Genomic DNA, 1,153,433 nt, shown 5'->3' on the forward strand with positions numbered 1-1,153,433 from the left:
ATCTTTTTCAAAGTAGCATTCCACATATCACAAATTTATTTACACCCCACTTTCCTGAGTAAATCTGTTGCTTTGATTGAATCACATCTCTACTAATATTTAAAATATTTTAATAACACAAAAAAATGGTGAATGAATGTTTACTACTTCACTGGGGAAAATGAAAAGAAATTAGCTTAATTACCATAGGAAGGGCTTAGTGTAGGCAGGAGGAAAAGCACATTGATATTAAGGGCAGCCATGAACACAAAGAAATCCCCAAGTAACTTCGGGATGTGAATACTTTCACATAAATCATTCAAGACACCAAGTAGCCCTCTGACGTCCGTGGAATATTTTGGAATCAAAAGAGTCAATTAGAGCAGATCCCTTGCTATTTACCATTTCTATATTTTACAACTGAACTTCCAATCTGGTTATAGCAAATTTTTAGATCTGAAAGGAATCTGAATGATCATTTAATTGAATCCTAACATTTTCACAAGTGGAATCTGACCCCAGGAGGCTGAGCTGATTTGCCAAAGGTTGCCCAGCCAGTCAACCGTGTGTTCAGGACTGGAACCTAATTCTCTCAAATACCATTTCAATGCTCTTTCTACCACATTCTATTATTACCACCTTTTTATTCTCTTTCATTGCTGTGCTCTTAAGTCTTAATTCATTCCACTACATCCTCTATATTAAATCCAAATTGAAGCCCAAATACCTTTCCTTTTCAAGTTTTCTTGCTCAGTGTCAATGGTCCACCACTGCTCATTGCCTTTTTCATTTTACTTTGTTGAGACCATAATAGTACTGGGAAAGTGTTGTATCTCTTCCAATATTACACTTGACAGAAAATATATTCTACATGTTTAATAACAATATTCATGATATTTCATTATAGTAATGAGGTGTTGTAGGTGTAAATTATGACTTTTACCATTGAAACCATAATTTTTAGAAATGGGATAAGTAGTGTGGGAAAATATTCTCACCACTGGTGAAAAATCACGTTTTCACAGGGTTTGCAAACAGGGAAATATTTGTGGTTTTGTCTCATATGTTTTGCTTTTTTTGGCAAAAGCAAAAGGCAGTTTTCTTTGCAATAAAAACGGCCTTTCGTTTTCGCCAATGCTTCACATCCATTTTTGCCAAGCAAAAAGCTGTTTTCCCAGGAGAAAACAGCTCAAGCTGAAATAAAAGTGAAGCACAATTTGTAAAATTTCCCTCTTTGAAAACAAAAATCACACCACTCAATGCAAATACCACCTAAGTGGCCTTGCATGGAGAAAGATAATAGGAGAGCCATGGTTAAAACATACATATAAACAAGCTTTCTAGTAGATACAAAAATAAGTCCAAAGTCAGATGGGTGGAATTTTTTAAATCAGGCCCATAATTAACACTAGGAGTCCAGTCTTCACCTCTGTGAAGTCTTCACCAAATGTGCCTCAAGAATAACTCTTCAAACACTGCTCGTTGAATCCATCTGTGCCATTTACTCTGGACAGCTTCTGTACTTACAACAACATCTTACATCTAATTATTATACCATGATGCATTTTGATACTTAAAATTGTGCCAATTAGGAAGAACAGGTATTATCTCTATTTTATTTTAATTCACCAGACATTTAATGGAGAGGAAGGTGCGTTGCTCTAATGGCTGGCTCAGATAAGGACACTGAGGCTCACGAGTATTTCTTTGCCAGGGCAATTAAGTGCCAGGCCATGGACTAGAACCCAGGTGTTTTGACTCCTTCTCTGTGCCTTACCCTGGCATTCCTCATAACAAACTCTGATCAGAAGTTCCCAACGTGGTCATGGAATTTGTTTTCACTTCTGTTCTATTTTGTTTTGCTTTGCATTTTCCTAAGTATGATTATATCTGTGTGTCCTTTGAAGTGTCATGGCATATTCTTCAGCAGGTCATCTCTGCTGTTACAAAGACAACCCCTATAGAAAATTCTAGTTTTGAAAAAATCAGAAGTTTCCAATAGCCATGCCTGTTGCAAACAGATGAAGAGCAATTGTCACCTTTATAGAAGTGGGCCATTTATTACATAGAAAAATAGAGAGATTGAAACCTTTTTTGATTAATAGCAATATCTAATGAGTTATTCTTTGAGACTTAGCCTCTGGGGAAATTTTTTTTTTTTTTTTTTCTTTTTGTGAGGAGATCAGCCCTGAGCTAACATCCGCCAATCCTCCTCTTTTTTTTTTTTGCTGAGGAAGACGGCCCTGGGCTAACATCGGTGCCTATCTTCCTCCACTTTATATGGGACGCCGCCACAGCATGGCTTACCAAGCAGTGCGTCGGTGCGCGCCCGGGATCCGAACCAGCGAACCCCGGGCCGCCGCAGCGGAGCGCGCGCACTTAACCGCTTGCGCCACCGGGCCGGCCCCTGGGGAAATTTTTTTATTGACCATATTCAAACAAAAGCTGTAACCAGGTTGCAAAATGACCTTCAATTTCTCAATTTGTTTAAAATAGGATTTTTTATTCTAAAATTCCACATTTATCAGAATTATCATTTTATAATTCATTATTTCACAGTCAAGCAGGCACAAAAAGTACGAGTAAATATTTTGCATAAATGCCAACCTAGATGTGGACATTCAGGTAAATCTTGTTGGTGTGCCACAGACACATCTTCACTTTCTCCTCTTTCTATCCCTGTCCTGGGCATCTTCTCTGAACAAGATCTCAAGTCATACCTCCGTTGAGAGCGTCAGACTCCTCTGATCTTCCCTCTTTCTCACTTTCTCCATCCATTCTAGTCCACGCTACAAAATTTATCACTATGTTACAGAACTGTACCTTTAAAAATGGTAAATTTTTATGGTAAGTTTTATATGTATATTCACCACAACAAAAAATTAGGGAAAAAATATTGAGTTTATTTTAACCAAGGTCTTGTTTAAGCCTAAAGATCTTAAAAATAAAGCTTTTATGTAATTGTTCCCTTAAAAAATACCGTTTAATTGTCTATTTCTTGGGTTGTTTCACATGTGTACATTACTGATTACATCTTCCTAACTAGATTGACTGTAAGCTTCCTGAAAGCTTGAACCATGTATAAACCTTTCTAAGTCTCTCTCAAGACTTATAGCAGTGCTGTGACACAACAGATAATGAATCAATAATTATTGATTGATTAAGAATAATTTATTTGGATACCCCTCGTTTTGATGCTTCTCTTAAAGTTTTAAATAATTATTGGAAAGACAGCCACACAGAAAGTCACAACATCTCATCTTATCGCATTTTATCTCAAAACTCTCAATTAATATTATTTAATAGCCTTATTCCTTATCCATAATTACCCTTCCTATTTGTCAGGAGGAGATGTCACAGAAGCAGAAATGGAACACACCGTCTGGTAGTAAACAGCAATTTGCAGTAACTAACTGTAGGGTGTGGTACCTTGGACAGCGCCTCGGCGAGTTGTGAGATTCAACACTCATTTGATGGACAGAGTGGTATATTTGATTAAGTGAGTCTTCAGAAAGCAAACAACTAAGAAAAGAGGAATGGGCAGGGATGGAAGCAGCATGACAGACAACAGAACAGCGATACTCAATTAGTGCATTAGTGCACTTCAGAAACCCCTAGGGCACCACTTGGAAGCCTTGGGCTTCCTGTCTTCTTGTATATCATGGGAGGCTGGGGGCTCCCCAGAGTCTACAACAGTCAGATGATGGCAGGACATCTGGAGCATGTCTGCCGACACTGAGTCGCCCTCCACCGACAAGGGGAGAGGAGGCTGGGCCAGCTCCAGCCCTGTGGCTCTGACGTGTGTACATGGCTTGCCCTCCAGCATGCACAGTGGAAGGACCGTCAGTCCAGCAAAGGCAGGATGGTGTCTGTCACCCTTCCCTCTCCAAAGTGAATGTTAAGAAGCTGACATTTATCAAAATGAGCAATCACCTGCTGCTAGTGAAGTGTGCCCCGCATAAGGGCACATAGAAGAGCATCTAGAGAGTTTGTGACTAGAACCAGAGGATCTTGGGACAGAGTGCCTCCAAACTCAAGCGTTCCCTCACACTGTGCATGACATTTGATTACAACCAGCTGTACCCCCGCAGGAAGGAAATCCTATGTCCGTGATCTTACTTTGGGCAGGCAGAGGGAAGAGTATGCAGGTTCCTCCTTGAGATCTATCCCTGAGTCTCAGCCTTTCATTTCTTACTTCTCTTATACAGTAGTTCATTTATATTCCACTGGGCTTCTGCACATAAAATTCATCTCTGTGTGGGTGGAAGTAGCCCCAACTTACTTCCGTGCTGTTCACAGAGTTATTTTCATTATTGGTACATGATGTGCTATCTCTGTAACTCACTGTACTTGGAGAAACAAGTGTTGGACTCTGGAGGGGTAGAATCCAGTTTAATTGCCTTAACTCTCTGGTTGCCATCAGGGTAAACATTGATCTCCAGCATCCCTCATCAAACACCTATATCACCAAACCTTTCATAATAAAACTGGTGTGGATTTCAGTGATGTAGAATTTGAATTGTGCTCAATGCCCTCCATTTCTTCACACAAACGCAAATTGGTAAACTCATTTGGTGTGTTCCATATTCCCTGCTGAGAAACTACTCTGACACCATGCAAGACCTTAAACATAATTTCAACTGTCTACAGGTATGGATTTGGCCTGGTTTCAGGTGGCAGAGGTAACATTTATTGAGTGCCTTTCATGTGCTAGACATTTTCCTAAGTCTTGTTTCATTAATTCTGCTCACAATAGCTCTGGAAAGTGAGTATTACTAACCTCATCTTGTGGATGAGAAAACAGAGGCATAAAGAGGTCAAATAACTTCCAACGGCCATGCAGCTAGTAAGTGATGGAGCCAGGATTTAAATCGAGGACTGCCTCTTTCCAGGGTCCACGTCCTTTCCGCTCTGCTGTGCTGCATTTCCTGGTGAGTGCAGGACCTGTGGGGCAAGTGCTGCCATCAGCATCATTTGGAGTGCAGCAAAGAGAAAGCCAAGTGGACCCTGTTCAGAAGTCACAAACGCTCTCTATTCTGCCCTTTGCACACTGTGGTGGTGCTCACACAAAGGAGCAGGCTCCTCTCCATCGAGCCCCTTCGGCAGGCAGCTGAGTACAGCTGGATCTCTACACATTCCTTCTATCACGTTTCTCAGGCATCGTAAGGCACTGTTAGCCTTAAATTACTCCCTAATGTCTGGTTCCAGTTTTTCTGCTTCCAGAGATAAGAGGATGCACTTCAGAGGGCTGCAAAATCATCACTCCTCAAAACCAAGATCTCCAAGTAAAGAGCATGAGAGTTCTCAGTGTCCACAAGCTCCGGAGTCAACCTGTCCACAAGTAAACGTGGCTCTGCCACCTACTAGCTGATCCATCTTGGGCAAATTGCTTCCCTCTTCTGTGTCTTGGTCTCCCCATCTGTAAAAATGGAAAGAGTAACAGTACGTATCTCACAGGATTGTCATGGGAATTTAATGGGTTGCTGTACGCACAGCACTTACGTGATACCTGACCCTCAGAAAGCCATGTAGGTGTAGGCAGATTTTCACTGTGCACTTGTGGCAATGACCCTGGGAGAGACGCCCTCACTTCCCGTAAAATATGGCGTGGCTGATCACGTGTCCCTACGAGCACTTAGACCCACAAGGGCTTGGGGAATGCAGTCTGTGTTTTCCGTCTGATATACCCTTGAAGCAGGCCTGGGTCTTCCCTTTGTATCCATGGATTTAGTCCCCATTTCAAACTGCTGTTGCTTGGGAATGGCAAGGGGACAATGCTAGGTGCCTGGTGCTGGTAACGCTTTCTGATTGAGAATGGAACCTACTTCATATCCTTCCCACTGGCCTTTCTCTGGCATCTATCAGGACAATATTCCATTTTTTTCAGGCCATTTCATAGGCTGTGGATGTGCCGTGTCCTACAACTGTTTTAGAAGATCCAAAAGAATTATTGAAATGAACCCTCTTGACCTCAAGGACCTTCCTGCCTGAATCCTTTTGTTAGTCCTCCAATTTCCTTTGCGTCTACAAGAATCCAGCCTATTGATTCGCTGCCTTTCTGCTGGTGGTACCCTGGCATCCGTGTATATATTCAGATGAGTTTGCTGAAGTTGGCAGCATTTATTGTATCCCGATAGCTTGATGTAGCTGTCGTTGAGTGTATTCTAAGACAATTCTTTTTAATGTCTCTTTCCTCCTCCATTTCTACAAGTAGGAATATTTGGAAAATGTGTAATGAAATGTTTGCATAAACTTGTCCAACATTTAAGAAATATTGGCTTTATGGGCCAAGTATTGTTCTAAGCAATGCAGAAAATGCAAAGAACAAAGCAGGAAAGTCCTTTGCTCTAGTGGAATATGCATTTTAGGGGAGGAACTAGCCAATAAACAGGCCACCAAACAAGCAGGGTAATTTGTGCTAAGTACATTGGACAAAGAGGAGGAAGAGTCAGAGGAGGAGGAAGAGGGTGTGGGGCAGGGAGCACAGGGTGATGGGATAGAGTAAGTCATAGAAAAGGTGGCAGCACTGGGGCTATTTGAGATCCAGTACGTGGGAAAGTCCCTTCTGAAGCAGTGACATTTAAATTGAGACCTAAAGGAGGAGACAGCAAGCCACTTTAAGAGTTAGGGGAAAAGCATTTCGGGTAGAAGGAACAGCAAGTACACAGTCCCAGAGGCCGGAAAGAGCATTATAATCAAGCCAGAGAAAGCATGCCAGTGTGGCTGAAGCTAGGAGGAGAGTGTACAGAGCAAGATTGGAGATGCAGAGGGCAACCAGGTCAGGCAGGACTTGCATTTGCTGATGACAACATGTCCAGCACGTTAGCGACTTGTACTGGGAGCTGGGCTCCACACAGAGATCTCTCCTTGATCCGCCATACCGTTCCTCCAACTTGAACAACCACTTGCTACACCAAATTTTTCAACAGTGCTAGAGTAAAGAAGAAAAACGCAGAGGGAGGAAGCAAGTTTTAGAGAAACTTTGCCAAATCTGGGTGGAAAGGGAAAAAAATAAATCTTTAGTTCGAGTGCTTATATTTTTAAAGCTGAGGTGGCTCTCATTTGGTCTGTTACGAAGACAAAGATGGGTCAGTGAGCAGCAATGTAAGTTCCTTTGAGTAGCAGTTTTAATTGCTTTAAAGTGAATTATTGCTATCAGAAAGGGCAAAGTTTATCTCTTACAGATGCATTCAAAATCCCAGACATGATTCATCAATTGATATGTATAAATAACATAAATTTTTCCTGGTTCCTGGATCTGAACTTAAAATGAGATAAGGCTGGGGCAGCTAATTTTTCTATTATGTGCCAAAAATCAGAATCCGGTGTTCAGAAGCAAACCAGAGAGTACACGGGGAGCATGAACCCCTCAGATAAACTAGGTATTAAATGACGCTTCAGCTACTAACTGCTCTGTGTAATTTGTTAGTTTACACATTAAATGTTATTGCCCCATTAAGAGAGTATCTATTTCTTCCAGAATGTGGTTCAAACTGTTATTTTAAATAGCTAATCAAACAGTATTTAGAAAATTAATGCCATTTATTTTTAGGGTCTTTCATTTTACTGTTTGCTTTAATCTGCTCTGCTCTTTGTGACATTAAAAATGAAAAGAATAAGAAAACCTTCGATAGCAGGACCACGTGAGAATGATCACTTCCCCCACCACAGTGAACAGAAGAAGAAGAGAAATCCCTTAATTTAGGAATAAGAACTTTCTCTCCAGCAGATTTAACTAAATATCTAAATGCTAATAAAGCATTTGTCAGTGGACTATTTAATTGCTTTGAAAGCAATATACTCCCCCATGTTCATTTTCCAGATGAGAAAGTTGAGAATCACAATGATTTAGGAAATAATCTCCAGGACAATGCACTTTACAATCTCCAGCCAAGAAGAAATCACCTCACCTTCTTCTCTTTCTTGTAAAACTAATGCTATTCATTGTCCTTCCACGTATTCGAAGCCAGGAAATAAAGAGCTCCCCGAATTTGGAGAATAAAATCACTGTTTTAACACTTCCTTTTAGATTGGGCTCCAAATTGCAAAATAAAGAATACAGCATACGTCTCTTCTCTGTATTTATATCTTCTGTATTTACATCAGAAGCGAATTTTAATTTAGGAAGCACAGCAATTTGTATTTTAAGAACAAATTAGCCTCATTAGCTAGAACAAGGTACTGCTCCTCCAGCCATCACTTGGAGATTTTTTTAAATTAGATTCATCTTTCCTTTGCCATCAGAAGCCAACCCTCAGATTAAACGGCAGCCTCCAGCACACGTAGAGATAACGCGGCAGATCAGTTGTTGTCTTTGGTCACTGCATTTGCAGATATCTTTAGTAATTGTCTCAGAAAGATGGAAAAGGTAAGCCATCTGCTACAAGCACTTACATGGGGAATATACCAAAACCAAATTTAAAAATGGCCACCTCCGGGTGGAACTCTGCACGGGAACAAGCATCCGGGGAGATGTCTGGAGTTCTGACAGATGAGTAGTTCCACTTAATTCTTCAGCGTTGAAGGGTCACGGCCAGGGTAAATCTAATGGCTTTGGAATGAAGAATATGATAACAATGTAGACTTTATTTTTCCAGCCTCATTCTCCTTTTACTCCCCTAAAAATATACTTTAATAATCTCATAGCTTTTATTCACAAGAAGTTTTCCTTCTTGTAAACTTCAGTCCTCTAAACTACAGTGTAAACGTTTATGCTAATTACACTTGAATAACTCTTGACTCGTAGGTAAAAGATCAAGACACTACCCTGAATTTAAATGTTCCATTCTCATCTCTTAAGTCAAACCACACAGTCCGTTTTTCTCATAAATCAGCCCATCACTTGTTAATCACTTTTGTTGCTTTATGCTGATTTCCCTTTAGTTCCTCTATATCTGCCTGCTCCCAAGATACACAGACCTGAACACAATATTCCAGGTGTGTTTCTGCCGAATGCACTAAATTACTCCACCTCTCCCTCGTGATGTGATGTCTCTACGCGGACAGCCCCAAATCACATTAGCTTCCACGGCATATTGCAAACTCGTCTAATTTGTTGTCCGCTCTTCCCTGGTCTCTCTGGCATTCCTGCTTTCTGGATTTTTCCCTCTTGCTGCTTACTTTCATAGCTTGTTTTTTCCCTCCAAAGCATTGGGGTTACACCAGTCTGCCTTAATTCTCATTTTGTTTGATCCTTTCCATATTTTTAACCTCATAAACCCTGGGTAGCATTTTTCTTTATTCACTGGTGTGTTTCCAATGCTTCTTGATTTAATTTCATCTGTAAATCTAATTAACATGCTGTTTACTACATTTTTTCCAGGTTACAAATGGACATGCTCAGAAAAAATAGGACTAAGAGTGATTCCCCGGGCCCTTCTCAGCCCTTCTCCAACTGGGACAGCCTCAGAAAGTGCAATTAACTTTCTCTGGCCCCAGGGATGGCGGCTTCAGCCACTTTACGCCATTTTGATGGACAGCTGGGTCTCTCGCCTAATCAGCCAATTTGGAGATACAACAGTTACAAAAGGCAGCAATTACTGAATACAGTCTGTCATTGGGAACATGGAGGTGGAGAGGAGGAAGAGGAAGGAAGAAACAGCCCAAGTTTAGAGTCAGATGATAAAAGAGATCTCAGTCTTCTCGAGGGAGGGGCGTAAACAGGGGGACTTTCAAAAGCAAAGAGACTCCCAGGTTTAAGGAGGCAAAAATGCAGACCTGGTTTTGCAGCAAGCTTCAGTCCATCTCCAGCCTTTTAGTAACCAAAGACTAATGATTGCTTGTTGTTGTTGTTGTTCTTAAAGATTCCAAGAGTTTCTTAAAACCGTGCTCTGATACTTCAACAATTACGCTTAAGGCATTTCCTTATGTCTTTCTGATTATTTTTTTGTTATAGTTTAAATATATTTCACTTTGTGTTTTAAAGTGAATAAAATGACTGGCAAGATCTTTTTCATAGTGAATGGTTTCAAACCGTAGAGATTTGAAGAGATGTTCTGTTCTGTTTCTTCTTTGGGCTAAGCAATTCCAAGTTTTTGATCTTTCCCTCCATTCACTTTAGTAATTGTCTTAATAGCACCATATACTTTCTCTATATCCAGTGAAAAGATGAAAAAATGGGATCCTAATCAATGAGAAAATGTTGTTCCTCAATTTTAATGGTCATAGTCTTATCATAAGATTAGAAAATCATAAGAAAAACAATATGTACCTCTATTTAAATATGTATTTAATTAGGATGTTTCTAATTAAACACATTGTTTAATATGGGAGCAGGAGAACAAGCAAGGTAAGTTTTTTAAAAAATTGGGGCAACACAAGTCATGTTGAAAACTAAGGGAGCTTAATAAAGAAAGTCTTCCCAACACAGACTGGACATTTCTCAGGAAGGAGAGGAACACACACTAACAGGATGGTTGCCAGGGAAAACTTTTTCATATTTGAAGGGGGGGAAAATCTCATTAGAGGATCTTATGAATAGTTTACGAAAGTCTTGTATCTTATTTCTCTCCAACTTTTTTCTGTTCTCATAAAAGAAAGAAAAGGAAGAGAAGCCACATAAAAATCTAGCTTTCCTGTGAGCATTAGGAGGAGGAAAATGTTTTTTTTTTGGGGGGGGGGAGCCGGGAGAGATGAGAATATGAAGGCAATCAAATGTCCTCTGTCAGGTAAGTAGAAAAGAGATTGTGGAAAGCTTTGGACACAAAGCTTACTGGAACCTGAAGCAGGTGGAGTGTGCTCAAACTAGAAGCTTCCGCAACACTTTGGACAGGCCTAGAATAACTGAGCTCACGGTGAAAGTAAGTTACATGTTTTTTCTCTGGAACAGAACGTGTAAGTCCAAACTGGATTCAGCAGTGATCCCAATTACTGCTTTGTCTTCAATGGCTGTGTGGCCTGACTTGAGACACTCAGTCTCTCCCAATCCCAGCTGTCTCATCTGTTCAAATGTCATCTCCCACAGGGCTGTAGTAATGATCAAAGGAAATAACGAAAGTGAAACCTCAAACTTCGTACAGAAATAAGACATTTTTCATAATTAAGGTTTCACAAAAACTTAAAATGTTTTATTGTTACTGAGAGTGTTTATAGTTACTATTAATCACCACTGGAAAAACATTCAATTTTGTATTCATTAATCCTAGACCAGTGAGAGTAACACTTTCATTTTCAAGCAGACCAGGAAACAGATAAGAATTAAAAATATTAAAACATTTGAAACGTCTATTAAATATGTAATTGCATAGACTTCTAACTGTATTTATTCTATAACCATCTATTTAAAACAATCAAATTTAGTATGCAGTTTTTCATAGGCTTTCAATCTGAATGTTTATATTTCAGAATTATTCTATCATTTCAGTACTTCCGTATTTCTATTTATTCTATTTCTTTATCAATGATTTGAAGTAAAAAGCAAGTCATGTAATATCTACTGCGTTGACATTATCAAATATTTGACAATCACAATGGTGAATTTCCAAGCAATGAATAACACAGTAGGGTAGTTAAATTTATTTAGCCATTAGTGTTCCTGAAACAACTGGACCTATCACTTGTAGACTGGTTAGATATCAATGAACAGTTGACTCAATTGCAAATATGACTGAAATTAACAAGACTACAAATATTTACACTGATTACTGCAATTGCTAACTGATCAATAACCTAATCTAGTATTCATTGGTCAACTTGCAAATGGCCTGTGTTTTTGGACACACAGAGCGTGTTATAATTTATATTTAGCCTCCAGTAATGTATAAGCAGGAAAAACACATGTAAAGTATGCTCTGGAAAAATTCCATATGTACGTGTGTGTGTGTGTGTGCACACGCGCACACGTGTGGAGACTTGATATCACCCATTGGCAGTTCTCCAATAAAATGAATATCAAAGAATTTTTGTTAACAATTGAAGGACTCCCTGGTGATTATACAAAGATATTGAGATAACCTATGTGAAAAGAAGCTTGAGAGTAGATGAATATAGTCTTATGGATCACGAGCATATATCCTAGAACTCACCAATCAGTCTTAGCATCCCTAAAAGTGGGACAACCAGATGTCGCATGCCCCATAGGGTGATGCAGTAGGAAGTAACGACACAGCGCCAACCACAAAATGCTCCTGCCTAAAACTTGAACCTGAATCTAATCAAGCCTGGAGCTCTAAATACCAGTCTACAGGAAATACAGGGATGGGGGCCAGGTCCAACGTCTCTACAAGGAAGCAATTGGTCAAACCCAGAATGTGGGACATTCTAAGGACAAATGACCTGGCTTAACCAACCAATCAACAAAATGAAAAAAGAAAGAATAAAATAAACTTAAGAGACATAATCAGGACGTGTTTGGGGACCCGATTCAAACTAACTGTATGAACACACCTCTGAGCTAAGTAGGGGACTCTGAAGATGGACTAGGAATTAGACGATTTTGAAGAAGTATTGCTATTTTTGGTCATTGTGATTTTAAAACTTGCCCTTGTCTGTTAGGGATGAATATTGAAGTATTTTAGGGTAAAACGACATTTTGAATTTGATTTAAAATACTCCAGGAAAGGGAGGGGGAAAATGTGTGAGTGGATGGCAGGGAGAAAGAAGAAACAAAATTGACAAAATGTTAATAATTTTGTTAAATCTAGGTGATGGTTACTGGAGAGTTCATTATTCTAGTCTTTCTACTGATTTTGTAAGTTTTAAATGTTTTCATACTAAAACATGTTTAAAAGAATAAACGTATCTGCACTTCAATTAATTGTTTATTCACGTAGCACAATGATGGATACCAGCATAATAGTTTTGCGGAATCGATTGTAGCTTACATATTGACTTGCTTGCAAGTTCTAACCCACAAGTCACCAATGATAAGATCAGTTCTAAGCTGCAATGAAACAATAGCTCAACAATCTCCGTACAGGCCTACTCTGGTTCCCCACCTAATCCTTACCGGGCCCTCCTTCCCTCTTTTCCTACTTCCAATAGACGAACAAGAGTGAGTCGTGTTATGGTTGTGTCCTTGTGTCTTGATAATCCTCGCACAACCTACGGAGTGGGGCCAGAGAGGGAAGACACTGCCTTCACACAAACAAGCTTGGTGCTGTACCCAGTGTGTGAGCTGATGCTCATGACCCCAAAGAGAAGCTGGGACTGGGGGCTGGTCAGGGTCCTGTAGCTGAGGCACTTGGAGAAGGCAGGGAAGGTGGAAGGAGATGGCTGAATACAAAATTTCCTCAATTCTTGAAATTCATATATAAATTTCCCTTGGATTTTGTTTCACATTTGTAAACGGTTTTATTTTAAATGGATATGCTTTAGTTTTGTTCACCACCTCTCCAACAAAACAGACATTTTTTTTAAGCCTAGGAAAAAAATGTATCCCGGGTTGCCATGTGCAGAGAAGATATGGCACCCAAGGGACAGCAGAGAGGCCTAAAGTGAGCGACTGTTGGAAGGGTAGATCGAAAGCACATCCTGATGTCTCAGAGCTAAGGGGGGGAAAAGGATATTTACGTAAGATGAGACGCCCATAAATTGGAAAGTTCAACGTGCTTAGAAGTAGAAGTGGCTGGGACAATGAGAGAGGCATCACTTTGCTGCAGCAGTTTGCATCTTTCATGTTTAATTTCCATTTAATTTCTGAGCAAGCAGAGGCTCACAGGAACGACTCACCCTCATCCTCATCCTTCAGAGAAACTTTTGCCAACCTCTCAAATGCCAAACCTCCCTATCTGTTACTCCCCTGATCTGATCGGTTTTCATACGGCGTTTATTGATTAGAAGGGATGTTTATCTGTTTCAGCCATGGGGCAGGGTCTCAGACCAGGTGAGGGGGCACAGGTGGACATTTCCAGCCTGGTCATCCACACTCAGCCATCTGACATCACCTTTGTGCCCGGAGAAAACAGCAAGCTCTCTTACCTCCTCCTCCAGGTCTTAGTTTCTCTATGTCACAAAAGTACAGTTAACAAAGTATTTTATCTGTTTTAAGCAGAAAGACTTTTGTCATCTCAGTCAGGAAATGAACTAAAGTTAAGTGATAGAATAATAAAAATAGTTTAGTTGGGTTCAACATGAGGTTATAACAAAGTAGAAGGAATGGAGAAACTGAAATCAAATATGTTTAAATGACTTTAAACAGTTGTCTTTTTATTAAATATAGGTAACAATATGCAGAGCCATCTGGAAACAAAGACAGCATGTTCTTAATGGTCAAGAAATTGACATCCAATGAGAAATGATTAACCCTTATTGTAGTTGTTTCCCAAAAGTCTCAAAACACATATAAAACATTCACTGTGTTGCATCGATTATCAATGAAAGCTGATTTATTATGTTGATTTTAGTTCAAGATAAACTGGAAAACCTAAAGAATTTTGGATTTACTTGGGGACATAGAGTAGACAACACCTAATTCATCTTGCTCACCTCTGACTTCCCTCGAGGGAAGGAAGTTGGATAAAATATGTGTGTCAAGATTGAGGCTCTAAGGAGGACTGAGACCTGATTCACTTTGTTTATTCCTAATAGAAGATTTGTCATTAACACGAAGGGTGATTATTGATTTTTTTAAATTCTGAATATTGATATTTCTTAGACCATAGGTTCATTTATTCAACAAGAATTTATGGAGCACCTACTATATTCAAGAGAATGTCCATATAGATTTAAGAACCCATTATTTAATCCTTTGTTATGTTTTCATTATGTTATAACTAGGTAATAGTTTTCGACTTTCCCATAATATGAACAGACTTTTGTTAGAATAAAAATATTAGAAGAAAACTGATTTCTTGCCACTAAACAAACAAGTTGTTTTGTTCTCTCAACTTTTCATCTGGTATTAAATGTCGTTGCCCAAAAGATTATACTATATTGTATTTTTAATTCAAGCCCAAATTATAGCATTTCAGATGAAATTAGAGCCAAGTCCCACTGGTATTTGAAAGTGGCAATATCATGATTTCTCCATATTACGTATTCCAGCATTTTTTTCTCTTTTCCCAACCTGTTCTGTAGACAGGTTTCCAATTCTGTACCATGTCTTCAAGTGTGATTCTACAGGAAACTTCATTTAATTGGGAAATATTCACTATATTTCAGAAACAAATAGCCCTCTAATTTGATAACAAATTTTGGTTTAAATGCAAAGTGTACTTCTATTTCCAAAAATCTGACCTTTATTTCCCACAAAACTCCTACGAAGAAATTCCCTTCATGGATTTCATCTATATCAGAACAAAAATATCTAATTGCCTCTTCTATGAAATCTGTATTTATCAATTATGGCTTTCTCAGGGAAACTCTAATTTGCAAAAATGCTCTATATTCCAAGCTTTAACAGTTGGAGGTAGATGTCCTTAAGGATGGAGGGGGAAAAAGTTCTTTTTTAAATGGCACATTTACTAATTATAAAATGCTCTTATCTCTCTGCAGCCAAAGCCAAAATGAACATGTGCCTTGTACTAAGAAATCCCAGGATTGTCACAACTTGTGCCAGCTGTTGAGGTTATGACACCTGTGCCAGCATCGCCAGCTCTGCCCACTGTCATCTGTTCCAACTGTTCCATCTGCACTGTTTGTACCAATTCTCCCATTTCTGCATCTGCACCTTCTGCAGAAACATTTCCAACAATGCCAGCTGTGTCATTGGTGCCAAATATGCCAGATGTTCTATTTGTCCACCCTGGGCCAAATCAATGCAGTTTTGTGCTCATTAGTTTTAGCTGGTAGATTCTATTTTACAATTTTTTGAGATGTATTTAGATTGAATCCAGGCAGAAATCCCCCTCACAACGATTTTACATCTATCTGTCCATCTTTTTGCCACCACAACTTTATCTAACAACCTAAGTCAGTCTATGTCGTCTTGATGACATTAAACCAGTGCTCAATAGCCAGTTCAATGTTAACTGTGGTAGGGAATTTCCTACAATGTGAAACTCTATAGAAGCAAATGCTGCAAAAGCCGTGGAACACAACAATAAATTGGCAAAATAATTAAAAAAAAGAATAAACTTTCTTCTGATAAACAAATTGAGAATGCTCAAAAATCAGTATGTTGAGCCAGAGTAATCTATGGCATAATGTTCTATTAAGATGCCTGTTTATTGGTCTTTTAATTGACAGAGTCACACATGCAGATTAGTGTGTATGTCATACACTTCCATTGCCTGGGTTCTGCTCTAGAGAGTATTAACCAAGGGTGCACACGGGTGGTAGGGCCAGACCCACTGCACTTGCTGCTTCCTGGTACCACTAAGCAAGCTCATGAGCTGGTCCTCCGGCCGGGAGCTAGCTTCTCTCTGCTCTCTCAAATGTCAGTTCTACCAGTGCCAACACAAACCTATGAATGCGAATGTTCTTTCAGCTTTAAAGTTAAAAATAAAAGTATTTTCCTACTCACAACCCCGATACTCTGCATCACCGCAAACCAAAAGGTAGGGTTGTTCTCTTTTCTTTTCTCATTCAGGAGAGCCTTTTATAAGGAGCACTAGCACCTAATCTCTGAATTTTAGCCCAAATTCTTTCCTCTCAAATCATTTTCCAATGTAGAGGATGAGCCCAGAGTTTGTCATCTGAAAGCTGATGCTTTACCAGGAACGTGAGGTCCAGGGGACACGATGCTACCTCCTGTGTATTCAGCCTCCTGGGTTATTTAACTGGTCCTTTCCAAGGAAGAAGGTTGCATCTATTCACTAACGCTTGAAAGTGTTAATGACGAAGATCCTGACAATGGATAAAATGTCTGCTCTTGATTATATCCAAAATTTGTACTCGGTCTATACATGCGACCAGGTTCAGTGAGGAAATGTTTCAACAGCTTTATTAGGTTTTCAAAAGCCGAGCAGAAAACACTAAACTTCCGCAGCCAATAACCATATTACCCTAAAATGAATGGATTTATCTAAGTCTTAGGCTAAAAGTCCTGGTGACATCATTTCTTCCCAGACAACAGCCTGTATGCTGAGGCTCCAGACCCACATGGGCGATGGTCTCAGTACATGCCAATATTCCTGAATGGGCAGAACACCCTCCATTTGATCATACTTTTCCCTTACAGGATCAGTGATCATTTCTCAATATCCCAAGTCCTTCACTCTCCTACCCAAATTTTATCTGTTGCTGCTGTTTTCACTCTATACTTTTTCCTAATCTTCTCTGAACATGGAGAAGAGATTGAATAAACACCAATTAATTAAAATGGTGGCTTTCTATCAAAATATGTCCAGTTCCTAGCTTGAGTGATCTAGTCTGAAGCTGTTGACCCTACTTCTAGAAATGCCACAGACTTTTTAATTTTAATTCCCTATGTTACTAGATGCCAGGAGGGAACATCCTTAATTAGGATTAAAATAGTTTTATGATTCCTTGGGAGTGTACCCTGTACCTTGTCAGAACATTTTAATTAATATAACTTCTGCTTCCTGCTGACAAAGACTTTTCCGATGGTATTTTGGCCCAACATATTTACCACCTTCATTGATGTGAGTCATTTGAATACTTGGAGGAATCCATAAACTTCATGGTTTCATGTAAAAAAGAGAATTGAGTGTTAGAAGTGCCAGGTAGACATGCACAGCTGAGAATATTTTTCATCATCTATCTGGCCTCTTTTACGTAAGTTCTTATACGGCGACCATGAGAACACTCAACTTTGCAGAGAAAGAATAGAAAACCACAAAGCAGAGAAAAAGACCCAAATGATTTTGAAATTCGCTATCATTACATTTAGCTTCCTTTTAGGCGGTTGTTTCTCTGGAATGAGTAAGTCCCTATGGAGAAGAATAGCATCCATTGACACTCTGGCCATTTGGAGTAAATAGAGTACCTCGGTTTTCTTAAGTTTCTTCATTATTTTTCTACCTAGTTCCCCAATCTCACCATCTGCACTTTCAAATCTGGAAGGAAAATGGAGAATCTTAACTTTGCAGTTGCACCACCATTAGATGCATTAGGATACTGAGTATCATCCTTTAAATCACAAGTAGACTGGCAGCTGTGTGATCACTGTTTATGACAATATTACAAAAGATAGCAATAACTTACACTGAGCTGCCACGCTTCGACTGGTACTACTGCTGTTATTTTCATCATTGTCTCATTCATTTCTACACTATGTAATTTTTAGGCAAATGACATTGCCTGACTCACTAATGTTCCTAGATGTTGTATTAAGCTCCTAACTGGTGGTCCCCAAACTTCAGCGTTGACATACGTAGATAAGCCATCTACATCTAGAAAGGAAGGAAGTCTGTCAAAATGTAGAAGAGTTTGAGAGGGCAGGAAAAGCGGTTAATAGAAAACTAAGTTGGGCAAGAATAGAAAAGGAGAAATCGCCGCACCAAGTCAGTAAGACAAACGGGCGGAAGTGGGTTGTCTTGGTTAAATGAAACAAGGAGAATTAGTAACTCACAAAGTTACTGAACTGTCAAGTGGCAAGGAGCCTTAGAGACTCACTAATCCAGTCGCAAAACTGAAGCCTCAGAGGTTAAGTGACATATCCAAGCTCACACAGCTAATTAATGGCAAAATCCAGTCTAGAGCCGGCCTATCCTCAGCTTCCTCATCTGTAAAATGGGGATGATAATAATAGTACCTCACCCTTAGAATGGTTGTGAAGATTAAATGAGTCCACGAGTATAAAGAATTTAGAATAGAGTTTGACAGATAGGAAACACTGTGTGTTACCCACCATCATCCTCTTCATCATCATCATCATCATCCTCCTCCTCTTCATCATCATCATCATCATCATCATCCTCTTCATCATCATCATCATCGTCATCCTCATCAGGATACCTGAACCTGGGTGAATTTTACTCCTCTAGGATCAGACTAGCTGAATCTTGCAAATCTCAGCATCAGTTTAAAGTCACACTTTTATCCTCTGCTATACATTGTCTTATTTCCATGTTTGTATTTTGACCATCAAATTTGTCTTATGAAACAAGATGTTGGAATACGAGTCTGGAATTAGGCAATGGCCTGACTGCTCGATTTTCTGTATCCTACCTGGTACACAATGCAGACATTCAGCCAATGCAGGGAAATTTGAGGTGCCCATGTGAATGGAAGGAGACAAAGGCTTGATTAACCTAAACCAATAAATGACACGGAAACAGTAGTATTTGGGTTTAGAAAGAAAGCACATTCTAATCTGTAGCACGCTCACACGTACTCAGGCAGATACTTTCCAGTCACCTCTTTTGTGTCCACCACAGGTATGGGGGGCCTTGCTGAGCAATAGAAAGAATAAGGCCACAGGGATCCCAGACGAAAAACTCTACTCCAAGAGGGATGAGTTACCCACGTTAGGAAACTAGGAGCAGGAGACAGAAATTATAGTAGTTACATAATAAAACTAATGTCTCATGTTTGTAAAGTACTTTACATTCTCGGTTTTTCACTATCATCTTCTGATTCTAGGCTTCAGCATTTAGCGGCATATTAGAATCACCTGGAGGGGGGTGAAAACTAGGATGCCACACCAATTGAATCAGAACCTCTCGGGGATGAAGACCAGGCGTCTGTGTTTTTAAGAGGCTCACCTGCTCTTCAGATGCACTAGGAGGGTTAAGAAATCACTTTTAAGCCCAGTCAGTACTTCCTCTTCATTAAAGCAGCCTTCTAATACAAAAATTAAAATAAATTTAAATTAATTATTTAGAACTTCAGAATTTTGAGCTTTATATTGTTACTTCATTAAAAAGGATTGGATTAAACTGGTTAACTTTTCCTTTCTAGGCTTCTGTTTTCGGATTCATTTCTTGCCTCACCTCAATACATTCAAGTTGGACTGCATCGCAAAAGCCAGAGATAGAACGTGAGCTCCTGACTTTGCTCCCTACACTCCTGTAGGAGTTTGGTTCGTCGTTAAGCTTGTTACAACTCGAGATCCATCATCACAAGTGTTGTGGTGAGTGATGATACAGACAGAAACACGTTAGAGAGAGAGGTCGCTGAGCTGGTATTTAGTGCCATCGTAAATACACAGCGATACCTAAACCTCATTCATTGTATCATACGTATGAATCCACAGTGTGTTGGACATATACTAGATAGCTTCTCTCAAGCAAATGTTTAAAATCATGTTTAAAACAGTTCATAGCACTTTTATGCATGGAAGCAGTGTTTCCTGACCTGTGGACAATGGCACACTTGTGTGGCCCAGATGGCCCATGGGGGTGCCAAGATAGTGACTTCTTCATCCTGGGGACAGCCAGAGCTTCTGGGCTAGTTGCCTTCAGATATGAGCAGCCTCATTCCATTGGCCATACGAATATTACTATCTTCTGTATGTGCCGTGACATGAAGAATGTTGGAGGGCCCTGAATAGCACAAGCCAAGGCACTGGGGCAGCACTTTCTAGACAAGTTTTTATTTTGGATATTAATCAAAAGCAAATTTCACCTGTGACTATCATTTCATAAAAGAAAGGGGATTGTTGAGCTTTTTGTTTCTAAAATGCTTTCATTTTAAAGTAGTAGTTTACATCACGCAAGAGAGTACAGTCCAGATGTATAGTACCAATAAAATATTTTATCAAGAGGAAATGACTATTTTTCTTCCCGATTTTTATTTTGAAACTTTTAGTCCTACTGAAAAGCTGAAGTAACATCAAAATGAATATCCCTGTCTGCTTTATCTATATTCACATATTGATTACATTGGGCCGCATTTGCTTTATCTCTGTCCAACTTTTCTTTCTGTGGAACCATTTGAAAGTTACAGATGCCATGCCACTTCACCCCTAAATACTTTGTCATGTATCCTGAAGCAGAAAAAACTTTCTCCAAAACAACCAGAGTACTGTTGTCTCACCTAAGAAAACTAGCATGAATTCAACATCATCTAATAAACAGCTCATATTCAAATTCCCCTAGTTGTTTCAAAAATCTCCTTTATAGATATTTTTTCCCATCTGAGATTCAATCCAGTTCCATACATTGTATTTGGTTGTTACATCTCTTCAGTATCTTTTAATCTAAAATAGTTCCCCCACGTGTTTTTAAAAGATTCTGTTTTTCTTGCTGTTGTTTCTTTTGAAGTACCCAGGCAAGCGGTCTTGCTTGTTCCACATTCTGGATTCGTGTGTTTACTCATGCTCAGATTCAGGTAGAAAGGGCACTTTCAAACTCCTGAATATATAGGAAAAATATAATCTAGACTAAGTGAAAACGTTGAATTTAATGGAGAAACCCTCTCCATGGTCTCTTTTACTCAATAACTTGGTCACATATTGGCACTTTCTACAGGCCGTCATTAGGTAACCACCATACTACGGAATAAAAATGATTCCACCAAAGACCATCTACCAAAAAGTGGTACCACTAGAAAACGATGCCAGGTCTTCAGAAGACTGGCTGTAGGTTCTGCCGGGTTCTTTTACAGGCGCTAGGGCAGTTGCTAATTCCAATAAATGTGTTAGGCTGAAACGGCCTTATCTTACCCTGGATCTCGTCTGTGATCAAAGTAAGATGTGCCAGCACTCAAGGTCTACTCAACAGTTAACAAAAAGAGCCCAGAATTCGGCCCCGCTGACTTGCTGAGGAGCCCCACGCTATCCCGACGTTCCAGCACCCGAGGTCCTCTGGAGGATGGAGCAGGGCTCACAGATGAAGAGCGTGGGGGGCTCAGGATGCCCCATGGCCCACCTGCCTGCTTCATGACATGCTCGGAGCCAGGAATGCACCAATTATCACGTACCGCATTTGGTGCAGAGCCTTTCAGTCCCGGGCAGTAAAATAGAAACGCATTCAAGCTTGAGCAAAGAGCTCTGTCGTCGTACCCTGACTTTCATCAAGGGACTTCATTAGTCATGCTAATTAGGATTATACTGCGTGACCCCAGAGTCCAGGCGGGGACAGACTCCAGGCAGGGCTGCTGTTTCCTCCCTGGGGCAGAGGACCCCCAGATCCACCTACCAGTCTTTGTGGGGTGCCCATTGTTCTACTTGCAGGGGGAGAACTGGGGCCCTCAGGGTGCTGCCCCCCACTCCATCAGGGGCATTTCCGCCACCCCAGAAGGCGCATTTAGCGGCAAGGGAAGAAGGAAGAGTTGCAGCTGCCTCTCTCTCAATGGCAGGCTGGTCCAGTCCACTCCTGAGTCTGCCCCTCCACCCTGGTGATGGGCGTGCGGCGCAGTGCACAGGACCAGGACAGGGCACACCCAAGGGTCACAATGCGGGTGGCAATTTATTTTAAATGGACGCTCATCTGCTTCCAAAAAGCAGACTTAGGATAACAGACACTTCTCACCTGGGTTACTCCGGCTGGAAGTAATGTTACCCTTGTAATGGAAATCCCCAACTCATGAAAACCCAGCAGCACAGCTTTGTGAGACTGCGTTCCCAACCTTTGGTAACAATGTTACAGTCCTCTCGGGCCCATCCCTCAGGCTGTTCCACCACAGCCCAGCACACTGAGACTTTGGCTTTTGGCTGCTGACGTGTCTCTGGAATTCCGTGAATCCCATAAGTCATCTATATGATCCAACTTGCCTATCTCAGAAATAAGCATAGGTGTTCATAAACCCTTCAAAAGGCAAACCCTGTATCAGAGACCCAACATCTAAGATACAAGTTCAAGAGAAGGAAGTGTGGTAGTTTCTTAGGGCTGCCACAATATAGCACAAACCGGGTTGCTTAAAACAACAGAAATTCATTCTCTCACAGTGCTGGAGGCTTGAAGTCCCAATTCAAACTGCCTACAGGGCCCTGCTCCCTCAGTGGCCTCTTGGGGAGGGTCTTTCCTTGCCTTTCTAGCTTCTCGTGGCTGCCAGCAATCCTTGGCATCCCTTGGCTTATGGTGGCATATCACCAATCTCTGTGTCTGTTGTCACATGACCTTCTCCTTGTGCGTCTGTATCTATGTCCAAATTTCCCTCTTCTTATGACACCAGCTACTGGATGAGGAGCTACCCTAATCCAGTATGACCTCATCTTAACTTGATTACATTTGCAAAGACCCAATTTCTAAATAAGGTCAAATTCGCAGGTAGCATGGGGGTTAGGACTTGTACACATCTTTTTGGAGGACACAACTCAACTCACAACAGAAGAAAATGGGAGCTTTTGGCCTTTGATCTTTGTAATAAGAGGAGACACAGAAATGGGTGTTTTTTTGGTGAGGAAGATTAGCCCTGAGCTGACATCTGTTGCCAATCCTCCTCTTTTTGCTGAGGAAGACCGGCCCTGGGCTAACATCCGTGCCCATCTTCCTCTACTTTATACGGGACACTGCCACAGCATGACTTGATGAGCGGTGCATAGGTCCATGCCCGGAATCCGAATGCACCAACCCCGGCCCACTGAAGCAGCGTGTGAACTTAACCACTACGCCACCAGGCTGGCCCCAGAAATGTTTTTTAATAAGCCATTTGCTATAAATTTTCTTGAGAAAAAAATGTTTTAAAGTTATATGAAATACAGATTTTTATTATCACTTTAATATATACCCTAAAAAATTAAAAGATATAAAAATCTGAAAATGTTATTAGCATCATTTGATTTTATTTTGAACTTTTAACATGTGAGTCAAACATGCTAATAGGATTGAGAAAGACTTACAGAGATAGAAGCACCATACAATGGCGGGTAAATAACTGTGCAGACATGAAAGTGGAAAAGAAGACAATTCTTTGGGCCCCAAGGATTAGATATTGACAGTGATGCTTGTAGCACCTCCAGAGACTATCAGTCATTGCAAACATTTCAGACTCCCACTGCAGACACATGGCATATAGAGTCAGAAAATGGAGGTTATATAGATATTTGCAATCTAGTAAACTATTCTTGTGTCAGTAAGTAGGTGCCTCACATAACCAAACACTGGGCATGGGTGCCCCGACCAGATTTGTGATCTAAATTAGCAAAGACAGCGCTCCATGTTGCTCTGACAAGAATTACAGTAAGTAATTTTATACAATCAGCTCTTTCAGCAAGGCCAAATTGCTCTATCACCCTTCAATTCAGATTATCACAGAAAAATGTTTCAAAGCAATTTACAGCGTTTTGCTTCCCGAGACCACGCCCTGCCTGGACAGTCACTTTTACGATCATCATTTTCTCATAGAGCTAAAAGGGTGAGGATTAGCCCCAGGACACTGGAATCTTGAACAAATGGATTTATAGCCACTCTAAAATTGCAGGGATATGCCAGCACTCCAGCTAATACCCACAAATCACCGCAAATATAAAGGGCAACAGGATTGTCAGAAAGTGAAACTTTGACAATATTAAGTCACTCTCTCCTTGGCTTTCTCAAAGTCAGCCTCACTGTGCACTGTTCTTCAGCAAGGTAGGACTCAAGAATAAATCAGCAGTCGCTTCTTCTGCCATGCTTCTGGGCCCCTGTGAAAGAGTTCCAACCTAGCTTCTACCCAGTTGAGAGCAGGAAAAGACCTCAGAGACCTCAGACCTGTCCAGGGCAGGAAATACTCAAGACTCGTGAACCACACCTCCCCCGTCATTGGTCATCACCTTGATTGGTCAAGGTGCACAGGAGACTTTTCGCAGGCTGTCATCTGAAGGACACGCTGAGAGCCCTCTGTCCCATAGCATTTCCTTTGCCAGCTGCAGCCGGCATTTGAGATTCTCAGCTTTTAACTATCACCCCTTGCTTTCTGCTGGATTCTCTTTCCAAATGCCCTAGTCGTGCACTGCACAACGTTAACCACACTGTGTGGGTCACCGGGTCTGCTTTTCCCACTGGCTGGCGGACTTCTCCAGGCAGGGACCTTCTCTTAGTCAGCCCTGTACCCTCAGGGCCTAACTCAGTGTCCGACACATGTAAACGCTCAGCAAGTCTGTGCTCAAGGGAAAAATATTTCTAGAAAGAATAGTACACAAGGCCTGCCTTTACAATCTGAGTATAAATTCATTGTATTGAAGTTTATCAAAGTAGTTTTTTTTACAAGTCACTAAGGGAGTGAGATGTGACTTGTGTGCATATGCTTTCCTGGGGACAGCAGAAAGAATGGAGTCAGAGTTTAGGGATCTATTGAGGAAAATTGTAGGTTTAATGGCAAATTCCAATCGTCAACAGGGTAGGATGAAGGGTTGGATGGAGGGCTGACTGCTAGCCGGCTGAGGGCACTGGAGGCCTGGAAAGGTGGGCAGAGACTTCAAGATGGAGACATCAAAACAAACATTTCTCCGCTTTCCAAAGTGACTTCAAGCTGTTTCTGCTATAGCTCTTAGCAGGTCAGGCTAGTTCAAGGGCAAAGGGCTTTAACGCACATTGTACTGTGTAGCCTAAGGTGTACCTTCACAGGACAACTACCAACAGTGAGGACAACCCTTTTACAGATGAAGTTAGGCAAAGACTCTGAGTCAGGAAAGCATCCTTGCTGCCTTTCTGCAGAAGAGACAGAAGACCCATCACTGTCTGGCTTTGTTCTCTCCTTCATCCTTCCCGGCAGCAGCGTATCCCAGTTTTGCCCTGGCGAACTCCCTGGCAATGAACTCCGACCTGTCAGGATCTTTCTCCTCACTCCCCCTCTGCCACAGCAAGGACTCAGCATAGGATCTCAGTTTGGTGCCTTTTTCCTACACTGAGTAAAGTTAAGTATGAGGGGCCTTGCACCCAGGCAGAGGTACCGTGAAGTGAATGAAGTTTAAGATTAAGGGGCCTGAGGCTCTGGGAGGGTCCTTAGCAATTTTGCTTTTGTCCTTGTGACATGTTCTTCACATATGTGCATACATCACACACATACATAGACTTATATTCTATAAACTTTGGCCCCCACACCAGTATCCATCCCTGGTCTTGCATAAAAGCCCTGCACAGTCACAGCCCTTCTCAAACCAACTACGCTGTCACGCAGCCTGACCTGGCCTAGAAAATTCCATTCCCCAAATCCAATCCCGTAGGCTCTTCCCCGGCCCTTCCACCAACAACAGCCCTCTGTGTCTCCCCATCTGTTTACACAGATTACGACTTGTCTGATCTCTCTGAGCTTTTCTTGACCAGAATCTGGGGTTGTGCAGATAAGAGCTATGTGTCTGCCTTGGCTTGCTTCTTTGTATTTTCTAAGACTTCCTCTTCCTAGCCATTTTTCCCCCACTGAGAATACAGTTCTCTCCCGCTTTTAAAAGCACATGTCATGGTATGAAATAGAATCCTATTTGGTAGTAAAAATCACAGCTCTAATGAAAGTTTTAATGTAAAACTAGGCAGCAGAATTCAAGGTCAATTTGATAAGACAGATTCCTGAGCATTTTTACCTCCCTTTAACATGGTGACTTGAATTGAATTCCAGATTACTGGCTAACTTCAGTTACTCAGTTAATCCATCTTCACTTGGGCATTTTTCCCTGCCCTCGGGTGATGTTAGGGAAGCAGCTCTTATGACCTCATCTCATAGAAGCCTTCTTTAAATGCGTCAAATGAGCAAGCTCTTTCCTGCCCCAGGGCCTTTGAACCTACTTTTCCCTCAGCCCAAAGCACTCTTACCCACACTCATGAGTAGGCTGATTCCTTCTTATCCTTCATAACTCTGTAATAAATATCACCTCTTAAAAGAGATCTTCCTTGACTATTAAAGTAAGTCCACTGTCTTCTCTCTTTGCACATTTTGTTACCTTATCAGAATATGTAATTATGTCTTGTTTGTTTACTTCTTTGATTTTTTTTCTGTATCTTCCTTCAAACCACAAGCTCCATGAAGGTAAGGACCATGCCCATCTTTTTCTCCATTGTATTCACAGCACAGAGCACGGTCTGAGGAAAGATTGTCATTGCCATGACAACAGGCCAGCTCACCTTACTTGTCCTAGTTTTTCTCACAATCCAGACAAGAGACGCGAAGAACGCTTGTCCCAGGCTCCTGGGAGAGCTCTTCCTAACGGGCAGGGATGAGGGATGTTATCATCATCTCCCTCAGAGGTCAGGAGTTTCCCTTGAGGTGTTCCTGGTAATGGGGTGGCATCTCCAGGGCCTCCTTTTTCTCTCCTACCCAGGACTTCCCCATCAGGCTAGCTCTCCTGTGCTTGCTGACTGCCTCAGAAAGGGCAGGCCAAGGGCAACGGACACCATGGTCTTACCAAGTTCCAGGTAGAGCTTCCCTCCACCTGGGACAATGGAGTTCCACGAGACGCCGGCATTATTTACATGACTCTGCCCCACAGCAGAGACAAGGCAACGGTCCACTTCAACACCAGGGACAGCTCCCCTGGCCTGAGGGAGACAGGGGGCTTCTTGACCTCTGGTGACCAAGGTTTCTGGGCTTCAGCCCCCTGCCCCATCCCCAGCTTTGTTAGAGCTTTGAGCCGCTCTTCCTCAGTAATGCTTCCTCTGAACGTCAGAGGTTCAGCAAGCCCTTAGAAGCATATAGTGGGTTCAAGGCCAGGCTTCACTCAGCGCCGGAGCTCAGGGACTTTCCCTCGGAATCCCGTATCTCAGACTTCTACCTGGGTACATTGGGAATGTAGTGTGGCCGGAGCTGTGGGGCAGGTTCAGAATCCAAGCTTCTTCCATCAGGAATTTACAGTCTGGTTAAGTCTGGGTAAGTCTTGGCAAAATACCAACTTGGAAGTTATTTGTTCTGGCTTCCTTTTCTTTCTGTTCCTTCCTAGAGAATGGGATATGTATATGGATGCTGGCTCAGAATATCTTGGAAGCTAGAGCTTACCTCTAAGATTAATGGAAACAAAATAGGGTCCTCAAATGTCTCTGAAATATCTAGGACCCAAGTCCTCCATTCACCTTAAGGATATGGACATCTTTAGAGACTTGGAGTCAAAATAAGGCTCAAAGACAGGGACTGTTCCCTCTGAAATATTCACCCCAAGGCAGTTGTGACATATTTAGTGGTTCTGAGGCCAGTACAACTCTGTAGTGAATGTGCCTTGAGATAACCATGGAGATAGCTCAGAAGGAGTCAACCCTCATGCCCCCACCTATAGTGGCTGGCAGGAAAGACTGCCAGCAAAGGTTTACATTTGATGTAGAATGAATAGTCTCTTGGGAGTTTTGCACTGCAGTCAGAATATCGCAACCCAAGGGAATTCGCAGATCAGTGAGAGCAGCTTAGTGCAGAAAGGACTACAAAAGAGGCCTTTCTTGGACTTCAACATTGTATTGTGTTGAACCTGTATTTTTGGTATCCATTGATTGACAAGATACATAATGCCAGAAAGATGCTTTGAATTCAGTAATGCCTTTAAATGGATTTTTATCTAATCAAATTAGACACAGAAGCATCTACATACATTTTCAAAACATAATGTGTGTATTTACATAAGACATTCCACATTCAGTCTACATTCAGTCTCTCATGGACAGATGGATACCTGGACCCCCTGCAACACCACAGCACTGTCCATTGCTGCCCTTATATTCTCACCTTCAGTCTAAGACACAATGTCAAAGGGCCTAGCCCTTCCAGCATGACACAGACAGGCATCAAGAGGATTTGTTCAATGGGGTGACAATCCCAGGCAGTAGTCATGCCCTCAGGAATCAGAAACCGGTGGACGCTGAGACTGCTGACCAAGTTAGGGGAGGCACAGGGCGTGGGTCAGCTCCAGGGAGGAGGGCTAGCAAGAACCATCTATGGGATGGAGAAATCGACCAGCAGGCTATGGCTCAGGGCATGACTCTGCTTAGCAGAGGCTATTAGAGGTAGGAGAGCTGGACCAAGGCAGGCAGCGGATGGATGGAGCATCACAGGGCGTGGTGGCATGCAACAACTCTAGGGGCATACAAGAGATCTGGGCTCACCCTGGGGGCTGGCTGGCAGCAAAGGACGTTGATGGGCTCGGAAAGTTAGCAGACATGACACAGCCATGGCGTCTTGAATCGGCAGGATGTTAGATTTAATTCTCAGAGCCACCGGATGGTGGATAGGGCTGAGATTGCAGACATCTTTCTTTCATCAGGATTGATTCAGGACCTGGAGCCACACTGAGCCAGCCAGTGGGGGTGTCAGAACATTCAGCTGGAGGAAGCAAAGTTGCCTTCAGAGGCAACAAGGCGTTGCTGACAAGCTTGAGAGAATGACATGACACCCCAGCCTTGCAAAACAGCATCACCCAGACTCAGAACACATCAGCACACACTCCCCAGGCTGCTAAGAACTCAAGTAAGTTATTTAGGAAAAAAAAAAAAAGGAGAGAAAGAAAGACATGGAATGATTTTTGAGTCCCCCACTTTTTGCACTTTACGTGCATAATGGCATTCAGTGGGGGAAAACACTAATACTTGGGGCCTCACTTCCAAAAAAAGAAAACGAGAGTGAAACAGCTTTATGGGCAGAATCTTTGTGGGCTCTCTTGATTCAAATCCTTATTGTAATTCAGGAGCCAAAAGCTCTTCCACACCGCCCCCACAACTCAGATTGAAGCTGCCTCTCCAGACTGGAAGAAACAGCTCCTAGAAACAGCCCCCTCCCCAAGCCCTTCAGAAACAGCTCCACATCCTTTGTCTATGCATCGAAAACAGGATGATTAATGTAGATGGTGGTGATGCTTAAAAAAGGCTCCCTGAGACCCAGGGATGTTATCTAACTGCAAGTGTCTCAAAAACGCTTTTCATAAACCTCAAAGCACTCTCTGTCAAACACATCACTGGAGCAGCCACAGAAGGCCAGGACAGTAAATTGAAATGAGCAGTGTTCAGAATGGTAAAAAGTACTAGGAATGGCCTAAAGTCAAAACCATGCATCGTGGTGGGGAGACAATTCTGCCCTGAGACCAGCATTCATGGATGGTAATAAATAAAAACTTCAAAGAGAAGGAAATAGCCCAAGCCAGGAATAGGGCAAGCACGTGGCTGCTCGGGAGCCTCAGCACGACTCTCATAGGTGACATACACTGCCAGCCCCACCTGAAAAGGATTGCTTTTTGGCAAGAGAGGATTACAGTTAATTCAAGAGGAAATTTTCAGGGCCAGCTCCTAATTTTCTTTCTGGTCTGTGCTAGCTCCAATTCTTTTGAGGCACTGAAAATCCCTACTCAGACTGAAGTTTCCACGTGGCCCATACACTAAGGTAGGTACTTAGGGTAGACCCTGACCCAGGCCCCCTTCTATAAATTGGATGGGGTAGCCTCCTCAGAGCATGAAGGGAAGCCTGTTTTCTTTGCCTCTGGCCACTCGCATCATAGGACAGTTTCCACAGGCAGGAGGAGGCAGGCTGGTCCTCCTCTCACTTCCTCCCCGCCTCCCCCGCTTAGTAAAGTTCAAAATGCACAGTTCAGCCCCCAAGTCACCAGGCTTTAATAAACAGTAATAAGAACAGCACCAACAGCTGGTCATTTACTGTCCACCAAAGGGGGGCTCTCTGCCACCCGTTCTCCATAGGAACATGGCTGCCTAATGGTCTCTGGTGTGGGAGATACATCTGGTTGCCTACCCAACCCCTCCACTCCCCCTTCTCTCTTTCTGAGGGAGCCCTGGTCAACCTCTCCCCCATGAAGCTCAAGCGACACATGAGAAACTGACCCCATCCCCATCTCCAGAGGTAGGTGCTGATGGGTCTAAATGAATCAGAGTGAGCCCATTCTCCTTGCCAGAGATTTGCTCAGGAACGCAGGCACAAGCTCATGGCCACCCTCCAGCAACTGTTACTAGTCTAGGGGTGGGCATGCAACCTGAGATGGCCCAATGAGCCTGAAGGGCAGGACTTCCAATCCATGCTTTCTCTCTCTCCATCTCTCCTCATCCAGGTGTGAACAGGGAAACATACTGCCCTTGTCCCTGCTTCTGGTAGCCATCCTAGCACCATGAGGGAAGCCATTCTGAGGACAAAGCCGACATGTGGAGACTGGCTAGGTAAGGAATCACCAAGAAGTGGAGCCAGAGCCCTCATCACGCTACACCTGGAGCCTGCCCTACCTCAGGGCTTCTCAACGGATGAGACGATAAATGCCTTTATTATTTAAGCCAGTTTGAGTGAAATGTTCTGTTACTTGTAGCCAAAAGCATCCTAACTGATATATCTGGAGTAAAATTCTTTCTTTATTTCCCTTTCTCTCTCTCTCTCTCTCCCCAGTCCTTCTTTCCTTCCTTCCATTCCAAGGAGGCCATTTAGCTCTGCTGCTTTTCTAGCTGTGTGACCTTAGGCAAACCCTTCAACCTCCCTAGTCCCCAGTGTCCTCACATTTAATGAAGGAGCTAAACTAGAATGATCTGTAAGATCCCTTCAAACTCGAATATTTACGGTACAAGATTAAACAGTATAATACTTCTACTAAAAAGACAAGTGTCATAGTAAGTAGGTGAACCACTGAGATTAGTTCAAACTAGTTCAAGCTTAAGGCAGAGAGTTGCCAAGGCAATAAAAAAGATGGCTTGAGAAGACACGAAGCAACCTCCCATACGCAGCAGGCTTCAAGTCAATGAACACAGAAAACTCAGTGAGGCGAAAACCATGGACCCCTGAGGATGAATGAGGTGAAAATAAATTGACCACAAAATCGTATGTTCCCTTTTATACTCAGCCAAATAGACACTATATTCCCTGTCACTCTGTTGTGCCTCCTGGCTCTGACTACCAAAAGAAGATAAGGAGAAAGGGACCCAATGCCTTATTCATGAGAAAAGGACAGCAGAAAGCACTGGAATGGTTGGAGAAAGAAAGAATGTTATATGGGCCAAGAGGCTGTGAGAGTCAATCTTAGCAGCATTTTTTCTTCCTTCTACACTCCTGTGGACGTTTTGTTCATTATGCATCTCCAGTTATTGTGCACTGCAATGACCAAGGACTGTCTCAGCTCATAGCAGTTTTGCCCCCAAAAAGGACTGTTTGGGGAGGCTTGCTGCCCCTACCTGCCTACTGCCTCCAATGAGACAGCGATGCAGAGAAGGAATCACAAGCACAAGTGATTGGGTGGCAGACAATTTAGGGGTGAGAGCAGGACAATACTATACTTAAGGACCTGAGGATAGCAAGGCATTCTAGGTCCCAGGTCCCACGGTGGGGAGAGCTCGGGAGCAGTGCCTTTGTGACCCAAGTCAAGAAGGGAAGAGGATGCTTAGTTACAGCGTCTGGGATCCACTGCAGCAGAGACACTCCATCATTTAGCATGGTCCTGACATAAAAAGAAGTGCTACAAATAGTTGTTGCATTGATGACTAAAGTGGGTAACAATGTATCAGTGAAGTCAATGAAGATACATTAGGGCAACAAAGGATGGGGGAAATTGAACAAAGATATGAGTAGTTGGAGATTGTGCCTGGAAAGACTAATGGATAGAGGTTCAGTGTATTAGAAAAATATTTATACCACTGGTTCTCAATTGCACTTAGAATCACCTGAGGAGATCAAAAAATAATAGTCGTGATGCTTGAATCCCATTCCAAGGGGTTTTGAGTCGGCTGGTCTGGAGCAGGGTTCAAGTATGGAACCACTGGGGGAGGTGAAAGCATGGTTCGAACCAGCTCTTCCTCCCGGCTCTTCAAGTCCACAGGGTTTGACAAGCTGCTGTTGGGATGCTTTTTACAGTATGAGCACGTCTGTGCTTTCATCTCTGCACACCACCACCAGAACTGTCTTCCCAAAGCCCTCTCCTCTATAACCTTCATGGCTCCCCATTACCTGCAGGTTAAATATCCTAGAACAAATTAGTGGATTTCTTACGCCTTCATGTTTTGTGATTCATCAACAGCAATGTCATCCTTTACACTTAGGCATGTCCCAGGAAGCTTTCTGAACTCCAAAGATAAAGATTAAGAAGAAAAAAATTTTTAGAAAATTGAGTTATGAGCACTTGCTCTAAAGGAAGAGTCCAGAAAGAAAGCAACATAAAGATTTCTCTATGGGTGGACACATTTGTAGGACAAAAGGAGGGGTGGAAACCAAGCTCTGGTTAAAGATTGTTAGATGCTTGACTGACTGTCTGCCGAGTGGTTGGGAAGCTAATCTCCTAGAGGTGGGCTCTCTTTAAGCTCATTAAAGTTTATTTAATAATCTCCTAGAGGTGGGCTCTCTTTAAGCTCATTAAAGTTTATTTAAAATTACTTAAGCATTTTATCAGGAATATTAATTTCTTCCCAGAAGGAAGTGGAGAAATACATCATGCAAAAAGTTCTATCCAGACCAGATTTGGGACAAGTTTTCCTTTCCAGTGAAAATCTTACAACTCTCAGAGAGTACTCCTCTGCTAAAGCAAAGAAAATCATTCTGGCACCATCACATAACCCTAAAACCAGAAGACAACGAACAATGTTTTCAGACTTTCTAGAAAAAAGTTTTCCGATCCAAGATTTCTATACCTGACAAATTATTCATATGTAAAGGCAAACTAAATATATTTTTGTTATGCAAGGATTCTAAATGTATCCCATCTTATTCTCTTTCTGAAAAAGTCACTCAAGGAAGTACTCTAGCAAAACAAAAATTAAATTGCAAGAAAAATTTCTAGAAAGAGGGAAGCAAACTGTATAATAATTATGATAATTGATTAAGTAAAATTTAGAGTTAAATAGGTGATGATAATGTTCTTGTAAAATGTAAAATAAGTGCTAAGGAAGACTTCTTTAAAAACAGCAGAATCATGTAAGAAGAGGCAGCACTAGTCTCTCCATCCTCTTCTGTGAACCTGTCCCCTCTCGGTTGTTTTGCTGTGTGGCACCAAGGAGTGTATAGGTAGGTGGCCCAACAGTCTTCTGCCTGGTGGACTGAATTTTTTTTTACATACTGATCTTGGCTTACAGCAAAGCCAAGATTTGTTGCCTTGCCTCTTTCCTCCAGCAGCATCAAAGATTCAGATGCTCTATATCCATTCCTAAACATGGCACTCCTTAGGAATAACTGTAAAAAGACATTCAATAAATGAAGCAAGAGATCAGAGTAAGGATGTAAATAGGAAAATGACCGGGGGCTGGCCCGGTGGTGTAGTGGTTAAGTTCACACACTCCACTTCGGTGGCCCAGGGTTCACCGGTTCAGATCCCAGGCACGGACATACTCACTGCTCATCACGCCATGCTGAGGCAGTGTCCCACATAGAAGAACCAGAAGGACCTACAACTAGGATACAAAACTGTGTACTGGGGCTTTGGGGAAAAAAAAGAAAAAGAGGAAGATTGGCAACAGATGTTAGTGCAGGGCCAATCTTCCTCAAAAAAATAAGAGAAAGAAAATGACCAGCATCTTGGAGTTTTGCCCTCCTAATCTCAAAGCACAGAGCAAAGTTCAATTCCTCCAAAATGCCTTCCAAAAAGAGGCTAAAGACACACAGTAGGCAATCCATACACGTCTTTTTGAAGGGAATTAAATAGAAACAACCATCTTAGCTGATTTACCTTTCCACTGCAGTAACTTGTAAGAATACGTTTGGTAAGTAATGTGCAACCGCAATAAGCAATCGCAGAGATTCTTATTCACCTGATTTACCAGAAGTCAAATCACAGTTAGAATCCGGACTTTAATAGGCACGCTCTACTCCTGATCTGTAAGCTTGGGACACAGGTGTTCCTGTGAGGGGGGCCAGGTGGGTGGGGGATGTGAACATCCCACAGCATCTGGAGGTCACATGCCCAGCCATAGACAGTTCAGTGTCAGCCTCTCTCGGCCACACCCTTGGAGCCACTCCCTGCTGCCCACAGCGACAGTCTCCTGCCCCACCCTCTCTCTCTAGCTAAAGGGAATGTGAAATTCAGGGCACCCACTGGAATGCAGCAATGATTCGAAGTTACCAACTTATCTTTCTTCATACCGCTCACAGACAGTGAAAATGTTAAGCTAAGAATGTCATTCCTTACACACGCACACCCTCTCTCTCTCCTACCCACTCCCACCCAGGTGCACTCGCCCATTCCAAAATTCTGAGCAACCGAGGCTACACTTAGCGAGGCAAAAAGTGAGCTGAGCTCATGGGCTCCCGGCCACCAGCGTTCAAACTCTGTATGCCCGCAGCTATGACGGCAAGGGAGAGACCCCGTTCTGATCCCAGTTCTGCTTATGACTCTCTTCTCACCCTAGTCCTCTTATCTGCACAATGACAGACGAGGTCCATACTGCGCCTGCACCAGATGTTGCTTTCCTGCTAAACTGAGTCATCAGGTCTGCAGGAGAGTGAAGCCACTGTCCCATCAGATCTGCACGTGCATTTCCGAAAATGCACACACGTGCTTGGCGTTTTCTCTGCTGCCCGTCTTCATCTACCTTCCTCAGACACAGACTCTCGAGGTTAGCCCGGATGCCGTGTAGCTGGCGGCGCAGCAAGAATTGCAAAAGAAACACGAACTGAGCACAGTGCTCCCCTCCACGGGGAGGGCCTGGCGGTGACTCGGCGGGAGGCCGGGGTGGCCGGGGCGCTGGGCCGCCGCTTGGTGCCGGTCCCCGGACAGGACCTGTCTCCTGCAGCGCGCGCACCGCGGAAATCCGCGCTGGAATGAGAGGAATGAGCCGGGTCACAGCGGCGCACCTCAGCCGCCTCGCCCCCTTTCACCAGCAGAGCCGTAATCCCCCCTTTGTGCTGCCGCAGGCAGCGAGTCGTTTGCCATTCCCCTCCTTCTCCGTCCCGAGGCGCTCGGAGCCCCCTCGCCGCGCACCGGCAGCTCTGCGCGGGGGCGCGTCCCCCAGCGCCCGGCCCTGCGGCCCGGCCGCGCTTCCCACACTCCGGGCTGCGGGGGGCCGTGCACTCCAACGAGAGCGGAGCGAGAGGCCGGCGCGGCCCGGGCCGAGACGGGCCTGACGCCCCCTCCGAACCCTTAAACGAAAACACTTTCGGGCCCCTTGAAAGTGAAAGTAGGTCTGCTGAAAAAACAAAACAAAGCTGAGTCCACGCTAACAGGTCCCGGAGGGAAGGACTGGAAGGAGCCCTCTCTTTCAGATTTACTCATTGCTCAGGATGCCAAGAATTGGTCTAAAATTCCAGGGATAGCAGCGGACTAGGGGAGCCGGGATTGAACTTTCTACCCTGAGATGACTGCTGGTCTGGAATGTTCTCTAGGATGCTGGAGGGTAAATAAGAATACGAAAGGCCTGGAAGAGAGAAGGGAAAAAGAGATTCAGAGGAGGTGGAGAAAAACGACCAGTTAGCAAAAAATGACAACAAACCACCACTGAACACTATGTATATGCCAGGCGCTGTTCTAGACTGCTCAGACACACTGTATCAGTTTGCACTGTTCTAGACTGCTCAGACACAATGTATCATTTAACCTCACTGCAATCCTGTGAGTCTGAGGTAGAGAGTTATTATTCCCATTTTGCAGATGAGGACACCCAAGCACAGAGGTATGAAACAGACTCGCAATTGAATGGAGGTTCGAGCCAGAAGTCCAGCTCCTGAGCCATCAGGAACTCCCTTAGTACTGCTACTCCCTATTTTGCAAAACTAGGCTAGTTGGCAGGCCCTTGGGAATTTACCTGGTTTTAGGTAACTTCTAGCTCCTCCGCTTAGACAAGCCACTTCATCTCTGAGTCCCAGTTTCTTTCTCGGAAATGAGGGCGATAATTGTCGACTTTTCAGGAATGTTGTGAAAATCAAATGAGACAATGTGTTTGCATGTAGTTTGCAAAGTAGAAGACACTTACCAAATATAAAATAATTTCATATTGTTCTGCTCCATCCCTGGAGTGGAGGCCTTAGTAATATCTCCTGAGAAGTGCACCCATGTACTGTCATGAGCCCTCAGAGAAACTTCTGCCTCCACCATTGGTCACGCAGACATTGAAAAAGCCCCTATTCCAAGCAGGCCTCCTTCCCCTTTAACAGAATTCTTCATTCTGTATGTTGAATATACTACTGAATTTAGGTTGCTTCCCACAGGTATTTCCTTGTAACTTAGAAACAAATTACAAGACATCAAGTCGGTTCTATGGTTAATATCCTGGGGTGGGGTGGGAGGAGTCCAGTTTCTTTTTTGAGCCTGAGAGCCACCAGCTGCCTCTCTATTTGCTGCCTGGGTCACGCACCCACAGCTATTGTGGGGGATTTTCTCAGGCCCACCTCTGCTTTTCTTTCTTTCTTTTTTTTTTTTTTTTTTTTGGTGAGGAAGATTAGCCCTGAGCTAACATCTGTTGCCAATCCTCCTCTTTTTGATGAGGAAGATTGGCCCTGGGCTAACATCTGTGCCCATCTTTCTCTACCTTACACGTGGGCTGCCTGCCACAGCATGGCTTGATGAGCAGTGTGTAAGTCTGTGCCCGGGATCTGAACCTTCAAACCCCATGCTCACAAATTTAACCACTAGGCCACCGGGCCAGCCCCCTACCTCTGCGTTTTAAATGCTGTATGAGGGAGTATCTGAGAAAATTAGTCCGGAAAGCCCAGTGGAGATCCTTCAGGAAAGGAAAAAGACACATGCAGGATTCTGCACGTAGCCGGGGTATTTGTTTGCTAGGGCTGCCGTGACAACGTGCTGCAGACTAAGTGGCATAAACAACAGAACTTTATTTTCTCACAGTTCTGGAGACCAGAAGTCCAGGATCAAGGTGTCAGTAGGATCGGTTCCCTCTGTGGGCTGTGAGGAAGGATCTGTCCCAGGCCTCTCTCCTTGGGTTGTAGATGGCCGTCTTCTCCCTGTGTCTTCACTTGAGCATCCCTCTGTGTCTGTGTCCTAATCTCCTCTTCCTATAAGGACACCAGTCACATTGGATTAGAGCCCACCCTAATGACTTCGTTTTAACTTAATTCCCTCTTTAAAGACCCTATCTCCAAATACAGTCACATTCTGAGGTCCTGGGTTAGGACTTCAACACATGAATTTTGCGGGGACACATTTCAGCCCATAACAGCTGGCCTGGGAATGGGGGATGTCCTCTGCAACACAGCTGAAAGCAAATACTTCCATAGAACCGGCATATAAAGATCGAACCCTACACAGTGGAGTGTTTCTGGAAGAAACGCCTCTGCAAGGTGTGGTACCAGCACCGGGCTCTATTTGAGTTACACGGGGACATTGCTCTGCACTTGGTGGGCACCTGCTGTGGTGCTCATTATTAGTTAGGGGCCTTGCCTGTCGCCTATTACGTAAGTGTCTGTGGCCATAACGATGCATGCCAGCACGTTTAGTAAGGCCTGAGAGTCAGGAAAAATTCGCATCTTTAATAAAAGTGGCATGCTTTTTTCCATGAAAATGTGAATTCTGAAATTGAGAATATTTTACAAGTGATCGTATTTTCTTTTTCACTCTGGTAACCAGAAAACTTAGACACAAATTTGTCAGTCAGTCTTGGTAGCGGTGTAACATTTTATGACCTGTATATCTCCTTACTCTCCTGGATTATGGTCTTCCAATCCTATCCATACTTTCTCTAGTCTGATTCCATATTTATACTTTCTCTATTATCATACAATATATATTCTAGATACTACATCCAGCCCATTGTGGAACGTGGTAAGGAATATAAATGAATAAAATAAATAAATTTTTCTACAACCCTCTAACTGGGACCATTAATAAACATCACCATTTACCTGTGAAGACACTGACTTATAGGAATTCAATGAGAATTAATGATATAGCTGTTCCACAGAACTTTAAGCTACTTCAGAAGCAGAGAATTTATCAATAAAGCCACAACAACCAAGGAAGTTAATACTCTTCTGGAACCAAGTAACGGTCCAGCTCTTGATGTCTTCCCCTAACCCCTGCCCTGCTCTGCTCCTGCCCCCACCAGAGCCCCAGCTCTCCTGTTGCTTTATTTTCACAAGGTTTTTTTGTTTGGGTTTTTTTTTTTTCCCCGACAATAACTTACAAAATTGCCCCTTGGGATCCTAAATTCAGAATACCAAGGTGGCAAAGCAAAATCCAAATGACAGAGGCAATATTGTTTATTATTATCATTATTAGATGCATTAAAGAGTCTGCTTTTGTCTCGTAATGGAGCACAGGAAAGTAAGGTTTTGCTGTCCAAATATTTTCCATTAAGGTGGCAGGAGATCAGAGAGCACGAGGGCTGGTGCCACCTGAAGCTAAATTATCACTTAATATACATAGCGAGCAGCTGATGTCCAGAAGTCAGCATCAAGCTTCTTGCTAACATGATGAGCAATGGCCATCTGTCCCCACAAAGCCAGGCAGCGTGACCTTCAGTCCCAGGCGTTGCCAGCATCACTCTTCCCCATGATGAAGGATGAGAGAAAGAGCTGCTCTAATAATTTTCTGTTATTAGCAACAATACAAACCAAAGTGCTCGTCCCTATTTTTATGACCTATTTTCTCTTTAAAACAAATAGAAGAAGAATCAACAGGAACCTGGACAGCAAGTTAAAGCTTAGAGATGTGATTCTATTTTCTTAGGAGGAAGATGTATGCATCTAATTAATATGCACTCAAAGAGCAAAGCAGAGCACATGCATTATACCAGAAATTCCTTCATGTTTTATTAATCTAAACTACATGAAAATATCTAGTTGGAACAAAAGCCACAGCTCAAAACCTCAGGCCACTCAATCTCTATTGACAAACAGCAAGTCACCGGAAACTCTGTGACTACTGTCGCATGGGGAATGTAAACGATGATAGAGGTAGGTGAGAACAAATCTCCACAAAGATATAACCCTGCCAGCGAGGGGTTTGTAATCTAGATTGACTCATTAAATCCTATGTGAATTGAATGCCATCCCCATTTGTCTCCTGCATTCTTTTCTGTGTCTGTCATACAAGGGATCTTAGCATCGTCAGAACAAAAAAAAGGGAAAAAAAAGTGAGCGGCTGCTTCTCAGTGGGAATCCATCATTTGACAGAGAGTAAGATAACCATGTCCAAGAGCAACAAAACCAGACATTAGAAAATGTTTCTTTAAGCCTGAGTGGTTCTCACAATATCAAGCAAATATGTATGCAGTGTGTTATTTTTGCAAAGAATTCCATTTTTCCATAACCTTTTACTTAGCTCTCAGGAGTGAAAAAAAAAAGTTTTTTTTTAAAAAAAAAATGTAAGTCATTTCCTAAGAACTTGGTTTACTAGATCCTTGAAAGAAACAGAAAACACATAATATAAGCGTTAGTGGGTGTATCCCGTAGTGGGAGTTGGATCATGAGGAAGAAACAATTTGCCATGGCTTCAGCCATAAGGACTGCTTATTGTCACTGTCATGAGGGTCTGGGGGGGTAGGTGGCTTCGAGGCAGTTCAGCAGCTCAAAGGTACCCCCAAGGGCCCAAACTCTTTCCATTCTTCTGTTTCACCACTCTCTGTGGATTGGTTTTTCATTCTAATATTTGCCAGCTCGGAATCCAAAGTTGGCCAACAAAGCGTTGGGTACCATATTCTCTCACTGGCATCCAGCGAGGAAGAAAGGGCACAGGCACAAGCCCTGTCCTTGCGAGGCTCCCTCTTCATTCAGGAAGGGAAGCACTCTGTAGATTTCCCCTTGGATCCTGCTGGCAGAACTAGGTCCTTGTCCATTCATAGACTGATCATTAGTGAAAATGAACTTTAGGTTTAGGCCAGTCATGATTCGCTGCCAGAATGAAATCTCTGCCCAATACCTGCCTGGGGGGAAATATGGGCAAATGACTATTGGGAAGGCAAGGGACACCGTCTATCCCAATGGGCCAGACCCCAGCCTCCTCCTCATTCTCCAGAAACTCTACCATCACATGGAACTTCCTTGGACCTCATGGAGAATGGCCCATGTAAAATAGCCACACACAAGATAGGATATGATATTCAAAATCTGTGTCCTTTCTGTCTTTCCAGGTATTTTTCTACTATTTCTCATTCTTCCATGGGTCTGGCTGTGTATTTTCCTTCTGCCTGCTACTCCGCTACAGCATTTGCCTGTTACTCTTATGTTTGTCTCTGAGCCTTCCCTCCTATCGCCTCCCATGTTTGAATAACCTTGCCCTTGTACATCTACTGATCCACTTCTATTTCAGTAAAATAAAAACTCAGGTGAGTCAGCTTGAAGTTCCTAGATTCAGGTTTATGTTGTTGAAGGTGTGACTTCAGTCTCTGGGATCAGAGCTGACAACAGCAAGGCCAGTTCCCTCGATGGCCACAGAGACGAAGGCAGAGGGCAGAGATGGGGACTCACTGAAGGTGCTTGTCATTGGGCTGTACAGTCTGTAACCCACTTGGCCACAAGTGTCCTCTGCTCATTTATCTTCCATGAGCCTCTATTAGATGCATTTAGTTGGAAAAAGCCAATCTTCTTTCAAAGAAGGGTTCTTGTCAGACTATCCAGTCACTGACAGCTGCTTCTGCCCCTCCCCTCACAGCAGGGCCCAGCTCCACACCAGGTCTCCCGACCTAAGGCAGGGCACACTCTGTCAGCTCCACTCCCACCCCCTCTGGCTCTTATTGCTTGTCCAATCCTAATAGAACACTATCAGAAAACTGTTAGTTTCCTTAAAAAAAAAAGGAAAGAAATCCAGATCTGCGTGGGTGGGTTGACAGCAAAGGGAGAGTCCCCCTGTAGGAAGAGCAGAGTGGTGGGCTCTGTGATTGCTTTCCGGTCATCAACCTCACCACAAGCCAAGCTGGCCTTGCTGGGGCCAGTCAGGGGAGGGGACTACACTCCCTCCCCCAAAGCCCCGGGTTGACAACTCCAAATTCATCCTGACGTCCTGTGCTACATACAGCTGAGGCTTGCAACACAGAAACAAGGCTTCCCTAAAGAGGCAAGAAAAGGGAAATAAACAGAAATGATTACAACAGGATGGTTTGGCTCACTACAAATGTGGTTTATTTATTGTTTTCTTGGGGTCCACGTCCAGCCTGACTCTAAGGTCACCTTCTTGTATCAGAAGCCATCTGCAACAGATGCTAAAATGGGGGCTTCTTGGACGGCCAAAGGCTGACAGCAACACAACACTCTAAAGTCATGCTTCTCAACAGAGGGTGAATTTGCCCCCCAGGGGACAGTTGGCCATGTCTGGAGACATTTTTGGTTGTTACAACTGGAGTGATGGTACTGACACCTAATAAGCAGAGGCCAGGGGCACTGCTAAACATCCTACAAGGCACAGCATAGGCCTCACAGGAAAGAATCATCAGTGGCGCTGTGACTGAGAAAACCTACCCTAGAGACACTGGCCCACCCTTGTGGGAAAAACGGGGAGGCTGTGGCCCTGGTTCTGCCATTAGTCCATCATCTGCTGGAGGCTTGTAAGGGAGGTGAAGAGGGGTGCCAAGTGTCATGTATTAGAAAGTCCTTGCTGATCTCGGTGGTTCATGGGAGGTGGAGGAAGTGCTTCCTCCTCACTTTTAGCTTGAGTAAGAGGAGACTTCAAGAAACCCACCTGGGGCTGGCCCCGTGGTGTAGTGGTTAAGTGCGGACACTCCACTTCTGGCGGCCCAGGTTCAGATCCCGGGCACGCACCGAGGCACCACTTGTCAAGCCATGCTGTGGTGGCATCCCATATAAAGTAGAGGAAGATGGGCACGGATGTTAGCCCAGGGCCAGTCTTCCTCAGCAAAAAACAGGAGGATTGGCATGGATGTTAGCTCAGGGCTGATCTTCCTCACAAAAAAAAAAAAGAAAAAAGAAACTCACCCCCCACCGGCTTGATATGGGTCCTCCAGAAATTAGGGGAGACAGGACCCGGTGTCTGGCTTTTCTGGAGTAATATTTTAAAGATAAGAGGCTAACTAGAGCTGAATTGGGAACAAGATACACTTCTACCAACAGCAAAAAAGGGCTGGTCTGAGGTTGTCTTAAAAAAAAAAAAAGCGTCCACCTACAAGGACCCTTTGGAGGAACAGACCTACCCCAGCACAGAGACAGACCACTACAATCCAGGGGATGTGGCACAGATAAGGTAGGCCGTAGGATAGGCACAACTCCCAGGGGGGCTGATGAGAACTCCACCGTCTTCTGTCCCACATCAGAAAGTGAACCCACGAGGATGCAGGCCCATAAGAGTGCTTTCTGTAGGGATGGCCTTGAATCTGCCCTCGTGCATTTCTTTTTTATTTTGGTGCTTGGTTATTAGTAATAAATTACTTGTGAATCCACCTCACAACAGATATTAACAATCTGACAATTGAGAACCAAGCCCAGCTATTAAAAAAGAGCTTTGACTTGGATTCATATCCTGGCTCTGCCACTTGAAATCTTTGTATTTCAGATTCTTTATCTGTAAGGTAGGTCTACAGTTGGTATGTGGATTAATAAGTTAAAACAATAAGCAGAGAACAAGTGCTCAATAAATGGCAGCCTCCCTGCATGCAGACGTGGCCTAAAATGGAATCCACAGAATTGCCACACATAGAACTTTTCTCTAATCCTACTTGGGCTCTTACTGTAGGAAACAATTATGAGACTCTTTCTGTTCCTATTGCCAGACTAATGTACGTGTCACAGTGCTTCCCAGGGCTGTATGTATCTTCCAGTCACAAGACAGAAAAACAAACCAAATGTACCTTAATCCATAGAGCATTTATTACTTCTGGGATTAATAGGCAGCCAGATCTACATAATCAGGACTCTTTCTGCCCACTCTCCCATTCCATGTTGTGGCTTTTGTCCTCAGGCTTATTGCCTCAGGATCTCAAGATGGCTGCAGTAGCTCCAAGCATTCTATCCTTAAACAATACCATAAAGAGGTAGGAAAATGAGGACTTTCTCTAATGTTTTCTTTTAAAAACCAAAAATCCCTTTCACAGATGATCGCTACTCAGCAATCTGTCCTTTCACATCTAATTGGCATTGTATCATGTGTTCATGCTTAACTGATCACTGACAATGGGAAATGAGACCACTAGGAGTGGCTTGGACCAATCAAGATTCACCCCAGGAGTGAGGTGGGCCCTCTTTCCTGAGTACAAGGACAATGAAGGCTAGGTAGACAAATGATTATTGTTACACCACTCAAAATATCTCCAGGCTAAGGCATTATGAAAGCCCTATCAATTTTATCCCTGAGGCTAGGTAAATAAAACATCAAGCATAATGGCTGTATATAGCAATGGGTGGGAAGACGTGAGCTTGGAATTTTTACCAGCAAACTGACCATTAGAAAAGTTAGTTTCCTTTGTCTCTTTTTGGGTAGTTCTTCTCCCCAAGTTTCCGTCTCATTTGGCCAGATATGCATTTTTTGGGTGGCGAGGGGTGAGGAAGACTGGCCCTGAGCTAACATCTGTGCCAATCTTCCTCTATTTTGTATGTGGGTCGCTGCCATAGGACAGCCACTGACGAGTGATGCATGTCTGCAACCCGGAATTGAACCCGTAAACCCTGGGCCACCGAAGAAGAACTCACAAACCTAACCACTATACCACCAGGCTGGCCCCCAGATATGTATTTTTTTAAAGTAATGACTGATTGATTTTTATCAACATTATATATACTCATTATTTTTTTTAAATGAGCAATACAAAAAAGTACAAAAACAAAGCAACAAATCCCACTGCCCAGAACTAACCAATGTTAGCATTTGATGAGCATAATTGAAGACATCGCTATGCGTGTGGGATGGATACAGAAATGGAGAGCTAGATAGAAGAAATAATTTAATAAGGATGATATGCTATTTATTCTCTTAATAATTACAAGTATTAAATTTAATTTTACTTGATTTTAATCAGCAGGGAAAATAACTTGAAGTAAAACTGAAAGTATCGTGGAATTTTAGACCATGTTTCTTGACCATAAGATATATTGTTTCCTAAAATAACTAAGATTTTTAAAAAGAGAATAAAATGTTTATGAAGTTGGAGTATTTTTATTTTTCAAACACAGGTTTAATTTTAGACAGTAACGATCAATAGACGAGGTAATTAGCTTCCTCCCATCCCTACCCTCAAATTTCTATTGGTGATATTGTTTTTATTTTGTCAAGTTTTGTGATATTTGCCTCTGCTCAGTAACCATAACTCTGGGGCCAGGTGTTTTGAACAAATCTCTCTTGCCTTCTTCCTTCGGGCCTTTTAGAAGCAAAGTCTCCTGAAGGCAATGCCTCCCACCCAGACTTCGCTAGCCTCTTCCTGGAATCTCCAATCGGGCAAATGGCGACCTTGCCAATGTCCAGCCACACACGGTCATTCCTCATTCTGAGCTTCTCTATACTGTTCCTTCCTCTCAGACTAACCAGATTCTATCTATTTTCAAAGCCTATTTCAAGTCCCACATCCCTAAGATGTCTTTTCTGTCTGCTCCATTTCACATCTTAATTTTTACCTTTTCTCTGAAGTCCTCCTAAATTTATTGTCAGTGCCATTCATTTTTTTATTCAATCCTCTACTATCTGTTTCGTATATCTATGTGTAATTTCCTCCGGTAAAGCACAAGTTTCTCGAGGGCAGGGACCAACCCTAATGCTGCATTTTTTCCCTAGCAGAGACTGACCACTTAACATACACTTGATTGACAATTGCTCAGTTGAAATAGCCATCACAGAATAAAACAAAAGCTACAGACTGTGGTATAAAAGATTCCTCAAAAAATTAAGGATAGAACTACCACATGATCCAGCTATTCCACTGCTGGGTATTTATCCAAAGAACTTGAAAACACCAATGCGTAAAGATACATGCACCCCTGTGTTCATTGCAGCGTTATTCACAATAGCCAAGACTTGGAAGCAACCTAAGTGCCATCAAGAGATGACTGGCTAAAGAAGATGTGGTATATATACACAACGGAATACTACCCAGCCATAAGAAACTATGAAACCCAGCCACTTGTGACAACATGGATGGACATTGAGGGTATAATGCAAAGTGAAATAAGTCAGAGGGAGAAGGTCAAATACCATAGGATCTCACTCATTAAGTAGTAGATAATAACAACAACAAACAAACACATAGAGACAGAGATTAGATTGGTGGTTATCAGAGGGGAAGGGTGAGGGAGGAGGGCGAAAGGAATAATTCGGCACATGTGTGTGGTGATGGGTTGTAATTAGTATTTGGGTGGTGAACATGATGTAATCTATGCAGAAATAGAAGTATAATGATGTACACCTGAAATTTATACAATGTTATAAACCAATGTTACTGCAATAAACAAAAAATTTTAAAAAATAATAAAAAGACTTCAAGGGCCTGGCCCAGTGGCCTGGTCGTTGAGTTCACGCGCGCCGCTTCAGCAGCCTGTGATTCGCAGGTTCGGATCCAGGGCCCAGACATACGCACTACACATCAAGCCATGCTATGGCAGCATCCTACATACAAAACAGAGGCAGAGTGGCACAGATGTGAGCTCAGTGACAATCTTTCTCACCAGAAAAAAATAAAAGACTTCAAAAGCACAGGTATATCCCTGCTTGCTCATCACAGAGAGCAAACTGTTGCTGAGCTCCCCACACCCTTTTGTGGAACACACAAAAGCATGTCTCCTGGCCTCTTGAAAGGAGATGACCTATTGCAGGAAATAATAGATGATTGGATTATTTTCTGTGGCACCTACAGGAAGAAATTTAGAAATTTTCACGCCGAAAGTTACTGGTCAACAAAAGGATGGTATTTTCAATTTCTGAAAATCCATCTTTATTCACTAATTTGACAAATATTATTGAACAATGACTACGTGTTAGCTTCTGGCATTGTTGAACTTGATATATGTGGTCTCTGTCCTCAAGGAGAATCAGAGAGTGAAAAAGACAGACATTAAACCAATAAAACTATTTTGATGGCCAATTCAAGAGAAGAATTTCAAATGCTAATGAGGGCCAGGACCTGAGGGAACCCACCTGGTCCAGGGATCCAAAGAGGCTTCCCTGAGGAAAGGCCACCTAACCATTCCCGTCAGGAAAGAGCTGAAGAGGAAGTACAAGTTGCCTTAATTGAATTAGAAGACATTCCACCGGAAAGTTAGAGTTAAGGAAATCTTTGCATGCAGGTGTGGAGTTAAATGTGCACGCAGACAGAAGGAATGACTTCTTTAAAATGTTCAGCAATGAATTAAGGATGAGGAAGAGAAAATAACCAGAGGGGACATGTGTTGTGGTAGTTATTTGTCAGAAGTCTTGAAGCTTTCATTATGAAACAAAAAATCAAGCTTGAATATCTCCTTAGTCGAGAAAACTAATAAATCTCTCCACTTTTATATTTCAACACTCGATATCATTGGCTAGTGACAAGGGTTAAAATAGAAAGGGTCAGTTGCTCACGATTCAGTTCTGAGCAATAACTTTTCCCCACGAACATCTCAAAGGCTTTTTCTGTCACTGCTGATTATAGGAAAAGCCTTTACGGCTACGTATTTTGATAGCATATTTACAAAATAAATATATTTACTTATAAAATAAATATTCATATATTAATCTAGTTTTTTTAAAATAAGAATTAACCTTTTACCTAAGACTTTGCATGGGATATTTTACAATCCCCAGAAAAACAGGTCTCTCTCATTATATTAGCTAGATACATTCCAGCAGAGAGAGAGGGTGTGTGTGTGTGTGTGTGTGTGTGTGTATTGTTGGAGAGGGGCCCTAAATCAAGTACTATAGTATGTGTTTTTCCCCCATTGATTTCTACTAAGATAATAAAAATGTCGACTCAAAGGAACAAACAAATTCTAGAAGTAAAGGCTCTCTACTTGGTTGTTGCAGAAATACCAACTCTAAGCTTTTGGAACAAATGGTGTAGCCACTCACCATTGACCAAATAAGGTCCTTCTCCCCTCTGCTCTATCTGCACATGCTGTTCCACTATCCCCAAACCATCTCCCTCGCACCCCCACTGTGGCTCTGCTTTAAACGAGACCAAAGGCTCAGCTGAGTGCCACAGAATCAGCTCATCAGCTTGCTGGCTGCCTCTGAAATTCTCAGTAGGTGAGGGATGAAGCAATAAGCACGTTGGTCACCTCCCTAAATCATTCCACAGCCGCAAATTGGGGAACCACTGCCCAACCCCTCCTCCAAAGCACTCTCTTGGAAGCTCTGCCTAATCCTCTCAGCTCACCCCTCTCTTCTCCCAAGCAACACCTAAATAATGATACGTATAGTATATATAAAGCAGGATCTCCATTATATTACCCTTCCCAGTCCTCAGAATAGTGTAACCCCTTGCACATGTTTGTGGAATGAATGAATAAATGGACGAATCAGGAAGAACAGTTCACTATTTTTGAAGATGAAAAGGTTAAGATGGGGCTGGTCCTTGGGCCCTTGGGTGTGTCTGTTAAGAGCCTCTGGTTCCTGCGATCAGGGGGCTCTCATCTGTGGGGGCAGGTCCCGGTCCCACAGCCCCACCAGGATGGCCCTTTCTTCAGGAGCCCAGACTTCAGGCTCAACTCCCAGCCGGTTTTCTTTCCTTTTCATCAGGAGTGGGGTTGCAATATTCAGCCTCACCAGCGAACATGTGATTGTGCAAAATTGCAGACTTGAGATTCCAGGTACCGAAATATATCAAATTTGAGCGCAAGAGAAACACGTGTAACTTGGAGAAGAATTCTGAGCAAATTGTGATAGAGTTCTACCATAACTGTATCTCCTGGCTTCCACAGATAGCATCATACAGTTGTCATTTTCTCAGAATTAACTGTTAAATGAGCTGTGTATGGACAATTATGTATTAACGATCTTCTAAAATCCTCACAATAACGGGGAGTCAGAGTAGTTGCATAACGAAAGAAGAAATAAACCAGAGAGATAAATGTGTAAACAAGAGCGTTACACTCTGCAAGAGCTAGCTCGAGCTTCGGTGCACAGAAAGGCCGCGTTTGCTGCGCGCCTGGGACAGCCCTTGAGCCACGCCGCCGTCCGTGAGAGCTCTGAGGAATGGGAGGGAGCGGTGCCCCTTCCAAAAAGAAATTGAAAAGGCAGCCGGAGGACGTAGCTGTTTAGGAATGCCCGCATCGCGATTCCTATTTGCTACAGCGGAGCTTAAGCCTCGCCGCATACCGTTCCCAGTACAAACAGGAAGGATTAGGGTGACCCCACGTCCCGAAAGACCGCAGCCGTCCGGGAAAAGCTCTGGTTACCTTGCATCCTGAGCAGCCTGCCCCCTGATGACAAATGTCCCAGATTCGGGCGTTCTTTTGTAGTTCATGGGAAAGCACGACTAATCCGTGCAGCCCCGCGCGCACACACACCAGCTCCATTCAGCTCGCGCGCACAAAGCGCCGCCGAGCTCCGGGGGCGCGGGGGCCCGGGCGCAGCTCCGCGGCCCGGCCCGGCCCGCCCGGCGTTGCCTCCACGCGCGCGCCGCCTGCACCGCCTCCGTCCGGAAGGGGCGCGGGCGGGAAAGGCCGGGAAGAAAAGGGCTAGCTGCGTCTCCACGTCCTCAGTGGCGAGGCTTTGCAGAAAAGAGAAAAAGACGGATCAGGTTGGCCTTTTCCTCAAACCTCTTGTTCTACCTGGGATTCACCCCACTTTTTAAACCCTCCACCCAACCCTCCCCTCTGCTTTTTGGTTCTCTTGGTTCATTTAGCACTTTCAGCGTAAGGCTCTGTTCTAATCGCCATAACAACCCTGTGAGGCGGGCACATTTTGCAGATGAGGAACCTGAGGCACAAACTAGCCCTGGAGGGCACTGGACGTGAAGAGGCACGTTCTTCATCACTAAGCTATACGTCGCTGCGGCTGTCACTAGGTCAGAATTTGGCTGTGACCTGCCCTGGGAGTCGTGACAAACACATCCATGTTTCCACCTCAACTGTGTCATTTGGAGAGAGCGCCGAGTTCACCTGTCAGTCAAATGGAGAAGACAGAGTGGAAGAGGCGGAGAGACAGACGGTTCAGTTTATCCCCAGCCAGGGCTGGCGGGGCTGGAAGCTCCCTTGCTCTAGTAAGGGCCGTCAGTGAGGCCCTCACCTCCACCACCTCCAGCTGCCCCATTGAAGGGGTTGAAGAAAAGTCCCCATCTCTGAGAAGGGGGTTTAAAAACCAACCTGCCAAAACATGAGCCGTCTGTCCCAACCATTTTCAGTTGAATGAATGAAAGGGTGGTCTACATGGGGTTTCTTAACTGGGGAAAAGTGATCTCCTTGCAATCCTGGAAAATTCCCAAAATAGTATGCTATTACCTCGTAATCATTTGATAATTCAGAAAACAGCAAGGCTGTGAACAAAATCCAGAAATTCCAGGCAGATTTGTTAAGGTTTGGGGGCATACTAATCCGAAAACAGTGCTGAATGTGTGTGTGTGTAGTGGGGGTTCACTTTTATGAGTAATTAAAGAAATGAAATTAAACAGCAAAGAGATACCGAATTTTAACCTGGCCCCCCAAAAATAATAATAATACCTAATGAGGTAGATAGAGTGTATCCTCTCATATACTGCTGGTAGGAATGCAAATTGGAGCAAATTTATGAGATAACTTGGAAATACTTATGGAAAGCCTTAAAATGTGTATATTTTTGACCCAGCAGTTCTACTTATGGCGTTTTATCCTAACGTAATAGTTAAAAATATGCTGAATAATTTGGATGGAAGAAGAGTCAATACAACGCCGTTCATAATACCAAAAGAATGGAAACAGATCTAGATGTCCATGAATAGAGGACTGCTTAAATAAGGTGTGGTAATCTATGCAAAGGAAAACTGCTTACAATACATCGATAACAGAAAAATGGCAGATTTTAAAAGAGTGTGCATATCACAGTGTCTTTTTCTGAAAAAAAAAGTCTATAGAAATATGTCTGGAAGGGCATAGAAAATATTAATTCCCAATGATTATGAGTTTTATTTTCTCCTTTCTGTTTTTCTGTATTTCTAACTTATCTTCAATTAATAAGTATTATATGAATAATAAAGAAGAATAAAACATTTATTTTTAAGGAAAAAACAGATTTCTCGGTGTCCCCCATAATAGTAAAAAGAGAGCAGTCAAAGGAGGGACAGCCCTCCAGTTGGATGAGAACGCTCTTCAGGCTTTACGACTTCCATAATGGAGTGTGAATCTTGCCACACGGTGTCTGGTACCCAAGCATGAGAACGTACTTCAATCAACAGCATAAGCACATCCCTGGGTCTTGGGCTCTCACCAGGAAGTCTGACTGGGAAGTGCTGTTATCCAAAGCTTGGCAAATGCCCATCCGACAGAAGTGAGATTCAAAGAAGACAGTCGAAGGGGCGAACTGTCTACCGCTCCCGTCGAGGTGCTTAGCACGGTACTCCTCCACACCAGTCAGACCAGGAGCCCTGCACATGGACCTCGTTAAATTAGCATGCCTCAGAAACACCTTTGCTGAGTTACGGTTTCACGCTATACCCTTGGCTTCTATCTGGGTTTAAAATGAAATCATCATTTCGGGAATCCCTTTTCTATAAATCCTTTACAGCAGATGTTTTTGATGTCATGTAATAGCTCTGTGTATGGACTCTCCTGATAAAATCCCTCCCTAGAGGTGGTGTTTAAACTGGGCTCCCGGGAGCTGCTGAGGGGGCTGAGGGACCAAACCCCTCTACCACTAGAGGACTCTGCTTTTACTCGTTCTGCCGCAGATGCCAAATATATGGCAGGTTCACCCCACTCCAACGCTAACCCTCGGAAAAGAGTAATTCCTCTTATATTTGAACCCTTACAATTTATCATATTACAAGGTACTGAACCAATCATTTTTAACCACAAAGTATTATTTAGGAAGGACATAACCTGATACCATCTCAGTCAAAGCTAGTCTTGAATGCTTTAAAAGAAGGGAGAGTAATTAACATAGATTTAAGTAGCTATTTCTGGAGGTACGACCTCACAATTGGAAGTTTCTGGATGCCACTGAAACAAGCCTTTTAAAGATCATTTTTTAAAAAGCAATAAAATAAGTGATTATGTTGTAAAGATCATAAACATACACTGTATTTCTTTCCTAGGACTGTTGTAACAAAGTATCACAAATTGGGTGACTTAAAACAACAGACATTTATTGTCTCATGATTCTGGAGGCTAGAAATCTGAAATTAAGGTGTTGGTGGGATATTGTTCCCCCAGAAACCTGTAGGGGAGAATCCTCCCTTGCCTATTCTAGCTTCTAGTGTTTGTTGGCAATCCTTGGCATTCCTTGGCTTGTCGTGCATCATTCTGCTCTCCACCTCCATTGTCACATGGCCATCTTCTCCCCGTGCTCTTCTTGTTAGATATCGGATTAAGGGCCCCTCCTATTCCAGTACGACCTCATCTTAGCTAATTACATTTACAAGAATCCTAGTTCCAAATACGGTCACGTTCTGAGGCACTAGGACTTAGGACTTTAACATATCGTTTTGGAAGACACAATTCAACCCATAACATCTATCTACAGAACAAAACTTTTAAAACCAAGTGTCTGGTCTTGTGCAAATGATATTTGTATCTTGAGATAAAATTCCAATGACTGCATCATACAAAGATTCAAAAACTTCTATAACCCAAATAAATTTGATGAAAAGAGAATATTTTCTTTAAAAATGTTGTAGATGACTCAAAAAGCAGCTCCATTGAACGATGACACTGTGTGATGGTGAATTTTATGTGTTAACTTGACTGGCTACGGGGTGCCCAGATTAAATGTCATTTCAGAGTGTGTCTTTGAGGGTGTTTTTGGGTGAGATTAGCGTTTGAATTGGTGGGCCCAGTGAAGTAGATTGCCTTTCCCAGTGTGAGTGGGCATCATGCGATCCCCTGAGGGCGAAAATAGAACAAACAACAGAGGAAGGAGGAACTCACCCCATTTTTCTGCCTCGCTGCCTGAGCTGGAACATCATCTTCTTCTGCCCTCAGACGAATTGACACCGTTGGTTCTCCTGGTTCTCAGGCCTTTGGACTTGGAGTGAATTACACCACCAGCGTTCCTGAGTCCCCAGCTTGCCGACAGCAGACTGGGACTTCTCAGCCTCCATAATCATAAGCCAATTCTTCATAATAAATCTTCTTTTATATATATAAACATATATGTAATATGAACATATAAAATATAAATGTATGAATATTTATAACTATCCTGTTGATTCCATTTTCTGGAGAATCCTGACTGATGTTAAAAATTCATTTAAAGAGTTTGAATAAAATTATTTCTTAGTATTTGAGAGCTGAAAAACCACATGTTCTAAATTAATATTCTATTTTATATACTCAGGATCCTTTAATATATAATATACATTGAATTTCTAGGTATCTCACTTGAAAAAGGATTCCAATTTTTTTTAAGTATGAGAATAATCCTGGACTCTTGACTTAGTATCTTAGTATATAGTTTCTTCTCATTCTATCTGATTTTTGCTTTTTAATCTTTTTTTTGGAAACCCTATTTATGGGTTCCTACTATACATACAAAAATGCTAGACACAGGGGAAATCATAGTGAATAAAACAGACATGCTCCTTGCTCCTGTAGAGTCTCCATTATTTATATTGAAAAATGCCTTTAATTCTGTTTAGAAATAGATAAATTAACAGAAGGGGCAATAATAGAGAAACAAAAAGGTAATGAGAAGAAGGGACAATTCAATGAGGGGTATTGGTGAACAATACTTGGCATCCTAAAACTGTTAATCTTTAGGAATCAATGGTCAATTTCCTCATATCTAATCTGAGCAAAGATAGACTAGAATAGAAAAGAAGAGTGTGCTTCCAACCAATCCATCAAAACAAATCCCAAGCCGTGACTGAACACAGAGTGGAGCAATCCCCAGGATTGTCAGCCTCATTGCTTCGGAATCCAGAGTCCATGGTCTGTCTATATGACGGCTCAGTGGGCAAACGGACAATTTCCTCTCATCTTCTTCCCAACCCACAACCACAAACCTGCTCCTCCACTGTTCTCCTTGACAGAAAATGGCACCACCATCTACTAGGTTACTCAACCATATAAATCAACCTTGACTCTTCCCTCTCCATCACTCCTATCAAATTAATCTCCAAGACTTGGCAATTCTACCTCATAAGTATCTTTCAAATCCATGCAGCTATTTCCATAACCACTGCTACAACCCTTGTATTAAAAATAAAGATTAGCATTTATTGAGCACTTAATTTACCTCAGGTGTAATTTAAACTCTTTATTTGTGTTAACTATTTTAATTCTGACTTTAGCTCTATGTGGTAGGTAAATTATTATCCTGACTTTGGAGATGAGCAAATGAAGCACATAGACATTAAGTAACATTCTCAAAGTCACACAATAAAAAGGTGACAGAGCTTGGATTCAAACCACTGAAGACTGCCATCTGAGCCCACATACTTGATGACAGTCCTATACGGCCCAGCAAGCCTGCTGCTCTTTCCTGAAAGTTTGCTTCCTCTATCAGAGCTGAGTATTTTATTCCTCATGCCTCCTTACCCCTTTCCTCCCTCCCTACTCTCAGCTGATGACCTTGCCTTCCTTGAGAAAATAGAAGCCACCAAATCCACAAACCAGCATTCATCAGTACCCGTCTTTGCTATCTCCCTGGTCACGATGGAAGAAGTGTCCATAGACCCACAGGGAGTCCATGGAGAAAATTCAGGAGTTTTGTGAACTTAGATGGGAAAAATATTACATCTCTATTCTCATTAATTGAACAGGCCACAGTGGTATCAGCAAGACTTTTCTCTTTATCAGTAGCAGAAATCAGATGTTTTAATGTTACACTACAGTTTTGCAAGTTCTCCAAATAGCATTTATGCTTCATCACAACCTCAAAATTACAGTAGTTATTAGACTCACTGACAGATCTTGTAACGTAATACATTAATAAACACATATATTACTATATAATAAACCTGTTTTTTTAACTATATTTACTGTCAAACCCCTCCCCCAAGCTCCAGACTCATAGAGCCAACTGCCTCCTGTCATCTCTAGTTGAGTGTCTAGTAAATATCTCAAAGTTAATAGATCCAGAACAGAGCTCTTGATTTTCCTCCCCAAATCTGTTGCTCCCTTTGTCACCCACATGTCAGTAGACAGCCCTACCATCCACTTAGTTACTTACACCAAAACCTAGGAGTCCTTCTTCATTCCTCCCTTTCTGTCAATCCCCACCACCCAGTTCTGTAAGTGAGACCTGCCAAACCTCTCAGCTCACCCCCTGGCATCCCGCTCTCCCCATCACTACACTCAGCCTCACAGAACTTGCTTCTGTCCCCGGACACTCCAGACCTGCTCTCCTCTCCGAGTCTTTGCACTCACAGTCGCCTCTGTTTTCACCTCCAGATTCTCACCCAGCTTTTACTTCCTCATCCTCAGGCCTCAGCTCAAATGTCATCAACAGCATCTTTTACAACCTGTAACTCGTTCTCCATGCATCCTGCTTGTTTCTTGTCTGCCTCCTCTCTGGAACATGAGGTCAGTGAGGGCAAGGATCTTGTCTGTCCTGTTCACTGCTGCATCGCCAGAGCCTGGATATGGACCACATAATCGATCAATAAAAAAGTACTGAGTGAATAAATATTTAACCAACTAATTTATATGTGCTATTTTGAAGATTAATTAAAATCGCGCGAGTTCCTTCCTCAGCATGATCCCATAGCATGGGAGCGCTCAGTCACTCTTCCCCACTGCGTCTGCCCCTTGTCACAGCAACACCACTGTGCGCATGGTCTCAGGTGGTCTGACAAATGTGTTCTCCTGATGACACAAACATACAGCTGGAAGTCAGTTTAAATCACAGAAGAGGACACTGCATGCACAGAGAGAAATGGTCTTGGGCAAAATTAAAATAAATGCAGGGTCCATTTATTAAAATAAATGCTGGCCAGAAAGAGTATGGATTATGGAGGGAGGTGGCCCTGCGTTCAAGTACCTGTTCCTCCCCAGATTTGCACATTGGCAATTTCTTCAAGGTCTCTGAGCCTCAGCATCCTTGCTGTGCACAAGGATAACAATATCTATGTTATTGTCTAATATCTAGGTTGAGAAGAGCCGAGTGACATAACAGACTAAGAGTACTCAACACATAGCAGACCCTCTCCATCTTATCATTTTCATTTGCTGCTATAACAAGACCCCTTAAAAAGCAAGAACTTAGATGGCAAGGAAACTGACAGAGCTCCTGTGTTGTCTCATTTTTTATATTTACTGTCACACATAACAAAGTTTTGTTTTTTTTAATCCACACACTTCATAAAATAAGCTATTGCAAACAAGGAGAATTTACCAAGTATTTCTTTATGTCGTAAAAATTTTTTTCTTTCTTGCCAGCATTGCATTTGAATGAATCCTTTCCACAGTAATCATGCTGACAAGGATTTGTATCTGTATTCAGCTGAGTCTCCCACTGTTCTTTAGGGGTAATTTTCAAATCTTTCTACACAAGTTGACACACAGTTCCCATTGATAAATAACAGCCTGGATGCTTTTGCCCCCTGCATAGTATTTTGACAGATCACCACCCTGAAGAAGATTTTTGTGTCTAAGAAAGTAATTTGTCTAAAGGAAGAGGGTATAGTCAAACCACACTTCTAAAAAAATGTCAAATAACAGGAATAAAGGAAAAAATGAGCTTTAGAGTAGAAGAGATAGCACCTGAATAAAAGAACTCAAACTAAAAAGAATAGAAAAGATCAAGAGATAATGGGAAAAAAAGGAAAATAGGAATCTAAACATTTATTAGAAGTAGAGAATGGAAGTGTAGCTGAATTCTTATCCAGGCGCGAGAGTTCCAAGCGACATGGCAATATTAACGAGAGAGGAAAAGCCATATTTCAAACCAGCAGCTTCACCCTTTGAAAAATTGTCTCTTTTTTCAGAATTTCAGGATAATGACAACCAATGGCTGGAGTTAATACACAGACACAGTCCTTCATTGTAGGTGATTTTCCGTTGGTAATTTTAAATAAATAGAGATAAGAAATTAAGTTATAGTCTAACCCCTAACTATGCCAAAATGTGCGTCACCAATACATTCTGTTCAGTGAAGCACCGAGTGGTGTGTTGGTGCTCCAAGGCAGACTCTGTAAGCCCCACCACGGTTATCCCTACACAGTGTTGACCTGCAGCCTTTGTTTTGTCTGTGTGTTTTCAGGATAATAGAATTTTTTTTAAAGAATTCAAAACAGATGTTGACTTGAGAAGGGAGTTTCTTGTTGACCAAATCCCTCAAAACTGGTTTCTTAATTAAATGGAAACCTTTTTCCCCAAGAATTTATTTCTGAGCAACACTTCATGGTCTACATAAATTTATCCTTGACTTTCTTCTTCTTTTTTTAATCACTTGCCATTCCACCGCTTAATGTTGGTTTGTTAACACTGCTCCCCATTCCATCTCCCTGTCCTAAAAAAATAAATTATCTTTTCTATTAGAAACAGCTTTGCATAGGCAATAAGCTAGGACTTGCATTCCCAGCAACTCCTTCCCGCAGCTGTTTAAATCTTCATGCTCTGAGTTTTGTTTATGTGTATTAGGGCTTTTATTAATCAAGATCTTTTGGTTTGGTGGCTAGTTATGGAAAGGAAGTTAATTTGAGTGAAGACTAGTGGGTACCCACCAAGAATGCTATTCCTCTGGATGCTTCCAGAGTAATTAACACTCCAGTTGTTTTTCCTAAAGTCAAGGCATTTGTAGAACTTCCAAAATGTTTTAGCAGAACTACTTAGATACTTAATAATTGTGCACAATTTATGACTGCTACACACGTTATAGCATTAAATCTTACAGAAAAAACAACAGCCATGTCAAACTGTAGAGCAATAATTCGCACTGAAATTTGGAATTTTTAAAAAAGAGTATTGAAGGATGCTGGTTTCGAGTGAAAGATTATCATATTAATTCTATCTCTATGTCTGTTATGGTTCTCATGAAGAAATATTCCAAAAGACTAACATTTGTTGGTCGAAGCTGATTTTCACTATGAATAGGACAAAGCACATGGGTTCCATTCACCATTGGACAGAAGACACAAGTTCTTGATAATAAAGGCACAAGTGTAATGAAAGAGACTACCACAGCAGCAGCTGGAATGGTAAAGATCCCAAGTTGGGGGCTCAACTCTTCGGGGGAAAGGCTGTGAGAAACATAAATGGAGGTATTTATAAACAGGAGAAGAGGGGCCGGCCCAGTAGCATAGTGGTTAAGTTCATGCATTCTGCTTCGGGGGCCCAGGGTTGGCAGGTTCGGATCCCGGTTGTCGACCATAGCTACTCATCGAGCTATGCTGTGGTGGTGTCCCATATACAAAATAGAGGAAGATTAGCACAAATGTTATCTCAGTGACAGTCTTCCCCAAGCAAAACAAGGAAGATTGGCAACAGATGTTAGCTCAGGGCCAGTCTTCCTCAACAACAACAAAAAATAAAATAAAATAAATAAAAACAGGAGAGGTAAACATGAATGTTGAATGTTTAGGACCATACTAGCAAGTCACAAGAGCTTGTAATAACCTCTCACAACCTGTAATGATTTTTTTGAGGGCCCTTATACCTAAGGATTCTGTATATATGTGTAGCTTAATATCAAGTTGAAATTTAAAAATTCAATCAGTCATTCTGATGCATTCCCTATTTGAGATTTTTTAAAAGTCATTTTATGCTCTGAACACAAAAAGAAATTATATACAGGCCTAAAGCTTGTCTGCCTCCTTATAGCTCAATTATAGTCTCAATCACTGAAATAACAAAATAAATTTGGTCAATTTTTTTCATGTTTGAGTAGCACATGTTACAGTCAAGAACTTCCCTCACGAGTTTTGCCACCTTTCTCGTGTATTCATTTATTATTTTTAAATATGTTAACAGGAGGTAACATATATTGTGCATCTACTATGTTCTACATATGGTATGATAAGCACTGTATGTATATTCTTTCACCTGCTGTAGTTTCCATTTTATAGATAAGAAGCTTGAGGCTTATAGAGAACTTGCCCAAGATCACCCAACTTTCAAGTCTGGATCTGGGATTTGAGACTCTGGTGAGGCAGTCAAGATTTTAGCTGCAAAAATGGAAACTGACTAGCTGCTTTTAGCAAAAAGAAAAAAAATTATTCAAAGGATAATATACTGCTTATAGAATTTCCAGGAGAGCTATAGAAACAGCCACAGAAAAGTAGCCAGGAACAAAAGAAGGCTATGCAGGCAGAACCACAGCCTAAATCATGCCACCAAACTAGTCTGGCTGATTCTGCTGTGCAGTCATGTTAGACATGAGTTACGGCAACTTGCAGTCCCAACAGTGCCAGCACTGGGCACCAGACAGTGATGCCAGCACCGCCATTCTTGAAGCCCTGGGAATTGGGTATTGCAGCTGCTACCAGAAAGAGTCTTTCACTCAACCTGTGTTTTCGGATCACTAGATCCTAATCAGAAGTCTGGGGCAGGTGAATCTAATCAAATGAGTCTAGGTCACGTGCCTGGGCTCCAACTGCAAGGAAGACTGAAAAATGAGTAGTCTGACCCTTTAAGCTTCAATAGTGGGAGGTGGGCGCTGACTGTACCAAGATCCCTATGGTGAGAAATTTCCCCCAAAGAAGAAAAGGATCATTTCCCTTCATTCATCACCATATCTCAAGCATTTAGCATAACACTGACACTAAGTAGATGTTCAATAAATAGACATATGAAATGAACAAATGAATGTATGACCCAGTTGTCCCTGGGAGGGGCACAAGGAAAAGCAAGAAAACACTATCAATAGCTGATAACGCTTTTGAATTGGGCAAAGAGGTAAACCACACTCAATTGAAAGTTCCAGGGAGTGGATGTGTTGAACTGGAGCCCCTACCCAGAACATGAAGCTGAAACTGACAAGGCTGGGACTGGGCTGCTTCTTTATTTCCTGGCTATGTCATTCTCTTGGAAGAGAATGCCCCTGGAGAGCTCCAAATCCTCAGTACTGGTCACCAGAGCTATTGTCAAGTAGGTCAGAAAGAATTCATTCGAAAGTATGAGAAAGCACTGAGTGCCTGCTATGTGCTAAAGGTTTTATGTGCATTATCTGGTAATCATCAGAACAACTCCATGAAGTAGCTACTATTTGTAGCTCCACTTTACAGAAGAGAAGAGCTAAGGCTTAGGGAGATTGCCCAAGTCTACCTCACTAGGAATTGGCAGAACCCAGCTTTGAACCCAAGTCTTGTTGACCCTAAATCCACCCTCTTAAGGACTATGCAAAATTGTACAACAGAAACGTAAACAATAAAAATAGGTTATTGTGGAAGGCACTTCTGTTACAAAATTTACTAGTTTCACTGTCAACTTATCCCATTATTTCTTGTTTCACATTTTGGCGGAAGGAATCAGCCTACACGTGAGGTGGCTCCAGGGAGGAAAATGGAAGGCTCGGCTTGACGCTCTCCAAGGTTCTGAAAACCAATGTTTGAAATGTAAAATTGAACCGCCGGAGTAAAGGTAGCATCATTTTATATTGGCTCTTCAATTTTTACACCCAGGGAAAGGCCATCTGTGAGCGGATGAAAATGAATAATTATGAAATTTAGGCAGTTCTTAAGAAACTAAGTTTTCAACACACCCACATCCATTCACTAAAATTAAGGGATATGAACTCTGAAAACAGACTTCCTTTATGCATTTTTGGCTTTCCTCCACAGTTATGAAAGTCAATCCATGCCAGTAACGTCTGAAATCACGATGGGAATTTTCTGAGTGCTGCAGTAAATAGATCCTCCCGGTTATGCATCATCAGCCCTGGAACGTGGCTGAGGCCAGGGTAAGCATCTGGAATCAGAGTAGCTCGTGGCATACACAAGAAACAGCCAGTAGGGTGAGGATCAGAGTTAGAATTGGCAGCAAGAGAGCCTGGAAGAAGAAAGGAAATCAAAAGAAAAGAAGGGGAGTAAAGATCTGAAATAAAGAGAAAAAAAATCTAAAAGCTTGAATGGGGCCAGTCAGAGAGGAGATGAGGCTGTGGCCAGTGGCAAGACATGGTTTTCGATTCATGGGGAGAAAGGTGTCATCTGCTCTCTCTTTTCTCCTCATACCAACTGCAGTGATGCTGTTTCTTTCCAAGTCTTTCTACATAGCTCCACGGGGGTTGACACTGGGCTGGACTGACATCTGCTGCCACTTCTTGCTGCATTCTGTGCTATTTGGAGATATTCTATTGATATCATCCTTCTTTGACCTTGCTTTCCTCTTCCCCCTCCCAACTCTCCTTCCGCTGTCCTATTTGTAGCCACCGCTTCAGTCCACTCACAAGGGCTCTTTTATCTATTGGTCTTGCTCCTCCTTTTGTTTCTCTTGTCTATTTGGAGTTAGCTTCTTGATATACAGCCAGCACGCATTCTCTCTCGTCCTTGAGAAACTGTTGAACGTAGCTGACTTGCTAAAACCAGCAGGTAAAAGTGTAAGCTAATCCTTTATTTCACAGTCATCTGTTTAGCAGCCTTAAACTTTAGCTAAGCAACGAACCATTTTCCTTTGACGAAATTGTCATCCTGCCCTTATAATCACAATCTCAAGCCGTGAGTTACAGAGACCACATGTGTTTAGAATAAATAAATAAAAAGAACTGAGCTCCTGTCATATGGATTCTGGCTTAGGCTGTTTGGACCCTGCCATTGCAGCTGAAGATGGCTTGCTGCTTACAGAATACTAATTGCTATCACTAGTCTGAACTGATCTCTCTTGTGAAAGAAAAAATATGAGAGAAAAGCTTATTTTGGGTTGGTCACTCAAAATCATATGCTGAGTTGGGAGAAATTCTATGTACCAAATATATATATGTCCAGAATTTTTACTGAAATGTCTTTGGGTTTGTACCAAGTTGGAAGTATCATGACTTTTTAGCTACCATTTAAGTTTTGTGTGCTAACTTTGTCACAGCAGTCTGTCAACCATATTTACTGAGGGCTCGTGTGTACACAGAACTCTAGAAGGCTGATCTTCTTGTTTGTTTGACTCTATTTAAATAGAACAAATTAATCTAAAAATCTGTTTACCAGAGATTCGCCATTGATCATGTACACTTTGATGTACATTATCTTTAGTGGATTTAACATCAGATGTTAGCAAACTTGCAGATAAGAGGAGAAGTATTAATCCTTGTACCTAGATGGAAGTTTTCCTGGTTTGGTGGGAAAGCTATGGATTTGGAGTCAGGAGATCTAGGATTAAACCCTGGTCTTGTTACTTACAAATTGCTTGAGCTTAAGCAAGTAACTTACTACTTTTGAGCTGTAGTTGAGCATTTCTAAAATAAAGGTAAAAACTCTGCCCTGACTGTATCACACGATTTTCATAAGGATTAAGTGAGACCCTGATGTGAACCAGCTTTGTAAACTGTAAAATACCCTACAACGTAAGGGATTAGAAACTATGATAATAATTTAACACAGTGACTATGAAATGCACAAGCTGTCAGGATTAAGGATCACAGTTCAGAGGATGGCCACTTGAAATTGTCAACCTATTTTCCCCAAGCACAAGTTAATTCTATTATAATAAATTCAAAATACACTTCAATTTTCTCCTTCTGGGATTTCATTCCATTGGACAAATTAAAACGGAAAAATCATTAGTAGGCGCTGGAAGTAATTTGGTTCAACAAAGCTCTTTTCATTTTAACCATATTCCTTATAATGCATATACTGTAAAGAAGGATTGTTAAAATAATCTAGAATATATGTGAAAGTGTCTCACCAAAAAAATGAAGCAATCCTACACATTTTCTGATTAGTTACCTCCTCTCAGGCACCAAATGTAGAACAAGACCATCAGGAGGACTTCCAGAGAGTTATATTCTCAGCGAAGAGAGTCCTAAGAGGCATTAGAGAGCATTCTCTTCAGATGCATGTTCTCTGGGAGATGGTTCATTCCCTGTTTCTGTCAGTGATCTGGCAAAGGCTGAGTGAAATTACCATGGAAGAATTGAGGAGGGCGTTCACATGCAAGATAGAGGTTTGGACTAGATCAGTAGTTCCCAGCTTTGGGTCACCAACATTTTCTCCCAAGTTAAAAAAAAATCAACTATCACCATAATTTCATTTTTTTTAAAAAAAGGGTTATCTTAGCACGAAAAAAAGAGGGATAGCTATAAAATCACACAATAAAGAACAGTCCTGAAAATACAATCATTTGGCTTTTTGAAGAACATCACTACATTGTCCTAGATTTTCCTTTTATCGCAAACCAGAAGAACCTCCTCTGAAGCTGCCACCAGTTGTTAGGCCAATATTGGGTAGTAATCTAGGAGTCCTTTCAACCTTGAGAAACTATGACCACACAAACATATTAAACCAAAATTATTTATTATTCTTTGAGCACAAAATAATACTTTTTGGTTAGAGTGTGTGACCAGCTCTTTGTGAGGCTATGGATAATTTAAAATTTTGAGAGCCTCTGCCATCATTTAGAGTGTTGATGAAAAATAGATACTTTCATCACTGAATTCTGGTCAATCACCATCATACAATGAATTCACTTCAATAGCTAACAGAAAAATAGGAAGAGAAAGATACACTAGAAAAAAATCTATTGCAGATTTTCTCTATTGATAAAATTGCACAAGCTATTCGGATCTGGTAAAAGAGGACGTTTGACATTTTCCTCCAGGTGGAAGGTTCCATTTCTCAGGATGTTGCACCAGTGATTTTGTTGGCTCTTTGCCAGGAGTGTGGGATTCATCTGCTGTTTTCTATTTCTATTATCTGTGAGTTTTTCTGCATTCAAGTCCCATCTGAGAATCTGACTAAAGTTAGCTCCTTTCAGACAAAACAGCTTCCACTGGGAAGGCGTCACTGGATCAAGTCTCATGACCTGGGTACCCGAGAAATAGAAAGCCTTGCAATTTTGTTCATCATGAAAGAGAAAAAACATAGTAAAATATCTGTCCTTGTTTTTCCTAGCCATAATCAGATATTCACTAGGCTGGACCATTTTATATGGAAGCTCACAAATCAGGAGAAATCGTTTCTTAACAGAGCAAAGAATTTTTTAAAACAAGTGATGTATTTCCTATAAATGGAATGAACAAGATTGTGGCTGTGCGATAATATTTCAAAACTTTATAAATGTGCTATACATAGCACTTCCATTTAGTGTTCCAAGCATTCTCTGCACAGCGAAGTGGCTGCAATGAATAATAATTATTTCTGTCAAAATCAGGTTTCTTTTTTTAAAGCTCCTGAAGGGACCAGGTTGATTTCTTGTCCTTAATTTCTCCCTGTGTCTCAGCCTATCCTGAACACCAGCAGATACAGGATAATGAGCTCAGGGAAAATTAACCCATACTACACTAATGCTCATGCATTCATTCCCTCACTCATCTGTTCCTCGTGTATTTGTTTAATGTCTACTCCATGCAAAGCACGTGTGCTATATTCTGGGATTATCAAGATGAAAAAAAGAGTTCACGGTGTGATGGGATCTGAGTTAGCTTGTGTCATCCCCAAAGTGGTCAGGACAGTGTTTCTCAAAATCAAAACTTTTTTTTTTTACTACAATCCACAGTAAGAAATAAACTTTATATCCCTACTTGGTACTCATATACACACATATACACACCTTCATGCACACACACGCAAACATTTATGCAGCCAACACTCAATTGAAACAAAACTTTTACAAATCCAACTTATCCTTTCTACCTGTGATCCACTGTAACATTTTCTCTTCTATTTCACTGAATTTTTTTAGAGACTGACGTGACCTACTAAATTGATTTCAGAGCCTGCTGTCACAACATGTGATTTGAAAACCAGTGGTCTGGGATAGGTCAGTATGCAGCCAAAATACCAAGAAAATTGCCAAGAAGTATATTTCAAGTGAAAACAAAAGACATTACTAAAATAAAATTAGAGTATTTAAGCTGATGTACCTTAAGAAAGATATGAACCAAACAAAGAATCCTAAAATTTGTATGGAACAACAAAAGACCCCGAATAGCTAAAGGAATCCTGAGAAAAAAGAACAAAGCTGGAGGTATCACACTCCCTCATTTCAAAATATACTACAAAGCTATAGTAACCAAAACAGCATGGTACTGGCACAAAAACAGACACACAGATCAATGGAATAGAATCGAAAGCCCAGAAATAAACCCACACATCTATGGACAGCTAATCTTTGACAAAGGAGCCAAGAACATACAATGGGGAAAAGAAAGTCTCTTCAACAAATGGTGTTGGGAAAACTGGATAGCCATATGCAAAAGAATGAAAGTAGACCCTTACCTTACATCATACACAAAAATTAACTCCAAATGGATTAAAGACTTGAATGTAAGACCTGAAACTGTGAAACTTCTAGAAGAAAACATAGGCAGTATGCTCTTCAACATCGGTCTTAGCAACATCTTTTCAAACACCACGTCTGACCGGGCAAGAGAAACAATAGAAAAAATAAACAAATGGGACTACATCAAACTAAAAATCTTCTGCACAGCAAAGGAAACCATCAACAAAACGAAAAGACAACCTAACAATTGGGAGAAGATATTTGCAAACCATACTTCTGATAAGGGCTTAATCTCCAAAATATATAAAGAACTCATACATCTCAACAACAAAAAAAACTACCAACCCAATTAAAAAATGGGCAAAAGACCTGAACAGACATTTCTCCAAAGAAGATATACAGATGGCCAACAGACACATGAAAAGATGTTCAAAATCACTAACTATCAGGGAAATGCAAATCAAAACTACAATGAGATATCACCTCACGCCCGTCAGAATGGCTATAATTAACAAGACAGGAAGCAACAGGTGTTGGAGAGGATGTGGAGAGAAGGGAACTCTCATACACTGCTGGTGGGAGTGCAAACTGGTGCAGCCACTATGGAAAACAGTATGGAGATTCCTCAAAAAATCAAGGTTAGAACTACCATATGATCCAGCTATTCCACTGTTGGGTATTTATCCAAAGAACTTGAAAACACCAATTTGTAAAGGTACATGCACCCTTGTGTTCATTGCAGGGTTATTCACAATAGCCAAGACTTGGAAGCAACCTAAGTGCCCATCAAGGGACGAATGGATAAAGAAGCTGTGGTATATATACACAATGGAATACTATTCAGCCGTAAGAAACGATGAAATCCAGCCATTTGTGACAACATGGATGGACATTGAGGGTATAATGCAAAGTGAAATAAGTCAGAGGGAGAAGGTCAAATACCGTATGATTTCCTTCATTAAGTGGTAGATAATAACAACAATAAACAAACACATAGGGACAGAGATTGGATCGGTGGTTACCAGAGGGGAAGGGGGGAGGGAGGAGGGTGAAAGGGATAATTCGGTACATGTGTGTGGTGATGGGTTGTAATTAGTATTTTGGTGGTGAACATGATGTAATCTATGCAGAAATAGAAGTACAATGATATACACCTGAAATTTTTACAATGTCATAAACCAATGTTACTGCAATAAACAAAAAATTAAAAAAAAAAAAGAAAGAAAGAAAGCTATGAACCAGAGGAAACTATGGGACACTCTTTGATGTGGAAGTGATAAGCTTAGATCTAAAAAAGTACGGCTTCACAAAGGTACTAACTAAAGAGGGGAGACTTTTAGGCCTTGATTATACTGCAAGTGGTGGTAAATATGGAAAAAAATGAATAGCTAAAAATTACCTGAATTTGATCTCCTGTTCTACACTCATTCAACACACTTGCATCTTTTTTGTGTGTGTGTGTGAGGAAGATCAGCCCTGAGCTAACATTCATTTCCAATCCTCCTCTTTTTGCTGAGGAAGACTGGCCCAGGGCTAACATCCATGCCCATCCTCCTCTACCTTATATGTGGGACACCGCCACAGCATGGCTTGATACTCGGTGCCTATGTCCGTGCCCGGGATCCGAACCTGCGAACCCCGGGCTGCTGAAGCAGAGCGCTCGAACTCAATCACTACACCACTGGGCCAGCCCCCACACTGCATCTTTTACAGTCTAAAAAGAAGATGAAGGTGATGCGGATATCTGGTAGAATTAGTTTTCAGACATACATCCAAATCCTGCAAGAAGCAGCAGAGAGAAATCTGAGATATAAATATCATTATTATTAAGCACTTTCAGAGATGAATTGATAAATTACCTCACAAATGTCTAAAATATTAGTGCTTTGATTGTGCCACATTCTTCTCAGGGCTGCAGCTGCCTGGTTACTTCGTCTCGGGCTCCACTGCACTGTCTACCTCGGCTGCTCCCTCGGCTGTTCTTGTTTCATCCTGCATGTTCTCCTTAGGGGATCCGTCCATTCTCTGGTTTTGAACTCTCTCCTGAACGCGCTGACTACATAACCAACCGAGATCTCCTACAGATACATTAATCAGCAGCCTATTGGGCCAATCAATCTGGGGGTCCTAGAGATGCCTAAGAAGCAAACATATCCTAAGCCAAACTCCTCCCTCCCCCATGGTGAATCAGCTTCTTCTCTCCCTATGCTTCCTGACCCGCTAAATATCCCTAGATAGAACCAGCCCATTTCTACCTAGGAGTCATGCATTCTCATGTCCCAAACTCAATCAATCAAGGCACCAAGTTCTGCCAATGTTACCTCCTCAGTGTACGTTTTATTCGGCCCTTCTTCATGCACATTGTCTCTGTCCTAGTCCCTGCCCCCACCACCTGTCATGGCTGCAAGGGCCTTTCAGCTGACCTCCTCCCTCTGGCCTAGCCCCTGGGGTACACAGGTCCTGGGGAGGGGCCTTTCAGCTCCACTTTCTTCTCTGAGAAGCCTTGGAGTGCCTGCCACACCTACAGTCCCCTTCCTAGGGGGTTCCTAAGGCAAACTGTATGTTATACATCAAGCCCCACAATGCCACAGTTGATGAAAGGATCTGACCCAGAGGCAGCCAATCCCAGGCCTGGGAGGAGGCTGAGCATCAGAGACCTGCCCCAACTGGGGTGGGGAGGAGGTGCTCCTCACTGTGTTAATACTGGCTGCGGATCAAATCCTCCCTCCTGGGGAGCTGAGACACACAGAGAGGCTGCAGACAGCAGCTGCGTCTCTGTCCAGGGAGGCACAGGGAGTGCCTAACGCCAAACGGGCAACAGGAGAGCACGGGGACCCGAGCTGCATAGAAGCAGGAACAACACTGTTCTGGTTGTCATGAGCTCAGGCTGGGCAGTGGCTGACCAAGTGACATGTCTTCCCTACTTTTCCCAAATCTTGAGTTCTGAGCATGTCATGACCTCCAGTCCTGCCTGTACTCCCCAGGCCTCAGCACCCGCCTACCAGCCCAGGTGAGCCCTATCATCTGCTGTGATCTCTCACACACGTGACTCCATAGATCCTCCTCCCTCTGCCTCAATCCACCCACTTGTCCCCTGATAGACTTGGTCATTTGTCAAGTCTCAGCTTCCATACTGTCCCCTAGTAACTCCTTTCCTGTATCCCAGACAGCGCCTTCTATCAAATCCCATGAAAGCGATCACATGAGTTGTAAATGGTCACAAAACTGGGTCTAGTCTGTCTTCACTTAGGAAGGGAAGGCAGGGCTTTGCTTAGTAATTCCTAGCAGCCTTTAATTCTTTCCCTTATTAAGCAATGATTTATTGAACATCTACTATCCCCCAGACTCTGAAAATACAACAGTAAATCAGGCAGGCACAGTCTTTGCCCTCCCAGAGGCTGGCAGGGGAGATCAGCATTAAGTAATACAACGTGATGGGAGTTATGTCAGGGTAGGACGGGGCGCCATGGAAGGCAACAGCACCGTCATGGAAGGCCTTCGTGGCTAGTGATACACACATGAGACCTAAGCAAGGAGTAGAGCTCAGCAGGAAAGTGTTTTGAGGCAAGAGAAAAGAGAAAATGTAAAACCATTAAGGTGAGAGAAAGCTTGGTGAGTTCACAGAAAAAGTAAGTTCCTTGGAGCTTAGAGTGCCCAAAGTGAGTGGCAGGTGATGAGGTGGGAGAGGCAGGCAGTAGTCAATGTGGGCTGTATCTATCACGCTACTGACGTGGCATTTTCTTCTATGGGCAGTGATGGCCTTTAAGCAGATTTTATTTATAACGATCAACTAGCTTGAGTGCCAATTTGAGGGGAGAGGCAGGAGGTGAGTTACAGGGCCATTAGAAGAGCTTCGGTAAGCTGTGGTGGCAGTGGAGATGAGAGAAGTGAATACCGTTGGGAGATTAAGAGGTCGATGACCAGGACGACTTGCTGACAGATTCCATGTAGGTGTGGTGGCTTTGGGATGTGCGAACTTGGCTGGGTTGAAGTACCTTCCCCAGAATTCCCTTTCCTGTGTGTTTCCCATTAAAGTGAGGCACAAGAGAGATTCTTGTGAGAGATCTGGAGGATGGACGCTGTTAAATTAACTGAACAAGGAGGCCTTTAGACTGAGGTGGCTCTAATGCCCTGGCGACATAAGCACACCGAAATCTAAGCCTGTAAATGCCTCAAGGTTACAAAATCAAACCACTAAGGACAGCCAATCACAAACAGCCAACTGGGCTTTAAGCTTTAGCCAATCAAATAACCTCCTGTCTTTGCTTCCGGCACTTTGTCTGCACTAATGTCTTTCCCCTGGCTCTTGTGGGTGGCATGCTCGTAACAACTTCCGGTTTCACACTACCTAATTGGAATTCATAAATGCTCAGATAAACTCATAACATTTTTAATATGCTTCACTTCACCTTTTAGCAGAGTGAAGCAACAACCATCTTGTAGCTCACACACATTGTCGCTCGTCTGCAGGCTCATACACCATGTCGTGTGAGGCAGAGGCCAGGCCAGCACCTCTTCCACCTTGCCCTAGACCCTCCTTCAGCTTCCCCCACTCCTGATCCAGCCGTGGGCGGAGAGCCCGGCTTGGGCAGGATACACACACCGTCCAGGGCAGAGGCAACACGACCTGACATGGGTTTCAGTCTGTCCTAAGGTTCTCCAGCTCGTGCTTATGAGTTCCAGATTGTACTTATCTCCCTCTCTTTATGTTCATTTTTCCTTCCTGACCATCCCTCCTGTGGACTTGAAGCTCCAACATCAGATGCAAAGAGAATAGCCATTCAGAGACTCATAACCAGTGCCCACATTGTGTGAGATCGAATCCTGTAACATATGTGTGTGTGTGTATATGTAAATGTCTATCTACTTATATCTATCTATAGATAAATACATGTGTAATGTACAAATAGCTTCTGGTGGTTCTTTTCTCCGATTGAACTCTGATTGATACAGTGGGGGCTGAGGGAGAGATGGGAATCAAGAATAACTTCTAGGTTTCAGACTTGGGCAACTGGATGGATGGTGATGATGTTTATAAAAATAGGACCCTTGGGCGAAGAACAGGTTTGAGAGGAAGATGAAGAATTCCGTTTTGGACATACTGAGTTTGCAGAACATGCAAGACATTCAGTTCCACAGGTAATCAAACAGGGCAGGTCCGAGCTTGAGACTCAGGCAAACAGCAGCACACAAACCTAGTTGCGATAACAGAATTTCAAAGTGAAAAGAAATCAACCAAGACCTCTTTAATACATATTAAGAATTCTAGGGGGCCAGCCTGGTGGCACAGCAGTTAAGTGCACGAACTCTGCTGTGGCAGCCCAGGGTTCGAGGTTCGGATCCTGGGCACGTACCACCGCACCGCTTATCAAGCCATGCTGTGGCAGGCGTCCCGTATCAAGTAGAGGAAGATGGGCACGGATGTTAGCCCAAGGCCAATCTTTCTCAGCAAAAAGAGGAGGACTGGCATCGGATGTTAGCTCAGGGCTGATCTTCCTCACAAAAAAAAAAAGAATTCTATACAATAAAAACCTTAAGTATTAATTTTTCTTCTCATTTAGTAGATAGTCATCTTCTTAAAATGTTGAATAGTTGAGAAGCTAATTTAGTGTTTTAGATCATGATAATAGCACTTAGTTTGCTAGTTGCTTATTGATAACCCAACTTTCTAATAATTTTCATAATTTACTAGAACATACAAGTTTATGAGTCTATGAAAATTATCCCAACTTCTGTATTTAATAAAGATAATATCCTCCTCTCTAGTCCCAATTAGACCTTTGATATTCTCATCACACACACACCCCCCACTTCAAAGATTAAGAGAACACAAGAATCTGCTTTAAGTGTCATCTAAAGTTCTCTCCCAAAGAGAGATGCTCATGTTAATGAACAAACAGAGGGAGAAGAGGGGAGTGCATCTCTTGACTTCATTTACACCCACTAACCTATTTTTACCATGTGTGTCTGATGCCATATTTAAAAAAAGTGATTGTGCCCTGAATTATTTTAGATCTCAGGTCTTTAGATTATAGTGGTCCCTTTTCAAATGACAGCAATAGCCTAGCAACCTGTCCAAATTATTACATCTTTTAAAATGTGCTTGTTATTCTGAGGGAATAATATATACTTGGAGAGCCTGTCTTATTACAAAAATGCTCTTGAGATTTCCTTTACTGCTCTAAATAAATAGCTGTATGGTTCACATTTGCACATACTCACTTTCAATATCAGAATTCCAATATAAAAAGAACCCGTCCAAAAAGTCCTTTAATAAATTTGAGGAACTCTATACAATAAAAATCTTAAGCCTTGGATGTGCAACTACGACATACAACTATCTACTGGGGCTTTGGGGAAAATAAAGGAGGAGGATTGGCAATAGATGTTAGCTCAGAGCCGGTCTTCCTCAGCAAAAAAAGAGGAGGATTAGCACGGATGTTAGCTCAGGGCTGATCTTCCTCAAAAAAAAAAAAAATCTTAAGCCTTAAATTTTTTCCATAATCTTTTGTAGAGTGAAAATACTACATGATCTCAACATCCTCCATAATAGATGCTTAGTGCATCTTCCCTTCTCTACGTGAGGAAGGTCAGTGTTCAGTTCGCATATTTTCCAGGAAGGAAGCCCCGGAAGTTTGGTGACACGTGGTAACGTATAAGCAGCTGTGTCAAAACTAGAATTTACAACTTTTAATTCTCATCACCCAGGGTATTCAAGCCACAGTCCTGCAAATTCTCCTTTCCCAGAAATGAGAGTCAACCATATTATACATCTGAATTGTAAAATGAAATCTGCTATAGAATTCCATTTACCATTTTAACTAGAAAATTAGAAAACACAATCCAGGAGAACACAAATATTTAAACTGTAGATAATATTTTTCCAAATTAAAAACAGTTTAATTAAACCAACAGGGCAGGTAAGGCAATTCTGTTATTTAATGACAACCCTCAGCTGTTTGAAATAAGCGTCTTAATAATCAATACCGTGTTGAGACTTTCACCTAGCATTTATTTTAAGGGATGTCTTGTTTTGAACAATCATTTTAAATCCTAGTAAACTGAAGAATTAATTAACAAGCACGGAGGCTCAGCAAACTAATGCTTTAGTCTGTCCAACCATCTGCTCAGGAGCACCCTTCTCAAATCTTGGCATTATTGAGGATGGGGGGGCAGAGTACTTTCGATGCTTATGCTGGGAGACAAGTTGCTTCTTAGCATTTAACCATTCCATCTTTCAAATACTTATGAAGAAACTCAATTTCAGGAATCAGCTCATAAAAGTTCTGCCTCCTGGGGCCGGCCTCATGGCATAGCAGTTAAGCGTGTGTGCTCTGCTGCTGGCGGCCCAGGTTCAGATCCCAGGAGCGCACCGATGCACCACTTGTCAGGCCATGCTGTGGCGGCGTCCCATATAAAGTGGAGAAAGATAAGCACAGATGTTAGCCCAGGGCCAGTCTTCCTCAGCAAAAAGAGGATGATTGGCATGGATGTTAGCTCAGGGCTGATCTTCCTCATACACACACACACGAAAAAAAGTTCTGCCTCCTTTTGCATTTACAGTCAGAACCACAGTGGAACCAAGTTTTCTTTAAGGGCAAGGATCTGGATAAAAATTACTTATCTACCCACATGAGTAATGTCCCTTTCAACATAGGTACCTTGGGTGGTTCTAGTCTGAATCCAATAATTCTTTGACTCAGATCATTTTTCAAATTCCATTTTTGGAATTTTGTTTTGCATTGTTTTATGTATTCATTCTTAAACAGTGTGAAAGAATCCTAATCTATTTAATATGGTTAGATATTTCATGTAAAAATGTTATGTAACTACAAACTAATGAGATAAATTTTGTTTTATAGTTTGTAAACTGACTCAGAAGGTAATTCGAAAACGCAGTTCAAAAAAAAACTTGTTGAGGGGCCGGCCTGGTGGGGTAGTTGTTAAGTTCTTGCACTCTGCTGTGGCGGCCTGGGGTTCTCAGGTTTGGATCCCAGGCATTGGACCTACACACTGCTCAGCAAGCCATTCTGTGGCGATGTCGCACATACAAAATAGAGGAAGACTGGCACAGATGTTAGCTCAGGGCCAATCTTCCTCATCCAAAAAAAAAAAAAAATCACGTTGAGTAAAAGACAACACGATTTGAATAAGCATAAAGCTTCCTAAGGAGGCTGCCTGTGTTTGAGTGTAAAGGATCAATAGACTTGTTTTTTCCCTTTCCTCTTCTGATGACAGTACACTGATTTCCTCTGGGAATGAGCCCCTCACCCACTTTCAGTCCATCTAGCTCCTGGGGAGGGTGGACCACTCAGACCACACCAATCAGGTGCATTCCATCACTATGGCTGCAGTAATAGGTTCAGAGATGGGCCCCAGACTCAAGCCTGTGATTCAATTCCAGGACTTTGGCTCAAGTATTAACAGAGAGAGAAACCTGCTTTCTTTTGGGCTTATCAAGTTAAAAACATAAATCTGTAACTGCTAGGAATCATCATATGGGAGACCTTCCTGAGGATGAAGTCAATGCAGAGTAACACAAAGCTGACAGATGGAGAAAGAGAATCCTGATGACATCATTTGAGCAGCTAGATCCAGCTCTGCCTGAAGCCAGCTCCCTGAACTTTTCATTTATATGAGTCAATAAATTCATTTTTTTGATTTACACCCACTTACGTGTGTTTCCTTATGTGATGGGCTCAGCCAAGGAAAAAACCCAGGAAATGTTACAGCTTCTACATACACAAATATAATGTGGCTTATGTTGTTCCCATTTATTTTGTCATTAAGTTTTAGTTTGACATCTTGAATCACGTATATTTCATTTTTCAATTTCACAGCTACACAAAATGTTTTTAATTTCTGGTCTATTTTCCAGCACTGGAGCTTTATTGGTAGGGGTGGGGAGGAAAAGGTGGTTAATCTTTAAGACTATTTTCATGGGTGACTTCTTAAGTTTGGAATACTATGATTTTGAATAAGGTATATTCAAAGTCAGCAATGTTACTTTAAGAGGCTAAGAGAATTTAAACCAGAAATCAACCCTGACATCTTTTATCTTCCCTCTGCCACTCAGGTTAGCAGCCCTTTGAGTCTTTCTGGCAGGGTATTTCCCCGGCTATCATTAAAAAAACATTCTTGGTCTACCATGTCTTAGCACAGTAACCCCATTGCAGGCTGCTTTTCTCTAAAAATCTGATCTATACATCTGTTTCCCCAGGGGTAGAGAAAGAACAAACAGTAAGTCCTGATAACCCTTCTCTGGCACTACTCATTTCCTCAAACGCTATAGATGGCACCCATTACTTTAGCCCTCTGCTATTAATAAGCCTTCTTGAGGAAACACTAAAAGCTCTAATTCCATCCAGATGCAAGCAGTCTGAACACCAAGCACCTCATCCCTGTTGCTCCAGGGAAACCACTACGAGCACAGCATGACTCACACATTCTCAAGTATTCCTCTCTGTCCCCAAATCCGAAGCCAGGGAATGTGGGGCAGGCTGCCTTTTGGCAATTGACTTTTCGGCTGCTGTAATTCATACCACAGCTCTGCAATATATTTTCTCTCCTCGCAGAGGAAGGCAGTTCGCATTAAAGAACTAGTTCAGGAGCTCAGTTCCACATCCTTAAAGTCCCGCAGAGGAAAATTACGGTGCAGCTCACCGCAGACCCAGAGTGTCATCAGAAGAAGATTTGCAAACAAGTCTTTTGCTGCCGATTCCAGAATACTACCACTCCACATGCAAAGAATCAAAAAAGCATTATTCTGTCATGCCCATGAGAGAGAAATGAGTCTGTGTCAGGCAGTCTCTTATATGTTAAATCAAACCCTCTGACACAATGCAGTGATGAGCCTGTGATTTCCATCTGTTCCTTTTTCTGCAGGAAACCAAATCTCCTGATCCCCAGTTGCTCAGTGAGACTTGCCCCTCTGTCATTTCTCTCACTGTTCCCTTCCATAATGATATTCTGGATAGTACGAGCTTATGAGAGGCAATAGCATTGAATACTTTTAGTAAATTTTTCAAGGAGAGTACTCTGGAAGCTTTGTGATAGAAAGTTTAGGAAAAACTGTTTCAACCATTAAAACATCTTAAGCGAAGAGCTTAATGAGACCCCACCCCACCCGCTCCAAGTAAGCCTGCATTGAGGAGGAATACCCGCTCAGAAGAGAAATAAGCACGTGCAAAGCTACTGCTTCTGTTCTGGAATAATCACTGGCTGTTGGAGCAAGAGCATAGCCGATAGAGGAAGATAGCAACCCCTGGGAAGTTTGAAAGGGCAGGGATTTTCTAGAACACCTTTTTCCCTACTAAGTCTATATGGGGAGGGCAAGTAAGAGATGGGGAAAGGTAAACTTTTTACTAAAAGAGTAGATCTTGACACAAAACGTCATTAAGGAAAGCATTGCTTAGTCAAAAAGTTGCTGCTGCTTCTTGAATTCATTTCAGATACAGCTCTCTGTTTAAGATCTTTACAAGCAAATTTATACATATCACACTAATAGTTGGTTTGAGTTTTCTTTTGTCATTATATAATTTCCAACATCGAGGAAAATACTAGTATTTATAGATAGTATTCACAATTATGCAAATCGAAAATATAATAGACCTTTAGTTGCAATGTTCTCATCACATAGAGTGACTAATTTTTCAAATTGGTAAAGGAAGTTAGAACTATGAGTCAGAGAGTGGATCACCCTAATGAATGAAAATAAAATTTATGCTTCTCCCAGATGGACTGCATTTTATTTTTAAAATATTTATTAAGGCTTATTAGTTGCGTGACTAAATTTTGTTAATAGTTTTTCCCCATATGCGTTTCAACACTTCAGTACATTATAGTGTTTATACATGCACAATCTAATATTGAGTCAGACATGGAATGGACCTTGACAGATAACATAGATATACAAATGGAACAGTATATTCTAACTCACTCAGAAGTACAAGCAGGCCACCACATTCTGTGGCCACACTTGAGACCCATTTCAATATTTGACACAACCTTTAAGGCAGGAAAATAGTTCTAATAGTTGCTAATCAAAATACCACCTACTAAACTATAAAAAGAGTGATGAAACCATTTATATGTCTATCTTATTTAGACCTTGTCAAGTTTTATGTGCAATTACATTTGTGTAGCATGTCTTGCTCTATGTAAAAGAAATAATCATATTATAGACTGCAGCAAGTGTATGAATATACTTAAGCATTGTTTATTTATTAAGCAAGCGTTCTTGAGTACCTGCTATGTGTTGGCACTATTCTAGATGCTTGGTGACCAAAGAAAAAGACAGTCTCTGCGTTCAAGGAGGTGCATCCAGTATAGAGGTGGCCATATAAACAGAAGTGACACGGGAGCATCATAGTAGATGCTTTCCAAAAGTCTGAGGAAACAGCTACTGAGTGAATTGTGCACAAATTAGAAATTATAAGGTTCTAGTTTCAAAGGGCAAAGAGTTAAGATGAAGAGAGGGAGTTGGACTGATGATGAATGTCCTTTAAAACAAACACAACAACAAAAAAATAGAATGTCAGTGTCATGGCAGAGTGAGCTTTCCCATAAACTCTTCCCCCGATGCGATACAACAAAAGGAACAGTCACAGACCAACAACGGACTCCTAGACAGTGAAAAAGATCGGAAAGATCCACACTGCCACACATCTGAGAGTGGAACATGCTGGGGTCCCCGGAGGAAGTGCAGAGAGGTAAGGAGAACTCCTCTCCCTCCCCATCAGGTCAGCGATCCCGTCTGCGTGGCTCCCAGAGAAGGGGGAGGGGCGGCCCTCTGCGGGGAAACCGTAGCTCTGTGGGCTCTTTCAGCCAGTGGGAAACTCCCACACAGAGGACTCAGAACTCCTACAGGGGTACCATCAACATCTGAGCACCCCAGCAGAGCAGATAATGAGGGGCGAGTGAGAAGCCCCCCACACCAGGGATGCCGGCAAAAGAGAGAGCCCCCCCCACACCCTTCCCATATGCTGGACATTGCAGCTAAGATGACCAGACCAGAGAGGCCAGCCAATCGCAGTGAGCAGCCAGGGCAGAGCGCAGGGGGCTCAGATTACACAGCCCTTAACCCCCACATGGTGGCGGCGGCTGGAAATTGCAACCAGATATTTCCAGGATGAGGAAAAACAAAGCGAATACAGGAACCACAATGCAAAAGTACATGAAATCACCAGACCAGAAGGAAAATGACAAGCACCCAGAAACCAACTCTGAAGACACAGAAATCCACAACCCAAACAACAGAGATTTCAAAATAGCTATCATAAAAACACTCAATGAAATACGAGACAACACAGACAAACAATTCAATGAGATTAGGAGTTTCTTCACAAAAGAGATTGAAATCATAAAGAAACACCAGTCAGTACTGATGGAGATGAAGAACACAATGGAGGAGATAAAGGAGAATCTGGAATCTTTAAAGAACAGAGCTGACAATATGGAGGAAAGAATAAGCATTATAGAGGATAGGAATACAGATATGCTCCAGATGGAAGAGGAGAGAGAACTAAGACTAAAAAGAAATGAAGAAAGTCTCCAAGAAATATCTGACTCTATTAGGAAATGTAACATAAGAATTATAGGTATTCCTGAGGGAGAAGAGAGGAAAAGAGGAACAGAGAGCCTATTCAAGGAAATAATAGCTGAGAACTTCCCAAATCTGGGGAAGGAGCAGGAAATACCAGTAAGTGAAGCCAAGAGGTCGCCTAAATATGTCAATAGGCAAAGGCCCACTCCATGGCATATAGTGGTAAGGCTGGCTAAAGTCAATGACAAAGAAACAATATTAAGAGCAGCTAGACAAAAACAAAAAAATAACGTACAAAGGAACTCCCTTCAGGCTCTCAGCGGATTTCTCAACAGAAACTTTACAGGCTAGGAGAGACAAGAATGATATATTCAAAATACTGAAAGACAAAAACTTTCAGCCAAGAATACTCTATCCAGCAAAAATATCCTTCAAATATGATGGAGGAATAGTAACTTTCCCAGGTAAACAAATGCTAAGGGAGTTCATGGCCACGAGACCCCCACTACAAGAAATACTCAAGAAGGCCCTCAGGCCTGAACAAAAGAAGAGAAAGGAATACAAAGCTTGGAGCAAGGAGAAAAATAGGTAGACAAAATCAGAAAAATAGTAGATCTTTACCAGAATAGGTTAGTAACCACTTAAATACCAAAGTCAAAGATCAAAGGAAGGAATTCACCAAAAATAAATATAACCTCATCACTGTAAACACACACACACAACACAAGATAGAATAAGGTATAACAAGAACAACTTAGAAGGGGAAGAGGAAAGTGATTGAGTTGACTTAGTATAAGGAAATAAGAGGCCATCAGATAATGGACTATCTCATACACAAGATTTTTTATACAAACCTCAAGGTAACCACTAAACAAATAATCAAAACAAAATCACATGTGATAAACAAAGAGAAAACTAGAAGAGTCATAAGACAGAACAACCAAACTGAATTGGCAGTCCAAAACACATGGGACAAGAAACAAAGGAAGTGCAAAAGAACTAGAAAATAGGTAACAAAACAGCAGCATTAAGCCCTCATATATCAATAACTACCCTAAATGTAAATGGATTGAAATCTCCAATCAAAAGATACAGAATGGCAGGATGGATTAAAAAGCAAGACCCAACAATATGCTGTCTCCAGGAAACAGATCTCAGCTCTAAAGACAAGCATAGGTTCAGAGTGAAAGGATGGAAGACAATACTCCAAGCTAATGGCAAACAAAAGAAAGCAGGTGTTGCCATACTCATATCAGACAAAGTAGACTTCAAGATAAAACAGTTTAAGACAGACAAAGAAGGGAAATATATAATGATAAAAGGGACACTTCACCAAGAAGACGTATCAATTATAAATATATATGCACCCAACATAGGAGCACCAAAGTACATAAAGCAACTATTAACAAACCTAGAAGGAGACATTAACAACAACACAATAATAGGAGGGGATCTTAATACCCCACTTATGTCAATGGATAGATCATCCAGACAAAAAGTCAATAAAGAAACAATGGACTTAAATGAAAAACTGGACGAGATGGACCTAGTAAACATACACAGAGCACTCCATCCAAAAACAGCTGACTACACATTCTTCTCAAGTGTGCATGGAACATTCTCAAAGATAGACCATATGTTGGGAAAGACAGCAAGCCTCAATAAATTTAAGAAGATTGAAATCATAACAAGCATCTTTTCAGACCATAATGCTATGAAACTGGAAATGAACCATGAAAAAAAAACCGGGAATGTGACAAAAATGTGGAGATTAAACGACATGCTACTGAACAACCAATGGATTATTGATGAAATTAAAGGAGAAATCAAAAAATATCTGGAAACAAACAAAAATGAAAATATGCCATACCAAATCATATGGGATGCAGCAAAAGCAGTCCTGAGAGGGAAACTCATAGCGATACAAGCCCACCTTAAACAAGAAAAAGCCCAAATAAGAAACTTTAAATTACACCTAACAGAACTAGAAAAAGAAGACCAAACAAAGCCCAAAGTCAGCATAAGGAGAGAAATAATAAAAGTCAGAGCAGAAATAAATGAAATTGAGACCAAAAAAACAGTAGAAAGGACTAATGAAACAAAGAGTTGGTTCTTTGAGAATATAAACAAAATTGACAAACTCTTAGCCAGGCTTACTAAGAAAAAAAGAGAAAAGGCTCAAGTAAATAAAATTAGAAATGAAAGAGGAGAAATTACAATGGATACCACAGAAATACAAAGGATTATAAGAGAATACTATGAGAAATTATATGCCAACAAATTGGACAATCTAGAAGAAATGGATAAATTCTTAGACTAATACAACCTCCCAAAACTGAACCAAGAAGAAATGGAGAATCTGAATAGACCAATCACAAGTAAAGAGATTGAAATAGTAATCAAAAACCTCCCAAAAAATAAAAGTCCAGGACCAAATGGCTTCTCTGGTGAATTTTACCAAACATTCAAAGAAGATTTAATACCCATCCTTCTCAAACTATTCCAAAAAATAGAGGAAGATGGAACACTTCCTAACTCATTCTACAAGGCCAACAGCACCCTGACACCAAAGCCAGACAAAGACAATACAAAGAAGGAAAATTACAGGCCAATATCTTTGATGAACATAGATGCAAAAATCCTCATCAAAATATTGGCAAACTGAATACAACAATACATTAAAAAGACCATACACCATGATCAAGTGGGATTTATACTAGGGACGCAGGGATGGTTCAACATCTGCAAATCAATCAACGTGATACACCACATCAACAAAATAAAAACCACATGGTCATCTCAGTAGACGCAGAGAAGGCATTTGACAAGATACAACATCCATTTATGATAAAACTCTCAACAAAATGGGTATAGAAGGAAAGTACCTCAGCATAATAAAGGCTATTTATGACAAATCCACAGCCAACATCATACTCAACAGGGAAAGACTGAAAGCCATTCCTCTGAGAACAGGAACGAGGCAGGGCTGCCCACTCTCACCACTCTAATTCAACATAGTACTGGAGGTTTTGGCCAGAGCCATTAGGCAAGAAAAAGGAATAAAAGGAATCCAAATAGGCAACGAAGAAGTGAAACTCTCACTATTTGCAGATGACATGATTTTTTTTTTTTTTTTTTTTTTTTTTTTGTGAGGAGATCAGCCCTGAGCTAACATCCGCCAATCCTCCTCTTTTTTTTTTTTGCTGAGGAAGACGGCCCTGGGCTAACATCGGTGCCTATCTTCCTCCACTTTATATGGGACGCCGCCACAGCATGGTTTACCAAGCAGTACTTCGGTGCGCGCCCGGGATCCGAACCAGCGAACCCCGGGCCGCCGCAGTGGAGCGCGCGCACTTAACCGCTTGCGCCACCGGGCCGGCCCCCAGATGACATGATTTTATATATAGAAAACCCTAAAGAATCCATTGGAAAACTATTAGAAATAATCAACAACTACATCAAAGTCGCAGGGTACAAAATCAATCTACAAAAATCAGTTGCATATCTGTATGCTAATAACGAACTAACAGAAAGAGAGCTCAAAAAGATAATATCATTTACAATTGCATCAAAAAGAATAAAATATCTAGGAATAAATATTACCAAGGAGGTGAAAGACTTATACAATGAGAACTACAAGACATTATTGAAAGAAATCGATGATGACACAAAGAAATGGAAAGACATCCCTTGCACATGGATTGGAAGAATAAACATAGTTAAAATGTCTATATTACCTAAAGCAATCTACAGATTCAATGCAATCCCAATCAGAATCCCAATGACATTCTTCACGGAAATAGAAGAAAGAATACTAAAATTCATACGGGGCAACAAAAGACCCTGAATAGCTAAAGCAATCCTAAGAAAAAAGAACAAAGCTGGAGGCATCACAATCCCTGACTTCAAAACACACTACAAAGCAATAGTAATCAAAACAGCATGGTACTGGTACAAAAACAGACACACAGATCAATCGAACAGAATTGAAAGCCCAGAAATAAAACCACACATATATGGACAGCTAATTTTTGACAAAGGAGCTAAGAACATACAATGGAGAAAGGAAAGTCTCTTCAATAAATGGTGTTGGGAAAACTGGACAGCCACATGCAAAAGAATGAAAGTGGACCATCTGCTATCGCCATTCACAAAAATTAACTCAAAATGGATCAAAGACCTGAAGGTGAGACCTGAAACTGTAAAACTCATCGAAGAAAATATAGGCAACACACTATTTGACATTGGTCATAAAGGAATCTTTTCGATGACATGCCTACCCAGACTAGGGAAACTAAAGAAAAAATAAGCAAGTAAGACTTTATCAGATTAAAGAGCTTCTACAAGACAAATGAAACCAGAATCAAGATGAACAGATAACCCACCAGCTGGGAGAAAATATTTGCAAAACATATATCTGACAAGGGGTTAATCTCCATAACATATAAAGAACTCACACAACTGAACAACAAAAAAACAAACAACCCGATCAAAAAATGGGCAGAGGAAATGAACAGACACTTCTCCAAAGAAGATATACAGATGGCCAATAGGCACGTGAAAAGATGCTCAACATCACTAATCATCAAGGAAATGCAAATCAAAACAACACTAAGATATCACCTCACACCCGTTAGAATGGCTATAATCACCAAGACAAAAAACAACAAATGTTGGAGAAGATGTGGAGAAATGGGAACCCTAATTCACTGCTGATGGGAATGCAAACTGATGCAGCCTTTACGAAAAACAGTATGGAGATTCCTCAAAACACTAAAAATAGAAATACCCTATGATCCAGCCATCCCACTACTGGGAATCTATCCAACAAACCTGAAATCAACAATCCAAAGAGGCTTATGCACCCCCATGTTCATTGCAGCATTATTCACTATAGCCAAGAAGTGGAAGCAACCCAAGCGTCCCTCGAATGATGATTGGATCAAGAAGATGAGGTATATATATATACACAAAGGAATACTACTCAGCCATAAAAAAAAACAAAATCATCCCATTTTTAACAACATGGGTGGGCCTGGAGGGTATTATAAGTGAAATAAGCCAGAAAGAGAAAGACAAACACTGTATGATCTCACTCATATGTGGAATATAAACCAACACATGGACAGAGAAAACTGTATTGTGGTTACCAGGGGCAGTGGGGGTGGGGGATGGGCACAAGGGGTGAAGGGAGACATATACATGGTGATGGACAAAAAAAATGTACAGCCTAAAATTTCACAATGTAAAAAACTATTAAAACATCAAAAAAGAAAAAAAAACAAAAAAAATAGCACCAAGATTCTTGTGACCTACATATGGAGATTAACAGTGTGGCCACAATCTTTTCCTGAAGAGCAAAGTCGGGGTCCATAGGGAAAGATGCTACAAATCCTCAGGGACTCACTTTGGTAGCAAAGCAAAGTAGAGGCAGAGAGCGTATAACAAGCGCTATGAAGGAGTCTGCAGGGACTTACCGCCCAAGTGCAGGAGCTGTGCAGGAGCCCAAGTATATTTAACGCGAACCTAAGTAGATGAGCTCAGTGGAATCAGAGAATAAGGTCACCTCCTAATTAGAGCAGCTGAGCATTGTAGCCCAGAAACCTTTTAATGCCAGCCTGGCTTAAAGTCTCAGAACCTCGCAGAAGAGGTCTCACTCCAAAAGAGCTTCGAGATGAGTTTGATTTCCTTCCTCCTATCGGTTATTGTTGAATTTTAAAGGAACATTGGGGCTGGGATAAATAGTGCTTACAAATAGATTGGTTATAAAGGTGCTACAGTTGCCTAGGTATTTACATTTCTTTAAATTTTACTCCAGTATAGTCCAGCTGACTGTTCTGTGCCTTAACATGTGTGCAAAGCCATTGCAATAAAGAAGTATATTTGTATAAAAATATATGTGATTGAAACTGTCTTTTTTTTTTTTTGGTAAGGAAGATTGTCCCTGAGCTAACATCTGTGCCAATCTTCCTCTATTTTGTCTATGGGATGTCACCACAGCACAGCTTGACAAGCGGTGTGTAGGTCCACACCTGGGATCCAAATCCACAAACCCTGGGCCACTGAAGTGGAGTGTACGAAGTTAACCACTATGCCACAGGGCGAGCCCCCTAAAACTAACAGTCTTTTCAACTCCACTAATTATGCTTCTGGGATGCTTGGATCTTTGGGGGCCATAGTACCATAAATCAGCACCCCCTCCACACACGCATACCTATAAAGGCAGCTTATCTTAAATGCAGGCAAGATGAAATAACAGCAACAGCTCACATCTGCTGATATTTGGTATACGCAAGGCACTGTATTAATTATTTTGCACGTTGTATTTCAATTAATTCTCTGAACTACCTTAGAATCTAGGAACCATAATTATCACCATCTTGTATATGAGAAAACTGAGAAGAAATTTGCACAAGTTTGCACAGTTGGCAAGTGGAGAAGCCAGAATTCCAGGCCAGAGGAGATCTGACTCCAGGACCCACACGGCGCAAACTCGTCTCTTTTTTTGAGGTTTAAGCAGCGGGTGGGTACTGGCTTCTGAGTGAAAAAAGAGAAAGCTGATACATTGGAGCATCCAAGTGGAATAGGAATGAAGAGCAGAGAGACGAAGAGCAGAGACCAAGAGAAGGAACACAGCAAAACGTTGTCACTGAAAGTAATTTCACTGAAAACTTCCCGACGGCCTCACTCCCTTCTATCTTATTCCCCATCATCAAACTCTCTTCATTTCCTTCAAAACACTTATAATTTGAATTTTCCTTTTATTTTTAGTCTTGGTTACCTCCTACACTCGCAAGTCTGCTTTTCCCCCAATGTACGTATAGCACAGAGCACTGCCTAGCACTTAATCAGCAAGCAAGAGGCATTTATTGAATGAATAATTAAATCAATCAATTAAATAATAGAATTTTCAGAACTGGAGGCTAAGCTCCCCAAAACAAGTTTTACCAGTCAGTTAAGAATTATGTCTGCTATTCTCCAACAACAGGACAGACACTGCCTAGAACATATTCTCATGGGCTTAGTCTCTGCCTCTTGGGCTGGTAATTCATATTTGCTTCGCAGTCAAGACCCGAGAACATATGGAAAGGAGGAGATTGTGTTTGGGGGGGAAGTACGGACCTCCTTGAAATCAAAGACAGATTATTTTGATTAGTAGATTCTGTGCCACTCAAATTTGCTATTAAAATAGTTGCAGAATCACCCTCCCGGAAGAGGTGAGCTTTGCTGGAGGAGTATGTAGGAGAAAGGTGGTGTCAGATGGGTAGGAGAACTTGGTTTCCACCACACAGGGCCATGTGGAAGGCCATGAGGAGCTGGAAGTGTAAGGGGAAAGTGGGAGCGGTGAGCAGTTGTGTTTTGAGGGCGTGAAGGTAGCATTTGTGGGAAGAGCAGGAAATGGCAGCCCTCAGTGGAGCAGTGGGCTTCACAATCTGGCGATAAACCAGGAGCTAACAGGGCCCACCTGGAGCGGTTAGCGACAAAAGAAACATTTGTAGCTCACCGAGAAGATTTAATTGAGGAGAAAATAATACGATGTTTGGCTAGCATGAGACTCATGCTGTATCTTGGACCCAACTCCTTTTGGAATTTTGAAATGGGCAAGAAATGACTGACATGCTTGTGCTTCTGCACTGAGAACTCGTTTCTTTGGTGGCATTTTCGCACCCATGCCAGCAGCAGCATTATTTGCTCCACAGTGATTTTGTCTTGACTTTCCTATTTCTTAACATGAGACATTTTATTATTACTATCTTCCTTATTAAAATTGTTTTGTTTTATTCTTTGATTAACTTCTTGGCACAGATGTACTTTTTGATGCTAATCATAGATTGGTTCCTTTTAACTTTTTATTTTCAATCTTTTTCATGATAGTTCAACTTTGCTTGGTTATTCTTTTTGCTGTGTACTCATAAAACCTGTCTTCCATTTTTAGTCATAAAGGATTCATTCACCTTAGAGACTCCAACATTCATTTTTTTAAAGCCTACAGTCCATCTGTTACCATCTCCTCTGATATTAAATTTTATTACCCTTCGTTGTTTCCTCCAACTTTTGGCAGAAGAGACGATTCTCCAATAAGCCCACTTACTTCTTCAGATGACAAGAAATGTATCAAGCTATCAGCTTTCACTGCAGACAAATCATTAAGCATGCCCCCAATGTTTACACTTACTGCTTGTTTATGTCATTGATGCAGTGTGTAGGGTGAGGAGAAGAGATCACAAATGTAAAGGAAAGACTTGAGAATTGGAGGCTGCATTAGTTCTCTGTTGCACTGTTACAAATTCCCACAAACTTAGCAGCTTCAAACAACATACGTTCATTATCTCACAGTTTCTGTGGGTCAGGGGTCTGGGCACAGCTTAGCCGGGCCTTCTCCTCAAGGCTGCAATCAAGGTGTCAGCAGGCTGCTTCCTTTCTGGAGCTCAGGGTTCTCCTCCAAGCTCGTGGTTGTCGGCAGAATTCCATTCCTTGCAGCTATAGGACTGAGGTCCCCCTTCTCTTGCTGGCTGTCAGCAGGGCCACTCTTGGTTCCTAGAGGCCACATATAGTTCCTTGCCTTGTGTCCCCTCATAGGCCCTCTCACATGACTACTTGCCTCTTCCAGGGCAGCAGGAGAATCTCACTCCATTCTGATGGGCAGAGTCTTACATAACCTAAGGTCATCACAAGAGTAACTGTCTCCATCACATCTGTGACACTGCTGTGTCAATGGAGACCACCCCCCCAATAGTAATGAGCTGCTCCTCCGTCTCCCCTTTCGGGTTGTGTCAGAGGAGGCCTACGAGAGATACAGGACTTCCATGGCCATCTATCAAACTATGGACTGAATTGTGTCCCCCCAAAATTCTTACATTGAAGCCATACCCCAAGTGTGACTGTATTTGGAGACAAGACCTACAAGGGGGTAATTAAGGTTAAATGAGGTCATAAGGGCAGGGCTCTGATATGATATAATTAGTGTCTTTATAAGAAGGGACCCAAAGAGCTCTCTCTCTCTCTCTCCCCGGTTCTCTCTCCTCTCTTCTCTCTCCCAAGTGAGGACACAGCAAGGAGGTGGCATCTGCCAGGAAGAGAGTTCTCACCAGGAACCAAACCCTGATGGAACCTTGAACTTGGCTTCTAGGCTCCAGAACTGTGAGAAAATAAATTTCGGTTGTTTAAGCCACCAGTCTATGGTATTTTATCGTGGCGGCATGAGCAGACTAACACCCATTGGTAACAAAGCCAACCTCCCCCACCTCAGTGTCAGTGGAGGCCATGTGGGGAGCAATAATGAGACACCTCTGCCCCACCCAGCCCTGGTGTGTCAGGAGGCCTGGAGGGGAGCCAGAACTCCCACCCCACTCAGCAGTGAAGAGAAACTCCTCCCCCATACACGAAAAAATGGTCAAAGTCTCAGCAAAGAGACTGAAAATATAAAGAAGAAACAAATGGAGATTTTCCAACTAAAAAATACAATAACTGAAATAAAAGACTGAATTGACGGGCTCAACAACAAAATATCGAGGGCAAAACTATTAAAACATCAATAAAAAATAAAAATTAAAAAAAATAAAAAATATATAGAGGGCAGAGGAAAGAGTTAGTGAATTTGAATGTAGAACAATATAAATAACCAATCTAACAACGAAGAGAAAATATACCAAAAAATTTAAAAATGAACAGAGCCTCAGAGATCTGTGGGACTATAACAAAAGATAATATTCACATTGCTGGAGTTCTGAAGGAGAGAAAGGAAATGAGGCTGAAAGTATTCAAAGCAGTAATGCCCGAAAATTTCCAAAATTTGGCAAAAGACATAAACCTATAGACTCAAGAAGCTGAGCGAGCCCCGAACAAAATAGACCCAAAGAAATCACTGTCAAGACACATCATAGTCAAGCTTCTGAAAACTAAAAGAAAGAAAAACTCTTGAAGCAGCAAGAGAGAAACAGCACCTTGTATGAGAGGAGAAAAACAATTCAAAGGACAGAGATTTCGCATCAGAAAGCAGGGAGGCCGTGAGGAAGTGGCACAACATTGTCAAGCACTAAAAGAAAAGACCTGTCAACCCCAAATCCTGTACTCAGCAAAAATATCCTTCAGGAATGAAGGAAATATCAAGACATTTTCAGAATAAGGAAAATAAAGGGATTTGTCACCAGAAGACCTGCCCCAAAAGAATGGCTGAAGGAAGCTCTTTAAACAGAAAAGAAATGATAAAAGAAAGGATTTTGGAACATCAGAGAGGAAGAACAATGGAAAGAGTAAAAAATAAGGTAAATATAATAGATTTTACTTCTCTTTTTGAGTTTTCTAAATTGTGGCTGATGGTTGAAGCAAAAATTCTAAGACTGTCTGATTTGGGTCTCAGTGTATGTAGAGCAAATATTTAAGACAGTTATTGCATAATGGATGCAAAGGGAGGTAAGATTTCTGCACTTCACTCCATCTAGTAAAATGTCAAGACCAGTAGACTGTGATAAATTATGTGTATATAACATAATACATAGAGCAACCACTAAAAAGCTATACAAAGAGATACACTAAAATACTGTAGATAAATCAAAATGGAATTCTAAAAATGTTCAAGTAACCCACATGAAGACAGAAAAAAGAAAACAGAAAAACAAAAGATGGAGAGAACAAACATATAACAAATAATTAAACTGTAGACATAAGCCCTAAAATATCAATAATTACCTTAAAGGTAAATTGTCTAAATATACCAAGTAAAGACAGAGATTGGCCAAGTGCATGAAAAAGTGTAATAAACTATATGCTGTCTACAAGAAGCTTACCTCAAATATAATAATGTAGGTAGATAGAAAGTAAAATGATGGGAAAAGATATACCATGCAAACATTAATCAAAAGAAGACAGGAATGGCTATATCAATATCAGATGAAGTAGACCTCAGAGCAAGTTACCTATTAAGGTGTATTAAAGAAGACTTCAGAGCACAGAAAACTACCAGTAACAGAGAGGGACATTACATAATGATAAAAGGATCAGTCCACCAAGAAGACATAACAACCCTAAATGTCTATGCACCAAACAACAGAACTGCAAAATATGTGAAGCAAAAACTAATAAAACTTAAACAAGATACAGACAAATCCACAACTGTAGTTGGAGACATTAACACACTTCTCTTAAAAACTGATAGAACAACTAAACATAAATCAGCAAGGATGTAAAAGAATTCAACAACCCCATTAACCAACAGGATCTAGTGGACATTTATAGAAAATTCCACTCAACAACAGTAAAATACACATTCTTTTCAGGTACCCACAAAACAAATACCAAAACAGACCCTATCCTGGGCTATAAAACAAGCCTCAAAAATTTAAAAAGGGCTGGTCCATTGGCATAGCGGTTAAGTTTGCCCACTCCACTTCGGTGGCCTGGGGTTCACTGGTTGGATCCTGGGCACATACCTACTCACCGCTCATCAAGCCACATTGAGGCAGCATCCCACATAGAAGAACTAGAAGGACCTACAACTAGGATATACAACTATTTACTGGGGCTTTGGGGAGAAAAAAGAAAAAGAGGAAGATTGGTAACAGATGTTAGCTCAGAGCTAATCTTCCTCAAAAAAAATTTTTTTTAAAGAAGTGAAATCATACACAGTATGTTCTCTGACTACAATGGAATCAAAGTAGAAATCACTGTCAGAAAGATAACAGGAAAATTGCCAAACATTTGGAAACTAAACAACACACATATGAATAATTCGTGGGCCAAAGAGGAAGTCTCAAGGGAAACTTAAAAATACACATAACTGAATGAAAATAAAAATACAGCATATCAAAACTTGTGGAACGCAGCTAGAGCAGTGCTGAGAGGGAAATTTATAGCACAAAATGCTTACCTTTGCCGGTGGGCGTCTCAAATCAATAATCTAAGTTCCCATCTTAAGAAACTATAAAAATAAGAGCAAATCAAGCAGAAGGAAGGAAATTTTAAATATAGTCGCAGAAATCAATGATAGCCAAAGCCATAAAACAACAGAGAAAACCAAAAAAAACAAAAAGCTGGTTCTTTAAAAAGATCAGTAAAGTCAACAAACCTCTAGCATGACTGACAAAGAAAAAAACAGAAGATACAACTTACCAATACCAGGAATGAAACATGGAATATAACTACAGACCCTGTAGACATCAAAAGGACAAAAAGTCTATGCACATAACTTCGACAACTTAAGATGAAATGGATCAATTCCTTGAAAAGCACATACTGTCATAACTCACTCAACATGAGACAGAGACTTTGAATAGCCCTATAACTATTAAGGAAATTGAATTTGTAATTTTAAAACTCTGATAAAAGAAATTTCTGTGTCCAAATTGCTTCACTGGTGAATTCTACCAAATGTTTAATGCCTATTTTCACAATCTGTTCCAGAAAATTGAAAAGGAGTGAACGCAGCTCAAATCATTTTATGAAGTCAGTATAACACTGATACCAAACCAGACAAGGGTAATATAAAAAAAGAGAACTATGGACCAACATCTCTCATGAATATAGACGCAAAAAGTCTTAACAAAAATATTATCAAATAGAATTCATCTATATATGAAAGGAATTCTACACCATGACCAACAAAGCTTTACTTCAGAGATGCAAAGCTGGTTCAATATTTGAAATCAATAAATGTAATCCATGTTAATAGGTTAAAGAAGAAAAAACCTGACATTATATAAACTGATGCAGAAAAAACATTTGACAAAATTCAATAACCATTCACAATAAAAACTGTCAGGAAATTAGGAATAGAGGGAAACTTCTCAACTTGGTAAAGAATATCTACAAGAAACTCACAGCTAACATCATACTTAATGGTGAAAGACAGAATGCTTTCTCCGAAGATCAGGAATAAAGATGTCCACTTTCACTATGGCTACTTGACATAATACTTGGAAGTTCTAGTCATGCTGAATTGAACTGAATAAAGAAAGGAAGGAAATAAAACAGATACAGAAGGGACAGAAAGAAAAATGGTCTCTATTTGCCGATGCAATAATAGTCTGCATAGAAATTCCCAAGATATCAAAAAAATTAAACATAAAAATTTGGCTATTATCAAAAAGACAAGAAATAACAAGTGTTATTCAAAAATTTTAAAATGGAACTACCATATGATTCAGGAATCCCACTTCTGGGTTCCTTTAACTAAAGGAAATGAAAACACTAACTTGAAAAGATACCTGCACGCCCATGTTCACTGCAGCATTATTTACAATAGCCAAGATATGGAAACAACCTAAGTGTCCATCAATGGATGAATGGATACAGAAAATGTGGTGTATATATGTACATATATATAAGATTATAGTTGAATCTCATATAAAGTTACTATAACAAAAAAATAGAATGAGTAGAATGACATCCCTGTAGACAATAAAATCATGCCATAAAAATAAGCCTATAAAAAAGGAAAACTATAATTTAATATTTTTTAAAAAATTAAAACATGATAGAAATTATGAGAAAACAACATAAATCAGAATTAGAAAAATTCAGAAATCAGGTGATTGTTGAAAACAAATATTTAAAAAGGCAGATGACAACTCAAGAAAGCATTAGAAAGAGGAAAAATATTTTTCAAAATAAAAACAAAACCAGAAGGAACACAAAATGGATGACAATTTAAGAGAAATAGAAGATGGAAAATAGAAAGTTTAAAAAATAAATTAAGAAAGGGATAAGAAGGATTTGAAAGAAAGAAGTAAAGAAGACAGACCAAAAAAGTCAACATACATATAACAGGAACCCAAAGGAGAAAACCAAAGCAATGGAACAGAACAAATATTAAAAGTTATAACATTATAGGGGCTGGCCTAGTGGTGCAAGCGGCAGGCACGCACCGACGCACCACTTCTTAGGCCATGCTGTGGCGGCATCCCATATAAAGTAGAGGAAGATGGGCACAGATGTTAGCCCAGGGCCAGTCTTCCTCAGCAAAAAGAGGAGGATTGGCATGGATGTTAGCTCAGGGCTGATCTTCCTCACAAAAACAAACAAACAAACAAACAAAAAAACCAAACAATAACAACAAAAAAAGTTATAACATAATATTATAACATTATAAATTATAACATAATATTATAACATTATAAATTATAACATAATATTATAACATTATAAATTATAACATCTTATAATGAAGTTTAAAAAGTCAGATTGTCATCTGACTTTTCTACAGCAAAGCTTAATTCCAGAAGACAGTGGAGTTACATATTTAAGACACTTGGAAGAAAATGGAAATCATGGATTTTATCTCCAGGCAAAATTAATTTCAAGAATGAAGTCACAGATAAACTGTTATAAACATGCAAGAACTCACATAATACTGTTGCCATAAGACTTCCAGAAAAATCTACTAGAACTTCAAAGAATCAAAAAGACCAGAAAGACATCAAAACAAGAACTAGTGTTGAGCATTTTATAAATATTCACAGGTAGAACTAAGATTAAATGATAGGATCCACAATCATGATATCTGACAAGGCTGAATTCAAAACAAAAAGCATAAAAAGATATAGACAAATATCTTATAATGCTGAAGTTATAGTCACAATGAAGATATAACAGTTATTAATATTTATGTATCCAATATAACAGCAACAATTTTCATAGAGCATAAACTATAGATGATAAAAGGAGAATTAAGACAGAAATATACCAATAATAGAAGAATTTAACATACTTCTCAAACCAAGACAGATCAAGTGGATAAAAAATTTAGTAAGGACACAGAAAACCTAAATAACAAAATCAGTGAGGTAGATAAAGACGTACAAATAATGAGCTCTAAAACCCAATACTAAAGAATACACATACTTCTCAAGAGCAAATCAATACTCGTGAAAATCGATCATATCTTAGGCCATAAAGAAAACATCAATAAATTCCAAAAGATTATCTGACAATAATGAAATCCAACTAAAAAGTAATGAGATAAAAAACAAACAGAAAGTCCTTTCCTCTTGAAAAATTTACAACATGCCAGTAAATACCACTTGGGTCAAAAGGGAATTACAGAGAGAAGTTGTAGAATTTATTTTAAATAATGATGACGACATAAAGATGTATCAAAATCCGGGATACAACTAACATACTCATCAGTGGAATTCTTATAGCATTGAATACCTATATCAAGAAAAGTTTTTAAAAAGTAAATAAAAATTCAACTCAAAAAACTTATCAAAAGATCAAAAAAATAAACCAAAAAAAGCAGAAAGAATTAATAAAAATAAAAGCAGAAATTCATATCAGAAAACAAAAATCAGCAGAACTAATAAATAAATCCAAAAGCTGGTTTTGTAATCAAATTAAAAAAAAATAGACAAACTACTATGTATTAGTTATCAATGGCTGTGTAACAAATTATCTCCAAATTTAGCATCTTAAGGCAATCGATATTTATTATCAAACAGATTCTACGGATCAGGAATGCAGGCATGGCTTAGCTGGGTGCCTTTAGATCAGAGACTCTCACAAGGCTACAATAAAGGTGTCAGCCTGAGCTGTCCTCAACTTAAGATTCGACTGAGGGAGGATCTGTTCCAAAGCTCCTTGCTTCTCCTTGGTATCTCCTTTCAACTCTTGCATTTTAGCTGACTGCTTCACTAACTCAGATATCTACTCTTTCATGAGTTCCTTAAAGGAATGAATTCTCTCTCATCCACGATTTCCTCTCTTCATTGCCCTTGTTGAGTTAAATCTCTTTTATTTATTTGCTGTCATTTTAGTGGTGTTTTGAGAGTTTTAGTATAGGTAGAAAGTTTTATTAACAACTTTTTCATGGAATTGTAGATATTCATCTTGGATACTACACCAAAACTTGACAAGTGGTAGTTGCTTAAAGATTACTTGCAATATGGAAAATGAAATCATATCAATGAACTTTTCATTGTCAAGTACATTAAAATCCATTTGTCTATCTAGCACCTTGAATTTTACCCACATAACATCATGCATTAATCATTTGGAAAATGTTGGTTCACTGAGTTTTGCAGGTCTTCCAAATGTTGGCACATTTCAATATACACCATTGAAAAAATTACAATTGTTCATATCACTACTAATCTCATCTATTGGTAAGCTGTCAAGTTCATAGTGACAAGTATAAGTTTTTCAAAATTCTAATTTTTTACTTGGAAGTGCAAATGTTATCATTGGCAAAAAATACATCAGTGGTTTTCCTTGAGGTGACAGGATCACTACATTTACTTTTTAAATAATTGCTGCCAATTATTCAAGTTTGAATTACGATATTTTGTTAGTTGTTCTTTCAAGTAAAAACAGTACTCCATTAAAAAAGTGGCTAGTTCAGCTTGCAACTCAAATAATTCCACAAGTGCTTTTACTCGGGGCATCATACTTCAATATGTAGCAGATGTGCTGTATGTGTACTTCCAACTCAATAAACAGAATATTTAAATGATATATTTTAATAAAATTGATACTTTTTGCTTCTGATCACGGAGGTTCTTTAGTGAAACTCATTTTCTTTTTTTTTTGCAAGTACATGTTGAATACCAATGACTATAGTACAGTTTGCCACCACTGCCTTGATTCATGCTAAGACAATTATATCCACTGCGGCTTTTGCATCATCTATGCAAATGTCCCCACAGACAAAAAGGAAAACAGCATCCTAGTGTTATTACGAAAATCATTTGATCTCACAAACACCCCTGAAAGGGCCTTGGAGCACTTCCAGGGGTCCGAGGACTACACATTAATGACCTCTGGTCTAATAGCAAGACCAACCTATACACTGCCTACAAGAAACACACTTTAAATATAAAAACACAAACTCGTTAAGTAGAAAAATAATAAAAATATACCGCTCAAATGTTGATCCTAAGGCAGCTGGAGTGGCTATATTAATATCAGACAAAATAGACATCGTGAAAAAGCATATTACCATGGATAAAAAGGGACATTTCATAATGATAAAGGATCAATTTGTTAAGAAGACATTACAATCCTGAATGCATGCACCCAATAACAAAGATGCTAAAAACATGCAGGAAAAAAATGGCAGAACTAAAAGGAGAAATGGAGAAATCCACAATTATATTTGGAAATTTCAACAGTCCTCTCACCAATTGATAAAACAAGTAGAGACTTCTAGTTTCCGGTTCTGCATGTAAGGATCTTGGTAGTTACCACTCCATCCTAACAAGTAAAAAGCTGAACAGACTGAAAAATCAATAATTCTTCTTGGATCTGTAAGAGAGGTGAGGACACAGGGCAACCCACGGTCCCCAAGACTGGAGAGACAGACAGGTGAACAGAGTCACAGCTTACTCGAGCAGAGATTCATGAGCAGAAACTGCCTTGAGTACCAGTGCCTAGTAGGGAAATCTAAGCTGTAATTGACAAGTTGCCGGAGGCTGAGTGTGGACAAGCCTGAGAGTTAAAAACTCTAGGAGGACCCAGTCATGGGGGGCCTCTGGAGGAAATTTCAAGGAAATTTACCTCCAGGAGCTTGACCAGGTTCTCACAGTAAATATAGGAGAAAAAAATCCCCTCATGCTTCCAGCAGGGAGTGGAGAAAAGGAACCATCTTAAAATATGCCAGAGCATTCTATTCTTAACAAGGCCTGCCCTCAGGAGAAACTAGTTAACCAGAGCCTAACCTGCTGGGGCATTATCAGAACCTAACTGACCTGGGGAACGGAAATACCAACTCTAGCCCACTCTAGCCATCCTGTCCCACCCAAGGCGGGTAGAAAAACTGAGAAACATGTGTGAAGCTCACAGTCCAAAGGCATAGGCCCCTTAAAAGCATGAGACCTAATTACAGGACTATAGGACACTTCAGTCTCCTCGTATCTCACCACCACATTACATAGTACATCATGTCGGGCTATCAAGAAAAAATTATAGGGCATACTAAAAGGCAAAAAACACAATCTGAAGAGAAAAAAGCAAGCATCTAAACCAGGCATGGCAGAGATATTGAAATTATCAAACCAGGAATTGAAAACAACTGTGATTAATATTTTAAGGGCTCTAGTGTATAAAGTAGACAGCATGCAAGAACAGGTAGGTAATGTTAGCAGAGAGATGGAAATCCTAAGAAAGAACCAAAAAGAAATGCTGAAGATAAAAAGCACTGTAATAGAAATAAATGCTTTTGATGGGCTTGTTGGTAGACTAGACATGACTGAGGAAAGAATCTCTGAGCTTGAGAATATATCAATAAAACAAGTAGACAGAAAATCTGTAAGGATGTAGAAGACTCAAACATTAGCCACAAACCTGACCTAGTTGACATTTATAAAACACTATATCCAACAACAGCAAAATATACATTCTTTTCAAGTGAATGGAACATTCAACAAGATAGATCATATACTGAATCATAAAACAATTATCAATACATTTAAAAGGACTGAAATCATACAGAGTATGATCTCTACTCACAATGGATTTAAATTATAAATTAATAACAAGATATCTGGAAAATCCCAAAATATGTGGAAATTAAACAACATACATCTAAATAAACCAACCTAAATAAACCACAATCAAAAAAGAAAACATAATAGAAATTATAAAATATTTTGATTGACTAATAATGAAAACATAACATACCAAAATATGTGTGATGCCACTAAAGCAGTGCTTCCAAGGAAATTTAAATTTTTTTCTTAGAAAAAAAAATAGTCTAAGTCAATGACTTAAGCTTCCACCTTAGGAAACTAAAATAAATTAAACCCAACACAATTAGAAGGAAGAAAATCATAAAGATAAGATCAGAAATCAATAAAATAGGAAACATATAAGCAATAGAGGAAAATTAATGAAATCAAAAGCTAGTTTTATGAAAATTAAAGCCAATAAAGTTAATAAACCTATTAATTATTATTAATAATTAATTAATAATCAATACTATTATTAATAAACCTAAACCTATAAGACTCAAATTGCCAATATTGGGAATGAAAGAAAGGCTATCACTATAAACCCACAGACATTAAGAGGAGAGTAAAAGAATGTTATGATTAAATTTATGCCAATTAATCCAACAATTTACATGAAACAGAAAAATTCATTTGAGGATATGAAATGTCAAAACCGACACAAGATGAAATGTAAAATCTGAATATTCCTATATCCATTAAAGAAATTGAATTTTTAAAAAACTGTTTTACAGAGAAAACTCCAGGCCTGAATAGCTTCACTGTTGAATTCTACCAAACATTTAAGGTAGAATAATACCAATTCTACAGAAGCTCTGTCAGGAAATAGAGGTAAAGAAAATACTTCCTAATTCATTTTATGAAGACAACATAACCCTGACACCAAAACAAAACAAGACATTACAAGAATACTACAGGCCAATATGCTTTATGAATAGAGATACAAAACATTTTTAAAAAGTCAGCAAATCAAATTCAGCAATATATAAAAAGGATAAATCATACAACCAAGTGGGATTTATCCAGGGAATGCAAGGTTGGTTTAACATTCAAAAATCAACCATACATGGGCCGGCCCCGTGGCTTAGCGGTTAAGTGCGCGGGCTCCGCTGCTGGTGGCCCGGGTTCAGATCCCAGGCGCACACCGATGCACTGCTTCTCCGGCCATGCTGAGGCCATATCCCACATATGGCAACTAGAAGGATGTGCAGCTATGACATACAGCTATCTGCTGGGGCTTTGGGGGAAAAAAAAAAATAAATAAATAAATAAATAATTGAAAGAAGAGAATTGAGGAGATTATGGTTTAAAAAAAAAAATCAACCAATGTAATTCATCATATTAACAGAACAAAGGAGAAAAATCAAATAAGTATCCCAACAGATGCAGAAAAAGCTTTTAAGAAACTTAACATAAATTTGTAATAAAAATTCTTAGCAAACTAAGAACAGAAGGGAATTTTATCAATCTTATAAAAGGCAGCAATTAAAAGCCTATACTTATGTTAGCTCAGAGCCGGTCTTCCTCAGCAAAAAGAGGAGGATTAGCATGGATGTTAGCTCAGGGCTGATCTTCCTCACAAAAAAAAAGAAAAAAAATAAAAACCCTATACCTAACGTTTTACTTAATGGTGAAATACTGAATGCTTCCCCTCCACCTCACCTCCCTTCACCACTGCTATTCAGTGTTATAATGAAAGTCCTAACCAGTGTAATAAAGCAAAGAAATTAAAAGTATATAGATTTGAAAGAAAAAATAAATCTCTTTATTTGCAGATAACATGATCATATACATATGAAGTTTACACAAAATTTATTAGAAATTAATAAGCTAGTTTAGCAAAGAGCTATGATACAGGGTCAATATACAAACATCAGTTGTATTTCTATATGCTAACAACAAATGATTAGAAAATCAAATTTATAGGGGCTGCCCCATGGTGCAGCCGTTAAGTGTGCCTGCTCCCCTTCGGTGGCCCGGGGTTCACAGGTTCAAATCCTAGGCGCACACCAACGCACTGCTTGTCAAGCCATGCTGGCATCTCATATAAATTAGAAGAAGATGGGCACGGATGTTAGCCCAGGGCCAATCTTCCTCAGCAAAAAGAGGAGGATTGGCATCGGATGTCAGCTCAGGGCTGATCTTCCTCACAAAAAAAAAAAAAAAAAACAAAGAAAATCAAATTTATAAAAAAAATACCATTTACAATAGCTTCAAAGACAATAAAACACTTAAGGATAAAATTAACAAATATATGTAAGATCCTACATTGAAACTAAAAACTATTGTTGAGAAAAAATTTTAAATACCTAAATCAGAGATGAAGTATGCCATGTTCATGAATTGGAAAATTCAATATTTTTAAGATATTAATTCACCACAAATTGATCTAAAGATTCAATACAGTTCCAATCAAGACACCAAAAGGATTTTTTTTTTGCAGGAATTGACAAGCTGACTCTAAAATTTTTATAGAAATTGAAATAGCCTAAAATAGACAAGAAAATTTTTTAAAAAAGAAACAATGTTAGAAGACTTTACCTAATTTTGAAATTTACTACATACTAAACTACTATAATCATCAGAGTATGGTATTGGCATGAGTAAGAACATACAAATCAATGGAATAGAATAGGGAATCTAGAAATAGACCCACACATACATGGACACTTGATTTTGACAAAGCTGTGGGATAATAGTCTTTTCAACAAAAGATACTGGAGTAACTAGATATCCATATGGGGAAAAAAAATGAACCTCAATCCTTACCTCACCCTAAACACAAAAATTAAGGCCAAAATGGCTCACAGACCTAAGTGCAGTAGGTAAAATTATAAAATGTTTAGAAGAACACATAGGAGAAAATCTTCATGCAAAGATTTCTTAGAAATGGCACAAAAAGCATAAAGAAAATATTGACAAATTGGATTTCATTAAAATTAATGGGTTTTGCTCTTCAAAAGACACCATTAAGAATATAAAAGGCAGGCTACCAACTGGGAGACAACATTAGCAATTCACATATCTAACAAAGGATTTGTATCCAAAATATGTAATGAGCCTTACAACTTAATAACAAGAAGACAAAAATTCTAACAAAAAATGGGCAAATGATTTAATAAGACATTTCACAAGAAGATAAAAGCATAGCCAACAAATAGATGGAAAGATGCTCAACATCATTAAAATTAAATTAAAATCTCAATGAGATAACACAACACACCCATTAGAACGGTGAAAATTAATGATTGACAATAGTAAGCGTTGGTGAGCATGTGGAGCAACTGGAACTCTCATCCGTTGCTGGTGGAAATGCAAAATGGTACAGCCACTTTGGAAAAAAGTTCAGAGTTTCTTATAAAGTTAAGCATATGATGCATAATGACCTAGCTATTACACTCCTAGGTATTTACCAGAGAGAAATGAAAACGTATGTCTACCCAAGACTTACACAGGAATGTACATAGCAGTTTTATTCATAACACCCAAAAGCTGGAAACAACTATAACGTCCATCAACAGATGAATAAACAAATCATGTTATGTCCACACAATGGGTAATTACCCAGCAGTATTATAGAATGAACAACTGATACACACAACATAGGTGACTCAAAAAACAGTATGGTGAGCAAAAGAAGCCAGATATAAAAGAGTGCATATTGTATGATTCCATTTATATGAAATTCAAAAAATGGCAAAACAAAGCAGCAGTTACTGGAAGCAGATAGTTACCTGGGATTGCGGAAGTGGGGTAAGGAGATTGACTGCCAACACGTGCGAGGGAAATTTGTGCAGTGATAGAAATGTTATTTATTTTGACTATGGTCGTGGTTACAGAGGTCTAGACATTTGTATAAATCTCTTGGAATTAAAATAGACGCTTGTATTTCATGTAAATAATGCCTGAATAAAGTTAATTAAAAAAAAAAAAAAGAAACTGGACACCCGAATTTTAAAAATGTGACAGCTAATTAAAACTTTTAGAAAAATATCCACATGAGACTAAGGTAATACATTTGTGAGACAGAATTCTGGCTCTATCGTTTACCAAGTTCTGACAAGTCTCTTAAATGTTAACTTTACAACAACCATTGATCCAAGTAGTATTATTATCTCCATTTTACAGATGACAAAACTAAAGTCTTATTATATATTTTGTCCAATTTCACATAGCTGGTACATAGCAAAGCTTGGACTCAAACCAAAGTCTTGAGTCTTCAATCCTTTATCTATTCGACTCAATTATGTATTTATTTGCAGGTTTTTCTAGAAAACATATTAATAATCCTAAGCCTCTTCCTCTTTAATTCTCCAAAGAAATTAATGAGCAAGTGACTTCAAGCTACATTTATGTCCTTTTTTTCTTTTGTTCAACAAGAATAGTCTTAAAATTTTACTTGGTATCAGCATACTTCCCTTGAGTTCTTTATATTTACTGAATTTGTAACGGTTCCTTGCATTAAGTCTCTCCCCAATCCAAGTTTCGGTCCTTAAAAATTTCTTAGTGATTTCTTTCATTTTGTACTCACAGGATTAGTCTTTTACCCTTTGATATTGCATCCTGTTAACAAGTGTAACACGGCAGCCAAGGTTCTAACCTCCACCATCTAATGAAAGAATAAAGAAGCATAAAATGTTATACAATTAATTAATATTTTATCCTCAGAAAAAAACACACCTTCTCCATACTATCCCAACAAAGGTGGGTCACTGGAAAAGAAGTTTCTTATCAAATGGCAAAATAGTGTTCATTAATAAGGCAAATATAACAATTTATCTGTAAATTGTTATGCTCATAAGTATGCATACACATATGTGCTGCAGTGTTACGGTACTGAAAGCAACTTTGGAACTTAATAAAATTTATATTGAAGTTTTGGATATATTTCTAAGTAAGAATTATTAATCAATCTAGAAAAAGGGAAAGATTCTCTTGCTACAAAATATAAATGCAATGACAGAAATTCCAGTGTCCAGTAAAGGTGGGTTTCCACGTGTGGAACCTCCTTGGCAGCAAAACCTAGCACACATATATCTTATGATGCAGCATTTCCATTCCTGGGTATCTACCCAAATGAAATGCATACATATGTGTACCAAACGATGTACCAATCTTCATAGAAGCAATATTGATCACAGCCCCAAATTAAAAACAATCTAAATGTCCATCAACAATGGAATGGGCTTTATTTTTCAGTGTGACATATTCATACAATGGAATACTATACAACAACGACAATGTACACAATATTGTCACAGACTACAACACATGAATCTCATGAATATAGTATTGAGAGAAATAAGCTAGATTTTTAAAAATACATACAGTATGATTCCACTTACATAAAGTTCAAAACCAGGCAAACTAATTTATGATATTAGTAGTTGGGACAGTGGTTACCTTTGAGGAGAGAGGTAGAGAGATGACCTGGAGGGGTAGGAGGGGGCTCCAGGAGTGCTGTTAAGGTTTTACGTCTTGACCTAGCTGGGGATTACATGGGTGGATCAGCTTTGTCATAATTTATGGAGCAGTACTCTCACATTTGCAGTTTTCTGTATGTTATTGTACTACACAAAAAAAGCTCGTTTTTGTTTTTTATTTATTTATCTATTTATTTGTGAGGAAGATCAGCCCTGAGCTAACATTCATGCCAATCCTCCTCTTTTTGCTGAGGAAGACCGGCCCTGAGCTAACATCTACTGCCAATCCTCCTCCTTTTTCTCCCCAGAGCCCCAGTAGACAGTTGTATGTCATAGTTGCACATCCTCCTAGTTGCTGTATGTGGGACACGGCCTCAACATGGCCAGACAAGCGGTGCGTCTGTATGCGCCAGGGATCTGAACCCGGGCCCCCAGTAGCAGAGCTTGCACACTTAACCGCTAAGCCACGGGGATGGCCCCATAAAAAAGCTTGTTTTGAAAAATGAGGTTTTGAAAAGACATTTTCAGACATAAAAATTGAAAGGACATTATTAGCAGGTGGGTCCTCATGAAGGAAAATGTTAAAGCAGTACTTTATGTTAAAGTACTGCTCAAAGTGAGGTCTATGACTCGTGCCAGAATGCAAGCATTTGCTACCAGTCCAGATGAGAGCAGTCCAGGAACTAGGAGGAAGCGTTCAGAAAACTTATACCAGTTTGACAGGGTACTTTTATGTCTATCGAATCTAATAGTAAAAATGTGGGTCTTGTATTTTGTATGTCTTTGTTTTTTTCATTTAATTTTTCCAGTAATTCATGTTATTGTACTTTAAAAAAATTAGTCTGTGATGATTAAAAGAAGAAAGAAACAAGTCCTTCACCACAGATACTTTAAGAAGCACTATGCTAAAGATGTGCTTCTGGAGGAAGGACGTCTCAAGAAGGGCAAAGGAATGGAGAGAAAAGAAAACGGTAAATATTTGCATAAATAAAACAATCGCTGAATGAATAAACATTAATAATAATGTAGGAATTTTTTTAAAGATATTTAATTAAGATTCACAACTGCAAGAATATATTAATTTGGTAGGGGTGAAGGGAATTGGGTTCAAGCATTGTTTTTTTGTGTGTTTTGTTTTTGTCCCCCCATCACTTCAGAAGGGAGATAAAGCTGTTGATTAGCTCTAGATATTGATATGTTAATTTTGCATATTGTAATTTCTAAAGAAATTAAATAATTGCCAAATCAACAGAGAACCAAAAAAAAAAAAGATACAAAGTAAACAGTCAAAAAGAAAGTAAGAAAGGTGTTGGGCCAGGGGGCATGCACACCGGCCACTGGCCTGACAGGATGTAAATGTAAGGTCAGGCTTTATTGAGGGAACTTGAGGGCACAGAGCAGCTGCAAATACCACCCAGGCCCCCGTTGCTCATTATCCCACAGAGAGGCAAGCTGGAACAGCAGGGCTCCATAGAAGGCCCTGTCCTATGCGATTCTAGGTGTTTATGAGGGATCTGGAAGGAAGCGGAGGACACCAAGTCGGCTCTGTGACAGTGGGCAGTTCCTGGTCAACAAAAGGCCTCTGACCCCGGCTGCAGTGTGTCCTTCCGTGGAACTAGGGTCCGACGAGTGGCTTCTTGTCCAGCTACAGGAAGCCAGGTGGGACCAACAGAAACCATCAAAGAGGATGGCAGATTTTTCTAAAACCCAATTTTCTCGATTGTTATAAGAACTGTAAACGAACTAAATGCTCTAGTTAAAAGACAAAATTGTCAGATTCCATCTTAAAAAATCCATGTAAAGCATAAGTATTCAGAAAGGTTTGAAGAAAGATTTAAAGTGAAAGGATGAAAAAAATCATGTAAATACTAACCAAAAGAAAGCTAGTATAGCTTTATACACACACACATGAAAGTACACACATATGTGCATATGTGTATATATGTGTATATACACACGGTATATGTATATACACATATGTATATGTGTGTGCATAACTCTACAGCCCTCTCTCTCTCTTATGTATATAGCTTTAATATGACACAAAATAGACATTATGGTCAAAAGCATTATTAGAGATAAAGAGGGTGTCTTCATAATGATAAAAGGTTCAATTCATCAGGAAGCTATAAGAATTCTAAATTTGTATGTTTCCAATATCATGGTATTAAAATATATAAATCAAAAATTGACAAAACTTCAAGAAAAATAGATGAATCTACATCATAATGTGAGATTTTAATAGACCTGTCTCAGTAATTGATAGACTATGCAGACCAAAAAAAATCAGTAAAGATATAAAAGATTTTTTTTTTTTTTGCCAAGGAAGATTCACCCTGAGCTAACATCTGTTGCCAATCTTCCTCTTTTTTTGCTTGAGCAAGATTGGCCTTGAGTAACATCTGTCCTGAGCTAACATCTGTGCCAATCTTCCTCTATTTTGTATGTGGGTCGCTCCCACAGCATGGCCTATGAGTGGTGTAGGTCCGCATCCAGGAACTAAACCCGCGAACATGAGCCGCCAAAGTGGAGCACGCCAAACTCAACCACTACGCCACAAGGCCATGCCCAAAAGATTTTAACAATATGATTTTTAAAGATTTATATATAGGACATATATAGATACATATAGGACACAACACCCAACAACTGCAGAATACATTTCTTTTTCAAGCGTAAATGTGGAAGATGTACAAAAATTGAACAAAAGCTGAGACACAAAAGAAGTCTTAATAAATTTTAAAGGGTTGAAGTCATATAAAGCATGTTCCTAAATTTTGGGGAATTAAGAAATGCAATTCTAAGAAAAATTCTGAACACAAATAAAAATTATTTTGAACTAAAAGATAATGAAAATATGACATCTCAAACATATACCTAACCACTATGACACCAGGCCAGCTCCAAGAGATATTATTTTAAAAACAACTTTGTGTCACTAAATTCAAGAGTACAGATGAAATAGAAAAATCATTTAGGGCTGGCCTGGTGGCGTTTTGTGGTAAAGTTCGCAAGCTCCACTTTGGCGGCCCAGGGTTCACAGGTTCAAATCCTGGGTGCGGACTGACACACCACTTATCAAGCCATGCCATGGCGGTGTCCCACATACAAAATAAAGGAAGATTGGCACAGATGTTAGCTCAGGGACAACCTTCCTCACCAAAAAAAAAAAAAAAAAGTCAAAATAAATAAATAAATAAATGGCTTAAAACAAAAAGAAAACATTTAAAAAAAGAAAACTCATTTAAGAAAAATCATGATATATTCATACAATGGAATATTATATGGCAGTAAAAATGAAAAACTAAAGCTACTCACAACAACATGGATGAACCTTAAACACATAATATTGAGAACAAGGAGAAAGTCAAACAAAAACAAATGTATTATTTATGGGCTGACAAATTGTAGCAAACACTATAATGAAAGCCAAGGAAATTATTATTCCAAAAGCCAAGGCAGTGGTTACCCTTGAGGGAAAAGGGACTATGGTTGGGGATGAGCACACTGGATTCAAGGTTGCTGCTTATGTTCTGTTTTTCGGATCTTGATGGTAGTTACAGAGGTGCTTGCTTTAAAATGATTGGTCAATCTACATATATGTTTTATGTACTTTCTGCATAAATATTATATTTCACAATTTAAAAAGTGAAGACAAAAAATCAATACAGGGCTAAAAAGAAAGTCTTATGTGCATTCTTCATTTCACACTTCTTAGTTCAATCTCTCTCTCTCCTATGAAAATAAAACGTGTCGCACATTCTAACTAAATAAAGCATTCTTTTCTAAGGAAACCAGTTGAGCTGATTTTGTCTCCTCTTGGAATTAGGACTTTGATTACTATAATAAGGTAGCATATATCCTATGCATATATTTATCTAAAGAAGTCCATTTAATTAAGAATTTAGGAAGACAACAGGAGAATCAAATGTTAATTTAAGCAGATGTAAATCTTCCTATACGTTACAAACAGAGTTTGGGTGGTAAATTCCATCTCACTTCACTAAGGAGCTGGTGAAAACTCTTAGCCAGTGGGGCTAAAATAAGATCCTTTTTTAGAGTCCAGTTGGCATAGCTCTGCTCTCTTGTCACGGGTTCTGCTGATGCCCCTCCATGTCCCACACTCTTACTGATCTACACCGCTGTCACTTTCTTTTGTTTGGGTCTTTATTACCATTTGTGGGAAATGCTCACTATTTCTGTAACTGCTCGAAGTTCACTTTTTTTGAAGATCTTTCTGGTGGGAAAAAAATAACTCCTGAGGGTTTAAGTTAAAAAAAATTGCTTTTTTATTGCGTATAAGTGTAGTCACCTTGACACCGTGGTGCATCATTACCCACCCGTTCTGGGCTTCCTATTCAATGCCCCCCACCCCGTTTTTTTTTTCAATTTCTTGATTTCTCTCTTTTTTTTTTAAGTAAATGATTTGACATATGTGTAAATTTAAGGCGCACAATGTGTTACCTCAATACATTTATATGCTGTAATATGATTGCTGTTGTAGAGATATTTATTACATTACATCATCATAGTACAATATTATCTATATTCATTATACTGTACATAAGATCTTTATGGCTTATTTAGTAGTCATTGCAAGTTTGTACCCTTAAAAAACATCAGTCTTATCCCTCTAACCCCCATCCACTGGTAACTACCATTTTACTCTCTGTTTTTTACAGGTTTGACTTTTTCATTTCCACTATGCAATACGCTCTACCGTAGCACACTTAATTGACAACTTGGGGCTTGTTTTTATATGTATTAGTCAGATATTAAGCATTCAGTTGAATTGGAGAGGGCATCAGGCTAATCAAGAAGAAAATTGAGAGAGAAAAATCTAAGTTGATCCTAAAAGAAGTTTTGAATTTAAACGTGCTGTATTGTTGAGACAGGTCCTCAATTGAATTGACGTCTATATTGAAGGGTGGGCCTCTATTTTGTGGCAAAGAGTGTTTCTTCCCCCCAAAGTCAGGACATTAATCACATAATTGGTAAAAGGATTTAAAAAATACTCTGGGGTTAGGATTAAAGAAAACCTTCTGATGAAAATAGAAACAAAGAAAAATAAAATGAGGAAAGAAGGTCAGGTCTCAGTTGGAAACCTGGCATTTTGGGAAAGAGCTGAGGTTGTTGGGGTGGTAACCCTCTCAGCAATCACCGGGGAGTCAGGAGGGGGCTCTGAAGGCATGTCTTGACAATTTTGAAAGCAATTATGGAATTTGCAATGGAATAAGGTACTGAACAGGAAAGCAGACTTGCCTCCTGTTCTGTTTCCCACTGCTCGGGGATATTCACTTAAGAATAACTGGCAATAGGATAATTATTTAATTTTTAATGATTTTCTTACAGTGATTTGGGTTCATAAATAGCTTGTATATTTAAAAAATTACCTCTTTTACTTTCTGAAGTTATGATATTATGATTTGAAAATACATTGGTTGAATTTGGGGCACTACTCAAACGCAACCAGATTCAAATGCTGAATAGATGGCTTGACAAATGAGGACACTGTTACCAGTTTAATCCCCATATGGGCCAATTAGTTTCACATAGAGAAGAACTCTGTTCCAAAGCCACAGATTGCACCATTAACCCCAGTCAGCCGTCTCCAAATTGTGTGTCATTGATCACAAGAGGCCCAGGTATGAGTGTCAATAGCTCAAAGCAAACCCATCATCACCTCTGAGAGCAGAGCCATTCTGTCATTCTCATACATTCTTCATCTCATAGATGGCAAGGGGTATTACAGTAAGACGGAGAAGTTGAAGGCTTCTCTGTTCCCCCATTTCCTGCACCTCGTAATCTTATTATAAGAGGTAAAAAATTACAATTGCATTGCTTCCATTTTGGTAGGAAATCTGGATGCTTTAGACAAAACTGGTAATAGCATTATTGATAAGCAATACAACTGGCAAGCAACCAATGGCTTGACTTCATCAATACTTAACAATACCTTAGAAATCCTAACATTGACCCAAACTGATGGGAAAAGCCAAATACTTACTTTCTAGTTCCTAAAACCTTATTACTTCTGGTTAGTTTGTGAAGTAACAAAAATGAATATCAGTAGAATTATATTAAATGTGGAATCTGCAATATATGACACCTGAGACACTCAACTGGTCTAAAATGTAAATATTTCTTAATCTTGCTTATTCTCAGAACAAACAAAATCTTACTGAATTTTTTGCTATGGAAAAAGTCTCTGAGCCATCCTTAACTTGGGACTAAGCCTGAAAAATTATCTAAAAGGGTAATTTGGGGTAAAATGAGGTCAAATTAAAGTAATTTAAAAATAGGCATTAATAAAAATAGTATCATCCTTACCATCACTTCTGCAAATCTATAATAGATGTTTTGATATGTGGATCCATTTAGCATACTTATCTTTTGGTAATAAAATGTAATTAAGTTAATGGTAAAACTGATTTTAGCAAAAAGCTGATGTAGTTCTTCTTTGTAACAGAGCCAACACCCTTGGTTCTTTATGAATCTTTTGAATCAAGCCAAAAATTTGGAGATTAAAGAACAATGATTTAATTCTAGTGACTGGGAGGGGCCGGCCTGGTGGCATAGTGGTTAAATTCACGCTCTCCACTTCAGCTGCCCGGGGTTCTCAGGTTGGGATCCCATGTGTGGACCTATGCACCACATATGAAGCCATGCTGTGGCAGGCGTCCCACACATAAAGTAGAGGAAGATGGGCATGGATGTTAGGCCAGGGCCAATCTTCCTCAGCAAAAAGAGGAGGATTGGCTACAGCTGTTAGCTCAAGGCTAATCTTCCCCACCAAAAAAAAAAAAAATTAAATCTAATTACTGGGAGTCTGAGTAGATTCCGTTAGTGATTCACTCCTCTCAGGCAGGAACTGCTTTGCATTTAGGATTAGAGTTCATGGATATTTTCTAAGTGTGGGAGCCATTACATTTTTCTTTATCTTATGTTCCAAATCATGTTTATTTTTCACCTTTCTTGTCACTCTTGCCATTTCTCATCCCCAAAAGCCAGACACTAAATAGTGTTTCTTTTCCTTCCCAAAGTGCTGTAGGGGTAAAGATTTCAGAGAGTAAAATAACTCTTCTCTTTCTCTGCAAAATGGATCCCGGTTGAGAAATACAACACAAAAGATTGGCATTGGAAAAGAAAGTAACAGCTTGATGTTAGTAAAAGTTGAGTTGGAGAATGCGCATTTAGGCTCCAAACATATAAGCATGCTGATCAATACTTCACTCTCAAGCCAGAGAACAGCAGGCCATGCCACGGGGCAGGCAGGCCTCTCTTGGCATGGGGAGGAGCAGTCTTGTCCCCCAGAGGGACCCCGTAATGGGCTAAGTGCCCAGTTGCTTCCCCATGAACTCTCCAATCAGATCAACCCTGGGGAGGAGGGAGTAAGGGACAGGAGAGATCAGGAGTGTAACTTTAACCGACATGGAAATAAGAGGGCAGGAAAAGAGGAGGCTGCTGCCCACCACAGAGCTGTTCCTTCAGGAAACCTCAATTTTCCTGGAGCATGCTGGCGTTCCTTTCTCAGGTTGGATTCCCAGAGAGACAAACTCTGAGATGGAGATGGGCCTGCAGGGAGTTCTGAGGGATTGCTCTCAGGATAAATGCCTGTGGGGGAGTGAAGGAAGCAGGGTTGGGTGGGCAGAGGGGGAAGTGCAGTGCAATCACAAGACAGATCTCTGCTGATCCGGAGTGTGTGTGGGGGTGAGGGTCGGGGGGCGCTGAGGATGATCCTGTAGGCTTGTCCAGAACTGAGGCAAGAGGCTGGACCTTACATCCACAGACTGAACGCTCACTGGGGAGGGGGTGTCATTTGGGGTAAAGCTGCTGTCTCCGTAGAGGGCAATTCCTGGAAAGGGGACTTAAGTGTCAATGACCAACATTCCCAGCAGCTGGAGAAATGTCTGTTTCAGTCCTGAAAGGAGGGCTTGCAGATCTGGGCATAAGGCCACTACACTGTTGAAGGAACTCAATCAAATGCTTGACATACACCACCTTATGTTCAAGGCACTAAAACGCAAGGCATTGTGATTCAGTCTTCATCCTACACGCATCCTACAAGCATTGCCGCTTGGCCTTTCCTCCTTCAAGCCATGAAGCACCAACACTGTCAAATTTCTCCCGGCTGTCTACAAAACTCTTTGTATCTGTGCAAATCCTTTCCATGTTCACTCTTATCTTGGAGAAGTACCCACCCTCCATTCAAGGTTTATCCCTTCATCTTTATTCTCCTCCCACATCCTTTTGAATTATTCTTGCATAAATAATCTCCTTTTGCTCTCTTCCCCTCAACTGGCTCCTTTCCCTTTCTCCACGTATATTGTATAATTTCTCTCATTCTTAAAAAAAAAAAGTCTCATCACCCTGGATTCCCTTCTGGCTACCGCTCCTCTTCTCTGCCAAACTTTTTGAAAGAGCAAAGTGGTCTGGTGGAAAGAACACTGGCTGCAGTGACAGACCATAGTGTGAGTCCTGGCTTTGTCCCTTGCTAGCCTGGGGAAGTTCCTTAGTCTCTGAGCCTATTTCATCGTCTGTAATGTGGGAATGGCAATTCCTATTTAATGAAGTTGTAATGAGGATTGAGTGTCATAGAACAGATATGGTGGGCAACAATTTAATTTCCCAAATTCAAGTCTTTAGGAAATGGAACTTTATTTCTAGAACTCAACTTTATTTCCATTTTGAATCTCCATTTTGCTGGGTGGTTAGAAACTTCTCTTCTGCCTGGGGTTGTGATGAAGTGTTGGAGGCAAGGCAGTGGGGAGAATGACTTACATGGTATCAATTCAAGGGGAAAGAAAGGGCTATTGGTCTTGGTCGTCTGTGCGCACTAGCATCCTCTGAGATGTCAGTCATCGCAATTGCCCCTGGGTTGTTAGTCCTTCAAAGTTACTGCTGAGCTGTCCCTTCACCCCTTTGGGTCATTTGCTGATGTGCTGGAACTGCAGTGCTGACTGTGCATCATGGTCGTGCACGGGGCTCTCAGATGTCTGCCTGAAGCCCTGTGCAACCTCAGAAATCCCGGTCACACAGGAATCATCTTGTTGCCTAAGTCACGCTGGGCCCCAGGAAGCTCTGTGGGGCCTGAATGCCTACATTAACCATACAGACAAGGCAACCCCTGCTCCCTTCCCTCCATCCAGGCTCTCGCAGGGAAAGAAACACCATTTCCCTCTTTTTTTGAATCCAGAAGGCTGTCAGGTTATTTACTCGTTTTCCTACTTTGGCTGGACCCATGGGGCAGGGTATAGGGCCAGCCCTTCCCCAGAAACCCACTCATGTACTCCTGTACGCTCTTCCTCCTCCTGAGGTTTCCAGTGGTGGTGGTGGTGGCGTACACGTGTGTGTGCAGCCTTGTTCCAGGCATCACATATTCCCCCAAGTCAGCTGTTTGAAGCCCTAGGGTCATTTCCATTTCCCCCTGAGGGCTAGGCTTTTGAAACTAAAAAGTCAGGAGTGGACTCCTTTCCTCATCCATCTGCCCTGCCACCTCTTTCCTGAGGCGATGATCTTCTAGCTCTCTAAACGGAGGGGAAGAGCTGGGCGAATCAGAAACCAGAAAACAATGGTTAATATTTCAAAACAGAGTCCTGCCACCCTTAACCAAAGTGTCAGCACAGCACCTAGCTCATAGCAGGTTTCAGTAAATATTAGTTCCCACTCCCATCCCTCCACTCTCCCCTCTCCCTCATCTGGCCATTTCCTCTTTAACTCTGTTCTGTGAGGCTTTCAGACTCATTACACCATGAAATTACTCCTACAGAGGTAGCCAATGACTCCCCAATGGTAAGATTCAGGAAGGACTTACCAGATTTTCTCTTTTATTTGACCTCCTCTGCAGCATTTCCACTGGCAAATACATCCCCCCGTTTTGAAACTCTCTCCTACTTTGGCTTTCATAACTTCTGTTTCTTTCTTCTTACTCATTTTGCTATTTTTCCTCCATCTCCTTCTGCCCTCAAGAATTAGTGTTTCCCACGGTTCAGTTCTTATATCACATCGCTGCCTGGTGACACCTACTCCGTGCTCCAATGCAGACCTATGTCTTCAAACCAAGTCTTTTCATCAGACCTCCATATTTTCATATCCCCAAATGCCTCTGATATGAAATCAGTTCAGTCCTGTAGAGTGCTTAGCACAGCGCTTGGCACAGAGAAAGCCTTCAATCACGATAGCTACTGTGTTTACTACTGTATCTACCTGCAAGTCTTCCAGTGTACGTCAATTTTAACATGCCCAAAATGGATGATTTTCTCTTTTCTCTCTTATAACCCTGCCTCTTGACAACTTTCCCCCCACAACATAAGCAATAACAACCGTAGTGTGTGCATGCTCTTAAGCGCGTGCGCGCGCACACACACACACAATCCTCTTCCCAGTGCCAGGAGGGCAGAATTCTGGGCCTAATCCTTCACTCCTCTCCTTTGCCCCCCCCCCTCTGCCCACCATCTGATCACTCAGTCCTGATGACTCGATGTCATAAGTTACTCTGGAGAGTCTTCCTTCTTCTTCCTCTCCACTACTCTTGCACAAATGTAGACTCTTATTTCCTCTCCTGATTATCTTTCAAGCCCAGCTTGAATGTCCTCATGTCAGTGAAACCTTCCCTGCACCTATTCCTTTTCCTGGAGTTCCTGATGTTACTCTTTCTTTTCTTTGGGTTCCTTTTGTTACCAAACCAAGTGGCTTCAACTCCTGGTGAGTTAAATAAGACTCCACACCAGTGGAAGTTGTCTCACAAAGTAAAGTGTATTTGCAGCAAATAGGAGGCCATGAGGAATCATTTCCAAAGTCATTGTGTCCCCGAACAAAGGGAAGCAGGGACCTTTTATTTCAGATGGGGAATGAATATTCAAAAGGGAGAGATAGGTATTTGCTTGTGCAGGCTCAGTTGGAAAACATGCTTCCATATACACTGCAGGTTGCAGTAATGAGGCCTAAGCTCCTCCTGGAGAGATCTTAGCATTAAAAATAAGTCAAAGGTCATGGGCATAGCTCTTGTGGTGAGGGTTGCTCCGGTTCAGGGTGGTTGCTGGTTGCATCTCCTTAACATAACAAAAGGGGAAAAAACAACTTGGAAAAACAGTTAAATTCTTCCAAACCAACCCTTGAGTTCCTCGGGACACCAAGTCGGTGACACTTTCACTGCCTGGAATGCCTCCTCCTGCCTGATCAACTTTGACCTCATTTTAAAGCTCAGCCAAAATATTAACTTCTCTTTAGGTTGAGCTGACTTACTCCCTCTCACCCCACTGTCAACTGTTCTCGTGGTGTGTTCTCTTATTCCTTTAGACAGATTCCTATTGTCACACTTACTTGTACTATAGTTATTTATGTTGGTCTCCCAACAGATGGAACATCTCTAAAGTAAGCACTGGGTTGTGCTCATATCTATCTCTAGACCTTTGTCTGGACAGAGTCAACAAGTGTTTATGGGATTAAGTGAATTAAGTTAAATTGTGAACTGTATGATCTGAGGTGTAAACATTCTATCAGGGAAGACAGTAGAACCAGGCAAATATGCAAATAAGTTTTATGAAATCCTGACTGGAGATTTGAGAAAAAGAGGTTATCATAACCCATCGTGAAGGAGAAAGCGTGTGAAGAGTAACAAAAGTTGGGGAATTTGCTATTTTCCTCACTCTTTATAAGTTTTCCCTTGTGAATCATCTAAAGAAGCTTTTGATCATAAATAAGATTTCTAGATGTCATGTAACTCGAGGACTTTCTCAGATATTTGGAAGAAGACATCTATAAGAAAGTAACTTTTCAGAAGATGAGAGGAGGAAGGAGACCTACTGTGGGCAAGCATGACATTTGTTCAGTACATTGCTATTTCCTTTGCCTCACAATAGCACTTGGAATAGAGCAAGACAAAGTTAAGAAGTTTAAACTAGATTCCAAAGTCCAATCATTTTCTGAACTTTTGATATTTTGACATGGAACAAAGGAAGGCAACTCCTCTTTGGTAACCACAGACATTAAAGGAAAATCAAGGCAGTCTTACATTGTTAAAAAAAAATCCACCCGATTAGAGATTCATATCTGTATTCAGGGGTTTTCATTGGTCAATGTAACCTTTGTCCAAGTGAACAACACTACAAATTGTACAAAATTTCCATATATTTTTTTTTGATTTTGTGACATATTTGTATATTGTAGGCTCTTTAGAAATAAAATTTCATAGTGTAACTTTAAATTTTTAGCAAAAAATTTGAGAAATTAACCAAGGGCAAGAGTCTAAATATTTAATATCATTAATGTAGGTAACAATGTGTGAAAAACGCAATTGGTGTCACGTTTGTCAAAGAGAAACAAAAACAAATGTAGAAAAGATACTATTTTAATTAATTTTGTGCCTTTTGAACACCTGTTAACCTTAATATATTTTTTTGGTAATAGCTGACCATTTTTTTAATCTAGAGCACATTTTTTTATCTAGAGCACATCTAAATAAGAAACAGAAAATTCTTATACCCCAGAGAAAATACACTTCTTTTTTTTTTTTTGCTGTGGAACATTAGTCCTGAGCTAGCATCTGTTGCCAATCTTCCTCTATTTTGTATGTTGGTTGTTGCCACAGTATGGCCACCGATGAGTGGTGTAGGTCTGAGGTTCAGGAACCAAACCTGGGCCACTAAAGGAGAGCGCACAAAACTTAACCATTAGGCCACGGGGCCGGCCCCTAGAACACACTTTTTAATAGGAATTTAAAACTGAAGTTTCAGCTGAGATCCCAAGACACAAAAAGTATGAAATTTCAAGCTAGGTAACTACTATGAAGGAAATAGTTCACTGGTGGAGATGCTTGGAGATACAGGGATTTGTGAAGGGATTATACTGGGGAAAGTTGAATTCGCCATCTCCGTGGAGAGTGGTTGGAGGATGCTTCTTCAGCTCATGCCAGGGGGCGTCCACGGGCTTCCATGGGATCCTGTGGAGAGCGTGAGATGCGTTCCCCGCAATGAGGGGATTCTGCGGAAACTGCGAAACAGGCTGTCCAAGGGCTTGTGTGGCAGAACCAAGAGGGAGAGAATGGCCCGCAGGGTAGAGGATGTGTGAGCGCTTCCCATGGCCCAGATAAAATCCCAGGGGACAGAGAGAGCTGGCCTGGAGCCATCCTGAGTCCCGCCTAGAAGACCTTCTGCCAGAGAGTGAGAGGACTCCAATAGGGAGACCTCAAGAGGGCTGAGGAACAGAAGCTGAGGGGTGACCAGGAGTAGACAGCTGAAGGAAAAGGTGAATCACCCTTGTCATAGGGGTTGCAGTTAGAGGAACCCAGAAGCGACTCTCCACAGAGCCCCTAGAGAGCCAGCCTTACACACATGTCAGCAGCTCATGGGGGTGTGACCTGTGCATGTCTGTGCACAGGGACTTGCTCTTGGTTTAATGCTCTGCTGTTGCCATCTTGAAATTCTTAATTCTTTTTCAACAGGGGCCTGGCATTTTCATTTTGCACTGGGCCCTGCAACCCTGTAGCTGATTCCACGTGTCAGGTGGAGAGCGCGCAAAACTGGCTTACAACGGTACCAGCTGGATAACAACTATTTTGTCTTTCATCCAGACTGACTTGTGCCGTGAAAGAGGAAAACAAGATGGAGAAATAGAGAGAAGCTGAGCTAGCTTGCTTTCCCCACTATAGTCTTTCAGCCTCAAGAAGGCTTGAATTCTAAATCAAATTCAGTGTTCAGATTAAAATCTAATTTCTGAATTGAGATAGTGTTTGCAACTTAAAGAGGTCATAGTTCTGTCCAGTAACCAAAGGTCAATAGAAAAATTCTGAGACTGAATTTCCTCCTACTATAAAAAAGCAAATCAGCATTACTTAATGAAATATTACAAATTCAATAATTGAAGGACTTCGTAGTGGGTCAAAAAAAAAAAAAAGTCAGATGTAGATTTGAAACTTTCCAGTTGATTCTGAAAGTATTTTCATTAGCAGAAGAAACTGTGTTTTAAAATGGATGGGGGGACTTTCTGAAACAGAACTGTATTTACATGAGATAACTGAGGAAGAAGTTGAAGTAATTACTTAGGTGAGGGGTGGAAATTTACCGTCATTATTTCACTACTACCTGTTGTGTTGAAAAGTCCAGTCCCCACGGAGCAGATTCTGAAACAGCTAGAAATGCACACCACCTCCGGAAATTAAAATTGTATCCTAAAATGAGGCTCTGGGATTACAATATGTATGTATTAGTTTTATTGCATACCTGATTCTCCCGCACAGCCGGGAATAATAATTATGTATGCTTGTTGCTTTGGAATTAGAACATGAATTCTAGCTGGATGCCCCACAGCTATTTAACCGTGGTCAGTAACTTTCTGTGACCCAAGCGTCCTGAAATGAGATTGCTTAAGTTGCTAACAGGCTCAGCTGTCTAACAGAGAATGTGACAATATGAATGAAAAAGTTTTCATTCATACTCTAGCAACGTAGCAGGAAAAAAATCTGACAATGAAATAAGAGGGAGGTTTCCAGAGGGCTTTAAGTATCCCAGTTTCACATGGCATCAGGTTATTGACATACCTGTTCCTCAGGTATTCACATGTGTCACTAATACAGACATTTGACCTACACCTTAAGAAAGATCTGTGAAAAAGAGAAAAAGACAATTAGTACTGATAACTCTTGCAAGTGACTCTTCTTATACCTGGATTTAAACTATGCTCTTTTGGAAATTGCTCTATTAATCATCTGTAGACTGTAATCAGCTGTAGACTTAACATAGTTATTTCAGAAACCAACTATGGCAGAGACTGGCTGGTTGTCCATCAAACCTATTTCTTTTCTTCCTGGGCTAGACTCCATTTCATGGCCTGCCTTGTAGTCAGGTGGCTTGGGAGCGTTCTGGCCAGTGGAACGTGAATGTGCGTAAAAGCTTCCTTGAGTGATCCGCCATGCTTTTCCCTCTTCTGCCAGCTCGATGCTGTGATTATGTGTTGAACGTGTCAGAGTTCTTCACGGAAGAAACTTGGGCCCTAAGCATATATAAGAATAAAATGCCTGCCATTCAGAACTTTACACGGATGAGAAATACACTTCTTTTGTTGTGTGCCAGGATAGATTTTTGTATTTACTTGTAGCAGCTCGAGTTATCTTAACGAATATATTCACATTTATGGTAAAGGAATTTTAGCTTGCTGACCACTCACTATGTTTTAGATACTATCTAATATTTCATCACATTTAATTCTAGTAATAAGCTGATGAAGTGGTTGTAACTGTCATTTCACAAATGAGGAAATTAAGGCTTAGAAAAGTTAAGCAACTTGCCTGAGACATAAATTCTGCTGAGAGAGGATTTGAACTCAGGTCTGCAAGTCTCCAAGTGTGTTCATGATCTTTCCAATAAGCCACCCCAAGAGGACAGTACTGTATAAACTGCACATAGGGCACAGATGTATTTGTTCATTCATTCAGTCAGTCAACAAACACTTATTCGGTTCATACTTTGTGCCATGTCCTATCCTAGACACTGGAGACAAGATACTCTTTTTACTAAGGAAGAGAAGCATAACTTAATTTTTGTTACCTGATGTCTTAAAATTCTAAATATACCTTCTAGTTTAAGGTACTCCCAAGAAATGATGGAAGTACTAAGAAATAGCTCTCAGTATCTAATTTACTCATTGGCAGTCAGGAAGAGTGAATACTCTCCTTCAGAATCATAAATTACTACGACTGAGAGATGTTAGCCTGAAGAATATCCAGCTTAATAAAGAATGAGGGCTTTCTCTCTGAAATCTGGGAGGGACTTTCCCATGGATGAACACGCTGCCACTCCCCATATTTTTGGGATGTGATGACAAGGAAGAGGAGGAGAAATCAAGCTTACATTCTGTATGGAGTACCGTCATGCCACAACTGGCAGATTCTGCCAAATTCATGATGGCACAGTCTAAAAGGAAAAATAATGTTTTCAAAACAAATAATAGTTCTATAATAAATAATAATTCTACAATAAAAACCGACATGGTTTTATTATAGAAATTTATGAAACTACTATAGTAGAAAAGCAAAGTAGAGCAAAAATAAAAGTTTACAATTTTCAAATACATGAAGCCCAGAGTCTATAATCCATTGTAGTCTATACAATACTTAATTTTAGGGTTTAATCCAGCTAAGATTCAATACAATCTGATGAGACTAGGAGAAATATTTTTAGGCAGTATGGCTCATAAGACAATTTGGTTCTCACAAATATGTTGATGTTGAGATTGAAAACAAATGAAAATTGCAATTGATAAGAGATATCTAGTAATTCAGAATACTATAACTCTCAGAGTTAAATATTTAACAGAGATTTCTAGACAATCTTTTTAGTGCTGGTGTCATAAGGGACTATTTTCTTAAAAAGTGGGTTGCGTTACGATAGAATAAAAATCTGACCCATTTTTGTGTTTTACAGCAAGAAATCTGTAACTGAATCATTTTGCCAATAGAGACTGTTAGAGGGCTGATAATTATGGGAATAAATTATGTACTGTATACACAGAAAAACTGAATAGAATTAGGATACAGTCTTTTTATTAATTAATTCCTGATGTGCTGGGAAATACGGGAAAAGGAGAAAGGCAGCAATTGAGGACTTGTCTCTTGGGTGGACTGTGTATCTTAAAACGGCAAATTTTGTTCTAGAATGGTCAGGGAAACGTTTCCCTTACAAATGGAGAAAACTGACTTAAAAACAACCCCTTTTCTTTCCTATTAGGTTACATACTTCTGTCTACAATCTGAATAGATTTGCATTTCACAACAGAAAAGATGTGGACACAGATGTATAAATACAACTCACTATATAAGTACCAGGGATATAGTATAAAAGAATGACTACCATCACAACGTTGTCAGAACATGGAAAAGCAGAGAAGGAAGTGCGTGTCGGGAGGAGGAACTCTTCTAACAGAAAGAAGCCAAAAGCCTTAACAAGAATCTTGCACTGGGGAAAATAACAGGTACATCAAGGCTAGAGCCACGTGGCGAAATAATACGGCATTTTCAAAGCGTTCCAGAAGCGACAAACATGGTGCCAGAAAAAATACAAACTTTTCTAACTTCATGGAGTGTGGTGTATGGTAAAATATGGCCATTTTGCAAAAATAGTGTCTCCATGGCAAATATTCTCAGGAGCCATGAACTTCAAAAGAAAGAAATGGTTATCTTCTTTGTGGTGAAAGCAATCCAGGCAGGCTTCCCCCAAGTCAACGAAAACTAATGTCCCTAAAACGCGTGTAATTTTAAGAGTGAATCGCGGTCCCACTGCAACCTGTGTACTGTGTGTGGCTATGCCTGCTTCCAGGAGCACTGTGGATGGCTCTTCGGAGGGGTCTGGACTGGACAGTGCGGTCTCCTGGGAGAGTCGGGAGTGGTCTTTCGTTTTGGACTGACCCCTGGGGTGCGGGGACCCCCCCCCCCCCCAGCTCTCGAGGTCACCTCCCCAGGGCACCGCCGCCTCGGGGGCTTCCAGGTGCGGGTCCCACCCCCCGGGAGCCCGTGTGGCGGGAGGCGTCAGCCCGGGGCCCGGCCGCGGCGAGGGCGCGTGGGGGCGGCGGGCTCCTCCCGGGGCAGCGAGCCTCCCTCCCGGGCCTCGGGCGCCGGCCGCGGGCCACGCGGGCGCGGGGAAACCCGGCACTTCCCGCCCGGGAACGACTCCCCCGCTCCCGGCGCTGGCTGGCTGGCCGGGGGGATGTTCTCGCGAGAGGAGAGGGGCGCGGGCGCCGCGGCTCCGGGGGGCGCGGGGCAGCCCGAGGACGAGGCCCGGCGGGAGGGAGCCGGGGCGGCGGGCCGGGCCGGGGCGCGGGGACGCCGCTCCCGCCAGTCGCCGCGAGCCAGCCTTGACGTCAGGAGTTTTCCTCAAAGTCAACAACAAGCCCCGCAGCGGCGGCCCCCTGAGGGAAGGAGGGAGGGAGGGGCGGCGGCGGGGTCCCCGTGAGGCGAGGCGCGGCCGGCTGAGGAGGCCGCGGCCCCCGACCCGCCCCGGCCCGAGCCCCCGCGCCGCTCGCCGGCGTGCCCGGCCCCCGCCCGGCGGCGTTCCGTGGTGATGAATCGAATTTGTAGCCGATATCCGATTCCCATGTAGTCTCCGCCTCCTCCCGCCGCCGCCCGCCTCCCGCCGCCGCCACCGCCGCCGCCTCCCGCTCCAGCTCCGCGGCCCGGCCCGGCCGGCTCCCTCCCTCCTCCCTGCAGCCTTCCGCCTGCCCGCCGCGGCCGCCGGCTCCAGGGGCCCGAGGCTCTGCGGGGTGGGGGGAGGACAGGAGGGGAGGAGGAGGGAGGGGGACCCCCGAGTCGCCCCCTCTCCTCCCCCCGCCCCCCGGCTCCATCCTCCGCCGCCGCCCAGCAGCTGCGGGCCGCCGCCGCCTCTGCAGGTAACAGCCGCCGCCCCCACCCGCGCCCCCTCCCCGGCGCGCCGCGCTCCCTGCGGCCCGGCCGGCCGGCCTCCTCTCGGCTCCCCTCGGGCGGGGGGCGGCGGCGGGGGCGTCGGGGTTGTCACCGCGCCGGGGGCGTGGGCGGGGGCTGGGCGGCGGGCGGGAGGCCGGGGACGCGGCGCGGGGGACCGCGGCGCCCCGCGCTCTCGGGGGACGCGGGGGCTCCCGGCCTAGCGGCGCGGTGCGCGCCTGGGCGCCCGCCCGGCGCCCCCGGTCTGCGCGCGGCTCCGCCGGCCGCGGGGCGTGGGGAGGGTCCGCGGCCGGGGCGCGAGGTTATGTAACGCGGGGGCGCCGGGCCGGGGTTCGGGCGGGTGAGGCCGTCCGCGCGCGGGGGGGTGGGTGGGGTGGGCGAGGATGCGCCGGCGCCCGGGGGGCCCCTCCCCCGCCGACCCCGGCCCGCGCCCGGGGGAGCCGGCCGGCGGGGCGGGGGCGTGGGCGGGGGCCCGGGGCCGGTCTGCGTCCCTAATGGTGCTGGGGTTCTAATCCGCTCGGGAGTTGTGCGCTAAGAATAGAAACGTGCGGAAGATGCTGGTTTGGCGGCTCCAGTGATGCTGTCGCTGCTGGCGGCGGCGGCGCGGCTGCAAGTAAACAAACCAGCCTCTTCCTCGGCCGCCGCCGCCTCCTGCGCGTCGGGCCGCATCAGCCATGATGCTGGCGGGCCCTTCAGGGCCCCGAGTGGAAGCCCGCGGGCTGCCGCGTTCGCCCGGGCTCCTAGGCGCGGTCCCTCCGGGTCTGGGATTTCCCGGGAACCGACAGCGGGGCGGGGGTGCGTCTCTCTGGGGCCGGGTGTTCCGTACCGATGTTGAGTGTGGGTCTTCAGAAAGCGGAGGAAGTGTTTACCCGTGAGTCAAGGCTTAGGATGCCCTGATTTCTCCCATCAGCATAGTGTTGTGAAAATAAAACCAGCCCGTTTCACCAGCGTGGTAATGGGTTGGAAGCCCAGTAGTTTGGACTGGATAACATTTCCAAGTAGAAATTCGACAGTGAAACCTATGTGTCTGTATTGATTAATTACTAGTATTAATAAACTGTTCACACTGTTTAGCTCATCTTGTAGCTAAAAGGTATGAAATAATGACTTTTTGCAGTTAATACGTTGCCAGCTGCCTCATATCATGAGTTTAGATATGTCTTCCATATTTGGTAAAGCATGGTCATATTATATCTCTTAGTAGAGTATACCGTAAATCACTAGGCGACCCGTGGTTTTGTTTTTGGTGGAAACTCGTTAAATTAGGTTTACATTGTTAGGAAATAGTTGAAAAAGCCGAAGGTGGAAGAGTCCAATAAAGATGGTTTGGGCAAGTTTGTCTTCAGAACTTGAGTATCATTGCAAAATATGTATAAATGAAGATGAATATTCCAGGAGGTGGTTGTCTGAAACACACGCACATATTCAGGAGGTAGTTGTCTCAAACATGAAAATATCTTTTTTTTAGAGTATCTACCTATGAGTAAATTACTTGTTTCCCAAGGTATATGACTGAATGCACAGTTATTTGCAAGATATTTATCAAGACTGTACTTTTTTTTTTTTCTTTTGCCAATACATAAACTTGCCTTTGAAAGTTTACCGAGGAGACTGTATCTGAAGGTCTACTTTTTGTCTTTCTCACTAGGGTTAACCCCAGTATCTTTGATTGGTTGAGCTTCTCATTTTAAAGTGAGGGAGTGCACATAATATATGAATGGGACAACATTGGAATTCAGATGACTGTAGAGTTTTCGTTTTCAGTTGTATATTTGTGCTGTGTATTTGACGTAGTATGTTTTCTTGTAGTATTTAAAAAGTAAGATCTAGTCTCAAGTAATTCTATCAAAAAATTTCTGAAACTGTTATTTGTATTCATGTTGTCCCCTACACTTAGCCTTTCCATAATGATTACTTTAGTGAATTGTTTTCCGACTTAAAGTATTTAGTTTGACATTGACTCTTGGTTTAAGTTGCATGTTCAGAGTACTTAAGAGTTCTGCTTTGGACTTTTTTTGTTAATGTAATTTTATAGCTGTAAAATATTTTAAATAAGATTTCATTCATTCATTCAACGAATACCAGAGTGTGAACTGTGTGTGAGGGGCTGGTTTGATTAAAAACTGTCTTATTTACATTTCGTCCAGAAGATCAAAGAACGAGAATTTGTTTTCAGAATCACTGGAAATCTAAACATGTTTTTGTTAAACATGTCACAGGACAAATGTACTCAGCAGAGTCCTGTGCAAAGTAGAGATTTAAGATTTTTTAGACTCTAGATTTTGATTTAAACATATGAGATATTTTCTTTCTTAAAAAAGTTGAATGGAAATTTCCAACTATTTGGGTTTCTTTAAAAAGAGGAACCTGTTTTACAAATTGTTTTTCTGGAAGTTTAGAATTTACTTAAACTTTGCATATTTTTGTGAGAAGATAGCTATACTTCTTTTGTTGTTATACCTTTTAGTTCAAGAATTCACTCTTGGGAAGATAAGACGATTATTGTTAACAACATGTTAATTGAATTTTTAGCATTATTTGATAGGATCTTATAGTGTGATTAAGTTTCAAGCATTAAAAAATATTTAATTTAAAACCACTTAGATTTGAATAACATAAGATGCAAGGCAGAAAACTAAACTGTTTCATTTTGTTTTGACCAAATTAGTCTTGTAATTTGACTTGCATTTTTATTTTCCTCAAGTTAATATAAATTAATGCACATAATTAATTTTTGTAGACTTGTGTTAGAATATTTAAATCGTTTAAAATTGCTTTGTTTTTAACTCCAGGTTTCCGTGTGCATCATTGTTCTAAATCCTGATTTCATACAGCATGCACTTTTCTGTAGTCGCCTGATGTTAACTTAAATATTTTGTCCTGGTCTTTTACGTGTGTTAGAGCTAGATTCAGTGTAGAGGTGGTGCTGGCCAGTGCCTGCGGAGCACTTGAGTGTGCGAGGCACTTGTTGTATGTGCTTCATATGTATAAATGCATTGAATTCTCACAACAGCCCCTGCAAAACTTTTGAAAGTTATTTTCACATGAGAAAACACTTATTCTGGCATATAGAAATCCGTTTCATTTTAACTTTCCTAATTCTGAAACACTTTTTCTCTTAATGTTTTTCTTAACTTGTTTGTGCCTATTATTAGAGTTCACAGTGACAATGCTAAATTTTGATAATGGAGTACAATAATTTCAAAGAAATCAAGTTAATATAGTAAAAAAATATATATATTGACTGATCCATAACAATTCTTTTTCATTTCAGTTGTTTCAAATGCTGAATTAAATGCCTCAAATGTTTACATATTTTATTGTAGCACTGTAGTCCTTCAACATATTAGTTGTAAACACATTTCCTTTGTCAGGTAATCTTCAAATAGTAGTCAACAGATAAATTAATATATGCTTCTTGACCTGTAGATTTGCTTTTTAGTTCTTTTTCTTTTCCGTACTCTGTTTATATTTATCTATCGCCAACTGCAGATATTTCACATCTGTAAATGGGTATGTTTTGCTAATATTCAGAGGGAAAAGTAAAAAGATTTATTAGAAGAAATCACTGGAAGACTTTCAAATGAGAGTTTTTCTCCCCTCTATTAATTAAGTAAGCCTCTGACTGTATTTGGGAGTCTGGGGGTAGAAGGGGAAGAAAGATGATATTTTGCCCATATTGGAGTTTAGTCCAAGTTTTGTCTGAGTGGAATTGTTGTTTGAATGTTTTATCTTCCCAACTGTATATTAAACTTGAGGGCTGGAACTGTGTATAATCGTGACACTGTCACCTAAGATGCCATCTGTAAGTGAAGTAGATACTTAGCAGATTTGAACTTGAAGAGTCATGAATATTAGCTCTGGAAGAGCTGTAGAGCTGTTTAGAGTTCATCTAATACTACGCTTTGATTCTTAGGGCTGAGGAAACTGAGGCACAGAGAATTAAAGGACCTTATAGAGCATCACGCTGGGTGGGGCGGAGTTGAGAACAGGGACCCAAGTTTCTTGGCCTGTCCAGTGCTCTTTCTTTTTTTTTGTTTTTTTTGAAGACTCGCTCTGAGCTGACATCTATTGCCAATCCTCCTCCTTGTTTTTTTTTTTTCCCCCAAAGCCCCAGTAGATAGTTGCATGTCAGAGTTGCACATCCTTCTAGTTGCTGTATGTGGGACTCGGCCTGAGCATGGCCGGAGAAGCGGTGCGTCAGTGCACGCCCGGGATCCGAACCCAGGCCTCCGCACTTCACTGCTAAGCCACGGGGCCGGCCCACGTCCAGTGCTCTTTCTAACGCACCCTGGTAAGGAACTTAGTTATGGGATTCCATACCTGCTCGTTAACTCTCAGTTTAATGGTGGGTAAACTCTGTCTAGCTGATTCTTGGCATTTAATAATGGACCATATACCAATTGTATCTTGTGTGTGTGTGTGGATTTTTTTTCATTTTATAGTCAGGGAGGTCCGCGAGGCACAGTTTAGAAAGATTTTACGTGTGTATTGGAAAAATATGACCAACTGTGGAACTGAAATTCTTTTAGTAGCAGCCCTCCACCTGTCCATGTTATTATAGGTGCCTTCACACAGAAACAAGCCACAGGTCACACGAGGGACGTAGGGGATAATTGGTCAGTACCTTGTTCAGTGGTTTAGGTGAGCCAGAGGAATCCAATAAGCATTTTCTGAGTTGTTAATATATTATAACATTAATATACTAATAACTTTAATAATAAATAATATATAAATTATAATATATATTTATATGAAGTATATCACCCAGCACAAATTGCTTTTTTATTTGATTAATAATGGATGTGTTGGTTGAAATGGGTAGGGAAGAAGGGGAGAATGCTTTATGTTTTTGTATATGTATATTTCAAAGTTTATAAAGTTGATTTCTAAGAATTGGCATTTTGGAAGAACTGATATTTTGTGTGAAAGTTAGAAGTCTTGCCTATGCTTATTCAGGTATTTTCCCATAGTGTGAAACAGTGAAGATACCCACAGAAAGAATTTTAAGAAAATCCACAAAGTGTATTATTATACTCTGAAGAGAGGAAAGGCATCCGAAATACATAGTTTGTGTGGCTCGCTTCCCTCTATGATGTTTTGGACAGGATAACAACTCTTAAAAGGGACAGACTGGCTTAGAGTTCTGTGAAGTGCAGAGCGAATTGCCTTGAATTTCCCTTTCACTTCAGTATTTTTCCTTTCCCTCAAATCCTTTTAGAAGTTTTGTATAGCCTTATGTGTTTATTATGGCATACATTAGTTTCCTATATTTATTTCTTGAAATCAGTAAATACCATGGGATTCTATTATCGTTACCCTTGACCATCATTTGTATTTCAAACTAGCAATGTTCTGCTATATTTGATCATTCCTTGTCCTTCATTAATTCAGTTTGGCCAGCATATCTAAAGTATATAAAAAATTGTGATGCAGAGCAAGTCTATTCTACATAGTATTAATTACAGCCAAGTTTATAGTTTAGAGAAAGTTGTATTATGGAATTGTGTTGTGGCTTTTAACTCAGACATTAACATATAGGAAATTATTCACCTATGAATTTTATTCTTATTTGTAAAAAAGAATTGTTGAGGTTGCTTTTTAACCTTATGTCAACCTACTTTTAGTCTTCTGTTGTTATAATTTCGTTTGTGAGGCCGCAGTTATATTTAATTTTTTTGCGTGTGTGTGAGGAGGACGAGCCCTGAGCTAACATCTGATGCCAGTTGTCCTCCCCTTGCTGAGGAAGACTGGCCCTGGGCTAACATGCGTGCCCATCTTCCTCTACTGTATATGGGACACCGCCACAGCATGGCTTGACAAGCAGTGCGTCCGTGTGTACCTGGGATCCGACCCTGTGAACCCTGGGCTGCTGAAGTGGAGCACGCATACAAGCTTAACTGCTGTGCTGCTGGGCTGGCCCCCATTTAATTTTTAATTTGTGCAGAAACATTGTATTTAACTGGACTTCTGAAAAATAATTTGATACAGAAAAACATGTTCAGAACTATTTGTAAACTTTATCCATGTTTTTGAGAGTTTGTATTGTCATTTGGTAGAAAGCATACTTGAACGGCAGGTCGTCCTCTTGTTACTTGTCACTAACTTGTGGTAACTGTGGGGAAATAATGTCATTATTGTTGATTGGTCACAGTTTTCCTAGGTTGAAAATTGTAGATACAATAGCTACTGCACAGATTTGTTTTTAGAGTCAAGTGAGGTAATATATGTGAAAGCACTTTGATAAATTATGATAGGTTTGGAAAAGATTTTTAAATACTTTGTTTTGCTTACCTCCCTGTATAGTCAATATTGTTCTTGTCTCAGAGTAGACAATCAATACATATTAATTGACTGAATAAATATATGTATATTATATGTTTTCTTGAGTGAATGATATTTTTAAAAGATGTTTGAAGTTTATTATTGCTTAAAATTGAATGATTAGTTGCCGTAAGTAAACAAATATCTTTAAAAAGAATTTTTAAGTATCATTAAGAAAATATGCCATTCTTTCTCTTTTTTCCTCTCATAATGGATAGTTTTGGGCAGTGTTGATGCTTGATTTGTTTGGGAATTGAAACGACCATCTAAACAAAAAGTGTCAAAAAATGTCAAGAAAAAGTAAATTTAATGTGTTCTAGTCCTTACAGTTAATGGTGGTCCATAGGAAACATACTTTAATGAATAGGGAAGAATATGTAGTATAATTTTAATTATTTATGTGTAGTTGCTTCCATAATCTTTTAAGTTCAGGTTTGTTTTTAAGATGGCTTGATAACATTCTCTCTGTTGACTTACAGTGTTAGTTTGCTTAGTCTACTGTTTATTAGTTATCTCAAGCTTCATCTTTGTTCTTTCATTCATCCACTCGTTTATTCTGTATTTGTTGGGTATCTCTTATGTGCCAGGCACTATCAAATTGCTTTACTAAATAATTATGCTATCGAATGAGGCGAAAGATGTGAAAATGTTTTGTGAATTGTAACATGACATTCAAATGCAGTTATCATCAAATTCTCAAATAGTTCTGAATGAAAGTACCTTTAGTGTACCTGTTTCATGTAAATTCTAAATTGAATCTGCCAAGAATTTTGTGTGAAACTTTTTATAAGAATGGGAAAAATTAGATTATCCAGCAATGAAATGTTTAATGCAATAGGCTCAAAAGAAAAATAAACCAAATTTTGTCTATTATAGCTCATTGAATAGAACACATTTCTGGGGAAGTTAGGACTGTAGCGGGGGTTAAGTTCATTCTACCTTAGGAAACAGATTACAGGGCTGAAGTCCTCTGCTAATTTTGCAGGTTAGTGTTTTTAGTAACATGGAAGACTGAAGGGGAGAGTGTAGATGACTTGGTGCAAGAGCGTTGTCACTGTAGGAAAATTGAAGAATGTGGTTTACCGCTTAAGAATCAATAGCGTTGTTTTTATACACAAAAGACAGCATTTATTTCTAGCCTATTGATCATAATTCTAGTATGCCTTTGAATATCTTTTAAGTTATCTTCAAAGAATGTATCATTTTAGCCAGTAGAGAGACCCAGGAGTAATTTTAAAGCTGAAAATTATGATTATGGGTAGGATTTGGTAACATTTTAAGACACAAATGGATAAAGCCATCTCTATAATGTGTGGGTTCACTGGCCCTGAAGAAGATGATAAATTTTGTCCTATTGATTTAACATACATTTTAACAGTTTAATCTAAATATATAAGCACTGATAAACATTTTTGTCTAAAAAACTAGTTTTTTGAAACAGTTTCATTATAAAACAAGATTCATTGATTTTGGGTTGATCTGGCTATTTCAGTATATCGTCTTGTGCTGAAGAGGCAGTGCTAGTGGAAAGAGCATGTGCCTGGTTCTCTGGTCTTGGCTCTCTTATCAGGTAGCTTTGTCCCCTTGGGCAAGTCACTTCATCTGTCTTGACCTGTTTCCTCAACTGTGAAGTGAAGCTCCCTTCCAGCTTTAGGATTCTAACAGTGAAATGTCCACTTAAAAAAACAGAATTAATTTTGAAAATATTTTGGTTTTTCTAGTGTTCTTTATAAGGGTATTATAATAATGCAGATTATTTTAATAGGAAAGTATGTATTTTATATATGTTTACTGCATATATATTCTTTTTTGGTTATTACTAAATACTGATCCCTGATCTCTTCCATTTCCAAGAACATCATGATATTAATTTTCTTTTACCTAGATTATGTAATTTCATAGTCAGAAGCCAAAGAATGGCTTTAATAGATGTGAGGCCCCTTGCTACAAGTATGACCAAAGAGAAGATCTACAGCGCAGCTCTTCTAAAGACATCATTTTGTACTAGTGTTCCCAATATTTAACTTCCTTATAATTATTTATATGATGTAAAGAGTTAACCCTTTCGATTATCTAGCTCTGTATTGTGTAGCTAGTTGACCATGTTGAGTTCTTCAGGAAGTTACATAAATTAAAGTGATGTTTGGGTTCTTTTTTTTTTTTTAGTGAGGATGATTGGCCCTGAGCTAACACCTGTTGCCAGTCTTCCTCTTCTTTTTTGCTTGAGGAAGAATGGCCCTGAGCTAACATCTGTGTCCATCTTCCTCTATTTTGTATACGGGTGGCCACCACAGCATGGCTTGATGGGTGGTGTAGGTCTGCACCTGGGATCCAAACCCAGGAAGCCCGGGCCGCTGAAGCAGAACGTGCTGAACTTTACCGCTGTGCCACTGGGCCAGCTCCTAAAGTGATGTTTGGATTCTTTACTGAAGTTTTTCTTTGCCGCCCCCCCCCCTTTTTTTTTTCTGAGGAAGATCGGCTCTGAGCTAACGTCCAATGCCGATCCTTCTGTTTTTGCCGAGGAAGATTGGCCCTGGGCTAACATCTGTGCCTATCTTCCTCTACTTTATATGGGATGTCGCCATAGCATGGCCTGACAAGCAGTGCATCGGTGCGCACCCGGGATCTGAACACGGGCCGCCAGCAGTGGAGCGCTCGTACTTAACCACTACGCCCCGGGGCCGGCCCCTCCCCGCTATTTTTAACGGTGAAATGGGTCTTGTCTTGGGTTATGTGGCCATTTCCTATGGCCGTTTCTCAAAGTGTGTTCCTCTGGATGTCAATACATGTCACTGAAGGGAAAAAAAAGAGCCCTGTGTGTTCAAGTAAGTTTAGGATTTGCTGAGATAAATAAGGTTATACATATTTTGCACCTTTAATATGTTAATAGTGATGTTTCAAGAGAAAGATGTGGTTTGTACAATTTCCCAAACTCATTTGACCAGAGAATTTTTTTTTCTTTTTTCATCTTCAGTTTTTCTGGAATTTCTCGTAGTATTTTCTTAAATATATTTTCTCAAACCCAGATTCTGTTACCCCTTTGACTCTCTACAGTAGCAGATTCTGATGATTTTGAGGACAGCCTTGGTTTTGCCCTCAGCCCCGTGGCACACGAGGGGGTGATCTTCTCTTCAGCCACACAGACTTTGTCACCCTTTCCTGAGAGAATGTTTGTCTTAATTCCTGACTGCCAAATGATTAGGCTCTGCACCTTATTTGCATTGGAAAATGAGCAGTAATTCAGTTCAGTACTAGCTAGGGAGTCTGACCTTGGATTTACTGCTGTGTGCCATTTACCAAAATGCAATTTGAGAAAATAGTATAGTTATATAGTCCATCCATCTGTTTTTCTGGTTATCTGAAATTTATACCTGTGTTTCTGGACCTCATAATGCTGGTGTACCTGGACCACGTTTTTTGGATCCTTTCTGTGGAAATGCTTTAACTCAATTTTATCTTGGCATTTTCGTTTTTAGGTTGAGGGGACAATAAGAAATAGCCCTGGCAAACTCATTGCTGTGTATATGTGAGGATATTTTTGAGGACTTTGTTTATTGCACTACAAGGGATCTTATAAAGACCCATGGGATAAATTTAGATTTTTGTCCCAGGAAGAATTGTATTCTTTTGAGCAACTTCTTTTTTTTTCTTTTTAAAAATATTTATGGATACTGTAAATATTGAAACTGATTGTGTTTCCTTATTTGCATTGCTTCCTGAAAGCTTCGTGCTAAATTTGTGGCCTTTCACAAATACGTAGACTTTTACTCTGGCTTCTTTTTATCTTTAAGGCAGTATAGTTTTGAAGTTAAGAATGCAGGCTTTGCAGACAGCCTGGGTTCAGATCTTGGCTCCATCATTCATTTAGCTGTGTTGAAGTCGGGCAGAATCTACTTACTCTCTGTGAGCCTCAGTTTCCCCATCTGTGAAATGGAGTTAATAGTACGTACCCTGGTAGGGTTATTGTGAAGATTACCTGAGAATAATAGATGTAAGCACCTGTGATAGTTCTTGACACATCTTGAACTCTCCATACTTTTTTCAACTTTCATATTTCCTTTGTTTCATTTCGTCTACTTTAAAAGACAATTGATTTTATATTTATAATATTTTATTTATTGTAATCTACCTAAAATATTTCTTGGGACAAGGCAGAGTAAGCATACATAAATGTTGATTTCTTAATACATTGTATTTTACATGAAATACAGCAATTAAAAACATTCACAATTGCTTTGCCATAACTATTTCTGAATTTACAGGGATTTTGAAACTAGACATGCATGAAGATTTACTTTTAGTTCACTTAATTTTCATTCTCTTCTCTTTTCACTTCAAACAGAGCACCAAACAAATTTTCTGTATTATTTGTGTAGGTGTGACAGTGGTTTTCTTAAGACATTTTTTGTTGCAACCTCTTAGGTTAGAAGTTTCACTATCATTTGAAATCCGTCACAAGACCAGGGAAGTGCATTCATTATAGAAGTATTTAATAAATAAGTTCCCCAGTTTGAAGAGCAAGACTTTTATGTGAGGTCAGGCCAGTTGAAGACATTTACAAAGAATTAGTTGTTTGTTATTGCTATGTGAGTTGCAAGAATGGAAAAAAAAAGAAATTCTTTCTTCAATACTTCCTTCCAGGCTGAGTCATCACTAGAGAGTGGGAAGGGCAGCGGCAGCAGAGGATCCAAACCCCAAAGCTGATACCACAAAGTACTGTTTCTCCAAGTCGGGGGCTCAGAGGGGAGCCATCATGAGCGATGTTACCATTGTGAAAGAAGGCTGGGTTCAGAAGAGGGGTAAGTGTTCAACACAACTGAAAATGATATGATTGGTAAGTGTGCTCACAGCTAGTGGTGTCCTGGAAGTTGATATTTTTTCTAATGCTGTTAGCAAAGTAAACTGTGATATGCTATATCCAGTAAGAGAAATGATATTTAACATGTGTGTTAGAAATTTGCTTGTTATTTAGTGATGCTTTATAATTCTCGAATTTGATCATTTATAATCAAAGTTATGAAGGTTTGGCTTTCTGGTATGTTGTGTGCATGCATGTTACAGAAAGTCTGTGTTGTATTTTTTTGTGTTTTCCACAGATTCTACAATCCAGAAAGTTGTCTGTAGAATGATTTAATATCTAGAAAAGTGTCTAACTTGTATGCATTTAAAGACATATAGATATATAAATAAAAGTATTCACTTATATGAAGCCAATTTGGTTGGTGGCAGGGGAGGGCCTTAAAGTAGTAAAGGGGGAAGGGTTCACCAACAAACTCCTGGATTCTACAATCCCATAAGTTAGGGAAGTGAGCTCCTCAAGTAAAAGACCAAATGAGGAATGGGTTTTTTGTGTGTGAGTGTTTATGTTTAATTTCATATTTTTATTTTTCATGATCTACTTTTAGTATTTCTTGTTCACTCCTACTTTATCTAAATAAATATTATTTATTATTGCTATTTAATATTAAAGGAAGAACTCGTGAATGGAAAGCTTAGTTTATCCTCTATGAGATCACCTGCTTGTGGTCAGTGTGTTTACTAGAAATCTGAGTTTAGACTAGTTGCCAGGCAACTCCTGTTTATCCACGTGGCCAAGTGGAGTGGGATGAGGACTGTTCATTCTCGGGACTTTCAAGTTCCTGTATATCTATTTTCTGGTTAAAAGTTACCTCTTAAATGGTGATTTTAATATTCTTTGAAGGTCTATGGTTAATACCTGTGCTGAAAAACTGTTGTCAATAGTTGAATGTGATTGTGTATTATTGAGTTTTTAAAAATCAGCCTTTTTGAGCTGTAATTTACATATAATAAAATTCACCAATTTTAAGTGTGCACTGATGAATCTTGCTAAATTTATACAGTAGTGTAACATACACTACAGTCATGATATAGGACATGTGTATCACCCCAAAAAGCTCCCTCATTCCCTTACATAGTCAGTCCTCTTCCCTCAACCCTGGCAACCACTCATCTGCCATTGCTATAATCTTGCTTTTCTAGAATTTCATATAGGTAGAATCATACAATACATAATCCTTTGTGCCTCCTTACTTTCACATAGCATAGTACTTTAAAGATTCCTCTGTGTTGTTGTGGATATCATTAGTTGGTTCTTTTTTGTTGTTGAGTAGTATTCCGCTGTCTGGACATTACCACAATTTATCTGTTTGCCAGGTGATAGACATTTGGTTTGTTTCTAGTGTTTGGTATTATGAATAAAACTGCTATGAACATTTGAGTGTGTCTTTGTGTGACGTGTTTTCATTTTTCTTGGGCAATAACCTAGGAATGAGATTGCTGGGTCATATGGTAAGTGTATGTTCAACTTTATAAAAACTGCCAAACTCTATTCCAAAGTAGCCGACTATTTGTATTGTTAAGTTAAATTTCTGTCATTACTTATTATAAATATTATGTCATTATATATTATAAATTTGGAAAGCATTTTCAGATTTCAGTGCTATATGAAGGTTTTTTTTGTTTATTTTTAATTTGTCTATTATATTTATATTATTTTTCCTACTTGGTTTTTTTGGGGTGGCAAATCACTTAAACCTTTTCGAGTTTTGCTTAAATCTGCTCTCACAAGATTATTGGGAGAATTAAATGAGATTATGCATGTGGATGTGTTTTGATGATTCTAACACGAATGTAAGCTATTCCTATCACCACATTTTATCAAGGATGTAGGGTGGTTCTTGAGTCTGTTTAATCGTGTCTCGTCTGAAATACCATAACAGAAGGTTGGTACATAGTGCATGAGATTTAGAAAGAAGAAAAAATGAAGAAGAATTTCTCAGTGTTTTTCCTACCTTGGTTAGGAAGGGGGGTTTCTGATGAAATGTGTGTGTGTCTCTGTGTATTTATTTCGGGAAGTAGTAGCCATATAAACATAAGAATTTGAATAGTACACAAAAGTATAGAATGAAAAGTAAAAATCTTTCTTTCCCCCTACCTCTTCCAACTAGTTTCTCTCCTGAGAGGTAACCATTTTAGAGCTTTTCTATTTTTAACTCTTCTGCTGATTATTATCCCAATTTTATATATAGTATGCTAAACTTTAGTTTTGACTAATCTTAAGTAATCTAGTATATCCCCATAGTTAAAAATGAGGATTTTGACTTTTAATACCTATTCTCTCCCCCCTCCCCTTTTTTTTGGTCTTTATGGTTAAGCTTCTAACTCTTGCACCATTAACTCTAGAAAGTATTTAAACATCTTCTCTAAACTTGCCACTTTATAAGTTGAGAAAAATTAGTACCCCTCACAGTCTTTCCCTTGAATTTCTCACATTCCCTTCCCAGTTATGTCCACTTTATATTGTCAGGGTTTGTAGTAGTTACACTTGTTGATGCTGAGAAGCAGTAATCAGTATGATGATTATGTGAATAATACTCAGGACTGCTAAACAAAGTCGTATGATGGGATCCATAGAGAACAAATGGATTTTTATACTCTGTTGGTACTCAGGATCATGCCTTCCTTTAGTTTGGCTTCTAGTTTCGGCTATAACTGTTTTTCCTGGATTTTCTAATTGTCATGTTTTCCCCTCACTTGATAGAAAAGTGTATGCCTTTTTTATCATATCACTTCGTTATCCAGCTTTCTAATCATACTATTTGTTGAAATTCTAATGTGAACTGACTTTTTTCTGGGTGTGATGCTCAGCTAATATCATGTTATTTAATTGCATTCTTGGACAAGTTCTGTGCTTTCTTAGATTTCATGTCTTTTCTGGTTTTGGATTTATTTTACACTTTTCTAGAGCACTTCCTGAAGTAATTTTCTCAGAAAGAACGTGTATGGGTGCTTGTCGTGTTTGAAAATGCCCTTTTAACTTTCACACCTGGTATACACCTTGGCTGGGTATAGAATTCAGGTTTAAAATCATTTTCCTTCAGAATTTTGAAGGTTGCATTCCATTTCCTTTTAGTAACCAATTTTACTGATAAGAGGTTTGATGCTAATATGAATAATTTGTTTGTAGGTAACCTGTTTTTGTTCTCTGGAAGCTTTTTGTGTTGATGCCTCTTTATTTGGGCATTACGAAATTTAAGGAGGATGAGTGATAGTCCTTTTTGGTTCATCCTGCAAAGCATGTGGTGGACCCTTTGAATCTGCAGGCTGTTGTCTCTCTCCAGTCCTGGGAAATCTTCTGTATTTCTTTCATTATTTCTTCCCTTTTATGTTCTCTGTATTCTTTTTTTTTTTTTCTTACAGCTTCTGTATCAATGCTCTATTTTGAAGTTTTTCTTTCATTTTCCATGTCTTTGTTTTTTCTCTTTGTTCCTTGACTTTTTCTTCCAGCCCTTTATTGGGTTATTTATTTCAGCTATTACTTTATATTTCTGGGAATTTTTCTAGTCCATAGCCATCTGTTCTTATTTTATAGGTATAATACAGTCTTTAATCTAGGGCACTAAATTTTATTTTTAAGCTTTTTCTCCTCTTTGAATAACTGTTTCAGTTTGTTTATTTTGGTTCTATTTTGATGGTGTTAGTTTTCTTCAGGTGTCTGGTGATCCCTCTTTGTCTGTGTATATTTGTGCATGAAAGACTGGGGTTACTGATAGTGTCCTCTGTCTATTTTTACAATTTATGTCTTTTTCCTATCCTTTTGACATCCTTTTGACAAGTTAGATTCACTGAAGGAGGATTTGTGATGGTAGTGTTTAACTGTCCTGTTGGAAGCATTAGCTGAAATATTAGGGGAAACCAAATTGGGCATTTTTTCCTCCGTTATTCTTAATTTATTTATTTAGAGATTTTCAGTATTATTTTAATAATAATTTTGTGTTTTAGTTGAGTAGATTTCATTAGATAGTCTGTTGTTGTTTGGCTATATTTTGGTTCAAAGAATTTCTTCTAAAAGAGCATTGTTATTTGCTGCCTGTTTACCCTGGGCAGATTATTATCACCTGAACGTTGGTGTACTCGTTTGAAAATAAATATGATAATATCTGCCTTCTTTACCTCACAGTTTCTTTGTAATCGTTACAAGATAATTTGTATAGAGGAGTGTTTTTAAACTAGTAAACTATTAATAAAAGGTATTCATGTAAAAAAGTTACAATAAAGCCCTTACTTTGAGTATCAGTCCTTTTTCTCAAACCTGTATTTATGAATCAGTTCTTATTAGCTCCTATCAAGATACAATCTCATTTTATTTGTACTTTTAATGTAAGTTGCTCTTAAGTAAATATCTTCCTGGAAAAGGAAAAAATAGACTTAAAGATAATCAATGATTGTGTAAGATAAATGCTTTCTTAACTTTGCTTATTAATGATATATCAGTAGTGAAACCTTTTCTGTACTTTTCTGGAGCAATTGCAAAATGGTGAGTATTAATTGAGATAACACATTAACATGGTATTGTTGGTGTTAGAAATGACAATAAGAAATGACAGTAAAACTTGGAGTCAAGTTTTGTCTGCACTTTCCTCCTTGATGGTCTCAGGAGAGCACCTCACAGTTGGCTGCAGGTCAGCAAGGAGGCATCTGCATATTAATTGAACAGTTGTTAAATTACCTCCTTCAAAGACCAGCCTGTAGGCATGCTTTAGGTGACTCATAGTCTCTACACTAGGTGTCACAAGTTTTGCTTTCTTAGTTTGTTGTGTTACAGCTAGTGGTATTATTTGCTCTGAAGAAACTTACTTCATTAATAATAAGTGTGAAATTTAACCACCTTAAAAGGTCTAAATTATAGAATTAAGTAGATTGCAATAATATTAATCAAGGGCTTATTGTAATTTATAAAATCCCGTTTACTTAATAGTACTGTTTCTTAAGTACTATTAGTACTTAAGTTTCTAAGTAGTCTCTTAGAAATGTGGAGAGCCAATTCCTTGATAACAAGTAAGAGTCTGTAATGTATTTCTAGTCAACTCATAGTCTTACTGTTTTGAAATTGGTACAAATCTAAGAGGTGGTTATATCGTTAAAAACATTTTGAGTGATGAAAATGCTGCATGCATGTGTTAATTCCTTAGACTTTTTGTTGTATTAATATCTAAGAAATTGAACTTTCATGTTGTGTTCTGTGTGTGTAACCAGTTTGTGCTTTCAAAGAACTGTTTCCCTTAGTTTGCCTTGTACTTATAGTTTTCAATTCAGGGATATCCGTAAACTGTGTCCTTTGATATTTGTTTTATATTCTATGAAATGATTTGTTTAGGTAAACTAAAATGTTAGCATTTGGCGATTCGAAGCTGACACTTTTTTTTGTGTGTGAGGAAGATCGGCCCTGAGTTGACATCTGCCAATCCTCCTCTTTTTATTTTTGCTGAGGAAGACTGGCCCTGGGTTAACATCCATGCCCATCTTCTTCCACCTTACATGGGACGCCGCCACAGCGTGGCTTGACACGCGGTGCGTCGTCGGTGTGCGCCGGGGATCTGAACCGGCCAACTCCAGGCCGCCGCAGCAGAGCTCGAGCACTTAACAGGTTGTGGCACCGGGCTGGCCCCATGACACTTTGTAAATCTATGAGTTTTCTTGCAAAATAGCTTCATCCTACCATGCAAAATATACTTTGGTATCATAAAGATTGTAAGCTGGGTTATGTTTTAAGGTGCGATTGTTGTGATCTAGTCAATTGTAAGTTGTTATAGAAAACAAAATGTGCAGTTTTTTGGGTGCTCATCTGAGTCCATGAAACTTTCCTTTTTTTTTACTCTGTACATACTTGTACACCTTTTGTTCATGTTTTATTCACGAAGTGACTTTTTAAATAAATTATAAAGTGATTAAGGGAAAAGAAAAGGACGGTGTGATTTCCTGTTTACTGCTCAGCAGCAAGCATTTTCCAGAGAGTGGAGAGCTGTGGTTGTGACTGCAAACCACAGGATAGATGAGAGGAGCGCACTCTGACTGTCGCCGTTGCAGATGGAGGATAAACATGGAAAAATTACACTTATTTTCTAATGGCGTTGAGACTCTGAGATTTAGTGTACTTACAACTGTGTGAAATTTGTTTTCCTTATAGTTTCAATATATTTGTTTTGAAAACTCTAACCAAGTAAACTAAATGGAGAGAACCGTCAAGTGATAAGCTTTCATATGCATTCTAGAATTGTAAAATCGCTGTTACACACACATGCACCCCCCCTTCCCAGTCAACAGTTGAGTGTTTTGTATTGACTTGATATCCTGCAGCCTTGTTAAATTCTCCTATTAATGTTAGTTGCTTTGAAGATTTTCTATGTTGGTGGTCAAGTCATCTGCAAAGAGCCACAGTTCTGCTGCTTCTTTCCAGTCTTTGTGTCTTTACTTTTTCTGGTCTCATTTTACTGATTAGGACTTCCAGTACAATGTTGAGTAAAAGTGGTAAGTGTGGACATTTTGGCCTTATTTCTTATTGGGAAAGTATTTATTTTTACCACTATGTATCGTATTAGCTGTAGGTATTCCATTGCTGCCCCATATCAGGTGGAGAAAGTTCCCTTCAGTTCCTTGTCTGCTGAGAATTTTTATCTTGAGTGGGTGTTCCGTATTTTCAAAAGATTTTCCTGCATCTCTTGAAATGACTGTTTGATTTTTCCCTTATTCTGTTAATATGTTAATATGGTGTAGTACTTTCATTGCTGGAATAAATCCCATTTGGTCATGATGTATTATCTTTAATTGCCCAGTTTTGATTTACTAATATTTTGTTAAGGATTCTTTTTTGCACTTACCAGAATATTGACCTGTAATTTTCATTTCAGATTTTCATATAATGGTTATGCTGGACTCATAAAATAGGTTGGAAAGTATTCTCTTCCCCTTCATTTTTGAAGGTATTTTCATAAGATGGATTTTATTTCTAGCTTATATGTTTGATAAAATGCATCAGTGAAGCCATTTGGGTTGGAGCTTTTGCTGTGAGATTTTTTATGGTAAATTCAGTTTCTTTAATAGATATAGGGCTATTCAGATTTTCTGTTTCATCTTGTGTCAGTTTGGGTAATTGTGTTTTTTAAGGAATTTGTTCATTTCATCTAGGTTGTTGATTTATTTGGCATAGAGTTGTTCTTAATATTCCCTTATCCTTACATGTCTGCAGGATTTGTATTGATAATCCCTTTATTAAATTCTGATGTTGGTAAATTGTGTTCTCTCTCTTTTCTTTGATCAGTCTTGCTAGGAGTTTATACATTTTATTAATCTTTTCAAAGAACCGACTTTTTGCTTTAATATTCCTCATCCTTTGTTTTTTACTTTATTGCTTTTGCTCTTTATTGTTTTAATTTGCTTGTCTTTTTCTGACTTCTTATGGTAAAATATTACATCATTGACTTTAAACTTTTCTTTTTTAAAAAAAATATAAGCATTTAAAGGATTTATCTTACTTCACTGCTTAACTGTACCCTACAAGTTTTGATATATTGTTTATTTTCATTTAGTGTAAAATGTTTTCTAACTTCCCTTGTGTTCTCTTCTTTGAACCATGGGTTATGTAGAAGACTGTTGTTTAATTTCAAAATATATAGGGGTTTTAAGATATCTTAGTGTTATTGATTTCTATTTTATATTTGATTGTAATTACAGAAGAAACTGTAAAATTTCATTCATGTGAAACGTTTTGTGATTTTTTTTTTTTTTTTTATGGTCCACTGTATGGTCTATCTTGATTTTCTGCCATTGTGGGTGTAGTGTTTTATATAATTTTTTTTAGAATTTTATTTATTTATTTTTCCCCCAAAGCCCCAGTAGATGGTTGTATGTCATAGTTGCACACCCTTCTAGTTGCTGTATGCGGGACACGGCCTCAGCATGGCCAGAGAAGCAGTGTGTCGGTGCGTGCCCAGGATCCGAACCCGGGCCGCCAGCAGGGGAGCGCGCACGCTTAACCGCTAAGCCATGGGGCCGGCCCTGTAGTGTTTTATAAATGTCTGGTCAAGATGTTTGATAGTGAGTCATATCTTCTATATCTTTACTGACTTTTTCTTTACTTCTGTCAGTTACTGAGGGGGTAAAATCTCCAACTATGATTGTGAATGTGTCTGTTTCTTTATTCTGCCTGTTTTGCTTTATATATTTTGAAGCTCTGTTATTAGATGTGTCCCCATTTATGATTATTATATCTTTTTGATGTCTTACATCTTTTATCCTTATGAAACGTCCATCATTATCTTTGGTAATATTCCTTGACTTGAAATTCAGTGTGTCTGATATTAATATAACCACTCCAGATTTTTTATGGTTAATGTTTGCTGCATCTTATATCTTTTTCAAATGTCCTTTTACATTTAGCCTACCAGTGTTTTGTATTTAAACTGCATTTCTTGTAGATAGCATGTGTTTGGGTCTGAGTTTTTTTTTTTTTTAATCTCATTTGACAGTCTCTAGCTTTTAATTGGGGATGTTGAGACCATTCATATTTATTAATGTAATTATTGATATGGTTGGGTTTCTTATTTGTCCCATATGTTCTGTATTCCTTCTTCCTATATTATTGCATTTTTTTAGATTTAGTATTTTTTTTATCTCTATTGGCTTGTTAGTTACACCTCTTATTTAAACATTAAAAGAAAAATTTGTAGTTAATGTTATTGTTGGTATGCTTGAATTTAGATGTACTGTTTTATTTATTTTTTATTTGTCTCATTTAAAAAAAATTCCTCAGTTCCTATTTTTTTGCCTTCTATTGGGTTAATTGAATTTTTTTTAACATTTCATTTAAATTCCTCCATCAGTATGCATTCTCAGTGGCAGATATCTCCTTGAGGGGCAGTAATTGGTTCTTGGAGGAGGATGTGAAAAAACTTAGACATTAGAATTGTTTGTGCCTCTCCAATGGGGCACATTATATAAACAGATATACAGTATATCTTTGTTATTAAAACTTCATGTGGGAGGCTAGAGTGATTAGGGAAAAAAAGTCTAAAAAGGCTCGTTAGGTGGGCCTTAGTGGAAAAAACTTTGAGAAACGCTGCTCTGTCATCATTTTAGCTTTCATTAATTATTTAGTGATTGTTTTAGGGCAGTGGTTTTCAGCCAGGGTTATTTTACTCTCCAGGGGACATTTAGCAGTGTCTGGAGACATTTTTGATTGTCATAGCTTGGGGTGGTTGTGCTGCTGGCATCTAGTGGGTAGAGGCCAGGGAGGCTGCCAAATATTCTGCCATGTACAGGACAGTCCCCTCAGAACAGAAAATTTTCCACTCCAGCAGGTCACTAGTGCTGAGGTTGAGAAACTCTACTCTTGGGATTGCAATATGTATGTTTAATTTATCACCTTCTATATTGGGTTAATATTTTACTACTTCATGTAAAATAAAAGACCCTCGTAATACTATAGTTATATTTACCCCTCCCTGAGTGCCTTTGTTTCTGTTCTCATATATATTAGATATAAAAATGTTGTAAACCCCATGACACAGTGTTTTAATTTCTGTTTTATGTCTTTCTATATGTCTTTTAAAGAAGAGCTGGAAAAATGTAGTCTTTATACTTATTTTCAGTTTATGATTTCTTCATTTCATCCTATAGATTTGAGTTTCTGTCTGATATTATTTTCCTCCAGCCGGAAGAGCTTTCTTTAGCATGTCTTTTAGAGGAGGTCTGTTGGCGACCAGTATACTCATTTTTTGTTTATCTTAAAATGTTTTCATTTCATCTTCATTTTTGAAGAGTTTTTCATTGTATACAGAATTCTGATTTGACAGTTTTGTTTCTTTCATCACTTTACAGATGTCATTTCATTTTCTTCTGGTGTCCATCGTTTCTGATGAGAAGTCCGCTGTTATTTTGTGTTGTTCCTGTACATATAACATGTCATTTTTCCCTGGCTGCTTTCAAGATTTTTCTGTCTTTGATTTTCAGCAGTTTGAATATGATGTGCCTTGGTGTTTTCTTTCTATTTATCTTGTTTTGTATTAACTGAACTTTTTTTGATCTACAAGTTTATGTTTTTCACCAAACTTGGGAAGTTGTTGGCCATTAATTCTAAAAAACATATTTTACTGTGTTCTCTCCTCTGCTTCTGGGACTCTGGTTACACCTATGAAGACCACTTGATAATGTCTTACAGGTTAATTAGGCTCTGTTAATTATTTTCAATCTTTTTTCTTTTGGTTCTTCAGACTAGATAATTTCTATTAAGCTATTAAGTTCACTGACTCTTCTGCCATCTCTGGACTTTTATGTTAACTCATACAGTGAATTTTCCATTTGGTTCTTCTTTAAAGGTTCTGTTTCTCTGTTGAGCTTCTTCATCTCATTTATTATGACCATATTTTTTAAGTCTTTGAATATTTTTATAATAGCTGCTTTAAAGTCCTTGTCTGCTAATTCCAACATTAGGGATTTTCTTGGAGTTGCTTTCTGTTGACTGCTTTTCTTCGTTGCCTATTTTCTTGTTTCTTGATATGTCTGGTAATTTTCAGCTGTATACAGTTCATTGTGGTGATAGAGCGTACAGACTCCTGATCTGTTATTTTCTCTGAAGAATGTTGGTTTTCCAGCTGGTACTCAACTTGATTCTATTCAAACTCCACACTTTATTTTCCCTGTTGTGAAGAGCAGCTGAAATCTCTGCTTTTTTCTCCACTTTTTCCTTTCTGCTTTCAGGCTCATTGGAGTCTTCCCTATGCATGTCCAGTTCAGGGGTTAGCCAGAATTTGGACAGGAGTTTACAGGTAGGTTTTGGGGCTCCCCCTCTGAGTCTCCCTCTTTTGTGGGATATCCCTCTCACTTTCCAGCCATTTGGGCTGCTCTGAGCTCCATCATCTGACTCCTCAAGACAGCAACACTGTGATTTTCTGTCTGAGTTGTGTACACCCTAATCTTAAGGAATAGGGGAGCCCCTCAAGGAAAAAAGCATGTAAATGCAAATCTTACCCAGTGTAGTTCCGTTCTTTCAGGTGCCAACTTCCCTCCAGTTTCTGCTTGCTTTTAGTGCTTTCTATGGCCTTCAAATAGTTGTTTTTTATATTTTGTACAGAGTTTATAATTTTATGTATTGGAAGGTTAAGCTAATACAGGTCATCCTACAACAGCTGGAAGTGGAACTCTGCTAGATATATGTTTTAATGTATAGATATAAAAATTAGTTTAAGCTGTATAATTCACTTAGTTTTGTTATTTATCTAATTTAATTGCTCACAACACGTTATGAGAAGTAGAAATTTCATGTATATTTATTGTTGAGGAAATTAATGGTTTAAAGCAGCTGAGTTCCAATCACCTGGAAATGTAGCTGAACCTTTTTTCCAAGTGAATTTATAGAATTTTAAGCTAGAGGAGACTTGGAAAGTTGTCTAGTCTTATACCCATTTATCTGACAGATTAGAAAACAGGTCATCTTTTGAGGTAGGGGCAGATCCAGGACCAGTAGCTGGGCTTTCTTTATTGCCAATTTTATGATACTTCGTATTTTTTTTTCTTTCTTGACACTCAGGAACATATCAGAGTTCTTTTTAAAAATCTTTTATTACTATCTGGTGAGGGAGGGGCTCGGAACTGTTGGACAGGAGGGTTTGATCCCTGTGAGAATGGCAAGGGCGAGTCTCTTCCATGGAGGGAATCGTCACGCTGTTTGAGCAGTGCCCTCCATTGCTCCGTGTCCCCGGGGGAGGGCAGGGGAGTGGTACCTCCTGAACTCGTGCTGTTATCTCCCCTGGGGAACTGTTTCCATAGTTTCTATATCCTTCAACATGGAGAAACTTAATAATTATCTGTTGGCATTGTGTAATCAGTCACACTATCTTACTGATGTGATAACCATGCACCTGCCACTGTATTTTCATCTATGGATGTTTTTCTTGTGCCAGTTTGTCTACTTGGCATATTTTTTCCCCCTTTTGTCTTTGCCAGTGAAATTCTTCTATGTCCTTTAAGATCAAATTCTATTATCACCTCCTCAATATTTTCCCAGATCACAGTCTTACAGAGTTAGATGATTTCTCTTGTCTAATGTTACATCACTCACGCCTTGCTTCCTTGTGGCTGTATATTGACTAGACCCGTTACTTCTCCTTCTCTGTTGTAAACTCCCTGAGGGCAGGCACTGTGTCTGATACAGCTGTATTTCTGATCCTAACGCTGCAGATGTGGTCAGTGTGGGGAACAGCACAGCAGGACGGTCAGCTCCTGCAGTCTGTCCCAGTCGGGCTGTCACTGCCGTCTAAGGCTGCAGACGTTTTTTTTCAGTTTTACCTTTTAAAGGAACTTTTATTATCTTTTGTTTATACTAATCATTTATGAATGCCAACTGATTGTTTAGATGTTACCAGTTTACATTCTTATCACTAGTATATATAAGTTTCTGCTTTCTTGTAACGTAGCCATTACTGGGTGTTATTCTTTTAGTTTTTGCTGTTTATATTTCTTGGTTACTGAAGTTTAATTTTTTTTTTTTTTGTGAGGAAGATCAGCCCTGAGCTAACATTCATGCCAGTCCTCCTCTTTTTGCTGAGGAAGACCGGCCCTGAGCTAACATCTATCGCCAATCCTCCTCCTCCTTTTTTTCCCTTTTTCTCCCCAAAGCCCCAGCAGATAGTTGTATGTCGTAGTTGCACATCCTTCTAGTTGCTGTATGTGGGATGCCGCCTCAGCATGGCTGGACAAGCGGTGCGTCGGTGCGCGCCTGAGATCCAAACCCGGGCCGCCAGTAGCGGAGCACACGCACTTAACTGCTAAGTCACGGGGCAGGCCCTTGAGGTTTAATTTTGTTGTTAATACTTTTAACCATTTTTTTCATCAAATGAATTGCTTGTTCTTGTCCTTAGTCAATTTTTATATCTAAGGCCTATGTCTTTAGTCCAGTTTATCAATTTTGTACGTTCTTATTTATTTGTGAGAGCTTTTATATATTCAGAGTACCATTATTTTACAAATCTTTTTGTTGTTGAAAATATTTTTCTGGTTTGAATATACCTTTTCACTTTATGGTAGATTTTTGCCATGTAAAAGTTTTTAATTGTTATGTAGTCTAATATCAAACTTTTGCCTTCCAAGGAGACCATTTGGTCATACTTAGAAACACTTGCCCTGTTTTCTTTGAGCATCATTATGATTAAAAAAATTTGTATTATCTAAGTAATATATGAATTCCTCTTGTAAAAGATTCAAGTAAATAAATAGAGTACAGTATGATTCCTCCACTCTCATTTTCCTTCTCATATATAACCACTGTCAAGTGTGATGTGCCAGTATAAAGCCAAAATTTTCCTTAAATATTTAAGAAGCGGAAAGATACATGCCAACCTATCAGTAGTATTTGCCTTTCATCAAGAGATTGGGTTGCAAGATATTAGGCAGGGGACAGGAAGAGGGATGATTAAGAAATGAGACTTCTACACTTTAGTCTATGTAAACATTTAGATCTTTTTGTTTTGTCTCACTTTACATAAATGGCATCATAATCATTTAACAATATGTCTTCAGAGTTTTGTCTGTGTCATTGCAACATGGTAATCAGAAAAGAAGAGTGACCAGTTTGACATAACTTGCTTTAGTGAATCTCTTCTTACTTCTCATCCGTCTGTTTTTCTCATTTTTAAGTACTCATGTACTGTCAGTTTAGTCCAGTGGTTAAGAGGATGGAATTTAACTTCAATTTGGCTTTTTTTTTTTTTTTTTTTTTTTTGTGAGCAAGATTAGCCCTGAGCTAACATCTGCCAATCCTCCTCTTTTTGCTGAGGGAGATTGGTCCTGGGCTAATACCTGTGCCCATCTTCCTCCATTTTATATGGGACGCCGTCACAGCATGGCTTGATAAAGCGGTATGTTGGTCCATACCCGGGATCCGAACCTGTGAACCCTTGGCCGCTGAAGCAGAGTGTGTGAACCCAACTGCTATGCCACTGGGCCGGGCCCTGGCTTTGTCATTTTTTAGTGACTATGGGCAGAATACTTAATACACCTTAAATTTCTCATCTGTAAAGTGGAGATGATAGTAGTTGTAAGACTCGAAGACCTTAATGTTTGATTAGCTCTTACCCTGTGCATGGGACATACTAAATTAATAAACAATAGCTGCTGTTATTATTTAATAATCTGTTACAAGATATTGCTAACTTTGATGTCGTGTACTAATATTTAATATTTAGGCTCCCCGATTCTTTTCTTCTATAAAAACAATAAGGATACTTGCCTTTTTCAGATTTTTTTTTTTTTTCAAGTACCCTTCTGATGCCCTGCCTTTCTCAAAGATTATTGATGCTGACTGGAACTCAGAGTGAGAAGTTACTATCTTCCCAGCTCTTTTGGGCATCAGCATGCTGGTTCTCTTTTGAGAAGTCAGTGTAAAAGAGGAGTTAATCAGTATTCTTTCCTGTTGTGTGGCCTCAAAGTTGTGCTTTCTCAGGCTTCATCTTTTATAATTTTAAAATTCATGTTTGTCTGTAACACCTTTTTTCTATTTGTTATAGAATTTACAAGTTCTCTCAGTTGTTTTCTCTATTTGTTCTTCGTTGTGATGCTTCTCCTGTCTTTCCTAACACTTTTTAAATTAAATGAATTAGTGCTTAAGCAACAAGTACATACATTGTTTTCTTCCTCACTCAGGATTGGAGAAGGCCAAATGACATTCACATTTTAATTCTGCGGTTGAACTTTATGACTAAAAGTGTTTGCCATATAGGGACACTAATTTCCTTATCTTAAACAGTTGCATACTAAGACGTTCTATCTAAAATTCATGGGTCAGGAAATAGAGGCTTAAGTGTATTTTTTTTAACATTATAATGTCAACCAATAGAAAAACTAAAAATGAAAATAAAAGTAATAAAAGTTGGGAAGAAGAGTGAAGGGGAACTCAATTTCTCACCTTCATAGTGGGAAGTCAGTTGATGTGGTTACAGGTGATAGATCAAGAAACAGAGGCATAAGCCCAAAAGCGTGAGAAGTGGGATGGTGAGTGAGGGTGTGTGTGTGTGTGTGTGTGTGTGTGTGTGTGTGTGTGTGTGTGTGTGTCTGTATGCGTGTGTGAATGGTGGAAGAGATACTTTTATTTTTAAGTCTTATAATCTTTCTTATGCTACTGAATTATTATTACTTTGTGCATGTATTAATAATAATAATAAGCTATATCCTGCATGATCCCAATTTATGAAAGTAAGAAAGCATAGTTTTGTATATTGGTATATGTATAAAAATTAATTAGAAGGAAATATACCAAAATTTTAAAAGTGGTTATCTCTGGGTAGTGAGTTTTTTTAAATTATATTTTTCTGTATTTTGTAAAATTTCTAAAGTGAATATATAACTTTTATAGTCAGAAAAAAATAAGGGAAAATATCTAGGACTTCCTGGATTTAATTTGTTAGACTTATTTGGCATCAGTGTGATTGTTTTTTATTTATACAAGTACTGTAACATTTTTTAAATTAAAGGAATTGTACACCATATCCTCTAAATGTTTGTAAATGTATTAGTAAGGCAGCCATTCTGCTAAAAATAACAGAAAACCTAGCCAACAGTAACAAAACAAAGACGGGTTTATTTTTTTCACTTAAGAAGGGTAAAGGTGGGCAGTTGCTGGTGGTTTGGCAGATAAGAATAAAATCGTCAAAGATGTGCGCTCTCTCTGCTCCTTTGCCTTGAGCTTGTTGGCTTTTCAGTCTTCCACTTGCTCTTTCAGGGTTTCAAGACGGCTGTACTAACAAGCACTGCACTCCTGTTCCAGGCGAACAGACGGGAGATGGCTGGTGTCAGCCACACTGTCCCTTCTGTTAGGAAAGCAGTGGCCTTCTCAGAGGCTCACTTTCAGACTTCCTTTTGTGTCCTGTTGTCCAGAACTGGGTTATGTGTCCTCTGCACTGTGAGAGAGCGAGTATCTTGCTTTCAGTCTCTGTAGTGGGGGTGGCAAGGGTAAAGGATTGGGAATTGATGCTGTGTTAGCCAGCTAGCAATGTCTGCTACAAAACGTTTTGATATATATGTTATAATGTTTGTACTTCAGTTGCCAATCACGTTTCCAGAAGAGACAACAGCCTTTCTAGAGGTCAGATTGAAAATTTGGCACACAAGCATTCTCTAAAATTTACCTCTGGGGAGATTATTACCTCTGTTTTGTCTGGTGATAGGATTATTAGATTTGTCCTCCCTTCTTAAGAAAAGATAGTTTGGTATTCTGAAGTGATAGTGAATTAGGGGCTGTGTTTGTAAGATGATCCCCAATTTGACTGTATTCTCCTTACAGAATCCAAATTTCAGTTTCTAGCCAGTAATCTGAGGATTGTGAATTTTTAGTGTATCAAGTGAAGTATGTAAAGGTTTTCATTTTTGTTCCTATTTTGAAGTCAGAGTATGCAATGAAACTAGTAGTCATAGGTTTTATAGCTGATGATTCTGACTCTACCAACCCAAATAATACTGGGTCAGCCGAAAATACCAAAATTACATCATTCAAAGTAGTAGGTCTTATGTTTACTTGGATTTTTTTCATCCACTTTTTTTTTTTATCGAGTATCACTCCTTATTTTCTTATTCCTGTCACTGACTTAATTTTAAAAAACTTTTTAAAATGCAAGTTTGTATAGTTGTCATTGTGATACTCATGGGTTTCAGCATTAAAATGGTGCTGAATAAACTATATTACTATCAAATTATACTTGTTTATAAAAGTTTAGGACTTAATAGTTGTGTTTATCAATGAATTGATAAACTTTTATGTTCATTTTTCTTACCAGTTAACAAGAGATATTTATTTAACCCCAAGCCATTTTTTCTTAGTCCAAAAAGTTATCACCTTATACTTTTGAGGAGTGTAAAATTGTCCTTGTAAAGTAAATGAGCATATTCATTTCTAATACTTGCATAAACTAATTTCTTTATTTAGTTATAGAGAAATATGTCTTGGAGACTGGGGAGGATATGATGGTGAAGAAACATGTCACCTGCCCTCCTGGAGTCAGGAGTCTAGTGGGGAAAAAAAGACTCTTTAAGATGAGTCAATTTCCTCATCTGTAAAATGGGGATAATTGTAGTTCTTACCTACCTCATGAGGATTGTTGTGAGTATTGAGTTAAATCATGCAAAAGGCTTAGAATTAAGGGCTGGCCTGGTGGCGCAGCGGTTAAGTGCACGCTCTCTGCTTCAGTGGCCTGGGGTTGGAAGGTTCGGATCCCGGGCGTGCACTGACGCACTGCTTGTCAAGCCATGCTGTGGCGGTGTCCCATATAAAGTAGAGGAAGATGGGCACAGATGTTAGCCCAGGGCCAATCTTCCTCAGCAAAAAGCATTGGATGTTAGCTCAGAACTGATCTTCCTCGCAAAATAAAAGGCTTAGAATTATGTCAGGCACATAGTAAGTGCTTCATAAATGTTAGCTGCTATTACTATTATTACAAAATAGAGATTTGTGCAAAGTGCTTTGGGAGCACAGACTAGGCCGGGATTGACTTTCTGGAAACGTTAGGGGAGCGATAAAATTTTTACCTGCCTTCAATTCTGCATCATAGTTTCCATATTCTTCTTTGCCACTCTAATGCCTGTTGCATAGTAAGTCCTCAAAAACTGTTGATGAATGAATGAATGAGAGAAGGAGAATACACTTACACAAGTGGGATTTTCTTAAAACATCTTAAAGTAGATGTTAGTAAAATTTGAAGATGTAATATTAAGAGTTATTGTTCAATCTTACATGCTTGACTTAATCCTAGGATAAAATTTAGAATATTTTTTCAAGTAAATAAATAAAAATAAGATAATTTAAGAAATAGAGCATCTGTTACTTTCAACCAGGCTTTTGAAACAAGCTGGGTTTTCAAATAGTTTAAGATAGTATTTCCAGCAAGGACTTAGGACACAAGTATCTTATGCTGCACACGACAGGTACAGCCACATATTTTGGCAGTGTTGTGTTGTTTTAGATCAGTATGGCTACATCAGTTATCTGCTGCTGCATAACAGACCCCCCAACACTTGCTGGCTTAAAACAGCAATGATTTATTATTTTTCATGATTCTGTGGTTTGACTCGATGGTTCTGGTGATCTCACTTGGGGTCACTTATGTGGCTGCATTCAGAAGGTCACTGGGCTGAAGTGGGAGGTCCAAGAAGGCCTTGCTCCCAGATTTGGGTCCCCAGTGCTGAGTGGTGCTGGGCGTGCCTCAGTTCTCTGTGTTGCTGTTCTCCAGCAGGACAGCCTGGACTACTTCAGAGGGTGTGACTGGCTTCTGGGAATGGAAGCTGTCAGCATTCCTAAAGGCTAGTTCCAGAGCTGGCACAAGCATTTGTTCTAATACATTTTATTGGTCAAGGAAGTCACAAGGCCAGCCTAGATTCAAGGGGAGGAGAAATAGTCTATCTCTTGATGGAAAGAATGGGGAAAAATTTGTGGCTCTCTTTAATCCACAGTAGTAGCATAGTGCCTTATTATTTTTGATTGGATATTTGCATCCTACCCTCCATATTTATCCTTTCTTCCCTTATGTTTTATCTGTTTTCCTTTTTTCTTTCATTCTCAGTGAATTTTTGTAGTTTGTCCTCTGTTTCACTGATTCAAGTTTCTGTTCTTTTGATACAAACTTATTTTCTACAGTCTGGATTTTATAAAGTTCTGCCCTTGTATTTTTACTTTGCCCTGCATGTTTTTCTTTTGTTTTCCAGTTTTCTTCTAATGTATCCTGTATTTTAGCCATCTCCCTTTTCTTTGTATCTTTTATATTTAATTTTATGGAATCAATTACAGTTTTTCTTTCACAACATAAATCAGAGGTATGGTAGTAGGACTAGAGGTAGCATCAGAAACAGTGAGGTGGTGTCTGCTATGTTGTTATTGATATTAGGACCCTGAATCTTTGGTTTAGGGATCTAGTGGAAGATGACTAGATAGCCCCTTTTGACTGAGCCAATCCTCAACTTTGATAATCACTACTGAGTTTTTTTTACATGTTATAAAAATGGTTTCAGCAGGTTACCCATAAAATTTGCAGTGAACTTATGAAGTACTCAAATTTTGTGATTTAAAACATGTAAGAAGCTACTGATATGCTAGTTTAGAAAGCAGTTCCACCTGATGCATTGGAAAAGCATCCAGAGCCATGTAAACATGGAATGGCCATTAAGCTCCTTTCCCACAAAGAATATGGAATGGTAAGCCAAAAGCTATCATGAACTTGTCAACCGTGTGAATCTTGGAAGTAAACCTAACTCAAGTAAAGCCTTCTGATGACTACAGCCATGTCAACATATTGTCTGCAATCTCATGAGAGATCCTGGTCCAGAAGTGCCTGGCTGAGCCCCTTCTGCCCCATTGAAACCGTACAGTAAAAGTTCATTGTATATAAGTGCTGACTTTTGGGGTAATTTGTTATATAGCAATCGATAATACAGATTTTGGTATCAGAGTGGTTTTGTTTTGCTGTAACAAAAACCTGAAATGGAGAACTGTCTTGGAACTCAGCGATGGATACAAGCTGGAAAGATTTTGCAGCATTAGTGAAAGCCTGAAGGGCCTTGAATAGACTGTTAGTAGAAGTTTGTTGGCCTTTAAGAAGGCTGTGGATGAGAGCTTAAAGGAAAGTGAGAAACAAGTTATTGGAAATTTGAGAAAGGAGATCCTTGTTCTTTAGTGGCAGAAAGTTTAGCAACTCTGTCACCTGCGATAACATGGCAAATAGAAAAAGTACACCTTGAACTAGGTGATTTAGCCAAGGAGATTTCTAAGAATGTTGAAGATACTCCTCGTTTCTTCTTGTTACTTATGTGTAAAATATGAAAGGAGAGAAATAAATGAAAGGAAGTACTGTTAACAAAAAGGAACCAAGGGACTGTTCAGTTTGAAAATTCCTAGCCTCTTCATAATGACCAATGTGCCTAAAATTAAGAAATAGATTCTGGGAAAGATCAAATCCAGGATGCTTGCAGAAAAAAACATGGTCTACAAATGAGGCTGAAGATGTGACTTAAATTCTTAAAGACCTCAGAAAGATCCAAGGTGTTGCCTCAAAGAACTCTAGTCAAACAGCAGGGGTTCTGAGGACGGTTAGAGTTGTCCCTCAGCTCTCTCTGAGAGGACTCAGATAGGGAGGGGCTTATCTTGAAGAAATTTATGAGTGTGGCCTTTGTCTCACAATGGAGTAAACCATAATAAGATTCACAGGAGACCCACAAAGCTTTTTCTTTTCTTCTCTCTCTCTCTCTTTTAAAGAGAATTGAATTGGCAGAAACTCTGTCAGCTTGGACAGAAAGGTTTAGAGACAGTACAAATGAAAAGCGATGTTTGGATCCCTGAACCTCTACAGGCAGGCAGTGTGTGGAGAAAACAACACAGCTTCACACATGGGCTACCCTTTATGGAGAAGAAAGGATGACTCAGAGAGCAGAACCAGGAGCCTAGAGGGCAGAAGCATGCCTTGAATTCTAATCAGGAACTGTTTGGATCCCACTGGATTTCAGAATTGCTCTGAATTGCTTCCATCACTTCTGCTCTACCCCTCCCTCCCTTTTTTTTTTTGGTGAGGAAGATTAGTCCTGAGCTAACATCTGTGCCAGTCTTCCTCTATTTTATATGGGGGTTGCTGGCACAGCATGGCTGACAAGTGGTGTAGGTCCGAACCTGGGTCTAAACCCACAAACCCGGGCCACTGAATCAGAGTACACCAAACTTTAACCACTACGCCGCGGTGCTGACCCCTGCTCTACCCTTTTTGAGCAGCAGCACTACAGTAGTTTTCTTATGCCTTTTACACCATTGGTCCTGAGTTCTGTTCTTTTTTTTCCTTCCTGAGGAAGATTCACCCTGAGCTAACATCTGTGCCCATCGTCCTCTATTTTATATGTAGGTCGCCACCACAGCATGGCTGCCAACGAGTGGTGTAGCTCCACTCCCGGGAACTAAACCCGGGCCACCAAATCGGAGCCTGCCGACCTTAACCACTATGTCACGGGGCCGGCCTCAGTCCTGAGTTCTTGACCCACAGAAACTGAGATAGTAAAAGTGTTGTTATTTTAAAGCACTAAGTTTTGTGGTCATCTGTTATGCAGTGATAGATAACTAATGCAGTGACACTTAAGTTGAAATTGGAAGGCTGAGAAGTTAACCCTGCAAAGATGGCAGGCAGTGGGTGTGGGGAGAACATTAGTGCAGAGGAAAGATAAGAACTGATTTCAGAAGTCATGAACTGTTAGAATCATGAGATGGCTGTATGTCATTGACAAAAGATGTAAACTCAAGGATATTCATAAATATGTGTTCTGTTAAACATTGGAGAAAGGAGTTATCTGACCAATGATTATTGCTAAGAACTACTCAGTTTTAGCTGATACTAAGTATTGTTTGTTACTACTAAGAACTGTAAAATGGGGAAGAACTTCTTCTACTTATTTTACCTTTAGTTTCATCATTTAGCCTTGTTTGTTGAGTAAGTGAAGTTGTGCTTACATAGTGTATATTCTCAGAGGTTAACGTATTATTTATTTTGTAAAAGTATTTAAAATAAATGTTAGATGCGAGGGCTGTATACTCAGCTCATATCAATTTACTTATCTTTAAAGTGAATGGAAAGAAAAGGATTACTTTTTTTTAAATTTTGAAACATAAATATACAGAAAAGCTAAAAGTATGTAGTGTTAATGAGCACATAAACATCCTTAATGTTTTGCCACATTTGCTTTATGTATACTTTTTTCCCCAGCTTTATTGAGGTACACTTGACAAAAATTGTATAGATTTAAGGTGTACAGTGTGATGTTTTGATATACGTATCCACTGTGAAATGATTACCGCAGTCAAGCTAGTTAACATATACAGCACCTGACATAGTTACAGTTTTATTTATTTATTTTTGGTTGAACCATTTGAAAGGAAGTTGCAGATATTGCTCCATCCCTAAGTTCTTTTAGCCTGAATCTCCAAGAATAAGGTATTTGTAACTACAATACCATTAACACAACTAAGAAAATTAGTACATTCAATAATCACTTCCAGTAGGGTAGTCCAAAAAAACTTTTAAAGTTTTTAAAAATCCAGGATCCATACAGTATATTTGATTATGTCTCTAGCCCATTTTATTCTGGAGTAATACCAAATATAACATTATATTGCTTTCTGTGACATTGATCCTAATTTGTTTGAGGATTTTATGCCTCAGGTTGCCTTGTAGAATATTCCACATTCTGGATTTGTTAATTTTTCCTTATTATTAGATTCAAGTTGAACCTTTTTTGGTGAAAGTACTGCATAGATGATGTATACTTGATTGAGAAGGTGACTTCTGGATCTCTTCTCTATAAATACATACTTGTTATTTATGAGTATGTGGGGTTGTAGTTCCCAACAGCCTTTCACTTTGGTTTTACACTGCCATTAATGATGCTTGCTTGAATCAGTTTTTACGTTGTGAATTGCAGGGAATTTGCTTTTTAAATGGCTGTATGTAATAGATCTGTATTTGCAAGGAAAGACATGTTACCACCACTGTTGCTTTTTCTTTTTAAAAATAAATATATTATTTGGACTGCAGATTTGAAGATATTTATTGTCTGAGTTCCACGTATATTTATTTTCCTTAATGAGTAATTTTGAAAAACTTTGATTTAATTTAAAACAATGAGTTAAAAGAAACCCCAATAAGTTAGTAACAGATCTATCAAATAGTTTTAGAATTCCTAATAGTGAGGCTTATTGAGCAGTTGTGTGATACTTACTGAATGCCTACTCAAGTGCAGGGAATCACATCAGTAGTATAATGTACTTATTAAAAATTGTACCCTCAAGTACTTATCCAGTTGAGAGGATAAGACACATATGCAAAATAGAAGAATATTTACAGCAGGAAACTGTAAATACCAAATGGCTAGTGTAGTCAATAAATGTTGAGTGTTCAGAAAGCTATTGTTTTGAACTTTGACATGTGCAAAGCACTGTAGATATGTGAAGTATCTTAAGATGTCACTGACGTTGTGAACCTGGGCCTTTCAAGCATACTTTCCAATAAATATCAAATGCCTGCCATGTTATAGCAACCGAAGAAATAAAAAGAATAAAACATATCCTTTGCCCCTGAAACATAATGATTGAGTGAGATGAAAAACACAGGAATGTATACGACATAAAATCATAAAAATGCTGTAATAAAGTTACCTACTTAGTGCCATAGCTGTATAGAAGAGAGAACTAAGAATTCATGTTGCTTGGGAGATGGGTGTGTGATAAGAAAGGCTTCACAGAAGTGGCATTTGAGTCTGAGAGGATGTTTTTAGATTGGGAATGGAAGAGTATTCTAGGCAGTAGAAGCTGGGCCCAAATGCCCACACGTGTGATCGTGCCTGCCATGGTTCTAGAGACTTGTGATGACATTTTCAGGAAATTCAGGAGTGGTCCTGATTTGGGAGAGGATGATAGAAATGGTTATTCAGCCGTGTGTGTGTGTGTGTGTGTGTGTTGTGTGTGTGTATAATATTTTCTCTCACAGGAGAACAACACAGTTGAAATTTTAATGATAGGCACAGTTTTTCGGAAAAAGTACATGGAAAGATGAGCAGTGAACTGAAGAATGAACCTGAGAAACGCTCGTTCTGCTAACAATGGGGGAATGGGAGGAAAAGGAGACCTGTTTACCGTAAACAGTAAGTACAAAAGGAGTTGTTAGGTAGGAAGAGAGCTAAAACAGTAATGTCATTAGAACCAATGGACAAGAGGTTTTAGAAGAGGATAGTTAATGTCACATAGAACAGAGAGTACAAAGGAAATGAAAACTAAAAAAAGGCCATTAGATTTGACAATAAAAGAATGTTGTGAATTCAGTTTCAGTGATTTTTTGACAGGGTGGTGGTCGTGGTGGAAGCCAAATTTCTGGGGAATAGGAAAGAATGCTTAAATATCGAAACCATTTGTTTGAAAAATTTGGCATTGAAAAGTAAAGTAGAAATGGAATGAGGAGAGCTTGGTCAAATGAAATTTTTTTTAAAAGTTAGAGAAAACCTTGTATTATATGATGGCAGAGGGGAACATGCCAGTGGGACAAGAGATACTGCAGTTGGCAGAGAGAAGAAGAATTGATGGAGCAAAGGGCTGGGAGGAGATGAGAACACAGGAAAAAGGATTAGTCTTGGAAGAGAAGAGAGGCTAACTTCCAGTTAGTCCAGAGGGAGAGAAGTGATCATGAAAGAAGAGCAGAGAGAAGGGAGGATTATTAAGAGAAGAGGAAAGAAGGAACTTAGATGTGACGGCTATTTTGTTCTCCGTGAATTTGGAGAGAGCCAAGTCATCTTGGTTTTTAGAACTTCCTCTTCTATTTATGTATCCCAGGAGCATGAGTGGAGGAAGTCCCCACCCACCCAGCATAATCTGTAGTTGGAGAGTGGCATGGCAGAAGGCTAAAGAGCAAGGGAGTTGGACACATGGTATTTTCTACCATTGGAAGAATTTTAATACAAAGAAAATATCGAACACCAAAATACTCTAATATTATTTTAAAATGCAGTTGTTAATACGTAAAGATTTAAAATCACCTTCTTTAGGAACACTGAATGTATTACTGGGTTTAATTTTCAAAGTTTTGTTAGTATAATTTAAAATATAGTTTATATAGATAAAATTAATTGATCTAATTTTAAATGTTTAAAATTTTGCAGTGTCGTATTTTTTTTAACTGATGACTTCTCTGTGAGCATAATTAGGACTCTTAAAATTTTAAGCAACAAGAACCCAACACAAGCTTAAGCAAGGAAGGAAAAATTAAAAGAGAGGATGGATTTATTGGATTACGTAAGTGGGGAATCTAAGATGGACTGATTTCAGGTGTACCTGAATCCAGGAACCGTGGTCATGATGTCAGGCATTCTCTCTTCTGCTCCATTCTGCTCTGTTTCCATCTGTGACAGTCTCATTTTCAAGCAGGCTTCTGCTCTGTAATAGGCATGTGGTTACTGTCAGCTCTGTGGTCACACCATCATGGCTCACTGTGCAAAAGAAAAAGAGACTCTCCCACCAGCCATATAGTAAATACAAGAGTCAATTCTGTGTGTTGTTTTTCCATCCCTAATTATCACTGTAGCCAGGGGTATAGCATACTCTGATAGTTGAGAGCTTGGGTTATGTGATCATTTCTGGAAGGAGGTGACCCTGGTTGTGAGCTGGAGGAGTGGAGTATTGGCTCTAAAATTTTGGCGCATTTCCTTCCAGTCTTATGTATGTGTGTATGTGTGTGCCTATATTTGTTCTATAACAAACCAAGTAGTCTAATGAAAGCCTTGTGTTGAAATCAAATTCCTTAGGAAAGAATCAGCCTTTGATTGCTTGTATAAATGAGTCTTAACAGCTTTTTTAGTTTATGATTTCATAAAGATATTGTAGAAGCCTTTTCTTTTTTATAAGTAAAAATGTTTTCCATGCTACACATCACAGTATTTTTAGGCCTTCACAAAAATGGAGCAGCTGTACATGGATCGATTTTAGTAGTAGCAAGAATAAACAAAAAGAAACAAAACAACCATCACAACACACACACACACACACACACACTCCCAACCTGGGTTTCTGGTTGGGATTTTGAAAGCAGTGTGATGGAATAGAAAGTGTAGGTGTCATTGGAGTCAAACAGATCTGGCTTTTGGCCTTTTAAGATTGTTGGGAGGACTCAAGATAATTGTATAGAGTACTTACTTAATATAGTGCTAGGCTTGTAGTAGGTGCTTGATAAGTGATAGCTATTGTCATAATTTTTGTTGATAACCACTGATCTTTTGTGATGCTGAAAAGAACTGGATGTGAGTCTAGCAGAAGTGCTGGGTTTTAGGGCCGGCCTGCTGGCATAGCGGTTAAGTTTGTGCATTCTGCTTTGGTGGCCTGGGGTTCGCCAGTTCGGATCCTGGACATGGAGCTACTCAGCGCTCATCAAGCCATGCTGAGGTGGCATCCCATATAGAACTAGAAGGACCTACAACTAGAATATACAACTTTGTACTGGGGCTTTGGGGAGAAAAAAGAAAAAAGGAAGATTGGCAACAGATGTAGCACAGGGCCAATCTTCCTCAAAAAAAAAAAAAAAGAAGTGCTGGGTTTTAATCTTAACTCTTTCGGGAACCAACTGTGTGTAACCAACATGTTTTATAAAACTGCTTAACATCGCTGGGCCTGTAAAATAGGTAGATTAGAAGTCTTGTCTAGCTCTAAATTTCTTCTATTTTTAATAGAGTAATTTGGGTTACTGAAAAATGTAAAATAGGAGGAATCCAAGTATACTGTAAAGGAAATTAATGGTCTTAATTTTGCTGTTAGACAGATTTGGGTTTGAGTTCCAACTCCTCTACTCACCAAGTGTGTGAACTTGGACAAATTGCTAAACCTTCTCTCTTCATGAAAAGAATGGCAATAGTAATAATAAAACCTGCTATGAAGTTTAAGGGTAGAAATTTATTGATTTATGCTCAATAAAATTTCACTTTATTATCCATTAAGTCCTTTTGAGCTCCAAAATTTGATATTTGGAATTATTTTTGCTACATGAATATTTATTTCTCCCACCATTTCTTTTCTGATAAATTCTAACTAGGAAGATTACTATAAGCTACAAATGTATAGTTATAAATGTGACTTTTGTCACAGCTGCCTTATGCCTGTGGCGTACTTCCCTTTGAGGCCATGTAGTGTGGAGAGTTTATATGGATCTTCTCATAAAAGGATTTAAGCACTTAATGGTTAGCCACCTTACCAATAGCTAGGCTTAGTAGTGGATTGTGTTGGAACATACCTGACAAAAGGTAAATTATGTGAGCAAAAAAGAGGTGTATAAACTTACAAAAAAGAAAATCCTGGGGCCAGCCTGGTGGCACAAGCGGTTAAGTGCGTGCGCTCTGCTGTGGCGGCCCGCGGTTCGCCGGTTCGGATCCTGGGCATGCACCGAGGCACTGCTTGGCAAGCAGTGCTGTGGCAGCATCCCATATAAAGTGGAGGAAGATGGGCATGGATGTTATCCCAGGGCCAGTCTTCCTCAGCAAAAAAAGAGGAGGATTGGCAGATGTTAGCACCGGGCTGATCTTCCTCACAAAAAAAAAAAAAAGAAAATCCCTACCAGGCATTTGGAAACAAGCTATGGACTTGGGATCTACTAAGATTCCCACAATCAGTGTCACTTAAGATTATTGTAAAGGTCAAGGAAATGTTTGTAAGCCTTTGAGCATAGTTTTCCCATATACATTAGCTACTACTATGATTATTTTTATCTTTTAGGAGTTTTTCCCCATGATCACCAAGCCACATTTAGTCAAGAGCAAATCCAATGGAAAATCCATTGCAAATTTTATCCAAGGATTCTACTGGAACCTTATATCAAAAAAAACTGAAGAAGCTCAACCAAAACCCCAAACTAGAATTTTCTTTCTGATCTTGCTTTAGTTCCTGAAATCATTTTTCATGAGAAATTTTGTTAGTATTCATTTATTCAACAAATACTTATTTAGTACTCATTATGGACTAGATACTGAGGAAAAGAGGAGTGAACATAGGTAATATACTTTGTATTTTTTAAAAAGCCGGTGGCTCATTTTAATTTCATTTCATAATAACTTTGTCATTGCAAAATAAAATTAATTGAAGCTATAAAGTCAATTAAGGCACATTAGTATGCCAATAAGTTTTGGGTAGGCTATATGGTAAAGAAATTTGTTAAACTTTGTTTAATTTGGTGTTTCTGAAACTTTTTTTGACCTATTCAACCCTTTTTTCCCCCCTGCTGAACCCACTTGCAGAAAAAATATATGTAAGTAGGTTTCTTTAACTCGAAGTGAACAATATTAAGTTAACTATATGATATTTTTAGGGCAGAAACAGTTGCATGTTAACAGTATTTTATGGTTCATCCTATACTAATTGGATGACTCTGTCCTGGTTTGCTGAGGACAGTTCTAGTTTATGCCTGTTGCTCCAGTGTGATCAGTGTGATTATTAATAGTCTCTTCTTTAAATCTCAGAAGTGCCCTGGTTTGGATGATAAATTATATGGTCCTCCTATAGTTAATACTTTTGGATCACTTATTATGCCCCAGGCAGCATTTGATATATATTAACTCAGTTCTTACAACAGCCCTGTTAGGTTGGTAGTTTTATTCTTTTTTTTTTCGCAGATGAATAAACTGAGGCCCAGAGAGGTTAGGTCTTAAGACTACACACCTAGTAAGTAGTGGGGCCATATGTGCTAAAATCATTTGAAAAGAATTACATTAAATTAAAGGAACTATATTGCCATGTTATCAGGTATTCCTATATGAGAATAATTAGAAACTCCTCTCTTATCCACATCTTCCCCATTGTTCATTCCTTCGATCAAAAGGAAATGGGGCTCCACTGGTAAGAAGAGAGAATATCTGTTTTAAGGGTCAGATGTGTCAAATTGTTCTGATTAGCTGGAGGCAGGTGTGCTATTTGGGTCATAAATAGCTAGTTTTCAGTTTTTATAAATCAATGTCTTAGAATCCCAGAATTCTCATTCAGTAGGTCTGGGTTGGGACCCAGAAACCAATTAATTCATTTATCCACCAAATGTTTATTGAGTGTTTTCCTACCATATTCTTATTACCATAATGTGTAGGTGATAAAAGGTGGCCCAGGTGCCTGCTCTCTAATTGGAGGACAGGCTAATAAATAATTGAATAAACAGGATAATTTCATGCAGTGATAAGTGCTGCAAAGAAAGTAAACCCTGGTACATGCTAGAGAGTTACCCTGGCCGAGGAGAGAGAGAACTTTGCATACGGTGATCTTGGAAGGAGTCTTTGAAGGAGTACTTTTTTTTTAAACCTTGCTTTTTTTAAATTTTTAAAAATTGTTGTAGAATATACGTAACACAAAATTTACTACTTTAACCATTTTTAAGTGTACAGTTCAGTGACATTAAGTACATTTACATTGCTGTGCAATTATCACCACCATACATCTCCAGAATTTTTTTCATCTTGCAAAACTGAAACTGTACCCTTTAAACAATAACTCTCTATTCCTCTCTGAATGAGATTACAACAGGAGACAGAAATTGCTATACATTTTGAAATAAGAAAGCAGGTGGACAGGCGGTAGCTGATTTAGCAGAGAGGAGGGGTCACAATACCTGTAAGAAGTATAATACTGTGTCCTTCTGAAGCTCCCAAGAGGCTTAGCTTTGGGAGACACCAGGCAATAAGGAAAGAAGGGGTTGGTGGAGCTGAAAACGCGAAGATTGGTTGGGAAATCTGTACACACAGGTGGCATCCTTAGGTTCTCTCCCTGTGTACTCCCTTTGTAGGTAGTTGACTCCCTCCATCACCAGCCCCTGCCCTCAGAAGATCCAAGTTTATTCTTTATAAAATGAAGGAAGGGCCTGCATTCTGAAACCAGAGGCAGTGGTGGCTGATTAAATTAAGACAGGGAGATTAAGGGAAATCTACATCTGGACGAGGGAACTCTTCGTTTGCTTCATCCCTCCCTCTTTTCTCCTTCCCAGAACTCCACAGTCAAGTCTGCCCTGCTTGTCTCCTGCAGAAAGTCCAAGTCTCTTCAGATACTCATAGGCTCGCCACCAGAGCACCCTAAGTGAATTCTTCCAGTTGACAAGCCCTGTTCCCCAACACAGATCTTCCAGTCAGTTCTTTTCAGAACCTCATTGTTAAATATGAACTAACAATCCAAGACCACTGGACATTTGGGGAAAGCCTCCATAAAAAAGAGAGGTCAGAATAAGCAAACAGAAATAGAGGTGGAGGAGGGAATGGTACTTGGAGTATTGGGAGAAAACAGATACCATGGGGATCAAAAGAAAACCTAAAAAAAAAACCAACGCTCTGACAGTACCGTGAGAGAAGACATGTATTTCTCTCCCCACTAGAATGGTAGAGAAAACAAAAGCATAAATCCATGAGAGTAGAGAGAACTGGGTGAGAGATGACAGCAGACAGAAGATATCGACTAGATATTGGAAGCTGAGAACTTGATGCATGAGAGGGAACTGATGTAGCAGAGCTGAGAAAGCAGAAACTTAGTCTTGTGGTATAGGTAGTTGTTCGGCAATCAAAAATTGTCTTCCTTTAATTAAGCTGTGCTTTGCTCTATTTGGACTACTATTTCTTATTTTTTGAGTAGTATACTCTCTCCCAGTTGAAGCTGTTAATGCTATCCACCAATGGAGAAATCAAAATTATTGAAATGTAGTTCTTCTTTTCTTATGGTCCTCTTAAGTGGTCATGCCTTACATCCCTCTCCTTATTGTTGGTGAGCCAGCATTTTGATATTTGGAATGGAGAGCTGATGCTTGTCTGGGAGGCAGTGACAGTGGGGTTGAAAAGGAGCTGAAAAGAAAATACTATAAACAATATTCAACCTAAGAGTGTGTTCTAAGTTTTGTTTGTAAAGTAGTTGTTTAAAACTTGTTACTTCTTCTGAAATAATGTAATAAATGGTTATTAGATTCCCAGACCAAACTTTAAAAGACTTTTTCATCAGTAAGTAAGTGGGCATTGGTGAATTTTCTGGGAGACCTAACTGCTTTGTGTAATATTTTCCTATGAAAACATACTTTTTTTTTGGTAAAGTGGCTTACATGGATTTACTCAGACAGACTTGATTCAAATCCTGCCTTTGCCATTTTTCTGCTGTGTAACCGTGGGTAAGTTATTTAACGTTTCTGAGTCTCAGTAAAATGAGGTAATAATATCTAACTCAGAGGGCAGTTGTGATGATTAAGTGAAATTAAAATAGATAAAGCACTCAACCTAGCTCCTGGACCCTATAGGGTCAATAAATGTTACTTTCCTTCACTTCTACCCTTCTGTGGTATGTGGTAAGAGGGAATATTATTTTTCTAGGACTTAAGGGAAGTACAGGTCAATTGAAGGTATATAACTTTTTTGAAATGGAATTCCTGTGTTTTTAAGTTTTGCCTTATTTCTTTGTAACACGTGTGTTCCTTGTCATTTGATATATTTGCTATTGTACTGCTGTGGAAAGAGCATTGGAACTGGATCCAGGAGATGCGGGGTCTAGTTAGCCCCGTTTTCTACTACTAACTAGATGAATGGTGTTGTATACGTTGCTTCCCCACTCTGGGTCTCATTCCTGATTTGCAGAATGAAAGTGTTTTATTACAAGATGATTTCTAAAAGTTTGTTTCTGCTCTAACATTATATGATCCTGTGATCTGTGAAGCTGAAGACATCTTTTTGCAACCTAGGTTTTATGGAGTGTTGAGGCTTGGGATACATTTGTTGTTATAAACTCAGTTTACTGTGTTTGGAGGACTTGAGGTGATAGCTGATGTTTGGCTTTTTCATTGGAAAATAGTTCTAGCTATGAAACTTATTTCTGAGTGGAAATATACCAGGAGTGGCCATTGCTTTTCTTCCTACAGAGATAAGTGATCTCTTGGTGCTATTCACATGAAGCTGTCACTATTATTTTCAAAGTCATATGGATTTTGCCATTGCTCTTATAAACGATTTTCCTCCCAACAGCTGTGGACATTCTTATTCTGAGGATGATTTGATTTGGGGTGTGTTTAAATCATGTTTTGTGTTTGTTATGCTCATCTCAGCTCAGTTGTCACCACCAGAGGAACCCTTCTCTGACCCCCCGGACGGCTAGCTCATGTTACTTGTTTACACGTATTTTTCCCTTTTCTTATCCTGGGTTATATGTATGTCTCATTTCATAATATCTTCCCAGCTAGACTGAAAGCTCTTGGAGGGCAGTGACCACATCCCTTTTGCTGACTTGCACCTATAATGTCTGGCACATAATTGACACTCAGGACATATTTTTTGTATATCTGAATAAATTAAAATTGTTTCCCAACAGATTTTAAATAAGTAGAAATATAATGGTAAATATAAGCTCAAAATGCTTTTTAGAATTAATGCCTGTAGCCTTTGCTATTACCAAACAGTGAATTTAAAAGGAAAGGAAAGGAAAGAATAATCAAGGTGGTTGTATAAATGACTTTTATTATTGTTTGTGCAAGAACAGTGAACATTCCCTAGTACAGGAAGCAACTTTTAAAAACTGCTGCCAGAACTAAGAAGTCAGACGTCCTTGACCCTTCGATCAAATGTTTTAGAGCCCAAGTTTCCTTAAATCTTCAGTTTGGCATAAACATTTTGACACAATGAAAGATTTATTCTGTAATTTTTGTCTTCATAAACAAAGAGCTTAACTAAATTTACTAAAACAAAAAGGAAAACTTTCTAGTTTTTACTAGTTCCATTTAAAAAAGTTCGTTTCCTTTCAAGTGCATAACACTGTAAATGAGCTCAGCTGTATTAGCAGATAAACATGTTGATTCATTTGGCCCAAAGCTACTGAATGAAGCCTGAAGGGGCACAGTTTGTTCTTTCCCCCACCCAGTGGCAGAATGTTTTTCTTCCTCTCCTCTCTATTGAGGGAGGGGACTGGAATAAGTGACTCCCCTTGTTTAGGTTCACCTGCATTGTTTAGGAGGGAAGGAAAAAAGATTTCGTCACCATTACTTTTCCTTTCTCTTGTTTTAATTCTTATCATTAACATAAAGCATATGCTCCTCATCCAGTGCTCATACTGTGCTGGGTATGTTGCATAGTAACTTACTGTCATATATTACTTCACAGTTTTTACAAAGCCAATTTACTTAATTCTCTGTTTTGAGTAATCTATTGTTATGAGTCAGAGGAGTCTTCAGGTTGTTTCGTTTTGAGGATGGACTTAATTTTGAAAGCAAGGAGAAGTCTGTCCAGTGGTGTTGGGATAATAGATATATTCACGTGTAATGAATTTATGGTAGAGATTTTATGAAGTATATCAAGAACTTTTATAAGAAACCTAGGATGAGTCTTGGTATTTTGGAATAGTTTTTAGAAAATGACCAAGATATGTGGCTTTTACTGTTACATAAACTCTGTAAGTAATTGTTTGTTTCAGCTACATTGTTTACTATGTGTTTCATACCATGTCAGGTGCTGTGAATATGCAAGCATTAATAAGAAACTCTCTGCCATCAGTAGCTTACCATCTGTGTACAATTTCCCAAAGTACATCATTGATAGGTAGGTGTTCCTCAAAAATAGATTTCTGTCTTTGAATAAGTTTTGGAAATACCCCGACTAAAAAAAATAGAAGGTGTTTTTAGTATAGGGTTCTCAAAAGTGTACATTGTAGAATTTCAAAAAATAATTATACTTTCTAAGATTTTTCAAAATTCCTTGACAGTTTTTTTCTCATGAAACTTCTGTCGTGGGGTGTGAGGGGACGACGGGAGAGTGGGAGAGAGAGTGGGCAGTAGCATGTGCAGTAAGAGGATGATTTCTGTGTTATAGAACACTCTCTGGGAAACACTGGACTGATGTAATATTCTTATCTTTTGAATTATTTAATTCTTTTTTGTATTATTATACAATTTTGTATTATTGTGTTCTTTTAAATTCTCACCAGTCTAGCATTTGCTGCAGAATCTCTATTTATGCTTCTTAATCCTTTATAGGTTGGATAAAAGGCTTGGATCTTTTGATCGAATTAGTAAATTGGAAATGGAGATTAGTAATTAATATGAAAAAAGTTACCTGTTATCTCAAAATCAGCCTGTCTCAAAGCAGACTAACCATTTCTTCCAAAGCGGTTATACCTCCCAGCCTTTCTGTTTGATTATACTGTCCTACTCCAGGTACTTAGGCATAAGACCTCAGTCCTTACTGACCTTTTCCTTTGTCTTACCCAGCCACAGCCCCGATGCTGATAACCAAATATTGCCTAACTTTTCCTCAACAATCATCAGTTTTTTCCCCATTCCCAGATGACTGCTGTCATCTAGCTTAGATTCACATGAAGTAAGTGGTCAGTCAGTGTTTGTCAGATGATGGGATCTGGACTACTATAGTCTCCTCCCATGATAGGTGTGCCTCCAGGTGCTCCCTACTTTTTCCAGTCCTGTACCACTGTTTATGTTGCACTGTGTGGTTTATGTTGAGTTTCTGCTCTGAGCCCTCAGAAGCTCACTGTTGCCTGGGAAAATGGTCCTATGTCATAACCTGGTGCTGTCGTCCAGCATCAGTCTCCATTCCAGCCTAGACCTCACTACTTTTTGATTTATACCATGTGCTGTTTCCACTGATACTACTGCTCACCATTTCCCATGAAGGTCTTACTTTTACAGCTTCTGTCTGGTAGCATAAGTCATCCCTTCTATGCAGAATGCCTTTTTTGGGCCACATATTGAATTACCTAAACCTTGCCCATCAACAAAACTGACATTAAATGCTGATACCTCCATGATCTCTCCAGCTGACAGTGCTATTGTTTTTCTCTGAATATATAACTTTTCTCTGTGAATATAACTTTGTGCTACTCTTTTGGTGCTGTTCATATATATTATAATAGATACTAATATACCTAGCTTGTTTCCTCTAAACTTCTAAGTTACTTGAGGCAATATGGTATAGAATTTGACTGCTGTAATAGATAAACCTACAAGTGTTGGTGGATTAATATAATTTGAATTTTGTTTCTTGCTCAGTAAAGTCCAGAAGAAGAAGTACAGTGTTCCTGATTGGTAGGCTCCTTCCTCTTGTGGCTCCACCATCTTCCAGAAATGGCTCCTGTCACACATGCTCATCTGCATCAAGCCGGCAAGGGAAAGAACACGGAAAGATCACCCAGAGGACATGTTTAGCAGGCCACGCCTGAAAGTGGCACTCCTCTTTCTCATGTTTTGTGAGCTAGAACTCAGTCAAATGGCCATATTTGACTGCAAGGGAGACTGGGAAACAGGTGCCTAGGGAGAAGAGGTTTTTCTGAACACATGGCAGTTTGTCAAAGTGCTTAAAAGCTTGGGCTCTGACGTCAGACAAACCTGAATTTTAATTCTGGCTGTACCACTTATGTGATCTTGCACAAGTTACTTACCTTTTTATCTGTGAGATTTAACTAATAGTGCAGGTAAAATACTTGGCATATAGTAATTCCTCAATAAATTTTAGCTGTCATTGTCATCCTTAGTGACATATCTTATACCTTTGTTGCCTAGGTGCTTATTAAATAAATATTAAATGGACTTAAACATGGCTAATTTAATGAGTTTCTTGTGTCGTTAACTCCTTTTCTTTAGTTAATATTATTATGGTGAGAACTATCAAGAGATCTATCTATAACAGAATTTATAAATTATACCATACTAAATTATATTCTTGCCAAGTTGAGTGTTTCATAAACATACTTTGAAAAGAAGAATGAACAGTACTTTCGGAGAGGTTAGAAGATAAAGTAGAAAAATCTCCCAGGAGGTACAGCAAAAGAAAGAGATAGAAAATAGGAGTGAAAAAGCTAGGAAAATTAGAAGACTGGTCCAGAAGTTTCCAACATCAGAATTATAGACTTTCAGAAAGAAATCTGAAGAGAAGGGAGGGGTGGGGAGGGGAAAGTCTTAATGAAATAAATCAAGAAAATATTCTAAAACCGAAGGACTTGATTTTTTCAGACTGAAAGGGCCTGTTGAATACCCCATACGGTGTTGATGGTAGACCCACAATAAGGAGCATCATTGTGAGATTTAAGAACTAGATCCTCGTATAAAGGATCAGGAATCAATGCCTTTAGACTTCTCAACAGCAGTGGAAGCAGGAGGGCAGTAGAGCAGCAGTGCCTTTAAAATTCTGAAGGAAAATGATAATACAAACTAATCTAAACTAGTAATTAAGTTGAAGAGTAAAATAATATTTTCAGAGAGACAAGTTCTCAAAAAATTGATCTCCCACAGCCCTTAGGAGGCTGAGGAATGCACTCCATCAAAGCAAGGGCGTGTATCAAGAAAGGGAAGGGGCTAGATAAGAGGAAGAGGAGCTCAGACCTGGGAGATGGTGAAAGGAGCCCTGAGGATGGTAGCTGGGCAGCTGGTCCAGGGTTACCAGTCCAGACAGGAGCAAGTCAGAAGACAGGGAGAGACTTCTTCAAGAAGAGGAATTGATAGAAACCTGACGTGAATGAATATATTCAAAGGAGATTTGTCAGAGGGAGTCTGGGGTTAATTAGTGGTAAATATATAGTAGATAAATATATAGGGATAAGTATATAGAGAACTAAGTAAATGAGAAACCAGGCAATTATTAATTCCAAGAAAGACAAAACGTTATGCAGGAGAAGAAAGGTAATTATTGTTTACTCATTGGCTCAGCTCTGAATACGCTATGTAGTCATAATGATGTAAGCCTTAAATATTGATCTAACCAAAGTATTGAGACAGTGAGGATGGGAAGTGTGAGGGTGGCTGGACTGGGAAGTAGAGCTAAATCTTAAACTTCCTCAGCAGGCACTCGCTGAATAATACCCCCAACTGACCATTTAAGAAGCAATAATACAAGCATGTTGCATTACTTAGAGATACGGAGGTGAATTCCAAAACAACTAATTAAAGGAAGTTTTTGGGGGAAAGGAAATGTTGGAGAGAGGGGCTGGAGACTAGTTTTTCTTAACAAACCTTGTAGATCGAGTTGATTTTCAAAAACTCTATGGGTGTGCAACATTTATTTCTGAAACTAGATTTTGGAGAGTTCATTAACTTAAGCAGATTTTTTCTATGTCAGAAAAGTTTTCAGTTGTTTCAGCTTCTCACTTAAATGTTATCTTAGTTAGGTTAAAGCTTCTGTGGTGTATAATTGAATTGAAATGTGTAAATCCGTCTTGTTATTGTCTTCATTATTTAGCTCCTAAGACCTTACTAATGGGTGAGGTGATGCTGGTTGTTCTTCCACATCATTGAGTCTCGGACCACTGTTTCTCAGATTATCCTACAGTGCTCATATTGTGTGTCTCCCACTCCTACATTGTGTGTCTCCCACTCCTACATTTATACATTCTTCCTCTACTCTGCTCTTTGTGCGTGTTATGTTACGTTGTATTCTCACGTCAGTTCTTATACAGGGCCCCCCCCCCCCTTTTTTTTGCGTTCCTTAGTTTCTGTTTCTCTGCAGCTTCTCTTTCGTTAGCGCTTCTATAGTGGGGGATACCTTGTGTGGTGAGAAGCTGCCTGCTGCTCTCATGACACCCTTCCCAAAGCCTGGGTAGAAGGGCACCGCAGGAGACCTTGGGTGAGCTGCAGGGGCTGAGGAACGCAGTCAGCCTCCAGCGTTTCTGATTCAACAGCTTCTAATCATTTATGCTGTCTCCACCCCCAATGCTTTTAATAACTTCAGGGTCCATGATTGACTGGTTTACTATTGTTTGCTTATTGCATACTTATCTGTTAGAGTCAGAGTTCTTAATTGTTTGTAAAGACTAAGTTACTAGTTAAATTTTGCTAATGTAAGCAGACAGGGAATTTATTAAGGATATTGGAGGTCTCCCTGAACCGATGGAAAGGCCAGGCTGTCAGGATTGGGGCTACACAGCTGGGAACAGTTCCTCCATCCCTCAAATACTGTCGAAGACACTCTGTCACTGGGTCTCCTGCTCTTGAAGATGACCCTTCTTTGCTACATTAATATAGCTATTATACTTTTTTATGATAAACCTGTAAGTTGAGAAATTATTACTTGTCTTTTCAAGTAGAAGTCATTGTGGGGAAAATGATGGGACAACTGGATTTGTATTTCCTGGGATTTTAAATCCAGAGGTGGGGAGAAAGAGGAGATAAATTTCCAGGAGGTGAAATCATAATTTTGGTCTACTCTATGCTTGAATACCCCCTTTGGATCAGGGTTAGAGGACAGCCGTAGGTCATTCATTGCATTTCTTAGTGTGTTCTTGTTAAAACATAATTCAGATCCCTTGATTAAAAGCCTCCACTGGTTTCTTGTCTGATGTAGAAGAAAAAATCCAAGCTGCTGTTGATCATCTTTGAGGCTCACGATGATCTGGACAGAGGTGGATTAACCATGAAGCTGATTAAAGATGAAGGCCTCTTGCCTTGTGCAGGCTGTTTCCTAGGCTGGACCTAAATGGGTTAAGGCCGCTGTAGTTTTCCACTTTGACTTCCTCTTTGTCACACTTCCCCATTGTTGGAGAGGAAAAATTTTTCCTCTACCCTTCTGGGTTCTTTGGCTGGTCTAATAATCAAATTGACCTAAAACAGATTAACAAGAGAAAAACAAATTTACGTACTTACGGGCCCCATAAGAATATGAGACCCCAGGACAAGTGGAGCAATTGAGGCTTGTATGCAATCCTGAGCTAAGAAATGGGAAAGAGGCCTGGGGCTTCAAAGGGGAGGAGGATAATTCACAGGGCAATACGAGGTGTTTGGTAATTAGGTGTTTGCCCTGCCATACAGATAGGTCATTCAGATAAAATTAACTCTGGTAATAGCTCTCTCTGTGAGCAAGGCGCCCCCTGAATTCTTTTAGGTTAAGGGAGAGGTAAAAGTGTTTCTTGAATCTGCTAGGTCTTGATTGCCTTCAGCTCAAAATAATCCACATGCCTAAGTAGCACATTTTGGGGAGGCTCGTTCTGAACCCTTCCACCATCCTTTCAGGTTATGTGGGAGTGGACACAGGCAATTTTGGAATCCCTAGGAGGGATGCGTGGGATACGTTTGTGTGACTTGCAGTCACTTCACGTATAGTTTAATTACTGCCAGCTGACTCGGTGTAAGCATGCCTCAGCTGCACTTTCACGTCAGGGTGCAGGCCGGGGGCTGAATGGTGATGTGAACTTGTCCTAGGGCACCCAGCCACCAGAACGCTGTGGGTCTTGGAGGAGAGACCACGATTGACCATTTGCAAGTCTGTTGAGCATTCTTCTAATCTTACAGTTCTTACGGGAAAGAAATGTAAAAGTGGTTTTCAAAAATTTGATAATCTGAAATATTTACATGGCATCACTAATAGTTGTGAAACTGAAGGAAACTTCTAAACTATCAGTAATAAAAAACAAATTTTCACTCTCTATTCTACATGAAAGAGTGAACTATTCTCTCTGGTCTCCTGTAGAAAATATTACAAAATCATTGTCATATGAAGAGGCAATCAAGTACTACATAGCCAAGATATGTAGGAAAATTATTATAAAAGTGTGCTAGGGAATTATTAAAAATATGTTATTATTAAGGACTTTTTGATGTGGTTGACCACTTCAAAAAATTTATAATTTGATATAGTTTTGTATCTCATTCTAAATAAATTTCAATTTAGGACCTAATTTTGTTTTCATAGTTTTATATTCCTTTTCTTAAAGAGCCCTTTCCACAACTGCATAAGCTTCAAGCTCTGTTAAAACCTGGATTTGCCCCTGGATTTCCTCTTGTCTGCGTCTTCAGCCTTACCTCACATCCTCACCCCTCACTCTCTGCAGCCCACACATAAGCATCTTTTTTTTTTTTTTTTAATAATTTTATTTATTTATTTTCCCCCCAAAGCCCCAGTAGATAGTTGTATGTCACAGCTGCACATCCTTCTAGTTGCTGTATGTGGGACGCGGCCTCAGCATGGCCGGACAAGCGGTGCGTCGGTGCGCGCCCGGGATCCGAACCCAGGCCGCCGATAGTGGAGCGCGCACTTAACCGCTAAGCCACGGGGCCGGCCCCATAAGCATCTTTTCCTCCCTCAGATGCGTCGTGTTCTTGCTCATGTCAGGCCTGTGCACTTGCCTGTTGCAGTCTTTCCTGAGCTTTTTGAAGGACTTGTCGTTATTTACTTTTCAGGACAGGTGTCTTCTCAAGGTCTTTGACCACCCAAAGTACCCTTTTCTTCCTCCTTCATCTCTGCCATATCACTTGTCTTATTTTCATAGCATTTACCAACATCTGACTTTTTGTGTGTTCGTATTTTGCTTGACTGCCTCTACCTTTTAGAATATAAGCTCTATGTGTGAGAGCTGTATTGTTCACTGCTGTACCCCGGATCCCAGGACAGTGCCTGGGCCTTGTCAGGCAGTCAGTGGATATTTGTTGGAGGGAAAGCTCCTAGTGAGCTTGAGCTGAGACATTTTGCCACGTATGTATGTGTTAGTTCCGTTTCTTATTTTGTTAATTTTTTTTGCATGTCTTGTGTATTCGCAGAGTGAGGTGCTGGGTTTTCTCACCAATTTGCATAAACTCTCTTTTGATCTTTTCTGTAGGAAATATTGCTTATAATTGTATTTTGGTTAAAATGTTTTAAGATACTCAAGCAAACAGACAAGTGTAAAGAATAATAAAACGAGCGCTCCAGTACCCATCTCCTAGCTTTGTCGTGTTTTAGTATCAGATCCTTCTTTTATTAATTAAACTTCACAGATGTATCCCTCCTTAATATTACTTCCTCCTCTCCTTTTACCCTGCTTGTCCCGAGGTGCACCTAGTTCAGAGGTTAACATTCTCATGTGTTTATATTGAAAATTTTTTCTTATCTATAAATGCATATGTTAACAATAGAACTAGTATGTTTTTGAACTTAATATAACTGGTACCATACTGCACATATCTCCTGCAACTGTTTTTTAACACTATATTTTTAAGATGTATTTATATTAATATGTGGAGTGCCGGTTTCTTCGTTTTCACTGCTGTGTGGTTTTGCATGGATAAACTCCACTTCATTTAACTATTTTTCTGTTGAGGGGCTTTAAGTGGTTGCCAGTTTTTTACCTTTTACAAACAATAGTGCAAAGAATGTTTTTGTACATGCCGCATGTGTACATGTGAAATTTTTTTCTAGGACATATAATATTGCAGGTGAAAAATTGCCAAGTCATAGGGGATGCTAAGCCTTCACCTTTGCAGATTTTGTCCATTGTTTTTTTTGTTTTTGTGAGAAAGACCAGCCCTGAGCTAACATCTATTGCCAATCCTCCTCCTTGTTCTCTCCAAAGCCCCAGTAGATAGTTGTATGTCATAGTTCCACATCCTTCTACTTGCTGTATGTGGGACGCCGCCTCAACATGGCCGGACAAGCGGTGTGTCGGTGCGCGCCCGGGTCCGAACCCCGGGCCGCCAGTAGCGGAGCACTCGCACTTAACCGCTAAGCCACGGGGCCGACCCTGTCCATTGTTTTTAAAGTGGTTGTTGCCAGTTTACTTCCACCAGCAGTTACGAGCCAGCGTCTCATTTTGCCAGGCCCGTGCCATTACTTCGTCGTATCAGACATAATTTTTGTCCTTCTAATGTGTGAGAAACGGTCTTGAGTGTTTGAAGTTTGCATTTCTCTGGTTACTGGTGGGGTTTTGAGTTCTTTTTATATGTTTATTGCTAATTAATTTCTTTTGAAAATTGTTTTTTTCTATCCTTTGTCCTCACTCCCTTTTTTGTATTGGATGATTTGTCCTTTTCTTATTGATTTGTAGGTATCCTTCAGGTATTGATATTAATCATTGGTTATTTGAATTGCAAATATCTTTCAGTTTGTAGCTTGTCCTTTTCGTTGTATTTGTGCTACCTTTCCTTGTACGAAAATTTTTCATTTTAATATAGATACATGTATCAATCTTTTTCTGTATAGTTTTGTTTCTGGATTCATATTTAAGAAACCTCCTTCCCTATATTGAGGTTATAATGATAATCTTTTTATTAATTATCTATTGCTGCATAACAAATCACCACCAAAACCTGTTTGCTTAAAACAAACCACAAGCATTTCTTATTTCTCTCCGTTTCTGGGAGCAGTGTGGCCGGGTGGTTCTGGCCTCGTCTCTGATGAGACTGCAGTCAACATGCCAGTCAGGGTTGCGGTCAGCGGAAGGTTTAACGAGGGCTGGAGGACTTGCTTTGAAAGATAGCCCACTCCATGGCTGGTGAGTGGTGTGGGCTGTTGGCAGGAGGCCTCAGTTCCTCTTCATGTGGTCCTTCACTGAGGCCATTCGAGTGTCCTCATAATTTGGAGGCTGGCTTCTCTGGAGTGAGTGAGCCAAGAGAATGAAGTGGAAACTAATATCTTTTGTGATCTAGCCTTTCAAGTCACAGGCTGGCTCTCAACTCTCCTCATTGTGGGAGAAGAAAACACTGGGGCTCAAATACAGTATGTGAGGATCACTGGAGGCTGTCTTGGAGGCTACCAGAATGTCTTCGATTTTGTTATAAAATACCTAAAAGTGTTACCAAACCAAGTTCATTTTTGCCCATCTCCCAGAAAACCAAACACTGAGTTGACAAGATTGCAGAGAGAGAGGGTTTAGTCACAAGGCAGCCAAGTGAGGAAACTGGAGACCAAGTCTCAAATCCGCCCCACCCCAATAATGGGGACTCAGGGATATTCATGGGATAGGGGGCAAGGTGGTCTGAAATGTGGAGATAGATGATTGGAGGTGAGGAGAGGTGAGGTAATTGATGACCTGCACAAGCATAGTCAGACTTCATGCCTCTTCATAGGACTCATGTTCACAAAATGGTGGCATCAGCATGAACTGAGGATAGTTTTTAGCCTCTTGACATCAGAAGGTCGCTTATCGGAAATTTGCATGAGCCCAGTTGATGGGTTGGTGGTCTCAACCGCCCTGAAGTGGACAAGGGGTTCTAATTCCTGAAAAATGGCTCAAACACCCATTACCATGGTGACCCAGGCTCCAGAGAGATGTTATCTATAGGAACCTAGTAGGAATCAGAGGGCATATTGCCTAAACAGCATGGTTAACAATGGGTGGGTAAACAGCTAAAAGCTATAACCAGTAATTGCAAAAAGAAAAAAAAAACTTTAGTTCCTAGCTACTTAATCATCAATGGCTGTTTGCCGGTTTCAAAAGTGCTTTCACATTTAGATCTTTAATCCACCTTGAGGATGTTATGTTTGTGTGTGTGTGTGTGCATGGTGTTAGGAAGGGAATCTAATCTTATTATTCTTCCAAAGGTGTATATAATTGTCTCCGTCCCATTTACTGAATAATCTATCACTGTTCTCTTTATCTGTGGGTTTGTTTCTGAGATCTCTGTTCTCCTCCTTGAGCCTATTTTTCTAGTCCTATGCTGGTACCACTTTACAACAAGTATTGATTTCTCTAAGGCAAGTCTCAAACTCTTTCTGTTCTTCCTCATGATTTGCTTGGCTCTTCTTGTCTCCACAAGTCCATTAAGAGAGAAATTGTTAAATAAATCCGTTTGATTTTTAGAATCGGTTTTCCAGGTTCCATGAAATGTCCTATTGGGATTTTGCTCATTTTAAGGAATATAAGAATATGATTTTTTTAATAATTAGAAGAGTAATAGGTGCTTAGTAAAGATTTGTGAAATACAGATAAGTAGAAAAACCTTAAAAAAAAAAAAAAGCATCCATAATCCCATCACTCAGACATCACCATTACTGTAGCACACGGAATCCTTAAAGATCTGATTTTGTAAAAATTAAATCCTCTCTATAACAAAAGGCATCATATATTGGGAAAAAATAAGGATTGACGTTCTTATTATACAGTGTGTTTCCACACATCATTAAGAAAAAGGTAAATGACCCAATAACAAAATGGACAAAGAATGTGAACAGGAATTTGACAGAGGAGGATGTACAGATAGCTAAGAACAAATGACAAGATTAGCAAAATGTGAAATAAAACAAAAATGAACCAGCATTTGCCTACTCATGTAACATTGAGTATGGAAAGAAAAAAGTTAGAGACAGTCTTAAGTACCCACCAAAAGAGGAGTGGTTAAATAAGTACAGCCATACTGTGGAATTTTAAGCAACCATTGAAAAAAAAGATTACTCTGTTAGGTGCTAACATGAAAGAATGTCTAAGGTGTAATGTTGAATAAAAAATATAAAGTGAAAGAATGAGTTAGATAATACGGTATTATGTTTATAAAGAAAATTGTATATATATATATATATTTATTTATTTTTCCATATAAAACATTTACAAGGCTATCTAGGTTTGTTAGGAGTAGTTACCCAAGAGTGTGAAGTTGTGTAAGAGAGAAAACTTTAACTGTATTATTTGGATTTTTTCAAAATCATGCCCTATTTTGCAATTAAAAAAAAAAACGTTTTGCTATAGTTGCCCATAGTGTTTGTTTTTTCCTAGGTATAAGTTTATTTTTATTTTTTAAAACAGTAGTAATCTATAGATAGATGCAATTTTGCACCTTAAATTTTTCACTCAATGGAAGGATTCATTCAGTGGAATGTTTAAGAGTGCAAACTGGAGTCAGCATCAATCTGGTTTCTAATTCCAGATCTACTGCAAGTTTTTATCTTGGCATAACTTCAGACCTACAGAAAAGTTACAAGAATTACAAAGAAGTCCATCTGCCCATTCATCAGATGTGAACATTTTTCCACGTTTGTGTGATCTTTCTTTTTTCTCTCTCCCTTCCCCTCCTTTCCTTTCTGCCCACTTGCTTTGTCCCTCTCCCCCTCTCTCTATATGTGATATTTTAAATATATTTATATAGAGACATTTTTAATATATTTAAAGATATTTAATGTATTTATGTTCAAATATGTAGATTTTTTCTGAACCATTTGAGAGTAAACGTGAGATGTGATGCCCCTTTCACCCCTAGGTACTTAAGTGTATGTTTCCTAAGCAAGGACATTATCTTACATAATTAAAGTATAGTTATCAAAATCAAGAAATTAATATTGATACGATTATCTAGATATTGCCAATAGTAACCTTTATAACCCTTCCCCTCCCCAGAAATCTTGGGTCATCGTGTGAGTCGCATTATGTGACATCATGATGTCTCATCAGGCAACTGAGACATCAGTTGTCATGTCTCTTTCGTCTCCTTTAATCAGGAGGCACAAAATGTTGATTTGTCCCCATCCTGGTGATGTTAACTTCAATCACTGGTTACAGTGGTGGCTACCAAATTTCTTCTCCATTGTAAAGTTATTTTTCCCTTTGTAATTAATAAGAATCTTGTGGTGTGATACTCTGTGACTATGTAAATATCTGGTTCCTCCTCAGACTTTGGCCCACCAATTTCAGCATTCATCTGTGGTTCTTGTTTGAATCAGTTATTAATGATTTATGGTGATTTTCTAATTCTGTTGTTCCTTTTTCATTTTAATTGACTTTTTACTATAAAGAAGAAATTTCTTTTTCTCCCTTATGAATTCTATTTTATTCAATGGATTATAATCTTTTACTATCATCATTAATTTTGAAATGTTCAAATTGTCCTAGATTTGGCCCATGAAAGCCCCTTCAAACTAGCTCCTATATTCTTTTGACATGTTCCCATCAATTTGTGAAGACTTTCTGACATTTTGACTCAATAAGACATTCCAGGCTCATCATACACTTTCCCTTTCCTAGCTCTAGCATCAGCCACTTCTCCAGGGAGCTCTGGTTCCCTTTAGTGGAGAGTAGTGTTATCTTTCTTTTATTCTTAATTATCTTTATTCCTCATTTACTGTGTGTTTTTTTAATGCTATCCTGATCCATTCTATTTTTGCGTAAGTACCATACTGCTGTAATTATTTAAGTTTTATATTTTGGTTAATTATTTAATTATCTTATTAAATCTCTCTGCTATATATTTGACACTGGTGTGCAATCATCTTTTCCTGCTTGTCCTCTAGAACCCCATAATTCCTGTTTTTTCTTGACCTCTTGGACTATTTATCTCATTCTTCTGGATTCTTTTTCCTTGATTAGATTTTAAAGGGTAGAGTTTCCTAGGATTCTGCCCTTGCTCTCAGGAACCAGGCGCTGTCACTGCTCAGAGATTGCTGGTGGGGAGGTCTACACTGGTTCTGTTACTGCACAAAGATGGGGTTCTCTGCCCGATGCACATAAAAATCCATTTCTTACGGCATCAGCTTTTGAGAAAAGAAAAAAGCTTTATTGCGCGGTTGACCAACAAGGAGACAGGGCAGAAGCTCTCAGATCTGTCTCCCCGATCCAGGGCTTGGGGCACAATTTATGGGATGAAGGGCAGGGCAGTCTGAAGTGTGGAGATAGATGATTGGAGGTAAGGAGAAGTGAGGTAACTGATGATCTTCACAAGTGTAGTCAAGCTTCATGGCTCTTCATAGGACACATGTCCACAAAATGGTGGTGTTAGTGTGATCTGAGGGTGGAGTTTCTGGCCCCCTGACGTCAAAAGGGTGACTTATTGGGTATTTGCACAGGCCCAGTTGCTGGGTTGGTGGTCTCAACTGGCCTTAATTGGACAAAGGGTTGACTCTCAGTTCCTGAAAAACAACTCTCAGTTACTCCATTGATAAGGTAGGGTCACTTTGGACTGGTCCTAGAGGGCCTGTGGTTACAGTTCCATCCCTCTGGGGACAATTTGATAATATATATAAAAATTACAAATGTATATTCTCACTTCTAGAAGTGTATCCTTCAGGTATATATGCATTTTGTAATGATGTATGTACAGGGTTAGTCATACAAATATTGTAGTAATAGCAAAAGATTTGGAGATTTCCATAATAATCTGAAAAGTTTGTTAACGTTTTTCTCCCTTTTTCTACTCATATCTACATGAGGCTGAATTATCTTCATATACGTCAACCAAAACAACATATTGTCACAGAGTTGGAAGAAGCCCAAATGTCCATTAATAATGGATTGGTTAAGTAAATTATGATACAGCAATACAATGGAATATTATGCAGTTGAAAAAGAATAAGAAGAATTGTATCTATGTGGAAAATCATGGAAAAATCACTGCAATTAAAAAGGAAAAGAGCAAGATGCAGAACATATTATAGGTTACTTATTGTTTAAAGGAGAGGAAATAAGACTACGTAGTCATACTTGCTTATATTGACATAAAGGAACTCTGGAAGGAAAAAGAAGAAACTGATTGATGTTTGACATATGACCTGTTTAACTGAATTTTTGAAGTGTCTTCCAGTATAACTTAAACCTAGTTTTGACACAGCACAGATTTATACCTTTAGTTCTAAACCACTGGCCTACAGCATAATTTTCCTTCACACACTCGATAAAGCCTTTTGTCTATTTAGATTTGTGCTCGCCACTTCTGACTCCGTACTTTACATTCTAGCAACATGGAATTTCTTGTAGTTCTTCTCACATATGGCACTGTTTCATATTTGTGTCTGCTTTACCTGTGTCTTCTTTATATTCATCTTTTAAGAATCAGTTTGTCATCTTCTCTGGGAAGCTGTCCCGCACCTCTGCAGGCTGAGTTATGTGATTCTCTCATAATGTTCTGTGTATTTGTCTATTATTGCTCTTATCATATTGCATTGTAATGATCAGCTCTTTTATAGTACTTAGACATCAACTTAGACATAGTACTTGGACAATAGACAGCTCCTTTATAGTACTTGGACATACATATAGTAAGTACTTAGACATAGACATACTCAAAGATTTTGCTTTAACTTTTTTTTTTAACATCTTTGCTGGTAGGGTAGGGGCCATCCCTCACATAGCTTCTAGTCTTTAATGGAGACAGACATGCAGGAATATAACTAACAAGACAGTGCAGTAAGTGAGATAATAGGCAAGGCTATACTTCCAAAGGGAGTCCTTACGTGGGTCTTGAAGATGGGCTAGAGTCCAGATGGAGACATTTTAACAGGGCCTGTTAGGAGCACAGATAATCTGGTGTAGCTTCAGCACAGAGGAATCATGACTCAAGGTAAATGGGGAAGAAAACGAAAAACAGGGACAGATTGTGAGAGGCCTAACATTCTAGTCTAAAGAATTTAAATAGTATCTTGTAGGCAGAGTAGGACTATTGAGTGGTTTTGAACAAAGAATCAATCCAATCTGTGTGTTAGGATGATTACTTCTATGCTTTGTATAGGGTGGTTCGAAAAAGGAAGAGATGAAAGACAGGAACACCTGTTAAAACGTTTTATACTGTAAACTACAGCGTTGAAGATAGGAACAAAAAAGGAACAGCCAGCCACATTTGCACACTCCATGTATTGGTTAAAAGCCGGGTTTAAATCCTGGCTCTGCCACTATAGTCTGGGTCCACTGTAGAGAAGTTATTTAGCCTCTTTAAGCCATAATTTTCTCATCTGTAAAATGGAGAATTAGTCAGCCTGGGCTGCCATAACAAAATACCGTAGACTGGGCAGCTTAAACAACAGAAAGTTATTTCTCACCGTTTTGGAGGCTGGGAAATCTGAGATCATGGAGCCAGTGTGATTGAGTTCTGGTGAGGACTTTCTTTCTGGCTTTCAGATAGCACCTTCTGGTTGTGTCCTCACATGGTGGAGAGAGACAGAACAAGTTTTCTGGTGTCTCTTCTTATAAGGGCGCTAATCCCATCATGAGGGCATCACCCTGTGACTCATCTAAACATAATTACCTTCCAAAGTCCCCATCTTCAAATACCATCACATTAGGGAATTGGGCTTCAACACAGGAATTTGGGGGGGACACAAACATTCAGTCCATAACACTATCTTATACAGTGGTTATGAGAATGAAGTAATTTATGGAAAACATTTAACACTATGCCTCTAACATAAAAAGTGCTGTGTTTAACCTGTTATCATCATTGTTTGGACTTGGCATAAATTTTGCATATGGAGTAATGGAGGAAAATTAGAAATGATTCGGTGATTTTGCTCTTCATTGATGGAGAATATGTGATGACATTAATTAAGAAGGAGAATGTAGGAGGAAGAACAAGATTGCAGGCATGCTGATGAGAAATGCTTTCTTCACTCTGTCAAGAGAGGAGGAGAGGACAGATGCAAATGTCAGGGTTATAGATCTATCATACGTATGCTAAGAGTAGAAGAAAAGGGAACCTTTACATTCTTTATATGTATATGACCTTTAAAATGCAGTTCTCAATTTGTTTTTATTCAAATCTTTATTTTCTTTTCTCTGATTTCATTGATCAGACTGAGTTTTTCTGTGAGCTGGGGAGAGCGGAATTACCATTTACATCTTTATCCACAAATAATACTAAATTTGTTTTGCTGGATTTTGAAAAGTTCTTTTTCGGACATTTTAGGCATATTTTGATATTTTTAAATTGGAGTATAATCTGTTCCTACCCTCTAGTTTTTGCATTGAGACTTTCTCCCTCTAAATTAATGAATCAAGGATTTATTATATTAGGCTTTCTAGAACTATTAAGAATCTCTAATCCTTTCACTTTTGGCAATAATTGTCTCCACATTTACTTTATAGAGTCCTCTTTGGTGGAGCCCACAGGCGGAGAGGAAGCACAGGATTCATAGGATGGCGGGCGGGTGAGTCACTGAGAATCTGGGCTGGAACCTGGGGACAAAGGTGGTAGTGGTTGCTCCTTAATAATAGGACTAAAATTGCAAATATAAATTTGGACATTACATTGTGTTGATGAAGTCTATAAAGACAATGTAATGGTTTGAGTTTTTCTTGGTGTAAATTTTATTGATAATTTATATGGTGTAGCCATCATGCCGCCTGTGCTATGATTTTATCAGAGTTCACACAGTGACTCGGCACACAGTTAACAGTTTGGGGAAACATAGAACAAATAGTTTGTCCCCAGAGTACATCTTTTCTTTGGTTATAGTGGTCATAGATACAACCTTAAGTTGTGGTTTGGGGCTTTTCTTTTTTGTTTTATAATAAAAATTTCAACGTTTAATAATAGATACTATTTTAATTGTGATAAGCAGACAAATAAGCTTCTGGAACCACTGAAATCAAACTTAAGAGAAAGAAAATAAGAAAACTTACGGGGAAATGGTCTCTAATTAATATTAATGTAAAATAATCATCAAGTGGCAAACTTTCATTCAGAAGAAAAATGATCTGTGCCCAACATCAACTTTATTATGGTATATATTATACAAATTCAAAGCTGAGATTTTATACAGCAAAGTGAGTATTGCAGCAATGATATAAACAAAGAAAAAAAGCAGTAGAATGAAGTCATGAAAGGAAGGGAGCCTATAAAAGTGGAACCATATAAAGAGCAGTCTGTGGGTCTATATCTGTGGCAAATGTTTATATTTCTCAATATAAAGGTAACCATAAATTGGTGTACTGTTTTTTATGAACTTTCTATGAATGTACATAGTAGTATGTATTTAGATGAGACTGATTGTAAGTAATATTATAAGGTAGAAAAAGTGTGTCTCTAGCACCCTTCTACTGCTTTTTCTCCTGTTCTTTCAACCTTTTCTGTTAGTTTCACCCTCCATGGGCCTTTCCCTGTTTGATCTCTGTCAAAAGAGATCCCAGTACTTTTGGGCCTTGGCAGGTTATTTTTGAAAGATGAGTGGACGTATTAAATGGCAGGTTATTTTACATTTTATTGGGGCTTTTGAAAATTCAAACAGAATTTCCTTATGGTAAAACTTCAAACGTTTTTAGAGAAGAGAGTTTTTTGACTCTGCCCCTTAAGTCATAGCCTGTTGCCAGGTCGTGAGGGAATTAACACGTTCTAGGCCTGTCACAGCCTGGTGGCTGGGTATGTGTACTAGGCCCTTGTTCCACACAGTCTCTTTGATCTTCACAGTAAGCTTGTGCCGTTGGCATTCTTATTCACATTTTACAAAAGAGGAACTGAAAGAAGCGTAGAGAGATGAAGTGACCTTCCTAAAGAGGTCACAGTGGAGGCACATCTTATAGTCAGGACTTGCAGACTCCAAAGCTTTTGCCTTTACCACTAGACCAGTATGGCACAGTCATTTGATTCTTTGGCTTTACTCCTGCTTCTTCTTGGTGAGCAAACAGTGTCTTGCCCTCAGAATTCCTTTATGTGCTTCTATGGAGATGAGTCCCCCGCTCCTGTGAGTCTCCACACTCGCTCTTGCTGCTTGTGGGTGATGAGCCTTACTCGAACCTTGGTTGTGTTTTTGGCTTGGAGTATAGAAGCGCCTTATGAGCAGGGATGGCCGACAGCTGCAACATTCGGTTCCAAACATACTGAGTTAGGTTTGTTTGTTGTTTAGCAGATTGGCCAACTCTGAAGTTTATACTTAGAGTAAGAAATTATTGATGAATTATGTGTGAATTCTAACGTTTGGGAATTATCATAGCAAGAACTAATAAATTTCTTGGTATTGACACTTTTGAGCAGATGTATTCAGTGTTACAGTTTGAAAATGTTCACTCTGCAAAGAGTTGTCAAGTACTTAACTCTCTGCAGGGCTATGCTAGGTTTTACGCTGAGCACAACACAGAAAACACATGGTTTCTGCCCTCAGAGAGATGACAGTTTAGAAGGAAGACACATGTGAGATAACTATTAGAATACATGATGATAATTACAGGCATGGAGTGTGTAGAAGGAAGAACGGGACACTGTGAAAAGAATAGCTGACTGTGCCTGGAGGACTCAGGGAAAGATTCAGAGAAGAGTTTGTTGTTTAAACTGAAGCTTGAATGTATTCCTGACTACAAGAAAATTCATGGGCTGTTTATACATACTGCACAGACAGCATTTCCCTCACATGCACACATAAATGCAGTGTTAAGCTTGAACACTTAGCCTCTTCTCTTTTCCTTTAAATCATACATAATCATGTATATTCTTTTTCCCCCATGTATCTTTTACAAGGCTTCTCTTGTAGCCGCCCATTTGTTTCCCTTTATTTTTCTGCTTTCTACCTCTTAAATTTCTCTGGTTTTTGGAAGCAGGCAGACTAATTTCTTGGTGTTAAAGGAAAGTCAAATTAACGTTGATTGCTCTGTTTCTGCGTTCTTTACAACACGTAGTAGTGCGTGAAGGATCACGATGGTGGGAAATGGTGAAGAGAGGAGGGTAATGGAACTTGGCACCTGATTGCTTTATCATCTTTACTATCTCACAAATGGTTTTCTTCTGTTTAGAATAATCTGAGGAGTGAAAGTGTGACCAGCTCTGTTCTTGAGCTGAAAATGAAGTCAGAGGAGAGTTGTCTGGAGGGAAACACTGTATTTGGTGGTATATTATTTTCTGGCCCATTTGGTTGTAAGGCTTTTTAAGGCTTTTTACTAATGAGGGGTTCCCCTATGATCAAGTATTCATGTACATGCTTATCTCTGTCTCTCATATACATGCTGGTTCTCACAGGTACATTGGCTGATGTTAAAGTGATTGGGTTTACCTGAGAAGCCACATGACAATAGGGAAAGAGCCCTGCATCAGAAGTTAGGAGAGCTGGACTCTGGTCCTACCACTGCCTCTAATATGTTTTCTGCATTTGAGCTAGTCAATTAACCTTTCTTAGGCCTCAGTTTCTTTTTTTATTTTCATTTTTATTTTTTTATCAAAATATAATTGACATACAATATTCTGTTAGTTTCAGGTGTACATCATAGTGACTTGAGATTTATATGCATTATGAAATGATCACCACAATAAGTCTAATTACCATCTGTCACTTTACAAAGTTATTACAATATTATTGACTGTATTCCCTATGTTGTACATTGCATTTCCATGACTTATCTTATAAACTTACTTTTTAAATAATGGGATAGGATAATGCTCTATAAGGTATTGCTCGGCTCAAAACTTTTATCGTTTTATTATTGACAGGGGTATTTATTCAACTACCAAGTCTGTATTGAGTGCTTCCCACATTTCAGGCCCTGTGCTGAGTGCAGTCAAAAAGAGACATGGAGGATGGACATATAGATCAATGGAAGAGAATTGAGAGTCCACAAATAAACCCATACATCTCTGGTCAATTGATTTTTGACAAGGTTGACAAGACCATTCAATGTGGAAGAATAGTCTTCAACAAATAATGCTGGGACAGTTGAATTTCTATATGCAAAAGAATGAGTTTGGACCTCTCTCTCACATTATATACAAAAACTAACTCAAAATGGATCAAAGATCTAAAAACATAAGAGCTAAAACTATAAAACTCTTAGGAGAAAATGGGTAAATCTTTGTGACCTTGGATTGGGCAATGGTTTTTTAGATTTGACATCTACAGCACAAGCAACCAATGAAAAATTGATAAATTGGACTTCATCAAAGTTAAACACTTTTATGTGTCAAAGGACACTGTTAAGAAAGTGAAAAGATGGCCCACAGAATGGGAAAAAATATTTGCAAATCATATATCTGATAAAGGTCTAGTACCCAGAATGTATCGAGAATTTTTATCACTGAACCATAAAAAAAAACAACCAAAATAAAAATGGACAAAGGATCTGAATTGACATTTCTCCAAAGAAGATACACATATAGCCAACAATACATGAAAGGATGCTCAACATCATTAGCCATCAGAGAAATGCAAATCAAAATCACATGAGATATCACTTCACACCCATTAGGATGGCTATAATCAAAAAGACAGATAATAAACAGAAGTGTTGGTGAGGATACAAGGACCCTGGAACCCTCCTACACTGCTGGTGGGATTGTAGAATGGAGCAGCTGCTTTGGAAAACAATTGGGCAGTTCCTCAAATACTTAAATATAGAATTAGCATATGACCCAGCAGTTCCCTTCCTAGGTATACACCCAAGTGAACTGAAATCATGTTTATACAAAACTTGTATATGAGTGTTCATAGTAACATACTCATAATAGCCCTGAAGTGAAAATAACCTCGATGTCCAATAACTGTTGTGTGGATAAACAAAATATGATATTATCCATAAAATGGAGTTTTATTCAGCCAGAAAAGGAATGAAGAAGTACAGATACATGCCGCAACATGGACGTACCTTGAAACCTTATGCTAAGTGAAAAAGTCAGACACAAAAGGCCAGATATGTATGATTCCATTTATATGAAGTGTCCAGAATAGGCAAATGCATAGAAGTAAAAAACAGTTTAGTGGTTGCCAGGGGCTGGGAGGAGGAGGGAATGGAGAGTGACCACTGATGCGTTCAGGGTTTCTTTTTGTGGTGATGAAAAGTTCTGGAATTAGATAGTGGTGATGGTTGCACAACCTTGTGAATATACTAAAATCCACAAATTGTATACTTTAAAACAGTGATTTTTATGATATGTGAATTATATCTCAATAAAAATTTTTTTGAAACACATGGCCTTTTCCTTCATGGTGCTAAAATCAACTGTTTATATGGTAGAGATAGAAGAGAGTTCAGTGGAAGGGTTCATCCTGTCCTACTCTGTGGAGTTGGCGTCAGACTCCTGGAATAGGTAATTTTTAAGTATTTAAACAGAGACCTGAAGAGTGAATTGAAGTCACTCAGGTGAAGAGACTGATAGTGATGGAAATGAGGAAACAGGGAAGCATATATCAGATAGAGCTAACAGTTGAAAGCCAATGCCAGCTGTCACAGGTGTAAGCTCCTACCTCTGTCACCATGGAAGATGATCCAAGACCTTTTGCCTTAAGTAATGTAATTATCCTATAATGTTTATTATGAAAAATACATATGTATCTCAGCTGCTTCTGGGGAAAACAAAGCAGTTTTCATGATTTGTTTCTAAATATTTTAAAATTTTAGTCTATGGCATTTTATAATTTTAAATTTTCACAAAACCAGAGCTATATCCTGGAATTTATTTATGCTAGGGTTTTTTTCTCCCGTCTATTTTATTTTATAAGCCACGTTTCCAACCTTTCTTCCTATACAAATTCTATTTTCATTCCTTTTGACAGTTTGAGGTTAATTTTAGATCCTTGTAAGCATTATTTACTGTAGAGTTAGGATAAATACAAATGTTTATTTCTCTTTGCTCTTAGGTAATAAAATATTTTATTAAGAAGAAATTTCAAAGATGTACAAAAATAGTATAATCAACACTCATGTAATTAACACTAGCTTCAAAAATTTTCAACTCGTGGCCAGTCTTACTTTATTATATATCTATCTATTCCTTTACCTCCTGGGTTGTTCAGAAGCAAATCTCAGATGTCGCATCATTTCATATATAGGTTTCATTTATCTCTAAATGACAAGAATTCTTCTTTTTTAAACATACGTTATTGAGTATTTTTTGACTTGGAAGTGTTTTTCCTTCTGAAAACAAATTATTTAAAAAGGTACAAAGAAAATTACAGGCCAATATCACTGATGAACATCGATGCAAAAATCCTCAACAAAATACTAGCAAATCGCATACAACAATACGTTAAAAAGATTATACACCATGATCAAGTGGGATTTATTCCAGGTATGCAGGGATGGTTTAACATTCGCCAATCAATCAATGTAATACACCACATTAATAAAATGAAGAATAAAAATCACATGATCATCTCAATAGATGCAGAGAAAGCATTTGACAAGATACGGCATCCATTTATGATAAAAACTCTGAATAAAATGGGTATAGAAGGAAAGTACCTCAACATAATAAAGGCCATATATGAGAAATCCATAGCTAATATCATCCTCAGTGGTGAAAAACTGAAAGCTATCCCTCTAAGAACGGGAACCAGACAAGGATGCCCACTGTCACCACTCCTATTTAACATAGTACTGGAGGTCCTAGCCAGAGCAATCAGGCAAGAGAAAGAAAGAAAACGGATCCAAATTGGAAAGGAAGAAGTGAAACTGTCACTATTTGTAGATGACATGATTTTATACATAGAAAACCCTAAAGAATCCACCAGAAAACTTTTAGAAGTAATAAATGAATATGGTGAAGTTGCAGGATACAAAATCAACATACAAAAATCAGTTGCATTTCTATACACTAACAACGAAGTAGCAGAAAGAGAAATTAAGAATACCATCCCATTTACAATTGCAACAAAAAGAATAAAATACCTAGGAATAAACTTAACCAAAGAGGTGAAAGAGCTGTACACCAAAAACTATAAAACATTGCTGAAAGAAATTGAAGAAGACACAAAGAAATGGAAAGATATTCCGTGCTCTTGGATTGGAAGAATTAACATAGTTAAGATGTCCATACTTCCTAAAGCAATCTATAGATTCAATGCAATCCCTATCAAAGTTCCAACAACGTTTTTCACAGAAATAGAACAAAGAATCCTAAAATTTATATGGAACAACAAAAGACTCCGAATAAGTAAAGGAATCCTGAGAAAAAAGAACAAAGCTGGAGGTATCACACTCCCTGATTTCAAAATATACTACAAAGCTATAGTAACCAAAACAGCATGGTACTGGCACAAAAACAGACACACAGATCAATGGAATAGAATCGAAAGCCCAGAAATAAACCCACACATCTATGGACAGCTAATCTTTGACAAAGGAGCCAAGAACATACAATGGAGAAAAGAAAGTCTCTTCAACAAATGGTGTTGGGAAAACTGGATAGCCACATGCAAAAAAATGAAAGTAGACCCTTACCTTACAACATACACAAAAACGGGCAAGAGAAACAATAGAAAAAATAAACAAATGGGATTACATCAAACTAAAAAGCTTCGGCACAGCCAAGGAAACCATCAACAGAACGAAAAGACAACCTAACAATTGGGAGAAGATATTTGAAAACCATACATCTGATAAGGGCTTAATCTCCAAAATATATAAAGAACTCATGCATCTCAACAACAAAAAAACTAACAACCCAATTAAAAAATAGCTAAAAGACCTGAACAGACATTTCTCCAAAGAAGATATACAAATGGCCAACAGACACTTGAAAAGATGTTCAAAATCATTAATTATCAGGGAAATGCAAATCAAAACTACAATGAGATATCACCTCATGCCCGTCAGAATGGCTATAATTAACAAGACAGGAAACAACAGGTGTTGGAGAGGATGTGGAGAGGAGGGAACTCTCATACACTGCTGGTGGGAGTGCAAACTGGTGCAGCCACTATGGAAAACAGTATGGAGATTCCTCAAAAAATCAAGGATAGAACTACCATATGATCCAGCTATTCCACTGCTGGGTATTTATCCAAAGAACTTGAAAACACCAATGCATAAAGATACATGCACCCCTGTGTTCATTGCAGTGTTATTCACAATAGCCAAGACTTGGAAGCAACCTAAGTGCCCATCAAGGGACGAATGGATAAAGAAGATGGGGTATATATACACAATGGAATACTACTCAGCCATAAGAAAAGATGAAATCCAGCCATTTGTGACAACATGGATGGACATTGAGGGTATTATGCAAAGTGAAATAAGTCAGAGGGAGAAGGTCAGATGCCATATGATCTCCCTCATTAAGTAGTAGATAATAACAACAATAAACAAACACATGGAGACAGAGATTGGATTGGTGGTTACCAGAGGTTAAGAGGGGAGGGAGGAGGGAGAAAGGGATAATTCGGCACATGTGTGTGGTGATGGGTTGTAATCAGTATTTGGGTGGTGAACATGATGTAATCTACGCAGAAATAGAAGTACAATGATGTACACCTGAAATTTATACAATGCTATAAACCAATGTTACTGCAATAAACAAAAAATGTAAAAATAAAATAAAATAAAAAGGTACAATTACTGGAAATGAATAGTCTTTTATACAGCTTTTTATTTGCTTACATATTTATTCTAATAAACAATTAGATATGCTTATAAAATAATAAAATTGGTGTTATGAAAATGTGGTTCGTGTATGTCGTCTTTATGCTCCTCGTTGTGATTAATTGTGATTAACTAGGACTTAGGCATGTCAGAACTCTTCTCTACAGCTAGTGATTACTTCCTTTCACAATGTTCAGTGGCCTTCACCGTTTGAACTTCTGTATCTGTCTGTATCATTTAATATTATTGACTATCCACTCCTTATTGAATACACATCTCTTGGCTTCCCTGACATTTGACTTTCTTGGTTCATTCCTGTAATGGTACATTCTTTTTTCTTTTGATACCCACAAAATGTGACTATATCCCATCCTAACTCTGTTCTTGAGCCTCTTCTGCTGTCTCTGCAAACTCTTAGTTCTGCTGTTATGGCTTCATGATACATTATCTGTGTATTAGTGAATCTCAGATATTTGTTACTAGTGAATGAAAGAACCGCTCTTTAGTGTTCTACTTGAATATTTAAGATATTCCCATGGATGTCCCATTGTCATCATAGATTCAGATCTTTAAAACTAAGTCCATCTTCTTTTTTATTAATACTCAGTCCCCTTAAGCTTTCCTCTACTGACAGATCGCTAGATTTCTTCTTCAAATCACTAGGCTAGAAATATTCATAGCTTCCTCTTCCTTCAGTCTCCTATGCACATGTTATTACCTTGTCCTGTTAATTCTTCCTTCAAACTATGTAAGTTATTTGCATTTTCATTATTATTGCCTATTATAGGCATTTTCTTCCTTTAGGAAACTTCCTACTTTTAGGTCAGCTAAGTGCTTTTCTCTGTGATTCCATAAACCCTATATGCTCTCCACAGTCAAGATGATCTATTTAACATGTCGCTCCCTCATTAAAATTCAAGCTCTTCACTGGTCTGGCCCATGGCTTAGCCGTTAAGTGCGCGCGCTCCGCTACTGGCGGCCCAGGTTCGGATCCTGGGCACGCACTGACGCACCGCTTCTCTGTCCATGCTGAGGCCGCGTCCCACATACAGCGACTAGAAGGATGTGCAACTATGACATACAACTGTCTACTGGGGCTTTGGGGAGAAAAAAAAAGGAGGAGGATTAGGCAATAGATGTTGGCTCAGAGTCGGTCTTCCTCAGCAAAAAGAGGAGGATTAGCATGGATGTTAGCTCAGGGCTGATCTTCCTCACAAAATAAATAAATAAATAAAAATAAAAATGCACCTCCCCTTCCTTGCCTTAACCGCCTTCGCTTCCCATCTCCTTTCCAGAACTGCTAAAAAAAATAAATAAAATAAAATTCAAGCTCTTCAGGAGCTGAGATTGGTTTTGTTCATGCTTGTACCATGGTACATGAGACATTGTAATATTTGTTAAATGTTAATTGAATTGAATCGAACTTCTAATCTCTTTACCTATATTCCTGCAATATCTACCTCAGGTTTTGTCTTTCCCTTGCAGAACATCCTATATAAAGTAATCTTAATCCTTTGAGAATCTAATGAAAGCAATAGAGTCTTTAGCAACGTACCTTGTTTTTTTGTTTTTTATAATTTTTATTTATTTATTTTTTTCTCCCAAAGCGCCAGTAGATAGTTGTATTTCATAGTTGCACAGCCTTCTAGTTGCTGTATGTGGGACACGGCCTCAGCATGGCCGGAGAAGCGGTGCGTCAGTACGCGCCCGGGATCTGGGCCCAGGCCGCCAGCAGCGGAGCACGCATACTTCACCGCTGAGCCACGCAGCCGGCCCAGCAACGTACCTTGTTAATTTCCATCGTAGACCTTATTGCAATCTAAAATTATTTATTTACTTTTTTATTATGGTTTTTTCCCCCTGGAATGTACCCTCTATGATGGTAGGGACCATGTCAGTCTTATACATTTTTGTGTCCTTTAATATAACCTTACACATGGTAGGGCCTTAATATTTATTGAATATGAATGGGTACCCTCCCTCCTCCCCAGTTGAGAGCAGGGTACTTATACATAATACTGATAATTTCACAACAGTCACAAGCCTTTGAATCTTCGCTTTATTGTTATCAGAATAATCTTTCTAAAACAATACTTTTATTAATGAAAAGTCCAGTCAAACTACTGTGCCAGATCTCAGATAGGTTCTGGAAACAAAGATAAGAACATCATTCCTGTTTTTTATGGAATTTAGAAATAGAAGAAATGCTTATGTCCTTGAGGAGGTCAAGGAAAGCTTCCTAGAGGACATAATCTCTAAGGTTTTTTTCAACTTGAAAATTGTATAATTCACAGGTGCCCTTTTCCTTAGCAGTAGGCAGAACCCTGGGCAGCTGCGAAGAGAAGACTGATGGCTCCAGCAGGATGTTCCTGGCTGTTCCCAGGGCTGCCCTCATTCTGATTAATGTGAACATTTACTTCAACCTAGTGACTTTGGAATTTAAATCTAATTCCTTACTAGATGAGATTATTTTTAGATTATCCGTTATTTTGTTAGCTAAGATAACTGAAAGGAAAACTCAGTAGTGTTCTACATGGCTTTACTGAAGCCAGCGCAAGCTTTGGTTGGTTGAGTTTTGTTTGATTAACTATGGAATCAGGAGGCATTAGCACTTAGCACTACTAAAATATAGTAGTCCCCCCTTATCTGCCATTTTGCTTTCCACAGTTTGTTACCTGCAGTTTGAAAATATTAAATGGAAAACTCCAGAAATAAACAATGCATAGGTTTTAAATTGCTGGCTGTTCTGAGTAGTGTGATGGAATCTCGCACTGTCCCACTCTCTCCCACCCGAATCATCCCTTTGTCCAGTGGATCCACGCTGTATATGCTACCTGCCCATTAGTCACTTAGTAGCCATCTCGGTTATCAGATCGACTGTCACAGTATCGCAGGGCTTGTGTTCAAGTCACCCTTATTTTACTTAATAATGGCCCCAAAGCACTAGAGTAGTGATGCTGGCAATTCGGATATGCTAAAGAGAAGCCCTAAAGTGCTTCCTTTAAGTGAAAAGGCGAAAGTTCTCAACTTAATAAAGAAAGAAAAAAATTGTCTGCTGAGGTTGCTAAGACCTACGGTAACTTTTATTGTAGTATATTGTTGTAATTGTTCTATTTTATTATTAGTTATTGTTGTTAATCTCATACTGTGCCTAACTTGTAAATTAAACATCATAGGTATGTGTATACAGGAAAAAACACAGTCTGTATAAGGTTTGGTGCTATCCGCAGTTTCAGGCACCCACTGGAGGTCTTGGAAGTGTGCCTGTGGATGAGGGGGCTACTGTACTGTATAATTTACTTATATTATGTTTATTTTCTCTTTTATTCTCCTTAGAATGTAGGCTCTATGGGAGCAGACTTCTTGTCTGTTTTCTTCACTGCTCAATAAATATTTGTTGAATGAATACTGAGGATGTCATTGATAGCCTTAACACAGTAGTTTAAATAAAACAGTGGGGTTCGAAGTTGGTTTATGTGATTGAGGATAGCCTGGGCAGGTGATTTAATATCAAATAGCAATAGTTTTTGGGTTTTTTTTCCTTCTTAAAACTTTGGTAAAGAAAATATTTATGAAAATTCTCTTCTTAGTCAACTTTTGTTTCTTTTTACTGCTGGTAGCTTGTAAAATCTTCTTTAAATTAACATGTCCTTTTAGGTTTCTTTTTTGTAAGTTATATAAGTTTTAAAATCATTAAATTTATTTATTACTGTAAGTCATGATCTCAACTTCTTATAACTTTTTAGATTTTTAGAGGAAGTGAAAATTTTAGGTATTTTCTTCTTTAACATGAATGCGGCTGTGAAATGATGTATCAATAAATGGTTTTAGACCTTAGTTTAATTTTATTTTTTAAAATTACTAAGCAAATATGCACCAAAAGTAAATATATGTTAAATGACTTTACATTATTCAAAATTCTAGAATTAGACGTCTGTCTAATGAAATCTGTTCTAAATGTTGCTAAATGACTAATAATAATTAAAAGGTTAAATATAAGCTGAAGAAAGCTTTGAATTTTGAAATGTTTGCAACAGCTAGTAATCTGATTGACGCAGACGTTTTTGTCAAAGTTGAAAAAGTTAGAGCTAATTAATTTCTTGGGAGACATATGATGAAATTGTAGGTGTGACAACATATTTGAGTAACATATGGTAGTTATGGGGCACCTTTCTAATGACTGAACAGCTAGTTAAATATAGACTTTTTTTGGTGTTTCTCTTTCACTACCATTCTTTGTTACTGTGTATTTTTAAACTAATTTTGTTTGCTAGAGGTCAGTACTCAGGATTTAATGATTTATATTTAAAACATTAACATGAACATGTAATTCTATTCTAAATTGGCATAAACTTTTGAAAAAAGTTTTCTTAAAAATACAGCCAGTTTTTTTTCCTCAGCATGCTCCTGTGTTATACTTATGTGATTAAATAAATCCAATGTGTAGGGAATTATATTCTTGGTACACGTTGTTTAACTCAGATTACCCTTGAATGAGGACCAAAGAAAACTGGTAGCTGTTTGTCTTTGATATCCAGCACGCAGAGCTACGTGCTTTAAATGTAGCTGTATTTTCCTCTCGTAAGGACTAACCATTTGCATTTTGATCAGTTTCTTTCCTTTCAGTCTCACTTTATGAATATTGCTTGATTATGACGACAGATTAAAAAAGGAATTAACCACTCTGTTATTAAAATAGTATCTTAACACCTTGGTAGAGGAAATTTTGACGTAAGAATTTTGCAAATAGAGGCAATTTAAGTAGTGACTTATAGTTTGTTTTCATTTTTTAAAAGTTGGATTTTTACCAAAATTTATATGATTATAATCTGGTGTATAAGTCTAAAATTTTTCAACTGTCATTCAGAAATATCCACAGTGAAATAAGAGTTCAGGATGAAACATGCTTCTGTTGTGCTGCAGAGCCAGCCACTGGAGGGTGTCCAAGTCAGCCTCTCTTAAGTCTCAGTACTCTGCTGATTAGATGGATGAAATGGAAAAGTGAGGGCTGTGCGTCCCGCGTCCTCTGCTATTGAAGCAGAAGTAGCGTTTGTGTCTAAAATGCAATAAACTGAAAGGGAATGTAATTTCAAACCTTAAAGGAAAGATGATGTGTAAATTCTAGAATTATCAAGGAGATAACTGTAACATTCCTTTGGTTTCCTCTCTAGACACTATTCAGAATATGACTGCATTTTTTTAGTGTATTTACTTTAAAAATTTGCATACAGTTAGAGGATCTAACATGTCTAGAAACCTCTCAAATTGATTTGCTAAACATTTTTGATATTACCATAATTGTTTTCATTTAAATTTGAGTATCCTACGAAGAATTTTATGCACACCTGTTCTATGAATTCTTCCTTGTTCTAAATCTCTTGCAAAATTTTCCTTGTCAGTTGACACGCTTTTAGCCAATGGTGATAGAGACAGATATCTGTCAGGAGACTGCTGGAGTGTGTTGTCCCACGTGGGCTCTGAACTCAAGCCTGAAATTACACGGTGAAGGTGAGCTTGCAGGTGGTTCACAGTAAAGCACCAGCTTCTCAGTCATCTAATACCATTTGCAAAATCTGGATTATTACCTAATTATCTGTGAAAATGTAGTTTTAAAGAGAGCAGGATTCCCTGAAATACAGCTTACCAGTTTGAAAATGACTTTAGCGATTTATTCTGCAGCTATAAACTTTAAATAATTTAATTGGTAAGATTGGTACAGTGATTAGATCTCCAGAAACAAAATCCTAGTGGATAGGCTATTTATTCACTTTTTAAAACTTAATGGGAGTTTCAGTAGAGTAAAATGATGATTTAGAAATTAACTGATTAGTTTTATTAATTATCAACAAAAACTTTAAATTGGGTCATTTTTCTTTATTAAAGTAATAATTGGTACAGTTCTGTGTAGCTGGTAGGCAGTATTTAATGAAGAGTGGAAAGATGATAATTTTTCATTTGGTAGGAAAATTTGATGTTTGATTTCATAGTTGAGTAATTACACTTAGAGATAGCATTTTTTTGCTTTCATAAGTTGTTAAAATATTTTCTATTCAGATAAGTCTGTCTTTATGTCATAAAGTAAGTAAATGACAGCTATCAGATCTATAAGCCAACATTAAAATTCAACATAAAATACTTGGCCCCAATCCTGAAAGCTATGGTTCATTCTAGAAATGTTTCTGGAACAGTGAGTGAATGACTGGAAGATTAGAAGATTTGCATTTTAAATATAGTGTCAACAATCTTTACCTTGCCATGCATAATTTACATAATTCCCAGATGTGCTGAGGTCAATGTTTTAACCATTCACATATCTTGTTTATTTTCTGAAACTACTTTGTAAGTCTTGAAGGGACTTATGATTGAAAAAGAGAGTTTGAAAGGAAGTATGTTAATAGTGTTATTAATAGTATGGAAAACAGTCCATTTTGTGGAGCATGATGCACTCTGTCACATAGAAACACTTTTTTGGATGCTTTCATAGCCATCTGTAGAGGGTGGATCATTGATTGTACATAAGTCAGATAAAAAAGATAATTTTGACATTATCTTTCCTTCCCTAAATACCTTGCTTCTATAAAATGTTGTGTTGGCTTGATCAGCTCATTACAAAGGAGTTTCAAGGTGGGCGATTAAAAATATATATAGTAAATTCATTGTTTATTTTAGTATTTTCTGCTGACATGAAAAATTTTAAGAACAGATGATCAGCAATCTAGCCTGAGAATAAATGATTTTTTTTTGCCTCTAGGAATGAAAGATTAATTTTAATAAACATATTTTAAATCTATCTATTTCATATAATTTAGTCACTAAATACATGCCAGGACTTTTCAGAAACTCAGAATTACTATGAAGATATTAAACTTATTCTTCAGAAATTTAGAGGGAACTGTAGATTTTTCATTCATTTAGTTACTGGGTATACTGACAAAAATCTGTTATTTGGACTTGTAGAAATTGTCCTAGCATTATAATGTCTTAGGAGATATTGGATTTGGATTAGTATCAGTAGTTGAGCCAACAAGAAAGATTCCAGGATAAAGGAACCAAAAGTCTGTGCATTTGGATTTAACAATAGAATACTTAGTATATTTCTTAAAATGCATATATATTATATTTCTTGAAAAACACGCACATTATTTTCCTTGGAAAAAATATCTTTAACTGGTATCTCTTCCTAGCTAACATTAAATCTTTACTCTATATCAGGCATAGTGCTATGTGCTTTGCATATAGTATGTCATTTAATGTGTTTAAATGAGTGAGGATAGAGCAGAGAAAGATGGTTAGATCTCTGATTATAGTCATGGGAGTGGTCTGTCTTATTTGGGCCCAGATATCTAGGTAACTGACACAGGCCCTTCATTGGTGCATATCGATGCTGTAGCTGAGTGCCAGGTGATCCTAGGGATTTGGGAAATCTTTCTAAACTATTGTTTCTTACATACCTGAGTTTTTGGGAGCTAGAGAAGATGTTCTATCAACTCCTAAGCTTTAAACTTAATATTTGGGATTCATTAAGTATTTGGAGCAGAGTGAAGGGAAAGCGCTGCCGGAATGGGAGCTGAGTGTGCCCTCAGCCAGCTGTACCCATCCATTTGTTTATCCATTCAGTCAAGAAATAGTTACTGAGCACCTACTATGTTCATGGAGCTTAAATACAGTTGAGGGAGAGAACAAAGGAAGAAGATAAATACATAAAGCATATGGTATGTTGGACAATGGAGAAGAATTAAGGCTAGGAAAGAGGACATGAAATAGCAAGGTTGGCAGGGTTGGGGTAGGGGTCATCTAGTTTGAAATTTTAGATAGGATGGCCTGAAGGATGTGAGTTTATACTAGCCATGTGTGGGGGACAACCGTTCCAGAAAGAGAGGCTAGCTAATGTAGAGACCCTGAGATGGGAACCTGCCCCACGTATGACCCCTGCAAGACTTCCATAAGTAACTTCCTGAGTGCGTTTCAGAGCCTGTTGCACCTCAGTGGAGAGGTTCCATTTGATGAGGTGCACATACTATGATGGTGGCCTTATCAATGAGCAAAGTCTTGCCCTCCAGTCCCCGATTGCTGGGCTGCTTTGGTTTGTGCAGGTGGTTAGGCAAGGAGTGTAGCAAACCCTGGCCTCTTCATATCTGAGGATGCATATTCCTAGCCAGAAGCCATTACCTCCATTAGCCAGGTGTTTTCTCAACTGACAGGATGGACACCCAAGGTGTAAAACTACCTCATGTGCCTGCAGCGCAGTTGGGGACTATTGGGGTAAAATGTATAGAGTACTGTAGTATAAAAATTAGGTCCCTTCATTCAGGTAGAGGATGTATTCTGGCCATAATGTATATTGTCAGAAGAAATCATATTTAATCCATAGAAGTATATTCCTTAATATCCCAGAAATGTGGCTACCTTGCTGGTGGGGTGTTTGTAATATAGAGACTGATTTTCTTAAGTTACACATAAAATCAGCATCTTTATGACTCTTGGTCTAGCTTTACTTTTTTTTCTCCCTGTCTCCTAATATTCTCTTTCTCCTTTAAAAAAATTGTTGTGTTCAAAAATGTAATACATTCAGGCCAGAAGAATGCATCAAACAGATTTACAGTAGGATGAAAGATTATAAAGTGAACTTCCATCTGGGCACCATGCAAGTGAAGAAATAGAACATGACCGGTACCCCAGCAGCCATCCACATGTCCCTTCCTGCTCACGTCTGCTTTTCCTTCCCCTAGAAGTAAATGTTCTCTTGACTTTTATGGTGTTAACTTACCTAGTTATTATTATAGTTTTAGTACATATATGTCTCCCTAAAGAATACAGAACGTTCCCTGTGTTTGAAGTTTATATAAATTGGAATAGTATTTTATGCATTCTTTTGTATTTTACTTCTTTCACTGAATATTAGGTTTGTAAGATTCATCCTTGTTTAGTATAGTTTTAGTCCATTAATTTTCTTTGCTGTATAGTATTCCATTGTGTGACTATACCACAACTTATTTATCCATTCTACTGTAGATGGGCATTTGGGTTGTTTCCAGTTTCTTGTTATTACAAACAATGTTAGTCTGAACATTCTTATACATGTCTCCTGGTGAATATATGCACACATTTCTCTAAGGGTTCATATCCAGGAGTGGAATTACTAAGTCATAGGGTGTGCATATCCTCAACTTTATTAGATCGTGACAAACTGTTCTCCAAATTGGGTGTACCAATGTCCATTTTTGCCAACAGTGTTGCTCTATATCCTCTCCAACTTTTGGTATTATCAGACTTTGCCAATATGGTATGTGTGTGTGGGAGTGTCTTTTGGTGATTTTTATTTGTAATTCCCTAATTGCTAATGAGGTTGAACATTTTTTTCACATTTGTCATTCTTTCATCTCTTCTTATATCTAAGATCTTTTTTTCTGGGATTGTGTTATTTTTCTCTCTGAAGTATACCCTTTAGAACTTCCTTTAGTGCAGTTGGCTGGTGGCAAACTTTTAGTTTTTTTTTTAATGATAAAATATACATAACATAAACGTTATCATTTTAGCCATTTTTAAGTGTACAGTTCAATGGCATTAAGTACATTCATATTGTTGTGCAACCATCATCACCATCCATCTCTGGAACCCCTTTCGTCTTGCAAAACTGAAACTCTATACCCATTAAATGATAACTCCCTGTTTCCCTTTCCCCCAGCCCCTGCCAGCCACCATTCTACTTCTTATCTCTGAATTTGACTACTCTAGGTACTTCATGTAAGTGGAACCATACAGTATTCGTCCTTTTGTTATTTCCCTCAGCATAATGCCTTCAAGGCTCATACATACTGTAGCATGTGTCAGATTTTCCCTTTTAAGGCTGAATAATATGCTGTTGTATGTGTATACCACATTTTGTTTATCCATTCCTCTGCCGATGTCTTTTAATTTTTATTTGTGTGAAAAGGTATTTATTTTGCCTACATTCTTGAGGGATATTTTTACTGAGTATAGAGTTCTAGGTTGGGATTTATTTTCTTTTATTCTCTGAAGATATCGTTCCTCTGTTTTTGAGCTTCCACTATTACTATTGAAATGTTAGCTGTTAGTGTAACTGTTGGGCCTTGGAAAGTGATCTCTTTTTCCTCTGGGTAGTATTAAGATCTTTCTTTTTGTTTTATGCCTAGATGTGGATTTCTTGTTATTTACCCTGGTTCAGTATTTATTAGCTGTCCTGAATATTTGCACATTTTTCAGGAAGATTTTAGCCACTCACTCTTCAGATACCTCCTGCAAGCTGTTCTCTCTGAGCTTCTGGGACACCAATTAAAGATGTGTCAAGTCTTCCCCATGCGTACTCTGTGTACCTTATCCCCTTTCTGTGTTGGCCATCTTTTTGTGCTTCATTCTAGCTAGTGTCTTCTGACAGTCTCTTAGTTCACTATTTCTCTCTTTAGTGGCTTCTAATATGATATTAAACTTGCCAATTGAGTTATTATTTTTGTTCATTGTATTTTTTAATTCTAGAATTTATATTTGTGTCTTTCAAATTAGCTATGTCACTTGTATAGTTTTATATTTCACTGCTGAAGATTTCAAGTTTGAACATATTAAGCTCAGTTGTTTTATCTACACTCTGATACTTTCAGTATCTGAAATCCCTCTAGGTCTATTTTTGTAATTTGTTGTTTCTGTTGGTTTTTGCTTCTAGTGTCTTGGCTCATCATGTGCTCATTATAAATAAGGTTGATTTTCAATATTCATGCTAGCTATGTTATATAAAGTGGTTGCAAATACTGAATCATTGCTTCTAGGGGAAATATAGGGTTAGGTTCCTGCAAGCTTCTGGTCACAACATTTTCATCAACTGATAAATACCTAACCTTGTTTTATGTGAGTTTATGTTTAAAGACACCAGTTTAACATATATTATTGATTTATTAACATTGAACTCACAGCCAACAGCACTGTAACTCATGCCTGAGTGAAGCTTATTTAACACACATCTTTTTCTCTGTAAAGCATGTCATAGCTTTGCTGAGCTTAAGAACACTAGACAGCATTTCAGCACTGCTCTTGGGGGCCATCTTAAACAGTGAAATCACTAACAAAACACAAAATGTGAAAAATCGGGCACTAAATATGCAGTGAACAGGACACTTGTTCACAGTAGGAGAGCTGAAGCAAGAAGGCAGAGCCTCGCTCAGCTTCAGCTGGGAGTGTGGGTGTTGTGCAGCTCCACGCGCGTCTGCAGATGACTGCAGGAGCACCCTGTGTATTGATGCTTGGATTATAAATAAATTTTAGTGAGCAGGCAGATTTGTGAATCAGAATCCAGGAATAATGAGAATTGAGTTTGTATGCTAGATGTTGTATTTGAAAATTATTTGTAGAAATATGAAGCCTTGCAAAAGGATTTTCTCTTATATCTGCCAGATGCCTTGGAGGCATTAACAGTCCAGCAGCTCCTTAATCCAAGTTCACGTCCTGAGGTTTGCTGGTCCACTCAGATATCATGACACTAGGCTGCAGATCTGTGCAAGACCTAGTTTACTTTTTGGTTCTCCTTTACCGTTAGAGAATAATCTTTTGTGATTCCAGCTTAATGTGGGAGTTAGTTTATCAGAGTCCTCATTTTGTCTGACATTTTAAATTATTCTCATTGGAGGATCCATCCAAATTGCCTAATATGACATTTACAGAAATAGAACCTCTCTTCCTTTTTCCTTTCTTCTTAATTTTAATGTGTCCTGCCTTTTTCTCATGATTTTCATATTACGGTCTCCTCTCTTCCCTTTTTTGAGTTTTCTTTGGTATTTGAAGCATTTACTATAATTGTTATAAGATTGCATAACTGTTCTAATTTAAGTACATTTCTTAGATTTACACTAAGATGTGGCCTTCAGTTTACTTTAGTAATATCAGAAATAAATTCACTGATTTTAAAAAAAATGAAACCTGGGAGTTGGAACAAGACCTTGAATTTTTTGTTTTTTTTCCTTTTTTTTTTTCAATTTAAAAAATTAATCCTTAGCTTTCATATTATTTTGGAAATGTATAATAGAAAACATGGCTTCTTAATTTAGCTTTCATGTAGGTTTTTATCATATTTTATAATATGGCGCTGACTATTGTGGAGAAGTTAAATTTGATTAATGTTATCCTCTTATCAAAACTGCCCTTGTCCCTTCTATTCTGTTTTCCAGCAGCAGCCCCAGTGATCCTGTTAAAACTGAAGTCAGATAATGTGGCTTCTCATCTCACTCAGAGTAAAAACCAGAGTCTTTTCTGGGATCTACAAGGTTCTAGATGACCTGGGGCTCCTCCCTACCTCTTTGGCCCTATGTCCTACTAGTTCCTCCCTTGCTCTTCATGCTCTAAGCTTTTTTGCTTTCCTGGAACATGTCAGACATGTATGTTCTCACCTCAAAGCCTTGCTGTGGTCTGTGTCAAGAAAGCTCTTCCCCCCCAGATATGTGCATCTAGCTTCCTTACATCTTTTCAATTTTCCTTAAAAATCACCTTCTCACTGACACCATTGTTGGGTTACCTTATCTAAAACTTCAGTCCTTCCCTACAACACTTCATGTTCCCTTCTTCCCTGTTTTGTGTTTTTCTCCTTAGCACTTATCAGTATCTAACATACTATATACTCTGTTTATTTCTCCCCCATCACAATATAAACCCCATGAAAGTGATTTTTGTCGCCTATTTTTAACTATATTCCCAGTGCCTGTCATAGACTAGGGCACTCAATATTTGTTGAATGAATAACAAATGAAAGAATGAAATTTATTACTAGAACCTATTTAGTTAAGAGCGTTAATTGTTAGATAAATCTATATATGAAAATGCAAGTAGGGAATGTGCAAGTGTAAAAACCTTCACATTTTATTTACTTTTTATTTATATTTTGAAATAATTTCAAACTTACAGAGAAGTTGTAAGAATAACTCAAAGGCTTTTTTTCCTGATCATTTGAGTGTAAGATGCTCCATTACCCCTGAATATTTTGGAGGATTTTTCTTACAAACAAGGTCATTCTTCTATATGAGAAGAGTATAACTATTAAGTCAAGAAATTAATATTGATCCGTCAATCACTACCATCTAACCATCAGACCCCATTCACATTTTGCCAATTCTTCCAGTAATGTCTTTTTTTTTTTTTTTTTGGTGAGGAAGATTAGTCCTGAGCTAACATCTGTTGCCAGTCTTCCTCTTTTTGCTGAGGAAAATTGGCCATGAGCTAACATCTGTGCCCATCTTCTTCTTTTTTTTTTGTATGTTGGATGCTGCCATAGCATAGCTTGATGAGCAGTGTGTAGGTGCATGCCTGGGATGCAAACCTGCGAATCCACAAACCCTGGGCCTCTGAAGCGGAGCACGCAAACTTAACCACTGTGCCACCGGGCCAGCCCCCTAATAATGTCTTTTATTGAAAAATTCGAATCCAGAATCTTGAAGTGGATTTGGTTGTCAGGTCTCTTAGTCTCCTTTAATCTGGAATGATTCCACAGTCTTTACTTTTATGACCTTGATGCTTTTAAAGATTACATGCCAGTTATTTTGTAGAATGTCCCTCAATTTGGAGTTGTCTGATGTTTCTTCACGGTTAGATTCAGGTTGTACATTTTTGGCAGCAATGGCACAGAAGTGATGCTGTGTTCTTGTATCCTCTAATTTATCCCATTACTAGCGATGTTAACTTTGATCACTTCATTCAAGTATTGACTGCTAGTGTTCTACACTGTGAAGGCACTCGTTCTCCTTTTGTTGTTGTTATCTTGTAGAGAGATCATTTGGGGTTATGTAAATATCACCTTCCCATCAATGATTCACCACGTAGTCTTAGTGTTTATTGATATTTCTTGCCTGATTTAATTGTGACTAAGATGGATATCAAATGATGATTTTCTAATTCAGTTATTTTTTCTACATTCATTCATTGTGATTCTGCTATAAGGAGTTTATTTATTTATTTATTTATATCAGTAAGGGCTCACGAATTCTTGTTTTATTCAATGAGTTGTAATTCTTTATTGTTTTTATGTATTTTGATACTCAGACTGTTTGAGCTTTGGCCTGTGGGAGCCCCTTCAAACTTCTGTGTGGTTTAACATGTATTCATCATTCTTTGAACACCTGCTTACTGTCTGCACAGCAGGATGCTTCAGGCTCATCTTGCAGTGTCCCTGCCCCAGCTCTGGAATCATCTGTGCTCCAAGGAGTCCTGGTTCCTTTTTCTGTAAAGAATGATATTTAGAACCCCAAATCCAGGTGCTAGTTCTGTTCATCATATTGGATGTCTCTATTCTCAGGCCCTTTTGGTAAATAGTGAGGAAATATATGTATATGTATGTGTGTTTTTGTGTATTTATGTGTATATTCATTTCTGCATCTATATATTGATTCTAGCTTTGCCCTTTATATATGTATAATTTCCAATGAGAAGTTTGGGTCCAAGTATCTTCAGTATATTACTTATTTGATCAGTCTCCAGTATGTAACCACTCTCTTAATCATGCTGGCCACCACTCCTTGTGGCCACTTATTTGACTGGGCTCAGTTCCCTATTTTAGCTTCCCCCGCTGCGGGACCTGCAGATTCCTGAGTTCCTTGGCCATGCCTAATGACTGAAGGAAGAAGAAAAGCACCTTCACATTTTACTGCATACTTTAGAATTCTGTAGCCTCATGCTATGAGCCTTTAGGTGAAGTTGCCTTATAAGAAGGGATTCTTCTAGTGTTTTAGTAATGATTCATCTTTGATGAGATGCAGGATGTGGATAAGTGTTAGATTTTCATTCTGGTACTCTGTGAACATTGTTTGCTGTGTTCTGAACCTATCTAATGGCTAACTTAAAGCAAAGCTTGTTATAGTAAAATTATACTGTATAAGAAAATGGTTTGGAGAATCCTGAGAGTTTTCTTTATAATTTAATTTGTAATTCTGATGACATGAAGAACATGATTAACATTTAGCTAATAGTTCTGCTCTTTTACCAGCTAATCTATCAATATATTAGTAATAGGAGCTTTTCAAAGATTTACTTACACTTTAACCCTTAATTTCTAGTCATTCATGTGGGTTTGCAAATGTGACAAAAGGCAGGTAAAGAGTAAGAAGGAGCCAGTATGAGAAGAATTAGTCAAGGATCTTGAGTGATGCATTTGTTCGTTAAATGGCAGAAATTTATTGACTATCTCATACATATCAAGGATTTTTCTGCTGGGAAGATTGAGTCAAAATAGGGTTCTTGCCCTCATAGAATAGGGTTTCTCCTAGCAATTTTGGACCAGATAATTCTTCTTTGTTATAGGAGGCTGTCCTGTGCATTGTAAGATGTTTAGCAGCATCCCTGGCTTCTGTACCCACGAGGTACCAGCAGCCACCCACCACCCACCCATTGTGATAACCAAGAATGTCTCCAGATACTGCCAAATGTCCACTGGGGGCGGGGAGCAAAATCACCACTCCTGGTTGGGTGCCACTGCTCACAGAACTTAAAATCAAGTGCAGGTACCGATACTACACAGCTAGTCATTCAAATGTATGTATTTAACTATAAATATAAATATATGTTCCATTATATATACAGTTATCAACTGTGGTAAATGCTAATTAAGAAAAGTATGAGAGCGCTGAGACTAATCAAGAAAATAACTCCATACTGAATTTGGAGTTTGGTCAACAGAAAAATTTTTATTGAGTATATATGAGGTACTTGATGTGAGAAAAAAGAAATTTAAGACATGGCCTTTTACTTTAAGGATAGGCTGACTATATAATGTATTATCCAAACTAGGACCCTTTTAAGAGTGTAAGAGTACACATTTATTAATAATGAAGCTGGGACAGTAGGTAGAAATGAGGCAAATCCTACATAAAGACGTCCATAATCTACTTCCAAGCTTTCATAATCCACTTAGGGAAAAAGACCAGTATATGAAACACATACAAAATAATTCAAGGCAGTATATCAATTAAATGCTAGACTGTGTCACGTTAGTAGTACAGGAGGAAGTTCACTGCTATTCCTCCGTTTTGACTGTATAGAAGGCTTCATGGAGAAAGATGGGATTCTACCTCTTCAGCTTAATTCTTGAGGTTTTCTCTAACGTGATTCACCTGTTCCTATTCAGTTCTTACACTCTGCTAGTTAACCTCCTAACTTGCTGAAGAGTCTGAACTTGATGTAGCAAACAATAGAGAACCACTGGAGAGTGTTGATGAGGAATGTAACATGAGGAAATGGTTATATCTCCTGGAAGAAACCATTCCTTTCTATACCAACCTCGATAGTCTCTACGTGGGGTTACAAAAGAACATCAAGTATATATACTGGAAGAAAAGTTCTTTCTTAAACCAAACATTGATAAGTCTTATAAAAAACTGATTTCCTGGGATCATTCTCATACTAACGTAACTTCATGTTTTCTTTTAAGTTTAGGCATGTCTTTGCGCTTACTCCTGTGAATCATTTTGCATTCTTCTTGTTGCCTGCTGAGGTCAGATATTGGTGGAGGGAAGATCGTAAATTTTGAAATATGGGACATTTGGGGAAGTTAAGGCAGGTCAAGATGGTATGACATGATGGAAGAGGCGTGAAGACCTTGAAACTGGTAGAAATAACAGCAGGATGTGGGAGAAAAGTATGTATTGGGAAAGGACGTAGGAATTATGCCAAGGGTACACTTACCCATTGTAGATATTTGCTTATGGCCAATTCTGTCCCTGGGAAGAGGGATAAAAACGTTAACTTCCTTTTCCCCACCCTTCCATTCCAAGGACCTAGATTTAAGGCTGTTTTAGCTGTACCAATTAGTACTTTTTAACTGAGTTAAATAGACCTTTGTGATGACATCCACAAATTTAATGACTATGGATAGCTTTAGTCTCTGGAACAAAGCATCAGATTTTCCAGAAACTACCAGTGAACTTAAGGAGTACAGACCACTTATAAACCAAGGAACTACCTGCAAAGTGTTTCTGTTATTTAAAAATTTAAAGTCTATTGTGTTTGAAAAAATAAAATAAAAAGTTGAAGGCGCCAAATCTAAGACTTGTGTGTAATTGAAATGAGGTTGTTTTAGAAAATTAAATTTGGCAAGTGATTAATCCTTAATAAGGAATAATCATTTTATCTATTTTAGGAAAAAATTAATTTAACAAACCTATTATTATGTGAAATTTAGGTAATGAACATGGGCAGTACATAATTTCCGTAACATTTATAGCATCCACCACAAAAAAGGCTGAATTAGTATCATCAAATACAAAGAATGTTCATTTCAGAATCAAAGCTGTTCGGAAAGCACTGCTCATGGTCGCTATAATTAATTCAACATTTCAGGACTATTGAAATGCTATGCCATATCACTTTACTAGATATACCTCTCAGGTACTTATGTGATTGATTTTGGATGAGTGTTACATTTTTTGTACTTTCCAGTATTGAGTAGATTTTTTTTTAGTTGAAAATGTTCTCTCATCTAATGTTTTTTGGTTTTGTACCAAATATAAAGAAACTTCCAGTTAATGTTAAATAATAAAACAGAGGCCTCCCAGTGAGCACTGTCTCAGACCCTGTACATAGCATTAGCCCTGGCTGAGTGGCGGGCTGTGGTTAACTAGCCAGACTTCTGTAGGTAGTTTCTCCCACCTGTCCCTGGAGCCAGTGGAGTTTTGTTTGGGTGGGATATCAATGTGAATAGCAGATTGACTCATCAGAGTAGTCTTAGGCAGTTGTAGGCCCCAGAGCTGAAGTTCCTGGAAGCCAGCCATCCTCCTGAAATCCCCTTGATACCTAGGAACTTAGCCCTGAATACTTCTCCAGGTCTTGCTTTTCTGTGTCCCCCCCGAATCCTGTTTCCCTGTTGCCTGGGTCCTGTTTCAGTTCTTCATGCATATCTCGGGTCTATTCCTGTAGACAAATGTTCATTCAACCATAAATGTTCCTGCCTTCTCCATTTTGCATTTCTGAATTGGCGTCTCCGTGTATCTCCCAGATCAAAGTACCCCCCTCCCAGATCAAAGTACCCCCCTCCCTTCAACAGTGGACTGGATTTGCCAAGGCCTTTTAGAACAGGGCCACATAGCAGAATATCCTTATTCTCTCTTCACTCGACTAAGGAGAAAAAGAAAACAACAAAACGAAAACAAAGAATTTATCATTTTAAAAGATGAATATAACACTCCCCCTCTAAAAAAAGGGAGAGAATATTATATACATAAAATTTAGGTATAATTCTTGGAGTATTACTCCTTTAAGCTTTCTTGATACTGAAATCCAAATCCAAGCATTTGGCAGGAATGTCCACTTCATTTATCATTGCCTGGGATACTTTCAGCAGTCTGTCACAGCTGGTCTACGAAGGGTCTTTGTACACACTGAAATTTGCCTTGTGGCAAATGTCTTCATATTATAGAAGTTGTATAGATGCTTAAAATGTGTTGCTGTTCTTCATGATTCTGTACTGTTAATTTCCTAGAAGTTTGTTCTTTCCTTTAGTAGACTTTTTTGAGAAACATTTAAAATATGTGTATCTGGTTTGATGTAAGTTAGAGTTGTGACATATTATAGAGCAATTTTTACTAGTAAAATTGGGTCAGGTAGCTCAGAATTAATAATGTTTGTTTCCAAAGCATTATCTCACTTCCCAAATGTGTTTAAAACCTAATAGCGTTAGTACCAGTAACTAAAACAAACAGAAGGCAGTTTTCTTTCTTTTTTTAAATATGATTTTTTATTTGAATTGACTAGTTATCAAATATTAGCTTTAATCAACAAATGCATACTAAGAACCTTGTATGTAAAGAAGAGTATGTTTAGATTCAAAGATTGAGATTTGAGGAAATACTTACAATTGGAGAACAAGGACATTGAGCTCACTACCTTTGTAAAATACAGTGTGTGTGGAGGGGGAGAGAGAGAGACAGCGAGAGCTAGAGGGAGGGAGAGGGATGGAGTGGGGCTGTGTATAGTAGTTGCAAGTAAACATGATGTGAAATTAAAAAGACCTTAGGACACATCTAAAGATGACATAAAATGTATGTTAATACAGTATGAAATTTGGTTCATTAGAGTTAATGAATTATGATTGGAAATAATCAAGGGAAGTTTAAATGAAATAGTGTTAAAGCAGTATTCTGAAGGAAGGGAGGGCAAATTAGAAGAATGTAAGTAGGCAAATTAATTTCCATTTACTAACTAAACCCCTTTCTTGATAGAAACAATACTTTTGCCTCTTTATTTTGAAGTATATATGAGGCCGTATTGCATTTAGGCAGTATGACAAGGAGAAGGTGGCAGGGAACGAGTTATGAAGGAGATAGGAAAAGAAGAAAGAGATTGCTGTGCCATAGAAGCCAAGTGAGAGCAGTGATCACAACATCTTGTAAGGGTTTAAGGAGAATGAGGCCTGAAAAGAGGCCACTGATGGCCTCATTAGTGACCTTACGGAGGTCAATTTCAATAGAGTAGTGATGATAAAAAGCAAATTGCAAGGAGCTGAAGAGTGAATGGATATTGAGGAAATGGAGAAGTCATTATAGATTATTCTTTTGAGTTATTTTTTTAATAAAAGGAAAGAAAATAGATTGCAGCAGGTGAGAGAAAGATGGTGTTTGGGTGGGGTGAGCATCTTCACAGATTGTAGGACAGGAATCAGAACGCAGAGGGAAGTTCTGAAGATTCAAGACAGGTATAATCATTGACATAACCAAATCTTAGAGAGAGATAACAATAAGAATTGGACACAAGAATAGGGATTAGCCCTTGAAAAGGAGGGTGTATATGTCCTCCTCCAAAGTAGGGAAAGAGGGTTTTCTAAATAAAGAGACTGTTTCAAATGGAGAGTTGAGAAGTTGAGGTTATTTACATTTAGTAGTTTCCATATTTTCTAGGAGGTAAAGTTATTATAGAATGAGAGATGGGGTTTGGGAGAGAGGGGTTTGAAAAGGGTAAAGAAGATGTGGCATGATTGCTTTTGTGTAAATAATCATCTGTTAATTTAACTTGGTAGATGATCAAGTCAACTAGAGATGAATTAAATAATTTCCCAGGGTTGCATGAATTATAGTGGATTCATTTGGCGTAGTTTCATGATTTAATATAGCAATACTCAGAACAATCACACAGAAAATAGATCATATAATATACAGAGGGTGGAGACTGATAAAATGTGTACAATGAAAGAAAAAGTAGGTAGAAAAATATAGACTGAGGAAGGTTTCCAGAGAGAATGAGACAAATGAGTGAGAGTAGAAGGGAACTTATAGACTGGGAAAATAGGAAGAGAATAGAGGACTAGAAATGGTATGGAAAAGGAAGGAGGAAGTTTGAGGAAATTGGAATATTAGTTTAAAATACTAAAGGTAGGGTAGTTTATTCAGGCAATAGTATTTGAGCGTCTGCCATTTGCTAGGTACTGTTCATTTGTAGTTTTGAGATGTAGTACCGAATACATCCTGTTCAACGGAGTTGCCACTAGATGTCAGTCTGACTCATATGGCAAGGCTGGCCTTGACACACACTCTTCAAGATACGGGGCTTTGAAAGACAGACATGTATAAACAGGCAGTCTTTAGGAGTTTATGCAGATTGATTCTTTATTATCCAGGTATCCTATTTGTACAACTACCATGACATCATGAGAGAACACCTCCTTACAACAAAAGCAAACGCTGAAGAGTTCATGTGATTGACACTGCGTTGTTGATTTATTTTTACTCGGTTAATCACACTAAATAATAGTATTCCTCCAGTGAACTTTACAGTTTTCTGAAATTCTACATCAAAGTTTGCGAAGTTATTTTCTTTCCTTAATACTGTTTTAGTTATTTGTCTGCTAGATTGGTTCTGGTTTTTAGGGACTAATGAATTTTTATAAGCACTAATGAAGCTGCTTATTTCTAAGTAGTCAGGATTGTGCGTGTCTACACCATAGCTGTGAGTGTAGTTTTGCTTTATGTGACCTTTCTGTCCTCAGCTGTAAGAAAGAACACAGTATCCAGCTCTCCTCTATCCTGTTCTTGTTTTCTGTCTTAACCAGATAGGATCACTAAGTAAAGTTTTGCTTCTTTGTCTTCATGTTCAAATAGAAATCTTGTCCTACTTGGCTGCCTACCCAGGAGGTTTTCCAGCTTGGTTCTTTCAAAACCTCTGATCAATTTTAGATAGCTATGCAATATAATTATTAAACATGCAAAAAACAGACAAGCTGACAAACAAATCATGTTTTCCTCAGAAACACATATGTAAACAATACCCAGGCACACTATGTATTTTATAGGATCTGTTTATGTTCTTATGTTTTCATTTTTGTTGTTTTTCTTCATTTGACTGAGGAGAGATTGCTAGAACTGTTGGGTCACAATATAAAACAATTTGAAGATCCTTCTAGTAGAGGAAGCAGAGTGGCGCTTTTTTGCCTGTGCTGTGCCTAACAATATATCCCAGTGCTTTTTAGCTCATTTCATTAGCTTGTGATCCACTATGATCTTAATCATTTATAGGTTTGCAAAAAACCTATACTGTGTCTTAAATAAACTGTCTTAAATTTATCCCCTTTGAATTGCATTGTGTTTATAGACAAAATCAGCTTATATTTTAAGGTGGTTTTCTGTGGTACTTCCCAAGGTGATATTAACACTTTCATTTGGAAAGGTCCCTGTTTGCTAACATCATTATAATGTATATAAAAACACATGTTAATCAGGAAAGCTCTTTGCATCAAGTGGCCAGGAACAGAACCTGTGGCACAAACCAGGTAAGCTACAAAGAAGAAAACAAATACATTATTTGGAACAACTGGAAATAGGCAAAAGATGTCACTGCAGCTTGCTTTGAGAATTGTACCTAAGACTTTCCCTTGACTGGGAAGAAACGGAATTCATTGGTTTTTAAGACTAGATGTTGTTAGGTGATATTTTGGTCTACTTATTGAAGATATCTTCCTTCAATCTCTTCATGTCTCTTGGGAAAGAACTATTTTTCTTTTTGGACAAGTGAATATGAACGTGTTGCACTTACTGAGGTGTGCTGGATAGAATGCTAAGAGAGGAGGTCAGTAAACACGTCCCAGCAGTGGATCATAATTCTGCTTGCTCAAAACTATGTTGGACCAATCATTATGAATTACAGCCTCTATGATTAAAAAAAAATCATTAAAATATGTTGCAAAAATGCTCCATTAATGAAATTCCTCTGGAAATTATTCTGTAATTCCTTTTTATTCTTAAATTCACTTGGCCATATGGTTTTTAAAATGAAACTTCTTTGTGACATTTTGTTGGTACATAGGAATAGTGTTCATTTCGCTTCTTTGTTTGGAGCTTTACAGTGAAAATATTATGTATTCCTTTTTAGGAATGTATTCCTTTGTTGTGCTAGGAACAATAAGTTTATTTAGATAATGATCATCTACACTCTCCATCTCTAATCCCCGAAGGCCTTAACCTCTATTAGGAACAAATGTAGATTTTTGTTTGCTTCAAATAGCTTCCTGGGCATGTAAAAACTCTTTTGACATCATTATTTAGGGGCTCCCATCCTCCCAGTGGAATCACAGCCTCATACAAACACTTTGCAGCTGGTGCGCTCCCAGAGCTCCTTTTGATGATTGATTGTAAGCTCAGCATGGCACTTTGCAGTGGGTCCTTTCCTGTACTGGTACCCCCACCCCACCCCCGTGTCCATGTTCTTCAAGACAGTGAGAATTCTCCAGAGGTGAAGTACAGGCTGAAAATTTCTGATGCCTTTTCATCCTCTTTTCCTCTTAATTCTTTTCCATTCTGAGCATATTCCTAAAGTTTACTGGAGATTTTTGAGGGAAACATCTCGCTGCCTCTCTTTCTTTTCTCTCTGTGTCTTCTCTGATGCCTCACTGTCTTTAATAAACTCATTTCTTAAAAAAAATTTTAAAAATAGCAGCAGCAGTAAGTATCCAGAGGTTATGGGACTCCTCTTCTCTGTAGAGTGTTAGTTTTAGACAGACCAGGAATTAGAGGTTCAGTCTGCAGTTCTGACTGTGGCCTAGTTATCAAACTTCGAGGTTTCATCCTCTCTTACTGTGTTCTCTATTGAAAAAAAGGGGTACAGATAACCCAAGCAAGTAGCAATTAATCACTTATTAACTCAGTGACACACTTGTTGAAATTGTCTCTAAAGTTTGTTTTAACTTTAACTAGCTTTATCAAACATAGGCTTGTATTGATATTATTTAGAGAAAGAAAACATTACTCAAGATAGCATGTTTAGCTCATTGAAATATAAGGATAGAATACATTTTAATTGAATAATTAAATAGGATATGATTTAGATATTATAAAAAAATGTAACACAGCCATAGTTGAGGAGATCTAAAAAGAGATGGGATTAATAGGCCAAGTTAGAGATGTATGTTAAACTACTGAAAAAAAATATACAGAGAGAAATATGTTTGAATATAAAGTACTACCTATATTTATTTGAATTTATTAAAATAAGTACTGAACTAAGGCTAACTGGAAATAGAAACAAAGCACAGTGAAAAATTGTCCAATGAACCTGAAAGGTCTTTTCCTTTTGGTTTCACATTGGGAATTTGTGTTTTTGCAGTTAGTTGACACCTGTATAAAGTTATGTTCTAGAGTCAATACAAATTTTGCTAAATTAATTTTTTTGAAGCTTTACCTAATGCATTTTTAATTGACATATAATATTATATTAGTTTCAGGTGTCAGGAGAATGATTTGATATTTCTATGTATTGTGGAATGATCACCACAATAAGTCTAATGCATTTTTTAATGAATAAGGACTAATAAATATAGGTATCACACATGAGATTCCCACATGGTGACAAGAATAACCATTTCAAAAATTATCGTTGAACATAGTAAGGAATATTGGAGCTAATGGATGATGGTGCAAAATATAATAAATCAAGAGATTCTATTTCTGTTACCAGTAATAATTTTTTAAGATAAACTTTTTCTTTAAGTATGAGATACATATAGAAAAGTAAAAGAATCATAGTAATACCCCTCTATGAATTTTCACCAAGTGAGCACACCATGTAACTTACACCTGTATAAATAACCAGAACATTACCACCACCTTCTAAGCCTTCACCTCCTTCCACTCCAGTTGCTATCCTCCACCAAGCTAACAGTGTGACGTCTATACCATATGTTAGTTTTGCCTGCTTTTGAATATGGAATCCTATGGCTGCTGCTTTTCAACATTATATTTGTGAGATTCATCTGTGTTGCTGTGTTTAACAATAGTTCATGCATGCTCGTTGTTATATAATGTTTCCATTGTATGACTATGCCATAATTTATTTATCTCTTCTACTGCTGGATATTTGGATTGTTTTTACTTTTTGGCTATATGTTTTTGGTTTGCTACGTACAGATTTCTCTTGGGTGTATACCTACAGGTGGGACTGCTGGATCGTAGGATGCGCATGTGTTCGTCTTTTGTAGATACTGCTAGATACCTTCTTGAAGTGTTGGATCTTTACACAGTTCCCATCAGCAATTTGTGAGAGTTCCGTTTGTTCTATATCTTTACCATCACTTGAAATTGTCTTTTTCATTTTAGTCTCTCTGGTGGGTGTGTTGCGATATGGTATTGTGGTTTTACTTTGCGTTTCCCTGATGACTACGGAAGTTGAGCACATTTTTTATATGTTTGCTATTATTTGGGGTACTTAAGTAATTTTATGACACTGCATTTAAAAGAAATTAAACCTATTTGTGTTAAGAAGGGACAGTGTAAATTAGATATTATCTAAAACATTTGGCGTAATCACTTGCTCTATTTCTATATTTGATAAATTCTGAAATTCTTTGAAAATCTTTTCTAACTTAATAAAACTACTCTGTATTTCAAGCCATAAAATTAATTTCAAATTCTTATGTTTTAAGTGTTAAGACTAGTTATTGATATTATTTTTGAAAGAAAAAACTATCAAAGTGAAGTAGTTTAAACAAATAGTATAAATTTTTTTCCCATCAGGAAAAAAATACTAGATGTTGTAGAAAATGTAATTTAAAGTTGCTCTATCTAACTAATCTTAGTTTTAGTGGTCAATTACAACCTTGTCTTTAACACAGAGTTTGGAATTTCCTTGAGCATTATTTTAGAGGTATGTTTCTGAGGTAGAGACCAACTTTTCCGTGTGCTCCTACATTTTCTAGCTTTCCCTGCAGTTATGTGTTGGATTCCTGTGACTAGTTCCTGGCCAGTGGACTACGAGTGAAAATATTACATGTCACTTCTGGGCTGAGGCAGTGTGCTGCCTCACTTGATCTGTCCTCTTGCCATGGTGGCCTTGGAAGCCATGGACTCCAAAGTTGATGCATTAAGCCAGCCAGTGCTTGTTTGTGGTAGCATTCGGTGTTAAGTAACCTAATACAGTTTCATTTCAGTAAATGGTCTACACTTTTTTTTAAAAAAGATACCCTGAAACCCCTGGAATATTTTTATGTCCATGACTTTTGTGAGCAGAGTGCTATCTTAAATACTAGAGTTCAGAGAATATGTTTATGAGGAGAAACAGCTTTCTGATAGGAATATAAAAGACCAAAAAGTTTCTTTTACTATACTACCAAATAAGAAGAGAACATAGAAACAAATGTTTAAGGTTTCTGATTACCAGAGTCATATTTATCATTTACACAGATTTTGTATGATTTTTGTATGATCATTTTCATATGATTTTAACTGGTTTGCTTTTTTTAAAAATTTTCATCTTAGGGAGGTGACAACTCTCATAGGAGGCATATGTCACAGACTATATTGAAGGATTGTTAAAACGGTATTGTAGTCTACAAGTATTTGCTGAGTATTGTGAATGCGAAGAACTCATGGCCTAATTGAGATGAAGAATACTTTATTTAGAAAACTAAGGTCTTTTTCATCTTCATTTGTCATTTAAAATTTTTTGCACAAAAGTGATTTCTTTGAAAAGCTCTAATTTACTACTTATTCTTGATTTTGTTCTAGAAAGAATTCCCAGCAACCAAAAATAAACCTGAATTAGTACTGAGGTATGAAGTATTTTGTATACCATTGTGTGTTTGCTAATCTTCTTGTATTAAATTACTTAAGCAACTTTAGTAGAAAACTTTGGAATGTGAGATGTGTGGCATCAGGGAAATATCTTCAATAGGACAAAATTGTTAAGAAATTGAAATGAATAAAAAGCATGTGATAGAAATATGCAATGCTCTCCTTGACCTATTTAAATATCTTATGTAAGCTTATTGTTAGACTGTGTTCTGTAAACTTATAAAAAGAAAACCTTAATTCCCTCTGTTTAACCTCTCTGTAGTTATTGTCCAGATTAATATTCTTGCATGTAAATTTTCACAAGTATGTGTGATAGAATTGTCACTGGCTAAAAGATTTTAGTTTAAACAACATCAGTAGGAGGAAAAAAGATAAATGCTCCTTAATAAATTATTGGAATAGTTTTTTACTACTGTTACTAGAAATAGAACGTCTAGTGTCACTTTTTGTGTAATATTGATTTGTTTAGAGAGAAAGACACAGAAAGAAACATTCAAGGAAACAAAAATCAATAATGTCCAAAGACTAACATACTTTTTTACAGAAAATACAGATGTATGTTTTCCTAAAACAAAGGGCCTAACGTGAAAACTTAACACTATAAGTCTTTAAAGACTAGGCTCGAGTTTAGACTTCTCTTATTATTTATTGACAATATAAGGAATATATAATTATGTGTGTGATGAAGTTAATATTAATGATATAAGTTTCTCACATGTGGGGCCAACATTTCCTTCAAAAAACAGATTTCCAGGTACTTCATAGGTAGAACATGTATTTGACTAAGACCCGTCTCCTCAAATTTCATACCATAGAACTTAATAAATATGCCTAGAAAATTTACATAGATGGGTGTTGGGGTTTCTAGAGGGCACAGTATAAATCATTACTCCTTCCTATCTGGCCTTCTAAACGATATTAGATATAAAATGAAGAGTATAGATGGCGGCCAAAATATACTACTGATAAAGATGAAATTGGAGGTCTTAGAGTGAGAGCCCAGTGACTTACTGATAGAATTGGAGAATTAGGCAGATTTTCCCAAGCTCATTTCAGGCAGCACAAGTAAGACAGTGCCGTAGAGCCTGGGTCGTCTTCTGTAAAGGACCAGATAGTCAGTATCTCTGTAGGCCATGTGGTTTCTCTCACAACTGTAGCTGCTCAACTCTGTGATTGTAGTGCAGGAGAGCAGCCACAGACAATACAAAACCAGTAGGCATGGCTGTGTTCCAATAAAACTTTATTTAGAGAAACCGGCTGCAGCCTTGTGTGGTTGGTTTGCTGATCTCTTGCACTTAGGAACAAAGGCAGATCTGCATTTTCCGCAGGGACTAGCTTCACAAGGAAGAAAAAGAGCTGAGCTTGATTCTGCATGCCAAGGTTTTTCCCCTAAATTTATTCACCAGATAAATGACTCTGTCTCAACAGAATTAGAGTGAGTAAAGGGAGAGAAAGAAGCCTGGAATTATACTAATGAGCTCCCCTTATAAGAGGTGGGGGAAGAAGTTTTCTTCTCATCTTTAGGTGTACTTCCTCTCAGTGGACACACAGAATATGGTAGGCACAAAGTGTTACTTCGTACCGAATATCCCACCTTTGAGAGTCTTGGTGTTTCACTGTTCATCTTGGCCTAGTTTCTCATGGTCAGTCTATTTTTGACTGGTGATAGTAAAACCACGTAATGAGCTCGTGGGAGGACTTGTGTCTTCCTGCCCATGTGTTGACATGAGGGCATGCCTTCAGCTCACTTAAGATAGCTCAGATTACTCTGTCGATTGATTCATGTTTACTGAGTGCCTACAAAGCGCCATGCATTCTTGATAAATGCTGGGGATACAGCAGTGAACAAGAAGGAACGAGCTCATGCTGTGTAACGGGAAGGGATCTGAGAAGAGAAAGTGACCGCTAAATTGAAAGCTGAAGGAGGAGCTGGCGGTGGCCAGTTGACAGGAATGGGGAAGAAGAAGAGTGTTCAGTGGAGCCAGCAGCACAGGCCGGCAGGGACAGAGCTCCGTGTGTTCCCTGGAAGAAGCGTGGTTTGACTGGAACTGAGCGTGAAGGGGGCCACGGAGATAGATGAGGCTGGAAAGGGAGGAGGAAGTCCGTGTTGCAGGACCTCTGTGCAGTTGGGTTTGGTTAGCAGGTCACTGAGAAGCAGTCAGAGAGCTTTAAGCCATAGGGTGACGTGAACAGCTTGCATTTTTGAGTATATCGAGCTGGGATTAGAAGAGGCAAAGACTGAAGCCCCACCACTGCGCTGCCCAGCACAGTCGCCATGAGCCACATGTGGCTGTTGAGCACTTGAAATGCGGCCAGTGTGGCTGAGGAACTGGAGTTTAAATTTTATTTCACTTTAATTTAAAAACAAGCAATATGAAATATTTTTCCTTTAACTTAATTTTTTTGGTAGGACTACATTAACTCTTAAGCTGTTGAAAATGTAATGTCTAGACTGAGATGTGCTGTAGGTGTAAAATACACACTGGATTTTGAATTCAAACTTTGGGGGGAAAAAAGAATGTAAAATATCTCCTTTTTTTTGGTTGATTACTTGTTGAAATGATAATATCTTGGATATATTTGGTTTAGTAAAATATATTGTTCAAAATAATGTTACCTGTTTAAATGTGGTTTTTAGAAAATTTAAAATTACGTATGTGGCTTGGGTTATGTTATCTGTTGGCGTGCTCCAGCCAGAGATGAGTCAGAAGACTCCAGGTGAGCGAGCATGATGGACTGAGTCAGGGCTGTGGCAGCAGGTGAGATGGAGACATTTGAGAGCTCTCCAGGAGGTGAAACAGAGAGGATTTGGCATTTGATTAAATAAGAGAGGGGCAAATTAGTTATAAGGAAGAAAAAGGGAGCCTCTAAGCCCTAAAAGAGAAGGAAATGTATAGGTGTAGGTGAACAGCAAATTAAGCAAGCAAACAGAAAACATGCATGTTATTTTTCATTGAAAACTGAACTAAAACTGTGTAGTTAACACAGTATTTTTCTGCTTCTACTCTTGGATATTTAGCATTTTAAATGTTTGCTGTTTAGTAGGTACTACCTAGGAATTGGTTCTTTAGAGTTATGTAATTTTGCATTTCTTAGGTTGTAGCCAAGCACTAAATTTTACAATGTAATGGTTAACCATCTTTATATCCTAGTCATTTATCTCCTTCAGTCAATTACCAAGTGGTAAGTGGGATACAAGGTTTATATATAATTTTGAGTATATAAATTCTCTAAACATCCTCAAATTTGATATAATTGAAATGTATTTACACTTTTTAAGATTAAGCTTATTTCTGTTTAAAGGAATAATCACTTTATTTACATGTGAAGGTTTACTAGACCCCTCTCATTTAAAGTTGAAGCCCTAAAATATCTGAAGAATGTTAAATATTTAATACTTTTTCCTATTGTTCTCCTAAGAAATAGGATGCATTTCTAGCTTCATTTTCCAGTCTCTTAAGCTTGTGAAAGTAGTCGAGACAGTTTGTTGACCCCAAAGAGACCTTTTAGTCTCTGGCTTGTTAGACAACAGGGTCTGTACTCTTCATTGGCATTCAGATCACAGACAGCCACTGGGCTCAGTGCAAAGCCAGGCACAGCTTTAGGATTTAGACAAAGCCACTCTGGCAAAGGAACCCAGTTGTCAGGGTAGCTGGCTCTATTGTAAAGAACTGTTGCATAATGGGGAGACCAAGTAGAACTATTAGGATGCAAGTGTGAAAAAAATGGTGGAGCTAACCTGCAAAAACAAACATTTCTTTTTTGGTGAAGAGTCTATTCATTGTTGCTTTCTTCTGTTTAACTTCTCTGGACTATAGATGTAGTTAGTGCAATTTGAGTATATTAGTTTATCTTAGTCTCTGGTCATAATGCTACTCTGTATTATTATAAAACGAACAGCTAATTTGTATGAAGAGACCAAAGTACCTCAGTGCTTTGGAATCTTTTCACAATTTACAAGTGTGTTCCAGTTGAGTCTAGATCAGTTTTTATGTGTGGTTTTTATTCCCAAATTAGGATGAGGAATCCTTTTGGCCCTTGATTTCATTTCATCTGATTTACAACAAAATATTGTTCTCATTATTGACACCTGAGAACTTCCCCAGTGGACTCTAATTGTTGTCTTATTTAGTGTAGAATCTTTGTAGGCTCAAGAGGAAAGGACTGAAATCCTTAAAACAGGAGTTCAGTTTTATTTTACTGACGTCTTATTGAGGAAATCTACCCCTTTTCTTGTCTCTCTCACTCTCTTCATCCCGGTCTTGAGTGCCCATTTTTCCTTTTGCCTCCTACTTCTTTCTTTTTCTGTTTTTACTTTCCATCTTCCTTAGCAAAATATAGTGGAGTCCACATGTTGGTAACTGCTGTGGTAGGGAAAGAGATATAATAATAATAATATTAAAAGGGAATCTTAACCTAGACTGAGGGGTCAAGGAATAACAAAGATAGCCACGCTTTATTAAGCAGTTACTACTTGCCAAGCACTATTTTAGGTGCTTCGCATGAATGATCTCATTTAATTCTCACAGCAGTCTTATGAGGTAAGCACTGTTATTATCCCCATTTTGCAGATGAGTATACTGAGGCACGGATAAATAGAGTGACTTGTCCAAGCTCATACATCTTGTACACAGAGAGTCCAGAAAGGCTTTCTAGAGGTTGTGAAAGTAAAGCTGAGCCATAGAGGAGGAGTAAGAGTTACCCGTTACAGTGTGAAGGGAAGCAGGTTCCTGGAAGAAACCAAAGTGGGACAGAATGGAATCTGGCACCTTCCTGGCGGGGAAAGTAGATAGGTGGGTCTGGAGGTAGTCTGTGAGGAAGGGACTGGTGAGAAACGAGCTGGAGAGAGACCTGCTCTGTATTCAGATAATATTTTATGTATGCTATTTAAGTGTGCCGTAGTTCATTTATTCAGCAAATATTTGTAAGTGTCCACCAAGTGCCAGTTATGTGGGCAGTATCCAATGGGAAGGGGAAAGAAAATAGCAAAATGTAGGTAGCATCCGGGTGAGTAGAATCAGATGGACTTTGAGGTTTTTTAAAGTAGTCGAGTCTTGAGCAGAATCCGTGTGCCTCTCTCTGTTCTGTTCTGACTGGTGTATGCCTTGACTTTCTCATTTGGAGTTAGGCTTCCATTTCTTTATTAAGCACTTCACATTTTCCAAGATTCCCAATTTATTGAAGATTGTCCTATTACTGTATTCTCCATTCCTGTTTTGTTTTGCCTTTGAAATATCTTTAAGAACAAAATTGCTCTACTGCTTGTGTTTTCCTGACTTGTAAACCTTTATCTACAGAGCCATTTTCTTCCTAATTTTTGCTTTCCTTTTCTTCCAGGACTATGCTTCCTTCAGCCTCCTTTATTTTCTAGTCAATTTCATTAACATTGGGCATTGAGTGAGACCTTTTGTTTTTTCCTTGACCTCTGTTTTTTGGAATTTGAACATTGATTGTTATACCTGATAATGATTAGCGATTGTAATTTCTAACATGTAGTGATCACGCACTACAGTATGTGGCAGGCACTATGCTGATTGCTCTCTCTATATATATTATATAATTTAAGCCTAATAACAACTTTTTGTGGTGGGCATTGTTATTGTCTAATTTTATAGTGAAAGAAACAGAGCTTCAGATGGATTAACTTTACATAGGTTACACTGGTAATAAGTGCAGAGTTGGGATTTGAACCTAGCTGTCTGACTACAGAGCACACAATTTTACCCTCATCTCAGGCCCTCTGTCTGGTACTTGCATTTTCTTATGTTTACAGATTTGTATTTTTTAAAATAAATATGTGGCAGGTAGTTTAGACTAAATATAACCAAAGCTAAAGGTATCCCCCTAAATTACCACTATAATTAATATTTACTTAGGACATATTTTGCATTTAGCCCTAGCAAAAGGAAGTTATTTATTTATTCATTTATTCATTCATTTATTTATTTTTTTGAGGAAGATTAGCCCTGAGCTAACATCTGTTGCCAATTCTCCTTTTTTTTTGCTGAGGAAGATTGGCCCTGGGCTAACATCCGTGCCCATCTTCCTCTACTTTATGTGTGGGACGCCTGCCACAGCATGGCTTGACAAGCAGTGTGTAGGTCCGCGCCCGAGATCTGAACCTGAGAACCCCAGGCTCCCAAAGCGGAGTGCGTGAACCCAACCACTATGCCACTGGGCCGGCCCCTCATTTTTTAATGATATTTGAATTATTAATTTTCAACCTCAAATTCATTTTGCCGTTCTACTTATTTTCCCATGGTACCATCTCAGATACCCGTCATTTTCTTCCTTTCCTTCCCTGTACTTCTAAAGTGTGACTCTTTCACTGGAGTTAGATTCTGTTTTCCACATGTGATTGTGTCAAACACACATTTACTTCTGCAGCTCAGTCTAATTAAAAAGAATGGAAGTAGCTGGAAAAACTAGCAATAGTGACTGTGATGACCATGACAATGATGACAATGCTGACAATGGTGATGATGCAGAGAAGACTTAGCCACTCAGATGCTGAGGTTTGTTTCTGGAAATACTACAGTACTCTCAATAATGAGGAAAAATGGTGAAAAATGTTATGAGGGGAAATAGAACAAAATATTTTTCTGGCTGTAAAATAATATTACTCATTATTTTCAGTATGAGTAGCCTGTTAAAGTTTCAAATATCTTACTAGAATGGTGTTTTAACAGATATTTTAAAATAATGTAATAATATGGTCTACTTTTCTTTTTTATAGCTCATTTTTTTAAACAATCAATATTCTTGCATTTCAGTTTATTTGTGAATTTTATTTATGCACTCATTCACTCACTCGCACATTCATTCATTTATTAATTCTTTGTTGGTCAAATATTTACTGCTTACTGGAGGTGCTAGCTAGGTATAGGAGATACACTGATGCATGGGGCTAACACAGTCTCTGCCCTCATGGACTTCTCAGTGTATCTGTCACTGGATTGGATTTTTAGGAGGATCAGCCCAGCCAAAGTTTTCCTGTTGAGAGGTCCTGCCATATTTGACTTTTGTGGGTTTTGGGCTTTGTTAATATATTTGAAAATCCTGACTTTTGAATTATGTTTACTTTTATGTAGATATTGATTTGGTTACTATATATTTTTTATGATGGTTAGCCTTTACTTCTTAGCATTCTGAAATTTCCTTTTTTTTTGCTCAGCATTTTGTTTTTTGTGCTCAATCCATGCTGTGTAGTTATAGCTATAGCAGTAGCTATTGGTAGGTCATGCCTTTTAGCTGCTGTATAATATTCCATTTCAGTAACTAGCACTATATTTTACTTGTTAATTGATGAACTTTTAGAATATTTCCTCTTTTCCCTTCTATTTAATCAATACTACGATAATTTGGATCTCTTCTGAATCAAACTTTAAACAGCTATTGTAAAAGAACTATCTTTTGTGTCATTAATGTAAGTTTTAAAACAAAAGTTTTGAGTTTTGCCTTTAGTATTTTTGGTTGGGTTCTTTTGCAGAAGGTTCTGGTTAAATTAGTTTAAACTGACTCTAGTGTGTCCTCTTCCTGTACTTTAAGAGTGACAGCCCTGCAATGGTCATTTTCCTTGGAGTGTGTGAGTTGGCATAGCACAGTACTGAACAGGTAAGAGGAAACTGTAGGGATGCAGCTAATTATAGTAATTGCAGCTGGTTTCAAAGTACTTCTGACAGTTTGTGCATGGTGCTCACTTGAAAGCATCAGATGGGTGCTAGTTGTGAAACAGAACACCTGTTTGTTGTTGAGCATGTGTTTATGCAGATGATTGTTGTTGTCAAGCACCTTGATGTAGAGTAGTCCTGTTTACATTTACATTCTCCCCAAAGGATTAACAGTGTGCTCTCAATAAATTTGCAGTCTATTCTCCTCTCAAAGGCTGCTGTTTGGAGGTTGGTGTGAAAGAGGCAACAAGTGCTTGCTAATCACTTGAATATCCATAATTAGCTACAGTCTGGTGCACTGGGTCCTTTGTAGAGCCATAACAATACTGATTGGCAAAAGCAGGTAACAATAGATGTGTTACCATATAGTTGTTGAGGGTACTTGTTGTTTGTTCATTGGTATTTATTTTTTATTTTTGTGAACTTGAGTTTTGATATAACGGTACACACACTCTTCTTGTTCTTTGTAATGAATCAGTGTCAGTTATACAACAGCTCTTTACAACAGCTCTTTAATCACCACTGAGTAGTAGTGTAGCAAATTTCTAGACCAACTAGAGTCTGAGGTTATTATTTAAAAATGTATTTGACATATTTAATAATTCCAGAGATTGAGAAACATTTAAGTTTATTGGATAGCTAAACTCAAACCACATTGGAAGATTTTTAGACCAATTAAAAAAAAAACTTAACTTGAAGACAAATAGATCTATCCTATAAGCAAAGAAACAAAAGACGTTCTCTTATTTCCTAACGTTCTAGCTTTGCATCACATTGTTGAATAGCTCTGTTGTAGGAAAATTTAGATCTCAAACTTGGCATCTTAAAATATGGGTGCAAATGAGGTCAGAGGCATTTCAAATAGCCTTGCATAAAAGCTATTAGGCTGCCCTCCTCATTCACATCCACTCAGGCTTCCATGCCTGGTCCCAAAAAGTTGTGGACAGGTGGTCACTCACTAACTTTGCATTCTAGAGGTCTGAGTATTTTTTTCCTCCTTCCATGAAACGTCCGGATAGTACCATCAGGCCTCAGAAATTCTTAGAAGTGTTAATAAAGAAGACACTTTTTGTGTAGATTATCTCCCTAGGAAGTCATAGTGTTGGCTTATTTGACTGAGGGTCTTACACATGGCCAGCAGTCCTAGCTATAACCCAGGTGCAATGCAGCATTTCCCAAAGTGTGACATCCGAGATTATTTTACATGGAACATGGGGGAACATTTTACATGGAACATGGGGGAACATTTCAAGTTTTATTAGTTAACTATTTATTTTTATGTAGTAGAAGAATATGACTAGCCTATCAGACCTGTCCTTTCGTGGTGTGGAAATTAACACAGACGACCCCCAAATGAGAACAGAGACAACTTACTCAAAGCTTGCGTAGCGAGGCAGAAGTCAGCCACCTTAATTTACACGTGGCAGGCAGAGGAGTGGGAAGGCTTTATAGTAAAAACGGAAGCTTCAGGTGTGCCCTGATTGGAGGCTGTTGGCCTGGGGAAGCTGAAGGCAGGCATCTTAACGTGACTGGTGTCGGAGCATATTTGACTCCCTCTGGTTGTCCGAGTTGGAAGCAGGGGCACACATTAGGGAAGTGGTGGTCACTGCCCAGGTCCTGACTGTTCTGGGCTCCTGGCCACAGAGCTTGTGATTTGACTTCCTGGGCTGGTGGCAGAGGCTGTGGGTCAGAGGTCTGTTGTCAGGTGTGGCCTGGCCATTGTCTGTTTTCCTATTCAGTCTTTAGGTAGTACTGTTACCTACTAAATCTATTTAGGAAAAATATGTGTAAACATATATAGAGAAGAATATTAAATAGGTAATACAGATGGCATATGGAGATGACAAAAATTGTGAAGATGGCAAATGAATGAAATTAGGGAAGGAAACTAAAAATTATTGAATTATATTTATGTATCAGGCTTTTCTCTGTGTTTTCCATCTTTGATTTCATTTCATCCTCTTAATAGCTCTACACGTAGACTATTACAATCCTGAAATAACACGTGAGGATCCTGAGGGTTGGTGAAGTGTGGAGGTTGCACAGCTGGTAAACAGAGGGGCTGGGATTCCAACCCCGAGCTTTCTGACTTGAGAGACATTACTCTAGAAGAGGCGTGAACTCTTAGTTTACGAATGTGATCATTCCCGGAGCTGAGATGCTTGGCTATATAAAAATTATCTTTCAATGTTTCACTTCTAGTGCTTTCTTTTTTCTCTTTTTCCTCACAGAACACTCTTTTTGGATAAAGGGGGCCTAAAAAATAATTTCTCTGCTGACTTAAAGGTCTGTGGCTGCTGGTTTCCAGGTCTGTGGCTGTGTACTTCCCTGTTGGAAGCTGGCCTTCCTCTGCATAGAGGGAATTTGGGCTCACCATGGCTACTGTTGCTCTCCTGAGAACACCCAGTAAGAGTAACGTGGGTCCTGCCTGTCGCCTCTTCTTGTTCCCTCTGTGCTTGTTGCGATGTCAAAGCAACTGTTCTCTCGTTCTTGTGGACGGTTCTCTGCTACCTTATCACTGGAGATCTTGTCACGCCGTGTAACGTGAAAGCATGCGTGGTGGGACACGTGAGTGAACTGCTACAGCACATAATACAGAGCTACAGCAAAACTGTCATTACATTCTTTTGCTTTCATTTTGGCTTGTGATGGATTGCTTTTAATGTCTCAGATATTTACATATAAATTTTTATGTTATAAAAATAATCCAAAGATTTTTGAAACATATAAATGTTTAATGTTCTTAGGAAGGAGTAAGTAGGGAGGGAGACATTGAAAATATAGGCAAGTTGAAAACAAATTATTTTATTCTGGTATTTAAAATGACTCATTCTCAGTGGGGGAAATGAAGAACATACATAAAGATGAAAATTATAATATTTTATAATTTACTAGCTAGAGATAAATTATTGGTATTTTGTATTTCCTTCATCTTTTGTCTATGTACGTATTTGTATGTATTTCAAATCCATCGTTTGGAATTTTGTGTCCTACTTTTTTCTTTTAATACTGTAAATATTTTCCCATGTAAGGACTTTTCATAAGCATTTTATACTATAATTTACTTAACTTTTTTTAAATCATTAGATAGTTAAGATAGATTTTGGATTTATTTTTTTTATAATTTTATTTATTTATTTTTTCCCCCAAAGCCCCAGTAGATAGTTGTATGTCATAGCTGCACATCCTTCTAGTTGCTGTATATGGGACGCGGCCTCAGCATGGCTGGAGAAGTGGTGTGTCGGTGCACACCCGGGATCCGAACCCGGGCCACCAGTAGCGGAGCTCGCACACTTAACCGCTAAGCCACGGGGCCGGCCCTGGATTTTTTTAAAACTAGAATTTTACAAGTGAGATCACTGGCTCAAGGATATAGTTATTTTCATGGCTCTTTATTATCTGTAAAGCACTTGAGGTTTGTCTGGAAAGGTTGTAGCAGTTTATGTTCCCACCATATTCCGATGTTTAAACTCAGTGAGTGTGCTCTTCCTTTCACTTGGATTTTGTGAAAATTTACTTTCCATCTTCTCAAAGATATCTCAATTTTAGTTATCCCCTCCCTTGTGTCACTAGACTCTCCCTGACTACGTTTTTATCATTTACATCAGCATATAAACATGCACTAGTATTTTCTGACTTAAAAAGAAAAGCCCTCTCTTGACACTTTGCTTCCCGTTCCAGTTACTGCTTCTGTTGCTGCTTCCCCTTTTAATAAAATGTCTTGAATGATTTGTCCACACTGTCAGCTTACACTTTCTCACCCTATAGTTACTTTTCTACTTCCTAAACTCTTCTAGTCTAATTGTGTTTCTGCCACTCCACTGAAAAGACTCTTCTCAAAATCACTGACATCCATGTTTCCCAGTTCATTGACCATTTTTTCTGCTTACATGTTTCTTCCATTTCTTAATATCATTCAGCATGATTAACAACCAGTCCTTCTTGAAACATTTGCTTATCTTGGCTTCTTCTAACTCGCTGGCCGTTCCTTTTTGATCTTTCGTTGGCTGTTGAAACTCTACCTGATGCCTAAATATTGGAGGGCCTTGTGACTCAGTCTAGGGCTCTTTTCCCTAAGGAAAAACTCCCCTTAGATGCTTTTTTTCCCTAATAACTCCCTTCCTTTCCTGGAAAGTCGGGCATTTGACTCCTGCCTTAAAGTCTATAGACTGTAAATGGGTTTGTAATTTTAAGAATATGTCCTTTAAACTCATTAATCTTAGAAAGCTTTAAGATTTTAGTTTTTTGAAGTTTTCCTTCAATGGGTTATTGGTTGAAACTTTGAAAAACTGACAATATGTGACCAGAACAGTTTTTCTAAAAGAGCGTTGTGATTGCCTGTCTAACCCTAACTGTTCTCATAAAGTTTTAGGTAAAATAAGTTTTATAATCTAAATTCATAATTGCTAGTATAATGCATTAGCAAGCTGAAAGTTCCCAAGAGCTCCGAATATTTTTCTGAAATAATTAAAATTTATAATTGGCATAGTGTCAAATACCAGCTTTCCAAATGTTTCCCTCACAGTGTGCTGGTAAGATAAAGCTGCGTTTATTGCTTACTGCACTAAGGGAGAACACCACCTGGACGGGGCTTGGGGCAGTGTCTTGGAGGGAAGAAGGCAAGGCAGGTATATATTGAGGACCAAAGTTTGGTTTAAGGTGGGTCAATACAGGGTGTGTGCGTGTGTGTGAGTGTATGTGTTTGATTAAGATTGTTTAAGGATCATAATACAACAGTAAGGGATTCAAAGAATCTTAGAGAGCAAACTCTGTTGATCTTTCCATTGAATAGTGTTGGGTGTTTCAGGAAGTGGCTGTAATGAACAATGAGACCGTTTGCCTGGGCCAAGGTCTTCAGGAATGGTCAAGTCCTGTTAATGTAGACAGTAAGTTGTTTAGGGAGTTGCTAGTTTCAGTCTTCAGTATCCAAGTGGTATCCAGTTTCCTTTAAGCAATTAATGGCATAGGATTACAACATTTTACTTTAGCTGTTGGAATGGTGGTTTTTCACTTATTTTAGAGACATGTAGCTGAGAGCCGTACAGTTTGGTCAATTCTTATAAAATGTCAACATTCCCCTCTGGGTAACTATCAAATCAGGATTATAATTCTCTCTCTCTCTTTTTTAACTCGGGTTGGTGTCAGATCTATTAAATTTTTGAGTTGATGTTTATAAAATATTTGTGATGCTTCATTTTCTTGGTTCTACTTTTCTTTTCTTTACTAGAAATAGTTGGAAATATGAGGGTGGAGGTTCCTTTTCTGTAGACTAAGAGGATGTGAAACTTGGTTTCATGAGTTCTAAATACGCCTAAGGTATTGTTTCAAGAAGAATAGGGTTTTCAACTTTGTATGTTTCAACCTATAAATTACAATTAAGGGCAAGAATCCTTATAATAATAAATAAACCTTTGGTATTGTAGGCTGATTTATGAAGACTGACCCTAGGATTAAATGTTGGCTGTTGTCTGTTCTTTATTTTTCTTCCCTTAACAGATGTCAGGTTGAGCTGCCTGGTCCTGATTTTGACCAGGAGTATGTTTTTAGCCTCAGTATGTATTGTGTAAGTTGGGCTCTTTTTAAATGTTAATGTGTTCACATTAACGGAAAACATTTATATTTGTGTGAATTGCTCATTTTCTCTCATAACCTGTGGGTGTGGAAGGAATCTTTTGAAGCTTGACTGGGTTTTACCACAGTGCTGGTGTCTCTCTCCTCAGCCCAGGCAGGGAGCCTTGGCTGGGCCACTTACGCAACTGCCTACACGGGTGGGACTGGCAGAATCTTACCTGCCTGCTTGATTTTATGTGGATGGGTTTGTTGAAGGGTGCCAGGTGTTTGGGTAAAACAGGTTCCCTTTTGCTCTCTATCCCTATCCCTACCGATATTCCGGCTTGTTCATGAGGATGCTTTGGCTTTTAAGGGCTATGAGAACCATAAAAGAAGACAGATTTGACTCTTAATTTGAGTGTTCTGAGCCATTTTGAACCATATATCTTATACCCTTGGTCCACTTTTTTTCTTATGTTATTTTCACAACTCTTTTATGACTGTGGGACTGAGCACTTTTCCATAAAGAACTTTCTTTTGGGTTGAGAAAGAGAATATTGGTTGATAAGTTCAGCAACTACAAAGTTTTTCATGAAAATTTTTGTTATTTTGAGAAATTACTGTTGTAACATCATAGAAACTGAACTTAGATATTACTAAAAAACCATATTAAATATTTGCTATATTTTTAGGTTGCTATCTGCATTAGTTGAATTCACTTTATATGTGTAAGATATTTTTACATCTGTTAGGTCAAATGATATTAACCCCACTTTTTTTGGTAGATTAAAAAAACTGAGTCTTCATCCAGGGAATTTTTCCAGATGTTACCACTGAAATATACTTAAGCATCCTCTAACACATATATAATCAATCTTGTTCTTTTATTATCTACCTTTCATAATTGAAGTGGATTTGGCCTGCATATTGGGGAGTAGGTCATCTCCTATTCAGAATTCCAAATTCATCAAACTTAAGATCTGTAATAATGCCCAGCAACAGAGTAATCAAAACAAACTTGAAAAGACCATTAGCATAATAGACACACTGGTGTTGGAGGTGTTGGACTTCAAATCTGCCTTGTGGTAGGGCTTTACAAATACTAACCCTTTAAGAAGGGCAGTAGCCTTCCTGTTCTTCTCCTCAGCACTTGATAAATGAGTGAATGCACGTAACCATGTTTCTGTGTCTTTTAGCTGCTATTTATAGTGTGTTGCTTATTCATTTTGAATCAGTTCTGACATCTTTTAGCCACATGTATGTGGCATATATATCCTTTTCATTAATATACTGAAATCATCTTATAAACCAATTACCACTTGCACTTTTTCTTGGCAATGATGTTTTAGAAGACTTACATGTATTTGAACTGTGTATTGAAAAAGCCAAAGTGGCCTTTAAAAGGAATGTAAAGATACATGATCTCTTACATATATTATTTTATTTCATTGCCATTGAGGACCTAATTTCGGTGGTTCATGTCCCTGCTCCCAGCCGTTGCAAATCCTTGTGTGCAATGAGCGGAGTTACTGCTGGAGTGTATGATTCTTGTCTTTGAAGTAGAGAGAGAAAACAGGCTGAGATCAGTGCTCTGGTATCCAGCCAGCTTGGTCACCTTTTCCCAGAGAGTGGCCTGTAATTTCTTTTCCCTGCACCTTTGCAGAGAGCACTTTTCACTCCTGGGTACTCCTCTTCCCTCCTGGGTCTTCACTCTGGTCAGATGGTGAAATCCTACCCGTCAGTCCTTCAAGCTTTGGCTCAAGTTGCATCTCTTTTATCCAGTTTTCCCTTTTCCCAGATGAAAATGAGTTCTCCCTCCTGGAACTCTGCCGGCACTTTGTCAGAACTTTTCTTATGTGCTTACCATAGCTTGGTTACTTGGGTACCTGATTTCCCCTTCCATATTGTAAGATATTTTAGAATACTAGTTGCCTTTTATTCATCTTTTTTCCCCCAACCCCTTGTAAGTTTTTGTTGACTGGTGATTTGATGAATGAAATATGGATTTTAATTTAAAATTCAAATATCTTCTCCCAGCAGAAATTTAGCAACTGTATTTCTTAAAGTGTGGGCTATAGTCCACCTGTATTAGAATCCCTTAAGATGCTTATTAAAAATGCAATTTTTTGGAAACTGGATGAGAATTTCTAGGTTTGGGATCCTGCAAGATGGGTACATTTGGATTAAGTATCCCTGGTAATTCATATTTACACTAAAATTTAGGACTCATTCTCTTAAATTATGATGGAAATCAATAAAAAAAGTATTTCAGCTTACAAATGTTTAATACAAAATTTTGTCAAAAATATGACTAAGGTAACAGTACGTTTTATAATGTAGAAAAATTTTCCTCATTTTCGTTTTGGAAAAAATTATGTGTTTAGAAACTTCTTTATTGATTCTCAGTTTTTGATCTTGACTACTGATTTATTCACATACTAGTTCTCAAATACATGTAGGTTTATGTAGCTGAAAATAGAGATATAACCAACTGATTTTGTTACTATGTAAAGTAGAAAACAGGACAGCTGCACACCCAGTAAGGAGTAGTCTTACCTTTCTCAGAATTCTTCATGCTTTTCCCCTCAGGTTTCTTGATTTCATCCTGCCTCATCTGTCTCAGTTCTTTCCTGGGTGCAGGCTTTGTCCTCCAAGGACCTCGAGCACAGGGGCCCTGTCTTCCCCCCCAACTCACACGGAATTAGCACAATGGCTCAGAAAAACATTACTGAATAATTTGAGGATTATTTATGTGCTTGTTATAAAATGGAATTTGTTGTCTCTGACTTGGAAAAAAGGATGTACATTTCGTAGGAATCAATTTTGTTTTATTTATTTATTTTATTTTATTTTTTTGTGAGGCAGACTAGCCCTGAGCTAACATCTGATGCCAATCCTCCTCTTTTTGCTGAGGAAGATTGGCCCTGGGCTAACACCTGTGCCCATCTTCCTGTACTTTATATGGGACGTGCCACAGCATGGCCTGACAGGCGTTGCATAGGTGTGTGCCGGGTATCCGAACCTGCGAACCCTGGGCCGCTGAAGCGGAGCACGCGCACTTAACTGCTTGTGCCACCAGGCCGGCCCCCCTAGGAATCAATTTTAAATGAAGTTTCTTGAGGGAGACAACTTTATTTAACTTGAATTTTGTAGCGTCTTCTAAAAAGAAGCCAGTGAAAGCACTCTGTCCTTTGTTGTGCCATTTTCCTTCGAGGTTGATGGCTGGATTGTGCTTTTATCTTATATCTGGTTCTGAAAGTAATGGTGCCGTGTAGAGGCTTTGAGGATAGGGGTCAGATCCTTGACTCAGTAACAGTCTAAAAGGAGAAGTATTAATGTGGCCTAGTGAATTATCTAGAACTCTAGAGAAAATTTCACTTGCATTCTCAGATCTGGAGATGGAGGGGCAGTTGGGTTCAAAAGTGATAAATTCTGTATTTACCTCTGTGATGACATATAGAAAAAGAAAATAGCTTTGAAAGTATGGTGCTTTTTTTCCCCTTTTTTCTTCTTCTCGTGTTTTTTTTTTTTTTTTGAATAGTGACAGGCATCTATGAATAGTGATGAATTGAGGAAAACTCCTAGGCTAGACATTATCTTGACAGTTGGTGGACAGATGCTCCTGATTTGAGTGTGAGACTGAGGTATTCAGAAGGCACTTCAAAACACTCTCCTATATAGGCCAGCCAACTTTATTTTCATTATATTGGGGTTGAATTTTTAGCTGCTTTGTAATACTGCTTCTTGATAAGGGACCTGGTAAGAGCTGGGTCAAATATTTATGGTATGTTTATTTTGAGTATAGCAACATCTAGTCATTTCCATAAATTGTCTATCAGATCTTATTATTTTATTTATTTACTTTTTAAAAATCTACTGCAATCACAATAGATTTTCATATAACAGTCTCAGAAATTGTGAGCCCAAGCCTTCAGAAAATCAGTAAAAGACATAGAAGATTTAAAAATAAAACAATTAAAAAGTTTGACTTAATGGGCAGATAGAATATTGCACCCAATAGCTCTCAGAGTATTTATAAAAACTGACCCTATACTGTGCCATAAAGCAAGTTTCAATACATTTGAAAGAACTGATATCATACAGAACACATTTTATAACAATAACGTCAATAAAAACGAGATCTAAATCTTAGGCCAGACCTTATTATTACTTGTAAACTGATGTGTAAGAAAAAAAGACAGCATATACATACCAACAATTTCACTTTGAATATTTTAAATGAGAATGATAAATGTTGAATGAAAAGTGGCTTTGATAATTTTGAAAAGAGTGACCAGATTTATTTCATCCATTTCTTGAGAAAGATTAATTACTTCCTAGACGAGGTACCAATGGTGATATTTGTTTTTATGTTGCTCATGTCTAATAGAATATTTGAGGTTGGATTTATCATGATACTTCTTTTTCTGAATTTGTTGATGTTTTATTGAAGATGTGACTCTTTACTTCATTTTTCTGCATTTAGGAAGAAATTTTCCTTTTCCAGTGGGGATTGGGCGGGGCATTCTCATGCAGGGCTCCCCAGTTTAGATTTGTTCTTCCTGCTTGTTTGAAAGAATTTGTTGACTCTTGTGTAATGTAAGGGCCTCTGACTTTATTTAAAGGCTTTGGCTTGGGGTGTGATGGTGACTGGAAAAGATGAAGTTTTGTGATTCAAGAATCTCTTTTGTAAAGTAAATTTTGGTGATTATATTGTTTTCTCCTTAGCATTTTATTCATATGCATGAACTCAAAAACATGCATAGAATATGTTTTAGAAATGTAAAAAATTGGGTGGAACTGCTTTGATGGAATTATGACTTTATATTATAAAGTAAATTTAGGTTGTTTGTATTTCAATTTATACATCTTTTTCTCTAAAGTTTTGTATTATGGTAACAAGTTCAAATGTAAGCATGATATAATAAGAAAAACTTAAGCCAGCAGTCTAGTACTTGCGACATGAATTTAGCAGATGTGTCAAAATGTATGAATTGTTCTTAAGGTTAAACATTTTGTTCATGAGAGTAACATAACACCTGCCTTGACCTTTTAAGCTATGTAAATTTTAGTGACTGTAAAATTAAAATGTATTCATTTCCGAAATGTGTTTGAAAATTATTTGGAGTGTTTTATGCTTCGCTCTTTTAGAGATTTTAGCATGTAATATGAAGAGATTCCAATCTGGTATACAAACTGAAGCGTATCATAATGCCTAGGTGTCTCTTATCATTTTAAAAAAGCTCTCAGTAGGGTAATCTCACCTCTGATGTACCTTGTCAGGGAGCAACAGAGAGTGTTATCTAATACTACGGTAATATCTGTTTCCTTTTAGCACTGACATTTTTTGATTCTATGAATGTACTGATACCTTGTTAAAGAAGGTGTCAGATAGGATTACGTTGGAATAATAAATTTTCCAGGGATATTAATTCCATTTCCTCTCCATGATATAGAAAATAGTCAGAAAATGTAAGAATTGTTATTTATTTTTGGTAGCCCTGTTTGCAATGGACTGTGGTGCAGTACATACTTTAAAAGAATGGTTTACAGGCTTATTTTTTCTGAGCGATAAACTGTGAGCTGGGAAGATGTTAAAAAAAAAAAGGACAATTGGTGATTGCATTTTGATTTGCCTCAAATTGCGTTAACCTTAATTTTTTTATTACTTTATAATTTTAAAAGATATTCATTTTTGAGAAGAATACCTTTTTCACTGGTTAAACTGTTGAATTAAGGCAATCTTGTGATATTACCAAGTCTGTTTTTTTCCCTCACATCTTTTAGACCAGAGCAACCAGGCCAAGTCAGGTTGAGACCCTATTTAGGACAAAAGTCATAGAACTCTATGTGATATGGTAAAGCACATGAAGGTTTTACTTACTGTCTTTTACTTATTTGACACTTGCTCATATTTGATTTAGTACTTTTTTGTGTTGAAATATGTTTTTTGACTAATTCATATGTGTGCGTGTCTTACCAAAAAGATTTTAAGCTCCTTAGTGGCAGAGACTGCTTTTATTTGTCTTCCTTCCTTCCTTCCTTTTTCATTGTGGTAAAATATATATAAAATTTACCACTTTAAGCATTTTTAGTTATACGGTTGCTTTCATTTCTTGTGTGTCCTTTGTAATACAGAGTAATTAAGTAAGAATTTATTTAGAATATACGTTAGATGTTCAATATAGCAGAGATTGGCTACTTGTTTCACTAAATCCATTTGCACACCCCTCACCCGCACCCCAGCACACAGCTAGACTTTATTTCTCAGCTGTCTTGATGTTTGATGTGGCCATGAGACTAAGTTCTGCCCTAAGTTCTGCTGAAATATGAGCAGCATTAAGGTTTGCCATTTCCAGGCATGGCTCATAGACATCTCCTGTGTTTAGTCCTCTTTGTCCTGTCCCTTCTACTGGCAATCACGAAGCCAAGGAGGTGGTCCGGCTTCTAGGAGGAAGGAGTCTGGGTCCTTGAGAGGGGTTCCTGGAGGAGAGCCACCCACTGATAAGGAACATTTGTTTGACTTTACATGAGCCCAAAATAAAATTTCGGTTGTGTTAAGCCACTAAGATCTCATGGTTTATCTCTTTCAGCAGCTCACTAGTACGCTCAACACTTGTTAAAGTGAATAATTTAGTTTACTCAAAATTTAATTCTCATTTGTTAGGAATTGGAAGTGCGAGTCAAGAACACAAAGTGGAGCTGGGGAGTGAGAAGTTGAGTATGACTCCAGCTGGAGGAGGAGTCAGTGTGGAACTCAGTGACGGGAGATGAATGAAGGGTAGTGAGAAAAATTTGGAATGTTGTGTTAGGGAATTGATACGGAAAATTTAGAGCAGGAGTCATAGTATAAAATTAGGAGAGCAGTCCTCGGGAGTTGGAGGAGTAGGGGACATTGTGAGGTCAGGTCTCTGAGAGCTGGATAGGATTTTAAACACTATTGGTTTAAAAAAACGAATTTTTGGGGCCGGCCCCGTGGCGTAGCGGTTAAGTGTGCGTGCTCTGCTGCTGGCAGCCTGGGTTTGGATCCTGGGCGTGCACCGATGCACTGCTTGTCAGGCCATGCTGTGGCGGCGTCTCATATAAAGTGGAGGAAGATGGGCACGGATGTTAGCCCAGGGCCAGTCTCCCTCAGCAAAAAGAGGGGGATTGGCATGGATGTTAGCTCAGGGTTGATCTTCCTCACTCACACACACACACACACACACACACACACACACGAATTTTGCCTCATTCCATATCCAGTTTACAAATGTGTTTTTTGCTTAGTGCAGGTTTAGTTAATGAATATCTTGACAAAACATGATATTCAGAAAAAGGCATCATGTTTAAATGAACAGAGTTGCAAACCTACATGTCTTTGTGCTGCAATTTAGATTCATTACTTGAATTATTTCCAGAATGAGTCATTCTCTTCGGTACATGAAAAGGATTGACTTATGGCTATGTTTTATGCATATATAAAATATAATGTATAATATTTTTACAATACATAAAGGTAGGTGAAGAAATTTACCTTGTGTTTTAGACATGTGAAATACTGGATAGAATATTTAAAAAAGAAAACATTCACCAACCTATTTTACTAACATTTATTCTTCAGATTTTAAGTTAATACCATTTAACCATTTGTACCTCAGAACTGGATTTTTTCAGCCAATTAAAAAAAGCAGATTAGTAAAATGTAGCTTTTTAAAAAAGCTTTAAAAATGAAGAGTTAATACTATATATAAGTTAAAAATATACTACGTGGCTGACCTGATGTTTCCAGTCTTCATCTCCTATGTAGCTGATAACAAAGATAATATGTGCGGTCACTGACTTAGGAATACCTATGTCTCAGGTCTTGCATATGGTGGCAGTGGCTGTAAGATGTAGGGATTTGCTTACCCACTGTTCCTAGCTGCTTTAGCTGTAGATGAAATTACCTTCTAACCAAGTGGTAAGAGAGTATCTGACCTGTGCTTTGGGCGTTGTGGAAGCAATGGCTACCTCTAATGAAAGGAAAGGTCTTCTTTCTTCCTTTGCGTAGCGTCCAGCATAAAAAGAATATAGCTCTCTTCTTTTACCCTATACTTGCTCCCATGCATGTGTAAGATCATAGATATGTTGTATATTCAGTGTCCTGGATTCATTATAATGCATTTTAAAAATAAAAATGCTATTAAAGGTGATTTGATTTTCCTGGATTTCTTACAAATGTGATGTAGAACGTATGCTCTGTGATCTATAGGTTAGCTGGAACTGCAGTGAACTTGAAGTCAAAAGAACTGATCCGTGGGTATGTCTTTTTAACAGCTCTAGTCTTGGTTTCCTAATCTGTAAAATCATAATATCCTAGAATCTTAGTGTTAAAAGTGACCTAAGGATCAATTTGTTACAACATTTCACTCAAAATTTTTTAATAATATTTTTGATATATGGCCATCCAGTGAAAGGAAGCTCATTATCTTATTCTCCTCTCTCGAGTACCTAAAACTTTGAAACTCTTGAGCAAAACATTTCCCTGTTCTTTGTGTGCCATCTGCGGGAGCAGAGAATACTGATGGGAATGTGGATACCTGACCTGTCTATCTCACAAGTTGAGGGGAGGATCACATGAAAGAGTGGGAGTGGAAACCAAGGGCAGTATTGTAAAAATATCAAGTCTTATGATTACTACTGGGTAGTGGTTTTTCACCTAATGACTTATGTAGGAATTAAGTACCATTTATATTAGTAAAAACTTTTCTACGATAAAGTTTTAAATCTCTGACAAATTAAATAACCTTTGGAACCCTTTTGTCAGATGGAGTCTGGCAGTATTTTTGATACTACTTAGTCTTTGAAAATTAAAAATCTTGACCCACAATTTGAAAACTACTGGTCAAGACACTTCTTGAGAAGACATTTAGATTCCTAGTGTACAACAGTAGTAACTAAAAGACTATAATACAAATGGAACTTGTATTACAGTTACATGGAAGTCACTCACATAGTTCTGCACAAGATGAGTGTTATTCTCGAATACATTATGTAAAGGCTATTTGCTAGTACAAAAACATGACTATTTTATGTACTAACAGCGAATGACAGACTCAGGTGAGTTCTGCCTGGATGCCTTTGTCTAGAAGTCATACAAAACATCAAGCAGTTTTGGGGTAATTTTTTGTTTTTTAACATATTCAGTGACTTATTCTACAAAGCCTTTAATTAGTAGTAATTTTTCTGGTTGCTAAAACTAATCCAGTGAACTAGAAATCTTTCTTGAAATGCACACACACACACAACTAGCACGGCTAAGTGTACTAGAGATGCTGGTGATTTGTTGCTCTATCCATAGCCCTTTCTAAGGGAAGCTACTCTACCCTCACCTCCTATTGTTTGAGTACACACTGCTGCCCCAGTCAAGCTGATCAGTGGACTTCTGACCCAAGAGCGCCTTCCTGGAATTGGAGAGGTGAATGACTGAAGCAGCTAAGAGATGGGGAGGTGAAGCCATAACATTGTATAAGGGTTAGAATTGCCCTTAAGGGCTGACTGCAAGCTGAACTTATGAGAGAACAAAACCTAGGACAAGCTGAGGAGCTGGTAGAGAGAGGGTAGAGAGAATGTGGAAAGTGCAGCAGACATAGAGGGAATAGCGGAGAGAGAGAGAGAGAGGAGACACCAGAGACAGAGCCCAGACCATGCACGATCCCTGAACAGGAGAAAGGGAAGTGATGTTTGTCATTTTCCAGATCTCATTAGCTTAAGTTCTACCCATGCAGCTAATGGGTGAGGTGTTTGTCTTCTTATAATAAATAACCCTTTGCTTGTATTAGCTCCAGTGGGTTTTGTCCTTGCAACTGAAAGAGCCCTTAAAACAGTAAGGGTCACAACGAACCATCAAGGGCACTTCTTTGGCTGAGGCCTGCTCTGAATACTAGTCTAGAAAAAGCCTCATTTCTTCCCATTCTTTTCTACATCATCATCATAAAATATTAAGGAATCATTCTTTTTTAACTTCTAAGCCCTTTTAATTTGAAATTCTATGATAGGAATTCTTATTGCTTGTTTGCTTTTATTATAGAAATGAGAAGTTTGTTGTAAACTGATGCATTGCTTTTATTTCTGCTGAGGAGGTCCACATGAGTATGTTAGTCTTCCTGAATCTTGGTCTTGGATCAAGTTCGCCATCGTTGCTAGGGCATTAGTAGACCACTGCATTGTTTTCTTAGTGGTGTGTCACAGACTTGGACCAAATATTTGCAAATATTTAAGAGTACCCCATACATTATAAATTGTATTTGGTACCTGTTACACTTGTTATGAGGACTTTGGTTATTCACATTGAACAAGAAAGCATCAATTTTTTACTTCTGTGGCATATATGAGCTCTTAAAAAGATATAGGTAAATCAAAATGAGAATGCTTACTGGACATACTAGTATCATCTGGTTTTGTAATTCTAATTTATGAACATTTTCTTAACAGCTTAGTTCTGTCTGAATTCAGTTCTCCCCATCCCTCCTTAGGTAAAGGATAGTTTTCAGAATTGTCTTCAGAAGAATACACAAAACATTCTTCTTAAAGTACTATTTGTACTCTTGACAAATGCTTCTTATTAGAAGAGGCTTTTTAAATAGTGTTAATTTATCCCTATGGACAGTTAGATTTTTTGCATTGTTATCATTGACATAATGCAAAATTGTTTCAGATAGTTTAGGAATTGCTGATAGATTTAGCTAAGAAAAACAGATGATTAAATGCTGTAACAACAACTCTTTTTCCCAAGTCAAGCCCATCATTATTCCATTAAGTTTTCAGATCTTCACATCCAGCATCCTCAGTATTATAACTAAATGGAGCTCTCAGCTTACAAACATTCCCTCAACTTGATTTTCCTAAATAGAATCAAGTTCTTGTTTCTCGCCAAAGAATGGCTTTTTATTGTTACATGATGAAGAGATCAGTCATTTGATGGTCATATCTTTGAACGTATTTTCCAAATAATATTATTCTCTTATTTCTTTTGCTCATTTAATTAACCAGCATATTTACTGTGTAATTCTGCACAGTTTTAGAAAAAGATTGATTTTTCCCCTTCTGTAGATTGAGCCCTTTTTTGTTTAACACCAGATAGTGTCATGACCTTGTTAAATATAGTGGGATTCACCAGGTTTGAAATTATACAGACTCAGACATATATTGCTGGTCAAATAGTTCCCAAACCAAACATCAGTGAATGTATATCAGACCAAATTCTGATCTAGCATAATGAGCTTTTAAGACCCACTTTAATATTTGAAAATGTTTAGTAAACTGTAAAGCAGAATACAAAAATGAAATATTTTTATCTTAAGGTAAATTGGTCCTGTGGCCCAATACTAGTAGTGTAAAGGGCAGCCACTATACTAGTAGTGGGTGATAAAATTTCTATCTTCTAAGTTTATATCTCCTAAGGTAGAGATTTGTCATAGAAAATTATTGGTGGAACTTGTTGGATGGGCTGTTCCTTCTGAGTGTAATTATGCCTGCCTTCCTCAGTGGAATCACAATCTTCTGTATAGTACTGGGGTATTATTACCATTGATGCATGTATTTTTAAAGACACAGCTTACTTCAAGCTTAAGAAGATACTCTTGAGTTCTATGTTGAGCTAATAATTCCTTAAAATATTTACTCTTTCATGTCCCACAAATATTGATCAGAACAGTACTTGTGGATACATGTAAATTGTAGAAATTCAGATCTATAATTTCACTCCACTTGAAATTTCAAAGATTCATATGAGTTCTAGTCAAGTATTTCAAAGTATTTTAGAACGTAGTTCACTGAAGGTAAACACTTTACATTTTTATCTAAAGAAGTACCCAGCTGGCGTCAAAATGAATTTACTTCTAATTAGAGAAAAACTAGTCTTACAGTTCTTTTCTATACTATTTTTTGTCAGAAAAATGTCACTTGGATATATATTGGACCTTGATAAGCAATGCCCTAATGTTTTTCAAATAGTAGACAGATTTTCATTGAATTTTGAAGTAGACAAACAGAAATATTAAGTCTAGTTTATGTTTAGGTTTTAGTTTAGAAATGTGAAAACTTTTCGACATTATATCCTCCTCCCTGTGCCTAGTGTGGTGCTTGGCACATAGTACTTAATAACTGACAGATTTTCTTGAAAAAATTTTTAGGACCCATACAAGGAAATTCTGTTAAGTGTAGGTTTACTGATATGTATGGAGAATACATATTGCTTCATCTGCTTCAGTGAAATATAGAATTGAACCAGATGGTCTTAATGAATGGTCATTCTCTTGGTGATTTGATATCTTTGAAATGGGTCAGTAGAAATCTTTCCAACAGCCACAGTTTATTCTTTTGGAATTTTCAAAATATATACTGTACCTTAATTTAGCAACACTCCAATGAACCTGTATTCATTCTTTTTTATTGAGTTAAAGAAAAAACATTTTACAAAGTGGACACATTGTTTAATTTTGTTTTGCATTTACTAGATTGCAGTGCAAGGCCAATAAATTAAACCCAGGCAGTTCTGTTGCTAATTACACACAACTTCTCTTGAGTATCAGATATTCAAATCCATTTTATGAATATGGTAGAGAGGATAACAACTGTAAAACAAAGCAGTGTGCATGTAAGTGACTGTTAGCGTGCATTTCAGAAAGGATAAATGCTCACCATATGGTACAATTACTGTGTCCAAGTTTTCAAATTAGCTTCTCTCATCCTCCTTATTACTGTCTTTAAAAAGAGAGGAAAAAACCCAACATGATTTATCTACTCTGCAGCAGAACTCTTGACGCAAAACAGCAGCCCAGTTCTGTCCAGTTTTTTTTCCCTTAGCATAATAGAGGCTGTCGGACTTTTCTATACTAATTACTGTGTGAGCCTCAGATGAACCCCTTCAATTCACAGGGCTTTGTTAAGGGAGGAGCTGTCAGTGTGTCTGCCCGTCTGCAGCTGTGCTGTGGCTTTCGCTTGCTTAACATTATGCTGCTTTTTAGAGTTGACAGAAGGGATTTTTTTTTTTTTTTTTTATTAAGGCAAAGCAGCCTTGTAGCGAAATGGTTTAAGCAGCTGCATTGTAGAGGAGCACAAAGAAGTTATTATTGTGTCTGTTTAGGGGGGTAGGGTGGAGGGGGAGATATTGGGCTGCTGTTGATGCCGATTGTTGACTTGCCATCTGCCAGATAGGGAGAAGAAAAAAATGACAGCTCCAGCAGGGTGTTCAAGAGGTTGTTTGGAGAGACGCATAAACATGTGCAGATGTCGAACTGAATAATGGCTAGAACTTGAGACGGTTATGATGCTGCTGATGTTTGTGCGTATACAGAATGAATGTATGTGTGGATTTGGTTAACCAAGGGTACAGACTAATTATCGTTGTTTTCCTGCATGCCCCTCCCCTTATTTCGTTAATTAGTTTAGGGGCTTAATACTTCCTCTTCCTTCTCTTACGCACATCTAGTTTTAGAAAGCAACTTCTTTAAGTGGCAGTACAGACTTTCTTATTTCTCTGTGTAGACAATAGCTAATCTATTTGTTTAATTCCGGTGTGAACTGCTAAGTGATAACAAGAGATTTTGATTAGGAAATCAGTCAGGTGAATTGCCATGCTCTTAATGCATACCTTAACAGTTTAACACTAGTCAGTACGTAAACTACTTGAAACTGAATCGATTTGTTTTATAGCCTACCACTAGGGGTGAGATAGTAACAAATTTATTTTACTAAGTAATTCCATCATACTTTGAACATAGATGTTACTAGTTGTGAAACAAAAGTTATATGGGAACCCAGCCTTCTTGGTTAATACTCTTTTTCTCTTGGTTATTGATTCTATAAATGACAGGCATGCATTTTCATCACAGAATAATGAATTGGTTGTATACTTCCTTCTGATACATTCTTGTCATTAGGTATTAGAGATTTGATATATCTGTGATGTTTTTAAATGCTCTGATAACACTTAGATTTAGAGTGAAGTGAATATGTTTATTTAAATATTTGTCTTATTACTTTGACCTTTGAGAAGAAACAGTGACGTTAGTTAAAATTTCTCAAAGCCGCTTATATTCTAGAACGCCTCAAATTTTTGTAAAATATCAAAACCGATGACAATATGAGTGAAATTACTAGGAAATGAAATAAGAAGCCCTGAATTTTCTTTTTCTTTTTCTTTTTTTTCTTCTATTTGGATTTATATTACAAAAAAATAGGGATGGGGAATTAAAGAGTTTTTATTTTGACTTTTGGTAAACTCGTGCTTTCCTAAAACGTTTAGGGTTTTGTTGCATAATTATTAGGCAGAAATGCCTAAAGTGTGGTTGAAACGAAACCTACCCACAGAGCTTCGTGTCCAGAGAAGCATCTTTCTGGAAGGACTAAAGGAAGGTCATCTGCTGTTTTCTACTCTTCATCAAGAAGTGGAGGTCAGGTCTAGTTAGGAAAACTTTCTGTCTCACTGTCAGTTTTTCCTCACGTGACTCTAATCCGTATTTGCTGAAAAGGCGTAAAGAATCATCAGCTACACTAGACCTTTCCTTTGTCTCGTATAGCTTTTTCTTTTATTCGAAAGTCCACAAATTTATCCATATTTTTGTATGTGGAATTATGCACTTGTATTTATACTTTCATGGTCAGTCCTGATACCCCTGCTAAGTTTGGGGAGAAGCAACGTGCCGTTTTCCAGGTAGAGGGACGATTAAACTGAGAGAGCGCAGTGTGACCGTGTTCGGGATGTTCGTGAGGGGCTGAACAAAAGCGAGCTGTGTGAAAGCAGACTTGCAGTTCTGTGCTTTATTCATCATATCACGTTACTTCTCATTTCTTCAGAGCCATTGGCAAAATCTTAGTAGTACAGGCAAGTGTGCACACTAAGGTGATTGAAATATTAAAGGCAGAGTGTCTTTGAAGTTCCATAGAGCAGGCTTAACTTAGATGAGTGACTTTATAAAAGTCCCTTAACCTCTTTAAGCATCAGTTTCTTCATCTGTTAAAGGAAGGAAACAATACTGGTGAGGACTAAATGAGATAACATGTTTAGAATATCTGGGAAGTATGCAATAGTAGCTGTTAGTAACATCTTATTTTTGTTAGGTGTGATGGTAAGTCTAAAGGTGTGTAACTATTGTAATTGGATTGCTTATATAATGCTTGACTGTAGCAAAGTGAGCATATAAAGTTCTAGAGGCCACTTAAAAGATATAAGGTTGGTTTTGTAGAACCGTATGTTTATTTAATGATTTATGATTATTTCATAAATCTGAAGGGAAATTGATTCTGTAAAGAGAATATAAAGAAAACTGTTGACTGTAACTAATTTTGGGGTATGAGTGGTTATTCAGTAATGATTCAGTGATGATTTTATATTGTATCCTATAAAATCATTTTTGTACTTAAAAAATTCAGCATGAGAGTGCTGAAAATTGTATCCGTTTCTTTAATTCCATATTAATCTTATATTTGGAGCTACATTTTCTCTTCTATGGCCAACACTTAAGCTGTGTTTGAGTTATAATTATCTTTAAAATAAGATTTTGGAGCACATTACAGTTAATAAATATAATGATTGTAGCACACAACACTCAACAATAGTGTTTTATCTCCTTGTGAAGTTGTAAGGCATTATTTGATTGTTACAGCTCTTTATTTTTAGCAGACGAAGAAACTGATCAAGCTCATAGAGTGAGGAAGGTGCTGGCATGAGCAGAAGTGTGTTCATAGAGGAGTGAAGAGGAAATGGCTTGGATTGACCTGAGAGAATCAGTAAATTCAGTGTAGGATGGTTAATTCCCACACGGATGTAGGTGGTTCTGAGGTTTTTCTTTTAAAGTTGTTGTTCTCTCAGGCGTTCTGTCTTTACCAAATGTTACTCAGTAATTTTGGATGAAAAGTCGAGGGATGCTGCACCTGGGAGGGCTGCAGGTCCAGTTTCTAAGAATGGTTAATAAGACTGGGGATAGTGACTAAGGACTCCTGCTTCGCTTTTGAAGAAAAAATTGGTTATTCTAGAAAAGTAAGCCTCAATTTGAATGCTACAAAATGCAATGCCTGCTTCATATAAGGATTTTTAATGTTTAATAGCTCATGGTGATGGATGTCAATATTCATATACAGATAGTTGTCTAATTTTTTTTTTTTTTTTTTTTTTTTTGGTGAGGAACAATAGCCCTGAGCTAACATCTGGGCCAATCTTCCTCTTCTTGCTTGAGGAAGATTGTCCCTGAGCTAACACCGGGCAAATCCTCCTCTATTTTGTACGTGTGATGCTGCCACAGCATGGCTGTCAAGTGGTGTAGGTCTGTGCCTGGGATCCAAACCTTGAACCCGGGCCTCTAAAGTGGAGTGTGCCGAACTTAACTACTATACCATGGGGCCAGCCCCAAGTCTAATTTTTTTTAATATTGGTATGTTTACCAAAAATTATAGTACCAAAGAAATGGAAATATCTCATAGTCTATGAAATGTAGCACAGATTAGGATGAAACTATTGAACAATGAGGACATTTTCACATGTGAATGAAATGTGCTTGCTGTACTTTCAGGATAATTCAAAAAAAACTTTAGAAACTTCTAGCTTTAATGGTGTATAGATGTATTTGAATTATGCCTCAGAAAAATCCTGCATGAATAGTAATTTTTAAAAATATTGGCCAGTATGTTGAAAACAGAAGAGTATTTCACTGTCTGACATATTCTTTAAGGCATCTTGCTAAATGTTTTGGCTTAAAATTTTTAACGTGTTTTAGTTTCAAGAAAATCTGATTAAAGATGTTGGTAAACTTGGTAACACTTTTTAGAACAGAAGATTAAGATACAAAGGCAGAAAGGCATAAACCGTGAAGTTCATGTATTTTTTTGGCTAGGCAAGTCACTTATTTGCTTGAGACTGGAACATAGCATCAAAGTTCATAATTTTATACTTTTAAGTGAAAACACATAGAACAGCAGCTGTTGTTTCCTGGCATCTTTCTAAAGAGATATTTAAACTTAAGGATATATATTTATTATAGAAAAGGATTTTATGGAATGACCTTCTTTCCCTTCTCTGTATTTGCATTATATTCTACTGACTCTGTTAAGATAGTTCTTTGTACTTTTTGTTTTACTAAAATAGGATTTGAAATTTAATTTAAAACATTTTTTCTTTGACCTTAAAAATCTCCGTGGTATAGTATAATTTAAAAAGAACAAAACTATTTAATTCCAGTAGTAGATATTTTAAAACCCTAGTTTACCTAAAGTTATGCCAGGTAATAACATAGTTCCTGAGTGGAGAGTCGTACCGTAAGTTATAGAAGCAAGGAATTTTCTTAAAAGTAAATATAAATTCTAAATAAAAGCATAGTTCTGCAGAGTGGAAACCATGTGTCATGAGATCTTGCTGTGTAAAAGTAAATTTTGTTATTTATCTGCTTGTGGTAATTTTTGTCTCCCTTTAGTAGGTCACTCACAGTAAGATGGGTCTTCGTTTTCAGGCTGGGTTTATTTTGAGGGGCAGCTGGTGTGCAGGTCAGGCTTGGACGGTCCCTGATTAACTTGTGCATGAGACTCTGACATGAAGACGAGCACATTTATATTCTCCAGTTAAAAGTCGGTCCTGCCACTGGAGTATGGAGGGTTAGTTGTTCAGTGTTCTGTGCATCCTAAAAAATCTTTGGAGTGAAACTTTTTTCCTACTTTGTATGAAATAGGTACTTTCTGAGGAAAAGGAATGAAACACCCAGTGCACATTGCATTAGATTCTAGAAAGTAGAGATTCATAATCCTTATGCTGTGTAAAGATTTTCACAGTTTTAGAATCAGTGTGAAAATTAAGTAGGTCCTTTGACCCTACACTGCCGATTTGTCATTTTTATTATATTTTATTAATAGAATGATTTGTAACAAGTGAGCCTGTTGGCTGTTGGCTGCTTGTAAGAAGAAACCCCATCACGTATAGTTTGGGGCTGAATGTTAATCTCTTTGAGTTACTTTATCTTTACTGAAAGATTTGTATATTCTAATGTCCTGCAATTTTTAAAAAACAAATTATTCGACAAAGACCATTATAATAGGAACTTAATAGAGGATTCACACAATGCAGAATCATTTATATAATCTTTTCATTTTGTTATATTTTGAATAACTTTCGTGGCATTGAGGCTTCAAGTTATTTTCCTTCATGATGCTTTGGCTTTAAGAAAATCTTTCCTTTCAAACTTACTGGAAACATTTGAAAACAAGCATTATTATGCTTGTAGAGATACAGATAATGACGAGGAAAGAAATACTTATGTATAATGAGCAAATATACCCATTTCAGGTTTTTTTAAAAAATTATTTTTATTAGAATGGTAGGTAGATTGTTTTCTGAAATTTCTGGCTGTGCATTAGGTAATACTGCCCTCAGAGGGCCAAGGTAAGTAAATTCATTTTTACCATTGAGAAGCAGCTTTTCTATTTATCTGATCTATAAGCTTGCTTTCAGGAGGAGAAGTGGACCTCTTTGAATAAATGAGTAGTGTTTGATTTGTGGTTGGGTTTCTTTGATTTGTTCTGTTCTTCTAAAAATGTTAGATATATCTGTGTACTTCAATTTGATGACAGCATTTAAGCACATTCAGTTCTTTTCTAAGAAAATGATAACAGATGACTGGCCACAAATTGCCAAATTAGATCAGTTTACAAAGAGGATAAGAAAATTACCTAGGAAAGTTAAGATGATTTTACTTGGGGGTGTTTTACTTTTTGTTTCTTTGATAACAGATATTCTGATATTCAGAATTATTTGAACCACACTTTTGAATATATGACAGCATTCATTGAAATGAAAGCATTATTTCCTCTTCAGTTTTATAAACTTAAGCATAATCACATCTTTAAAATACAATATAAATCAAGAATAATTTAATTCACTGGATATGTAATTGTTATATGTAAATATAAATATACCAGAAGTTAAAATGAACTGTTACTTCTAAGCGTTCATAAAAGCCTAACATTAATGTGTGGTTTAACATGTCTCTGAATTCACAGTATTTGAGACGAATGATAATTAACTTGTGTCATAAAAAAGGAAGAGTGGGGAAGGCCTGATGTCAAAATAATGAGTTGTCTACTTTTGCTTTTGCTTTTTGTATGTAGTAACTTTCTTATGAGATAGTTTGAAGGAAACATTGAGATGTTTCGTAGTAAATCCAGTGGAGTGCATGATTTTTTCCCCCCTAGGGTTACTTAATATTAAATTATGAAAGACTATTTCTGTGACAGCGTTATCAGTTTTTAACAGAAGATTTCAGTTGGTCGAGCATAAATGATGTGTAGCTCATTATTATCAGTAGTAATGGGGGATGAAACTAGGATATAAGCAAGGTGAATAACAGAAATTGAAATGTTATCCACAAACAACCGGCACATACTTTGCTTAACTAATGTGGAACAGTGATGGTCTGGACAAATGAAATTAACAAATTACATTATATTTTAAATACTTGATTTACTTTTGTGTCGTTTACTGTGTTATATGTATTAGGCACTCACTAAACCTTTTTTGATTAGCCGTACTTTCAGATGTTTTATTCATTTAACAAATTCTTGTATAATGCTTACTATCAGGCAGATGTCGTTCTGTGCTGTGGAAATATTAATTTATTTCTTCTTCACTCTTATTGTCCCCATTTTCCAGAAGAGGAAGCTGAGGCACAGAGAGATTAAGTGGCCTGCCCAAAGGCGCACAGCTAGTGAGTGGCAGAGGCGGCATTTGAACTGGGGCCTTCAGAGTGCACGCTCCCCACCACTTGTAATACAATGCCTCGTTCTGGAAGCGCGTGAGTGCGCAGAGTAGGATTTGGTTGATTTCAAATTTCTCTTCAGATCTCCACTTTGTCCTTGACTCGTGACCAGTGTCTCAGAGCCTCAGTGTGGCCGTCGGTGCAGAGTGAGGATGCCCTAGCCCTGGTCTCTCTGACTTGCTGTGAAGAGGTCTCCTGTGGCAGAGCCTGGGCAGTGCTCGGCTCAGTGCATTCAAGGGTCCTTTTCCTCCTTGCTGGTTTCACCACTTCCTTCCCTCACTTACACACTCTGATACAAGTCTCAGTGAGTATATTGCCTAGGAAAACAGAGAGAGAGAGGAGTTAGGAAGGCCGTGGGTTCACCCTCAGAATAATGGAGTTTGTCGTTTGATGCAGTGTCATTTTTGGGTCCCCTGCTACTGGAAGTTTATGATAGGAGACACTCCTTTGGTGAGGGTCTCACATAAAAGCCTATTCTATTTTGTTGAGATGTATCCTGTAAGGCAGTGATTTTAACACAGTGGTGGGAGGGTTGAATCACCTGAGGGTTTTTCCAATGGCACAGGCCTCGTCCTGATGAGCAAGCGCTGCCTTCTCTGCCAGCTCCCAGTCCCTGCCATGGCGAGACACGTTACTGCTGTGTGTCCTATCCTCAGCTGCGTTGTAACAGGAAAATGGGTTGGGCTCTATGGGTTGCCTTATAGTGGGATTTCTGTTTGAGAGAGCTTTTCTGACATGAGCGTGGTCCTTATTTTGCATAGTGATGGGTTTATGTATCCATTTGGTTAATGGACAGATGCCAGCCTGCTCTGTGGTTGGTGCTAGAGATACATGGTGAGTGGTTTGTGTTGTGGACTCACCACTTCCATCCTTGATATTCATTCATGCTGTTTCCTGCAGTGTGCGTACATAAGGTAGGATAGTACGTTGATTTAAGTGTTGAGACAATGGGGTGTGGTGAAATGGAAAATATTTACAGTAAGGCAGTTGTAAAATTTCTAATGAAATTATCTTTTTAAATTGGTCCATTTCTTTGAAATTGTTTAAAATTCTGTGGCCCTAGATACTTTGTTAACATAGTGCAGAAATGACTGTGTCTTGAACACATTGTGTGGAGCTGGGGACTTTTCGATATAATGCAGAAAACAGATTAAAAAGAAAGCTCTGCTTTCACAATCTACAAGGGCGTAAATGTAAGCAAAATAATAATTTAGCTCACATTTAACCCAGCAGGCAGCTGAGTACAGATTGAGTAATTCTCCACAACACAGCTACGGCTATGTAAACTAATCTCACGGTTTATTCTTCATTAAATTGCCAAGATGCTATTTTTCTGTTGCCTAGTTTGTATGGATGCTTTGTTCTCTCTTTCTTTCTCTCTCTCTCCATTCACCTTGCTTTTCTCTCAAAGTAAAACTTAATACTATATCTCTATTAAGATGTTCTTATGTTTAAAATAAGTATCACATTTTTGCTTCAAAATGTAATGTTTCCTAAAAACAAAGGGAACTGGGATTTGATTAACTAATTTACATAATATCATGAAACAAATACCAGAATGCTTAAAGATAGATGGTAATTGTGCAGTTTTCCACATAACAAAAGAAAATTATAAAGTAGATAGAGTCCCGACAGACCAGCCGTTCTGAGCTCTTAGAGAAGCTGGCATTCTGACATCCTGTGGCACTCGCTGCACAGGTGCTTTTCTCATCACTGCTTCAGCTTCAAAGCAAAACATGGCCCCCAGCCTTCTCTAGGAAGTAGACTTGAAAACTATACTTAATATAAAAATGACAAGTTCATGCATTATGCAGTGGAAGCAAAATTTCTTAACTGTAATATACTTTGCAGAATAATCATGAAGGAGCATATGTGGTAAAGCAGAAGAATGTGGTTACATCTGGAAAGCTTTTAAGGCATCTTGGAAGCACAACGCGGAATCACCAAAAGTGTAAACACTTTCCGTCTGGCCAATTGCAGTGGTAACGTTGACCAGTACAAGAGCAGACAAATCTCTCAATGACCTTATGTGATAGCCAGACAGCCTGGGTGAAATCATTGTCAAGATTTGAGGGGTTTTGCGGTATGACCTCATTGATCAGTACTGTGCAGAAAACGATGAGAGAACAAGACAAGCATGGGCAGTATCTTGAAACTTGAAAGGCTAAGGTATGTTGTATGTTATGCTAGACGAAAGTAGCATCGTACACTATATTACCGTGCTTCTGCTTGTGTTGTCATGAGGCTTCGAAGAGGAATGGGTGCAGTGCCTCATCTTGGAATCAACACAGCAGCAAACCAGTTCTTTCTTGAAATTTCGAAGGATCGTATGCTGATACTCCTCCCAGCCCCTTCCCCCGCGGTAATGCATCAAACAACAAATGTTATTGAGCAGCTTTTTCACAAGGCACATAGGATGCTATTTGGAAATGCCAAGGCACAGGAGATGTAGCCATCCCTCAGTATCACTTCCTGGGTCACTAAGAATGGTAAAGGAAGTGGGAGAAATTTTCATTTTGAATTTTAATTGCTGGAGTCATCCACTTTTGTGCAGTTCTCTATTCTCACAACTGCCAACTATGCTCCAAGTTCCATGAGGGCGGGTACCCTGCCTGTGGCCTTCATGGCTGCCATCTCAGTGCTTTTCGTATTTTGCCGCTTTTGAATGAATGCATCTATTAGAAGCCCATTTTCCCCAATATTAAATAAAAATCTTTAAAGAACCCTCTTTGTTGATCTGTGACGCTCAATTAGCAGCGCCTTAAAGTGAGTAAGCTGGGCAGGAGTCTGTAATGCTTGGCATGTTTTGTGGACGTCGCCCAATTTTATCAACACACATCCAAAGCTGGTTGGTGACATTTGGTCAAAGAGACACTATAGAAGTTAACACTTTTAATTTGCCCAAGGGCAAATTAACCTACTTGAAAGGACTTCATGAAAGGGGAATGGTAACCTAAAAATTTAGGTTTACAGGAGCTGGAAAACCTAATCAACATATATTTAGTAAGCACCTGCAATATGAAAAGCACTTTCATATTTTTAAAAGTTAAAATCAAACTGTTTCAAAAAGTTAAAAGGACAATTTCACATTGTCCCTGTGCAGTTGAAAAATTGTTATTATGCTAGCTCATTGTAACATAGGTAATATAAAAAAAGTCTTTAGGATTAAAAGAGGAGGATGATAATTTCAGTGAGAAACACATCTCTTCTGCTCCCTGAGGGACATTAATAGAGCTTTTCCTTAGAACTAATTGGAATGATACTTACAACCTGCTATATAAAAATGTAACAGGCAATTTCAGAGATTGCAAATGTTTTATTATGTTTATCATCATGCATTTCTTCAGTCACTATATTTGGTTTTAAGATATTTAAGACGTAGCACACTATTATGAATTATGTATTCAGTATTTATTTGTTTATGGTGATAATATTTATGAAGATCCACTAGTGGAAAAGATTCTGCTTGTGTTTTTAGGTAGTTCCTATATATAGATTTGGTTGTCATCTGTCAACAAGCAACTAAATATTGACTATATTGTGAACCATGAAATTAAGTAGATTTTATACTGAAATTATAAAAATTATATTAAACCTCTTTTTCTCTTAGGTAAAAGTTGACCCATGAAGGCTTTTATTTAAGACTAATGGTTTCTTAAAGTCATATAAATTTATTTTTATTGAAAGCTACCGTTATTTAGTTTAAAGCTCCTCTTTGGAAATTCTTAAAATATTAGTATTTTCATGGTACTGTACCCTGTGTATGTCATTTAATAAAAATAATTCGAAGAGATCGTAGCCTTTTGCTCTTTTCTTTGGAAGACTAGTTAACCTCTGATATCCTACCCCTATCCTAAAAAAGAAGTGAAAGTGTTAAATCAATGCTGTATTTTGATATTGGATAGCCTTTTCATTTCTTTAGAGAAGATTCAGATTTTATATACCTGACACTAGCTGATGGCGTGAATTTATTACTGATTGTCGCCTGCTGCCTCATTTATGTAAATACTCCTCAATAAATGCAACATTGATTAGTAGACTGTTTAATGTGAGGTTGGAGATGGATTGTAAATGATATTACCATATATGATAATGGTTCCATTTAATAATAACAAAATCCAACACTTGCTGTATGCCAGGCAACGTTCTAAGTACTTTTACATTATGTCCTTACAAAAACCCTTCAGGTAGGTATTATTATGATTCTCATTTTTCAGGTGAGGAAACTGAAGCATAGAGAGGTTAAGCAGCTAATAAATGGAAGAGTCAGGATTCACACCTAGGTTGTGTTGCTCTTGAGCAGTGCGTTGTCTTACCTAGGGGATTCTTATGAGGAGACGGGGTAGCAAAGGAACTGAGGTCTAATTTGAGTTTATTGACCCTATATTGACTGCAACAATTGTTGTAACATTTATTGCACAACATAGCATTTGTTTTAAGTGAAGTTTCTTTTGTTCTGAGAATGTGGCCACATGCCTTATCACAGTGACAATATGGCCAGCTTCTTTTTTTGCATAAATACTAATGGCTCTCTCCCTCTGTAAATAATGAAGGTTGCAGAGACATTAGTTTTTATTAATACATGCATTAAGTATGGATATCATCTATTCATTTTTTCCCTCAAGAGTGACAAAGATAAAAACTAATATATCTTAAAAACTTAGATTGTGATTAAACATGGAAATAAAGTTAAAAAAAACCAATATTCTCAGGAAAGCTAAGTTTATAATTGTTTCAGCTTTATGATAAATCAAAACAATAATGCCTCTTTCTGGACATACGTGTGAAAATACCTTCACCCTTTTCCTTAGGAAGCGATTAGCTTTTGAAGCCAATGTTATAGCAAGTAGGAATGGCCACTGGTAATTTAAAAAGCTATGTCACCTGTGTCTGTTACAGATATCAGAATTTGTTTGTTTCCTGTTGGTAACCAGCGTCTTTTATTTTCTTCGTATTTTATGCTAGGAAAGTAGCATATTTTAAAAATGATGCTTAAGTGTTTTGCCTAAATGAATTCTAAATGATCATGGTTTTTTTGGGATTTGTGAAAAACAGTGCTACAGTTGGATGGATTTCTTTTCAATTGGATTGTCTTTATCTATTTTAATGACATCTCAGTTTACCTTTCTACCTGTGTTTCTAGCGTAGCCGTGACGGTTGAGGCTAGGTCTCCAGTGGATGAAGGAGTGTCTCTGCACCATTCTCAGCCAGCACGTGGCTCACCTCGCATCTGACTTCTTCCTCGTGAAGGTAGAGTTAGGCCCAGATTCTGGAAGACAACTTAGCCTTAAAGTGGAATCAGATATTCATTAACATAATTCATTTGTGAGGATACAAGCTGAAGTATTTCTAAGGATCTTTTTCCATTTGTGTGTCTGAACAAATCTAGACATTCTCTGGTTATTCTACACGTAAGGCCACTTGAACAGTTTAGTACATTTTTAATCCTTAGACATACGTTTCTAGCTCCTGCTTTGGTACTTTCTTATGACTTCAGCTTTTAACAAGTCCAAATTGATTCTCCGTAAAGTGTGAATGAAATAAGATCTGTACTTTGTGAGGATTAATTTAGGTTGAAGATTATTAAATAAAAATGTAATTTGAAATTAGGTGAACAGTAGGTTCTGTAGGTTCACCTAATTCAATGAAATTAGGTGTCAGCTTTGTTGGGTAACCCTGAGTTGAATGCATATCATCCCTAATAAGGATGATCCATCTGAGTATTCTATCAGAATATTTTAGGTGGAAAGTGAGTATGAATTTAAACTCATACCACTTCGCATCTGAACTTGTTATTAAGGATTAAACCTGAGAGCCCAAAATATTTGTACTCAGCTGGGGAAATCAAGAATGTCTTCTATGGCCAACATTCACTCAAAAACATCGAGATTTTTAGTTTGTTTGTTTTTAAGAGATTACAGGAAATAAATTATTAAGTAAGGTAAGAAAGTTGGTGAAAGTCCAGAGTCTGAAGTCATTATAACTAAGTAAAACTGTGAACTCTAGTGAACATCCTCTTCCAACCCCAGAGTTCACAAATAGGATTCTCTGCTATTTATAGGAGTGATGTGGATTTTTCCCTTTGCATTCATAAGGTGTTAACTATGAGTCTCTATGCCATTCATGCCAAGAACTTAATTAATCAGTAGAGTTTTTTTTTGGTTCTATAAGCCTTTGGTTATTGTGCTGAGAAGCTGCATTAGTTTTCTAGGGCTGCTGTAGCATATTGCAACAAATTAGGTACCTTAAAACAACGTTTATTCTCTCACAGTCCTGGAGGCCAGAAGTTAGGAATCAAAGTGTCAGCAGGGTCCCACTCCCTCTGGAGGCTTTAAAGGAGGATCCACTCCTTGCCTCTTGCAGCTTCTGTGTCACCAGGTGTTCCTTGGCTTGTGCATCACTCCGTGGCCACATGGCCTCTTCCTCGTCTCTGTGTGTCAGATCCCCCTCTGCCTCACTCTTACGAGGATATTTGTAATGGGATTTAGGGCTCACCCAGATAATCCAGGATAAGCTCTTCTTCTCAAAATCTTTAATTTAATCACATCTTTTGCCATATAAGGTGATATTCCCAAGTTCCAGGGGTTAGGGCGTATACATGTCTTTTGCGGTTCACCATTCAGCCCACTACAGAAGCCAAAATATCAGAATTCTTGTTGGGAAATATATGTATTTTGATATTGGTAACAGCATATTTCAAAACACATAAAGCCTCCAGCCAAGGGTTATGAGAAAGAATTGGAAGCCCCCCTTAAGGTAGACAGAAAGTCGGGAAGAGGTTATGTTGGAAATCTTGTCCAGATGTGACTGTGGTGCTTGCTGAAGGTTTATCATGATAGTGCATACAAATTTTGAAGGTGTGTTGGTCGGTATCCACAGAACAGTTTTTTCAGAGGACATGGTACCCTATAAATACTACTTCTTTATTTAACAGACTTTCTTCCCATTATAAGCAGGTTCTCTCTTAAATTAGTTGAAACCTATGGACTATAAATATAAAAGTATGATGCAACTTGGCTTATAATGCAGCAGGTATAAACTTAGATGTAAATGCTATGTTTAAAATATATGATGTGGTTGACTTCAGCAGTGTGTCTTAAAGGGCTTGGTGGCAGAGAGGGTACGTTTGCTCTGGGCACATGGCTCCATAAAAGCCAGGACTTTTTGGCCATATTTTTAGAACAGCCTAAGAACATGTGCCATATCTGAACTCTCACTGCCTCCACTTCTGAGTCAGCGAGCAAAGTGTTCCGTTTCTCTTCCATGACCAGCTGGACAAGGTCCAGTTTTCTTGGGAACTCTAAGGCCGCGGGAACAATTCTACTTTGCCACCAATGTGCACAGGGTCCTGCCAAGGTGTCATGAACAGCTGTAACTTTTTTTTTTTCTTTAATTTTTTTTTTAATTTTTTTGTTTATTGCAGTAACATTGGTTTATAACATTGTAAAAATTTCAGGTGTACATCATTGTACTTCTATTTCTGCATAGATTACATCATGTTCACCACCAAAATACTAATTACAACCCATCACCACACACATGTACCGAATTATCCCTTTCACCCTCCTCCCTCCCCCCTTCCCCTCTGGTAACCACCAATCCAATCTCTGTCCCTATGTGTTTGTTTATTGTTGTTATTATCTACTACTTAATGAAGGAAATCATACGGTATTTGACCTTCTCCCTCTGACTTATTTCACTTTGCATTATACAGCTGTAACTTTTTAGCTAGGAATCTTCTTCTGTACTGGGTCTAGTAGGAGGCAATAAAGCTTGCTTTTCTAATTCTTACCTTGTGAGTTTGTGTCCTTTGTAAGACCCATTCCTTTGGAGGAAAAAGAACCTCTTCTCAGTTCTACTTTTGGAACTAGAAAATGAATATTTAATTAGGCCAACACGTCATGCTATTATATGAACTTTAGTTGATAGTGTTAAAGGGAACCTATAAAAAAGAATCTGCTTTCAGGAAATATTCAGAACCCTTCTCCAAATTTTAGGGGCCACGTGAAATCTGGTGTCTTACTGGAATATGAGCTCTATGGGGTAGAGACCTTTTTTTTTCTTGCTAGTGTGTTCCCAGCACCTAGAATAAATTAATAAATAAATGAACACACTCTTAAGTATCTTGTCAGAAAGACCATTCATATTATAGATGAAAAATGACAAGAAAACAAAAATTGGATTCAGGAGTCTTCATTGAAAGTTTGAGATCCACTGTTAGCTTAGTATGATAGTACAATTGTTGATTAACTGAATCAATTCAAAATTATTAATAAAATTGTGTGAGAAATAATACTTATTTTTCTCTTATCAAGAAGGGAAATTTTGACTTTTCAGTTTTTCTCCTGTGTGAATAGTCAACCATCTATCTCACTGTTTTGGTATACTATATTATGTTCCAGGGATGCTTTATAGATTTATTTTTAAAGAACTTTTTGGCAACCAGAAGTCCTGCTATAGACCACATAAAATATTTTAAATTTCCTAAGGTTTTTTTAATAAAAAATATATAAGATTTATGTGATGAAATTTGTGTCTTTCATCTGAGCATGTAAATGCTTAGTGACTGACAGGAAATTATTCTTAGAAATGAACACTTGATTTTTATTTCACATTTTTTGAGTAAGTGTATTTAGTACTTTTAAAAAATAAGAAGAAATGGTGTTATCCCATTTTGTCTTCTTTTAAATTTTTAAAATGAATTTGTTTCATTTATCTTTAGTATAATTATTAAACTATTTATTATTTAGCTTGACAGAGTTACAGCATCTTGTACCAATATAAATCTGTTATTTTATAATAGTATTTGAAATCTAAATATTATATCACTAGAGAATTAATATCTAATAATTTTAAATTTTATGTAGGAGTACTTAAATACAAGTGGAAAAATAATAAGTACAATCAAGAAAGGATTAATTTGTTTAATTTTTTTTTGTTTTTTAAATTATTTATTTATTTATTGAGGTAACATTGGTTTATAACATTATATAGATTGCAGTGTACACCATGAGAATTCGACTTCTGCATACACTACCTCACGTTCACCACCAAAAGTCTAGTTTCCATCTGTCACCAAACAGATGTCCCCCTTTACCCCGTTTGCCCCTCCCCGCAATCTGGTAACCACCAATCTGTTCTCTGCATCTATGTGTGTGGTGGTGGTGGTGGTTTTTATCTCCCACTGTTTCATTTTTTTAATGGGAACTGTGAGTTTAACATTCTGGTTTTATAAATTTGGCATGTATTTGTTAACATTAGGGCCATACTTTTTCAGTAAAACAAAGTGAGGAGAGGCAGCAAGTTTTCTTTTCCTTCCCTTGAAGTTCCTCTTGTGTGCTTGTACACTTGTGGGGAAGATGTTGATATGCATGTCCTCCGTTCATTCATTCATTTAGTAAATTCTTGTTGACCATTGATCAAGTGGTAGGCACTAGGTTGGGCACTTCGAGCACATCACTTTAAAGAAGAAGAGCTGATAATATTTCCTGCCAATGGTGAAAATCAAATTTTCAAGCAAAAATTAGAATTTTGGAGAACATATCTGCCATTGTGAGCTTGACAGCTTCCCAGTTCTTACTTTTCTGATGTGATTTGTAGTGATAACAAATGTGATTGTGTAACGAAATGTTCAATATTTGGAAGATCATTATTACTCGGTGGACCAGTATTTTCTAAATGACCAATGGGTACTGTTACAAAATCATGCATAGAGTAAAAGATTCATTCAATGTGCAGTATAGACCAACGGATTTTCACATGATAGAGTACGGAAAGTTCATTGATATGGTTTAAACTCCACATTGTGATTAACCTTTTAGAAAACTACCACTTGTCAAATGCTGTTGTAGTATCAGAGAAAGATATCCATAACTATTTGAATAGTCTTCCCTTTTCCAGCTACATATCTGTTTGAGCCAGATTTTTTTCCTATATTTCAACCAAAACAACATACTGCAGCAGATTGAATGCAGAAGTAGATATGAGAATCTGGCTATCTTCTATTAAACCAAACATTAAAAAGATCTGCAAAAATGTAAAGACGTTCTGCTCTTCTCTCTAATTTTTTTTTAGAAAACAATTATTTTTCATAAGAATATTTGTTACACATAATGGGTTTATTGTTATTTTTAAAGGAAGTAATAAAATAATTTAGATTTTCTTCTTTTCAATTTCTAATACAGTAAACATTATGGATGCAATCTACATAAAAAATTTTTGGGGTTCTCAGTAATATTTAAGGGTGTAAAGAAGTCTGAGATAAGATGTTTGAGAATTGCTGACTCAGAGGAAGGACTCCATTTCTGAAATATATTTTGGGGTGAGATTATGGAGGAGCTTACATTTTATGCTAAGAGATTTGTACTTTATAGTAAATGATAGTAGGAGTCAGAATATTTTTGAGCAGAAAAGTCATACAATCAAAGTGGTACACACAGACGTTAAAATTCATCTGGCGGTGATAGATGCATTAGGATGGAAGGGGATGTGTAGAATGGGAGAGCAGTCACAGCGCCTTAGCAGAAGGGCAGATGAAAGGTGTTGGGGCCCGGTTTGGGTTGGGCTAAGTGAGAGAGACTTGGGCAGGCAGTATTGACCCAGCTGCTGATAGGATGAGGGGAGGGAGTGGTCAGGTGTTAGATTTGAGCTTAGGTAAGGGGAGTCAGGAAAAGGGGATTTGCAGGGAAAGTTGAACTGCTTTCAAATTCCTGTAGTACTATGATTAAGCATTTGAGATTGAAATACCAGGTAGAAATATCCAGTAGAGGACTGAAAGTTGAGACCAGATAGCCTTCCAGCTCTTGTGGTGTGAAGGAGCACTTCTGTTGCTGAAATTAAAATTGAGGAGTCCTTTATGGGGTAAGCAAATGATGATCTGGTTGCTAAAAATTTATATTTTGGTAGCTAAGTGATAGCTTATGTCAAAATCTGATAAGATATACATTTCTTGACTCTTATGCGCTTGGCAATGTACCACGTGTTCTTACAGTTATGTTTGTGTGTGTGAGCACGTGTATGGTTTTTATGCTCTATTAACCTATGTTCTTTGATTTCCTTGACTTATTTACAGCATTGTACAGAAGGTTATTTTCCTCTGCAGAACAATAAAATGTTTAAGCAAGTTATGATTAAGATTTAACAATGAAAATAGACATTTTTCCCTTTCTTCTAAAAAAATGACACAATTAGTCAGTGGTACATAAAAGAGAAACATCTATGTCATATCCCTCTTATGATAAGTGTTTTTCATCACAATTCCTTGCTACTGTGTAGATGATTTACTAAGGCTTTTTAAAACGGCTGAAAATATGCTCTAACAACCATCTGATAAAATGAAAAACTGAACAAAATGTGTACTCAGATGAATGATTCTCTGAAGAAATAATGGTGCAAATGAATTATCAAAGTGTGAGATCATTAAAAACAAAACATGTTTGGGTTTTTATTGAATCTTAATTGCAGGCTTATGTATTTTCTTTTGTAAGCTAAGTTAAAAGAAAATTGCCTAACTAAATTTTTGGAGGCCAGTGTTGTAGGACATATATTGTACCATAATTTATTTTTCACATAAAAGCTGCTGTTCATTTTTTTTTCCAGTGTTAACATGCATGCTTTCCTCATGTAGGAGAATATATAAAAAACTGGAGGCCAAGATATTTCCTTTTGAAGACAGATGGCTCGTTCATAGGATATAAAGAGAAACCCCAAGATGTGGATTTACCTTATCCGCTCAACAACTTCTCAGTGGCAAGTAAGTTAATTACGGTTGTCGACTCACCTCGTGTTTGTTTATTTGTGTGACCTTATGTGTCAGATGTCTTAGGATGTATGAGAATCCTATGAAAAAGTCTAGGTTTGTGTTTAGTAGCAGAGAAATTTTCAGCTTTGATAGAATTTCAGTTTCTTAGCCTAGGGACTATCGATAATATGTGGTCTTATGTAATATAGTTTAATATCTTTTATAGTTAGAACTTGAATGTGATACACACAATTCCCCAAATGTGTACCTCAAGTTTTTCTTGATAAAATGTAAACAAAGACCTTTGACCTCGGTTGCTGGAGTGAGCTTGGTTGTAAGGTGTTGCAGTACTTAGTGCATTTCTAATCCGAGTTTCCTGTCACGGTCTTGGCTCTTTTGATTGACTGTATGATGAGAAGCAAGTGATTTACATTAGGAATTATTTTTCAGGGAGATGTTCTTTGTAGTTAAGTTTTTCTTCCTTACAAATATCTAACAAAAATGTTTGTAATTTAAATTTATTTAGAAATTATATATTTGCTTGAATATAGCACAAAATAAACTGAAAAATAGTGATGATGATAATGATGATTGTTATTGTTATGTTATGTCCAGGCTCTTCAGAATGTTCAGATTACTGATTAACCGATGAAAGGGTTTTTCTGTGTTAATTCAAAAATAAGACATTTTAAAAGTTAAGTTGAAATAAACTTGTATAAGAGCTAAAGTCTGTACCATTGAGATAAAATTTTTAACTAGACACCATTCTTAATTTTGATTTTGGTTGTATGTTGTTATCTACTAGCCATATTTGGAAAAGAGATGAGGGAAAATTGAAGCAAAAAAATAAAAATAAAAAATACGATAAAATAGCAACATCAAAAAATCCAAGATAACAAAAGTCCTTGAAAGTTATAAAAGTCATTTTACCATTATGCAGAGCCCCAGCCTTTTTTATGGATACTATCTTTTAATTTTTTTTGAAGAATAACATAAAACAATAAACCAAAGCGTTTATGAAATCATTTGAATGATAAGGTTACTAGCTTTAAAAAAACACAGAACCCTCTATTTATATAAGTGGATTCTTATATAGGGATTTATTTTTTAAAAAATGAGAAAACTGTTATATGTATGTATTAGTTAAGGGAATCGTTTTTTCCCCCACCAAAATGCTCATTAGTTATTTATGGCTTTCTTTCAGTAGAAAATTATTTTAAAAGTTCTATTGTCAATTGAAATAATATCTTGTATTTCGTATTGACTTAAAGAACACATTTTCCTTCTAAAGATCTTTCAGGTGAACATTTGCTTTAAAGTAATAGAAATTGGCTTTTAAAACATTAACAGCGTACATTGTCATATCCTACCTAAAGCCAGTATGGTTTCTTGGTTTCTTTATTTTACTAGCAGATGCTATTGGTTTGTCTGAAATAATTTATAAAAGTACAGAACTCCTGTATCTGCTGATCAACATGCAGCATTTTTTGACCTTATGAAATTTCACACCCCAACAAATTTTAAAGACATACTGTATGTCACAGTCTGCCAACATCTGCTGCAATACTTCCACTGGCAGAGGCTGAAATAAATGCTGTACTCTTGGGGAGAGATCCTGTTTAGTGACTGACAGTCAGCTTATCCACGAAATAAATATTAGTTGACATCTATAATCTTTACTCGTACAATCAAGTAGTTGTAGGTAGTTGACTCAAACTAACAAGTAAAGTTATAGACCAGCTCCTTAGTTTTCAGAAGTGTATTAATATGGATCTTATACTAAATAAACTGTTTTAAATTGATTATTCTTAAAGCTTGACTTATTGAAATCTTAAATTTTATAAAGAACAGTTACCTGAGGAAATAATGAGTAGTGACATGGGCACTGGTGGCAGAAACAGTGCGCGTTTCGGCTTTGCTGTAAGCCACGAGTATGACCTTGGGCAGGTTGTTGTCTGAAGCTCTGGTCTTCAGTTCCTTTATCAGCGTAGTGAAAACACGTGGATTCAATGAATTTGTAAGGCCCTTTTTGTCTTTAACATTCTGTGAGGGGGAGTTTGAGCAGGCCCTTGAAGAGGGAGTAAGAGTTAAGCAAATTAAAATAGAGGAGAAGGACATTCCAGGCAGAGGGTGACAAAGAATGTGTTTATAGACATTAAGAGAAGGAAGAGTTGGAGCAAAAGAGGGCTACTTCACCTATAGTTTCCCTTTTGCCCTAGCCCCCTTTAGAATATGCAACAAGAGACTATTTTACAGGGTATTTCTGAGGTGTGTTGGGAAGTGTTATATCTACATATATTCCATTGATAGCTACAGTACGAGTCCCCTGTTTTCCCGTTACTTAAAAACAGTACTTCAAATTTATGTGGGTTTTAATGGAATTTTGCCAAACTAAGCTTTTTATCTATATGAAAAATTAAAGTATGAGAACTAGAAGGGACTTGGAATTGGTCTTTCCAGTCTTTGTTAAATTTCAAATCCCCTCTCTTCTGATTTAAAATTTCCAAAAAGATTCTCTGTACTCATTGTTTCTACTTCTCAGTCCACTGCAGTCCAGCTTTCTCTCTTATTCACTTGATTGAGACCACTTGTAGTAAGTTCTCCCGTGACCACTAAGTTACTAAGACTAGTAGACATTTTTCAGTTCTTTTCCTGATTTACATCTGTGCTACATTTTATTCTGTTGATCACCACTTCCTTCTGGGGATAATCTCGCCTGTTGTGTTCTGGGATGCCTCTCTCTGGGTTTCTTTCTTTGCCTCTTGCATGCGTTTTGGTGTTTCACTGGGTTCTGGCCTCTGGCCAAGGACTCTTCTCACTTTGAACCCTCTCCCTGGGGTCACATTCACTTGAAGGTTTCAGTTGCCACCTGTATGCAGCTTCCTCCCATACTTACATATCTTCAGGGCAGGCCTCTCCTCTGAGTGTTAGGTTACTATATCCAGTTGACTGCTGGACATCTCTGCCTGGATGGTTTTTGGACTCAAGATGTCCTAAGCTGAACTCAAGGTAATTTTGTCAACTTTTCCCCCTATATTCAGTATCTCAGTTCTGTCTTGAACAGAAACCTGGATCCATTCTGTGCCTTTTTTGCTTCTTCACATCTTCACCTCACTCCCAATTCTTTTCTAATCCTGCTGATTTTGCTTCTTATCTCTTGAACTTATGTCCTTTCCTGTAATCACCCTAGAACTCTCATCATCTCTGCTATAGATACTTAACTGGAGTCCCCGCCTCTAGTTTCTGCCCCTCATATTCTTCCTTCACATAACTGTCAAAGTGATCTTTCTAAAATTAATCCTGACTATGTCATTCCCCTGTGAAGATTCTGCCCTGGATCTTCATCGCCTACTGGATGAAGTCCAGCTTCCTTAGTGTGTCATACAAGGCTCTCCTCAGTCTGGCCTCTGCATTCAACTCTTGCTTCATTGCACTTTGCTGTGCGATTATACTTTGGCAGTACGGAACTGTTTATAGCTCCCTATACAAGCTGTGCTGCTTGTCTACCCTGAGCCTTTGTTTATGCTGTTCCCTCTAACTGGAATGTCCTTCTGTCCTCTATTTGCCTGGGTACTTTTTTTGTCCTTTAAGACAATTCAGATTTAAATTTCCAGCCTCATTCCTTGCTAAGTTACTCCTCTCTGCCCATCACAAAACTGTTACCTTTTGTTATCACATTGTTTCTTGGTTATTTTGTTCATGTGTGTGTCTCATCCACTAATCTGTGAGTTATTTTAGTTATTTATTTAGAGAGCCTAGTCTTATTTATCTTATATTTCCTAGTGCCTACATATTAGGCTTAATAACTATTTTTGAATGAACGTCTGAAAACATCTAGTCCAGATTTCTCCTTTTTCACATGAGGCCTTTGGAAATTCAGTGATGTGTTTAAGGTTGCTTTACTAGGTAGTGGTAGTGAAGTATCAGGATTAAAACTCAGATTTCTCTGCTGCCATTTAAATGTTATTTCTCTCCACCCCCAGTCTGTGACATTTTCCCTATATTAAGAGCCTTGAGATCTGATTTTTGGGTCGGAGTTCCAGCACTTAAATTGCTAGATATCCTTTAGCATGCAGAAACTTGGAGTAAACTCTCCAAGCCCCATAAAATGTGGCTGATAGTATTTGACCTTCATCCTTCTTTGGGTGGATCAAATATGAACTATATGTGAAGGTGCCTTCTAAATATAGTACTGTAGAAATGTAAATAAAAATATTTTTTTTCAAGCAGAGTTCATCTCTAATCAGAATTATGGTTTGGTAAATTACTAATTATAGATTGAGATTATCTTTGCACAGGAAACATTACATTTTGACTGAAAAATAATATAGGATACACTCAAGCATTGTTGTACAGCTGTCTTCAAAGGTACTCTGAGCACAATAGCTTGTCTGCCTAGTAGTCATGGTCTTTGACATCTTGACAGTCATCAGCCCAACTCAAAAGTGGAACTCTCCTCAGTGGAGAACTTGAACATTTGCCCACGTGTCTTGGGGCTCATCCTACTTTTGATCTCTCCCTTCTTACTCTCGGTGGGAAGGGAGAAGTGCCAGCCTTGCCCGCAGAAGCACCTCCTAGAATTATACCTTATTCTGTGTTGCAGATATTGGCCCACTCTGACAGTATCCCTTTCCTTTCTGAAACCTTTCTTTAATCCCTTTTTAAAAAAATAGGCTGGTCTGCATTTCTTAGGCCAATTTTAAAAGTGAAATGAAATGTTTACTCACTAACCTATTTTTCTTCTCTTTAAAAGACAGTAAGGAAATGATGGCCTTAAGCATACCAAAAAAACCTTTTACTTCTGAAAAAAATATTAGAAATTTAGGGGCCGGCCCGGTGGCGCAAGCAGTTAAGTGCGCGCGCTCCGCTGCAGCGGCCCGGGGTTCGCTGGTTCGGATCCCGGGCGCGCACCGACGCACTGCTTGGTAAGCCATGCTGTGGCGGCGTCCCATATAAAGTGGAGGAAGATAGGCACAGATGTTAGCCCAGGGCCATCTTCCTCAGCAAAAAAAGAGGAGGATTGGCGGATGTTAGCTCAGGGCTGATCTCCTCACAAAAAAAAAAAAAAAAAAAAAAAAATATTAGAGATTTAAAAAAAGGTAGGAAAAAAATATAGTAATGCTTCCATTGTGGCTGTTCAGGGGGATAGAGAAATAGCTTATGATTTGATTCTGGGTCTTACATAACACATAATACAACCAAGAATAATAACCTTACACTATATAAATATACAAGGATTACAAGAGATCAGAATAGCTCACTTTTAAGGGGTTTATTATCATTAGAACCATACTAGATACTGAAAGGAGTATAAAATACAATTTTTATGTGTAGAAATTTGTCTGACTTTGGAAGACATTCATGTAGAACACATAGCAATGGGGGGAAAGTGAGATTAATTGCCAAAATGAATTTTATAGAAAATAAGTGCTATAAAAGTTGAGAGAATAGGTAAAGGTAAGCTAGGGTGCCTAAATAAGAATATTCATGAGATGAGGTTAACATGAGCCCTGAGGGATAGCTGATACTCAGGTTTTTGGAAGAAGGAGGACATTTTCAGTGAGGTTAACAACATAAGCAAACGTATGAAGTCTGGAATTAAGGAGTAGCTTGTTTTGTGAATAGTATAGGCAATATCCTAGATGGACAGAGAATTTATATTGGAGAAAAAAGAAAGTTAAGATTAGATAGGTTGTAATCAGATTGTGAAATGCCTTGGATACCAGTTTGATGTTTTGAATGGAAACCAGTTGGAAACAGTGGAGGCTTTTGAGCATTAGGTGTCCAAATCAGTATTTGATAAAGAAAGGAACCTGTCTGGTGATAGTGTGCATTAGAAGGGGTATATCCAGGACAAACAGTTCTCTTTCTCTTCCCTGCTGAGTCAGTCAGCAGAGTATTGTCTCGTTTTCCTTACTTTCTAGTCTCACTGCTGCCATCCTAGTTCGGTTCTTCATAAGTTCCCTGCAGGATTATTTGGATAGTCTCCTAACTGACCTCTTGCCTTCTAATAGTCTCTTCTCTGGAGTATTTGGAAGGGTAGTAATTGCATAGGATAGATTCATCTTCCAGAAAAAGTTCCTTTGCAAATACCATCTTCTTTCTCAGAAAAATCTCAAATTTTCTCCATTTTTTACAAGAGGAAGATGAGTTACTATTTTTTTGATATTTATGTTCAGACTCTATATATTTTCAGTATTCCTTTTTTCTTCTACTCCTTAATGTTCCACACATTTTCTTTTTGACATAAATTGCTACATTCTGTTAGGTTCAATTGCATACAGAATTCCTAACCCTGTTCCTGTTTTGAGTGATTTTTGTTTTATTTTTTTTGTTGGTGAGGACGAATTGCCCTGAGCTAACATCTGTTGCCAATCTTTCTCTTCTTGCTTGAGGAAGATTCTCCCTGAGCTAACATCTTTGACAGTCTTACTCTATTTTGTATGTTGGTCACCGCCACAGCATGGCTGCTGACGACTGGTATAGGTCTGTGCCCGGGAACCGAACCTGGGCCACTGAAGCGGAGCATGCTGAACTTAACCACTAGGCCACAGGGCTGGCCCCCTTGAGTGATTTTTAGACCATTTTGTGTACTTGGTCATTTGAAGGGTTGGTGCTTTTTTCCCCCCTAATTGTGATCAGAGTTTTAAGCAAAAAGAAAGTTATGTCTAGTTATAGGTGCATCTCACTGTAAGGAATAGATGCTTTACTTAAAAATTTAGTGTAAAGTGAATTACTATAAATTTAATCAAATTTTCCTCCTTCATTTTTAAAGGTGGTACTATATTCATATATTTGCAAAATTTAACCCATAAACCAAGTTTAGAGTTGGGAATGGAACTCAGTTGAGAAAAGCTTTTAAAAAATCACTTTAAAAGGAGCTAGTTTTTAGAAAATTATAGAGTAATAATGCCATGTTTAGTTATGTATTTCCTTCCTCTCATTCAAATCACACTCCAATTTGACAAGAAAAAAATTTCCACAGAATTTCTACTCTTCCCTCCTTTTTTCTCCATTACACAACAAATGTACAAAAGAGAAAGGAAAAATGTAATCCCATTTTAATGGATATGACTGTGGCAGTCTAGAGTTTCAAATCCAGCTCCGAGGTGTGAGAGCAACCCTCTGTACCTCTGAAAGATTTCATCAGTTATATGTCCTTTGTAAACATAAATTTACATGTGTATGTACTAGATAATCTCACCGTTGTAATACTTCCTTCACTGGAACGCTCTAGGTGACCTGCTCTGATTTCTGTTAGAGCCTGTACTTTCCCTAGGAGCTTTCGTGCTATCTCACCCGTCTTTCCTGATTGACTTGGAAGTTAATCTGTTGAGTTGCAGTCTTTACCTTCTCAGCCCCATTCATCAGAATATACGTTAGTATGGGGACTTATGTAGAATCAAGGAGAGTGATAAACTTCTAGAGCACAATGACTGGGTATACACAGTTTTGAAATTGCCTTTAATGTTTATTACAAGATCTAGTGTACTGGAAGATCTCTGGACTTGGAGTCAGAAGACCTGAGTTTGAGTCTTGGTTCTGCTACTTTACTAGCTGTGTGACCTTGTGCAAATCACATAACTTCTCTGATCTTTGTTTTTGTCATCTTTAAACATGAGGTTAATAATATCTACTTCTCAGGATTATTGTTATTGTTGTTAGTGTGGTTGAGTGGATTCCGACTCCTAGCGCCCCCGTGTACAGCAGAGCAGAACCCTGCCCTGTCTTTTTGCGCTATCTTCTCACCTTCTGGCGCTATATCAGACAATGCTCTGCTGCTATTTACAGGGTTTTCGTAGCCAATTTTTTTCAAAGTGGGTGACCAGGTCCTCCTTCCTAGTCTTTCTTTAGTCTGGAAGCTCCGCTGAAACCTGTTCACCATAGGTGACCCTGCTGGTATTTGAAATACTGGTGGCACAGCTTTCAGCATCACAGCAACACGCAGCCGCCACAGGATGACAACCAGTAGACAGTGGTGTGGTTCCCTGACGGGGAAACAAACCCAGGCCGTGGCGGTGAGAACACCAAATCTTAACCACTAGACCACCAGGGCTGACTCAGGATTATGGTGAGGATTAAATGAGATGATATATATGAAAACACTTTGTAAATTATAAAATGCTATGGAAATAAAAGTATTAATGTCATATAGAGAGTGCTCGGTGATGTTTGCTCAGTTGAGTTAAATGGCAGCCATTCTTCCCTCTCTAGCTAAATCACATTTGAGTGGAGAGAAAACTACTGGGTTACAAGTGTTAAGTAGAACCTATTTGCAACAGTCTCTTGCAGTTGAACCAGCTGCTATTGCTTGGTTGGGGGAAGAAATCTCAGTTTCATTTAATGCCAGGGACTAGATCTGTAGGGGCTAGTCCTCCCTATAACCAAACAACTGAGCTAGACCCCTGACCCGTGCCCATGGCCTCCTTCTGGCCAACGGCGAGGACGTCACTGCAGCTGAGAGGGCAGCAGCACTGGACTGGCCTCGGAGGAACTGGCTGCAGACCTCATTGTTCACACCCTGGCCTTTGGAAGACAAGGCTTCTGCGGGTGGATGACAGTCCACGTCACTATTAGTACCCCCTTTTTAGTCAGAAGTGGTTTTTGTTTTTTAATAAAAGTAATAAAACTCGCAAATATTTTTCTGACTGTTCTAAGAAGATCCTTTGGTTACCATCCATTGGGAGGAAAATTGAGATTAATTTGGTTCTTCCATTAGACAGTTACTTTTTTTGTAAGATGGAGGGTGCAATGGGCTTGTTCTTGGGGGAAGGCAGGCAAGGCGTGATCAGCTTCAGTAGCTTATGTCAAATGACGTGAGGACATGAAGGAAATCCCAGCAGAACCACCCTGCCTTCCTCCCTCCCTCCCTCCCTCCCTTTCTTTTTCCTTCCTCCCTTCTCCTCTTCCTCCTTCTCCCCCTGCCTCCCTCCCTCCCTGTCTCCCTCTCTCTCACTCAGCTTCTCCTAAGATCAGCAATCAACTGTCTCTTGTTATCCAAAACGCTTAAGTAAAGAACACCCTACATGTAATTATTTTCACTGAATTTTTCTTAAACACTTTTACCTCTGACTCCTTCCTTGACTTCCTTTTCTAGTCATTCCAAATAAAAACCTCACACACTTATTCTCTTTTGAAATTTCCTACGTTGTGTGCTTATGATTAAAGTAACACAATTTGGAAACATAGGCGTTATCACAATTCGTATTTAAACATATTGTTAGAAACCTAAGTTCTAACGAATATTTAGAAAGTTTTTATTGAGGGTTTGTTGTGTTCTCAACATTGTACCAGGTACTGAGGGAAAAAAGAAGGAAATAAGGAAGGAAACCAGGCTTTCTTTGAGCATTACTATGTGCCAGGCCCTTTACATATCTTATCTCATTCCATCTTCAGGGCAACACTCTGAGGTAAGCATTACACCCTCCATTTAAAAGAGACTGAGAGGGGTGATGGGACTTGCTTTAGGCCACTTACCTGGCAAACGGCAGAGCTGGAGTTTCAGCCCTTGTCTAACAAAATGCTAATGTTGAAGCCTGTGTTCATTGCATTAACCCACAGATATTTGATATAGTCCTTGGCTTTGAAGAATTTACAATCTAGTTGCAAAAATCTGCTACCAACCCTTGGAATTGGTATTTTGAGATGTTTTATGGCTCGGTTCTGAAGTAAGTTTTGTGATTAATCTATTCAGTAAGAGTTTAGGAGAGGAAGCTATCATTAAGGACTGGATCATCAAGAAAAGCTTCATTGGAAATTGAGATTGTTTAGAGAAATAGTAAGATTTCAAAAGATGGAATTCCAGGTAACAGGAATAGCATTAATTTGAAAAATTATTTCTGAGAAACTTCAGCTGAATCTCTTATTGTTGATTTAACTGGGTCTGAAATCCTCAGATATGAATGCAAGCTCCATATGGTATGTTATTTCCTTATCCATGTATACAGTGGAAAATATCAATAGAGGAGAGAGGATACATGATGGGAATGAGTGTGGCACTTGAAGTATTAGCAGGACCTGCTGTGATCACCCTGCCCGCTGTGATCGGGGGCAGGGTTAGGCACTAGGTCCCTGTTAGCTTACCTGGCATTTATGTGCAGTTTCTGTGGCAACATTGCCGCTCATCTTCTCTCCTAGTAGAATATAAAACAATTTTACTGATGCAAACAAATATTCCATTGTAAAATCCCATCTTAAAGGCAATATTTTTTCTTTAGCTAAAAAGGTTTTAAACTTAACTTTTGGCTTGAAAAGGGGCATATTATCTCTTTATCTGTTTACTTTTAAAAAACTCGACTTGTTTATGTAGGGGAGGTAAGGTGGTGTGGATGGGGAGTGGACAGTGGACTTGGGGTGGGGGGATTGCCATCCACAGCCACGTTTGATGAGCAGCCGTGTGGATTATCATATTGTTTTTTACATTAAGTTGATTATTTATAAGTCAGTATATCTCAGTTTTTCAGGTAAGCGTTTGTTGAGTGTATAACAGCACCCAACCCCAGCCAGCCTTTGATGCTCAGGATCCCTGTGCTGCTGTTTTATCTTTTACCAATCCCAGCACTTCCCTCCATGACACCTCTCCATATCTGAAGGGTAAACGTAGTTCTTTTGCGTACCTTTCTGACCCTCCTCGTTTACGACCTGATTAAATTGATGGATCATTTTGGTTAAGTTAAATATAGATACTTACCTGATTTATTTGCTTAATATTTATTTTTTAACTTAATTGTTTATTTTTTAGAAAGTAGAGGTTCGTGTGTAGTTTTTAAAATTGTAAATTAAAAAGTGATTATGTACCATCATATTTGATGCTTTAATCCCATCTTACTCATAATTAATACATGGGAAATTAAGAGGGACTTAAGGAAGGGAAGAGAATTGGCATTTTTTAAGAGCCTACTATGTACGAGGTGCTTTGTTTATATGATCACATTTTATCATGACAAGAGCAATATGAAATAAATAGTACCTCAAAAAAAACAGACTAGATAATGAAACTAGGGAAATTAAGAAGCTTCCCCAGAGTTTCAAAGCAAGTACATGGCAGGGCTGTGATGTGGACTCTGGTCTAACACCTGGCTGGAATGCATTTAATCCTATATGGGGTTCAGAAACGACAACCTGTTCAAGTAAGGTTTAGTCAACACCCACAAAAACTTGGTGGTATGTCAAGCATTCTACACAGTGGGTTAACAGCAGACTGTCATGGTTCTTGAGAGTATATGTCATGTAACGGTGACACTTATTTATGCTGTAGCAGAGGGACAAGCGTGGAGGTGGTAGCCAGGTGGCTGTTATTTGAGAGAAATTTATTACGTAATATCAGGCTGATCACTTAACCACCCTGGGACTCAGGGTTTTGTCATCTGTGGTGTGAGGGAGTTAGAATGAAGGATCTCTTAAGTCCTTGCTTCTAAAACTCAATCATTTTGCCTATTAGCAGCAGATGATTTTTTGAAACATTGTCTATTGAGAAGTAATAATAATAATAATTACCCCTTGTTGAGCACCTGTGTGCTCTGCACTTTACATATATATTGTTAATCCTGCTAACATTTTTGCAGGCTACATAATATTTCTATTTTATAGCTGAGGAAACTAGGCTCCTGGAATTTGCCAGTGGTCATGCATCTAGTAAGCGATGGAGATGGAAGCTAAACTCACAGGTTTCAGATTTCAAGGCCACTGCTTTTTCCACACCTCTGCTTAACTGAAGCATCTCTGGCTGCCTTAGGGTCTTTTCTAGCCCGGGCAGGTCAGAAGGTCTGGGCTTCCCAGGCCCCTAGGCTGGTTTGTACATCAGTGTCACGGATCAGATCTTGTCATTCTCAACTATCACATGAAGACAGGTTTCAGAGCTTCAGATGCTTCCGCTTAAGGAAAGTGAAGCTTACTGCAGGGGATTCACTGGTCGGTGAAGATGTCCCCCTTGCTCCTCTGATTATATCAAAGAAGTCACGGGAGAATTTTTAGAGGCATTGTCATCATTGGGTGTGAATTACATGATCATTGTATTCTTAACAAATTGGAGTTGAGGGACACGTATTTTGTTGATCTCTCTGCAGTTATATACTAAATCTCTGCGTTTCTGATTTTCCCCCTATATCTCTATGTTATTTTAAAAGTATTTATTATATTTTGAGTAAGTTAAATGAGGCCCAAGGCCACAGTGCGGGGAAGGACCTTTGAGCCTTGGAATTGAGGAAAGATAGAGAGGCATTCTTTTGGGTTGGAAATAATACATAATCAAGCAGATGCTAATGAAAAAATGAAATGCAGAGAAAGAGAAAAGAGACTAGGGTGCCTGTTTGAACGTTTTATAGAGGAGAGTACATTGCTCCTTTATTACAATAATGTTTCTGCGCTATAATAAGGTCTTTCATTGCACGTTCAGCTGTTTTCATTCACTTGTTTTGTGCTCTGCTTCCTGTCACTCGTTGTCAGCACAATAGTCTTCCAGCTATGTAGTCTCAGTGTCCTTTTGGACCAATTTGTCATTGTCTTTCTCCCTCAACCCCAACCCCTGCACTCAGAATCTAGTACTGTGGTTGCATTTTTAGACATTTTTTATGTTTTAAAATGGCAGTGCTTTTGAAGCAGGCCAGAATAGTTCATGGTAATTGAATCATCCAACCAGCAACAGTTACTGCTTCCAGAAGCACGCTGATGAAGTTTCTATCTCTATAGGATATTCTTATAAAATAAAAATAAACACATAATACCCTCGTGGTAGCTTTATTTCATATGCATTGTTTCCTTTGAGCTTCACAATCTTCCTGTGGAAGTAGGACATTTTGTTAAAATATTTTTCTTAAACTATATTATTTACAGATTTACTGTTTACCTCATAAATTCTTTGGAATTTCTGTGCCTTTAGGGAGTTACATTTGTATTGTTTTCCTACTAATGGCTCTTTATTCTCATAGATAATTTTATTATGACTAAGGAATCAACAAGGTTGGCTGAGACTGACAAACCTGAACAAGTTCCAATATCAGATTCCAGGCAACTCTAGTTAGCTGTCAATTCATGTTAGATCTTGAACATTTTGGGCAATAGATGTTTCAAATATCCTCACAACCTTGGACCAATTATCTAATATTTAGACTGAAAGACATTTTTCAAATGTAAATTTTATAAAGAAATCCTGAAACAGTGTTATTCTGTGACAGCTTACCTATCACCTAGAACTTCCCCTTACCTTGTAATCATATGATCAAAGTTCATTGGTGCTTTTAAATGTAATATTCCCACAATAGATGGCAATTATTTTTAGTGTGTGAATACTAAACAGCCAGTTTGGTCAATTTTTTTGAGGGGGAAACTATTTCACTACTCGACGTATCGCCTGTTTCTGCCAGTTTAATTGCAGAAAACTAGAAAGTCAAGTATATAAAGCTTATTATAAAGAAATAGAACTTTACTTCCTCTCTTGTAAGCAGCTGACATTCCTAAAACACTGTGTGACATACTAAGAAGAGCCGAGAATCTAGAGCTAGAAAACCTGCATTAGAGACTCAGTTGTACAACTTTAATGACTTGATGATTTTGAACAAGTGACTTAGAAATCAGACAGCTTCCATTTTCTTATTCATGAAATGGAAATGATGAAAATGCTTTAGAACTCTATTGGGAGGATTAAGTAAGAAATAATGCATATAAAATCTTTATCTTGTGGTGAAACAACTGATAATATGCTAAAATAAAGACTTAGTAGTTAATTATTTTAAAAGAATAAATTTTGGAGACAGATATGATGGAAAGCTAAGTTTCCCTACTGACCTAAATTGGCAAAAGATTTAAGCTGAGATTTTGTTTCTAGTCTGCTAGAGATGAATGAGCTGATTATTCCAAAGTATGCTCTTCATTTAGTTTGCAGTGCATCCATTGAACCAGATTTTAAAAATGAAGTGTTTTGTGCTATAGTAAAGACCCAGAGACCTCTTTATGGCTGTGGTTGAAACTTTTAAAGTCAGGATAGCTTATTTGGAGTCAGAATTCCTGAATGGAAAGAAAGACGTCTGTATCTTCTCCTTAAAGTTTCAGGAAGTTAGAGACTGTTAGGTCAGATGCTAATAATGACTCTTCGGTTATCCTTACATGTTTTTAATGAAATTATTAGGAATGTTTGTTTACAGTCCTCCAAAATTCATTGTTTTCTTGGACAATTCTGTGCTTTACTTGAATGAATAGGCCTACCTTTTAATCTTTCTCCAAGAAATAAAATCCTTTAACCATTCTATAAATCTAATCATTTCTACCAATTTTCCTAAGGAAAGAAAGAAAGAGATATCTCTTAAGTGTTAGAGCTGTAGTTGTGCAATTAAGAATTTGATTAGGCTTTAAATATTTTTTCTAACTGATGTTATTAGGATTTATTTATACATAAATATGTATATGTGTATGCTTAAAGCATGTATTTCTCTCCCAGAATATTTATTACCAATGCTCTCAGAGGCGGTCTAAACTGGACAATGTAGATTTTTGAAGAAATAGGCGTGTCACATTTTGGGAGGAGAGAGATCATAAAGTAAATTTTGTTTCTAAGGGAGTGTGAACTTTAAAATATTGAAATGTTCTTACAAGAAAAAGAGAATTAGTTGTGACAAACACTATTGCATCAGACATGTTTCCGGAAGCTTTTTTTTGTTTGAATTCTGTCTGTATGTACTTAGACTGTGATGACTAAGAAAGAACTACGAGAAGTTTTCCAGATTCCCTGAAGGTTATAGTACGGCTCAGGAGATGCACGCAAGATGGATAATAGTATGTGATCAGGTCCCGGCGTGTGGGATGTAAGTATTATAATGTGCAGTAGATCCTCAGGAGTCGAGAGCGAGGACTGGAACCCTTAAAGAAGGTTTTGAATGACTATTAGGTAGAAGGGAGGAGGAGAGTATTTCAGGTGAGGAAAAAGTGTGAGTTAAATCCTGAAGTTAAGAATCCTCAGGGAATGTTTGGGGAACAGTAAAGAGAAACATATATCAGCAGAAGGTAGTCATTGTTTTTATGGTAAGGAATAAAGTTTGAAAAAGATTCGGGCTTGCTTCTTAGTGGCTTTGAAAGTAAGAGGAGGAATTTGAACTCTGTCCTGCAGAGAGTAGTGCATTTTTGAGAAGGAGAATGACCTGTGGAGTAAGAGTTTGAAAGACTACTGGGGCTAGTAGTGTGGAGGACAACTTGGACAGGGAGAAGGCTGGAGAAAGGGAGACCACCTGGGAGGCCATTTCAGGGATCCATATTTTGTTAGTAAGGCCTCTGGTCTGGAGTCAGCAGTGAAAAGAAGGGATGGTTCAAGAGACGTTACGAGAGGAGTGTTATGATGAACGTTGCAGGCTTAGCCTTGGGTTGAAAGGGAGTCAGAGATGACTGAGGATGTGTTTCTTGGGTGATTAGGAAAATGATACAGAAATCAAATGAATAGAAACACTGTGTTGATGTGGTAATTTTCAGCTTAGAAGATAAAAAAACAAAAAACTAAACCATTTCAGATATGTTGAGAAGGAGGTAATGATAGGGCCTCAAAAGAGAGATGCCGGTTTTGCCAGATGGATATGGTGCTTGCTGGTAGGGCTGGCACTGGCGGTGCAGGTGTGAGAGTCATCGAACGTCAGGTGATAATTGAGGCAAAGCCATGAGAGAGCCTCCCCAGAATTACATCCAACATCCTTACCGGGTCACTGAAGATGTTTCTGACCTCATCTCCTACACTTCCACCCACATCACTCTCCCACAGATATCTACACTGGTCTCTCCTTTCATTGAGAGACACCCTGTCTAACTATTCTTGCTAAAACAGTACTACCTCCTTGTCATTGTAACTTGTTGCCCTGCCTAATTTTCCTTCATGATACTTACAGGCACCTATTATAAGTTAATTGTTTTACTTGTTTATGGCTTGACCACTTATCCTCTCAGTAAAAATATAAGCTTTATGGGGGCCAGCCCGATGGCACGGCGGTTAAGTGCGCGTACTTTGCTTTGGCGGCCCGTGTTCACATGTTCGGATCCCGGGTGCGCACCAATGCACCGCTTGTCAAGCCATGCTGTGGTGGTGTCCCATATTATAAAGTAGAGGAAGATGGGCATGGATGTTAGCCCAGGGCCAATCTTCCTTGGCAAAAAGAGGAGGATTGGCATCGGATGTTAGCTCACGGCTAGTCTTCCTCACACACACAAAAAATATATATATGAGCTTTATGAAAAATAGGGACTTTGTTTTGTTCACTGCTGTATTCCCAGTGTATGGTTGTTGCCTGGCATACTGTGGACACACAATAAATATTTGTTTAATGAATGTCTAAGTTTACTAAGGGCAAAATTGTCATAAAAGAAAAGCATACTACAAAGGTCAGAGCCTAAGGGAGCAGCTCAGTTCGGATGAAGAGGCCCTAAGAAAGAAGCCTGATGAAGGTCAGAGGCAAGTCAGTGTCCTGGGGGCCCAGGGGGAGACACTCAGCGGTGGGGAGCCCAGGACATCGGGTGCAGCAAAGAGATGGAAATGAGAACAAAGAAAGGATAACTGATGAGAAGGAGATTTCAGGAGAGTGGTGGAAACCACAGCTTCGCTAACTGGTTAAGGACAGGTAACAACCACAAAGGCCCCTCTTGGAGGTGATGGTTTTGAGTAACAGGAGCAGTGAGGGAGGGAAAGCAGTGTCCAGTGCGCGTGCATCTTTGTCCATGTGTATGTTGTTTAGTTGCCCCGGAGAGCGCTGATGAGCGGCTGTGAAGATCTGTGAGTGGAAACTGTCCCATTGATGCACATGGAAGCCTGAGGGATTCAAGTTGTAAATCACAATTGATACGAAATAATTGATTATTCCAGCAGTGATACCTTTAAACTTCAATTTCCAGTGAAATACTCTGATGTTTAGCTTGTCTTAAATGAGTTTCATTAACTAGAAGTGTCTTTATTTTAGGTATTCGTCTATATATTTTATTTTGTAAAAATAATTTTCTTTTCCACACTCAACTGTTTAAGCCTTCTCTAGTTTATTTTGGTATATACTTTGAGGAAAAAATCTAATATTATTTTGGAAGGAGTTTCTATTTTTTACTTTTTATTGTGAAAATTTTCAGACATATAGATAGAGAAAACAGCTTATTGAATTCTCATATATTCATTACCTAGACTTAACATTTTACCACATTTGCATCATCATTTTGTTAAAATATTTGAAGTAAATTGTGATATCACGACGTTTTATCCCTGAATTCTTGTGAATCTCTAAGCAATAAGGAAAGTTTCCTACATAATTCCTATACTGTTATCATACCCAATAAAATTTAGAAATCTTTCATATTATCTAATACAAATTCATATTCAGATTTCTCCAGTTGTCACCTAAAATGTCTTTTACAAATTACAGCTGGCTTGTTGAAAACAGAATACGTTAAGAACCACATATTGCATCTGATCAATATGTCTCTTAAGCCTCTTCTAGTCTAGAAGAGTTCTGTGTCCTATATCACCACCCCCACTTTGGTTACATGCCAGGATCAGGATCCCACTAGAGGGTAATCCTCATCTTTAACCATCCCTGTGCTGTGTTCAGAGCCAGGGGCAAACGTTGGTATCAGGTGAAAATTGTCCTGAATTTCTTTGTAGGAGAAAAGGTGTCCTAGAAGGCAGAAGGGCCAACCACTGGGAAGGTATGCGGAAGGTGTGGGAGAGGGAGTGGACAGTCTCATCATCTTGACAGATGATTACTGGTCTTTTAAGGCAGTTTTTCTAGCAGTATATTCTCTCCAGAAGAGCATGGAGTTTGGAGTCAGAGAGACCCGGGGGTAAATCTTTGTATAGTTAGTTACAAGCTGTGTGTTTTGGGGCAGGTTATTTAGCTCGTCTCATCTCAATTCCTTCCTTTATAAAATGAAGGATAGTAATATAACACCTTGTAGGTTTGTCCTTTGGATGAAATGGGTGGCGTTAGGGACCACCAGTGAGTGCAGTGCCTGGCGCTCAGTGATCACTGAGCAGATAGCCCTGTGGACTTGCTCTCGCCAGGGCACTTGCCACACCAGGACGCCTCCTTCTCGGTGGATTGAGTGAGTCTCTTTAAGGTGGTTTGTTGAGTCTTAATTGGGCACTATGGTTTTTTGCCCATGGATAGGAAAAACTTTAAACAAAAGAAAGAAATGCTTTTTGCCCCTTTTAAAGAATATCCACAATAGTGTTATACTCGGGGCTTAAAAATAAACTGTCTTTATGGTCGTTATAACTCACAGTTAGCATTATTTCGTTATGTGATTTAATTATAAATAAAATCTATTACTATGCCTTTGTTTTTCACATTGAATGTTAGTAGAATTTATTTTTAAAGAATAAAATTAATATTTAAAGGGTTAAAGAGGTTGAAATAAAATCTAATCTTTTTAATAAAATCTGAACAGATGATATCAAAAAAAATTTTAGTATATATTTTTTTGATCTGGTATCTTGCAGGCCCTTTAATTGGCTTTCAGGTTTAGAGAGTAATTACAGCTTTGAATGAACTTGGTCGGCTGTGGTTCAGAATGGTGTAAAGTAAGCGGAACATTTGAAATTAAGTGTGTGGTTTAACTTGCTCAGGTGAGTTTAACTAGTATAACTATCTCATTTAAGTACCAGTGTAACCAAGACTTTACTGAAAAGTATACTTTACTGAAAAGTTAGCTACCTGACATTTTATATAAGAACACTTGCTTTATTCATATGTATTAAATGGTTCCAGAAATCGTAGATAGTCATTCAGTTAATAGCTCTTTAGAATCTCTATATGAAATTTCCACTTTTGTTTTTAAAATTTAAATTGGCCTAGCTTGAATTGGGAATCTTTACACAACTAAAAGGAAAATATTCTTCTAAAGAACTGTTGTCTGATCTATTTATTAACCACCGTCTCCTTTAAGAATTCCCTTTGAGCATGAGAGTCCTTTTTAAGAATAAGAGTTTTCAGACATGAACCATGTTCTGCTCACTTTCATATATATTTCTTCATTTTACAGAGAACTGTAGGATGTGTTCATGATTCCATATTATGGCTAACATAAAAGAACCCAAAGTTCTTCTATTTACTGGCTCACTTGTTTTAACGTGGTAATTTAAATTTCAGCTGTTTTTAATTTGGATTCAGCTCTTTAATTACATTTGTTTAGGTACAGCAGTAAAACCTGCAGCGTTGTGGTAGAGTGTTCTCTTGGTATTGACACAACTACCCCTTGAATACCTTGAACTAGCTTTTGATAGCCAGTTCTCTCTTCTATGGTCTCAATCTAATGGGTATTATTTAGAAATTGGATTCATTTATAGAGTATTTCATATTGAAACCTATAAAATATAGGTTTGTTTGCATTATACTACTTGTTCATAATTACATGTAACATTTTTGTTGCACTAGAGGCTTTAGAAGGACCTGATTAAAACTTTTATACCAGTAGTGAATTATTACTTTATAATTACACGTGTAGAATGATTAATAATAAAGTTTGGTATGTGCTGTAAGCTCGTAGAGTTTCTTAATTCATTTTTCTTACTATGTCCAGAATCTTGCATAGTGCTTGTCCTGTAATTTGTTTCATATATGTTGTTGAGTCCATGAATACTTAGCATATTTAGTCAAAACGGCCAAGTTCTGCATAACTACTTAGATCACTATATTATTATTTTAATATTTTTCCCAAACCATCCTGTATGTAAATACAAATATTTGATTCTTTTCTAAACAATTCATTTTTAGGGGTCTGCTTGGGAATGGTAATTAAAGTAATCACTTTTATTATAATTTTTGTAAGCTATGGTAATTGATAATCACTTAGAATCTCATATGTAGTATTTTTAGTAGCTTTTAAAATTATAGTATTGAGAAGTTCTTTAATTTTAGCATTTAAACTTCAATTAGATGTAGTGTTGAAAATATGCTCTCTTTGAAGTTTTACTTTAATTCCTGATAGTGCTTTTAAAGATGAGAAACCTCGGGGCTTAGAGACGTAAAGTACTTTGTCTAGGATCACACAGCAGATAGTGTGATAGAGGTGGGATCTGAATCTGGTGTTCTGATTTTAAAGTCTGTTATGTTAGTTACCTTGACATCACTATCATGGGAACCTTAAGTGAAACTGAAATAGGTGAACCTAGGATTGGGCGTTCTTTCTTTCCTTTTCTGTTCTTCCTATTTCTCTCTACTGCATAGTTCATTCTTGAGTATTTCTGTCAGACCTGCCCTCTTTTAAGTGTCTGTCCTCCATTGATAACATTAAAAGCCAGTTAGTCAATTACTCAGTCATCAAGTATTTACTATGTACGCCTATGTGGTGTCACTATCGTAGGTGCTGTGAGGAAGAGTTGTGCACATAATTCCTAACTTTTAAGTAATTTATCTAGCTAGGACACCAAAGTCACGTGTATTAAACACCTGTATGACAGTATAGTGAACCACCGGCTGGAAACTTAGTGGGAGTTTTGTAAAGAAGGAAATGAGACGGGACAATGGGCTTCAAAGAGAATCAGGTTGGGTCTGTACTTTATAGGTGGAGTAAGTCAGAGGAGTTATGTGGTTCTTTATTGCTATAAATTGGTATAATATCTTTGATATTTTAAAACTTCCATATTTCAAACAAAAAATAAAAATTGGCATACTATATTTGGTATTTTTTTAACATTCGTATTTCAAAAAATATATAGCTGTACAAGATTTAACTATGAAACAGTAGATTTTATGACCTGCTGATTCTACCACCTTTTCATTATTTTACACACCACCAGGTTCCACTTCCCTCCTTACCCATTTTAAATTCCTTGGTTGATTCTCTAAACCACTCCTTGTCTTACATCCTCTATGCTGTTCCACTTTCTTGCTTTGTCAGACTGGCTTACATGATCCCTGATACTAGTTTGCATTCTTGGTAATTAAATTCCAGAGGGCCCCGAGTGCTGCTCAGCAGTCATGGTACCTTTCCCCAGTCTGTTTGCTCCTCTGCTCTCCTAGAGGGCTATTGCATGCCTTCTCTGTGCTCAAAGCCCTAGAGCATCCTCTTCAGATCATGTTCTTAAGGATGGCTTTACATCCTAATTCATTGAAAAAATAGAAGCAACGAGAAAATAATTTCTGCCAGCTCCTACTTGCATCTGTACCCCTCACTGCATTTGGGCCTTTTTATCTTGTCTTCTCTTCTGTTCACCACTAAACTGCCTGAACCCCTGACTAGAGCCAGCCCTCTACTTGTCCAGTTAATCCCACCCTTTCCTGGCTGTATAAAGAAGTTGCTCCAGAAATTTTCTCCTCTTCCCTGTGTCGTCAAAATTACCTTCTTGTTGGATTATTACTATCAGAATTCATTCATTCAGACATTATTGAGTGTCTGCTGTGTGTCAGGCTCAGTTCTAGGTGCTAAGAATATATCAGTGGAGCTTACATTCTGGTTGAGGAGACAAACAATAAACAAGAAAGATGTTGAGTTAGTCATCTCATAGGTTTGAAGATGATAACATGCTATGGGAAATAACAAGTAAAGCAGGTAAGAGGGGTGGGAGAGTCCTGGGTAAGGGATGTGGATTATAGTATGAAGTAGCATGGTCGAGGTGGGCTTTACGTGAGGGTTAGGTTTGATCTAAGACTTGAAGGAGATGAGGGAGTAACTGTGGGGATGTGTGAGGGGAAAGGATGCCAGGCAGAGGGCACAGCTAGACAAAAAGCTCTAAGGAGAGAGTGTGCAGTGCACTGTTGAGGACATGCAAGGAAGCGGGGTGGCTGGCAGAGTGGCCTGAAAGAGATTCCTGGGGGAGGAGGTCAGAAAGGGGTGGATGGGAGGCCCAGACCATGTAGGGCTCCTGTCGATCCCTGAAGGCCTTTGTCTTCTATTCTTAGTGAATTGAAAATGTTGCAAGATTTTTTTCTTGCAGTCGTTCATTTTAAGATTTCTCGCTGCCTGTGTCGAGAGCAGACTGAAGTGAGGGGCAGGTGGAAGATGTTCTCAGGTTGTTAAAGTATTTATGTGAGAGAGAATGGGGGCTTGTTCCCAGGTAGTGGAAGAGGTGACAAGTGATCCTGGATAAATTTTGAAAGCAGAGCCAACAGCCTTTCCAGAATGAGAAGTGAGAGAAGAGGGATTTAAGGATGATTCCAAGGCTTTTGACTTGAGCAATTGAAAGGATGGAGGTGCCGTCATCTGAGATGGAGAAAGCTATCTTAGAGGTTGGCAGGAGAAGCAAGGGGAGGAGAGATCAGGAGTTCACCTGTGCACGAGTTCAGATGTCTCTTAGAATATGGTTTCTATCTGTAGGTAACTTAGCTAGCCTTTCCAGGTCTCTGAGTAGGAAGATCTGGTTTTATAGCACCTGGAGAGGTTTCAGCATTAGGTGGTGAGAGTCTGAAGTGAAATTGCATCAGTGGAAAAGCCAGGTAGTGATGGCAAATACTACCAATATCAAAAAGAAGATCACCCCATGTTTTCAGTCTAGGTGTTGGAAAAATTAGGAACCCAGGAGGAGGAACAGATTTAGAGGAAAGGTAGTGGATTTGGTTTTAAGTGTGGTACCAGTAATTCAACCAGGTAGAAATATCTACAGTATAGTTGGACATGTGTATCATAAAATAGAGATCCAAGATAGAAAGAAGTTTGGATTTTGATGTTGGTAAGCTGAGAGATGATGGCTGAAACCATGAAAGCTTGTTAGAAAAGAGAAGAAAACTAAGCAGAGACCCTTGGGTGAATGATCTTTTTTAGCGTACAGTCAATAAAGAATTAGTCCAATGTGATCAATGACCTACTTAGTCATATAAAGACATAGAAATGGTGGTTGATAGCTGCTAATGATGGAGATAGGACAAAAGAGATAAGAAAGTACTGTTGAATTTGTCAGCTAGGGGTAAATTAGTTTCTTTCAAAAGAACAGTGTCTGGAGACAAGCTACCCTACTTTCTCTTGTCCAATACCACGTATCCTTTAAAGTCTAGCTCAGGTGTACACCTAATAATAACAGCTAACATTTATTGAAAACTCATTATGTGTCACACACTATGCTAAGTATTACATTGATTTATTATTAATCCCCACACCAATTTTATGATGTAGGTACTCTTATTTTTAGTACTTGAAGACCACAGAGATTAATTCAGTTGTCCAGAGTTGCATAGTTCATGGTAGGAAAAAAAAATCGAATCCAAGCACACTGGTGTTAGAATCCATACTTTTAGCCACTCCACTATGCTCCTTTTTTTTGAAGTCTTCCCAGTTATTCCCTGACAGGTTTTATCACTTTTTGACTGACTGGCTCTAAGGGCTGTAATTACTAAGAGTTTTATGGCATGTATACTGTCAAAAGGCTTATAGTCTGGGTAGGGATAAGGATACCTTTTAAAAATGATAAATAATAACATATGGTAGTCTATGCTATGTGAAAAATGAGGGATACAATAATAAGTAATGAGCATATGAGGGGGGCAGGGAATGGTCAGTCTAGGACCAGGTGTTATAAAAGGTTTTGTGGAAGGAGTAGGATTTGATCTGGACCTTAAAGGATAGGCTTTCTTTTGACTGATGGTGATTGCGTATGGGTAGGGGTGAAATAAATGGAAAGCGCTCCAGATGGTAAGAACAGCTGGAGCAAAGGTATAGATATAGGAAAGAGCAAGATGTATGTGGGGAAAGTTCACTATCTACTTTGGCTGGTTGATAGAACATGTGGCCAGAATGGGCCATGGATTGGAAAGGAGTACTGAGGTCAGTCTGTGAACAGCCTTGAGTGGAGATCCAGAGAAAGCTGTGAGGTTGCAGTGGTTTTGTTTAGAATGGAACTCTATACTTCTCAACTATTTACTTCTTGATTTAAATATAAATATATTCAAAGAGACATTTTATTTTATTTCTAGAATGCCAGTTAATGAAAACAGAACGACCAAAGCCAAACACGTTTATCATCAGATGTCTCCAGTGGACCACTGTTATAGAGAGAACATTTCATGTAGATACTCCAGAGGAAAGGTAAGAAACTCATTTTTTCCATCTTGTGAAAAAACAACAATCTAAAGTCCTATGTATATCTGACTTCACCATTTGTAAATATATGTAAATATATTTGTAAAATGCTGAAGTCCCTTAATTACAGTCGTGTGTTGCTTAACGACGGGGATATGTTCTGAGAAATGTATTATGTGATTTTTGTCATTGTGTGAACATCAAGAGTGTATTTATGCAAGCCTAGATGGTTTGGCCTAGTACACACCTAGGCTGTATGGTACTAATTTATGGGACCACCAGTCCGTTGTTAACCTAAACATCATTATGTGGCATATGACTGTATTCTGTTTCAGGTATAATAGACGAATAACAGAGCCTGCAAGTACTAAATCAAAACCTCTAGAAGTGCTATAAGATCATAACTTTTTAACAGAAAACAGAACATTTAAGAGTTAAAATGTAAATGAAAGAGGACATTTTTATAACCAAACTGCCTTTAAAAAAACTGTAGAATTGGTTGTGTTCATGTTTGGAATTCTGAGGCTAGTGATGGCAGAAGGTCTCAAGTAACACGCCATTATGCAGGTGGCTGCCTGGAGTCTTATGTTGAGAAGGATTCTGAGATTGAGTCTAAGCTCAGTGAGAAGAGAACACATCAGGGTTGATTGGCATTGGCTGTCATCGCTGCTAGAGGGGAGTGGCAACACATTAGTAACTCACTCACCAGCTTCCTCAGGGCCACGTTTTCACCCTCCTGATCTACTATCAGTTCCTGCCACCACCTCCCTACCCCTCAATTCTGTCTCAGTACCCTTTTATCTGGTGGCTCGGGTACTGAGTTAGGTCCAACAGCCACAATTACAGAATCATTTTCCTGCACATATGTTATCATATTTGATCCAAGTCAGCAACGTTGTGAAGTTAAATGTTATTAGCCTTATTTGCCAAATGAATAAGTTGGGTCTTAAGAGACTTATCTAAGATTAAAAATAAAACCAAAAACAACCTGCCCCCAAAGGCCGGTAAATAGTATAGTATTATTTTAATAATGCTTTTTTTGGTCAATAAACAGTAAATGGTAATGTGTGATTACTTTAGGAAATATAGAAAAGAAAGAAAAATGGAAAAGAAGTAGAAATTACTCGTAGTTCTAATTCTATACCCAGGGCTAAGGACTGATAATTTGTACACTTTCAGTCTAAATCTGTGCAGATGTATTTGGCCCTTTAGTATACATACAATTTGGTATGTCCTCCCTCCCCACCCACCCCTGTCTTCTCTGGGCATTTCTATATGCTGAGTGTTTAGTTTGCATATACCTCAGCCCATATCCACGATTAGGCTGATTCCTATGTATCTTTCCGATCTGAGCTTAAAATGTCACATTTCCCACAAAACCTTCCCTGACACTTGTAAATGGGTCCCCTGCTCTATACTTACATATCTCCTTGTACCTTTTATATCAAATATATCACCGCTGTAATCTTTGTTTGCCTTTCTCACTAGACTACAAGATTCTTAACTGGCAAGGATCATATCTTCCTTGCTCATTATTTTATCTTTAGCACATAGTCAGGGTTCAACATAGTATTTGTTGACTAGCTGAATGAGTAGAACTTTTCCCATGTCAATATATATTCTTTGAAAATATTATTCTTTGTGGATTTATAACATCCTATTGAAGCATGATTCATTTTGCCATTTATGTTTGCAAAGCTGGACTTAAGCCATATCTTAAAACTTTAAAATAGTTTGCTGTTCCTGCAATAATGTCACACTACTTTTTTGAACAATCAGTTTCATTTGTGTTTGTGACTAGAAGAAAGCAGTTTTAGTAAAAATGAGAAACAGCATACTTATATTTGCTATTGCAGTGTGTTTTTCTATATTCATCTAGAATCTGGTGTTTGGAAGTTTTATATGACTTTAACGTTAATGAAGACTTAGAAAGACGTAGTGAGAGCTAGAAAAACTCTGTTTTCCATATTCTGTCTGCCAGTCTAAAATCCTTACCTGTTGTAAACTAAATGAATATCTCTAATCATCTTAAAAAATCATATTTATTTCATTGCATGATATAAATTTGGAATCTAACAGTTTTTTTCCAAAAGATGAGACCGTTGTCTTAGCTCTATTTATTGAATAATCCATTCTTTGCTCACTGATTATGGATGGCACATATACATAAATATTTGTATTTTTAGGTGTTTTCTTTTTTTCGGTTTGATTTTTCTGTAATTATAACATCAGGACCACAGGGTTTTAATTAGAGAAGCCTTATAAAACCTTTAACTTCTAATAAAACAAGACTTCAATTATTACTATTTTTTCCAAAATGTTCTTAGCTTTTCTAAGTGCATTCTTTTTTTAAAATTGTGATAAAAAGCATATAACATGAATTCTTCCCTCGTAACAAATTTTTAAGTGTGTAATACGGTATTGTAAACTGTATGCATATTACTGTATAGCAGATCTCTAGACCTTTTTCATCTTGCGTGACTGAAACTCTATACCTATTGAATAGCAACTTCCCGTTTCCCTCTCTCTCAGCCCATCAACCACCATTCTACTTTCTGCTTCTATGAGTTTGACTACTTTAGATACCTCGTGTAAGTGGAAGCATGCAATATTTGTCCCTCTGCGACTGGCTTATTTCACTTAGCATAATGTCCTCAAGTTTCTTCCATGTTGTAGCATAAGACAAGATTTCCTTCTTTAAGGCTGGATAATATTCCATTTGTTTATATGTTTATACCATATTTTCTTTATCCATTCATCCATCGGTGGACATTTAGGTTGTTTCAACATCTTGGCTGTTTTGAATAATGCTGCAGTTAATATGGGAGTGCAGATATCTCTTCAAGATCTTGATTTCAATTCTTTTGGATAAACACCCAAAAGTGAGATTGCTGGATCATATGGTAGTTGTATTTTTAATTTTTTGAGGAACCTCCATACTGTTTTCCATAGCTACTGCACCATTTTGCATTCCCACCAGCAATGCACAAGAGTTCTAGTTTCTCCATATTGTCGCCAACACTTGGCGTTTTCTTTTTTTTTTTTTTTTTTTTTTTAATAATGGCCATCCTAACAGATGTGAGGTGATGAATCATGTGGTTTTGATTTGCATTCCCCTGATGATTAATGATGCTGAGCATCTTTTCATATACCTGTTGATCATTTGTATATCTTCTTTGGAGAAATGACTATTCAAGTCTTTTGGCCATTTTTTTTTTTTTTTTTTTTTTTTTTTTTTTTGTGAGGAGATCAGCCCTGAGCTAACATCCGCCAATCCTCCTCTTTTTTTTTTTTTTGCTGAGGAAGACGGCCCTGGGCTAACATCGGTGCCCATCTTCCTCCACTTTATATGGGACGCCGCCACAGCATGGCTTACCAAGCAGTGCGTCGGTGCGCGCCCGGGATCCGAACCAGCGAACCCTGGGCCGCCGCAGCGGAGCACGCGCACTTAACCGCTTGCGCCACCGGGCCGGTTTTGGCCATTTTTTGATGGGGTTATTTGGGTTTTTTGCTATTGAGTTGTAGGATATTGCTTAGATATTTTGGATGTTAACCCCTCATCAGATATATGGTTTCTTACATTCCATAGGTTGCCTTTTCACTCGGTTTATTATTTCCTTTGCTGTGCAGAAGCTTTTTAGTTTGATGCAGTCCCGCTTCTCTGTTTTTACTTTTGTTGCCAAGAAACCATTGCCAAAATCAGTGTTAAGAAGCTTTATCCCTATGTTTTATTTTAGGAGTTTTATAGTTTCAGGTCTTATGTTTAAGTCTTTGTGTATGGTGTAAGATAAGGGTCCAGTTTCTTTCTTTTGCATGTGGATATCCAGTTTTCTCATACCACTTGTTGAAGAAACAATCCTTTCTCCGTTGTGTAGTCTTAGCACCCTTGTTGAAGATCATTTGACCGTACGTGCGTGAGTTCATTTCTGGGCTCTCTATTTTCCACTGGTCTTTCTGTCTGTCTTTATGCCAACACCATACTATTTTCATTATTGTAGCTTTGTAATACGTTTTGAAGTCAGGAAATGTGATGCTTCCAGCTTTGTTCTTCTTTCTCAAGATTGTTTTGGCTATCTGGGATCTTTTATGGCTCCATATAAATTTTAGGATTGTTTTTCTATTTCTGCCAAAAATGCCATTTGAATTTTGATAGAGATTGCATTGAATCTGTAGATCACTTTGGGTCATACAGACATTTTAACCATGTATTATGTCTTCTAATCTATGAACACAGGATGTCTTTCCATTTATATATTTCTTTAATTTTTTTCATCAGTGTGTTGTGGTTTTCAGAGTACAAGTCTTGCCTCAACTTGTCCCTTGGTTAAGTTTATTCCTAAATATTTCATTCTTTTTGATGCTATTGTAAATGGGATTGTTTTCTTAGTTTCCTTTTCAGATGTTTGTTGTTTGTGTATAGAAATAAACCTGATTTGTATGTCAATTTTGTATTCTGCAACTTTGCTGAATTCATTTATTAGTTCTAACAGTTTTTTTTTTTGGAATCTTTGGAGTTGTCTACCCATAAGATCATATCATCTGCAACCAAAGATAATTTTACTTCTTCCTTTCTGACTTGGATGCCATTTCTTTCTTTTTCTTGCCTAATTCCTCTGGCTTGGACTTTCAGTACTATGTTGAATAGAAGTGGTGAGAGTGGTCATCTTTGCCTTGTTCTGATTTAGAGGAAAAGCTTTCAGTTTTCCACCACTGCGTATGATGTCAGCTGTGGGCTTTTTGTGTATGGCCTTTATTAGGTTGAGGTAATTTCCCTCTCTTCCTAGTTTGTTGAGTGTTGTATCATGAAAGAGTGTTAAATGCTTTTTCTGCATCTATTGAGATGATCGTGTAATTTTTATCCTTCATTCTGTTAATGTGGTTATCACATTGATTGATTTACATATGTCAAACCATCCTTGAATCTCAGGGATAAATACCACTTGATCTTGGTGTATGATCCTTTTAATGTACTCTTGAATGCAGTTTGCTAGCATTTGTTGAGAATTTTTACATCTAAGTTTATTAGGGATGTTGACCTGTAGTTTTCTTTTCTTGTGGTGTCTTTTTCTATCTTTGATAACAGGGTGATGCTGGCCTTATAAAATGAATTCAGAAGTTTTCTTTCTTTGATTTTTGGAAGAATTTAAGAAGGATTGGTATTAATTCTTCTTTAAATATTTGATAGAATTTGCCAGTGAAGCCATCTGGTACTGGGGTGTTCTTTGTTGGGAAGTTGTTGATTACTGATTGAATCTCCTTATTTATTATTAGTTTGTTCAAGCTTACTATTTTTTTCTTGAATCAGTCTTGGTAGGTTGTGTGTTTCTAGGAATTTATCCATTTCTTTCAGATTATTCAATTTGTTGCTGTATAGTTGTTCATAGTAGTCTCTTATAATCCTTTTTGTTTCTGTGATGTCAGTTGTAATGTCTCCTCTTTCACTTCCGATTTTGAGCCTTCTCTCTTTTTTGCTTAATTAGTTTAGCTAAAGGTTTGTCAATTGTTTGATCCTTTGAAAAAACCAACTGTTAGTTTCATTGATTTCTTTTCTATTCTCTATTTTATGTGTTTCTGCTCTAATCTTGATTGTTTCCTTCCTTGTGCTAACTATTGCCTTAGTTATTCTTTTTCTAGTTTCTTTTGGTATAAAATTAGGTTATTTATTTGAGATCTTTCTTCTTTTTTAATGTAGGCATTTACCTACATTTTACCATAATAAACTCCCCTCTTAGTACTGCTTTTGCTGAATCCCGTAAGTTTTGGTATGTTGTATTTTTGTTTTCATTTGTCTCAAGATATTTTTTTATTTCTTCTTTGATTTCTTCTTGGACTCACTGGTTGTTCAGGAGTGCATTGTTTAATATCCACATATTTACAGATTTTTCAGTTTCCCTTCTGCTATTGATTTCTAGTTTCATTGTGGTTCGAAAAGATACTTCTTATGATTTCAATCTTCTTAAATTTGTTAGGACTTGTTTTATGACCAAACATCTGATCTGTTTTGGAGAATGTTCTTTGTGCACTTGAGAAGAATGTCCATACTGCTGCTGTTGGGTGGGATGTTCTGTATGTCTCTTAGGTCCATTTGATCTAAATAGCATTGTTCAAGTCCTCTGTTTCCTTATTGATCTTATGTCCTGATGTTCTATCCATTATTAAAAGTGGGATTTTGAAATCTCCTATTATTGTGTTACTGTCATTTCTGTCTTCAGTTCTGTCAATGTTTGTTTCATATATTTGAGTGCTCTCATGTTGGGGGCATATATATTTATAATTGTTGTATGTTCCTGGTGAATTGACCCTTTTATCATTATATAGTGTCCTTCTTTGTGTTTTGTTACAGTTTGTGACTAAAGTCTATTTGTCTCATGTAAGTATGGCCACCCTTGCTCTATTTTGTCTACCATTTGCATGGAATATCTTTTTCCTTCCTTGCACATTAACCTGTGTGTGTCCTTAAATCTGAAGTTTGACTCTCTAGACAGCATATCATTGGCTCTTGTTTTTTTTTAATTTATTCAGCCACTCTATGTCTTTTTATTGAGTTTAATCCATTTACATTTAAGGTAATTGTTGATCGGGAAGGACTTACTATTGCCGTTTTTTGTTCATTGTTTTCTGTCTGTCTTGTTGCTTTTTTGTGCTTCTTTTGCTCTCTTGCTGTCTCCCTTTGTGTTTCATTGAATTTTTGCTGGTAACGTGCTTTGATTCCTTTCTCATTTTCTTTTGTGTATCTTTTATATGTATTTTCTTTAAAGTTACCTTGGGGCTTAATTCTTAAAGTTATAACAGTCTATTTTAAGCTGATAACAACTTAACTTCAAATTGCATACAAAACTCTTTTCTTTTACTTCAGCTCCCATACTTTATGTTCTTGGTGTCACAAATTACATCTTTTTATATTGTGTATCTGTTAACATATTTTTATATTTATAGTGCTTGTATGTTTTTGTTTTTTTGGGTTTTTTTTTTTTTTTTTTGGTGAGGAAGATCAGCCCTGAGCTAACATCTGGTGCCAGTCTTCCTCATTTCGCTGAGGAAGATTAGCCCTAAGCTAACATTTTTGCCCATCTTTCTCCATTTTGCGTATGGAATGCTGCCACAGCATGACCTGATGAGTGGTGTGTAGGTCCGTGCCCGGGATCTGATCCTGTGAACCCTGGGCCACTGAAGCAGAGTGTGCAAACTTAACCACTATGCCACTGAGCTGGCCCCTTATGCTTTTTTTTTTTTTTTTAACCTCTATACCAGAATTAAAAGTGATTTACATAGCACTGTTACAGTATTACAGTATTCTATATTTGTCTATAAATTTACCTTTGCCAGGAAGCTTTATACAGTAGTATCCTTTTGTGTTTCTGTCTAGCATCTTTTTGTTTCAACTTGAAAGACTCCTTTCAGCAATTCTTGTAAGGGAGGTGATGTACTCTTTCAGCTTTTGTTTACCTGGGAAAGTATTTCTTTTTGAAGGATAGTTTTGCCAGATATCGTATTCTTGGTTGGCAGTTTTTGTCTTTCAGCACTTTGAATATATCCTCCCATGGCCTTTTGGCCTGCAAGGTTTTTGCTGAGAAATGCACTTATAGTCTTATGGGGGCTCCCTTGTAGGTGATGAGTTGCTTTTCTCTTGCTGCTTTCAACATTCTCTGTTTGTGTTTGACTTTTGACAGTTTGATTATAATGTGTCTCAGTGTAGATTTCTTTTGGTTCATCCTAGTTGAATCTGGATGTCCATTTCCTTTTCCAGATTTGGGAAGTTTTTAGCCGCTGGTTTTTCAGATAAGCTTTCTGTCCATTTCTCCCTCTTTTCTCCTTCTGGGACTCCCATAATGTGTTTAATGAGCCATTTGATGATATCCCATATGTCCCTTAGGCTTTCTTCACTCTTTTTCGTTCTTTTTTCTTTTTGCTCCTTTACCTGGATAATTTCAAATGACATGTTTTTGAGTTTGCTGATTCTTTCTTCTGCTTCATCAAGACTGCTGTTGAATCCATCTAGTTAATTTTTATATTCAATTATTGTATTGTTAAGCTACAATTTTTAAAAATATATTCTCTTTGTTAATATTCTTATTTTGTTCATGTATTGTACTGAGGTTGTTGAGCATCTCTTTGATGGTAATTTTGAATTCTTTGTCAGATAATTATATACCTCTCTTCCTTTAAGGCCAGTTTCTGGAGATTTATTTTATTCTTTTGATTGGGCCATATTTTCCTGTTTCTTTGTTTGCCTTGTAAGTTTGTTGGGATTTGCACATTTGAAAAAACAGCCACCTCTCCTGTCTTTACAGACTGGCTTCGTATAGGGGATGACCTTCACCAGTCAGCCCAGCTAGAGATTCTGGGGGCCTTTCAAACCTTTTCTGTGGATGTGACTTCTGGATTTGTGTGTGTAAATCTCCAATTAGGGAGACCTTCAAGTTTCTTTTCACAGGACTTTATAAGCTCTTGCTCCCTCTAGTGCCTGTCTCCAATACTGCAGGTTTCCTGGAGCCACCACAAGCCTCCTAAGTCTCTTCTGTTGTCAGCACCACCTAGGCTTCTAGATTATGTCAGGTCCCATCAAGGTTCTGAGTTAGGCGAGACAGAAACCAGTCCCATGGCCATTCCCTGAAAAGCCAGAATATTGGATGCACACGCCACTCTTCTCTTCCCCCCAAGGGAGAGGCTGTGGAAGCTTTATCACCTTCTGTCTGCTGTATGTATGTCCTCTGGAGCAGCAGCACGCTGCCCAACTCTTTTTTGTTCTCAGTAGCCCTCAGACATTTAGAGTCTTCGAGATGGGCAAGGAAGAAACAAGTTCCTTGGGCAGCCCCTTAAAATGCTGGAACATTGGGCACATGCTCCAACTCTTTCCCTCCAAGAGAGAAGCCAATAGTTAGAGGTTTTCTCCCACTCTTTCTGTGCTGAGCCAGGAAGGAGGACTGTGGTGAGTGTGTGCGCGCCAGTCCAAACCATCACCTTTGTTCTCTGACCTGGTGCCCTTTACTGTCCATGTTTGATTCAGGCAAGACAGAAGCCAATCTCTTGGGCAGCCTCCTCGAAAAGTCTAAACACTGGACGTACGGTCCAGTCCTCTCTTTGCCTCCCTTGGGAGAAGCTGAGCGTTTCCTTCTGTCTCTGCTGTGTGGAGCTAGGCAAGGGAATATGGTGATTGGGGGCCACAAATTTTTCTGCCGATTTCAGTGCAGCTGGTTTCATGCTCACCTGGGATACAGGAGCATCTTAATTGGTTTTTGGATTTCTCACGAAGGGAATTAATCCATGTATTATTGTTGAGCCGGTGTCTTCATTTGGGGGAGGAGGATCTAGAGCTGCCTATTCTGCCATCTTGGTGACGTCTCTAGTTCATTCTTTTAGGTGAACTTTAGGTTATTTTTTTAACATCTAAAAAAAATTCCTATTAGTATTTTGAATGAACTGTCTTAAACTTATAAATTAATTTGGAAAACACTGAAACATTTGTAATACTTAGCATTCCACCATAGTACACGCTGTTTATATTTACTTAATTCTTTTGGTAATGTTTTTTCCCTCTTTATTTGAAATAGTTGATAGTAAGCTTATTTGTAGCTATTTTATATTTTTATTGCTGTTGTGATCAGGATTTTTAAAAATATTTTTTCTTATATTTCTTGTGTTTAGAAGGAGAGCTACTGGTTTCTGTTCATTGTGTAATTCAAAGCATTTATTCTTTTACAGGCATAGCACCTGCAGATAATAACACTTTTGTCTGTTTCTGATAGTTTTATCTATTATTTCTCTGTGTTTTTAAGCACTATTTAGTAATTTTCATGATAGCAGATATATAAGTATTTTCTCTGATTTTAATGTGTGCACTTCAAATTATTCACTATTAAATATGATTTTCTGTATGTACTTTATTATGTCATACAGGAACATCTACTTTACAAACCCAGGTTATTTTCCTTTCTTACAGAGAATCACTTTCACTGTCACCACAGTCGCCCCACTACACTCACAACCACGTGTGTGTGCACACATACACTCTTCTTATGTCACAACTGTGTCGAGCTATTTGTGGTTTCCCAAGTATTAGTTGTATAGTACAGTGGGATCTTCTATCACCTGTGGCTCTTTCTCGTCTCTTTTGCCCCTGTGCCAGTAATAGCCTCCCTTCCTTGTCTCTTCCTCATACTTTCTTCCTGTACCAACTCATCTCGTACATCTCCATTCACAAAGCACCTCTCTCCTTTGGTCCCCATCCCAAACTTAACATTGTTTTTCTTAGAACACCACTGTACTCAGTGCTTACTTGTTATCATTTTACCTATAACACTTTGTTGTACTTATTCACAATACCAAGGTTTCCCCATCACTGTAAGTTCTTACTGAGCCATGGCTTATTTGAACTTTAGTAGCACACGTATATTAGATATTTTAATTAAATATTTATTTTTAAATAAATGATCAGCTTGTGGAAATTGTTTAGTTTTGTATAAGTGGTATATATACTTTAAAAAGATGAATTTGCTTCCTTCATAGGGGTCTCCATTCTGTTTTCCAAATTGACTACATTTTCTAACATTACTTAGGAATTAGACGATTGGATGCCCTCTTTCGATTAGTAAGATGCTTTGGCCCAATACTCTTTCGCAGAGAGAGAGATACTCTGCGAAAGAGTATTTTTATATATGTTGTAGTATTATATTATTATATTTTATTATATAGTAATATTAATCATATAATAAATAGTACGATTTATTATATTATATATATAATATATGCCTATGTTGTTCAGTTATGGTGACTTAGGTAATTTAGGTCAGTAGTCCACCTAAGCACTACTAGAAAAGCTGGAAAAAATATTTAAAAAAAAAAGGCATCCAAGAGCCTTTAAAGCTGTGAAGAATTAAGGGGCCAAAACTTTAAGGAAGAAACCCAGAGAAATGAACCCACTCTTTCCCTGGGGGTGCCTGCTAATTCTGGAAGACGTGTCTGAGATGTGGAGATTGGGAGTAGCTGTCAGATCTGATAGTCCTATTGTGGAATCCAGGGCCTAGCAAAGAGGAGGCATGGTAAATCACTGCATTTCAGGTTGGTACTCTGAAGGATTATACTCTAGAAGAAAGGGTAGACTGTAGATAGAGTTACCTTTTAAGGATTGGAGTCTAGATTTAAATTATTTCAGGCCTTAAATTTGGTTAATATGATCCATTTTTGCTAGTCTCCTAGGAGCCTATTAAAAGCAAATATAAATAATTTCTAAAAGAAGATTATATCTTCCTAGACCTCAAACTGTCTCTTTATTTTTCATGTACATTTTTCAGTACTCATTAAAAATAAACAAGTATACAAAGATTCAATACAGTGTGGCCAAAACCGCAGAGACAGAACAGGTAACAGAATAAGATTCATAGAGGCTCTAGATAATGGAGTTATCAGACAGAGATTAAAAGAACTATGTATTAGTATGTTCAAGGAAATAAAAGTTAAGGCTGGGAAGTTTACCAGAGAGCTAGAAATTATAAAAAAGAATAAATTGGAATTCTAAAATTGAAAAATAAGAGGCCAGCCCGGTGGCGCAAGCGGTTAAGTGCGTGTGCTCCACTGCGGTGGCCCGGGGTTCGCCAGTTCAAATCCCAGGCGCGCACCAACGCACTGCTTGGCAAGCCATGCCGTGGCAGTGTCCCATATAAAGTGGAGGAAGGTGGGCACGGATATTAGCCCAGGGCCAGTCTTCCTCAGCAAAAAAAAGAGGAGGATTGACAGATGTTAGCACAGGGCTGACCTGATCTCCTCACAAAAATAAAATTAAAAAATAAAAATAAAAAATAAATAAAATATAATTGAAAAGTAAAATATTTAAAATTTTAGTGCTAGTGGATGGTTTTAACAGTAAATTAGACCTAGCATTAGAGAAAATTAGTGAACTCAAAGATAGGTTATAACACAATATCCAGAATGAAACGTGAAGAGATAAAAGGGTAGAAAATAAAAATAAATAAGAACAGAATGTAAGACATAAGGAATGCAGTGAGAATGTCTATGTACGCATAATTAGAGTTTCAAAAAAGAAGAGTGAAACAATGGGGCAGAAAGTATTTGAAGAGATAATGGCTGAAAACTTTCCAAAGTAGCTAAAGATATCAAACTGCATATTCAAGAAGTCCTATAAATCTCATGCAGGAAAAATACAAAGAAAACCCACCTAGTCCCATTAGACTTTTGAAAACAAAAGACAGTGGAAAAATCCTTAAAGCAGTTAAAGAAAGAAGATACTTTGCCTTCAAAGGAGCAACAATTAGGCCAAAAGGTGATATGTCAACGGAAATAATTGACCTGGAATATATGGAATGGAATGATAATTGGAGAAATGGAATGATATTCCCAAAGTGCTGAAAGAAAATAAGTGCTCATTAGCAAAAATGTTTTCCAAGAATAAAAGTAAAATAAAAATATTTTTATTTAGTCATATAGGTATTATATGTTTACATATATTTTATATGTAGAATATATATTTATATTATAAATATTTATGTAGTGAAATATTTCAGTAATTTCAGTCAAAAATTGAGATAATTTGTCACCAGCAGACCTGCAGTAAAGGAAATACTAAGAGTATATTCTTCATATGGAAGAAAAATAATCCCAGATAGGAGGAGAGATGCAGGAAGAATTTAAATGGTAAATCATTCTATAAAGCCAAATGAATACTGATGTTATGAATAATAATAATATATTTTGTGCTTTAATTATATAAAGAATGAAAAAACCTGAAGTAATAACATAAAAATGGAGGTTGAGGGAAAAATGGAGTTAATGTCTTGTGATGTCACTGCATTTTCTGGGAAGAGCTAAAAGTATGGACATATTAGACTTTGCTAAGTTGAGGATGAATGTTACAATTTCAAGGATAACTCCTAAAAGGAAAGCAAGAGTATGATGAGCACCAAGCTAATGTGAGGAGAAATAGAACCATAAAAAATTAATTAATCCAGGGTACGTTATGTAAGTGGACTATGTAAAGTGAAGCATGTATATAAAAATAATGCAACAAAAGATGGCTGAAAAGCCAATAGGAAAATTAAAATCGAATTCTGAAAAAATTAAATAAAACAGTAAAAAAAAAAACAGGCAAGAAAAGAGGAAACAAAGAAGAAGAGACAAATAGAAAAAAGTAAAATGGTAGACTCACATGGAGTCATATAAATAATCGCATTAAATGTTAGTGGATTAAACACTGCAATGAAAAGGCAGAGAGTTTCAGAATTGATGAAAACACAAGGCTCACTTACATGCTGTCTATAAGAGATGCACTTCAAATATAAACACAGCGGGATTGAAAATAAGTGGATTGAAAAAGACATATCATGCAAACAATAAGCATGAGAAGGAGATTTGCTACATTATGTCAGATTTCAAAATAAAATATATTCCTAGAAAGTACTGGGCCACTTTATAATGATAAAAGAGTCAATTGAACTGGATGTTATAACCATCATGAATATGTATGCATGCAATAACAGAATTAGAAAGAGAAAAATAGACAATCCCTCAACTGTATTTGGAGATTTTAAAATTCTTTTGGGCAGTCGATACAGCAGCTAGACAAAAAAATCAGCAAAGACATAGAATATACTATTAACCGTCTCAATATAATTGATGTTTACAGAAGACTGCACCCAAAAGTAGCAGAATACACCTTGTTTTCAATGCACATGGTACATTTGCTGGGATAGATCATATTCTGGATCATAAAACAATTCTTAATATATTTAGATAGATTGACATTATACAGAATATGGTCTCTGGCCTCTGTAGGATTGATTAGAAATCAATAACAATAAGAGAGCTAGAAAAACTCCGAGTATTTGGAAATAAAACAACATACCTCTTGATAATCATTTGGTCAAAAACAAAATTCACAAGGGTCATAAAAATGTTTTTAAATGAATAATAATGAAAATAAAGCATATTAAAATTTGTAGGATATACCTAAATGAGTGCTTAGATGGAAATTTATTACCTTAAATGCCTATATCTTAAAAGAAGAAAGTTCTCAACTCAGTAACATAAGCTTCCATCTTAAGAAACTAGAAAAGTAGAATTAAACTCAAAGTAAACAGAAAGAAGGATGCAATAGAGACTATAAATCAGTGAAATAGAAAACAGAAAAATAATAGAGAATAATCAATAAACCAAAGCTAGTTCTTTGATTAAAAAAAAAAAGTTAACAGAATTAGAAAACGTCTTGGAAGGTTGTTAAAGAAAAAATGAAGAGGAAAGACACATTACCAGTACTGACCCTAGAAAACTTGAACAGCCCAATATCAGTGAATAGAATTGAGTTAGTCATTTAAAAACCTTTCTTCAAAGAAAACTCCAAGTCCAGATGGCTTCACTGGTGGATTCTGTCAAACATTTAAAGAAGAAATATTTGCAATCCTACACGATTTATTTCAGAAAATAATGAAGGAGAGAACACTTCCCAACTCATTTTATAAGGCCACTGTCACCCTTATCCGAAAAACCAGGCAAAACTATCATAAAATGAGAGAACTGTAGCCCAATATACTTGTAAATATAGATGCAAAATTCGTTAACAAAATTTTGACAAATCAAATTCAAAAAATATGTAAAAAGGATAATACATCATGACCAAATGGAGTTTATCCCAAGAATTCAGTTGCATTAACATCTGAAGATCATTCAACTAAATTCACTCTATTAATAGGATAAAGGAGAAAAACTACATGGTCATTTCAACAGATGCAGAAAAAGCATTTAACAAATTCAACATCCTTTCATAACAAAAACACTCAACTGACTAGGAATAGAAGGGAACTTACTCAACTTGATTAAGGGTATCTACAAAAAAACTACAGCTTACGTACACTCAAAGGTAAAAGGCTCAGTACTTTCTAAGATCTGGAACAAAGGAAGAATGTCTGCTCTCACCACTTGTGTTTAAGATTGTACTGATGGCCTGATCTAGGGCATTATAAGGTAAGAAAAAGAAGTAAAAGGAAAACAGATTGGAAAGGAAGTAAAACTGCTCTTAATTTTAGACAACATGATTGCATCTGTAGAAAATCCAGAAAAATAAAAGCTACTAGAACTAATAAATGAATTTAGTAAGGTGGCAGGGTACAAGGTCAACATACAAAAATCAACTGTATTTCTAAATAGTAGCATGAAAAATTAGAAATTTAAAATTTAAAACCTCCACAATAGCATAAAATAATACTTAAGAATATATCCAGTTAAATATGCCCAAGACCTTTCCACATAAAATTACAAAAAATTGCATTGGGAAATTAAAGACCTAAATAATTGGAGAGCTCTACCATGTTCATGGATTGGAAGACTTAATGTATTAAGATGGCAGTTTCCCCAAATTGATCTATAGATTTAATGTAATTTCACTCAAAATTCAAATAGACTTTGTCTTAAGAAATCGACAAGCCAATTTTAAAGTTTATATGGAAATAAATGATCCTTGATCTGATAGCGCGACTGTCAAAAAGTAAAAGCTTGATACTGCTTTTCCTGAGACTTGTTATTTAAGCTACAAACTTTATGCCTATCATTTTTTTTTAAAAAGAAACTTATCTATGATCTGGAAACAGTGAAGGTTTTGGCTTTGGAAACCTTTTTTAGAACTTCTCTTGGACCATAGTAAAGTTCTTGAGTAGGTCAATGATGGACTTACAGTGGCTAAACAAAACATTAAAAGAAGTGCAGCAAACTTATGGGGATCAATTTACTTTATAGGTAAGATGTATACAGACAGTTAAAATTTAACTGTACTTTTAAAGGATTTTAACTGAATTTTCTTATAATTCTTTTCTTCTTTGTTTTCTTTAGCATACCTCCAAATAAATGCTACTACAAACTTCAGGCCTGTAATGTAAAATGATTTTAGGATTAATTTCCTCTTGGAGTAGAGTGGGAGATAGTTTATGTGTATGTGTGTGTATTATCCTGCAATAGACTTTATTTGTGTTGATTTCATAGTTTATCAAAGGGAAATATTTGAATTGTTTGCCATCCTCTATTAATGGGAAATTTTACTTGTTATAGGGAAGAATGGACAGAAGCTATCCAGGCCGTAGCAGACAGACTTCAGAGGCAAGAAGAGGAGAGAATGAATTGTAGTCCAACTTCACAAATTGACAATATAGGGGAGGAAGAGATGGATGCTTCTACAACCCATCATAAAAGAAAGGTAGAAAATAATAACTTATTTCCCTACTCAGCACAACATTTGTGTGTGTGGAAGAAATATGCTAAAAACTGCCATTGGCACAAATTGTCAGCTGATTATCTTATGATATGCAAAATATGGGTGTGGGTGGTTTTTATTCAGGTGAAGCTGAAATACCTGTTGTTGTTTAAAACCAAATAATTGTAGCATCATCTCAGTGGTTCAGCACCTAGCACTGAGTGCTGGTAGGGCTGGTTAGGGAGTTATGGCTGATGTGCCATCCAGCTACTCTATAATTTGCATTTTTACGTATTCTTTTTAATACCATTTTAGAAACTTGGAAATGAAATGTTTTCCCTAATGATTTGGTCCTTTTCCATTTGGCATTCTGTGTGCTCCTGAAAACAGAGGCACAAGTGCTCTGGTGTACTTCCCGCTAGATTCCCCCACCTCACTGATGTCCGCAGGAAAGTGAACAGTCTTGGAAATTACAGCTTTTTATTTTAATGGCTGCTCCTGAGCCAATGAGGGAAACAGATTTTTCCTTCTCTCAGTGCTCCAGAATAAGAAGTGCCAATTTGCATATTTATGGGAATTGTAAATTATGTTTTTCATTGCTATAGAAAATTGAAAAGCAACTTCCTTCTGTAAAAAATGGTATTAAAAGATTAATCTAAAGGATATAGGTGTTCAAAATAGATGAACATGCCATTTTTCATGTTAGAATGTATTTGTTAGAATAGATTGTAAATTAATCTTCAGGTAGGGAAACACTAATTGTTAAGGTGATTATCTTATCCATGTAATTTGGTATTAGCACAGGGATTAAGAACTCTTTGGAGTTAGACTGCCTGAGTTCAAATCCTCCTTCTTCCATGAGCTAACTGTGTAAACTTGGTGAAGTTACACAGTCACAACCTGGCATTAGTTAATTATCCTTTCCTTATCTGAAGTTTCTATCTGAATTAGAATAATATTCTATGCTTGATCTTGGCCAAATGTCTGAGAACCCTTTGTGTCTTCCTTGAAGACGTAAGCTCTATTTGTTAGTTGAACTGAATCCCCCTTCTTCTGAGTCACCTTAATGCTCCCCCTTGTTCCTCAGTCACTGCAAAGAGAAAAAAACAGTCTAGCTTTACCCAGCTACTCAGAGATAAGAAAACTTTTGCACGTGTATGTGCATATGTACACAATTAACTTGATTTGACTATGCTCATAAATTTAAAATCAGATCCCAGTTAATCTCATCCTTTAAGTTATAAACTACACCATTCAGTAACAAGCATACCAACTATCCCCTGTTTAATTCTGTGGAATTCCTAAAATTCTGCTTGATAACAAAAATTAATAATAAGATGCTGTAGAGGCAGTTAGAGGGTAAAAGTGGGGTCCTAATTAGAAATACTGTTACGGATGGATGAAAAATTTTGGAAATGAATGTGGAAATTTACCAGAAGAGCTTTCAATGAAAACAGACAAACATTTTGAAAGATGTAAAAATGGAAAAGTATGGAGGATTTTACTTTTTCTGTTAAGGCTAGTTATAAATGATTGTAAAAACAATACGTTTTCCTCTTTTCACAATTACTGGTGTGGATTGTCTTAGAATTCATCACCTTCACTAATTATCACTTGTAAGCATTTATTATGTGCTGATTTTGTGCTAGGCTCTGAGCAGTACTTTTATATGTGCTATCTCACTTAATCCTCACAAGAATCATCCGAGGTAGGTACTATTATTATCCCATTTTACAGTCGAGTCCATCTGACATTCAGGAAGTTAAATTTCTTGTTCAAGCATGTAAGGACTTTTAATTATGCACTGTACAACTTCAGTGTGCAACTTATTTCTTTTTATTGATTCATATATCTTGAGCCTCTGTAATCTCTATAGTTATAATATAACCAAGTTACATTAGAAACAAAATTATGATTGTACTCTGTTTCTCAAAATATTATGTCAAACTGTTGCACTTACATGGTGTTTGGATATTAGTTAATCTCATTTAATATTAGAACACTCTTGGAGAAATTTTATTATTGCAGCATAGTGATAAAAAGTGAGGTTTTTGGAGTCTGCTGCCTGGGTTCAAGTCCTGGTTCTGCCGTGTGTGTAATTGTGGGGAAAGTTTCTTAATCTCTCTGTCCTTTAGTCCCTTCATCTATAACGGGAGATGGCAGGTACTTAACTCAGTCATGAGGGTTAAAATGAGGGAATGTGTGTAAAGTGCTTATATGTGAAGTGCTCAGTGCATAGGAGCTATTATTGTTAGCTACTATTCTACTTCATCCACAGAAAGAAAATTAAATGAACACATATTTTTAAAGCAGATTCTCGTAGAATTCTCTCACTGAAATTGAGTCTCCAAAATGAGAAATTGATAGAGTCAGAAGTATTTTAAATTTTGAGGGATTCATTGTCTTATTTGGCCTATATCTGACTTTCATTGTTCTTTTTTATTTTATTTCATTTTAAATGAAATAGTATAAAATAGTTTTAGATAACAAAGAGTGCAGAAAAAGGTGGAACATTTGTACGACTAACTCTTCTGGAATGATCCTAATAACATGGTTAAAAGGGTGAAATATTACTCTCACTTTCCTAAGATAAAGGGCCCTAGAACTGCATCCTTTATGTGTATCAGTTGTAAAAAGAATTGCAGAACTTCAGGTTATTTTTAATTTCAGACTGTAAACACAGATACTCTGAAAGAATATCCTTCTCATAATTTACAGAATACATTTTCTTCCTTGTTCACTTTTTGAAAAATGGGCAATAGGATGAAGAGAATAGCTCTTGATGATGGTCGCTGTGCTGAGCTGTCCTAACCACGCTCTCTTGCCTGCAGCAGACAGATGGTTCCTTCCGTCGGTGGGCGAGTGCTGCCCCAGTGTCTGCTCTGCAGGTTAAAAACTCTGTTGAAGAGGGAAAGATGTGCGTGATGGAGAAAAGAGGCAAAAGCCTTGCAGCCAGATTTAAGTGCTGTTCTGTGTTTGCATTAAAAGGTGATGTGTCAAAGGAATCTGATTAGAGGACTCAGAAGTGCCTGTCTTGGTCTGCCAAGCTGCCGTTCTCTGTCCCCTGTCAGGTGTGTGAAGGGCACAGCACAAAGCAGCAACAGGCAAACAAGAGTCAAAGTTCTGCTTCATTTGTAGGTGACCAGTGTAGGTCTCTCTGGGACAGCTGGTTATCATCTCATGATTTAGGTGTGAAGTATAAGCAGTACCTCTTCTCCTCCCAGTAAATCTGACTCCAATTCTTGGATTTTTTGTTACCTAATGCCTGGCTGCAGTAATTCAAAGCAAATGCCTGGCTGCAGTAATTCAAAGTAAAGGTTGGCATGTGGAGAAAGAGAGGAGGAGGGAAGAAATGGTGGGAAATCATGGGACCTGCTGAAATCATGTGATCTCTCACAGCCTACTCAAAGTGGGAGACTGGTGTGGTCAGTGTGGTAGAAGCTGACTGTCAGATTAGGGCTCCCCTTACCTTGAGAAGGAGCACCAGAGGAGGTGGGCAGAGAGGTGAACTTCTTGGGAGCCCCCCTTTTTACTTAGTGCCCCGCGGGGCTTTATTTGGTTTAGCTATTATTGTAAATGTTTGTGGAATTTATCTTTTTTGATCAAATATGCTAAATCCTCTGTGTTCTTTTCTGAGAGGTTCCTTGTATTTGTCTTCAATTATATATTCATATTCTTTCACCTAATTTTTGGGCTAGACGATTGGTCTTTTTCTTATATTCTCATGCATGTGATTTGGATACATTCATTAAGCACTTGTTATGTATGCACATGTGTCTCTTAACGTAAAACAGCCACATTGACATGTTAGAGACTATGTAAAGGTATAACTAGTAATTATATTATGTAAAGGTATGACATAGTATAACTATGGAAAATATTTCCCTAATAAATTCTTAGGATTGGGTTTTGGAGGATTAATTTTTCTGGAGAGTATCCATGCTCTTATTTTTAGTAAAAATCTTATTGTATCTTTTCCCTTTACACCATCCAAAAGAGGAAAATATTTTGTGATAGGTTACATTTCACTTGTAAAGACTAGATAATTACTGTGTATATGATGTTGAAGATGAGTATTTGGTATCAAAGTTACTTTTTAAATTTTCTGAAGTTTTGTCAAAATAGATATGAAATCTGTTTCTGATTTTATCACACAGAATGCTTTTTTACTAATATTAATTTTCGTGCAAATTCCTTTTTCTTTTAAGGTTGACAGTCAAACTGACAGAAGCTGTGCAATTTAGAGTTAAGGCTACGTGTGTGTGTGTGTGTGTGTGTGTGTGTGTGTGAGGAAGATTAGCCCTTAGCTAATATCTGTTGCCAATCCTCCTCTTTTTTGCTGAGGAAGATTGGCCCTGGGCTAACATCCATGCCCATCTTCCTCCACTTTATATGAGACACTGCCTCAGCTTGGCTTGATGAGCAGTAGATAGGTCCCTGCCCGTGATCCGGACCTGTGAACCCCGGGCTGCCAAAGTGGAGCACGTGAACTTAACCGCTAAGCCATTGGGCCGGCCCCAAGGCTACATACTTTTTTAAACCTCCTTGTCCCTAAGTATTACAATCCTTAAGGATATAGTAATATTTTATAGTTATATATTGCTTCTAATTTTTATCCCCAAGAATTCAGTTTCAGTTTATATGATATTTACTATTAGGACACAGCAAGTGCCATTTTCCAGTGCTTTTAGATATAAAATGAGAAAAGTACTGCTCAAATGAAGCTTTGAGCAATAAGATGACACTATGGCCTAGTTGTAAGAATGATGTCTCTCAGTTCTTTGTTACCATGGAATAAACTACCCAAATTTAATGTCTTAAAACAATAACGGTATACTATTTCTCATGATTTTGGGTTTGCCTGGGCAGTTCTGCTCATCTCACCTGGATCTCTCAAGCAACTGCATCTCACCTGTCTGGACTCTTGGGGATCTCTCTCTGCATGCGGTGTCCCATCTTCCAGGGCCTCTCTACATGGCCCCTCTCTCTAGCAGACAGCCTGGACTTCCTTACAGCATGAAGGCTGTCTTTCAAGAAGGACTTTCCAAGAGGGAGAAGGCATCAGCTGACATGCTTAAAGGGCAGGTCTGGGACTGGCACAGTGTCGCTTTGATCATAGTCTGCGTTCAAAGCAGGGCACAAGGCCAGCCCAAGGAGAGGGAGAGGTGACGCCACCGCTTCATGGGAAGAATGGCAGTGCAGACAGGGAGCGGGGCTTAGTGGCAGCCGTCTTTGGAGACTACCCAGCACAGATAGCTTGGTAGTTATATAGTATTCTTTGATTTTTAAAAATCTATTAATGAGAATGAAATTACTTAATATTACCTATTATTTGTTCAAATGACACTCACTTTGTTAACTATATTCTGTATATTTAGTGCCATTTGTTTGATTTTTAGTTGAATTAATAAATGTGCTTTCTTATTTCCCCTGATATCTTTTGCTGCTTTTCATTTGAACTAGAGAGATTATTGAATGGTTAAGACATTATAACTTGACATTTGGAAAAATTATCAAAATCACAGGTAGCAAATAATGTTGAAAACAAATGTAGACATTCATTTCTAAAATTTTTAGAATTTTTACATATATCTATATGAGGGATATTGGTCTGTAGTTTTCTTGTAATGTTTTTGTCTGGTTTTGGTATCGGAAGTGATGGCCTCATGGAATGAATTGGGAAGTATTCTCTCCTTTTCAGTTTTCTGTAGGAGTTTATGTAGAATTGGTATTTCTTCCTTAAATGTTTATAGAATTCACCAGTGGAAACCATCTGGTCCTGGAGTTTTCTTTGTTGAAAGGTTTTTGACCACAAAGTCAGTTTCCTCAACAGATATAGGACTATGCAGACTGTATGTTTCTTCCTGAATGACCTTTGATAGTTTGAGACCTGCAGAGGATTTGTTCCTTCCATGTAAGTTGTCGATTAGGGGAACAAAGCTGTTCATAGCATCCCCGTGGTCTGTTGAGTATCTGTAGAATCTGTAGTGATGTCAGCTCGCTCGTTCCTGACACGGGCGATATGCGCCTTCTATTTTCCTAAGCAGTCTGGCTAGAGGTTTATCAATTTTATTGATCTTGTCAAAGAACCAGCTTTTGATTTCACTGATTGTTCTCTACTGTTTTTTTGTCTTTTTAAAATTTAATTGCTTTCTATTCTGATCTTTATTATTTTCTTTCTCCTAATCCCTTGGATTTAATTTGTTCTTTTTCTAGATTCTTAAGGTGGAAGCTGAGGTCATTCATTTGAGATTTACTTCAGATGAGTGATAAACAGGGGAAAAAAAGGCACAGAAATCTTCAATAACTTCCGATTGTCTATAGGATAAAACCCAGATGCTTAACTTACTATTCATGAACCCTTTTAAACTGAATTAAAATTTAAGATGGTTAAGTGAGCATTCCCAGTTACCTCCCCTTCCATTTAAAGCCCATTAAAATGATAGTAAAGGAATTTTTATTTTTTTTTATTATTATTTTTTTTTGTGAGGAGATCAGCCCTGAGCTAACATCTGCCAATCCTCCTCTTTTTTGCTGAGGAAGACTGGCCCTGGGCTAACATCCGTGCCCATCTTCCTCCACTTTATATGGGACACTGCCACAGCATGGCCTGACAAGTGGTGCATCAGCGCGTGCCAGGGATCCAAACCAGCGAACCCTGGGCCGCTGCAGCAGAGCGCGAGCACTTAACCGCTTGTGCCACCGGGGCGGCCCCGTAAAGGAATTTTTAAAAGGGACGAGTTGACAAAAATGAAAAGCTGGGTAGGGGAAGAGTGTTCGTGGATGAGCAATATCAGAATTTTGGAAGTTTGTGGAAGAATGTTCATAAATAAAGCAGAGCAGGAAAAGCATACATAGACAGGGCTATGGAGAACAAGTAGCAGGTCTGCTTGGCAAAATCCTGGGAATCACCTGACTTAGGAATGGGAATGAGAAATGAAACTGGAAACAGACACACTGATTAAAGACATTCTTAGAGCCCCCTGCCTTCCTGTTTTGAGTCGCACTGACTGCTCTCCCAGCAGCTGCACTGCTGTCTGTCTTAGATCTCTTTTCATTGGCCTCCAGGATTGTTTCATCGTTTCTTACGTACAGATCTTTTACTTTCTCGGATTCTAGTCTTATTCTGCTGGAGTATGTTCTCAAATAGTTTCTTCAAAAGTGCCGCTCCCTTTGGCGTATTTGGAAATGTTTGTGGAGGACCTTTTTGATAGTCACATTGTCTGAGTATCGTGGTACCACTAAATCCTTAACAACGTGGGTCCTCGAAAGTGAGTGAGAATGGTTTTATTTTCCCTTTGCCCTTATGCTTGACTGACAGTTTGACTAGTTGAGAAATTCTAGGTCAAAATTATTATCTTCAGTATCTGAGGACTGCTCAAATTATTTCCAGCGTCCATGATTGCTGATGAGACAGCCAATGCCAGTCTGATTTTTATTCACTTAAGGGTACTTAGAAATCGGTAAAATTTGCTTTTGAGTGCATTTTGCAAATATATACATATATGTTTACAAATAAATTGCATCAGATATTTCATATTGTATTTTTTAATTTGTATTTTTCAGACAATGAATGATTTTGACTATTTGAAACTACTAGGTAAAGGAACTTTTGGGAAAGTTATTTTGGTTCGAGAGAAGGCAAGTGGGAAATATTATGCTATGAAGATTCTGAAGAAAGAAGTTATTATTGCAAAGGTAATTATTAGAGTTGATTACTACATTTTTGTTTACGGTGTGTACACGTGTGTGCTCATGCATGCACATGACTAAAGTGTAGAAATTCCATTAAATAACCAAAATGTTGATTGTGGGCTACTGCTGCAGTAGTATCCGTATATTAATATTTATTTATAATGTTAAATCTGTCAAAAGCTTATGATACCTGAATATTATATACTGAAGCTATTTTGAGGAGATAGAAGTATTTATTCTATGTGTGTTTGGGAGAATGTTTTCACTATATACTTGTGACCTATATCACTAATTACATTGGTGTTGCTTTTTAATATTTTCCCCCAACATTCTGAATTTCTTATTATTAAATAAGAGAGTGATTCAAATAGTGTAGATGATTTGTACCCATAAGTTATACAGCTTATATAACGTTGAATGGAAAAGCATCCTTAATAGATTTGAAAATACTAGAATAATGAAACTAAAAGAAATGGTACTTTGAAATTCTTTCAGGAGGCATTGACCCCCAACCCCGATAACTTTATTTAGCTTAGACCTACACAAATAATTAACTTGTTAATGATGCCAGTTCTCACTCAGTGCTCTGAGTTGAATCCTGATTCCCTCACTAGACAAATTTGATAAACTTTACAAATTGGTCCATACTTTCTGTCTAGCTGAATTCAACAAGTGACATATAATATTACTGTTATACTTTATAGACTACGTTGACTTTCAGTTATTTGCAAGTACAGCTTCCTCACGTGGAGTGTGTTGCTCCACACACCTGGTGAAGCTGTGCTCGCCCCGTCTTTGGCATTTGCTTCAGTCTCAGCTCCTTCACAAGTCACTGTCTGGTATTGGAAATAACATTGACCTTGGAGTCTTATTAGGCCTGGGTTCGTATCCCAGCTTTGCACCTTACCGCCTAAGGACCTTTAACAGCCAGTCTTCTGGGGAGTACTCCTCCCTTAGGGACATTTGAAAATGTTTGTGAGGGGCATATTTGCTTATTCCAGTGACTCGGGAAGGGAAACTGCTGACAGGTACCAGCTAGAGCCCGAGCATGCCAAATGTCCTGCTCCTGTTGAACAGCCCAGCAGAGCCTTAATTTTTTCCTATGTAAAATTTCATTTGTAAGAAGAAAAAAGTTCCTGCACAGGAGTATTATGAGGATTAGGATGTGTAAAGTATTTAGCACAGTACTTGCCACTTATTATGAATTAAACTGATATTTTCTGGGAGGTAGTATAGTGTAGTAGACTCTGCCACTTACTAAAAGATCCCTAACTCATTACTCAGCTTTTTATGCCTTTGTTTCCTCATCTGCAAAATGGGGATAATAATAGTGCCCATCTCATTCAGTGTTGTCAGGGTTAAATGAATGAATAAATAAAAGTAATAGCATTTGCCGTCATTATCGAATAAATTTAATTACTTATATTATTAAATAAAGTTGAATTAGAATAGTATTAAATGAAAATAAATGTTATTGTTATAAATATTTGCTACTGTTATTATTACTGTTATCACCTACTGTGTGTCAAGCATCAATAAATACCATTTTCATTCTGTTTTTCCTTTTATACGTTAGCCTCACTTGGGTCCTGTCGTATCTCATTAATTAACTATACTTTTCTGAATAACTGTACAGAACTGAGTCTATTTTACAATTGATAAAATATCCTGATTGTTGTAATTCCTTGCTGCTTTCCCCAACAAATCCATTTATCAGTTTCTTGAAAGAAAAAATCCTCATTCACAGCACAATGATTAGCAGTCTGACATTTTAGGGTCTGACCGTGCCTGGGGTTTGGATCCTGATGTGCCCTCCTCAGAGCATCGTATCAAAGAGTAAATGATGTCGATATGCTTTATTACTGTCAACATTAATCTTGATCACTTGATTAAAGTGTTGTCTCCCTGGTTTCTCCACTGTAAAGTTACTATTTTTCCCTTTATATTTAATAAATATCTTAGAGGAAATACTCTGAGACTATGCAAATGTCCTTTTTCTTCTTAAAATTTTGCCCACTAATTTTGACATCCATCAGTGGATCTTGTCTACGACAGTTATTACTGTGGTGTGCTAATGGAGATTTTCTATTTCCCTGATTCTTTATAGATTTATTCTAAGTCAATCTAACTAAACGTTTGTCAATTTTGTTAATATTTTCAAAGAACCAAGTTCATTGATTTCTATCTAGTTTTCTATTCTCTATTTTATTTGTCTCTGCTCTAATCTTTTATTTCCTTCCTTCTGCTAGGTTTAGATTTAGTTTGTTCTTTTTCTAGTTCCATAAGTTATAAAGTTAGGCTATGGATTTGAGATCTTTCTTCCTTTTTAGTGTAAGTGTTAAAGGCTATAATTTCCCCCTTAGTGCTGCTTTCATTGCATCCCATAAATTTTGGTATGTTGTGTGTTTTTTTTCCCTTTATCTCTCAGTAATTTCTAATTTAATTTCCCTTGTGATTTCTTCTTTGACCCATTGGTTGTTTAAGAGTGTGTTGTTTAATTTCCACAAATTTGTGAATTTTCCAGTTTTCCTTCTGTTTTTGATTTCTAACTTCATCCCATTGTGGTTGGAGAAGATACTTGATATGATGTCCATCTTTTTAAATCGCTTGTGACTTAATTTGTGGCCTCATACTTGGTGCATCCTAGAGAATGTTCCATGTGCACTTGGGAAGAATGTAATCTGTTTTGTTGGGTAGAGTGTACTGTGTGTGTCTGTTAGCTCTAGTTGGTTTATTGTATTGTCCTCCTCTTTTTCCTTATCTTCTGTCTGGTTGTTCTCTGCCATTATTGAGAGTAGGATATTGAAGTCTCCAACTATTATTGTAGAACTATCTATTTCTCCCTTCAATTCTGTCTAATTTTGCTTCATATATTTTGATGATCATATATTTAGATTTATTATGTACATAAATGTGTTTGTAATTGTTATTTCTTCTTGCTATGTTTAACCTTTTATTGATATATAATGTCCTTTTTCCCCTCTGGTAACCTTTTTAAAAAAATTTTTGTCTGATAATGGTATAGTCACCCCCACTGTCTCTTGGTTATTATTTGCAAGGAACATATTTTTCCATCCTTTCACTTTCAACATATTTATGTCTTTGGATCTAAAGTAAGTTTCTTACAGACAGCATATAGTTGGATGATATTTTTCTTTTTGGTAATCCATTCTGCCAATCTCTATCTTTTGATTGGAGAGTTTAATCCATGTAGATTTAAAGTAAATACTAACAAGGAGGGACTTCTGTCACTTTGCTGTTTATTTTCTGTCTACTTTATAGTTTTTATGTCCCTCATTGTCTGCATTACTGTCTTCTTTTGTGTTTAGTTGGTTTTTTTGTAGTGAAACATTTTAATTTCCTTATATATATTGTATAGCTGTTTTCTTTGTGGCTACCATGGAGATTATAACACTCTGATTTGAATATATACCACCTTAACTTCAGTAACAGAGAAAAACTGCTTCTCTGCTGCTCTTTTCCCACCCCTTTTAAGTTATTCATGCCATAAAATTACATGTTTATGCATTATGTGTCCAAAAACATAGACTAATAAATTTTTGTGTTAGCCTCTTAAGTCATGTAGAAAACAAAAAGTGCATTTACAAACCAAAGGTACATTAATACTAGCTTTTAATATTGCCCATGTGTTTGCCTTTACTGGAGATCTTTATTTCTTCACACAGTTTAATTGTCTGGTGTCCTTTCCTTTCAACCTGAAGCATTTCAACTCTTTAGCATGTCTTATAGGGCATCAGTAGTGGCAGTGAACTCCCTCAGCTTTTATCTGGGAATGGCTTAATTTCTCCCTCACTTTTGAAGGACAGTTTTGCCAAATATAGGATTCTTGGTTTACCACTTTTTTCCTTCATCACTTTGAATATGTCAGCTCCCTGCCTTCTGGCATCCAAAGTTGCTGATGAGAAAGCTGCTGATAATCTTAGTGGAGATCCCTTTTTTGTGATAGATTGCTTTTCTCTTGCTACTTTCAAGATTTTTTCTTTCTTTTTAGCTTTTTTATTTGGTGAGGAAGTCTGAGCTAACATCTGTGCCAGTCTTCCTCTATTTTGTGTGTGGGCTGCCACCACAGCATGGCTTGATGAGCGGTGCATGAGTCCATGCCTGGGATTCAGACCCACGCACACTGGGCCAAAAGTGGAGCACACGAACTTAACCGCTATGCCAATGGGCTGGCCCCTGTCTTTAGCTTTTGACAATTTGATTATAACGTGCTTTGGTGTGGGTCTCTGAGTTTATCCTTCTTAGAGTGCTCAGAGCTTCTTGGATGTTTATTTTTATGTCTTTTATCAAATTTGGTGAATTTTCAGCCATTATTTCTTCAAATGATCTCTCTGCTTCTTTCTGTCCCTCTTCTCCTTCTGGAACTCCCACGATGCACATGTTGGTCCACTTGATGGTGCCCCACAGACCTTTTAGGCTCTGTTCACTTTTCTTCAACTGTTTTTTTCTTAGTCACTCAGACTCTGTAATTTCTATTGATCTGTCTTCAAGCTTGCTTATTGTTTCTTCTGCCTGCTCAAATTTGCCTTTGAATTCCTCTAGTGAATTTTTCATTTCAGTGATTGTACTTTTCAGGTCCAGTATTTCTCTGTGGTTCCTTTTTATGTTTTCTAGCTCTCTCTTTTTTTAATGCACATGTTTTGTCGTTAGATTAACCTTTGCTTCTGTCAGTCCTAATCATCCAATGGGTTACAGATGCTCTCTGATTCACTCACTCACTCACTCTCTAACTCATTCAGCAAACATCAATGGAATACCTGCTATATGCCAGGCACTGTGATTACCAGTGAGACTCCATGTTTGACCTAAAAGAAAGCTCACAGTCTGATGGGGATGACCAGTCCATAAACAGATCATTGTGATGCAGTGATAGGGCTACGCAAAAGTATGATGGGAACACGAAGGAGGGCCAGCAAAGGTAGCTGATAGTGGATCAGGGAAGACTTCCTGGAAGAGGTGGTTTGACCTTAGTCTCTTTTTTTTCCAATATAATTGACATGTTGTATTAGTTTCAGATGTACAATATAATGATTCAATATATGTATATATTGCGATATGGTCATTACAGTAAGTCTAGTTAAAGTCCATCATCACACATAGTTACAACTTTTTTTCTTGTGATGAGAACTTATTAAGATTTACTCTCAAATTACACTACAGCATTATTAGCAGCTTTCACATTACACTACACTATTATTAACTATATTCACCATGCTGTACGTTACGTCCCAAGGACTTATTTATTTTATAATTGGAGTTTGTACCTATTGATTACCATCACTCATTTTGCCCCCTCCCTGCCTCTGGCAACCACCAGTCTCTTCTCTATATCTATGAGTTTGGGTTTTTTCTTTTTCTTTTTTTTTTTTTTAAATGCCACATATTAGTGAGATCTAGTGGTATTTGTCTTTCTCTGTCTGACTGTTTCACTTAGCATAATGCCCTCAAGATCCATCCATGTTGTCTCAAATGGCAGGATTTCCTTCTTTTATATGGCTGAATAATAATGCATTGTATGTATGTAGGTACGTGTGTGTGTGTGTGTGTGTGTATATCACATATCACATTTTTTTAATCCATTGATGGACACTTAGGTTGTTTCCATGTTGTAAATAATGCTGCAGTGAACATGGGGGTGCAGATATCTCTGAGATAGTGATTTTGTTTCCTTCAGATAAATACCCAGAAGTGAAATTGCTGGATAATATGGTATTTCTATTTTTAATTTTTTGAGGAACCTCCATACTGTTTTCCATAGTGGCTGCCTCAATTTACATTTCCACCAACAGTGCAAAAGTGTTCCCTTTTCTCAACATTCTCACCAACACTTATTTCTTGTCTTTTTGAAAATAGCCATTCTAACAGGTGTGAGGTGATATCTCATTGTGGTTTTTCTTTGCATTTCCCTCATGATTAGTGATGTTGAGCATCTTTTCATGTTCCTGTTGGCTATCTGCATGTCTTCTTTGGGAAAATGTCTATTCAGATCCTCTGCCCATTTTTCAATTTGATTGTTTGTCTTTTTGCTATTGAGTTTGCTAGTGAGTTCTTTATATACTTTGGATATGAACCCCTTATCATAAAAATGATTTGCAAATATTTTCTCCCATTCTATACATTGTCTTTTCATTTTGTTGATGATTTCCTTTGCTGTGAAGTAAATTTTAGTTTGATGTAGCCCTGCTTGTTGACTTTGCTTTTGTTGCCTTTGCTTTTGGTGTCCAATCAAACAGTTGTCAGCAAGACTCCAGTCAAGGGGCTTACCTCCTATGTTTTCTTCCAGGAATTTCATGGTTTTGGTTCTTACATTCAAATCTTGAATCCATTTTGAGATTATTTTTGTGTATGGCGTAAGATAGCAGTCCAGTTTCATTCTTTTGCATCTGGCTGTCCAGTTTTCCCAGCACCATTTATTGAAGAGAGTGTGCTTTCCGCATTGTATGTTCTTGGCTCCTTAGTCATAAGTTAATTGACCATATATATGTGGGTTTGTTTCTGGGCTCTCTATTCTGTTCCATTGATCCTATGTGTCAGTTTTTATGCCAGTACCATGCTGTTTTGATTACTACAGCTTTGTAACATTATTTGAAATCAAGGAGCATGATGCCTCCAGCCTTGTTCTTCTTTCTCAAGATTGCTTTGGCTATTTGGGGTCTTTTGTGGTTCCATACAATTTTAGGCTTGTTTGTTCTATTTCTGTGAAAAATGCCATTGGAATTTTGATAGGGATTGCATTGAATTTGTAGATTGCTTTGGGTAGTATGGACATTTTAACAATATTAATTCTTCCAATCCATGAGCATGGAATATCTTTCTATTTATTTGTGTCTTCTCTAATTTCTTTCATGGATATTCTATAGTTTTCAGTGTATAGGTCTTTTATCTCCTTGGTTAAATTTATTCCTAGGTATTTTATTGTTTCTGATGCAGTACTAAATGAGATTTTTTTTTTTAATTTCTCTGATAGTTTGTTATTAGGGTATAGAAATGCAACTGATTTTTGTATATCAATTTTGTATCCTGCAACTTTACTGAATTCATTTATTCTAACAGGTTTTTAGTGGAGACTTTAGGGTTTTCTCTATATAAGATCATGTCATTTGCAAATAGAAACAGTTTTACTTCTTCCTTTCCGATTCATATGCCTTTTATTTCTTTTTCTTGCATAATTGCTCTGGCTAGGACTTCCAGTACTATTTTGAATAGAAATGGCAAGAGTGGGCATTATTGTTTTGTTCCTGATCTTAGAGAAAAAGCTTTCAGCTTTTCATCGTTGAGTGTGATGTTTGCTGTGGGCTTGTCATGAATGGCTTTATTATGTTGAGTTTTGTTCCCTCTGTACCTACTTTGTGGAAAGTGTTTATCATAAATGGATGTTGAGTTTTGTCAAATGCTTTTTCTGCATCTGTTGAAATGATATGAATTTTATCCATTTTATTAATATGGTGTAGCACCTTGATTGATTTGCAGATGTTGAACCATCCTTACGTCCCTGGAGGAAATCTCACTTGATCATGGTGTATGTTCCTTTTAATGTATTCTTTAGTTTGGTTTGCTAATAGCTTGTTGAGGATTTTTGCATCCACGTTCATCAGGGGTATTGTCCTGTAATTTTCTTTTCTTGTAGTGTTATTGTCTTGTTTTGGTATCAGGGTAATGCTGACCTCATAAAATGAATTTGGAAGTATTACCTCCTCTTCCTTTTTTGGGAAGAGTTTGGGAAGGATTGATATTAATTCTTCTTTAAATGTTTGGTAAAATTCATCAGTGAAGTCGTCTGGTCCTGGACTTTTGTTTTTTGGGAGGTTTTTGATTACTAGGAGGTTTTCTTCATTGTCTCTTCATTGATATTTCTGTTTGTACATCCATCATTTTTTTTATCTTTACACATCTTCTTATAGTTCCTGAGCATCTTTAAGACAGTTGTTTTAATGTCTTTGTCTAGTAAGTCATCCAGGTCTTTCTCAGCAACAGTTTCTGTTGCTTTTTTCCTTTTTAGTGGGCAAAGCTTTCCTGTTTCTTGGTATACCTCATGGGTTTTTTTGTTGAAAACTGGACATTTGAATCTTGTAATGTGGTAGCTCTGGAGATCAGATTCTCCTTCCTTCCCCCAGGGTTTTCTAGGATCAGCCTCAGATGTAAACTAGAGGTCTTCTTATGTCTTTCTGAGCCTGTGTCTTCCCTGGACATGCACAATGACTTTCTAAATTTCCTTGTATATGTGGTTGCTTTTGAATGTCCTTGTTCTTAAATATCTGGTTCCAAAAAGGGGAAAAAGAAAGGGAGGAGGAAAGGGTGTTGGAAGTTGCTTCAGCTAGAGGGAGACACCACTGCCTACCTATATGTCTGCCCCTCTGTGATCAAAAGCAGCAATCAGTGATTAGAACACAGATTCCCAAGATTTGGAGGACAAGGGTGTTATTGTCCACTCTGGCTCCTGTAAGCCATGTTCAGACTGTTCCAGGAATGCATACACAGCTGCCTATTATAGGGTTGGATATGGAGGTGGATAGCCACAACCCTGCTAAGAGCTGAAATTAACCACAGTTTACTGTCCAAGCCTCACCCTAGAAGTTGAAAAACTTCAGTGCACTTCAGAGTTCCAAAATACGTACATCTGTTGGATTCTACCAGTTGTTGTCCAGGTGGGGAGATGGATTCCTGCTCCTACAAAGAGTGTTCTTTCTCCTCCATTTATTTATTTATTCAGTAATTTATATTAGTACAGAGTCATAGATATTCATGGATACTTATTTTATTCTATAGATTATAATCCTATACTATCATTTAATTTATCATTAAAATGATCTTAGTTTTAGCTATTTGGAGCTCATCAGGTTGTTTCTGTGCCATTTTGACAAACCTTCATCCTTATTTTACCATCTCCTTACTTTTTGGCATCACAAGATTTTCTGTGCTCCTATTATATTTCCCCTACTCCAGCCTTGGACTTACTATTTTTCCAGGGATCCCTGCTTTGAATCCCTTATTTTTTACAGTTATAGAAAATTTCATGGACTTTGAAAGCACTTAGTATAGTAGTAACATAAATAGAGCAGAGCATATCGCAGTCCAGCACTGGCAAAAGAAAGGAATTTAGCTGAGGTAACAATCTTTCTACCTGGTAGACCCCATAGAAATGCGCATGCTCCCTTTTTTTTAGCAACTCTTGAAAGTAGGAGTGGATAATGAAGTAGTGCATATGGTTTTAACTTACTTTGATTGGAACTGTGGGGTTAGTGAATCCCCCTCATAATCCCCAGCCATACAGAGTGATTGGGTGTAGTGTTTGGGCCATCGGGATAAAAATAGAACTGCCCTTGTTACTATTGCTCTTGAGCAGTCTGTCTGAGGTCGGCTAAGTCCCCAGGTGTGGCAGTTGGCACCCTCTTTTGTTGGACATTTCTGGGAGTCATAGTGGAGCAGTTAAATTGCTTTTCAGTTCCCTACCTCATACTCTTTTTTTTTTCCAGGCCTGAGGGCCTTCTTGACTATTTCTTGTAGTGGGAGTCTCGTGGCCATGAACTCCCTTAGCTTTTGTTTATCTGGGAGAGTTACTATTTCTCCATCATATTTGAAGGATATTTTTGCTGGATAGAGTATTCTTGGGTGAAAGTTTTTGTCTTTCAGTATTTTGAATGTATCATTCTTGTCTCTCCTAGCCTGTAAAGTTTCTGTTGAGAAATCCGCTGAGAGCCTGATGGGAGTTCCTTTGTACGTTATTTTTTGTTTTTGTCTAGCTGCACTTAATATTGTTTCTTTGTCATTGACTTTGGCCAGCCTTACCACTACATGTTGTGGAGTGGGCCTTTCCCTGTTGACGTATTTAGGTGACCTATTGGCTTCACTTACTGGTATTTCCTGCTCCTTCCCCAGATTTGGGAAGTTCTCAGCTATTATTTCCTTGAATAGGCTCTCTGTTCCTCTTTCCCTCTCTTCTCCCTCAGGAATACCTATAATTCTTATGTTACATTTCCTAATAGAGTCAGATATTTCTCAGAGACTTTGTTCATTTCTTTTTAATCTTAGTTCTCTCTCCTCTTCCACCTGGAGCATATCTGTGTTCCTATCCTCTATAATGCTAATTCTTTCTCCATATTGTCAGCTCTGTTCTTTAAAGATTCCAGATTCTCCTTTGTCTCCTCCATTGTGTTCTTCATCTCCATCAGTACTGATTGGTTTTTCTTTATGATTTCAATCTCTTTTGTGAAGAAACTCCTAATCTCATTGAATTGTTTGTCTGTGTTATCTTGTATTTCATTGAGTTTTTTTATGATAGCTATTTTGAAATCTCTCTCGTTTAGGTTATGGATTTCTGTGTCTTCAGGGTTGGTTTCTGGGTGTTTGTCATTTTCCTTCTGGTCTGGTGATTTCATGTACCTTTGCATTGTGGTTCCTGTATTCGCTTTATTTTTCCTCATCCTGGAAATATCTGGTTGTAATTTCCACCCACCACCACCGTGTGGTGGTTAAGGGTTGTGTAATCTTAGCCCCCTGCGCTCTGCCGTGGCTGTTCACTGCAATTGACTGGCCGCTTGGTCTGGTCTGGTCGTCTTAGCTGCAGTGTCCGGCTTGCGGGCAGGGGGAGTGGCCCTCTCTTTTGCCCGCTGGGTCCCTGGCGTGGGGGCTTCTCCCTCGCCCCTTGTTACCCACTCTCCTGGGGTGCTCAGATGTTAGTGGTAGCCCTGTAGTTGTTCTGAGTCCTCTGTGGGAGTTTCCCACTGGTGAAGACAGCCAGAAGAGCTTCGGTTTCCCTGCAGAGGGCCACCCCTCCCCCACCCCAGGAGCCACGTGGACCGGGATCGCTGATCTGATGGGGAGGGAGAGGAGTTCTCCTTACCTCTCCCCACTTCCTCCAGGGGCCCAGCACGTTCCACTCTCAGATGTGTGGCAGTGTGGATCTTTCCGATCTTGCTTTTCACTGTCTAGGATTCTGTTGTTGGTCTGTGACTGTTCCTTTTGTTGTATCTTATCAGAGGAAGAGTTTACGAGAAAGCTCACTCCGCCAGTGACACTGACGTCACTCCCCTACCTCATACTCTTAAAGTAAAATATGCAAGCATATGTTTACTAATCCATGTAGGAAAATTTATTTTCAAGTTTCCCATTCGGCAAGGGAACATGCTTTATCAGTCTACCTCGTAAGTCATTCAAGAATATGAACAGACTACTGAGGATCACCAAGCAGATGAGAAAAATCTGAAGAGAGAATGAAAGAGAAGAAACAAGAGGACCAAAAGAATAGTTGATCCTAGTGAGAACAGAGACAAAACAGAGAACGGGTGGTAAATTAACTATCTCTAATTAGTATTTGTAGAGAAATAGGAAAAGATATTGCATTTATGAAACAAAAATAAGCTGAAAAAGAAGTAGAGCACAAGAAAGAATAATTGTACGTTTAATGTATGATTGCTAAAATAAAAAATTTAGTTAGAAGGATTGGAAACAAATTTGGGAGAATATCTCAGAATGAAAAGCCAAGAATACAGAAATGGAAAAGATTGAGAGAATAGTTAGGACATGAAAGCTTAATCAAGGAAACTCAGCATTTATAAGAATTTAAGGGAAAAAAGAGATTAGAAGAAGTAATCAAAGAAAATAAATTTTATCAGAGCTGAAGCAGTCTTCAGATTGAAAGGGTCTACTCTTGGATAGGTGAGCTTATGTAAGTGATGCCTTAGGACACCAGCAGTGTGCTTCCCTCAGTTCTCAATGTTCCGGGACTGACCCCTGTGTGGGCTACGTGTGTCCTTCTGTTGTGCCGTGTTTGCTCTCCCTGTAGGTGCCCAGGGAGGCTGAGTTATGCTCCTGGCCAGCTGTTGTAATGCTCAGCTGCTTGTAGTTGTTGTGGGGCCCTTCAGTCTCTTTATTGGGTGTGGGGAGCCCCAGCACAGTTGGCTGCAAGTTGGATGGACATTGACGGTATTATGCAAAGTGAAATAAGTCAGAGGGAGAAGGTCAAATACCGTATGATTTCCTTCATTAAGTAGTAGATAATAAGAACAACGAACAAACACATAGAGACAGAGATTGGATTGGTGGTTACCAGAGGGGAAAGGGGGAGGGAGGAAGGTGAAAGGGATAATTAGGCACATGCATGTGGTGATGGGTTGTAATTAGTATTTGGGTGGTGAACATGATGTAATCTATGCAGAAATAGAAGTATAATGATGTACACTTGAACTTTATACAATGTTATAAACCAATGTTACTGCAATAAACAAAAAAATTTTAAAAATAAATAAAAGGCAAAGAAGAAAACAAGAAAGGGTCTGCTAAGCGCTGAGCAAAATAAAAGAACAGCAGACCCCTGCACACTCTCTTACATCTTCAGGAAATTTTTGAACCTTAAGGCTAAAAAGATAATCTTAAAAGCTTTCAGAAAGCAAGAAACAGATTACCTCCCAACAAAGGAATGACAACAAAATTGCGTCACACTTCTTTTAGCAAAACTTAGAAGGAACTTCAAGAGAGAGTCAGAGATGGAATCCATGAAACAATAGAACTAAAACTTGGTGCAATGATAAGAAATCTCAAAGATGACTTTTGTATAAATAACCAGTCAGTGTGTATTAGGTTATTTGACTTAAGGTTAATTCTAACGGTACAATTAAGAAGGAGGAAGAAAAGGGATTTAGGAACTTCAAGAAAACAAATATTTCTTCAAGAAAGACATAGTCCAGATGTGAAGGAAAATGAAGTATGGCATGATTATGAGCAATGGATGGAGTGTAACGAAGAGACAGTTTGGCCCAGACACGTGAAGCACTGTCCTTTGAGGAGCCCAGGATTATTGATGTAGAGTAGTCTTTCCTTCATTACCAGGCTTACCATACTGTTGGTTCTGTAAATGATACTTACTTACCTACAATACTGCAAACACTAAATTGGTGTTCAGTTTTCGGGATCAATCAATAGACAAAGCACACAAGACTTAATTATAGTTACAGAACGGACTGAAAACATGATAAACCTTGTCAGTGTAAAAGAAATGGTGTAATTGATGGGCATCAGTTGAAAACATATGCTACTCTTAAAGAGAAAGGAAGGAGGACTCTGAGTCCAGAGGCACAGGCACAGAGGCAGAGGCCACCGGGGCCACCACAGACCCAGAGGCTGTGGAGCCCCACAGGCCTTGAGGGTAGAAACACAGGTACAGAGGATTTCTCAAGCCTTGCTTGCTTGAGATTGGTGACCCCTTTGGTCCTTCCAGTTTCTCCCTTTCAGAATGGGAATGTCTGTTCTGTGCCTGTCACACCATTGTGTTTTAGAAGCAGGTAACTTGTTTTCTGGTTGAAGAGGTCCACAAATATAGAGGAATTTTGCTCCAGGATGGATCATACCCACCATCTCTCCAGTACCTGATTTAGATGATGAGATTTGGGACTTTTGAGCTGATGATATTTAAATGAGATTTTAGACTTAAAGTTGATAGTATAATGAGTCAAGACATTTGGGGATGTTGGGATGAGGTGAGTGTATTTTGCATGTGAGACTAAAGTGAATTTTGGGGGCCTAGGGGTTGAACTGTAGTGGGTTGAATGGTGACCTCCAAAACAAGATATCCACATCCTAATTCCTGGAACCTGTTAATGTAACTTGATTTGGAAAAAGGGTGTTTGCGGATATAATTAAGAATCTTGAAATAAGGAGATCATCCTCAATTTTCCAGGTGGGCCTTAAATCCAGTGATGTGTCATTAGAGTAAGGCAGAGGGAGGTTTAATCCACACAGAGGAGAAGAGAAGACAATGTAAAAACTGAGTCCGAGATTGGAGTGATGTGGCTCCAAGGCAAGGAGCTGCTGGCAGCTACCAGAAGCTAGGAGAGAGGCATGGAGTGGATTCTTCCTCCAGAGCTTCTGAAGGGAGCACAGCTCTGCCGACCTTTATTTTGGAATGCTGGTCTCCAGAACCATGAAAGAATAAATTTTTGTTGTTTTAAGCCTAAATTTGTGGGAATTTGTTGCAGCAGTCACAGGAAACTAATGCAGTCAAATATGTAGAAATAAGAACTTTTCTACCTTTGGAAAGGATGTGCTGAACCAGATTGCCTGTATCAACAGTAGTTTACCTGATACCGTATCTCCCTCAGTCCATTCCCATTCATATAGGATTGAGTTACATAGTTACGGAACTAGTGAACTATCTTGACCGCTAGGCAGTACAGCTGCATTCACTGTCAACCCCGATTTTCTTTGATGGGGTGAAGACACAGTCCATCCCATCAGGCCATTAGGAATTCTGGCATAACGGTTTAAAGGTGTAGTTACAGTTTCTTGCTAAGGTACGAGTCCTGCTTCCAGCACCCATAGGAGTAGCCCTGGTCCCAGAGATACAGTGATCTGGTAGGAAAAAAATAAGTGGTGGCAATGTGGGGAAGAACTGTATAGTCATAACAACATCCTCTCCCACCCCTTCTTCCCCATGTCTTCCAGAAAAGTGGAGGAATCTATTGAGCAAGGACCCTCCCTCAGTCCTCCTTATGCTCAGTGTGAGCACACATTTGTGAAGGCAGGTATACCAGCCCTTCCTGTCTTTATCTCCTCCCATTTTAGATAGCAGATGTTTCAGTTTCACATTCCAATTCTTTATCAGATTATTACTCTGAGGATGATATGTAATATGAATGTCTACTTGATGCAGTACCTCTTTGCCCATTGTTGGATACTATGGTCTATAAAGTATGTTGCTTGGTCTAATGACATGCAACTTGGTTGTCCAAATTGGTATAGTATCTTCCATTCCGGGCTTTTTATAGTGTTCTGAGCTTTTATCTACCACAAAGTGTACAAAGCCCCGTCCAGAGGAAGTGTCTGTTCCTATAAGGGCCCATTTATAGCCTCCAGGGAATACTGGTAGTGGTCCACTGTAGTGTACTTGCCAACTATGTGCAGTGGGGAGGGGCTTCCTCCCAGGCCATCTGCCCCATAGTCTTCTGCACCTCTTTCTCTCTTTCTGGCAGACTGGATGGTTCTTATTGGCATTTTGTGCTTCAGAGGGTATAAGAGGAATATGTTGATGGTCACCCCTCTCTGTACTACTGCGACTCCCCCATAGTAAACTTATTTTATGAACTCAGGGGGCCTCCTCAAATAAGCATACTAGGATGTTCACTTGCTGGGTTCAATCACCTTCTCATCCTGGGAGAAGGTTCTTCTGATGGGTATCAAAATGTCCTACTTTAATGGACCTGTTCCCATGATGAATTCCCATGATGATTTCCACAGGACTGTGTCCATTAATAGTCCATCCCTTTAATAGTCTAGTTTTCCATTGCCCATCAGCCTCACCATGTGACTAGGCAAATGGCCACTGCCTATTCATCAGTATACACCAAAACATCAGAGGGCTCTTGTTCAGTTCTTCCATCACTGCAAGGAAAACAGCATGCTGTTGAGACCCCTGGGCTGATTTGTTGTTACTTTCTTCAGTTGGAGTTTTACATCAGTCAGTCATGGTGTGGCAGCCTTCCAAACAGGATGCTGTCTGTCCACCTTGGAATTGCTCTCAGTAAACCAAACTACATTTTGTTGGTCATTTGAGAGCTGTTCATAGAGCACTGCCCTGTGAACAATAGGATGTAGCAATAGGATCTGTCAGCATCTCCAGTGGTTCCAAAGTTGGTCTAGAGGAAAAGAGGTTACCTGCTTCTGAATATGCTGAGTACCTCCTTGCATTCCTCCAATACCATGTTCCTGTTAAACCATTTCCATTTTATTATAGAGCTTTTCTGGGAACTGCCTTCCTTCTTGGAGTATTTCTCTGGCATTACCCAAGACTTCTGGATATTTCAGGTTTCAAAATTGTATTATGACCTTTACTCATAGAGGCAGACTGATGATTTGAAGTCAGGTTCCTCATTGTCATCTTTGCCTCCCAGCTTTTTCATTCCTTCAAATTAGGGTAAATCGAGTATATTTGTTTACGGTCCTTCAGTGTTGGGAGACCAGCAAGAGTTCCTGTCAGTTTACTCAGCCTCTAATACTGCTGCATTAAGACCTTTGTGTCAACCCATCAATGTCCACTTTATTCATCCCATTCCTTAGTAACCATTTATAACCTAACTGGAATGACTCCCTTCAACATCTCTTTGTCTTTCCCCATTCTCTTATGAATCCCTCTAATTTTCTTAGCATCTTTAAGACCCAAAGGAGGAAGCTGAGACAAATCTGATATGGCTTCTTGGACCATTGCTTGATTTTGAGCAGTTAGGTTGCATGGAATGCCTGTTAAAAGGTCCCCCTTAGATACAGTGTTTACCACGACCTGGGTACAGGGCATATTAAGTCAGTGAATATCCTGATCATCATAAAGCCAGTTCAGCATGGCTTGCATATGTAGCTTATCACCCACTTCATGTGGGAAGTGCCACTTGGCATTTAAAGGAAGGGAAGGGTGACAAACTTCTTAGAGTAAACAAACTTGACAGCAGCTTCTGTCCAGTCCACCAGGCCAGCTCTCCCATTGGGAACAACTAGCTGTGTGTTTAGATCATATACAGCCATCTGTGATTGTTCGGTAGTAGACTGTGGGTCCTGCATTGGGCCTTGCATCAACCCAGACAGGCTTCTCCATTCTGCAGCATTCTGGGATATTACCCATAGGTTAGTAGCTCTCACAATCCATTTCAGTGAAGTTTTTTAGGAACCTGATGATACCAGTTCATAAATTGAGATAACTCCTTTACACTATATCTCTGGTTTCAGTAGTTTCTTGGTTTTGCCAGTCTGCCACGTGGACTACCTTCGTGGTGACCAGAGGCCATGGAAGTGCTGTCTGTTGTTTCAGCATAACTTTCCCCTTTGGTCATAGCCTGAGTCTAGCCGCCAGAGCTCAGACTGGCCGAAATCTGAGCTTTGTGAGTGCCAGAATTCATCCCAACACTCTCCCTTATTTTCATTTTAGCTATTACAGATACAAAAATTACCAATGGACTGTATAGTTAGCTTATCTCTCATTATTTTACATTTCTTTATGTATCCAATAAGTAACTTAGCACGGCACAGCTGCTGTCTCGTACCATGGGTGACTCAGTACCCATTTGGGTAGGCATCAAAGTTTTGTCATCACCTGCCTTGTCATCCTTCCTTTTCCCAAAGTTTTTGCCATGTTTTAGTGAGTCACAGTTACTTTAACCAATCCTTTGTCTTATCCAAGAAGTCATTGCCAAGACCAATGTCAAGGAGAATTTTCCCTATATTTTCTTCTAGGAGTTCTACAGTTACAGGTCTTACATTTAAGTCTTTAATCCATTTTGAGTTCATTTTTGTAAGTAGTGTAAGATAGGGGTTCAGTTTCATTCTTTCGTACCTTATTGTTTTGCTTACTCTACTGTTTGGATTACTATAGCTTTGTAGTATGGTTTGATGCCTCCAGCTTTGCTTTTCTTTTTCAAGATTGCTTTGACCTTTGGGGTCTTTTTTGATTACATACAAATTTTAGGATAGTTTTTCTATTTCTATGAGAAAAGCCATTGGAATTTTGGTAGGGATTGCATTGAATTTGAAGATCTCTTTGGGTGGTATGGACATTTTCACAATATTAATGCTTCCAATCCAACAACATGGGTTCTCTTTCTATTTGTGTCTTCTTCAATTTCTTTCATCCATGTCTTATAGTTTTCAATGTACAAGTCTTTCATCTCCTTGGTTAAATTTATCCCTAAGTATTTTATTCTTTTTGTTGCTGTTGTAAATGGGATTGCTTCCTTAATTTTTCTTTCACATATTTTGTTGTTAGTATATAGAAACACAACTGATTGTTGTAGGTTGATTTTGTATCCTGTAACTTTTCTAAATTTATTTATTAGTTCTAACAGTTTTTAGGTGAAGTCTTTAGGGTTTTCTATCTATAAGATCATGTCATCTGCAAACAGATAATTTTACTTCTTTTCTAATTTGGGTGTCTTTTATTTCTTTTTTCTGCCTAATTGCTGCTGCTAGGAATTCCAGTAGTATGTTGAATAGAAGTGCTGAGAGTGGGCATCCTTGTCTTGCTCCTGATCTTGGAGGAAAGGCTTTTAACTTGTCACCATTAGTAGAACATTAGCCGGGGGCTTGTCATATATGGCCTTTATTATGTTGAGGTACATTCCTTCTATACCTAGTTGGTTGAGAGTTTTTATCATGAAAGGATGTTTAATTATGTCAAATGCTTTTTCTGCATCTATTGAAACGATCATAAGATTTTTATCCTTTATTCTATTAATGTAGTATATCACAATGATTTGCATATGTTGCACTGTCTTTGCATCCCAGGATAAATCCCCTTGATCATGGAGTATGATCCTTTTAAAATGCTGTTGAATTCAGTTTGCTAGTATTTCGTTGAGGATTTTTGCACCTATGTTCATCAGAGATATTGGTCTGTAATTTTGTTTTCTTGTAGTATGCTTGTCTGGCTTCAATATGGGAAATGCTGGCCTCATAAAATGAGTTTGAAAGTGTTCCTTCCTCTTCAATTTTTTGGAAGAGTTTGAGGAGGATTGGTATTAATTTTTATTTAAATGTTTGATAGAATTCACCAGTGAAGCCTTCTGCTCCTGGGATTTTATTTGTTGGGAGATTTGTGATTAGTGATTCAAACTCCTTTCTCATTATTGATCTGTTCAGATTTTCTGTTACTTTGTCATTCAGTCTTGGTTAAGTCGTATGTTTCTAGGAATTTATTTCCTCTGAATTATCTAATTTGTTGGTGTATAATTGTTTATAATAGTCTCTTATGATCCTTTGTATTTCTGTGGTATTAGTTATAATGTCTCCTCTTTCGTTTATAATTTTATTAATTTGAGTCATCTCTCTTTTTTCCTTAGTTTTGCTAACGGTTAGTCAATTATGTTTATCTTTTCAAAAAACCAACCCGTAGTTTTGTTGATTTTTTTTCTATTGTCTTTCTAGCCTCTATTTCATTTATTTCTGCTCTAATCTTTATTATTTCCTTCCTTCTGCTACCTTTGGGCTTAGTGTATTCTTTTTCTAGTTCCTCAAGGTGTAAGACTGGTTGTTTATTTGAGATCTTTCTTTTTTCTTAATGTAGACATTTATCCCTACAAACTTCCTTTTTAGAACTGCTTTTCATGTATTCCATAAATTTGGTATGTTGTGTTTCCATTTCCTTTGTCTCAAGATATTTTTTGATTTCCCTTTTGATCTCTTCTTTGACCCATTGGTTGTTTAAAAGTGTTTTGTTTAATTTCCATATATTTGTGAACTTTCTAGCTTTCCTCCTGTTACTGATTTTTAGTTTCATACCATACTGTTTGGAAAAGATACTTGGTATGATTTCAGTCTTTTTAAATTTATTAAGACTTGTTTTGTGACCTAACATATAATCTATCTTGGAGAATGTTCCATGTGTGCTTGAGAAGAATGTGTATTCTGATGCTGTTGGATGGAATGTTTTGTATATGTCTTTTAGGTCCATTTGGTCTAAAATGTAATTCAGATCCATTATTTTCTTATTAATTTTCTATCTGGATAATCTCCATTGTTGAAAGTGGGATATTGGAATCTCCTACTATATTGCATTGCTGCCTATTTCAGCCTTCATATTTGTTAATGATTGCTTAATACATTTTGGTGCTCTGATATTGAGTGTGTATATATTTACAATTGTTTTATTCTCTTGGTGAACTGATCCCTTTATCATTATATTATGACCTTCTTTGTCTCTTGTTACAGCTTTTGACTTAGTCTATTTGTCTGGTGTAAGTATAGCTACCCCTTCTCTTTTTGAGTTTCCATTTGCTTGGAATATCTTTTTCCATTCTTTCACTTTCATCATATGAGTGTCCTTAAAGCTTAAGTGAGTCTCTCTTAGGCAGCATATAGTTGGGTCCTGTTTTTTATCCATTCACTCACTCTGTACATTTTGACTGGAGCATTGAAACCCTTTACATTTAGAGTAATTATTGATAATTAAAGACCTATTATCACTGTTTTGTTAATTGCTTTCTAGTTGTTTTGTAGTTCTTTGTTCCTTTCTTCCTCTTTCTTTGTGAATTGATTTTTTTAGTGGTATACTTCCATTTTTTTTCTCTTTATCATTTGTGTATCAGAGTTTTTTGCTTTGTGATAACCATGATGTTCATAATACATCTTACGTTATAACAATCTATTTTAAGTTGATAACAACTTCAATTGCATAAAGTAGTCTTACACATTTACTTGCCCCCCGAACATTTTATGTTATTGATATGCCAATTTACATCTCTTTATATTTTATATCCATTAACAAAATATTGTAGCTATAGTTATTTTTAACACTTTTGCCTTTTAACCTATATGCTAGAGGTCAAAATGATTTACACACTACCACCGCCGTTTTAGAGTGTTTTGGATTTGATGATATACTTGCCTTTACTAGTGAATTTTATACTTTCATATATTTTCATGTTACTGATTAGCATCTTTTCGTTTTAGCTTGAAGATGTCCCTTTAACATTTCATGTAAGGCAGGTCTAGTTGTGATCAATTCCCTCAGCTTTTGTTTTTCTGGGAAAGTCTGTATCACTCCTTCATTTTTGAAGGACAGCTCTGTTGGGTAACGTATTCTAAGTTGACAGTTTTTCCTTTGAGCACCTTGAATATATCATCCCACTCTCTCCTGGCCCCTAAGATTTCTGCTGAGATATCTGCTAATGGTCTTGTTGGGGTTCCCTTGTATGTGATGAATATATTTTCCCTTGCTGCTTTCAAAATTCTCCCTTTGCCTTAGATTTTTGAGAGCTTGATTATAATGTGTCTCGGTAAAAATCTCTTTTGGTTGAATCTGCTTGGGATTCTTTGAGATTCGCATACCGGGATGTCCATATCTCTCTCCAGATTTGGGAAGTTTTCAGCCATTATTTCTTTTAATACATTTTTTGTCCCTTCCTCTCTTTCTTCTCCTTCTGGAACTCCCATAATATGAATATTGTTTCACTTGGTGGTATCCTGTAATTCACATAGGCTTTCTTCACTCTTTTTCATTCTTACATCTTTTTTCTCCTCTGGATAATGTTAAGCAATCTGTCTTTAAGTGTGTACATTCTTTCTTCTGCTTGATTGAGCCTGCTGTTGAAGCTCTCTATTGCATTTTTCATTGCATTCTTTGTATTCTTTAGCTTCATAACTTCTATTTGGTTCTTTTTTATGATTTCTATCTCTTTGTTGAACTTTTGTTCATGTATTGTTTTTCTGAGTTCATTTAGTTGTCTCTCTGTGTTCTCTTGAATCTTGCTGAGCTTCCTTAGTTACTTTGAATTCTTTTTTAGTTAGCTCTCAAATCCATTTCTTTGGTGTCAGTTACTGGAAAATTATTGTGTACCTTTGGTGGTGTCATGTTTCCTTTTTTTCGTGTTTCTAATGTTTTTTTGTTGATATCTGTGCATTTGAGGGAGCAGTCACCTTTTTTAGCCTTTTCAGACAGCTTTGTTGGAGAAAGACTTTACCTAAAGGTGACTGTGAGTGTGCTAGCTGGGTGGGTGCAGTGTCTGTAGTTCCTGGGAGAGTACAGCACAGTCATCTCCATGCAGCTCTGTCAGGTGAGGTCTACATGAGGTCTACATCAGTGAAGACTGGGGGGGTCTTCTGTGGCCAAGCCTGTAGAGGTCTTGTGGGTGCCTGTAGAGGTCTTGTGCGTGGCAGTAGTGGCTAGGGACTATTGGAGTCCTCGGAGGTGAAGGCTGCTGGGGTCTTCCTGTTATTTTTTGCCTTGGGAGGAATATCTAGCCAAGGGAATCCTCTTGGTGCCAGATCTGGTGTGCTGGCACTAGAGTGTCAGTGGAGCAGGTGCCCTGAGATCTGGTGCATACAGAGCTACCACAGCATCTGGATCCTTGGCACAGGTGCACTTGCTGGTGGTGGTGGCGCTGGTCTCTGAGGTTCAGGTGTGTGCAGATGTCTCGAGGACCTGGGGTCTGGATCTTCGGGGATTGCCCCAGTGACACGGGCCTTGGGGTAGAGGGGGATGCAGCACTGGCAGGATCCCTGGGATGTCAGGGTTCCGTGGCGGCTTGGGACCCAGGGACAGGGTGCAATAGAGCACACCTTGTAGGTGATCGATCAAATAACACAACTCTGGCCCCAGGGTTCAGTTGCATAACAGTAGCATCTTGGCCTTGGTGATGGCAGGACAACGCCATAACTTAGGACCCAAGGGGCAGTCACAGAACAGTAGTAGATTGGCCCCAGTGATGGCAGGTCAAAGCCACAACTTAGAACTCTGGAGGCACGTCACAGAGCTGCAGCAGCGCAATCTGGTGATGGCAGATCAAAGCCCCGACTTAGGACCTGGGGGCAAGACACAGCAGCAGTGGCGTGGTCCATGTGATGATGGGTCAAAGCCATGACTTAGGACCCTGTGACAGGGTGCAGAGCAGCTGCAGTGCCACCCCAGTTATGCCGGGTCAAAGCCCTGACTTGGGATCCTGAGAGCAGGATGCCCAACAGCAGCAGTGTGGCCTCAGTAATGGCGAATCAAAGCCATGACATAGAACCCCAGGGGCAGGGCACAGAGCTGCAGCAGTGCAGCCTGGTGATGGCAGGTCAGGGCCACGCTGTAGGACCCAGGGTAGTTGCAGAACAGCGGCAGCACTGCCCTTGATGGCCCGTTAAAGCTGTGTGTCGGGACCCCAGGGGCAGGGTGCAGAGCAGCGGCGGCGTGGCTCTGGTTATGGCAGGTCAGAGCCCCAGTTTAGGACCCAGGGGCAGGGTGCAGAGCAGTGGGAACTACAACTTGGGACCTGGCAGCGGTGTACAGAGCAGCACAGTGCAGCCCTGTTTATGGCAGGTCAAAACTGCACCCAGGTCCTGGGGGTGGGGCACAGAGCAGCAGCAGCACAGCCCTGGTTGTGACAGGTTAGAGCCCAGCGTTGGACATAGAGGGCAGGGTGCAGAGCAGCACTGCAATCCCTGTATGGCTGGTCAAAGGCTGACTTAGGACCCAGTGGCAGGACCCAGAGCAGTGGCAGCTCGGCCCTGTGGGTGGCAAGGCTTTGTGACATCCACATCCAGAAAGTGGGACACAGCAGCGACTAGGGTCCCTGGGGGCAGGTCTCACCACAGTGACAGCTCCAGCCCTGGAGAGGAGATGCCGTGGCGGGGACTTTGGGCAGCTCTGTCTGCTGAGTCCAGCATTATTGAAGCCTCTGGGGGTCCTTGGTAGGAAAGGCTGCAGACATGGTGGTGATGGCGCTTGCTGGGTTTTCCTGCTCTTGTTTTCCCTGTGGGCTGAAATCCCTCTGAGGGAATCCCTCTTAGTGCCCAGCTGCTCTGGACTGGGAGATGGGGTGTCACAGGTAAAATGCTTCCTACACTTTCCTAGGCAGCCACCTTCAGTTTTTTGACTCCGCAGGGTGTCTGCTGCTTCATTGCTTCCTGCTGATTTTGTTGTATTCCAGAGCTTTCTGAAAACGATTTTTGTCAGTTTGTAGTTGTTTATTGTTCTGGGGGCAATCTAGCTGTCCATCTTGCTGACGTCACCCTAACAAATCCTACTTCTGAGGTTAACTGTGTCACTGGTCCCTAAGACCGCTCTCAGGCTCAATATTTCTTAGTTAGGACTCACAAGATTCAGAAAAGCTGAAGTACTCATGGTTATGGTTTATTATAGCAAAAAGATACAGATTGAAATCAGCAAAAGGAAAGGCATATGGGGCAAAGTCCAGGAGAAACCTTCCTGGTGTCCTCTCCCAGTGGAGTTGCATGATGCACTTAATTCTCCCAGCAACAGTGTGTGACAGCATGTGCAAAGTGTTGTCAACCCAGGAAGCTCACCTCAGCCTTGGTGTCCAGGATTTGCATTATAGGTCAGTCATGCAGGCGAGCAGCATGCTCGCTGTGTGGCTTCCATTAGCTGCTCAGATTCTAGACAGCCTGAGCAAAACCAGGCACAGCGTTCATCATTCTTCCTGTTGTTTGCATGAACTGTCTAGTCAAACCTGTATCATGTGGCCCAGGATCTGTGGCATACAAAACACTCTTCCAAGCGATCAGAGCTTATTTCTCAAGAGCTGGCCAAGGGCCAGTCCTGAAGACGGGCTTTTCTAGTGAATGTGCAGGGTTTGAGCAACCCAGGCCTGCTGAGTTAATCCTCTCCTGCACAGGTGCCATTAAAGTATCAACCCAGTGCTTTGACTTGACCACTGACATCTCTGTCTCCTTGGACTCCGAAGTTATTACTGGTGCACCCTCACCAGAAGCTCTTAACATCATCTGCCAGCTTCTTTGGTCCATTCTTCAGATTCTCCTGAATCTCCGTATTAAACATTGTGCAGATGATTGTGGTTTACTGTAGGAAGCAGATTATGAATGTAGTTGCTTTGATCTGCTGTACGTTCGTCAGCTGTTGTTTCATTGTGCTATTGGAGGTATGATTTCGTTGATTTGTGTTCTGGAGTTGCTTCTTACAGTTCATGAAGTTTCTGTCATTCTTCAGCAACATATGCCAAGGTTATCATTCACTCTTTATTTACTGATTCATTCACTCATTCTTTCAATAAGTAAATACTGAACACCTAATTATTTGCTAGGCACTACTCTAGGCACTAGGACTATTGTTAATGAATAAAACTGACCAAAATTCCTCCCCTATAGGACATTACATTCTAGTCAAGAGACAGACAACAAAGAATACACATAATAAATGAGTAAATCATACAGTATGTGAGAAACTGTTACATACTATGGAGAAAAATGAAGTCGGGTAGGCCAATGAGCAATAGTGGTGGTAGCGGTTTTTGTGATTTTTGCAGTTTTAAATAGAATAATCATGGAAGGCCTCACTGAGAAGGTGAAATTTCAGTGAACATTCGAAGGAGGTGAGAGAAGCAAGCCATTCAGGTATTTGAGAGAAAGAATATTCCAGATAGAGGGAATCCCAGTTGAAAATGCACTGAGGAAGCAGCATCCTTGGCGTGTTCTTAGAATAGCTAGGAGTCTAGCATGGCTTGTGTAGAGTAAGAATAGTGTAGGATTGCTTAGGTACTTGTAGATGTTGTAACAATACTGGTTTTTACTGTAAATGAAGTGGAAGCCAGCTAGTAACGTGGTCTGGTGTTCATCTTAATGGCATCACTTTGGCAGCAGTGTTGAGAATAGACTGTGGGTTGGAAGCAGGGAGCTTGTTAGGAGTTAATTGCAATAATCCAGATAATTGATGATAGTGGCTTGCACCAGGGTAGTAGCAGTGGAGGTGGTAAGATATAATCAGATCCTGGGTGTATTTTGGTGAAGAGCCAAGAGGATTGCCTGACAGACTGAATTTAGGGTATGAGAGAAAGGAAGGAGTTGAGGGTCATTGCCAGGTTTTTGGCCTGAGCAACTGGAAGGATGGTGTTGTCATTCACTGCAATGGGGATTTTTTTTTTTTGTGGGGGAGAAACAAGCTTTTTGATGGCAGATTAGAAATTAGGCTTTGGACATGTCGAATTTGATATTTCTGTTAGACATCCAAGTTAAAGTCATCTATTAAACATCCATGTCAAATAAGCATTTCTGGAGTTTAGAGAAGAAGTCAGGATTTGAGGTGCAAATTTGGAAGTCCATCACCACGTAGACTGTGTTTAGAGTCATAGTCTGAATGAAGTCATCAAGGGCATGGGTGTACCTAGTGAAGAGAAGAAGTCTGAAGACTGAGCCCGGGGGGCACGCCTGGAATAAGAGTTCAGAGATAAGGAACCAGCAAAAAGACTGTGAAAAGGTCACCACTAAAAAGGAGGGAAATTAAGAGATTGTGATGTCCTGGAAATCAAGAACATGTTTTCAGGGGGAGAGAGTGATGAAATGTGTGAGATAATGTTAATGACTTCTATTCTGAGTAGGAAGTAAGATCACATTTTGAAAGTGTGAGGGAGTGAGGTTGAGATAAAAAGAGACAACTTAATGAAAAGCTCCTGGACTTGAAAGTCAGATGGACCTGGGCTCCAATCCCAGCTCAGTAGCTTAACTAGGTAGGAGAACCTTGCAGGGTTGTATGTACATTTCAGCATGCATGCCAGGCATGGCAGGAGGCCTGGGAAAGTTTTGGAACAACTAGACTGAGGAATGGAAGAGTGACCTCAGTAGGGATGGGTGAAAGAATCCTTGGAAGATTCGGCTGACATTGGAGAGGGAATTTTAATGGTGCTAGTTTATGTGATTTTTTTTCTTTTAGATGTGGAATATAGAGATGAGAAAGTAGAGATTGACTTATTCCAATATGGGGAATTGGAAGGGGCAGAAGGAAGGAAGGGAGTGTAGTGAAGGGCAGTATAGAAGCAACGTACTCTACAATTTGGGAAAGATTAGGTTCCAAAGTGATTATATCATGATTGAAGTCAAAGGAGTTCATGTAGCCCTCCACCCAAGTAATATTTGGAACAGGAGCCTCAAGAACCAGGTATCAAATAACAACACTCGAGAAAGATGATGTAGTGTCCATAGGCAACAGAGAACAATTGCGCTTTCATTTTCTCCATTAAGGTGAAAAAAGTCTTCAAAAAAGAGACTAGAAATAGAAATCAAGGAACAGTGAGGAGACAGTGTGACAGCTGGCGAGTGGGAGGAGTATTAGGAGTCTGCATCTGGGCCAGTGCTCAAGTTTCCAAAAGAAGGGGAAGTTAGAACCCAAATTGAGAGCTTGATAAGTATGACATCTTTCCTATGGGGAAAAAAGTATAGGTTGCTAACATGGCTTGTCAGGACAGAGAACAAGTAAATAATGATTACTGGTGGTCATGGGGTTGAATTAACAATGTGTGCCAAGGTGGAAACTTGTCCTCTCTCCTCTCCGTTTCCCCACCCGCTCCATCTCCTCCTCTGGGTCTCATTTACTGCTCTGGATGGATAGAAGAAATGCTTTGGACGTGATGTATCTTGATTTCAACTAGCTTCTGATAGAGTCAGTCATTATAGTCTTGCATTCAAGATGGGGAGAATAATGTGAGCAGAGTTAAAGTACGTAGTTAAGTAGAAACTAAGCTGTTGAAAGAGGGGAGGCAGTGTTGTGAAGTGGAAACAATTGTTAACGTTGGACTTAGACATGGGATCAATATTGATTTTTTCACCTGCAGCTTGAGCAATTTAACTTCTATGAACCTCAGTTTCCTCATATAAAATGGAAATAATAAAACCTACCTGCTGAGTTGCTACAGGGATTAAAGGAGATGACACCCTTCGTGTCCCTGATAATGGAATAGACATGTTCTCTTCCTCCGCTTCCTTTGCCATTTCCTACTCCTTATCCCCCAGACGAACACCTATCTACCACAAAATGGTAATTGGGAAAAAAGAAAGGGAGAATTTTAGACCATGTGTGGTAGATGAGGAGTGATAAATTGGAGAGGATTGGGAAAATAAATATGAGGAGGACTCTTCTTCTGCCCCATTGTCCTCAGGAAATAAAATTCCATTCCCTCTAAAACTTCTTTTGTGAAAGACATTAGATTTAAAAATTATTTAGTGTTTACCATGGATGAATATATAAGAAACTATATTTCAAAAGCTTTTTCATGAAAACATTATTATACTTTTATTGTATACCCAAACATTTTTAGCACTCTCCATTTATAATCATGATCAACGAATGGATTTTTACAAAAGCATCACATTGTTTTAGCCACGTTGTTGAAGCCACAAGTTTTATCACTGTTATTTTTAACTTTTTGTTTTGACACGTTGCTTTTAACTTTAATTAAAAATTATTGGCATCTGTGTTTACTTTTTAGCCTGTGCATACCTTATCTTCATAGCAGAAACTAATTAGTATGTGAAATACAGTACCATTAAATTTGCATTAAGGCAGAAAAATTCTAATCTGATCATATGTAAAATATGGTAGAAAATACATTTTAATATATGAAAGATGTATACATGGTACTAATTCTGGTTCCATTCTTATAACAAATGTTTTAGCATTTGTCTCCATACACCTTTACTTGGCTACTTCAACGTGGTTAGGCAGATTACAGAATTTCGAAGAAAACTAATCTTCTTTCATGAAACTTGCAAAGTGATTTAGAAAAATCACTGTTATATGTGATGGGCTTGTTTTAACAAAGTGGAATGCAATACCCCACAGAAATATTTTCTGGAGCACTAGAATATCTTTTCTGGTTCCAGATGGGTTTCATACTTGCCCTTCTTTAGTCTTTTCCTAGTTACTGCCTCAAATCACTTATCCTAAAGCATTACAGGTAAATATTATCTCTTCTGTGAATCTCTTTCTGATGCTTATAAAGAAATGTTTCCTTTAATTCACCCTCATGTTGGAGGCATGTAACTTGTAGATTATTATTGTTAATTTTATATCTCAAAAATATTTCAAAACTCTCCCCTTTTTTCTTGTTCCTGCTGCTGCCCTAGTAGTCCAAGCCATCTTCATTTCTCTCCTGGAGTACTGTTATTGTCTCCTAGTTGATCCCTCCTGTTTTTACTGTCCTTATTCTCAGAGGAGCCTGAGTAAACTTGTAAAAACAGAAGTCAAATTGTGCCCCCCCTTTTCCATCTCCCATACCATCACATTACCCACTTATGCTCTTCTACTAGCATTGGTTTGCCTTCATTACCCCATTTTCAATAGTAGACACCCCCATTTTTTTCTTAATATCACTTATCAGAATTAGTAATTATTTATTAAACTGGATATTTACCTGTTTGATATGTCTTCTCTATTAGCCTGTGACTCCATGAGCAAAGAGATCATGTCTTTTTTTAAACCACTTTATACCTGCACTGTCCTTAGCATTTAGTAAGTGCATATCAAGGATTTTGGGGTTTTTATGTGTGTGAGAGGAAGATTAGCCCTGAGCTAACATCCATTGCCAATCCTCCTCTTTTTTTGCTGAGGAACATTGGCCCTGGGCTAACAACCATGCCTATCTTCCTCTACTTTATATGAGACGATGCCACAGCATGCCCGGGATCCAAACCTGTGAACCCCGGGCTGCTGAAGCAGAGCACACAAACTTAACTCCTGTGCCACCAGGCCAGCCCCAGGGATTTTGTTTTTTAATGAATGAATTTGGTGCTATATATCACAAAATATCCATTTGCATAATGCTTAATTATGTATTTCACATTCATTAAGTGATGCTCATAAACTGCAGTATCCTCTTCTCTGCTTCCTTTTTTTCTGTTAACACTGATCACCATCTGGCTAGCTAGAATGGGAGTTCCATGAGGGCAGGGACTCTTGTCTGTGGTGTTCAATGCCCTCTCTTCAGTGTGTAGAACAAGGCCCAGAATATATTTATTTGTTGCGTATTTGCTGAAGGGACGACTGATTGAATAAATAAAGTCGCACACACTTGACATCTTGGAATTCATTCCTCTGATAAACGCTTCAGTTCAACAAACACTGATTAAGTATCTACTGTGTGCTAATCGCTATGCTAGGCCCTGTGGGTATAGAAATCAGTAAGTTATGGTGTCATTTCTGCTTCTGGTTTTATTTTGTATTAAGATGTTTGCTATTATTCCAATTAACTTAGAAGTTATAGTGTGATATGACAGGGGCTTTCAGATTGTTTGAGCACTTAAGCCTGGCTCTTGTTGAATAAGACTGGAGTGGTTTCATACTCTGGCTTTGTTTCTCCAGGTTAAATATGTGTGGTTCATTACACTTTACTTCTGTTCAGACATAATTGGTCAAACCCTCTTGGAATGGCTTTTAGATCTTAACTTCTTTGATCAATCTGTTTGTTGTTTGTCTTCTAGGTCTAACTAAGGTCAGATGCTTTTGTAAGATCATAAATATAACACAGTGTCCTAATGTTTGCCCTCCACTCTTACTGATAGTCTAATTGTGATGTGCTGATGTGTTAAGAAATTGGTCCAGCAAGGGCTTTGTTTAGGATCTTGCCCAAAGCAGAGATGAGATGCTGTGTTAGTTTCAGCAGTTATCTTCCTTTCCTTTCTTCAAGTTGGTGTTATTTTTGAAATATGAAACATTTTTCCAGTTTTCCATATGTTGAAGAAAATCTCTTCTAGTTCACCTTTGATGTCAAGATGAGATTTATATACAAAATTGGAGAATTATACTCTTTATTTTTTGGTTTGAAATACACCTAGATTTTAAAATTGTCATCTACAATAGATGTGACCTTTTTTTTAAGAAGCACGTTAAAAAGCCACAAGCAAAAAGATACGATCTTTATACTTTTTCTATTTTAAAATGTGTAATTTAGAATTAAATCTTATATGTGTATTCTGTGTTCCCCTTTTCAATAACTGATTTTTCTTTTAAGTAGAAGACTTAGAAATTCTATGATCCTTACTGAAATATATTCTTTATATCCGCCAGAATAAAATGTATTATGACATGGAAATATTAACTACTCCATGCCTAAATATTAGCTGATAAGGCATTCCCTTCAAGGGGAAAGCCTTACTATTTTTTTCTGTCATGTCTCTGATAATTTTTGGTGATTTTTGTATCATTATTGATATACTTTTAAGTATGACTGAGTTTGTGATTTATATACAGCCATTTGATTTAAACTATTAATTTGATCTTTTTTATTTTTATTTTTTGTGGAGGAAAAGCTTAACAATAAAGGGAGCACGTCACTGTGTTTTAAAAAATCTTTTTCTGTCTCTGGATTTAACCTCTTCTGGTCTTAGAGAAATAGTGAAAATTTTCTGTTATTAGTGCTTAGTACGCATGTTAAAGGTTTGCCTTTTTCTCTTGTAGGATGAAGTGGCACACACTCTAACTGAAAGCAGAGTGTTAAAGAACACTAGACATCCCTTTCTAACAGTAAGTGACCAGGGGACAGATGTTATAATCATGAATTTTAAATTTAAGGGAGTTTTATTACAGAAACTAAGCCATGAAAAATACCATTTTAAATAACATTCATTTAGGTATGCCATTTTCTTTGTGGAAAGACAAGTCACATTTCTTTGAAATTATTGGAATGTGTGGATTAAGTTTACAATATGTGTGCATTTATAATCCGTCCCATTATACATCCATTACTTTTTGAGACTTCTGTTTTCTCCCACGAATTCACTGCCTTTATTAAGAAAAAAAAACAACCCTAGAGCAAATAAGTCACCTCTGTCATTTTAAGTAGACCACTGAGAAAAGGATAGACTTAAAAAAGATTCATAGTATTAAATGCAAGGATTTTATGTTTCTTTTGTTTATTGACATCTGATGAATATTTAAATGATCAGGCAGCATTGTCTTCAAATATGAAAGGCCGAAATCTTTGCTGAATATTTTTTATAGAAATTGAGGCTTCCTTTAGGTATCTAGTACCTTAAGAAATACTGGAATACTGAATACATTAAATTGAAGATAGGATAAGTCACAATATGTTTTCTTTACTGGAAAACGTATAAACTGTGACTTAACATGCATATTACTTAGTTGTTTTGAAAGAATGATTTTTTTAGACCTGTTCTTAGGTTCCTTGTAATAGAGGCATAATTTGCCAAGTTTCTGTTTGTTCCTGGTTCCAATGAAGTGTATTAGAATGAAAAATAACAGCTAGACTTTTAAAAAGCAGGCACCTTTTAAAGATTTAGGATTCTCTGAAGTAGAAATTTTCAGAGGTATCACCAGATACCTAGACTTAACTTTGTTACATTGTTGTGTGTTTATTGACCAGTGTATAAGGTAGCTCTAGAGTTTTGATATCTTAATAAAATTACATGAAAGAACTCTGTTGGATTGGGTCATGTTATGCACCCAGTATGCAAAAAGTGATGTTGAAACTATATTGTAACTGTATTCCTAAGACTTCACTAGAGTAATTTGAAGCCCTCACTTTAAGGTTGCATGGATAAGATCTTTGGGGACCAATACAGTTTCAAATAGATTACACAGCATATTGGGGCATGCTCGTCACAATTACTACATTTATTTTTACTTAAAATTTTAATTTTGATTTTTCCCCTAACAATACTCAAAACTGATGTAAAAAGAATTTGTTTCATGTTTCTCATGAACTCTTAAGCACTCTTAAGGAGGGAATAGACTCTTGAGGAACAATAACAATTCATCAATCATACTTACTGTATCTAAGTGTTCTGTTTTTGGTAGCATTATAAGAATGTAGGATTTTAATATAACATTTTTTCTTTTTCATTTCAAGTCCTTGAAATATTCCTTCCAGACAAAAGACCGTTTGTGTTTTGTGATGGAATATGTTAATGGGGGAGAGGTGAGTCATGAAGTAAACCCAACACTTGCATTTGCATGGTAGTATTGTCATTATTTTAAAAGAATTATTTAAAATATAAGTTATAACATAACAGGTCTCTACTTCTTGATAGGCATTTGTATAGCTCTTTCTACTATTGAGTAGATGGGGGCTGAATAATTTCTAATGAAATGTAATGATTGTTAATTTTTTTATAACTACGTTTATATATTGGAAAGTATAATTGTATTCTCCTTTTTCCTATCTTTTTTTAAATGTAAAAAATTTTACAAGTATAATTTTTGAAATCATATTTAATTTTGAAAACCAGAAATATAGGATTTATGATGCCTTACAAAGTTCTTCCTCAAGTTTTTGTGGAACTTGTAAAAAATCATTTTATTCATTTTAAATGCAGTTGAACAATAGTCCATAGGCACATTGTGGCTGAGTTTCTCTTCTTCTACGTAGTTGTTAGAGTAACCTTGACTATAGTTGAGAGATTTTAAGGGATCTTCTGGTTTTGAAGAGAAATTTAATCAGTGTAATAGTACATTTCACCTATTCTTTTGTTCCTTGTCCTTTCTCCTCCCTATTTTTGGTCAAAATCAATGTGAGGGAAAAATGTAATTTGCTGGAATAGTTACTTGGAAATGTTTTACATTGTGGGCTTTCTGAAATAAATTTAATTATTAAACAGGGGCTTGTATTTCACAGCCCTTAAAATAGTTTTATTTTCCAAAATAAATAAATAAATTAAATAATCTCTATAGAATATTTTCTCCTATAGAATTATCTGACTAGTAGGAATTAGTTCATTGCAAAAATTCACTCATTTGTAATTTGGCACATTTTGAGTGCCTAGGCAGTGTAGGTTTATCAAAATGTGTTAAGACATTGTCCTTTCTATGGAAGGAGTTTATAATTTATCTTACAAATGTATTATAAATTAGAATGTATAGTGAAAGACATAACTGCTAATAGATTCATAAAAGAAAATGCTTTATGAATGATCTCACATTTAAGGTAGGACTTAAATGTTTAATGAGATTTCAGCAGGAGAACTGATTTGAGAAGATATTTCAGGCGGAGAGGATGAGGTGAGCGGACTCCCAGGGGTGGTGGGTGAGCACAGGCAAGAAGGACTTGAGTAGTGAGATAGCAATAGCCCGGCATTGAGAACTAGGCCCTTGCAGTCAGATATTGTCTGAGAAGATACAAAGAAGATGGACGCCATGGAATTGTGTAGGATTGGTACGTCTTAATGACCAATTAATTGGATGTGGGTAGAAAGAGAGAAGTATCAAAGTGGGTTTTGGTTGGAATTAGGGAGAATTAATAGATATAGTGAACTTAGGAAGAATGTGTTGAGCGTAAGATTATAAATTTGGTTTTGAAAGGTTTTCCTAGGTTTCCAAGGAAATACTTATGTGGAAACATCACAGAGAATGAATAAGGGGTCAGAACTGTAGATACAGATTTGGGAGCCATTCTCATAAAGGTTACAATTTAAGTTACAGAGGTGGATATTTCCCATTTTATGGGAAATTAAATTGATGAAACCTCTATGTTAGTATCTATCAAAATTAAAAATGCACATATTTTTGGGCCGAGCAATTTCACTTACAGAAATTTATACTACAGACATATTCGCAAATATACTACAGAATGATTTATGGATAAATATGTTCATCGTAGCATTGTAATACCTTAAATGAGCATTCGGTAAGGAGATTGCTTAAATAAATTGTGTTATATTCATGCAGTGAATACTTTATATCCATTAAAAAGAATGAGACAGCCCAGTATGGGCCGATACAGAACAACTTCTAAGATATGTTATGAAGTGAAAAATCAAGGTGCAGAGTATAAAGCATGCTACCATTGTGATAAAAGAAAGTGGGACCATATGTATGTGATACATGTTTGTGTATGCATTGACTGTCTCTGGAATTGCATGCTGGTCGCTAGTGCTTTCCTTTGGGAAGATGAGCTGAGTGGCTGGGGACAAATGGGAGGAAGACTTATTTTTCACTTATATACTCTTGAGCAGCTTTTGTATTTTTTTACCACAAATATATTTTATCTATTTAAAAAATTGAGGGAAGGGAGATAGCCAGGTAGACAGACGGACGGATGGATGGATGACCCGGGGAGAGAATAATATAGGGAAAATGATAAACTGCACACAAAAACTTGGAGAAACACTCTTAAACTGGGGCACTCTTAATTTGGAGAAATAGTCCTACACAGCATCATGCGTGTACATCCATTATAACAGTTATCACATTGTTTTATAATTACCTGTTTACTTGTCTGTCTTTCCACTAGACTCTGAGCTTCCTAAGGGGCTTGTTTGCTGGTGCAACCCCAGCACCTTACACACTACCTGACACAAGGAGGAGCTTGACAAAGATTTATTGGATGATTTGAACGAATAAATAAGTGAATGGATAAACAAATTTCCTCAGGGAACAGAGAGAAAAGAAGTTAGCAAAAGTGATTAACTAGGAACTGCTGAGAAGTAGGAAGAAAAACAGAAAGTAGTGTACTAACTACATAGTTTATTTTGGAGAAAAGTCAAAAAGATTTTGTCAGGAGGGAATATCTTTGAGTGTATTTATAAAATACATATTTATTGAGTCTGTGCACAGCACTCTAGTAGATATTGTGGGACATACAAGTCTGAATTAAACATAGATGTTACCTTCAAAGAGTTTATGGTCTAGTGGGGAAGATAAGTACAAAATTGACACTAAGTGTAAAGTGATCGTTATCTTGTGTATCAGAAGTACAGGTTAGGGGCCAGGGGACTCCCCAGGAGGGAAGGAAGAATTTTGTGTGGTGGGATGAAGGGAAGCTTCCTAGAGGAGCTAGCCACCACTTGCACTGTTATTCTAAACCTAGAGTACCTCTCAAATTCATGAATTGATGATTATTGAAAAGATTTTACACACAAAAGCAGATTTTCAGACTAGCCAGATGGTTTTCTTTAGCATTGAAACTCCTACATTATTTCTCGTTTGGCATTTCTTCTCTTTTTTCAGAATTTCTGTTTTGGGAATGTTATAGATAAAGACTAAATTATTTAATGTATTGAAGCAGGTGAACTGATTATGTGATATATAATTTTAAAGTGTGTGAATAGTAATTATAGCATTGCAATACGTACGTAGAAAAACAAAAATTCACTTATATTTACACAGTTTTAGTGAAAATGGAAGTTTTATATATGTAACTCTTCCAATTTTTTATTCTTTTATGTTATCAAATGTACTTTATAAATACAAATAGTTATTTAGTTCTTGGAACTTAATGGGATTATTTCAGTTCTTAAATTCATCCCTTCTGTGAAGGAGACTTATGTTCAGTATATCCTCATGGCACCTTATTTAATTTTGGTTTTGCTGTACGTTCACCATGCCGTTTATTCTGTCCAGGGGTGCTTCCTAGAAATGCTGAAAACTCAGTTGCTGTAGAAAAAATACTAAACAGAGTAGTTATGTTTTTGAAATAAGATTGAAATAGAGAGAAGTAAAGTAAGGGAAGCTGTGAACTCACCCAGACAGTCCACACCAGCACTTACAGATACACCATGAGTTACCCAGTGGGGAGTATCTGTGTGGGCTGGGAGACCTGAGCAGCAGAATACTGGCCGGTCGAAAAGGAAGCTGTGATAAATTGACGCCGCTCACCCAAATGGCAGCAGCCTCAAGTCTCTGTGTAAACAGTTTTTGCTTCTTTAGTGGGCCTCTTGAAGGTAATTATAATCACCCCAATTTTTACTCAATTCCTACTTATTGTCTGTTGATTTTTAATTAGCAATGGTATCCTTTTAGCCTATGTTCTGGAATGTTTTTCTTGAAATATAATAGTTGAGACTTTCCTTTTCTTATACTTTCTTCACATTTTTGTGACTATCTGGACTTCTTTCAGCCTAATAGACTGCACAGGAGTTTCTCATGCTCACGGCCATACTTGTTATTATCCCTGTGTTTGCCAGTATTGTTTAAAGCACTAAATAGTTTGATGGAAGTGGATTGTGCAAGAAGTACTGGTTGTGAAAAATCAACAGTGGCTGCTTATAGGCACATCAGTACAATGGAGTCACATCGTAATTGCATTCAACTTAACATGAGTTCAGAGACATTGGCTCAGCAAGAGATAGCATGCGTAGACAGATACAGAGAGAGAGAGAATGAAAGAATATGCTGATTCTGCCTTTCTTCTTGATGAGTATATTCACAGAGTGACCTCAAGATGAGAGAGAGAAATTTGCTGTTCTTTTACGCCATGTCAGTTCCTACTTGCCATCCTTAGAGTTTCATGAGATATAAATTCTGGCACTTAAAAATACAGTTTGCATAAAACAATGTCATTAAGTGCATTATAACTGCAGATGTTCATATAAAGAAACTAGATTATTTCAGTGCTGGAAGAAAAACTCTGCTGGGCTAACCTATATTGAGACAGTATGTTGGGTCTCCAGTGTAGTACCTTTCTAAGGAGTTTTCAAGAATTATTTTGATTATACTTGATTATTTATGTGTTAACTTTAGAACCCACTCCATTGTAGTCCGTTTGACTATTAAATATTGCATGAGCGACTACTATGGGTTGGACCTCAAAGGATGCAGAAATAATAAAAACATGGTACTTTCCTTTAGAAAATGAGTGTCTAATTGGGGAGATAGACAACAGAATATGCATATACTTTATAGTGGCATTATTGCTATGATAACACTGGTTGCTATGGGATACAGAGAGTGCATACTTGAATCAATCCAGAAGGAAGAGAGAGGAGGAAAGGAGAAAATGCCAGGGTAGGAAACACCTTCTTAAAGTGGTTGCTAAGCTAAGACTTGAGTATAACTTAAGTTAGATCAGTAAGCATGAGAAGGAGGGCATTTCTGCACAGAGGAAATAGAATGTGCAGGAGCATGCAAATTCTTCCCCACCTCCCAGTATGGATGAGGCGTCAGGTCCTGTGGAGGAAAGCCAGAAGAGTCTGAACAGGTAGTTAGGGTCATATTAGGACAGTTCTTCTCTCCCAAGTAGTTTAGATTTTATCCTGAAGGCATTGGAGCATCATGGAAGGATTTCTGTAAGGAAATGTTTAGAAAGAATACTTTGTAAAGTATGAAGCTTGAATTGGAGAAGACAAGATTGGAAGCAGGGAAACTACTTGAGAGGCCACTGCAGTTAGAAGGTTTTACTAATCCCTTTATAAAGATGATGAGGTCATTAACTGAGGCAATATTAGTGAGAAGGAATCAAATTCTAATGATGTTTAGGTACTAAAATTTCCAGGATTTAATGACTACATGGAAAGAGAGAAACATCACACAGTGTCCTATTTGCTGCTTGCGGAATTGTTTAGATACTAAATGATTTAAGACAGGAAACACAGGAAGAGGAATGAGTTCTCAGGTGATCATCCTGTGTTTGAGGCAGCTAGTGGAGATATCAAAGAGGTGGGAGAGGTAGGTCAGAGATACAAATAGGCTTCATCAGCAGTGGTAAAACCAAGGTAGTGAAGAACTGTCCAGTGTGAGAAAAGTATGTAGAGTTAGAACGTTAGTGGCCCAGAACGGTGCCTGGAGGTACCAACATCAGACGTGTTGGTGATGAGAGAAGCCTTAGGACCATCCTGGGCAGAAGGAACCACACAAGAGAAGCCTTAGAAGTCAAGTAGAGTATATTAAGTGTAACACAGTATAGGAAATCCTGCAACATAACAATTGAAAAATATCCATTGGTTTTGACATCCACTAGTTCCTAAGCAGAGTACCATGGTTTCTTCCTTTTTTCTGGGTTGATGCAAGGAATGCCCCTTGGCTGTAGCGCAGAATGTACAGGATTGGTTTGGAGCTCAGTAGAACAAGGTTATGAAAATGAGTTCAGTGCAGCCTTTGGTGGACAGTAAATCAGCGTCTGGAGAACTAGTTATGAAAGCACTCCAGTCATGGGACCAATCACACTGCTGCTGACAGACCCAACCACTCTCTTCTCATAGCTTAGGTACTGCCAAATTTACATGAGAAGCAGAAAAATGTTCTGGGGGAAAAAGTAGTAAACTGAAAACTGAGTAAGGTGGTGGTGTTATTTAGTTTGGTTTAGAATGTCTCTACTTTGGAATCTTCCACCAGAATTTTACTCATAGTAGTATTTCTTTCAGGCCTGTAAATTGGACCTCTGTAAATCTCTCTCCAGGCTGAAATCTCCTGGAAGTTAAGAGATTCATCAGGGGATAAAGGAAAATCATTATGTAGAAATGTTATGCATCTGATAAATTCTTCATATTACTCTATATTCTTTTTGTGAGTACAAATGAACCCAACACTCCCAGTTATTTACTATTCTTGCCCATATTTTGTTCCTTGTACACTGTATATTAATTTCTTTGATAAAATTCATTTTCTTTTTTGCATATGACTTTCAGTTTAATGCCAATCTTGAGATCCTCTCGGTTATTTCAGATTCTCATTATTTGGCTGGCATTTTGTCTTCAGTGAACCAAAATCATCTCATTTTAAATTCACGTAAGACAGAAGTGCCGGCAGTCAGCATTCTAGTTCTACTGACTAATTTATGGAGGTGTGATTTGGGTGATTTTTAAAGTAAAAGTATCTTTTCATATTCATAGTGATGATTTTAAAAATTTTGCTAAATTTATGTGTATATAAATACCTTTTCATCAGGAGTGGGACTAGCTAATTTCTTTGCTGACTATTTTAGTTATTAATACTTAGGTTATATCAGAATTCTGTTGCTTTTATCCAAAACTTTTTCAAACATTCCCAAGCTAAGAAAGATACATTATAATATTCACATTAGCATATAAAGTTCAAGGCAACATAAATTTGGGAATGTCTTTAGTATGTATTTTTGTAATATTTCAAGGCCAATTTCCTAAAATGCTTTATTAAACCAGTATATCACTGCATCTACAGTAATAATCCAAAGACTTAGCTGGCCTCAACATCTAAGATGCTTACTTTCATGTCTATAGTCTCAGATGAGGTGAGGGGAACTGCAGGAGCTGACTAGGCATCTGTTTCCACAGTTCCTCTCCGTGTGGGTAGGGCACAGCATGGCAATTCCAGGGTAGTCCAACTTCTTAACACAAAGGCTGAATTACCCCAGACTGAGCATTTCAAGAGTGAAGACAGAAGACACAATATATGTATAATTGGGGACCCTGAAGAAAAAAACCAGGACATTGGAAGAAAATAATATTTAAATATTAAAAACCATAATCCCCAAACACAATATATAGTCATTTGTGTTCTGCTTCGTTCACTTAGCAACATACTTTTAAAATTCATCAATATTGTTGCATATATATCAGTAGTTTGTTTCTTTTTATGGCTTACTGCATTATATGGATATATCATAATGTGCTTATACAATCACTAGTAGATAAACGTTTGGGTTCTTTGCAGTTTGGTACTGTTATGAAAAAGCTCTTGTGAATCTCAGTACAAATCTTTGTGTGAACATATATTTTCACTTATCTTGGGTAGATACCTAGGAATGCAATTTCTGTGTCATTTTGTATGTTCAACTTCATAAGAAACTGTCAAATTGTCAGTATCAATTTGCATTTCTGGGATGTTACTTAACGTCACCACACTTGGCATGGTTAGTCTTTTTAATTTTACCCATTCTAGTGGGTGTGTAGTGGTATCATGTAGTTTTAATTTGAATTTCCTGAACGAATAATGATATTGAACATCTTTTCCTGTGCTGATTTGCCATTTGTATATCTTTATTGAAATATCTGTTAAAATCTTTTGTCCATTTTTTAATTGGGTTGTTTGTCTTCTTAATATTGAATAGACTTTTTTATATATTCTAGATACAAACACTTTATCATATATATGTTTTACAAATATTTTCTCCCAGTCTGTTTTCTGTGTTTTCATTTTTTAGTGGAGAGTCTTTTTCTTATATATATTTTTTTGTTTAAATCTTTAAAATCATCTTCTTCATGTATAATTTACATTTCAGTAAAATTCATCACTTTGAAGTGTATAACTCGGTGAGTTTGACAAATGTGTAAAGTAGTTTACCATCCCCACAATTATGGTATAGAACGTTTGTGTCACCCTAACAAGTCTCATGCCCCTTTACAGTCAGTCTCTCCCATCACCCTCTCCCCTCGTAACCACTGATAGGCTTTCTTACAAGTGTCTTTTGAAGCACAAAACTTTTAAATTAGATGAAATACAACTTATCAATTTTTTTTCTTTTGTGGTTTATGCATTTTGTGTTTTATTTAAATCATCTTTTCCTAACCCAAGTTTAAGATTTTCTCTTGTGTTTTCTTCCAGAAGTTTTAATAGTTTTAGCGCTTACATTTAGGTCTATAATCCATTTCAAGTTAATTTTTGTGTATGATGCTATATAAGGGTCAAAGTCTCTTTTTTGTGCAGTTGGATATCCAATTGTTCCAGCATATTTGTTGAAAAGACTACTTTCTCCCATTGCATTACCTTGGACCTTTGTGAAAAATCAGTTGACTATATATATGTGGGTTTTTTTCTGGACTCTTGTTACATTGATCTATATCTATCCATCCTTATGCCTACATCACAGTCTTTAGTACTTTTGCTTTAGTACTTTTAGTAAGTGTTAAAATTAGGCAGTTTGAGTCTTCCAGTTTTACTCTTCTTTTTAAAAATTGTTTTGGCAACCGTGTCTCCTTAAAATTTCCATATAAATTATAGAATAAGTTTATTGATTTCTACGTAAAGGCCTACTGGATTTTGATTGGCATTGTGTTAAATCTGTGGATCAATTTGGAGAGAATTGACATGTTAACAATATTGTTGTCTGATCCATGAACATGGTGTATCCTTCTCATTTAGATCTTCTTAATTTTTGAACAATATTATGTAGTTTTTAGCATACAGGTCTTGAACATTTTTCGTTAAATTTATCCTTATTTATTTTATGTTTTTTATATTATTATAAATGATTTGTTTAAAATTTCAAATTTGTATTATTTGTTGCTAGTATATAGAAATGCATGTTTACTTATTAGCCTTGAATTTTGCATTTTTGCTAAGTTTTTTTGTGAATATTTTGATATTCTCTGTGTAGATGATCACATCACGCAAGAACAAAGACAGTTTTACTTCCTCTTTTCCAATCTCCTGCATTTTCTTTCTGTTTCTGCCTTATCAACCTGTCTAGGGGCTCAGAACAGTGTTACTCAGCATGGTGAGAGCAGACATCCGTGCCTTATACTTGATCTTGGGCGAAAGCTTTCATATTTTCACCATGAAGTATGCTGTTGTAGGTTTTTCGTAGACGCCCTTTACCAGATTGAAGAAGTTCCTTTCTATTACTAGTTTGCTGAGCTTTCTTTTGAGACATGATAGGGTGTTATGTTTTGTCAAATGATTTTTCTGTATCTATTGTGAAGGACATATGGTTTTTCTTCTTTATTCTGCTAATATCTTGAATTCCATTGTTTGGTTTTTTAATGTTAAACCAACATTGCATTTCTTAGATAAACCCAACTTTGTTATGTATTATCCTTTTGATACATTGTTGGATCCAGTTTGCTAAAACTTTATGAACAATTTTAAATCTTTGTTTATTAGGAATATCATTCTGTAGGTCCCTTGTTTTCCCTACTCTGAGTAATGTCTCTGGATTTGGGTTCAGGATAATGCTGACCTCTTAAAATGAGTTGGGAATCATTGCTTCCTCTTCTATTTTCTGGTAGATTTCAACTGTGAAATTTTGGGACCAAGAGTTTTCTTTGTAGGAAGGTTTTTAACAATGAATTGAAATTAAATATATAGATATAGATATATTATCTGTCTATCTATCTATCTGTCTTTCTATCTATATATCCATGCATTTAATCTGTTTCTTCTTGAGTGAATTTTTGTAGTTTGTTTCCAGGAATTTGTCTATTTCATCTAAACTTTTAAATATATTTACTTAATATTATTAATAATGTTCGCTTATTATTACATTAGTATCTATAGGATCAATAGTTAACTTCTCTTTTTTATTCCTGATATTGAAATTTGTATAATCTTTCTTTTTATTTTTGGTCAGTCTTCCTAAAGGTTAATATATATATATATTTTTTCTTTGGTGAGGAAGATTGGCCCTGAGCTAACATCTGTTGCCTACCATCCTCTTTTTGCTGAGGAAGATTAGCTCTCAGGCAACATCTGTGCCCATCTTCCTCCGGTTTTTGTATGTGGGACACCACCACAGCATGGCTTGATGAGCAGTGTGTAGGTCTGTGCCCGGGATTCGAATCTGCGAACCCCAGGCTGCTGAAACAGAGCACACTAACTTAACCGCTGTGCCACCGGGCTGGCCCCAAGGTTAATAATTTTTATTATTATTTTCAGCATTAAGTTTCATTGATTTTTCTAATATCAATTTTGGGTTGTCCATTTAAGTGATTTTTGCTCTTTATTATTTCCTTTCTTCTGGTTACTTTGGGTTTAATTTGCATCTCTTTTCCTTGTTTCTTAATGTGGAAACTTAAAGCCATTATTTAAACCTTTTTTCTAAGTATTTAATGTTATAAACTTCTCTGCAGGCACCAATTTTTATGTTATATTTATATATGTAAATATTTGTAGCAAATTTTTAATGTTGTATATATTTTTACATGTTCTTTCATGTCTGTTATATCTGTTGTTTTTTCTCAAATTTACTAATTTCTCTTGTCATGTTTTCTTTGAACAGTGGACTGTTTAAAAGTGTGTTTTTTAATTTCCAAATACTTGGGGATTTCCATATATGTTCCTTTATTTTTTTTTTGGATTTATTTACCTGTGGTCAGAGAATGTACTGTTTAGTTTACGTCCTTTTAAATTTTTTGAGACTTGTTTTTAGGCCCAGAATATGTTTTATCTGGTGCATGTACTATATGTTCTCAGAAAGAATGTGTCTTCTAGTGTTGGGTGCAGTGCTCTATAAATATCAAGTAGGTCAAGTTGTTTGATAATGTCATGTTCCAGTGTTCTATACCCTTACTAATTTTATATCTACTTTTTTTTATATCAAATATTGAGAGAGTAGGGTTGACATCTCAGCCACAATTATGGATTTATCTATTTTTCCTTTGATTTTTTTTTTAGTAGGCAGCCTAGAGTTAGGTCATATTTCTTTTTAAATCCAATCTAATTTCTGCCTTTTTAATTTAGAGTGTTCAGAGCATTAACATTTAATGTGATCATACATATGATTTGGGATAAATACTATTTCTTTTGTTTACCGCATCTGTTCTTGTTCCTTTTAAAAAAAATCTCTTCCCTGCCTTCTTTTGTATTCACTATTTTTGCAGTTTTCCATTTTATATTCACTCTTGGATTAGCTCTGCTGCTTTTTTTGTTTTTATAGTGGTAGCTTCAGGATGAGAATATATGTCTTTTCTCATCAGTCTACTTTCAAAAAATGTGTCTCTTTACTTACTGTAAGAACCTTACAGGAGCATGCATTCATTTCCCTACCTTCCGTCTTCAGTGCCATTGTTGTCCTTCATTTTTCTTCTACTTATGTTGTAACCTCCACAATAGACTATTATTATTTCTGCTTTAAGCAGTCAATTATCTGTAAAAGAAACTTTTTAAATAAAAAATGTTTCATATTTATCGCATAGTCAGTATTTCTAGTGCTTTTCATTCCTTTGTGTAGATGTATGTTTCCATCTGTTACATTTTCCTTTTGCCTGAAGAACTTCCTTCCACGTTTTTTGTAGTGTAGGTCTGCTAGTCATAACTTTGGTCAGCTTTTGTTTGTTTGAGAAAAATCTTCATATTGTCTTAAGATTTCTTCTTTTCTTTAAAACAGCTTTATTGAAGTATAATGATATATAATGAATTGCACATATTTAAAGTATACAACTTAATAGCTTTTAACCAATGAAATCATCACCATAATAAAGATAAAGAACATATTTGTCATCTCCACAAGTTTTCTCCTGCCGTGAAGATTTTAGTTGGAGAGCTACATTTGAACTAAAAAGTTAAGGATAGGTATGTTCTCCAAATAAGTTTTGTTTATTCATTGGAAAATGTTTATTGAATGCTTATTGTGTCCTGGTCATGAGGTGTACTAGGGTGAATAAAATAGTCATATTATAAAATACACCCAATAAATGTATTCTTATAATAGCAATGAACAGAGTGCTATGGTATGAGAGAGAATAATGGAGAACCTACTATAAATTGAGTTATCTCTTTGAGGAAGTACATTTAGATTGAGATTGATAGCAATAAGTGTGGGGAAGAGGGTCCTGGGGAACGACTGCGTGTACAGAGGCTCTGATGAGAGAAACTTTTTGAGAATGAGACTGTAGCACATGTAGCACATGTAGCTGTGGGTACACTGATCTTTTAGCAAAGATTCCTATCTAGTTTTAGACCTTGAGAAGCCAGCTGTACTCTATAAAAAGGTTGTTTCTCTTATGCAGCGTATATTGTGCAATTATAAAGAAGACTTATGAATGAAATTTCTTCTTAGTGGAGTAATTTATACATTTATTGTCTCAAATTAATAGAAGCTGCACTCAGTATAATAAATAAATGATATGCTTTAGAGAATGATGACTTGGGTTTGAATCTCAGCTCTACCACTTAATAGCCATGTGATGCTAGGCAAGTTTCGTAACATCTCTAAGCCTTAGTTTTCTATGTGATGGAGATAAAAATTGTTAATAATAATAATTGCTTATTTTATAAGTTTGTTTTGAGGATTAAATGATGTAATGCATGTAAGTTACTTAGCACAGTGCCAAACAAGTGGCAGTACTCAAAAATACTGCCTATTGTAATAGTAATAATAACTTATATTTATTATATTTAACTATCTGTAATATGGAGATAGTATTATATAGCTTTTATGATTGTTGTTAAAATGTAATGACCTTAATGCTCAAAAATGTTTGTATTTATTACTTTTATTGTATTGGTAGTGGATACATTTCATAAGTAGCCCAGATATTTCACGTATATCCCAATAGATTTAAATATTTTTAAATATTGAGAATTTTTACCCTTTTAAAAGTATATCTTACTCTCTAAATGAAGAATCTGTTAATATTTAATGTGGTAGAACTGAGCAATCTCTTCTTTAATCTTAATGATATAGTTTTAATAAAATATTTTAATATAAATTATTTTAACTATAGAAATAGATTAGGAATTTACAATTATTTTTTTAAAGGCATTATTTTTTATGCTCATCACATTATTAAGTATTTTCATTAGGTGAATTTAATCCCAGAAAATTTCCTTAAATTTTTCTTGTATTGCATTACTTCTTTAAAAATTGTCAGTTTATGGGCTACTTTTTCAGGTATCGGGCATGCAGTTGGTGATCTAGAATTCTTTTTATATTTTCAGACTTGTAAGAAGAAGCCAAGAAGTAGAGGAATAGGGCTTGAGGTATTTAGCTGATAATTTATAACTGACACAGTTACCAGTAAACAACTGTTTCAGAGTCCAACGACTCTGACCTTAGATCCTTTCAATTCTCGTGTAGCATCCTAAGGGTTTAGTTTGTATTTTAAGAAATTTTATATTGCACTATGTTATTAAAATGTGGCTTTTTTTTTTTATCACTTTCTATATCCCTATCCTTTCTGAAAGAACCTTACTTCAAAAACTAAATGTAAATTTACATTACTTGGCATTAATTTTTCTGTGTGAAATGCATGTAAACCATGAGCTTAGCGTGTGAAAAGGATAGACATTATCTGGAAGACAATTAATATGGATTACCTGTTAAACATAAGAATACTTTTATTTGATCCAATAAAAGTAAGTATTTAAATTAAGCATTAAGTAATTATTTAAAGTAAGCATTTTATAGTGTAACTAACACTATATATTCCAACTGTGTAATATAGTATTTGCTATAGACTGAATATTTGTGTCCCCCCAAAACTCATATGTTGAAAGCTAATTCCCAATGTGTTGGTATTTGGAGGTGGGGTTTGGGGAGGTGACTAGGTCATGAGGGTGGAACCCTCATGAATGGGATTAGTGTCATTATAAAAGAAGCTCATTATAAAAGAGCTCTCTCCCCCTTCTGCCACGGGAGTGTACAGCAGAAAGACAGCCATCTGTGAACCAGGAAGCAGGTTCTCATCAGACACCCAATCTGCCAGCACTTTGATCTTGGACTTCCCAGCCTCCAGAACTGTGAGAAATAAATTTCTGTTGTTTATAAGCCACCCAGGCTATGGTGTTCTGTTATAGCAGCCCAAAAGGACAGTATTGTTGACTAGTTTCCTGTAGGTGAGCTAGAGCCGTTCTTTTCATCTTGGGTCTTTGTGTAAACCCAAGGATGTGTTAATCAGCATTACTGCACAGACTGCCGTGTCTTATTGCTTAATTAATTAGTTGTCTTTAGGACACTCAGGTTCCAAGCTCATCAATATTGTGATAATGAGTGTAATCATTGAAATGAGTGAGACCTCTATTGAGCATATTTTTTATTCTCTAGTTAACCAATTTTTTGCTGTTACAAAGGAATGACTAAAAATTGTATAGGCAGTATTTTCAAGAAAAAAAAGATAATTGTGTTTAACATCTTAGATTGCAGTGATAATTCTCATGACCTTTTTTAAGTCCAGGTCTTTAGTTTTTGGAAAGTTTGTTGAATTAAGAATATAACTATTTTTCAAAATATAGCAATCTATTTTCAAAATAAGCATTATGGGTTTGTCATGAAATGTATATTGTATATTTTTATATACAATTGTATGTTTAGTAGGTTAAGATAAGCTATATGTTTAGTAGGTTAAGTTATTACTTTATTCCTACAGCATGACTAAGCACAAGACACATGAAGAAACGTAGTCTTGGCCTAAAGGAACTGAAATTTCTAAAGATATGCTTCTTGCTTGAGCAGCAGATAACTCATTATTCTTTTTGGAATAAAACAAGGTTATTCCATTATTGTATATGATTTTTTATGCTTCTAATAAAAATACTTTACCTTCAAAACTTCATCTTTATTTTCCTTATAAATAATTTTTTGGAAAGTCATTTTTGAATTTAACTTTATTCTTTGCAATACATATTTATTAAGCACATAATATATGCTACATGCTAGGATTGGTGCTGAGGATGCAAAGCTATAGAGTATTTGCGTAGTCTTTCTCTTATCCCTGGGCTTCTGCCAAGAAAAAGAACTTAATAGAGCATTAAATTTGTCATAAGCCTAAATCAGTATAAGGATTAACAGTACATTGATTTGAAGCCTTTATATAATGTTTTTCCAATTATAAAAGTAACAACAGTGCATGTTCATTGTAGAACATCAGAAAGCCTAAAAGTTATTTCAATTCAATTGAAAAAAATATTTATTGACTGCTTGCTACAAGCTAGTCGCTATGCTATGTAATTAGTATACGACACAAACAAGACAGATGGTCTCTGCATTTAAGGAAAGCATAGTGTTCTGGGGAGCAGATATTAAATAAATAATTACAAGTAGTTTTCGAGGTATGAAACAGAAGATAAAAACCACTCTTAAAAAATCCTGAGCCAGCCCTGATGGCTTAGTGGTTAAAGTTTGGCACTCTCTGCTTCTGCGGCCTAGGTTCAGTTCCCAGGCACGGAACTACACCACTCATCTGTCAGTAGCCATGCTGTGGCAGCAGCTCACATAGAAAAATTAGAAGGACCTACAACTAGAAACATACAGCTGTGTACTGGGGCTTTGAGGAGGGAAAAAAAAAGAGAGGAAGATTGGCAACAGATCTTAGCTCAGGGCGACTCTTTCCCAGCCAAAAAAAAAAAAAAAACACTCTAAATCTTACCATCTAGCAATAATTACTATTACCATGTTAATATATTTACTTGTTTTTATACTGTACACATATTTTTCATTTTAATATTGTAAAATATATCCTAATTGCCTATAATTAATTATGTAGATGTACTATAATTTATTAAATCCTTACCAAATTTTTGAACATTTAGATTGTTTCTATTGCTTAATCAACTTTGCTTGGGTATAATCTACATACAATAAAACGTACTCACCGTAAGTATGCAGTTACGTGACTTTTGACAAACATATATGTGCATGTGGTCCCCATAACAATAAAGACATAGAACATTTCCATTGCCTCGAAAAGCTCTGCCATGCTTCTTTGCAGTCATTCTTCCCTTTCCCCTACCGGCACCCTGTCCCATGTCCACACGTGGCCCTAGGCAACAGTTGATCTCTTTTCTGACACTAATGATTTGTTTACCTTTTCTAAAATTTCATAGAAATGGAATCTTACAGCATGCACTCTTTTGTGTCTGTTTCTTTTTCTCAGCCTAATATTTTTGAGATTATCCATTTCGTTGCAGTTCTTGGTAGTTTGTTCCTTTTATTGCTAAGTCGTGATCCATTGCATGGGTATTCCAGGGTTTGCTAATCTTCCCTGCTCTTGGTGTACATTTGGATTGTTACCAGTTACTGTCTAATATGAATAAAGTTGACATGCACATTCGTGTACAAGTTTTCCTTTCTGTTGGATAAGTACTGAGGAGTATCATTGTTGGCTTATGGTGAGCATGTGTTTACATTTTAAGAATTCCAAAACTTTTCCAAAGTAGTCGTGTCATTTTACATTCCTAGTGTCTCTGTTATGAGAATTCCAGTTGTTCCACATCCTCACCAAAACATGGTGTGGTCAGTCTTTTTACTTTTTTTTTTTTTTTAATTTTTTGTTTAATGCAGTAACATTGGTTTATAACATTGTAAAACTTTCAGGTGTACATCATTATACTTCTATTTCTGCATAGATTACATCATGTTCACCACCAAAATGCTAATTACAACCCATCACCCCACACATGTACCGAATTATCCCTTTCACCCTCCTCCCTCCCCCCTTCCCCTCTGCTAACCACCAATCCAATCTCTGTCCCTATGTGTTTGTTTATTGTTGTTATTATCTACTACTTGAGGAAGGAAATCATATGGTATTTGACCTTCTCCCTCTGACTAATTTTACTTTGCATTATACCCTCAATGTCCATCCATATTGTCACAAATGGCTGCATTTCATCGTTTCTTATGGCTGAGTAGTATTCCATTGTGTATATGTACCACATCTTCTTTATCCATTCGTCCGTTGATGGGCACTTAGGTTGCTTCCAAGTCTTGGCTATTGTGAATAACGCTGCAATGAACACAGGGGTGCATGTACCTTTACAAATTGGTGTTTTCAAGAAATAGAACAAAGAATCCTAAAATTTATATGGAACAACAAAAGACCCCGAATAGCTAAAGGAATCCTGAGAAAAAAGAACAAAGCTGGAGGTAACACACTCCCTCATTTCAAAATATACTACAAAGCTATAGTAACCAAAACAGCATGGTACTGGCACAAAAACAGACACACAGATCAATGGAATAGAATCAAAAGCCCAGAAATAAACCCACACATCTATGGACAGCTAATCTTTGACAAAGGAGCCAAGAACATACAATGGGGAAAAGAAAGTCTCTTCAACAAATGGTGTTGGGAAAACTGGATAGCTACATGCAAAAAAATGAAAGTAGACCCTTACCTTACACCATACACAAAAATTAACTCCAAATGGATTAAAGACTTGAATGTAAGACTTGAAACTGTGAAACTTCTAGAAGAAAACATAGGCAGTACGCTCTTTGACATCGGTCTTAGCAACATCTTTTCAAACACCATGTCTGACCGGGCAAGAGAAACAATAGAAAAAATAAACAAAGGGGACTACATCAAGCTAAAAAGCTTCTGCACAGCAAAGGAAACCATCAGTCTTTTTAATTTTAGTCATTCTAGTGAATATGTGGAAGAATATTATTAATATGGTTTTAAGTTGCATTTCTCTGATGATTAATGATATTAAATATCTTTTCATATACTTATTGGCCATTTGCATACATTTTTTTGTGACCTGTCCAAATATTTTGCCTACTTTTTAATTGGGTTGTTTTCTTATTACTGAATTATGAAAGTTCTTTATACATTCTGGTTACAAATAGTTTACCAAATATATGTGTTAACAAATAGTTTCTCCCAGACTGAACCTTGCCTTTTCATTATCTTAGTGATATTTTTATTTTTTTTATATTTTTATTTTTTGCCAAGGAAGATTCGCCCTGAGCTAACATCTGTTGCCAACCTTCCTTTTTTTTTTTTTGCTTGAGGAGGATTAGCCCTGAGCTAACATCTGTGCCAACCTTCCTCTATTTTGTGTGTGGGTCGCTGCCACACTGTGGCTGACAAGTGGTGTAGGTCTGTGCCCAGGATCCAAACCTGTGAACCTGGGGCACTGAAGCAGAGCACACCGAACTTAACCACTATGTCACAGGGCCAGCTCCCTTTAGTGATTTTTTTTTAGCAACAGAAGTTTTTAATTTTGAAGTCCAATTTATCAGTTTTTGTCTTTTCTGTTGTTTTTTTTTTTTTCTTTTTGTGCTAAGAAATCTTTGTATACTCTAGGTCACAGATAATCTTCTTCCAGAACTTTTATAATTGTACCTATTACATTTAGGTCTATGATCTATTTTAAGTTCATTTTTATGTATACTCTAAGCTAAGGATTCAGGTTCATTTTTTTTTATATGGATATCTGGTTAGTCCAGCACTTTTTGTTGAAAAGGCTTTTCTTTGCCCAGTTGAATGACTTGGACACCTTTGTCAGAAATCAATTTGTCATATATGTGTAGGTCTGTTTCTGGATTCTCTGTTCTGTTCCATCAGTCCATGTGTCTCTGCTTACACAAACACCATACTGACTTGATTATTGTAGCTTTAAAGTCTGTCTTGAAATCAGGAAGAACATCGTTCTTTTGCAGAATTATTTTGACCCCTCTAGGGCCTATGTATTTCCATGTCAATTTAGTATGATGTTAGCTGTACGATTTTCATGCCTTTTATCAGATTGAGGAAGTTCTCTCCTATTCCTCCTTTGCCAAGAGATTTTATTGTTAGTGGACATTGACTTTTCTTAAAAGCTTTTTCTGGGGCCGGCCCCATGGCTTAGTGGTTAAGTGCGCGTGCTCCGCTACTAGCGGCCCGGGTTCGGATCCCAGGCGCGCACTGACCCACCGCTTCTCCGGCCATGCTGAGGCGGCGTCCCACATACAGCAACTAGAAGGATGTGCAACTATGACATACAACTATCTACTGGGGCTTTGGGGGAAAAAAGGAGGAGGATTGGCAATAGGGGTTAGCTCAGAGCTGGTCTTCCTCAGCAAAAAGAGGAGGATTAGCATGGATGTTAGCTCAGGGCTGATCTTCCTCACAAAAAAAAAAAAAAGCTTTTTCTGCACCAATTGAGATGATCGTATGGTTTTCCCTTTTTTAGTTTGTTAATATGGTGAATTACCTTGATTGATTTTCAAATGTTAAACCAGTCTTTCAGTCTTGGGATTAACCCTCACTCAGTCATGATCATCTTTTTATTTTGTTGGATATGATTTGGTAAAGTTTGTTAAGACTTTTTACATCCATGATTATGAAGGATAGTGATACCTTTTCAGGTAATGGCTTTGTCTGGTTCTCTATTAAGGTAATGCTAGCCTCATACAATGTGTTGAGAGGTATTACGTCCTCTTTTATTTTCTGGAAGTGTTTGCATGAAATTTTCAAGAGTTTGATAAATCTTTAAGAGTTTGATAGAATTCACTAGTATTTTCTTTGTAAATTTTGGGGGAACTACAGTTTTCCTTGTGGCATGGTTTTTAACTACAAACTCATGTTTAACTCACCCATTTTTCGTTCAAGTTATGTTATACCATTTCACACATATCCTTCATATCCTTCCACCAGTATACTTTCATTTTCCCCCTTCAAGCCTTTGTGTTCTTGTTATATAGAGTTTACTTTTACTAATGTTATAAATGCCACAATGCATTGTTATTTTTTGTTTTAAACCATCATCTTTTAAAGAGAGTAAAAACATAAGAAAAATCAATATATATTTACCCACAAAGTTACCGTTTGCAGTCTTTTCTTTACTGTGTTTTAATCCAGTTTTCCATCTGTTATCACTCTGCTTCAGCCTGAAGCTTTACCTTGAACATTTATAGTGCAGTGTTTCTGGGGATGAATTCTCTAACCTTTTGCATGTCTGAAAAAGACTTTATTTTGCTCTCATTTTTGGAAAGATATTTTAGCTTTGTATAAAGTTATAGTCTGCCAGTTCTATATTAAATTACTATAGTGATGTCACTCCTCTTTCTCTTGAGGTCTGCTCTCATTCTTATATTAGTTCCTTTGTGCTTAATGTGTCTCTCCTTGTCACCACCCCCTGGTTGCTTTAAGCTTTTCTCGTATCACCAGCTTTCATCTATTTGATTGTGATGTGCCTTGATATGGTTTTCTTCACTATTCTTTTGCTTGGGTTCATTTTGTTAAGCCTTTGTGAATCTGTAGGCTTATAGCTTTCATCAAATTTGGAAACTTTTTGGACATTATTCTTTAAGTATTTTTTTTGTTCTCTCGGATCTCTTGTTTTATCCTGAGAGTCCACTTATGCATATGTTAGACTGCTTGAGGTTGCCCCACAGTTTACTCTGTTCGTTTTTCTTAGCCTTTTTTTCCTGTCTTTAATTTTAGATTTTTTTCCTGTGTCTTAAAGTTTATTAACATTTTTTTCTCCAGTGTCTAACATACTGGTAATTCAATCCAGTCTATTTTTCATCTCAGACTTCATCTCTTGAAGTTTAATTTGGAACTTTTTTTATATCTTCCGTTTATTTCCATATTATGCTTCCTTCTCTACCTTTTCAACTTTTAGACTATATTTTTAATAGCTATTTTATCATGGTATTCATCTATTTCTATCACTCTGTGTCATTTTCCGAGTCTGTTTTTATTTGTTCACTTTTCTCCTAGTTTTGGGTTATATTTTCCTGGTTTTTCTTATGCCTGATAATTTTTTATTGGACGCCATAAATTGTGAATTTTACATTGTTGGTTATTGGGGTTTTTGGAATTAAAAGCTATGTGTATTTTAACATAAAGCATATATGTATATTGTTCTTGCTTATAAGCAGTGTGATCTTTTCCAGCTTGCTTTTCAGCTTACACTGACCCGGTAACCCTTCGCTCTAAAACTAGTATTGCTGAACTATGTACAGGCCGTTGGTGGTCTAGTGGTTAAGATTTGACGCTCTCACCACCTCAGCCCAGATTTGTTTCCTGGTCAGGGAACCACACCACCTGTTTGTTGGTTGTAGTGGCAGCTGTGTGTTGCTGTGATGCTGAAAGCTATGCTACCGGTATTTCAAATACCAGGAAGGTCACCCATAGTTTCAGTGGAGCTTCCAGACTAAGACAGACTAGGAAGAAGGACCTGGCCATCCACCTTCAAAAAAATTGGCCATGAAAACCCTACAGATAGCAGCGGAGCATTGTTGGATAGAGCGCTGGAAGGTGAGAGGATGCTACAAAAAGACCAGGCAGGGTTCCGCTGTGCTGTTTACAGGGTCACTAGGAGTTGGAATCGACTCAGCAGCACTAACAACAACAAACAGAGGCAGTATGCTCAAGGACTCCACTGGGTGCCACGTTTCTTAAGAAGTCTTTCCGTTTGCCTGGTGAAGCTAAAAAGTATTTTTGGCTCTGTGTGAGCCTATGATGGTTTCACTTGCTCCTTTCCAATGGCTCTTTCTCTGGCCTCAGAATTTTCCTCACGTGCCTGTGCCAATCAGTAAGACTGGAAGGCAGTGCATCTCAGATCTCTGGAGTTCTGCTCTCTATGCTTCTCTGCCTCATGAATGATAGATACTCTGCTCTCCCCAGTCTCTGAACTCTCTGTCCTTAACTCAAGGATCCTGCCAGGTTCTGTTTTGGTTTTCCCTCTTAGTATTACATCATGGACAGTCTCTCCAGGCAGTAAAGTGAGGCAATCATAATTATCACCTTATTTCCCTTTTGTCTGGGTTCTCTGTACTCTGAAGCCTAATATTTGCAAATGCCTCCCTCCCCCCTTTCAGGACCTGCCATCATGCATATGTTGGACTCCTTGATACTGTCCACAGGTCACTGAGGCGTGTTTTTTTTCAGTTGCAATTTGTGTAGTTTCTTTTCCTATGTTGTCATTTTAACTGGTCATTTCTCTTGCAGTGTCTAATCTGTTGTTAATCCCATTTAGTGAATTTTTTATTTCAGACATGGTATGTTTTATCTCTAGAAGTCCCATTTACTTTTATTTGTATTTCCCTTTATCTCTTCTTTATGTTCATATACTGTTTTAAGGTCACAGTCTGTTAATTCCATCATCTCTGTTATTTTTAAGGTCTATGTCTAATAACTGATTTTTCTCTTGGTTATGGGTCACATTTTCCTGCATCTTCTCATATCTAGTAATTCTTGATTGGATACTAGATAATTAGAATGCTATGTGAGTGTCTTGAATTTCTTGTCTTCCTTCAAAAAGAGTTGCACCTTGTTCTAGAAAGCAATTATTTCCTAATAAGATTGATATATTACCATTTTGTTTGTTAGCTTTGTTAATATAGATTTGGCCTTTACTCTGACTTTTGAAATATCTACTGAATGCTGGGGTGTTTAGTAATGACACCCTTCTGACTGGTCAGAAATTGAATGTCTCTCAGCTCTGTGTGAGCCCTGGGAATTATTTGGCCTCGAGCTCCCTGTTCCTTCTCGGCTTGTTCTCACCAAGTTTAACCTTACACATGCATTGCCTGGTATTCAGCAGCAGACTCAACCAGGCAGATTTTGTATGGCTTCTTCCTCACTGGTGTTCTGTCTTGCAAATGCTATCCACCTCACCCTCCTCAAAACCTGATATTTAACTCTCCAACAGTGAGACCTCTGAGTTGTTCTTGGGATTTCCTTTCCTGCAGAATGTTCCACAACGTGACCTCAGACAGAAGGGGGGGCTTTTAGGACTCACTTCATTCAGTTCTCTTCACACAGGGATCACAGTCCTGCACGGCCAATTGTCCAGTATCTAAAAAATGTTGTGTTATATATTTTTCCCAATTTTCATTTTTGTTTCATATATTTCTGTCTAGTTGTTTAGGGCAAGAGAGTAAGTCTAGTCCCATGGACTTTTTATTCTTATTTGCTAGTTTTTTTAATTAGTTTCATATTTTATATTTAACTATTAGTTACATCTGAAATTTATTTTGTTATAATGTTAGATGAAAATCTAATTTTATTTTTCTTTATGATTGGAAGGCTATTTTCACATTTTTGTCATTGTATATACTGCTGCAGAAAATATCCTTGCATAGAAGACTTCTATATTTACCTTTTTGTTAAGGACATTTCTAGAAGAAGAACTACTGTGCTTTAAAAATTATCTTGATATGTATTGCCAGTTGTCCTGCAAAGGGTTTCTGTTTACGTACTAGCCAGCAGTGTGTAAAGATACTTATCTCACCACACTTGGACTGACAATGCTATTTCTTGATGTGTTAAATTGTCTCATTTATGTTTTTATCTCTATGGCATTAATTATTATAAGGTGACATGTTTTCGTATACTGTAATAATTTTTATTCCTCTTAATTGTCTGTGTCCTTTCCCCTTTTTTCCCTTTGTGTTTAGTCTTTTTATTTTTCATATGATTCCTTTATATGCTAAGCATATGAACTTTGTCATATTTGTTATAAATATTCTGTTTTATATCTTTGCTATTCCATGTACTTAATTCTATGAGTTTTTCCTTTTATGATTTGTTCCATTTCTTTTCTACTTGGAAAATCCTTCATCCTGAGATCAAATAACTATTGATTCATATTTTCAAGTTTCTTTAAAAATTACTTTCATATTTTATATTTAACTATTAATTACATGTGAAATTTATTTTGTTATGATGTGAGATGAAAATTGAATTTTACTTTTCTCCAAAGTTAAGCAGTTATTGTGGTACTCATTTATTAAATAGTCATTTGTTCCCCTATACTTTGTCATATATTATCATCATCAACTTCATCATATATTAAATTCTTATTAAATAACCTGTTTCTCGTTGCCTGATTTCAGTGATGTTTCTTTCAATTTGTGTGCCTATTCCATATGAATTGCAGCTTTATAGTATCTCTCAATTTCTTGGGCAAAAGTTTTCCTGAATGCATTATTTAATACGTTGAGCAAAAACCTTGTGTTTCAATAGTATCTTGGCTCACCTCACTCGTTTTTTCTGAAGGAGTGACGTGTCATTTCTAGCTTTACTTCACGTTCTCTTCTTAGCTCACCTAAGTATGACATCTCTGCCCTGAAAGGTGACAGATGGCCTAATTCTTATGCCTGGTACACATTACTTCCTTCTCGAAGCTTTCTTTTGCTTCGTTCTTCTTGATATTGTATTCTTCTTTCCTTTTGTACTTCTCTGAGGACTCCACCTCGGTATCGTGTTCTGCTTCTTTTTCCTGTCCTTATGTGAGTGGTACCCTAAGATTCTGACCTTAAATCTATTTTCAGTTCCTACTGAATTCCTGAGCTATACCGTGCTTACTTGGTTTTAACAATATCCGTTATAAAATGACTCCCATATCTACCTCTATACCCTTGGGTCCCATAGTTCTGAAGCTGTGATATCAAGTGCTTATTTAAATGACAACAGGTCAAAATAAAATCCATTGCTCCTCTGTCCTCACCCCCATTCTTTTTCTCTACACTGCTGGCAGCAACTCAGCCATCCATAGGGAAACCTCAACACAGTTGTTATTTCCCTTGGCCCAAATGATACAAGCTAGTTCCCTCTGGAATATTGACTCTTGAAACGTCTGTCACTACCACGCTGGATGCGGTCCCGCAAAAGCTCTCATCTAGCTCAAAAGTAACTTCTGATTCTACCAAACATATTTATTCACTTCTTTAAATGTGCTCTCTGTTTCGTAACTACCATATTTTTAGTAGAATTGTTTGTGTATCTGGTTGTTCTAACCAAATAGTGATATCCTTGCAGACTGGTGCCGTTTCTTCTCGTTCTGTCCGCAGCTTTTCACAATAGTTGTACTAAGTAGATGCTCAGTAACTTGTTTGTTGCACTTTATGAATTATTTACCTGACTGTAGTCTCATATCTTTTTAATTGATTCTCCAATTGCTGCTAGAATTGTTTTTAAAATTAAGCTAATTTTTTTAACCCAAAACTCTTTGACACTCCTTATCTACAGAATAAATTGCAAACACATATCATGGCAGTCAAGGTCCTAAACAATCTGGCCTTGCCGTTTGCCCTGAATGCATATTACTCTTCAGCTACGTGTGTTCCCTGCATGTGTTTCTTTGCCATGGCTGTTTTTTCTTTTTAGAATTAATTCTTTCTACATTTATTATTACCCACTATGTGCAAGTACTATGCTAGGCTGTGTTAGAAATATAAAGATGGATAAAACTGACATAGCAATCTTTCGTAGGCTTCCTGTATATTGTCCATTTGTGAAAAATCACATCCTTCAAAACCTAACTGAGATATTGGCTTATCTGTGAAGTCTCCTCAGGTCATCCCAACGAAGGTTAATCACTCTTTGCCTCCAAAGCATTTTTATTACCAGAGTTACAAAATTTATCACAGCTCGCTTGTTTTTTTTAACCTATGCCTGTATTTCCTTCATTGGGTTGAGTTTCTTAAGGTCAGGGGTTATGTCTTCATCATCATTGTATGCCCTCTTTTTCTCTTCCCAGTGCCCAACGCAGTGACTTTTAAATAATTGATACTCATTAAATGGAAAGTTGGTTCAAAGCCAAGGTGGAAACTGAGAAGGAGTATCTAGAGTTAGCCAGAAAATCAGGAGAGAGTTGTATTACCAAAGCCAGGAATGTTTTCAAGAAGGAGAGGTCATTAGGTGATGTTCTAAGCTCCAGAACGGGAAGAAGGGGTGTAGATTGTAAATAGATTGTTGGATTTCTTTTTTTTTTTTTTTTTGTTTTTTTTTTTGCGAGGAGATCAGCCCTGAGCTAACATCCGCCAATCCTCCTCTTTTTTTGCTGAGGAAGACGGCCCTGGGCTAACATCGGTGCCCATCTTCCTCCACTTTATATGGGACGCCGCCACAGCATGGCTCACCAAGCAGTGCGTCGGTGCGCGCCCGGGATCCGAACCAGCGAACCCCGGGCCGCCGCAGCGGAGCGCGCGCACCTAACCGCTTGCGCCACCGGGCTGGCCCCTGGATTTCTTAATTAAGAGGTTCTTGGTTATCTTAAGAAGAATGAGTTCCATAACGTGGCAAGGGTGGGCATCAGAGGACAGCAGTTTGAGAAATAAATAGAATTCTCTCCTTAAGTATCGATTTTCTTTTTAGCTGGTATTTTTATAGAAGTTGCTGGGAGACAAATTGAAGATACGCGGCCTAAATGAAGATGTAGAAGCTGGCATGCATTGTATCGATTTAGGGAGGATCTGTATCTTTTGTACAGTAGATGAGTGGGGAGTAGGCTTGACGTTATTTTAAGAAAATTTAGAATCTAGCTACTATTTTCATCCCGTTAGAAGACTACCATAAATCTACATAGAGGTCGCAGGCGTCCCTTCATCAAAGTTAATAATATTGTGTATAAAGCGTGGCAGAAATTATTTTGACCCAGAAATTTTTCAGAATTATTTTAGTGCTTATCCATGTTTCTTTCTCCTTCCTGTCCTCGTTTGAATGGTAATGCATTAACATATATCTGCCTATATAAAGTGAATGAATTTTGAGAAATAGCCCTGAGTAATTGTATACATTGTTTGGATTTTTGGCATACCATATTTGATCATTTGTAAGACACATTTAACATTTCTGCAACCTGAATGCCTTTTGTATTTGATGGTGTGTTGTAGTTTTAATTGACAAAATTTTTTTTCTCCCTTGATGTTAACATAAAATGATGATGGAGTTCCAATCAATAGCATCTTAGGTTTGATAAAATTTGACAGCATAGTAAAGAACATTGAAGTTTAGAGACTATCTGCCAAATATCTTAATTTTACTATAAATAATGTTAAGCCAGTCTTTTTTTGGCAATAATTACCTATTACCTCCCTCTCTTTACTATGACAAAGGGTTATGGGTATCTTAAAACAATCATAGACTCTTTAAGTGGAGGTGGAGGCGGGAAAAGGGAAGGAATCCATAGGGAACCTCCTTTATGTTACCTGAATTATGATTTGGTGTGTGAGGAACAAATCTTGGTCACCCATAATTCTTATAACTTGTAGAAACACTAAGAGTCAGCAATTCATGTGACACTATAGTTAATTTCTGATCTTGCAGTCAAGGATGCATTGACTGACTGACTGGTTCATTTCTTTAATCACAGACATGAATTGAGTACCTACCATGATGCCTGGCAATGTACTCAGCGCTGTCAACAATCTTTCGTTGTCCTTAGCAGATTTCTTAATACAGTGAAATAGTACAGCAAAGGTCCATAGTCAATTCATGGTGCCTGAAACTTGCTCCTTCCTCATATACGTTGTTGAACTGAGAGATGAGATACGCAGTTTCTTAAATAAAGAGCTGGCCTAAGAGGAGACCTGGGTGCTTGGCCACAGTGAGCACCCAATAAATATTTGTTGATTGTTGAGTGGTATATTTTTTGGGTGATTAACAGGAAATGGATTGGCTTATAGTTTTAACTGATTACGTGAGAAAAGATTGGTGTCATAATTATTATTGAAATAGAAAGAATATGCATTGAGAACTATTAAGGGAATAATGGGAGCTTCTCAGTCTGTTTTGGGCATTACTAAAATAAATTAGAAACTTAAAGCCTTGCGGTTTCTCACCATAGAAAACATTGATTCAAACTTTGAAACATTTCTAGAGAGATCAGGATGAATCAACAGTTGTAGAATATGACAAGTTCATATAAATCACTTTGAGCAAACCAGCAGTCCTTTCTTTGAAATCGAATAATTAAGTAGAGATATTATATCTGTGCTTGTGTTCATTTATTTTAATAACGTCTCAATACCTAATCCTTGAAAGACTGAAGCAACAGTGTAGTGAGGGGAAAATGCAGTCTGATGATGCGTACGTTTTTCCTCTGGTAACTGAAGGTTAAATGGGTAGCAAGCAGAATGCCTTCAACAAGATTGGTATATTGATTAAAACGCTGATTTAACAGCTCGCGGTTTCCCGTTGGAAACCTGGAAAAGATAAGCCAGCTGCTGTCTAAGAGTGCTCAGTGTCCACTGAGAGCACACTATCTATCATCACAATATGGTGAGGAGAGGTGTTTTATGTTTGTGTTAATTTCCCCCACTAAATCAGTAATTATTACAATCCTGTCCCTGCTGTTTACCCTGCAGCTGTTTTTCCATTTGTCGAGAGAGCGGGTGTTCTCTGAGGACCGCACACGTTTCTATGGTGCAGAGATCGTCTCTGCCCTGGACTATCTACATTCCGGGAAGATCGTGTATCGTGATCTCAAGGTAAAAAAAAAAAGTAATCACAATTTGCTTTTGCAGAGACTATAGGGAAAAACACAAAGTAATTAGAAAGTTACACAGTTTGGAGAAAAGCAGATTTAATTGGGAAAAAAAGCACTCTGTTTAAGAATGTAGTTCACTGCATTTGACAGGAAATTTTATTCACTGATATGTATGTAGTTCCTTTATGTCCGCGTTTTTGATGTGCAAAATAATTTTTGCTTGACTGCTCTGACATCAAGTATGATCTGCCAGAAATGATATGAGTAATATTAAACATCTGATTAAAAGTCAAGTAACTTTGCAAGTGACATTTTAAAGTGTTTCATTATTATATTCTAACATCCTATGATGTATTACGAAGAAACTTCCATAATAAATAAGATTATTTATCAGGGGGAAAATATTTGTTTTGATTTTGGTAGGTTTAAATTCCTGAAGCATTCTAATGTAGCGTTTTATTAATTTGCTTAGTTTCCATTTTAAAAAGCACTGTATTGTTTTATTGGTAATAGTAACTTGACTTCTCCAAGTTCATTTCTGATGAGACCCTCAGAATAGCTCAGGGATTGGCAGACTTTCTGAAAAGGCCAGATAGTAGCTGTTGGAGGCTTTGCTGCCCGTACGGTCTCTTTGCACCTCCTCAGTTCTGCCACTGTAGGACGAAGGCAGTCCCAGATGGTACGTGAATGAGGGTGTCTGGCTGTGTCCAGTGAAACTTTGTTTACAAAATCAGGCCGTCAGCTAGCTTTCGCCCACAGGCCATGGTTTGCTGCCCCTTGGAGCAGCTCATAAAAGGTAATAGTAATTCTCATGGTACTGTTTCGAATTAGATTGGCGTAATAAGGCAATTGTATCATGTCACAATTTGAAAAAATTCTCTATGTGAGAATATTACTTTCTTAAAAAGTAAATCATATAGTAATCTTGAGCTAGTAAAATTTGACACAGAGTTGCTGTATTTATCGAGTACTGGTTCGTTTAAAATATAATTTGATCTGTAGAAATAGAAGTTACGTGATTCTTTTATAAAATTGTATGAAATGAGGTATATATGTACATATTTTTTATGGCATATAAAAGAATCAGAATTATTGCCTCACTCCCATCTCACTCCTTTTTAAACAACTGTGATTCTTAAGTTATTTAATTATTTAAGCAGTTGTATAGGTTATTTTGAGATGTTCCTATCATGTACCTTTATGTTATGAATGATCCTAAGGCGTAACTATCTGGCAAAGTGTTATTTTACATGATGACAATGAAATATAGTATGTATGTTTGTATAGCATACTACTATTTATGAAAGTTTAAAAGAAGCTGTAAAGTACTGCATTGAAGAAAAGTGAACTATGCAAGTATAAAACGTCTAGATCAGGGATGGTCCACTACATGCCAGAGCGGATCAAAGAGGACGACACATCAACAGTGTGATTGTGTTTAGCCTGAAGCTTTTTTTATACCCAGGAATGTGGCAGAATTCAGCATCCCTGTATCTGATGTCTGCATGGCCAAATAATCCTATAATGTTTAAATGTCTTGAATCTAGATGTTTTTTAAAGAAATTAGTTATATGGCATGACAAAACTTGTAAGTTATATGGCATTTGCAAATTCACTTATAAATAGTTAGCTCTTCTCTGCCTGCGTATACTCCCTCCACTCCCGCTGCGTATTTTATGAATCCCATTTGTAGGGAGAAAGGAGAGGATTTCCTGGGTTTAAGGAAATGAGAATCATTTTGAAGTACTCAGTAACACATGCAAAATGCTTTTAAAACTGGAAGATAGAATTAGTAGCCTAAAGAAACAAAGAAAAGAATGCCCACTTGATTGCCAGCGTTAAGGAATGATGTAATTGGGATAGTCTTGGTCAATAGTCTCCATTAATCATTTCTCGATAAATGAATCAACGTATTAAAGTTCATTTAATATGAGTTTTGTTGCCCTGTGCTTTCTGATGATGGAATTAGTCTAAATTTATTAAACTGCAATATAAAGTATCTACTGTTTATATGAATACCAGTCATGTAGTTACCATATGCATAAACCACTCACTTTACTAGACAGTTAAGTGGTCTCTGCTCTCTATGTTTATTTTTTTTAAATATAACCTGAACTTAAAGGTCTAAGTAAATGTATAGCATAGTACAGAAACCATATGAATATATACCAGGAAGAATACATGTAATGTAAAAAGGCGAACATTCAGAATTTATACAAGTGTTACTTGTATCCATAGTGCACAGGATTATACATAATAGAATGAAACTTTAGGTGCGACCATGGGAATTTAGAGCTGGACCATAGTTTACAGGTGAGATCATTGAAGCCTGGAAGCCTAGTGAGTAACTTACTCAAAGTAACGGACTAAGTTGGTGACCTAGTCAAGATATTAGAACTCATGAATCCTAGCTCCAGGTCTAATGTTCTTTTCATTACACCGTTCTGCCTTTCTAGCGTTGAAATGAAATCTAGATGGGGAAACGCATTGGATTAGCTCTGGGCAATCACCTAAAATGTGAATAGAGCTGCCAAAGATAAGAGAATGCATGTATAAATATATTAATAGATGTATTAAAAACAGCATCATCAAAAACTGATTCAGATACCTACTTTGATTGATCAATCTCAGATTTTTTATCATCTCCTTACTAATGACCTCATGTTTATTCAAATGCAAATCTATTTGAGATGCCTATGGTACCTGCACCTCTCAAGTAAATCAGGACCTGTTTGCTGCTGCCCCATTTATCATTGGAGGCAAAGCCTTTTTCATGTGCAAGTTAATTTAACATATTTTATCAGTTTATATTTCCTAATAACTTATATTCATAGCAACAAATAAATTATCGCAACCTTTGTTGCATAAAAAGTAAGTTTGCATAATTTATCAATACATGTTGTGATGTGATATTTTGTTTCGGTAAGGACCCAAATCCCTTGTCATTACGTAGGAAAAACTGGTGTTGCTTCATGATAACAAAAACATTTAAAGAAATCTCTTCTAAGACTTTGTCAGTAGAGCAAATTGTGTTAAAAACTTTTCTGCTTAGTTCTTATTTTGCAAGTATAACCTTTCTTTTCAACAACTATGGCCGTCCAAGTACAGAATAGGCTGAATTAGGGACATTTGCAAACGTGCATATAATAATAATAGAAATAACTAAGAATTAATTTCTCCAAGAGTTTATGGCAGGGTGAAGGGCAGAAAATAATACATACCTTGCTACTATATTCTATTTGTAGAAAATTTAATCTTGTTTCTACCCAAAGAGTTTATAGGTAATTTAATCATTTACATTATTAATATTAGAAACTGCCAAATAGATTTCATTTCTAAGACATGGTAATGTTACAAAGGGATGGTTTCAGAGAGTCTTTTACCACAGCCCTCCCAATCTTCATCAACTCCCTGATGTTCACCCCAAATAAATCCTCAGTCTAAATGAAAACAGCGTGTTTGTTTTACATGCAGAGTCTCAAGACACATCCCCCCAACTCCCACTTCTAATTAGGCAGTCACTCTGAATTCCCTTTTTTATAGAAATTTTAAGCCACCACTATTAAAAATCCCTTCCACTTCTAAAATTAAATGGTATTATTGGGCTGTATTCCTTATTTGCAGTAAGTTCTTGAGTAGCCTGGCAGCCTAGATGGGGCCTCCAGTGTTGTACCTGATGAGTCCTTTTCTAGCTTAGGAAGGTTGCAAGTGAAGACACATTTTTCTTTCAGTATTTCAGCCCACTCTTTTAATTCATGGTCATTCAGTTCCTGCAGTTCAGTTTATGTGACATTTTGGCACTTGACACCCATAAACTTAAATATGCAGTCTGCGGAGGAGGAATTCTTACGCCATTCTTGGGCCTGAGGCAGTCTCGGTACTGAACACTGAGTCTGATGTAACTGTGCTAAAAGAGGGTATCAGAGTGGGTGAAAGGAGTTGTTTGTTTATATTGCTACAATACAGTCATCAGGGCCTTTAGAAACTGCTGTTTTCATTCCTTTCTTTAATCACAATGTCAGCCGTTTAACTAAAATGATACCTAAAAGAGATAAATATCATGCTGGCTTGACGTGTATTAGAGCAGAGCTTCCCAGCCTGTGTGCTACAAATGAGTTATAGGTGTGCCCAAGCCGTGGCCTCCCTCAACCCACTAGGTGGTTGGAGGAGCCTTGGGGCCGATCACTTTTGGCCTCAGGCAGCCTGCCCACTGATTCCACTGATCCTGGTACACCATGCAGATTTCGTTTTGTATTGTACTCTGAAGTGTAAAAGGTTGGAAAGCACTGTATTAAAGATAGCTAGGATTTTTAGAGTTTAATTTTATTTTAGGCACCAGCAAGAGCAGCAAGGAGCATAATACTTTGTTGCTATAATTTCTTGTCCACAAAGCACAGAGGAAAAAAGATTTCAATAGCTACTGTTTTTCCTTATATATGCTGAATCAGATAATGCCTGTCCACTTCAACTGGGTAAAAAATGTTGCCTTTTTTATGGAAACTCTATGAGATACATGTCTGATACTTTTTCTCTCCTTAGAGTGTGGACTGTTAGATAACAACCTTCTAACTGATACAAATAGTAAGCATTACCCAGATTATAATATATAATCTTTTTTCTCAAACCTCCTATTTGACTTCATCATTGCTTTTGCCAGTGGACACATCCATTCAGCATAAACATATTGCCCTGCTCTCAGTCTTGGAAACTAAGACTGACTGTGGAGATAAAACAGATACATTTAAAATTTTAAAACAGAGAGTACCTGGACAGTGAGCGACAGTGTGCATTTTGCATTTTATGGCTAAGAAAAGGAAGAAGTAAAGCCATGAGATTTAGGAGAGAGAACCAAAGAGAGGTCATTTGTAAATATTTTCATTCCTCCTTTACACAGAAGGGCTCCTAAAAATGTTTGACTAAATCCTCTTTAGGTTAGTGTTAAATGCACTAAGGAAGTGGTTTCCAGGTGTTTCTGATCTATCTAGGCCATTGATCTGCCATGAAAAGACTCCCAGATGATTCTGTGCCTCCTTCACATTTGTGAATCACACCGCTAATGGTTCTCATATTTTATGGAAACTTTGTTATGTGTCTGCATGAAATTATTATTTATTTTTTAGCAAGACTGGATATTTAATTACCCCCCTGATTTATCTTCATACAAGGTTAGATTTGGGGATATCATTTTTTTAAGGTGATGCATCTCTGACTATTGTTCATGCATTTGATGGACAAGTTGTTCTTGTCATTTCAAGGTGGTAAGAGAAAAAAAATAATTGACAGAAGAAGGTGGACACTTGTAAAATAACTGGCTCAAAAAATATGAAATATTTAGTTTTGTTGTTTTAGTCAAAAGAAATTATTGCATATTGGAAAGTGTTTTTAATGAAGTCACTGAACTGACAGGAGTGTTTTATAGGTTCCACTCCAGAACTTTTCTTTAAAGCTCTTTTCTTTAAAATAGAAGTTGTCTGGAAGAGCACACACCATTTTGATAACTTACAAATCAGCCATTAAACTCTCCATGTTCCATAAATGATCAATACATTTATCGAATGCTTACAGTCTAAGTTGTGCATTCCGTATCTCATTTAATTCTCAACAATCACATTGGATTGTTACAGTTATTTACCTCTGTCCTAGAGATGAAGTTGAGGCATGTAGCAATCAAGTAGCATGCCCAATTCATACAGTGAGTAAGGGGTGAAGCTCGAACTTACATGAAAGCCCTCTGACCTGACCCTACACTCCTACCCTTCTTGTCTTCTCCTGCCTCCCGTGCGAATGCTACCTCACCTCATCTCTCAGTCATCCCGTAGGCTGACCTTATTTCTTACTATGTCATTGTAATTTTTTTTTAAAGCTGATTTATAAAACAAGTAAGATGACCACCTGTCCTGTTTGTCCAAAACTTTCCCAGTGATAGAACTTTTAAGTCCTGTGTCCTGGGAAAGCCCTCAGTTCCGGGCAGACAGGGACTCCTGGTCACCTTCAGCCTATTCCTTACTCTACCCTATCCCTGCGTCTCATTTCATTCCTCATCCCTCAGCCCTTGGTATCTTAGAGATGAGATATGGGGGTGGAGAATTAGATATGAATCAGGATATTTTTAAGTATATATACTTCTTGGTATTAAAAAACAGTATTTATACATTTTGATACTTGTGTATCCATCCACTTCAAAATAGCCTTGTCAGAATGTGGAGAAATAGTACATGCTACCATGTTGCCATGAATACTTTGTAAGGCATGTAAAACACATAAAGAGGGTTGACATAATATATACCAAACTAGGATGAGAGTGGGAATGGGATGGAGTAGATATACTATGTATTATTTGAAGTTTTTATAAGAATTTTTTAGGTATTTTGTTAGTAGGAGGGATTTAGTAAATATTTTTTAAAAGATCTTGTAACATTTTAGGAACTTACTTTGGTTTTGTTTTTATATATTACATATTCATATATTAAAACAATAAGCATATTTTTAAAAATTAAGAACAGGACATACATATTTTTATCCAACAAAACAACAGATCCTCCACTATATACTTCTCTTTCTCATTATGGCAAGATAGGAGAGGGAGGAAGAAGAGGGTGTTGTTGGAAAGAAGGAAAAAGGAGAGAAAACCAGAAGCAAGAAGATGAGAAAGACCAAGGCAGAGAGAGCGAGATAACAGGAAGAAAGAGAAGTAGACAGAGAAACTCTTCCTTGATATTTCTGATTGATTCCAGGATTCAGGACTTATTGGCATTTGTGCAAATTAGGCTTGATTTTTAGGTTGCAGTTAGTAGAGATGCACAAGGAAGATGCAAGGTATCTGAATTTAGATAAAATAAAAACTTTTATTTTTGAAAGGTTCGACAATATATTGAGGGTTCATTTAGCTTTCTGTAGGTGAGTCACAGACAGACTCGCTTCTCTGAAGTATCTGCAGCTCATGAAACGCGTGTGGAGCCTTTAGTTCAGTTGGGTAGCCCAGTGAGTACTATACCCAAGGACTTATGTCTATTCTTTTTTTTTTTTTTTTTTTTTGTGAGAAAACTCAGCTCTGAGCTAACATTGATGCTAATCCTCCTCTTTTTGCTGAGGAAGACCGGCTCTGAGCTAATATCTATTGCCAATCCTCCTCCTTTTTTTTTTTTCCCTCCCAAAGCCCCAGTAGATAGTTGTATGTCATAGATGCACATCCTTCTAGTTGCTGTATGTGGGACGCAGCCTCAGCATGGCCGGAGAAGCGGTGCGTCGGTGCGCGACTGGGATTTGAACCCCGGGCCGCCAATAGCGGAGCACGTGCACTTAACCGCTAAGCCATGGGGCCGGCCCGTTATGTCTATTCTGATCTTTCCTTCAGTGAGCACAACTTGCTCCACTGTATTTAGTTTCTGGTTTACAAGACATTGGATAATGTGGCAGGGTATGATATCATCACATTCTGTGTGATGGTATCTGTTTATGTTTCTGTATGGGGTTCTGTTTGGAATTGCAGAGTTCAGGCGAGCACTTGCATATGTCATCACATTAAGGAGTAGTATAAGTATCTTCTCCTTAAATAAGTTAATTATCATTTATCCTGCTAATGTAGTTTTCACATGTGTTTCTTGTGTGTTCGTTTAGGTTGTATCTACATGACTGGGCAATGTTAGGGGACCTGTTTGCATAAGGCTATAGGATCACAACTCAGAGCTCAGCGATATCTTTGTGTGATGATAATCCTAACTTTGGGTTCAAGTTGAGAGAAAAAGATCAGTTACTGTTGCTATGTTTCGTTGCATTGGCTTTGCACAGACTCCTTCCCCCTTGCATTTCATAATTTTCACTTGAGGCAGATGATTTTGCTACTGCGTTAAACTTTAAGATTCTCTTTGGTGTTTTTGAATTAATGACTTCAAAGAGATTCCAACTTCATAATATTTATGCTATATATTTTCATTAACTGTTGAATGTTTGACATTCTATTTCTTTTTATGTTTAAAAGGGTTGGTATTTCTTTATTACAAAGAACTGCAAAAGAGGATATTGCCTTACCTTACAAAATAAGATTTAGGTGTGATTTACAGCCACCATCAAAAAATATTTCTGTAAGTGAACATTTTATAATAGCAATAGATTCCCAAGAGAAATTGCTGAAAACCATCTGTATATCTCTAGAAGAAGATGTTATCTCTTTAGGATTGTTTAAATTACAATTTATATTTTTTTTTTTGAAAAAAAAGAGGATTGATATTGGCTTTGAAAGGTTAATTAGGCTTTAGTTCTCAGAACTTACGCAATAATGACTCTTATTCCCATTGGTTTAAAAATCAATAATTTTATCATCATGAAGTATTTGATAAAACATGCTTCTTTTTACACATGAGTTAGGAAGCTATAGGAAGTACCGAAAGTTCTGTTAACTACAACTGTGTCCTCTTTCCAAAATATCTTATACAGCATTCGATAATTTTTCAAAACAGTATTTTCCTATTTTTGAAGACTATAGAGCAAATTATGTCATTTTTCTTACTATGCAGTTGGAGAATTTGATGCTGGATAAAGATGGCCACATAAAAATTACAGATTTTGGACTTTGCAAAGAAGGGATCACAGATGCAGCCACCATGAAGACGTTCTGTGGTACACCAGAATATCTGGCACCAGAGGTAGGCTGTAGTTTCATTCGTAGGAAAAAATAACACTGACATAATGTTTTACAAAGTAAACCATTTAAGCATTAAAAAAAATTGCAGTATCTAGATTTCAACATGAATCAAATCTATTTTACTCCCACTTGTTTAATGTGGTATTTATTATAGGGCAAGAATATATAGAAATTAAATTTTATAAAGTTTATGAGCACAAAGGTACTAACTACAGGATTAAGAAAATTTTTATTTCTTGGCCATACACATTTTATTTCTTGATTATGCCCATTTTGATTCATTTATTAAAATAGAATGATTAAATGTCTTCAGCAAGAATGTTTACAGTTTTATAAAACATGTTGGATTTTCCGTAGAAACAAAGAAATAATAATTTGGATTTGTAGTAATGTGGGTTTTCATACTTAATTATTGGAAAGTGTTTCATTGGAAAAGTTAATGAAATGACAGCAGCTCCATTTTGGAATTCTTGCCCAAGCAAGCTCCAACTGGTGACCTCGCCATGCTGAGGGCTCCACAAGAGTTCACTAATTTGTTTATTCAACAAATAGATATTATGCGTCTACTATGTGGTGGGTATTTTTCTGGGTGATATGGTTACAGGAACAAGACACAAAGGACCCTGCTCTCAGGAAACTTACTTGTGATGGAGGGATACAGAATAAAAATAAACAACATCATGTCCTGTAATGAATAAGTACCAGGAAGGAAAAAAGGCTCCATAAAGGGGAGGGTGTGGTATGGTGACTATTTTAAATAGTGTTCAAATTTCTATTGCTGTGTAACAAACCACTCCAGAACCTAATGGTGAAAAGCAACTGTTTTGTGTGATGGTGGATTCTGAGTCAGGAGTGCAGAATGGACAGCAGGGCTGGCTTACCTCTGCTCCACGGTGTATGGAGTCTTAGCCGGGAAGATGCTGCAGTAGGAAGGTCACTCTGTGGCTGGAGGCTGGAATCGGAAGCCTCTTCATTCCTATGTCTGACAGTTGATGCTGACTGTCAACTGGTACCTTAACAGGGCTATCAACAGGAGTGTTCATATGTAGCCTCAGCCTCTGCATGTGACCTGGGCTTCCTTATAACCTCGTGGCTTCAGGGTAGTTAGACTTTGGCTCTGGGTTCTAAAAGGGAATGTGCGAGGGAAGAAGTGAGAAGCTGCATCCTTTTTTTTTTTTCACCTAGTAAACCGTCAAAAAATGTTTTATTAGTTTTTTTGAAAATTTCTTTTCGTAGTACATTTTTTATAATTTTATTAGAGTACAAGTGACATACCATAAAATTCAGCCTTTTGATTTTCACAGTAGTGGTTTTTAGGATGTTCACAAAGTTGTGCAACTATCACCATTGTCTAATTCCAGAATATTTTTATCACTCCAACAAAGAAACCCCAGACCCATTAGTTCCCCAGCCTCCCCTCCCCCTAGGCAACTACTAATCTACTTTCTGTTCCTATAGACGTGCCTGTTCTGGAAATTTCATATAAATGGAATTGTACAATATGTGGCCTATTGTGTCTGGCTTCTTTCACTTAGCATAATGTTTTCATCCATGTTTTAGCATGTTATCGGTACTTCATTCCTTTTTATGGCCAAATAATATTCCATTGTGTGCATATACCACATTTTATCCATCCATCAAGCAGTTGATGGATGTTTGGGTTGCTTCCACTTTTTGCCTGTAATGCTGCTATGAACATTCGTGTATGCATCTCTTTTTATGACCTTGTTTCAAAAATCATACAACAACATTTCTGTCATATGCTTGCTGGTTAAGCAGTCCTAAGCCTACACAGATTTAAGGCATAGTGACATCGACCCCATCTCTCCATTGTAGAAGAGCATGTGAGATGAGAGATATTGTTGCAGCTGTCTTTGGAAAATATAATCTTCTATAAATAGGATGTTCAGAGAAAGTAATGTTTGACCAGAGACCTGAATGCAAGGAATGAGGCAGCTATTGCAAAAATAGAGGGGAAGAGCTTTGCAAACATAGAGAGCAGCTACTGTAAAAAGCCTGAGGCAGGAACAAGCTTAGTTCTCCCCTCAAACTCCAAGAAGGTTAGTGTGGCAGGAGCCAAATAGGGAAGCGTTCCTCTTCGATGGATGAAGGTTACTATTTATTGAACATAGGCTATGTGCCATATACTGTGTAAGTGCATTGCATATTTGGAATAACCTTTTATGATAGTAGCCCTGATTTTTTTAAAGGTGAGGGAATAAGGATCAGAATTTTTTTTTTTAATGTATTCTGTACACAACTAGGAGGTAGTGGAGATAGAATCAGGATTCTAACTAGGTTCGTCTTATAAAGCCCACTTTTACTTTTTTGACTACATACATCAGGGCCCCAAAAAGTCACAATTTCAAGGCCACTTATACATGTAAATAATTGTAATTTTCAAGTGGATGTTTTGTAAATACTCAACAGGAAAAGGTAATCAAGAGAAATTAGAAGTAGGAATACACTCAGAATAATACTAGCATTCCTCGTACATGTAGTAACTCATGCCAGTTTATTATGATAATAGTTCTTGTCTGTTAGGGATTAAATTTACGTTTCAAGAATGTTGAGTTACTGTAAGTAAGTGCTAATAATTTTAAATACAGTAAATTTCCAACTGTTATTTTCTTGAGGACTACCAAAAATATCATTTTCTCTGTTACAAAATCTGGAGTTTAAAATTCTCCATTTTTGTGGAGATTTTAGAAACACTGTTCCTTGTTTATTCAAATACAAGATCATATTTTCTAGACTAGGATTGTTTTTGTGAATGTCATGAAAAACAAATTCTTTGTTTCTCTGGAGTTCAATTACCCGTCCTATACATTTGCCATGGATGATGATATCCCATATTTAGAATAACAAAATTAGTTGTGTCACAATTAGGGGAAATTATTTCTGAAGAAGATAAATACATCTCATTTCAGAAGCAGATGATCTCCTAAGAAACAAAGATTGTTTTATATGCAAATGTCATCAACTGAAGAACAAAACCAAGATTTAATGCAAGAAGAGTCCAATTGTTTCTAAATAGAAAGTTTACAATTCACAAGAAATTTTCAATTTCTTTTTAAAGACAAATAAGCAAACATTTCTGTATACCTTTTTTTTTTTTTAATGTTGCAAAAGTCTGGTCTTTAACAGGAGCTTATATCCATGTGGCTGATACATGTTGATTCATAATTTAAATCTTGATGCCTTATTTTTATAGGATAGAGTGATCATTGTAGTTACCATTTGAGGAGGACAAATCTGGACACAACTAATTTCTCATGTAATTTTAATTCTCATATTTTAAGTATTTGTGTCAAATACTGCATTTTTTTAAAATCAGGATAACTTTGGATGTGTTTACTCTTACTTTTCAAACAAGAATTTAAGTCCTTTTTCTCATCACCAATATGGACCATTTCACTGAAGAACATTCATTCATTAAAGAAATATTTATTGCAGATTTATTAGGTGTCATGCATTATGTTAGGTGCTAGGGATACACAGATAGTAAGAAATGGTTTTTGTCCTCAAGTAGCTTGCTGTTTTTCTAAGGTGATAAGATAAGAAAAATAATTATTACTGTCCAAGAACAGAATAGCTTTACTGGAGTTATGTACAGTATAGTGGAAGGAGAAGGAAGGGTGCGTAAGCCTGCTGGGAGGGTCTGGTGACAGTAAACAGGAAGCCGGAAAGAGGAGGTTGGACACATAGATCGGGATGGGGAAAGCAAAGGAGTTTAGATGTGATCTCACGGATAAGGGAAAAGCACTTTTGAATTGAGAGCAAGGCAATAATGTGATCAGATATACGTGGTCCGAGTTAGGGAGCGATTGGCAAGAAGCTGAACCCAGCCTCTTCCCTCTACTTCAGATGGTGCCTCTCATTTCTTTGGAACCCTGAAATTCCTAGTCCATGCCATTATTAATGCCAGACTCTTCTTGACAGTATATTCATCGTGGTTGTTTATCAGAGCTGGGATACATTCCTGAGGACCGCTTCTCTGTCAGTATTTTCCTTTCTCTTGTCTTGTAGAAGACTTGTTGACACATTGTGGAGAGATCTTACTGCAGCCTATACTTCATCTGGCATGGTCATCCTTTACCTTTCAAGTTGTTTTAATCTGCTAGAAATGCTTTGCTGTTAAAGATAGATGAAGGATATTTAATCGATGCTTCAAAAGAAGTTAGAAATCAGTTCAAAACTGATTTATTAACTGTTCTATATATCAGACTCAGCTGATTTTTAAATAAACTTAAATTTTAAATGAACTTCAGTTTCTTTGTGGCAAAGACCACCAGAAAAGATAAGTCTTATAGTATAAAAATGCCATTTGTTGAAAGAAGAGTATTTTTAAAAGTATTTGTTCTCTTACCACTTTTGATGAAGAATTATAGATCTTTATTGTTAAAGGGAAAAAATCATGTCTTTTTTTTTAAGAGGTTGCAGAGGTGCAGTCCCAGCAGACATATGAACTATGCGTTGAGTGTGCTGCGTCTCTAAGAATGCATTAGTATATTTAGGTTTAAATGAATATGTTTTTCTCTTGTATCAGAAGGAAATAAACTTGACCTGCCATACATTATGGGCCATATGATATTGTGAGGGGATTTTGTTTTTGCAATCTATACCATATTTTCACACCCAGAAATTATAAAGGAGATTAGAAATCACATATAAAATCTTACTGTTAAATTTTATTATTTGATTTGGCTCTCGTTGAATCCAGACCATTTTATGCAGTGCTAATTATTTAGAGTCTCAGCTTTGCTCTTGAGTTAGCAGTACCTGATCAACTTTCCAACTGTAAAACAGTTTGAAAATCAAATGTAGCTTACATGCAAGACCCAACAAAATTAAAAGTGTTAAGTACGTTTTGGCAGTTCACTTTTATTATGCCCAGTCCTCAAATGTACCAGCAGATAATCATCTGAATGTTAGTTATTTTTCACATGCTTATGTGATCACACAAAAAGTACATGCTAAAAAGAAGCAGATGGTGACAGATGGGGAAGGTTGAATAAGGTGGTTTTGGAAACCTAGAGAAATGCACTTCTGTAATAGTGTAAAAATAAAAATTATTTGATAATCAAGTTAGGACTAACAAAAAGATTGCAAAAAATGACTTGATATTTGGAAAATATATAGCGTCTAGTTGTGGTTGCTATTCAGAAAAAATGTATATAATTTTATTTCATGTAAGTGTAAAATATATTTTTCAGTGGCTGAAAATGCATTTTTTGATGCATTCTTAGTTTTCAGAACCTCATTTTTCGAAAACATTCACTTGCTGTCATTTTATTCACTTTTCTTTTGAAACCTACTATCTTTAATATCTTTTCTATAATATTTTGAAAATATCTGAAATAGACCAGAATATTTTGATAACTCTTTTGATACAAAGATTTGCTCAAAGTCATCATGACACGATATAGATCATAGCACAAATGGAAATTAAATTCTGTATATATTTAAAGCCAAAGATATACGTTAACTTATTGAGAAGGAGTTGAGAGAATCATATAAATGAAGGGTAAATGTCGTCGCTAGCGTGGAGTAGTGTTGGTGGAGGAGTAGTAGGAACCTAACTTTTAATGTTTAAATGTATTAAATGGACTTTAGTTTATTTTAAATACAACAAAGATTAACTGTAAACGATGTCCTTTTGTGGGCTCTTGACCATATTGTCTTTAGGAGACTTTAAGAGAAATGAAAGAGGCCAAAGTTACATATGTTTGCACATTTAGTCTGTAGGTAAAAATAGTAGCACACGTAGTTACATTTTGCTTAGCCCTTGGACAAAATTCTGTTTCTAACAGATTGTGAAACTGTCTTAAAACTTCTAAGCTTTTTGTAAAAATAAAAAGTTGTTTTAGTCACGTTTCTAAAACTGTGTCCATCCCTGATATTTTATTTAATTATTAATAATTCGTGTAACACCTGTCCTCTTAAGAGATTTTTGAAAACCTTCATCTTTCTGATGGTTCTGAAATGTTCTCATCACCAACGTTGAGGAGAAAATTAAGTGAAGGAGCACTGATTAGTTCAGATAGCAGTTGTCTGCTTTATAGTTAGAATTTATATTTAAGGACTTCTAACTGTCATATGAGGTGGCTTACTACTTATACTGTTCCTAGATAACATTAAAAACCATCCCATTTTGTCCCCAAGTTGGATATTGTTTAAATATGAACTAAAATGGTATTTTTTAGTTCAATGTCAATCTCTCTCCGTGTTTGCAAGTAGCGGCTTTTACTTCCCTAGAGGCCTGTCAGTTCCTGTGGTAGTTATTTTTCACCTAAAGTTCTTTTCAGTGTTATAGGGGCTTTTGGCTTTGACAGTTAGAATATTTGCATTCAGTACTTTGGAGTGATTCTAGTTTCAGCACAAAGTTTAATTTTAAATTCTCTGAAGCAAAAGAATGTATATAAAACTAATCCTAGCTGGGCACACTAGTGATTACCTTTAGTAGTTTACAACAACTGTTTTTACTTGGGTTACAAAGACCCAGTTTCTTGGAATGCAATATTGTCTGCTGCTTCAGGATAAAAGGAAGTATGGACATCTGGCAGATATGGGAAATTATGATTTAATCACCAGGATTGTGTCCATTTAGCTTTTCTCTTGCTCAAGAGTGTTGCCTGTTCTACCAGAGATTGCTTGTGAGAGTGCGCTGTTGGCCATGTGCGCGCATGTGTACGAGGCTATGCAGTGGCCACGGAGCTTACGGCATCCTCCTTCACAGCAATGCCAGGGACAGTGTCAGTCCTTACGAATCATTAGAGCAGCTGAGAACTGGGCATAAAAAATATACTTAGGAGGAAAATACCTCAAAATCGTGTAATTCATAATTCTTATGGAATATATACTTCTCCTGAAGCTGCAATACATTTTAGAATCTGATTAGATTTATCAGGGTTTTTTTTTTTTTGCAAATTCATGTGATGTTAAGAACATGTAAAGGATTTCCATAAATGATAAAATGGATATAAATGTGTGTTTGTATATAAAACACACACATATCAGATACCTGAAATATAAGGTTACCAGAAAAAAAATTTTTCTGCCTTAGCGGTAAATTGGTTCATCCAAGTTCGCAGTTTACTTTCACAACATAGGTGTGCAGACAGTTTGTTTAGATGTTTAATTTTTTCCCCCATCTGTTCTGTCAGCATTATTGATTGAGCAGGAAGCCCCTCCAGGGCATCATAGGCTCCTTGTAATTGCCTGCCTTGGGTGCATTGTGTGGCCTGGCGAACAGGCTCAGAGAGGTGTTCCTTCAACCTCCCAGTAATCCTAATTGGTAAAAGAATATTGGAATGAACATGTTTTTTGAAAGTGCCCATTAGCCAAATAAATATTTACATTAGGAACTTTAATTGATGGTATCATTTTAAAATACATAGTTTATTATTTAATGTCATTCTTTGAAATTAGTAACTTTTCAAGAGCTGTTCGTGGTGACTTTATTTTAACTCACCTGGCTGTTTTATAAATGAAAGTATCTACATCAAATATTACTAGATATTGATAAGATATTACCAGCATATTAATAGTAATTGGCACCTGCTGTGTTGTGAGTCCCTTGAATCTTAGTTTTTATTGTATCAGAAAGTGAAACAATCTCTGGCCCCTGGTGGAAAAACTGAAACTAAGCCTGTTTTCCTAGAGTTTGTGCTCTGTTTGGGTGTTGGATTTGATGTCACCTCTCATTTTTTAACATTTGTATTTCTTTCAGTGCTCCAAATGCCCGCTTGCCTTTGTCTCTGGGCATTGGAATGTAGTTATAAAGTAAAGCTACTTCTGTGGTTACAGACACTGTAGGAATAGAAGGAAATACCAGTATCTGCATTCGTAGCTAAACCTGGAGTGCAGTGTAAACGTCAGCAACATTGATGTTATGGGAGAGAGGCACTTTCTTTAGATTAATTTTTCAAGATAAGACTTCACTGGATTGTTTCTCTCGGGCAGGTTTTCATCTGCATTTATGTCCAAATTATCCGATGTTTCACTGTAATGGAGCTGAAATGCCCTTTCCTGTTGTTGTGGCTCTGCATTACCATGTCTCACACCCTCTGGAGCAGCCCTCACGATGACCATGAAGTAAATTAGCCGTTTTGCTAGGGAAAAAAACATCAGAGGTATCTAGAAGGAATTGTAACTCTTAGGTTAAAGAATGTAAATTTTAGATGTTACTGTAATTTTGGAAGAAGAAGTGCTTTGAGTAAGGGAGAAAAATTACCTTCCAAAAATCATGTAAAAGAGGCTGTGGATTTTAATTTCACTCTGGAATTTCTAGAGTATTTCACAGTATTGTGTTTTGAAATAATTTAAATTTAAGGCAAGAGAAAGGAACAGGGTAACGTTTTATATTATGTATCCACATGTAGAATATTAGACTCACTTTTATTTTTATTTCTTGTGTATTTCATCTTCCAGCTGTTTGGAGGTAGAAATTGAACAGAAACCTTTCTTTTTAATTGATAGCAAAGACTCTTAGGTAAGAGGGCTGGCTGAGTTGTTAGGGTATTTTCTTCTCCACGTTGCTGAGGTTTACATGTCAGTAAGGCAGTACCTCACGTCAGATTTGTTCAGTACAAAATGATACAGCAGATAGTTCTAATTGTAGCATTATGTATCTATATATCAATTAAAGCATGGATGTTCAGAAGCAAATCAGTGTTCATTTTACAAAGCTAAATAAAATATATTTTATCGAACAGATTTTTTTACAATGCAGTTTTATTTTTCAGTTGCTTATTTCTCTTCAAAAATAAAACTCTTTTTTATGTACTCACTTTCCCTTCTGGCTGCAAACCAGGTATTTAAACAAAAATAAAGGATTGCCAGTTTTGCCAGCTGGGGATGAGAACCCGGCTGGTGAAATGTGGGTTCGGGAGGCAGTTAATCCAGCTTTTATGCTTTTTATGGTTTTATGAAAAAAGAGGTTAAAAACCACATTTGGCTCTTTTTCCTGTGTGCCACTGTTTTGTTGGTGTTGTAGGAATGCATAAAAGATTACTTAGATTTTAAAATTTGTTATTATTAGGCAAAATCCTGGATCTGTTAGATAAAGGCTCTCAAACAGTACTAATTGGACGTGAGATAGATTCTTGAAGAATCAAAAGTCACTGCTGTTTAAAAATTATGTATCTAGCATTTCCTTTATCAAGTGGAACTCCTCCTGCTCCTTAGGTTGTTTCTTGTTTTCTGTGTGTTCTCACATTACTCATTTCAAACAAGTAGAAATTTGAAATATTTTCGGCTAAATATAGGAATGAGAATTTGTTGTTTTTCCCAAAAATATTTTGCTTAGTTTGTGGTTTACAAAAGATTTTCGGGAAAACGTGGGAACTGGACTTGTGTTCCTAACTTGCCAATGCAGTTCCCAGTCTTCTTCAGCCACAAAACAAGCAGTGATACAATTGAATTAAAAATCTTTTCATACCATTTGAAAAACACTACTGAATAAATCGTTAAGTAACACAGTTTTTTCTTGAGATTATATTCTCCATCTTTAAATACCTTGTTTACCAAAGTGCCTTTCATAGTATTTATGGGTAATCGTAGTGTAACCGTCAAAAATATCATGTGCAGTTCTATGAAATTATTGGTAAATTTTGAATAAAAGTCACATAGGAGTAATCTTCAACAACGTGTTTACTTAATTCAAACTAAGAAAGTTTGGAACATGGGTACTACTTTGTTGTGTAACAAATTCTCTGGTGTAATCAGTTATGAGATTTTTTTTTTAATTGATAAATTTCATGCGTATGGTTTTCTTGATCTGTTTTTCCCAAGTCTAAGAGGATTAGATAAAGTAAACTTTAAGATTATTCAAATACAGTAACTTAAAATAAAATATTGCAAGTTCCAAATAGGTGAAGAAAATTCCATTAGATGAGGAACGTATCTAGTAGAAAGGAAAAATCAAATTTTTCCTGGGACAAGTGGCAAGTTACCATGTTCCAATTTGAACAGGGTGCTCTAACGTAACCTAACTGATACTTTCATATCATTTCTTACTTAATTTATTTTGCATGTAATATATTTTGGGAAACAAATTTAAGGGCACATCCCACATAGATATTGAGTCCATAGTTTTTGTTGTTTGTGCTTAACAGAAGTTTTTGTTGTGAGATACTAAAGTTTTGGATACTAAACTTGATCACAACCCAAACAATAAAACTCTCTGTTCACTTTGTTGATTCGATATTTCCTGAAAGAGTGTGCATGTGTGGGGGCCTCCAGAAGTTTTCACATTTGTGTTTGTGGTTGTCACGCCCTGTCTTCTCCTCTGTTATACAGCCTCTGTCTACTCCTGTCTGGTGCTGTCTGGCTCGTGTTACTTCATTCTTAATGCAAGAGGGTGTAAGGCACGTTACATGCTCTGTAATCAGCATGGCTCAGCCCTAGGTTGTTACTTAAAGTCCACCCTAGTGGAACCAGAATGAAAAATTAAGTAGGCCTAAGAGAAAATACGCTAACAGTTTTCACTTGATGCTTAGCACACTTGTATACTCATTTCTTTGGAATTTGTTGTGTGACCTATCCCCTTTTTTGTACACTGACCATTTCTGGATATGTATTGAACACTCTACATATTTGGTGCGAAGATCTCAGAATAGCCTACCTAGGCTTTGACAGTTAGGATTCATTTTTATGTAAAATTCTTATGTTTTATAAATAATGCTTTAAAAGTTAATGTGTAATAATTAATCACTGGTTTCACTTTTAGGTGTTAGAAGATAATGACTATGGCCGAGCCGTGGACTGGTGGGGCCTAGGGGTTGTCATGTATGAAATGATGTGTGGGAGGTTACCTTTCTACAACCAGGATCATGAGAAACTTTTTGAACTAATACTAATGGAAGACATTAAATTTCCTCGAACACTCTCTTCAGATGCAAAATCATTGCTTTCAGGGCTCTTGATAAAGGATCCAAATAAACGGTAAGCCACAAATAACACTCAGTGCGTTACTGCTGAATGTGGTTAGAAATTGTGATATGGAAATTAATTCAAATATAACTAACTCCAAGAAGCAATGTATTTGGTGTAGACATCTTCCCACTGAGATACTGACTTATTTTTAACTGCATAATATAGAACGTTTTTAAAATTTCCTCAACTCTTTCCTAACTTGGAAATTTTATGCAGATTTTACCAAATAAGGATTTTGAGAGTTTTATTATCCGTATTATGAGCGAACAATTTCTTAATTGCCCTGGTGCTTGCTATTGTGGGGATTGGAGGATCCCTTTTTTCCCTTTCAGTCTGTGGGCCTTTATATTTCTGCTGATTTACATTATAAAAAGAACAGAACTGTCTCTATATCTCCTCCCACCCCAACCTATGTTAACAGATCTAACTAATTTTTGTTTGTCATTTGAAGATATTCTTTTCCATGTATGGCTGAAAGGATTACCAGCAAAAAAATCTTTACACACTTTGTGTTTCTATTTTTGTAGCTACAACCATGACCTGAAGAATCCTACAGCCCTTTCCTTAATCAGCCACAGTGTTCTTTGTGTTTGTATAATCATTACACATACATTTTATATCATATGAAATGACTGTTCATTTTAAAATGTCCCTTAATATATGTCTGTGTATGTATGCATATATATATGTATGTATATAGCCATCCTTCCATCTAGATATAGATATGCATGTCAGTATTTCTCTGAAAATCTCTTAGGTCTTAAGTATCTTGAGGATTGACCATTTCCTATATTGTTGAATCTTCCATAACACCTCACGTAATGTTTTTTTACAATGTTCTATTTATGGTTGATGCTCAGTATGTATTTACTGACAGACTGAATTAATGGGTGAAGGAATAAATGAACCCTAAAATGTGGGCTTTGTCTCCTTAGAGATGGTTTTCATTACTTGCTGCTAGCTTTTCAATTTAGGAGGAACGTGATTTTCCCTTTAGCAATAAGCAAACTTTTTTTTTTTCCCTTTGTGAGGAACCATTCAAAAATGGTTTCCTAATCCTATAACTGAGATCTCACCCATGTTTGTAAAGTCATTTTGTTTTCTTTTTCGGGGCATTTGCACATCTGTTCTCTCCTTTGCTTTTTCAGTGCCTTGTAGAGTTGATAGGGAAATATTATTCTCATTTCCATTTGATTGAGGAGAAAATAGAGGCCCAGAGAGGGTTAAGTGATTTATCCTGGTCTCACAGAAACTTTGTGTAGAACAAGAGTAGAAATCAAGTTTCTTGGTGTGTATTGGATATTTCTTATGTATCTTATATATAATGCATCAACTTCTCAGTTGGTTCAGGCTCTGAAATGTGTTCCATTTAATGTGATTATTTCACAATTAATGTAACAAGTGCACTTGATGACAGGTAATCTTTCAACAGAACTAGGATTTCCCTTTTATCTACTTGATTATGGGATCTCATATTTGGCATGGGTTTCAAGGGCAGTGAATTTTTATCCCATCCTTTCCTACCTCCTCTAGGTAACTTTGACAACCTCTTCCTTTGCGGCCCCTCTATAAGGGGCTGGTAGAACAAAATTGTGCCTGTAGTTTTCGTGTCTGTGTCTCATTCATTCTTTTATTGTCATCCACCCCCCCTACCCCCTTGGATAGCACAAAGGAGGTACTTAATAATTGTTGAATAAATGTGAGGTAAGTTTCTAGAATGTTAGTGGCCTGGTATGTAGAACAACTCCTAAAGGTTTGTCCACCTGGGAGTTGGTGTTGTCTAAAGAGAAGATGTGGTATTTTCACTTATCTACTATTTCCTTTTATAGTAGATGTGTCAAGCCCCTCCACTGCTGCATTAAAATATTGAGAATGCAAGGATGAACAAGATGAATAATCTCTGCTCTAGGTGTTCGTAGAATAATGTAGGGCAGAAAACATACTTTCACAGATGCTCAGGTTAAACTACATACAAATTGCTATTGATTATTATTAGCTCTGTCTAGGGGATTGGGAGACTTGAGCGGGCTCGTGAAGGAGCTGTGGCGCTCATGCAGAGAAATTTATATGTAAAGAACAGCTAGAATTGCAAATGAACATGGCATTTGAGAAGTTCAGTGACTAGAGTGTAGGATATGAGTTGGGTAACATTGGGAGATGAAGCCGATATGTTAGATTGTAAGGACCTTATGTTTCTTTTTCTTAGAAAATATTTAATCTTTATTCAGAAGGGGATGAGAAGCCACTGAATTATTAAAAGTAAGGGATGGTATAATCAGATTTGTGTTACAAAAAGGTAACTCTGGCAGCTTTGTCCTGGATGAATTAGAGCAGCGAAGGGACAAGTAGGCAGAGCAGTTAAGAATGCATATGGAATTGTCCAGATAAGAGATGGAGTTCTTCCTGAAGCAGTGATGAAGAATGATAAAGAGAACGTTATGAATGATAAAATAGAGATGATGAGGAAGTGGAAGGAGTTGGGTGCCTCTGAGGTCTGCAGCTTGGGGGACTGATTTGGAGAATGCAGTCTTACTAACAGACAGAGAGTACAGGCAAAGGAGGAGGCTTGTTGGTATTGGCTCAATATTTAAAAGGTAGGAGGAAGAGAAAGAGCCCACAAAGGACACTGAAAAGTCTTTGGAAACATAATCAAAGATAGCATTGTAGTAAACGTCTTCATTATTCCTGTTCAACTATTTTAAATACTGCCTGAATTTTTCTGATACTCTTTACTGAATTGCTGCCTTCTATCAAAGGGCGAACTATCGTTTTGCTTTTATTTCTTCTTCTCTATTACTTTATGATCATTCTATCAATATCTCCTTTATCCTTCTATGCAGAGTTTATAGGAAAAGCATGACCTCATGTTGCATTCAATAACACTAGGAAAATATGAATTCCGTGATGTTCCTAATAGTGAAGAATCCATAGTAGCTGAGATTTTGGTTTGGCATTCTGATATTGGAGTTTAGTATTCTTAGACATAAATATCTTAGTGCAAATCATATTTTGATATTACTTTGAAGTCTTAAATTGTACATTAGGGAGTTATTGACATTGAAATTTTTGACAGTTTCACACTTTGAGGAAGCTTGTGTTAAAGACTCTCTCCCAGCTTCTGAAATGGCAATCTAAGATTATATTCTTAGACTTTGCATAGTATTCATGGCCGATACTTTAGTTTTATATGTATTTGATAAATATGGATTAAATTCTGGCTATGTCCAAAGCCAAACTATTGCTAGAGAACTGAGGAATGACACAAAGATGAATAACTGAAGCTGGATTAAAACCTTTTATTTGCAAAATGGTTGTGGTTCTCCACTCCAACTCCTACCTCACCCACCAGCTCACATATAATTCAAAAGGAAAACTGTATTGAAATCAACAGTAACATAAGTATAAAAAAATACAATGAACTTCTGATTTCTCTCATGCAGACTACTTTGATGCATACTTTGAAATGTTAAATTCTTTTCAGAAACATGTGTTTTGGTGTTTCTGCTTTTCTGGCTCCCTGAACACAAGCTCAAAATGCTCTTTGGATAATCCAGTACTGATCTCTGCCCTCAAAAGAATTTGCATTTGAGGGGGAGAGGGGAAGACATACACGACTTGAAATAGAATGAAAAATAGTTACGCCAAGGAGTAGAGTGCTGAGTGTTAACTAAATATAGAGTTGCCAGTCTGAAAGTTCCAAATGTGAACACAGCTTTTATGATCTGATCTAATCTAAAAGTTGTGTATCAGGGGTGTGGTTCATTCTAGTATACAGATCTGGAGACAGGAGACCTAGATTGTGGGAGCCACTGATCATCACTACGGATATTCAGATATTAGCTAATTGTTCTATTTTCCATTCTGACAGTGTGTCAGAGGATCCTGGATTTTTCCACTTATGTATTTCTTGTACCTAATAATAACCAGAATTCATTAGAATTGTATAATTGTTTGTTTTCTATGACCTATTTGTCTTTCTTCCTACCCAGTGGTGTGTTGGAGTTGGCAATGTACCAGCTCATAAGAACTAATTGTTAAATTTCAAGAATTTTGTGAGCTGATTGTTTAATACCATCATTATTAAAAGTTAAATTATATAAATTTACAAATTGAATCAAGAATATTAAAATCAAAGGTAATAAATACTCAAAGCTCATCACTCCTTAATAGTTGTTACATTTTACTATTCTCTGTGCTTTTGAGGTTACCTATGTCTGTTGTTCTGTATAGAAATACTATATAATGGTTTCTTCTGCACATCTCTCCCATTTCTATGTTGAGGGGCATCAGGTTGATAACTTGAAATTGGCCATGGTGGGAGTATTTACACCAAAATTGGCAAACACTGTAAGTCAGGGCTTGGTTTATTGTTTTGTTGATTGTTAAGACTTAAGAAAGTGATAGAGAAAATGTTAACGTACAGATTAAATTTTAAAGTTTGTTGAATCTGTATCTATTACATTGTGAATAACACAAAAAATGAGGAAATATTCTTCCACGATTCCAAAACTATTAACCATTCAGCAAAGAAGTCGCTCACATAACTGACAAACAACTAAAGTTCTGACGTATTTCTGTGTTGTATCATTTCATCTTAGTCTTGACCATAAACAAAAATATCAGCCAGTATTCATGTCAGAACTACTCATAAGTCAGCTGGTGGCTTTGGAGTTCAGCAAAAATTAACAAAAGTTTTCTGTGAGAATCAATTGGTTAATTTACAATAAAGAACATTGTATATTTTATTATTCTTTGTAAATATTGTGCTTCACATCCTTGATATCAGTAAAATTCATAATAAACTTATGTATATAATATGCATTTTACGTATGCATGTTTCCCCCACAGAGCTGATTATTAAGCGTTTACCAGCGCACGGCATTCCTAACCATGAACAAGACCAAGGAATGCTTGCTATATCCAATTCAGACTTACATAGATTTCTTTTCCTTTCTTTTCCTCAGTCTTTCCCTGTTCTTTCTTGTTTTCCTCTCCTTTCCCTCTCTTCCCTCCCTCCTTTCTTCCCTCTCTGTTTTTTCTGCTTCTCTCATTCTTTCTTCGTGGTGACTAGTATCCACTCTGTGAAACTGTGGGAGCCAGAAAACACCTGAATTTCCTACTGTGTTTCAGATATCAGTTAAATAGGAGTAACTTCCAAGATGGGGGGAGTATTTTTACATTTTTAATCTGTATTGAAAATTGCATAGCAAATTACATTGTAATGATATTTCATAGATTAACAATATCATTTCTGTGGAAAGTCATTTGAGATAAGAAAATAGTCCATGAGTTTCTATCTATTAGCAATGCTTTATCAATTGTTTTTTCTAACCAATTATTTAGCCTTTTCAGAATTTATGTCAACAGGGTGCATTTTGACTTGAGTCATTCTAAGATAAATTTGGTTTATAGTATTGACCATGACAATAGCTACCATTTATTGTGCTGGCTGCTTACCTATGTTATTTCTAACCCTTGCGATAATCCACCAGGCTGGTGTTACTATCCCCCCACTCTACAGATGAAAACACTGAGATTAAGCAACTTGTTCATTGTCACTCATCTCATAAGTTCCAGAGCTGGTTGCCTGTTTCAGGTTTGCCTCCAAAGCCTGTGCTCTTTTCAGATACCATCCTGTGCTGAGGCTAATTCTTGTTAACAGCATATTAGGGAAATTAGATCTGACAGCAAAAGCTTTTTATTTTTATGGCTGTTTATCACAAGGACTATTTATCTCACAGGAAATTACATTTCACAAAAGCTTTTTTTGTTATGCATTGGGCTTATGTTGATGTTTTATACTCATTTAATGTCATTTCTGTCCTCATAGCCTTGGTGGGGGACCAGATGATGCAAAAGAAATTATGAGACACAGTTTCTTTTCTGGAGTAAACTGGCAAGATGTATATGATAAAAAGGTAGGTTATCTTCATGGCATAATGTTTATATATTTTGGGTAAAATGAATTTACAGCAAAAAAATTTAAAAGTGAATAAAATTTATGATGTAATGATAGTTTTCATTTTTACTCTATCATCTAATGGAATATTGAGCTGCTTAACACAAAATTTTATTGATATTTTTGAATCCCAAAATTCATCTTGAAATTTTATTCAATATGGTCAATTGATTTTTTTTCTTTTTTTAAAATCGCAATAATTCATTAGTTTACTTCTCATTATTTCCTTAATTCAGAAAAAGTAAAGACACCAATGTTATATTCTTTAAGAAAACTAACTAGCAAAAAAAAATCATAATTTTTTTGTCTTTATGCCTTTAATTTTAAGGTGGATATTCAGATTTATTTATGCAAATCCTTATTTTAAAAGGAATTTTAAAGCACTTTAGTTTTAATATTTAATAAAGTAATAAACTTGTCTTATTTGGGACTTCTCTCTTATTTGCAACAGAACTTTAATACCCACAAAATAGATGCTACTAGTTAATATAACTTTATTTTATTGTAACCTGCTCATTCCTTGTTTTTAGTACTGCAATTTTTGCTTAAGTTCAGGAACAGGAAATTAATGTCTGTTCCATCGTTTTCATTTTTGTTTATTTTATTTTTACTACTTCGGGTATTGTTAGTGCAGATGCTGAATTTGATTTTTTGATTTTCAAATGCTTGTATTTTACTATGAAATTTTTATGTAATTCAGTATTTGCTTAGAATTTTTATCTAGTTAATGTTGTGTAGTTAGTCTTTCCATTTCAACCCTATTTTAGCTTTCCATATTTTTCTCTAAAATACATATTAATGCACAACATTTATGTAGTGTCTATTTTGTGCCAAATATTGTTCTCTATTAATTTCTAAAGTAAAGATAGAATGACAACATATGAGTTATAAGGAAGTAAGACAAGTACTTCATTTCTGTATTGTGGTAATGGGGAGTGTAGTGATTGTCTAAGCGTTTCTCGTAACTAGGTATTTAAAATAGTTGCACCGTATTAAACACCTCTACTTAGTTCGATTAAACGCATATCTCTTGAGTTTCCACCACGTATAAAGCACGGGGTAAGTGTTGGATCCTTCTCAACCCTTATGAGAAGCGTGTGACCATTCTTAAATGTCCTCCATGTTTATTAACTTCATGTAGACAATTGTACGTCCACTTTGTAACACTGATGATGTTCCTGATGAGTTGCATCCATATATAGCCCCTAATGAGCCATGTACTGTTTTTATCATGTCAGTACACTACAAAAGAATCTGGAAAAGAGCAAGGTCTTGTTATGTCTCCCAGACATAAGACATGGTCAGAGGTTGTCTTTGGTACATAAAGCTATAAGCTACAACTAAATATCCCTTTGAAACACCCTGACCAAGGAGGACTCAATCAAAAACAAGAAAAACAAAAGAAGAAAAAATTTCTTTAAGTGAGAATTGTGGAGCCACCAGTGTGGCACTGCCAACTTAAAGAAGAGGCAAAACATGGACTTTCTTCAGTCCTGTTAGCAGACAAAGATATGCTACAAAGATTTCCTCATCAGTGTTCGGCTTTTAGCGTTAAATGGTAGTTTGGCTACCTGGAGAAAGTTTTGAGAACCCAGTTAGCATACCAGTGAAGAAGCCAGGCTTATTTTGTCTCTGCTCCACTGGACCAGACATGCCCAGAGTAGAGGTAATATTAAGATACCCAGGCAGCTCCCTTGTGTCATATGGAATTGGAGGAGCCAGCAAGTAGGGCAGGGAGAAGGAGCTGCCAAAACATGGCTTTAGATGATGTATGTGGCGAAATGAGTTTAAATTGTTATACTTGATAAAAATAGTTGCTACTTAATTTGACCAAAGGTGTTAAGTATCTTGCATAAAGAAGCCCAACTACAAAAATTACAAAGTTTCCATTCATCGTGGTCTGACACCTGCTACACGTTTACTCGGGGTATCCTGGATGTCAAATAAGGCCCTGGTGTTTTCAGCCACCCTTGCAGACTGGAAGAACAGCGTTATAGCTGCACCCATAAATTTTGAGGCTCTCTCTAAAAGGCCATGAAAATGTGATTGGATCTATTTATTTGGGTTTGTATCATATCACTAATAAACTAGGAATTAACTATGGGAATGCTGATGCCAGTAACTATTTTAATGAATTCAGTTATAATTCTAGTGCTTTAGACAGTATAAATATGAAATAATTTATAATATTAAACATTTTTATGGAGGCTTTATGTCTTTAAAACATGGAACTTATTTGTAAGAGGCTAATTCATTTCTAAGATCAGGTATTTTTTATTACAGTTTTATTAATATGCTTTGGGAGATTTACTGTTTTTGTAGATTTATTATTACGTGCTTATTGGCCATTTTTCTATATATTGTGGCAAATCTAGAGATAAAGGCACATGTAGAGATGATTGTATCTTTACTGGAAAAGTAGATCTCTCCCTAGGCAAAGTGGAAGATGAATTAATCTTAATTATGAGTATCATGATGTACCACTCTAAAGGGTACAGCACTGAAATGTAGACATCCTCGTCCTGGATTTGCTTCTTCCTTCCTGTGTGGAATTGGACAGGTCATTTTACTCACACATAAAATTATGATCTCTGAAGTGTCTTCAAGCTTTAAGATTCTCTGGCAGGATGTTCTATAATATGAATTTATCTAGATAAATTTCTATATAGGTTTTACACTCAGTTTGCCAACTTCTACAAAAACGTCTGCTGGGATTTTGTGTCAGATTGTGTTGAATCCATAGATAAATTTGGGGAGAATTGTCATTTGAACAGTATTGAGCCTTCAGGTCCATGAACACAGTGTCTCTCTCCATTTATTTAGGTCTTCTTTATTTCTCACAGTAACGTTTTATAATTTTTAGTGTTTAGGTCTTACCCGTATTTTGTTACATTTATCCTTAAGTATTTTATGTCTTCTGACGTCAATGGTATTTTAAAATTTCATTTTCACATTGTTTGCTGCCAGTATATAGAAATACGATTGATTTTTGTATGTTGACCTTATATCCTGAAAACTTGCAAAACTCACTTACTCACTTTAGTAGCCTTTTTTTGTAGATTACTCAGGATTCTCTGCATGGACAATCATAAATAAATTTTTATCTGTAAATAAAAAATTTTACTTCATTTTTAATCTGTACGTATTTTGTTTCTTCCTTTTCTTCATTATATTGGCCAGGACCTCACTACAGTGTTGGAGAGACGTAGTGAGTGGACGTCCTGGCTATGTTCCTGATCTTGGGGATAAAACGTCTTTAACCATTAAATATGATGTTAATGATCACAGCTAGCGCTGAGACTTGGTTTCTAACTGTCACTCTCCAATAAAAAGAACCAAAGTTACTTGGAGAAGTGGTTGATTCCAGAGTTGGGTGGGGAAAATAAATGATGAGCCCAAGGAATTTTGTGGTGCCAGAAAGTAAAAAACAAGGACAGAAAGGGACATGTTAAAAGGACACAGGAGCCAACCTTAAGTGATTCCCAATGGTGAAAGCTGGAACAATTTCAGTAACAAATAAATGTAGTATTTTATTATGACCCAAAGGATAAAATACATATGCATGTGTCCATACTGCAAAAATTAATTATTGAACAAGTAAATAAAATGTTGAGAAGGGATGTGTCTTTCTTATAGATGAATTCCAATTAATAAATGTAGAAGGAAGCAGGGAACTAGAAAAATCACCGTGAGAAGACTAGAGTAAAAATTGCTGCATGCAAGATCTGCCAATGAATGTTAAAATTAGTGAGCAAAAGTTTAAGAAAGAAGATATTTGCATAGTCTCAACATATCTCTCCCCAAACATTTATTATGTACAAAAATTAAAAGAATAAATTCACAGTAGAGAAACCTGGCAGACAGTGTCTTGAACCAAGTGATCAAGATGAACCTCACCAGTAATAAGACATACTGACATTGTGTCAGCCATGATAAGATACCCCGAGAAAGATATATCATTTCTGTAGTATTCTTCCTCGAAACGCGTAACCTCGATATAATCATGAGAAAACCTGAAGAAGCCACATGGAGGGCATTTCTCAAAATAACTGGCTAGATGGCTTCAAAAGAGTCAACTTCATGAAAGGCAGGGAGTGATTGTGGGACTTGCACAGATTGGAGGGGACTAGGTGGCATGGTGACTAAATGCACTGTGGGATTCTAGATGGGATCCTGGAACAGAAAAGGGACATGAGTGGAAAAAATGGTAAAATATAAATAAAGTTGGTAGTTTGTAGTTTCATACCAATCTTAATTTCTTAGTTTTGATAATTGTACTGTGGCTGTGTAAGATATTAGCATTAGGGGAAGGTGTATAAAGGGCATATGGGAACTGTTTGTATTATTTTTGTAAGTCTTCTGTAAGCCTAAAATTATTTCAATATAACAGTTATAAAAATGTAATGTTAGTGTAGGTTTGCTTTACCTCCTTTAGTAGGCTGAGGAAGTTCTCTTCTATTTCGTAGTATGCTAATAGACTTTATCATGAATAGGTATTGAATTTTTTTTTTAAGTTTTTCTGCATTTATTGTGATGATCATATGGTTTTTCTCCTTTATTAAAATGGTCAATTACGTTGATTGGTTTTCTAATGTTAAATGAACCTTATATTCCTGGGGAAAACCCCACCTATTCATAGCGTGTTATCCTTATTATATATTGCTAGATTTGATACAATGTGTTTTTTAAGGATTTTTTTGCATCCTTAAATCATGAGTGATATTGGGCTGTCGTCTTCTTTTCCTAAAATGTCATTGTATGATTTTCATTTCAGGGTCATGTTTACCTTTTTTTTTTTGTGAGGAAGATCAGCCCTGAGCTAATATCCAATGCCAATCCTCTTCTTTTTGCTGAGGAAGACTGGCTCTGAGCTAACATCTGTGCCCATCTTCCTCTACTTTATATGGGATGCCACCACAGCATGGCTTGACAAGCGGTGCATCGGTGTGCGCCTGGGATCCGAACCTGTGAACCCCAGGCCGCCGAAGCAGAGCACGCGCATTTAACCACTATTCTACCAGGCTGGCACCTACCTTTTTTTTTTTTTTTAATTGAAGTAACATTGGTTTATAACAGTATATAAATTTCAGGTGTACATCATTATGTTTTGAATTCTGTATGGATTACATCATGTTCACCACCTAAAGACTAATTACAATCCATCACCACACACATGTGCCTAATCACCCCTTTCACCCTCCCCCTCCCCCTTTGATAACCACCAATTCAATCTCTGTCTCTATGTGATTATTTATTGTTGTTTTTATCTTCTACTTATGAGCGAGATCATACGGTATTTGACTTTCTCCCTCTGACTTATTTCACTTAGCATAATACCCTCAAGGTCCATCCATGTTGTCACAAATGGCCAGATTTCATCGTTTTTTATGACGGAGTAAGTATTCCATTGTGTATATGTACCACATCTTCTTTATCCATTTGTCCCTTGTTGGGCACCTAGGTTGCTTCCAAGTCTTGGCTATTGTGAATAATGCTGCAATGAACATAGGAGTGCGTGTATCTTTATGCACTCCTGTTTTCATTATCTTTGGATAAATACCCAGCAGTGGAATAGCTGGATCATATGGTAGTTCTCTTCTTAATTTTTTGAGGAATCTCCATACTGTTTTCCATAGTGGCTGCACCATGTTGCACTCCCACCAGCAGTGTATGAGAGTTCCCTTCTCTCCACATCCTCTCCAACACTTGTTTCCTGTCTTGTTAATTATAGGCATTCGACAGGCATGAGGTGATATCTCATTGTAGTTTTGATTTGCATTTCCCTGATAGTTAATGATGTTGAACATCTTTTCACGTGCCTGTTGGCCATCTGTATATCTTCTTTGGAGAAATGTCTGTTCAGATCTTTTGCCCAATTTTAATTGGGTTGTTAGTGTTTTTGTTGTTGAGATGTAAGAGTTCTTTATATATTTTGGATATTAACCCCTTATCAGATATATGGTTTGCAAATATCTTCTCCCAGTTGTTAGGTTGTTTTTTTGTTTTGTTGATGGTTTCCTTTGCTGTGCAGAAGTTCTTAGTTTGATGTAGTCCCATTTGTTTATTTTTTCTGTTGTTTCCCTTGCCTGGGCAGACATGGTACTTGAAAATATGCTACTAAGACCGATGTTGAAGAGCGTACTGCCTATGTTTTCTTCTAGAAGTTTTATGGTTTCAGGTCTTACATTCAAGTCTTTAATCCATTTTGAGTTAATTTTTGTGTATGGTGTAAGATAATGGTCTACTTTCATTCTTTTGCATGTGGCTATCCAGTTTTCCCAGCACCATTTATTGAAGAGACTTTCTTTTCTCCATTGTATGTTCTTGGCTCCCTTGTCAAAAATTAGCTGTCTGTAGATGTGTGGATTTATTTCTGGCCTCTCGATTCTTTTCCATTGATCTGTGTGTCTGTTTTTGTGCCAGTACTGTGTTGTTTTGGTTACTATAGCTTTGTAGTATATTTTGAAATCAGAGAGTGGGATACCCTCAGCTTTGTTCTTTTTTCTCAGGATTCCTTTGGCTATTCGGGGTCTTTTGTTGTTCCATATAAATTTTAGGATTCTTTGTTCTATTTCTGTGAAAAAGGTTGTTGGAACTTTGATAGGGATTGCCGTCAATCTGTAGATTGCTTTAGGAAATATGGACATTTTAACTATGATAATTCTTCCAATCCAAGAGCACAGAATATCTTTCCATTTCTTTGTGTTTTCTCTCTCTTTCACAATGTTCTATAGTTTTCAGTGTACAGATCTTTAACCTCTTTGGTTAAGTTTACTCCTAGGTATTTTATTCCTTTTTTTTGTAGTTGTAAATGGGACTGTACTCTTTATTTCTCTTTCTGCTACTTTGTTGTTAGTGTATAGAAACACAACTGATTTTTGTATGTTGATTTTGTATCCTACAACTTTACCGTATTCATTTATTATTTCTGAAAGTTTTTTGGTGGATTCTTTAGGGTTTTCTATATATAAAACCACTTTGCGAATAGTGACAGTTTCACTTCTTCCTTTCCAATTTGGATCCCTTTTATTTCTTTTTGTTGCCCACTTGCTCTGGCTAGGACTTCCAATGCTGTGTTAAATAAGAGTGGTGAAAATGAGCATCCTTGTCTGGTTCCTGTTCTTAGAGGGATAGCTTTCAGTTTTTCTCCATTGAGGATGATATTAGCTGTGGGTTTGTCATATATGGCCTTTATTATGCTGAGGTACTGTCCTTCTATACCCATTTTATTTGGAGTTTTTATCATAAATGGATGCTGTAGCTTGTCAAATGCTTTCTCTGCATCTATTGAGATGGTCATGTGATTTTTAGTCTTCATTTTGTTAATGTGGTGTATTATATTGATTGTTTTGTGGATTTGAACCATCCCTGCATCCCTGGGATAAATCCCACTTGATCGTGGTGTACGATCTTTTTAATGTATTATAGTATTTGATTTGCTAATTTTGTTGAGGATTTTTGCATCGATGTATATCAGTGATATTGGCCTGTAATTTTCTTTTTTTCTGTGGTCCTTGTCTGGTTTTGGTATCAGGGTAATAATGTTGGCTTCATACAATGAGGTAGGAAGCTTCCCCCCCTCCTCAATTCTTTGGAAGAGTTTGAGAAGCATAGGTATTAAGTCTTCTTTGAGTGTTTGGTAGAATTGACCAGGGAAGCCGTCTGATCCTGGACTTTTATTTTTGGGGAGGTTTTTAATTACTGTTTCGATCTCCTTACTGGTGATTGGTCTATTCGAATTCTCTATTTCTTCTTGATTCAGTTTTGGAAGGTTGTATGATTCTAAGAATTTATCCATTTCTTCTAGATTTTCCAATTTGTTGGTGTATAGCTTTTTGTAGTATTCTCTTATAATCTTTCGTATTTCTGAGGTGTCCATTATAATTTCTCCTCTTTCATTTCTGGTTTTATTTATTCCATCCTTCTCTCTTTTTTTCTTGGTGAGTCTAGCTAAAGGTTTGTCAATTTTGTTTATCTTTTTGAAGAACCAGCTCTTAGTTTCATTGATTTTTTCTGTTGTTTTTTTAGTCTCTTTTTCATTTATTTCTGCTCTGATTTTTATTTTTTCCTTCCTTCTTCTGATTTTGGGCTTTGTTCTTCTTTTTCCAGTTCCTACAGATGCACTGTTAGATGGTTTATTTGAGATTTTTCTTGTTTGTTGAGGTAGGCCTGTATTGCTATAAACTTCCCTCTTAGAACTGTTTCCGCTGTATCCCATAAATTTTGGCATGTCGAATTTTCATTTTCATTTGTCTCCAGGTAGTTTTTGATTTCCCCTTTGATTTCTTCATTGATCCAATCGTTGTTCAGTAGCATTTTGTTTAATCTCCACGTATTTCTGGCTTTTCTGATTTTCTTCCTGTAGTTGATTTCTAGTTTCATACTGTTGTGGTCAGAAAAGATGCTTGGTATTATTTCAGGCTTCTTAAATTTATTGAGATTGTTTTGTGGCCTCATATGTGATCTGTCCTGGAGAATGTTCCATGTGAATTTGAAACACGTTTACCTTTTACAAACAAGGTGGGAAGCACTCCCTCCTCTTCAATTGTATGGCATTGTTTGTGTAGAATTTGTATTACCTGTTCTTTAAATCTTTGGTGCAATTTCCCAGTGAAGCCACTTTGGCCTGGAGTTTTGTCTTTGTTGGGAGATTTTTAACCATGAACTCAATTTCTTTAATAGTTACGGGACTATTCTGTTTATCTGTTTCTTCTTGAATGAGTTTTGGTATTTTATAGCTTTCAAAGAATTTGTCATCTAAGTTTTCTAATTTATTGGCTTAAAAATGTTTGTAATATTCCCTTATTATCTTTATAGTATTTGTTGTATATGTAGTGATGACTTCCCTTTTATTCCTGATATTGGTAATTTGTGTCTTCTCTCTTTTTTTCTTGATTTATCTGGCTAGAGATTATCAATGTTATTAACTTTTTCAAAGAACCACCTTTTGTTTTCCTTGACTTTCTGTATTGTTTTTCTGTGTTCAAATTCGTTATCTGCTCTTTATTATTTCTCTATTCTGCTTCTTTTGAATTTATGTTTATCTTCTTTCTCTGCTTTCTTTAGGAGGAAGCTAAGATTATTGGTTTGAGACCTTTCTCTTTTTCTAACATAAGCACTTAATGCTGTGTTTCTGTCTAAGGACTGTTAGCCATGCTTTGCAAATTTTCATTTCAAAATATTTTAACTCCCCTTATGATTCCTTCTTAACTCAGGGATTATTTAGAAGCGTGTTGTTCAGTTTCTAAATATATGGATTTTTCAGATATCTTTCTGTTATTGATTCCTAAATTAATTCTCTTGTGGCTGGAAAACATACTTTATATGATATTAATCCTTTTAAATTTATTGAGATTTGTTTCATGGCCCAGAAAATGATTTATCTTGGTGTATGTTCTATATACACTTGAAAGGAAGGTGTGTTGTGGTTTTATTGCATAAAGTGTTCTACTAGTATCCATTAGGTCAAGATGGTTGATAGTGTACTTCATGTCGCTTGTATTTTTTTCCAAGTAGATTTTCTGTCTACTTGTTCATCAGTTACTGAAAAAGGATTGGTGAAATCTTCAGCTATAATTGTGAATTTTTTTATTTCTTTTTTTAGTTTTGTTTCATGTATTTTGAAGCTTCATTGTTAGCTGCATACACATTTATGATCATTATGTCTTCTTGGTGAATTTACCCCTTTATCATTATGAAGTATTCCTCTGATATCCATAGCATTAATCTTTGTTTTGAAATCTACTTTGTCTGATATTAACAGAAGTACTCTCGCTTTCTTTTGATTTTGTATATGTGTATTCTCATCATTTTACTTTTAACCTATGTCATTATATTTAAGTGGATTTTCTTTTAGACATCATGTAGTTGAGTCTTGTATTTTTGGGGGTATGGATTTTAATGTATGATGGTCTTTATTTACAACTTTATTGGCAAAAAAGAAGAGGGAAAAGTTTAAAACACAAGACATTGCAGCTGATCCTGTCATAGTAAAGAAGTTGCATTTTGAATTGCCATCTAATTGTCCAAAGATATACAAATACTGAATCTGCATATGCAGTTTGCTTTGTGAAATTCAGTGCTCATATTTTAGGCAGTCTTTTAAACGTGTAAGTACAAAGGAAATGAAATCACTCATTAAAAACTGCATTAAATGAAGGGTATTTTAAATTTAAATTTATGTTGTCTTTGTAATAACACATGCCTAATGAAAATCAAAAGCTAGAAAAGCAGTTATACTTCCTACTTGAGTGGACAGTTACAGCAGTCAGTCATTTTCTTCAATGACCATTATATTTTCAATGTATCATGAACTATTCTGAACTTACTATGAGATGTAGCCAAAGTCAGAAGACAAGATTTAGGGAGAATATTCGGTTTTTAGAGGAAGGTAAGCCTTCCAGAATCAGCATGAGAAATAAACATCCTGTTGAATTCTAGGTGGAAGAACCACTATAGTCAATTTCAACCCATGCTGAGCTGGCTTAATTTTTTCGATGATTTGTCTGGTGTCATTCTTCTAAATCAAGTGTGTGTAATTCTTCTTCTAATCCATCCAAATCTTCCCCAGTAAAAAGATTTTCATCGATAGGAACTGCATTGATGGCTCCATTTTTCTGTCCCTTCCCTTCGCTGTCCTCTTCCAGATCACTTCTTTCACTATTTTCAGCCCTGCCTCTGGAAGCTTTGCTTAATTTGTTTTCATCTTTCTCTGAAGTGTATGTGCTGAAATCTTTCAAGACTGGCTCCAGTAATACCTGTCTCATCTACGTCTCTTGGGATGTACATGCTTAAGTCTCTGTCCTGTACACTCACTGAGTCATCGGCCTCATCTTCACCTGTTTCCCGGGTGTCACAGGTGCCCTCTGCTTCCTCCTCGTTATCGTCCACCCATTCAGAAGAAATGCAGACGCCTCAGGACGACTGGTGGTTAGTGCTTTCCCTGCTTTGAAGTATGCTTTTCTTTCCATATCTTGCTCAAGTTTATCAATCTTTTCTTGTCTTTTCCTTTTCTTCCTTTTCTTGCAAGAAAAGATCCTAGAGTGACTTTGTTAGCAGTTGGATCTAGGGTAGCACACTCTGTTTCAATTGAATTCTCCTAATGAAATTTCTTCTTCTTCTCGTCTTTATTTTTATCTTTTTTTCAACGCAAATCTGGGGAGAGTACATGATGATACATGCAGATATCACGCCCTCCAGGGCGTACCCAAAGTTAGCCGTATTTGTTTGCCTTCAGTAGCTTCAAGGAAGTGTTTGCACACTACTTGAGTGTTGGGTTTTTGTTTTCCACCTCACCATGCTTCTTGTTCACTACTTCTTTCAGTTTTTTCTCATCCCAGGTATCCAGAGAATCTTTTTCTAGTTCTTTACCTCTTGAATCGCATTTTCTCCCCAGAGTCAAGTCATGAGGGAACTTACATTTACTTCCATTAGTGCACTGTCCTTGCTTGAAGAATGCATGTACCGTGGAATTGGGATCTGCACCTTTACTTATTTTTTGAGCAGCAACTACAGGTTTGAGCAGCTCATTTAGCTATTGTAATTCTTTCTTCTTGTTACCTTTGTTCAGTTTCTTTTCAGCTTCACTTGACACTACCTAATGTGGATTTTGTTGACCAAATTGAACTTGATGAGTAACAGCCTTGGTAAACTTCTGTTGCTTTACTCCTTTCTTATCCTTTAGACCAAAAGTTTTGTCTTGGATAATCTTCTCTTTCTTTTTCTACTCCACCTTTTGCTGCCCCAAGCCTGAGCTTATTTCTTGGGGGTCATTTTGGAGACAGGTGGCATTGGCCAGACTTAAGCACAGCTGGACACCGTCAGGGGATCTTGCCCCACAGCAGGAGGAGGAAGACGACTTGGGCCACTTTTTTCTTATTCATTAGATAATATGTGACTTTATTGGAATGTGTAGCCCATTTTCATTTAATGAAATTACTGACATAGCTATATTTAAATCTACCATCTTGTGATTTGTTTTTTATTTCTATTTTTATCTGTTCCTTTCTTTGTCTGCTCTCTTTTAGATTTATTGAATATTTTTATGATTTTTTTTAATCTCAACTAGTGTCTTATTAGCTATACATCTTTGTTATATTGTCTTGAGGTTGTTTCTAGAGTTTCCCATATACACGTTTAACTTATTACAGTCTACCATCAATTAATATTATAACCATGTCACATTCAACAGCATATTTTTATTACCCCTTCCATTCTTTATGCTATCATTTTCGTACATTTTACTTTCACATGTTATGAACATCACAATACGTGGTAATTACATTTTGTTTTAGAGAATTATATTTTAATGTGACTAAAAATGCTACATATTTACTACTTTTAGTACTCTCCATTCCTTTATGTAGATCCATGCTTCCATCTGTTATTGTTTTTTTTCTTCAATGTTTTAGCCTTTATTCTAAGGCTCATTTAGCTCCACTTCTAAGATATGATCTCCCTGGGTTTGGAAAGATTCATGGGGAAAAAAATGCATTTGAAGGAAATATAAGATTGGAATTGATGGGAATGTGACATTTCAGAAAGGGAGACCAATGTGAGAAAAAATAAAGTAGTTGTGAGTGAAGTACATGAAGATATGCTGACTGGGAAGAACCAGCAATTCATGGTGCATAGAAACTGGATGCAAAAAATGGAGAAGTGGGCCTGTTAATTTAGTTTCTCGAAAGTTTAGCTCGTGTTTGCTTGGTCCACCTACTTACCAGAATTGTAGGTCCTGACGTAAGGAAATGACATATGATGATTGCACCTTTTCGGGGTTTGTTGGTAGCGACTTTTAGGCCAGGAGAGGTAGGAAAAGAGAATTTAAGAGACTGCTGCAGTGATATAAGTGTTAAGTAATGGAGGTCTCTGAAGCAGAATAAAGGTAATGATGAAGGAATGGGAAATGGGAACTCCATAGATATTATAAAGACAGGAGAACTAGTAATCTAGTCTGAGAATACTGGCAACATGGGGCAGGATATAGCTGGTTTTGGTAATATTTAATTCTAAATGGAATTATCTAAGGACTAAAAATGCAGCACTAATATTTGGAAGTGAGAACATGAATGAATATGATTATCTGGAAATTCAATAAAATTAGAGTTGTGGGAATGGATTTCCTCTATAAGGAGGAGAGGGATGAGAAAACATGAGAAAGAAAGAGAGTTAGGGAGGGAGGCGTAGAGACAGGGGAGGTATGAGAACACCAAGAGCTAGGGTTGAATGTTGGAAAATATCCAGGGTCAGGAGGGGGAGTTGATTTGAGAACACTTTTTTGTTAGGTGTATCGAAGTCCTTTGTGAGCATCATACAAAAATTGCAGTGGCACTTTTCTGACTAAATCATGAACTTTCTATTTTCTGGTTGAAAAATTCAGCTGAAAGAGTTTGGTGATTGATGGCAGTTATGCAGATGTTAGTGATTGTTATTGTTTTCCTAAGTGAAGCTGGTTAGACAAGTATAACATGAACACTAACAGAGAAGAGAGGTAATAGGCTAAACATATGCTTCCCCATAGCTTCACGTTGATACTCTCCTTATCATATTCAACTATTGGCCCATTATAGAATATCAGGTCAAGGAAAGATGAGCTCCAAATATCTACCAAACATTCTGATGGTTTAACATTAAAATTACTGTGTTCTACTGATCATGAGGCAGTGTACTGAGGATATAAAAGAACACAGACAGCTGTCAAAACCAACGCTAGTTATGGCATGAGATGCGAATCGTTTAAGCTTTAAAGCCTTCAAATTGAGTTAAAAACAAAATATAACTAGATGTTCTGGACAAGAATCTCATCCAAACCAAAGTTACACAGAAAAGTGGAAAAAATAAGAGAATGTATAGAGGTTTAACAGTCAAATATCACAAAAAGCAAACAGACAAAAATAATTTGGGGCTAAGTAGATTTAAATGCATGCATAGTAAATGTGAAAAGTCATATTTGGCATAATGAATAATAGTATAATCCTCAACAAAAAATTAAAATTTTTGCACCAAATAGCAGCATTTACTTGCACAAAACAACGCTATTAGAAATGCCAGGGGACCTGATAGAAATACAATTTCTTACCTAATGTGGCAGAGCCTTATCAGTTTTGTTGATCTTTTCTTGTCAAAGAGCCAGCTCGTGGTTTTGTTGCTTTTCTCTATCAATTTTTGATTTTCAATTTCATTGACTTCTGCCCAAATTTTATTCCTCCTCCTTATTTCAGATTTTATTTGCTCTTCTATTTCTAGTTTTCTAAACTGGAAGCTTAGACTATCTCTTTTAGATTTTTTTTTCTAAGATATGTATTCAATGCTATAAATTTTCCTCTAAAGACAGGCATACCTCGGAGATATTGTAGGTTCAGTTCCAGACCACTGCAATAAAGTGAATATCTCAATAAAGTGAGCCACATGAATTTTTTGGTTTCTCAGTGCATATAAAAGTTATGTTTACACTATACCGTAGTCTATTAAGTGTGCAATAGTGTTATGTCTAAAAACAACAATGTACATACCTTAATTAAAAAACACTGTATTGTTAGATCATACACCATGATCAAGTGGGATTTATACCAGGGATGCAGGGATGGTTCAACATCCGGAAATCAATCACCGTGATACACCACATCAACAAATCAAAGAATAAAAACCACATGGCCATCTCAATAGATTCAGAGAAGGCATTTGACAAGATACAACATCCATTTATGATAAAAACTCTCAACAAAATGGGTATAGAAGAAAAGTACTTCAACATAATAAAGGCTATTTATGACAAACCCACAGCCAACATCATACTCACCGGGGAAAGGCTGAAAGCCATTCCTCTGAGAACAGGAACAAGGCAGAGCTGCCCACTCTCACCACTCCTATCAACATATTACTGGAAGTTTTGGCCAGAGCAATTAGGCAAGAAAAAGGAATCCAAATAGGCAACGAAGAAGTGAAACTCTCACTATTTGCAGATGACATGATTTTATATATAGAAAACCCTAAAGAATCCGTTGGAAAACTATTAGAAATAATCAACAACTACAGCAAAGTTGCAGGGTACAAAATCAATCTACAAAAATCAGTTGTATTTCTGTATGCTAATAATGAACTAACAGAAAGAGAGCCCAAAAAGATAATACCATTTACAATTGCATCAAAAAGAATAAAATATCTAGGAATAAATCTTACCAAGGAGGCGAAAGACCTATACAATGAAAACTACAAGACATTATTGAAAGAAATCGATGATGACATAAAGAAATGGAAAGACATCCCATGCACATGGATTGGAAGAATAAACGTAGTTAAAATGTCTATATTACCTAAAGCAATCTACAGATTCAATGTAATCCCAATCAGAATCCCAATGACATTCTTCACAGAAATAGAAAAAAGAATACTAAAATTCATATGGGGCAACAAAAGACCCCGAATAGCTAAAGCAATCCTGAGAAAAAAGAACAAAGCTGGAGGCATCACAATCCCTGACTTCAAAACATATTACAAAGCAATAGTAATCAAAGCAGCATGGTACTGGTACAAAAACAGACACACAGATCAATGGAACAGAATTGAAAGTCCAGAAATAAAACCACACATATACGGACAGCTAATTTTCGACAAAGAAGCTAAGAACATACAATGGAGACAGAAAGGTCTCTTCAATAAATGGTGTTGGCATTATTCACTATAGCCAAGAAGTAGAAGCAACCTAAATGGGAAGCAACCCCTCGACTGATGATTGGATCAAGAAAATGTGGTGTATATATAATGGAATACTACTCAGCCATAAAAAAAGGCAAAATCGTCCCATTTGCAACAACATGGATGGGCCTGGAGGGTATTATGTTAAGCGAAATAAGCCAGAAAGAGAAAGACAAACACTGTATGATCTCACTCTTATGTGGAATATAAACCAACACATGGACAGAGAAAACTGTATTGTGGTTACCAGGGGCAATGAGGGTAGGGGGTGGTCACAAGGGGTGAAGAGAGACGTATATATGGTGATGGACAAACAAAAATGTACAACCCAGAATTTCACAATGTTATAAACTATTAAAACATCAATAAAAAAATCACTTTATTGTTAAAAAGTGCTAACTATTACCTGAGTCTTCAGAGAGTCATAATCTTTTTGCTGGTGGAAGGTCTTGCCTCAATGTTGGTGGCAGCTAACTGATCAGGGTGGTGGTTGCTAGAGGTTGGGGTGGCTGTGGCAATTTCTTAATATAAGACAACAGTGAAGTTTGTAGCGTTGATTGACTTCCTTTCATGTGCGATTTCTCTGTAGCATGCGATGCTGTTTGATAGCATTTTACCCACAGTAGAACTTCTTTCAAAATTGGACTCAATCCTCTCAAACCGTGCCGCTGCTCTTTATCAACTAAGTTTATGTAATATCCTAATCCTTTGTTGTCATTTCAGTAGTCTTCACAGCCTCTTCACCAGGAGTAGATTCCATCTCAAGAAACCACTTTCTTTGCTCATCCATAAGAAGCAACTCCTCATCCATTGAAGTTTTACTATGAGATTGCAGCAATTAAGTCACATCTTCAGCCTCTACTTCTAATTCTAGTTCTCTAACTATTTCCACCACATCTGCAGTTACTTCCTCTACTGAAGTCTTGAGCCCCTCAAAGTCATCCGTGAAGGTTGCAATCAAATTCTTCCACACTCCTGTTAATGTTGATATTTTAATGTCTTTCCCATGAATCACAGATGTTCTTAATGGCATCTAGAATGGTGAATCCTTTCCAAAAGGTTTTGAATTGACTTTGCCCAGATCCATTAGAGGAATCACTATCTCTGGCGGCTATAGCCTTATGAAATGTATTTCTTAAATAATAAAACTCGAAAGTCACAATTACTCCTTGATCCATAGGCTGCACAATGGATGTTGTGTTAGCAGGCGTGAAAACAACATTAATCTCATACATCTCCATCAGAGCTCTTGGGTGACCAGGTGCATTGTCAATAAGCAGTAACATTTTGAAAGGAATCTTTTTTTCTGAGCAGTAAGTCTCAACAGTGGGATTAAAATATTCAGTAAACAATGCTATAAACAGATATTCTGTCATCTAGGCTTTGTTGTTTCATTTATAGAGCACAGGCAGAGTAGATTTAGCATAATTCTTAAGGACCCTAGAATTTTTGAAATGGTAAGTGAATATTGGCTTAGCTTAGAATCACCAGCTGTATAAGCTTCTAACAAGGCTGTCTTTGAAGCTTTGAAGCCAGACATTGACTTCTCCTCTCTAGCTATGAAAGTCCTAGATGGCATCTTCTTCCAATATACGGCTGTTTCATCTGCATGGAAAATCAGTTGTTTAGTGTAGCCACCTTCATTAATTATCTTAGCTGGATCTTCTGGAGAACTTGCTGCAGCTTCTACACCAGCACTTGCTGTCTCACCTTGAACGTTTATGTTATGGAGACAGCTTCTTTCCTTAAACCTCATGAACCAACCTCAAACTTCTCTTCTGCAGCTTCCTCCCCTCTCTCAGCCTTCATAGAATTGAAGAGAGTTAGGGCCCTGCTCTGGATTAGCCTTTGCTTAAGGGGATGTTGTGGCTGGTGTGATCTTCTATCCAGACCACTACAACTTTCTCCATATCAGCAATAAGGCTGTTTCTCTTTCTTAACCTTTGTGTGTTCACTGGAGTAGCACTTTTGATTTGCTTCAAGAACTTTTCCTTTGCATTCACAACTTTGCTAACTGTTTGGCACAGGAGGCCTAGCTTTCAGCCTGTCTCGGCTTTCAGCATGCCTTCCTCACTAAGCTTAATCATTTCTAGCTTTTGATTTAAAGTGAGAGACGTGCAGGTCTTCCTTTCACTTGAACACTTAGAGGCCAAGGTTATTAATTGGCCTAATTTCAATATTGTTGTGTCTCAGGGAGTTGGGAGGCCTAAGGAGAGGGAGCGAGACAAGGAACAGCTGGTCGGTGGAGCAGTCAGAACACACACAGCATTTATCAATTAAGTTCACTGTCTTCCATGGATGCAGTCCGTGGCACCTCAAAACAATTACAGTAGTAACGTCAATGATCACTGATCACAGAGCACCATAAAAAATATAATAAAAATGATGAGAAAGTTTGGAATATTGCAAAAACTACCAAAATGTGACACAGAGACATGAAGTGAGCAAATGCTATTGGAAAAATGCCACAGATAGAGTTGTTCAATGCAGCATTGTCACAAACCTTCAATTTGTAAAAATGCACTGTGTGTGAAGTGCAGTAAAGTGAAGTGCACCAAAACGAGCTATGCCTGTGCTGTTTCCACTGCATCCCACAAATTTTGATAAGTTGTAGTTTTATTTTCATTTAGTTAAAAATATTTTTAAATTTTCCTTGTGACCACTTACTTGACCCATGTGTTATTTAGAAGCATATTATTTGATCTCTAAGTATTTTGGGGTTTTCCAGGTATTCTTATCTTGATTTCCAGTTTAATTCCATTGTGGTTTGAGAGCATACCCTGGTATGATTTCTATTCTTTTAAATTTAGAGTGTGTTTTATGGCCCAGAATGTAGTTTGTCTTGGTGAATGTTCTGCAAGCTTGAGAAGAATGTATATTCTGCTGTTGTTGGATGAAGTCATCTGTGAATGTCAGTCAGATCCAGTTGGCCGATGGTGCTCTTCAGTCCAGCTACGTCCATACTGATGTTCTGCCTGCTGGATCTGCCAGTTACTGATACAGGGGTATTGATGTCTCCAACTGTAATAGTGGATTAATCTGTTTTTCATTGCAGCTGTATCAGTTTTTGTCTGTTGTATTTTGACACACTTTGTTGTTAGATGAATACACATTAAGGATTGTTATGTCTTCTTGGAGAACTGACCCCTTTATCATATGTGATGTCCCTATTTATCTGTGATAATTTTCCTTACTCTGAAGTCTGCTCTGTCTGAAATTAATATAGCTACTCCAGCTGTCTTTTGATAAGTGTTAGCATGGTATGTCTCTCTCCGTCCTCTTACTTTTTAACCTCTGTGTATCTTTATATTTAAAGTGGATTTCTTGTAGACAACATACAATTTGGGTCTTGTTTTTTTATCTGGCAGTCTTTGTCTTTAGTTGGTATATTTAGACCATTGACATTTAAAGTGTGTATTGACATAGTTGGATTAATATTTACCATATCTGTTACTGTTCTCTATTCGTTGTCCTGTTCTTTGTACCTTTTTGTGGGTTCCACAATTTTTCTGACTTCTCTGGTTTTAATTGAGCATTTTCTAAGACTGCATTTTTCTCTCCTCTCTTAGCATATCGTTTATACTTCTTTTAAAACTTTTTTAGTGCTTGCCCTTGAGTTTGCAGTATATATTTATAACTAATTCAAGTCCTTTTTCAAATAGTACTATGTCACTTCACGGATAGTACAAATACCTTATAACAGTATTCCTAATTCCTCCCCCCGTCCTTTATAACACTCCTGTCTTTATCCATAAGCTGTAATTATTGTATACGTTGTTGCATTATTATTTTGAACAAACTGTTATCTGTTAGATCAATTAAGAATAAGAAAAAGAAGATTTGATCTTCATTTATTCCTTTCTAATGCTCTTCCTTTCTTTATGTAGATCTAAATTTCTGACCTATATCATTCTCCTTCCTACTGATGAACTTCTTTTAACATTTCTTGCAAGGCAGGCCTACTGGTGACAAATTGCCTCAATTTTCGTTTGTCTGGGAAAGTCTTTATTTTTCCTTATTTTTGAAGGATAATTTTGCTGGACCCAGAATTCTAGATCTTTTATCACTAAGTATTTTACTCCACTTTTTCCTTGCTGGCATGGTTACTGAAGAGGAGTCCAATGTAACTCTGATCTTTGCACCCTATAGATAAAGTTTTTTGATGTACGTGTGTTTGTGTGTGTACTTGTTTCAGCTTCTCTCAAGATTTTATCGTTATCTTTGATTTTCTGCAATTTGAATATGATACAGCGAGGTCTAGATTTTTGGGTGTTTATCTTGATTGATATTCTCTGAACTTCCTGGAGCCATGGTTTGGCACCTAGCACTAATTTTGGAATGTCTTCGGTGTTTATTGCTTAAAATACTTCTTCTGTTCCTTTCTTTCTGTTCTCCTTCTCATATTCCCATTACACATACGTTACATCTTTTATAATTGTCCCCCAATTCCTGGATATTCTGTTCTTTTTCATTCTTTTTTCTGTTTGCATTTCACTTTTGGAAATTTCTGTTAACATTTCTTCAAGCTCATTGATTCTTTCCTTGGCCTATCCTGACTGTTGGTGAGCCCATCAAAGGCATTCTTAATTTCTGTGATGATCCTTTTGATTTCTAGCATTTCCTTTTGATTCTTTCTCAGCGATTCCATTTCTCTATGTATGTGACCCATCTGTTCTTGCATGTAGTCTACTTTTTTCCATTCAAGTCCTTAGTATATTAACCATAGCTGCTTTATATTCCTGGTCTGATAATTCCAACTTCTCTGCCGTATCTGAGACTGGTTCTGATGCTTGCTCTGTATCTTGAAACTATGTTTTTTATCTTTCAGTACGCCTTATAATGTTTTGCCAAAAGCTGGATATTATGTACTGGGTAAAAGAAACTGAGGTAGATAGGTCTTTAGGGGAGGTTTTATGTGTATTCTCACTAATTTATCAGGCTAAACTTACTTACTAGTTCTAGTACCTTTTTTTTTAGGAGACATTCTGCATAGATGCTCCTGTCCTCTATTTCCAATTTGTACGCCTTTTATTTCTTATTTCTTGTCTTATTGCACTGGCAAGGATCACCAGAACAATGCTGTACACAAATGGTGAGAACAGATACTTAATTATTACTAATCTTAGGGAGATAGCTTTCATGTTTCTTCTACTGAGTATGATGTTAGCTGTAGAGTTGTTTTGTACATACCATCTCTCAGGTTGACAACATTTTTTTACTGTTCCCATTTTTCTGAACATTTTTTTTATGAATGGATGCTGAATTTTGTCAAATGCTATTTTCTGCATTCACTGAGATAATCGTGATACTTTTATTTTAGTTTTTTCATATGGTGAATCACATTGATTGATTTTCGAATATTACATCTATCTTGTATGTCTAGAGTAAACCCCAAAGGATCATGGTATATTATCTTTTTATATATTGCTGGATTTCTTTTGTTAGTATTTTGTTAAAGATTTTGCATCTATATTCATAAGAAATATTGGGCTATACTTTTCATTACTATCTGTCTGATTTTAGAATCAAGATAATGCTGCACATCAAAAATGAGTGGTGTTCCTTTCTCTTCTATTTTATGGAAGAGTTTGCATAAAATTGGTATATTTCTTCTTCAAATGTTTGATAGAATGTCCTGTGAAGCCATCTGAGCCTAGACTAAAGAAATTCAATTTCTTTAAGGGATATAGGGCACTTATAGTTATCTGTTTCTTTTGAATGAGATTTGGCAGTTTGTCTTTCAAGGAATTTTAAAATTTTATCTAATTGTTGAATTCATTGGCATTAAGTTGATAGATTATTTTCTTGATTTTTTCTATTCCTTTAAGCTTGTTTTTTAAATTAGCTCTTTTTTTCTAGTCTGTTAAGTTGAAATCTTAGATTTGAATCCTTTCTTTTTTTTTAGTATAAGCCTATGGTGCTGTATTTTTACCTCTAAGCATTGCTCTAGCTGCATCCTGTGAGTTTTATGTCATATTGTGATTTAATTTTCATTTCAAAATGATTTTTAATTTCTCTTATTATTTCTTCTTTGACTCTACAGATTATTGAAATGTATTGTTTGATTTACAATATTTTGAGATTTTTCAGCTTTCTGTTTTGATCTCTAGTTTAATTCTGTTGTTGTTAACAAACTTTGTATAATTTTAAATCTTTTAAATTTATTGAGATTTGTTTTATGAAATAAATTTAGTTTATATTGATGAATGTTTCATGGACATTTCAAAGGAATGTATATTCTCTTATTGTATACAGTGTTCTATAAATGTCAATTAAGTCAAGTAGATTAATAGTATTAAGTCTACATCCTTATTGATTGTTTGAGTGCTTTTGCTTTTATCATTTACTAAGAGAGCAGAAGTAAAATCATCATCTATAATTGTGGCTTTGACTATTTCTCTTTTAGTTCTATCACTTTTGCTTTGTTTTAATCGTAAAGTTCGGTTTTTAGATCTACCTAAATTTAAGATTGTTATGTCTTTCTCATGAATTTATCTCCTCATCATTTCATCTAGGCTAGCAATTTTGGGCATAAAGATTAGAGTGGAGATAAATGAAATAGGGAATAGGAAAACAATAGAGAAAATCAATAAAAAATTTGATTGTTTGCAAAGATCAACAAAATTGACAAACTTTTAGCTAGATTGTCTAAGAAAAAAAGAGAAAAATCAAGTAATAAAAAATCACAGATGAAAGAGAGACATTACTACTGACTTTACAGAAATAAAAAAGATTATAGGAGAATACTATGGACAGCTGTACACTCATAAAGTGGATAACCTATATGAAATGGAAAAATTCCTAGAAACACACAAACTCCCAAAATGACTCAAGAAGAAATAGAAAATCTGAATAGACCTATAACTAATAAGGAGATTGACTCAGTAATCAGAAAACTCCAAAAAAGAAAAGCTCAAGACCAGGTGGCGTTACTAGAGAATTCTACCACACATTTAAAGAACAAATAACGCCAGTCCTTCTCAAACTCTTCCAAGAACTTGAAGAGGATGAGTACTTCCTAACTCATTCTATGAGCCAGCATTACGCTGATTCCAAAGTCACATAAAGACACTACAAGAAAAGGAAACCACAGACCAATGTCCTTAATTTAGATACAAAATTCCTCAACAAAATACTAGCAAACCAATCAGCAGCATTTTAAAAAGATTGTACACCATGATCAAGTGAGTTTTATCCTAGCAGTGCAAAGATGGTTCAACATACTAAAATGAATCAATGTCACATCCATGTTAATGGAATAAAGAAAAAAACCCACATGATCATCATGATCCTCTCAGTTGATACAGAAAAAGCATTTGACAAAATTCAACACTGTTTCATGATTAAAAAAAGAAGACACTCAGGGGCCGGCCCCGTGGCTTAGCGGTTAAGTGCGCGCACTCCGCTGCTGGCGGCCCGGGTTCGGATCCCGGGCGCGTACCGACGCACCACTTCTCCGGCCATGTTGAGGCTGCGTCCCACATACAGCAACTAGAAGGATGTGCAGCTATGACATACAACTATCTACTGGGGCTTTGGGGGGGGAAATTAAAATAAATAAAATCTTTAAAAAAAAAAAACACGCAGAAAACTAGGAATAGAAGGAAACTTCCTCAACATAATGAAGGCCATATATGACCCCACAGGTAACATTATACTCAATGGTGAAGGACTGAAAGTGTTTCCCCGAGATAAGGAAGAAGACAAGGATGCCCACTTTCAATGCTTCTGTTCAACATAATACTAGAAGTTGTATTGGAGCAGTTAGAAAGAACAGGAAATAAAAAGCAATCAAATCAGAAAGGATGCAGTAAAACTATCTGTATTCACAGGTGATGTGATGTTATATGTAGAAAACCCTAAGGAATCCACACACACACACACACACACACCCCTTAAAGCTAATAAACAAGTTCAGCAGAGTTGCAGATACAAAATCAACCCACAAAATATATTACATTCCTATACACTACCTATGAACAATCTGAAAAGCAAATTAAGAAAATTCCATTTAACATAGTTTCAAAAAGAATAAAATATTTAGGAATAAATTTAATTGAGGAGGTGCAAGACTTACTACAAACTATAAAACATTGCTGAAATAAATTAACACATAAATAAATGGAAGGACAGCCCATGTTTGTGGCTTGGATACTTAATATTGTCAACATGACAATATAAGTCAAGGTGACATTACAGATTCAATGCAACCTTTATGAAAATGGTCATGTGTAAAATACTTTTACTATACTGCTGAATTCATTTTGCTAATATTTTGTTGAGGATTTTTGCATCATTGTTCATGGAGATATTTGTCTGTAGTTTAGAACATACATTTCTTTTAAGGCAACAAATCAAACCCCAGTAGAAAACAAAGAAACTATATAACTCAGACCATAGTCTGTGATCATATTGCAATAAAATTAGGAGTAATTAACAGAGAAATACTTCTCTAAACCCCAAATGTTTGAAACTTATAAAATAAACTTTCATATAATTCATGGATTAAGAAATAGTTACATTGGAAATCAGAAAATATTTAGAGCTGAATGACAATGAAAGTTTGTGAAATGCAGCCAAAGAGATTCTTAAATACTTATATTGGGGTGCTAGTGGGCAAACAAGAAAGAAAGAACAAAAATTAATTAGCTAAACTTCCAAATCAAATTAGGGGGAGAAAATGCAACAACAACAGAATAAACCCAAAGTAGGTAAATAGGAGCACACAATAAACATTAAAAATGAATGAAATGGAAAGCAGAAATTTGAAAGGATCACAAAAACCAAAATGGAGTTACACAAAAGACTACTAAAGTAGACAGATCTCTAAGAAAATTAATCAAGAAAAGAGAGAAGGCACAAAAATATTAGAAATGAAAATGGGACACAACAACAAATATAGAAATTAAAGTATGATGCAACTACCATGAAGAATTTTGTACTGTTTTTGAAAAAAAAGAGTTAATGGATAATTTTTAGAAAACTTTAAATTACCAGCTGACTCAAGAAAAATGTGAACACTTGTATCTCTATCTAATCATTGAATTAGTACAATGTCTGTCACCTCTCCAACTCCAGCATTTCCAACCCAATACGAAAACAACAGTTCAAGCCTAGATAAGTTTATTAGGTAATCTCCATCAAACATTCAAAGAAAAGATAATTCTTGTCATTAAAAATATTTTATACAAGCTGTTCCTGAAAAAAAAAAAAAACTAAAAAGCTTATATGCTTCTCAAATTTATGGTCTAACCTTGATACCAAACCCTGACAAGACTGATACAAGAAAGAAAAATTATGGGCCATTTATGAACATGGATTTAAATATTATAAATAAAATATTAAACAGTTATTTCCAACAAATATTTACATTCTCATATCCATGTCGGACTTATTCTAGAAATGTGGTTAGTTGACAAAAATTTGTTAATGTTGTTCATCACATTTAGAGATTGAGGAATCCACCCGATCATCTCAATCTCTATAGAAAAACTTTTCATGAAAATGAAAGTAGAAATCATTCATGATTTTTAAAATATATTAAAAACACTTTTAGTAACCTAGAAGTAAAAGGAACCTTCTTTTAATATGTACGTTTTTATCAAAAACTTTTCTACAAATATTATACTTACTGGTTGGATATTACAAATATTTTCTTTAAATGTGAGAACAAGTTAAGGATGTTTATCAATATCACCTTCTAGGTAGTTTTTATCATGGATTCTAGCCAGCACAATAAGATAAGAAAAAGAAATAAGGGGTATATGATTTTTAAAGGAAAAAAATAACAGATGTTTAATGGGGGAATATATAACAATTAAATTTTGTCTTATTCTTACCGTGGAATACAGTACTGAATAAAAAATGAATAACTTGGACTTATAAGTGTCAATGTTGATAAATATCAAAAATATATAAATATAAAAAGCAAGTTACAAAGGATGTTTAGGGAATGATACCATTATTGTAGAAACTGAAAATGAACTAAAGAAAACTATGACTGCCTGTATGCGGGGAAAAAAGTATAAAAACCTGCATGCAGATGATCCAAAGTAACTCTAGTTTTTTTGCTTGAATCATATGTAATTGTCATTCTTGTAAGTTAAAAATGGTTGAATATTAGTGAAGGGAAAGTGATGGGTATTTACCTGCATCTCTATGTTTTAGAGCTTAAAAAACAAAAGTTTGAAAGTGTATATGACAAAATGTTAGCATCCGTTAGGTCTAGAGTTTTTTAAATATTATTTTCTATTCTTTATGCTTGAAATCATTGCTTTTTAATTTTTTAGGTCATGTGGAAGGTGAAAGAAATGCAAACACGAAGCATAGGCTGCTCAGGAAGAAGTAGGATAGGAAGACTGAAGAATGAAGAAAGAGGAAGCGATAGCTAAAGGGAACCCAGCCTACAGAATGGATTATGTGTTTTTGTTTTGCTTACGTGCTTAGGGGGAAGCTCCCATAAGGATTCTGAAAGTGGAGATATATAGAACAAAGTAAGATTTAAGATGAAAATATATAGACAGTAAGGTACAATATATAGATAGTAAGCTGTAAGATTAGTAAATATAGAAAAAAGTAAGATATAAGAAGAAAGCAAGGGGCTGGCCCGGTGGCACAAGCGGTTAAGTGCGCACGCTCCGCTGCAGCGGCCCGGGGTTCGCAGGTTTGGATCCCGGGCATGCACCGACGCACCGCTTGGTAAGCCATGCTGTGGCAGCATCCCATATAAAGTAGAGGAAGATGGGCACAGATGTTAGCGCAGGGCCACTCTTCCTCAAGAAAAAAGGGGAGAATTGGCATCAGATGTTAGCTCAGGGCTAGTCCCCCTCACAAAAAAAAAAAAGAAAAAAGCAAGATCTAAGAAGCATGGCTAAAGGGATTAGCCTGTACAGACGAGGTGGAGCACCTCTGTAGTGACATCGACTGGAAAGAGATAGAAATGCCCCCCGAAGCAGACTTGTTCATAAACATTTGGTCAGGAAGTTGGGGTCATTTCTGCCTGAAGACCCTGCTTTCTTTGTTGCAGGAATCCTGCCTTCTTAGAGTGAGAAGGATGTGTATGGTCCTTGTTAGAAGCCTGAGGAAGATGACTGTCTTATGTTGGGAGAGGAGAGGGAACTGGAGAGAAACCTAACTAGGGACGAGTAAAGAGGGACCAGATAGTGCTTGAGGGCCCAGCTGAGGCTGAAGATTTCAGAGCGCGTTTTTATGCAGACTGCCAAAGCTTTATTCTTTGTAAGGAAAAGAAATAATATAAAACAGCAAAGACCAGGAAGTATCCAGGGAAGATTGATTTGAAATCTTTGACTCTTTTTGAGTTCAATCTTATACTTATTACATTTGTACTTATTTTCCAGAGATTTCCTTCAGAAAAGAAGAGAAAACTTGCTTTTAGAGAGAGATTTAGGTACTTGGTAGGTTATTTTGCTCAGTTGGTTGATACTCACTTCAGTGGAATGGCAGCTGTTTAAATGAGTAGTATTCTGTTACTTAAGTGCAAGGAACAGAGAGAGACATAAATGAAATAATGCCTCTTCTGAAAGGGCCTACGTGAATCTTCCATACCTTACTATCTGAAGCCTTTCACTTCATTCATGAAACTTCCGTGTTCCTACTTGATGATTCATCTCTATCTCTATCCCAGATTCTAAGATAGAACTTTTAGTATGTATTATTCTTCTACATGTTTACCATTTCAAATGCTTTTCATTCTTTTTTTAAATTAACTTGTTTTTTTTACTGAGGTAGAATGCACCCTTTAAAGTATACACTTCAGTGGGTTTTAGTCCATTCACAGTTGAGCAGCCATCACCACTAATTCCAGAACTTTCGGCTCTTCATTCCTTCTTGAAGATCCAGGTTTCTTTCTGGTATCATTTAGCCTAAAGAATTCCCATTATCATTTCTTGTAGTGCAAATTGTCTGGCAAGGAATTTGTTTTCTTTTATCTGATTATGTCTTTATTTTGCCTTCGTTCTTGAAGGATATTTTCACTGAATATAAAATTGTGAGTTATAGCTTAGTGGGTGCTTATTCAATTATTTGTTCCCTTGTAAATTATGTGTTACATCTCACTGGCTGCTTTCAAGATACTTTTGTTTGTGCGGTGGCTTTAGAATATGTGACATTCCCTGGGCTGAGCTACATTTCCCGGAAGTCCCTTTGCCAGATGAGATTCCGGAGAGAGATTCGGAGGACAGAAGGGAAGCAGCCGCTGTTCCATAGCTCCTTGCGTTGTAGCTTGTCTGAGCTCACCTCATTGGCCTGAGGCCTGCATTCACTCCATCCTCCTCTGGATCCTCTTTTAGCTCTTCCCACTGTTGGGCCGGGGTGTGTGGTTAGATCTGTGACAGACGGCCCTAGCTTGCCCCCGACACCTACACCACCGAGGTCAGAGATCATAAGAAATGACATAGGTCTCAGGCTGTGCTTGGGGGCTCCAGCTCGGGCGTCTGGGTTCCATTTTATTCTTCTCCCCGCTTTACCTGCGTCTTCCCTTCCCACCTTCCTGCCCAGTGGGTGCCGGGCTCCAGCATTGAAGGTGAAGACGGCAGCAGCCTTCCAGAGACTGCCTAAGTGGCTCCCACAGCTGAGTAAGTTCAGATCCCGTAATCACTGCACACACACACACACACACACAGACACACACACACAGACACACACACAGACACACACACACACAGACACACACACACACAGACACACACACAGACACACACACACAGACACACACACACACACACGCGCGTTCTGCTTCTCTACTTGACCCTGACTGGTAGGCTTTGGTTTTAGCCTTTGACTACAATGTGCATAAGTGAGGTTTCCTTGATATTTATTCTACTTGGAATTCTCTGAGCTTTTTGAATCTTTCACTAACTTTGGAAAATTTTTAGGTGTCTTGAAATATATTTTCTGTCTTATTGTCTGTGTCTTCTCTTTTTGTGATTCAGTTACACGTTAGACCTTTTGATATTGTCCCACGGATCTTTGAAGTTCTGTTCATTTTTTTCTATTTTCTTTCCTATACTCTTCAGAGGGGATAATGCCTGCTGATAAATCTTTAGGTTTACTGACTCATGTAATCTTTAATCTGTAAAGCCCATACAGTGAATTTCTAACTTCAAATATTATATTTTCCCATTTACATTTTCCATTTGAGTCTCTTTTTTTTGTTTCCATTTTTCTGATTAGATTTCCTCTCTCTTGATTCATTATGAGCATGTTTTACTTATCATCATTGAGCATATTCTAAAAGTTGCCTTAAAATCCTGTCTGCTGATTCCAACAACAGGTCGTCTCAGCAGCAGTCTCCATTGACTGTCCTCTTCTAGTGTCTGGGCCATCTTCTCTTGTTTCTTGTTACGTTGAGTCATTTCAGATTATATCCTGGACATTGTGACTGATATGTGGTAGTGCCTCTGAATTCTGTTGGATTGCAACAAAAAATATTGATTTTTTTTGTTTTAGTAGGTAGTTTATCATGGCTGAACTCAAACTGCAGCCCTGTCTCCACTCCAGTGGGTGGCAGTTAAAAGTTTCAGGTCAGATTATTTAGACTTCCCTCGGGGCTCGAGTCTGCCCCGTGCACGCTTGGTTCGGGAGTCAGCCAGAGATTGGGGCAGGCATTATATTCAGAATTTGGGGTTCTCTCTCTTCAGCTTTCTGTTTTGTCAGATTTCCCACCCCCTCACTTTAAAACTGCTATGCCTAATCCAGACTCTGTCCTCTGGTTCTTCATGGCAGTTAAGACTAGAGGTTTCTCATCCAAGTTTTAGCCTGCATGGTATAGACTGGGGCTCACCTTTAGGCTAAAAGCAAAGCTTAGTATTTGTTCTTAGCTATGCATTATTGCATGCCAAATATAAACCTTTTTTTTCTGGTGATACAGTAATGTTTTCTATTCATGCAAAGAAGTATCCCATAGATTCACATTTGTGCAACATTCTGAAGAGTTTGTGTAAGTGAGAGCTTATTTAAACACTGTGGATTACCAGTGAGTGTTGTGGTTAGTTCAGTGCATACCAGCAAGATAATTCAAGGCTGTTCCCTTCCCCACATGTCCCAGTTCTCAGTAGCAAACTCAGACTGTTTTAGGAAATGTATAATTTTCATTGCCTTTTGGTGTTGAATTGGCATCAGTAGCTGAAAGACCAAAGAATATTTTCCAGTGTTTATTCACATTTACTGCTCATCTACTTTTATGAAGTATTAGACTAAGGGCTGGGCATGCAAAGATAAATAAGACAAGCTCCCTGTCCTCGAGTGCTCACAGTGTAGTGGAGGAGACAGATAAATAAGCAGACCATTTACATTTCTGTGTGATGAGTGCTCTGTTCCAGAGCTGGTAAGAGTATCTCAAAGGATACCTAACCCGGGCTTTAAGAATGAAGAACCTTTTATGGAGCCTGCACTCAGGGTTAGATTAAAATGATTGGAATTTTATTCATATTATGATGCTCTTGGATAACTTTGACTCGTATGAAAATTTGGGGCCTCAGTTTTTTCATTTTACAATGAGGGGATTGGATTAGATCTATAAGATTCTTTTCAATGCAAATATTTTATAATTTAATTCAAATGCATTGAAAAGAAGAGATACTGAAAACTCACTTCTTTGTTCTTAACGAATAGAGTATCTCAGATCATCTAAAGTCCTATTTCACTGAGTTTCGCAGGTAGTGTGCTGCGTGTTATTTCTTCGCATTTTACGATTCTGCTCTTCAGCTGTCCAGCGTCCATCTACAAGGAGACACTTGGATGTACACTGACTTAGGAAAGGTGCATGTGTGTTTAGAACCTCTTACGCCCGCTGTCCATTCTTGTACCTTTTTTGGAGCCGGAGCCTTCAAAACTTAGCTCCCACCTTCTGAATCCTTTGTTAAAGTCCCGCTAGTTAACTAGCACATGCCTGGGCATGGATGGGGCTCCCAGTAAAGGCAGGCTCTCTCTCCCAGGGGTTTCTTTGCCTCTCTTCCCTCAAATTGAGCTTCACCCTTTCCTCCTCAGCTTTTAAAGCCCCTATCTCTCCTTCTTTCCTTCTCACCAAAAGCTCTTCCACCCCCCAGGCGCTCTCTTCTCACTGGATTTTTTCTAGGGGTTGGTCTGATATGATAATACGAGAGTAGCTGTCATTGCAGGAACTTGGGCAGAAGGAGACAGGTTCTTGGTCACCTTCATAGAAATATAATATGAATTTCTCTGTAAAATATTATAAATATTGCTTGGGAGCTTTATTAATTTTGCTTTTTTTTCTGTATTTTAGGTTTAATAGACTTTAATGTTACTGCCTGGGAAGCTACTCACATTATATAGTTTTTTGTTTGTTTGTTTTTGTTTTTTGTCTGTGTAAATAAGTCTCACGTTTTCTCCAGCTTACATGCAGCCTTTCATAACAAAACTGGCTTCTAAGTTGGAAATTGACTATGTACCTCATTTGTTCCCAGTTTACATACTCATTTAACTCTTGCCCATGTTCTTGAACATTTCTAATCAGAAACAGTGATTAGTGGCTGCCACACTGCTGATGCTGAACAGTGCCTATGAAGTCAGCTGGAGGAGGGATCAAGAGTGGATTGTTTCAGCAGGTTCTTACTGAAACCCTGAGGTTTGCAGTTAATGACACTGTGGTCATCCATTGAGTTTAACATATAAAAGTAGCTGAGATTTACAGTAGAGTACTTCTGACTGCAGTCAGTACTTGAGTGTTTCTAAATGAGAGTTAACATTGTGTCAGTTGATGCAGGTGTTTTGAGAGATGTGTCCAGAGAGAAAAAAAGAAGAAATTAAGATGATATTGGTTTAAAGTCAAAATAGAAAATTAATGTGTTAGTCTGCTAGGGCTGCCCTAACAAAATACCACAGACTGAGTGACTTAGAAAACAGAAATCTATTTTTCCACAGTTCTGGAGGCTGGGAGTCCAAGATCAAGGTGCTGGCGGGGTTGGTTTCTTCTGAAGCCTCTCTCCTTGCTTGCTGGTGGCTGCCTTTTTGCTGTGTCCTCACATGGTCTTTTGTGTGTGTGTGTGCCCCTGGTGTCCCTTTGTGTGTCCAAATTTCCTCCTCTTATAAGGACACGAATCAGGTTGGATTAAGGCCTACACTAACACCTCATTTTAATGTAATCACCTCTTTAAAGGCCCTGTCTCCAAATATAGTCACAAGGGGGTTAGGACTTCGACATATGAATTTAGGGGGTGGGGGAGTGGGCAAACTTCAGCCCATAATAATTAAATATTTAAAATTTGTTCAATTGTTGTTTAAAGTAAGTATATATTATGGAAATCTTTAATGAAATCCAAGGTCTGGGCCTTCCTGATGATTCCCGTGGGTTTGCTTCTGTTCAGATGCTGTAGCAGTTTTTTGCAAGTCCTCTGCCATACCTTTCCCCATCTGCAGAAGTTAGGGTTTTTTCTTCCCTGTATAGATGTTTATATTTCACTGTGTTGTCTTCTGCTTCTGTGTGTGAGGGGGGTTCGGGAGGAAATAATGTCCTTCAGCATGAATATCTTGACTTTGACTAATGTGTGGGGGAGCAATCAAAGGCAAAAGCAGTTTTCATGCAAAGTCTTCATACTGTAAGTGCTGTACTAGAAAGAGCTTGGGATCAGCAGACCTAGCTTTTTGCTGCTTCAGTTGCTGTTTCATCTTTAGCAAGTCATTTTACCAATTATAGCTTCAATTTCCTGTTCTCTAAAATGGTAGACCAAATGCTCTCTGACACCCCACTTCAGCTCCAGATTGAATCATGTATTCATTTATTCAGCAAATATTATTGAGTGCTACTATGTGGCAAGCAGTGTTGTAGCAATTGGAGATAGAGCATTAATGCAAAACAAAGTCCCAGATGAGATAAGTATAAAACAAATAGCAAGACGGTAGATTTAATCTCAACCATATCAATAATCACATTAAATGTAAAGGATCTAAACACCACAATTAAAAGACAGAGATTATCAGACTGGATAAAAAACAAGAACCACCTATATGCTGCCTACAAGAAGCCCACTTTAAATGTAAAATACAAGTAGATAAAAATAAAAGGATAAGAAATGATATGCCATGCTCAAACTAATAAAAGAAAACTAGAGTGGCTATATTGATATCATATGAAGTAGATTTTAAAGCAAGTAACATTACTAGGGATAAGGAGGATCACTGCATAATAATAAAGGGGTCAGTTCATTAAGAGGACATAACAATCTTAATCATTTATGCACATAATAATAAAACAAAATACAAAAACTAATAGAACTGCAAGGAAAAATAGACAAGTACACAATTATAGTTGGACATTTCAATACCTATCTTCAAATAGTTGATAGAAGAATTAGAGAGAAAAATCATTAAGGTTACAGAAGACTTTAGCAGTACTCAGCCAATTTAATATAACTGACATTTATAGAACACCAGCCAACAACAAAGAACACTCATTCTGTTCAAGATCACACAGAACATTTACCATGATATACTGTATTTGGGCAAAGCAACTTTCTATAAATTTAAAAGGGTCCAAATAATTTAAAGCATGTTATCATTGAATGAAAGAGAATGAAATTAGAAATCAAAACAGAAAGATATACAGAAAATCCCTATGTATGGGAAATTAAATACAATTTTAAATAATCCATGGTCAAAGAAGAAATCAAAAGGAAAACTAGAATGTGTTTTGAACCGACTAACAATGAAAACAAAACATGTTTAGCTGTGTGATACAGCTAACACAATACTTCAAGGGAAATTTATAGTACCAAATGGCTATATTTGAGAAGACGAAAGGTCTAAGATCCATGACCTTGTCTTCCATCTTAAGAAACTAGAAAAAGAAGAACAAATTAAACCCAATGTAAACAGAAGAAAGGAAATAATAAAGATTGAGGCAGCAGTCAATGAAATAAAAAAGAGAAAAATAATAGGGAAGATTGATGAAAGGAAAAGCTGGTTTTTTGAGAAGATTAATAAAGTTGATAAACTTCTAATCAAACTGAACAGAAAAGCAACAAGACAAATTATTAATATCATAAATGAGAGCGGTGACTTGGCTATAGATTTTATGGGTATGAAATGGATGATAAGGAAATATTATGAAAAACTTTATGTTGATAAATTCAACGATTTTGCTGAAATGGACAAATTTCTTGAAAGACACAAATTACCGACAAGAAATAGATATCATGCGTAGCCTTCTATGTATTAAAGAAATTACATTTGTAGTTAAAATCCTTCTTGCAAAGATGACTCCAGACCCATATGGCTTCACCAGTGAATTCTACCAAACACTTAAGTAAAGAATAGTATCAATTCTATTGAAATTCTTCCAGAAAATTGAAGGTGAGGGAATATTTCCAAATTCATTCTATGAGGCTAGCTTACCCTAATACCAAAAGCAGGCAAAGATAGTACAAGAAAAGAAAACTATAGATAAATGTCCTTAATGACCATATATAAAAATACTTAACATAATTTTAACAAATCAAATCCAACAGTAGATTAAAAAAACAACACATCATTACCAAGTGGTGTTTATTCCAAGAATACAAGGTTGGTTTAACATTCAAAAATCAGTCACTATAATTTACCATATTAGCAGACTAAGAAAGAAATATACACATGATTATCTCAATGGATGCAGAAAAAAAGCATTCAAGAAAATCCAACATCCATTTCTGATTTAAACAAAAAGCAAGCAAACAAACAAAAATACTCTCAGTAAACTAGGAATAGGAAACTTCTTCAACCTGATAAAGGACATCTAGGGAAAACTTATGGCTAGTACATGAATGGAGAAAGACTGAATGGTTTCCAAGGCAAAGCTGTTCACTCTGTTCAACATTGTACTAGAGGTTCTGGCCAGTGTGGTACGACAAGAAAAAGAAAGAAAATGCCTACAGATTGGAAAGAAAGAAGTAAATATGTCTTTATTCATGGACAACATGATTACCTATGTAGAAAATCAGATAGAATCTACAAAAAATCTACAGAAGTTTAACCTATGGGTTGCTTGATATAAGATAAATATATAAAAGATTGCAGGATCCAAAAACAACTAATTTTATGAAGCAGCAACAGACAATCCAAAATGGAAATTAATAAAAATATCATTTGTTATAGCAACAGAAATGTGAAGTACTTAGGGATACTTTTGACAAAAGATGTGAAAGACCTTTATACTGAAAACTAAAAAAATATTTTTGAGAGAAATTAAAGGCAACCTAATGCAACTAGATATACTGTGTTCATGATTTAGAAGACTCAATATTTTTAAGATGTCAGTTCTCTCAAAATTGGTGTATAAATTCAACACAACTCTAATCAAGATCCTAGTGGGCTATTTTGTAGAAATTGTTAGGTTGATTCTAAAATTCATGTGGAATTCAAAGGACTTAGAATGGCCAAAACAACTCTGACAAAAAACAAAGTTGGTGGACCTACACTACCTGACTGTAAGACTTATTATTAAGTCACAGTAATCAAGACAGTTTGTTATGGACAGATAACATCTTTATTTGCCCATAAAGATGGTGGAAGAGATCAGTGCAACCCCACAGAGAATCTGGAAATAGACTCACACATATGCAGTTAATTGACTTTCAATAAAAGCGCAAAGATAGTTCAGTTCAACAAGTTGTTCTGAAACAATTGGACATGTATTTTTTTTTTTAAAGAATTTGCAGCATATACAAAACTAACTGAAAATGGATCATAGTCCTAGATGTAAAGCCATCTAGAAAAAAACATGGGAGAAAATCTTTGCGGTATTAGGTTACGCAAAGATTTCTTAGGTGAGGCCAAAAGCATGATCCATAAAGAAAAACTGATAAATCAAACTTAAGAATGTTCTTGAAAAGACACTGTTAAGAGGATGAAAGGAAAAGCCACAAACTGGAAGAGTATTTGCAAATTACAAATCTGGTAAAGGATATGCACACAGAGTATATAAAGAGCTCTGTGAACTTAATGACAAGAAACAAAAGAGCACGTATTTGAACACACTTCACCAAAGAAGAAGTAAACTCATGAAAAAGATCATTATTCATTAGGGAAATATAAATTAAAACATAGTAAAATACCACCACATATCTAATATTGAAATGTCTAATATTGAATGTCGAATGTTGAACAGACTGACCAAACCACGTTTGGCAGGATGTGGACAAGAGGAACTCGTCTACACTGCCGGCAGTAGGTGATGCAGGTACTTTGGGGAACAGTTTGACCGTTTCTTAAGCAGTTAAATGTACATCTGCTATGGCCCAGCCATTCCATTCCTTGGTATTTGTGGAAAATAAATCAGATCTTATGTCTGTACAAAGACTTGGGCATAAAGATGCCTAGCAGCTGTGTTTGCCATAGCCCCAACCTGGAAGCCACCCACATGCCCATGGACCGGTGAGTGGGTAAGCAAACTGTGGTACGGCTGTGTGGTGGAATATTCCCCAGCAATAAAGTGGATGAGCTGTTGGTACAGGCAGTGATGTGAGTGGATGTGAAAATAATCCTGCTAAGAGAAAGAGACCAGACAAAGAACGCATACGATGTGAGTCCAGTTACGTAAAAGTCTGGACGGTATGAACAGATCAGTCGTGGCAGAAAGCCTGTCCATTGCTGCCTGCAGGGGGACGGGGGAGAGGACAGGGTGACACAGGGTCAGGAGAAAACGTTTGCAAGTGGTGGATGTGTTCATCATCGTGACTGTGGTGACAGTTTCATATGTATATACGTGTGTCAAAACTTATCAGATTGTATACTTCATATGTGCAGTTTATTGGATGTCAGTCATACCTCAGTAAAACTGTTGTTACAAGTCCTTGCCCTCGGGGACCTCATGTTTTATTGGGGAGGAGGTGTATGTGATGACACTAAACAAATAGAAGTATATTTTGCGTGCGTGTGTGTGGGTGTGTGTCAGTTGTTGGAAAGTCTTTTGAAGACGAAGCAGCGTGAGGATGGAAAGTGATGGGGGGGGCGCCTGTGGAGAGGAGGTCAGGCGAGTCTTCTGTGTGTCGTGACATTTGAGCGGAGACTAGCTGAAGCTGCCCTGTAATCTTGTGAACACTGGTTTAAGATCTGTTTCAGTTTTTTCAAGTTGCCGGTGACCACTCTCTCTCTCTCTCTCTCCTCTGAAAGGATAGAGCTTTCCCCTAACTTGAAGGCAGATTTAAGTTTTTGCCATCAGAAGGAAGCAAATGGGAAGGGTGGGCAGACCTACCCCACATGCCCAAAAGAAGCCCATTTGTGCTGAAAGAAGTTTCATGGTTAATTTTTGATTGGAAGGATGGAGATCTGCTTTTTGGACATTTCTGGAATGGTGGGTCAGAAGGAAGGTTACAGCCAGCGTCCCAGCTCCCCAGTTGCCTGCCAGGCAGTTACCCCTCAGTATCTAGACGGAAAACCAAGAACTCTCCAGTCTCTGTTGCCTCTGGTGTTCTTGTGCCCATGTGTGTGATGCTGGTGAGAAGAATGCACTTGTGTCTGGTGGAAGAGGGAAGGTTTCCATCAGTGCCGTGAGAGACTTGCTTGTGTCCGGGCATCCTCACAGAGCAGCTAGAAAGAAGAGGTGTGTCCTGGCTCCACAGCAGGTTTCCCCTCCACTGGCAGAGGAGCATGTTCCGGGGGGGCGGGGTTAGAGGGGCTGCAGGGAGAGCCCTGTTGTTCTTTAGTAACCATTACCAGCCGAAACATGGAACCTGAATTTGGTTTGATCCCCAAAAGAGTCCTTGCTAGTAATAGAGACTTGAGAATAGCTGTGTACTGGGGCAAAGGGAAAGAATGATAAAAAGAAAAGAGATTAAAAATGCTTTGTAACACGTGCTGTAAACTGAAATATGGTCCTTTATTTTGAAAACATTCTTTTAATTCTGCTTACCCTCCGGTTTGTTAAAACATTGTCTAGAGAATAATTTAAAGATTTTTGCCTTATTATTTAACATAAATTTGGTGACAGTAAGAGTGGGAAAATGCATTGATCTAAAGCCAATTGTGTATTTCTGTTTCTGTAAAATTTTTATAAAACATACTAATTTGTGTCATTCTATTTTCCATTTTTCTATCCACATGGGAATTTCCTTCTAAAAGCAGCATCTCCTGTTCTGAATGGTACTCATCAGAGCCTGTACTCTGACTGCAGGCCCTGGGACTGGCGTCCTGTGTTAAAAGTAACCTGTAGGCTCTATCTGTGAGGCCAGAGCCCGAGAAGCAGGAACCCCATCCTGGCTCCTGCTCCCTCGCAGCCAGTGGAGGTCACAGAGGTGGAGGTTCACGTGGCTCAGGCTCTCTAACCTCCAGCAACCCAAGACTTTCCCCCACCCCATGCCTGCTGCAGGTCTGAGGCAGAGGAGTCCAGTTCTGTCAATCCTAGAGCAGTTACTCTTAATCTCTTTTGAGTCCCAGTCTCCTTTGAGGATCTGATGAAAACTGTGGACGAAACATTGACACAGAACTTCAGGGGCTGCCAAGAACCCCTGTTCCAGAGCAGGGGTAGGCATTAATGCCCGTCTCAAGTAAGCAGAGTTACAGTTCTTTGCCAGGTTCAAAGGCAGCACTCTGCCTGTGACCTAGGAAGTAACTGTATTATCAAGTCATGTTTTTAATGATAACCTGCTCAGCCAGGTACCAGGAAGAGAGGTCGAGGAAAGCCAGCCAGGTTGTGCTGTGGCTGCAGGAGGAGGAGCCTGCATTTTGTTGCAGTGGTTAACATCCATATGGTTTTGTATGTGCGTGTGTTACTGGGGAAAACCATTAGGACAGACTTTTCAATGTCCTCTTCCTACCCTGTTCTTTGGTTCTCGTTTGTTCTATTTCACATAATCCCTCACACTTGAATCATAACAACCAAGTACCTACTGTTCTGTGTTGAGACTGTTGAAGGGAAAGCCGACTGACCACCACGGTGACCTCACACGGTGGCTCAGCATCCAGTCTCGCACGCGGTTCATTCAGTTATTTGCTCTCTAATTTTATTCTAGAAATGAATCTTCCTAAATTGAAATCCGTTAACGGTACTCTCTTTCTTCTTACAGCTTGTACCTCCTTTTAAGCCTCAAGTAACATCTGAGACAGATACCAGATATTTTGATGAAGAATTTACAGCTCAGACTATTACAATAACACCACCTGAAAAATGTGAGTAAATCTAGAAGGCAACTGATAACATTCTAATATAATTGAAGAAAACAGTCATTTTTTTAATTGGATATTTTCAAGATCAGATTCCACAGTGACTTATTCCATTTCATTTAAGAATATGCAGTTACTAGTGTGGAAATATCTAAAGACACCTAGCTGAGAGAAAAGGTGTTTTGGGTAGGAGAAATTATAAGCTAAGAATTATAGACTAAATTATAGACTAATTAGTGCTTCCTTCCTGTTCTCCAATGGACTCTTTTCACATCAGCTGAAAGGATTCTGAAATAGAGAACCCCCATGTTTCCCAGAATGCTCATTCATATACCACCTTCAGAATTTTGCTAATTCTGGTCTCCTACTTAATAGTTTTTAAATTCACTTTAAATCGAATCACTCTTTTTTACTTAGCTTTATCTTAAGAATAATATCGGTGAAGACATAATTTAGTTTGCTAATAATTTTTTATAATATAAATTAAATTACATATCTGTTAAAACTATACGTTCATGCACCACTTAAAATCATCCTGCATACACTAGTGTGTGCCCCACACTTTGATAAATACCTAAATAAGTGGGCTTTAATGGAAGAAAGGTTATCAAGCATGATTTATAAGCACTCTCATCTGCTGACAAAGGTCTGTCTCTGTTGTCATTGGTTTAGGAGTGAGGATAAAACTGAGTTTCAGGGACGTATCTGGAGAGCTAAAAGTTTCCTTCAGGTCACACGTCTTTTGGCTCACACAACATTGGGTTAGCTTTTCCCTCCTCTTCTTTTCCTTTATATCCTTTCCTCCATTTCTGCTCCTCTCTTTCCGTTTTAAAGGGCAGATTAGTTGATAGTGCCGATGTACTGAGTGTCCATGCAAGGGAAGGTTGGGTGAAGTGCTGTTCCAACTGTGGATGTAGTCCACTGATTACAGCATTGGAAGCACCCAAGGGGTCATCTCAGCCAAGAGTTTAATCTGGGCCCATGGCCTGATAACAAGGGACTGTGAGCACCCTGAAATGAAAAATATAATTATGTATGCATATGTGTACTTGTCTTGCTTTAGACTTGCAAGAAGTTAAGAACCTCTTAACTTGCATTTATAAGGGAAGAAATTGAAACCCAGGGAGAAATCGAGATTCCCCAAGTCCCGCAGTTAGTGTCAGCCGTAGCCAGGAGCAGGACTCACCAGCGTGGCCAGTGCCCAGGTTAAGTTGTGAGATATCAACATGTGGAAGTGCTGCCCATGGTGTATCGCCAGTGGTGGAGTGGTGGGTCCCTTCTGTCGGTGCACCATTGCTAGGATCTCAGAATCTCCAGGAGTTGAAGATGATGCTGGAAAGCCTGTGGAGTTTGGGCAAGTGGCTCAGGACTGTCTGAGTGGAAGCAGTGGGCACAGGCCTTGGCACAGTTTCCCCTGGCCCCGTGTGGACTGTGGGGATATAATTGTCTGAAATGCTGGGCAGTGCCAGGGAGTTGTTAGATTGGCCCTGGAGTACTTTCTACCAGAGAGCATTTGCTAGGCCTCGCCATTTGGATATAGCCTTAATTGTAATCAGACCACATTATTCCCCTGCTTAAAACCCTCCAGTGGCCTCCCATTGTGCTCTAAATCCAAACTGCTCACGCCAGCTTACACAGCCCTGTCTGCTCTGGGTCCCATCCACCTCTCCGACCTCATCCTGTTCCATCTTCCGCCGCTGTCCTGTGTTCTAGCCACAGCTTGAACATACCAGCTTCCCCGGGACTGGGGACTTGTGGGTGTCCTGTTCTCTTGGCCCAGAATGCTTTTTTCCGGGACCTCTGCATGAACAGCTCCTCTTGTTCTTCAGATCTCAGCTGAAATGTCACTTTACCAGAGGGCTTTTTTTCCGCTCCCAATCTAGAGAGCAGTATAGCCCATCAGACTCCGTCCCCCGACCTCTTAATTCCCTACTTTATTTGCTGATATTCTTCTGCTTAATTTGTTTGTTTCTTTGTTCACTGTCTGTTCTCCAACTAGAATGCAGTAGTTCTAAGAAGAAGGGTTTGGTTTGCCTTATTCACTGCTAGCCCCAGTTCCTAGCCAAGTGCCTGGCACAGCAAAGGTATTCAGTAAACATGTATTAAATGAATAAATAAACATATTATGGTGTGGGCCCAGTAGTTTCCAGGCCGGAAGGAGGCCCAGCTCTTTACAGAGAGTGTTGTTGCCCCTCAGTGCCCAGAATTTTGTGTTTGGCTTGCCTCCACGCGATACCCACGGTGGGCATTGGCAAAGTAAGATCCTAACACGTCTCGGTCCTGGCCTCATCCTCTTTGAGATAGTTTCCTTTGTTAAATAGAGCTTTTGGCATTTGTGGGATCTTTTAGGACAACTAAATATGTGACTTTGGAAGGCATAGAAATAGGTAGGCTCTGTAAATGCAAAGCCATGAGTACATAATTTACCTCAGAAAGTTACCAGCACCATCCTAGGATGGAAGAGGGTGTTGGGGTTGCAAAAGCCCCAGACTCAGACCCCGCTGCATGTCCTGGCTCTGCCACTCCCCGGGTCCCAAACATGGCAGGTCTCTCCAGAAGGTGGGTGCAGGGCTGGATGATCTCCAGGGCCCCATCCTTCTCCCACTGTGTGCTGAGAAGCCTTCTCTTTAGCAAAGGCACCTGGAGTTCTACAAGTTTGAATAACTCTATTTTTAATTTTATTAAAGCACCAGATTAACCTACGTGAGGGGAGATGATAGGCCCAGCACAATAAACACCTAGGAAAAAAAAGGATGAGCGTGAACAGAGGGATGTGAGGAGGGGACTGACTGAAATGGGATGCCAGGAAATGTTAGACTAAAAAGACCACGGCAAAGCAGGTTTAAAATCTATTTGATTACAAAGAAGTTAAAATTAAAAGCTTTTAAATATATGCCTCCTTAGCCATAGTTCTTTTTCATGATTGACTTGAACTTCAAAGCCCGAGCTGTCAAGAATCAGAATCTCTCGAGATTCACCTGACCCACCTTATCCTCACCTCCAGGCTAGTGGCAGGTGTCACGATGAGAATGTCATTAATAGGCGTTTTATTACTCAATTTCTAGAACTTCTAAAATGAGACTGAAATGTTGGAAGGTGTTTTAAGTCACCCAGCACAGTTTCTAAAATATAATCTGAACCTAGGGTCTCAACTTTTTGATCAACAATATAAAAGTATTGAATGTTATAATAGAATGTTCTTCCTGGCATGTCACATTTTATCACTAACAGTAACTCTGTCCTTGAAAGAATATGTCATTTTAGACGTGGGTGGTGCTGTGTAAGCCCAGTGACTCAGTGTCTTTCAAGAGTCATAAGTTCGTTTCTAGACTGCGACAGGGGTTGATAGGAAGCCCATTCATTGCACTAACTTCCAAGGTGGGTATCGAAATCAACCTACAATTGTAGGCCATGAGAGTCTGGCTTCTGTGGGCATCAGAAGTGGGGTGTGGCCCTGCCCTGGTACTGTGCCCTGGACAGCCCCAGAACGTCAAGCAGCATCATCTGTGGCTGACAGGGTGCCACCCCCATTAGGGTCAGGAGGACACTGGACTTGCTGTCTTTCTCCCGATTCAAGGTCTCTAGAGGAAAATCAGAGAAAGAGTTCGGCACCGTAGGCTGAGGCCAGGCGGGCGCCAGCAGCCTGTCCTGTGCGCTCAGCCCAGCACAGCGCTCTCTGGGCACCAGGCCGCAGGGCCGGCTCCTGCTGGAGGGCGTGGCCTCCGTGGTTGTGAAGTGCAGCTCCTAGGGTCCTCTGGGGCACAAGGGCAGTGTGTTTAGTTTGATGGTGTCTGGCTATCTCCTGGATTCCCTGAAGAGGCAGATGAAAGCAGAAGCAGTGGAGCCTTGACCTGGGATTCCATTTCACGGAATCTTTTCTTACAGCTTTCAGTCGTGTTGCTGGTGAGAAACCACTGCGGCTCGCTGGTGCTGAAGCACAGAGGCTTGTTCCTAAAAGCTGCAGGGGCACCATCAGCCAGCCAGTCTGCCCACTTACCACCTTGCTTTTGTGAAACAGAATGGAGTGATTTTTTAGAACAAATCAGCAGTTAGAAAGGCAGAATGTTCCTTTTCTATAAACAGCTGCAGTAACATGCCAGATTGTCCTCACTGGTGTTAATTAATTGAACAGATTTTGGAATGTGTCGTCTTGCATTATATCCATTAATGGTCCTCTGCCTTTCTCTTACAGAAAAAGAGGATTTCTTTGAGATCTAGTAGGTTTTACTGCCATATAATTCATTTGTTAAATGTTCTAAGAAAATTAGGCAACTGATGCTGTTGGATCCTGGGATTCAGATGTAGAATGTAGAGGGATCATCCTGTTTTGTTTTTCCAGATGTGTGGTGTTTGGTGTTTTTAGCACAGTTGGTGTTCATTATCATCATCGTGTCCTATGAACCTCCCTTCAGAGCAGGCGCATAGTTGTGTGCCTTGACTGGGTGTGACCAGCTCTGGCTCAGGCAGTCAGCGCCGCGTCAGCCGTCAGCTCCCCTCCCTCCGCAGCCCACCTGCCCCGGTGCCTCCCAGGCTCGCAGCCCCTCTTGGGGCTGTGACCAGATACTTGCCCTCACTGTTTCCCAGCCTGGAGGAGCAGGAGTGGGGGGGAGTGAGAGAACTGGCTGGAAAGACCATCATGGCGTGGCCTCTCCTGGCTGTCTGCGAGACTGAGACTTCTCTACGTTCAGAGATGTGGTCCTTTGTGACTGAAGTGACAGGATGAAGGCCCTCTTCATTCTCAGTGACATGCAGCCTCACAGCAGTAAATCCTCCTCCTCAGACTGAAGGCCGGCACCCACTGTGGAGCCTGGCTGCCCCGGGCTCCACTCCTCGCCGCTCCGGCGGGGCCTGCCTCTGCCCTCGCTGGCTGCGCACCAGCCTTCCCCCACGCTGTCCGGGGTGCTCTGCAAGTTTACAGTGCAGACACACGCTCAGCAAAATAAAGCTGTTAGTGGGGAAAACTGTTTCTTTGAAATGCCATTGGCACATGTCATAGTCGGAACATGAAGATTTTAGCTGCCTTTTCTCTGGAGAGTTTTTATACTTTGTGACTTAACAGATACGCCATCCGCAGCTCCTACCATCTTCAGTACAGCTAAAAATACTGTGGAAGGTATTTGATCTAGAAGGTGCCTGTGTTTTTCTTGGTAGAACCAGTGTTTTATAATAAGGAGGCAGAGATTTCCCTAAACCACGGTACTATCTAGAAATGCTGACTGTGGGGCAAAGGGCCTTGTTTGCAGAGGGAGGGGCCCCTCGGAGGACAGTGGTTTACATGGAGTGGGGAGCCACAAGTGCTTATTGATGGATTGATTCCTACCTGATACAGTGGTATTTTTTAGTATATTCAAGGCCACAATTTTGGTTAGCAACTTGATCCCATTTCTAGAATCTTCTGTACTAAGAATACTGAAAAGAAAACCAGTGAGAAAAAAGCAGAAAAGTTCGTTACTCTTCAGAGGAAGGCAGAGCATCCTCCTCTGTTGTGTGACAAGGTCAATGCCCACGATACAGCAGGATCTGGCCTGTGTTCTGTCTCCCATTACATGACACTGAGGCTCCATGGAGAGGCTGCACACTTAAAAGAATTGGTGACGCACTTCCTATGGGTATTTGAGGGGATGGAATTATTCTGCTTGAAGAGAAGGAGGCTGGGTTCAAAGAGTCTTGCACTTACTGCACTGGAAGATAGACATAATGGAGTAGAGCAGGAGGGATGTCGTGGGGGACCTGCCCCACACACAGGGAGCCCGAGGGCGGCAGGGACTCTGCCCAGAGCAGATGCACAGGGAATACTGAACGTGTGACCGCAGATTGGGAGGAGCATCCTGACATCATGAGAACAGTTATGGGAAGAGGTTGGGTGATCGTCTGTAATCTTTCAAATACAGGAAAGATGAAAGGGAGGAGCAGCTTAACTGAAAGTGGCCTCTTTCCACGCCTGTCACGTCTCTTCTCCCTCTATTTCCTGATGAACTAGTACTCAGATGCTAACCTCTTTCCCTCTTTTTCTTTGTCTTATTCTCTTTATTCAAGTGTAAAGTTTATCATAGGAAAATTGGGAATGGTGAGTTAAGGCAAATACTAGATGTAGAATAAATAATGTAAAACCTTAAATGTGTGATCAAGGGCTCAAGCGAAGTGGAATCGTGTGGAGCTTCACTCTGCAGCCACACCTGAAGCAACAGGAAGAAGAAATACAGGCATCTGGAGACAGGTGTTGCTGGATTCCAGACACACACTTTGGGCGCCTTAGATTCACTGACTTCTGTAATCTTGACATGCACAGTTTCATGAAATCAAAGGTTACTGGAGATCATTTTTTCCTTCTTATTTAAAAAGTCGTATTTCCTTCACTGGTATTTTTTCACAGTTTATTAAGTCTTGAAATGTTAGTGTCTATTATTTCTTCATAGATCATGTGTTTGAAAAGGAGATAATTTTTGAACTAAGTTTAATTACTGTATGTTTTGTTGATAAACACAAGTTTCTGGGAGCTGTTGCCTCTGTTAATCTTTCTTATGTTAGAAGTTAGAACTACATAGACCAGAGATGATGTTGCAAACAATACATGTAAAATTAAAAGAGCTGTTTCCTGCCCACAGATGATGAGGACGGTATGGACTGCATGGACAATGAGAGGCGGCCGCACTTCCCTCAGTTTTCCTACTCTGCAAGTGGACGAGAATAAGTCTCCTTTGTTCTGCTACTTCACTGTCATCTTAGATTTGTTACTGAAAACGATTCCTGGACATCACTCCAGTCCTAGCTCTTACGAGTAGCAGGAGCACCTTCAGACATCCCTGGCCGATGCCAGGTCTTCGCCCCTCACCACCTTCCACCCACACGAGAACACACATATGCGCACACACTCGCCCTTTTGTTTTTGCATGAAGTTGTATCTAAGTCTAAGGTCTCATGCTGCTGCTGCTACTGTCTTACTGTTATAGCAACTTTAAGAGGTGACCGTACAATCTTTGGAAGTCATGAGCCCACCATCGTTCATTTGTGCACCAATTGTCATCTTTTGATCTTTTAGTTTTTGTTTTTCCCTAACAGTGAAGGCTAAATGAGATACACTGATTCTAGGTACATTTTTTAACTTTATAGAAGATAAATCACAAACTAATTAGACTAAGAAGATTTAGTTTATAATTCAGAACAAGCGATTGTGGGAGGGTGGTGATGTGCATATGCAGAATTGTAGTGAAGCATGTCAGGTCAGTGTGTGAAGAGAGTGTGTCACTAGGATCTGGCTGGAGTTCATTAGGAAGCATTTGAGAGAAGGACGGAACAACTGTGGGGCTAGATATGTATACACATATACATTTAAATTCCTGTTGGAACTGCAGGGGCAGCCCGTACTACACGTGGACGTCCAGATTGCGGGGGCAGTCGTGGGCAATGAACACTGTTCTACTGAGGAAGGGAGCAGCATATGCACAGTAGGTCAGGGTCACTTCAAGGGTCTAGGATATGATTTGCACCAGAGAGCATTTTTTCCCTGTGCTTGGAAACCTTTTTCCCTTCTTGATATTTATCACCTCTGATGGCTAAAGAATGTAGACAGGTATAATGATCCTGCTTTTCACCAAAATTTGTACACCAAGGTAAACAGGTGTTTGCCTTATTTGTTTTAATTTTTTACTTTCAGTTCTGCGTGAATTAGCTTTTTCTCAGATGTTAAAACTTTGAATGTCCTTTTATGATTTTGTTTATATTGCAGTAGTATTTATTTTTTAGTGATGAGAATTGTATGTCATGTTAGCAAATGCAGCTCCAACTTACATAAAATAGACTTACTGCAGTTTATTTTGACCCATGTGCAAGGAATGTACACGCCGATGAGAATCATGCACTTTTTCTCCTATGTAAAAACATGTTGATGAGGCTCTGAAATTGTCTGTATTGGTGAGAATTGGGCTTTGGGAGAAGAGATGCTGTCATTTAACCCCTTGGTCCTAAAGATGAGAAAACCCCCAACTATCCATGCCAAGGGGTTAACGAGACAAGTGGATGGTGATGTTCGCCCAGTTGAGAAGCGGACTGTGACGACGGCTGGCGACGTGACATAGTGAAGAAAGCTGAGACCTGAGTGATGATGAGAAGTGAACTTGACTTGGCAAAATGAACACATCTGGAGTATTGACGAAGTAGGCAGTAAAGGATAAGAACCTGGTGTGTTTATTCTGATCATGGTACATTTATCACTGAATTAAGCCATCAGGGAAAAAAACAAAACAAAAAAAGAACACCTCCAACTTTTCTTTTTCTGTATATACTCATGTCTCCAAATTCTAACATTTCTCACTGAAGGGGGACATGTATGCAAACCTCCTTCTTCTCCTCCATTAATGATGATCTCCAGATTAAACCCTTTGGTGCTAGGAGCTGCCATTTTCCAAAGCAGCCTATGACGTCCAGGAGGCGGGGGGCCCTTCTTGCAGCAAGCAGGAGGCCGCCCGACTCCACGGAGGGATCATGGAAATGCGTTTTAGTTACACTCTCTGACAGCTCCCAAACGGAAGACTACAGCATGATGTAGTGTTGTGACTGCATTGTATGAAAGAGCAAGTGACTTTCTCATAGGATGAATCATATTCATACGCAGATGTCTTAGCCTCTTGACGCTGGAAGTGTGGATTTATAGACATGAAACCACTGCTGGCGGTGGGTGGACCACTGGGACTGATGGGGGTTAAAGGGCATTTTACTAAGGCAGCTAAGACATATTCAGACATAGATTTTATCCTAATTTTTCATACTTCTACCTGAGTGAAGTTCATCCTTAGTACTGAGTAGGGAGTTACAGTAATGGTAGTTCATTCTTACTTACACATACAGCTCAACTGTTTTTTTCACTTGGATTATGTTGAATGTTTCACTTTGACAAGAAAGTAGACTGGAAGGTATGTTCTGTAAGTTGTCTTGCATCCATTGGATAAGAGCGAGCCAGGTGAGAGAGAGAGAAGAAGGCTAAGACTGGCTGATGCTCAGAGCATTCACTCCTTAGAGGGGACGCGTGACACCGCACACTAAGCACATCGATAGCTTTTTGTTTCCCCCCAAATGTTAAGGTGATTTCTGTGACCTTGGCCAAGGAAACTTCCTAAAGATTCATGACGGCGTTGACAGGGCCCCAGGCTGCCGCTCCTCACGGCTGGCTTGCCGGCCCAGCCAGTGCCAGGGCTCACCACTGGTCGCCCCGGACTCCGGCAGTGTCAGGCACGGTGTTTTCTTGGCTTCGATTTTGAGAATCCCTTATTTTCAGTCCCAGATCTCAATCAGCTGACGTGGAGAATAATAGAACAACAGAAATATATGTAGAAGGAGATTTCTAAAACTTCCTGTGTCTGCCCATAGCTGTAGTTTGGATTCTGGCAGATGGAAAGGCCTGAAACCTGGAATCATTCTAGCAGAATCCGGTTCAGACTGCGTGGACTCCATCTTGTGCTCACTTTCATGAAGTTTGCCCTCTTGTCATAATGCAGCCACCTTGGAGGAAACTGGCCATTTCTGCTTGGATTTTTGGCAGGGTTGCTCACAGCTTCGCTTTCCACACTAATTACATGGCATTATTCCAGTATTGTTTTCCATGTCCCATACCTGATTTCTGGCTTCTCAGAGCTGACTGTTCTTGTGGGGCCACTTGCTTCTCCTAGAGTACAAAGGTAAGGGCCTTCCTTACTGACTGCAGGGCCTATATATTACACCTCAGTGTACACACTTTGCTGCTACTGTTTGTACTGTCCACAGTAGAACTTCCTTATCTTGCTCCTGGTAGTGCATTACAGGCAAGCATGAAATGTAAAGTATTTATTTAAATAAAAAGAAAACCTCTAAATTGGTAATTGAATTACCTCCCTGTAGCTTTATAGTTTGTGACATCTCTTGACCTTGCTAGTTCTTTCATTAGATCCGCGCAAGATCCAGTCATCTGGTTAAGGATTTTCAGCAGACGCAACTATGAACCCAAGAAACTGTATTACTATTACTGTTGGTCATACTAAAACTGTTTATTTCCTTACGTATATGACCTACAAGGATGTGAAATAACTACAAGAAACTGTTTTGTACACTGTACATCCTTAGTATTTTTACACGTATATGGTAGGGATGCATATTATTTTCCTTCGTACAGACAGCCTAAATAAAGCACTATGTCAATCTGCTACTTCTCTGTCTATTGTTGTTGGACGTGGTTCTGTAATCTCAGAAGATTAAATATTCTTTTCTGAAAAAAGATTTTTAATAGCTCCACCTGGTATTAACCCACCCTGTATAAAATGTGGCAGGAAAATATGTAAATTTCTTGTAGCTCGAAACACACACGGGATTATTTTGTTACTTCAATAAAATGGCAATAGTGCAGTTGTTCAAACTTTGATGAAGGGCTATTTCCCGAGGGAGGCGCTGGCCTCAGCACTGGTCAGGACAGTTCTGCTGTGACGCCGGGGATGGACCAAGTCTCCTTGGAGATGTGTTAAGACCCTAATAATCTTCACACCAGATGGTCTGGACCCAGAATTCTTCAGGAGTGTAGCTCATCAGTAACGTCTTCCTGATAATGTGTTGCTCTGCAAACTTCCTTTTTTTAGAGTGTATTTTTAAAAGTTCATGGCAAATTAACCAACTTACACGTCAGTAATCAATGGGTAGGATGGTTGGACTACACTCCGATTGACCCAGAATCATTTTGGATGGGGCCTTCTGATTTTACCTCATAATCCTACTATTGTAGAAACTTGGCTTTGCTCCTGGGACTAAGTTAGACAGAGGAATGGCTCTGGGACCAGAGTTGGTCAGGCGTGCACGTGTATGTCGCATGGCCAGATCTGAGGGCGTTCTCACGTGCTCTTCTCTCAAAACCACGGGGTGACAGGTCCAGGAGGCTAAAATAAAGTGACCTCTGTAGTTCTTTAAAGGTGCTATTTTTGGAATATTGTATAATTTATTTACTGTATTCCTAAAACAGAATTAGGGACAAATAATATATGTTATGTGACAGCCTTGAGCACATTTGATGACATCAAAAACGTGTGAATCTGAAGTTCTGCTCTTTCAGGCTTTAACCTCGTCCACGCTCCAGAGGCTGGTGGTCTGTGTGTGGTGTCGTGCCGCCGCCTCCACAGCCTAGTCCACACAGATCCGCAGAGGCCACGCCCAGACGATGACGGGAGAGGCTGCCGGCTGGGGCGCAGCCTGAGGTCAGGGGCTGTCCCGCTGCAGCCTGGCCTCTAGTATCTCCTTGTCATCCTCAAAGACAACACAGCGTTTTCAGTGCCCATTTTTATTTCTTTAAAGCATTTGAGGGCTTAACTGTGTATAGCGGAAATACTATTTTAAACTAAAATAGTGACCTGTGTACAGATATATCTGATAGAACTCTAAGTAAATTTTGTAATTTCACTAAGTACGTTTTTAGGCTCCTCGCAGATACTGCGTATTGAAGAAGAAACCTGACACCACCGAGCCAAAGATGCTTTTTCGTCTGTTTTTGTTGTTAACAGAGTGGAGAGGAGGATGCTTAGTGCTCCCTGGTGTCTCCTGACGGTGCGCAGATTAGCAGGATGAGAAACGATGGAGTCCACGGGATGCTAGTTACAGGCAGATGAGGTTGGAGGATGACATACAGACCACAGAGAGGGAAAGGAACACGAATGGCAGGAAGGTGGTTCGGTCCTCGATACCCTTTGGCCTAGTTAAAATATGTGCCTTTTTGGTGTGTTTGTTTTGTTCATCACCTCAAGGTAAAAAGGAAACATTACAGTTCAAGTCTTTGAAAAGTTCATTTATTGAAATTCATATGTGTAACAGCATACAAATGAGCAGATTTAAAAACATAACTTCAAGCCATTTCTGAACACACACACCAGGAGGGCTCCTCATGTGTCAGACTTCAGCTCCAGCCATCCGTCATGCAGGGACCGCTCAGCTACCAGTGTGGCTGTGGCGGCCACTGCAGTCCAAGGGGGTGTCCACCAGGAAGGTCGCGGTGCATTGTGTCATATTACGTACAAATCAGATGAATGTAAATATCTCTTTGTAAATCATTTATTTCACTGTTTCATCCAGGTCAGCAATCAGATTGTGGCATGCTGGGTAACTGGAAAAAATGATAATAAAAAGTAAGTTTAACTAGATCATGTTCTTCCCTGTGATTTATCTTCTCACTGGTTTGTTACCTCTTAAATTTTTTGGAGAAAAAATATCTTTTGCTAAAAATGTAGAAATTGTATGTGACCAATTGTATGAAAAGTTTGTGCCTCATCTCGACCACAGATCAAGCCCTTGTCAAATAGGAATATAAGGGGAACTGTTTTGTTTTAATGCTTTAAATCTGAAAGCAACCCGTATTCCAGACATCTGTGTGCCTCTTAACTGAGGGCAGTCTGCTGCCAGGACATGGCCTGAGAGCCGTCTCTTCCCTGTCCTGGAGAGGAGACACTGATTCCTGCCACGACCTGCTCCTGAGAATTGCTCAGATGTGACCCGAGGAAAGTGAGAACAGAAACGGGCTGTAGGGGGTCTGGCCCTGTGGCATAGTGGTTAAACCTGTTCGGCATGCTCCGCTTTGGTGGCCTGGATTTGGATTGTGGGCGTGGAGCTACACCACTCGTCAGCCATGCTGTGGCAGTGACCCACATACAAAATAGAGTAAGACTGGCACAGATGTTAGCTCAGGGTGAATCTTGCTCAGCAAAAAAAATGAACAAAAACAGGCTGTAGGCCATGTGTCCCTCAAGTTCCTGGCAAAACAATACCAGCTGAAACCTCCACATTTTTAGCTACAATTTATTATAACATCTAACAGGCATGGAAACCACCTCCCACATGTGGAAGAGGGCATTCGGTGTACTTGGTCTCTTAGTTTTAAACAGGAATAAATGTGTCAAAACTAGCTCATGAAAATGGGGTTGGGGGAGTCACAAGTTAGGCAAGTTCTGAAGACGGATTCCTCCCCACTGGCGTGCTGGTCACGTTAGTTTAAACCACGTCAGGAAGTGGGGTCAGAAACCACTGGAAGCTGTTTGTTATACTCCACAAAACACTTCTCGGGTACCTGCTGTGTACCACGTGGGAAGATGAGGAAGACAATCCTTGACTTCTTGGAGTGTGAAGGCCCCACCGTGATAGGGACAGATAGAGAGCGAAGCGGCTATCTTGTAAATCCTAGTGTTTTGTTGTTTGGGGAAGAGTGGCCCTGTGCTAACATCTCTTGCCAATCTTCCTCTTATTCTCTTTTCTCCCCAAAGCCCCAGTACACAGTTGTACGTCCTAGATGTAGGTTCTTCTGTGTGGGACGCCCCCTCAGCATGGCTTGATGAGCGGTGAGCAGGTCCGCACCCAGGATCCGAATCAGCAAACCCCGGGCTGCCGAAGCGGAGCACTCGAACTTAACCACTACAGCACCGGGCGGGCCCCTAAATCCCAGTTTTTACTTCAACAGATGATAAACTGGACTGCCGCGCAGGGTCACAGGCCCAGTCTGCTCCCTGTTTGGCTGGAATCATCTTCAAGAGGGACACGCAGGCCTCTGCGCTCCAGGCCGATGTCCTGAGCTAGACTCAGAGGAGGGGCTGTTGTCCACCCCGCGTAAGCCGTGATTACTTGTTGAGGATTTACAAGACAGGACAGGGAGTGAAACTGAGATCAGAACTCATGCAAGATATACAAAAATCAGTCTGCTGCCTTTTTTAAGAAATGAGAGGAGGTCATGTTTCTTTTCGAGTAGGTATCCAGTGTGTGAGACACTAAGGACGTTTGAATGAGTAAGTCTGTGAGCAGAAGGGTTCCGACACAGGGCAGTCAGTCAGAACACGGCGTGTGCGGCCCCGTCTCACACTGAACACAGGCCCACCGCACGTGTGGTGTGATGTGCAGCCCTCTGAGGGCTGGGGAGGTGGGTGGACTCTCTTCCTTAGAGCCCACCGGGGGCTTCTGTTCTCCAGGCCCTTCCTGGATGGGCCGCAGGGGTCCACATGCCTCAGAGTCCTCCTGCTGCAGAAGGGGCTCCTTCTGTCCTGGGGGATACTCACAGCACAGAGGCTGCCACCAGCTCCATGTGACCAGCAAACACAGGGTCTCTGCCTAGAGCTGATCTGCCTTCCAGTCCTGACTGGACTGACCCAGTACAGTGCCCCTGGCTGGCTGGCTGGAAGGACCCTCCACCCCACGCTCTGCTGGGCGCCCTGGTGACCTGGGTGCTCGAGAGGCAGGGGCTTATTTTCTACTTTAGAGAGTCAAGGCTGCCCGAGTACAAGGATAAGCATAAACCACAACAGGCATATTGCAAAAGAAAAATTTAACTGACCTTTGGGTAGAAAACACACATACCCATAACATGCGTGATGCAGAATGCCGGGAAAGACCCGAGTGGAAGGAAAATGTGTTGCAGGATGTTTTTTAAACCAAGCTCCAGGAAACTGGCATTTCTCATCATGAGTCTTGGTGGTGCCAGTGGGTCCGGGGCCACCTCGTGATTTATCATCACCTGAGCCATTCTCCATGGCTCTCACACGGCTCCAATGACACCCGTGACCCCGGCTCCTGGGGCCCACTTGGGAGCAACACAGGCGTGAGGCCCTGGATGTGAACAAACCAGAGTCAACCCCGGTTTCTCCTCCGGTAGCAAATCGGCTACCACTCTCTCTCCATCGGTTTTATATTTGATTTGGTTTTGGTGCAAGAACCTGTATTCGACCTCACGTTCGTATTCCAGTACTTTCTGTTCACTGCTCGCTCTGCACGCCCACGGCCGCCTGCCCCACGATGAGCACTCAGTAAGCTTCTGACTGAAGGAGTCACTTGCCCTATGAGGTCACTGTTTTGTCTGCTAATCGCAGCCCTCGGGCTTCACTCAGTTCCCTGAGTCCTTAACAGAGAACACTGCTCAGTGCTTCCCCATGGTACAGTGCGTCCAGAGAGAGAAGCTTCAGTTACTGCCAAAATCAGGCTTATCTGCCCTCTCAGCCATATTAGCCACGCTCATTTCCAGAAAGTCGGTCCGTTGTCCACACCACAGTGACCACGCTCCGGCTGTGAGGAGACACGGATGCGCACGCCAGGGGCATAGCTGGCTGGACAGTGCTTGAGCCTCGGCCACCATCTTCCCGACCTGCCTTTCAGCTTGTCACCAAGGCCCCTCACTGTGGCCCTCCTGGGTGGGGCGGCCACATCTGCAGCTGTCTGTGGCTGCCCTCCAGATTAGAGGCCGACCGGGCACCCTGGCAGCTGCTCTCCTGAAACCCTGTCCGCAGACAAGCGCAGTGCTCCCCATCGGCAAGCCCGCCGTTGCTCCCCCATTTTCTTTGTTCTCCATTTAAACCCTAACAAACACAGCCTTCTCTCTACAAACCCTGACTTTTGTGTCTAATTTATTTTTGAAGTTTGACTTTAAATTCCGAGTTTAAAAAATGAGTCTCTCTGGGGGACCTGAATTGTTCCCCAGGCAACCACGCCCTGGGGTCCAGCCTTGGCCTGCGGCCCAGGGACAGCAGGGCCCCACCTCGGCCCTCTCACAGAAGACACTCAGCCGCTGAGCCGGGTTTCCACGCGTTTCTCTTCTCCAGGTGTCTGCAGCCCAGCCCCTCAGCAGCCCCTGCAAGTGGAACCCCCTCCTTGTTGCTTTCTACCTTGTCATGTGCACACTTCCTGCCTCTGCGTGGCCAGGTCAAAAAATGGTCCTGTTCCTTGTGCCTCTGGCAAAAAAGCGTCTATTTTTAACCAGAGAGGGCAGATCCCTCCTCCCACCTTCATGGGGGCTTTCTCAAGCTTGCCCTCAGTTTACAGGGCTCCAGGGAAACCACCAGCACCGCCCTCGAGGAGGTTCCCCCCACTCCAGAGCAGCCCATCCTTCCCCATTGGGCATGGACCCTCGCCCCTCCAACCAGCCCTCAGCCCAGGGAATGAATCTCGGTCTCTCTAGAAGTCCCTTTCCCCGCCCATTCACGTCCCAGTTCCCTTCACTTCATTTCTCTGGGCCTTATTTTTCTCTCTGTACAGAAAGGATGTTCAATGATTTATCCAAGTGGCCCTTTCAAGCCTGCGATGATCTCAGGACCAACCCTGAGGGCGGTCATCTCCGCCCGGCTCTGGGCGATGCAGGGAGCCCCCTTTGAAAGGGAAGTCAGTTCTGTTGTGAATGTTTTTTGTTTGTTATCAGAAACAGGGACATGGAAGCTAAAACATCCACCTGAGATGGTACGGGACTGAGACTGGAGCCTAGGCAGCAGGGCCTCCAAGCCCAGGCCCTCTCCTGCTGTTCCGAGCAGCTTGGTGACAGTGCAGGGGCACCAAGTGTGCTATATCTGTGGGAGTAAGTGGAAGTTGAACGTAGAAGGCCACCTGGAAAACACCAGCAAGCGAACCGTGGGGTCCCGGTCTGTTCCGGAGGCCAGTGCCCTGACAGTCCTCTGCAGCCTCGTGGACGTGGCGTCAGGAGTGAGCATGGACCGGGCAGCAGGCAGTCCTCCTCCTCCTGGGGCCTCGGGGACACAGGCCTGCCTCTCCCCGGCAGAGCGGCTGAGCCGCCTCACCCCCTCGGGCTCCGCACGGCCTTTTTTGGGATCTGGCTGTCGCCAGCTGCAAAGTGGGGCAGGAGTTCATGGCCCGGTCACTGCAGAGAGCAGTCCATTCTCCTCTAGCGCCCGGCGGGGCCCCGAGAGTGGCAGCTCTGCCGCAGCCAGAGTTCAAAGCCTGTTTCCCTGGACTACGGGCCAGCTCTCCGCCTCTGGGCTCCAGACAAGGAAAAGAACTGTGGAAGCCAGAGAAAGGACATGGCAGAGGCAGGAAGCCTGCCCTGCAGAGGGAAGGTGGAGACGGCGGTTCCTGGGATTTCTGGAAAACAGCCTCTCACGCTGGACTTGGGACGTGCGTGGGGGGGAGGCCGGGGAGCCTGTGCAGACGGAGGGGTCGGGGTCAGACAACAGCGCACCCGGGGTCTGCATCTGCTGGGCCGTCTGCTCCCCAGAGCACCCTCAGACACACGAGTTCCCTCCACACTCGCGGGACCCCGAGTCTGTCACCCTTCCACGTCCCCGAGCCCCACAAGTCACGAGAACGTCCTCTGCACACGGGCAGGTGTCTGTGTTTTATGTGAACCATGTCTCCATGGTAAATAGATGTTAAGAATTCCCAAAGGACAGACAGTGTCACCCACAGCAGAGAGCGGAGCCTCTGGCTGCCTCATGTTGGAAAGCGTTAAAAATAAAGACAACATTGACATTTGGGGTTGCAATGTGACGGAATTACAGTCTTTTAAAGGCAAGAACCACTTATCCACACGACATGCAATATTCAGTGTTTTGTTCACTTGTCTAATTGGATTAAAATATTTAGCTCCCCTGAAAATCTCGATTGTGAATTTATATCGCAAAATGCAACGTCTGACTCAGGAAGCGCGAGTGGAGCAAATGCATCTGAAGCGACAAAAAATTCAATTGATTTTTCTTCCCCAAGTCTTATTCTGAAATCATTCGCTCTTGGACAAAGTGAACGGTGAGCAGAAGAGCAAGTTCGGCTGAAATGAAGCTGTACGTGCTTTTCAATATTAATTACACGCAGGGACTGGAGTTAAAAAAACGAAAAGTTGAACTGCCATTCGAGTTGCCTGGGGAAGTTTCTCTGCGGGTCGCGAGGCCCTTATGTTAGAGACGCAGCTCCTGGGGTCCGATGTCACTCCCTAGAAACACACAGGCAGCCGGGAGTTAATGACATTTTAGCTGCATATGTTCAAGTTTATTTAAAAAAATATGCGAGTCACTTTGGTTGACAGTGTCTTGTACACAGTTTTGAAAGAATCAGGGCAAACTTTAACAGAGTCAGTTTTTATTTGAAAAATATTTTCTGGGAATGTATCAGTGTTTATTTTTGAGACTGACAATTCGGGTGAAAATCAGGATAAAAACAAAAAAACAACAATTTGGTTGAAATCAAATTGTTTGTTTTCATCTATTTAGAATTCTTTCCAAAAAATCTTGGTTCAGGAGGAGGCTTTTTAATTTATTTTATTCAGTGTATTTGCTGTTCTATTCGAGTACCATCTGTCTTGCAGGTAGCTAACTTTGTGGAAGCTCCTGCATCAGCTGGACGAAGCCCCGGCTCGGGAGGGACCACCGCAAGCCCTGTGGACACCTCCAGGTGCCAACGCAGCCACCCGCAGGCACTTCCTCCTCGGCTGGCCCCTCGCGTGCTCACGGGGCTCAGGGGATCGTTTCTGAGGCCCCCCTCCCACTCTGCTTCCGGCCACAAACCAGCCTCTTCTCCTTCCTCATCCTCTGCGTCTCTGTCTCTTGTGCCTGTTCTCAGCTCTCTTCCGGGAGCCCTCTGGGTGATGAGATAATGTCCATGATTCTGAACATAATCACACACGGCTGCTGGACCCATGCACAAGTTTAAATCAATTAGAGAGTCAATTCACTGCCAAGAATGCTCAAAAGTCATTGGGTCAACCAATGATTAACCACTGGTAAGTCCGTGTCAGACACTTGTCTACACTGTGGTCCATCTGAAGGGACTAAAAGGGAATCTTTCCCTGGACGGAACCACATAGTCAGCTGGGTTGGGGCTCTTGGAACTGAACCACAGTCATCCCCAAATAAGTACATAAGCACACAAAATAATGTGGATGTATAAGACAGTCCTCTAAGTGGACACAACTGCTGTTCTTGTCTCTCTCTCGGACCCCCCCTCCCTAAGAAAAGACTGATTTCCTCCCCAGCTGGTGGCACCCTTCCTGCCAGATGTTTGAGCCCCCAGGCCCTGGGCCACAGACCCCTGACCCTGCTCCCAGCTGTCAGCCTCGTCTAAACTCCCTGGGACCCTGGTTCCTCACCCTGGACCCCGCCCCCCCATGCCGTGGCCACCACCACCAGGGTCTCCGTCCTCCCCAGCTGGGCCTGCCTCCCAAGGAGAGGTGAGAGCACCACTGCTCAACCCAGCTCTGGGCCCAAGACGCTCGGGACCCGGGTAGGGGACGTGGGGAGTGGGGGAGGGAACACGGGGACCCGGGGGAGGGGACGCGGGGACCCGGGGGAGGGGACGCAGGAGATGAGTCGGGAGCAGGCCTGGTTGGCGCTCTGGTGACTTTGCTTCTCCGCCAGGGCCAGTCCCGCCATTTCAGGACATCTTAGAAGCCATTTTCTAGACATTGTTTCCCCCCCAGGTGAAGCGGGAGGTTAACAAAGCCCTCATTTTTAGTCAGTCCTAAACTAAGAACAAGTCCACAAAGCAGCCTTGAGCTTCATGGTGGGCACCCTGAGCAACAGCCCCTGGGCCACCCCGCACTGCACGGTAGCAGAGAGGGGACGGCGTCACTGCAGCATAGTTACCACTGTGACCAGCTCCCTCTGCCAGACATGTCGTCGTGCCTGTTTCCGAATTTAAGCAGAAACAATTTAGAGTAATAAAGCCTTCTACACAGGCTCGATGCTTCCTGTCCAGGGCCACAGGCCCACAGAGCCCTGTCATCAGCCTCTGGGCACAGGGGCACGGGGAGTGAATGGGAGGGATGTGACAGCTTCAGAGCAGCTGCTCAGGCCAGAAAATATCCATTCTCTTCTGGACACGGGTGGGCGGAGATTTTTAGAGTCTGACACGCAAAATTAAGTTATTAGGCTTATTCATCCAGGCTGAGAAGATGGAAGCCTTGAGCTAAACCATCCCTAACCCGGGGATGAAGCAGGGTCTCATCCAGGAAACGGGATGCGCTTGACCGCTCGGGCCCCCCCTAGGATGCAGTGTCCCCTGAAATACCCGCTGGGGGCAAACGGCTGCCTTCCTCCTCTCAAGCACTTCTTGAAGCTAAACTCACAGTTCAAGTTGCTCCCACGGCCAAAGCCACTGTCGGCCTCTCCACAGGCTCAGGCCACACGCAGGTGGAGAGAGCAGGCCTGGGCTTGAGACCTTCAGCAGAGAGTGGGAAAACTGCATCGCTGCCTCCTCTCTGAACACGAGTGTTTGCTCCTGAGCCAACATTTCCTCCACCAAACTTCTGTTGTCATGTTCATATTAAAATAACCCCAAATGTAATACTGGAATCTGAAAGACCCCTTTAGAGATGAGCCAGATGGGCCAGTATCAGAGAGCACAGGACGCTCCAATCATTTCTGCGGCTTCCGGCAAGGGAAGAAAGACCTGCTCGGTTTTCTGAGGACTTTTTTGAGGTTTGGGGCTTTTTTAAATGCATTGTATGAAAATTTTGAAATCCATTTGGCAATTATCAGATTTTTAAAGCCCTGGACGAGGTTTCTAAGCATGGCTGTTCCACATTAAGATCTGAGTGTGTTGTGAGGTAGGCAGATGGGGAGTTAAAAGGCAAGCCCCACGTGGTCACGATCTGGTCCAGAATCGAGAGGCAAGTGCCGGGCGCTCAGACGTGTGCAGAAGACACCCCGCACTCTGAGTTCTGAAGGATTCACTCCTGCCATGAGCTGAGTCCCTCCACCACACGGGGCTGGCACCACCCAGGGCCTCCCCAGGAGGCGCCCTGCCCAGACAGCTGGGTTCCGGCCTCGGTGGGGCCTGCAAGGGCGCAGGATGAGGTGCCTGAGTCCCTCTGAGAAGCCGGGAGAAAGGAGCGAGCCTCGTCACATGGCTGCTGGTCCACAGGGCCTCTGCCTTCCTGTGCTCCTCCAGGACCTCCTCAAGTTTGGGGAGGAGAGAGGAAAAGAAAAATCCTGCCATTTCTTCTGCTGGCCAGCTGGCTCTGTGTGAGAGTTCCTGCCAGGCGCCTCCCAGCGGCCCTCACCCAGCACTCTACACCTCCTCTGAGTCAGGCTGCTGAGACACCCACTGCACAGACAGGGAAACTGAGGCCGGGAAGAGACTTCAGTGACTTGTCCAGGGCCTCACGACAGTGACACAGACTGGAATCATCCTCTGTTCTTTTATTTTTCCTGAGGAAGATTCACCCTGAGCTAACATCTGGGCCAATCTTCCTCTATTTTGTATGTGGGTCACTGCCACAGCATAGCTGATGAGTGATGTAGGTCCACGCCAGGGAACCGAACCTGTGAACCACAGGCCGCCGAAGCAGAACGCACAAACTTAACCGCTAGGGCACCAGGCCGGCCCTCCTGCATTCCATTCAGTAACTGGGAGCACCTCTTTCCTCAACCAATTCAAACTGTGCACATCCTCCAGGGCAGTTCAGAGCTGACCTCTTCCAGAAGGCCGCCTGACCACACAGTCCTCCCCGTCTCCACGGCCCACACCCTCCACAGTGGCGCCTGCACAGCACAGCTTAGTGCTCGGTGTGGCTTGTTGATTCGCAGGTCTGCTCCCCTGCACAAACTTGAGCTCCCTAAAGAGGACTGGCACGCAGCCCACACTTCTGTGTGCCCCCCACTGTGCCCAGCACAGTCTTCAGGATCCCCTCCCAGCTTCTCAGCTGACCATCGTGATCACTGGGAACTTGAGCCTGTTACAATGCAGCTCTGAAAACAGGAACAAGGAAAAGACCCACGTGCAGAGCCCTGTGCGTTCCCTGGTGGACGCCCCCCACGCTGGGTTTTGCACAGTACCTGGGATCGCAGCCGGCCCACCTCCTCCGACAGGCTCTGTCTCTCCAGCAGAAGCTGGTTCTGCTTGTTGAGGAGCTGCACCAGCTGTTGGGCGGTGGCCTGGCTGTGCTTCTCGAGCTGCTTTAGCCTGGAGAGAGAGCCACCACAAAGTCAGACACAGCGGAGAACCGGGGGCAACAGGCTTCAGAGAGCGGGGCACAAGGGCTGACCTCAGCCCCATCAACAGGTCCCAGTGCTGCGTGTATTCAGGGAAGCTCCTGACAGGGAACCCGGAGCCGCAAGTCTAGGGTGACCCTGAGGTCACCTCGGAGGGCATTTGCCAGGTTGAGCGAAACTGCGTCAAAGGGGAAAGGGAATCAGAGCCTTCTCAATGAGCTGTCAATCAGAGAACACACATAAACTGGAGAAGTAGAAGAAAAACTGAAACCTCAGGCTCACGGAGGTCACACACGAGGGGCCTAAATGCCTCCACTGTCCGGCTGGAACGGCTCTGGCAGGCTCCAGCAGGCGGGCGGCCTGGCGGGGACGTGGGTGGCGCCGGCGGAAACACTGAACTAAGGGTTTTCCATTATTAATCGCTCCATCACCAGCCGGCATCGCTGACCAGATGTCTTTAAAGATCCTCAATTTGTCATTCTGCTGATGGCTCTCCTCTCCAGACTTGCTAATTCACGCCAACTATTATCCTCATTCGTCCACAGACAGCTTCCTCCAGCCAGGCGCACGCTCGCCCCTGGAAATGTGGGCTTGGCCTGAAATGTAGTTGAACGACTACCCCGGACTGTTCTGGAAGCATCGGGGGTGTCATTCGCCCTTCCTCGCGGTCCTCACCCGCCGAAAGCTCCAGCCGAGGAATCAGCTTCACACGAGAAGGATTTATCAGTGCAGGATGCACCGCCAACTCCAGGCTAACGTCCAAGCCTGGGGCCGGGCCCTGGGAGCCGGGTCCGCAGACAGGCCTCACGCTGCCCGGTTCAAGCTCTCCCGGGCCGTCCTGGGGGGCTCCGGGCACCGCCCACCATCTACAAGGCCAGAGATGCGGGCCTTGGGTGACCAGGCTCATTTAGCGACAAGGAGGCAGCACCCGGGGACAGGCACACTGCATCTGGGAACCTCGCGCTCTCCCCGGATTCTCCCGCCAACTGCAGCCCCCCCACCTCCAGGACGGCGCCCACCGCCCGCCCGCGGGCCCTCCTTCGCCTCGTGGGCTCTGCAGGCATCTTGGTTTAAGCTGCCCCAGAAGGCACACTTGCCGCCGCTCCTCTGAACACCCTGTGGGCCCCGCTACTCTTCCTCTGGGGTGTCCCACGTGCGCTAGGCTGAGGGGTGGACAGGAGAGACCCGCAGGGGGCGTCGAGCAGCACGGCGCATGCTCGCAGCCTGCCCCGCCCCTGGGCGGAGGCCTCAGTCATGCCCCGCCCACAGCCCAGGCCCCGCCCCCGGGGTTGAGGCTGTAGTCTCAGTTGGGGCCTCACTCGTGCCCTCTCCCCTGGGCTCATGCTCTGTGCTGGTTCTGGAGAAAGAGCAAGGAGCAAGGGCAGCACTGAGTTCTTCCCTCCCGCGTCTTGCTGTGCAGGGCCAGGTGCAGGTGCTCCCTCAGCCCCAGCCGGGGCTGCAGTCTGGCCCTGCCCGGCCTCGCAGGTCCCCGCACGGGCTGGGGCAGAACCCACAGCAAGGATCTTGCATCCAAGTGCGAGCACTTCCCTGCTTCTGGCTGTAGAAATGGCAGTAATGTCCCCCAGGCTCCCATTACCCTACCTCTGATCTTGGAAGAGGAGAAAATGTTTCCTCTAGTGAAGCCATGGTGTTGCGGCTCTGGGACGCCCTGCCTGCCCCCACTACTCGTCACACTGTCTTGGGCCTCTCTGTGCTGGGGGAGGGCAGGGGCATCCCGCCCGGGCCGACCCACTGACAAATGCAGGTAGCCACCGCTGGCTTCAGCAGCGACTCTGCTGGCCAGCACTGGAGTGGGTCCCGCTGAAGATGCAGAGACGGTAACAGCCTTTCTCCTTGAGCAGCAGTCTAATGCTCCCCTAGTTAAATCAGACAGGCGAAAAGCGTCGTCCTTAGCAGCTGAGCTCTCTGAACCCTTAGGTGGCTTTCCCCGCCCAGCAAGTCCTGGGTGAGGAGAGAGCCACAGGCTAGGAGCTACTGAGGCAGGCCCCCACCGGCTTCTGGCCTACTGGAAACAAATGGAACAGAAACATGTGATAAATAGATGACACCATTAAGGCTTAAAGGCAAGAAGGCACCAGGAGTGGCCGTTCTCCATGTGGTCCCTCGCCCTGTGCTTTAGTTGAACAGGATACTGGTCCTGCAGACTGATGGGTTCAGCATGTTTTGGGGCTCCTGAAAAGAGATGGCTGCCCGATCCAGTGCTCTGGGCTGAGCCGAGCCCGCTCTCGCAGCAAAAAAACCTGGTCATGGGCTGGCCACCCTGGCTCAACAGCAGAAATGGGGCCAGTTCCTGCCCAGACCCTCCTCCTGTGGAGCCCTCAGAACCTAGACGAGGCTCAGGTGGCAGTGTTTTGCCAACTGTGAACCTCGGGTCCCTGCAGCAGTTACCCAGGAGCACCCAGGCCCCACCCAGACCGGCGGAATCCAGTCCCTGGGTGTGAGCCGGGCATGGCAGCAGGAACCAGCTGCCCAGGGGGTTCCTGCAGAAGCACGACCAATTCGAGGAGGAGGAGGACCACGGGAAAGCCGTGCCTTCCCTCTGGGAGGCCAAAGCCCTCCCCAACTTCATGGCTGAACAGCTAAGGATGGATTCACTCTGACTCAACTCACACACGGCAAGCAGGCCCTCTCAGGAACCGCCTTCTCCCTTTGCAGGCTCAGCCTCTATGGTGCCACTCCACAGGCAGCAAGGAAGCCAATCGCAAACTCAGAAAAGGTGACAACAACAAACCTACATTTGTTAAGAAAAACAAAGACCCAGATTTTAGATAAAAGGGACTTTGTTAAGGAAATATCTTTGGCAGCTCCCTCAAGCCCTATTTTGAATATTGGGAAAACAGATTTTTTTTTTAATTAAAAAGTTATTTTTTGGAACAGCCTTCCCCAGACACTGCACAACCCAGCCTACACTCTGTTCGTGGATGTTTCACTACCACTGGCTGGAAGAGACTTCCTGGGGTGTGCTCCTGACACACGAGTGGTCCTCTTGTCCATGTGGTTACTGCTCTCGGCTCTACTGTCCTTCTAAGCTCATGTCTTTAGCTCCCACCACTGCCGACAGCTGCCCCTGACTCAACCTGGGCGTCCCCCCCACAGTGACCGGCTAATGAAGGGTTCACCACCACACTCTGAGGGAGGTGCTGGCACCCCACTTTATAGATGAGAAAACCGAAGGTGAGCGGCTCAGTGAACTCGCAAAGTCACACGAGGAGTACAAAGTGGAGCTCGGAGGTGCACCCAGACGTGTCAGGTGTTCTTAACCATTGTCAAGGGTTGGTTAAGTCACTGAGTTAATTCAGCAAACCTACCGATCCTTGGTTTAAACCTCGACTAGGTCCAGGACTAGTGGATCCTGGGAATACATCAGGAATTACAAATGGTCCCTGCCCTAGGGGGCTACCAGCCAATTAAGAAGAGACTGACTTGGAAACCAAATGGTGCTGCACTGAATCAGGACACCGGTCAGCCAATGGTCAACAGGGCAGGAGGGAAGTCCCAGAAGGCTTGTGCCGACTTAGGAAAGAGATCGTCGTCATCATCATTGTCATCATTACCATCATCATCATCACCATCATCACCATCACCATCATCATGACCAGCATCATCACGACCATCACCATCATCATCATCATCATCATCACCATCATCACTATCATCATCACCATCATCATCACTATCATCATCACCATCATCATCACCATCACCACCATCATCATCATCATCATCATCACCATCATCACCATCACCATCATCACCATCACCATCATCATCATCACGACCGTCACCATCACCATCACCATCATCACCATCACCATCACCATCATCATCACCATCACCATCATCACCATCACCATCACTATCACCATCATCATCACCATCACCATCATCATCACCATCATCATCACCAACATCACCATCATCACCATCACCATCATCATCACCATCATCATCATCATCATCACCAACATCACCATCACCAACATCACCATCATCACCATCACCAGCATCACCAGCACCAGCACCACCATCACCAGCACCACCATCACCATCACCATCATCACCATCACCATCACTATCACCATCATCATCACCATCACCATCATCACCATCACCATCACTATCACCATCATCATCACCATCACCATCATCATCACCATCATCATCACCAACATCACCATCATCACCATCACCATCATCATCACCATCATCATCATCATCATCACCAACATCACCATCACCAACATCACCATCATCACCATCACCAGCATCACCAGCACTAGCACCACCATCACCAGCATCACCATCACCATCACCATCATCCTCATCACCATCATCATCATCCTCCACTGAGTGCTTACTCTGTGCCAGGCACTGTTCTAAGTGCTTATCATTGATTAACTCTGTAGCGCTTACCACAAGCCCATGAGGCAGGAAGTATTACTATCCCCACTTTACAGAGGAGGAAACTGAGGCACAGACAGGATAAATGACTAGTCCAAGGCCACTCAGCTGGCAAGTGGGGATGTGAAAAGATGAATGGGTGTTGGTCTGACAGGGGCCAGGGCCAGGGCCTTCCCAGGTGGGAGGCGGCACTGCAGAGGCGATGGTGTCTGGAAACTGCACGCTGTGCAGTGTGGCTTGACCAGAGGTTGTGGGCTGTCCCGAGGGAGGGAATGCTGAACCCAGTAAAGCTCTGCAGACAAACTAACAAATATGGACGTTGTCCTTCAGGCAATGGGGTACCACGCACCAAGAAAGAGAGAATGGGAGGAGGGACAGGCCTGGGGTAGAAGTTCTGAGGTCAGGGTGACCCCGTCGACCCACCCACCGAGCAGTATGTGGCTTGGGGGCTAGGAAGGGTCTGGCTGCATCTCCAGCTGCTGAGAGGTAAGCCCGTGAGCGTGGGGCAGGATTCCCCCAGGAGAGCCTGGCAGAGATTTTCCAGTTGGTTAAAAATACAGATATCTGAGCCCCCTCCCCCAACCTGCCAGCTAAGACCCTCCGCTGCAGTGAGAGCGAAAAAAGCCAGGGCAGGGCCTGGGGAGCAGCCACATCTAAAGGCTGGCAGAGGACAGGGAGCCAGCAAGACACTGAGCCGGACGACCAGGAGGTCGGAGGGAAACCAAGAGAGAAGAAGAACCAGGAGCTGAAGGAAAAGGGGCAGTCTGTGTGAAGTGGGGGATGTGGAGCAATGGCCCGCGCCTGAACATGTCCGCCTCCCCTTTCCGTAGGGAGGTGCCGCAGAAGCCTGGTCATGGGGGGGGCTCATCTGGAGAGGGGCGTGGCTGAGGGAAAGGTAGCAGGAGGGGTGCAGAGGATGGAGAGACTGGAGCCCACAGGCAGGAGGCCCTGGAGGGGGAGGGGAGGGGACCCTCGAGGCAACTGGTGCTGGGGCAGAGAAGACTGAGACCCTCCTCCCAAGGCCGCAGGGACGGCAGGAGAGAGCTACAGCTCGGCAGCCTCCATGTTCTGCCCCGGCCCGAGGGCACAACGGATCGCTTGCTGAGCAAAGAGCCAAGGCCGCTGGGGGTGGCCAAGGAGCTGCTGGGAAGTAGGAGGGCGCCACCAGGGGCGGGGCGCCTTCCCAGGCAGACACAGGCACCGGACTCCCCGTTTGGGTGACCTCACCCCTTCTCCAACTCCTGTTCTCCAACCACGGGACGCCCTTCTGCTGCGCGCCCCTGTGACCTTCGTCCTGGCGGTCCCCTCTGCCCCGACAGGCCTCCTGATCCAGGGCTGGGAACTGGTTTTCAGTGTTCGGGTCTGAGCATAACTGTCATTCCGAGAGGCTGCAATTTCTTGTTCTGTTTGGGTCCCTTGTTTTGAGCCGTTTCCTCTACGAGGCACAAAGTGATTATAGGAGAGGGCGGGGCTGCCATCACCAGGCCTGCTGTGGGGTCCGTTTGCGCAGCAGACCCTCCTGTGGGAAGGGGCCCGACGGCCTGCACCCCACACACAGGCTCCGCCCAGCGGGAAGGACAGACAGAATCATGGGATTTCAGAGCTCAACCCCTGTCTGGACCCATCTTCCCAAGGCCTGTGTCTCATCTCCATAACAGGCAGGTACTCCGTCCTTCCCAGAGACCCCCGGGACTTACGGGTGTCTGCCCTGTGCTGTCATGGTGCCCTGGGGAGCCATGACCAGGCCAGGCCCCGTTGGCAGGCGGTGAGGGGCCATCCCTTTCCATGAAGCACCTGGCGTTTCCCTGCCCTCACAGGGCACAGCGGGGTCACCCAGTGCAGGCCACTCTGCACCCCAGGCTGGGGTCTCCATCCTGATGGTGGGCACAGGGCCAATTTCCATAAGGACCTGCCGGTGCACGACTACCACTCTGGGCAGAACTGGGGCGTCTTGGGGAGAAGAGCAGGGGCTCCCATGCAGGGGTAGAGCGGCCAGCACGGGCTCGCCTGTGCAAAGCCTCCCCAGGAATCCCAGGCCGGGAAGGCCAGCAGTGACCATGGGCACAAACAGGCCCAGGTTTCTAAAGCCCAGGATGCAGACAAAAGTGAAGGGGGCTGATCTGGGCGCTGGGCCTGGGCACATCTTGACGGGTCCAACAGCCACCCTCTCCGCCACACCCGGCATGCATGATCAGAACCAACAATTTTTTTTTTAAATATGCAAGACTTCGAGATAAGATGGAGCAAGTGGTGTAATACAAAACGACTTCACAGAGCCGAGTGGGCTGGGGAAAATAGCTTATGCAAAACAGAAGTGGTGCAGGCTGCCAGCTCTGGTCCCATGCTTCAGACTCTCATTTGCTATGAATACTGTGAAAGCAAGTGAATACATATATTTAAATTTTTTTATGTTGTATGTGATACATACAAAATATATGCAGTGTATAAATAAGTCATGAGGTATAAAAATCAAATGAACACTTGTGAAGCAGGTACCAGTACCGCGGGGCCACCGCCTATGGAGTTTTCCCCAGGCCAGCCCACCAACCCCCCAACGCACTCCCCACCCCCGCTTTCCCCAGAAGTGGCCAATACCCTCATGCATAATATGTTTTTTAATTAGAGGTTTCAGTTTCACTCAACAATTTCACCTAGAAGCTTCCTACAGACTATTGTGTTTTTTGGGTTTTTTTGGCAGTGATAAAACATCTTTCGTTCTGACATTTTCTTAGACCAGAGCCCCTTCCTTTGGTCGCTCTGGCTACAGTAAAGATTTTCCTTCCCCTTCTTAGAGAAGTGTTCTCAAAATGCTCAGACCCACAATCCCTGGGAGAGGGGCCTCCTCATGGAAATGAAGAACATTTTTCAACCAACATACGGATTTAAAAGGTGCAAATATTTTGACTGTAGAATATGTACTTGGTTCCCTACTCTTCCCAGTAATAGGCTCTAACAATTACTGAGCATTTACTACTGCCCAGAGGGTATTGTAAGCACATTACATTCATTAACTACTTTAATCCTCATAACAATACTACACTAGGTATTATCATCATCTGCATTTTGTGCAGGAGAAAAGCAGCAAGGCACAGAGAAGTTAGTCATCTGCTCAAGCTCACACAGCTACAAGGGGTAGGGCCAGGACTACCAGGCCACAAATGGAGTCCTCCTCTCTCTGTGTCCCTCTGGCATGGGTGGGACCACCGCTCCTCACCTGTCTCTGAGTCCTCCTTGCCTCCTCCCTCTCCTTCTCTGTCCACATGGCTCAGACTCTGGGATCTGTAGATCAGCCTCCTCAACCTTCTAAAGCTCTCTGCAGCCCATTCGATCCCACCCATTCCACCAGAGCACCCATCCACACTCAGCTACACTCCCTGCTGGTCTGCCTTTCCCAGTGAAGATGAATTTCTTAAGGACAGAAATGAGATCTTGTTCAGCTCTCCCATCTCCAGCACGCAGTGAGGTGCCTGACGTTTAGACCTGGATAAATGGGTCAGAATGAGTAACCACTTACCAATGGACAATATTTATACCAAATCTAAGACCTGTCATTTCGTCTATAGTATAAGTATGATTTTATATGTAATAACTTTGTTCCTGAAAGAGTATAACATATCAATTAAATAGTTTTAAGTAAGCTATTGAAATGTGCCACATAGTTAGAAGAATCCTAGAATAGGTGAATGAGTGCTAGACTTGGAAACAGAAGACACGGCCTCAGAATCCCACTGATTTTACTGGGGCAAGAGGCGTGAACTCTCTCGACCCTGGGTTCTCCATTCTAAAGTTGGGAAGGGAATCTCTCCATCCTCCTGAACAGAGACTCTGGGGTGGGCCCAGCAGTACATGTTTAACAGGCTGTCTGGGTGGTTCCCATGAGTTCTCAAGGTTAAGAACCACTGGTAAGTTATCCTTCACTATATTATCACACATGCGAAATGAGTTCTTCTGGGGAATAATTTTTTCGTGTGGCTCCAATTTTGATCATCAAAACAGCCAACTGTCAGGGGCTGGCCTGGTGGCATAGTGGTTAAGTTTGCGCGGTCTGCTTTGGCAGCCTGGGGTTCGCAGGTTCGAATCCTGGCTGTGGACCGATGAACCGCTCATCAAGCCATGCTGTGGCGGTGTCCCACATAAAAAATGGAGGAAGATGGGCATGGATGTTAGCCCAGGGCCAATCTTCCTTAGCAAAAAGAGGAGGATTGGCAGGAGGTGTTAGCTCAGGGCCAATCTTCCTCACACACACAAAAAAAACAGCCAACTATCTAAATGAAAACTATCCTGGTCTGGTCCTCAGCTTTGGTGTCAGTCATGAGAACTTGAGCAAATCTGGGGATCCCTCTGAACCACAGTCTCCTCACATGGGAAATGAGAGGACAAACTAGAACTGGGGTCAGCAAACATCACACCACAGGGCAAATCCAGCCTGGTCCACTGACTGTTTTTGTACGATCTGTGAGGTAGGAATGGTTTTTATGTTTTTAAATGATTGGAAAAAAATTAAAAGAATAATATTTTGTGACATGTGAACATTGTATGAAATTCAGCTTTCAGTGCCCCACGCTCATTCACTCACCTGTTGTCTCTCACTGCTTTTGCACTGTAATGGCAGAGTAGCTGCCACAGAGACCATATGGCCACAGAGCCTAGAATATTTATTACCTGACCCTTTGGAGAAAAAGTTTGCCAGCCTCTGGGCTAGAAGATGACTAAGTTCTCTCCCAGCTCCAAACTTCTATAATACTATGACTTCACAGAATTTTACTCGGTTCCTATCTTCAAATACTGCCAGCTCTCTAGTCATGACAATACACCTAGGTTGCCCAAGTTGAAGTTTTGAAAACCCAATTATCCTAATTACTGCTCTAGGTGATTCATTTTGGTGAATAAGCCAAATTAATTTGAAGTTTTACACTTTGTTCCAATACTTAAAAATTGCTGCTGCATTTTACAAAATTCCATCTCATCCATGTGGTCACGCAGAATCAGTGAGAAAGAGCTATGTGCTTAGGAGTCTGGAACACGTTCTAGCCAGTTATCCTCACTGAGATATTAAGGCAGTTTCAATGGCTGGTTTGCCTTTCGATTTCCTTTGCCAAATCCACCCTGTGCAATAATGATTCCATTAGAGTAATTCCTTCTCAGGATCATGGAGTTTGGGGGAGAGTTTACATTTCCAATAAAGAGAATTTGTGTTCCTGTTTAGTTTCTCAGTCTCTCAAATTCCCAGTCCGCCTTGGCTGGCTGCAGAGATAGAGCAGGGGGCTGCTTAGGGACAGCCATGGGGGGAAAGATGGCTCTTCTCTTCAAGAGAGTCAGGTCAGATCAGAGCTGAGAGGCACCTTTGAGGTCGTTCAGTCCAGTCCACTGTGGTGAACCTGAGGCTCAGAGAGTACGGGTGACTTGCCCAAGGTCACACAGCCTGTCTGTAGTAAATCCAGGTCTGGAACCCACGTCTCTTAACTCCAAATCCAGCATTCTTGACAGCATTTCAAAGTCCTTTTTCAAAAGGCCTGACTTCTATTCCACATTAAAAAATAAAGATTTTAGGCAAGGACCTTGAGAAAGGTCACACACTGGGCAACTTCCTGGGAAGCAGCTGACACAGAACCATCTTCTGAGGCCTGGGGTGTGGGAAAAGGAGGATACCCCCACACCAGTGCTCGTCTACCTGGCTCAGGGAAGAGAGCCAGTGGGTTTTGTTTTTTGTTCTTTTTTAACTTCCACTCTGTTGCAGGCTGATAGTTTTGTGAAGAACAATAAAAATGCAGTTGCACTAATTGCTATAAAAGTTTTTAACACTCTCAATTTCTGTTCTTGTCTCTTCACCGACCAGCCTGAGGACTCCTCGGGCTGGAGACCACGCTGACCATGTCCACAGTCTGATGCTGGCGTGAAGGATGCAGAAACGGGAGGCCGGAAGCTCTGAAGCCCACCTGGGGAACTTGCTGGTGCTCCCCGGCCCACAGTGCCCTTCGTGAGCAGGCTGCCAGTGCGCGGACGGCCGAGGCAGCGCCTGAAGCCTCTGCGATGTCACCAGGCTCTCTTACAGACCAAATGCTTAAAACGGAGCTTCCACTGGAAGCAAGGCACAGTTTCTCCTTACATCACCGAGGAACAGCCGCTGCATGGCTTCCATGCGATCCTACAGTGCAGGTGCCCTCCGACCCAGGCCGAACTCTGACACCCTCGAGGGCTGGGCACGGAGGAAGGATCCTCGCACCGTGAGACAGCAGGGACAGGAGCTGACACATCAAGAATCCTAGACTCAGAAGAACCCAGAAGACTATTTGCCTTAGGCCTCAGTTACCTTTCACTAGCTCTTTTTAAAGCGAAAGCAGAGTCATGGCGAGCGCAGCCCCACTGCGCAAAGAAAAACAGGGCAGAGGAACGAAAATTGTTGAAAATCAGTCTTTGTGGAGTCAAATCCACACCACATCTGGCTCAAGGCCACTTAGAAGCACTAGCAGAAAAACCCACACCACCTCTCATTCCACGCCCTACCTCACCCTAAATGTAAGCACCCTCTTTTTAAAACTGTTCATTTGGAAGTAATTTCATACTTACAAAAAGTTCCAAGAACAGTACAAAGAATATCCACAGACCCTTTATCCAAATTCACCTCTTGTTTCCATGTTGCCCTATTTGATTTGTCATCCTCTCTCTAACCTACTGAATTCTGATTTTGTCAACTGACTTAATAATGTCCCTTTTCCTCCCCGCAGAAAAGAATCTTTGCACTTAGTTGTCCTGTCTCTTTAGTCCCCTTTAGCTGGGACAACGAAAAGATGAGTTTATTTTGATGTGTGCTATTTGGCATAAAGCAGACATAGTCTTAAAAGAAGACTCGGGACTATCAGAACGCACAGGGGTCTTGCCCAGTTGCCCTCTCGGGCTTTTGCAGCACAGTCTGCTGCTTCCAGGAAGATTCTAAGGAGGTCCTCGGGGAGTGGTTCTGGAGAGCGTCAGGGTCCACACTGACTCGAGGCTCCCCTCTAGTCCCTTCACGTGTGCCCATCCTTGGGGCTGTCACAGAGGTGTGATGGAGTAAGAGTGAGCCCATGGGGGCTCAGGAACCAGATCAATCACCACGGCGCGCTTATTGGCACACATCTGAATTTGGTTTCAATGCAGTAATCAGATAACTGCTCCTGGCCATCCACTACGGAACTGTCACTGCTGAAGGGTTTTTATGCAGCTCCTCTCCCATCTACACCGAGGCAGCCTCCCCGCTGACCCTTGTCAAAGAACCCCATCTGCTGGTTGCCAGGGTAACTGAAGGCGACCAATTGAGCTGAACAGAGTGACTGAGAAATAAAATCTGCAGCCAAAGGAATTCTGCTAAGAGTAATAAATCATTTAGTAAAAGGAGGTCCTCCACACAGTGGCGAGTGTTGGGACGGTGTGATGGCAGCACTCTTCCAGCTAGAAGGTCCACAGCAGACCAGAGGGATTGGGCTCATTTGGTTTCCAGTGGGCTCCAACAGCAGAAGAGTCGGATCCTGCCCAGTTACATGCCATCGTGGGGGAGAAGGAACCAGCTAAATCAATTGTTTAATGTTTGGGCTGTGAAATTTTGAATTTTAAGAAGTGGCAAGAGAACCAGTCTAGGCTTCCAGCACTCCTGACTCTTTTTGAAAAGTAGCTCAAGGAAACACAATGCTGTGCAGCCCAGGAGACCGCTGGGGCCTTGAGGAGGGTGGCAAAGAGAACAGTATTAAGATTGCTTTGGAATAAGAAAATCTAGCACCTTCTCCCTAATATCAATCAACTTTTAACCGCTCCAAGCAGAAACCACTGACATGCACAAGCCGTGCAGTCCTCGAGAGAGCCGGGGAGATGGGCTTCAGCTCAGAGGGCTGGAGCATCACCGTGGATGATCTCAGGGCCGGTCAGCGTTCCTCATAGAGCAAAATACGCATCTTTTCTAAATGAGGATTTCCTGCTTCAGAGGGACAGAAGAGAACGGGAAGGAGAGGCCTTCCTGGGGGCTGATCTGGGTGACAACAGGCAGCATACTGTGGGCCCCCAGGCCCTGAGGGGCGGTCCTGAGCCCCTCACAGCACAGGCCACCGAAGTTCCCAGTCATGGCCCCCACTCCTGCTGAGCACCTGCTGTGTAGACTAGGAATCCCCTGCTGGCAACAGTGCCCAGATTTTAAGAAGAAAAACCCTAGACATGCTAACTCATCCACACAGAATTTAATCTCTATATGTCAGTTCCTTGGTGGTCGTGATGGGAGAAGCAAGGCTCCTGGCAGTAGAAACAACTGCCCTGATAGCCAGTCACCACCGGGCCTGAGGGGCTGTAGGGCAGACAGGCAGCAGGGTGTGGGGGGATTGTGGTGGGAGGTGGGGGACAGCCTCACCCTGCCCCCACCTCTCCTACAGGCTGCACACAGCCATTGTAAGGGGCGCAGGGCAGGACTCTGACATCCTCCCACCCCTACCCTCCTGGCAACGGGAGTACCCTGTATACTAAGTACCCCCCCCCCCAGGGGTAATTTCCTGCTTTAGAAAAGAGCAACCGCCAAACAGAAGGTAGCTGGTGTTTCCCCCATCCTAGATGCTGCCAATAAGACTTCATCTTAGAGCTTTAGTGAAATTCCGCAGACGGAGTTAGGCGCGGTTGTGCGCACCCAGGACGAGCCTTTTCGGGGGCCCAGCTCGTCTGAGGAGCCCACCACGCAGAGCCCTGGCGTGCCCGGCGCGGCGCGGGAGCCCAGCCCCACGCCGGGCAGCTGTGCTGCTGCAGGTGCAGGAGCCCGCGGGCTCCACGTGCGCCTCCCGCCACCGGCACCTCCTCTCGGGCCACCACGGAGCGCGCCCGGGCAGGAGGCGCCCCTCCCGCGGCGGGCCGGGCCTCGGGCTCCCCCACCCCCGCCAGGCAGCGCAGGGGGCGCATCCCGCCCGCGGGGGGCCCACAGCCTCGGAGCGGCCGCACCTGGGGGCGGGGAGGCTGGGTGCGGAGCATCTGGCGCGCGAGGCTCCGCCGGGGCTCGCAGGGCCTCTGGACGCCGGCAGAAGGAGAGGATTAAACCGAGATGGCAGTTGAGGGAAGGGGCTGGGCGAAAGCTTCATTAACTCCAAGCTCACGTCCCAATTTCTTTCCCCTGAGAAGCAACCGGAAACAAAGTTTGGTTTCCTTGAGATGGGAGAGGCGCCGCGTGATTGTATTTGCTCTTCTTACCTTTTAATTCCTTATTTGTAAACAAAAAAATTAATCATTGTTTATTGATGATCATGGAGGACTCAAATTTTAATTAAACAGGAAAAAATCTTGGCTAATAGACAGGCTGAAGAAATATTACAACTCGTTTTAATTTCTATGTTAGTGATGAAGCTTCTCGTGTGACAATGAAACTGGCAAAGGTCTTTAGAATTCAAAGAAATGAAAATTAAAAGGAGCTGGGTATGACATTTCTTTATTTTTTCCCCCATTCTCATCCAATAACTAGACTGATTTTTATGATCAATCCTAAAATGTGCCATGGAAACAGGACTTCCTGATTCCATAAAAATATTTTAAGTGAGTCCTTCTTTATGACAGTCATTCATACTTGAGTTTCCCCTGCCTCCTTACAAAGTTACTGGTGGTTTTACTTCTAACCCCTACTTCCAATTCTTTGTCTCTGCTCACTCTCCCGAATTCTCCATATTTCAATTCCCAGACACTCTTGAACTTTTACACACGCTGCCAGTTTGAGCCTGCACAGAATAATCAGTATATTAATTCCAATCAGAGATGGTGAGATTTTTCTAACACAATCTGCCTAACCTGAACTCTTTCCTTCAGAAACACTTTGCCTTTAAAAAGAAACTCCCAGCATGAACCTCATAAGAAGCGACATGTAACAGACAGCGCATGTGGCACTGGGCACGCAGCTCAGAATTAAAAGAGAATTTTTTACTTTGTTTCTTTGGTGCCATGTGCATAATGTACATGTGGACGAAACTGACATCAGACATTTAAAGCAAAAAGAGGTTGGGGGAGGGGGATGTGATGGTGGCGGGAAAGAAAGAGAAAATATGTTGATAAAAACAGTAACTTCTGTTAATCTACATTTTTCAGTTACTGTCTTAATTAAAAATGTTAGGAAATATGGTGCAGTTTAATTGCATTGTTTCAAGATATTCTAACTCTGACGAATTTGGGACCATGTTCATTTGGACAGTAAAACGGATTACAGTGGTAATTTCTTCCACTTGATAGATAACAATCAAAATTATGCTTTCCACAACCCTCACCCCACCCCCCGCCATCCTACATTCAGAAGACAAAGTAAGAATAGCCTAACACTAACGGGTTCAGCATGAAACGAGCTCGGAAAAAAAAGAAAGGCATGTGTTTTAACCTATGTATATGAGATAGGAATAATTTTTTAATGCAAATACAAAGAATTCACAAAAATGAAATAGCTTTATCTGAAATTTCTAGGTGACATCGTTATCCTCGCAGAAAATAGTCATTTATGAAAGAAGTTGGTAATCTTCAAATGATTCTCAGACGACCTTGTTGAAGATAGTAAAAATCCTTTGCCTCAGCCACAAGCATGCAGAAGATGACAGCCTGAAGACACATTCAGATGTCTCACTCTGTGCCCTTTCTCCGGCTGGAGCCCAGTCTCACATGCTCTAGCTTTCATTGCTCTTTTGGGGGAAGTATTGCATCATCACGCAGCAAAATAAATTATACTGTATTTTCACTGCTCAAAGCACCTTTGCTAGAAGTTGTAGTAGACACGGTAGTTTCCTGTATCCTACAGTTGACGTGCTAACTCATTTCTAACCTGGAGGCTGCATTTCTTACTTGATCCCATTTTCTGGGGCCTGCACAGCAGGCTGTGAGAAGGGAAGTGACTCAGACCCTAAGGGAGGTGTCGCTGTCGAGTGCGCTCTGCTCCCATGGGTGCCGCTCACACCAGGCCTGCCCAGCAACTCCCACTGCCCCGACTACTTCATCCAAACTGGTTTGATGATCTGATCAGATCAACTGACTGGTTCTTTGACTGATTCAACTCTCATTTCACTTTCCATTAGCCAGGATTTATGATACTGGAGCCTCAGAGTTAGTTCTCTATCCCATTGAGGAGGCAGACCTAACTTTTCCAGCAGCTGAAGATGTTACATTGTACGTGCAGTGGCCCTGAAATAACGACAAAATAAGACCTGTTTGCCCTAAAGTGTGGCTGAAATGTCTGAAGAGCGTGGCTGAGAGAACAAACCAGAAAGACCTGCTCTCACTGGGAGGTCTCATGGCTCCTTCTGTCTCAAAACACAAATGGTCAGAGAACTGACCTCAGTCGAAGTACTACTGATAGGCTGCTAATATCACAGCGTCTCAATCCTTAAACTTATTTCCTTTTTGTATTAGGGAGTAGAGTCCTCAGGTCTCAAATTGCTGAGTAAGTAGCCTGTGTGACCTAAATGTCCAAAGAATTCACTGCTATGGAATTAGTATAATTTTTTTTTTAATGCCACACACAAGGTCCAAAATAGTGAAGGGACACGTCTCTCATGAGCTCAACACCTGGGACCACATAAGCCCTTAGCTGAGTCACTAAGAAGTGAGAGATTTTCCATCTCCTGGGGTTTCTGGAAATTCTGGTGGGAGAACACATCCCCTCAATTGCTGGGCAACCTCCTCAAGAAAGGCCTTTGTCAGCCGACACTGGAGGTTGGGGCGCTGAGCCGGGACCCCTGCAGGGCTCGGGGAGAGGGTTCAGAGCAGGACCGGAGCATTAACTGCCCGATCAGAGAGAGAGAGGAAAGTTCAGGCAGACGTGGAGGTAGGGAGAGCCCACGAGCTTGTCATTACAAGTTGAAAAGTTCGGAGTCAATTCTCAGAGTTCGAAGAACTTTCAAAGAAGAATACATAACAGTGGGGGAGAAAAGGGAAGCAGCCCCCGCCCGAGGGCCGATTGCCTCTCCAGCAGCGGCAAGGCTGTTCCTGGGCTCGCAGGACCATTTGTTCCATTACACAATCTCCTGAAGCCATTTAGAGAGAGCTCGAACAACTGCCTGTACCAACACGACACATGGCTTCCCATCCCGACTCTTTGCTAATCCAGACGCTCCAACCATCTTTCTTTAAGATGCCATATGGTTGGCAGAAGCCTGTAGATCTAGCAGCACATCTGCTTGTACGTTTCTTCTTCCCTCCATCCCCCCAACAAAAGAGGATAGAGACAGACCGAGAGGAGGGCATGCGTGTGTACCTCTGCCTATGCAGTTATTTCTTTTTAAGGACTCGCACTAAACAAAACTCTTACAGGGATGAGCAGAATCATTCAAGGCTCCAGTATTTTTAACTAGACAATGCGGCGATTTATTTGCTTGTCAATGATTTAAAACAAGATTAGAAAAACAAAGGAGGGATGGTCTCCTTTCTCCAAAGGATGATTACTTGAAAACCACTTCAAAGCTCTCCCTCTGGGAATACCTGTGAGGCTTTCTTGTGCGGGAGAGGGAGAGCACCCTTGCCTGAAGCTATTTCTCCTCTTCCTTTTGGTCAAGGAAGACAGGAGAGCTGAGAAACAAGCGGATATCCAGAGCCTGCTTTGTTAGCAAGCACGGCAAGGCTGCGTGCTAATGAGCCGGCACCGACACCCTGCTTTTTTGGGATGATGAGCAAAGATTGTTGACACTGTTCAAATCCTGGCTCTCCTGGCCTGTGAGCACACGGGCTGCCTCCTTGGAATCTGGCCCCCAGTAAGACAGGCTGCAAAAAAATAATACATTCTCCTCTCCTGATGACTGAAATCTGGCCATTTGTAACTTAGAGCAGCTGGGTGGGGGGGGCATTAGAAAAATATTCTAAAATATTCTATCGGGCCAAGAATCAAAAAGAGACAGGTGAAAATGATGGGTTTCTTTCAAACTAAATGTTAAACCCGACAGACACACGCGATGGAGGCCAGGATGTTGGCTTCAGGAGCAAAAACCTGAGAATTGGGGTGAGGGGAGGTTACTGCAGCCTCAGCCACGTCTTCCGGGCCGTTCACTCTGCACCCGGGCCGAGGGCGCTCCGCAGGTGGGCCAGCCCCAGTGGTGGTACTACCTCTGTCACAGGTAAAATGCTAAGTGTCTGATCTTCTCGTTAATCTGTTTGAACCACGTATGGATGGACCATACAGGGTTTTCCAAGTCTGGAAATATGAGGCAGCAAAAAAGCAAAGCAAATATTCCCTTATTGCAAAAGTAGACCCTTTTTTTTTCCAGTCAAAGAAGGGTGGAAAGGGAAGCTACATCTTCTGAGCCCTGAGCATGTAAATGAAATCTCTCTTCACCTGTAAGCCTCGAAACTCTAAGAGATGGGTATTATTACTCCAGTTTAACAGAGGAGGACACTAAGGCTTAGAAAGACTGAAAAAAAGAAACAAAATAAGACAAAACTTCTTGCAAAGCTATGCAGCTGGCAACTGCCAAACTGGAAAGCCCCAGCCTACCTCACTGCGCACAGCAGGCTCCCGGGGTGCAGGTCCTCACACAAGTACACCCCCTCCTGGAGATGCCCGGGCCCCCTGTGCCAACCTGAGCAGACCTCTGTTAGCGGGCGAGCAATAAGCCAGTCATGATTAGCATGCAGGCAGGGGCATCAAATTGTACATTCTGTTTACTTGTCATCTACAATATGAATGAAAATTCATGTAACTGAAATGTAAAAACATGAGGAGTGACTAAAAAAGCATTGGAAATTATAATAAAAATATCGGAATTTATCCATTCAAAAAGTCTGCCCTTCAAAGTATTCACCTTGGGGCCAGCACACGTCTTCCGACCACACAGCCACTGCCCAGGACTTGCTGACATGTGCCTTCGTTTTGGAGCTGCCTTCAGAGCCTAGGGCTTAGCGGGTGCGTACACGTGTACGTTTGTGAATGGGCATGTAATAAGTGCATTTCATCAAAATCATACATCTTAACATAAAATACATGCAGTCTATGCTACCCCACTCAATGATGACATAACAGCCCAGACCAGAAGATATGAGCCCAATTCTATTATCAATAGGAACAACAAACTATTATCAACTATTATTATCATGGAGATGTGGAATGATGAGACTAAATTTGAAAAGAAAAGATCTGGGTTGAAACTGAGCATGATTCTAGGCAAATTCTTCTAAGCTGCTTCATCTGCTGTAGGACATGATCCTTCCTACCTCTCAGGAGTGTTGTGAGGGTCAGAGACAGTATGCAAAGTGCCTGGCCCTCAGCAGATTCTCAATACATGGAGATACAGTCATTACTGTTACTATTTTATGTGTGTGTGAGGAAGATTAGCCCTGACCCAACATCCATTGCCAATCCTCTTTTTGCTGAGGAAGATTGGCCCTGGGCTAACATCGTGCCCATCTTCTTCTACTTTATATGGGACGCCGCCACAGCATGGCTTGATGAGCAGTGCGTATGTCCGCAGCCAGGATCCAAACCCACGAACCCCGGGCCACTGAAGCAGAGCACATGAACTTAACCACTACGCCACGTGGCTAGCCCCTACTGTTGCCTTTTTTAGTAGAGAGCTTCAGAGCGTAGACAAACTGCTTTCACCTACATTAGCTCTTTCAACTCTGAAAACAGACCTGCAATGTAGGGTTTCTTCTGTCCAACGAATGAGGTCATTGAGAGTCAATAATAAAATAACTAAAGCAATAAACACTATGAGCTGCTATTATCATTATTATTAATTGAGCCCTTTCTATGCTCTACTGTGCAAAGCGTATTTCCAGCCATTTTGTAATCATAATAGCAAGTCTTTGAAGATGGTATTATTGATATTATTATGATCCTTATTTTACAGACAAGAAAACTGAGGCTGAGAGATGCTACCAATATCTTGCCTAAATTCACATGGTGAGGAAGTGGCAGAGCTGGGACATAATCCTAGTCTGTCTCCTAAAACCACGATCCTAACATTAGCTGCAACATAGTGAAAACAGGACTGAAAGCCAGATTTCTCTGTTTGGAATCCTATGCCCTTTTGTCTACACCACATTGTCCTTGGGTGGAACTTACCTAAAACTATTGGACATCTGACAAGGAAGTTTCCTAGCACAGAAATCCTTGTCCTCACCAAATTTCCATGTCTGCTACCAAATTCTATAGGGTTCATGGTTCAAGCGTCATATGTGTGTTTATGAGCACTCACATGGAGCCCGGATGCTGGGTGTCCCTACTGCACAGTGATAAATTAAAGCAGTGTTCTTCAAAAGACGGCAGGACATGAGAGACGCACTTGAACGCATCGCACACATAAACACGCACTCATAAAGCTGTCATTATCTATGTGGAATCTAATTTAACATCACTGAAATTGTCAGAAATTTCTTATCACGAGAATAGTCTTTCAATAAAAATTAAATATCAATAGAAGGCTTCCACGTCAAAATTATTTGCTAGGCATTCTAGAACATTCAGAGGTTGCGGATCAGATGCTGACATGAAGAAGTGGGAGCGAGTGCAGCTAAGATCTGGCTTTATGGTGCTCATATGTGCTTAACCAGACAACTCTCTCCAAATAAACCTGCTGAGCTGCTCTGGTGAACTCTCCTCTTGTTTCTGACGCAGCGGGTTGAGGGGCTGCAACCTCAGGTGGGTTTTCCTCCATCCCTCTATGCTCTCCCTCCCTGCGACTCCTGTGTCTGATTAGACCTGGACTGATGGCCATAAGTCAAGTTCCCTGTGGTTCCTCCTCTGGCACCAGAGCTTCTAGGCCCCTAATTTCATTCCTGACTTCAACCCAGTTCAAAGCAGAATGGGATTTCAAATAAACAAACAAACAAAAGCCTTTGCTGCCACACCAATGCTTCCAAATTCATAAATCTTTGACCACATTTTAAGTCAATGGTCAGTAGCAGTGTCCAGGAGGGTCTGAGCAGATAGACCATGAATGGAGAGGTGTTATTTGGGATTTAGTGCTGTAGAAGTGGAAGTGCCCCACGGGTTTCAAACTTCAAGGATATAAATCTCAGAGGCTTCTCAAGAGTATTCTGGAATGCATCACTATGAGGCAGCACTCTGATCTGTCAGGACTGGAGATCTGCATATTAACCATCCCACTGAGAGTAAGATGAGGTTCCCCAGAGCAGGCACTTTAAATGATTTGTCCTTCCCTAATCGCATGGGCTGGAGCAGTCCTGGGTTATAGCACAAGAACTCAAATGCTGTTTTATTCTCACTCTGCTGAAGGCACAGGGGAGGACTTCCCCCATCAGACTCGAGTGTGCTTTCCTGGGCCAGCCTGTCCACTCTGTTCTGAACAGGACCTAGTTAACTTGCCCCTCCCGGAGAGTAAGACAAACTCTGATGACCTGTGACACGCGATTCACATCGCTAAGGTTTGTAGAGCACCTTGTGTGTCAGGCACTGTTCTGAACAATTCTGCGTAACCACTCATTCAGTCCTCTCAGGGACCCTGTGGGACAGATAACACAACTGTCATAACTGTTCAGATGAAGACATTAGGCCACATCAGTAGCTTGCCCCAAGTCACACAGCACAGAAGGGGAGAGCAGAAGTGGGAGATCTGAGCCCAAGCTGTCTGGCTTCTGAACTCACATTCTAACTACCCTTCCCTACAATGCCTCACAGAGACAGCAAGCAGGGAAGGTATGCTGCCCAGCCTACCAGCATGGGGATATGGTGACACTGAGCCTCTCTGAGCCTGAATTTCTTCAAAGTAAAATGGAATTTTAATAATACTTGTCCCACCTATCTCACAGATTGTTAGGAGTTATATATATATATATATAAAATGTTAGTTATCACCATCTTCATCATAGCCTCATAAACTGCCACCTTTGTGTGCTAACTGGGGCCCCCAAAATGAAAAAAACAAGGATCCTTTGCTTTGACAATTAAACACAGGGGCAAAGACTTGTTCACACTGCATTTGGTGTTTAAATGCCTTTTCCAAAACGGTCTCAGACGAATTGAAAAGGCAGTGAAGTTAGCCAGCCCCACCAGTAAAGGAAGGGATGGTCTGACCTGGACTAGGTGGGGAAAATGAGTGCTATCTTGGCTTCCGGAAGCCCCTGAGGTCAGGTGTGTCATCACCCGTGGCGCACACAGATATTAAAAACAACCCCACAACAACTGACTGAATACAGATCACATAATGAAAAGGTTGACAAGATTACATAAAAAAAGAAGTGCTGCTTTTCTAGAGACAGAGAAATTTGTGAACACAAATGAACAGCTGTTTGGGAAGTAAACATTATTTCCAAAACTCAGACAAAGCTCTATTTATTACATTTCGGAGACACTTAAATTACAGCGTCTGAGATCCATCCTATGAAGGGTATCTGTGACACCTACATTATCTGAAAATCTGATGGGTTACGCCAAAATAAAGACTCTACTGTGAGGAAGACTTACAGAGAGAAAGTTCTTCTTTTTCCTCAAAGGGTCAGGTGAATAAATCCTGTGCGGCATAACTGAATGAGTACTAAGTGCCAGCACTCAACTTTCTGGGAATTCAATAGAATATTAAATTCAAAATCCATTCAGGGATATTAATATATGCTATTTTAAAATCTAAATGCAAGACTCGCTCTTCTCCTTGGTATGATGATATTCTTGTGTTCACCCTGGTTCTCTCAGCACTTGGCTGCACCAAGCTGCACAGAAGTCTAGAATGTTCTCTGAGCTCACTGTGCTGGACCAGGCCTATGATGGGAGAAGCTGGGCGTGACAGCCACTGAGGCAGGCCCGGACTCGAATTCCTTCCCGTCAACACTGACCCTCCTGAGGGGACCAACACCTTTCCCATCGACTAGCATGCATCTGGCTGCCCCTAGGCATTTCCAGAGCATGGACTGTCACACTGGTAAAAAATTCTGGCTAAGACTTGTGACAACATGGATGGAGCTTGATGGTCTGATGCTAAGTGAGATAAGTCAGATGGAGAAAAACAAACACCGTATGATTTCACTCATATGTGGAAGGTAAACACACAGATAAAGAGAACAGATTAGTGGTTACCAGAGGGGAAGGGGTGAGGGGAGGGTGACAGGGGTCAAGGGGCACATATGTATGGTGATGGATGGAAACTAGACTATTGATGGAGAACATGATGCAGTCTAAACAGAAACTGAGGTATAATAATGTACACCTGAAATTACACAATGTTATAAGAAAACAAGACCTCCCTAAAATAATTTTTAAAAAATTCTAAGGAAAAATAAAAGAAATCATATTTAGTTGGGCCTAGGGAAAGTAAAACAATGCATTAAGTGACCAGGTTAGGAGGAACTGTCACAGTCCAGTGTAGACTTAACTCCGAATCTCTTCAGTTCATCACACCAGTCGATTCAACTCAAGTAAAATACAGATTTCAGTCTAAATTAGAAAGATGACAAAAACAACAGCATAAAGAAGCATACGAAAACCCATGATCGCCTGTGCTATTTACAGGTACCTTCATGCTACGTTTCCTTACCGTGGGGTGACCTGAACTTGAACACCAAGGGGCTCGCCACCAGGAGTCTTTATCACTCTCTGCAAGCATGCTTGCCTTTCTCCATTCGTCGACTCCTTGTTTATTGTTCTACCTTGCTTCCCACACACCTCGTGGGGTGTTGTGCAGTTTAGTAAGTCAGCGAAGGCTTGTGATTTTTCTAAGGAAAGGTGTTATGGTGTTATGTAAATACGCAGTATTAGTTTGTCTTTATTCCAGCATTTTTGGTTTGAAATAGTTCAGTGTGTGTAAATATGTTTAATAATGTGTATTAGTTGGATTTTTTCAGTAATTCCCTGGCGTCCCAGTTAAGTAAGTGGTAGCAGGCTTACTTGCACAATGAAATACTAAGCATAGTCTCAGACAACTATTCATTGGTCTTTGTCCCTTTCAAATTAAATTCTAGCTAGATGAATGCCCTAAGCACTTGTAGTCATTTGCTTGAATACTAGACAGAATCACTAAGTTGTGACTTCTCGTAAAAATAGAGAGGCAGATGCAAAGGTTAAAGTTCACAACACAGCAACTTGCCCACCACAGAGGATGGGAACAAGGATCTAAGCTCCCTGTAAACAATTAGCATAACTGAAAAGCCTAAGGGTACAACATTCAGAAAAAAAAATTTTAAGTACCACCAATATCCACCACGTGCTTTAAATTGGAATTTCTGAAAATAAACATGACTCTGAGGATCAAGGGTCAATCAGGGCCATGTTACTCTTGATAGCTACTTTTGTTTCCCTCTGCGAACACATTTTGTGCAACCATGTCAGCAATCTAGGGTCAAGAGGATCTGACCATAGCAACCCAACTTTCTTCAGGAGATTCTGAACAAAGAGTTATTTCCAGCCTTCTCTCTAGACCTGCTGGCTCTCACAGGAACCCTGAGAATTCACATCAATTACCTGGATAGGTATTTCCAGGAGATATCTCTATTTAAATAGCCTCTGTGGGCACGTGCCCATTTGGCAGAATGGTCTCGTTTATCCTCCCTGTCACGGACGGCAGAGAGTACCTCCCATGCAAATGGAGTCAAAGCATGGGCTCTAGAATTATCAGAAAGATGGAGCAAAGGTGTCAATGGATTACTGAAAAACTCACCAACTCATCAAATGGTGAGTTTAATGAGTAATGTTACCATAGACAACGTTTTTTTATGTAGTATATTATTTTCTCCCTCCCAAGATAAAAATTTGCTGAGAGGCCCGTACTGTGACGGGATTGTGCTGTGCAGGTATTATAAGAAGTGGCTTGAGTCAGGATGGTCTTGGGGCTGGAGAGCCACAGGAACAGTCCAGGCTAGCTGGCTGGGCCATCAGGAGGTCCAACAAGGCATAGATCTACACCATGATATTGGGAACATGAGGCGGTGGGTCAGAAGTCATGTGCTGCTTCTCATCTTGGGTCTTAAGTCTAAAATGGTCTTCCATGGGGCTGGCCCAGTGGCACTGCGGTTAAGTGCGCGTGCTCCACTGCGGTAGCCCAGGGTTTGCAGGTTCGGATCCTGGGCGCACATCAACACACCGCTTGTCAAGCCATGCTGTGGCGGTGTCCCGTATAAAGTAGAGGAAGATGGGCATGGATGTTAGCCCAGGGCCAATCTTCCTCAGCAAAAAGAGGAGGATTGGCAACAGATGTTAGCTCAGGGCTGATCTTCCTCACAAAAAAATAAATAAATAAATAAATAAAAATAAAATGGTCTTCCACAGTGTGGAATCCACAGAACATGATTAGAGAAAGTGGCGTATTCAACTCTCTGCATACATTCCACCTCCTTAGGGGTCAAGCATCACTCCTCCACAGAGCCTTTTCTGGTCTCCTCACACGTGTTCCTTCTGTGTTCCACATCATGGCTCTCATCACAGTACATCATGACCGTCCGTCTCCTGCGCTAAAATGTTAGCTCCTTGCGAGCAGGGGCTGAACCTTACTGGTACCCACAGCGTCCAGCACACTGCCTGACACAGGTAGGGGTTGCGTGAAAGAATGAATCATCATGACAGCACCACAGTGGACCTGACTGCTTCTAAAGCAGCTGTTGGCCTGGGATCAGATGGCACCACAGCGCAAATTTAAAGCTTGGTTTACCCTTTTCATATAGATGGCTTTGGAAGGACCACTGGCAAAATCTGCCCTTTCCACCTGCAGCTGAAGTAGAGTTGGTTGCTTTTGTGGCAGCCACGTTACCTTCGCCTTCCAAAGAGCCTGGGCTATTTTTTTTTTTTTTTGCTAAAAGAAAACTAGATGAAAGAGGGAAATGCCTTGGTGCAGAAAAGGCCTTGGGGACTTTCTAGGAAAATAATTTCATTGGCAGCAGCTGGGGACCCAGCAGAACTATGGTTTTGCTACAGATGCTGGTGTTTTCTAGCTGACCACAAGGCAGGGACTTGAAGGCAATGTGAAGAGAACAGCACCATACTCATTTGTTCTCTTACTTGCTCATTCACTTGTTCAATAAATATTTACCGAAGCCTGCAATGTCTTCTCCGCTGGGTATTGGGAAACAGCGGAGGACAAAACACATAAGATTTCACTCCAAGGAGGTTGTGTAGTTGTTAACAGGATCCACATCCGTGGGAATTTTGCAGAGATGCTTCTAGAAGAGTGCTAGGAGAGAAACCTCACTGGTGGAAAGGAGGCAAGTTAAATCTAAACTTTATTTTTTTTTATTTTTTTATTTTTTTTAAAGATTTTATTTATTTTATTTTTTCCCCCCAAAGCCCCAGCGGGTAGTTGTGTGTCGTAGCTGCACATCCTTCTAGTTGCTGTATGTGGGACTCGGCCTCAGGATGGACGGAGAAGTGGTGCCTCGATGCGCACCCGGGATCCGAACCCGGGCCACTAGCATCGCAGCGCGCGCACTTAACCACCAAGCCACAGGGCCGGCCCCTAAATCTAAACTTTAGATGAAGAAATCACTTACTGGTCTCATCCCAAAGATGATGTGTTTCAGTGGCCTTTGTTTAAACAGAAGTCCAAAGACATTTTGTGAGTTCTGGCCACAGTGGTTACCAGAACATATTAGATATGGGCCCCTCCCCTCAAAGAGGTCACTTTCCATTTGGGCCTCGAAAAGACCTTTCCATGTGAGAAAAAGAAAGCAGTAAACGTGTGAGGAGAGTGGTCCAGGTGAGTGAGTGCCTTAGAATTCAGAAGAGGAATTCATTTAAGAAAACTTTTCTGTTGACTCTAAAGCATTGTGTACTATTGATTAAAAAAAGGCACAACAGTACATTTATATGCACCAGTAACTCAGAAATAAGGAATGGGATGTAAATGAAATAGATTGTTTCCCTGGTAAAGAAGGTTTCAATGCAATACATTTCACAACCCAGTAGGATGGTAATGTAGCTCAAATCTGACTGGATGTGCCAAGAAAGAGAAGATGTTTCCCACTGATGCAAATATTTTTGGAGACTAAGAAAGTGGACTTCTAAAGCCTCTCAAAGCCTCTGCAAGGCATGACACAGACAGGCACAGGGAACCGGTAACTCCTGAAACCACGCTGCAGGATGAAAGCAAAGACTTCAGATGCTGCTCTCCCCAACTGGAGCTCGCGGAGTCCCGAGGTCAGGGGCGCCTCCCAGAGCACACACGGGAACAGCCAGACTGACCCAACGCACTTTCTCTTTGATCAACCTTACATTTGACTGTATTTTAGTAAATTATCCATGTAGTTGTATTTTGACAGCTCTCTTTACAGCAGTAAAACAAAATGTGTGCATCGCAAATGGCAAAGATTCAAATTTCAGCTATGTTTATCCAAAATAGCACTGAACTGCTTCTGTACTTATGCTATACTGCCTACAGCTTTACGGAAGGGAAGACAGATGGGATGAATTTAGCAGGGAAACAGCTGTGGCTTGAAGAAGAGACAAGCAAAAGTTTTGCTATCAGGCTTCATTATGTATCAAGGTACCAGTAAAATGTGTATCCGTAAGGCAGCCAAAAAAGTGTTTTTCATTTGACTAGTGATAATTACCTTTTCTCAACAGCTGACAACGTTCTAAGCGGCATTAAATAGGTATAATAATTAAGCAATAAGCTACAACAGGCTTGCCGCGCTGGGAATTGTGGTTCCCCCTCAGGGGGACTGAGGGATGTCAACTACAGGGCCACCGACTTCAACCACCTGAGAAAGGCAGCAAGCCCAAGGGTTTGCTGGTGGGAGTGCACACATTAGAAAAAGGAGAAAAAACCATCCAGGGAGACCTGGGCTTGGGAGCTTATTTGTGTGACGCGACGTTACGGAAAGAAAGTTAAGTAAGCTCCCACCTCCAGCCTCTGCACCCATTTCTCAATAATGAACGGGCATCATTCACACTTGGCCCCAGTCAACTGGACCTGCAATACCACTGGCTTGTGGAAATGGAGAGCTGGGCCATTTATCTTCTGAATCATCTTTGTTTGTTGTTAAATGTCCTGTTAGATCTTCTTCAAGACTGATCTGCTGCAGCTTTCTGAGAACAGGACATTTCTGGTGTCTCCCCTGTTGTGGTGGTGATCACTCACCACGAGCTGGGCTCCATCACAGCAACTGTTCCTGGCTGGCACCAATGCCATTCTTGCCTGCAGCCTCTGGGAAAATGGACAAACGTCCTCTTGCAGATCCTATGGATCCTCCTTTATAAAGTAGTGCCCACTGCACAAACTTTGTGTTTAAAATAAGAAACCATGCAGGGGCCGATCCCATGCCCTGGTGGTTAAGTTTGGTGTGCTCCGCTTTGGTGGCCTGGGTTCAGTTCCCTGGCACAGACCTACACCACTTGTCGGCAGCCAAGCTGTGGCGGCAACTCACATACCAAATAGAGGAAGATGGGCACAGATGTTAGCTCAGGGCGAATCTTCCTCAGCAAAAAAAAGAGAGAGAAACCATGCATTTTGCGAAAACAATTGTGCCTCTTTATTGATTACCTTAAGTAGAGGCCTCTATATTTGGTGACCAAAAAATAAATATATCTATATATAACATATGTACATTATTAACACCTGATAAATTGCTCTATTAAATAGATTTTTATGAATCTAATCTATGCCACACTGGTGAATAACATGATGCTCCACCCAGATCAGTAACATTAATATTGCCATGGTAACAGAAAGGAGAAAGGCAGAGAAAAGCCTAAAAAAGGAACAAACAAAACGCAACATATTTGCCATAAACCCTGGTGTGACAGTGATATTTGGCGGTACAAAGTTTTCCTAAAAAGTTTGGAGTTACCACATCACCACTGTGTGGCAATAAATGAAAAGCATGAACATACTCAAAAGCACGAGCAAACTGATTAGAAACATATTAACTTCCTAAGTATCTTACCACCTCCTTCCACTCCAGTTCTTCCACAAGGCTGTGTGCTTTATTTCCCCTTAGGAACAAGTATTTTCCCCTGTCAGCCTTTTCGTAGTGCTCCTCTAATTTTTCAGTGACTTTTGTTCCTGGCAACACTTCTCAGGCTTCCCTCTGACCGCCTCTTGACAAGCCCCCCGACAGCCACTGATTTTCTGGGTCCCTATGACCGTCTTCTCGTCAGAGGCAGAAGGACAGTGAGGTGTCACAGAGAGAGCACAGGCCTTGGGGTCAGGCTCAAGTCCTAGCTTCACCTCTTATGACTATGCAACGGGGGTCACATTCCCTCCCTCCAAGCCCCAGTTTCCTTGTTTGTAAATCGGGAGAGATTTGGAGAGCACCTTGTGTAATGTCAGAGTAAACTGTCAATAACTAGGAATGATTTCTTTTATTATTGGAAAAAAAGATTTTACTGAATGCCCTTTCTGCCATCTCTTATTTCAAATTATTGCTTCCCTTCTTTTTCTTCTCACTGTCCATCAATCTGCCTTAAATTTAAGGTGACATAAACATATTTGAACTATTGATATTTTACTCTCCCTACCACATTTTCTTCCATCTATTAGAACATAAGATTTTCACACATAGACAGAGGATCCTCGAGCTTAAGATACGTATGCAACAGCTTAAGGCACGTATGTTGGGACTCCATCCAGAATGGACTCCACGTTATATCTTATTGGAATTACAGGAGGAGATTTTTTTAAAAAATTGCTATCATGGAAGCTAAAATACTCTTCACATCAGGATCCCTTCTTCATAGACTTGGGGCAGCTCTGCCTGGGTTCAAGTTCCGTCTCTGTCATGTAGTAGCTGGGTGACCTTGAGCCAGTTACTTAACCTCACTGTGCCTCAGTTTCCTCATTGGTAAAATGGGGATAATGCTAGTACTTGTCTTGTGCAGTTGTTATAAGAATTAAACATGTTAATAAAGGAAAGTGCCTAGAACAAGAACAACGGCTGGTGCACAGTAAGTACTAGCTGAAGTTAGCTGCTGCTATAATCAGGGTAATAATTATAATGATAACTGTTATATATTTATTATATGTTGCATAATTACATACTATATAATAATTATCGCTATTGTAAGGGGTGTCAGGAAATCTGTACATGGTAGCAAGAGGTTTAAAATGTTCCATGGCTGTCAGACTAACCAGGGAATCAAGAAGAAGGCCAGGAACCAAGAGGCCTTGAGTGAGAGACGAGACAGGGTCCTGGGCCAGGGGGGCTAACGGTGTGGATGAATTTCCCTTGTAGCAAAGATCTTAAGACCACCTTTGTTGAACTGTCAGACTTCTTCATAAGAAGTATGCTCCTAAAATTAGTAACTTGCCCAGACCCACACAAAAGTCAAGATCAAACGGAACTCCGTCTTGTGCCCCCGGGCACTCATTTCAGGATGGATCCTGAAGGTCCCTACAGGGAGATCGCTATCCATACCAGAAGACTTGATATTATATTTGTGACAGAGAAAGACACCTTGGGCACTGCAGCCAAAAAGAGAAGAAACACATAACAGTCTGGCAGCAATGCCGTCTCACAGTGTAAGTCAGTAAAATCCCTGTCTCTTGGTTTCCTCGTATTGTAAACCATAATCACCACCCTTGCTAACCACTTAACAGAGGGGTGGAGAGTGCCAAATGAAATTCATAAAGCACGCCTGAGGTTGCAATTATGTAAACACAGAAATGATCTCTCTTTTAAGAATCAATTTTGAGTGACAAATCAATGTGTTAAGGATAAAAGCTTTATAAAACTAATGAAACATTGGACTTATATACCGTACTTTGCCGTCACCCAGCAGCATTACAAACGTCACGTCTGCACAAGGACTGCTACTATTAGAAAGTCCAGAAATAAATACACTGTATTTGAAAAACGATTTCTCAACCCACGATGCCAGTCAACAATGGGAAGCTGGTGCAAATATGGAAACTCACGGGCTAAGCAAAGCAAACACATTTTTACTTAAAGGGTGGAAACTTTCCCTATATTTTCTACAGGGCTCCTATATTATATTGGAAATTATCAGCTATAAATGATCAATTTAAAAGGAAAGAACCATGCCTTGGATCTAAAACCAACTATTAAACAATGTGGACATTTAAATGAATTATTTTTAGTTTTGTGATAATTATCGCTGTTGATGTGACACTGAGAATGAAATTTTTTCATGTCTTCAGGATCAACAGAATAGATACACGCTGAATTTGAATATTTATGAGATTCTTTCCATAAAGAAAAAGTATGAAATAATCAATAAACTGTTACAAAGCAAGATGCATCTGACCAAAAAAGAATAGAAGGTCCATTTGTTACTCACAAAGCATTAATGTTTCTAGCGTGTGGGATAAATACCTATGCCCCCTCTATCCGTTTTCCTTTTTGGAAGTTCATCACTGTATATTCTGTGGCAATCTGCTCCCCTAGGATTTGGAATTTGAATAAAGCAGATTTGGTTGCTTTTTTTCCCCAGATGAATGCACAAAGACCCTTAAAAAACAAATGTTCTTTAGAAGACAGTGTGATGAGTGTATTTAACATTTATTAAAAAAATAGCATCAACCAAAAGATCTTCAAGCTGAACTCTAGCTCTTCCAAGCCCCATTTTACAACAGAAAGTTAAATAAGATCAGACTAAAATGTCCACATTAAGAATAAAAAGCACAATAAGAAAGAGGGAATAAAGATAGAAGATTGCCCCCAAAATAAAAAGAAAAAAAGAAATAACCTTTCCCTCACCAAATACATACAAGTAAACTATTTCCCTTGCCTTTTTTTTTCAGTGCTGGGAATGATCCACTTAGACCTAGGCACATTGCTGTAAAAATAAAAGCAAAAGACTGGTTTTCCTTATGAATCTGCATGAAAAGAATTACAGAGACAGCTAACAGCTCATTCAAATTTCTTTTGTCATTTTCTCTAAGCCGATTCTCTCATACTGGTTTCATTACAATTGGAGGCATTCATTTTTAAAAAAATACTACGTATTTTGCCACTATATCCCCGAATTTGTCATCTGACTAATTCTGCAGGTTCGTTAAACTAATCCCCTAAAATGCCCCACATCTTTTAGCTTTGAATAACTTGAACAGCCCAGTGAGCTGGATGACCTGCATGACCCGGGCCGGCCACAGAGTTAACGGGGGAATTTCCCCACTGGCCAGGGAAGGATCGAGGATGAAAACAGAACCTGCCCACTCGAGCTTTCCACCAAGATTCACTCTGCATGCTCCTGGTCCATCCAGTGGATAAGACGTTAGAGGAGACAGAAAACTAGGATGATGAAGGCCAAAGAAGAGAGCCCGTGCTCTTAGCTTCCCGGGGCCCCTGGCGCAGCCATCACCCACTCCACTGGTCCTTCCTCCCAGAACATGCATGCCTCGAGTTCAGAGACCATTCTGTTTGAACCTCTTCAAGAAACCTCTTGTTTATTTCCTCAGGGCCCAGGACAGTGCCCCACCAAATACTGTGACAAATTTGGTTTGCTGGGTAACATTATCAAATGTACTCTGCCCTTGAAATGCAGCACAGACTGAGGGGTTCTAATAAACTGAATCACGTTTACAAGCATTACAAGGGGAACTTACTACAACGAGTTATGTTGTTAAGTGAAGAATGACCACTTAACTAATTCATTTTGTAAATCTGAATTTAATACATTGGGTTTGCCTAAAGTGAGATATAGTGACAACAGCTTGGCTTTCTATCAAGCCAAATTTGGAATAGGACACTTTGAATTAGGGTCATTTATTAAATTTCAGAGCCTCTAGTCTCTTAGCACAATTGAGTGTGAGCAAGATAGACAGAAATAAAGCAATTAAGTGTTGAGTAACTGGTCCACTTTTTCATGTTAGAGTGAAATAAAACCTCAAAATTCCCTAGGAATTTTTTGTTATAGTTTTTAATACTTTTTATCCTTTTATTCTGAAATAAAAAGATTCCCTTCTTTCAATTGTTGCACTTTTCTTTAAAAACGAGTCCTAGATTTTTCTTGTCTTAGGAATTATAGCATTTTATCCTAAATAGTGTATATAACTTAAATTAATATTGATTTTGGTTAATGGATCTAAAATGGACACTGTTACAAAGTAATGTGACAGTGGATTCTGTTCATTTCATCAAGTATTTATTCCTACCTCCCCTAGGAAGTTCTCTCTGACCCCCCACATGCCCAGCACAATGGATGGCACATTGTTACATTTATTGAAATTCTCACCAGATAATTGGCCTGTCAGGTATGAAGTGATGTGTTGTTCACTATGCAGGATGTAGGAACAAATAAAGGACTCTTTCCTCGAGCTGCTCATCCTCTGGTGGGGAGTACAGGTCAAAGTAACCAGGAAGACAGTGTGGGTACAGAAAGAGCATGGGCTTTAGAAATCTAGGTTATTTAATAGTCTAACCTCTGACCACAAAGACTCTCTCCTCGACCAAACTTCAGTCAGGTTCCTCTGAGCCCTCTTCCCAACTAGGCTCTGACCTTGGGCTTCAGTGTCCGCCCTTGTCAGGCCTGCATCGCCCAGTTTTAGCAAGAGTCTTGTCAGTGTAGAGAGAATTCTCCACCCTTGATATCTGATCAACCTGGATATCTGATCAAAATTCCTCATCCTCCACCATCCCCCAGGAGACATCTGATCGCCCTGGCCTGCCCTCAGGAAGAATCCTGTTGGGTCAGTTTAGCCAGAATCTCCCCTGACTCCTGATATTTCTTCTCAGTAATTTTCTATCCACCGATTCCTGCCCCCATCCTGCTCCTTGGCTATAAACCCCCACTTTTCCTTGCTGACTTGAAACCAATCCTGGTTCTACACTGAGGTCTCTCTCCTCATATTGCAACAGTCTTGAATCAAGTCTATTTTTATGACTGTAACTCCTGTCAGGCTCTGGTTCTTCTTTGATACCTCTCCAAGCCTCACTTTGCTCCTCTGGAGAAAAGATTATTATTATTAATAATAATAAATGAGATAACGTATTACACTTAGCTGGAGCCAAAACCATATTAGCCACTCAAAAAACGCTACTGTTTTCTTACTGGGACTTAAAATATACGATGTAACATACTCAAATGGGTACAACTACTTAGGCTGTGGGGCACTAGGACTGCAGAGCAGGGAGAACTGCATTCCGAAAGGATGCCTCACCTCCCATCTCCAGGATAACCACATGTGGGGAGGCCTCTAGGCCCAGATGATAGCTGTGAGCCCGCGAACAGGAAGCTCTGAATTTGAGCCCCGTTACAGTCAGTTCCCAGATGCTCTGCTTGGCCTCTGTCTCAGACTCATCATCTCAAAGGGAAGACAATACTAATAATCCATCTTGCACGGTATATAAGAAGAGAAGTATCTATTTCATGTTTTAAAGGTCACTGAATATATAACAGCTAGATAGTTGCAGCAAAATACCATATTCATCAGTGAAATAGAAAGTTTAGCAGCATTCATCTGTTCTCATTTTAAATTTACCACAGTATGTAAATGAGAGGATTTAAAAAAGCATCAGGAAAAAATCTGAGCTAGGTGTGAATGAAAAGCACAATCAGAAGCAAATTTGTGACGGCTTGAAGTGTAAGAGTTTGCCAAATGGGCTGGTACTTAGATTTTACTACTAATCTGAGTTTATGCAAAGCCAATAGAAAGATCCCAATTATTGTTAAATACCCAGAGTAGAAATTTGCTGCTAAACGGCTGTATAGTATCGGTCTCAGGCTGGCTTTTGTAAACATCTTATTTTATGTACTGAAATTGTCACAGGAATACCACACACAAAGCTGAACTTTAAACACACAGTCCCAGCATATCCATAGTCTGGAGAAAACAAACCAAATACAATTTGGATTAGAGACGGAATTACCTGACTTTAAAGATATTTTGCTACAGCTGAAAGAATCTGCTTAGCCAGGAACAGCAGTTATTCTACCAACTTAACATTTCAAATATGATTGATGGCAAAATGAGGTAACCTGATCATTCTGAACAGGATTTTCTTCCATCCAGAACATTCACACTGTATCAGAAAAGCACAGAGGCGGGTTTGTGATTCACACTCTTGTAGATCTCAGTGGGCCAATATGCTACACTGAGACATCAGCCTACTATTTAAACACACCCTGTCTGGTTTCTGTGGAACAAACTACCTTCAAAAACAGGATGAACCACATTGAATGAAGCCAAGGGAAAGTCAAACTCAAGAGCGGCGCACATTCTCTAACCCAAGAGGCCAGAGACTGGGCTTTTATATGACCTTGCTGGGCCGGGCTGGCCTTGAGCCAGCCGGGAAGAGTGTAATTCAGAGTCAGAAGAGCCTAGATGACCACCGAGTCCAGCCTGAGAGACAAGAAGACAGACGCCCACCCAGGCGCCAAATCAAGACCTGCTTCAAGACCAATTTTGTGACGAGACTGAGTGTAAAGCCCAGTCTGAATTCCCAGTCTTAAAATGCTTTCATTACTTCCTGCTTCCTCAAGGAACATCGTGATATTTAATCAACTCTGAAAAACGGGGATAATAAAATAAAGGTCTTTTCTACCTCATCACGCCTCATCATTCACGATGTCACAGTTTTTGAGTGCCTCCTGTGTTCCAGACTCTGTTCTAGGCAGGAGGAAGGTGATGAGCAAGACAGACCAGTCCTGGCCTGTGGCACTTATACTCTAGACAAGGAAGACAGACAGGGTAAGTATAGAGAACACTGGGTGACGGACTCTTCAACGTTTCAAGAGTCTGATGAAGGTCAGATCTAGCACCTTGCCTGGCACAATGTTGTTGTTAGCGCCGTCGAGTGGATTCCGACTCCTAGCGGCCCTGCGTACAGCAAAGCAGAACCCCACCGGTCTTTGTGCGCCATCCTCTCCCCTTCCGGCGCCAGTGCTCGCTGCTATTCACAGGGTTTTCATGGCCAATTTTTTCCATCTTGCTTTCAGCACTCCAGCAACATGCAGCCACGACAGTATGACAACCGACAGACGGGTGGCGTTCCCTGACCGCGAAACAAACCGGGCCACGATGGCGAGCATGCCGAATCTTAACCACTAGACCACCAGGCTGGCTCTGGCACAACACAGGCACTCAAAAACTAACTGGATCTGCTTTTCAGGAAAAGAATGAGTAAACATTAAATTCTGCATACCTTTTCTGGAGATTAACAGCCTATCTATGGATTTCCATTTAAGAATCTTGTCGCTGAGGGAAGGGTGAAGTGGTCTATGATGGTGATGGACCAAACAGAAGAGGAAGGGTCTCAGAACCAGGAGGAAAACATGATAAAAACAGACCATTATAAGGCAATGATATAAGTGATGGGCAAAAGAAATCAAAAGGGCAAAGTGGAAAAACAGACGGAGGGATCGAACCCTGCTTAGGAAGGATGAGTCAGGGAAGGTTTCCAAGAAGCACAGAACCGGAGCTGAGATTTTTTTTTTATTTTATTTTTTTACTGTTTTCATTTCCTTTTACAAAAGTAACACATGTTCAGTGCAGAAAACTTAGAAAAATTATTGGAAAATGTGAAGCAAGAAAACAACATTAATAACCCCACTGCCTAGAGACAGCTAATGTGTTACATTCTTGTGCGTCCTGTTGTGTGTGTGTGTTTGTGAGTGTGTGTACATGCTCATGTGCATACACAGGTGTGTAACAAGATAGAAAAAAACATATTCACTCAGTGTTTGGAAGAAATAATTTAACAATTTGAGAAGTAAGATCCCAAAGGGGTATGCTGAAGTTTTGTGGTCATTAGATGGCCTTCAATGGCCGAGTTTTTCACTAGTAGATCATAAAATAGAAAATATGGATTGCATAGTAAAGGTAAGTCCTGTTTTATTAAACTTTCTTTTAGTATGTGTGTGTGTGTGTATACAAGGTTGCAATGTTAAATTGTTAAATTTACTTTTTACTTGGGATATAGGCTAATTTGTATCTATGTACATTTGAGGCAAGACCTGTGGCAGAGTTGCATTTTTCTGTATAATAGAGAGGTAAGGAATTTGTGGTTCCCAGAACATGAGAAAGCAAAGAATTTGAAAGTTATGGGGAAAGGGGGAAGCAGGAGAGAGGAAAAAAGTTCAGCCTAGAAAGGACCTTGAAGGAGAGAACTAAGTATCAATGGAGATTGTTACATTGTTTCTAAGGGATGGTGGTGTACATGTTCTCCATCTTCTTTCTAATAACAGCATCCGTGAAGTCTATGCTGATCAGCAGTGCTTTTGTGCATGTGAAATCTTTCCGGGAACTTGAAGAGATGCTGAGCTCTACATACAAGTTGGCATGGGCCAAATTTGAGTCCACATGTGTGTGGACTAGAGTGTGAAGAAGATATATTTTGGGTACATATCTATATCTATCTCCTTTTTGTTTTCAAAAAAATGGAATCATATAATATATATTACTTGTATCATATTTTCCCTTGGAGATATACTTTGAACATTTGTCAAGTCAATAAACACTATTTTTTTCAACAAGTGATTTTATTGGCGTTTTAGAATACCATTGTAGGGAATTCATGTAAACTGTTTATGTAATTGATCTCCCAATGTTGGACATTTTGATGATTTTATTTATTATTTCAATTGATGATTTTCAATGTCCTTCTCTTAGAAATAATACTACTTCTTAGAGTCTGAATACTAAGACTGGACAAAGAGAAGTATTGTTATATATTATCACTCTATTTTATTATCTATTTAGGTGGTCCTGTATGGGAGGACTCTTTTACCTAGCACCAAGAACAGTGCTAGGTGTATGGTAGGTGTACTGCGGAGGAGAGGTCAGCTTGGCTGGGAGATGAGGGAAGGCCATACATTGGCAATGTTAGGAGGTGGTAAGGCAGCTACAATCTCTCTTCTGATATAATTCTTGACACCATTTCTTGGGATTTAAAGTACTAATTGTGAAAATTATAAATATAGTTTGGGGGCTGGCCGCATGGCCTAACGGGTAAGTTCAGCTCGCTCTGCTTTGGTGGCCTGGGTTCGCAGGTTCGGATCCCGAGCATGGACCTACACCATTCGCCAGCCATGCTGTGGTGGTGACCCACATACAAAAGAGAGGAAGATTGGCACAGATATTAGTACAGGGTGAATCTTCCTCAGAAAAAAAAAAAATTATAGATCTAGTTTGAATAGTCATAGAAATAAAGGATATATAAATTTGAAAGTAAAATGTAGACGAGGGAAAATTCAAAGCAAATGAAGATATGACCAACAAATGTCATTTTAAAATCATTGGCTTTTAAGGTATTCTGCAGGATCATTCTCGGAGACAAAAAAATGTCACTGTGATTTAGACCAAAGAAACAGGTACTAACAGTAATAGTTAGGGGAAAAAAATTACTTGATTCCTACTTTTTCCTCAATTCTCATATCCCAATGATTGGTAGCCAATTTTACCCCCTAAATATTTCTCCAGTCCATGCCCTCCTCTTCTTCTCTATCTCAGGCACTCATCATTTCCTATCTAGCTTCCTCGTCTGGTCCCTAAAATCTGCCCTGCATGCTGCCACCAGGGTGAGCTATTTGAAATGCAAATCTGCTGTTGTGCCCTGTTTCAAATTCTTCATCAGCGCCCCAATACCTACAGGACAAAGAGCCAGATCCCTGGCATGGATCTCCAGTGCATCCACCAACAATGACCTGTTTGTGGTTCCTACACCACGGGCCGTCACTTCTCTCTTCAGGGCTGTCCTCCAGTTTTCCTTTCTGCCTGGCATGCAGCCTTGCACATCCTCTGAAGTTAAGTCTTGGCATCCCTTCCTCCAAAAAGTTCCCTACCGTCCCCGTCCCCCAGGCTGGATTTGTGCCTCTCTCCAGTGACCCTATGCTGCTTTGTGCATATCTCTACTAAAGTCTTTACCACCTGGGGCTCGTGGAGTGAGAGTGAGGGCTCTACACCTCTCTCTCCCGTGAACAAGAATCCCTGGAGGGCAGTGACTATCTAATTTATCTTCTATATCTCCATGGCCTGCAGCTCCTATCACATAACAGGTATTAATCACTTTTGTTTGGATGGACCAAACCATACTGTATCTTCAAAGGGTTGAAAAATAGCCAATAAAGGCAGGTGAGTTCAAATCCTAAAGGCTTGGCGCAAAGGAATGAGGACACATATGGAATCAGCATATATTAATCCTAATCGTTAGCTAACAGCTTTTAAACTAAAATAATTTTGGTCCCTAGAGAATTATTCACTCATTCAACATAGGTTTATACACTGGGACTTCAGAGACTGATTGAAGACTTCACAATCTACTAAGAGAGAAGGACATAAAATGCCAGAATACAGTGCTCCAGGTGCTAGAAAATAGAAACATGTACCATAGAAATAGGAGGGAGGGACTAACCGCCAGGAATTAAGGAATGCTTGCCTCTAGTGACAGCTCAGATTTCCTGTTAATCCTACCCCTCCTCACCCCACCAAATCCTACCCTGAAAGTAGTTCTCACAGGAGCTATCTGGAGATCAGGCTCAAACACAGTTTCCAGCCTTCACTTGGGGTCATTTACTTCCCATAATGAGGTGGGGGAGATCTAGAACTCCAAGATAGCAGAGTGGACCCAGGAGAAAAGGGCTAAGGAGGCCGCCTGGGCTGCCTCATTTGTAGGCGCTTAGGCCTCCCTGTTCTAGGCAAAAAGCTAAAAGGGGTCCAGGACTCTACGATCCAGCCAGGCCCAGCAGGAGTTAACCCTGCAGGTGAACACCGTGGCATAATTCAAAGTAAGAAATATGAAATGCAACACTGACACTGCATTTGCAGGAGCACTTCCAGATACAGGTGACAGAAATGATTATTTTAAAGTGGGAAAGGTACAGAAGTTAAGTATATTTGGTTCGAGCAAGAAATGAAAATCTCTTTCCAAGGATCATCTCCCAAGGGCTGTTGTGCCTGGCCACATAAAAGAAGCAGCATGTTTCCCAGCCTCAATTCTCTAGTATCTCCTTCATCTACGATACAGAAATCACTAGCGTTATGTAAAATGTCAAATTTGGCTGATTAAAAAAAACTCACAAAATTTGCAACTTAAAAATCCTTCTTCAATATATCAGGCCACTGGGGAAACCAAAAGCTTGGAAAATATATAACTCAATCTAAATAACTGTCATAAAATGGTAAAGTCAAAGTCATTTATGTAACTGCTAACCACCTTAGCAAGCAGCTCCATTAAACATGACCTACAAATCTTGCAGAATAAGGACCAAGTAATAACACAATGAGTAGTTAAATGCCCTAAATAGAGGGAGGGAGCCATTCTAGTTTTAATGAGATCAAAGCCTATTTAATAGTTGTGATTAATATTTATTGAGTGCTCACTGGATGTACACCATTACACAATAAAACTTTAGATTTATATTACTTAATGATAGGAATTAACACATACATTGAGTAGTTTTTCCAAACGTGAGGATATAGATGAGAGGTTATAAAATGTATACATAAAAAAAGTTGTACGTACACATCGAACTCTGTTTTTGTCTCTTTATTTTCTCCCTTCTACAGTTTTGGGAGACTGAAAAAGACGTGCTAGAAGATAAAAAAGATTGCATATTCTTTCAGTAAGTGCCTTCCAAGTGCCTGGCACTGGGCTATGTGCTAGAGAAACAAAGATGACTAGCATGTAGCTCTTGTTCTTAAGGAGTTCACAGTCTAATGAGTCAGGCATTCAAGAATAATTGACGTCCCTGGGTGCTCGATCCAAGTGGTGTTTGAACAAAGTGTTTTGCGGAGAGTGGAGTTAAGGAAGGCTTCATTGAAGACATGACAGCTGACCTGACTCTTGAGAAATAAGAGGTCTCTCAGCAGAGAAGGGAAGGGTATTCCAGGCTCTGGGAGCATGCATTCTCCAAGACAAAGGTTACGTCTCGTGTATCTTTTTAATCCCCAAGCCTACCACAGGTCCCTGCTACCATAGTTGGCACTCAGCAAACATCTGAACAGTGTATGTATAAACAGGGAATGGACAAATTAATAAATTAATGAACACCAATCTTCTTTCTCTATATATTCAGAAATGATTCTAGATCCCAGAGAAGGAGGAAAACCGTAACAACAAAAATCCCTTTTGAGAGCCCATGAACTGAGAAAAAAGAGAGGCTTACTCTCCTTGCTCATCATAGACAGACAGGGGGTACAGAGATCAGGAAGTCCTCCGGGACTTATTCCTCTCCACGTCCATTCCTGGACACAGTCTCAGGAGCCTGATTAACCACACCTCAAGTCTCCCCTGGAGATCACAGACGCCATGTTTGGCAGTGTGGGTGTACGCAACAGCTGCAGCCTCGAGCAGCCTTTCCTGCCTATAAGTTACAAAGCATGGACTTGGTAATCATGCCACACGCCAGAGCATAAAGGAAATAAAGTGAAAATAAAACCAGGGTTGGAACAGGAGGGGTGAGGGATGAAAGATGACTGCAAAGTCAGGGAGAAATTATTGAGGTCGTCTGTGAAGTGCCACAGTGGGTCATTCCACACTTAGATTGCTGATATGTCTCCAACACCACCCCTGTGCGATAGTGCACAGCCCTTCATCCCACAGCTTCACCCTTATCCGTAAAGTTTTACATTTTCACAAATATTTTTATTTATATTATTATTTTAATTAAAGCCAACTTAAACTTTAAAAATGGTGAATAATTTCTAAGACTTATCAAGGTTTTTAATACACTAATGTGCATTTTTACTCTCCAAAGAGTAGATAGTTTACACAATCTGTCCCCAGACTAAAACATCTTGCATTCCTTTTTTTCAAAGACCATTTTGTAGGACGGATTGTCCACAGACTACATATGGAAAATGCTGCCCCACCCCTTTGGGCCGCAGCAAATGCAGCAAGGGAGTGAAGAGGAAGTTATATAGCACATTTTTTGTGTGTGAAGCAGCTGTGCGCTATAATCATCATCTTGATAAATACTGTGACCTAATTAAAAAGGAAAGATGGAATGGATGCTCGGACAAAAAAAAAATGACAAAAGGAAAAGTGGAAGGATTCTAATCAATTTAGAGAGAGAGGATAGTTGTTCATTATTTGTTGGTTTGTTCGTTCATTATTTAGGAATGAGACTTAATGCATTCATAGTACCCTTTAAAAACCAGGCATGGGTTCTTAATCCAAGAATTTATCTAAACCCATTTTGAAACCACTTGCGTTTTCAGCAGTGCAACCTCCAAAGAAAGCAGTCTTTCCAGGACTCTATGCAAGGAGCAGACCAACTCCCTAAGTGAAGCAGGGCTGCAGCCCCCAGCATCCCCAACTGAGAAGCAGGTCATCCAAAAGTCTGTACATGACGGCTAACTCTCTAGGGTGAACGGTGGCCACTGCTTTTACTGCCAAGCAGTTGTGGAAAATTTCCTTGGCATAAGAGTGCTCCACTGGTCCAACTTCTGGGTGGTGTGGAGCTGGCCTTCTTAACCCAGGGGAAAAGAAAGCAAAGAGAGAACAAAGAAAGTTCTCTTTCTTCTGCCTCCAGGTTGGTTGTTGGTTGCTTCCCCTCTGGTACAAAGGGAAAACTTGTGCACGGAGAATGCAATGCAGATTCCTCTTATAAAACTAGTTTAGTATGTCATATATCTTCCGTCTGACTCTAGGACTCCTTCCAAAGAACGGTAGATGCTCTCTGAATGGACGGCCACTCACGCTGATCACCTAATGAAGCAACACTTCTCTTGACTCTCTGTTAAAAGGACTGAATGACCTCCAGGGCACACTCAACTTTGATGGCCACTGACTGCTACTCTCAGTGTGTCTGGGTGCTTCTGCTCCCTCCAGTTGTGCTATACTTCCCAGAGTCAGTGTGTTTCTTCCCAAGCCTCTTCATGCTGCTTACATAAGCATAACTCAACGTTTAGTGAACTCAGAAATATGATTGTTAAAAAAAGAGTTTGCTGAGTCTATGAAAACCAAGTAGAATGATTTAGAAAGAATCAACAAAGCTGAGTTAAAAAAAAAAGTCTGTCAAATTAGGTGTGCATGAAATAACGATAACAGATTTAGGGGGAGAGGGTCATTAAAATGGCAAATTCCCCATGGAGGCTGCTTCCCAAGTGTCTCTATGTCCTCAGTTGTTTCAGAGAAACCAAAACTGAGTGCATCAAAAGATGCAATTTTGGGGTGCTTTGTCCAAGAAAAATGATGTGGCAAGCCAAATCAGGTGATCCACACATAAAGAAAACGTCTTGGCTCAACACATGTATCCCTTGTTATGATTTCCCGACCTTTCAGTGAACCATCTGACCTTTGGTCTCAAGCTCACAGGCTAAGACAACTTCTGCTAAACATCTCCTGATCGGCACTTCAGATTTTCCTTCTGATGACGGGTAGGAGCCCACCTCCCTTCTTCTGAGAACATGTGAATTACTGAGTGGGAACAGTGGAAAACACTAGAGCAGAAGTCAGAAGACATGCATTCTAGTCATTTCCTGAACTATCATCTTGGAAGCCACCTTATCTCTTTGGAACTCAGTTTCCTCATCTATAAAGTGTCTGTGTTGGAGGTAAGGATGGAGGGCAAGAGGGAGATAATACGAGAAGGAGTTGGACTTGGTAATCTTTCAGGTCTCTTCTGAGTCTTTAAAATGCCGTTCTATGTAACTTAGCTCAAGTAAGACAGACAGGGTTCCCTACAACATGTACTAATCTTTATTTGGAATATAAAATACTAACATTTGGAAAAAATGTAAATTCATTGTTAATGTTGAGAACAAGTAAATTCACTTAAGAAAAGTAAAATTATTTAGAAATTTTAATTATAAAGAAGAAATTTTAATTACAAAATTATATGTATATATAAAATGATTAGAATAAGATTTAAGTTACCAGCATAATATTGATAATTGATATTCTTATAAGTTGAGACTGGGAAAAAAGCCTGTAAGATGTTATATGTCAAATATCTATGCTTTCTATAACAAAAAGCTTTTGGAAGAAACTGCCCTTATTAATTCATAGTTCCGAAGTGGGTTACAAAGCTGTAGTTCTGGGACTAGCATGTAATATAAAATTGGTTAAACAATTTCCAGTACTATTTTAATTTTACAAATAGAAAACTACAAACAATAACTGATTGGAGAAAATAAAGTACTCAAAGATACAAATGCTGCCTTCTTTAAAATCTTTAGTTCTGCAAGAGAACTAAAATGAAAAATTATGCTCCAAGACCCAATTTAAGTCCCAACTGAATTTCTCTAATAGCAATGAGGCTTGTGTTTCTAGATAAAATATGTGTTTCTAGATAAAAAGAAAATTATTAGAGAGCATTGCCTAACAGACAGTTTTGATATTTCTTTCATTTTAATTAGAATGGTGCCTGAATTACTCTTTGTGCCACAAATGCTATACAAACCAGACTTATGTACAAAGATAAGAGAATTAAATCTAACTATACCTCGTCTTTTAAAATAACCATTTGCCACTTGTGACTGGGAAAAGTAACAGTGTAATAATCAGTGTCTATGCCGCCTCGGGAGTCTATATCAATTTCAAGTTTTCTTTTATGATTCAGCTATTCCAAGAGTCTGAAAATATTTCATTAAAAATTAATGTGTTATCCACACAAATGGCAAATATTGAAAAATAGGAATATAAATAAAAATAATAAAAATAGTAAGTCTAGTAATACTGAAGAGGAAGGAAGAGAGGAGGGGGAGGAGAGCATGTGAGAGGGAGAGAGATTTCAAACATCCGGTTTCTATTCTGGACCGTTTATAGAAACAGACAGACACAGCAAGCGGAAGCCAAGTGTATTCTCGGGCTCTGACAGGATTTGTTTTCTATCTTGTCATTATTTCTACTATATTCTTCTAATGATATTTCTCCAGTGTTCTAGATTTCCTGACCGACAATGCCAGTCTCATTCAGAGTTTACAAACGAGAGCTGGTGGGGTTTGGGCACATTCATGGAGTCTGGCTGCCTTGTGCCCCCTCGCTGGGGTCTGCAGTATCCCAGGAACTTCTCAGCACAAAGCACACAACCATGGCAGCTTCACCTCCCGTCCTGTGCATCCTTCCCAAACTCTTCTGAGCGATCTTCTTAGAGCAATGGGTATCTGGTCTATTACACAAAGGTAATGAGGAATGCATGGTGCCCATTTCCCTAACGCTGGCACCAATGCAGCAAACTCACTCAACGTGCATCCTCTTTGTTCTTTTTATAAGACTGATTCCATTTAAAGAGCAAGCAAGTACCTGCCTTATTCTATCTCAACCCTTTCCATTTAAATGTCGAGAGAAAGTCACATTGCTTATTAAACATGCAGCTAGGGACACACACTTGTCCCTACATCAGAATAAAACACAATAGAGTTCCCCTACACCAAAGATAATGAGGGAACTATTTTGAAAATATGAAAGATTTGTTTATGCAGGCTATAAAAACATCCTTTTGCATCAAAATAAGTGTCCCTCTTTGTTGGACACTAATCATTTTCTATAGAATTTAAATTGTACATGAAATTATAATTGTGCCTTGTTTAATGTAAATTGATTGTCTCAATTATTGGGAAAGGATTTGAATGCTAATGGACTATTTTGCTGGGGACGTGCCAAGCAAATCAGCACAAACTCTAAGAGCTCTCACTGTGGAGGTACACAGCAAACATTTACACAAAGCAGGACGGACGGCATGGTCTCAAGAATTGATCCTACAGTGGTCCAGAACAGTCAGTAAGCTCTTCTCTGTGAAGAAGAAATCAGCTGTTAACTTTCCATGTTGGAAGATTCTGTGACAGTGAGGCTGTAATTTGGTTTCTCTGTGAAAAATGGTAAAAACCACATATTAGTAGAAAGGACTTTTGTGGCTACACTTTTTTTTTTTTTTAATGTTCTTTCCTTCTACAGATTAGGTTATCTGTGAAAATCAAGGCTTTACCCTGAAGGTAGAACTGACATAAAATCCAGCAGCACTGTGTCACACAGGCACTAAGATACACGTGAGTGGGACACTTGGATGTCTGAGGGAAGGCCGCCCTGGGAAGTTGGCTGCAGACACACCCAGCAGCATGCACAGAGTTAGTGCTTGACGTATCTCCTTTTTATAAATCCAGTATCCATGAAGTCAAACGCATCTCCTCCACACTCACAATCACGGGCGAGAGCAGACCTCAGCCGTTTGCTACCCAGATGGCTGCAACATTTTTATCGTTAAATTACAACCAGTGACGCCGGAGGTACAGACACACATCTGGCCAAAATTGCCAGCCCTCTAAGATCTTTTTCTCAAATCCTGCGCCTCAAGAAGCACTGTTGACATAGGTGTAAAAATCACCTCCGGGTATAATATGATGAACTATTTACGACACAGCCAAGTGTATACCTCAGCTATAAACCATCATGAATTTATTTTAACTGCTATCTATATGAGATATTTTAGGAATTTAAAATAGAAGATTTTTGCATGATTTCACTCATATGTGGAAGATAAACTAACACATGGACAGAGAGAACAGTTTGGTGGTTACCAGGGGGATGGGGGTGGGGGGTGGGCACAAGGGGTGAAGGGACACATTTATATGGTGACTGACAAACAATAATGTACAACTAAAAGTTCACAATGTTATAAACTATTATGACGTCAATAAAATATATATATATTTTTAAAAATACAAGGTTTTAACGATTTCCGCCTTGAAAGAGCCTTTCTTTGCAATGGAAAACTGGCAATATTACTCTAGACACATATACAGATGCTATGTACAGAGCATAAATAAAGATTTGGCCCAGTGAACAAAGATTTCTTCTACTCTTCAAACTTCCCTGAATGAATTTCTATGATGCTAAAGAATCAAGCTGAATATAAGGCATTTCTTTCTATAACAAAGTTCAGAAAGGGCAATAAATTATGACCAACTACAGTTTTGATTGATTTCTCCCTATGCGCTGATCTGGCTCGTATAAAACGACCCCAATGTTAAGACAGTTCAACGTCTACGTGTCCTATAACTTTTTCTTTTAAGAACGCGGGGTTTCCTGGCAACTAGATGTTTGATTAAAATTCCATGTTTCATAATTAGTAAGTCTCAGATTTTGTATAATACGCCTAACAGGGTGAATTCTAATAAAATGCCATACCCAAGGCACACCCTTTCACTGTACGAGTATGAAATCTGGCCACAAGTGAGTATCTGGAAATAAAGAGCCAAAGCAAAGAAACAGAACTATGAAAAGGGAGAGGAAAAGTACTGTAAAAGTGAGAGAGTACCAAAGAAGGAGAAGATGAAGAAGTGGCAGATAAGTAGCACTGGCTGGTTAGAAAACGATTCAGCACGAACAGCACGTCTGGCATCTTAGTCCCCAGCCATCCCCCATCCCCACACTTGCCGGGGACTGGCTGAGCCTCGCTTAGCAGCCCGAGTCAGCAATGCAACAGCGAGATGGATGTCTGCTTTCTCTTCATGACACGTTTGCCTAGCACACAAACATTAAAATTCGCATGTAGTGGAAAAGGGTGACTCCAAAGCCACTTTAATGCTGCTTCTCTGTATTTCTACAAAATGCCTTTGCAATACCTGCTCTTTACACTGTGCTTATTTTCCGTGAATGATAAGGAAAAAATGGCTCTGCTCCTGTTCATACACAAAATATATTTCATGGGTGATAGTAGCTATTTTTAAAACCAATTAATTTCCAGAAAACAAAAGCCCAGAAGATATCACTCTATATCATCAAGGTGTAATCACAAAACCAAACATTCTCTTGAATCTGTTCAATGTCCATCACCAGCAGTCTGCATGTGATACATGGCGAAAACAATGCATGAAATTGCTTTTTTCCACCCTAAATATACATGTTCAACTAAACAAAGGAAAACACTTTTGGAAAGGACTAAAGACATGGCTCTCCTTATGTAACCACCTCAGAAGTTGTTTTGTTCAAAATTACCAAAGAAATCTCAAAAACAACATGGAATCCCACAAAAGAGTTAATTCATTATGTTTGATCGAGTCTAAATTTCAACCTTTTGTGCAATAACAAAGACTAAAAGAGCACAACAAAGGACGCCGCCTCCAGGCCGCGCACAGGGCTCACCTCCTGGTATCCTGTGGCCAGGGCTGACAGGTCCCCGGTTCTTCCTTCAGCTGACTGGTGGGCCCTCTCACAGGCAAACTGACTGCCCTCCCAAGTCACGTGAGAAAGGTCTGCTTTGGAACAAAATGTTACAAAAGCAGCCTAAAACTGAGTATTTCCCCAGAGAAAAGTGAGGTTTTTGCTGTCCTGTCAGTGGAGCCTAAACAGGATGTTTTAAAGGAAGACTTCCTATTTTGTGTTTTTCTTTTCCTTTAGTTAATTTTTTATTTAATGATGATATACTATTAAGTTTGAATTGAAAAACAAGACCTATGAACTTATTATTATTATTATTATTTTGTGTGAGGAAGATTGGCCCTGAGCTAACATCTGTTGCCAATTTTTCTCTTTTTTGCTGAGGAAGATTAGCCCTGAGCTAACACCCATGCCCATCCTCCTCCATTTTGTATATGGGATGCCACCACAGCATGGCTTGATGAGTGGTGTGTAGGTCCGCGCCTGGGATCTGAACTTGCGAACCTCTGACCACCAAAGCGGAGCACGTGAACCCAACCACTACGCCACCAGGCTGGCCCCAGAATTTATTATTTTGTTTGACAAAAACATATATTGTTTCTTATGTGCCAGTCCAACTCTGAGCTCAGTTCTGTCTCAGAATGACCACAGGCGGTGAGGACTATTCTCCCCCTGGTACAGATGAGAAGGCTGGGTCACCGGGAGGTGACGACACTCGCCCCAGGTCCACAGCCAGTTCCGTGGTGGGGCTGGGATTAGAACCCAGGCAGAGGGCTCCAGAAACTGCGTGTTCTTAACAGCTCTGCACCATATGCTCTATCAGTAATTACATCTTTTTAAAAGCTCATTTAGGCTTGCTGTAACCTGGGGAGACCTCCAAGGCACATTAGCTTGAAAAGCCCCCAGCAGAGAGTATCACACTTAGATGCCACACTGTCACTCGCAAGTGGGAACGGGAAAATCTGCCGGGGAGCTTTGTGGACGAGGACTCTGGAGACCTGGATTCCAGGCCCAGCTCAGACCTGGCTTGCTGGGGGAACTGGGAGGGGCACCCCAGCATGCTGGTTAAAGCATGGGCTCTGGCATTAGGCAACTCTGCATTCCCAGACCAGAAATAGTTACTAGCTAAGTGATTCGTGGCTGAGCCACATAACCTCTCGGAGCCTCAGTTTTCCCTTCTAAAAAATAGGAGCCAAGAATACTGTCTCAATAGAATTGATCTGATGGTTAAATTTAATGTGGCCTCTCTGTTGGACACTCTTTAAGTACAAAACAGCAACCTTGTGTTAGAGATCACCAAGTCCCTAACAAATATTGTGATTCCACGATGCTATGACTATAAGACAGTTGATGATAATAATATGGTACTATATTTATATATTGCTTACATTTTTCTAAAAATATTTACACCTATGATCTGATTTGATCCACATAACTGTTCTGCGTGGTACTTAGTCCCCATTTTATGGATAAGGAAGTTGAGGCTGAAAGAGTTTATTTGGCCTGTCCAAAATCACATGTTGGCAGGTGACATGGTTGGCCCACAAACCAGAAGCTTTTGCCCCCTATCCAGTGTTCTTTCTTTATTATAATTTGCTATGTTTCCTCAGAAGACATGATACCTGCTTGCAATAAGCTTACGGTATAAATAGAGAAAGTGAAAGAATATGAAAAAATAGAAATAAATACTAATTGCTCCAAGATCTTGGAGAGAATGGAGTAGCTGTCTCTGGTTGGGGCTGTCGGGCAGCTTGTACTGAGGGGGGTCTTAGGCACCCAAAGAGAGTGCAAAACCCAGGCTGGCTCAGAGAAGAAAGGAAGCCAAGGTAGAGATTCAGGAGGAAAATGAAGAAAAGAAAATGAGAGACATTTGACCAAAGACATTTGCAAGAATGCTCATAACCAGTGAACGGTAACGTTGGCTCTGGAAGGGAAGGGAAGCGAAGCAGGAGACGGGTTCGGCATGCACATAGTGAAGTGTCTCTCAAGTGCTGGCCTTCATTTAATGCTATCATCCTTGACAGGTGTATCAGACCCTCTCAGTGCCATCCTCTCCTGGGCCCTCAACCCCTTGCGGCTGCTCTTCAGCTCGCGGACTCCTGCTGGCCCTCTTGGTTCTGCCACCTGAGGCTCACTGCACACACCTCAAGCTCCTCCTGCCACCTGGAGTCCAGTGACATGCCAAACCCTAGAATTTAGGATTTGGCTTCTGAAGCAGCTGCTAAAAGGGTTTCTTAATGTAACCTAAAGTGCAGGGGAAGTGTCTCCCATTGGGAAAATTCTGGACCCATGGAGACACGAGACGTAAGCTGGGCAGATAAAGCCCTCTCCTTTCCTCCCTCCAGTGAGCTATTTGGAGCCATAGTTTGCTGTACAGCCTGTCCAGAAACATCTGTGTGGTCGTGTCTCTGAGGCTTATCACGACGCAGCTTCCAGTACGGCAACACAGTGTCTTCTACAACACTGCCCTCCATTCTTCTATGCCTCACCTTGCTTTCCCTCACTCTCGCTGCCCTGGGATTGCAGCCAAAATCAACATTAGCATTTAATCCTTGCTCAAGTTCTAAGACAACAGAAATGAAGGAATTGGTAAAATCTTCATTGAAATCACCCACTTGGTTAGTTAATATACCAAAAAACAGATATAGGAAGATACACACCAGAGGAATAAGTCATAGAAATGGAAGTAGCCTGATAATGCAAGCAAAATGACTGGTGAAAAAGTCAATAAGCCCAGAAATCAGAAAAAAAAACTACAAACTCAAAGATGGGAAACAATCAGGAGAAAGCTGTCAAGGGCCACCCTGGCTCACCATGTACGAAATGAATATCACGGTGTTTAAAGGGCTAATATCACAGGAATGTCTCCCTCTTGCCTAAAATCCTCCAAAGGCTCCCTTCTCACAGTGCTCAGAATAAATTCCAAACCCTTTTATGTGATTCAAGACAAAGACTCCTCCAGATCTAACTTCTGAGGGTTCCACTTCCTCTTAGGATGTGGGAGCCACAAAAGAACATCACTCTCACCCTAAAAATGAGAAAAAAGTCAGATAATCAACAAAGCCATCATTTTTCTTGAGCCAATATCCGAGAGCTGAGGTTGGAAGACAACCAGGCAAACTAAATTCCAAAAGGCAATATGCCCCTCTGAGGAGTGACAGAAACACCTGAGCTGGTTTCCTTTGGCAGAGCATGGGGAAGAGGAATGGCCATCATGAAAGTAAGTAAGAGGAAGGAAGGCAAAATTTTAATGGAGTCTTTGAGTGCGGGCTCGTGGGATGGTCTAGAATTCCTGGGGGCCCCAGACACAAGAGGACGAGAGAAGTTTGCACTCATTCTTAAGCACTTTTCCACAGGCTTCCTTCCAGCGGATGCTCATGAGAAAGACTAGGGGCAGGAGAAGAGCCTTGAGAACTCCCTCTGTACCTACTACGGGGTACAAGCACAAAACTCTGCCCACTTACTAGACTCTCTTTTCTCATATGAAGCAAAAGCCTCAAGCTTCTGGAGTTGGGGCAAGAAACCTTCCCAGGAAAAGGTTCACTGCCTCTGGGGGAAGGTCAGAAACAAAAGCTACCTCCTTGGGAGATGTGTGGGAACCTCTTGCATCTGGCCCGGCCCCAGGAACAGGTAAACTTTCACTGAGGGAGGGGTGGAAGCAAAATCCATCAGTGGAGTGATGGAAAATGTTTGAAAACCAGTTCTCTGGGGAAAAAGAGGTCTTGATTTATAGTGTCTGCCAATTTCTGTGCTGTAAATACTCCTTTCATGGCCAATTTAAAACTACCAACGTGATGTCAAATGGCTCACACATTTCCCAAAAATTCAGCACACAACTACATCTCACTCTGAGGAAGGGGCAGAAAATCCTATCCCTACCATAAGCTCCGATGAGAGTCAAATGGAAAGGCTAGAAATAAAAAGCATAAGCAGCATCAGAAATAAAGAATTCTTGGGCCGGCCCCACGGCTTAGCTGTTAGGTGAGCGCACTCCGCTGCTGGCAGCCCGGGTTCGGATCCCGGTTGTGCACCGATGCACCGCTTCTCCGGCCATGCTGAGGCGGCGTCCCACATACAGCAACTAGAAGGATGTGCAGCTATGACATACAACTACCTACTGGGGCTTTGGGGGGAAAAAAATAAATAAATAAAATCTTTAAAAAAAAAAAAAAGAAATAAAGAATTCCTTTGATGGGCCTATCATCAGAATGGGCTCAACAAAGGGGGAAAAAATCATTAAATTTGAAGATTGGCCACTGGAAATCATCCAAACTGAAATACAAAGAAGAGAGAAAGGAGTTGGAGTCGGGGGTGGGTTAGGGGGAGAGAAGAGACTAGAACAGCGCATCTGAGAGCCGGGACAACATCAAATGATGTAACTCATGTGTAATTGGAATCTCAGAAGGGGGAGAGAGAAAGGGAATGGGAAGATCTAACTCCTGCTGAGTTACTCTGCTTCATCTACTGCCAATTTCCCTTTATATAGACATATTTTTAATTGAAGTATAATTGTCATACAATATAATATTAGTTTCAAGGTGTACATCATGGGGATTCGATATTTATATACACTACGAAATGATCAGCATGATAAATCTAGTTACCCTCTGTCATCATACAAATTTATTACAATATTATTGACTATATTCCCCATGTTCTACATTGCATCCCTATGACTTATTTCTTTTATAACTAGAAGTTTGTACCCCTTAATCTCCTCACCTGTTTTGCCTGTCCCCCAATCCCCTCCTCTCTGGTGACCACCCATTTGTTCTGTTATCTAGGAATCTTTTTCTGTTTGGTTTTGTGGGTTCGTTTGTTTGTGTTTTAGATTCCAAATCTAAGTGTCAGTTCTTGAACAGACCATGTTTTCCTTGACCCCAGGACCTTCAAACATGTATTCCTTTTTCTCTGTTAAGATTACTTCTACTTCTTTTCCGATACACCAGGTATTATTTCTCTAAGGAGCTGCACCCTGTCCCTCCAAACCTGGGTAGGGTCAGTCTGGGGTGCCCCAGGGCACGAGGATCTGCTCTCCCCACAGCACATCATACCCGTGTGGTTGTCATGTGCCCTCCCCCAGGACTGGGAGCTCCTTAGGGCAGAGATGGCAACTTTTACTTTTGAATGTTCAGTGCTTAACAACTGTTAATAAATATAGGGATAAGTTAATAAGCTAGAAGATACAAAATCGAGCACAAGCCAGGCAATCTGGCTTAGATTTTCACATTGAACATGCAATGTTCCGAATTATAGAGTCTAAAGCAAAACAACAAATATGACTACAGAGATGAAAAACAAACCCTATTTAACTTAAAAGCGCTAAATTAAATTTTAAATTCTAAGAGTCTGGATAATGAAAATGCTAATCAGAAGTTCTCAATCTACCTAAAAGATAAAACCAGAGAGAGAAATTGAGCTTTAAAGAGTGAACTGACTCAAAGAGGTCTATATTGGATATATGGAAGAATTTTTAAAGGGATTTTAAGCATGGAAATATACTTTTTGTCTTCTAATATAAGAACAGAAATTTACCTGCTCTGCCTTTTTAGCAAAAGCTCTGTCCAAAGAGAGATGTGCAGTGCTATAGCTGCTAATGACTCTTTGTACAGTTCTAACATTGGTTTACCACTTATTTTTAATTGAATATTTTTCTAATCCAGACTTAATTGTGGAAAAATAAAAAACAATAAACATTTTAAAAATATTAAAGCTAACTGGTTACAGGTGGTTTCTCAGAATATTTGCCTCCAAAAAGGCATTAGTTATTACCTTATGTTCCTAAAGCTTTTTCTTTTTTAATTTTTAATGCTATAACATCCCGACCCCCACCCCCAGGAATGGAAGTTAGCCTTTTTCCTTCTATCTCTAAAGAAAAGACCTAATAGGTGAAGTTACAAATTGAGAATTAAAAAAGTGTGCTCCTCACTCCCAACCACGCTGAAAATATGATTTTTTTAACAACGAGGTAAATGTATCCCTCTCGAAATTTTATTTGGACATATCGAAAACTTTCACCACTGAACAGAGGACATGCTCGTAGATTCACATATTCACAAACACTTAGACTACCATAGGTCTATCCCAAGTATGGTCCAAAATGTTCCACAAATCAGTTGTTAAAAATTCAGAAGGCATTTTCCCTTACAGATAACATTATGTAAACATGGTGTTTTGTTTCACAGACTAGCTCACAAGAGGCAATTTAACCCACAATATAAATAAACTACCTTGTAGAATGGAAGACTCCAAAGTTCCTGTTGCATCCCACAATCTAGAAGAGAGCCTGGCATGTGGGAAGGGTCTGGTAAGTACACTGAAGGAAGGATACTGAATGCATAATAGTGGGAATTTCATGAGCACTAAGTCTGTGCCAGGTACTGTTCTAAAGACTTTTCATGGATTATTATAGGCAATTATCACAATCCTACAAGGTAGTATTTTTCAGATAAAGGAAGTGAGGAAGTGAAGAAGTGAGGAAGGTGAAATTTAAGATTTAAGGAATTTGCTCATGACCATATGGCTAGGAAGTAATAAACTGAGGAAAATTCAGAGAGCCTGGTTCTAGGTGCATGATCTTAATTACTATACGTACTGTTTCTGTACTTTCAGCTTGAGGTGTTAAAAGCAGAGGACTAGAACCTGAACTCGTTTAAAGAATGTACGTTCCATATGGGTGGGCATGTCTGCTCGTCCAGTGATTTACCCCGAGCACATCAGTGGCATACAACTAGCACTCAATAAACAGTTGATGAATAAGTGAAGTGAGTCTTTTTCCTTTTCCTGGGTATTGGGCTTATCCTAGGAAAAAGTGTGAATTATGTTAAAATGTCTTTGGGATTTTCCTAACTCTCTCTTGTTGGGTACCTTTCTCATTTAATCTCCTCCCAGGTGATCAGTTATGACAGTGCCTACCTTGTTCCAGCTATGGTAACTGCACAGGCTGCTTTAAATAATGTATTATCCACTCCCAGATCAAAATCCTAACCCACGTAGGGTGGCAAACCTCCTCTGTTATTGGGAGGAAAGCAATGTGATTTCAGGTCTTCCCAATAAAGCATAATCGAACGTGGCTTCTAGTCATCGTAGGGATTTGTCAATAATGCATAGAATAACTGTATTTTAAAGAGATTGCTTGTTAATCCCAATTGGCTTATAATTTTTTATAATCTAGAGGAAAGGGTCAAGTTTTCTAAGCTCATCCTGGTGTTCATAGCTTCCAACTCTCCTCTACACAATACTCTAAGATTGTCCTTAGACCCCTCGGGGGAGGCAGCCTACCTAATCCACACATTTCAATGGTCCAGTGAAATGAAAGTTAGTGATAACAAAGAAAAAAATCAAAATAAACAAGTTGCAATGAGCTTCTTTCCTACCAAAATACAGATTACTTACCATTATCTATAGTTTGATACTATAAAATAATGGCATATAAATCAATAACGCAGCAACTTTGTTAATTTACTTTTAATAGTATGTTGTCAGTTATTTAAAAACACAGATTCCCAAGCAGTGTATCACCAAAGGAAAGCTTCTCCAAAGCAAATTGGTGGTGGTAGTGGTGGCGGGGGAAGATGAGAGTTGGGGATCAAACATACATTTGCTTTAGTGAAAGAGATGCAGATGATTCACTTCTGAATTACAATTCATACGGGACTTGAAAGAGTTATTGAGACACCAATGCATTGCTGATGCAAGTCTGCAATACTGCATCGTAGGAGGTTAACAAAACAACTCACAACAAACAAAATTAATTATCATGAAGCTAAATTAAGAGCAATTTATAATTAAAAGCTAGAACAGCAGCATCTGAAAACCAAGATGACCTCAGTACAACACTGATCATGCAATAATAAGTAAACGTCCGTCCCCCAAGTATGGGAAGTCCAACCATCAGATCTTGTGCAGGATCACAGGAGCTCTGCAAGGCATGGAGGCAGCCAGTGGAGTACTGCATTAGCATCCTCAGTAAATTGTTTGGGCTCACATTCACTTGATAGGTTTTAAGACTGCCCATGAGAACTGCAGAAAGGCCCTGGACTTCTGGGTCAGTCTCTGGTCACCACTCCCAGGGAGCCTTGGTCTCCACTTTGATTACTCTTCTGAACGAGGGACGATCAACCCAAGACATTTCCTCAGGGACAGAGAAAGTGTTCTGATTATACACCCCAAATGTAATATCAAGAGACTTTTGTTTTATATAAAACAGAGAGAACAAGACATCAAAAAAAGCCTCCAGGCCAACCAACTCCTGCGCAGGCTGCCAAGGGAGGCTAGTCTCCCAGGATGTCCCTCCTTGCCTCTGAGGTTTCTGGTGGCATGGGGGCGGCCAGGAGGGACCTTAGGAGATGGCAGGTGGTGTCACGGCTGCTCTGGACTGTTGGTCACAGTGCCTTGACCAGCCCAAACAGACAGGGGGCCTCTAACCATGAGAGTGAGGCAGAGGAGCAGACCCTTTCGATTCCCTGGCCTAGTACAAAACAGATGCCGCATAAACACAGAATAAACTATTTCCGGCCTTAGCTCACTTTGCCAGCACCACATTCATCAACCTGCATTTATCAGCTCATATCCTCTTTTCAGCCACAGCTGTTGCAATGCAGGAGGTGACCCTCTCCAGCCCAAGATTAATTTCTGCCCAATGCTTGGTGTCCCAACTCTCCTGTTCTCAAACCTTGTAACACTGCCTTTTTGTCTACCTTAGCATCTCCAAATTTCTTTTGATTCTCAAACCCCCTTCACAGAAATATGAACCCCCTTAGGAATGTACTAAATCATTTCATTATTTTTGTTTGCTATGATTAAGTGGGAAGTTTGAAGTAAAAAACATTTTATTTGAACTAAACATAAATTTAAAGATCATGATATAAAATTTATTTATTTTTCTGAGGAAGATTCGCCCTGAGCTAACACCTGCCAATCTTCCTCTATTTTGTATGTGGGTCATTGCCACAGCATGGCCACCGACAAGTGATGTAGATCCGTACCTGGGAACTGAACCCAGGCCATCGAAGCAGAGCATGCCGAACTTAACCACTAGGCCACGGGGCCGGCCCTAAAATTTATTTTTAAAGTAATTTTTATGAACCTAAAACTACTCTAAAAAATAAAGTCTATTTTAAAAAAATATGATGAGAAACAGGGTATTTGCATGGTCTCAAAGTATCTCCCCACAAGACACTTAACAATTTCTCTTGAACCAAGAGACCTGGTAGACCACACCTTGAGGAAGCAATCAAAGTCACCACCACCAGTGACAGGACACACTGACAGCATGTACCCCTTAACACAATGCACTGAGAAAGACACAACACCGCTTCTGTGGGATTCCTCCCCAAAATGCACAACTTCAGTCTAATCATGAGAAAACATCAGACAGACCCACATTGAGGGACAGTCTACAAAACAACCGAGCAGTTCTCATCAGAAAGGTCAAGGTCGAGGAAACACTGAAGAATTGTCATAGAAGAGGTTTCTCCACTTGAGAGAAATTATTAAGTGTCTAAAGACCACTAAAGAGACATGAAACTACATGCAATGTAGGACCCTGAACCACAAGGAGAATATGAGGGGAAAAACTGGCAAAATCCCAATAAGGTGTAGAGATTAGTTCCTAGTACTGCATCAATGCTAATTTTCTGGGTCAAATAGTGGTACTGTGGTTATGTAAGATGCTAACATTGGGGGAGGCTGAGTGAAGGGTATACAGGAACTCTCAATTACTTTTGCAACTTTTCCATAATCTACAATTATTTCAAAATAAAAAGCTAAAAAAAAGTAATTTTCCCATGTAGCAGATAACGCCAGCTATTTCATTTACATAAATTAAATTCTTAATGAATTAATTATGTAAGGAAAAAGGCATGATTGGCCAATAATGTAACATGTTTTGAAACAAAATGTGCTCTACAATCTAGATTTGAAACTAAATCCATGTGATAGAGTCAAAAACATAGAAACAGCTTCATGATATTTTTTGGAATTCTTATTTTTTTTAATGTAAAATTCAACTGTTACTTTTATAGCTTTCTTGCTTTTTTTCTTTTTAATTAAGACTTTTTTGAGAAATTTAAGATTCACAGCAAAACTGAAGGGAGAGTACTAACACTTCCCATATATGCCCTGTCCCCACCCATGCATAGCCTCCCCCCTTATCAACATCCCCCCCCAGAGTGGTACATTTGTTGCAACTGAAACATTGATACATGATGATCACCTAAAGTCTATCGTTTATATTACAGTTCGCTCTTGGTGTTGTACATTCTATGGGTTTGGACAAATACATAATGACAGGTATCCACCATTATGGTATCACAGAGTATTTCACTGCCCTAAAAATCCCCTGTATTCCACCTACTCATCCCTCCTTTCCACCCCAACCACTGGCAACCACTGACCTTTTTACTGTCTCCATAGTTTTGCCTTTTCCAGAATGTCATATAGTTGGATCATACAGTATGTAGGCTTTTCAGATTGGCTTCTATCACACAGTGATATGCATTTAAGGTTCCTCCATGTCTTTTCATGACTTGATAGCTCATTTCTTTTTAGCACTGAATAATATCCCATTGTCTGAATGTACCACAGTTTATTTATCCATTCACCTACTGAAGGATATCTTGGGTGCTTCCAAGTTTTGGCAATTATGAATAAAGTTGCCATAGACATCCACATGGAGGTTTTTTGGGTGGACATATGTTTTCAACTCCTTTGGGTAAATACCAGTGAGCACGATTGCTGGACTGTATTTGTAAGAAACTGCCAAACTGTCTTCCACAGTGACTGTACCAATTTGCATTCTCACCAGCAATAAATGAGAGTTCCTCTTGCTCCATAACCTTACCAGCATTCGTTGTTGTCAGTGTCCTAGATTTTGGCCATTCTGGGTATGTAGTGGTATCTCACTACAGTCTTAATTTGCATTTCTCTGATGACATATGATGTGGAGTATCTTTTCATATACTTATTTGACATCTGTATCTCTTCTTTGGTGAGGTATCTGTTAAGGTCTTTGACCCATTTTTTTCATCGGTTGTTCATGTTCTTATTGGTGAGTTTTAAGAGTTCTTTGTATACTTTGGATAACAGTCCTTTATCAGACGTGTCTTTCGCAAATATTTTCTCCCAGTCTGTGGCTTGTCTTCTCATTCTCTTGACAATGTCTTTTTCAAAGCAGAAGTTTTTAATTTTAATGAAGTCCATTATTTCATTCGTGGATCATGCTTTTGGTGTTGTATCTAAAATGTCATAACCATATCCAAGGTCACCGAGGTTATCTTCTAGGAGTTTTATAGTGTTTTTTGTTTTCTATTTAGTTCTGTGATCCATTTTGAGTTAAGTTTTGTGTAAGGTGTAAGATCTGTGTCTAGAGTCATTTTTTTGCATGTGGATGCCTAGCTGTTCCAAAATCATTTGTTGAAAAGACTATCTTTGCTCCATTACATTGCCTTTGCTTCTTCACAAACTTCAGTTAACTATATTTATGTAGGTATTTCTGGGATCTGTATTCTGTTTAATTGATCTGTTTGTCTGTTCTTTCTCAAATACCACACTGTCTTGATTACTGCAGCTTTACAGAAAATCTTAAAGTCAGATAATGTCAGTCCTCCTATTTTGTTCTCCTTCATTATACTGAAATTGTGTTGGCTATTTTGCATCTTTTGCCTCTCCATATAAACTTTAGAATCAGTTTGTTGATATCCACAAAGTAACTTGCTGGGATTTTGATTGGGATTGTCTTGAAATCTATAGATCGAGTTAGGAAGCACAGACATCTTGACAATATGGTGTCTTCTTATCCTTGAACATGGATTATCTCTTCATTTTTTTAGTTCTTCTTTGATTTCTTTCATCAGAGTTTTGCAGTTTTCCTCATATAGATCTTGTACACGTTTTGTTAGACTTAAACCTAAGTATTTCATTTTTGGGGGTGCTAACGTAAATGGTATTGTGTTTTTAATTTCAAATTCCGCTTGTTCATTGCTGTTATATATGAAAGCAATTGACTTTTGTACATTAACCTTAAATCCTGAAACTCTGCTATAACTGCTTATTAGTTCCAGGAGTTTTTTTGTTGATTTTTTCAGGTTTCCTTTATAGGTGATCATGTCATCTGCAAACAAGGACAGCTGTATACCTTCCTTTCCAATCTGTACACGTCTTATTTCCTTTTCTTGTTTTATTGCATTAGTCAGGACTTCCAGGATGATGTTGAAAGGAGTGGGGAGAAGGAATATCCTCGCCTTGTACCTGATCTTTGTGGGAAAGCTTCAAGTTTCTCGCCATTAAATATGATATTAACGGTAGTTTTTTTGTGATATTCTTGACCAAGTTGAGGAAGTTTCCCTCTATTTCTAGGTTACTAAGAGTTTTTATCATGAATTGGTTTTGAATTTTTTGTCAAATGTTTTTTCTGCATCTGTTTGTATGTGTGATTTTTCTTATTTAGCCTATTGATGTGATAAATTACATTAAATTATTTTTTAATGTTGAAGCAGCCTTGCATACCTGGGATAAATCCTACTTGGTTATGGCGTATAACTCTTTTCAAACATTGTTGGATCCTATTTGCCAATATTTTGTCTTATGTTTTTAAATGATGAAATAAAGGTTAATATTTCATTCATGTATTTTTAAGTACTTTTCTGAAAATAATGAATAGTCTTAATTCCCAAAAAATGAAAAGTAAAATTAGATAAAAATCAATACTACATTTCCCATTTTTAACCTTTTTTTATGATAAGCTTTTTTTTTTTATGAGGAAGATTGGCCCTGAGCTAACATCTGTCGTCAATCTTCCTCCCTTTTTCCTTTTTTCTCCCCAAAGCCCCAGTAGATAGTTGTATGTCATAGTTGTACGTCCTTTTAGTTGCTCTATGTGGGACGCCACCTCAGCATGGCTTGATGAGTGGTGTGTAGGTCCGTGCCCAGGATCTGAACTGGCCAACCCTGGGCCACCGAAGTGGAATGCACGAACTGCAGCGCTACACCACTGGGCTGGTCCCGACATTTGTTTTTGAGGAATAAAATTTCTAATAGAAAAATACAACTTACTGATTTGGTAAAGGTCATTCTGAGGTTAGTTTATAGAAGAATTATGAATTTTTAACTTATTATTCGTTTGTTGCATTTCAATTAGCAGCTTCATGTCTTCGGTCAATGGTTTTTACGTATATAATTTAATGTAAGAAAGAAAGAAAAAAACTATGTAAAGCTGTATAATGGACAAAACAACCAGGATTGTGGGGGCTGGTGACACAGTCCTCCACCACGTGAGAGCACATGAGCAGGCTCAGTGCACCTCCACTGGCGCCAGGGCTTGTTCTCTGTATGCACTGTGGAGTTTTCACAGGGCCCTATTTTCTAGGGGGAAATACGTGAATCAATACTCATTTTAAAACATAACTAGGAAAAAATGCCACTGCTATCTTTAACACGAATTCCCTGGACGGCCTCTGTAGGCAGCAGGGGCTCAAAACCACCAGATGGAAAACGTAACTTTCCTGACTTTACAACTTGAATGATCACAACACTCAGAATTTAATACATTCACATCTACTCTAACTTAAAACAAAAAATTCTCTGTTCCAAAATGCCCCTCCCAGTACATCCTCACACCACCAGTCCATTGGTATATCTCTCTTGCTCCCGGCTTTCGCTTGCAGTCAAATCTCATGAAAAAGTTAAATTTGCTATTTCAGTTTTTCAACTCACACTAACTTTTCAATCCACTCTAACACGATTTCTGCACTGACTCTTCTATTAAAAATATTTTTGTTAACACATAACCAGTAATGTCCACGTCACTAAGTCCAACTGACACTTTTCAGTCTTATTTAATCACTCAGCAGCATCTGGTTGATCAGTTCCTCTCTCCTGAATCATGTCCATCCCTTGGCATGCATAACAACATGCTCTACCAGTTTCCACTTATTTCTCAGGTTACTTGCCTCGATCTCTTTCGCCAACCTCTACCTTACCTTTAAAAATATTGTTCTTTAGGATTCAGTAATCTCTTCTTCCTTCTTACTTTCTTTTTTTTCTAGGTGACCTCATTTACTCCCAAGGTTTCAAATATCCTCTATAGGCTAACGCAGATGTCTATCTCCAGCCCAGAGCCTTCTCCCTCGCTTAGGCCCTTATGTGCACATGCTGTTCAGTGTGTCCATTTGTACAATGCATGTGAACATGGCCAAAACTTAACACTTGGTCTCATCCCAAACCCAAGCCATCTCGACCGCAAACCGGCTTCTTTTGAGCATTCTCTAGTTCTCAATGGGCGGCACCAGTATGCATTCACTGATCGTGTCAAAAATATGCCCCCCCTTCTCTACCCAACATAGCCACTCAGTTATTAATTCCTGTTTATTTTACCTATATATTTCACCAATCTGCTTACTTCTCTCTATCACCATTATTATCACTTCAAGTCCAAGCCATCATATCACTTGGCTAACCGCTCCTGTAGCTAGCTTCCTAACTGGTCTTGTGTAAACAGGATGGCTCTGCTCCAATCCATTATCTACTCTGAAGCTGGAATGCTATTTTTAAAATGCAAATTTGATCATATTACTCTCCTTTATTTTTTAAAAAAGCTTTAAATTTCTTCCCTTGAGTAATAGGATAAGGTAAAAGGTCCATAACAAAAACTTAAAGGCCCTGCCTTTAGGTCTGGCCCTCACCTACCTCTCCAACCTCATCACATGCTGTTCTTTCCCTTATTCTTTATGTCAGACACAGTTTCTTTCCCTCCTCAAAAGTCCAACCTCAGGACCTTCAATTTTACAGTTTTCCTTTCTCTAGAACAGGAGCTGGCAAACTTTTTCAGGAGAGGGCCAGATAGCAAATACTTCAGGCTTTGTGGGCCAATAGGTCATAGTCTGTGACTCAGCTACTCAACCCTGACATTAGTGTGAAAGCAGCCACAGACAATACGTAAGTGAACAGGCATGGCTATGTTCCCGAGCCTTACAAAAGAGGCTGTGGGCTGGGGCACGGTTTGCCAACTCTTCCTCTAGAAGGCTAATAATCCCTACCCCATTGCTTACAGATCCATCTCAAGTTTTTTCATTTCAAGTATTTTCTTACTGAAACGTTTCCTGATCAGGATAAGTCCCTTTATTAAATGTGCTTATACCACAAAGTATACTTCTCTTTCATAGAACTGATCGTTACTATAATTAATTAGATATTTGTGAAATTCCTTTGTCAATATCCATCTTCCCTATAAGGCTGTAAGCTCCATTAGACTGGGAACTATATTTACTTTGCTATTTCATTCCCAGCATGTGGTGGAGAATATGACACATAGTAGCTATCAATAAATATTTGTTGAATGAATGAATGATTAATTTGCTATCTGACCTTCAGTTGGCAACTTTATCTTTCTGAGCCTTAGTTCTCCATCTGGAAATGGAAATGATAATAACAGCTACTTCCTGGTTTGTTTCAAGGCAAGGTAATATGTGTGAGTGTATTTTGTGAACTCTAAAGCAATATACAAATGTGAGAAAAGAAATATTAGAAAGATGCCTTGGTTGTCTTGTACAGGGGCAAATTACAGCCCAAGAGCCAAATCCTCTGGATTGTTTTGTTGGCCCTTTAGCTAGGAACGGTTTTTGCTCTTTTTAAAGGGTTGTAAAAAACAAAAATAAAAACAAAACAAAGAAGACTGTGTGATACATAGAGACCAAAGCCTAAAATAATTCACTCTCTGCCCCTTTACAGAAAAAGTTTGCTGACCCCTGGCCTGTCTAGGCTTAAGTAAATATTTTAATGAGTAAATAAATGGATAATTATTACTCTGCAAATATATCCACATTTTAGTATTTTGGTGACTGAAAAGCACTGCCATTTTCTGACTGCCTTTCTTCTATTCAATAGAGCAAGGGATCAAAGTTGTAAAAATATCTTCCCCCTCCCCAAGAACTTACTTTAAATTAAAAACAAAAATAAAAGGAATCTATAAACATTTCATTTTCCCTCAATTATATCAACAATTGCTTTTGAAACAGAGAAGGCACATCTGGGCAATGGGAGAGGGATGGGGAGCTGGAGGCCAAGAGAACCACGTCCACTGGAAGGCTGACTGCTGTGCTATGTATGCGATTGCTGTGCGGAGTCCAGATCTACTGAACCCAATTCCTCATATGGTGTAAAATCCTGAGATTGTTTTTCCTGGGGAATCCATCATTACACAGAAATTAGTAATAACACACTTATAGGAACTAATAAGGGAAAATACCACACTGAAAAGGAAAGGAATTTAGTCAAAAGATCAAGATTCAAGTTTGAACTCTACCCCTTAATCCATCACTTTGAGCAAATCCATTAGTCTTTCTGAGCTTGAGTTTCTTCACCTAGAAAAAGAGAGTCAATATCACTGATGCCATTTAGTAGACGGCTATTATGAGACAGGTGCTTTACATATATTACACCTGATCTTTATATCAAACTGCAAAGTGGATATTATTAGCTTCAATACATAGATGAAGAAACTGATGCTCAGAGAGGTCAAGTAACTTGCTCAAAGTAGTGGTTTGGAGTCAAAACCTGACTCGAGCAACACTATCAGTGCAAGTTCTGATTAAGAGATTTAACTTTGTTAGTCCTACTACATGTTTCATCTTATGGAAAATATACAAAACCTAATTTCTAGAAGAGAAGTTCTGAAATTCCTCATATTACAACATTACCAACTTACATCTTAAATGTGGATGGTTTCCCTACAGTGCCTGTGTTAAATCTAATTTTACATCTTTAGAGAATAGTAAAGAGAGGATGTGCTCTCGTCTTAGGAACAACCTGAGCTGACAAAGCATAAGTACATAAAAGTATTAGATTTGGGGCATGTCCCTTGAATGGCATAGTAATCTTGAATTCTATTTGTTCCACAGCAATTCTGTTCTGTTTATGAACCAAACACACTCACTATATGGCACGTCAGTTGATTATTAGACCTTGATTACCTTTGCTTCATTTTCTCATGTAGTCTCCCGTGCTGGACACACTGTTCCTCCAGCTCGTCATTCCTTCTCTGTAACTTCTCCAGTCGGTCATATGTATACCTTTTTTCTTGACTGAGCTGAGCTATTTCAGATCTGGAGAGGTGAAAACACAGAAATGATAGATGTTAAGGGTTCTTATTATCAGAGCATGTTTTTATGGTACAACCTTAACATTATCTTAAACTCTGTACATAGACATAACATGTAAACAAAAATTATTTTATGTAAAATAAAATATTTCAGAAATTGAAAAATGTCTAGTAGAGGGATATACGCATTGCAGGGACTCAAATGGTAGACAGATAAAGGAATAACAACTTACTCTAATAGAGACAAAAATGATAATGGCCAGACTCCCTTTTTCCCCCCTTTTGGTGAGGAAGATTAGCCCTGATCTAACATCTGTTGCCAATCTTTCGTCTTTTCACTTGAGAAAGATTGGCCCTGACCTAACATCTATGCCAATCTTCCTCCATCTTGTATGTGGGACGCCTCCATAGCATGGCTTGATGAGCAGTGTGCAGGCCCATGCCCGGGATCCGAGCCTGCGAACTGCAGGCTGTCGAAGCAGAGCGTGAGTTTAACCACTACACCACCAGGCGGGCCCCTCCCTTTTAAAAGAGACTATCATTCATTTACCAAATATTTACTGAGTGCTTTTCACAGGCCAGCCACCATGCTGCTACAGGAGCAACCCCAGGCCTAAGCTCTACAACAGACAGCTGTTTCTTTTAATTAACATAGCTCATTTAGTGGTACATGATTAAAATCATATAGATTCAAAAGGCATAATAATGAAAAATGGCAGTCCTCTGCCCCCAACCTCCCATCCAGCTAAGCAGTGACAAATACTTTCAATTTTTTAAAAGATAATTCTTCTCATATTCACTTCCGTATTTCTAAATGTGCTTATATCAATATCTCTTGTTCCATCAATTAAGAAATTTCTACTGATTCATTATGGTAGATGAAGATTAAACTCCTTATATGGCCCTTTCCCCATCTCCAGCTTGTTAATATAATTACTAGTATTTCAGTCTGTGGTGAAATCAATACCAGCATTTTCGTTATAATGACTACCTAAGTATTGTTTCTTGCCGTCTATGTAGTATATTGTGACTGCATTTGCACTTGTGTACATCTATTTTCCCCAAATGAGTGGGCTTCAGTGTAGACTGACTCAGCAGCAAGCCGTCTTTTCCTATGGGAGATGACCAGTATCAGTACCTGTAATTCTCTCCTCTGTGGCCATTTTGTTTCTCAAGAAAAGGATCCTACAGTTTCCTGCTTGTCGTGTGCAACCCTAACCATCAGGGGTTGAGGAGTTGGTTGGAAATAGAGGGCTGGGGATCTCACCTTTCAGAATACAGACTTTCTGTTAATCCCTCTATTCTAATTTCAGTGCCCCTATTTTAACCAGAGCCTGTTGGTTTAATCTCTTCAGAGAGGACGCCCCTCAGTGGAGGAGGAAGAGTCACTTGGCTGCTTAGGATGTGGGTGGAACTGTCAATTTTGGTTTCAGTCCTATGTACCACTCCTGCCTTCCAAGTTTTTCTGGAATCCTGAAAGCAGATCAGCTTGCTTCACAATCCTATCCTCCTCTGTAGACACTTAAGATTTACCTTCCTCCACTTTGCTAGGTCAGGTACTAATCCCCCAATCTTCCATTGCCTCTTAGGTCAGAACTGAAGGTTTAAAACTCTTGCATATTAAAATAATTGGTTTGTTTCTTGAAGTTTAAGTTAGATACTTGATGTAAAATTACTTCCCTCCAAAGAAAGGATTCCTGGGCCGGCCTCGTGGCTTAGCGGTTAAGTGTGCGCGCTCCGCCGCTGGTGGCCCGGGTTCGGATCCCGGGCGCGTACCGCTTCTCTGGCCATGCTGAGGCCGCGTCCCACATACAGCAACTAGAAAGATGTGCAACTATGACATACAACTATCTACTGGGGCTTTGGGGGAAAATAAATAAATAAATAAAATAAAATAAAAAAAAAAGAAAGGATTCCTCTATCAGGCATCATAGCCTTTTCTTCCTGGTCAAGAAAAGATTTGGATTTTCTAAGGAAATTCATCCCAAGGACCAAGCTGCTTCACAAGTATGAAGCAATCTCTCACTGTAAGTTCACCTCATTCCTCACTTTATTTTCATCTTGGTCCAAGTGTCATCTCAAAGGAAGCTTGCTCTGATTAATACCTTGCAGTTCTCATTATGTCAGCACATTTTCTGAAACCATCTCTAGCTATTTTGTATACATTAGCTTATAATTTATTCCTCTGGATTCTGTTCTGTGCCTTGTCTTTTCTGCTCGATTATACATGAGGGCATGGATTATCTCATTTTCAAGCTTGGATCAAGCTTGAAAGATCAATCTACATTTGCTTCTCCTAATAAGAATTTATCTATATCTGAAATAGTCTAAATCAGTTAATAATGGCTTATGCTTCTCCTTTTAAAATCACAAACAATATAAAAGAATTTAAGGGCAGTTACAAGAAACTGTTAATTTAGTGTTCATCCAAGATTAGTATTCCCTATCACAATATGCACTATGCACTAAAATAAATTCCAAAATGACAAAAAATATCCTTAAACCAGATTAGGAAAAAATGCAGAAGAATATTTTTCTGTTCTCAGGTACTTTTCCATAACAAAGGTCACTTTTTAAAATAAAAATCACAAAAGAAACATATATTTTACAATATAAAATATAAAAGTTTACACACAAAAAATCTTTTCATGAGAATGTTTGTTGTAACATTGTTTCTAGAAGCACTCTTGTTTTGCAACCCAATATCTGAAAACTTAACCCAGAAATCTGTCAACAGAAGATTGGTTCCATTACTTATACAAAGGCATATCAGTGGAGTGATGCCAGCATCATGGTGGAGTGAGCTGTTCCCTTTGTCTCTCCCCCGTAAGTTACAACTAAACAGATGTTCATTAACCAACAGAGGATTGCCTACACAACACAATAGGACATCTGAGAGATCCACACAGTGGTGCATCTGAAGGTGGGGGTACTGGATCCCCGGGAAGCAGTGGAACTAGATGAGAGGCCCCCTCCTCCTCCCCAGCAGCAGCAATCCAGGTCGTGGGTCCTCACACAGTGGCCAGTGCAACTGTAACAGGAGATGGGGGCAGCTCAGCCTGTGCCCCAATGCTTTTGGAGTTGTAGCCCGGCCCGCAGGAGTGCCCACAATGCCGGCAGCCCCACCTGTGGGAAGGCTCCCCACTGAATGGGGCAGCTCAGCCCCCGCAAAGGAGCCCCCAACAAATGCAGCAGCTCAGCCAAGCCACCTGAGAGCACAGAGCTGACCCGTGTGTGAAAGAAAGCACCCCTCCCCTCCTGCCCAGCACAGTGGCTCAGCCGGTCCCCTGCTGAGTGCAGTGGTCCCACACATGAGTGACCCACTGGTGGACCACAGAGGCCCCACCTGGGCATGAGTGCATTACCTGCCAAGTGGCTAAAGCCAGTGCAGAAATGCAGAGGAGCCCTACCGGCACAACTTCCAGCAGACGAGGTGGGATCAGAAAACACAGCTGCTGCGCCCCCCACTGCCCAGTGGTGGCAGGTGGAATCTGAGACCTGATACTACCACAAATACGCCAGCAAAGGATCAATTCATCAAATACCATGAAGAACTACAGTAACACTTCAGAGCAGAAGGAAAATGACAAGTCTCCAGAAACCAATCCTGAAGTCACAGAAATTTACAACCTAAATGACAGAGAATTCAAAATAGTTGTCTTAAAGAAATTCAATGAATTACAAGGAAACTCAGAAAGACAGTGCAATAAGCTCAGGAATAAAATTAATAATAAGAAGGAATTGTTCGCAAAAGAGATTAAAACTCTAAAAAAAAACACAAACAGAAATTCTGGATATGAAGAACACAATTAATGATATAAAAATAGTCTAGAATCCATAAAAAATAGGGCTGACATTACAGAGGACAGAATTAGTGATTTAGAAGATAGAAATATATGATCCCACTCATTCAGTAGTAGATAATAACAACAACAAACAAACACATAGAGACAGAGATTGGATTGTTGGTTACCAGAGGGGAAGGGGGGAGGGAGGAGGGCGAAAGGGATAATTAGGCACATGTGTGTGGTGGTGGATTGTAATTAGTATTTGGGTGGTAAACATGAGAACATGATGTAATCCATGCAGAAATAGAAGTATAATGATGTACACCTGAAATTTATACAACGTTATAAACCAATGTTACCACAATAAACAAAACAAAACGAACAAAAAAAGAAGACAGAAATATAGAAATACTTCATGTGGAGGAGTAGAGAGAACTAACATTTTAAAAAATGAATAAAGTGGGGCCGGCTAGGTGGTGTAGTGGTTAAGTGCACACGCTCTGCTTCGGTGGCCCGGGGTTCACAGGTTTGGATGCCAGGTGCACACCGATGCACCGCTTGTCAAGCCATGCTTGGCGGTGTCCCATATAGAAAGTGGAGGAAGATGGGCACGGGTGTTAGCACAGGGCCAATCTTCCTCAGCAAAAAAGAGGAGGATTGGCAACAGATGTTAGCTCAGGGCTAATCTTCCTCACAAAAAAAATGAAGAAAGTCTTCCGAAAATATCCAACTTAATTAGGAAAAGCAACATAAGGATTATAGGTATTCCAGAGGGAGAAGAGAGAGAGAAAGGAGCAGAGAGCTTGTTCAAAGAAATAATAGTTGAGAACTTCCCAAACCTGGGGAAAGAACTGGACTTAGAAGTACATGAAGCCAATAGAACTCCTAATTACATCAACGCAAAAAGACTTTCTCCAAGGCATATGATATTAAAACTGGCAAAAGTTAATGACAAAGAAAAAATATTAAGGGCAGCAAGGTGGAACAAAATAACCTGCAAAGGAACCCCTATGAAGCTTTCAGCAGATTTCTCAGCAGAAACCTTACAGGATAGGAGAGAATGGAATAATACATTCAAAATACTGAAAGACAAAAACTTTTGCCAAGAATGCTCTATCCAGCAAAACTATCCTTGAGATATGATGGAGAAATAAAAGCTTTCTTAGATAAACAAAAGCTGAAGGAGTTCACCACTAGGCCTGCCTTACAAAAAACATTGAAAGGAGCTCTCCTATCTGAAACTAAAAAGCAAACGTTTACAAAACCTTGAGCAAGGAGATACATGGACAGATAATATCAGAAAATTGCAGCTCTATATCAGAAAAGGTTAGTAAACACTTAATTATAAACATAAACGACAAAAGGAAGGAAAGCATAAAAAATAACTATAAACACTGTAATTTAGTCACAAACTCACAACACAGAAAAGAATAATTTGTGACAACAATAACTCAGAAGGGGAAGAGAAAACGGATGGAACCTGCCTAGGCTAATGGAGATAAGAGGCTATTAGAAAATGGACTAAGTATCTCATCTAAAAGATCTTTTATAAAACCTCATGGTAGCCACTAAACAAAAAATCAGAGCAGAGCCACAAATCACAAATAAAGAGAAAACTGAGAAAACCACCAAACTGAAAGGGCAGTCAGAAATACAAGGGAAGAAAAAAAAAGGATATATAGAACAAGTGGAAAACAAGAGATAAAATGGAAGTATTAAGCTCTCATATATCAATAATCACTCTAAATGTAAATAGATTGAATTCTCTAATCAAAAGACACAGAGTGGCTGGATGGATTAAAAAACAAGACCCAACAATATGCTACCTCCAGGAAACACATCTCGGCTCTAAAGACAAACACAGGCTCAGAGTGAAGGGATGGAAGACAATATTCCATGCAAATGGCAAGTAAAAGAAAGCAGGTGTGGCCATACTTATATCAGAAGCAGACTTCAAGACAAAAAAGACAATGAGAGACAAAAAGGGGAGGTATATAATGATGAGGGACATTCCACCAAGAGGACATAACATTTATGAATATAGATACCCCTATCACAGGAGCACCAAAGCATATAAAGCAACTATTAACAGACCTAAAGGGAGAAATTGACAGCAACACAATAATAGTAGGGGATCTCAACACCCTACTTACAGCAATGGATAGATCATCCAGACAGAAAGTCAACAAGGAAACAGTGGCCTTAAATGAAATACTAGACCAGATAGACTTAATAGATATATATAAAACACTCCATCAAAAATCCGCAGAATACACATTCTTCTCAAGTGCACGGGGAACATTCTCAAAGATAGACCATATGTTGGGAAACAAGGCAAGCCTCAATAAATGTAAGAAGATTGAAATCATATCAAGCATCTTTTCTGACAACAACATTATGAAACTAGAAATCAACTACAAGAAAAAGGCTGGGAAAGTCACAAATATGTGGAAACTATACAACATGCTACTGAACAACAATTGGATCACTGAAAAAATCAAATGAGAAATCAGAACATACCTGGAGACAAATGAAAATGAAAACACAACAGACCAACTCCTATGGGATGCAGAAAAAGTGGTGCTAAGAGGGAAATTTATAGCAATACAGGCCCACCTCAACAGACAAAAAAAATCTCAAATAAGTAATCTTAAACTACACCTAACAGAACTAGAAAAAGAAAAACAAACAAAGCTCTAAGTCAGTAGAAGGAGAGAAAAAATAAAAATTAAAGCAGAAATAAATAAAATAGAGACTAAAAAAACAACAGAAAGGATCAATGAAACTAAGAGCTTTCTTTAAAAAGATAAACAAAATTGACAAATCCTTAGCCAAACTCACTAAGAAAAAAAGAGAGAAAGCTCAAATAAATAAAATTAAAAGTGAAAGAGGAGAAATTACAACAGATACCACAGAAATACAAAAGATTATAAGAGAATACTATGAAAAACTATACGCCAACAAATTGAACAATCTAGAAGAAATGGATAAATTCTTAGATGCATATAACCTCCCAAAACTGAATCAAGAAGAAATAGAGAATCTGAATAGACCAATCACAAGTAAAGAGATTGAAATAGGAATCAAAAACCTCCCAAAAACAAAAGTCCAGGACCAGATGGCTTCTCTGGAGAATTCTACCAAACATTCAAAGATTTAATATCCATTTTTCTCAAACTAATCCAAAAAATTGAAGAAGATGGAATACTTGCTAACTCATTTCATGAGACCAATATTACCCTGATACCAAAACCACACAAGGACAATACAAAGAAAGAAAATTACAGGCCACTATCACTGAATAACATAGATGCAAAAATCCTCAACAAAATATTGGCAAATCAAATACAGCAATACATTAAAAGGATTATACACCATGATCAAGTGGGATTTATACCAGGGATGCAGGGATGGTTCAACATCTACAAATCAATCAATGTGATACACCACATTAACAAAATGAGGAATAAAAATCACATGATCATCTCAATAGATGCAGCAAAAGTATTTAATAAGATCCAACATCCATTTATGATAAAAACTCTCAATAAAATGGGTATTGAAGGAAAGTACCTCAAGATAATAAAGGCCATATATGACAAACCCACAGCCAACATCATACATAAAGGTGAAAAACTGAAAGCAATCTCTCTGAGAACAGGAACAAGATAAGTGTGCCCTCTCTCGCCACTCCTATTCAACACAGTACTGGAGGTTTTAGCCAGAGCAATTAGGCAAGAAAAAGAAATACAAGGGATCTGAATTGGAAGGGAAGAAGTAAAACTCTTGCTGTTTGCAGACAACATGATTCTATATATAGAAAACCCTAGAGAATCCACCAGAAAACTACTAGAAATAATCAACAACTACAGCAAAGTTGCAGGGTACAAAATCAACTTACAACAATCAGTTGCATTTCTACATACTAACAAAGAAATAGCAGAAAGTGAAGTCAAGAACACAATCACGTTTACAATTGTAACAAAAAGAATGAAATACCTAGGAATAAACTTAACCAAGGAGGTGAAAGACCTATATACTGAAAACTATAAGACATTATTGAAAGAAATTGGAGACATAAAGAAATGGAAAGATATTCCATGCTCATTCATTGGAAGAATAAACATCATTGAAATGTCTGTATTACCTAAAGCAATCTATAAATTCAATGCAATCCCAATCAGAATCCCAATGACATTCTTCATGGAAATAGAATCCTAAAATTTATATGGAATAACGAAGACCCTGAATAGCCAAAGCAATCCTGAGAAAAAAGAACAAAGCTGGAGGCATCACAATCCCTGACTTCCAAACATACTACAAAGCTATCATAATCAAAACAGCAGGCTACCGGCACAAAAACAGATGCACAGATCAATGGAACAGAATTGAGAGCCCAGAAATAAAACCACATATGATGGACAGCTAATCTTTGACAAAGGAGCCAAGAATATACAATGGAGAGAGGAAAGTCTCTTCAATAAATGGTTCTGGGAAAACTGGATAGCCACATGCAAAAGAATGAAAGCAGATCATTACCTTACACCATACACAAAAATTAACTCAAAAAAGATTAAAGACCTGAATGTAAGAGCTGAAACCATAAAACTTCTAGAAGAAAATATAGGTGGTACACTCTTTGACATCATCCTTAGCAGCATCTTTTCAAATACCATGTCTACTTGGGCAAGGGAAACAAGAGAAAAAATAAACAAATGAGACTACATCAGACTAAAAACCTTCTGCAAGGCAAAGGAAACCATGAACAAAATGGAATATCAGATGCTATTCGGATAATGTGGCTATCTCTTGGTGTTATTTATTGACCTAAAAATATGACATATTGGTAAGAAAGGAAAATATTTAAAATCAGCACATATAAAGTGATTCCATTTTATAATTAAAAAATATTTTGACATGTGTACCACAATATTGATTATCTCTAGGTGTCAGGATTACAAATTTTTAAAAAAATATTTTTCTTTTTCATATTTTCTGAATTTTTACAATGGACATATATTGTATCTAAGACAAAAAATAAAATCACTTTGATTTAGAAAAAATCATCAAAACCAAAAAGATCTGGGAACAAATTTTTCAAAATTAAAAAAAAGACCTGACAACACACTAAAAAAAATGAGACAAATTAAGATAAGAAGCATCATTTAGTAAAGTGCTACCCCTACTCTTTATCAAAATTCCAATTAAAAAAATATACAAGAAATATGAAAAATATTCACAGAGAAAGAAACATAAATGGGCAATAAACATTTATAAAATATTCAATTTCACCAATATTCAAAGAAATGTGTAATAAAACCAGATTACGGTCAAATATTCATTGTATGCCAACACCATGCCAGAAAGTGGAATCCATCCTTTATATTAATGATCTCAATTAATCCTACAAGGTAGGTGTTATTTCCTTTTTCTGTGAGGGTCAATATGAGGTTTAACGATTTGCCTATGGTCACCCAAATGATGATTAGCCAAGTCCAGATACAAACACCGGTCTGCCCAACTCTAAAGGGGTTATTCCACCCACTGCGGATTGCCTCACTCCTTTTTTTAATCTCTCACTTCTTTTTGCCACATACTGATATATGTACATATATAGTGGGCAGAATTTAGTGTAGCACTTGAGCAAAGTAATACATAATTAATAGCCTTAAAAAGGTTCATAGTCTTTTGACCAGCAATCTACTAAGGGAATCATTAAAAATTCAGATTTATGTTCAAAATTATTACTATATTATTACCCATAATTGTTAAAAATTGGAAACACCTTAAATGCCTAATGAATTACTATGCAAACAAATGATTCCATTAAAATTATGTTTCTAGAGCATTTACTGATGTAGAGAAATGTTCATTGATAATATTAAGGGAAAAAGTAGGATGAAAAACTGTATATGTAGTATAATCTCACTCACAATACAAAGGTATGCATACATACACATTTATACACACATGGAAGATGACTGAAAGGAAATATGTCAAAAGTTAACAATAGTTAGTTGGATGGTAATGTCACAGGAAGTTTTTTCCTTAAAACTTCCTTCTTTGTATTTATGTCTAAATGCCCTATATTGAGGATGTCTTACTTGCATAATCACAAAATATAAATGTTATTTGTAAAGTATATGTTACTGTCAAGTATTTTACTGCTATAATATTTTTTTCTGCTTTGCATATTTTTTTCTTTGTTTATAATGATAATTTGCCTATGAACTTTCAATGTTCAATAAAAATTTGGTATATGTGCATGGACACCATTTTTATCTATCTAGAGCCCATTATATATTGAAAGAACTAGATGTCTGCAAAGTTTGAAGGGTAAACTTACAAGTTTCTATGTTACTGAGATTACATTTGTGGCATGAATATCCTAGTGTCATATAAAAGGATAACTGACTCTAATCCATTTTCATAGAAAATTTAGGCAATTTCTGGCTTTACAGAAGCATGAACTTTCCCCTGCATTTTATATACCAGTTATATGGTGTAATTGCATTTGCATGAAGTATAATATTTTACTACTATAATTAGGATTACAGTGATAATTGCTTTTTAAGGGAAAACACAACTCCTTAATTTTTTATTCTTTTAGATTCTCATTTGACTTTTGGTAACAATTAGCAGAGGCCAATATCAGTCTCTTCTTGCAGAAAATAATTTTTGTTGTATCCCAATGTGCTACCATCTAAACATGCAAGAGAAAAAAAATAGTTCAACCGGGTGTGTGTTCTTTACTTCAATTAAACTCACACAGTTGGATATCTACGGTTGCCAAAACAGTAATATAATTTATACATTATAGTCCACACAGTAAAACTACACTAAAAGTCATTTAACAATATTTATAACACCATAAAATACAGTGTTAAAATATATGAACTGCAATATGTACCAAAATTATAAAATTTGTTTCTCATCATCAGTGATTAAAAGCAGGATCATTGCTCCAGCCTCAATACCCACAACCCTGGTGACAGATTACAATTCAAATCTTAATGATCAATTTACAATTAACAAGATAGAAGTGAAACAAATTAAACCAACCATTATATATAACGAGACCCAGTGGACTCCCATTGTTCCTCTTAATTACAAAACGCAGATCACAAATACACAATGGGCAGTGTTAGACAGCAATCCATAGGCAGAGCAACCCAGAAAGTGACAATGACGGGAAAGAAAGAGAAGCTAGACCACGTCGACCCGGGTTCTGTGCTCTATGTCCCATTCTTTTCGACATGCGACTGTTGAGAGGCTAAAACCCAGCTCACGCTTGATCTCCACTCAGCAGCTGGCAGAGGCTCACGCCAGCCAGCACCCAACCTTTCCAGGCGCTTGCCAGGCCACACTTTAGATCACATTGCAAACATTTTACTGCTGATTCATCTGAGCGCCTGGGGAGAGGGAACACTTCCTTCACTTTGATAAAGAAAAAAATCACAGTTGCACCCAAGATATTTAAATATCTCCACTTACCAACCTCAGAAACAACCCTATAACTGTAAAAGGCTCTCAGAGTCCTGGGGCATAAAGACGAAAGGGTAGCTAAAGTTTACGTGAGCTTCAACTAAAGCCAGCCGGATCGTCTGCCTGGTGCCAATTAAAAGCAAAATGGAATTAGTTCTCTTGTCTGATGGTCAAAAATAAGCAATATAAAATGTACAGAATTGGCAGTTCATTTTTAGTTTTAAAATGTGATGTGCCGTTCACAAATCCTGGGGTTGCAGACACCACTCACGTAGTGTGGAATGCAACTGTGCAGAAAGTACTGTGCTGATCACTGCGGAGGGCTTCCAGAGAACAGAAGCAAGAGGCATGGCCGTAATGAGACATACGTTTACTTGGGGAGAAAACTCATAGCACAGACCCACACGGAGGAACCATTTCTAAACATGTCCACAGAGCAGCCGAGCACGAGGCTGGGGTAAAGAGTAAGAATGTACAGGAACGGTGAGCCCAGATCGTCAGCTTTCCTAGTGATTCTGCATGAGCTCTAGTCAAATGGCTAGATCTGTGAGTGAAAAAGATCTTATTTTAAATGGTATGAATCCATTTGTTTAGTATGGCATTTTGAAGAACATGAAACTCGTAGAGGAACGTCACGAGTAAGAAAAGGGGAGCAAAAAAATGTTTTAAATTGTTGCTCAACACAAAATAAATACACCTACTTTCAGGAAAAATTTTACTGTAGTTGTCTGAGGAAAACCTGGGTCAAAATTACCGTAAGGTTTAAATAATTATTTTGGAGACTGAGCTTCCACAATGACAACACTTTAAAGAGTAAGCTATTTTTTTTTTTTAATTTTCTTTCTTTCTTTATTTTTTCCCCCAAAGCCCCAGTAGATAGTTGTATGTCATAGCTGCACATCCTTCTAGTTGCTGTATGTGGGACGCGGCCTCAGCATGGCCGGAGAAGTGGTGCGTCAGTGCACGCCCGGGATCCGAACCCGGGCCGCCAGCAGCGGAGCACGTGCACGTCACCACTAAGCCACGGGGCCGGCCCCACAATGACAACACTTTAGAATGCTCAAAAATCTCCAAGATTGCCTCACCTCAGAACACAGGGGAAATGGTTTATCCCAAAATTGAGTGTAGGGGGTGTAGAGGCACAGCGTGGAGGGCTTCTACAGGGCTTCATAAGTTTATAATTGTTACTTAAAAAAGAAACACTCTAAGCCCTTCAAGTTTTATAGGTGGTTTCAAAGCAGAAGGTAATAGCAAAATGGAATGTTAAATTTCGCAAGTATTTTGAAAATCTCATAGTCTTCATGGAGGGAGCCAGAGGAAAGTGAGACTGGATCGATGAGAAATTAAGAGTCAACAAACAGACAAACAAAACCCTAAAATCACAATCTATCCTATCTACTATTTTCTTGTGAGGAACACCAAATGCATCTTTTGTAACCTTGTGGGGCCCTCAAAAGTTTTGACAATAATAAATAACAATTTATCAAGTGTTTACTGTGGTTCCAGGCCTTTTTTTTGGATCAACTTTGGATTTGCCAGACCGTAGTTTTGGATTAACTCAGAAAGTTACAGTAGAGGCCTATTTTAATTCTTCAGATTTACACAACAAGGCGCCAGAGCAGACCTGAAGCACAACCAGATCCACGTTCTCCTGCTCTGTCTTGAAAAAGGTTTTCACGTGATATAGACTTTACGTCTGTCAGAAAGTGGCACTTGGACCCTGGCAAAAACAAGAACAGCTAAGAGAAGAGACACCCACATCGCCAGTCAAGACCCTTAACACAACGCCGTCCACGACAACTGCGCAGCCACCGCACACTTCCACGCGTCCAGCATTGCACCAGGTGCTCTGTACACGCATGTGTACCTGTGTCTCTCTACACACTGCTAACTCCCAAGACAGCCCCGCCACAGGGGCTTTAGGAATGTCTTTACAGCCCGAGGAGCTGAGGTTTGGAGAGATTAGGCAATGCGCCCAAGGTTATGAAGCTAAATGGCAGAGCGAGATTCAAACCTAGTTCTTTCTGAATCACAAAGTGTTTTTTGCTGCACGCTGCCTGTCACCAACAAAGGAACAGGCTGGAACCAGAGTCAGATCAGGATATGGGGGGGCATTGTTTGTTTCATTCATTCACTCAATAAATATGTATTGAGTGCCATCTGTGTGTCAGACGAAAAGGAACACGTTCAATTTACCACGTAGTGGTCGGAGCTAGAGCAATTAGAAGTGAGAGGAGCTGGAGAGAGGCTGAGGGTCAAGCTGACTAGACCAGCACAGGGTAAGCTGATAGATTTAGAGCAGGAAAAAGGGGTCTGGGGCTCTGGGCACAGGTTAACCCCAGCTCACAGATTAACCCTCACAAGCCAAGTATGCCTACTTCTCCACAAGAATTTAAGAGTAATTTTTCTTTCCCAAACTGTCCCATCTTAACTACGTTGGCCTGCCTTTTCTTTAGTAGTAGATGTAAAATATTATCCTTATTGTACGAAAGATCGTGGGCTTTGGAACCAGAAACGTCTAGGTGAGAACTCTAGCTTTCCCACTTACCAGTATTTAAACACTCTGAGTATTGGTTTGCTCGTCTGTGAAAGAGGGTAATAACTCCTGTCTCAAGCTATTGTGAGACTTAGATAATACGCACCAAGCACACAGCGCCCACTTCTCTTTCATACACTTCCATTTCCCGAATTACGTCTTCTTAGAGAGCAAGACAATTAGTCAACGACCAATCACAGAGCAATCTCAAGAGAATGTTATAAACCCCAGATCAATATAATTTTTGGCTTAAATTGTATAATCTGGTTTGTTTGTTTCTCACAAATTACTTACCTTTGGAGCTATGTGAGGCAAATCAAATCCTTCTGGTTAGGAATAGCTACTGTTGATATTTTATGTGGGTCTCTTTCACGACAAGATCAATTGGGGTTCCTTATCAAATTTCCTAAAAATATCTGGTATGTTGGCCCCCCTAAGCTTTGCCCTTACCCAAACAAGATATATAATTAGTATTCGCTAAGAAGGTGCACAGGTCAGAGCACACTTCAGCCTCTGCCTTCCTGTGAGCAGAAAGAACTGGATTCATAAGCCCTCGATTCCCCCAAAAGATTCAGGGATGGGGATTCCATCAGCTAAGCCAGTTGATTGATGCAGGAACCCAAGATAGGGTTCTTCTCTTTCTGAATGAGATATCTGAGTCAGCAGTTTGCTGAGCCATATTACTTGTTCTGAGTAGATCTAAGCGAGTTTCAGAAAAACACAGAAGAGAAGACATACAGGTTATTTTTCCATTAGGCTACATTGTAATGTGATATTTGACATCTAGCTAGTTATGTGAATGTTGACTTTTATAGTTCAATTCAAAGTGATTCTGTGCAATATCATTTATTTACAAAAAGAAACCACAGTGCAAGCAGGTCAAATACATTTGTTCAAGATTACACAGTTACTGTCAGAGCCAAGATGAGAACTCAGGCTTCTTACAATTTAGAATATAAAATAAATTACTCATTGAGATATTCTGCTTAGAAAATGTCCAGGAGAAAATTCATTAAGATCCCAATCAAGGGATTTACAAAAGAGTATAGTACCTATAAAATGAATGATGGTTGTTCTATTAAAATAAAACAATTTTAGAAGAAGGAAAGGATGGTTTGGGTTTATTTATTTTAAAGTATCAACTACTTTCATTTTTATATTTAGATACACATTTCATCTATTATCATTTGACCTGAAGACAGCTTTTGTGTGTTCATGGAGAACTGTGATAATAGATTAAAATGTGTTAACTGTATCAACATAAGATTTTAAAACTACTTGATTTATCTGCTTCCTTTATTAGAAAAATTGCTATCTTGACCTTTGTGTTCTGAAATTTTATAGTTTTCAATTTTAAACATTAAAAACGTTAAATAATAGTACGTATACATAATCATGAAAACACATCAAGGTGTCTGCATGGACAATTGAGAAAATGTTTACACAGAGAAAATATTTTCACAGAAAATATATCAACAGTTATCTAATTTTGACATTAGGCATAAAATAGTGGAAATGCTGTTTTTTAAGGAAAAATTACACTATTCACACAAACAGCACTCTGATAGTATTGTATAATATTACCTACCTGCTTTTTTGAGAGATTTCTTCCAGTTTCTTGGCTAACGTACAGCACTCTTCCTTTAACTTTGTCAAGAATGTATTCTGGGAGGTCAGCAGTGAATACTGTTCACTTTCTAGAAACAACAATAACCCCCCACCAACATAAGATGTTTATGGTTGTAGCTCTGCAGTGCTTCTATACACAGCGGTAAAAGCGCTCATTTCCTACCACACATTTCCTGTAAGCCACTAGACCACTTCCAATGTCCTAAGTCAAGGACCACTCCTCTGGCAAGACATTAAATCATGTGAGACATTTATTTTCTTAATAATTACACACCAAAAACATTTCTGATCATACCAGCTTGGCGTAATGTTTTAATGTGTTAACAAATTGTCAAATACCTCGAATGGAGTCATAGATGCTCATATCTTTGTAATATGCAAGATATTATCTTTTTATTTTGACAATTTTACTATACACAGAGTGTCAAAAATGATCACAAGCAGATAACTGACAACTGAAATAATGGAGGAACTCTCTTCCACACTGTAATCCACGTTTCCTGGTTCATATTCACTCACATATTTCACCAACACCCTATCTTGCACACACCTCTCTAATTATGAAAGTGAAATATGTAATTTTCCCTAGAATTTTGATTTCTTTGTCAACAGTATGAGCTTCAATGAAGATCTGGTCAGAGAAACTGAAGAGAGTGTGATATTTTTGTGCAAAATAAAGGCAGTGTTCTTAAGGTGGTTCTAACAGTTAAATGCTCTTATCTAGTCCTCGGAGATTCTGCCCAAGACTCCATGAGCACTAGGACCCTGCTAGCAGTGGGGGCAAATCAAAATTTATCCTCTAACTTCCTCCTTTTGTTTTTAGGGGAAAAACATTTACTAAGTCTAGTGAGGCTTCATTTCTTCTGGCCAAATGCTGTTAGAAGAAATCTCTACTGAAAGTACTGGAGGGAAATATGTGAGTCAATATGACGTTTGCCTCTTTATAAGTAAATAGATCATTTAATGAATTTTACCTTAGCAATTTTTCACCTATAGGATGAGCAATAATTTTTTTACCATGTCATCAAATATAGTACACATTACACCATGTGAAAATTATCTTTAAGTGTCAGCTTTAATAAGGCCCTTTCTTTCTTTTCAATTTTAGCTAATGATTGGCAAAAACCATACAGCATACAAAGCAAAATAAAACAAGGCACTAAAAATGAAGCAACACTTTTCTGGAAGAGACAGGATCAATTAAACTTTTGTTGTAATAGTACAATCAGCCTGGAGTGCGTGGTGTGGAATTCTAATGACGGACACTGCCTTGTTTTGACTAACACTGTCTGTGAACACACAACTCAGAAGTGAAAGAACTCCATAATGCTCCGACAGAACAAATCAAACTGCCGATTTTCAAAGTGCATTTTACTTTCAAATTAAAGGTAAAGAGTTACTGGCCAGCTCCGTCTGCAGAACAGTGCCAATGTGATGAAAGATGGCAATTTTTAGCCAAGTTGCCAGCTGTGGTCAGTGCGTTGTATTGGTGCATTTTAACAGCAGTTGTGAGAACTTTAAGAATGCAAAGGATTAAACATCACTCTAGATGGGGCTGGGGGAGGTGGGGAAATCATACAAATGCTAAAAATGTTCGAAGCTGCAAAGATTAAATAAAGGAACATATCAATTTGGAGCCACTGAATTACATCCAGCTGCGACAGTGAATTAAGAACCGATTAATGGCTAAAGCTTTTCTCCAGTTTGGATGCTGAAGCAAACTCATTAGGCTTTTAGAGGAGCTATAATGTGTGTACTGTGGGAACTGTTCGATGCTATTCAGGAGACTCTAACTGTACGCTCAGAGCATTTCCCGCAGAGCTTCTGATGCTATTTTCTTTATATAACATGTGTGCCTGAAAACCCAGCCAAAAACAAGCCCTTTGTTTTTCTACTTTGTTGTGGTCTCTCTCAGCTTTACGTTTCTTGAACACAGGTAAATAAACTCATAATCCAGATGGTGCAACAGATGTGAGAGCAGCACTCCGAAATCAACAGACAGTGGGCAATACTTTCCATTTTCTCTTTTAAACGCTAACTAATATGTAATTCGGAATCTCTGGTGTAGTTAGCATCTGCTCCCCTCGGCCAGCCAAAGGTTACAGGTGTTTCTGATGTCATTTCACAGTAAGGCGTGGGCCTGGCGTGTGAGCCAGTGCCCAGGCCCTAATCTTTCCTACCACCTACCAGTTTTGTCATGCTGGGCCTCCATTTGCTGTATCTTCTGTGTCAGCTCCTGCTCTCTTTGCTGGGCCTGAAGGGCTTGGGCCTTTGCTTCATTGCTAAAGCTCTGCTGAATGCTATCTTTTTCCAGTCTACAAAGCAGAGAGGAGACAGACAGAAATGTAATCTACAGATGCACGAACCCCCATCATTTCCCCAACAGACCCCAGAGAGCTGATATGCTGTAAATTGTTAAGGATAAGAAGACAATCATCTTTCCACAGACCCCTCTTTAGGGGGAAAATCCAAAGGTCCTTTCATATAACGTTAAATACATGCCATAAATCCAAATGGACTAAAGAATGCAACTTTAAAAATCAAAAAATCGTGACAACTGAATAATGGTATTTTGTAACTTTAAAACACAAACACCTTTTCCTATAACATTCTTAATGTTTTCTGCCACCAGTCACTCTTTTATCTTCTGAATGGTTAATATTTCCTAAAGATCCTAAAGTTACAGGAACAGCATGACTCAATACACCAAAACTTAAAGTCTTGAAACGAAGCTTTGTGGACCACCTCTGCTTTTCCTCCCAAACCTAAAATGGAATCTCAAATATAATTTAGGAGATTCTATCTAGAGGCAAATAAATGATACTGCAGTACCACATGCATGTTTTCATTAAATATTTTCACACATTAGGCCATGTAATGTGAATATAAATATGAATATGAAAATGAGTAACTTGCCTCTGTGCTTCGTAATAAAACCCCTTTTGGGTCACGTTGAAAGAAAGTGCAGGATGAGAAGCTTCCATACTCAAAGACAAAATCTCACCCTGCTGTGATTGGCTATTGACCCAATGGGTCAATCACAGTGGCTTCTAAAGAGAGAAACTTCCTAAACAAGGAGAGCCTGAAGCATGCAAAGGACCTCATCGCTGGCAGCACTGTGGATAACGAAACTGTGCATACACACACATTAGGTTGGTTCTTCATACTCTAAATATGGGTAAGCAACGAGGGTTTCCTACAATTAACTGATTTAGTTATTTCTAACTCCTTATCTCCTTGTGGGCATTTCTCATCCATGCTGCTTTAGTTTACTAATTGAGATATTTACTGCCTTGCCTTTGCCAAACTAAAAATAAACAATTCCATAAAGCTATCACTACTAGTCTATGTACCGCTGTGGAACTTCAATTCACTGGCTTCTAATTATAAAGCAACATAAGGAAAGTCTGTATTGAAATTGGTCAACGCATGCGGTAGTGTTGTAGTGTAAAATTCCAGAATGAAAATACACCCACACCTCACTCAAATGGAACCGTCAGGGGTCCACGCTAAATGTGAAATAAGGTCCCTTCTGCTACTTCTAATAACAACACCCCTTGGATTTGCTCCAAGGTCTCGCTTCACACTCAGTTCCAAAATGGTATATTGCCACAAATAGTCAGACTAGGCCACTTTTTGCCTCTCCAGTCACACCACGTATTTTCTAGCCATGGATCATTGCTCATGTCTCTTTGTTTTCCTGGGATGTCTCCCCCCACCCCACCCCTAACTCCCGCCAATCCCTGTCCCTCTGCTCAATGTACACTACTCCTTTAAGCCCTGCTCAAAATGCTCCCCGTCTCCTTCCATTGTCTCCTAAATTAACTCTTCTTTCCTCAATGACCTCAATATACATTGTGTATATACACATCCTACTAAGATAGCATTTGTCACACTTAGTTATTCCAGATTTAAATGTCTGTCACTTTTTGTCATCTGTGTCTCTCTATACCCCGAGCCCAGCTCAGTACTTGGCACACAGGAAGTAGACAGTGAATGTTTAATGAATGGATGTTCTTAAACCCTTGTCATGGGGGAAGGAAGGCTGCAGTCTTAAGTGAAGCTGGAGAATCTGCTCAAGTCTTATATGAGGAGACAAAAACTTTTCAGACATGCCAAAAAAAATGAGTGCCTGGAAGAGAATGGCTCTAATGGTTTTGCCAGATGGAGACCAGGCTGCTGCAGGAGTCTACCAATTCTTTCACTGAGTAACCATCCCCAAGTCAGACCCTGAGTTAAAGCAAGGGACATAGGTAGGGAGACCTGGGGCTCTGAGATCCCTAATAATTGGGTGACCATAAAATGCACTGTTCAAAACCAATACCCATCTGAGAGTGAAAAGGAGAGCTATGAATGATTATATGGAGACAATAGTTCTAACTAGGACTGCCCTTTGCAAACTGGGCTTATGGTTTCCCTACACAAAGGGGTTGCCAGTCTCATCATCAATTTTTAGAATGAGAAGCTGCCTAATTACTGATATCTTAAATTTACTATTGAAAAAGAACTACTGTTATTGTAGTTCTCCTTACAAAATAAAACAATATAAAAGAATGCTCTACCAACAAATGCTGAGTTACACATCTTTTGTTTCCTAAAGCCTTCCCCAATTTTCACTCTATTTAAGAAACTACATATTTTATTTTATGATTTTTTAATTGAGAGATAATTGACATATAACATTATATTAGTTTCAGGTGTACAATATAATGATTCGATATACATACATATTGAAAAATGATCACCACAGTGAGTCTAGTTAACATTCATTGTATTTTTCATTTCATAAAAACATGGTATATTTTTGCTTTCCTACCTCCTCCTCCCTTCCTCCTTTTCCCCTTGCAGATTTTTTCTGACTTAGTGGGCTTTTTATAAAACCTTAGAATGATAGAACTAAAAGGGAATCTCAAATTTGTTAATAAAATCCTCTCACATTATAGTTGAAAAAGAAATAAGGGCCATAAAGAATTAGAAATCTCCTCAAAAGTTACACTGTAAGTGATGTAAAGGCAGAGGTGGGATTTGAAATATTTTGATTTGGTGAAATCTATTTTATAACAATCTAGAGGTAATGCAATAATGGATTGAAAGAATTAATAAAAACCACTTACGTATCCAAGGAAGGGATTAGAGAAGAATTCAAACCAATTTATTTAATATTTATTGTAACTCTATTATGTGAAAAACACTCTGCTAGGCACTGAGTCATATATTAATATCTTCCCCAACTGACTTTCTTTCAGTTCTCACTCAAAACACTGATGATCTCCTTTAACCAAACTTGCAGTTAGACATATTTTACAAATTGGAATAAAAGCAATGGCAGTGAAGAAGAATGTCTTGGTTGTTATTAAAATGAGGCTGATTTATTCATCTTAGCTAAAACCTGGAAACAACCTAAATGTCCATTAATGGCTAAAGGGATAAACAAATTGTGGATGGCCTTACAATGGAATACTAGCAATAGTAGCAATAAAAAGGAACAAGCTACTGTTACATAGAACATACGGATTAACCTCAAAAGCAGCATGCTTAGTTGAAGAAGCCAGACACCAAAGACATATTGTACGATTTCATTTACATGACATTGCAGAAGAGTAACCACTAGAGTGACAGGTGAGTGTGGCCAGGACCTGGAGGTGGGGATGAGCATGAGGAAACTTTTTGGGTTGATAGAAATGTTCTATATCACAATTATGATGGCTCCACAACTGTGTACATCTGTCAAAATACATTTAATTGCACACTTAAAATTGGTGATTTTTATTATATTTAAATTTACCTCAATAGAGCTGATTTTAAAAAGAAGCAAATGCACTAGAATAGGAATATCCTCCTTTTTCTCCAAGTTATCCACTTCACCTGCAGCCACACATGCATGTGTGGGCCATGTGTGTGTCTTCTTGATAACAATTAAGAGTTAGAAAGAGTGAACGAGTACTGGATAGGCCTTGAATATGCACTAAGTATATCTAGAGGTTTAGTTGCTCCTTTTCTCCAATTATAGTTCTGGTTGATTATATTTCCTAAAAATGTCTGCAACGATATTTACCATCCCATTAAAAAAATAGGACTGAAAAATTAACTTTAGGTTTCTGATCCTCAACTTTTCCATATCATTTATTATTTTAAATCTTGCTATTTTAAAAATATCCAAGCCGCAGAGCAAAAATGACTTATTAAATAGATTTTTTTAAGTACATTTAGAATTTTACTACTACATTGAAGGACTAAAGGTTTCTGATGATCCTAAAGTTGATCAATGAGTCTGGGACAGAAATGAAGAAAGCCTCAAGTCTAACCTGAGAACAAGCACCTGGGAGTGGCGGTGCTTTGAGGTACCAATCCTGTCTACCGTGTTTCTGTTCACTTTTTTAATAATGACTGAAGTTCTAGTATTAGACATACAACCTTTTCGGTTAAATATAGAGAGCTTTGTGACAGTAGCATATTGGTCTGACAAGCCTTATGAGACCATTTACAACAGGCTTGCTAGCTGAGAGCCATCTTGATGGAATTATAGAGAGAAGCAGCAGGGGGGTGTGGGGTGCTACTGTGGGTTAAGACATATGACATTCATTTGTCTCAATATTGGTTATATTGTCTTTGATCACTTGGTTAATGTCATTGGTATGCTAGAAAATGTTTAATAATTCATTTCCGGGGCATGGGGGAGAATCCCTCACACAGTGTTTACCAATTTTCAGTGTAAATACTTCTACCATGGCCTGTTTCAAGCCACCAAAGTGACATCACTGAACACAGAGTTGGGAAGAAACACATACAATCGGCTTTCATGAGCTGGTATGAGCCAGCCTCAGCACTGTTAGGTGGTGTCTCCCAGTCTTCTCCACTGTAAAGTTACTAGTTCTCTCTCTGTAATTAATAGGTAATTTGTTGGGAGATGCTAAGACCATGCAGATATCCTTTTCCTCGTCACACTCACACCTACTAGTTTTATATCCAATGATGACTTGTAGTCTAATGCTCTTTCTTATTAGTGAACACTGTGCTGTAAGGAAGAGCTTTTCTCTTTCTCTCATTTATTAATTTACTGATATCATCATGGATTCATGGATTCTTATTTTATTCACTGGGTTATAATCCATTATACGTTTATTTTCAACTCATCTTAGATTTGGCCAATGGGAACCCCTTCAAGCTTGTTCCTATATGATATATCTCCATTATTCTTGTGCACTTCTTGGCTTTCTATCCTCATAAGATGTTCCAGGCTCATCCTGTGCTGTCCCTTACCAGTCTTGGGATCAGCATTTGCCCAAGGAGCTCCTGTGCCTTTCAGTGGAGAATGGTATTTAGAAACCCAGATCTGTCACTAGGTGGTGCTCATTGCTACTGAGAAGTCTTCGCTTCTAGGTCACTTTAGTAGACAGTCAGGATATGAATATACATATAAATGTATAAATATAAATATTTGTCTATGTTTTATATGAATATATACATAGACATTCAATTACATGTCTCTAATTCCAATCCAATAACATAGATAGAACATAGTCTTCCCTCTTTCTATAACTCAATGGTGAGAATCCTGGATCCCATTATCTTTAACATATTTACTCATTTGCTCAAATTTACTACACACAGAAAGTACTTGTAAAATTGCTAATCTACTAAGGAAAGCAAATCTACAAGTAACTAGCATTAAATATTTGCTTACAGTTTTGTTTTGTTTTGCTTTTTTTTTTTTTTTTTACAAATGCATACACCCATTTTCAGTTGATTCTCTTCGTGTTCTGGGAAAATTACATCTTAAGAGGTAATGGGGTATAGTAGAAAAGCCACAGAGCTAGAGGGTCAAAGTATAGTATTTACCACCCTATTACCTATGTGACCACGGACAAGTAACTTAATTCTTTTAATCCTGGGGTTCTTCATTCAAATAGGGCAGAAAAAAATCCTACCTTAAAGGATCAATAATTTTAGTGACACATTATTTATTAATATTTACAATAAGCTAAGCTCTTTACATGTATTCTTTTATTTAATCCTCACACAACCCTAAGAGGTAGGTTCTCTCATTATCTTCATTTATAAACGAGGAAACTGAAGCCTAGAGAGGTGATACAATTTGTTCAAAGCTCCCAGTAACTAAGGGGCATAGCCAGCAAATTCAGGCCTGCCTGACTCTAAAGTCACAGTATGAATCTCTGTGCTTCGATCTCTCACTTTATCAGGGTGCAGAGAAACGAGAGGAAGGAGAAGAGTCTTATTGCAATCATCTGTGTGTGTGTGTCATTTAATACCTATTCTACCCAACTTGACAGCCAAATTACAAGCTAGTTCTCCTTCTCCTTTACCATTTGTCCCATATGTTATTGGATCACTTCCTCCTACAATGATACCATCATTTAGTTGTATCCCCCTTAAAGAAATATATTGACCTTTGCAGAAACATTGAAAGGCACACAAACACATCTACTGCCTCAAGCTGGTCACAGACTCCTAGGGAAGATAAGACAGGCACATCTTATCCAGAATGTAAGTGCCTGAAGAATAGAGACCTTTGTTTTGCTCAACAATTTATCCCAAGAGCCTGGAATAGCGCCTGACACACAGTTGTGTGGTCAACAAACTCTTGACGAATGAATGAATGAACAATTGTTAAGAGATAGAGAGTACTAAGTATGCTTACAGGTTTAAGGATCCTCCTGAGCACTGATTAGAAGAAGAGAATGGGATAAGATAATCCCTACTTTGGCCAATTATTTAATTTAGTATTATTATTGTTATTGATAATAATAACAAAATAAAAACAATAGTAAAATTAGTAGACAGCATGATGTCTTCCACGTTTGGGAAGAACCCCAAATCCTGTGCTTGTTTTCTGCGAACAGGGGGCTATGTGCTCGTATTTGAGCGAATGTAGGAATACTGGGATGGGATAAACAGGGAAAGAAAAATATAAGAGAACGAGGATTCAGAACCTCTACTTCTTCAAGTATGCAGAAAACTTAACGGTATCATACATATTTCCCAGAGTAAATTATTTCTATTTTCTTCACTGCAAAGTATGTCAGAATTTTAAGTACAATGTGGAAAGATGAGTTTTCAGATCAGAGCATGAGTCACGTCTAGGAAAGGAAGCAGAAATAGGAGGTCAACTTTTTTCAAAGGGATAAACAAAAAAGAAAGGACATAACTAACAAAAACATCTCTAAAAGTAATTTTCCCTCCAAAAATGTTTTTTTACAGTACCTCCAAAATAATTTTGAAAACTCTAAGCTTCAAGGCAAAGGAGGATGTGTTCGACTAGATATTGCCTGGTTCTTTTAACCTTTCTGCACAAGTCACATTTATTTAAGACAAAACCACAGACTCTTACCATCTCACCATCCTCCATGTCTGTGCTTTCCAGTTTACAAAGCACAGTCAAATGCACTGCACTCACTCTTCTTCATAACAATTCTGTATGGCAGGGAGATGGAGCAGATATCCCTGTTTGACTGATGAGGTATCTCAAGCTCAGAGAATTAAGAGATTTGCTCAACGCGACACAGCTAGTACTAAGGGGCAAAGCTAGAACCAGAACCCGCCTTCTCACTCCAAGTTCAGTGTTCCTTTCTTTCATTCTATGTCATTGCCTCACATGAGGGCCTTAGTCAAGCTCTACTGCTCATCCATTCAACAAATACTTAAACACCTACTCTGTGCCAAGCACAAAAGTGTGGGGATACATCAGTATACAAGACACAGACCATGACCATGCCTTCAAAGAGTTCATAGTCTAGTGAAGAAAACAGACAAGCAAGAACAACTAAAATAGTATGGTAAATAATAAAATAGGGCTAAATTCATGCTGTCATCCAGGTGGATAGGACAGGAGGCAGAGAGCAGCTAGGTACAGTGAAGGAGGACTTCAGGAAGCTTAAAAAATTAGAGGCTTGGGGCCGGCCCGGTGGCGCAAGCGGTTAAGTGCGCGCGCTCCGCTGCGGCGGCCCGGGGTTCGCTGGTTCGGATCCCAGGCGCGCACCGACGCACTGCTTGGTAAGCCATGCTGTGGCGGCGTCCCATATAAAGTGGAGGAAGATAGGCACCGATGTTAGCCCAGGGCCGTCTTCCTCAGCGAAAAAAGAGGAGGATTGGCGGATGTTAGCTCAGGGCTGATCTCCTCACAAAAAAAAAAAAAAAAATTAGAGGCTTGAAATGAGTTTTAATTAGCCACACGAAGAATGAGAAGAATACTGTTACAAGTGAAGTGGGCAATGTGTGCAAAGATTCAGGGAGGAGAGAGAACCAGGTGCCTTTGGAAAATTGCAAACAGCTCTGGCATGATGGGATGGTGGAACGCATGTGTTGTGGGGTGGAAGCGAGCAGTTGGTGGAGGGGAGACTGAAGAAAGATGAGACTGGAGACGTAGGCAGGAGCCAGAACATGCAGCTATTTTTAAGGACTTCATCCTGAGGGAAATAGGGAGCCAATGTAGGGTTTCAAGCAGAGGAGTGTTGTGATCACACTCGAGCTTCACAAAGATCACGCTGGCTGCAGTGTGGGGAACAGATGGGGAAGGGACAACATTAGAAGCAGGAAGAGTACTTATTACTACAGCAAGAGCAAGAGTGATTTCTGTAATTCTTAGATATAGTAGAGACCATAGGTAGAGACTGAGACTGAGCAGCCCTCAAAGGCACATTTCAGTACTTTTCAGCCTTAAAATTTTTTCGATAGCTTAGATGTCTCTGATGCATTAAGTGCTTGAATGGAGCAAAGTTCCTGTGAGATAGTAAGGCCCTCCTATATTCTATAAAGACAAAACTGGGGGCCCAATTCACCAGACTAAAGAGGACAGACAAATACGCTACTGCATAAAATAAATTAAATCTTGATTTTGCCTTTGCATCTCCATTTTGTTAAAATATTCACATTTTCCATCTCTGACTTTTCTATGTAAACTAATCACTGTGGTCCATTCTTGCCTTTTTTCTCTGAAAAATATCAGTTTATCTACATATTCCCAATAATTAATCCTTCTAATGAGTAACTTCAAATCAGACATCAGTAGGATCAGTATATATTGCAATGGTATTTCTGCAACTTGTCAATGGACATGCACCATTATCAGAATGTAGTAGAACTGATTGAAAAGTTTCTATTCTATTATTAAAATGTCTTCGAAATTAATTTCTAGGATCCATTATGAAATGGGGAACATATTGGTTACTTTGTGGCTATCAAATTTATTCAGAAACATGCTATAATAGCAAGAACCACAATTAGGAAATACATTTTTTAGTATCTTATTTCTCAAGCATAACCGAGTAATGCCTCATTTAGCTGGAATGTTGGGAGATGAGGTGTTCCACACGAGAGAATTTTCCAGGTATTAGATCCACAGAAATCTGACCATTTGCAGTAGAAATACGTCTCAAAAACAATAATTATGTCTCTGCTTCCTTAAGCAAACTACACCAAAAATAACAAATTCTTCTTGATAATCAAGGTTCGTAATCTCAAATGAGGCGGGCCCGCCTGCTGCTGCTACTCCCGCTGATAGGATGCTCCTAGGGGTCACTGCTCACTGTGGTACCTCAGGTGCCTAACACAGCACCTGGAAACAGAAGCCATTCAATAATATTTGTGCCATGAAAGGTCTCAGACACTATTCTAAAGAACTAGGAGGCAGACAGAATCATACTGATCTGCTTCCTGTAATTTTCTATTGTTGTCTTGCTAGGATTTGCTGCCATGTTTTTGTTTTGTTTTGAATTTTTTTTTTTAATATCTAAAAATGATGTCTTGGGATAGTCCCACTGATCACCCACAGCAAAGTGCAAGGGCTTTGCCATAGTTATTTGCTTCTTAAAAGTACTTTTTCATTTATATCTCAGTTGACAGCTATGTGTCAAACGGCTGAATCGACCAGAAGTCTAAGCTTGAGTAAGGAGACTGCTGTTTCACTGCTGCTCAAGTGGAGTGCCTTTGGTCAAACACTCAATGTTTGTACACAGAAATCAGGATTGTGTTCTCTTGACTAACGTTGGCTTGATAACAAAACACAGTTAGTTCATTATAAAGCCTGATTGAGATCTCTGTAGCCCCTCCATTTTTGCACACAATTGTGGAGCTGAAAAGTACTACATTTATAGAAGAGAAAACTGACCTGAGCCCACATTTTCAGATTCCTACTCCGCTATAATTCTCCCTCTTCTAAATAAGAAAACCACTGTTCTTGCCACAGTAATTAGGTCATTTTCCTCATCCGAACATTCTTCCTTTTAGTCATTTTATGATTTAACATTATTTCTTTTTGGCTTGTAACTACTATTACCTACATTCCTAACTGTTTCCTCGGCTTCAGTAACACAAGGGTTTGCTGGAGTCTCCTCTTCCTCTGGCCATTTCTAAGCCGTTGTCCTCACCATTCCTGTAGCTGCAGAGCTGCCCTTTCCATTCCTGGAGACCCATTTCTACCTTTATTCTAAATCTATATTCAAACTCATTTCTACGCGGCAGCCTGTCCTGAGCCCACCAAAACCAGGGGAATATGTGTCCTGAGAAAAGGAATATAAGCAACTATAATCCTAAAATACCTCTAAAAACAATGCCATACTTTCGGCCTTTATCCCATGGTACGTAAGCTCCACTGCCAGCAGGGCTGGGTCTGCACTGGGCACAAGGAGGCGGGGGTTAAGAGCACAGACTTCGGTGTCAGCCACACTTAGCACCAGAGCCCCCATTCCTCCACTTACTAGCTGTTTCCCCCCAAGGGAGTCACTTACCCTATGACGCAGTTCTCTCGAATGAGAAATGGGGTTAAAACAGTACCTCTCCTCGTAGGACTACCAGGATATCGTAAGTAAAACACATTTAGTACAGTACCGACACATCGCAAGTGTTCAAAAATATTAATCAGTACCATCACTACTGTTATCATTATTATTTTCTAGAAGATGACCACTCAAAGTGCAACAATCAATATAATTACCTCAAAGACAAACAACCTTGAGGAAAGAGTAAGAAATTTGCTCAACTTACTGATGAAAGCTGCATAGGGGAGGTGGTACCGCACAGTGGACACAAGCCTGGGCTCTGGACACAGACCGAGGTCTGAGCTCTGGCTCCACCCTGCACGGGCTGTGTGATGACAGAGTGGACCCTCAGTCTAAGGCTCACATTTTCCTTTCATAAAATGATATTATCAGGACACGTGAGATACTCTACATAAAGCCACCAGCAATGTCCGGCCCAGACCACCACTTGAAAGGTGTCTAAATTCTACTAATGGACTGGCCTCTAGTTATTTAACTGTCAAATCTACTTTCCACAACTCTGACCATGTAAAGGCGAAGTTGGGACAGTAAGATATGGAGGAACCTACTATAATGTGTTGCTGGTACAGCTAATGTGCAGCTCTCCTCCAGTAACGACCAGTGAGTGGCAGCTTCTTCTGTCTTCCTCCTCCTTTTCCTACAAGTGACGATTCTTCAGAGAAGGACTAATCAAAATCAGTCCTGGCTACTGGCTCCAAAATTAATGGAAAAGCTGACATGATTTTCTTGTTTTTATAGAATGATTCCAATTATCGTAGAAATAGAATTTAGGGTTTATGCTCATGAGAAACCAACCACATCTCCATTGGGCATTGTGGGAAAGCTAGGAAAATGAGGAACAAAACGTCTGCAGTGGCTCCCATGGCAGCCACTGCCCACATGTGGGTACTGAGCACGTGAAACGTGGCTGATTGAATCGAGATGTGCTGCAAGTGTAACTAATACACACTGGGCTCTGAAGAGTTAGAAGAAAAAAGGAGTAAAAAACATCTAATTCATTTATATTGATTAATGCTGAAATGGTTTTCTATATATTGGGTTAAATAAACTATGTTATTAAAATTAATTTCACTTGTTTCTTCTTACTTTTAAAAAAATGGCTATTTGACGGGGCCGGCCTGGTGGCGCAGTGGTTAACTGTGCACGCTCCGCCTGTGGCCCGGGGTTCGCAGGTTCGGATCCTGGGCGTGGACCAATGCAGTGCTTGTTAAGCCATGCTGTGGCGGCATCCCATATAAAGTAGAGGAAGATGGGCACGGATGTTAGCCCAGGGCCAATCTTCCTCAGCAAAAGAGGATTGGCATCGGATGTCAGCTCAGGGCTAATCTTCCTCACACACACAAAAAATATATGGCTATTTGAAAATTTAAATTACACATGTGGTTTGCATTGTGTGGCTCCCACCATATTTCTACTAGACAATGATGCTCTGGGCCTAACTCCTTTGCCTACTTCCCTAGGGCAAAGCATCTTTTTTTTTTTTTTTTTTGTGAGGAAGATCAGCCCTGAGCTAACATCTGTGCTAATCCTCCTCTTTTTGCTGAGGAAGACCGGCTCTGAGCTAACATCTATTGCCAATTCTCCTCCTTTTTTTTCCCTTTTTCTCCCCAAGGCCCCAGTAGATAGTTGTACGTCATAGTTGCACATCCTTTTAGTTGCTGTATGTGGGATGCGGCCTCAGCATGGCTGGAGAAGTGGTGCGTCGGTGCGTGCCCGGGATCCAAACCCGGGCCGCCAGTAGTGGAGTGCGCGCACTTAACCGTTAAGCCACGGCGCTGGCCCCAAAGCATCATTTTTAATCCTTATGTTCCACAAATCAAAATAACCATGTTGCCCAAAACTGCTAACTTTAAGTGCCTCATGACGATATCAAATCTCGTAATTTTTATAAAAAGAAAAAACTATTAAGATAACATTTTTTTACCTTGATAAATTTCTGACTTAAGTCAGCCAGTCACCATCACTGGAAAGGAGAAACAAACCAGAATAATTCTGACAGAAAACTAAGAACAGCTGAAACTGAAGTAGTCACCACTTTGCACGAATCTAAGTGACACAACCTTTTTGTTGTAAATCAGATCTGGTTTGAAGCAACTCCCAAAACACGTATTCATATTTAAAATTAAATTACAAAGCATATTAAAAAATTATTCCCTAGAGCCAAGCTGGTAAAGTATAGAAAAATGTCCAGTTATGTACACAGATTACAGACTCCTAATAAGTTAATATGCATACAATTTGAAAATCTTTATCATTTAACAGTCTTTCTATAATTGTTAAATGGGGAAGAGCAGACTCTCTGAGAGATTTTCCCCGCAGATTTCTTTCCTGAATCTCCAGTAATCATCCTCATATCGTTCATTACCTGTGTCTAGTAAGAAACCAACACTTTCAAAGTTTATCAAGAGGACCATGCAGTCATATTAGCTAGTCAATCTGTCAGCCAGTTTAATAAACTACCCCACTGCCTGGTGAGTTAATCTGTTGCCTTTGTAGTTTTCACTTACTGCAAAACATTACCGGTACTTTGTGGAATACAAATAAGCCAATGAATGGTTTCAAACCTCTACAGAAATTGCTAGGGTTTATTTGTTGGAAGAAGCATAATTCGAAAGCCAGGACCACGCACAGTAAGCCCTCATGAGAATCAGAATTCCAGTCATCATTATCATTACAAGATTACTATTTATAGAAAATCTCACCAACAGAAGCTGCTTGAAATAATTATAAATTATAGGTACCTCCCAGTGTATTTACAGAAGAATTAACACATTATGAGTGCTAAACTTCTCGACTTCTAGACCTTACTGCCCACGAGTTGCTCCATTTCTCCAGAATACAGGAAAGGGTCCACATAGAAGGAGGGAATATTGGTATACCATGGGTTGAGGGGGAATAAAGTCAGTTGCAGAGTCTGGTGTAGGGACCCATACTTTAAATATGTGTCAATAACTCCTGGCTGAAGATTGCCTCAAAGGATTTATATCTAAAAGTATCCATGATATTTTATTCTATGAAATCTTATTCTAAGAGTCAAGCTTTGAATGGCGCCTAAATTCAATTCACTGACTGGCATCTAGTTATTCAATTGTCACATTTATTTTCAAGAACTATTAACCTATAAAGGCAAAGTCGGAACAGTACATGTGGAAGAACTTACTGTAATGTGACTGTAGTACAGCTAAATGTTCAAGTAACTGTCAAAGATGCGCCCCCACTCTCACTCCCATTTTACAGGCCGACTAAATCCAGACTGAAAGTTCCCTACATACCTGCTCCCTTCAGGAATGGAAATAAAGTCCCAGAGGCACCGATGAGATAAGAAAACAGATAATTCCCCCAAGTGATAATTCTCAGTTGTCCTTCCACAAATTAGTTTACATTAGTTTTTCCCAAAGTGTATTCCTAAAAACCCGATTCCTGGGAGATATGTAGAGATTTAACAGAAAAGTTTCCCTAAGTCATATAAATTTGGGAAGCACTGAAAACTAAATTCCTTTCTAAGAGAGTCACAGTGCAAATTAGCGTATTAAACGCTCCAAGAAGCCCTACTGTCGAGAACCTTATTTAATTCAACTTTCCAAAAGGAATTGATCACAGAATCGATTTTTTCACAATACCCACCATCAGAGGCAGTATAGTGTAATGGATAAAACTGTATTCTGGAGCCTCACTGCCCAGGCTTGAATCCCAACCCCACCTCCTGTTGGCGCTGTGACCTTGGTCAAGGTATTAACCTCCCTACATCTCAGTTTTCTCATCTGTAAAATGGGGCTCACGGCAGAATCTACCTAGAAGGGTCATGTGGAGATTAAGTGAGTTAATGTGCGTAATGTGTTTATCACAGAGTAAGCAGTGTGTTCAGGGAGCTCTCTTTACCACACCCCTGAAATCAGGAGTGTTCCAAGGAATGGTAATTGCTGTTTGTAGGCTACAGCTCTTTGATTTTTGGTGTCAAGGACCAGTAACCATATGCCCAAGTCCAAAAAGAAGATTATTTGCCCTTTCAGCAACAGGTTGTGCAAGACTTCTACAGAGAGATTTTAATGCGTTTATTCAGACAAGTGATATTATCAATGAATACAAAGGAGTATACTGTGGCATACAGGGAAGAGCACCAGACTAAGAGCAAGGAGCTGGGGATGCTACTCTGAGCTTCCACCAAATAACTGCTGGCCTTGGGGAAGTCCCTTAGCTTCTCTGCATCTCAATTCTCACATCTTATAAGAAGTGTTGAACTAGATGGGTAGTTCCATTAATTCATTCAGTTAAGATGTTCTTGAGTTAGGGAAAGTTTATAAATCTAAATACTGCTTTCTAGATTTTACACACACACACTCGGGGTTACCTAAACCTTGTCTACCAGGTTGTAGGACACCTGTAAAGAATGACCATGCCCTCTTCTTTTTAAAAATTTACACTGCCCAGGGCCGGCCCCGTGGCTTAGCGGTTAAGTGCGCGCGCTCCACTACTGGCGGCCCGGGTTCAGATCCCGGGAGTGCACAGACGCACTGCTTCTCCGGCCATGTTGAGGCCGCGTCCCACATACAGCAACTAGAAGGATGTGCAGCTATGACATACAACTATCTGCTGGGGCTTTGGGGGGAAAATAAATAAATTAAAAAAAAAATTTACACTGCCTAGTGTAGCTGGAATAGAACATGTGCTCAACAAAAGTTGAACAAATGCCTGTTTGACAGCAATTGACCTGTTATCCCTTCATTCAAAAAAAATTCCAGACCCTTAGGACGTAAGCCACTATGCTGGGTACAACTAAGTTTACATATTTCTGGAAGGCTATTAGTTCCACCTATAAAGAGATGCAATTTAATTTGTGGTGTGAATATCAAATGATGACACTCACTGAGGCAGTTTCTTTTTACTACCTTTCAATTTGAATCTCATAATTCCTGTGAGTTTTATGGTATTATTTTACATAGCAACACCATGCTGGTAGCATTACTATATAAAGGTATTCAGTAACTATGATGGACAAGACGACAAAATCCGTACGTTACAAGTAAAGCAAGTGTGCTCCAATCAATTTTATGTAAAATTTTAGATTAATAAGACTATCTATTCGATGAAAACTTAACGAGTGGAGGGAAAGAGGCACTTTTTGGAGCTGATTTTAAAATACAGGTTATCAATTTGCTTTTCTTAGAAGAAATCACTTACTATTTTTCCTTCAAAATATAGTTGTATATAGCCTCATCCAGTCTTAAAAATAATGACCAAAAGTGTCGATTTCCATTAACAACATAGATGTAAATAAACATCTTCTTTACTCGCTAATAAAATTCCAGTACTTTCTTTCTACCCACAAAACATGCCATGGATCATGGACATTATCTCTAAAATCAAAATGCCCCAAGATACCCCTCCTAACCAAATGTAATCTCTTTGATCCAGGCTGCTCTGAGATGGGGAATATGAATATAATGCTCACTGAATTTACTCTGAGTATTTAATCTTTGTGAAGAGTGTGCAGAAACCCTTGTGGATAAATTACTAGATCTTTAAAATCTCAAAATAATTGTGCATTTTCCTTGTTTTTCCTGGTGATTGCTTCATAACAGCTCCTCCTCTGTTGGCATCTCTTGATGAGTAATGTGACGCAGGAAACTTTTCAAGAACAGTGGTAGACAAGGGCCCACATAAATGGCGTGCGGGATGTGACCAGACAGATGATTAGCAAGGATGTCTTTGGTTTGCAGAGAGAAAGTTCCATTTTAATAGGTCTAAGAAAATAAGAAAGTCCTTCCTTGCCCCACTGTACACTGTGCCTTTTGTAAATTATCCTGGAGTTTGCAGGTGTCCGCCCGAAGGCAGGTCACTGAAAGTCAATGGAAATCAGGGCAACCTCAGCAACAGAAATTAACCTGCAGAGGATGGCAAGCAAATGTATATTTCAGAGAGCATGATTCCAAATAAACAATCTAACCGGACCTCACAAAATGAACAGAGACTCAAAACAAAACAACCAACGGCATCTACTCTAACATTGCAAATTTCTTAGATGTTACAGATGTCACCCAAGACTGCGTGCATTTGCTTCCCATATGTGAACAAACGGAGGCATCACAAGATAAATTTGAATGTGATGTTAACCTTCACTTTAAATTTTTTTCTTTTCCTAGCTGACGACACAATTTTAGTATTATCACAACGGAGCTTCTGGCTGGAAGAAATTAAATTAATGGATGGATAAAAAAAGCTTAGAAACTTAAAAAAAAATAAACAACTTTCAAATATCTATACTTGATGGTGTCAAGAGCCAAGATGAATGTATTTCAATTGCAACTTCCAAACTAAACTCACAAATTACTACCATTATGCTAAGTGTGAGCTACCCCACTGTGCAGTTTGGCTTTGTGAATTTTTACCTTCCTCTACGAACACTTTTAGCCACTGATCGCACAGCCTTTCAATGTTTTCTGCCTTTTCCTTTAAATAAACTGGCTCTGGCTCCTTCCATCTGGTTCCCCTTCCGTCAGCAACCCTGCACCTGTTCACACCTCCTCTCCTGTTGGATTCCACTGAACATTTCCTCCTCTGCCAGGGCTATTCTGGCACTCGCAACCTTTCTGTCATTCAATCCATCTGTCAGAAGTGAACTTTGTTTACCGCAAGCTTCTGCTTTCTTCTTCAAGAAGCAAAGCCCCTCAAGGTCATTGTCAAATGAACTGTCGGCACGGATTTAAATCCTCTACTGCTAACCGGCAGAAGATGGAGTTCTGTTGTGTAACGTACTTGTGAAAATTACTTTTGGGTTCGGGAAGACAATAATTTGGAGTCAAAGTAGTAAGACGTGGTGTTTTAATGATCGTTTGTAAAACCAGACAGCTGATATGTATTTCCATCATGTGTGTCTGCACTTCTTATTATATCGAGTATGAACTATAAGTATAAGAAGCAAAATAAAAGTTTTAAAGTGAAATCAAAATATCATAAACAAGTTTACACTATGTAAAAATTGCTTCATACTATATAGCATTAACTTGAGGAATAAATATTTTCACTAATGAATTAGCCAAGGGAAAGAAGAGTATTCCAATTAAGAAATTTTACACTGAAATGCTTAAAATGTACAAATATGTACCATTTCAATTATAAGCTATATATTAACACACAGCTCCATTCCTGCTTTGAAAAACTTAACCCATAATATACAAATCAATTCATGTATATTTTAAATTGCATCATTTAAAAAATAAACAGTTCTGCTTCAAAAATATTCAAATATATGTTGCCAAACAAACACATAATCTATCTAAAGAAATATAAATTGTATCAATAGGCCAGTTTTATGAAAAAAAAAAAACCTCATAGAAATTAGGTGAAAATTATACTCTGACTTGAATTTATTCTGTGCCATTTACAGCTATCGGGTACTCACCGTCCCTTCAGAAACCAGACACGAAATCACTTCACGTTGAATTATTTACCAGTATTTTAGACGAGCATATTCTTTAGGAAAAAGGCAAACCAATGATTCAATTCAAATTTCTTATAAGAAGAAGGGAGATCACTTTTTAGGAGAAAATATACAACAAAAATTTTAACCAAAGCACTGTTACAAATGTGAAGCCAATTGTGAAACTAAATGACACGTCATTCATAATGTTGCTTTCATATTTTGAAGAATTATCCCAAGATTTAATCTTATCACTTATGCTTTTATTAAGTAAAATTAATCAAGTCTGTAAAATTTTCTAAATTCTTTTTTAGAAAAGATAAGAATTAAAGCTTTTTTCATTGACATAAAATTGAAAGCAGGTTTTATTAATAAAAGCAGTCTAAAAAACATCTAACTTAAAATTTGAATCACAAGATTTTAATTGATTAAATATTTATAATTTATAAAAAAGCCTTTATCAGAACAGTTTTTCAGGTGTGTTCAAGAAAATTATTGTGATGCTAAATATAAAAGCAAAACCAAAAAAGACAGCTTAAAATCCAAGCGCAAAGACATTCTTTTTTAGCTCTAATTTCAATTTTATTACTAATCTCCGAAATATCCTATTTCCTACGAATTATTCTTACATAATATATATAATGTAATTTAATATATGGATTTTGAACACAAAATATGAATTCTAAGAGGTGTTTTCTGTTTCATATTCCTAAAAACATAATTTTTAAATAATTTCTCTTTATGTGGAAAAAATTTCAGAAACAGTATCCAATTTACTCAGCAAGTTTGTTAATATCTTTCTGGGTGTTTTTTCCCTTTAGTGTACTCCGTGATTGATGGTAGTTTTGGTTACCTGGATCCCTGCTTTTGAATAGCATGGAAAGGGACTGGTAATTTGATCACTTCGTGTCTGATTTGCTATATAAGAAAAGAAGTATTAGCAAATTGCTCGTTTAATAGAGGCTGCTTAAATCACCGTGGAGGAAGTCTTTATTCTGAGCAAACTGCATTTCAAAAACACACTAGTAGGCTTGTTTGGGCAAATTTGTATGATAAGAACATAAACAAATGAAAAACAAATGAAAAACACTCAGTTTAAGATACACAGATGCATGAATGTGCATACACATACACACTTTTTCCTTCCATAAATATGTAAAAAGAAAGGAAAAGGGGAATAATATGATTACTTTTACAAATGGACTAATTTAAGGAATTCAGAGACTACTGTTCATATTTACCTGCCTAATGTGCAATATGCTTATTTTATCTTTAAAATAAAAAAGCTAGGAAAAAGTTTGAGAGAGTTTGATGCCAACACTGGAAACACAAATTTTACAGAAAAAATGAAGAGGCGCTGAGGCAATGTTGCCAGGTTGCACTGGGGAACAGTGAAGCCGTCTCCCAAGGCACTGCTGGGTGAAGACGAGGAGCTCACGTCCTTCACGTTCTTCAGTATCAGCTTTCCTAAAACAGCATAAGGACGTAGGAGGGAAGGTAAAATATTTAAACTCCTTGATGGAGAACTGACCTTAATTTTTCTGCATTCTAAATGAGACTAACAGTTCTGCTTTTCTCAGAATTGAAAATGATGGAAATACTATTATTTTTCTCTGGCTTATTGATTTCTCTGCCTGTATATTCATGAAGTCTTTTAACGACAGAGGATATTCATTCTTCCACCCTCTTCCTCAATTACCTTAAGGCAAGACCTTCTTTCAGATGTGGAAATATCTGCAGGACTGCAGGACAAAGAACTGAGACATTTTCATAGAGTTGATCAAGGGGGAAAAAACGAATTTGCGAGATTCTGTTAAGAGGAAGAAGAGACTAAATGACAACTTTAAATCTGCCACAATCATTTACTAATGTGCTGCTATATCAAATAAGTCTAATTTTTTGACAGCACCAAATTAGATTTATTGCAGAAACTGCTGCATAAATAGCATATGGCTATGTTATACCACCTATTTCAAATTCTGGTAATGTTTCCCCCTCCCCCTGCAAAATGCATAAATCCAGCCAAGCTAAAAAACCTTCTGTAAAAAAAAGAAATACACTAGTTCAAAAACAGATGTAGGAGATCTGGATTTCTTTGTTAAATAATAGTTTTAGCATGAATATCCCAACTCTCTATTTTAAAAAACATAATTCTTTCATAAGTTATTAAATTTAACAGGTCTGTTTTCTCTTTCATTTCTTTCAGAATGACTTAATTTGATTTTTATTTTAAGGTTTTGGTCTCTGAATTAGGCTTAACATTTTGATGTTCAAACTACAGTTTCACGGGGAAAAAAAGAAGGGCAGTGGCTCTGAATCAAATATGGCTTAAATTAGGTTACAAGGAATTATTAAGCATAAATGCATGTATCATATGGCTGTTTTGGGTTTTCATTTGTGAAAGACATATGTGGCAGAAATCATATCAAAAAGTCTTTTCTAATTTTAACTATAGCCTTGATACTGCAAAGTCTTTGATGCATAAAATATATAAAGTGATCATTCTGTGTGCCGCACTGTACACATTAGGACAGTAGACCCATACAGACAGCAATAATCTAAGTTCCACAGAAGCTGGGATTGGAAACACACACGGCAAATTCCGAGATGGACAATTCTTCCCTTCTCGATCTCTACCCTGATACCCCGCCACGACCCAACCGTGATACAATCAACGCAGTTTTTCTTTCTGAACAAAAGTTTCAGTTCTTCCGTAGATGGGAAAGACATTGCAAGGTCTTATCTCAGACCAATGGGCACACCACTGCAAACATCATGGCACGCGGCTACCCCACAGACTCCCTCTCTGTGGTCAGTCTTCCCAGCTGCCCTATCTGTTACTGTCTGATTAGTTCTGCTAAGGAGCCCCTCCCCTGCCAGCTTTCGGCGCCATCTGTTCTACACAAGATGGCTGATGCCCAGCAACCTAACACTGCCCTCCTACCTGGCACCCGGCTACCATCCTTACCCCAAAGTGCTAACACAGGTTCTCACTGCTGGCAGAGTCAGGATTTCATTACTACTACTTTGACAAGTGCAGGGTTGTTTGTAATTTCTCTTTTATCCTGGTTTTGATTGTACAACCGCCTCCCACTGATTCAGTTTGCTTCAGTTTTGTTGCTCACAGATTTTACTCTCCACATTAATCTCCCTCTGGCATGTTACTGCATCTGTTCCTTTTTTATTATTAATTTTCAAATTCCCACCATTTTTGACAAAAAGGAGGTAATCTACACTCTGTTTCTGCCCATTTCATTTTCTTTAATTTGGAAGATAAGTATGAAAGCGTGCCAACGAAGTTAATTCTCCGTTAACAGTTTATTTCCTGGCACCCCTAAGCCTTTGTATATGAAAAACAGATAGGAATGAATGTTGACTGAAGCACAACAACATCGTTGCGACCATTCCTGAATTTAATGAAAAGCAAACATATGAAACAGCATCTAAAAAGTTTATTAGTTACAGGAGTTGTCTCGTGCTGTCACTCTTTCTTCCACTTTTAACAGATAATTCTTTGTGCAAATCAGCCTGCATGCAGGATCTGAGCGTGGGTCCTCTACGGTTCTGACATGGGCTCTATTTTCACTGTAGATGAATTTTATTATTCCCTAACATAATTATTATCTTTCCTCGACTCGCACATTATTAACTAACTCAATAGTGAATGATTCTGAATAAATGCCTTATTTCAGAAATAGGTTAAAACAGAGAACGGCCATCAGTGCAACAAAGCAGATCTTACAGAGCCCCCAGGTTGCAGGGCTGCTTCCAGTAGCTCTTGTTTGACAAACAGTTACCGTCAGGAATGGCAAGGGGGTTTTTCCTCTAAAGACAAAGAGGGCCATTGAAGATTTAGAAGATGGGAAGTCACATATTTAACAATACACTCTCTTTGTGTCCCTATTTTGTCAGCACCACCACCTTGCCAAAAAGGACTCAAGTGATTTGATCCTGCCTCAATTGTCCAAAAGTTTTCTAGATTGAGCAATGCATTGTGACTGCTAATTAATTTATTTTACATGAATTCATATTAATAGCATGGAGTCCCTGAATAGATGAGCAACTCCTCAGATTTACAGAAACGTGAATGAGTTTCAATGATTTGCATACTCATATAGATTCTCATAAAATCACAGTTAAGATCTGTCGCAAATAAAGTACAATCGAAGATTTTTCCCAAGGTGACAGAAGATAATCAGAAACAGAATCAGAACTACTGTCAAGATCAAGCGATGCCCAGCCTGGTGAATCACACTTCAGATCACCTACTGGAAGACCAGCAAATACCGTATACTGCTAAAATCCACTTCTAGTGCCTCATCTTGAAGACCCCCTACCTCCACCCCTTGCATATATTCCAATAGTGACTTGTTACTTTATTTCATATCCTTCTTTTGTTGGTATAGTTATATTTATAATAATCACTCTCTCAACATAGGGAGTTCTTCTCGTAAATCTCCTGGTCAGAAATAGGCTTCTTGGAGGTAGACACAATATAGGTGTCAGAGATACATTACTCGGACACAGGTGCCCTCCCTGGAGGAATCTCTTTGATACTGTGCCTGTTTCTCCCCACCCCCACCCACCCTACCGCTTGATCAGGGCAGGATATGTTCAGCCCTCCCACAGGTGACCCGGGCCTGCTGGGGAGAGGTCATGCAGAACCAAGGTGGGGCAGTCTTCCTCTCAGCTGGACATTGGCTTTATAGGATGCTTCCAAATGTTTTCTGACCCATTTAGTACCCACTCTGAGTTCCTGAGTTCAGGGAACTGTATCCTCTTCTCAGCCAATCTAACAGAGTCGTAGCTTAATAAAGATGAGTTTACTTGAATCGGGCCCTGGTCCCCCGAGAGACATGGTCTGAGATGGGCAGCGAGGAGACTGGATAGCCTTCAAGCCTCTTCTTTTCTCAGGATCCTTACAGTGAGCTTTGATTCTAGGATCCATCAATGAATCACTGTATAATCTACTTGTGGGTATCAGGGAAACATTAAATAACAAGTGAGTAATGCCTAATAATTGGTATAACTGACACATTCCATTAGGAAGATGTGTTTAAGAAGAAATTAAACACCATTAAGTCGATGGTTTTTTTTCATACTTGTTTTATTTTAAATTAATATTGGAGATCAGAGCTCTTTTTTTGAAAAATATTCCTTAGGGCTACTAAGATAACAATTCTATGTTTTTGCTTTTTTCTCCTTCTATTTTCATTGAACTTGATGCTCATTGTTGTTGAGTCAGGCAAGTGGTGTGGGCAATCCTTTCTCAGTTTCCTCTGGGCTTCTTCAGAAAATGAGTTGGCTGCCGCCGCTGCCACGCTCCAGGCTGTGGGCCTGTGTGGCAGGGGAGAAGACTGCATCCCCAGTGTCGATTTTCATTGCACATACATTTGGGCTTCACAGAACTGAGAGGAGTGAGCCAGGGAACGTTAAGCAGAACCTGCAGAGACATATTCCCTGGCAGTCGCTGACTCTAACCTCTCCTGCCCTGGGCCACACCGAGACCAGGGTTCTTAGCCCCCCAAGCAGGTGGAGCGGAGCAGGCTTGGGCAACATGGTGTCCACCAGAGCAAAAAGAAATGCCTTTTCTTTCCTGGCTTTCTGACAGCCTGTTCTCTCTGATACTGGGTGGGGGAAGGAAAAAAGGATGCAATTTAAAACAGTACCAAGGCCATCTATTTCAAGACTTGAAGATGTTGGTTGCACATATATCCATTTAAAATTATTTTTGACACGTTCTCTGCTTAATTTATTCATGAAAGGAGTACAAGAAAAAAAACAGCTTAACTTTTAAATGGAAACTTTAGGCTAAAAATTCCTCAATAAAACTCAGGAGGAAAAAAAAGATAAAGTTCACTGCAGAATAGCAAGAATACATGTCAATGTTATACTGTCCTCTTCAGATGAAGAGAGATTGGAAGTTTGGTCTTTTGACCTACGCTAGTTGTCACCTGAAGATGAGTGCAGATCCTTCTAAATGCTCCCTAACAGTAAAGAGGAAAGCCAAATTTATTCATCATTTACAGAGAACCTGCTAAACTTAGCCTGATGCCAAACCTGGTGCTGGAGACACAGAGATGAAAGAGACCTGGTTCCTGCCCATGAACTGAGATCTTACAATCCAAAAGGTACTTCTGTTTAGCTTTGAAATATGTTTTGCACTTATTTATGAATATGAGTTCCAGAGCACAGGCTCTGGAGTCGGATGGACCCAGTTCAAGCCCTGCCTCCTCTACATTCTCCTTCCCTCCTTCCCGGCTATGTGACTTCAATCTCCACCTTTCTAAGACTCAGCTTCCTTGGGCTGGTTGCATGGACTGAGAAGGCAGGGTGTCTCCAACTTCTTGTGTGAAAGATCATTTTTTAAAAATTTCTAATCCTTTGCAAAGCATTAGTTTTGTAAAATAAATACTGGAACAAATTTAAAAAATACAAAACAAAGCCCACTGATCATGCACTTGGGATACTGAGGCAATTTAAAATTGATATAAAATTTCCAAACACTCTCAATTTTTGTACTTATCTCGTTGCAGAGTAGTAACATACAGCCCACCAGGGACCACATTCATGACGCACTGCTGTAGGGAACCAGGCACAGTGCTTGGCACGTGCTGGACCTTCCTTTATGCATCCTTTACATCTCTCTTTGCACATTTTGAGAGTTCTCTAAATAAAACCACAGAGCAACCCTGTGAAGAACCGGCTATGCCTCCTTGGACTTAGAATATGTTGGCAATGGAGAACATCACTCTCAACCAACAGGAACAGAGATGTACTTTTCTTTCCTTTACTTCTGCTTCAAATCATTCCTTAGTCAAAGGAGAAATCAGGGATTGTATTTTTTGTGTGTGTGAGGAAGATTGGCCCTGAGCTAACATCTGTTGCCAATCCTCCTCCATTTTGTATGTGGAATGCCACCACAGCATGGCTTGATGAGCCATGTAGGTCTGCGCCCAGGATCCAAACCCACGAACCCTGGGCCGCTGAAGCGGAGCACGCGAACTTAACCACTACCCCACCAGGCTGTCCCAGGGACTGTATTTTTAAAAATGCAATAGAGGAGACACCTGTTGTTTTATTTAGCCAGGGTCCCTGACACCCTTCCCCTAGGAAAAGCACCTCCCCTCGCTTAGTGCAACTCTCTTCCCTTACTCCTGGGGTTCTGCCGAGATGTCCAGCTGCAGTGCCCAACAGAGTTTGTGTGCATGTGACTCAGTATGATTAGAAGGGGTGGCTGTGGAACTGAAGGTGTTGAAATTGGAAGTAGAGGAGCTAGGAAGTCACATTCTTACAGTTTGAAATCAAGGGCATCTCCTTTGTCTTCAGTTCAGACACAAGGATGTGACTCCATGGTGTTGAAGAACCTGAAGGAATGAGCCAATGTTCAGACAGAAGTTGAGCCCTGCGACTGACAATCAGAAAATGATAGCATACTGGTGCTGCCTTGGGGCCCTGGTCCAAGAAACCGTGAGGCCAGCTGCATCTGGATTTTACATGGTCTGGTTATTTAATTAATCGATTCCCTCTTTTGGGAATCGATTACCTCAACCAAAGAGTCCTGACTCATACTGGTAATCTGGGAGGTCCAACAACTAAATTCAAGAAAACATTTACAACAATTATTATGTGGAAGCTAAATGCTCTGGAATGCTCTGGAAATGAAGCCCAGAGTAATCTCCCCAAGTAAACCAACCATATAATAAGATAACCTGGTAACTCCTCTTCTAAACTCTTTCTCACTTTCAAAAAGATACAAATACTACAGTTTTTGGATCACAAAAGTAGGTCAGAGCATATAATACCCATTTTATGGACCTCACTTAGATCCCTGCTCTGAGAAAGTACATATCATTGAAAACACTATTTATGTAAAAAGGGAAACAAAAACTTTAAAGGTGGGCCTGCTGACAGAGTTCCACTGGAGCCTGCCGCTTTAATGGCACGTCGGTCTCCCCTGTGCACTTTGTGCAATTCGATTTCCAAATTCTCTGGAAAATAAACAGAAGGCTTCCTGTAGTAATTCCCCTCCAGATCAGATCTGAGAAAACGACGCAGGATTCAAAAGAATGTGCTTCGATACATGCACAATAGGTATTGAGAAGAGCGTCTGCCTCAGTAGTTAATAACAACCACACAAACATCCAGAAACGGTGGTTTTAATACGCATATCATAAAGCAATCGGCCTACGTGGATGTAAATGGCAGTGTTGTGAGAGGGATTTAAATCCTGTAGCTCTTTAAAGATGTTTAAACATGTCAAAAACAAATATGTGAAGGTATTTCCACCTTTTTATAAAAGCCTCTCTTTCCTCTTGGGTAAAAATGAAGTGAAGAAGAAGAACGGTTGTATCGTAGGATGTAAATGACTAAAGCAAATGATGACCCAAAGGACACTGTTTCGGAGGAAAAGCCTAAGCCCAGTCTAAAATTCACTGATATCTATTTACATCAGTGTATAATGGAACAGCTAACCTCTATTTCTTTTATAAATTTATGATACTGATTTTCTTGGTTGTCTTTTTGAAAACAATTGCATTAATCCATTTCCCTACTAATCCACATAGAATTACAGCCTGATGGATATAGGTATAGGCTTTGCAGGCAAATTGCTGGGGTTTAAAACCTGCTTCCATAACATATCAGCTGTGTGACCTTAGATGAATCATTTTACTTCTCTGGGCCTTAGTTGTGTCAGCTGTAAGACAGGGAAAATCATAGTCTGAGCCTCACAGAGCAATTGGGAGGAGGAAATGAAAAGCACTCTGCTCAGTTCCTGGAACCCAGTAGGGCCTCAGTAAATGATGGCCATTGCCTTTAGCCATTGCCTCTATTATTATTTTCCTTATTTATTTATTTATCTATGGATTGATTAACTGATTGGTGAGGAAGATGGTCCCTGAGCTAACCTCCCTGAGCTAACCTCTGTGCCAATCTTCCTCTATTTTTTGTATGAGGGATGCTACCACAGCAGGGCTTCAGGAGCAGTGTGTAGGTTGGTGCCCAGAATCTGGGATCTGGGATCCGCACCCATGAACCCCTGGCCACCGAAGCGGAGCGCACGTACTTAACCACTATGCCACTGGGCTGGCCTCTACTATCACTTTTTAAAGAGCTACTACACATAGCACGGTTCCAGGCAGATCCTAAGATGAATATATTCTTAACCTCAAAGACATACTTTTAGATAGTTAAATGATAGGTTGTACATATTTAACTTCCTTTAATGTATACATGTGCACCTCCCAAATGCCATTTTTCCCCCTGGAATTTGCCACAGAATGCCCTTCATTCCCATTTCCCTATATCCAAATGCTACCAAGGTCAGTAAGAAGTTATCTGTCTCTCTGTCCCTGTAATACCTTATCTGGAATCTCCCTTCTGGACTTTATCATTTATCTTACCAACTCTTTGTGTATTTTCTCTTCTTCCCCACCAGCCTATAAGCTTCTGAAGGGCAGCATCTGAAGCTATTTCATGTTTCTATCTCCCATCATCCCTCCCTAACACAGTGTCTTGCAACAGGAAATGCTCCATATGGAATGAGCAAATAAATGAATGGATATTTTTAAATGTGCTTGAAAGTTCATTACAGAAAAGGAAGAAGTCATCTGAATAATACTATAATAATAAAGACATAACTGGAAGAAGGCAGTCTTTCTTTTGTTCTCATGTATGCTAGGCTCTGTATGCTTAATGATCATGTTTATTAGGCACTGGTTTCAAACACTGTCACAGGGCCATCTTTTAATTACAGAGAAGTCTAGTTTAAAATTGTGTGTTTGTGTGTGTGCACGTGTGTGTGCGTGTGTCTGTCTGAGGTTTTTAAGTGAGCATATTTAAGTGAGAAGTGTGGTACACTTTACCAACCCTACTTGAATTGTTAGATTGACTCTCATTTATCATTTGATTCTGCTATACTAAAACATATACCTGCATACAAAGTTAAAATTGAAAAAAAACTATTACAAAATCATAATATAGTATCTAGGGACACACAAAATTCCCAATCAAAAATTTCAGTCTTATCTCCATCTCCTACTTTTTACCCTGATATATCTGAGAAGATACATATATTTATATATCAATACTGGGCTTTGAAAGAACAGTCATTTGCAATACATTAACCATTCCTATAATAATGACTTACTGAGCCCTAACTCTTTGCAAAGGTCTGAGCTAGGTGCTTTGAGAAATATAATATTAATAAGACCTCCCCTCCTTGAAGAATAATACATTCCAGAAGAGAAGAAAATCAGGTACATAAAAAACTTCAGAGTACTAATTTGTTTTTTCAGATTTTCATTTTTCCTGTTTTGAGGAATTCATTCAGTGTGTAGAAAGTGCCTTCAGCTTTAAGGGGGAAGGATCAGAGGGAGACGTGCTCCCCTCTGGCAGGAGTCATCAGGAAGGGCTACAGTGGAAAAATCAGGATTTCAGGGAGACCTGGAAAAGAAGGGAAAATTATAACAGAGCTACAGAAGGTCAAAGAGGTTTTCTAGGTGGAGAGGATAGCAAAACAGGAGACAAGTCCAAAAGTGCACGGAGGGCTGCATTTGCTTCAATTTGGCTGGACATCAGCACAAGAGAGGATGAAACTGGGAGCAATGAAATAGGACCGAAGGTTGGAGCCTGTTGGGAAACCTTAACTGCTGGGTGGTCTGGACCTCCTCTAACAGTCAGCACCACAGAAGGTTTCGAGAGCAGGTGACAGGTTAAGGCGGCACTTATGTATACTCACTTGGCAGTGGTTGGCAAAAGAGACTGGAAGGATGTTAGGAGATGATTTCATAACCCTGTGAGAGGTCAGCAGAGCCTACATTATGATGAAGGTAAATGGCAGGTGTGAAAGCCATTTCTACAAAGTCTCTCTGAAGTTCAAACTAAGGAACCATCTTAAACAAAGAATACTCTAAGCAATTTAAATGCCTGACTTCTGGAAATAGGAACTTAATAATGGGTTGTCTTAAATCATTGTTAGAATCATTGATTATCAGAGCTAGAAGCAAACTTGGCAATCATCTAGTCTAACCTCATTTTATAGGTAAGTAAACAGGTCAAAGAATTAAGGAATTTGTCAAAAGTTGCAGAGTTAGTGACTGCCTGGGGAAGATACTACCACTCAGTTTCCTCAACTGTAGGATGCCTGGGGGCTCCCCTATGAAAGGCCTATGGTTTTAATTATTTCACAAAGCATCCTTTGAATCATTCCTTAATCTTTTCTTAGACACTGAAGGCCTCATTTCAGTATCTTCGGCTGGTGGTTCTCCTTCCATGTACTTTACTTTTTTTATTTATTTTTTTCCCCCCAAAGCCCCAGTAGATTGTTGTATGTCATAGCTGCACATCCTTCTAGTTGCTGTATGTGGGATGCGGCCTCAGCATGGCCGGATAAGTGGTGTGTCGGTGCACGCCCGGGATCCGAACCCGGGCTACCAGCAGCAGAGCACGCGCACTTAACCGCTAAGCCACAGGGCTGGTCCCTTCCATGTACTTTAAAAGCATTGACTTCTATATGTGCTTTCGCCCATTTCCTTGGCTTTACGTACAAGCATCTAGATATGAGCCTCTGGTCCTGGAGCCTTCCCCTCACACCAGACCTCCAATGGACACCTCCACTGGAGTTCCAATGAAACATATTATTTTCCTCTGTTACTCCTTTTAAGTTCTCTAGTTGGCTTAATGGACCATCTAGTTAACATAGGTTAGAAACCTTGGAGTCACTTTTAACTCTGGCCTCCTATTTGCTACCCTAAATGCCGCTTAAAGGTGCTACTTCCTTTCCATTTTATTGGCACAGCCACAGCCCAGGCCTTCATTACTATTCCCCTGGATTACTGTGTTTATATTTTAATTGGGGCCCCTGTCAATCATCTCTTCCTCAACCAATCTATTTTCAATTGCCTTTCAATTACCTTCTTTAAATTCACATTTGAATCTCTCATAGTTCAAGCTCTCTTGACTTCCACCCTGAATTAAACAGCCTCCTAACTGAAGGGTTGGTAAACTTTTTCTGTAAAGGGCCAGACAGTAAATATTTTAGGCTTTGAGGACCATACTCAACTCTGCCATGATAGTCCCATACATAATACATAAAGGATAATTGTGGCTGTGTCCAATAAAACTTTATTTATGGATGTATAATTTTTATGTGTCACAAAATATTATTTTTCTCCCAACCATTTAAAAATTTACAAACCATTTTTAGCTCATGAAGCATACAAAAACAGACAATGGGCCATATTTGGCCGATGGTCTATAGCTGCTGACTCGACCCTAATTGGTCTTCCTGTCTCCTACATCAGCGCTCCAAGTTCATTCTCCACACTGCTGTATGAGTCAGGATCCCAACCCAAAAAGCTGATCATGTTGACAGCCCTGCTTAAAATACATATAGAGAAATCTGTTACTCTCAGAATGGCCAAAACTCAAGAATATGGCCCACAAGGCCCCTCCTCTGGTTCCTGCTCCCCTTTCCAGGCTTATCTCCTGCCAAATACCTAACCTGACTGTAGAGTTTATGTTCTCTCCTATCTTTATGTCTTGGCATATATTTTTCCCTCTACCTGCGGTACCCATCTCACCTTTTTCCACTTTGAGAATGCTTATTCCTGAACTCATTAATCAAGATAGCACCCAAACATCTCCTCCTCCAGAAAGCTTTCCCTGACTATCACCTTCATCTCCAATGCAGAATGAGCCAATTCTTCTTCCTATGTGCTCCCGTGTAATCTTTATTTCTATCATTGCACTATTATCACACTCTATTACAACTGTATATAAAGGTCTGGCTCCTGAGTGGAGTGTGAGCAACCTAAGAGTAAGAACTCAAGTCTTATTTTTTTTCTCTACGCCCAGAGGGAAGCAAGGTACTGAAAAGATGGTAGGAGCTCAATAATATTTGTTGACTAAGTGACTGTTATACTTACCAATTGGGTCCTTCAATAACTGCTGAATTTCTGTTTTCCATTTTTAAATTCAGTTAGACAATAAGAGGAAATACCAAAAAAGTGGTAGGTTATTTTTCTTTCAGATTGATCTACAGATTTCTACCCCAGTTTTTAAATTTTCCTTGTCCTGGAAGACTTGGATCCTTATTTCATCATTACTTTATAACATGGTTTTTTCATATTTGATGTTAAACTTTGTTTAGAATATGCCATTCAAAATGAAGAGCTACTCTGTGTGTGGGATTGATTTATTTCAGCTGGTCTACACTGAAAAAGAAAGACAGTTTCTCAGCCACACACTTCAGTTTACTGAGTCAATAAAGAATGGTGAGGGGAAGCTAACTCTAAAAAAACCCAAAAAGTATATCTGAAATATTTAGTCCAACAACCAAGTCACATTTTCAGTGCAAAAGAGAGATATACACAGTTCCTTATATTTATAATTGTCATCTTTAAATTTATGAATGTGGATTTTATAAAACATGAACATAGTGTAAAATGCTTACAAAAGAGTACTGCATTTAGCAAGTAGGTAATTAAGCTTTATTTTCCATAAAACTAGGTTTAAATTTTTGTAGACTTGGTATAAATAAAGCTCAATAGAAAAAGCTTTCTATGGAACCAAGCAAAACCATTTTTCTTAAGAACAAAGGAATTAGTTACCACTAGTCCATTTTTAGCAGTTGCTGCATCTTAATATGCTCTACTTGCAAGACATTGATCTTGTCAGACAGTACAAATTGATACTACACAGGAAAACTCTCTACAGACTCTGACTTCAGAAATTAACTCTCTGAATAAGACAGAACGGCAAAGGGGGCCAAACCAGCATTAATATTTATTTACTGAAGCCTAGCCACACTGAGACATGAAAAGCTGTCCGATTTCTGTGGTTTAGTAATGCTTAGCACACAAATGGTTGGTTCTCAATTGAAGTCTGAGAAGAAAAATTATTAACTATCATGATGAAGGTAAATTCTGAAACTTCTAAGATTTAATAACCAGAGGAACTATGTTAATATTACATTCTCAGTTCTACAATGACAACACTTCACATGGGCATCCAAAGTTAACATTCTGCAGTATTAAGCAATTTTTTCTTACAAAAGTGTTTTAACTATGGGGATTTTTCCAGATATCACACATGTATAATGTTTTATTTTCTTTCTTTCTCTTTTTATTTAATTCTTCCTTTCTTCTCTTTTCCTTTCATTGTTTAAAAGGGAAGTTGACAAACCATTTGGAACATTATCATAACAAAATGTTTTTAACAAAGTTTGATTTTAACAGAACTAGAGGCATCTTAACACTAACCCAAAACTTTGGGAGGTTCACCAACCTCTAGATATTTTTTTCTCCAAATGCAGGCTGTTCAAGTGGTGCTTTTCTCCATCTGTTATCATACCGTGCTCAGAATTATATTGTCATATTTAATGTAAAAGGGATCAGTCCCCTTTCATAGTTTAAATTCAACATATTACTATGATTAGAAGATCAGTGTTTCTCTAATTTACAAACTAAACCAAATCTCATAAACTTACATGTGTATTTAGACAAAGTTCTCCATAAAAACTGAAAAGCTAAGAACTGAACAAATCCAAAGTCTTGATCTGAAAAATGAAAAATTGTACTAAAATTTAAAGGGAGAAGAAACCACTTAGTAACAGGAAATATCTACAATCTCTACTTGAATTTTACTCTGTGTATGTGTATTTATGTATATGTGTGCGTACGTTTGCAATACAGCAAATTACACAATGCTTACTGCCTAAAATGTGTTATTGTTATTTAGGGCTAAGCTATACGTTTACTAAAGTTTTATGACAGTGATGATCACATAACAATATCTCATGACGACACAATGTAACTGGGAACCACGATGCCGTGAGCATGGTCAAAATAATGGTTGGGACATGAATAGCGTCAATCCATGTCATCTCTAAATTTTACACTGTCTTTGGACTCAGGTTCCTTATTCTGTATCAGTTACATCTCAGTTTGCCTCTTAGGATGTCTTTTACTTTGTCTCTTTCACAACTGACAGTATCTGATTATTTTCCTAAATATATTCCTCAGATCCTTCAGTTCAACATTTCTATTAGACGTAGAATTAACAGGAGAGGTAGTGGTGGTGGTAGGAGAAATATGCCGTTGTGCTTATATTGATGGAGAATCACCTAAATATTTGAGCATTGTAGATGAAAGGTTTTGTAATATATCAGTGATTCCCTGCCACACTTATCATTCACATGTCTGGGTGTTTTGCTTGCCACATCTCCACTTTTCTTAATATGCCTGAAAGCTGTGTGTGAATTGAATGACTAAGAAGAACTTGAACAACTGTTTGGAAGCCTGCGGCCATGATCAGTGGGATGAAATGGGTGCCCTGGCGCGTAATGGGATTGGGGAGTACCTGGTGAGGTGCAGTTGGTGCTCAGATTCGCCCAGCAGCTGTGTCAGTCTCAGGCACTCCTCTCTGGCCTGGGCTGCCTTCTGCCGCTCCTGTTCCAAGTGCTGCTTGCTTTCACTCAGTTCTAATCTCAATTTCTCTATTTCCTTAGGTAGAGAGAAGAGGGAAAAAGCATCCATAAAGACATGCACTCGAATTCAAAATTATCTCATTTTTATTTTTGCCACGAATTTTAATGTGATGAAAAATTATTAGAAAACTTAGGCTAGCTTCCATCTTATGACAAAGGGAGTTAACACAGCCAAAAATGCACATTAGTGAGGTTTTTTTGGATCGTAGGATGAAGCCTAATTTTAAAAATGAAATGTTTAAATGAAAGGAGTCAAAATGGATAATCTGCACTTTCATTCTAAGGCTCAGTCCCTTTAAAAAATAATGTTAACTTAAAATGTCACTACTTTTAAAATACAACATTTTTGTTTGTGAGATTAGATTAGACACATGCACTGATTTACTTCAAATATGTGACTCTTTATTCAAAAATATATTTATGGTTTCATTTGGACTATTGAAAACCAAATTAAAGGGTAAAATAATTTAGGATATCTTTTAGAAAAATATGAGGTGCAAAAGAAGGCATCATTATGATGTTCAATATTATTTGGAAAAAATAATTTAGAAAAAAAGTACAGCATGAGAACCTTTAAGCATTTAGAGTGCATGAGATTTCTGAGCCAAAATAATATTATATTAAAATTACATTTAAAAAAGCCAACAAAAGTATGCTAAGATTAATAAATATGAACATTTAAAATATATGAAAATTCATGATAGTTTATTGTTTGGTGTCAGGATGCAATTATCCTTATCTTACTGAAATTCAAATATTTCAAAGCAAAAACACCTTATATAGAACATAGTTTTAAATAACATACATTAAAGTAGAAATATTTTTTAAATAATTTATACATTAAGGTAGAAATATTTTATTTATTATAGAACATCTATAAAATTTTTTAAAATGAAAATAAAAGAGACAAATATTCAGACTATTAAAATAAGAAAAAGAGGAAAGTAAAGGGTAGAAACATTTTCAAATTCAGCAGAAGGCAAGAAGCAATTTTAATACACAAAAATACAATCCTCTTTTGGAAAACAAAATCATGTCTAATTGGAGTGTTTTAAACTCAGTATTTAAGTACCTTTCAAATTTCCTCATGCTGTTACTCAATATTCTGAACAAGCTCCAACTATATTTAATACATCAGGCAAGATAAACCAAATAATTCATTTTTTAAATATTTATTACACTATAAATATTCAGTTTATCCCCATCAAAACTGTACATTACCAAAATAAAACAACTTACTACAATTTCTCAAATATTGTTTTATTTTAAAAAACCTATGTAATAATGAGTAATATCACTTTCATTCAGAGTAGATTTTCTGTATCTTTCAGATTAGAATACTATATGAAACTGATTTGTTTATTTAACGTATTTTAAACTGTTAAAATTATACCAACATATTTCCATCTCATAATTAAATCTGATTAAAGAGATGGAAAAACATAACAGAAAAGTCTACTAAGTTTTACTGGTCTAACATTTATGAAACTAACAAGAACAAAGAAGTATAGAATTGGAATTATATGTTGACTTTAAAACTTCAAATTTTCATTCATTAATTTTTTATACAGTGCTATATGCAAGAAACTGTATTCAATATTATGGTGGACTCAGGGAGTTTCCATTTCAACGCTCAGGAGTTAACAATTCAGTTGGGTAAATGAGACATATACACACAAAAAGACTATCAAAATACAAAGCATATAAAAAAACAGCAAATGAGTATTAGAGAAAGTTCGTGCTTCTCTAGGGCAGATTAGGGATATATCAGCATGGGCAAGAAAAGTGGGAAAGACAGTAAGAGCACATAAATTCATGGAATGATAGATTAGACCACATAATGAAAGGTCTCGAATTCTACATTAATAAAGCTATATTTTTCTTACGGATAATGAGGAGATATTAATGGTTTAAACAGGTATGCAATATAAGAGAAGTTGAGCTTAAAAAAAACTGGATCAATGTGTATGATCAATTTAAGAGGGCAGAGACTGGCAGTACGGAGACCACAAAAAGAGAGCTGCAATATTCCAGACATGAGGAGTAGACACTTAGAAATATAAAGAGAACATGGCGAGTATATGGAAATAAAAGGAGAGCTATTGAGAGATATCAAAGATCTCTAGAATTTTGAATTGAGAGGATATCAAAGAACGACAGAAATAGAAAATGTATAAAATTCTAAAGTTTCTTAAAAAGAAAAGATGGAATAATTTTTATAAGCTCTATGCAACAATAACAATGTATGCTGCTTTCTTATTCTCATGTAATAAAAAGTCAAAGGCTGCACTGAAAGCCAGTCAAACATAGAGATAAAGAACACGGGCCCAAGAGTCAACATGAATCAGGGTTTCAGACACAGCTCTGGCATTTTCCAGCTCTGTGACCTTGGACAAATCACTCAACTGTTATTCAGTGTCTTCAGTCTAAAATGGGAGTGATAACTGTAGCAAGCTACTAAAACTACTGTAAAGACTAAATGAGATGATGAGTATTCAGCAGAGTGCCTAGCACATAGTAAAAGAGGAATAAAAGACAGCTGGTATCATTATTATTACTGATTTTTTGTCTATCTTTCAAGAACAGCTAAGAAGTAAGTAGGAAAAAATGACCTGCCTAAGGATACATGGTTATCACTGAGGACTAAAGAGTTCTTGATTTAATTCAAGATTTCTGCCATAAAGCACTATTTTGGTGAAAACTGAACAATACTTTATTATAATTTCAAAATGCACAAAGCTTTTTTGTTAGGAAAACGGAAAATTACTGCCTGTTTCTGATTATCTGTGCCAGAAAAAGAGCTTATTGGTGCAGATAATCAAAATCAACAAATAATCTAACCAGCTGGACCAGGGCTCAACACTTACTCCCTTAGTCAGGAAAATCTGCCATGGCACCAACTCCAACAGTTAGAGGAGGAATCTCTCGCCAGAAATGCCACGCTCCCACTGGCAGGATAACCCTTCGCCTCACCCAACTAGGTCAGAGCTGCTTCCCTGGCCGTATGTAGTGGCTCAGGGATGAAAGACCAACAACACTCATAGGTCAATTGAACATGAATCTCAAAGCACACTATTAAGCTGCCATGTCTACAATGCAGTTAGATGTGGCCATCTTTTGGCTAACTGGGCAAAGACAAATCCAGATGGCTTTACACTTTACCAAAAGGTATAATTCAAGTCATGAATGTAACCACCAGAACCACCAAAAGTTGAAACCATTAAAAGTGGCTACCTCAGGAGAATAGTACCAAGGACGACAGGATATGGTTTCTTAATCATGGACATATGTAACTTTATTTTTATTATTTATTAAATTGTCTTATCAAAGTAATGCACCTAATTTAAGTCAAATAGTACTCAATTGCTCATAATAAAGAAGGGCAGTGCCCACACACTCTACCCCTCACCCATCTCCAAGCCTTATCCTCAACAGCACACACTATCCACTCTTCCGACATTTATCTTCATATTTTTAAATGACATACTTACAACGCTATTTCTTGATTTTGTAGTATTAGACATGCTCTATTGACTTCCTATGTTAAAAAAGATAATGATTTAGGTCTCTTATATCACTCGCCCAACATCCCCAGCTCATATAACAATTTTGGCTAAATCATTAGTCAGTAGTTCACTTACATTATAATGATTATAGAAATACTGTTCACTACTGAGACAAGTATTATTTTTCTTAAATTAATTTTCTTGTACAATGTTTTATTACTTCTGGAATTAACTGCCAATTTTTAATAGTTTATTTTTCTAGGTAACTACCATTTTTTCCCAAATGTTCAAACAGATTTGTCAAATACCCATCAATAACACTTTTTTGAATAATGAAACACATCAGATAAATTATCAGTTCCTTTTAAACTTTTTCTCTTAGATACATCCTTCTTGGGCCTTATGTCTGGCCTAGTTGATCTCTTTCCCGGGTCAAACCTTACCCATACTCCTATTAGAGTTCCCTGTTTTCTGGGTTGTAAATCATCCTGTTTTTCAGTTTACTCCCCTTTTGGTTGAAGTACATTCTCCAGGTAACTTTCATAAGCAAGGGTACATGACTAACACACTTTTAAAAAGTATCTGTATGCCTGAAAATGCAGCTATTCTGTACATATTCTTGATAGTTTGGCTGGGTATAAAAATCTATGTGGTAATCAATTTTCATTTAGGATTTTTAAGAAGCTAATCCACTGCTTCAAGATTCTAACACTACAATTGAAAAGCCCTATGCCATTCTGATTTCTAATGCTTGGTCTATGATTTGTTTTTTTGTTTCTGAAAGCTTTTATAATCATTTCTTTTTCCCTGGTATTTCGAAGTTTTACCATGTTGGACCTTGGAATGCGCCTTTTTCACGCTTTGTGCTGGGTTTTCAGTGGGCCCTTTTCAGTCTGGAAGCTTATTTTCTTTAGTTTGGGGAAGTTTTCTTGTACTATTATTTTAAAATATTTTGATGCCATACATTTTAACATTTCCTCTTCCTGGAACTCCTGAAGACTGGTTTTTGGCTCTGTTGGATTGATCATCTAATTTTCTTATATTTTCCAACTCTTCATCTTCTGCTTTTAATTTCTGAAAGATTCCTGTGACTTCATCTTTCAAAACTTCTACTGAATTTAAAAAGAGATTTCTACTACATTTTTCATTTCTATGAGCTATTTCTTGTTTTCATTGTTTTACAAAGCATATTATTTTTATCTTAAGGATATAATATCTTATCTACTAGAATATAATAGTATTTTAAATATTCTCCTCTGCTCATTACATATTACCTCAGTTTCCATTTTTCTGTTTGTCTGTTTTAGACACTCCATTATGTTAGAGGCTTTCCTCAAATACATGGTGATACTTGGCTGTCCTTTCATATTTGAGAATGAAGTAGTTAACAAAACTTTGGATGTAACAGTTTTTAGGTGATGATAGTTTAGATCATTGTTCAGCAAATATTCACTTCTATCTCCCTCCACTGGGAGTGGAATGCACTCTCTCTCCCCAGCGACTTTGGCTGGGCCACACGATCTCACTTGGCCAATGGAACTTTCACGGCTACAAAGCAAGCAGAAGTCATAAATATGTTTATGTGATTTGACTTTGCTTTTGTATTCTAGTGATTCTCCACGAGAAAAGCATGCCCTGGATAACTGCTGCCCCTTTTGCCCGGACCACAGAATAAAGGCATGTGGAGCACAACCAAACCCAAACCATAGCCCAGACAACCCACAACCTGAAGCAGAGCCACCCAGTCAAGTGCAGCACAGATCAGCCAAATCTCAGCTGACCTTAAGATTCATAAACATGAGTACAAACGATTGCTATTGTAACCCATGAGTTTTTTCCATATAAAATATTTGACAAACCACTTTAAAGGAATAAAGGAGTGCTATGTCCCCTTAGAATTTTATTTGATCTTCAAAACAACTGCAGGAAGGACCTAGGGGAGGTATCCCTGTTTATACAAAAAAGGAACTGAGGGTCAAAGACATTGAATGATTGTCCAAAGACGTAAATCTAAGCCTTGAACCAGATCTCTGACATTATTGCCTCTACACCATACTATAAATTAGACCATGGCTTTCAATCTTTCTTCTTTTCTTTTTAACCAAGACCTATGGTAAGAAATCCATTTTACAACACAGTTCAGAAACATACACACTCTCACATACATATATACAAATGTAACTAGCATTTCATAAAACAGATTTAATCCTTACTATACGTGAAGCACTCAGATATTTCCTATTCCTTCTTATTCTATTCTACTTCTTTAAAAAAACTTCTAGTCTCAACCTACAAGTTGATTTAATGATCCTGCAATTTGAAAAGCATTGTGTATTTCTGATAATTTAAAAAAATATATTTTTATAGAAATTAAGTAGAATCAAATAATTTCATTAAAAGAAGTTCTATTGTACATTTCTCCTGATTTCCTAAGAAAAAATATCTGAAGGAATGAATGTAAAACTCATTTGAAAAATTATATATCCTCTTAATCCTAAAGGAAAGAAAAAGTAGCATACAGCAATGCTTTTAATCCAATGGTGTGATTTACCTCTGCTACCAAACATTACGTGACTTAAAAACCATTTAATAAGCTTTAATATATGGTAACTTATTTGTGTATGTGAAGAAGAGAATGGAGAGGGGAAAAAATACAGAACAGTCAGAAGAATGGAGCCTAAGTCCTCGCACAGTGAGAAAGAAGATCTTGTGGTTTTGAAGTTGACAAAATTTGATAAATTCTGTGAATTTATCCTTCAGATACCAATGGATGAATTCACAGAATGTATTTAGAAAAGTAAAGTGGTATATGATATTGAAAAATGAAACATAACAATCTATCTCTTGGGAGAGAAATAACAGTTTCTAGTTCTGTGTGGGTATGGGTAAAAAGTAGCTACTCCCTGGAAATTTAGTATTCACCAGTTGACACTTTTATTAACTCACAGATGTTACCAATGATGTTACCAAATCATCAATAAGGTTTTGTCTGCAGCTACACTAGCTACCTGTGGCCATTTAAATTTAAGTTAATTAGAACAAAAAATTTAATTCCTCAGTTGTATTAATCACATGGTAAGTGCTCAGTAGCTACAGTCAGATGGAGGCTGCCGCATCAGACAGCACAGGTATAAAATATTTTCACCATCACAGGAAATTCTACTGGATAGCGCTGGTCTAGAACACAGCAAAATGTATTTCTAAGACTCACACTCCAAACTAGAGTCTTGGAAAACCAGCCTATGTGAATAAAAGGATATTATAAGTAGTAAAAAAGTCATTTTAGGGGCCGGCCCCATGGTGTAGTGGTTAAGTTCGTGAGCTTCACTCCTGCAGCCCGGGGTTCACAGGTTTAGATTCCAGGTGCGGACCTGGGCACCGCTCATCAAGCCATGCTGTGGCAGTGTCCCATACACAAAATAGAGGAAGATGGGCGCAGACGTTAACTCAGGGCTAATTTTCCTCAGCAAAAAGAGAAAGACTGGCAACAGATGTTAGCACAGGGCTGATCTTTGTCACCAAAAAAAAAAAAGTCATTTTAGGAATGGACAAAAATGGACGTCCTGTTTACTATAGTAGATGTGGAAGGTTGCTGATATCATTCGAGAAGTTCTGTTCATGGTCGTCATTGTGGAGGGCACACACCATTGATTTAATATGTTTTTATTGCAGGCCTAATAGTAACACATACCAGCCACCATTTTTGAGTGCTTACTATGTGCCGGGCTCTGTCTTAGAAATTTTGTATTTTTAACTTTTGAATTTTAAATCTCATTTTATGTTCACGAAAACCTTGTAAAAATAAGTATCCTATCTCTGTTTCCCAGAGGAGAAAACTGAAGCTCACATTTAGTGACTTACACAAGATTAGACAGTGGCAAAGCTGGGATTCGAAACTGGGTTAGTCTGATTTCAACTCCCATAATCTTTCCACTATACCATATATTGTATCCCTAAACAAACCTTCCAGATGTAACAGATGATAAAGAGGAAATGACACGACATGCTTTCTAAAACCTCTCAGCCCACAATTTGGCATGGGTAAAAGACACAGATAACAAAGACATTGGGAGAAAACGTAACTCAGATGGCTGGGAGCCAATATCACACTAACACACACAAGGATCTCAATTTGCAAAGCTCTGGCCAAGACTCACTTAGAAGAAGCATTTCTCCATGAGACTTCAGGGGTGGTGACTTGAAGTGGAGTTTGGATTTGCTTAGACTCAGGTCCCATAGTTCCCGTCTTTAACAACATAATGACTCCATACCAGCATAAGAACCAACATGGCCCTTGTTGACCTTTGAGCTTCCCAGTACAATATGTAACATTCTGGAGAAACTTTTCAGTTTTCTAATTGTTTCTAATGTGGTTACTAAATCAATTCTTACTCCAAGCAAATACTCTTTAAAGAATTTTAAGAAAAGGTTTTTTTTTTTTTTTTCTTTCCATAATGTTAAACAAAGTGGCATCAACTGATCACTTATATTCAGAAGCTCTTCCTCAGAGCTAAAGTAGCTCTCAGCCAAAACAAGTGTTCAAAACAGACGAAATGGGACTCTGGCAGAAAAGAAGTGCCTTTCTAAAGTATGTATCTAAAGAAGAGAAGAATTTAAGACATCTGAAAGAAAGCTGATTCTGTTACACTGTGACCATAAAGCAGACTTTTTGGTTAAGCCAAGCTTGCAACACTGTTCTGTGATGCCAGGAAATTCAGGAGCAAAAAGACGAATCATGGCAGCTCTGTGGTCAGTTTACAAAAAAGAGCCCAGGTGATAGCTCTCTTTTTTTTTGGACTGGTTTAGCAAATGCTTTATGCTTGGTGCAAGCAGAGAAAGGGTTTGCTTTGCATTTGCATGAACGTAAGTTTCTGCTCCTCATAGACAAAATATCAGGCCATTCATAAAGTCAGAAATTTTTTTCTTTAAAATATTCAGGTATCTTTTTTTCACCCCTAATTCTATCACGCTCTTTCAATGTCCTGAAAAGGTAAAATATTAACGATGTTAAAGTCATCATGTGCTTACACATTCACGTTGTAAATACCACGGAGAGAGAGACCTTGCCCTTTTATGTCTGCTGTTAGGAATATAGGCGTTATTGGAAATATAAAGGAGCATTAAGATGACCCTGGATGAGATAAAATCTGAAATACGATGGAATTCTTGGAAAGTCATAAAAAAGAGGTGATAAATTTTTCAAATGATGCACTGCAAAAGAGTTATTAAGGTGCTATGAATATGGCTAAGAATGACTGGGAGAGCTAGGTGCAGGTCACAGATTGAAATGGGTAGAGAAGACCCTACACTGTGGGTACAAAGAGGTGAAGTTAAAGAACACAATGTTGAAATAAATGGAAGATTCTTAAATTAATGAAGGAGTTGAATATATAAATCTGCTAATTGTTGACCACACTAGTTACCATCTATCAATGGTGTGGACTTTTAAAATTGTCTGAGAATAAATTTTGCATAGGTTCAATACCAGGAAATGTATCAAGAGGTACATCAAAAAAGACAGCCATCAGGCCAGCCAGGGTGGCCTAGTGGTTAAGTTCAGCACGCTCCGTTTCAGCAGCCTGGGTTCTGTTCCCCGGCGCAGACCTACACTACTCGTCCGTCAGTGGTCATGCTGTGGCAGCGGCTCACGTATACAACAGAGGAAGACTGGCAACAGATGTTAGCTCAGGGCGAATCTTGCTCAGCGGGAAAAAAAAAAAAAAAGCCATCAGTCGTGATGTTAAGAAAGAACCTACCACTTCAGAGCCACACCTGTCTCCTGCCCAGGATGAATCTTTCATTTTCTACTTTGAAGGTCCCCTGTTTCTGCTACTCAGTTTGATGCCAAGGGTCCTCAGTGGACGTAACCTCACATCACCCTGCTGTGTGGTACATTTCTTCCCTGTCTTCATTCATCATGATCACAGAATCAGATGGTTCAGAGTTAATGTTAATACAACAGGAATATAGAGTGGAGTTGCGACATGTAACAGCAAGAGAGAAATGGAAGAAGTATAAGTGACTCTGTCCGCCATTCAGCTCAGTGAGTGAATGTCTTGGATGAACATGAAGAGTGAGACATGAATCTCCTGAGCCCTTAGTCAGTCCTAGTACATCCTCTCACGGTAAGACCATCCCACCACACTAAGTATAATCTTATCTAAGAAACAGGCATAGTTTTCATGCAAATGTGCACTCAAACACAAGCCAACTTGTTTATATTTGGTCCCTGTCTGAATAAATACGAATCTGTCCCAACAATGGAAGTAAAATAATGTGAATTATAATTTTCGAGAAAGGGTATGAACATGTCCAGTGTGGTAGGAATATATGGCTCTAAACACATATAAAATCGATACATACGAATCCATGTAGACTATGTAAATTATGAGCGATTTATGAGATTTTTTTAAAGCAATTTTGACCATATGGAATATTTACCTTTCAAACTGAATTTAGAACAGAACCCCCTCCTGAAATGCCACTCCACTATAATGAAAATACTGAGCTTATTGTAGTAGTAAAATTTATTTTAATAGCTTCACAAATAATTTTAGTTCAATATTTATAAATATTGTAGAGGTTGAAGGGGTCAGTTATACTTTACCATATTTAATGGGAAGAATTAATTGCTTTTGCTATCATTGGTGAAGACTGGGGATTTGTCCCTACAAATATCAAGGGTCTGCTATAACTTCAAAGATTTGAAAACAGCTCCCTAACACCTCCCCCTGCTGCCACAGCTTTGATTCAACTCAATCAGTAATAACTGACTACTGGAGAACTACTAAGCTAAATGTGTCTATAACCAAAAACTTCCTAGGAATGGCTGTTTGATCACTTACAAATCCACCTAATTGAACTATCATCCAAGAGAATATGTTTTAGATTAACAACGTTTTGTTCACAGGTGTATCATGAGACCAATGTTAATAGAGTTAATAAACTCGAAACTCTTTAGATCTTTGGCAGTTCCTTGTTTTACAAAGCTGGTAATCCTGTGGCATCTATTCTACTGTACATACCATAAAATGCTATATTGGGACATTTAAATACAACAATCTTGTAATGTTTCTGGAGAGAATATAACTAAAAAGACAAATATAGGTCTCTATTCCTGTGTACATATAAAGGAAATCCCTTAACATGCTGTCACTACACCATGTTATAACTTTTAAAACAAAACAAAAAAGGCTCAAAAAAGGCAACGGTTTGGCTTCTTATTTTCCAGAATGAAATTTACGTCAGCAATGTACTTAATATTTCAATTTAATAAAAGGAGAAATCATTTTACATTTAAAATGTTAATATATAAATTTAAATATTAAAATGTTAATATAAAAATTAACTTTATGGGAATGTAAATTGGTGCAACCACTATGGAAAACAGTATGGCGGGTCCTCAAAAATTTAAAAATAATACTACCATATGATCCAGCAATTCCACTTCTGGATATTTATCTGAAGGAAATGAACTCACTATGTCAAAAAGATATCTGCACCCTCATGTTCATTGCAGCAGTATTTATAATTAGCTAAGACATGGAAACAACCTATATGTCCACCGACAGATGAATGGATAAAGAAAATGTGGAGTGTATATATATATATATATATATATATATATATACACACACACACACACACACATTCCATATATATATGGAACACTACTCAGCCATAAAAAATAAGGAAATCCTGCCATTTGTGACAACATGGATGGACCTGAGCGCATTATGCTACGTGAAATAAGTCAGACAGAGAAAGACAATTACCCAACATACGATCTCACTTATATGCGGAATCTAATAAAACCGAACTCATAGATACAGAGAACAGATTTGTGGTTGCCAGAGGCAGAGGGTGGGGAGTGGGTAAAATGGGTGAGAAGATGATCAAAAGGTACAAACTTCCAGTTATAAGATAAGTTCAGAGATATAATGTACAGCATGGTGACTCAAGTTAACAATACTGTATTTTTTTGTGTGTGTGTGAGGAAGATCAGCCCTGAGCTAACATCTGACAGTCCTCCTCTTTTTGCTGAGGAAGACTGGCTCTCGGCTAACATCCGTGCCCATCTTCCTCCACTTTATATGGGACACCGCCACAGCATGACTTGACAAGTGGTGCGTCGGTGCGCGCCCGGGATCCGAACCCTGGGCCGCTGCAGGAGAGTGCGTGCACTTAACCGCTATGCCACTGGGCCGGCATACTGTATTATATATTTGAAAGCTGCTAAGAGAGTAGATCTTAAGAGTTCTCACCACAAGAAAAAAATTTGTAACTATGTAAAGTGATAGATGTTAACTAAACTTTAGTGTGGTAATCATTTTGTAATATAGATGTGTATCAAATTGTCATGTTGGACACCTAAAACTAATATAACATATGTCAATTATATACCAATAAAACTGGAAAAAATAAAATTAAATTAAATATATAAATATACATATTTAAAATATATATATTATACATTATATTATATATGTGTGCATATATTAAATATATGTAATATATTCAAATTAACTTCTAATGTTATTTAATAAAATAAATAGGGGACATTAGTGAAAAAAAAAGCCAAGAAGAAACTGTGACTCTTTTTCTTCCCTGAGAATGAGGCCATGATCCTTTGGTTGAGAGGCAGGAGACGGAGGTTGGTAAGATAACTCCACTGTTTCTGAGGTGAGAGTCACCAAAGCAGAGTCTTTGACCTGTATTTCCTAACAAATTAACATAATTCCTTCTTTAAAGTAACTCTAAATTTAATTTATGTTAAAAAAATTTTAGGTCTAACTCTAAGCCTATCCTTTTGAAGGCACTTTAAAAGTATTTTGCTTGCTACAAAAAGTACAGTCAAAAGAAAAATAAACCTGGAGCTGTTTCTCTGAAAATGAACTGTAATGAAAACAGGAAGGTCTCTTTCTGATGGGACAGCCTCATATAAAAGGATTGGTTTTTTTCAAAGCCCCAAAAATTGTTTCATATGCTTTACTCTCCTATGAAAGAGGAACTAAGAAGTACAAAAGCTGGGAGATAAAAGAATTACTAAAGAAAAAAATATATCTACAAATCGTTACTCCAAACTCAAATGCTCATTACAGTTGTCGACTTTTATCACCATTTGAAAATTATTTTATCACCAATTGAGAAAATCACCCAAAGCAAAAATAAAATAAAAGAATTCCAATTTAGGAAAACAAACTGTTAATTTATTCCCTGAAACAATTCCTTCCCAAGCCTTCAATTCAACACAATAAATATTTTTGAGTACCTACCATGTGCCTACTATGTGCCAGACATTGTATAGTTTGTATGTTATATATTATATATATGATCCAGATGGCAAGACAATTACCTACATATCTATATCTCCAATCTGTCCACTCTTCACCTCAGTCTGTCTTTTTTGTCCTTCATAACAACTAAAATATAAACTGATTCCCTATCATTCTGATAAAAAAAGCAAACCCAATGATACATCTAATTTAGCACACCATTTCCTCCTCAAATTTACAATCATCTGGGCTATCGTAAATAACAGAAATTATTGCAATACTCTTGTTTAGTTTTTGTAAAAATTTATAGCAGAAAATGTCTTATAAGCATTAAGGCAGCAGGATTCATGTTAAATGAAGTCTCACCATAATTTTCACATTATATTACTATATTTTGCTCCTTTTATCTCTGTATATTAAAGCTATTAATATTTTCCAATAGAACTGAAAATATATTGGAATAAAAGATTGAAATAACTGGTCATCTTGCCCACGACTACTTACAGTGTTGTTGCCACTGCAACCTTTCCCATGGGTGGAAATATAACTAAACACAAATAAAAAAGACTAAATATAAAGCCACAGTAAAACAATTTTAATAAACGAGAGAATGAAAGGCATTTTCAAGTAAGATAAAGAGGCTTTCACTATCTATAAAGATAAATAAATTTAAATGAACTGAGAATATTGCTATTCCTAAAGTTATATCTGATTTTGCCACAGGAAAATATAAGTAAATTTAAATATGTGAAGTTTATTATGTATTTGGAGTTTAGAAAATATCTTTTTTATTATTAAACGTATTTACAATGCCTTTGGGTTCTCATTATGAGATTAAAAATACTAAAAAGACATTCAAGTGTATCATTTATAATTTTAAATTAAATACTTAGTTTTTGAAAGTTTTTTCAAAATTGACACTATTACTTTGAATGAATTGCAGCATAAAGATCATTGCAGCGTGGAATTTCAACAATTTCCTGTATTTTCCATTTATGCTTCAAATGTAATAACTTTTCAGATACTATAATTACAGGAATACCAATATAATATTCAAGTATGCTTTTCAAAGCCAAACAGTTTTTAGAGTAGATATAGAAGTACTGACTACAAACTACAAAATCACACTTTCCAATGAAAACTAGTTAATAAATCTGCTACTATTCCAATAGAAAGCATGGTTTTCCACTGATTGTATCAGCTAGCAAAAATTATGTAAAAATAAATTGGCCCATTATTCTTAGCCAGAAAATAGGCAATCCTGGCAAAACTATTTGCCTCTTAGACAATGCACACATTTTTATTATTTTTCAAGTAGAACAAATTAAAACTCTTACGTCAATGCTACTTTTTTAGGAGTTGTCAGAAAAATATCAGTTAAATATTGATTCCTAAAGGGAAAATGCGAGGAAGATTTTGGGTTATTTTGCACCTAACTTTCAAGACTTCAGTGTACAATTTTAATTTATCAAATAAAATTCCTTTTCCTTAAATATTGAGCTAACTATATTTCTTCTACAATGTGCTCCTATCAAAAGGACCATAAAACATTTGGGAGTTAACTTTCCTGTTTACAAGACTTTAATAAAAACAAGGGCCTTTAAAAAAAAAAAAAGATACAGTTAAAGATAGAAGATACCTCAGTCATCATCTTTACCTATTCCCTCCCTTCACAGATGAGAACACTGGCGTCCAGCGAGACGCAACAGCCCACTGAAGCCCACTCCACTGGACTAGAACCTTCAGACTCTTTGCCGACACCCATTTCCTTTCAAATGTGGAATACTGCCAAGCCACAACACTAACTCAGTTATGAACACAAACAACCTTCTATTGGCGATAATTAATTTTTTAAATGCAATAAGGAAAACACATCAGCTGTTTCTCCTCTGACAACTGTTATTCAACAAGAAGTTTTTCTTTTTGCTGCTATTCTCTTATTAGTTAAATTCTGTCAATCTCTGACAATCAGAACAAATTGAAGACTCAGACCCCCTTTTTCAAAACTAGTTTCATAAGACCATATACATCATTTCTTAATTTAGAGAAAAAATATATTTTATTGGACTTTATTTTTATCAATATTACTGTTTAGTACAGGTGCTGAGGCAAAATAAAATATTTCTTTTCTCTCAAACTAAGAAAAGCTCAAACATTTAAACCCATTCAAGATCTCCTAGCCCTTCACTTCAAACTGAATGATTTTATTTGGTAGGCAATCATGTTTTAATTTTTCACTAAATCAGTTTCAAATGACTGAGCAAAGGAAACCCCTATCTACGTAGTCTGGATCACTTAACAGTACAGACGATGGAATACAGCTCCTCTTCTCCCCCATACAAAAATACAGGACCTCTGTAAGGACACCTCTCTTTCTACCTACCCAGTTTCTGTTACTCCTCGGTGTATCTGATTACAGAGACCATCAGTATCAATGCTCTGGCTCTAAAACCCTGAAGAGAGCAGGAAAGGTAGAGGATTATTGTAAGCACACCTAGAGCATTCAAGGCTGCAGGCTCTTCCCTGAACACTTATGCTTGGATTCAAAATATTCTGACAGCTGAAACAGCCTGTCTGTGTTCAACTCACCTCTTAGCTGCTATTCTGCTCGTAGGTGACACAGAAATGGATCCTCTTCCATTGGAAAAGTGGACAGTTTAGCCTTATCTTGTCGGAGGGTTTCCATCGAAATTAATGAGATGTTCTTATGTGAGGAGCAAACAGCAAATTTTAACAACAAAACTAGGTTTATTTTTAGAGACATAACTGATTGAAAAAAAAAATCCTTCTGTACTGAGCCATGGCGTACGTGATCTCACCTTATGGGGAGTTTTTAGAAAATTCACTTTAGCTGTGGGTTATATAAATATTTCTGTAAAATTCTATTTGTGGAACTTAAGAATTTATTGTATTTTACTTTAACTCAAAAATAACCTATATTTTCTAACTAATGTTGGCAAGAAGCTTCCAATGTAAAAGTAGATGCTTTAGTTAATAAATATTTTGAATGTGGTTCTTTTAAATTAACAGCATCTACATACAAAGGAGTAAATTTATCTATTCAATTTATTGACCATCTATTCAATCATAACAGTTCCATGTATGTACACAGCTTTTTATAGTTGAAAACACTTTCACATACATTTCTGAATTTATATGGTGTGCCAATTAGAAAACTAACATAATTCTTGCTTTCACTAATTTTCATAAAGAAAAATAAAATAGGTGTAGAACAGAAAACTGTAGGGTGATGATTAGGACAGAACACTTCTTTTTATTGAGATACAATTGACATAAAACATTGTATTACTTTTAGGTGTACAACATAATTATTTGATATATGTATATGGGCAGAATACGTTTAAAAGGATTCATTTGATAGAATGAATCAAAGAAATCTCAAAAAATGATTTTACAGACTCTAATTCCTCAAATTTCCAATTTAGTCCATTTATCCACATTGTTCAGATGAAGAAATTGGAATTTCAGGCAGGCCCATTCCCTCCTCATTGGGAGTTTCCCAACACAGGTTTAAATCCTGCCAACTACAAATCTGCTCCATATTTACAAAGGCACTTGGATTTCTTAGCCATCTATGCCTAACTTCTTCATTATCTGCCGTCAATGTGATCTTCTGTCACATGACTCAGTGGTACCTCACCATACCACTGCACATAGTAGGTACAAAAGGAACTGTCTTTTGATTTGACTAGAATTATTTTGAAGAAGGCAAATAGTCTGGTTCTTAAACAGGAAAAGAAACATATCCATCAAAAAAAAACCATATGGAAGACAGAAAATATCAAGCTATAAGGAGGTCTTCAGCTACAGGTCACAGGGCTCTGCCCTGCCATTTGTGCTAAACTGCTTAAACCAGTGATGTGGTGGTCAAACCTGCTTGTGACGTAAATCCAAGAGGAAGAATTTATTACAGTGAGATGTCAAAAACAGGATCCTGAAGGGTTCAGACAAGCTGCCATGATAGGTCCAAACTAAATGATCATGTTTCAGAGGGACAAATGCAAATACCTGTATTTACTGCCCAATTGTAGGGCAGCAGACACGTGCCATTGGGGGTTTCAATTGAATTGAAGCTCAATAACAGTTCACAATGAGATATGTGTGATAAACACATAACCCAAACAATACTGGCTCTGAAGTTAGATTAATGTAAGCTTAGATGGCAGCCCCACTTCTATGTACTGGTCAGGTCAAACCAAATACATCATATTCAGTTATCATCATGTCTCTGGAAAGCAACTAGATAAAATAGAACACAGGAGAGAGAGATGAGGATGGAGAATGTGAATGATAATCATAACAACGTTAGTAAAAGTAATAATAATTAACATGTATAGATCAATTATTATACATCATGTACTGTGCAATGAGGCTAACTGAGATTATCTCAAATTTTACAAAACCCTATAAAGTAGGAGTGGTATCATTTCACAGATGAGAAAAGTGAAGCTTGGGCATATTAAGTAATTTGCCCAAGTTCACCGGGTAGTAGGTAGTGAGGTGAGAACCTGACTCCAGGCAGTCTACTTTCAGGGACTGAACTCTTGGCTATCTCTCCCCCCACCCATGCCTCCAATTACTGCGCCCCTAATTGCACACAAGGCACTGAAACACTGGAATGCACATGTGAATAAGACAAGAGTCTCTGACCCCAAATAACTTACATTCTAATAGAAGAGACATATTTTTTAAAGTAAATAAATAATAAAATAATAAAAAATTACAATAAGTTCCAAGAAGGAAACAAACAAGGTACTATGAGAGAATAATGGGGTCGGCGGGTGGGGAATATATGTTAGTAGTTACAGAAGTGGAGACATTGAAGTGGAAACCACAGGAAAAGAAAGAGCTGGTTAATCACAAAAAGAGCGGGGAAGAACATATAAGGCAGATGCCTGTCCAAAGGCCCCGGCATGTTTGGGAAGCGAAAGGGAAACCGCTGAGCTGAGTGAACGGATACAGGAAGGACGGGTGAGAAGAGAGTGGACAGACAGGAAGCAATCAGATTAGGCAGGGCCTCGTAAGCTATGGGAAGGAGTTTGGATTTATGTTTCTAAATGCAAATGGGAAGCCACTCCAAGTCATTAAATGGAAGAACAATGTGATTCAATTCACATTTTGCTTTTGCTAAAGTGTTGAGCACGGGCTGAAGGGGACCTGCCTGCATGAAGCTAATACTGTGGTGGGGGAAGACAGGCAATAAAATAAATGAGTAAGATACGGAGTACAGTAAAGCAGAAAGCAGAGTAGCGAGTACTGGGGGAATTTAACATTTAACATAAGGTAGGTAGGGAAGGGCTCACAGAGCAATGACCTTAAGGCATTAAGCTAGTGATCCATAAGGCTATCGTGGGGAACAGTGTTCCAGGCCAAGACACAGCAAAGACAAAGGCCCTGAAGTGGGAGTATATCTGATGTGTCTGAGGAACAGCAAGGAAGCCAGTGTAGCTAGAGCAGAGTGATGGGGTGAAAAGTAGGCAATGAGAGCAGAGAGGTAACAGGAGAGCCAGACTGTATAGCACCTCGTAGATCATTGAAAGGACTTTGCCTTTTGCTGTGACTGAGGCAGGGGACCACTGGATGGTTGTAATTGGAAGAGTAACGAGATCTGCCACAGGTTTCAACAGGATCCCTCTGGCTGTGAAGGGATTAAACTGGGGAGAAGGGAAGCCAGTTGGGGCATCACTGCAGTAACACCGGTGAAGATGATAGTACCTTGAACTAGATCTAGCGTAGCAGTGGATATAACTGAAGAAGACACAGATGGCAAGGAGCACCTGAAAAGATGTCTAATACCATTAGGGAAATGCAAATTAAAATCACAATGAGATACCACTACATACTTCTTAGAATGGCAAAATATAAAATGACTGACCCATTTAAAAAAATATATAATTGCTAAAATATAAATATCATTATAAAAAAGTTATTTTCATCCTGATTCTAAAACTTTCTGCCTGACTCAGCACAAAAAAGATTGAACCAGGAGTTACAGCTTCTGTCATCTAGTCTAGGCACTATTGTTAATTATTGAAAGTTCATTCTTTAGCTCACGTCTGCATTCATTTACTCACTCCTTCAACTAACAGATAAATACTCGTGATAGGTCTTCTCTGGGCTGAGTACTAGCAATACAATGATGAATGAGATGTGGACTCTGTCTTCAAGTGGTTTACAGCCACTTCTGGCAAGTAATCTTGAGTTTCTGGGGCTCAGTCTTTCCATCCTCATCTCTTGTGCCTCCTTTTGCCCTCCAGGTATATATGGAACAGCGTCTTTGAATATTCTGTCCCTTTCGCTTGAATGGCCTTCCTTTCCCACTTTCTCTCCTCCCCTCCACGCTAGGCTGCAATATGACTTTTATGATAGAATCTTTTCTCTTATTTTTTTTAGTAACAGCTTTACTCACATAATTCACATACCATACAATTCACCCATTAAAGTGTACAATTGAATGTGTTTTAGTATATTCACCAAGTTGTGCAAACATCACCTCAATCAATTTTAGAACATTTTATCACCCCAAAAGAAACCCCATATCTATTGGCAGTACTCCCCACTTACCTCCAACCCCCTCAGCCCCAGGCAACCACCAATCTTTCTGTCTCTATAGATTTGCCTATTCTGGACATTTCATATGAATGGAATCATTCAGTATGTTGTCTTTTGAGACTGGTGTCTTTCACCTGGCATAATGTTTTCAAGATTCAACCATGTTGTAGAAGGTATCGGTATTTCATTCTTTTTATTGCCAACATATAGATACAGACATAGATGTAATCACATTTTATTTATCCATTCATTAGTTGATGAATATTTGGGTCATTGCCAGTTTTTGGTTATTAGGAGTAATGCTGCTATGAACATTCATGAGCACGTTTTTGTAGGGGCATGTTTCATTTCTCTTGGGTACATACCTAACAGTGGAATTGCTGGGTCACATGGTAACTCTAGGCTGAACCTTGCGAGAAACTGTCAGTCTGTGTTCCAAAGCAGCTGCACCCATCTACAATGCTACTAGCAATATGTGAGGGTCCAATTTCTCCACATCCTCGCCAGCACTTGATATCATCTGTCTTTTTGATTACAGCCATCCTAACAGATGTAAAGTAGCACCTCATTATGCTTTTGATTTGCATTTCCCTGATAGCTAATGATGATGAGCATCTTTTCATGTGCTTATTCACCGTCTCTATATCTTCTTTGGAGAAATATCTATTAAGATTCTTTGCCTATTTTTTTTTTGTGTGAGGGAGATCAGCCCTGAGCTAACATCCATGCCAATCCTCCACTTTTTTGCTGAGGAAGACTGGCCCTGGGCTAACATCTGCGCCCATCTTCCTCCACTTTATATGGGATGCCGCCACAGCATGGCCTGACAAGCGGTGCATCGGTGCGTGCCCGGGATCCAAACCTGGGCTGCCCGCGGTGGAGTGTGAGCACTTAACCACTATGCCACGGGGCCGGCCCCTCTTCGCCTATTTTTAAATTGAGTTAGTGTTCTCTTATTAAATTGTAAGCATACTTTATAAATCCTAGTTACAAGTCTCTTATCAGATATATGATTTGCAAAAATTTTCTCCCATGCTGTGGGTTGTCTTCCCACTTTCTTCATAGCGTCCTTTGAAGCACAAAAGTTTTTAATTTTGATCATGTCCAATTTATCAATTTTTTTTCTTTTGTTCCTTATGCTTTCAGTGTCATATCTAAGAAACCACCGCCTAATTCAAGGTCACAAAAATTTATGACTATGTTTTCTTCCAAGAATTTTATAAGTTTAGCTCTTACATTTAGGTCTTTCATCCACTTTGAGCTTATTTTTGTATATGGTATCAGATAGGAGCCCAACTTCATTCTTTTACATGTAGATATCCAGTTTTCCCAGCACCATTTGTTGAAAAACTATTCTTTCACCATTGAATTTTCTTATTATACTTGTTGAAAACTGATTGACTGTTGACTAGAATCTTTTTGAACCCTCTCCCATGACAGTAAGCCACCACTTCTACTAAGCCCTCATCTTATCACATTTAACTTCCTCATCAGACTACAAGAGTTGTATGAGCAATAAACATATTTTATTTCTCCTTGCAACCGCTGTGCCTATTTGTGAGTGACACACAACAGGTTATCAGTAACTATTAAATAAATAAATGCGTAAAAATGAGCTGAGAGTGATGAGCTATAATCACTCTCAGCTCACTCCCAGTCTAATCGTCCACAACATGAAGGGGGCAGACTAAGCCATTCAAGTCTTGTTGGCTGTCAGTGCCCAGTGAGCCATTGCCCTTTACTGCCTGAGGCCTCCCTCTGATCCCTCCTATGTGGCCACTGAAACAAGGGAGACTAAAGCTAAAAAATACCTTCATGAATGTTATTGCTATGTGGTTAAAAAGCATCTTCTGAAAAATGTTAAGCTACATGAAGTTACTCTCAACTACCAGCAACGGTGGTGGGGGCAGGGGGAGGGTGATCATAGCAATTATAGTTTAAAAATACCTTTATTGTGGATGCCTCCTGAAAATACTGCTGGAACACACTGATGGATCTATGGTCATGATTGCCTCTTCTGAGTTACAGTTCAATATGAAGCAGAGGAGAGGCAAATGCCCAGTTCTTAGTGTAATGCCTCTGGAACGCCTTCTAAAATCTTTCTCATTTTCTCCTCCTACTGTTTTTCCCCTTTTCCTCTACTCTTCTTTTCTCTTCTTGTTTTTATACCTGAAAGAACACTAAGGTCCCTCTTTCTCTCCTGGCTGATGAGGTAAGTCTAAGGTACCCTAAGTTTAGCATTTGGAGACTTCAAACTTCAGGCTCTGCTCAAGAACAATCATCAGTAAGTCACACTGCTTGTATTACATATTAGTAAGATATACTGTATAAAAAGATATATCTACATATAGACTTTAAAATATAGACATAAATAGGTATTTGATCCATCCATTGTCTTAACTCCCCCTTTAGACTAAACCATATCTGGTTCCTGTTATATAAACCCTTATATGGCTTCATTCACTATACACATAGTGGACCTTCAGTAAATTAGGGTAGAAATACTGACCTTGCCCTATTATTCTATGATAAACTTAAGTGGAGAGACAAGTTAAAAATGACAGCCTAAAGTTTCTAATTCAAATTAGGATATGACAGTTACCTTTCAGTATGAGTAAATTAAGATTTCTATGCAGAAAATTCTGAGCAAGCCAAAGAAGGGTCCAAAAGAAAAGGTAGTACTTGCAATGATGGGACCATCTTTCCAGTGGAACAATTCTTTCTCCTCCACTTTCTTAAGATCTCCCTAAAAGTTTTTACCTCCCCTTTTTCCTTGGCTGCCATTCTCTTTAAGAAGACATGAGCACTCCCTTGTACATTAACAGGAACTTTCAACCATTGCTTGACTCAGGATTTCTGAAGCCAGGCTAATGCTATTACTTGAATGATCTATTACCATGGAGAGAGAGAAAGAGATAGAGAGAGAGAAAGAGAAAATATTAGAACTTCAGGTGTAAGTAGAGAGATTCTATAGAAAGAAGAATTTTCCATTCCTCATAGGGAACTCCAGAAATTCTCAGGAGGACAGAAGGCAGGGCAGAGATAAGGACACTGTTGCTTTCTTCTCTTTTCCCTAAAAACTAAATGTTAGAGTAATTGATCCACTTAAGTATAGAGGTTAACATCAAAAAGGTTAAATTACCTTGACTATATGTTAAGAATAGCAATATGATAATCTAAACACCTCACAATGTATTAACAGTCATGAGCAGCCTACAGTTATAACCAGAATCTCTGTCTAGGGCAGTCTCTCACACTGGACTCCAAAGAGGGTCAGGGAAATATGCAGGCATATGTGAAATCTCTAACAGGATTTAAAATTTTTTTGTTTTCATTCTGATGATTAAAAATATCAAAAAAACAAAAACTTAATATGATCGTATTCTGGGTCACCTGGGTCCAGAATTGCCACAGCATTTCATTCCACGGTTACATTTATGAGAGTACCAAGTGAAAACTGAAAGTGAAAATATTAACTGTTAATGCTGCATTTCTCCAGCAGCAACACATGGATGTGTTCACGGGGCTCATGAGTTCACATGTGCTGATGATATTTAATTCCACAGGTTTGGTGAAAGCTGGCTACTCCTCCAAAATACTACCTTTGACAGTTTGCTGTTGCCTAAAATCTTTCCAGTAAAACATCATTCTTAATTCAGAGTAGGGCTTTAAACCTTACTGCAAATTAAATATCTGTCTTGTAATTAAATTCAACTGTTTAAAAGGCTAGACATTTTATTACTCTATTATTAATCATAATGAAAAGAATATGACCTAAAATTGCTGATGACAGTAAAATTTCATTCTTATAATCTTAACAGAAGTGTCATTTTTATAAAATCAGAATAAATAACTGGAAAATTTCAAATGACACTTTAGACTCCATGTGTTTTTTATTGATTGTATTAGTACTTAATTCATAATTAGGAGGGGCAGAAAAATACTTCCTAGATAGACAGGAATTTGGAGCTAGAGAAAACCTTAGCTATCACTTGTCCAAGCTTCTCACTTCACTGGGAAAGAAAGTGAGGCTCCGAGAGGTTTGCTCAGAAGTTCACTGAGAAGCCAAATCAGGAAGTCAAGTCTTTGGAGCCCCGGTCCAGAGGTAAAGGTGTACCCTGTGTAGTCCGTGCTTCACCCTCCATCATTAGTCATGTAGAAATCTACAAATCTTTAATGTAACTGTCAATTCTTCATTTCTAGAAAACTGATCCTAGTAATTCTAACATTGTTAATAAAATGACTTTTTACCACGTTATCTGAAATTTGAAAATATTAAAATTGTTTCACTACATAGAAAATACTACAAAGGAAATGAAAAACCTATGCAAACATTCCCAAAATATAATATGACTTTGGGGCCGGCCCGGTGGCGTAGCAGTTAAGTGCGCATGCTCTGCTTCGGTAGCCCGGGGTTCGCAGGTTCGGATCCCAGGTGCGCACTGATGCGCCCCTTGTCAAGCCATGCTGTGGTGGCATCCCATATAAAGTAGAGGAAGATAGGCAAGGATGTTAGCCCAGGGCCAATCTTCCTCTGAAAAAAGAGGAGGATTGGCACTGATGTTAGCTCAGGGCTGATCTGTCTCACACACACGAAAACATATAGTATAACTTCTGTGCCTGAATGCCAGGTGTGCAGTATAAGGAGGCAATTACATTGAGATCCTGAACCTATAGAAGCCCATTTTCTATGGGCAATCTTTCCTAACAGAGATGTGGCACTTGAGATACTGAGGTCAGTTACACAAGCATGCTATGGAATCAAAAGACACCTGTGTTCCTTGAAGGCATCCTCCTTTCCCACCACTCCCGTCCCCATTCCTTTGCTCAAGCTGCCACGTAGACCTTCCAACCAAAATGCCTCCTCTCCCATCTATGCTGGGTAATATCCTAACCACACTACAAGGATGTCACTTGTCCCTCTTCTAAATCCCCATACTCTTTTGTAGTTTGGTGATGATAGTTACCATGTTCTCTTTAACATATATTTATTTGCATACCTGTCTTATATACTCTCTTCTTTAAGAACAGACATTCATTCTGGGCCAGCACGGTGCATGCAATATACAGTTGTTGAATCAAAGCAACAAGTGAAGTTTAGGGCAAAAAGATTCTAAATTTGTAACAGCGTTGGTTCCCTTCAAAATCTGACTTATTGTCATTTTCCTTTAAAAGTACCTGTAAATGACCATACTAAAGTGATCCCTATGAAGAATAGGCAGCAATACATAAATATGCTTAAGTGAAAAAAGTAAAAACCAAAATTATATCTAGGCTATGTTTACTACTTGCAAATATTATATATGTACATGGACAAAAAGTGGAGGGTAAAACAGAAAAATGAAAACAATTTGCTTTCCTGGGTGATGGAATTATCGGCTTCTGTGAAGGTGCTTATGTTTATACAATAAATATTGTTTTTAAATGTATACACATGTAATTAGTAATATTTATCCTGGATATTGGTACTAATATTTCTGAGCTGTAAAAAGGGCCTATGTCCTACGTCTAATGCCTCCCAGCTGGCTGGTCTACGCAGACACACAGTTTAAGAGCTGCTGCCACCTGGCAGCGATGAGAATGGCAGCCTTGGTACCAGAGAAGACACTCCGCAAAGGTGGCAGGATGGCCCTGTGAGTCCAACTTTTAAAGTCAAAATAAGCATGCGCTTTTTTTAAGGACCAAAATGTGTACCATCCACTAAAATGGAAAAATATAGCAAAAATTATATATCTTTAGGGCGAGCAGTAGATGAACCTTATGACTTCCTTAAAACACAAAAATATTCCTTGAGTTCAATTTGCTGCTTTATAGTCCTATTCAAAGGCAAATATTCATTTCTAAATGTTTATCCCATAAGGCATATTATTTCTAAATGGGCTTGTTTGCTTCTTGTTTGTACCCTTATCGCCTGAATAGCCGCAAACTGCTATCTTCAGATATATTGTTTCTCTTGATGCATTTGATTTTTAAAAATAAATTATTATGGTCAATAGCACTACCATCTTTGCTAGAAAATCAAATGACTCTTTTGTGAGCATGTGAATTTCTCCAGTGTTTCTATAAACAAGGTACACATAACCGTCAGCTACAACCCGGCCCAAATCATTAACAAAGTTACTAAATGCTAAACGCCCCAAGGATCTCCAGCTTGGTATTATTCACTGAACTGATTTGGAGCTGTTCCTTTGTGTAAAAAAACCAACTTACTTTTTTACTGCTAATTTTGTGACTTTACCAACATAATTATGATTTAAAATGAAGAAATTAACTTTACATGATGTCTTAGAAAAACAATAAGTTCAATAATCTTTTATTAAATGGGGATATTTTAAATTATTTACATAATCCTACTCGTCCCATTCAAGCATCACAGCGCAAGAACAAAAGAGGCTGATTTATTAGACATACGCCAGGCTAAAGAATTTTCTCAGAATTCTTGATTAGGCTGTGATAAGAACACAAATTTATCTAAGTATCCTGAACAATGCTTTAGGCCATACTTAGGGAAGATGCTATAAAAAAAGCTTTATTGCATCACACACATGGAACCAGATTCTCCCTCTCATGGGTTGTAGCCAGCATGAAGTTCACACTACATTAATTTGCACTTGTCGATATGCTGCTTTGCAAGTATTTTTAAGGCATGTTCAAATGTGTACTCTGTCCCCTCAACTAGAATATAAACTCCCTAAGGGCAGGACCTGGGCCTTCTGGTTACCACCCCGTGTCTAGCGCGCTGGTCTGGGTAGGCCAAGCCCCCTCGAGCGGCTGTTGTCTGAGTAAGGAGCAGGGAAAGAAATGTGCAAAGCCTCCAGCACTGAGCAAGGGTGTGAAGAACACTGGAGAGCAACTCTGTCATCACCAAGACCAAGTGATTACATGTTCTAACCGCATGCCCAAGTGGCCCCTCTCCCAGTCCTCTTTTAGAGAGAGAAGTGAGACTGTGGGACTTGGATAAGCCTCTGAAGTCTAGCTCCCAGAAGCCGTCCATTCTCTCTCTTCAAGAGCCTTCTGAAGAGAGTACCCAGCATTACAGACACAGAGCAGAGCACAGAGGTAACAGGATTTTACTCTAACCTGCAGGTGCTAAGTCACAAGTAGAAAAGACTAATGCCACTACTAGCCACTTGAACAGAGACAATGAAATATTTCTAGGATGCTTCCAGAATCAAATACAAGACAGTGGACCTCAGAGGTCTATTAGCTGGGTCTTCAGGTAAAGCATGTGGCTACTACTGTTCAAAACTAAATATTTCAGGGAAGAAAGTCCTGTGGCCTGTTGCAACAATCTATTTCAATCTTCTTACTGTCAGAAAGTTCTTATTTCAGGCTATTGTGATTTCCAGTTGCTATGATTAAATTGCTTTGTTCTTATTCTTTCCATACTGAAGATCAAGAATAAGTGTTTAACTTTCCCCTGGAAAAATATCTGTCAAGTCCTTGAGGATAGGGAAGCAAGGTTTCAGTCTTCTCTAAGTAAAGAGGTACAATTCTTCAACTTTTCTTTATTGCTTTTATTTCTCTGGCCTTAAATAGGACTTACTTTTAGGACGTGCAGGTCTTCTTCTCGTCTTTACACAATGCCATACAAAACAAAATCACTTCTTCCAACAATCTAATTAATTCAATTGAACTTAGGAAATAATTCCCATGTGGATACAGTCCACATTTACGGTCAGTATTTAAGTGCTGAATCATACTGCTGTAGATACGAGCAACCCTCAAACTCTTTTATTCTAGCGAAAACTCTAATGTTCCTAGCCAAAATTTTCTGTTTTATTTCTTTTGTCTACGCACTCTTCTCTTAAATAATTGCTTTGATTACCCCCGTCAGGTAATTTTGAATTTCAATGCTTCCTACTAAATATTAGCCACAACTCCAAAATTATAACTTAAACAATACTAGTGAGAAAGTCTTCATATCTCTGAAAAAAAATTATACCAACCTAAAAAAATTGTAAATATAAAACAATTTTTAATATTTATATTTATACTCCCATCCAAGCCATTATTAAGCTATGTGCCACTAATAAGATAACGACACTAGAAATAGTCATACACTCACTTGGCATGACACTAGATGATTAAGAGACCAGGACGTGGCACCCTATACTGTAAAGTACTCTAAATCCATTAAGTTATCATTTAAGACTGATGAATCTTCAGTCTCAAAGCTCCACATTCTCGTAAGGCAAGGGAAACTTTGACAGTTGGAATTCCAGACTTAGGGCAAGGGTTGGCAAACCTTTTCTGTAAAGGGTCATAAAGTAAATATTTCAGTCTCTGGGGGCTATGTGGTCTCTGCCGCGACCCCCCACTCTGCCTCTGTAACAGAAAAGCAGGTAAGACAACACATTCACAAACGGGGGCGGCTGTGTCCTAATACAACTCGCCGTGTGAGAACAGGCAGCAGGGCAGATTTGGCCCGTGGGCTGTAGTTGGCCGTCTTTTATGGACCCCGGGTACACGGGCATATTAAACATGCACGCGTGTCTGTGTATGCAAGTGGGAGTTACATACGTGCACCACACACCAGATCTCTGTCTGCCGACCCCACAACCACAGCTGCATCGTGGGCACGTGATCAGTGCTTGCAGTTTCATGCTCTGTGGTTGACGTCTTGAAATTCTTAACGATTTTATACTGGAATTTGTTGTTTTGCAAGTGAAGTCTGTGGGACAGTGGAGCCCGGCTCATGTGTGTGGTCCTGTCTCTCCGCTGCCTCATGGCAGCCCGGGGACAGTTCTCAGACACTTGCTCCCCTCCAGCTTCCTCCTGCCTGCTCCTGCCTTGTGACCTTGCTGCCCTCCACCCGGGGTGGCCTGTGTTCTGCTGTTGCTCTTTGCTCCTGGTGGGGGCGCAGATGTGAGCCCGGGGAAGGTTGGGTTGAGTATGCACACCCCTGGCGTCTCAGGGCAGGACCTGAGGGTGACCATTGCTGCACCAGGCTGGCAGCACCACAGTGCACTCAGTGGGCTCGGTCTGGAGCCTCTGCCCACCCTGATCTAGGTACCAATGTGTCCCTGGCGGAGGCTGCAGTCTCTAGGGGGCTGCCCATCTGACCGCCTTGGGATGGGAAGACTGATTCCCTCCAGTCCCTGCTGGGGCCTGGTGTGTAGGTCCTGTGGCTGGAGGCAGGGAGAACCCAGAAGCCAAGGGCCCACGTGCACGTCCAGTCACGGGGCGCCCGCGGAGGTCTGCACTCTCCCTGTGCTGGAGGCACCCTAACACTAAATAGCAAATAAAAAACACCACGACAGGCTGAGGGAGAGAGAGACTGCGGAAGAAAGAAAAATGTTTTACATCTTAGTACCTTTAACATCACTCTTTCCCTGCTTTTGAACAAAGGGCCCTGTAATTTCTTTGCACTGGGCCCTGGTCAAAGGTTGGGGGCTATAAAGAATCATCTTCCGAGAGTCATCTACCAAAACGGAAGTTGACAGAGAAAACTGCACTGATGCATCACTCCTCTCTGAGTCAGTCAACCTTTGCAAAGCGACGGTCACACCAGGGCTTCTGGCAGCATTCCTATGCTGCAATGGAAGGCTCTGAGGTGAATTGTGTGTGTTGAGTTTAGACTCTGAGGGGCTCCTTTCAGGACATGGTGATTGGGGTTGCTGCCTGGGAGCCATTTCCCTCAAACCATCTGCACAGCATTAATTCATATTTCTTAACAACGAAGATGAGGCACCTTATAAATGTAAAGCACAATCAAACATTACGTATGAAATTTAATAAGACAACAGTAGACAAAGTTGAAATTTTCCTAAGGTTTCTCTTTATTTCCTATTAAAGAAGGTAATACTTTCACGTTCTAATGTACAAAAATATACCTGTTTTCCTAATTTGAATAAACCAACTGTAAAACAAACATTGTTGAGATGGTCAAAGAAATTCGAATATGGGTTGGGCATTATACGATATTAAAGAATTATTGTTAATATTGTTAGGTGTGATAATGACATAGTGATTATGAAAAAAATATCCTTCAGAGATGCACACTGAGTTATTTATGGGTGAAATAACATGATGTCTGAGATCTGCTTATCTTCAGCAAAAGAAGAAGTGCAGGAAGAAAACAGAAGAGGAGAGGAAAACGGAGAAGAAAAGATAGAGAAGATGATGATGACAAAGAAGACAAAAAAGGAGAGGAAAAATGTGAGATAGATGGAACAGGATTCACAACATGATGAAGCTGATGGAAATGTGGGAATTCATTACAATATTCTCTTTATCCTCAGATATGTTTTTAAATTCCCATAATGGCGTGTGTGTGTGTGAGTATATCTGTTGCCTACAGAAAATTTCTAGTAAAAAAAATTTCTAGTAAAAATTGAGGCACAGATTTTTCATTCTCCTCCATACCAAATGTCTCTCTTTTTTTTGGTACAAGAAACACCCTCTGAGGCTGACAGGAGCTCTCTAAGTTGAAGAGATACAAAGGAGTTGATGGGAAAGACAATCCACCCATCAGTTCCTGACACAATATAAAAAGGAAAGGCAGCAAGTGGGAGGAAGAGATTGCCATTGTTATGCTCCTAACCTTTCCTTCTAATTATGCCAGAGTTAAGGCTCGGGTCACGAGGAAAATGATTTTGGTGGTCAACCATTTGCCCTATTTTGTATACATCAAAAAAAGCTCTTGTTCTCGCCACATTCCAAACTCACAGATTCCCATCTACTTTAAAACTGTATCAAGAGGTCAGATTAACAAAAATACCAATAAAATGACTATAGTACAAGGAATACCTTATTTGTAAACCTAGAGATAGCCCTCTTGTCATTCTGAATTGCGTGATATGTAACACATTAAAAGTTAAATACACTTCATATTATTATAGATAGTTTAGATAAATGCTCTATACACGCAGCTTCTAAAAGTTAAATGTAAATTTCTCTCTAGAGTGCAGACGGTGGCCAAGCAAAGCAGCTCTTGGGTCTTACAGACAGAAGGTCAGGTCACGGCTGAAAGACCAAAGAACAATTGCTGCTTTGCACTCCAGATCATTCATGGAATGAGACACCACTACCTTCTTTTCTGAAACTCTGTTCAATACAAAATAGTCACAAAGAGTACCTATAAGATTTCCTCACACGTTGTCCAAGGAAAAATGGTAACAGGCACGGCACATCACATCACAAGCATCTTGTAACTGTTCAGAGGTTTTACTCCTAACTCTCTGACCTCCTAAAAAGGCACATCTCTATCTAAAAACAACACTCAAAATCATGATGAAAACTGTTAGTGTTTCACTGTTTAGCAAGAAGTGTTTACAAATGAACCCTGCTCCTTTTAAAATCCTGCAATTGTAGCCTCCACCCATCACTGGTTAATTAAAATGAGATACAGTGCTAAAAGAGAAATATTACAAATACATCTACACAGGTTATTCATTTACAAGTGATATTATGATTGTATTGTTCCTATAGAGGTTTTTCTCTCTAGAACATTATAATGTAATTTTAAATAACTCAGAGACTTTTTTGCTATATTTTTCCAGTTAGTCCAAAACGTTGTTGGCAGATGCTATAGAATAACATAAAAGGTATATAAGAATGCTAGTGAGCATGCCAATATGATACCTTTTTTTAAAAAGTCGTAATACATCAGGAAAGGAAAGTTCTGTGTTTGGTTTGGTAATCCCAGACCTTCGGTCCCTGATAGAAAGGATTTTCAATTCCACTATCAGGCACGCCCCCAAGTGGAAGGAATAACATAGTTTCATTATTTGTACATGTTAATAATGAAAATTCTTAAAATTTAAAACTCGTTATAACACTTTGAATATAGTAGTATAAAGGCAGAATCTGATTTTAGTTGCTTAGATTTTAATTTGGTGCCAGGGATTTCAGTTATGATTCCTGATAATTTCAGTTATGACTCTCTGATAATTTCATTATCACTTCCATTTTCAATACTTTGCATCATTTGCATAGAGAGTTGACTGGGTTGAAAGGGAAAATATGTTGGAAAATATGATAAAAAGCTTTGAATTAGATATATATTTCAAAAAAATTACTTAAGGCTACCTGCTTTTAAATCGTAGTGATTTCTTTAAAATATTGACACTGAGAACTCAGTCTTATTATTTTAATTACACAGATTTATCAACCTGTTTTCATTGAATATAAAGAACGAATGCCTTCAATGTTCTGTACTGTAACCTAAAAATACAAATCAAAAGTCAGCCTATTCGAACTGCCTCTCTAAAAACTTTATCCATTTGTCAATTAAAATCGGAGTATCTACATGATCTCAACAAAGATATAACATAAAACATCTGTTCAAACTGAAATTGAAGTAAGCAGTATTTTCTCCCTTACATTTATAATTTCACTGTATTTAGGCTTCCTAAGCGAACATATTCATGGTTATCTTAGTTAAAACTGGTTTCACTCTGCCAACAATCAATTTGATTGACATGCTTACATATCAACTCATCTCATCTTACAAATTTTAAACTTTTTCACTTAAAATTGGATTCAAGTTGGCATCTTTCAAGAACTTTATGTACGTATATTTTAGGTTCAAACTGTGCATTAGAACATTTTTTTCTGCTTTTGTAAGTAATAGATATACATATCCAAATGTATATTTATGACCCGTCAGATTGGAATTTTATATGCGTGCAGTTGTATTCTCACCATTTCATGTGAAAGGTGATTTTAGGCAACTATAAATGAAATCCTTTTAATAGTATAAACTGGATTGTTCCCTTAGTTAGAAACAATATAATAGAAATAAATGAGTTAGGAATAAAACCACATCAACTTCACAAAGAATGTTAGTTACGTCTTGAATTGCTGCACTTAGGCTTGTGGCATCTCTTACCTGATCTTTAATTTCAAGATCCCTGTCAGTTTTTGCTCTGTACTCTCTGTGCTCCTTTTCTGCCTCATCCTTCTCCATTTTGGTTTTATTCAACTGATAGCGCATTTCCCCACACACCTGTTAGATTATAAACACTACATCAATAGCTGCTGGAAACTACCAGGTGCTGTCTGCAATTAGATCTTTTGGTGCCCCCTAGAGGTCATATAAATAAAACACAATAGAACTTTTCTAATGGCATTTTCTATTAGAATATGTAATACACTCTGTTAAGATGTGGAGGCAGTATCTGGGATTATTGAGTCTAACAAATTACAGATAGAGAAGTGCATAACTAAGGAAATTAAGTAATGTGTCCAAGATTTTTTATGTAAAATAATAGTTTCAATTGCATATTATCATCCAAAATGCACTATCATCTCAATTTTAATGAGGTAAAGTTATTAATTAAAATATTAAGCTATGTTATTATTCATTCAAACTGTTATAGTTAAATAAGTAGACACTCTACATTATAAAATATTCCTTTAAAGACTTTATCAGTTACACTGTTATTTGAGGAAATTTATCAAGAAATGTTCTTGCTGCTAATAGGCTATGTTATTGATATTTAGGTGTGCAGGAGTACCCAGTATTTACTGAAAGCTTTGTAGATAATGTCAATCTTATCATGCATAATACTATGTATTTAAGTTAAAAAAGACTGTCTGGTAAAAGTCATAGACTGCACCTAGGCACACTCTGGATTTATAACTGTAGCATTCATTCAGTATAAAAAGAAAATATACATTTAAGTGAAATGATTTTAATATATCATTAAATAACACACACAGTATCTTTAAAATGTTGTGCATCATCCTTTATACAATGTGTTGTTGGTTTTTTTTTTTTTTCAGTCCAGGGCCACTACAGACATAAATATATTTGGAAAATGCAATAAGCAGAAAAATATAAATAAATTATGAGCCTTTGTGATAACTGAGAACCTATAAAGAGATCAATTAACACACAAATCTGTTGAGTCAGCTTCTAATTTACAAACACAAGTTTTAAAAAATCATGTATCAACCAATGGTTATACTTGCTTGAAACTTTTGGTATTTCTCCAAAAATGATGATTAGAATTTTAGAAATTAGTTCCATCATTATTGAGGTATTAGAATCTTATAAAACCCATATGCATTTCCTATGTTCAAATAAAAAATACTTATAAAAATAAAATAATCCGTGTTCCAAAGTATAGCAACAAGACAGAAGAAAAAGTCAGTAAGCATCTCCCCAGTGGCCCTCAAAAAGCTAGAAAAAGAATAAAATTAGTAAAAATTCTATTTGAAATTCAAATGCCTTCAATGTGTGACAGGTGATCCTTCCCATTTCAAAAAAATTAGTAATTTACAAAATGTTATTAATTTTAAAGCTAAATAAAATTTAAAAATAAAGAGTGACAGAAAAACATTAGAGGGGCCCTAAGTTACTTCCTTTCTTAGTTCTTCACTACTCCAATCTATTTGATTTACATATATGAATGAAACAAAAAAATCCAAATTGATAATACCAGAAAATAATAATTACATAACCGTGGTGTATAAAATCCAACATCAATACAAAATTACTCTATGAAATAAATGTCTAAGCATTAGGTCCTATTTAAAATTATTTTATCCCTTAATTTTATTTTTAAAGTTCCCTTACCGAAGTATTTTCAGTTTAGAATTTGCTAAGTTATCCACAACACTTAAATTCCATCTAAAATAAATCACCAAGTCAAATTGAATTAGAATTTTATTATCTCAGGGATGGAAGCGATCTCAAGGCACTCTGCTGATGCTTGAGTCCTTGTGGACAGTTCCAAACAGAGAGTTCTCTCCCTACAGTGAACTGAAGACTCTCACCACACCTTTCACTCATAAAACCTGGGTTAACCATTTCCTTCCCTGGCACCAATTCCATTAGTTCTACCCCTGCCTCCACAGAAACACATCAGTTATATTGGCATATATGATATTTTAAACTTCTACATTAGCTAGCTGGAATTTTAGAAAGCAAATAGAGAATCATAGAAATTCAAAGAAAGAAAAGAAAAAATAGGCTCCCTTTCTTAATATATGTTAAAGCTAATTTTAATTACTAAATTATAAAGCAACAATGGCATTAAAAATGCACCAAAATTTAGGAAAATATGTTGAGAAGTAAAATGCAATATGAAAAGAGTATGTCATTTTAAACAAAATTATCTGTGTATGCATTGGTGAAAAATAAATTGATTTAATTTATTACATCATGCATGCCCATGCTTAGTTTCTTAGTTTTATACAATTGATTACTGAAATCTATATGGACTTCTAGTGTTTCTTAAATAAGCACCTTAACATTAGCCAGTGAAGATCATTAAACATTTTAGTTCTTGGTTTACAAGTTTGTGATGCCCATAGCACAGATAATGTGCTATTTTAAAGTATAAATGATAAGGACCAATAAAATAAGGAGTTTTAGTATTACAATCTTGATTTCAGAGACCAAGTCTGAAAAGGAATGGGAGGTGGAGAAATTTTTGTGTTAAGCACACTGTTCACGTTGTAAATATGTCTTTTAGTATTATTGTGAAGAACAAACCTATGCTGTCTCTTGCAAAAATTACTCCTAATTGACTAATTTAGAAATACAAGTTTTATCAAACATTCAATAATTAAAGTAAAAAGACTTCCTTATTTACAAGTCTGTCTCAGCCACCTAACCCTTCAGCTCTTCGGGGACGTTAATTGTGTCTAATTCATCTTTGTATTTGTGGCGCCCAGAGAGAGCCCGCAGATATAAGTAAATGTTTGCCAAATGACCATTAGGTGGACCTTTATTATCTTGAAGTTACAAAAGTTTTCTACCCCAAACTTCTTTCTGAGCTTTGCATATTAGCAAAAATTTTTTCAAAGAAAATATTTAAGCAATTATTAAACTAAAATATCTCTTTATACCTTTGTGACATCCATTTCCTGGGAAGCAAGCTGGTTTTGAATCTCCTCTAGTTGATTAATAGCTGCAATCTTCTCTCTTGTAACCTTTTCCACCTGGGCCTCTAATTGGGCAATATTCTGAGACAGGGTCAACATCTGTAAGAGGAAATAAAAGTCCTAAATGATAATGTCATTTGACAAAATAAATACTAAAAATATCTTGAATGAATAGAGTCAGCACGGCCTTGGGGCTCTCGCTGCAAGTCATTTCTCTGTGGATTGGGTATGTCCATTTCTCCACGTCCTCAACTCATTTAACCCCCATGACCTAAATATGTACTTCCCTCCTATTCATTCCCTGGTCTCTTCCCTCATTTTAGAAAACATTTAACAAGATGATAAAAATCAAAGTTTTGGCTGAAACCCTAAGGTGACAGATATCAGACACCCATGGAAGTTATGAAAGAGACTGACATGGATATATTTCAGAGGAGATGTCCAGGAATCAGACAACTCTTAAACCGTTCTCCCACAGAGAAGGCATAAAAGGACTGATTGGGAGAGCTAGGGAGGCAGGAACCTGTAAAGAGAGCTACTGGTGCTCTAAGAATCCCATTCCACTTACCCCAGCAACAACAAAGAAGAGGCTCTCTGTAGCTCCCTTTGTTGGTAAAACCTCCCTGGCCTGCCCATTATCTAGCTATCCCTATTCCTCCTGCAGGATCCTTTCAGCCATTATCTCCTCTCCTCTACTGACTTCCAGCTCCCAGCACAAAATAGGAACCCTCCATATACTCCACTGATATTCAGCTAACGTGCCCTGGGACAGTCACGCCTGCTGTTTGCAGACAGCACGCATTCTCACTGATTGTTGCCCACGCTGTCCTGGTGGTTTTATATTTTCACTATTGCTCTATCACACCCCAGCCTCTACACACCTCTCACGCAGTACTTCTCACACTGTTTTTAGTTGTCTGTCTGTTTCCTCATTAGACTAGAAGTTCCTCAAGGGCAAGTTCCTCGAGAGGCACCAAATGTCTGATGAATGAATAATCAGAACAAATGGCTTTTGTGAGGGACTCTATGGGCTCTTAGTTTTGCTTCTCAGGGTTAGAAATGCTTTCTAGATCTCAGATTTAACTTTTATAGTATTCTGTTTGCAATTACGTTTTACTCTGCTCCAGTACGTCAAAATTCTCTAGGCTCTTAATTTCTTATTTGTAGTAGCCGTTTCAAAATGAAGAAGAAACGCTACCTTCCCTCAGAGCAAAACATAGAGGGATATCTACCAGTTTCGAATCTGTTAAAACAAGACGGTAACGAATTTGAAATAATAATATTTGAAATCTACCGTTGTACACGGTATGGGTATGAACTCAATTTTACAACTGAAATCAATAACTAAAATTTTGTGATAAAAATCAAGATTGCCTTTGAGTGATATAACTAGCAAAGGTGACACATGAAAATAACGGGCCTCTGATAGCTATTTTCTAATTTAGAAGGTAGAAGTATTAACTAACTTTTCTGGGGATTGTGAATTGTATAGTTAACTTATGGTTGTTTACAGGTACTTCTTATCATCAAAAGATTGGCTACAAATTTAACTTGCAATTAAATTACTTTTACTAATACCAAGCTATGAACTATCCTTATGCATATTACAATCTGAACCTAAAATTAAAGGTCAAAAGAAGTTAAATGTAATAAACCAAAAATATTAATTTAATTCCCTTAATTTAAAAATTCAAGTTCATGAGTCTCTGTATTATGAATGTGTAATTATGGCTTTTCCGGAACCATACAACAGCAACAAACTCTAATTACCAGGTACTAAAAATCATATTTTAAGTGGAGATAGATCTTGTGGTAAACATATTAACATTGTGTGGTTTTTTAAGTAAATATGCTGACATTTATTTTGCTAGTTGTGAATTCTGAGTCCGTTTCTATTATAAGGCATCTAACAAATCTCACTCTTTCCATATGATTCCCTTCCTCTGCCACCCATCACGTCTTTCCTCTGCCCACTACCTGTCTGCTCCCTCCTGTCACCCACTTCCTGAGGCCTCCCCTCCTGTTGTCACACCTTCTTTTTCCCCACGCCCACCATCTGGAAGTCAACATTACACCGCAGGGGCTTCTCCACCCACATCTGTTGCAGAGACAGAAGTAACAGAGACAGCTGCAACACTGCTGGATGCCCAGGGCGTTGACATCAGGCAAGTCCTTAACACTTTGACGGGGGCAAGCAAGAGACAAGGACACCCCAGTTGAGAGAGCGTGATGGAAATCTCTGCACTAGAGCAGTCCCTAGTGTACTGAGCACCGTGCAAAGCAGTCCTCCCTCTACAAGAGAGACAAGAATTCAGGATTCTAGCGATGGGCTGTTATCAAGGGAGCCAACTGAGAAAATGCGGGGACCACAGGGGCCGCTCAACAAAGATATGATGGATGATGGACTGAACTAGCAAACCTAGTGGCTCAGAGCAACCAAGGACCATGACTGAGGACAAACAAACTCACAGCAGGCAACGTTCATGGGGAATGATTCCAAATCTGTCTGGGTAGAAGGCATCTGTTCTAGAGCTTTCCACACACATGAAATTTAAAAAGAAGGAGTAAGAAGAAAGGAAAGACAAAAAATAATAACAAGAAAGGAAGAAAATCTAGAAGTCCCACAAGCATTCCTCACTATGGGAAAGCAGGGGTCCTTGCTCTAGCATGAGCTACAGAGCACCTACAGTGTGAGGATTCACTGTTCAGTCTCCCTGTGAGATTCACCTCCTGTGCTAGGCAGTGTGACACACATTCTCTCTTTTAATCCCCTTGGAGAAGGAATTATGTCAGATTAATTTTCAGTTGAAAAAATAAGATTCAGAAAATTAAGTAACTTCCCCAAGTTCATTGAAGCTGATAAATAAAAAGTAAAGGTGGGCTTTATATTCAAACCTGTCTGCTTTTCCTAACATGAAGTTCCAAGAAATCCATCCAATAGGCTACTTCTCTCTTTCTCTAGAGAAGAATAATAATAGCTGCCAGCTAAAATGTATTAAATGTCCACTCGAAGCCAGGTATTGTATTAGGTACTTTCAAAACATTATGTTGTTTAATCCTATCAGTTCCTTGAAGTAGATCAACTCTCTTTTTTTACTCTTCTGAAAGCCACTTTCTGCCACTTCCGGGTGAGAGCACTTGCCTCAGTGCTGGGACCACACTCGACTCTTTATTCATACATCAAATGTCAGCCAGGGCTTACTGGGGTCCAAACAGATGACTTGGACTCAGAAATACATTGTTTATCTGTGGCCGCCTTTATTCACGAAATGACTGTCAGGATAAGAAAGAGGTTCTGTTACATAAGAAAGCACCAGGAACACTGTCTGGCACATTTCAGCCTTCCTTTGTCCTTTCTTACCAGGAATTCTCATCAACATATTTTTATGACTACTCAGCAGGACAAAAGGTTTCTAAACAACCCAGATAATAAAAGTCACCTAAATGTGAACATGGCTGGTCTTTGCTATTGATACCATCCTCTGTCTCACTCAACACAGTTCACAACTTTACCTCCCTCCACGCCTTATTCATGCTGGTTATAGGCAGCATTCCTTCCCCCACATTCTGCATTTCTGAATCCTACCTATCCTTTGAAGCTCAGTTAAAATGCCACCTTCTCCACAAAGCCCTCCATGATCTCTTGCAGACAGGGATCTGTTCTGATCCTCTGAATTCTCGGCATTTTAGTCAGACCTTTCCAATGGCAGGGGACCTTTTTTCTTCCCCTTGTATTGCATTCATTCATTCATTCAACAAATATATATTGAACACATTTTTTGTGAGAGGGATGTGCCAAGCAATGAGGATGTTAACAGACCACACATTCTAGGAACTCACAGTAAATTAGGGGAGACAAACAATTCAACAAGGATTTGCAATCCACTGAGTTATGGGAACCCACATGAGAGGCTCCCCCTTCATCTTTGGGAGGCTGTGAGAGGAGGTGGTATCAAGAAGAACTCTGAAGGATCAGTCAGAGAGGGCAGAGGAAGATATCTCTAGGCAGGGGGGCAAAGCACACGCCAAGTCCTGAGATGAAAACACAGTACGGCAGACTGGCATGTCGGCACGTTTGAGGAGGTGCAAGGAGGCCAGTACGGTGGCGATGCGAGGAAGAAAAGTGAAGGGAGGTGGGACTGGAGAGCCAAAGAGAGGAGGAAAAATGTAGAACCCTTATGCTATGCTGAAGGATCCTGAATTTTATCCAAGGTGTTGCAGGGAGACATGAAGGATTTGAAAGCACGAGACAGACATATTGACACATTCATTTTAGAAAGATCATCCTGGTTGTAGTTGAGAGAACAGATGAGAAGGAGGTGAGACTGGAAGCAAAGAGACCACTGGGGCTGTAGGAATCATCAAAGGTGAGATATGGATGGCAGTGGGATGGAGAGACCAGGCAATGTAAAATTCCTGGAGGCCCGAATCGCTAGAACTTGGCGACTTAATGATGTGCCAGGAGAGGGAGGAGACAAGGATGACAGCAGGTGGTTCCACTGGGAGAGGGAAGATGGGAAGTGAAGCTGGTTTGGGAGCTCAAGATTTAGGAATTGATACCATATGTATGAAATTAAAGCCACAGTAATGCTAAAGACACCTAAAGCTCTCTGCTAAACTCTAGAGCCTTCTATCAAGCAGCTTTCTGGATGTATCTCCTTCATTGTCTCTAAAGCACTTTAAATTCAGAGTAACCTAAAAGGCACACACCATTATTCTCCCAAATCAGGACTACAGAATCAGAGAAATCAAGGAAAGAGAATCTTTTAAGGAGAATAAAAACTAAAAAATATTCACTAAAAATAGCACAAGGAAGTCTTCAGTGAACATAGCAGTGGTAATTTCATTGGCTGTGGGCATAGAAGCTGAAATGCAGTAGGCTGATGAGCGAATGGGAGGAGAGAAAAAAAAGACAATACATACAGACAAATCTTTCAAGAAACCTGACTATTAAGGAGAAGAGTAAGCAGGGAGATGGAATTACTGAGGTGGCTTCCAACCTTGGCTGCACATTGAAATCACCTGGACAATTTTAAACAATACTGATACCTGGATCCAACCCTCAGATGGCTTCACATAATTGAGGTGCAGATTGGGCAATGAGATTTCTGGAACTTCTGTGTAGCCAAGATTGAGAGATTGTTTCTTTCAACAGGTGAGAGAAATTGGAGAGTATTTTCCTGATGATAAGGAAGAGGCTGTAGTGAAGGAAAGGTTGAAGAAGAGAGGGGAACTAATGGAACAAGGGCCCTGAGGTGGTGGAAGAGGATGGGATCCAGAGCAAGGGGAAAGGAGTGGAATTAGGCCTCTCTCATTCTGAGAGGGTTGGGATGGAGGAGAAATTTCACTTTAAGGCAGAGGTGAGGGGGAAGATATATAGTTGAAGTGGTTACCACCTAATGGTAACTAAGGCTTTCCGCTGAGAATGAGGGGAAAGGTAGCATGGCAGAGAATCGGAGGAGATTAAAGTGATTTGAAACAGTCCTTGAAAAATAGGCCCAAGATACTATTGCTTCCCACCTGGGACTACCATAATTAGTTCCCACCTGATCTCCAGGCATTTATTCTGGTTCTCCTTCCAATCTATTGACAGATGATTTTTCTTAAATGTAAATGGCATCATGACACTGCTCAATTTAAAGCCATTCAATGGTTTTCCAATACTTTTTGGATAAAATTCAAAACCCTTCACCGGGATTTTAAGGCCTTTCATGATTTGGTCCCTGCACACTTCTCCACACTCCTCTCCCACTACTCTGTCCCTCACCTCCTAGACTCTAAATTCCTTCTCTAAATTCCTAGGAAGTATGATGCTTTCTACCTCCAGAGTCTTGGGGGTATTGTTTTCCTGGATCTGAAACTCTTCCTCTCAACTCTCTACCTGGCCACTCCTACTCAACCTCTTGTCTCATTTTCAAAATCTCTTTCTTAGGAAAGTCTTTCATGACTCCCTAGACTAGGCCATATTTGCCTGTGATACATTCTCACGGGACAGTATACTGTACCTTCATGCCTTTATCACAGTGGTAATTAAAAACTCATTTATGGAAGTATGTGTTTAATGTCTGCCTCTCCCCCTAGTCTGTACGCTTCCTGAGGGAAGTGCACTGGTCCTGCGACTACCACATTCCCAGGCCCTCCAACTGACATCTGTTGAAAGCTGCATCAACGGGAGAGAGACGAATGCACAGGAGGACTGCTAGAAAGCACCAAGAGAACCCTGGACACTGAGGACCATGAGGGTATAGTGGTGCCATCTGCAAGGTTGTGGGCTTTTCACCAGCTGAGATCACCAACCCAGGCCAGAGAAGGTAGATGGTTAGACTGACCTATAGTTGGGTTTTTACAGGCATAATTTAAAAAAAAAGATAAAAAGACAAGGGAGTTGACAGTAAATGCCTCAGGTACCCAGAAGACTTAAAACTGGGCAGAATTGGTGATTTTTCTCTTTATATAACCTCAGGCTTGCACACTGCCCTGCACACAGCAGGTACTCAGTAGATATTTGCTGAATGAGTTAATTACCACATTTTGGAATGTTATAACAACACAGCATTTAGGGTACAAAATGTGAGTCTGCTTTAATAAAAACAAACAGAACATGTAGCAGTTGTTTTGGTTACTTCAGGGACCACATCCTGCTCAATTTTACTCTATTGTAGCAACTTTAAAGCTAGCTTCCACTCAACTCTGTATTCCAGTTTGTTACTGTTTTTCAAACTGCCCATTTCATGTTATCTGTTCTTTTTGCTGTTAATTTCTCCCTTCCATTTGCTCATCGGGTTACGGTCATTATTCTTCATGAAATTAGGTAGAACCTACTTTGTACAGTGCACATAATCACTTTTTCTTGGTTACGTGGTTTCTTATAAGTGTTTTCTCTTCTGCAAGTCTAATTTGGGAATGGGCACGAAGCAGGGGAGTCATCTGTTCTTGATTTAGCCAAGGTTGAAATGAAATCTGGGCATCTGCAGAGCACATGCTCTCCCCTTACAAACATGAGAGAGGGAATCAAACAGAACAGCAGGATAAAGTAGATTTCACAATTTCATCTGATGGAATCTAATTGATTATTTTATTTGGAACAGTCAGAGAATATAAGTTTTATGGAAAAATAGAAAATTTTTATGAACTGTAAGTTGTAAGAAATTTGACCACTTACAAGGTTTTAAAATTTAAAGTTCATTCAAGAATTGCAGCCTATAGAATCAATGACATCACCACAAACATTTCTTCTGCAATGTGGATAACAAATTGAATCCTCAAGTACCTTTGATTCCATGTCCTCCCTTTCTTTTGTTATTTCTTTTTTCATCATCTCTTTCTCAAAGGCCCTTTTCTCTTGCTGAGATGCAAGTTCTTTTTCAAGCCGTTCTGTCTGCCTCTCCAGTTCGCTCTTCAACTGCTCACACTGGATTAAAGCCTGCCAGAAAAAGACAGTGAAATGGAGCTTAGAATTTACAAAAATAAGGGGAAAATGAGACAATTAAGTTTTACTTTTATTTAAAATAGTTAAACACATTATAGAGTCTATTAGAATAATTTAATATTTGTTTGTTAACACCACTTACTCATCTAAAAAACAGTATTCAAATGTTACATTGATGCACATATTTCAATTTTCATACTTAAGGCTATATTAATTTATCAACTAACGAAATTCAGGTAGTGCACCTTGATGAGGGCCACTGATGAATCAGAATTCTGAAAAAAGGGATCAGAAAAATGAAATCTTCTAGTATTTTCAGTTACATATCATGTTTATGCTACAGGAAATATGTAAGCATCCAAATTAACTGGTTTTTCATTTGCTCATGCTTAAAAAATTATTTGAATACTTTAAATGATAAAGAGATCAAAATTTTAAAATAATCTCGGTTAAAAAAAAATCCCAATAAAATTAAGGTGCCTAACATAGAAAATCTGAATCATTCTATGGTGTCTTAGTTTTATCCCAGTGGCTCTTATCTGCAATATCTACCTCGCCCAACCTCTGTTTTCCCCTGAATTGGTAGAAAGAAACCCAAGTCTCCTATGACTTATATACTGTGTGATCATAAATTTGACAGTCAGATTTGTTGTTAATGGAGATGGAAATGGTCTCAGTAAGCTCTGTGAGTCTTATGCATAGCTATGCTTCCCTCTGGTGAAAGCTATAATAAATACAGACAAATATCTAGGATACATGAATTTTCCTCTCTTCATCTGGAAAGCAGTAAAGTCCAATTTCTTGTAAACTCTTCTCGAAAGTTTCTATACTTCTAGGCACAAAGTATAGGGGTAAAATTCAACGGTCTCAGATTAACAGGTAAGCAAATAGGATGACTAAAACATGATTCTCCTAGGGAGTTTAGTCCTAAGTCTAATTCTGGTTGAGAATGTTTGGAAAAGAACATTTTAAAAGAAATGAAAAAGCATCATTTTTCTATAATTTAAGCCCTTGGAGCGTGATATGAAATATTATGATTTAGAGACCTTTATGCTTCAGAATGCAATTGCTCTTGTGAAAAAGATTTTATATGAACCTAATAAAAACGTTCATAACTTTTGCTGATGTAATGAATACTACTGGTATGAAAGAAAAAATTAATATTGAATATAAACCAATATATCCAATCAGAAGGTTTTTAACTGGAAAGCTCAGGAGTCAACATTATTAACTCCAGGAGCAGTGGGAGGGACTGCTGAAGATTTGAAGATCGGGCTAACATGAGAGCAAAAAGAATCAATTCAAAGAACTCAGTCAATTCAGGAACGAGGAACAGTAAATGATCCTGACAGGATAAGAGGCCTCATGCCGAGACAGGATGACAGAAAGCAAAAAGGACAAAGCAAGAACCTGTGAATCACTGAAACAAAAACATTGCTGAAGCCTGGGTCTGTAGACGGCCTTCTCTCTATTAGGACTAACCACCACCAGTGGATGATGATGAGTATGAAAGCAGTAATGAAACAATGAATAACAATATTACATTAAAAACTGGTTATCGGCATCCCTTGGTGTGTGACCAATGACTCCATATTATAAAACAGCATTTATTTTTATTTGTTTTGATTTTAATATATACATCCAGTTGCAATGAAGAAAATATTACGACTTAATAACACTTGAAATTAAAAAAGTGATTTAATCTTTCTAAAGATCTCTCTCTTACAAGGGACCTCACATACTAGAAGATTTGGTTCTACTAAACAAATATTTATAAACTATTTCCATTAAAGCTTTTTCTTTTAATTCTAGGGCTCCCTCTCCTAGTTTCTAGAATCCCAGCTGATTCAGTATCCCTGACTATACTCATCTAACCATTCGGTAAAGGCATAACTGAATTCTCAAAGGCTAGGTCAGTAAATGGTCAATTACTATTAACTGATAGATCTTCATAGGTGATCAACTTAGTTTGGGGCCTGCAGCTGCCATTTCCCCCAGGAGTTTCCAGAGTGCTGGCTTCTCTCTTTCCTTGAGCGCAGCCCCTTTCTTGATGGAAATGGCTGTAGGTCTTGGGGAGTTGAGGAATTACACTTTCCCCCCACCTAGCAGACTCAATCCACAAGAGACCCTTTCTCTTCTGGGAAATTTCTTTATTTGTGGTCGTTCTATGCTGGCCACATTAACACATTTTTCAAAACATAATTTATTGGACTTGATATTCTCAGTCCTAGTTTTAATAAACCAAAGAGTATGCATTACCATCTTAACGGGGTCAAAACATTTTCCAAAACAAATTTATATATCTAGTTAACTCAATTTTTAAAATAGGAAAACTATTTTAGGACATATAAAAGTCCTTCCCAACTGCTAGATTTAGGTTCCTAGAAATCCTTATGATAGAAGAATTCATGATTAAAGAATTAAAGATCTTATGAGAAATATAGAGTTCCTCCTATGAATGTAAAACCTTATGAAAATGTTTTTATTTTTATGAAAAAAAGCCCACAAAATAAAAATGATTATCAATACATTTTAAGCATTTAACTTATGAATAATGCAAATTGTTGATTTTTAATTTATAAACTCTTGTTTACTAGAAACCTATCAGTCAGCCTATCCCTACCTCCCATTTTCAAGATATTTATAATTTGCTTTTGTTTTGTGGTAATATACATACAAAGAAGCATTATTTTCTATGACTGTGCCTGCAATTAAATACTCAATGCTTTTCTGATTTTCTTTTTACTTTAGGTTTCTAATTCTTGCCTTTCTGATTCTGCTGTAGTCCAAAAATAAGGCTAATTTGGATCCTTAAAAAGAAAAAAAAAAGTTTTGGGGACATTTATTCAACCTACTGGGTTGGTATTTTTAAAAAAATCTTTCTTTAGAGGGTTATCTCATTTTAGATATGCTCAAGGTAACTTCACGTCAAAGCCAACAATTTCCCTTCAAATAGAAGCAGGCCGGTCTAAGGCCTGGTTACCCTTTCATTTTGTAGCTTTCCCCGCCATCACTGCAAGAGCCTCTACTCCTCCATCCTCATTTATTCCCAGGTTTATTTTTTTTTCTCTTTTAAAATTATCCCCAGTTGTAATGACTTGCTATTTTCAAAGAAAAACAAAAACATTTACTGAGCTTTTACTGTGTGCCAGATACTTTGCTAAATGGCTTACAAGGATTAATTTATTTGTACAAGGATCAATTTACTTAAGTCTCGCACTAAATTTTAAGTGGTTCTTATCACTCACTTGAAGAAACAGGCTTTGAGACATTAAGTAACTTGCCCAAGATCACAGACCTAGGAAGTGGCAGAGTGGGCATTTGATCCAAGGTAGTTCCACAGCTGAATCTATGCCTGGCATTATAATTTTCTTACATTACAGATTTATTTTCTTATAAAATCCTCAAGTGTTTCCACTGCCAATGTAAATATGTAATACAAAAAAATTCCCTCTGTTTCCTTAGCATGCAATATGCAAAATGGAACGCTAGATGGCAACAAATGTCAAGGAACTGTAAGAACAAAGTAACCCTTTCACAGCTCAGTAACAAAGTGGTTGGTTCTAAAATTAAAATATGTATGCCATCTCACTTTTTACTCTCAGAAAGCAAAATTCCTAACGTATTTTAGCATACTTTAGAGATAAAAACTACAAACTGCACTGCATTTTGTCAACTGCTTAGAACACAATCCTTGCATTATTACTACTTCAGTAAAAAATTCTACAGATTCACAATACACAATAGCCTCTCTAGTTCTTAACCGTTAAATTTTACAAGCACCAATTACAAATATTCATATTAGTATTTAAAGCTAATAATTGACTTTAATTCAACAAACATTTATTGTGCAGTTAGTAGACACGGCCATCTGAAGAATACACTGATAAATATCACAGACCCCGACTTGCAAGGTCTTTTGGTACAGAGAGCTATGTAAACAGCTACCAATATTATACACAACATCAGTGGGAATATAGAGGAGGAAGAGATTAACTCAAACAAGACGCAGCTGGGGAAAACTTCTGGGAAGACTGCTACCTGAGTTGTTGAGCCTCATCGGCTGAATAGATATTTCACAGATTAACACAGTACAGAAAACATAGCATCAACAGATTCACAGACATGGTCAATTGTAGGTCACATTCTGGAAACAGCACAGGTTTTATATGAAAGAGTGTAGTAAAAGATAAGGCTAGAAAAGTTAGAGTGGGGCCATACTGCGAAAGATCTGGAAGGTCGTGCTAAGGAATTTACCTTTTATTCTACTGCAAGGGGAAAGCTACCTGAACAGGGAGATTTACAATTCAGGAAGACTTTGGCTGCAGTGTGAAAGATCTACTGGAATTGGAAGGGATCTGAGGGAGACCGATTAGAAGGCTATTGCAACAGTCTGCACAGGTTGCTTAAGAGTATGTGAAGACTTGACGTAGGGCAGGAGTAGAGGAATGGAAGGGCAGGCATAGCTCCCTAAGGGGCTCTGAAGAGAGAGGGAGAGTTGGCAACTGATTGGATGTAGCAAGTGAAGGATGGGAAGGAGCCAAGATATTTTAAAGGATGCAAGCCAGGGTCGTTGGTAAGATGAAGATGCCACTATCTGAAAAAGATAATACAGAATATGGGAGAAGCAAAAGGAGTGGTGGACAGGAAGGTGGAGAGAATTAACAATTTGGTTGTGTAGAGTTTCAGATGCTGGTGGAACATCATCCATATAAAGAGGTCTAGTAGCAGCAAGAAATGTAGGCCGGAGGCTCAGGAGCGCTGTCAGAGATAAAGGCACAATGTGGGAGTGTTCAAATGAAGGTCATGGTCTGGCCAATGGTCAGGGCAACAGGAGTGGAAGGCTAGGAACTGACTCGGAGGAAAGTCTGCATTTAAGGCTTGTGGAAAACAGCTTAAAAGAGACTTTAGAGGAGTAGAGAAGAGTAATACAAAGAGGACCCATAGGAGTAAAATATCTGATAAATCAAAAGAAACGGATGACATGTTACGATAAGACAGTTCATGGCTTCTGAAACCACAGAGTTGGAGTCGATTGAGGACTGAGATGAGGTCAGTGGGTTTAGTAATCAGGAAGTGACTGGTGACCTTTACACAAGCGTTCAGCAGCACGAAATCAGACCATGGTTCGTTGAAAGCCTGGCTGCAATGTGTTCAGGGGTGAACGGAGCGCGACAAGGGTAGAAGACTGTTCTAAAAGATCTGCCAGTGAAACGACGGTGCGATGGCAGTAGATTAACTGGAAGCTGATCAAACGAAGGCTGCTTTTCGTTTGTCTGATCAAGAATAACAGCTGCACAGAGGACGAGGGAGAAAGACAGGATGAGGGAGACGGAGGAACAGAAGATACAAGAAAAGTGTGATGACAAACGGCTCAGGGTCTCTGAAACCCTAGAAGCAGGAGATATCAAGAACTTAGAGAAAGAGACTCATCTTGGGAAGTAAGGGGGCCAGATGAGCAAGAAAAAGGTGAGTAGAAGACACATTTGAGAGATGAGAAGGTGCTGAAGAGGCTCTTGTCAGTTGGTCGCGATCTCAATAAAGCGGGTCATCTACTGCGTACGAGGGGCTAAGAGTGGAGCTGGGGAAGGGAGAAGTGGAGTTCTGTCCATACACAAGGGAGTTAACTGCAAAGAAAACAATTGCTCAACAGCACCTATAACCGCTGAAGGTGACCAGGGTTACCTCCTGTGGTATTCACTCTGGGGCTTTCTTAAATAGTTTTCTTCAGCAATGCTTGATAGCTGAAAATAGCAATAGAAAAAAATGTGTGATTGGGCTTAACTTTCACTGGGCACCGGCAAAGTGGGTAAACTGGAAAGATAAGAATACAGGAAGTCTAGAGTGTTAGTGAGAATAGATTGCAATTCCTTTAGTCGGTGGATATTTACTGAATCCCTATTATATGCCAAGCACTATGCAAGATGCTAGGGATTTAATAGTGAACAAGATGGATACGTTCCTTCCTGTCAGAGATTTTAAAGTTTAATGAAGGATACAGACAAATAAATGATAATAATGCATTTTGATAAATGATGTAATAAAGAGTGGTTCTCAACTGGGGGCAATCCCCCTCCCAGAGGACATTGGGCAATGTCAGGAGACAGTTTTTGGTCATCAGAACTTGGGGGAGAGGGGTATGCTACTGGCACTAGGGGGTAGAGGCCAGAGACGCTGCTAAACATCCTACAATATGCAGGACAACCTACAAAACAAAGATTATGCAGCCCAAGTTGTCAATACCGCCAAGATTGAGAAACCCTGTTATAACAGCACATAAGAGTTACTCAAATCTAGGATGGAAGATCAGAGATTTTCTAGAGATAGTGGCATGTAAGCTAAGATCTGAAGGATGGAGAAACTATCCAGGCAGGGGAGTGGAGAAGACTCTGCATGGCATGTACAAACACCCAGAGGCTGGAAAAAGCATGGCATAATCAGGGGGATTAACGGCCATCACCACCACCACCACTTATTTTAAAATGCAGTCCTCATTAATAATCTTAGGAGTCAGATATTATTTCCATGTTACAGATGAGAAAAAACGGAGGCACAGAGAATTAAATAACTTGCCCTAGGTCACACGGCTAGTGAATGGTGGGGCTGGAAGTTGAATCTAGGTCTGACTAACTCTAATAAGACCAAGCCCAACCTCTAAAGTCTACTGCCTTTCCAAGCTGACCGTGGCCGAGGCTGTTGGAGGAGAGTCATAAGTGACAGCGAAGGGTTAAAAGGAAGCATGTTATCACAGACCTCGTAAATATGTGAAAGAGTCTGGACATTGTCCTGAAGACAGCAGGAAATGGCTGAAGGATTTTAATTCAGAGAATCACACTATCAAATCTGCTCTAAAGAAAGATCACTTCCTGGCTGCAGTGTAGGGAACGCAGTGAAGGAAGAGAATGTTGTCGTTCATAAATCCAGACATTACAGCAGCCTGAATGAGAAAGGTGACAGTGAGGAAAGAAGTCAGGAAAACTCCAGAAACTAAGATCTGTACTCAGTGATCGGTTGGAAGTAAGGCATGAAGGAGACGATGACGCCCAGGTCTCCGGTCAGCGCATGTTAGTGGACAAAGGTGCCATTCAGTGAGCAGAGGACACAGCAGTTTTGGGAGAGGGAACACAATGAGTTCAATTTGGGATTGTAAAATTCATATTTAAATGGAAAGAGAAGACCACCAGCTGGTTGGAGACAACAGATAAAATGAGATAACAAGAGGAGGGTGAAGAACTAGGGGCAGGAATGAGGACACAGAGTGGATGTAACTGGGATAGGGAGGAAAGCAAAGTTCTGGTCAGAGAGAGCAGTGTCAGAGTCCGAGATCTCATGGACACTTCAGTTCACGAGGGACTACAGCAGAGTAGGGAAAAAACATTAGAATTAAGGAAGCCAAAGTGTGTGGGGACTAAGGTAATGCAAGGTATTGCATATATTAACGAGGCAGATGTTGAAACCTTTAAGGATGATGAAAGGAGATAAGGTGGAGGGTGCTATAGACTGAATGTTTGTGTCCCCCCAAAATTCATATGTTGAAACCTAACCCTCAATGTGATGGAATTTGGAGGTGGGGCCTTTGGGAGGTGATTAGGTCATGAAGGTGGAGCCCTCATGAATGGGATTAATGCCCACATAAAAGAGGCCCCACCAGCCCCGTGGCTTGGTGGTTAAGTGCGCGCGCTCCGCTGCTGGCGGCCCGGGTTCAGATCGGGCGTGCACCGAGGAACCGCTTCTCCAGCCATGCTGAGGCCGTGTCCCACTTACAGCAACTAGAGGGATGTGCAGCTATGACATACAACTATCTGCTGGGGCTTTGGGGGAAAAAATAAATAAATATAAATGAAATGTGGAAATTCCATTAAACTTATTTAAAAAAAAAAAAAAGGGGCCCCAGAGAGACCCCTCGCCCCTTCCGCCATGTGAGGGGACAGAGAGAAGGCAGACCTAAAAGCGGGGTGTCACCAGACACCGAATCTCTCGGCGCCTTCTCTTGGACTTCCCAGCCTCCAGAGCTGTGAGAAATAAATGTTTGTTGTTTAAGTCCCCGTCTGTGGTATTTTTGTCATGGCAGCCCAAATGGACAAAGATGAGAGAGAAAAGCGTAAGATGCTAAAGCTCTTTCAAAGTGTCAGAGATTCCACAACTATTTTATAAACCTAGGTAATAAAATGCACGATTTTCTTTTTAAAAAAGTATCAAAGAGTGTCTTCTGGATTGAGAGTTTATGATGATTAAGGTTAGGAAGAAGAGAGACAACACTGTTCTCAAAGAGGAGCGGTAACTGAGAGTAGGCGCCGAAACAAAGGCCTGGAAAAGGCAGTAAGAGTGAGGTGAGTGCTGCTCCTCTGTCACAGCCAGAGGAGATGACATGAGGGACAAGGGCCTTCGCTGGAGGCTGAGGGTCACAAGATCATCAAGGGGCAGTGAGAGTTCAGTACAAATGAAGAGACAGGAGTGTTTCAGGAAACAATAAAGTATGTTAGGGCGTTTGGTCAGAATTAAACATAAGTTTTGGAAGGCACAGGGGCATGAGTAATGAAAACAGGGAGGGTCAAATGGTCTGGGAAGAGTTAGGGATGAACTGGATAGAGATGAATGGATAAGCTATGACTGAGAAGAGGCTTAATACAGAGTTGAATAGCCCAGTATTTCAATAAAACACTGCTGCTACTATATGGCTTAGACCAATCCTATCCAACAGAACTTTCTGTGATGATGGAACCTATATCTGCATTGTCCAATACAGTAATCAATAGCTACATTTGGCTATTAAGGACTTGAAGTGTGTCTAGTGTGTAAAGGGAAGATATATACCAACGGATTGTGTGGCCCCCAAATATAGCAATCAATCAATATAGCAACGAATCAACAGTAACCTCCTATGATTCACAGTGCCTAGAACACTGCCTGATACTAAGTGTTAACTTTACTGTCATTATCATTAAATATAGTTGATTTGGCATACGCTGGATCCACACTCATAGCTCAAGATGCTACTAAATACATATATTATCATCTGTGGCATATTTGGATGTTCTCAAAATTTCCCACGTACAGAGAAAAAACATTTATCTTTAGTCACACAGGAACATATAAAAACGGGTGAGTATGGGTGTTAAGATTGTCACAGCACTAAAAATTATCAGCAAATAAAAAGATTAAGCATACGTCTCGCAAAGTACTTTACCACATTGTACTATATTTTCTGAATAGTGATATAACAGGAGTATTTGCAGAGGAATAAGAATTCTCCAAGTAGTAAACTTGTTTAATTTAGAAAAGTCAACATTAACAGATTGGTATTCACTTTGTGTGTCTGGATAATAGTTACGGAAGAATAACCAAGAAAAACTCAGAAAAAAAAAAAGAGCAATTACGGCATGCCTTTATTTTAATCCTATTACACTTGCCTTGGTTTTCTGAAAATTGGCTTCCTCGGTCATCTGTACAGCTTGCTTCACCTGCTCGTAGGCACTGGCTTCCCTCTGCTGCACATCTGTCAAGCTGCTCCTCACGGAAACTAGTGCGGACATTAAGTCATCTCTCTCTCTGTCGGCACAAAAAGAGCATTCAAAATGAGAAATGATCAAACGATTGTGTATTCGTCAAGTCAGGAAGGAAAAAGCATGAATAGGTATTGGAAGAAGAGCCAGGGCTGCTGGCTCAGCACACACTACAGCAGAGCCCAGAGAAAGACCCCCTGTCCTCACTGGGTGAGGGGCGACACTCATGGCAGGCCTGCATCTGCTGGGACAGTCACCTCTTGTGCAAGGCCTGGCACAGCAAGGGCTGCAGATTGAAGCCCAGAAAAGAGGAAATTAGTTTAAAAATAAAAAGTGGTGGTGGGGGGCTGCTGAAAAGGAAAAAAAAGGCAACAAGTTAGGGAAGGTGGGCATTGTATCTCAAAGTAGAAGTAAACATGTTAAAAACGGACCACTAAGGTTTTGTTTACATTGCTGACTCTCCTCTCCCTTTCCTGAACAAATGGATGTCCTTGCCTCTGTTTCTGCCTCCACAATCCTCTTTATTGCTCTTCTCTTTCAACTAAATTCTTTCACCTACTTCTGAACACATTTCTTCTTTCAATGGGTAGGCCTGTCGAATCCCTCAAATGGCCTGCTTGTGCCTATAATGCTCATAATGTAACAAAACCTTATCCCACTGGGTTTGATTGTTGCCTAGCCCCACCTCCTCCTCAGCAATTCTCAGAAGTACCCTGAGCTAAGCTATTTCTTGGGGACAGAAGTGAACCAAATGCCAAAATGCTTTGGCATGGAAAAAACCAAGGATCCAATCTCATGGGTTAAATAAACCCCATATAAAAGATGCCAGGATATCTGGAATTTATCCACTGGATAAAAACGACCAGTAGACCAAAGAGAAGCTGAGGTGGGAAACTTTCTACACACACAAAGCCAAAAAATGTAAGTTGGACTGTTATGGATGCTATTCTACGCTCTGTTAAAGAGCTCAAGTTTTAAACTGTGCTTTCAAATTCAGCTGAAGTAACTGCTTGCAGTTTCCTTCTCATTGCCAACTTCCAAGCTAGCAGAAAAGAGCCAACTGTGATTTTCTTTCAATTTAGCAAACTTTAAGGAGCCATAATTTAAAAGATCATAAACTCTGAGCTTGAATTGCTTTCAGAATTAACCAATGACTCCATTAAAAAAAAATCCCTTAAAGATAAAATAATTTAAGCTATTCGTGGTATTTGGAAAGCAGCCATATTTTAAGGAATACGTAATACTGAACAAAGTTACAATTATTAGCAGTTTCATAAAAGCTCTTGTTGTTTACAAAAAAGAATAAATTGCTTCAAATATCATAAAATTCATGGTGCATGGTGATCTTCATTTTAGAATTTCCTGATTCGTTGGTTTTAAATTGAGAAAAATAATTTATTTTTTTGTCCTAAAGGAAATGAAAAAAAGGTGTTTATTTTTATCAAATATAATCAAACACAATGATTATGTGAAAAAGTAGAAGAATCAAAGCAAGATTAAATTATCCTACTTAAGTAGTAAATTAAATGCAAGCAAAATTGAATTTATATTTATTTGAATTTCAAAATAAGCTCTAATGTAAAAGGGGACTAGCTTCACTGAGAATATGCAATCCAACTAGAACCTATAATTCTAGAAGAAAATATAAATTTACTCTTTAAGGATAGCAAGGTCAACATGGGCATCCTATAGTCACCTTTCTTAAAGGTCTAAAACCTACTGAAAAACCAAAATTACTATTCAACAATAATCTTATCTGTTCCTGATACCATGCCATCATCAAAGCCAAAGTTCCAAAAAAAAAGAATTAACAAAAAAGCTCAGTGTTTCTAACTATGTTAACACACAGGTCACAACAGGATCAAAATGTTACAGATCTGCTTCTTACACTTAACACATTTAATCTCTCTTCAGTACATCCTCTTGCAAGAGTAGTTTGCCACACAGTAGATCCTCAATGAAACAAAGGACAAAAGAACAAATGAATGGATAATGACTCTGCTACAGGAAGGCATCAAAAGAGGTGAAGTAAAACTTCCTCCCGGTTCTAATATTTTATGATCTAAATTTAAAAAGTCACTAGACTATTTAGAATTGGAAATTGAAGAGTTCAGTTGCTGTCGTTCAAAAATTTTTCAGAATACCAACTCACCAAATTCAGACTACTGAACCACCAAAAATCATCAACAATAAACCCCCAAACACTGATGTCTTGTTAAGATCATCATTCAACAGTGAGACCATAAAACCATTATACTAAAAATCTGTGCAGCCACTGGACTGACAAACTCCAGTTTTCCCTAAGCATACGCTACACTTCCCTAAGTGGCCCTCAGACCATCTGGGAGGCTCAGGAGAGACGCCTAAATTGCATATACACTTACAGCTGCAGGTAGCCATTTTGGCAATTTAGGATTCTCTACTCGGTCGCTACATTTTTGGTTTTGTGTTGTTTCAACTCAGCCAGCCCATATACCAAAGAGCAAGCACTCAGAAAAAGAGCTCGGGCGTGTTAGCCTTTCCTCAGCACCAGGCCCTACTTCCTCTCCCACCCCTAGGTGCCTCTGGCTCACCCGTTTGATTTAGCTTCCGCTTTTCAGCCCCACACTTGTCCTCTGGGTCTAACAGTGCTGATGCATTATCCGCCCCTCAGAAACAGTGAACTCCAGCCACCCAGGGTGACCACCCAGGGGACTGCAACCCTGTTCCAGAGCTCCCAGTCCACTGGGCCAGCCCAGAGCCAGGCCTGAGTGCACCTCTCACAATGGGAGGCTGGGCAAATATGCATGACATATCAATGTCAGAGGGAGAGGGCCACTACCGAAATTACCATTTCCACGGCCAAAGTTCCCTGAGTGCTCAAAAACACTATGTGGATGTTCTGATGAATGTGATCAAGACGTTTTTCGAAGCCAAGCAAGGAATACAGCATTAACCCTGCAACATTCCATGATCCAGAGGCAAGAGCAGCTGAGGCAGAAGATGAGGTAAGGAGCCTGGCTATCAGTTCTACAAGCATGTAATACTGAAGGAACTTAGTGCAACAATCAGAGCAAACAGGACTGAGAAAATCTCCAAAAAATCTTGACCAAATGTTTAAAATAAAGAAAAGAAAGAATTGGTCTGATACATACGCAAGAGCTTAATCTTGAAATATGGAGTGCCTAAGAAATGCCTTTAGTCCCTCAGGCATTTCACAGTTATTACCGATCATAAGCATTGTTAAGCATCACTCGTAAGTATTATCACTGTTTTTAAAAAGAATGTCTAGAAGGCTGATTACAACATTTCCTTGCTCCTCATTTCTGGGAAGTTCCTGCCACAGTCTTTCAAAGCCAACTATACAGAATATTACCATATTGCCAATGACCCACCCTAAATCACAAGCTGGGCTGAAGTCCCAGGATAGCACAGTTGTAATCATTTCCCCTTTCTGAAAAGTACACTGAAACTTCTCCAAGGCACTATGAGCTGCAGAAAGGAACTTAAGATAAAGCAGTTCCATCCTGATTACCCTTCTAAGGTTTTATTTTTATTTTTTTTGGTGAGGAAGATCAGCCCTGAGCTAACATCCTTGCTAATCCTCCTCTTTTCTGCTAAGGAAGACTGGCTCTGATCTAACATCTATTGCCAATCCTCCTCCTCCACTCCCCGCAAAGCCCCAGTAGATAGTTGTACGTCATAGTTGCACATCCTTCTAGTTGCTGTATGTGGGACGCGGCCTCAGCATGGCCAGAGAAGCGGTGCGTTGGTGCACGCCCGGGATCCGAACCCGGAATTAACTCCAGTAGCGGAGTGCGCGCACTTAACCGCTAAGCCACCGGGCCGGCCCCCTAAGGTATTTTTTCTTTAAGCAAGAAAGAGAGGTTACTGTCTCTCTTACCTACCTCATGGCATAATGAGGCCTGAGTGAAAGGCAGAAGTTCAGAAACACTATGAGGACTTCAAATCAACCTTTAAAATATATCCAATGTCATAGACAGTTAAGTATACTCTCCAAAAAGCACCTAAGGTCCTAATAAAACACCACAAACCATGGGTGGTCTGGTCTCCAAGTCACACCTGGTCCTCTCCTCTTCCAGTGCCCACGTCATTCTTGTGTCATATATTCAATACAATACACGCTAAAAGATCAACAAAGGAGCTTAAAGCTGGTGTCACAATGCCACATTTCGAACAGAGGCCAGGAAACACTTTTGATTTCTCATATTTGGGATTCAAAAATTCCACGTTAAATTCATACAGGAAATACTAAGATACAGATCATTGAGGGTTCAGACTTCTAATTATGCATAAAACCAGAAATCCAAACCTAAAAAGTCTTGGCCACTCTTCAAAGTCAGCATATCACTCAATATCCAGCATTCTGCATTAACAAGTTGCAAGAAGCAAACACCAGCTTAGGCCAAGGGAATCATATAGACAAAAATTTCCATTGACAATAAAAGCAGAAATCTTCCACTGTATTCTGTTATCAAAATAGAACACAAGCCAACGACATGCTGACAAAGGAGAAAATTGAACCCAGAAGGTTGACGTTTATTTTCAGAGGCTAAGAGCTGAAACTTAGGATAGAGACAAAGGAATACATCACAGAGCAATAATCTAATTTCTGAATAACTGGTAGACTTGGACTCAATGTAAACATTGTAGCTTCTTTTTAAAATGTTTTTCTCATGATCTACAAGAACATGAAAGGCAATATAATAGGGAAAAAAATCCTGCTTCTTATTTGTTGGTTGGTTTTGCTAGACTACTTAAACGCGGCTCTCTTTATCTGTGTGACTTTGAATAGGCTTTTTCCCTTTTTAAATTAACTTTCATTACATTCTCCTTGTAAAATTAACTAACAATACAGTTAAAGACCTATTTGACACACACTTTCAATTTCAATGCCTTCTTCCACCTCTCTAGTGGTAATCACTGTTAAATACTGGGTGTTTATCCTTTCAAATCTTTTTCTATGCATATGTATGAACGTAGAGAAAATACATTGCATGGTTTATATGGACTTTTAAAAAAACACAAATGGTTTCATGCCGGGTGTATCTTTCTCATCCTGTTTTATTTTTTTTTTTTGGTTCAACAACCAAAAAAAATTTTGGAGCTTAGTCCCAGAGTAGTACACATAAATCTACTTCATTCTTTTTTTTTGTACTGTGCATAAAATTTCAGTTTATCTAATCCATACTTTAGTTCTTCTTCTTTGAAGGATATTTAGGTTGTTCACACTCCTACACTCTATTTCTATACTCACAACACTTCTGACACCAAATGTATGGGTTTTCCACACCAAGCAGTTCTCTAATTCTCAGTAGATACTAACTCAATTTTACACTATCTACCCAGAATTAGCACAGACCCCACAGGTTAAGGCTCAGTCCCACAAGACTGTCCCTTGCTTCAGATGCCAATTGCAAGTCCCAGGTTGTCACCTGTACCTCTGAACAACTGGCCATAAATCAGGGGTTCCCACAACTCCTTCCTCAGGATTGATAATTTGCTAGAACAGCTCACAGAACTCATGAAAATGAGTTCTCACTATTCCTCAGTTAATTATAAAGGATACAATGCAGGAACAGCTAACTGGAAGAGATGAACAGGGCAAGGTAGGTGAGAAAGGGCGTGGAGCTTCCATGTCCTCTCTTGGGTGGGCCACCCTCCCAGCACCTCAATGTTCACCAACCAGAAGCTCTCCAGACCCCACTGTCTAGGGTTTTTATGGAGGTTCCATAGGCATGGCTGATGAAATCATCGGGCATTGGTGATGGAATTCAATCTCCAACATTCTCCCCTCCCCAGAGGTTGGGGAGTGGGAGCTGAAAGTTCCAATCCTCTAATCACATGAATGGTTCCCCTGGCAACCAGCCCCCCATCCTTAGCGGGCTTCCAAAAGTCATCTCATGAACATAAACTCAGGTGTGGTTGAAAGGGGCTTGTTAAGAATAACAAAACACGTTCCTTTCACCTTTATGCTCTGGAGCTATTTCAGGAGCAGGGGACATAACTCAAACAATACAACAAAAGACGCTCTTACTGCTCTTATCACTTAGGAAATGACAGAAGTCTTAGGAGCTCTGTGCCAGGAACCGGAGACGGGTACCAAAATACTATTTCTTGTTATATCACAGTATCACAACACCATTACAAATAATGTTGCAAAAAGCATTCCCTATAAATGCTCCATTATGCACATACATATGTTTTCTAGGGTAGATTTTCAAATGTGTAATACATAATTTAAACATTAATGGATAGTGCTAAATTACCCTCCAAAGTAGTGCCAATTTATACTTCTACCAGCAGGGTGTGAAAATACTTGATTATTCACGGCCTCACCAATTCTTGTGATTATCAATCTTTAATTTTCACCAATTTGATGAGTGGGTTTTTTTAAAAATTGTATTTCCTTGAATAACAACAGAATGAATACCTCCTCATGTACTAACACCTTTCTCTCTTTTTTTTTGCTGAGGAAGATTCACCCTGAGCTAACATCTGTTGCCCATCTTCCTCTTTTTACTGAGGAAGATTTGCCCTGAGCTAACATCCCTGCCAGTCTTCCTCTATTTTGTACGTGGATCGCTGCCACAGCATGGCCAGAAGTGGTGGAGGTCCACACTCAGGAACCGAACCCAGGCCACCAAAGCAGAATGCACTGAACTTAAACACTAGGCCCCCAGGGCTGGCCCCACCTTCCTCTTCCTCTTTTATTGCTCACCTATTCCTGTTCTTTATTTACTTTGCAACTAGGCAGTTTGTTCTTTTTGTTTCTTTCTTTATACATTGTCCCAGTTTTTTGTTATGTAAAATGTAAATTTTTTCCTAGTATTTTAATTTAATTTATAATATTGTACTTTAAGAAAGTTTTTTGTTTTTAATGGAGTCAAATGTGTCATTCTTTTTCCTTTATGACTTTCTCTTTTTTTTTTTGTTCATGGATGGTGGGGGAGATTCAACACTGTCAAAATGCCCATACCACCGAGAGCGATCCGCAGATTCAATGCCATCTCCATCAAAATTCCAACGGCATTTCCCACAGAAGCAGAAAAAACAATCTCAAAATTCCCATGGAACCACAAAAGGCTCCAAACAACCAAAAGTCATCCCAAGAAAGAAGAACAAAGCTAGAGGCGTCACAATTCCTGATTTCAAAATATGCCACAAAGCCATAGTAATTATTATTTTTTCTTCTTTTTATTGTGGTAACATTGGTTTATAACATTGTATAAATTTCAGGTGTACATCATTATACTTCCATTTCTGCGTAGATTACATCATGATCTCATGTTCACCACCCAAATACTAATTACAACCCATCACCACACACATGTGCCTAATCATCACTTTTACCCTCCTCTCTTCCCCCTTCCCCTCTGGTGACCACCACTCCAGTCTACATTTTCTTTTAATACTTTTATAGTCTGAATTACATCTGGGTTTTTAAACCATCTTGAATTTATTTTTATGAGGTATGGTTGGTTCTATGCTTTTTTTTTTTGTAAGGAATATTAGCCCTGAGCTAACATGCGTTGCCAATCCTCCTCTGTTTTGCTGAGGAAGATTGGCCCTGGGCTAACATCCGTGCCCATCTTCTCTACTTTATATGGGACGCTGCCACAGCATGGCTTGACAAGCAGTGTGTTGGTGTGCGCCCAGGATCCGAACCTGTGAACCCCGGGCCGCTGATGAGGTGGAGCATATGAACTTAACTGCTGTGCCACCGGGCTGGCCCCTGGTTCTATTCTTTTTATCAAATATAAACAGGCAAATTTTTAACTTCTCTGAGACTCAGTTTCCTTAGCTGTAAAATGGGGTAATAATATTTGCCTCACCAATACTTTGCTAAGATTAAAAGATTACGTTTTTAAATTGCCTAGCACAGTCCTTGGCATATAATAAATGTTTACTATATGTTAGCTGGATCTGAAAATATATTTAATGACTTTTATAGGTATATTGAATCTATATGAATATTTTAATAATATATTTAATAATTAATATAATATTTAACAAAAAAATAGGACCATCGGCATAGATCATAAAACTACCAGTCAGTCCATATTGGACAAATTCAGTTTTTACATAACAACCAATAGGTTAGTCATGTGTGGAAACTCTGGCTATCAGACATTTTGATTGCTCTTGGAGTATGGGAGGTACAGAAGGGTTTTAATATTCATGGAGCATTTATTATGTGGCAGGAATTGTTTTAAGCACTATATAGGTATTCTTTCAATGACTCCTCAAAATAACCCTAGTAGTTAGGTACTTTTATCTCCAATTTAAAAATGGGGAAATTGAGGCACGAGAGGTTAAGTAACTTTCCTGAGGTTACACAGTAAGTTAGCAGTAGAACCAGAATATGAGTCCAGGCACTATGACTCAAAAGCTAGTGCTCTAGGCTCAAGGCTAAGTTGCCTCAGTAAAATCCCAAGAGGTAGGAATTATTCTTCCAAACAACAGAAGACTCCAGACTCAGGGAAGTAAAGTAATTTGTCCAAAGGTCAAAACGTAGAGCAAAATTGGTCTGACTCTACTGACCACAGTCTCTCTATTCTCCACACCAGTTCCAACTAGAGCATCTCTGACTGCTAAGCAGTAGATGCTAAAATGCCTTGTCATGTGAACAGCAAGTACTTACTGTCTCGCACAGGCAGGTACCCTGCTCGAAGCCAGGGACACAGAAATAAGCAAAACATAGTTGCTGCCTCCAAGTATATGCAATATATTATAAAATCGTAGAAGAAAAGAGCCCGAGTCAGTTGAGGATGAAATGGGGCAAGGCTGGTGAGAGAACTTCTAAGAGGAAGTGATGTTTGGGCTATTTAAATGAGCCCAGATAGACAGAGAGAGGTGACTTGAGCACAGAGAAAAGAAGGGGGCATGGGAGAACACACACTATAAACACCACTGGATGGTGTATTAAGTAATAATTCTCAACTTCCACAGAATACAATGCCCATAGGAAAAGGCTTCCTCTGGAATAATGAAAATGGAACAAAATAGACGCACACAGAGAACTGTAGTATTTCAGTCTAGATGGAAACTTCAACTACATCAAAGCTCGTGTGTAACTCGTCCTTAGTTGATCCTCAAATATTAATACTGGGACGTGGTGGGTCCTTCTTCACAACATAATATTCATAATATTCTTACAACAGGCAGATGATGAAGATGGGATAATAACTCACTCTACCTAAACTACTGCAGGAGAATCCAAGATATGGCAAAATCAAAAGAACTCCTCTCAAACTCAGTTTTGTTAAGAATAGTGCTGGATTTGCAATTATAGAGTCAGAGAAATGAACGGAATTGTACAGATTACCTACTTCAATTCTTTCACTTCACGATGAGACTGAAACCAGGAGAGATACAATTACTTCTCCAAAATGACACAGTCACACACAGTTGGCAGAACTCACCTATTCTGTCTTCCAGAAAGCTACAATGAAGAAACCTTTTAAAATCCATTTTATTTGAAGCTTAACAGTAACCATATGTGATTTAGCATGAGGAATAAAGAACACAATGCCTCTTTAAAGACATAATCTTCCATGTTGCCAAAGACTGGGTGTGTAGAAGCATACTTACTTAGTCAGTCTTTCAATGGTCTGCGTGTGAACATTATTGTGGGTTTGGGAAAGAACAGCTTCATGCTGAGCACATTTCAAACAAAGACCACCAACACGATTAGAAATATTAGCAGCAAGAAGAGACTCTTTATGTTTTAGTTGCTCTTTAAGATCTTCACAATTTTTCTGGTATTCAGCTAAGTCTTTCCTAAAAAGATAAGATAAAAAAGGTCTAGTAAATGGCCAGGTAAAAGCACACTATTTTCAAATGTATCATCATGTGATAACTACTACCATCACTTACTGGTGTTTACCTAATGAGGTGCTTGACATACGATAGGTAATTAATTCTTACCACAACTCTGAAATGCAGGTACGATTATCCTAATTGACACTTTGAATAAAATGAGATTTGAATATATTAAATAATTAGCCCAAGTTCTTCTAAGATTTTAACACAGATTCGTCGGCCTCTGATTCTGGCTCTCTTTTCACAGCATCCCATCTCCATTACACTATATTACCCACAAAACAAAAACAAAACTCCAAATACAAATCCCAAAAAGTTTCTCTTAATAAATTCTCCTTGAATTGAAGGAAATACCATATTTCAAGTGTTAACCCATTCAAATGTGTAAAGAGTACCTTAAAAGATTACATAAAGGATCTGGATTTTATCCATGAGTAATTTATTATTGCTCATTTTTGTTAAGGATGAAAAAACATTAAAAATTTATCTAACCACAAAGTTTTATAAAGAGTTGTTTCAAAAGAGAGTGAGCTACAAAAAGAATTTATATAGAACTTGCCAGTCATAAGATTTCATAAGTAGCAGCTATTAGCTGGAAATATGCGGCTTGCTAAAGACAGAGCTGAGAAATTGTGTGTGTATGTTTTTCATTTGTTTTTACTTTGTGGGATAGTCCCTGGATGAGGTTTTTCTCCAAGTTGACTTTTTAAGGATAAAATGACCAGTGTATGGGGTTGTATTCCCCCTGCCCCCTCCCCCATCCTCCCCAGCAAGGCTTTGGTCAAGTCAACTAGGGCAACCGAGCTTCCTTGCATAGACATCCCTTTCCTGCTGTATAAAAAAAACACTTCCTAGTTTAAAAAGCAGAAAGTTGCCCTTAAATTCTTGGACTACTGAAGGCAGGCACTTTCTCTCCAGCTCAGCCTACTTTCTGTCGTCAATTTCTATTATACTCAGGGATCTACAGCTATCCTAACTTGCTCACTGCCATAGAGGAGAAGCCAATAATCGAGACACCTGGCTATCACACACTACCTCAACTCTTGGGATCTGGGGGACTTTCAGGCAGCCCACGGGAGGTGGAAAAGACCCACAGGCACTCTAAGGGTTAAAAAAAGCTAATCTAAACAGTCTGAAGTTGGGGGGGGAAAAAGCTATTTTTGCCCTATACCCAAGATAATATCTCCAACGTAATAAGTTTTCTTTTTAGGTATCATGTAGAAAAAGTCTGACTTTCACAGCCTTTGTAAAAAGAACTTTGGAAGCACATTTCAAAGAGTTTCCACTACTGTTTCTGTCAATTTCAAATTCAAAACACTCAGATAGATTTGGTTACTTGAAATAGCAAAAAATAAAAAATAAATAGGTACCATAAAAGCAGAGTTTCTGAGACTAGTGATTTTATATCTTTCATAAAGAAAATGCCTCTTTAAATAATCTTAAATTATACTAAAAAAAATGAAGAAACAGAAGGATGGAGGGAACAAAGTCTAGTTCATTGCAAGGTGGTATTTTAATATAATTAAAGATGGCATATTTGAATTCTGAATGAGGCAAAATAAGTCACATTCTGATAAGTATAATGACCTAGAAATACATTACTTTAGAACTGAAGAATCAAAATACAATAGAAATCAAAATATAAGAAAGCAAAAATTAGACTTTTTTTTTTTTTTTTGGTGAGGAAGATTAGCCCTGAGCTAACATCTGTTACCAATTTTCCCCTTTTTGCTGAGGAAGACTGGCCCTGGGCTAACATCTGTGCCCATCTTCCTCTACTTTATATGGGATGCCTGCCACAGTATGGCTTGATGAGCGGTATGTAGGTCCGCACCTGGGATCCGAACCTGCAAACCCCAGGCCGCCGAGGTGGAGTGCACGAACTTAACCACTACACCACTGGGCTGGCCCCTTAGACCATTTTTTAAATGTTAGGTTTGTTCATGAAAAAGTAAAAATCTCTACAAAAATCCTAAAACTAATCAGAATAAGGTGTGAAAAGCATAAGAGCATATTAAAAAAATGAACAATAAAACATGCAGTGAAAGCCATGAGTTCTGGTTCTTAGTATTACTCTAGACAATATATGGCCTGAAAATTTTAAATTTTATTTCAAATTGGACTTATTAAAATCAAATTACAAAAAGTATTTTAAAGTTTATTTGATTTGAAAATATTTCATTACCACTATTTAGAACACCCAAAATACCTCAAAAACTTCAACTGAGATTCCAGGATTTCATTCTTTTCCTCATAAGTAAGTTTTAGCATCTCCTATAGAAAAGAAAAAAAATGTACGTTTCCTCCATGTCCTGTGTTTTATAAGCAAATTTTAATTATTAATATTAAATTCAATATTTTTTTTCTTTCACCCAAGAGGAAAAGTAATGTGTCTTCTGAGGAAACACTTTTCCTAGTCCACCCAAAATTTTCTGTTTATTGAGTGAATACCTGCAAAGAACTACTGAGTCATAAAATGGCAATCACTGCCAAAAAAATTTTTTTTTTTTCAAAATTGCACTGTCAGGTCTTACTTCTAAAAGCGTGACTCTGGGAAAAACCAATTATAACCTCTAAGGTCCATGAAGACAAGGATCAAATCTTACTGGAATCTCCCATTGCGATTGCTGCCTATTCTATGTACAATAAACGTGTGCTGGATGAACGATAAAAGTAAAGTTACATATCACATCATGACAGACCAAACTGACATAGGATCTACAAGCCCCTGCGGATGTCCAATTATTCTTTCATTCAACCAACATTTACCGACTATCTAAGATGAAGATGCCTCTAACCTCAAGGAGCTTACATTCTAGGAAGGAAGAGAAAGACAGAAGAACAATTTCAATTACATATAATTTACTCTAGTGAGGTATACAGAAGGTAAAATGAAATCAGAGAGGCAGGAACGTGTAATTCAGCAGACGAGAAGTGGAGAAGGTTTCATGGAGGAAGTTCTAAGACTTAAAAGGTAACTTCCGACTGAGCAAAAGGCACAGAGGCTGGAGAAAGCATGCTACATCTTTGGCCAAAAAGTAGATCAGTATTGCTAGAATGTAAAACGCTGGGGGAAGAGTGGATAGAGATGGGTTGAATAGGTGAGGTTGGGCCATGAGAAACAAAAATATTAAGATCTTTATTTAGACAACTCATGTAGTCTGCATGTAGTGGAGACATTGGGTGGACTCTGAAAACTTTTTATCAGATTTGAATCTTAAATCACTCTGAAGTGTGGAAAAAGAAAGACCAACAAAGTAGTCATCACAAATACATGAGATAAGCACATGAACAAGAGTAATCAAGCAGCAAGAACAGAAAAGAAAGAATTTAGTATAGAGCTATATAAAGGTAAAAGTGACAGAATTTTACGATTGAATAGATATGGGGGAGAAAAAGATATTAAAAATAATCCTGGGTTTCTGAATTGGGCAACCAGGTGAATACTGGTGCTAAAGATTTTTTCAGACTGATAAAAGGAGGTAAAATGGAATCATAAAAATATTCAACTAATTCAAAAGAATGCAGAAAAGAAGAAAAGGGGAACAAAATAATAGATGGGAAAAAAAGAAGCCAAATAGCAAGACAATGGATTTAAACCCAAGTGTATAAATAATCACATTTGAAAATCAGATATTGTTAGATTGGATAAATAAGCAAAACTCAGCTATATGTTGTCCATAAGAAACCCTCATCAATATGAAGATACAAATATGTTAAAAGTAAAAGGATAGAAAAAACTACACTGGGTCAACACTAATCAAAAGAAAGTGGGAGTCAGTCAAAATACAAAAACCATGTGCTATTCTCTATATCAGCAATGAGGACTTAGAAGATGAAAGTTAAAAAAATATATATCATTTATGTAACATCAAAAATAACAAATTTAGGAATAATTCTAATGAAAAATGTGTAAGACCTTTACTCAGAAAACTATAAAAGGTTATTGACAAAAATTAAAGATGACCTAAATAAATGGAGTGATATGCAAGTTTAAAGGATTAGATGATATAATAAAGATATAAATTCTCCTCCAAATGACCTATAGCTTAAGGACAGTCTCAGTCAAAACCCCATAATGGCTTTTCAGAACTTGATAAATTAATTCTAAAAAGCACTTGGAAATGCAAAAGGCAAGAAATAGTCAGGACACTTGAGGACAAAGAACAACGTTGAAAGACATGGTCCACCAGATACAGGGCTATAACAACCAAGGCAAGATAATAGTAGCACAAAGACCGAGGAAATAAAACACAGAGCCCAGGAACAGCCTCACATATATGTACACCTGATTTATGACAAAAGTGGAAGACCAGAGACTGTCTTTTCAACAAACAGTGCTGGGATACATAAATAACCATATGGGAAAAGAACAAAATGTGGCCCCCTGCGCTTCACATCACATGCAAAAATTAATTCCAGGTAGACTGTAGATCTAAATGTTAAAAGTAAGATAATATAGGAGAATATCTTCATGACCTGGGGTAAGGAAACACTTTTTATACAGGACACAAAAAGCACTAAACAAGAAAGAGAAAAACTAATAAATTGGACTACATTAAAATTAAGAAATTCTAGTCGAGAGAGAGAGAAAGAAAGAGAGAAAACTATCAAGAGTGTTATAAGACAAGCTACAGGGTGGGAAAATATACTTACAACAGATATAACCAACAAACAGCTTGTATCCAGAATATATAAAGAACTTTCAAAAGACAATATCATAGAACTCAAAAATAATGAGTAGGATATTTGAACAGGCACCTCATAAAAAAGGACATCAAATGCCCAACAAATAAATGAAAAGATATTCAATCACATAAGTAATCAGAGAAATGCAAATCAAAATCACAATGAGATAGCATTACGAGCCCACCAGAAAACCTGAGAAATCACGTGTTGGCAAGGATATGAAGTAATGGAATCACTCACATGCTGCTGGTACAAGTATAAACTGATAAAATCCACCTTGGAAAAATTTGCCTTTATCTACTCAAGTTGAATATATACATACCCTAAGACTAACAATTCCACTCCAAGGTACACACCCAGCATAAATGTGTGCAGTGCACAGCAACAGACACACAAAGAATCTCATAGCAGCAATATTCACAAGGGCCCCAAACTGGAAACAATATAAATGTCCATCAACAGTATAATAGATAAATAAATTGTGGTATATTCATACTGTAGACCCACCAACGAAAATGAACTTCTGTGACACGCACAATATACGGGAGTCTAACAAATATAATGTTGAACGAAAGAAGCCAAACACAAAAGAATACATACTATGTGATTCCACTTATATAATGTTTAAAAAAACAGGCAGAAATCAACTAGAGTGTTTAGGGATCATGCTTAGGCAATTTCCATGCACGTCAAGACAGTGATTAGCTTTAAGGGAATGAGGGGGCAGTGATCAGGAGTGGGCTTGAAGAGAGCTTCTGGGACATGGCAATGTTACACATCGTGCAGGTGACAATTATATGGGTGCTCATTTGGAGATAAGTCAGTAAGCTGTAAATTTTTGTTTTGTGTACTTTTATGAATGCATGTTAAATTGAGTCATTAGAAAAGTTAAAGGAAGACTGCATGATCAACTAACATACATTTTTTTTTTAATTTTTTTTTTTTTGGTGAGGAAGATTGGCCCTGAGCTAATATCTATTACCAGTTTTCCTCTTTTTGCTGAGGAACGTTAGCGCTGAGCTAATATCTGTGCCCATCTTCTTCCATTTTGCATGTGGGATGCCGCCACAGCATGGCTTGATGAGCAGTGTGTAGGCCCACACCCAGGATCCAAACCTGTGAACCCCAGGCCGCTGAAGCAGAGGACGCGAACTTAACCACTACGCCACGGGCCCAGCCCCTAATGTACATATTATAGAATGCTGCTGCAAGGTTCAGGAAGATGAGGTCTGGTCTGTGGAGGTCACTAATGAGCTTGAAAAGAACAGGTTTAGGGGACTATAGGGGGTAGAAGCTCAATTGAAGGATGTTGACGAGAGAATGGGAGATGAGGAACGGAGACGCGAATACAGACAACTGGACAGGTTTTGGTATGAAGGAGAACAATAGCTGGGTGACAGTTTGAAGGGAATGTAGGGTCAAGAGAATATATTTTGTGTTTGTTTGCTTTAATATGGGAGCTAGTAAAGCACATATTCTGTTGAGAATAACCCAGTCAACAGGGAGAAAAATACAAGAGCAAGAGGAGATAAGCACAAGAGTGAAACTCTTGAAAACAGAGAGACAGATTTGGGACATAGGGCACACAGATGCAGGGATTGACTTTGGACACAAATAGGATAAAAATGAGTCTATAATAATCATCAACACAACACTAAGAAGAGACATAAAAGAAGTTAATTCCAAAGTGGGACAAGGAGGAGTAAAGCATGTAACCAGGGAAGCTGGGATGGGAGGGGGCATTTGAACTAAGCTTTGCAGGCTGGAAACATTTCCACATGTAGAAGACAAGAAGCAAACATTTTGGGTTGGGGAGATTACATAAACCAAAGCCAGTTATTCAAAGAGAAATGGCAGTGGGTCATGAGTTTATGAAGTAGTAAGTAGTGAGCGGTCTGTGCGCCTACAGCTAATATTCGTGAGGATGACAGAAGAATCAGAAATGAGTCTGGAAAGGTAGCGAGGCAAATTGTGGATGGCTTGGGAGACTGTGGTCTTTATCCTATGGGTATTGAGTGGCTATTCAGCTGAAAAAAAAATGCATTTAGTCTTTCAGCTTTTATTAAAAGAAAGGAACTCTCTCCTAAATAGTAGAATAAAACTTGGATTAGGGATTGAGAAAGGGGAGGGAGACTGGGGCCAGAGAGAGCCTTTAGAAAACTATAAGAATAACACCTGTGGATGATAATGAGAGCTGAACTACGATTCATTCTCTCTTCCCCCAGAACACTCCATTTACAGTGTTATTTTTAAATTTTCATCATTATTGATCAATTCTGCCGTGTCAGATCTTTGCAAAGAAGACTTCAAGTTAACAAGAGGAAAGAAAAGTTCTGTTTGTTACATAGATCAAAGGATTTAACAGTATCATTTGATCTTAAAATAGAATTATTTCAGACTCTGGGAAACGAGGACATTCAAAAGCAGCTGCATATACGGGGGAATTTAGAAAGACACAAGCATGCCCAGGGAAGACACAAGCTCAGAAGAGTCCTGAGGAGACCTTAAGCTTTCAGTTGGGCTGATCTCTCGGCTCAGAGCAATCCCAGTTACATGGTGAAGGAATCTCTCAGCACCGGGCCAATCTGCAAAGACTCGGAGAGGTGGTTGTTCTATCTTTTGGGGTTTTTTGGTGGTTGGTTGGTTGTTTCAGCTCCGGGCGTTCAAGGAAATCTTTGTCAAACATTAGCTGAGCATGAGCTAATGAAACAGAGACTTCAGTGATCACACATGACAAGGAATAGTCTTTACAAAGATAGTTTGGAAAAGTCTCAAAACAGAAGGACTACTACAGCCTTCAACAATAAAAAAGACAGCAAATCTTGGGTAAAATGGGGCATCTGATTTCCAGAGTTGCTATTCCACAGCATGACAGTTTAGTTCAATGCCCAATTTTCAACAACCAAAAAAACCAGAAACCAAAAAATAAAAAGAAATGGGAAAATATGGCTCACTCAAAGGAACAGAATAGATAGATAGAAACCATACTTAAGAAACTACAGACATCAGACTTACTAGTCAAAACCCTTAAGACAACGGTCTTAAAAACGCTCAAAGAGCTAAGCAAAAACACGGACAACGAACTAAAGGAAATCAGGAAAACAAATTATTAAAAGCAATCCAACAGGAATTCTGGAGCTGAAAAGGACAGTAACTGAAATGAAAAATCCGCTAAAGGATTCAGGAGCAGATTTGAGCAAGATAACAAAGAATCAGTGAACTCAAAGATAGGACAATTAAGATGATGGAGTCTGAGGAGCAGAAAGAAAACAGAGTGAGGAATTACCACATGATCCACAACTCCACTTCTGGGTATATACCCGAAAGAACTGAAAGCAAGGACTCAAACAGATATTGGTGCATCAGTGTTCATAGCAGCCTTATTCACAAGGGCTAAAAGGTAGAAACAACCCAAAAGTCTATCAACAAATGAATGGATAAACAAAGTGTGGTATATACATGCAATGGAATATTCTTCACCCTTCAAAAGGAATTAAATTATGATATGTGCTACAACATGGATGAACCTTGAAAACATTATGCTAAATAAAAGTAGGCCACATACAAAAGGACAAATATTGTTTGATTCCATTTAGGTCAGGGCCTTAGAATAGGCAAATTCATAGAGACAGAAAGCAGAAGAGGTTACCAGGGACTGTGGAGAAACAGGAATGGCAGTAATTGTTTAACGGGTACAGAGTTTTGTTTGGGATGATGAAAAAGTTCTGGAAATGGATAGTGTTGATGGTTGCACAACATTGTGAATGTACTTAATGCAAATTAATTGTACACTTAAAATGGTTAAATGGTAAATTTGAAAGTGGTTAAAATGCTAAATTTTATGTTATGTGCATTTACCACAATAAATAAAAGCACACAAAAAAGTAGATGCATAAGAGAAAAGCACCCAAACACTCACCAGTTCTCGCTTCCATTTTTCAGCCTCAGCAGCAGATGCAGCTTTGATGATATCTGCATTGCCATGGGAAAATAGTCTTTTGGCAGCTTCATCCACTCCAGAATCTTCACCTGTTGTAATCCAAGAATTCTGCATGTTTCCCTAAAATAAAACGTGCCAGTAACTGCAATCGACTTTTAACTTTAAATCAGCATGCATGCTTTACAAATGGAAAACTGATTCTTATCTGTGATGAAAGAAATAAAGAAAGCAGATGCTTCCAATTACAAATCAAGAATCATTTTACATTTTCAGGCTATTAGGGTCATATTCCACAACAAGTGTTACAAAGTCAAATTCCTATAGGTACAGGCAATAATGTAAATGAGCAAAGAGTGCTGGATTTAGCGTATTCAACGAATGAACTTATCTCTTACTCCTCTGAAGGCATATATTCTTGAAACACAGAGCCCTCTCTTGGTTTGTCTTTCATTTTCCACATTTCATAAAAGCATGACTAATAGTAAAAATTAATACATATGGGGTTTATTATGTGCCAGACACTGTTTATCGTGCTTCACACATATCAACTCATTTAATCATTACAACAACCCTATGAGACAAGTTTCATTGTTATCTCCACTTTATAGATGAGGAAACTGAGTCACACACAGTAACTTGCTGAGTCACAGAGATAGGAAGTGGCTAATAAGTGGTAGAGCTAAGATCTGAACCCTGGCAATCTGGCTCGAGAGTCCATGCCCTAAACCACTATGCTCTTCCCCCTTTCCAGAGAAATATTTATCTCCAATAAGAAAAACAGTGCATGGTGACAAACAGAAGTGACATGCAGCCTGCATGTCACGGATTCAAAAAGGAGGGGTAGGGACCAGGACAAACCATCCAAAAGAAGCAGCCACTTCTCGGTTCCACTTAATTGCTGCCGTGTGTGAATGCAAACTCCTATTACCAAAAAATCTTTTGATTTTTTTTTCAAAGATAAGCCAGATATCTGGCTCTTCATTTGAAACATTGTTAAATATTGGTTCAAAGTTGGTCAAACAAACAAAACATGTCCACGGACTGAATTTGGTGTGCCCATTGTCAGTTTGCCACCTCTGGCACTCTCTCAAAATTCAATGAAGAAAGCAGCCCAAAGATTTGGGTAATTTATGCAGGCAACAAGGAATGAAATTCTTATACTACTTTAATTCAACAAATAATTCTTGAACTCTCTTTAAGGGCCAAATATGGTAGCATTCACAAGAGAGGACAGATCCCCAGACAGAACTATACTGGAGCGTCACATCATGCTAGAATGTGGTAAAATTGTCCAAAGTAGTGCTCTTGAGACTCTACTCCCTATTCTTCAGGAAGTTCAGTTTAATGCAAACATTGGTGTTATACCTGCTACTGTCAGGCAGTGTGCTGAGAGCTTAGAGGGTGAAAATGAGCAAGACTGTTATCCTCAAGGAGTTTAATAAGGGAGACAAACAGTCTAGCAGATAATTTCAATTTAATAAGATAAGTGCTGGGCCAAAGGTGTGCACGGGGGACTACGCCAGAACAGAGGGATATTAAGAGCAACCGGAGATTCCAGGAAGGTTTTCTGGAGTTTTGCTGTGATGTCTTGAAGGATGAGTAAGAGTAAGCTAGATGGGAAGGCATGCCAGGAAGAGAGAACATCATGAGAAAAGTTCACAAAGGTGTGAAATAGCATGGTGCCTGCAGGGGACTCCTAGGCAATTCAGCATTACTAGAGGTTGAAGCACAAGGCAATGGATGTCAGAAGATGAAGCTGGAGGGTCAAAGAAGGGTCTGGAAAGTATGGTGTGCTATGCTAATAAGCTGGAACCTGATTCTGTAGGTAGGAACAAATCTCCCAAGATCTGACCGCATTAAAAGTTGCCTTGGAGAGAGCAATGAAGGACGGTGGTAGTAATTTCCTATGGAGCAATTGGAGAAAGCATATAGACCACAGATCGCTGACTTACGGTATAAAATATTGTCATTCTTCGGAAAGAAGTGCTAGTCTAATTGCCACTTTGTTCTTTCACAGATAGCTTTTAAAAACCTGAATGGTATTTGACCAAGATTTTTTTAAAAATCTAATTATATTTATACCCCTGAAGGTCATTGAAAACCTTTTATTTCTTAATTGAGGGGAGGGGTTGGTAGTGGAGGGGATGGGAATAGACATGGAAAGAAATGGCTCAGAAATTTTCTACTTAAAAAAAAATCTCCTCAATCTTTGAAGGAGTACACACGCCAAAATTTCTAATAAATAGCATATTTTAATATTATTATAATTTTTGAACTCTCAAGAGAAGCCTTCCACTAAGAGAAATTTTATAAGAATGAAAAGTGATGAAAAATGAAGATAAAAATAAAATATTCTTTGAATGGTTTTAGTTTTTTAAAAATAATCTGCTTGCTTCTTCAACCACTAGGTCATAAATTAGGCTAAAAGCTAAAAGTCACATAGGCTGCCATCCAAGTCCAGGGCTAAAAACCAAAAACAATAGAGAGGAGGCTCTTCTCTTCTGTGCTTGGGGAGAAACTTCCATCCTCTGGCAAACAAAGATGGTTTGGTCCAATGCTGACAAGCTATTCCTAATTCATACAGAAAGCTGTATCATTCAAGGCTAGTGGATGGGTCTGGGGAGTCAGACAATCCCAATTTTGAGCCCTAGCGTTGCCCTTTTCCAGCTCTGTGACATGAGACCAGTTACTCTGGTTACTTAACCACTGTGTACCTTAATTTACTCATCTGAAAACAGACATCATAATGCCTGCCTCGTATGGCTATTGTAAGACTGAAATAATGCAATGTAAATGAAGTGCTTGACACAGTGCCTGGCACACATAACCATGCAGTCATCAATATATATTAATTATTACTATATAACTTTTAGTTATTTTTCAAAAGAAGGCATCAAGAAACACTGAAAAGCTATATTCAAATCTGCCAACAGCTTTGGCAAGATCTACCATCAACATGGTAACAGGCTCATTAAAAAGAGTTCAGAAAAAAAGGGAAGACAATATCTCTTGGTCTGTTGATATTTAAGATACTCTAAAAAGTCTCATTTACGTTAGAACTCTCAATAGGGCACCATGCTAGGTTGCTGAAATGCCTCAAGTCACCTACACAAGTAAACAGTGGGGGTAACCATCCTGTAACAACAAAATCACAGAGGACTCACATTGAAATGGAGCTCAAGGTCACCTGCCACATCTGTAACAATCATTTTGAGTTTGCATGATATTTTAGCTCATGTGAATGTTTTTTAAAAAAACAAGACCTCTCTACGACATTGCTCCTTCTGTAACTGTGGCTGTAGTTTTCTTTTTCAAGTTTCCTTTGTTCATATGGCAGAGCATGTGCTCTTTCCACCACTTCCTTCCCCTTCTGCATTACTCACTTCTCTTGCCCTCTGATTCACTTGTCCACCTAGTTTCCTTTCTCACTTCACTTCCCCTTCTTGCACTTCTTTGCCATTGTATAAATACTGAAGACTATGCATAATTGAGTCACCGTTTGCTAAGAGACTACATATTTGGAAGAAAAGCAAAAGAATATATTTATTTTAAAAATGAGCTACTTCTAAGTCCTTTTTATATGGCTACAGTATCTTCAAGCTGACATTAAAATAATAGGCAACTAACATAGAATTTTTAACTACTAATATTATTAATATAATAATATAAATCTTCAAAAAAGTCATAGAGTGAAGGGAAAATAGCTGATTACAAGCTGAAATGTAATTGCAGAAAAATAAACTGAAATACTAATCAGCCCATTTTATTGTTCAGAGTTCAAACAATCAGCTACTTCTAAACAGCAAATTCTAACACATAGAACTCAAGGATTACAAATTAAACATCAGGTCAGGTAAATAAAAAAACTTCAAAAACAAAAATTAGAGGACACTTAGCTAAAACATTAAGACATTCCTATTTTTTCTTAACAGACCTGATTTACTAATGACGACGAAGTCAAAACCACCAAAATTCTTTGCAAAGCAAAGCTGCAACAGGCAAGTATTAAAACTTCCCCGTGGAAAGTTGAATTTGTCTCAAAAAGCAGAACAAGCTGCAATTAACTGTGTCCTATAGTAAAAGAATGAAAAACATTTTTAAGGCAAAAGTATTTCCGACAAGCCACAGGAGATATTAAGTTTAAACACTATTTAAATATCAGCATAAGAATTCTGTGTCATAGAATTATAGAGATCATATAATCAACTGTTCTTCAAAATGTGGTCCACCGATATTAGAATCACCTAGGCAACCTGTGAAAAATTCATATTTTTAACTCAAGGACTCAACCCAGACCAACTAAATCAGCCTCTCAGGGGATGGCGCTCAGGAATCTGCAAGGCCAAAACGTATCCCAAGTGACTGTTATTCATATTAAAGATTAAGAACTGCTAATATAGGTGAATCTTCTCAAATTGCCAATAAACAAGCAGAGGACGCATGAGGTTAAGCCGTGCTTGAAAGCCCTATAAAATTACTTGCTCATCATCCAGCTTGTTAGGGACAACGGGAAGACTAACGTTTTGAATCTTGGACCCTCAGGCCCGTGTTCTTTCTGTTCTACCATGCAGCTAATTAAGACTCAGGAAATTCAGAGCTCAAGGAAAACTCAGAGAAATACAACAGAAATCTAAGCTACAGTTTCTGGACTTAACAAAGTCTTTCCTATATAACACACTTCCTGCTTTCAGACTTGCCTTTCCATATGGAAAAAACATAAATGGTATGCTCAGAGCAGAAACCAGAGTAGATATGGGCATCATTACGTCATTTCATTTGAGGATTCATTCCACCGCAGCGAATTTTAATTTTTGAGGCCCCAAGTGAATACCAGCATAGTACTTTTGCCAAACTTCAAGGAGAGAATCTAAGCAGTTCAGAAGGCCGGGGGAGAGGGTAGGAGGGAACAGTCAAACTAAAATATAATTGGTAGTTTTAAAAAATGCTCACAGATGCATCCAGAAGTGTCTGTTCCCTCATTGCCTCCTCTTGCTTTTGAGATTTCAGCTGTTGTTGGAGCCTTTCATTTTCAAGCACAACTACTTGTACCCTATTTTTCATTCCAGAGAGTTCCTCCTAAAGAAAGCAGAAACAAATACCAAATACATTAAGCATATTTAAGCAGTGCTGTTATTTGTTGATGATTAGACGATCCCACATGACACAAAGCATGCAAGACTTACACTCTCTACCCATTTTCTGAAATAATATAATTATATTTAAACAAACAAAGCAACTCAAACATTAGCTAACAAACCAAGAGAAGGCTGGGGGAAGGTAGCAGAGGGCCTGCTAACAGCCATATCACAGAAATGTGTGGCATCTGACAAATTTTTTATAGGCTTATAGAAAGGCTTTAATTAAAGGGGTTACCTAAAAGACTCTTAAGAATGAGGTAGACTGCTGAATAATAAGGTAAGATATATTATTACTCATTCTCAGATGCCAATAACTTGTCAAAAACTGACAGAGGACTAAACAGATAATAGAGGACTCTGAGAGAGAAAGGCATGGAAAGTTACAATGATTATCTATGAACTGGTAGCCAGATGGCAGATAATTATGCATGAAACAGTTTGGTGAAGAGTTCTGAAAGAGTGTTTCCTTGGCCTTGCAGGGTGTAATATGAGGAATTACAGATAAGTAATAATTAGAATAGCTATTGAGTGACATCTCAGTTTCTGAAAAAATGTTTAAAAATATCAATATATTGATGGTACAATACTTAACAATCTTAATCACCAATGTAATCAAAAACTACTATGCATTGCAGATCTTCCTTGACTTACAATGGGGTTACATCCTGATAAGCCCATCATAACTTGAAAATATTGTTAAGTTGGAAATGCATTTAATACACCTAACATAGCAAACATCATAGCTTACCCTAGCCTACCTACATGCTCAGAACACTTACATTAGCCTAGGGTTGGGAAAAATCATCTAAAACACAAAGCTATTTTACAATAAAGTGTTGACTACATCATATATATAGTAAAGTGTTGACATATATCATATATCAGAATGGTTGTATGAGTACAGAATGGTTCAAAGTGTATCGGTTGTTCACCCTCATGATTGAGGGGCTGACTGGGAGCTGCCACTGCCCAGTATCACAAGAGAGTATCTTACTTTATATCGCCAGCCCAAGAAAACATCAAATTCAAAATTTGAATTATGGTTTCTACTGAATGTGTATCACTTTTATACCACTGAAAAGTCAAAAAATCATAAGTTGAACCATCATAAGTTGGGGACCATCTGCATATGCAAATTCTATTCAATTATTTTATCCAGAAAAAAACCAAAGCTGTAATTAAAAGCTATAACTAAAAAAATATTGCAGACTTCCAATTTTTGGTCTGGCATATAATCAGCTTGGAAGACATTACTCCCATCTTCACAACAAGAAAAAAGCTGAACAAACTGAAAAATCAACCACTCTTCTTAGATCCATCAGCGAAAACAGCTACCCCCAAAATTGGAGACAGACAGGTGTTCCTGAGAATCACAACCTACCACAGCAGAAACTTCCGGGAGAATCAGTGCTGGGGTAGGAAAATGTAAAGTATAATTGATGAAATGCTGGAAGCTCAGTGTAGACGAGCTTGAGAGTTAAAAACTCTAGCAGGACCCAGTCGTGGGGGCTCCTATACTTCTGTGAGTTTTATCTCTAGGACACTACTAGGTTTTTACAGCAAAGACTGGAGAAAAATTCCCTCACGCTTCCTCCAGTAGGAGAGGAAAAGTAGCTATTTTGAAATACACCCAAAGCATTCCGTTCTTCTTTTTATTTCTTTTTTGTGAGGAAGATTAGCCCTGAGCTAACATCCGCTGCCAATCCTCCTCTTTTTGCTGAGGAAGACTGGCCCTGGGCTAACATCCATGCCCATCTTCCTCTACTTTATAGGGGATGCCACCACAGCATGGCTTGACAAGCAGTGTGTCAGTGCACGCCCAGGATCCGAACCTGGGAAACCCAGGCCGACGCAGTGGAATGCACGCACTTAACCCCTACGCCACCAGGCTGGCCCCAGCATTCTGTTCTTCTTAACAAGGCCAGCCTCAAGAGAAACTATTTTACCAGAGCCCAAATAACTGAGATTTTTCAGAATTTAAGCGAGCTAGGGGAAGGGAAATACCTAACTCCAGCTCCCTCTAGCCTGCCAGTCTCACTTAAGGGGAGGGGAAGACTGAGAACCACTTGTGAAGGTCATAGCCAAGGGGCACAGGCTCACTAAAAGACTGAGCCCTAATCACAGGACTATAGAATGCTTCCTACACTCCCACACCATACCACCACATCAAATTCCCTTGTTACTACACTAAAATAACTGCACATCTCAGACTATACTTCAGAAGAATTTTCAAGGGAAGTCCAAAGACAAGAGGAGAGACAAAAACCAGGACACTAGATGAAACTATAGCCTCTGGCACCTATAGTAACAGCAAACAGTAAACATAGCCTAACTCCTACCAAGATAAACATAAAACCTCGTACTAAATGTCTATTTCTGGGCTGGCCAGGTGGTGCAAGCAGTTAAGTGCACGCACTCCGCTGCGGCGGCCCGGGGTTTGCTGGTTCAGATCCCGGGCACACACCGATGCACTGCTTGGCAAGCCATGCTGTGCCGGCATCCCATATAAAGCAGAGGAAGATGGGCACGCATGTTAGCCCAGGGCCAGTCTTCCTCAGCAAAAAAGAGGAGGATTGGCAGATGTTAGCACAGGGCTGATCTCCTCACAAAAAAATAAATAAATAAGTAAATGTCTATTTCCCTCAGTTCCTTTTCCCCATTACATCGTGTCCAGCATTCAATAGAAAGTTAGAAAGCATACCAAAAGACTTAAAACACAGTTTAAAGAGACTAAGCAAGCACAGAACCAGACGTGGATATGGCAGAGATGTTGGAATTATCAGATTGGGAGTTTAAAGTAATTATGGTTAATATGCTAAAGGGTCTAATGGAAGAAGTGGACTACATGCAAGGACAGATGGGTAATGTAAGCAGAGAGATGGAAACTCCAAGAAAGAATCAAAATGCTGGAAATCAAAAACACTGTAATAAAAATGACAAATATCTTTGATGGGCTCATTAATAGACTGGACACAGCCGAGAAAAGAATTAGTGAGCTTGACGAAGGGTGAAGAGAGACTTCTGAAACTGAAATACAAAAATAAAAAAGAATGAAAAAGACAGAACACAATATCCAAGAATTGTGAGACAACTATGAAAGGTGAAGAAAAAGAGAAAGGAGAAGAAGAAATATTTGAAGCAGTAATGAACGAGCATTTTCCAAAATTAATGATAAGCACCAAACCACAGATCTAGGAAGCACAGAGAACACCAAGCAGAATAAAACCAAAAAATCTACACCTAGGGATATCATTTTCTAACTGCAGAAAATCAAAGACAAAGAGAAAATCTTTAAAGAAGTTGGAGTAAATAAAACCTTACCTATAGAGATGTAAGGATAATCACTGTATCAGACTACTCTTTAGAAACCCTGGAAGCCAGAAGAGATCTAACATAAAAGACTTTGCTCAACATCATAATTGCAAAAGTATATGTATTAATTACAGCTTATGGATAATTAAAATGAATGACAGCAATGTTATAAGGGACAAGAGGTGGAAATTGGGAATACTCTGTTATAAGAAATGTGCCCTACCCCTGAAGTGGTGTAGTGTTATTTGAAAGTAAACTCTGATGAGTGGTAAATGTAATTGCAAACTCAAGGACAACCACTTATAAAGTAAAAGAAAAAGTTCAATTGACATACTAAGAGAGGAAAAAAAATACAATCATAATATGCTCACTTTAAACCGGAGACGGCAGAAAAAGAATAGAAGACAAATAAAGAAAGAAAGAAAGAACGAGGGCAATGAAAACAGTAACAAATATGGTAGATGTTATAGACATTCAACTATATCAATAATCACTTTGAACGTCCATGGTCTGAATACACCAGAGATTGACAGAGTGAATAAAAAACAAGACCCCAGTATACGTTATCTACAAGAAGCTCGCTTCAAATATAAAGACACAGATAGATTAAAAGTAAAAGGATGGAGAAAGACATACCACGCTAATATAAATCAAAAGAAAGCTGGAGTAACTACATTAATTTCAGACAAAGCAGACTTCACAGCAAGGAAAAATATCAGGGATAAAAAGGAGCATTACATAACGATAAAGAGGTCAGTTCTCCAAGAAGACATAATAATCCTTAATGTGTATGTGTCTAACAACAGAGAGTCAAAATACATGAGGCAAAAACTGATAGAACTGTAAGCGAAAATAGATGAATCCATGATTTCAGTTACGGATTTCAACACGCATTTATCAGTGATTGACAGACCCAGCAGATCTAGTAGATTGGCAAATTATCGGTAAGGGGAACTGAACTGCACCATTAATCTACTGACATTTATAGAATACTTTATCCAAAAACAACAGAATACATGCTCTTCTCAAATTAACACAGAACATTCACCAAGACATAGCACACTGTGGGCCCTACAAACACATCTTAACAAATTAAAAAGAATAGAAATCATAAAAAGTATGCTTTCAGATCACGATGGAATTTAACCAGAAATCAATAACAGAAAGAGCTGGAACACTCCCAATGTACTTGGTGATTAAACAACACTCTTCTAAACAATATGGGTCAAGGACAAAGTCTCAAGAAAAATTTAAAAATACTTTGAACTAAATAAAAATGAAAGTACAACTTATCAAAATTTGTGAGATGCAACAGAATCAGTGGAAAACATCTGAAAGGAAGAAAGATTCCAAATCAATAATCTAAGCTTCTGTCTTAGGGAAAAAAAGAGTAAATTAAATTCAAAGTAAGCAGAAGAAAACGTATAATAAAAATTAGTGTAGAAATCAATGAAATTAAAAACAGGAAATCAATAGAGAAAAGCAACAAAACCAAAAGCTGGGTCTTTGAAATGATCAATAAAATTATTAAGATTCTAGCCAGGCTAATTAAGAGAAAAAGAGAGAAGACACAAATTATTAATATCAGAAATGAAAGAGGGGTCATCATGGACATTAAGAGAATCATAAAGGAATACTATGAACAACTCCATGCCCATAAATTTTGATAACCTAGATAAAATGGACCAATTCTTTGAAAGACACAATCTACCAAAACTCACAGAAGGAGAAATAGATAATCCGAATAAGCCTACATCTATTAAAGAAATTGAATTAACAATCTTTCAAAACAGAAAGCACCATACCCACCACTGGTTCACTGGTGAATTCTACCAAACATTTAAGGAACAAATTATACCAACTCTTTAAAATATCTTCCATAAAATACCAGAGGGAATACTTCCTAACTCATTCTATGAGGCTGGCACTACTCTCATACCCAAACCAGGTGAAGACACTATAGGAATGTAAAACTATAGACCAATATATCTCATAAACATAGATGCAAAAATACTCATCAAAATATTAGCAAATCAAACCCAACAACGTATAAAAAGAATTATACAACAGGATCAAGTGAAATTTATTCTAGATATACAAGGCTGGTTCAATATTTGAAAATGAATTAATGTAATCCATCACATCACCAAGTTAGAAAAGAAAAATCATATGATCATATTAATAGATGCAGAAGCAAGTGACAAAATCCAGTAGTCATTCAAGATAAAACTCTCAGCAAACTAGGAATAGAGGGAAACATCCTCAATTTGATAAATGACATCTACAAATAACCCAGAGCTAACATCATACTTAATGGTGAGACAATAAATGGTTTCCCACTAAGATCAAGAACAAGGCAAGAATGTTCCCTCTCATCACTGCTATTCAATATCACACCAGAAGTCCTAGCTAATGCAACAACACAAGAAAAGGAAATAAAAGCTATACATATTGGGAAGGAAGAAATTTAAAAAAGACACCCATCTTAGCTCAGAGATGACATCATTGTCTACGAAGAAAATCTCAAAGAATTAAAAACTGCTAGAATAAGTGATTATAGCAAGGTTGCAGATTACGAGATTAATATACAAAAGTCAATTGTTCTCTTATATATTAGCAATGAATAATTGGAATTTGAAATTAAGAACACAATACCATTTACATTAACACCAAAAAAGAGAGAAATACTTAGGTATAAATCTCAAAAAATATGTACAAGATCTCTACAAGGAAAACCGCAAAACTCTGATGAAGAAATCAAGGAATATCTAAATAAATGGAGAGATAGTCCACATACATGGATAGGAAGGCTCAATATTGCCAAAATGTCTGTTCATCTCAACTTGATCTATAGATTTAACACAATCCCAGTCAAAATCCCAGCATGTTATTTTGTAGATATTTACAAACTGATTTTAAAGTTTGTATAGAGAGGAAGAAGACCCAGAAATAGCCAACACAATATTGAAGAAGAACAAAGTTGGAGGATTGACACACTAGCTGACTTCAAGACTTACTATAAATCTTTAATAATCAAGACAGTGTGCTGTTTGCGAAAGAATAGACAAATAGATTAATGAATTAATAGAACAGCGAACCCAGAAATAGACTCACACAAACACAGTCAACTGATCTTTGACAAAGGAGTACAGGCAATTCAATGGAGATGGTCTTTTCAACAAATGATGCTGGAAGAACTGCATGCCCACACACACACACACAAAAAAAGCATCTAGACACAGATCTTACATCTTAGACAAAAATTAACTCAAAATGGAGCATAGATCTAAATGTAAAACACAAAATTATAAGATACCTAGAAGAATGGAGAAAATACTGGTGACCTTGGGCTTGGCCACGATTTTCAGATATAACACCAAAAGCACAAATCATGAAAGAAAAAAATGAATGTTAGCCTTCATTAAAATTAAAAACTTCTGCCCTGTGACAGACACTAAGAGAATTGAAAGACAAGCCACAGACTGGGAGAAAAGGACTGTAAAATACATATATGATAAATAAGTGGTAGCCAAAATATATATAGAACTCTTAAAACCCAACAATAAGAAAAATTAACAACCTGACTAAAAAATGAGCAAAGGACCTGAATAGATACCTTACCAAAGAAAGACTATAAATGGAAAATAAGCATATGAAAAAAATGTTCAACGTTATATGTCACTAGGGGATTGAAATTAAAACAACAACGAGATAATACTACACATATCTAATAGGCTAAAATCCACAACACTGACAACACCAAATGTTGGCAAGGATGTGGAGCATCGGGAACTCTTATTCACTGCTGGCGGGAAAGCAAAAAGGTACAGCCACTTTGGAAGACAATCTGACAGTTTCTTACAAAACTAAACATACTCTTACCATGTGATCCAGCAATTGTGCTTCTTGGTATTTACCTAAATGAGTTAACAATTTATGTCCTTGCAAAACCTGTACACAAATGTTTATAGCAGCTTTATTCATAGTTGCCAAAACTTGGAAGCAAACAAGATGTCCTTCAATGGGTGAATGGATAAACAAACTATGTTACATCCATACAATGGAATATTATCCAGTGATTAAAAAAATGAGCTATTAAGCCACAAAAAGACATGAAAGAACCTTAAATTCATATTATTAAGTCAATGAAGCCAATCTGAAAAGGCTACGAGCTGTATCATTCCAACTATATGATATTCTGGAAAAGGCAAAACTATGGAGACAGTAAAAAGATCAGCGGTTGCCAGGGGTTTGGCGGGAGGGAAGGAGAGATGAATAAACTAGCAGAGATGATTTTTAGGGCAGTGAAACTATTCTGCATGCTACTGTAACAACGGATACATGTCATGATACATTTTTCAAAACCTACAGAATGTACCCCTCAAAGAGTGAACACTAATGTAAGCTGTGGAGTTTAGTAAATGATAATGTAATAATATGGTTCATCAATTGTAACAAATGTACCACACTGATGCATGATGTTAATAACAGGGAAACTATTGGGGAGGTGTTAAAGGGAGTATATGGGAACTCTATGTACTTTGCATTCAGTTTTTCTGTAAACCTAAAACTGATCTAAAAGGCAAAGTCTAGGGCCGGCCCCGTGGCTTAGCGGTTAAGTGCGCGCACTCCACTACTGGCGGCCCAGGTTCACATCCCAGGCGCGCACCAATGCACCGCTTGTCCGGCCATGCTGACGCCGCGTCACACATATAGCAACTAGAAGGATGTGCAACTATGTCATACAACTATCTACTGGGGCTTTGGGGGCAAAAAAAAAAAAAAGGAGGATTGGCAATAGATGTTAGCTCAGAGCCGGTCTTCCTCAGCAAAAAGAGGAGGATTAGCATGGATGTTAGCTCAGGGCTGATCTTCCTCACAAAAAAAAAAAAAAGGCAAAGTCTATTAATTAAACTAATAAAATATTTCTAAGCCCTTAAACATTACTTTCATTCTATTACTCCCTTGTTAAAATGTAGCAAATTTACACTCTGCCTGATTTTCAAGGCTTTTTTAATCTTCCAGTTTACCAGTTCAGCATTATTTTAATTATTTCTAGGAGACATCCTCCACTGTAGGAATTTAGGATAGCTGTCTCATGGCCCCCGTAATTAAACCACGTTCATCTCGAATATATCCTTTCATTGTTGCTGTTCTATGAAATTCTTTCATCTCCCTTCTGCTGATCTAAATGATCCTACTCCTTTAAGATTTTCCTCTCCCATAAAAACATCTGCAAAGACACTAGCTGTTAGTAACCTTCTTCTCTTATTATAATTACAGTTTATACTAAGGAACAAAGGCCTACACTATATTCTCTATAGTGCTACTGTGGTGCTTAGAGGGAAGAGTACTCTCATCTCAACTAGATGTCAAGTTTATTACAATTTATACTGAAGGGTGGCAGTCTCCCACCCCAAAATATGCTACTTTGGAATAAGAATCATTTTGAGCTAAAGGCACTTGAAAAACAGCAGGTACAAGACGAGTGGTCTGACCTCCCCTTTTCTTCCTGAAAGCAGGAGATACACTCCCCTGTGAAAGCTGCCCTCCCTGTACCAGGAGGAAAGAAACCTTCCTATCACCAGAGACGGGGAGTTGAGGCTGAGAGAAAGCTGTACAAACAGACCTCGTTAAAATAGCTCATCTTCCTTTAGCCTCCCCATATATTTTAGTTACGTTTCTGTAACTGCCTCTCTTTGTTCAACCTAGTACTGTAAGAGCATTCAGGTTCTGCCGCTTCTTTGGGTCTTCATTTCCTTACAACGGCTCCCATGTCACATAAAACTTATATTAAATAAATGTGTATGCTTTTATCCTGTCAATCTGTATTACGTCAATTCAATTCTAAGGTCCAGCCAAAGACTCTAAGAGGGGAGAGGTAAAGTTTTGTCTCCCCTACAATATCTTTTAAGTTTTACCCACAGTATCTTAGGGATGAACAGTAGCTTGTTAATGGAAGGGGTCCTAGGATATTACTTCATCTTTTCTGGTCATGCAAGAAAAGTCACATAATAATGATTTTATCCTCTAAGAACAAAGAGAAAACGACACGCTAAGATCAGGAACTCCCTAGAAAAGTCAAGACAATGAAAGCTCTAAAGGTTTCTTAAGTTACATATTGGACTTGCACCCTAGAAGAGCAGACAAAATGTTAAAAATATAAAACATGATACGAAATATATCAGTAATTCCTAGAAAAATATCACATGATCTCATGCAGTGATATTGAAAAAGAAAAGAAAGAAGTAAAACATTGACATACTTTGGGAAGGCAGAAAGGCTCCAGTGGCCTTAATAACATTACTGCACTGCACACAGTCGAGCAATAGAACGGTTTACTATTACAAGCCATAGGTGACACATCTGGTTTCTTGATCATTATTATCACTGCCCCATGAGCCATCCTTATTCAAAGTAAAGGTAGGAACCGTACACTGACAATGGAGTAGACGCAGTCTAACAGCTGAAAATCTGACCTTGCTGCACCACAGCTTCAATAGATGGACAAGTGTGGGAGAACGAGCGGTATTGCCATTCCAAAGCATTTGCCATCAGCTGGACTACAGTAAACGGGGTGGAAAGGAAAAATTCTGAAACATGAGAGCATATGATCAAAATGTTAGACGTAGTTATGGACTACTGGGAAACCAAGCAATCAGAAATGGCGTGGTCAGCAGTATCATTCCCAAGCCCGAGAAGCTCCCGAAACACGTCAGTCTTCTCAATCATACGGATGGCAATTGTCAACATATTGCTATAAACACGAAGACTAATAATAGCAAATTTTCATACAGGGTACCATTAACATAAACTTTAATTTAGATAGGTTTAAATTTTTAATGAGAAACTTACCTTGCAGAACTTGACTTCTGCCTCTAAATGATGAATGTATTGAGACTGGTCATTGATGATAGGCACAAGATTGTGCACAGTAGGCATATTGGTTTCCTCACATTCTGACGACTTCTAAAGCAAAAACAAAACAAAACAAAATAAGCATGTTTGGATTTAGCAAAGAATCAGTTAATACTATCTCCATATGCAATTTAGCACTGATGTCATATAAACATAGACTAGACCACAATGTGGCTAATAGTATTTATTTCTCGATCCTATAAATTCCACAAATAGCCAAGATTCAGGGATATGAATATCATTTTTTAAAGATGGAAAGTGAAAGTGGTTATAAAAAGCATATGGTGAATGGAGAAACGCTGGGTAGTAAACTGGCGTGGGATGAACTGCCTATTTGAGCCATCTGAAAATGTGACATCCCAGTCAGCAATGCTGAGATAAAGGGACAACTCTCTCCAAGAAAACGCCATGGAAGAGGACTGCTAGCTAAAACTGCCCAACAGCTGCCTGAAGAAGGGGTTCTTTAGACAAGTGTTTGATGCCAAGTGTGTGTCAATGAGGTAAAATTCTACCTACAAAGGCATACATTAACAAAATGTGGTTTTTGATTTTTGACCCTAGTACTCAAGACAATTTGAGACTATGCTGTGCAGGAGTACAGAGCCTCCACGATTAGAGTGCTAAAGCAGACACACATGGAACTGAGATACACTGCATCGAGGAGTCCAATGAAGAGACCTCAGAAAAAGTGTTAATTCTGTTTACAGTCATGCGTTGGTTAACGATGGGGACATGTTCTGAGAAACCGTCGTTATGTGATTTCGTCGTTGTAAGAACATCATAGATGCACTTACACAACGTAGACAGTTTAGCCTACTACACACCTAGGCTATATGGTACCACTGTTGTACATGTGGTCCATCTTTGACTGAAACATCGTTATGCAGCCCATGACCGTACTTCTGCAGCATTCCTGGAATTGACTCCCCCCACCCCCCCAAAGCCCCAGTAGATAGTTGTACGTCATAGTTGCACATCCTTCTAGTTGCTGTACGTGGGACGCGGCCTCAGCATGGCCGGAGAAGCAGTGTGTCGGTGCGCACCCCGGATCCAAACCCGGGCCGCCAGCAGCGGAGCTGGCGCTGGCCCCACTAAGCCATGGGGCCGGCCCCCTGGAATTGACTTTTAACGTATATCTTACCTTATCCTAAAATGACTGCAAAATGGTTTTTAAAATCATGTATCATACCACGATATTTTCTAAAGAAAAGAGGAAATTAGGAAAAAGGAACATGAGGGTCAACCAGTTAGATGAACCCAGAGGAAAGCTTGAGATAAGACACAACCATTTTGTCTCTCAATCCAGCAGACGTTCCAACAACGATAGAGTACCAGCTCTCACGGTAGAATAATTGAGTAGAGCTTTGCTTTTTGGTATATTTAAGAAATTTAAAAACCAAAGTAACTTTAATTAAATGAATTATCTGTGGTAAGTAAAAGCAATTAATTCTAATAATTTTATATTAATAGAAATGGATTCGGAACATAGGCAAATATGAATTAAGTATTACTCTATGTATATAGGGGATAGTCTATGTATATACTTTGAAGAGTTTATTATAGCTTGGATATCCACATTTTAAAATAATAAGTAATAATATCTAGATACATTTTCCTTCTCAACAGTGCCTCAATTTCACTTTCAATACAGCCACATGAATCTGATATGTCATATTGGCTACGAAAATGCATTCTAAAGGGTACAATTTTCAAAAGCCACTTATTACTACTACTACAATCTTCAAAAGCCACTTATTACCACGGCTTATAATCATTACATGCAGGCTGTATACATTTAGAGTCTAAGTTCCTTTCTTTCACATAGCTCCACATAAACAGACCTGTGCATTTGTAAAGTGTATACTGCATATACTGAAGCGACGCTCTTGATGAGGGTCTTCCTGCCTACCCAGCTTCAATCAGCTCTGTAATCACTGCTCAGTTTTCTCCTTAAAACCCTAATAAGCATGTCTGAGCATTCAACAGATACAGCAACTTCATCTACTAGACTTAAAAGTAACTCCATCCTCTGTGTGCTTAAGAGCATTCTAAAAACTAGGTGCCAACAGTAATAAATGTACTGAATGATGAAATGTTCTATTAAAATTATAATTTATAACCATAAATATTGAACAGGAGTATGTAATACATTTCTCTAAAGTGGGAGTTCAGCATGAAAGTATGTGTCAGGCTGGAATGAAGTATTAATATGGGGGTACTGTGATGACATTTCAGCTGTGAGTAAAGGAAAGTGACATGTCCCTACGGTTTCCAGTATGCAGCCTTGGTATCCCACTGTCACACAACTGAAAATGCAAGGTGGTTATTGCTGCTATGACATGTTATATTTGTGTCATACTTCACAGGTTTCTAAAGAATTTTAAATATATAATCTTTCATTATTACAAAAACCCTGTGAGAGGCATAATATCCTTCTAGAGAGTAGGTGATAAGACCCTAGATAGACTTTAGGCCTAGACTATTATTTTGGCCATGTAAACCTGGCCAAATCCTTCCCTCACATCTATCTCAGTCCTTAGCATATCACATTGCTTCAATCAGGAATAATATACTCTGTCAAAGCAATAGCAATAAAAAACAACTTCAGAAGAAATAGAGTATAGCTTCTTGCATTGCACAATTTTATGACCATATATTTTAAACTGTAGAATAAGATTACACACTTTGGTTGTGACATTCAAAATAAAAGAGTATTACAAAGAACGGCTGGAATTATAATTAATTCTAAAAATGATAAAGTATAGATATGACCCTCTTTTCCATATATTGTTCCTTTTTTATACTTGCTAACAGTTGCAAAGTAAATTCTCAGAACTAGATCCTCACTCACATTCTTCAAGTGAATAATAATTTAAAAATTCAGGATTTCCTCTGCCATGGAAGTCTCTCTCCTTCAGCCAAAATAATTAGAGAGGAGATAATTTCTTTCAACACGTCAAACTATTAGCATGCTCTGCTCAGAATTTGTCTACAATGTGTACTACTAAAATGACACTAAAATAAATGACTACTAAAATAAAACATAATTAGAACAACGCTTTTGTCAGGCTGCAAAAGTTAATACTTACCAAAGGGGACATTTTTCGTCTTCTTGATGGAGATACTTCACTTTCCTTAGTTGCTTGTTGGCGCAACAAAGCTTTGAGCTGATTAACTACAGAGCAAGAGCAACGGGTTTGTTAACCTCGTCTGAGATCCACGGTTTATCATCACCCATCCATCATTCCGCCCATCTAACAAATATTGTTTAAACATGAATTATGCATCAAGAACTGTGCTATTGACTGGGGGTACAAAGACAAACATGAGAAAATCTCTACCACTTAAGAGCTAAGAATCCACTGAGCAAGAGAGATACACTAATAGATATAAAACAATATAAGTTTGTACGTAGACCTAGAGCTATACATAATGCTACAAGAAAAGGAAGAACCTAGTTGTGCCTGTTTTCACAGAGGAGATAACACTGTGAGGATGAATAGGAGATCACCAAGCAGAAAAGGGTGAGAAAAATTCCAGTTAGAAGCTCAGCACATGCAAAAGCATAGAAGCATGGCCAGTGGGCTGGTTGACTAGAACATGGCTTGCGAGATGGATGGTTGGGAGGAGGATGGAAAAATGATCCTGAAGCTGTAGCTTGGAGCCGTCTTAAGAAATATTGCTATGACAGAGTAAGGATTTTGGACTTCAGCCTATAGGCATTGGGAAGTCAAAGAAAAAAAATTAAGCAAGGGAATTTTATTAGCTGATTTGTGTTTCAGGAATAAAATCCTAGCAGTAGAGTGGAAGATGGACTGTCTAAAAAACCCACTGTGTGTCGTTCAGGTCTGGACTGCCATTCCCACTCACCAGCATGGCTGTGCTGCAGCTCGTGCCAGGCGGTCTCAGTGTCCTCATTTCCGACACTGCTGCTAAGAGAAGGATCCAGTGCATCTTCTCCCACAGTGACATCGCCTTCTCGCAGGGCACACTGCAGCTGGTGAATGCTTCTATTCGCACGTTCTGCAACAACAACACGATGGAAATCAGGGCCAGTGAAATCTGGGCGACCACATGTACACTTACTCAAAAAGGCAGTTTCTAAAAGAGAAGCAATTATTTCTGATACTTGACGGAAAAAAGCAGAGTTTTGTTTCCAGCTTGCTGAGGAATGTGCTAGAGGAAGTGAGAGATTAAGATTGTGGGTTAGAGGTTAAACTTCATGATCTCTAAGGTCCCTGACACCTCAGTGGTTGATATTCACTATAAATAGCTCTAGCACCAGGGAGGATGGAATGGGAGAGTTCCTCCCCGCCACCCCCACCCCCAAACAATAACCCAACCCGGGGACGTGCTCTCCTTCCCTTCAACGCCTAAGACTCCCTTACCCCTCCTGGAGACACTGAGGTGGGTGGCAGGACCAGCAAGAGGGAATCCACCACACCACGTTCCCACCCAGAGGAGCCGCCTTGTCCCCGTGAGCCACATGTCCTGCCCCCACCAGGAGGCGCCGGGCTGTCTGGCCTAGTTTTAATCAAGCTCTGAATAGCCGAATCGCGTATAGTGGCAGCCTCTGTTGTGCAGTCCTTCTTATGTCCTGCTGGCTGACCACGTGTCACGTAGAAATTCTTGGTTAGTACACTTGACTAACCCCAGAATTGAAGCTTAAACTCACTAGCACATACTTTACATAAACAGTCCTAAATGAAGTATTTCAAGGTATACTACTGCAGTAGTTCATATCTAAAAATAGCCCCCAAGGAACCTGCCCTCTCACCCTTGTCCACTCCCAGGTTGAAACAGAGCGGGCTTGTAACTTGCATTAACCAACAGAGTGCAGTGGCAGTTATACCACGTCAGACCAGGCCTCATCTTTAAAATGTCTGGTAGCTTCTGCTTCCTCCTTCGAATGCTTGTTTTTGTGAGCCCTAAGCCACTTAGCAGGAAGTCTGGCCACTCTGCTGGAGAGACTGTGAACAGGCAACGTGAAAAGGAGAGGTCCCGAGACCACACGGAGAAGGAGAGAGGCCCAGTGGAGCCCCAGGTGACTCCAGAACCAGGGGCCACCTAACTGCAGTGGCATGAAGAACTGCCCAACTGAGTCCAGTCAACCCACAGATCTGCGAGAGATACTAAAATGCCTTTATTTGTTGCTTTCAGCCACCAAGTTTTGGTGTGGTTTGTTACACAGCAAAAGATAACCAAAATAATTATTCAGTGAAATGCTCACCCCAAAAAACATTTCAGCAAAGGATCCAAGCCTTACGTTAATAACAGACCTATATTAATGACACTGGTTATGGCATTATTAATAATTCTACCCGACCTTACAGATATTTTTACATGTATAACACTGGAGAACCAGGCAATCAATTAGAAATTTCATTAATTAAAGTCCACTTATTTTTTCAGGTTTAAACTTCTTGTTGCTTTTGCTAATCTCCTATGATTAAATCCACCGGTTCCAAACAAAAAAATATAACAAAAAATGTTCCTTGCACATTAGAGCTGGGACCCAGATTTCAGTGCCTATTTTCAAATTTTGACATCTGTATTTCAAAGTTATTTTTCAATTCATTCGTTAATTAATTTCCCAAACGTTTACATATATCTAACTTAGAAATTTATGTTAGAAAAAGAAGACTTTGCACACAAGTTCACGTACAGGTATTATCTAACTATTTCAAATGGATTCCATCTAAAGAATTCCTAAGATCTTCATAGGAGACAGTACTTTCCCTAAGTAAGAGCAACTCATAACAACGACGGCCAATGAAGTCCTTACTTCTCTCCTGATCTAGGCCCTTCTTTGACAATTTAGACCTACTTCTCGTGTCCTCAGCAGAAAAAACTCCTATTCCTTGCTACCTATAATGGGAACCCTACAAAGCTACAAAACACCTATCTTTTCACTACCAATCATGGCTGGAAATGTATTTATAAACATTTATTCTGCAGGACCTTGAAAAACAGATTCCATTTTCTCCAAGCTCATTAATTTGAAAGTTTAGAACAGAAAAAATAACTTACAAAAAATATACCCTATGTTACAAAATATTTAATGTAAGTTCTTCACTTACAGCAACTCCTTTTCTACCTGGATTAGACTAAAGAGCACAGGTCTCTTAGGTCAGGGTTCCACAGTGAAACTCTATTACTCAACCACACAAGTGACCCGTGAATTTATCACCACATTCTTCTCCATGCCAATCCTATTTCCACACAGAGCTTTCTCTGACAGGAATCTGGTGCTGATTACTAACCAAGCCTGGCCTCCTCTTACTCATCATGAGTTTAAGAAAAGTCCAGAGAAGATGCATTCCTGATTTTAGTAAATAAGAAACAGCAATAGTTTTCCAGTGACTTAGTATTTTCTAAACCGACTTGTTAATGGAAAAGGAAAATCAAAGTGTTACATGATAAGCAGTTTCATTCAGAGCGTTAGATTTATGAACTTGAATCCATGAATAAAGCACTTTATTGCATCCATTAGAAAGGAAACAGAGGGTCTGACTAACATTAAAAGTGTGCTCTGTGGAGCTATCAAATGACTTCACCTCTAAGAAAAAGGATAATTACTTATTTATACCTAATCTGACTAAAAGCTAATAAACTATATTAGGAAAAAAAAAGGAAATCTGAAAAAAATTGTGTAGTTGAAAATCCCTAGAGGCAGAGTTTTTTCTTCAGATTATAGTGATAGCCGAGTTTTATGAGTCCATTTAATCCATTTTCTAATATTCTTCTTTAATCTTTTAGAATTCATAACATTCAAAGACCATAAGCGAAATTGCAATATGAAAATACTGTTATGTGAGATACTGAGATACTGAACTCAACAATTATCCCAAAGAAAAGTGATATACAAGGCTTGGGGTTTTTCAGAACCACTGACTTCAGTTACTAGGATCAGAGAGGAAGAGAAGAAATTTGCAAGAACTGTGTCCTAAAACTAAAACTAAGGGGGTTAGGTGATATTATTAAGTCATTTCAATACCACATTTCAAAACATGCTAAATGCTTTTCAAATATATACATAATGACATAATTATACACTGTAACAGACAGAGTTACTCCTGAGGAATAATAACGCTCAGATGATTCAAGACAGATGAAACCCCACTGCTCTTCAACTGGAGCCATTGCAGCTGAAGGCCTCACAATCCTTATGAAGAACTCTACTCCCCACATGGTTATCTGCTGCTTACACATAAGGAAACTAGATTAGACACGAGGTTCAGTTATCACTTCCTGTCCCTCTGCTGATGGGCACGGCTTTATCTGTGGATAACCAAGAGTTAGAAACAATCCTCATTTCCTCTTCTCTCCTGAGAGGACAGTAAGGGTATTTCGCGGTGCATCCTGATTTCTTCTCCCCAGCACCAACTGCGGGCTGAATATAAACTTAATTATGAATACAAACACAAATAGGACCTCCGAGTCCAACAGAATCACATGAACAGAATTGAAGTTAATATTTCTGTTAGTCTACTATCCAAACGTCAATCAGTACAACGAGCACTGGGAAGGTTTTTGAGCTGCTGACTGTCAACAAATTTAGTCTGTCTTATTCGTTTTGGTAATCCAGTTTCCCTACATTCTAATTCCCAAATTACCATTGGGCCTCTTTCCCTCAAGACGTTTTTGAACAAAAGGCAAATACGTCCCAGTCTAGGAAGGATCATCACTTACATACGTACTGTTAATCATTAATGTCGACATTCTCCACCTGTACTGGGAGATGTGAAAGAGAATTACCCTGGTGACAGGGAGGGGGGACCACACCCTGCGAAGCGCCCAGCTGTCTCTGAGAAAACATGCAGGGAACCATACGTCCCTAGGCGGAGACATGAGAGGCACCGCAGTTCTCAAAACAAGCTTTGACTAGGGCAGACAAGCAGAAAAAGGAAACCGCAGTGAGATAAGAGAGGCATGTGTCTGTCCGCCTTGACTGGCCTCAGCTAGTTCAGAAGATTGCTGTCACTGTTTACTAGGGTATGGACAGGTAGCATGACCAAGATAAAACAGCATGATCCAAGGTCAGACAAAACCAGCTTTGTAAATGGCAATTATAATAGTGAAATAGATGAAAAGTAGTATTGAGAAACTCAAAAATCTCAAATAAAATACTATCATAAGACTCTGAGCCGAAAAATGTGCTAAAGCACTTGGCGCCAGGAGTGAAACATAATCTGAACAAGAATGTAAACATCTTAAGAAAGCAGTGTCTGGAAGATCATTAATGCTGTATGGCTGTTGGCAAATCAAGGAGATTGGCTACATGCATCATGAGGGACACACCTGGCATTTTTTTGGCACCAACTGAGAGGACTTACGCATCTGTCACTTTCCATTGATAAAGAAGTCATCTTAGCCAGACTTGTAAAATCACCAGCCAATTCGTATCCCTAATTGTAATTACTCTCAAAGATGATTCTTGGAGAGCAAGGGCTACGAGCAAAGTCTTGCTACTTCTAGATCGTGGTTTCTCCCCCTCAGCGCTATTAACATTTGGACCTGAAAATTCTTTGTTGTAAGGGGATGTGTTGGGCATCTTGAGCAGCATCCCTGGCTTCTACCTACTAGACGCCAGTAGAACTCCCCTGCCACAGTCGTGACAAGCAAATTATGTCTCTAGACATTACCCAATGTTCCCTGGGCAGAAAAATCCCCCTTGGTTTAGATCAATAAAACAAAGACAGTGTTCAGTCTTGAGGAGAGACTTCCCACATAACTACAGTGTCACTCAGCCAGCTCTTGATGACAAGTGGGCAGGACAGTGAGCTATTCTGCCACAGGAGTGGTGGGCGGTTCACAGCCCTCGACCATCACTGCCATGATGGGGCACTTCCGATCCATGAGTCAGGAGGTGTTATGTCCACCATTATCAAGAACTTGGAATTCATATTCATCTTCATTTTCTTTCAAGGCCTAACACATGACACAAAAGTTATACTGTAAGGCCATTTTTCAGAGCTACCTCAGGTGACCATTCCTTTAAATAGTCCAGTGGACTTTGATGAAGCTCCCCTCATAATCAAGGTTGCTTTGGCAAGTGCACAGGTGCATTTCAAGCTACCTTCTCTACCTTTTGACCCTGAGAGGAAGATCACTAAGTGAAAAGGTGGAAAATCTTAGTACCTACTGGTGAAGTGATGAGAGCATAAGTCTTTTAAACGTCTCAAGAGAGAATATAATTATTTTCAGTATCTCAATAGTTTGAGACTAACTTAATCTGTCTCTTTTTCTGTCCAAGAACATGTGAAAATGCCCTTACATGTGAAAATGCCCTTACAATTTCATAACACTGAACTATTGCTTTGATTCTAGATTATTCCAGGGATGACTATTTACTTGTAAAACACCCTTGTCAGGCTGCTAAATCCTGTATTTTGCCTATTTCACCTCATTAGTAGTAGAGAGGGAAAAATAGAATTCTACTAGCTTTTTGTTATTCTGGTAAAAGAAATGGTCATAGAAGTTAAAACCATTAAGAAAATCCATATGAGTATATAAAAAAAGAATATGCGTAATTTAAATTTTATCAGCAAAAAAATAAACTCAAATGTTTACAAATTTTAGTCACATCACCAATCTTGATTCAACAGCCAAACCATTCCATTTCTTTAATTTTTAGAAAAGAGAGATGTTTCAGTCTACACTGAAATACCAAAATAATTTTCTCATTTCATCAGGAATGTTTACAGAGGCTTTATTACATTGTTGCCTGCCGTGGTCTCAATGAGGCTGAGAGTAAAACAAGCAAGCAAACATCAGCTGTGGAGAATGTGTGTGTGTGTGTGTGTGTGTGTGCGTGCGTGTGTGTGCGCGCGCGCGCATATACACACTGTATACGGCAAGGAATATCAAAAATATTCAGAAAACATTTCAGAAAAGCAAAAACAAAAAGAAGAAAAAATACAAGTTTGATGAGTAAAAATGAGAAAAAGAAGAACTTTTACTTAAGATAGACACATGTTTTCTTAAGTTTGCCAAAGGTCCAGATGATATCACTGCTGGCTAATTCAGCGACCAAATTATTAGCTGGTGAGATTAACGCAGGCCTTCCACAGAAGGAAAAAAACACAGTAGGATCTGGAGACATGTGCCAATCGTACACAAGTAAAACACAGAACACCAATATTATCTTTGATTTTCTCAAACTTGGTCAATTTACAAAGAAAAGGATCAACCCCCAAATTATATCTTCTCTTCCCATATTCAACCTCTCACTTTCTATGAACTTAGCTCCACTCCTCACTCTTGATTTTTTTTTTGTGAGGAAGATCAGTCCTGAGCTAACATTTATGTCCATCTTCCTCCACTTTATATGGGACGCCATGACAGCATGGCTTGACAACTGGTGCATAGGTCCGCACCTGAGATCTGAACCTGCGAACCCCAGGCTGCTGAAGTGAAGCACGAGAACTTAACCACTATGCCACCAGGCTGGCCCCTTTACTCTCATTTTTATGAGACAGAAACATAACCACTATCATTCGTGTGGTCCAATCCAGTGTTGAGGGAAGGGACATTAGAGATCCAGGGATCTGAGAGTGGTGCCTGGAGGCGGGACCAGGCTGTCAAGCGTGTTCTGCTTGGCCAGCACAGTGTGGGAGGAAAAGAGAAAAAGACAGGGAAAGAAGGAAAGAGAGAGGGAGCAAGAAGGAAATTGGAATGTTCTTAGAGAAAGCAGAAACTTTTGGCCAGTTTGGCCACAAGCCTCACCATTCTCTAGTGTCTTCCACTGACTCCATCACACATTTTGTCATCTGCTTTGCTCCTAAAGGCAATAATTCTAGTCCAAACTTTTCATTTTACAGATGAGGAAGCAAGAATCCAAGAAGAGTTCATTAACTTGCATAAGGTAACACAGATGATTATCAGCAAAGCAACAGTAAGAGTACAGGGACCTGGCTTGTAGTTCCACATTCTCTTCTCTGACCCCATCACACTCTTCCACAAATTCAACCCAGAGCCTGAAACACCAAAATGTTGAAAGAAAAAGGGGGAGCCAGCATAGAAAATATATATAGAAAATAAATGAGATATTTATGTTACAGTACAAGTTTGTTCCATATTTCTTTATGCCCACCCAACCAAAGGCGGCTAGAACAGTGAGTTGTGTATACAGGTGTTGTTGATAAAACTGTATCCATATCTAACACTGTGGCAACAGACCAGACATGATCGTTATGAAGGCTGGGACACTGCACTTCTCACAAGTTCTCTCCCTCTTTCTAATACCACATCCCTACATTCAAGTGTACAAAACTTAAAACAGCCTGGGTGCCTGTTATTCTGGTTTCTCTGATCCTTTCTTGGCTATAAACTTGTTTATTTTATACCTAATGGCCTTATACAATGATGTGTTGAATTTAAATTAGAGGAGGGGTATTTGCTATTCTCCCTAGTTACCAATATAGTTCTCAGCCATTCTAGGCATCTTGAATTCCAGCTGCCTATAGAGTGAACGAACACCTAACTATACTGCCAGGAGACCTCCCAAGTCACTTCTGGTTCTAGAATAAATTCCGTGACTCCCAGGATACCTGGGATATGCTCACTTTTTACCACACTGGAAACTTTCAGATTATCTACTGTGTAGAAATAATATTACAGATCTGTGGGGCAATGACACCTTCTAGTTTTTCTGCCAGAACTCTTACTTTGAAGGGGAGTCATTAAACCTCTCCTATTTCTTGAAGTTGGGGGAACAGACAGCCCAAAGCAGGAGATATCCTTAGAGAGGACAAACAGTGAATATATCTGGAAAGTGTCAGGGAGAGGATGAGAGGAGAGTGTAGAGTCTGCAAACGGGCTCCCTATTTCCATGGCTGCTCTAGGGTCACCAGAGTCAAGGAGAGGCAAGGATTCCACTCAAGTCTTACAAGCAAGAAAGCAACTTTGACTTTGCTTTTCATATCAGAACTTCAAATTCTTAATATACTATAACTGTACCAAAAATTATACTTAAAGAAATGAGGTAAAGTTGTAAAAATTGAGGGACTATTATGGAAAATTGTGAAAGCATTTTGCATTTTTCTATGGCTACTTCCTGGCTGAATATAACTGAAGGGATACTAGTAATGATTATGTGTACAGTTATTTAGAAACCAGAGGATTACCTGGTGAGGAAAGACCAAGAATGCCTATAGCCTTTCTCTAAGCATGAACTAGGCAAGACATTTTGGGGAAGAAATGGCAGATAGAGAAAACCAAACCAACAAAGCCAAAATAAAACAAGACAAAAGAACTTTAAATTGCATGTTACCCGATTGTATAGTAACATAATTCTCAAGTTATTCGGCAAAAACATTTAAAATAATGAAGTTCTACATGTAAAATAATGCCACCATACTTTGTTTATTCAGAAACACAAATTTGACTTTAAAGGGAGCTATCCTATTTAGAAGTGGTAATTTATATGTGTGAAACGAAGAACTTCTAATCGTGCTTTGCTTCAGGATTAGTTCTGTTTTGTTTCCTTCCATAAGCTGCTATATAAACTAAATAAACATAAAAATTAAAATGCTACTAAATAATTTAAAAAGTCCTAAAAACTCATGAAAAATTTCAGGTTCCATCTCTTGATTCATTGTTAAAACTATCAGTAAAAATTAAAAAAAAAGTTTTTTTAACTTATTTCTCTGCTTTATGTTTGTTCTTGATTATAAATGTTTTCACTATCTTATACTGTTATCACACTAAATTTAAAATTTATTTTAAAATGTATTATCCTTGAATGAAAACCCTTCACTCTATAATTGAAAGCAGTATCATGGGTATTAAACACAGTACTATAACATTAGTTTGAAATTAGCCACTTTACCGCATCCAAATGCTTAATATTGGGGCCAGCCTAGTGGCATAGTAGTTAAGTCCGCGCGCTCTGCTTCAGCAGCCTGGGGTTAGCAGGTTCAAACTCCAGGCGCACGGCTCATCAAGCCATGCTGTGGCGGGGTCCCACATACAAAACAGAGGAAGATGGGCACAGATGTTAGCTCAGGGCCAATCTTCCTCACCAAAACAACAAAACAAAACAAAACAAGCTTAATATTAAATAGCCTCTAATGCTTACATAAAGGTTCAAAATAAGGAATGCAAAGGAGAAGCATTAGGAGAAACTTATAACGGAAAACAAATATTTTTTTTACCAACCTCAAAAATTAAACAAAATCACTCATATTATCACTGTGCACAGTATTTTTCTTGCTTTCACATGAAAAGTTAGAAATGGTTATTTCTGTATCTAACAGCTCTTGAAACATCAGTAGGCTGATGAAGGTATTCATCAAGACCAATTATTTTACACTTGCAGTTTGAATACTGAGAATGTTGATAGTTTGTAACACTGCTGACAGATGGAAACAAGAAACAACAACCCTTAGAAAGTCTAGAGTCACTAGAAGATAAACTTCCCAATCTCCTTGAAAAATCTTCTCTTTGCTGCAAGTACCAATTATAAAGAGCAGCTAACATTTAATAAGTGCTTCTTACTTGCCAAGCACTAATCTCTACCCTTATTTTCTATCATAGTAATCTGTAATTATTTTATTTATTGTCTTTCTCCTCCACTAATCCAGAGGCTCCATGGGGACAGGGACTGTCTAGTTCCTTATTGTGTCTCCAGCACCTAGTATGCCTAACACACAGTAGGCACTGAATTAATAAAAGAATCAATGTTCTAAATGCTTTAAATAATTTTTTTAAATTGTTGGTCATGACCTAGAGGATTAATAAAATACCAAATAATAGAAAATAGAGTGTATTACACCTAGTACAATAAATATTCTTTAATAAAACTTTTCTTTTAGTTTATATGTACGTATATGTCCCATATAAAATGTATTTCTTACTTACGGGTAACAGCAAAAAAAAATTTTGACAATCACTGCTTTACGTGGATTATTTCATTTGCTCCTCACTATAACTCTGCAGACAATACTATAACTTTCACTTGAACAGAACTGAGGTTTCTAGATGTTATATATGACCTCCAAGAGGGCAGAGCTATCCACAAGTAGGAACATCACTTCTATAGATACTCACTCATAGGGTCCTATAATAAGAAAATCTGAATTAACTCAACAAGGTTTCAGTAATAGTAACTGTGACATTATTAATAAAGAAAAACAGGCTTTTGACACAGACAAGCCTGACTGAATTTAATACCTGGTTCTGCCACTAACCTGGTCTGTGTGGGCTTTGGCTTAACTTCTTTGTATCTCGATTTCCCTATGTGTAAAAGATGGATATTCCTAATGTTGTTGTAAGTTTTAAATGACTTAATATATGTAAACAGCCTAGACCCTAAATAGAAGGCGTTGTGATTTAAATAATAATTAATGGGTTTTTTTTTCCTGGTCTAACGAATCACATTCAGCCCACTACACCATAACTTGAATGCGTAAAAAGTGTGAATCGAGAATTTATTGGATTAGACAGCAAAATATGGGAACTGGGCAAAAGCAGCAGAGAGCCGTCCAAGAGTTTCTGCTGGCGCTGGTGAGAAGGATGCCCAAGGATGCCAAAATCAGAGTTGGGTCAGGTAATTAAGGGAGCCAAGGGGAACAACGCTGGTTAACGGTAAAAACAAACACCAACTATTTTATCTTCCTCCAAGATCACGGCAACATCCATCTTCTTCCTCCGCATCCTGGCTGGGGCCGAAGCCAGGTGTCAGGAGACGCGCCTGGTCAGCTCCCGCCCGCCAGGCCCTGGTCCCCAGGGGCTACGGCACAGAGGTTCGGAGCAACTCACCCCGGAGACTCCGCTGATACTGCCCCAGAACCTCCTCCAGGGGAGAGTGCTCCGGGGACTTCGCCATGACAGACTCGGGGCCCAGAGACGGGAGCTACGTGACGGAGCGTCCAGCGCTCTCCGCGAACAACAGGCCTCAGCGCTGGAGAAGCGCCCGCCGGCTTCCTGCCGCTGCTGACTGGGGAAGCATGGAACCAGACAGGAGCTCGCGGGGGCTCCTCCTACCCACTGGTCCTCATGGTGCACGTCGGGAGTTGTAGTCTGCAGGCTCCGGGCCTCAGGCTCCAAGCTCCTAAGAGCCCTTCTGACTACACTACAACTCCCAGAGGGGACCGCGCTCCAAGCGCTAGCTTTGCCCAGATCCGGTTGCCAAGAGACTGCGTGGAGGCTCCGCCCTTTTTCCGAAGCCCACCCTGGCTTAGTCCTGCCTTCTTCCCATCCTGTTGTTTGGACCACCCAACTGACAGAAAGGGCTCACTGAAGGCCTTGACTCCTCTAAATCTGCTAGCATGCAGTTGATCCTGGAGGCTCCTCAAGGACGCACATAACAAGCTCTGCACCCTTCAGCCGCGACATGTGCCAAAACGGCCAAATAAATTCTCAAGAAAGAAGCTCTAAATCTTCCATACAGCCTGACTGCGAAGGGGGCCGACACTACAAATCCTAGCATGCCCAGCCACCCGACTGCCCGCTGGGAACTGTAGTCCTTGCGGGTTGCGGTCCCAGCTAACGCGAGGGTCGGCTTCATTGTTCGAGCGGGTCTTTGGGGCACGCCTGCGCACTGGGCAGCTGGGCGAGCTGGTGGGTGAGACCCTCAGCACAACCCGCTTTCATTGTCTGGGTTTGGCGCCTGCGCAGTGAGAGATGGCCGGGACGGAGCCGGAGGAGGGGACGCGGCCGGGCTCCTCGCCCTTTCCCCAGGCGCCTGCGCACTAGGTGGCCGCTGTCTGCCGTTACCGCTAGGTGTGGGGCGTGTGTGGAATAACGTTACTGCACGGCGGGGCTGAGGGCCCGGGAGCTCGTCCGCGGCGGCGGCGGCGACGGGGTGGGGGACGACGGCGTGCGAGAGACTCGGGCGCGGCGCCCCGCCTCCCCGTCCGGTGCCGGTCCCCGCGCTGAGGGGTGAGTGATGCGCTCGGCGCCGGGGCCGCGTCTCCACATCCTCCGCCTCGGGGCGGCGGCGGGGCGCGGGCGCGAGGGCGCGGGGGGCTGGGCCGGGGGCTCCCGGACGCCGCGCGGCGCCCACCCCACCGCCGGGCCCGGCCGCGCCCCTCGCTCCCCGCCGGCCTCCGGGCCCGCCGCCGCCGCCCCCGGCTTTGTGCAGCGCCCCCCGCCGGGGACCGCGCTGTCCCGACGCTTTTTGTGCCGCTGGTCCGGGGCTGGGGGCGGCGGAGGACGCGGAGAGGGGTGTCCCGCACCCCGCGAGGGCTGCGGCCCCGTGGTGCCCCGGGGGGACGCGCCGCCCGGCGGCTGCATTGTCCTCGGAGCCCAGTGCGCGGTTTGGGTGTCTTCCCTTCGTCCTGTGCACGAGAACAAAACGCGAGCGGCTGCCCGAGGCGGGGCGGGAAGCCGTGGATTCGTGTCCCGAGTCATCGCGTCTCTGTTTCGGGGCCCTCCGCAGATTTGGAGAGTGTAAGCCCCTGGAAGACAGGGCCAGTGGCTGTCCGAGCACGGCCACGGTGGGCAGTGTAGCATGCCTAGATGACGACGCGGACGGGACTGGGAGGGCCTGGCGGCGGCGCTCCGTGGACCGGGGAGATGAACCAGCGCAATTGTTTTCTCCTGGGCTGGGTAGCGCGTTCCTGCTCCCGAGGGAATGGGTAGGATGCATCTTTCCGTTTTGCTTTTTGAGCAATCAGAACAAAACATAGGCCTGAATTTGTTGATTCGTATTTTCACTGTCTTCAGGAAAATTCACTCGTTTGGAAGGAACGTGGGGGAAGCAGAGGATACACTTGATTGAAAACGCATCTTTTAAAATGATTTGATCCTGAAGCGTACGATGCTTACAGCCATTTGCTGGCGTTGAAACAAGCAGAAGAGAGATTGAGGCGGGGTGGGGAGGAGCAGGGGAGGAGTGATGTGAGAGGAGTTACGTGGTGAATACTACGGGATCTGGAGGTTCACTGATATAACCCTAGCTGGGCGTGCTTCTCGGATTTAGGAATTCAGCTCTGTAAATGTGACATTGCAAGAGACAAGCCATTTTGTGTTTTTCTGCCGTTATTTTTTTAAAAAGTAAAACCAGGGCTGCTTTTAGTTCTTCCTGACTTGATAGAAACTGTAGCATTTTGGTGTTTTAAAACGGAAGAGTCTAAATGCGCTTGACAGAGACAGAGGAAGACACTTAAAACTTGGAAAAGTGAACTGACTTGTCTGTCCAAGCCGTAGTGCTGGGGAAAGGCAGAGCCAAGTGAAACCAAGGTCTGTTCTGCAGGGTGATCTTTCAGCTGTGTCCCCCGGCCCTATCTATGAAAATTTATGCAAAGCTCTGCAGGCTGTCTGAGTTGTTTGTGACAGTCAAGTGCACTGATGCCCCTGGTTGTATCAATCTAGTCCTTCGTGATGTAAAAATAGTAATTCTACTGAAGTGGAACTTTAGTTTTATAAAGTAACTTACTGATATAGGGAAAGATGCCCTAACATGGGCTTTTCATAAAAACAGCAACTGTTGGAGTTGTTTCCCTGCTACTTATTAGTAACCATATTTTAATTTTATTTCCTGATATGCAGCAGTATTTTATGATATGATCAACTCTATAAACTCTGTTACGAATAAAATTGCCACATAACAAGAACCTGTGAAGTTCATTTTTCTTTGATTAATGAATTATATTATTTTCAACTTAAACAAGAATTGACCTTTTGAGAAAAAAATTCATGTTGAACTTTTTATCAGAATTAAATTTGCACTTTTTTATTGAGTTGATTTTGCCATAAAGGACTTCTTTGTTGTCATGTAATTTTTATCCTTTAATTCTACATTGCTTTTTAAGAGCCTTCTTAAAAATAATTCATTAATCTTTCTCTTAAATTTCAACTTAAAATAATCTGTAATTAAATTCAGGGTCTGATATTATATTAAATCAAACTTTAAATGTATTTTACTGGTAATTTCATGGGGTTCTAAAATTACTTTGTATAGCAACAAATAACCATCTGCATATTTTCTATCTTAGCATTAGAATAGTGAAATTTACACTGTAAAATTATCATACATTATGCATATTGATGCAGATATCACGGTGCTTTAAAAAATTCTATGCTTAGTGATTTGTTTTATTTGTTCCAAGTATCAGTTTCTTGTTTCCTTTTATCACTGAAAAAAAAACCACTGGTTTCATTGTTGCATCTGATAGTAATCAGATATCACTCATCTAGTACTGAATACTGTATATATTTAAACTTGTTGTCAACATGTTTTTTTCCAACAAAACTCTACTTCTGAAAAATAATTTTTGCTATTTTAATTTTAACAGAGTGATGCTAAATTGCCAACTAAAATATTTGTACAGTTGCAAATTATTCTGGAAGTGTAACAAAAGAGCGGTTACATGCCATCTGAAAAATCCTTGGTGGATGGATAATATTGGCTGGAGCATTAAATGTTGATGTGTTTTAAGAAATGGGTGTCCTCTTATGGGGAGAAATCTCAGACCATCTTTATTTCATAAACATTGGGTAATAACCAAGATTTCTAATAATCAGCTACCCTTGGTGAAATGAGTTTTGATTTATTTACTCAAATATTTGTTGAGAGATGTGCTTAGCAGTGAGTTAGCCAGTGTGGGCGATACCAAAGAATAAGAACACATCTGTCTGGTAGTAGGGTTGATTAGACTGGATATATAGTCCAGTTTTGTTAAAATGATTATGCAGTGGTATACTACATTTTTTTTCTTGGTCAAAATGAATAACATAGCCAATGTGTACTAAAGGCAAAGCCCACTTTTTTTTGTCAAAGGTAGAAAGGAAACCAAAAAAGCAAGGTTAAAGAAAACCTTACAAAAATTACTTATGTTCAAGTAGGGGTTGTGCAAAACATAGTAGTGGAAAAGAATCTCAAGCATGCATTGCTTGGGTTTGAAAAACAAAAGATGGGACGTAGCAGAGAGTAAGGCATTTTTTAAATATATCAATACTTAATAATATAGAAAATATTACCCTTTGGGACATGATATTTATTGAATAAATGAATAATGTATTGAATAAATCAATAATACGTGTATTGAGCACCTACTAAGTGCCAGGCTGTGTGTGTGTGTGTGTGTGTAATTCATGCAACAGTTTTGTAAGGTATTATTTTACACATTTAAAGTTGAGAATATTTGAGGCCCAGAGTTAGTAATTTTGCCTCTGCATCACACATTACTAAGTGCTAGAGCCTATAACTGAATCTTTGTCTTTTTGACTGAAGCCAAAATTCTTTCCACTCATTTTTTTTAGTAAATTTAAAAGGCAGCATTTATTCCGTTCTGATTCATGACATTTTGGAATTAGAAGAGACTTTAGAAGTCATCTCATACAATGTGTCACCTACTACTAATATCTCTGAGATCTTATTGAATCCAGCTTCCCATGAACAACACTTCCATGAACAAATGGGCATAAGATAGCTCATTTATCTTTTGAAAAGTGTAATAGAGGGCTGGCCCTGTGGCCTAGTGGCTAAGTCTGGTGCACTGCGCTTTGGCAGCCCAGGTTCAGTTCGCCGGGCACGGACCTACACCACTCGTTGGTGGCCATGCTGTGGTGGCGACCCATATACAAAATAGAGGAAGATGGGCACAGATGTTAGCTCTGGGCGAATCTTCCTCAGTGGAAGAAAAAAAATGTAATAGATCTTACTTCAGTTGAGCTAGTATCTGCTTTACTATATAGCTCCTTCCCACTGGTTGCAGTTTTGTCTTTAGGAATAAGATACAGTAAGGTTTTTCTCAATATATTGGGTCTCTGCTAGGCTTTCTCTTTTCTAAATTGAATATTACAACCTCTACAACTTCATAGAATATGGTTTCCTTTACCTTTCTCCTCTCTGTCAACTAGATTCAATCAGTTTTGTCAGTATTATTCTTTTTGTTCTGATCCGGTTTCTGTGTTTAATTCTGCTGTTACGGTCTGAATGCAATATAGTGCATTTAATTCAAGCCATACACTTGTGTTTACAATCTAAAATTGTGTTAACTCTTTAATAACAGTAATATCTTTGCCACTTTTAGACAAAAAAATGGCAGAAAGATGTTGTATGACTTTTCAAGTTATATTTATGCAGTTCAAGGGATTATTTTTTGAGATTTCATATTTCTACTTTTCTAATGTAAAAATGACCTTTTTAAAATGAAATTATGGTGTTAGTAGGTGGTAAGTTTCTTTTGATATTTGTTTTGGGTTTTTTGGTTTGGTTTGTGTTCTAAATAAACAATAAAAGGTTGGCAGCCTTATGTTGTTTCTCATTTTGTTTTTTGAAAAATTTGGCAACCACTGGTGTAGTTAACATAAACCAGTATCTTTGTTAAGATCTCTTTCATTCTGTATATACTCGTAGATGATGTTTTTGAAGCACTGTTTACCTTTAACCCTTTTAAATATCATCTCCTTGAATGTAGTCGTAGTTAAAACTTGTTTGAGATCTTCTTGAATCATGATTCTGTCATCCAAGGGATTAGCTTCCCTTCCTGGCTTTTTGACATTTATAAATTTAACAAGCCAGCCCTCTTATGTGTTCATCCTTGCCATGTACTAGATATAGCCAAGGACAAAGCCGTGCAGATTTATAAATAGAATAAATGTTACATAAATAAAATATGCTGGAGGAAAAAGATGACACAAAGATGATGAAGACCATTTGAATGTTTTTTGTATGTTTGTTTTTAATTAAGGAGAAAACCGTTATATCCTCCAGTACTAAAGGAGTTGGTTGAAGCTTACAGTCTAGTGGGGGATAGGGATAATTATATAATTATATGATATAAAGTCAAGTAAGCATAGGTGCTATGAAGAAAAATAAATCAGAGTAAAGAAGTAGAGAGTGATGGAGGGCTGCTATTTTTTATTTTTAAATAGTCATTCAGATAGTAGAATATTCAAATGGTTCAAAAATCAAATAATATTTTAAAAATAATGTTAAAAATCCTCCCACCTCTGTACCTTATCTGCTGAGTTACCACTTTCCCCACTCCAGTGGGTAACTATTTTTATTATGTCTTATGTATCCTTTCAGTGAAATTTTTTTTCGTTTTAAGGAAATACAATATATATTCTTAATGCACCTCCTCCCTTTTATACAAAAGATAGCCTCTTAATACAATATTCTGCACCTTGAGAGCTACTGTTTTAGAGAGTGGTTAGGGAATACCTCTCTCTGAGAAGGTGACATTTAGCAGAGACTTGCATTAGGTAAGGAAGCAAGCCATGTAAGTATCTGGTTGGAGGGTGCAGTGGTCCTGAGACAGGAATGGAGTGAGTGAATTCAGAGAACAAAGAGGCCACTGGCTGCAAGTGAGTGAGCAAGAAGAAGCAAGAGTAGGAAGAAATGAGGCTGGATAGAGATTGTATTGGTTGATTTTATTTAAAGTGCCTTGGGAGTTCACTGGAGGGCTTTGCGCAGGGGAATGACGTAAGAATTGGGTTATATTTTTAAAGTATGGCTCTGGATGTTTTCTGGGGGATAGATTGGAGGCCGAAAGAGTGGAAACAAGGAGATGAGCTAAGAGACAACTGGAGTGATCCAGAATGAGAGATTTTAATGGTTTAGACTAGAGTGATAGTGTGTAGATAAAATTATCAGGTTCTGGTTTTGGACATATTAAGTTTGAAATGTCTATTAAACATCCAAGTGGAGACATCAAGTAGGCAGTTGAAAATAGAAGTCTGGAATTCAGAGGAGAGGTTCGGACTGAAGATATTTAAATGTTAAGCATCACCAGTATACCATATTTAAAGCTGTAGCACTGGAAGACATTGCTTAGGTTGAGAGTTCATTAATTAGATTGATAAGAGGTCCAAGAATTGAGACTTGATACTCTCCAACAGTGAGAACTTAACGAGAGAGAAGGAGCTATCAAGAAGGATTGAAAAGAAGTGGTCATTGAGGTAATGAGTGTGGTGTCCGGAAGCCAAGTAAAGAACATGTTTTTAGAGATCAGGGACGGTCAATCATCTGTTCCACCTTTAATCACTTAAACGCTTCTTAAATCAGGTAATATCCTCTTCTCTTGTAAACTGTCTGTGTGAAAATAATTTCATTAGCCCTCTCTTTATTCTAGTTTATTGATAGGGATGTTCACAATTATTCTCCTCCAGAAAGTACTCAATCTAAAGCTCTGAACAAAGTTTTAGTCATAAATAGGCCCCTGCTCTTTCCTAGGTGGGTGGACCTGGCTGCTGCTGCTACTGAAGTTTGAACAGGAGACAGTACTGTTGGGTGAGAAGAAGTTGCTATCAGGAATTGCCTCCGAGTCACTAATTGTGTGATCGTGAGCCTGTCACTTCATTTCAGAAGCTCAGTTTCTTCGTCTATAAAATAAAGCTAGTGATAGTCTAATCTCAGAGGTTTATTTTGAAAAACAAATGAGATAGATGTAAAAGACAATGAAAGGTGTAATTGCAGGTAGGGATTTCCCCCACCATTGCCCCACGTGTGGTACCACTTGACAGCGTTAGACTTGAAGAAATGTTTTGGTTGGCGTGAGGAAATATTTTTTCATTCTGACTCTGTAGGAATAGTTTTTTACTTCTTGTGCATTCCATCCCCATAGGCAGTTTTGCACATCATCTTACAGTATTCTTGGGGGTGAAGAAAAGGACATGATGCTGGAAAGCGGCTCTAAGATAATAACTTTATCCAATCCTAAACTCATCCTTTAATTCTAAGCAGAGTGTCTAAATAACGAGATGAAGTCAGAAAGAAGTAAGCAAGCCAGCTTACTTTTTTCTAAGCCAACAAGGAGAATTTTCCTCTTTTAACTGGCTTTTTTCAGGAAGGTGTTTTACTGGATAAGGGTTTCTTACATATCACAAGTTACATGGAATAGAAAAAGTCGCAATTCAAAGTTTAAGGGTTGGGTAGGGGTCTTGGTCTCCATGCAGACAGCTAGAAACTGATTTGAGGAAACAGAGGATAGGGGAAATGAGCATACTCGATGACGTAGGGGTAGAGTATAAAATACTTATTTTGGTGAAAAAGGAACATTACAAATAGAGAACTTGGTGTGGTAAGCTTTATGAAGCAATAGGACTGTAACTTCAGAATATCTGTCTTGAAGACCTTATGTAATACTATTTGCTTTGGTTCCTCAATAAATACTTCTCATTGGATAAATAATGCATTGCAAATTGAAGGCCAGTTTATTTTTTCATACTCTTTTATTTATTTATTTTTGTATTAAAAAACTAATCCTTGCACATTGCAGAAGATTTAGAAAATACCATTAAGTCAGAAAGAACACGCTCATCATCCCACTAGCCAGTGAAACCACTGTTACATATTCTTGTCTATTCTGGTTTAATCTGGTAACATTTTATCATGAGATTAAATTTTCTGACTTTAATTTTTCATGGTAGCGTAGGAGTCCGTCTTAGAATTTATGGAAATTAAGGGTATTTTTAAAATTGTAAACAACCCTGCAGTAGACATTTCTTACTGAATTTCTGTGCAAATTAATATTTTTCTTTGCCAATATTTCAAGAAATTAATTGTATCAAAGAATATGCAGAATTCTAAAACCTTTTCTACTGAAATCTTCCTGCTCCCCCGGGCCCAGTCTATGCCAATATACATTTCCACTGTTGGTGGATGAGATTGTGTTTCTTCAGCCCTTCATCAATGCTGGATGTTACATATCTTTTCAAAAATTTTGCAAACGTGGTAAACTAAAAACCTTATTTAAAATTCTCTTGCCAGTGATGCGTCTGAACAGTTTTTTAAAAGTATGTTCATTGACCATTGTATTTCTAATCTGAATTGCTTGTGTGTGTTCCCTTGGCTCATTTTTTCTAAAGGAATGTTCATTGTCATATTCACTTGTAATGACTTCTTTGTCATATATGTTGTAAAATTTTTTCCCAGATTGTCATTTGCCTTTTAAATTTGTTTTTACCCAACAAAGATTTTTAACTTGTTTATAGCCCCATTTCTCTTTTCCTTATGAAGTAATCCCACTGCACAAAATTTTATTAAATACATACTATATTTTTCTTATGGCAATTATGATTTTAATTTTTACATGCAAATGTGATGGATTTAGGCATATATATATATAGCCTTTTGTCTCAGTACCATTCATTGCATAACTTCATTATCTGTCACAATTTGAAATATCTTTTTAATATGCACAGATTTATTTCTGGATCTTTTTATTCCATCTACCTGTCTGCCTATTCCTGCACAGCTGTATTATTCCCAAAGTTTGATAACATAGGTTTATAATATCTGTTTATAAATGGGCAGGCTATTCGCTCTATTCACAAGTTATGCCTGTAGTTATATCCTTTTATTACAAAGATAATATTTATGATGAATGAAGGAAAAAAATATGCCAGGGGTTTTAGTACTTTTTTTAAAGAATGAACTTTTGGATTTATCATTTTTATTTTTGTTTTTAATTTATTAATGTCTTTTTAAATCTTTAATACTTACCTCTACTAGTTTGTTGAATAATATGTGTATTTTTATTTTTTCTAGTTTAGTAGAAAACCCTTATAAGGCTATATACATTTTTTTTCTCAGTACAGCTGTGGGTGCATTCCTTACATTTTATATATAGTGTTCTCAGAGTTTTTACTTTTTAAACTATTTATTTTATTCCCTCTTTTTACTAGAGTTAATTTGTGAGATAAGATTTTTTTTTTTTTTTAGTACAAGGGGCTGTGTGTATGTAGTTTATTATTGTTCTTCTAGTTTTTTTCTAATATTTTTAATGAAAATTCTCAAACATGCAGGAAAATTGAAAGAATTTCATAGTGACTACTCATATACCCACCATCTTAATTCTGCCATTAACATTATGTTATATTGGTTTTATCACATAGCTGGCCATATATCCATTGTCTGTCTGTCTATCCATCTTAGATTTTGCTGCATTTCAAAGTAAACTGCAGACGTGTGTGTGTGTGTGTGTGTGTGTGTGTGTGTGTGTGTGTTTAAGAAAAGGGCTCTTAAATCATTTGAAAATTGTTTCAGTTTAAAGTTTTCTGAACGTGTTGTTGAAATATTTTCTGACAGCCACTGTGGTATTAAGTGAACAACAGTTTAAAAATGAAGTATGCTGTTTTCTATTCCAGTAGTGTTACTGTACTCAATTTTTCTATAAATAGCTAGCTGACAAAATTGACACTGATGACACTGAGCTATCCCTTTTTTGGAGGGCAGGGGCATAATGTGTGTGTGTGCACGCTTTTAAAGAGGAATGGTAAGTAGAGTTTGATTTTTGTTTTCTGTTTAAGCCTGAGAGCTATTGAAGGAAACATACACTGTTCCTTTAATCCAGTGATTCTACTGTTTCCTTCAGTAGCAAATCTAGGAGTGAAATATTTGCTCTCAGTTTTGTGTCTCACTATCTTCGACTTCCACTGTTTCCCTACCCTTCACCTATATGAGGAATTCTGTGTTTAATGAAAATAAGAGCCTTTGCTTGAGGTGAGAGAGCATGGTTTGACCCTATGATTTATTATAGGTGGTGCATAACAAATTCCAGAATGTCAAGAATCTACTATACAGAATCAGGAATTTAAAGTTTGTAAATTGGAGAGGTAGGAACAAATAGAATGCAGTTAAATGAAGGGTAAATAAAGTAAAACTTAGAAATTGGAGGAAGGTGGTCTGGGGACAAGAGGATGGGGCTATTTGGTGTTCAGCAGAAGCAGGTCTAGTAATTATTTTGAGTAACATCAGAACATAATTCATTAATAGAATCTGGCACCTTTTTGCAAATGGATTTTAGGTTAATTGCAAATTAATACCCCTGCCCCACAAAGATATAAGATGAGGTACGTATAAGATGAATATTTCATCAAAGAATGCTGTCTTGACGACACTTTCTTTCATCTACCTCTCAGGTGTCTGTTTTTGTCACTAGGATTTCTAATATCTGGTGTGTTCTTTCCTTTCTCTCTTTTTCTTGGGCACAACTTGTAGTTTCTTCCTCTAGTCTCGATATTCTAAATCAGCACATTATATATTTCCTATGCCTTAGTAGCTTTTAAAACTTCTTTCTCTTTAGTCTTCACAATTACAGCCCATTCCCCCCCATCCGTGCTCACCCCTGTTGTCACCCTAGTCAATCCAAACTGAAGGAGTCTTTTGAGGAGTTAGAAAATACACATTTTCAGGGTAAACATCAGTGGCTTATCTAAATAAAGGGAGATTGGGAAAGAGAGTACCTGGATGGTTGGTAATATCTTCACCAAGATAAGGAAAGCAGGAGGAAAGGCAGATTTTGTTCAGAAGGTTGAAAAGATTCAGTTTTTTTCAAGTTGATTCTGAGGGGTCATTGGGGACACTGAACTGAAAATGATTTGTAGGCAATTAGAGGTAAGGTCTGCATGTTATAAAAGAGGGTTTCACTTGAAATTTAGATGTGTGACTTAATGAAATAAGCAGTATTTAAAGTCCAGTGGCTTCAGAGAAGTCTCAAAGGGATCATGTATTGAGAAGTAACCCCTAAAAAACAGGGATTTACAGAGAAAGTAGAGACTTTCAGAGAATTTGAGGAGTGGCCACAGAAATGGGAGGAAACCAAAGTGATGTTTTCTAGAAGCAGAAATGGTTCAAGATATTGAGAGATGATGTAAGATTAGGGATATTCAGGGTTGTTGAATTTAGCAATTAGGAGGACGTTTTCTGACCGTAGTTCACTAAGGCAGTTGAGAGGAAGAGAGAGGACAGGAACTCAGTAAATCTTTAATATATAGGATAAATTCAAGAATAGTGGAAAGGTAAGAAAGTAGAATTAGCAAGCACTGACTACTCTTTAAAGCCTGGCACGGGGCCTGCCCCATGGCTTAGTGGTTAAGTGCGCGCGCTCTGCTACTGGCAGTCCGGGTTCGGATCCCGGGCGTGCACCGATGCACCGCTCGTCCGGCCATGCTGAGGCTGCGTCCCACATACAGCAACTAGAAGGATGTGCAACTATGACATACAACTATCTACTGGGGCTTTGGAGAGAAAGAGGAGGAGGATTGGCAATAGATGTTAGCTCAGGGCCGGTCTTCCTCAGCGAAAAGAGGAGGATTGGCATGCATGTTAGCTCAGGGCTGATCTTCCTCACAAAAAAAAAAAAAAAAAGCCTGGTGCTAAAGGGAAGGAGGGAAGTCTCCTTTAAACGAGCTATATGCTGTCTGTATTTTCTTTTTGAAGTTTTTAAAAAATTTTTATGCATTCTCATATTCGTTTTGAAACACGTTTTTAATGTCTGCTGTAAAACAAATTTTCAAAATGCAGAAACTTCCATTTAGAACAGAATAAGCTCTTACAACATACAACAATAGTTCATTAATTTTAGGACATAGCCTTCTGAAAGGCGTATATCCTTAGATTCTAGTGGACATTTGTATTTTTATATTCCAACTTGGCTGCATGTACAAGGAGCTAGTCATAAGAGCTGGATTAATAGTTTTCTTAACAGGAAATAGCATTTCTTAAAAATAGTAAAGCACCTTTTCAAAATTAATTATTGTCTAAGGGTATCATGTTCAAAATCCAAAAGTTACTTTGGCCTTGGAAATTCAAATTTATTAATATGGGTACTGTTCTGTTACAAAATTACTTTCTCATTAGATTTCAGTTTTTCTTTGATATGTATATATACCATACATTCTAAAAAGTAGCTTACTATTTGATAAAATTCAAATATAATCAAAATCACTTCTTAAAAATGTATAAGAATTTGGGTAAACCTTCTGTGTTGGATCCAGCATAAACGAAGGGAGCAAAAGTAAATTTTTGTGTGTGTGAGGAAGATTAGCCCTGAGCTAACATCTGTTGCCAATCCTCCTCTTTTGGTTGAGGAAGATTGGCCCTGGGCCAACGTCCGTGCCCATCTTCCTCTACTTTATATGTGGGATGCCGCCACAGCATGGCTTGATAAGCGGTGTATAGGTCTGCACCCAGGATCTGAACCTGCGAACCCTGGGCTGCTGAAGCAGACCATGCGAACTTAACCACTATGCCATTGGGCCGGCCCTGCAAAAGTAAATTTTTATCAAACGTATCCGTGTCAAAAATAAGGACAGAATAAGGGCTAATGTCCAGAGGAAGGAAGAATAATTAAGAAATTCATGAATCAGAGTCCCTAGACACTTATTGAGAGCAAAAATTATTTGTTTCTTTTCATAATTTGGGTAAGTATTTTTATTTGGTCATGTGAAAGTATCTGATCTAAGTCCTCATAGGAAATGATTATGAAATTAATGGAGATCTATGAAATGCAAAATTATTAGATCTTTTGATAGGATTCTTGAACATCTGATGGAAGCAGTAAGCTAATTCAAATAAAAAATTTAACAATAGAAGTCTCAATAGAACTTTTACTAATTAATTTAATATTTATTTTTCCTTTTGCTAGCATTTACCCCATAGATGGGTCTTCAGTAGTGTGACATGATTTTATCTGTCTAATCAGTCATAGAAAAGCATTTTTCTGTCAAATGTTACAAAACTACAGGGAAAAAAATGGGAGTCATGTGAAGGCAGGAACTGAATTAATTTTTTTGAGACAAACACTTGTATAGACCTAAATTTGTTTTATAAATTAAAACACATATATCATTTTAGTTAGTGAATACTGTCATCATATAAGTGCTGCAGAAAAACCAGATGGCTTAGTTATTTTCTGTTACAGATGACTTTTTAGATTGTTTCCCGATCTTAGGATAAACACACACACACGCACTTTGTCAACATGGTGTAAGTAAAGGAATACTTTGCGCAAGGAGTTAGATGTCCATTTTAGTTTTGGCACTGTTAGTTCCTAGCCATATGACATTGAACAAGTCATTTAATCTTAGTGTCTCATTTTATTCATTTGTAAAAATAAAAGGCTCAAAGTATATAATTTTTAAGGTTACTCCCAAATTTTAAAATAATATTGTGTATGTGGAAAATTTAGAATATTCTTCAGTTTTCTGTTTATGGCACATGGAGTCATGAACGTGAGTGTGAAAGAGTCAAAGGAATTGGAGGCAGTGGTATATAGAGATGGAAACAAAGAGGAAGAGGGCTGGACAGAGAAGGAAAGAAAGGTAGGATTGATGAGCAAGTTTTTGAAAGATAAACCTTTTTTCCATATATCCTGATATTCATTTGGGCTCAGAGTATTATCTCTTAGTAATAATTGGTCTTAAAAATGCCAGTAGTCTTTTAATCTATTTTAGCTGCTTTTTACCCTCAAACTTGCAGAAGCTCTTCTCCAAATGAAATAATATGTCATAGAGAATTATTCTTTACCTATGCCTGGAGATTCCCTCCCTTTAAAGAATTGTTGAAAGAATTGTCTTCTCAGAAATATTCACACTATGAAATATTTCCAGCAAACTGTTACGTACTTCATGGTATTCTGGTAATGATGAACCTAATCACTTTAAGCATCAATAGTCTAATGAACTCTAATGAATATACAGAGGAATAGACTTAAGGTTATAGTAACAGTTGAAATGATTATTGAAAAGCTTCAGTGAAAAAATACACTTGATTGCTTATGTAATGTACTGATTTGTATAAATGCTATATACCTTTATAAAAGAAAATGTAAAGCTCTATGCTCTATGCTCTTTTGATCACATCCAAATTTTTCTTTCCAACATAAATTATATTTTCTGTCAACTTGTTCTGTGTGTTAATATTCTGTAGGTATGAAGTATTTAACTAAAACCATCCTTAATTAATGTACATAATTATATGATTCCTGTTTGTAAAACTGAGCTCACTAGGGTAGCCACTAGCAATATGTGAATATTTAAATTTAAATTAATTAAAATTAAAGAAAATAAAAAGTCTTCTCAGGTGCATTTGCTGATTTCAGGTGCTCAGTTGTTCACATGTGGCTAGTGGCTAATGTATTGGACAGTGAAGATATAAAACCTTTCCACGAAACATCATAGTTGTATTGCCTAGTGCTGTTATAGAGACATTTGTAAGCATTGTAATTTAACATCAAGGTAAAAAGAAATATCTCATAATTTAGGCTAATAATTAACAACTTCTAATTAGATTAGAAACCACCATCCCTGGTGGTCTAGCAGTTAAGAACGGGGCTCTCACCGTGCAGCCCAGGTTCATTTCCCGGTCGGGGAACCACACCACCCGTCTGTCAGGCTGCATGTTGCTGTGATGCTGAAAGCTGTGCCACCAGGATTTCAGATATCAGCAGAATGTCCCATGGTGGACAGGTTTCATCGGAGCTTCCACACTAAGACAGACTAGGAAGTAGGACCTGGCCTCGCACTTTGGGAAAAATTGGCGGTGCAAACCCTGTTAACCGCAGCGAGCACTGTCTGATACAGCGCCGGACGGGGAGAGGATGGCGCAAAAAGACTGGGCAGGGTTCCGCTCTGCTGTACACAGGGTCCCTAGGAGTTGGAATCCACTCGACAGCACTAACAACAAAAATTAGGCTGTAAGTAAGTGCATTTGTGATGTATTTGTAAAATACACCCTTACTTAAATCTTACTTGGAGACTTTTTAGTTGTTCTGCACTTCGAAGCTTGATTTCCGTTTTTGTGTGTTGTGCCGATACTGTGGTGCATGTGATTTTTACCCACCTCCCAAACAGTTCATATACAGTGAATTAAAGGAGAAAAGATATTAATGATGAACAGAATCAATTTTTAAAGGGTACATTAGGCAGTGATATGATAAACTCATTATAGACAAATGACAGGAAGGAGAGAAATTGTCATCGAGTGAACTAAGAAAGGTGAATCAGGAACATTCGACCTTCTTGGCCTCATAGCCCCTTATCTCATTCTGCTTTCTTCACTCTGTCGCTCCCCCCTATAGATTCTGTTGTCAGTCCTTGGAGACAGCTTTGTGCACCTTTCCCTGCTCTGAGCCGGATAAGACCTGACAAAGGTTTTCAGATTCGTAGTTGTTCAGTGAGCCTGGAGGTGGCTTACTGTTCTTTCACCTTCTAGGTTTCTGATCCATGCTGTACCCTGATTTACTCAGTTTGCCTCATTCCTCTAGATGAGGCAGCTGATTTTTGGTCTCTGATTTTAATATAAACTGATTGATTCTTACTTGTCTGTGGGTTTCTCACGGAGAGAATCTTGGAGCTTGCTGCTGGATTGAAAATAGAGTGAATTTTGCATGCACTGTCAGTGTTTATTGCTCAAAAAGACAGTGTCAGAGAACATGCTGCTAGATAAAAATATACTGCTTTTCAGTCATATTCAAACTCTTTAGCCAAATATGAGTCTGTAGGAATTGGTATACCTAGCATCATATTTAAGGTATACTCGAGAAAAATACGAAGGAGACAATTGTGGAAGAAGTGCAGAACTTGGTATCTGAAAGTCCAGGTTTGAATCCAGATGGCTCCTGTTTACTACTACTAGGCTGTGACCTTGGGCAAGTCATTTAGCTTCAGCTCCTTTGAAGGGAAACATGTTTCTCACATGCATGTTTCGGGAGTTAAGTGAAAGAATGCAAGTGTAAGCAGCCAGCACAGTTACTGGCACAAAGGAGGTACTTGATAAATGTTTGAATCCAAGTCTTAATTGATGTGTTGGTGTAAAATGACAAAATTATGTTTAACAAAGTTGTACAGTTCTACAAAAGAAAGCAAGTTAGACTTTACATTTTTCATGAATTGGCAGAGAAAACTTGGCAAGAACTTTTAATGCCTACATAATTTATGGAAAAGTATGACTTGTTTTCTAAGCATTTTCTTTAAGCACTTTATAAAATGATTTTTATGAAGAAATGATATTTTATTAAATCACTGGCTTTTCCCATCAAATCTAAGTCTTCTTTTGAAAATATATAATAAACTCAGATATAGAATGTATGACTATTGATATTTGGAATGTCACCTTCATTGTTTTTTTACAAAAAATTTTTTTTACTCTTTAATGCTTTTTTCAAGTGCAAGTTGTAAATTACATTTTTCTCAATTCATATTTGCTTTGTTTTTTTTTTTTAAAAAGATTTAGTTAATAATGTATAAATAAAGAGCAGATGATAAAGGTAAAATCTGGAGCACACATTCCAAAATAATCATGAGGATATGAAAGCAAAAATTTTCCCAGTACTGAGTTTGTTCACATGAGTATGGAACAAATATCTTGGTAGGTATCCAAAAAAAGCACAGCTGTGGATTTATTTTTTTGGATTAACTGTACAGTTTCAAGTGGAGGTGGGGATTTAAAAGAAATAAATTTTTCCCAAGAGTATATTTCATTATCTGTCCCAGGTCATGTTAATTATACAGCAGATCTGAATTTTAAAATATGTTCTAAATGTATGTCACTTTCTCAGAGATGTTTCCCCGGACCACCCAGCCTAGAGAGCACCACCCTAAAACTGTTGCATCATGCTGTTCTCTTTGTTTACTCATGTTCCTAACTTCCCATTGTCACTGAAGTTGTCTTATTCATTTACTTAGCTTTTATTCATTTACTTAGCTGTTTGTGTATTTTTGTTTCTATAAGATTAGGAACTTTTTCTATCTTCATCATCACTCTCTCCTTGTTATCTATAGTGCTTAGTACTTATGTACTTGTGAATGAAGAAAAAAATAGATTAATTCATTTTATAGTACTCTATAAAATGGAGTCCTCTTGTATAATTGTTGTATAGTGTTTGTGTTCATTTTCTCGAATTTACGTAATTTTTTGTGTATGTGTGTGAGGAAAATTGGCCATTAGCTAACATCTGTTGCCAATCTTCCTCTTTTTGTTGGAGGAAGATGGTCCCTAAGCTAACATCTCTGCCAGTCTTCCTTTACTTTGTATGTGGGACACTGCCACAGCATGGCTTGATGAGTGGTGTGTAGGTCTCACCTGGGCTCCGAACCCATGAACCCCAGGCCACTGAAGCAGAGCTCGTGAACTTAACCACGACACCACCAGGCCGGGCCCAAGAACTTACATAATTTTTGTAGTTAAAAACAATTGTGTGTGTATGTGTATGAAGTTCTTAGAACAGTCTGGCAGATAGTAAAGCTGCTTATTATTATAAATAAAAGATTATTGAAAATTACTTCTATTTGCTTTTATAATATATGATCGATCATATCTGCACCTCATTTGATCTTGAGTCCTTAGCTGAAATGCAACCCTAATTCTTTCTTTCATTTTCAGAAATATATGATGTCAGAAAGCAGAGACTTTAATGTTGAGGATATTTTCTGTTAGGGATTTAGTAGGGGGAAAATGTGAAATATGAATCCTAAATTTATACTTTAGTTTAAAATTTAGTCACTTACCTTTTGGTTTCTTGGTATGATGAGATAAAAAGACATGGTATTTATGGCAACTTTATTCATAATTGCCAAAACTTGGAAGCAACCAAGGAGGTGGAAGCATCTCCTTTAGCAGGTGAATGGATACATAAACTGTGGTATATCCAGACAGTGGAATGTTATTCAGCACTGAAAAGAAACGAGCTATCAAGCCATGAAAAGACTTGGAGGATCCTTAAATGAATATTACTAAGTGAAAGAAGCCAATCTGAAAAGGCTACATACTGTATGATTCCAATTATATGACATTCTAGAAGAGGCAAAACTATGGAGACAGTATAAAGATCAGTGGTTGCCAGGGATTGATGAGTAGAGGGATGAATAGGCAGAGACAAAGGATTTTTAGGGCAGTGAAAATACTCTATGATACCATAATGATAGGTGCATGTCATTATACATTTGTCCAAACCCATAAAATGTCCAACACCAAGAGTGAACTGTAATGTAAACTGTGGACTTTGTATGAGATCATATGTCAATGTAGGTTCGACAGTTGTAAGAAATGTATCACTGTGATGAGGGATGCTGATCATCGGGGAGGCTATGCATGGGGGGGCAGAGGTATTGGGACATCTCTGCCTTCCGCTTCAGCTGGGAACTTTAAACTGCTCTAAAAAAATAAAGTCTTAATTTTAAAAAATTAAAAAAAAAGATGTGGTACAAGTTACAAAGGCCTGTATGGCAGTTGATGTAGGAGCTTAGTTCGTTTTAATTTATAAACTTTACTGCTGATTCAAGTGACAATTTCGGGAGGTAAAGTCTATCACTTTTTTACCCCTTGTTTTAAGTTTTCGTTTATTTTGTTACGAAAATCACATCTCCTTTCTCCTACTATTTATTCATTCAGGAAGCAGAGCTAGGCCCTGGGCTGAGCCCACAGATATCATTGTCACTCTCTCATGCCTGTTGGTACCAGAAGAAAAATTGTCCCGTGGATGCATAAATAGATAATATTGTATTAAAATAAAAGTTGCAAAGGTTGGAGGAAAGCATTTTCAACTGTGTAGATTGATAGTCCTAATGTGAGGCCGGTTATTTATTTCTTAGTCTGCAATAGCAGGAGTTGTGGGGTGAAAGGAGGCTCATTCTCTGTAAAGCCATCTGGTGGTGAATCAGCCAGTCAATTGCCAGAAGCGGAAGGATAGACTGCCCTTAGCATGTGTTTTAACTCAAGTAATTGCATACACTGACGATCATTTATATAATAGTTTTTTTTCTCCAGCCTAATCTGAGTAAACTGGTTGTTTGCTGTGGGTTATATAATGCATGATTTCATAGTTCTATTGTAATGTTGTGGTATATCAAGTGCACTATTGTTGCCCATCTCACAGCTTAGATAGTAATTAAGGTCACTCAGACTCTTCTTGCCAGCAGTCCTCAATTTGAATTATAAGTGACTGGAAGCAGCATTTTTTAATATAAATAAACAAAGCAGTAAAATATGTGTAATGCTGAAACTTAAAAGTATAGGGAAGCTGTGTGCTCTGCTGAACATCTGCAGAGTTTCTGTTTTGCTTTTTAAAATTTAAAGTTTAAATGTTAAATTTTTAGTCCGTTAGATCATGAAATGAGCTCTGATCTCACAGGAGAGTCGGTTTTTAAAGCTAATTATAGATACTGAACATGGAAATGGGACTGTGATGCTGGTTCATTGTTTACCTCCATCTGACCTCCAAATGTCAGAGCTTCAAACTTCTGTCAGATAGCTACTGCAAAGAAGCCTGTGTGACGAGGAGGTAGAGAGTATGAGAGACAACTGGAGGCGGGCAGTAACTAGGATTTAATGGCTAGATTTAATTGTAGCAAAGGTTAGATGATTAATTTCTAACCTCCTGTCCCTGGAGATTTCCAGATTATCCTCACCTCAAGAAGATTTGTAGCAGCTCCAGAGCTACTCATTCCTTCATTAAAAATAGCTTCTCACTCACTAACTAGATGCGAAACACTGGGCTGGGCCCTAGGGATGATACGGGGATGAGGAACGTCTCTGTATTTCAGCTCTGCGCCGATTTGGAGTAATACCAGCCTGAGTGTCCCCATCCCAGTCTGGGATAATGACAACTTCCTGTTTATTCTAGTATCCCTTTAGGTTTATCTCTGTCATGGCATCTACTGACCAGCATTCCCTAAGCAGTGAGTTCCTTGTGGCAGGGTTTTTTTGTTTGTTTTGTCTTTGTGCAGCCTGAATCCTCAAAAGTGCCTGGATTTAATAGGTTTCTCAATAGTGTTTACTGAAAGAGGGGGGATGGAGGAAGATAGACTTTTCCTGCCTTTAGAGAGCTCACCAACTAGAGACATAATCATATAGTAGCAGTGCAATATCATTAATCTTAAAAATTATGGTTTAAATTATAGCATAATGGATGTTTGAACCAGGTATTGTAGGGCTACAGAGAAAAGAACTGCTTACTCTGCCGTGAGGAAAGACTTCGAGAAAGGCAATGTTAGTTTTGCACTTTGTCATTTACTCTGGGATTTCTTAAATGCTGAAATTAATAAGCACAGAAGATAGTTATATAATTTTATATTACATCTAGTCTGCATATCTAAGGTTGTAGGCTTTTAAGATTAAGTTACTCCACTGTTAGAAAAGTCAGTGAGGATTGCTGGTATGGAAAATGGAAGGGTTTTGAGTTGTGTTTTAGTTATATTGTTTATCACTTTAAATGAAGCCAAAAAAATTGTATTCATTTCTCAATAGTAGGCTTTTTTTTTTTAAAGGAAGTCATCTTTTTTTTTTTAATTTATTTTTTTTTTCCCCCAAAGCCCCAGTAGATAGTTGTATGTCATAGTTGCACATCCTTCTAGCTGCTGTATGTGGGACGCAGCCCCAGCATGGCCTGAGAAGTGGTGTGTAGGTGTGCGCCTGGGATCCGAACCCGGGCCGCCAGCAGCGGAGCGCGCACACCCAACCGCTAAGCCACGTGGCCGGCCCTCAATAGTAGGCTTTGATGTTTGTAATTCTTAAGTGAGATTTCCTGGAAATTTTACTATTTGTAATTAAGGCTCTTACCTATTCTCTCATACTCCAAACACACACATATATTTAGAATTTTGTTGATTTTTCAGAATTATGTATAAGACTCTTAGGACCCTGAATCTGTTAAGCTTGTTAAATGTACACTTAAGCCATACACATGTTAATTATATGTTTCATGATTAATGGGTCAGCATATGCCATATGGTCGAATCTCTGAAACTTTACTAGTAAGTTTTTGGGCTTAATCTTTTAGTCTCTTAAATTCCTTGTTAGATAAAATTCTTCTATTATATGAGATAGTAAATAGTAGTACCTTGGGTGTGTCACGTTCCTTTATTTACATTCAGAGAACTGTAATATTTAATTTGGAAGGGTGACACTTGCTTTTACAATAGTATCTCACCTGTAGAATTCTGCTGCCTACCAACTAAAGATCCAAAAATAAAGCCTTCAAAGTGACAAAATTTATGTTTCAAAGCCTATAAATGAAAATATATGTACAGTCGTGCATCACGTAATGAGGTTTCAGTCAACAATGGGCCACATATACTACAGTGGTCCCATAAGATTAGTACCATATAGCTAGGTGTGTAGTAGCTCATATCATCTAGGTTGTGTACGTGCTCTCTGTGATGTTTGCAAGATGACGAAATCGCCTAACGATGCATTTCTCAGAAGTATCCCTATCGTTAAGCGACACATGACTGTAGTTCATTCATAGGAGCTCTCATGCCGATTCTGTTTGTTCGTTTTGAGTGTAGTCAAAATATACTTACTTATATTATTTTCAAGGCCTTGCAGGAGGGAGTGAGGCTATTATAATGAAAAATGACTACTGATAAAAAGGGAGAAGACAGAAAAAACATAAAGAATGTGAGTTTAGGATCTCAGAAAGTTAGAACTAGATAGTATTAGGACAGATCCATATTCCTTAATAAATTCTGAGGAAATCACTGTTTTACAGCATAGTTTAATAATTGATGATAGTGATAATAATCACTAATAAAGAGTTAAATATAATATTGAATATTTTGAGTTGTAAAAGTAGGTAAATTTAAAATATATTTTAAAATATTTTCAACTAAAATGGTAAAACTAAAAACTGGTTTTGATACTTTAAGGCAGGGGTGGCAAACTTTTTCTATAAAGGGCCAGAAAGTAAATATTTTAGGCTTTGTAGGCTATATGGTCTGTTACACTACTCAACTTGGCTGTTGTAGTGCAAAAGCTATGTCTGTGTTCCAGTAAAACTTTATTCACAAAAATAGGCAGAAGGCCAAAGTTAGCCAATCCCTGCTTTAAGGGAAAAACTCTCAGTTCTGTGGAAAATGTGAATGTCCAAAATAGCTTGTTCTAAGACAGAAAAAACAAATACAAAACTAAACAAAATACAGTCATGTGCCACATAACAATGTTTTGGTCAATGACGAACTGCACATATGACAGTGGTCCGATAAGATTAGTTCCGTATAGCCTAGGTTTGTAGTTGGTTATATGATCTAGGTTTGTGTAAGTACCTCCTATGATGTTCGCACAACAATGAAATCACCTAATGACGCGTTTCTTAGATCCAAATTGTTAAGTGCACGTGAGTGTAAGGTTTTACTATATCTCCAATTTAAAAACAGAAATCAGGCAGAGGGAGGGCTTGAGTGGCTTTTCTTTTCCAATTACATTTTTTTTTGAAAATCATGGTAAAGTATCCATAACATAAAATTTATCATCTTAATCATTTTTAGGTGTACAATTCAGTGACATTAATTACATTCACAATTTGTAAGTGATACCACTATCTATTTCTAGAACTTTTTTATCATCCCAAACAGAAACTCTGACCTATTAAACAAGAACTTCCCATTCCTCTCTCCCCGCAGCCCCTTCTGCCTCTATTCTACTTTCTCTCCAAATGAGTTTGCCTATTTTAGCTGTGTCATATAAGTGGATTGTACAGTATTTGCCCTTTTGTGTCTAGCTTATTTTACTTAGCATAATATGTTCAAGGTTCATCCATGTCGTAGCATGTGTCAGAATTTCATTTGTTTTTATGACTGAATAGTATTCCAGTGTATGTATGTATGATATTTTGTTTATTCATCTGTTGATGGACACTTGGTTTGTTTCCACCTTTTGGCTATTGTGAGTAATGCTGCAGTGAACATTGGTGTACAAGTATCTGAGGCCATACTTTTCAGTTCTTTTGAGTATATACCTAGGAGTGAAATTGCTGGATGATATGGAAATTCTGTCTTTAGCTTTTGAGAAACCAGAATGGCTGCACCTTTGTACATCCCCACCAGCAATGCACAAGGGTTTCGGTTTCTCCACGTCCTCACCAACATTTATTTTTGTTTTTTGATAATAGCCATCCTAATGGTGGTATCTCATTGTGGTTTCAATTTGCATCTCCCTAATGATTAATATTCTGAATATTAATCACTTATCAAATGATTTGGAAATATTTTCTCTCATTCTTTTCACTCTCTTGGTAGTGTCCTTTGATGCACAAAAGTTTTCAATTTTGATAAAGTCCAATTTATCTGTTTTTCTTTTGTTGCTTGTGCTTTGGTGTCATCTTAAAGAAACCATTACCAAATACAAGATCATACAAATTTTCCATTTTTTTAATTCTAACAGTTTGATATACTTTTAGTTCTTATGTTTAGATCTTTGATCCATTTTGAGTTAACTTTTGTGTATGGTGTTAGGTAAGAGTCCAACTTCATTCTTTTGCATGTGGATGTCCAGTTTTCCCAGTACTATTTGTTGAACAGACTCTCTTTTTCTCATTAAGTGGTCTTGGCACCCTTGTTGAAAAATCAATAGCCTATATATGTGAAAGTTTATTTCTGGGCTCTCTATTCTATTCCATTGGTGTATATATCTGTTTTTATGCCAGCACCACACTGTTTTAATTACTGTAACTTTGTAGGAAGTTTTAAAATCAGGAAAGGTGAGTCCTTCAGCTTTGCTTTTCATTTCCAGATCGTTTTGGCTCTCTGGGATCCCTTGAGATTCCATATAAATTTTAGGATGCATTTTTCTGTTTCTTCAAACAATGCTTTTGGGGTTTTGATAAGGATTACATTGAATCTGTAGACTGCTTTGGGTAGTCTTGTCTTCAAATCCATGAAGACAGGGTGTCTTTCCATTTATTTAGGTCTTTAGTTTCTTTCAGCAGTTTTTTGTTATTTTTCAGTGCACAAGTCTTGAGTCATCTTGGTTATATTTATTCCTAACGTATTTTATTCTTTTTGATGGGGTCATGGAATTTTTTCTTAATTTCCTTTTCAGATTGTTCATTGCTAGTAAACAGAAATGCAACTGATTTTTGACTTAATTTTATATCCTGCAACTTTTCTGAATTTAGTAGCTCTAACAGTTGCGGGTTTTTGTTTTTTTGGTACAGTTTTCTACATATAAGATTATGTCATCTTTGGACAGAGATATTTTACTTCTCTCATTCCAATTTTGATGCCTTTAATTTCTCTTTCTTACCTAATTACTCTGGTTAGGACTTCCAGTACTGCATTAAATAGAAATGGTGAAAGCAGGCATTCTTGTCTTGTTTCTGATTTTAGGGGCAAAGGTTTCAGTCTTTCATTGTTGAGTATGATGTTAGCTGTGGGCTTTTCATAATTGGCTTCATCACGTTCAGGAAATTTGTTCTGTTCCTAGATTATTGATTGTTTTTGTCATGAAAAGATGTTGAATATTGTCAAATGTTTTTTCTGCATCACTTGAGATGATCATGTAGATTTTTTTTCCTTCATTCTATTAATACAGTCTGTTACACTGATTTTCATATGTTGAACCATCCTTTCATTCCAGGAATAAATCCCACATGACCATGGTTTATAATCCTTTTAATATGCTGCTGAATTTGGTTTGCCAGTATTTTGTTGAAGATCGTTGTATCAATATAAGATATTGGTGTAGTCTTCTTTTCTCGTAGTGTCTATGTCTACGTTTGGTATCAGGTAATGCTGACCTCATAGAACGAATTAAGATGTCTTCTCTCCTCTTCAATTTTTCGGAAGAATTTGAGAAGGCTTGGTGTTAATTCCTTTTCAAAATGTTAGGTAAAATTCACCAGTGAAGCAAGCCATCTGGTCTTTGGCTGTTCTTTGTTGGGATGTTTTGATTACTGATTCAGTCTTCTTAGTAGTTATAGTCTATTCCAGTTTTCTATATCTTCGTGATTCAACCGTGGTAGGTTGTGTGTTTCCAGGAGTTTGTCCGTTTCATCTAGATCATCCAATTTTTTGGCATACACTTGTTCATAGTATTCTCATATAGTCCTTTTTATTTCTCAGAAGTCATAATGTCACCATTTTTATTTCTGATTTTAGTGATTTGAGTCTTCTCTCTCTTTTTGTTAGTCAGTCTAGCCAAAAGTTTGTCATATTTGTTGATCTGTCAAAGAAACAACTTGTATTTCATTGATTTTTCTCTATTTTTCTATTCTCTTATTTATCTTCACACTAATCTTTATTATTTTCTTCCTTCAGCTAGCTTTGGGTTTAGTTTGCTGTTTTTCTAGTTTCTTAAGGTATACTCTTTGGTTATTGATTTGATATCTTTCTTTTTTAATGTATACATTTACAGCTATAAATTTCCCTCTTAATACTGCTTTTGCTATATGCCACAAGTTTTGGTATGTTGTCTTTTTGTTTTTATGTGTCTCATTGTGTTTTCCAATACTCTTATGATTGCTTCTTTTACTCATTGGTTGTTAAAGAGTGTGTTGTTTAATTTCCACATATTGAGAATTGCCCAGTTTTCCTTCTGTTCCTGATTTCTAATTTCATTCCATTGTGATTGGGAAAGTTGTTTTGTAAGATTTCAATTTTTTAAAATTTATTAAGACTTATGTTTTAGGCCTAACATAATGGTCTATCCTAGTGAATGTTCTGTGTGCACTTGAGAAAAATGTGATTCTGCTGTAGTTGAGTGGAGTGTTGTGTATATGTCTGTTAGGTCAAATTGGTTTATAGACTTGTCAAGTCCTCTATTTTCTTATTAATCTTCTGTCTGGTTGTGTTTTTCATTGTTTAAACTGGAGTATTGAAGTTTTCAACTGTTATTGTTCAGCTGTCTATCTCTCCTTTTAATTCAGTCCTTTTTTGCTTCAGATATTTTGGGGCTCAGTTGTTAGGTACGTATATGTTGCGTATGTTATATGTTTTATATCTTGCTGTATTGAACCTTTTATCAATATATAATGTCCTTTGTCTCTTGCAGCCTTTTTTGATTTAAGGTCTATTTTGACTGACCCTAGTATAGCTACCTCAGCTTTCTTTTGGTTATTATTTACATAGAATATCTTTTTTCTTCCTTTTACTTTCAACCTCTTTGCATCCTTATATCTACAGACTCTCTTGAAGATAACATAAATGGATCTTATTATTTTATCTAACCTGCCTTTTTCTGCATTTTAATCAGAGAGTTGAATCCATTTATGTTTAATGTGATTTCTGAAGGATTTACTTCAGTCCTTTATCTATTTATTTTCTGTATTTTATGTTTTTTTTTGTTCTTCAGTTCTTCCACTAATACCTCTTTTTTTGTATTCAGTTGATTTTCGTAATGTGTCATTTTGATTCCCTTCTTCTTGCCTTTCTCTCTCTATATATATATAAATTTTTTTTTTTTTGGTGAAGAAGATTGACCCTGAGCTAACATCCCTTGCCAGTCTTCTTCTTTTTGCTGAGGAATATTAGCCCTGAGTTAACACCTGTGCCCATCTTCCTCTGTTTTGCTTGTGGGATGCCAACAGAGCATGGTTTGATGAGCAGTGTGTAAGTCCGCCCCCAGGATCCGAACCTGCGAACCCCAGCAGAGCATGCAAACTTAACCACTATGCCATTGGGCAGGCCCCTTTCTATATATTTTTTAGTTATTTTCTTAGTGGTTACCTTGAGGATTACAATTAAGATCTTAAACTTATAATAACCTAGTTTGAATAATACCAATTTAATCGCAAGAGTATACAAACGCTCTGCTCCTATACATCTCCATCCCTCATCCTTAATATTGTAATTGTCATAGGTTACATTTTTATATATTGTATTCACATTAACATAGATTTATAATGTTTTCTGTATTTGCCTATTAAATTATACTGGAAAAAGAAGTTATAAACCACATCAAAAGTACAGTAATACTGGATTTATATTTATCTATATACTTATTTTTACCAAAATATTCTTTATTTTATCTTATGATTTTCAGTTACTGTCTAGTATCCTTTTGTTTCAGCCTGAAAGTCTCTCTTTTGTGTTTCTTGTAGGCCAGTCTACTGGTAATGAACTCTGTTAGCTTTTGTTTAATTGGAAATGTCTTAATTGTGATTCACTCTTGGAAGATGGTTTTGTCAGATATAGGATTCTTGGTTGACAGTTTTTTTCTTTCAGGACTTTAAATATGCCATCCCACTGCCTTCAGGCCTTCATGGCTTATGAGGAGAAATCAGCTGTTAATCTTATGAGTATCCCTTGTGCATGACAATTCTCTTGTCTTTTTCTTGTCTCTTGTTTTCAAATTGTCTTTTTCTTTTGATCTTGGTGGGTTGGAGTATGACGTGTCTCAGTTTGGATCTGTGCGAGTTCGTCGTGCTTGAAGTTTATTGAGGTTCTTGGATGTGTATATTTATACCTTTCCTCAGATTTTGGAAGTTTTTTGCCTTTATTTTTTCAAATATTTTTTCTTTCCCTTAGTCTCTTCTTCTGAGACTCCTTTAATGTGTGATGATATCTCACAGATCTCTCAGGCTCCGTTAATTTTACTTTATTCTTTTTTCTTTATAATCCTCATACTGGATAATTTCAATTGTCTTATCTTCAAGTTCCCTTATCCTGTCTTCCACCTTTTCAAATCTGATGTTGAACCCCTCTCGTGAGTTTTGCATTTTATATAATTTCTATCTCCTTATTAATGCTGTTTTCTCCCCTCATACATCATTTTGCTGATTTCCCTTAGTTATTTGTCATTTAACACATTTATGAGAGTTGGTTTAACATCTTTGATTAATAATCACAATGTCAGGGCTTCCTCAGGGATGGTTTCTGTCAAATTCTGTTTGCCTTTAGATACGCTTTCATGTATGTATCTGCGTGTGTGTGTATATATATAAATACATATGTGTGTATAAATATATTTCCTGTAAATGGGCTTTCCTACAGGTATGTGTGTGTGTGTATATATATGTGTGTATATATACACACAGAGACACATACATAGAGAAAGAGAAAAGAGAAGAGAGAGAGAGAAACTGGACATTTTAAGCATGTTGTGGTAAATCTGGAAATCTAATTATCCCACTTTTCAGGGATTGCTGAATCTTTCTTGTCGAAGGCTGAAGCCAACTGTTCTTTACTTTTCCAAACTGTTTTTGCAAGGTGTGTGTTTCTTGTATTATGGTCACTGAAATTTCTGTTCTCTCATCTCTCTGGTCAGCCAGTGACCTGATAAAGATTTCCTTAGATACTTGGCTCTCAGAAGGGGACAGAAAACCAACCAACAAACACACATTGTCTCTTTAAGTTCCTTGAAAGCTGCTTCAGCCCATGGTAGTTGAAGCACTGGTGGCCAGCATAAAGGCTCAGTGGTCAAAAGCAGCAATCAGAGCACACAACTGGATATTTGGAAGACAGTGTCTTTATTGCATATCCTGGCTCCAGCAAGCCACACCAGAGATGCAGGAGGGTGTTCCCAGGCTGCTTCTTGCATCTGTTGGAATGGGGAATGGGGGATGCTAGCTGCTACCTGCAAAAGACTGAAATTTACCAACCTCATTGACTTGACACCAGAGTATCAGAATAGTTACTTTAGACAGTTGTTAGGAGGTCAGTAGTTCTTTAGGTGTTGGAATGGATTCCCCATTTTCCATGATATCCTTACATAGCTTTTATAGGATTTCTTACTACGGTAAGGGTTAAGCTGGGGAGAATTATGACGTATCTTAATATATTTATATGTTATTTTATTAGAATGGTAGATCTGGGAAGGTAAGGAGGTTTTGTTCATTGCTTTATTGTCAGCTCCTAAAATTGTGCCTGATAGGAGCAGAGTAAATAATGAACAATGTATTTCACAGTACTTCTCATAAAACCCAAGTTTTTGAACTGATCTCTTAGTTTTCCTTATTTTAGCTTCTTTCCAACTTCATGAAGCTACCGAGGGTATTCTCTTAGCCATTTCTTCTGAGAGTAAGGAAACATATTAGCATATAATGTTGTATGATGAGCTACACTATACTCCTTGCTCCAGTGACTATTTGGGATCATATCCAGGGTAGATTAACTTGACTGTGGAGACATTTGCCCCTTACATTTAGTTTATTTTGAATCATAGCTGGTGCTTGCAATATTAATAGTCTCGAAACTGAAATTCCAGTGCATTAGAATGAGAATGAAATAGCTGAACTACAAATATGGAGAGCAGATATTATTGGGAATTCACTTGTTTTAGAGTATCTAAAATTCTTGAATTAATCTGCAAAAAAGAAATAAAGGAAAAAACTATTATGACACTCTTAATGAAAATTGGGATAGTACATGGTTGTTGAGGTATTTTATTATGTTCTGGATGGCTATTCAATTTTGGCTCTCCTTTGTTTTATTTCAAAATCATGTATTAAAATAAGTTCTAGGCTTAGAAAGTTATAGACTTTTATGTTTTGGCATTCATCAAATCAAGATCTTTAGGACATTTATCTACCTGCATGTAATTTAACAGAAGAAGGAAAAGCTTCAAGTGACTAAAGTATTGTCTAGGAATGGTTTCACTTTGATTTCTTTCTTTTAAAAAATTAAACAAGATATATAGTGAATGGAACCCCTGGAGTTTTCTCTGTTTCTTCCCAAAATCTCACTAAGAAAAAAAGAATAAGAGGATACCACTTGGGAAGAAAGAAATTGAGAAAGTTCTGGAAGAGAGGGAGCTGTTGGAGGAAGAAAGTGAAACTTATGTGCGTGCTAGGTAGTCATAAAGAAACAAATGAATTCTCATAGAATCTTGAAAGGGCTCAGGAACTTGAGATGCCAGGTATCTTGGAAGGCAGGGACCAGGTATGGACCTAAAATGGGAAGATCCGTTCTAAGTCCAGATAAAGAGCACTTCGGGCCCACTGCCCAAACCCCTATTCCTACAGGAGAGTAGAGATTTATTATCTGGAATTATTAAATCAGAGAGACTCCAAACATGTGACCATCAGGCTCTGTCACGATGGGGTAATGTTACCGAGTGAAGCCTCGCTGCCCAATGCGTGAAGAAGCCAATAGCACCGGCTTCTGTAGCACTGGATTTTGAGAGAGGAAAGATCTTTATTGTATGGCTGACCAGCAAGGAGGCAAGAGGCAAGGCTCAAATCTGTCTCTCTGAGCTGAAAGGTAGACAGACTTCTAAGGAGTTGGGATTGGGAGTGATTATAGGTTATACAAAATGTTAACTTGGGTGAATCTGATTGGAAGGTGGAAGTGTAAGTATTATAAGTCCAGTGTGTTACAAATCGAGGGACTCCTCGCTTCTCGTCAGGTTCACCATTCTGCTTTCTGTTCACATTGAGTTCCATAGTTAGGGAGCTTTTGGTTCCCAGGCAGCTCAAGGTCATCTGAGGACAAGGTTTCCATCTTCTGAGCATGTTCCAGCTAAATGACTTGCAGTAGTTTCTTGTTATCCCTGCAAAATAACTTTTGATACAACATTGTGCTTGACACAATAGGGCCAGTACAGATTGGCCTGTCATGGTTACAGTAAAGTGCTATGTGCTTAGCCAAAGAGGCTAATACATAGAAACTCTGCAAATAGAATGATAAGATCTCCCCAATCACTCCTTCTTGGCTCAGCTCTTACAACATCAGCTGTGTGTTTATTGCCCCCTTTTGGGGGAGATTGGAGGATTCTCCTGTGGATAAACTGAACTGTTCTAGAGGGCAAAAAGTGAACTATAGATGTTGACCTTGTTCCCAAAGAAAAAGTGAGCTTGCATCTTTTTCCATTGCTCAATTCTCTAGTTGTTGGATTCTTTGTTAAAATAAGCTGAGAGCTTCCCTTACCTACAATTTGTAGTTCTGTAATATATAGCTGCTTTACGTTTAATTATACAAATAAGTGCTACCATCATGAAAAGAGTAAATGAAAAAAGGGACAACTTCAACAAAAATTCCATTTGTGTATCATTTCTAGAAATATTCAAGTGTATGTATTGGATTGTGAATGTTCTTTTTAAAAGATATTATATCTTGGTAAATTATACTCACTTTTTGTACGTTATAGTCTGTGGTGAAGCAAATCACCCCACATCTCTCAATGGCTTCAAACAACAATCATTTTTATTCTTGCTCATATATCTGTTGTTCAGCTAGGGATTGGATGATGTACTGAGGGCCTGGCTTCAAGTTGTATGTTAGGTCCCTCTCTGTTCCACATGTCTCTCGTTTACCTTGAACCAGTAGACTAGCCAGGGCATGTTCTTTTTTTGCTGATGACAGAGATGCAAGAGAGCAAGCCCAATTGCCCAAGCACATTTTAACCTCTGCTTGTGTCGCATCTACTAACATCATTCCATTGCCCAAAACAAGGCATGAGGCAGAGCCCAGAGTTATAGAGTGGGAAATTATACCCTACCTCTAATTGGAGTAATAGCAAAGTCACAGGGCAAAGGTTGTAGTTTGTGGTAGTATTTGAATATGTAAGAAGGCCTGGGGCTGTAATCCTTGCAAAACTCAATGATCCTCTATTCTGTTCAGACTTTAGATTCCCCAGTATGACCTGAAAACTATTCATGCTTTGAGAACGAGTTATAAGAATTTTAATCAGTAATCTATTAAATTTAAGGCTTTAGAATTGAAATAAGTATGAAAAAGAGATTATAGCAGTTTTAATTTTATAAGTAAGCCATATTATATTGTCACATTTTTACCCTAAAATATTGCTTTAAATGAATACTTTTAGAGCACTGATATAGAAGATATTCAATGTAGTTTATTGTTGGTTGATATCTTTCCAGTCTCAAGTTATGACCTTAGGTTATTATTTGGCAGAAAAGATTATGAGGAGAGGGAGAAAAGGAAATGATCATTAATTGAGTACCTCTCATGTGCCAAGTACTATAAAATACCATATTTATATTTCATTTTATTTTTAGGTACTCTCGTCTCGTTTTTTTTTTTTTTTCTTCTTTTTTTAACTTACTGATAGGATACCTGAAGTGCAGAAACATGTATTTTTTTTGGAGTCACTTGGAAAGCACGAGGGACTGGGGTTTCAATTCAAAGTCTACTCCAAAACACATCTTCTTGGCTAATCCAGAAAATCTGCAAAGGAATGGAACTGCTGTCACATCTGGTCAAGACTTTGGACGTATTCTGTACAGTTGACAAACCCAAAGGCCCCTTTTTCTGCCCTTTAGGGGAACCTGAGCTGAAGCCTATGCCTTGGCCATTGAGGAAGCTCCCAACCAGGCTTTAGTTTTATCCATGTGCTAGTGTCAGTATTACTCAGTGAGTAGGAAAAGGATATTGAAACTGAGGGATCAGTGAGAAAGCTGTGTTAGATAGGGAGAGAGTCCCATATAAAAACTGAGACAGTAGCTTTATGTTAAATCTTGTTCCCTCCCATTGTAGAGAAGATGGAAGGGGACTCAAGGTCATTGCCCCACCCCAGTAAATAAAAAAATACTCCTCATCTTGAGGCTTATGTGTTGTATTTTTGTTTTTCAGAAAATACATGTTCTTTTAGTTACCTTTTTTTTTGAGGGAGATTGGCTCTGTGCTAACATCTGTTGCCAACCTACCTCTTTTTCTTTTTTCTCCGCAAAGCCCCAGTACATAGTTGTTTATCATAGTTGTAGAGTTGTAACTCTTCTATCTGGGATGCCACCTCAGCATGGCTTGATGAGTGGTGTGTAGGTCTGTGCTGAGGAGCCGAACTGGTAAACCCCAGGCTGCCGAAGAGGAATGCGTGAACTTAACTGCTGTGCCACTGGGCCGGCCCCTAGTTACCTTTTTTTTTTCTCGCTGATGAAGAGTCACCCTGAGCTAACATCCGTTGCCAACCTTCCTCTTTGTTTTTTTTAATGTGAACCTTTGCCACATCATGGCCACTGACAGATGAGTGGTGTGGTTCTGCGCCTGGAAACGGAACCCAGGGTGCCGAAGCAGAGCACGCTGAACTTGAACCACTAGGGCATTGGAGCTGGCCTTTTAGTTACCTTGTAAGCCTCACTGAAATTCAAAACAAAATATGTAAAAAGCCATTATTTTTACTTTATATTGTTTTTATATAGCTATTCTATGTTTATATTGTGGAGTTATATATTACATATTTATGTATTGTATAATTATGCCTGATATTGTCTAAATACTTAAAACATTGTAGCATATGAATTAATGCTTACATACTACAGATTTTGAAAATGTTAACAAACTGTTCTTGTTGCCCATGTTTGGCTTTGGTGTTTTAGTTTACTGTATTTAGGCTAATTTGATTTCCTTTTAACATGTCTTACTGTAGTGTTTTTTTTCCAGTTTGCTTAAATAAGTGTTAGCTATTGATCTGCCTATTAATGTCATATTTTAAAATTGTCCTTCCTTGAAAAGGCAGTATGTAAATTATATGCTGTATTTAGATTGGAGGTTTTTCTTGGGTAAAATTTTTGGTCAGGATGTACATATGAAATACTAGAAACCAATTTGACAGAGAGTGGACAGATGGAAGACTAAGGCAGCATCTGCATCAAGGAGTTAGGTGAAAAGAAGGTTTAAAGATCTAGATAAAGCGACCATATCAATTAGATAAGCTGAGAAGGGAGTAAGAGTTCATTGTTTTAGCTTTACAGAAAATTATCTACCTGTTTTGGTGAAACTCATTGTTTCGTGTATGTGTAGATAAATTTATAATATATATGATTTTTACCTTAACACAAAATTCTACATTTTACAGGAGTTTGCTTTAATGTATGGATATATTTCTTATTGCAGAATGTTTCATTTCACTGTGGTATAGTTTGCTTCTAATTGAGTTGTATCAGACTATACCATTTCATGGAAAAAATATAAGTAATAGTCTTTTGATTCATAAGAAAAACTCTTGGGTAGCTACTATCATTCTCCTCATTTTGCAGAAGAGGAAACTAAAGGACATGGATAAATAACTTGCCCAAGGTCATGCAGAATAAAAAGTGGTGGAACCAGGAGTCAGCCTCTTATCTGTCAATCTGTCTGACTCCGGAGTTGATGCTCTTAATGACATAGCCACGTCCACTAGGACAATAGTTCTCAACGCTCAGTCCACAGGCCTCTGGGAGTCTCTGAAGCCATTTCAAGGGTCACAAGATCAAAACTGTTTTCATAATAATATCAAAACATTTGCCTTTTTTATTGTAGTGACATTTGAACTCATAGTACAAAAACAGTAATGGATAAAGCTGCTGGCTCCTTCGCATAGATCAAGGCGTTGGCACTGAACTGTACTTATAGTAATTGTATTCTTCACTGCCATGCACTTGCAGTTAAGGAAAAAAGCCAGTTTCACTTTGTCCTTGACAAAGTGGTAACAATGATTAATTTTGTTTAATCTTGACCTTGGAGTCACATCTTTTTCGTATTCTGTACGACTAAATAGAAGCACACAGCAAGCACCTGTGCTGTGTACTGAAGTACCGTGGCTGTCTCAGGGAAGAGCCTTTGTGTTCTTGTTTGAGTTGTGAGCTGAATTAGCCACTTCTCTCCTAGGACACCATTTTTACTTGAAGCAATGACAGGTAAGCTTGAGTATTTGGTAGACAAAGTGAGCCTGTCACTTTGAGGAAAAGAATTGACGGTATTTTTTTGCCAATAAAATTTGAACTTTCAAGAGAAAATTAGGAAATTTGATTCTGCCACCCTGAGCTTAACAGCTGCACAGTACTTACAGATGTTTCTGATGAGAAGGGTGATGAAATTAATGAATGTGATGTTTTTAAATAGTATAGTGAAATGTGTCGTCATTTTGAAGATCTGTGTGACTCAGGGAACCAATATTTTCTAAATGACCAATGCGTGATGTTATGAAATACCTTCCAAGTACAAGATGGATTTTCATGTAACATAGTATGAAAAGTGTCAGATTACGTATTGTAAGTAACTTTCAAGAAACTCCCACTTTTGTGAAGTTTTGATGTAGTATCAAAGAAAACTATCTACAGTTATTTGAAAAGACTATTAAAATAAATTTCCCTTTTCCAACTTTTTATCTGAATGAAACCAGGTCTTCCTTAAATATTTCAAGTTAAACAATATATGGCAACAGATTGAATGAAAATCCTCTAAGCCAGACATAAAAGAGATTTTTTAAAATGTAACATAGTACTACTCTTCTCACTAATTATTTTTGTTTTGGAAATATACTTAATTTTTATTAAAATGTTAGTTATTTTTATATGAAATTGATTTATTGGTTATTTTAAACAAATTAATAAATACCAGTTTCTCAGTTTTCATTTCTAATGTGGTAAATATTAATATATATAACCCATGTAAACAAAATTCTCTTTAAGGTCCTTTTTTTGTGTGTGTAAAAAGGTCCCAAGAACAAAGAGTTTAAGAGATGCTGCTCTAGAAAAATGTATTAAGAAAGTAAAGTACATGTGAGGACAGAGAAATTGAAATTGCATGTTTTTAAAAGTGTGTTCAGTGGTCTAGTAGACACTTTGGTAGACAAGGAAGCAATTTCTTTGGTTCCATTGTTAGTTCTTAGTCAGATATCAAATATACTCATTTGGATTTAGTCTGTCTGTCTCAGATCATCTGTAAGTGAGACATTTATTTGTACAATATTGCTCGTGTTGACCGAGGTTAACATGGTACTGATGTGATCATCTACCTGAAGATTAGAGACCTTTATAGGCTATGCCCAAAGACTTTCAGGAAGATGGGGAATGTTTATTAGCTGACTACCTGCTTAATTGCTTAATGTCTTCCTTTTTCATTGAACTCTTGGCCGAGTCTGTGGACTTACTTTACTGATGAGAATTTGGTAGATATGTCATTTCCAGGGACCTGTGGACTATTTATTTAGTCAAGGTAAATGTTGAATGCAGTTCTATTCTTAGGCCTACTTAGAGGGTTTGGTGAATAGATGCTAAAGCTAAAAATATCTGAATGTGTGTTTTTCTGAATATCTCTCTGTAGGATGACGTAGCTTTTCCAGAGACTTAGAAGCTAAGCAGAAAATGAGCGTAACATCCTGGTTTTTGGTCAGCAGTGGAGGCACTCGCCACAGGCTGCCACGAGAAATGATTTTTGTTGGAAGAGATGACTGTGAGCTCATGTTGCAGGTAATAACATCAGCCTTCTGTATGTGTCTACTCAAAATCTGGAATTGGTACAAAATACTTTTCTTCTCCTTTGGAGAACAGCCCTACCTAGATTTGAACTTTCTTGCTCTCCCTCTTTTAGTTGTAACTACCAGTTTAATTAATTTTCTCCCCCTTGAATCATTAAAAAGAAGTTCTAAGTCTTGGGAATTATATATTGAAAAATGAGAGCTCAGCATAGAGAATTTTATTCGTAAGAAGTTTCACATTATACGTTTTTAAAATAAGACATGTAAATAATTCATAAAATTAGCATAGCATGAAGTAAAACTGAATTTAATTGTGGGTACTTCAGTGTTACTGAAATTAGTTTCACTGCTTCTTTTAGAGATGTTCATTATGATACCTTCCAGTAGTTTGAGCATAATTAAAAGATCATTGGTATTTACTGAATCATGTATAAAGGAGTTACTCTTACAAGGTACTTTTAATATATCTTTGAATAAGGTAATTAGCAGAAAAATCGATCTCCAGATTTTTGAGGATTTAGTTATTTTAATAGGTCCTGGCAATCTAGAATAAATTTTCATCCCCTTGCTCCCTTTATTTTTTTGGTTAAAAACTGTAAACAAATACTTAGAGTAGAAATGTTTGTTCTGTTAGCCCAGTGGTTCTCAGCTGGGCCATCCTGCCTCCCTCCCCACAAAGAACTTTTGGCAACATCTGGAGACATTTTGGTTGTTACATATGGTGGGGAGCTAGAGGTGGTTGCTGCTGACATCTAGTAGGTAGAGGCCAAGAGGCCAGAGGTGCTGCTCGACATCCTATTGTGCAGCATACTTCTCCCTGCCCCCCAACACACACAACAGAGAATCATCTGACCCAGAATATCAGTAGCGCTGAAAATGAGAAACCCTGGATTTTCCCTAGAAGAATCAAATTTGCGTGTGTTTATTACATGTTTACTTTAAAATTAGAGAACTTATTTTATAGTTTTGAGATAATAAAGGAAAGCCACTATACAATGACACCTTAATTAAACAAATTCAGTAAGAGAAATAGAATAGTACAGAGATTTTCTGGGCTCCTCAGTGAGATGGTGTGGTGAGTGGGGCAACTGAGAAAAGGCAGTAAGGATTCTGTTTGGCTATAGGCCTCTTGGAACTGGACCATATCTCAGGTTGGTGGAATGCGACGTGGAAGAGGTGCTTTCCACGTGGCGTTTGTATCAAGCAGCAGAGCAGTATGACAGAAACGTGGGATTGGCTGTTTAGGAGCTTGCAGGATACGTCTCTCCTTACATGGAGATAAGGACTATTTAAGAGATATGACTGGTAAGGTGTCTGTGTCCTGGACTGTGTGTAACAAGTGGAAGTTGTCTGACAATTTATGAAGTGGAGGGAGGAGGCTGAGAGTCCAAGGAGACCAAGGTGGTTCCAGTTCACAGGACACAGTAGCAGAGTGGAAAAATCTACACAGAGAAAGAACTCTGCAGAGGATCACCATTGAGTATGTACTCTTCTGAGTACTAGTCACACATATGTGAAGAAACTACCAAAAGGTGGGGAAAAAGGCACTCAGAAGGATTGGAGTTAACAGTGCCCAGCACTAGCAGGGTCAGGAATGGCGCTGTTGCTAACAGCCAGACGGAAGACCTCGTGATTCACAGGGTGTTGGTCTTTGCCCCTCAGCAGTAGGGAGTAATTAACCCTAGACTGAGTTCCACTCTCATCTAAATCCTAAAAACAATACCCAAAAGGATCACATTGTTTTCAAGTACCTTAACTGTGTCCCAGAACAAAGCTCAAGAATATTTATAGGAATACAGAAATATCCAATACCCAAAAAGGTATAATTCAGAGTCTGGTATCCAATAAAAAATTATCAGGCTTGTAAAAAAGCAGGAAAATGTGACCCATAATGAAGACTGATGAAAAATTCTTCGTTTCTGAAGAGTTCGGCGAAGTTTGGCAAAATAAAAAATGGCAAAAGCAATCTTGGAAAAGAAGAATAACATTGGAAAACTCACACTTCTTAACTTCAAAATTTATTACAAAGCTAGTGATACTGGCGTAAGGGTAAACATACAGACAAATGGAATAGAATGGAGAGTCTGGAAATAAACTCATTTATCTATGGCTATTATGGTTTGAATTGTGTCCCCCAAAAAGATATATTGAAGTCCTAATCTCCCATACCTGTAAATGTGACCTTATTTGGAAATAGAGTCTTTGAGGATATAATCAAGTTAAGATGAAGTTGTTAGGATGGACTCTGATTGAATATGACTTGGTGGTGTCCTTATAAGGAAAGGAAAAGACCCACACAGAGAGAAGCCAGCCATGTAAAGATAGAAGCAGAGATGGGAGCTATGCTGCTGGAGCCAAGGAATACCTGGGGCTAGAGAAATACCAGAAGCTGGAAGAGGCAAAGAAGGATCTTCCCCTAGAAGTTTTGGAGGAAATACGGCCCTGCCATCACCTTCATTTTGGACTTCTAGAGTCCAGAACTGTGAGAGAATAAACTTGTGTTGTTTTAAGCCACCCAGTTTGTGGTACTTTGTTATGTCAGCCCTAGGAAACTACCACAATGGCCAGTTGATTTTTGACAAGGGTGCCAAGTCCATTCAATGGGAGAAAGAGTAGTCTCTTCAACAGATGAATCTGAGACAACCAGATTTTCACATGCTAAAAGAATGAAGTTGGACCCCTGCCTCAGACCATATACAAAAATTAACTCAGAATAGATCAATGACTTAAGTATAAGAACTAAAGTCATAAAACTCTTAAAAGAAAGCATAGGGATAAATATTCATGACCTTGGATTTGGCAGCAGATCCTTAGATATGACACCAACAGCACAAGCAACTAAAGGAAAAGTAGGTAAATTGGACTTCATCACAATTAAAAACTTGTACTTCTAAGGACACTTCAAGACAGTGAAAAGATAACTCACAGAATTGGGGGAAATATTTGCATAATGTATATCTTATAAGGGTTTAATATCTAGAGTATATAAAGACCTCCTACAACTCAACAAACAAAAAGACAAACCAGCCCACTTAAAAAATGGACAAAAGACTTAACTAGACATTTCTCCAAAGAAGATATAAAAATGGCCAATAAGCACATGAAAAGATGCTCAACATCATTTGTCATAAAGAAATGCAAATCAAAACCATAATGAGATACCACTTGACATCTACTAGGATGACTATGATTAAAAAAAAAAAAAGGAAAATAAGTGTTGGTGAGGCTGTAGAGAAACTAAAATTCTTGTACGTTGCTGTGGAAAACAGTTTAGTGATTCCTCAAAAAGCTAAACATAGAATTACCATATGACCCAGGAATTCCACCCATAGGTGTATACTTGAAATAATTGAAAGCAGGACTCAAACAGATTCACTGTAGCATCATTCACAGTAGTCCAAAGATGAGGACAACCAAAATGTCTAGCAGCAGATGAATAGATAAACAAAATGTGGTATATACATATAGTGGATCATTATTGAGCTATAAAAAGGCATGCAGTTCTCATACTTGCTGCAACATAAGTGAACCTTGAAAACGTTATGGTAAGTGAAGTAAGCCAGACACAAAGGACAAATATTATATGATTCCACTTATATGAAGTATCTAGAACAGGCAAATTCATAGAGACATAAAACAGATTAGTGGTGACCAGCGGCTGGGCGAAGGAGGGATGGGGAGTTACTGCTTAAGAGTTAGAGAGTTTCTGTTTAGGTAATGAAAAAATTTTGCACATAGATAGTGGTGATTGTTGTGCAACATTGTGAATTTAATTAATGCCACTGCATCATACACTTTAAAATGGTTAAAATGGCAAATATTATGTTTTATATATTTTACCACAGTGAAAAAAAATAAGAGGAAATCAATGGCAATACAGTTTTAAAATATCTTTAGATTGATTCAAGTATCATAATTGAAATACTGCCTTTACAACAGAAATTTGAAGCAAAAATCAGTATATTTTTAATGAGCAGAAACCAATATTACCGTGCTATAAGAAGTCAGAATTTAAGTTAACATTTTTATTTGAACTTCATCAACATCTGATTGGGCATCTATCCTATTTATGACTGTCTTTTATTTATGCTTTATTTTTTAAATAGAACATAAAGTTGGTGAGGAAACTCTATGATCAGGCAAGGAGAAACCTAGTTTTGACCTGTTCCTTGGACTCCCCTCCTAAAGATACTTCTGCCTGTTATCTGATGGCAGCACACTGCTTTTAGCACTTCCCTAGACACAGTGTAGTCTCTGAGAAAGGTCCGTGATCAGACTGGCATGCTGGTCATTGGGTAGTCTGAATTGGTGCTACAGAGTCATGGACTCTTCTTAGCAGAGGGGCACATCATGTGTATGGAAGCAAGAACAAATATTTACAAATTGTATCTAGTCTTTAAATGATTTATTGTTAATTTAATCTTTCATAATATATTAGTAAAATAAATCATTTAAAATGTACTGTTTTTATATCATTTCTGAAAAACGAACTAAGCTTATTTATGGATTATAGTATTAGAAAAGTGGAGAATTTACAAATATATAAATGTAAAATATATTTGTTTTGAAAGATTAGAGCTCTAGAGTTGATGAAATTATGTTTTCATTTTTAAGGCTTTACGTGGCTTAAATGGTTCTACATTGGTTAGGTCAGTCAGTGTGTTAATTAATTAAAATTGTTAGATGCGCAAATAGTTAATATTTGATTGTTTTTTAATGGGTAAATAAGATCTTTTAAAATTTACTTAAACTCATTCTGCATTTATGGTTTAAAATCCTCCATTTTTAACGTACAGGAAACCAATTGTTAGGTTTTAGAATGTCTGTCTCTGAATAATTTTAAGTAGTTTCTTACTTGTAAAGATTTCAACTATAAATAGATTTACTGATATTTTAAAAAAATATTTTGATGATAATATAGCTTAAAACCCAGTGCAAAAAGGAAACAAATAATCCATAAGGTCATATGATCTGATTGATTACAATTAATTTTTTTTGTTGTTTGTGACATTTGTTACTTTGTTATGTTTTGTTTTTGTTATTTATGACAAACTCAAAAATAAGTTTGAGTTTTGTATTTTTTGTTATTTTATCTCATTCTGAGAAAGGTATTCTAAAGAATGGTCATCAAGAAGAAGTGTGCTTGGATATTAAAGAGTAGGTGATTAAACAAGGGATTCTGGAATTTGAGTTCTCCTTCTACCACTTACCTTGGAAGCCTGTGGCAAATTAATTAGACTTGCTGTGCTTGTTTGTCTTGCTGTAGAACGATGACTATGCTATGTTTCATAAGACATATTATGCAAAACAAATCTTGGCCGTGGATGAAAGGTATAAAGTGTAATTATTGGATGAAAATTATACTTACTTTGTTTTGAGTAACATACATTAATATTACTACTGTTAAAAGTACCTTGTATTTGAATATTACTTTCTAGTTCTCAATGTCGATTTATGTTATTTCAGTTGTTCCTCTCAATAATTTTCTGAACGGTATAATCATTCCTGTTGTACAGATGATAAAATTAAGATTCAGAAAAACATGCTCAGACTTCTGTTACAATATATTGGATACCTCTATGTACACACAGAGTTGCATTTTGAAAAAAAGGTCATGTCTAAATTCTAATTATATCTTCATAAAATTTTTAATTGCGCCAAATGCTTGAATTTTGCTCTGTTTTGAGAAACATCATCATACTAAACTAAACATGTTTTTTGTTCTGATGCATAATAGAAACTATAATGAAATTATATTTCACTTACTATTTTAATGTTTTAATTGTCATACTGATGTAGGAACAGTCCCCAGGAGGATGATGGCATATGTTTTGAAGATCATAGGTAACTTGTTTTCATCCATCCTTTGGGGCACATAGCAAAGGATAAACCACTATTTGTTACTATGATTGTCAAAATGCAACTGGGCTTTTAAAGAATCTTTCAGCTACAGTATCTTTAAAAAAGATTTTAAATGGTGTTGAGACATAGTGGCAATCTTTCTCTCTCTCTGGTTTTTTCTTAGCATATGTATCCATGTATTTCTGTGTCTTTGTCTCCCTCTTAGATCTTTAGTGGAAAAAAGAAGTAATAATAATGTTGAAAAGTAGCCATTTCATACCCGAAGCATATATGACACATACCAGTTATTTGTTTGTACCATTTCATGTGTTAGTTTTTAGTTAGAAATTGATTTGAGTCCTTGATGCTTTTTCGTTGTGCCTGGCCTGAAATTGTTTTTTATATTTTGACTTTATTTGATGACAGGGTTTTTCTTGTTTGTTTTTTTTGCAGGAAAGGAAGTATTTCTTAAACAAAAGAAAAAGTGTTAGTACTTCATTTTAATACTCTTATTTTCCAAAATTTTGTGGGTTTATAATTGTCTGAGAATTAGAATTTTTTTTGTTTTGGTTCTGTTTTAAGCCACCCAGTTTGTAGGTTTCTTAAAATTTGGTCTGAAGTTTATAACTTCAGTACTTTTGCTATTTTATTATTCAACAAAACTTTTCTACCTCCATACTTTATGAAATGAGATTGGCCAAATAGCATGTATTTTCTTTTAACAAACCTTTATTAGGCATCTCCTCTGTGCTGGGCTCTGTGCTGGATGCCGAGGGGTCGATGTGTGTGCAGGTGTCCTTGAGGCTTAGAGTCTGGTAGAAGGAGATGTGAATGTAAAGGCAAACATTTTGAGACATTAGGAGTTGGGAGTTAGAAGAGGCCAGCTCTTGGAGGGCATTATGTGCTGTTTTAAAGACTTGAGATATTTTACCCTAGCTAGTAAGAACACTGAGGAGCTTTTAAGCAGGGCAATATTGCCTTTTCAAATGTTTCCCATGCGTTACGTCATTTAACCCTCAACAACAACAAAAAATCTGTGATATAGATAGATCTTTTTTATAGATAATTAGGCAAAGATTAGTCATTTTACCGAGGTCACACAGCTGGCAAATGGCTGGAGCAGTTCTTTTGACGCCAGCGCCTGTGCTTTAAACTGCTGTTCTGTATTACTGCTCAGGAACTGGAGATTGGAATCAGTGTAAGCAGTTAGGAGATGAAATAATCTAGGAAGAGGTGGTAAAGTTCTAAAGAAGCAAGTATCATTTTGAAGAAAAGAAGACGGAGTAGGAGAGAGATTGAAGAGTTAGGATGTGCTTTCTAGTTATATATAATGAGTGAGGGAGAGAAAAAGAATCTAAGATGTCGCATTTCTGGCATGGAAATAGATGAAATAGAGGTTCAGGAGGTGTGCTTTTGGGGAATAAAATAATAAGTTTGAGGTTTCTGAGAGACATTCAGATTGAGATACTCAAGGGAAAACTGGAAATAAATATATGAAGCTGAGCAGTGTAGTCCGAGCAGAAGGTAGAGATTTTAGCATTGTGAGCATAAAGGGGATAGTTGTAGCCAGGAGGATCCGAGTTATACAGGGGTAGAAGGAAAGTCAGAGTGATAGGATGTGGTTGCTTGGGAGAAAAGGAAGGGGTCAATATTAGATATCTTGCTGCTATCAAAGAGCTGAGGCAATATATTAGTAAATAGTTGTAAATAATGGAGACAAGAAGAATAGAGGAATGTAGTCAGAGAGAAATAGTATGGTTTAGATTCCAGAGGTAGATTCAATTTCACATGCTAAGGTCTAGCAATGGGAGCGGTTTTGGTATGGATTTCAGTTGTCGGAGTTGAGAAGGCTAGATGGGTGGGTGTGTGGGGGGGGGGGTGGGGGGAGAGAGAGAGAGAAAGATTAGGCCTGAGCTAACATCTGCTGCCAATCCTCCTCTTTTTTGCTGAGGAAGACTGGCCCTAGGCTAACATCCGTGCCCATCTTCCTCTACTTTATATGGGATGCCACCACTGCATGGCTTGACAAGCGGTGCATTGGTGCAAGCCCGGGATCTGAACCTGTGATGCCCAGGCCGCCGAAGCAAAGCACACGCACTTAACCGCTACACCACTGCACCAGCCTCGAGAAGGCTAGATTTTTATATGGATCATCTACATAGACATTTAAAATCAATCATGATGAAATAGGAATTTGAATGAAAAGGGAGACTGTGAACCATAACCCCAAAACTTCAGTCAAAAAGTTAGAATGACCAAAATGATTGCAGCAACCTAGGAGAGGCGTGTGTGTGTGTGTGTGTGTGTGTGTAAATATATATTTATTTATACTTATATTTATATATAGGTGGATAACACGAACTTCAAAAAAGTAAAATGTTTTTCATTGAAGGGGGATAATGGTCCAGAAGCCACAACAGTAAACTGGAGGAATTCAGACTGCATCTCTGAACTCAACAGGATGTTGAATTTAGGAGGACAGCATCCACTTCAAAGGAATGCAGTGGAAATAGTGTTCTCAGGGGGAAAGCCAGATTTCAGTTAAGGGAAGGAAGCAGGAGGTAACCATCTGTGAAAAGCTTTAGAGTGAAGAGGAATTTCAAGTAAGGTGTATTCTCGAGTGCAGTGCAGTGCAGTGCCTTGGGAAGAGGGTCTTTATAGAAAGTAAAAATCAGGAGACAAGAGGCATAGACTCTTGTGGGGAAAATGGATTATAAGGGGGCAGTGACTAGTGAGTCTTGTGTTCTTACCGGAGGCTTAAGGAGACAGGAATAAGGGACCTGGTCAAAATTGACTATCTTTGTGGTTTAAGCCTGGATCAGCTAAGGCTTTCCCATTAGTATCAGAAACTTGATGAAGTTAGCAGTCTTTGTCAGCGTTTAAATTATATGTTTCTGAGAGATTATTAAGTTTTTGTTGAAATATCCAAATGGGTTGTGAAAATTAAGTTGTAATTCACCTTCTCTTGGCTCAGTTTAATCTAAAGGAGATGTGACTTTGATGATCTGGAAATGAAAATGGTTTAATGCTATATGGTTAGATGTAAATAACAAATCTTTCTTATTCCTTCAGTTTTTCTTGACCACTCACTTGGTGTATTATGTTCTATAATCTTGGTTTTCTGTTTAATTTCTGTGATGGGTGGTGAAACACCTTGAATATATTTGATAACTAAAAACGTAGGAATTTTTATTTGCTTTCATGGGCTGTTAAGCTTTAAAGAGTTACAAAAATAGGAACGACTTGTCCTGTGAGTTCTAAACTGATGATATCCCTTGCCTTGAGTTCCTAGGACTAGTCTTCTCAAAAAGTTATTACTCTCTTTATTAAACAAACAAACAAACAAAAAGGATGCTTTTTCTGATCACTTGTAACATCCTCACTCCTCTCCTCAATCCCCAAAGCTGGAATGGCATCTTGACTCAGTGGACTTTCTTGTTTTCTTATGTGTGCTCTGTGTCCTCTAGTAGGTCTTCTTGTACTTACCTACCCCGTAAACAATTTGAACGCAGGGTGCATATCAGATTCAAGATATTCCGGATTTCTAGCAAGTTGTGAACTTAGTGAAGTGGCCCTTCCTAGTTTATTTCTCCTCAAACTATATTTTCTCCATACTTCTGATCCATGTTGACACTTCCCTCAAAAGCAGCCATTCCCTGGCTCCACGAGCAGCCATTTGACCTGTTTCCCATATCTAACAGTAGCTTTACACTTTCCTTTCTGATTTTCCTTTTCTGAGGTCTCATTTAGATTTCCCCCTTGAATTTCAGTACAGTGTTCTAAGGACTTCTGCTCTGTGTTCTCTTCCTCACAGGGAGATTATTTATGCTGATCCATCCATTCAGTATTTTTTGAGACCTTACGTATGCTTGAAATCTCACTTGCCTTACAACATGTAGAGATTTTTATCCTTACACTAGCTCAACTTGATAAATCCACAATAAGAAGAAATTATTTTCCTAGTAGCCCTACATTTGCTTCTTATCACCCTAATAACTGAATTTAGTACTTCATTAGTTTAAACAGAGCAACAGTTTAAAGTGCAATAAAAACCAATGAAGTTTAAGTGGTTTTTAGATTTAATGCAGATATTTTACAGCAGTTACAGTTGTAATTATCCATAATAGGTGGTTTTTCAGGTAAGCTATAGAGAAGTAATACCACTTCAGAATACTACTACAGAATAGTAATACTCCTATTCATAAAGTTTCTGTTAATTCTGAGGTTTGAAATTTGTTCTAGAGAAATTGAAATTTCAGAGAAAACAAAGCAAAATGGAAGACAACCTTTAAAACTTTTAAGAAGAACAAGAGTGTATATATGATGAATGTTAAGGTTTTCTTCAAAGATTACTTTAATTCACATGCTGTTTCTTCCTAATGTCTGTTACAAAACATTAAATGTTAATAATTTAATATTGAAGTATTCTAGAAGGAAAGACCCAAACTTTTTCAATATGGAATTAAAGCTAATAGGGGAAGAGACTTAATTTTAGTAATATTTGCTTGGAAAGGATCATTTCAACTAGGATTTACATTTATATTGTTATTTTATTAGTTGCTGACCTTCTCATCTTGTTTATGTGGCTAAGAGTTAGGCTGTGTTTACTGTTGGCTTTAGCTGAAAATGTCAGAGGTTAACATTACCTATATTGCCCTTATTTTTGTCTCCCCTATTGTATTTGAGTTTCCCTAGAGACTCTTTCTTAAATAGTCTGAACTTTGTAGTTTATTCCATTGAATCCCTTGTTATTATTATATGTATATATGTAAATCCCTGTTGATGTGATGGTAAGGTTTGGAGAGAGGGGAAGCATTCTTTAATGCTATGATTAGTTCTCAGTTTCTTAGTGGGGCCATGACCTTCATAAATGCATCTCGGCTTTGTTTTGTCCCTATCCTTATGTGAGACAGGAAGGCTAGAGGAGGCTCCAGTTACTTCCATTCTCCCATGCCAGTTAGGCTCAGATAAAACCCACATTTGTTGAGCTATGGTAAAGTAGTTTCCTTGAGGGCAGGCTGCTGGTGAGAATAGAATGCTCTGGGTGTATTTCAGGATGGTAGCTTTCCCCTCACCCCTCTGGAAGCACAGAAGGATTTTTCTCCTGTCTTCACGCTGAGATCCTTGGGGGGCTACTGGAGGTAAAACCCATGAAAAAGTGATGTGCCCCTGAGTCTGTGCCCCTAGGAGTTTCTTCTCGCAAGCTAGTTCACGCTCAAGTCTTCAGCAGTTAGGCACTTTACCTTTAAGTTTTCCTACCAGTTGCTGGCTGCAGCGGTGGGCTCTGCTCCCAGTACGCGGGGATTCTCTGTATTCTTCCGTCTCTCCACTTTGCAGAGTGGCGATTGGCCTTAGGAACTCAATTTGCTGGTGAAACTAAGACGATTTTCTTGTTGTGAGGATGGGAACGATGACTTCCAGGTTCTTTCTATGCTGGACTGGAGACTGGGAGTCACATCTCCCCATTTTGGATAGTTACTTTGCTTTTAGTATACCGAGGTTCACACAGTGACCCTGTAATGCATGGTTATTGAGGTCAGATTCAGTGGTTCTCAGACTGTTTCTTTCTGTGACTGTCCTGATACTTGCTTTCAATTATAGTTCATCTTTCAGGTGCTTCCATCTGCAAACAACTCATTAAGCTCTGGAGAAAGAGAGAGAGAGAACATGTGTGTGTACACTTTAAAAGAGACTTAAAAGTAATTTTCAAAAATCAGTTTGCCATTTTAATTCCCTTTTTTGACCTTCTCTCTCTCCCTGTTAGAGCTCCTCCATGAATGCCAATTTAGAACTCATGTTTTAAGTAAGGATAATTTTATTTAGGAACCTGTTGTATTGTGTCCCTTTTCTCTAAATCTTTGGAGTCATACAATTTATGTTACAGTTTTCAGTATTTAAAGAAGAAAATCTTAATAGGGTAATTTTTTTTCACAATAAGATACATAAAACATTATAAAATTATAATTCACATGATTTCCATATAACAGTTTTGAATTATAAAAAAATTACTGTTGATACATTCAACAAAGTCAGCTGATTTAAATTCTCTCAAAAGTAGAATGTTTCAATTTGGTAGAAAAGAATGTCTGAAAATTTTGGCTTCTGCTGGTTTGGGGAGTGACGCCAAATTTGTGTTGTATAGTAATACAGTTTAAATTTCATTTAATCCACTTTTTCTTTCATACTTCCCTATGGTTACCTACTATCCTATTAAGTATCTAACCAAAAATTTTTGTGTTTGTTATTTATTATGGTATTTTCTTTTTTTTTTCAAATTTTTTGTTTATTGCAGTAACATTGGTTTATAACATTGTATAAATTTCAGGTGTACATCATTATACTTATATTTCTGCATAGATTACATCATGTTCACCACCAAAATACTAATTACAACCCATCACCACACACATGTACCGAATTATCCCTTTCACCCTCCTCCCTCCCCCCTTCCCCTCTGGTAACCACCAATCCGATCTCTGTCCCTATGTGTTTGTTTATTGTTGTTATTATCTACTACTTAATGAAGGAAATCATACGGTATTTGACCTTCTCCCTCTGACTTATTTCACTTTGCATTATACCCTCAATGTCCATCCATGTTGTCACAAATGGCTGGATTTCATTGTTTCTTATGGCTGAGTAGTATTCCATTGTGTATATATACCACATCATCTTTATCCATTCGTCCCTTGATGGGCACTTAGGTTGCTTCCAAGTCTTGGCTATTGTGAATAACGCTGCAATGAACACAGGGGTGCATGTACCTTTACAAATTGGTGTTTTCAAGTTCTTTGGATAAATACCCAACAGTGGAATAGCTGGATCATATGGTAGTTCTATCCTTGATTTTTTGAGGAATCTCCATACTGTTTTCCACAGTGGCTGCACCAGTTTGCACTCCCACCAGCAGTGTATGAGAGTTCTCTTCTCTCCACATCCTCTTATGGTATTTTCTTATATTTATTAACTTTAAAAATTTCTTTCAGTCACGTAGTGTGGATAAGCAACATGCTGTCATCAATTACGATGCCTCTACCGATGAACATTTGGTCAAAGATTTGGGCAGCCTAAATGGGGTAAGTTAAGGGTTTATTTTTTGTTTTATTTGAATATTTGTTTAATATTCTAAGAAGACAAATCACATTATATTTCTTGTTTGCATTGTATTTCCTTTTCTTTAGTTTGCATTTTACTTTTAAATGCTTACAGGTACATAGCACTTTGGGGACCATATAATAGAATATGAAACTAGCCCATGTTCCCAAGAAACTGCATAGGCACTAACTACTTACAGGAATTCAGAAGGTTATTGGTTATCTGTAATGATTAAAAAAGACTTCTTCAGGGAGATAAAAGCTTGACCTTACCGAATGGCTTGAATGTATATGTGGGAAACCAGTGGAAAACCATGGCCATCAGAATGCAAAAAAGCGCTCTTGGGCAACAGAGAAGTGTGGGTTAACTTGAGAACATAAAGGTGCAAATGCAGTTTGGTGCCAGAAGGTGGAGGACCTTCTATACTAGAGTAAAAAGAAGTAAACATGGTGTGTGATCTCAACATCCATGTTCATTGTGGCTTCTTTGGATTCCTACATTGAAGATATTTTGTGTTACTGCAGTGAATTTTTCCTCATTCTTCATTTGATCTTTTCACATTGGCAGAATATAAGTAGCCACAGAATAAGAGAGTGCTGAAGTATTGAATAATTTCTTATTTCTTCTTAATTTTTTTTATGGCTCTGCTAACATAAGCAAATATAGTATTGTTCATATCTGTGCTGTTGAAATTCTTAAAATGAATTTAATAGAAAGTAAACTTAGCCCAACTGCTTCTAACTGCTACTGCTTTTCAAAATATACATTAAATATTATATGGAAGAATGTATGCAGAAATTTGGCAAATATAAATACCGTAAAACATTTTTTTCTTGTTCTGAATTGGCCTGCTACTGAAGGACTCTTATATTTATTCTTTGAGATACTTTTTTACAGGAATGTTTTTCTGTTGGTTTTATTTGTCTTTATTTGTTTCTCCTGGTACATAGAATTAAGTCTAAATTCTTCAGGTTTGAACTGAAATACCTCACATGTGGCATCAGCCACTTTTCCAGATCCACGTTCCATCACACTGTCCCTTGCCGTACCTCCAAAATAGCGTTTTTCATACTATGCTGTCTCCTCCAAATAATTTGTTAGATTTTCTTCAGTCTAGTAGTTCTCTCATCTGCTTTGTCATTTATAAAAGTTTTACTTATTTTTAAAAATAAAACCCAAATTCTGCTTCATCCTGAAGGGATCAGAGAAAAAGTATTTAGAAATATTAACTTGCTGATGTTGTTAACATGTTGAATGGATAAAGTAGAAAGAGAAAGGCAGACTCGATAGAAACTATTTTAATATGAATCGTGTAAGTAAGGAAGCAATTTTGATTCCCAGCTCCTATTTGCAGAGTTACTCTCTTTCTTCTCCATACCTATAAAAACTTTATTTTAATCTCTATTTTGGGTGCTTTATCAGCCTTGTATGAAATCTCCTTTTATGTATCTGTCGCTGTGCTGGGTTATGAGCTCCTGAGCAGTTCGTGTGCCTTTGCTTCTATAGATATACTGCAGTGCCCAGCTCAGGGTCCTGCACAGTGCATGCACCCAGTGAATCTTGTTTGAATGGAATTGAATTAATTTTCTATATGAAGGACTTTATAGAGAAAATTTTTAAACTACTCCTATGTGTGGAATATTTTAACAAGGTTACAATCTGTTTTTAAGCCTAGAAATTTTCGTCTTCACCACAATGTTGGTCGTAGGTATCTTTACATTATCATCTTAGAAAATAATAAGTGAGAATTACATCACAGTGTTTTAGTCTTTTTTTTTTTTTTTTTGTGGGGAAGATCATGCCTGAGCTAGCATCCATGTCAATCCTCCTCTTTTTGCAGAGGAAGACCGGCCCTGAGCTAACATCTATTGCCAATCCTCCTCCTTTTTTTCCCTTTTTCTCCCCAAAGCTCCGCTAGATAGCTGTATGTCATAGTTGCACATCCTTCTAGTTGCTGTATGTGGGACGCCACCTCAGCATGGCCGGACAAGCGGTGCGTCGGTGCGTGCCCGGGATCCGAACCATAAATGCCAGTAGCGGAGCACGTGCACTAAACCACCAAGCACGGGGCCAGTCCCTGTTTTAGTCTTTTAAGAGACTGTGATCAAATATAAAAATTATTTTGTGTTGTAAAAAAAAAAAAATCAGGTGAGCTATTAACTTCTAAATTTTTCTAGGCTGACCTTTTTCATAATTTGACGATACTCAATTTTATGAAATATAATAACCCATAGAGAGCAACATCTGCATTTTGAACTTGAAATCCGGACCTGGATTGAATCTCAATCTGTAATTTACAAGTCGTGTAACCTGGGACAAATTACTTAATCTGTCTGAAATTCAGTTTCCTTGTATATATTCATGTTAGCTCCCCAAATTGTGTGAAAATGTAATGAGTAAATGTGGAGACTCAGTGCAAAATTTAGTTACCTTGCTTTAGCTTTAAAATAGTGAAATGATAATTCCTACTCTGTAGTATTGTTACGAGGATTAAATGTGACAATACATGTGAGTGTGTGCCGAGTGTGTGCCTGTTATAGAACTTCAAAGCATTATACCATGATAAATATATAGTACCCAAATGACAGCCTAGGAGATATGCCGGAATGGACTTTGGTAGCCAAAGTCTATGAACTACGAACTATCATGCATTTTATTCATAAGAGAACTTGTAGGCTATTATTCTCAGCCTATTTACTCTTAATATTTATATAATTCTAGAAATTTGAGCGTCAGGTTAAAAGTAGTAATTTCAGAAGTAGGGAGACGTAATGTGGTGGTGATGAGCCCAGCTTGAATTCTTACTAGTGATATAACCTTTGACAGCTTACTTAGTTTTTCTCTTCCTTGTTTTTTTTTTTAATAGAAATAGTAAAATGGTACTCCTCAGGTTTTTGTGAAACTATAAATAAGTTAATAATTTTAAATGCTTAGAACAGTACATAGTAAGCATTCAATAAGTGTTAGTTATTGTTGTTATTATGATAAGAAAAGCAGTTAAAACACATTCAGCAGCCTTTAGCCTATATACTTTTCAATGAATACACTGTTACATTTTTTTAAAAAGCATTTACTGACTACAGTTACCTTATAAATAACTCTACCTGTGACCACTTCCACTCCTTATCCCTTTCGTCCTACCCTAAAATATGCTCCCAAGGGATCTAGATCTATACTTGATGTTATTGAGACCAGAAATGAGGTCGCTGTGCCTGGGGAAGCTGGAACTGTTTCTGTAGCTGATATTATAGCAGGCCATTTCTGGGCAGGCCCCTTCAATCTTCTTTTTCTATGAGAACCCACGTTTGCCTTCAGTTCTTCCTACCTCCTCGGGGCCTCCACTGGAGCACTTGCCCCTCTGAGAGCCACGATGGTCTCTGCCATACTGCTCCCATCCCAGTCCAACTCTACGTTTTGTTACGAGGCTGCCCCCTCAGCTCGCTGTGTTCCAGATCCTGCTATATCCCCTTTCCTCACTGGAGTTCCTGCCAGCGTCAGACCAGTGTGGCATAGAGTGGGGAAGGTACGAAAAGAATGGTTAGGGAAGAAGGGAGACTTTTGTCACTGCAGCGCAATTGAGTTGGTCTGCTCCTGGTCACTCTGTTCAGATTTCCCAGAGCAGTAACTTAATACATGATGGTTATATGATTTTATACTTCAATTATGTAATTTAGTTGTATGTAAATTGAATCAGTTTTATCTAGTTCAGTTTCTTCTATGAGGTTAGTGATTTGGATGGGGGAGTTTGGTAAGCTGGCCTGGCCTGGGCACCCAAGCTTCCTTGATATGGAGAGAACGTGGTATTTGTAGTTCAGAGACCTGAATTTGATCCCAACAAGTTCCACTTCTGAACTCTGAGACCTTGATTGTCACTTCATTATCTGTGCCTCATTGTCCTCATCTGTCCTACTCGTCGTGGAGAGATGTGATCAAATGACGTTGACATAAGAAACAAAACATATTTTTCTTTCCATATTTAATTTATTAAAGTGATTTTTTTACCTGTTACTCTTTGAGATTTTCTCTCCTCCTCTTATAATTTTAGACCTTCAGGAGACTGTTTTCCCCCAGGTGTTTTCACTTGCATTTTTGTGAGCTGAAACTTTGTGTCTGGCTCGTATTTCCTGAGTCTTTTTAGACCTTAGGGAATATTTCTGTCATAAATGCCAGCATGTTAAAATTGTATGTTTTTGGATCTCTGAAAGTACCTAGTACATATGTTAAACACACAATAGGTGCTTAGTATTTAAGAGAGTTGAGCAATCTTAAGCTTAAAGTGGATCTTATAGGTCGTCTTAGGCCTTTTAAGTAAATATGGTGTTTTAGATTGAGGCAGTTTTAAATAAAATTGACCTAAAACCGTGGCATTGCTTTTATATGGTGTGCCTAATTGTTTGTCTTCTGCATACCAAACATCAGTGAATTCATGTTTTCTTTTATTCTTCTCTTTTCTTTTCCATCATTTTCCTCAGCTTTTCTGTTTTGTAATTATACATAGAAAATTTTGGTAAATTCAAGATATAAGTTTTAAAATACTCTAAAATGTTCATTTTGGAAATGAACCTGAAATTAGAGATTACAAATGCCTGAAGCCTTTGAATTTTCTTTGTGTTAACGTTTCAACCTTTCTGTGAAGCGTGTTAGAAGCTTGTGATTTAGGAATATTCATAAATCATACTAAGATGTGGTCTTGAGTTTTAGCAGTATTCCACTATCTCCATATATCTGTACTTGGATTTAAGATCACAACTACTTCTTCTTCTTTTTTTTGTTTTGGTGGACTTAGAAAGTGGTTTTCTATGACATACTACAAAGTGCCAGTTATGCATAGGAATTTGAGAATAGGCCCATAATAACATAATCCCCTTATGTATTTTACTGTATGTCATTCAGGACCCTTCTAAACCTCCTCGCTGCAGAGGGAGCCTTCCCAAATAAGGTATTTTGGCCATCTCAAATCCAATAAAATAGAAGATGGAAAAAATGGAATTCCAATGGAAAGAGTAAAATAATTTTTAAAGTTTAGCTTATCAAAGAAAAACTTGTTGGGTGTTTATATAATGTCTGCATTCCAGGCAATTAAGTAGAACATTGTTCTGTCTTCTATAAAGCTAGCCAATTCTAGGTGTCTAACTTCCAGTATGTCAGGAAAAATAGTCGTGACCATTTACCATCTGTGTCCAATAGACCCTTTAAGTCTTTTTATAAATAATTTACAGATGTAAGAATAATGAAAAACAGCTTAAAATTTTAATAAAAAATTAGGCATGACAGACCCAAATTTTTGTTCCATATTTTCCTGGTGTTGAAAGGTACATAATATACAAAATGAGTAATGTTCTTTGAATGCCACTAACTGTTCATCAGTTGTCATGCATTCACCTGGGAGATATATCCATTTTATAAATGTTGATTCCAGATTTTAAGTACAACTGTAGCTGGTTCTTGTTTATCATTATTCCTAGTTCTTCTGCTCTTGCATTGTTAAAATGAGTTCTTTTTAAGACTTTGACAGCTTAAAATTTTATTAAGAGGATGGTCATTTTCTTTGTTCCACAATTGCAAAACATTTTTTATGTTTAGACTTATAAACAAAGTTAGAAGATCAATCCAATAATTTTATTTCTGCATCGTCTATTCCTTCCAGTTACCTTTGTGTAGATACCTGCCTGAGCGTCTGTCTACTTACAAACTAAATCAAATAAGTGTTGGAACACAAACATCAAAAAATGAAAGAATACTGTCAAAATTTCTTTTAAAATACAGAATGGTTTAGGATCTTGTTGAAACAATATTGCATGATCCTTCTTACTGAATGGCTAACTGGATGAAAAATACCCTATATTCATCTCTCTTTTTACGTTAGAGAAAATTCTCATGTTAGAGAAAATTCACCTAGGATTGTCTTCATCTGAAGACTCATGGTCTCTGATATTTTGCTTACGTCATTATCAATTTTATCATTGTTATTATAACCACGAGTGCTGCTATCTGTCTTTTTGTGTTCATCTTATAATTGTGAAATAACCTTCCTGTCTGTTTTCTTCTCTTTGCCTTTATGGACGTTAAGTGAAAAATGCTGAATTCTCAGTTATGCTCTTTGATAGCTTTAAAAAAGCACAAAGATAGTGTCTCCAGGTGTCTTTTATATCTTCTTGGAAAGATGGTACAATATTTTGGGCAGTTCTTCAGTAAGAAAACTGAAGGTCGATGCAATAGTGATGATTTATTTCATGATTGCGTCATCCGTCTAGCTCTGTTCTTCTCACTGCAGTAGCCACTAGCCATGTGTGGCTTCTGAGCACTTGAAATGTGACCAGTCTAAAAAAAAAGTAAAAACAAAAGTAAAATTATTATTTATATTGATTTTTTTTGTTGAAATGGTATTATTTTGGACATATGGGTTAATTAAAAGTAGTATATTATTAAAATTAATTTCACCTCTTTCTTTTATCTTTTTAATGTGGCTGCTAGAAAATTTAATTGTGTATTAACTTCTATTTAGTTCTAAAAATTCTAAATTTTTGAAGTTTAGCTTATCAAAGAAAAACTAATTGTGTAGCTTGCATTTGTGGCTTGCAGTATGTGTTTGTTGGATTGTGATATTCTAGGTAATTCCATCATTCTTCTGCTTACTTATTATTTTGGTCATTTTCAGCATAGTTAGAAATAATTGATGAGTAATGATGAAATAATTACAAGATGATGAAATAGCAGAATGTTTTACAATATAGAACAAAGAAGATCACTGAGATCCCATAATGCATCTTAGATTCATGAAAGGGTCCAAAGGACTCAGAGGGCAGGTGTAAAATAGAATGAGTTTTATTCAGTTTTTTAAAGTAAACTTTCTTTTCGTTCTTTCAAAGAATTCTAAGAATAGAAGTAATGAAATATCAATCCTCACAAATAATTAAAATTGTTTAAAAAGCTAAAATTGAGTCCAGTGGACCCTGGTGATAATCGAGAGTTAAGTATTTTACCCTTTACGGTTTGCCAGCTTCCGATGAGGAGCTGTTCTTGGCATCGTTTTTAGGTGCCTAATTTGTCTTGGCAGCACGGTGGACTTAGTGCCGCCTGATTCTTTGTGTGTTACTAGTAATAATGATCAAGGGCTTAGTGATGAAATTTCTATCCGTCTATAAGATGCGTGGCACATTTTATGATTCACAAGCTGCAGTGGCCACCATACCATATGTGCTTCTAAGTATCGGGTTTGAATATTTGCTTGTCTGAAATGTGATCGTTAATACTTCATATATAACCTGGCATCTTTTTTTTTCCTTGTAGACTTTTGTGAATGATGTAAGGATTCCAGAACAGACTTATATCACCTTGAAACTTGAAGATAAGCTGAGATTTGGATATGATATCCTTATATGATTTTGTGCATTTATTAAATTTATTCAAAAATCTTTACTCTGGTGTAAATGAACATTTCTTGAGACTTAAGAATTCACAATATAGGCAAGCTAGAAGTCTCTGTGCTTTCCCATACTAAAATACATGTTTAAAAATAATATGTATGTTTTTTGGTTACTATGTCTGTTCCTAAAAATAATCATGGACAAGTTGATGGACTCAGCTTTGTTTTTGCCCTCTCTCTATGTATAGTTTCAGCAGAGGTCTCCCTTCAGTGCTATTGCATGTATAATTTGGGTACCAAAGAATGAGGGGAGAGGACAGGGGAGTGTTTAATATTAGCCCAGCCTAGGGATTTTTTTTGATTGGACGATAATGGTACAGATCAGTCTCCTGAGAGAAATGTAAGAATTTAATTACCTAGCTTTCCTTCCATCCCTACTTTTACTCCATTTTATGCATTCCATCTGTATTGCCTGTTTAATTCAAATTTTTCAATATCCTGTGTCTTCTAAGACCCACGCTGCCTGATTAAGTACATCATGCATTTAGTGTGTGGTTAAAATTCTTTTGTTTAAAAATAGGATTCTAAGAACTGAACAGGGACATGACTGTTTCCTACTCCCTAGGGTAGGGTAAAGAATCACTAGTAAAGAGAAGGGACATGATGGAAGAAGAATAAAAATATTTCTATTCATACAAGGCAGAAAGCTTTGTAAAGAGGACTTATTTGTATTTAATTAAAATACAGATAGTCTCCATTATGCTGAATGTTTTTCTTGAGTTTTCATTTTTCAAGTACTACATTTATCTGGACTTCAGTATTAAGGAGCGTATTAGACGTATTGGCAGCTTGGATGGACGGAAACATTCAAGCAGAGAAAATGCAGTCTCAGCTAAGTAGAGTTGATGCTTAGATAAAAGACACATCCTAATACTGTCAGATTGTTCTTAGAGCATAACTAGTTTTTACTTTATACTTAACTTAAAATTTATGAAAAAATAGCTTTATAGCCCATCATATAACCTTTACACTTGTAGAGCCAAAGAAACATGAAAAGTGAAACCATTAAGTATTAATACTTTTGAGTTGTATATTTTAAATCCTTTAAAAAATATGTATCACATAAAATGATTAAGAATTAGCATTAAAGCCTTGATTCATGAGTCACTTCTCACCAGCATAATAAGTTTCATCCAAAAATAAATACAAGTATATTTTGAATTTTAGTACCTCCCTAATCCATTTGACATCAGCTGCTTTAAAATGTGAGAAAATAGTAGGAAATTTGGGTTTTAATAAAACTCTACAAAGTTTACTTCAAATGTTAAATCAAGAAGAAATTATTAAGAAATAACACATGCTTTTACAGACTGTACAATAATTTCTTAATAGTGAACCTATTTCCTTCTTATACACTAGCTCATAATATGTCTGTCTAAAATTTCTGGGACAAATGTTTTGTTCCAAAAGACTTCTTCAGGGTTGTAAGTCAGTGTTGAGTCAGACCTGCTATCCAAATACTCAGGTTAGGCTCAGCTAATTTTATTATTTTAAAATAGCATCTTGAGGCTGGCCCAGTGGCATAGTGGTTAAGTTTGGTACGCTCTGCTTCGGCGGCCTGGGTTCACAGGTTCAGATGCCGGGCGCGGACCTACACTACTCATCAAGTCATGCTGTGGTGGCAACCCACATACAAAATAGAGGAAGATTGGCACAGATGTTAGCTCAGGGCCAATCTTCCTCACCAAAAAAAAAAAAAAAAAACTCATATTGCTTATGATTTTTGAGCACTATACATAAATGAATGTTGGGCTCTTAGAGTGGCAGAAGCTTTATTAAGTAGGATGAAGTTTTAAAAACAAATTTCATATATTACATTTACTTGTTCTGTATTTAGTTATACCAGACTGAAGTAAATATTGTGCTTTATTTGTATTAAAATTAAGCTTAATAGTTAGCCAGTCTGCAAACTGCTGTACCTTGGAGTGGAAAATGATTTAATTAAAATGCCACAGCAACAGAAAGAACATTTTACCATTAATTGAGACTAGAACTAGGAAACAAAATTTATCTGCCCAAGGTATTTTTTCTAACTAGAGAAATTATGTGATTTAGAAAAGCGAGTAGTGAAATATCCAAGTTTAAGAACTGACTGTAAACTCATGAGGGGTAATAAAATAAATGCTGCAGTAATCAAAATAAACTTCAGAAAGAGCTAATAAATCTCCCAAGTGGCCAAAAATGTAGCAGATAAGCAAGCCTAAGTGTATGCATTTCACAATTATTTATTAAATGTCTCCTGTGTGCCAAGCATAGCCCCCGTGGGCTGGGGAGACAGCAGTGCATAAAACAGACCACAGTCTCTCTCCTCCTGGAGCTTGCACTTTAACGGGGTCGGAGGGAGCTGACAGCACACATAGAAAGAATAATAGAGGTGACAAGTTCTGTGGAGAGCAACTGTGAGTGGGGGATACAGAGAGCTAGTGGTGGTGAGTGCAAAGTTATGGTTTTAAAAAAAATGTTGATGAAGACCTCACTGAGAGCCAACATTGGAACAGAGGTACACAGGAAGTGAGGGAGCTGGCCATGTGGACGTCTGGAGAAATTGCTCTTCAGGCAGAGAGACGAGTTAAGTGCAAAGGACTTGAAGCAGGAACGTGTCTGGCATGTTTGAGGAAGAGCGTTAAAAGTCTGTGTGGCTGGAGTCAGTGAAGAGTAGGAGGATGTGGGGGGCCAGTGTATCAGCCCTAATAGGACGTTTTAAGGATTTGACTTATTCTAAGTGAAATGGGGAGCTGTTGGAGGGTTTTCATCAGAGCAGTGACCTGATAATGACTTTTGTGTTGAAAAAGCTCCTCTGGCTACTCTGTTCACAGACTAAAGGTGGAAGTGGGCAGGGGGGAAAAGAGAGAGACCAGCTAGGAGGCAGTGGCAGTGGTCCCGAGGGAGCAGTAGTGGAGGTTTGGACCAGGGTGGTAGACGCGGAGGTAGTGAGAAATGATAGGGTTCTGGATGTGTTTTGAAGATGGAGCCAGTCATATTCTGGTTACGTTGAATGAAGACTGAGCGAAAGAGAAGAGTCAAGGGTGAATCCAAGATTTTGCAATTGACTTAAGCAATTGGAAAAATGTTGAGTCACCTTTAACTGACATACAGAATTCTGTGGGTAAAGCAGATTTCATGGAGAAAACTGAAAGATCTCAAAAAAACAAGATTTTGCTTTAATTTTGGTTTGGTTTAATTGAATTTTGTCTATTGCTATTGTTTTCTATTTGATTTCTGCTGTCTTTATTAATTTCTTTCCTTTAGGTAAAAGCTAAGGTATTCATTTAAGACCTTCTTTTCTAATATAGGTGTTCAGTGCTATAAATTTTCCCATAAGTACTGCTTTAATATTCAAAATACTTTCTAATTTCTCTTGATTTTTCTTTGAGTCACAGGTTATCTGTAAGTTTGTTATTTAGTTTCCAAATATTTGGAGATTTTCCCGGAGACTTTCTGTTATTGATTTCTAAGTTAATTCCATAGTGGTCAGAGCACATACTTTGTATGTCTCAAATCCTTTTCAATTTATTGAGACTTGCCCTGTGGCCCAGAATATATCTGGTCTATCTTGGTAAATGTTCCATATGTACTTGAAAAGAATGTGCATGCTGCTGTTTTGGGGTGGAGTGTTTTATTGATGTCAGGCCAGGTTGGTTGGTAGTGTTGTTCACATCTCTGTCTTTCTGGTTTGTTGTCTGTTCTACCAATTATTGAGAAAGAGGTACTGAAATCTCAGGCTGTAGTTGGATTTGTCTACTTCTCTTTGCAGAATTTTTTGCTTCATCTAATTTGAGACTCTGTCACTAGGTACGTAAACATTTAGGATTACTATGTCCTCTTGATGAATTGACCCCCTTTGTCATTATAAAATGACCTGCTTTATCCATGATAAATCAGAAATCTGGTTTGTCTTAGAAATCTGGTTTGTCTAGATGTTGATACAGTTGTTCCAGCTTTTTTTGATTAGTGTTAACAGGGTGTGTCTTTTACATTCTTTCACTTTTAACCTGTTTGTGTCTTTACTTTTAAAGTTGGTAGCTCATGGTTGGTCTTACTTTTTTTATTCAATTTGATCATTTCTGCCTTCCTTTGGGGATTGAGATCATTCACATTTAATGTGATTACCGATGTGGTGAGGTTTAAATGTCATCTTAATATTTGTGTTCTATTTACCCCATTGGTTTTTTGTTTTCTTTTTCTCCTTATTTCTTTTGTATTATTTGAACATTTTTTGTGATTCCATTTTGTCTCCTTTGTTGGCGTATTAGCTATAAATCTTTGTTGTAGTGGTTGCTTTTAAGATTTATAATTGCATCTTCAATTTTAAGTTGTATCTTCAAGTGACGTTATGCCACTTCACATATAGTATGGGAACCTTACAGTAGTGTACTTGCATTTCTTCTCTCCTGACCTTTGTGCCATGGTTGTCATACATTTTATTTTTAAATATGTTACAAACTCCATACTGCATTATTAGTAAAAAGTCAAGTATCTTTTAAAGAGATTTAAATAAGAAAAATATCTTATATTTTTTATGCCCATATATCTTAAACCAATGTAGCTACCATTTCTCGTGCTCTTCATTCCTTTTCATAGATCCATACTTTCATGTAGTATAATTTTCTTTCTGCCTCAAGGGCTTCCTTTAACATTTCTTGTAGTATGGCTCTGCTGGTGATGAATTCTTTCAGCTGTTATATGTCTGGAAAAGTATTTCACCTTAGTTATTGGAAGTTATTATTGCTGGGTACAGAATTCTAGGTGACATTTCTTTCTTTTTAGTAATTTAAAGATGTTGCTCCACTGTATTCTCACCACCGTTGTTTCCCTTTATCCCTGGTTTTGCGCAATTCGATTATGATGTGCCTTGATGTAGTTTTCTTCATGTTTCTTGTACTTGGGATTTGTTGGGCTTCTTGGATCTGTGGGTTTATAGTTTTATCAAATTTAGAAAAATTTTCAGCTATTATTTCTTCAAATTTTTTTGTGTACCCCCCCCCCCGGCTTTTCCTTCAAGGACTTTAATTAAATGCATATTAGGCTATGTGAAGTTGTCTCCCAGCTTAGTGATGCTATTTATGTTATTTTTTAAAATTATCTATTCTCTCTGTTTCAATTTGGGTTGTTATTGCTGTGTTTTTAAGTTTACTAATCTTTTCTTTGTCGATGTCTAATCTGCTGTTAACCCATCCAGGATAGTTTTCATCTCTAGAAGTTGAATTTGAATTTTGTTTTTGATGTCTTCCAAGCTGTTTACTTAACTTTTTGAACATATGGAATGTGGTCATAGTAACTGTTTTAAACATTTAAACATGACACAAACATGACGTTTGTGTCAGTTCTGCATCAGTTTCAATTGGTTGGTTTTTGCATGCATAGTAATTTTTGATTGGATGGCAGACATTGTGAATTTTACCTTGTGGAGTATTGGGTGCATATTTTTGTATTCCTGTAAATATTTTTGAGCTTTGTTTGGGGACACAGGTTACTTGGAAACAGTTTATCGTTTTGGGTCTTATTTTTAAGATTTGTTAGGCTTCTAAGATTAGTCTGGAGTGAATTATTCCCCAACTACGAGGCAAGACTTTTCTGTATTCTCTGTGATAGGGGTCAGCAAACCCATTGGCAAATCTGGCCCTCAGCCTGTATTGGTAAATAAAGTTTTATTGGAACACAGCCATACCCACTCATTTACATATTTCTATAGCTGCTTTTGTACTACCACAGTAGAATTGAGTAGTTGTAACAGAGATCATATGGCCTGAAAAACCTGAAATATTTACTGTTTGGCCCTTGACAGAAAAAATTTGCTGACCTCTGCTTTATCCAGTGGCTCATGATTCAAGGGGTTTTCCAGCCTGGCTGTTGGAAGCTGACACTGTTCCTGGCCCTGTGTGAACACTGGGTGCTATTACCTCTAATACTTTCAGGTGGTCCTTGCCCCAGTCCTAGGGAGTAGTTTTCTCACGTCAGTACTCAGCTGAATACTTAAGCAAGACCTTCTGAAGATCTCTGGAATTTTCTCTCTGTGCAGCTCTCTTTTCAGTACTCAGTCCCATGACCTCTAGTCACCCTGGTCTCATCAGACCCTGAACCTCATGTCCTCCACAGCTCAGGGAGTCTGCCAGGCTCTGACTGGATTGCCCCTCCTTGCAGTGTGACCTGGAAGCTCTCTTTGAGCTGGGGCAGTGATTGGACTCACCCTGGTTTGTTTCTTTTCACTCAAGAATCACTGTCTTTTGTTCCCTGATGTTGATTATCTTGAAAACCATTGTTTCGAGTATTTTGTCCATTTTTTTGTTATTTCAAATGTGAGAGTAAATTTGGTTCCTTTTGCTCCATCTTGGCCAGAAGCAGAAGTCTGTGAAGTTGACTTTGGACATTTTGGATCTGCAAGCTGAAGCCAAGGAAGAGGTATAGGCTAAAGACAAAAATTTGGGAATTTTCGTTATATAAATAATATTTAAAACCTTGAGACCAAATGATATCACCAAGGGAGTGAATATAGATTGATAAGAGGTACAAGGACTGAAACCTGGTACATTCCGACATTAAGAGGTAGGAGAGATGAGAAACCAGAAAAAAAGACTAAGAAGGAACCACTAGTGAGCTGGGAGGAAAATCAGAGTATGGTATGGTTTTCATGTTTAAAAGTGGAAGATGACTTAAACATTACTTAAATACCTTGAATCTCAAGATGCCCCCTCCTCATCATCCCATTCATACAAGTCATTATAAGAACCCAGTACCTTAATTTTTAAAAATGGGGTTCTTTTCCCAAAGAAGTTATCTGCTCCTGCCGTAGTGATTCACAAAATGATTGGGTTAATCGTATTAGAAACAAGGTAAAAGTCATTGTCGTAGCTCCTAAGTTGATGATTTATCTTTACTTGGAGTACTATATGTAGAGCTGTTTGCTTGGCAATCCAGATAATGGCTGTTAATATGATCAAGGAGGGGTTAATTAATGTGATTAATGCGGTTGATATCCACAACAAAACATGAACACACTTTCCAAATTTCAAAAATGGAGGACAATTTTCTCAAAGCTTGAAAGAAGGGAACTTAAGAAATTAAGATGAGCTATTAGATAAAAGAATAAAGTCATAGAAGAGAAGTTGTTTAAAAGCTATATTCCTATAGAACAGGGTCTTCTACAAGTTGGACAAGGTATTCATTTGCTGAAATAAAATGATATATATATTTTTTTTGAGGAAGATTGGCCCTGAGCTAACGTCTGTTGCCAATCTTCCTCTTTTCTCTTTTTTCTCCCCAAAGCCCCAGTACATAGTTGTATATCCTAGTTGTAGGTCCTTCTAGTTCTTCTGTGTGGGACACCACCTCAGCATGGCTTGATGAGCGGTGAGTAGGTCCGTGCCCAGGATCTGAACCCACAAACCCCAGGCTGCTGAAGCAGAACACGCGAACTTAACCACCATGCCACCGGGCCAGCCCCTGGAAGGTTTTCTGCTATTAACTTTTAAACCTTGGGCATCTTCTAGGATTTTCCTTGTTAGTACAGTGTGGACTCTAATTTAGCATAATTATATATTTCACTATCAAATACAGTGAAAGGAAATTTACCATATCCTAATGAGAAGATCCAAAAAGAAAAGTTTTTGGCTAACTTGAAGGAGAATTTTTAAGGATAGCCTTCACATATATATATGTTAAATCACACATATAAAATAAAACATACAAATTTAGAAAAAAATGCTCTTTTTCCTTTCTTTCACTGTATAAAATAATTATTCCAGTATTCTCATTTATCTGACATCTGTGTCTTCAACAACATGAAAGTCACATTTTTTTTAATAATGTATCATTTTCCATAAAATATTGTAAAAATACAGCACTTTTTGAAACTTTATAACACTGGAAATCTTGTCCCAACCAGCAAATTGGACAATAATATTACATCCATTATGTAATATTTGGAAAATTAAAAAAAATTTTCCCCATTTCTTCTAAATGATTGGTATCTCCCCAATGAAACAACTTAATGACTTAAATTTTTTTTGTGGACAATTCGTTCTAAGCTAACTTCCCTTGCCAATCCTCTTTTTTTGTGTGTGTGCTTGAGAATGATTAGCCCTGAGCTAACATCTGTGCCAGTCCTCCTCTATTTTGTACGTGGGACACTGCCACAGCATGGCTGGTGAGTGGAGTAGGTCTGTGCCCGGTATTCGAACCCACAAACCCAGGCTCCTGAAGCAGAGCGCGTGGAACTTGAACTACTTGGCCGTGGGGCCAGGCCCTTAATGACTTCATTTTTAAAATCATTTTTTTTTTTTTCTGTGAGGAGATCAGTCCAGTGCTAACATCTGCCAATCCTCCTCTTTTTTTTTTTGCTGAGGAAGGGTGGCCCTGGGCCAACATCCATGCCCATCTTCCTCCACTTTATGTGGGATGCCGCCACGGCATGGCTTGCCAAGCAGTGCGTTGGTGCGTGCCCGGGATCCGAACCGGCAAACCCCAGGCCGCCGTAGCGGAGCGTGCACACCCAACTGCTTGCGCCACCGGGCCAGCCCCCTAGAATGATTTTTGAAAGATGTGTTCACAATGATATCTGACACCTAGTGTTTTAAGGCCATACTCCTAGGAGTAACTGAAACTGTAAAATTTTGCTCTTTTTAGCTTTAATTGTCGTTAAGATAAAGGAGAGTGTCTTAAATCACATTACTAGTTTGCAGATGAGTTTCATGATCCCACTTTTAGACAAACATTTCTTAAATAAATTGAGCATAAAGATGCCTAGAATAGCAATCACAGTCTTATGTAAAGAAATGGGGAAATAACGTATAAATATTATGATTTTTAATAAGGAAGAATTTAAACTTTTTATAACTTTTTTTTTGGGTTTTTTAAATTCAGGTATAATTGACATGACTGTAGTTAATACTGTATTGTATATTTTGTAACTGATTGACATAATGAGTAATTGTACTTCAGTTTGTCATTCTTCTTAATCAGCAAGTTAAAAACAGTTATCTAGGTCTGCACTGTTAGAAAGATGCTACCTTTGGAAGTAAAAGCTGGGGCTAGGGCAGTCTCTAAATCTCCTAGTCATACCAGAGTTCTCAGGTAAGTTCCCAGACAAGAGGATTCTTGAGTTCTTTAGTCCCACACACAAGAACCTTTCTAGAAGGTAAAGTGTTTGAACCTAAGAAGTATGGCCTCTTAAGTTTTCCCTGACCTTAAAGGAGTCTAAGTCTACAGAGGATGCCCCAGACTAGCCTTGGGGAATAGCCTTCAGGCATTCCCAAGAGTAAACTTGAAGCACCAGAAAACCCTCACAGCAGGCTAAAATCATTTGTTTTCCAATGAAAAATAGAAATGGCTTTCAGTTTTTTTTAAGATACTGTTTTTCCATTGAAAATGTAGGAATGCTATGAATCTTTTCTAGCTGTTCATTAGTTTCTTAGGGGTGAAACAAAGTTCTTAGACTTTTATTTTTCATTAAATATACTTAGTTTATATATACATATCTCCATGTATTACAGCAAGTATGTATTAGCATTAGTACATAACAAAAAAAATAAAATTTTACTATTTTAAAGCTATAGGAAGCATTATGAAGTGATAGGGAAGCCCTGGACTGGGAGTCAGTTGACTGGTGTTGTCTTGGGTTCTGCCCCTCCCATCCTCAAGTTCCTTATCTATAGAACAGGGAGGTGGGTTAGTGGAAATGAAGGGGGTATTCCTCAAAGCTCTTTACAATTCTAAAAAATTCTGAGTTTTTATTACATTGACTAGAAATGCAGGTTAAATACTGGTTAACAAGTTTACTATTCCTTGTGCACAGGAAGCCTTCTCCCTCCAAGTAGTCGTGGTAATTATACTTTCTACCCTTGAAGTCACGGGTGCTCTGAATTGGTAAAGAAGAATAGAATTTAGTACGTGTTTATAAAAGTCCTTTCATTACAGAGTTAAGTAATGGTGGGAAATGTGACCTCTACTGTTTAGTGAGAGTCTTTATAATATAGGGGGCATTGTTCTTTTTGGCATAATAATGAAAGCATTCATTATATCTAGTGCTTGGTTCTAATCCGTATAGAATCAGTTGTTTGATAATGTGATCTGACCCTGATTGCAGTTCCTGGGGGAGAGGGGTGTTTGTGGTTGCTGTATGGACTCTAATTACGGCATTTCTTTTGCGTTTTCAAAATGAACCTCATTTTTATCAATGCTTGTGAAGTCTGAGTAATGGAATTCCTTCAGCATTTACTGTTGGGTAATCACTGATGAGATATTTCCTTTACATGTCTGTGATTAGCTATCAATATAATGTGATCCGGATGCTTTTTCTTCTTTGTAGTCATATTGTTGTTAGTGAGAACTTAGTGCCTTTTGTGCTTTGATTAAATTACCTGGTTTTTTGTTTCTTGAAGGTCATTATTACCTAAGTTTAGAATTACTTGATAGACTGAAAGATTTTCTTTAGTATTTAAAAATGAAAATTTTTATATTTGTGAGCATATTTTAACATTTGACTCTTAAGGGGACTATAATAATTCTGCTATAATTACCTGTTGAAAATATGACAATTTCTAAATTATCTTTGGTCATTTGAAGCTTAATTATCAGAATTTTCAAATTATATTCTTCCTTAGCCCTGTTTACATACAAATCTTTTCACTGTAGTACGTGGAGAAATGAGGGTCCCTGAAGAAGCTCTCAAGGTGAAATGTTTTTGCTTATTTCTTTTGTTAAACTTGCCATTTACTAGGGTTGATTTCACTCATGGATGTTTCACTGCCACTTTTAAATGTTTTATAGCATGAGAAGTTTACCATTCAGCTTCAGTTGTCCCAAAAATCTTCAGAATCAGAATTATCAAAATCTGCATGTGCCAAAAGCATAGATGCAAAGGTGGCAGATACTGTAACAGAAGTGCAGCACAAAGCTACAGAAGCACTGAAATCTGAGGAAAAAGCCATGGGTAGGTTAACCTCTTTAAAAATACCGTACTTATACTTGATTATAAAGAAATTGCATGCCTTATTCTCAAAAACTAGGCCATGTTCGTATAAAAATAATTGATAATGACAATTTCAGAGTGGGTTTTAATGCAGTCACTGCTCTCATTAGAAAGCGATATAAAACACATAATCATATGGCAGTTGTATGTGGGATGTAGGTGTGTTTAATATGTTTAAATATTTGAGGGAAGTAAATATAATTCACCTTATGGTGTTTTTATTATTTCGTGTTTGTCTGCTTTTTCTCCTGAGTTATAGTAACTGAAATGAATTAGGAAATATCCAATAATGCTATATCATCATAATTATTATCATATTTATCATGTTTCAGGAACTGTAAAAAATGCTTTCACATAAATAATCCCATTCATATAAAAGCAATTTTTTAAATTGATGGACATTACCAAATTCGCTCAAATATAAATCTATTAGTCCGGTTAACAACTAGTTTAAATTTGGTTACTGTGCAATGCCCTTAGGCTTTAAAAAAATTGAAAAATGGTCATTCATATCAAAATTTACTTTAGTTTTGTCTTTTATATTTAGACTTCATGTATTTCTGTATACCAAACAACTGATTACTCTCTAACAAAAAGCCATTGGGCAGTAGCAGTTTGCATTACTTAAGATACTAGCCATTGCAAACTTTCATTTATTTAGTCATGTCCAACATTGAATAAAGTCTTACACAAATATAAGTTATTCATCTTAGAGTACTTTTCAGCTGTCTAAACTATACTTTGTTTTTCACTTAATAAATTAACCAGGCAATTCTAGCATTCTGCAAAAGTGTATTATTTTTCTGTTTCATATGCTTTAGACAGATTTTTCCCACCTTTTTTCAGATACTTCTGCGATGCCCCGGGGTACTCCATTGTACGGGCAGCCGTCGTGGTGGGGGGATGATGAGGTGGATGAACAGAGAGCTTTCAAAGCAAATGGCAAACCTGAAGAAAAAAGTCATGAAACTGGAACATCAGGTAAAAAAATCTCAGACTATGACATTTTGGGAAGAATTTATTATCTAAGCAAAAATCTGTCTACCCTGAAAAGAGATATCTGCTGTTCTTTGATAAAAAAATAGTTGATGAATGTTTTAATGACATTATCATATTTAAATTTATTTATTATAAATGATTCTCACGTAAACTATTAATTCTAGTATCTTTCTAAATCACTTTTATTTAAAATATTTTTTCCAGCTTATTTATGAGATTGTTAAAACTTGGGAAATAGATTAATAATGTAACTGGACGTTTTAAAATAATTATTAAAATGTTTCAATTATACCAAAATAGTAGGTACAAACTAATTTTACTTGTTTCATTAGATTCACAAACATACAATCATATTTTTAAATGAACAATTTCTATTATGTTCAGAAATGTAATATGAAATTAAAGCTTCTTTAAAACCTCAGTGTGCCTAATTTGTTGGAATATGGTAGCAACCAGATGAGCTGAGTTCAGCAGCCAGAATGAAGAAATAGTTCTGGGTCACATTCTCAGATTAATAGTCAAGGAACATACTCTTGTTATTGGGGAGGTTTACTAGTGAACTAAGTGGCCATAAGCCAGAAAACTGAGATTTCTAGGAAATAAACGGAGGTATCAGTTGTCTGTTAACATAGGGAATTGGCAAAGACATCAACACGGAAGGATGGAGTAGCTAGTTTCTGGAATAATGGCAGATAAGGATCCAGAACTGGAGGAATTAAATACAGGCACCAGGGAGCAGTATGGAAAACTAAATCTGACTCTGAGTCAAGGATCGATTCCATCAGAACTTTTCTCAATTTTCTACCTTTGACCCTAATTCTACAAGATAAATAAGATGTTTTTCTTAGCTGGAGAATGGAAACACTGCTTCTTTAAATATGCTCTAATTTTACCGGGACACAAGTCTAAGAAAGCTGGCTTTATCAACTTGATCTTACAGTGCCCCAGACTGAAGCTGTTAACTTTGCAAATAAATTTCCATTGCAGCTTCCTTGTTTCTGTGACCAACATGGTGCCCAAGCTCAGAAACGTAGTATTATTTAGCATACCCTCAGATGCAAATAACAGAAATGCATCTAAACAGGAAGGACGTTTACTAGCTTAGGTCACTGAACCTCTGCAGGGTCGGTTAATGCGACATCTCAACAGGGTCATCATCTAGCTGGTTTCTCTCCGTCTCTCAGCCCTTCTAGCCACAGGGGCTGTAGGAGTTTCCCCTCTTACTCAGAGCTGCCTGCCAGCAGCAGTCAGGGCTGCATGCTGCTTAGATCACATCCAGCAGAAAATAGCAGAGGTTGCTTCAGAAGACCCCCAGCAGTTGGAAGAAGAACTTTCCCAAATGTTTTCACATCTCTCATGTCATTGGCCTCTCACAGGTGCGGGAGTAGGTTGCCTGCGTGTTTCTGAACCAGGCCCTGGCATGGTTATGAGAGTACCGTTAAGCCCATCTTGCCCACCCTGAAGCTGAGTGGGGGTTAGTTTTCCCCTAGGGCACACGAGCTGTGTCAGGGAAGAGTGGATACCTGGGAATGTTGGAGTCCTTTAGGAGGGAGGAGCAGGGAATGGGTATGGGGAGGCAATCAACAATGACCACTTTATTTGAAATCTTTGTGTCTTCCCTTCCCCTCATTTGTCTCATACATTACCTACTTCTGTTGCCTTTTTTTTTTCATTGAGTCATAATTGAACTTCCTACTTCCAGTTTCAACCCTCCTGCAGTTCATTTTGCGTAATAAATCTAAGCTGTCCTTTATTTCCTTTCTTTCAGGAAACTACAGTGGCTGCCTTTTGCCTGCCAAATAGATTTTTTGTCCAAGTTCTCTGTAATTTTGTCCACTTTCCTTAGAGAGCCTTATGTCCTATTATCAGTTGTTTTTAGTGCTCTCTCCCAGTGCATTCCCACATAAATTATACTAATTCCCACCTGCTTTTCTCCCACAGACTTATATACACATGAATCAGGTGATATCAAATTCTAAATGATACATCTGTATATATGTATTGCTAATAGATAACACTGTTTCATTCAGTGTTTTGTATGTATGCTTTCTTATCTACACTGTAAGTTCCTTACTTAAAGGATCACATATTATCATTGTACACTGGAGCCACCTAGTAGAAAGAGAGAGAAAAAAATGTACTAATTATTAGGTGGTTAATTTAAAAGAAAATACAGCAGAATATAACCATTGCCGATTTCTGAAAATAATTGTTATAGAGATTTTATGTAGCCATTAAAAATCTATCCCTCCCCCCTCATGTACAAAACAACTTTTGACTTCTGAAATATGTAACTTCTAGAAGACAATGAAGTATAAATGTAATTTTTATAAAAGGACATTTATAAATGTCTCTGCTGGAGACAGAATCATGGTTTATTAATAATAGCTAACACTTCAGTGGTGCTTACTTTATCCAGACACTCTTGTAAGTGTCCTGCATATGTTTAATCAACTAATCCTCACAGCAATGCGTACAGGTAGTTATTGTCATTTCCTGCATTTTATAGATAAGAAAACTGAGGGGCAGCAATGGGAATTTACTTAACCAAGGTCACCCAGCTAGCTAACAGTGTAGCTGAGATTTGAACCCAGGCAGCCTGACTCCAGAGTCCATGCTTGGAACCACAAGCGGTTAACATTTCAGCCTTCATCTCACACACACACACACACACACACACACACACACACACAATCACTCCAAAAGAATATACTTCGTAGAGTACAAAGATTTAAACAAACACTCCTCAAACAAATTGGCATAAAAAATTGATCCCTCATACCTCAGCATAATAAAATAAATTTCAAACTATGAAGCATCCAGCAGTAATTTCATCTGTGTGAGTGAAACTGGATTCTTAAATGATTATCAGCTTATGTGGCCTGTCTCATTGAATGTCATTTCTGCCAGATGACAAAAGCTGTCTCATAATCTTGGGATTATTTTTGAGTAAGAAGGAATTAAGTGATTTACATCTTGTGTTAAATAGCTTAGAAGCACCCTGTCAGATTCAGCTGATTAAGAGCCTTATAAGAGTCTCATTTGCTTTCTTATATTAATATGAGGATGTTTTGTTTCAGATTTATCATTTGCAGTTTTTTAAAATATGGGATGAGGGAAACAGTTTACTGACCTGAAACAATTTATGATGCCAGCAGAGATTGTAGAATCAAATTTGAAAGTGTATACTAAATGTTATTTTGTTTCATCATTTTGAAATTAAGGTGTTTTTTAAAAAAATGTTTCAAATTGTGAAATGCAAATGATTAGTTTAATTATTTCTGCTCTAAGCATACTCTTTTGGTAAAAACAAAAAAATGAATTGCTTCTTGGTTACCAATTTTTAGAATGTAAAATCTTAGTACTTATTATGAAAGCTGAACATTCCAGAAAGGATAATAGAGTATCTGCTACCTGGTAATTTTTGATGTCCCTCTCTGTGGGTCCACATGTATCCAGAATCTCCTACAGACTTACCATATAGTCTAAAAAACCCTAGAAGCAAATACATACATAAGAACAATCGTGTTCTCCTGAAATTGTGTGAATATTTTGAGTCCTATTGAGAAGGAGAGTTTGTCCTCATTTTAGCTACAGGTGTGCTCTTCTACCTGCTAACTTGGTTTAGACATTTATTTAGGTTACAGCTAAAGGCCTTTAAGTGTTGCACACATCTTGAAAAGGTGTGTGCAACTGTGAGGAGTAGATTTTTGGCTCTTTTACATTGATTTTAATCTACTTGAACTAAATTTGGAAACTTGCAAGTTGTAACTCCTGTTTATCGAAAGTGGTTTCCCAGTCTTTGTAATTTCAAGTACTTGAATATACTAGGTTGGATGAATATCTTAAGCAGAACGAGCCTTCATAGTTATAGTCTTTGTCATCTTGAATTAGTTTAATATTTCATGTAATTCAGTACTGAATAATGAAGGAAACTTTTTTTCTGACTTATGTGTATTTAAGTTACCCTGAAAGGTCACACAATCATAAAATGCCTTAGGAACTTAAGGATGTTATCACCAATTGCTCTTCTGATTTAGATAAACATAATTAATTCTAGCATAATCAGTTATTAAATCATTTTAAATATCTAGCAATTGAGATGAATAACAAAATAGTATAAACAAAATATTAGTATATTTAGTTTAATTTAGTATATACAAAATAGATTTTGAAGAGAAATGAGTGTTAAATTCATAAATTCCAGAATGTGTTCTGTCAGTGTTCTAAGAGAGGAAAGCTGTTTTATTTTTCTGTGTTAATTTAGAAGACCCCTACGAATTTTTCTAGTAGGCCTGCATTTCCCAGGTATCGTAGGCCCACACTTGATCTGTTTTTATCGTCTTCAGGGAAATGAATTCCCCCACGTAATTAATTTTTCAGGTGACTGAGCTTGACTTTTACAACTGACAATTTTTTCAAAAGTTTAACCATTTCCTAAATTTCTATGAAATGAATTACCCATATCACTGCTTTCTTAAGCAGAGAAGCCTGCAAATAATTTAAATTTTTGCTTTATGACTCAGCATCATCGTTGTGAATATCAGTTGTTGAACTGTGGTGCAGTATGGTGATGTCCTCGGGAGGCTGAAGTATGGAAGGCCGTCTGCCCTGTGTCCTGAGTGGTCCTGGGCTGCTGTGGTTCTGAGCCGTGTGTCCTGAGTGGTCCTGGGCTGCTGTGGTTCTGAGCCCTGTGTCCTGAGTGGTCCTAGGCTGCTGTGGTTCTGATCGGTCCTGGGCTGCTGTGGTTCTGAGCCCTGTGTCTGCTCTTTATTGTTGTTTGTCTTTTCTCTGCCACTTCACTCTGACTTCTTAGTGCAGTGTCTCTGACCTGAATCCTGACTTCTACGCCCTCCAGATTTGCCACATGTATCTGAGGAAACAGTAAAAAGACTGTCTATGAGGGACTTCCCTCTGTAAAATTCGTGGCCATGAGACTGTAGGCGTTGTCATATCTGTCTTGGGTTTTTTAGAGTTTGATTTTCGGTTTTAGTGTTTTGTTTCCCTAATTCTTAGCTGCGTCGGAGAGTTGGGGGAGGGAAAATGAGAAGTGTTTATTTGTGTACCTACTTCTGGCCAAGCTTTGTTCCCGGTAACTTAATATGATCTCACTTAATATTTATCTCACTAAATCTTCACAACAGTCTTATGGATAGATGTTATTATTTCCCCATTTTACAATGAGGAAAATGAGAATTAAAGACTGTTAGAGATAGGATTTATCTGATTTCAGATCTCATCCCTTCTTGCACTAAACTAGGCTGCCTGGTTATAATCCTCTGATCATAACAGGCTGCATGTCCACTCTGTAGTGCTCCTTGGCATTGTTAGACAACTGATTTCTGGGTAAATTAGGTGTTAACTTGTATAAGTCTCAGGTTTCTAGTCCTTGGAGTAAAGGCTATTTTCAAGTAGGACTAAGGGAATGATAACCTTAAAAACAGTGGTGTGTAGTTGTCGGTCTCTGCTGTTTTAATGTGTTATAATATGAAAACATGTTGAAAGTATGTCAGTGTTAACTCTGAACTTTTCATTCACAAGGGAGGAAAATTGGGAAGATATTGCTTTGAATCATGAGTGATGAGTGGATTATAAATGCTGTTCTGGACCAGCTTTTTGTGGGTTTTCTTCGTAGTTCAGCCATATCCTTTTATATGGGTAGGAAACTACCACCCCTTGCCCCCAGTGTTACTCTGTTACTGGAGAAAGAGCAAAGCCAGATGAATGAATGAATGAAGGGGATCGGTCTGGTGGCGTAGCAGTTAAGTTCGCGTGCTCCATGTCAGTGGCCCGGAGTTCACGGGTCCGGTTCCTGGGTGCGCAGTGGTGCACCGACGCACCGCTTGTCAAGCGATGCTGTGGCGGCGTCCCATATAACGTAGAGGGAGATGTGTACAGATGTTAGCCCAGGGCCAGTCTTCCTCAGCAAAAAGAGGAGGATTGGCAACAAATGTTAGCTCAGGGCTAATCTTCCTCACCAAAAAAAAAAAAAAAAATGAATGAATGTATGAAAGTGTGTGTGTATGTATGTTGATAGGATAGGTTTATAAACCAATTGTACTATACAGAATTGATCAAGTACAGTACATTGTACATAGTAAATAAATCAATGTATAAAAAAATAAAAAAACAAAAAACATTTATTAATGAGATTATTAATATTTAGGGAGTGGTTAATGCATTTTTCTGTCAGAAATTTTAGGTGATGGGCCTTCAGAGTAAACACTCAGAGTCCAAGTGGATGTTTATTATTAACAAAAAGATAAATTAAGTCTTTAATAAAGAAATTTTAAAAACACAACTTGAGGTTATTAAGTCTTGTATAACCACTTTTTCCAAATAGCATGTAAAATTATTGCTTTGATAATGTAGAGTTTTTGTTGATATACTTGTTTCATTTTCAGTGGTGAGAAAAACTATGTAGATTGTGAAAAGGATAATTTTTACATTAAAAATTCCTTTTGTTAGATATTCTGTTTATCTTCTGTGTAGTTTTTTTTTTTTGGGAAACGGAGTTTGATCTCTTCTATACCCTGTCTCACACATTTGATTAGAGAAATGTTGCTGTCCCAATATTCTGTAACCTTTTTTAAAAGCAAACAATTCTGTGACTGCTTCATATTCGGAGTACTGCCAAGAAGTCAATTACAACACCTGAAGAATCACATCAAGATTTAATATTTGAAAAGATGTTTCAAAAGAGGGAATACTTCACGTAATTAGAAAATGATTGGAAACAACCTAGTCTCCTTGTATTGGCTTTCCTTCCTAATAAATTACGTGCAAGTGGTTTTTCTGTCAGTCTGTTTAAAAAACATAATGCTTTTTTTTTGCTTTAGGGAAATATTTTTCATTTGAACTCATTCTTTACCATCTTACTAATAGACATGTTTCCTTTGCTTCTTGAAAAACAGGGCAGTTTAATCTTTAATATATGTTTTTTGCATTTGAGCTATATAATAACTCATACTTAAAAGAAAAAATTTCAATTATTTTCACTTCTATACCTTTACATATTTTATGTATAAATGCGTTTTTTTTATACCTTTATATTTGTTTCTGAATATAAGAAGAATAATGGTAGTGTTCCAGAGTTGCTTGCTTCTTCTGCCAGTTCTTGTTGATCTGAGATTTATAATTCAGCTTCCCTTCAAGGATTTTCGACACTTTGTACATGTTCTGCTGTATAGAAATGTAAATGAATTTTCTTCTGGAATTATTGGCTGGCGACTGAATTTTCTATTTTTACATTATTTCTTCCACAGTGCTGCTTGGATTGCAATACTACAAGCAAACCACATGTTTTATCTTTAATCTTTTATTCTTTATAAAATGTATCTATTTTCTTGCAAGGATCACACTTCAGTAGTATTTTGTCATTCTAAAAGTAATGTCTCTGAATGTGATGGTGAAGAATGGTAAGTGGAATCATTGCTTCTAGAACATCGCTTACATGTTGACTTCATGTTTATTTCCTTATTTGAGCACCTGTTCTTCTTTGGAGCTCTACTTCTGTTCATAGATATTTCAGATATTTCATCCTCCTTACTTGAAAGGAAATTCATATTTTTTTCTCTTGCTCGAGATACATACATTGAACATGCATCTCCATCTCCATTTGATTTAGTTCCTTTGCACCTTGATGATTTCTGGATCCAAGTTGGAGAAAATGTGGACCTAGCCATGCCAGGTCCGTCTTGTAACTGCTTTGCTGTCCTTGGCTGTGGTCGCTGCTTATCTTACATCTCCTGTTGGTAACTGAAGGCCACATTTATAATCGAAATTATTTCTTCTCTGTGACATCTGCCATTGTTTTTCATCCAGACTGTTATCTGCCTTCTGATTCTCATGGATTAATACAAATGGCCATTACTGTATTCCCTGAAATGCTAGAAGCCCCCAAATATTTTGAATTTTCTCTTATTTTTCTCATTAGGGTGCAGCACAGATGCAAAACAAGTTGAGGAACAACCTGCAGCTGCAAATGAAGAAGTACTTTTTCCTTTCTGTAGGGAACCAAGTTACTTTGAAATCCCTACAAAAGAATTTCAGCAACCATCACAAATAACAGAGAGCACTATTCATGAAATCCCAACAAAAGACACACCAAGTTCCCATACAACAGGTGCAGGGCATGCTTCATTTACCATTGAGTTTGATGACAGTACCCCAGGAAAGGTAACGATTAGAGACCATGTGACAAAGTTTACCTCTGAGCAGCGCCACAAGTCAAAGAAGTCTTCTCCTGGAACTCAAGACCTGCCAGGGATTCAGACTGGAATGATGGCACCAGAAAACAAAGTAGCTGACTGGCTAGCGCAGAACAACCCTCCACAGATGGTATGGGAAAGGACAGAAGAGGACTCCAAAAGTATTAAGAGTGATGTTCCAGTTTACTTGAAAAGGTTGAAAGGTAAAGTGAATCGATCATTTCAGAACTTCCTCTTTTATGATAAAGAAATTTCAGTCCTCACAGTTACCAAACTCCTATTAGATAAATAATTACGTGGTAGGAAACGTCTGCTTTTTCAGAGGTTTATATTTAATTTTAAAGCTCAAATGTAAGCCATACTGCCCATGTTCCACTTAGTCATTCAAAATAGCCTGCCTTCATTTTCTTGCCAAAACCAGATTGGTTTTGTCAATTTATATTTATGCCATTAAGTATGTTTCTTTTTCCTGTGAAACTAAAAGATCCATTCAGTTCAACAGTGGAATTCCCTAGAAGACAATTCTCATCATTTTCTTGACTTAAGTAGAATATTCAATTCTATTCTTATCTATTGTGGTGCTTCCAGTAAAATGTCAGTATCTCGATTTTTGAAAGAAATGTTAAGCTCTTGAGCCAAAAGTTCTACTTTGGTAATATAGTCACATTGTTGATAGACTGTTTCAGACTGTTCTCAGTGGCTACTCATGAAACAAAAATTGTGGGTTTAGAGATACTTACTGGGAATCACTTAATGGAATTAAAAACTTTTTCAATATTAAGACTTTTATGAAAATCACAATTGAATGTTTATTTGTGAAATAGTTACTATATATGCTTTACTAGTGTCACACTTGGCCAGAATTAGTAAAATCTTTATACCTGTACATTGAAGTGTTAGTTGATAGTTTTTTCCCATGGGTTTTGCTAATTAAATTTATTTTAGGATGTACTGAATACAGATTTGTGTTGCTGTATCTCAGTTTTATTTAACAAGCTATCTATAAGGGAATGATTGCATGTTAATCTGACCATTCTGTTACTATACAAGGAATTAATGAGCTTTAAAAAAAATGCTCTCAGCGACTATATATTAGTTACCTTGTATCCCTAACACTTCACCTAGGACTTGAGTATGTGATAGGGCCGCAGTAATTTGAATGAACATGAACGACTTCACTATCAATGACCAGACTGATCCTGGCTTAACGCATACTTTATGCCCTGGGATTCTGATCAAGTAATGAAGAAATACATATTTTTTATTTGCTTCTAAGACGTTTCAGGATAGTGAGATGGTGTGATTACCGAATTCTTTGTTGGGGCCTGTTACTATATTTAAATATAATCATAAACAATTACCTGGCATATGTACTTTGATATACGATTGTTATATTCTACTAGATAATATTAAATACATAAATGAGATCTATATATGTATGTATGTTAAAGCTTACAAATAGTAGCTACCCGTTTGTAAACTGACCATTTTTGTGAATTCTATAAATAGTACTGATATTCTAGTATAATATAAAAGGTAGCATAAACTTTGAAAATTTAGAAATAACATCATCTTTTTTAAACCACTTTTAAGTGTATAAAAAATGAGCTAAAACATTCTTTTAAAAGTTACTATTTTAAAAAATATCTGTATTAAACTTTTTTATTGTAACTTTTTTTAGTCATTATAACTATTTTCTGTATTACCTATTTTTCTTTTTGTTTTTTGTGAGGAAGATCAGCACTGAGCTAACATCTGATGCCAGTCCTCCTCTTTTTGCTGAGGAAGACTGGCCCTGAGCTAACATCTGTGCCCCTCTTCCTCTACTTTATATGGGACGCCACCACAGCATGGCTCTACAAGCAGTGCGTCGGTGCGTGCATGGGATCCGAACCGGTGAACCTTGGGCTGCTGCAGCGGAAGGCGCACACTTAAACGTTTGTGCCACCAGGCCGGCCCCTTACCTATTGTTTTTAAGCCATCATTTTAAGACATTTTCTGTTCTTGAACAAGCTCCATTTATATGATTCTACTTAGAGGGATTAATGCCCACATTCACATTGCATCTATAATTAATGATTAGATATTTGAAAACTTTACCAGAAGTTATACAATCAAATTACCATTGTCCCTTGAAGTTAGTTTATAGGTAGACTGATATTCTAGTATGTTGCCACTGCTTCTTTTTAATTTGACTTCATACCATTTTACAAGCCATCCAAGAAAATGTCTTTGTGAATATAACTCAGTTTGGTCCAAGGTAGATCCACTTTATTTCTGCAGATTGTTTTACGAATGACATTTGACTTTTCCCCAAAGTCAGAGCTGCCATCATTGGATAAAGATTTTCCACACTTCAGGATATCAAAAGTATATACCTAGACTCTAAATGTATTTATAGCAAATAGTAACAATTTTACAGTAATTAGACTTTCAGCAACTGTTTAGATCAGTCAGAAACTTGAAAGTAGGCGAAACAAAACAAAAACAAAAAAAACTTTGCTCCTACAAGAGTAAAGTGCACGCGCTTTGGGACAGTGAGGAAAATAGTGTTCACAAAGCCCATACACTTTTACCCTTTAGGAGAGTTGCAGCTTGTTTTGGCCACAGCTACTGACTGGGTACAGCTAACTACCCTTAAAAATACTAAAAGAACTTCAGCATATTTAGACATGGGTAATGATAAACAAAACAGGAAGACAGAAACTTGAGGAGGAGAGCTTCCTAGTGATTTTTTTGTTCAGTAAAAACAGAAATTGCAGTTCTGATCAGATGTCTCACCTTGTGTGACACTGAGAAATACAGGAAGGAATAATAATTTTCCAAAAAACAAAATGGCTAATCTATAAAGAGAAATTTTAAGCTATAACTTAAAGAAAAGGTACTGAAAGGACCTGACACCACTGAAGTGCCAAATTTTGTATGTTGGTACAAGAACTGCATTCTGTAAAGATGGTCTTCCATGTTGTGTGTGTGTGATGTGGGTTATTTGGTCTTATTGTGCAGGAAATATTGGAGTTTAGTTATTTCCAGCTCTTACAAACTGGACACGTTTTCAGTATACCTAATGCAACAATGAAATAGGTTGCAAAATGTCATGTTTTTAATAAGTTTTGTATTTGAACTAGTGGTTTTGTTTGGCTTGGCATCCCATTTGCTATCCCTGATTCTTCATTATTTGAGGCAGGGATTCCATTAATTACACCTGGTTTTTAATGGAAAAACCCATTAATTACCTGGTTCTTTCTTTTCAAATTGCATTTTGAGTAGTTCCTAGTTTGAACAAAGAGTTTCAGATTTGTTATTGTGTCTGATATTTACAATATTAATTGCTGTCATTGTGCCGGGGGTGCCCCTGGAACCCCTTCGTTTTGGTCTTATGCACTCCTTTCGCTTCCCTTGCCTATTACTTTTCCAAAACGTCACCCTTTTGTCTTCTGAGCCTTCTCACTCCTTTGATAAACCACATTTTTACAGTCAGTCCTCTTATTTTAAATCATTAGCACCAGTTGGTAACCTCAAAATTCATTAGAAGCAAGCCCAGGAATGTTCAAACTCAGCTTTTTCCTTGGATGTATGTCCTTTGTCTCTCCCAGCCCCCAAGTCTTTCAGTTCTGCTCATCTTCTTGTTTGGTGCACTTTATTCAGCAGGCATGCAGATTAAAATTTGTAGCCCAGGAAAACATAAAAATCAGATTTAGTCCTGGAAGCTTTGGAATGTACCTAGTTGACTAGATTCATTTATAGCTTTCTTCTAAAGAAGCCATCATTTAAGCCCCTGTTTGTCATTTGATCTAAAACATGCATGGAGTAGCTCTTGACTTGCCAATAATTTCGTGCTATAATAATGTAATAATTATCATTTGATTATTTCTTCTAATGTTCTTATTATTTAGGTAATGAGAATTCTAAATCAGTGAAATATCAAGTCATTTTCATAAAGTTTTACCTGTAATCCATAATAGAACCATGAAGGGTAACAAAAACCCTCCATTAGGAAGCTGATGTTTCAAAATTTAAATATATTCTTACTTGACTCTATATGCTTCATGGAGAAGACAAATAGATTTTGGTCTGGTTATATTTAGCACCATGCCATTTGTCCAGGAGATGCTTAGATTTATATAGGATTTCATAGACTGTAATTTTCCATGATAGACCTTTTAGCCTGCTTTATTTAACTCTTTGAAGCCACCAGAGTTTAGAGTGCATATGCAAATTTTCATAAATTCTCATAGCTAGAAAGACATTTGTAAACAATTGTATAGTAATTGGTGCAAACCACAAATTTGCATCTTTTTATTAAAAAGGAAAGGTATGCTATACTTTTGGAAGTATTGAACATCATCGAAAGTTAAGATTCGTCACATTTTTATGGCATTTGTATTCTCTTTTCCCTGTGTAATGATAAGCATTTCAGTGGGATCACCCTTTTTCCTATCTCTCTTTCTCTCTAATACTAGAGAAAATTTTTGATTGCTTAAATAAGGTATAAGGTTTGAAGGCAGGATTAGTATTTATTAATGTTATAAATACAGATATAGCATTGCTTATCTGTTAAGGCATTGATGAATCATTATAAAGTTAAAATTTGGAGAAAGAAAGACAATTCTATTGAATTGTTTATAAAGGACCTCATTGTTGGTTGACAAAATTTGAATGTAAGCATTGCCATTGCTGGACATTTGCAGAGCCTGTTACTGAAGAGAACATATGACTTTGGATTGAAAAGGGGGAGGGGGCAAAACAAATAGCACTTTTGTATATGCTTCTAATTTTCTACATGGGGTTTTTCGCATCCAGGAAATAAACATGATGACGGTACACAGAGCGATTCAGAAAATGCTGGGGCTCACAGGCGCTGTAGCAAACGTGCGGCTCTTGAGGAACACCTGCGGCGCCACCATTCAGAGCAGAAAAAGCTGCAGAAGGCCCAGGCTCCTGAAAAGCAGCAAGACCAAGCTGTTGTAAGTCAAACCGCTTTCGTGGTTGCGTTCTTTGATGAAGACAATCCCAGAAAAAGAAGGTCATATTCTTTTACTCAGAGTGCGGGAATCGGGTGTCAGGAAACCACTTATTCAACACCACATACAAAACTTGAAAAAACAAAATCTCCAACAGCAGATGCCAAAGTGGTTTCTTTGTCTTTACAGACTAGCTCTGCGCATCACAGAGGGGGGCATGGTGTTCCACATGGGAAATTGTTAAAACAGAAATCAGAGGAGCCATCGGTGTCAATTCCCTTCCTACAAACTGCATTATTAAGAAGTTCAGGGAGTCTTGGGCACAGACCAAGCCAGGAGATGGATAAAATGTTAAAAAATCAAGCTACTTCTGCTACTTCTGAAAAGGATAATGATGATGACCAAAGTGACAAGGGTACTTATACCATTGAGTTAGAGAATCCCAACAGTGAGGAAGTGGAAGCAAGAAAAATGATTGACAAGGTAAATAATTGAAATTCGGATATGATGTTAGTTTTCGTGTGGTGTATTTGACTGTTAAAAATTATTGGAGAGTCAGCATGAAATGTTCTCCTGCAGTCAGTGGTATTGGAACTGTAGGATTTTGTTACGGAACTGCAAGACTAAAAAGAAGACCAAGATGATTTCTGATTTTATTCTGCTTATATTCTGAATTTGCCTGAGTTTCATATGTAAAGTCCTGCTTGGACCTTTTAAAGTTGTGTAAATTTAAGATAGGATTTTAAAATAGTATACTTTGCATTTATTTAAGAACTAAAAAACAAACAAAACCCGATTGCTATGACTCTGTTAATGTAAGCATAAATGTTAGCTGATAATAGTTAACCACAGGTTTCCTGCCTACTAATTTCATGTTGGAAGCAGATGAAAATACATATATTTTAATCAATTTTGTTCTTTGTCCTTATTTTCTTTTCTTAATTTCTATTCACTGCCTTCTTTGGTGATAGAAAAGAAGTATATGAAAACAAAATTAGTTTTTATGGTTTTCTGAATTTAGCCAAGTGTATGACTAATCATGATGATTATTTACATTTCAGATTTATTCTTTGACGTTATTGGTTAATGTGTATAATGATCGTTGTATGGTTTAAAAAGTAGTTTTTCTCAATTTTGCCCATAGTAATGGAAAGTTGACTTTAGAATCTGCTGTTTGTTTTACCCTCGGGAAAATAGCAACATAAATCTGGCTAAACATTAATCTTGTGTTTAAGTTCTTGTTACTCAGTGTGTGAGCAGCATTAGCATCAATTAGGAGCTTCTCAGGCTCATCCTCAACATACAGAATCAGAATCTGCTTTAACAGGAAGATCTCCAGGTGATTCACATGCACGTTAGTATTTCAGATGCACTGGTTTAGATGATGAGTTTGCAGAGTGGTCTTTCAGAGACTAGACGAGATAACCCTTTGGGATGCAGGGAAATTATTAGCACTTGTGTTTACTTTTAATTTAATAGTTTTTATTTCCATTTTGGAGTGTCTTCTGTAGTATATGCGATCTATTATTACATTGGTATATGTATGTAATTTCTAAACATACATTTATTGAGGAGCACATGCTCAAAATTTTTTTACTCTGGGTTATACAACTCCAAACTTTTGGAGACACGTTAGTCTAGGAAATAGATGTCATGTAAGCAATGTTATGATAGTTGTTAATAAGAGAAATATAGCGAGTAAGAACAGATGAATGAAGCTAGTTTTCTGATTACATTAAGGGAAGTCTAAGGACACAGTGTTAGCATAGAAAATGACTTTGGTGACTTTGAATTATTTTCAGATGAGGAATTGATAATGATATTTCCTTCAGATTATTTTAAAGTTCATAATTTTTCCTCTGGTTGTTGAGAACAAGTATATTGCTATTTAAAATACTGTCAAGTGGAAATAAAAGAATAGGTTTTGAAAAAAAGAGAATGGTAAGAAGTTTTAAAACTCAGATTAATATTAATTTTATCCTATTATGCCTTTGGTTTATGGATATTTTATTCATAGTGATCAATGTTTTCTCTATTAAAAGATTATTTTACAGTGGGGGATTATATTATAGTATTTAAGAACATGAACATTTGTAGGCAGACAGATTTAGGATTAGGTATAAACTCTGCATGTACTAGATATGTGCCCTTGAGTGAACCACCTCTTTAAGCTTCCATGTCTTTTTTCTCTAAAATGGAAGAAATTTTGCTGGATTATAAAAATAATTTAATAAAAAATATAAAATGCTTATCACAATGCCCATCTTATAATAAGAGGCTATAACTGTCAGCTGTGTTTCCACATATGGACCTCTACACGGGACATTTACACATCCTGGAAAGTTCTTTCAGCATTGCAGGAGTCAAATCTGAAGCCCAAGGGGGAGTTACAGTGCAAGGGAGCAGCGTGGTCAGAATGGTGGAAGGCCAGGAAGGACATCCTGTGGCAGATGAGACTCTTTAGGAAACTGCTGGGTAGAGAGGGTGACCACAAAACCTGGTGGACACCTCCTGTCTGTTCATTCTCGAAGAGTCCCAGTTTCACTGACAAATTACGTGGTCACACTGTGGATAGGGAAAAGCAAGATTTTAAAGCAGGATTCATTTAAGGGAGTATGTGACTGAGTAGATAATTCAGAATCATTCTTAGTTTGTATAAACCCGAAAACAAAGCTGAGACCATAACTGTAGGGAGAAACAAGAGTCGCTGCATTATCTTGTGAATACCAAAGAAAAAGGGCTGAGATCCTACTAGCTGTGGTTAGAGCTGGAAGCCAAATGCAGGCTGACTCAGGTCAGGCTCCAGGGAAGCAGAAGCACAGGAGCAGGAATCAAATGTCTGAAGAAGATGAAGTGACCTGTGGGCGTGGAGAAGACAGAGACCAAGAATAGCCCAAATCAAGGCAGAAGAAGCACTTTGGGAGCAGGGGAGTAAATACAGGCGTCATATCAAGTTGCTGGGATGAGCTCTGCCGTCCATTTTCTCCCTTTTGAAGTTAGGGTGTGTGAGGTGGAAGGTGGGGCCATCAGCTGTTGTCCATCTGAATTGAATTGTTGTTTGGTCCTGAAAACTTTCATGTGGTGTCTTTCCTTTTCACCCCGTCATTTGAGAGCTGGTTTATTTCACTGATTTACTCATTTAGCAGCCTTTATTCAGCATCAACTATGTGCCACGCTTTGTGTTAGGAGAGAGAGATTCAAATTGAAAAGACAGAGTTCTTCCCCTCAAGAAATGAGTATGTAGAGGGATGGAAATCCACAAGTAAAAACATGAATTAAAAATAGTATGATGAATGCTTTGATAGACATAAGCTGTTGGAGGAAAGGGTACCAATAGCTTCCAAGCAGAGATCTCAGGTTATCCCTTCCTCAGAGAAGTCTTTAGCCATGCAATCTCAAGAAACCTCCCTAGTCACTGTCAAATCAGCTTATTTCATTTTAATCATAAGCTTTATCACTACTTGATAGTTTTCTATTTATTTATTCACCTCCCCACTCGCGCGTGCACACACACACGAATGTAAACTCCATGACTGCAGGAACCTAGTGCCTGGCATTTTGTATACCCTCAATGAATATTGAATTTAATTGTCAACTGAGCTCATTTTGAAACAAGTGGAATTAATCCTGTAACAGGCATGGTAAAGTAGGTCTTCCAAAAATACGGAGCAACCTGTTCAAAAGCATGGGAGGGTGGAGGACTTGGTCAGAAGACCACAGTTACTTTTAGAGAGATGAGACTCGACTAGATATTGGAGGCCCTTGTGTGTCATACTAGGGACTCTAGATTTTTTTTAATGCTGAAGGCAGTAGAGAATCATTGAAAACTTTTAAGTAGAGCGGTGAGGATCTGACAATTGGAAAGGCCAGAAGTAGAGAAGGCAGTTAAAAAGCCGCTGATATGTCCAATAGTCACTTGGATGTAAATCAGAGGTCTAGGCTAAAATACTAATTTGGGAATTATTAGAGAGTGGCTAATTGCAAAATAATAGATAAGATCACCTAGAAAGAATGTAGTGAGTGAGAGGAGACGAAGTATGAAATTCCTAGCAACACCAGCATTGGTGGACGAAGGAATAAGAGTGAGCAAAGGAGCCTGAAAAGGAACAAACAGGAGTAGGAAAAAACCAAGAGAAAACAGATCTTGGAGTAGAAATAGAATCAAAAAGAAGTGAGTAGGCAACAGCATGGCGTGATAACACTGAGGTTGAGTATGATAAGCACTGAATGCCTTTTCAGTTTTTCCCAGAAATACATTGTATTCCTGGGCCTAAAGAAGATAAGCAGAACATACATTTGCATCTTAACTGGGGAGAAATTGCATGCAGTTAAAGTCAGACCTCTTTAAAGAGATGACCAAGCTGGAATGCCGTATCATTGTTTTTCTGTGCTGGGTGTAGTTAAAAGGTCCTGAGATTTCCCCTCCCCAACCCTTAAGTTATGGAATTACCATGTTTTGGTTCGTATTTTTGTGCTGTGTGTTTGTCAATAGATAATTTTATTTTATGCGTTGTCCCAAAATTTACCTCTTACAATATTAACACCAGTGCCTGTTATTTGTCAAGACCTCTTAAGTTTTACATCTGAGTTTACGTGGAGATGTGCTATAATGAGAAAGTGCTGTGGACTGCCTGGATTAAAGGCAATTATCTTCCACAGTAATAATAATCTCCCCCAGCCCTCCCTCCTTCAACATCCCTGTGATATATCTAGAGAACCCATCATAGTACAGTTTCTTCTCCTCACTCCCATCAAAACAGACACTGTGGAGGGAAGAGGAGGATGTTGTCAGGGCTACTTCCTAGCCTTCCAAGCTAAAGGAGAAAAACTTGTAGTGAGAACAGAAAGCTAAATATTAAATGAACATGAAAAAAAATTGGTCATTATAGAGGGCTTGAAGCTCTATCTTTTGAAAAAAGTGTTTCTCCTTTCCATAAATTTCATACCATAGACCAATTCTGCCAGATACTTTTCTGTCCTGAGTTTTGATTCCTGTCTCTTGTGGCAGCATATCGTCCACAAAGTGCCTCTTATTAGCATATTCTCTTCCCTCATGGGGCCTTGTATCTGTCGGTGCTTCTGTAGGTAACAGATGGTAGGGAAGAATCCAGAATCAGGAGAACTCTAACAAGACTGGAAACACAGAATAAAGAACATCTACAGCATGAGTCAACAGCCCAAAGAAAGTCAGTGCTGAGAACCTGGATCTAGGTATAAGCAGTTTGGAATGGGGATATTCCAAACCCTGAAGTTCACGGCAAGGTTTTAGATTAGATCCAAGAGAGAGCCAGGGGAACCACGATAAACCAGAGTCAAAATCGAGGTAGACAGTGGCAGATAGAAGACAGGAAGGCAGCATGTGCACACTCCACCCAGACATGCGGTCAGTGTGTGTGGGAACTAAAGAAGTAGGAGATCAAATAAGAGCCTTGAGTAAGAAGAGAGGACCTTGATAACAGGCAGGCAGCATTTGATTTGGACTTAACATTTTTTTGTACTTCCTGCCAATCCACAAACAATCTGATTTAAAGGGCCAAAGCAGCTAACGGTTCTTAACAGGTAAATTCTGACAGCTTGGTTTTTCTTCCTCTTATACTAATCTTTCTTGTCCTCTCTTCACTGAGTAATTTTTTAAAAACTTTTATCAGGAGAATTTTGGTCACTCTGTTGATGCTCCTCTCCCTTCCTTGACACCCCCTTGTCCTTCTGAGGTATAGGAAACCCTCTCCTGCTATGTTAATTCCCTTCACAAGGGAACCCTCACCTTTTTTCAATCAGAAGCTTAACGTTAATAGGTTTGCCCCCATTTTTCTTTCTCTATTATTATATGAAATCTTAGTTATTTTCCTGCTTCGGGGACTTTCCATGTCCTGTGCCCTCGGTCTAGTAAGCTCCTCCTGGTGTTTTGTGCTCCTGTAGCTGCTTCTCATGACCTACTTTCTGAGGCTTTCTCTAACCGCCCTATCTAAAGTAAGGCCAGTATTCACCTCTCATGTCTCTCCGTCAGATTACCATGTTTTATTTTCTTTGTAGGACTCACCTCTAGCTAGTTTATTTTCTGTCTGCCCTTTCTAGAATAGTCTTATTTGTCTTGATCACTGCTGTATTTCTTGTACCCAGAACAGTGCCTGGCATGTAGTAAACATTTAATATCTTTAGAGTGAATGAATGAGGAGAAAAATTTATAACATACTTTTTTATTTTTTGTCAATATTTGTATGTGGTCAACTGTATATTAGCTAGTTTATTTTCGTGAATTTATAGATTGATCAAATTCAACCAGGCCTCCACAAACAGGTTTTCCTATATTTTTATGTTCTGAAACTAGTTTATATCTTGATCCTAAAATAACTGGTTAAAATGTATAGTCTAAAAGCTTGTATGTGTTCTAAGCTTGACTTTGTAATAGTAAGTATGAAAGCTGCAAGAGAATGTAGGTTGTGTGAGAAGAAATGTGAGAGTTCCAGGGGAATTGCCTCAATTAGTGAAAGACGAGAGATAACTCTGAGTTTCCAGCAAGACCTAGCTAACAATTTAGCGCTTAAAAATCTTCTTGGCAAGGAGAGGGGAAGATGGTCACTGATGAGCAGCCAGATTGTAGGGTGAAAGGAAGGACTGCATGACAAGGAGATGAGCCATCAAGAGGAGGGAAGTTGGACATGTTAATTCTAGAAGCATTAGATCAGACCTGAGCGTGATTTGATGATATGAAAGCAGGAGCTAATAGAAAAAGAGTGGTAAACAGTGTTGGAGAGGGAAGAGACTGTGGGTATAATCCTCCTAAGGAGTGGGAAGAGTCAAGGACACAGGAGATGTTCAGCGAGAGGGCAGATTTGAGAGGGTGTGTTTACCCAGACGGGTGATAAGAAGATGAAGCCAGATGGCGCCTTTTTAAAAGAATTGAGATAAAAATCACATAACATTCACCATTTTAGCCATTTAAAGTGTACAATTCAGTGGCTTTTAAGTACATTCACAAAGTTATGCAGTCATCAGCACTATCTAATTCCAGGACATTTTTGTCACCCCAAAGGAAGTCACATACCCATTAAGCAGTCACTTCTTATTCCCCCCGCCCTCAGCCCCTGGCAACCACTATTCTGCTTTCTGTAGATTAGCCTATTCTGATCATTTCATATAAGTGGAATCAGACAATATGTCTACTGTCTAGTTTCACTTAGCACAATGTTTTCAGTGTTCATCCATGATGTAGCATATATCAATACTTCATTCCTTTTTATGACCGAATAATATACCATTGTGTGGACATACCACATTTTATTTGTCCATTCATTCGTTGGTGGCCGTTTGGGTTGTTTCCACCTTTTGGCTGTTGTGAGTAATGCTGCTGTTAACATGCATGTACATGTGTTCATTTGTATACCATGATAAATTATAGAATGTCTCTCCTACCCCCATTCTGAGCTCTTTTTTCTAACAATTTTGTCCGGATTTTAAATTTAAAAGTTGATTACAAGTACATTATAGAAAATCAGTGTTAAACATTCAGAACCATATATTCCACTGAATTTTAAGGGAATTTTTTTAAAAAGAAACTAGATTTTCATGGAAAATAACAAGTTTAAAAAAATTCTCCTCTATTGAATTATCCTGATTTTGTTCCCTGACATTAGTGGCTAGAATTCTGCATAGTTCTTAAAGTAATTATGTATGAAGTGATTTTTGTAGGCCCTGGGAACCTCTACTATTGATTTGAACTGGTAGAGACCCTGCTCTCCTCACCCAGGAGGTCCTTGCTCATGGAGGACAAAGATGTTCTGGTCATCTGAGGTTGAAACTTGACTGCATTTTTACTCAGACACTTTGACATGATACTAATGTAATGATATACTAATGTAATACTATTCTTCAGTTGCTATTTGAAAATAAGCCCACAGAGGCTTGGTATTTAACCTACCGTTATGTTTCTCATTTCTATGGAAAGATGAATTCTGAATTTCAACTGCTTTGGAAATTTGTTTAACTGATAAATTAAGGACAATTACTATTGAATTACCATTTTGCTCTGCATTTTTATTGCCATATTGATATGCATAAGTCTTCCTCCCCTGCCCCCGCCCCTTTTCACACTGGTCTCTACTTTCTGTCACAATAAGCAAGCCTCCTATATTCCATGTTACCAAATGTAATTTGACCTCTCTTTACAAGTATTCAGTAGGTGTGATATTTACCCCCATGAAAGTTGACCCTGTAATCTTTGTACCATTATTATCCCCTCCCCAACCTCCAATTTCAGAATTAGCAACTATGGACATTTTCTGTATAGTCTGGGCTTTTAAATAATCATGATGATGATGATAATATGCTAGTAAAAAAACCGAGGTCACACTTTTCATAGGCTTGGTTTGTATTGTACATACTAGTCCTTTATCATGTGAAGATTATTTAGTTTCTTCAAATTTAAAACTGAAATTTAAAACTCGTTCTTATAGAAGTTTTGTTTTAACTGCAGAAGACCCCTTCATGGTTCAGGTGACATTTTCTGTTTTTATAAGCTCCTGTATTAGACCTGAGCTCCTCGAGAGCAAGGACTAAGTCATATGTATTTTTAAATCCCCTGTGGTGGCTAGCCCAGTAGCCTACAAATAGTAAGTACTGTACCTAAGTACCAGGTTGTTAAAATTGTTTAGACTAGCCACCGAGATAATAGATGTGCAATTCCAAAGTGAGATGCCAGATATCACATGCATATATTCAGAAGAAAAGACTGAGAACATAGTCTGTGATTCTTGGAGTGGGATGGTGAGGCAGATGCTCTCTTCTTACCCTAAACCTAGAGGCCATGGTAGGGGTCAGAGATCACTCTCCAAAATAGAGCTGCAGCTACCTGGATCAAGGGAATGATAGGAGAGAGTACATGAAAGCCACTCCCTATCCCTAAGATAAATGAGTTATCTTTAAACATCTGCCAGGCCCAGAGAATTCAGGTAGTACAAGTTCAAGAAGTTTTCTGTTCCCATACCACTCCTCCTTCCTTTTGCTCCTACCTGGAAGAAGTAGAAACTGATGGACTTGGGGTGGAGGGTTCTATCACAGAGGATGCGTAAAGATCAGACAGGTGCCTGGTCTCACTCCCTTCCCCGGGATAGACTTCTAGCCTAAGAAAGTCCCTAACTGAATGGGTACTCTATCAACTTGGGGGTTTTAATTGAGCCCAGGTCTGAGAGAGGAAGAGAAGAGAATCATGAGCGTGGGTTAACGTACTGCATTTGAAATACCTTAGAGCCATCTAGGAGAGATGCCTGACAGGTGAGCAGCTGTCTACAGTTGGAAATTGAAGTGAAGCCTTGGATGTGGCTGAAATCCCCTCGGACAAAATCTATAATGAAGAGATGAGAAAATCTGGCAAACTTGGTCTCTGCTTTGAGGAGCTCTCAAGTTCTGTCCAACCGTTAGATCATAGGGCAGATTATATGTGCTTTTTTAAATGAAAAGTATAATAGCGTTAAAGTATGTAGAGAGTATAAGCTGTTTATGCTCTCTTTGTTTTCACATGAAAGTTGTCTGAGCACTCTTTCTGTACAACTTCAGCTCCCCTTCCCTAAAAGCAGTACTACTGTGTGTGTTTGTTTTTTGTTACAATTTCAAAATAGTGTCAGAAGTAATTTGGAAAGATTTATTATATTTTATTTGAAACTGCTGGTGCTTAGATGTTTGAGGAAATCAAGTTTTGGAAGTCCATTTTGAGTATGGATTAGAATTAAATATTACCAAATCAGAAAATCACTCAGGATAATTTGTATATTAATATGCCAAAGAGATACAACATGCAAGTAATTACGTGTGGTTGTTTTTATCCTTTACTTCCAAACTAGAGTTAACTTTTTTATTCTAGTAATTATAAAAATAAGGAGATAAACTTCAGTAAATTTGGAGTTCAATGACTTGAGTTAGAAATAATTTTAAAATTTTCTTTTAAGACAGTCATGAATAACTTGAGTTGCTCTAATTTGCCTTCTTTACAAGTGGGGTTCAAGACAGCACGTGGAAAGGAATAGTCAGTACTTTTTACTGCTGTTTACTACTGTTTACTACTTTTTACTGCTGTTTACTGCTGTTTACTACTAATGTTTAACAAAGTGAAGCACGTTTATTTTTCCCTTCTGTACACTGTACTTCCATACATTAGAGTTCATATTTGATTTAACTCTAATAATGTACAATTTGCTCTTAAAGTAAAGATAATTTGATATTCAGTGGTTCAAGAGAATAGTAAATCATAATTCTTGAAAACTATAGTTATATTTTATTTGAATTAAATATTAAGTAATAAGGCCATCTAGTGGTAAAATTTCCAAGTTTAGGTGAATTTGGAAATCTAATATCTGCCTTACTAAATGTGGACTTCAGAATTTATCAGAATTTAAAAAGTGTACTGTATAATTATTAAAAAGTTTTCTAGAAAATAGTAAACTAAGATATTTTTCCCTTTTTATAGAAAATGAAGGCTCTCTGATTATGTTTTAAAGATCCTTTCTACAAAGTGCTAATTCAAACACATATTTTTCTTGATTGTAATAATTAAAGCCACAATTAATACCTATAAATAATTAGCATTGGAAACGAAGTAGAGACTTAATTGTAAAATAAGGTTAGAGTTGATGTAGTTAGGCCCCTTCTCCAGTCTGTTCGGCAACGTCAGGGCCTGTTGTGTTTCAGGAAAAGAATGAGACTCAGGGCCTGCCCTTAAAAGCACATGGTTGTTGGTCTCTGTATTTAGAATATTTCAAAAGTGTTCACCATAGACAATCTGCTGATTGAAAATGCTAGTCTGTATGAGTAGGCTCAGGAATCTACATTTCAAGCAAAGGCCTATATGTGATTTCTAGGCAAATAAAGTTAGAGAATTATGCTATACTCTATGGAAAGATCATATAGTAAAATCTGTTATTTGGGATCTTAGAAAATTATATACATAAATTTAACTCATGTACGTAAATGTTAAACACTTGTTGGGGAAGAAACACATAGAATCAGTCATACATTTAGAGTTTTTCAACATGCTTCTCAAAAATAGGAGAGCCAAGAGATCAGCTGAAAACAAGCTGAAGTGATCCTCGCGTGCTCTTCCCTAACTGCGTTATTGTGATGTTTAACGTTATTAACATCTTTTAACAAATCAAAGGTAATATCCTGGGTATTTCTTACTTATTATCAAACAGTACTTTGGCTAAATATTAAGAAAAGGGTAGTTACCTTTACATAAGCTGCCACTGCCCTGTTTTCCTCTCCAGCTCTCACTCCAGTTGGATGTTACCTTGTCCTTGAACAAGTTTTCCCTCATTACTGAAATTAGCTATTGAAATTAATTCAGAATATCTGTAGTTGCCTCTAAGTTACTGACAATATTCACGTATTAGTCTGACTTCTCACATATGAAATGATTGTCTCTTCCTAGGTGTTTGGAGTAGATGACAATCAGGATTATAACAGGCCTGTTATCATTGAAAAACATAAAGATCTGATAAAAGATTGGGCTCTCAGTTCTGCTACTGTAGTCATGGAAGAAAGAAAACTGCTGAGTACACCTGGATTTCACAGCACAGAGGTATACATCTCTTCCTCATTTTTAACTTTTTACATGCATAAAACATAAATTTTTATCATTTGTAATTATGCTATTTTAAGTAATTGATAGATTCCCTTGTAAAATACTTCTAAAAACTAATTCTCACAAATTATTTGTTTCTAATGAAAGCCTAAAGCAATTTGGCAGTAATTCCATTTCAGTTTTTGTTATTATTTTTTTTAATTAATACTCTTTTGTCAGTGAGGGAGAAGGTTTAATTTCAGTAAGCAATTTATGAGTTATATCTCACTGTTCTAATTGGCATTTATGAGATAAAACAAAAAATATACACCACTTATACTTTCTAGGAGGTTTTGTATTTGGAATGGAAAGATCTGTCATGCCAGGAAACATGTGCAGGGTAGTGCCTGATAGATAAAACTCATAAACCTAAATAAGCGCCATTGTGGAACAGGCCAGGATGTAGTTAGAATAATGTGAAATTAATTAAGGATGGCTGTCAAGATAGTTATGGAGTCAGTGTGGTATCGTAGAGCTGGAAAGACCTGAGTGCACATCCTAGAACCGCCATGTCTAACAGAGTGCCTTTGAATCAATTGCTTCCCTTTTCTTATCTTCAGTTTTCTCATCTATACAAATGGTATTTTTGATAAAACCTATTTACAGGGAGTTTAATGAAGTATGTAAAGCACCCAGCAGAGTAATTTTCTGAGATTTGTGCACTCAACAACTGTTTATTCCCTTACTGGAAATGATACTAGAATTTCATTCCACACTGATATGTCAAAAAGAAATTAAAAAAATGTATATAAGCAAGAAGTATTAATTAATTATAATTGATTCAGATAATAAGAGCTACATTTAATGGAAGCTTTCTGTGTGCCATTTTACAAATAAGGAAACTGGAGTACGAATTAACTTGGCCAAGGTCTTAAAACTAGTACCTTGTGCAGCCAGAATTTGAACCTTAAGCAGCCTTGATTTCTTAACCAATTCTTTTACTCATTATGCTGTACTGCCTCTCAGGAAATGAGTTAATTTAAAATATACAAATGGTAAATAAATACACACTATAAGTAAAATAAAATCTTAAGGAATAAATAAAACAATATAAATAAAATGTTACACTTGTAGGAAATGTAAATAAAATATTTTTTATAGATAGGTAAATACCCCTATATGCATGTTTGTCAATGTTAAAATTGACCCTTTGTGGTCTTCCATTTCCTGAAAACTGTCAAAGCAATTATTGTATTTTACTGTTCTTTTTTCTCCCATGATCTTAGAGAATTTTTATTCTGGTTTCTGTTTTATAAGATGGTTAATTTACTTATTGAAAGCAAGTGATACTTATTTGAGGCAATGTTTTGGTACTCTGATTAATCTAGGAAGAAATAATCTCATTCTGGAATGTGAACTTAAATAGACTCCCTCTTCTCCTCTCTTTCCCCTCAAGCCATGCCAAGTTAAATTTATATATAGCCCCAGTATGTACCTGCCTCTGAAGGAGTCACCTTAAACAGGCCGTTAGAACAATTTTCACAGAATGGTTCTACTTAAGTGTGTGTCAGTGAAACCCACTCTGATGTGGGTATTCCTAGCATAGTGTAAATGGCTGTGGTACTTCCTTCAGTCTCAGAACTATGGACAGTTACCACAAAATCTTGAAACAAAATTCAAGGATTCAGCTCACTTTGGTATCCTTAGGCTTCACTGTATGGATGTCATTAGGTATGCTTACTATTTTAACCTTTATTCTTGAAATCATATAGTATATAATCTGTATGAAATATTTACTTCATTAGTTTTTAGCCTGTCAGCATTAATACAGTAAATCTGACACTTTTAATAAAATATTGTTTTGGATAATTCAAAATAAAATTTCAAGCATAGCTTTCTATTCCTTAGTTGTCATTCCAGTTTCCATATTAAGCTGTGGCTTAGATTTTTAGTGAGGAAACGTTTTTTGATACTACCTAGATCTTCCATGTTAAATGCCTAGATTGCCCTGGTCTTAAGAATTACCAATATATGTCCATAAGTCTGTGGAACCATATCATGAATTGAATTCCATTTCACACTTGACTATAAGGGTTCAAAGAGCACTTGCTTAGGACAGATCTAGACATGGCAGGTCTAGGTTGAGACTGGTTATAGAAAAATTCTTAAAGGTTGAGTAAGATTTCTAGGTCTTTCTGGAAATATTAAAGTGTTATAGAAAGAAGTCTAAAGGTTTGGAAAGTTTTTGAAGTCCCTGAAGACATGACCTGGCAGATTTAATACTCCTTGAGACTCTGGAACCAGTCTGATTCCTAGAAATATTTAAAAGGCAGAGAACACCTTAGGAATAGACCTTTAGACTTCGTGTTCTATAGAATGGAGTAGAACTAGCTCTACTGTTTTAGCCACAAAGCTATGATAATACACCTGAGTTTATCTAGCATCGGTCAATTTTAAGCTCCAAGAGTATTTTAGTACCATTGTTAGTATTTAATACATAGAGAAAATTATACTGCATTCACAGTAATAATAAATTGTTGTAGTTAAAAGGGGTACCTAGAGAATCTCCATTTTATATAAAAGGAAATTTAATAAATGATAATATAGCAATGTGAGGTTTAAGTATTGCTTTGTATGGCAGGTTAATGTGACTAAATGGAATTCTCTTTCATGAGAATCAGATTTATCCAGACTATCTTATTTCATTCTCTTATTGTTCTCCTTCAGGAAGGCACATCTTCATCTGGAAACAAGCGTTGGGTTTCACAGTGGGCTAGCTTGGCTGCTAATCATACAAGGCATGATCAAGAAGAAAGGATAATGGAATTGTCAGTACCTGTTCCTTTAGAAAATGGTATTTTCTTTCTTTCCTTCTTTTTTTTTCTTTTGTGAATCATACATCAGTTTTTCACAAACAAGCTAAATCTATATACTGAGAAGTAAATTAAACCTAAATAAGTGTTCATTAGGCATTCTCTGTGAAATTCTGTAATACGTTTACTTGAGCAAAACTTTGTGGATGGGATGAGTCACAAAAGCAAGAATGAACACAGTGAACTTCCCTATCATAAAACACATTAAAAGAAAAAGAGAGAAACAGATGGGGGTTAAGATCAGATGACCTTAGTTTTCAAGTCGTACAATTTGCTTTCTTGACTCGCGTATTAGTAATCCGCCTCTATGTGTGTCTTAGCATTGTACTTGCTTTTTAAACTACTCTGTCACAATGCTGGCTTACTTATTCCAATTTTTACTTTATATTTAAGCTATTTCTTAACTCGCACTTAAAAATATAATGTAATATGATATTCTTTTTATTTTTAATTTTGCCCTAATAAATTCCTTCCTTGTGGTTTTATTTTATAGATAAAGATATCAGTGAATCTGGCATTTCAGCGAGAAGTACGGGCTCAGGAACTTCCTTGGCTAGTCAGGGAGAGCGAAGGAGACGTACCCTTCCCCAGCTTCCAAATGAAGAAAAGTCTCTTGAGAGCTCCAGAGCAAAGGTTCTAAAGCAGAGGTCCGAGATAGGAGAAAAACAAGACACAGAACTTCAGGAGAAAGAAGCACCTACACAGGTATACCAGAAAGATAAACAAGATGCTGACAGAGCCCTGAATAAAATGAACAGGGCAGTAAATGGGGAGACTCTTAAACCTGGTGGAGATAATAAAACCCTGCTTCACTTAGGCAGCGCTTCTTCTGGAAAGGAGAAAAGTGAAACTGATAAGGAAGCTTCCTTGGTAAAGCAAACATTAGCTAAAATTCAGCAACAAGAACAAAAGGAACAGGCACAGTGGACACCTACTAAATTATCTTCTTCAAAAAATGTGTCAGCTCAGATAGATAGGTGTAGGGAGGAGTCTTTTAAACATGAGTCACAGCCTCAAGAAAAAATTCTAGGACATTCTACAAGCAAAGGAGAAAGGGTGATACAAAACGAGGGCAAGCGAAGAAAAGCTGAAGAAGTTCTGAAAAGTCAAACTCCAAAGGGAGGAGACAAGAAGGAATCCTCCAAGTCATTAGTGCGACAAGGAAGCTTCACTATAGAAAAACCTAGCCCCAACATACCCATAGAACTTATTCCCCATATAAATAAGCAGACTTCATCTACACCCCCTTCTTTAGCATTAACGTCTGCCAGTAGAATACGAGACAGAAGTGACTCTATGGATACTGACTCTAGTATGGACACAACCCTTATTCTAAAAGACACAGAAGCAGTAATGGCTTTTCTAGAAGCTAAGCTGCGTGAGGATAATAAAACTGATGAAGGCCCAGATACTCCCAGTTATAATAGGGACAACTCTATTTCACCAGAATCTGATGTGGACACAGCTAGTACCATCAGTCTGGTTACTGGAGAGACTGAAAGAAAGTCAACCCAAAAGCGAAAGAGTTTCACTAGTCTCTATAAAGATAGGTGTTCCATAGGTTCTCCTTCCAAAGACGTTACAAAATCATCTTCTGGTACGAGGGAGAAAATTGAAAAGAAAACAAAAAGTCGCTCCACAGATGTTGGGTCAAGAGCAGACGGTCGTAAATTTGTACAAGCCAGTGGAAGAATAAGACAGCCTTCAGTCGATTTAACAGATGACGACCAGACCTCTAGTGTGCCTCATTCTGCCATCTCAGATATTATGTCCTCTGACCAGGAAACTTACTCTTGTAAATCTCGTGGAAGGACTCCGCTTACCTCAACTGATGAGCATGCACATTCCAAACTGGAAGGAAGTAAAGTAACTAAATCCAAGACTTCTCCTGTAGCGCTTGGGTCATCCAGTAAGTCCACCACTCTCCCCAGGCCACGACCCACCAGGACTTCCCTCCTGCGCAGAGCACGACTTGGTGAAGCTTCGGACAGTGAGCTCGCTGATGCTGACAAAGCATCTGTTGCTTCTGAAGTGTCCACGACAAGTTCCACGTCGAAACCTCCCTCAGGAAGGCGGAACATCTCTAGGATTGATTTGTTGGCTCAGCCTCGTAGAACAAGGCTTGGGTCACTGTCAGCTCGCAGTGACTCTGAAGCAACCATCTCTAGAAGCAGTGCCTCTTCTCGGACCGCAGAAGCCATCATTAGAAGTGGAGCCAGATTGGTACCCTCAGATAAATTTTCTCCTAGAATTAGAGCTAACAGTATCTCTCGGCTGTCAGACTCCAAGGTCAAAAGTATGACCTCCGCGCATGGCTCTCCTTCAGGTAAATTGGATCCAGACTTTTTATAATAGCATATTTCTTTTATGTTTTGGGACTCCTTTTTTAAAAAATTAGATCTCTAGTGTGAGTTCAGAAAATATTCAACAGAAAGGTTATTCTCTGGAGGGTTTTTTCTTATAAAAATTATTTTATTTCGCTTAGTAAATAGAAAATTCAGAAATTATATACACTTATAAATTAATGTCCTGAGGCAAAATAGTGATTTCAAAATTAGAAGTATATTGAACTGATTTAGAAATTTTAATCGTCTACTTGGTAGGTATCTGATTTGTGTGTCAAAATGAGATTAGGAATTATTATCTGGTTTAAATAATAGGAATTAACATTGTGCTTCTAAAAGCATGTGTTTAACCTTTAAATATCCTCACATAATTCAAAGCCCTAATGAACCTGAAGAAAAGCAGTATACCCTTTATTACCCCCTTCAGAGCTAAATGAGATAATCAATATTTTACCCCTTTTTTCCTTTTTATTTTGAAATATATACTTATACTTTTTAAGGTTAAATCTGTTATGGTTGGGACAGGTGAAAACTAATCCTTGATTTATTTCAGTGGAAGAAGATGGATTCGTGAGACAGTCACTAAGCACAAAAGGGTCAGACTGAACTATAGAATTGAACTGGTTATAAGCGTTATCTCGTAAAGTGCTGTGTCATTTAACTGTAGTCATTAGCCCTCATTGAATGTAATCATTACAGAAGCCACTTACTCCCCACCAGAATTTAACTGCTTCTGGCATATTTGTCTGTTTATGTACTTGATATTCAGAGCTGAAGCCGGTGAGAATACATGTGTGGCCAGAGTCCTAGGACAGATACTTGTGTGTATCCTGTAAACATGGTCTCATTACTTCATAATCAGCCTCATGTGGGTGGGGCTGAAAGGCTAGTGGGGGGAAACCAGCTGGTAAAAGACTTGAATATTTATTACTGTCAGTCACCAGCGTCTAAGGAGCCCTGAGTCTTGAGTGAAGAGTGAAGGGAGAGTGGTATGCAATCGCATCTTTTTATTTTTACGCCTACCACAATATAGCTACAGGACCCAAAACTAACGGTACTTGGCATCCATTATTTTTTTCACTTTTTATTCCTCCTCTCTTCTCTTCACTGCTGTTTTCCTCCACTCCATTTGCATTTCCATCTCTCCCCTGGTCAGTGAGTGTGGTCATGGTGGTCGTATCTGTGGTAAGAGTGGATGTAGACTGAAGATAGATAACGTATAGTCATGATTCCAAAAGAGGAGATGGCATTTTCCTTATTACCCCCACCCTCCTTGTTTCTGCAGGCTTTGGTTGGTGGTTCATGGATTTATTGCCAAGTGTTTTAAAACTACTCTCTTTTGGTTTCTATTTCTCCCATGTTGTTATTCTATTGTTCCTTATGGCTCTACCTCTTCAAGTCGCGTTTCCTTTGTGCTGCATTCTATGGTGTGTGCCCTGATGAAATGTCTTCTGCCACATTGCTTGTTTCGTTACCTCATCTGTATTTAAGTACACAAAAATGTTTCAGTCATCTCCTGCCTTAACATACACTGTAACATAAGTGGTATGTTACCAAGGAGCATGGAGCAGCTCTTCCTCTGTACTGGTTGTCTGTCTCTGAGCACATGAGTGATCTGGTTTTATTCCTCAACGTTTAACATGAGGGGCTTATTTGAGATGCAAACCAAGTATGATCACTTGAGCAAGTCTAAGAAACACCTGTAAGAGGCTGTATTATATATATGTCTTTAAAGGGACATTTTGTTTTCTGCTTCTTTGAATATAGAACTTGATAATCCTATAGGTTTCTTTTTGTGTGTATGTGTGTGTGTGAGAAAGATTAGCCCTGAGCTAACATCTATTGCCAATCCTCCTCTTTTTTTCTGAGGAAGATTGGCCCTGAGCTAACATCTGTGCCCATCTTCCTCTACTTTATATGGGACACCTGCCACAGCATGGCTTGATGAGCAGTGCATCGGTCCGCACCCAGGATACGAACCTGTGAACCCTGGGCCACTGAAGTGGAACATGTGAACTTAACTGCTACGCCACCAGGCTGGCCCCTACATGTAGTTTTTTATATCCAAAAAATACCTTTGAATTACTTAATGAATTTCCTTAGGGCAAACTGAGGTACATGGTTTTGGCCTTCTTCATACTTAATAGCGGTATATTAAATAGTTAGAATCATGGAATTTAAAAACTCTATAAAAGGGTTATTCAGTTTAGGGAGCTAAGGCCAAGAGATGAAATAGCCTGCCCTGGTCGTATAGCTATGGCAGGGACGGGATGAGAATCCAAGGCTTTTAATTCTCAGCCTGTTGCTTTTTCTACCACATCTAGTCTAGCTCTGAGAAATAGTCACTGTCTACTTGTATGCAGGCTTCCAGAGGACAGCTAGAATCTATTGGATTATTATCAGGAGTATATACAAGGCCAATATACAACATAAAGGTTTTGGAATTGCTCTCTATAATCTTTGTAATTCTGATGTTTTACCAAGTTCATGTTCTGTGTTCCACCTTATAAGCCTAAAGCCACATTGTGATCCAGGATTGTATATTCACATTCTCTCAAGAAGCCCACTTACAGTATTATATCCTGTCTAGAAGGACAGTGGCCAAGATCTTTCAATCAGTAGTAATATAGTAAAATAGTTACGTGGGGTAGATAGTAAAAAAAACGAAAACTCAAAAACAGACTTTATAAATTTTTCTAATTCAGGTGTTTTTGGTATGATGACATTTCTACTTAAGATAATTATAATATCTTGAAAAAGAAGATAAAAATTTTTAGCTTTTGAAATATGATTTAAAAGAACATGAAACCGTACTGGTTAGTGTTGCTATGCAATACTATAAACTTTAAAGATCTTAGAAATATCTGAACCTAGAGCCTGTGATATTTTCCAAATTGGTGTATGTAAAAATAATTCTCTATGCTTCTAATTCCATATTTTGGGCTATATCTAAAAAAGTTATTCAAAGAAATGTATATGATAAAAATAGAAGAATGGAAATCTCTGATTTAGCAAAATTAAGATTAAGGGTTCTTTTATGCTTCTTTAATTCTGATGTAATTAGCTTTTAGGAGTTTAGTTTTTTCCCCCTCCAGAATTCCTTCAGTGATCCTTCAATATCAAGTTAGATTAAAATATCCAGATTTGTTTAAGTACCCTGAATTATCAAAATAAAGCAGTTGGTTTTCATTATATTTTAAGTGCACATTCTAAGAAATAAAAACATCATATTAATATCCTTAGAATTTTTTTAGACTGTTTGCTTTCCCACTTTTATTCTAATCCTCAGAGTTTATAGATGGTGGGAATTAAATGTTGAGCATGCATGGCTTGAGTTATTTCTTCCTCCAGGTCCAAGACTGATACAAAACATTGTCAGGGAATTTTCCCCAAATGATCTTACTGCTGTTACTGCTCATAAATATACATGTAAAACGTGTTTGTGGAATTTCCCACAAAAACATTCTGATATAAAGGATGAAGAAGTTTGTTTTCTGAAGTGTTTGTTTTCTGAATTGTATTTGTTACATCTGCAGATGTGGATGTGTTTTAATACCAACAAAGTTTTGGTTAACAGTAAAAGAAATCAGAGCATTCACAGATAAATGACCCTCATAACTCTTTGTCCCTTTTTGAATTCTCTAGACATCAAGGATACTATTTTTTTATAGTGAATATAGTAGTTTATTACTTCCACAAGAGGGAGTGTTCCATAATTTTATAACTAAAATAAGTTTTACAATTAATGTAACTAAAATAATTTTCGGGTTAGCCACAAAATTAATTAAGCCCATCTTAGAACTTGCTCTCATTTTGTTATATGTGCTATCCAGCACTTCACCAACCAACAAGGTCTTAGAGATGGGCGTTTCAGTATCTTCAACATAAATTTTCAATTTAGTGATTTATCTGAAGTGCCTTACCAGTACCAATATATCCAATAAGCCTAATTATTTACAATTAAATTTAATTCTATAAATGATTTTACCTAAGCAGAATAAAATTCAAGAGAAAGGAGAAAAATTTTTCTTCAGCACAGGTAGAAATGACAAAAACTGTCATTCTGTGAGAAACTGAGGGTGTCTTTTTTTAAAAAACTTTGTCTAATTGGAAATGTAAAAAAAAAATAAAGATTTTCTAACATGTAGTTGTAAAGCATTTAGAATAGCAAGGAGTGAATTTTGAACGCAGGGAGTCAGGAGACCAGGCTTAAACCTTGACTTAAGCAAGGCAGGACCTCTGGGGGCCCGTTTCTTCTCTATGAATTGAAGAGTTTAGACCATCCAATGTCTAAGTATTCTGTTCTAGAATTCTGTGAAATAAGTAGGCATTGGGGAAAGTTAAAAACATTCTAAGTTAAAGTTTCTTCTGCAATAACTAGCAGATTGTAGGGATTTTTCTTCAGATAAAATATATAGCTGCTGTAGTTTAGAAACAAAGATTAAGAAACCAAAAAGTTTGAAAGAAGTTCTTGAGAAATAATAGGTTAGCAGTCCTGGCCGCGAGCTCCCGTTCCCAGTCCCTGTCCCTCGACAGTCCTCGCTTCACTCTGTCTCAGCAGTACTCTCGCTGTTAAACAAGCTAAGTGGTGTCCAGAGGCCACTTGAACTTTGCTTCATAGTGCGATATGTTTTCCATTGGTAAAGATGACTCAAATTATTTGAAGATTTATTAATCATATTTTCATTTCTCTGCTGTACCCTACTTATGTTATCTCTCAATTTACCTTCAATTTTAAGAGAACATACCTAAAAATATTACCTTTCCGAGTTTAAAATGTTTTATTCTCTTGGTTGCTTTTGTTTTTAAAGATATTAGAAGCTTTACTATTCTTACTGGCTTCTAGATAAACCGATAAAAATAGGTGGAAGGTTTATGAATTTTGTTTGAAAAAGTTTTTCTTTGGGCCAGCCTGGTGGCGTAGCAGTTAAGTTTGCATGCTCTGCTTTGGCGGCCCGGGGTTCACAGGTTGAGATCCCGGGCGCTGACCTACGCACTGCTCATCAAGCCATGCTGTAGCCACATCCCATATAAAGTGGAGGAAGATGGGCACGGATGTTAGCCCGGGGCCAATCTTCCTCAGTAAAAAGAGGAGGGTTGGCAACTGATGTTAGCTCAGGGCTAATCTTCCTCACCAAAAAAAAAGTTTTTCTTTTATTTTTTTTCCAAAATGTAATTATTTTTTGATCTCGAGACTCAAGATCTTAGAGTTAATTCTATTAGATTAGAAGTTAATTCTAATGTGACTCTGCTTATATGTTGTCACTTGACATTTAGAACTTGGTTTTCAACTTCTCATTCTGCTTTCATGTACTCTGCTACTCATGAAAGATATCAGCAGTTGATGCCATTCTTACCAAGTTGCCTCAAAATTAACTACCTTAGTTCCATCATACCTGCTTATGTTTCCATATCTTCTGCAGTTTATTAAAACTCTTTGTTATTGGTTTTGTTTTCTCTCCAAACAATTTTTAGTTTTAGGTATGGTTACCATAGTTTCTAAATAAAAACTCAGGAAATTTAACGTAACAAATGATCTTTTTCTTATTTATGAATTTCCCTTGATGAATAATATTCTAGGATAGCAAAATAAACATTTAGCATTTAATGAAATGCCTTTATTGAAAAGTACCATTTGTTTGCCATATTTCTAATTGGTTTGCCATATTTCTAATTTTTTTCTAAAGCCTCTTTGCTTTTGTTCCTAAAGCTTTCCTAAAATTTTTTTCCAGTCTCAGGATCAGTTCAATTCATAGGAGTTTTTGAATATCTAGAAATGAGTAAATTTCTACTAGGGTAAAAGTATTATGTTAATAAATTATCTTATAATGTTAAAATCAGAAATTACATTTAATACCCCCTTCAAAAAACTCTGTGATTAATTACCTAGAGTTCTGTGTATGTGTTTGCATATGCTTTTAAAGAAAGCCATGAAGTTTCTGCATATTTTCATTCTCTTATACCCATGAATCTAGTTCCAAGCTCTAGGAGCTTCAAATAGGAGTATGAGTCAGGGCAAGCGGGTAGCCTCTGATTTATGGTGTGTTCCTGATTATAGACTTCTCTGTTTCTTAAACCAACTCTGGTGGCAATATGTATCAATTTTATCTGAGAGCCAACTCAGCCTTACAGAGCCTCAGGCAAAAATATAGTTTGGGGAGGAAAAGACAGGAAAGATATAAAATTCTAGTTGAATAAAATGAAGGAATTCAAGACATCCCCGACCTACACAGTCTAGGGTTAGTTTCTGTGTTAAAAGAGAACGAGAGAGTGAGAGAGAGAGATAGAGAGAGAAAACTCTACTAATGTTAATGGCAACTGGAACTTATAGTAGGTGCTAAGGTTTTGTCACTCTAGCCACCAAAACATCTCATGCTCTTTACTGAGTTTTTCCTAATTTGAGAAAAGCAAATGGTCAGTATCCAGGAATTCATTCATTCAAAAGTATTTATTAAACCCTTGCTAGCCAGATGCTGCTAAGTGCTAGGCATTCGTTAGTGGATTAAACAGGCGAGTTCTGCCCGTGTCAGGTTTGCCATGCGTTAGCATTAACTCCCTGTTTTTTATCTCTATTTATGCTTCACAAATTATTTGTATATTCGATTCTGATATTACCAGTAGTAGTGAAATTTCTACATTAATTTGTCTTCTGATTTTTCACTGTGTCAGCAATACCATTTTTTGAATGTCTTTACTAACCTTAAAGAAGAAAGTGATTGCCACTTTCTTGAATGTGACTGTTTCCAGTATCTCCTGTGCCTTAAATGTCGGCGGTTGTGAGAATAGCTTGTGGAGTGTCGCTCCTTGTAGGTTTGATGCCATTGTCTATTTTCACCTTATGCTTTCCGTGTTAAAGCAGCAGAGAGTCGTACTGAAGATGCTTTGTTGTGTTTTTACCATGTAAAAGATTTTTTCCAATCATAGCATAACAGGATGTTGAATGACAGAGGTAATGTTTTTTTCTGCCATATAGGCATAATTTCCACAGCAGGAATTATGCACATTTGTATGTTGGGAAAAGAGAGTTTTTACCATCTCCATTTTGAAAGTTCATGTGGCATGAGGAAATCTTTTCCCTAAGTTTTATTTTTGTTGTTGTTGTTGTTGTTACTGTCATTTTTAAGAAAATCCATATCTTCGCTTAAATGAGAAATATTTGCGATTAAAAAGTACCCAAGTTAGACATTTATAAATAGAGCTTGCTTAATAGTTTATCATTAGTGAATTTTTCATCTGAATGTTTATTCACCATGCTATGGAAAACACAGTCTTTCGATTGTTTTTAATTATCCATTGTTTTTAATTCACCAAAGTGTAATGTTTCTATCTTTTAGGAGTAGTAGACTTATGGTTTTTGTGAGGTATGTGTATGTCAGTTATCAAAAATTGTGCTGTGTGTGCTCTCATGGTGTTTTTGAAATCATGATTTTTATTTTATCTCCTTTAAAAGATAACATAATAATTCTTTTTTTAATAATTAAACTAATTTAGTAAATTCAAGATGGAGGCGCTTTCCTACTGATTATGCTTCCACCTCAGAAGATGAATTTGGATCAAACCGTAATTCCCCTAAACATACCCGTCTACGTACTTCTCCAGCCCTGAAAACGCCTCGACTGCAGAGCTCTGCGTCAGCAATGCCTACTAGTTCTTCATTCAAGCACCGGATAAAAGAGCAGGAAGACTACATCCGAGATTGGACTGCTCATCGAGAAGAGATAGCCAGGTTGGTTTTAATGCATTATCTTTAAGAGTTGAAATTTTTCGTCAGCATTTCAACCTCCTAACAAAGTTTAGTTAGCTTCTACTTGATTTGTACTAATAGTCCAAGAAATGAAATATACACATAACTATGAACTTAGTTTTGTCAGTACTATTACGCTCTCCATTTTTTTTGTGTTGTATGGTTAATGCCAGTGCTACTAACATATTGTAGAATTAATTTATTTTGATTACACCTTTTGTTATTACTAGTAGAGATGCTGATGAGATGGGTTAATATAATTTTTGACAGGTAGTGAATATTAGCTCTACATAATTAAGAATTGTGCAGCTAAATTTTTGATTGCTTTCCTTTTACCTTCCGGAGAGGTAACAGTGTGCTTGTTAGAGCTGTGTGCTGATGTTCTGGGGAGAGTTAGAGCAGGCAGATTTTCACTCACGTGTTTATGAACTCATGAACAGTTTATGAACAGTTAATTCAACCCTTTAATAATTACATCAAAATATGATTATTTTTAATATTAAATTTATTACAGCCTTTAGATTACATAATAAAAAGTAGAATTCATGCTGCAGATGTGATTTTTAATTGATAACTTATTGTGGTTGTATGTTGGAGAGAGGCTCTACTCAAACAGATGCTATAGTAGTTAAAATATGTTCTTTTCCAGTTGGTAAGAAATTAAATTTTACTGCAGTATACACTATGTTACCTAAATGTTTTCACTGTATACATGCTAAAATTATTTCTGTCTTTAGTTTAAGACTCTAATCTTCAAGTTTTACACTTGGAGATATTATTAAAGAACTTACATATATTAAGTACATAGATACTTGTAAAAAGGGCAAACTTTTACCATAATTTAATGGTGTTTATCTTTTTCTTTTTCTTTACTCCCTTGGCTTCTGTGAATTGTGTTTTTTCTGGCTTATTAGTTTAATGTACTGTTTAGGGATCTTATGTCTTTAATGACTATTCACTTGTAATTGCTTTTAATTGCTTGTAATTCTTAGAAAACATGCCCTTCTGATCTCATTGTGCTGCTTAAACATTTTTGTTTTACCGTATAAATAACATGTTTATGAGAATGCTTGTTGCAGCATCATGAGCCAGTTCTGGTTAGAGGAAGGGCGTCTGTGTGCTTTGGGATCCATGAATTATTATAGGCCCACAGAATGCCTGTGCTGAGAGAATCTGGACACATTTTTAATTCTTGTGGGCACAGCTGGCAACAGCAGGCCTTGCTCGAGGCTCGTGGCTCGTCGTTCTCCGGATTCCCGTGGAGGAGATGTCCCACTGCACAAGCTCCCATGGTGCCTGAGGGAACCAGAGGCATGTCTGCTTCCTCTTGGGTGCCCTCCCCTCTCAAGCCTTCCATCCCAAACCAGAACTACTGAACACCTTCTGGGCCCAACCCGCTTCCCTGTCCCCAAACAGAAAAGTTATAATACAAAGGGGGCGGGGAATAGGAACCGTGTGTTACGTTTTCACTTGGTTCCATTTTGTTGTTATGTGCGTTTTATCACTCTTGTCTATATGGATTTTATTATCTGTAGCAGGACGGGAAGGTCAGGCCATTTGACCTCTAATGACTTTATGCCTTTTCCCTCTCGTTCGTCAGTAGCACTATGCTAATAAAACTTGCCTTTGGGATTTTAATTTTTCAAGGTAGGTTTTTCAGCCGTATATGTCAAAGCCAGAGAAGATGTTTTTTGTTTTTTAAGGAATGAAGAAAAGAGGGGAGGTGGGGAGGAAGAATAGAAAGTATGGAAGGAAAGAAAGTTAATGTTGATATAAAGTTCCTATAGGACACTGATAAGTTTGCTTAACATGAGAAAATTTATTTTTAAATAACTATGAATCACAAACCAGGTAGAATGTGAGAAATAGTTTTATTTTTTTAAATGGCTACCACTGTTTCTTAAAACTCACATGCTGAGAGCAATACTTGTTGACAAGTAATAGGTAAAGATACTTTTATTTGAAAAGTGTAATAGTGATCCTAATTTATTACAAAATGTTTTATGCTTTAGCCTATTCTTTTTGTTGAGTATTTAGGGCTGTACCACTTAACTAGCACTTTGTAAATCTCTATGTAGTAATTATTTGCCTGCATTTAAACTTAAAGCACAAAAACAAGGTCCATTCGGAATATAAAGTATATAAGCAAAATATAGTGCATTTTGTCTTTCAGTGGGAAGAGGAAACTTTTTTCCCAGGTACCCCTGATACGTGTGCTTTCAGTAGTTCCTGCCTCAGTTTCTCTATTGTAACATAGATACAGATTTCCTTCCAGTAGGAATTTGATAGATTATATTAGTTTTAAGAATTTTAGGGTAAACAAAGCTCTAATACCACCTTTACAGATGACCAAATAAAATACATTTAATTTAAAAATTGTGCTAGAAGTTGTATAATTCCCAGTTGAATCAGAAGTTGCTTAAAGATATTTCAGTGTTTTAGATTCATTATTGCACATACTGCTGTAACATTAAATTTTTTTAGGAGAGAGTTCTAGTTAACAGAATATTTTGTTTTATAAGGCTTAACAACCAGTTATTATTGACGTGTTGCGCAAGAAGATTCAATGATAAAAGGAATGTCACGTTTTATCCTAATGTTGGCTGAAGGTATTGTTTGCAAAGGTGGTATCCTCTTGCTGTAGACACCTCTGCAATTCTGTTTTGGATCAATTTATATGTGTATAAGTTTTTTATGTATGTTGTGTATATACCTACAGTCCACATCCACTCAACAAAGAATTCTTAAGCAACTCCTGTGAGCGTAGCATAGTGTTTAGCCTGAGTGGGCTGTGAAGATGACTTATACATGGGTGTCCTCGCAGAGTTCAGAGTCAAAGGCAGAAAGTAAAGGTGTGTATGACCGTATAAGGCAGAGTGATATAAGAGGTTTAAAAGAGTATGAAGTTTTGCCCAAGTATAAGATGTGAACATATGTAGTTAATGGTGGCCAAACTGAAGACAGCACAAAGCCAGCTAAATAATGGGAGACTTTGAATGCCAGCTAAGGAGTGCACATCTTATTTTACGTGCTTTGAAGCTTTGAAGGTTTTGTAACAGGAAGCTGACTTCAGATCTGTATTAAAAGAGAGTAACTCTGAAAGCATTGTGTACAATTCTTTGAGAGAGAAGAGAGCCTTGAGATAGACTAGTGACCTATTCCAAAAGTTAACGTGCAAGGTATTGAAGACCTGAGATAGGATGGTGTTGGTGAGAATGAATGAATGAATGAATGCGAGATATGGAGGTGTAACAATTGGCAGCATTTGATGATTACCAGAATGGTAAGGCAGAATTTCAAATGATCCCATTGTTGTTCAAATGGAATATCGGAAAGAGTAAGGAACATAAAGTCAAGGAGAAAGAAGATAATTCTATTTTGGACATATTAACTTTAAGGTACTTAGGGAACAGCCATGGGAAGAAGTCTAGCAGACAGTTGAACTATGGCTCTGAAGCATCGGAAGCTGATGAGAGCTAGAATCATAGTTGTGGAAGTCACACAGAGAAAACACTGGAAGCTGTGGTAGTAGATGGTATTGCCGGGAAATGGTGAGTGAGCTGAGAATACTGCTGAACTCTGAGGGAAACCTGAATTATAGGGATGCCGTAATTCTAGTAGAGCCAAATGGTCAAGAGCGTGGAGTCTGGAATCAGACCTTCTAGATTGAAACCCAGCTCTACCACAGGTCTGTGTGACCCTGGACAAGTTAAATAACTGTGCTCTGGAGGTCTCATGTGTAGAATGGACATAATAGTGCCAGCTTGAGAGAGTTGACACATTGAGACACGTATATAACCTAGTGCCTGACACATAGTAAGCTATCCGTAAATGCTAGTTGTGTTTAAGTGGTGCAGAGAAAACAAGGGGCTGGCTGTGTGTGTATACTCAAACAGGATTGTATTGAGAACTTTATTGTGACCTTTCAGTTTTCTGTACATCTTATAATTTAAATTTATGAGACTCCAGGTATAACTGGAGTTTCAGAATCAACATTAAATTCTTACAATTTATAAAATACTCTATTGGGCTCACCCTATTTGTACCTAAGAATTTTGACCAAGGTTTTGTTCAAATTTTTAATCCAAACACAATTATTTTAAAGTGTCCTTTTGTCCTGACAATATTAACACTGGTATACAAGTGGTCTGGTTTTTTTAGTATTGAAAGGATTGTTAAATAGATATGTCACATAACACCCTGACCAGTCCCTGTTCCCTGATTTGATTGACCCCAAAGTAAAGTCATCTGACATTTCAAGACAAGAGAAAAAAGGCTTTTATTATTATTAAATCTTTTACACATAATGTTTTTATTAGTAAAGTTCAAATAAAAAGAATACGGATCAAAAATATTTTAAAACATTTAAAAATAGAACTATGGTTTATATTTTTTAAGCCTAAAATATTTGCAGTTAAAATTATGAATGTGTGACAATGTTAACAGTAAAAAACCAAATTACTTGTAATTTTAATACATTACTAAAAGCTTTTTTGTTTTGTTTTTTGGTAAGAGCCAGTTTAATTTAGTGGCCAGAATTAAGTGGTGTAGGTTTTCTTGTAGTCTATAAAGTAAGGTAATGAAACATATCTATGCATTTCAATCTTAGTAAAAAAAAAGTCTTTTAATTGCAATATAATTAAATGATATAGTACATTTGGGAGTGTGGGTAGAGGTGAGCTTTGATAATACTGAAGTATTTTTGGTTTGGAGAAAAGACTAGAGATAAGAATTATTTTATCCAGGAATAAGATATATCTGCTCAATAATTTTAAGACCTGATTTATTGGCTCAAAATCACTAAGTCTAGGCCCAGCTATTTCTCTTTTTTCTATTGGGCTAGGCCAGATCCAGCAGGAGTGGGCATACAACATCTGCCCACAAGTTCAAATGACAGTTATTCTTCAGTTTCTCTTTAGTTTTCCCACATTCCCTAGAACTTACCTGTGCCTTCATCGTATTCTCTGGCTTGAGGCTGCCTCTGACTGCCTCTCTGCCAGTGCTTGGCGGTCTCAGCCCTGCTCATGGAGTAAGGACAGTGCTTTCCTGTCAGATGACTTCAGGCCATCGTCGTCTTTTGTTTATTTGTTTATTTTTTGTGAGGAAGATCAGTCCTGAGCTAACATCCATGCCAATCCTCCTCTTTTTGCTGAGGAAGACCGGCTCTGAGCTAACATCTATTGCCAATCCTGCTCCTTTTTTGCCCCAAAGCCCCAGTAGATAGTTGTATGTCATAGTTGCACATCCTTCTAGTTGCTGTGTGTGGGACGCGTCCTCAGCATGGCCAGAGAAGAGGTGCGTCGGTGCGCGCCTGGGATCCGAACCCAGGCCGCCAGCAGCGGAGCATGCGCACTTAACCTCTAAGCCACGGGGCTGGCCCTCATTGTCTTCTTTTAACTTGCAGACTTTGTGTCTCTGGTGGAAATGGCCTGGGTTTTCTGGTTTGTTTTGGTTTGGTTTTTAAATTTACTCATTCACTTAGGAAATGTTTATTGATAGTCAACAGTGTGTGCTAAGACCTTCACAGTTATCTTCTTAACCATTACCGCCTTCTTTATGGCTTGTTCATTTATTTGAAGCATATTCAGAAGCCTAGTTTTAAGACTCTTCTTACATTTAGCCAAATAGAACTTACCTGTGGTGCTAAGTTAGTGTTTGAGCTTAGTTTCATTGACAGTAATGGGAGGTACCTTTTTTTTAATATAATTAAATCCATACCTCTTTTTATGGCCAGAAATAGATTCCTTGTACTTTATTCCTCTATTTGGGCCACTCGTTAAGTTGCTCTGGCTGCCCAAGAGAAGCCTCCAATTTCAACTCATTACTTTCCCGCCCTAAGCCAGTCTTGTGGCTCAGATTACTGATTTCTCCCAATTCTCCATGCTTTCATTCAATGTTCACAAGAGATGTGGTTTGCCATAATGCTTTCATTAAGGTTTGGCGATATTGGATCAAAATGCCGCCAAAATATAATAAATAGAACTGACAGTTTCCACCAAAAGAAGAGGAACAACTTGCCCTATCAGTAGGGAAGTTTTCTGTGAACCTTCCCTATAGTCTATACTTAGGGCAAATATATGAGTTAATCTTTAAGCCTCTTGAGAACTTGACTTTTTATGATTCTTTATTATAGTGTCAGATTCAACATAAGCTTTTCTGGAATGACCCTTAATGTCTCTCCTTAAACTAATTTTGTATTTTATTACTCTTGTCATTTAAAAGCTAGACTAAATTATTTCTTAAAGGCTGAGTCAAGTTGTAGCTGTAATCTCCTCTCCAATGCTAAAGTAACGGGAGGTTAGATTTGTTGTCAGCAGCTTCAGTGTTAGGATTCTAAAGCTATTGTATTAGTAGTTCATCAGTTCCTTGTTTCCAGTTGTATCCGAGATAGCCTCATTCTAATGTTTGCATGTATATAGCCTTTGGAACTCTGTTTACACGTAAAAACTTTCAAAAGTTGATATGCTATTAAAAAGATAAAGCAGATTTTATCCTTTTATAATTAATTTAAAACCTAAAAGAGTGTTCAGGTTGGCACTTTAAATCAATAAAGTCTGTTAGTTTTTTTCTATTATGGTTATTAAATCACACTTGCAAATATTGCATGTTTAAACTTCCTGTATACCCAAAGCCTATTTTTTTTTTAAATTTTATTTATTTATTTTTTCCCCCAAAGTCCCAGTAGGTAGTTGTATGTCATAGCTGCACATCCTTCTAGTTGCTGTATGTGGGACACAGTCTCAGCTTGGCTGGAGAAGCAGTGCGTTGGTGCACGCCCAGGATCCAAACCCTGGCCGCCAGCAGCGGAGCGCGAGTACTTAACTGCTAAGCCACGGGGCCGGCCCACCCAAAGCCTATTATTAATACCCTTTTCCCCCTGTATTCAACCCTTCAGTGAAAGATAACCTTTAATTGATTTAAATAAGAAAGTTATATTACTGAGGTAGTTCACATTAAAAAACCATAAACTTCATAAAGTATGTCCTTCATGTTATCCCACCTTCTTACAAATAATGCATATTTATTTCTACAACATTTTTGCAATTGGATCATTGGTACTGACACTCAGGAAGATAGAAAACTAGAACCGGTGTTATAGAACTTAACCCTTAATCTGTATTTCCTTCCTTTGGACTATTGTCCCAAAGAAAATGAAAATGAAATGTGAAAATTACCTATTAATTTTTCAAATTTGAAGGCTTGAGTTTTTATTGGTATTGCAAAGGAAGCAGAGGGATTGCAAAACTCTGAATAAAATGTATCCTTTTAGAATTTCCTCCTCTAGCAGATTTGGTGGGGCGGAGATTGAGAATAAGAGCAAGGGTAAAGTTTAAAGAAAGAGCATAGATACCAAAGATGTAAAGAAATACATTATTATAAAATATTCCAATAATTGTAATCTAGAAACATTATGGAATTAATTTGTAAGTTTAAATTTAACAACTATATGAGTAGATTCATACTCTATATTGAATCATAAATCTGCTATTTCTACTTGAAGATATTCGTAACTTTGGGGTTTTTTTCTTGATAATTTTATTTGCCTTTTACAATTCCTACTACTGGTTTTAGTGGATGCTGAGATTTTTTAAGCAATGTGGATTTAAATTAATTTAATAGTCTGTATTATTGAGTCAAGTTTTAAGAATTGCCATGCAGAGAAACAGCTGGCATATATACAACATACTTGCAAATTAAAAGAAGGCCTTTTGGGTGCTTATTGATTGAACAATATACGTCGTATATACATTGAGTTGTTCATTTAAAAAAATTTTTACTGTATAACATGTTGAGATTGCTGTTGTCCCTGTTTTTCCTAATTAATTCATACTGCTTTCTACAAATATCAGAAGCTTCATTGTACAGATGTCTGCATAAAAAACTTTAAAGAAAAAATAGGTTTTTGGATAAGCTAATGCCTTTTTTTTTTTTTTAATCTCATTAAGCTTGGTTATTCTGTTTCTCGTCCTAGTTCTTTTATTTCAGGAAATTGCAAGAATTGAATATATTATCTAAGGGAACACTTTAAACCCCTTCTCAGAAGAATTACATCAACAGTTAACAAGTTTTTAAAAATTATACTGGGAATGATAATGTGAGATGTAGCCTGACATAATAAAAAAATCTGGTACACCACTTACTATTTGTGACCTTAACCAAAAAATGGTCATATAACCTCTCCTAAGCCTCATTTTCCCCTCATCTGTGAAACAAGATGATTAGTATCTGTCATAGTGGTTGTGAGAATTAAATGAGTTGATGAATATAAAGCTTCTTTATCATGGTGCTCATTATATTATAATATGATGGTTTTGATTGTTTTATAACGTAATGGTGCTCATTACATTTATTCTAAGCTTCTTAGGACAGAGACCCTGTCTGCTTCTTCACCATTGTAGCCCTTAGGACCTAACACAGTGCCTGGCACATAATAAGGAATCAGTAAATATTTACTGGTGTTCTTCCTACCTTTTTGGATTGGTAAATAAAAAAGGAATTGAGCACAGATTGCTTCTGTTGGGCCATAAGCTTCAATTTAGCCTCTCTTTTTAGGTCTATAGTTAAAGTTTTCTGCAATTACCACATTCCTTGTAAGTCTCACAATTTGCATAAGTTAAAAAAAGTATTACTTTGCACTTTGGATTTTAAAGTTGCATAAGCTTTCACGTGAACTTTTAAGAATGTTCTGTCATTCCAAAACCTCCCATGTGGATGTAGCCAAATTGAGTTCATGTGCAGCAGATGCATAACTTAGAAAACTTGCAAGTCTCATTGAATTGAAATCTTTTTGAGAAAAACAAGAATATCGATGGTAGATTTTGTAAGTTTTTCCCTCTTAAAAAAATAGGAGTAAGGAAAAAATTCTGTTTTCTCCTTTAATTATCACTGACAACAATTACTTAGTTATTCACTCCAGGCAGCTAAAAACACAAGTAAATGGCTTTATGGAAATGAGCTCTAAACCTGGGATCTGGCCCTGACTTAGCTGCTTTCAAGTTGTGTGGTCCTGAGCAAGCCATTCGGTTTCTCTGAGAATGTGTCCCTGTTCACACTCAGTTAGATAGGTCCTGTCTTGCACGAGCTTTGTGACCCTCAGATGACGTAACATGTACTACATGAAGTGCTATGCGTAGCGTAAAGTGCCGTGTTGGGGTTCCTAACCTCTTGAGACCGTAGACCCCTTTGGCCATCTGGGGAAGCTTATGGAGCTCTTCTCAGAATAATGTTTCTAAATGCATAGACGTAGAATACTTAGAGTTACAAAGAAATGCAATTATATTGAAATACAGCTGTGAAAATATTTTTAAAGTGATACAGTAATATACAGTTCTTTAACATATCAAATGGAGCGTTATTGCTGTGGGTTTAATGACTGCGGGAATTTTGAAGTAGTGATGACTGTAAATGTTTGGAGGTACCTGTGGCAACTATAGTGTGATTTCTGTTGGTGACAGAAATCCCCAGGATTGCTAATACCACTATTGTTTGTTGCTTGTATTTATAATTCAAAGAAATGCTAAGCTTCAGTTGGAGGTTAGTGAAAATAAAGTTGTAATTGCTTTTTCTCATCCAAGTTCATGGACTCTTTGAATTCTGCCCACCACCCCCAAGTTTAAGAACTCTTGTGATATATTTATCATAGTCATTAACAGTAACAGTGTCTTTTAAAAGGCATAGCACTACTTCAGGGTGTTTAACATATATTTTTCAAAGTGACAGCTTGTAGATTATGTGGAATTTAGTTTTATTAATTTTTGGAGTTAAAGTTTAAGACTTTGAGTATCAAAATAGTTCATAGCATTTCTAAAGAATCTTAGGTTTTGGGTACAAATCTTTACTTAGATAAACAACTTATGTAACTGATTCTATTATAAATGATTGTTTCTAGAGCTGTTATTTAAAAGAGATTAAACTTCTTTTCTAAAATTATTACCAGGATCAGCCAAGATCTTGCTCTCATTGCTCGGGAAATCAACGATGTAGCAGGAGAGATAGATTCAGTGACTTCATCAGGCACTGCCCCTAGTACCACAGTAAGCACTGCTGCCACCACCCCTGGCTCTGCCATAGACACTAGAGAAGAGGTAGGAGATCTTCATGGAGAAATGCATAAGGTTCTTTCTTTTCTTTATTTCTTTTGCTTTTAGCTTTTTGCTTAGTTTATTTTAGTTATGTCCTCCCTCCCTGTGTGCATGAAGCTCTGCATTTTCCAACTTTGCTTTAACAAATTTATATTTTTGTAACAAAATGAATAAAGGCTAACATTTGGTCTACTATTAACATGAAGCTATAAAATTATTCAAAATAAGCACTTTGCTAATTATTGGTGCATAGTTTAACTTAAAATCTGAATATAAATGGTATATGAAAAGCAAACCAAAATTTAATAAATGATTGTATAACGTTTCTGTAAAGTTTGGCTATGAAAATACTCCAATTAAAAAGGTATTTTCATAGCTAGTTAACTAGGAGATATCTCTAATAGCAAAGAAAGAGAAAAATTCTACAGTTTTCACTGCTTTAAATAATTCTGTTGATAAATACATACACACATATACACACGAGGATGCTTTGAAAATTGAAACATATATACACACACACGCACAAATACATATATATTCAGTTTTGAAGCATTCCTATAAACGCTGAGATATAAGTTAGCATATATAGACTATTGCCCTTCCAAACCCGGGCTTCCTGCTCTCCCACTCCAGGGGACACCATCTGCATAGCATTGCTCTAGAAGGTACCTTTAACATAGAGTATAAAATTAATAGTACTCTGGCCATATTGAGTCTCTTAATCTGTTGCAGAAATGCAAGCAAAAGATTGGCATTTGAAAAAATGAACTAAGTTTTCCTAGGACAAAGCCACACTCATTTATTTAGTTATCGTCTGGCTGTTTTGTGTTACAATGTCAGAACTGAGTAGTTGCACAGAGACTGTGTGGCTGCAAAGCCTAAAATATTTATTCTTTGGCCCTTTACAGAAAAAATTGGCCACTCTCTAATACTGATGATTCCACTTCCTTAATTTTATACAACAATGTTCTCAATAGTAGCCAAAAATGGCTAGCCTTTTTGACAAATTTAATTTCGGTAAACTATGCTAATAATATTTTCTTCAGTTGCTTTTTGTCATATTCTTTTTATAATCTAGTTCTTTAAAGGTCATTTTTTGGTTGTTTTATTTTCCCCTTCATGTATTGTCTAATTTGGTAAATGATGTTTCATTAGTCTGTGTAGAGTTTTGTTACCATATTGATCAACTATAAATGTATATAAAATCATCCTCATTGGTGAAAAACAAAAGGATCTTCTTGGTGGCAAGACATACACAATTCTTATGGTACATTTAGAATGATGAAGATATTATTTTCTCAGCTGTCTAACTAAATTTTACCTAACATGATTGTACATTCATTCAGACCCAGTAAAATTATTCAGACATTTCATTGAATAGACCTTCATTTTTCCTTTTTTGTTTTATTTCTGAATATTATACTAGAGTTTATTCCTTCTTCAGTAAACCTGAGTTACTTTGTATTGTATGTGTAATTTGTACTGTAGATGGCACTATATCATTTTGACTGGGATATGTAATTTCTGTAGCATTGCTAAAAGTTTAAATAAGACCAAAATACTTATTTTATGGATTTAAAAGTGTTTTCCTTTTGTAAACTTAATTGGAATTTGCTGTTTATGTATCTGTGAAGAAATTTGGCACCTGGATTTGGGGAGGAAAAAACAAGATAGGAAACTAAAAGAAAAAGAAATATTATCTTACACTAGTAAGGCAATGTGAGTAAAATGAACTCCTTGTCCATCTACATGGTGCAGTTTTTTCTATTTACCATCTGTTTTCCATTTGGGGGAAATCTTATCCATGGAAGAATCGAATTTAATATACCTATATATTTTGGATTTTGAAAATAAAATCTATGTAGGTGAACATCTATTTTATAAAACAGACACCTTTGAAGTACTTATAAAAAGAAAGAGTAATTGGTTTATTGAAGATATCATGCTTCTGTTACTACCTCAGAGTGGAATAACTTCTGTCTAATCATAAAAATTTTAATGCCAGTATCTGTACTTTTCCAAATTACTCTATTCTCATAAGGGTTTGCTTTGGTCCTATTAGTTGGTGGATCGTGTTTTTGATGAAAGCCTCAACTTCCGAAAGATCCCTCCATTAGTCCATTCTAAAACACCAGAAGGAAACAACTGTCGGTCTAGTGACCCAAGACCTCAACCCACAGAGCCTCCTGATCACTTAACGATTACGAGGCGGAGAACATGGAGCAGGGATGAGGTAAGTAAGCCACAGACCTTAACAGATGGCAGAGGAGGCACATCCCATCAGTGGGGAAGGGAGGAACTGTTAGTAAAGAGAGCTGGGAAAGAAGTGCTCGTCCTCATGGGTAGAATGAAATTTCATCCAGGTATCACATCATATACAAATAATTAACTCCAAATGAGGATGAAAGCAAAACTTAAAATTTTTCATAAAATATAGGTAAATAACTTTCAACATTGTACTAGGGAATGATTTCTTAAAAGACAAAAAAAGTTTTGACTTGAAAATAAAAGATTGATAAATTTAAGTATATTAAAGGACTTTTGCAAAACATACAGCCAACAGAGAATTAGTACACAGGATATATAAAGAACTCCTACCAATTAATTAAAAAGGTAAAAACAGCCCAATAGAAAAATTTGCATAAAACATGAATAGCGTTTTACTGAAAATACCTAAGGCCTACAAAATATGAAGAGATGTTCAACTTCATGAGCGTAAAGAGAAATACATTTTAAGGCTACAATGAGATTATTTTATATAAATTCAATTGGCAACAAATTAAAAAGTCTTAAAATATTAAGTGTTGGAGAAGATGTGGAGACATTATTGTTGTTGGTTGAAGTTAAATTGGTGCAATCACTGTGGAAAACAGTTTGACCTTATTTCTTAAAGTTGAACATAAGCATATCACAGATCTAGCAGTTTTACTGCTAGTATATGCCCAAAAGAAACCCGTTCCCATTGACAACAGAAGCCATGCCAAAAATATTTATAGTAGCATTGTGTATAATAACAAAAAGTTGGAATCAATCTAAGTGTTTCTACCAGCGGAAAAGTGAATGTATAAACTGGTATGTTCACAAATTGAACAATTATAGAGTAATCAAAACAAATGAACTATAGCAATATACAACAATATGGATGAGTTTTAGCAATATTACATTAAAAAATAATTAAGATAAAAAAACAGTTCTCAAAAGAGTATATATAATGTGGTTCTCTGTCATCAGTTTTAAAAATGAAAGTATACCCTTAGGACAGAAGTAGATCTAACAAATGATGTAAGGAGGAAGGCGAGGGAACCATGAGTGGGGTTGAGGATGTTGTTTACCTTGGGTGGAGTGAGGCAGGGAGATGGGGTTGGGGAACTCAGATGACTAAAGGTAGATTATATCAGTCACCTGTTTCTCCATAACAGACCACAAAAATCTCACTGGCGTAGAGCAATAAGCGTTTATTTGTCACACACCTGTGGGTTAACTGGTACTGCTCAACTGGACGATTAAAAGTTGTAGGTTGGGTCCAGGTTTGCTCCATGTGTCTGTGAAAGTGCTTGGACCAGTGAGCTAGCTAGGGCTTGTTCTTAGTGTATATATACATATATACTTTTCTTTTTTTGTGAGGAAGATCAGCCCTGAGCTAACATCCATGCTAATCCTCCTCTTTTTGCTGAGGAAGACCAGCTCTGAGCTAACATCTATTGCCAATCCTCCTCCTTTTTGTCCCGAAAGCCCCAGTAGATAGTTGTATGTCATAGTTGCACATCCTTCTAGTTGCTGTATGTGGGACGTGGCCTCAGCATGGCCGGACAAGTGGTGCATCGGTGCGCGCCCAGGATCCGAACCCAGGCCGCCAGTAGCAGAGTGCGCGCACTTAACCGCTAAGCCACGGGGCCGGCCCGCTAGGGCTTGTTCTTGTCCTGGTTATATCATAAACACAAGAGAGCAAGCGCTACCATGCAAGCACATTTCAGGTCTTTGCTGTGTCGTGTCTGCTAACATCTCATTGTTGAAAGCAAGTCACATGGCTGAGGCCAAAGGCAGGGGGAGAGAAGTGTCCTTAATGGAGACTCTGGAGGGAGTGAATGTTTTGAACAACATCTATTCTCTCACACTGGTTATTGTTAGGTCCTAGCTTTCGTTTGGGGTGGTAGATTCACAAGTGCTCATTACATTATTAAAGAGAAAGAAAGAGAAAGTGGTCCAGGTTGGACCAGTGATGTGTGTCAGGAATCAAGAATTATGATTAATTCTGTGTACCTGAGACCCAATGTGGATATAAATTATTAAATTGTCATTTAAAAAAATAAATGTTGCAGTGAGAAATCAGGGAAAGAGAGGTTTATTGAAAAGGTTTATGGTCATGGAAAGTAGATGAAATGAGTTTGGGAAAAAATTAAGAATAAAAAGGTGTTTATTCACCAAAAAATGGTTATTTCAAATAGCACTGTGGAAAGAGCTAATTGAGGAAGGACACACAGAGGTGGTTCAGGTACAGGCTTGGGGGCTGGGTAGAAGGAGAATATAGAAAGGAGCAGTTAACAAGAAGGGTTTAATCACAAGTTGGCATTTGTGTATCTCTGGATTTAAGGAACAGGAGCTAAGAGTTCGTATGTAAGAACATATATGTTTGCAGTTATACTGAGTAGGAAAAAATCTATCTGCTGGAAAAGCAGGTAGCTAGCTCCCTAGTTGCAATATGCTGGATGGTTTTACAACACACTCTGTCTGGCCTGGCCTGGTGGTGCATTTGTTGTTCTTGGTATCAGGAAGAGGTCCCATCCACTAGTCTTATCTATACTCATTCTGTCCTGAGGTCTAAGAAGATAAATTCCTCTGAATGTAATAAAACTACGTAGTTTATGTTTTTAAAGAGAATGGAAATATCTAGATTTATAGTTATTTCAAAGTTGATATCAGAAAATTTTTTAATACATTGTGACACTGAAGTACACTTTATCGGTTAGGACAAAGATATCCTTTTCTGTGTTATAATCTTTCCTTAGACTGTCCTGCCCTTTCTCACTCCTTCCTAATTAATATATGTCTCCCACTCTTACTAGACTTGTTTCATCATGGCTCACAGAATATCATTATGCTTACGTATCCTTTCATTGTCTTTATCTTGCTTTCCACATCTTAAGTAACCTTTTATTGATACCCTACTAAATTCAAATCCTTGTCATTCGTAAATTCTGTTTTCTGTGATGCTTTCTTTCTTTATGCCACCCCTCACTGAACTCTCTTTGGTTAGAATTGTGCAACACTGAATCACAAAATTTAGTACTTACTTACATTGTTTTTCATAAAACATTTAGTGGTATTTCCCATGTATTACTATTATGTCTCCCACTGGCCTTTAAAGCTTCTTAACGTCCAAGGCCATATTTTATTTTCTGCATTTTCTTACGGAGTCCGGGTACAGTTCTGACAATGTAATGAGCTGATTTTGAAACCACATCCAGCCCCAAGTTCAGTCTTTTTTCTAGTGTTCTACACTAGCTGTGTTGTTCATGATTTAGCCCTTGGCAAACTCCAGCTTACAGGCCAAATCCAGCCTGCCACCTGTTTTTGTAAATAAAGGTTTATTACAGCACAGCCATGCCCCCTAGTTTGCATCTTATCTATAGCTACTTTTGCTACAATGAGAGAGTTGAGTAGTTGTGACAGAGACCATATGGCCTAAAATCTTCTTTCTCTGGCCTTTTACAGAAGAAGTTTGCTAGCCCCTGGTTTTGCCCATGAATTTCAACTGGGGTGGTACCAACCCCCATCATAAAAAATTATTATGTTGAGTAAATTTTTAAAAATTATCTCTCCCGCTAGACCCTGCCCTGGAGAGCTAGGATTGTAAGCTTCTTGATCTCTATATGCATATTATTTGGTGAAAGAATAGATAATAAACTTAGTATTCTAAATTATTTATATTTTTTGTTTTATGATAATTTGACTTGGAAGCATGAGAGACAGGAACATGATAGTAATTGATGATAAGATAATATGGATTATTTTCTGTAAGTGATATGACCAAAATAATATGGAAACTTGACAAGTTATTTAACAAAAAGGAACTCCTTTGTTGATATTTATTTCTTTCTCAATTTAGTTACACATTACTCTAATTACATTCTTCATTGGTCTTTTATTAAAATTAGCATAAATACCAAATGCCCCTAAATGTAGTGAGTTGTAACTAACTAGTGTTCTTGGTGGTTATACATCCAGTGTTGATATTTCAATGTCTCCTTTTTCTTTGGATGTTTCAGGTCATGGGAGATAACCTGCTGCTGTCATCCGTCTTTCAGTTCTCTAGGAAGATAAGACAGTCGATAGATAAAACAGCTGGAAAGATCAGGTACTGTTTTGTTACTCAAACCTCCTTGCTTATATTCTTTTTTTTTTTTTTTTGTAAGAAGATCAGCCCTGTGCTAAATAACATCTGCCAATTCTCCTCTTTTTTTGCTGAGGAAGACTGGCCCTGGGCTAACATCTGCGCCCATCTTCCTCCACTTTGTATGGGACGCCGCCACAGCATGGCTGACAAACAGTGCGTCGGTGCACGCCCGGGATCCGAACCCGTGATCCCCAGGCCGCCGCAGCGGAGAGCGCACACTTAACTGCTTGCGCCACTGGGCTGGCCCCTCCTTGCTTATATTCTTGACAGTCGCCTCTTCCAATTCTTGCAAGCCTGCTATCACAGCTGTTAGGAAGTAGTGAAGTCAGTGGTACTGAATCTTACTGCTGCCACTACTGTATTCCTTCCTTTTTAGGTGTAAGTAGTAGCCGTGTGCTAGATAGCAAGGAGGGGACAAAAAGAGAGACAAAAGCCCCAGATAATCAGTCCCTTTATATTTGAGAGCTAACAGCTATAATAACTTAGATTAGTTTTATTAATAACCGGAAACAGTTTGCTTTTCCACAAAATAATAGTAAATATTTTAAATTAAGAGACTTTTGGGGCTGCTTTTTTTTTTTTTTTTGGTGAGGAAGATTGGCCCTGAGCTAACATCTATTGCCAATCTTCCTCTTTTTGCTTGAGGGAGATTGTCACTGAGCTAACACCTGTGCCAGTCTTCCTCTATTTTCTGTATGTGGGATGCAGCCACAGCATGGCTTGATGAGTGGTGTGTGGGTCTGCACCTGGGATCTAAACCCACGAACCCTGAGCCACTGAAGTGGAGCACGTGAACGTAACCACTATGCCACTGGGCTAGCCCCTGGGGCTTCTTCTATAAGACGTTAAACTTTAATCTAGTTTCATCTTCCTCATCAGTAGAGAGGACAGCATGTGTACTGTCGTAAGACTCAGAAAATTTATGTAAAAAGGCTTTAGACAGTGGAAAACTAGGTTTTCTAATTCCTTTGCTATTTATTTCCGTTGAGTTATAGTAATTTTTCATTGTCTGACCCCTTCACTAGCCTGCACCTTGTGTACAGGGACTATGTCATATTGAACTCTATTTCTCAGTTCCCTGCCATGAAGTATGTCCAGTGTCATCTCTCATCATCCCCTAGCCCTCTCACGTGACCTAGTTGTCCACTATCTGACACCTCTCCCCGTCCTTCAGGACTTAAATTGCGTGGTAGTTTCTCTAAGAACGCTTCTCAGAATTTCCTCAAATGCTCTTGCTCTGGGCGCCCGCAGTATCGCATCCTGTATTTCCCTTATGCTTATCACACTGAATTGTAATTAACTGCTTACGTGCCTGCCTTCTGCACTTAATTGTGAGGGCATCAGAACAGTGCTGGACAAATAATATGCAGTCAAAAGTCATTCAATCAGTGACTGAATTTGGAGACTTCATTCCCATGTAAGATTCTTTTAATCAATGTTTATTTCATTTATTTACTCCTTTGGTCAATAATCTTTCCATAATGCCCTAGTTCTAGAATATACGTTTAGTGAAATTAAATTCAAAATGATGACAGTTATGTATCACCTTCAACGACATTGAGTACTTGAGCCAAACTTGAGGCGTGACTCCGGATGTTAGTAATAGGCATGTGGTTGGGGCCTCCTGGTTTGTTAATTCACGTGTAATAACTAATTGATTAAGTGTACATTTTTTCTCCTGCAAATTTCAGTTGGGCTTTTTTACCCCAGGGAAGGGTGGACTGCCTTTGTCCCTGGCTACGTGCTGTGTTAGCAGATCACAGGAGGGTAGGTTGTCCTGTGGAGGAGAGCCCTCTTAGTGTGAGAGAAGACGGGATCAGCAGACTCAGGAGTGATGTGGTCATTAAAGGGACACAGACAGTCCCCACCTGGGATGGTATTAGAGTGCCAATGATGCGGTCACTAAGGGTGATTGAAAGGAAAACAGTGGACACATTTCTAAGCCCAACCAGAAAGTATAAAATGTGATTTTTATAAAAAGCATGAAACTAATGTGATTTCTCTAAAAATCAATTACAAACCTTAAAATGTATACATTTTTTAATTTAGTAAGGATCCAATGAAATTATATTGTTATACTTTTTATTTATTCTCTGTAACTAGTGATTTTAATACTAAGAAAAAGGAAAAAGGGTGATTGGGCTTAGATGGAATAGAAGTTGTGAATAGTAAAATACGGATAATATTAAAGCACAATAATGAAATTAAGACAAATCACATGTAGGTAGCAGGAAGGGCTAACTTAATACAAGCTGACTTGGCTCAGATAAATGAGCTAGAATGTGAATTCCATAGGGGCCGGGGTCTCTGTCTAATGGTAAAGTGCCTAGAATATGCTGTATTCTATTAATTATGTTATATTAAATTATTATTCTGTAGGAAACTCATAGGAATACGTGAGAATTGATAAGGGTAAATTATCTTGAAAAAATAATGGATGGCAACATAATTGTAGTCATTAAAATAACTTTTAAAATTAGTTATATGTACAAGATGCTGATTAAGAAAATCCAAACATTCAGTTGCTTTTTAAGTGTTAAGGCAGTATGCCTTCTATTCCCACCAAATTTGAAGAGGCTGTTGATGTACTTCACTGATATTCTTTTGAAAAAGTAAAGATATCATTAAGTGGAAAGACCAAGGTGTAGAAGAGTAAATATATTATGAGCTCATTTGTATAAATGAACCTGGAGGGAAAAAATATGTGCGTGTATGTAATAGATATGTAAATTTTTATGAAATATTTATATTTTTTAACCATATTCTGTATTACTTTGGTTAAAAAAATTTTTTAAATTAGAAATAGGACAAGACATTGTAGATTACATTATTCTTTTTAACATAGGAGAATTTAAATTAATTCTTCTAGAAGGCAATAAAGTGAGGAGAAAGTCTGGTATATGTTTTAGGAATATCAAGATATGGACTCCAGGTATAAAAGAAGGCTCAAGGTGACTTTATATAAAAATACCTCTGAAACTCATTGATGCTATAGCTTAATTTATTTCTAATTCCCATAATTAAAATTTTAAAATATAATGAAACCAGGTCCAAATATGGTTTGTGAATTGTAATATTCCACACAAATATAATTTTATATCGCTTATATGTTGAAATAATACATTTAATCAGTGTTTGATGAATATCAGTAATCATGGTAAAAACACATTGCACATTTTTATTGAATTATAAGCCTAACTATCTAGTATAAGAGAAGTCATTTAGATAATATTTTTCAAAAACTATTTCAAAAGTATCTTTTTAAAATATTGTATTGGTGTTCTTAAAAAACAACCATTTTAAATATGTTTTAAGCTACTGTAAGAGCAAGTTGCTTTATCTTCCAGTAAATTTAGAAGGATAATCTATATAGCTACATTTTACATAGCATTAGTCAAAAACTGGGTGAAGTGAGAGGGCTAGAGGATGAAGAGAGATGACACTAGAGAGATAAGGAAGGATCAATTCAGGCAGAATTTGTTAAGGAGTTTGGACTTTATCATAAAAAGCTAATACATCAAATATATGTCCTCTTGATATGCCAGTGATATCTATAAAGATACCGTGTAAATCTCGTCATGTAGTCGTGTGACCTGCCAACTGGAAAACCTGGAGGTCTCCTTACCTATAAATGAGGATCCCATGTTATTTCATCCCACCTACTGAAATACAAGTCCTCCTTCCCCAGTAACTGGATCCTTATCCACTCATTCATTCATTCCCTCATTCAGCAGATTTTCGTAGAGTACCTGCCTTGTACCATTCTCTCTTCCTGTTGACTGTACCTTACCACAGAATATCTTTCTCAGCCTGCACTGAATTTCATTCCTAGTTTCCTCCAAAGAAAAATATTTCTTGTAGCTTTAACATCTAATTACAATTGAGACCAAAAAACACATTGATTTATTGGTTGATTGATTAATTGATTTTGCTGTCTCAGAAATTTGACAGAATTTAGAAAGTTAAAAAAAATAGATGTGAAAATACCTCAGTAGAGTTTGTTTGATGTTATTTTGCTGCCTTCAGTTTGAGCATTGAGTTTTACTAAGTGTAAAGCACTATGGCAGGCTCTGTGGAAGATAACAGGGAAAATAAATCATCCTTACTATTGTAGAGTTTGAAATCTGGTTGGCAAGGTGAAGCACGTATACAATTAACTGTTGTACAGAATGTCATGTGATAGATTATTGCCCAGTTAGAGGTAAAAGCAGAGGAAGAGTCGTTTTCACCCAGGACTCTCAGGAAAGGCTTTGTGGAGGAGGTAATATTCAAAGGTAGGTCTAATTTTTGATACGCAAATCTAAGGGGTAGAGGCCTGAGCCTTTAGCATGGAAAGGACCAGGATAGTCTGGGGAATGACTGGTCTTTAAGCTTTGTGCCTGGAGTTCTAAACTCAGATGCCTGCCTGGGCCTGTCCACAGGTACACCTATTTAAATTGTTCTAATACTTTCTGTAGACTCAATTAAAAATATTTATACAAGAACTGTTTTGCGGCATTCTCGTTGTATAGTCGTGCACGTGCACGGCATAATGAAGTTTCAGTCAACAACGGCACACACGCAAAATGGTGGTCCCATAAAATTAGTACCATATAGCCTAGTTGTAGTAGGCTATACCATCTAGGTTTGTGTAAGTACTACAGGGAAGGAAAAAATTTTCCTCTACCCTTTTAGGTTCTTCTGGCTGGTCTGAGAATTAAATTGACATGAGACAGATTAACAGGAGAAAAACGAACAAAAGTTTAATAACATGGGAGAAACCCAGGAAAACCGAGTAACTTGCCAGAATGGCTGAAGCCCTCACCTGAAATACCATCCTCAGCCAAAGACAAAAGAAAATGTTGGGGTTGGGGAGAGTCAGGGACTTCAAAGGGAAGGAAGGCAATTCACAGGTAGGTGAAAAGGAGCAAACATTTGGAAATCAAGCGTGTGTTTGTCCACACAAAAACAGAAGAACACAGAGGGGAGCCCAACAAACAGGCTTTTCTGGGTTCCTCCCTGTCTACCCCCTAGTTCATTTTATGCTAAGGTTATGCTCACTTTCTCAGGTGGGTTTTTTATCTGAACTCTTAGGCAGTTAAGAGGGCGGTAACAAGAAAAACTTTCTGACTCCTTTGTTTCTTAAAAATAATCAGCCTAAAATAATCGTCATGTTAAAGAGACACATTTTGGGGTGGCAAGTTTGTTCCCATTCAGTACACTCTATGACATTCGCACAAAGATGAAGTTGCCTAATGACGCGTTTCTCAGAACGTATCCCTGTCGTTAAATGACACATGACTGTATTCCATGTGAAAGTGCCCCCTCAAGTTGTATAACATGGCCCTGCGTTGGTGGACTACCAGTTTGCAGCCCCCAATTTGCATGTATTGAGGCATAGTGCTAGAGAATAGATTGTGGAGGACGTAGAATATGAGCCTAGGACTCTTCCTAAAACCAATTGCTTTATCAAAAAGGATTTTTAGCTTAATAGATAAATTATTGAATTAAATTAGCTTTAGAATTTAATGTTTGCATGCTGACATTTAGTCTAACTAGTGTTTTGAATCTGTAACGTAAGATGAGGATCATTTGAAAACTATGATTTTTTCCTGCAAGATCCATAATGACCTTTGCACAAAAACAGTTAAGGTCTAACCATTATGGCCTGGCCTAAAGTAATTTCTTGATATAGTTTTCTGCTTCCTTAGTATTTAAATATTGTATTAGAGTTCACTTTGTAAAGCCAAAATGATAAGTTTGGCTTCTTAAATATGTACCACAATATTTACAAGTTATCTTAAACATTTTTATCCCTTCAGTGGCTTAGAACTTTGGAGACCTTTTTTTGTGTGTGAGTCAAGAACCTCAGGTGACCATTCTAAGCCATTTTCACCAAAAGTGAAATATATATGGTTTAACAATTTGAAAAGCACGAGCATTATACCCAGTAACCATCTTCTGGCAAAATCCACTGAATCTTCGGCACCATGTGGCCAAGCGCAGAGTCCCTGTATTGTATGAGTCTGTTGTAGTTCTGAGTTGGTCCATGCAGTAGTCGTTGCTTTCTTACTTCCACCAATCCTAATACTAAAGGACTCTCTTACAGAGCACATAATAATTTACTTATGCCTTAATATCACAGTCACTAGGACAACAGCTCTCACATGGCTGTCAAAGATGTTTAGTCTCTTGGGTTTAGGAAATTCAACAGTAAATCAGAAGATTATTTTTAGATTCTAGACCCATTATTGTCTTTTTAAGCATGGTTATGTGTAATTGTAGATGTTCCAGACTTGATTGGATATTGATGAATTTCATGTTTTTCAAAAAGTTGAAGCTGACATATTTGTCTTTGAAGAAATACAAGGAAGAATGTAGTTTAGTTTACTCCTTAAATACTGATCGGCTTCCAATAGTAATAATTTAGTTACTTGTACAGTGTTGATGTTTATATAAGGCAGTTAAACTAGATTTCCAGACTCAGTGAAGAAACTGAAAAGGTGCCTAGTATTTACATCTGTCTGAAACTGCTGAGTCATATCTCGTAGATTATGAAGGATTCCGGAGAGAAGGATACCACATTTGAAAAACAAACCAAAATTTTGTGGTACTTTATTTTATGTTAATATATTTGAATTTAATTTCTAACATAACGATAATTATCTTTATTGGCAATTGCTTTTATCAAAAGCATAGTGTCTTAACTCCTAATGGGTTATTGTATACAAATATACTAACGTGAATTAAGATTTTTAAAGAAAAGTACAGTAAGTACTCCAATTTTCCACCTTTAAAATAGTGTTCACACTTTGCTTAATCAAGAAGATGCCTCTTCCTGTACAGGCATGCGCCGCATAACAACATTTTGATCAATGACAGACCACATATATGACAGTGGTACCATAAGATTAGTACCATAGCGCTTAGGTGTGTAGTAGGCTATACCATCTAGGTTTGTGTAAGTGCACTCTGTGATGTTCACACAACGACAAAATTGCCTAACGCATTTCTTAGAACGTATGCCCGTAATTAAGCAACACATGACTGTATAAAGAGGCCTTAAGAAACACAGTTGTTCATGTGTAATTCAGCTTATTTTCATCTTCATTTTATTTTATGTTTTAACTATGTATGTTGTTCTAGCTAAACAAAATTATGTTTTCATTGTAAATGGTGGTTATATGATTATTTATAAATATTAGTTAAAATTTTGGGGTTATATCATCATCTATATTTGTTTTATATTTGGTTTTCAGTAAAGAATGAGATAAATACTAAAGCGTTTATGGTATATTCATAACCAGTCAGTTACTTTTTTAATATAGATCTCTCACATAAATGAGTTTATTGGTAGTATTGGCTCAGTATTAATTCGCAGTTCATGTAGTGTTTAGTGGTTTCTTTATCCTTGTGTAGCTTTGAAAAGATGTATTGTTTTTGTATTGTCATTAAAGATATGATAGGCCTTTAAAATGTGAAAAGTAAAATGCTTATGTTTTTTGATTTTTAGAATATTGTTTAAAGATAAAGATCGGAACTGGGATGAAATAGAAAGCAAGTTAAGAGCTGAAAGTGAGGTCCCTATTGTGAAGACCTCAAGCATGGTATGGTGATTTTTCTTTACTATTAAAACATTTTAATGGCAGAGTTTCATTTTAAGGGAATAATGTGCTATTTTTGAACTGTTTGTTGATTAACATTTATAAAAGAAGGTATAAAGGCACAAATCTGGGAAATTTTATGCCTTCAGCTGTCTCTCACTGGGATTTAAAATGTTGATTGCTTCAAAGCTGCAGAGTGTATGAGGGAGGAACCTTTCATGTTTCTCACTATTGTGTGTTCTTGTTCTTATCGTAATTACACCTTATAAATAGGCAATTTTGAAATAAGAGCCAACTCAAATATAAGTTAACATAAGTCATTTCCATTTACTTCATTTGTACAGATTTTCATTGTTCGGAGAGTCATCCTAAAGCAAGGTTGCGGTTTATACATTTTTCTAGAGAAAATCCTTGAGCACTTTTACAAATTTGTTGCAAGGTTGATCGATACAAGTTTTTCAAAATCTTTGCTTATACAAGTGTATTATCTTGAACTTTTCATCTTCTATCATTATCTCATTGAAAAAAATAATTCTGTTTCAACATTAAAGATTTTAAAATTTGAATCGTTTACTAAATATCATAATTATTTTATATCCTATTGCTACAGATGTAGTGCCGTGAAGATAATGTTAAGTATTCCAAATAAGATGAATGTGAGATTCATTGCTTATCAAATAAAATGTTTTGGTTCAAGTAAGCTAATTTTTGTCATTGCTTTCCCCACAGGAGATTTCTTCTATCTTACAGGAGCTAAAAAGAGTGGAAAAGCAGCTACAAGGTAAATTTACTACTGAATTAAGTATAAAGAGCTAACAGTTTAGGACAAGTACACTCTAAGTAGTATTTCTAAAATATTATTAGAACACTATTTGATTAAATGTAATGACATATGGATAAAAATATAGAGTTCTGCATATCCAAATTACTCATAAAAAGGAAGTTTTAAAACCTGATATAGATAATTAAAAATATAATAAAGTGAAATCTTGGGCATATAGGCTAGATGTTATAAACTAATTCGCAGTATTATGTATATTATCTTTTATATATATAAATACTAATATATGAAAAATATGTAAAGTATTAAAATGTATGTATGCAGCTGAAAATGCTTATGGGCAATTAGCATTATTTATTTGATTTGATAGTTCTTAAATTATATTTGTGATATAACTGAAATGAACTTGTTCTAATATAAATAATAGTTGTTTGGATGGACCACAAGAGATGAGTGCATATTGGCCATAGGGACCAGAAGAGGAGGGAGAGAAGAAAATGAAGGAGACTCTGTTTGCCTCCTAAACTTTGACATGGTCTTTGTTTTGGAATGTGTCGGATCTTAATCATGCACTAACGCATACTACGTATGCGTTGCCTTGACCTAGAAGTTCCCAGTGGTATGGCAAGCTGATTCCAGAGTCAACTGCTAATTCTAGTCAACTGCTAATCAATAATTCTTTATTGATTGAATTATTATAGGCATAATATGTTGTTCCTAGCTGAGTGATTCTTAACCTGTGTTTAGCCTCAGCACACCTAAGGGTTATGATGTACCCCATGAGTAAAAGTGGCTTGCCAACATGGTGATTGTTAGCTGGTAGAATGGGGGTATACTTTTAAAAGGACCTCTTAAGTGATTCTTATATCTGTGGTATTTCTGTCTCCAGCTCCTCATTGCTTGAGATCTTCCCTCATCCACTCAAGGGTTGAAAGCTGCTCTTGAACGGGCCCCTCCCGTGGAGGTAGCAGGGTCTGGTTGGCCTGACGGGCTGCCATGGGATGTTAGTGTCTAGGCCCCGGGGCGTCCTCATGGCTCAGTGGTGCATACACCCTTGCACACAGCTGATGTTCTGGCACTCTCACAGGATGAAGGGCAGCCTGTGGTGGTAGCATGCAAAGTGTGCTGGTATTCTTCCGGCCTCCCCGCCCTTCAGGTTACTCTGAAACCCATCTTAGCAACTAATCCCCAATTATCGGAGTGATAAATGTGGCTAGGAGTGTTTATTAAAATCATAACCAGTATTGTCACTATCCACTCACAATGATGAAAGCAAATTTCAAAAAAATCTTTCCTAAATTCCACAATTCCAAATCCCAGTCCTCCAACAGACTCTGAAATGCCCAAAAGTAGATGTACGCAAGGAACCAGAGAAAGCATTCAGGTCTGTACAATCTACAACATAGATCAGCCGCAGAATTATTGAAAGTCAGGTTTTAGATACAGTATAGAAAGGATTAGACAAATTTAAGCTCACATAAGCATCAGTGGTTGAAATATTATCCAAATCATAAGCAATGTTCATATTCAGACTTAACTGCACCTACAATTATATCTTTTTCCCCCACTCCTTTTTTTCCTCCAGCCATCAATGCTATGATTGACCCGGATGGGACTTTGGAGGCCCTGAACAACATGGGATTTCCCAGTGCTATCTTGCCGTCTCCACCAAAACAGAAGTCCAGCCCCGTGAATAACCACAGCAGCCCGGGTCAGACACCGACACTTTGCCAGCCAGAAGCTAGGGTTCTGCATCCTGCCGCTGTCTCTGTCTCAGCGGAGTTTGAGAATGCCGAGTCTGAGGCTGATTTCAGTATACATTTCAATAGGTTCAACCCTGATGGGGAAGAGGAGGATGTGACAGTACATGAATGACTTTCTCTTGATTGTTGAAAAGTAAATGCCTGTGGAATGACTAGGAGTATTGGAAGCAGCATAGTGTTGACTTACACAAAACAAGACAGCTTGGTCAACTACAATCTTGTTATCTCTGTCTTCTTAATTTTATTTATTTATTTTTTACCTGTAATGTGGTGTCACATTAATCTTTTAAGCCATTTAGATAACCACTTGATGCACATATAGGAAAAAGCAGATTGTGGCAGTCTCGCCTTTTGTGGTTTTATGATTTTCAAATTGAATTATATAATTGCATCCTTTCCCTTCATAGATCTTTTTTTTTTTTCTTTAAGCCATGCTGTGACCTACAAGCAAACTAAATACCCAACTTTTCTGACCCCCATGTCTCCTGTGCCAAGCTGCTCCCTGAAATGGACTTCCTCTTCATCTGTACAGATTTGTTAAATGCTTACATTTGCTTCTTAATAATAGGATTTATATTAGTATTCATGACCACTGGATACAGTGATGTATGACTCTCCACAGTCAAACTGACCTTTGAAACAGTCATTCTTGTGTTCTAAAATTTTCCAACATATATGTGATTTCTATGACTTCGTTGCTACGTAAATTGTCTTGGGGTTTACGGAGAGAACTATTATGTTTGCACTAAGATTTGCTGGGAGTGGTAGGTGACATATCTATATATCAGTAAGGACTAACCGTCTTTTTTTGTACATAGGAGATTGATAATACTGTATTTGTTTTAACCCCACAGTGTTTTACTCCACTTTTGAAAAGATCAATTTGGCACTTTTTTCCAGTTTTTTTTTTAATGGAAGTAAGATTTTGCCTCTCATTTTAGCGCAGATGATAACTAGAAAGGCTAAACTAGACAGTTTAGGTGGAGTATATTTTTAAAACTAAGAACATGTATATTGGTCCTGTGTTACCAAGTTTATATGTGACAATTGAAAAAAAATTTCCCTTGAAATGATCATGAAGTTAAAATTTTCCTCATTAGGAGACTTGGAGAACCAGTAGTCATAAGATTAGTTGATAGTTTTGCTCCTAAGCCATGAGTTGCTTCTGTGTGTTTCCCTGTAGCACCCGATAGTAAATCCTGTCTCAGTCTTAGACATGTATGAAGACCCTGCAGGACGAGAGCGACAGAGGCTCTGGCCTCTGCTACTAAACAGGAAGCCTATGAAAAATATCTTCTATAAACTTTTTTCTCTTTCCAGTAAGTTCACTTTGGATAAGTTTAAAAGGAAAGTAATTTATCTTTGTGTTTCCAGAACACTATAATTTGAGTGAATCTTAATTCAGTTAAATATTATTAGTAGACTTGGATTTTCCCCTTGACCCCATCAGTCTCATAAGGGTTAAAACTGCAACCTTTGCAACTTTTGTGAAATGGTCTTTAATATGGCAGCAATATTCCTGTGCTACATTTGTTTTAAGAAACAAACTAACTCTGTACATTTCAAAACTTTACAGGACTTTTAAAAATCCTGTACTGTTGGGCCAGTTAATAAGATGCAAAAAAATCTTTTTGTAGAGATGTAAAAACAAATGTCTGTTGTATAATGGATCTCATATTTTTCTTTAAATTAAAAAAAAAAAGGGTAAATGAACTATTCTCCCTGTAAAGCTAAATTCCCCGTTCTGTCTAATAAAGGAAGAGTGAAAAAAGGTTTTGAAGAATATGAATGGAAAGATACAGATGCTTTGAAAGAATAAATGATAACATTAAAACAGGGTCAGTCCATTTCAAGAAAAAGTCAAACAAAACAATCACCATTGTTCCCTCTTTTAGTTAATGTTTGGGTACTGATTGTATCCACATGGAAGTAGAAGGTAAGGAGTTGTTGAGGAAGATACTAGCATCTACTCTACTTACATTATCCTTTAAGTGTTTACACAGTTTCGTTCAATTATAAACATTTGGCCTTTTACTATGTTATTTTTATTTTGTATGAATACATTATTCTCCTTATTTATTTTTGTTACATTTATTACTTATGTTATTTTGTTATGCATTTACAACTCCATTTTTAAATAAAGTGTTTCTGGAACTTCATACAATGATTGTACATTTTATTTCTTCTACCATTTGGATTGCTAGAACTTCATCAGTTTACCAAATAACTATCTATATACCCTTTTCCAAGGCTTAGCAAAAGAAAGAATCCTTTAGTTCTAATTAATATATGATAATTGTGAAATTTTATACTATTTTGACTAAAGAAGAAAATATTTTCCAGGGCAAATTATAGTAAATATAATTCTCTTAGCTTAATACTCTGATGTGATGTGCACACACACAGCATTTCTTTTTAGCTGGCCCTGAATCATCAGAAAGCTTTATGACGATATATTTAGCGAACAGGGAAGAAATTTAAAATATCTTGGAATATTAAAATCGAGAACTATCAATATGGACTCGTTTTCTTTCATTGTGTTATTCATACTCAAGAATCTTGAATATCTCCCTATTACTAGTCAACATTCTGTTTCTCAGCTTGACCTTCTGAGGCCTTCCATGATCTGGCCCTTCTCTGTACCCCTGATAGAGACTCTGCCACGAGTGCCTGGCAGTCTTGGGCTTCTTCATCGCTCTGTGCACTTGCTTCTTCCTCCCCTTCCTGCTTACCCTCTACCCTCCCCTTCTTCAGAGTCCCACCGACCTTTTCATGAAACTCGCCTCACTTGACTGGGCCACAGTAAGGGGCTGTGCCACACACTTGTGTTGTTCTCTTTCCTTCCCCCACTACGTATACACGTCTCTTCCTTCTAAATCATTAAAAGCATCTTTATTTCCTGGACAGACCCTGTCCTTTCAAACATCCATGCCGTTTTGCTTCCTTCATCTGTCTTTGGATTTGCTTGCTGTATATTTGCCTGACAGGATCCACTTTTGAAAGGAAACTAGACTTAGAAGCTTGGGATCTGGACCCGTTCCTCATGGCTAAAAATGCATTTCTCCATCTTTCTTCTGCAAAACGAGAGCATCCTTCTCATTATCCAAGTCCTTTCCAGTCCAAGTGGTCTGTGACTGTGAAATGGTTCCCCTTCTTTTGTCCTTCAGAAAGCCGTCTCGGATTCTTTGTCCTATAAAACCTTCCTTTCATTGTGTTCTCATAACCCCTTTACTCAGTTATGGCCAGATCATATCTGTTCAACAAATATGTACTAAGTGCCTAACACGTATCTGGGCACTGAGGTTACTGGCAGTGAACAGGTGTAAACTATTGCCCTCGTAGACCTTATAGTCTAGAGGAGGGAAACAGAGAATAGAAACGAAACACTAGTCACATAAACTGACAGTGTCAGAGGGGGGGATCACACTCTGCCTTACCTCCCAGTGAGTTATTCACATAGCTGTCTCTCAATAGTTTCTTTAAGCGCATACTGCTCAATAAATGATTCAAATAAATACATTTTTATTCGTTTCCAGTTATTCCATTTCTGTGGTCTGACTTTCAACCTCCCCTTGTCCCTTGGCTCCCCTCTGCTGTAGTTAGGCCCATAGTCTCTTGGTTCACCAGAAAGTCACCTTGGTTATATCACACAATTTAACAGTGGGTTTTAGATAAGGTGTCAGGAGGCTTCTCAGGCTGTGCTGCTGCTGCCAGATCCCCAAGGGACCCCCCCAGGCAGCTGAATTCTAGCTAAGTTTCATGCAAGTTCCCCAGGAAATTACTCCAAGGAGCTTTCTCAATTTGGAGAAGTCTGTGTTTGCTTTATTTGAGTGTTGGAATGATCAGTACAGTGGAAGTCCAACTGAGGCATCTCTGAACTCGAGCTCTCAATTCGCATTGTTTAACATGCTCTTGGCCTAAATTAGGTCCCTGTTCCCTCCTTTCTTCCAAGTACGGTTGGTTATCCTCATATCTCCCCTTATTCTTCTGGATCTTGACCATAAAGAAGAGCTCCATGGGGGCCCCACTTAATGTGTCCAGCACATTTCACTACCTGGAGCTGATTTTTGTTGAACATTTGGTACTTTTAGTACTCTTGTACGTACTGAAATGTTTAACACATTTGTTAATTGATTAAAATCTTAGAGTTATCACTACTCTAACATTACTACTACTATGACATCTAACCTTAAACTCAAGGGTGAACATTCCTTTGATTTTGAGGCAATGGGATATTAGATCTCGAAGGGTTAGATGTCGTGGAGTTCAACCACCTCATACATATTTGAAGTAATTGAGGCATAAATAAATACAGTAACTAGTGCTGAGTGAGAGGTTATTTTTTGCCAGCCAGTATATTAAATGCTTTACATGCATTATCTCTAATCCTCACAAAAACGATGATGAACAAGCTGTTATTATTCATATGTTAGAGTTGAAGGAACTGAGGCTTCCTGAGGTTAAGGAATGTATTCCCAGCCCAGTGGGGATTTAGTCAAGATCTAGTTAACTTGGAAACCCAAATTCTTTGTAACCACCTTCCACTGGCTCTCACCCAGCAGACAACTGGTACAGTCTGGACAAGCCAATGCCCTGTACCTGCTCTTCAATGCTTTGGCTCGGGACCGTGACTCCAGACCTGAAGAGGCCTTTGGGTCCTTCCTCTGCTTTTGAATATAAATTTTTGAGCTGGGGATCCCACCATTTCTCCTAATAAACTTCTCTAGCGGTAACAAGCAATGACCTAATGTTAAGAATGTCTTCTTTATGTGAAACAGAAATCCCTTGAAATAGATAATGAACTCTTTCCTAGAAATCCGGATGTTGAGTTATGCAGGAGGAATGCTATCAAGAACTGTGTCAGTTCATGAGCTGGCTCTGCTATGCTCTCGTTTTAAAGAGATGAAACCCAGGGCTGCAAATATGAAATAGCTGTCTCTAGTGAGTCCATATTAGAACTGTAAACAGACAGCTGCCTCCCAAGCTATTTGTTGCAATACTTGTCTCTGGGCAAAGCAAATTGGAAAAAAGGAAACACTCCAGAGTTGTCTTGGGACAAATCATGGTTGGGGTACAGCAAGCTACTGTATCCTCTCAGGGAAAAGCAGCACACTCTTAACCTGACACTTGTAGATAAAATAATAAGTTAATATAGGAGGGGCTCTTATGCCAATTCGCAATAATGAACAAGGATTATCCTTGGATTGGATTTTCCTTGAATGAGAGGAATTTCCACAGATTTGAAATGAAAGAATATATTTTAAAAGTTATGTATATGTTATAACATTTATATATTTATATAACATTTTTGTAGTAATACACAATATATTTTTATAATACGTAGTCCATTTGTGCTTTTTCCACTGTAGTTTTTGTACGAAAGTCTCGGGATCCCTGGCCCCATCCACCCCCCCACTTGAGTTTCCAATAGCGCCTCGTCAGTGATGAATAGAGAAGCCTTTCACAGCCAGGACTCTGTCATCTGTTTCTCAGACTCATGTCCAGCATCTGGAGAATATATGAACTCTGCCATGTCTGTTTTTCCATTAGCAGTCTGTGTCCATGGTCATATCCCCTTCAAGAGGAAAAAAAACAATTTACCCTGAATTCTAATTACCCCAGAAAACTTTAAAAAGTGAACAGCATAAAAAAGGCACAGAGAAAAATGGTATGACCACCTTGGAAAACTGGAAATACTTTATAAGGTTGAATATATGTGTTACCACATGACCCAGCCATTCCACGCCTAGGTATTTACTCAAGAGAGATGAAGTCATATGTACACAAAAATACTTGTGCACAATGATCATAGAAGCTATATTTGTAATAGCCAGAAACTGGAAACATACCAGTGTTCACCAACAGATGAATAAACAAGGAGTGATACATTCGTAAAATGAGATTCTATTTAGCAATGGAAAGGAACAACCTCTTGACACAGAATAACATGGACCAATTTAAAAAACATGCTGAGTTAAGGAAGCTGACACGAAAGACTACATGCTTTATGATTCAATTTATGTGAAATCCTAGAAAATATCTGTTGTGAGGGGCAGGGGGAAAGAGGAAATTGACTACAAACAGGCACAAGAGAGCTTTTTGGGCATGGTGTAGTTAAGGAGTGAATACATTTGACAAAACTCATCAGACTGTACACTTAAATGGTGCTTTTTGTTATATGTAAATTATTTCTCAATAAAGTTGATCTATGTTAAAAAGGCATGAATATTTCCCTATAACTTTGATGCATGTAATTACTTTCTCAAGTTGCTTTTTTGGGGGGCATCTCATCTCTTTTTCCTGCCTTCCTACACTCATATGTTAGCTCTCCTAAGAGTCCTTTTACTAGGAAGTGTCACTGTCACCTCCAAATCTGTTGCCTCCCACTCTAGGGTCAGTCTGGAACTAAGCAGCCTTCTAAAACTGACTTTAAGGGAAAAGATTGATTTCCTTGAAGCAAAAACAAGCAATAGCTGTTGTGAAGGAACATCACTGAACTGAATTCCTTTTCATTTAGCCCCTGGCAAGAGTAATCAAGGGCTCTCATGAACGCTGCCCAGCTCATGTTCTGTGGTCTGTTACCATGTTAAAGAGTCTGCGGCTCCCAGGGAGGTTTCCTCAGCCACACCACCCGCAGACACAGGCTCTACGCTGGGCATTGGACATGCATTCAGTCATTTATTCTTCAAATATTTATTTGATCATCTGGGAATGAATATAGCTCCTGCCCTTAAGGAGATGGGGATTCAAAATCTGCCAGGGGAGGCAGACAAATAATTCCAGTACAATTTGTGAAAAGCTTTGAGCCCAGATTGCTCTTCTTTTCCTAGCACTAGGCTTGAAGACTTACCAAATTGGTGTTGAATAAATGCTTGTTGGATGGAGGCATGGGTGGGTGGGTGGATGGGTGGATGGATGGGTGGATGAAAAAGAACAAGAAGAATTCAAATCTCAGTTGCACTTGAATCAGGATTCCACACTTGGTTTGAAAGGAGGGGCCTCAGGGAGTCTCACTATGAGAGATTCTGTCCAAGTCATACGGGCCTTTTCTGTGGGCTCCTCTCTAGAAGTGTAAATTTCCTGCAGAATCACTAATTTCTTAGGAATTAAGTAGTCTACAAGAATTCTCCCTCATTTGAAGGAGAAACAACATCCCTGGAGAACACCAAGGGCTGGCGGTGCTAGGGAAAGGGCAGATAAAGAGCTAGCAGGAGCAAGGGAGGCAAACTTCACTCATTCACAGCTGGCTGAGAACAGCCGAGAGGGTAAAAAGAGGGGAAGGCTGCCTTATTTTCTTTTGACATTTCTAAGCACTTACTCCCAGACCAGACCTCAGGCCACCACATCAGACTGTAACATTTAGCTGGTGGTCTATGGGAACTCTTTTATTTATGTTGTTTTTCCAGAGGTGGGGTTCATGGAAGTGTCCACTATGCCTGCCACAGTGGAAAACTGGCCAGTGACCCAAGTGGGAAATACTTCTAACCAGGTTGTGCTAATCTGTTTGGAAGCGAATATAAATTTCAGAAAAAGAACCAGAATCCAAGAATATTGGAGCCCATGGCTTGGATGGGGAAACTGACATTAGTATCAAGTATCTGTCCTTCTGGAGAGAAACGGAATGCTAACCCATTCAACCTCAGAGTTTTCCATATTTTACTTCTTAAGAGAAATAGCTCATTAAAAGCACAGTATAAGAGGGGCCAGCCCGGTGGCGCAAGTGGTTGAGTGCGCATGTTCCGCTGCGGCGGCCCGGGGTTCGCCGGTTCGGATCCTGGGTGCACACCGACGCACCGCTTGTTAAGCCATGCTGTGGCGGCGTCCCATATAAAGTGGAGGAAGATGGGCATGGATGTTAGCCCAGGGCCAGTCTTCCTCAGCAAAAAAGAGGAGGATTGGCATTGGATGTTAGCTCAGGGCTGGTCCTCCTGACAAAAAAAAAAAAAAAGCACAGTATAAGAGAAAATGGGCCATACAATAAATATTATTTTGCCATAAAAAGAAATGAAGTACTGATACATGCTACAACATGGATGAACCTTGAAAACACTATGCTAAGTGAAAGTAGGCAATCCCAAAAGGCTACATACTGTATGATTCCACCTATAGGAAATGTCCAGAATGGATAAATATATGGAGACAGAAGGTAGACTAGAGGCTGCCTACAGCTGGGGCAGGTGCATGGGGGGTTGGGGGTTATAGTTAAAGTACAGGGTTTCTTTTGGCGTGATGAAAAGGTTTAAAATTGATTGTGGCAATGGTTGCACAACTGTGTAAATATACTAAAAATCATTGTATTGTGCACTTTAAATGGTTGAATTATACCTATTATCTATATCTATATCAAATAGGTATGTGAATTATACCTCAGTAAAGCCATTTCCAAAAAAAAGAAGAAAAATTAGTAGTAGTAGTAGTAGTAGAAGGAGGAGGGGGAGGAGGAAGGGAGGTGAAGGAGGAGGAGGAGGGGGAGGAGGAGGGGGGAGGAGGAGGGGGAGGAGGAGGAGGAGGGGAGGGGGAGGGGAAAGAGGAGGGGGAGGAGGAGGAGGGGGAGGGGGAGGAGGAGGAGGAGGGGGAGGAGGAGGAGGAGGGGGAGGAGGAGGAGGAAGGGGAGGAGGATGAAAGGGAGGAGGAGGGGGAGGAGGAGGAGGGGAGGGGGAGGAGAAAGAGAAGGAGGAAGGGGAGGAGGAGGAGGGGGAGGAGGAGGAGGAAGGGGAGGAGGATGAAAGGGAGGAGAAAGAGAAGGAGGAAGGGGAGGAGGAGGGGGAGGAGGAGGAGGAGGGGGAGGAGGAGGGGAAAGAGAAGGAGGAAGTAGAGGAGGAGGAGGCGGAGGAGGAGGAGGAGGGGGAGGAGGAGGGGAAAGAGAAGGAGGAAGTAGAGGAGGAGGAGGGGGGAGGAGGAGGAGGAGGAGGGGGAGGAGGAGGAGGGGGAGGGGGAGGAGGGGGGAGAAGGAGGAGGAGGGGGAGGAGGAGGAGGAAAGGGAGGAGGAGGACGAGGAGGAGGAGGGGAGGAAGAGGGGAAAGAGAAGGAGGAAGTAGAGGAGGAGGAGGGGGGAGGAGGAGGAGGGGGGAGGAGGAGGAAGGGGAGGAGGAGGGGGAGGGGAAAGAGAAGGAGGAAGTAGAGGAGGAGGGAGGAGGAGGAGGAGGGGGAGGGGGAGGAGGGGGGAGGAGGACAAGGGGGAGGAGGAGGAAGGGGAGGAGGAGGAGGAAGGGGGGAGAGGGAGGGGGAGGAGGAGGAGGAAGGGGGGAGGAGGAGGGGGAAGAGGAGGAGGAGGGGGAGGAGGAGGACGGGGGAGGAGGAGGGGGAAGAGGAGGGAGAAGAGGGGAAGGGGAGGAGAAGAAGAAATGCAATGTCAGGTGAAGATGCAGCTGGTGACTGTGCCATGGGAGTGGCTCTGCATCTGTTGGCACACCTCCTTGGCTATACATGTCTGTCCTCTACATTTTCCTTTGCACTGGCTTTAACACCTTATTGGTTCCCTCATTAATTAATGTGTTACATAAAATCTTTGACACGTGTTCTTTTCAAAAAAGAGAAAATGGGATCTTTCTAGTGCAGATTTTTAGTTGATCAAAATGAATTGTCTGGGAGAACTGGAAGCCAAGAGACACTTGCAGAGTCAATATTGTGCTCTTACCAAAGAATTCTAACATGATCAGTCTAAAATGAGCAGCTACTAAGTGCTGACACTGTGCTAGGTCATTTAGTCCCTCATTTACTCTTCCCAACAGCCCAGAACTACAGACAAGCCCCACTTTACAGAAGTGGGAGTAGAGGCTTGAGTCAAATAAGAGGCTCTGGATTACAAAGTGTGAGAGTTGGGATCTGAACCCAGGTCCAGCTGAGTTCCTCAATCGCCTTTATTTTCAGTCATGAGAAGAAAATATAGTCTAGTTATAGTCAAAAGCCACTCAGTGCAGTCAGAAATCTGCAGCTAAAGTCAATGTATTTTTGGGCTTCAAGTAAGTGGTTTCAACTCTAGCCTCGGTTTCACTATCTGTAAAATGGGGGAAGGGTGGTTGACTCCCTGATCTCTCAGTTATCCTCCTGCTGGATTAGTTGACATTCTCTGACCTTCAGATATTACGCTCCTTGCTCTCTTCCCCCAGATTTGTGGCAGAAACATATTTTGCTCTCTTTACAGTAATTCTGCCTCTCTTCCTATCCCCTTAATAAATGACTCACCAGATGCTCACTCTTGCATTCATCTCCTTCTTCTTAAGCCTCTTCACCCAGCAATCTTCCAGTCTTCGCTTCACTGGAGTACTTTGCTCATTTCACTTTTCCCATGTAAAGACTGCCGGTGGTTCGGGCTGAACCAGGGTGTCCTAGTGATGATGGCACCATTTCCAGGATAAAGGGCCTTGCACTTACTGAACCTCTGCTACACGGCAGATGCTACGTGGCTAGGGCAGGGTTTTGAGAGTGTATTTTCCCTCATATTTCTCCCTTTGGCAAATGCAATTGCTCAGAGCCTCTGGGGAGGAATGTGGCAGGAAAGAAAGCAAAACTCGACCGTAATTCTCTCTGGTTTTGAGGTTTTCAAGACCAAAGCCCTTAGAGGAATTTATAGATGATTTTCAGAGAAATGAAACAAAGCAAATTCTCAGGCTTTGACAAAATGCCTTAGCTGGAATTTAAAGAGAGAAGGATTTCTTCCCTATTAGAGAATGACGAACATGGGTCCCCAGGGGGCGCGGGGGAACCTGCTGTTGCTTCACAGCGGTGCACCCGGGAGATGGCAACATCCGGGAGGAAAAACCGCAGCACAGTGTGTCTGGGCCATCGGGACTGTGGGTGGCCTGGTAAGTTTCCCTCGACTTGGTCTCCGCGTGGATCAACAGAGAGCCTCAGGACCAAGGGGTTAGGCTCCCTTCTGCAGACAGCTTGACACAGTGGGGAACTCTGCAGCATCTCCCAGGGCAGTGGGATAGCTCAAAAAGACTGAAGTCAAGAATTCTCCCGACGGCAGAGACGGGGGGCTTGAAATGAAAATTAAGATGGCTTAGAGAAAATGTGGTATTTCTTGCATATCCAAGTTTGTGGCTTGTGGGCTCATATCTATATAAATATATCTATATCTATCTTTCTATATAGATAGGTATCCATATCTATGTAGGTATATAGAGACATAGATCTATCTATACAGCTCTCTCTTTCTCTCTGCCTCTCTCCGTAAGAATGTATGCGTATATATGGTTATAGATATAATTTAACCCTTATAAAAGTATGATGAGGTAGCTCTTATTGCCATTTTCCAGGCAGGAAACCGCAGTCCACGCAGAGTCGGTTATTCACCCTAAGCAGGCACACACAGCTGTAGAAGCAGAGCCAGGCTTGAGGCCAGGCCAGTTTAGCTGAGATAGTCCTGGCAAATTATTAGTAGTGCCCCTTCCACTCCCCAAGGTGTCTCCATCTGGATAACAAATTATGTGTTCGTCCAGCTTTGGCGACGACAGCGCTGTCCACACTTCTGCTGCCTTCTTCTCAGATGCCAGGAGAGAGGAGGGGAGCGAGGGGTACGCGCCCCCAGAGCCACCACACTGGACGCCAATTCTAAGTCCCGGGAAAGATATTTCAGTCTTTCCTCTAGTGTGCTTGATCTCGTTTACTTTTTGATAGTTGGGTGCACAAAACAAGAGACCTCACATATGGATGGACTTGCTGCCCAATTGATGGTACAGTTATAATTGTTTATGCCACCTTCACAAACGTATTCTTGGTGGGAGAGAACTTCGATTTTGACTATGCATCAAGAAAAACCTGTTCCTCCACAAACACTATAATACATCAGATGACGAAAGACTGTTCTGCGGGCCAGCTTCCAGCCTCGTAAACTGCCGAACTGGTTTCTCTCCACTGCCCACATACTGCCTGTGTGGGGCGCTGTTGAGCACATTTATATCATGTCTGCACCATCACGTTGGCACCAGTGGCTGGTAGGATTTCTGGAGACCATTTCCTACACTGGAACAGGTAGCAACAGCTTAACTCTACCGAGAAGAGACTGTGAACCACATAATTATATCCTACTAAACCCAAACAAGATATAGCCCCACCTCAAATTCCCCATATCTGGATCCCGAAAATGTCCATGACCATGACTCCAAAATGACCTGACAACAGAGGAAGTGTGTGTGTGTGTGGGGGGGTGGGATTCAGAATGGAAAGAGAGAGTAGCCTTAACCACTTGCAAATTTTACACGAAACATACTATCCTGTCCACGCATGACTGGGTCCATTCAGGGCTTTAGAAGGAGCTGGCGCAAGCGAAGGGCCTTGAAAATGAGTTTCTCTGGATTGACTGTAAACCTGCCTCGAGCTTGCCCTTGATTTCCCCTTCTGGCCTCCCTAGCCAGAGCCCTTCAGCCCTCTGGAAAGGTACTAGATTTTCTATTCCTTTGGAAAGTGTTTACTGAACATCTACTTATCCTAGGCACTGTGATTGGCCCTGGAGTACAGCAACGAGGATGTCAGAAAAGTTCCCGGCCTTCTGGAACTTTTTGGGCTGCCACACATTGAAGCTGGTTTCCTGGCGCAGCATCAGTCCCGACACAAAATTGGCAGAGCTCACAAAGCAACCCAGGGGTTTGTGGGCTGGAGAGAAACTTCTGCATGTCAGGAGTCCTCTAGTCCCCCTCATCCTCTCCTCCCACCCCCCCCCCCCCGCCAGTCACTCAGCAATTTCTGGGATCCAACTTCATATCTCCTCTAGGCACTGTGTTAAGTTTACTGCAGTCTCTAAGGGAGGGGCCCTGTTGAAAACCTTCAAGGAGGTGAGTGATAGATGCCTTGACTTGAAATGCCAGCATTTTATATTCATAATCTATAACCAGTGGATCAGCATATATCGTCCCCAAGGTGCTTCTGAACCTAACTTCTGACTTTCAAGCTATTGCATTTTATTAAGACTCTGGTAGAGTCATCAATATATCCTGAGGGAGAGGGGAATTCACAAGAAGATATACTTTAAGATATGCTGTCCTGCCCTTCTACCTCCAGTAATATCAACCAGATATAAAACCCCTCTCCCTCTCAACATCTAGAAACACTGGGTAAAATATAACAAACATATTTTTAATAGCATAACTGAATTCAAAAATTCCCAGGGGCCAGGATTAAGAAGGAAACTGAAACGCAGAGCTGATTCTGCGGTCTTGCTGAGAGCCTGCTGGGCACTGATTCTTGGGACCCTGGGGGCTTGAGTTTACTTCATTCAGGGAAAGGAAATGACCTCAGGTGTGTGCAGAGTGGGCGGTCAGAGCCGAGACTGTCACATGAGCCACCCCAGAGAAGGGGTGACCTGGCATGAGAAAGACGCAATGTTTGAGGAGAAAATAGAGGTTTTTTTTCAAGAAATCAGTTTAGACATGGATCTTCAGATTTATAAATCATAAGAGTCTCAGGCATGACACATTTTTCTAAAATATCTGGTTACATTGTGGTGAAACTGTGGGACACCAAAGTCAAAGAGACTATCTTAAAAATAATCAAAGAGACAAGAGAGTTTTTTTTCTTTTCTTTTCTTTCTTTTTTTTTTTTTACCAAGAACTACAACTACAGGGCCGGCCTGGTGGCGCAAGTGGTTAAGTGTGCGCCCTCCGCTGCGGCGGCCCCGGGGTTTGCCGGTTCGGATCCCCGGCACGTACTGACGCACTGCTTGTCAAAACCGTGTGGTGGCGGTGTCCCATGTAAGTGGAGGAGGATGGACATGGATGTTAGCCCGGGACCAGTCTTCCTCAGCAAAAAGAGGAGGATTGGCAGATGTTATCTCAGGGCCGATCTTCCTCAAAAAAAAAAAACTACAACTAGACTTCTCAACCGTAGCAAGAGCTAGAATGCAGTGGACTAATATATTGTCTATGGGTGCATATTTGTGCAGAAGATGTACAAAAGTACGTGTGGGAAAGATATATACTGATTTCTGAATGGAGCTATCCCAGAGGATGGAGAGAGGAGGAAGGAGATGGACATTGGGCGAAGCTTTAGCTAGGGTAGGCTGTAACATTTTAATTAAAAAATAGCATTTTGTTTTACTGAAATGATGGTTTTAGAGCAAATAATATAAAGTATTAATAACTCTCATATTGAAAGTATGCCACAAAATTAGTTATTTCCTGTGTTTTTTTGTATGCCCGAATTATTTCAAGTTAAAAAAAGTTTTAAGATATATTTCCTGTCCCTCTCTGATTCGATTTATGCTCAAAGAATGTCAATCAGCTAAAAGATGGAAATTGATAGGGAATTTTTGGCATGTCAAACAAGGAGAGTAATTCATCAGAGCTACTTGTCATACTCTTGAAGGAGAGAAAATGTAAAAAGGGCTAAATTGGCACTGAACTTCTCTTCTGAAACAGAGCTGGCGTTGCTGGAAAGAGCAAAATCCAGGAAGCCCGTTCTTTGGCTCATACAATTATGCACACTAGGGCTTACATCCAACATCTAGGCCTCTGTACCTCCTGCCTTTTATTCGGGGATATTTATCTGCAATGAAGATCTGAATACCTAGTGGAATTACTAAACAAGATTTTAGAATTCCATTTTTCTGAGAGTCTTTTTTTTTTTTTTAATACACTGGTTCTTTGGTCAATGACTGGGCTGTGGTCTCACCTAGGTGCAGGGGCTGGACTAGAGGACTTCTCTGAGTCTCTTGATAATCCATCATGGGTTACTTAATTTATTTGTCTAGCTTATTGCCTAAATTGGCTTCCAGAATTTTCTAATTTGAGAAAGTGTTCCTAGAAAACAGGGGTGAGGGATTAGGGAAAGCGGAACAGGGAAGGAGGGAAAGCTAATAATGATGCATTGTCAGGTTGATCCCACCAGGGCACCTAACGAGCTGTGCAGACTGTGCTTCAGAGTAGACTGAGGGGCCGGAGTGGGGAGGAGCATTCACTCACCAGCTCCCACCTCCCAGTGTTCAAGGTTGCCTCTTGGGGCATTAACTCTCCTGCACACTCAGGCGATGCTTGTGTAAGTACTGGGCTGGCTCCTGCAGGTGATCCATGCTTCTGCAGGTGTTCCGTACTCCAGCAGGTGTTCCGTGCTCCTGCAGGTGTGGAGCAGGTGATCCGTGCTCCTGCAAGTGATCCATGCTCCTGCAGGTGTTCCGTGCTCCCGCAGGTGTTCCGTGCTCCCGCAGGTGTTCCGTGCGCCTGCAGGTGTTCCATGCTGTGGTGTCGAAAAGCAAGAAATACGCTGAAGCAGACAGGAGGTGTTGCCAGGGTACATCTGCTCGAAGCTGGTTGCTGTAGCAATGGCTGGAGTAAGGGGGGGACCAAGAGGATGCAAGGCAGGGCACAAATTTTCCCCTATACAGGTTGTCACTGCAAAAACAGTAATTTCCTGAGTTGTGAGGAATTAAAACCCACTTATCTACCCGTTTTCAATCATACAAGAGACAATACTAAACAAATCCATGTTGTTCCCATCTCATCACCCAGGAACAAAATTGTACATCAGAGTTGCTGACTTTTAGCATTGGAAATTATAATTATTTTTCATTCCTATGTATTTGAATCAAAACAACATTGTATGAAATAGGTCATGCCCTAGTTTTCAGAGAAGGCAGTAAATCCATTCCAGAAGCCCTCAGGAGTGCACTGATACAGTGTGTTTGGAGAAGATGCCATTCATTAAAGACCACCAGGGTTATTTCATTCATGAAGTAATAAGCAAAAAAGAAAGTATTTTTCTCCTTCACCTTTGTGTTATAAGGATAACAATGACAGAGGGCTTCATTAGGATGATATATTACTTAAACCACATTATTCATCTCAATATTCAACTTTGGACTCTCTAAATAGCCAAGATTCACCATTGTTGGGTTTGGAGAAAGAACAAAATATCTGAAAATATTTTTTTCTCTTAGATCCAAGATTCTAATGCAGAATTTATAATTACACCTCTCTTGCAAATAGCTGAGATAATCTACCACAACTGTCAATTCTCTGGGCCTGTGTGCACCTGTGTACTTGTTATAACTGTCAGCTCCTTGGAAAGACGGAGGAAGAACTCTTCCCGAAGTTCATTTTTCAAAGTGCAGAGATCCTGGGTGAGTTCACCAAACCCTAGATTACTAGGATGAGGGGAAATCCTAAGCTTGAGTGAGGGAGTTTTCAAATAAAGTAACTGACAAAATTACTTTATGCTTCAATAGGAAATTTAGGGGCTCCTTTCACCAAGAGCATATGTGGAATGGCGATATTACCTGTTAAATAGCTTTAGAAAAGAATCCAGATAATCTGTGGATGACCAAGTCATAATGGTTTTTTGAGAGAAAGGAAGATGCTTTGGGGCATGTTGAGTTGACACCTGGAAGGTAATCCGATGCTGTTCACACTATATTCTCCCGTGATCCCAAAGGCAGAGACAGGACTGAGTAGACCCTGTGCCTGAGCCAGGGGGCGGGGCCAGGGGAAGAACGGAAACTAAAATTTGTTGAACACCCACATGTGCCAGGCTCCTGCTCACACGGTGTTTCCCTTCCTCCTCCCCAAACCTGGTGAGGTGAGGTGAGGTTATCATCGTCACTTCACAGAAGTGGCAGCTGAGTCTCCGGAGGACGAGCAGCTTGCCCAGGTCACATAATGAAGTGGAAAGTTGTTTCTCACTTCCAGGCCTTTCTCAAAGTGTCTTCCCACTGCTCCAAACACCAGGGCCGGCTCCCCCTCTGTGCTCTGCTGCTCTCCAGGGCAGTGAGCAGAGAGCTCAGCACTAGCTGGGCCTCAGTGTCATCTGGTCCTGAGGGTCTGGGACCCAGTCCCAGTGGTCAAATGACTTGAGGTGAATAATCCTTGTTCTTGAAGCTGCACCACTGGGCATCTGTTTCTAAAATCATTATTGCACAAGAGATTTATCTCTGATCATTGAACCTCTGTCATCATTAGCACTATTTTTTTAGGTTTACACTTTTAAAATAGCTTTATTGAGGTATAATTTGTGTAAAATAAAATTCAATCGTTTTAAGTGTACAGTTTGGTGATTTTTGATTTGTATGCGGTGACGTAACCTCCTCTGTCACCAAGACATAGAAGAGTTCGACCCCCTATAAAGTTGTGCAGTCAATCCTCTTCCCCAAACCCCAGCCAAGGGCAAGCACTGACTTTCTGTCTCTACGCTTTTTCCTTCTCTAGAAGTTCATATGAATGGAATCTCACAGTTCAAGTCTTTTGTGTTTGACTTCTCTCATTTAGCAATAATATTTTTGAGCTCATCCATGTTTTTGAGTAAGTGGCATTTTGTCCCTTTTATTGCTGAATAGTATTCCAAAGAACGGAGATGCACAGTTGTTTATCCATTCACAAGCTTGTGGACATTTGGGTTATTGATAGTTTTTGATTAATTATTTTATTGCAGTAAAATATACATTTGGTAAATTTACCATTTTAACCATTTTTAAGTCTACAATTCAGTGGCATTAAGTACATTCACAATGTTGTGCAACCATCACCACTAATCATTTCCAGAACTTTTTCATCATCCCAAACAGAAACTCTTTACCCGTTAAACACTAACTCTCCATTCTTCCCTCCCCAAAGCCTGCCTCTATGAATTTGACTATTCTAAGTACCTCATATAAATGGAACCATACAATATTTGACCTTTCCTGACTGGTTTATTTCACTTAGCATAACGTCTTCAGTATTCATCCGTGTGGTATCTTGTATCAGATTCTCATTTTTTAAGGCTGAATAATATTCCGTTGATCATATCCATCACATTTTATTTACCCATTCATCTGTTGATGGACATTTGGATCATTCCCACGTTGGGCTATTATGAGTAACGCTGCTATGAACCTTGGTGTACAAGCATCTGCTTGAGTCCCTGCTTTCAACTCTATTGGGTGTATAAATTGAAATGGAGTTGTTGGATCATACGGTGATTCTACGTTTAATTTTCTGAGGAACTGCCAAACTGTTTTCCACAGTGGCTGCTCCATTTTACATTCCTATCAACACTCCTAAGGGCTCCAATTTCTCCACATCCTCATCAACATTTGTTATTTTCCTATTTTTTTTTTAGTTTTTAGTTTTTTATAATAGCCATCCTAATGGGTGTGAAGTTTGCAGTTGTGGTTTGATTTGCATTTCCCTAATGGCTGGTGATGTTGAGCATCTTTTCATGTGCTTATTGGCCATTTGCATATCTTCTTTGAAGAAATGTCTGTTAAGTCTTTTGCCCATTTTTAAGTGGGTTGTTTGTCTTTTTGTTATAAGAGTCCTTTCTATATTCTGGCTATTATAGCCATCTAATCTAATCTAATCTAATATATGATTTGCAAATATTTTTTCCCATTCTGTGGGTTGTCTTTCCACTCCCTTGATAGTGTTCTTTGATGCAAAAAAGTTTTTAATTTTGATGAAGTCCAATTTATCTATATTTTCTTTGGTTGCCTGTCTTTAGATGTCATATCCAAGAATCATGACAAATCCAATGTCATGAAGATTTTCTCTTATGTTTTCTTCTAGACATTTTACAGTATCAAGTCCCGTATCTAAGTCTTTATTCCATTTTGAGTTAATTTTTGTATATGGTGTAAGGTAAGGGTCCAACTTCATTCTCTTGCATATGGATATCCAGTTTTCCCAACACCATTTGTTGAAAAGACTGTCCTTTCCCCATTGAATGGTCTTGGCACCTTTGTCAAAAACCAATATATTTGGGTTTATTTCTGGACTCTTTGTTCTATTCCATTGGTTATATGTGTCCTTATGTGAGTACCACACTGTATTGATTACTGTTGCTTTATAGTAAGTTTTGAAAACAGGAAGTGTGAGTCCTCCAACTTTGTTCTTCTTTATCAAGAATGTCTTAGCTATTTAGGGTCCCTTGAGATTCCATATGAATTTTAAGACGGCTTTTTCTATTTCTGCGAAAAAACCCCACAAAACACTATTGAGATTTTAATAGGTATTGCATTGAATCCTATGAAAACTATGTAGATCATTTTGGGTAGTATTGTGATCTTAACAATATTAAGTCTTCCAATCCATGAACACAAGATGTGTTTCCACTTATTTATTTCTTCTATAATTTCCTTCAGCAATGCATTGTAGTTTTTAGTGCAAAAATCTTCTGCCTCCTTGGTTATATTTATTCCTAACTATTTTAATCTTTTTTATACTATTGTAAATGGAATTATTTTCTTAATTTCCTTTTTGGATTGTTCATTTTTAGTGTACAGAAATGCAACTTATTATTGAGTGTTGATTTTGTATCCTGCAACTTTGCTGAATTCATTTACTAGCTGTAATAAGGGTGTATCTGTGTGTAATCTTTAGGGTTTTCTACATATAAGATCATGTCACCTGTGAACAGAGATAATTTTACTTCTTTATTTCCAGTTTGGATAGATTTTATTTATTTTCCTGGTCTAATTTTTCTGGCTATAACTTCCAATACTATGTTGACTAGTTTTGGTTTGGTTCCCGCATGCAGAGCCACACCACTCATCTGTCAGTAGCCATGCTATGGTGGCGGCTCACACAGAAGAACTAGAAGGACCTACAACTAGAATATACATCTATGTATTGGGGCTTTGGGGAGAAAGAAAAAAAGAAAAAGAGAGAGGAAGATTGGCAACAGATGTTAGCTCAGGACAAATCTTTCTCAGCAAAAAAGAAAAAAAAAGACCAATAAATTTTTTAAAAAGTTGCAGTACTCATATTTAAATAAATAAACAAAAAAATTATTTAACAGGCCAAAAAAGGAAGAGTGTGTTTTTAGTCACACATATGAATGTAGTAGGTATAGTCAAGTAATAATTACATTTACAAACTTTTGTCAGACACTGTTAAGAAAATAAATAAGTAAGCAACAGACTGGGTGAAAATATTCACAAGACAAACAACTGACAAAATTCTTACATCTATAATATATAAAGAATTCCTACAGCTCAATTAGAAAAAGACAACCCATTAAAAAATGGATGAAAGACCTGAACTGACATCTCACAAAGGAAGGTACACTAAATACGTGAAAAAGCTCTCAACATCATCATAATGGACATGCAAATCAAAGCCACATTAAAAATGTTCATACTACCTTTATTCAGAATAATCTCAAGCTGGAAACAACTCAGGAGATTAGATAAACAAATTGTGGCGTATTTACGTAATAAAATACAACTCACTAGGAAAAATGATGAACTACTGACACACACAATTGTGTTTTCTGAGTGAAAGAAGCCCCACACAAAAGAAACATACTGTATGATCCCATTTATAAGAATTTTTGGAACAGAAACTGTTTCAGAAACTAATCTACAGTGAAAAAATAAAAAAAATCATCACCACTGGGAGGAAGGAGGAGGAAAGACTGATTGGGAAGGGCACTAGGGAACTTTCTGGGGGGATGGCAATTTCTTTCCTTTTTTTTTTTTTTAAATTTATAATTGGGTTATTTGTCCAATCTGTGAGTTTTAATCATTTCAACAGAAAAGATTCTTTAGTGACCAGGACCTGAAAGATGTATGTGCAGTTATCCATCCACTATGAGGATTGAAAAGTACTGTAAAAGGTCATATAAATCTTTAATCTTTAGGGGGCCAGGCTGGTGGAAAAGTGGTTGAGTGCACATGCTCCACTTCTGTGGCTCAGTGTTCACAGGTCCGGATTCTGGGTGCGGACCTATCCACCACTCATTAAGCCATGCTGTGGCAGGTGTCCCACATACAACGTAGAGGAAGATGGGCACAGATATTAGCCCAGGGACAACTGTTCTCAGCAAAAGGAGGAGGATTGGCAACAGACGTTAGCTCAGGGATAAGCTTCCTCACCAAAAACAAACAAACAAAAGTAATCTTTAGGGGCTGGCCTGGTGGCGTAGTGGTTAAGTTCACGTACTCCACTTCAGTGGCCCAGGGTTCATGGGTTCAGATCCCGGGTGCACATCGCTCATCAAGCCATGCTGTAGTGGCATCCCACATACAAAAAACTAGAGGAGGATTAGCACAGATGTTAGCTCAGAGCCAATCTTCCTCACCAAAAAATAAATAAATAAAAAAAAGTAATCTTTTGAATAAACCATACCTAAATGTTGTCCAAACTGAGTCATTTATGCTGAGGTTGTATCTGTAGTTTATGTCTGACTCTGCTCATAAGTTGTCATCAATTTAATAATCTTTTTTTTTTTTTTAAACAAAGCAACACAAATTGGATTCTTGGGTTATAAGTCACATTAAACATCAAATTTGAAGAAAAAATGTGCTTCTTAGATTTGAGGAAATACAAGATTTACTCACATAATGGCTATGGAATTTAAAGCTCAAAACACAGATGTGGAAAAACATCTTCATTAAACCATGTTTGGATAAAGAGGCTGTATTAGTCAGCTCGGGCTGCCATAACAAAATACCATAGACTGGGTGGTTTAAACAACAGAAATTTATTTTCTCATAGTTTTGGAGGCTGGAAGTCCAAGATCAAGGTGCCAGCATGGTGGGGTTCCCTTTGGGGCTCTCTTCCTGACCTGCAGATGGCTGCTTTCTCACTGTGCTTTCACATGGACGAGAGAGAGAGAGAAAGAGAGAGAGAGAGAGAGAGACTGCGCTCTGGTATCTATTTTTATAAGGGCCCTAATCTCATCATGGGAGCCCCACTCTTGTGACCTCACCTAAGCCTAATTACCTCCCAAAGACATCATCTCCAAATTCCATCACCTTGGGGGTTAGTGCTTTAACATATGAATTAGAGGGTCAGGGGTCACAAACATTCAGTCCATAACAGAGACCAAACACATCTTTCTAAAACTTAGTTCTGAACTCGTCACTCATTACTTCTGTCTCCTGCTTACAAACCTGCTTGGCTTCCCATTGCCTCTGGGCTAGAGTACAAACTCCTGAACATGGTCCTTCCCAACCATGTTCTGCTCCGCTCTTGTCCTGTACAGATCCCCCAACTCAGCCTGTGCCCGGGTCACAGTCCACCATCCTCCCAGCCTTTGCACTTGCTATTCCTTCTGGCTGGAACACCCTTATTTCCTTTATGTTCTGAAAATTCTCCTACTGATACGCCTTAGGCCAGTGCCCCAGAGACACATCTTGAGGTGAGAATTCATGTGCAAGGGATTTAATAAGGAATTGCTCCTAGGTGAAGCTGTAAGAGATTGGAGGAGTCAGGACAGAGAAGGGAAAGGGGCCAAGCCAGGGGGGGACTTTAGGCAAAGGCCCTTGGATTGTGGCTTTAGCCTGATCTTGCCAGAGACTCTGGAGTGTAAGTGATGGCCTGGAGTTGTCCCATCCTGGGGCAAGGATCTGGACTTCATACTCCTGCGTACTCCAGCAGCCATCAGCTAATGGCTCTCATGGGGAGGCACTTGCAACTCCCTGTATGTGTAGGCAGAGCAGCTCCAGTAGTGGATAGTGCCCTCAAAAGGACACAGAGACAGAGACATTCAATGCAGAAGCATGGGAGCCAAGAATGGGGTGCACAGGATGGTAGAAGCTATCTGAGCAGGAGAGGCAGAGAGCCAACATGTCCACTGGGCCAAGACCTGCGTTGAGTATGGTTCCTTTCTATGTTTCTTCCCAATTTTATTAGGCATGTTCAATTTTCTCTAGAAGCCCTTGCTCTGTTACACATATGTTACAGATTTACTACCTTGCATTCCACGTAGATGTTTATTTGATTCTCTTCCTGAGTAGGACGTGAGCTTCGCCAGAGCAGAGATGGTGAGTGATTTATGTTTACCAATCAGTTGGGCTCATAAGGGCTAGCCCATCATAGGTGCTCACGTGTATACTGAAAGCAGGAATTATATTAATGAATTTACTTAAAATACAAAATTAAAGATGCATCCATCCTTATTCTTTTGTTTTTGTATTTTTGAAAAGGTTCTGAGATGGTTTTAACCTCAAAAGAGTAGTAAGTTTACACAGGACAAAGAGCTCCACTAGGAATCACTCACATCTACTCATTTCTGTCAATCGCACCCTGGTGCTAGAGTTTTACAACATCAGGCACCGGGCAGAGTTCCAGTCTGGCTTCGGAGACGGTTACAAATCTGTGGATCGATTCCCACCTGATCAGACCATTAGCTGCCTCTCCTCCTCTCCTGCTCTCCCACCGATGGAAAAGGGACAACCACAGAGGACACCCTCAAGGCCCCCAGGGCTATGCCTGATGGATCCCTGGGCCCCCTGCCACAGTTTTCATTGCTTGTGACAAATGCCAACTAATATAAATATTTTATTGTCTTAACAATTGCTCTATATTTGTCCGCATTTCTAGGCTGGCTCAGAAAGGTAAAACTTGTTAGTGCTTATTAGGTAACTCCTATGTACCAAAGACCATGTAAGAGATTTACCTGTTTTAAATCTGTATAATAGCTGTTATGATTGCTATCTCCACATTGTAAATGAGAAAACTGACACTCAGAGACGTAAATTGACTTCACCGATGTCACTCAATTATAAAGTGACAAAGCCAGGGTTTGAACACAAGCTTGAACCACTGTCAAGAATTATGAAGGATCTGAGACTTTGCCCTGCTTGTAAGCTAAGAAGTTAGCCTGCCGCATTTTCACGAAGGCTAGCAGGAAGAGACCGGGGTCAGAGACAAAATCCTATTACAGCAACAGGAAGAGCCAGAGTATCAGCATTTTCTTCAGCTGGTTCCCCAAGCTCTGATTCCTGCAGAGCAATGCACTGAGAACCAGGTGAGACCTGCACACACTGTGGGGGGTGTGGCAGGAGAAGAACCCTGTACTCAGAGCATGCTGCCCATTGCTCTGGAGGGAGACACCATCTTATCTTCCACGGCTGTGGGAAAACCTATCCTTTGTTCCAGAAAGAGTCACTGTCTCTCTTCTAAGGCTGTTTGCTATACAAACTCCCTGGGGAAAAGATAGTCCAGAAGACAGGCCTCTGCGCCAAGACGGGCAGAAATGTGAGAGACCCACGGAAAATTGTCTCCCAACACTAACTGCCTCAAGACCAAATCATGGATACGTTTACTCAAACATTAGTTAAGTGATGATACTGTTTATGCAGTGCTACCTAATATATCTTTCTTACTGTGCAAAAATATTTTAGAGGTGTATTAAATGACCAAGAACTAGAAAGTGTGTCTGCTGTCCACGGTGCTGAAAAAGTCATCCAGAGGGGTCACAAGAATTAAATTAAAAAAACTCATCCATGGCATGTTTTCTTCAGTCCATCTTCAATAAAAGCCATAAATTTATTCCTTGGGTGACTGTTTTTCACACAGAACCATGATAATCCATGAATAAAAAACAAAACTTCCCAACAAACAAAAACCCTAAGAGAGCCTCTGACTTCAAAGAGCTACAAAAAAAAGAAAAGAAAAAAAGATGTAAATTCCATAAAGGAATTGCCACAACACATGTATGATATCAGGTGATGGGACAATGAAGGTTCATGAGAAAGAACAGACTTTCCAGATTTCAGGAAATAATTACAGGCTATTTACGCTTCTAGCTAATGAAATGGCAAATGACTTTGAGGACCTAATAACGCAAAGAAAACTACACTTGTTTAAACCCTTGTTCTGCATAATATCAGATTCTTTTTCTGACAATGACACTGAGAGAGATTTTATGAGACAAAATTCCAGCTGTCCTCAAAAATTCGAGACAATGTCGTTTTGATAATACCATCAGTGGAGCTGTCATTCTTCAAGATAGTAAAACCTTTTCAGAGTTGACTCATGCTTCCAGTTGTTCTCACCTCTTGCCAGCAAAGGGAGGCATCTGTGCACTGGCTGCTGTACTAAACAGTATAAACTGTACCCTCAGATATTTACTCATTTAACAAATACAAGTGCCTGCTTTGCTCATGGCATGAGATAAGTGCTGATAGAGTTCAAACATCAGGAAGGCCCCTGGCTCAAAGAGTGAATAGACTAGCCAGGGTATAATGAAGCTACATACATGTGCTAGAGCAAATAGAAAGACATGTGCCTACAGAGAAGCCCAGAGAAGTGTTCTACGCAGTCATATGAAATCTACCAAAAATATAAAGGATAATCATTTATATGTTTTAAGAGGATTTTTGGTTTTACAAAAGAATTTGCAATGGATTCTTCTAAATGGCAGCCCTCCTGATTGAACTAAAAGCATCATTTGCTCTGCCACAGAGGAATTTACATGCAACTCTTCCTCCACGAATTTACTGGGTAAAAGATGTCACTTCACAGCTCCTTTGATTTGTCCTCAGATTGCAGTGAGTTCAAGAATTGATGGTAAGCAACATCTAAAAAGGCAGAATTCCAGGGCTGGAGGGTCATTAACTAAAAAAGTCCACTTACAAAAACAAGACAAAACAAAACACATTCCTGTCCTGTGTCCGAGAGCAACTCCTAAACATGCAGAACGAACTCGAACATCACTCTCTCTTATATGGTTTTCCACTTGTTCCATGCTCTGGGATATTGTGAAATTCTTTTGAATTAGGCAAGGGAGAAATATAATTACATTAGGCAGCTGGTTTCTAATCAGCTCGTGAACACCAGGTTCCAGATGGCAATGCAGAGTTTTAATTTTTCTATGTGCTGGAATTATTTATTGATCCCTATTAAACAGCCAGCAGCTCCATATTCCGGACTGCCCTTCAATAATTCTAAATGACTTAGATCCGCATTGTAAACATGCCTGCCGCACTGGGACTCTTGACATTTCTGGAACGGCATTTGATTCTGTTTTGCCTTGGCCTATGCACAGGCAGCGAGTCATTATTTACAGATATAAACCAGTTTTCAGCTTCCTCCACCCCTCTTCTTCCTAAAGATGTGTTGAAGCTGTGAGAGTTCAGACCAGTCTTATAACAGCAAAGGGTCTGGTCTGGGGTCTGATCTTCCACCAGCTCTACATCCTACTTAACAAAGAGCTCAGAGAGCGTCAGCCTTGAGTGTTAGTGGACCAAGAAGGACAAATGCTGGGAGGGGTGGAGGATGAAGGAATGAGGAGGAGTCAGAACCAAGATATGGATAGACAAGAGGCAGGATGGCTCACCTCATCAGGCCAGTGCTCAGATCCACAGGAGTCAGCTGGGCAAGGAGCAGCAGGCAGGGGTCTGGATCCAGGATGGTGACAAGCATATGGTTCATTCGACAAACATCAGTTGAGCATCTACTACATGTAGAGCGATATCTAGACAGGCTGCTCAGGTCAAGAGGCGGGTATCAGGAAACAAGGTGAGATGATGGGAGGAATGGAGCAAGGAGGCTTGCAGAAGTTTAGAAACTGGCCAGAGCTCTGCTGGTAAGAAACCTAAGACAGTTTCCAGGGAAATTCATGTCAAATTACATTTTAAACGTCCCCAGGAAGCTTGCCATTTGAACAGGGCTTCTCAAATAGTAGCTTGTAGGTTTATAGCATCTTGATTTTGGGGGCAAAAGGAGAAGGGAGTGCATGAAAAATGCAGATTCAGGTGCCCATCCCAGACACACTGAATCAGAATCCCTGAGGATTCTGAACTTAAAAAGAAAATACAGTCATGCACTTCCAATTGTGAGTTTTATGCAGCTTTTTTTTTGTGTGTGTGTGAGGAAGATCAGCCCTGAGCTGACATCCATGCTAATCCTCCTCTTTTTACTGAGGAAGACTGGCTCTGAGCTAACATCTATTGCCAATCCTCCTCCTTTTTTTCCCCCAAAGCCCCAGTAGATAGTTGTATGTCATAGTTGCACACCCTTCTAGTTGCTGTATGTGGGACGCGGCCTCAGCATGGCCAGAGAAGTGGTGCGTCGGTGCATGCCCGGGATCCGAACCTGGGCCGCCAGTAGCGGAGCACGTGCACTTAACCGCTGAGCCACGGGGCCGGCCCAAAAGGAAGATTCTTAGTCCACACGTTTTGCAACTCTCTGGGATTTGCCTGAGCAATGAAAAGCAATTGCTGTCCAAAATCACATCTCTCCTCTGGAGAATTGAAGTGAAATCCAGGCACTGATATAGTGATGGCTACCAATGACTAGTTTGTGATTTAACACTTTGTGACTGTCGCTAAAACCTCATTAATCCTCTATTAGCCACAAATAGGCATCTCACGTCTTACTACAGTTTCCTCATCCTGAGAGACCATCAGTCCTTTCTGGGCAAAGGCAGTTATGTTAATGTCTTAAGTGCAGGTCTCCAATCCATAATGGCACTTACGTAATGGACTACCTGTGCTTATTGACTGATGCTGGCTGATGACCTGGGACTATTCCATCACGCAAGGATCCCCCGAAAGTCTCCATGGCTACATTTATCAGCTTGAGGGTTCTGAAAATCCCTCTCCCTGATTACTTCAGAGGAGTGTTGCAAGGATGAAAAGGATACGTCTGCCATTATTACAGGGAATAGGAAGTTGAGGCAGAAATCTGAGTCCCTAAATCTCCCAGAGATAAGAAATTGAAACTACATATATATTGGGAGTTTGGGATATAGAAGGTAGAATTTCACTTCAGCCCAGTAGCACAAACACTCTCCAAGATTCCTAGGGTCTCTGGTGAACCCAGTGGCCCTCAAATGACCTAATACAGGTTTTTGCTCCATCTTTATCCTCTTAATGAGTGAATCAAAGTAAATGAGAAGTGCTAAGTACTGTAAACACTTAGAAGTTGAAGCTGTTATTGTTACAGTGTCCTCTTCCTCCTTGAACAAAATTAATGGCGGTGTTGGCAGTGGTGGTGGTGGTGGTGATGATATGTGTGTATGTGTGTGTTTTCTACTTGGTTCCCAGAAACCCTACTCCTAGAGAGAAGTCCCTCACTCCTCTCCTGTTGCCAGCTGCTCTGCAGTGTGGGCCTGTTTCTATCAAGTGTTCATTTACCAAATTCTGTATTCCTTCCCTCAGACCACCAAGGATTGCTCTGAAGTTGTATCCACTGGAGATATTTGAAATTTATCTGACTTTCACAAATGGAGCCCCTTTACCACTATGTCTGTGAAGAACTTTGGCTGCCACTCACCAGTTTTCAGCACAACTGAAACACTCTGAAGTCCTAATTAAGCTGTTACCAGATCTTCCCCTCACCAGGGAAAATGACCTCTGGGCCACCCCCAGGAAAGAGTTTGTCACCTCTTATTTTATCGTTGAGGTTGATTTTCTGCACCAGACTAAATTAACCTCAAGAGCTCATGCTTGGAAAATCATCCTTTAGAGGCAGTCAAGATTCAAGTTCATTAACTACCTAATTCCATTCTGGCTCTTTCCACAGTTTGCCAACGTCTTCCTTTCTGAGATCAGATACCATTACCTCTTTCCTGTGACTTCAGGAATCAAGGGGTAAGTTCTCTAGAGATGGACTCTTCCTTTGGTGTTATTTAGTGGGTTTGTATTCCTGTAAATCTTTTTATCCAATGTGTGTTGTCTCCATTAAAAAGGCAGCTTGAGCCACTTGTACCTGGTGAATCCATCAGTGTTCTGGCAGGATTTCTCAACACAGAGAAAGGTGGTTATAGAACAATTCATTATGTATTAAGCTTAGATATACCACCCACAGACACATTTTTGATTATCAATGCGAACTGGGACCAGAAACAGCAGGGATAATTGAAATTCTCTGCCTTCCCACAAATGCTATTTTAGTTGCTGTGGTAGTTTTTAATGTGTTAAGTTGGTTGAATTACATTTCCTGGAAATCTCTTTCTTATTGGTTTCTGGTTAGGATGCACCACTAGATAGATTCTTATAGGAGATTTTGGGGGAATAAGTGAAGTGGCGGTCATTTTGTATCCCACACACCTTGTCATTTACCTTCTGGCTTCCCTCATTAGTGTGAGGTTTGGGGGGCATTCAACTGCTCCACCCTCCCCAGGGTCTTTGTTCAGCTTCTCCTACTCCTGTGTGTGTTTAGCTTAGTGATGGGCTTGTCTTCTCAGGACATCTTCACCATCAAGTTCAGATGCAACAAAGACTGACAAGGACTTCTGTCCATTTTTGTGGGCTCTAGCCCACAGCAGCTGAGGAGAAGAAAAGTACCAAGAAGAAGGAAAGCAAAGGGTCACTTCTGGATTGTGATAGGTTTGGATAAGGGCAAGGAACCTTGGCAGGTGGTATAATGCTGGCTACACTTTCCAGAGTTTGAGCTGGACTTTCTTCCACTGCCTGGTTCTCAGGCTGCTTTTAAGAATTTTCTCTTTAAAACTGGTTTTAAGCAATTTGGTTATGATGTGCAGTTTTTCTTCATGTTTCTGGTATTTGGGGTTTGGATCTTTTCATTTTTTCTTATTTTTCATCAAATTTGGAAATTTTGGTTATTATTTCTTCAAGTGTTTATTCTGTTACTCCAGCTCTCACTCCTTACTCAGGGATTCCAGTTACATGTACCTTAGGCTGCTTAAAGTTGTCCTGATGCTCTGCTCATTTTGAGGGAGGAGGTGGGGTGTTCATTTTAGATAGTTTCTATTGCTATGTCTTTAGGTTGACTCATCTGTCCTTCTGCAATATCTAATCTCCAGTGTATTTTTCATCCCAGATGTCATAATTTTCCACTTTAGAAGTTTGATGTGAATCTTTAAAAACATATCTTTTAATATTTTTCATGAATGCTTAACATGCTCCATCTTTCCTCCACCTTCTTGAACATACAGAACACAGTTTTATTAAGAGTTCTATGTCTTTTGTCTGTGAATTCCATCATCTTTGTCCTTTTGAGGTCTATTTCTATTGATTAATCTTTCTCCTCATTATGGGTCATACTTTCCTGCTTCTTTGCATGTTTATGGGAGCAAGAAATTTTCCTTCACCCTTCTTGGTTTTTCTGACTAATCTAAGAATTAAATTGATGTGAAACAGATTAGTTGGAGAAAATCAAATTTAATTGCATACGTACGGGAACCCCACATACACGAGAGGGCCTGAGATCGCCCCACACATGAGAGGTTCAGAGACAAAAAGCTAAATTAAGGTATATATGCCGTCTTGGGCTAAGGAATGGGATGGGGGCCTGGGGCTTCAGAGGGGAGGAGGACAATTCACAGGACGACAAGAAGAGTAGATGTTCAGTAATCAGAGATTTGCCTTGCCATACAGATAGGTCATAAAAATTTATTTCTGGTAACAACTCTTATTATGGGAAAGGCCCCCAATTTAAATTCTTTAAAGGAGAGGTAAGTTTCTCCTGAGCCTGCAGGGTCTTAATTGCCTTTAGCTCAAAATATCCCACATGCCAAAGTGTCACACTCTGGGGATGCCTGTTCTGAACACTTTCACATGCCTGGTAGTAATTTTTGATTGAATGCTGAACATTTTGAATTTTACCTTTTTGAGTGCTGGGTTTTGTGTATTCCTATAAATATTCTTGAGCTTTGTTCTGAGACACAGTTAGTTACTCAGAAACAGGTTGATTCTTTTGAGACTTGCTTTTGTCCAGTGGAATCAAAACAATCCTTAGTCTAAAATTAATTTTCCTACTCTATTGAGGAAAAATCCTTCTATTGCTCTACCCAATGTCTATGAATTAGTGGGTTTTTCTACTCTGGCTGGGGGAAACACAAGCTATTTCCAGCCTCATGTGAGCTCTGAGGGTCATTTCCTCCCACATATATGCTGATCCGTTCTCCACTAAAGCATCAAGTGGGAACCCTCCGCAGATTTCTTCAACTCTTTCTCAATTCAGCTCTCTCTTTTTGGCACTCTACCCTGTGAACTTTAGCCCTTTGGCCTGCCTGGACTCTCTGTTCTATCTCCTCCTGTCTGGGGCACTGCTAGGACCCCTCGGATCTTCCTCTCTGGGCTGCACCCTGGAAACCCTCCAGGCAATAAGTTGGGGCCATTGTAGGACTCAGGTTGTACGTGTCCCTTTCAGGTGTCAGTCTCCCCTACTGCTGATGTCCAATCTCTGACATTTTGTCTGTTTTTTGGTTTCTTTAGGAAGGATAAATCTGATCCCTGTTACTGCATCTTGGCTGGAAGTAGAAATCTCAATTTACACAAAATCATTTTGAGGTAAAGTTTTCCTGCTAAGTCTGTTTAACCTAAGACTGTCCTATAATCACAAGTCAGCTACTAAAAATATAATACAACAAAATACACAAAAAACCCTGTTAGCATATATAATTACTTATATGTGTAAGTCATGACTTTTTAATATGTTTGCAACCAAAATAAAAGAATCAATTACATGCCAAGAATGATTTCAGATATCCCCCAATAGCCCCCCATATGAAATTTGTTTTTATTATTATTTTTATTAATTATCCTAACAAGTCAATGTAAATGTATATGTCTAAAATGCATTTATAGTAATGGGATACTGTTTTTACCTGTTATATGAAGATTGTAGAGTTTTCTACAATAATTCATTTTTAAAGTGTGCACCTATGCTTAAAAAAAGTTAAACAACTGTTTTAGGCTCTGTTGTAGAAACAGTTTCTTAGTGGAAGTCATGAAAGAATATAGGGTGGGCAGTTGAGGAACAAGGGGTGAGGGAGGCATGGTGATAGAAAAATGGCATTAACCCCCAAATAATGACCAGTATCCAGTCCTCATGCCACGTCCCAACATAGGCTCATTTCAAAGGCAGTGCTGTGTAGGTTCAAGGTCTTTATTTTCCTGTGTCTCTTTTCTCCACACCAGGATTTCTCATATGTGTTTCAAGAGATTTCCAAAATACAAGTTTCAGATGTTAATAGGGCCCTAGGGGAGGAAGAACTATTCCTCTACCCTCTAGGTCCTTCTGGCTGATCTAAGAATTAAACTGACATGAGACAGAATAACAGGAGAAAATCAAACAAATTTTAATAACATGTCTACGTGGGGGAAACCCAGGGAAACTAAGTAACTTGCCAAAATGGCTGAAGCCACCACCTTAAAGACAAAGGAGGATGTTGGAGGTGGTGGTTTGGGGCTTCAAAGGGGAGAAAGCAATTTACATGCAGATGGAAAAGCCAATGCTTGGTAAACAAATGTTTGCTGGGCCATCTATAGACAATGTGATCCAAGAGAACTTTGATAAAAGATGGGCTTAGCAAGGATCCTCCCAGTCTATCACACCTAGACTTGTCTGTGGTGATTGCTCCTTCCTGGGACAGGCCTTCTATCTTAAATTCTTTCAGGCAGTTAGGGGGAAGGTGAAAGCTTCTTTCTGAGTCTTTTATTCTTAAAAATAATCAAGCCAAAGAGACATATTTTGGCAAATTCTGATCCCCCACAGGGCAGAAATGGTTCTGGGAGTAAACAAGCTTGGGAGAAACACTGAAAAAGCCTGCATACAATGTCCTATTCCTGCATGTGCATGGTATATATTAACGTAACAGGATCTGACAAGTCCTGTTTAATTTTATTTACTCAAACACTTTATTAAATTTAATGTTTCCTGAGGGAAAATGTTACTTGCAAAACCAATTTGGGAAATTCTGATGTAGATGTTAAAAATATTTGTAATAAAAGTGCCATTATAATTGTTATTATCATTAGGACCTTTAAATATTAGATGTTTCTGTTTTGTCATTGTTCTAATGCTACTCTGTGTAATATGTAGCTACTAGCCGCATGTGGTGATTTAAATTTAAATTAATTAAAATTAAATACAATTTAAATTCAATTCCTCAGTCACACTGGTTACATTTTAAGTGCTCAATGGCCTCATGTGGCGGGTGGCTGCTGTAGGGGAAAGGGCTGCTCTCGTTTGCTTTTTCAGGTCCAAAGTAAAAACCTCATTAACGAAAATCCTCATAAATTTCTAAAACATGCAATGTAGACGCTGTTATCCAGAGTTCTCCAACACCTTCGAAAACATCAATTTATTAATCTTCATAAAAGCTTTGTGAAGTACTAAGCTTAATTCCTTCCTACAGAGAGGACCTGAGGTGTTTTTGTTTAAGGGAAATTTTAGTCGCTGGATTTAACTTAATTGCTCGATTAGCCATTTGTACAAGTTCCCTGTGGTCCTCTGAATGTGCCATAAGCAAAAGCAAGGAATATACAAAACTGGAGACCAAACCCTCACCATTTTGTGATGGAAGGTGGGGGAGCCACGTGTTTTCTGGTTATCCTAACAGGCACAAGAAGGGATGGGCATGTGGCATTTGCTCCCAGTCTCGGAGGTAACTTGGACTTTGAGCACATCTCTCAGGGGGAGACTGGGCTCCCTTGGTGTCAGGAATTGTCCATGTTCCTATCCCAAACATCTGCTCCGGTCAGTGGAGCAAGGACAAACCTTTAACATCTACACTGCTTAGATGTGCAAAGAAAAACATTGCTTCTCTATTTCTTTATAACTAATCTAATTAATCTTTCCCAGGAGTTCCTACTGCAGGAAGGATGGGAAAAACAGCTTAAACCTGGTAATCGATGGTGACAAAATCTCTTCCTTTTAGGTGATCCTGTTTGGATCATATCGGCTTTCAGATTTCTGCTCTGTGGCGCCCTATCCAGGAGGCTGTCTGAGTGTCTGGTTCTGGGACATCCGTGTTGGTGGAGCTGTAGGAGGCTCTAGGTCCACCCAGAGGGAAACCTCTGGATCCTTGCTTGTCTCTGCCTTGAGGAGCTGCTCTGCTATGTTCTCTGGCCTTCTGATGATTGAGTGTGCCCTCTTCAGCTGAGGTTGTCAGATTCAGCAAATAAAAACACAAGACACCCAGTGAAATTTGAGCTTCACATAAACAACAGCAAATATTTAAGTGTTAAATATGGGACTAAAAAACATTTAAAAAATTATTTGTTGTTTACATGAAATTCAAACTTAACTAGGCATCCTGTATTTTATCTGGCAACCCCACAGCACTTCTGCATCCCCTCCCGGGGGTGTGTGGCATCTTTGCGAAGCTGAACACGGGATTTCCAGGGGAGCTTGTTGTCTCTTCATCCTATGAGCAGGGAAATGCACTGGTTTTGAAACCGGTAAACAGTTAGCCATTGATGATTAAGTAGCTAGGAACTAAAGCTTATTTTCCTTTTTGCAATTACTGATTGTAGCTTTTAGTTGTTCCCCTGCCCATTGTTAAGTGGGCTCTTTAGGCAATATGCTATCTGACTCCTACTAGGTTCCTATAGATAATGTCTCCTTGAAGCCTAGGTCATCATGGTAATGGATGTTTGAGCTGTTTTTCAGGAATTAGAACCCCTTGCCAACTTCAGGCCTGTTGAGACCACCAACCCGTCAACTGGGCTCATGCAGATGTCAAAATAAGCGACCTTTGTTGTCAAGAGGCTAAAAATCCCACTCCCAGATTATGCCAATGCCGCCATTTTGTGAACAGGCGCCCTAAAGAGGCATGAAATCTGACTACACTTGCGCAGATCATCAATTACCTCACCTCTCCTCACCTCCAATCATCTATCTTCACATTTCAGACCACCTTGCCCCCTACCCCATAAATATCCCTGAGTCTCTATTTTCAAGGAGGGGATTTGAGACTCATTCTCCCATTTCTTCACTTGGCTGCCTTGATTAAACCCTCTCTCTGCTGCAATTTCATTGTCCCGGTGTTTGGCTTTCTGGGCTGGGGGCTAAAACGCACCTTGTTCTGTAACAGTTCTCTTGAGTGCTTTCATACCTACCTCACTGTTTGAGGTACCTACCTCAGCCCCATCCCTATCTTAGGCTCAATCCATCTCCCTTTTCCTTTCCCCACTTCACAGGGAAAAGGGCCAAGCTCACTTTCTCTATCCCATCTTCTCCTTCTTCCCGAGGGACGCAAGCTTCAGACACACAGGCTAAGTCTTCACGGACCAGTGGCTACTTTCTGTGATGCTAGGAAGAAACGATGACACGAGTGGGCTGGGGGTAACTCTTATTATGGGGCAATTTGAAACTAGGGACAACCAAGAATGAACAATCATGGTTTTAAAAGAGGATAAAATCGTGACTCTCATACAGAGATAAAATGAACATGCATCAAAGAGTTTATTTAACTCATTAAGTATTGAGGGAACCAGAAAGTTGTTACAAATGGTTCAGAGGAGAATCTAAAGAGCAGACACAATTACAGGCCATTAAGAATGCTGAAAAGTATTTGCATTAAGAAAATTAAAAAAAAAAGATGAACTGGCTTCTTCCCCAATGAGGGGAGGGAAGCCAATTGAAGTTCCTTGGGACAGAATTTGCATTTCTATGTCAAGAACTATTTGATTGCTATTAGGTTTCTACAGTTAACTTCCATCTCCACAGAGTTGTAAAATAACCCGGTAAAGTTGGAGATAAACACAATGAAAGTTGGAGATAACTCAGATGGATGAGCTGGTTAGGATACTCACTAAATTTCAAAGACTTGCTCAATAATTTTTCTTATAGTTTAATATATTAAAAGCACTACCTTATTAGAGGTATTTTTCAACCTTCCTGAGTCACCTTCAGGCCCTAATTTGACCTTGTCTATGACATTGATTTTTCCTTAGACAGACACTATTTAAGAAGGTTCCCTGGGGCCCATGATGTGAAAACATCATGAATTCTGGAGTCAAATATATCTGGGTTTGAATCTGTTCCTCTCATACTAGTTATGTGACTTTGAGAAAGTCACACCACTTCTGAGTCTCATCTATTAAATGAGTATAATAAAACTTAATCAAGGTGGCTAAGAGGATCAAATGAGATAATGTGCACAAAGTTCCCAGCACAGAACGTGGAATACAGTGGTGATCGACAATGTTTGTCGACCTGACCTGCAAAAGGAGGCTGCTTTTGTGCCAGGGTCTCCTTTTCTCTGGTGCCTTGCTCTGTTCTATTGATGGATGAGCCTCACCATGTGCCCAGTGTTCTCAGATGCTGAGTGGCTGATGGATTTCTATCCCAATGCTTAGACTTGGAGGGATTAGATTTAGATCAATAAAGTGAATCCTCTCATTTTGTAGTGAATTGAGACCTAGAGAAATTGAACAAGTTGTCCAGGTCACCCAGATGGCAAAAGGTAGCATGGACTTTGGGTAATATTAACAGTACCCACACACTGACTGCCTACTACTGGCTCCTTGTTGTGCTGGGCATGTCATAAGTATCATCTCATTTCAGCCTCTGATGAGCCTATGACAACAACCCTATGATGTCCATCTGTGACTCATACTCTCAACTCTTTGGCTCTTAAGACAAAGAAAGATACCACACTGCCTTCCCTTAAATTTCTTGAAGTGTAGGTCTTTGTGCCTCCATTTTCCTGGAGACTGTGGAGAATGTTAAATATAAACACAGTCAGCTTCCTTTTCCCTTTCCTTCAAACCTGCATGTTCCCATCCTTCCTCCCCTCCTTTATTTCACACCCTCAGGACTTGGAGGAAGAGCTACCTGTCTCTCCTGCTGGCCAAAGTGAATCCCTCTACCTGGCTCTTTACCATCCCTCTTCCCACTTCCTCCAACACTCTGCACCATTGTTCACACCCTCTCTCCTCTGGTCCCTGAACCTGGTCCTTTCTGCTGCCTCCATGCCCTTAGCAAATAAACCTGGTCAGATCTCTGCCACAGACCTTACTGTCTAGTGGAAGCTCGACATCTCTATTTTTCTTCCTGACCAAACTTCTTGCAAAGAACTGCAGCTCTCTGTCCTTGTCACCTCTCCCATCCTCGCTCCTCAGCCCACTGCCATTTCTAGCCTTCTAACTGGAAAATCTTAAAAAAAACAGGACAAAACAAAAACAAAAATAAAAAACAACAACAAAAATTTTATTTCGGCTTATATCTTACTTGAGCGTTTAGGGGTGCCCCATTCATATGTAAGGACAAATACAAATTAAAAATAAGAAGTTTAATCCTCCCCGTAGAAAATAAGGAAGAGATTTCTCCTTCTTCCTTTTTCTTAGCACATTTACTTTAAAAAACTTGTAATTGTAAGTTCTTTCTTCTCTCTTAAGTGTCCATAAATCCTTTTGAAGACTGGATAGGCTTTTTGTCGGCTTCATGCCCCAGGAATGTCTTTTCAAGGAGCTGGGAGCCGTGGCTTTGGAATGTAAACATCAGAGGAGATAGACAACCGGCCTCCCAGTTTCCGTGGGAGGGAGGAGCCTCACTTGGGTGGCAGTGGGTGCCTTGCTCCAAGCTGCAAACCTACCTCCTGTCATAAAGATAGGAGAAGTTTGTTTTCCTTCGTATAAAGCCACTTAGCTAATACATATGGTCACCCCAACTACCAGGTAAAGTTAGGGTGAACCATGTGTGGCATGGCACTGTCAATCCTCTTACTCGAGGGCTAGTTATTGCTTATCTGGAGTACGTGTATGTAACAGGTCATATCTGTGTGGCTGTATGAAAGGGTGAGATTTCTTTCTGTGGTTGCTATCTCGTAGCAGTTTGTCTATAATGCAAATCACATTCTGGTTTGATGATTACTCAGTAATTAACCACTTTCTTTCCCAACTACCTTTGAGAAGAGGATTTCTGGGTTGAGAGAAGATTTAATTACATTTCACCAACACATACTTTTAGGGCTTGCTGTAGGTGACACTTCCATTTGGCTGTGACACCACTCTGCCTTGTGTTTCGTCTGGGTCTCCGGCCCGCCTCGGCCTCTTGTGCTGGCTTACCCTCTTTGGCCAGCAAAGAGGGTAAAACGTGTCCTCCTGGGTTCCTGCCCCAGTTCTAGTTTCTTCTTAATCTGAACAATTTCAGCCACGCTCAACCTGTGTGCTGATGAAAGCTGATTTCTTTAAATCTGCAGTGCAGATCTCACTTCCAGACTTGACTTTTGAGTTGTCTATTGGACATTGTCATAAAGCACCTTTTCCCATTAGCACATCAAACTCATGACAGAGTAACAGAGTGCACAGGGGAATTTTGGTTTGCAATAAGAAAAATCTTTGTTCCTATGCTAGAGCTGAGTCATGGTTCTGATAATAAGATCGGTGACCATGGAAAAGTTACTCTAATCTCTTTGAGCCTCACTTTTTCCATCTGACAAATGGAAATAATAATAGTGTTAGTATGAGTATTACAAGAGATTATATATAAGGAATTGGCATATAATAAGCACTCAATAAATTGTAATTGTCATTATTATTTGTTCAAAAACAAAACAGCTTCCGCCTTTCAAATGTAGGCTGTGTCCTTTTTTTCCTTGTCTTGGCTAGTAGCAGCATCCTCCTCTTAATCTCTCAAGCCGTGAAGCTTGTTGCCATCAAACAAATCACCACGTCTCATGGATTGTACCCCCTGGATATCTTTCAAATCTGTTATGTCCTCCAACTTTGCTGTCTCTGGCGTTTATCATCTCTCGCTCAGATAGCCAGTTTTTCTCCTGGTCTCTAGGTCACCCCTCCTCCAGCCCATTTTCCAGATTCAATAAATATGAGATGAATACTGTTGTTGAATGATGTAACCAGAGTGCTCTTTCTAAAATGAAAATCTGTCTCCCAACTCTGCTTAAAAATCCTTTAACAGCTACCCTTTTCTGCAAGATAAAATCTTTGCTCTTTATACTGGCATATCAGATCTGTCTACAGTCATGTCCTGCCATTCTGAACTCCTGCCCCGTGCCCAGTCTTGCCAGGACACCAGCTGTCCTCTCCCCACACCGCACCACGCCATGCTCTGAGCCTTGGAGAATCCCCTTCTCCATGTTTCTTCCTTGCCCAGGGAGTTGCTACACATCCTTCCTAACTTTGCTCAGATATCACCTCCTATCTTTCCCTGACCACCCAGGACAAGGCATCTGTATTAGTTTTCTATCACCACTGTATTAAATTATCACAAACTTAGTGGGTTAAAACTGCACAAATGTATTATCTCATGATGCTGGAGGTCACAAGTCAAAATCAGTCTGTGAGCTAAAATCAGGCTGTTGGCAGGCTGTATTCCCTGAGGATGCTCTAGGGGAAAATCTGTTTCCCTGACTTTTTCAGCTGCTACAGGCTTCCCGTACCCCTTGGCTCATGGCCCCTTCCTCCATCTTCAAAGCCAGTCTTGCAGCATCTTAAAATCTTTCTCTGATTCTGAACTTCTGCCTCCCTTTTCCCTCTTTAAAGGACCATCATGATTAGATTGGGCCTGCTCAGATAATCCAGGATCATCTCCCTATTTGAAGGGATTAATCAGCTGATTAGCAAACCTAATTCCATCTGTGGCCATAATTTTCTTTCATCATGTATCCTGACGTATTTCCCAGTTCTCGGGTTGAGGACATGGACATCTTGCTGGGCTGACACAGAGTCCTTGATACCCCCGTGGTATTTTGGACAAACCCAATTATAGCACCTAAGACGTGGTATGGTGGTCATGCAGAGTAGCCTGGGCATGGTTAGAACAAGAACTTCAGAGCCTTAACTTTGCCTTTTATGAAATGTGAAAATTACTTAAGTTCTCTCTGTTTCAGTTTCCTCATTTGTGGAATGGAGATAACAGTATCTATTTCACAGAATTGCTAAGAAGGTTAAATTATATTATACAACACATAGAAAGCACTTTGTAGTGTGCTTGGCATAGTTGTTGCTAAATAAGTGTAATATTGTTCTATATGATATTACAGCCACGATAAGAAATCTGACACCTGGTGAATGCTCAAGGAATGTGAATTGCATTCCTTTGCCCTCCCTTCTTCTCAATTTTATCTGTTCTCTATTAGACAGGAGGGGATAGAAGAGTGCAAGGGAGGAGGAAAACCTCCCATATGCACTCTGGAATTAAGATCCAAGAAGAAACTACATCCTAAACCAGCTGTCAGTGTGATGAGCAGGAAATATTGCGACCCCACTGTGGTGTTTGACAGGACATTGCAAGACTGAGCACCACGTACAGGCTCTAATGGGCTGCCAGTGGAGATGATGTGAGTATGGGGACAGGGTAATAAACCTAAATAAAATGTGGAGAAAGGGCATTCTCTTCAGAGTTCCCTGGATGTCATGAACATCCAAAGATGGCAGCTTCCATATTTCAAAGTGAACTTAGATTTCCTCAGTAATTGGCAAGTGAGAAATGCTCAGAGTATCTTCAATAGGCCAGGAACAAGTGGAGAGCATGAGAGGAATTTGATTAACTGAGTGGGCTATAATGGCCAATCGGTGTCAGAACATTAATTTAGAAAGAGTTATCAGGTTAAGTCTTTGGCAGGGAAGTAATGCCAGCCCATAAATAACGCCCAGCCTATTTTTGCTGGCCTCAGAGAGAATTTCCTGGCAGAGTGGTATCAATTTTTGATTTGAGATAAAGCCCTTTGCACTTTTGACAGTTCTGTGTTCCATGGAGAGAGCTTGTAGTTGCCTGGGAAGATAACTTCGGCTCAAAGAAATATCAGAATCTGCCTAAGCCAAATTAACTAATTCTACCTAAGTCAAAGTATTTTGAAAATTTTCTCTGTGTGTGCATCTGTATGTGCACGTGTGTGTGTAGGCAGATGGGGAGGAAGTTTGTTGTGGTTTTTTTTTTTTTTTTTTGGTGAGGAAGATCAGCCCTGAGTTAACATCTGTTGTCAATCTTCCTCTATTTGCTGAGGAAGATCAGCCCTGGGCTAACATCTGTGCCCATCTTCCTCTACTTTATACATGACGCCGCCATAGCATGGCTTGACAAGTGGTGTGTAGGTCTGTTCCTGGGATCTGAACCCGTGAACCCTGAGCCTCCGAAGCAGAGTGCGCGAACCTAACCACTATGCAACCGGGCTGGCCCCTTTATTGTGTTTTTCATCTCCTTAAAGTGAAAGATTTGTTCTCTTTTTCTATGGATGTTTTAGTAAAGACTCAAGCAAGCAACATAAAACATGAAATGAAATGACAAAGCAAAGCAAGTCAGTTCTATCCTGATGCAGACTTCCTTATGTGGCTGATATATTGCAACCACTAGCAATTCTCGGAATGTTACATTTGTGAAATCAGGTACTTAGTTAAGAATGAGATTTTTTTAAAAATCCAGGTTATTGCCACTTAAAAGTTTCTATCAGTGCTCTAAACCAAAATGGGAGAATTCGATTCACCTTTGGGACAGACTTCCTTAAACAAAAACAAATGTATGAGTTCTATTAAGTATCGTAATCTGGGTGTATTCACTTTCTTGGTTACAAATAGTAGAAACCAAGTCATGTGAGCATCAGAAAAAAGCAATTAGAAGAACATCAGGTAGCTCACAGAATTGATGGAAAGACTGGAGTACAAAGCTCAGAAAATAAATATTCAAAAACTAAGGAAAGTTATGTTGCTGATACCATGGATATGTCACACACAAGAACACCCTGCTTAAGAAGTCACTGCTACCAGTGGGCCTGACTACCGCAGAGCTGCCCATATTGCCCTGGAGGTCACCCCTCTTACTACCAGAATAGGTTTAATAAAGGTTTATTGTCATTTGCTTCTGATTCAAAGCCCTGACAAGGACTTCATGTATTTTTCCAAGCTTAGGTCAGCAGCACACCTGATTTGCTCCAAGACCCACACAACGGTGGGTTTCCCAAATATAACAACCAACCAGCCCACCAACTAAACAACCACCTAACTTCAAATATCAAGTATCTACTACATACAGAATTTTCACTCAAAGTTTTGTTTTTATCTATACTATCTTTAGTGACCATGTAATTTGTAGTCCAAATCAGGGCTACTTTCGAGGTGAAAGATGATGCTTGAATAACAGGTGTAAATTAAGACCATCCTGGGCAAACTGAGATAAATGATTGCCCTATTTATATCTGAAAAATTATTACTTGCCCTTAAGGGTTATGTCTTTGTCTTACCTAAGAATTTGCTCATGGATGGAACAGCATGCTGAAATACAGCAAGAGAGTTGTATAGGTCTGATCTTCTCTTTAATTCAAGATGGGAAAAACACCCTGTGATGATGAATGGAATTGGATTTGCTGTAGCTCTGTATCCACGGGAGTCATAAAGATAGAAATGTGGAAGACTGAACACCCCAGCCTTTGGACATCTACAGTGGATTTTTGTGACTGAGTTGTCTGGGCCTCAGAACTGGGGGCTTGGAGGTACTCTGAATAAAATGGATGTCTGTTCATCAAAAATCCTGAAGCAGCAAAGGATGACATCCTTGGTAGGGGCTGGGGAATGATCCTTTCCTATTGATAACTTGAAATGTTTCATTGGATTTTCACTCTTAGGTGTTTGGAGATTACAGTTAGTGGCGGGGTGGGGGAAATTGCTGCTGGGAGCTAGAAAGGGATTCTTTCTAGGTCAGGTTTTATTACGATGTACCTAGGTGTGGTTTCTGTGTACTCATCATGCTTGGGTTTTATAGCACTTTTTGAATCCGTGGCTTGATATCTTTCATTCATTTTGGAAAATTCTCACTTTTTCGGAAACAATCTCAAACTTACAGAAAGTTGCAATAACAATATAGAGAATTTTTTTTCTCTGAGCCTTTTTCTCTGAGCTGCTGACATGATACTCTATAACCCTTGAAGAGTTTAGTGTGTATTACCTGCAAACAAGAACATTCTACAAAACCACAGTACAGCCATCAAAATCAAGAAATTGACTTTAGCTTACTACTACCATCTAAGCCTCAGATTCCATTCAAGTTTCATCAATTGTCCCAGCCATGTCCTCTATATAAAAAAGATCAAGTCTAGAATTATGCATTTAAATTTCATGTCTCTTTACTCTCCTTTAGTCTAGGACAACTTTCCCTCCACCTGGATTTTTTTTGACTTCCATGACTTTTGACGCTTTTGAAGATTACAGGCATTGTTTTGTAGAATGTCCCTGAGTTTGGATTTGTCTAATGTTCCCTCATCATTGGATTCAATGTATGCATCTTTGGCAGTGCGGTCACAGAAGTGCTGCTTTATTTTCTCACTGCACCCTGTCAGACGGCTCATAGCTATGATTTGCTCTCTTAGGGATGATACTCACCTTGACCTCTTAATTAAGGTGGTTCTGCCAGGCTTCTCACCTGCGAAACTATACTTTTCCCCTTTGTAATTAGTACACAATTTGTTAGCAAGTACCTTAAGACTGTGTAAATATCTCATTCCCCCTCAAAATTTCAATGTATTCAGTTATTATTTATATTAACATGGTGCCATGAATCCCTACTTTATTCAATGGGTCATAATCTGTTATTGTCAATAACAATTACCCCCCAGATAAGTCAGATCCCTAAAGGAGACTTTCTGGATGTCCCTTACAACACTTCTGCTTAGAGATCCTTAGTCAGAACGTATTCAAATGACTTCACCTAACTGCAAGAGATCCTAGGAAATCAGCCTTTTATTCCAGATGTCAATGTGCCCAACTAAGATCAGTGTTCTGTTAGTAAGAAACACGGAGAGAATGGATATTAGGAGGCAATTAGCTGCCTCTGCCATTGTGGCTCAAAACAGAAAAATCCATATGAGGATTATATATAAATAATAACTGAATACATTGAAATTTTGAGGGGGAATGAGATATTTATATAGTCTGAAGGTAATTGCCCACAAATTAGGTACTAATTACAAAGGGGAAAAGCGCAGCTTTACAGGTGAGAAGCCTGGCAAAACCACCTTAATTATTTCTCAGTAATGCTTATGAAAATAGAAGAGATATGTATATCAATCACAATTTTAAGGCATCATATCTAAAGTTTTTTTTTTTATTAGTTACATATTTTTCAAACAAATAGTACTCCTTTGAGTGCTTGCAGAACTGGGTAAGAGGTAAGGAGATGTGTATTGTGTTCCAATTTTGGTTATCTGCTTTGTAACATTTGGGACAGCCTCTTGAAATGTTTGTCTGGTTGTCTCTTTATTGGTAATTGAAAGAATGCCTATATAAGTCTATAAAATAAGAGAACTTCTCTCCAGGGTGAAAGATACTTTCTTAGTAAACACATAGTATAAATACGTTATTATTTTTGAAGGGGCAGTAGGTTATGTTTAGTGATGACTAGCTTTGTCAAGTTGTATAAAATAGATTTAATGCTAGACATTTTTGGGGAAAGCAAATATTAATCTTTATTCTTAAAGTGTGTTCTGTGGATAAAAATGTCTCATTTTCCTCATCCATTAAATGGCTCAATAATGCTTACCTTCTAGAATTATTGTGAGAATTAAATGTGACAGCATATAAAATGTCCTTAGCACAGCTTGACACATAGTATGTCCCTAATAAGTGGTATTTATTAATTTTATAGTAACAATATTTTTATAAAGTAGAAGGTACCTGTATATGTCTATGTAAAGGATTATAGTGGTGTCAAAAGGGGAATTATCTTTGACACTGTCTTGGTTTAGGTTTCTGCGATAACTTTGAGGCTTTGCCATTTTTCTTAGGTGATTCACTACTCTGATAAAAATTCATAGAAATGAAACTGTACCAAATAACTTTGTTGAAAAAATATGGTTCCCACTGCTCTACTAGTTTTCATAAATAAGCTAAGCTGATAGAGGCATGGCAGAGCCTTGGAAGTCTATGGGACGGCAACTCCCTGCGTGCACTCACCTTTATTACCTGACAGTACATTTGATACTGGGGAGATTCTAGCTCATTATCTACAGGGAATATTGGAAGAAAACATACTGTAAAAGTTTACTTTTAAAATGAGTTAAAACCAGGTTAAACTGGAATTCATAGTCTAGCATTTTCAATGTCTCAGTCTTTCCCACTGCTATTTGTGTAATGTTGGAATTCTGGAGTTGATACAAGTCTATAAATCAAAAATGCTCTTTTCTGTCTTGATTTCATTGTGGTTAAAATGAGATAAATCCAGTTGAACCAGAACAATAAGATTATAATAATAGAATTGCTCTTCTGGGTGTTTCCTCTCTGCCTAGGATTCAACCTTACCTGAAAAGACTTGCAAAACTAAAAATATCGTATGAATAAAACCGGAGAGCACACATTTATGAAGGTATTTCAATCCCTGTGAAATTTGTAGGCACATTAACCTTACACAATCGGAGATGTAACAGAGCAAGTGCTTAACATTGCAATATCAAGGTGATAATTCTAACAGCACAACGGCATAAAAATATTATAAGACACCTGGAAAATAATACACAGCATGCAAGAAATAAAATGTATCTAAAAAGTGATTGTCCTTGGGAGACCAAGCCCTAACATTTGCAGAAAAGTTGCATATAAATGTAGGAGTGAATAAAAGAAGAAAAAAATTAGTTCTTCAAAGAACTGAGGAACTCTTTTGGGCAAATGTTGCCACTGAATGGAGAAAAAGCAATATGACTCTACAATCCAGCTAAGATGGAGTGTTGTTCTAATGGAAGTAACAAATAAACAGAAATCTTTCAGTCTTGAAATCTGTCCCTTGCCAGGGTTTTGGGACACAGGTGACCTGTTGACATCGTTTCTAAATAAAGGAATACATATTCCCCCACACCCTCCTAACAAAACAAAACAAAAGGAGGAGTTAAGAAAGAGAGGAAATGCGAAAGTGAGAAGGGACGGGAGATTCACACCAAAGGTCATAAAAGGTTATTTTCTTCAAGGTGGGAGAAGAAAGTCCCTTGTCCCATCAGTGACTTCTTTGCTCGGGCTTTTCTGACGTCCTCAGCAAAGTACAAAGTGTGGGGCGCCATCGCTGATGCACGGTGATTTTTAAAAAGCAGATGTGTTTTTTCTCAGTTTTATTATTGTTTTAAAATTCTCTGCAGACAATGCCTTCCTGCTTCCATGGGGCTGACCATGTCCTCTGTACATCCCTGGAGGAAATTTGGGTTTCTAAAACAAGCCTTTTTACGTTATAATTACAATAAGGGAGTTTGGGGAGCAGAGTGGAGTGCAGCTTTATTTCAAAGGGTAGTTAATCGAGTGGTTTTTCAAGGCCACTGCGTTTCCTGACTTGCTCTTTGTTCTCCATCATCTGTCTTGAGTCACTTGTGCTTTCTGCTTTTCAGGGTCTGTATTGCTCAAGTCACTTCTACGGTTCGTGATCCACGAAACTGCTTTAGCAGAGAAACGGCACACCCAAGCCATGGTTCAAAGCAAATTTTTACGTCTCCTCTAGGTCAGAATCCAGACTATGGAAGAAATGAGGATGCTTCAGCCTTCCAAAGTGGTCAGGTTTTCTGAGAGTCTACCTAGTGTGGTGGTTATGTAGTCCTCCTCTCTCTTAAACAAAGAAAATAAAAATGCACAGCAAAAAAGATCTTTTCCTAGTTAAAAATACATGTTTATTATAGAAAATATAGTAAGCAAAAAAGAAGAAAACAGAAGGCAACTATAAGTCCACTTCTTAGAGATAATAAGTTTTATTTCTTTGGGTATATGTGTATTTTCAACTCTCTGTGTAGACTGTATATATCTGTATATACACAGTCTCTCTATATACATATATAGATATGTTTATGTATGTACTTATATATACTGTTTCACATCCTTTTCTCACTGAATAGATTATAAACAGTTATCCATGGGGCCAGCTGGGTGGCGCAGTGGTTAAGTGCGCACACTCTGTTTCGGTGGCCCGGGGTTTGCAGGTTCAGATCCCGGGTGCACACTGACACACTGCTTGTCAAGCCGTGCTTATATGGCAGCGTCCCATATAAAGTAGAGGACGATGGGCACGGATGTTAGCCCAGGGCCAGTCTTCCTCAGCAAAAAGAGGAAGGATTGGCAGATGTTAGCTCAGAGCTGATCTTCCTCACACACACAAAAAAGAAAAACAGTTATCCGTGTTATTACCATAGCATTTTTTCTTGAAGACCTTCTAGAATCAGGCACTTACTCCTCTATCTGGAGACCCGTACTTTCAACAGGCCTTTATTCTGTCTGATGGAAAGAGCTATTCTGGCTGTAGTTATGACCAAGGAAGGAGATATAAGAAGACGTCTAAATTTAAGTGCTGAACTGCTCTGTTTTGTTGACTATTTTATTGTTTTCAGAGGACTTAGAAGCATGCTGAGCTTCAGGATATTTGGTCACCATCCATCAGCCACTCGGAGAAGTGGCAAAACTCAAAGACTGTTTACAGAGGGATTGATGGTTTAATGCCTACATGTCGGTAGCAGGGAAGACATCTGAACAAATCCAGACTCTCAGGTCTTGTCTACAAGGTCGTTAGTGTGAAGGACAGTCATTTGTCTCAGTAGGACTGATAGTGTATTTAGTACTGGCATCAGATCTCTGAGTCAGAACCATGAGGTGTGAGGGAGATGTTCTGCCAAGTGCAGGAATCACTTCACAGCAGCCCAAACAGCAGGTGGCAGCCTAGCCCATGATTGAATCCCATGAAGGATCACTATCCCAATTGCAATCCATGTCACACTGATGGATAGTTTTAGAGACTGGGAACTTATTGCGTATGTTGAGCTCATTTCTGTTGAGCTCAACATAGGAAACATTTCTGTTTCCCGATAACTCTCTTGCATGTGTCTAACGTCTGCTTTCTGGACCACCACAGACTAGTCTACTCATGCCTGAGCCTTCATATTGTCTTTCCTGAATTTTTTCTATCTGAGAGTAAACATCCTAGTTTTTGTAATGGTTGACATACCAGCTGGCTTTCTTGGTATGCACTCTTTGTGTAAATTTCCTTCTCTGTGAGTCATTTGGATTGAGCTCAATCTCCAAGTTTGCTCTGGTCTAGGTAGAGGACAGTAGGACTGAAATCTCTGATGATCAAGACCTAGAATATATATGAATAGACTTGAGACTGGATTCATTTTTTTTAGCATCAGAGTTACTCTGTTAGACAAGAGTGAATGTGCTGGTTACTCTCTGCTTCCCCACCAGATAGCTTCTTCACTTTGTTCTCCCTGAAAGATTCCTTAGAAGGCTGACCTTTACTGAATGTGTCTCTGAGATTGCCCTGCTCTCTAGTTTCTGGTTGGATGTGGCCAATGGAAATCTCTGGCCGGAGCTTTTGTAAGAGCAAAAAGGTATCGAACCATTTTAAAAAGAACAGTGGGTGAATCCTTCTACCCGTTGCCTCAGCTCCTGTTGGGAAGCCATGGTGCCAGTGCCCAGGTGATTCACCCTTACTAGCTAGTTGCTTTAACCCTGTAAACCGTCCCTTCATTAAACTCTTCTTAATTAAACTCTTTGACTCCATTTTCTGCTGGGACACACACTGATATAAGGAGCATATAGGCACTAAAATGCTGAGGAATTTTTCAAATGAACTGCACCAAAACAGATCTTCTGATTCTGTATGTGTAAAACTATTTTTTTAACTCCCAAATATAGCATTTTGAATTTAGCCCTCGGGGAGTTCTTTATGTTGGTGTTGGCCAGTCATTTCAGATTGTTGAGATCATTTGGATCTTGATTTTATTAATAATCTTGGCCTTCCTTCTCAACGATATGTTAACTGTGTACAAATTTTATTAATATGTGATCTCTATCTCTATCCATGGAGAGGCAGTATAGCATCATGAGGAAAATTCGACTTTGGAGTAGATAGGGTTAGGTTTGAATTACTAACTATGTGACTTTGGAAAAATTACTTAAACTTCATGAGTTTCAATTTCTTAGCCTATAAGGTAAGCATAATACCTAAAAAAAATTGATGTGAGTTTAGCAAAAATGTCTGTAAAACCCCCATGTCCTGCTTGGCCCATGATAAACATTCAGTAAATGATAGATTTGTATACAGGAGAGAAATGCAAGCTATCCCAAAAAGAAATAAGGGAAATAAGAATGCCATTTGAAATATAAGTGTAGAACGAGAGGAGTACGGATTATGTGCATGTGTGTGGCTGGGGGAGAGTCGGGGGAAAGGAGAGTAGACAAGTGAACTGTCCCTCAAACTTCCCATAGAGGGAAAAATAATTTCTTTGGGAACTGCAGTCATTTGAAAAGATGGCAATTTGAGCATTTCTTTTTGACCACTGGCTTTCCTTCTCCAGCTGTCTTTGTTTATTAAGTTCTCACTGCCTTCTCTCGTCTTTGTCCTAACCATCTTCTCCCTCCCCTAAATAAAAATTCTTCCTCCCTCTTGCCAAGACATAGTACTTTTATTTATTGATTAGTTCTATGTTTTTGTTTTCTAATATATTGTTTTCAGCTTTCGTGTTTATCAACACATCATTTCTGCTTTCCTAGGGGTAGTTGTTCATCTTTTATTAATTTTTTTTGTTAAATACTTAGTATAGTTATTTTTATTCTGCTATAACTATTTTTCACATGTAGTGTTCTCATTGTCACTATTTTCTAGATATTCTTCAAATTTTATTTTGATTTCTTTTTGACACGAGAATTATTTGAGAGAGCTTTTAAATTACCATGTTATAATTTCTAGTTTTATTGCATTATGATCAGAGAATACAATCTGTAGCATTTACACATTCTTTACTTCGCTCAGATTTTTTTGGGGGGACTATCTTATGTGTTCAATTTTGTAAAGACATCATGGACATATAAAAATTCAGTGTTTCTGTTTTCTGGTAATAGGCTTTGCTATATAATTTTATGTATGTGTATCAGGGCCCCTATATATTTTCTTTGTTGCTTTCTTTTTCTGTCATGAGATCAGAGGGTAGACTAAAGTCTCACTTACCATCATTTTTCTTTCTGTATCTCTTTGCATTTCCTGAAGTTTTACCTTTCTGGAATGTTTATGCATAAAAATAGTGCATACAGTTTTTGTGCATAATATTTGGATTTTATATTTTATAAAGAACTTTTGTCTCCCCCTTGAATCTGACCTAGTCTGGTGTTAACAGCACAGGTTTAAAATTCCAGCGAGAAATTTGATTAGGAGCCAGCAGGATCTCAGGTTTGCTAATAGTGGTTCAGGACTGCGGACAGCTCCCCCATAGGCAGCATCTTAGTTGTCCTACATCAGTGTCCTGAACATTGTGAATCACAGAGTTAGAGAAGAGACAAGGAGAGTCATCTTAAAATGATTTATCAGTTTCTGGTCTTGTATAAGACTTAATAGAAGACTAATGGACTGTGCCAGTCCAGAAACTTTCCAAAGTAGGGAGGTCATCATTGGCCATCATTGGGCAAGACTATCTCTGTTGTGAGGGAGACTGCCTTAAGCTGTTTTGGCTGAGACATGTTTCTAAAAATTTATCCAATTAACTTCCCTCGATGTGATTCCTTGCTCATCAAACATCATTCTGATTCCAGTTCAGCATCCCATTTAATTCCATCTGCAGGGAGAGAATGTATGAGGCATGACAATGCTAACATTTCAAGTCCATATCACTGCAAAAGTCTCAGTATAATTTGATAACTTGGCACCATGGTTCTACACATTATTCTCTGTGTGCTTAGTTAATATGATGACTTCACTTCCAGAAATACTCATCCTTTCTCAGATGTGGATAAATCAATTTTTGCATCTAGTGTTGAGAGTCAGAACTTAAACTTTAATGCATTGACTAAGCTATCACCTGGGATGGAAATCTGCCAACCTACACTTTGGTATTACTGTAAACTTTTGAATAAAAGCATGGACCACATGTGATCAAGGGGAGAACCTTGTGTTACTCCACCAGATTTCTCCCTCCAAGTTAACATTGACTTATTAACCAGTGCTCACTAGTGTGTGAAACTCTATAACCGAATCTGGGTGCCTGGCATCATGAAAAGATGTGAGGTTCAAGCAGCAATGTGGATATTCAAACATCTGTTCATTTCCTGGGAGAAAAATTTTAGTTAAAAAAAAAATATCCTTAACAAATGTTTATATTTGACCAAAGAAAAGCAAGCAAGCACTTAATTTATGATTTTGCTAATGGCTCTTCTTAACTAAGAACTTCAGTGTTGAATATTTGTCATTATTTTCCAGATTTTGCGCAGAGTAATCCCAAGGAGTAAATGACATTGTGCCTACAGTGAGCACCTGAGGAGTGGCTATAAAAGCAATCCCGAGGCTGCTGAGGCTGTCACAGTGGCACTTAGCTCTTTTATTTGGGCCTTGGGAGCACTTTTTCCTGAATGTAATATAACAAACTTGGTTATTATTTATGACACACACATAAATACGCTGAAGTTCATTAATATTTTACTTTTAAAAAATCTGTTACTAGGAAGGCACATTTCTCCTATGCTGATAGTGATTAAGACAGCTCTGTTTTCTTTCTAAGGCATCTTGTTATATATTAAATGCCACAAATTAGGATATCACTCAGTTTTTATGGAGATCCTTTCTTTATGAAGTCACATGGCTACATTTAGTCAATTTCAGTCAATGATTTTTTCTAAATGTCACAATCACATTTTACAAAGACCTTCACCTCAGTATCCTATCCTGCCACATCATAACAATTATGAGGTTTCTCTTTTCGCTGCAGTTGGTCTCCTGATTGTGGATGGAGGAATACAGGTGCCCATGAAGCCGCTTGAGAGCTCTTGTATGACTTTCAAAGGGAGGTTCTTGGATAATGAGGAGTTTTTAAAAGCTGGAATGAGTCAGCAGCAACAGCAGAAGGAGAAAAATGAGTGTGGTCTCTCCAGGAAGCCTTCTGGCAGGCAAAGTGTTCTGAGGGAAAGCCCTGGTTTAAGCAGCAGCTCAGATGGGATGGTAGGAGACTCAGAATCCTGGGGATTATTGGCCTAGTGTCTTGCCTAAATTCTGGTGCAAAAGATGAACAGCACTTCAAGGATTTCTACTTCTGCCACAGTAGAGGATATTTGTTACATTTTGGCCCTGAAGCATCCGCACAATTCCTATTAGCATAGCAATCTCCCTTTTTTAGGAATTCTTCACTGGGGGCAGTTTTGTTGGTGTGGGTGAGGGCATGTGACTTAGTTCTGGCTGCTTGGACATACTCTATGGAATTTTGAACAGTGAATGAGAGTTGGGCAGTCTTGCTACATAGGCACAAATAGACTAGAATGTTCATGGGGCAGTCTATACTTTCTGATGCCCAGCCCTATGGAGGAATCTCTTTGTTCTGACCTGTTCTCCACACCCTATTCTCTAACTCTTTATCACTTCTGTGAGCCTCCCCACCCATACTTTAAAATAAATTTGTTATTTTTAAATCAACCCAGAATGCTCAGAAGAGATTTTGAGACTCACAACCTGGGACCCTGACTAGTGTGTCCTTTCTCAGCATTGACAGACTTCTTTATTACACATTTTTTGTATTGACTAAGTCAGAATAGGCTAGGTTATGATGTGCTAACAAATATCCTCCACAGAGAGCTCTGCTCACCACGGTCACTTGAGAACCAGACACCTGGGTGTCAGGCTACAGTAGGGGAAAAAGTGTGAATCACTCTCAGGCTCTTAAAGCTTCTACTGGAAATGACACATCATTTCTGTTCATATTTCATTGACCAAACAAATCTCATGGCCTTGCCTAACTTCAAGGATGGTATGGAAATGTAATCTTATCATGTTTCTGGAAAGAGAACCAGCCCTAATTGCTACCACAGTACATGTTTATAGCTTGTCTTATAGAGTTTACTGTATTCTCTTTGTGTGATTTTTCTAAATGCCCAACTAGAGAGGAAGCTCTTTAATGGAAAGCAGTAATTGCAAATTTCCTTTAAAAGATCTGCTTTGCAACTCTGATATGGTGGGTATGTGAAGGAGTTCTTACTGATGGACTCAATTTCCTCAATAAAATGAAATATTGAGAAATGAGGTTAAAATTTGAATAACACAGACCAATGGAAAAATTTAAATGACCTTTTAAGATAATTGAGATGAAAACAATTGTGGCATCAACACAATTCAATTTAATTATGTACTAAATAATTTGCAGAAAAGTGAAAACAAGTTGATAGCCAAGTCAATACATCACCAAATGAGCATTTAGTCTGACTTTTTTTTTTTTTTTTTTGCCGAATTGACAAAATAAAGCAGTAGTTTGAGTATCATATAAACACAGCCATGTTCCTTCAGAAAGCAGAATTTACAGGAAGCATTATTCCTGAAAACTGGGGCATGGAATTAGCTCTTGTGGGTTCTCAGCCTGTCTAGGAAGAACCTAAAAGTTGTCACAAAGCAAGCACAGATGTCATTACAAAAATATAACCTTGGGCTGAAATATAGTTTTGGCTAAAGATGGCACCAGTGTTTCTTACAGCTTTCACTATCTGTTAAATGAAAGGCCTTAACTGAACATTCTTATTCTTTATTTCCCATCCTCTTACCACTTCATCCTGAAATACACAAGTGCACACACACCCCCCAGATCATGCAATTTCATTCCTGTTGGCAACTTCGGTTTTATTAGAAATTAGTCTGACCAACCTACATTCTCTTTAGAGAGACTAAATAAAACAAAACTCATTGCCACCCACTTAGCCTGCTGGACACTTTGCTGTAATGTTGAAAAAAATAAAAGAAGTAATAAATAAAACAAGCTCACTTGCTTCCTAAGTCTGTAGTTTGCTGTTAATCTTTTGAAAAGTGTGCTCCGAGCCCATTATGGTGACTACCGGGGGTTTCCGTGAGTTATGCTCAACCCAGGGACAAGAGAAGTGCTGACGCTCACCTCTGAAGTACGGAGCCCCCGTTTGCCCTTCAGGATGGCTGCCTGAACTAATTTATTGCTCAATTTGAAAAGCCATTTTTTATAACTCACTGCGGTTGTACCTCGTGTTTTTCTCCAACTCTCCTGTAAAGGGTATTGAGAGATGACTTTTGTTGATTTCTCATGCTAGCAGCGATTAGGGACATCACCCATTTGTTATTACCTAAGGAGGACAAAATGGAGACATTCCAAAGCCCTGCACCCACCTCCCAGCACACAAAGACACCTGCCTCATGCCCTCCCTGTCTCCGGGTGAGCAGAGGGCTGCCTTCAGGGGCTGCCTCCCTTTCACCTTCATCAATCCTATGCCCATATCATCCCCAAGGAAATCTCAGTTTCCAGGCAGCAAAGGATTCACATAAAGATAAGATCACTGTGAGTGCTTTTTCCCCTCATCGGCAGTTTACATTTTCCTGGGTCTTATCAATCTCCTGGCTTGTATTAAACTCTCTGGTTTCGTGTTGGCTTATTTGTGAAGCTGTCTGTCATCATGCTCAAGACCGAGTGGGCCCACAATCTAGCCAGAAAGTGTGGCTAGTTCCAACTGCCTTTACCCTAGCTTTTGGGCAGCAGAAAGCTCTGGGGCTCTGGAGAGGGGCCCCTACAGCAGTTTGTAGGGCCTCTCACTGCTCCTCCCAGCAACGTGGAGTTGCCTAGCACATCTGGGGACTGGTGCTCATGTCTCCCCTGAATTCCTTTGCTTGATTTGTCTTTGAGTGTTCTTGGACAGATGTGCTCTCTCCTTGTCCAGTGTGGTTTGGACGTCCCGCACTTGGGCTTGGCTCTCAAGTTGATTCTGGCCCAGACTTAGAGCAGATGCCGTGGGCCAAGAAACCCACAGCCTTGGCAAAACTGGAGATGCCAGATGTTTCACGTCGGACTCAGGAAAGTTGAGAACATTTAATGAGCATGTCTTTTAACTAGCTAAACTACTAGTTAAAATCACTCCTAACTCTTTACAGTGGTTAGCTCTGGGCTATGAGATTATTTTCTTCTTTACGTTCACCTGGACTTTCTGCAATGGGCAAATATCAATAAAATACTCGATGCTGTTCAGAAATTGCCCCATTGTTGCGTTGCTGTTGTTATTGGGGTTGCTGTTGTTTCTGATGGATAGAAACCGATGCTGGACACTCCTAGCAAAATAAATGGTGTTTACTTTGATAAGTGTTCTCATTTCTTAACCCCTGGAAATTTCAAACACAAAAGTGTTCCATGTGATTAAATTAACAAGTTCAGATAACAGGTGGGTGTCCTGGTTATTTCTTTTCTACTCCCTTCTGGTAGCTTCCATGGGTCACAGCACTTTGAGAATAGTCATTATAAAGAAAATCCTGGTACTTTCTTGTAAGTGGAACGTCCAGGTCACTCTTATCCAATCACAGACCCACTCTCTGCCTTAGGCCTGCCGCACTCCTAGGCCTCCCAGATTTCAATCAGGGCCAGTGGAGTGGTCCATGTGATACCGAGCAATGGGCTTGCTCTGCTCTCTCTGATCTGAGCCAATTAATCACAATGAGTTAGAGATCAAGAACCAAAGTTTAATTAGATTAGCTGGCAAATCGGAAGACAGGTGACTAACGTCTCAAAGACCCATCTCCCAAGATTACAGAATCTTGAGGCAGTCATATAGGGAAAATGGGCAGTGAGGAGGGGGTCCAGGGATGTTGGTCTCCAGGCATGACAGGCTCTAGGCATCACATCATTCCATTCTTCTGTCGGCTGTGATGGATACCTTGTAGGTGTGTTTCTTGTCTGTGGTCAGCCTGTTCCTGGAGAGAAACTCATAGAACAAAGTTTTTAATTTATGAAACTATCAGGGAACACATACGTAAGGGGAGGCCATAGATCGGGAAAGCATGTGAATTTTTTGGAGGAGGTGCAGAGCAATGAGTAGTCACACAGGGGAGGGGCTGGGGCCATTTAATGTAACAAGATGGCCTCACTTATGCTCACTTACAAATGTCCCTTTTGTTTCCCCTCATCCCCTTTGGAAAGCATTTTATTTATATACATGCCATAGATTGCAAAATACAGTCACATATTCCTCCTAACCTAGCCTCCACGTCCCTTTGCGTAGGCATGCATGTGTGACTTTGCCCCTCTTTCCATCAAGAGGAGGACCCTATTTAACAGAATCGGGACAGGCCTTGCAACTTGCTTTGCCAATAAAACATGGAGCAAGCAATGTTATGTGACTTTCAAGGCTAGACCGTAAGAGGCCTTAGAGTTTCTGCTTTTACTGTCTTCAAATGCTGCCCTGACACCACAGTAAGAAAGTCTAGACTACTGGAGGATGAGAGGTCAATGGGAGAGAATCAAGCCTCCCAGTCAACTGCCAGTCGTGTGAGTGAGGCCATCTTGGACCAGCCAGCTCAATAAACCTTTCCACTGAACACAGTCAAATGAGAAACCCAGGCGAAAAATAAATCAAGTGGTTATTATACAGCAAAATATAACTGAAAAGCCCAATACCTTTTAGAGACTGAAACACCTAAATCCTGTTCATCTAGATACATGGTTAGCACAATATGGCTGTGGGGATGGTATTGACTGCAGGTGAGGTAAATACACAGTGGCCAGAACATGAGGCCTTATGTTCCAGGGTCAAGAGTTTAGACTTAATCCTAAGAGCAGCTATTGAAGGGTTTAGGCAAGAGAGTTACATGATCAGATTTTCATTTTACAAAGTTATTTTGGCATCCAAGTGGAAAATGGATTTGAGGTGTCAAGGCTGAAGGCAGGAAGACCATTTGGGAGACCATAGTAGTAATCTATTAAGAGTTGATGGCAGGCTGAGGAAGGGGGCAGGCATCAGAGAAAATAAATGGATTCAAAGATTTAGGAGATATTAAACAGCAAAACTGGTGGGACTTGATTGGATGAGGAAACTGGGTGGAGAGTAGTGTCAGCCCTAGAGATGAGAATCCTGGGGGCAGGGGAGATTAAATTTGGAAGGAAATATGATGAGATTAGTTTTTAAAATGTTGTTTGTGGAGGAGGCATTTGGATGGAGAATTCTGACAGGCAGTTTTATATAGAGGGAAGTGTATAAAGAGGTCAGAAGTGAACTTACAATAATATTGAAACTGCCAATAATTGTCAATTTTAAATAAAACATTTTCTTTTTACCTAACCAGGCTAGTTTTTTTTTTTTTTTTTTTTGTGAGGAAGATCAGCCTTGAGCTAACATCCATGCTAATCCTCCTCTTTTTGCTGAGGAAGACCGGCTCTGAGCTAACATCTATTGCCAATCCTCCTCCTTTTTTTTCCCCCAAAGCCCCAGTAGATAGTTGTACGTCATAGCTGCACATCCTTCTAGTTGCTGTATGTGGACGCCGCCTCAGCATGGCCGGAGAAGCAGTGCGTGGGTGCACGCCCGGATCCGAACCTGGGCTGCCAGCAGCGGAGCAGGCTCACTTAACCACTAAGCCACGGGGCTGGCCCCTAACCAGGCTAGTTTTGCCCACGGTACAGTATGCCAATCATCAAAATGACAAGTTTGCAGCAGAGAGAGGGTTTATTCAGAAGGCAGCCAAGCAAGGAGATGGGAGAACAAGTCTGAAACTCACTTCTCAGAAAATAGGGATTAAGGGCATTTATGGGATAGAGGAGCAGGTGGTCTGAAGTGTGGGGAAAGATGATTGGAGGTAAGGAGAAGTGAGGTAATTGATGATCTACACAAGCTTAGTCAAGCTCCATGGCTCTTCATAGGATGCATGTTCACAAAATGATGGTGTTAGTGTGATCTGAGGGTGGAGTTTTCAGCCCCCTGATGTCAAAGCAGGCCCAGTGGACGAGTTGGTGGTCTTAACTGGCCTGAACTGGACAAAGAATCGACCCTCTCTTTCTGAAAAACCACTTGCGCACCTCACCCATTACCGTGGTGACCCATGGAGGCAGAGATGTTATCTATAGGGTGGGTTTTAGTAATGCATTATCTAACTACTTTTGCAAACAGACAACTAACTGAGTATAGTTAAGGCAAGTTGACCCCCAGTGTCATTTTCTTTTTTGGTTAAAAGGAGTACACATATGTGTCAGAAAGCCAGATTTTTATTTTTTTCTAACCAAAGTTTATCACACAACCTATAGAACAGAACATAAACACTGATCTTAAAAATTAACCATAAAGCTCATAAGAAAACGAGAGAGATTGCGTTTCATGATTTAGAAGGGGTGACATTTTAGAGTTGATTTCATGCGGGAATTCATTAAGCCAATATAGAGCCACGCCATTTTAACTGTGGCGTTTAAGTATCTTTAGCTCTGATTTTTTAATTAGCAGAAGCAAATAAAGAGAGTTTCCTTTTAGCTGTGGGAAATCACTCTTCTGTACTTCAGGGGACTTCAGGTTTTTCCTGATGCTACGTTCAAATAATCACAGTGATTATCAACATAATTATTAATTTTCTGAGTACTAAGTCCATACTTTGCCTCAGTTTCTCTCCTATAAGTTTGAATAGGAAAATGGGAATAAAACCTACTAATAGGTCTTATTGATACCCTCTGGAACAACTATCAACGTGAAGTGTCAGACAAAATATGTAATAAAAATTTTTTTAGTGCTAGCAGAGACGTTAGAGATTTTTTGCCCATCTCCTTCCCTCTCACTCTCACATTCTCTTGTACACACACACACACACACGTGTGCACACATTTCACTCAGATGCAGACATAAATGATATTAATAAAAGCTAGTATTTGTTCGGAACTCCTTTGTATCAGGCACTGCTTCAAAGTGTTTCACATATATTAGTTCATTTAATCCTCACAGTAGATACTATTACTATTCCTTTTTATTTTACACGTGAGAGAACTGAGGTACAGAGAGATCAAGCAACTTGCCAAAGGTCACCTAGCTAGTGAGTGATGTAGCTAGAACTCAAATGAGATAATCTGGCTCTGAGACCAACCCAATAAGAGTGTGGATGTTAACTGGACAGCCATATTCAAAAGAATAAAACTGGACCACTATCTTTATACCATACACAAAAATTGACTCAAAATAGATTAAAGACTTGAATGTAACACCTGAAACCATAAAATTCCCAGAAGAAAACGTAGGTGGTAATCTCCTTGACATTGATCTTGGCCATGAGTTTTTGGATTTGACACCAAAAGCAAAGGCAACAAAAGCAAAAATAAACAAGTGGGACTACATCAAACTAAAAAGTTTCTGCACAGCAAAGGAAACCATCAACAAAATGAAAAGGCAACCTACTGAATGGGAGAAAATATTTTCAAGTCATATATCTGATAAGTGGTTAATATCCAAAATATATAAATAACTCATACAACTCAACAGCAAAATCAAACAATTCTGCTCGATTAAAAAATGGGCAGATATCTGAACAGACATTTTTCTGAAGAAGACACAGAGATGGTCAACAGGTACATGAAAAGATGCTCAACATCACTAATCATCAGCAAAATGCAAATCAAAACCACAATGAGATATCATCTCACTCCTGTCAGAATGGCTTTTATCAAAAAGACAAGAGATAACAAGTGAGGATGTGGGGAAGAGGGGACTCTTGTGCACTGTTGGTGGGAATGTAAACTGGTGCAGCTGCTATGGAAAACAGTATGAAGTTTCCTCAAAAAATTAAAATTAGAACTACCATATGATCCAGCTATTCCACTTCTGGGTATTTATCTGAAGAAAATGAATATATTAACTCAAAAAGATATATGCACCCCCATATTCATTACAGCATTATTTACAATAGCCAAGATAGGGAAACAACATAAGCATCCATCTGTGGATGAATGGATAAAGAAAATGTGGCATAGATACACAATAGAATATTATTCAACCATACAAAAGGAGGAAATCCTGCCATTTGCAACAACATGGACAGACTTTGAGGGCATTATGCTAAGTGAAACAAGTCAGACAGAGAAAGACAACTATTGTATGATCTCACTTATGTGTGGAATCAAAAAAAAAAAAAAAACCCAGCTCATAGATACAGAGAACATGAAGCCAGGTACCTGTGGGTTACTGTAAATATTCGCTAAGAACATGATTACCCTTTGACCTTGTTCCCAACACAGACACAGATGAAAAGAAGTTAATCTTGTCAATTTGCTGTTTTCTTGTTTAAGCTGAGGGGTGACTCAAGGGTCACAAGGATTTATGAGCTTGTTTGGCAGAAGAAAAAGAATGTGTTCAAGGAAGTTACCATCACCAGATAACCAGCCCCCAGCTACAGCTGACACCCAGAAGTCAGATTGCCTAGGGGCTTATCTGGAGTGAAAGAAACACGGATTACCCCTTTGTTTCTCTGAAACTCCTCCTCCCAAGCCACTTACCTCCATAAAACCCCCTGCTTTCTTCTTTTGTGAAGGCAGATTTGAGAAAACCTATCCTCCCACCTCCTTGTTTTGGCCAATTCTAGTAAAACTTTCTCCACCTTCAAGCACTGGCGTCTCAGTGGTGAGCTTACTGTGCATTGGGTACAGGAACTTGAGATTAGGAGGTTTGGTATCAAATAGATTGGTGGTTGCCAGAGGGAGGGGGTGGGGGCAAAATGGGTGAAGGGGTCAAAAGGTACAAACATCCAGTTATAAAATAAATGTCATGAAGATGTAATGTACAGCATGGTAACTACAGTTAATAATACTGTATTGCATACTTGAAAATTGCTAAGACAGTAGATCTTAAAAGTTCTTATCACAAGAAAAAAATTCTTCAACTATGTATGGTGATGAATGTTAACTAGACTTATTGTGGTGATCACTTTGCAATATATACAAATATTGAATTGTTACGTTGTACACCTGAAACTAATATAATGTTGTATGTCAATTGTACCTCAATTAAAAACAACAGCAACTTTGATTGCAACATAAAAAAAAGTGTAGATGTTGACAACCACAAGAAGATCAAAAGGAACTCAGCCTCTGTAACTGAATTCCAGTAACTGAACTGTAAGTTTCCCTCTGATCTTCCCAGTCTCACTCCCAAACAAATAAAGAGCAGATTAGGAAGCAATTATATGCAGCCCTCCCATACCTATTTTGTGAGGTAGTTCTCAGGATTCAATGGGATAATAAATGCTCACTAAACAGTGGCCATTATTACAAAAGAATCACCTTATCTCTGAAGTGGGAAAGTCAACATATTTCCAGGAGTTTTTTGGTATGATTTCAGATACTTAGTGGGATTTTGTGAATGGGTTTACTGTAAACAGCTTTCGTGCTCCAGAATTTCCTTTAACAATAGGTTTTCCCAAAGTGCATTCCATAGAACACTCATTACTGGGATGTTAATAAATACCACTCAAAAACAGGCAAACATTGCGGTGTTTGTGTAGTCTGTAATAAGCAGAATGGCTATTGTAAATATCCAACAGGAGCATTTCCCAATTTTCCAAACTCATTACATCACGGAATTTTCTTTTGGTGGAGTGTTTGACAGAACTTATGTTCCACACAAAGTATTTTGAGGAATACTGCTTTAAAAAGAAAAAGACTGAGTTCTACATCAGGGAAAATATCTGGCATCATATTATATGAAACAATCAAGTCCCATGCAGGAAAATAATCTCATTGTTTGTTGATTTTAGTTTAGGTAGTGGAGCCAAAGGAAAAATGACTATTTTGAATGGTCCATGCTAAGCCAGTCGAGTAGCTCAAAGTCCGTCTGGTGGGTCGGGGTGAAGGGAATACGGTGATTAAGTGCACTTCTATTGCTAAGAAATCCTGAGACGGATTTGTAAAGTATGTTGTGAACGGTCAATATGTTTTAAATTCAAGAGTCTCCTTGTCTCAGTTATGGTAACAATTACTCTCTAGGCCTCAGGGAAGCTTTAGGGAGAAGCAATTTGATACCTAAGCACACGGATTTTAAGTGAAATTTTGGAAACCACTGTTGAAACCATGTAGAGGTCATCAGACAGCAGGTGAGGTTCGAATGCCTATCACTTTCCTTGAGCTGCATCTCTGAAGGTCTTATTTGCAGATCTATCTGGTTCACAGTACATACATGGTTAGTCAAAAATCACCTCCTGGTCTTCACTTAAGTTCTTCCTTTGTTAGAATGGTTTCCAGGGGCTAGCCCAGAGGCACAAGTGGATAAATGCTTGTGCTCTGCTGCAGCGGCCCGGGGTTCGCCTGTTTGGATCCCGGGTGTGCACTGACACACCGCTTGTCCAGCCATGCTGTGGCGGCTTCCCATATAAAGTAGAGGAAGATGGGCACGGATGTTAGCCCAGGGCTAGTCCTCCTCAGCAAAAAAAAAAAAAAAAAAAAAAGGAGGAGGATTGGCAGATGTTAGCTCAGGGCTGATCTTCCTCACACACACACAAAAAAGAATGGTTTCCAAGTCATTCCTTGAGAAACAAAGTGAGTTCAAAGATTACATCAGTAGGCACAAACTGGATTTCAAAGAAGTGCTGGCTGCATAAACAATTGTTATTTTGTGGACAAGAACTTCTGTTCCTCTTCTCTCTCCTCCCCTCACCCCTATTTCTTTCAGACCTGGATTCAAATGCTACCTCTATAAGATATCTGGAGCGTACTTGAGCCTGAAATAAGCCTGACCTCTTAAAGTCTTGGTTTTCTCACCTGAAAATGGGAATATTTAAGCCTGTCTCAGAGGACTGCTATGAGGCTTCAGGGATAGAAAGTGCAGTTAGTAGTCAAAGAACAGCGGCTGTTATTCTGAGCATCCCTGACTTCGGGCTTCAGTCTTCTGGAGAGCATGAGGTGACATTCTTTCAGTGCAGTGGTTAAAACTTGATGGAAATATCAGCACTCTTTTCCAAATGAACTCATGGGTGGATGACCAGAATTTATAGTGCATAAGGTAGGAGCTGCTATGCCTGAAGACGTGGACACACGGAAGGAGACTCTAGGAATTTGAATTGTTAAAAAGAAAACTACAGCCCCAAAATGGCGTCACTTGTGCTAAAGCCCATGATGTCAAGCCTACATTTTTTTTTTTTTTTTGGTGAGGAAGATTGTCCCTGGGCTAAAATCTGTGCCAGTCTTCCTCCTTTTTTTTTGTACGTAGGACGTCTCCACAGCATGGCTTGATGAGCAGTGTGTAGGTACGTGCCTGGGTTCCAAACCCGTGAACCTACAGCTGCTGAAGCAGAGTGCGAGAACTTAACTATTATGCCACCGGGCCAGCCCCCAAACCTAGATTTAATACCTGATCTAATTGCAGTTTCAGCCTCTCCCAGAAATGTAATCCTAATCTACCAGTCTGGAATTTTCTGGTCAAGCACTAGTAAGGTAATCTGTCACATGGGCCCTCTCTGTCCCCCAGAAGAAGAGGCAATCTGTGTGATAAAGACCCCTGCCTCCCTTCGCCCAGGAGGAGATGGCCTGGCCTAAAAATAATCCTTTCTTTTCTTTTGCGAGTAGCTCCCCTACTCACCTTTCTTTCTATAAAAACCTTCCATTTTGTACAAGCTCTTGGAGCCCCTTCTACATGCTGGGTGGGATGCTGCCCGATTCATGAATAGCTTAATACAGCCAATTAGATCTTCAAATGTACCGGGTTGCATTTTGTTTTTTAACAGAGTTGACAATCTAGTGGGCCTAATCTCAGAGAGGTGACACGGGGCCCACGCAGAATGGCTGAGATTTCTACTGGTTGGGACCCACCTCTCCTCCTTCATATGCTTCTCACCTGTCTTCGTCTATTCATTCATCAGAGATTTATTATCCACTAATAAGTATGATCCGGATACTGAGCCAGGAGCTGGGAAAGAAGATAAACAAGACACTGTGCCTTGTCCTCCAGGAGCTCTCAGCCTATTAGGAGGAGACAGGACATCCTGATAAGCACAGCACATCTCATGAATGCTGTGAATGGCATGGGCAGAGACGGGAGGGTAGAGAGAATAACTAGTCCAAGCTTAAATTGTTATTATATTTTTTATTATTTTCTTGCTGAGGAAGATTGGCTCTGAGCTGACATCTGTGCCCATCTTCCTCTATTTTGTATGTGGGATGCTGCCGCAGCAGGGTTTGATGAATGTTGCATCTGTCCACGCCTGAGACTTGAATCTGCGAACCCCGGGCCGCCAAAGCAGAGTGTGTGAACTTAACCACTACGCCACCAGGCTAGCCCCCAAGCTTAAATTATTGATATGGACAAACACAAACACAGAGACTTTATTGTGAGCAGGTCTATATTATTTCCTGCTCACTCTCCTTTTTGTCTTATCCCTTTTATCATCCTTTTCTCAAATCATGATCAAGGAATCTGGGAAGATGGTGGGTAGACTGAAAGTGCCTCTTTCTGCAAAATTGTTCTCAAGAATGCACGTTAGCTCTTCTCTTGGATGCTGATTACAGTGATGGCCACCATTGTTGACTGTTTCTTATCCACTGGGCTCTTGCTGAGTCCTTTAGGTGTATTAATTCATTTAATTTCACTGAATCTTCATGATAACACCTCAACAAAGATATTTTTTACAAGTAAGGAAAAGAGAGACTCAAGGTAACTGAGAGATCTTCTCACAGAGCTGGCAAATGGCAGAATCTGGATGTGAGATAGGTTTGTCTGACTCCAAATCCTTAGGTCTTGTGATTGTTAATTTTATGTGTCAACTTGACTGGGCTAGGGGATGCCCAGATTCTGGGGGTGTCTGTGAGGGTATTTCTGGAAGAGATTAGCATTCGATTCAGTAGGCTAAGGAGAGAGATCTATCCTCATCAATGCGCGTGGGCATCATTCAATCCTTTGAGGGCCTGAATAGAACAAAAAGGCAAAGGAAGGGTGAATTCCCACTCTCTGTTCTTGAGCTGGGACATTCATCTTTTCCCGCTCTTGGACATTGGAGCTCCTGCTTCTCAGGCCTTTGGACTTCAGGACTTACATCAGTAGCCTCGAGGTTCTCAGGCCTTTGGCCTCAGACTGAATTACACCACTGGCTCTCTGGTTCTCCAGCTTGTAGATGGCAAATTGTGGGACTTCATGGCCTCCACAACTCCGTGAGCCAATTCCTATAATAAATTAGCTTATACTTATCTACCTATATACGTCCTTTTGGTTCTGTTTCTCAGGAGAACTCTGACTAATACAGGTCTTTTCCATTTTACCACTGCCTCCCCCATGCCATTTCTGACCTACAAAGAGCCTGTATCCTAGGATGGGCATAAAGGTAAGGAATGGGTTAGGTAGCCATCTATTTTGTATGCTTTGAAATTGGAAATGACAGATCTTTTGAAAAATGAGTTGTCTGAATTCAACAGTGCCTAACCAAACAGGAAAGGACTCTCAGGGGAACTACACCATATCTTCCTTTTGCTTTGTGTTCTCTGTGGTCCCAGCTATCTTGTGGGTTGACAGCAAGGCACCCACTTGACTGAGCTCTTCTTTGATACTGAATTGACTGGCTGTCTTAAGAACAGGTAGTCATAGCCCCAGCCTTGCCTCATAGTGTTTCCATTTCTTCCATTGAGCAAATGGAAATGATGTTGCCTGCCTCTCCAGGGGACCACAGGGTCTAGATGACCACAGACCACAGGGTCTACTTACGTCATAATCCTAAAGGGAACCTAGGAGCAGTACTGGCAGCCCTCCCTTTGCACTGGAGACTATGCTTTTCCCATATAAAGCTCTTAGAAACTGTCACTGTGAATGATGTGCTGATTGGAGATAGTGGTGACAATGATAATTCTATAATTATGCTTTGTACTCCTCATCTCCTGGAATCTCAAAAGGATTCATACATGTCCTTACTCAAAATAGATCCATTAGTTATACTAAGATAAAAAGGCTACCAGCAAAGTGCTGGACATTGAGGCTCATAGGGGAGAGAGCCAAATGGACTTAGAAAGCCCCATTTGCTGCCCTTTTCCCAGAAGATATCCCATTTCTTGTAACCCTTTAAGTGGTGGTTTCCATACCAGGTCTACAAGACGTTGTGGAGATGAACCCGCAGGATTAGGAGGGTAAGGGTTCTCACTTAGGTGGGCTCTCTCACTCTGCCACACCAGGGTGGGAGGCCAACCTGCTCCTGGGAGTCCTAAGAAGCATCAAGGAGGCTACTCAAGGCTTTCTGTCCACTTAGCTCGAACACATCCTCTGTTGGGCAAATCTGGAAAAGAGGAGGCATTAAACTCGGGCTTTCTCAAGACCAGGCAGTTCTCTTTCAATGGTAGCTTTTTATCTCTTCACACTTTTCTTTTCCATTCCGGCTTATTCCTCTTCGTGGAGAATCTGGTCTACCGACAGCAAAGAGGGAGCAGCCCTATGTGCCTGGTAGGCAATGCCCCTGGTTGGACCAGGGATAGACACTGGAACGTACAGGGGCAGATGTTTATCAGGGATAAATATCTGATAGGGACAGACGCCCTCTTCTGGCGTTTGGGAATTGGGAGACAGTGGGGAGTTGAGCTTGAAGGTTCTGCTGACTCGTCCATTTTGGAGGAACTTTGAAGGGCCCTGAAATGGGTGAGTGAGCAGAGAAGTCAGTCTGAAGAAAGAAAAGAAGGAAAAATGAGTCACAGAAAGAAGACAAAAGGTACAAACGTCCAGTATAAGATGAATAAATCCTGGGGATGCGATGTACAGCATAGTGACTGTAGTCAGCAATGCTCTACTGTATATTTGAAAGTTGCTAAGAGAATAGATCTTAAAACTTCTCATCATAAGAAAATAAATTGTAACTATGTGAGGTGATGGTTGCTAACTAAACTTATTGTGTTGATCATTTTGCAATATATACATACATCAAATCATAATGTTGTACTCCTGAAACTAATGCAATGTTGTATGTCAATTACATCTCAATTTTAAAAAAGAAAACTCACAGTTTTCTGTGAGTTGGCTTTAGGATTTAGGTATACATATTTGATCTCGTTAAGGAAGTAGCCAACTATTCTTATTTCCTTGAGTGTTGAATTTTTTTCAAAAGTTTTTTCAGTATTTATGGAGATAGTCATCATTTGATTTTCCTCCTAAGACCTATTAATATAGTCTATTAATAAAAAATTTTTAAAAAAGAAGCAGAAACCAGAGATTAAAAACCCCAGGTAGTGAGATGGAGGGAGAAGCTGAGCGGTGGGATCTTGGGTTCTAATCTGGGTTCTGTAAGATTCTTGGATCCGTACAACGGATCCTCGTTTACTTGAGCTAGTTTGCCTGGGTTTCTGGCTTTTGAATGATCTCTGAATAAGACACTGGATGCTGCCTCAGTCTGACCCCAAACACAAATGAGTGTTGATGTGCTCAGAAACAGACCCGTGTCTGCGACCCCAGGTAGGAATGGAATTCAGGCCACGAGGCCTCTGAGGGTCAGAAGCCACTCTTCATGTGAGTGAGGCCCTATTGGCTGTAAGAAAAAGAGAATCAGCCAGGTTACCTCGAATAATGAGTTGTTTTCCTTTTTAAAGGATTCTTACAACACATAGAAATGAGGAGGGTAGTAATTTTAACTATCTGGCCCAGGTTCATGGAGGCTAGTGGGGTTTTGAGACCCAACAGTAGCTCTGTGTCTCTACTACAACTCTCTTGTAGAGAGGAGTTGTGTCCATAGAATGAGGTGTCTCCAGACCTTCCTTCAGATGCCATGTTGCCGCATCTCAGCTACACTCTCCTTACTTCTCCTTCTGGGTCTTGCTTCTCCTCCTTCCGATATTAATGGACTTTCTCCCCATAACTCCCATGTAAATTCCCCAGAAAGTGACAATCTGATTGGGCCACTTAGTCCCCACGTGGGCACAGTGTTTGCCCTGGACTGTGTTATAGACCCTTGACCATCACGAGATGGGTTGCCCTGGGGCCTGGTGCCCATTCCTGGCCTAATGAACTCATCCCAGTGAGTTGGGTGGTTCAGAAAACAGCCACCTGCAGGTTCCCCCTCTTCTGTGGCAGGGGTGTGGGAAGGGCAGTGTTGACCAGAGGGTCTGATAGCTTCAGGCACCCAGAACATCATTTTTACATCCTGCAGTGATATCTATTAGGCTGTGGGGGTCAACTCTGTTGAGAGAAATTATCTGAAACTTGGAAGTAAAAATAAGATGACTGCCTGTCTTTGGGATGTCATACTGGAACATTGCCCAATTGGCTCATAAAGACTTTTTAATTCTCTAAGGAATGTACTTTTGTTTGACTTCCTAGTTACTGATGATTAGGGCCCAGACTCTGCAAAGTTACGTGATCATTTTTTTCTGGTACAGATGGGAGCGATTTCCTTCCTATAAAAAGATTTTATTGTCCTTTAGGACATATTAACCAATTTAGTCTCTAAATTAGAAACTTATTTCAGCATGCCATACCTGACTGTCTATCTAAATCTTTATCTTTCAAATTCTCCTCTTAAACAGCTTTACCATCCTCTGATTCTCTCTTTGATGAAGTAAATAAATCTTTGATACACACTCACTGTGTGCTTATATAACGACCATGTTTTAACTTTTTGAAAATTATACCTTGATGACTCAACCAAACAGGCTGTGGAAATTCTATGAGAATTGTTGGATCCAGCCACGTAGTTAGAAGTAAAAGCGTAGAACTGGGTGATTCTGTATCATGGCTGACATGAGCTTCATTCTCATACATGAGCATCTGGACCAGGGCCAGATAACGGGGTAGGCTCCACCCTTGAGATAGCCATGTCATGAGGAAGGATGGGATCCACAGTAGGAGAGACAAAGCAAGAAGGATGAGAGCGACTAGAAAAATTAAAATTAAACTTTTTACTAAATTGGGAAAACAGAAAAGAGTATTGCTGGATAAAGAGGGAACTTTAACACAATGAGCAGAGAGAAACTGGGAATATCCCTTACCCAATAAGCTCTGACTAGAGGCGAATACTCACATCTTTATCAGTGTTCAGAACTTTACTTATTATTAGCAATAATATTACAAATAATCTAAGGGTGTAATTAGCGCCTGTGTTTTCATTGCCTGATCGTGCTGGCAGCCTTACATCTACTACCACTGACGTTCACCCCCAGCCCGTTAATTGGGGGTATGATGAAGAAGAGGACTTGAAGAAAGTAAATAGCTCATTCAAGCTTTTTTGCACAGCTAGAAATGCTACAGAAAGGATATAAATTTATCTAATTCCATAGTCCATGTGGCTTGGCCTTTCCTCCCTCCTTCCCGCCCCCTCCCCCCCCCACATTTATTGAGTCTTACCAGGTGCCAGGCACTGTGTTAGGCTCTTGGGATACAGCAATAAAGTCTTTGCTCTTAGGCAGTTTACATTCCAGTGGGAGGGACACAGAAAATAATTTAAAAAGTACATCTGTGTCAGCAAGAGCTATGAAGAAAATGCAGCTTTCATATTTCTTGTTTTACGCCCGTCAGCTGTGCACTACATCCCCCCATCCTCATGCAGAGCTTTATTCTGGCCTGGAGAATGGGGAGGACTTCACAGAAACATCTGCAGCCCCTTTGTCTCGCGGCCTTTGGCAAAGAGAACGGACACTGTGGCAGACAAGGCAGCCGGAAGCACTGGTGCTGCTGGCAGCCAACAGCATAATCACACGTTCCGAAGGCGGTGTGTGCGATGTCGCTTCTCTGGCCCGGGAAGGGGAACAGAGGGCAGTGCTTTGGGAGTCAGCGTGGACCCCTCACCTCCCAGGGAGGCACCCAGGAGTGACTGCAGAGACTCAAAGGGTTCACTCACTGGGATGGGAATCAGTTACCATCGTTGCATGATCAGCAGCTGAGTGAAAATTCATGCTAAGACATCAGCATTTATATTATTAAGCCAGGATCTCAGTGGAGAGGGCATGACAGTAATTAGGTGCCAAACTTGAGTAATTAGCCCACCATGTGGTTGCTGCTTCACCTGTTTGTAGGGCTTCCGGTTGCAATGCATCATTGAAGAAGATAAGGACGTTGAGATCATAACATCCCAGAAAAGATAGGTTTCCAGAAGCTTTTGGGACCTGACACTTTGGAGGCTCTGTCCAGAAAAACCTACTTTTTTCTTTTTTAGAATTGTTGAGGATTTTTTGGGGGAGGTTTTTTCGTTTCATTAGCGGGGGTCTCCAAATATGAACTTTGTATTTTAACTCCTTCGAGGAATACCCCCAACCCAATTCTGAGTGCAAAGGAGGATGAGAGGCCGGGGATTGCTAACCAGAGGTCTGGAGCATTCAGTGAGAGGCTGGTCTGTAGTGGGGGAGGGAAAGACAGAAGGAGGAGACTGACGGTGAGCCTCTAGTGGCCTCACATGGCCCGTCCGGGGTAGCCCTGGCCTCGAACTTCTTTTTGGGTATCAAAAATCCAGAAATAGCAAAATTAAAACCACTAGATCAAATAGTATGTAGTAAGAGTTTATTATGCCTATAAGAACAGTGCGCGAACTGGCAGCTTTCAAATTTAAAACTGTGATGAAGCTCAGGGGCGTGAAGATACAGGATGGCTGATAAAGTGAAAATAAAGCAGTTGTTTAATCTTGACAGTGATTGGTTATTACAGTGGGGGTTTCCAGACAGCAGGGGACTGGTCAAAAGCAATTATCTCATACTAGTTTTAGGAAGATGACTTAAGTTTCTTTTATGATTATCAGAGGTGTTTACAAGAAATAACCTAAGTTAAGTTTCACTTATGTTCATTAAATAAGCTAGATTTGCTTTTCCTTTCATGGCTTAAACGGTTTTGTCTTCTCAGGGACTTTTCAAGTCTGGTCTCCATTTTGTATGTAATTTTAGCAGGGGACAGGTCTGGGCTGCCGAGGCTCTGGTCTGTGAACTGGCATCTTTGACACTGGGGCCTAGCTTCTGGGCTGGGTTCTTGTTTCTTAATTCCCTCACGCCTCCCAGTGGCATCACCCAGCTCCTCCTCGTGTGTGGGTGGTGACAGTAGTACTGATGAGGCCAAGGTCATGGATTCAGTGAAGCCAGTTACCACTGGGCTGACCACTTCACAGCCCCTGGCAGCCTGCATTCTGGACTCACCTGAGGAGACTGATGACCGGGCGGCACCCCAGACCAATGAAATCAAAATCCGAGGGGTGGGTGAGACGAGGCATCAGTAATTTTAAAAATCTCCCCAGGTGACTCCAATGTTCAGACATGTTGGAGATCTATTGTCCTAAGAGTCATGACAGTGAGGACTGGTGTCACAAATCCATTAACACAGATGGAAATACAACCTCAGGGGTCAGGCATACAGTAGCATATGCCTATGTTTCTGTGTAATGAACACTTAACTATGACAAGAGATTTTCACATATTGAGGTATATGGGGTGACTATTTGGGTTCAAAACTGATTTGGCTTGAACTAAAAAGCCTGACTTATTGCCTATCAAATATACATTGTACATCTGCTTTAACCATTAAAGTAAAGAATGTACTCTCTTAAGGTAAGAATCCATACTTCCCCTTCTAGGCCAGTGTGGGTAATGCTCTATTGGTAACACCTGTATTAGTTCCTTTCCTGACATCAGGGTCATGCTGACCTGCTAATTTGCAACTGAATACCTCTTTGAAACTTTGATGAATATGTATCCTGGGCGTGTTTCATGTGTATTCTTTGTTTTAAAAAGGTATAAGACTGTACTGAAAACCATGCATCTCCAGAATGCTTTCTTTGTGGAAATGTTACGGCAAAGGGCATGATCTGCTCGCTGCAAGACAAAAGCCAATTGTCAAGATGCAAGGTGGTGGCAAAGAAAGGGCATTTATTAAATGATAAGCCAGCAAATTGGGAGATGGTAGACTAGCATCCTGAAGAACCATCTTAAGGGGGGCATAGAATCTTGAAGCAGTTATATAGGCCAGTGGGTTATAGGGGAGGGGGTTAGGAATGTCGACCCTCTGATGTTATAGACCAGGAGTCGCCAAGCCAGATCTTTCAGTTTTCATTGGTGATGGCTATCAGCATAGACTCTCTGCCTGAGGGGTCGTCACATTTCTAAGGAACTCAAAAGAACAGAGTTATCGACTTATCGCAGCTGGGAGGTACATGCACAAGCAGGTGCCATAAAATCTGGAGGGTGCAGATCCAGCTGGGTTAATCTGAGGTCATTCAAAGTTACAATATGGTTTCTTTTCTACAGTATGGCTTCCTTCATGTCAGCCTTGCATTGAGCCGGTGTCAGAAACTGCCTTCCCAGATTATAATCCTCACCCTAGCTCAAGTAAAACCCATCTATTTCTCTTATCTATAGAATGGCTATTAGTTATTTTGCATTGACACTTATCACGATGGGTCAACAGCGTGGCATTCTCAGAGGAGAGCACTTACCTCTGTGGCACAGCATGAGGCAGCCATACTCTGGATCATGCTCTTATTCTCATCCTCATACAGAGGAGGAAACTGAGGCTCAGAAAGGATAAGCAAAATCCCCTGGGTCACCCGGCTAGAAGAGGCAGAACGGTGTGTGTGTGTGCTGAGGATGCCACTCCACTCTTAGAGCAGAGGGCAGACCAGTAACAAATTTCACTCCGACTATGTAAGTGGGTGGCTTGCCAAAGCTAGTCCTTTAGGGTCAACAAATTAGAGCTTTTGCATCAAGTTTCCACTTCAAAGAGCCAACTCCAAACCTTTAATCCAATTACATTGTTCTCACAGCTCTGAAACTGACTGATGTTGGTTATAAACCCTCAAGGCTGATGGCAGGACCTTCCGCCTTTATATATTGACTCTGGTCTGCTGTTATCCATGGTCTGGCATGAGAGAGATGGAATATTCAGAGCAGTAGCAACCCTTTAAGGAGTTACCACCTGCGCTTTGGCCCAGACGTCAAGGGTCTTTGGCTAAGCCCAGCCTGCAGAAAGAGCAATTGTGCAGAATAAGTTATCTGTCGAGCCCTGAGAAAGTGTTTTTCCCATTTATCAAATCAGGGGCCCACGGGGACAGAGAGAAAGGAGAGAAGAGAGGGTATCACATGGGCTGTGCTGGCCGAGTGGAGCTGGTGGTGGCAGGACAGTGCAATGCTCATCACCTTGACCCACTAGTGCTGAAGGGCGGTAATTCAAGAGTGCTGCACCCAGGGATGGCTCTGCCAGGCAGGGCGAACAACGGGCCCTGGCGAGGATTGGGTTACGGAAAAACAGGGTGTTTCTTCTGGGGTCCTCACTCAGATGGGCAGACAAATCCGTGACCGTGGGGAGTAAGGCGGGGAAGGAACACGGACCCACACAGCTGTCTCACGCAGCACATTTCCACCTCCTCAAGCAAACACAACCACAGGGAGAAACCAGCCAGAAGGCTATTCACGTGTCAGTCTGCCAGGTGCCTTGATTCTGGAGTGGCCCCCCCCACCCCCATATGGCTGCAGTCTTCCTAAATCTCACCTCTGAACAAGCCACTCTGGTGGTGAACCTTCCATGACTTCCTGTGGCACAAAGTGATGTCCAGACCCCTCGCTCAGAGGTCCACCACTCTCCACACTTTGATCATATCCTGCCTTTCTGGTGTTATTTCCACTTACCCACCACCTACCCTGGGCTTCAGCAAGTTGGGCCTAATTCCTCTTTCCTGAAAATGCTCTGAGGGGTCTCTGCTCCAGGCCTGTTCCCTCTGGGGGAGGGCCGGACGTGTCCTACACCCCCAGAGCACCCCCATAACTGCCCAAGTCCCCGCTTCCCCCAAAGTGCACTTCAGAGTTCTCTTGCTGGTCAGCGGTCTTCCAACAGCAGCCCTTGTTTCCCGAGAGTCAGAGGGAGTTTGAGCCTTGTTTAGAGCACTCCGTACAGCTGCCGTCTTTAGGCTTCTCTCTCTGTGTGTGCATGTCCATCACTAGATGCTCATAGAAGGCAGGAGAGAAATATTAAAAAAAATCCGTTTTATCCCCTATAAGAGGAATTTTAATAAGCTAGTAGGTGCTCAGATATATCAGGTTGAATTAATTTTCTATCGCTGCGTAACAAATGACCACAAAGGTAGTGGCTTAAAACAACACCCATTTACTATCCCACAGTTTCTGTAGATCAGAAGCTTGGGCACAGTGTGGCTGGAGTCCCTGCTCCAGATCTCACAGGGCTAAAATCAGGTGTTAGCGGGGGCTGTGTTCTCACATGGGGCTCCAGGCCCTCTTCCAAGCTGTTTCCTGTGTTGTTGGTAGAATTCACTTCCTGTGGTCGTGGGACTGAGGTTCCCATATTCTTGCCGGCTAGTTGGGAGATGCTTTCAGCTCCTAAAGGCCACTTGAGATTCTCGACACAGAGTCCCATCCATCTTCAAAGCCAGCAGGAGAATGTCTCTTGCACTGGGTTTCTCTCATGCTTCCCATCTCTGACTTCCTCATCTCTAACCTCTGGGCCCAGATTTAAAGGACTCATGATGAGGTCAGACCACCCAGGAGAATCTCTCTTTTGCCACATGTTTTGCCATAACATAATCCTGGGATTGATACACAGGTTCCACCCATGCTCAGAGAGGAGGGGATTATATCAGAGTGAGGGTCATTGAGGTCATCTTAGAATTCGGCTGACCATACAAGTGTTAATCAATAATGCACTAACTACAGGCTGGCCTGGTGGCATAGTGGTTAAGTTTGTGTGCTCCACTTCAGCAGGCCGGGGTTCACGGGTTTGGATCCAGGGCATGGACCTATGTACTGCACATCAAGCCATGCTGTGGCAGAGTCCCATATACAAAATAGAGGAAGATGGGCATGGATGTTAGCTCAGGGCCAACCTTCCTCAGCAAAAAAAAAAAAAAAAAAAAAGTACTAACTGAACCTCATCTTTGGGTCATTGGACTCTGGGACTGTTTATGGTCACAGGTCTTTTTGATATCCTCCTGAAATCATCTTTACAATTTTTCGTATGCATAGGTGTGTCCCTTTTTCTGGAAAGAAGATCAATCATTTTCGTAAGATTCTCAAACACTCTGGAAGTGATCACTCATAACAGACATCCACACCAGGCCAATTAATTCAGAGGCACCAGGGATGGTGAATTCCAGTGGCAGCCTGGGTGGAGAACCACCCATGGGCTTGGAAGATAAGTAACCCTGGTTTTTATTTCATCACCAGTGTCTCTTGGCCATGACACCATAGAGAAATCACTCAACTTCTCTGGCCTCCCTTGCAAAGGGGGATAATAAGAGCAAGTCTGTCTCTCACAGTTGTTGGGAGCATTAAAAGTATATAAAAGTGTTTTGCAAACTGTGAAGTGGTAGCATTTGCCAATTGTCTTATCAGTGTGAAGAGACACTGACAGGTGGGTGAGGGACAACATTTTGAGTAAAAAAGGAGGCAGAAGTCACATCTATCAAAGTTAAACATTAGATACTGTGTACCTTCTAGAGTCTGACACTGCTGGGACCAAGTCGATTGTCATAACCTTTCTGGAAGGCAATTTCCCACTATGTATCAGGAGTGTAAAAAATGTCCAAGTCGTTTGACCCCAAGATAACTTTTCTAGGGATTTCTCTTAAGCATTTAATAAAGGACACATACAAAGATTATAGTAGTACAAAATTGGACACAATCTAAATATTTAAAAACAAGGGATTCTTTGATGATATATGAGATATCATTTAAGCATTAATATTTGCTTTTAGATATTTGACATGGAAAGATGCTTACAGTAAATAGTATTAAATACAGTTTATACAAATGGTATGTATAATAGAGTTGCACCTTTTTTAAAAGACTCCTAGAAGAATTTGCACCAAAATGTTGATAGTGGTTCACTTCAGGTGACGAAATTTTTGGAAGTATTATTATCCTTTTCTAATATTGAATCTGTGTGATCCCTGCATCATCTGCCTTCAGATTGCCCGGATACTGGTTAAAAACCAGATTCCTGGGTCCCGTTCCAGACTTATGGCCCAGAATTGGCTGTGGGAATGGCTGGGATTCTATGCTGTTATTAAGTTCTTCATATGATTCTTCTGCACATTAAAGTTTGAACACCACTGATCCAGGGCTTGGACATTAAGCATAGGCCTCTCAGATGCTGCCTGCCTCTTGCTTCCCTAGCTGGCCTGGTCTTTGGTACTGGACACTCTCTATTTCTAGGTCTCTGATACTCATCTTGAACTCCTTTGTATCATTAGTGCACTTTTACTTACAAGTGAACTAAAACCCACTCCAAAATGACTTAAGCAAAAACAGAATTTATTGTAGAAGTTCAGAATACACTGCTTTCAGGCATGGTTTGATCCAGGGGCACACACTCTGTTACCAGGAAGCAGTTTCTCTCTGTCTCCTCACTTGGCTGCACTCTCCTCCATGTTGTTTCCATTCTCCCTGTAGTCACAGAATGGCAACAGGGACTCCAAATCTTATACCCTATCAGATTCAAGTCTGGGAGAAAATTCAAGTTGAGAATTCATCAATGTCTTATGGACTCTCCGGGGTTCTGATGGAGTCACCTGTGCATCCCTGAGCCGGTCACAGAGCTCAGGAGGGTGAGTGGCTCTGATTAGTTAGCTTTCCAAAATATATAGACTGAGGTGGGGGTGGTGGGGGTGGTGGGGGTGCATTTCCAAATGAAAATTGGGGGCTTTCCCTAGAAGTAAGGTAAATGGATGCTAAGTGACCCTAGGGAGCAGATATCCGTTTATCCTTTCGTGAACTCTGTCTGGACTCTTCACTGAGACTGTTGTGATTCAGGCCCGCAGCATTCCGTCTTATGTTCCGACACTGGGGATGAGCTCCTGCTTCTGGGACAGGTGCCCGGCTTGTGGAGTCCCTCTGGCTCCCCTTACCCACCCCCAACCCGTGCCCTATCCTGCTCAGTCCTATCAGCCACGCCCCTCTGAGTGCCCAGCTATTTCAACAGGCCCCTGGGCCTCCAACTACCTTTCATTATTACCCAGATCCAAACCCAGAAGCAAAACAGAAATTTCTTTTGAAATCCAGAGTGGACGATGATCAGCTGAATTCAGACATAACGGAGGGTGAGGGAATCTCTTTTATTAAAGCCCTTTCCCTCTGTCAGAGGTGATTTCACTCAAACTCCCAAAAGCTCGGGATAATTCACCCCCCGCCAGCTGCCCTGAAAAGAAGGGCTGGCAGACCTGACACAGGGGGATTGATTGCCAGATAAGAGGCTGCACTTTGTTCCCCAGGAGAGAGCAGCAGGTAGAGAATCCGTTGCCAGCCCTGCTGGAGGTGACACTGCAGTGGCTGCCTGAGGGCTGACGCCGCAGTCAGATGGAATGAAAAGGGGCCATCCCGAAGAAGCCTCGGCCGGGGGGGGGCCTTTGTTATCGGGGCCGCACAGCAGAGATGGAACAGACGGGGCAGGCTGAAGCCGCGGAGCTGCGTGCTGTCTTTCTGTTCAGGAGGGAATTCCAGCAGGGTCAAACCATCCACATGTCACTGCGTGGGGGAGAGGTTAGCTGCTCACCTTCTCTCACCTTTCTTTGGGCTGAGACAAATTTCCATAGAGAACATACCTGCTGGACAGAAGATATTCCCCACAGGGCAAGTGTGATTAGACAGAAACAGAGCTCAGAAATTGTAATTAGGTGCAAGCCCCTGAGAGGTCAGGCTTCACGCACGTGAACAGCCAAGAGACAGGGCTGCAGTGTCCTGCTGGGCTCCCTTGCCAGGCCAGGGCAGAGCTAACGCTGGGAGTGAGAGGCGCATCGCAGAGCCCGCTCCTGGTTGGAGTTCAACTTCCTTCCGTTCTGCGGCTGTGGAGCCAGCCCTCTGGAATTTCAGTGCGCCTGAGAAGGAAGGTCTGTTGGTGCTTGAAACTGGATTGTTTCAAGTAACCGATGTGTCAGAATGACAGTCAAGCTGGCAAAATACAGATCCTTCCCCTTTAACTTTAGGACCTAAAGGGACTAGTCACCAACAGCTGACAGGTTTTCTACTCCCACTCTGGGATGGGATGGTGGAAGTGGGGAGGTGATCGAGGCTGCATCGGAATCTCACAAGGTCCAGGAGATTCTACCCAGGGCCTTGTGGAATGGGGAGAGCAGAACGTTGGGAGAATGGGACTTTCAGCTCTAAAATCTGGGACTTTCCCCAGTCTTCCCTGGGTGAGATCATCCAGCTTCAGCTGAAGGACCAGTTCAGCATGGACAGAAGCATGGGCAGTCAGGGGGGAGGTGACGGTCCTGGCCTGCTTTGACCCTACACGGGAAGTGGTCTTAGATGGTGCCCAGGAACCCACCAGCAGTGGCCTTTGATAGCACCCAGGTCTTGGGTATAGGGCCACAGATTTGCCCTTTGCTTTTATCTCTCTAGCTGCTGAAATATGTGAGAATATCAATGAGTAATATCTTATAGTGTTGCCTTTAGTCCTCTTGCTAGAGAACCAATATTGGTGTGAACAATAGGGCCACACATCTGGGGTGCAGAAATATGAATTTTTTAATGGTGTTTCAAGGAGTATCTTGGAATCTTACAGAAAGCAATACATCAAATTATTGATTCAATCATTTAAAGTGCATTAGCAGAGGATGCCTACCAGACTTAGACATCTGAGGGTCTGATCCAATGAAAAGATTGCATGCTGGGAGCATATGTTAAACTTCTCTGCATCCTTGTATGAGCACAATGCATGATGTGGGCCATCAATATTGTTTTTTTGCTCTGGTTTTGGTTGGGTGATGAGATGAGCAAGAAATTAAAATTCCTTGTTTGCTTCCAGTTCTGACCTACACTGCCCATTTGGGAAATAATTTGTTGTCTTGAATCCATCATATGACTTCTTTTGTTTTTAATCAATAGAATCAAAGGGATTTTATAAAACTAACAAAACATTCCAACAAGGCCAGGCCACAAGGAAGTTTCCGTAAGTGTCAGGTCGTTGCTGCTCAGTCCCCTCAACTAAGGGTACAAAAAGTTCAGACTACCCTCAGGGGATCTCTCCTACTTGAATTGTATTGCTCAGAAATGAACTAACACTTTGGCTTAAATGTAACTGTCTTAGACTTTGTATCTATGACATCGAAAGCACACAGACTGACATCTGAGTAATTAAGTCAGCCATCAAGATGTCTGGTTTACATCATGCAAAATAATCATTGCCACTGAGTCTTCAAATAATTGAGTAGGATGTTATGTTAGCACAGCCTTTATTGAGTCCTCTTAGATTTTAATGAATTAAAAGGCCCCCAACTTAGAAATATCTGGGGGAGCTGATCTCATTGTGCTCTCCTTGGGGACGGAGGATGTGAACTGAGAAAGTGGAGCCTACTCTTAGGAAACCTGCTAACTGCTCTACAAGAGCAGGCTGGGGGAGAAGAGAGAGCACATTTCCATTTGCTGCCTAAAGGTTTATTTGCTTGTATTGCTTTGGGAAATGGGATGACTCTGTGTGCCTGGGTTATGGTTGATGGCATAAAACATCATTTTACACCATACCTGAGAAATAAATAACTTTGGAACCTACATAAAAATAATAAAGTGGGCCAGCTCCCTCTGGGAACATTCTCTGTCTGTCCCTGGAATCCTGCTTCCGTTAATATATACGGATAATACCCGACATTACTTTATAGTCATGTGCCTGTCAACCCAGGTTTATTAATACATCCCCGGGCTTTCTCTTAGTTGCATAAGGTGATAAAAATGGTTTCAACAGCGATGCTATACATCCACTTGGATGAATCTTTAAAAAACAAAACACTCTCTGCTGAACTGTAAACTGTTTCTCAAGATGGAGGCTGTTTGGAAGGGCCTTCCTGGTGTCAGGGCTCCGTCAAGGGCAGGACTGGCCAGTCTGATGACGCATGTGAAACCGAGTTCAGATGACTCTGGAATAATCCTGGCTTCTGGGGCCAGTTCTATGCTGCTGAGCTAGTTTTTGCCTGCCCGCTTTTGTCACTCTTTTGCTTTATGACTTTGAGGTGAATCTTTTTCCGGAATCTTTGGTCCCAAATTGTGAAAAAAGAATAAAATACCCATCACCAACTTGAACCTGAAACAAATGGCTGTACTAAGTATTCATCATGTGCCAGCCACTGCGATAGGCTCCCTACATGTTTTAACTCATGTCATCTTTATAGCGATCCCAATGAGGCAGGCCTTGTCATTATTCCTACTTTGCAGGTGTGGGAGATGAGGTACCAAGAGGATAGATCACTCGCCCCAATGCATGCGGTCAAGACAAGAGCCCAGGTGGTCCAGCTCCAGAAGCTGGGCCCCTCACATGCCCCTGCTCTGCCCTGTCTTATGAGCCATTGCTTATATGTGCCTGGGACTCTTAGAGACACAGGACCAAGGCTTCTTGGGTTATGCTGCTACGTCGCCTTTCTGTAGCTCCCTCAAAAGGCAATTTTATTCATTAAAAAACAAACAAGTGAAAAAATAAAGAAGCAAACCCCTGAAATAGACAGAGCCATCTCAAGTTTCCTATTTGCTTCACGCCAGCTAAACTGAGCCTTGGTTGCTCCACACCCTATCACAGAGCAGAGAACTTTCCAAAGCTGTTGTGGTTCACTTCAGTTGAGAGACAGGACAACTTCTCCTCCCGGCTTAGAAAGCTTTCCTAGACCCACAATAGCCCTCCCTGATAACTGACGTGCAATTATAAACTCTGAGAACCTCTAAAACTGTGAGGGGTGAGTTTGGTAAGAGATTTTCCTCTTCCCCTTTCTGGGCCAGTCACTCAAGTTCTTACTGCACAAAATCTTTAAGTAGGAAGCATCTGCAAGAGACTATCCAGTCGGATTTCTAACCCAAGTGTGGAAATCCAGCATGCAGAGCTGGAGGGCTTGCCTGGGCCCAAATCCTGGCACTACTACTTGGCAGCAGGATGACTTTGAGGGAGTTATCTAACTTCTGTAAGCATCAGTTTCCCTATCTATAAAATGGGGATAATGTTAGTACCTACCTCATAGTATTCTTAAGAGGGAATATCCAAAGAAGTGCTCAGCACACTGTCAGGAATATAGTACACACTCAATAAATGTGCCTACTGTTGTTATTAAGGTCATGTCATCTTTGCTCAAATATTTTCAGTGATGGGGAGCTAACCACCTCATACCAGCAGCTTACTGGATAGCTCTAGTTCAAGGAATCTGAGAATTAGAGATATGAGACCAATTAGTTCAATCTCATTAGTTCACAGGCAAGAAATCTAAGGCAGAGAGATTAAATAATTTATCCAAGGGCATAGCACTAGTAAAGGGCAGAATCAACGCTAGAACTTCAGGGCTCCCAACATCTACCCCAGTGTCCTTTCCTTTCTTGAATTGTGTTCAAGTCCACCTCCTGTGATTTTTCCCTCTGGGTCCAACTTTCTCCCTGTCATGGCCCCTGGCAATAGATACTGGATCCTTTTAAAACATGAGTGTTGAAGTGAGATTTCACTTCGTCTATTATCAGACTTTAATAAATACTAGAATTCTTGTCTTTTTCTTGGCACTTGTAAGTACTCCAGAGATCCAGAAAAGCTGCCTTGTATAAACATGGCATGGCTGAGCTATTTCTTATATTTCCTTTTCACATTCTGTTAGAGTGATCATGACACACAACTATCTATATTCTCTTATCTGGTCTTATTATGAGTAACATGGTATTCATCCTTCAGTCTATTCATTTGTTGCTCAAAATAAGTCCCTACTCTTTGCCAAGATACTGTGGATACACAAACAAAAAGACATGCTCTCTGCTTTCCAGGTGCTAACGGAGAAGTGGAAGGATGGATCCATAAATGACGATAATTAATACAATGGAGACAGGTGCATGGTTCTCTAGAAGCATAGAGGAAGGAGTTTTAATCTGTCTTGTGTTAGGGGTGCTGGTAGGGATGTGGGTGGATCCAGGAAGAAAGTCAGCTGAGGAGGTGATGTGTGGCTGTTTGGAGGCAAGTGGTTCCATTCCTGTGACAGATGCTGGCTAGTTGTTCAAGAATCTGTCTCCTCTTCTTCCTAGACATACCAGCCCTTCTTGTGGCCAGGAGGCCACATAACTGAGTTTTAGCCAGTAAAATGTAAGCAGAAGTGATGTATGCTACTTCAAGGCTGGGCCCACAAATTCTCCGAAATGGGATTCTTTGTGTGCTTTCTCCATCTATTGGTTAGATGCAGACAAGGACAGGGAACTGGAAGCCGCATGCTGTGGATGGTGGAGCCACAAGAAGGAAGGGGCTGGGAAGAGGGCCTCCTGCTGATCAGAACACCTATGTCAGGCTTTACGGATGAGAGAAATAAACCTCCATGATGTTTGAGCCCTTACACATTTTGGGGTTAATTTTTTGTTGTTGAAGCAGTTGGTATTACATCTCCTACTGCAATGACTAAACTCAGAAGTTAGAATTTATTTACACCATATTCAAACCAACCAAACCAGCCAAGCCAGTCTGACAAAGATACAACTAGTAACCCTGGCTCCTTAGTCTACCAGACAATGAGCTGTCTTGGGAGCTAGACTCACAATATGTTCCTTTCCTGGAAAATTCCATTTGAGATATATTTGGGCACTTATCCTTAAAGAAATCATGTTAGCCCTGATTGAAATGTTCCTGTTTCTCATAGATAACATGGCTTTCTCTACTGTTGCTAAAAATCTACAGCTTGCTTCTTTATTTCCTAAGCAAAAAGGAAAGAGCAGGAAGCAACTTTACTCCTTATAAAGAGAAGGGAAAGAGGACTGGCAGCTTACGGATGAGTGGAAAAGACAAAGAAGGAAGAGGATTTTGTGATTTTTGGGAGTTTTTCCTCCAGTTGGCTGGGCTTTCCACATCTCCAACTTGATCTTAATCAGATCACATCATATTTCACTATATTTTTATTTTCACTTTTGACAGTTCTGCCACAAAATGGTGCACGGACTTCAATCAAATATGGAATAAATCGAATAAGGATACAATCAAATAAAGAATAAACTGGAGGGGCCAGCCCCATGGCCTAGTGGTTAAGTTTGGTGTGTTCCACTTTGGCAGCCTGGTTTGGTTCCCGGAGAACGGACCTATACCACTGATCAGCGACCACGCTGTTGTGGCGACCCACATACAAAATAGAGGAAGATTGGCACAGTTGTTAACTCGGAAGAATCTTCCTCAGCATAATAAATAAATAAATAAATAAACTGGAGAATTTGAAAGAAAAGAGAAAGATGTCTGGATATTGACATTCCTGTGGTACGTACATACACAACACATTTTCTACTTATTCATTTATGCATCTGTATTACTTGCCTACTGCTAAGCAACAAATTATTCCAAAACCTGGTGGCTTACGACATCAGTCATTCATCATCTCACAAATTTCCTGAAGGTCAGGAATCTGGGAACGGCTTAGCTGGATGATTCTGGCTCAGGGTCTCTCATGAGGTTGCAGTCAAGATGTCAGCCTGGGCTGCAGTCATCTGAGGGCTTGACTGTGGCTGGTGGATCCGATTCCAAGATGGCTCACTCACATAGCTGTTGGCCAGGGGCTTCAGTTCTTCAGAACATGGACCATAGGGCCACTGACTACACATCAGCTCACTTCACCCAGAGTGATTCAAGAGAGAATGAATGAGGAGGAAACCACAGTGCCTTTTATGACCCATCCCTGAAATCACACACCATCACTTCTGCTTTATTCTTTTCCTTAGAAGTGAGTCACTAAATCCAACCCACACTCAAAGGGACAGGAATTAAGTTCCAACTCTTGAAAAGAAGAGCATCAAATAATTTGCAGATGTATTTTAAAGTCACCACAGAATCCAGTAAGGCATGCCTCATTTTATTGAGCTTCGCTTTACTGTGCTTTGCAGATATTATGTTTTTTTACAAATTGAAGGTTTGTGGCAACCCTGCATTGAGAAAGTTTTCAAACAGCATTTGCTCACTTCATGTCTCTGTGTCACATTTTGTTAATTCTCACAATATTTCAAACTTTTTCATCATTATTATATTTGTTATGGTGATCTGTGATCAGTGATCTTTGATGTTACTATTGTCATTGATTTTGGGGTGCCACAAACTGTGCACATATAAGACAGTGAACTTAATCCATAAATGTCGTGTGTGTTCTGACTGCTCCAGTGACCAAATTGTTCCCTGTCTCTCTCCCTCTCCTCAGGCCTCCCTACTCTCCTGAGACACAACAATATTGAAATTAGGCCAATTAATAACCCTACAATGGCCTCTAGGTATCCAAGTGAAAGGAAAAGCCGCACATTTCGCACTTTAAATCAAAATATAGAAATGATTAAGCTTAGTGAGGAAGGCATTTTGAAAGCCGAGGAAGGCTGAAATCTAGGCCTCTTGCACCAAACAGTTAGCAAAGTTGTGAATGCAAAGGAAAAGTTCTTGCAGGAAATTAAAAGTGCTACTCCAGTGAACACACAAATGATAAGAAAGAGAAACAGCCTTATTACTGATATGGAGAAAGTTGTAGTGGTCTGGATAGAAGATCAAACCAGCCACAACATTCCCTTAAGCCAAAGGCTAATCCAGAGAAAGGCCCGAAATCTCTTCAATTCTATGAAGGCTGAGAGAGGTGAGGAATCTGCAGAAGAAAAGTTTGAAGCTAGCAGAGGTTGGTTCATGAGGTTTAAGGAAAGAAGCAGTCTCCATAACATAAAAGTGCAAGGTGACACAGCAAGTGCTGATGTAGAAGCTGCAGCAAGTTCTCCAGAAGATCCAGCTAAGATAATTAATGAAGGTGGTTTACAAAACAACTGATTTTCAGTGTAGATGAAACAGCCTTTATAATGGAAGAAGATGCCATCTATGACTTGCATAGCTAGAGATGAGAAGCCAATGACTGGTTTTAAAGCTTCAAAGGACAGGCCTATCTTGTTAGCGACTAATGCAGCTGGTGACTTTAAGTTGAAGCCAGTGCTCATTTACCATTTTGAAAATCCTAGGGCCCTTAAGAATTATGATAAATGTACTCTATAAATGGAACAACAAGGCCTGAATGACAGCACATCTGTTTACAACATGGTTTACTGAATATTTAAGCACACTGTTGAGACCTACTGCTCAGAGAAAAAGATTCCTTTCAAAATATTACTGCTTATTGACAATGCACCTGGTCACCCTAGAGCTCTGATGGAGATGTATGAGATTAGTGTTGTTTTCATGCCTGCTAACACAACATGCATTCTGCAGCCCATGGATCAAGGAGTAATATTGACTTTCAAGTCTTATTATTTAAGAAATACATTTCATAAGGCTACAGCTGCCATAGATAGTTATTCCCCTCATGGATCTGGGCAAAGTCAATTGAAAACCTTCTGGAAAGGATTCACCATTCTAGATGCCATTAAGAACATTCATGATTCATGGGAAGAGATTAAAATATCGACCTTAACAGGAGTTTGGAAGAAGTTGATTCCAACCCTCATGGATGACTTTGAGGGGCTCAAGACTTCAGTGGAGGAAGTAACTGCAGATGTGGTGGAAATAGCAAGAGAACTAGAATTAGAAGTGGAGCCTGAAGAGGTGACTGAATTGCTGCAATCTCATGACAAAACTTTAATGCATGAGGAGTTGCTTCTTATGGATGAGCAAAGAAAGTGGTTTCTTGAGATGGAATCTACTCCTGGTGAAGATACTGTGAAGTCTGTTGAACTGACAGCAAGGAATTTAGAACGTTACATCAGCTTAGTTGATAAAGAGCAGCAGCAGGGTTTGAGAGGATTGACTCCAATTTTGAAAGAAGTTCTACTGTAGGTAAAATGCTATCAAACAACATCACATACTACAGAGAAATTCTTCTTGAAAGGAAGAGTCAATTAATGCAGCAAACTTCATTGTTGTCTTATTTTAAGAAATTGCCACAGCCACCCCAACTTTCAGGAACCACCACCCTGAGCAGTCAGCAGCCATCAATATGGAGGCAAGACCCTCCACCTGCAAAAAAAATTATGACTCTCTGAAGGCTCAGATGATGGCTAGCATTTTTTAGCAATAAAATATTTTAAATTAGGATATGTACATTGTTTCTTTAGACATAAAATACATAATAGACTACTGTATAGTGTAAACATAACTTATATAGGCACTGGGAAACCAAAAAATTTGTGTGACTCACTTTATTGCAATATTTGCTGTATTGTGGGGGTCTGGGACTGACCCCACAACATCTCAGAGATAAGCCTGTATTTATATAGTACCTTCTTTATGCCAGGCACCATTTGAGGCACTGGAGACCCAGGAGTAAAGAAACAATGACTACTTCAACAGATTATCTGTCATGAGCTTTAGCAATTGATGTTAAGTGATCAGCTTGGAGATATTTTTCCAGCCCCTTTTCCCCACTATAGGCTATAATATCAGACAGCTAACCAGTTACCTTTGCTTATTGAGTGTCTACTATGTCTTGGACAGCACAAAGAAAGAAAATATTGTATATGGAGTGTCTAGTTGAGGGCACATCCCATTTATCATTGTCCACCTGATATTTCTCCACCAGACACATAACATACACATTAAGATATGTTTCATACTGTGTACTGATGAGCATCAAAGAGACCCTTATGTAAAAATTCTGTTTTCTCCCAAATGTTCCTCTTGATACATTGCAGGTAGAGTAAGAAGTGGAAAACAAACTAAAAAATGTTAGCATAACTTTCATGACATCAACACAGTGAGTCATATATGAGTCACAATAATAGTAACTACCTAAAAAATTACGTACTCACTGTGGGATGGATTAATTCAGGTGGCTCTCTCCAAATGACTCCCTCTGATAAATGGATACATGGAGGTGACCTTGGGTAACCTTGGATGTGCCAACTCTGACTTCAGGCAAGCAATGCCTTACAATTCTAGGAGCCAATTTTCCATCACCCTAGCAGCCCTGAGCAGGATGGACTGGCTGTGGCACCCACTGAAGACTCTTAGAATCACACAGTCAGAGGTGGAAAGGGCCCCTGGAAGTAAACTTACCCAACCTCTCCATTTTACCACTGTAGAGACTGAGGCCTAGAGAAGAAAGGGGACTCGCCCTGGATCATCCAGTGGTTGGTAGCAGTTATGAGATCACAGCCTAGATTTTTTGGTTCCAGTCCTGATTTCTTTCTCTAGAGTCCATTTTCCTCTTGCAGCAGCAGTCCCCAAGGATGCCTACAGAGCAGGGGCAATGCCATGATTTCAGAGGGAAAGGCAGTTGGCTCTTGTGGGTCTGCAGCATTCCTGCTCTTTGTAAATTGCTATCTAAACATTTTGGGGAATGGAATGATAGCCAATATTTGAGGACTCGCTGTTGCCAGGAACTGTTCTCAAACTCATTTAGTTCTCACAAAAACACTATGAGGTTGTGATTACTATGACCACCTTTTTACCGAAAAGCAATCCGGGCACAGAGAGGTTATGTAACTTGCCCAAAGTTGCATAGGAGGTAAGTGGCAGAGCTGGCGTTCAAATCCCAGGAATTTGGATTTAGAGCTCATGCCCTTTGGCACGAGGCTATTACTAATTGTAAATCTGCCCACCAACCACGTTTTTCCTCTTTGTGCTTAAGCTGTTCTTGGTGGGGTCCTTTGCTTGTGCTGTGCTCCAGCCTGGAACCCTTCTACGTACTCCTAATTAGCCTTTAGGACCCATAGCTAGTCCAACCTCTTTCAAGAAGTCTTCCTGGATTCCCTCCTGGTTGTAAGGCAATCATTTTTGCTCCTGGATCCTTGCAGTAATCCCCATTTATCGCTTTCCTAGCCCCCACTGCAGCAGAGGTTACTTTACATGCAGGGGAATGACAGCCTAACTACAGTGGCATGAGTAGTGGGTTAGAAAAAGAAGGCCTGGGTTCTAGTCTCTGTTGTGCCACCAGCTTGCCTAGTGACCCTGAAAAGTCTGTCTAGCCACCTGAGCTTTTGAATCTGTACGAAGCAGTGTTGGCTATTCTGCAATCCCCCGGGAAGTGGTTGATCCAGGCAAGGTTTGTCAGGGTATGCTAAACATTGGGTCAGAAGGTGCAGAGGAGCAGCCTGTCTGTGGGCTTTAATCTATACCCCACAGACTGCTTGCTGTTTGCAAAAGGAAAGCATACCTTTCCTCTGGAGGGATCTGGGGTCACCATCTTAACCAAGAGGTCAACACGAGCATCGTTAACTGAAGGACAACCTGAAATTATGGGCCTCTTGATGTGATGCAATATGAAATACACACTACCAAGTAGGAAGTTTTCTCTTTCTTTCTTTTTTTTTTTGGTGAGGAAGATTGGCTCTGAGCTAACATCTGTGCTGATCTCCCTTCACTTTGTATATGGGACACTGCCACAGCATGGCTTGATAAGTGGTGTGTAGGGCCGCACCCAGGATCCGAAACTGCGAACCCCAGGCCACTGAAACGGAACATGCAAACTTGACCACTATGTCACCGGGCCAGCCCCTTCTCTTTCTTTTCTAACAACTTTATTGAGATTCAGTTCACATGCCATATAATTCACCCATTTAAAGTATACAATTCAATGGTTTTGTTATATTCACAGAGTTGTACAGCCATCACCAGACTCTAATTTTAGAACATTTTCATCATTCAAAAAAGAAGCTCTGTACCCATTAGCAGTCACTCACTTATCCTCCTCCCCTGCTCTCAGCCCTAGGGAACCACTAATCTGCTATATGTTTCTATAGATTTGTTTATTCTGGACATTTCATATAAACAGAATCATATAATACGTGGTTTTTGGGACTGACTTCTTTCACCAAGGTTCATCGGCGTATCAGTATTTCGTTCCTGTTTATGGCCTGATAATATCCCAGGGTATGGAATGGAATGTACCACATTTTATCTATCAGTTGATGGACACTTGGGTTTTTTACGCGTTTTGGCTACTATGAATAATACTGCTGTGAACTCTTGTGTACAAGTTTTTGTGTGGACGTCTTTTCTCATTTCTCTCTTGAGTGTATACCTCAGAGTAGAATTGCTGGATCACGTGGTAACTCTATGTTTATATATGCATATTTTCTTTATTTTGAATGAATTAAAAATTTTTCTCCGTTCTGTTAATATTGTGTATTATTACAATTTTTTAAGACTTTGTGTTTATTTATTTTTTCAATAGTTTTATTGAGATCATAATGGTTTATAACGTGTAATTTCGCGTGTATGTTATTACTTATCAATTTCTGAATAGACTTCATCACGCTCACTACCAGTAGTCTAATTTTTGTCTGTCACTGTACATATGTGCTCCTTTACTGCTTTCACACACTCCCAGCCCCCTTCCTCTCTGGTAACCACTAATCTGTTCTCTTTATCCATGTATTTGTTTATCTTCCACATATGAGTGCAGTCATACAGTATTTGTCTTTCTCTGTCTGGCTTATTTCGCTTAACATCATACCCTCAAGGACCATCCATGTTGTCACAAATGGGATGATTTTTGTCTTTATTTTATGGCTGAATAGTATTCCATTATATATATATATACCACATCTTCTTTACCTGCTCATCCATAGAAGGGGACTTGTGTTGTTTCCACATGTTGGCTATTGTGAATAATGCTGTAATGAACATAGGGGTGCATAAATCTCTTCGGATCATTGATTTCAAGTTCTTTGGATAAATACCCAGTAGTGGGATAGCGGTATTGTATGGAATTTCTATTTTTAATATTTTGAGAAATCTCCATACTGTTTTCCACAGTGGGTGCACCAGTTTGCATTCCCACCAGCAGTGCATAAGGGTTCCCTTTTCTCCACATCTTCTCCAATATTTGCTGTTTTTTGTCTTGGTAATTATAGCCATTCTGACTGGTGTAAGGTGATATCTCATGGTAGTTTTGATTTGCATTTCCTTAACAATTAGTGATGTTGAACATTTTCTCATGTGTCTTTTGGCCATCTGTATATCTTCTTTGGAAAAATGTCTGTTCAGATCCTCTGCTCATTTTTTGATTGAGTTGTTTGTTTTTTTGTTGTTGAGTTGTATGAGTTCTTTATATATTTTGGAATTTAACCCTTTGTCAGATATACGATTTGCAAATATTTTCTCCCAGTTGATGGGTTGTCTTTTCGTTTTGTTCCTGGTTTCCTTTGCCTTGCAGAAGCTCTTCAGTCTGATGTAGTCCCATTCGTTAATTTTTTCTTTTGTTTCCCTTGCCCAAGTAGACATGGTATTCGAAAAAATGTTGCTAAGACCAATGTCAAAGAGTGTACTGCCTATATTTTCTTCTAGGAGTTTTGTAGTTTCAGCTCTTACATTCAAGTCTTTAATCCATTTTGAGTTAATTTTTGTGTATGGTGCAAGATAATGGTCTACTTTCATTCTTTTGCATGTGACTATCCAGTTTTCCCAACACTGTTTATTGAAGAGACATTCCTTTCTCCATGGTATGCTCTTGGCTCCTTTGTCGAAGATCAACTATCCATAGATGTGTGGTTCTATTTCTGGGCTTTCAATTCTGTTCCATTGATCTGTGTGTCTGTTTTTGTGCCAGTACCATGCTGTTTTGATTACTATTGCTTTGTAGTATATTTTGAAGTCAGGGATTGTGATACCTCCAGCTTTGTTCTTTTTTCTCAGGATTGCTTTGGCTATTCGCCGTCTTTTGTTGTTCTATATAAATTTTAGGCTTCCTTATTCTATCTTCAGGAGGAATATCATTGGGATTTTGATTGGGATTGCATTGAATCTGTAGATTGCTTTGGGTAGTATGGACATTTAACTATGTTTATTCTTCCAACCAATGAGCATGGAATATCTTTCCATTTCTTTATGTCTTCTTCAATTTTTTTCAATAATCTCTTATTGTTTTCAGTGTATAGGTCTTTCACCTCTTTGGCTAAGTTTATTCCTAGACATTTTATTCTTTCCGTTGCGATTGTATTGTATTGATTGATTTGGGATTATTGTAATGTATTGAATTGGGATTCTATTCTTGACTTCTCTTTCTGCTAGTTTGTTGTTAGTGTATAGAAATGCAACTGATTTTTATAAGTTGCTTTTGGACCCTATAACTTTGCTGTAGTTGTTGATTATTTCTAATAGTTTTCTGATGGATTCTTTTGGGTTTTCTATATATAGAATCATGTCATCTGCAAACAGTGAGAGTTTCACTCTTTACTTTCCAATCTGGATTCCTTTTATTTCTTTTTCTTGCCTAATTGCTCTGGCCAAAACCTCCAGTACTATGTTGAATAGGAGTGGTAAGACTTGGCACCCTTGTCTTGTTCCTGCTCTCAGAGGGATGGCTTTCAGTTTTTCCCCATTGAATATGATGCCTGAGGGTTTGTCATATATGGCCTTTATTATGTTGAGGTACTTTCCTTCTATACCCATTTTATTGAGACTTTTTTTTTTAAACCACAAATGGATGTTGGATCTTGTCAAATGTTTTCTCTGCATCTATTGAGATGATCATGTGATTCTTATTCCCCATTTTTTTCTTTTTTTTGTGAGGAAGATCAGCCCTGAGCTAACATCTGCCAATCCTCCTTTTTTTTTTTTTGCTGAGGAACACTGGCCCTGGGCTGACACCCATGTCCATCTTCCTCCACTTTTATATGGGACACCACCACAGCATGGCTTGACAAGCTGCATGTAGGTGCGTGCCTGACGAACCCTGGGCTACCGCAGCGGAACATGCGCACTTAACCGCTTGTGCCACTTGGCTGGCCCCATTATTCCCCAATTTGTTAATGTGGAGTATCACATTATCAATAATAATTGATTTGCAGATGTTGAAAATCATTTATACTGCATCCCTGGTATAAATCCCACTCGATCGTGGTGTATGATCCTTTTAATGTATTGCTGTATTCAGTTTGCCAGTATTTTGTTGAGGATTTCTGCATCTATGTTCATCAGCGATATTGGTCGGTAATTTTCCTTCTTTGTGCTGACCTTATCTGGTTTTGGTATCAGGGTAAAGTTGGCGTCATAGATTAAGTTATAATGCCTTCCATTTTCTTCAATTTTTGGAATAGTTTGAGGATAGGTATTCTTCTTTGAATGTTGGGTAAGTTTGTCCAGTGAAGCCATCTGGTCCTGGAATTTTGTTTTTTGGGAAGTTTTTTGATTACTGTTTCAATCTCTTTACTTGTAATACGTCTATTCAGATTCTCTATTTCTTCTTGATTCAGTTTTGGGAGGTTGTATGAGTCTAAGAATTTATCCATTTCTTCTAGGTTATCCAATTTGTGGGCTATAGGTTTTCATAGTATTCTCTTATAATCCTTTGTATTTCTGTGGTATCTGTTGTAATTTCTCCTTTTTCATTTCTAATTTTATTTATTTGAGCCTTCTCTTTTTTTTTCTTGGTGAGTCTGGCTAAGGGCTTGTCAATTTTGTTTGCCTTCTCAAAGAACAAGCTCTTAGTTTCATTAATCCCTTCTAGTTTCTTTTTAGTCTCTATTTAATTTATTTCTGCTCTAATTTTTATTATTTCCCTCCTTCTGCTGACTTTGGGCTTTGTTTGTTCTTCTTTTTCTAGTTCTGTTAGGTGCAGTTTAAGATTACCTATATGAGATTTTTCTTGTTTGTTAAGGGTTGGCTTGTATTGCTATGAATTTCCCCTTTATAATCACCATTGCTGCATCCCATAAGAGTTGGTATGATGTATTTTCATTTTCATTTGTCTCTAAGTATTTTTTTAAATTTCTCCCTTGATTTCTTCATTGATCCAATGGTTGTTCAGTAGCATGTTGTTTAGTCTCCACGTATTTCTGACTTTCCCACTATTTTTCTTGTGGTTGATTTCTACTTTCATAGCACTGTGGTTGGAAAAGATGCTTGAGATGATTTAAATCTTCTTAAATTTATTGAGGCTTGCTTTGTTTCCCAACATATGGTCTATCTTTGAGAACCATCTGTGTGAGCTTGAGAAGAATGTGTATTCTGCTGTTTTTGGATGGAATGCTCTCTATATATCTATTAAGTCCATCTGATCAAGTGTTTCATTTAAATCCACTATTTCCTTGTTGACTTTCTGTCTGGATGATCTGTCCATTGATGAAAGTGGCATGTTAAGATCCCCTACTATTATTGTGTTGTTGTTAATGTCTCCTTTTAGGTTTGTTAATAGTTGCTCTATGTACCTTGGTGCTCCTGTGTTGGGTGCATATATATTTAAAAGTGATATGTCTTCTTGGTGGAGTGTCCCTTTTATCATTATATATTGCCCCTCTTCATCTCTTATTACCTGTTTTATCTTGAAGTCTGCTTTGTCTGATATAAGTATGGCAATACTTGCTTTCTTTTGTTTGCCATTAGCTTGGAGTACTGTCTTTCATCCCTTCACTCTGAGCCTATGTTCGTCTTTAGAGCTGAGATGTGTTTCCTGGAGGCAGCATATTGTTGGATCTTGTTTTTTAATCCATTCATCTACTCTGTGTCTTTTGATTGTAGAATTCAATCCATTTACATTTAGAGTGATATTGATATATGAGGGCTTAATTCTGCCATTTTTTTCTCCTGTTTTCCAGTTGTTCTAGGATTCCATTGTTTCTCTTCCTTTGTATTTCTGACTGCCCTTTCATTTTGGTAGTTTTTTGTTGAGGTTTTCTCAGTTTTCTCTTTTTTTATGAATTGTGGCTCTGCTTTGATTTTTTGTTTAGCAGTTACCGTAAGGTTTGTATAAAAGATTTTGTGGATGAAATAGTCCATTTCCTCATAGCCGCCATCTCCATTAGCCTAAGCAGGTTCCACCCCATTCCTCTTCCTCTTCTGAGTTATTGTTGTCACAAAATTTTCCATTTTGTGTTATGAGTTTGTGGTTAAGTTGAAGTGTTATAGTTACTTTTGATGCTTTCCTTCCCTTTATCTTTTAAGTTGTAATTGAGTATTTGCTTCCCTATTCTGATAGAGAGCAGCAGTTTTCTGATTTTGTCTATCTATTTATCTCCTTGCTCAAAACTTTGTAGACCTTTGCTTTTTTGTTTCTGATGTGAGGGCATCTTTAATCATTTTTTGTAGGGGAGGTCTAGTGGTGATTAACTCCCTCGGTTTTTGTTTATCTGGAAAAGCTTTTATTTCTCCATCATATGTGAAGGAAAGTTTCATTGGATAGAGTATTCTTGGCTGAAAGTTTTTGCCTTTCAGTATTTTGACTATATCATTCTATTCTCTTCTAGCCTGTAAGGTGTCTGCTGAGAAATCCACTGAAATCTTGATAGGGGTTCCTTTGTAGGTTATTTTTTTCTGCCTTGCTGCCCTTAATATTTTTTCTTTGTTGTTGACTTTTGTCAGTTTTACTATTGTATGCCTTCGAGAAAGTCTTTTAGCATTGGTGTAATTAGGTGTAATTGGTGTAATTAGGCATTCTATTAGCCTCATGTATTTTTAAATCTTGTTCCTTCTCCAGATTTGGGAAGTTCTCAGCTATTATTTCTTTGAACAAGCTCTCTGCTCCTTTCTCCCTCTGGAATACCTATAATCCTTATGTTGCTTTTCCTAATTGAGTCAGATATTTCTCAAAGAATTCCTTCATTTTAAAATAATCTTAGTTTTCTCTCTTCCTCCACTATAGCATTTCTATATTTCTATCCTCTAACTCACTAATTCTTTCCTCCATACCATCAGCTCTATTTTTTTAAGGATTCTAGATTATTTTTTATGTCATTAATTGTGTTCTTCATATCCAGAATTTCTGCTTTTTTTTTTTTTAGTAGTTTCAATCTCTTTGGTGACGTATTCCTCCTTCTCATTAATTTTATTCCTGAGCTTATTGAACTGTCTTTCTGAGTTTTCTTGTAACTCACTGAGTTTCTCTATGACAGGTATTTTGAATTCCCTGTCATTTTGACCATAAATTTCTGTGCCTTCAGGGTTGGTTTCTGGGGAATTGTCATTTTCCTTCTGGTCTGAATTGTTGCTGTAGTTTCTTATCATGTTTGATGAACTAATCTTTTTGATGCATTTGTGGTAACATTAGGTCACAGATTCCACCACCTGCTATCATTAGGGGGAAGCAGGAGCTGAGTTTCTGAACCCATCCTGTCTTCTGAAAGTTGTGGAGGTATATGGGTGCTTGCGCCAGCCTGGAGAGCATATGCATGAGTGTGTAGACTGTGCTTGGTGGGCGGGCTTCCTCCTGGGGACAGAGCCAGGGCCACTTCTTGGGGCTGCAGGGGCACAGTGGGCTCCCCCACCACCAGGAAAGCGATCATGAGCAGGCTAAGGGCTGCGCTGTCTCTTCCTACTGTCGCCATGGGGTGCAATCCGACTTTTGGGGTGCAGCAGTACTATGGGTGCTTGTGCAGGCCAGAATGTGCTTACCCTGCTGTGTAGATCTGCTGCCGCCTCTTCTTGTGGTTGCACCCACCACTGTGCTTGGTGGACAGGATTCCCTCACGGGGACAGAGCCAGGGCCACTCCTGGGGCTGCAGTGGTATGGTGGGCTCCCCCACCACCAGGAAAGTGGCACATGTGGGCTAAGGTCTGCTGCCACCTCTTCCTGCTGTTGCCCTGGAGTGCATTCCTACTTTTGAGGTGCAGTGGTACTATGGGTGCTTGCACCAGGCTGGAAAGCATTCATGCACATGCACAGGGCTGCCGGGGAAGGGCAGGGAGTGCTCACTTATCTCTACCACTTCCCAGAGGTCCAGTCAATCCAGTTTCAGATCTACAGCTGCATGGGTTTCTCAGTCCTGTTGTGGTGTGTGGGTTTCCTCTGTTGGTCAATGAGTGTCCATTTAGTTGTAGTTCAAAGGGAGAGAGACAAAGGGAACAGCTGACTCTGCCATGTTGCTCATGTTGCTTGCTAAAATCCAAGACTTTATTTTTTTAGAGCAGTTTTAGTTTCACAATAAAATTAAGAGGGAAGTACAGAGATTTCTCATATATCCATTGTCCCCCAACATGTGTAGTTCCCCTATCATCGATATCCTCATCAGAGCAGTACATTTGTTACAATTGATGAACCTACATTGACATATCATTATCACCCAGGGTCCATAGTTTACATTAGGGTTCACTCTTGGTTTGTACATTCTATGGGTTTGGACAAATGTATAATGACCTATACACATCATTATGGTGTCATACAGAGTAATTTTACTGCCCTAAAAACCCTCTGTTCTCCACCTATTCACCCCTCTCTCCCACCCCAATCCCTGAAACCACTGGTTTTTTTCTGTTTCCATAGTTTTGCCTTTTCTAGAATGTCATATTGTTGGAATCATATAGTATATAACCTTTTTGATTTACTTCTTTTACTTGTAATATCCATTTAAAGCTCCCCCATGTCTTTTCATGGCTTGATAGCTCATTCCTTTTTGGTGCTGAATAATATTCGATTGTCTGGATTTACCAGTTTATTTATACATTCACCTACTGAAGGACATCTTGGTTGCTTCCAAGTTTTGGCAATTATAATTAAAGCTGCAGTAGATACCCATTTGCAGGTTTTTGAGTGGACATAAGTTTTCAACTCCTTTGGGTAAACTTCAAGGAGCACAATTGCTGGATAGTATGTTAAGAGTGTGTTTAATTTTGTAAGAAACTGCCAAATTGTCTTACAAAGTGGCTGTGCCATTTTCTATTCCCACCATCCATGGATGAGAGTTCCTGTTTCTCCACATCCTTGCCAACATTTGGTGTTGTCAGTGTTCTGGATTTTAGCTATTCTAATAGGTGTGTAGTGGTATCTCATTGTTGTTTTAATTTGCATTTACCTGATGACACATGATGTGGAGCATCTTTTCATATGCTTATTTGCCTCCTGCATAACTCCTTTGGTGAGGTGTCTACTAAGGTCTTTGGCCCATTTTTATTGGGTTTTTCTTTTCTTATTGGTGAGTTTAAGAGTTCTTGGTGTATTTTGGATAAAAGACCTTTATCATATGTGTCTTTTGCATATGTATTCTCATTCTTTTGACATTGTCTTTTGTAGAGCAGAAGTTTTAAGTTTTGATGAAGTATAGCTTATCAAGTATTTCTTTCACGGATCATGCCTTCAGTGTTGTATCTAAAAAGGCATCATGATACCTAAGGTCATCTAAGTTCTCTCCTGTGTTATCTTCAAGAAGTTTTATAGCTTTGCATTTTACATTTAGGTCTATGACTTGTTTTGAGTTAATGTTTTGATGAGTGTAAGGTCTGTATATAGATTCATTTTTTTTTTGCATGTGGATGTCCAGTTGTTCCAGTACCAATTGTTGAACAGACTATCTTTGCTCTATTGTATTGCCTTTGCTCCTTTGTCAAATATAGTTGACTATATTTATGGGGGTTTATTTCTGTTCTCTATTCTGTTCCATCGATTTATTTTTCTATTCTTTCACCAATACTACACTACCTTGGTTATTGGAGCTTTATAGTTTGTCTTAAAGTCAAGTAACATCAGTCCTCCAACTTTGTTCTTCTCCTTCAATGTTGTGTTGACTATTCTGGGTCTTTTGCCTCTCCACATAAACTTTAGAATCAGTTTGTTGATAGTCACAAAATAACTTGCTGCAATTTTGATTGGGACTGCATTGAATCTATAGATCAATTTGGGAAGAACTGACATCTTGACAATATTGAGTCTTCCTATTCATGAATGTGGAATGTCTCTCTACTTCTTTAGTTCTTCTTCGGTTTCATTCATCAGAGTTTTGTAGTTCCTCATATAGATCTTACACATATTTTGTTAGATTTATAACTAAGTATTTTGTTTTGGGGGTACTAACATGAATTGTATTGTGATTTTAATTTCAAATTCCACTTGTTCAGTGTTGGTATTCAGAAAAGCAATGGACTTTTGTGTGCTAACTTTGTATCCTGCACCCTTGCTACAATTGCTTATTAGTTCTGTTTTTTTTTTGGTCAATTCTTTTGGATTTTCTACATAGATGATCACGTCATTTGTGAACAAAGACAGTTTTACTTTTTTCTTCCCAATCTGTATACTTTTAATTTCCTTGTCTTGTCTTATTACACTAGCTAGGACTTCCAGTAAGATGTTGAAAAGGAGTAGTGAGAGCGGACACCCTTGCCTTCTTCCTGGTATGCTTAATATTTTGAGGAACTGCCAGATTGTTTTTCAAAGTGGCTGCACCATCTTACATTCCCAACACCAATGTATGAAAGTATGAAGTTTTCTTGTCAAACACGTTTAATTAAGCCTTTAGGACTTTTAGTTTACAGGAAACATTGACAGAGAAAAAAGTTAATGTACATCATGAGTAAGCAATTGGAAAAATCATAAAAGCAGAAAGTAAGATATTCTATTACTTGCCTGATCTATTCAAAAAGTCAGTGAGCCAATGTCCTGAGAAAAAGAGGGGTGGTGATTAAAAGATACTAAAAAAAAAAATAACAACCAAATTTGATGTGTAAACTTTAATTGGATACTGATTAGAACAAAGCAAAATAGCTCTAAAGGACATTTCTGGGAGAAGTTGGGATATTTGAATATACATTGGACTTTAGATGGTATTAAGGCTTAATTATTTAGGGTCTTTAAGTGTTCTGACACCTGCAACATACTTTCAAGTTGTTCAACAATCTCTCTCTCTCTCTCTCTCTCACACACACACACACACACACACACACACACATACACAGACACACACACACACACACACACACACACAGTGATAAAGCAAGTGATGGCAGACATTAATTTTTTAAATAGAGATTATGAATATATGAGTGCTCCATATATATTACTACTTCAGCTTTTGTGACTGTTGACATTTTTCATAACAAAATGTTGGGAAAAAAGGAGATTACAAGTACTGTGATTTACAATTTTAGCTTTTCTCCTCAATTACACTGCAAACCTGAAGGTCTAGGTACTCATTTTGCACCTGTCTATCCCCTGTACCAGGCCCATTTCCCAGCTCTTCCAAGGTTTCTGATTATAATGCCTCAATACAGATGTCTAGTCATTAATCAGGAGGCAGTAGGGAAGCTCCCACAGACCGGCAATTCCAAAAGTGTCACTGGAGTGGAAGGAGACACTGACATCCTTCACTCTTTATAGTCCTGGCTTGGAAAATGAGTGGGTGGTAATTGCAGTCATGTTCCCAACGCCTGCCAGGAAAAACAAACTTTTCTAACTTCGCTCCCCTAACAGTTAATGCAAAAGAAAACAGAAATCCACCAGTATCCCAATGAGCATCACTCATGCTGATTGCTGTTCTGGCCCAAGATGAAACAAGTCAGATAAGTAAAATCCTGAAACAAAACCTAACCCCTGGGGTACTGAACTCTTATAACCCTAAAAGATGGAGATTTTGGGAAAGCTTCTTGGCAGATACGCACAATTCCACCACATAGGGGGCATTTCCAAGACCAGCCCTGGTGGAGTGTGAGTTCCTGGGGATTTTACAAAAACATCAGGGGCACCTGGGCCAAGCAAGAGCAATCCTAATCCAACGTTATTGTCAGCCTTCCACTCTCCCCCCAACCTCTACTGCCAGGAGATGGAAATGAATTGTCTTCTGCCAGTGCAGATTTCTTCATTTCAAAACACAAGGTGAGTCACTTTTTCCCTACAGTATTGGCTTTAGGATTATGGATGAGTGCCAGAAATATAACGTGTACCTCAGGAGAAATGGAAAATTGCGTGCTTGAACTAGATAAGTCTATGAGGCCATTACTCATTCAAAGAGCACGTCTCAAATCTCTTAGAGACTCCTAATTTCAAATATTTTGCCTTGTTATTCCCATAAACTGATAAAATGTCCTGGATATTCCTTTGTTTTGGAATTGAATCTATATTTCTCAGATGACACACCTCCAACCCCTTGTGATACAAAATTCCTTTTTAATACGCTGGATTGTATTAGTTTTTGGAAAGCCTTGTCACCATGGATGTTGTTGCAGGGAATGGGCTGTTTCCCTGATACAGAACAGCTCTGTTTTATCAGAAGGTCTGACCTCATGCTCTGAGCTCTGAAAGCAACGCTGGTTTAAATACTCTGCACCCTTGCCAGCCATGTATGCAGACCCTGTGTCAGTCCAACATATATGAATCTTTTGTTTCCAAACATGTATTTGTCTTTTTTCTTGCCCACATGCTACCTTTATTAGTAACCAGAGTTCTGGAATTAAGTTAGTTAACAGAATTCAGGCTTTGTAGAGACCCTATTGATCCTCATTAGGCTTTCTAGAAGGACAAAACCAACCCTATTACGTTTTACACAAGGGAAAGAAAACAGACACAAAAAGAAGGTGACTTGCCTCTGGCAGTATTTCCCAAGGTGTGTATCAGGGAAAGAAATCCACATTCCAACAGTTTTGGGAAAACTGCACACCAGATCCCTCTTTTGGAGAGTCTCAATGCACATTAATTCATTGGAGGCTTAGGAAAGTCCTGCAGTAAAGAAATCTGTTTAATTTTGTTTAAGTCAGTGTTTGCTAAATTTGTTGGCTCACAAACTGTTTTTTAAAAATTGCATAGCATCAGTTAATATCTCAGGGAATACACTTTGGAAAATGATAACCTATAATTACTATAAAGAAGAACATAGTATTCAAACAAACTATAAAAATAGTTTGGAGACAATCATAGAAATTTGAGTGCTAATCGAATATTTGATGATATTAATGAGCTAGTATTAATTTTTTAAGTGTAATAATGTGATTCACTTCTGGGTTTTCTTTTTTTTCTTGACTCCTTACCACATGCTGAAATATTTGCAAATGAAATGATTTAGTATTTGAGTTTTGCTTCAAAATGATCCAGAGTAGAATGGCTTGGAATAGGTGATTTCATGAATTGACATCTGTTGAAACTGTTTAAGCTTTTTTTTAAAAAATATGGCCATGTTCTTAAAAATTTTTTCTAACATTGGAGATCCGAGTGCCTGTTGGTTGTTTCGATGGCATGAGCTTGCTTCAGAAAGTATCTCCAAGTAACTTCTAATTTATAAAATAGTAGTAAAATGGTCATTTCTAAGCAGATGCTGAAGACCTGAGCTAGGAGCATTCCCCAGCACCCAGCTCAAGGCTCCACCGTGCAAAAAGCACTTGCTGATCAATGGGTTGACTTGGAGGAGCCAGGGGTATTCCAATTCCAATGCATTTCACTAATCCGCACTCTTTATTTCCATGGATGGGACTTGCTAGGATCCCAGAATCTTAAGCCGGTAGTCCAGATCTCATTTAATAAGTTACGACCCGGAGTTCCGGAGACTGTATTCATCATGGTGACCTCCAGTGGCTCAGAGGCACAATGTGGTAAGGACACTCCTCTGGAGAGGGACTTAGGTTTGCCTCTCCAGAACACCACTCTCTATCTGTGAGATCTCTTAAGGGCAGCCACTTAAGATCTTTTTGCTCTATTTTTTCACCTGTAAAATTAGACTAACAATAATAATATCTTCTTCTGTTGTGACTATTAAAGCTGTTGTGACTATTAAATCAGATGATCTAGTATTAAGCACTTAGTGAATATTTAATAATGATCTATCATCATTGTCATCACCAGCAACATCATCTTTCTAGCTAGTCAGTGGCAGGAATAGCTCAGTCAGGTCCTCTGACCCCTTGTTTCCCAACAAAGAATGGGAAGCAGTTATGAAACTAATGGAAACATATAGCTGCCATACAGCCACAATACTTTGAAAGAGGCACAAAATGTTTACTTTTGTATCTACGTTGGGAAATATGTTTTCTCTTTCTGAACACTCTCTATTACAACTTTTAAGAGAGAAGGGGAAGCATACCATCCTGGTCTATTTGACTGAACCAGAAATTGGGTTGAGTTCTAAATATTAAAACTTTATCAGTGGTGTGTTAAATACCATTGCTGATATAGATTATTCTTGTTTTAATGTTTGTAACACTCCTGAGAAAGATATGTGTGGAGTGAGTATTTACATTTTGGATTCTACTAACTTTAATAATGAATTTCACAATAATTTCAGAATTATATCACCTCAGGGAAAAAAGTCAAAAGTGATTATGCAAGGCGGAGCTCAGGCAACCAAATCTTCCTTTCAAGGAACATTTAGTCTTCATGTATCTTTAATTTCCTGCACACTTCCCTCAGGGATTCAAATAATCAGTTCAGATGATTTTAGACAGTTAAAGCATACATATGTTAAAAACACATCATGTTTTTTTCATTCCTCTGGGATTGTCACAGTGATTTCTTAGGACTTGAGAGAACATCTGTCCCAGATATTCAGAAAATTTTAGCAATATAAGTACCTGCTGATTTTCATGCTGATGATAAGCAGCATGAGAAGAGTGATATGGTCCAAGACTAAAGGCTTTGTGGAAGAGAAGACCCGGATTCCACCGAGAAGATGAGTTCCCTTTTTCTAAACTTTGATTTCCTTATCTACAAAACAGTTTTATCTACTGCAGTGGTTGATTCAAGAACTGGAAGGTACAAAGTATGCAAAACTTGGGATATAACATGTGAAACATTGGCCATTATTACTATCAATGAACAATCATCAAATGACTAATAGACTTTTACAAAAGCAATTTAGCTTGATGGGGAGTTTTGAAATGTTGACTGAACCTATCAGCTTCTCTTCTTCACATATTCCTCAGTGATTATCTCCAATCTGGCCTGCTAGCCAGAGTGAAATAGTTGCATGTCACTCTTTCCTTGGAGCAGCATGATTTTAATTCATTAGGTTACTTTGCAACCTCCGCTCTCTGAGAGGATGAAAAATGTTACTCTTTTGTAGACTCTACAGCTTGTTGTGGTCATTGGGCTGGAGTGACATTCTCTTGTGACTTTTTCATCCCAAGCCAGAGTGGAAGTCCCTGTCAGACTCCTTTAACATCGCTGGATGCTACTGCTCTGACCTCTGCTGAGAGACGGTTGGTGGAGAAAGATATTAGACAGCTAAATGGGACTATTGCCCACCCAGGTGAATCACCATGAGAAGTGAGTATCTTTGAAGAGATTTCTTTTAAAGGGACCTTTAAAATACATATGGGTCAGGCTCTTAACCATTCATTCTGTTCTTTCTGGTTAATCACCAGGTTGTTGGACATATTTTCTAGTAAGGCCCAAATCCAGGAGTGCTTAGTTGTATAAAAATGGGTATATCCAAGAAAAAGATGGTCCTGAGGGTCTCGTGATCTCTCTCTCAAAGAACAGTGGGCTTTCCTTTTCTTCCTTTCTTTCTTCTTTTCTTTGTCATGAAAACAAAGAAGCAAAAACAAAACAAAACTCCCGAAACTAATGAGCTACTCTACTGAAAGCTTCAATTTCACTCAAAAAGACAAATATAAATAGATCTGTTTTCCCAGTTTTACCCTGCAGCCAGCACATATGGATATAGGTTATTTTCTTAATTTATAAGCAAACCATCCTATGTCATAATAAAATGCAAATGGATTCCCAAGTCCACAGACATGATCATCTCCAAGGAAAATATATGTGTTGTTTAATCCTTGAGATTGCTAGTTGTCCTTCTGAATATTAAATACCAGGGAGTTTATTACAGTGTTTTATTACTGTATTAGAATGGTGTGATATAATCTCAGCCATATGTATTCTCTTTGCTTCTTTGACCTCATTATTCTCCTGAGCCCAAACTCTGATAATGAAAAGAACACTTAGATTAAAAATAAATTTAACTAGTAATTGTGCTCTGCACTTGTTATTAATCACCCATTTCATACCTTAAGAGGACAGCTCTTTATTCTTATAATTCACTGTTGAGAGTCGGGGTCTGCAGAAGGTAAGTGGAGTTTAAAGTGGTTTATATCTGATGGTGTATTATTGTCAGAGCTCTCTGGGGTAAGTTGAGAGTGAATATCCCGGCCTATCTCAAGGACTGAAATCTCTCCCCAGGTGTGAGGAATTAACACGAATTCAACTAGCTGAACTAGTGTGTGAAAGTATTTGAATCAAATTAGGGTCAGAGAGAGACTGAACCTTTCACTGACAACACAGTGGGATCTGATCATCAATGAACTACAGTCACATTCATGTTCTTCCAGGTTCTAATGGAAATCCGTTTTTCTCTGGCCCATTGAGGGTCCGAAAATAAAAATCTCTTGGCCAAGTTAAGGACAGATCTTAGCTTTCTAGTGTTTATTTCTGATCATCTGGAGATTTAAGGCTAAACATATTTTTTGGGGGGGTCCAGTCATATAACTGAAGGGGGTATGAGCATTAGAAAGATAAGAAAAACAATGTTTCAAGAAGTGGAGGGGGAAGAGGAGAGACTTAGCAAGTTCCAAAGTAGAGGAAGATTGAGATGCAGTCCTGGAAAAATAGAATCTACTTCATAAGACAAGAGAGGAGGTGAGCAATAAACATAAGGCCAAGACAAGAGTAAGCGAGTCCTGTTTGTTTAGTCTGAAAGAATCTCCTCATTGTGGGCACCAAATGGACTGAGATAACAAGCCTCAAACCAGGAGGCAATCTGTACCCACACAACTCATTAATGAGAAGTCTTGTCTAAAGAGCAATACCCCAGATAAGGCTAATTTGTGTTTCATCACCCTTTTGTGTTTTTAAGGATCAAGTGCTTTGTGTCTTTAAGGATCAAGACTATCTTAGTGTCCTTGGCTGTTGGCAGGATTGTAGTTAACCCGCCAATCATTAGGAGAGGAGCAAGGAGAGCTGCAGTCTGGGCCCTGGAGACAGAAACCAGCCAGGGGAATGGAGCTTGGCTAAATGCTGTGCCACTGCTATTACTTTCAGGCCAATAGGCCTGTTGGTTACCCTGAGACCTGAGTTGGAAATGGATCCAAAGATGCCAGTGAGCATCAAAGAAATCCTGGAAAAGCTGTTTGAGCCAGGGCTGTCATTTAAACAATTTAGTATGTCCGGCTGTATAGCTACTTTTATTATCCCATTTGGCTTGGATGAAGTCCTAGTGTGTGGTTAAAGGGAGGATAGGATCAATGTCCCTTTGACAACACCATCCAGCCAATAAGACCAGGATATAATTTATTTCTTAAGAGTAGTATCAACCTGAGCATAATTTGTGGCTACCTTTCTAATTGGGCTGCCACCTCCAGGAGAAGCTCCCCCTCCACCCTCATAACAAATACATTCTTTCTCTTGAGGGTTCTAGAACCAGTTTCAACCTAAGATAGCAGCCAGAAGCTAAAAAATCCCAGTGCCTCCTCTCAGATCATGAGACTTTGTGCATAGAAATGTACAAGGGCAGGATCGAAAGCAGGGACCACATTGTGCCCTGCACTCCATTCCCAGCTTCTAGCACCCAGCCTGACATGCAGTCCACAACAACTGATAAATAGATGACTATAGTAAATAATTGGATGAATGAGTATAAATTCTTTAAGGGTTAGCCTCAAGCTTATATGCAAGCTCAATTAATTACGTTATTTGTGCTTATCTGCAGAGCTTCCTTGAGAGTAAAGAAAAAAATGAAGAATAGTATGGAAAGGGCATGACACCCTTTTTCTATGAAAACTGGCCTTAGTTTTGTCAGAAGGTCAAAAACAGCGGTTCTTAAACCTACCTAATCACTAGAAACAGCTAGGGAGATTTAAAAGAATACAGATTCCTTAAAACCTCTAGATATTCCTAATTCATTGGTTTGGGATGGGTCTCAATTATCTGGATTAAAAAAAAAGTATGCCCCAGAATATTCTGTTGACGACCTAGGTGTTGGGAACGACTGGCCCAGCGTGTGCCACCTTCCTAATGAATGGAAGTGTAGGCTCAGCATTGCTTCAGGGTTCTTTGCTCTTTCTGGGCAGTAGCACCATTCTAATACGGATAGGACTAAGGACAAGGGATTCAGTTGATTTTAAAGTGAAGATTGTGAAATAAGTGAGATTTGTATCCAATATTCTGTTTCCTCTCTGTTACGGGATGAACTGTGCCCCCCCATTCTTCACTCATGTGTTGAAGTCCTCATACCCAGTACCTCTGAATGTGACCGTATTGGGAGGTAGGGTCTTTATAGAGGTAAAACGAGGTCATTGGGGTTGGTCTTAACCCAATCCCACTAATGTTCACATGAGAAGAGGATATCAGGACATGCACACACACAGAGAGAAGACCATTTGAGGACACAGAGAGAAGGTGGCCATCTACAAGCCAAGGAGAAAGATGGCAGTAGAAACCAAACCTGCTGACACCTTGATCTTGGAGTTCCAGCCTCCAGAATCATGAGAAAATAAATTTCTGTTGTTTAAGTTGCCCAATCTGTGATACTTTGTTACGGTCGCTTGAACTGACTAATACGCTCATCTTTCTGCAACCTTCTCTTCACTCCTCACCTACTCCGGCTAGAGGCATCTTATCTCTCTGACCTCAGGTCTCCCCATCTGAACTGCTTCACCTGAGGCTGTCTCTACTGCGCAGGACTCCAAGTTCTAGGTGCATGTCTTTGACGCAATTCAGAGATCATCTATTGACTCGCACCCACGGAACAGGTGCTATCGTAGGCATGGGGGTGGTGAATAAGGTGCTGTTTCAAGGTTCTTGCAGCACCGGCTCAGTTGACACCTCTCTAGGTCAGTCCCCCTGGAGTTTGCTAGGCGACTACAAAAAGCTGATCAACAAGTTCCTTTCTGGATTATCATGGATCTTCTATTCTAAATGCTTTCGCTAAGAACACTCTTGAACTAGGCGCTCCTTAGAGATCAAGAAGCTTATCTCATTTATTCTGTATCCTCAACATTTAGCAAAGTACCTGGTACATAGGAGATGCTCAACAAACCTTGTTTTCAGAATCAAGGTGCTCATCTTGCTTCTTACTGACATGGCAATTTCCTTACTTAGCATAATAATTTCCCTTACTTAGACGTATAATTTAGGAAATATACATTACAATTTACTTATATTATGAATTTAATATAGATTAAAATTATAATAAGGAAATAAAAATTCTTATCTATAGCCTTGAAACAATCTTCTTTCCATTGGTCTTAGCTCTGACCTGGGGAAACAAATTAATCTCTCTTACACTTTAAATTTATTATTTAGTCATCACATATCTTTTGGCGCCCAACTATATATTAAGTACTGCAATATGGTGGTGAACAGATTTGGTTCTTGCCCTCATTTAGGTAGGCTGGTAGTGGGGACAGATGAATATATATACATATATATGCATACACAAATATATAACCAAAGACTGACAAATGTGATGAAGCGAATATATGTAAGATGCCAAAAGAAAGAACCAACAGAGGCAGTCTGTTTGGAATGGGGACTCAGAGAAAAGCGTTTTGAAAAGGTGATATTTAAACTGAGACCTGATGGATGAGTAGCCATCAGCCAGGGGAGAGAAGGGAAAAGAATATTCCATTGCAGGGAGCAGCATGTGTGGAGGTGCTGAAGCAGGAAGCTTGTCACATCCAGGAATCAAAGAAAGCCAATGTGGCTAGGGAGGGGGGTGTGTGGGATTGATCAAGGGGCTAGAGGTGAGCAGTGGGGTCTATGCATTTGAAATTATCGTTAGCCTTGTAGAATTGTTTTTCTTGTTGGATAATCTCCTCTAACTCCATCTATTCCTCATTAGAGGATGTGGTTTCTGGTCCAGTGTCCCTTCTGACCTCCTCTTCTGCCAAGCTTATGCTCAGATGGGGCAACCCTTCCAGCAGCTCTAAGAATTTGTGTATCTACACCTCTGAGTAGCTAATCTTATATGTCTTGGTATCTTTCGTGTGTGTGTATCCTTCTCAAACGTGAGATGGGATTCTCAAGCAATAAGTGTACATTTACGACCGTATGAAAATCAATCTTAGGGTTTTGGCCACGCCTCATGTCTTCCTTTGTCAGTTCCCTGCCCTAAGTGAGCTTAATCAGGACTTCACTTTCTATCTGAAATATTATTCATGGTGATATCTTCACTCTCATCCTAGATTGTCAGCTCCTTGGGGCAGGATGCAGGGCTGAGTCATCCTGTGCACTTAGCACAGACACTCCAGAGACTGGGGCCTCATCACTGCTTCTCTTGCTCCTCCCAGGCACTCAGCACTGCAGTACAATTGCCAGGGTAGGCATAAGGCAGATGCTGGGACTAATGGTCTAAGCCAGAAAAAAATCCCAAACTATGTTAAGTGTGTATTTTGGCCTAGAGGGGTTTCATTTTACATTATTTTCGCCTTATTATAAAGTATTGAATGGCCTGTGCTGCAGGGATCTGGGGGAGGTGTCTTCTAGTAAAGCTTTTGGTTAAAAAAAAAAACAGATCAATCAAAGGAGTAATTTGACACTTGGTCTGGGGAATGCTAGAGACCGTGAGTCTTTATAGAGCATTGCTACTTAGTAAGTTGCACCTTGCACAGGGTTTAGTGTGTTTCGTAACAGAAATTGCTTTGGTTTATAGTTTTCTTCAGCTCTTTTAGAAAGGCATCACTTTTGACAGAGTGGCTGTTTTATTAGAGTTACTGAATTACATTTAGTCTGTTCTAAGGAAAGGGACTGTGTCTTATTCAATGTTGTATTCCAACACTCAGCATAGTCCCTGCACATAGAGGTGCTCATAGATATTTATTCAGATTATTACGGAATTCGAGGGTATGCAGATCCTTCTGGGAAATGTTTCTGTTTATATTCTTATGTTGGCTGCATTGTATTGAAGCTTTAAATGCATCTCATTACTTCAGGCCATCATAAGGTCTTCTCCAGATGCTCTGGTGGCATGAGGAGTTGAATCTGGCAGGAAGTACCCTGTCATACACTCTCCACAGGACTGGGACTTCCTCACTAAGTCTAGATTCTTGGAGAACAGAACCTCTTCTTACCTATCTTCATAATTATTCAGCACAGTCCTTGGTACATAGTAAGTGGTAAACATAGGTTTGTGGAGAGCAGTGAATGAATGCATTACCGGAGAAGGAATTGTACCAGTTTTATGACTGTGATCACTAGAGCAGTGAGTGATCAACTCTGTAAAGATTTGCTTCTTGCTCAGAGTCAGCTTCTAAAGATTCAGTTACCAGTCCTGTTAGGCACTAGATAATACTATCTGGATGAGTCTCGATTTAGATCATTAAATCGATCTGTCAAAAATGATCACAAGGCTGCACGAGATTGAACTCTCTTCTTTTTCTTAGATAGGGACAAATCAGGTTCTTTTGCTGGGGGATGCAGTTTGAAAGATTCCTCATGGCCTCAGTGATCTCAGGTAGCCTTGCTTGTCCCTAGACTCTGTGGCAGAGATCCAGCTGTCTGACTTTGAATACAAACAAGTTCCTACAACCCCTCAGGGAAATCTTTATAGGTAAGGCCAGAACATGCCATGTTTGTAGTAGGAACTGTAAAAACGCTGTGATTAGAGTGATAAAAAAAGCCCTTGACGGGGCCAGCCTGGTGGCATAGTGGTTAAGTTCACGCACTCCGCTTCAGTGGCCCCGGGGTTCATGGGTTCAGATCCCGGGCACAGATCTATGCACCACTTATCAAGCTATGCTGTGGCAGGTGTCCCATATATAAAGTGGAGGAAGACAGGCACAGATGTTAGCCCAGGACCAATCTTCCTCAGCAAAAAGAGGAGGAATGGTCACAGATGTTAGCTCAGGGCTAATCTTCCTAACACACACACACACACACACACACACACACACACACACACACACAAAGAACATTCCCCACACACCCAAGAACACCTCCCCTGTGCCAGAGAGCCTGCAGTTCTCATCACTCCTCAAAGACTGAGACGTCCAAGGAAGATGACATATTTTCTAGCTTACACAGTGGCAGGGATTATTTTACGTAATGTGCCCATATTTTTTAGAATCCTGTATGAGATTGAGAGAGTAGGTGTCAGTGGAGAGGTTGGGTAGGGGTCTGGGCCAGAGCTTAGAATTAGGGAGGAGAGGGAGAGGGACAGTGAGAGAAGGAGAGAGAGATAAGAAGAAAATGAGTATGTGTGTGTGAGAGAGAGAGAGACAGAGAAAGGGAAGTCATTTTATGTTAAATGCTAAATGGAGCCCACAAGAATCAGAATATTAAATTTACTTATGTCCTTACCTCATACTTTTTTGTTGTTACATCTTAAGTTAACGTGAGGAAGGGCACAAATAAACTGAATATTTACTTTTCAGTTAGCTAAACAAAAAATTGGCAAAAATGTTAGCTTTTTGAGGGCAGGAACTTATTTACCACTGTATCCCAGAGCCTAGGACAGTGCCTTGTACCTAGTAGGTCCTGGACAAATATTTGAGTAAAAAAATGAGTTAATCACTACTAAACATTTAAAGAAGAATTAATGCCGAGTCTTTACAAACTCTTCAAAAAATAGATAGGCAGGAACATGTCCTTACTCATTTTATGAGGCCAGTATCACCCTGATGCCAAAACCAAGGACGTCACAAGAAAAGAAAGCTATAGACTCTTGTGAATATAGGTACAAAAATCCTCAACAAAATACTTGCAAACTGAATCCAGCAACATATACAAAGGATGATATACCATGATAAAGTGGGATTTATGCAAGGAATCCAAGATTGGTGTAAAATTTCAAATCAATTAATGTAATATACCATACTAATAGAATTAAAAAAATGCACATGATCATCTCAATAGAGAAAGTATTTGACAAAATCCAACACCCTTTTTATGATAAATACACTCAACAATCAAGGAATAGAAGGGAACATCTTTAACCTGATAAAAGCATCTATGAAAAACCCACAGCTAACATCATACTTAATGGTGAAAGACTGGATGCTTTCCCACTAAGATCAGGAAAAAAATAAAGGATGTCTGCTGTCACTATTTCTATTCAACATTGTACTGGAGGCTCTAGCTGGGGCAATTTGGCAAGAAAATGAAATAAAAGACATCCAGATTGGAAAGGAAGAAGTAAAACTATCTCGATTCACAGACTATCTAATCTTGTATCTAGAAAATCCTAAGGAATCCACTAAAAAACTATTATACCTATTAAATGAGATCAGCAATGTTTCAGAATATAAGATCAATATGTAAACATTAATTGTATTCTTATACATTTACAACAAACAGTCTGAAAATGAAATGAAATGAAAACAATCACGTTTACAACAGAATCAAAAAGAATAAAATACTTTGGAATCAATTTAACAAAAGAAGTGCAAGCTTATACTCTAGAAACTACAAAACATTGTTGAAAGAAATTAAAGAAGATCTCAGTAAATAGAAAGATATTCCACTTTCATGGGTTGGAATATTGTTAAGATGGCATTCGTTCCCAAACTGATCTACAGATTCGATGCAATCCCTATCAGAATCCCACTGGCTTCTTTGTAGAAACTTACAAACTGATTCTAAACTTCATATGGAATTTCAAGGGACCTAGAACAGCCAAAACAGTCTTAAAAAGGAAAACAAAGTAGGAGAATTCACACTTCCTGATTTCAAAAGTTACTACAATACAATGGTAACCAAGATAGTGTGGTCCTGCAATAATTACAGGCATATAGATCAATGGAGTAGAATTGAGAGTCCAGAAAGAATCCCATGCATCTCTGGACAATTGATTTTCAGCAAGGGTGTCAAGACTTTTCAATGAGGAAAGGATGGGTTTCAACAAATGGTGCTGGGACAATTGGACATCCACATGCCAAAGAATGAAGTTGGACTCCTTCCTTATACCATATACAACGTTAATTCAAAATGGATCGAAGACCTAAATGTAAGAGCTGATGCTATAAAACTCTTAGAAAAAAACAGAGGTAAATCTTCCTGACTTTGGATTTGTCAATAGTTTCTTAGGCCCAAAGCATAAACAGCCAAAGTAAAAATAGACGGAAATTGAACTTCATCAAAATTAAAAACTTTTGTGTTCTAAAGAACCCTGTTAAGAAACTGAAAAGACAATCCACAGAATGGGAAAATTTTTTTGCAAATCGTATATCTGATAAGGGAGTTGTATCTAGAACAGACAAAAAACTCTTACAACTCAAGAATAAGAAAACAAATAACTCAATTAAAAAATGGGCAAAGAATCTGTATAGAGATTTCTCAGAAGAAGATATACAAATGACAAATAGCACGTGAAAAGATGATACCATTGGTCATCACGGAATACAAACCAAAACCACAATGAGACACCACTTCATACTGACTAGGATGGCTATAATCAAAAAGTCAACCAAAAACAAGTGTTGGGGAGGATGTGGAGAACTTGGAACCCTCATACACTGCTGGTTGGAATATGAAATGGTACAGTCACTTTGGAAAACATTCTTATAGTTAGTTCCTCAAAAAGTTAAAAAACGAGTTACCATATGACCCTGCAATTCCAGTTCTAGATGTATATCCAAGAGAAATAAAACATATCTACATAAAACACATACATGAATGTTCATGGCAGCATTACTCATAATAGCTGAAATAGCCCAAAGTGGGAACAACCCAAATGTCCATCAACTGATGAATGAATAAACAAAATGTGGTATGTCCACACAATGGAATATTATTTGGCCAAAAAATGTACATAAAAATTACTGAAAAATTGCTACAGCCTGAATGAACGTTGAAAATATTATGCTAAGTGAAAGATGTCCGTCACAAAGGACAACATATTATGCTTCCACTTATATGAAATGTCTCGAATAAGTAAATCTGTAGAAACAAAAAGTAGATTAAGAGTTGCCTGTGGGTGGGGGTGATGGAGGGGTTGGGGAATGATAGCTAAAGGGCACAGGCTTCTTTTTGGAGTGATAAAAATGTTATAAAATTGATTGTGGTGATGGTTGCACAACTCTGTCAATATACTAAACCATTTAATTGTACACTCTAAATGGGTTAATTGTATGATGTGTGAATTATATTTCAATAAAGCTGTTACCAAAAAAAATAAATTAATGGCTTGAGAGTTTTGAGATTTGAATAGAGCTTATTACACAAAGAAAAAAATATATAAGGTACATACCCAAATTCTAAAATTAATCAATAAAACTTTTAGAAATCACAGAAGATTTCTCCTTCATTGAAAAAAAATCATGTCTATTAGGATTGGATTGAATTTACTCTAAAGTCCTGCTCAATACTCAGATTCTATAAAAATAGATTTTAAGGAGAAGCCTCTGATTAGCCAATGTTGTGACAAGTAAATGCATTTAAACACATTTCCAACTGGTAGAGTAGACTTGGATAAAACTGTGACAACCTCCTCAATTCGTATAAAGCCAAGCTCCCTGGTGGCCCAGGCTTAGCACAGTGTGGCATTCACAGGATCATCAAGCTGACATCCAACAATATGTGAAAGCAATTTCAATATTATGAATAATTCTCCAAATCGTTCTTAACAGAGAGCAAGCTTATTAAAATCTCTTTCCCTCTTGCCTCTCTTGACACGACAACTACCCTAACAACTCTCTCCTCCTCCATCTGAACTCACCCCTCCTTCCTCACCCCCCCAAAACTATTTCCAACCCTGCCCTGATGGGTGCTGTTTTTTGCCTCCCATCTCATCTTCTGTGTGTAGTCTATACTTGTTGGTCAATAATGCTCTATCATTTCCACTGTAAATCAATCCAGCACATTTAGGTGCCTTTTAATTCCTCCTCTCACTGATTACTCTGTTTGTGTATACAAGACAGTTTAAGAAAACAGAATTCACTTTAACAAGCAAAAGAAGGGAAGAGGCTATAATGTTATTTCTCTGGTCACATTGCCCAAAACATAAAAATTAGAGGTGACAGATTAAGACTTGTGGGAAGAGAAAGTGAGCATCACTCTGAGCTTTCTGGAATCTTCTACTTATCAGGGCAGTCCGAACATCAGTTGGAAGTAGGGGAAAGGGAGTTTATTTCTCTGTGTATTCAGTGACTGTCAACCCGGTTTGAAGGACTGTTGTTTTAAATCTGAGAAGACACGACTTCTCTATTCACATTAGTTATCTTAGATGGACCGACCCCAAGCCTTTGAGGTCAACGAAATTATAAGGCATCTTAAAGATCTAAAAGAATTCACAATGACTCTATTCTTTAAAACAGAGGCCCTGAGGATCATGTTTCAAATGCCAACCTGAAGATAGGATGAAAGGGCTTAAGAAATCATTAATTCCAGGAGCATTCAGACTGCTTTTCAAGCTGTTTGCCAGTCAATAGCATTTATAGAGTGATTGTCTTCTGTGTCTCAAGCAACAAATTAGCCTTTAAATTGCAAGTTCTGCAAAGAGAATTCTCCCTCACCTTTTGGCCAAGGTAAGTAAATCTTTCTCTGCAAACAGACTCCTTCTGGGAGTTCCCTGGCATTCTGGACGCCTCTGCACAAGAGTCAGGGGTTGGTGCTCCAATTTCACGTAATAGAGGAGGCAGACTCCTCCCCCTGGTTCCCTTGCTTGTTCTTCTCTAAACGGGTAAGAAAATTTCAGTCAAAATTGAAATCCTAACTGCGACAGCCTAGGCTGACTTTAGAAGGTCCATTTGATTGAAGATGATTTTCTGATCTGCTGTCTCTCTTATATGTGAATCTTTCCATCTTGGTGTCTTTCTCTGAGAAAGGGTGGCCACAGGAGGCCTGTACAGACCTGTGGCTATCACTGTTTGAAATTCAGTTGAGTTCTCTGAAGGAAGATGCCAGGTAAGGTGTAATCAGTCAGTGAGTCTAAAGTCATTTGGTATTTACATTCATTGACAGGATAACTCTTCAGAGGGGCAAGGAACCAGCCACTCTCATTTGACCTCTTTTTTCCTCTATTTTCTTCTCCCAGCCCACATTTCAGCTATTTTTGAATTTGTTAGCACCAGTGAATAAAGCTTAAGGGAGAGAAAAGGAATAGCAAATCTTGCTTAGTCAAACTCAGGTGAAATGTTCTGGGAGTATGATTTGAAACAAACGCCAGAGTTCTAAAAAACTGTCCATGAGTTCTATGCTTTACGTGTCCGTATTAGATAAGGAAGAACAGTAGCAAGAAGCAAGACTGGAGAAGTCTGACTTCCCACCTGGATGAGGGCCACCACGTGCCCACTGCCTGGCTTATTTCTCCAGGGAAACTCTTATACACGGAGAGGTTCTACTTCTATTCTTTGTAGGTTGAAATGAGCCCTGCTTGGCCTCGGCTGACTTTGGGAAGCATGCGTGATGGAAAACGACTTTCTGAACAGGAAGTCTATGCCATCACTCTTAGGTTCGAGTCTAGTGATCTTGGTTTCTTGTCAAAACAGAAGGCAAAGCCTCATCTGCAATCCAGAAGAGACTGTCTTTACAGACAGAACCCACAACTGGAGACTGGATACCAAGTTAAATCATTCCTCTGAAACTCTTCAGCTGCCTGAACAAGATAAGATAAGATTCTACACATTTGAAAACTCTAAGCCCAAGGTAGTGGCTGATATATGTCCCAGATTACACTTTTCTAACATTCCACGGATTTTGAGCTTGATTGCATATGCATCTAATAAATGAATGGCATTGAATCTTCAGGTCTAAAAAAGTAGATGCCTCAGGACATCAGTAGCTGGGAAAATAGGGCATTCTTTTTGAATGGCTATCAGCAATTTTTTTGTTAAATGTGAAGATTCTAAAAGAAGAAACTTTTTAAATACACCAATTCATCCTACATTTAGTGGGATATGAGCAATCCAGTAACCACTAAGTACACTGCCATTATTGCACAATATCTGATGTTGCCAAGGTGAGGATTATCCCTTCTAATTAGTTTGTGTGTTGAGGGGAAGGAGGAAGGTAGGAAGAGAGAATGACGTGATGATAGGCCTTCCCAACGTGAGGCTGTTTAACGTAGTTCAAACGTGTGTGGGGTTGCCACTGGGGAGGCTGATACAGCAGAGCAAAACCTCAGTGTAATCATGACTGCCCCAGTATAGTTCCCATTCCCACAATCAGCAGTAGTTCCTGAATGTTTGAAAGCACTTTTTAATAAAACAGACTGTTTCTATGCTATTTCAACTTTCCATTCTGTGCCTAGCGCAGGACTGTTCAAGTTGCTTAATGGCTACTTATTACTGCTAAGAATGAATAAAATAGTTGATTCTATATACTACTACGTTATTTCTACATTGTCCAAAATTTATTCTTCACTCTCTTATTACGGTTATTGTCTAGATTCACTGTGTCAATTAATTATTAATGAATTCTTAAATATTCATCTGGGATATTACAATGAATAAGGCACAGCCTGTGTCCTCAGGACCTTGTAGTCTAGCGGGGGAGGCAAAGAAATAGACAGCTAACCGTAACGCACGGGAGTAAATGCTGTGCTGGGGGTGTGGGTAAAATACTATTCAAGGTAAAAGGCACAGAGGAGGTGCTTCCCTGTGAACTTTTTTCCTAGGAGACTTAAACAGCCTGTGGAAAACAACCATGGGGAAATACCTGGGTCATCAAGGGAGAATATTCCCACAGCAGGGAATGTAATGCTAGGATGCTGTCTTCCTCACAAAGGGCAACCAGTTATTCAGATACATATCTATCTCTTAGATACACTGACCACATGTACGAAGTTCTCTCCTAACTCCAGAATCTTCCATCCTCCCCACTCCCAGCAACCGTGGGCTCACAAGTCGCATAACAGGCACATGATCCACCACTGCATTAGTAGTGGATCCCATGCTGCCAAACAGAAGGGTCATGATCTTGAGGCTGGAGAGGATGTTTTCTTTCTTCCATAGCATCACCGTAACTAAATGGCTTTGATCAGAGCTCACACAGGCTTAGGAGTGAGAGTTCCATAAGCAGACGCCAGAAGAAAGGAACTGCTGTGTGGTTTATCAGTTGGAGGGCATCTTGGGGGACAGTTGCCTTGTCAATCAGAGGATACTCTAGAAGCCCCCTCACCCATCGATTATGGAGGGAAGATCATTTGGTAGTAGTTTTGGGAAGGGCTGTGGGGTGGGCTGTCCAAGGTCATGCTCTAGTCCATAGTAGCATGGAGGCTGCATTTTCAATCATTCTAAATGTTCTATGTTCAGAAGATTTCCTTCCATCTCCGCAGGAGGCCGCTTCTGAAACTCAGTGGCACCAAGCCCTCCCTCCATATGCTCTTCTCCAGTGCTGTGGGCCATACCAATGATGAGAAGGGATTACTGAGTTGAAACCAACAGCCTCTAACTAAGCTAGGCTCTGGGGCAGGTTCTCAAGAGCTTACCATGGCGGCAGTGCCAAAGCAGAGGCTGTGAGCCTGGGAAAAGAGTGGCTTTAGCCTTGATGCCAAGCAGAGGTTTAGAGCTAATTCTGCAAGCAGTTGGGGCTACTTGGTAGAAGCATCGTGTTGGTGAGTAGGGTTGGGGAGCACAGAGAGATGATCTCCACTCCCTTTCAAGTATATCTGAACAGGGGCTACGTCTGTTAAGACCAGAGAATTTATTTATTTATTTGTTCTTTCAGCAAATATTTATTGAACAATGTCAGGCATTGTGATGGTTAATCTTTTGTGTCAACTTGACAGGGCCATGGGTTGGTTAAACATTATTTCTGAGTGTGTCTGTGAGGGTGTTTCTGGATGAGAGTAACATTTGAATAGGTAGACTGAGTAAAGCAAATTTTCTTCCAAATGTGGGTGGGCCTCACCCAATCCAGTGAAGGCCTGAATAGAATAAAAGGCTGAGTAAGAAAGTGTTCTTTCTCTCTACCTGATGTCTTTGAGTTGTGACATTGGTTTTCTCCTGCTTTTAGACTCAAACTCTGACTGAGACTTATCATCAGCTTTCCTGCTTCTCAGGTCTTCAGATCTGAACTGGAACTATATCACTGGCTCCCCTGGGTCTGGACTTCTCAGCCTCCATAATGGCATGAACATTTTCCTTAAAACCTCTCTCTCTCTCTCTCTCTCTCTCTCTATATATATATATATACACACACACACACACGTCCTATTGGTTCCATTTCTCTGGAGAACCCTGACTAACACAGCCATGTTCTAGGTACCAAGATAAAGTAGTGAACAAGAAAATAAGGTCCTGGTCTCACTGATCTTACATTCCTGTTGGGTAAGACGGATAATAAACAAAGAAAACAAACAAACAAACAAGCGAATGAGAAAGACATCAAATAATGATCAAGGCTGTGATCCCTACAGAAGAATCCAAACAAGGTGAGACAGTGAGTGACTGGATGGCTCTTTTAGATTGGGTGCTCAGGGAAGGTCTTTCTAAGGAGGTGACATCTAAACTGAGATTTGAGTGACGATAAGCAGCTTGACAGAAGATCTGGGAGAAAAACCTTCTCAACAGAGAGACTAGTAAGTGCAAAGGCCCTGAGGTGGAAACAAGCATGGCATGAGCAACAAAAAGGCCAACAAGCCTGGGACCTGGAGAATAAGAGGCAAGCGAGTAGAAGACAAGGTCAAAGATATGTCAGAGCCCTGGTAACAAAGGCTCTGTAAATGTAAGGTGTAAGCCAGAGGCAGAGTTTGAATTTTATTATAGTGATGAAGAAAAGCCATAGAAAGGTTGAGTTCCAGGTAGCAATAAGATCTGATTTGGATTTTGAAAAGATTTCTCTGGCTGCTGTGTAAAGAATGAATCATAGGATTCCCAAAATGATGGTGGGTTCCATTTACCCATTAATCTCTGCTTCTTCCCAAGTGTCCCACTAAAATGCCTATAAATAAATTTAAGTAAAAAGGCAAAACTTACAAGTACAATGAGAATGGAAGAGAGTGTGACAGCAACACTCATCTGGAAGCTAAAAAAACAGATGGATGAGTGGTATCTGATTTGTCGGGCAGTGAGGGAAGCAGAGAAACATCTGATTTACAATGCAGACAACCCCCTACCCAAAGTCCCTTCAAAGTCTTCGGAATCACCAGGATCAGGTACCTCTGGAAGTGAGGTCAAGGTGAAGGTAAAAACAGAAGCATTGGTTGCAAGTCAGTTTAAGAAGCAAAGAGACCTTCAAATTGATTCCCCTGTTAAGTGCAGCTGGTGATTTCCCTCCTGACTCCTACAGAAGATTGGTGATCCAGTCTCTGGAGAGGGTAAAACTGAGGGTCTTTGGACTGGAGTTACCCAGGTAGAGTTGAGGCACAGATACTAGAATGAAAATAACGGGATTAAATGAAAGTTTACATACTGTATGTTGAGATCCCACTGAGTTCCCAGAAAATTGACAGCCAAACTTATACTTCCCAGGCAGGATATTGGAAAAGCTCTTTCTGGGGGAATTTTACTAGTCTAAGAAGAGATGTAAGATATTGACATGGGAGTTCCCAAGGAAATAGCCCAGATAAATCGTCTTGTGGGGAGGTTCATAGTTTTGTGCACAAATTCTTGTCTTTGTGCAAAGAGAATTTAGTACCCTACTTAAACAGTCACAGACTGCTAAGGATCACCAGACATTTGGGCTGTGTTTTTTAATACTATCACATAAAATATAAAAGCCAGAACAACAAACAAAACCAAGTGGCAATGAGGAGATTTCTGTATAAGGAAAAGAAAATGTAAAATCAAACAAAAATTTTCTCTATTATTAATTTCCTTAAAAAGATTTTTTTTAAAAGAAGTATTGCATCCATGAGCTGGGAATAGAATGCTATAAAATAAAACATTTGGAAAAAACAAAAGATCTTGGGATCTAAAAAAACCAATAACTGTGATGAAAGCACAACACATCAAAACAAAAATCAACTCAGTAGAAGGGTTGGAAGGAAAAGTTGAGGAAATCTTCCTGGAAATAGAGCAAACAAAAAGATTAAAAACAGGAAAAAAATAAGACAATGTGAGGATCAGGAATTCCAAAACTTAAATAACATGAATTAATTAATAGAGTCGAGGAGAAAAGAAGAAAGAAAACCATTTAAGAAATAATTTCAGAAAATAAAGTGGAACTAAACTACAGGAATCTCCAGGTTGAAAGGCTCCTTTAGATGCCTAATATTGTGGATGAAAGCAGATCAAGACACAGCATTGTGAAATATCAGAATTCTGAGGAACAAAGAGCCAATCATAAAAGCTTCTAGAGAAGAAAAATAAAAACATTAAGGCAATTATTAACTCCAGGGAAAACAAAAACTTATCCAAGAAAGAAAAAGTAACCATAATATACTGCATATACTGCATGGCTTAGTAGTAAATAGCGTGAACTGCTTCTCAGGAGGGCTTCTTGGCGTTTTGGACATCGTTATGCAGCAATTCCTGTATGTTGTAGGACTGTTAGAATCCTGGCCCTCATCCACTAAGCGCCACTGACCCAGGGCCCTCACCATCCCCAACACTGACAAACCAAATGCTGCCCCATATTTCAAATTCTCTTTTAAGGGGTGTTACTGAGCTGGGTTGAAAATCACTGGTTTACAGAGTCATAATAATGTAAATCCTAATTATTAATCAAATTAAAATTCGCAGATTGGGAAGACGGATTGACTGGGGGTGCATAGACAAAGAAGAGGACGTAGCATATGAGAGCCACATCCTCATTCTCCACCTTGGAAAGTCAATAGTTAATGCCTAAAACTGACCAATCATGACCTATTTAGAGATATGAAGGTAAATACCACAGGTCAAAATAGTTGAAGGTGGCTTCTTCTAGGGAGGAGGAAACAGAAGGTAAGGGATGATTGGGGAATGCCGTTTTTTTGTAAGACTTGTAGAATTATTTGATTTTTTAAAGTCTGTGCAAGTATAATTTTGATGAAATTTAAAATGAGGTTGTGGGTAGCAGTGGAAGCATGAAGACTAGTTTGAAATAAGTTAGGAATATCTTTATCTGTCTGTCTGTCAGTCTATCCATGTATCCATATATCCATTTTACAGAAGGTGAAAATGAAGCTTAGGAGGTTACAGAGGCTAATCAGTGACCCAAGGTCACAGAGCCAGCAGAGGGAGGAACCAGAGAGCAGTCTGATCACTCTCCTCTGCTGCCCCTAGAAGAGCAAGAGAGGAAGGAGTGAAGGGAGTGGGCAACAGACTTGAGGGAACCAATGAGATGGTTCTCTGAGGGTGGCTTCTACCTTTGAGACTCCAGGTGTCGCCCAAGGGGACACTGTGGCAGGTGTGATTTGAAGAGATCTCTGTTCACAGACTGCTCTAGGAGGGCAGGTGAAGGGAGAGAGCCACTCTCAGAGCTACTAAGAGAAGAAAGAGCTAGGACTGAGTCCCTGGCTTCACATGCTGCCCTCTCGGGGTGAGATAAAGGCCTAAAGAGTTGCATCCAAAGCCATTTCAAATGGCTGATCCTGGGGCACTGTCTCAAACAGAATGGTCTGTATATTTAGAGCACCTGATCATTTTCTCTTGGGTAACCTCAGAACCTACCTGTGGAGTATCTCGCTATAAATATATTTGAAAATAATCTAGCTCCAAAGGTAGTTTGCCTTAGGTGTTTCAGCTTTTATTTTTTTCTTGGCACAAGGGAAATCTCATCCTTTTTTCCCAAACACCCCATTTCTTACTTCTATCATATCATTTATCACATTAGACATGTTACATAGACATTATTATTATTTTAATCACAATGTAATCTTTTCTCTTTGCAGAAAATTGGAAAAAAATCATAAAATTACAAATAAGAAAATAAAAGCCACCCATAATTCCACCACATAAAGAGAACCACTGCTGTACCTGAGGGGTGTCGTCTCCTTCATAATGCATGAGAACTTGCGAGTGTGACCAAGACTTTCATCTATGAACCTCCTGCCTTCGGCACAGCCAACACTCAATACATGTTTGCTAAAGCTTTAGTTCGGCATCTGGTATTTAAGTAAACAATATATTTAAAAATGTAAAACGTAGTTAGTCCACTTGGGCAGAGAGGTAAGGAATGTTTGAAAGTCTATATATCAACTTTAAATCACCAAGCACATTTTCAAGACCCTCCACAATCTCTCTCCTTTTCCAAAACTTGTTCCGCATGATGGGTCAACTTTGTCTTTCAGCTCTCACTGAGCTGTTCTCATAGCCTCATGAGCTCGCTGCGTTCATTCCCATCTCCATGTTTCGCCCTCTTCTGGAATGCTTTTACTCTATGCTGTACAGCCTATCCCTTCTTCTAGTTCTGGCTCAAGTCCAATCTGTAGTCCATGCATCCTGGCTACGAGGCTTCTGGTAGTCTCCTAGTCTCTTTCTCCTCTGAATTCTGCAGCCCCTAGAGCCTGCACTTAGCTTTTCCTTGTGGCTGACTTGAACTATATACCATAAGTGCATCTGGGTTTGCCTTTTTTCTCCTTAACAGAGGACTGGACACAAGGTGGATATGCAATAGTTCTGTTTGTATTTTAGAGTGATTACTCGGAAACATTGCAAAGAGCTAATGCTAGGTTTGGGGGGATGGTTTTTGGGTGATTCTGAGAGTGGGCTATAAAAAATGCCCTTTCAAGGAAATGGAGGTCCAGCTACTGGGCTTTGGGGTGATTTTTTTGATACAGCTCAAAAGAGATATAAAATAGAGTGCTGCTTTGTTTGGAACCTGTGAGTTAGCCATAGATTAACAGGCGTGTGAGTTGAAGAAGGCAGCTTGCCTCCCGAAATCTCCAAGCACATCAAAGGATGAGTGAGTTAATCTCTGCAGTAAACCTGCTTCTACCAGATCTAAAGTAAGCGGGAGAAAGGTGAAATAATACAGTCCATCTGAAGAGCTTTGAGCACAGAAATGTTTCCTTACGCGTTCAGAAAACAACAGATCCCACAACAGCAGATATTTCATGTGTAGCCTGTGGGCTGGGGAGGTTTGCAGAGCCGGAAGGATGAACTTACTGGACGTCAGACGAGCCCTGACTTTCCCTGGATGTTGTTGCCCTTGTAAAAAGCCGGATCTGACCGCCAGGGAGAAAGCTCACATCACTGTTTCGTTCCTCTCTTGTTTGCAATTTTGCAATTACCCCCCAAAAGTAGAGACCCAGGGGAACAGGGAACAGATCAGACTGATCCATAAGAGTCAGGCTCTGGGGAACAGCTGCTCTTTCCATCGTCACAGCCCATTGACATGAATCGGTGGTGGTTTGAGTTAAGGGGTTATAACGAAGTCTTTACTTATAAGGTTCTCTCTTCTCCCACACTCCTTTTGTAAGATATTTTACCTCCCAAACTAGGAAGATTGATCCTGGATCTGATGCTCAGAGTGTGGCTAGTTGAAAGTTGCAGGGACATCCTGCAGCCAGGGGAGTGGCTCCTCAGGGGTGACCACTGGCCAGGTCACCATGAGAGGACAGTGCACACCAGCTGACCACCAGGGATGGGAGCTGGAAGTGTGTGTGAGGTTAGGAAAGGTTTCCTGTACCAAACTGGCACCAGGGGAAATTACCAGAGTAAATGCGGCAAATCCTACTGATTCCGCTAGGGGAACACAGATCCTGTCTTCCTTCTGATTTCTTTCTTGTGCATTTAAATTAGGTGACAAATTAACTGCTCTTGTGTAGAGAGTCAGCAGATGACTTATTCATAAGATGCCATATCCCTATCTTTGGAAGAAGCTTCCAGAAACTGATAGACTCAAAGACTCATGCTGGCCTTCCAGCTGGAGGGATGGAGCCAGAGTAGATACTCACTTCTGACATTTTCTCTGAGGCTGTGGTGTGGTTTGAATCCTCTGAATGTCTGCCTCCTTTGACACATATTTCTTTTTTTTTTTCAGCTTCACTGAGCTACAATTGAAAAATAAAAATTCTATATATTTCAGGTATACAATGTGATTATTTGATAGACAAACACATTGTGAAATAATTACCTCAGCCAAGCTAATTAACACATCCATCACCTCACACAGTCATCTTCTTTTTCTGTGGTAAGCACACAACATCTACTCTCAGCAAATTTCGAGTACACAATATGGTATTATTACCTATAGTCACCATGCTGTACATTAGATCCCCTGAACTTGTTCATAATACATACTCCTTGAGTGTTAATTGTAAGACAATGTTCTGGTGGTGGCGACGTGTGCGTGTGTGTTGGGGTTGCAGTGGGAATCAGAAGACTGTAAAACTAAGGACCTCACTTACTAGAGAAGACTAGACCTATCTATCAGCTGTCACGCCAAGCAGAAGCCGTTTTGTTTGATTAGACAGGTAACGTGCTGTAGGGAGTCAGGAAGAGAGGGGGAGTGCTGAGGCTTGAGGGGCTGCGAAAGGCTTAGTATGGACAGAGGTGGCATTTGAGCCTGGCGTTGAAGGTTGAGCCAGATTTGGAAGAGGTTTTGGGGATGAGTATGAGCAAATGCAGTCCAAGAAAAGCTCCAAGGTATAAAGCCTAGAACAATCAGTAGTTCTACAGCCAAAGAGGACACGATATGGAGGAGCGGGTCCAGAATCAGAGCATGGACTCCAGAATCAGACAGCCAGGGTTCCACTTCTGCCTTTACCGCTAGCTCTGTGACTTTGAGCAAATTACTTAACCTGTCTCAGCTGAAGTGTCCTCATTTATATGGAAACCCTCAGTGCTGCCCGTAGTGTCTCGTAGGTCTTGCCATTCGTGACCAGCTAGGAAGCCATCTTGGTTTTGGCCGATGGTGGGTACTGGAGCATCCAGTTAATGTCCCCCCTTTTCACATCAAGTCCCTGGACTGGGCTTGGGCAGTGTTGGGGAGCCCCTTTTCTCCCTGGCACTCCCTCTGATCACTTCTCCTCAGTCCACTCTGACCATTTCAGTATCCCAGCTCCCTCTGGTGGGTGCCTCCAGTCTCCATGACCAGTGTTTCTAGTTCTAGACACCCTAGGTCTGAGTGGCCACAGGGCTTTCACATTCTGCAAATTGTAGCGTCGGCAAGACAAGCCAACTTTTCTCTTGCTGATGTTGGTCAGATCCTCAGAGACACTAACACGCACAGAATCTCTGGCTATTTACATTGTCTAAGTCAGACCTTCCTTCCCCTCAGAGGTAAGGAAGAGGAGAAAGGCCAAAGGGTGAAAGGAACCAGAACTACCTTCTTCCACAGGAAAAATAGAGACAATGAAAGTACAGTTGTCCCTTGGTATCTGCGGGGGATTTGTTCCAGGACCCCCCCATAGTAAAATCCATGGATGCTCAAGTCTGTTATATAAAATGGTGTGGTATTTGCATATAACCTAGGCACATCCTCCCGTGTACTTTAAGTCTTCTCTAGATTACTTATAATACCTAATACAATGTAAGTGCTATGTACATCGTTGTCATACTGTATTGTTTAGAGAATAATGACAAGAAAAAGAACAACCATCCTATGCCCTTCCATCCACGGTTGGTTGACTCCGTGGATGTGGAACCCACAGATATGGAGAACCGAGGTACTTGCCTCATAGGCAATTCCCCAAGTTCAAATAGAAATAATGCAAGTATAGCCCACAGTGCCCTGCCAGGCACAGAACAATCTGTCAATAACGATTAGTAGTGGTAGCATTGTAGCCACATCCTGGGGGCTACAGGATCTTGGATAGCTGAGATGCTTCAGTGATAAAACTCTTCTACAATCTCTCTTGTAACTGTGCCGCGCCCTTTGTTGGCTACTTTGCTTAAGTTATTTCTAACAATCCTGATGGTAAGTATTGCATTCATTAAGATTTTATTTTTTAGTTTGCAAACAACCTGACTCTGGCCAATTGTAGCAAAAACAGGAATTTTTTCAATTGAGGTCTCCCACGGAATCCAAACTTTTGGACCATGAAGACTTGGAAAAGATCAGAGCCTGGGCAGCCCCAGAGGTCTGAGAAGCAAGACTTTGTGCATCTTGTCCCCATGGGGTCACCTCTCTAGGTCTCAGTGTCCTCATCTGTTAAATGGAAGTGATAACAGTAATAGTACATGTACATAGATTGGTTCTGAGGATGTAAACAATACATAGAGAGAGCTAAAAATGGTGTCTGGACCACAGTTATTATTATTATTAGCACCAGAGACTTCCAGGTTTCTGTGTCTCTGTGCCAACCTCAATTCCTGGGGAAGAGAACTGAGTTGCCTTATATTGAGCCAGGCGTCACATTGGGGTGAGTGGCTTGTGGTAGGGTGGGAAGATTGCTTGGTGTCTACATGGCCCATGGGGACCCATATCACTGTGTTTGCAGAGAAGGCTGCCCCCTCAGGAGATGGCCACTGTAGTCACTATTCCCATTATACAGATGGGGCAACTAAGGTCAAGTTATATGCTCAAGGTCACATTGAGTCATCAGTGAGATGTAGAAAGATTAAAATGTAAATGTCTGTGCCTTTTAAAATGGTGTCTGGATCTCACAACCTCTTCATCTACAGTCTGCTGTGTTCCCCCATGTCCTGCTGGGCTGGTGTAGCTAGCTACCTTTGAACCAAATACCATGATGGGGCAGATTCTTCTCGCTGGAAGAAATCATAAATGATAAATGATAGCAAGAAGACAACAATGTGCTAATACTGACTTCTCAGTCAACTGAAGAGAGAAAACCTGAAGTCCACTTTCCCATTTTAAATTAGGTCACACAGGCCATAAAGCCACGTAATAATAGTTTTAGATTTTTGGACAGGGTGTACAATAGCCAGAACTTATTGTTATGCAAATGAAAACCAGACATTCAAGGTTAAAACTAACCTTGTCACCAACATTAGCGATACAAGAGAGGATGGAAAAGGCTTTTAGGCATTATCTCGACTTTTTTCCACCATATAATTATCTTCTATATGTTTTCTATTTGTAATGAAACTATCCATTTAGTTTCTTAAAATTAAAAATAAAAAAACACCGCTGTCAAGAAATAGAAGTTGTCTTGGCTTTGGAGCTGGTACCGATGGTGGGTCTTCTTATTGTGAAAATCATTATCTCTGTGTAACTCTGTCCCTTTCTTTTAATTACATAAACATAGCGCATCCAGCCTGATTGTGTAACACTGAATGGATTTCAGGAGGCTGTACAGAAAATTCTGCAAGTTCTGGATGTTCATGAATTCTTTTTAAAATCTCAACTTTGCCAACGAATGTTCTTGAGTAAGAAATAACAACAGAAACGCATACATTGTAAGTAGACTTTTACTTCTCTAAGAACCCTTTGCTTTACCAGTAGACTGACTATTCCTCATGGGAAGCGACTGTGTCTGTCTTGCTCATTATTGTAGCTTCAGTGCGTGGCAACCAGTTATGTGCTCAATCAGTATTTCTCAAGGTGAATTGGATTCCACGAACTTTGACTTCTATTACTATTGTAATCACTATATGCAAATAAGTACCCAGATTTAGGGCAGATATGATTATCAATACTTTTGGGGCATGTAAACGGAGGGAGGAAAAAGTCAACTTACCTGTCCCAAAGTTAAAAAGCCATTAAGTGAAAAATCAGAGGCTGGAACCCAGGGCTCATGTCTCTGAGCCTGTCCTTTTCTATAAGGCAGCACTAACTCCTCTTGGCCTTGGTTTCCCCAGCTAGGACAGGAGAAGTTTCATATGTGGCACTTTGTTCTCACTCTCACACTTAAGTGGACTGATGTGAAAAGTTTTGAAGAATTATTGTCTTTAGCCACTGTGAAATCCTTGTATGAATGTTCCGATATGAAAATATTTTAAAATTGATAATGAATTAAAAGATATTGGAGTTGACTTAATATCTTCCTATTTTCCAAAGCCAAGCCAAACATTTCCTAAATCCAGAATAATGACATTCATTATTATTTCATGTTTTCTTTCCTTTATAAGAAGCCATCAGGCTCACATTTTGTTTATAACTTCACAATGATCGATAAACAAGCAACCACATGGCTCCCCCTAGCCATTTTGTCTATCGAACCAAATTCTGAAACTCATGACAAATGTGTCCAAACTCCAAACATCATCATATTATTTAACAGCAAACGTTTGCCCTCCCCAATCTCCAGTTACAGCTTCTTGAAATTTTTTACCTTCATTGTAGAACACATTTCTGATTTTCTTTCCATCTTGATGTTATTTCTTTCCCTAATTTCTCTACGTCTGGATTATACTTAAGCTGCACTCAAGAAGCAGTTGTGTGTGTGCTAGAGGCAGCTCATACTGGCTTGCCAGAACCAATTGTTAAATTCCAGGAATTTTGCAAGCTGGTTATTAAACACAGCCATTATTAAAACTTAAAATTATTTAAACTTACAATTAAATAACATATTTTAAAAAAACAGGTGATAAATATGTAAAACATCACTTTCTAATTATTTTACTACATTTTGCTCTTATCCATGTTCTCGGGGTTATCGATCCGTTGGTGGAATTACTATATAATGGTATGCTACTGTCCATATCTTCCCAACTCTGTGTTCAGTGATGTCATATTGATAGCTTGAAATCAGCCTTGGTGGGAGTATTTTCGTTATGGAAATTGGCAAACTGTACAAAGCAGGGACTTTTCCTCTGTAGAGCTGGTTGTTAAACACTTACTAGCATACAACTGAGTGCAGTGGTGAGGGTATAGCCACAGGAGAATGACATGGCAGGCTCTGAGTCTCTGGTCAACAAATCTGTCACCTTGGGTGAGATGCCTAATTTTTCTGAGCTTCAGTGTCCTCATCTGTAAAATGGGTTTGTTGTGAGGATCAAACAGTGGAAAGCATATAAGATCCTTATCACAATTCTTAGCTCATCATATGGAATGTGCTTTAAAAATGATGGCTAGTATAATTGTTAATAACTCCGGCCTTCTCTTCTTGCTCTACATAGTAGGAAGAGAACATGTCTTTTCAAAGATAGCTGCAGCTGCTTCTCTCATCTACAGAAATAGCATAATTTGTCTTAAGGATAGGCTTTTCCGGTGTTTAAGACTGTGTCTTGATGGAGCTTGAGGAACTTTTATGGGTGGAAAAGTGAAGCCCCGTTTGACACAGCCTGTTTGGGCAACATACAACATAGAACTAAATTCACCTGCACAGTAAAGGTAGAAGAATTTTGAGATTCGGTGGGCAATTCAGAAAGGAGGAGTGAAGGAACAGCAGGATGAAAGAATGGCAGAGCTCTGAGTGGAGGCTGCAGTTGGAGATGGGAGAGCGGGCTAGCACAGGGAACCAGACAAGGGATGAAGAACAATCCATCCAGAGAGAAATTCGCTGTGATGGGGGAGGGGTGGGATGTCCAGCTTTCAAGGTGAGGTTATTCCTGGTCTTGGCTTTATTTTCCTCCATTCCTGCCACACGTAATAAAAGTATGGAACATTTTTGTCAGCGGTGCTTTGGGGAGTCAAAATGAACCAATTACAAGGGTCATAAAAAATTCAATGGAAGGAAAAGGTGTAATAAGGATGTAATCTGCATCCGCCACCCCTCATCCCTTGGGAATCTACAGAAATCTTAGTGAGCTCTCTGGCTTTCCCACAGTATATGAGATGGAAACTTGAGCCATTTTTCTTTACTATTAAAGGCAAACTTAGAAGGCATTTAGGCAGCAGATTTTGGGTAGCAGTCTTATGCAGGTTCCACATGGATATTGACCCAATCTACATTTTTAGCTCTAATCTCTCTCAAGCTGCAGTGTGCCTGTCCAACTGCCTGGTTAGCCTCTCTACCTCAAAATTAACAGATGGAAATTGAAGACAGCAACTCTCCCCTACAAACATGCTCCTCTGCCTTGGTCATTTCTATTAATGGACCATTTCCTTCCAAGATGTTTGAGGTAAACTACTACTGGAAAAAGCAACCTGACCATCCATGTTCCCCAAACCCAATACACAAATTAAAAGGATTGCTACTGATTAGCAGTGTTCCCTTCTCTCTAAAGGATTCTTGACAGTTATAAAGCATTTCTACCCAAACTATGACTCAGACAATAATCTTGTAAACCGTCGTGTTTCTTCCCATTTTACGGATCAGGAAACCAGTGTTCAGCAGAGAAGAACAGTGTACTCATTGTCAATCCATGAGCAGTATGTAGCTGGTCTCCTTACTCCTGGGCCAGCGTCCTCTAAGAGCAATGGCTTCCCACTTGCCTGAGGGCCAGCTCTCCCTAGGGAAAATCACAGGCCCCACCTCTAGACCCTGGTTTCCATTGCTCTGCAGCGTCAGTTCTTTTATAAGGAGCTCCCAGGTGGTTTTGATGTGGAGTCAGCGTTGAGAACAACTGTCCCAGATCTTGACTCTCTGGCCACGGGTGGAGTATTCTGTGTTGTGGTCTCCTAAGTGATATTAGTTGGCTACTGAACATTTACTAGTGATTCTGAACAAAAAAAGGATCATATTTATCATGTTTAAGTTTTACTTATTTCTGCCTGTGCTAGTGCGATTACTGCTAGGAGAGTGAGCACACATACTACTGGCTGAGACGTTTCTATTGTTTCCTACAAATCTTTGCTATTTAGGTGCTTTTCTTTCAGCAAGGGAAATTTTAAAGTGAAGAATCAGGATACTTTCAGAAAGGGTTTGGTTTTTCTGAGGTGGAACGGGGAAGAACAAAAACCAAGTGTGCTGGTGGCCTTTCCTGCTTAAATGAGGGGTTTCCAGGAGGGGGGGATCCATGATTCTCAATGTACAGAGATGAAGCCAGGTGTACGTACTCGGCAGGGTCCGCCTGGAGCTTGGTCTGATGCCGGAACCCAGGAGGTGAGAATGCCCAATGCCTGACACCTATAGTTATCAATCACTGTTGGTTCCCTTTCTCCTCTCCATATTTACATCTGGTAAACGTCTATCTGTTCCTCAGTCCCATAGTAAATACCGTCTTCTCTTACCACCTTCTCTGAGGGCCTTTCTTGACTTACCCAGGCCGTGTTGGTTTCTCCTTTATCGTGTTCCCATGGCATCCCACGGCACCTCCTTCTTTCCCACGATGTTGTGTTATTTTGTTAGTTTCACATCTGTTTCCCCAGCTAGGCTCTGGGCTTCTGGTGGGCAAACGTAATTCATCTTCATGGCCCAGGGACTGCCCAGTGTCTACGACACAGGAGGTGCCCATGAAATGCTGCTTGGAACAACTGGCTAAATGAATGGAAAGGAGGTGTAGGTAGAAGGAGGGCTTGAAGGAACAGGGTCCAAGGAGCTATGGGTGTATCATTCTGGTTAAAACTTCACCTTGAAAGATGATGTCTTTGAATTGGGAGAAGAGGGGAAAACTTGTACAGCCAAAATGGCTCTTATGTGCCAATGAAAGTGACTGAAAGCAACCTGAAAACACATTAAATGTAAGACCTTTTCTGTGGATGGGTTGAATGTGACCCTATTTTATGCTGGAATAGAATGAGAGAGGGTGGGAAGGAACCCCGGGCATCATATCCATGATCCAGAAACATTTGTCTACAAGTGACACAAATACTGAGGACTTAACTGCCCTCACGTGATTATCTCAGGTAACATAACTAATGGCACATCTTCTCATCAAGAGATGTGCCCTTTTAAATGACCTGGGCAAGAAGTGCAGAAATTTAGTCCCCAGGCCTATATATTGCTGCAAAATAGCCAAGTTATCAATCTCTTGGGTCTCGGGAATTATTTTTACTTTTTATTGCCTTTTTAAGCACTAGTGATAAAGGGCGGGTCACAAACAAGAACTTAGCATGGCGAACTTTCGAAGAGAACTTTGACCTCACCTTCCAAAAGGCTGAAACAATTCGCCTGGCAGGCACAGAGTGGTAAATGCTGTCTCTGAGGGCGTGTGGGTGTTAAAAATATCTATGTGTGTCATCTAGGAGTGAAGAAAGTCAATGGGGTGGCTGATCTTTTTTCTCCTCTCCTTTGGAGAAGTTTAATTACTTGCCTTGGGCTTGGAGGAGGACAGACTGAGGGTCCTGAAACGCTTTTGATATCTATGGTTTTGTGTGTGTATGTCTGTGTGAGAAAGAGACAAGAGGGAAAGGAGGGGAGATAAAGGAGGAGGGAAGAGGAAGAGAGAGAGGGAGAGAGAAGAAGAGAATGACAGAGAGTGAGGAGAGGAGAAAGAGAAGGGCAGGGGACCGCTGGGCTCTGTTTTCCTGAAGGGCCGAGGAAGGGAACCATACAGGCAGATTCAGGCAGATGCTAGGAGTTGTGTAATCCTGGAATTGCGTCCCTGAATGGGCATCTCAAGCAGGGCTAGTTTATGGATTACCTTTAAGAGCCGCTACTTAACAAGAGTGTTCTCAGCTTTTCTCAGGGTTCAGCCATGCTGAGCAATCTCTCTCCCTTTCATTGATCAAACAGGACATTTCCCTTAAGATTCTGATTCCTGAGACAGCAAAAGACATTGAGAAAGGAGGTTTGCTGAGGCCTTGTGTTTTAAGCCTCCGTAAGTCACTGAAGCTTCCATGTGAGTGAATTTCCAGTGCTTTCCTGCGATCATAGTGACTAGGAGGACCCTGGGCCCCGGGAGAGGGATGAGGAGGTGACTGGGTAGGGGGGCAGCAGGGATATGGAAGCTGAACCCTACTTCTTGATTTGGCTCTGTGCCTGTGGGCTTCTGACTCCAGACGTCTGAAGAAGGTGAGGCAGTGTGAGCGTCACCGGGCTGGCAGGTTCACGGTTGTGTTGACAGAGTGGCTCTGTCCTGAGATGCTGTGTTATCATCCACCCACGATTTCAAACTGAATTGAACCGATTGTTTCACTAAGTTATTCCCCGTGTCCACTCAGTTGGAAAGGAGAGTGCAGGAAATGTGAAGGAAGTTACACTTTCTTTATAGCTGAATAGATGTGTTGGATTCATTTTCAGATTCTTACAGTTACCTCTGCAAGTTGGAGGAGAATATACAACAATGATTTTCAAAGACTGTTTTGTTTTAGTTTTCCTCTGGCCTGGATTCTTCCTTTGTTTTGAAATTCATTTTTGGGTCCCTTTCCACTGTCTCCTTCCAGCCACCAGCAGCAGTTGGAGGGAGCGGATGGTTAGTCTAGACCCTAGAGAGAGTCAGACACTGGAGCAGGGTCTCAGGTATCTGAGATCGAATCTCGGTGCTACCATTAACTAGTAGTATAAAATGAGTAGGATATTTTTGGCAAGTCATTTTTCTGCTCAAAGCCTTAGTGTTTTCATCTGTAAAATGGGGAAAATGGCAATTATGTCACATGCAACAGGGTTGTGTGAAAGTTGAATGAGAAAACACTGAGCACAAAATGGGCACCAAGTTAAATGCTGGTTGAATAAATAAATTTGCAGATAAGTGAGCCTTGAGCTTGGTTTAATGACAGAACTAAGACAAGTCATGGATTTCTTTCTGATTGTCAGATTGTTTCTTTACACAGTTGAATCTTGGTTGTTGAGACAAATCATCTGAATTTTTTTCCAGTATAATTTTAAGGTGTACAGTTTTATAATTTGACATCTGTATACACTACAAAGTGATCACTACCACAAATCTAGTTGCCATCTATTATCCAACAGTTGATCCCCCTCACCCATTTCACCCACTCCTGAACACCCTTCCCCTCTGGTAAGCACCAATCTGTTCTCTGCTATCTATGAGTTTGTTTTGTTTTATTTTGTTTGTTCATTTGGTTTGTTTTTTTATATTCCACATATGAGTGAAATCATATGGTGTTTGACTTTCTCCATCTGGCTTATGTCACTTAGCTGTCAAGGTCCATCCATGTAGTCACAAATGGCAACATTTCATTATTTTTTATGGCTGAGTGATATGTATAACACACATATATCTTGACTATTGTAAATAGCCCATACTTTGGCTATTGTAAATAATGCTGCAATGAACACAGGTATGCATAAATCTTTTCAAATTAGTGTTTTTGTGTTCTTTGGATAAATACCCAGAAGTAGAATTGCTGGGTTCTATGGTAGCTCTATTTTTAATTTTTTGAGGAACCTCCATACTGTTTTCCAAAATGGCTGCACCAATTTACATTCCCACCAACAGTGCACAAGAATTCCCTTTTCTCCACATCCTGGCCAATACTTGTTATTTCTCGTCTTTTTGATAATAGCCATTCTGACAGGTGTGAAGTGAAATCTCATTGTGGTTTTGATTTGCATTTCCCTGAAAATTAGTGATGTTGAGCATATTTTCATGTGTCTGTTGTCCATCTGTAATTCTTCTTTGGAAAAATGCCTATTCAAATCCTCTACTCATTTTTTAATTGAATTGTTTTTTTTTTTTTTTTCTGCTATTGAGTTGTATGAGTTCTTTATATATTTTGGATATTAACCCCTTATCTGGTATATCTTTCGCAAATATCTTCTCCCATTCAGTAGGCTGTCTTTTCATTTTGTTGATGGTTTCCTTCCCTGTGTAAAACCTTTTAATTTGATGTAGTCCCACAATCAACTGAATTCTTAATTGAAATATTTACCAGATCTCTAAGAAATTTCTGTACGTGTAGTGTATGTATGTATGGGGTGTGTGTGTCAGTGTTTCCCATATTTTATGGTGGATAATGATGTTTTGGTTTCTTCCACACAGTTTCTATATGGCAAACCAAACATAATAACCTTCCTGACAGAGACATATATTTCAAGCCATGCAAATTGGGACTGTGTTTCATGACTATGTATTTCCAGCACAATACATTGTACTATAACTATGTTTTGTACTTCAGTACATCATGGTAGCTCCAGCAGTATTAATGGGTAGGGGACTAAAAGGGTATAGAGTAAGAAGTAGTGTCAGATGTGATGTTGCAGGGGACTTAGGGGGACTAGAAATGGATAGTTGATCCTTAGATGCTTGAAACGCTTTGTACTTTTCAAAGTCCTCTCACTTATAGGATTTCATTTGGTTCTAACTATATCTCTTGCAGATATACAAGTTAATTGCTGTTATCCCCATTTTACAGACTGTAAAACAAACACCTAGTAGTTAAGTACCTTGGGCAAGTTTTGTGGGGGAGACGGGATTAAAAACCACATACTCTGACTTGAGTATTCTTTTTCACTAGCTGGTCTCCCAGTTTCCATTCTTGTCCTTCTACAGTCCTGGTCTCCACACAGCAGCAAGAGTGACCTTTGAAAAATGTAAATCAGATCAAGCCACTCTCCTGCTGATCTGATCGATCCCAAGTCCTCGCAACGGCTTGCAGTCCCCTGGGTGAGCTGGCCTCTGGCTACCTCACTCCCTCTTCACCTTCCATTCTCCCTCTTGCTCACCATCCTCCAGCTCATTGGTCTTTCCTTTCCCAAACTTGCCAATGGCTTTCCCGCCTCAGGGCTTGTGCGTGTGCCCTTTCCTTTGCCTGAGATGCTCTTTCTACAGACCCACATAAGGTGAGCTCCTTCCCATCATTTAGGTCTTAGCTCAAATGTCACCTCCACAGAAAGACCTTCTTTGATGATCCTATCTAACAGAGCACCCCACCCCACCTTAGTCACCCTCTATAGCAGAGCTTCCCAGCCAATGCCCTCAGTGCACGGGTGTGCTGCTAATGGGTGAAACGGATGCTCAGCGCTGGGGTAGCCAAAGTCCAGGGCCGCTTGCCTTCAGCTATGCACAGCTTGGGCCTGTGCTCCAGTGTTCTGCAGAAGTCACCAGGTTTTATGCATATCACCATGTGAACACATTTCAGAATCACTGCTGGCATCACCCTCTATTATTTTTTTCAAAGCATTTATGACTATCTGAGATTAACAGCTTTGTTTACTTGTTCATTTCTCCTCCCTTTGCTAGAATGTAGCAGACTTTAATCTGTTCTGTTTATCCTTGTATACCCTGTAATGTCTAAAATAGCACCTGCTACATAGGAGGTGCTTAATATTTATTTGTTAAAAGAATGAGCCCTCTTTATGGTCCAGAAAGCAGTGGCAAGGACAGGAAAATGGGCTGGGATTTGGGGTGAAATTCAGGCACTGAATCCAATAGCTGTTGGCAAGGTACCTTAAATCTTAATTATTCTAAGGATTTAAGCTGCTACTACAAGCCCAGAAATAGAGTAAATGCAGTTATATAACATTATTCTCCAGAGGAAGAAACTCATAGCAAAATCAGCAGATTTGAATAGAAATTAGGTTTGAGGCTGTGGAGGTTTCTGCCAAAATCAGTATTTGTAAATTCATAATATTTATTTAATATTTAATAGTAAAACAAAACTGAAGAAATTTATTGATATAATAACTTTTATTCTTTGGGAATATAGTAAAATCAAGCTATAAAAATAAGCTTCTCTTTTTATTGTGAGTTTCTGCTTCCCATAAATTTCAGCTCTAAGTCAGTGAATAGGTGAATGAAGGTCAAACCTTACAGCATGAAGGAGCAAAACTATGGGTATAATTTTAACAGCTAACTACCGAGTTTCTCTTCTCCAAGCAAAAGCACAGAGGTACAAAGGGAGTTACCGTTCTATGTAAAATGTAAAGCTGTGCTAATAGTAACATAAATAGGGCTTTATGGATGAATTTTATCTTCAGTGACCTACAAGAGTTTTATTGTCAAAATACACACACAAAACTCTCCCTGGGGCTTTGCTTTTCCCCTATCTATAAAATTTCTTATGATGCACCACGCCTTCTTAACTCACATAACACACACTTGGGCAGACTGCATAGCTCTTATTCGTTTAAGGAACAAACATGAGCTCTATTGCCAAATTGGTAAGAAGTACTCTTACAGTGGTTTCTGCCACCTGACTTCAGGAAGAATCATTATCTGGGGAAGCTGGGTGGCCACAGATCCTGTTTAAGGCGCTGGTCAAGTTTCAAGTCTATCTGGGTTCGATCAGGAGCCGTCAAGGGGAATGCATTCCGCTCTATCACTGTCCTCTTCATTTTTCGATATCGATTTTTTGGAAATAGGTTTCAGGATTCTGGAGGCATTACCAGCGGAGAAGGAACATTAGCACAGAACAATCTTAAGTTGTGTCTACATGAGGTGTCCACAATTGGTTTCAAAGCGAAACATTCAGTCAATCAGCTTTATCTTTGGATGAGGGAGCCAAACAACCCCGTACACTGACTGTGCTCCCCTAAAGAACTTAAATTTTGCCTGAATCGACGAGTTGGTTTCAGACAGAGCAGCTACAAAGCCTACATTGCAAATCAAAGAGAGGGGAAAAGAAATTGAGCAATTAGATTGTGTAGCAGGTTTCCCTGTAAGAAACTTCACTTGAGGTTTGTTTTGATTGAAAGTGAAACACCCTTCAGGCTCTGATGTTGCTAATGCCAGGGGTCAGTTTGGGTGACAGCATGGTTTGGTATTTTCTCTGTGACCCACAGTGAGGCTACCCTGCACCTTGACCATCCTGGGTGGCAGGCGGTCTCCTTACTGTCCTGCTAATAAGCTGTATTCATTTCTCCCACTGTGTCTTGCCTACCCTAAGCCTGCCCCCTTTTGTACTGTGCACCACACAGATCATGGGGGCCTGTGAATGTTAAACTGAATTATCAGTCTTTTGGTTAGATGAGAGGTCAGCTCTCTTTAAAATGGGCATCTTTTAAGGAATTTTCTATCGCTTACCACAAGTGTTTTTTTGAGGACCAGGTTTCTCAAACTTACCTGAAGATAAAAATGGTACCATGCCTGTTGAATGTGATTCTAGGAGCCCGGGTGGGGACTGGGGAGGTAGAGTGGGGGGAAGGGTGGGGGATGAGGGTGGTGGTGGTGCGACTCAGGATCCTATTTTAAATAAATATCCTAGAGGGGTCTTATGTCAGGCAAGTTTGTCAAACGGAGCTGTAGTGGAAGTTGGGTGGTGGGGAGGGAAGCACAGATGTTAGTGACCTGCTTTGATGTCTAGCTGGTGAAACTTCTCCAGGCCGTTCCTGGGCAGTGGTTCCCTCACATGCTCTGTGCTGGGCCCACTAAACTAGTGTTCAGGGCTTGGGTTAGTCATAAGTTCCGAAGCACAAAGTTTTTATATTGGAAGCCATCTTGGAGCTAATGCTCTGCCCTCAATTTATGGAGGAGGAAACTGAAGCATCAATAGGTACTTAACTTGCCCATCTAAAGCACCAGACGAAGAGCTCAGATCACCAACTCAGGGCCAGTTTCAAGGGCTTGTGTAGTCGCAAGGCCCTGTGCTCTAAAGGGCTCTACATGTGGGCTCTAATGTTCTGCTGTCACCATTTTGAAATTCTTATCTTATCTTTGAACGTGTGTTTGGTAAGTAAAGTCCAGTGAGACAATGCAGCACGCCCATGAGCAGGCGAGAAATGTGCAATGCACATGTCCATTGTTCTGTATCACCCCACTGGCAGATAGTGTTTGCGATACCGCACAAGTACAGAATTCCGGTGGACCCACGATGCACAGGAGTTCATGAGACTCAAAGTGAGTACAAGGTAAGTGTGAAGGTCCATGGCTGGGTAAGCAGGGGCACTGAGAGCCCCAAAAGGCCATGTTGTCCATTTGAACCATAATTTGCTTCCAACATGGAAAAGAAATGGCATTTAAGAAACTTGCATGAGGAAGGAACCCATCATATCCTTTCTTACTCGTGTTGCTTCTCTGTGTTATCCAACCACTTACACTGAAAGTGATGACATAGAAGGACAGGCAAAGATAGGGCAACCCCAGGTTGCTTTTCCATCCAGTCCTTCCTCCCTCATCAGTAGGTTGAAGGTAAGTCATGTTGGTAGAATGAACAGTAACAAGAGGTGAAAAAGACAGTTGAATTCGTTTTGTGCAGCATTTCTGCTGTTTTGTTAAAACAAAATACGTATGCACGCATAAGCTAGGAAATACGAATTGTGTAATGTCCGTGATTCTGCATTAGTTACATGCTATTATTTTGTGTTTGAAACTGGCATTCTAAGATGGACAATATAAAGGTCAACAGTAAAATTCATCCTATTAATTTAAAATTTTAATTTTGCTTTACTTAGAACAACATTAAAATGCAAATAAAAAGGACCAGGACAAATTGAGAGAGACTGTGGAAGGAAGAACAAAGCTCTCTATTTTAGCATCTTTAACAGACTTTTTTCCTGCTTTTTGACCAAGGAGCCTGCATTTTTATTTTGTCTTGGGTCCTGAAAATTACGTAGCTGGCTCTAACGGGACTCGCACTCCAGTGGTGTCTGATTTGCGAGCTTCTGACACAGCGCCTGTTCCCTGGAGGGGTGCAAGGGAGGGCAGTAGACTGAAACGGAGGCAGGAAGACAGAGGCACAAGTCCCTCCTTGGGCGGAATGATGTCACTCTGGCTTCTACAAGAAAAATCTGTGCAGCAGCCTTACCTTGGTCTCCATGGAAACGGGTAATGTATGAAAAACGAAAAGTTAAAACACCTTTCCACTGGCTCTCCCTTTAGGAAGGAATCTCCTTTAACTACAATATGTAATAGATGCAGCCTGCTACTGGCTCCTGCCAGACCTGAGGTGACATAGCTCTGTCCTTTCAAGCACAGGCTTTTGTGGAGCTATTACCCTTTCTTGTCACTGTTTGAATCCGGTGAACAAAGCTAGAGAAAAACCGGAACCAATCCAGTGTATTCCAATGAGTGTGAACTTCCGGCTTCTCTTAAGACATAAAATCCAACTTCTCTGTCTCCTTGCTTTCTGCTGGGCTGTAGTTCTCGATTTCCATACGTCTACAAGCAGACGTATGGAACGGTTTTTTTATAGTTTGGACGGTTTGTTTATAGTTTGGTGTGAGTCAAAGTTGGAAGGCTGAACTCTCTCCCAACATGGAGTTTACTGTGGGAGAAGGTAATGAATTTCAACATTCCCACCCACTTTGAGCTTCAGAGGTGTCTTCTATGACCAGAAAGGGAGGCAGCCCAGGGTGACAGAGCGGCCAGTTCTGCTTGGCCACTGGAGGCTAGCTCTGGGAACACTTTGTCTACCCCTCTGGCTGTGATTGGGAATCTTTGCAAGTGGTTCTTCCAAGAGAACACTGGGAGGACATTGAGTTATGACCCTCTCCCCCCAAAGAAATCCTCCAAGAGCCCCTCATGAATTTGGTCAGGTTGGCCTCTAACTGTCAAGAATGATAATTACCCTGTAATCAGGAAGGGAGGGCTCTCAAAGTCATGCATAGTGAGTTTTCAAAGCACAGAACCCCTGCCCCTGAGATTCAGCTGTGCGCTTCATTCTCCTGCTTTCCGGGGGGAGGTAGGTAAATGAAGACCAGCATCAGGTGGGGCTTCAGATGCACTTTGCTCTATGCCCACAGCGTAAGCAGTACCACACAACAAAGCAAAACGAAACGAAATAAAGCACCCCTGTGCCCCGGTCCTCCACAACAACACGTACACACCGCTGCTTTGCCGCGTATCTGGGGAGCCTTTGCCACGGGAACTCTAACCCACAGAGCCACCTGTGCTGCTTACTGGATGGGCAAAGAAACAAGCCCGCTAATGGTGCATCTCTGTGCAGAGGAGATAAGTGTCCTAATTAGGAAGCCAGTGAGTGAGGCATTCTTTGATCTGATTTGGGTGTCGCTATAGTCTGAAGCCTGAACACATTCAACAGTGGTGCATTACAGTAACAGGGCAGGCCGGGCAGAAAGAGAGAAATGGAAAAGGTCTTTTGGGGAAGAAAATCCTTAATGAGTTTTCTATTGAAATAACCGATAAGTGGCTTGTCAGAAATAGGTCAAGGGAAAATATATATATTTATATATTCACTCTCCATCTATCATTTGTGTCTGACTTGCTGTCCAGAAAGCTTCAATTCTGCGGTCTGTTACCATTAGAGCGTTAACGCGAGTAACAGTGATGTGTGCAGACAATGGCTTTCAACATGACGGAATTGTCTGGAAGTGTAGTGTGCTGGGAATCAGGCTGATTTCTCTGCAGGGATCCTTACATCGCCCTTCAAATCCTTGCTGAAGAATCAACTCCTCTGTGGAAACTGCTAGGCTCTCCTGCCTCCACCAAGCATGCCTCCCGTACCTACTATATCCTAACAGGTATAGAAAACCCTTAAAAATTGTTAATACCATTTGTCCTTGCCCCTCTTCTTGCAGTGACATAGTGCAGCAGAAAAGGCATGGGGACATGGCATCAAGCAGGCCTGGACGCAAAGTCCAGCTTTCTCGAATACAAACCTTGTGATTTTGGGCAAGCCGTTAACTCTGTTTCTTCAGCTATAGAGCAGGATGATGGCAACACCTACTTAGAATTGTTGGTGTGAGATGTAAATGAAATAATATATATAAAATGCAGAATGTACATTATTTGAGAATAAATGTCCAAGATAATTATTCAAGCATTAGTCACCAGCACTGTTGTAATAGTTTATAATCCCTAGAACTTGTGAATATGTTGCCTTACATGTTTTTTTTTTTTCCTATTGTGGTAAAATACACACAACATAAAATTTACTGTTTCAACCATCTTTAAATGTACAATTCAGTGGCATTAGTACATTCAAAATGTTGTGTAGCCATCACCGCTATCCATTTCCAGAACTCATTGGAACAGAAACTCTGTACCCATTAAATAATAACTCCCCAGTCATCTCAACCTGAAGACTGTCTCAGCCTTTCTGGTGGGGAGGGTCTACTGGTAATGAACTCCCTCAGCTTTTGCTTGTCTAGGAATGTCTTAATTTCTCCCTCATTTTTGAAGGACAGTTTTGTAGATATGGCATTCTTGTTTGACACTTTTCTACTTTCAACACTTTAAATATGTCATCCCCACTGCCTTCTGGTCTGAAACCCACTGATGATCTCATCGAGGATCCTAGTACATGATGGGTCGTACCACCACCCACCATGTCCCTCATCCCCAGACCCTTTCCTCTGCTCTTCATACGGGACCACGTCCTCGAGACTGACCTCTTGCACATTTCTCGAATGCGTCCTTTTCTCTCTGTCCTCACTGCCATGAACTTAGTTCATCGTCTCTTGTCAGGATTACAGTACCAGTTTCTGCGGTGTTTTTCCAAATATGCTTTTGACTTTCTCTAGTACATTCTCAAGTTCCATAAATGTGACTGATCTGAAACAATTATGAACAGGATGTTCACCTTTTTAAAGTTGTTCGTTGGTTCCTCATGGCCTTTAGCAAAGCCCGCACTTCCCGCCTTGATCTATGAGGCTTTTGAGCACGAGGCCTGCAGCCTCCCTGGTCTCCCCTCTCTGTCTGCCCACTTTTCTCAGGCTTGCTCAATTACTGGCAGTTTCATGACCATGTTGTGGTATCTTTTGTAACTGTTGGCCTTAAAAGTACTTTCTTTTCATCTTCGCTTGGATAATTTCTACTCACCACTTAACACTTGGCCCAGGACACACTTCATCTGGAAGCCATCACACCATTTTCTCTCCACCACAGACTGAATATTTTTCATGCTCCCGGAGCATCTTGTGTGTGTTTTTATCACACCGCTTAGCACTCTGAATTCTACAATCTTTTGTTTATGTAAGTGTTTTCCTGCTATACAGTAGGGAGGGGACATTTTTTAATTTAGTTTCATGTTTTTAATGCATAGGAAAATGTAACCTCCATAAATCTTGATGGAATGAATAAGGGAATGAGTCACTACATCCTTATTATAGGAAAGCATTTTTAAAAAACTGTCAGCTTTCCTTTTACCTTTCTTTAGAGAAAATTTTAAAAGTTGCACTATTATTAATACTTCAAAAATACCCAATAGATGAATAAAATACATGGGAAGAGTTTGGCAAGTTTCTATAATGTCTTTAAAGAGAAGGAGATGGAATTAGTGTACTGCAGGTAGATTCTTTTTAGATATTTTTTTGATGATGTAAAAAATTCCATTCTTCTTCCATTTCTGTGGGATAATAAACACAAACCATATTTTTCTTTCAGTCAATTAGATGCTTGTAGATTTGTGGCCCATTCACGTATCTCATTTTAAACTACCTTTATAGTTGCAATCGTTTCTCAAGCAGCCACTTCCCTTGTGTTCCATTTTCACGTCACCATCCCAGCCCCTATTACCAAGTGGAGACCCCCAAGCAGCAATTATTTTTCACTTTACTGAGAGAAGCCTCATGTTGGTGCAGGACCAGCGGTTCCTCCAGCACGTAGTCTGCTATCACACTGAATGACATTCTGTGAATGTGTCCACAGGTCAGCTTGCACCATCATCACTCTTCCTTATGACTGGGCTGTCTTTTGATTTTGGTTGTGACGGCACTTAATCATGTAATCACTCTGGAATACAGCCCCACATACTGCATTGCCTCCTGTAAAGGGGTCAATTTAATCCATCAGAGCTAGAGAATGACCAGAGAAAAGAGTGTTAAATCAAATTAGACCAAGTCCCTTGAGAGAGAGAGAGAGTCACACAGTGCCAGTTATTTCCAGAGATGTCATTTCTTTTGGACAAGAAAAATTGGACCCTAGAAAAGTGGCACTGTTTGGATAAAGGGGAAAAAAGGGGAAAAGTAGCTTTGAATTTCCATGGGACCAACTGCATAGATGTATTCTTTGGAAGATGTAGAAAACATAAGCCACTGTGGAATTTATGCTACAGCCTTCCCCATTTTTTCCCATTGAGCTCCCTACCCTTGAGCCAAGCTGGGCTACTCATTCTTTCCCAGTCATCTCCTGAGCATTCTCATTTCTACACTTTGAAATCCATATGGTTGCCTCTCCTTGGAAGGCATCCGTTAGTATTCTATTTCTCTGAGTCCTTCCCATTCTAAAATATGGCTACCTACATGGAACTTTGCTGTTTTCCCATGAAGTGATCTCTTCCTGCTTCTCTAAGACTAAAGAGCTTTCTTTAATCTTCTCCTCATTATCTACTTTATGTGGAGATTATTTATTTTTTGTATATTATGCACCTTAAAACCCCTGTCTGTGCATAGCACAGTGCCTTGTGTCTAGTAGGTGCTCGCTAAGCCATCGTTGAATGAGTGCTGCAAATGTGCGTGGTTCTTGGTGCTGTGGAGAGCCCGAGAGACATGCGGTGTGGAACAGATGGGGCTGGGACTAGGGAGCACGCAGAGGTATGAAGGACGTCAGAACTGAGGCAGCGTTTCTGCAACGAAGGCACAGAAGAAAAGGCGCTGAGTCAAAAGCCATGTTAGAAACTTCAGGGTGTTGACATGTTCCTGCCCTCTGGGAAGGAGAGAAAGAGGTGAGAAAGAGAGCCAAACTGAGATTCCCATGCCCTGCTCTCTTCTGCCCTGTTCTGGAATAGAGTTATTCTGGGAAGAAGAAAACAATGTGACCCTGAGTCTCATGGAGAGTGAAGAAGCCCAGCAGGATGGAGAGTTTTACATCTGATAAATAAATGAAAAGCAATAAGATATATGGGTGGTATGAGGAAGCCATTTGTTTTAAAACTAATTCGGCCTGACCTTGTTTTTCCAGAAAGGCCTGACATGGCCTGTTGAGCATGCATTGTACATCTGCTTTAAATGTTTACAATGTACCAAAGCCAAGAATGATGCCCCTAAAGATAGGGATGTGGCTCCCCCCACCAATATCAGCATTTCTTTATAGATAAGCGTTTCTTCCCGGAAACAAAGGATTAATAACCAACCTGCTGTGCTCGTCTTGTGACTGCTGACCTGCTGTGCTAGCAAAGCATCTCGTGACTGTAGTAAAGGAGATCTTCCTGTGATATGTGATGTATGCTCTTTGTTCCAAGACGGTATATAAGCACTCTGTACACCCTGCTTCTTCAGGGTGCTTCATTCTGTGATGAAGGTGGCTCCGGGGCTATAGTCCTCAAAACCGGCTCATATAATAAACTCACCCCAATTTTGATTTATAGGTTGATTATAGATTATTTGTGTCAACACATTTCTTATGTTGAACACATTGACTAAAATGACCTAAGCTTTTTCTATAAGGAGAGTTTAAGTTATTTTGGCAACCCCCAGGGAAGCCATCAGTATTTGCAGAGGGGATTAGGGTAAAAATAATGTCAGCCATATACTCTCAGCTTTCCCAGTGGTCTCAAGATCTGTGTAACATTTGCTATTGCCAATGGAAGTTTGATTTGCAAAGTCCACCTTCAGCGCTGGTTCCAACCTTGGACTCTGGGGTCCAGGGCTATTTTTCATATCTCGAAAATCTTTTTTTTTTTTTTTTTTGATTTTTATTGATATTTTAATGGTTTCTAACATTGTGAAATTTTGGGTTGTACATTTTTGTTTGTCCATCACCCCATATATGACTCCCTTCACCCCTTGTGCCCACCCCCCACCCCCACTTCCCGGGTAACCACAGTCCAGTTTTCTCTGTCCATGTGTTGGTTTATATTCCACATATGAGTGAGATCATACAGTGTTTGTCTTTCTCTTTCTGGCTTATTTCACTTAACATAATACGCTCCAGGCCCATCCATGTTGTTGCAAATGGGACGATTTTGTCTTTTTTTATGGCTGAGTAGTATTCCATTGTATATATATACCACATTTTCTTAATCCAATCGTCAGTCGAGGGACACTTAGGTTGCTTCCACTTCTTGGCTATGGTGAATAATGCTGCAATGAACATAGGGGTGCATAAGCCTCTTTGGATTGTTGATTTCAGGTGCGTTGGATAGATTCCCAGTAGTGGGATGGCTGGATCATAGGGCATCTCTATTTTTAATTCTTTGAGGAATCTCCATACCGTTTTCCATAGAGGCTGCACCAATTTGCATTCCCACCAGCTGTGTATGAGGGTTCCTGTTTCTCCACATCCTCTCCAACATTTGTTGTTTTTTGTCTTGGTGATTATAGCCATTCTGACGGGCGTGAGGTGGTATCTTAGTGTTGTTTTGATTTGCATTTCCCTGATGATTAGTGATGTTGAGCATCTTTTCATGTGCCTATTGGCCATCTGTATATCTTCCTTGGAGAAGTGTCTGTTCATTTCCTCTGCCCATTTTTTGATCGGGTTGTTTGTTTTTTTGTTGTTCAATTGTGTGAGTTCTTTATATATTATGGAGATCAACCCCTTGTCAGATGTATGTTTTGCAAATATTCTCTCCCAGCTGGTTGGTTGTTTGTTCATCTTGATTCTGATTTCATTTGTCTTATAAAAGCTCTTTAGTCTGATAAAGTCCCACTTGTTTATTTTTTCTTTAGTTTCCCTAGTCTGGGTAGGCATGTCATCCGAAAAGATTCCTTTAAACCCAATGTCAAATAGTGTGTTGCCTATATTTTCTTCTATGAGTTTTATAGGTTCAGGTCTCACCTTCAGGTCTTTGATCCATTTTGAGTTAATTTTTGTGTATGGCGATAGCACATGGTCCACTTTCATTCTTTTGCATGTGGATGTCCAGTTTTCCCAACACCATTTATTGAAGAGACTTTCCTTTCTCCATTGCATGTCCTTAGCACCTTTGTCGAAAATTAGCTGTCCGTATATGTGTGGTTTTATTTCTGGGCTTTTGTCTTGACATGAGTACAGCCATGTTTGGCCGCTCCATTGACCTACAGCCACCAGCACAAAAAGAAATATAAAAGCTGCTTTCTGCGTGTTGGGAACTGGCCTTTTCCCGGGAACTGGCCTTTCTCTCACGGAGGGAGTTGCAAGTTGTAACATTTCAAGGCTCTTGGAGCGTCGTAGCACGGGATGGACTGGCCATCTATGCCGGGCTGAGACGATAACCAAAGAGAACAATGCACGTACACAACTACCGGGCTGGGACGTTAGCCAGGGGGCTCAGTGCACGTACGCCACTGATAACCATTTGTGCATGGAAACACTAAATGCTTGCTCTGCAAACTCTGTAATTGCTTACTCTGAAAATTACTGATGGTATAAAAACTGCTGGAAACTGAGACCCGGTGAGAGTTCCACCTGTGGAAGGGACACCTTGCCCAGGACGTGTGATCCTTGCCCAGCCGCGTCGATTGACAGGACTCTCCCGGCAGTGGGGCGTGGATATTGTGAGTTTTTGATTTGATGTGAAGTAATTGATTTGATATGAAGTAATTGATCTGATGTGTTCTCTTTTCGGTCAACCTGGTGTTTCTCTTTCCGGTTGATTTGTGTCATTTCTCTTCAGCCGATGTGGGTGTTTTCCCTTGCCAGTCGGGCTGATGTTTTTTCCCTCTTAATATTTGACCTATTTGGATCTGTTTGCAGACTGTCACCTTTACTATCCTCTATATAATAAAATATACCTTCAGTCCATTTGTTTGGAGTGGAAAGCGTCTTTTACGTCTCCGATCGAATCCCCGAACCTCTCATAACATAATTGGCGCTGTGAGCAGGATTCGATTAAGGAGATGCCTTTCCTATTCAAACGAAAGGTAACTGAAGCCAAGGTGGAAGAAATTCCAGGATGGGAGGACCCTCCCTTTTGCACTCTGGCTGGGGAGTGGGCTCGCAGGTCAGGGTTATGTGAAGCTTGGGATGCTCGTCTACGACGATTTGAACCGTTGGATGTGACCAAAGCTTTGCAGACGGTGGAAAGGAAAGAGAAAGATGATGTTTCTTTTCTGGCACGGCGAGGTTGGTGTTTGTTGACTGCTTATCGCCGGGCTATAGAAGATAGGGATAAGATACAGGCAGAGAAGGCACTCTTGCAAGAAGATAGGGATAAGATACAGGCAGAGAAGGCACTCTTGGAAACGGAATATCGCCGGGCTATAGAAGAGAGGGATAAGATACAGGCAGAGAAGGCACTCTTGGAAAAGGAATATTCAGATTTACAGTTGCCTGAAGTCAAGGTGGAAGAAATCCCAGGATGGGAGGACCCTCCCTTTTGCACTCTGGCTGGGGAATGGGCTCGCAGGTCAGGGCTATGTGAAGCTTGGGATGCTCGTCTGCGACGATTTGAACCGTTGGATGTGACCAAAGCTTTGCAGACGGTGGAAAGAAAAGCGAAAGATGATGTTTCTTTTTTGGCACGGCGAGGTTGGTGTTTGTTGACTGCTTATCGCCGGGCTATAGAAGATAGGGATAAGATACAGGCAGAGAAGGCACTCTCGGAAAAAGAAAATTTAGATTTGCAGTCTCGCTTGGCTATGATTCAATGTCAATATCTTGCACTGGGAGATCAGGCTCATAACTACCAAACTATAGCAGAAAAGGCTGCTGTAAGAGTTGCCAAATATAAATACAGAAAGAGGAGAGGAAAGGTAAACGAACGAAAAGTTCATATGGCCATAGCATCGGCCGGTCCTAAGTGGGACCCGGACACATGGGATGGTGATATCTGGGATGATGATTCTGAAACTGATTATGAGGAAGAGGAAAAACCGCCCAAACACACAGAGGCACGTCCTCTTCGCCGTCGGCGGATGGAAATGGATGGTAATCATCCTGTAAGGAAAGATGTGATTGAGGATTTTAACCAACAAGAAATTTCTGATATTTTATCCCGGGCTACACAAAAGCCTGGAGAAGCCATTATAACCTGGCTTGTTCGCCTATATGATATGGGCGCTACAGGAATTAATCTGGATGCAGGAGATGCTTTTAAATTTGTAGTTTTGTCCAATGATCCAGTAATACGGGGAGCTTTCAGAGACTGGAGCATGAATGCTCACCCCCCAAATGATCGTGGACAAGACACTGATGGTACAACTTTATTGGCTCTTGCAGTAAAAGGAGCTCAAGATAAATACCCCACGGATGATATGTGGCCAGATACTAATAGACCATGGTATACTTTAAAAGATTGTGTCCAAAAGATGAGAGAAGAAACCATGAAACGGGCTGTGTTTCTGGGGTGTGGTGAAGCTTTAAATGAAATGACTTTAAGTGTCCAGGTGCGAAACAAGTTGATAAAAACTGCACCTCCAGCATACAAACAAATAATTACAACCCTTCTGATGAATGAAACTGAAAGCCCTATATCAACACTTGCAGATAAGATTATGCAGCTAGCAGACTTGGGAGACTGGCAGACAACTGAAAATTCTCCAAGAAGAGAAAAAAGAGAAACATTCTTTAAAAAAGATAAAATGACTCGAGGTGATATGTTTTTGGCTCTACTCCAGGCAGGAGTACCTAAAGACCAGATTGATGGAGTTGACACTAGAGAATTATGGAAATTATATAAAGAAAAAGGGCTGAATGTAAAACAAGTGAACAGAAGGAACAGTATAGAGAATGCTTCCAACCCAGTGCCTGCTGCACCTAGTGCACCACCTCCTCCCTTGGATCCTCTTATTGCTGACTTATGTGATTGAGGGGAAGGCCAAACCTCTGTATCGATTAGTGCCACTATAAGAAAAGATATTAGACCACATGTACCAATTAAAATATTTTGGAAGAATGGATCTACAACTAGTGTGAAGGCACTTGTAGATACAGGGGCGGAGGCCACCCTTATCTATGGGAATCCAACTAAGTTTCAAGGTACATCAATTCTAATAACTGGACTGGGAGGAAAAGAAATCCAGGCAGTTACCACTAATCTTTCTATGCAAATTGGGCAACTACCCCGGCGCACATATCTAGTTATGATTGTACCAATACCAGAATATATAATTGGGATTGATATTCTAAAAGGATTGACATTAAATTTGGCTGATGGACAATACCAATTTGCTATTAGAGCTTTGTCTTTTCATATTAATGCTGTAATTGTGGGATGTTTGCATCATGAAGTAGAAATTCCACCTGCCACGCAAGTGATCAATCAAAGACAGTATCGCATCCCTGGAGGACAACAAGAAATATCTGAGACCATAGAAGATTATTTGGCTGTAAAAGTCCTTCGCAGAGTAACTACAGCCTGGAATAATCCTATCTGGCCTGTTAAAAAAGGTGATGGGACATGGAGAATGACTGTAGATTACAGAGAGCTAAACAAAGTGACTCCGGCTATTCAAGCGGCCGTTCCTGATTTGATTACTCTTATAGAAAAAGTGCAATGTTATCCAGGCACTTGGTATGCAGTCATAGACTTGGCTAATGCCTTTTTCACCATACCTATACCTAAAAGTGTCCAAGAACAGTTTGCTTTCACGTGGCTGGGACAACAATATACCTTTACTAGACTTCCTCAGGGATATGTGCATAGTCCCACTATCTGCCATCGACAGGTTGCTGAAACCTTGGCAAAGGTACCTGCTTCTGATGATGTCCAAATAGTGCATTATATAGATGATATTATGATCCAAGGAAATGAAGAAGAAAAAGTACAACAACAGTTAGAAAAAGTAATGGACATACTTGAGGAGGATGGATGGAAAACTAATCCAGCTAAAATTCAGGGCCCAAGTTCAAATGTTAAATTTTTGGGAGTACTTTGGAATAATGGAAAACAAGAAATTTTGCCTAAAGCTAGACAAAAGATATTAGATTTTGCAGCACCCCGTAACAAAAAGGAAGCACAAAAATTTATTGGATTATTCGGATTTTGGAGGGCACATATTCCACATTTAAGTCGGCTCCTTGCACCTTTATATAAAGTTACCAGGAAAAAATATGAATTTGAATGGGGAATACAACAAAAAGAAGCTTTTGAAGCAGCAAAGCATGCTATTCAGACTGCTTTAGATCTATGGCCAATTAAACCGGGACCCATTGAGTTACAGGTAGATGTCATTGATCAGTATGCCAGTTGGAGTTTATGGCAAAAACAAGGTGCCCGACGTTATCCTCTGGGATTTTGGAGTCGCAAGCTTCCCTGTTCCAGTGAAAGATATAGTCCTTTTGAAAAACAGTTGTTAGCCTGCTATTGGGCTCTAATAGACTCAGAAAGCCTTACCCTGGGACATGAGGTAATTATGCGACCTCAGATACCCATCATGCAATGGATTCATAGCACGCCTGTCACTCATAAAATTGGACATGCACAAGAATTTAATATCATCAAATGGAAATGGTATATTCAAGACCGGGCCAAACCTGGCCCAAAGGGGTTGTCCCTATTGCATGAACAAGTGTCTCAATATAGCAGTGAGCCAACTGTGTCACCCAAGACTGATATAACAGAATCTCCTGTTAAATGGGGTATCTCATATGACCAATTGACTGAAGAACAACAAAAACATACCTGGTTTACGGATGATTCTGCCAAAATGATATCAGGCTCACGGAAATGGAAAGCAGTTGCCTATAACCCATCCACCCAACAAACAATTGTCACCACCGGAGATAATATGAGTAGCCAATATGCTGAACTTTATGCGATGTATCAGGCACTTCAACAAGAACAGGGGCAACAATGTCATATATATACTGATTTGTGGGCAGTGGCACAAGGTTTGGCAACGTGGATGCCACAATGGAAAAAACACGATTGGAAAATTAATGATAAAGAAATATGGGGAAAGAAATTATGGGAAGACATATGGTTATGGTGTCAAAACACGATTGTTACTGTATTTCACGTTGATGCTCACAGTTCTTTAATTTCTGCAGAACGAAAGCATAATTCTCATGCTAATCAGCTGGTGCAGATTCGTGCAACGCACAACCCAGGCTTAGCACAATGGGTCCACGAAAAGAGTGGACACTTGGGAGAACAAGCGTCATACAGGTGGGCACAACAAAGGGGAATCCTTGTCACTCACGATGATATTGCCACTGCAGTACAACAATGTCAGTTATGCCAACAGTTAAATAAACGGGGAGTTCCACACCCCTACCAAGGTCATATCCAAAAGGGATTATTTCCCGCCCATACCTGGCAAATAGATTTTATTGGACCATTGCCAAATTCTTGTGGATATACTTATGCCTGCACTGCTGTTGATACATATTCTGGTTATTTATTGGCTATACCAGCTAAAGTGGCCACTCAACAGAGTGTCATAAAATTATTAGATATAATTAAGTTATATTATGGAACACCAAGGCAAATTCAGAGTGACAATGGTTCCCACTTTACAGGTAAGTTGATTCAAACCTATACCAAGGAAAATTATATAGAATGGATTTATCATATACCTTATTACCCCCAAGCTGCAGGCCTCATAGAACGAATGAACGGATTGCTTAAACAACAATTGAGGAAACTTGGTCATGGCTCATTAAAGGGGTGGCACAACCATCTAAGTACTGCTCTAAATATGTTAAATAACAGGCCACTAGGCCCTAATGAGACTCCTCTGTCAAGGTTGTTACCAGCAAAGATTACAGAAGTGGCAGCCGCCACCCATGAGCTTATGACCTTAACCTATTGGCCCCTGACTCAGTCTGCTAAACCGCCTTTTCGTGCCACGGCCGAAGAGGCTAGATTGGATTTATCTACTGTTCATTCTATTCAATTGCCCCCTAAGAAGCAGTCTATAGTCCCTACTGGGATAGGGGTACAATTTCCCAAAAATACCTTTGGTTTGTTAAAAGGACGCTCTGGACTGGCAGCAAAAGGTATTGATGTACTGGGAGGAGTCATTGATCCAGATTACCAAGAAAAAACAAAATTTATATTATATAATGGTAGTGACACAGTACTAACTGTAGAGTCTGGGGAACGAGTGGGACAATTATTGGTGCTTCCCCTCTTGACTCCAAATGTGTCACAAGGACAGCCTCCAAGTGAATTAACTAAAAGAGGAATACAAGGATTTGGGTCTACAGATGGATGGAAACCTGGAGCAAAGGTGTGGGTGACACATCCACCCAATGTGGCTCCCCGTGCTGCAAAAGTAGTGGCCCAAGGGCCCACTGCAACACTCATAGTTATGTATCCAGAAAATGAACAGTTATATCATGTTCCTAAAAATTCTGTTTCTTTGCGTGAATAGATACTCCTGCTGTGTTCGCTATGCTGTGCTGCACCTCCATGTCTGCTGCAGACCTACACACAGAGGCATTAGTTGCCTCTGTAGGACAACCTTTGACCCTGCACTGTTAGACCAACTGCTCTACACCCGTGGGACCTATAACCTGGACTATGAATGGCCGAGAAATTTGGTCTCAGAAACATCAAGCAATCTCTCGGTACAAGCCCATATCTGATCAGTCACGCAAAACTAGTTATAATCTCTCTATTACCCTGCCTTCTGCTACCCCCTGTGATGGGGGCTGATCTGGACTTCTACAAGCTAGTTTGTTAGGCCTAAGTGTTACCTTATCTAATGTTATCTTTGATACTATACATGATTTGCAAGATCAAGTTAATAACATTTCATATTCTAAGGGGCTGTTTGATTGGTTACCTTGGGGTTTATGTCCTTTATTGTGAGATAGTTTTATAATTATTGTAGTCATTGGATTTTGGGTTCTTGAATGTGCCTTATGTACTTGTGTACAAAGTTCATTGTCTGTGCATATGGTGTCTTATGGTTAATGGAGACGGCCACGGCCGAATATGTCTTGACATGAGTACAGCCATGTTTGGCCGCTCCATTGACCTACAGCCACCAGCACAAAAAGAAATATAAAAGCTGCTTTCTGCGTGTTGGGAACTGGCCTTTTCCCGGGAACTGGCCTTTCTCTCACGGAGGGAGTTGCAAGTTGTAACATTTCAAGGCTCTTGGAGCGTCGTAGCACGGGATGGACTGGCCATCTATGCCGGGCTGAGACGATAACCAAAGAGAACAATGCACGTACACAACTACCGGGCTGGGACGTTAGCCAGGGGGCTCAGTGCACGTACGCCACTGATAACCATTTGTGCATGGAAACACTAAATGCTTGCTCTGCAAACTCTGTAATTGCTTACTCTGAAAATTACTGATGGTATAAAAACTGCTGGAAACTGAGACCCGGTGAGAGTTCCACCTGTGGAAGGGACACCTTGCCCAGGACGTGTGATCCTTGCCCAGCCGCGTCGATTGACAGGACTCTCCCGGCAGTGGGGCGTGGATATTGTGAGTTTTTGATTTGATGTGAAGTAATTGATTTGATATGAAGTAATTGATCTGATGTGTTCTCTTTTCGGTCAACCTGGTGTTTCTCTTTCCGGTTGATTTGTGTCATTTCTCTTCAGCCGATGTGGGTGTTTTCCCTTGCCAGTCGGGCTGATGTTTTTTCCCTCTTAATATTTGACCTATTTGGATCTGTTTGCAGACTGTCACCTTTACTATCCTCTATATAATAAAATATACCTTCAGTCCATTTGTTTGGAGTGGAAAGCGTCTTTTACGTCTCCGATCGAATCCCCGAACCTCTCATAACAGCTTTCAATTCTGTTCCATTGATCTGTGTGTCTGTTTTTGTACCAGTACCATGCTGTTTTGATTACTATTGCTTTGTAGTATGTTTTGAAGTCAGGAATTGTCATGCCTCCTGCTTTGTTCTTTTTCTTTAGGATTTCTTTAGCTATTCGGGGTCTTTTGTTGCCCCATATAAATTTTAGTATTCTTTTTTCTATTTCTGTGAAGAATGTCATTGGGATTCTGATTGGGATTGCATTGAATCTGTAGATTGCTTTAGGTAATATAGACATTTTAACTATGTTTATTCTTCCAATCCACGTGCATGGGATATCTTTCCATTTCTTTATGTCATCGTAGATTTCCCTCAATAATGTCTTGTAGTTCTCATTGTATAGGTCCTTCACCTCCTTGGTAAGATTTATTCCTAGGTATTTTATTCTTTTTGATGCAATTGTAAATGGTATTATCTTTTTGAGCTCTCTTTCTGTTAGTTCATTATTAGCATATAGAAATGCAACTGATTTTTGTAGATTGATTTTGTACCCTGCAACTTTGCTGTAGTTGTTGATTGTTTCTAACAGTTTTCCAACAGATTCTTTAGGGTTTTCTATATATACAATCATGTCATCTGCAAATAGTGAGAGTTTCACTTCTTCGTTACCTATTTGGATTCCTTTTATTCCTTTTTCTTGCCTAATTGCTCTGGCCAAAACCTCCAGTACTATGTTGAACAGGAGTGGTGAGAGTGGGCAGCCCTGCCTCGTTCCTGTTCTCAGAGGAATGGCTTTCAGTCTTTCCCCGTTGAGTATGATGTTAGCTGTGGGTTTGTCATATATGGCCTTTATTATGTTGAGGTACTTTCCTTCTATTCCCATTTTATTGAGAGTTTTTATCATAAATGGATGTTGTATCTTGTCAAATGCCTTCTCTGCGTCTATTGAGATGATCATGTGGTTTTTATTCTTTGTTTTGTTGATGTGATGTATCACGTTGATTGATTTGCGGATGTTGAACCATCCCTGCGTCTCTGGTATAAATCCCACTTGATCATGGTGTATGATCTTTTTAATATATTGTTGTATTCGGTTTGCCAATATTTTGTTGAGGATTTTTGCATCAATGTTCATCAGCGATATTGGCCTGTAATTTTCTTTCTTTGTATTGTCTTTGTCTGGTTTCAGTATCAGGGTGATGTTGGCCTCATAGAATGATTCAGGAAGTGTTCCATCTTCCTCTATTTTTTGGAATAGTTTGAGGAGGATGGGTATTAAATCTTCTTTGAATGTTTGGTAAAATTCACTGGAGAAGCCATCTGGTCCTGGACTTTTATTTTTTGGGAGGTTTTTGATTACTATTTCAATCTCTTTACTTGTGATTGGTCTATTCAGATTCTCCATTTCTTCTTGGTTCAATTTTGGGAGGTTGTATAAGTCTAAGAATTTATCCATTTCTTCTAGATTGTCCAATTTGTTGGCATATAATTTCTCATAGTATTCTCTTATAATCCTCTGTATTTCCATGGTATCCGTTGTAATTTCTCCTCTTTCATTTCTAATTTTATTTACTTGAGCCTTTTCTCTTTTTTTCTTAGTTAGCCTGGCTAAGGGTTTGTCTATTTTGTTTATCTTCTTGAAGAACCAACTCTTTGTTTCATTAATCCTTTCTACTGTTTTTTTGGTCTCAATATCATTTATTTCTGCTCTGATTTTTATTATTTCTCTCCTTCTGCTGGCTTTGGGCTTTGTTTGTTCTTCTTTTTCTAGTTCTGTTAGGTGTAATTTAAGGTTGCCTATTAGGGCTTTTTCTTGTTTGTTAAGGTGGGCTTGTATCGCTATGAGTTTCCCTCTCAGGACCGCTTTTGCTGCGTCCCATATGGTTTGATATGGCATGTTATCATTTTCGTTTGTTTCCAGATAGTTTTTGATTTCTCCTTTAATTTCATCAATGATCCATTGGTTGTTCAGTAGCATGTTGTTTAATCTCCACATTTTTGTCACTTTCCCAGTTTTTTTTTCCTGGTTCATTTCCAGTTTCATAGCCTTATGGTCTGAAAAGATGCTTGTTATGATTTCAATCCTCTTAAATTTATTGAGGCTTGCTTTGTTTCCCAACATATGGTCTATCCTAGAGAATGTTCCATGCGCGCTTGAGAAGAATGTGTAGTCAGCTGTTTTTGGGTGGAGTGCTCTGTATATGTCTACTAGGTCCATCTCGTCCAGTTTTTCATTTAAGTCTAATATTTCTTTATTAACTTTTTGTCTGGATGATCTATCCATTGCTGTAAGTGGGGTGTTAAGATCCCCTACTATTATTGTGTTGTTGTTGATTTCTCCTTTTAGGTTTGTTAATAGTTGTTTTATGTACATTGGTGCTCCTATGTTGGGTGCATATATATTTATAAGTGATATGTCTTCTTGATGGAGTGTCCCTTTTATCATTATATATTTCCCTTCTTTGTCTTTCTTAACCTGTTTTATCTTGAAGTCTACTTTGTCTGATATGAGTATGGCAACACCTGCTTTCTTTTGTTTGCCATTAGCTTGGAGTATTGTCTTCCATCCTTTCACTCTGAGCCTGTGCTTGTCTTTAGTGCTAAGATGTGTTTCCTGAAGGCAGCATATTGTTGGGTCTTGCTTTTTAATCCATCCTGCCACTCTGTATCTTTTGATTGGAGAGTTCAATCCATTTACATTTAGGGTCATTATTGAAATATGAGGGTTGAATGTTGCTGTTTTGTCACTTATTTTCTGGTTCTTTTGCATTTCTTTTGTTTCTTGTCCCATTTGTTTTGGACTGCCAATTCAGTTTGGTTGTTCTGTCTTATGATTCTTCTAGTTTTCTCTTTGTTTATCATATGTGGTTTTAATTTGATTATTTGTTTAGTGGTTACCTTGAGGTTTGGGCGAAAAATCTTCTGTATGAGATAGTCCATTATCTGATAGCCTCCTATTTCCTTATACTAAGTCAGTTCAGTCACTTTCCTCTTCCCCTTCTAAGTTGCTCTTGTTATACCTTATTCTATCTTGTGTTGTGGCTTTGTGTTTACAGTGATGAGGTTAAATTTATTTTTGGTGAATTTCTTCCTTTGATCTTTGAGTTTAGTATTTAAGTGGTTGCTAACCTATTCCGGTAAAGATCTACTATTTCTCTGATTTTGTCTACCTACTTTTCTCCTTACTCCGAGCTTTGGGTTCCCTTTCTCTTCTTGTTTTCAGGCCTGAGGGCCTTCTTGAGTATTTCTTGTAGTGGCGGTCTCGTGGCCATGAACTCCCTTAGCTTTTGTTTATCTGGGAGAGTTACTATTTCTCCATCATATTTGAAGGATATTTTTGCTGGATAGAGTATTCTTGGCTGAAAGTTTTTGTCTTTTAGTATTTTGAATATATCATTCCAGTCTCTTCTAGCCTGAAAAGTTTCTGTTGAGAAATCCGCTGAGAGCCTGATGGGAGTTCCTTTGTACGTTATTTTTTGTTTTTGTCTAGCTGCCCTTAATATTGTTTCTTTGTCGTTGACCCTGGCTAGCCTTACCACTAGGTGTCGTGGTGAAGGCCTTTGTCTGTTAATATATATAGGAGTCCTGTTGGCTTCGCTTACTGGTATTTCCTGCTCCTTCCCCAGATTTGGGAAATTTTCAGCTATTATTTCCTTGAATAGGCTCTCTGTTCCTCTTTCCCTCTCCTCTCCCTCAGGAATACCTATAATTCTTATGTTACATTTTCTAATAGAGTCCGATATTTCTCGGAGTCTTTCTTCATTTCTTTTTAGTCTTAGTTCTCTCTCTTCTTCCATCTGGAGTATATCTGTATTCCTATCCTCTAAAGTACTAATTCTTTCCTCCATATTGTCAGCTCTGTTCTTTAAAGATTCCAGATTCTCCTTTATCTCCTCCATTGTGTTCTTCATCTCCATCAGCCCTGATAGGTTTTTCTTTATGATTTCAATCTCTTTTGTGAAGAAACTCCTAATCTCATTTAATTGTTTGTCTGTGTTGTCTCGTATTTCGTTGAGTGTTTTTATGATAGCTATTTTGAAATCTCTGTCATTTAGTTTATGGATTTCTGTGTCTTCGGGGTTGATTTCTGGTTGCTTGTCATTTTGTTTCTGGTCTGGTGATTTCATATATTTTTGCATTGTGGTTCCTGTGTTGGTTTTGATTTTCCTCATCCTGGAAGTCTCTGGTTGCAATTTCCACCTGCCGCCACTGTGTGGTGGTAAAGGGCTGTGTAGTCTAAGCCCCCTGCGCTCTGCCCCAGTTTTTCTGCTGCGATCCGCAGTTTTGTTTTGTTTTGTTTTGTTTCTTTTCCCCACTGCGATCCACGGGTCCAGTCCAGTTTATTCAGGTCTGCCTCGGACCGCTAGATCTGGTCGAGCTGCAGACTCCGGGTTGTGGGGAGGGGGGAGCTCTCTCTTTTGCCCTCTGGGTCCCTGACGTGGGAGGCTTCTCGTTTGCCCCTCTTTATCCGCTCTCTGGGTTGCTCAGATGTTGATGGTAGCCCTGTGGCTCCTCTGAGCCCTCTGTGCGGGAGTTTCCCACTGGCTGAGAGTGCCCGAAGAGCTACAGTTTCCTGCCGAGGGCCGCCCCTCCCCCCTCTCTGGGAGCCGCGCGGACCGGATCGCTGATCTGATGGGGAGGGAGCGGAGTTCTCCTTACCTCTCCCCACTTCCTCCGGGGGCCCAGCACGTTCCGCTCTCAGATGTGCGGCAGTGTGGATCCCTCCGCTCCAGCTTTTGACTGTCTGGGATTCCGTTGTTGGTCTGTGGCTGTTACTTTTGTTGTATTTTGTGGGGGAAGAATTCACGGGAAAGCTCACTCCGCCATGATGCTGACGTCACTCTCTCCTCGAAAATCTTAAAAGAACTTACGTGTTTACCTGTGACAGGCTGCTCAGGATCACTCAAGGTTAGGTGTTTTTACTTCAGACTGGAATTAGATCCACTCCAGGTCGGAACACTGTTATGCTAATCTGAAGTTGATTGGTAAAACGTGAGCTAATTTTAAAACTGTAATTTCTTTGCTAGATAAACTCTTTCAAACATGGGTTTTCCACACAATTGGGACCAAGACTTCAGAATATTTTCTCCCTTTGGGTCTGTGAGGAGAGGGAGGAAGATTTGAGTTCCTCAGCTCTGAGGTATCCTGTATTCCTGTGTGTTGTTACTATTTAGGCAGGCCTATCTCTTCTATTCCTTTCTCTTTCTTATCTTCTGAATGTTTAATTAGTATCAAATTACTTTTTTAGGTGCAAGTTTGCTAACAAATTTTAGGCTTTTTTAATCTGCTAAAACCATACGTCTAAAGAGACTGTTTCCTATTTTCTTCTGAAAATTTAAAACACTTCTAAATATAACACAATATACAAAAATGTAAAAAATTTTGTAGTATGACGTTTTCATCACTGCATATGTAAGAAGACTATACTCCTACATTTGTTGTTTCTTTTTGACATTTTAACTCAAATGATGAGGTAGCAAAGAAAAATTTCAGGGAAAAATTGTCATACCTAATCCCACAACACAACACTAATATAAAATATTTTCATTTTTGTGTCTTATCCTTTATTATTTATTTACATGATTTATAAGTATTTTTTTTAGCAGTTTTGAAATCATTGTGTACATGCCATTTTGTTTTTGGTATTCTTTATCTAAAGCCACCTAGTCTCAAAATAGTAGTTTACCTAAAACAAATAGGATAAGACATCAAAAGGAACACAATAAAAAATGGCGTGCTGAGAACTGGGGAGGATGCTGATAGGGAAAAAACGGAAGGTGGTGGAGGAAGTCAATACTTATGAATTTTTTTAATAATTATATTTTTAGATTTTAAATAATTTTTGGTGTATACATGACACATAAATAATATGTAAGCTATAAGCATAATAGTACAATGAATGCCTGAAGCCCACCATGTGGCTTAGGATCTTGAACAAATATCCATAATTTGCATCTACCTGTGTACTCCACTCTCATCCCATTCTACTGTCTGCTCCTTGAAGACAATTACTCTCCTGAATTTTGTGTTAATTATTTTCTTGCTTTCACTCCTGTGTCAGAAGTTGAGGTACACTCAGTATTGTAGCTTCAGGCCTACAACTTAGAGCTACAAAGCTAAACCCATGTAGAACCCAACACAGACTGCAGACCTTTCAAAATCTCAAGAAAGAAAAATCAAAGAAAATCTAAAATAATATAAACAAAAATGAAATATACAGAAAATAACAATGAGGAATTAGAAAGATAAAAGCAATATAAAATACAATATAAAAGGAAATGAATAACAAAACCAACCTTATTTGTTTTAACAGCAGAAGGAACTGAACTTACCTACTGAAAGATGAAAACTCTTAGAATGGATTGAAAACAAATATTTAGCAATATGTTATCAAAAAGAGACATAGCTAAGATGAAGTGACTCCAAAACTTTGAAAGAAAAACGATGAACAAAAGTTTGGCAGATAAATATGAAGTAAAGATGTTACCACACAAAGGGCATGATCTGCTCCCCATGAGACAAAAGCCAATTGTCAAGAGGCAAGATGGTGGCAGAGAAAGGGCATTTTATTACAGCTTGCTAGCAAGAAGGAAGATGGCTGACTAATGTCCAAAAGAACCATCTTAAGGGGGCACAAGATCTTACGGCGGTTATATAGGCTGGTGGGTTACAGGGGAGGGGGTTAGGAATGTTGACCCTCGGGTGTTACAGACTGGAAGTGCCACACCAGATCTTTCAGTTTTCATTGATATATGGCTTTCGGCACAGACTCTCTGTTCGGGAATCATCACATTCCTAAGGAACTCAAAAGAACAAGGTTATCATCTTATCGCAGCTGGGAGGTACATGCACAAGTAGGGGTTGTAAAATCTACAGGGCAGTTAGATCTCCCGAAGGGTGCCTATCCAGCTGGGTTAGTTAGTCAGAGGCCATTCAAAGTTACAATAGGGTTTCTTTTCTATGATGTGGCTTCCCTCATGTCAACCCGGTCTTGAACTGGTATCAAAGATATTAAACAGCCAGGAGAGTCATTGAGGATGTGGGGTTCAGTCTTCAATGAGGCTATTAAAATAATGAAATTCTAAAAACCAAAAATGGTTTTGAAATATAAAAGGCAAATATCTTTGGAAATATAAGTAAAAATTGATATAGCATAATAGTTGTTAATGGCAGATGTTACTATACCTCCCAGTCTTTGATAGATCATGTAGACCAAAGAAAATACAGGATATGAGTGATATAATTATTGATACTGATTTTAAAAGGTATGTATCAAACCTTATATGTTGCAAATAGAAAATACACATTCTTTTCCACCACTCATTAAATTTTCACAAACAATGACCATATATTAAATAAAATTAGTTAATAAATTCCTCAAAGTAAAATTGGTATGGGCGACACACTCTGAACTTAATTAATTGAAGTTAGAAATAAGTAACAAAAGTAGAATTGACACCCTTAACCACAAATTTAAACACCCTTTCCTAAATAACTCTTGGATCAAAGAAGAAATAAAAATTGCAAGTCTAAGAGAGCTAGAAAATAAGGATAATGAGAATACTGGCTATCAAAACCTATAGATGTGGCCAAAGGTATCATCAGAAAAAATGCAGAGCCTTAGATGCTTTCTTTTTTAAAAAAAGAAAGAGTAGAAGTCAATTAATTAAAAATCCAATTATAAATTTAGGAAAAGACTAACAAACATAAGTAAAATAGAAGGAATAAAATAATTCAGATAAAGACAGAAATTGATGAAATATAAAACAAAAAAAAAAGTTCACAAATTTGAGAAATAATCCCAAGAATAACCATAAAAGTAGTTAAAATAGTACTCAGCCTAATCTTAAAAAAAATGAGAGAAAACACAAATATACAGAAGTAGGAATTAGAGAAGAAATATTGCAATTATAAAAAAATTACAATAATTATAAGAAATATTGCTATCAAGTTTATAACTGAATAGAAGGGAAAGTTTTTGAGGAAATTAGAAATGAGCAAAATTGACTCAAGAAGAAATTGAAAACCAAAACCAAACGTGTCAGGGGTTCCCAAGATCACCTTCTGATTGATGATTTGCTGGAAAGACTCATGGGACTTAGAAAAGCTGTTTATTACGGTGAAAGGATACAGATTAAAATCAGCAAAGGGAGAAGGCACACAGGATGGAGATCAGGAGAAACTATTCTCAAGCTTGTGCTCTCCCCACAGAGTCACACACACAGCAACAGTGTGTGGCAATTCACTCACCAACCAGGGAAGCTGTCTGGACCCCTGGCGTCCAGGGTTTTCATTGAGGACCAGTTACATAGGCCTGGAGCACCGCTGTGACTGGTTTTCACTACTTAGTTTCTAGCCCTGCAGAGGTCAAACTGATAGAGTATGGCCCCGGGCCCCAGGTGACCAATAAAAGGCATTCACCTTAAATCCCATTGTTAGCATAAATCGGCTGGCATGGCTGGAGGCCTCAGGTATACGGAGACACTCTTTTCAGGCAGGATATCCAAAGGGCTTACAGGTTATCTCCCAGGGGCTTGTCAAGGGCTTGTCCTGAAGACCTTTGGGATGTGCAGGGTTTGGACTCCTAGGCCTGCTGAGTTAACCTTTACTGCATACAAAATAAGCAAATTGTTGAGAAGGAGACTTTGAAAGTTGTTAAGACCCACCATTCCAAAAAGCACTAGGCTTCTATAGCTTCATAATTAAATTCCTCAGACTTCAGAAGAACAAATGGTTGCGGTGTGGTTTGAACCTTTCCAGAGTCTATAGGAAGAAGGAAATCTTACTTATTATTTGTATAACTTCAGCCTAAACATATAACACCCAAGGCAAATGATAGTGCAGAAAAGAAAACTACAGAGCATCACACTTTTGGATATCGATGCAAAAACCCTAAACAAAATGTCAGCCAGTAGAATCTAGCAGTACAGGAAAAGAATAATACGCTATGAACACATGGAGTTCATTCCAGGAATGCAAGCATGGCTCAATATTTAGAAATAAATCACCATGCTTCACTGTATTAATAGTTCAATGGAGGAAAAAACCTATATTATCACCTCAATAGGTAGCAAAATAATATTTGATAAACTTCATCATCTATTTCTGATTTCAAAATAAATTAAAATAAGAAAGTATTTCTTAAACTCAATTAAAAATATATATCTCAAATTGCTAATGAGACAAGGCTAACCACTACCTGACTTTTATTTGGCTGCTAATTCACTAATTCTGGAAGTACTGGCCACTATAATTAGATGAAAGCAACAAAAATGGCAAGAAAAATTTAAAAATTATTATTTGCAGATGATATGACTATATACTAGGAAGAGCTAAGGGAACCAGCTAGAATTTTAGTATAAACTATAAAGGAGCTCAATAATGTGACTGGTTAAAAAACAATACAAAGAAGTCAACAGTTTTCTAATGTAACAATAACTAGTTAGAAATTTTAAAAAATGACTCCACTGATAATAGTAACTAAATCGTAAAATGTCTGTGAGTAAACTTAAATAAGAAATGAGATCTATACGAAGAAAACAACAAAACTCTTTTCAAAGATATAAACAAAGATTTGAATAAATGGAAGGACATATCTTCTATTTGAAGAGGACGACTCAACATTTGAATGTGCCTATTCTCCAGAAATTAATCTAATAAATCTCAATAAATCTCATGCAATCCTAATGTAAACTCTGACTATTTTTTTTTTGCTACTCTAAAAGACGGTTGTAATATTCATCCTGAAGAATAAATATGTAATAGCTGTCTTGAAAATTAAAACAAAAGATATCAGAATGTTACTGCCTGAAAAGAAATTAGGTAGTATCTTCCATAACTCTCTTAATGCTATTATATTTAAGAAGCAGGTACTGGTGAAGTCCAAAGAGGTATAAGGAACATGTATCCAGAAAAGGTAAAGAACAGGGGGGTATTTTTTCACTAACTCCCTGTGCCTGTCACACCTGCTTTGAATCCAAACACTGGTTGCAAACTGTAGCAGCCAGTCCCAGGCTAGATAGAGATGTCATCCTCTATCCAGCTAAAGAGGGCTGCCTAGAGGGGATCTCAGCAGAAAAAAATTGGAGGTTCTAGATATTTAGGACTAGAGAAGTGGTTCTCAAATTTTTTGGTTTCAGGATTGCTTTACACTTTTAAAAATAATTGTGGACCTTGAGAAGTTTTTGTTTATATGGATCATAGCTATCAATCCTTATTGTATTAGAAATTAAATCTGAAGTGACATCGCCAAGATGGTGACAGAGGTTGTTCCTGGCTTCACTCCCCCTCACAAGAAGGACAACTAACAACTATTCAGGAACAAGATGCTACTGATAGAATTCTAGAACAAGGGGGGTTGGGGGGGATGCGGAAGCACTCCCTGCACCGCAGAGACCCAGACTGACTGCATTAGAAGGGTGAGGGGAGAGGCTGCGTGTTTTCTGCACTGCCCCTCCCCTAGGCCAGAGCAGCACCATGTGGAGAGGTCTCCCCTGAGCCTCCAGTTCCTCCAGTGGGAAAAGAGAACCCAGAGGGACAACCAGCCCCTCCCAGCATTTTGGGTTGCTTTGCAGGAGCCTCTACCCTGATCTCACACTATGGGGATTGCAGGGGAATCTGTGGGGGCTCAACCACTGGGAATCTCATTGTGGCAAAGATAGAGGAGGGGCTTGCAACAACCAGCTCAGGGGTCTTGGCAGACCAAGTTCATACCTGCAGTGCCCAAGTAGTAATCCCAACCAGTGGGGGTGCACTTTGACCAGAGAATTCGGCAGGGTGCAGATCTGCCTGATTTGAATCCTCAAATGGGGAGTTTTGCTGGCCCTAGAGCCCAGTTTGCCTACGCCCAGGCTGGGGCTGCATCACAGCCCCACTGGCTGTGTGGAACATGACTTTCAGCTTCATCTGACCGGAAGGGCTGGAGACAACTCCTGGAAGCTGTGTGGCCCAGTGGCACTCAAGCCGAGAGTCAGGCAGGCAGAGCCAACAGTTTGCAGAGCAAAGCCAGCGACCCTGTTCAGTCAGGGTTGGTTTCAGTTAAGACAACAAACAAAGAGCTTTACTGGCTTTCGAGCTGCTTCTCCCACTCTTCCCGGGCTGGGAATCTAATTCATAGCCCTGCTCATTGCTGAATACAGCCTTCCTCCTGTCTGTGAAACTAACTAGAGCACATGGGAAGCTGCATAGCCCATTCAACAGCTCTACATACAGTAGCACTTGAACAGAGAGCACAGCCCGTGGCTTCCCTTGCCTGCACAGCAAATCCAGTGGTCTCACCTAGCCAGGGAATTCAGTGCACACTCTGGTCTGATTAGGGTCCCCAAACAACAAGCTGTACAGGCCTGGGTCCTGTCCTGCTCCCCTGCCAGGGCAGGGAAGCTAATTCATAGCCTCATCTACTACTGAATACAGTACCCAGTCCTGACCATCTAGTAAGCTTGACCAAAGAATTCAGGCAACCACGGAGCTCATCCTACTGCCTCACTCAGGTAGGGAACCAAGCCAGCAGTTCTATCTAACTGTTCTCGGTTAGTGGCACACCCCCCATCTCCATCCTCAGAGATCAAACAGTTGTGTTGCCCCAAAATAGACCATAATAGCAGGCCCATTGCCCAAGGACATTACCAGCAGGCATATCAAGAAAGCCAAACTGAGCTGACTGGTGAAGAACTGTCTCTGCCAAAGCAAACTTGTAAAGTCTGGAAGAGGAGCCCCACTACACAACATAAGGAAACAAGGATCACGGCAAATCAGGTAAATATGACACCACTAAAGGAAACTAATAAAGCTCCAATAGCTGACCCTAAAGAAATAGAGATCTGTCAGACTAAGAAATGGAGAACAGACCCTAAAGAAATGGAGAACTGTCAGACAAAGAATTCACAATAGTCATCTTAAGGGAGTTTTATGAACTACAAAAAAACACATACAGATAACTAAACAAAATTAGGAAAATGTATAAACAAAATGAGAGATTCAACAAAGAAACAGCAACCATCCAAAAAAAAAAAAAAACCAAATAGAAATCCTAGAGTTGAAAAATACAATAATTGAACCAAAGAATTCAATAGAGAGTTTCAAAAATAGATTCAACCATGTAGATGAAAGAATCAGTGACCTGGAGGATAGGACATTGGAAATTACCTAGTCAGAGGAGCAAAGAGAACAAAAGAATGAAAAAGAGTGAAGAAAACCTATGAGAATTATGGGACACAGTGAAAAGAAACAACATTGTCCATGTTTTTGCTTCCCATGGTTTCAGTTACCTGCAGTCAACTGTGGTCCAAAAATATTAAATGGAAAATTCCAGAAATAAACAATTCATAAGTTTTAAATTGCATGCCATTCTGAGTAGCATGATGAAATCTCATGCCATCCCACTCCATCCTGCAGGACATGAATCATCCCTTTTCCCAGTGTATCCATGCTGTATATGCTCCCCATCCATTAACTTAGTAGCTATCTTGGTTAGCAGATTGACTGTCATGGTATCACAGTGCTCGTGATGAAGTAACCCTTATTTTACTTATTAATGGCCTTGAAGCACAAGAGTCGTGATGCTGGCAATTTGGATATGCCAAAGAGAAGCCATAAAGTGCTTTCTTTAAGTGAAAAGGTGAAAGTTCTCAACTTAATAAGGAAAAAAAAAAAATAGTATGCTGAGTTTGCTGAGATGTACAGTAAGAATGAATATTCTCTCACGAAATTGTGAAGAAGGAAAGAGAAATTCATGCTAGTTTTGCTGTCACACCTCAAATACGTATGTAAGTGTATAGGAAAAAACAGTTTATATGGGGTTTGGTTCTATCCAGGGCTTCAGGCATCCACTGGTGGTCTTGGAACATATACCCTGTGAATAAGGGGGGACTACTGTATTTGCATTATGGGAATTCCAGAAGGATAAGAGAAAGAGAAAGGGACAGAATGTATATTTAAAGCAATAATGGCTGAAAACTTCCTGAAACTAGGGAGAGAAATGGATACCCAGATCCATGAGGCCCAAGGGACCCCAAATAGATTGAACTCAAATAGGGCTACACCAAGACACATTATAATTAAATTGTCAAAAGTCAAGGACAAAGAAATAATTTTAAGAGTAGCAAGAGAAAAGAGAGAAGTTACATACAGGGGAATCCCTATAAGACTATCAATGGATTTCTCAAGAGAAACTTTCAAGCCAGGAGAGAATGGGATGACATATGCAAAATATTGAAAGAAAATAGTGTTAGCCAAGAGTTCTATACCTACTGAAGCTGTCCTTCAGAAGTGAAGGAGGGATAAAAACTTTTCTGAACAAACAAAAGCTGAGGGAGTTCGTTACCAGCAGACCTGCCTTGCAAGAAAGGCTAATGGGAATTCTTGGAGTATAAGTAAAAGAACACTAATTGACATCATAAAAACATAAAAAATTAGTGTAAATCTCACTGGTTATGGTAAATATATAGTCATAGTTAGGTTCTGCAACATGGTAATGGTGGTGCATAATTCACTTACAAATCTAGTTTTAAAAAAATGAACATAGTAAAAATAACAGCAACAACAATAATCTGTTATTAGTTACATAATATAAAACATTCATAAATTGTGACAGCAATAATCTAAAATGTGAGGGGGAGGAGAAGTAAAAGTGTAAAGTTTATGAATTCTATTGAAGTTAAATTGTTATCAGTTTAAAGTAGGGTGTTATAAGTTTAAGATATTTTATGTAAACCTCATGGTAACCACAAGGGAAAATCCTGTAGTAATTACATAAAAGAACGTGATAAAGAAGTGAAAGAATACTGATCCCAAAAGACATCAAAACACAAAAAAATACAGCAGGATAAGAAACAAGGGACAATGGGTCAACTTAACAACCAGAAAACAATTAACAATATGGCAATAGTAAGTCCCTTGTTGTTAGTACTGTCGAGTCAATTCCAACTCCTAGTGACCCTGTGTACAGCAAAACAGAACCCTGCCTTGTCTTTTTGCAGCACCCCACTGCTATTCATAGTGTTTTCATGGCCAATTTTTTTCAGAACTGGGTGGCCAAGTTCTTCTTCCTAGCTGTCTAGTCTGGAAGCTCTGCTGAAACCTGTCCACCATGAGTGATTCTGCTGGTATTTGAAATACTGGTGGCACAGATTTCAGCATCACAGCAACACACAGCCACCATAGTAGGACAACCAACAGATGGTTAGTGTGGTTCTCTGACTGGGAATGCAACCTGGGCCATGGTGGTGAGAGTGCCAAATTTTAACCACTAGACCAACAAGGCTGTCCACTAAGTCCCTACCTATCAATAATTACTGTAAATGTAAACAGATTAAATTCTTCAATTAAAAGACATACAATGACCGAATGGATAAAAAAACCAAGATCCAATAATATGCTGCCTACAAGGGACCCACTTTAGCCTTAAAGACATACATATACTGAGAATGAAGGGATGGAGAAAGACGTTTCAAGCATATGGTAACCAAAAAAGCAGGAGTAGCTATACTTATATCAGACAAAATATACTTTAAACTAAAAGTGGTAAAAAGAGACAAAGGAGGTTATTATATAATGATAAAGGGATCAATACAGCAAGAGTATATAACAATTATAAATATTTATGTGACCAACCTTGTAGCACCTAAATACATAAAGCAAAACTAACAGAAAAAAAAAAAGAGATATAAACAGTAATACAATAATAGCTGGGGACTTTAATACCCCACTCTCAACAATGGATAGATCATCCAGACAGGGAATCAATAAGGAAACAGCAGATTTGAACAACACTATAGACCAAATGGACCTAACAGACATCTAGAGAACATTCTATACAACAACAGCAGAATATGTATTCTTCTCAAGCACACATGGAACACTTTCTAGGGTAGACCATATGTTGGGCCATGTAACAAGTCTTAGCAAATTCAAGAAAATTGGAATCATACCAAGTATCTTCTCTGACCACAACGGCATGACACTAGAAATCAATAACAAAAGCAAAACTGGAAAACTCATGAACACATGGAAATTAAACAACACTTTCCTGAACAACGAATAGATCAAAGCAGAAATTAAAGGGAAATAAAAAAGTTTGTTGAGACAAGCAAAAATGGAAACAAGACATACCAGACCTTGTGGAAGGCAAGAAAAGCAGTTCTAAGAGGGAAGTTCATAGCAATACACACCTACATAAAGAAGCAAGAAAGATCCCAAATAAACACCCTAACTCTACATCTAAGGAACTAGAAAAAGAAGAAAAAACTCAGCCCAAAGTTAGCAGCAGAAAGGAAATAATACAGATTAGAGCAGAAATAAATGAAATAGAGAACAGAAAAACAATAGAAAATATTAACCAAACTAAGAGTTGGTTCTTTGAAAAGATAAACAAAATGGACAAATCCCTAGCTAGACTAACCAAGGAAGAAAGAGAAAAGACCCAAATCGACAAAATTATAAATGAAAAAGGAGACATTACAACTGATACCACAGAAATTCAAAGGATCATAAGAGGCTACTATGAACTATTATACATCAAAACCTGGATATCTAGAAGAAATGGAAAAATTCTTAGAAACATACAACTTACCAAGACTGAATCAGGAAGAAATAGAAAAACTGGATAGATTAATTACAAGTAAAGAGATTAAATCAGTAATCAAAACCCCCCAAACGAAGAAAAGCCCAGGACCAGACGGCTTCACAGGTAAATTTTACCAAACATTTAAAGAAGAATTAACACCAATACTTCTCAAACTCTTGCAATAAATCAAAGAGGAGGGAACACTCCCAAACTCATTTTATGAGGCTACCATTATCTTGATACCAAAATCAGAAAAGGACACTGCTAGAAAAAAAAACGGCAGGCCAATATCCCTGATGAATATAGATGCAAAAATACTCAATAAAATACTAGCTAACCAAATCCAGAAGTACATTAAAAAGATTATACACCATGATCAAGTGGGATTTATCCCTGGGTTGCAAGGATGGTTTGGTATATGCAAATAACTCAATGTGATACACCACATTAATAGAGTGGAAAAAAAGAATCATATGATCATTCAATAGATGAAGAAGAAGCATTTGACAAAATTCAACATCCATTCATGATAAAATCTTTTAAAAAATTAGGCATAGAAGGAAAATATCTCAACATAATAAAGTCCATGTATGACAAGCCCACAGTTAACATCATACTCAATGGTGTGAGGTTAAAATTTTTCCTCTAAGATTGGGAAAAAGACAAGGGTGCCCACTCTCAATACTATTATTCAACATAGTATTAGAAGTCCTACCTAGAGCAATCAGGCAAGAAAAAGAAATAAAAGATACCAAAATTGAAAACGAAGAAATAAAATTGCTCTATTTGCAGATGACATGATTTTATATATAAAAATTCCTAAAGACTCAACCAAAAAACTGTTAGACCTAATCAATGAATTCAGCCAACTTGCAGGATACAAAATTAACATACAAAAATCAGTAGCTTTTCTATACACTAACAATGAATTTTCTGAAAAAGAAATAAAGAAATTGATCGCATTTACAATAGCATCAAAAACAACAAAAAACTTAGGAATAAATTTAACTTAGGAAGTGAAAGATCTCTACTCTGAAAATGACAAGATATTGATGAAAGAAATCAGAGGAGACACAAATAAATGGAAAGGTATTTGTGTTCATGGATTGGAAGAATTAACATTGTTAAAATGTCAATACTACCAAAAGCCATTTATAGATTCAATGCAATCTTTATCAAGATTGCAATGGGGCCGGCCCATGGCTTAGTGGTTAAGTGCGCGCGCTCTGCTGCTGGCGGCCCGGGGTTCCGATCCCGGGTGCGCACTGATGCACCGCTTTTCCAGCCATGCTGAGGCCGCGTCCCACATACAGCAACTAGAAGGATGTGCAACTATGACATACAACTATCTACTGGGGCTTTGGGGGAAAAAATAAATAAATAAAATTATATATATAAAAAAAACCAGATTGCAACGGCATTTTTTAACAAAAGTAGAAAAAACACGCCTAAAATTTAGATGGAACCACAAAAGACCCCGAATAGCCAAAGCAATCCTGAGGAAGAACAACAAAGTGGAAAACATTACGCTTCTTGATTTCAAGCTATACTATAAAGCTATAGTCATCAAAACAGTGTGGTACTGGCATAAAAAACAGACAAATAGACCAATGGAACAGAATCAAGAGCCCAGAAATAAATCAAAGGATATTCAGTCAACTAATATTTGACAAGGGAGCCAAGAATACTCAACGGAGAAAAGACAATCTTTTCAATAAATGGTGCTGGGATAATTGGATATTCACATGTAAAAGAATGAAACTGGACCCATATTTTACACCCCTCACAAAAATTAGCTCAAAATGGATTAAGACTTAAATGTAAGACCTGAAACCATGAAACGCCTAGAAGAAAACATAGGAATAAATCCCCTCAACATGGGTCTTGGTGATGAATTTTTGGATATGACCCCTAAGGCACAAGCAACAAAATGAAAAATAAACAAGTGGAACTACATCAAACTAAAAAGCTTCTGCAAAGCAAAAGAAACAATCAACAAAGTGAGAAGACAACCTATGGAGTGGAAAAAATATTTGCAAACCATATATCTGAAAAGGGGTTGGTATTCAAAATATATAAAGAACTCATATAACTCAATAGCAAAAAACCAAATAATCCAATTAAAAAATGGGTGAAGGATCTGAATAGACATTTCTCCGAAGAAGATATACAAAAGGACGACAGGTACACGCAAGTACAGAATCACTAGTCATTAGGGAAATGCAAATTAAAACCACAATGAGATATCACCTCACACCTGTTAGAATGGTTATCATCAAAAAGACAAGAGATGACAAATGCTAGCGTGAATCTGGAGAAAGGGAAGCACTTGTACACTGTCTGTGGGATTGTAAAGTGGTGCAGCCACTATGGAAAACAGTATGGAGGATCCTCTAAAAATTAAAAATAGAACTGCCATATGTTCCACTTCTGGGAATATATCCAAAGGAAACAAAAACACTAATTCAAAAAGATATGTGCACCCTCATGTTCATAGCATCGTTATTTGTAATAGCCAAGATATAGAAACAACCTGAGTGCCCATCATATGAGATATATATATATATAAAAAATGGAATATTATTCAGCCATAAAATGGAAATCCTACAATTTATGACAACATGGATGGACCTTGAAGGCAGAATGCTGAGTGAAATAAGCCATACAGAGAAAGACACATACTGTATGATCTAACTTATACATAGAATCGGAAGAAAACAAAACAAAACAAAACAAAAAACCCAAATTCCTACTTGTGGTTACCAGAGGGGGAGGAGATGGGGAAGGGGAAATTAGCGGATGGTGGTCAAAAGGTACAAACTTTCAGTTATAAGATAAATAAATACTAGGGATGTAATGTATGTGATGACTATAGCTAACACTGCCATATGATATAAGGAAATTTGTTGCGAGTAAATCCTACGAGTTCGCATCACAAGGAGAAATTGTTTTTCCATTTTTCTTTGCTTCCTCTTTTCTTTTTATTGTATCTGTATGAGAAGATGAATGTTAGCTGAACTTATCATGGTAATAATTTTACAATATACGTAAATCAAACCATCATGCTGTACCCCTTAAACCTATACACGGATGTATGTCAATTATTTCTCAGTAAAACTGGAAAAAATTAAACTTGAAAAAAATTTAAAATGTTCATGTATAAATTCCTTTACAAATAACAGCAATCTTATTGTATGTTAACATAAATAACTTTTTTCAATGAAAATAACTAATTTTTGAAAATAAGAAATTAGTTCAGAGAGAAGAGTGGTGGTGTTTTGCATCTTTCCGAATCTCTTTAATGGCTGGATTGACAGAAGACTGCTAGATTCCGCTGCGTTCATTCTGCTGCCATATGTTGTTTTAGTGGAAGTATAGGAAGAGAGTCCAACCTCACATGGATATGTAGTCAGAAAAGGGAGGAGTATTTGAATAGCCTTTTCAGATAGTTGTGAATACGTCATACAGCTTCTTCAAGTCTCCACTGCACACTTGTGAAAGAAAGAAAGAAAGGGAAAAACATAAAGCACATCTTCGTATCATGAAGAAAATGATTTTGACCTTGAGGACTCCCTGAAAGGGTCGCAAGAATTGTCAGGGATCCCTGGACCCTACTTGAGAAGAGCTGAGCTCAAGGAAGGAGTAATCAACCAGCCAGAATAGAAATGCTGTTGTTCTCCACTGAGAGGCTCTTGGTGATGATGAAGGTCTCTGAGGACACATAGGTGAAGTCCAGAAAATACCATTCAAACAAGAACTTTTCTGTTCCCTTTATCTCTTCTCTCTCCTCAAGCTCCAACCCTGGAAGGGTTGGAAACACAGGTAATCAATGTGGAGGAGGAGGGATAGAAAAATGGCAAAGGGAAGCATCCAGCCACACATCCCTGCCCCAGGAGCCTTCCTGCTGCAACAGTCCAGAGGTGGGGAAGGGGAAAGAGATAGAAATCCCAGCTTTAAAACCGACCATTTTTTTTTTTTTTTTTTTTTTTTTTTAAAGATTTTATTTATTCATTTTTTTTCCCCCCAAAGCCCCAGCAGACAGTTACATGTCATAGGTTCATATCCTTCTAGTTGCTGTACGTGGGACCCGGCCCCGGGTTGGACGGAGAAGCGGTGCCTCGGGGCGCGCCCGGGATCCGAACCCGGGCCGCCAGCATCAGAGCGCGCGCACTTAACCGCTAAGCCACGGAGCCGGCCAAAAAACCGACCATTTTAATATAGCATTTTAGTGAATTTCCAGAGGATCTTTTGTTACCTAAAGTGATCAGATAAGAAATGGTGCCTACCTGAATTTTCATTCAGGGGTGGAGAAGAAAAAGACTCCCATAGAAAAAATTTAAAGGCACAATGAGTAGAAAATAAAAATAAATTGCCCAATCAGCATTTTGGTTAAACACACTTTAAACGAGTAATTGCACAAGGAATGTATAATCTCTATGCAGGAAAATCAAGGTGTTTAGAAGTGCATAATATTGGCACCTAATCTAGCCTTGGGAGGAAGATCTCTATTGGAGACAAAGTAGAAAACATGGGATTGGGGTCATTTGGACAAGGGTTTGGCTGCCAGTTTGAGCCACTTGTGCTCAGCTTGCTGGACAGTGAAGTGGGACTAGAGCCACTTGAGAGGAATCTGCTTTAGACAGAGTTGCTTTTCTCCTTTCCATGCAGAATAGAGGCATGGTCTAACAACACAGCCTGATTATTTTTTTAAATAATAAATATTTTTATTATTTTTACTTTTTTTCTATTCCATAATTATATTCTTTTTTTCCTAAATTTTTATATATATATATATATATTTTATTGTGGTAACATTGGTTTATAACGTTGTGTAAATTTCAGGTGTACATCATTATTCTTCTATTTCTGCATAGATTACATCATGTTCACCACCTAAATACTAATTACAATCCATCACCACACACATGTGCCTGATCATCCCTTTCACCTCCACCCTCCCTCTGCCCATCTGGTAACCACCAATCCAGTCTCTGTCTCTGTGTGTTTGTTTGTTGTTGTTTTCATCTTCTACTTACGAGTGAGATCATATGGCATCTGACCTTCTCCCTCTGACTTATTTCACTTTGCACAATACCCTCAATGTCCATCCATGTTGTCACAAATGGCTGGATTTCATCGTTTCTTATGGCTGAGTAGTATTCCATTGTGTATATATACCACATCTTCTTTATCCATTCGTCCCTTGATGGGCACTTAGGTTGCTTCCAAGTCTTGGCTATTGTGAATAACGCTGCAATGAACACAGGGGTGCATGTATCTTTATGCATCAGTGTTTTCATGCTCTTTGGATAAACACCCAGCAGTGGAATAGCTGGATCGTATGGTAGTTCTATCCTTAATTTTTTGAGGAATCTCCATACTGTTTTCCATAGTGGCTGCACCAGTTTGCACTCCCACCAGCAGTGTATGATTGTTCCCTTCTCTCCACATCCTCTTCAGCACTTGTTGTTTCCTGTCTTGTTAATTATAGCCATTTTGATGGACGTGAGGTGATATCTCATTGTAGTTTTGATTTGCATTTCCCCAATAGTTAATGATGTTGAGCATCTTTTCGTGTGCCTGTTGGCCATCTGTATATCTTCTGTGGAGAAATATCTGTTCAAGGCAGCATGTTTAACAAAGCTTTTGTTGATGGCATCTACTCTTTTTCTCCAGGAGTATTTCTGAGCCTTTTGTCCATACATAGAATTTGTCTTTCTACCTTCCCTCTGGATATTGGGTCTTGCTCTCTCCAATTCTGCTTATGGCAAACTTTGCTCCTGCAGGATATGAAAAATGACATCAGAAGTAATATCCAATATGTGTTGAATTAAACCCTAGAAAGGTGGCCTCTAACCACATTGACAGATTGCTTCCTTTTCCTTTTCATTCTCTCTGAATTCACCCTCTCCCTCCCCAGTTTCTGTCCCTGCTTTCCCCTTCCTACCCTACCATTTGTTTACCTGCAATAGCCCTGGAGTCTGGAGGGCATGGAAGCCTCATTTGAGCTGCTTCAGGGACCATCAGATCAGAGAAAATAAGCAGTTCCAGAGCCAAGAAAAGTAGAAGTTTATTAGAGAGCCAGGTCATGGGTACTTGCTTCTCCCAATGCCACCTTTAAGGAAGAGAGATGCCCTGGTTATGACCATAAGACTAATCGTAAGACTTAGGGGAATAAACCCATCCTAGCTCATTTGCAGAGAAGGGCTCATGTGCAAAGTGCTGCACCTGAAAATGGCCTGAAGAGCTCAGCTTCCTGGGCAGACAAAGCTTCCTTTTTAAACCAGTTTATGGGCATACCCCAGAGATATTGTGGGTTCAGTTCCAGACCACTGCAATAAAGCAAATATTGCAATAAAGTGAGTCACACAAATTTCTTGGAGTCCCAGTGTACATAAGAGTTATGTTTACATTATACTGCAGTCTATTGAGTGTGCAATTGCATTATGTCTTTAAAAAAGTGTACATACCTTAATTAAAAAATACTTTGTTGTTAAAAGATGTTACCCATCATCTGTGCCTTTGGCAAGTCATAATCTTTTTGGTGGTGGAGGGTCTTGCCTCCATGTTGATGGCTGCTGACTGATCAGGGTGGTAGTTGCTGAAGGTTGGGGTGGCTGTGGAAATTTCTTAAAACAAGACAACAATGAAGTTTGTCACATATTGATTGATTCTTTCTTTCATGAAGGATTTCTCTGTAGCATGTGATGCTGTTTGATAGCATTTTACCTTCAGTAGAACTTCTTTCAAAATTGGTGTCAATCCTTTCAAACCTGGCCCCTGCTTTATCAGTTACACTTATGTAATATTCTAAATCCTTTATTATCATCTCAACAATCTTCACGGTGTCTTCAGGAGGAGTAGATTCCATCTCAATTAACCACTTTCTTTGCTCATCCCTAAGAAGCAACTCCTCATGCATTAAAATTTTGTCATAAGATTGCAGCAATTCAGTCACATCTTCAGGCTCCATTTCTTTCTTTGTTTTCTTTAAGCTTCAATGCATGGTTGTGTATCCTAGTTGTTAGTTTAGCTCTCTATGTGAGCCACTGCCACAGTATGGCAACTGACAGATGGGTGGTGTGATTCCATGACTGGGAAATAAACCTGGGATCTGGCAGTTAGAGTGCCAAATCTTAATCACTAGACCACCAGGGATGGCTTACAGACTCCATTTCTAATTACAGTTCTCTTGCTGTTTCTGCCACATCTGCAGTTACTTCCTCCACTGAAGTCTTGAACCCCTCAAAGTCATCCACGAGGGTGGGAATCAACTTCATTCAAACTCCTGTTACTGTTGACATTTTGACCTCTTCCCGTGAATCACAAATGTTCCTAATGGCATCTAGAATGGTGAATCCTTTACAGAGGGTTTTGAATTGACTTTGTCCAGATCCATCAGAGGAATCACTATCATGGCAGCTATAGCCTTACGAAATATATTTCTTAAATAATAAGACTCAAAAGTCAAAATTACTCTTTGATCCATGGGCTGCAGAATGGGTGCCATGTTAGTAGGCCTGAAAACAACATTAATCTTGTACATCTCCATCAGAGCTCTTGGGTGACCAGGTGCATTGACAACGAGAAGTAATATTTTGAAAGAAATCTTTTTTTTCAACAGTGGGTCTCAACAGTGGACTTAAAATATTCAGTAGGCCATGTTGTAAACAGATGTGCTATAATCTAGGCTTTGTTGCTCCATTTATAAAGCACAGACACAGTAGATTTAACATAATTCTTAAGGACCCTAGGATTTTCAAAATGGTAAATGAGCACTGGCTTCAACTTAGAGTCACCAGTTGCATTAGCTCCTAACCAGAGAGTCAGCCTGTCCCTTGAAGCTTTAAAGCCAGACATTGTCTTCTCCTCTCTAGCTATGAAAGTCCTTCCAATATAAGGTTGCTTCATCTACACCGAAAATCTGCTCTTTAGTGTAGTCACCTTCATTAATTATCTTAGCTGGATCTTCTGGAGAACTTGCTGCAGCTTCTACACCAGCACTTTCTGTCTCACCTTGCACTTTTGTGTTATGGAGACAGCTTCTTTCCTTAAGCCTCATGAACCAACCTCTTCTAGCTTCAAACTTTTCTTCTGAGTCTTCCTCCTCTCTCTCAGCCTTCATAGAATTGAAGAGAGCTGGGCCTTGCTCTGGAATAGAGTTTGGATTAAGAGAATGTCGTGGCTGGTTTGATCTTGTATCTAGACCACTAAAACTTTCTCCATATCAGCAATAAGGCTGTTTCTCTTTCTTATCCTTTGTGTGTTCACTGGAGTAGCACTTTTAATTTCCTTCAAGAACTTTGCCTTTGCATTCATAATTTGGCTAGTTGTTTGGTGCAAGAGGCCTAGCTTTGGGCCTATCGCAGCTTTCAACATGCCTTCCTCACTAAGCTTAATGATTTCCAGCTTTTTATTTAAAGTGAGAGACGTGTGGCTCTTCCTTTCACTTGAACACTTAGAAGCCATTGTAAGGTTATTAACTGGCTGATTTCAATACTGTTGTGTCTCAGGGAGTAGGGAGGCCTGAGGAGAGGGAGAGAGATGGAGGAACAGCTGGTCAGTTGACCTGTCAGAACACACCCAGCTTTTATGGATTAAGTTCACCATCTTATATAGGCACTGTTCGTGGTGCCCCAAAACGATGACAATAGTAACATTGAAGATCACTGATCACAGATCACCATAATAAATACAATAATAATGAAAAAGTTTGAAATATTGTGAGAATTACCAAAATGTGACAGAGACGTGAAGTGAGCAAATGCTATTGGAAAAATGGAGCCAATAGACTTGCTCAGAGCAGAGTTGCCACAAACCTTCAATTTGTAAAAAATGCAGTGTCTGCAAAGTAAAGTGAAGTGCAATTAAATGAAATATGCCTGTATTTGTAAAGGAGTGGGTGGGAAGCAGGGTTTACTAATGGCTGTTACTTTATACCAGGCATTATATGTAAATCATCTCATTTAGTCCTAAGAGAACTCAGGGAGCTGGGTTTTCTTATCCGCGTAATGCAGATAAGAAAAGCAAGTGCTCAGAGATGAAATGGCCTTCCCACCACTAGTAAATGACAGAGCTGCAGATTCAACACAGGTGATTTTGGTGCCAAAGGATATTCATGTACTGCCCAAATGCACAGTATTCCCCACTGCTTTGTTGCCAATCAGTTTATTGTTCTTATTAAGAAGGAACTACTTAAAGAACAAGAAGATCAGGTCAAGCTTTTCTTAAAGTTATGACTCGGTTGCTGAGGATATTGTGTTTTCATGTTTGTTTTTAAATTTGGAAGGTAATAGAGGAGGGAGACCTGAGGGTGGTTATTTTTATACATGGATTCTGAAAACTATTTTTTCCTTTTAGGAAGAAGAGACATCCGTGTGTAGAAAAATAATTTTTTTTCTTCTTGACCTGTTTCCTTCCTTCCTTCCTGCCTTCCTTCCTTCCTTCCTTCCTTTCTTTTTCTTTCTTTCTTCCTTTCTTTCTTTTTCTCTCTTTTCATATTTCTCTAAAAAGTTTTGTATTAAAAGTTTGAAAAAACACAGGAAAGTAGGAATAAGAGTATAGTGAATAGCTGTGTATCTACAAATTCTCCTTTCTAGATTAAAAACAAGTTGTCTCTAAAAATACCTTTCCTGTGCCCTTTCCCACCTACCTCCATAAAAGAGAAATTGTCTCTTGACTATGGCTTTGAATTAAGATCTGATTTTAGCTACTTCACTGGCCGACACTTAGTTTCTAAGATAGCTCTTTCTAAAGTTTCGAGTTCTCTCCTTCCATCCACTTACTTCACCTTCATTCTGAAACATAGGAAAGCTCTTTGGTAGCCATGTTCACACAGATGTTTCTAGAATTAATAAGCTGAGAGAGATGCCATTTTGAGTTTCTTTAGAAAAAAAATGAATGTACAGCCTATTTCTCCTGCTTCAATGTATTTTTAGAAGAGGTTGTCTTATCATTCTCTTACCCATACACTCACTCAACAGACACCACTCCAGGATTTATTGAAGGATAGAAACTGGGGCATAGTTTCTAATTGAATAACGGTAATGAGAAAAGATTCAGGGTCATTCTGAAACATGAAAGTATGAAGAATAATTAACTGATAATGAAAATGATAAAGTCAAACCAGTTCTTCACTTATCAGTCAGCAAGCAAATATAAAGCACTATACACTTATTTCTTACATCAACATGCATTTGCTCATTTATTTTTGGCTTTGTAGCTAAGTTTTAATTATTTTGTATGAGGCTGCAAAATAGCAAGAGCAAAGGTGCTCTGGCTCCACCGCTATCAGCTGCATGACCCTGAGCACTGATTTCCCTTTTGTAAGCCTCACTCTCATGTGTAGCGTGGAGATAATGAGCTACTCACTTCACTGGGCATTGTGAGGGTCAAATGAAATGACACATGCTCAGTGCCGGGTTCATAACAGGTGTCCCTGAATGGGCGCTGCTGCTTCTGTGCTGGTTATAATAATTTTAGCAGTTGTTTGGAATGAGATACATGTCACTCTCAGAAATCCACTGAATGACTTTGTGCTTTCTATCCCTGCAACTCTGGATTCTACAGGGTGACGAGTCCTGGTCCCCAAAGGGGACATACTTTTGCCAAGGACCACAGCAAGATTCCCATTGAGTTATAAGGCATGGCTGCCACTTAGCAGTTTAGGCAGCTTCTGTCAAAGGCAGGCAAGAAGAGGTGTCATTGTCTTGGCGAAGATTATTGGTCCTGAGCATCGGAGGAGGTAGGGCTGCTGTTACATGATGGGGACAGGGAGGAATATACATGGGACCAGATGACCCACTTGGGTGCTTCTTGGTACAGTCTTTCACTGTTGTGATTGTAAATGGAACGAGACAGCAACCCCATCCTGAAAAGTACATGTTTCAGAGGTGATGGGCTGGGTCATGGCCCCAGGTAAGCTACTGAGACCAGCAGAGTTGGAGGTAATGGTGAGAGTAATCTAGAATGGATAGCGGAGAAGGGAGATGATGAGTATCCATTGCAGCCCTGAGATCAACTGCAGTGGAAGAGGAGTAATTCTTCCCACTAACTAGGCTCCCTCATCTAAGTTTCTCCTGAGAAACAGATGCCCACTGGAACCTGGGAGGAGATGCTCTCTGAATGTGTATGGAGAAGTGGATCAAAATGGCACCAAGGTTGGACTCTGAATGACATAGAGGTGCGCTGCCTATATCTTGCTGCCCAACCGGGGGCGTGTCCAGAAGACAGCCTCCAGCTATGTGCTCATTTCAGATCTGACTCAGCACTGTTACACAAGGGCTCCTGATCAAGAGGACTTTTTGGATGGACATCACAATTTGATTTCTCTCTTTTCACAGTCCTTGTTCCTCTCCCTTCCATTCACAAGTGTTGATCCCTTGTAAACATCTTATGCCCAAACTTTCTCAGCATTTGCTTCTAGATAACTCAACCCCTGACAGCACCTGTTTCAATTTAGAACCATGACGCTGGCTAATTCCATACACCACCCACGCTCCACTTTTGTTCTGCCCTCTCTAATTTTACTGTGTTGGTTCTATTTCTTACTCATAATGATCATTGGCTATTTTTTTCTCCAATGTCTCTTAGCGTCATTTGCAAGAATCCTAAGCAAGGATTCACATGTGTACTATAAATTAAGAAATAGAAATAAATTCTGGCCAACTGAAGGAAAAAGAAAAAAGAGAGAGGAAAGTTCAAAAGACTATGGTGCAGCCCACAGAACTCAAGAAAAAGATGATCAATCTGGATCCAGGAAGAAATGATCCTGTGTGGGCTGCAAGGGGTTTAGGAGCAAGAGTTCATAGACCTCTTTTTTCCCCTGAGTACTGCCGTCAGTACAATTTCCACCATTGTGACTCTCCATTCCAAATTTCAGATTCACAAGAAAGGAAATATGATTGACCAGCCTGTGTCTGCGTCAGAATAGGGAATACAGGAGAAGCTGCTGGAGTCCCATAGGTGAGAAGGGGCTGCCCCCACAGAAGGGGAAATCATTGTGGCTGCCATTCCAAGAGGCATTTATTGCTTCTGGTAATAAATCAATGAGTGGAGAAGGTGAGTTTCAATGATACACTCACTTTTAGACACTTTATTAGCAAAGCTGGAAAAATATAGGAAGCCTAAGCTTGTGTTTTGGTGTTTCTTGTCTATCATAGCTCTGCCAGCTCTCTTATCTTCTTGGTTTTGGTGAGTGGGCCACAGTCTTCTGGCTCTTTTGATGCCAAGAGACAGTATCTTCCCCAGTGACATGGTGCCACACATTGTGGAGAGCTGGATTTCTCTTCCTCTCTCCCTGGGTGACCAGGCTTTTCTGGGTCACCAACAGAGAGTAGCTACAGTCACAGTCACCCCCTCCTCAGCTCTCACTGCAGAAATGATTCTGAGAATCTTGAACCCTCTGTATCCAGGTAACTTTGATGGAAGGAAGCATTGTTTCCAGAGAAGTCTCTGTTGTTTCAAGAATAATTGCATTTCTGAAGAGAAGTTTATGAGCTATATGATGTTATGTAACCAAAGCCAGGTAACCAAGACGTGTTTCTCTTTCTGCCTTTAGCGGCTAGAAAAATTAAGTCCATTATTATTTCCCAAGTGTAGAAATTTGCTCAGTCGTGGCATCTACTGGCACCAACTCCTTCCTTTCTCTTCCTGTGGACTCTTTTTGCTCTATGTTGAAATGTCCTATTGTGCCTTTGTGCTACGTGTCAAAACTGCGAGCTGGTCCCAGATCCTTCCGTTTAACACACAGTATATAAATCTTTAAATAAATAAAGATAAGCCATCTTCCCTCCTCCTGCCTCCAAAATAGAAAAGAGCCGTAACGGTTTGTTTTAGAGATAAGGAAACTGAAAGGTTTTCACAAAAGAGAAGTGACCACATTGCAGAGGCTATCCACAGGACGAGATCAAGGTTTATAGATAGCACACATGCTCTTGGCACCACAGAGGAACGTTTCAAAACACACAGCCTTTCCCAGAGTTGCCTCTAGGACAAAAAGGTGCTACCATTTTCATCCGACATAATGGGGTACCCATGTCTCCCCTCTGCGTTTTTAAATCAGTTGAGCCAAGGATCTGTCAGTGCACACTCTGCATTCACCTCATGGTCTTTGACAGTTGAATCTCTGAAAAAAGGATGCTTTTTGGTTAATTATCCCCTTTGGTAGAAATCAGAGTTGCATCGATATATAAATTTTCTCTGGTGAAAGATTTTCTTTTTAGGCATATAATTTTCAAAGGAAATGATGACTTGCATTTCCCTTCCTTGGATTGTTAACATTTTTGGGTGGATAACCAGTGTTAAGGGGGCCATCAGTTCAGGTTGTTCCCATGTGTGGAACAAAAGCTTCTGTCTCAGGGTCTCTCTGTTCTATTCCGTGGTCACAGAGTTAACCTATTGTAGTCTTAAGTAACCATCTTATAAATGACAAGATGTGAGGCTGGGGGGAGAAGATTCCCAGTTCTCCAGGAGCCTGAAGGCCGTCCTCCAAAGATGTACTTGAAGGTGTGAATTGTCAGAAGTAAAAGCACACTGAGTGGGGAGGAGGGAGGCAAAGACAGGAAATGGAGTCCAAAGAGGTCTGGGTGAGTGTGGACACTGCCATCAACGTTTACTCCTTTTACTGTCAGATCTACTCACGTGGCAACAATAAGTGCATTCCTTCCCACCACAAATTCTCTCAGATGGCATTTGGGCATAATTTGGTGGGAAAATTTTACACGTGAAGGGTTAGTGGGTGTATTAGTCTTCTAGGGCTCCACGACAAAGTACCACAGACTGAGTGGCTGAAACAACAGAAACTTATTGTCTCATAGTTCTTGAGGCTGGACATCTGAGATCCAGGTGTCAGCTAGGTTGGCTCTGCTGAGGCATCTCTCCTTGGCTTGCAGATGGCCGTCTTCTTGCTGTGTCCTCACATTGTCTTTCCTCTGTGCGTACATCCCTGGCATCTCTCTGTGTGTCCCAATCTCCTCATCTTATAAGGATACCACCCTAACATCCTCATTTTAACTACCTCTTTAAAGACTCAGTCCCCAAGTACAGTCACATTCTGAGATACTGGTGGTTAGGGCTTCAATGTAGGAATTTGGGAGGGACACAGTTCAGCCCATAACAGTGGGACAAGCTACTGCAGTTGATCTCCTGATGCAGTTTTCACATTGCTATAGCTGATATGAACCATTTACCTTATCTACCACCCATTCCAGATTCCCCTCACTATGGCTAAGGTTTGTGCTGGTCTAGACAGCTTGCTGGGTTGAGTGATCCACATTTTCATCAATGAAGGTTCTGAGCCCCTGGTTATCATAGTTGTATCAGGCCATGGTTGCTTAAATTGCCTCTTCACAGTTAAAAATGGGCATGAAAAAACTGGGACTAAGATATGTCCTAGTGAATACCTGAGTTTCAAATATACTCTCTGCCTCTGCAGCAACAACCCTACCACTGGCCAATTACCCCTGCTGATATCATAACTTCTTTGCCTGCTGGGCTACCAGCATAAAAACCTAAAATGACCAGACAGCAACCATAACTTTAGGGATAGAGGGACTCTTAATGTGGCCTCTAATAGAAGTGTTCCTCTTTGCGGGAACAAGGTTCTCTAGACCTTCAGAACCTAAGTTTGTCTCCAGTGGGACATTAGCAATGATGGTATGAGACCCCTTCTAGTTCCATACCTTGGTTGCTAGACTCTTGGATTCTACATATCGAGGACACAGAACCATATAAGGACCACTGTCTCAAGATATGTAGCACTTCCTGAAGGACAGTGTGTCAGTGTTGCAGGATGTCATCTCCAGGTGCCTCAGATGCATCTTCAAGTGACTGTTCCATCACTCTACCAGGCTGGCAGCTTCTGTGTGGTGCAGTACAATATGGTGTAGGACCACTGAATGCCTTAGGCAGTGACCATTGTTGCACGTCCTTTGCTGACAAGCAGGTCCCTTGGTCCAAGGTGATGTTCCATGAGATCCCATTCTGGTAACTGGACATTGTGATGCCATATTAGTGTTGACTTGTGCTGCTGCAGGTTGGATATGCAGCAGTGGCAGTAGCTAGATCAGCTTTGGTGAGAGGCAGCCCTTGGTGTCAGGCCCACGCATGGCCTCCATCTGTTACACTCTGGCCCTACTGTACATTGACCCATTTTGGAAGCACTGGGGTCATCAAAGACTGAGGCTCACTGACCTTTAGTGGGTGAGTCATCCTGTCCACCTGGTTGCTTAGTGCCCTTCCTGCAGTGGATACTCTCTGGTCATCACTAATGTGCAGCACAAAGAGTCACTCACTTTGTGCTCACTCACATAATTCCATCCACATACCTCTTCTCCAGACCCCCCTTGCGTCTGATCTTGCAATTTTTCTCGTTACAAACCTCTGACAAACCAGCTAAGCATTTCATTAGTGGGCAGTAATCTGTGTATATCCTTTCCTTCTCTCAACAAAATGGACGACCAGACGCATCTCCCGAAGCTCTGCCCACTGAGCTTCCTCTCATCACCGTGATTCAGGCCCATGCTTGAATGAAACCATGGTGCACGGCAATCCTTTTTTAGCTCACACCAACACATCAAGCTGACCCTTCTGCAAACAAGCCCTAGGATTTTTCCAACTCTGACAACTGGTTGTGGAGAATTCCAGTAGTAGGCAGAGGTGTGAACTGAGGGAGAAGTGCAACAGGGTGGGTAACGCAGGAGACTGACCTCCTATGCTTGCAGCTTACTTGTGCCTGATGGTCCTGCTTGTGCCCAATCCAAGATGTACCTCTTCCATTGTACACTGGGTTGCTGCTGTACCCACGTGACCTTATGACTTGTTTGGACCTTATGTCTTGATTGCACCCAGCTCATGATAGGAAGCTCTGGTCACATGATCACTTGATCAATGGTCAAAGCTCAATCTCTGTGAGAACCCAGTAGTCTGCTAGGTAGATGCTTTTCAAATAGTCTTTCTGCAGAATCCTAGGAGTCTGCACTGAAACTCTTCTATTGGAGCTTGCCAGATAGCAAATTCGGTGTCTTTATCTGCCAGAGATGCCACTAACACCATAGGAATGCTCGCCCGTTGCAGAGCTCACTTTTGCTCTGGACTCCATTCAAAACTGTCATATTTCTGAGTCTACTGGTCAATGAGTTGGAGCAGTATCCTCATCAAAATCTGGAGACGCCTACCCAGAGCAGTGTTTCTGTCTCAGTGGTAGGAGGTGCAGGATGTAGTACTTATTCTCTATCTTGGAGGAGAGATATCCTGGCAATCCTCAGACCACTGGACCCCCAAAACTTCTTCAATGTGTTAGGTCCCTGAACCTTCGTAGAGTTTATCTACCACTCTCTGGACTGCATGTGTCTTATCAGGATATACAAAGTACCCGACACTTCCCGCCTCTAGAGTCCAGTGAACATGTCATCAACATAGCGGGCTGGTGTGTTGCTTTGTGGAATGTCCGAACAATAAAGTTCTGTTTAGACAATATTGTAAAGAGAGCAAGAGTGTTAACAGCCCTGGGACAAGATTGTGAATTTATACGGCTGTCCATCCCAGTTGAATGTGCACTGCTTCTGGTCCTCCTTGATGGGATATTGAGAAGAATGAAATTATCAGACCAACAGCCACATTCCGTGTAAGAAGCTGTGTTGATCTGTTCTAGTGAGAATAAAATTGCACAGCAGCTACAATTAGGCCACTTCCTGGTTAGGTTTTTGTAGTCTACCATCATCCACCATGATCCATATGTTGACTTCGGTGGTCATACTGTGGAATTAAGTGGGGGATGTGAGGAAGTCGACCACCACTATAAGTTTTAAGTCTTTGAGAGTGGCACTAATCTCTGTCATTGCACTCAGGAGATTTTTTACTTACAGTCTTGGTCGGAGAGGGGCAGGGACAGTTTCAGGGGCTTCTTCTCGGCTTTTCCTAGTGATAGCTCTTAATTCACAGGTCAAGGAACAACTGGGAGTATTCTGCAATGTGCAATTTGTCCATCCTTTGCATCCTTATGCATTTAGGGACTGGGGACATTACCACTGTGGATGGTGGAAAGCCAAGACCCCACTCATCATCTGCTCTGTATAAACCCCCACTCTAACATGCCGACCTTGATGGCTCTTTGGATCCCCTGGTGAGGGTCAGAGAAGATACTGTATCAAACAGGTTAGATCCTGTTAGGGGAAAACGGAAGCACTGGAGGCATGATTATTGCATAGATAGTCTACAGCATTGCAGGTTGAACTGCTTTCTGTATCTGCTGTTATCCCAAAATGCCTGGGAACCTGCTCACTCTTCTGCCCCAGTGAGAACAGAACTAGAGCACTGGGAATTCTGGCTCAAACTCACTAGGGCTACACAATTTTTACATAATGAGGGCTATATTTCCTTCCCTTCTGCAATTCTGTCTTTGGTGTGGGTCATGTCAGCATTCATGTGAAGGAAAGAGGAGAAACCATTAGAAGTAGGTGGAGTGCTCACTGTCTGCAACCCCTGGGGATTAGGTTATTCCAAACATAGAGTTTTCCAGGATGACTGAGAACTGAAGACTGTACAGTTCCAAAATTTAAAACAATTCAAAAACGTTTTTATTAGAGTCCTTCTAATTTATATTAGAAAATACTCATGTCTGTCCCTCAGGGGCATCGTTCAGAGAAAACAAAGTTGTTGCAAGCTATTTCCTCTATAACCCATTTTTACCAGCCCTGTTTTTCATCATTTCCTTTGGGTCTCTTCGGCTTTAAGGAACACCAATGTGCTGAAATTTCCAAGCAGAGTTTCATGTGAAGTGTCTATTTATATCTGAGCACTTACAATCCAAGGCAAAACTTCTTCCTCATAATCTTTTCAGACCTCTGCTTCCTGATCTTTTCCACCTTTACAAAACTGCATTCTAAGATAGAAAGGGGTGTGAACAGAAAGTGATTCTAGAAGCAGTATGCTTACGAAGGGCAGAAAAAAAAAAAAAGAAATTTTTCTCTAGCAAAGAAAGCCTCTGGTTCACCCTGAAAGGCCCCCAAACTGGATGTGTGTTTCTAGTCTTCAAGAGCTCTTATTAAGCAAATGCATTTGTCCTTGACTTGTGTTTAATCCAGACAAAGCACCCTCAAGACTACGCCTGCATTTGGAAAGATTTGGGTGGTTAGTTATTGTAGATCAAAGAAAAGGAATATTTTCAAATTTGGGTGGTTCATCTGTAAAATGAGGTGGATTGATTAATACTTTCATTAATTTATTCAACTAATCTGTATTAAGGACTTACTGTGCCTCAGATTCTAATAGGCGCAGAAGACTCAGTAGATCAGACAGAAAGATCCCTGCCCTCAGGGAACATTCTCTAGAGGTGAAGACAGATAAAACAGCACTAGTCATGACATCTGATGAGTGCGATGCCAGTGTTTAAGGGGGCAATCTGGGAGAACAAAGCCAGAGTCCAGCACGGGAGAAAGTTTGACTCAGCTGCTTCTCAGACGTTTGGGGGTAAACTAGTGTAAGAAAATGCCATTTTACTAATTCAGTTGTACTGTTAATCTCTAAAATCTATGTTCCCATTCTGACTGTTTCCTCTGGGGATGTGTGAGGAAGGTGGAGATCTAGCATTGGTAGGAAATGAGGCCAAAGGAAATGCAGAGGACGGGTGTCCCTTGCACCTCTCAATGGGAGGTAATATGATTTTGGCACTAAACCAGCTGATGGCTAAAAGCAAGACGTTGCTGATGTGTTTCTTCCTTTTCATCTCCTTCAGAAGAGCTCAAGGCAATTAAAATTTTTTCTAACTCACAGTCAAGATAATCTCATAAGTTTTGGGCCAATTTCTCCTCCCTCCCTGATTTTAATTTATTTCTCCTGTACCACATTTCTCTCTGGATTTGGCCCTCTTTATAGCTTTCTATAAAAATTTCCTATGACTTTATATTCCGGTATCTTAGTAAATTTCTTGAATGCCACATTCAACCCCCATTCTGAACCTGCTCACTCTGTGTTGAGGTTTCTCATTACGGGCCCTTTTCTTGGTCTTATGATAGCTGTTTCCCTGCCCAGTCCTTCTGGATTAATGTTTCATTAGGGCTGCATTCTTGAGTCTTGGCTGTGACTGTCTCTAGGTACCATCTCTGGTTCTCTCCTATCTGCGTTCTCTTCAGCCCTCAGCCTAGCCCAGTCCCAAGTCCAGCTCCCTCCCAGACCCTCTGCCGAGGTCAGCACCCACAGCCCACACCTATAACAGAGGAGTCTGGAAAATTTCAGCTGCATTTTACTCTCAATTCACTATAAAGTAGAAGCAGATAAGTTAATTCACACCAAGCAGTTAATGATTGGAAAAAACATAGTATATAATCTATATCATGAAGATTTACCTTTTATCAGGGGCTAATACTTTCAACCAAAGCATTAAATATCTGATGGTTGAATTTCAGACAGTCTGAGAAACTAATGGAGGGGATATTTTAGTGCAAGTTTGTTATGTTCTTCCAGAGTCGGTCACAACTGAAATGTTTCTCCTTTTTAACGTATAGCTGGACATAATTTTGAAATTACTTTCTTTTCTATAGTCATGATGGAGAGTTTTCAGACACTTGTTCACATTTCTAACAACCAGGTCATACTGAAGAATTCAGTCATTCAAAAAGATACATTTTAGCCACACGAATTAGGAAATAGTGAATATTGATTCACTGAATCAGATTAATAGCTATCTTTTTGTAGTGGGGAAACTGCTTAAGTGAGTATACGTGTGGGTGGATGGAGGTACATATGTGTGTAGCAAGATGAGGAGAGTGATGGGAACTGGGTGTGTTGATAATACTGGAAAGGTGCAGCTGTACCTCATATTGACTCACCTGCTGGTCTACCCCATTGGGCTGTTGCATGGTCAAGGCTGTACCTTGTCATCTGTTATTTCTCCAGCCTCTGGGACATGGCCTGGCACAAACTCAGAATTCAGTAAATGTATTGGACTGAATGAATTGGTGAGAGCTGTAGAAATATTGTAGAGTCTTATGGGGCCTAAAAAATTTTCTAGTTTAAATCCACATTTTATAGAGAGAAAAGTGCAGCCAATAGAGAGTGTGTGACCTGCCACAGCTTGTTGATGGCATATCAGATAACAGACGTAGATTTTCTGACTCCAAGCTCAGTGCTCATTGCGTTTCCTCACACTGCTCTGGATCTGAAGAGTTTTTTAAAAGTAGTTTGCAAAATTGTTAGTCTGATAACATGTAATACAATAAAGTTTTATTAATCCTCTGAGCCTAAAACTTGAGGATTTTTTAGCCATGGAAAACAAGTGCAATATTTAAAATTACTCATCTTCTTGTAACAAAGACATTTCCTTAGAGAGGTATACTAGAAATACCAGCGTAATCTACCTTAAATTGCTTCCTGGTAATGTCAGATATTGCTTCTTAAGCCTTGGAAGGTGGATTAATAGATGTGGAATGGTTTGACATGAACAATTTTCTGTGACCCACTTTTATATAAAAGATCACATTTGAGGGTGAAAAAAGAAACAGACAGATATCTAAATGAAGAAATATCTATTAATGGCAGAAAAAGATTTGAATTTCTTCATTTTACAATATATTAAAGAAATTGCAAAACAAATTGAGAGGGTGTGTAGTATTCTAAAGAAGAAAGCTAAATATAAATTAAAGTCACCTGAAAGACATTTCATGCTTTTTCTGTCCTTGCTCCTGCTTGGTGGAGGGACTTGAAATCAGGGTCCAGTAATATTTTCATTGAAGTAAATGTTATTTTTGCTCAGTTGTGGAAGGGAGGATACAAGAGTGAGTAATTGTGTGTGTGCACGTGCACATGTATGTGTGCACATGTGTGTGACTGAGAATTGGAGTGAGATTTTATTTTCAGGAGTCTTCTTTGAAAAAATGTTAATGCTCTTGGGAGGAGTATGATATTGGGCTCTGGCCAGCAAATCATTGTGTGACATTCTAAACATAACCACATCCAAAAACATTATTAAATTTGGGGACTGAAACTAACAAATTCAAGATACTAACCAGGAAACTCATGATGATTGCAAAGACTTGGGCTTTCTAGTATTTATTTATTATACTCTGTATAGTATAGCTATTCTCTTGGTGTATTTATTATTGCAGTTAACTATTAACAAATAACCAAGTGAGATTCAGATCCAAGACTATAGATGAAGAAAATAACCACAAAAATTATTTTTGTAAGGATTGTAATGGTTATGGTATTGAATCATTATATGCACCAAGTGCATAACAATGTTGCTTCTTATTTTCTTCTGATTTATGATTTTCTAAACTTGTGGGTTGGACTGAAAAATAATAACTTCATATTTTTGCTCCAGAATAATTTTTAATGATCTTTGCTCATCAATAACTTAAAAATGGAGCTTCCATTTGTCTACTGCTTCTTCCAAATTCTGGCAGCAGATAAGGGTATAAATGATTTCAGATTCTCAGCACTCAGGTCAGTGCTCAGCAGAATCTGTCACATAGGCTCCTTTCAAATGCAATCATGCTTTTGTCAAATTTATAGGATGTTTCATACATGAAGGATGAAATGATCCAACTTTTTACTTTATAGAAAAATTATCTCTCTGATCACTAGGATTTGTGGAGTTGTTCTCCATAAAAGTTAGTTGGCAAGATGCCACTGGTTGATGTAAGATTATAAGAGTGGAATAAAAATCAAAATGTGTTCTGTGCATCAGATAAGACACTGGTTAAAAAGATTGAAATCATTCCTGAAAATTCATCTTAATCAGTGATCAATATTTTCCCATTTGATTGAATGCTGCTGAAGAAGTTCATGGGCTCATAAAAGAGTAGAGCAAGAAAGGATCTTAAGGACAATCATAAGACCCTTCCTTTTTATGAATAAGAAAACTTAAGGGTTTAGGTTATATAATTTGTACAAAATCCCAAATCTAATAAGTAGCTAGGACAAGAAATTAAGTCTCCTACTTCCCAGACTAATGTTCTTCCCCCAGTTATTTTTCACTTAAAATAGTTAGGATAATCTATCTCCACATGAACTTCAGTAAACTCCACTCTATTATTTACACATTATCTGATAAATCTAAGCCTAGATTTATGGACAGGATACAAAGGCAAAAAATCTCAAAAGGCCAGATTTGTCTGACTTGATCTTTCCTTATAGATATTATTTTAGGCCAGATCACTGTATAAATAGATCCAGAAGAGCAAAAACAAAAAGATGGCCAGAGTGTAATGCTGGGATGGGGGTGAAGAGATTGAATTAATAAGCTTTAGATTCATATTTAAAAGGATAAAGTCTGAGTGACAGCTTTCAAAATTTCAGCACTGGACAGCGCCCCACTCAAGAAAAGGACTTCAGAAAAGAAGTGACCCTGTTGAAGGCTGAATGGGAACTCTCTTTCTGAGATACCAAAAAGAAAGATTATTTCCAGGTCAGAGCTTTTATAAGTCTTGGTACTAAAGCAATAATGTGAACTAACACAATTTAGCAATGTTTTTAACAACACAGATTGAAACAAAAGGAATTCTCTGTTTAATCCAGAGTTAATCAGAATATTAAATTAGCCAAAATACTGTGAGCATCTGGATTAATTAAATTTTTAGTGGAGGAGAGATGCACGTACACTGAATGGGCCATTTGGATGCACAGTGGGATTTAAATCAGGATGTGTTTTGTCCTGAATTTGGAAGTGAAAAACAATCTGTCGGGTGCTGAATGTCAGAAAAGTCTTTAACATTGGGAAAGATTCTAATGAGGATAAAAGAAGGTGCATAGGTGACATCATAGTCATCAGCAAATCTATTGAGGATCCAAGCAAAGAACACTGCACCTGCCACTAGCTAATATGAAAAATTCAATGAGCTAGTTATTTTGTCTGCAAAGAATGAAACAATCCACTTGACTTTTATCTTCAATAGTTTGTCTGAATGAATTGCTGTGTTGGTGCTGGGTAGACATAACATAACTTTATGGCTCAATATGCGCAGAGCTCCATATCAGAGCTGTGATCAGTTCAAGGCTTCTCTCTCAGGTCAATGCCGAACTTCTGCACACTAAGTTCACTTTGGGAAGTACTCTCCAACCTTTTTTAAACCTATATGAAAAAAAGTCATGATTGCTTCATTACCAAAAAATCTTGAGTCAACATCATTTTTCTTTTTAAGGTATTCATTAAATAATAAAACTTGAATTTTTGCTTTTTCTTTAATTTCAAGAAAATGAGACATTAGTTATTTTATGAAAGATATGGAGCCTATAATGTTTGTATCTAAGCTTGGACATGGAGTTAGAGAATCTACTTCCTTTGAACATAGAACTATGGCATTTGGGGTCCCTGGAGAAGTGTTGAGCTGGAAAAATCTGGAGTATATCTATAAACTTTACAAGTTGTCATGTGCTCAAAAAACCTGGTTGCTTAAATAAACTTTTCTTTCAATCTCCCACTCTTCTTACTGATATGTAATAGTGCAAAAAAAGGATAAATTTCACAACTGTTTAGTTTCTGGGCATCCACCCTGTGTATGCTTCTCCCATCCTGAAGGTTAAAAAGGGTCCCTCTCAAATCCTCGTTCACTGCTGGTGGGAATGCAAACTGGTGCAGCCTCTATGACAAACAGTATGGAGATTCCTAAAAAAATTAAAAATAGAAATGCCAGATGATCCAGCTATCCCACTTCTGGGTATTTATCCAAAGAACTTGACGTCAACAATATAAAGAGGCTTATGCACCCCTCTGTTCATTGCAGCATTATTCACTATAGCCAAGAAGTGGAAGCAACCCAAGTGTCCATCGACAGATTATTGGATAAAGATGTGGTATACATATACAACAGAATACTACTCAGCAATAAAAAAGACAAAATCATCCCATTTGCACAACATGGATGGACCTAGAGGGCATTATGTTAAGTGAAATAAGCCACACGAGAAAGACAAACACTGTATGACCTCACACATATGTGGAATATAAACTAACACACAGACAGAGAGAACAGTTTGGTGGTTACCAGGGGGAGGGGAGTTGGGGGGTGGGCACAAGGGGTGAAGGGGTGCATTTATATGGTGACTGACAAATAATAATGTACAACTGGAAGCTCACAATGTTATAAACTATTATGACATCAATACAAAAAAGTCAATTGTGGAAAAAAAAAAAGGTCCCTCTCCTGTAGGCTCACCAAAGACTGGCTCAAGGATCTCTGAACTGGCACCAAGTCTATGGAGTCATATCCTGCTTTGTGAATGTCCGGCAGCAAAAGGTCACCAGCATGGAGGATAAGCGAGTGCTAGGTCACCACACCAGCCTCTGGGATTATTATCTTGTTTCTGATGCGTACTCTGGAGCTAGAATCCAGGGTAAGAGCATCAGTTGTTTGCAACTCTGAATGGTGAATTTATGACAAGACAGCTCATGTGCAGCATTACTGTTACACAGTCCTTATTGTAGTCAGTATCTGAAGTCCCATTTTGATTGCCAGCTCCCCAAGCATACCTTAGTGCAGAATCCAGCCTTTTTTTTTTTTTTCTATCTTCTTAAAACTGTAGGGGAAAACTCATTTGTCCCTGACTCAGATTTTTATTGCAAAAAGGTAATGAGATTCTTTTCACCGTACCAAGATAACAATAAATACTTTCAAATACTTTTAACAAGCAATAAGGCCACTTAGATTAGGGAAAAAAACTTAGTCAGAATTAATAAAGCTATTGAAAATGTTTCCTTTCAGGTACCAAGGAACAGCAGCAATAATAGTAGTGGGATAACTTTCATCCATGAGGAGGAGTTGGTGTGTACAGTCACTGTCTCAGTAACACCTTCTCATTTGTAACATCTTTTCTTTCCCATTTTGTGTAGAAAGTACATGAGGTTAGATGGGGCATACAGTTTTGGGAGAAGCAATTTTTTAATTCTATTAAAAAAGTCAATTGAATTATTTGTTTGAAATTGGCAGGAGTAATCTAATTGTCTCTGTGAACAGTTAAAATTCAGGCCCCCTTATTTACACCAGATCTTCTTTCTGCTTGTGCTCCCTTTTTCTATCTTGACTGTGTAGACAACTCCTGTTGATATTTAAAAACTGAGTTCAGATGTAACTTCCTCTGGAAAGCCTACCCTGACCACCACGTGTGGAGGAGTCCTTCTTACCAGGGAATATTCTGTTTCTTTTTCTGGCAAGGATTAGCTCTCATAAATGTTGCAACCCTTCTCAGGGATTATTTACCCTTTGGAAAATGAGATGATACACCTCACAAGATTAAATCTACGTGGGAAAAATGTCCAGCTATGCAGTAATCTGTGGCAGAATTGGTCAATTCTCCATCAAATGTACTCCTTCCCTTGAAGAGAGCAGAAGAAAGAATTTCCCTAGTTCTAGAGTGTTCATTTAGAACAGTGTTTTCAACTGGAGGCTATTCCCCCTCAAGCGATGTCTGTAGACATTTTTGGTTGTCACAACTTGGGGGTGGCTACTGACATCTATCGGGGAAGGGTCAAGGATGTTGCTACTCACCCTACAATGCACAGACAGTGCGCTCTCCCAGCAAAGAATTATCTGACTCAAAATATCAATAGTAGTGAGGTTGAGAAACCCTCATTTAGAACAACAATTAGGGTTTGAAATGAAGGGACTCTGGGGCAGATATTGGGAGCCCTCAATTATCCACATTTTAATAGCTGGAGGAAGCTGGTGGGGAGCAATGAAACAGAGGACATGTTAAGGAGCCTGCTGGCAACTACAGCCAGGCTTCCTGGGCTGCCATTACCTCGTGAAATCTTCAGAGGTTTCTCTGATTTGCAGGTTTTGATTCCATATGTGGCTAGGCACCAGGAGTTAAAAGGGCTGTGGGGCACTGACTCCACAGTGGACAAACTCATGTGAAATTCATGTATAAACCAGAAGGTCTATATACTACCTTATCACTAGAAATATAATTGTTGAATAGACTAGACCCTTGAATCTTCTTATCAAGATAATCTCTCTCTACAGGGAAATTTACAGGGTAAGCATTTAGTCAGAAGATTCCTTGGTAAGTAGACACTTAGAGAAAGGGGACTTGGCTGGACCAGTGGTATATTCTATAAGAGCCTTTAGTCTCTGAGTCCACTGTTAATTGAATACACCTGTCAAAAGGACAGTATACTCTTTTTTATTTCATAATTTTTAATTTTTAAAATAATTAAAAATAAATTGTATATATTAAAGGTGTAGATGTGATGTTTGGATATGCATATATATTGTGAAATGATTACTACAGTCAAGCTAATTAACATATCTGTCATCTACATAGTTACCACTTTTTTTTGTGTGGTTAGAAGACTTAAGATCTACTCTCTTAGCAAATTTCAAGTACACGATACAGTGTTATTAACTATAGTCACCATGCTGTACATTAGATCTCCAGAACTTACTCATCATACATAACTGGAACTTTGTACCCTTGACCAACATCTCCCCATTCTGTGCCCCCACCCTCGCCCCTGGTAACCACCACTCTACTATCTGCTTCTATGAATTTGACATTTTAAGATTCCACTTGTGAGATTACGCAGTATTTTCCTTTCTATATGTGGCTTATTTCACTTAGCATAATGTCCTCCAGATTCATCCATGTTGCCATAAATGGCAAGATTTCCTTCTTTATAAAGGCTAAATAATATTCCATTGTTCCCTTTTCTCCACATTCTCACCAGTGCTTGTTGTCTATCTCTTTTCTTTTTGATAGTGGCCATTCTAACAAGTATGAGGTTACATGCTATTGTGGTTTTGATTTTCATTTCTTTGATAATTAGTGATGTTGTGCACATTTTCATATACATGTTGGCCATTTGTATGTCTTCTCTGGAAAAATGTCTATTCAGGTCCTTTGCCCATTTTTTAATTGAGTTATTTGTTTATTTTTTGTTATTGAGTTGTCTGAGTTCCTTATGTGTTTTGGATATTAACCACTTATCAGATATTTGGTTTGCAAATATTTTCTGTCTGTAGGTTGTCTCTTCACTCTCTTGATCATTTCTTTTGCTATGCAGAAGCTTTTCAGCTGGATGTAGTCCCACTTGTTTATTTTTGCTTTTGTTGCCTGTGCTTTTGGTGTCATTTTGAAGAAATTATTGCCAAGATCTATGTCAAGGAGCTTTTTCTCTATAATTTCTTCTAGCAGTTTTATGGTCTCTGGTCTTATGATTAAGTCTTTAATCCATTTTGAATTGGTTTTTGGTTATGGTGTAAGATAAGGGTCCAATTTCATTCTTTTGCACATGGATATCCAGTTTTCTCATCATTTTTTGAAGACAATATCCTTTCCCCATTGTGTATTCTTAGCACACGTACTGAAGATTAGCTGTGCCTTCTTCAATTTTCTTCATCAATGTTTTGTAGTTTTCAGTGTACCAATCTCTCACCTTCTTGGTTAAATTGATGCCTAAGTATTTTGTTCTTTTTGATGCTGTTATAAATGGGATATTTTTCTTGATTTCCTTTTTGCATAGTTCATTGTTGGTGGAAAGAAACACTACTGATTTCCAAATGTTGATTTTGTATCCTGCAACTTTACTAATTTTTTTTTTAGTTCTAACAGTTTTTTTTTACTGAGTCTTTAGGGTTTCCTACAGATAAGATCATGTCATCTGCAAACAGAGATAATTTTACTTCTTTCTTTCCAATTTGGATGCCATTTGTTTCTGTTTTGTTCTAATTGCTCTGGCTAGCATTTCCTATACTATGTTGAATAGAAGTGTCAAGAGTGGACATTCTTTCTTTTTACTGGATCTTAGAGGAGAAGCTTTCAGTTTTCCCCATCGATTATGATGTTAGTTGTGGGCTTTTCATAAACGGCCCTTATTGTGTTAAGGTAAGTTCCTTCTACACTGATTTTGTGGAGAATTTTTATCATGAATGAATGTTGAATTGTGTCAGATGACTTTTCTGCATCTATTGAGAGAATCATGTGGTTTTTATCTTTCATTATGTTAATGTGGTGTACCATATGTATTTATTTGCATATGTTAAACCAATCATGCATCCTAGGGATAAATCCCGCTAGGTCATGGTGTATAATCTTTTTGACCTGCTGTTGAATCTGGTTTGCTAGTACTTTATTGAGGATTTTTGCACTTATTTCATCAGAGAAATTGGCCTGTAGTTTTCTTTTCTTATAGTGTCTTTGCCTTTGATATCAGGGTGATACTAGACTCATAAAATGAGTTTGAAAGTGTTCCATCTTCTTCTGTTTTTTGGAAGAGTTTAAGAATGATTGGTATTAATTCTTCTTTGACTGTTTGTAGAATTTACCCATAAAGCCATCTGGTCCTGGGCTTTTCTTTCTTGGGAGGTTTCTTATTACTGATTCAATTTCCTTACTTGTTACTGGTCTGTTCAGGCTTTCTAGTTCTCCTTGATTTAGTTTTGGTAGGGTCTATTTTTCTAGGAATTTATCCATTTCCTCTAGGTTATACAGCTTTTGGGGTTATAATTGTTTTTTTTTTTTTTTTATGAGGAAGATCAGCTCTGAGCTAACATCCATGGTAATCCTCCTCTTTTTGCTGAGAAAGACCGGCTCTAAGCTAACATCTATTGCCAATCCTCCTCCTTTATTTTTCCCCAAAGCCCCAGTAGATAGCTGTATGTTATAGTTACACATCCTTCTAGTTGCTGTATGTGGGATGCGGCCTCAGTATGGCCGGAGAAGTGGTGCATCGGTGCACCCTCGGGATCTGAACACTTAACCGCTAAGCCACGGGGCCGGCCCTGGGTATAATTGTTCACAAAAGTCCCTTATGATCCTTTTTATTTACAAGGTATCCATTGTAATGTCTTCCTTTTAATTCTGATTTTGTTTGAGTCTTCTTTCTTTTTTCTTAATCTAGCTAAGGTTTTCTCAATTTTGTTTATTTTTTCAAAAAAACTAACTCTTAGTTTTATAGATTTTTTTAAAGTCTTTTTTTTTTCTCTATTTGATTTATTTCTGCTCCAATCTTTATTATTTCCTCCCTTCTGCTAACTTTGGGCTTAGTTTCTTCTTCTTTTTCTACTTTCTTGAAGTGTAAAGTAAGGTTGTTTATTTGAGATCTTTCTTCTTTTTTAGTGTAGGCATGCATTGCCATAAACTTCCCTTTTCATACTGCTTATGCTGCGTCCCAAAAGTTTTGGTACATTGTGTTTTTAATTTTGATTTGTCTCAAGATTTCTTTTTAATTTTTTGTTTATTGCGGTAACATTGGTTAATAACATTGTATAAATTTCAGGTGTACATCATTATACTTCTATTTCTGCATAGATTACATCATGTTCACCACCCAAATACTAATTACAACCCATCACCACACACATATGCTGAATTATCCCTTTCGCCCTCCTCCCTCCCCCCTTCCCCTCTGGTAACCACCAATCCAATCTCTGTCTCTATGTGTTTGTTTATTGTTGTTATTATCTACTACTTAATGAAGGAAATCATACGGTATTTGACCTTCTCCCTCTGGGTTTTTTTGCTTTGCATAATACCCTCAATGTCCATCCATGTTGTCACAAATGGCTGGATTTCATTGTTTCTTATGGTTGAGTAGTATTCCATTGTGTATATATACCACATCTTCTTTATCCATTCGTCCCTTGATGGGAAAGGATAAGATATTTTTTTTGAATCCTGATTTCCTGTTTGAACTAATGGTTATTCAAGAGTGTGTTTTTTAGTTTCCATGTATTTGTGAACTTTCCTACTTTCTTACTGTGGATTTCTAGTTTTATTCTATTGTGGTCTGAAAAGATACTTGGAATAATTTCAATCTTATTAAAATTTTTAAGACTTGTTTTGTGACCTAACGTGTGATCTATCCTGGAGAATGTTTCCTATGCTCTTGAGAAGAATGTGTGTTTTTCTGCTGTTGGTTGGAAAGTTCTCAATATGTCAGGTTCATTTGGTTCCAGTTAGCTGTTTCCTTATTTATTTTCCGCCTGAATGCCCTTTCGTTTATGGAAAGTGGGGCATTGATATCTCTTATTATTGTATGGCTGTTAATTTCTCCCCTCAGATCTGTCAATATTTGCTTTTTATGTTTAGGTACTCTGATGTTGGGTATGTATATATTTATAATTATTATATCTTTCTCTTAAATTGATTCTTTTATCAATATATAATGACTTTCTTTGTTTCTAGAAACAGTTGTTGACAAAGTCTATTTTGTCCACTCCTGGTTTCTTTTGTTACCATTTTCATGGAATATCTTTTAGGGACAGCATACTCTTGATGGGTTAGAGGAAGGCTCAGTGGATAAAACTTTGGGCCCTCCACCCCAGGTGGCACTAAAATAGCTTTACTTATATTTGCTTTATTCATTGGGATTTTAATATTTCTTAGGAAAAAAAATGGTTCTACTTCTTACAAAGTTAGAAAATTCCCCATGTAGTCCACTGACTCACCTCCCTTCTCTGATGCACTAACAAATGTTTCCTGTCTGGCTCGTCTTTCAACCATGTTCTAGGCTAAATCCTATTGTGTTCACAGAGGTCTTCTTTAAACAGGCCACACAGGATATAATCAATCACATTTTGGCTTACTAAACTTTACTCCCTATTATGGGTTGAATTATATCTCCACAAAAGTCCTAATCTCTGGTGCCTGTGAATGTGACCTTACTTTGAAATAGGGTCTCTGCAGATGATCAAGTTAAGATGATTCTCTTAATGCAGTATGACTGTGTCTTTTTAAAAAGGGGGAAATTTGAATACAGAGACAGACAGACAGACACACAGAGAATGCTATGTGAAGGCAGAGATCAAGGTGATGTATCTACAAGCCAAGGGATGCCAGAGATTGCCAGCAAACCACCAAAAGTGAGGTGAGAGGCATGGAACAGATCCTTTTCTCACAGTCTTCAGAAGGCATCAACCCTGTTGACACTACTCTGATCTCATCCTTCTAGCCTCCAGATCCGTGAGACAATAAATTTCTCTAGTTTGAAGCCACCCAGTTTGTGATACTTTGTTACAGCAGCTGTAGATACCTAATACAAGCCCACAATTCAGCTCTGAGATTAGTCCCATGCCACCAACATTGGAATTTTCAGTGGTCTCAGACCTTGTAAATTGCACACTGACAGCTCATTTCTGGGATTATTTTTACTTACAGATAATCTCATTCATCAGGGGTGATATTTTAATTAGCTTCACTCTAAGGTGGCAGCCATATTTCCAAATTCTTGTAGGCGTACACATGCCTCATAACACATGTCTCATAAATTCTTTGTTGTACCAACAAAACATCATACACCATGTTTTTTTGGTCTCTAAAATGCAGAGCTGAGTGGACCATTGAGAAAATCAAGTGAGAAGCTCTAGGGCTTATTAGAAGAAAAGAGTTGAGTCACAATGGGCTCATACTATAAATGAAGTCATCTTAGCTTATTCTTTTCAGAAGTAGGTATCATCATCATCATCATCATCATCATCATCATTATCACCACCATCATCATCACCATCATCATCATCATTATCATCTTCTTCTTCTTCATCATCATCATCATCATCATCATTGCCAAAACATCAAGGAAAGAGGAGGATCAGAAACTTCTTAATTATCTAATATCCCTGGTCTTAATTTGGGGAATGACTTGGGAAAACAGCCCTTGACAGTAAACAGTTCAAAGAACTTGGTGCAAAATTACTAAGTTTCTAATGACCAATTTCCATGCAGAAGTACTTAAGGCAACAAATGCTGGCACCCTGAAGTGGAGGCTTATTTGCATTGTTTTCTAAGAGTCTTGGCAGTTTTGCAAGTCATCAGAAGTTTAAACACAACAGATAGTTACCTCACAAAGAATTTTTAGCCCCCTGATGCTGGGACTCAAAAACTATTGCTTGCGCCATAATAAAGCACTCTTAAAGTACTCCAATAAGTTTGCAAACAAACCCAAGCAGCCTCCTCTAGGGCTCCTTCCCAAAGAAACAAAAAGCTCCACCTTGGAACTTTGCCAAGATTTCTGTCCTAATGATTGACATCTCATCCATTGAATTGCTCAGAGTCCTAGGAATCAGCCTTAATATCGCCCTCTCTTGCACTCTTTCATAGCCAAGTCATTACCAAGTGCTGTCATTTTTGATTCCTAAATATCTGTCAAATCCATACCCTTCTTCTGACTGCCACTATCATCCCCCAAACAAGCTGTCATAATCTCTCACTTGTAAAATTGTAATAATATCCTAACTTTATCCCTTTATTTCTCCTTGCTCTACTCTGAGCCAAGCCCTCAAATAGACTGTTGCCTGAATAAATCTGATGGCATCCTACTTGCCTCCAGACCCCAGCTCCATTTATCATGCATCAATAGCTTCTTTTGATTTAGTCAACAAATGTTTATCGAGCTCCTACACTGTCAAGAGCTGAAGTGAACAAAGAAAAGACATAGTCCTCCCCCTCGTATTGCTCAGCCTGGAAGGGGCATGTGGGGTTGTGGAGCCATTAATCAAAGAATCATGTAATTTTTTATAAAGGTAAAATTACAACAGTGATGCATGCTAAGGAGAGGTACATGGGCCATAAAAACTTTTATCAGAGGAACTGATCCCATCAGGGAAGGCTTCCTCCAGGAAGTAATCATTGAAAGAAGAGAATTAACCCAGGTGAAGGGGTAGATGGTGTGTGAGCCTTCTAGGCAGACCGAATACTGCATAAAAATGCCCCTTGCAGAGGGAACAAGGCTTGTTGGAGAAAAAAAAGCCAGCGTGGCTGGTGCAGGTGGGGAGAGGAAATATATAGAGCCAGGCATTTGGTCATGCAAAGGCTTTTGATGTCTACCCCAAGAGCAATGGGAAGACAGTGAAAGGTTTTATGGGTGAGTGCATGTTGTGGCAAAAGGAATAATAGGAATTTGATTAGATTAAATTTTTGAAAAGACCTCCCTGGCTTTAGGGTAGCAAATAGATTTGAGGAGCAAGAAAGGATGTGGGGAGAATAGTTAGGAGATTCTTGCAGAAGTTCATGTAAGAGAAGAAAGTCACGTGGACTAGAGTGCTGGTGCTGGAGGTAGAGGGAAGTGGGCAGATTTAGTGGTAAAATTAATGCTCTCATGAGACAGCATGTAGGATGAGCATCTGCTCTGTCTTCTGAGGTCATGTAAATGTTCCTTTTGGAAATGAATTTATGCTGAGACCTGAGACATAAATGGGGGTGGGTCTTTCAAAAGGAGGGAGGAGCAGAGTAAGAAGACAGAAGGTAAAAAGTCTTGGATATCAGCCTATGAACATCTGGAGAGCAGAAAGGGCCACACCTTTTAGCTTTGCATTCTCCTAGCCAGCATCTAGTGCCTGGCACATTCTCTGCAATAAATCATGGTTGGATAAACAGGAATGAACTTATAAACTGGTATTTAAAACTAGTCTATCCGATGTCAAGATTCAATCTCTTCCCTCTCTGCTGTGCTGCTTCAGGTAGTACTAACATAATATTTCCATCTCCATATTATCAACGAGGAAACTGAAATTCATAAAATTTCAAACCTAAGCAGGAGAAAAAGAGTGACTTCATGACAGATTGAAAAGCAGATAATTTGGGAAAGATAGACTTTCACCATACCTGTAGATTTTTAAAGTAGTAAGTTAGTATAAACGAACAATTCTTTTCCAGGAGAAATTGAGTTTTGGCTCTTAGTTTATACAATACAGGCTAATGTTAATTTTTAGATCAAGAGGAGGTTGGAGGACTGTTTTAGTAGTGTTTGTTTATTTTTTGGTCCAGTATGCTTATAAATCTTCTCCCTAAATGATGACAAATAGATGTATATTAGTCAAGACAGGCTTGATTATGGTATAGTAACAAAATAAACTCCAAATCTCAGTTTCTTAACAGAGCAAAAGGTAATTTCTTGTGTCTGACTCAGGGACCCAGGCTGATGGATGCATTGAAACCTCAGCAAACGACTTTCTTTATAACCACGAGAAGAGAAAACAAAGACTAGAGGCTAATGCAGACAGGGCCTTTGATACACACTTCTGCTGCCATCTTGCTGCCCCAGCTCTGTCTCACTTCACTGGGTCTGGGAAGGGTGGTCTCCACATTCCCAGGAAGGAAACGAAAATTGGATATCTTATCAACTACAGAGTCTCTTATCTCCTTATTAAGGTGATGTGTTTTCTGGCTTTTATGGATCCACATACTTCCGGCTCCATGGAAAGTATCTCCTTAGACTAAGGAACAGAATGTTCTCTGTCTCACTTGTAACTGTAATGAAGTCAGATAAAGAGTTGGTACCAGGGAAGAGAGGAGGCAGCAGACAGATTTTCTTTTAAGCACCTAAATGTACCAAGCACTATCCTTGGGACTTTCCATAGCCAACTCACATGGGAAGGAAGGAACTTGTTGTTCTGGCTTTCTATTCTTGGCGAGAGTTGGTCTTTTTGAAGGTAGCTGCCTTTGTGACATAATTTCAGGATCACCTTCAATAGTGGCTCGCAAATGGTTTGGCGTCCGCAAACCAATTTAATGCAAACACAAAGCACTAATTTAGGTAACCATATTTTTAAGTAGATTCATCATACATGTGAAATATATGTAAATTATAATATTTAAAAATAATAATAACTATGATTTCACATCCATGCATGGGATGATGTTTTCAACTTTTACCAAAGTAACTCTATCAAGCTTGAGGGCCAATAACGTGAGTCATAGATCAGATTCCATGTCAATTACTCTTCTTACTTCTTATTTCTATCAAATTAGAAATGTTACATTCACAATTATAGTCATCGAGAATGCTTACAAGTATTTGGTGGCTCTGTCAGTGCTGAGAACTGGTCACAATGAAATGCTGGAAGATTCAAAAGTATAATTTGCTAGACAGGGGAAAATTGACTAGTAATGAACTCACTGGTTGCATGCTGTTCTGGAAATTAAAAAATATTCTGTTCAAATATTTTGACATGGTTTTACATTTTCTCATGGTCCGTGATTAATTTCTTCTTCTTGAATTATTAGCAATTGAGTTATTTAAGTTATTACTTGGACTTCCTATAAACCCTGATTGAAATCATGATGCTTGAATCAGATGTGATATGTGCGTGTTAGTTATGACCCCACGTATGTTGCTGAGTTAATCTCTTCCATTAAGCCACCTGAGATCACAGAAACGGTCCTTACTACAATTGCCATGTCATGAAGAAATGTTTTCTTATTTCTCCTCTCATTTCAGAAACTCACATGCAGATTTTTTTCTTAGCTATTAGGAAGGTCTTATCCTTACTGCCCATTTCTTTGCCGTGCATGTTAAAAGATGTACACTAAGGAAAAACAACTGGTTCAACAGTTTTCACTATTTTCTTCAACACTGAATCAACGGCAAGAGGCACATTATTGAGCACCAATGGTTATCTGTTAATAAAGCAATATTTGGATTGGGATTTAGAGACAACTTCTATTCAGGAAGCTGGGTATTGGTCTTCCGTTAGGAAAGATCCTAGCACACATTTTTCCAATCTAAAAATCAGGCCAATAAATAATTGTTGCTATTTTTAATAGCATTCATTTTCAGTAATAAACAGATAAAAGTCTCCCTCTTATATGTACTGTACATTTGCCAAGCGCTAATTCATGCTTTGTACATTAGTGGTACTGGTCATCCCCAAAGCAAATTATTTTCTTGCACACACATATGATAGTGACTATTCCTTCACATCAAAGGGCATTACTTTGCTTGAAGTTCCATTTCGGAAAGAATTTGTGCCAATAGCACGTTCTGCATTCTCTCTGAGCATCATTTTATAAACCTTCCTCCTGTTTTTGTAAGACTTTTGGCAATCATATAGCTTTCCCTATTTGTGCTACAAGGAATGCAACTTTGAACGATGACTTTGTGGTTTTGGTCTCTTCTTTACTTTTAGTGACTGAACTCATTAATTTTGTACTAAAAAAGCATTATTTTGCAATTGTTCCAGCACAACTTAATTGATTTACTAGTTGGGGCACTGTCTTCACAAATGATGCAAAATTCTCCAATGGCTTTCTACCAATATTCGACAAAATATTGTAACAGACAACACACTAGAAGCACTAGAAGCAATTAGTCAATAAAATCCAATACTTGTGTATCCATTATTATACTTTCTATTTACGTGTTTATTTATTAGCTACTGCAAAATCCTTATTTGTCTCAGAGCATGCATCGCACTGGAATTCTTACCCCTCTTCCTGTTTATTGTGTTATTCTGAATTGTTGTATTTAGATTTCATTTTCATCACTACTTTTATGTATCAATGCACCATTTTTGAGTCAGTAGTTCCTTTGTGTCATTTTGGGGATGTAATGCATCAAAAAAATAATGAGAACAATGTAAATTAAACAGCATAAAACATTAAATTGTGAATGACATGAAAATGCACCAGCCAAGATGCACTGGACCTTGGAATGTTAACCAAGATAATCTGATTCACTCAGCCCATTTAGCATAGACAGATCATTTAAGAACATAAAAAATACAAAAGATTTTTGTTAAAGAACTAATTAACTTTTACATTTCTAAAGTAAAATATATATGTAATAAATGTATTTCATAGTTTTGTGCTCCAAAACTGATAAACCACCTGGGAACAACTTGACAGATTTCCAGGGATTTCTGAGGACAGCCTGTAGTCAGAGACCCACACTTGGATTAACTCTGACCAGGTAGGAAACAGTGGAAGCTGTGGTCCACTGCCTGATTCCCACTTCAGGACAGAAGCACTTATTTCCCTTGGGGAGAGGACGTTTGACAGCTGACAGCTATCAACTGAGTCTCTTTCAGGGAACTGCTCTTGGCTGAAGAGAGCCACCTTGCCCATGGTCATGGCTCATCTCAGATCGACCCCATCCAATGACTGGTAGGTATTGGAGTATACGTATCCAGTCCACTTATCTCAATTTAGGATGATTTTGAAGTATCACTTTTATCCATTCTCCTGTTGATGGACACTTGGATTGTCTCAAGTTTTTTTCTCTTATGAATTAATGTTCTTTTATGAACATTCCCTTGATGGACATATCCACTTTTTTCTCAGGTATATATCTAGGAATATAACTGCTGAGTCATACATTTAGCTTTAGTATACAATGCAAAGAATTTTCCAAAGTGTTTGAACCAATTTCCATTGACAGCAGCAATATTTGAGAGTGCCAGTTGTTTTACATTTTCCCCAAATTGAATATTTTCTGTCTTTTTCATTTTAGCCATTCTGATGGAGAGGCAGTAGTTTATCATTGTGGTTTTGATTTGCATTTCCCAAAAAGGACTGATTTTGAGGAACTTTTTGTATGCTCATTTGGCATTTGGATATCCTCTTTCGTGAAGTGCCTGTCTAAGGCTTTTGTCTATTTTTAAAAATTAGGCTTTTTCTTATTAAGTTGTAGGAGTTCTGGATACAAACTCTATAGTGTGTGTGTGTGTATACATATAGATGTATAACATGAGAATATATATAAGGGTATAGATAATATGAGATAATAAGAAAATATATAGATCCTTATTTTATACACAAACACACATTTCTCTTGGCTTGCCTATTTACTTTCTTAATGATGTCTTTAATATGAAGATATGCTTTATTTCATTCAAGTTCAATTTATCAAAATTTTTCTTTGATGGTTAGAGCTTCTTGGGTCTTAAGAAATCTTTGCTTATCACCAAGGTCATGACAGTGTGCTCCTATGTTTTCTTTCAGAAGTTTTATTCATCGAGCTTTCACATTTTAGTCTATGATCCATCTCAATTTAATTTCTTTGTATGGAGGGAGATGGAGGCAAAGATTATTTTTCTGTATAGATATCTAATTGCTCCAGCTCGTTTTTTTTTTTTTATTGACTATACTTTTCTCCATAAATTAAAGTGGTGCCTTTGCTGTAAAGCAAATGACCTTATAAGTATGGATCTATTTCTGGTCTTTCTTATTCTGTTCCACTTTTCTATTTTTATATCTTGAACCAATATTATGTTGCTTTATTTACTATAGCTTTATAGTAAGTCTTGAAGTCTGGCAATTTAAATCTTCCAGCTTCAATTTTCTTTTTCTATATTGTCTTAACTATTACGATTCTTTGCATTTCTCTGTAAATTTGATAATTAGCTTGTTATTTTTAATGAAAAATAAAACTGCTGGATGTTTGATTGGGACTTCATTGAATGTATAGATCAATTTGAGGGAAATTAGTATCTTAATAATATTGAGCCTTCCAATCTACAAACATGGTATATCTCTCCAGATTTTCCTTAATTTCTCTTAACCATAATTTTTAGTGTTCAATGTAGAGGTCTTGCACATGTTTTCTTAAGTTTATTACTAGATCTTTGACAATTTTTGATGCTATTTTAAATAATATTATTTTAAAATTCAATTTTCTAATTACTTTTTGCTAGTATATAAAATATGTAAGAATCCAATTGATTTCTATACCTTAACTTTGCATCCAGCAACTCTGCTAAATTCACTTATTAATTCTAAAGGTTTTTTTGTAGCTTGTTTTGGATTTTTACATGCAAAATAATGTCATTTGCAAGCAAGCAGTTTTACTTCTTACTTTCTCTGCTAATTTCCTGTGGCTTGCTGTTAACAAATTACGGCAAACTGTCTGGCTTAAAACAACAGAACTTTATTCACTCACAATTCTGGAGGCTAGATGTGTGAAATCGAGGTGTTGGCAGGGTCTCACTCCCTCTGGAGGCTCTTGGGAGAATCTGTTTCTTGCCTCTTTGAGGTTCTGGTGGCTGCTGGCATTCCTTGGCTTGTGGCCGCATTGCTCCAATCTCTGCCTCTGTCTTCACATCTCCTTTTTTTCTGTGTGTCTGTTATCTCTCTTTCTTTCTCTCTTATAAGACACTTGTGATGGTATTTAGGGCCCAGCCGGATAATCCAGGGTAACTTCCTCATCTCAAAATCCTTAAGTTAATTACAACTGCAAAGATCCTTTCCCCAAATAAGTAACATTTTCAAGTTCTAGGGATTAGGATTTGATGTCTTTGGGTAGCTTTATTCAACCTACTACATTTTCCAATATTTATTTCTTACATTTATTTTTCTTGCTTTATTGCACTCTCAGAACAATAGTGTTGAAGGTGGAGTAGAAGTGATGATTGTCTTTTTCCTGAATATAAGGAGAATGTGTATAATATTTGACTATTGTGTTAAGTTAATAAATTTTCCTTCTATTTCCAGTTTGCTGAAAGTTTTTATCTTGCATGGGTATTGAATTTTATTAAATACATTTTTCTTGCATTTACTGAGATCATATGATTTTTCACCTTTATTAATGAAATGAATTATGTTGATTGACTTTCAAATGTTAAATCAACCTCATATGCCTGGAATGACCTTATTTAGTAAAAATTTATCATCAATTTTATACGTATCTGGATTTGATATGCTAATAGTTTGTTTAGGGCTTTTTATTCCTATATAATTTTGTCTTTTCTGGTCTCAAAATGAATTGGGAAGAATTTTATCTATATTCTTTGGAAGAGTTTGTGTAAGGTCAGTATTATTTTTTTTATTAAAAGTTTGGGAGAATTCAACAATGAAGCCACCTAAGCCTAGAGTCTTCTTTGTAAGAAGGTTTTTCATATTGGATTTAATTTCTTTCACAGATATTAATTCAAATTTTTTATTTCCTCTTGTGTCTAATTTATTAAATTGTGTTTTTCAAGAAATTTGCCTATTTCATCTAAGTAGTAAAATTTATTAGCATACAGTATTCATGTGCTTTATTTTTTCTAATGTCTGTAAGATTTGTAGAGAATTCCATTGTTTAATTCTTGATGTTTCCAGTTTTATCTTCCCCTTTCTTCTTGATCAATCTTGATGATTGTTTATCAATTTTATTAATATTTTTAAAAAACCAACTTAAAAAATTATTCTTCTTTCTATTTCATTAATTTTTGTACTTATCTTTATTTTCTATTTTCTTTGGGCTTAATTTATGGTTTTCCTCCTTGCTTCTAGTGATGAAAGCTTAGATCCTTGATTTTATACCTCACTTCTTTTTATATAGGTGATTTAAACCTATAAATTTCCTTAAGCATTGCCTTTTGCCATTAGTTTTGATATGCTGAATTTTCATTATCTCTTATTTCTCATTTCCATTGTAATTTTTTTCTTGATCCATGGATTCTTTCTAAGAGTGTTGTTTTGTTTCTAAATATTTGGGGAAATAATATAGTTATCTTTCTGTTATATATTTTTAATTTAATTCCACTTTGGTCATAAAACATTCTTTGTGTGATTTTCATCGTTTGAAATTTGTTTCTTTTTGTTTGTTTGTTTGTTTTTTTTTTTTGCTTTGCCCCATGTCCTGGGAAAAAAATCTATACTCAGAAATAATAATAATGTGAACCAATATTTAGTGAGCATTAATGCAACTTGGCCAAAGACACACAGCTTGTCAGTGTTGAGACAGGAGTTTGAATCTATGCCCCTGAATACTCTGAGCCACTAAACCATCCTGCTTCAGACAGGATCTTGCCTTGTCTCCTCTGCCACAGCTTGTAGCTCAGTAGCCGGAATGCTGGACCATGCTCCACCATGTGGTGGCCATCCTTCTCTCTCGGTCTGGCACTTCAACTCTTCTGGGACTGGAGTCCCACGTCTTAGTCCCTGTGGTTGAGTACCTAGTACATTCTCTTGCCGGTCTCTGTTTTCTGGGACTCTCGGTAACTGCAAGTTGTTAGATCTCTGCGTCTCTCAGTCTTCCTATTGCCTATGCTTCCCTGATGTGTGGATATAGATTCATAGATTGTTTTAGGTCTGTGAGGGACCCCAAAAGTCACTGATTACAACTACTTGGCTGATACTTGAAAACTTTTGCAACATTCCTGCCAAGTGGTTATGTAAATGTTCTTGAAGAAATCTAGTCCTTCTTTTGATTTTTTTACTAGAAAATTCTATGTTGAGGTGTATTGTTGCCCCCATAACTTTCACTCCTAGTTTTGGTTCTACTGATCACACAAAACCTAACCCATCTTCTCAGTAACAGACTTCACAATATTTAAAAACAATGCTATGTTCTCATGATTGTTCTTAATATCCATCCCATGTCGTTTTTCTTATTAGATATTATTTCAAGTCTCCTTGCTCTGAGCATACAGGAAGGGGAAGAGAAAATTGTTTGGAGTTGGACACACTCAGCTTTGAATCCTATCTCCACCCCTTACTGGCTTTACGTGTTTCAGTTCCTTCATTTGTAAAATGTTGATAATGACACATAGTTTAAAAGGGAGTTGTGAAAATTAAATCACAGAGGTGAACTACAACACTTGATGCAGAGCAGACACTCAAATAAATGGTAATTGCTGTTATTTTTATTATCATCATGTTTTTATAAGTGGGGTTTGAAGAGCCAAAACCAATACTGAGGTGTGATCTGATCATCCCCAGGCAGAATGAGACTCATCTTCCGACGGTGACGCTAAGGATGATACTAATTTAAAAAACAGTGGCTTTCATTTATAGTTTTCTTCATGCTGGGATTTGTGCTAAGCACTTGATATTTATTATCTCTGGGGGTCCTCTCAACTGTCCTGTGAGGTAGACATTATCCCCATTTTACAGACGAGGACACAAGCATAGAGAGAGATGACCTGCTCAAGGTCACACAACAAGGAAATGACATAGTTGGAACAAACCCTTGTGGCTACGCCAGAGACCTTGCTGCCTCAAATATTAGACCCTTACTAGTTCATTCTGGGTTGCATTTTTTTTTTTTGGCAGTCATACACATGATGGACTTACATAGACCTTGCTGTTAATAGAAGCCTCCCTCTCTTTGTAGCCATCACACATTGTTAAGCAAGATACTGTCCATCTTATACTCAACAGGTATTTTTATTTGTTTCTGGCTCAAATGCAGGTATATTAGTTTGCTGGGGGTGTCATAACAAAATACCACAGACTGGGGGGCTTAAACAACAGAAATCTATTTTCTCCCAGTTCTGGAGGCTGGAAGTCTGTGATTAAGCTGTCAGCAGGTTTGCTTTCTTCTGAGGCCATTCTCCTGGGCTTGCAGGTGGTGTGGTCACCTTCTCACTGTGTCCTTACGTGGTCACCCCTCAAGTCTGTGAGTTGTCTGTGTCCTAATCTCCTCTTCTTATAAGACTGTCAGTCTGATTGGATTACGGCCCACCCTCATGGCCTCGTTTTAACTTAATCACCTCTCTAAAGGCCCTATCTCCCAATATAGTTCTATTCTGAGGTGCTGGGAGTTAGGGCTTCAACATGTGAATTTTGGGGGGGAGGGCACAATTCAGCTCATAGCAGCAGAGTCTCACATTTATCTCACTAAAAGTCTCCTTTTTTTAAAAAAAATTTTATTCAAATTAAAAAAAAATACAAAACAGTTCAACCATTTTTCTCACCTCCCATCCCCTGCCTCTTGCAACCACCAGTGTGTTCTCTATATCTGTGAGCTTCGCATTTTTTTTTTTTTTTTAGATTCCACATATACGAGAAATCAGGCATTGTTTGTCTTTCTCTGTCTGACTTATGTCACATCACGTAATATCCTCAAGGTCCATCCATGTTGTCACAAATGGCAAGATTTCCTTCTTTTTTCTAGCTAAATAATATTCCATTGTGTATATATGTATATACCACAATTTCTTTGTCCGTTCATCCATCAATGAACACTCATATTGCTTCCATATCTTGGCTATTGTAAATAATGCTGCAATGAATATGAGGGTGCAGATATCTTTTTGAATTAGTGTTTTTGTTTTCTTGGGATAAATACTCAGAAGTGGGATTGCTGGATCATATGGTGGTTCTATTTTTAGTTTTTTGATGAAACTCTACACAGTTTCCTGTGGTAGCTGCACCAGTTTACATTCCCTCTAACAGTGCACAGGGTTCCCTTTTCTCCATATCCTCGCCAACACTTGTTACTTGTCTTTTTGAGGATAGCCATTCTAACAGGTGTGAGGTGTTATTTCATTGTGTTTTGGATTTGCATTTCCCATATGATGAATGATGTTGGGCATATTTTCATGTGCCTGTTGGTCATCTGTATGTCTTCTTTGGAAAAATATTTGTTCAGATCTTCTGCTCACTTTTTAATTGGATTGTTTGCTTTTTGTTATTCAGTTATATGAGTTTTTTAAAAAAATATATTTCAGATATTAACCCCCTATCAGAGACACTATATGGTTCGGAATTATATTCTCCTGTTCAGTAGGTTGCCTTTTTGTTTTGTTCATGGTTTCCTTTGCTGTGCAGAAGCTTTTTAGTTTGATGTAGCCCCACTTGTTTATTTTGGCTTCTGTTGCTCTTGCTTTTAGTGTGAGATCCAGAAAATCATCACCGAGGCGATGTCAAGGAGCTTACTGTCTATGTTTTCTTCTAGGAGTTTATGGTTTCAGGTCTTACATTTATGGCTTTAAGCCACTTTGTGTTAATTTTTGTGTATGGTGTAAGATAGTGATCCCGTTTCATTCTTTTGCAGGTGGCTACCCAATTTCCCAACACCATTTGTTGAAGAGACTGTCCTTTTCCCATTTTATATTCTTGGCTCCTTTGTAGTAAATTAATTGACCATATATGTGTGGGTTTATTTCAGGGCTCTCTATTCTGTTCCACTGGTCTATGTGTCTGTTTTTATGCCAATGTCATACTGTTTTAATTACTCTGGCTTCGTAATATAGCTTGACATCAAGGAGTGTGATGCCTCCAGCTTTGTTCTTCTTTTTCAAGATTGCTTTGGCTATTTGGGGTCTTGCATAGTTTCATACAAATTTTTAGATTGTTAGTTCTATTTCCATGAAAAATGCCATTGGAATTTTCATAGGGATTGCGTTGAATTTCTGTATTGCTTTGGGTAGTATAGACATTTTAACAATATTAATTCTTTCAATCCATAAGCATGGAATATCTTTCCATTTATTTGTGTTTTCTACAGTTTCTTTCATTAATTTCTTGTAGTTTTCAATACATAGGTCTTTCACCTCCTTGGTTAAATTTATTCCTAGGTATTTTATTCTTTTTGATGTAGTTGTAAATGGAATTACTTTCCTAATTTCTCTTTCTGATAATTCATTATAGTGTAAAGAAATGAAACATATTTTTGTGTATTGATTTTGTGTCCTAAAATTTTACTGAATTTGTTTATTAGTTTTAACAGTTTTTTGACGATGTGTGTAGTGTTTTCTCTAGATAATATCATGTCATCTGCAAATAGTGACAGTTTTACTTCTTCCTTTCTGGTTTGGATGCCTTTTATTTATTTATTTTTGCCTAATTGCTCTGGCTACAACTTCCAATACTATATTTAATAAAAGTGCTGAGAGTGGACATCCATGTTTTGTTCCTGATCTTAGAGGAAAAGCTTTCAGCTTTTCACCATTGTGTATGATTTTAGTTGTTGGCTTGTCATACATGGCCATTATTATGTTACAGTATATTCCCTCTATGCCCACTTTGTTGAGAGTTTTTATCATAAATGGATGTTGAATTTTGCCAAATGCTTTTTCTGCATCTATTGAGATGATCATATAAATTTTATCTGTCGTTTTGTCAATGTGGTGTTTCATGTTGACTGATTGGCAGATGCTGAATCATCCTTGCCCCCCTGGAATAAATCCCACCTGATCATGATGTATGATCCTTTAAAAGTATTGTTGAATTCGATTTGCTAATGTCTTGTTGAGGATTTTTGCATCTATGTTCAGCAGGGATATTGCCCTGTGATTTTCTTATCTTGTGATGTCCTTTTCTGGTTTTGGTATCAGGGTAATGCTGGCCTTGTAAAACGTGTTTGGAAGAGTTCTTCCCATTCTATATTTTGAAGGAGTTTGAGAAGGATTGTTACTAATTCTTCTGTGAATGTTTGGTAGAATTCACCGGTGAGACCATCTGGTTCTGGACTTTTGTTTGTTGGGACTCTTGATTACTGATTCAATCACCTTGCTAGTAACAGGTCTGTTCAGATTTTCTATTTCATTATGATTCAGTCTTGGTAGGTTGTATGTTTCTGGAAATTTATCCATTTCATCTATGTTGTCTAATTTGTTGGAATATAATTGTTCATAGTGGTCTCTTATGATCCTTTGTATTTCTGTGGTATTAGTTATAACATCTCTTTCATTTCTGATTTTACTTATTTGAGTCCTCTGTTTTTTTCTTGGTGAGTTTAGCTAAAGGTTAGTCAGTTTTGTTTATCTTTTCAAAGAACCAGCTCTTAATTTCATTCATCTTGTCTATTGTCTTTTTCATCTCTGTTTCATTTATTTCTGCTCTGATCTTTGTTATTTCTTTCCTTCTACGTTCTTCTTTTTATAGTTCCTTGAGATGTAAAGTTAGGTTGTGTATTTTAGACATTTCTTGTTTCTTGAGGTAGGCATTTATTTCTATGAACTTCCCTCTTAGAACTGCTTTTGCCACATCCCATAAATTTTGGTATGTTAACATTTCCATTTGTGTTTGTCTCAAGGTATTTTTTGATTCTCCCTTTTTTTTTTTAAATTTTTTGTTTATTGCAGTAACATTGGTTTATAACATTGTACAAATTTCAGGTGTACATCATTGTACTTCTATTTCTGCATAGATTACATCATGTTCACCACCAAAATACTAATTACAACCCATCACCACACACATGTACCGAATTATCCCTTTCACCCTCCTCCCTCCCCCCTTCCCCTCTGGTAACCACCAATCCAATCTCTGTCCCTATGTGTTTGTTTATTGTTGTTATTATCTACTACTTAATGAAGGAAATCATATGGTATTTGACCTTCTCCCTCTGACTTATTTCACTTTGCATTATACCCTCAATGTCCATCCATGATGTCAGAAATGGCTGGATTTCATCTTTTCTTATGGCTGAGTAGTATTCCATTGTGTATATATACCACAGCTTCTTTATCCATTCGTCCCTTGATGGGCACTTAGGTTGCTTCCAAGTCTTGGCTATTGTGAATAACGCTGCAATGAACACAGAGGTGCATGTACCTTTACAAATTGGTGTTTTCAAGTTCTTTGGATAAATACCCAGCAGTGGGATGGCTGGATCACATGTTAGTTCTATCCTTGATTTTTTGAGGAATCTCCATACTGTTTTCCATAGTGGCTGCACCAGTTTGCACTCCCACCAGCAGTGTATGAGAGTTCCCTTCTCTCCACATCCTCTCCAACACATGTTGTTTCCTGTCTTGTAAATTATAGCCATTCTGACGGGCGTCAGGTGATATCTCATTGTAGTTTTGATTTGCATTTCCCTGATAGTTAATGATTTTGAACATCTTTTCATGTGTCTGTTGGCCATCTGTATATCTTCTTTGGAGAAATGTCTGTTCAGGTCCTTTGCCCATTTTTAAATTGGGTTGGTAGTTTTTTTGTTGGTAAGATGCATGAGTTCTTTATATATTTTGGAGATTAAGCCCTTATCAGAAGTATGGTTTGCAAATATCTTCTCCCAACTGTTAGGTTGTCTTTTCGTTTTGTTGATGGTTTCCTTTGCTGAGCAGAAGCTTTTTAGTTTGATGTAGTCCCATTTGCTTATTTTTTCTATTGTTTCTCTTGCCCAGTCAGATGTGGTGTTTGAGAAGATGTTGCTAAGACCGATGTCGAAGAGCGTACTGCCTATGTTTTCTTCTAGAAGTCTCACAGTTTCAGGTCTTACATTCAAGTCTTTAATCCATTTGGAGTTAATTTTTGTGTATGGTGTAAGGTAAGGGTCTACTTTCATTTTTTTTGCATATGGCTATCCAGTTTTCCCAATACCATTTGTTGAAGAGACTTTCTTTTCCCCATTGTATGTTCTTGGCTCCTTTGTCAAAGATTAGCTGTCCATAGATGTGTGGGTTTATTTCTGGGCTTTCGATTCTATTCCATTGATCTGTGTGTCTGTTTTTGTGCCAGTACCATGCTGTTTTGGTTACTATAGCTTTGTAGTATATTTTGAAATCAGGGAGTGTGATACCTCCAGCTTTGTTCTTTTTTCTCAGGATTCCTTTAGCTATTCGGGGTCTTTTGTTTTTCCATATAAATTTTAGGATTCTTTGTTCTATTTCTGTGAAAAATGTTGTTGGAACTTTGATAGGGATTGCATTGAATCTATAGATGGTTTTAGGAAGTATGGACATCTTAACTATGTTAATTCTTCCAATCCAAGAGCACGGAATATCTTTCCATTTCTTTGTGTCTTCTTCAATTTCTTTCAGAAATGTTTTATAGTTTTCGGTGTACAGATCTTTCACCTCTTTGGTTAAGTTTATTCCTAGGTATTTTATTCTTTTTGTTGCAATTGTAAATGGGATGGTATTCTTAATTTCTCTTTCTGCTAGTTCGTTGTTAGTGTACAGAAATGCAACTGATTTTTGTATGTTGATTTTGTATCCTGCAACTTTACCATATTCGTTTATTACTTCTAAAAGTTTTCTGGTGGATTCTTTAGGGTTTTCTATATATAAAATCATGTCATCTGCAAATAGTGACAGTTTCACTTCTTCCTTTCCAATTTGGATCCCTTTTATTTCTTTCTCTTGCCTGATTGCTCTGGCTAGGACTTCCAGTACTATGTTAAATAGGAGTGGTGACAGTGGGCATCCTTGTCTGGTTCCTGTTCTTAGAGGGATGGCTTTCAGTTTTTCACCATTGAGGATGATATTAGCTGTGGGTTTCTCATATATGGTCTTTATTATGTTGAAGTACTTTCCTTCTATACCCATTTTACTCAGAGTTTTTATCATAAATGGATGCTGTATCTTGTCAAATGCTTTCTCTGCATCTATTGAGATGATCATGTGATTTTTATTCTTCATTTTATTAATGTGGTGTATTACGTTGATTGATTTGCAAATATTAAACCATCCCTGCATCCCTGGAATAAATCCCACTTGATCATGGTGTATAATCTTTTTAACGTATTGTTGTATGCGATTTGCTAGTATTTTATTGAGGATTTTTGCATCGATGTTCATCAGTGATATTGGCCTGTAATTTTCTTTTTTTGTGTTGTCCTTGTCTGGTTTTGGTATCAGGGTAATGTCAGCTTCGTAGAATGAGTTAGGGAGCTTCCCCCCTCCTCAATTTTTGGAAGAGTTTGAGAAGGATAGGTATTAAGTCTTCTTTGAACGTTTGGTAGAATTCACCAGGGAAGCCGTCTGGTCCTAGACTTTTATTTTTGGGGAGGTTTGTGATTACTGTTTCAATCTCCTTACTGGTGATTGGTCTATTCAAATTCTCTACTTCTTCTTGATCCAGTTTTGGAAGGTTGTATGATTCTAAGAATTTATCCATCTCTTCCAGATTGTCGAATTGGTTGGCATATAGCTTTTCATAGTATTCTCTTATAATCTTTTGTATTTCTGAGGTGTCTGCTGTAACCTCTCCTCTTTCATTTCGATTTTACTTATTTGTGCCTTCTCTCTTTTTTTCTTGGTGAGTCTAGCTAAAGGTTTGTCAATTTTGTTGATCTTTTCAAAGAACCAGCTCTTGGATTTATTAATTTTTTCTATTGTTTTTTTGGTCTCTATTTCATTTATTTCTGCTCTGATTTTTATTATTTCCCTTCTTCTACTGATTTTGGGCTTGGTTTGTTCTTCTTTTTCCAGTTCCTTCAGGTGCATTGTTAGATTGTTTATTTGAGATTTTTCTTGTTTGTTGAGATAGGCCTTTATCGCTGTAAACTTCCCTCTTAGAACTGCTTTTGCTGTATCCCATAAATTCTGGCATGTCGTATTTTCATTTTCATTTGTCTCCAGGTATTTTTTGATTTCTTCTTTGATTTCTTCATTAACCCAGTCGTCCTTCAGTAGCATTTTGTTTAATCTCCACGTATTGGTGTTTTTTCTGATTTTCTTCCTATAGTTGATTTCTAGTTTCATACCGTTGTGGTCAGAAAAGATGCTTGGTATTATTTCAATCTTCTTAAATTTATGGAGACTTGTTTTGTGGCCTAATATGTGATCAATCCTGGAGAATGTTCCATGTGCCTTTGAAAAGAACGTGTATTCTTCGGTTTTTGGATGGAATGCTCTGTATATATCTACTAGGTCCACCTGTTCTAGTGTGTCGTTTAAGGCCAATGTTTCCTTATTGATCTTCTGTTTGGATGATCTATCCGCTGGTGTAAGTGTAGTGTTCAAGTCCCCTACTATTATTGTGTTACTGTCTATTTCTGTTTTTATGTCTGTTAACAATTGCTTTATCTATTTAGGTGCACCTACATTGGCTGCTTAGATATTTACAAGTGTTATATCCTCTTGTTGGATTGTTCCCTTGATCATTATGTAATGCCCTTCTTTGTCTCTTTTTACAGTTTTTGTTTTAAAGTCTATTTTGTCTGATATGAGTACTGCTACCCCAGATTTCTTTTCATTGCCATTTGCGTGGAGTATCTTTTTCCATCCCTTCACTTTCAGTTTGTGAGTGTCTTTAGGTCTGAAGTGTGTCTCTTGTATGCAGCATGTATATGGGTCTTGTTTTTTTATCCAGTCAGCCACCCTATGCCTTTTAATTGGAGCATTTAGTCCATTGACGTTTAAAGTAGCTATTGATAAGTATGTATTTACTGCCATTTTTTAACTTTTTTTTTTTCTCAGTGTTTTAGTAGTCCTTCTCTCTTCCTTTCTTCTTCTATACAGAATTGATGGTCACTTTAGTTTGACCTCTGTCTGAAAGCTGTACTCTTTAACTCCCCTCCTCCCTCATGTTTTTGATATCATATCTAACCTCTTTGTTGTGCATTTGTATCCATTACATTCTAATCATGGAAATAGATAATTTTTCCTATTTGTGGTCTTTTCTTTTCCCCTTAAATCAGTCCCTTTAACATTTCTTGTAGCACTGGTTTCTTGGTGACAAACTCCTTTAATTTTTGCTTATCTGGGAAAATTTTGATCTCTCCTTCCATTTTGAATGATAATCTTGCTGGGTAGAGTATTCTTGGCTGTAAGTTTTTTCCTTTTAGCACTTTAAATATATCGTGCCATTCTCTTCTAGCCTGTACGGTTTCTGCAGAGAAGTCAGCTGATAGCCTTATGGGGTTTCCTTTGTACGTAACTTGACATTCTCTTGCGGCTTTTAGGATTCTCTCTTTATCTTTAATTCTGGACATTTTGATTATGATGTGTCTTGGTGTGGGCCTCTTTGGGTTTATCTTGTTTGTGGCTCTCTGTGCTTCCTGTACCTGGATGCCTGTTTCCTTCCTTAGGTTAGGGAAGTTTTCATCTATTATTTCTTGAAATAGATTCTCTGATCCCTTGTCTCGCTCTTCTCCTTCCGGGACACCTATAACACGGATGTTAGTGTGCTTAATGTTGTCCCAGAGGTCCCTTAGACTGTCCTCAGTCTTTTTAATTCTTTTCTCTTTTACCTGTTCACCTCGGGTAATTTCTTCTAGTCTTTCGTCCAGCTCACAGATCCGTTCTTCTGTATCCTCTACTCTGCTTTTGAGTCCCTCTAATGAATTTTTCATTTCCAGTATTGTATTCTTCATTTCTGATTGGTTCTTTTTTATATCTTCCATTTCTTTGTTGACATTCTCACTGAGTTCATCTGTTCTTCTCCCCAGATCAGTGAGCATCCTTAACACTCTTAGTTTGAACTCTCTGTCGAGTAGGTTGCTCATTTCTGTTTCACTTAGTTCCTTTTCTGGGGCTTTGTCCTGTTCCCTTACTTGGAATGTATTCTTTTGCCTCCTCATTTTGCCTCTTTCCCTGTGCTTGTGTCTACGTATTAGGTAGGTCAGCTACGTCTCCTGCTCTTGGATAGGTGACCTTATGTTAGTGATGCCTTAGGAGGCTTCCAGTGTGCTTCCCTCAGTTCTCAATGTTCCAGGGGTGACCCCTATGTGGGCTACTGTGTGTCCTTCTGTTGTGATCTGTTTGCTCTCCCTGTAGGCACCCAGGGAGGCCGAGTTATGCTCCTGGCCAGCTGTTGTAATGCTCAGCTGCTTGTAGTTGTTGTGGGCCCTTCAGTCTCTTTATCAGGTGTGGGGAGCCCCAGCACAGTTGGCTGCAAGTTCTAATACCACATTTGTGTTGCAGTATTTCTTTTAAGTGAGTAGGTCCCCAGCGTGGCAGGTTGTTAGGCTCAGGGCCTTATAATTTCTGTAAGCCTCTAGCCTATTAGGTCTCTTGTCAGCTCTCTGAGGATTGTAGCTGGGTGGGGCTGGCCTCAGGCACAGGAGCACCCAATTGTTTCAGGTTTTGGAAGGTGGAGCAAACCTCCTATGTGGGTCTTTGAGAAGTACAAGTCTTCTGTGGCTGAGAAGCCCTGCCGCCCACAGGTCTGCACACACAGTCAACACAGTCCTGCCCCATGTGCGTGCCCCGACCTCCCCAAGTGGACCCAGTCTCTCCACGGCGGGAGCCCCACACACTCTGCCACCGCCCCACACTCTCCACCAGCTCCTTGTGCACACCCTGCCCCGCTCAAGTCAGCTCAGTTGCCAGGCTGCAGAGAGTCCAGTCAGCAATCTATGCAGGCCCACAAGTTGCCTGAGGGCTTGTTGTTGGGTGGGGCCAGTCTCTAGGGTGGGCTGCCTGCCCTGGCTGTACTGGATTAAATCGGTGCTCTAGCGGGTGGGGTAGACCCTGGGCTAGCAGGCCTCAGGGAGAACTCCAATGGTGTCTGTGTCAGCACGCCCACACCAGGCCACAACAATGGCCGCCGCCAATGTCCCAGTCCCTGGAGAGGTCTCACCCCTCACCGAGATGCACTCAGGGCCTATTAGGTGAGTCTCTTGTCACCAAAGCACTGTACACCTTTCTTTCTGGTGATTTTAGGGTGCTTCCTGAAACGGGTGAGTTTGCGTGCGGGCCCTTTAAGAGCCAGTTTTAGTTTCTTTGTGAACCGGGTTTTCTGGGGGTGCTCCCCAGTGTTTTAGTAGGAGGCACAGTCAGATATTATGCCGCTGGTCTCGATTGTGCTGGGTCCACAATATGCCCACAGCAGGGGCGCTCCCGGCTCAGGGCCCCGCGCCTCCAGGGAGGCTGCGTACCTGTGAGCTGCTCCCGGCGGCCGTGAAGCTGGCGGCTTGTGAAGGCGGCATTTTTCCTCTCCAGAAGGGAGTCTCTGCCTCTTCCACCTCAGTTAGGATTGTCCGTTGTTGCAGGAGTTCCTCTCATCCAGTTTTCAGTTCTGTCTCAGGGGTAATTTTTCCACGAGTAGTTGTAAATTGGCTGTGTCCACGGGAGGAGGTGAGTTCTGAGTCTGTTTACGCCACCTTCTTAACTCCTCTCCTCCAAACTTCAGTTTTAAAATCTGATTCTCTTTTGATTTCTTCTTTACCTCATTGGTAGTTCAGTAATATGTTGTTTAATCTCTACACATTTGTGAATTTTCTAGTTTTCTTCATGTAATTAATTTCTAGTTTCATATCATTGTGATGAAAATAGATGTTTGATATGATTTAAATCCTCTTAAGTATATTAAAACTTATTTTGTGGCCTAACATGTGATCTATCTTGCAAAATGTTGCCTGTTCACTTGAGAACAATGTGTATTCTGTTGCTTTTGAATGGAATGTTCTGTAAATATCTGTTAAGTCCATCTGGTCTAACTTTGTTTAAGGCCAATGTTTTCTTATTGATTTTGTCTGGATAATCTATCCATTGATGTAAGTGGGTTATTAAAGTCCCCTAGTATTACTGTATTGCTGTCTATTTCTCCGTTTTGGTCTGTTACTATTACTTTGTGTATTTAGGTGCTTCTATGTTGGGTGAATAAATATTTACAAATGTATATTCTCTTGTTGGATTGATCCCTTTATCATTATGTAACACTCTCATTGGTCTCTCATTGGTCTCTCATTACAGTCTTTGTTTAAAGTCTATTTTTTCCAATATAAGTTTAGCTACTCCAGCTTTTTTGTCATTTCCATTTACATGGAATATCTTTTTCCATCCCTTCACTTTCAGCCTGTGTGTGTCCTTACATGTAACGTGAGTCTCTTGTTGGCAGCATATAGTTGGGTCTTGTTTTTTTAAATCCATTCAGCCACTCTATTTCTTTTGATCAAAGAATTTAGTCCATTTACATTTAAAGTGATATTGATAGGTATGTCGTTATTGCTGTTTTGTTAGTTGCTTTCTAGTTGTTTTTGCAGTTCCTCTCTGTTCATTTTTCTTTTTTGTTCTCTTCTCTTTTTCTTCTCATATGGCTTACTCTGGATATATCTAAGCCCTTCTGCACATTTAAACTTAGATAGAGTTAGTCAAATGAGGGAACATATGGGTTATGCCTTTGCTTAAAGTAGTATTCTTTAGGAATTGTCAACATGTTGTTGTTGAAGTGGGAGTTGTAACTCTGCATGGACTGTGTACAGTCAATAATATGTACTTAAAAGTTGCACTATTGCAAAATGTGTTTATTATCCAGGTACTCATACACTATTTTTTTGTACTGTTGGTCCTGTACCAGTAACATTTTCTTTTATTGTTATTTGCTTTATAAACTTAGTTTAGCCACTTAAAAAAATTTTTTATGGCACAATTTGCCTCAAATCAATTCCAAGTTGTATATTTGTTTTCTAATAAAAAATTTACAACTTACCCCCACAAAAAAAGAATTAGTCTGAGTGGAGTGAGTGAGCTGAGTGGTTGTGTGATTGTGGAGACCAGTAGCGCTTGCAGCATGGCTGACCAATTGACAGAAGAGCAGAATGCAGAATTCAAAGGAGCTTTTTCACTCTCTGACAAGGATGGTAACAGAACTATAACAACAAAGAAGTTGGGAACTGTAATAAGATGTCCTGGGCAGAATCCCACAGAAGCAGAGTTATAGGACATGATTAATGAAGCAGTTGCAGATGGTAATGGCACATTTGATTTCTCAGAATTTCTGACAATGATGGCAAGAAAAACAAAAGACAGTGACAGTGAAGAAGAAATTAGAGAAGCATTCCATGTTTTTGATAAGGACAGCGATGGCTATATTAGTGCAGCAGAGCTTCACCATGTGATAACAAATCTTGGAGAGAAATTAACAGGTGAAGTTGATGAAATAATCAGGGAAGAAGATATTGATCATGATGGTCAAGTAAACCATGAAGAGTTTGTACAAATGATGAGAGCAAAGTGAAGACACTGTACAGAATGTGTTAAATTTCTTATAAAAAATTATTTGCCTTTTCTTTGTTTGTAACTTATCTGTAGAAGGTTTCACCCTACTGTCAAAAAAATATGCATGTAACATAATGGTCTACTTTCATTCTTTTGCATGTGGCTGGCCTGTTTTCCCAGCACCATTTATTGAAGAGACTTTCCTTTCTCTGTCAGATGTTCTTGGCTCCTTTGTCAGAGATTAGCTGTCCATAGATGTGTGGTTTTATTTCTGGGTTTTCAATTCTATTCCACTGATCTGTGTGTCTGTGTTTCTGCCAGTACCAGGATGTTTTGATTACTATAGCTTTGTACTGTATTTTGAAGTCAGGGGGTGTTATACCTCCAGCTTTGTTCTTTTTTCTCAGGATTGCTTTGGCTATTTGGAGTCTTTTGTTGTTCCATATAAATTTTAGACTTCTTTGTTTACTTCCATGAAGAATGTCTTTGAGATTATGTTTGGGATTGCACTTAATCTGTAGATTGTCTTAGGTAATATGGACATTTTAACTATGTTTGTTCTTGTAATCCATGAGCATACACAAAAAATAACTCAAAGTGGATTAAAGACTTGAATGTAAGACCTGAAACCATAAAACTTCTGGAAGAAAATATATACAGTACACTCTTTGATATTGGTTTTAGTAGTATCTTTTTGAATACCATGTTTACTCAGGCAAGGGAAAAAGAAGAAAAAATAAACAAGTAGAACTACATCAGACTAAACAGCTTCTGCAAGACAAAGGAAACCATCAACAAAACAAAAAGACAACCCACCAACTGGGAGAAAATATTTTCAAATCATATATCTGACAAGGGGTTAATATCCAAAATATATAAAGAACTCATGTAACTCAACAACAAAAAAATGAACTACCCAATCAAATGGGCAGAGGATATGAATCAATATTTTTTCCAAAGAAGATATACACATGGCCAACAGGCACATGAAAAGATGTTCAACATCACTAATTATTAAGGAAATGCAAATCAAAACTACAATGAGATAATCACCTCACACCTCTCAGAATGGGTATAATTAACAAGACAAGTAATAACAAGTGTTGGAGAGGATGTGGAGAAACAGGAACTCTCATACACTGCTGGTGGGAGTGTGAACTGGTGCAGCCACTATGGAAAACAGTATGGAGATTTCTCAAAAAATTAAAAATAGAAATACCATATGATCCAGCTATCTCATCACTGGGTATTTAGCCAAAGAGCATGAAAGCAACAATTCAGAAAGTTACATGCACCCCTATGTTCATCACAGCATTATTCACGATAGCCAAGGCATGGAAGCAACCCAGGTGCCCATCAATGGATGCATGGATAAAGAAGATGTGAGATATATATATATATATATATATATATATATATATATATATATATGTGTGTATACAATTAAATACTACTCAGCCATAAAAAAAAGACAAAATCGTGCCATTTACGACAATAAGGATGGACCTTGAGGGTGTTATGCTGAGAGAAATAAGTCAGACAGAGAAAGAAAAATATTGTATAATTTCACTCATAGGTGGAAGATGAACAAGCAAACACATAGATAAGGAGAATATATTAGTGGTTACCAGAGAAGAAGGGGGTGGGAGGAGAATGAAAGGTGTAAAGGGACATGTATGTATGGTGACGGATAAAAACTGGACTGTTGGTGGTGATCATGATGCAGTCTATACAGAAACTGAAATATGATGATGTACACCTGAAAAAAAAATGCATGTATAGTAGTTAGGACTTTATTTTTCCATGTTTTCTTCCCTTATCTTACTGCCATTGTCCTGAAATCTTATTTTAGAAAATTGGTCAGTTACATGTTACATGTGGCTTACTCTGGATTTACCTTTGAAATTTGTTGAGACTACCCTTAACGTTTTTTTATTGTCTATTTTGTTGTGTGGTCCTTATGCACTTGAAAAGGATATGTACTCTGCTGTTGTTGGATATAGTATTTTATAAATTTCAGTTACGTCAATTTGATTATTTGTGTTTCTGAAATCTGTAAACTTACTGACATTTTTTCTGTGTTTTCTATGAGTTTTTGAGACAAGTATGTTTACATTTGCAATTATCATTTTGAATTTGCCTCTTTTTCTCTATTTGTCGATTTTTTGTTCTATACAGTTACATTTATGGGTGTTATTAGTTGCACACAGTTTTAGGACTATAGCTTCATGTCATAATCCTTCCATCGCTGTCACATATCCTACTTTATCCTGTAGAACTTCTTGACTTGACGTGTACTTTGTTATCAGTATAGACACACTAGCTGTCTTTTGGCTAATGTTTTAACAATATATATTTCCCCATTCTTGCAATTAAAGAGTATTCTCATTTTTAAATTAATTAAATGGCATCTTGTAAACAAAATATAATTGGGTTTTGTATTTTTGTCTAGTCTGAAAATTTTCATTTTTTAATTGGAGTGTTTAGTCTATTTCAATGTAATTGTAATTACGTATATAGTTGTATTTTGCTCTACCATATTGCTATTTGGTTTTTATTTGTCCTGTCTGTTCTTTGTTCCTTCTTTCTGCCTTCTTTTGTAATAAGCAAATATTTTCTTTCTTTATTATTTATCCTTGTTTCATTCACTAGCTTTTAAATTATACCTTTTTGTAGTGTAGCAACTACTGTAGATTACAATATGAATCTTTGACTTAATTTCATAAACTATTAGTTGCTACTTTTACCACTTCCTAAACAATACAGCACCCTTACAACAGTCAAATTATATTCATCCTCTTTCTGCCTTTGTGCTATCACTCTCCTAGTTCACGTAAATAAAGGAGGATCGATAACTCTTCTTCCAAGTGTTAACTTGAATACCTCTGAGTCTGTATTGTATGTCACTGGATTTACCTTTTTCAGAGACCTTTTTTGTGGTCAGCTCAAATACAGCAATTAGTAGTTTAGATGGTTAGATACTGCATTCGTTTGCCAGGGCTGTCATGATGAAGTACACAGACTTGGTAGCTTAAACAACAGAAATTTATTTTCTCAATTCTGGAGGCTGGATGTCTGAGATCAAGGTGTCAGCTAGGTTGGTGTCTCTGAGGCTTCTCTCCTTGGCTTGTAGATGGCCGTCTTCTCCCTGTGTCCTCACATGGTGTCCCTTCTGTGCATGTGCGTCCTAATCTCCTCTTCTAATAAGGACACCATTCATATTGAATAAGGGCCCACCATAAAGACCTCATTTTAACTTAATCACCTCTTTAAGGACCCTGTCTACCAATACAGTCACATTCTGAGGTACTGGGGTTAGGACTTCAACATATGGATTTGGGAAATCAGCCAATAACAGATTCTCTCTGATTGTGATGGATGGTTTTAAATAATAACTGAAAATTCCCATGATGTAATACCTGGAAATGTAACTCCTTGGGATCAAATGATTATGCCCTCTCTTTTCCTGAAGTGTAATAAACCACAATGGCAACAAGGGAGAGCAGTTAAGACCACTGCATTCTGGCCCCCCACAGCCAGTGCAGGACTCCCAACTCCACTGCTTTCCACCGGTGTAACGCTGACAATTTAGTTAAACCCTCTGTGTTTCAATTTCCTCCTCTGCAAAATAGAGTTGATAATATTTCCTATGTTATAACATTGAATTATTATGAGAATTAAATGAGTTAATATTTGCAAAGCATTTCTGATACTTCTTGACAGAAGTGCAGAATTTACACTATCTTGAAATACTTAAAATAAAGCCCTGCTGCTACAAAGGGGCTGCCTGCTGTCTTCACTCCGCCCAGCTCCTCTTTCATCTATGGCTGCATTAACGCCATGGCAGCACCATCCCTTCCCTTCTTCACTCTCGAATATTGCACTTCCTCCTCATTGTTCTCCAGGGTTACCTTTCCTGGTCCCCTCTGGATCCCCTCTTCTTGAACTGCTGGCTCTCTTTGCCCGAGTGTCCAGCTCCCTTCTTCCTGTCTGTGCTCGTTCCTCTTTCCTATGTTTGTCTTTTCTGCTCCAATCCTTTTTAACATCCTCTAACATAATCTGGCTCAAACTCCACTTCTGTTGGAATCACTGAGTCACACAGCATGACTGAGGTTGCCTGTGGTTTGCATCCTTTAGAACCTGAATTAGTTTTATTGTGACGTTCATTCTTTTGTTCTGCTCAACACGCAATTTTATTCTTACATTGCTCCCTCTGTTTGATTCCTCTGACTAGTTGAAAGCCAGTTGAAGAGCCAGTGCTGGCTCTTCTCACACACCTCTGGAGATCTCTGGTTACTAGTGCTGCCTCCAACTGCCTGAGAGTCAACAGCATTGCTGAGGATCTGGAAGCTTCCGTTTTCCCTACCTTTCAGATGACAGTTAGCTACGAACCCTTCCCATTCCCCCATGATAACACTTTCCTTCTTGAAGACAGTGTTCATCATTCTCTTCTGCCCAACTGACAGGCTCACATGAATTAATATTTAATTTCCAATGGCAAAAAAAAACTTGCCAAAGAAATGCCCAATTTTGTGAACAAGGGAGTTTTAAAATCCCAAATGTCACTTACATTTGCCTTCTCTGAAATATCCCATCTTTTCATTGCATTTTTGTATGGAGTGGAGGAGTAATTTTATATAAGGTTAAGGACCCAGGCTTCCAAGCCAGAGAGCTCAAGTTTGGGATCTTGAGCAAATTACTTACCCCATTAAGCTGTAGTACTTTATTTGTAAAGTGGAGATAACAACTACCTACCCCAAAGGGTTGTTTGTGTATTAAATGAGATAATGCTCATAAATTGTTTACCACAGTGCTCAGACCATTAGAAGATATCCATAAATGCTAGCTATTACCATTATTACTCAAAGATTTAATGTTGTTAACATGCATTCTCCTGCATTTCATAGAGAATCATCATGTAATTTTACAAGTTTCCTTTCTTCCAACTACCTGTGTTCTTTTGTGCCTTCCTAGGGTTTTGAAACAAACGGTTGTGCTGGAAGGGGCTCATTCTTCACACTTTGTATGGCTGTCAAATCATGGGCTTTAGAAAAGGCCAGTGTGTTCCTGGGGAAGTAGTGTGGGCTTTGCTCTTGACATGATATGAAACTTTCAGAAGATTCTGACTCCCTTGATTATTGGATTTCTCCAATGTAAGCTAAATGGTCACTTTAACAGTTTTGTGGGACTGGGTAGGGCTAATGCTTAGTTTGGCAAGAGTCGCACCCTAAAATGCTAGGATTTTAAAATGTCTCCACACGTGTTAGTCCCCATCTATGCCTTTCCCCACAGATCTTGAGCAAATTTTGATTTCTTGCTACACTTTCTTCCGAAATATAAGATATAGCTCTTGTTAAGCAACAACTGCAATTATTTTTATACCAAGGTTGGCAAATAAATTTCATCTTTTGTATCAACTTCTATTGACTGGTAATGGAAAATTGGAGTCCTGTGTTGAAGAAGATTCTGAGGCATTGGTTCCTGGTGGGAAAGAGGATCTGCACGATTATTTGTGCCTGTTGTGGACACTAGAATCAAGGTGGGATAGAATGCCTGTCTTGGGTTTGCTGAATTTTTACCATTTGCTAAGGCCTGACCTCTGTATCAGAGCCCTGTGGGGTGAATCACTTGTCAGAGCTGCCTTTGTCCTGCCTGAGTGTGAATGCCAAGAGGAATGCAACTGAGCTCTCAAGCCTCGTCACACAGACACTGCTGAGGAATCTGTGCTTCAAGCTCAGACATGAGGGAGAGGCTGTGACCAATAAAAACAGATGAAAAGTGACAGGCTTTTTTTTCAAACAGCTTTAAAAAATTTTATGACACAATATGACTTTTGTGGAAGATTTTGTTTTTTTTCAATGACATCAGTGTCATATTGACATTAACCCAGATCTCTTTTCTCTCTTTTTGGAGAGATATAATCTAGATGCTGAGATATTAGCTTTGTCAAAACATTATACGATTTATAGGGAGAAATAGAACAACTTTTGTTGAGCCCTCTTCACCCACTTGGTTTCAGACGCCTAATTCTATGCTGCCAACCCGCCCCCTCCCCCTCCATGGACACTCTCCTCATCTGCTGGGTTTTTGATACCCAGGCATGAATGCCCTTCTCACTCTGCTCAAATCCAACACACCCCCCCAGGCTGCTCCTTTGTGAGGATGCCCTCCTAACTCTGCTTGGTCTCCTGCACAGATCTGACCCCCTAGTGAGGACACCCTCCTCACCCCAGTCTGGCTCTGACTCCTAGTACTAGGCTGCCCTCTACAGAGGTGCCCTTCTGCCTCACTGCCCTCTGACTCCTCATATCACGCTACCTCACCTCATGGACAACCTCCTCTGCTTGCTTGGGGTCCAGCCCCCCACACCAGGCATCCCTCTTGTGTCATGCCCTCCTCACCCCACGTGGGCTTTGATACCCTGCTTTGAGGGACGGTGGCCCATCCTTCCCCTACCAGCCTGTCTTGCTCTGCCTTCCCTAACAGCTCAAGGAGTGGGTTGTTCAGGAAGGAGAGAGAAAGAAAGGAAAGGAGGAAGCACTTAAAATTTTTATATTATAAAAGTATTTACTGAAAACGTGTAATAACAGAAAAAGCAAAAGTTAGAAAACAGAAATTGATCACTATATTCTTTGTCTTCTTTTTCTGTGCAAATATATCTATATCTAAAACTAATCTTTATTCCCATCTGTATCTGTCTTATACTGTTCTGAATGTTAGGTGTGTTAGTCATATCTAAACCCAGAAAGCAAAAGTGATATGGAGCTCTAGAGAATGAGATATCTTGGTATTTTTATGACTGAGACTTTATGGTGACAGGACTATTTTCTGTAGACAGTGTCTGAAACTCCATCTGGGTTTTTTTCAAGAATTTTGGTCAAGGGACTGGCATACGAGCTGAGCCAGCTTATCTCGACTACTCTGTGTAGAGGCATCCCTTCTGCAAAAAGAGGATAAAATCCTCCTGTCTGAAATGCTCCTAAAATGCTTTGCATGAACTTTATGAAGATAATGTGTTCAAGAAATATTTAAATAAAAGAAGAAATGATTTAAAGTACTTTTCCTAGTCTTTTGGGGGTAGTAGGCATCTCAATAAGCATATAATCAGTCTTAAAACAAAGAAAAATCAGGATGCTTAAAAATATTATAATTGTGCATTTAATCAAATTTCCATCAGGGTTCAAAAAATGTAACATGTCTTCTAGGCAAGAAAATGGAAGTGCATAACCAGGGTTTTAATAATGTTTTACTAGACTTAGATCTGTTTTGCTTTTTGTTTCTGTTGAGGGGTGCGTGTGGGTGTGTTTATAAATACTTAAGTTTATAAATATATATATATAACAAGAGAGAAATGTAGTTCGTCTTCTGTAGATCCGTGGATGCTCTTTTGAGTGACATGTGCTCTTGCTGCTGAGGGAGAGATGGAATTGGAAGCAGCTCTTTTATGAGCTCATAGGAGACAAGGCAGGAACCAGAACGCGGGTTTCTAACGCCGCATCTGAGCCTGTAAGGAATGTGATTCAAAGAACACACCCAGAGGATAAACCTCTAATGAAATTTCTGTTCAGCACAAATGTGTAGGAGAAGGCTTGTTTCAGAATTGTGTGTGGGGAAAATGATTCATCTGAACTCTGTGAGGAAGCTCACACAACATCAAGCAATTGCCAGCTATAAATGACATGGGATGATAAAAATAGCCAGCTCTCCAGACCCCGCACACCCGTTTCGTGCAGGCTGTCGTCAGCAGGGTCCGGTGCTGAGCGCATCTCTGGCTTTGAGAGGCTCTGGGGAACCCGGGTTTTGAACGCTGGTCGTCACATTCCCTCCTGGCACCTCGTTATCCAAATGAATACATCTCTCTCAGTCCTTATTAGCTACATAAATACTCATATTACTAAGTGTCAGAGCCGCAGGGCTCTTGTCAATTTGTAACCTTTATGACGCCCTTCTGCTCTCTGTGAGGATGCTTGAATGGATTATAGGGCCAGGGGCCATTGTGGAGTTCAGGATGGTCATCCGGGCATTAGAAATGATGCTCTAGGCTGGAGTGGTGGAAGAAGGAAGCCAGATGAGCACTAAATATGAGAGAGGTTGCAAAAGATGGGTAAGCCCTAGTTCTGCCTCCAGCTCCCGGACCTACTGGATTGCCCCCCGGAGGTGACAGATGGCTCCAAAGTCTTCCTTCTGGTTGTCCTACTGCATCTCTCTCCTTCAAGTACTAGCTCAAAATTTACCTCCTTAAGATTAAATTATCTCTGCCTCCCATCCGCCAAGCCCCTGCTCACCCCCTATATAGTTCTTTGTTTTCACACTTTGTGCATTTCTAAAGGTTCTATGCAGTTTAGGGCCAGTTGCTCCATTACACTACAAGAACACTTAGGGAAAGGGTTCTATCTCTTAACCCATAAACTAAACGACCAGGGCACAGCTCATACATTCTGATTGCCTGACAAGTAATAGAAGAATCACTAACAAATACTGACTCAGCTTTGTGATTTTTTTTTCCCCTGAAAATCCAAATTTTGGATAAGTATATTTCTATATTTGTAGACATTTTCAAAAGTGATAAAATATTTAGAATATCTAAAAGCTTTCTTAATCTATTTTAAAAAGAAATATCTTTCAAGATTAAAAACTTTTTTTTGGAGAAATTCCCGTTTCTCTTTCTTCCTCCCTCTCTCCACTTCTTTTAAATTTAAGACTAACAAAGTACATTTAAGGACACATTGCACCAAACGAAGCTGACTTTTGCTCCCCCATCCCATGTATTAGCTTTACTATCGTCTCACCCTATTCTAATTAAGCCCCTCCATGTCTGTGTGATAAATTCAAATTTTCAGAGAGAGATGAGTCTTTTGCCAGGAAGTCAGCTTAGGGCCAAGGAGAAACTCCTTCTGAATTCGTGTCAGGTTCTCGGGTTTGACCTTCAAGAATGTCCAGGGAGGAGGGCCTGGATAAAGAGGAAAATGAGAGGACTGCCAAGTTTTGTGTATACAGGTATGTCGCTATTTCTGAAAAAAGAACAGGACTCTCTAGAGAATCTTTAGATATTATCAGAGTAGATGGGTGGGAAACAAAGAATGAGATGCTGAAAGGGAGGTTGGTCTGTCCTCGAAGCAAATTGTGCTCTTTGCATATTTTCGTAAGGCCTTTGCTTGCAAATGCTTATATTTTGTATTTTGTTATTTGATTAGGTAAGAACCCTTATCAAAACTGGCTTAAGCAAAAACAGGAATTTATTGGCTCACATAAATGAACAGGTATAGATTTCAAAAAAAGGCTTGATTCATGACTCAAAAAATATAGACCAAGGTGCTGGGCCCATGGCCTAGTGGTTAAGTTCGGTGTGCTCCGCTTTGGCGGCCTGGGTTTGGTTCCCAGGCGTAGACCTACATCACGTGTCAGCGGCTGTGCTGTGTCAGCGACCTACATACAAAAAAGATTGGCACAGATGTTAGCTCAGGGCAAATCTTCCTCAACAACAACAAAAACATATGGGCCAAGACCTTCTTTTCCTCACTCCACTTCTTGGTTCTACTTGCTGATGTAGTCTCCTTTGTGGTCCTAAGCTGCCTGCCAGTAGCTTCTGGAGCTGTAATCTTTCCTTATCGTGACCACCAGGACAAAGGCTGAATCTTGGAGTAGAATCTAAATGGTCTTGATTGGTCTCGCCTGGATCATGTGCCAATTCCTGAGCCAGTCACCTTGGTTGAGGTGAAGGGACTCCCATTGCCTTAAGCCGATCAGGGCCCATTCCTGGATGTGGGCCCATTCAGTTCCTCCTAAATTGCATGACTCATATTGTACAGTGGAAAAAATATTAGGCTTTGGAGGAAAAAGACTGGTTCAAAGTTCAGTCCCATCACTTAATAGCTATATGATCTTTGTGAATTGCTTCAAGTCTACTAACTTCAGCTTCCTTTTTTATTTCTTAATTGAGAATAGTAATAATAGTTATAGAAAGATTGTTGTGAGGATTAGATGAGATAATCTATGTACAGTGCTCAGCACAGTGTATGGCACGCAGTAGGTGCTCTGCTTTCTTTTCTCCTATATGTCCCTACCAGTTGCTGGACTTTTGCCAAGGCCACAAGACATCTTTTGAAAAAAATTCCATTTGGAATCTTGGGAAGATATCGTTAGGCCTCAGACAGATACCTGGACCTCAGGATGTGCTAGTAAAGTATAACTTGACTTCACATTCCATTCTGATCTTTGAGGGCAGTTAACCCAATTAGACACTGCCAACTTCTCTTTCTGGGTAGGCATTCCCAGATAGCTTGAACATTCCTGATCCCTGACTCATCCTTCCACTGTTATCCTCCCTAGCAACAATTCCCTCCATCCTTCTACTCCTGCTATCATCCATATGGGTGTAGGTGTTAGATGTAAATGACTCATCAAATATTCTTCCAGATATTTGATCTCTTCAGCTTCAATATCCTTCATCTCGAATCCCACCTAAGGACTTCTGTATTCCTTTGTTGCCCAGAACTTTTCCATCACTGAAAATCTGATCTGCAATATCACATTTATGATGACAATCTCTCACATTTCCAGTTCTCCCAATTTCACTTCCCATCCCATCTGCTCTTCAATCTCCTACAAATTTTAATTCCTTAATGCTTTATTTTTCTCCCAGATAGGAAACACTTTTAAATCTTGACTCTGTCCTAGATCCAGTGGTTTATCACTTCAACCACTCTCTTAGCCTTATGAGCTTCTACTACCCTTGACCTAACCCCCAATCCTGAGGACCAGCCCAACCAGTTGTTATATCTGCTCCTACGTTCACATTGCTAAGGATTTCTGAGAAAAATCACAAAATTACATGAATTGCTACCATTATGATGTCATTGTCTCTGATCACACGTAAGTCCTCAGCAATGCCTTATAACTCTCAGGGGAGTTCCTAGACATCTCCTTATACAATCTGTTTAAAATATTCACCATTCTTTTCAAATCCCCTCTTCTGCTTTCTCCTTCTAACTTGTATCAGACACCTCCTCCTTCAGAGAGAAAATACAATCTAAGTTCCTGATCATCTCTTTAAAGAAATGAACCTGGGGCCGGCCCCGTGGCTTAGCGGTTAAGTGCGCGCACTCTGCTGCTGGCGGCCTGGGTTCGGATCCCGGGCACGCACCGACGCACTGCTTCTCCGGCCATGCAGAGGCCGCGTCCCACATACAGCAACTAGAAGGATGTGCAGCTATGACATACAACTATCTACTGGGGCTTTGGGGGGAAAAATAAATAAATAAAAATTATTAAAGAAATGAACCTGAACCTTCATTTGTAAATTATTCTTTCCTTCTCTGAGCTAGAGCAAATCTCTCCTGGATCTGTCCCCTCCCACATCAACAACCAATGTTTGAATCAGCCATTCCCTCTCCTCTGGCGTTAGCCTCTTCCTCTCTCCTTGTTCCTTCCTATTAGCACGGAGACATGATCTTTGTCTTCCAAATCTAGCCATCAACTGATCTTTCTCTTTCTAGTCACAGCCCAGATTCTCTCAATTTTAGTTTATCTTTGAGGTTCTCATTTATTTAATTGGAATTATTTCTTGCTGACATTATCAATGACCTTTCAGTTGTCTAATTCAAGGGAACATTTTTCAGTCCTCATTTTGAACTCTTTGTGACATTTAGTAATGTTACTCCTTCCTTATTTTTTTTTTTTTGTTTTTTTTTTTTAAAGATTTTATTTATTTTTATTTTTTCCCCCCAAAGCCCCAGTGGACAGTTGTGTGTCGTAGCTGCACATCCTTCTAGTTGCTGTATGTGGGACTCGGCCTCAGGATGAACGGAGAAGTGGTGCCTTGATGCGCACCCGGGATCCGAACCCGGGCCACCAGCATCGCAGCGCACGCACTTAACCACCAAGCCACAGGGCCGGCCCTACTCCTTCCTTATTTTGATCTGGTTCTCTAGTCTCATGGTATTATTTTTTCTTTTCAACATATTTTTAGTTCTAATTATGACATAAGTAAAATTTTATTAAATCAGATTGTTTCAAATAAAACTAGAATTTCCCCTTGATATGCAATTTCTAAGTACAGTGGTTTTCAAACTTTTAAAGAGCAATTAAAGCATTTTCTTCAAATAAAAATTTATACAGAAGCCCAAAATTCATTCATTCATTCTCTACCTATTTATTGAGTGCCGACTATTCTAGGCAATGAGAGTATAATTATAAAAGGAGAGTTACTTGTTGGTATATATAAATATATGTTTATCTATATATCTATATATATGTTGATATATATATATCAACAATGTATATATCACAAATATATATATTTGTGTCTAGGGCTCAGGACTTATATTTCACTTTTCTTCTCTGTCTAAACTAATTACCTTGACGAGCTCCTCCAGTCTCATGACTTTAAATGCCGTCCACGTACTGATGAAGCCTCAATTTATATCCCTAGCCCAGACTTCTCCCTGAGCTCCAGACTCATATATCCGGTTGCATATTAGACACATCCCCTTGGATGTGTCATAGGTATCTCTAATTTACCGTGCTCAAGTCAAACTTCCACCGATTATTTTTCTTATAAGCCTGTGCTTCCCACAGTCTTTGCCATTTCAGTTAATGGCAACCTCATACCTCTAGTTGATCAGGCTGACCGCCAAACTCTTTTTCCTCACTTCTCACACCATTTAATCAGTAAACCCCGTGGTTCCACCTTCAATATACATACAGAATCCAACCACTTCTCACAGGTTTCACTGCTCCCAGCCTTATGTGAGCCACCACCATCTGTTGCCTAGATTATTGCAAGAGCCTCCTAATTGTTGTCCCTGATTTTACCACTGTCCCCTGCAGTCTATTCACAGCACAACAGTAGAACAATATTTCTCAAAACCCAAAGTGCATCATGACACTCACCTGCTCAAAACCCTTACACTGCTTCCCGCTTCACTTGGAGTCTAAGAAAATCCTTACATGATCTAATCCCCCCCGTCTTCTATACCTCCCCCCTCCTTTACTCCACTCTAGCCACTCTGGTTTCCTTCCTATTCCTCAAACATACCAGATGGGAGCCTTCCTCAGGACATTTGCATCTGACATTCCCTCTGCCTGGAATGCTCTTTCCCTGGATAGCCTTATAATCAATTTCTTACTTTTGTCAAATTTTGCTCAAATGCCACTATGTTAGTGAGGCCTATCCTCACTGCTTAGGCTATCCACGCTACTTAAAAATATAATCCTCACTCTTATCTTTTTCTCCAATCACTTAGAACCTTTTAACATTCTACCTATCTATCTATCTATCTATATCTATCTATCTATCTATCTATCTACAGTCATGGATTGCTTAACAATGGGGATACAGTCTAAGAAATGCAACGTTAGGCGATTTTGTCATTGTGTGAACATCACAGAGTGCACTTACACAAACCTAGATGATATCACCTACTACACACCTAGGCTATATGGTACTAATCTTATGGGACCGCTGTCGTATAGGCAGTTGGTTGTTGACCAAAATGACATTGTTATGTGACACATTATCTATCTAATCCATTATCTATCTATATATAGAGTTTCCTCTCCCCCACTAGAACTAAGTTCCATTAAGGCAAGGATTATCGTTTGTTTTGTTCATGGATGCATCCCTAGAAGCTAACACCTAGTAGGTACTCACTTAATATTTTACATTATTATGTTGTATAAATATATCAAGTTTATTTATCCATTTTCCTGTTGAGGACCATTTTTGTGGTTTCCAAGTTTTTACCACTGCTGCCATGAATGTGTACATGAATCTTGGTGCAATTTGGATGGGTTTCACTCTAGGGCACTGTCTAGATTTGGTTTTTTAGGGAGAAGATTCTGAGGTTTACATATTTGGATGCTACTGGGTGGTGCTCTTTGGAACAACACTTACAAGGAATTGAATGAAACAGGATAGGATGGAGAGAGAAATTAAAGTGAGCTGTAGTTAACAGAAGAAGCCTCAGCTCTGTGGCTGTGATGGTAGTTCAAGTTGTCCCAAATCAGGCAGGGGGGCTTGGCCCCCATACCCCCATGTTGGATATAGGCTTCTCCCGGCAGGGGATCTATTTATTCTCAGGTGAGGCAGCTCCCTTCAGTTAGAGCAATTTCCTGGAAGGATATTAGTGCCTGGGTCCTAAGGGATGGGCTTCGAGCAGCGCACCCCAGTGCCCATAGGCATACTTTAAAAGGAAAATTTGGGGTAGTAGAGTGTGTGCATCTTCAATTTTACTAGATTTTGCCATATTGTTTTTCAAATTAGTTGTACCAAGTTATTCTCCCTTCTGCAGTGTATAGGAATTTTTATTATTATTCTCCCTTTCCACGTTTTTGGTATCTTTGTGTCCCTGTGCTATTTTCTGGATAATTTCTACAGATCTTTCTTGAGGTATAAAAATTATTTCTTTGGCTGGGCCGGCCCCGTGGCTTAGCGGTTAAGTGCTCGCGCTCTGCTGCTGGCGGTCCTGGTTCGGATCCCGGGCGCGCACCAATGCACCGCTTCTCCTGCCATGCTGAGGCAACGTTCCACATACAGCAACTAGAAGGATGTGCAGCTATGACATACAACTATCTACTGGGGCTTTGGGGAAAAAAAAATTATCTCTTTGGCTATGTCTAATCTACTTTTTAAGTCATTGAGGCTTTTATTTTCTCAGTGAGTTTTTATTTCTCGAGGTTTGTTGTTTTTAAATATATATATATATTTTTTTCTTAAAAAGCAAAGGATTTCTTTCTTTCTTTTTTTTATATATTTAATTTTTTTGTGAGGAAGACTAGCCCTGAGCTAAAATCCGATGCCAATCCTCCTCTTTTTGCTGAGGAAGATTGGCCCTGAGTTAACATCCCTGCCCATCTTCCTCTACTTTATATGGGACGCCACCACAGCACGGCTTGACAAGCAGTGCGTCGGTGCGCCCAAGATCCGAACCTGCGAACCCCAGGCCACTGAAGTGGAGTGCGTGAACTTAACCGGTATGCCACTGGGCCGGCCCCAAAGCATTTCTTTCTTATGGTTTTCATTTCTTATTTTATTTTTGAATAATATAAAATGTACATATTTCCTATACTACAGTAATTAGTTACATATTTTTGAAGTTCTGAGGCTCTAATTTCCTTCTTTTTTAAAAAATTTATTTATTTTAATTAATTAATTAATTTTATTGAGGTAACATTGGTTTACAACATTATATAAATTTCAGTTGTACATCATTATATTTTTATTTCTGTGTAAACTACATCATGTTTACCACCCAAAGACTAATTACCATCCATCACTGTACACATGTGCCATGTTACCTCTTTTGCCCTCCTTCTTCCCCCCTTCCTCTCTAGTAACCACCAATCTAATCTCTGTATCTATGTGTATGTTTGTTGTTGTTGTTTTTATCTTCTACTTATGAGTGAGATCATACGCTATTTGACTTTCTCCATCTGACTTATTTCACTTAGCATAATACCCTCAAGGTCCATCCATGTTGTCACAAATGGCAAGATTTCATCTTGTTTTCATAGCTGAGTAGTATTCCATTGTGTATATATGCCACATCTTCTTTATCCACTTATCCCTTGTTGGCCATTTAAGTTGTTTCCATGTCTTGGCTATTGTGAATAATGCTGCAATGAAGATAGGGGTGTATATATCTTTATGCATTCTTGTTTTCACGTTCTTTGGATAAATACCCAGCAGTGGAGTAGCTAGATCGTATGGTAGTTCTATTCTTAATTTTTTGAGGAATCTCTATACTGTCTTCCATAGTGGCTGCATCAGTTTACATTCCCACCAGCAGTGTATGAGAGTTCCATTTTCTCTGCATCATTTCCAACACTTATTATTTCTTGTCTTCTTAATTATAGCCATTCTGATGGGAGTGAGGTGATATCTCATTGTAGTTTTAATTTGCATCCCCCTAATAATTAGTGATGATGAACATCTTTTCATGTGCATGTTGGCTATCTGTATATCTTCTTCGGAAAAATGTCTGTTCAGATATTTTGCCTATTTTTTAGTTGGGTTGTTTGTTTCTTTGTTGTTGAGATATATGAGTTCTTTATATATTTTGGATATTAATCTCTTATCAGATATATGGTTTGCAAATATTTTCTCCCAGTTGTTTGGTTGCCTTTTCATTTTGGTGATGGTTTCCTTTGCTGTGCAGAAGCTTTTTAGTTTGATGTAGTCTCATTTATTTTTTCTTTTGTTTCTCTTACCTGGTCAGACGTGGTATTTGAAAATATGCTGCTAAGACCGAAGTGAAAGAGTGTACTGTCTATGTTTTCTTCTAGAAGTTTCATGTCTTCAAGTCTTTAATCCATTTTTAGTTAATTTTTGTGTGTGGTACAAGATGATAATGGTTTTTACTTTCATTCTTTTGCATGTGGCTGTCCAGTTTTTCCAACACTGTTTATTGAAGAGACTTGCCTTTCTCCATTGTATATTCTTGGCTCCTCAGTCAAAAATTAGCTCTCCACAAATGTGTGAGTTTATTTCTGGGCTCTCAATTCTGTGCCTTTGATCTGTGTGTCTGTTTTTGTGCCAATACCATGCTGTTTTGATTACTATACCTTGTAGCATATTTGGTATATTTTGGTGGATTCTTTAGGGTTTTCTATGTATAAAATCATGTCATTCTGCAAATAGTGACAGTTTCACTTCTTCCTTTCCAATTTGGATCCTTTTTATGTCTTTTTCTTGCCTGATTGCTCTGGCTAGGACTTCCAATGCTATGTTAAATGAGTGAAGAAAGTGGGCATCCTTGTCTTGTTCCTGTTCTTAAAGGGATAAGTTCCAGTTTTTCTCTGTCAAGTATGATATTAACTGTAGGTTTGTCATATATGGACTTTATTATGTTGAGGTACTTTCCTTCTATATTCATTTTATTGAGAGTTTTTATCATAAATGAATGCTGTATCTTGTTGAATGCTTTCTCTGCATCTATTGAGATGATCATGTGATTTTTATTCTTCATTTTGTTAATGTGGTGTATCATATTGATTGATTTGCAGATGTTGAACCATCCATACATCTCTGGAATAAATCCTACTTGATCATAGTGTATGATCTTTTCAATGTATTGTTGTATTTGATTTCCTAGAATTTTGTTGAGGATTTTTGCATCTATGTTCATCAGTAACACTGGCCTGAAATTTTCTTTCTTTGTGTTGTCCTTGTCTGGTTTTGGTATCAGGGCAATGTTGGTCTGAGGCTCTCATTTCACTGCGTGCTATGTCTGTTGAATCTCATGCAGGCTAGTTTCTTCATACCTGTAATTATGTGATTGTGAGCACATATAATTGTGGGAATCCTTTCTGCCCGTATCCATCCTCCAGAGAGATTTTGAGTGTACTTCTGCCAGGAAACCCAGAACCACATTTGTTTTCTTTTAATACACTTTATTTTTTAGAGCAGTTTTAGGTTCACAGAAAAATTGAGCAGAAAGTACAGAGATTTCTCATTACCACTCCCACACACAAACTCCCCCACCATCAACATCCCCCACCAAAGCAGAACATATGTTACAATGAATGAACCACATCGACACATCATTATCATCCGAAGTCCATAGTTTACATTAGGATTCACTCAGTGCCCATTTCTTTTTTTGCAAAATATTTCAAATACATAGAAAAAATGTAAATATTATAGCTTCATGCAAGAGTCTCAGTTTCAACTCTATGCCTTGCGGAGGCCTGAAGCCTTATCTCCAATCTCCACGGGGCAGTTAATGTCCAAGCTGTTTATTCCTGAGGTCAACAAAATGTCTTCACGTCAGAGAACCATTGTCACTTGCTCACGTCTCTCGTTTTCATCTTCCTCTTCATTTCTATGTGCTGATTTTCCTTAATAGAAGCTCAGCCATGCATTAGAAATATTTTTGTGATGTATTGTACAGCTTATCCAAGTGTTTTGTAACAGAAATCTTTTCAGGTGATCTATATCACCGTGGTTTCGAATGGAAGCCACTCATGGCTTTCCCACATTTAAATTTCTACTTCCTACTCCTCATTCACAGGATCCTCCTATTTCTCCTCCCCCAAGAATGCGGGTGGCCCTCAGGATTCCACCTCAGCTCTCTTCTCTTCTTACTCAGGTCCAAGTCTTCAACTAAGCTGATAGGTGCTCATATCAGTCCCTCTAATCTAGACCTCGTTCCCGACCTCCAGACACAGACCCGGCTTCCTGGAGGTCTCCACCTGAGTGTCCCACGGTTACCTACACATGTGTGCCAAGCCCAAAACTGATTATATTATTGTTTCCCTCAGACTAGCTTTCTTGAGTTATTGTCCTCAGATTGAATAACTCAAGTCAGAGTTCATGGAACAGACACCAAGAAAGATTCATTAAACTTTATAGATAGGCATATATGTTCAGAGTGTCTGAGGACCTGTGTGTCAGGCTCATCCCCATACAAGGCCATAGACAAAGTTGACGATAGTGCCTGTATAGGGGTCAAATTGGGTCCCATAATCCAGGCTTTCCAGGCACAGGGCTGCCTCCCCTTACCAGGGGAAACTGAGGTTTCAGAGTCAGATAACAGCACATCTGACTAAGGTTGACACACACTGGTGGGAATTCTCTTCCTCAACTTTGCTCTCATGCTCAACCTCAGGCAGCCTTAGCCCCTCTTTGATCCCTGTGTTGGGCTTTCCACCCTCACATTCATGGTTCAGAAATGGGAACACTAGTGATCTCCAGTGTTTTTCTTTTTCTCTGCCTCAGGACTGTCTAGGACATTGCTGGCATGTAGCAAACTTTTACTTATTTGTCGAGTTGAAGAGTTGAATTGAATTAATCCTAATTCTTACAGCCACTTGGGAAAGGTAATCTGAAATAGAGGAAAAAAAAAGAGTATAGAGGCTGGACCCGTGGTGTTGTGGTTAAGTCTGGTGTGCTCTGCTTCAGCAGCCCGGGTTCATGGTTCAGATCATGGGCACAGACCTATACCACTTGTCAGCCATGGTGTGGCGGCGACTCACATATAAAGTGGAGGAGGATTGGCGCAGATGTTAGCTCAGGGCTGATCTTCCTCAGCGAAAAAAGAAAAAGAAAGAAAAAAGGGTAGCTTTTATGGTGAGACATGATTGGCTCTGATATGTTCACATGTAAGAAAATGTATCAAAAACACTTTAGATGTCAGGAGAAAACGTGTAAAATAGCTGCTTTATCTAAAATTTCTGTCTGGATATATTGACCTATGATGGATATGTAAATGTGGATGGGCATGCAAATGCAATGGGCAAGGTATTCTGTTTCCAAAACCAGAGGACAGAGGAGCCAACAATGAGACATTTTTCTCAACGGTGCTGCATTGAATAGCATATTAGATCATCTGAATGTTTTTCACAATTTAGCAATTTTTTTCCTGCTTTTGCTTCTAGTTCATGGCTCAGATTCTGTTTGTTATAGATCATTCACACTCTGTTAATCTGCCACCAGATTTTGACGGATAAAGCAAGGTGTTCTCGGGACGGGAACATGAGCATCCATAAATCTGAGACCTTGAGGTATTGAAATGTCAGATCCCGAGCACACTTGTCCTTCCAGATTGGGGCAGGGAGCTGAAATTTGACCTGGTTTTGCACCGCTTGCCTTAGCTTTTCCCTCTTAATACAGAATGCACGACCTTTTAAAGAAGAAATAATAAAGTGAGGTGTAGTTATGATCTATTGAGTGCTTACTGTCTTCTAGGTGCCACGCTAAGTGTTTTACAGACTTTATTTCATTGTGTTCAATATACTGTCTGAGGTAGATTCATTTGGATGTGAAAAAGCGGCGTCTCAGAGAGTGTGTGATGTTGCCCGGCTCACAGATAGCCCGGCAGAAAGGCGTAGTGGTTACAAGTGCTGGTTCTGGATTGGACTTCCTGGATTTAAATTCCTGCTCTCCCCTTACACTGTGTGTGACCCTGAGCGATCTACTTAATCATCTGTGTCTCAGTCTTGCCTTCATGATTTGTTGTAAGGATTTAATAAGTGAATATAAAGCACTCTGACTAGTAGCCAGCGCTGACTAAGCACTCAATAAACAGTCATAAATATTAGTAAATAGTAAGAAGTAGAGGAAGGATTTCAAACCCGAGTCTGTTTGATTTCAAAACTCGTGTTCTTAATCATTATTCTATTTGCTTCTCCTTAAATGAATTTTGAGGAACCTAATTTGAGCTTAGGAGACTTTTCTCCAGAAATAGTAGAAGCTTACAATGCTATTCCTTCTACATGGTTCATTCAATTATCCTACAGTCTCTCAGCCTGCCCCTCGCTTACGTGGTAAAGGGCTATGCGTGTCTCCCACTTGTAGCTCCATGGAGTGTTCCTCCACTCTGAGGGGCCTCATTGTAAAAGCACCCATTGCGCTTGAAGCCAGAGTCTTCGCTTAGCAAACGCAGTAGAGTTTGAAGTAGACACGCAGCCAACATTAGCATGGGGCATGAGTGGGCAGTAACGGCTTCCTTGCATGCAATGCTGTGCTGGGTGTTAGGCTCTGTGAATTAGACACAGTCCTTACACAGTAGGGGTTACTCACCTCAAATATTAGCTACATTACTCTCCTGAATTTGCATATCCATTGACCAGAACCTCCTAAAACCCCAGAGAATAAATAAGTTGATAATTCATACCACATATTTGCCAGATAGTCTTATGATTATCTAAGTTGTCCAGCTTTTAGGTTCTTCCTCATTCATCAGGTGATATTAAAATTTGCTGCAAATATGTGTGTAGAGATATCTATATTTATAAATCTGTATCAATATCTGGTGCTTTTATTTGTAATTACAAACATCTCAAATAAATTAACATCTCCATCTCAACAGATTCATTCTCTTTCTTCTTGCATTCCAGTTTGTCTGATTGTCTTTTCCCACGTTGTTGTTCCCATGCGGCCCTCTCATTTTATGCATGCTCCTGGAGTGACCTTGCATGGTGTAAAATAAATCGCTGTCCTAAGCTTCAGACTCGTATATTTATCTTTCTCCTGGATGGCTTCACTTGTGTGTTTCCCAGGTTCCACAAACCAAGCATGTACCAAACTAGATTCATTACCTCTCCCCTCCCCTGCCCCAAACTTATCTTGTGTTTCCAGTTCAACTGATCATGGTGTCACCCACTCAGTCATCCAAACCAGCAATGTGGAGTCTTCTTCAATACCTTCATCTGCCTCCCTCATCACCTCCCATCAGTCACCAAGTCTTACTGATTCAGTGCCTTAGCTGGGGACATAACCTTCACTGACTGATGGGAGAACTCCATCAGTCTCCTGGTTAACACCTCTGACTCGACTTACCCTTCTTGTTCATTCTCTACATCGCTGCCTAAGTAATAACTCTAAAAGCAAATTTGATTATTTTGCTCCCTTACTTAAAATTCTTTAGTGACTCCCCACAAAGCCTTTGGGACAAAGTTCAAACTTCTTGGTCCAACCAGAGATGAGCTCGGCCACTGGCGTTGTGTCATCTCCTGTCACTTCCCCCTCAGCCTCTCTGCCCCGAGCATGTTGGACATTCCTAACTTCAGCTTCCCCTTCCCTTCCCCTCCCCACGCCCACATGTCCCCATGTTTCCCTCTCATCTGAGACAAAGCATATGCTGCTCCCCATGCCTGGATGTCATCCCCTCTGCCGTTCATGTGTGTAGTCTGCATTAGAGTTCAAGGCTCGATTCAGGCATCACTTCCTCTGGGGAGTCTTCCCCGATTTTTCTATTCTGTGTCGGCCCACATATTAATCCCCTATTGTGTGTCAGAAGGTTTCTTTAAAATATCTTATTTAATTCTCACCAAATCCCTATGAAGCAGGTTTTACTATTGTCCTTATTTTACTGATGAAGAAAGTGTACCAAGATGTAAAGTGATTTGCCTATGCTATTAAGTGACAGAGTGGGGCTTTGGATCCAAGTCTCTGTGGAAAGCAGAGCTGTGTCTAAGCCACCTGTAAAGTATTAGGGTTTAGCTAAATCTGGCAGATGCTATTGCTTAAGAAATATTTGTAAATTGAATTATCCTCAGATTTGATCCCAGACCCAATCTGATGCAAGAAAATATATTTTGGAGTTCTTTAGCCTCCTTTTAGGACTGCAGTTTTCTCTACAGTGTCTCAACCCTCTCAATACATATGAAACCAATTCCTTTGGATTTAATAACACAAATGTATTTTATTGTGCTCACATTTTCTGTCTTAAATCAGGGGCATATTGATACAAGGATCTCTGAAGGCACATCTCACATGGGGGCAAGTTGAAGACAGAGGTTGGACTGGGGTTAGGAAAGGTTTGGGGACAGATTTGGGAGTGATGAAACCTTCCAGAAAGCCTCAAATCACACTTTCTAGGTGCCTTCTTCCTTAGGGCTGGAGGCAACTTTGTTTGCTTCATATAGAATCAACTAATCAGCTCAAAAAGGCAACAATGTAAGTTCAAGGTAAACAAACTTCCATAATATGTAGTTAGAATGAAGAAAAACAGTCATCAGAGGAAACGTATCCCAGAGTGAAGCAGTACCTGCCAACCACCAACAAAAGTGTGGGTGACCCTGCTTCACGGACTGGGCTGAGAACCCCAAATAACATCTGTTTATTGGGTTAAAAGATAAGTGAAATAGTATTTTGAGTTGTTCATTATATCCATTTCAGGGTAAAAATCAATATCCATTTAATTATCATATTGTTGATATTGACTTTATATTTATTTTTGGTAAGTGGGTGACTGGAAGAGTCCAGCTCATTCACCCCTTGTTTATTGATGAATGAAGGCTCACAGCTGAGAGGCGTTATAACCCCAAGTGTAGAAAGCTACAACTAGTCTTAAGTCCTGAAACTGTGACCTAATAGTATTTTCCTAAGGTTAGCAGCGAGGCTGGGAGTATAGCTCTGGTTTCCCAACTCCCAATATGGCACTCCTGATGTGTTGTGAATACAATTATAGTCTAAATTAGTGTTACTCCTGTGTTTCCTTTTTTATAACCCAAACAAGGTTTTTTGATATAATTAGGATGAATGTGGTAACTTAAAAAAAAGAAGTGAACCTGAAGCTTTTTTGTTAATTAATGAGAGAGAGAGGAAGAGACACAGAAACATCTGCCCCAGTCTACCTCTGTTGGTATCGCTTCCCACCCACATCCTCAACAATGCCTTTTTATCACCATTTTGCAATCATTCTTCCTGCCATGCCATCCTTCTCCAAAATTTTTGTCATTTTTTTCTCTGCCTTACAAATAGATTCATGCTTATCTTTCAAGTCTCAGCAGAAAGGTCATTCCCTTGGGAAAACTCTTGCTCCCCACAGAAAAGCTAGGCACTCCTTTCTTGGAGATTTCTCAACATTTATCCTCACTTCTGTCAGAGAGGTCGCTGTATTCTAATTATGTGAGGGCCCTGCCTGTCCCCTGCCCTAGACTGCAAGCCCTTAGAGGCCAGAAACTGAACCTTCATCTCCATGTTTCCGTCAACCAGCCCAGTGCCTGGCAGAGGGAATGTCTAGGATGAGCCTACAGAAGGAAACTGGGTGGTCACTTGGGTAGGTGTACGATGTTCCATTCAGTGTGAAATGAAAATTGAAGGCAAGGATGCTGCTTTTAGATTTCCTGTTTCCTCCACTGCAGCACTACAAGATGTCAAAATGAGAGGAAAAGTGAAAAATGCCATTCGTCATCTGGTAATTGTGTGTTTATAATGAGAAACAGCTCTTTGTTCCTTTGATTGAATTATAGCCTTTAGTTAAGCCTAAGGTTTGTGTGTGTGTGTGTGTGTGTGTATTTGTAGGGCAAATACTCTTTGAAAAAAAGAGAAACCTCAACCTAAAAGTCTCACATTATATAAACATGAACTCAAAACGGATCATGTAAAATGTAAAACTATAAAACTGTTAGAAAAAAATAGGAATATCTAAAGCAAGGCAGAGTTTTTAGACCTGATGCCAAAAGCATAAAAGGAAAAATAGATAAATTTGTCCTCATTAAAATGAAAAACTTGTTACCTGTGAAAGCCCATGTGAAGAAGATGAAAAGACAAGCTACAGACAAGAGAAAGTATTTGCAAACCACATACCCATCAAAGACCTAGCATCCAGAATATATAAAGAACTACTAAAACTCAACATTGAAAAACCAAACAAATCAGTTAAAGTATGGGCAAAAGAAATAAACTGACATTTATCTACATATCCGGATGGAAAATAAACATATGACAAGACGTCAAACGTCATTAGTCATCATGGAAATGCAAATTAAAACCACAATGAGTTAGGTTTAGCCCCAACTATCAGAACGGCCAACGTAAAAAGTAGCGACACCACCAAACCTGGCAAAGATGCAGAGAAATGAGCTCACCCATTGCTGATGGGAATGTAAAATGGTACCGCCACCCTGGAAAACAGTTTGGCATCTTCTTCCACAACTAAAGATGCAGTTACCATATGACCCAGCAGTTGTACACTTGGACATTTATCCTGGAGAAATAAAAATTTCTGTTCACACAAAAACCTTTACATAAATGTTCATAGCAGCTTTATTTTGGATATTCATAGCCAAAATCTGGAAACAGCCCAGGGGTCCTTTAATGGAGAAAATAACTCAGTAATAAAGAGGAACACACTATTGACACACACCAACAACTTGAATGAATGTCCAGAGTATTATGCTGAGTGAAAAGAGCCAATCCGCAAAGGTTACATACTGTATGATTCCATTTATACAACATTTTTGAAATGACAAACAAAGCATTAGAAATAGAGAACAGATTGGTAGTTGCCAGGAGTTAGGGATGGAAGGGGAGTTAGGAGGGATTTGAGTTTGGTTACAAAAGGCCAACAGGGTAAACACATAGAAAAGGAGAACAGATTGGTGGTTACCAGAGGGGAAGGGGGTGGGGCGGGGTGAAAGTGGTGAAGGGGCACATGTGTATGATGATGGATAAAAGCTAGACTGTTGGTGGTAAACTGATGCAGTCTATATAGAAACTGAAATACAATAAAGTTCACCTGAAATTTACACAATATTATAAGCCAATATGACCTCAATAAAATAATTTTTTAAAAAAGAATAAGATTTAGATGGAAAATTAAAAATAAAAAAAAAGATCAACATGAGGGATCCTTATGGCGTTGGAACTGTTGGGTATGTTGACTATGGTGATGGATACATGAACCTACATGGACCTACACACGTAATAAAAGTGGATATTACCTAATACACACACACACACACACACACACACACACACACACACACACATGAGTACAAGTAAAACTGGAGAAATCTGAATAAGTTCAGTGAGTTGTATCAATGTCAATATTATACTTGTGATGTTGTACTATAGTTTTACAGTTTTAGGGGAAACTGGTAAAAGTATATCTGGGATCTCTGCGTATTCTTTCTTATAACTGCATGTGAATCTATTCTATATTCTAATTATCTCAATAAAAAATTCAACAAAAAGGGGAGGCTTATTTTTATATTCCCTATGATTTTCCCCCGGAAACTTCTGTCTTTTCTTAGAGAAAATCTGTCAGAAAAACTTGCAGAGAAGACTCTGTTAATCTCTATTAAATTGGAAATCACAGAAGCTGTGGAGAATTGTACCAGTCAGAATTTTCCTGAGGTAGAATATGGTATTAGGAGAAGGAGGTTGTCCTTCTACTTAAAATTTCCTTTATTCGTAGTTTTAAATCAGTGGTATAAATTCAACCCCAGCATTATGTTTATAATACAAGCAGAACAAGCTGTGGTTTTATGTTTTCTTTAGACTATTGTTTGTGCAGTTGTTCAAGAAAAGAAGTGGAATAATTACTTTAACTTCATCTTTTATTTTGTTTTAAAAATGTGCAGTATAGAGAAACACACAAAATGAATCACCCCAAATAAACAAATGTTAACATTTGCTTCAAAGGTCTTTGGGTTTCCTTCCCCAATTCTATGTATTTCCCACCCTTTCCAGAGTTAGACATAGTTATGAATTTTCTGTTTATCTATTCCATGATTTTTTGAATTTTACTGTAAGCAAATACTTTTGCACAAATAGGTAAACGCTATATATATATAACTGTTTTTTAAAATTACACATGTAGTATACTACATGTAATATTTTGCAGTTTTCTTTCTTTGCGAAACGTCCTGTTTTAGATGTTGATTCACGCTGGTATATTTGGATCCAGTTCATTTTATCAATTGTAGAATACTTTATAATACAGATCTACCATCATCTATCATTCTTCTATTGATGGACATGTATATGATCTCCAGTGTTTTCCTATTTATGAGTGTAAAAGAACTTGGCACTTGTAGCAACCCTTGCTTAAGAGATATCATCAAATCAAATGCTTTGTTTTACTTCGACCGGTTCTAAAGCTGATCAGTGACTAGAAGTTGGAAGTCACCTTGGTATCAGACCCTCAGTGACCTAGTTAAAGTCTATTTCCTGATAATAAGAAAAACAAAAGACCCTTATTCTTAGAAGACTTAAATAACATCAAAACTGGTTTTAAATGTATTTATCCAATCAATGATAGGCCTATAACCATGATAACTGGTAAACACCAGAACTGGTTTTAAATTCCTCTATTAAATCTATGAGAACTCACATGAGTGAAAACATGTGAGAACCAGCCAACAAGCGACAGCCTCAGTTTTTGAAAGGCAGACCATTGGCATCAGACTCACTCCAGTTAATGTGCTTCTAAGACTGATGTTGACCATTCCACCTCAGTAACTTAACACAAAACATACTCTGTAGCCAACGCAATCACCAACCTTCTTCTGCATCGGTAACCATCACTACCCAAGGTAAACTTCCCAAAGAACCTTATATAGATGAGCAAGTTTGCTTTGCTTAATGACACTGTACCTGACCAGCATAACTGCCCCTTTCTTAAGTAAATGATAAGTTCAGCTTCTTGGTTCCAGACATTGAGTGATGTTTTGCTCCTTCAACATGTACTGCTGACGTGTTTTAACCAACTGTGTATGGATGCAGAGTCATTTTACCTTATTCAGAGGAAAAGCTTCACTCTATAATTAGCACAGTCTCCATGAGCCCTCTCCTCCTCCCCCCACCCCTTAGAGACCTACTCAGTGAATTTCTTGACTTGCACATCTTCTCTTATCTGGAAAGTAAATAAGCTCTTTATTGGTCACTACCGTGGTCATCGACTTTCTTTTAATACAAACAATATTTCATCCAACAATCATTTCCATGTTTTCTTATCTAGAAGTGGAAATGCAGGGCAGAAGGGAACATAACTTAACCAGAAATTGCCAGATTGCTCTCCCAAATGGTATTACCAATTTATAGCCACTCCATTAATAGTGTTGTTGTTACCAATACTGTTTTGTCAGACTTCAAGTGTTTGCCAATTTGATGAGTATGAAATGGTAGCTTAGTGTTCTAATTTATGTTCCCTGATCCCCCAAGTGTGGTTGAGCTCCTGCGGCTGTTTATTAGCAAATTAGGATTTTTTTTCTATGTGATTTCTCTGTTCTTAATACATTTTTCTCTTGTATCATGTGTCATTTTCTTGTGAATTTTGTAAGAGTTCTTTATGAATTCTGGATATTAATCTTTTGCTATATACGCTGTATCTGTCGTCACTTGTTTCATAACTTTATTTTTTTATTGTAGCTGACAACTTAAAGTTTTATATGATCAATTCCGTCAGTGTTTATCTTTGTGATTTGTGATTTTTCGTCTTGTTTAAGCAACCCTTCCCTGTTCTAGAGCTATAAATGCATTCTGCTACATTTTCTACTAATAGCTTTATCCCACATTTAGTTTTTAAAATCAATCCAGAGTTTATTTTTGAATAGGGTGTGATATTTTGAGATCTAAATTCATGTTTTTCAATCAAAATATAATTTTCCATGAATGAGCTGTAGCTATAAACAACGTAAAGAATCTTGAAAAGTTGATGTTGAGTGAAAGGAACAGGTCACAGAAAGCAGCGCTGACAGAATTTGCTAATAGATTGGATTTAGAATTACTGAGCAATTAAGAGAGAAAAGGAAACATTTCGAGGCCCATATGACAGGATATATAAAATGGACTGTAACATGATTATTTTAATAATACATTCCCCGTCATTATTATTATTATTGTAATACTTCAATGTATGTAATGCTTCATCATTTACAAAGCACTTTCACAAGAATTATTACATTTAAGAACAACGGTCACAGCAGTGATTCCCAAACATGGACCAGCAGCATCATCCTCACCTGGGAGCTTGTAAGAGTGCGGAATCGGAGGCTCCAACTGAGACCTATAGAGCAAGAATCTGAAGTTTAATAAAAAACGCCTGGGGATCAATACACACATTGAAGTTTGGGAAGCACTGGGCTGGGAATTCATTTTTAAGAAGTTCCCCAGGTGCTTCTAACGATGAACTGAACCTAGGGACAACTGGCTTACAGCATCTTCCTATGGGAAATTCAAATATTTGGCGCACATTCCATCCATGCTAATCTTCAATACAGCTTCTTTCACCCACTTCTCTCTCCTGTAGAAGATAAAGTGGCCGTGTCTACATGCACACTGAGGTAGACGCTCAGAGGCAGTGTGGTCAGTTTCTCTGGTGAACTCTTGCATTCCACTAAGTTGGTTCTTTGGTCCTGGTGGAGGGAATCTTCTCAACTGGAGAAACGGATATGGAAATTGGTTTCTTTGCCAATTAACCCACGCCTAAAATTTCCCAACTATTCTAGATTAGTTAGTATGCCTCTTGATCTAGTACTTATAGGGTGGACTTTATTGATACAATATTTTGGGTATTAGTAATAAATCTATGAAATTTGCAAACTCTATAAAGTCCTCAAGACCCATTTCTTTAAATAGAAGAAACATCTCATTATTGCTCTCTCAGATCAGTTTTTTGATTAATAAATGCCTTGAGGTTGGACTAAAGAGAGGAAAAAGAGACAGCTAATGAGTGTCCTTTTGTCTGAGTTTGCTTATTCATTTTGATTCCGATCAATCCTGAACTAGACTCTCTGTATGCTAATGTGTCACTCACTCTGTTGGCAAATTATTAAATAATTGAACTGGGGCAACTCATTATTGCTAATTGTTCTTTTGCCTAAAGAAGAGGCCCATTATTTTCTCATCACTCCCAGAGTGGCATGTCAGAGAACATCCTATTTAACCAATTTTCAGCTATCAGCCAGAAGTGATTTGCTAAAATGATGAAGCTAGTGATACATTGGGGTTGATCACTTACTTAACCACAGGAGCCAGCACTTGTCTGACAGCGAGGAAGTGGAAACCCACCCTCTGGGCTATCACTTGTGTCTAATTAATATCACATTATTTAGTGAATTTCACCTTAGAAAAAGAGATGTTGAATGAAAACTTGTATTGAAAAAAACCCCCCAAAATTAGATGATTAAAGAAGCATTTTATTCTTTCTCCTTTTATGATTTTGCTAACCAACTCTAAAAACAGGTCTGTTTTTTCCTGTACCTGAAGCGTTCCTTAGCACGTTTAATGTGTCTGCCTAGTTTCTCCTGCATCCTACCATCATTGAATTTTTTCTCACAGCTTAAAGAAAGAATTGTAATAAATTAGGCAAGAAAGCAAGTATGTGGTATTACCGTTTTTAATGTTTGTACAGCCTCGTTGCTTTTTAATGAAGGAGAAGAATGCCAGATTTACAGTTTTAGAAAAAGGCTTTAGCTTCTTGAGGACAGGAACTTAAAGATCTAGCTCAGGGCAGAAGAATACAAGAAGAGTTCAAAAATATTGCTATGAAGTGAGCCACAGCTTGCCTGCATAAAAAATGCCTTCCTCCTCGGTTTATATAGATGTCCATAGGGAATAAAGTGAGCAAATACGTGACTTAGTTTGATGGATAAGAGATACATCATTTAGCAATTGACAATGTATTCTTCTTCTAACTGCCATCAAAATGATCCCATTCTGTACCATGTCACAGAGAGTGCAATAGGATAGGAAGCAATCAATATTTTCATAAAAAGTAAGATATATGGGCAAAGTGTGATCATGGTTTTTTGACTTGTTTTTGACTGCATTATTCTTCACTCTGAATTTTAAAGAATTTGAAAGCAAGGTTTACAAGGTAAATAAAATAGCACTTTTCATCCTTATTATCTCATTATGGAAGAGATATTTTAGATTTTTCTTGGTCTGCAATGATTCATAAGCATCCCATAGGAACACAGATTATTACTGAACGGAGCTCAGCTGGTGGCGTTCTGGTGACACAGAGTAAAACATTTGTACTTGTTGACACACAGTTTTTGGGTTTGGATTTTCTCTGATAGCTACACTTGAGGTTGTGACCGACCTTGGTTTCTCTTCCTACAAGCTCTTCCTTCAGAGATGACCCAGCACAGGCTCCTGAGTCTAAGTATGTGAGGGTGAAGGGCAAGGGTTGACTGAGTTATGCTTTAGGACAGTGTTTCTTAAGGTAGAGTTCTCAAACCTCCTGCATCAGAGTCCGCCAGCCTTGGGAATGACAAGAATAACAAGCTCCCTGCATGACCTCGCTGCACATTAAATTTTGAGAACTGCTGCTTCAGGAAACATCAGAGATTACCAGTGGTCCAGTGTTGATGGCCACCCCTGCCAAGAATGTTTGAAACTCGTGGGCATTAGCTGCTTCTTGGATAGGCTCTAAATTCTAATCACTGCCTCCTGGCGATCCCACGTTGTTCTTTTGAGGATTGCAACAAGTACAGTGTTTGAGGCTTAGATATTTGGTAAGTGTTGTGGACTGAATGTTTTTGTCCCCCTAAATTCATATATTGAAGCCCTAAACCTCCATGTGATGGTATTTGGAGGTGGGGCCTTTGGGAGGTAATTAGGTTATGAGGGTGGAGCCCTCATGATGAGATTAGTGCTCTATCTTGTAATAAAAGATATAAGAGAGATGATCTCTCTCTCTCTCTGCCATGTGAGGACACAATGAGAAGACAGCCATCCTCAAATCAGGAAGAGAGCTCTCACCAGAACCCAACCATGTTGGCACCCTTATCTCGGACTTCCCGCCTCCAACACTGTGAGAAATAAATTTCTGTTGTTTAAGCTACTCAGTCTATGGTGTTTGGTTATAGCAATCTGAGCTAAGACAGTAAGTAAACAACAAAATTGGGCTAATGCAAAGGATCATATAAGTCCTTGGTATGTATGAGTGTCCGTCTACCTCTATCTACCTATCTCTCTCTCTCTCTCTCTCTCTCTCTCTCTCTCTCTATCATTATCATTATCTATCTATTTATCCATCTATCTGAATTATTTTCGTTGTAAGTGTGAAAATTCAGCTGTTCAGGTCAGTTTCAGTTTTTAAGATAGCCTAAGGCTCAGTGTTTTATGATTCTCTTCATTTTTTATCGCTGGTCTTAGGGCTAGAATTTTCCTAGTCTGCTTCATTTTAAAGATCTAAGAAGAGTGGCCAGTTTCTTCCCTAATCTACTTATAACAACTGTTTGGAATAGACACTAGTGTGCCGTTTTTCTTTGGAACAACTTTCTACTTTTGGTAGAATCTTCTCTGGTTATCTGTCTGGAATAAGCCATAAAATGAAGGGTTTGGACTAGATGAGTTGAAATTCTTTTGTGAAGCAGTCACCTTGGGTGAACCTCTGAATGCCTTTGGCTTTGGAGTCTCATGTCTTTCTATGACTATATCCATCTGACTGCCTTAGGTTGTCAACAGGGTGAGTGACCCAACATGGAGATTTTTAGGAGTCTGGACTCCTTGTGTATCATTTACGTAGAAATATGTTTAAACTCTTTAGCACAACAAGCATTACTAGGTCCATCAGTGGATGGATGCCCCTGCCCAGGGTTATATAAATGAGCCAATGATACCTCTGCATATTGGCCACTAGGTTGTTCATTTCTTCACTGTAGGCAGAGGCCTGTTAGCTCAAAAGCTTGCTGGTGCCAAACTCAAATTTTTACACAACCAATTGTCTTAAAAATAACCCCAATGAGCTGCAAATTTTTAGCCTTTTAGAGCCTGTCTGCTTTTATTATCCCCATGAAAACTTACCCAGCATCTGCTGGCCATTGACAAGATAGAGCCCCAAGCTGCTACTGCCCTCTGACCCAGACGCTCACTGCCGTGCTGCTAAGTGAGCTGGGGAGCTGGAAAGCCTTTCTTATTTATTTATTTATTTTCTGTGAGGAGATCAGCCCTGTGCTAACATCTGCCAATCCTCCTCTTTTTTTGCTGAGGAAGACTGGCCCTGGGCTAACATCTGGCCCATCTTCCTCCGCTCTACATGGGATGCCGCCTCAGCATGGCTTGCCAAGCGTTGTGTCGGTGCGCACCTGGGATCTGAACTGGCGAACCCCGGGCCCCCCGCAGCAGAGCGCACGCACTTAACCGCTTGCGCCACCGGGCCAGCCCCTGGAAAGCCTTTCTTAAAGAATAAACGGTTGAGAGAGGGAGAAGTGAAGATGGCGGCATAGGCAGACTCTGAACTCACCTCCTCCCAAGGACACAGCCAATTTACAACTACTTGTGGAAAAATTACCCCTGAGACAGAACTGAAAACTGGATAAGAGGAACTCCTGCAACAGGGGAAAATCCTAATTGAGGTGGAAGAGGCAGGAACTCCTTTCTGCAGAGGAAAAATGCCGCCTTCACAATCCGCCAGCGTCATGGCCACCCGGGAGCAGCCCACAGGTACGCAGCCTCCCTGGAGGAGCAGGGCCCTGAGCCAGGGAGCGCCCCTGCTGTGGGCATTTTGTGGACCCAGCACAATGCAGACGAGGGGCATAATATCTGACTTTGCCTGCTACTAAAACATTGAGGAGTACCCCCAGAAAAGCTGGTTTACAAAGAAATTAAAACCGGCTCTTAAAGGGCCCACGCACAAACTCACCTGTTTCAGAAAGCAACCTAAAATCACCAGAAAGAAAGGTGCACAGTGCTTTGGTGAAAAGAGACTCACCTAATAGGCCCTGAGTGCATCTCGGTGAGAGGTGAGAACTCTCCAGGGACCGGGACATTGGAGGCGGCCATTGTTGTGGCCTGGTGTGGGTGTGCTGACACAGACCCCATTGGAGTTCTCCCTGAGGCCTGCTAGCCCAGGGTCTGCTCCACCCGCTAGAGCACCAATTTAATCCAGCTCAGCCAGGGCAGGCAGTCCACCCTAGAGACTGGCCCCACCCAACAACAAGCCATCAGGCAACTTGTGGGGCTGCATAGATTGGTGACTGGATTCTCTGCAGCCTGGCAACTGAGCCCACTTCAGTGGGGCAGGGCGGGCACAAGGAGCTGGTGGAGAGTGTGGGGCGGTGGTGAAGTGTGGGGCTCCCACCGTGGAGAGACTGGGTCCACTTTGGGAGGTCAGGGCATGCACATGGGGCAGGACTGTGTTGACTGTGTGTGTGGACCTGTGGGCAGCTGGGCTTGTCAGCTGCAGAAGACTTGTTTTCTCAAAGATTCACATAGGGAGTTTGCCCCACCTTCCAAAGCTTGAAACAATTGGGTGCTCCCGTGCCTGAGGCCAGCCCCACCCAGCTGCAATCCTCAGAGAGCTGACAAGAGACCTAATAGGCTAGAGGCTTACAGCAATTGTAAGGCCCTGAGCCTAACAACCTGCCACAGTGGGGGCCTACTCACTTAAAAGAAATACTGCAACACAAATGTGGTATTAGAACTTGCAGCCAACTGTGCTGGGGCTCCACATACCTGATAAAGAGACTGAAGGGCCCACAACAACTACAAGCAGCTGAGCATTACAACCGCTGGCCAGGAGCATAACTCAGCCTCCCTGGGTGCCTACAGGGAGAGCAAACAGGCCACAACAGAAGGACACACGTAGCCCACGTAGGGGTCACCCCTGGAAAGTTGAGAACTGAGGGAAGCACACTGCAGGTCTCCTAAGGCATCACTTACATAAGGTCACCTATCCAAGAGCAGGAGACTTAGCTGACCTACCTAATACGTAGACACTAGCACAGGGAAAGAGGCAAAATGAGGAGGCAAAGGAATACATTCCAAGTAGGGGAACAGGACAAAACCCCAGAAAAGGAACTAAGTGAAACAGAAATGAGCAACCTACCCGACAGAGAGTTCAAACAAAGAGTGATAGGATGCTCACTGATCTGGGGAGAAGAATAGATGAACTCAGTGAGAATGTCAACAAAGAAATGGAAGATATAAAAAAGAACCAATCAGAAATGAAGAATTCAATGCTGGAAATGAAAAATTCACTAGAGGGACTCAAAAGCAGAGTAGAGGATACAGAAGAATGGATCTGTGAGCTGGATGAAAGACTAGAAGAAATTACCCAAGCTGAACAGGTAAAAGAGAAAAGAATTAAAAAGAGTGAGGACAGTCTAAGGGACCTCTGGGACAACATCAAGTGCACTAACATCCGTGTTATAGGTGTCCCGGAAGGAGAAGAGCGAGACAAAGGGGCAGAGAATCTATTTCAAGAAATAATAGATGAAAACTTCCCTAACTTAAGAAAGGAAACAGACATCCAGGTACAGGAAGCATAGAGAGCCCCAAACAAGATAAACCCAAAGAGGCCCACACCGAGACACATCATAATCAAAATGTCGAGAATTAAAGATAATGAGAGAATCCTAAAAGCCACAAGAGAAAGTCAAGTTACATACAAAGGAAACCCCATAAGGCAATCAGCTGACTTCTCAGCAGAAACCTTACAGGCTAGAAGAGGGTGGCACGATATATTTAAAGTACTAAAAGGAAAAAATTTACAGCCAAGAATACTCTACCCAGCAAGATTATCATTCAAAATGGAAGGAGAGATCAAAAATTTCCCAGACAAGCAAAAATTAAAGGAGTTTGTCACCAAGAAACCAGTGCTACAAGAAATGTTAAAGGGACTGATTTAAGGGGAAAAGAGAAGATCACAAATAGGAAAAATTATTTATTTCCATGATAAGAGGGTAATGGATACAAATGCACCAAAAAGAGGTTAGATACGATATCAAAAACATAAAAGGAGGGAGGAGGGGAGTTAAAGAGTAGAGCTTTCAGACAGAGGTCAAACTAGAGACCATCAATTCTGTATAGAAGAAGAAAGGAAGAGAGAAGGACTACTAAAACACTGAGAAAAAAAAAGTTAAAAAATGGCAGTAGGTACATACTTATCAATAGCTACTTTAATCATCAATGGACTAAATGCTCCAATTAAAAGGCATAGGGTGGCTGATTGGATAAAAAAACAAGACCCATATATATGCTTCATACAAGAGACACACTTCAGACGTAAAGACACTCACAAACTGAAAGTGAAGGGATGGAAAAAGATACACCATGCAAATGGCAATGTAAAGAAAGCTGGGGTAGCAGTACTCATATCAGACAAAATAGACTTTAAAACAAAAACTGTAAAAGGAAACAAAGAAGGGCATTACATAATGATCAAGGGAACAATCCAACAACTGGATGTAACACTTGTAAATATCTACATACCCAATGTAGGTGCACCTAAATATATAAAGCAATTATTAACAGACATAAAAACAGAAATAGACAGTAACACAATAATAGTAGGGGACTTTAACACTCCACTTACACCAACGGATAGATCATCCAAACAGAAGATCAATGAGGAAAGATTGGCCTTAAATGACACACTAGAACAGATGGACCTAGTAGATATATACAGAGCATTCCATCCAAAAACCGAAGAATACACGTTCTTTTCAAATGCACATGGAACATTCTCCAGGATTGATCACATATTAGGCCACAAAACAAGTCTCCATAAATTTAATAAGATTGAAATAATACCAAACATCTTTTCTGACCACAGTGGTATGAAACTAGAAATCAACTATAGGAAGGAAATCAGAAAAGCCACAAATACGTGGAGATTAAACAAAATGCTACTGAAGGATGACTGGGTCAATGAAGAAATCAAAGAAGAAATCAAAAAATACCTGGAGAAAAATGAAAATGAAAATACGACATGCCAGAATTTATGGGATACAGCAAAAGTGGTTCTAAGAGGGAAGTTTATAGCAATACAGGCCTATCTCAACAAACAAGAAAAATCTCAAATAAACAATCTAACAATGCACCTAAAGGAACTGGACAAAGAAGAACAAACAAAGCTCAAGATCAGTAGAAGAAGAGAAATAATAAAAATCAGAGCAGAAATAAATGAAATAGAGACCAAAAAAACAATAGAAAAAATTAATAAAACCAAGAGCTGGTTCTTTGAAAAGATAAACAAAATTGACAAACCTTTAGCTAGACTTACCAAGAAAAAAAGAGAGAAGGCACAAATAAGTAAAATCAGAAATGAAAGAGGAGAGGTTACAACAGACACCTCAGAAATACAAAAGATTATAAGAGAATACTATGAAAAGCTATATGCCAACCAATTCGACAATCTGGAAGAAATGGATAAATTCTTAGAATCATACAGCCTTCCAAAACTGGATCAAGAAGAAGTAGAGAATTTGAATAGACCAATCACCAGTAAGGAGATCGAAAGAGTAATCACAAACCTCCCCAAAAATAAAAGTCCGGGACCAGACGGCTTCCCTGGTGAATTCTACCAAACATTCAAAGAAGACTTAATACCTATCCTTCTCAAACTCTTCCAAAAAATTGAGGGGAGGGGAAGCTCCCTAACTCATTCTACGAAGCTGACATTACCCTGATACCAAAACCAGACAAGGACAACACAAAAAAAGAAAATTACAGGCCAATATCACTGATGAACATCGATGCAAAAATCCTCAACAAAATACTAGCAAATCGCATACAACAATACCTAAAAAGATTATACACCATGATCAAGTGGGATTTATTCCAGGGATGCAGGGATGGTTTAACATTCGCAAATCAATCACCATAACACACCACATTAATAAAATGAAGAATAAAAATCACATGATCATCTCAATAGATGCAGAGAAAGCATTTGACAAGATACAGCATCCACTTATGATAAAAAAGTCTGAATAAAATGGGTATAGAAGGAAAGTACCTCAACATAATAAAGGCCATATATGAGAAACCCACAGCTAACATCATCCTTAATGGTGAAAAACTGAAAGCTATCCCTCTAAGAACGGGAACCAGACAAAGATGCCCACTCTCACCACTCCTACTTAACATAGTACTGGAAGTCCTAGCCAGAGCAATCAGGCAAGAGAAAGAAATAAAAGGGATCCAAATTGGAAAGGAAGAAGTGAAACTGTCACTATTTGCAGATGACATGATTTTATATATAGAAAACCCTAAAGAATCCACCAGAAAACTTTTAGAAGTAATAAATGAATATGGTAAAGTTGCAGGATACAAAATCAACGTACAAAAATCAGTTGCATTTCTATACACTAACAACGAAGTAGCAGAAAGAGAAATTAAGAATACCATCCCATTTACAATTGCAACAAAAAGAATAAAATACCTAGGAATAAACTTAACCAAAGAGGTGAAAGAGCTGTACACCGAAAACTATAAAACATTTCTGAAAGAAATTGAAGAAGACACCAAGAAATGGAAAGATATTCCATGCTCTTGGATTGGAAGAATTAACATAGTTAAGATCTCCATATTTCCTAAAGCAATCTATAGATTCAATGCAATCCCTATCAAAGTTCCAACATTTTTCACAGAAATAGAACAAAGAATCCTAAAATTTATATGGGACAACAAAAGACCCTGAATAGCTAATGGAATCCTGAGAAAAAAGAACAAAGCTGGAGGTATCACGCTCCCTGATTTCAAAATATACTACAAAGCTATAGTAACCAAAACAGCATGCTACTGGCACAAAAACAGACACACAGATCAATGGAATAGAATCGAAAGCGCAGAAATAAACCCACACATCTATGGACAGCTAATCTTTGACAAAGGAGCCAAGAACATACAATGGAGAAAAGAAAGTCTCTTCAACAAATGGTGTTGGGGAAACTGGATAGCCACAGGCAAAAAAATGAAAGTACACCCTTACCTTACACCATACACAAAAATTAACTCCAAATGTATTAAAGACTTGAATGTAAGACCTGAAACTATGAAACTTCTAGAAGAAAACATAGGCAGTATGCTCTTCGACATTGGTCTTAGCAACATATTGTCAAGCACCATGTCTGACCGGGCAAGAGAAATAATAGAAAAAATAAACAAATGGGACTACATCAAACTAAAATCCTTCTACACAGCAAAGGAAACCATCAACAAAACGAAAGGACAACCTAACAATTGGGAGAAGATATTTGCAAACCATACATCTGATAAGGGCTTAATCTCCAAAATAGATAAAGAACTCATGCATCTCAACAAGAAAAAAACTACCAACCCAATTAAAAAATGGGCAAAAGACCTGAACAGACATTTCTCCAAAGAATATATACAGATGGCCAACAGACACATGAAAAGATGTTCAAAATCATTAACTCTCAGGGAAATACAAATCAAAACTACAATGAGATATCACCTCACGCCCGTCAGAATGGCTATAATTAACAAGACAGGAAACAACATGTGTTGGAGAGGATGTGGAGAGAAGGGAACTCTCATACACTGCTGGTGGGAGTGCAAACTGGTGCAGCCACTATGGAAAACAGTATGGAGATTCCTCACAAAATCAAGGATAGAACTACCATACGATCCAGCTATTCCACTGCTGGGTATTTACCCAAAGAACTTGAAAACACCAATGCATAAAGATACATGCACCCCTGTGTTCATTGCAGTGTTATTCACAATAGCCAAGACTTGGAAGCAACCTAAGTGTCCATCAAGGGACGAATGGATAAAGAAGCTGTGGTATATATACACAATGGAATACTACTCAGCCATAAGAAGCAATGAAATCCAGCCATTTGTGACAACATGGGTGGACATTTCGAGTATTATGCAAAGTGAAATAAGTCAGAGAGAGAAGATCAATTACCATATGATTTCCTTCATTAAGTAGTAGATAATAACAACAACAAACAAACACATAGAGACAAGAGATTGGATTGGTGGTTACCAGAGGGGAAGGGGGGAGGGAGGAGGGCGAAAGGGATAATTCGGCACATGTGTGTGGTGATGGGTTGTAATTAGTATTTGGGTGGTGAACATGATGTAATCTACGCAGAAATAGAAGTATAATGATGTACACCTGAAATTTATACAATGTTATAAACCAATGTTACTGCAATAAACAAAAAATTAAAAAAAAAAAGTAAACTGTTGAGCTGAAGTTTGAGCGATGGGTAGGAATTAACCAGCTTCAGGGGAGAGGAAATATTCCAGGTGGAAAATTATTTTATGCAAAGGCTCTAAGCTGTGAAGCATCATGGCTTCTTTGGCTACAAGGCAAAGCATGAACAGGGAAAGTTTCAAAAGTCAAGGCCAGAGAGATGTCTGGATTACACGGGATGTTGTCAATAAGTGAAGGACTCTGTGTGTATGTGTGTGTGTGCACATGTGTGTATGTGTGTACACTTTGTACTTTGAAATGAGGAAGAAATAGCAGCATGAACCTGTTGCCTCGGGAAACTCTGCCTGGTGGCCCAGAACCCCAGGAGTTTAACCCAATTTATTTTGGAGAAGTCATTCAAATTTAAACACAGGGAGACGTATCAGGTTCTTTGGTGGAAGCCTACAAAATCTAGTAGAGCAAAGGTTGCAAATTCGCGGCCTGTAAGAACCTAGCTGCCCCTAGGATGCATTTTGTTGAGTTGCACAGTATTGTTAAAAAATAAATTTTGAATAGCTTGCTATCACTTAAGAATGCAGATATATCATAAAATATGATTGCTTCCTTTGAAAAATTAGACATATAGAAACACTGATATCACATTCTAGCATAGAAACAATTGGCTGGAGATGAATAATGGGAGCCTTCTTACGTGATCCCAGCTGAATTACTGTCTCCAGCCTCTCCTTCTCCCCCAACACCTTACTCAGCTTATGATCCCAGAATTAGCAGATTGAATCATCTTCTTCTACTCTTGAGGACAGGGACCATGGTCATTTGCTGCCATGTTCTTGGTGCCTAGTATAGTCTTTGGCACATCATAGGTACTCTTTAAAGTATGTATTAAATCCACGAGGTGAGCTAAGATGGGACAACAGGTGACATCTATCTCTCTAACAAACATTGGGTCAAGGTCAAACTTCTGGGGCTGTCAGACTCATCCATAGAGTTGTTCAATTAGGACTTGAAATTACCAATCTCCCCACTTGCCATTAAGACCACCTTGGAAGAATGCAATGAACTGAAGATTTTGGTGAGGTAGTTGATTTACTCGTACTGTGTAAAGAAATCTAACAATTTTGCTGGGAAGTTACCAACATGAGTAGGGAAGAAAAGATAGTGTGCACAGTCAGAAGTTTAAACAGGTTCCTGGTTGCAGCTGTCTTATCAGGAAGAACCAGAGTTGAACTATGACAAAAAGGAGTAAGATGTAACATCAGCATATGTATTCCCCTCGTGGAAGTAGCATTTTTTTGTAGTATTTCAATAGGCAGAACCTACTACTAAAGTGTAAATTATGTGATGCAGAATGAGTATGTGTTGGCTATTGAAAGACTCTTTTGTTCTTCCCGTTATGTTATGCTTATGTGAATTTCATATCCCACAGCAAAGCCAAAAACACATTATTTTGCTTTCTAAAATGGATTGACAATATTTGATTTTAATTGTAAAATGTGCTCATTATGAAACATATAGTTCAAAAAGTTTAAAGAAAAAATTAAAAATGACCATGTAAACTTTAGCCTAAAGTAGTCATGAAGAGTCCAGACTCTGGTATCAAACTCCCTGTGTTCAAATCCTGATTCTACCATCACTCACTGTGATACCTGGTGCAAATCACTCTGTCTGTGTCTCAGTTGCATAATCTGTAAAATGAGGATCATGGTGCATATCTCAGGGAATTGTCATGAGGATTATGAGTTAATAGTTGTAAAGTACTAGTCAAATAGTGTCTGCCAGATAGTAAATAACACATTTTTACATAAATGAGATACTCAGAAAACTAACAGTTAAAATTTTTGCTTATGTAATTTCAGAATTTTTTTCTATGTACAGACAGAAACAATTTGCACAAACACATTTTTAAATGAATAAATTTATTTCCAAATAAGATTTTGTCACCTGTATGTTTTGGTAAGTTTATATGTAGAAATTTTTACCCATGGCAATTTTATAATAATTTAAAAACTAATTTTTCCTTTTTATTTTGTATTATTAAATATTTTATTAAGCAATTTTTCAAATTCATATGTAAAGAATAAAATAATAATGTAACAAAGTTTAAAATTTTTTCAATAAATATATTACCCGTATTTGGTGGAATTTATTCCAAATTACCTTGATGTTGCTATTGTAAATGGTATGCCAAAAATTACATATTCTGACTGATTATTAATGTGGTATAGGAACACAATACATTTTTTATATTCAACTTCTATCCCAACCTCGTACTAAATTCTGTTATTAACTATTGATTTCTTTGTCTATTTTTAGGGTTTTCTGCATAAACCATGATCTGACTTGTAAATAATTATAGCTTTATTTCTTTGTTATCTTAATACCTTTTTTGTGAAGTTTTTGTTTGTTTGTCTCATTGTCTCCCTAAGCAGTAATGTCTATAAGGGGCCATTTCATCTTTCTTATTCACCTTTTTTTTTGAGAAATAATTGACATATGACATTATGTAAGTTTAAGGTGTACAGTATGTTGGTTTGGTACATTTATATGTTGCAATATGATTACTACAGTAGCATTAGTCAACATCTTTATCATGTCTCATAATTATCCTTTCTTTTGTGTGTTGAGAACAGTTAAGATTTAGTCTCTTAGTAACTTTGAAGTTTACAACACAGTATTGTTGACTATAATCACTATGCTGTACATCAGATCTCCAGAACTTATTTATCTACTAGTTATACCTTTGTGCCCTTAAACAACACCTCCCCAATTCCCCACCCACCACCTCCAGCCCCAGGTAACTATCTTTCTACTCTGTTTTGACAAGGTCAGTTTTTTTTTAAAGATTCTACGTATAGGTGATATACTGCATTCGTCCTCTCTCTGACTCATCTCACGTAGTATAGTGCCTTTGAGATCCATCCATGTTGTCTCAAATGGCAGGATTTCCTTCTTTCTCATGGCTGAATATTCCATTGTATATTTATACCACATCTTGTTTAGCCATTCATCCATTGACATACGCTTAGGTTGCTTCCGTATCTTCACTATTGTGAATAATGCTGCAATGAACATGGGTGTGCTTTGAGATACTGATTTTAATTCTTTCGGATATATACCCAGTAGGATTGCTGGATCATATGATAGTTCTGTTTTTAATTTTTTGAGGAACTGCTGTACGGTTTTCCATAATCGCTGTATCAATTTACATTGCCACCAACAGTATACTGGGGTTCCCTTTTCTCCACTTTCTTGCCAGTACTTATCTCTTGTCTTTTTGATAAAAGCCATCCTATCAGGTGTGAGGTGTTATCTCATCATGATTTTGATTTGCGTTTCCCTGATGATTAGTGATGTTGAGCATCTTTTCACATATCTTTTGGAAAAATGTCTATTTAGGTCCTTTGTCCATTTTTTAATTGGATTATTTTCTCTTTTGCTATTGAGTATTATGAGTTTTTTAAAATATATTCTGGATATTATTCCCTTATCAGATACACGGTTTGTGAATATTTTCTCCCGTTCTGGAGGCTGTCTTTTGTATTTATTGATTGTTTTCTTTCCTGGGGAGAAGATCTTTAGTTTAGTGTAGTCCCACGTGTTTATTATAGTTTCTGTTGCCTGTGCTTTTGGTGACTTATCCAAGAAATCATTGCTAGACCAAAGTCAAAGATCTTTCTTCTTATGTTTTCTTCTAGGAGTTTTACAGCTTCAGGTCTTACATAGAAATCTTTGATCCATTTTGAGTTAATTTTTGTGAGTGGTGTAAGGTAGGTGTCCAGTTTCATTCTTTTGCATGTGGTTGTCCAGTTTTCCCAACACCAGTTATTGAAGAGACTATCCTTTCCTCATTGCACGTTCTTGGATCCATCGTCAAAAATTGGTTGACTATACATGTAGGGGTTTATTAATACCTTTTATTTTATTTAATTTCTTGTTGTATTGTGCCACTAAGACTTTTAGCATGTTGTTGAAGAGGGTATCTTTGTTTTTTGCTTTATTATTTTATTTTTTTAAATTAACAGAATTGCTTTGAACATTTTATCATTAAGTTGATCTTTGTTGTTAGTTTTTGGTAAATATCCTTTATTAGGTTTAGGAATTCCCATAGATTCCTAATTTTACAAGAGTTTTATTTTCTTCTATTTCCATGATGCATGAATACACGTGGAATTTATATCTATATCTACAACGATATAAATTTATATGTGTATATATTTTGCATCTATTGAGATAATCATGCTATTTTCCTCTTTTAATCTGTCAATGTGATGAATTATACCATATTTTTAAATGTTGATCCCAACTTTCATTCTGGTAAAAAAAAACACACTTGGTCATTTATTAAATATCATCTTTTATTTTGCGCTAGGATTTTTACACACCTTTACACAGATTTCATTGGCCTACAAATTTTCTTTTATGTGCAAATCTTGTTTTAATCATGTATTAAGGATATATACCGACGCCATAGTGTGAGTTGCATAATATTCTGTCCTTTATACTTTCTCTGCAATTCTTTTTTAAGTTTGGACTTACCTGTTTCTGTAACCTGCTGTACCTTACTGTTGTGGATAGCTCCCATATGAGAGCACATTGCTCTAACCTGTTCTTTTTAGTGGAGGCATGGGGATTCATTGATGGGATCTGCTGTAATTTGTTTAACCAACCTCCACTGAGGGACATTTCTGTTGACTCCAATTTTTTTCCTATCACTAGCAAAAGTACATTATTCCACACTGAACTTGCTCTTGTTCCTCTATTTTAGATGCTGATTTCTAAAGAATGAGTTTATTTAACTTTCACCTCTCTCCGTTTAGTAAATAATGTGCTTTTATTCCAGCACCTTCCCCTCAGGGAACTCTGATACATGATTCTGAGTCTAAAGGTCATAGAGGCAGAATGAAAGCAGAAATACAATTTCTGAATTTCTGATTAAACAGCCTCTAAACGAGGGGCAAGAGAATGGACCTAAAGTCATTTATAACCTAGTATTCAGGTGCTAGCTTACCCTCCCATCCTAGTTACTTATGACAGCTGCCTCCCCATCCCCACTGTGATTGTTATCCCTGAATGTCTACTGATTACTTCTCATTTTCTAAGCCCATTCTAAATTATAGTATCATTGTTTATCTAATCATAATGTTTTTACTATTTCTTTCCTTTTCCTTTTTTTCTATCTATCCATCCTTCTATCTATCTATCTATCTATCTATCTATCTATCTATCTATCTATCTATCATCTATTCATCCATCCTAATTTGTGTAATAGAGTAGTGGGGAAAGACATAAATGAATGAAAAAAGGCAAAAAATTTCCCCTACATATTCCAAAATTCTACCAATGAGAGAGTTCTTTAGGTTAATGGACACACAGTTTTAAAAGGAGAAAACTTCTGGGAACTTAAACACTGTTAGTTATTCTCACATTGGTGTGAACTAGTTGCTAGGTGAGTCTTTCCCAGCTTCTTCAAGGCTAGCATTATTGAAAGATTTAAAGTTTGGTTGAGAGAAATAAGAAAGAGTTTTGGAGCATGTGTAGCTGTCTAGAAGGAGGCTTTGAGACCAGTGACAGACTCAGATTCCTACATTGTTGGGGCTTGGAGGAATAAGGAGGAGAGAAATACCAGAGAGGGAAAGGAAATCTAATGTACACACCTGAGCTGCTCCAGAACTTTCCTGGGGTCAGCCCTGAACACGCCACTAAGTCCCTGAAATCTTTGCCTTTGGTGTAATAGCAGCTTTAAAGCCACCAAGTAATGTGCAAATCTAGTGTTTTTATAAGCAGACAAGGAGAACAAGAAAGATTCTAATTTAGGGAAGTGGCTCTGAAAACGTAAGGTGAAGATAGTGGGTACATTTGCCAGAACCAAAACATTCCGGAAAATTCACTCAAACTCAACTCAGAGGAGTAGCAGACCCCAGTCTTTATGCTCTTCAAAGTGGGGTTATAAGTCATTTGGGGAAAGGGGAAAAGGTCAGAGGACTTATTGTAGGTTAAATAAATACCGCACACACAACTAATCAGAGAGGCCTAGTCGTTTTTCTTAGAAAAATCTCTCGAGCCCCAAGCCAAATGTGGTGTTTGAACTCTAGATTTTGCTTTCTAGTTACAACTTGGGTTTGCCTAGGTGATGTTGGAAAGAAAAATTACAGCAGGGAGGGCAGGCAAGAAAAGTTTTGCACATATTATTATTTAAGCTTTGACTACCTGTGGCTTGTCACAGAAAAATAGGTAGTCGTAATGTTAAAAATTGCTGCTATTTTAAACCACATCGTTATTTTATGTTTATCCAACACTAATGGATCTCAGGTCACTGCCAACGGTGTGCTCCTAGAAAGAGTGCCCAGGACAGAGATTATTCTAGAAGTCAATCAAAGGGCAGGTATTAAATGGGTGAAAAATCCAACTCTTCTGGATTGTATATCCCAGAAGACTTGGATATAAAGTGCAAGAAATTTATGGGTTGTTCTCAGACTTGCAAATTAAGCAAAATAAACTGTCTTGCGTTTTTATTTTACAAGTATGAAAAGTAAGCCAAATTGAATACATTTAGAGAGCAATATAGTGGAATAAACTATGCTGTAGAAAACTGTCAAGCTAAAGAACAACACAACACAACACAAAACAAAATTAAAAAAACACCATAATTTTTAATGCATTGCTGTGCTTACAACAAATTGAAGAGATCTCTGAAGTTCTCTTCTTCTCACTCCAAAAATTTAGTTAACCAGAGAAAGGGGGATAAGCAGTAAACAAACACAAATGGTGGAGTTTTTATGGCAAATTTCAGTACCAGCCCTGCAATTGAAAAACTAAACTTTGAGCCAGCAGCAAAGTGGGAGAGCTTGGCCAGAGAAGTCCACATTAATCCTAGGACTCTGGAAGGGGCCTGAAAGTGTTATAGGTCGGTGGTGTGCCCCTGGAGCCCGGAAAGATTTCCAAGATTACTATAGAGATCAACCAAATATTAGCTTACAATCAATCATCAACAAATATGCAAGGAAACAGAGTAAGCAGAACACAAAACATTTAGATCCCAAAGATTTTGGATATCAGAACTAAAATGTATAGAATATAAAATAATTATGTATCAAATGTTGAAAGATATGAAAGATAGGACTATAAAAATCAATAAGAAACAAAAGACTATACAAAATGACTAGGCAGACTGGAAAAATAATAAAATAGAATTTTTAAAATGAAAATATGGTTGTGGAAATAAAAAGTTCAATTATTAGATTAGATACAGCTGAAAAAATAATCAGTAGAATGGAAGACAGCTCTGAAGAACTTTACCCAGAATGCAACAGAGAGAGAAAAAGAAATATAAAATAGAGGGCAAGAGCTATGGAAGACAGAGTGGAAATACCTAACAAACAGCTAATTAATGTCCCAGAAGAAGAAAATAGTGAGAATGATAGAGGGGCAATATCTGAAAAGGTAATAGCCGAAAATTTCCAGAAGAACAGTGTATATACAGAAGAATAAATTAAAAAAAACATAATTTATAGTGAAACACCAAAGACAAAGAGAAAAGCATAAAAGCAGAGAGGGAGAAAAGACAGACAACTGAAATATAAACCGAAAGCAGACTGACAGAAGAGTTCTGCACAGCAACAATGGGATCTCAGAAAGAGTGGATTAATATCTTCGCCACGCTAAGAGAAAATAACTATTAACCTCAAATTATGTGTCCAGAAAATATCTTTCAGAAACAAGCACAAAATAAAGACATTTTCAAAAGAAGAAAGTTGTGCTGAGCTCACCACCAACAGACTCTCCCTGAAAGAACTTCTCAGTGATGCTTTAGGAAGAAATCAAATGATCCTGGGAAGACTTTTCTGAGATGCAAAAGATATGGGAGTAAAGAAATTGCTAAATCATTTTCTTCTTGGTGAGTCTAGCTAAAGGTTTGTCAATTTTGTTGATCTTTTCAAAGAACTAGCTCTTGGTTTTATTAATTTTTTCTATTGTTTTTTTGGTCTCTATTTCATTTATTTCTGCTCTAATTTTTATTATTTCCCTTCTTCTACTGATTTTTGGCTTTGTTTGTTCTTCTTTTTCCAGTTACCAGAGGGGAAGGGGGGAAGGAGGAGGGTAAAAGGGATAATTCGGTACATGTGTGTGGTGATGGGTTGTAATTAGTATTGTGGTGGTGAACATGGTGTAATCTATGCAGAAATAGAAGTATAATGATGTACACCTGAAATTTTTACAATGTTATAAACCAATGTTACTGCAATAAACAAAAAATTAAAAAAAAACAAAAACAACAACAAAAAAAGAAATTGCTAAATCAGTAAGTAAATCTAAACTAGCATTGTCTTTACAAAGTAAATTTAAAAATTATACATAATTTGTAGAATTTAAAAATGGAGCGAACCACAATACTTCTTAAAAAGAGCAGGGAGGATATGAGAATTAAAAGGTTCTAAAGTCATTATTCTGGAAGGTGTTCAATAATATTTTTTATTTTGTTAAGGGGCGTATTTATGGTAGAAATTTTTTAGGAAGACCACTAAAGTAGAAAAAACAAATAAAGGAGGAAAATGGAAACATGCTGAGAGAGTAGCTGCTTTACTATCATGGGAAGAAAATTCCCCTTCTAAAAAAGAAGCCTCATATATTTATGATTTCCTATTTTTTCCTCTTTAATCTCACAAAGGGAAAGGGACAAATTATTTAAAAAATGAAAGGCCAGCCCTTCTTTAACAAAGCCAAGAGATGCAGAGAGTTACAAGTGAGAAAATCATTATTTATACAAGAAAATATTTCTTCATCTTGCAGAAAAAACAACCATGGAATTACTTCTAGAACCCATTGCCCTTCGTATATTTTTACCCAAGATTTGTTTTCTTTAAAAATAGTTGTGAAATATAGATTGTAAAGAGAGTACATAAAAATAAATATATAGAGTTTAAAGACCAATAATAAAATGAACAGCATGTGCCCAACAACTGTGCCAGAAAATGAATGGTCACACCCTAGGAGCACTCTGTGTGCCTTCTCTAATCACATTGTACCCCATATCTGCCAGAAGGAGCCACCTAACTGAATTTTCTTCCCTGATTTTTCTCCACTGTTGTTACTAGCCGTTTTTATATCCTTATACAATATATTGATTAATTCTGACTGTATTATAGAATTGGAATCATACCTATGTATTCTTATATGACTGCTTAAAATTACGTTTTTAAAATTTATCTATATTGATTTTTATAGCTACAATTCATTCATTTTCATTGCAATATATTATTCAGCTTATGGATATAGGTGAAGTTATTTATTTATTTCAACCTACAATTGATGAACTTTGGGACTGATTCCAATTTTTGCTGCAAACAATTCTACTAAAAATAGTTGTACATATTTCCCTAATGAATATGTGCAAGAATTTTTCTGATACGTATGAAATTGCTGTGTCATGGGGTATGCGCATATTAAACTCAGTGTCTTAATATGAAAAGGATTTATTTATTACTCAAGCTACATGTCAAGTACAGGTCACTGTGGTGGGGTTCTTTACTTCAGGTTGTCTTTGTATTAAGACCTTTGTTCCAGAACTTTCTACATGTGGAAAGTTACTTGTCAACCTGGAAGATAAGAGAAAGGTGGAAAATTGTGCTTTGGCTCTTAAATTCTAGTATCTGGAAATAACACATATCACTCCTGCTCACATTTCATTTGCTTCAAGCAAGTTACACGATCATACCTCATTTCATGGCAGCAGGGAAGTATAACCCTACTGTTTGGATGGAAGAGAACTGGAAATATTGGTTAGGAGTTCTAATGTCTACCATAGTCCACCATCTCAGACACCAAATATTTGGTTCACTCTCCTTCACCCCTGCAGAATACATAAATGCCCTTCCCAAGGAAGTCAGTACAAAAGTCCTGTCTAGTCACGGCATTGACCTCAAAGTTCCTGACCACCGGGTGACGGGCAGCAGTGTCTATACGAGGGGTTTTGGGAGGGGTGGATGGTATTATGATTGAATTGTGTCCCCATAAAAAGATATGTTGAAGTCCTAACCTCTGGTGACTGTGAATATAACTTTATTTGGAAATAGGGTCTTTGCAGATATAATCAAGTTAAGATGAGGTGATACTGGATTAAGGTGGGCCCTAATCCAATATGACTCGTGTCCCTATAGAAAAAGGAGAAGAGACGGATGTGAGAGGAGAACGTCATGCAACAACAGAAGCAGAGACAAAAGTGTTGCTGCTGCAAGCCAAGGAGTGTTCAGGAAGATAGAAGGAGACAGGGAAGGATCTTCCCCTAGAGATTTCAGAGGGAGCATGACGCGGCTGACACCTAGATTTCAGACGATTAGTCTCCAGAACTGTGAGACAATAGGTTTCTGTTGTTCTGAGCCACTCAGTTTGTGGTATTTTGTTACGGCAGCCCTAGGAAACTAATACAAATGGGTCATAAACGTTTGTTTCTACATTACGTCAGATGTAATTCCTCTTGAACTCGAAACCTGTGCTCTAACAAGATAAGTTTTCACTCCCCTCTTTCTCTGGCACACATACACCTGATGTACAGTGCTGGCACAGGGCCATGGCAGGTGAGTGCGTTCTGCACAAGGGACGAAGAGGGACTGAATATGTGACCAGAGGAGTGGACTGTGGTAGATATCACCTCCTGCACTGATATCCGGTCTCCCTGTCCTTCCAGGTGCACGTTAGGATTGTCCTTCCACGTCTCTTTGAAGTCAGGCGTAGTCATGTGAGTGGGTCTAGCAAGTGAATTTGGGTGGAAATAATGTCCTTTTAGTTATTGGCCCAAGACTTTCCAGCCATCATGAAAACACTTTTTGAGATAAAGCCTCCACCAAGCTGAGTCCCAGACAGACTCTGATGACCAGAGCTCCCTCGTCCCCACATTGGAAATGCAGGTAGATCCTTGCTACTGTAAGCCACAAAGAGCTGGGGTTGTCTGTCCCTTCAGCATAATCTAGCTGATCCTGACAGATAGAATGAGCACATAACTCAGTGATATATTCTTGTAAATATTGTATTCTATTATAATAAAATAAAAGAAATAAGTATCTGAATTTAACTTCTAATAGTCCACAAACCTTTATTCTTCAGACTGAAAGGATCTATGGCAATGACTCCATTTAACTTTCTGTTCAATTCTTTGGGGTCTGTTGTTATTATTGTCACTTGCACTCATTTATATATTTATTGAATGCCAACTATATATTAGGCCCTGTTTTAGGCATTGGCATTTAAAGATAAGAAAGACATAGTTCCTGACATGAAGTAATTCACAGTCTAAAGAGGTAGACACAAGTGTAGGCTACTTCCCTCACTGCAGTGTGAGAAGGTCTGTGTAAATCTTCTTATTATTTGGTCCACCTGGGCGACTGGGTCACGCCTGCTGTGAACTGCCTTTGGGGGAAGAATCCCGGTGTGAGAAGTCACTGTGACCTGCAAATGGTCAGAGTCTTAGGTGGAAAAATGATGGAGGGTTCATACACGTGATTCACTAATCTGTGGAGAACGTGTGTCAGAAAGAAAAGACAGATGTGAGAATCCAGAAATCAAAAAGTCTGAGTCTTAGAGAGGGGCAGAAGCAGGATTAAGGCCAAATTTGGCATCTGTGAGACAGAAGATGGAGAGGCTGGGTGAGGTGGTGCGTGGGGAGGGGGACATGGTGGGCTCCAGAATTTCACAAAGGGTCACAAAAGCAGAGAGGAGGTGACACTTGAATTGCTGTTGAAGGATGACTAGGGGTTTCCCAATAATCAAAGAAACAGGATTTATTGCCAGATGGATAAAGACTGTCAAAAGTCATTTTGGGCAGAGGAAAGTGATATGAAATAGACTAGAGTAGAGCTCATGGGGATAGAATGGGGGGTGTTGGTGCTCCAGACAATTGCAAAGAACAAAGAACTGGGATTTGATTTCAGAGACAATAGGAAGCCAACAAAGTTTCCAAGCAGGAACATGGTGTGACCCAAGTTGTTATTTTGGATGGGGTAGTTTTGCAGCCTCAGAAAGCAAGCTGGTGTGAGGGGTGTCCAGTAGCAGGACAGCTGGACAGAAGGACCTTGCAGCGGTCCAGGCAGGACATGGTGAGGGGCTGGAATGGAGCAGTGACAACAGGAATGCAGAGGAGGGCCTGAAAATAAAGACTCTTCTAAGATGGAAGGCTGGGATTTGGCGCCTGACTGGATGCAGGGACAAAGAAGACATAGGTAAGCTGTGCAGCCATGACTTCAAAAGATGGTGATAAAAACCAGGGCCATGGGCCGGCCCCGTGGCTTAGCGGTTAAGTGCTCGCGCTCCGCTGCTGGCGGCCCAGGTTCGGATCCCGGGCGCGTCACCGACGCACCGCCTCTCCGGCCATGCTGAGGCCGCATCCCACACACAGCAACTAGAAAGATATGCAACTGTGACATACAACTATCTACTGGGGCTTTGGGGGAAAAAAGGAGGAGGATAGGCAATAGATGTTAGCTCAGAGTCAGTCTTCCTCAGCAAAAAGAGGAGGATTAGCATGTGTTAGCTAAGGGCTGATCTTCCTCACGAAACAAAAAAAAACCCCCCAGGGCCAGCAGTCATGGACGTCAGTTCCAATTCCAGTGCTGCAACTACCTGGCTGTAGGACACCAGAAAAACAATTTCCCCTCCTGAGTTTATTTACAGAAGGAAGGGGTTAATTGGAAAACGTAAAGTTTCTTTGAGCTTGAAGATTCTATTATTCCAAGCTTTTTTTTCCGTTCATAACACTTAGTTTCAAAACCAGTGATTCATGAAACCCCTGCCATTTTTCTCTAAAGTAAACTTAGAACAATATATCTCGCATTGCCTTTAAGAGCCCAAGGGTCCAACATTTATTGAAAATGTTATGAGCCAAATGCTGAGGCAGATGACCCGCCTTTGGAATTTGACCTTGATAAAACAGTGCATCATAAACAGATTCAGGGGGAGGAGATGAGGGGAACTCAGAGATGAATCAGCAAATTGGAACTGAGCAAGATAATTAAAAATTGAAAACAGTATTTCTTGCTTGCTATATTTGTTAAAGCTCGTGAGTTATAGAAATATTGAACTTCAATTCTTGAACAAAACATATAATGAAACCAGTTGATTTTTAGGCTCTTTGGTCATTCATATCTTCTTAATCTTTAAGAGCACTTCTAGAAGGTTCTAGTTCTTTGTAGTGAATAGTTTTTAAGATCTTTGGCTATAGCTTCCATTATGTGAGGTAAGTTCCAGAATACAGTACAGTAAAAACGGTCACAACCCACACATTCAATGGGAATTATTAGCAATAAAAAATGCAGCCGTTTCCCTCCACGTTGCCAACAGACCTCCTGATGGATGTTTTATGTTAATGTGCAAATGTTCTTTTTGGTCTGCCTCATTTTAGGGAAGCAGCTTGAAAATATTTCATCCCACATTTCAAATATTTTGTTCCAAGGATACCGAATAATAAAATGTGCTTCCCAGCCTCTTGAATAATAAATCCATTTATTTATGAGGCAACTAATTTTGTAAACTTCGTGTAATTTAGGTTTTTCTGATCTGACGTAAGATTTTCCAAGAAGGAGGAAGGATATAGAGCAAATGGAATCTGGTCTTTTGCTTTTTGTTTTTCTAAGTGTAATATTAAGCCCAAATATGCCACACAGACTCTTAAAACTGGAAAATTGGATGTTTCACTCATAGGCCTTTAGGCTTTAGGTTTTAATATCCTTAAAATCGACAACGGGCTTATGTCAGTGATGGAAGACAAACAGATAACAACTCCTGGAGAAATAGCGTTTTACCTGCAGCTGTGAAAGAACACATTTGAGAGCTTCCCGTGCTGTGACTCAGCCTGTAGCGACGATAAAGGAGAAAGAGGCAAAAATTGTGGGGCACCTCTCCTCTGGCTCTGAGAGGAGGCAGAGAGAGAACTTGTAATCACCACCTATAAGTCATTGGGCTCGGTGCTAACTGCCGTTTTGATTTGGCCTGGAGTTTGGTTGGGGTAGGTAAAAAGCGGTGGGATATGGACTTGGGGATGGGCTATTGGTAGCTGATAAAGTGAGGGAAGTGAGAAGGTTGTTTATATTCATTCATTCACTTATTCATCCATCCATCCATCCATCCATCCATCCATCCATCCATCCATCCATCCATCCAATCAATAAACAGTTATTGAGACGTAGTATGTTCTCAGCATTGCTGGAGACAGAGCAGTGAACAATACAGACGAAAACTCTTGCCTTTAAGGAGCTTATATTTTATTGAAGGAAGTTAGAAATTAAACAAGCAAAAGCTATAATATGTCACAATGTGATAAATGTTATGGAGAAAAATAAAGCAGGTGTGCTGATGGGGATCAGGCAGCTATCTTAAATAGAGTGGCGGGGAAGCTCTCGCTGATAAGGTGACATTTAAGAAGTGAAGGAGGTGAGGGAGAGCCCGCCATCTGGGAAGAGGAGATATTCGAGGAAAAGAGCCTCCAGGTGGAGCACAAGTAGCTGGGACAGGAGAATCTTGGCTTGTTCATGGAGGCATGTGGGTGGCGGGGCATGGACCCAGGGGAGACGGGAGGAGAGGAAGTCTGCAATGTTGGGTGCGGGTAGGGGGCTGTCCAGAGCACACAGTGCCCTGCAGATTCCTGCTCTGCCTGAGATAGAAACCACTGCAGAGTGTCCAGCTGAAAAGTCCTGTGACCTGACGTGGATTTTTCAAATAATCAATCTGGCTACTATGCTGTGGATAGACTGTGGGTGGAGGGGAGCCAGGGCAAAGGAAGGATACAGATATGTGGATCTCTCAGTCATTAAGATGAGTAGCTGGCAGGGACTTGAACCTGGGTGAAAGGAGTAGAGATGAGAAATGGTTGAGTTCTGAGTATGCTTTGAAGGTGGAACCAGCAGGATTTACTGATAGGTTGGATTCGTGTTACAAGGGAAATAGAGGAGTCATGAATGACTATAGTAATTTTGTCTGAGCACCTAGAAGGATGGCATTGCAAGATTGGGAAGGCTGGGAGGTGCAAGGGGAAAGGTTAGGAGTTTCTTTCTGAACCTGTTAAAATTGGAATGTTTCAAAGTGTGGAGGGAAAACCAACAAAACATACTCTCCCTCAAATTTTAATAGGTATTTTTTAGGAATACGGATATGGTTGATAAAAGTGTATAAAATAGAAGGGAATGAAAAACACAAAATTTAAGAGAGTGGCTTCTCCATTTAGAGGACAAAGGGCAGTGATGCAAAGTGAAACAACACAGGCTGATGCAGTGACACTGGTGATGCTCTGGTCTTCCAGTGAAGCAGAAGGTTCGTGCTGTTCATTTTATTACTTTTCATAACTTACATATATTCTGTTGTAGTAATCAAATATCACATGTTAAAAAGTTAGGAAGAGAATGAGAGGAATTGGAAACAAGGAGTCTAGACAACTATTTTGAGGAATTTTTTTTTTTTTTTTTTTTTTTTGTGAGGAGATCAGCCCTGAGCTAACATCCGCCAATCCTCCTCTTTTTTTTGCTGAGGAAGACGGCCCTGGGCTCACATCTGTGCCTATCTTCCTCCACTTTATATGGGACGCCGCCACAGCATGGCTTACCAAGCAGTGCGTCGGTGCGCGCCCGGGATCCGAACCAGCGAACCCCGGGCCGCCGCAGCGGAGCGCGCGCACTTAACCGCTTGCGCCACCGGGCGGCCCCAATGAGGAATGTTTTGATGAAGAGGAGCAGGGAAATTGGGTTGAAATGGAGTCAAGAAAGGGTGTTTTGAAAATTGAATAATAAAATAAAGATGTGTGTATGCTGATGGGAATGATCCAGCTGAGAGGGAAGCATTGATGGCACAGGAAGGAAAGGGTACACAGGCGGCAGAGATGTCCTTGAGGAGACGAGAGGGTGTTATAGCCCGCTGCTTGTGGACTTGATGGAGTTCCTTCTATATCCTAGAGAGAAACCCATCGTTGGTTTTAGATACTGAAGATGCCTTCTCCCGTCCTACCACTTGCCTTTAGCATTCTTCATTAAACAGAAATTCCTATTTTTGATGTTATCAATTTAATTAACGTTTTGCTTGTGGTATTGTTTTTGAATTTTGTTTAAAGAAGTCCTTCCCAGCCTGTAGGTCACAGAGATAGTCTTCTATGTTTTGTTATACTAAATGTATATTACCTTTTGATTTGAATGAATGAATTAATCCTTGTAGCATCCACCTTTGTTTGTAGCATTAGGTAATGAATCAACTTCAAATTCTCCACACGGTAAACCAGCTTTTCCAACACAATCTGCTAAACAGTCTACCCTCTCCCCATTGGTTCGTGGAAAAATAACTGTTTGCAAGTTTCCCCCCTGCATAGTTGTTGCTTACTCCAAATTATTTTTTGCTTTTAGTATGTTTTGGCTTCTGCCTTTTTTATTAGAAGTTTTGTTCAAATGTCTGGTGAGTTTCCGTGTGAGCTCATACATTTTAAGATTGTCCCACTAAAGAGCTGGATGGAAGCTCTGTGTGTGTGGGGAGGACTGCCTGCTTGCACATACCTTGCAGGATGGTCTGGTGGTCTGTGTCATTGGGCAACCCTCCATGTCAGTACCTTAAAGTTTCTCCTCTTAAGGGACCAGATCCCCCCAAGGGGGCACATCTAACATCCTGCCTGGAGGGTATCAATCAGCTGTTTGCTTTTAGAAAAAGGTGGGAGGAAGCCTAGAATAGGGATAATACGGAGGGAAGTTTTCAAAACAGAATACACACATTTTTTACACAAGTCCCCTGCTTTTGTTGGGGCATCCCTACCCTATACCACCCCTGTGTGTCCCTAAGCTCAGAGACTCTGTCTTACACTATCAGAGAATAAACGTCTTTCTGGGTTCGGGTAGGGGCCCTAGTCTGGCCAAGCAGAGTTGAGGGGAATATATGTGGTTTTAGATTTTTGCGAAGAGACCTTGCCCAGTCCTCTTGTTTCAGCCCCACAATCACCGCTCTCTAGACATCCTTGAAACTGCCGATTTCCTGAGACTCTGAGAGCTTATGGAGTAAACCCCATGGCTTCTTGGTGTGTTCTTCCTCTGGTTAGAATTCAGCTTTCTCATAGCTTCTAAGTCACCATTCATCTGTCTCTTTCCCAGCTTCCAAAATTTTGGTGTGCTTATTTCTTCTCCTATCTATGTTTTTATGTGTGGCCAGAGAATTTCAGTTCCTGCTGTTAGTCTTTCTTGGGGAAAAGCCATTTCTGCTTTCTTCGAAGAATAGACCTCAGGGCTGAGGCATCATTAGCCTTCTCAGCTGAGCACCTGAGTTACCTGATATTTACGTGAAATGCCACCTCCACTGATGAGAGGAACTCGATTCACCTGTCTATGGCGAAAACCAGAACAAAATGCCTAGCCCCCCAGAGACCACCCAGGCGCAGGGTCCCCACTTCCCTCTGCTCTGCCTCCTCTTCTCTCAGTCTCCCTTCTGGTCCCACAAAGAGCTCTCACCTGATGCAAACTGAGGAAACTCCTTTTGGGATTGAGCCCAATCTCCAAATAATTTGGAGAGAATGTTATTATGTCCAAATGACCTTTTCTTAAAGGGGACACAATGCCTGGACACTCTATAATTGAGAAACCAGGGAGCCCAGCTGTGCAGCAAGAAGCTGTGTGTTTTGCAGAACTAAAGGACCTGTGGGCAAATACAGCTGGTTAGAAAACAAAGGCCTTTGTCTCCTGTGTGTGTGACTACACCCAGCATTTGGCTGGGAAGGATGTGGCCACGTGTGTCCAGTGCTTTGTTTTGAGAAGGCAGAAGCGTGATATTTGGGTCCCCGGTAGGAGAAAGGCTGTCTTCCCCTAACTTTGTGCTAAGGCTCTCGCCACATCCTGCCTTGGACGATGAGATGATTTCCAGGTTTGTATCATTTTTCTTCCAAAGAGCTTTGAGACACACCCAACACATATTTAATCCTACCCCACGCTCCCATCCCCAGTTTGTAAACAGAACCAGAGCAACAGAGACATTAAACAACGTGCCGGCTGTAACTCTGCAAGTCACAGACAGGTTCTGGAGCAAAGTTCAGGCCATTTGTCTTCGCTGACTCTCCCAGAGACCCTAGTTTTGCTGGGAAGATAGTGTAAGTGAGCAGATAATTTTCAAAACACTCTAACCATTTTCTTGGAATTTTCAATCGTGGCCATGGTGATGGATTTCTAGGATTTTTTTTAATTAAAAAATAAAAAAAGTTATAAAGGACTGAGCATTTCATTGTCAAACCGAACCTGAAAAGGCTTGAAAGTTAGAGTATAATCTGTCATGAAGGGACATTCGAATGATGAATTAATAATGAGCTAATGATGTCAAGTTCCTAGGATGAAAATTGGACTCATTGCAGGTGCACAGAGAAAGCTGGACAAGGTGAATCAATTACCTATGATCTTCCACAGAATTCTGATTAGTACATTTCTTTCCAACGGTCATAACAAAACAAAACGCCTAAACGCTCTATCAAAGATGCCTTAAAAATGTGACAGGCACAGTACAGTCATTGTAAATTGCCTTATATTTGTATCATATTTCACAAAATGAGAGATGCGTGAACAGAACGTTCATAGCTGGGCAATCAAGACTAATGAGGACCCACGGTCTCGGTGGTGATAAGTTCTTTTTTTTTTTTAATTTTATTTATTTATTTATTTTTCCCCCAAAGCCCCAGTAGATAGTTGTATGTCATAGCCGCACATCCTTCTAGTTGCTGTATGTGGGATGCGGCCTCAGCATGGCCGGAGAAGCGGTGCGTAGGTGCGCGCCTGGGTTCCGAACCGGCGCCACCAGCAGCGGAGCGGGCGCACTTAACTGCTAAGCCACCGGGCCAGCCCCAAGTGGTGATAAGTTCTAATCGTATGTGTACAACCTCTGGATTTTGTAAACTACTGTTACTATGTTAGTTTTTTTTCGGGTCAAAGATGTCTTTTGAAACTGGGGTTCTAAAACTGTTGTATTTCTCAGATCAGCAAATATCAGGAAAAGATCGGGGCTGATGTAACTGTGGCCCTGCAGCAGACTGAACTATGAGTCACGGTTTTCCCCTCCCCTCTGGTGCGGTTCTACTCTCACTACCTTGGCCCCGTGGACGGTGGAGAGTACTTTTCCACCCTTGACTTTGGGCTCAACCATGTGATTCACTTTGGCTAAGGGAATGTGGGCTCTGCTGTCTTGCTTCTCTGCCACTGTCATGGGAAGAACATGCCGCAATAGCCCAGTGGCCCCAGGAGAATGAGAGACATAGAGCAGAGCTTCCCCCGCCAATCAGGAGATGTGCGACCAAGAAATAAATGCTTATCTTTGTATGCTGCTGAGTTTCGCGGGAGTGTGTTATATAGAGTTATTGTGGCTGTCACTGAAGATCCACTCAACATTTTATTTTATTTGCCAAACAAGAACAGTAAAGGACAAAAATTCTCATCATTATTACCATCATTTCATAAAAGACAAGACATCTTATTACTAAAGAACAGAAAGACCGTAATTTAAAAGAGAACATTCCTTTAAACTGAAATATTTAACTTTATTAAAAACGCATTAAAGAATTTTCATTTTTCTCATTTTTTTACAGGAGCTGTGAAAATGTCATCAGTGGCTTGTAGCAGTCTGGGGAATAACTAGGAGTCTTCACATAGGACAAGGGTCTAGGCACGGGTTCTCTGGAAGATTTCTCTGATCTCCCCAGCTGTGTATGAGTTAAAGTTCTTGCATATTCCTTTTCTTGCATCTCAGGGTACCATTTTGGTGTAATATAGCTTTCATAAAAATCTCCTTTGTTTACCTCTTCAAAAGGCAAGCAACACCCCTTGTATTTAAAGTATGCTGTTTTTGAGAGGCTAGAGTGTGCTGAAATAGCCTGGTGGAGGTCCTGCAAGGGGGGTGTGAGTGTCTCTAAATGGAGCAAGTTATTTCCTTGCTTCATTTGGTGGTTTTGGCTGCTGATGCCCATCTTGTCCCCGACCAGTGGTCTTCAATGAAAGCCGCCTGATCAGCATGGCTTAGGCAGTGTGAGGTTTGATTCATTTTCCCCACATTGCTTTCCTTTCTTATTTTTAGCACCACTGTTAACAAAGAAAATAAAGGCAATCATCCAAAAGACTAAATATCGAATTGCTGGTTGCAGAATATAAATCATAGCCCAGGAGAAGGAATTTGGCTCTTCCTCTTGTTATAAGCATAAAAGTGGCTATTCACACAGGAAATCATGGTCTGGAGACAATAAAAACAAGAGAAATTCAAGTGGAAGGCCTTCCCCAGGCGGATGGAAAGCGAATCGAGATATCTAGATGAAGGCAAAACTCAAACCTATTGGTTTTCACCAGTCCTTCTGCACACAGCCTGTCAGTTCAGCCAGGCTCTTGGGTGAGCCACCAGATCCTCAGCAAATCAGGCAGTGATTAAGTGCAGCTGCAGTGGACTCTGCATTGCAAAGTCCTCTGATTCTTTTGGTTCTTTTTTTTTTTTTTTGGTGAGAAGTTTTGCCCTGAGCTAACATCCGTTGCCAATCTTCTTCTTCTTTTTTTTTTTGCTTGAGGAAGATTAGTCCTGAGCTAACATCTGTGCCAATCATCCTCTATTTTGTATGTGGGACGCCTCCACAGCATGGCTGATGAGTCGAGTAGGTCCATGCCCGGGATCCAAACCTGCAAACCTGGGCCACTGAAGTGGAGTGTGCAGAACTTTAACCACTCGGCCTCATAGTTCTTGTTTTTGAAATAAAAAAACCCTAGCAAACTGTGTATACATATACAAGTGAATGCATGTAAAAATGGTGAAAACGGAATAAGGTCTGTAGTTTTCAATATTGTACCAATGTCAATTTCCTAGTTTTGATATTATACTTAGGGTTGCCAGATTTTGCAAATAAAAATACAGGACATTGAGTCGAATTTGAATTTCAGATAAACAACAAATAGTATTGGGACATACTTATACTTAAAAATTATTTGCTGTTTATCTGAAATTCAAATTTAACTGAATATCCTGTATTTTACCAGGCAATCCTGATTAGACTACAGTTATTTACAATGTCACTATTAGGAAGGCTGTATGAAGAAGCCTTGGGACTCCATGGACCACTTTTGCAACTTCCTATAAGTCCATAATTGTTTCAAAATAAAAAGTTAAAAGAATCATATCCTCTGAAAATCCTTACATACAAAAATATAGGAATATAGGCATCCTCAGATAACCTGGGAATGAAGTAGATTATATGTTATTCATTGAGCTATAGTGAATTTGAAGAGGCTAGGTATATTTCTCTCAATATGGAAAAAAACAGTTAAGACAATTGGCGAAGATAAATTTTGTGTGGCAAGCTTCTCTTCCTATTCTTTTAAAGTCTTGAATGCACCTCATCTGTTGGCAATTGAGCAGCAAACAGCATTTTCACTCTGATGTGTTTGGAAGTGAGCTCTCTTTGATGCCTTGCGTCCCCAGTGACAAACTCTCCTGGCTACCAAAGTGATGTGCTAAAGTCCATGGCCAAAGATCAGGCTAAGCTGAAATTAGGAGCTGAATTTCTGTTTCTTGTCCTAGAGGAATTGCCTTTAGGACTATTAAATATGTCAGGATGAACTGAGAATCAGTATCATCAATTTCCTGAATTCTAAGAGACCAAAGCCCAGGCGACACTGCAAGGGAATATACGCTGTCCACCTGGTTACGTATTTGGGTCTGCATCGTTGGTCATGTCCTAGGCTGGTGAGATCTCAGGCCCTCTCTTACTCCTATAATTTAAAACCAAGACAAGGAATCTGAGTCCTTGGCTCCTTTTTCATGGAACCATTTGCTAGTCATGGCGGTCCAAATGTTAGCACTCAAAATGTGGGTGGAAAAGTGAGTCAGATTTGGAAAAAGGGGACTGAAAATCCTTCCCCAAAGCACCACCCTTTGAACACCCCCCTCCACGTTTTCCTGTCCTAGTATTCAGAGATGATACCCAAATATTCAACAAACATAGCTAATGAATGCCTGATCCACCTATAATACTTTCCTATATTTTTAATCTGCATTCTGTATAGATCACTTCTTTATAGGACAATTTTATAGTATTTTTACCAAGGGAATAGATAGTCCAGTCTTTCCTCTTGCATGTTTAACTAAAAAAGTTTAAAATAGTATTTATGGTTTAAAAATTTTTCTTTCAGTTTCACAGCTCACTATTGGTAAGGTCTCGCTAATTTTTTAGAATTATTGTCAAAGTTTGAAAAATCCTGTAAAATTGCTTTCACATATGTGCAGCAAGATTTCAGGGACTTTCAATTATCTAGTTCAATGACTGCTCTTAATTGGTGACACTCACTAACCAGGTGCCAAAGTATTCATGTCAAGATGTGGGTGAGTGGCCCGAGTGCTTTAGGAGTAATCCTAGGAACCAACCACATCAGATAAGGTCTAGCAAAAAAACTTAGCTACGTGTGGAAGTAACTTGAAAGCACATAAATATATTCTACTAAAAGCAAATTGATATATCCTCAATTCAATTTTTTTATGATGTTTGCAAAATTGATGTGAAAAATTGTTATCATTTTTATTTGTGTTTTGAGTCTTAGTGAGGCTAAATTTTATTTTCATTGGTTTTTCTGGCTTTTTCATTGTTTTATTGTGAATTTCCAGTTTACATCATTTGCCCATTTTTCTCTTTAAATTTTTTCTTTTTTCTATTGATTTGTAAGACTTAAAAAATATATATTAAAGATAGTCACCTTTATATTTTGTGTATGTTATAGATATTTTTCTATTTGAATATGAATCTTCTTTATGGTGCTCTGCTGTATAGAAAATTTTAATATTTTATAATTAAATCTACAGATCTTGTCTTTTATGGTTCTACTTTTGGCCTCATTTAGTAAGTTCCTCTCTATTGCAAGACTGTAACAATATTGACCAAATAATAGTAGCAGCAATGAGAACAACAATAATAGTAATAATTATAACTGTTATATCTATTTAGTACATGTTATTTGCCAGAGAGCTCACTGGACACTGAACATATGTGATTATGTTGAATTCTCTTTAGCCCAGCAACCCAGGTGTTGTCAATTTCAACAAGAAATCCCTATGGAAATTTGCTTAACATTAAAAATTGAGCCTTCACATCCAACATCATGCTCTGTCTCTTCATCTATTTAGGTTTTCTTTCATGCTTTAAAGTAAAATTTTATAGTTTTCTTTATACTAATGTGGTTCATCTCATAAGGAGAGTTTTTGTTGTGTTACCAACGAAATCTTTTGAAAAATTTTGTGTCCGGTTGGTTATTATTAGCATATAGTAAAACTTTTGATTTTTATATGTAGATCTTATATCTGGCCATCTTACTTGACTCTCTTCTTTGTTCTAATAATTTTCCAGTTGAGTATCGTACAGTTTCTTGGTGGGCTGGCATGGAGTTATAAAATTTGTATCATCCTGCAACTTACATTGAAGAGAAAATGTAATTTCTTTAGTTTACCCATAGTTGACCTGGTTTTCCTACTTGCTAGTTAGCAGCAAAGACATTTAGCTAAATGTTCAGTCTAATTTAGTCCAATCTAGCAATTTAAGTAGTCTCTTTAGAGTGTTCTCAGTCTCTCCAGGAAAAACAGAAAACATAGTCATTTGGTGATCTGCCCCTTTCCTCTGTATTTTCCCCAAGATGGGGTCCGGAGGTATAAGGAAACTTACTCTGTCTTCATGGTGATGATGGGAAGGAGGATTCAGATGTGTGTAATATCCTTAATCTGTCTTCTCTGTGGTGAAGTCTCTGCTCTGCTGGCCTCCAGTACTGTAATTTGTGGCTGGTGAATTTGATGCTTATTCTTTCTTATTTTATCCATGTTCTTGGATGCAGTGGTTATCCTCATCTGTCACTCCGCCCCCATCTCTGGGCCCTCATCCTGCACCCCTGAATCTCTGCCTCACCCTCTTCCTGGTCCCTCCTAACCTCCGCTGTCAGGTCACAGGCACCCAGGGTCTCAACCTAGTGTCCTACCAGATGGGAACTAATGGCAGCCTGTGAAAGCTGAATGTCAATGCCTCACTCTGCACGTACCTCCAATTTTCTTTGATGCATTTGAATCCCATCTTGGTATGGGGACAACTTATGAAGTGGACTCCTCCCAGAGTCCTAATTGGGGAGCAGGAGACAAGAAAACTTGTTTGCCTTCAGTTTCATCCTCATTTATCTTACACATCTCCTTCTCTCCTTGCCCAGAGGGGAACATTGGAACAATGTTTTCCTGCTTTACTCTCTTGAATCCCTTTCCTCTCCCAGCCCAGAAAACGAAAAGATTTCTTTGAAATTTGCCCTTCATAGCTGTTTTTTGCTTTTTGTTATGGCTTTGCAGTCATAGGAAGGTATGGTATCTTTTCTGACCCAAAGAAACAAATCCTATTTGCATGTAAGAGGACAAAAATTACTGTATTCTCTCTTTTTTTTTTTATTGAGGTATAATTGACATGTAACATTATATTAGTTTCAGGTGTACAACATAATGATTCAATATTTGTATACACTGCGAAATGATCATCGCAATAAGTCTAGTTACCATCCTTCATCATACATAGTTACAAATTTATTTTTCTTGTGATGAGAACTTTTAAGATTTACTCTCTTAGCCACTTTTAAAGATGCAATACAGTATTACTAACTATGGTCAACATGCTGTATACTACATCCCCGTGACTTACTTATTTTATAACTGAAAGTTTGTACTTTTTGAGCCCTTGCACCCATTTTGCCCACCCTCCACCTCCTGCCTCTGGAAACTATGAATCTGTATATATGGTTTTGATTTTTTGGATTCAATATATAAGTGAAATCATATGGTATTTGTCTTTCTCTGTCTGACTTATTTCACTTAGTATAATACCCTTAAGTTCCTTCCATGTTGTCACAAATGGAAAGATTCCATTATTTTTGATGGCTAAATAGTATTCCATTGTATATATGTACCATATCTTCTTTATCCATTCATCTATTGATGGACACTTAGGTTGTTTCCATTTCTTGGCTATTGTAAATAATGCTGCAATGAACATGGGGGTCCATATATCTTTTTGAACTAGTGTTTTCGTTTTCTTCAGATAAATACCTGGGAGTGAGATTGCTGAATCATAAGGTAGTTCTAATTTTAATTTTTGAGTAACCTCCATACTGTTTTCCATAGTGACTGCACCAATTTACATTCCCACCAACAGTGCACAAAGTTCCCTTTTCTTCACATCCTTGCCAACACTTGCTATTTCTTGTCTTTTTGATGATAGCCATCCTAACAGGTATGAGGTAATACCTCATTGTGGTTTGATTTGCATTTCCCTGATGATTAGTGATGTTGAGCATCTATTCATGTGCCTGTTTGCCATCTATATGTCTTCCTTGGAAAAAATGTCTATTCAGATCCTCTGCCCATTTTTTATTCAGATTGTTTGCTTTTCTGCTATTGAGTTGTATGAGTTCTTTATATAGTTTGGATATTAACATTTTATCAGATATATAATTTGCAAATATTTTCTCCCATTCAGTAGGTAGACTTTTCATTTTGTGGATGGTTTCCTTTGCTGTGCAGAAGCTTTTTAGTTTGATGTAGTCCCATTTGTTGATTTTTGCTTTTGTTGCCTTTGTTTCTGGAGTCAGACCCAAAAAAATCATCACCAAGACTGAACTCAAGGAGTTTACCACCTACGTTTTCTTCTAAAAGTTTTATGGTTTCAAGTTGTATTCTTTCTTTTTGCATGATAAAATTATAATATCTATCCCAACCTGCCCCTCATCAGTTGGGGTAAAGATCTTATACTAAACAATTTTCAAAACATTGCTCTAGCTACAATAATTACAAATAACTTTACCTCTATTTATCTATTTTTCTTATCTTAGTGCACTAGCCAGGGCCCCTAGGACAATGTTAAATAGTAAGATTGATAGAAGCCTTACCTTATCCTAACTTTCATCAAGTTACTTTTAATGTTTCACCATCACACTATGGTGTTTTCTGGCAGATGTAAAGTTGAGAAAAATCTCTTCTAGTTTTAGTTTACTAAGTATTTTTTTTTATTAGTTAGGAATTAGCTTTGTATTTGAGTAAGGTTGTTTGTTTGTTTCCATTGATATTTCTTAGTTTCCCTGTCTTTAATCTATCCATGTAAGCAAATTTTATTTCTAGATATTCTAATTGTTCTAGTTGAATTTCTCTGGTGGCAAACAATGAAAAATAGTCATTGAATAGCAATTTTAAAAAAGGCGTATCGGAAATATAGTGGAGGCATTTTGCAACAGCAAAGTGAAAACTGAATGATTCAAGCTCCGGAATGACAGGAATGGGGGCTGCTCTGAGGAACACAGCAACAGAAACTAGCGGACCGTTTTTCTACTACAGCAGCATTGTGTCAGTTCCTGTGACTGCCTTGTTGCCTTATGACTTTCTTCAAGAATCATATTTCAAGCAGAGAGAATCTGATTGGTCCGGCTTAGGTCACATGTCCACTCCCTTGCTGAGCAGTCGTGGGCTCTTTTGGCATGCAGGAAGAACAGCTCCTTAAAGAAAGTGGCGCTGTTACCAAAAGAAGGTAGTGGTTGATGGTGAGAAAGAAGTGTGTTAGGCAGGAAAAACACTAGCTACCAGAATAGATACTGGACTGGATTGCCAATTTTTAAAATAATGTTTGTATTTATATTGTGCACATATATTTGCATCTTTGAGGTTGAACTGGTTTTATTTTCTTTGTGCTGTTTGAAGTTGTCTATCGTTTTTCTTGTATATTTTGAAAAAGTTTAATCAATAGAAAAACTGTTTCTAGATTGATTGATAGAAATTGCCTGGGTCTGGTATATTATTATCATTGTTTAATTTATAATTTATTCCATGAATAATGGTATTTTTAGGTTTTATTCCCTCTTGAGTAAGTTTTGACTAATTATACTTTCATAGAAAATTGTCCATTTCATGCAGATTGTCAAATATAGTGGTATAAATTTGTATCTAATATTTTCCCATACTTTAAAAAATTCTTCCTACTTGTAGTTCAGGCATTTTTCCCATTCTTAATCCTGTTTATTTATGTTTTTGCTTTCTTCTTAAACAGATCTGTCATAAGCTTTTTATTTATTGAACTTTTAAAGAAACTGCTTTTGCTTTTATCATTTTTAAAAATTAAATGAGTTCATTTATCTCTTCTATTATCTTCATTGATCCCCTCCTTCTACTTTCTTAAAAGGTTATTTTATTGTTTACTTTCTAGCTTCTTGTGTTGAACGCCAATTTATCCATTTTTATTACATTTTCTAAAAGATTCATTTTATGACCATAATTATTCCTATGAATATTTCTTTGGCTGCTTTTCAGAGGATTTTCTAAATAGTCCATAATTTATCTTTTTATTTCTTATTTATTTAGGCAGTGTTTTTAAATTTCCAAGTGGATAGCTTTTTTCTCCTAAGCTTTTCTATTATTAAATTTTAGTGTCATTGCACAGAAGTCAGAGAATCTGGCCTGTGCGTTTTCTACTTTTTGAAATTTATTGAGATCTGTATATTTGGTGAAAGAGTAGCCAAATAACACAGGCAGAGGCAGCCAAAACATAATCCCCCAGCTAGGATTATAGCTGAGGGACTTTAAAGAAAATGCATGTCTAATATTAAGTTTTTTGTTTTTATTTTGTTTCATTTTGTTTTTTCTGCTGGGCTATGCCATTTTGCTCTCCCTTACCCCAACCCATTAACTCAAGTCTTCTGAAAAGCATACTACACACACACACACGCACACACACACACACACATGCACACAGAGATTTGAGTTCATGGCAATTTGGGCCATGAGGTGATTGGGACGATAGCCTGTGTGGTGTCTGATATGTCAACATGGTGCAGAAGAGAAACCGCACATGCAGGAGGCATACAGTGGGACTGAGGTGAAGCATTTAGAGAGATCTGGGAGAGGTGGTATATTAGTTAGGGTTCTCCAGAGAAACAGAACCAAATGATGTATACATATGTAGAAAGATTTATTTCAAGGAATTGGCTCAAATGGTTATGGGGGTTGGTAAATTTGAACTCTACAGGACAAGACAACAGGCTGGAGACCTGGGGAAGAGTTGATGTTGCAGCTTGAGTCCAAGGGCCTTTTGGAGGCAGAATTCCCTCTTCTTCAAGAGACATCAGAGTTTTTTCTTTTAAGGCCTTCAATTGGTTGAATGAGACTCACCCACATTATGAAAGATAATCTGCTTTATTCAAAGTCTACTGATTTATATGTTAATCTCATCTAAAAAATACCTTCACAGAGACATTTAGACTAGTGTTTGACCAACTATTGTGTACCATGATCTAGCCAAGCTGACACATAAAATTAACCATTACAAGTCCACCCCTTGTCAACTTGGCACCCATACATATCTCATTAAACAGTACTTAATCTCCAAATAAAGACAATAAGAAGAATGTACTTCCTCCTAACGTGATACAACTATCCTACCTTCAACTGAAAATGCGCTAACCCTTTCCCCAGAAGAAGAAGCCAACTCTTTGTTGATATTTACTCTTCTCCTTGATATCCTGTGGTATACAGAGGCATCTGGGAGCAACATCTCCCACTCAGTCTTCCACCTTCCCCAAATCTTGTAGATACTGGAAAGGATGCTGGATTAAAGCCATGTTTCCCTTAGAAATAAAGCACAATACCGCAGGAGCTGACTTACATCTGAGTTTCACAGACTTTGGCTATTTTGCAGTTTTGCAAAGGATCAGCCATGCTCTGAGCATTCTTAATATCTGTATCCTAAATCAAGGTCTGGAAATGAGTGAGAACATTAGGAGCCTCCCAAGCCTCTCCAGGATTAGTAGAATTTTTTTTGTCATAATTCTTGTCATTTGTAGCTAAATAATATCAGTGCTAAAATCTTAGAGTTACAGGCCACTAGTCTTGTTTTATAAACCTTGGTCTATCCCTAGGATTTCATGGAGAAGGCTTTATGCAAAGGAGTTTTGCTGTCCTAAGAATGTTTGAAAAGCTCTTGGTCTAACCTAACCTCCCTGGCTCCTGGATCCTCCCTTTATCATTCTGTCAAAGGGTTAGTGCCTTGGGAAGGAGCTCACATTCTCCCTAGGCAGCCCATTCCATCTTTGTATGCCTCTTATAATCACTTCTCTACACTGATCTGACATCACGTCTACCGCTGTATAACTTAACCAATTACAGGCATTGCTTCTTTTCTGGCTACTCAAATAAAGCAGAACTTTAGCATTCATGGATTTAATATCAGCAATTTCACCATAGTCCTCAAAGGTTCATGAAATAACCTAACTCATAATTTGTTAGGACATTAACTTGAGTAATGTTTTCTGCTAGGCTATTGTGTAGAACTGAGTCACCTAGCTAGTAAGTGAACCTATTCAGAAAGTCAGCATTCATTTTTTATTTTTTTCTCCTCTTTATAGTCAAAGTAACTGTCATGAAAGGAGTAAATAGCCTTATAAATGACTTTGATCCTATATTTATTACTTATAAAAGATTGAAAGGAGTCACCTAGGTTTTTTGGCTATTTATTATTGAATGCTATGGGAAAATATATGCTCTAGTGGAATTTATGTATTTAGGATATTTGAAGGCCTTGGGAAGAATTCCTAATGAATGCCAATGGTCTACCACATAATTTATTTCCACAGGGCATTTCTCCAAAGAGCTCTGAGAACTGCTTTAGCATTTTTTTATTACTAGGAAGAAGGTAGGAAGGGAGATATATATTGCAGCCCATAAAGATTCTGATGTTGAAAATCAAATAGCATTTTAAAGAGCAACTAAAGGAATGCCACCTGGAGTGGCGTTAGTAGAGACCAAGCCACTGGTGTGCTATGATCAATGTGTGCCTCAGTTCTCTTGATGGAAATCCCCCAGATCAATCTTTATGCACAAAATTTACATGATGGAAACATTATATTTAGTAACTCTTCTTCACAAAATGAATCTATTTATATTATTTTATTTATGCTCCCCTTTGTTCCCGAACTGATTTGAGTTGGCTTATAAGGCTATTGAATTATTTGACAATATAGTATGAGTAAAAAGGTAGCAATAATATGGGTGACTTTCTAAAAGTCTGTTTTATAAGCAAAAAGGAAAAATGCATTCAAAGAGACTACCAGAGCACATCATGTATATCAGAGGTCAGCAAACTATGACCCAGGGCCAAATTCAGCCCTCTTTATGTACAGCGTGCAAGGTAAGAAAGGTTTTTGTATTTTTTTTTTTTTTTTTTTTTTTTTTTTTTTTTTTGTGAGGAGATCAGCCCTGAGCTAACATCCGCCAATCCTCCTCTTTTTTTGCTGAGGAAGACGGCCCTGGGCTAACATCTGTGCCTATCTTCCTCCACTTTATATGGGACGCCGCCACAGCATGGCTTACCAAGCAGTGCGTCGGTGCGCGCCCGGGATCCGAACCAGCGAACCCCGGGCCGCCGCAGCGGAGCGCGCGCACTTAACCGCTTGCGCCACCGGGCCGGCCCAGGTTTTTGTATTTTTAAATGGTTTTAAATGAAAAAGAAGCCCAAACAAAATAAGAATAATATTTTTGACACATGTAAATTACATAAAATTTAAATTTCAGTGTCCATAAACAAAGTTTTATTGGAACATAGCCAACTTAATTATTTACATATTGTCTATGGCTGATTTCACAGTAAAATGCTAGAGTTGAGTTGTTGAGATAGAGACTGGATGACATACAAAGCCTGAAATATTTACTGTCTGGTTCTTTATAAGTAAAAGTTTGCTGATCCTTGCAATAGATCATTTAGAATTATCTCCTGCATGGGGAAGGCTAAGATTAAGGGGGGCCTGGATGACCATCAGATCCTTGTCCATCACTGTAACAGCTTGACTGTGTTCTGAGTCATTATGATGGGGTGGTGGTAACCTGGCAGTCAGAGTTTAGCTGTTTCATACAAAAAAAGGATGAGGAAGATGGTGGGCCAGGGACCATGGGTAGTTGGTTCTGAAGCTTCATGAGCATCTATCAAGGTTCAGCAATGCGATTAGCTCAGACGACTTTAGCTGGAGTGTTATGGAAGGCCTGGAGCATAGGTAGGGGAGAACGAAGAGCAGAAGAAAGAAACATGAATGGAAGAGAGGAAGTGTAAAATGAGGAAGAAAAGAGGTGAATATTGAATGGAGTTATGGAGTCTGACTGAGTTATCTTACTCACCTCTCCATTATTAGTGAAAGAGGTAGTTAGAGTTAGTGAGAAGAAAATATGGAATGTTTAAAAAGATGATTCTGGGCTGGCCCCGTGGATTAGCAGTTAAGTGCACACGCTCCACTGCTGGCGGCCCCCTGGGCGTGCACCGTCGCACCGCTTCTCCGGCCATGCTGAGGCCGCGTCCCATATACAGCAACTAGAAGGATGTGCAGCTATGACATACAACTACCTACTGGGGCTTTGGGGGAAAAATAAATAAATAAATAAAATTATAAAAAGATGATTCTATTTCAGTCAATATCAGTTTACACTGATCTGTTCAAATGATCAAATATTATGCAGTCAGATGAGTTGACTACAATTTTGGGGGTAATACTAGAGTATTAAAAATGTTTCATGATATTGGGGTTAGAGATTCTGAAAGGCTCAAACCTTGGCCAGCTAGTAATTGTTATTCCATCTGCCTCTCCCCACCCTACATGGTCCACCCCTGCTGCAACCCCCTTGTCTTAGGAGTTACACTTAAGGAACAGCAGCCAAATAAGAATCAAGATGCTAAACCAGCACCCAATAAAGCCTGGTGTTGATTGGTAAAACCTAGGTTAGGGGATGAAGTTCAAGCTGTGGCCTAAGAGGGCACCACCTACATTGCCTTAAGCCTGAATGGAAACTCTGCAATCTTACTACCCTCAGGTTCCTATGGTAGAGGGAGCTGTTACACAGCCAGCAGTCAGGCACGCATGCAGGCCATACTACTCATGAGGTAAGAGTAGGTTTCAATTCATTAATACACACCCTCATTGGCAAGAGAAGTTCAAGGAAAAAACAGAAGAGATAGCCTCTTGACCTGCGCCACTGGGTCAGAGTTCACAGTGGCCGTTAATCACCCATGACACCACCCGCTACTGAAGGAGCCACATCAATGACTTGGATTCTTGATCAGTTAAATTAGCAGCTTTTCCTTTTATGTGTATTTGTAGATTGGGAGGAGGGCAAAGTAAAGCAGGGGGAAAGTGGTGGAAAGCTCTTTATAATAGTTATTCCTCAGGTTTTTTTTTTTCTGTAAAATAAAGACGGATTAAGTGATTTCTGAGGCACTTTCTTGCTTTAAAATTCTACATTCATAACTTGTACAAGTGAAGAAACTGCTTCAAATTCTCTTACTGTTCTGCTAAAAAATCTTTTCCAAAAATCCAACTGATTAAAAGTTTGAAACAGACAAATGTGACCCCAAATTATCTCATAAATCTTACTCTAATGAGTTCTGAAATAGCATACTTCACACAGACTTAGTGATGCTGACACGTTGAAGTATTTGCAATTCAAAATCTCAAGATATTGATTTAAAATATATTTCATGGTTCCAGTCTAAAATGGTGGCATTGGAGTCTCCTTAACTCCCCTCGCCCATGGACACACTGAATCTACACTACACAAAGAGCAGTTTCCTCTCAAAGAAATTCAGACTCCTAACACATTGGGTGAATGAGAAAATACCCACATAGAAATAAGTAGGAAATACTGAGACACACTCTTTCCATAAACCCTACACTGGGCAGAGCACCATACAATCAGGAGGAAACTCTTAACTCCCAGCTTCTCCCAGAGGAGCAAAGGCTTTGGACCCCACATCTAGCACCCCAAATTTTAAGACTCCCACCTGAGAGATGAGCCCCCAAAACACCTGGCTCTGAAAGCCAAAGGAGCTTTCATCTGCAAGACTCATAAAACTATAGCAACAAAGAAATAGTTTTTAACTGGCTTGCAAGCACTTGCTGTGGCTATGCCCCAGGACTCAGCATAGAGGGAGCAGGCAAAACCCACCAATCTCCCAGTCTTTCCTTTAAAGGTGCCTATTTGCATATTTAAAAGCTGCTCCTGAGTCAGGCTTCTAATTTAGCACACATCTAGGGGCTGATTGAGATCCTCTCCAGAAACAGGGGAAGCCAGCAGACATGACCTCAGCCTCCTCCTTCTAGTTCACTACAAGCACCAGTATCTCTCTGGAAGGAGCTTGTACATATATTTGGCACCTCAGCTCTTGCAGTTGCTACTCAAGGGCTGGGCCCCTGGATCACTTGGTTCTGAGAGTAAATGGGGCTTGCATTCACAGGTCCCATAGGACTTTAGTAAACAAAGAATCAGTTCTTAATGGGGACAGGAGCATCCCCCTGCAGCTATACACCCTGTCCAGTGCAGAGGGAGCAGGCAAAAATGCCCATCTCTCAGTTTCTCCCTGGAAGGGCCCTAAATACATACTCTTCCAGATGCTGCCTGAGGGTCTAGCTTCCAATCATCTTGCATCCAGGTGCTGACTGCAATCTCTCCATTTGGGACACTGACAGGTCTTGGTACACTCTCAACTACTGAGAGCCACTAAGATCAAACAAGGTGTCTAAAACAATCACAAAGGTTTAAAAGTCGACCAAGAGCTTGGGCCAGACTGGTGGATAAAGTTCATCCCCTACATTAGACCACTCAGTCAAGACTGGGATAGGTGGCTGTTTTACCTAATGTGCTGAAACCAAACAGAGAGTCAAGAAAAATGAAGGAATAGAGGAATATGCTCCAAACAAATGAATAAGATAAAACTTCAGAAACAGGCCTTAAAGAAACAGAGACAAGTGTTGTACCTCATAAAGAGTTCAAAATAATGGTCATGAAAATGCTCACCAAGATCAGGAGAACAAATGTGTGAACAAAGTGAGAATTTCAACAAAGAGGTAGAATATGTAACAAAGTACCAAACAGAAACTACAGAGCTGAAGAATACAATCACTGCACTGAAAAATTCAATAAAGGGTTCAACAGTAAACTAGATGAGATGGTGAAAAGGATTAGTTTATAGTGATGTGTCTATATTAAGAAAAAAGAAAGATCTCAAATAAACAACCTAACTTTACTCCTCAAGGAACTAGAAAAAGAACAGACTAAGCCCAAAATTAACAGAAAGAAGCAAGGAAATAACAAAGATCAGAGCAGAAATAAATGAAATAGAGACTAAAAATACAAAGGAAAAGATCAAAGAAACTAGGAAGTATTTTGAAAAGATAAACAAAATTGACAAAATTTCAGCCAGACTTAGAAAAGAAGAGAAAGGACTCAAATAAATAAAATAAGAAATGAAAGAGGAGACATTACAACTGATACCACACAAATTCAAAGGATAATAAGAGACCATTATGAACAATTCTGTACCCACAACTGGGGCAACCTAGAAGAAACAGATAAATCCCTAGAAACATACAACCTCCCAAGACTGAATCATGCAAAAGTAAAAAATCTGAACAGACTAATTAAAAGACTAGTAAAGAGATGAATCAGTAATGAAAAACCTCCCAATGAACTAAGTCTAGTACAAGATGGCTTCACTGGTGAATTCTACCAAACATTCAAAAAAGAACTAATACCAATTCTTCTCAAATGCTTCCAAAAAATAGAAAAGGAGGGAGCACTTCTAAACTCATTTTACAAGGCCAGCATTAACCTGGCACCAAAGCCAGACAAGGGCACCACCAGAAAAAAAAATTTCAGGCCAATATCTCTAATGAACCTAGATGAAAAAATTTTCAACAAAATATTAGCAAAGCAAATTCAACAATACATTGAAAGGATCATACACCCATCAAGTGGGATTTATTCCAGGAATGCTAGGATGGTTCAATATCCATAAATCAAACAATGTGATACACCACATTAACAAAAGGAAGGATAAAAATCATATAATCATCTCAATAGACACAGAAGAAGCATTTGACAAAATTCAACATCCATTCATCATAAAAACTCTACACAAAGTGGGCATAGAGGGAACATACCCCAACTTAATAAAGGCCATGTATCACATGCCCACAGCTAACATCATACTCAACAGTTAAATGCTGAAAGCATTTCCTCTAAGATCAGGAACAAGCTAAGGATGTCCACTCTCACCACTTTTGTTCAACATCATACTGGAAGTCCTAGCCAGAGCAATTAGACAAGAAAAGGAAGTAAAATGTTTCCAAAGTGGAAAGGAAGAATTAAAACTGTCTCTATTTGCAGAAGACATGATATTATATATAGAAAACCCCAAAGATGACATCAAAAAACTGTTAGAACTAATAAACAAATTCAATAAAGTTGCAGGATACAAAATCAATATACAAAAATCAGTTGCATTTCTATACACTAATAACCAACTGTCAGAAAGAAAAATTAAGACAACACCTACAATTGTTTACAATTACCATTGAATAATTTACAATAGCACCCAAAATAATGAAGTACGACTGAAGAAATTTAACCAAGGAGGTGAAAGGTCTGTACATTGAAAACTATAAGACATTGATGAAAGAAATTGAAGAAGACATAAGTAAAAAGAAAGATATTTTGTGCTCATAGATTGGAGGAATTAATATTGTTAAAATGTCCTTACTACCCAAAGCAGTCTACAGATTCAATGTAATCTCTATCAAAATTCCAATAGCATTTTTCACAGAAATATGAAAAATAATCCTAATATTTGTATGGAACCACAAAAGACCCTGAATAACCAAAGCAATCTTGAGAAGGAAGAACAAAGCTGGAGATATTACACTTTCTGATTTCAAGCTATATTATAGTTTTATTAATCAAAGCAGTGTGGTATTGGCATAAAAACAGACACATAGATCAATGGAACAGGGTAGAGATCTCAGAAGTAACAGACCATACCTACATAGTCCACTAATTTATGACAAAGGAGCCAAAAACATACAATGGGCAAAGGACAATATCTTCAGTAAATGGTGTTGGGAAAACTGGACAGCCACACGCAAAATAATGCAACCCGACCACTGTCTTATACCATACACAAAATTTAACTCAAAATGGGGTAAAGACTTGAATGTAATATCTAAAACCAAAAAATTCTTAGAAGAAAACATGGGTGGTAAACTCCTTGAGATCAGTGTTAGCAATGATTTTTTGGATTTGACCTCACAAGCAAAGGCAACAAAAGCAAAAACAAACAAGTGGAACTATAGCAAACTAAAAAGATTCTGCACAGCAAAGGAAACCATCAACGAAATGAAAGGCAACCTACTGAATGGGAAAAAAATATTTGCAAATCATGTATCTGATAAGGGGTTAATAGCCAAAATATATAAAGAACTCACAGAACTCAAGAGCAAAAAAACAATCTGATTAAAATAATAGGCAGATCTGAAAAGACATTTTTCCAAGGAAGACATACAGATGGCCAATGGGTACATGAAAAGATGTTCAACATCACTAATCATCAGGGAAATGCAAATCAAAACCCCAATGAGATATCACCTCATTCCTGTTAGAATGGCTATCAACAAAAAGACAAGAGATAGCAAGTATTGGTGAGGATGTGGAGAAAAGAGAACCCTGTGCACTGTTGGTGGGAATGTAAATTGGTGCAGCCACTATGGAAAACTATACAATTTCCTCAAAAAATTAAAAATAGAACTACCATATGATCCAGCAATCCCACTTCTGGGTATATATCCAAACGAAAACAGAATATCAAAGAGATACCTGCCCTCCCGTGTTCACTGCAGCATTATTCACAATAGTCAAGGTATGGAAGCAATCTAGGTGTATATATATATACACACAACTGAATACTTTTCAACCACGAGAAATAAGAAAACCCTGCCATTTGTGACAATGTGGGTATACCTTAAGGGCATTATGTTAAGTGAAATAAGCCAGACAGAGAAAGAAAAATACTGCATGGTATCAGTTATATGTGGAATCTAAAAAAATATCAAACTCATAGAAAGGGAGAATAGGAAAGTGGTTTCTAGGAGCTGAGAGGTTGAGTAAATAGGGAGAGGTTGGTAAAAGGGTACAAACTTTTAGCTACAAGATGAATGAGATCTGAGGATCTAATGTATAACATCGTGACAATAGTTTATAACACTGCATTGTATAATTGAAATCTGTTAAAAAAGTAGAACTTAAGTATTATCACCAAAAGAAAAAGACAAATATATGAGGTGATGGAGGTGATAATTATCTAGATGGGGGCAATCTTTTCACAATGTACATGTATATCAAATCATCATAATACACACTTTAAATATCTTACAACTTTGTCAATTATACCTCAATAAAGCTGAAAAAAATACATTTCACTAAAACATACATTTCTCAGGTTCTCACTTGGAGGATCAAAAAATAACAATGAGCCCACTACCACTTTTTCCCACAGTTTTGTAAATGATCATATTAGTTAAGATTATATTTGACTGCATAAATAAAAATAACACAAGCCTAAGTGGGTTAGAAGGGTATTTCTCTCTCACACAAAATAAATTCTGATGTAGGTAGTTCAGTCTGGTGTGGTGGCTCCACAGTTGGGGATGACTAGTCAACAGACACCCATGGTGCTCTTTTATCATCTTCAGCACATCATTTCCAACCTCAGTCACCTCATTGTTTAAGAGGGCTGCTGGAGCACCAGTCATCATGCCCGCGTCTTGGGACCAAGGGGCACTCTTCCTAGGTAAGTTAGCTCTCTTTAAGTGGCCTTCCTGGAACACATCCACATCACTTACACTTCTATCTCATTATCAGAACTTAATGAAATGGCTTCACCTTGATGCAAGGGAGGCTGAGATAATATATTTTCTAAAGGAGTACATTGCCATCTGACTAAGACCTATCTTGAAGACCAGGAGAATGGATATTGAACATGAAATAGCAGCCTCTGCTACAATGATGAATAAATGAAGTTGCATCGATAGTTGCTTCTGGAGCAGATACTGAAGACACTTGGGATGGATTTTCCCAGTTTAGTAGATGTTGCAGAAGCACAGGCTCCTTTAGCATCCCAGTTTACCCTCTTTAGAGTTTGTTTCATTAGAAAGAGCATGGGACAGGGATTGAGAAGACTTCGGTTTCCCTTTGGGCTCCACTGGTTACAAGTGATACGTCTTGGGTATGTCACATGCCCTCTGAATATATTTCCTTAATTGAAAATTGAGAATTTTATATGATACTTGCCCTGTTTCCCAGGGTTGATGTAAGGCTCAAAGATGCAGTAAGTTAACATTTGTTGAGGATTCACTATATTCCAGTCTGTGGGCTAAATGTTTTACATATGATATTTAATTTCATTGAGAACTTGGATTCACACTCAAGATTTTACTAAATATTTATTGTGTTTATTATGTGCAAAATATTTGGGTTTAGTGGTAAATAAGACACATAGCGTCCCTGCCCTCCTGGAATCACGTTCTGTCAGAGAGTCAGACATGAATCAACACACTTACAGAATTAATTGCTTCCTGGCAAGCATTGTGTGTGCCACGAAGGCAAAGTACAGGGTGCTATGAGGGCAAAAGAGGAGGCGGTGACGTACTGCGGAGGGTCAGGGGAGGCTTTCTTGAAAGGAGACATGGAGCTGATTTTAGAGGAGGGTTAGGAATTAGGCAAATTGGTGAAAGATTTCCACAGATGAGACATTGCATATGAAAAATCACAAATATTAGGCATATAAATATAACTATTCATTCTAAGAAGAAGGGAGGACTGTTAAGATCTGCATTTGGAAGGGGAGGCAGAAATAATCTGAATTGCTTATTTCTCCTGTTTCCCCAAGTGTGTACATGTAGACATCCTTCTTCCCATAAAGAAGACCATCGAGTTGAGTTGTATAGCATTTAGTTTAACTGTCATTATTTTTACTGACAATCTGGAATTCTTTAATCCTAGCCAATCCTGTCCTTCCAAAATCCCACCGAAGTTGAACAAATAGACTGTCTAAGAAATAACACCTTGTACCGTTTCCTCATACAGTTGGAAGGCTGTGATACTTGCTATCACTTTGTAAATTTGGGTGTTACCCAGGACCAAGGTTCTCCTCAATTCTCTCTCTTACTCATGAGGCCAGTGCCCAGGAAATGCCTTTGTCAGGAAATACGCTAGAGTTACCAATTGGTAATTTTCATTATCAGCAAACCTCCACAGTTGACTTGGCCAAAATTATTGTCTCAGCCAAGAAGAGATGGTAAAAAAGAATTGAAGCTAATTGGGAAGCCAACCAAAATACCAACATTTCTTCATTTGCTAATGGTTTTATTGCCATATTTGAGAGAAAATAACTTACCTCGAAATTTTTCTGAGGATTAAAATCTTCTCTAGGTCATGTATAGACCCTGGAAGTGACCTTCAAGATCTTTAAGACACTTGGTATCTTGAAAGGTATCAAATCCTTTCAAGTGGCTTTTCCCCTTTCTTCAATATCTAACAACAACAAAAATATTATGTATCTGATTTCACCTTTTCAAAGGTAAGGTGTCAGCTTCTTAATAGTACCTTTTAGCTCTTTAACAAACAGATCTGTACCAGTGGTAAACTAGAGAATGTCCAATAACAGAATTTTAATTTGAGAACTTGAATTTTATCTTTGGCAACAAATACTGTCAGTTGTTTTCCTTGAAGTCCCTAGCTTACTTCATTTATTTTTAAGAAAATGTCTGTAAATATCCAAGTCTGAACAACCATAGTTTGCTGGTTGTCTGACAGTTGTTCTTTCAAGTAAAAATAGTGTTGAGTGAGAGAAGTGAGCAGGTCAGCTTACAACTCGAGCAACTGCACTTGTGTTCCTCCATGAGACATCTGTGACATTTCAGCGTGCAGAAGTACTTTGTGTGTAGTTCCCATTTCATCACACAGAAAATTAAAAAGACATCTTTTCATGAGTTGATAAAATTAATTTTTACTGCTTCTTTGTGGATATTCTTAAGGAAAATTGACCTTTCTTTTTCTGTTGGTGCATGGTAGCGAAGAATTCAATGCTTATTAGTACAGTTTGGCGCCACTGCCTTGATTCATGAAAGACACTGGCAGTTTTACCCACCATTGCTTTTGCACCATCAGTGCAAACATGAGCACAGTGGAAAAGGTGAATACCATTTTAGTATAATTGTGAAAATAGTTTCAACCTCACAGGCCTCCGGAAGGATTGTGGGGATCACCGGGTGTCCATGAACCACGCTTTGAGAACTGCTGTTCAAAGATGTAAGTTGTTTCAGTCTGCTTTAGAAATTCAGTCTCATTCCTATTATTTTAGGATAGTTAGATGCTTTTGGAGTTTGATTACATATACTTGTCCAAAATTCCTGGGAATTCTAGATACTTTGCCTTTCCATATACATTTTAGAATCAGCTTGTTGCTATCTGTAATAAATCTCTCTGGAATTTTGATTGGACTCGCACAATATCTGTAGACCAATGGGGTGAGGATGAGAATATTCCAATTATTTACATGGTTTAGTTTCCATTTATGTATTTAGGTCTTTATTGTTTCCTATCATTATTGTTTTGTAGTTTTCATCATAAAGATCCTCTCCATATTTTGTTAGGTTTATACCTAAGTTGTCATCGTTGTTGTTGTTGTTGGTGGTGGTGGTCCTTCTCCTCCTCCTATTTTTCCTCCTCCTCTTCCTCCTTCACCTCCTCCTCCTCTGTTTTGGTGCTATGAAAATGGTACTTAAAGAAATTTTTTTTTCAAATTCCTATTTTTCATTATTGGTAAAATAGGAATGCCATAGACTTTTTGATCCTGCATCCTGTAACCTTGCTGAACTCATTTGTTGAGCTCAGCACCAACTCTAGGATCATTTTGTGAATTCCTTGGGATTTTCTACGTAGACAAATATTTTGCGAATAGAAACAACTTTGTTTCCTCTTTTCCAATCTGTATGCCTTTTATTTATTTGTCTTGCCTTGTTGCATTTCCACTATGATGATGCATAGGAATGCTGAGAAAGGATATTTTTGCCCTGTTCCTGACCTTAGGGTGAAAGCATTCAGTCTTTCACCATTTAGTATGATGTTAACTGTAGGTTTTTGTAGATGCCTTTTATAAGGTTAAGAAAATTCCCTTCTATTCTTGCATTGTTGAGAGTTTTTATCATTAGTAGATGTTGAATTTTGTCAAATGTTTTTCTGTTTCTTTTGAAATTGTCATATATTTTTTCCTTTTAATTTGTTAATATGGTGGATTACATTGATCAATTTTTAAGTATAGGGCCCACCTTGTATTTCTGGTATAAACTTACTTGGTCATGATGTATTATCTTTTTATATGCTGTTGAATTCAATTTCCTAAACTTCTGTTTAGAAATTTAAAATCTGTATTTATTAAGGCTATTGGTCTGTAGTTTTCAAAGACAATATATCTTTGCCTGGTTTTGGTATCAAGGTAATGTTGACTTCATAAAATGAGTTGGAATGTTCGGTCTTCTAATTTCTGGAAGAGATTATGTAGAAGTGGTATTTTTTTCCCTTAAATGTTTGGTAGAATTTATCAGTGAAACCAACTGGGCCTGGAATTTTATTCATTAGTAATTTTAAATCACAAATTCATTTATAAAAATAGAGTTAAGACTGTTTAGGTATTTATTCCCTCTTGAGGGAGTTTTCGTAGTTTTTGTCTTTCAAGGAATTGGTCCATTTCATCTAAGTTGTTGAATTTATGGACATAGGCTTGTTAGTAGTATTCCCTTATTTTCCTTTAAATGTCAAGGGGTCTGTAGCAGTGTTCCCTTTTTCATTCCAAATATTTGGGGATTTTTCCAGATATCTTTCCAATAGTAATTTATTGTTTAATTCTGTTTTGGTCTGAGACCATACTTTCCATAATTTCTATACCTTTAATTTTGTTAAGTTTTACAACTCAGAACATGGTCAATCTTGGTAAATGTTTCATGTGTGCTTGAAAAGAATATATATTCTGCTGTAGTTGGGTAGATTGTTCTATAAATGTCAATTAGGTCAAGCTGGTTGATAACGCTGCTCAAGTTTTCTTTATCCTTATTGATCTTGTGTCAATTTGTTCTAGTTACTGAGGGAAGTGTATGAACTCTCCAAGTATAAGTGTGAATTTGTCTATTTCTACTTTCAGTCCTATCAGTTTTTGCTTTATGTATTTTGATGCTCTGTTGTTAGGTGCATATACATTTAGAATTGATACCCATTTTTGGAGAATCAAGCTCATTATTATTAAGTAATGTTGCTTTTTATCCCTAGTAATATTTCTTACTCTGAATTCTACTTTTTCTAGTATTTATATAGCTACCCCAACTTTATTTGATTAGAGTTTTTATGGTATATCTTTTTCCATTCTTTTACTTAACCTATTTATGTTTTTATATTTTAAGTGAGTTTCTTATAAACAGCATACAGTTGAGTCATGCTTTTAAAAAAACCCAATATGACAATCTTTTAATTGGTGTCTTTTAATTAATATGTTTAGAATATTTATATTTAATATAATTATTTATATTGCTGGATTATAAAATCTACCATCTTACTAGATTTCTTTTTTTTTTTTTGTGAGGAAGATTGGTCCTTAGCTAACATCCAATGCCAATCCTCCTCATTTTTGCTGAGGAAGATTGGCCTTGGGCTAACATCCATGCCCATCTTCCTCTACTTTATACGGGATGCCGCCGCAGCATGGCTTGACAAGCGGTGCGTCAGTGCGTGCCTAGGATCCAAACCTGTGAACACTGGGCTGCCCCAATGGAGCCTGTGCACTTAACCGGTATGCCACTGGGCCGGCCCCTAGATTTCTTATATTTATTCTATCTGTTCTTTTATTTATTTTTTTCTTTTCTTGGGTTAGTTGAGCATTCTTTGTGATTACATTTAAAATAAGAGAAAGTGTTATTTATACTTCTCTCTAAAATATCTTCAGTGTTTGCCATAGAATTTATAATTTAAATCTTTAATTAATGAGACTCTATCTTTTTTTTTTTAATTTTTTGTTTATTGCAGTAACATTGGTTTATGACACTGTAAAAATTTCAGGTGTACATCATTGTACTTCTATTTCTGCATAGATTATGTCATGTTCACCACCAAAATACTAATTACAACCCATCACCACACACATGTACCGAATTATCCCTTTCACCCTCCTCCCTCCTCCCCCCTTCCCCTCTGGTAACCACCAATCCAATCTCTGTCCCTATGTGTTTGTTTATTGTTGTTATTATCTACTACTTAATGAAGGAAATCATATGGTAAATGAGACTCTATCTTTAAACATTTTTGTATTGCTTCATAGTACATAGTACATAGTGTAGTTTAAGGACCCTATGATAGTATATACCCAATTTCTCTCTCCCATCCTATGTGGTATTTTTGTCATACGTTTTTCTTTTATATATGGTATAAAAACACAATACATTGCTACTATTTTTGTTTATACAGTCTCTTATCTTTTGGGGCAATTAAAAGTATGAAAACAAATTTCATTTTTAAATTAATTTATTTTATTTCTGACACTTTTTATTTCTTTGTGTAAATACAAATTTCTATCTGGTTTCATTTGCCTGAAGAACTTTTTTTAACATTTTTTCTTTTATTTATTTTGTGGTGCAGCTCTGACAGCAATGGATTCTCTCAATTTTTATTTGCCTGAGGAAAATAAAAATTTTTATTTCTGCTTTATTTTTTAAAGAAATTTTTCACACATATAGAATTCTGGGTTGACAGGTTATTTTTTCCTTTTAATACTTTAAAGATGCTGCTCTCTCGTCTTGTGGTTTGCATGGTTTCACACAAGGTCTGTTGTAATTCTTTGTTACTTTCTATGTAATATGTCTTTTTTTTCATTGCTTGTCTTCAAGATTTTCTCTTTATCTTTGGTTTTTAGTACTTTGAATATGATGTGTGCAGGTGTTTTTAAAATATGTATATTTATCTTTGTGTGCTCTGAGCTTCTTGGATTTGTAGTTTGGTGTCTGTCATTATTTTTAGTTTTGCTGATAATTCTAGCTTACTTCTTCTTACCAGCATCCAGCTGTGTCTGCCCCAAGTGCAAATGCATGTGTTCCATCTCTTCCTGAAGGCTCCTATCTCTTTTTATAGTTCAGGCTAGTTGGTTGTCTTGTAACCTCAGGTTCCTGATGGATTTAAGAAGTCATGAACTTGTGGTTGGTCAGGCTTTTTGTATTGCTTTTGTTGTAAGCATGAGAGCAACATTCCTTCCAGTTTTCTATACCCCAAGCAGAACTCATAAGTCCCCTAATCCATGAAATTAATTTTGCAGAGAAATAGGTAATGCAATGAGCTAATGCATGCAGGTTTCATGAATCTTACCATGTACTCATTTCCTATAAGCAACTGGCCTTAGTGCAAATAGAATGACTTATTGGAATCTCAGTAAACACTGGCCAAGAAACAATTTTTAAGGTTCTCCAACCTTAAATGTCAGCCAGGTTGCAGTATGCTCAGTTTCAGTAGCTGACATGTTGTCTGATTTCTCCCATAGTCAGAATATAAGGATTGCCCAACCAATGGGTAAAAATAAATTGTAGAGGCACCTCATGCTATTTCTGAAAAACTTACTTCCTTTTCCTCTGCAACTTGGAACTCTGCTAATTTAGAGATCCTAGTTTCTAAGGGACAAATGTTGTCACAATGGGCAATCACAAAAATTCCATAAGTTCAATGTTGAATACTGCTACCTGTCCATTTAGGGCTCCTTATGCCACATCATAAATGTGGAATAGAGAGGGTTACCATATTAATTGCATTGACTCACCCAAATTTTCAAGAGGAAATAGAGTTTCCCCTACACAATGGCAGCAAGGGGAACTTGTCAAGAGAAGAGGTGATCCTTTGGGGCAATTCTTGGTGTTGCCATGTCTAGAGGAAAAGTGAATTGAAGTTTATAGCAACACATAGACGGGATTATCAAGGGTCTCAGAAATTCTGGGAATAAAGTGTTGGCTCTCCCTACCAGGTATAGAAACTTGGCCTCTTTTGGTGCTGGCTGAGGATATCGGGACTTAGAATAGGGAATAGATAAAGAAAATCATTAAACCAACTATAGCCTTGTGAGCAGCTGCAGAAATAGGGATATAACATCGATCTCTAATTTATCTCTTGCTGTGCCGTGTATATATTCTAGATTTTTAACTAATTTTATTATTCTTTCTTATCCCTTTCCCCCACTTTTTAAATATAGGTTATGCTGTGGTGATTTAATTTGTACTTTAGTTCATAAGTTACACAATATCAAGATGAATCACAGAATAGCTACATGTTTTACTGGTTAGCGGAACTCATGAATATAGAATTAAGGGTAGTCAGTAGGGTGAATCATAATCTCTGAGGCTCCAAGTTAGTAATTAAGAGATTACTGGCAAAGATCGTAGCTAATGATCAATGTGTGAGAGTGACCTGTGTTACTTTTGGGCCAAGGTAATTTAGAGCTGTTTTCTTCCTCTACCACTGAAATCTTGGAGGGCGTGTGTCCAAGGAGAAGTTGCCACAAAAGAAGGCTGAACCATCTGCATATTACTTTTGTGAGTGAGAAATAAATCTTTACTCTGTTAAATCACTGAGATTTTGAAATTTTTTTTTTATCACACATAACCTATTCTATCATGAAGATTGCAGCCTTGATGGATACATATATATTTATGTATACACACACACATATATATATAAAGTTATGTTTTATGATATAACTAGGCTCATACTCTTCATACAGTTTCATGTTGACTTTTTCCACTTAACTTGATCTTCTCTGGTATTTAAATAGGAAGTTGTGAGCAACCCTACTGTGCATAGCTTATTTGCTACCATGTTAACCTAGAAATCTCCATCTCTGTGCTATGGATTTATAAATATATATATATATATATATATGTATGAGTGTGTGTGTGCACTATACATATATATACATAGCACATATAAACATGTGTTATGGAGATATAGGTATAGATCTCAAGTGCTTTCTTTACTGGGAGCAATGATTTGGAAATCAGAACAAGATGATACATCAGATTCTTTCACTGTTATCCATGAGGCCCGTGGTTTCTTACGCAAAATGCAAGTCATGCTATCCCCTACCTTGAATCTGCTTGATTCAAGAGACCAACTCAAATAACCCATGCAAAGACTGAGATGCATTTGGCCTGTGTGTCAATGTGCTCTAAAATGCCTAAGAATAACAGCAAGTATTTAACATTATAATTATAGATTTATTTATTTTTTGCAGGGAAAGATTCGCCCTGAGTTAACATCTGTTGCCGGTCTTCCTCTTTTTTTTTTTTTTGGCTCCCCAAAGCCCCAGTGTATGGCTGTATATCCTGATTGTAAGACCTTCTAATTCTTCTATGTGAGCAACTGCCACAGCATGGCAACCGACAGACAGGTGGTGTGGCTCCGTGACTAGGAAATGAACCTGAGCCACTGAAGCAGTGAGAGCATTGAACTTTAACCAGTAGGCCATCAGGGCTGGCTCAACATTATAGTTATTTTTGTTAAGATTTTCCCTATGCAAAATGAAATGTTGATTAGAGGCACAATGATTTTCTTCTACTTAAGTTTTTCTGTAAGAATATGTAGGACTTTTACATTTCCTGTCTATTTTCCCTATAAGAGGTTTAAAACTGGATGAAAATTTTTTGTGTGTGTTTCTGTTGCAAGATCAGGAAATTGGTGCTGGTCTAAAATATTTTGCTGGTTACCTCATTTGCATAATAATAACAGTTGGACCAGAGTCGTAATCTCTGAGTTTCTTTTCTGCTCTAAAATTCTGTGATTCTGCTACTGAAAAAAATGCAATTTTCAGAAAGTCTATCCAAGGTTAATTTAATTTGTGGTGCTCTTTGTGATCTTGTGAAAGATGACATGAGTGGAGCCATATTACAATAGAGGCGGAGCAGCCATTTCAGAGGAATTGCCTTGCGTGTCTTGTTTTCTTTCTCTTCCAGACTGGACCAAACCACCAAAATTCCAAGAGGTCAGTAAGGACAAGAACATCCTGTTTGTAGGGACTGGTGGAATTGAACTTTGCTGATGACAGAATCACTAACCAATCAATAAAGTACAAGTCTAGCTTTTTGCCTAATCACCGATCTCAAGCCAGTCTGTGAAGTACAAACCAAGCCTTACCTTATCTAGCACCAATGAACTCTTCCTTAATACAACTCACCTCATCTTCCTCCCTTTTTCCAGTAAAAACCCTGAGCCCCTCTCCTGTAGTCGGGTCACAATTTGGGTTTTTACTTGAATCTGTGCTTCTGAAATTGCAATTCTTTGACGCAAAATAAATGCTTTGCCTTTTAAACTGGTGCCTGTTTTTGAAGGTTGAGAATCCTTAGATTTTCCAAGTGATGTAATAGAACATACTACCCTCTGGAGAAGAGAAGCAGCCACAAGGGTACAGGGGATAGGAGTCTGGAGTAATCATTTACCTTCACTAATGGTGCCTGGACACAAATATATCATTTGGCGCTATAGTATCTTTGAGGTCCACTAGACCTGGCTCCCGGGGTGATGGAGAGATTGCTGAAAGGCCTACTTGATAGAAACATTTCTTCCCAGTCTTACCCCAGGCTGCTTGCGTACTCCTTCCATACTCCATGGCTAGCCTCCATTACAAAGTGGGTGCTCTCTTAGGCTATTAACTTCATTGGCAAAAACGACAACAGCAGCAAAAACAACAACCAAGGACCTATTATTGGGCCTGTGCTAAATAAAATTGGCAAGACAGGGAAATCAGTTGTTGTACCTGCAGACACGCCTTCTCCCATCATTTTCTCCACTTTTGAGATCTGGGATTGAGGATTGTCCCTCCAATCAGAAAAAAAGGTCTGACATCCTCGTTATGTTATAAGGAACTTGGTGTACAGTCTCTCAAAATATAATTATATTTTAAAACAGACCTAATGAGAAAAGATAGACTCCAACACAAATAAATGGGCCTCTAATGCTGTAATTGCATACGTCAGGATAGGAAAGGAGGAGCAGGTCTTCCAGCAACCCTCATCTTTTGAAGTAAGGAGACTCTATTTGACCTGCCTCAGGCTGGCTCTGCTCTTTGGATCTAATCACATGTAGCTTAATCTCTGAGCAAATTCCTTAGACCACCCACTACTTCCAAGCACTTTCTGCCATTGCTGAAGACTTCTTGTAAGCCAGACACATTACTAAGCAGATCAACTCTCATGGATGAGATTTTGTGATCCTGGGCTAATGTCTTTTCCCTGCTTTGACTCATGTTTTAATGATCAACAATCATCTTCAACCCTGGCAAAGAGGCAGATAAAATGAGTCCTCTGTCTTAATAGCTGTTCTTATTATCTTAGCAAAATCTATCATCCAGGAACTGAACCCCATTCAAAACCTAGGCACTCGCCTCCCAAGATACCCATCCTAGACAGAGCAGACTTTGTAATCGTGTCTCTGCACTCTGGCTGGTGAGAGCTGTGAGAAGTCCTATGCATAGCTGGATATGGAGGACTTTATCATAAAATAGAAATCTTAAACCCTATCAATAGGGCTGTACCATCTCCTGCTCTTAACTTATGTAGGTAAAACCAGAAAAGAATGGAATTTGATTTTAGTTGTCTGATGTAGACTCTTTGATATCAGTAGACAACAAATAGGCAACATTTTAGTGGGAAAAACAAAACAAAACAAAGGCATGAGGTTTGGATCCAGAAATTCATGGTCTGAATTCTGTCAATTTAGTGGTTATGTGGCCTCAAATAATTTACTTAACCTCCCTGAATACTCATCAGTTAGAGCAAGAACAAGAGTCATAAGAATGATGGCAAATGGGATAACACCACCTCATATTGCGTTTGTGTGAATTAATTGCAAGGAATATAAAAACGCCTGATACAATGCCTGTTTCTAACAAAACAATTCAGCTTCCTTCCTTCCTCCTAATACTTTCGTCCTGTCCTTTTTTTTTCTCGAGACAAAATGGGATCAGAATTTTATTCCTCAGCAGATGTCTTTAACCACCACTGTCTTAATAGATTAACAAGATATTTATTAAGCACGCATTATATAAAAAGCAGTTTTTTTATGTGATGTGGAAAATACAAAGAAATATGAACTTGAACTCATGTTACCTGCACATTACAACTTAAATATATGAAACTGCTTAGTTTCATAGGAAGACGCTGTTTATAAAACTTCTCTAAATTAAAGGCATGAACAGCACATGATCTTAAAGCTCCAGGAGGTTGGCCCTCATTTCAACATGGCAAGTTTAAGGAGACATGCTCCATTCTTCTGCATTAGAACAGAAATATCTTTTTCTCCATGATAAAAATTCCCAAGGTTGGATGGGCTTATGTATATGCAGAATCAATTGACATATGAGGACAACCATTTCACTGGAAAAAATGAGTAACTTACTCTTTCCTCCCACTGATTTTGTACATTGCATGGCTTCAGTAGCTGCTAAGAATCTCCGCATTGATCGTCCCATGCCTTCCTCGAAGTCCTGTGAGCTGTCAGGTTGTTTGGGCTACAGCCTATTTTTCTGGCTAACTAGTAACATTGTGATAATTGTGCAATCCAAGTTTAATATGGATGGAAGACTTGGCGTAAAGTTTAGTTAACTTTTCCTCGAGAAACATACAGATTAAAATATTGCAAATTAAGTTTATGCTAAATTCAGTATATTTTAAATGAGTAGGTAATTTTTGAAAACGGTCCTGTGTTTGATTAAGAATGTGTGTGATTTGGAAGCAACCTAAGTGCCCATCAAGGGACGAATGGATAAAGAAGATGTGGTATATATACACAATGGAATACTACTCAGCCATAAGAAACAATGAAATCCAGCCATTTGTGACAACATGGATGGACACTGCGGGTATTACGCAAAGTGAAATAAGTCAGAGGGAGAAGATCAAATACTGTATGATTTCCTTCATTAAGTAGTAGATAATAACAACAACAAACAAACACATAGAGACAGAGATTGGATTGGTGGTTACCAGAGGGGAAGGGGGGAGGGGGGAGGGCGAAAGGGATAATTCAGCACATGTGTGTGGTGATGGGTTGTAATTAGTATTTGGGTGGAGAACATGATGTAATCTATGCAGAAATAGAAGTATAATGATGTACATCTGAAATTTATACAATGTTATAAACCAATGTTACTGCAATAAACAAACAAACAAACAAAAAAGAATGTGTGTGAGATTTGGAAAGCTTACAGGCCCCTCCACAGAGGGTGTGTGAAGCGTGTGGGAGGAAATTGAAATTCAACAGTCCTTGGAAAACCTGTTGGGTTCTGCTGCTTTCATGCTCTTCCTTATGTGGGCCACTGAGTAGCCTTCGTATAACACGCTCCACATCAATCTTGAGAGAGATCATTTATAAAAAGATTTATTTTGTAGACAAGTTTTATTTCAGGATGAAAAAGTTTTCCTTCCTGTGAAAGTCACTTTTGAGCTTGTAACCCTCAAGTGATTGTGGAATTTTAACATAAATATTTGATTTCTTTTTAGAGCAGCCACTTTAGAGCAAAGAATGAGTGGCAATGGATTTTCTGTTAGAAAACACAGTAAAAAAGAACGTCCAAATTACAGATAAACTTCAGAAGCTATTTTCTTTTCATTGATATTATGAAATATTTGATAAAAGAATATGATATGGGTATATACATATGTGAAAATTCACCAATATGTACCTTTAAGATTTGCGATTTGTATACTGTGCTATATGTAAGTTATAACTAAAAGGTAAACAGCCTGGAATATAATAAATATCCCAATTATAAAGCATGATAATTAAACAAAAAATTCTATTCCCATCACCCAACTTGAGACAGAACATTATCAATACTGTCGAGGGCCCCCTCCTTCTTCTGCATAAATGTACCCCTTTCATGCCTTTCCAGGAGTATCTGTCTCTTGAATTTCGTGTTTATTGTTCACTTTCATTTCTTTGCACTTTATTACACATGTAATTATACCAAACAGCATCATTTGCGTTTACCTGGTTTTGAACTTCATGTAAATGACATCAAACTATTTCTACTCTTTAGCAACTTACTTTTTTCCCTCAACAGTTTGTTTCCGAGATTTATCCATGTTGTTTTGCAGAGCTGTCATCCCAGCACTCAGAGAAAATAGAATATTTCTATGTCACACTAGGGTAAAGGGGTTAGGCTACTTGTGGCCAGAGATGACTTCTCCTGGGGTCTTTTGCATTCCTTGGTCATGTGCAGAAGCCCCAAGTGCCTTGTGTGTATATATGGGGTGTGTGTGTATACAGGGTGTGTGTGTGTGGCTATTTTGGTGAAAGTTTTGCTAGCCTCATAAAGGCAGTTGAGGATTATTCCCTCTTTTTCTATCTTCAGAGTTTATGAAATATAGGCATGATCTCTTTACTGACTGTAGGAAATAATTCTTCTATAAAATCATCATTGCCTAATATTTTAGTTATGAGAAGATTTTAAATTATTGATTTAAATTTATTTTGGGTTACAGGACTATTCAGGTTTTCTACTTCTCAAATTAGTCTTGACAAGTTATATTTTTCTAGGAATTTATCTATTTCAATTAGGTTTCATCTAGTTATTCATAATATTCTTATATTTTCTTTTTAATCTTGGGTGATTCTATACTATATTCCCCTTTCCATGCTAGAATCATTCACTTGTGCCTTCTGTCTTTTCTGTTGTTCTCTTTGCCAGATTTAGCAATTTTATTAGTCTTTTCAAATTTGGTTTTGTTGTTTCTTTTTGTTGTATTTTTGTTTTCTGTTTCATGGTATCTGCTCTCATCCTTAGTAATTCTTTCATTCCTTCCTAGTTCTTGGGTTATTCTCTAATATTTTAAGATGAATGCTCTGCTCATGAATTTTCAGCTTTTCTCCTTATCTATTATGAGCTGGTAAAGCTATAAAATTCCCTCTAGGTAATGCTTTATCTGCATCTCACAAGTCTTCGTATGTGGTTAAGTTGTAAGTAATTACTAATTTTACTCAAATTTCTTTTTTTGTGTGTGAGGAAGATAAGCCCTGAGCTAACATCCATGCCAATCCTCCTCTTTTTGTTTTGCTGAGGAAGACCAGCTCTGAACTAACATCTACTGCCAATCCTCCTTTTTTTTTTTACCCTTTTTCTCCCCAAAGCCCCAGTAGATAGTTGTATGTCATAGTTGCACATCCTTCTAGTTGCTGTATGTGGGACGTGGCCTCAGCATGCCCGGAGAAGCGGTGCGTTGGTGTGTGCCCAGGATCCTAACCCGGGCCGCCGGTAGCAGAGTGCACACACTTAACCGCTAAGCCACAGGGCCGGCCCCTTACTCAGATTTCTTATTTGACTTGTGAGTGATTTAAAAGTACATTTAAAAATATCCAAATATACGGATTTTAACTTATCTTTTATTATTCATTTCTAAGTTGGTATGATCAGAGAATTTAGTTTACATTACGCCAATTAAAAAAAATATCTTGAGACTTTCTTATAGCTCTGTGGGGATAAGCATTTCAGGAAGAAACAGCAAGTGCAAATGCCGTGAGGCAGAAGGCTGCTCAGCGCTCTTTTCTGTTTACGCCCCAGAAGAAAGACTACTATTGCCGGACTGCAGTGAACAGGGCAGTGGAATATGATGCCAGGGTTTAGGTTTTATTTCTAATTGCGGTGGGAAGCCATTCGTGTTTTATGCGTGGGTATGACCCTTCAAGCACATCATTTTGGCTTCTGTCTGAGAAGAATAAGAATGGGAGCAGGAATACAGTTAGGATGTTATCACAGAAGTCAGAGATTGGAAATGATGGTGTCCTGGATTGAATTTATAGTAATGGAGATGTGAGAAGTTGATTCAAGATAAGTTTTGGAATTGGTTTTGACAGCACTTGCTGATAGGTTGATGTGGGATGTGAAGGAAAAGGGGAATCAAGGAGGATTCTGGTTTTAGTTTTTTGCCTGAGTGTGAATGATGGTGCTATTCTCTGAGATAGGAAAGACTAGAAGACCAGAAGCTGTATGTGTGCATGTGTGTAGGTGGGTGGGGAGTGGTGGTGGTGGCAGAGAATCAGCAGCTGTTTCTGACATGTGAAGTATGAGATGCCACTTAAATATGCAAGTGAAGATGTCTAGTGGACAGTTGGTGCTATGGTCTGAATTTTTGTGCCCCTCTTCCCAGATGCATTTGTTGAAATTCTAATCCCCAGTGTGATGGTATTATGAGGTAGGGCCTCTGGGAGGTGCTTATGTCATGAGGGTAGATCCCCATGAATGGGATTAGTATCTTATAAAAGAGGCTCCAGGGAGCTCCCCAACCCGTTCCACCACAGGAGGACCAGTGAGAAGGTGCTGCCTATGAACCAGGAGGAGGGCCCTCACTAGAACTCACCATGCTGGCAACTTGGTCTTGGACTTCCCAGCCTCCAGAGCTGTAAGAAATAAATTTTTATTGTTTATAAGCCACCTAGTCTGTGGCCATTTGTTATGGCAGCCTGAACGGACTAAGATGGTTAGACACAATTCTGCAGCTTGAAGGAGAGGTCAGAACGCCGTGCTGTGCTGAGCCATACCGGGGCCTGGGGCAAAAGGAAAAATCAGTAATACCAATCTGTCTGTCTTTAAAATGTTTATATTTTGTTTATATGCATTTTCGGGGGCTTCAATTTTGTTTTTAATAAATATTGCATTAAAATATTATTTATCACTTTTTTGATAGTTTTTTGATACCCCTTATATCCTAAGCTTAAGGCAAGAGCCTCACTGGCCTCACCCTAGTCCTGGCCCTTTCAGGACTTGGTGCCACATTGACAGTATTTAAAACCATGAGACTAGATGAGTCACTGGGAGAGGAAACAGGGATAGAGAAGTCAGGAAGAGAATACCCAGCAAAGGAGACGAGAAGGAGCAGCCAGTGAATTGGAAAGAAAACAAGGAGAAGGCATCATGGGAGGTTGGAGAAGAAAGTGTTCAATGAGGAGGGAGTCGTCCGCCATGTCTAATGCTGAGGAGATGACCGGAGACCTGACTGACTAGGGGCTCTGTTTTGGAGGGAGCTCGTGGTGACTTTGAGAAACACTGTTTCAGTCAGGAGAGGGGGGATGGGAAAGTTCAATCTGAGAGTTGAGGTGAGTTGAGGGGAGAATGGAAGATGAGGAATACAAGTGTAGTCAACAGTCTCAAGGTGTTTTCTTCTAAAAGGGAGCAGAGAAATGGAGTGGCAGCTAGAGGGGGGCATGGGGTCCACAGAGGGCTTTGTCTTTGAAGATGGGTGATGTGGAAGCCTGTTCTCACTGGACAAGAAGATACTGACGGTGCAGGAGAGAGACAGGGAGGTTTGTAAGAGCAGAGTCCTCGGGCAAGTGTGCGCATGCGAGCACACGTGGGGGAGTTGGCCTGGACAGAGAAAGGACATTTACTTGCTCTGGACAGGGGCAAAGGCCGAGTATGTGGCTGCTGCTGAGGTGGCTTGCTGGGTTTGTTGAGAATGTGAGGCTGTCCTGGTGTGATTGTCTCTGTGCTGTCAGAGAGCTGGGGTGAGTCGTCAGCTGGGAAGTGAGGAGAAGGGGTCTGGAAGATTCCAGGAGAAAGGTAAACATGTGAACTGGTCATGGTGGAAAGTGAGAAAGTGGATTCCTGTGGGCAGGGTAGCAGGCTTGTCTTTCATTCAGCCACTCTATGGATCTCATCAAATTAGCTAATTTTTCTGCTCTACTTCTGGGTTTCCCAGATAAATAACATATCATCTCTGCAAATAATAACAGTTTACCCTTTTCTCTTTTCTGTTTCATGCCTTGTGACCCTGGAGAGAACTTCTAGAGGAAGATGATGGTGGGTATCTTTGCTTTCTTTCTCACTTCAGTAAGTATTTCCTTAATCTTGTTTTGCTAATCCTGATGTTATCTCTTGTTTTGAAACAGATATTCTTTATCAAGAGATAATAATGTCATCCTATGGCCAATTTATTAAAATGTTTTATTGGAAATGATTGTTGAGTGTCCATTAATTTCTGATCCTTACATAAAAACTTTTTATTTCCTTGTTTAAAAGCTTTAATTTTAGTCTTTCAGACCCCAGTGGGTGACTTTTCTTTCTGTCTCATGCTTTCCAGCTTTAATTTGATCCTAATTTAGATCTACCTAATATCTGGTTTGGGCTTCTCTTAAATGCTCCCATAGCACCTCATGCTAGCTTCCACCTTAGCACTTATCACATTGTCCTATTAATTTATTTATCTAAATTTATTTATGCTAAACCTTAAGCTACCTCAGGACTTGTTTTATTTACCATCAAATCAGCTCCTAGCACAATAATGTTTGTTGAATGAATTCATGTTGTAGCCATCTGTGTGCTGGTTCTCTTTACCATCAATCCTCCAAGTATGCTCACCCTAACTTGTGGGCAGGGAATGTGCATTTATTATTATTAACAATAATAACCATCACTGCAGCAAATGCATTATATTTATAATCTCATTTAATCATTACAACAATTATATAGAGATAAGTATTACTATTATCCCCATTTTGTAGATGAGGAAATGGAGACTTAGAAAGATTAAATTGTCTGGTTTCAATATGACCTAGAACCCATTGTCTACGCTTTTGACTGCTATATTCTGTTGCATTCTTTTATTTATACCCACATTTCCCTCTTTATTGTGTTCTCTGCAATTTTTGACACAATAACTTAGGCAGAGTAGGAAAATGCTTGCTGGATCGAATCAGATGGTAAGATGGCACCTGTTCTGTGGGAACTCTAAGTCATTGAGGTATAGTTAATGATGTGGCCATTTGCTGGATCAAAAAGTCTGGAGTGTATTTTGTTCCCATTTCATCTTAAAAAATTCTTTTCTTTCCTATATTGTGTATTATTCACCCCTCCATCTCAGTCTTGCTGTCTTCCAGCTCAAACAAACATTCTTCTTAAAGAGTCTTAGATAAAGCATTTGTCTACACTTTACTTTTCTCATGTTAACATACCATGTTGGTGTTAAAATTTGCTATGAAGTGCTTGGGATTAATTTGTGAGATTGGTACTAAACTGGATAATAATCTTGTAATACTTAGCATTTATTGAACATTTACTATGAACCAGGAACTGTGCTAAGAGCTGTCGTGTATTATCTCATTTCTTTCTTAAAATAATTCTATGAACTAAATACTATTACTACCAACCTTCTTTTGATGAGGAACCTGAGACATACTGTGGTTAGATAATTTGACCAAAACTATAAAGTCAATAAGTCACAGAGTCTGAATTAAACTCAGAAAGTCTGAGTTCTTCAGCACGTTCCGCCACCTCCCTCATTATAACCTGCCCCTATTATCACTGGAAAAATTTGTGTACTAAGCACAGTTATAGAAAACTTGGGAGTAGACTCGGCTCTAAATGACTTACTCATTTTTGGTGTGTCTCTTAAGTTATCTAATCCCTCAAGAATTTTGTACAGCCATTCATAATAGCTTGAAGTGGCCAGTATTGATAACTCCAGGGTTAATGCATTCCTGCGGTGACAACACCTGCTTATTTCTTTCAAACCCTCCTGGCACGTTGCTCTCCTCTTTCAGACAGTATTAAATCAGCACTCTGCACCAAACAATTTTCCCAAGTTGACCTGGCCTTTCTGATAAACCTGGCATTCTTTTTAAGTGTATACTTAGAGTCAGAAAAAAATATTTCCCAACTTCACCTGGCAGAGAGTCAAAATCTGCTTATCTTCTGTTTTCTCAATGGCATTCACCAACAATAAGCCTGATGTAAGGCAGAAGAGCCACAGGCTTGGTAAAGGTTTCATGACATCTGAATAGAGATGGAGGAATTTGCTTCATAGAGAAGAAAGCATTTGTCTTTAACTGTCAACAAAATCTCAGCCTGGACAAAATTCTAGTGCCCACCTGCGATATCTTGGCTCCTGTCAGTATCTTTTGAGTGGTTTTCCAGTGGTGATTGCCCTCTCCCTCAGGGTGTCTGAGTGAATGAATATTTTCTCATGCATGAAAATTTGGTCAACTTTCTTAGCCTTTCTAGGTACTGTGCTTATTTTTTTCTCTCTAGCTCTGAAGAAATTTGTGTGCTCCAACAACCTAGTGTTTTATTTCCAGAGAAATGGGCCAACTAGGGTTTTCTGTGGAATACATGAGCCAACCAGCAAGTATGTCAATGTCCTCCAGTCTTCCTCTTCTTGGAATGCTTTTTTCACCACCTGAGCCCTAAGTGAGTATATCCTTTTGTGGGCACTCTCATATTTATTTCCTCTCAATGTTTCTCAAAGGTCTTTCTTTGGACAGACTGTATCAGAATCACCTTGGTGACTTACGAAAACTATAGATCATCAGGTCACATCCCAGACATACAGAATCAGATTCTCTAAGGTTTAGCCCAGGAATTTATATTTTAATAGACTCTCCAGGTGAGTTATTTTAATATCAAGCAAGCTGCTCTATGACTGCTACCACCTAACCACTTTGTTAACATCCTCTAGAATCCCTTCCCCAGACATCTTTCAAGCAAAGGGCCCTGCAGTCCACTGACCCCACTTCTTCCGCATCCCTCTCTCCCGTTGCTTTGCTTCTCATCCTATTAGATACCATGACTCAGTGACATCAATTCCTGACATCTGTTCTCTAGTCTCTTGTCTCTGTCTCCCTCCATGTAACTTTGTTGGAAAAATTCTAATTCTGGTTTTGTCTAAACATCTTCCTACCCTGTGCCTGCACCTGAGCAGCTCAATATTTCAGAAGAAAATCACAAAACTGGGCCAAATGGTCAAATTCTAATTTATTAGCATAAATTTCATTTAAATATTCAAAGCTGCCGGAAAATCCTAGCATCCCTCCCCCACTCCACTATTTCACACCTTTTTTTCTCTCCTTAAGTCTCTAAGCTTCTCCCCCAACACTCAAAATAGAAGCTCTCAGATGAGAAATCCTGCATCTTGCCACCAAACAGTCCAGCAGCCCACCTGCATCTGTACCCTCATATTGTGCTTTCACACCTGCTGCCCTGGAAGACACATCCTGCTTCTAGCTAAACTAGTGTCTCCATTTGGACTCTGGATCCCATCTACCCTTCCAGTCTCAGGAATTTTATTTCCACAATTTTTGCCACATCATTATGTTTTTTTCTACATTGTTATTTTTTTCTCTCTTCTTGATCATTTCTATCAGTAGATAAACTTGCCTTCATATCTTTTACTAAAAAATACATCTTTGATCCCATGTGTTTCTCCACCCACTCATTTTTCTGCTCATCTCACAGAAAAAATTTTTGTGAGATTTGACTGACAACTATCTCATCCTTTTCATAGTCCTGTCTCATTCCATTTTAAAAGAGTTGTTGATCCCAACCACCACATCATTGAAATATCATTCAACGAGGCCCCTAATACATTCCATCTTAACAGAACCCACTGTCAAATCTCTGTTCTTCCCTTTACTCTACACCTAATTTGACTTGACTGACAATTGACCATGCTCATCTTCTTTAAAATACTTTCTTCTCTAGGCTCTAGTGTTTTCTGGTTTTCCTTCTGTCACGGATTTCTTCTCATTAGTCTCCTTTGTCAAAAATTTAGAAGTCATCTTTGCTTCCATTCTTTTCTTCATACCCAATATCTGACCAATCAGCAAGTTTGGTCAGCATCAACTCAACATACTTCCTGAACCCAACAACTTCTCACCATCCATATTGCTGCCATCCTAGGTCAAGCCACTATTGTTTCTCACCTGAATTATTTCCTTCTAGTCTTGACCTCTTCAGATCAATCTCCACAAAGCAATCATAATAACATTGTTAAACCATAAATCTAATGCTATTGTTTCCCTGTCTAGTTAAAATCCTTCTTTGGTTTCCTATTTCATGTAGTGAAGAATACAAACACCTTACCATGTTCTACAGGCCTCTATGTTTACTAGTCACTCAACAAAATGTATTGAGTGTCTATGAGCCAGATACCATTATAGGTATTGGGAGAACATTACTAAACAAAATTAAAATCCTTCCCTTAGGAGGCTTACATTCTAATAGGGAAGGCAAGTAATAGGAAAAATTAATAAATGAACTCTATGGGATACCAGATGTTGATAAGTGCTCTGGAAAAAGATAAAGCAGGGAGGGGGGAAGAGACTTCAGGGGCATGGTGGCGGTGCAATTTAAAATAAGGTGATGAACAGAGACCTCCCTGAGAAGGTGGGAAATAGCATCTCAAAAAAACCTGAAGGAGGAGAGCGGGGAGCCATGGGCCGTCTGAGGGGAAGAGAGTTCCAGACAGAGGAACCTTCAGAGCAAGGGTCCTTATGTGGGAGTGGGCCTGTGGTAGTCAAGAAATGGCCATGAGACCAGTGTTCTCCAGAAAAGGGAGTGAGCAAGGGGGCAGTTGTAGGAGCTAAGGCCAGAGTGGGAACTGGGCAGGGAGGAATGGGAGATACAAAGAGTAGCTACAGAGTAGCAGTGGAGGTGGTGAGAAGGGGTCAGAGGCTGAGTACATTTTGCAAGTGGAGTCATCAGGATTTGGTGACAGGTTGGTTGAGGGTTATAAAAGCAAGGGAGGAGTCAAAGATGACTCCAACATTTTTGGTCTGAGTAATTGGAAGGATCAAGTTACCATTAACAGTAATGGGGAAGAGGCAGAAAGAACAGTTTATTGGGGGAGAGCAGAAGTTGAATTTCAGCTATGTTATTTCAGGGATACATAGCTCTGTGATCCAACCGCTGCCTAAATCTCTGATGAGACCATCGTCCTGGTGACACCTTGGTTCCAGCCTTGTGGGACCCTGCAGCAGAAGACCCAGCTAAGCTGTGCCCAGACTCCTGACCCACAGAAACTGTGAAATAATAAATTGTGTTGTTTTAAGCTACCAATTTTGTGGTAATATTGTCACACGGCAATAGCTCACTGATACAGTGAAAGTCTGCTGATTGTTTTCACTGCCAAAGGATGTCATTGTTTTAAAGAGTGATCTCTCTAGAACATTCAAAATATTATCTTATTTATCAAAATTAAATTGTAAATGTATCAGAATCACATTTATGCTATCATATGAGGTATACTTGTCTAAAGATCTAAACTTCAGGATTTTCAGAGCTTTTAAAAATATTTTTTCTTTGGAAATGCGTCTTTTACTCATGTTCTCAAGGTGCTTTTCAGAAAGGATGTGCAATTCTATAAGCCTGGTTTTTAAATCTGGCATGTGTTGTACTGGTTCCGTCAAGGGTAGCTAAAAGCATCAGGATAGACATGGTATATAGTCTTGGAGAATTAATTTTACCCGACAATTTGAGGGAAATGAAGATTTGAATTCTCATGGCATTAAAATATTTTGTAATAATCAATGTGCAAGTAAATTCCGCAGACTGCAAACTTATGTATGATGGACAATTCATGGGGAGCAAGTGAGTAGAAAATTTTGTTGTTTTGAAATCTCAGGAAATCGGGTGCTCTCGCCCCTGCTAGTAACAAAAGAGCTATGAGGACAAATGAGGTCTGGCTAGAGCAGGCTGCTGTGTGTGGCCAGAGAGGAGAGGCTGCGGTATCAGCTTTCCCAGAGACACCAGAGGTGGACAAGGGATAATTTGGTTTTTGCTTGCTTGTTGTTTTAATGCACTTTTCACCATAAAAACAAGTGATTTTTAAAGCACATAATTAGACCGAAAAGCCATTAGCTACGAAGGTCAGTCTGACTTTCTTGCCTTGATTGTAGTAAACCATTTTGTTGACAAGCTTGCAACTGCATTTGAATCTACTCCTATTCACTGATTTTGCCAATACCATAAGGTCCTCTTCCCCCCAAATTTTATTTTTTCACAAATTGGTGTTAATCTAAACGTCTAAAAGAGAAATAACTTTCAAAATTGTATTTACAAATGAAGATGTAAAATGATGTCTGACAACGGGAAGTTAGAAGCCTTAGCTTGCACACAAAGGGAATGCCCAAGATCATGCTGGGTCAGATATCACGAAAGGAGCCCCCCACAGCTCACCTGGAAGTGCAGATGGGAGCACCCCTTAACCCCTCCTGGGGAATCAATGGTCGTGGTGGAAGTTGATTCAAAAGTTTTTAATTTTTGTGTGGATGCAAAGATGAACAAGCCATGTAAGAATGTATTGCACTGACAGCATCAAACCTATAATTTAAAAATTAGTAATGGTAATTTAGAATAAAATACCTACAACTGAAAGAGACAAATCTTGGTTAGACTATACAATGAGAGGGAGCATTATATAAACAATTCTTTCAAGTGTTTTGAAGCCTCGAATAAAGTCAGTTGCAACATTTCTCTCTAGGTTCCACTCACCCAAAAGGAGACCATTGGATGAAACCTTGAATCTGTTTTGGGTCTAAAATGGCTACCAAGCTTATAGGAAAGTTATTAAAGGACACTTTTATGTGATACACGTTAATGTGCTCAACAGACACATCTGAACAGCTGGCTGAGAAAGTGGGGTTGACCTGGTTCCTCCATTACAGATGGCTGAAGGCGTGGGCATGAACAATATGCTTGTTTTATTGGTCTTAGGTTACCACATTTATAATGATGTTGTCTGTGAAGATGTTAACTTAAAAAGGACTTTTGGCAAAATGACTGCTGAAGACATTCTCAATAAGATGCATGAGGTATTTAGCAGGCACTGTATCAACTACAAAAAATGCATGGCCATGTGCACAGACGAAGCTAAATCTAGAAAGGCAAAGCCGAGAAGAAGAATACCTCACACCAAGACAGTACACACAAGAAAAGACCAGCACCCACCGGGTCTCTTACCAAGACACCTCACCTCAGAAACTTTGCCACCTCCTCAGTGTGTTCAATGGGGATGGGGGACATAAAATTATGATTCTTCTAAAAGGTCATGATTGCTTAAAATTCTCATCTTTTAAAAACAAATTTGTCAGAATCTCAGAAACATCTTTGAAAGCTGCCTGTACCACACAGATGTAAGCTGGCTTAGCCAAGGGAAAGTGTTTGTCAGAATTTATTTTTCCTAGATGGAACTCAGGAGCACAATGTTGGTGAATCATCAGCCTGTTTCATGTCATACCGTCATCGTTAATTTACTTATAAGCCACTTTCATATTATTTATTTAAAAATATATTGCAATAATTTGATGAACACTTATAAACACCAGCAAATCCAAGAACTAGAAGACTAATAGTGACTTAAATCTACCAATAAGCTTTTCTCTATTCCATCACCCTGCTTCCTTCTCAACACTCTGAATTTTGTGGTTATTGATTCCATGCTTTAAAAAAAATACATTAACATGTCTATCTAAAGTACATTATTGGTTTTAGTTGATTGTAAAAATTATAAAAAGGTTTTTATGCTGTATGTAGTCTTCCGGGTACTTGCTTTTTTCACTCATCATTGTAACTAAGAATCTTCCATTTTTTTTCAGGTAGCTATAGTTCATTTTCACTACAACGTAATATGTCACTGTGTGAACATACCGGATAAGATAAATCCAATTTATTCAGGATATAATATCTCCTTTATACACTACTGGATTTGTTTGTTAATATAGAGTCGTGGATTAAATGTGCCAGTGGTTTTCTTTTTTAGGCTGTCCTTCTCCAATTTTGGTATCAAAGTTATATTGGCCTAATGGAACGTGTTGGGAAGTATTCTTTTTTTTAAATTAAACTTTTTGTTTTGAGATCAGTGTAAATTCACATATAGTTATCAGAAACACAGAAAGAGCTCATATATTCTTTACCTGACTTCCCTCAATAGTAACATTTTGCAGAACTAAACTACATCACAACCAAGATATTGATACTGAGACAGTAAAATACAGAACATTTCCATCACCAAAGGAATTCCTTATGTTTTCCTTTTATAGACACACCCACTTCCCTCCTATCCCCTTCCCCCAACTTTAAAATGTTCTTAATTTTTATGATTTTGTCATTTCAAGAGTGTTATGTATAGGTAATCATGTAGTATGTGACCTTTTGAAATTGGATTTTTTTAACTCAAAATTCTCTGGAGATTCATGTAAGTTGTTGCATATTTCAATAGTTCATTCCTTTTTATTGCTGAGTAATATTCCACAGTATGGATGTATCATAGTTTGTTTAACCATTCACCAATTGAAAGACGTCTGGGATGTTTCCAGTTTTCACTACTATGAATAAAGCTGCTATAAACATTTGTGTACAAGCTTTTGTGTGAACGTAAGTTTTCATTTCTTGGGGTAAATACCCAGGAGTGCAATTGCTAGGTTGTACGGTAGTTGCATATTAAGTTTTTTAGAAACTGCTAAAATGTTTTCCAGAGTGGCTATAAGTTTTTGCATTCTCATGAGTAATAAATGAATGATACCATTTCTCTACATCTTTGACAGTGTTTTGTGTGGTCACTATTTTTTGTTTTAGTCACTGTGACAAAATGATATTTCATGTGGTTTTGATGTGTAGCGATATTTCATGGTGGTTTTAATTTGCATTTTGCTAATGGTTACTAATGTTGAATATCTTTTTATGTGATTATTTGCCACCTTTTGCCCATTTCCTAATTGGATTGTTTCTGTTGTTACTACTGTTTTGAGCGTTCTTTATGTATTCTAAATATTCGTCATTTGTTGAATATGTGATTTGGAAATATTTTCTCCAGTGTGTAGTTGTCTTTTCATCATTTTAACAGATACTTTGCAGAACAAAAGTTTTGCTGACATCCAATTTATCAATTTTCCCTTTTATGGATCACAGTTTTGGTGTTAAGTCTAAGAACTCTTTGCCTAGCCCCACATCCTGAAAATTTCTCATCAATTTTTCTAAAAGTTTCCTATTTTTACATTTTACATGTAAGTTCATGATCCACTTTGAGTTACCTTTGTATTAGTTTTGAGGTTTGGCTTCAACTTCTTTTATTTTTCTTTATGGATATCTGGTTGCTCCAGCACTGTTTGTTGGAAAGGCTATCCTTCCTCCATTGAAAGGCTTTATTTCTGGGTTCTGTATTCAGTTACGTTGATGTATGTGTCTCTCCCTCTGCCAACACCACAAGGTTTTAATTAATGTAGCTATATAACAAGGCTTGAAATTGTTTACATGCTTCCTCCCACTTCTTTTTCAAAATTATTTTAGCTACTCTAGTTCTCTTACCTTTCTATATAAATTTTGGAATAATCTTGCTAGAGCTACAAAACTTATTGCTGGGATTTTGATGGGTCTATTTATTTATTTATTTTTGCTGCACTTGGGAAGTATACAGCCATTATGTCTTTGAGTACTTTTTCAGTCCTGTCCCCTTGCTTCTCTCTTTCCTAGACACTGCTGACACGAATGTTAGGTCTTTTGTTATAGTCCCACGGGTCTCTGAGGCTCTGTTCCTTTTTTTTTTTCAGTCTATTTTCACTCTTTTGTTCAGATTGGGTAATATCTATTGTTTTATCTTCAAGTTCACTGATTATTTCCCCTCTATCTTCCTTTCTGCTGTTGAAATCAACCATTTTGGTTTTTCATTTTGGTTATTGTGTTTTTCGGTTTTAGAATATCAATCTGATTCTTCTTTATATTCTGTACTTCTTCACGGAGACTTTCTATTTTTTTCATTTGTTTCAAAAATTTTGTAATTGCTTGCTGAAACATTTTTACGATGGCTGCTTTCAAATCCTTGTCAGATAATTCTAACATTTCTATCATCTCCGTGTTGACATCTATTGATGATCTTTTACCATTCAGTTGAGAACTTCCTGGTCCTTAGTGTGATGAATTATTTTCTATTGAAACCTGGACATTTGGGGTATTGCATTATAAAACTATGGATATTATTAAAACTTTCTATTTTCGCTCGCTTCTTCTGACACCAATCCGGCAGAAGAAGGAGGGACAACACCTCATTACTGCCAGATGGGGGTAAAAGTCCAGGTTCCCACTCAGTCTCCATTGACACTCCCTGGTAGTATATCTTCTTATTGTGGGGTGGGGATGGGAGTTCCACCTTCCCACCAGGCCTCCTCTCCTCCACTGACACCTCTGCAGGGGGGTGGGGAAAGGTTACCTCATTACTGGTGAATGGGTGTGGTAATCCAGACTCCTCACACGGTCTCCACTGACATCATGGTGGGAGAATTTCATTACTCCCTTGAGAGGACGAAAGTCCTAGCTCCACAGCCGGCCTTCTCTGACACTACTGTGGAGGGGGTCTGGTTATAGACCTCATGAAAGTAGAAGTCTGGATTTCCCACTTGGGCTTTGCTAGTATGGCTGGGGATGAGGCCACAGTTCCTTCTGTGACTTTTGGCTAGAATAGAGCACTTATTTCCTAAAGATTTTCATCTTGATAAACTACACCTTTCCTGATCTTTTAGCTGGAGAGAGCAGATTTTTGCTGGGGCTATTTTGTCTGTGCCCATTGGCATTTCCAGGTTTCCAGCTTTTTCAGCATCGAACATGAGCTGTTTGAGGCAAAAAGAACACCTAAGAACTCACCACCATGTCATTCCTTGGATAGTGAGATCCTTAGCCAGTTTGTTTCAGAATCTTCTTATGTTTATTTTAAATATAATGTCCAGAGCTTCTAGTTGTACGTAACACAGGGAATAGAGAAAAGTACATCAACTCCATCTTTTTTTTTAAAAAATTGATTTCTATCCTTCCAAAAAATAGAAGAGGATAGAACACATCCCATCTCATTCTATGAGTATTATTTATTCATTATTATACATTCATTACTTAGAATGAGTATTCCTCATTCTAGTATTACCCTGATACTGAAACCAGACAAAGACATCCCAGGAAAAGAAAACTAGAGACCAATATCCCTTATGAATATAGATGCAAAAAATCTTCAACAAAATACTGGCAAACCAAATCCAACAATAAATAAAAGTGATTATACAGCATGACCAAGTGGAATTTATCCTAGCAATACAAAGTTGTTTCAACATCTGAAAATTAATCACTATAATACACCATATTAACAGAAAAAAGGATAAAAGCCACATAATCATCTTATTAGACACAGAAAAAGCATTTAACAAAATCCAACACCCTTTTGTGATAAAAACACTCAAAATACTAGGAATAGAAGGATACTTTCTCACCTGATAAAGGGCATCTATGGAAAACCCACAGCTAACATCTTAGTGGTAAAATACTAAAAGCTTTCCCTCTAACATCAGGAACAAGACAAGGATTCCATTATTGCCACTTCTATTCAACATTTTACTGGAGGTGCTAGCCAGCACATTTTGGCAATAAAATGAAATAAAAGACTTCTAGATTGGAAAGGAGAAAGTAAAGCTCTCTCTATTTGCAGATGACATGATCAGGTATATAGAAAATCCTAAGGAATCCACTAAAAACTATTAGAGAAAAGAAACAAGTTCAGCAAGATTGCAGGATGCAAGATCAATATACAAAAGTCAATAGTGTTTTTATACACTAGAAATGAACAACCCAAAAGTTAAATAAGAAAACAACTCCATATGTAACAGTATCAAAATAATAAAATACATAGGAATAAATTTAACAAAAGAAGTGAAATATTTGAATACTGAAAACTATAAAACATCATTGAAAGTAGTTAAAGAGGATGTAAATAAATGGAAAGCATCTCATTTTTATGAACTAGAAGACAATATTGTTAAGATGGCACTATTCTCCAAATTGATATACAGATTCAACATAATCTCTATCAAAATCCTAGCTGTCTTTTTTTGCAGAAATTGACAAGCTGATCCTAACAGTCATATAAAAATGCAAAGGATCCAGAATAGCCAAAGCAATCTGGGAAAAGAAGAATAAAGTTGGAAGACTCACACTTCCTGATACCATAATTTACTACAAAGCCAGAGTCATCAAGGCTTGTGCTACCAGGATAAGGATAGACATGTAGCTCAATGGAAAAGACTTGAGGTTTCAAAAATAAACCCATATGTCTATAGTCAATTTATCTTCAACAAGGGTACCAAGACAAATGGGGAAATAATAGTTTTTTCAATGAATGATACTGGGACAATTGAATCTCCAAATATAAAAGAATGCGTAAAGATACACGCACCCCTGTGTTAATTGCAGCATTATTCACAATAGCCAAGACTTGGAAGCAACCTAAGTGCCCATCAACGGACGAACGGATAAAGAAGATGTGATATATATACACAATGGAATACTACTCAGCCATAAGAAATGATGAAATCCAGCCATTTGTGCCAACATGGATGGACATTGAGGGTATTATGCAAAGTGAAATAAGTCAGAGGGAGAAGGTCAAATACCATATGATTTCCTTCATTAAGTAGTAGATAATAACAACAATAAACAAACACATAGAGACAGAGTTTGGATTGGTGGTTACCAGAGGCGAAGGGAGGAGGGAGGGGGACGAAAGGGATAATTCGGCACGTGTGTGGTGATGGGTTGTAATTAGTATTTGGGTGGAGAACATGATGTAATCTATGCAGAAATAGAAGTATAATGATGTACACCTGAAATTTATACAACGTTATAAACCAATGTTACTGCAATAAACAAAAAATTAAAAAAAAATAAAAGAATGAATTTGGACTTCTTCTTCACACTATATACAAAAACTAACTCAAAATGGATCAAAAACCTAAACGTAAGGTCTAAAACTATATAAATCTTAGAAGAAAAGATATGTACAAATCTTTGATACCTTGGATTGGACAATTGTTTCTTAGATATGAGATCAAAGGCATAAGCAATCAAAGAAAAAATTGATAAATTAGATTTCATCAAAATTAAAAACTTTTGTACTTCAAAGGATACCATCAAGAAAGTGAAAAGACACTGCACAGGATGAAAGAAAATATTTGAAAATCAAATCTGGTAAGGATTTAGTATCCAGAATATACAAAGAACACTAATAACTCAATGATAAAAAGACAAATAACCCAATTTAAAAATGGGCAAAGGCTTCAAACGGACATTTCTCCAAGGAAATTATACAAATAACCAATAAGCACATAAAAACATGTTCAACATCATTAGTCATTAGGGAAATGCAAATCAAAACCACAGTGTGGTACACCTCACACCCACTAGGATAGCTGTGATCAGAAAAATAATAGTAAGTGTTGGTAAGGATACAGAGAAATTGGAACCCTCATACATTGTTGGTGAGAATTTGAAATGGCTCAATGAGTGTGGAAAACAGTCTGACAGCTTCTCAAAAAGTTGACGATAAAGTTACCGTATGACCCAGCAATTCCATTCCTAGGTATATACCCAAGAGAACTGAAAACATGGCCACATAAAAACGTGTACAAAAATGTTCATTGTATCATTTTTTATAATAATCAAAAAGTGGGGACAACTCAAAAGTCCATCAATTGATGAATGAGTAACCAAATGTGGTATATCCATATGACGGAATATTAGCCAGCCATAAAAAGGGATGAAGTACTGATACATGCTGTCACAGGGATGAACTTTGAAAACATAAGGGTAAGTGAAAGAAGTCAGACATAAGAGACCATGTATTGTATGATTCCACTCATATGAAATGTCCAGAATGGGAAATACATAGAGACAGAAGTAGATTAATGGTTTCCAAAGACTATGGGAGGAGGGAATGGGGAGTGGCTGTTAATAGATATGAGTTTCTTTGGTGATGATGAAAACGTTCTGGAAAAAGAAAGTGGTGATAGTTGCACAACTTTGTGAATATACTAAAAACCACTGAATTGTATCCTTTAAAAAGGTGACTTCTATGGTATATGAATGATAGCTCAAACATTTGTATGAGAAAAGAATTGATATCTGTATCTTCCACCTGTTAAGTATGGCATATTCTCATGCCTCTTGATTTCCATTCCTCTCCTTGGTTTGAAGAGATTGTCTAGACTTCTAATTTAGAATTTTTTATAGACGCATCCTATCTTTTTATTTTCTCAAGTCGTGGTCCTATCCCCCATATGCATATTTCCCTAGGGGTAATGAATACTGGGAAAAGACTCAAGACCAAGCCTAATTTGTGAGTTTGTGTCACCTCTGGTAGTTTAAGGAGAAGAATCTCTAGGAACGAGGGCTACAGGCACCAAAAGATCCCGCAATTATCACCACATTTATTCTTACCCCACCATGCAACTCTTAAAGTCGAGGCTTCATCTTTCAAGTTCCAAGGAGTTGTTCATGGGAAAGAATAGTCTCCCTAGGCTGAATCCATGAATGGTGGGGATTTCCAGCGGAGTAGGTGAAAGAATGGATCAAGGCCAATTGGACCCAACCTGTTGTTAACTCTTCACTGCAGAGGGCTTCTAAAGGAGTGAAGAAACTGCTCTTACTAGTATCTCAATATTTATGTGATTCTGAATTCTCAAACTCTTGTGAAATCAAGTCAGGGATGTTTTAACCATTATGCAAATGTAGGGCTCTTGAATGTAGCCCAATTTTCCAAGTTTGATAGATTCACTACCGCAGTATCTTCTGTTATTAACCAGTGAGCCTTGAAGAAACTGTTTCTTTTCCCTCGCGGTAATTGGAAATGTTATTTTTATGTTAAACCACCAGGATATATTATGAAATAGAGTGCAAAAATTATGAATCTTGAAGATACAACACCTAATTTGCAGTAAACCATGTTAGTCTAAACTGAGATCAGACCTATTGAGGTCCTTTCCCCTCTACCTAAAAGAATATTTTTGGTAAAAAATGTTTGAGAAACATGATTTTAATTCACTATCTACCATCCCTTACTTGACACTGTAGATGAGGGCGAGTGTTATCATGTTTAAGCAAGATTTTAAGCTCCTGTGCACTAACTCTTGAAAACCACATTGTAATTTTGGAACCATACTGTATCTTTGCTTAATTTACCTTGATGTTCTTTCATAGTGAATACTTTTTACAGTTCATGTTTAAAAATTACCAAGTGTCCCCATTTGCAGTGGCCACTCAATACAGTTCCCAATGCAATCTCTGACACAAGGACACCATTGAAGAGTTCATTTTGGTTTCCAAACGCGGGCAAATCGTATAATGCAGCCTACAGTGTGATTTTTGAAGAGTTTCAATGTCTCTAGCAGTGTTTAGAAATATTAGTACAAATATTTGGGTTTATCACATTGAAAGGTGGTGTGGTAGGAAGCAAACAGCATGAAAATCCAAGTGGAGTTTTGACATATTTTTCAAGGAGTGGGTAGAGAGGGGAGGTGTGGTGGCAGGCATCTCTGGAGAACACCGCTGACTACAATGAAAACTCATTCTTTGACTTTCCCATCTGCTCCATACCGGATTTCTCCTGCAAATACCAAGTTTAATGAAACATACATCCTGAATGCAAAATTCAGTGAATTGGGAATAACAATCACCAACTTCTGCCTGGTTAAACGTTTACTCTAATAAATGAGTTATCTGCACAGTTGTTCCATTTTATAATTTCTCATGGTGGCTAGTTCTCACTTCCATCTTTGCAATGCTTTTTAAAAAATCTTAGAAAGAACATTTGGTTTTTATACTGAGCAGATTAGTGATAATCTTATCAGCAATCTGGAGGGTAATTTTCCTTTAGTAGGTGGCTTCTCTGTGAATCTTGGGAAATTTAGGGAATTCATTGCCTCTAAACTTTCTGCTCAGAAATTTCTTACCTAAATAGAAAAGTCTGTGTCACACATGCTGTTGTGAATCTAGGCTCATGAAGGAACTGGCAGCCTTCATAGATACGCTGAGAGTGATGAGGTAAAATGTATAGGTCAGTTTTTGCCATGGTAATGCTTTGTAACAAACTACCTCAAAATACAACAAAAAATACTTATTTCTAGCTCATGAATAGCTGGGCTTGACTCCATGCCATAGGTTCAATTTCGAGCTGCTCCAAGTATCTCATTTTTCTAGAACATCTGTCTAAACCCTGATGCATGTTCTTCCCATGCTGATGGCAGAGTGCAAGACGACAAGCCAAATCATGCTGGTACATCAGAGAATACCCCACTGACCAAAGCAGACATGGTGCCAAACCCAAAGGCAAGGGGCAGGGAAATATATTCTGACTCTAGTGGGAGGGACTCCAAAAACACAGGACAACAGGTGTGGATACAGTGGGGCTGAAGAATTGGAGCCAATAATTCAATCTAGCACATGCAGCTTTTCTTGGAGTGTGTCAAATTACAATAAAATAAATTTTAAAATTTCCTACCATGCTTTTCCTGTCCTATGTACCCAGAGATAAATCCCATTTGCTGGGGTGTAGTGGTGATTTTCACCTATTCCCTCATTTCAACCTTTTTAAAGCATCAGAATCCCCTTTTAAAAAAATTTTATGTAGAACCATAATTGATGAAAAGGATGGTGGAGCTGCTCCAGTGGGAGGGCAGAGAGAAGGTGGAGTTAGGGATAGGGTTGACAGGTCAAATAAGGATGCCCAGCTAAATCTGAGTTTCAGATAAACAATGAATAATTTTCCAGTATAAGTATGTCTCCCGGTGTCCTTTTATTTCCTCCCTTGTTCCTTCCTTCCTTCCTTCCTCTCTTCCTCCCTCCTTCCTTCCTTCCTTCCTTCCTTCCTTCCTTCCTTCCTTCCTTCCTTCCTTCCTTCCTTCCTCTCTTCCTCCCTCCTTCCTTCCTTCCTTCCTTCCTTCCTTCCTTCCTTCCTTCCTTCCTTCCTTCCTTCCTTCCTTTTGGCTAAATCTGGCAATCCTGGTTGAGAGCAGCACACACTGTGCCCCTTCCACCTCCTCCTTTACTACCTGCTCTACTAAAGTGCACCTCGATGCCCCTGGCCTGTTTGAATAGGGCCATGCTTCTCTCCTTCTCTGGGCAGCAGTTTTCTAGGCCCAAACCTGCTTTCCTAGGGCTCTTCCATGGGAAACACAGTTGAGGAGTGTCTCCATGCCACAGTGCCTCCCAGTCTTTTCCTGGGTTCCTTAGGGAAAAGTTATTAGGGAAGAAAACCACCTAACACTAGGCTGAAGACTGAGCCTAGAAGAGCAAATTAGAGACAGATTGAAACTCTCCCAGTAGGCACCACTGCTAGATTGTAGAGTAAGCACTGAAATAAAAAGCTACATAAATTGTTTGGAAAAAGATTTCTGGTGCTTAAAGAAAATTAAAGGAAGAAATGGCTGAAAATCCTATGCCATTATAGTTTCTGATCAATGTAGTGATTGCTTTTTCATTGAGCACCTGGAAGACCCATTTTTGCTCAAGGCCGAGGTGGAATGGACAGGGTTATGCCTCCTCCCTGGTCCTGCCCACTGGACCAGCTCCATCATCAAACATCTCATCTGAACAACCTGTCTGAGATGATCACAAGTTCTTGGTGGACAAGGCAAGCACTGAGATAATTCTTCTTGCCTTTCGGAAGCTCGGCTTCTCTGACTCTCTGACCACACTGTTTTTGCAGAACAATGAGCATCTTATGTTTAGACAAGGAAAGTCAGTACTGTTGAAACTGATGTGATTGAGTTTCTTCCTTGAATGCAGGGATTTAAATTGTGGGGAGTCGAGGGGAGAACTCAGGTCGCAGGGAAGTGAAAGTTGTTTTAGATCCGTGTCTCTGCAGATCATAAACAGACGGGCACATAAGAGCCTGAGGTTGTTGTATTAAATATTGCTCCTTTAACAGCATGCCTGTCTTCCTGAACGTTTTAATGAGTGGAAAATATTGAATCCAGTTTAATACCAACAACAGTAGTGAGCTCAAAAGTTCTAAAAAAAGTTACCTAGACGCAGTTAAATGCTTTTGCCTTCGCTGATTTAATTTCTCATATTCAAAGGAAGTCCGGAAGGTAGAAGTCTCTGGAAAGTTAGATGAAGGCCTTGCAGTTAGTTCTGGTAGGCAGAGACAAGAAAGGATGGAGGGGAGCTTTGGATTCTCTCCCTCATTTCCATCCCTTTCTAGGGGTGGGCTGAAGCCACAGGCACCAGTGTGGGTTTTGGCCTGCTGTCTATCCATTCAGAAGATAAACAATGCATTGCTTTTATTCGTTTACTTCAAAGAGTAACTGCAAAGGAAAAAAGCAGAAATCATTTTCATGTCTCAGAAATGACAGAAAACTCTATATGCTTTGAAGAGAAAAGCCTGTACAGTAAATGGAAACATTTGAGCAGAGTAAGGAGAATGTAATGAGAAACGAGAAAATTAAACACAGTAAGACGCAATCTGCAGGGATAATAGGTAATGTGGTAACCGTCACTTTAACTGTGCATTGAACAAAACCCAAGATGTTTCTTCTCTTCCAAGTCTTGCCCTTTAAGACCAGAAGATTTTGTTTTATTTTATTTTTTTTTTGTTTTAGGAGCAGCAGCAATCTCGTGTTGTTATTAAGGCTGGGAGAAGCGGGTTCTGCTTCAGTTTTGCAGAGGTCCATAAAGCACCCAGAGCCAGCGGTGTGCAATTTATGTAACCTGGTTAGATGGCCCTGATGCCGTTTTCTGGGAGAAAAGAAGTTATGAGCATGTCTGCAAAGGGCTTTGTGCACAGGAAATGATCTGCAGAGGCGCTGCCGACTTCTCATTGCATTTTTGCCATCAGTTCTTCCTCTCTGGAGGAGCAAAACCACAGTCAAGGCTCTGCCAAATAGAGACCAAGAAGAGCCTGGAAACAGAATACAATTTCACTTCACCACTTACAGGAAAGCTATTCAAGAGGTCCTATTGCGTGTGTAATTCAGAACCGTAGTTACAACATTAAGGTTGTGGACTTGTTATTCTCTTGCCACCTGCATGACATATTTGATGTCTCTAATTACTATAAGAATGACAAGACCGCAGGATAAATCAGTTTTATTCGCGTGGTGAGAAATCTCATAAATGTATATAATAGCCATGTGGAAGGAATGAGAGAGAGAGATCAGTGGACTTTTTAATTTATTGCTTGTAATAGCACTGCTCTTGGTATATTAGAGATGCTTTTGCGTAGCTGTTTAATGCAGGATAGACTTGCTGATCACTCACTGAAGATGCTGATGATGAATAGATAAGTTTTTGTCAAAGTGAGGAAAACAATCTATATTGTTTACTTTCTAGACATACCTTATTTAATATAAATTTGCCCATAAATACTTTTATGTCACTCCATCTTTTCTACAATTTGTTTTGCCCAATGGCCCCCAGGTGGGAAATGGACAGGCTTGGATTTGAACCCAACTCTACCTGAGTATAAAACCCATCTCGATTCCACTACCTGGTCACCAAGGTAAGAACGCCATGATCTCCATGTACACGGCTGGTTTATTGAAGACTCTGTACAATATGGTAAGAGGCCTTTCAGAGGCACAATTTCTTTTTTAAATTTTCAGTGCATGGCAGAATTACGTGTTAACTGTAACTACATGTGGTTTTTTTTCATGTGTGTATTTTTCAAGTGGCACTTTACTCAATCTCTTTTGACCCTGGAGAAAAGAAATAGTTCTTCCAAAATTAATAGCTTTGTAGAATTTAACAAAATACGAAATACTGTAATATCCACTGGGAAAAGCCCAATGCTAGGTGTCTGGGAACAAGGTTCTGAGCCCTGCCCTGCCCTGCCATTAGCTACCATGCAACTTTTAACAATCAGCTCCTCTTCTGTAAGTTCCTCATCTGTAAGATGAGGACAGCAGGTGGAATGCTGTGGACCCACCTCAGGCCAGCGTCTTCAGGTGTAGACGAGGACGCAAGGTGAGGATAGGGGCAATGTACACGGTGGGCGGGGATCTTGTGAGTTTGCTGGATGCAGCCTGTTTTGGGGTGGCCCTTTGAAAGCTCCTGGGCCTTCCCTGCTGACGTAAGTCAGCCCAGCCTCTGACTAAGCTTCGAGGGAACACTGCTAATTCCAGTCGTGAGAAGTGTAGTTAGAAGCAGCACTCTGTTCTGGCGCCCTGTGCGATACTAACTACCCCTCCGTAACACAACTTCCTAGGGATTATTGTCTCTAATATTTATTCTCTGAGAGTCCTATTCATCAAGATTGACCTAACTTTTCATGATAGCCCGATTTTATCTGTACTAATTGTTGGGGAAGGGAAGAGAGGCCCAAGTCCCACTAAATGTGGCCTGAGTATATTTTTTTTCCTCGGGAAAAAGTTTTCACGTTAAAAGAAAAAATTCTTTTGTGTGTTTGTGTGTATTTCTGTGTGTATGAGAGAGAGAGATTGAGAACAAAAGTGAGGAGAAAAGAGAGAGAATGAACAAGCCTTGAGAGAGCCCATTCTCTGGCCCGGGTTCAAACAAAAGATCACCAGAAATAACTAGGTTATTATTATTATTTGTAATAGTTAGAAACAATTTGGAGTGAAGCAGAGCACCCTTGTTCTCCAAGGATGGCTCTCTACTTACAGATTAGTCTCGGAATATGCAAATAGTGAGATATGAAGAATGATTTAACATACGACTGAATGAGGTTACCTAAAGCAGTGCAGTCTGATAGAACTTTCTCTGGAAAGGGAAATGTCCAGTCCAGTAACCACCAGCCACATATGGCTATTGAGCTCTTGAAATGTGACTGAGGAACTGAATTTTGTAAAAAAATTTAATTTATATTAACTTACTTAAATGTAAATCCAGATGGCCACAGGGATCTAGCGACTACCATATTGGACAGCACGTTTAGACACAAAGATACCCTGCTGTGTGATCCCTCCTTGCTGTTATGTATCCAGGTGACCCTGGCATGGGCACTTTCCCTCTGCCCTCAGCTTTCTCAAGTGAGCTCTGAGAGGACTTTAGTCTGAAATTTATTCTAGTCCAGGAGCCTAAATAAGAGTAGAAAGATGAAGAATAAAGAGAAACTTGACAAATCACCATGGCATCTTACTCTTTTAATTCTTTTTCTCTCCCCTACTGTTAAAAACCCACTGCAGAGTACATTGTGAGCACTTTTGGTCTGAAAGTGTCTGCTCCAAATTGTTCACAGCCATGGAACACATCTTCTTTTCTACGCAGCGTCCAAAGAGGTTTTCCTGAAACGTCAACCTGATCCACTTAAAATCCTTACAGAGTCTCCCAGGGCACTCAGGATATAGCACCTCCCACTCAGCACTCTGCCTTCTACTTACATCCACTGTCTGCCCTCCCAGCAGCTCTGGGGGCTTCTGCTACTCCACGTGTTGTCACCTCAGCTGGCGATACTTTTCCCTGCTCCTCCTACCCTTCTCCTCTTTGATGATCCAACTCGTGTCATCCATGGCCACGTAAAATCTCACCTACTGTCCACCTTCCTGGAGCCCCTGGGAGGCAGTGGACACAGTGGTTCAGGGCACAGGCTGTAGTAGGAGATGCTGTGAGCATGTCACTGGCATCTGCCATCATGCTAGTCCTCCTCTATGCTCCAGTGGTACCCTGACTGGGACCTTACAATAATGCCTCCCGAACCACATTACAATCATCTGTTTTCTTGTCTGTCTCTTCCACGAATCCAGGGTGTTTTAAACTAAAGGTCATAAAATCATCTGAGTGGGTTGTGATTGGCATTAAAAAATGACTAGAATAGAACAGAAAATATCAGAATTTGTTTTATGGCTCCTTAATTTTAGTGTTGTTTTGTGAAATTGTAATTATTTAATTTTTATACACTTACCTACATACATATAAGTATATTTATGTGTGTGTGCATTAAGTAATTATGCAAAATTTTATCTTTCTGTCTGTCAACATGGGTTAAAAAATGTTTTAAAAAACATTGCACTAAATTAAAACTTCTGGAACATATGGACAGAGCCTGATTCAGGTTGTATCTCTAGTATCTCACATGATGTCTAAACTACTGACCTCCATACATTCATATTGAGGTGGGTGGGGGCACAGGATGGAAGCCAGAGGAAGAAGGCAGGCTGCCAGCGGGGGTCAGAATGAGTTTGCCTGCAAGCCTAGCCCAGGTAAGCACTGTTACAGGACCAAGTGCGGAGACCGTGTTGGTGGTGTTCATGATGCGGGTCAGCGGATACAGATGAGCTGACCAGGTCCAAAATGGAGGATGGAGTCAAGAGTGGTCAGGCCGGGTTCAGGGCTCAGAGATTCAAGTCTGGCAGAGACCATAAAGAAAGTAAAACTGATGATTTGATTTTCAGGACTTGGGTACTAACCATATGCTGCCCAAGAGATCACGTAGCCCTCCTTCCTCCCTTCTCTCCTATCCCTGTCATCTTCTCCAACTCTCATTTGAAGCCTCCCTCTCAGTGTCTGTCTTTGCCAAGCCAATCCTGAGTTAGCCCAGTGGTGAGAAGGAGTCCTGAGTTATTTCTTGAATCATATTCTTTGTCAATCAGATGTGGAACCTGTTTCCCAAAGCACAGTGTTGTTTTTCCCTCAGGTCAGTCTCTTCAAGTCCTGTCCTCCCTTGCTTCCTCCTGTCTTTTGTTGGCCGGGGCAGCCCTTTCACTAGAATCTCAAAATATGGCAGTGGGAAGGCAAGCAAGGCGAGAGTCCAACCTGGGAGTCGAACCGTCATTTCCCGGGGTGGCTGAGCACAGTCACACAGATGCACTAATGGCCGTGGCTGTTGATTCCAGGAGGGGGCTTTCTGCAGCAAACATTCATATTCTTGCCTTTTCCTTTGTGATGAAGCATTTATTTAGGAAAGAATCCCAGGGGTTTTCTCTGAGGATGTCCAGCCCAATGCTGATCAAGGGTGCCAACAGGTGGGCTCCTCCTGGGAAGATGGCTGAGCTGGCTTTGTCTGTGGGGCCTGTGGATGAGCACCAGTCTCTCTTGCTGTTAATACAGAAAAAACTGGTAGAAACAAAGATCAGGCTTAAGTTTCTGAAGCCTTTCCAAGAGATCACAGTGCCTTTGTAGCTCCTACTATCCATGGGATCTATGCTATGTATGATCCAAATGACAGGTAATCCTCACAGCTTGGGCACTGAAATTTAGAATGAGTTTGCTTTGCTTTTGGATGTGGGTTTGTGGCTGCCTTACACATCCACAAGGAAGGGGATGGGGACTGCTGTTTCCTGAGTACCTGCCATGTGCCAGGCGTTGCCCTTGGCAAGCAGCGTAACTCTACTCGCTTTTTCCTTCTCCATGCAATCTACTTTTCCAGTCTCTTTCTGTCCCCTAGACTGGAGTGGACAACGGTCCGTTAGACAGATGCAAAGCTGTCATCTAAAGCACTGGTGCTCAATCCCAGAAGAGCGAAAGTTAAATGTTTCTCTTCTAACTACTGATGACAATGAGCCTCAAACTATTTAAAAGTGTAAAGTACTTCTTTTTCTAAATGAAATCTTACCTGTAATAGCAAAAAAATTAAAAAGAAATAAAAATTTTGACCAAGCAGGGATGCTATTACAGTTGAAGGGATTTGTGGGTGGAGCCTGGATCCCCGACTCTCAAGGCCCCCCAGGCACATCCCCTTCGCTCTTGAGAGCCTTTGGGATGCTCGGTGGAGGACAAAAGCAATCAACAGCATCCACCTCTACCAAGGGAGTTTCCTGTGTACAAAATGTTGCTAACTTTTTACATGCATCTTTCCTTTGCTATTCGTAACACCATGAGACGTATTATTACTGTCAGTTGCAGTGTTAGTATTATATCATCCCCATTGTGCAGAAGAGGAAACTGAGGCTTAAAAAGCTTAAGCATCTCCCTCAGGTGGTAGAGCCTGGGTTTAACTCCAGATAATCTGACTCCAAAGCCAACATTCATAAGCATTATTCATTGATTCTTCCTTTCAACAAATATTTATCCAGAACCTTCCCTAGGTCGGGTGGGCTCTAAGTAAAGAAAACAAACACAAATCCCGCCTCGTGGAGCTGACAGTTAAGTTGGGGAGAATATAGACGGTAAATAAAATAAGTAAGTAAGAAATAACGTGTGAGATAGTGATAAGTGCTGTGAAGGACCATAAGATGGGAAACGATAATAGTAGAGAATGTTGGGGGGTTTAAAAATTTAAGTAGGGTCAGCAGAATTCCTTATTACTATTATTAACATTCCTTAATTCCGGTGAGAACTAGGATATTTTAGCTAAATTTGAAAAGAAAAAACAACCTTGGGTAGAATAAAGAAAGATACTGTTAAATCCAAAGTCATTCAATTTTATTAATTAAATGAGGTAAATGGTAAAATGAAGAAGATCCTGAAAACAAGCCCTTCTAGTGGGTAAAACTTACAGGCAATAGGAGTTAACCATTAATAGGATTTAAGATACATTTAAAAATGGATTCCCTATGTTGGCATCTTTGTCTAGAGAATGGAAATCCTTTATTGTAGATAAAAAATTGCTCGCGGACGTGTATTCAGGGTGTTTTGCAGAAGCTTTAGGTGTGCAGAATTCCATTTGTCAGCGGCAATCACTCAGGCTGGGCTAGTTTTGACAGTAACCGCTGGTTTTGAATAGGAAGGATTTCCTTGCTGGTTTTAGCTGAACGTTGACGCGTTCTGTTCCTTCACAGTTTGCTTGGCAGCTGTTCTATTGCAAATCCAGGCAAGATCTGATAAATTTAGCACTGATTAAAAACTGGATTCTTGAGCTGTAGGATGGGTGAAGGTACAATTGCTTCACACAACTGTTTTCTTTCCTGCTTAGGGAAATGGCTTAATAGGAAAGCACGATGCAAAACAGACAGTTGGATCTCAAATTTCCTAGTTATAGCCAGGAACTTAGGCAATTAAATGCTGTCTAGAGAAAGCCTGGGTTCTTTGTGTGACCACCTTATGTTGTCCATAAGTCACAACACCACAGTAACAGAGCACAAGGTCACCAGCAGAAAGAGAAGCAGGATCTGAATTTGAGCCTGGCTGTCAGGCTGGCTGTGAGGTGATAGTTTTTTTTTGTGTGTGTGAGGAAGATTAGCCCTGAGCTAATACCTGTTGCCAATCCTCCTCTTTTTGTTGAGGAAGATTGGCCCTGGGCCAATATCAGTGCCCATCTCCCTCTATTTTATATGGGACGCCGCCACACCATGGCCTGACAAGCAGTGCATCTGTCTGTGCCCAGGATCTGAACCTGAGAACCCCGTGGGCCCAAGTGGAGCTCACGGACTTAACTGCTATGCCACCAGGCTGGCACCTGAGGTGACGGTTTCATAAGCAAAAGAGGTCATAGCAATCAATTAGAAAGCCTCATGGAAGTGATGATTGAACGATTACATGCAGATCAGGCCTCCCATGTGGGCAAAACAGAGCCTCTCCCGTCATGAAGTTCAACCGCACTGATTGACCAACTACCATGTGCCCCGCCCTACTCAGGGTGCTGAGTTTACAGAGGTGAATAGTGAGTGTAGGATAATTACAGGGTGGCTGAGCGTGTGCTTCAAAATGTCACCTTCCGTGGACTGACACAAGTGGTGCAATATCTACCATTGGGGCCATTCTTTGGACCAGAACGTTTTCTCCAGAAAGTTCTTGTCAAAGGCAAATGCATCACCCGGAAAGGGTAAGGTGTTAAGCATTACCTGTGTTAGCAGAGCGTAGCCTTCCAACAGAGCAGGAGAGTCAGTTGTCTGTTCCTGGGTGATTCCTTTGTTTGGACATTTATTGAGTGCCTACTATGTGCCAGGCACTGAATAAAACAGGCATTAATTCCCTGCTCTCAAAAATTTTCGTTCTGGTGAGAGGAGAGAAAGAAACAGACTAACAAATATTTATATGGTGTGTCAGATAGTGAAAAACAAGGCAGGGGAGAGGGATGGGAAGGGATGGGGTGAGGAATGACCACTTTTACTCAGGGCAATCAGGAAAGAGATTTTTAATAAGGCGACATTTGAATAAAGACTGACAGGCAGTGAGAAACAGGTGGAGTCTGAACAGGACCAGGGGGTGCCCTGGGGTGGGAGGGGCTGTGGATGTGACACAGGAATATGGGGAGGAGTCTAGTGTGGCTGGAGACAAGAGGTCCAGGGGAAAAGAGCAGCAGAGATTTGACAGGTAAGAGAGGGAAGATCATGAGGGAAAATGCACCGGCAGATTTGGGTGGCAGAGTGGACTCTGAGGCAGCTAGCCAGTGGGCAGGAGATAGAAGGGGTGAGAGACTGAACAGGAGGGTTAATTAAAAGGAAAAGCAGAAACGGAAAAGAGAAATCAAAGTGTCCAAAGACAAATTTCTCTCCTCTCATATTTTTCTCTCTGGGCCTGGTCCCGGGCTACACATCATTATCACCCATAATGTTACACACTCAAGCTTGTCCATGGGCTGAGTCACAGATGACCCCGAATCAATCTGCTTTTGCTGCCGTTTTCCTCTGCCTCCCTTCTTCTGGACCAGCTCCTTGGAAAACCAACCAAAACAGTCTGAGAGTTAGAAAGCATGATTTCTAGTCCTGGCTCTGCCATTAGCAACTACGAGACTTGGGGCATTTCCTCATTTTACAGGTGAGGGATCCCAGGGCCAGAGAAATGAAGTTCAGCTACACCTTCCTAGAATGCACAAGCACTTGGTCTGAACACAGTTTAGCCTTTATTCATACATTTAGTTTTGCCCTAGTTTTCATCACGCATTGATACCTATGAACTCTCCTCTGTAACGCTCCACAGGCCTGGATCAAGCAAACACCCAGTAGAGGCTTCTATAGAAACTTAAGGAATCCCAGTGTATGGATGAGGTACCTGGGTTCACTGGAGACACGTGTCCTCAAATTCAGTAATTTTCCTATTTTGGCTCCCTACAAATCACTTGGGAGCTTGTTTAAATGCAGAAATCTAGGGACTATACCCAGATTTGGATTCAGTAAGTTTGGGGTGAGGCACACGAGGTTATAATTTTAGTAGGAGGCCCAAAGGATTCTGAATCAGGTGTAATATGGGCCATTCTTTGAGAAACACTGGGATGTACTAATTAGTAATAATTGTAATGTCTGAGGTGGTGCCAGTGGTGGTGGTGATGAGGGTAGCATTTAGAGACAGTGGAAGTGGTGATAGCAGTGGTGGTGGTGATTGTAGTAGTGGTGATGGTGAGAGTGGTGACATTGGTGATGGTGGTGGAAGTGATGGTATTGGTTGGAGATAGTAGAGGTAGTAATGGTGGCATCGGTGATGGTGGTGATGGTAGTGGAGGTGATGGTATTTGTTAGATATATTAGAGGTAGTAATGGTGGCATTGGTGATGATGGTGGAGGTGATGGTATTGGTTGAAAATAGTAGAAGCAGCAATGGTGGTGTTGGTGATGGTGGTGACTGGTGGAGGTGATGGTATTTGTTGGAGATAGTAGAGGTAGTAATGATGGTCTTGGTGATGGCGGTGATGGCAGTGGTGATGGTGGTTGTGGTAGCAAAGGTGGTAATGATCATTCTCGGGTGCAGTGTTACTGCTGCTATTGCTTAGTTTCCCTGGAGACCCATCATACCTGATGGTGTAGAGCTCACTACATCGACTGCAGTTCAACTTCTCGTAGGCCTACAATGGCTACACCTCTTCCTGAAGTATGCCTCTCTAAATCTGATACACAAATTGAACTCCAAGGTTGTTCTTCCAAATGACTGTGAACATCGTTTCTTATATCCAGTTAAATAGTTCATATTTATCAAGTGCTTATCATGTGCAAAGCATTATATTTGGATTTTCTCGTTAAATACTTAATACAGTCCTATGAAATAGATACTATTATTATGCCCTATTGAAATGTGAGGAAACTGAGGATTAGGTTTAAATAACAGCTGGTGAGTGGTGGGGTCAGACTGAAACCTAGAGAGCCTTTGGTAGATTCTGGAGTTAGAGAAGAGTTAGGCCACTCATTCAGTTACTATGGGGCTGGTACATGATGGAAATTTATAAAATGTTTGAATCAATAAAGAAAGCAATATAACAGTTTAAGAGTGAACCAGATAGAACTGATTACTTCATCCACATTAAAGTTCTTTTAGTCTACTCAAAAGTGCAGTAACACTAAAATCTCTAGGTGATAGCAAGTATTAGTTTCCAGCATCTCGCTCAGTACTTGGCATATAGTTAATGTCCTCAATAAACGCTTATTAAATCAATCAATCAGTGAAACGTTTTTCTAGAGAGTTTGGCAAATAACTCATAGTTGAAACATTCAGGGATAATGCAAAGAGTCTTTGACTTTGTATATGTTGTTTGAAATAGTGAGACTCTTTGAGAAAGCAGTTTCACAAGATACAGTGAAAGAGCTTTCCCTGAAGGGCGTATCAGGATAGACATGAGAAAGGATGAAGTTGTCCTGTGAAGACTATCTTGCACCAGAGCTAGTGGAATGGGAATGAGCCATTACCTACCCAGACCGGGGGGCGGTGGCACCATGGGTATCTCCCTCACCTTCTCTCCGACACTTTAAATCCCTTTATGAAGAAGTCAGTCATAACTTTCAATTAGATTGAGGGTTTCCAATGTAACTGATCCCTGGAGAGGAAAGGCTTTGGTTTAAGGTGGCTCTGAGAGGAAAGTGGCTAGAAACTGTCTCTCCTGAGAGCAGGTTGGACATTGGGTGGGGGTGAGGTATAGAAAGGAACACTGTAGGAACAAAGGGATGGTGTGGTTTCCCCGACTTTAAATGTTTGCATAGATCCTCCCTGTGTCCTGACATCCTTTTCCCTCTCTCATTTTTGACTAGTCCCCCATTTCTCTATTAGACTTCATTTTTGCTACAAGAAAAGCATATGTCTGCTCAGGAACACACAGCTTCCTTTCTTGTCTGCTGGGATGGAAGGACCAGTGTTGGTCCCACGGCTCTTCACTGGAAGAATGACCAGGCCACAGACTGAGAGCTCTACCTCCTGCTGTGCGATGCTCTCTGATGCTCCCTCAGTCTTACAGTGTGAAGATCGCCCAGAGTCTTCAGCTTTCCCTCCTCATTTCCTCGTAGCATTCCCTTGAGTCCAGAAACTGTGCTCTTTAGCTAGAAATTTAAAAAGCAAGCAAGAAATAAAGCTTCTCTACAGGAAGAGGGGCCTCAGAGAAAAGCAATCACAGTCTTTGATTATGAAAGAGCTCTCTTAAGAGAATTACGTTGAACTACTCCAGCCCCATCTCCTTTTGCATTTCCTACAAGAAGGTTTTTTGATTAATAGCAGAGGTATGAGAGGCCCCAGCCAGCTGAGTGGCTTGGCTCCAGTGGCCCAGAGAGGCCAAGAGCTGCCCTGCATTCAGCTTCACTTTGGTGTGCTGTAGCATCTCAACGAAACTTCCTGCTACTCCAAAGTGTTTAGGTCTGCAAGCCAGTTAAGAAAATGTAGTCCGGACATGATATATAGTCATCACCTTCCTCTGGGGATTGTATCCTTGAGGATTTCACAGCGCTAACTGCCTACCAGTCACACAGTAAATTTCCCAGGCACCCGGCGGAGAGCACAACGACAGTGAGCAGGGAACTTTGCACAATGTTGCAAACTCTCTGTATGGGGTAAAAGAAGCCCTGATTGGAAAGGGCTCTGTGACATCCATGAATAGCTAATGATCGCTATTTTGTGTTCTCCATCTGAAAAGTGAAAATAATGAGCTTGACTCGTCTCATTGTTTGGGGATGAGTGTATTTACTGGCTCCAATGTCAATTTCTACCTACATGTGTTCATTCAGCAGTCACTGTGCGTCTGCTCTGTCCCAGCTCTCTGTTGAGTGACCTGGTAAAAGTGTGAGTAAGACAAAGTCCCTGCCTTTAGGGCTATCACTTGGGAGTCGGAAAGACAGAAATGCAAACCAATAATTACAATACCATTTAAGTGCAATAATAGAGCTGTGATCTGGTGTTAGCTAGTCCTCTCTGATCGTTGGTGATCTAGGGAATATTGGCTTCACTGCTCTTCTCCCTTTTCCAATTTTGTACACGTGGACCCTCAAAGTCTCCTTTCCTCTTCAGAGTCCCAAACGAATTCTCCTCCCGGTTTTATGCCATGGAGTCCTACAATGATCTCTGTGGTTTGGGAGCCACCTAATACCCAAGCCTTCAGAAATTCTGGGCCTGTTTTTCACTTGGTTTGAAAAGTACACACCAGGAGAGGTAAGTGTGTGATTCACTCCTTTTGTGGATCATGAAAAGCTTCACGTAGAATAATGACTATTCAGGTCTTGAAGAAGAAGTAAGAGCTTTGCAAATGTCAAATGCTGTGCGTGAGAAGCACAGAACCCATTCTCCTCCACAAAAGCAGCGATTCATTGCCACCCTTCCCTAAGGCTGGTTGTTAAGACCAACAATCCTTAATACTCTGTTTTCTCAGCAACAGATAAAACTTTGTCTTCTCTGAGCGCCTCATTACTATATAATTTCAGAACAAATATATCTTGAGTGTTACTATGGGAATGGAAATGTGACAAAAGAGTGCATGTGTGTTAAAGAGACAGAATTCTGTATTATATGGGGACTGGTATAAGTAGATTAATGTTGAGTGTTCCTCTATCCAATGTAGAATGTAGGCAGACATAATTGCTGATCTGTTATCTTTATAACAAAACAAATCAAACAAACTAATAAAGCAGAGGAAGAGTTTTCAAGAAGAGTTTTGTGAGGCTCCTAAATATCAGGATAATCCAGCTTTAAAATCTCAGCCAGCCAGAAATACATAAGACAGCAAGCCACAGTAATTGAAGCACCAATAAGAAATCAGATGGCTCTGGCTTACATATTAAAACATGATTTCAGCCAGTCACTTCCTAATATGCACTTTAATTCATACAGTTCATAAATAGGAAGGAACTGACACATTTCTCTTTTATTTCTTTTCCCAGTGGACTTAGGTGTGAAGATGATAAGGACTGGAAGAGAGAGATCATATATGGAGTGCCGTATGGTATGTCTGTCTGCTTCAGAGGTCTCTAACCCATGAGCTACACTCCACCCTCTGCTATGAGCATATCCCTTGCGGCACACAGCAGAGCCCCTATTCTGATGACCTTGTCCACGCCCCTTGTCCAATAGGACTACTAACTTTATTAATCTCTCTTATGATGATCAAAGGAGAATACAGAGAGGGAAGGGGCTGGGAAAGAGACATCGTAAAGATCTTTCTGTTTCAGAGTGGTATACTGTCTGTTCCTTTCCTCCAGAGAGTGGTAATCAAAGAGATTATTGCCATTCAAGTTAACAACATTCACTGAGCTCCTGATAGATTAAGAGCACAGACTCAGGAGCCAGATAGACCTGGGTTCAAATCCCAGCTCTGCAGCTTACCAGATATGAGACCTGGACAACACTCCCTGCCTATGCCTCAGTTTCTCACCTGAGAAAATACAAACATACCTCAAAGCAATATTCTGAAGAATAAGAAAAGTAATGTACGGCAAGCACATAGGTAGTAAACAGGCAATAACCAATAGCATTCATGTGACACTTTTAGCAATATAGAATAATCAATGAGTACTTTTTTGCAATTAAGTATAGGCCACATTCAAAACAGCAAATTAATTATTTTCTCTTAGAAGACAAGACATTTAGCTTACCTGTTTTTAATTTTAGTGGTTCTAATTGGAAAAATAGGATCATAAAACTTTATTCAAAGAGTAAATTAAATGGAAAAATATTCAATTATACTTTATATAAATTTAGTATGGAGAGAAGATAAAATGGAACAAAAAGGAAAATATGATGATGGTGTGAGCAAAGAAGAGGGAGAGAGTTTAGGAAGGTAATGAGAGGTAGAGGGAAAGAAGGAGAGGGAGAAAGGGGGAAAGGAGAGAGATGAATTAGGAGTTGAAGGGAATGTGAGCTGGAAGGCATGTCTTAACAATCCCTGAGGTATTTGAGCTTCAGAATATTATCGTTCATTCTTTCTGCCTTTTCCAATATTTATTAGCTCATTAACCATTGTTCACACGACTTAATTACATTTGAGATAACGATAGGACATGAAAATAGACAATACTTAGCTGTTGGAAATGCAAAACAAGATAGGAGGTTAAAACTGGAAGGAAAATAGGAAATCATGATCAGGGAGGGCAAAGTGAAAATGCAAAGGAGGAATTCCTCTAAAGCAGAGGAGAGAAAAAAGAGCCAGGAACTGAGCCTTGGGGCACCTGCATAACTGAGGACAAGGAAGAGCGGGACATGAGTGGGCCTGGCCGGGAGGTGCCAAGAAAGCCAAAGCAAAATAGAGTTTTACAAAAGAAGAGATGGTTGATGGTGTCAAATATTCAAAAGGTCCAGCAAGCTAAGAGCTGTGAACATTTAAATCTGTCTAGATAAGATTGACCTTCGATATTTTAATAGTGAGATGATCTTTCTGGAGGGCCATTTGGCAATATGTATTCAGTGTCTTTAAAACATTTCTATTCTTTCACTCAGCACTTCTACTTCTAGGAATATATCTTTAGAAAATAGTCAAAGATTTGAATTAGAAAAGTAAAACAGAGAGACAGAGATTGGATTGGTGGTTACCAGAGGGGAAGGGGGGAGGGGGGAGGGCGAAAGGGATAATTTGGCACATGTGTGTGGTGATGGGTTGTAATTAGTATTTGGGTGGTGAACATGATGTAATCTATGCAGAAATAGAAGTATAATGATGTACACCTGAAATTTATACAATGTTATAAACCAATGTTACTGCAATAAATAAAAATTAAAAAATTAAAAAAAAAGTAAAACAAGATAGTTGTTTTAAAAAATTAGGTATTTTTCATAATAGCAAAATATAACAAACATCTAAAATGAGCAAACAGGAGGAGAAGCTTAAGCAAACAATGACTATCCATATGGTCAGATCCAAATAGACCTAAAAAACCTGTGTTTTTAAGTAAAATTTCTTAAATAGAAATATACCACTCATGCAGAAAAGTGCACAAACCATAAGTGTACTACTCTGAATTTTTACAAAGTGAGCACAACTGTGTAACCACCACACAGATCAAGAAATAGAACATCATGTGCACCCCAGAATTCGCTCATGCACCCTCTGATCATTGTCCCTCCAAATGTGATCACTGTCCTGGTTCCCATACATGATAGACCAGTTTTGCATATTTTAAACTTTGTATGTATGGAATTATCCAATATAAACTCCATAGTGTGTCTTCTTTTGCTCAAAGACACTATGTTTATGAGCTTTTTCCATGTTTTAAGATGTCACAACAGTTCATTGCTGCATTTTATTCCGTTAAATAAATGTATCACCATGTATTTATCCATTCTATTGTTGATGGACATTTGGGTCATTTCCAGTTTTTAAATTACTACAAATAGTGCAGCTACGAACATTCTCACATCTGTCTTTGGTGCCTATATGCATTTATTTCTATTGGTGTGTACCTGGAGTAAAATTGCTGGGATATAGGGTATGTATCTGTTAAGCTTTAGTTGACGGTGCCAAATTATCTAAAGTTAGACTGTCTCAAGCAGTGTTTGAGGATTCCAGTTGTATTGCAGTATATCCTTGTCAACACTTGGTTTGCCTGCCTTTTTAATTACAGCAATTCTGGTGTGTGTTTGCTGGTGTCTCACGTGGTTTTATTTTGTTTTTCTTGATGACTATATGAGGTTAAGATATTTTCTTATATTTATTGACCATTTTACTATTTTTTCTGTAAAGTTTCTATCTTTTGCCCATTTTTATTAGGTTGACTCTTTTACTAAATTGTAAGAGCTCTGTGTATATTCTGGGAATGACTATTTTAGTGTGTATGTGTGTGTGTGTGTGTGTGTGTAGCAAATATCTCCTCCAATTTTGCGGCTTGCCTTTCACTGTCTTAATTGTATCTCTTGATAAAAGAAGTTCTTAATTTTAATAAAATCCAATTTCTCAATATTTTTATGGTGAATGTACTTTTCCTGTTTCATATTTGCCCACTACAAGGTCGTGAAGACATTCTCTTATATTATTTCCTAGAAGCTTTGTTCTATCTTATATAGTTATGTCTACAATCTTTCCGTAACTGATGCTTGTAAATAGCGTGAGGTAGTTTCAAAGAACCATTTTTTTAAAAAAAATTCCGTATATCCAATGGACCAAGCACCAGTTATTGAAAAGACTATTCTTTCCTACATCAGTGGAACCTTGTCATATGTCAGTACCCTTATGTGTGTGAGCCCGTTTCTGGACTCTCATCTCTGCCACGGTCCATTGTCTAGCATTGTGGTCAATGTTATACTGCCCTTCCTTCTATATTCTTGGGGTTTAATCTGCTCACTTTTTCTAGTTTCTCAAGAGAAATATTTAGAACATTAATTTCTATCTTTTCTTTTTTCTAATGTACGGATCTGATGTTATAAATACCCCTCTAAGCACAATTTTATCTAGATCTGTATCCCACAAGCTTTTTCTTTTTTTAAGGACAGGTTTATAATAATTTACATATAGTAAAATTCACCCTTTAGGTGTGAAATTTGATGAGTTTTGACAAATGTATACAGTTATATAACCACCCTAACTACCACCAAAACCAATATATAAACCATTGCCATCACCCCAAAAGGTTCCGTTATGTCCTTTGTAGTCAGTTCCCTTCTCCCACTCTGGCCCCAACCAACCACTGATCTGCTCTATGTCGCTGTACCTTTTTGCCTTTCCAGAATGTCATATAAATGGAATCATACGATGTGTAACCTTTTGTGTGTGGCCTTTTTTCACTTAGCATGATGCTCTGAGGGGTTGATTCATGTTACTCCGAGTATCAGCAGTTTGTTCCTTTCTGTTGTATGGACTCGTTTATCCACACATGGATAAATACGCTCGTCCTAGGCAGCTTGTAGTGTCTCTGTGGATTCAATTTGCATGTCTCTCATAACTAATGGATACTAAACATCTTAACATATGCTTAATTACCACCAGTATAACTTCTTTATTGAAATGTCTGTTCAATATTTCGAACTTATTTTTATTGGGTTGTTTGACTTATTAAGTAGTAAGATTTCTATATATATTTTCAATACATCTTTTTTTTTTTTTTGATGAGAAAGATTGGCCCTGAGTGAACATCTGTTGCCAATCTTCCTCTTTTTGCTGAGGAAGATTGGCCCTGAGCTAACATCTGTGCCCATCTTTCTCTATTTTGTATGTGGGACGCCACCACATGGCTTGATAAGCGTTGCATGGGTCTGTGCCCGGGATCCAAACCTGCGAACCCTGGGCTGCCAAAGCGGAGCGTGGGAACTTAACCACTACGCCACTGGGCTGGCCCCAAAAACATGTCTTTAATCAGATATGTGCTTTGCAAATATTTTCCCCAAATCTGTGTCTTGTCATTTTATTTTCTTAATAGTATCTTTCAAAGGTACTTATCTTTTTTGAACTGTGCTTTCTGCATCTT

At 38.9% G+C, this 1,153,433-nt stretch overlaps 3 protein-coding genes and 2 pseudogenes across 15 annotated transcripts; 3 read left to right on the forward strand and 2 right to left on the reverse strand.

Moving 5' to 3' along the window:
- The first annotated feature begins 119,166 nt into the window (after window positions 1–119,166).
- AKT3 (AKT serine/threonine kinase 3) lies at window positions 119,167–441,571 on the forward strand. 2 transcript variants are annotated; one of them, XM_058533528.1, is made up of 15 exons: window positions 119,167–119,564; window positions 130,561–130,718; window positions 258,591–258,716; window positions 282,557–282,668; window positions 298,710–298,854; window positions 306,418–306,549; window positions 337,220–337,285; window positions 338,631–338,699; window positions 366,933–367,055; window positions 375,568–375,696; window positions 386,428–386,642; window positions 392,464–392,551; window positions 397,922–397,987; window positions 431,301–431,403; window positions 438,003–441,571. In XM_058533528.1, the coding sequence occupies exons 2-15, from the start codon at window positions 130,673–130,675 to the stop codon at window positions 438,086–438,088; spliced, it is 1,506 nt and encodes a 501-aa protein (XP_058389511.1). In that variant the 5' UTR covers window positions 119,167–119,564; window positions 130,561–130,672; the 3' UTR covers window positions 438,089–441,571. The 2 variants fall into 2 exon arrangements, with proteins under 2 accessions (XP_058389511.1, XP_058389512.1); XM_058533529.1 differs by lacking the exon at window positions 397,922–397,987.
- On the reverse strand, window positions 403,104–404,364 carry LOC131399363 (zinc finger CCCH domain-containing protein 15-like; annotated as a pseudogene).
- A 1,602-nt stretch (window positions 441,572–443,173) lies between the features above and the next one.
- On the reverse strand, window positions 443,174–669,523 carry SDCCAG8 (SHH signaling and ciliogenesis regulator SDCCAG8). Its single transcript, XM_058533531.1, has 18 exons — window positions 669,273–669,523; window positions 658,380–658,532; window positions 657,599–657,684; window positions 654,447–654,560; window positions 644,092–644,217; window positions 639,121–639,261; window positions 632,722–632,786; window positions 630,282–630,470; window positions 620,595–620,733; window positions 611,026–611,178; window positions 603,720–603,854; window positions 600,751–600,867; window positions 568,435–568,577; window positions 535,048–535,175; window positions 532,820–532,928; window positions 517,295–517,426; window positions 452,922–453,048; window positions 443,174–443,503 (listed from the first exon to the last, which is right to left on the reverse strand). Exons 1-18 carry the CDS (start codon window positions 669,337–669,339, stop codon window positions 443,474–443,476), a joined length of 2,154 nt encoding a protein of 717 aa, XP_058389514.1. The 5' UTR covers window positions 669,340–669,523; the 3' UTR covers window positions 443,174–443,473.
- Window positions 669,524–669,986: 463 nt separating this feature from the next.
- Window positions 669,987–804,816, forward strand: CEP170 (centrosomal protein 170). Of its 12 annotated transcripts, XM_058533540.1 has the most exons (21): window positions 670,151–670,394; window positions 705,882–706,027; window positions 718,863–718,952; window positions 726,262–726,340; window positions 737,006–737,064; window positions 737,162–737,324; window positions 738,210–738,344; window positions 746,299–746,775; window positions 751,376–751,539; window positions 751,726–752,019; window positions 762,956–763,105; window positions 765,815–765,941; window positions 766,454–768,286; window positions 775,797–776,031; window positions 785,987–786,164; window positions 788,194–788,364; window positions 792,398–792,486; window positions 800,018–800,111; window positions 800,838–800,889; window positions 802,475–802,600; window positions 803,082–804,816. In XM_058533540.1, exons 2-21 carry the CDS (start codon window positions 705,923–705,925, stop codon window positions 803,090–803,092), a joined length of 4,632 nt encoding a protein of 1,543 aa, XP_058389523.1. In that variant the 5' UTR covers window positions 670,151–670,394; window positions 705,882–705,922; the 3' UTR covers window positions 803,093–804,816. The 12 variants fall into 12 exon arrangements, with proteins under 12 accessions (XP_058389516.1, XP_058389523.1, XP_058389515.1 ...); XM_058533533.1 differs by lacking the exon at window positions 670,151–670,394 and adding an exon at window positions 669,987–670,073 and having other exon boundaries at window positions 802,475–804,816; XM_058533532.1 differs by having other exon boundaries at window positions 802,475–804,816.
- A 219,124-nt stretch (window positions 804,817–1,023,940) lies between these two features.
- LOC131399367 (calmodulin-1-like) lies at window positions 1,023,941–1,024,459 on the forward strand (annotated as a pseudogene).
- The last annotated feature ends 128,974 nt before the right edge of the window (window positions 1,024,460–1,153,433 follow it).

Source organism: Diceros bicornis, chromosome 38 (assembly GCF_020826845.1).
Source record: "Diceros bicornis minor isolate mBicDic1 chromosome 38, mDicBic1.mat.cur, whole genome shotgun sequence".
Lineage (NCBI taxonomy): Eukaryota > Metazoa > Chordata > Mammalia > Perissodactyla > Rhinocerotidae > Diceros > Diceros bicornis.

Coding starts and splice junctions, on each gene's coding strand:
- SDCCAG8 (XM_058533531.1), bottom strand. CDS start 669,339: ATGGCGAAGTCCCCGGAGCACTCTCCCCTGGAGGAGGTTCTGGGGCAG. Junction 611,179..620,594: donor CCAATTTTCAGAAAACCAAG/GCAAGTGTAATA, acceptor TTTTTCTGGCAG/GCTTTAATCCAGTGTGAGCA. Junction 453,049..517,294: donor CATGAGAAAATGAAGCAAAG/GTAATCAAGGTC, acceptor CTCTCTCTCCAG/GCTAAAGCAGCTCGAGAAGC.
- AKT3 (XM_058533528.1), top strand. CDS start 130,673: ATGAGCGATGTTACCATTGTGAAAGAAGGCTGGGTTCAGAAGAGGG. Junction 258,717..282,556: donor CAACAACTTCTCAGTGGCAA/GTAAGTTAATTA, acceptor TTTTATTTCTAG/AATGCCAGTTAATGAAAACA. Junction 386,643..392,463: donor ATAAAGGATCCAAATAAACG/GTAAGCCACAAA, acceptor CTGTCCTCATAG/CCTTGGTGGGGGACCAGATG.
- CEP170 (XM_058533533.1), top strand. CDS start 705,923: ATGAGCGTAACATCCTGGTTTTTGGTCAGCAGTGGAGGCACTCGCCAC. Junction 738,345..746,298: donor TCATGAAACTGGAACATCAG/GTAAAAAAATCT, acceptor TTTTCTCATTAG/GGTGCAGCACAGATGCAAAA. Junction 776,032..785,986: donor CATCGAGAAGAGATAGCCAG/GTTGGTTTTAAT, acceptor AATTATTACCAG/GATCAGCCAAGATCTTGCTC.